Source organism: Cetorhinus maximus, chromosome 1 (assembly GCF_964194155.1).
Source record: "Cetorhinus maximus chromosome 1, sCetMax3.hap1.1, whole genome shotgun sequence".
NCBI classification, from domain to species: domain Eukaryota; kingdom Metazoa; phylum Chordata; class Chondrichthyes; order Lamniformes; family Cetorhinidae; genus Cetorhinus; species Cetorhinus maximus.
In genome coordinates this window covers 141,196,879-142,350,311 of record NC_135879.1, presented here as the reverse complement: position 1 = coordinate 142,350,311, position 1,153,433 = coordinate 141,196,879, and the positions used below count along the sequence as shown (strand labels likewise).

The following is a 1,153,433-nucleotide window of genomic DNA, read 5'->3' as shown; positions in this document are numbered from 1 at the left end:
AGAGGGGGTGCTTGGTGTCAGCTGATCAAGCAGGCTGTGTCCTGGATGATGTTGAGTTTCTTGAGGGTTGTTGGAGCTGCTGATCCAGAGAAATGAAGAGTATTCCTTCACATTCCTGACTTGTACCGTGTAGATGGTGGACAGGCTTTGGGGAGTCAGGGGGTGAGTTACCCTCTGCAGAATTCCCAGCTTCTAACCTGCTCTTGTAGCCACAGTATTTATATGGCTAGTTCCATTCAGTTTCTGGTCAATGGTAACCCCAGGATGTTGATAGCGGAAGATTCAGCGATGCCATTGAATGTCAAGGGGGGATGATTAGATTCTCTTTTTGGAGATGGCCATTGCCTGACACTTGTGTGGCATGAATATTACTTGCCACTTATCAGCCCAAGCCTGCATGTTGTCCAGGTCTTGTTGCATACAAGCATGGACTGCTTCAGTATGAGAAGTCACAAATAGTGTTGCATATTGCGCAATCACCAGTAAATATCTAACTTCTGATCTTATTATGGAGGAAAGGTCATTGATGAAGCAGCTAAAGATGGTTGGGCCTAGGAAACTACAATGAGGAACACCTGCAGTGACATCCCGGGATTGAGATGATTGACCTCCAACAACGACGACCATCTTCCTTCATTATAGGTATGACTCCAACCAGTGGAGCATTTCCCCCCCAATTCCCATTGACTCTAGTTTTGCTAGGGGTCCTTGTTGCCACACTCGGTCAAATGCTGCCTTGATATCAAGGGCAGTCGCTCTCACCTCACCTCGGTTGTTCAGTTCTTTTGTCCATGTGTGGACCAAGGCTGTAAATGGGGTCAGGAGCTGAGTGGCCTTGGGGGGGGGGGGGCGGTGTTGTTGATATGAAGCAGTAGGTGGTAACCAGCAGGAATTTCCTTGCCCAAGTTGGACTTGATGCCATGTGACTTCATGGGTCCAGAGTCGATGTTGAGAACTCCCTCGGGCAACTCCCTGTATACTATTGTGCCACCGCTCTGGTGGGGCTAAAACAAAAAATGCTGAAAAAACTAGGTCTAACAGCATCTGTGAAGAGAAAAGCCCCCAGATCTTAGTAAGGAGGATTTTACAGGGTGGGCAGGGCTGGGTTTCCCATTGTTGTTTCCAATGCCTAGGTCGAGCCATCTGGTTTCATTCCTTTTTGTAGCAGTTTTGATACAACTGAGTGGCTTGCTAGGTCATTTCAGAGGGCATTTAAGAATCAACCACATCGCTGTGGGTCTGGAGTCACATGTAGGCCAGACCAGGTAAGGACAGCAGACTTGCTTCCCTAAAGGAAATTGACGATGGTTTCACGGTCACTATTACCAAGACTAGCTTTTTAATTCAAGATTTATTAACTGAATTTAATTCACCACTGCTATGGTGGGATTTGAATCCATGCCCCAAAGCATTAACCTGGGCCTCTGGATTACTAGTCCGGTGACATTACTACTATGCTATCACCTCCCCCCTACAGCTGAAAATGATGTTAGCCCTAAATTGTGCTTTTATTTGAAATATCAAACTTAATGTATTAGGTTCAGTGTCTTTTAAACTACCCCATGCTTATGACTCACTGGTCTAAATTAAGGTCATTTCAAAAAACATTAAAAATGGTCCATCATCATTAATACATTAACCATTGTGCTGTCACAAACATCTCTTAAATATTAGGTGAAATAAACCAAATAAATCTGGGGCCATTGCTCTATTTCAAATAACAATTCAGGGCCATAATCCCTTATTCAGAAATCAGTCACTAATTCAAATAATCTGACACAGTATCGTAGAAACTTAGTGAGAGATCGGAAATGGGCTCCTGAATTTTGGACATTTATGGAGGGTTGAAGGCCCTCCATTGAGTAGGGCATTGCAGAAATTGAGTCAGTGACAAACGCATGGATAAGAATTTAAGTGGGATTGGGGATGAGGGTATGGGCAAATGTGGGCAATTTGATAGGCATGTAAATAAGCATTCTTGGCGGCTGATGAATTTTGGGATTTCTCTCATTCCTCTAGAATTTCAAATTTCCTTTTTTGCAGCTTGTTGATAATTTCTAATTTATTCTAGCATTCATTTTTATTATTTTTTTTTACCTGTAATCCCTCAACATTTAAGTTTAAATTTTTTTCCAATTGCCTTATTCATCTGTGGAACCACAGCCTAGATATACACTAAGTATTTCCTCTTTCTGGCAGGTTAATGACTGGCATCAGCGTGTGTACAGTCACAGGTCTCTGCAAAATGGATTCCATAAAGTAACACGAAGCACAAGTGTCCTTGGTCATTGTTCTCAAAAGTATTTACTATATTTAGCAAAGACACACTAGTTACCAGACCAGGACATTGTCCCATGCCATTTGAATCAGTTCTAATGGGTTCATAGCATCTTAATTCCTGATATTATGCAACTACCGTGACTTTTGCTAACAAAAATAGTTTAGTTGTACCACCTCAGTCAACTCGTTTATACAGTTTATGCCATTTCTTCCAAGAGAGATATGCTGACTATGTGGTGGATGGTCTTTTGTCAAAAACATGTATGAAATTAAAGCCAAACTGAAAAAATTAAAAACATTTTTCATTTAGCCATTATTTAATAACACTAAGGCAATACAGATACTGTGCACTAACAAAATGAAAAACAAGCTTAGCTCAACATTTGAAACAAATGCACCCAGCTAACAAGTTGTCTTTACAATCGAAGGAAGACTTTAAAATTACAAAACATTTTCAAGAATGGGAGCACCACTTACTTATTTGAAAAGTTCTTGTTGTGCCCTTGACATGCTTTACATTGATTGTGTGACTAAACAGTGCAGAGAACATTTTGTATTTGATTATTTTAAACTAGTTGGCAATTATTCCATCATTCCAAAGAACTGAACCCCCAAAAAAATACCTACACACAGAACAGAAAAAAAATGTACAAAAAAAATTTATAGAACAGAATTATTAAAAGGGAACCACAAAATATAACATCCTTTTTGTGGATCTGCCTGAAAAAAAAAATCACAAAGCAATTATGGTTTTTAATTTTTAATGTCTAATTGCTTAGCCATCATTTGAAAATTACTGCACTTTTAAAAACAGATGCAATCTATTATAGCATGTTCTGGTGTATTCTGGGTGTGTGGAAGATTTATTACTAATGATATTCTATAAATCTCCATTTTAAAAACTCATGATATATTAGTGAAAGCTACATTTATCTACACGCAATAACGTAGACATCACTCAAATCATTAACAGGCAATCAGATTTCATTTCTGAAGAACTGATATAAAGTATCAGATAATTTATAATCATGCAGGTCAGTGAATCAGACACTGCAGCTGTAGGAAACCATGTGCTAAGACTCAGTAGTTCATGGGGTTCTTCTCATTTATAAAATTACTGAATCCTCCTTTGCATGTACCCATAAAGTGCGAGTTTACACAGGTTTTACTGCACCTGGATGGATATAAACATAATACCCAATTTGGCTCACCTGGATGGATATAAACATAATACCCAATTTGGCTAACCGGTCAAAAAAGCAGCTTCTGAATGTTTTGGACTGAAATGCATTTCAGGTAACAAATAAAATGAACAAACATACCATGATCTAATGTAATGGCTCTTGTAGAACATTAGTTGTAAGGGGCTTCCAAGTCTGCAATGGCTGAGAATGAATAAAACATAAGCTATCCAATATCCTTCACAAAATAAGTGCTACAGGTGGGTTATTATCCTTTTACACAGGTATTCATCATTATGCAAGCATTTCAACAGGCAACTTCAAGTTGAGATGACATTTTTTCATTTTAAACTTTTGACAAAGCAAGATATAAAATCAAGTTAAATCAAAGTACAAAATGTAACTGCAGCATAAGTGAACAGGGAACCTTCCATTTACAAATGTATACACCACTCCAACTATTAATTTGTCTTAATAATACTATTTAGCAGCAGAGAACAGATGCAAAAAAGTTAATGAAGTAACTTATAAAGAAAAGCCTTTAAAAACTGGGCCTATCTAGACAGATTTCAAAATGAGCAAATATATGGAATTGATCTTTATTATCCTTCAACATACTCTACAGGAGTTCAGTGCTGATCATATAAAATTAAGATCTGTCAATAACTCCATGAAGTATGTCACATTCCAAGCAACATTAAACAGACTGTGAATTATTGATTGAAAATCTAATTCAGTAAAATGAGCATTGTCAATGGAGTTAATATGTTAGCATTAAAGACCACCTAAAATACAAAAACATATGCAAAGTACATCTTTGTAGTGGTTGGAAAAAAGCAAAATTCTTCAATTTTCTATGCTATACAATTAGATGCTTAAAACGGAATTAGAAATTAAAAGCTTTTTGGAAATGCAGAGGACAGAACTTGTGCTTATAAACTTATAAGTGATCTTACATTTCCATTTGCTGTTGGTGTTTAACAGTTTTTTTTGTCAACTTTTTTCACTAAAAAAAGTGATGAAACTTCATTTTCCATTATATGCTTTTGGGAGAGAATAAACAGAAGTGACAATTACGCATGAGACTTAAAAATTTCCATTAAAGACTGTATTTCATTAAGCATGATCCCATCAGTTTCAAAACACAAAAGAAAATAAAAATCAAAGACTGGAAAGATTTTTCATAGCAGTTATGAAAAACTGTCTTCACATGGTTTTAAAATCACCACTCTAATGTTCAACCAGATTAGCAAAAACTAATGTACTAAAAGCTTAGAAATATTGCCTGTATAGCAGGCATTTAAAATAATGGAAGTGCAATTAACAATATCATCATGATTATAAGGCCAGACTGAAAATAAGTGTACTGCAGTACACTAAAGTGGCCCTATCTATAACCTGTGTTTTAGCAGGATGCCATTTCTAAGTGTTAATAGGGAAAGTTTATTTTGTAACACAGTCGTTCCTTACACAGGTTAACCTTAAATAATACTTGCCTTACTGGTATAATTTGTTTTCCAGCGTTGTTAAAGATATTTTATTATTGATAGTAATCTTAAATTAAATAATTTGTTATTCTTCCTATACTGTGTCACATTTCAGGTAAAAGTTCTCATCACTTCTCAAATCAATGGACATTTATGAACCATGTTAATAAAAATCAGATACTGTGGTATATAATAAAGTCTATTGGTATAGGAAAGATGCAATTTAAGTGACCAGATTTTATTACTTGACTGTGTACAGGTAGATAGGCAATAACCGTGGTCTTTGGCAGAAGTTGTCTAAGGCAACAGAAAAATGCAATACTCAAAAATCCACTTGCTTAGATGTACAGACTTTCACTTGCTGACATGATCAAAAGGTAGCTTTAATGCATTGTCATATTATGATACAGATTACATTGATTTAGACATTGGATTGAGATCAAAGTCAAGGCAGCAAAGTTACATTAGTGCTGTTGACCTGTAACACCAGATTAAAAAAAGTCTGATTCAGCACTTCTCATCAGTAAATGGGATTAAGGGGAGGAGGGGGGGGAAATCATACACATGATTTTAAACACATACCTGAATTCTAGTTGGTCTGTACATTTGACATTCAAATATTCTATTAACTTTAAAACGTGCAAACTTGGTAACATTATCAAGCTATGTGCCCACTGAAAGGGCAATTTAATGTTTGCAACTAGTTACACAAAGCAAAACACACAAAAAAAATAGCAGCCTAGCTTATTAGCCAGGAAATACAAGGCAAAATTAGGGTTAGCAACCCATATGGTGCATTAGTTATTTCAACAGATCACAGCTAGGTGCAGTGAATCAAAACAATGTTGTACCATTGCCCAACAATTTATGCTTAAAAAAAAACTAATTTTGAGTTTCATCAGTTAAGTTGTACAGAACAGTTCTACTTGCATACATACATTGGATAATATTAAGAAATCTTTTCAACAAATATTCATCTAAGACTTTTAACCATTTAATACAATTTTCATTGAAATTCACAATCCCTCTGGAAAACAGAGCTTTCTGCATGAAATAGCTTACAACACAGAACTCACAATGTCAACAGCAAGATATCACATTGTGGTCTGTGGTACCATAATTGTAGTCCTATTGAAAAATGTAAAGCAGGCTCAGAAGAAAGTTTGATACCAGATTTAGGTGTTCATAGCACAGTGCTTGTAGATATTTAATGCTTTCTGCAAACTCAATTTTCTTTTTTTTTTAAGGTTGGGGCGGGGGGAGGGGGGGGGGCGGAGGGTTCAGGGGGAAAAACACACAAACAAAAACACATTCCAAATCTGTTTTCTTGGGTCTTTTTATGGCTAATGTTGAATATGGGTGTTGGGCCGTTGTTTCTCAATCAAAAGTGCTAGGACATCTGTCTGTCTTTAAACCATTCCACAAATTCATCCAATAAGACTGGCCCTGAAAGAAAGCAATTGAATTAGAATTTAATGTTACAACCAGTACTTCAAAACAATGTGAATTTCACCACAATAAATACACTAAATTCATATTGTGCAGCTTTAAAACATCTATGTTCTATTTCCTTAGTGAACTTTCACATACAGTATTATAAACAAAAAGGTAAACAGTATGCTTATATACAGCACTGGATCGATCCCATCTGGAATACAGCATACAATTCTGGTTACTACATTACACTGGGTTTGGGGATCCTGAGGGCAACTACAGATACCAGGGTTCAGGCAGTTGAGCTACAGGGAGTGACTGCAAGGGAAAAGGAAAAAGAAACCAAAGAGGACATACTAAAGTTTCCAAGATTCTCAAGGGGCTGGCGAATTGGGTCTCAAATAGTATTTTCTAGTTTTCTATATTTTTAGATTTTTACTATTTGAAACAGTTTTTGACATGGTGCATCTACCCAAACAAATTGCAGGGTTAGAGAATCTTAAAGAGACACCATTTTTATTTTCTCCTGGCTTATTTGGATAACATATCATTCAGCCATCTTGCAATGGTTATTAAATGCTACAGACTTCCAACAATATATTTCCTATAGAGTAACAATTTGTTGAAGAGCTCAAACCTCTTCAAAGAGAGAGCCAATTAATATGAAGCCTTTTCTTCTCATTTACATAAATCCATATGGAATAAATACTAAAACAGAAAATGCTGGAAAAATCTCAGCAAGTTAAGCAGCACCTGCGTTGAGAGAGAAACAGAGCTAACATTTCAGGTCCATGACCATTCATCAGAACTGGGAAAGGTTAGAGATGTAATAGGTTTTGAGCAAGGGATGGGTGGGACAAGGACAAAGGAAGGTCAGATGAAAGTCAGGAGAGATTAAATGACAAAAAATGTTATTCCCCCAGGGCCAAAGGGAATGGTGATGGGGTAAGAAAAGAAACAAAAGATGTGTCTAGATTAGGTGTGCTGCTAACAAAGAAAAAACTAAAACAAGCGTAAAAACCAAAATGGACAGTTTATGGTCTGAAATTGTTGAAGTCAATGTTGAGTCTAGAAGGCTGTAAAGTGCCTAATCGAAAGATGAGGTGCTGTTCCTGGAGCTTACTTTGAGCCTCACTGGAACAATGCAGTCATTCGAGGACAGAAATGTCAGTGCGAGAGCAAGGTGGAGAATTAAAATGACTGGCCACCTGAAGATTGAGATCATACTTGTGGACAGAATGGAGCTGTTCTGCAAAACGGTCATCCAATCTGCATTTGGTCTCTCCAATGTAGAGACCACCACATTGTGAGCAACGAATACAGTAGACCAAACTGAAAGAAAGTTACATCATCAGAACTGATGCGACGGAGACAGAGGAACTGGGGGAATGGAATGGAGTCCTTACAGACTGTAGGGCAAGAAAGTGTAGGTGAGGTATTTGTGGGAATCAGTGGATTTATAATGAACATTAGTTGATAGCCTATCGCCAGAAATGGAGACAGAGAAGTACAGAAAGGGAAGAGTTGGAGATGGACTATATGAAACTGAGAAAAGGGTGGGAATTGGAAGCAAAGTTGATGAAGTTTTCCCAATTAAGGTTGAGAGCAGGACATAGCACTGATACACTCAATGTACCAGAAAGAGTTGAGGGAGGCCACCCCCCGCCACCCCCCCCACCAACCCGGGACTGGAACAAGAAATGTTCGACATATCCTACAAAAAGGCAGGCATAGCTAGACCCTTGCATGTACCCTTAGCAACACTTTTCATTTGAAGGGGGTGAGTGGAATTGAAGGAGTTGTTCTGTGAAAACAAGCTCAGCCAGGTAGAGGAGGTTGGTTGTAGATGGGGACTGGTTAGGTCCCTACTTGAGGAAGAAGCAGAGAGTCCTCAGACGATCCTGGTGGGGGATGGATATGTAGAGAGATTGGACGCCCATGATAAAGAGACGGCAGTTAGAGCCAGGAAATTGGAAACTTTTAAGAAGGGCATCAGAAGGTAGGAAGAGACTGGACAAGGGGAAAGAGTGTCAAGATAGGAAGAACTCATTTCAATGGAGCAGGAACAGGTGAAACAACAGGTCTGCCAGGCCAGTCCTGTTTTTGGATCTTGGGAAGGAGGTAGAAGCAAGCTGTATGCGGTTTTCTGGAAACAATGGCTTGATGTTCAGTGGTGGGGTCATGGTCCAGGCGAGGTGGCAGAAAGTGTCAGAGAGTTGGCATTCAGCTTCTGCAAGGTAGAGTTCAGTTTGCCATATAACAGCACCCATCTACCCGCTGCTGCCACCACCCCCACAATCTTGTCGGCAGGTTTGAAGACAATGTCAGGGTTAGACCTGAGAGAACAGACAACAACAAATTCAGAAGGAAACAGGTTAGGGTGAGTGAGGGGGGCACAGAAATTGAGGAGGCAAATGTCACACCAGCAATTCTCATTAAAAAGGTCAAGAGTGGATAAGAAGCCAGAAGGAGGGGTCCAGGTGGAGGAAGAATATTGGAGATGGGCGAAAGGGTCTGTTAAGTGGAGATTCCTGGCCAAAGAAGTGGGCATGAAGGCAAAGGTGACAGAAGAAGATCACATCATGCTGAACTCCAAGTCCATTAAGGTGAGGGTGTAAGGGTATAATGCAGAGTCCTAATAAATACTTTGTATAATATAGTTAAAAACATAATGCTGTTATTAACATAATTGTTCTCGTATTGGCATATGTATCCAAAGCTACCCAATTTCAAACAATAGCAGATTATTTTAACCCTACCTGGACCATATTTAGAATGCCAGAATGTAATTTGACAATCTACCTTGATGCATTAGAAAAGTTTACAACGAGTAGCAAGAACAATTTATGAATCAGAGGCAAACTTGGGTTGAAGGATTTATGGTTCAACATTACTGTTAATGAAGACAGCTGTAACATAACCCAAATATTAAAAGGTATTTGAAAAGCATGGACAATGTAGAAAAAGTAGTTATTTAATTTGGGGTTATTTACCTCACCTTGTCCACTTGATTGAAAACTGGTGGATAGCAAGTTAAAACTGACCAACTGACTTACTTGTTGTCTTGCCTGAATCCTGCTGTCTTCAATTTTAACCGGCTTTTGAGTATGAGGCAAAGGCGCCTGTCTGAAGCCAGCAGGGTCCCTCTTTAAATATGCAGGTCGGGGTCCGATGACACATTGGTTCTTACTTTTATTTTATCTCTGACCTGAGGGGGGAAGGCGCTGCAGGTTTCCAGCAGGTAAAGTCAATTAAGACAATTGAAAGCCATTCTAACAGAATTTTGTATTTTTTTTAATTTCCTTTATGGAGTCCAGAGATGCAGGAGCTCCCCACATGGAAAATTTCAGCCTTCACCTGGCCTGGACTCTGCTCTCCCTTATTTCAAATCACTGTAGCCTCATTCTGCTGTGGGCAGACAGGAATCTTTCCTGTCAGAAACCCACTGACAATTAACATCCTCTCCTTGAACTGAATGAAGAATCAAAACACAAATCCAAATATAAAATGCCTCAGGCAAGACTAGGGTTGAAAGCTTTTCACCATTCCTCACCTGAGGATACTATCGAAACAGATTTACTGAAGTGCTTAACGACTTAAGTCAATGACACGGAAAGAAATTCATTTAGTTCATTCAGAAAAATCTGAACAGGATTGAAGGTTATGTTAGAAGTAGGTCAGACATAATTAAATATTCAATGTATTGTGGTCTAACTTGGAACGGAGGAAATCCACCCATGAATGTACTAGCCAGGATGAATAACCTAACTTGTACAGTCTTCTTCATTCTTTTATTAATAATAAAGGCCCTCTGCACACTGCAAAGTTCAATTTGATAGGTTCTGCAGAAACTGTGTGCTTAAGTGTGTGTATGAAAATATCACATTGTATATAGGTTGCACTGCAAGTGATCTATTTCCACATTCTATGAAGCTCCAGTACTATTGTGTCAATTCACTGAAGGTAAATTGCAACTGACCAAGGATTAAGTCCCTGCCAACTACCAACCACCACACCACCCCCACCTCACGTAACCCCTCCACCCCAATAAAAATGTACATCCCTGCAGACCCTGTTGAGATGCTTGGGAGGAATCATGGTGTGTGGAGGACGCCTATCAGTTCAGGAATTAAGACGCTACAAGTTATGCAATCTATCTTTATTTAAAACATCCTCTGTGTTATGTGGTGCCATACTACATTAACATACTAATACAGCAGAGGGACATGGAGTCTCCTCCAAGCAGTCCTAACATTAACTGCCAGGACAGATGCATTAATGACAAGGGGTACAGGAACCAAACCTAGACAACAATACTTAGCAAACATCTGAAAATTATTCTACATGATGGGCTTTTTCAAATGCTGACTGGAACCGGTGTGAAAGATTTTTAGGATGCAGATCACTGTTTAAAAATAAGGGGTTGCTCATTTAAAATGGAGATGAGGTGAATTTTTTTCTCTCAGAGGGTAGAGTGTCTTTGGAACTCTCTTTCTTAAAAGGCGGTAGAAGCAGGGTCTTTGAGTATTTTCAAGGCAAGAGGTGGATATATTCTTGGTAAGCAAGGGGATGATAGGTTATCAAGGGTTGGCAGGGTACAGATTTGAGATTACTATCTGATCAGCCATAATCTTATTAAATGGTGGAACAGGCTCAAGGGATCGAATGGCCTACCCCTGCTCTTTGATTGTATGTTTGTACAATTTAGAATAACCTTTAATCTGCCACATGGGCTTCTTCTCTGTGAAATGAGAGCACATCTGTTGGCCAACTTCATTTACTTAGTCTTTGCATCATAAGAAGCTATAAAGATTTGAGATTGCGGTTGACATACTAACTTGGGGATCTGTAAACATTTATTCAATGAAGCTAATACATTTACTACCAACTATTTTGGTATGATGGGAGAATTTCCATGTCAAAATGAGAAGTGAAAATCTTTTGTATAGAGTGCTGGGCAAGTTCTAAAGACTCAGAAATCCACATCAAATATCACTGATTGATTATAATAATAGCTTGCAGTTTATTAACTGCAAGCCTAAATTAAAACACTGATTGAACTTTCAAAGGAAGTAATATTGAACACAAGTTTGAAACATGGGTGCATTAATTTGTGGAAAGTTAAAGTCTCAATTGTGGAGCAAGTGATGTCTAACCATGCACAATGTCTAAATGGGTTGCAAACCATGAAATAATAATAATAGATTGCTTATGACTAATTGAACTGGTTTAAAAATGCCTAGATAGACTCCCTGCTCAAACTTATAAAGATATTTAAAGTCTTTGGCAAAATAAGCAAAAGCAACATGAAAACCTTTTTTCACATGGTGAATGGTTAAGGTCTAGAATATACTGCCTGAGAGTGTGGTGGAGGGAGGTTCAATTGAAGCATTCAATAAGGAATTAGACTATTATCTGAAAAACGTGGTGGTGTACGGTAACAGGGAGAAGGCAGGGGAATGGCACTAGGTGAAATGCTCATTTGGAGAGCTGGTGTAGACAGGATGGTCCGAATGACCTCCTCATGTGCTGTAACAATCTGTGACTTATTACCAATGGTGAGAAAGATTGCTCAAACAGTTGTCTAGGTTATAGCCAGGCAATCAATGGAATGTCTCTAGGTTCAGATACAATATTTGACCTCAACTTAAGGTTCATGGGAATAACACTATTTCTGCTGCTCCCCTTACAATTTACACCAGTGAAACGATATACAAAATGTGCGTGTTAGGAGAAGTATTTAGGTTCCTACTTGATGGAGCCTCTGTCCTGAAGTATAAACAGGGGCGTTTGCCCTAAGAGGTGATTTCCAGACACATCAAATCCTGTATACTACTTGAAACACCAGGCAGATTTCCCTATTCATGATGCTGAATCGTTAAACAATATGGTATCTCCGGCTATATCATCCATTCAGGTTAACATCCAAGCTGACTGTATCTTATGATTTAGGCACCAGCCAGCCAACAGCATTACACCCTGGAGGACCAAAGGATCAGGAGGAAGTCTGTAGTCATTTCGCTGATGCAAGAAACCACCACTATTTGCATAATGATTTGCCAAAAACCATGATGTAGACCTTGCCACCTCAATTAATTCTATGTGGAATACACCTAATATGCTTGATGACCAGTCCCCATGAAAGTGTGCACCCTTACACTGGCTGTGGAAAGGGCTGTTGCAAAGGTTTTCCCAGCAAGACATTGTGCTTTTTAAACATACAAGATTCAGAACAGAGCCCCAGTTAATTCTTACAAAGGAAGGGATGCTCTGCATGGACAATACTGGTTGAGCTCTTAAACCCATGACCTTCTGACTTGGAGACAAGTCCCATTCAAGAAACTGGAGTACAAAATCTAGGCTGATGCTCAATACTGAACATATGATGTACCCAGTGTTGCCATTTTCTGGATAAGCTGTGTTGTGAAAATGTTTAATTTCATGATTTGTATGTTGCAGGAATACAACTGTTAGTTTTGGGGAAATTGAACTTTCAAATGGAAGTGGAAAAAAACCTGGGTTTGAGAAACTGGTAAACACACAAAGGATAGTCCACGTTTACTTTGGTCAGGTGGAAGAGTGAAAACACTAAAGAGTAGAGACAGGGGCTCAAATTCTTCACGTGGATCTCAGATCAAAGAAAGGTTGAAAGCAAAGGGTAAACAAGAAAAGATCTTAAAGTATCCATATACTTTTCAGATCAAAGAACAAAGTTTGGGAATTGAAGTTAATTGGTTGATACCTCAAATCTGAGACATTCCAAGTGTGCCACATTTGAATTTATTTTTAAAAGTTAATGGTCTCCCCTTGAGATCATAACAGACATCAAATTAAGGCCCTGTCTGTCTTCTCAGGTGTATGTAAAAAATTCCAAAACACTATTGTGAAGAAGAACAGGGAAGTTCCGACCAGTGATCTGGCCAATATTTATCTCTTAACCAACAACTCTGAACCAGGTGATCTAGTCACCATCACATTACTGTTTGTGGAACCTGCCATGTGCACACTGGCTGCTGTGTTTTCTACATCAGTGACAACAGTTCAAATGTATTTCATTGGTTGTAAAGTGCTTTGGGGTGCCCTGATGTCATGAAAGTTGCTATATAAATGTAAGTCTTTCTTTCTTGTTGAAATAGTCTTAAACAGATGAGCATCGGGAACTGCCAAGATGACTGCTTCCGTAGGCAGAGTATTCACTGATAGCTTCTTTCTGGAATCCACAGCCTTCCATGGAAAGGGAACTGAAACTTGTCTAAAGACAAAGACTTTTCTGGGCATTTCCAAATATTACCACGAGGAACATGATGTCTTATATTCAAAAGCACGAAACCCAGATCTTGGACTGTTCTGAGTATGCACGGCACAACTTTGCCAATGGATCAAACATAACTGAACCAATCGTCCAGATACGAGTATGTGTGAAGCTGCACCCACAGGTGCTTTGTAACAACAATTAGAAGCATTTCATAAATGCCTGTTTAGTGAATTTCTGCACATATTCAAGGTGTCATTGGAGGGAGGCCAACAATTCCCAGAACTATGGAAGTAGACATGGATTTAGTCCTGGAGCAGTCATCCAGTCAGGGTGGGGAGTTTGGATGCCCTCATCAGTTCCACCAAAGAGCAGTTGCTGCAACAGGCTTTGTTGTGGCATGTGGTCTGAAGAAGGAAGAGTCTAAAAAGAGGTCGGTCTTTCATAATCATTCCTGATAGTGTTCAAATTTTTTGTTGGTACTTAAGACGCTCTGGTAATTCCACCACCTGTCCATCAAAAATACCTTTCCTGACAAAAGGCAGTTGTATTAGTTATTATAGCTCCCACGCAAGAAACGCCAGATGTAACTACATCATTCCGCAAAGAAAAATACCAAATGTCATAGATTGTATCAAAGTCCAAAGAGTGAACAGCTACTGTCATAGCACTGAAGTTTATATTTCATTTTCAATAGAGGGTCCTGCTTAACTGCAAGAGTATGTTGTGTGCTTCAGTGAGTGTGTGTAATTGTGGGGTTCTCTAAAGAGCGAGCCTGCCTAACAATCACGTCACTTGTGGATAAGATGGAATCAGAATGGTTACAGCACATTCAGCCCATCATGTCCATGCAAGCTCTCTGCAAGAGTAACTCAGCTAGTCCTCGGGGTAATATTTGGAAATGCCCAGAAAAGTCTTTGCCTTTAGACAAGTTTCAGTTCCCTTTCCATGGAAGGCTGTGGATCTATCACACTCACAGGAGCTGCACTCCTGATCCTAACCAATCGCTGCATAATGCAGTACTTTTTTAAAATGCATTCATGGGGTGTGGGTGTCACTGGCAAGGCTAGCATTTATTGCCCATCCCTAATTGTCTAACTAGGGAGTACCAGGATTTTGACCCAGCGACTGAAGGAACAGCGATATAGTTCTAAGTCAGGACGGTATGCGGCTTAGAGGGGAACTTCCAGGTGGTGGTGTTCCCATGCATCTGCTACCCTTGTCCTTCAAGATGGTGGAGGTTGTTTGGAAGGTGCTGTCTAAGGAGCCCTGGTGAATGCCTGCATCTTGTAGATGGTACACACTGCTGCCACTGTTTGTTGGTGGTGGAGGGAGTGAATGTTTGTGGAAGGGGGGGCAGTCAAGCCAGCTGCTTGGTCCTGGATGGTGTCAAGCTTCTTGAGTGTTGTTGAAGCTGCACTGATCCAAGTAACTAGAGAGTATTCCATCACATTCCAAAACTTGTGCCTTGTAGAGGGTGGACAGGCTTTGGGGAGTCAGGAAGTGAATTACTCACTGTAGGATTCCTAGCCTCTTGACCTGCTCTTGTAGCCACAGTATTTATATGGCTAGTCCAGTTCAGTTTCTGGTTAATGGTAACCCCAAGGATGTTGATAGTGGAGGATTCAGCGGTGGTAATGCCATTGTATGTCATGGGGCAATAGTCAGGTTCTCTCTTGTTGGGAGATGGTCATTGCCTGGCACTTGTGTGGTGCGAATGTTACTTGCCAATTGTCAGCCCAAGCCTGGATATTATCCGAATGCAGCTAAAGTTGGACATGGACAGCTTCACAGAGGCATGTAGGTCTACAGCACAGAAAACAGCCCTTCGGCCCATCGAGTCTGCACCGGTCAAACAAGTACTTAACTATTCTAATCCCATTTTCCAGCACTAGGCCCATAGCCTTGTATGCCATGGCATCGCAAGTGCACATCCAAATACTCCTTAAATGTTAAGAGGGTTTCAGGCTCTACCACCCTTTCAGGCAGTGAGTTCCAGATTCCCACCACCCTCTGGATGAAAAAATTCTTCTTCACATCCCCTCTAAACCTCCTGCCCCTTACCTTAAATCTATGCCCCCTGGTTATTGATCCCTCCACCAAGGGGAAAGTTCCTTCCTGTCTACTCTATGTCCCTCAATTTTATACATCTCAATCATGTCCCCCCTCAATCTCCTCTGCTCCAGGGAAAATAACCTCAGTCTATCCAACCTCTCCTCATTACTAAAACTCTCCAGCCCAGGCAACATTCTGGTAAATCTCCTCTGCACTCTCTCTAGTGCAATCACATCCTTCCTATAATGTGGATTCCAGAACTGCACACAATACTCTAGCTGTGGCCTAGCCAGCGTTTTATACAGTTCCCACATAACTTCTCCGCTCTTATATTCTATGCCTCGGTTAATAAAGGCAAGTATCCCATATGCCTTCTCAACTACCTTATCTACCTGTCCCACTACCCTAAGGGAACGGTGGACATGCACACCAAGGTCCCTCTGGTCCTTAGTACTTCCCAGGGTCCTACCATTCATCGTATATTCCTGTGCCTTGTTTGTCCTGCCCAAGTGCATCACCTCACACTTATCCGGATTCAGTTTCTGAGGAGTCGCAAATGGTGCTGAACATTGTGCAATCAGCAACATTCCCACTTCTGACCTTATGATTTAAGGAAGGTCATTGATGAAGCAGCTGAAGGTGGTCGGGCCTAGGACACTACTCTGAGGAACTCTTGCAGTGATGTCCTGGAGCTGAGATGATTGACCTCCAACAACTATTTTCCTTCATGCTAGGTATGACTCCAACCAGAGAGTTTTCCCCGATTCCCATCGACTCCAGTTTTGCTAGGGCTCTTTGATGCCATACTCGGTCAAATGTTGCCTCTGAAGTTCAGCTCTTTTGACCATGTTTGAACCAAGGCTGTGGGGTGGCCTGGACAACTGCAGGGAGCCCATTTGGTGCTGGAAGGGTTAATGAGAAATTGATTGTACACCTCAGTTTAAGAGGAAAAATACTACAACCTTTAGAAGAATACAATCTTGCCTGACCACAGTTGTAGGATGAGCCTTGAGACATTCCATTTTGTTTTTCTTCAGGCCGAATGTAATCAGGGTTGTGATAAGCAACTGCGTAACCAAACATCTGTTGTGAGGAAAATGGAAATTTACTGGAACATGGATTGTTCCAGTAAATTATGCAAACAGATAGGTTTGTTGCAAAACTTACCGATTGGCTATAAAAATGCTTTTAACAAGTCTGCAAGTATTCTGCTACGAGACTGTACAGTAGCTCTCATTGTGCTGTCTCCCTTGTGCACAAATAATAAACGGGGTTTCTTCGTAAGAAATGATGCCTCGGTGTGATTAATCTCTGACAGTTTCTTGGAGGTTCCACTGAGATGACTAACCCCTAGGGTTGGGCCACAGAGCGCCAGCGTTAGAACCTCACGGTTCAAGGATTCCTGAGTCTGCGGCAGCCTGATTTGGGCTTCTGGGGTTTGTTGACCCGCGAACTGTCTTCGCTTGCCTGTGGCTGACTCTTAGGGTAAGTCATCAAATTGAGTATTTAGGAGATTAATTTGTAGTGGTCTGGGACCGCTCTGGCCAGGATATACTCGGGGTCGGTAGCCCCTGGAGTTTGAACGGTGTGTACACTCGGGGGTCGATAGACCCTGGAGTTGGAACGGAGTGTGTATGAGATTGTGGCTCAGGGTCTGGGACCCCTCAAGCGTGAATGGGCTGAATGAAAGTAGATTGCGGGTAGGGGACCTGCCAAGGACTGGCCTTTCTTAGTTATTAAATAGAGGATGGGCAATTTGGCATCAAAGAAACCCCAGGTTCCCCTTCCGTGCGGGATGACGAGATTTTCCTGAAAATGTGGAAGGATGATTGGGACCCGAAAGGTCCACTACTGAATTTGCTGTAACTTTAAAAAAATGAATTGATCTAAGTTACAAGAGCTGTTTGTGCTGAAGAGAGAGAGAGAGAGAGAAAGAGAAAAGGGGGTCGGTCTCCCTAGGGGCGTTAATAAGCAGACAGGCAGTAGCAGGGGAAATGTGAGCTTTCATCAGTTTGATTGTCCATATAGGTGGAGCCTTCAAGATCCCTTTATTCCCCCCACTGCTACTTGAAGCTTCGTTTAGAGTTAAGTTCAATATTATAGGAATATAAATACATACCTTTATATATGTGTTTGTTTGTGTGCAAGGAAGCATTTGTATGTGAGCTTTAATGTGTTTTCATCCCTAAATTGCCTTTTGTCTGTGTGGATGAGCACTTTAGAGTCGAAAGCCCCATATTAGATTAAAGGAAAAGTTTATTCAAACATTCCAACGTTTTGAGTATAAGGTTTGAGTTGTGATTGCTAGCAAAATCGCAATTTGAAGGTAGTGTAAAGATAAAACAGGGCTTGCCTCGGTTTGAGATGAACCAACCCTTGTACCACCCCCTTGCAGACTAGTAAGGAATAACCCTCATCAGCAGCTTCCAAGCTGATTGGGATTAATACATACGAGTTAGTATTCTAAAATTCAGATGAAAAAAAAAATTACTTGAAATTCAGAAGGATTCTAGGAAAACCAAAAGACATAAACACAAGGTCTAGATGGTTCCAATGGATAAAAAGGGGTTTCTTTTGAAGAGATGAATTAAATATTAAAGGAAATCTGCAACCCATTTTTTTTCACTGCAATTTGAATTTGGGACAATCTTGAGGTGTAAAGTGCAGTGTAATTTAATAGGTTACTTTTGAATCACTAGGATGCTATCTAAGATGAAGAATGTGTCGATAAAAATACGGAAATTATAACTTGGATACAAATCAACACACATAAGAAAGAGGTAGTTTTAATTTTGATAGTGTAAATTACACTTCTTACAAAGTTTAAAATTTGAGGTTTGGTTCCTGATAATTTCTCAAAAGGGAATTTTCATTTTAAAAGGTTTGACAACAATTGGCACTAATTCAAATGCTGCAAGCTTTTCTATTTGTAAAGTCTGTTCCCAAAATATAAAGCTAAACTCAAGACCTTGACAAAGTTTGGCAAAAATCCAATTTTTGGCCGAGTTAATGAATCTGGGATAATTCTAAAAAAAATGGGTCAGACACAATTTAGTGGGTTACTTTTGAGACAATAAAATGTTTGAGAAGATGAAGAAGCAAAACATGTCAATACCTGATTTCTGTTTTTAAAACTGTTATGAGAACATTTTATTTATTTTAAAGTCTCTCTAGGCAACCTGAACAAGATAAGATGGTAGTTGTTGCATGTGTAAAATGGTATGAATCAAGTAGGAGAATGAGTTAGGGAAAGAGGACACAATATACAAACTTTTTAAGGGAAGTGAGTTTGATAATCTGGCCATCAACTGAGACATTGGAAACGCACAGGGGGAGATAAGCAAAGATCTAGAGTCAGAGATCCCCATTGACATGGAATAGTTAATACGGCCTAAAGAGCAAGGAAACATTATAAACGATCAAGACAATAGAGAAACTGACATCAAGAGAATCTTAGGATGATCATAGGAAAAAAAAAACTTAGAGGTAAAACTATGTGGAATCTGTAGTTCAAGAATTGAAACGCAAGGAGAAATAATACTTAACAACAATTTACCACAAGATGGATACAGGTAAAGGGAAAGCTGGAAAAACGCTAAATAGATGTATTACTGATTGTATTAATGTGCCTGCGAGCTACAAAAAGTAAGACCACAGGATTAACACTACGATGACAGACAGAGCTAAGCGGCTCGCAGAGAGAACCATCACTGGAAGTGAAGATACTGAGCCATTGAAAGATAGGATAAGAAGGTGCACGGTAGAGTTGTGTTGGCAGTTTAAGGAATTGAGGTCCAAAGTGGGACAGCAGCAGGAGATGGTAGACTGGAAGGAGTGAAGGGTGCTTATCCAGATGGATTCAGATCAGGGAACTCATTTCACAGGAAGAGTCATTAAAGAAATGTATAAATTTAAATTTAAACAGAAATTCCACATTCCCTACCAGCCACAGAGCTCAGGGATGGTGGAAAGGATGAACTGAACTTAAAAAAAAACATCAATCACAAAAGCAATTCAAGAGACAGGGAACAGCCCAATATTCTAATGCGCCTTAGGGTTACCCCACGCAGGACCACCCCATTTGAAATAATGACAAGGAGAGCAATGCAGTTACCCGAGGGAATCATAGTAGGAGTGGGAGATGTAGGACCACTAAAAGGAAGGAAGTCAGAGACCAACAGGTGATTAAGGATATGGAAACAGGCAAATCCAAAGAGCAACAATGGACCGAGTGGGGAATAAGGTGACGGTCAAGGTGAGCTCGGAGTGAACAGGCATGGACCATACGAGGTAATTATGACAGGTGATACATGTGCACTTGTAGATATGAGAAAGGGAAGTAAATGGAGGCATTACACACAGTTAAAGAAATATGACTTGTCCGGTTGCCAGCTCAGAGGTTTGACACGTGTATATAGAATGAATGTTGAATGTGTAGTGAATAGTAATATGCTAATAGGCATTGTATTAGTAATACCCGCCATTCTTATGTCAACACCCGGCAGGACATTATATAGAGTAGAAAATATTGGGGCAAAGAGGGATGAACAGAATGGCACAACAGATGTGGTTGCGCCTGGGTTTTTTGCCATGGCAGCTAAAATAGCTTCACAATGTCTGCTTTGTCAATGACATAACCCAGACAAGACGCCCTCAGTGACTGCTGGTACGGGACCCCAGCCATGGGGCCCAATTGTACATCTACAAATGGACTTTATACAAATGCCTAAATGTTTGGGATATAATTATGTTTTAGTTACAGTATGTTTGTTCTCGGGATGGGTGGAGGCGTATCCCACCCGACGAAATGATGCTATTATTGTTGCAAAATTCTTGTTGCGTGAATACATACCCAGGTTTGGGATACCAGAGATTTTATCAAGTGATAATGGGCCTCATTTTATCGCTAAAGTGATAAAGGAACTGCTGAAGGCCTTACAATGCAACCATCACCTTTCCTGCCCATACCACCCCCAGTCTACTGGGGCGGTGGAAAGACAAAACGGTATTCTGAAAAACAAACTAGCTAAATTACGTGAAGAAACCAGTTTGAAATGCCCTGAAGCTCTACCCTTGGCGATCATGACTATGTGCTCTCACCCTAACCGTACCACCTCCCTTTCCCCTTATGAAGTTGTAATGGGACGCCCAATGCGCCTCCCGGTGTCCCCACCTTTGTCTGCTAGGGAGATGGACATCCACGCTATGGATGAGGGGATGATTACATACTGTATGGTGCTTACGAATTCTCTCAAAAGCTTGCATACACAGGTAGTAGAAGCTCAGAAAAAGCCCACCATTGAAGATTGCCATCAATACCAGCATGGGGACCTAGTCCTGGTTAAGACCTTCAGGAGAAAGTACTGTTTGGAACCTCGATGGGAAGGACCCTTCCAAGTCCTGCTCACCACCCATACGGCCGTGAAGGTTGAAGGACGACCTTTGTGGATCCACGCCTCGCATGTCAAGCGGACGCTGACCTCGGACGAAAGTGCTTGAACAGGAACTTTGACTGAGCCGTCAGAATGTGGACTCTGATCTGGATCCTGTCCTGCGCGGCCCTTGCGGGGCATGGACTACCAATTCTGCGGTTCAACGAATGCAGGCCGTCGCCTCGCAAGGCAATCAAACTAAATGTTGGATTTATACTCATTTTCCCATCCTTTAACTGGTGAGGGTAGCTCCCTAACATCGGCGGGTGGTTTGGGGACCTTTTTAAAACCCTCCACAAATACCTTGTCATAGGTCTTGCCCTACTCATTGTTCTGTACGTTGTTATCCAGCTCGTCCTCTGTTGCATCCGCTCTGTCTGCTGACTACAGAGCCTCCAGAGTCCTGGTGGCAAGCCGACTATCCATTCCCTCCCTCTCCTCAGGAGTCAGGACCCCACTGAGGATGAAGCCCGGCGACTAGGAGACATAGAACTTGGCTAAGGGCGGCGGATTGTCCTTTTAGGACAAAACGGGGGGGGAAAGTGTGGTGGCCTGGGCAACTGCAGGGAGCCCATTTGGTGCTGGAAGGTTTAATGAGAAGTTGATTGTGATGGCTTAAGAGGAAAAATACTACAACCGTGAGAAGAAAACAATCTTGCCTGACCACAGTTGCAGGATGAGCCTTGAGACATTCCATTTTGTTTTTCTCAGGCCGAATGTAAACAGAGTTGTGATAAGCAACTGCGTAACCAAACATGTGTTGTGAGGAAAATGGAAATTTACTGGAACATGGATTGGTCAGTTAACTTATGCAAATAAACGGATAGGTTTGATGCAAAACTTACTGATTGGCTGTAAAAATGCTTTTAACAAGTCTGCGTGTATTCTGCTACGAGACTATACAGTAGCTCTCATTGTGCTGTCTCCCTTGTGCACAAGTAATAAATGGGGTTTCTACTTAAGAAATGATGCCTCATGGTGATTAATCTCCGACAGCTGTAATTAGGGCAGGGGCCAAGTGGCCCAGGTGAAACCCAAACTGAGCAGATTATTTGTTAAGCAAGTACCACTTTATAGCACTGTTGATGACCCCCTCCATCACATTACTGATGGAGCACAGACTAACGGGGTGGTAATTGGCCAGATTGGATTCGTCCTGCTTTTTGTGTAGAGGGCATATACTGGGTAATTTGCCAGATTGCCAGGTAGATGCCAGTGTTGTAGATGTACTGGAACAGCTTGGCTAGGGGCGCAGTAAGTCATGGAGCACAAGTCTTCAGTACTATTGTTGGAATGTTGTCGGGGCCCATATCCTTTGCAGTATCCAGTGCCTTCAGCCATTTCTTGATATCATGTGGAGTGCAGACTAGCACCTGTGATGCTGGGGACCTCCAGGGGAGGCCAAGATGATCATGCACTCAGCATTTCTGGCTGAAAATTGTTGCAAATGCTTCAGCCTCACCTTTTCCACTGATGTGCTGGTCTCCCACATCATAGAGGATGGGGATGGGGCTATTTGTGGCACCTTCTCCTCCAGCGAGTTGTTTAATTGCCCACCACTATTCACAACTGGATGCGGCAGGGCTGCAGAGCTTAGATTTGATCGGTTGGTTGTGGAATCGCTTAGCTCTATCACTTACTGCTTATGCTGTTTGACATACTAGTCCTGTGTTGTAGCTTCACCGGGTTGACACCTCATTTTTAGGCATGCCTGGTGCTGCTCCTGGCATGCACTCCTGAACTCTTCTGAACCAGGGCTGGTCCCCTGGCTTGGTGGTAATGGTAGAGTTGGGGATATGCTGTGCCAGGAGGTTATAGATTGTGGTCGAGTACAATTCTGCTGCTGCTGATGGCCCACAGCGCCTCGTGGTTACCCAGTCTTGAGTTGCTAAATCTGTTCGAAATCTATCCCATGTGGCATGGTGGTAGTGCCACACAACGATTGTCACTGTTGCTTCTTTTTCTACTTATCTTGTATCACAGTCCTCTGGTTCTTGACCTTTCTGCCAATATGAACAGTTTCTTTCCATCTGCTCTGTCTAGATGCCTCATGATTTTGATCACCTCTCAAATCTCCTCTCAACTTTCTCTTCTCTAAGGAGAAGAAACCCAGTTTCTCCAATCTATCCACAAATCTGAAATCCCTCATCACTGAAATCATTCTCAAATATGTTCTATCCCCTTTCTAAAGCCTCCACATTTTTCCTGAAGTGTAGTGCCCAGAATTGGGCACAATACTTAAGAGGGCAAACCAGTACTTTCTAAAGCTTCAAAATAACTTCTTTGCTTTTGCACTTTATGCCTTTATTTATGAAGCCCAGGTTCTAGTATGTCTTTTTAATGACTTTCTCAGCCTGCCCTGTCACCTTCAACAATTTGTGCACATATACCCCAAGTCTCTGTTCCTGCACCCACTTTAGAATTGTATCTTTGAGTTTATATTGCTTCTCCTCATTCTTCCCACCAAATGGGATCGAGAACGACATGCTTCCATCCCATCTGAAATGGCTGATGGGTCCAATGTGTGATCTGCAGACTCTGCCACACACAGGGCAAGTGGTGCCTGAAGAGTCAGGCAGATGAGGTTTTTGGACGTGTGTGCGCTCTCTCTCTCTCTGTGCTCCCGACAAACTCTCCTGATGTGTTTGATGCCTTCCCAAAGAAACCTTCTTCAGTATGGGAGTCCCTGTCTTGTGACTGACCATGAATCGGCAGGGATGTCAGATCTCTTCAGGAATGCTCTGCAGACATCCCAAGTGTTTCCTCTGTCCCCTTGGGAATCTCATGTAGTGACTGAGTTCCAAGTAGAACAGTTGCTTTGGGAGTCTGGAGTCAGGCATATGAACGACATGTCCCGCCCTGTGGAGCTTGTTTTGAGTGATTAGCACCTCAATGCTGGGTATGTTGACTTAACAGAGGATGCGGCCGTTGGACCACCTTTCTTGTCACGGGATTTGGAGGGTCGTGCAAAGGCACCACTAGTGATACATCTCTAGCGTTTTGAGGTGCCTTCTGTAGGCTGTCCAAGTCTCCGAAGCATATAGGAGTGCAGAGATCACTGCTGCTTGATAAGCCATGACATATTCTCAGGTTTGAGATCCTCATCCTCAAATACTCTTTTCCTCAGTGGGCCAAAGGCTGAGCTGATGCATTGGAGGCAATGATGAATTTCATCATCTATATCTGCCTTCATCAAGGGGGGACTCCAAGATATGGAAAATGGTCCACGTTTTCCAGGATTTTACCATTGATCTTAATCAATTGCACATTTCTCTGCATTAAACTTCATCTGCCACGTGTGCCTATTCCACTAGCCTGTCTATATCCTACAAGTCTATCACTATTCTCCTCAGTTGATAATACTTCCAAGTTTTGTGTCAGCTGAAAATTTTGAAATTGTGCCCTCCACATCCAAGTCTAGATGATTAATATACATCAAGATAAGCAGTGGTTCTAGTACTGACTTCTAGGGGTAGCTCACTGTACACCTTCCTCCAATCTGAAAAATAACTGTTCACCACTACTCTTTTCCTATTAACTGCTCAGTCAACTTTGTATCCATGCTGCCACTGTCTCTTATATTCCATGGGCTTCAACTTTGCTGGCAATCTTATTATGCAGCACTTTGCAAAAGACTTTTGCAAGCTCATGTATACAACAACTGCATTACCCTAATCAAACCTCTCAGTTACCTCATCAAAAGGTACAATCAAGTCAGGTGAACATAATTTGCCTTTAACAAATCCAAGCTATCTTTCCTTAACTAATCTACCCCTGTCCAAGCGGCTGTCAATTTTGTTCTGGATTATAATTTCTAAAAGCTTTCCCGTCACCGGAGGTTAAACTGGCTCACCTGCAGTTGCTGTGAAGTTGACTAAGATCCTTGCACCCTTTTTTGAACGAAGGTGTAACATTTGCAATTCTCCAATCCTTTGGCACCATTCCTGTATTTAAAGGATGATCAGAAAATAATGGCCAGTGCCTTCATAACTTCCCCCCCATACCTCTGTCAGTATCATCGGATATAAGCTATCCAGTCACTTGAATTATCAACCTGACATCTGACATGCTCACACTGGTTTTCCTTCATCTTACTCTCTACCTCTTATTACCCAGGGAGCTTGGCTTTGGTTGCCTTACCTTTCCCCCTCACGGAAATGTACCGAGGCAGTGCCTAAAGGATCTCTTCTTTAAAAGGCAACCCATCGTTCTGTTACTGTTTTGCCTACCAATTTTTCCATTCCGATTTACCTGGGGCAAAACCTACTTTCATCCCATGAAATTAGCCCTCTTCCAATTAAGTATTTTTATTCTGGATTGCTCCTTGTCCTTTTCCACAGTAACATAAAGTTTAGGTTAGCTATATTCCCTAAGTGTTCTGCGTTATAACATTTGATCCACTTTGTTCTCCTTAATCATCAAAACTGCAACCACCCTCCTATATTTCCCCCTCTATCTTTCTTCGATATCTTATATCCAGGAATATTTAGTACCTAGTCCCACCCTATTTTGAATCAAGTCTCCATTATTGCCACTGCATCATATTCCCACTTAGGGGTTTTCTGCATCTGCAGCTCAACAATTTTATTTACCATACTTTGACAAGCGTACCTACAAATTTGGAGCCACAGTTGGCAACTAAGCAGCACAAAAGCTTTGAATTTTGAAAACTCATTATACAAATAAGTGAAATTGTACTAAAACACCTACAGTATTAGTATCACTGTATAACAATTATCAATACTAAATAAGGGAGAGACTCGAGTGTCTGACATTCTGTGGAAGGTTCCCATAAGAGGAGAAACATAATCAGGAATAGAACCGCACTAGAGTTTGGAATGAAGGTCATTATGGCGATCATCCCACTTAGTGTGTGGCATGGATGACTGCCAAATGCTATTCAATAATTATGTATAAATTCAATTTCAACTGCTCAATTTAGTGAAAGAGTATAGAATGTTCATCTGCAAAGCCAACGGGTGGAATTGTCCCAGATTTGCACTAAGTATGGTAGCGGGTGAGTAAAACTATGTTTTACCTGCCAGCCATGATGGTGGTTTTTAACACCAAATCATCCCAAACCTGCCACATTAATTATGCATTCATAGGAAACATGCCGTTTTCATGGCAGGCAGACTCTCATTCACCCACGGCATTATCTCGCTGCTTCATCACGCCGAGTGCTATATTTAAAGTCCAGGCATGCGCACACCTCTGCTTCCAGTCCACGACTGCTGTAAAGGAGACATGACCCTGAAAGGCAAAAAGACTGCAGTTCCTAAGTTCAATGACACGCCCCTAGCACGTCTTTTGAATGCAGTGGAGGCACGCCGTGATGTCCTCTACCCCTGCTCTGGCTGCTGGATGGGCAGCAACATGACCAATCCAGCTTGGGAGGCAGTAGCAGTCAACCAACACCCTGCAGAAGAGGACAGCCACACAGTGCCACAAGAAGGCCAATGTTCTCCTTCGTTACACTAAGGTAAGTCACTCTTCTCATCACTCAACTCTCACACTCAAACCCATCACACATCCACAGGGGCCCTCACTCACTGCCAGTTCAAGGGACATCACTATTCGCTCTCACACACACCTTGATTGTCCACATCCCATCCATGGGACCACTCACCACCCACACATGCCAGGCATATTTATCATCTGGCCTGGCAGGCGTCCTGCTTACACTCTCTCCATTTCTATTTATGCAGGACATAATGCAGAAGCTGGCATACAAGAGGGAGAGGTCAGTAACTGGTAAAGGAACGCCTGAAATCAAGATCCTCTCGTACTTTGAAAATAGAGCTGGCCGGCGAGGGTCTGGACCATTCCTGTGCTGACTGAGGGGTCAGCAGTGCTCTACCAAGTGAGGATCCAGCAGTGCAACATCCAGACAACCATGCTGTGAGTGATGTGTCCTGTTTCACAGGCCACTGCCATGCACCAATTATCTCCCCATGCTTTCGCAGGCACGTCAGCCAAACGGCCGACAGAGTCCATGATCCAGAGCCTCCAATCAAGCCCCGGAGAAACCTCTGAAGAGGAATCTGAAGGCACCCCCCCTTGAAGTCCCATCACAGCGCTCACCCACACCCTCCACCAGTGCAGAGACACACACACCTCAGTGTGGCCTAGTTTTAGAGTAGCCCCGGGATCATAATCTGGTGAGCACATCGCACTCTGATCCACAGAAGGCAGTGACGGACTTGCCAGGTGTCCAGCACTCGGAAGGTTGCTGGAAGGCAGAAATTTGCTGAATCCAAGTCAGATGATGAGCCTCTGGACTCGGTCATATCACAGTTGCCGGAGCTGCAAAGGCAAGCTTGGGAACCTCAGGAAGGGATGTCCGCTGCATTCCTTGCAAGGCACAATGGAGAAGTCCGTCCGCCTCCAGGCGGAGGTGATAGCGCCAGCATGCCAATGCACCGAGGTCAACACTGTTAGGATGGCAGCTGCCATGGAGGCTTTGGTCCAGGACGTCGCTCCTGCACTGCTGCACAGGTTGAACTCCATCGTTGACGCCATAGTTGGCCTCCAACAGTGTGTACTGAGAGGAATGCGTGGCAGCTCGATCTCCCTCCAGCTTTCCCTTCTCAAGGAGTCAGCCAGGGCCCTCGGGCACCCATAGGGAGAAGGATCAGCAGGTGCGCACCCTGGGACCACCCACCCAGGTGACTCCAGGAGTGCCAAGCCCATCCGAATTCCCTCTTCTTGTGACCCCAGCAGCTCCGACTCCACAGCTCGAGCAGGTTGCCACTGCCACAAAGCAGGTCACCGAAAGCAGGCCAGGGCTCTCCAGGCCTTGGTCCTCCAAAGGATGCCCGCCAAGGTCACCAGCTCTGCTGTGGATGTCTGGGGAGCACCAAGATGTAGCAGCAAGGTTAGAAAGGTTAAGATGATACAGTTGCACAGCCTGGGCATGGGTTTTAATCACTTGTACATAATGTTCACTATTGTCAATAAACTCCCAAAAATGTCCCCCTGCCTATGACTCCTTGTTCTGATGAGCAGTGTTCTTGTCACTCAGATGTAAAATCTTTCTGCACAAGATAAAGGCAGGTGTCTCAGTCCAGGGCCTCTTCCTTGTGCTTCGTGCAGCCTTCAGACCAAAGTGATGGTCCGGCTTCTCACTCCCTGGACTCATTGCTGATGCCTGCACCTCGATGGTGCTCGTCATTGCTGCCAGAATGTTGTGGGCAGGCGCCACAGAGTTCCATCATAAAGGTGCTGAGAGTGCACGGTGTAACATGGGGCTGGCCCTCATCTCTTCAGCATCTGTGACCAGTGATGCTGTGCTCCTGAAGGGCTCAGGTGCTGAAGGCAGACAAAGGGTCAGATGCTTTTAAAAGTTTCATGGCTGTGTCTCTATATGATCCTGAACAAAGAGCGCAAGCCATCTACCCTCAGCCAGACATTCTCAGAGGCTATGTGAAGATCTATGGAGTGTCCACACTGCAGGTCGTCATCATTCTCCTGCAATCCTGTGACTATTAGGGCCTCCACTGCATATCCAAGACAGGGCATTATCACAGAGTACGTGTGCTGCCATAAGCCAGACTGGAGGCAAACATTCATAGATGCAATGCGAGGATCTCATGGTGTCTCCTCATTGCATGTCGTTATCATCCCCCACAAATCTAGCAACTATGAGGGCTGCCCAAGCATGCCTGTCTCATCTGACCAGTGTGAGGGCCTCATCCCTGTCATTGTTGCCTTCGAGGACCTCCTCACCCTCATCAGAGGAGACTTCCAGCTCCTGCATCTCCTCCTCAGCCAACTCATCTCCCCATTGCAACCTGGCGCTGCAAAGGGCACAGTAGGTGACGATGATGCATGACACCCTCTGTGGACTATATTGCAGGGCTCCACCAGACTGGTCCAGGCACTGGGACATCATTTTCAGCATCCTGATGGTTTGCTCCACCAAGTTGAGAGTTGCAGCATGAGCCTCGTTATAACTTCACTCTGCTGCAGTCTGAGGCCGCCGCACAGGTGTCATCAGCCACCTCCTCTGCGGGTAGCCCTTGCCCTCAAGGAGGCATCCCTGCAGCCTCTGTGGACCCCAGAAGATATTGTCCAACTGTTCTGCAGTCCACGAAAACTTTCATTTCTTTGCAGTCTGTGCCCGAGGGGTGAAAAGCTCTGGAGCACTTGGTGGCACTTTGCTGCCTCTGCATTGCTTGAGTGGGCAGATAAGCTTGAGGCCCGATTAAAATCATATCAATGTGGCTTGGCCTGAACTGTCTTAGCTGCAGAGGAATGGTCACTTTATACAAGGTGTCCCTAATGCGTGGCCACTTCCCTCACCCATCGCTCCACCCCCAACCTTGCACATGCTTGTGCGCTACCTTCAATAACAGGGCAGCCTTCCTCCACCCCCAAAATCGCCTTAACTGCAGGGCAGCCTTTGCCCCCTCCCCACCCCCAATGCACCTCAACCTTGAAGGCTGATAGGTATCCCTCGTGCCCGCTCTACAATGTTACTGTGCACTCACCTCAGAGTTCTCCTCAAAGTGCAGCCGCCAAGTGCATGCCTTCTATATGCTGTTGTGAAACATGTCGGCATGCATTCAAGCCGAGATGGGCGGACGATGTGGGGGGGGGGTGGGGTGTGTGTGTGTGTGTGTGTGTGTGTGATGAGTCTGGTGGGCTAGCCTTATAAATTATATGCTGATGTATTACAATGAGATTCCTGACATCCGATGGCAAGAAACACAGCCCACCATCGATGGTCAGAATGGACACTTGCAAACTGGTTTCACGTCGTCGTGAAACCAATTTTTGGCCTTTTCACCAAAATGTCCGCTCATGCCACCAAACACGCCAGACATCAGCAGGCACAGATGATTCTGCCCAAGTTCTCCAGAACATATCACTGGAAGAAAAACAAAATGATGGCAGGGTACATAAAATAGCTGAAATTAGTGGTAGACCAATATGCATTCATGCTGATTTAAACAACGATACTTAAACGTTAAAGGTGGCAAGCGCATTTTCAGGTATTAGTTCTCGGTCTCGTTCCAGGTTGATACGAAGTGATCCAAGTTAAAAGTACATATTAAAATAGTACTTTCAAACTACTTCATCAGGTCTGTAATGTATTCCAACTGCAATAAAGTAATTGGTTCCAGTACATGTACTATCTTAAACTATTAATTTATGCTTTTAGAACTGAACTTTTCTATTGCTTTATTTCGAAGATAAAGCCTCAGTGAACTACAAAATGTGGAATGCTGGTTTACACCTGCAATCCATTCATATCAAGTTCTCAATCTCCATTTCATCACTATGAGGAGAGGCTAAGAAATGGACTTAGTGCTTCCCTGGAGGAAGGGGAAAATGTTAGGCAAAGTCATCATTGATTAGTCTGTGCACCTTCCAGCATCAGATCTCAGAACATCTTTTTTCAGCAGTCAGTTGTTTCTCACCCCCTCAGCCATGTGCGCTAAAGGGAAAAAGACAAGGAGAAAACAAAGACGGTTAAAGAGATCCAACTAATGTACTTACAAGCCCCATCTTCATCATAGTTGCTAAGATCAAGGTTAATTGTTCTGCTAAATTCGAGCACATTGCACCACTGGTCCTTGTTGATCACTTTATACTTAGATTGCTGCATGGAACATAAAATTTAAAGATGCCATAGAATCATTTCACATGTCTTTATGATGCAGAAAAACAAATTGGTTCTACTTTGCTAATATTGTGGCAAAAATACCATTCTTCACCACTCACATTTTACTACACACCTCAATTTAATGGCATACTTCAGTAAGTGTAAAGAGAAGATGCCAAGGTGTTACCAAATCAATTGAACAGTTTTTTTGAGGTTTAAAACTAGGAATTCTCAAGCTATATACACCCCATCGTGTGTGGTCCAATTCATTTGAAACGTGGAATTGTTTGACATTGACATGCAACATTACACTAAGACATTAGTACAAATATTTGAGTGTTTTGATGTAGGAATGTTGCGCAGTAGAAATGGGTGACTGATGACAGGTGTGCCCATGGTGACAGTTATAGCCACATGCAATACATTTAGTAGAAATGGCCTTAATACACTCACATAATATACATGTAAAGCACATTTATCTGTGATTTTAACATGCAAATTGAGCAATGAAGTAAAGCAATCACAATCAAGAAACACTTGCACGCTCTGCTTTTCTTCATTATTTTACCAACAAATGTACAAAGAAGTTAAGTACACATGCAGTAGGAATATGGGCATTGAGATCACGTCTATTGACAGTGTCTATAACTCATTCTTATATAATCAGAAATGCAACTAACCACATCTCAATTCCCAATTGTGGCTAGTGGCAACAAATTGGACAATGTTGATGTAGAAAAAACATTTAAAGGCATTTGAGAAATACATGGGCCGAAAATAAAAAGGAGAGGAGGTATGGTAAGTAAGGAACAGTTGTGATACTACTCAGTCAAATCGCTTGGTGAATGCTCAGTGTCTGGCTTCAAACAAAAAGGTCAGCCACTTGGGCAGGTCTTCTGCAGTTGTTAGCATTATGCAATTACAATCTTCAGGAGAGGAGAATGCTGACGAAGGGTGGAATTAGGTCAAGTTTAACCTTGTGTTTTCTTTGCCCAAAGAAGAGTTTATTTCACAAATAATTCCCACAAAATTGCTATATGATGCCTTTTTTTTCCCCAATGAATTCTATTAATCCTGTTTCTCCTCAACAGTGCTATTTTTAGCTAGACTGGAAATAACTACATTCTTCCATCAAGCACTTGGGTCATGCAACAATAATTTTTAAAAAAACTTTAAACAATTGAAAATTGATCCCATTGTTTGAATTATAGGTAACTGTACATCAATTTTGAAAAATAAATTATACCTAATTTAGTTTCTCTAAATATTTGACATTTTTGGGCAGAGTACATGAAATCTTAGTCATGCAGGAACAGCTTTTACACATTCAACTTAAATATTGCAATAATAGTGGCATAATTAGTTGGAACTAAAAATAGTTCACATTTTAATACCTCAAGGAATTGATGGAAGGCTGGAAAGAGTGGCCAGGTTTTTCCTAGAAGTAGTCCGAGCATGCATTTAGCAGTGCTAATCTCCAAACTGCGCTGATCCTTTTCCTGACAAGAGAAATTATAAACATAAAATATATACAACAGGAGCGCAGGAGGGCATAAGTTAATAAGTCATTTGATTTTCTAAAGATGCCTGGCAACATTTTAGCACCTTGTTTGCACTGCTATATTAATTGGCTGTTTTAATACTTGCATCATAATTATATATGCACGTTTTCACTTATTTCAAGTGCTGATATTTTGGCGCTACATAATTTCTCTCTTGAAATGTTGCACTAAAGTTAACTCATGTAGCTTCCAGACCTAGATCCCTTCCCTAAGAGCAGGCAACATCACAGGCTGCTACCTTTGCTGTGCACTTCAATGATATCAATGAAGAATGATGCATTAGTGCAAGGCAAATTAATTTCTCTCCAGAGTTTTAAAAGCTACACATCAGATACAATATATGGATATTTTTAAAGTTAGTAAGGCAAATTAGTCTGATGAAAGAATTTCTTTTATGTCTGAAGATAATTTGAAAGCTGTGCTAGAATAGATCCTATGCATTTCAGAGGAAATTGGCACGCAGCCACAGAGGAGGTCCTATATGTCAGCCAGTGACTTCAGTAAGTTGTTTCTTGCCACAGCCACTCTGTTAATAGAGAACAAGTCATCAGTTGAAGCTTTCCAGTGAAACTTTAAATTTGGAATACTTAAGAACCATAGAACACTACAGCACAGAAAACAGGCCATTTGGTCCTTCTAGTCTGTGCCGAAATATTATTCCGCTAGTCCCATTGACCTGCACCTAGTCCATAACCCTCCAGACCTCTCCCATCCATGTATCTATCTAATTTATTCTTAAAACTTAAGAGTGAGCCCGCATTTACCACGTCAGATGGTAGCTCGTTCCACACTCTCACCACTCTCTGAATGAAGAAGTTGCCCCTAATGTTCCCCCTAAACCTTTCCCCTTTCACCCTAAAATCATGTCCTCTCGTGTTTATTTCTCCTAATCTAAGTGGAAAGAGCCTACTCGCATTTACTCTGTCTATACCCCTTAGAACTTGAATAAGGTGTTCTTTGTTTGTTACTTCCAAAATGGTCACTGTATGTACACCAAGGATAAGTCAAGAATTCCAGGATAGGCTGTATCCCCTGCAGTATTTCTTTATTGAAATCACCCTCACCTGGGATTGTGCCTAATTCTGGAGCCGTGCCAGCAGCATGTGAAGTCAGCTAGGTTTATTTTCTGTTTCCTGGGTTTCAAACTTCATTGTTATTCTACGGTCCTTTTTGGTTGAGGAAGGGGTCTCTTGATCCTGGGAGCCTTGGCTGGTAAAAGGCCAGAATGGGATCTCCTAGGCAATCAAATAGCGAAGGAGGTGGGTAGAAATTAATGTCCTTCAGCCCCCCTCACCTTTCTTCATGTACTGCAGCTGCTAATGTTTGAAGCATTGATAGGATGGGCAGGGGGCTGTTAGCAGCTCATCAGTATCTGATAAACTGCTGGAATGAGATGTGATCCTCTAATTTCAGCTTTACTGTTTCCAATTCTCTCCAGCTGCTCACCCGTTTTCAGTTGGGTTTTGAATGCTTGGCTCATGCTTCACATCCATTGCTTGCAGTTTGACCAAAGCTACCCTCTTTTGTGGTCATTTTCACACTCTACACCCCAAACTCCCCTGCTCTGCACTTAATACCAGCTTAAATTAAAAATACCTGATTTTGACAGGGGTGGAAAAAAAAAGGATTCCATTACCTGAAGTCAGGTGGTGAAAATTTGAGTGACTGTCTGGTTCGGTGGGAACAAGCATCTCTCTGACCACATGACATCTGAACACACAATGCATGATCACATGGCTAAAGGTTAGGTACCCTGTAATTGACTACTTTTCCCTATGATTTCATGTAAGCAGCTACTGAGCAGAAATTTCCAAGGAACGGGAGGCCACCCATGAGCAGAGAGAGGAAACCAAGAAGTGATAATACAGGAAACCTTGCAACCCTCCCCCAAGTGCTGAGACCGTCCAACATCAGGACCCTCCCCATCGACATGTATGATTTCTACCTCCAGTCATCTGACTGGAATATAAGTGGTCACGATTCTATATGGTGGTGACCCAATGACGTCAGTGAGTGCATTGCTGTGGAAAATTTAATGCGATGTTCGCCATGTAAATAATCTAAAGGCAGCGTCCTTGAGACCCATGCAGCATTTCCAGAGTGTACCACTTATTTCTGTGCAGCTCCTGGTTTTGATGGAAAAGAATGTTCTTAACCCAGCATCCATCAACAAAGAAACTCCTCTACCATTGGGAAAGAGCTAAGTCAGCATTCAATCCCAGTTTTCTCTGCCACTGTGCTAGGGTAAAGCGATCCCCGTTCCATAAACACTATATTGTCCCCCACCCATTGCATCTTGTACTTACTTTAGAGTCCCATGTTTTTTTTAAAAATTCTTTCATGCAATGTGAGCATTGCTGGGAAGGCCATCATTTGTTGCTCATCCCTAATGCCCTTGAGAAAGGTAAAAATGGATTTGGTGCATTGAAAAATATCTGCAGTTCATAACTTGAGTTTGTCCATGGTTTCAAGGTGCAGTTTGTATTTATTACAATGCAGTTATTTAGGTCTGACAATAAGTAACCTCTTTTTGCAGGTTTCAGGTTTTTGGGATGTCCATTTGTACAGCTTTTACTATATTTAAAAGCCCACTGAATGCTCATTCATAGGGAAATGTTACATTACAAGCTGAATTTCAAAACTATAAAGGAGCTTTTAAAACTAGTCTTTGTAAAAACAAAGAGGCAATGAATTTCTTCAAGAGACTGCTACAGGAGGCGAATGATTAATCCATCTTTTTCCTGAGCCCTCTTCTGATGCCACAGCAACTGGTATTGAGAATGACTAGTATGGTGGAAAAAAATCCACCTTTGAAAATGCTGTGTTGTCTAAATTTGCTTCAACAATTTACTCTGATGTTCTCCATCTTTAGAAATTGGGATGCTAATCCTGCTACTTATTTTATTAATAATTTTAAAAAATACAAACCACTTTAGTTTCTGCTGCGTGAGTTCATTTATTTTTATTCATTCATGGGATGTGGGCGCTGCTGGCTAGACCAGCATTTATTGCCCATCCTTAATTGCCCTTAAGAAGGCAGTGGTGAGCTGCCTCCTTGAATTGCTGCAGTCCATGTGGTGTAGATACACCCACGGTGCTGTTAGGGAGGGAGTTCCAGGATTTTGACGAGTCACAGTAAATCAATGGTGATATAATTCCAAGTCAGGATGGTGTGTGACTTGGAGGGGAACTTCCAGGTGGTGGTTTTCCCATCTGTCTGCTGCCCTTGTCCTTCTAGGTGGTAGAGATTGTGGGTTTGGAAGATGGTAAGGAGGATTGGTGAGTTCCTGGAGTACATCTTGTAAATGGTACACACTGCTGCTACTGTGTGTAGGTGGTGGAGGGAGTGAATGTTTGTGGATGTGGTGCCAATCAAGCGGGCTGCTTTGTCCTGAATAGCGTCAAGCTTTTTGAGAGTGCTGTTGGAGCTGCACTCAACCAGGCAAATGGAGAGTATTCCATCACACTACTGACTTGAGTCTTGAACTTGGTGGACAGGCTTTGGGGAGTCAGGTAGTGAATTACTCGCTGCAGAATTTCTAGCCTCTGACCTGCTCTTGTAGCCACAGTATTTATATGGCTTCTGTTCTGTTCAGTTTCTGGTCAATAGAAACCCCCAGGATGTTGATAGTGGGGGAATTCAGTGATGGAAATGCCATTGAATGTAAAGGGACAATGGTTAGATTCTCTCTTGTTGGAGATGGTCATTGCCTGGCACAAATGTTACCTGCCACTTGACAGCCCAAACCTGGATATCGTCCAGGTCTTGCTACATTTGGATATGGGCTGCTTCAGTATCTGAGTCGTCATGAATGGTGCTGAACGTTGCTGCCGAATGCACAAACATCCCCGCTTCTGACCTTAGGATAGAAGGAAGGTCACTGATGAAGCAGCTGAAGATGGTTGGGCCTAGGACACTACCCCGAGGAACTCCTGCAGTGATGCCCTGGAACTGATATGATTGACCACGAACAACCACAACCATCTTCCTTTGTGCTAGGTATAACTCCAACCAGCAGAGAGTATTTTCCCCCTGATTCCCATCGACTCCAGTTTTGCTAGGACTCCTTGATGCCACACTCAGCCAAGTGCTGCCTTGATGTCAAGGGCAGTCAACTCTCACCTCACCTACGGCATTCAGCTCTTTTGCCCATGTTTGAACCAAGTCTGTAATGAGGTCAGGAGCTGAGCGCCCTGACGGAATCCAAACGGAGCACGTGAGCAGGTTATTGCTAAGCAAGTGCCGCTTGATAGCAATGTTGATGACCCCTTCCATTAGCTTACTGATGGAGAATAGACTGATGGGGCAGTAATTGGCCAGGTTGGATTTGTCCTGCTTTTTGTATACAAGACATAACTGAGCAATTTTCCACATTGCCAGGTTGTCGCCAGTGTTATAGCTGTACTGGAACAGCTTGGGTAGGGGCGCGGCACGTTCTGGAGCACAAGTCTTCAGTACTATTATACGATAGGATTTCTTGAGCCTCACCACCAGAAATCTGGGAAAAAACAATTTACTAGCTGTAATATTTTGCACTTCTCAAGTAGTTTGATGGCCAGTTGACAAACGTTTCTTGGCCATTGTTACGTTCTCAACAGCAGGAAAGAAATTAAGCATAGCACTGAAATGGCACAGCCTGTCAACAATGTTCCTCTGACTTTAAAAGATACATTTGTTATCTTAGGTACTGGTCTGTAATCAACATCGGAGATTGGGAATTAGAAAGATTCAATGACAATTTTACAAATTTTCTGCACCATCTACTTAAGTAATCTGCAATAAAGACTGTGGGGCAATAACATTTGCTAACTGCAGGCAGAAGTTGTGTGATCTTCTGTCATTTAATTGAAGATTACATGATCAGACCTCCAGCATTATATTAAACCAGAATGGGCCACCCTAAACCAGATGGAGTCTGTAAAAGTTCAGAAATAACATGGGATAAGTTACTATACTGCAAGGGGGGGAAGGCAAGTTCTGTAGACAATTGAGAGAGGTTTGCAGCAGTAATAACTCTGGATTAAACTAAACAAATTTGTGGTAAAATGGGACTGTATTTTACAGGGCACTGTGATCACACTTGATTTTAATCGGGTGGTTAAGGGGTTAGGGAGGGCTACAACAACTAGCCATGCAACTGTTTCAACAAGGGAAAGGACAGAGCAGAACAGAAGTCTCAGATAATGAGGGAGAGCATTATCAGCAACTGAAGTTACTGACGTGATAATTTCCTGAAACTTATGCTGTACATCAGATTCTGCAATCTTGGTGTGTTATTACAATGCTGGATATCACAAGGAAATATTGAACCAGTTTCTTTTTAAAAAAATGAGTTTGTCTAAATTTACCTGTTTGGAGTCATATTTCCCCCACTGATTATTATTTTTAAAAAGTGTGAAAAATAAATCCGTAAGGGAATGAAGTTTTTATATTTAGTAATAAAAAAACTGACCAACACCCCAAAATCAGATCATTTAGAAACATGGACTGATTTTTGTTTATTCACCTACTCAATTTTTTTGGAAAATATCTCTTTTCTAGCAGCAAAAACAAAGAGCTCTAAGCATCAGGGGAATCATGTTGCTCTCAATAAAAGGAGTGGAGAAGTACTAGGAAAGCCCAGAGTTAAACAACAAAAAAATCTCAGGAGTGGAGTTGGCAAAGAGAGAAACGGGGAAAGAAACGTTCTTTATTTTGAGAAGTCCCACTTTAACCACTGCTATGAGAATTCCTGACAATTTCTCCTCCTCCTTAGTAAAGGTGTACCTAGCCTCTACTCGCCATCTCCTCCTGTAGTTCAGCAAGATTGAAAATAAGCTGCACAAGAATCACCGACGTGAATTTATGTCCTAGCATAATGATGCGGCACTCCGTATGCTCACCTAATCCATCACAAATTGTAACGAGTACAAGTTCCCAAATCTAAATATTTAATCTGTTATCGTGTTTTATCTTGAAATTTGTTGGTTTTTTACTCTAGAAGAGATCTTGCTGGAGGCAATATTCTTTTGATGAAAACACACTTATTTATATACTATTTACAAAAGTTAAGACAGACCAAGACATAGCTGGAGCTACTCTCTCAACTACTTCACACACATCTTCCTACAGTAAGTGACATTATTGTGGCATAGCTACTGAGCATGTGTGTAATAAGCTATTATTCAAGTTAACCCTTTACTCTACATCTTCCCCCCCCACCCAGCCAAGTTCACTTTACACAAACTGTTAACCTCATGTACTATTCACAGTTTCCATCCAACTCTAACCTCTCCTCCCTCCAACTTTACTCTACATTTAAGGCAGGTATAAGAACTTCAGAAATATTGCGATTAAAATAAAATGACTGCCATTTTAAATGCCTCACTCATATCTTAGAAACTATTTCAGTGCACATTTTAGATGAAGGCAATTTTAGTGGCTTGGTGAGCCATTCAAATTTATCAAATAAACAAAGTACACAAAGCTGTTATATATTTCTAAGACAACAGAGCGGGGTTTTCTTTTGAAAAAGGTAAATGTCTATTAGTCTTGGCCTCATGACAAGTTTTGGCACTTCAGTTGTTTTCCTTACAATAGGATCACTTACCCGTGCAAAATCAAAGGCATATCTGTATACAAGTTTAAAATTTGTGGGTTCATTCAACAATGATCTCAAGTAATCTAGTGAACTTCTCAGTTTCTCTGTTGTGTCACATCTAAAATTGAAAAAAGAGAAATAAAATTGAAAAATAATCTTTCACTACACTTTAACATCCAAAACCACATTAGGTTTCCAGATCAAATAACTAACATTTATTTTTGCAAAGTCAATGGTGAGAGACGCAGCAGGAAGGGCAAAGGAAGGGCAAGGGGGGGGCGGAGAAGGGCTCTGCATCATCCCCCCGCCCCCCCATGATGTCAAGAGGTGAGGTAGGGAGAGGGGAAGATGAGATGAGGAGGAGAGGAGTGGGAGCAGGGGAGGGGCAGGATCAAGGACCATTTCTGCTAGTTGGGAGAGTCAAATTATTGAGCACTGCCTATTTGAGCCATAGTTTAAGAGCGAAGTTGGGAAACATTCCTACACGCAGTGGTAAGAAGTTTGGAACTCTCTTCCACAAATGACAATCGATCAGGAATTCTAAATTGGAGATTGATGGATTTTAGTTAACCAAAGGTATTAAGGGATATGAGGCAAAGGCTGGTAGATAGGAATTAGGTTGCAGGTCAGTCAAGATCTCACTGAATGGCAGAACAGGTTCAAGGAGCTAAATGGCCAATTTCCATTCCTATGCTTGGAGAACGTTTGAAAATATTGTGCTCACTTCACACAAGGGCTGTTATTGCTAGAGAATGGAACCCTTCCCATTTTAGGCAGCCAGTATTGGTAATAAGTGCTCTTAGGTTAAGTATCCAGGTTCAAAGTATTGTCTCAATTCCGGGAACATGCTTCATCCCCAACTGCAGAACAGCACTACCTTTTCCTCATTTCCCATACAACCATCCTTTAGTCTTGGAGTGAGATTGCCAATTACAACTGGATTAGGTATAATTGTGTGTTGCCGGTCAATACTCATTAGGAATTGATGGAGTTTAGAAGGATGAGGGGGGATCTGATTGAAACTTACAGAATACTGAAAGGCCTGGATAGAGTGGACGTGAGGAAGATGTTTCATTAGTAGGAGAGACTAGGACCCGAGGGCACAGCCTCAGAACAGAGATGAGGAGAAACTTCTTTAGCCAGAGAGTGGTGAATCTATGGAATTCTTTGCCACAGAAGGCTGTGGAGGCCAGGTCATTGAGTGTATTTAAGACCGGGATAGATAGTTTCTTGATTGGTAAGGGGATCAAAGGTTACAGGGAGAAGGCGGGAGAACGGGGTTGAGAAACTTATCAGCCATGATTGAATGGTGGAGCAGACTCGATGGGCTGATTGGCCTAATATCTGCTCCTATGTCTTATGGTCTTATACTGCCCAAACACATCTCATAGTTGACCCTTCCACTAGCAGAGAAGATAGCATGAATCTAACAGTGTTGCAGGCATGAAGAATTGCAATATCCTCATGTTTTACTTAAATTTTTCTTAATACAGAGACATAAAAAGACATTCTGAAGAGGTGCAGTTGAAATCTCTGTGATTTTAAAATTTAACCATTGGTATAGCCATTAAAAGGTTTAAATATTAATCAATCTTAATAGATGACATAATGCATAATCTTCAGGCGAATTGACAACTATTTCAAAATAAAAACAAATTAAACCAGAAGCATTTCATACTGTAATAAGGTCATTCCCTTCAACCATTCTTGTAGGGTGAAATAGCCCATGCTCTGGGCATCCAACTTCCAGGCAAGCACCAACATCACCACCTAAAATAAGTACAACAGATCAATAATAGTGTAAGAATACAGATTCTTGTTTTAAAAAGGCTGCCCTGCAATCAGAATCCCTTGAATATATTTAATAGTTGTATTATTTAAATGAAGTTTGATATTCACTTTGGGTATCAGACACTGCTATAATTGAGATCATTTACATGCAACAGCATAGCCCAAGTCATTAACTGAAGACAGAAAAACATCCCCTGAAGACATTTTGCATTCAACACTTCTATTCCTTTCATTTACCACCACAAAATAGTGCAAATTGAACAAGTATTTTCCAAATTAATGGCTTATAAAAATGCGAAATACCCTGAACTTCCAATGAGAGTACTTCTAATAGTGCTACATTCTAATTGAAACCTCCTCCAAAAAAGGTGAAAAAGCTGTTTGCATAAATGCCATTTTGATCGATATAACGATTGCTACTGATTGCTAAAGTGTCTACAAGTTCCCCAACCATAGTATTGCAGAAAATAAAAGGACAGTGTCAATCCACTGTGTTCTGATAATAGCTCTGATCAAGGCTTTTGTTTTGCAGGAATATTTTTATCTAAAAAAGGACAGGAGCTATTAACTTTGTATAGATTTCTCAGGATGAAGAACAGTGTCCAGGAAAATGACCAATTTCTAAAAATCAGGAATAACAAACAATTAGGCTTAGGATCCTTTAATTCCTATAGAGCTTCGAATGAAAATATGGTTGAGGACAAAACCCACCACAATTATGACCCAACAGTGAGCAATGCAATTATTGATTTAAAGTACTGCAACTGAAACATCTTGAATTAGTGATTTAGATTTTTTAAGATGCTATTGTAGGCAGGCTCAGCAACATTTCCCAAGCAGGTCTCCAGCATTATTCCTCTCTGTAAATCAGAATATTAAAAAAATCAAATGGAGAGAGAGAAAGACAACTGACAAGTTTTTGTAAAAAGTTTTGATTGTAAAGGAGATTCATTCAACAAGGGGGGCATGGGACAGGCGTTGGAAGGGAGAGATTGGTGGAGAAAAAAGTAGATTTGCAACCCTATTATTAGTTGATTGTTGTTTGGTCACACAAACACTCAAACCGTTCTAGTCTCTTGGAACACTCACTCATTCTACAAACATAATAGGCTTAATACAATTAGTTAGATGAGTAATTGAAGGAAAAGGCAGAACAAAGGAAACTGGAAACTAGCGGGGCACACAAGATTAGGACGATTGCCTGTGTGGGGGATAAACATCAACTATTAAGACTGAAAGCTCTACAAGAGTTACATCTTATTAAGACTGAAAGGCCTGTTTCCATGTTGTTATCTCTATGCAATTCTATGACCGGAGTGGGCAAAGAAAGATAAATACATAATAAACATAATAGCTGGCTGCTTTCATGGGAACTCTTGGTTTGCTCCAATGTTAGTGCCAAGGATATTTATAGAGTAACCATCTAAGGATGCAGCTTTCCTGTAGAACTACACATTAATTATCCTTATTTGAAGAATCGATTGGCAAGAACACCTTTTGTGGGCTGCACCGGGAGACGGTGGTGTCGTGGCAATGTCACTGGACTAGTAATCCAGAGGTCCAGATTAATGCTCTGGGAACATGGGTTTAAACCCCACCAATGCAGCTGGCGGAATGCAAATTCAATTTAGAAAATCTGGAATTGAAAGATAGCTTCAGTAATGGTGGCCATGAAATTATCATCGATTGTCGTAAAAACCGATCTGGTTCACTTATGTCCTTTAGGGGACAAAATTTCCAATCCTTGCCTGGTCTGGCCTACATGCGTCCCCAGGCCCACAGCAATGTGGCTGGCTCTTAACTACCCTCTTAAATGGCCTAGCAAGCCACTCAGTTCAAGGTAATTAGGCAACAAATGCTGGCCTTGCCAGCGATGCCCACATCTCATGAAAGAATAAATTAATTTTGTATTCAGTCAGGAGAAATAAGACCACAGAGTGAAACAGTCCCACTTTCAGGGAGCAAATTTGTAGCCACCTGCATGGACTGTTTTGCCTTCCATCACTTAGGGGCATGTGAGGAGACAAGCGACTACGCAAGAGTGAGACGGAAACTTTAGCGAATTAGGTTCACGTGGGAATTCGGTGTATGGGGGAAAAGAGGCGTGGTATACATAGAAATTATTTTAAGTTAATTGAGTAATTAAATTAAGTTAACTAAATAAATAAGTAACAATGGCAGAACAGGTGATATTTTGCAGCTATGGAACGTGGGAGCTTTTGGACACCAAGGCAATCCATGACAAACATGTCTGCAGAAAATGTAAGCAGCGAGAGGAAATCTAGATCGGGAAGTCGAACTGCAGACACTGCGTAACATAAGGTGGGGGGAGGGGCGGAGAAATAACTGGACACTTTATTCCAGAAGATGCTCTCATCACTTAGAATAGGATCTTCTGATTTGGTCAGTGGTCAGGGAAAGGAGGATGTGACCATGAATGAGGCAGGTAAAGGGACTGAGCAGATGGTAGTGGAGGAGCCTCAGACTTTGCAATTGTCAAACAGGTTTGAGGTGCTTACAATCTGTGTGGACAAAAGTGAGGTCTGCAAGATGGATAAGCAGGCTGGCCATGGCACCATGGTACAGAAAGCCGTTCAAGCTGGGGGACCAAACAGGAAAGCAAAGGTAGTAGGGGGCAGTATAGTGAGGGGGATTGGCATTGTTCTCTGTGGCAAAGAGCAAGAATCCAAAGGCTTTGTTACCTGCCCAGCGCCAGGGTTCAGGACATCTGCTCAGGGCTGGAAGGAACTTGCAGTGGGAGGGAGAGGATCCAATCATTGTGGTCCAACAACATAGGCAGGACAAGGAAGGAGGTTCTGCATAGTCAGTATGAGAAGCTAGGTACCAAATTAAGAAGCAGAACCTCAAAAGGTAATAATTTCTGGATTATTACCTGAGCCACGTGCAAATTGGCATAGGGCAAATAACATTAGGAGAGAGAGGAATGCATGGCTCAAAGACTGGTGAGAAAGAAGTGGGGTTTCAGTTCGTGGGGCACTGGCACCTGAACTGGGGAATGTGGGGACTGTACCGTCGAGACGGTCTACGCCTGAACCATGCTGTGACGAGTGTTCTTGCGGATCACAACTAGGGGAGCAGAGGGGGCTTTAAATTAAACAAGGGGATGTTGGTGGGGGTAAGGAAACAAGCTTGGGTAGACGTGGCAAAATAAGGGGTAGATTCAAGGTAGGAGATCATAATAGTAATACAGGAAATGAGAATTATAGAATAGCAGGAAGGGACAGAGAGGTAAAAACCTAAGAATAACCAACAGTCAAGACTACATGTCACAAAGATAACAGAAAGACAAAACTAAAGGCTTTGTATCTGAATGCGCACAGCATACATAACAAAGTAAATGAACTGATAGGACATTGAAGTAAATAAATATGATCTGATAGCCATTACGGAGACGTGATTGGAGGGTGACAAGGATTGGGTCCTGAACTTTGAGGGGCATAAGGCGTTCAAAAAGAATAGGAAGCTAAGTGAAAGTGCAGGGGTAGCACTTTTGAAGAAGGATGGCATTGGTGCAATAGTTAAAGATGACCTTGGTTCAGATCATCAGGATGCAGAATCAGTTTGAGTAGAGATGAGGAATAGTAGGGGAAAGAAGTCAAGTGGGAGTGGTCTACAGACTCCCTAACAGTAATCATAATGCAGGACAAAAATATTCAATAAGAAATATTAGTGCTTGCGATAAAGGGACGGCAATAATGGGTGATTTTAATCTACATATAAACAGGAAAAATCAGGTTGGCAGTTGTAGCCTGGACAAGGAGTTCATGGAATGCTTTTGGGATAGTTCTTTTTAGAACAGCGCATTCTGGAACCAATCTGAGAGCAGGTTATATTAGGCTCGGTATTGTGTAATGTGACAGCATTAATTAATTACCTCAGAGTGAAAGCACCCCTGGGTAGCTGCGGCCACAATATGATTGCACTTTACATCTGGCTTGAAAGGGAGAAGAATGGGTCTAAGACTAGTATTTTGAACTTAAATAAGAGCAACTATGTGGGCATGAAAGCTGAGCTAGCTGAAGTGAACTGGGAGACTAGGCTAGGGGGTAGATCAATAGAGAAGTAGTGGCAGACATTTAAGGGGACATTTCAGAATACTCATTCTAAGTATATTCCTACTATAAAGAAAATTTTTAAAGGAGAGGACCTACCATCCATGGTTAGTTAAAGAAGTTAAGGCAAGCATCAAACTTAAGGAAAAAGCATGTAACTGGTGCAAAGATGAGTGGCAGGTCAGATGATGGGTCAGAATATAAACAACAGCAAAGAATAACTAAAAGGTTAATCAGGAGAAAGAAATTAGAGTATGTGAAGCTAGCTAAAAATGTAAAAATGGATAGCAAGAATTTCTACAGGCATTTAAAAAAGGGAAAAAGTAAAGTGAGTGTTGGTCCTCTGGAGAGTGACAATGGAGGGTTAATTGTAGATAACAAGGAAATGATGGATGAAATGAACAAATATTTTGCTTCTGTCTTCACTACAGAGGATACAAAATACATTCCAGTAATAGCTGTAAAATCAGGAGGTGGAAGGGAGGGGGGAAATTTGGTGAAATTATAATCATCAGGGAAGCAATACTGAGCAAACTGATGGTGCTGCAGGCTGACAAATCTCCAGGTCCTGATGGGTTTCACCCTATGGTCTTAAAAAAGATGGCTAATGAGGTAGTAGATGCGTTGGTGTTAATTTTCCAAAATTCGCTAGATTCTGGAAAGGCTCCATCAGGCTGGAAAGTACCAAATATAAACCCTCTGTTCAAGAAGGGAGGGAAGCAGAAAACAGGAAACTATAGGCCAGTTATCTTGATGGCTGTTGTAAGGAAGGTGTTAGAATCAATCATTAAGGTGGTTATAGCTGGGCACGTAGAGGGACTCAAGGTAATTGGAAAGAGTCAGCATGGTTTTGGAGATCATGTTTAACCAATTTATTGAAGTTCTTTGAAGGAGTTACATGCACTGGATGAAGGGGAGCCAGTAGACGTGCTGTACTTGGATCTCCAGAAGGCATTTGATAAGGTGCCACATCAAAGGTCATTGTGGAAAATAAAAGCTCATGATGTAGGGGGTAACATGTTGGCAGGGATAGAAGATTGGCTGGCTGGCAGAAAACAGAGTATGCATAAATGGGTCTTTGTCTCATTGGCAGGACGTGATGAATGGAGTCTTTAGGGGTCTGTGCTGGGGCCTCAACATTTTACAATTTGTATCAATGACTCAGATAAGGGGAGTGAAAGCATGGTGGTTAAATTTGCAGATGACACAGAGATAGGTAGAAAAGTATGTTGTGAAGAAATCATGAGGCTGCAGATGGATACAGATAAGTTGAGTGAGTGGGCAAAATCTGGCAGGTGGAGTATAATGTGGGAAAATGTTAAGTTATTCACTTTGGCAGGAAGAATAAAAAAGAATATCACTTAAATGGAGAAGGCTGCAGAATTCCAAGGTGCAGAGTGGTCTAGGTGTTCTCATGCATGAGACACAAAAAGTTAGTTTGTAGGTATAGTAAGTAATTAAGAAGGCCAATGGAATGCCATCCTTTATTACAAGAGGAATTGAACATAAAAGTGAGGGTCTTATGCTTCAGTTATACAGGGCATTGGCGAGGCCACATCTTGAATACTGTGTGCAGTTTTGGTCTCCTTATTTAAGGAAGGATGTAAATGAATTGGAGGCGGTTCAGAGGAGATTTACTACATTGATACCTGGAATGAGTGGGTTGTCTTATGAGGAAAGATTAGACAGAATCAGCTCATTTCCACTGGAGCTTAGAAGAGTGAGGGGTGACTTAATTGAAGTATAAAAGATCCTGAACGGTATTAACAAGGTGGACATGGAAAGGATGTTTCCTTTTGTGGGTGAGTCCTGAACTAGGAGTCACTGTCTTAAAATTAGGGTTTGCCCTTTTAGGACAGAGATGAGGAGATATTTTCTCAGAGGATTGTGCAACTTTGGAACACACTGCCTCAGAAGGCGGTGGAGGCGGGGTCATTGAATATTTATAAGGCAGGGATAGATAGATTCTTCTTAGGCATGGGAATCAAAGGTTATCCGGGTGAATGGGAATGTGGAATTTGAAACAAACAGATCAGTCACGATTTTATTGAATGATGGGGCAGGCTCGAGCGGCCAAATGGCCTACTTCTGCTCCTATTTTTTATGTTCTAGGCAGGTGCAGTCTTAGTTGTACATCTTATGCCATATAGCTGTGAGCATCCAAGCTTCATGTTCAATTTCCTAAAATGCTGAAAAGGGGGTTTTTAGAGATCACAAATATGGAAAGTGATGAAATATACACACATACATGCATGCATGCCCACAAAAATAATTTTATACAGCAAAAATTGAACAGCAATGCTTAAAGTAAAATTAATAAGTCTCAAGATACATCTTTTCACTGTTCTACTACTGATTTATTTTCCCCACCACCCTACCACCCCCTGCAACCCAAAAGCACTTACATTTTCAGGTTCAACTCCAATGTCTTCACAGAATTTCTCCATGTCTTCAGGGCCTATAACATCATCACTACCTGCAACATAGCAAAGTACTTAGATACATGGTTGCAATATATCTCAAAAGCAATCTCAGGCAGCAATGACCAGTCTTTCCAAACAGATTTCTGTTGCTGTCAAATAGCCTTAATTTTGTAATATTCTATCAGCAATCTAATTTGAAAGCAGTTTCAAAACAGGTGCAGACAATTGAATTGTTGTCATATGCCTATTTGGGATTTAGTAACAAAAGGGCAACATCAAAGTCCATTATATAAGACTATATTTATTATTTGTTCTGTTAGATTTCTGGGTCAAAATTAAACTTGGCTACATACATGCACATTTTTGGAATGTTACTATTTTTACAGGGCCAGGAATATTTGACTTTTAAGCAAATAGGTGCATTGGACATGTTGTGAGCATGTCCAATGTGTGATGCTATCACAAAACATGTGATTTAGCCACTCTGGTGTCTGTCTCTCTAATCTTGCATATTGAGTGGAACTTGTAAAGTGCAAAAACCTTTTCAACAAAAGGCAGTAGGGGCCGTGACGAACAACAAAATAAGGTATCTCCCAAATGACCTGCTAGGATAAGAACGTAAATAGGTGGAGTAGGCCATTCGGCCCCGAGTCTGCTCTGCCAGTCAATATCATGGCTGATCTGACGTGGCCTTAACTCCACTTTCCTGCCCATCTCCCATAACCCTCGACTCCTGTGTCAATCAAAAATCAGTCTAACTCAGCTCTGAATATATTCAATGACCATGGCTCACTGGGAAAGGCTGACAACCCAGAGAGAATAAATTCTTCCTCAACTCCTCTTAAATGGAAGACCCCTTATTTTGAATCTCGGCCTCCTAGTGCTAGATAGCCCCACAACAGGAACCATCCTCTCAGCATCTAACCTGTCAAGTCCCCTTAGAATCTATGTTTCAATAAGGTCACCTCCCATTCTTTTAAACGTCAATGAGAATTGGCCCAACCTGCTTAAACTTTCCTCAGAAGACAACCCCTTAATCCCAGGAATCAGTCAAGCAAATCTTCTCTGAACTGCCTCCAATGCAAGTATATCCCTCCTTACGTAAGGTGACCAAAACTGTACACAGTACTCTACATGTGTGGTCTCACCACTACCCTGTATAACTGTAGCAATACTTCCCTACTTTTATACTCTTATCCCCTTGCAGTAAAGGTCAATACTCTTATCCCCTTGCAATAAAGGCCAATATGGCGTGGATTTCTTGAAATGTGTACAGGAGAACTTTTTAGGTCAATATGTAGAGGGTCCAACAAGGGACAGCGCAGTGCTGGACCTAATTCCGGGGAATGAAGCCAGACAGGTAGCTGAGGTGGTGGTGGGAGAGCATTTTAGTGAAAGAAACCACAACATGGTACAATTTAAGCTGGCTATGGACAAAGAAATAGACAAGTTGCAAAAAAAAATTTTGGATTTGGGGAGAGCGGATTTTAGTAAAATAAGGCAGGATCTGGCCAAGGTAGACTGGGAACAGCTACTTGTGGGGAAATCTACAGACAAGCAGTGGGGGGGCATTCAAAAAGGAAATGGGGAGGGTACAGGCTCAACATGTTCCCTCTAGGGTGATAGGAAGGAGTAACAAGCCCAGAGAACCATGGATGACCAGAGATATTCAGGTTACGATGAGAAGGGAAAGAGAGGCTTTTAGCAGGTACAAGGGGAGCAAATCAGCGGAGGCATTAGTGGAGTACAGAAAGTGCAGGGTGGAGCTTAAGAAAGCAATTAGGAGAGCAAAGGGGGGATATGAGAAAGCTCTGGCTGGTAAAAGTAGGGAAAATCCCAAGATATTCTACAAGTATATCAATGGGAAGAGGATAACCAGAGAAAGAGTAGGGCCCATAAGGGACCAAGGGGGCAATCTATGGGTGGAGCTGGAGGACATCGGTAGAGTGTTGAACGAATACTTCACGTCCGTCTTCACCCAACAGAATGAGGATGAAGGTATGGAACTCAGGGAGAGAGACTGAGGTTCTTGAGCAAATTGATATAGGGAGTGACAAGGTATTGGAGGTTTTGGCAGGCGTAAAAGTGAACAAATCTCCAGGTCTGAATGATTTGTGTTCTAGACTGCTGAGGGAGGCAAGGGAGGAGATTGCAGGGGCTCTGACCCAAATTTTTAATTCTTCTCTGGCCATGGGGGAGGTGCCAGAGGACTGGAAAACAGCTAACGTGGTTCCGCTATTTAAGAAGGGTTGTAGAGATAAGCCAGGGAACTGCAGACCAGTGAGTCTCACGTCAGTGGTAGGGAAACTATTGGAGAAAATTCTGAAGGAGAGAATCTATCTCCACTAGGAGAGGCAAGGTTTGATCAGGGATAGTCAGCATGGCTTTGTCAGAGGGAGGTCATGCCTAATAAATTTGAAAGAATTTTTTGAGGAGGTGACCAGGTGTGTAGATGAGGGTAGTGCAGTTGATGTAGTTTATATGGATTTCAGCAAAGCCTTTGACAAGGTCCCACATGGGAGACTTATAAAGAAGGCAAATGCACATGGAGATACAGGGTAATTTGATAAGCTGGATTCAAAGTTGGCTTAGTTGTAGGAGGCAGAGGGTGATGACAGAAGGATGCTTTAGTGACTGGAAGCCAGTGTCCAGTGGCGTACCACAGGGATCTGTGCTGGGTCCCCTATTATTTGTCATTTATATAAACGACATAGATGACTATGTGGGGGGTAGGATTAGTAAGTTTGCGGACGACACAAAGATTGGCCAGGTGGTTAACAGTGAGGTTGGGTGTCTTGGGCTACAGGAAGATATAGACGGCATGATCAAATGGGCAGATAAGTGGCAGATGGAATTTAACCCTGAAAAGTGTGAGGTGATACACTTTGGAAGGAGTAATTTGACAAGCAAGTATTCAATGAACGGCATGACACTAGGAAGTCCTGAGGAACAAAGGGACCTTGGCGTGGGTGTCCATAGATCTCTGAAGGCGGAGGGGCATGTTAGTGGGGTGGTGAAAAAGGCATATTGAACACTTGCCTTTATCATTCGAGGCATAGATTACAAAAGTAGGGAGGTCATGTTGGAGTTGTATAGAGCCTTGGCGAGGCCACAGCTGGAGTACTGAGTACAGTTCTGGTCGCCACATTATGGGAAGGATGTGATTGCACTGGAGGGGGTGCAAAGGAGATTCACCAGGATGATGCCTGGGATGAAGCATTTAAGTTATGAAGAGAGAGGTTGGATAGACTTGGGTTGTTTTCGTCGCAGCAGAGAAGACTGAGGGGGTGACCTGATCGAGGTGTACAAGATTATGAGGGGCATGGACAGGGTGGATAGGGAGCAGCTGTTCCCCTTAGTTGAAGGGTCAGTCATGATGGGACACAAGTTCAAAGTGAGGGGCAGGAGGTTTAGAGGGGATGAGAGGAAAAGTTTTCACCCAGAGGGTGGAGACGGTCTGGAATGCACTGCCTGGGAGGGTGGAGGAGGCAGGTTGCGTCACATCCTTTAACAAGTACCTGGATGAGCACTTGGCACATCATAACATTCAAGGCTATGGGAGAAGTGCTGGTAAATGGGATTAGGTAGGAAGGTCAAGTGTTTCTCACGTGTCGGTGCAGACTCGATGGGCTGAAGGGCCTCTTCTGCACCGTGATTCTGTGATTCGCCTCACAACTTGCTTTCCTACCTATCTTCGGATTGTCAACAAATATGGCTACAATTCAGTCATTTACTTCATCCAAGTCATTAATATACATCATAAATAGTTCAGGCTCCAGAAATGACCCCTGTGGGACCCCACTAGTTATAGTTTGCCAACCTGTAAATGACCCATTTATCCGAATTGGTGTTTCCTATTCGTTAGCCAGTCCTCTATCCACGCTAATAACACCCTCAACACCATTAGTTCTTACCTTGTGTAACCTTTTAATTGGCACTTCATAGAATGTCTTTTGGAAAATCAAATACACTACATCTACTGCTTCCCCTTTATCCAACCTGTTTGTAGGCTATACTGGCTTTGGCAATTCTTGCATAAGCCTCTTCATCGGTATAGAGACATAGAAACTAGGAGGAGGAGTGGGCCATTTGGCCCTTTGAGCCTGCTCCGCCATTCATTATGATCATGGCTGATCATCCAACTCAATAGCCTGCTCCCACTTTCTCCCCATATCCATTGATCCCTTTCGCCCCAAGAGCTATATCTAACTCCTTCTTGAAAACATACAATGTTTTGGCCTCAACTACTTTGTGGTAACGAATTCCACAGGCTCACCACTCTCCTAAATGGTCTACCCCGTATCCTCAGACTGTGAGCCCTGGTTCTGGGCTCCCCCACCATCGAGAACATCCTTCCTGCATCTGTCCTGTCTAGTCCTGTTAGAATTTTATAGGTTTCTATGAGGTCCCCCCCCTCATTCTTCCGAACTCCAGCGAATATAATCCTAACCGACTCGATCTCTCCTCATATGTCAGTCCCGCCATCCCAGGAATCAGTCTGGTAAACCTTCGCTGCACTCCCTCTATAGCAAGTACAGCCTTCCTCAGATAAGGAGACCAAAACTGCAAACAATATTCCAAGCGTGGTCTCACCAAGGCCCCGTACAACTGCAGCAAGACATCTCTGTTCCTGTACTCGAATCCTCTGGCTACGAAGGCCAATGTACCATCTGCCTTCTTTACCGCCTGCTGCACCTGCATGCTTAGCTTCAGCAACTGGTGTACAAGGACACCCAGATCTCGTTACATATTCCCCTCTCTCAATTTATCGCCATTCAGATAATAATCTGCCTTCCTGTTTTTGCGACCAAAGTGGATAGCCTCACATTTATCCACATTATACTGCATCTGCCATGCATTTGCCCATTCACTCAGCTTGTCCAAATCACACTGAAGCATCTCTGCATCCTCCTCACAGCTCATCCTCCCACCCAGCTTTGCGTCATCTGCAAATTTGGAGACATGACATTTTGTTCCCTAATCTAAATCATTATATATATTGTGAATAACGGGTCCCAGTGCCGTTCCTTGCGGTACCCCACTAGTCACTGCCTGCCATTCGGAAAAAGACCCATTTATTCCTACTCTTTGCTTCCTGTCTGCCAACCAGTTTTCTATCCATCTCAATACACTACCCCCAATCCCATGCAGTTTAATTTTACATGCCAATCTCTTATATGGGACTTTGTCGAAAGCCTTCTGAAAGTCCAAATAAACCACATCCACTGGCTCCCCCTCATCAACTCTACTAGCTACATTCTCGAAAAATTCCAGTAGATTTGTCAAGCATGATTTCTCTTTCATAAATCCATGCTGACGCTGTCTGATTCTGCCACTGTTTTCCCACATGCTCAGCTATTAAATCTTTTATAATGGACTCGAGAATTTTCCCCACTACCAACATCAGGCTGACTGGTCTATAATTCCCTGTTTTCTCTCTGCCTCCCTTTTTAAATAGTGGGGTTACATTAGTTACTCTCCAATCTGTAGGAACTGTTCCAGAGTCTATAGAATCTCTGAAGATGATCAATGCATCCACTATTTCTAGGGCCACTTCCTTAAGTACTCTGGGATGTAGATTATCAGGCCCTGGGGATTTATCGGCCTTCAATCTCATCAATTTCCCCGACACCATTTCCCTACTAATACTGATTTCTTTCAGTTCCTCCCTCTCACTAAACCCTGTGTTCCCCAACATTTCTGGTATGTTATTTGTGTTCTCCTTCGTGAAGACAGAACAAAGTATGCATTTAGTTGGTCAGCCATTTCTTTGTTCCCCATTATAAATTCTCGTTTCTGACTGTAACGGACCTACATTTGTCTTCACCAATCTTTTTCTCTTCTCATACCTATAGAAACTTGTACAGTCAGTTTTTATGTTCCCTGCAAGCTTACTCTCGTACGCTATTTTCCCCTTCTTAATCCAATCCCTTGGTCCTCCTTTGCTGAATTCTAAAGTGCTCCCAATCCTCAGGCCTGTTGCTTTTCCTGGCCAATTTGTATGCCTGTTCCTTGCATCTAACACTATCTCTAATTTCCTTTGAAAGCCAGGTCAAGGCAGAGCAAGAGATTGTGCTGCCAAGATAAGCGAACTTGTCAACTACAGACAGGTTCTGGCCACAAATTGAAACCATGGACTAAAAGATAGGATTTTCCTGGAGCAGTCTAGTGCATTACTTCAGTCTTCTTCAATCATAAGGTTGAAGTTGTTGCATGCATTAGAGGACAAGTCCATGCTGCCTTGCATGTCCAATTTTGTGCACTAGCTGCTGGTTCAGTCATCAGCAAGTATGTCCTCGGAGACTTTGGTCTTTACCAGAGTTGTCTGAGATTAAGCAGCTTCCTGTCCATGCGCTACTCTGGTGTGGTATTAGAAACGTGTGGACAAATAGAGTGGAATAAGGACAAGTCCCTCAAGTTACCCAGTGTTGTAGCAAGATATGTCAATAAACCAACATTAATAGCAAGGGTTGGCTTTGCAAAGACTGGAAGCATGTTTTTCAAGTTAAGAGAACCAAGAAGCTTGATTAGCTACTGAGTTGCTGTGGCAACATTTTCAAAGACATACAAAGGTAAAATTGGAGTAAAGGTGCACATCTGAATCAGGCACGATGCAAAACTAATATATTGCCTGGCTTGGCCAGTTCCGTATACTCTCAAAACCCAGGTTGAGTCTGCATCAAGCTTGCATGGTGAGCAAATGGATCAGGCTCTATTTACAGGGTTGCCAATAAGGCCAACCTTATAATGTGGGGCTGCAAGAATCCCAATGCGTTTATTGACCAGTGAAGGTAGTGAATGAGACTGAACAGATTGGTAATACGGTTACTACGCTATGCCCTACACTGCACTTAATCTGATATGCACAAATTTCTTTCATTTTTTTGATTTGATTCATTTATGCCGCTATATTGCTTCAATAGATGACCGCACCATAAATAGCACCCATTTGAAACACATCTGCACCGTAAGCTCACTTAAATGAAGCGGATTGGCAACACAATTAACAACGCCACTAAACATGTAACAAATCTCTGACCTGTACTCTCAGAAAGCGAAGAGTTTGTTCTTGTGCATGGTTTCAATTTTGGTGTGCCTTCATCCCAAATCAAACGGTAAGAGGTATTTGCTGAGTTCGAACTCCTCTACTCCCAAATATCGTGCTGCAAACCACTGAAGATGCTGAATCCTTGAAAGTGCACCTAATTGATCTATCACTCGCACATTGTGGGATTCCAAATGACCTGTCCATTTTCAAATGCAATGCAGATGTCTTATAGCGCTGCAAAGCCTCAAAACCAAGCTGGGCATATACCATCAGTAAACCTGACAAAGGGACAGGAATAGTCATCCTTAACAAGTATGACTGTATCAAGAAAATGCACGTGATGGGTCCAAATTCGTATCCATTGGAACTGCCGTTCAACCTGACTGGACAGCCTTGCTCGAAAGTAAGCTTAAAAAACTCTTGCTGGACTTGTGCAAGAGCAATGAACTGCTGCACGATATATATGACAAGGTTTGTCCTCGCGGCTCGCTGCACCCGCATATGTATGGGCTGCCCAAGACACACAAAAGTGATGTCCCTTTATGCCCTATCTTATCTATGACCAGCTCTGCACAATATGAACTGGCCAAATGGTTGGTCAAATTGTTACAACCAGTTTTGAGCAAGTTTTTCACATATACAGAGAAGGATTCCTTCACATTTGCAAGACCATACAGGATTGTATATCGGTAACAATGGTGTCCATGTGCTCCCTGGATATCGCCAGCCTATTCACCAATGTCCCACTTAAGGAAGCCACAGATATTTGTGTAGCACTATGTCATGGTGATTTAGACCTACCACTATCTCATGAATCAGTATTCATTGAACTTATGAGTTCAGCTTTAATGACACCATGTATGCTCAAATAGATGGTGTTATCATGGGGCCCCTCTAGGCCCAGCTCTCGCTAACACCTTTGTTGGGTTCCATGAGGAACATGTCTTTGATGGAATGCCACATAACAACATACCCCTTGCATATTTCTGAAATGTGGATGATAGGTTTGCTATATTTAAATCTACTGCTGCATGTAATAATTTCCTTACATGTCTTAATGGGCTACGTCCTGCACTCAGACTCACCTTTGAAATGGAGCAGTCAAATGAACTCCCTTTCCTTGATGTACTAGTTGAAAAATCTGCTGGTGGGGGAGGCAGGGGGTCCCTACCGCAAGCCTATCTTCACTGGTCAATATACCCATTGGGATTTTTCCAGTTCCATGCATGTTGAGATTGGCCTTATTGGCAACCTCATAAATAGGGCCCGAGCTATTTGCTCACTATTCAGCTTGATGCTGAAAAAGGGTACAAAGGCATCCTGTGGGATAATGGCTACAGTGATCAGATCATTTTGCGCTTTATGTTGCACAAACTCGTGAATGGGCATAAGGCCATCACTTTTGACCCTAAGAAGTGCCTAGTCTACCTCAAATTACCCTGGAAGGGAAAGGTATCTCAAAAATTTGAGCAACAGGTAAAACTAGCTGTTTTAACATTGTTAGCGTGCAGTAGCAAAACAAGTGATATTTGCCACTAACAGGACGCTGCCATCAAGCCAAAAAGATGGCCCATCACACAAATAAGTAGTGTTGTACGTGAATTTCAGTGCCAATGTGATGCTAGGTATGTAAGCCGTATGTCCCAAAGTCTGGCAGATCGTATAAACAGCATGTCCCTTCTGTTTGTAACGGGCAAGATTGATGTGATTGGTCAACATTTGCTGAACAATCCTTAGTGTGCTAAGAATTACGCTGGCAACCAATTTAAGGTTATTAGTTGGGCTCACAGTGTGGCACATTTGCGTGTACTGGAAGCTACATTAAAAAACATGTACACACATTGTGCCTGTTTCAGCTAAACAAAATAAGTGACTGCCATTTGCTGGCTCATTCCTCAGGGCAATGCCTTGACCAGAGTCAAGCTGCCAGGTTTAAATTTTAAACAATGCTTGGCAGTTAACTGTCAGTCACCATCAACTGGTGCATTCATCATGGCAACACCTCTACCAGAGTCCACTTGCCAACCAATCAGCACTCTCTTCTCATGAAGTATAAATTTGTTGTTTTTCCTTACATCATATTTTTGCGAATTATCCTGATGAGTGCATGAAAAGCTTCGACAAATTGTCTCTATTTTCAGCAATATTCAAGTTCTGTACTACTATTCTCCCCCTTTTCCCTGTAACCCTGCACATTCTTCCTTTTCAGATAAGAGTCTAATTCCCTTTAGAATGCTTCAATTGAACCAGCCTCCACCACACCTAGACTGTGCATTCCAGACCATAACCACTCACTGCACGAAAAAGCTATTCCTCATGTCGCTTTTGCTTCTTTTGCCAATTACTTTAAATCTATGCCCCCTCTTTCTCGATCTTTACATGAGTGGGAACAGTTTCTTCCCATCTACTCTGCTCAGATCCCTCATGATTTTGGATAGCTCTATCAGATCTCCTCTCAGCCTTCCCTTTCCAAGGCAAACAGTTCTAACTTCTCCAACTGATCTTCATAACTGTGGTTCCAGGGATGCCAAACTTTTCTCGTGAATCTTTTCTGCATGCCTTCCAATGCCTTCATATCCTCCCTAAAGTGCAGCGCCCAGGACTGGATGCATTACTACAGCTAGGCCAAATTAGTGTCTTATACAAGTTCAACATAGCCTCCATGCTCTTGTGCTCCATGCTCTATTAACAAAGCCCAGGATACTGCATGCTTTATTAACCACTCTTTCAACCAGTCTTCAATAACTTATGCATATACATCCAGGTCCCTCTGCTCCTGCACCCACCTTAGAATTTTGCCTTTTTAAAAAAATTGTCTCTTCATATTCTTCCCATCAAAATGAATCACCACAATTCTCTGAATTGAACTTCATCTTCCACCTGTCCAAATATTCCACCAACTTGTCTATGTCCTTTTGAAGTTCTATATTACTTGGTCTAGATCATTTATGTTTTTATAGGAAAAACAAGGGCTTCAACATTGAACCCTGGGGAACTCCACTACAAACCTTCCTATAGCCCGAAAAACATCCATTAAATTACTACTCCATTTCCTGTCACGTAGCCAATTCCATATCCATGCTGTTACAATTCCTTTTATTCCATGAGCCATAATTGGCTCAAGACTGTTGTGTGGGACATATCAAATGCCCTTTAGAAGTCACATCAACAGCATACGCTTATCAACCCTCCGTTACCTCTTCAAAAGGAATCCAGCAAGTTAGTCAAACATGGTTTTTCCTCAAGAAATTCATACTGACTTTAGTTATCCCGCATCTGTCCATGAGATTTTAATTTTGTCCCAAATTACTATTTATAGAAGTTTTCCCACCACCGAAGTTAAACTGACTGGCCTGGAGTTGCTGGGTTTATCTTTATACCATAAGACATAGGAGCAGAATTAGGCCATTCGGCCCATCGAGTCTGCTCCGTCATTCAATCATGGCTGATAAGTTTCTCAACACCATTCTCCCACCTTCTCCCCGTAACCTTTGATCTCTTTACCAATCAAGAACCTATCTATCTCGGTCTTAAATACACTCAATGACCTGGCCTCCACAGCCTTCTGTGGCAATGAATTCCATAGATTCACCATTCTCTGGCTAAAGAAGTTTCTCCTCAGCTCTGTTCTAAAAGGTCTTCCCTTTACTCTGAGGGGGTCCTAGTCTCTCCTACTAATGGAAACATCTTCCCCACGTCCACTCTATCTACCCTTTTGAACAAGGGTGTAAAGTTTGCAAGTCTCCTCTGGCAAAACGCCCAAGTCTAAGGCAGACTGAAAAATTATGGCCAGTGTCTCTGCACTTTCCACCCTCACTTCCCTCAATATCATTGGATGCATCACATCTGGTCCTGATGCCTTATCCACTTTAGGTTTAGACAGCCTAACCGATATTTCCTCAACAATTTTAAACCCTTCTAGTGCCTGAATTACTACTTCTTCCAGCATGTAGCATTTTTATCCTTGGTAGAGACAGATACAAAGTATTTATTTAATACCTTAGCTCTGCCTCCATGCATAAATCACCTTTTTGGTCTCCAATTGCCACTGTTCCTCCATTTGCCACCCTTTTACTATTTATAGTGTCACGGTAATAATTCTCAGTGTTATTGGAATTTATTGTAAAATAGAGTAATAGTGGGATGTGTCTGTGAGAGAGCGACTTAATTGAATTAGTCTGGGTGCTTTGATCCAAGAAGAGGTTAGGTTTCAAATGTTAATTAGGTAAACATGGGGAAGTTTAGAAACATAGGTGTCAAGGGAACATTTGTATTTTGTAATAAACCAGACTAGACTGTTTTCAAAGTAGAGGTGAAATATGTCACCTAGCCAGGTGAAGTTTAGAAACAGTGTTTATTTTTCCTAAAAACTACTGGTAAAACTTAGTGCTGAGAGGGTTTTATTATCAAGGAGATGAAGTCCAAAGACATAGTGAAACAATGGGTATCTGCATTCAAAGAGGAAGATATGCATAAAGGAAAGAAGACTGTTTGTAAGGGAAGGAATTATGAGATATTACAAGTATGTGAAAAGCCTTCAGCATCTATGCCTCCAGCTGCTGTCTTCAAAGGACTGAAGTTAAGAGAACTCACTTTAAATTCGACTTGTTCAGGGTATCATGTTTCTTTGCCTGGGTCTTTTAAAATCTGTGTGTCTTACTGTTGCCTTAATGAAAGTGTAACAGAGTTAGATTGATTGGGGGATTTAGAAGTTATCATAGTAGTAATTTGTAGATCTATTTAGGTATTTAAAATCATTTCTCTTATTCATAAATGTTTATTCTAGTTTTGTAAAAACCTAGAAGACTTGGTGGTCTTATTATTACTGAATTCAAGGCACGCATCTCGAAATTAATACAAATTGAAAATTAGTTGTGACAGTTGTTTCAAGTTTCCCTCTGGGATTTGAACAGCTCAGCATTTACCATCAGCTGTGTCATAACAATAGGCCTATAGAGGACTCTGCATTCTCTTTTGTTAACTGCAAGTCTCTTTTCATGCTCCTTCTTTGCTTCTCTTATCTATTTTTTCACCTCACCTCAGCCTTCTATATTCAGCCTGGTTCTCCATTGTATTTTCTACCTGACATGTGTCACAAGCACACTTTTTCTTTAGCTTAATTTCTATCTATCATCCAGGGTGCTCTGGCTTTGTTAGCCCTACCTTTCCCTTTAGAAGGAATATACCTTGACTGTGCCTGAAAAACCTCTTCTTTGAAGGTAGCCCATTGTGCAGCTACTCATTTTACAACCAACCTTTGACTCCAATTTATTTGGCCAAGATCTGTTCTCACCCCATTGAAGTTGACTTTCTCCAGTTAATTATTCTTACTCTGGATTGCTTTTTGTCCTCTTCCATAGTCAACCTAAACCTTATGATACAACGATCACTGTCCCCTAAATGTTCTCCTACTGACATTTGATTCACTTGGCTCACACCTCATTCCCAAGAACCAGGTCTAGCAGTGCCACCTTTCTCGTTGGACTGGAAACATACTGCTGAAGAATATTTTTCTCAACACACTCTAGGAGCCCTTGCCCCTCTCGCCCTTTACACTACGACTATCCCAGTCCATATTTGGATAATTAAGGTTCTCCATTATAACCACCCTATAACTTATGCATCTCTCTAATTTCCTTGCAAATCTGTTCCACTGCATCCTTCTCACTAGGTGGTGGCCTCTAGATAATATTGAGCAGTGTAAATACCCCTAAGTTCCTTAGCTCTAGCCAAATCGATTCTGTCCTTGACCCTTCTGGGTAATCATCTTTCTTCAGCACTGCAAAACTCTCCTTAATCAATACCGCCACTAGTACTCCTTTTCTTCCTTTCCTGTCTTTTCTGAACACTTTGTATCCATGAATATTTAACACCCAGCCTTGCCCTTCTTTGAGCCAGGTCTTTGTTATAACTAAACATTGCATTTCCACATGGCAAGCTGCACCTGCAACTCACCATTTTTATTTGCCACACTCCATGCATTCACATAAATGAACAATAACGCCGATTTAGTCTTAATTACTTTCTCCCTTACTTTGACCCCACCTATTAACTTACTATTTCTTATGCAAGTGCTATCTCTCTCTCCCCTAGCATTCTGTGCACATTGGTATTACCCTCTGATATTATCTCTTGCTTCCCGCACCGCTGCCAAGTTAGTTTAAATCGCCCAACAGCATTAGCAAAACGCCCCGCAAGGAACTTGTTTCCAGCTCTACTTAGGTGCAATCCATCCAGTCTGTACAAGTCCCATCTCCCTTAGAGCCAGCCCCAATGTCCCAAGAATCAAAAGCCCTCCATCCTGCACCATCTTTCCCATCTATGTATTCATCTGCTTTATCCTCCTATTTTTACACTCACTTATGTATGGTACTGGAAGTACACTGGAGACTGCTACTTTTGGGGTCCTAGTCACTAATTTCCTACCCAACACCCTAAATTCTGATTGCAGGACCGCATCCCTCTTTCTGCCTATGTTGTCTGTCCCAATGTGGATCGTGACTGCTGGCTGTTCACCCTTCTCTCCCCCCCCGCCCTCAGGGTGCTCTGCAGTCACTCAGTGACATGCTCGACTCTGGCACTAGGGAGGCAACACCATCCTGGATTCATGTTTGTGGCCACAGAAACGCCCATCTATTCCCCTGTTAAATCCCCTGCCACTATTGCTCTTCCAGGCTTCCTTGTACCCCACAGTATAGCCAAGCCATCTGTGATGCCATGGACTTGGCTCTGGCTGCACGCCCCAGATGAACCATCAATCTAATCAGTATTCAATACTGGTTGAAGAGTGGGTTGCACGCCGGGACTCCTGCACTACCTGCCTGTTCCTTTGAGTGTCTGGTGGTCACTCATTCCTTCTCTCCCTGCATACTCTTAAGCTGGGGGGTGACAGTATCTATAAACATGCTCTCCACAAAGCTGTCAACCTCACGGATGTAGTGTCAAAAGCTGCTCAAGTTCAGAAATTGCAACCGACAACACTTGCTGCACAAATGGTTATCCAGGATATAGGAATCAGCCTGGAGTTCCCACATTGTAATGACTCGGTGGAGCAGACAAGTTTCAACAAGAAACAACTAAACTTTATTACAGAGCTTTTCAGGTGCTACATGCTCGATCAGGACTTTCGTCAGGAAGCCTCACCCAGATCACCTGTGCTTAGGGCTCACTGGTCGGAGCCTTAAGAGACCATCACGTTACCTAATAGGCAGGAGGGCTATACCCTCAGTTACCCCACTCAAGGCTATTGGTTATAAACCTTACGAATACTAATAAACACTACTAATACTTAATACACCTTACTAGCTGTAACAAACCTCACTTAAAACTCACCAGCTACTCACTGGTTATTAATTGTTAATATTTTTAATGTTTGTTAAACTCCCAGTTGTTTAGACTTAATCCTTAAGCAGCAATATTCACCAGCAAATCAATGTACAACTTTCCTGTGATGTCATGGTTTGATTTTTTTTTCAAACACAGCATTTTGCAGCTGTAACTGTAGCAGCCCTGCCTCTGACTCTGCATTCAGCTCTGGCTGCAAGATAAGGTATTACATTTCTAACTTTTTCCAGTTCTGATGAAAGGTCACGATCTGAAACATTAACTCTGTTTCTCTTCCCACAGATGCTTCTAGACCTGAGTATTTCAAGCATTTTGTTATTATTTCAGATCTCCAGTATTTGCAGTATTTTAATTTTAGTTGTGTTTATTGGCCTGGTCTAGTTATCTGTCAGAATTGCAGAAGTATGCTGCTTAAGACTTCATTACAACCATGACGATGGTCGGCTTGTTCATTTCAAAGAGTGCATATAGGCTTTTGAGCACACCCACTGCGTGCTGATGGCACTAAACATGTGACATGGCCATCCTGATGTCCGTCTCTCTTTATTTCATGGATGGTGTCAAGCTTCTTGAGTGCTGTTGGAGCTGCACTCATCCAGGCAAGTGGAGAGTATTCCATCAGTCAGGAATGTGATGGAATATTCTCCACTTCCATAGACGAGTGCAGCCCTAACAGCACAAAAAGCTTGACACCATCCAGGATGAAGCAACCTGCTTGATTGGCACACCATCCACCACCTTCAACGTCCACTCCCTCCACTACCGACGCATAGTGGCAGCAGTGTTGCTGCAGTACATCTACAAGATTTACTGCAGCAACTCAGAGTCTCCTTTTACAGCACCTTCCAAGCCTGCGACCTCGACCACCTAGAAGGTCAAGGGCAGCAGACGCATGGGAACGGGAACGCCTTTACCTGCAAGTTCTCCTCCAAGCCACACACCATCCTGACTTGGAACTATATCGCCGTTCCTTCGCTGTCACCGGGTCAAAATTCTGGAACTCCCTTCCAACAGCACTGTGGGTGTACCTGCACCACATGGACTACAGAGGTTCAAGAAAGCAGCTCACCACAACCTCAAGGGCAATTAGGCATGGGCAATAAATGCTGGCCTAGCCAGTGAAACCCACATCCCATGAAAGAATTTAAAAAAACACTTTCCAACAAACAACGCATCAAAGAGCTCTTAGGACAGTGGTTCTCAAACTTTTTTGAAGGGCGCTTTTCAAATGGATCAGAAATCACAAACCTCAATCTAAATCATAATACTGTATAATACTCCCAAATAGGAAAGTACTGCAAGTAGCAAGTAATGCTTTAAGAAAACAAGTAATTAGAGTAGCAATTTGTGGACAATCTCACAGATATAGAAAGTGATGAGACAGGTCAGACAAACCGGAGATAAAAGGATAAGTGTGACTTCACAAATATTCTAATGCATGCTAAATGGACTGCTTTTAATGTGGTTAAAGATTGCCTGTTAATTACATACCCAATCAATTCACAGATCACATCAATATAAACAACTCATGGCCAAATCAGTAGTAATGAGTCACACCAGAGTTAGATGTTTAACAGGCTCAAAGCAGGTTACTATCTCAATTTTAAAAACAATAGCTTCCGATAAACAGATGAGTTTCCTTCTCACCATTTCTATTAGAGTGGCATTCTCAGGAATCTTTTGCAGACCTGTGCAAAACCAGCCCAGTTTCTCAAATGTTATTTAACCAAGCAAGGAACTGACATTATTGCAACACGGTAGACGGTTTAAGTAAAGAAAAACCTGACAGCTTTTCCACAAATACAGGAATCAAGCCAACAAAGATTAACATAAAACAGAAAATGCTGGAAATACACTATATCGTGCAACATTATAATTGCACTTGCTCACTGCTCAAATTAAATGCACCCTAGTAGCACAGCAGTAGCTGATCTCCAACCTTTTCAACCCTCCTACCAAAAGTAAACATGAGACACCAGTGAAAACTATGGCAGCCATGGCACCCATCACTGTGAAGGCGGCAAAGTATTCTGGAGCTTTGAGAGTGGATGTCTTGTCAGTTATTCGTGTGGGACTAATGCTAACTTCCATTACTTTATAAAAAAAAGTGGGAAGCTTGCTTTTTCTTTCTTCATTCCCTTTTCCCTATGTGTGCTTGTCTCTCTCGCCGGCAAGAAATTATTTATTGGAAATCCTGGAAAGTCTCTAGGAACCTTCAGGGGTCCTTGGACTCCGATTTGAGGACCACCATCTTAGGGGCACATCCAAGATTTAGTATTTAAACACACCTGCATACTCATAGAACCACTCTAAACATCGTTTGGTGGAGAACCCTTCCTCTTCAGGCTTCATCCTATTTGAATCTTGTTTCTTGTACATGGTGCTGTAGAAAAGACAATATGAAAGATTAGACTAAATATATTGCTGAAACAAGAGAAATGCTGTTTTGCACTCATCAATACAAACTCAACAATGCCAAATTTCAAAGGGAACAACAATTCATACCGCATGAGAAGAGGATGCTGATTAGATGGTAAGTCGACTCTGCTAGGTCAAGGCATTGCCATTGATAGTGCATCAGGGAACTACAGTCCACCACACTTGTTTAATTCAAAAAAAGGTACAATATCTGGACATGTTCCTTTTGCCTGCAGCTCTTATGTAGCTTCTAGCAAGCTTAGGAGCAAATTGCGAGCCTGACAGATAATCTTAAATTTGTTGTTAGTGTAAATATATCTACCTTTATACAATGTAAACAGTTCATCTTATCTGATGTCACATACCTGATTTTCCACAGTAATTATAAAATTTGGAAGCATAAGCCTTTAAATGTGAGATGTTTTCAGGGCCTGAATAGTGCATCGTTACCAAGGACAAAACGTTTTCCCAACAGGTCGCTCCTCACATGAGCAAACCTATCTGTTGTAGACTCAGGAACCACTATCCACCTAAGATAACACCTCTGCAATAGAGACAGAGTCAACAGACACTAAATTCCGAAAAGGTCCAAGAAGCACCATTCTAAAGTTAAACGTAATACAAAAATGAGGAAAAGCCATTTGGGATACAGACCCTGGAAGTGCAAAATGTTTTAGTTGACTGGCAATATGATCGGCGCAGGCTTGGAGGGCCAAAGGGCCTGATCCTGTGCTGTACTTTTCTTTGTTCTTTGTTCTAACATTTCAACAACCAATGTTGTTCATCATGCTACTCAATTTGTTTACTCGACAGAATTTAAATTTCATCATGTGGAGTGGTCCCTAGGCCCTACATAATCTTCAGTTTGACTCAACTTTTCTCTGTTCACATCAAGTCCCATTTCCTTATTAACCCTGGACTCATCCACCTCTATCGACTCTCCAAATCATTCAAAAATCTTTTGGCACATTTGCAATATATTTTTATGGTCTTGTCCCCTTTATCACTACAATTTCTTCCAGCATCCACACTACTCGCCCCACTTCTTCTGACTATTTTTTTGTGTCTCTTCCGTCTCCAATCTTCAGAGATAGATCCTTCAGATGTCTTCATCCCACACTCTCAACTTCTATCCTAAACCACTCCACCAAGATATTCCTCTCAATCTTCAAAAGCATCCTCAAAACATAGCTCTTCAACCATGCCTTCAGCTATAGCCCATCTTCTGGTATGCCTCATGTTGTTTTGCACACCTCTGAAGATCATTCACATATTTATGTTGTCCCTTATTGTAGTAATATATAAGTAGTTGTTGCTCTTATTCTTCTTGGTGAGAGGCCACATGAGAGGGAGGTGCTGTTGAGGTAACCTTGGTACGTTGATGCTGTGTTTTGTGTAGACAGTACACACTGCCGCCAGTGTGCCGGGAGTAGTGGGAGGTGCCCAATAGCAGGGGCACCAATCCAATGAACTGCTCCATCCTGGATGGTGCTAAGCCTCTTAACCATTGTTGCAGCTGTACCTATATAGGGGAAAGGCGAGTCTTGCATCACGCTCCTCACTTGTGCCTTGCAGATAGCTGAAAGGCTTGGAGGGGTCAGATAGCCAATTATAATAAAGTAGCAAATACATCTTTAAATTTATCATTTTGTAGAAGTTTACTAAACCAACCTAAAACAGTGGAAATCATACAGCAGTCCAATGAAAAATGGAAGAGTCTAAAAGTACTAGATTTTTATGTTTAACATCAACGCAATGTACTCAGAGCTGAAGCAATTGATAAAGACAAAGGTAAGTGCAAGTGAAAAACCTAGTATTTTGTTTCTGTAGATCAAGCACTGTAGTCCTTGGAAAGGAGGCACCAAATGGCATCCCCATTGCATATCATTCATTCCACTCTTCAGCCTGGATCAATCAAGTCATTTACTCAATCCGTATTCATAAGTCTGTAGAAAAAGATGAAAGCAATATTCTTGGTCATATGAAATCCTACAACCACCTTTGTCAATGAGTGCATAAAAGATTGCACTATATATATATGTATATATATATATATATATTGGGCATCAAGAACAAAGTCTTGATGTTGTCAAACTGCTGGAATTGAGTGTCAGTGCAGGTCTGTACACAGGAATTAAGTCCTGTTTCATAAACTGCAGTTAAAAAAAAATGATGGGAATTTCTAAGTACTTGACCGTTGTACCTAAAAGATAACCCATAAAATGATGAGGACACAAACCACAAATTCATGTACAAGATGCAAACGTGAAGCTTTTGTGTCAGACTGTAGGACAAACCCCTGTGGCTTCCTAAGTATTCAATGCTGGTTTACAAAACTTTCCTGAAGTGATCCTTCACTCAAAATTGGTCTCTAATGATCACTATCTGAATCCGCGAGTGTGCAAATCCACAATGGCAAATTTCTCCCTCGATAGGGTATAGTTAACTTTGTTTTTTGAATATAGAGAACTGAAGTATCTGGAATGGGTGAAAAGGTTATCAGCTGGAAGTCCAGATTTCAGCTTTCAATTGGTTCAGCAATGGCACAAAAGCAAGTGATGACCAAAACGAAATATCTATTGCCTCAAACTCTGATGGTGTTTTCAGACAAGGCTCAGGTAAATTTGATGGCAGTGCCAAAGGCAGGATCTTCAGCATAAGCCCTCATCATCAGCCATTCCAAATTAAAACAAGCAATGACACTTTGGAAGGACAAAAATATTTAAGAATAGGAAAAGAACTATTAGAGCCAACAAGCCTATCCATTTGATGGATAACTCAATTAGTCAGCTTCTAGTCAGGTAAAGTTTTCTCTCAGATCAACATGAAAGATGACAGAAGAAAAAATTGAACATAGACATTTGCAGTTTAAAAAAGTCTTATATAGTCCATAAAGGAGAAGTTAGTATACTTCTGCTATAGTTTAAGGTGTGGTCTTTCGCTTCCTCTTTTGAGTAAGAAATGAATGTTTTCTTTTAAAGGAGGAAGAAACACTCAAAAGCATAGTGACTGATTATTCAGGTACATCTTGCACTGTTTGATTCTATACTTCAATATACCCTTGAATTATAACAAAGAATCAATCAGCCCACGAGTCTGTAACACGATGAAATTAGTCTTCTCGGGTTAACAGGGTGCTCACATCTCCCTGATATAATTGAAGCAATCTCTCTTGCTTCAAGTCTTCCCACTTACCTCTACAGTCCAGTTTATTTGATGGCAGGCATATCTCATTATCTTATATGCTTCAGAGTAGTGAAACATTTAGCTGCCATCTCTCTTTGTGATTTACGAGAAAGTGGAAACATTATTTCCATGCAACTACCTAGGAAAGATTTTAAGTAGTATAGCAAGATTGTAAACTATAGTACCACACATCAGAGTCAACCAATAAAACTAATATGACGACTTTCAACTTACAGGACCAAGTAACAAAATTTGGAGGGCATGAGGGAAATAAAAGAGTGCCACTGCAAGGTATTTTATTAATGACAGTTTTTCAAATAATTACCAATGTATGAGAAGGTTAAGTGTTTTGACAAGAGTTTTATACAGAATTGTTGTGGACATCCAGCTTTCATTCTTTTCCCAAAGTAAAAACATACCCATCGTGCCTGCTTTTTTTAGCTGTCAGGTCATCTGCTACTGTGGGTCTCCTCTTTTTCCTGGGTGGCATTCCCTTGCTACAGCAGTCGGAGGGGCAACTGCAAGACCGAAGATTTCCTGCACAATAAAAATTATGAATACAAAAAGACATCATACATTTATACACACCAACATTTAAAGAATTTGATAGCCCCAAGCGTAACATTTTACACAGGGAATAATTTACTCAAGTGGTTAATTTCAGAGGTAATTCTGCACAACTTTTCAAGTTGAAATGGAATTTCAGGCCATTTTCCTTGAGATAGCAGCATGTATTAAATAGTCAATTTTTCATCAGGCTAATGGCAACTTACAGCAAAGTGCAATTGCAAAGGAAGGAAAGAACTCAGACTATTTCAAAGTGCTTCATAACTAATTAAGTACTTTGAATTGAAGTCACTGCTGTAATGCAGGAGATCGCACCAGTCAATTTGCACTCAGCAAGGTCCAGAGACAGCAGCAAAATCACAGAATTTTATGATACAGCACTGGTGGCCATTTGGCCACCCATGTCCATGCTGGAAACACACAAATGGATCATCTGTTTTAGTGACATTGACTGATGGATAAGTACTGGCCTGGACATGGAGAGAAGGGCTCTGCTTTTTTTTGGATCGTTTTACAACAACCTGAGAGGACACACTGGACCTCAGTTTAACACCTCAGCTAAAAAGAAACAGCACCACACTCGCTCAGTACTGCATCAAGATGTCAGACTAGGTTATGTGCTCAAATCTCTGAATTGAGACTTGAACCCACAATCTTTTGTTTCAGGTATGGACACTGTATCAACTGAAATTTAAAACTGTGATCAATATATTATTAGGTGAGAGTAAACGGAGTTATGCACAGCTCAGTCCTGATCTAACTGAATCAAAAACAGGCTTGAATAGAGGAATGGCCTACTCTTCTTCCATTGTAATTGTACAGAGCAACAAATTAATTTTCACAGAAATCAAACTTCTTCCACAAGCAGCTACAACTCCTCCACGCAAGTAAGGCTGGACTTTCTGCTTCAGTGCTCACCAGTCCATGATTTTCTACCCATTTTCCTGTAGAGGTGGAAAATTGAATTTGGAAATAGATTTTCACACCATCTAGTTTCAAATAGCACTTTTCTTGGAATTTATTCTTAGGATGTGCTGGCAAGGCCATTATTACTCATCTCTAGTGGCCCTGATAGTGTGCCTTCTCCATGACTGTGCTGATTGTGGTAATGGTGTGAGGTAAGGAATTCCAGAATTTTGATTTAACAACTAGTGTCCTTGTGACTGGAAGGGGCGCTTGGAAGTTACGGGGTCTCCATGATGCACATATACCCTCAGGCATCTCGGTTTCTGCATCCCCTTTAGAATTACACTTCTACTTGTACTTCCTATTAAAAAGCATCACTGCATTAAAATTAATTGTCATGTAGCCTATGGCCACTTGAAGTCTACATTATCCTTCCCACAACTCACAATACTGCTTCCCACAGCTCACAATACTGCTAAGCTTTGTGTCATCTACAAATTTTGAAATTGTGCCTTATATATCCAAGTCTAGGTGATTAGTATACATTGTGAAAAGCAGTGGTCCTCATTCCAGCCCTCTGGGAACTCCACTGTATACCTTCCTCCAATCCAAAAAACAAGCATTCGCCATTATAGGGTACTTAGGGTGCTCATTACAGGGTGATGTTTCACATCACTCAGCCAACTTCGTATCCATGCTGCCACTTTTATTTCATGGACTTTGCTATAACATGGCACTTTATCAGACCATAAGACCATAAGACATAGGAGAAGTAGGCCATTCGCCCCATCGAGTCTGCTCCGCCATTCAATGAGATCATGGCTGAAAATCGTCAACTCCACTTTCGTGCCTTTTCCCCATAACCCTTGATTCCCTTACAGATTAAAAATCCTGTCCATCTCAGCCTTGAGTATACTTAACAACCCAGCCTCAACAGCCCTCTGCAGTAAAGAGTTCTTCAGACTGACTACCCTCAGAAGAAATTCCTCCTCAACTGTCTTAAATGGGTGCCCCCTTACTCTGAGATTATGTCCTCTGTCCTAGACTCCCCACAAGGGGAAACAACATCTAGCATCTACCCTGTCAAACCCCCTAAGAATCTTATATTTTTCAATGAGGTCACCTCTCATTCTTCGAAACTCCAATCAGTACAGGCCCAACCTACTCAACCTCATAAGAAAATCCCTCCATGCCCAGGATCAACCTAGTGAACCTTCTCTGGACTGCCTCCAATGCCAGCATATCTTTCCTTAGATAAGGGGTCCAAAATTGTTCACAGTATTCTAGGTGTGGTCTAACTAGTGCCTTGTATAGTTTTAGCAAGACTTCCCTATTTTTATACTCCATCCCCTTTGCCTTCCCTATTACCTGTTGAACTTGTATGTTAGTTTTTTGGGATTCATGTACAAGGACTCTCAAATCCCTCCATGCTGCAGCCTTCTGCAGTCTTTCTCCACTTAAATAACACTCGGCTTCTCTATTCTTCCTACCAAAGTGCATAACCTCACATTTTCCCACGTTATATTCCATCTGCCAAGTTTTTGCCCACTCACTTAACCTGCTATATCCCTCTGTAGGCTCTGTGTCATCCTCACCGCTTGCCTTCCTAACTATTTGTGTCATCCGCAAACTTGGCGATAGTACATTCACTTCCCTCATCTAAGTCATTAACATATATTGTAAATAATTGAGGCCCCAGCACGGATCTCTGTGGCACTCCACTAGTTACATGTTGCCATCATGAAAATGCCCCCCTTATCCCAACTCTGCCTTCTGTTGGTTAGCCAATCCTCTACTCATGCTAATATACTATCCGCAACACCATAGGCTCTTACCTTACTTTATGTGCGGTACCTTATCAAGCGCCTTTTGGAAATCCAAATATATTACATCTACTGGTTCCCCTTTATTTACCCTGCTTGTTACCTCCTCAAAGAATTCCAATAAATTATTAGGCATGAAGCCGTGCTGACTATGCTTGATTAGATTATGTATTTCTAAATGCTCTGCTATTACATCCTTTATAATGGACTCCAACATTTTCCCAATGACACTTGGTCTATAGTTACCCTGTTTTTTTTGTCTCCCTCCTTTTTTGAATAAGGGTGTTACATTGGCTGTTCTCCAATCCTCTGGGACTTTTCCAGAATCTAAGGATTCTTGGAAAATTATTACCAATGTATCCACTATCTCTGTAGCTACTTCCTTTAATATCCTAGGATTCAACCACCATCAGGTCCAGGGAACTTATTGGCCTTCAGTCCCATTAGTTTCCCTAGGTACCTTTTCTCTAGTGATAGTTATTGTATTTATTTCCTCCCCCTCCCCCCCTGCCCCGCCCCTTGATTATTTAGTATTTTTGGAACGCTATTAGTGTCTTCTACCGTGAAGACTGAAGCAAAATATTTATTCAGCTCCTCTGCCATTTCCTGGTTCCCTATTATTATTTCCCCAGTCTCACTCTCTTAGGGCACTATGTTCACTTTGGCCCCTCTTCCTTTTTATATATTTAAAGAAGCTCTTACTGTCTGTTTTTCTATTACTTGCTAGTTTACCCTCAAGTTTATTTTCTCCCTCAATGATTTTTTGGGCACCTTTTGTTGGTTTTTAAAACTTTCTCAATCCTCTGGCTTACCACTAATCTTTGCCACATTGTATGTTTTTTCTTTCAATTTGATACGGTCCTTAACCTCCTTGGTTAACCATGGTTGGTTTATCCCCTTCCTTGAATCCTTCTTCCCCACTGGGATATACCTTTGTTGAAAGTCATGAACAATGGCAGATGTTTAAGAAAATAGTTCATCAACTGTCTTTTCTGCTAAGATGTTTTCCCAGTCCACTCCAGTCAACTCTGTCCTCGTTCCATTGTAATTACCCTTATTCAAGTTTTGCAGAGTTGTTTTCGACACAAGTTTCTCACTCTCAAACTGAATGCTAAATTCTGCCATATTATGGTCACTGTTTCCTAGGGGATTCTTTACTCGGAGATCATTTATTATATCTGCCTCATTACACATTACTAGATCCAAAACAGCCTGATCCCTGGTTGGATTCACAACAATGTTCTAAGGAACTCTCTGGAAGACACTATGAATTATTGCTAGTGTGTACCTCTGCCAATTTGATTTTCCCAATCTACATGAAGATTAAATTCACCCATGATTAGTGTGCTGCCTTTTCTAAATCAGGAGATAATGATAATACCCTCATTATCTCCTGATTTATTCTCTGTCCTACAGCAAATCTACTTTCAGGGGGCCTATAGATTACTCCCACCAGTGTCTTCTGCCCCTCGCTTTTTTTTTTTATTACCTCCACCCATACGGATTCTACATCTTCCGATCCAAGATCCTTTCTTGCTATCGTACTTATTCCATCTCGTACTAACAAAGCTACCCTACCACCCTTTCATTCCTGCTTATCCTTTCAAAAAGTCACATACCCCTGAATATTTAGTTCCCAGCTTTGATCTCCTTGTAACCATGTCTCCATAATGGCTACAAGATCATACCCATTAACCTCTATTTGCGCCGTTAATTCATTTATTTTGTTCTGAATACAACGTGCATTTAAGTAAAGGGCTATTAATTTTGCTTTTTTACCATTGTTTCCCCTTTTGACCCTATTTGCTGCTTTTCTTTGTTTGTACACTTTGTCCTTTCCTGTCACACTCTGGGTATCATTACCTAAATAGCTGCCCTGCAAGGCTACCATGCCCTTTTGCTTTGTAAGCCTACGTATCCCCTTTCCAGAATCCTACCACCCTTCCCACCAACCTATTTAGTTTAAAGCCCTCTCTCCAGCCCTAGTTATTCGATTAGCCAGGACACTGCTCCCAGCATCGTTCAAGTAAAGCCCATCCCACCGGAACAGCTCCCTTCTACCCTAGTACTGGTGCCAGTGCCCCATGAACTGAATACCATTCCTCTCAAACCATGGGGAGTCGATGGTGTCGTGGTAATCCAGAGATCCAGCTTAATGTTCTGGGGGCCAGGGTTCGAACCCTGCCACGGCAGATGGTTGAATTTGAATTCAATAAAAATCTGGAATTAAAAATCTGATGATGACCATGAAACCATTGTCGGTTGTTGTAAAAACCCATCTCGTTCACTATGTCCTTTAGAAGAAGGGAATCTGTCTGGCCTACATGCGATTCCACAGCAATGTGGTTGACTCTTAACATCCCCTCTGAAATAGCCTAGCCACTCAGCTACAAAGTCACAAAAAAGGAATGAACCACCTGGCATTGACCTAGGCACCAGAAACGACAAGGGTACTCTCAGCCCTGTCGACCCTGCAGCCCTGTTGACCCTGCAAAGTCCTCCTTTGTAACATTTGGGGGCTAGTGCCAACATTGGGAGACAGTCTACATGATGATTAAATTCACCCATGATTAATGCCCTCATTATCTCCTGATTTATTCTCAGACTAGTCACAGACTAGCCAAGCAACAGCCTGACATAGTCATCCACACTGAATCATACCTTACACAATGTCCCAGACATCACCATCACCACACCTGGGTATGTCCTGTTCACCAGGACAGGCCCAGCACAGGTGGCAGCACCATGGTGTACATTCGGGCAGGAGTTGCCCTGGGAGTCCTCAACATCGACTCCATACCCCATGAAGTCTCATGGCATCAGGTCAAACATGGGCAAGGAAACCTCCTGTGGATTACTGCGTACTGCCCTCCCACAGCTGATGAGTCAGTACTCCTCCATGTTGAACACCACTTGGAGGAAGCATTGAGGGCGGCAAGGGCGCAGAATGCACTCTGGATGAGGGACTCCAATGCCTGTCATTAAGAGTGGCTCGGTAGCACCACCACTGACCGAGCTAGCTGAGTTCTAAATGACATAGCTGCTAGACTGGGTCTATGGCAGGTGGTGAGGGAACCAACAAGAGGGAAAAACATACTTGACCTCATCCTCACCAACCTGCCTGCCGCAGATGCATCTATCCATGACAGTATCGATCGGAGTGACCACCACACAGTCATTGAGAGGACGAAGTCCTGCCTTCACATTTGAGGATACCCTCCAACGTGTTGTGTGGCACCACCACCATGCTAATTTTGAACAGATGTAACAATTCAAGACTGGGTGTCCATGAGGCACTGTAGGCCATCAGCAGCAGCAGAATTGAACTCAAACGCAATCTGTAACCTCATGGCCCAGCATGTCCCCCACTGTACCATAACCATCAAGCCAGGGGATCAAACCTGGTTCAAAGAAGAGTGCAGGAGGGCATGCCAGGAGCAGCACCAGGCATAACTAAAAATGAGGTGTCAACCTGGTGAAGCTATAACAGGACTACTTGCATGCCAAACAGCATAAGCAGCAAGTGATAGACAGGGCTAAGCAATCTCACAACCAGAGCTTAGATTTGATCTGTTGCAGTCCTGTCACATCCAGTCGTGAATGGTGGTGGATAATTAAGCAACTCACTGGAGGAGGCAGCTGCTCCAGAAATATCTTCACCCTCAATGATGGAGGACCCCAGCACATCAGCAAAAAATAAGGCTGAAGCATTTCCTACAATCTTCAGCCAGAAGTGCCGAGTGGATGATCCACCTCGGCCTCCTCCTGAGGTCCATAAGACATAGGAGCAGAAATTAGGCCATTCGGCCCATCGAGTCTGCTCCGTCATTCAATCATGGCTGATAAGTTTCTCAACCCCATTCTCCCGCCTTCTCCCCGTAACCTTTGATCCCCATACCAATCAAGAACCTATCTATCTCGGTCTTAAATACACTCAATGACCTGGCCTCCACAGCCTTCTGTGGCAATGAATTCCATAGATTCACCACTCTCTGGCTAAAGAAGTTTCTCCTCAGCTCTGTTCTAAAAGGTCTTCCCTTAACTCTGAGGCTGTGCCCTCGGGTCCTAGTCTCTCCTACTAATGGAAACATCTTCCCCACGTCCACTCTATCCAGGCCTTTCAGTATTCTGTAAGTTTCAATCAGATCCCCCCTCATCCTTCTAAACTCCATCGAGTATAGACCCAGAGCCCTCAAACGTTCCTCATATGTTAAGCCTTTCATTCCTGGCTTCGTTCTCGTGAACCTCCTTTGGACCCTCTCCAGGGCCAGCACATCCTTCCTGAGATACGGGGCCCAAAATTGCTCACAATATTTTAAATGTGGTCTGACCAGAGCCTTATAAAGCCTCAGCAGCACATCCCTGCTTTTATATTCTAGTCCTCTCGAAATAAATGCCAACATTGCATTTGCCTTCCTAACTACCGACTCAACCTGCAAGTTAACCTTAAGAGAATCCTGGGCTAGGACTCCCAAGTCCCTTTGCACTCCAGATTTCTGAATTCTCTCCCCATTTAGAAAATAGTTTATGCCTCTATTCTTCCTACCAAAGTGCATGACCTCACACTTCCCCACGTTGTATTCCATCTGCCACTTCTTTGCCCATTCTCCTAACCTGTCCAAATCCTTCTGCGGCCTCCCCGCCTCCTCAATACTACCTGTCCCTCCACCTATCTTTGTATCATCTGCAAACTTAGCCAGGATGCCCTCAGTTCCTTCATCTAGATCATTAATGTATAAAGTGAAAAGTTGTGGTCCCAACACTGACCCCTGCGGAACTCCACTAGTCACCGGCCGCCATCCTGAGAAGGACCCCCTTATCCCCACTCTCTGCCTCCTGCCAGACAGCCAATCTTCTATCCATGCTAGTACCAGGTGCCAGTCTTCAGCCAATTCAATTCACTCCATGTGATATCTAGAAATGGCTTGAGGTACTGGATACTGCAAAGGCTATGGGCCCTGACAATATTCTGGCAATAGTACTGAAGGCATGTGCTCCAGAACCTGCCACACCCCTAGCCAAGCTGTTCCAGTACAGCTACAACACTGGCATCTATCCAGCTATGTGGAAAATTGACCAGGTGTGTCTAGTACACAAAAAGCAGGACAAATCTAACCCGGCCAAATACAGCCCATCAGTCTACTCTCGGTCATCAGTAAAGTAATGGAAGGGGTCATCAACAGGGCTATCAAGCAGCACTTGCTTAGCAATAACCTGCTCACTATGCCCAGTTTGGGTTCTAGCAAAACTAGAGTCAATGGGAATCGGGGGGAAAACTCTCCACTGATTGAAGTCATACCTAGCATAAAGGAAGATGGTTTTGGTTGTTGGAGGTCAGTCATCTCAGCTCCAGGACATCACTGCAGGAGTTCCTCAGGTTAGTGTCCTAGGCCCAACCATCTTCAGCTGCTTCATCAGTGACCTTCCTTCCATCATAAGCTCAGGAGTGGGGATGTTCACTGATGATTTTATAATATTCAGCACCATTTGTGACTCCTCAGGTACTGAAGCAGTCCATGTCCAAATGCAGCAAGGCCTGGACAACATCCAGACTTGGGCTGACAAGTAACATTCGTACCACACAAGTGTCAGGCAATGACCATCTCCAACAAGAGAATATCTAACCATCACCCTTTGACATTCAATGGCATGACCATCACTGAATCCCCCACTATCAACATCCTGGGGGATATCATTTACCAGAAATTGAACTGGACTAGCTATATAAATATTGTGGCTACACAAGCAGGTCAGGGACTAGGAATCCTGCAAGGAGTAACTCACCTCCTGACTCCCTGAAGCCTGTTCACCATCAAGTCAGGAGTGGCCACAAGGCACAAGTCAAGAGTGTGATGGGATACTCTCCACTTGCCTGGATGAGTGCAGCTCCCACAACACTCAAGAAGCTTGACACTAACCGGGAAATAGCAGCCCGCTTGACTGGCACCACATCCACAAACATTCACTCCCTCCACCATCGACACACAGTAGCAGCAGTGTGTACCATCTACAAGATGCACTACAGGAATTCACCAAGGCTCCTTAGACCTTCCAAACCCATGACCACTACCATTTAGAAGGACAAGGGCAGCAGATTGATGGGAACATTGATTGATGGTGGTCTTATGCAGCTTTCTTGAACCATTGCAGTCCCTGTGGTGTAGGTGCACCCACAGTGCTGTTAGGGAGTTCTAGGATTTTGATCCAGTGACAGCGAAGGAATGGTGATACAGTTCCAAGCCTGGATGGTGTGGCTTGGAGGGGAACTTGCAGGTGATTGATCAGTTTCTCAGGATCTTTGTTCTCTATTTCACCTGGGGTTCCCTTACTCTGCACTAAGGATTGCACCAAGCCTGTTCTAACCCTGCATCACTCTATGAGATGTGACCGAGGTAGCAAATTGCCCAGTTTTTGCTCCCCCTCCATATGCGTCACAGCACCTTCATCTCTCACTCCAAGTCAACAATTAAGCCAAAGAGATTTGAGATGGAGACATCTACCATCTTGACAATGCTAAGCTTCTTATATGCTGCTGTAGTTGCATCCATCCAATGAGAAGTATTCTATTCTACTTCTGACTTCAGCCTCTGATGTTGGAAAGCTTTCAGGAAACAAGAAAGTGATTGGTTGGTCAATATTTTGCTTGCTTACCTTCAAAGGTCATGTAATTTATTGGTAATTGTAAGGTTTTATTAGTTATGATAATGTTTACTAGCGGGATTAAAAGGTTATTGGAGTAGCAGTGTCTAATTATGAATTGAGAAAAATAAAGTAATTAACACATAATAAAGATAGGTAAGTAGGTGATGTGTTGTGACTGCAGAATGTAGGATCTTCCGGTTGCTAATGTGATCCAGGGCAAACATGTCTGTAGTAACTGCCTATGGCTTGAGGAGCTTCGGCTCAGAGTAATTGAGCTAGGGGCCGAGCTGCAGACATTGTGACACATTAGGGAGGAGGAAAGTTGCCTGGACACTTTGGGCCAGAAGGCAGTCAGACCCCTTAGGATAAGGTCTTCTGATTTGATCAGGAATAGGAGGGCGTGACTATGGGTGAAGCAGGCAGGGGGACCCAGAAGGTAGAATTGGAGGAGCTTCTGCCTTTGCAATTGATCGGCAGGTTCAAGGTGCTTGCTACTTGTATGGATGAAAGTGCAGGCTGCAAGGTGGATGAGTGAGAGCTGTACCGTTGGGATGGTCTTCACTTGAGCCATGCCGGAACCAGAGTGCTGGCGAGTCATATAGTGAGGGTGGTAGACAGGGCTTTAAGCTAAACAGTGGGGGAAAGGGGTCAAGTGTGGGAAGAAATGATCAATTAAACAGGGAAGACAAGGCAAGAGAGCAAATGAAAATCAAAGTGGCAAGAAGGGACAGAGTGTACAAACTTAAGAGTGCACCAGCAGATAAAGAGATTGCAAAAAAGGTAAAAAGGTATTTAAGCTGTCAATTCATATGTATGATCTGATAGCCATTACAGAGACATGGCTGCAATATGACAAAGGCTGGGACCTGAATATTCAAGGGTACATGACTTTTAGCAAGTTAAAGGAAGCTCGGAAAAGATGGAGGGCTAGCTGTGTCAATTAAGGATGACAATTTCTCTCTCTCTCTAATGTACCATAGTTTTAAAGGTCAGGATGTAGAATCAGTTGGGGTACAGATAAGAAATATTAACGGTAAGCAATCATTTGTGGGAGTGGTTTATAGGCCCCCTAACAGTAACCACAGTGTAGGACGGAGTATACAGGAGGAAATAATAGGTGATTATGAGAAAGGTAAAGTGATAATCATGGGCGATTTTCATCTACATAAAGATTGGGCGAATCAGATTGGCAAAGGTAGCCTGGAAGATGTGTTCATGAGTGTTTTCAGGACTATGTCTGAGAGCAGCACATTCTACAGCAACCTAAGAGCAGGCTATTCTCGATCTGTTAACGTGCAATGAAACTGGATTAATTAATGACCTCATAGTTAGGGTGCATCCAGGTAGCAGTGACCATAACATGGTTGAATTTTGCATTCAGTTTGAGGGAGAGAAGGGTGGTCTAAGACTAGTGTTTTGAACTTAAATAACTGCAATTATGAAGGTATGAAGATAGAGCTGGCTAAAGTGAACTGGGAAATTAGGTTAAGGGATAAGTCAATAGAAATGCAGTGACAGACATTTGAGGAGATATTTTGTAACATTCAGCAACAATGAATCAGAAAGAAAGACTCTGGGGGAAGGAGGTACCATCCGTGGCTAACTAAGGAAGTTAAAAATAGTATCAAATTGAAAGATAAAGTGTACAATTCTGCAAAGATTAGTGGCAGGTCAGAAGATTGGACATAATATAAAAAATAGCAGAGAATGGCTAAAAAAGAGAAATTAGAGTATGAGGGAAAGCTAGCTAGAAATGTAAAAATAGATAGTGAGTGTTTCTACAGGTATTTAAAAAGCAAAAAAGAGTTAATAGGAGTGAACATTGGTCCGCTTGAGAGCAAGTCAGGAGAAATGGCAGATGAATTGAACAGATATTTTGCATCTGTCTTCACTGGCGGAAAACATCCCAGAAATAAGTGTACATCAAGAGGTGAAAGGGAGGAACTTAAAACAATTACAATCACTAGGGAAAGAGTACTGAGAAAATTATTAGAACTAAATGCTGACAAGTCCCTAGGTCCTGACAGACTTCATCCTCGGGTCTTAAAAGAAGTAACTGTTGAGATAGTAGGTGCAATGGTTTTAATTTTCCAAAATTCCCTTGATTCTGGAAAGGTCTCATCAGATTGGAAAATAATGAATGTAACTCGACTCAAGAAAGGAGGGAGACAGAAAACAGGAAACTACAGGGTAATTAGCTTAACATCGGTCATAAGGAAAATACTAGAATCTATTATTGAGGAGGTTATAGCAGGGCACTTAAATCTTAGTGCAATCAGGCAGTCAACATGGTTTTGTGAAAAGAAAACTGTTTAACTAATTTATTAGAATTCTTTGAGGAAGTAACTAGCAATGTGGATAAAAGGAAACCTGTGGATGTGGAGTACTTACATTTCCAAAAAGCATTTGTCAAAATGCCACAAAGGTTACTGCACAAAATAAGAGTTCATGGTGTTGGGGTAACTTATTAGCATGGACAGGGGATTGGTCAGCTAACAGGAAACAGTAGGCATAAATGGGTCATTTTCAGGTTGCCACAAAGATCAGTGTTGGGGCCTTAACTACTTACAACCCATACTAATGACTTCATGGGACCAAATGTTTGATTCCTAAATTTGATGACACAAGGGTAGGTAGAGAAATAAGTTGTGAAGAGGGCGTAAGGAATATAAATAGGTTCAGTGATTAGTCAAAATTTGGAAGATGGAACATAATGGGGAAAATATGAACTTTTCTACTTTGGCAGGAGGAATGAAAAAAAACATATAATCTAAATGGAAAGAGAAGTATAAAAGGTAAGCGTAAAATGTAAAGTACATAGGAAGGAAAAATGTACTCCATAAATGGTGCTGGAATATATAAGAATGAGGTTGAAAGACTCTGTACCTATTGAGCGTTGAGCCTGTTAAGGCTACAAACATGTAGAACAGCAACTGACAAAGCTATTGGATTTCTAAACAACATATCTATTCTTCTATTCTTTTCTCCCTCACTTTTGCCTTGCCTCCCCTCTCCTCTCCTCCTCTGCCATTTGCCTTAACCACTCTGTGATAGTTCCATTTTTACCATGCTTCAGGTAGAAAATGTCTCCCAAATTCCTGATTGCATTTATTAATGGACATCAAATTTATGATCTCCAGTTTTTGGACTCTCCAAGTGAAAACATTTTCTGAGTCTACCCTATGAAACCTTTCCATAATCTTAAAGATCTCGAGTAGATCACCCCTCAGCCTTCTTTTTTCTCTAGAAAATAATCCAGTTTGTTCATCCTTTTCTGGTAACTATATCTTCTCAACTCTCCTATAATCTTTGTGAATCTCTTTTCCACCTTCTCCAGTGTGTCTATATCCATTTTATAATATGGAGACAAGAACTGTCACTGTATTCCACATGATCTTACCAACTATTCGTCAATCTGCGTAGCTAGCCTTAATTGCTACTCCTGGTTTTTTACTCCGTAGCCTGCTCACTGTGCTTTTTGATACTTACCTGCTGATTCCACAAGTTCAAGATTGCATTTTATATGCTTGTTTTCCTTCGCAACGTTCAACAACAACTAAGGGGGAGGCCACAGGAGCGAGCAATCTAAAGATCTCTTTGACCCAAAATCATGCCAATGAAGACTCCCAGTTTCCCTATCAGTAAACTGCATTTCATCAATCAAGGCAAGATACACATCACGTTAACTGTACAAATATCTTCACATCTGTGCACAGCAATGAGTACAGCCCACAAAATTTTCAAAAGTAATCATCACTGGAGTTATCCCATTCAGAAGTAATGATATACAGCTGTTAATTCACCTAAGCAAGTTCAAACATCAAGATTGCATGCCACTAAGACTACCCTTTTACAGCGCCTATCCTATTGGCTTTGGAAAAGGAAGGAAAATCACATACATACCTGATTGCTGGTCGTCTTGGCCAACGTCTTCTGTCAAATTCTGCAATAAACAGAACAGAAAAGAAAGTTGTGCGAATCTTTACAGATTTACAGCAATACATCTTGGAATACACTGCACCTACAGAACCAATCTAAAACAGAAGCCCCAAGGTAATAATCTCGGGGTTGCTACCTGAGCCACGGGCAAACTGGCATAGGGTAAATAAAGTCAAGGAGTTAAATGCGTGGCTCAGAGATTGGTGTAGGAGGAATGGGTTTCAGGTTATGAGGCACTGGCACCAGTACTGGGGTAGAAGGGTTAAAAACAAAAAACTACTGTGGATGCTGGAAATCCAGAACAAAAACTGTTTTTGTTCTGGGGTAGAAGGGAGCTGTTCCGGTGGGATGGGCTTCACTTGAACCATGCTGGGACCAGTGTCTGGCGAACCAGATAACGAGGGCTGTAGAGAATGCTTTAAACTAAATGGGGCAGTGGGAGGAAGAGTTCTGGAAGTGGGATATGTAGGCTTACAAAGCAAAAGGGCATGGCAGCTTTGCAGGGCAGCTATTTAGGTAATGATACCCAGTGTGTGACAGGAAAGGAAAAAGTGTACAAACAAAGAAAAGCGGCAAATAGGGTCAAAAGGGGAAACAAATGGAAAAAAGCAAAATCCTAATGCATCCTTACTTAAATGCGCATAGTATTCAGAACAAAATAAATGAATTAATGGCGCAAATAGAGGTTAATGGGTATGATCTTATAGCCATTACGGAGATGTGGTTACAAGGAGATCAAAGCTGGGAACTAAATATTTAGGTGTATTGACTTTTCGAAAGAACAAGCAGGAATGAAAGGGTGGTAGGGTAGCTTTGTTAGTATGAGATGGAATAAGTACGATAGCAAGAAAGGATCTTGGATCAGAAGACGTAGAATCCATATGGGTGGAGGTAAGAAATAACAAGGGGAAGACGACACTGGTGGGAGTAGTCTGTAGGCCCCCTGGCAGTAGCTTTATTGTAGGACAGAGAACAAATCAGGAGATGAGGGCATATAAAAAGACTGCACATTAATCATGGGTGAATTAAATCTTCATGTGGATTGGGAAAATCAAATTGGCAGAGGTAGACACTAGCAAGAATTCATAGTGTATTCTGGACAGTTTCTTAGAACAATATGTTGTGAATCGAACCAGGGATCAGGCTATTTTGGTACTGTGTAATGAGGCAGATTTAATAAATTATGTCAGAGTAAAGGATCCCCTAGGACACCGTGACCATAATATGGTAGAATTTAGCACTCAATTTGAGAGTGAGAAACTTGGGTCAGAAACAACTGTGCTAAACTCGAATAATGTTAATTACAATGGAATGAGGGCAGAGTTGGCTGGAGTGGACTGGGAGAGGAGTTCAGCAGAAAAGACAGTTGATGAACAATGTTTAAAGATGTTTAAGAAAATAATTCACGACTCACAACAAAGATACATCCCAGTGGGGAAGAAGGATTCAAGGAAGGGGATAAACCAACCATGGTTAACCAAGGAGGTTAAGGACCGTATCAAATTGAAAGAAAAAACATACAATGTGGCAAAGATTAGTGGTAAACCAGAGGATTGAGAAAGTTTTAAAAACCAACAAAAGGTGCCCAAAAAATAATTGAGGGAGAAAATAAACTTGAGGATAAACTAGCAAGTAATAGAAAAACAGACAGTAAGAGCTTCTTTAAATATATAAAAAGGAAGAGGGGCCAAAGTGAACATAGTGCCCTAAGAGAGTGAGACTGGGGAAATAATAATAGGGAACCAGGAAATGGCAGAGGAGCTGAATAAATATTTTGCTTCAGTCTTCACGGTAGAAGACACTAATAGCGTTCCAAAAATACTAAATAATCAAGGGGCGGGGCAGGGGGGGAGGGGGAGGAAATAAATACAATAATTATCACTAGAGAAAAGGTACCTAGGGAAACTAATGGGACTGAAGGCCAATAAGTCCCCTGGACCTGATGGTGGTTGAATTCTAGGATATTAAAGGAAGTAGCTACAGAGATAGTGGATACATTGGTAATAATTTTCCAAGAATCCTTAGATTCTGGAAAAGTCCCAGAGGATTGGAGAACAGCCAATGTAACACCCTTATTCAAAAAAGGAGGGAGACAAAAAAACAGGGTAACTATAGACCAAGTGTCATTGGGAAAATGTTGGAGTCCATTATAAAGGATGTAATAGCAGAGCATTTAGAAATACATAATCTAATCAAGCATAGTCAGCACGGCTTCATGCCTAATAATTTATTGGAATTCTTTGAGGAGGTAACAAGCAGGGTAAATAAAGGGGAACCAGTAGATGTAATATATTTAGGATTGGAAAAGTTTGAAGAACCAACAAATGATGGCCAAAAAATAAAGATGGAGAAAATAAACTTTTGAGGGTAATATGAAAACAGGCAGTAAGAGCTTAATTAAATATATAAAAAGGAAGAGAGAGGCCAAAGTGAACATAGGCCCCTTAGAGAATGGGGCTGGGGAAATAATAATGGGGAACCAGGAAATGGCAGAGGAGTTGAATAAATACTTTGCTTCAGTAGAAGATACTAATAGCATTCTAAAAATACCAAATCATCAAGGGGCAAAAAGGGGCTGGGGGGAAGAAATAAATAAAATAACCATCAATAGAGAAAAAGTACTAGGGAAACTAATGGGGCTGATAAGTCCCTTAGACCTGATGGGTTCCATCCTAAAGGAAGTAGCTACAGAGATAGTGGATGCACTGGTAGTAATCTTCTAAGAATCCTTAGATTCTGGAAAAGTCCCAGAGGATTGGAGGACAGCCAATGTAACACCCTTATTCAAAAAGGGAGACAAAAACAGGTAACTATCGGCCAGTCTATTATAAAGGCTGCAATATAGAGCATTTAGAAATACATAATCTAATCAAGCATAGTCAGCATGGCTTCATGAAGGGGAAATCATGCCTGACAAATTTATTAGAATTTTTTGAGGAGGTAACAAGCAGGGTAGATAAAGGGGAACCAGTAGATGTAATATATTTGGATTTCCAAAAGGCGTTCGATAAGGTACCACACAAGGTTACTTAATGAGGTAAGAGCCCATGGTGTTGGGGGTAGTATGTTAGCATGGAAAGAGAATAATAGAAGACAGAGTTGGGATAAGGGGGGCATTTTCACGATGGCAACCTGTAACTAGTGGAGTGCCATAGGGATCTATCCGTGTTGGGGCCTCAATTATTTATATATATTAATGACTTAGATGAGGGAAGTGAATGTACTATTGCCAAGTTTGCGGATGACACAAGAATAGGTGGGAAGGCAAGCGGTGAGGATGACACAAAGCCTACAGAGGGATATAGACAGGTTAAGTGAGTAGGCAAAAACTTGGCAGATGGAATATAATGCGGGAAAATGTGAGGTTATGCATTTTGGTAGGAAGAATAGAGAAGTCCAGTGTTATTTAAATGGAGAAAGACTGCAGAAGGCTGCAGCACAGAGGGATTTGGGAGTCCTTGTGCATGAATCTCAAAAAGCTAACATACAAGTTCAACAGGTAATAGGGAAGGCAAATGGAATGTTGGCCTTTATTTCAAAGGGGATGGAGTATAAAAATAGGGAAGTCTTGCTAAAACTATACAAGGCACTAGTTAGACCACACCTAGAATATATGAACAATTTTGGTCCCTTGTTGAAGGAAAGATTACTGGCATTGGAGGCAGTCCAGAGAAGGTTCACTAGGTTAATCCCGGGCATGGAGGGATTTTCTTATGAGGAGAGGTCGGGTAGGTTGGGCCTGTACTCATTGGAGTTTAGAAGAATGAGAGGCAACCTTATTGAAATATAAAAGATTCTTAGGGGGCTTGACAGGGTAGATGCTGAGAGGCTGTTTACCCTTGTGGGAGAGTCTAGGACAGAGGGGATAATCTCAGGGTAAGGGGGCGCCCATTTAAAACAGAAATTAGGAGGAATTTCTCTCAGAGGGTAATCATTCTGAGGAATTCTTTATCGCAGAGGGCTATGGAGGGTGGGTCATTAAGTATATTCAAGGCTAAGATAGGCAGATTTTTAATCAGTAAGGGAATCAAGGGTTATGAGGAAAAGGCAGGAAAGCGGAGTTGAGGATTATCAGGTCAGCCATGATCTCGTTGAATGCAGACTTGATGGGCCGAATGGCCTACTTCTGCTCCTGTCTTATGGTCACCATGCAAACAACACTTCTTGTTGTACAGTTAATCTTAAAAACTTTAAAGCAGAGGTTCCAAAACATTATCTTGCTGAGCAAACTCTCTTTTTAACCTTTGGAGATTCTTGTCCCTAAACTCTAAATTGCAGGCATGTCTCAGGGCAAATGGAACTCTTTTTAAACTATTTTTAAATGTGAAATGGCAGCTATCAATTCAAGCAAGAATCTGGAAAGATAGCAAAGACCAACATCCACTTCAACAAATTGACTGAAATTCAAACATCCTACGCTGTGCTAAGATCACCCCATAATGCAACTAAAGTGGCTATGCAAATTGCAGTGGTGGCACTTCTTTAGATCAGCCCATCCTGCTCACCTTCCCCCCATTACCCCCCACCTCCTCCTATTTGAGAGCCTTTACATTAAGGCAACCAGAAACTAAACTGTTTATTAGTATGAACTAGTCTCTAAATTTTATAATCTGCATAATGTAATAAATTAAAATTTATCAAAGATTAGTTTTTCTTGTCTACAGCATCACTTCCTTTATGAAGTACTTATTCCAAAAAAGTTTCCTAAATAAATGGACAATCTTGACAAATGTTGCATTTGAATGCTCATGCTGAGGACTACACACAGATCCATGAAGGTGCTCTTCTACACATGTATTCAATGCTGCAATCATCATTGTTAAATCCCTTTTTAGTGTGCACTGATGTGGACAGAGTGTGATACTGAAGCTTTTTCAAAATCATCACACATTTGGTTGACAGATCAATGAGCTAGAAAATATTTTAGGCCCATTTAGGGCCCAAAATAGCTGACATTTAGGGAATGCAAGTCAGATGACAGTGCCAGAGAATTGCAAGCACCAACTCTATGTCAAGAGAAAGTTCACCAGTTGGCACCCCACCAATTTCTGCCAACTGCAACTGTGGCAACAGCAGAACAGGAAGGGAGCAAGAGCTGGCTGGTAGTGACCCTCAAGATTTCTATGGAGCCAGAAGGGGCTGGAGTGCACGTCCTGGCTCCGTATAAGGCAAGTTAAAAACTTATTTTTGCTGTCAGTCCTTTTAAGGACTGTTGGTTAAATTGTAGCAAAATGAGGAAAACCTGAGTGCAGTAATTTCAGAGAGGGCTCCTTAAATGGATGCTAGGTCCCTCATTAGCATATGCAAGGGGCACAACACTTGTTTAATGCAACCAGTGACAACCAAGACAATGCAGTACAAAAACAGAATTACCTGGAAAAACTCAGCAGGTCTGGCAGCATCGGCGGAGAAGAAATCAGTTAACGTTTCGAGCCTTCATGGCCCTTCGGCAGAACTGAAGCATAGTTAGAAGAAGGGAGATATATAAACTGGTTTAAGGTGGGTGGGGGGGAGAGAGAGACATTGAGGGTGTGGTGATTGTGGAGATGAGCAGATAATCAAAAGATATCACAGACAAAAGGGTCAAAGAGGTGTTGAAGGTGGTGATATTTGTCGAAGAAAAGTGCTAATTAAGAATGGAAGACAGGATATTCAAAGTACAGCTCTAGTGGGGGTGGGGTGGAAAGACTAACGAGGTTTTAGTTTTAGATTTAAAAATAATGGAAATAGGTGGGGAAAGAAGAATCTATATAAATTATTGAAAAAAAAGGCGGGGGGGTGGGGGGGAGAAACGGGGTGGGGATGGGGGGAGGGGGAGTTTAAGATCTAAAGTTGTTGAATTCAATATTCAGCCCAGAAGGCTGTAAAGTGCCTAGTCGGAAGATGAGGTGCTGTTCCTCCAGTTTGCGTTGGGCTTCACTGGAACAATGCAGCAAGCCAAGGACAGACATGTGGGCAAGAGAACAGGGTGGAGTGTTAAAATGGCAAGCGACAGGGAGGTTTGGGTCTTTCTTGCGGACAGACCGCAGGTGTTCTGCAAAACGGTCGCCCAGTTTGCGTTTGGTCTCTCCAATGTAGAGGAGACCGCATTGGGAGCAACGAATGCAGTAGACTAAGTTAGGGGAAATGCAAGTGAAATGCTGCTTCACTTGAAAGGAGTGTTTGGGCCCTTGGACGGTGAGGAGAGAGGAAGTGAAGGGGCAGGTGTTGCATCTTCTGCGTGGGCATGGGGAGGTGCCATAAGTGGGGGTTGAGGAGTAGAGGGTGATGGAGGAGTGGACCAGGGTGTCCCGGAGGGAACGATCCCTACGGAATGCCGTCGGGGGGGTGAAGGGAAGATGTGTTTGGTGGTGGCATCATGCTGGAGTTGGCGGAAATGGCGGAGGATGATCCTTTGAATGCGGAGGCTGGTGGGGTGATAAGTGAGGACAAGGGGGACCCTATCATGTTTCTGGGAAGGAGGAGAAGGCGTGAGGGAGGATGCGCGGGATATGGGCCGGACACGGTTGAGGGCCCTGTCAACGACCGTGGATGGAAAACCTCGGTTAAGGAAGAAGGAGGACATGTCAGAGGAGCTGTTTTTGAAGGTAGCGTCATCAGAACAGATGCGACGGAGGCGAAGGAACTGAGAGAATGGGATGGAGTCTTTACAAGAAGCGGGGTGTGAGGAGCTGTAGTCGAGGTAGCTGTGGGAGTCGGTAGGCTTGTAATGGATATTGGTGGACAGTCCATCATCAGAAATTGAGACAGAGAGGTCAAGGAAGGGAAGAGAAGTGTCAGAGATGGACCATGTGAAGATGATGGAGGGGTGGAGATTGGAAGCAAAATTAATAAATTTTTCCAGGTCCCGACGAGAGCATGAAGCAGCACCGAAGTAATCATCGATGTACCGGAGAAAGAGTTGTGGGAGGGGGCCGGAGTAGGACTGGAACAAGGAATGTTCCACATACCCCATAAAGAGACAGGCATAGCTGGGACAATGCAGTACAGGATATATTTTAGGGTCTCGAAGCACAGAACATAGTTTCATGAAACTGGATCGTTTGACCCAGTTTTGTGCCAAAAATAGATGCAACAAGGTCAGATTTCTACCCTAATTAGTTGTACAAGGAAAAAAAATGTCCATAAGATATACTCAAAATGTTTTCAAATTTCCAATTTTGAAAAAGGTTATCTGTGTGTTTAAGTTAAGGCATGGAAGAGCTCATAGCGTCATATTCGAAATGGCAATGCAGCACTCCCTCAGAACTGCACGGAAACATCAGCCTTAATTGTGCGCTCAAGTTCAGGAATGAGGCGTGATCCCACAACTTTCTGACTCAGGTTACAGTATCACTAAGAAAAGCTGACACCTAACCATGATTAAGCAAATTATCCAGATACCAAACCTTAAGATCCATGAAAATCGTACACCTAGAAAAAATAGTTTTAGGCAAGAACTTCAGGTGCTGTCCATTTGATATTTCACTAACCATATTTCCAGGCAGACTTTCAGAGGAAAAGCTTGTTTTCATCCAGCTTTACTTTACGAATAAAATTGCACATCATTCATGTTTTTGTAGCTACGCAACATGGTATTAATTACTATTTCAATCACTATGTAATAAAGGAACTATTAACTACATTAATCTTTACAAATGTGTGGAATTTGCTAGTATCAGTTCAAAATAGTGACTTCTGTAATGAATCGCTAATAGTTGCATGTTTATAAACATCAGATTGCTCCTGAGCCCTTAACAAGTTACAATTTATTCAATATGCTGTCCTGACAAAGCTATACAAAGTGCGTTAATTAAACAATTTTACTGAAGTTAAGTGTTGAAGGAATCAACTGGCAGAATTTGTCAATCCAGATACATTATAATTCAAATCTGTTAAAAACTGTTCTTGCTATAATTTAATATTTATATTCATAGTATATTAAATCATTTCATACTTATTATTTTAACTTGTAAATAAATATTTTGGTTGCTTTACCTGGTGCTAAGATGGTGCAGTGCAACATGCAGATAAACGTGAATAAGCATGCAGATTGGTGCAAGTAGGGTAATCATAAATCATCCGCATGATGAAACTATTAAAGTGCCATAGTCTCATAAAAGATCCCAAATTGTGGAGTTTTATTAGTTTTCAAAAAAAACTACTTATTTATCTGCAAAATATTTTACTCAACTGTTGAGTACACTATAGAGTTATTAATAGAGCTACAATCTGATAACAAGTTATATAAAAAAGGATACAATTTTCCAAAGAAAAATGAAGATAAAAAGGTGAGGTTGAGGGAAGGGAATTTTGTGATGATTTTCAAGCCCCAACATGAAATGTGTTAAATTTACAAGCCAGAAATTGTTTTCCAAATACAACACCAAATTGCATGAATTCACAATGCAGGCACCATGTTACCTAAGCTTCAGGCAGCAATTAACCACACTTAAGATAGGTTACCACAGGTCGTTAGTGCCATAGAATTGGACTGCATGTGAGCCGATGTCTTTCGGAACTAATTCACGCTCTAGAAAAACGTTGCCATGATTATTTTTTTACTTCTTCCATCCTCAAGGACATGCCGAACCCCCTGACCTCTGACCTACCCGACCTCCGATTTCACCCCTTCCCCCAAACTGTATCTCCCCGCCCCCCCCTGCCCCCTCCCCCTCCCCAAAATCCTGTCCATTTACTTTCTCCCTGGCCTGTTAAGGTCCTTTAAATTTCAACGGACCATTAAACTTACCTGGTTTACGGCAGCTAGTAGTGCCGTTAAGAAAAAAGGTGTGGCCTCCTTCACGTCAACTCAGCTGCACTTCGACACTGGGCCCAGGGGATGTGCTGCACTGCCTGGATCTCGCCTGGCTTGAGTTGGAAGGTCAAGTGAGATAGGACCCAAAAAAAAATTAAGGTAAGAAATTGTGCACAGAGTAGCAATCAGACACTGATTGCCACTCCAAGGAAGTTCAGGCCCATTATATACACCAGATTTTTATTTATTGGTATCCAGGCCTCTTTAATGTTGGTATCCTATTCTAATTTAATTTTCATCCCATTTCCTTAAATCCAAAGTAATTATTCTTCATTATACATATTTACTTTGATTTAAACTCCTTCGCCGCTACCCCTCTGCAGCAAATTCCCACTCTCACCAAATTCCCATTGCCAGTCTGTTTAGCAAGCCACTCCATTTAGCAGATTCACCCAACTCTCACCAAGTTCTGTCTTAGCTGTTCACCATTTGAACTGGGCTGTGAATGCCTTGAAAATATTAAAATTATTTAACCTTGCAAAGTTATGTGATATCAGCTTTCATTGCTAAAGGAGAGTCATGTGGAGGTCCATTGGAGATCACACAACCAGCCCTGACATCATCTACACACGTACGATGTATTGATGACAGAATTGGTTTATTCTAAAAATATCCAACTTAATTCAAATCACATGGAGATCTCTTAAACCAGCGAATGGGGAGAATTAAAGTGTATTGGTTTAAGTATTCGTATTTATAATTCTGTTCGTGCACTTTCCAACTTCTAACTTAATAAATTGTTTGTTGCTCCATGTTAAATTCAGTTACGTTATTAGTGTCATTCATACTTCTGAAAGCTGAGTGAAAAACTAGATTATTTTTAATAACCGCTGCTACTTTGAGATTACAGAATGAAAAATTCAATGTAGTTAAAATACGATGGCATCATACTGGTAATAGGAAAGTGGCGGGGGGAAATATTGGTTGAACCCTGATCTGGGCGAAACAAAAAAAGAGCAGGAGGATTTTGGGGTGGCCACCTGGGGAACTGTGCATATCCCCCCACCCACATCTGCAAACCCACCGGCAGGAGAATCATAAAATTTTGCCCAGTGTTTCCTGCAATACTTAAATGCAGGCAATTGAATTACTTCCAAAGCAAACAATTTTATGATGATTTTGTATGTAAACATATATATAATTATTACACATTTGCAATTGTTATAATTAATCATTTTGTAATCATTGTAGAAAAAATTGCAGCACTACAAGTTAAGGGCTAGGAATGGGACCAGCTGATTTGTTTTTGTAAAGAGTTAGCATGGACACAACTGGCCAAATGGCCTCCTTCTGTACTGTATCCATTCTAAGACTTAATGCTGCAAGGTAGATCTTTTCATTTTAAAATCTTGCAGAGAAACCAGAGAATGTTGGAGCATTTCCCATTAATATTTTATACTAGAAACACAGAAAATAGGAGGAGTATGTCATTCAGCCTGCTCTGCCATTCAATATAATGATGGCTGATCCCCTATCTCAACACTATACTCCTGCTCTCTCCCCATACCCTTGGCGCCTTTAGAGTGCAGAAATCTATTTCCTTCTTAAATATATTCAGTGACTTGGCCTCCACGGCCTCTGTCATAGAGAACTCCATAGGTTCACCACCCTGAATGAAGAAGTTTCTTCTCATCTCAGACCTAAATGGTTTACACCGTATCCTGAGACTGCGACCCCTTGTTCTCCACATCCCAGCCAGAGGGAATATCATCCCTGCATCCAGCCTGTTCACCCCTGTCAGGATTTTATACGTTTCAATGAGATCTCCTTTCATTCTTCTAAACTTCAATGAATACAGTCCTAGTCAGCCCAATCTCTACTCATACGATAATCCTGCCATCCCAGAAAACAAACATCAGCCATGGCTCAGTGAAAAAACTCTCAGCAGAGTCAGAAAGCTGCATTGTCAAAGGTGCAGTCTATTATGAGACAATAAACCAAAGCCCCATGAACCCTCCCAGATGGATATAAAAGCTGCCATCACATTATTCAAAGAGAAGCACGGGAGTTCTTCCCAGTGTCCGAGTAAATATTTATTCCTTAACCAACATGATAAAATTAGACTATCTGGCAATTAACAATTAACATATTGCTGTTTGTGGAAGTTTACTGTGTACAAATTGACTGCCACATCCTCCTACACCACAACAGTGAATAATCTTCAAAAATGCTTCATTGGCTGCAAATTGCTTTGGGTGGTCCTCAGGTCATGAAAGATGTTAAAATTCAAGATCTTTGTTCCTTTCTTCTCAAAATAACTACAAGAGAAAGACAGATTGAAGTTCTACATCAACAGTGAATCTGGAAGCTACAAATATTGTAGTTGCACTAAGTTCAAACTTAAGGACAGGCTGCTTCAAAAAGGAAACACTGCATTAACCTTAACACAAAGATGATAGTAATTATATAGAAAAGGTAAACTTTGTTGTTGCAGGCCCACTTGTACTCCAGTTGCAAGTTCTTCAGCTATGAACATTCTACTGATTTTGGAGTCGCACATAATTAATACAAGAGCAAATAAGTGGTAAAATATTACAAGAAAAGCTTTAATCCTTAAGAAAGTCCATCTCTATTTGCCACCATCAGCAGTTGCTCTATAAGGTTGGTACATTGCTAAGAAAGCTCACTTAGAGCTCTCAACACATGAAAGGAAAATAATCCCTGCAACTGCACTTCTCTATTCTTCTTCAGTTCAACCTGTATAGAATGCCAAAGACAAAGCTTCATACCACTTATCCAACAAGTGAAGTTAATTCCCAAAAAGCACTTCCAACAACTTGGTTTGTGTAGCGTTTACATTTAATATAGAATTTTAAAGCCAATTAACAACTTGTTGAATGAAGTTTAATAAAATGTACATTGGACAATTGTAAATTTGCACCTTCCCAGTCTACTCAATGCAATTTCTGCAGGTGTCCTATACTCTGCCATGGTCACATCACAAAACACTGTCACTTCTTCTTATTAGTTTTCTTCCAGCTGCAGTTTTGCCGCAGGTCAAGAAAAAAATATATACATAGACATTCAAGCAGTTGGTAGCAAATCAAATAGATAAAAAATCTGTGAGGATCATCTCGATGTGAGCTCCTACAATACAAACATCATACCTAGAACCCTGGAAGGTTTAAGATGAGGCAATGGAGATTAATTATCAGCTTCGCCAAGCAGGGCAGAATTTTGAAAGACTAAATCTTGATCAAGTAGTCCAAAGCAGATGGCTTTGATAGCCAAGGATGTAGGAATGGACAGTCAGGAGTAGTGATTAAAATTAGGCATTAGCAGGCTTGTTGACTCAAAAACAATATTGAACAGATAATTACAATGGAGAATAATTGATTTCATTGTCTTGGGGAGGTGGTGGCATAGTGGTAATATCACTGGACTAGCAATCGAGAGGCCCAGGCTAATGCTCTGGGGAAACTGGCTCAAATCCCACCACAGTAGCTGGTGGAATTTGAATTCAATCAACAAAACTGGAATTGAAAGCTGATCTCAGCAATGGTGACCATGAAACTATCAATTGTTGTAAAAACCCATCTGGTTCACTCATGACCTTCAGGGAAGAAAATGCATCATCCTTACCTGGTCTGGCCTACAGGTGGCTCCAGACACACAGCAATGTGGTTGACTCTTAACTGACCTCTGAAATGGTTCTGCCGAAGGGCCGTGAAGGCTCGAAACGTTAACTGATTTCTTCTCCACCGATGCTGCCAGACCTGCTGAGTTTTTCCATGTAATTCTGTTTTTGTTTTGGATTTCCAGCATCCGCAGTAGCTTTTAGCTTTTTGTTTTTATCTCTGAAATGGCCTAGCAAGCCACTCAGTTCAAGGGCAATTAGGGGTGGCCAACAATTGCTGTGCAAGCCATGAAAGAATACATTTTTAAAAAACCATAGGATATACAGCACAGGCACAAGTGTTCATGTTCCACTTGAGTCTACACCACCTTTTCTCATCTTCTTCTACCACCATACTGCAAATTGTATTGGGACTTGATTTAACTAAAAGTAATCTGCAATGATGCTTTGAAAGATGTTATAACTTCTAATGCCCTCACTGTACTGATCTGCTGAAATTCAGTCACACTGACTAGACAGGCTTCCTCTGAAATTCAGACATATGCTGTGTACGTGCCAGTTTAAGAACATGATCCCAAGAATTCAAAAGTGCCAACTTTCAAAAGAATATGGCTACACACAGCATTGGTCCAAGATGGATGCAAACAACAACTGTTATCAGAATTGTTCCAAACCTCTCTTTTAAAAAATTTTGTTCAGTCATCATGACAACCTGGAAGTAAAATCCACCAATATTGGTAACATTATTGGACTAGCAATCTAGAGGTCAGGACTAATGCTCCGGAGACATGAGTTCAAACCCCATCATGGCAGCTGGGGGAATTTAAATACAAAAAAAAAATTTGAATAAAAAGGTAGTCTCATAAATGATTACCATAAAATAGAACAGATTGTAGGATAATACTGGAACCAATCTTTACTCAATCTAACATTTATTTAGAGAGTGAAATGTTGCAAGCATTCAGCTCTAACTCAATCACCACCCGTCTCTCTCTCTCTTTGATCTGCTCTTGTAAAACCCCAATTAATGCCTTCTACCTGCATATAATTAAACATAATCAAAAACCCGTCTGGTTCACTAATGTCCTTCGGGGAAGGAAATCTGCCATCATTACCAGGTTTGGTCTAGATATGATTCCTCACCAACAGCAATGTGGAGGACTCTCAACTGGCCTCCAAAATGGCCTAGCAAGCTACTCAGTTCTCTCAAACCATTCAGAAAGGCCAGGAGCATTTGCAACCAACTTCAGCCAAAAGCAATTGCAACTAACTTCAGCCGGTAGTACCGACTGAATGTTCCATCTCAGTCTCCACCTGAGGTCCCCAACATCACAGATACTAGCCTTTAGTCAATCTGAATCACTCCAAGCAATATAAAGGAACAACTGACACACTGGACACTGCAAATGTTGTGGGCCCTCAATGTCCTGGCTATAGTACTGAAGACTTGTGCTCCAGAATCAACCACACCCCTAGCCAAGTCATTCCAGTACAGTTACAGCACTGACATTAACTTAATGTGGAAAATTGCATGTCCAATCCACAAAAAGCAAAGCAAATCTGGTCTGGACAATTACTGCCCCATCAGTCTACTCTCAATCATCAGCAAAGTAATAGAAGTGTCATCAACAGTGCTAACAAGGGCATTGACTCACCAATAATCCGCTCACAGATGCTCAGTTTGAGTTCCACCAAGAACACAGCTCCAGAACTTATTATAGCCTTGTTCCAAAAATTGTCAAGAGCTGAACTCAAGACATGAGATGAGGGAGTGACTGCTCTCAACATCAAGGCAGCATTTGACTAAGGAGACCTAGGAAAGTTGAAGTCAATGGGAATCAGGAGGAAAAATTCCTGCAGTCATATCTACAACAGAGGAAAATGGTTGTGGCTTTTGGGGACCAATCATCTCAGTCCCAGAATATCGTAGCAAGAGTGCCTCAAGGCAGAGTCCTAGGCCCAGCCAATTTCATCTGCTTCATCAATGACCTTCCCTCTATCATAAGGTCAGAAGTGGGGATATTCACTGATGACTGCACAGTGTTCAGTATCACTAGTGACTCCTCAGATAATGAAGCAGTTGTGCCTGCATGCAACAAGATTTGGACAACATTCAGGGTTGGGCTGTGTGGCGTGAATGCTAATTGCCACTTAACAGCCAGGCAATGACCATCTCACACAAGAGAGAACCCTAACCGCCTCCCCCTGACATTACAAATCACCAAATCCCCCACCATAAACATTCTGAGGAACATCATTGAACAGAAACATAACCGGATCAGCTACCGTTGCTACAAGAACAGGTCAGAAGTTGGAAATTCTGCACCAAGTAACTCAATTTCTGACAGTCCAAAGCCTGTCCACCATCTACAAGGCACACATCAGGAGTGCAATGGAATACTCCAACAACACAAGCAGCTTAATACCATTCAGGACCAAACAGCCTGAAGGATTACCAACTTGTTCACCACCTTCACTTTCTTCACCACCAGCGCAAAGTGCAGCAGTATGTAGTATCCACAAGATGCAATGTAGCAACACGCCAAGACTCCTTCGATAGCACCTTCCAAACCCTAGACCTCTACCATCCAGAATAACAAGGGTAAAAGGCGCATGGAAACATGACCACTTGCAAATCACACACCATCCTGACTTGGAAAGATATTACTGTTCTATCACTGTTGCTGGATCAAAATCCTGGAACTCATTCTCCAACAGCACTGTTGTGTACCTACATCACAAGGACTGTTCACAGTTCAAGTAGGCAGCTCACCACCATCTTGTCAACAGATATAAATGCTAGCCTTGCCAGCAATGCCCACATGCTATGAATGAGCAAAAAAAAAGTGAGGAAGAGACCCTGGAGTGTGGATCACTAGGTTATGAAGTGAGGCGGCTCTTTCATTTCACTGAATCAACCAAAATGAACCAAGGGGAAAACAAGACAGAAAACACTGGCAGCCCAGGAGCTCAAGACACCTTTACCTTGATGGTTAAAAGTAACCAAGGGATTGGCAGAGGATTGGTCAAAACCTTCGGTGTGCAGATTTACAAAATTATTATTTTTTTTTTTCAAACCAGGGTCAGAAATCTTACTTCTGGAGCATTGTACCACTATAGCTAAATGAAAAAGGTGAAAATTATTTTGCCTTCCCTGCCCACCCCAGAAGTATAAATATCCACCAACTCATGATTGGGGTGGGGGGGCCAGGGAAAGGAAAGCAATTTAAATATAATCCTAAAGGAACATGGGTCCAGGAAAAAGGTCATTCAGCAACACAAGCCTATTCCGTTATTCAATCAGATCAGTGCTGCTCTACACCTCAATTCTGTTTAGCTGCCCTTGTTTGGACTTTGGCCAAAAGAATAGAAAAGCTGAATTTTTTTCTAAAAAGGTGCGAAACTGCCAAGTGTTGATGTTCAAAGAGACTTGGGTCTGCTCGTGCAAGGAAAGCCAAAAGTTAGCATACCGGTACAGCAAGCTTTTAGGAAGGCAAATGACATGTGGCCTTTATTGCAAGGGGATTGGAGTACATGAATAAAGAAGTCTTGCTCGAGTTGTACAGGGTTTGGTGAGACCATATCTGGAGTACGTGTGCAGTTTTGGTCTCCACGTTTAAGATACACCTGCACTGGAGGCAGTACAGTGAAGGTTCATAGGAACAGGAGTAGGCCATTCAGAACGTTGCGCCTGCTCCGCCACATAATTAGATCATGGCTGATTATCTACCCCAACACCACTTTCCTGTACTATCTACATATCCCTTGATGTTGTCATCAGTCTCCAGAAATCTATTGATTTCTGTTTTGAACATGCTCAATGATTGATCTTGCACAGCCCTCTGGGGTAAAGAATTCCAAAGATTCACCACCCTGAGTGATGAAATTCCTCCTCATCTCAGTCTTACAATGAGATTATATCCCCTGGTTTTAGACAGCCAGAGAAAAATCTCATCTACATCTACCCTGTCACACCCTGTAAGAATTTTGTAAGTTTCAATGAGGCCACCCCTCATTCTTTGAAACTCAAGAGAATACAACCTAGTCTCCCTAATCTCTCCTAAAACAATCCCGCCATCCCAGGGATTAAACTGGTGAACCTCCATTGCACTCCTTCTATGGCAAGTATATCCCTCCTTAGAAAAGGGGACCAAAATTGTACACAATACTCCAGATGAGGTCTCACCAAGGCTCCACACAACTGCAGCAAGACATCTTCAACCCTCCATTCAAATCCTCTTGTGTTGAAGGCCAACATACCATTCGCCTTCCTAACTGCTTGCTACACCTGTATGCTAACTTTTTAGTGACTCATGAACAAGGACATCAGGTTCCTATGGACACCTGCACTTCCCAACCTCTCACCATTTAAGAAATATTCTGCCTGTTTTTCCTGCCAAAGTGAATAACTTCACACTTATTCACATTATATTCCATCTGCTGTGTTGTAGCCCATTCACTCAGCCTATCCAAATCCTCTTGAAGCTTCCTTGCATCCTCCTCACAACTTACATTCCCACCCAGTTTGGTGTCATCGGTAAATCTGGAAATAGTACAATTATTCCCCACATCATTTATATAGATTGTGAACAGCTGTCGACCTAACACTGATCCTTCAATACCCCATGAGTAACAGGCTGCTATCCTGAGAATGATCAGTTTATTCCTAGTCTCTGCTTTCTGTCCATTAACCAATTCTCAATCCATATTAGTATATTTCCCCAATCCCATAAACTCTAATTTTATTTACTAACTTCCTGTGTGGGACCTTATCAAAAGGCTTCTGAAAATCCAAATACACCACATCCACTGGTTCTTCTTCATCAATGCTACAAGTAATATCCTCAAAAAACTCCAAGTTTGCCAAACATGGTTTCCCTTCCATAAATCCACATTGACTCTGCCCAATTTTACCATTCTTTTCTAAATGTCCAGTTATCACAGCCTTTATAATAGATTCTAACATTTTCCCTACTACTGACATCAAACTAACAGATCCATAGTTATCCATTCTCCCTCTTCCTCCCTTCTTAAATAATGGGGTTACATTTGTTACTTTCCAGTCTGCAGGGACCTCTCCAGAATCTACTGAGTTTTGAAGTTTAATCACCAATGCATCCACTCTCTCTCTAGCCACCTCCTTCAACACTCTAGGATGAAGTTCAGCTGGTCCGGATGATTCATCAATCTTCAATCCAGTTAACTTTTCAAGTACTACATCTTTTACTAATACCAATTTATTTTATTTCCTTAGTTTCGCAAGCCCCTTGGTCACCTAGTATATCTGGGAGATTTTCTGTATCTTCTTCTGTGAAGACAGATGCAAAGTAACTGTTTAGTTTCTCTGCTATTTCCCTGGTCTCCATTATAAATTCTCCTGTCACCACCTGTAATGGGCCCACATTTGTCCTTGCTAATCTTTTCCTTTTCACATACCTAAAGAAGCTTTTACAGTCCACCTTTATGTTCCTCACTAGTTTGCATTCATATTCTCTTTTCCCTTTCTTAATCAGTTTCTTGGTCCTCCTTTGCTGGGTTCTAAATTTCTCCCAATCCTCAGGCTTACCATTTTTTTGGCACTCTTATAAGCCACTTCCTTTGATCTAATGCAATCTTGAATTTCTTTCATTAACCTGTCCCTTTGGGTGTTTGTGCCTTAGAGGAATGTATATCTGTTGTAGATAGTGTAGTGTTTCTTTAAATACTGTCATTGCCTGTCTACTGTCAAATCTTTTAGTGTACTTTCCAAATCCACCATAGCCAAATTGCCCCTAATACCTTCATAATTTCCTTTCTTCAGATTTCAGACCCTAGTTTCAGAATGAACTACATTGCATTCAAAGTTTATGCAAAATTCCATCATTTTATGGTCTCTATTTCCCAAAGGCTCCTTTAGAAGGTCATTAGCCCTTTCTCATTACACAAAATTAAATCCAAAATAGACCAAACACTAGTTGGCTCCTCAACATACTGCTCCAGGAACCCATCTTATACACATTCCAGGAATTCTTCCTCCAGAGCATTAGTGCTGATTTGGTCAATCCAGTCTGTGTGTAAAGTGAAGTTGCCCATTACCCACATTACACGTATCTCTAATTTCCTGGTTTATACCGTGCCCAACAATAGCACTACAGTTTGATGGTATATAAACAACTCTCACCAATGTTTGCTGCCTTTTGCTGTTTCTTAACTCCACCCAAACTAATTCTACATCTTGATCCTTCGATCCAAGATCCTCTCTTACTAACATACTGATCTCTTCCCTTTTTAAGGGTGCTACCCCACCTCCGTTTCATTTTTGCCTATCCTTCCTAAATGCCGAACATCCTTGGATATTCCATTCCCAATTTTGGTCACCCTGTAGCCACATCTCCATTTTGGCAATTGAATCATACCCCTTTACCTCAACTTGTGCATTCAAATCATCAACCTTTTCGCAAATGTTATGTGCATTCAGATAGAGTGCCTTTAATTCTGCTTTTTTAACATTATTCTCTATTCTGATCCTAATTGATGCTTGCCTATGCTTCGTCTGTCTTCTATTTTTGCTTTCTACTTTTCTACTCCCTTTTACAAGTTTTGCTTCCCTCAAATCTGAGCTCCCTCTGAGGTTCCCAACCTCCTGCCAATCTAGCTTAAACCCATTCCCCAACAGCACTAGCGAATCTCCCTGCGAGGATGTTAGTCCCGGTCCTGCTAAAGTGCAACCCGTCCATCTTGTACAGGTCCCACCTTCCCCAGAACCAGTCCCAATGCCTCAGAATTCTGGTGCCCTCCAATTCTCCAGCTGTGTGTTCAATCACTCAATTCTCCTGTTTCTATGCTCACTAGCATGTGGGACTGGAAGTAATCTTCAGCTTTAGAGGTCCTGCTGTTCAATCTCCTTTCTAGTCCCTGAAATCTGCTTTCAGGACCTCATCCCCTTTCCTACTTAAGTCATGGATACCAACATGCACCATGACCTCTGGCTGTTCACCCTCCCCCAAAAGAATGTCCTGCAGCTACTCCATGATATCCTTGAACCTGGCACCAGCGAGGCAACATACCATCCTGGAATCACATCTACAGCCACAGAAACACTTGTCTGCTCCTCTAATGAGTCCCCTATGACTACTGCCCTTCCCCTCTTCTTCCCCTTCCTGTACAGCTGAGCCACACACTTAGCTCTGTCTGACTCCAAGGAACCAATGCCTTCACCTGTATCCAAAACAGAAAACCAATTAGCGAGCGGGAACTCAGGGGACTCCCGCACTACCTGCCTGGATCTCTTGGACAGCCTGATGGTTACCCATTCCCTTTCTGCCTCCATGCCCCTAACCTGAGAGGACCACCTCTCTGAACATGCTATCCACGTAGCTCTCAGGATGTACCATAGTGACTCTATCACCACTTGAATTCTGAAACCCAGAACTCAAATTTCTGCATGTGGTTCTCTTGGTCACTGGTAGCATCCACAACTTCCTACATAGCACATGACATGCATTCCATGTGACCAAACTGCCCTACCGTATTATAACTTAACTTACGCTAACATTATTTTACTTTGGTCTACTTATATTAATTTTACATGGCCTTAACATAATAAACCTTACGACTATTGATAAACCTTACTAGTACTAATGAATCAGACTAATACTTAATACACTTTACAAGTTGCAATAAACCTTATTTAAAGGTCCTCTTCCCCCGTACACCAAATTTCCATGTGAACCTAACCCACTACTCACTCAGCCTCCATCACACTCAGGCAGGGTCTCCCATCTCCTCGTGTGGCCCTTATTACCATGCAGTTTGAGAGGCCTGGCTCTTACGTAGGCCCTCCGATAAGTCACTAGCTAGTTCAGCTTCCTGATACAGTAATTAACACCAATTGAACCAACTGCTTTCAGCTGATTCACTAGGTTGGTTCCTGGTATGAGAGAGTTGTCCTCTGATGAGAGGCTGAGCAAAATGGGTCTATTTTCTCTGGGGTTTAGAAGAATAGAGGCGATCTCATTGAAACATACAAGATTCTGGTAGGGGCTTGATAGGATAGACGCTGATAGATTGTTTCCACCAGTCGGGGAATCTAAAACACAGGGGCACAGCCTCCGGATAAAGGGTTGATCATATAGGATTGAGATGAGGAGAAATTACTTCACACAAAGGGTTGTGAATCTTTGAAATTCTCCACCCCAGAAGCTTGTGGATGCTCCATCAATGAATACATTTAAGGCTGGTATGGACAGGTTTTTGGTCTCTCAGGGAATCAAGGGATATGGGGAACAGGCAGGAAAGTGGAGTCGAGGCCCAAGATCAGCCATGATGGTATTGAATGTCAGTGCAGACTCGATGGGCCATATGGCCTACTCCTGCTCCTAATTCTTGTGTTCTTGTTCCATATCCCTTGATACTCTTGTCTAACAAAATGCTATCAATCCCAGTCTTAAAATCTCACTTGACCCAGCATCCTTAGCATTTTGGAAAGAGAGTTCCAGATTTTCACTATTCTGTGTTTGAAAACATGCTTTCCAAATTCATTCCTAAATAACCAAATTCTAATTTTAAGGTTTGGCCCTCTTGTGCTGGATTTGCTTACCAGAGTTCCAGCTTCTCTGCACTTCCCTTAGCAAATTTCAATGCAGAATAGTCTGAGTGAGTCAGAGGAGCAAATGAGTTATCCGATTTATTTAATACAAGAATTATTTAGATTTAATCCGTGCAACTTGCTTCAGAAATGGTCTTGGTGTTCTTTACTCTATGCAATCTTACAACGTGCAAAGTAACAGAAAACTGTAGAAGATCCCGAAAAATTCAGTCAGATGGGGGGAGAGGAGAGAAAAAGAATAAAGAATTTAACAAAAATATATACAATACTAGCATGTTAGCACCACAACTTCAAACATGTACAAATGAGATATAAGTAGGAACTTCCCAACTTCAAATGACAATTGAAAATAAATAAAAATGAAATTCATTACGTTGAAATTCACCTACAAACTATTAAAAAGTCAGAGAAAGAAAGGAATGCCTTCTAACCTGCAACCTCTACTACCTAGAGCAGTGCTTCCCAAATGTTTTCCTGGTGTGACCCCATTAAAATGCCTCAGGCTTCTTGTGATCCCAGAGAAAATCTGGGGGGGAAACCCAGCAGGGTATGAGAGTTGTTTTGGTAGGGCCAGGAAGGAACAGGAATCTAGCATGGGGGCAGTTGATGAAAAGCCAGGCTTTCTACAACAAAACCCAGCATCTACCTTTTCACAGGCTTTTTTTTCCCCAGCAGCAATCGGGCCTCAGAGAGCAATGTATTAGGCCACACCGACCAAAAGTAAAAGGAGGATTTAAAGGGACCATGCAGCCATCAGAAATCAGTCCAAGCTCCCCAGAAGCCCCTGCTGCTTCTGAGCTCAAATGCAAAATCTCATCTCATGACCCCAATAGAGGTTGCGACCACAGTTTGTGAAGTCCTAAACTAGAGGAACATGTATAGCAGGTGCATGGGAACACCACTACCTACAAATTCCCCTCACACACCATCCTGACTTGGATCCACATCACCATTCCTGCCTAAATGCCGAACATCCTTGGATATTCAGTTCCCAATTTTGGTCACCCTGTAGCCACGTCTCCGTTTTGTGTGTTCTGATGAAGAGTCATACGGACTCGAAACGTTAACTGTAGATGCCGTCAGATCTACTGAGTTTTTCCAGCTATTTTTGTTTTTGTTTCACCATTCCTTCGCTGTTGCTCAGTCAAAAACCTGAGGCTCCCTAACACCACCTTGGGAGTACCTACATCATGTGGACTGCAACTGTTCAAGGCAGCAGCTGACCACCACCTTCTTGACGGCAATTAGGGATAGGCAATAAATGCTGGCCTTGCCAGCAATGACCACATCCCATGAATGAATAAAAAATAAACCAGAGAAAATAAACCACATGGAATCCCACTATGTAGGAAATAATATGTCCCATGATAAACTCATACCCCTCTTCATTTTTTCTCTCAAGATACTTATCCAACTCTAACTTGAATTTGCTGATACTATCAGTTTTTGTTATTCACCACCCTCTGGGTAATGTAGTTAAATGGAAGCAATATTTTCAACATTACATTTCTTAGTTGTTAATTCTCTCATTATAGAATGTATGACCATGTTAAGCATATTAATGCTCATCTCATCCACAACCTTTAGGATGTTGAATTCTTCTATAAATCTCATTCCTGAGCCTTTATATGACTAACTTTTGTAGCCTCTCTCCTCAAATCAAGTCTAAGCCTAGCTATCAATTTAGCTGTCCTTTACTACATGCATTCCAATATCTTTCTGACAGTACATGGTACTCCAATTGGGTTCAAACCAGCACTTAGTACATAAACACAATTGCTTAAGAGTTATGCTCAATCGTCTCGCTACAAAGCCTAACACCTTCCTTGCTCTCTTCACTGTCCTGATGGCTTCAAGGATATATCCACCAGCTCCCTAAAACAGCACTTTGTCACAGCCTATTGAATAATGCCCATAGCTTACATTGCCGCTGTTTATTATGCTTTCTCAATCTCCTTGACACTGGTCCTCATTAAAGGACATGTGCCATTTATTAGCTTGGCTCGCCAGTCTATCCAAGTTCTCCTATATTTGATCAGCCTGTTCCCTATTTGTGGTTCTCCCTGAAGTTTGGTACTTGCTGCCAAGATTTTTTTCTGTTCTCCACTTCAAAGTTAGTTATGTACATTACAAACAGCTCAAACCAATCATTTGTTGATCTTTAAACCATTACATTAAAATCATGCTTTCAATCATAACAGTGTAACAGAGAGAAACAGAGTTAACATTTTGAGTCCATGTGACCCTTCTTCAGAGCTAAAAAGTAGAAATTGGATGAAATTTATACTATTTAAGGGAGATGGAGCAGGTGAAGCTGGATAGAAGGTCAGCGATAGGTGGGGGCTAAAGAGACTCTCCTTAGTCCCCACCTATCGCTGACCTTCTATAGAACTTCACCTGCTCCACCTCCCTTAAATGGTATAAATTATCATCTCATTTCTACTTCTCTTTAGCTCTGAAGGGTCACATGGACTCGAATTGTTAACTCTGTTTCACTCTCCACAGATGCTATCAGACCTGCTGAGTTTTTCCAAAGTTTTCTGTTTTTATTTCAGATTTCCAGCATCCGCAGTATTTTGCTTTTATCTTAAGAAATATTTTGCACCCAGTTACTCTGCATTGTGAAGTATTAATAAAAAATAAAGTTACCAGTTTGTTTAACGTGTGGTAAATCTTGTGAATATTAGCCAGTGTAGACAGGTGAGAAGTTAGTGGAAAATCTAGAAGAAAGGAAAAAGTTTAAAGTTAACATTGAGAGGCAAGAGATAAACTTTACATTGGAAATAACAGTGCCAAATTTCCTCCATTCCTTCAGTTTTTAATAATGTAGAACATACTGCTTGAATCCACTCTGGCTACTAATAGATGGGCTTGATAACTTACATCTGTCCACAATCTATTATTATTCCTATTAATCCAAAATCATTGTTCAAAAATTAATAATTTATCCAGTCGTTCAAATCAAGCAGTTTAAATAAAACAATAAAGACTAATAAACTATTCAGAACTAAGAATGGGCTATATGTTACATTAAGTTAAACAACAAATGACTGTTGAATGAAATATCTTGAGAACTGTGTTACAAAAACTATGCTGATCTTTCTCGTTTCCGTTGTCTGATAAATTACAACTCTCAAGAAAACAACTGTGGGTTGGAATGGTTCAACTCCATTAAGAGAACAATTCACTCACACAAATTAGCTTCAATCCTGTGAATTATCTTCTATGAGCGCTTCAATTAAAAGGTGGTCTTATGTCCATAGTTACTGCTCCAATAGAGGAAAGATACCAGCCAATTTTTACACAGCAAAATTCACCAAACACCAATGAGATAATAACCAGATAATATGTTTCGCCATGCTTTTGGTCAAGGGATAAATATTGGCAAGGACACCAAGAGAAGTCCCTGCTCCTCTTCAAAAAAAGCACCATGGGATCTTTGATAGCAATCAGAGCACAGAATTAGCCTCGGTTGAACATCTCAAATGAAAGAAAGAATCTCCGATAGTGCAACACTCCCTCAATAATGAAGTGAAGTATCACCCCAAGTTTTAGACTGAAGTCTCTGGAGTGGGACTTGAACCCACATCCTTCTGACTCAGGAGGAGAGTGCTACCACTCAACTATAGCTGAAACCATAAAAGGAAGTTATGAGAATGTACTGAAGCCTGCTGGACAACAAACTGGCAACAATATTATTGCAAATCTTTTGCACTGTATGAACAAAAGTTGTGTTTATTTGTCCAACAATACGAGGGCTAGCACTTCCTGCACATGCACTAATGCAGTGTCAGTGAGCCATATATTCCGACTAGCGTTGGAAAGTGCTGGCCCGCAGGAATTAAAAGTACCACCTATTTACCTGGCTTTGAAAATTACGTTGACGCTTCCATTCACCAGAACTGCTTGGGACCTACATTGTAAGATTCCTCGCAGGCCCCAGCAAAGTCTAGCTCCAGTGAATTCAAGGATGCCACATCCCCTTTTTTATGGCACTTGCTGCAATAAAGCAGGGAAGTTTAAAAGGCCAGGGAAAATGACAGGCCGGAGGAAAGATTTGGTGGGGAGGTGGTGGTGGAAATGGGGGTGTCCAGAGGTCGTGGGTCTTTACAATTAGTTACTCAGAAGTTGGAAAAGGTTTTAATTCTTCTAACTTGTTCAGGGTGACTATCCATATAACCCTGATGGAACCATCCGAAGTTTGCGATTTATACCACGCTGTCGGATGGTTCCCAGTGCAGCACAATTGTCCAGAGGAAGTGTGCACCTCTGGGCAATTGCCGTGCAAACCTTTACCTGGGAACTTCCCAGAAGGATTCCCCCCACCCCCCCCAAATCCGATGCTGAGGAGCTCGGAAGTTACAGGCCTATGTGTCAGAGACAGACTGTTTAAAGGTGAGAGAGATAGAGAAACTTTTTAAACTGCATCTCTGCTTTCTATCACTGAATTTTGTTTTTGCAAATACCACAAAATCAACGGAAAAAAATTGCAACTACTCAGAGTAACCATTTTAATGGTCAGTTTCTTATAATGAAGAAAATATTTTTTTTAATGGTTTGTTTCAATATTATTTATTGAAAACAAAATTAAGGTGAAACAAAAATTCATCAGCTAATGTGGGGCTTGAGACCATGACCCTGGGATTAAGGGCCCCATTAACTACCAACTAGTCAAGCTATGTAGGAACTCCCCACACAAAGCCTCTCCAACATGTTCATTTGTTCAAGGAAAGGTAACAGCTTCACAAATGACCTGCCTTAAGGAGGCTGCATTAAAATAATTTAGACATATTTAGAATTAAAATATTTAGAAATATTTCCATCACTGATACTCCTGCCACTGACTGAAAAAGCGTCGGGAATAGTTGAGCATGCATCGCCAGCTGCAATGCGAGTTTGCAAGAGTTCCTGATGCCTTTCTGTTCAGTGCCAGGAGTTAGTGATGAAAAACTGCAAGGAATTAAAACTCTTACAGTCCTCACCCCACCCAATCTTAAACTTTATCTTAGAATTTAGCACCTCTTAATCGCATATTTTTTTCACAATAAAAAAACTTTACTGATTTCACTTTGTGCTTTTTAAAAAATTCCTTCACGGGATGTGGCCTTCGCTGGCTGGGCCAGCATTTATTGCCCATCCCTAGCTGCCCTTGAAAAAGGTGGTGGTGAGCGGCCTTCTTGAACTGCTGCAGTCCATGTGTACACTCACAGTGCTGTTAGGAAGGGAGTTCCAGAGTTTTGACCGAGTGACAGTGAAGGAACGACGATATATTTCTAATTCAGGACGGTGAATGACTTGGAGGGGAACTTCCAGGTGGTGGTGTTCCCATCTATCTGCTGCCCTTGTTCTTCTAGATGGTAGTGGTCATGGGTTTGGAAGGTGCTGTCTATGGAACCATGGTGAATTCCTGCAGTGCATCTTGTAAATGATACACACGGCTGCTACTGTGCGTCAGTGGTGGAGGGAGTGAATGTTTGTGGATGTGATGCCAACCAAGCTGCCTGCTTTGTCCTGGTCAGTGTCCTTGAGTGTTGCGGGAGCTGCACTCATCCAGGCAAGTGGGGAGTATTCCATCACACTCCTGACTTGTGTCTTGTGGATGGGCTTTGGGGAATCAGGTGGTGAGTTACTTGTCATACGATTCCTAGTATCTTACCTGCTCTTGTAACCACTGTATTTATGTGGCTAGTCCAATTCAGTTTCTGGTCAATGGTAAGCCCAAGGATGTTGTTAGTGGGGAATTCAGTGATGGTAATGCCATTGAACATCAAGGAGCGATGGTTGGATTCTCTCTTGTTGGGGATGGTCATTGCCTCACACTTGTGTGATGCAAATGTCACTTGCCATTTGTCGGCCCAAACCTGGACATTGTCCAGGTCTTGCTGCATTCAGACATGGACTGCTTCAGTATCTGAGTAGCCACGAATGGTGCTATACATTGTGCAATCATCAGCGAACATCCCCACTTCTGAGCTTATGATGGAAGGAAGGTCATTGATGAAGCAGCTGAAGATGGTTGAGCCGAGGACACTACCCTGAGGAACTCCTGCAGTGATATTCTGGAGCTGAGGTGACTGACCTCCAAGAACCATAGCCATCTTCCTTTGTGCTGGGTATGACTCCAACTAGTGGAGAGATTTCACTCCCCCCCTCCCCAAATTCCCATTGACTCCAGTTTTGCTAGGGCTCCTTGATGCCACACTCGGTCAAATGCTGCCTTGACTTCAAGGGCAGTCACTCTCACCTTACCTCAGGAGTTCAGCTCTTTCATCCATGTTTGAGCCAAGGCTGTAATAAGGACAGGAGCTGAGTGACCCCGGCAGAACCCAAATTGGGTGTCAGTGAGCAGGTTATTGCTAAGCAAGAGCTACTTGATAGCACTGTTGATGACACCTCCCATTACTTTACTGATGATCGAGAGTAGATTGATGGGACAGTAATTGGCCGCATTGGATCTGTCCTGCTTTTTGTGCACAGACCATAAGACATAGGAGCAGAAATTAGGCCATTCGGCCCATCGAGTCTGCTCCGCCATTCAATCATGGCTGATAAGTTTCTCAACACCATTCTCCCGTCTTCTCCCCGTAACCGTTGATCCCCTTACCAATCAAGAACCTATCTATCTCGGTCTTAAATACACTCAATGACCTGGCCTCCACAGCCTTCTGTGGCAATGAATTCCATAGATTCACCACTGTCTGGCTAAAGAAGTTTCTCCTCATCTCTGTTCTAAAAGGTTTTCCCTTTACTCTGAGGCTGTGCCCTTGGGTCCTAGTCTCTCCGACTAATGGAAACATCTTCCCCACGTCCACTCTATCCAGGCCTTTCAGTATTCTGTAAGTTTCAATCAGATCCCCCCTCATCCTTCTAAACTCCATCGAGTATAGACCCAGAGTCCTCAAAAGTTCCTCATATGTTAGCCATTCATTCCTGGGATCATTCTCGTGAACCTTCTTTGGACCCTCTCCAGGCCAGCACATCCTTCCTGAGATACGGGACCCAAAATTGCTCACAATATTTTAAATGTGGTCTGACCAGAGCCTTATAAAGCCTCAGCAGCATATCCCTGCTTTTATATTCTAGTCCTCTCGAAATAAATGCCAACATTGCATTTGCCTTCCTAACTACCGACTCAACCTGCAAGTTAACCTTAAGAGAATCCTGGACTGGGAGTCCCAAGTCCCTTTGCACTCCAGATTTCTGAATTCTCTCCCCATTTAGAAAATAGTCTATGCCTCTATTCTTCCTACCAACGTGCGTGACCTCACACTTCCCCATGTTGTATTCCATCTGCCACTTCTTTGCCCATTCTCCTAACCTGTCCAAATCCTTCTGCAACCTCCCCTCCTCCTCAATACTACCTGTCCCTCCACCAATCTTTGTATCATCTGCAAACTTAGCCAGGATGTCCTCAGTTCCTTCATCTAGATCATTAATGTATAAAGTGAAAAGTTGTGGTTCCAACACTGACCCCTGCGGAACTCCACTAGTCACCGGCTGCCATCCTGAGAAGGACCCCCTTATCCCCACTCTCTGCCTCCTGCCAGACAGCCAGTCTTCTATCCATGCTAGTACCTTGCCTCTAACACCATGGGCTCTTATCTTACTGAGCAGCCTCCTGTGCGGCACCTTGTCAATGGCCTTCTGGAAGTCCAAGTAGATAACATCCATCGGCTCTCCTTTGTCTAACCTACTCGTTACCTCCACAAAAAATTCTAACAGGTTTGTCAGGCATGACCTCCCCTTGAAACCACGCTGACTTTGCCCGATTTTACCATGCACTTCCAAGTATTCTGAAATCTCATCCTTAATAACGGACTCTAAAATTTTACCAACGACCGAGGTCAGGCTAATTGGCCTGTAATTTCCAGTCTTTTGCCTCACTTCCTTCTTAAACAGGGAGGTTACATTAGCGATTTTCCAGTCCTCTGGGACCCTCCCTGACTCCAGTGATTCCTGAAAGATCGCTACTAATGCCTCCGCTATCTCTTCAGCTATCTCCTTCAGAACTCTGGGGAGTAATCCATCTGGTCCAGGTGATTTATCCACCTTCAGACCTTTCAGTTTTCCTAGCACCTTCTCCTTGGTATTGGCCACCATACACACCTCTGCCCCCCGACTCTCTTGAACTTTGGGGATGTCACTCATGTCTTCCACTGTGAAGACCGACGCAAAGTACCTATTCAGTTCCTCCACCATTTCTTTGTTCCCCACTACTACTTCTCCAGTGTCATTTTCCAGCGGCCCAATGTCCACTTTTGCCTCTCTCTTACCCTTTATATATCTAAAAAAACTCTTGCAATCTTCTTTTATATTACTGGCTAGTTTACCCTCATATTTGATCTTCTCCCTCCTTATTTCTTTTTTAGTTCTCCTCTGTTGGTCTTTGTAGGCTTCCCAATCCCCTGGTTTCCCACTGCTCTTCGCCGCATTGTATGCTTTCTCTTTAGCTTTTATGCTGTCCCTGACTTCCCTTGTCAGCCATGGTTGTCTCGTCCTCCCTTTAGTATGCTTCTTCTTCCTAGGGATGAATTTTTGCTGTGTCTCCCAAATTACTCCCAGAAACTCCTGCCATTGCTGCTCCACTGTCTTTCCTGCTAGGCTCATCTCCCAGTCAATTCTGGCCAGCTCCTCCCTCACGCCTCTGTAGTTGCCTTTATTCAACTGTAATACCGTTACATCTGATTCCAGCTTTTTCCTCTCAAATTGCAGGGTAAATTCTATCATATTATGGTCACTTCCTCCTAAGGGTTCCTTCACCTTAAGCTCCCTTATCAAATCTGCCTCATTACACATCACTAAATCTAGAATTGCCTGTTCCCTAGTGGGCTCCACCACAAGCTGCACCAAAAAGCCATCTCGTAGACATTCCACAAATTCCTTTTCTTGGGAAACACTACCAACCTGATTTTCCCAGTCTACCTGCATATTGAAATCCCCCATGATCACTGTAACCTTGCCTTTCTTACACACCTTTTCTATCTCCTGGTGTATCTTGTGCCACACATCCTGACTACTGTTTGGAGGCCTGTACATAACTCCCATTGTGGTTTTTTTAACCTTTGCGGTTGTTCAACTCTACCCACACAGATTCTACATCATCTGACCCTACATCATTTCTTGCTATCGATTTAATTTCATTTCTTACTAACAAAGCAACCCCACCCTCTCTGCCAACTGCCTAACTTTTCGATAGGATGTATATCCTTGGATATTTAGCTCCCAGTCCTGATCCCCTTGCAGCCATGTTTCCGTGATGCCCACTACATCATACCTGCCAATTTCAATCTGCGCCACAAGCTCATTGACCTTATTTCATATACTGCGTGCATTCAGATACAACACCTTCAGTCCTGTATTTCCTGTCCCTTTTCTCATTGTCGTCCCTTTATCTGATGTGCTTGAAGTTAGATTTCTAGCCCTTTCCAAACACACTGTCCTATTTTGTGTTCTGGAGACTTTAATAGCCTCTCCTGGGCTCTCCTTTCTTTTCAGTTTTTTCATAATTTTCCATGAAGTTGAATCCACACCCCACCCCCCCCGCTGCTTTGTTTCCCATTAGTCATACTTCTTGGAGTTTTACCCTTCCCTTCCCCCCAACTTTCTAGCTTAAAGTCCTGTTGACCACCCTATTTACCCTTTTCGCTAGAACATTGGTCCCAGATCGGTTCAGGTGGAGACTGTCCCAACGGTACAGATCCCTCCTGTTCCAATACTGATGCCAGTGCCCCACAAAATGGAACGCCTCTTTCCCGCACCACTCCTTTAGCCACGTGGTTACTTCCCTTATTCTCACGTCCCTCTGACAATTTGCACGCAGCTCGGGTAGTACTCAGAAGATTATAACCCTTGAGGACCTGTTCTTTAATTTAGTTCCTAGTTCCTGATAATCCCCAAACAGGTCCTCTTTCCTAGTCTTACCTATGTTATTTGTCCCGACGTGGACCACAACAACTGGATCCTCACCCTCCCTCTCGAATATCCTTTCAAGCCGGTCAGAGATGTCCCTCACCCTGGCACCGGGCAGGCAACATACCATGCGGGACTCTCGATCCTGCTTACAAAGGAAGCTATCAATTCCCCTAATTATAGAATCCCCTACAACTACCACTTGTCTTTTTGCTCCCCCCTCTTGAATGGCCTCCTGTGCTAAGGTGCCGTGGTCAGCTGGCTCATCCTCCCTACAGCCCTCTTCCTCATCCACACAGGGAGCAAGTACCTCGTACCTGTTGGACAAGGTCAAGAGCTGAGGCTCCTCTGTTCCTGAACAAAGGATCCCTCTACCTGCCTCACTTGCAGTCACACCCTGCTGACCCTGACCACTGACCGGACTTGAGGTACTTAATCTATTGGGTGTGACCGCCTCCTGATACAAAGCATCCAGGTAACTCTCCCCCTCCCGGATGTGCCGCAGCGTCCGGAGCTCGGACTCCAGCTCATCAATTCTGAGCCGGAGTTCCTCCAGCAACCAACACTTGCTGCAGATGTGGTCACTGCGGCTTACAATGGGATCTGCCAGCTCCCACATCATACAGCTACAGCACATCACCTGCCCAGCCATCTCTACTTAGATAATTAATTTATTAATTAGCTTTGCAGTGCTTTTTTTCAAATTTGGTGCAGATTTCCTACCAACCAATCAGGTCACAGCTTTCCTGTGACGTCACTTTTTCAGTTTTGGCTTCAGTTACTCTGTGCCCCGAGGTGCTCCGGACCACTCCGGTGCTCCTCCCTCCGAGTCTGCTCCCTAGAGACAAGGCCGCGAATCCCCGAGGTAAGCTAGATTTATACTCACCGCTCCGGTGCTCCTCCGAGTCTGCTCCCTAGAGACAAAGCCATGAATCCCCGAGGTAAGCTAGATTTATACTCACCGCTCCGGTGCTCCTCCCTCCGAGTCTGCTCCCTGGAGACAAGGCCGCGAATCCCCGAGGTAAGCTAGATTTATACTCACCGCCCCAGTGCTCCTCCCTCCGAGTCTGCTCCCAGGATTTACTCACCAATCAACTGCTTTTTCTTTAAAATCCACTTTCAGAAGAGTGTCCCTCGCAGGTCTGGTGCACTCCTGAAGGCACTGCCTCTTCCTCTCTCTCTTTTTTTGAGGTTTGAGGAGGAGAGAGGGATGGAAACACTACAGCAATGTAATGTTTGGGGCTATTCCGTTCTTTGACAGTGGGTCCTCCTCGATTCCCTCCCGAGACGCGGTGGCTGCAATGACTTCTCCCAGAATGCTTCAGTCACTTCTCACCAGCACCCTCTGTTGGATGCCCTTCCTCCTGTTGAGTGCAAGAGTCCTTCTCCTCGATTCCCTCCTGAGTCGCGGTGGCTGCGATGACTTCTCCCAGAATGCTTCAGTCACTTCTCACCAGCGCCCTCTGTTGGATGCCCTTCCTCCTGTTGAGTGCAAGAGTCCTTCTCCTCGATTCCCGCCTGAGTCGCGGTGGCTGTGATGACTTCTCCCAGAATGCTTCAGTCACTTCTCACCAGCACCCTCTGTTGGACATACTTGGGCAACTTTCCACATAGCTGGGTAGATGCCAGTATTGTAGCTGTACCGGAACAGCTTGGTTAGGGCCGCAGAAAGTTCGAGCACAAGTCTTCAGCACTATTGCTAGAATATCGTCAGGACCCATAGCCTTTGCAGTATCCAGTGCCTTCAGCCGTTTCTTGATATCACGTGGAGTGAATCGAATTGGCTGAAAACTGGCATTTGTGATGCTGGGGACCTCCGGAGGTGAACGAGATGGATCATCCGCTCGGTAATTCTGGCTGAAGGTTGCAGGAAATGCTTCAGCCTTATCTTTTGCACTGATGTGCTGGGCTCCTCCATCATTAAGGATGGGGATATTTGTGGAGCCTCCTCCTCCAGTGAGTTGTTTCATTATCCACCACCATTCACAACTGGATGTGGCAGAACTGCAGAGCTTACATCTGTTCTGTTGGTTGTGGGATCGCTTAGCCCTGTCTATCACTTGCTGCTTATGCTGTTTGGCATGCAAGTAGTCCTGTGTTATAGCTACACCAGGTTGACACCTCATTTTTAGGTATGCCTGGTGCTATTCCTGGAATGCATTCCTGCACTCTTCACTGAACCAGGGTTGATCCCCTGGCTTGATGGTAATGGTAGAGTGGGGGATATGCCGGGCCATGAGGTTACAGATTGTGTTCGAGTACAATTCCGCTGCTGCTGGCGGCCCACAGCACCTCATGCCCAGACTTGAGTTGCTAGACCTGTTTGAAATCTATCCCATTTAGCATGGTGGTAGAGCCACACAACACGATGGAGTGTATCCTAATGTGAAGGTGGGAATGTGCAGTGGTCATTCCTATTGATACTGTCATGGACAGATGCATCTGCAGCAGGCAGGTTGGTGACAATGAGATCAAGTATATTTTTCCTTTCGTTGGTTCGCAGGCCCAGTCTAGCAGCTATGTTATTTAGGAGTCAGCCAGTTCGCTCAGTAGTGGTGCTACCGAGCCACTCTTGGTGATGGACATTGAAGTCCCCCGTCCAGAGTGCATTCTGCACCCTTGCCACCCTCAGTGCTCCCTCCAAGTGGTGTTCAACATGGAGGTGTACTGATTTATCAGCTGAGGGAGGGTGGTATGTGGTAATCAGCAGGAGGTTTCCTTGCCCATGTCTGACCTGATGCCATGAGACTTCATAGGGTACGGAGTCAATGTTGAGGACTCCCAGGGCAACCCCCTCCCAACTGTATACCACTGTGCCACCACTTCTGCTGGGCCTGTCCTGCTGGTGGGACAGGACATATCCAGGGATGGTGATGATGGTGTCTGGGACATTGTCTGTCAGGTATGATATCGTGAGGATGACCATGTCAAGCTGTTGCTTGACTAGTCTGTGAGACAGCTCTCCCAATTTTGGCACTAGCCCCAGATTCCCATTAGTTAATAAGGAGGACTTTGCAGGGTCGATAGGGCTCAGATTGCCATTGTCGTTTCCTGTGTCTAGATCGATGCCGGGTGGTCTGTCCGGTTTCATTCCTTTCCTGTGACTTTGTAGCGGTTCATTACAACTGAGTGGCTTGCTAGGCCATTTCAGAGGGTATTTATGAGTCAACCACATTGCTGTAGGTTTGGAGTCACATGTAGGCCAGACCAGGTAAGGATTGCAGATTTCCTTTCCTAAAAAGGACACTAGTGAACTAAATGGGTTTTTACAACAATCGACAATGGTTCCACGGGCATCGTTAGATTTTTAATTCCAGATTTTTAAATTTTTTTATTGAATTCAAATTCCACAGGATTCGAATTCAGAGCATTACCCTAGGTCTCTGGATTACTAGTCCAGCGACAATACCACTGCGTCATCGCCTCCCCCAAATCTCCCAAAGAGCATTCGCATCCATGCCTCATGAGCTCAGACCTGCTAGAGCTGTTTGCATTTAAAAATTGCTAAATAGTTTTAAAAAACTATTTAGAAGGCTTCAGTTTCCCCCCCCCCCATGTAGATCTATTTGGGGAAGCTTAAAATAATTCAGCACAAAAAAAAATTTTGTTTGATGTTCCAAAACCATGTTTGATGTTCCAAAACCTGGCACAAGAGAAAGGCCCCAAGTATAGGCCATCGCCAAAGCTGAAAATAAATGGATTAAGGATTGGCTAACAAGCAGAAAACAGAGTAGGAATAAACGGGTCTTTCTCGTGTTGGCAGGCTGAAGCTACTGGGGTACCTCAAGGATCAGTACTTGGGCCCCAGCTGTTCACAATATATATCAATGATTTGGATGTGGGGACCAAATGTAATATTTCCAAGTTCAGGGGTGATACAAAGTTAAGTGGGAAGGTGTGTTGTGAGGAAGATGTAAAGCGGCTACTGGCGGATTTGGACAAACTTAGTGAGTGGGCAAGAACATGGCAGATGGAATATAATGTGGGAAAATGAGGTGATCCGCTCTGGTAGAAGGAACAGATATGCAGAGTATTTCCTAAATGGTAAGAGGTTAGAAAGTGTAGATGTACAAAGGGACCTGGGTGTCCTTGTCCATAAGTCACTAAAAGCCAACATGCAGGTGCAGCTGGCAATTAGGAAGGCTAATGGAATGTTAGCTTTTATTGCAAGAGGATTAGAGTACAGGAGTAGTGAAATCTTGCTTCAATTGCATAGAAGCTTGGTTAGACCACACCTGAAGCACTGTGTGCAGTTTTGGTCCCCATACCTCAGTGAGGATATTATTGCCATAGAGGGAGTGCAATGAAGGATCGCCAGACTTGTTCCAGGGATGGCTGGACTATCTTATGAAGAAAAATTGGAGAAACTGTGCTTGTATTCTCTAGAGTTATGAAGAATGAAAGGTCATCTCATTGAAACCTACAAAATATTTAAAGGGATAGACAGGGTAGATGCAGGTAAGATGGGGGAGTCTAGAACCAGGGGACAATTTCAAAATAAGGGGGCAGCCGTTTAGGACCGAGATGAGGAGAAATTTCTTTACTCAGAGGGTTGCGAATCTTTGGAATTCTCTACTCCAGAGGGCCATGGAAGCTGAGTCATTGAGTAAGCTTAAGGTAGAGATTGACAGATTTCTGGTCAACAATAACGTAAAGGGTTATGGAGATAATGCCTTTTACCCACACTAAGTGTTCAATCGGCCATGATTGTATTGAATGGCAGAGCAGGTTCGACGGGCTTATGGCCTTCCCCTATGTTCCTAATGTGGCTAACTTTTAACTGTCCTCTGCAATGGCTTAGCAAGCCACTTAGTTCAAGGGCAATTAGGGATGGGTAACAAATGCTGGCCTTGCCAACAACGCCTACATCCCATGAAAAAATAAGTGACCATTATTTCATCAAAACGTGCTGCGTGGTCAGGGCTTCAGAAGTACATGGTAGACAGTGGAACAGCCATATTGATGATCATAGAAATTGCTAGATGAAAATGGACAAAGGTTCATCTTGTTTACTGTCCTCCATCTTGGTAGTTGCTTGATACAATAATAATGGAGTTGTTGACTTATCATAGCAATTAATCTCTAACAATTAAACTACATGGGACTCAAACAATAAAAAATTTATCCCTGGATTAGGTCAGAACTTTTAAGTTAGTGGATAATTAGAATTACCACCAGCTTCTGTTATAAAATAAAACACCAATGAAATAACAAACATATTTATATAAATATATGAAAACTATTAAAATTCTTTCCAGGAATTATCCTCCAACAAATTTCAAAAGCCCTACATCATTTCATTGCACTCATGAGTATTTATATAACTAGAACAGCTTTGGCTATGGAAACAGTGACAACAATAAGGAAGATAAATCACAGAAACTTCACTGCTGTGCAAAAAACAAATACCTTTCAGTGAATTGGTCTGCTTTCAGTCTTCAGTTAACCAACTGCTCAAGCTTTACTCTTGAGTTCAGGAAATCATTAAGATCTCTTAATTGGCTTATTGTATTATAATTCACCGAGTTCACCATTATCTCATAAATGAACTGTAAAACAATAGATTATTTAATTCAGAGTACCTTACCCAGAATTTCTAAAATGAACCATGTTATTATTATATCACTTTAACCTCAAAAAGGAAGCTTTTAACACTTAGGTCACATTCCAGAGCAGAGTGAAGCTACATTTATCTTGTCAGATGACTTTTTTTTAAATTAAATGAATTATTAAGCACTAATGTATATCAAACCAAACAACTCATCAATGTAGAGCTATTTTTCCCTTTACTTAGTAATCATTTAGGTTCTGTGTATTCACATCCAAGAATGGAAATTTAAGTCGCTATTTGCAGGTTAAAAGTAGGAATTGTCTTAAAATACGAAAAATTGGTGAATGGTACCACAGTACATGCTGAGAGTGCACTCACTTTTGGTTTCATCTTACTGCCCTGTCTAGCCTGTACTTTCCATCTCAGTTTCACACTTATCTATTGTATACATTGTTAGCAGTACATGTGAAAGTGAGTGCACATGAAAAGAAAAATCAAGTTTCTCACCCTGTGGAGTCCTGATAACTGAACAAACAGGGAGGCTTATATAACCGTGTCATTTTTCCAAAGTTTCAGGGGTTGGAAAGTAAGGGGATTCTCATAAGGCAATTAACCTATATACATCAGGTGTTTTAAATGTTCAAAATTTACATCTGAACTTTTGAACACTGACAGTCTGAGAACCTAGCTATGTTTCTTTCAATTTACTTTTGACATAGTTCTAAACCAAATCGCTCAAATAACTTTGCTTTTAACTGAAATATAGAAAGCATCTATTTGCATTGAGTCAATACAACTGTGTGAATACAACTTGTACTGAGCCCTGCTAAATGTTGGCTTTTGTTTCTTTTCATCCTGCTCTATCAGTTAAAAAGACCACTGCACAATAAAACTAATCTATTTCAGGACTTGTAATTTATTTAAAAAGCAACCTCAATTTACCTCCCCAATTTAACAGGTCAAACTTCACCCTCCAAAATCTGGATTGAAACTGAACATTTGCAAATGACTATACTAGTCTAGCGTGAAGATCAGTAAACTTCCACAACTGGAATTAGGTCAGAAGTTGATTCATCTTCATCCAGAAAATTTTGAGGCACTGAAGAGAAATCAAGAATGACAATCATGCTCCAAACAAAACTTATATTACTACTGTAGTGGCAAATGTCATGACTCCAATTTAGCAAAAAGTATAGAGAGAAAAGGTTGTGCTGTATCCTTACAGTACAGACAAACATACAATCTAGCTTCAACAATCAGAGAATGCAAAACTTTGCTCCCAGTGGTGGAAGCTGGTTGAGCCATCAAAATCAAATTCAAGTTAACAAGGTTGTACACCACCAATAAGAATCATTTTCAATCAAAATGGGTCCAACAGAATTGATGTTGCTCTTTTAACAACACATGACAAATTTCTACAATTAAACAGAACTGGAACACTTGTTGCCAGATGTTAGCCACGGTAGAAATCAACTGACCTGAACGCAGAATTATCACCATATCTTGCATAGCCACGCCAGTGGGTGAATATGCCAATGGCGGACAGAGTAATTAAAATAAGTCCCGTTCAAAAAAAAGAAAATGTCTTTAAAGTACAACCAATATGCAAAGAAAAATATAGATTGATTTTAATGACTGACACTGAGGCTGACCAAAGATGAGGAAAGCCTGGACAGAGAGCAGTACATTGAGAGCCAGTCTGCCAATCAGAGTTGGGAAGAAGGAGCTGTGCTCCTGACTGAGAAGCTTCCAAAACACTTCCCCAGGTTACAACGCGCAAAGCAGTCTGGGGATTGCAGTTCCCTTGTGATGGCAGCAGCCGCGTCATCGCAGAACGTGTCGTCACAGAACTACAATTCCCAGAACACATCACGAACGTTGCGCCTGCGCGCTGACGTAAACCTCCCTCTTCCCCCTCCCTGACATCCTTAAACAAATGCAATTCCAGTCAGCTTCTCAGCGGAATTAACAAGGTTTTCCGCACTGGGGGAGGGGAGAAGAATACTCATCGCCCTGCTTCAGCAGCGCCACCACCTCAGCTAAATGTATCACTGCGCAGTTAATCACTGTACTGTTCCTCAACCTCAACCGAGAGCCCACTAAGAAGAAGAAAAATACCCCAATCTGTCCAGGGGTTTTTCTAAACTAGACACTGGTGAGAAACTGCGTCACCCCTTTTCTGCGAGAAACGAAACATCTCCATTAAATAGAAACGGGGGAAAGAGAATAACCAGCACCAAATGTAAACAAAAACAAATGAGCTTACGTGCCCGTTCACTAGAGCTGACATTGGGAAGGCAAAGCTGTGTGTATGTGTGCACTATCCGGACAGCAGTGGCCGGAGCCGCAGCCTCCATACTTACTGACTGCATCCGCGTGCATTTTCAATGCGGGGATGGTTAAGAACGCGCTGGACAACCGCTCCGCTCGTGCCGGTGAAGCTAGCCAGTAACAACGGAAGTCCCCCCTTCGTCCCGCAGCCATTGGCCATCCAGTTCGTCCGCTCGACGTATTTTTCAGGGCGCCGTCCGATTGGGTGCTGGAATATCAATTAGAGGGCAGCTTCAGATCACAGCGTCGCTCACCCGGCTCGCTCCTCCTTCACCACAGGAAAGGTGGCGCAGTCTTTCAATTCAGGTTATTTATCGCCGTTCGTTGCGATCTATGCTTTTAAAGCAAATAGAAACACATACTCCTTATTTGAGCGATATCGACGATGTCGTCGTGTTATTTTTTTTAAATCCCGGGCCACCTTTTATTTTTCTCTCATGAAGCCGCCGCCTCGTCGTTGTAATTAATAATGGGAATGGGCTCCTATCCTAGCAACAGAAAGGTCATGGACCAATTAGAATGTAGGTCAGGGGCCTGTTGCACTGGTTACCGTGGGCGGGGCGGGGGGGGTAGGTGAATCAGTTTATCTCGATTGTGCTGTTAAGGTCATGGCTATGGTTACACTTTCAATAAATCTGGATTTAGATTTACTCTAGCTCAGCAATGATTTGTTCACTTCCATTCGTGTGAGCATTATTCACTCCGGTTCAAAAAAGTAGGTATTTTGATTCTTGTCACTCTTTAAAAATGTACGAGTTCAATTCGTTCAAATCGATTTTATAAAATAGCTCGTGAGTGCCACTCCGCCCCGTTTAACGCGCCTACACCCAATATGTTAAGATGATTAGAGGAGAGATGAAATTTTTTTCCACACAGAGGGTGGTAGGGGTCTGGTACTCACTGCCTGAAAGGGTATTGGAGGCAGAAACCTTCAGCTCATTTAAAAGGTGTCCAAATGCTGGAGAGTGGGATTAAGCTGAGTGGCTTGTTTTTTGGCTGGCGCAGACATGATGAACCTGGTGACCTCTGTCTGTGCTGTAAACTTTCTATGATTCATATATGTAACCATATATGCATGCAGCAATTAGGAATTATGTCCACTATAGGGAAGGAAAGACGAAGACACCTTTTAAATATAAAGATAATTGATTTTAGGGGGAAAACTGCAAAATGTTGGTAGTTATGCTTCATACAGTACATGTGGAGTGATAAAGTATGTAAATTATTTTGTCTAATGAGCTGTACATCAGTCTAAACTGAAATTATTAGTTTCCATTTAGAATTGTAATACAGGCAGTTTCTTTGTACCCTCCTGTAGAAAGCAACCCTCATCATTTTTTTTTTGGGATAATTGCTACATATTTATTCAACATTGCAGAAGTTTTCACTCGAATCTTATACCCCAAACTGCAAGTATTTCACAAAACTTATGTTTATAGATATTGTATTCTCTCACTGTCCTCAGATGCATCTGACCCAGTCCTGGTGACTTCCACTTGAATTATAGCCAGCCTTTCTAATATTCCTCTTTATCAACTTTTAGCCCATCCAGTGTCTCAGCTGCCTTCTCTTTCACTGTGACTTTGGCAGCATTTTCCTTGGTAAAGACAGATGTAAGTAGCCTTTTTAAATTCTTTCATGAACGTCAGTGGCAAGTCAGCATTTGTTGCTTGTCCCCAATTGTCCTTGAGAAGGCGGCAGTGAGTCACTGCCATTGGTATACCCACATCGCTGATAGGGAGGGAGTTCCAGGACTTTGACAAGTTATGGCACAGAAAGAGGCCATTTGGCTCATTCAGTCCATGCTGGCTCAAGTTGTGGCATTCCCATGCATTAGCTGCTCTTGTCCTTCTAGCTGGTGGAGGTCACGGCTTTGGAAAGTCCTGTCAAAGGAGCCTTGGTGAGCTGCTGCAGTGTATCTTGTATATGGTACACACTGCTGCAACTGTGCGTCAATGGTGGAGGGAGTGAACATTTAAAGTGGTTGATGGGGTGCCAATCAAGTGGGCTGCTTTGTCTTGGACTATGTTGAGCTTCTTGAGTGTTGGAGCTGCACTTATCCAGGGAAGTGGAGTGTATTCCATCACACTTCTGACTTGTGCCTTTCAGGTGGTGGGCAGGCTTTGGGGAGTCAGGATCCGAGTTACCTGCTGCAGAATTCACAGACTCTGATCTGTTGTAGTCACAGATAAATGGCTAGTACAGTTAAGCTTCTGGTCAATGGTAACCCCAGGATGCTGGTTGTAGGGAATTCAGTGATGGTAATGCCATTGAATGTCAAGGGGAGATGGTTAAATTCTTGTTGGGGATTACCCTTGTGTAACCTGAATGTTACTTGCCTCAGCGAATTACTTGTCTTCCCTATTCTACCCACTTCCGCTTCCAATTGTAGATCAATCTTTTTGGTCTCTAATCAGCCCACATCTCTTGCTGCACTTTACTACCATTGTGCTTCTTGTCTGCATAGACTCCAATGCATCAATATCTTCCCTGTGCCTTGATCAGAACTGGACACAATACTCAAGGTCTAACCAGTGCACTCTACAGTTTGATCAGTATTCCTCCTAACTTGTATTCTGTTTTAGTTATGTAGTTCAACATTTTTTGGTCTTGTTGATTCCTACTCTGGATTCATCTGATTAGGGCTATTTCAGTGCGATGGTGGAGCGGAAACCAGATGGAGAATTCAGATATGGAGTTGAGGGAAGGACAGACAAGGATTTGAGAAGCAACACATGGTCAAAGATTTTGGAGAGGAAAGGGAGGTTAAAGATCTTTTTTAGTTGGGCTAGTCCAATTATGAAGGAAAAATGGCAGCAAGAAACACTTAGAAAATTTATTTTGGAGCAATTTGTTTACATCCAATTCTACTTAAGTAGTACAGAACTTGAGTATTGCTGAGAAAAGACACGTGTTGCTGAAGCTTTTCGCCTTGCACTCATCAGTACAAATCACAAGAATAGCAAATGTAAAGGGAACAGCAGTTTATACTTCATGAGAAGAGAGTGCTGATTGGTTGTCAAGTGGACTCTGTTAGAGGTGTCGCCATGGAGAATGCACCAGTTAACTGATGACTGACAGTTAACTACCAAGCTTTGTTTAAATTCAAAGCAGGCAGGTTTGTCAAAGCATTGCTGAAATTCATGTACGACATTACTCATTTGTGTGATAGTCAGAACGTCTTTTTGGCTTGACGGCAGCATCCTGTTAGTGGCGAACACCACTCGTCTTGCTACTGTATCATAGCAACTTGAAGTGGCTAGCTTCACTTTTGCTCAAATTTTTAAGATCCTTACCCTTCCAGGGTAATCTGAGGTAGATTAGGCACTTGCAGTGCTGATGTGATGCTAGGTATGTAGGTTGTACGTCCTAAAGATGGGCGGATCAATCAAACAGCATGTCCCTTGAGCTGTTTCCAACAGGCAAGGCACCAACCACCCCGTGCTTGCAAAAGTCAAAACAGTGTCCAATATAAGATTTTTTTTTTTTTGGAAAAATATACTTTATTCATAAAATATCTGGAAGAACATTCCAAACCATTTCAAAATCACCATCACAAAAGTACAATTGGATTCAATAGCGATGGCTATAACCAGTTGAGCCCATACCATGGGGTACCTAACACCGTCCGGGTGACGGTGAAAGACAGCGAAGGAGGAGCACCCATGGATCAGGCCTTCTTCATCAAGCGGATCCTGTTGAAGGCGTGTGGATTTGAAGCGGAGGAGATCTACTCACTGCAAGACTTCCCCAGCGCTGGATGTTTCGACGTGACTTCCAAGCGTGTGGCAGCTTGCGTCAAGTTCCTGAAGGTGTTCGAGGAGAAGAGAGACCAGCTGGAGATGAAGATCCTGACGGTGGAGCCGCTCTTTGCTCTGCCGTTGCAACGGGACCGTGTGGTGACTGTGCATCTCTACAACCCCTACGTCCGTGTCGCCAACTTGTTCACCTTCCTCGCCAGGTACGTCGACAAGGTTGGGAGCTGCACCGAGGTTAGAGACGCCTTTGGGATTTGGACATGCAAACGCCAGGTAAAGGTCACGTTCAAGACCGATGGTAAGGGAGCCATCTTCCACCCTCCTTCCAGCTTCGCTATTGGGGGAAGCCGTGGCTACCTTGTCTACGCTGGGCAGCCCAAACTTTGTTGCTCATGCGGCAAGTCTGGTCATGTGGCGGCCAACTGCAGCGCGCCCTCTGCAAGAACTGCAAACAAGAAGGGCACCAGACAAAGGACTGCAAACAGACTAAGTGCTGCATAAATTTTTCCACGAGGGACAGGTGATACGGCACGGTCCAACTACTTGGAGCGTTCCGCGGCAGCGTGGCCAGACCCATCCTTCGCAACACCGGGGACAGGTAGAACCTCAGCACGTAGTGACGCTTGGTGTTTGCGTACCGAGGGTCTACGCACAGCTTGATGCAGCCACACACAAAGGTGGCCATCGGTATGAGGGCGATGTTGGGCACGTTTTTTCCCCCTTTATCGAGAGGCTTGTACATTGCGTCCCTGCGGACACAATCCATTTTCGACCTCCAGATAAAGCGAAAGATGGCTTGGGTGATCGCCATCGTGCAGGAGTCTGGAATGGGCCAGACCTCCGCCACATAGAGCAACAGCGAGAGTACCTCACACCTGATGACCAGGTTCTTACCCACAATGGAGAGGGAGCATCGCTCCCACATGCCCAGTTTTCTTTTCACCATAGCCCTCACTCCTTCCAGTTTCTAACGCATGCCCCGGTCCCTCCGAACCATATCCCCAGCACCTTCAGGCCGTCAGCCCTGACGGTGAAGGGGACAAAGGATCGGTCAGCCCAGTTCCCAAAGAACATGGCCTCGCTCTTCCCACGATTTACCTTGGCTCCCGAGGCCAGTTCGAACTGGTCGCAGATGCGGATCAGTCTGCGCACCGACAGCGGATCCGAGCAGAAGACGGCGACATCGTCCATGTACAGGGAGGCTTTGACCCGAGTGCCTCCACTGCCTGGGATCGTCACTCTTATGCCCAGATCCTTCCTGATGGACTCAGCAAAGGGTTCTATGCAACACACAAAAAGGCCAGGGGAGAGAGGGCAGCCCTACCTGACTCCAGATTTAATAGGAAAGCTATCTGATTCCCACCCATTGATTGAGACTGCGCTACTGATAGTGTAGAGCAGTTGGATCCAATTGCGAATTCCCTCCCCAAACCCCATTTTGGAGAGCACATCCACCATGTAGGTGTGTAATATTCTGTCAAAGGCCTTCTCCTGATCTAGGCTGATGAGGCAGGTGTCCACACCCCTGTCCTGCACATAGGCAATTGTATCCCTGAGCAGTGCGAGGCTGTCAGAGATCTTCCTGCCTGGCACAGTGCAGGTCTGGTCAGGGTGGATCACCAATTCCAGAGGGGGCTTGACCCGATTGGCAATGACCTTGGACAGAATCTTATAGTCCACATTCAACAGTGAAATGGGTTTCTAATTTCTTATTTCCTCCCTTTCCCCCTTGTGTTTGTAGATGAGGGTGATGATGCCTTTCCTCATGGATTCTGACATGCTGCCGGTCAGAAGCATACTCTCGTACACTTCTAGCAGGTCTGGGCCCATCCAGTCCCACAGAGCCGAATAGAACTCCGCCGGCAAGCCGTCGCTTCCGGGAGCCTTACTCTTCTCGAAGGACTCAAGAGCCTTAGTTAGTCAGGAGTTAGCGGTTTGTACAGGCTCTCCCGTGTACTGTCATCTAAGACCTCTGTGATAGAGGACAGGAAGAACTGGGAGGCCGTGCTGTCTGGGCTTCACGTCATACAATCCGTCATAAAAGGATTTGCTGATCCTCAAAATGTCGGACTGCGATGACTTTACTAAGCCGTCTTCTTCCTTCAGGCTGCTGATCACAGAGCTCTCTCTGTGTACCTTTTGGAAGAAGAAACGTGAGCATGTCTCATCCTGCTCCACGGAGCAGACTCTGGAACGGAAGATGATCTTGGAGGCCTCCAAGGTAAAGAGCGAGGCCTGCTGGCTCTTCACCTCTTGGAGTTCCCCATTGACATCGACCCCATCGACTGCAGCCGGAGCAGATTCTGCATGTTTTTCTGGAGTCGGGACGTTTCCTTCTGTTCCTTTCTAGCTTTCTGGGCACCTTTGAAGATGAAAAACCTCTTGATGTTTCCCTTGATCGCTTCCCACCAGTGTGTCAGGGGCTCAGAGGGGTTTCACGGTTCTCCAACCTTTGTAATCCCTCTTGAGCTCCTCAATGTTCTCTGGGGTCAGCAGTTGCACGTTTAGCTTCCATGCCCCCTGCCCACCCTCTGGTCTTCCTCTAAGTGACAGTCAGCCAATAGGAGGCAGTGGTCAGAGAAGAACACTGGCTTGACACCGGTGGATCTGACTGCGAGCGCACAGGACACAAACAGGAAGTCTATCCTGGAACGGATGGACCCGTCTGGCTGCGACCAGGTGTATCTACGCTGCGCTCTGTCTGCAGTGTTGCTGAAGACGTCGCGCAGCTTGGCATCCTTAACTGTTTCCATCAGGGATCTGGACGTAGCGTCCAATCTGCTGTTGGCCCTGCCGGATCGTCCAACCACATCGATGATGCAGTTGAAGTCACCGCCCAGAATGACCGGCCTGGAGGTCGCCAGCAGCAGTGGGAGCTGCTGAAAAACCACCAGCCGCTCGCCCTTTTGCCGGGCGTACATGTTAATTAACCGGAGTGGAGCATTCTCGTACATTACATCTGCTACAAGGAGGCGCCCGCCCACCACCTCCTTAACCTCGGAGACGGTGAAGTTGCCTCCCCGCAGCAGAATACCCAGGCCGGAGGAACGAGAGTCGTTTCCTCCCGACCAGATCGATGGCCCATGGGACCACCATCGTGACCATTGCCTGTAGGAGCTGAGGTGTGGAATCGCACACTCCTGCAGAAACAACAGGTCAGCTTTGACCTTGGCAAGGTAGTCCAAGGTCGCAACACATCGCGTAGTAATTTAATGCTACATACATTTATGGATACAATCTTTACACCCATTTTAAAGCATTTAGTCTCTTACCAAACCTGTTACCTCTGAGAGTCCCAGACCTTTGGTCTGCTCCTGCATACCCATAGTGTTCACAAATTTCCTCACTTTGGATGGGCTCAGGAAACTGTCCTGAACCTCCCCATTGGCAATGTTCTGCTCAGGTGGCATTTTGGAAAAAGAAAGTAGATTGTGTATTTTGAAAGTGTACATACTTCAATGAAATGTCATGTTGGTGTCATAAATTTCAAATAATTTCATTAAAGGACACACAAGATTTTAGAAATTTCAGTACACAAGGCTATTCAGCATAATACATTTAGGCTGATGTTTGGACCTACTAAGACTACCAACATTAATCCAATTCCCTGCTTTTTCCCATTCACTTTTAGTTTTATTTATTTAATTGTCTCTTAAATGTCACAATTGACTTTGTTTCAGTAGCCACTTACATGAATAGATCCCATATTTTAATATCGCATTCCTTTAAATAATAAACACCTGCTCTCTCATTTGATTCTGGTACTAACTTTACACCCCTTACTATGAATTCATTGGTTAGTAGAACTAATTTTGCACTATTTACCTTCAATATTTTCTGCTCTAGTGAATGCATCCCCACTTAATTTCTTTTCTAAAAATGTAACTCTGCCTTCCCTTCTCTTGCATCATCACTAGTGAAACTCCATTGCACCTTTTTTGTGGTTTCAGTATTCTTTCCAAAATTAGGTTTGCAAAATTGCACCCTCTAACTTCAAGTGTAGCTAAGCAATCTCTTCTATTCTTAGTGTACAATATTTCTTTAAATAAAACTCAATCCCATTGGCCCCCTTTTCTACCTACAATCATACTTTTAAAGGTCAGTATGTCCACTGTTTAGATCTCTGTTTTTCTATCTCATTAAAATGAATATTAAATTTCCATTCAGTTATTCTCTCAAATTTACTACTTTTAGTGATAACAGAATTCCATACCTATTAAAAAAGAACTAGTTTATGATTGTTAGAATAACACGCAGAAGAAATCTTTCCCCACGATTTGTTTTGCTGTTGTGAATGAAACAATTATTTCATTTATATTAATGGATCTTATATTTTAACAGCCCTTTAATATTTAAAATAAATACCTCATCTCATTTTATTTGGCTACTAACTCAGCCATTCTACACCTACTACCAATTCACTGATCAACGGCACTATCCTTTTTCACCTGAAATTTCCAAAAGCTTTTCTACAAATATAACACCCAATCCTTGGTAGCCTACACAAAGTGCAAGATAGGTGTTATGTTGTAGAGAGGGTTTTCAATGTGATCTCCAATGAAGTAAAGAAGCCATAAGTAATACATCATAAATAAAGCTCTCGGTAAATCTGTCAGAGTTGAAGTACAGCTGTTGTTCTGGGGTATTTGGGAGATGGGTTATCTGTCTTTTTAAAGGTATTATAACATTTACTTCTGTATTTCTGGATCATCTTGCATGACATCCAAAAGGTCAGATAGACTACCAATCTTAATCTAACTTTTAAACTAGTCATTGAATCTAGAATGGCATTGTCAGATGCTTGGAAATAGATGGTCTGTCATCTAGGAAATGGTGAATTATGTAAGGAGACAAAGAGGTTACTTGAAGTTCTGTTATCCCCAATTTTTATCATTATTTTCTTTTCAGCGAGCCTCTCAATCATCTTCAGTTGCAGGAGTCAAGCATGCTCAATGAACAATAAGTATCACTGAAGGAATTTGAGGTAAATGATGATTCCTCTGCAGCCAACTCCAAATCCTGTTTTTACCCAATGTATTAACCATATTCACTTCCACCCAGAGTGTAAGGGTGGCAAAAACAAGAGCAGGTACTCTTGATATAATTGATGATTACAGTGTTATATTTAAGGATTAGTTTCAACTGTCAATATAATTCAAAATTAACTAAGATGCATTTCTGCATTCACTTTGCATTATAGCATTTGTTTTAGATGAATGTCAGATTAATATGAATTTTGATTTTTGTGAGGTGAATAGACTTCCAAATAAAGAAACTGTGTAAATTAATAACAAAAAGTTGGTTGAGTATCTCATTAGGATCAAGTTTTATAGTTATAAGAATAAATAAAATTGAATTTGGAACACAATAGTTTTTATTTGCTGGGATCCTAAGAAAGTCAGAGTCACTGAAGTCTACAGCACTGAAAAAGGCCCTTCGGCCTATTTTCCAGCACCTTCCTGTCAAGAAAAAGAACAAGTGAAGACTCAATAATATAGATTGTGAGCTTCTCCAAGTTTTCTGAAGTTTTGCACAATTTTGTTATAGATGGGGCCAAGTCTATGATAAAATGGAATAACCTTTTCTGTTACGTGCTTTTTATGTACTTACCACCATACAATACCATCTTTAATCATCAACAATAATACAACTATCCTTATATTCAGGAATACTCCATATTTGTTTCAAACAGAATGGATATGTATAACATCAGCATGTTACTATTTATGCAATCGCATCTACATTAGAAGCTTTTCTTTTTTATTATGTTGGAGGAAGTACTTTGGCGTATTCATGTGAAAGTGGTGAATGTGTTCACTGTTGTGTCCAATCATAAACGATCCAAATCTAGAAAGGAAAATACTAATAATAGTATTAATTTAATAGTGTCTCAGAAAACAAAAGAAGCAATGCAGAAGAGGACATCTCAAATTCTTTCACAGTACATTTGAAGTGTAGCCACTGTTCCAACATGGCAAGGGACTTGCACACCAGAAAGTGTATCAAACAGCTGTGAGATAAATGACAAATTAATCTGTTTTTATTTTATGTTTTTGTTTATGATTGCTACTTTTGATGCCTTGTATATCTGAACTCTCAGATCCCTCTGCTTCTCAACCCCATTTAGACACTTCCTTACCAAGGATTAAGTGGCCTCCATTAGCTCATTTCTAAATGTACCAACCCACACTTTATATTGAGGTTCATTAGCTTGTTTGTCATTTACATACTCTTCAAATTTATTAATGTCTTCCTGTATTTTGTCACAGTCCTCCTGCATTAACTACAGTCAACAGTTTGGTGTCCTCTGCAAATCTTAAAATTTGTTCCAATTCCCGCATTTAAATCATTTATGTAAATTGAGAATAACAATGGGCCCAGCACCAATTCAACATTTCCACCTTTTTCCAGTCTCAGGTGAGTTTCAGGCTCCAGACAAGGCAGGCAGCAAGCAGCTTCATGTAAAGCAAGGAAGCTTCAGGCTCCAGGCAAGGTAGGTAGCAAAGCAGCCTCAAGCTCCACAGGCTCCAGACAAGTAGCTTTAGGCTCCAGGCTCAACAAAACAACATGCTTCCACAAGCCCCAATTCAATTTTTCTCTGCTGACCAGCATCTAGGTACATACATGGTCACAACCAATGAAATACATGTGTGCAGTCTCAATGGATACATGTGCACAGAAGTCATATAGTCATAGTCATTACAGCACAGTAGGATGCCAATTGGCCCACTGAGTCTATGCCGACTGTCTTTACAGCAATCCAATCTGTCCCCTTTTAGCTCCGAAGAAGGGTTGTACGTCTCGAAACGTTAACTCTGTTTCTCTCTCCACAGATGCTGTCAGACCTGCTGAATTTTTCCAGCATTTTCTGTTTTTGTTTCCAATCTGTTCCATTCTAGCCCAGCAACTTTCCCTTAAGGACCCATTTAATTTCCTTTCAAAATAATTGACTGTCTTCACTTCCACCACCCTCATAGCAGTAAGTTCTAGGTCATTACCATTACCACTTGCTGTGTAAAGAAAAGTTCTTCCTTGCATATTCCCCCCCCGTCCCCGCCACATTATCTCTTATCTAGAACTTTAAATCTGTGTCCCATAGTCCTTGTACCATTAGCTAATGGGAACAGCATTTTTTTTTGTTTACCATATCCCAACCTGTCATAATCTTGTACACCTCAAAGATCTCTCCTCAACTTCCTTTGCTCCAAGCAAAACAATCCCAGCTTTTCCAGCCCAACCATGGAATCATTCTGGTAAATCACATCTGCATCTCAAGAACCCTCATATCCTCCCCCTACTGTATTTGGCCTGAGTTCTTACTTGAAGAATTCATTTAACATGCATCATACTCTTTTTTTTCTTCATATTCTCTATCTCCCACATCATCCAAGGGGTCATGGCATTCGTTCCCCTACCATCCCCCTCCTTGGAATATACCCAATCTGTACCTGAAACATCTCTTCCTTAAAATCACCCATTGTTCAACTACAGATTTTCTTGTCAAACTTTGGTTTCATTTTAGCCTGGTTTGATCCCTCTCATCCCATTGAAGTTAGCCCTATTCCAATTCAGAAGTTATACTTTAGGTTGTTTATTTCTTTTCTCCATTACTAATCTATATCTTCTGATATAACCAAGTACTCTTCCACAGACACTTGGTCCACTTCAGTCACCTCATCACCCAGCGCCAGATCTAGCAATGCCTCCTTTGTTGTTGGACTGAGAACATACTGGTCAAAGAAGTTCTCCTGAACACTTCTGAAATTCTTCCCGCTCCCTACCCTTTACCATTACCCCAACTGATATTTGGGTAAAGGCCCCCAAATATCATCACTCTATAATCGCCACTATAGTTTTTCCAATCCCTATGATTTCTCGGCAGATTTGCTCTTCTATTTCTCACTATTTGGAGGCCTATAGAATATTCCCAATAGTGTTAACGAACCCCTTTTGCTTCTCAATTCTAACCAAATGCATTCTCTCCTTGCCGCCTCAAGGGCATCCTCTCTTTCCAACGCTACAATGTCTTCTCTAATCAGTACTGCCATTTGATCTCCCTTTTTTCCCTTCCCTATCTTAAATGAACACTTTGTATCCACGAATGTTAAGTGTCCAGTCCTCACCATTTTTAAGTAATAAGAACAAAGTACTGGAACAACTCAGCAGGTCTAGCAGCATCTGTGGAGAAAGAGACACAATTAACGTTTTGAGTCTAATGTGACTCTTCGGAACTGAAGAGAAGTAGGAATGTGATGGGTTTTATGATGTTGAAAAGGAGGGGGTAAGGGACAGGTGCAGCAAAAGAGAAGGTCAGAGATAGGTTAGAGGGTGGAGGAGATTAGATGACAACAATGTCATGGAACACCTTGAATTCTCCCACCCCCCACACCCACCCAAGTGCCAGACTATCTTGTTCTCATGTTTTTGCTTTCAGACAGCACTGATCTTTATTCTGCTATTAACACCTACTCTGGACCAATGCTTTGTATCTTTAATACTATCATTACCACTCCCTTTGTCTTGTGAAGTAGACGTGTCAGAGACAGTGCACAGATGTCTAAACAGCTTGTCTACCTGCGCCTTCAGGCACAACCTGCCCTGCATATGGCAGAGTCAGCAGACCATGTAGTAGACTTATCGGCCATCTCGCAACCCATCAAAGCCAGGTGGAAGCCAGAGGGACTGCCCAAGAAGAAGGTTCTAAACCTGTCTTTGTATTCCTCATCACCCCTCTTGGTCTGCTTCTAGCTATTATTGTATTACTTCCTTCTCTAATACGATCCAACACTTGTACTCCTATATGTACTTTATTCCTTCTTTTCCACTTCTATATACTGGTGCCCACTCCCTGCCAATTTAGTTTATACCCTCCCTCACCACATTAGTGAACCTCCCCATGAAGACGTTGGTCCCAGTCCTGTTGAGGTGAAACCTCTTTATTTTGAATAAGTGCCTGCTGTCCCAGAACTGGTCCCAATACCCCAAGAATCTGAAGCCCTTCCTGCACAAACCTCAAGCCATGCATTGATCCTACATCTTTCTAATTCTACTCGAGTACCTAGCACTGAAAGTAATCCAGAGATTACTACCTTCCAGGTCCTACTTTTTAACTTCCTCCCTAGCTCCTAAAAACCTGGCCATAGGCTTGCCTTTTTGTCATTGGTACTAATGTGTACCACAACTTCTGGTTCACTCCCCTTCTCCCTGCAGAGCATTCTGCACTCTCTCCATGATGTACGTTACCCTGGCACCAGAGTGGCAACACAACATGCAGACTCATGATGACGGTTACAGAAACACCTGGTGGCGTAGTGGTATTGTCGATGGACTGGTAATCCTGAGACCCAGAGTAAAGCTCTGGAGACCAAGGTTCAAATCCCACCATAGATGGTAGAATTTGAATTCAATGAAAATTAAAAGTCTAATGATGACAATGAAACCATTGTCGAATTTAGGGAAGGAAATCTGCCATTCTGACTCCAAATCATACCTTACAGATCATGCCCCAGACACCACCATCACCATCCCTGGGTATGTCTGTAGTAATACAATTGACTCTTAAATGGCCTACCAAGCCACTCGGTTATATCAAAACCACTAAAAAGTCAATAAAAAGGAATGATGGATGAAAATAGGATGGATCACCTAGCATTGACCTAGTCACTGGAAACGACAACGGCAAACCCGGGCCTGTCGACCCTGCAAAGTCTTCCTTACAGACGAGTCAAGCAACAGCCTGATATAGTCATACTCACAAATTATACCTTACAGATCATAGAGTCATAAAGTTATATAGCACAGAAACAGGCCCTTAAGCCCATTGTGTTTGTGCTGCAAGTCAAGCACCTATCTATTCTAATCCCATTTTCCAGCACTTGGAAAGGCACCCGTAACCCTGTATGCTATGGCATTTCAAGTGCTCATCTAAATACTACTTAAATGTTATGAGGGTTCCTGCCTCTACCATCCCCTCAGGCAGTGTATTCCAGGTTTCAACTACCCTCTGGGTGAAAATTTTTTCCTCTAATCCTCCAGCCCCTTACCTTAAATTTATGCCCCCTGGTTATTGACACCTCTGCTAAGGGGAAAAATTTCTTCCTATCTATGCCTTTCATAATTTTGTCTCTTATCAGGTCCCCCCTCAGCCTTCTCTGTTCTAAGGAAAACAACCCTAGCCTTTCCAGTGTCTCTTCGTAGCTGAAACGCTTCAGCCCAGGTGAACATCCTGGTGAATCTACTCTGCAACCTCTCCAGTGTAATCACATCCTTCCTATAGTGTGGCGACCAGAACAGCACACAGTACTCCAGCTGTGGCCTAACTAGCGTTTTATACAGCTCCAACATAACCTCCCTACTCTCATATTCTATGTCTCAGTTAATAAAGGCAAGTATCCTATATGCCGCCTTAATCAACTTATCTACCTGTGCTGCTGCCTTCAGGGATCTGTGGGCATGTACAATAAGGTCCCTCCGATCCTCTGTATTTCCTAGGGTCCTACCATTTATTTTGTATTCTCTTGCTGTGTTAGTCCTCCCAAAATGTATCACCTCACACCTCTCAGGATTAAATTCCATTTGCCACTGCTCTGCCCATCTCACCAACCCATCTCTCTCGTCCTGTAATCTAAGGCTTTCCTCCTCGCTATTTATGACACCACCAATTTTCGTGTCATCTGCGAACATCCTGATCATACCTCCTATATTCACATCTAAATCATTCATCTACACTACAAACAGCAAGGGTCCCAGCACCTATCCCTGCAGTACACCACTCGTCACAGGCTTCCAAACGCAAAAATAACCTTCAACCATCACCCTCTGCCACCAAGCCAATTTTGGATCCAAGTTGCCCTGGATCCTATGGGCTCTTACCTCCTTGACCATTCTCCCATGTGGGACCTTGTCAAAAGCCTTACTGAAGTCCATGTGGTCTACATCAACTGCACTACCCTCATCTACACAACTAGTCACCTCCTCGAAAAATTCAATCATATCCCAGATGCCACCACTGCCATCCCTGGGTATGTCCTGTCCCATTGGCAGGACAGACCTAGCAGAGGTGGTGGCACAGTGGTATACAGTCAGGAGGGAGTTGCCCTGGGAGTCCTCAACATTGACCATGAACCCCATGAAGTCTCATGGCATTAGGTCAAACATGGGCAAGGAAACCTCCTGCTGAGTAACCCCCCCCAGCTGATGAATCAGTACTCATCCATATCGAACATCGCTTGGAGGAAGCACTGAGGGCAGCAAGGGCACAGAATGTACTTTGGGTGGGGAACTTCAACGTCTATCACCAGGAGTGGCTCGGTAAGCACCACCACAAACCGAGCTCGCCAAGTCCTAAAGGATATAGCTGCACGACTGGGTCTGCGGCAGGTGCTGAGAGAACTAGCGAGGGAAAAACAAACTTGACCTGATCCTCACCAACCTGCCTGCTGCAGATGCATCTGTCCATGACAGTAGGAACGACGACCACACTGTCCTTGTGGAGATGAAGTCCACATTCACATTGAGAAACCCCTCCATCGTGTTGTGTGACACTACCACCGTGCTAAATGGGAGAGATTTCGAACAGATCTAGCAACTTGAGACTGGGCATCCATGAGGTGCTGTGAGCCATCAGCAACAGAGTTGTACTCAACTACAATCTGTAACCTCATGGTCTGGCATATTCCCCACTCTACCATTACCATTAAACCACGGGATCAGCCCTAGTTCAATGAAGTGAAGGAGGGTATGCCAGAAGCATCACCAGGCTTACCTAAAAATGAGATGTCAACCTGGTGAGGCTACAACACAGGACTACTTGCATGCCAAACAGCATAAGCAGCAAATGATAGTCAGAGCTTAGCAATTCCACAACCAGCACAATAAGCTCTGGAGTCCTGCCACATCCAGTCATGAATGGTGGTAGACAAATAACTCACTGGAGGAGGAGGCTCCGCAAATGTCCCCATCCTCAATGATAGAGGAGCCTAGCAAATCAGTGCAAAAGACAAGGCTGAAGCATTTGCAACAATCTTCAGCCAGAAGTGCAGAGTGGATGATCCATCTTGGCATCCTCCGGAAGACCCCAGTGTCACCGATGCCAGTCTTCAGCCAATTCGGTTCACTCTGTGTGATATTAAGAAACAGCTGAAGGGACTGGATACTGCAAAGACTATGGGACCTGACAGTATTCCGGCAATAGTACTGAAAATGTGCTCCAGAACTTGCCATGCCCCTAGCCAAGCTGTTTCAGTACAGCTACAATGCTGGGATCTACCCACCAATGTGGAAAATTGCCCTGTGCACAAAAAGCAGGATAAATCCAACCCGACCAATTACCATCCCATAAGTCTATTCTTGATCATTAGTAAAGTAATGGAAGGGGTCTTCAACAGTGCTACCAAGCGGCACTTAGCAATAACCTGCTCACTGATGCCCAGCTTGGGTTCCGCCAGGATCACTCTGCTTCTGACCTCACGACAGCCTTGGTTCAAACATGGACAAAAGAGTTGAACTCCAGAGATGAGGTGAGAGTGACCGATCTTGACATCAATGCAGCATTTGACCGAATGTGGAGTCAATGAGAATTGGATGGGGGGGGGGAGGGGGATGTAGAAACTCTCCACTGGTTGCAGTCATACATAGCACAAAGTAAGATGATTGTGGTTATTGGAGGTCAATCATTTCAGCTCCAGGACATCACTGCAGGAGTTGCTAGGGGTAGTGTTCTAGGCCCAGCCATCTTTAGTTGCTTCAACAATGAACTTCCTTCCATCATAAGGTCAGAAATGGGAATGCTTGCTGATGTAAGCACAATGTTCAGCACCAATCACAACTCCTCAGATACTGAAGCAGTCCATGTCCAAATGTAGCAAGACCTGGACAATATCCAGGCTTGGGCTGACAAGTGGCAAGTAACGTTCGCACCACACAAATGCCAGGCAATGACTATCTCCCAACAAGAGAGAATCTGACCATTGCCCATTGACACTTAATGGCATTGCCATCGCTGAATCCCCCATATCAACATCCTGGGGGGGTTACCATTAACCAGAAACTGAACTGGACTGGCCAAATAAATACTATGGCTACAAGAGCAAGTCAGACACTAGGAATCCCGAGGCGAGTAACTCACCTCCTGTCTCCCCAAAGCCTGCCCACCCTCTGCAAGGTTCAAGTCAGGAGTGTGATGGAATACTCTCCACTTGCTTGAATCAGTGCAACTTCAACAACACTCAAGAAGCTTGACACCATCCAGGACAAAGCAACTGGCTTGATTGGCTGCCCTTCCACAAACATTCACTCCCTCCACCACCAACGAACAGTGGCAGCAGTGTATACCATCTACAAGATACAATGCAGGAGTTCAACCAAGACTTATGAGGCAGCACCGTCCAAACCCACGATCACCACCTAGAAGGATGAGGGTAGCAGATGCATGGGAACCACCTGGAAGTTCCCCTCCAAGCCATTCTCCATGTTAACTTGGAAATATATCACCATTCCTTCATTGTCACTGGGTCAAAATCCTGGAACTCCCTCCCTAACAGCACTGTGGGTGTACCTACATCATGGGGACTGCAGTGGTTCAAGAAGGCAGCTTACCACCACCTTCTCGAGGACAATTAGGGATAGATAATAAATGCTGGCCTAGCCAGCGACACCCACATCCCGTGAATGAAAATAAATCAAATCTCCTATAATCCGTGCATTTCTAACCTTTGCTGTTTTGCCCCCTGTGCAAACCCATGTCCATTACAGCTATGGTCTGGACTGCACCCTTTTGAGGTGTTGTCACTCTCAGGGGTCTCGGGCTGATTACCGGTTTTAGAGTGGCACATACCCCGAGGACTGCATATCCTGACTCTTCCAGATGGTCACCCATCTACTATCCTGAACTCTTACTGCCTAACATATAAACCAGGAAACTCTCAGCTTCCCTGATTCTTGCAGTGACTCCAACTGCCCCTCAAGCTCAGACACTGAGATTAAGTAACTGGCAACACTTAGAATGGAATGGTTACAGCACAGAGGGAGGCCATTTGACCTGTTGTCTATGCTGGGTCTCTACAACAGCAAATCAGAGTCCCGCTCAATTGCCTTTCTCCCATAGCCCTTCATGTTTTTCCTCCAGATAGTTATCCAATTCCCTTTGGAAAGCCACAATTGAATCTGCCTCCACAGCACTCGCAGCCAGTGCATTCCAGATCCTAGCCACTTGCTTCGTAATAAAAAGATTCTTTTTATGTTGTCTTTTGGTTCTTTTGCCATTCACCTTAAATCCTTGTCCTCTGGTGGAAGTGTCATGAACCAATGTGAACAGTTGCTCCCTATCTACTCTGTCCAGACCCCTCATGATTTTGAACACTTCTATCAAATCTCCTCTCAACCTTCTCTAAGAACAATAACCTCAGATTCTCTATCTATATTACTAAAGTCCCTCATCCCTGGAACTATTCATGTAAATCATTTCTGCACACCCTTTCTCATGCTTTCACATTCTTTCTAAAGTGTAGGGCCCAGAATTGGACACAATACTCCAGTTGAGGCTGAACCAGTGTTTCATAAAGATTGACCTTAAATTCTTTGCTTTTGTTTCCTGCCCAGGATCCTGTATGCCTTATTAACCATTTTCTTGCCCTGCCACCTTCAATTATTTATCTCCCATTCTGCCTCATTCACCAATTCCACAAACCAGAATCCTCTGTCTTCTAAGACATAATGCATAACTGATAATGGATAGGGTTTTTAAAAAAGTTTATGTAACGCCTTTCCAGAGGTAGTAATTTTGTTTTTGTAAAGAGCTCTGACCTGTTAGAGATTGAATAAGCCACTCATGGTGTTTCTAAACTAAGTCAATCTCTATTTGTTAATGTTTGGGGGGAAAAAGGTAGCAGCTCAAATTTTTTTATACCACGCCTCTGATTTTTAATTTTGTCTCTTGATTTATGAGATGGTGGAGTTGGCATGTTTGCACAGTACATGGCCAACCTGTGCTATTTTATCAGGCACATGAGGACCTCATTGAAATTTTAAAGTTAGAATCTGATGGTGTAAATTTAGGCCTAACTACACTTTAACCACCAGCAGCAAAGGTGGCAGCAGGTGCTGGTGTTACCAGAGAATCCCAGGAGTGAGAAACAGCAGACCCAGAACAGGTTCGATATTTTTATTTTTCAAAGATGTACTCCGAGGGATGGAGGGTTGGTTACGAGGAGCAGGAATTTTTCCACAAATAATCCTTAAACCCCTCCTGCCCCAAGTTTATGGATCCCTAACTGCCCACCAGTTTGGTATAATTGATGTCAGCTTTTCGAGGGAGTCATATCATGGTTACTTAATGAGACCTGAGAATTAAAATGGACCAGGCTTCACATTAGCAATTCAGGTTAACGCTTGAACCATCAGCCTGTGCTCACTGTTTGACCCAAGTTAATTTAGGAAATTGATGAGTTAAAGAGCTTTAATGAGTTTTCAAACATTACATTTATGATCCTGCTCACATGAATCTTGTAGTTGTTAAGGCTGAAAATTAAATCTAAAGTTGCTCTGGCAGACCATGAGGGATACAAAATAAATGTGTATATTTCTGTGATCGATAAATAAGTTGATGCTGAAAAGGTTAAATAATTTAGTCAGATCTATAATCAGCTAGTGAGAAATAATAACTGAGCAAGGGAAATTATGCAAAACGAATCCAATCCTAAAACATTCCAATGCAGAAAGCCAAGTGCCTTATTTAATAAAAAAGATTTCCTATTGATTCAGTGACTGGCTGTGAAAATGAATCGGAGCAAGTATTCAATATCAGGTGTTACTACACAAAAAGAAATAATGGTGCAGACATTAAGGCACCAATTTTTCTGCTGTGTTGGACAAGAACAGTGCACCTGAAATGTACTGCTCTTCCACTGACCCAAGAGCAGATATGCCAGCTCTGGTGAATTTATCATCAAACATGTGATTGTTAAATAATATTAAGCCTCATTCATGATCTCATGACAACTCTCAAATCTCATTACTTTTTTCTGCATGAAGCATCTGGCCTAGCACCTCTTTCTGCTCCCAGGAATGAATGAGAATAGGCAACCTAGGGAATCTCTCCTCACCATGCCCTTCATTCCTTCCCATTCCACCTCTTACCCTGCTGGGGAATTAAAACAAATAAAACTAAGCCTAGGAAGGGAGGGCGACTGGCTAAATGAAGATCGGATTACATTCCACAATCAAACATGCCATTTCTTTCTCTGCCAGCCTCTTCCAAAGTGCACCTCTCCCAATGTGCTAACCACAATGCAATATTCCCTGCTACTAACCTGGAGTTAAAGTGAATTTCTTCAGGCACATTTTTAGGATCGGTTTCAACTTCATCATTATCTTCATAATGATTTTGATCATCAGGAATCCGAAACTTCGCCAACTGGACTTCTGTATCACTCAGACCACCGTGAGAAATGCGGGCATAGCCCAACCTAAAGTAAAGGTAAATATTTGCTAGTGGGCTAACCAGTAATATTTGTGCATTATTGCAGCTGGTATCTTGACAGACAAGTTAAAATAACAAGTGTAGTAGAGACTTTTTCTTAAAAAAGGAAATTGATATGCAGCTTGTGCTTCTTTAGCTGTCTTCATCTGAATAGTGGAATGGGTGCTTTAATTAGCCTCAAGTTAGGAGAAAAAATCTCCCAGCTTTTAGCTAAGGTATAAACTTGGATAACAAAATGAATTGTGAGTCTTTCATCAACAGAACCCAATTAAATCACTTCCAGTATTATCCAGAATTGTTACAGGATTCCTTAGTTTTCCTACTTTCCTGTATCTGATCATAACAATATGTAAAGAAATAATTATATATTCATCTTGGCAGAATAGAATATACAATATTAACATTTTGAAGGTTAACTAATGGAATCCAGTCACTAACATGCATATCCTGGGATCCAAACTTTCAGTGCCAGGTTCTGGAAGGAAGATAATTTGAAGCAAATTCTTTTTGCAATTAAAAGTTTGAGAGTTTAAAGTTTTGCCTCATAACCTGCTACAGCTGACTGATGCCAAAAGGAAGATGGAGGTGGTATTCAAAGAGGCATTTTGATTACTTGCCACCCAAGCATCACTTTGAATTCTTGTTTATCCTCCAAGACAAAGATGAGCATATTCCTATTCTGGAGTGTTTGGTATGTTTCCAGTGGCTACATAGGTGGGCCAATCTACACCCGTAAGGTTCTTCTGAAAATAGAACAGGATAGCGCAGATGATTGAGTTTTGGATGAGTTGCTGGCTCAGGATTTTCTCTCCTTACATTTTTCTTTTTGCCTCTGATATGCACTTGCTTTCAAAGGATGTCGTTTTTTTAAAAAAAAATTTGGTTGCACCAGGTGCAGCAATCCAGGGCGAGCTTCTCCCAAGACTTGAAGTCAATATCAAAACTCCAAGGTGAAGCTTTCACAGTGTTCTTGTAGTGTTTCCTTTGACTTCCATGATAGCGTACCCCAGACTCGAACTCTCCATAGAAGATTAGCTTTGGCAAGTGAGTGTCAGGCGTTCTGGCCACATGACCAGCCCAAATCATTTGTCTATCTCAATGTGGTGTGGATGCTTGGCATGCTAGCTTGAGAGTGTCTCGTATTTTGTCCTGATATTCAGAAGCTTCCAAAGGCAGCTCAAGTAAAAGTGGCTGAGCTTCTTTGCATGATGCTGGTATACAGTCCAAGTCCCGCATGTGTAGAGCATAGTAGGCAGGACTATTGCTATATAGACTTTCAGTTTTGTAGGCAGACTTAGTAGTTTTCATTTCCAGACTGATGTTCGAAGGCTACACTTGCTTTGACAGCTCGAGAGAGACACCGTGCTGCTGAAATAAGTGAACTTAATCCACTGCTGGCAGGTTCAGGTCATGGATTAAAACTCTGGGCTCAAGATTGGGCTTTCCTGGAGCAGGCTGGTAAGCTATCACCAGAAAGAAAGCTAACAACTAATCCACCATCCACCAAAACATCACTTTTAAGTTATCTATCTCTTAGATGTCAGGACATGCAAATAGGATCCAGTCAACCCATATTTATGAGAAGGCCGCTAGCCACCCTTTCAACCAACCTTTAAAAGTCACTTAGATAAAAGCAAAAAACTGCGGATGCTGGAAATCCAAAACAAAAACAAAAATACCTGGAAAAACTCAGCAGGTCTGGCAGCATCTGTGGAGAGGAGCACAGTTAACGTTTCGAGTCCGAATGACCCTTCAACAGAACTAAGTAAAAATAGAAAAGAGGTGAAATATAAGTTGGTTTAAGGGGTTGGGGGTGGGGGGGGGTGGTGGTTGTTGAGACAAGAAGAGCTGGATAGAGGGCCAGTGATAGGTGGAGATAACCAAAATATGTCACAGACAAAAGGACAAAGAGGTGTTGAAGGCGGTGATATCTAAAGGAATGTGCTAATTAAGGATAGAAAGCAGGACGAGCAAGGTACAGATAGCCCTAGTGGGGATGGGGTGGGGGGAAGGGATCGAAATAGGCTAAAAGGTAGAGATAAAACAATAATGGAAATATACTTAAAAATAATGGAAGTAGGTGGGAAAAGAAAACTCTATATAAATTATTGGAAAAAACAAAAAGGAGGGGGAAAATCAGAAAGGAGGTGGGGATGGAGGAGAGAGTTCATGATCTAAAATTGTTGAACTCAATATTCAGTCCGGAAGGCTGTAAAGTGCCTAGTCGGAAGATGAGGTGCTGTTCCTCCAGTTAGTGTTGAGCTTCATTGGAACAATGCAGCAGGCCAAGGAGGGACATGTGGGCACGAGAACAGGGTGGAGTGTTGAAATGGCAAGCGACAGGGAGGTCTGGGTAATGCTTGCGGACAGACCGAAGGTGTTCTGCAAGCGGTTGCAGAACACTTTCGGTCTGTCCGCAAGTATTACCCAGACCTCCCTGTTGCTTGCCATTTCAACACTCCACCCTGCTCTCGTGCCCACATGTCCGTCCTTGGCTTGCTGCATTGTTCCAGTGAAGCTCAAAGCAAACTGGAGGAACAGCACCTCATCTTCCGACTAGGCACTTTACAGCCTTCCGGACTGAATATTGAGTTCAACAATTTTAGATCATGAACTCTCTCCTCCATCCCCCCCACCTTTCCGATTTTCCCCCTCCGTTTTGTTTCTTCCAATAATTTATATAGATTTTTCTTTTCCCACCTACTTCCATTATTTTTAAGTGTATTTCCATCCATTGTTTTATCTCTACCTTTTAGCCTATTTCGATCCCTTCCCCCCACTAGGGCTATCTGTACCTTGCTCGTCCTGCTTTCTACCCTTAATTAGCACATTCCTTTGGATAATATCACCACTTTCAACACCTCTTTGTCCTTTTGTCTGTGACATCTTTTGGTTATTTCCACCTATCACTGTTCCTCTATCCAGCTCTTCTTGTCCCACCGCCAAACCAACTTATATTTCACCTCTTTTCTATTTTTACTTAGTTCTGTTGAAGGGTCATTTGGACTCGAAACGTTAACTGTGCTCCTCTCCACAGATGCTGCCAGACCTGCTGAGTTTTTCCAGGTATTTTTGTTTTAAAAGTCACTTGTTTTACAGCAGCCAGAATCAGGGGAAAGAGTTCCAGTTGTCCAAATTATGGGAGCAAGGCAGTGGAATCACTAAGGGAGCCAACAAGAGAGAAACTCAGCAGAAGCAGGAGTAGAATATGGTGAACAGAATTCAGTGCAACAAGAACTGTTCATGTCTGCATGCAGTTGCAGGCGCAGGCCACTGTGTGTCATTGTGGAGAAACCCAAGTCTCAAGCTTTTGTTAGTCATTAGCCATGTCGGTATAGTTAAAGCACAATGGGAGTTTCTGTAATTCATGATGGTCCAGCAGAACTACAGTTGCAAAAAATTTTTTTAAATGCAAGTGTAAGAAAAATATTGATGATCAAGCATCAGAAAGGGAAAAAAATAGGCTAACATTTTGGGTGCAAGACCTTTCAAGGTTGTTAACTTGTCTTTGCTGGTGATGGAGGATCTGCAGCAGCTTCCTTTTGCATTTTCTGTTTTTATTACGGCTTCCAGTGGCGTTTCCAGGATGACATCCTACATCTCAAAATTACTGAGTTCAAGAAATAATTGGAGACATTCCATACACACAGACTGGGGAGAAAGGGATGTGTACTGTAAGGTAGAAAAGAATAGGATGACAGAGGAAGACATATTATTGACCATCTGCTGGGAGAGAAGAAAGACTCTGTTAGAAGAGATGCAGCAAGTTCCTGGATATCTTTTTTCCAATTGGTATATTACCCTGGATATCAGAAAAGGGCAAGGAGGGAAGGAAATCACAAGTAACACTACTGCAGAGAGGCAAGGCAGCAAAGGTTTACAAAAGTAAATAACTATAGGGGATTCATCATTAGATTCTGAAACCTCAATCGGCTTCTTCTCTGTTGTGTGATTCTATGTTATGAAGGCAAGTGATGAAGTTGATATAAAACAGGATGTCATCTGCAGAGAGGAATATTTCATGTTCTACACCCCATGAATGTGGTGATTTGTTCATAATGGTGCTATAGATGGAAATCATAAAAGGGGGATAAGTAATATCCTTGCTTGGCTATTTGTTGAAGAGGGAGTGCAGAGATCATGGCCACTTAAGCATACAAAGAAAAAAGGTTGTCGTAGAAAATATGACCATCATCTTATGAAAGTGTCCTTAAATACTACTTGCTCAAGCAAGGCAACAGGAAGATGCACCCTTTCCGGATGAAGATTTTTTTCTGCACCCAACAACACTGAGCATGTGCCAGCATTTAATTCATAGTGGCTCTTCTGCTTCCACCCACCACACTACTCACTAATGCTGCAAATTAAAAAGAAAATAATTGAAACTGACTTGCTGCTGAAGTCTCTCTATCTACCTCCATCAGCCACTTGCACCATTGTAATTTCATTGGAAGTATGGTGGGGGGAAAGAAAACTATTTCTGTTGTACTTCTGCCAGTTAGGTCGCAAAGAAGGAGTCTCTGAGTAACTTATGGACCCATTAGGAATAAATGTGAACAATGTGCTGATTTTACAGTTTGTTCCCTTCTTTGTAATTTCACAGGCACTTCATGCAAATAGAACTTGCTGTGGAGCAAAGACTTACTTTGGAAAAATATGGGGAAAAAACTTCAGCAATGTTCATAAACGTACAGCAAACGCAGACTTTCTGTTATCACAGAAGTCCAACTCACTGGTAACATATAAATAATTTACGTCTTAAACATTTGTTAAAATCAATTCAGAATTAAGCTTGAACCCATTTGCACAAAATGTTTTGGGCATGGTTTGAAGAGTTCAGTATATTTTACCATTTTGTTCCTAGTCACTGCAAATTTCTCTTCTAGATTGAAACGCAGCTGCAAACAGATTGCAAGACTGAGACACGTGCAACAGACACACTCAGTTCTCCAGGTAGATTGTTGAACAATGATTTTTTAAAATTATGACGATAACTATAGATTCATGAGCCAATGCTTATTCTTCATTCTTATCAGATAACTGGTCAGAACAATTAAGCCAAAGTATTGCAACTAACCTTATTAGTCCACGGTACATGATGTACTCGCACCATCGATCTGGATCAGTGTGATCTATATCCTAAAAGAATGATCAAGGAAAATGTTTAACATAATGAAGCTATAAACAGTCCATTTTATTTAACTTTCTTTACAATCTACTGATTCACAATCACATCAAATGAACTTTCTAGATTCCTCTAAAAGATGTAGAATTGCACACTATACTCAAGGATGAGAATGGTTGAATACGAAAAGGTCTGAAATTTTTTTGTGATAAGGAATCATGTCATTGTTGGGGGAAATTTAAAAATGCTAAAAGAGAACACTAAGAATTTACTGAAAAACCCTAAAATCTCCAGGTAGACATGGATGCTAAACATATTGACTGCTGAAGGTAAGCAGATGGACTTTGCACACAAAGGAGCTTTGAGTTTTGTGTGATTTACAAAGTTTCAAGAGATGAGCTAATATCTAGGCACAGACAGAACCATTCCAGTGGTGCAATGGTACGTTGAAGCCTTGAGAGCTGGACTGGAGATAAAACATAACATAAAGTTAGTTTAGGTATACTCCTCTCTCAGATAGGGAAGGGGCAGATGGTTTTAGCTTAGATATGGGCAAACATACAATGGACAGAGGGGTCTTTGATGAAACACCAGCAGTCTTGAGTTGTGAGAACAAAGGTCTTGCGTATGTGTTTTAATTTTGATTGGATAATATAATTATGTATACACCCTTTAGAATAATTGGTTAGCAGAATCGTTTGTTTATGTACTCAATAGGATAGTTTTAACATGACACCTGTGTGTCAGTTACCATGTGGATATGTTCAAATGTATTGTGATAAGAAAAAGTATATAAGTTACGAGACTTTGTAATTACGGCAGAGCGCCACTTGATGGACTAAGAGGCTGCTCTCCCTGCATATGCTTGTACAAGTTTGAATAAACCGTCTTGTTCGAGAATCCAAACAACGGATGTCCTGACCTGAGACCTGGTCTGAGCCGTAGTTAAGAGGGCAGCTGCCCCACGCGAAAGCCAGATCAACCCAGGGTCTCGGGGAAGGAGGTTGAATCCCACCTACAGTCGTTCTAACATTTTTTATGACCTGTAGTGAATGTAAAAGCTTCTAGGCCACTTAAATAAGTGAAATTATTAGCCTTCAAATAGGAATTTGTTATCCTTTGTTTACCTTCTATTACCAGCAAGATGACTGCAGACCAATGCATTTGTATAAAATCAGCAAAGTGACCTCATCATTTCAGCATTTAGTGCAGTTAATGTATGTAATACCAGATGAAGTCTGTACTAACAAGAGAACATGACCTTGCTGGATTATGTACATGCAAAGCAAAGGACAACGACAGTGCTTTACAAGCTATTGTCTAATATAACCCTATTTTAAGTCACCACCACTTTCAAGGGCAATTAGAGATAGGCAACAAATGCTGGCTTTCCCAGCAATGCCCACATCCCATGAAAAGTGGAGGCTACAGCAGAACCGTTAAAATTAAAATATTAGAACATAATATTAAGAGTAATGTCACTTTTACACCGTTTGCTTTCGTGGATGTGCTCTTACCTTTACATTTCCAATTTTTCTAATCTGTATATAGTCTCTGGAGCCAGGTGCAGAAGTAATGTAACCCAGAAATACAAGTGGCTGTGGGATTTCCTTCAGTAAGCTGGAAATGTACTGTGCCTGCAACTTCCTGTCTAAATCATCCCTGTCAAAAGCAAATAAGTTGAGGAAACCTTGTAATACAAGAACAATTGAAATGTTGAAATCTGCAAAAAAAAACTAGTTTTTGGAGTCTGTATGAATAGACAATAGTCCCTGATTCTGTTATCTTACAAAAAGTACATATTTCTATCAAAGGTGAGTGCAAGGTCAGGATTGGCTATGATGGCCCCATGGCTGAATCATTTGCTGACACCCACAGTTTAGTCTCACATATAAGAACAAAACAACATAAGAAACAGGAGTAGGCCATTCAGCCCCTCGGGCCTGCTGCACCATTCAATAAGATCATGGCTGATCCAATTGTGGCCTTAACTCCACTTTCCCGCCTGCACCCCATAACCCTCGACTCCCTTGTCAATTAAAAATCTGTCTAACTCAGCCTTGAATGTATTCAATGACCCAACCTCCACTGCTCACTGGGGAAGAGAATTCCAAACACTCGTGACCTTCTGAGAGGAGAAATTCTTCCTCATTTCCATCCTAAATAGAAGACCAGTTATTTTTAAACTGAGCCCCCTAAATCTCGATTTCCCCCTTGAGAGGAAATATCCTCTCAGCATCTACCCTCTCACGACCCCTCAGGATCTTGTATGTTTCAAAAAAATCACCTCTCATTCTCCTAAACTCTAAGTACAGACCCAACCTATTCGACCTTTCCTCATAAGACAAACGTACCATCCCAGGAATCAGTCAAGTGAACCATCTCTGAAATGCTTTCAATGGAAGTATATCCCTCCTTAAGTCAGGTAAACTGTCCACAATACATATGGTTTCACCAATGACTGTACAGTTGTAACAAGACATCTCTACTGTTTTACTCCATCCCTGTCACAATAAAAGCCAATACTCTGTATACCTTCATAATTACTTGCTGTACCTGCAGTGACATTTTGTGATACATGTACAAAGACACCAGGCCCTTCTGTATTGCAGCATTCTGTGGACTCGCTCCATTTAAATAATGTACTGTTTTTCCATTCTTTCTGCCAAAGTGGACAACCTCACATTTTCCCATATTATATTCCATCTGTCAAATTTTTGCTCACTTACTTATCCTACCTTTATCTCTTTGCAGACTCTTTGTATCCTCCTCACAATTTGCTTTTCTATATATCTTCATTATAGTCAGCAAATTTGGCTACAATATAGTCGGTCCCTTCATCCAAGTCATTAATACAGATCATAAATAATTAAGCCCCCAGCACTGATTCCTGGGGCACTCACTAGTTAGTTTTCCATCCTGAAAATGATCCATTTATACCGACACACTTTCCTGTTAGTTGGCCAGTCCTCTACTCATGCTAATATATACCCCCAACACCATAAGTTCTTCTGCAGTAACCTTTTACGTGGCACCTTATCTACTGTCTTTTGGAAATCCAAATACACTACATTTATTGGCTCCCCTTCATCCACCCTGCTTGTTACTTCCATAAGAACTCTAATAAATTTTTCAAACACTATTTCCCTTTCACAAAACCATGTTGACTCTGCCTAATAGTTTTATGATTTTCTAAATGTCCTGCTACTACTGCTTTAATAATGCATTCTTGCATTTTCCCAATGACAGACATTAGACTAACAGGCCTGTAAATCCTTGCTTTCAGTCGTCCTCATTCTTGAACGGAGGTGTTACATTTGCGGTTTTCAAATCCTCTGGGAATCTAGGGAATTTTGGAAGATTACAACCTTTGCATCCACTATCTCTGCAGTCATTTTTTTAAAGACCCTAGAATGCGGCCATCAGGTTCAGGGGACTTGGCAACCTTAAGTACCATTAATTTACCCATCACTTTTGCTCTATTGATAGTGATTGTTTTATATTCCTCACTCCCTTTTGCCTCTTGATTTTCTGCTATTCTTGGGAAACTTTAAGTCCCTGCCTTTTCCATGTTTCCCATTATTAATTTCCCCAGTCTCCCCCTCTAAAGAATCTCTGCTCACTTTAGCTATTCTTTTCCTTTTTATTTATATATATATATTGTCTGTTTTCATATTTCCTGATAGTTTTCTCTCCTACTCCAATTTTTTTTTTAGTCATCCTTTGCTGGTTTCTAAAACTTTCTTAATCTTCTGGCCTACCACTAATTTTCACAGCATTGTATGCCTTTTCTTTCAATTTAATACCACCCTTGTTTAGTTAGCCACAGATGGTGCATCCTTTTGGTAGAGTCTTTCTTCCTGAAGAGAGTTATGAAAGAACTCCTTAAATGTCTGGCACTGTTTCTCTATTTAACCTATTTACCCAGTCCACTTTAGCCAAATCTGTCTTCATGCCCTTGTAATTGCCATTATTTAAGTTTCCAACACTAGTTATGGCCCCAAATTTCTCATGTGAAATTCAGTTATGATCACTCTTGTCTAGAGGATCCTTTACTGTGAGGTCTTTAATTAATCCTGTCTCATTACACATTATCAGGTCCAAAATAGCCTGTTCCCTGCTAGGTTCCAGAACATATTATTGTATGAAACTGTCCTGAATGCACTCTATGAACTCATTCTCCAGGCTGCCTTTGATTTGTCTAATCACTATGAAGATTAAAGTCACCCATGATTATTGCAGTATCCTTCTTGCAAGTCCCCATCATTTCTTGATGCATACTCTGTCCTACCGTGTGCTACAGTTAGGAGGTCTATAAACTATTCCCACCAGTGACTTCCTTCTTTTGCTATTTCTTATCTCCACCCAAACTAATCTTCTGAACCAAGATCATTTCTCACTATTGTACTAATCTCATCCTTTATTACCTCCTTTTCTTTTCTCCTGCATTTCCAAAATGTCAAATAACATTGAATATTCAGGTCCCAGCCTTGGTCACCTTGCAACCACTTCTCTGTAATGGCTATCATATTATATTCATTTATTTCTATTTGCGCTATCTATTCATCCATCTTGTTGCAAATGCTGAAAGCACTTAGTTGAGCCTATAACAATGCACTTATGCAGAAAGATATAAAGTAAGGGAGGGGAACATTTAAATTGTTAAATGAAATAAGAACATTTCACTTACTCCTCGTTGCCAAAATGAGCAACAACTAAGTCCACAAGATTTCCTGAAATGTTGACAGTCATTGAAATGGCAGGAGCAAGCTCTCCTTGTGGGGATGGAAGAAGATGGTGCATGGACCGAACTATAGGATACCTCGACAAAACCATTATCCTAAACACCAGAAATGTGTAAGATTTCAAGTTAAGTAGGCTGTACATTTATTTTGACTAGAACATTGATAACCATAGAATTGTCATTATTTGAACTTAATGCAAATATTGCAATTGCACCATATATGAATCACAACATTGAGCAGTTTCAAGAACAGTAACATCTTTAAAAATAGCAATGAAAAAGAAAGACACATGCTAGAAATTTGAAATAAAACTGAAAATGTTGGAAATGTACAGTAAATCTGTCAAATCTTATTGAACAGTGAAGTAGGCTTGCGGAGCCAAATGGTCTACTTCTGCTCCTATTTCGCATGTTCGTATTGTTACAATCACATGAGGAGTAAAAATTGACTCCCCTAGGTTACCACTCCAGCTCTGGTTGTAGCAGGATTTAGTTGTGAATTTAGTGAGGATGTGTTTTGCCAGTACTACAGGAGTCCCACTATGTATGCTTCCAGAAAATAAACAATGAAGGAAATATATGCCTAACTGTCCTTTGGCAGGTCTCGATGTGGTGATTCCACCTTGTGGCTGTTTTGTTCAGTTGTCTTCCTGGGTATAACTGTACAGAGTGGATTTCCACGTTTTATCCCAAAACATCTTGTTTTGTAGTTGATTCCTCAGGATGGTTCCTGTGCAATATTCATGCACAATATTTCCAAGAGAGAGAGATACACTGCTCTTTGTAGCCTTTCAGTATATCCTTCCGATCTCAGTTCTCTGGTTTGGTAAATGGTTTTTAAAAGGCTTTGCTGGCTGTATATTCCAGAGGAATTTGATTACTTTGTCTGCTGTAGTCATTATGCTGTAGAACATTTGGTTATATTTTTGACATCTCATCAGAAACTTTTGAAGAGTAATAGTGTAAAATTCACCAGGAGATAGGATCTTTTATGCTCCTGGGGTGGGGTGCTTTGATAGTCTGTTCCTTTTCATCCCACTTGGGTGGAATGCAAGTTGTTTATTTTGCTGGCTAGCAGTCCCCCATTGTCTTAATAAGATTACAGTTTATTTGGTTTTTTAAATAACTCCAGCCAAAAGGAGAATTAAAAATTGAAACTTAAAAAAAAAATACTCAACGGTATTGCAGATGATAGTGATCCTTGGCTTGGGAAAATCCTTTATCAGAGCTGGAAAAGAAAGCTAGTGTAATCCACAAAAGATTGCTTAAAGCAGAGGGACAGAGAGAACAGCAGGTAGAGGTCAAAGTTGAAAGATGCTAATTGCTTTGATAAAGAGATAGCCAACAGTGATAGAAAGGTCATCTCAGTAGAGCTGAGAAAAGGTCCTGGAAAGAGAAAAGATGAGTAAACAGCTCAAACATGAAGTGAAAAATGAGGAGTGTGGAGGGAGAAACTGGCAGGAAAATGGGGAACTGGTGGAGCACAGGCAATCCAGAAGTTACGGTTCTCACGCATGTTGTGAAGTTAAAACTTTGATATCACCGAGAGGTTCCCTGTCTAGAAACGGCTTGCTGCAGGACCAAGTAGGTCTGCACCCCAACTAGACAAACTGGGGAGAGGAATCTTCAGGACTAGGCGAATTGGGGAGACGAGGTTTCAGGGATCGAGGAGGAGAAATCAGACGCTTGTGGTCGGAGGTTGGAGGCCTCATGGGGGAGATCAGAATGGTTGATCCAATCCCAGAGAGTTGTAAACAATTTGTTTCTATCTAGTCTGTTCCATTCCTTCACAATTGTAAGCAATTCTGTTAAATCACCCTGTAATCTCCCATAATGAAAACAGCTGCACATTTTCTATGTCTTTCTTTGTATTTGTATTTCTATTTCCTCATACCAGGCAGAATCCTACTGAATTTGTGCAGTTTTACCTGTATTGCCTCAATATCCTTCTGATAGTATAGAATTCAAAATGGCACATAATACTCCAACTATGGTCTTAATAAAATTTTCTATAGATTCACCATTACATTTTGACTTCCCTATACTTCTTGCCATAAAACCCAGCATTCCATCAGCAGTTTTTAATGCCATACCAACATTCGCTCCTGATTTTAATCTCATTAACCTGAACTTTCAAATCCTTCTGTTCCTCCACATCATCCAGCCTTACTTTGTTCGAAGTATAATTGTTACTTTTTTAAAACTACAATGTACAACCACAAATTGGTGGCATGAGACCAGCAAGAGGTTGAGAGACACCAAGAGAAACAGTGTCTTTCCCACAATACAGAACAACAAGACCATTGTATATTGTGCATTTCTAAAGGAGAGGAAAGAGGTAAAAAGGCGTAGTGGGATCTGTGGGAGCGGTGGTTCTGTAGGAATGTTGGGTCCAGAACTTTCTCGAGAATCGGGATTTGAGGGAGGATTTTCATTCTAATCTGGAAGACACATGGATCACCCTCAAGCCTGCTTTGAATTAAGTTGATTCCAGTTACATCTCTCCAGAAAACAAGCCTTTCCTAACTGTGCTCTGAGATATATACTCATTTTATCTGCTCATTCAATTTCTGAAAAATACAGCAAAGAACAAAGCCAGGCACTTTAAATGACTGTGGAGATGAAAGGCTAGAAATACTGTTTCATGAGTGTGAGGGTTGTAATTTGTGAGCTGCCCGCCCCCATTGTGGAGGTTGACACACAAATTTCATGCTGCTTCCTCAATTAAATGATAGGAATGTGCAGCAAAACGAGACCCTTGCTGCTGGCTGCACACTCAACAGCATGCAAGGATAGCACATACTGTATTTCAGCCTCCAGCTCTTAAAGGCAGTTTGTCCCTCTTCAAGGTGCTGGATAACAGAAGTCTTTTATAGGTTGATATGGGTGTAAATTTGAGCAAGGGATGTAGAGGACCAGGCTAGAGAGATGGCTCCCAGGTTCACAGAAATGGCCCTGAAGGCATTAGTAACCAAGATGGATGGAAGAGAGACAATGTTTCCAAGGGGAGGCCAGCAGGCCCTTAAGTCAGACCCTGCTGCAGGAATAGGAGCAGGTGAGGAAGGGTAATGTCTAATGTCTGTAGTCTGACCCTGAGGACCTGGCAGCAGTGCTGAAAGAAGTTTAATGACCTCACAAGCGTGAAAGGTTATCGGGGTTAGGCAGGAATGTGTAGCTAAGGTTAAAATTAGATCAGCCATAATCTTATTGAATGGCGGAGCAGGCTCAAGGGGCTTAGTGGTCTATTCCTGCTCCTAATTCGTATGTTCGTATGTAAAAAAACACAGCACAGTACTTCCACAAATTCAGCCTAAGTATAAGTAAGTCAAAAACACCTTTCCCACAGGTTGTTCCCTGGCTCTTTAGATAACGCGTATGCTGGGCCCCTCTTGTAGCTGAATGCAGGTCCTTTAGTGAATGACAAACAAATGAGCCTGCAAGGCCCAAGTTTGAAAATCAAGCATCAAGTCAACTGGTGGAGCTGATTGGCGTCCTGACAGAACTAGTTCAGAGACTTCTGGTGCACATAGGGGTGGCACGTGGGCTGTGCTGGGGGTGACTTGGGAGCCTTTGGCTTCTGTAGCGCTATCTCCAGCGGCACCACAGATTCAAGTATTGTGCACAAAGTGTGTGTCAGAATCTCTTACTTTCAGAACAGAATACTGGATTATGCTCTTCTATTAAAGGCAGCAGATTGAGGAACAATTTTGAACTGTCTAATGCAGTGGATCTAAAACTGTAGGTCGAGACCCCCATTGAGGTCGTGGAAATAGCGATTGGGATCATGAGCTCCCCCTCCTCTGAGACTGCGCCCTGCAACGGCACCAAAATCCAGGCAGGATTTGACCCTGTCTCTTGGTCTCAGGATATTTTTCTTCTTCTCAAGACCAAAGCCCATATAAAAATTTCGCCTGTAGGCCTGCAGCTACACATCACCTGGAACTCAGGCTGTCAGAGCTGTTGCACCTCCCCACTGGCCGCCACCAGCTGGCTGACATGTGTGTGTCTGTGCATATATGGGGGGTGGGTGGGGATTGCAAATGTGAACATCAATAGTATTCACTGCTTCTGGGCCAAGGTCCATGAACTGGAGTAGTTCGGATGAAGTAAAGGACTGGTGAGTACGTAAAACAATGACATTTTACAAAGTACTTTACACAAGACAGATTTTCATGGGGTAGAATTTTACACCTCGCAGGCGGGTGCGCGCCCGACCTGAATGGATGTGAAATAGTGCGAGCTGACGTCGAGCAAGCGTCCCAACATCATCCTGCATGTGAGCAATCTTCAGCTTCCAACTGCCCTGCGCGCCCGCCAACAGTTAAGCGGGCAATTAAGCCCATTAAGGCGGCAATTGAAAGCAATTTTTCATGGCCTGTCCACTTTTACGATTGGCGGATGGGCCAATAGGCCAGGTGGCCTTTACATTTTTGCTCAAACCTCAATCTAGGGTCTCAAACCTCAATCTAGGGTCTCAAACCTCAATCTAGGGTCTCTAGGAAATCTCCGTGGGGAAATAAAAAGAGATATCCAGGGACTTTTTTTTATGAGGTATGCTTTCAGATGCTTGATTGTGCTGCATGGACATATTTTGCAGCACTTTTGTTGCTTCGTATATGCTGTGAATGTCTGCCTTCAGACAGCTCAGTGGAAGCGCTCACCAGCACCCACGGTGACGTTGACGCCTGCCCTCTTCCCATCCCCACCGGCAGTGCTGAGCCTTTCTCACCGCACGTTTCACACTGGCTGGCCGTTAATTGGCCAGCCAGCGTGAAATCACGGTCAGGAGCTGATCGTGAAAAATTCAGGCCCATATTTTTTATATTGATCTATGATACGCAAACTTTAATAATTATATACTGATTGTGACTATCTTGCTCTATCACTATTGTTTTTGTGGCATTTGGTTAATTTTCACTATTGGAAAATAGTTTGAGAAACACTGGTCTAATGAGCAATGGCTTGGCTGGAAGAATTAAATTTGGAGCTGACCAAGCAGCAGTTTTTTTTTTGATAATCCTGAGGTTTATGGAGCAAATTTTAGGAATGGATAAGCTGGCTTGACGTGGACACAGATATGTACATACTGTAACAGAACATTGTATTCACTGAGGTAGCACCCAAATTCATTCAAAATGTAATATAAGTTAAAAAGTTTCCCTATTTTTGCTGGGGATTATTGTGAATCCTGTTTGTATTATGCAGTAAAGTCTGCTGGATACAATTATAGCTGGGAGAAAAAAATGGCCTAGAATTTGTCATGTTTGTTAGATTTTTATTCTTCACCCTTCAGCTCAAAAATGTTTGCACTGCACATTGCTGCAAGTCAGGGCACAGGAATTTTAGGATATTGATGAATGATGGAGTCAACAATCTATTTCCTTAATCAATTAAATCTAAGGCTAGAGAAAATAACAAAAATAAAATAGAAGGAAATAGGGTGGAGTTGAGTTAAATTAAATATAAAATGAGAAATAAAGAGAGGGAAAAATATTGGTTTAAGAGAGAGGAAGAAGAGGCTGGGTCGTTAAGTATATTCAGGGCTGAGATAGACAGATGTTTAATCAGTAAGGGAATCAAGGGTTATGTGGAAAAGGCAGGAAAGTGGAGTTGAGGATTATCAGATCAGCCATGATTTCACTGAATGGCGGAGCAGACTCAATGGGCCAAATGGCCTACTTCTGCTCCTATATTTTATGGCCTTATAACAAGGGACAAAAAGGAAAAGAAAAAAATTTAAATGTTGTATTTTTTTTAAATATTGTATTTTAAAAACCTTGGGGAACAATTTACTACCTGCTGGAATAAGATTCCAAAGTTTCAATTATTGTTCTCTTTCTGGGCCTCAGAGGTTGAGTAGAATAACAGGAACATAAATCTTGTCTTTAAAGGGTTCTTACATCATTAAATACCAGCCCTAACATTCTGTGTTAAGTTTAATTTGGTTTAAGAGTGCAAATGTAGCGATTCTTGAAACTCTTGTTGATGTTGACGGCAAGATCCCATTTTTGCAAGGCTCTAAGTGTCTAGCAATTTGTGCTGACATGCAATTCATGGCACATTCCTCCTTCATCCCAAATTGCTAGGTCTTTTTTTACACACTGCTAATTGCAAGCGGATTTAACTTGCCATTATTTTCCCAGCAAATACTGGGCCAATGAGTGTAATTGCCTTTAATCATCACAGAGCAAGTGGTCAACACTATTCCACTCAGTTTAGAGTTGAAGCAACATTTACAGCAGATTAGGGCACACCTCACCAGCCACCCAATATGACCGTTCACAGCTAAAGTGAAAATATTGCATCATCTACTAAATTTAACAGAAATGTACCTTTTGCCTACCAAAATAAGCACTGTTTAAATCTGATGGTAATGGTTATTGGTGATAATAAAAGTAAGGGAAAATTCAAAAGTAATTGAAACTGTTAACAAATCAAAACCTGAAAAAGAAGTAATAACTAAAATACCACAACTAGTAATACTGGAAGAAAGTCTATCCATTGTAACTGAAGCTTGGGATGACTCAATCATTTAATTTAAGCACGAGATTTTAAATTGAGATGCTAACTATCAAATTTTGTATAGAGCTGTCATCAAAGACTTACCCCCAGGTGTGATCTTTCGTGCTTGGTCCAAAATCCATGTAAAAACCCAGTTTCTCTCCCAGCCACATGGTGAGATCGTTATTTCCCAGAAATGGCTTGGAGGCATCACTTTCCAAAATGGTGATTAAATCAGCACCTATCAATAGCAGAATGCAATCAGTAAAGTCAGGGGCTCAACTGTTCACAAATGAAAAATGGCACAACCTTTTAGACAAAAGCTACTAAAATCTTCCTTAATTGACTTTAAGGCAACCAATTTTTCAATCAAATTTGATTTTATTAAAAGCCCAAATGCCTAGCCTATAGCCAGAATTTTCCAACCCCATTGGTGTCGTGCATCATGACAGGCGGGGGGACAAAATGGCGAGAAGGCCAAAAATCAGTTTCACACCATCGTGAAACCAGTTTGTGATTGTCTGCTCACCTGTCAATGGCAGGCCATGTTTCCCACCGCCGCACGTCGGGAACCTAATTTCAATACTTTAGCATCTCATAATATGTCCTGCTCACCGGAATCATCCCCCCTCCACACTGGATCATCCACTGTTTCACAACTGCACAAAAGCGACGTGCACCTGGTGACCTGCATTTCGCTCAGTACCTTGAAGTTTGTTTGCCTACCTTGCTTCAGGCAACACTCGCAGTCATCAGCACCAGGCTTCGCAGGCAGCACCAAATCGCTTTTAGGGGGACTCACAGACAGGTCTTTCCACCTACCAGACCAGCCATAAGGCAGGGGTGGCTTTTCAATGGCTGCAGGGGCTTGCTTGGAGAAAGGGGGGGAAAGTGGCCTTAGGCAAGGGAAGAGACTGCAGGGCAAGGGCTGTACTGAGGAAGGGAGGCATCCCAGTGTGTGTGTGAGGGCACATGTTGATCTGTGAAAGTGGCCTCAAGATGATGAGGGCTGAGAAGCCAGTCTCCAGAAGAGATGAGTTCACATGGAGATGTGAAGGTGTGTGAGAGAGTGAGTGGTAATGTCCCTTGAGCTGGCAGTGAGTGAGATGCCAGTGAATGTGTAATGGCCTTGTGAGTGTGAGTTTAGAGTGATAAGATGTTTGCCTTACCCTGGCAGCACAGATGAGATCATTCATCCGTTTTCTGCACTGGATGGCTGACCTCTGTGCAGCACTGGCGCTGACCACCTCTGCCATCGCCTCCCAAGCGGAGCGGTGAGACTGATGGGCCTCCTGCGGCCAGGGCGGGGGTAGTGGACATCGTGATGGCCTCCAAGGCATCCAGAAAGCATCCCAGGGATGCATCACTGAATCAGGGGGGCTGCATTCTTCTTGGCTTTTGGGGCCATGTCTTCACCAGAGTGTGCAAGCATTGAGAAGTGTGCGTGCAGCTGCGTCTAAATATGGCACCCTGCATGAGGAAGCGGTGAGGTAACGGCGTGGCAGGCAAATCAAGGCCACCCGCCAATGAGAAGGCATGTTTCCTGTGGTTGCGTTATTAATGAGGCGGGAATGGGACAATACGGTGCAAAAAGCTACCATTGCGGTCAGCGGGTAAAACGTCCTTTTCCCACCCGCTACTGCACTTAGTGTAAATCTGGGACAATTCCACCTTATGTAACTCGTCAAGTGTCAATATCACATGTTAACACCATTTAAAGGTAACCTCTTAAAACACTGCAGGCAGCTGTTGCTGATTATGATTGATAGTGACAGACAGCATTCAATGATCTCACAAGTCAAGCCTCCTAACTCATTGGACGGAATTTAATGCTGCTGCACTCCACGCCCCCCCCACCCCGCCGCCCCAAACGGCGCCCTTCCCCCAGGTGGGTGGGAAGGTGCACCGTCGAGAGCGTGTAGCCTTCTCGACACCCCAATTAAGTCCAGGGCAGGGAAGGTCAAGGTCGGCCTTCCCTCCCTTAGGCCAAGTAAGACCCTAAAGTGTCCAATTAAGGGTCAGAAAGGCCTTCTCCTGCCATGACTGGAATTCTGCCAGCTCAAGCAGGGGGAAAGAGGCCTGTTCAGGCACTCTGTGCTCTATGGCAAGGACTGCTCCTGCTGGAAGAGCACCCCCCCAGCCCTGCTCTCCACTCCGACCCCCAACCCCCTCAATGGGCATTGACTAACTGGCCCTGCCACATATCTGTTCCTCAGGGTCTCCATGCCTGCTCCTCGTCCTGGACCTCCTGCAGTGCTAGCAGCGGCCACTGCTCCTGATGGTGCTGCTGCGTTTGAACAGCTGCCAGCATCTGATTGGCTGACAACTCTTTGAGGCGGGATCCTCATCTTGAAGGCCCCAGGAATCCTGATGCCAGGCAGGTAAGTGCCTGATTAAACTTTATTCCCACCGGGGCTTCCAGAAATGGCCAAGGTGGGGTTGCCGCTGGCTCTTTGGCTGGTGGACAGTGCCACTGCTGCAGCTGTTAAATTCAGCCCATTATCCCTCATCACTCTCTGCTGAGCTCTGCACTGCCTGTAGTCCAGTAATCAAAACCCTTTCCTCTTCCATTCCCATCACTCTCCTCCAATTCCTGCACCACACACCATATCCTTCTATTACAGCACTCTGCTACTACTACTGTACTGACTCTCCTCATATTTCTGTCATCTTTCACATACCAGCACACTATTCTACCCTGATGCACATCCTAAAACATCTGACTACTCTAACAGTGACACATTGCCTGCTTTTTTGCAGGATAACAATAACGGAACAGGAGGCTGCAAGAGGAGGGACACAGTTCATGTATGTGCTGCCCCCACTAGAGGAACAAATTATGGACATGGGTGGGGGAAAATTAGGAATATGACGTCTGGAGAGGCTGGAGTGAAGTCTATTGGGTTACCTCTATACAGGTTTGATACATAGCCTAACTTGATTTAGTTGATCTCAAGTCGAGTGGCAATAAGGACGGAGCATGAAATTGCATAGCAACAAGCTGCTCAACCAAATAAGTCTATGTAGCATTTATGCTCCACTCAAGCTGCCTCCCATCTTTCCCAACTAATTCTATCAGTTTAATCCTTCATTCCCTTCTTCCTCATATCTTTATCTTGGTTCCTCTTAAATGCTTCTATACAATTCAATTCAACTATTCCCTTTGGTAGCGAGTTCCACGTTCTCACCAGTCTCGGAGTAAAGAAGTTTCTTCTGAATTCCCTGTTTGATTTTTTTGGTGACTGTTTTATATTGATGAGTTCCATTTTGCTCTTTCCCAAAAGTGGAAGCACTTGTGATGACTCTATCAAAAACTGTCATAACTTTAAAGTCTTCTATTAGGTCATACCACAACCTTTTTCCAAGAGTAAAGAGACCCAGCCTGTTCATCCTTTTCTGGTTGGTATAACCTCAAATTTCTGGCGTGTCATCTTTATACATCTTTTCTGCACCCTCTCAAGTGCCTCTACATCCATTTTATAATATGGTGACCAGAACTGTACACAGTATTCCAAGTGTGGTCTAACTAAGGTTCAGTACAAGAACATAAGAAATATGAAGAGTAGACCATTCAGTCAGATCATGGCTGATCTTTTACCTCCACTCAATTTTCTTGCCCACTCCCAAATCCTTTAATTCCCTGAGAGATCAAAAGATTATCAGTCTTCCAGTCTTAAGTTTAGCATAACTTATCTAGTTTTAGTCAGTCCCTCTAGAAATAAACCCTAGTGCTTGGTTTACTTTTTTTATGGTCTTGTTACTACTTTTAATGATTTGTGTACCTGGACTCCCAGATCCCTTGGTTCCTTCATCTCTTTTGCATTCTTATTTTCCAAGTAATATGTAAGTTCCTAATTTTTCTTATGAAAATATAATATCTCATACTTACCTATGTTGAAAATCATTTATCAATTATATGCACAGTCTGCAAGTTTAGTAATTTATTTTTGTAATTTGTTGCAGTCCTTCTCAGTATTGACCCCAGCCACCAGTTTGGTGTCATCTGCAAATTTAGAAAGTGTTTTTTTGATTTAGAAGTATAAATTGTTAATATAAATTGGTCTTAGTGCTCCTGGCTAGGAAAGGGAGGTCAGGATTCAATGAGATCCGCGGAGGTTGGGCTGGGAGGGAATTCCAAAAGTTGGGTAGTTAAGCCAACACGTTCCTGCCTCTGAGCAATCTTGCCAGAAGCAAGTGAGCAATGGAACCGGCTATCTGCCCAGCACTCGGTGGGGTAACAAATTAGTGGCAATTAACTAGCCACTTGGCATCAGACTGGGGACACTATCGGGATCTTATCTGCTGCAGGCAAAGCCTGGAAGGCCCATGGAGGCAGCCTTCCGGTCCATTTTGGTCCCAACCTCAAAAAATCTTCAGAGTTGGTAAGATTCCCCCTGGTGTATCTATGTTTGTGTGATTTGCATCTGAAACAAAACACATACCTGTCTGTTCAATAAGCTCGGCAGATCCTTCTAAACTTGGCCAACCTTGATTGTCATATCCGAATCTGTACGACCATATCATAGCGGAAATGTCTTTCTTTGCAGACTGGTTAAACAAGGTAGAAGCAACGGGGAAGAAAATTAATAAAATACATGGAAATACCATAGATCACGGCATTTAAGTCAACATTTGATGCTTCAAGATATTCTTCCAAAAATAGAGGTCGACTCATACGCCGAGTCGAAAACGTGAACCTCTGGTGTTGGTGTTGGTGGTCCCCATTTTGAAATGTAAATCAATGTATTACCTTTTATTTAATGAAATAATTCTACAAGGGTAGTTTGAACCACAACCATAATGTTTTAAAAACCGTCGAATTCTTGTCTTCGGTTCATTGAATGCTTCCTAAATTACTTTGACTATGGCATCACCATAACAGTCCTACTCTGGGTCAGATGTGGCACTTCTGGTTTCATAATCATCCCTCACAAATCATCTTCATCTTTATCCACTGAATTGGATATTCCGCATTTTTTGAAAGATCTAAATGTTTGGTTGCTGGACATTCATCGAAATTCATGGATGTTTCAGTGTGCCAGTGTGACATGATGGATACTCATGTTTTTCCTGCTGTCTGATGATTAATTGCTGAAAACTGGTAATTTTGACATCAAACTCTTTTGGTAGTCTCTGAGCTATCTTGGTCTTCTGCCACAATACCAGACCTTTTTGTTCCATAGTGAGGCTACACTAACTATCTGTTGCTCTGAAATATTTGCAGGACTCAGGGTTTGATTTGTCCGACTTAAGTACGCATATACGCATTACATTGCTAGTGACAATCTCGCCATTCTGACAATTCTCGAAGACATATTCCGATACATGCTTCTCAAGATCAGGCCAGTGACTGGTCCCTGTTCTGATGGCACATTTGGTCTTGAGCATCTTCTTCAGAGCAATTTTTTTTCTTATTCCAGTCTTGCACCAGTTTTTCACTAACACCGAATTCCCTTGCTGCAACACAGTTTTTTGACAAGTTAGCAAATGTTACGACTTTTAACTTGAAACCAGCTTTGTACTTCATTCTTTTTGCACAAGAACCCATTTTTGTTCGGCAGTCGCCATGCGCAGTTTTCAGGGCGGTGGGAGAAGACCCTCCTTAACTGGCCCCCTGGCCCATTGGAGGCCCCCACCCACGTTGTAACCCTGCCCAGGTTTCCCTCCCCCCATTCAATTCATATACCTGTTTGAACAATAAGTGAAGCTAGCAGTGGCAACAGAAGTGGTATTCTCCACGAACAAGCCAAAAATATGTTCTGCCCATCTCACAAACGAGTAATGTGGTATATGAATTTCAATGCCAGTGTGATGCTAGGTATGTAGGCCGTATGTCCCAACAACTGGCGGATTGTATCAAACAGCACATCCCTTTGGCTGTTTGCAAATGGCAAAGTACAGACCGTAACCAACCAGCCTGTGCTTGCAAAATTCAAAACTGTCCAACATTAAATTTGTTTCCGTGATTGGACAACATTTGCTAAACAATCCTGATTGTTCTAATTACATTATATTGAAAACCAATTTAAGATTATCAGTCGTGTTTGCAGTGCGGCTCACTTAGGCATGCTAGAAGCTACATATATTCACAAACAGGGTCCTGTCCTTTACAGACAGATGTCCACGCATTGCAACTTTTTCAGCTAAACAAAAGCTTGGGAGATAGCCATTCCCTGGTTCATTCCCCATGGCAATGCCTCGACCTGCCTGGTTTAAATTTGAACAAAAGCTTCGCAGTTAACTGTTCCCTGGTGCATGGCAACCCCTCTACCAATCAAAGCCCACTTGCCAACAGCTCTCTTTTCTCATGCAACATTATTGTTCCCTTTACTATTGGTATTCTTACAAATTGTCCTGATGAGTGCAAGACGAAAAGCTTTGACAGCATGTCTCTTATTTTCAATAATACTCAAGTTCTGTACTACCAAACAACAATGGAATTTTTTTCTCACATGGATTGGCTAAGGCGGATAGTACTGATGCATTTATGGGAAGGTTTGATAAGTTTATATGAGGTCTTGTGGCGTAGTGGTAGCATCCCTACCTCAGCCAGAAGCTCTGGGTTCGAGTCCCACTCTGGGACATGATGGCTACAAAAGCTGGGTTCATAATGTGGTCAAACAGGTTGTCACGACTCACTGGGGATAGTGCACTGTAGTATCAAGCCCCACTGCTCCCTGAGCTCTGACAAATGTGAGAAGTTTGATTAGACCACCAGATTGCCCCATTTCTACCTAATTGTTTAATTTAGGTTAAAAGAATATGAGCACCATGTTTGTAAACTTAACAAGTAAATAACTGTTTATTAAACAAATTGTCTGTAACCAGTGGCAAAATAAAGAAATATGAACTGCTAACTTTTAACTCTATAACTTAAACTCTACCCCTTCATAAACCACTATACACAAAGATATACACACACACACTCTCACACAAGACACACAAAATATGGATTTTAAGAGTGGGATAAAACAGTTCAAAAGCACCAATCCGGAGTTCAGGATTAGATGAGTTGACTTTGATTGCTTTTGTCCAAATTCCTTGCAGGTTGTTGTGGCTGACACGAGGTGGTCTCCCAGCACTTGCAGTCTGTGGTTCTCTGGTTGAAACTTGCTTTTAATGTCTCTGTTGGTGATTTTTTGCCTTTTCCTCCTGACAGGGGTTTCTCAAAGAAAGTAGGATACAGCGACGTGGGAAATAGCCAGCTAGCTACTATGTCAGGATTACTGGAGTCTTACAAGGTTGATTATCAACCTGCAAATCCTTGATATAAGAGTGGGGAAGTCTCCTGGTCAGCCTGAACTGTGGGGTAGCTGCAGCGTAACAGCCTCCCCACATTAAAAGGCTCCACACACAGGTTCTTGCCATGGGATATATTCCATGGCAAACATCCTACTCACTTTCAGGGACTATCATAAATTTATGAGGGAGGAGGGAATTGAAGGTTATGCTGATAAAGTTAGATGAAGAAGAATGGTAGGAGGTGTTAGTGGAGCACAAATGCCAGCATGGACTGGCTGGGCTGAATGGCCTGTTTCTGTGCTGTAAAACTTATGTAATTCTATCAAGTCTATAACATAAATGAGGTAATTTCCATAAGCAGTTTTGTTTCTCTATATCACTTGCCTGTTCTTGTAAAAGTTCCGAAGTGATATTTGGAACATTTTTAAACTTTAGGAGGAATAAACAGACTAGGATACTCACCAGGTTAAGTAACTTCTTCTGATACAACATAAATCGATGTCCTAATCCTAACAGGCCCAATCCGACAAATAGCCAAAGCACTAAAGAAGAATAGTGTACAATTTGAAAGAAAAAAAGTTTCAGATTAAAAATGCAAGCTTTCATTTGAACAATTATTAACATAAAGCAAAATACTGTTATATAACGGATTTCTGGAAACACAGCAAAATTATATAATTTTATGATGCATCAATTTTCCAACCTTATCCAGGGATAGATGGTATTTATCCCAGAGTGTTGGAAGAGAATAAAGAAAAGATTTGTAAATCACTGACAATTATTATGAGGGAAACATAGTTCACTGGGAGGTACTAAAAGATTGTTCAAAAACAATGACAAAACCGGCACGGGCAACTATAATAAAAGCAAAACACTGCTGATGCTGCAAATCTGAAATAAAAACAGAAAATTCTGGAAATACTCAGGTTTGGCAGCATCTGTGGAGAGAGAAACAGAGTTACATACGAACAAGGAGCAACAGTAGGCCATTCAGCCCCTTGAGCCTGCTCCACCATTTAACAAGATCATGGCTGATCAAATCTGTATCCTGTCTACCCTCGATAACCTATCACCCCCTTTGCTTACCAAGAATCTATCCACCTCTACCTTAAAAATATTCAAAGGCTCTGCTTCCACCACCTTTTCAGGAAGAGAGTTCCAAAGACTCTCAGCCCTCTGAGTGAAAAAATTTCACCTCATCTCTGTTTTAAATGGGTGACCCCTTATCTTTAAACAGTGACCCCTAGTTCTAGGTTCTCCCACAAGAGGGAACATCCTCTCCACATCCATCAGGATCTTAAGTGTTTCAAGTCCGTATAACTCTTCTTCAGAGCTGAAGAGAGGTAGAAATGTGATGGATTTTATGTTGTGAAGAATCACAGAATTGTTGCAGTACTGAAGGAGGCCATTCAGCCCATCATGTCTGCACCGGCTCTCTAAATGAGCATTACGACTTAGTGCCATTCTCCTGCCTTTTCTCTGTACCCTTGCACATTGTTTCTATTCCAATAATCATCTCAGGGCCTCTTGAATGCCTCGATTAAACCTGCCTCCACCACACTTCCAGGCAGTGCATTCCAGACTTGAACCACTCACGGTGTGAAAAACCTTTTTCTCACATCACATTTGCTTATTTTGCAAATCACTTCAAATCTGTGCCCTCTCGTTCTCGATCCTTTTACAAGCTGGAACAGTTTTTCCCTATCTACTCTATCTAACCACATCATGATTTTGAACACCTCTGTTATGGCACAGCCGATGGTAAATGCTGAGCTGTTCAAAACCCAAAGGGAAACTTAAAACAATTGCCACAACTGATTTGTAATTTGTATAAATTTTGAGATGCATGCCTTGAATTCAGTAGTAATAAGATCACCAAGTCTTATGGGTTTCTTACAAAACTAAATTAAACCTTTATTAATAGAAGAAATTATTTTAAATACATGCATAGATCTACAAATTATTACTATGTTAACTTCTAAATCCCCTAGTTAATCTAACTCCCAGTTACACTTTCGTTATGGCAACAGTAAGACACATAGGGAGAATATTCCCCATGTCGGGTGGGTCGTGCGGGAGCGGGTGCGGACCCGATTGCTGCCCGTGTTCAGGTCCACGCTGCCTTTTCACGTGGGTGGGCCAATTAAGGCTTGCCCAGCATATTTCTAGACTCCTGAGAATAGTGGGAGTGGGCGGGTGGCGGCGAGTGCGCACAGACCACCGGGTCCAATAGCGACCCGGCAGCCTGTTTAAATGAAAGCCTGGCAGCCTTTGCAAGGCTGCCCACAATGGCTGGGAGAAAGCACATTAGAGGGGCAATGTGCCTGATGCAAGTCCGGAGGGTAGGCCATCAGGGCAGGCCAGGCCGGAGGGCCGGCCAGTGGGGCAGTGTGCCCCTCGTTTTTCTGACGAATGCCTAGCTGTCCTTCTGGAGGAGGTGGCAGCACAGCGGGAGGTCCTTCTTCCGAGGGATGGGAGGCAGAGGCCTCCTCACCTGATCAAGCATGCACGGGGGGAGGTGGCCGAGAGTGTTAGCTCCCATGATGTGGTGCGGTGCACATGGCTTCAATGTCGCAAAAGATTCAGAAATCTCCTGCACTCGGGAAGGGTGAATATCATGTTGCCTCAAGTCACTTAATGCAGCTATCACCCTTTCCCCCACTCCTAGAAACTCTGAGTACAGTAACGGCATTGAATCCCTCCCGGCATGTATCCCTCACTGGGTGTGCCGGCAGATATTGCCCATGCCCAGTTCACCCTGAGAGGGTTGAGCTAGGATGTGTTCTGCATCTGCAGCATGTGTGACACTGACACCCAGAGTATAGAGTGGGGTTGAAAGTCAAGTGGCTGCACCTAGGCAGAATGCTGGAACTACGAAGCATGTCAAAGTCAGGGTGCTAACACGCTGGGAAGGAAGCTTCCAGTTGGCGGGGCACCAATCCATCTACTGGTCTTTGCGCTCCACGTGCTTGTGCCTCCATGCTTATCAAAGTGACACCTTGTGGTCCCTCATGTGAAGGAGGCAGCATTTGGGCAAAGGGGGGTGAGGGGGTGCGGTCAGCCCTGGCTTGTTTGGGTGAGTGTGCAGCAGCTGCAGGGTGACAAAGAGCTGGAGTCCTGCAATGTCCCACTTCGGTTGGGTTGGCAGGGATGCGAGGGGAATTCAGGTGCAAGCTGAACTAATCAATTCTCATCTCTCCTTTTCGGGAGAAGACTGCGCACAATGCCTCTAAACGAATGCAGACTGGCAGAGGGCAGGCTCAGTTGGCCATCCTAGTGGCTTATGAGCTGCAGGCCATAGATCTGGGGAGGCGGCCATGCCCCCAGGTCCACCGGTGGCAGTGAGGCTGGGGTGCCACGGGGAGGTATGTTTGGCGAGCACTTAGGTCACCGTGTGTGTCACCATGAAGCCATGGCACTGCTGAATGCTCAGTGATTAAAGTTAGCAACATGGGTTTACCATTGATTATGGAAGGATGAGCACATAATGATCCGGGGGAGCGACATGCAAGTTGACATTGTCTGCACTGTAACTAATCTAATCAAATCCTGGGAGTGTCTGAGGATATAAGTATCATGGGAGCTGCCAGAGTACCTTGCACAGTCTTGTAGAATTTGCATCTTGTGGTCACAAATTATATGGATGTTCATGGAGTGGAATCCCTTCCTGTTGACAGAGGTACCCGGCTGACCCACTGGCACCTTGATGGCTACATGTGTGCAGCCGATTGCACCTTGGATGCGGGGGACCCCAGCAATCGCTACAAAGCTCTCGGCTCGCTCAGCCTGGCTGGCCTTGTCCGTATGGAAATAAATAAATGTCATTACCCACTTGAACAGAGGTTCTGTCACCAGCTTGACACAGCTGTGGACAGCTGGTTAGGACGCTCCATACAGATCCCCCACTGACCCCTGGAAAGAGCAGGAGGCATAGAAGTTGAGGGCCACTGTGAGGTTCAGAGCCACTGGCATGGGGTATCCACCCATACAGTCAGAGCTGATATCAGGCCCAATCATATGACAAATGGGGGTCACTGTCTCCTTCGGCATTGCATCTCGGACATATCAAGGTCACTGCATCGCTGCCTGTAAACCCTGGCAGCAGGACCATGGCATCTTCTGTGGCCCCTTCTTTGGACTTACTTCTGGCCCTGCACCTCTTGTGCCTGTGCCTCTCTTCCCACAGGTCGCTCCCCTGGAAGCTGCAGAGGGATACCTGGCTTCCTCTCCCTTCTGCACCTCCCCTCCGCAGAGGAGGTGCCTCCAGCGGAGAGCACACTCCCCATTACCAGAGTTACAGAAGGCTGTCTGGTACCTGGAAGGATCCACACGGTCAAAATTCTCCGGGGGCCTTAGAGACACCAATGAGTCCTGAAATGAAGCCTGAAAATGCTAAGAATGAAGCTCAGAACAAACATGAAGCTATCAAGTTCGAATAAGCAATCAGCAGCAAACTATCTTCTCAGCTCCTCACTATTCACAACGGCAATGCTGCTGACCCTTTTATCCCACCCTTGGATGAGGTTTTGCAAAAAGTGGGCAGCCTGCCTGCCCATTTTGCCCATGCAATGAGCGCGAAATCGCATGGACAATGTAAAATTGGGATCAATTAGCTTTTTAATGGCCTTTTAAGTGGCCCTTTAATTTTTGATGGGCGTGGCTCCGACACCCACGCACACCCACCGACTGAAGATTGCGTGCGTGTTGGATGATGTCAAGATGCTCGCCCGACCTCATCTCACGTGATTTTATGCCAAATTGGGTTGGGCGTGCGACTGCCTGTGAGGTATAAAATTCTGCTCTATAAAATGAATTGTACAAGCTATGTGAATCGACACAATAATAACTTATATTCATATAGCACTCTAACCTAACTATCCCAAGGCACTTCACAGGAACATTATGAAACAAAGTACAACACAGAGTCACATTAGGAGATATTAGGTCAGGTGACTTTTTGGTCAAATTGGTAGGTTTTAGGGAGTGTCTTAAAGAAGGAAAGTAAGGTAGGAAGGCAGAGAGCTCAGGGTCTAGCCAACTGAAGGCATAGCCACCAATGATGGAGCGATTAAAAGGGGGCATGCGCAGATATCTTGGAAGGTTGTGGGGCCAGAGGAGATTACAAAGATGGGGGGAGGGGTGCAAAGGCCACAGAGGGATTTGAAAACAAAGATAAGAATTTTAAAGTCAAGATGTTGTTTAACATAGGGGTGATATATGAATGGGACTTGCTGTGAGTTAAGATGGTAGAGGTGTTTTGGATGAGTTCAAGTTTACAGAGGGTAGAATGTGTGATACTAGTCAGGAGTGTGTTGAAATAACTGAGTCTAGAGGTAACAAAAGCATGAACGAGGGAGCCAGCAGCAGATAAGCTGAGACGGGCCAAATCGGGCAGGTGAAATCTAATGCAGAGAAATATAGAGTGGATAAAAAAGACAACATGCATACTCCAAGAATGGTATTGAAATAGCTAATGATGAACGAGAAATGATAACTACAGGACAGTTATCTTAAAATTTGTGGTAGGAATTACATTAGAAACTTCAAGGTTGAAATTACTAGATACTTAGATAAAGGAAAATATGTAGAATTAGCCAGCATGTATTTCTAAAGGGATAATTGTGTTGTATGAACTTCATAGATTTCTTTGAGGAGGTAACATACATCATAGATGGTGGAAATGCATTCGTTATAGTGTACATGGACTTTAAGAAACCCTTTAGGCTTTAGGAGATTACTATACAAGTTTAAGGGATATGGCCTTAATCTTAATGGAATGTTGGCCTTTATTTCAAAGGGAATGGAGTATAAAAATAGGGAAGTCTTGCTAAAACTATACAAGGCACGAGTTAGGCCACACCTAGAATACAGTGAACAGTTTTGGTCCCCTTATCTAAGGAAAGATATACCAGCATTGGAGGCAGTCCAGAGAAGGTTCACTAGGTTGATCCCGGATATGGAGGGATTTTCTTATGCGGAGAGGTTGAGTAGGTTGGGGCTGTACTCACTGGAGTTTAGAAGAATGGGAGGTGACCTTATTGAAACATGTAAGATTCTTAAGGGGCTTGACAGGGTAGATGCTGAGAGGTTATTTCCCCTTGTGGGAGAGTCTAGGACCAGAGTGCATAATCTCGTAAGGAAGCACCCATTTAAAACAGAGAAGAGGAGAAATTTCTTCACTGAGGGTAGTCAATCTGTGAACTACTTTACCGCAGAGGGCTGTAGAGGCTGGGTCATTAAGCATATTCAAGGCTGAGATAGATTTTTAATCAGTAAGGGAATCAAGGTAAAAGCAAAATACTGCGGATGCTGGAAATCTGAAACAAGAACAGATAACTCTGGAAAAACTCAGCAGAGTTAACGTTTCAAGTCCGTATGACCCTTCTTCAGAGGGGTTGGGCGGGAGGGAGACCCTCAGAATCAAGGGTTATGGGGATATGGCAGGAAAGTGGAGTTGAGGATTATCAGATTAACCATGATCTCATTGAATGGCAGAGCAGACTCGATGGGCTGAATGGCCTACTTCTGCTCCTACGTCTTATGGTATGTAATTAAGGGGAGGATTAACTGGAGAATACAGAGGAGAGGCTAGAGCAGTTTTGCAGAGTGATTAGAAGTTGGTAATGATGTCCCTCAAGATTCAGTTCCGGTGCTACTTTTATACACTGCATATTTCAATGAAGAGGATCTAGACCTAGAGGGAGTCGGGTAAAAATTTACAAATGATACCAAAATCAAAGGTATAGTTAATTCCTTAGAAGACCATAAGCATCTGCAAAGAGAAATCAATAAGATAAGGGAAGGGAATAGGAATTGGCATATAGTGTCCAATGTCAGTAAAGCTGAGATGATGCGTTTTGGTATAAAAAGAAATTGTGATTCTGAATGGAATTAGCGATAAGAGCAGAGAGATTTGAGGTACAGGTTCACAGAATATTAAAGGCACCTCAGCTTGTTAAGGTCATAACAAAAACGCTAATGGAATTCTAGCTTTTATCATGAAGCATAAAATATAAAAATCAATAAGATAGGGGAATGGGATAAGAATTGGCATATGCTGTTCAATATAGATAGTAAATAATTAAGGCCCTAGGACTGATCCTTGTGGCACTCCACTAGTTACGTCTTTCCAACCTGAAAAAGACCCATTAATCCGGAGACTCTGTCTTCTGTTTGTTAACCAATCCTCAATCCTTACTAATACATTAGCCCCAATACCATGAGCTCCTATCTTGTGCAATAACTTTTTATGTGGCAGCTTGTCAAATGCCTTCTGGAAATCCAAATACACTACATCTATTGGTTCCCCCTTATCAACTCTGCTTGTTATATCCTCAAAGAACTCTAGCAAATTTGTCAAATGTGATTTCCCTTTCACAAAACCATGTTGACTCTGTTTGAGTGCATTAAGCTTTTCTAAATGTCCTATTGCTTCTTTAATAATGGACTCTAGCATTTTCCCAACGATAGATGTTAGGCTGAATGGCCTATAGTTTATTGCTTTTTGTCTCCCTCCCTTCTTTAACAGGGGCGTCGCATTAGTAATTTCCCAATCTGCTGGGACCCTCCTGGAATCCAGTGACCTCTGGAATATTTCAACCAATGCCTCCACTATCTCTGCAGCCACTTCCTTTAAGACTTTGCCCCCTCCATCTCAGCTGCAGCCTCAATTATTTACTATCTATATTAATGACTTGGAGGAGGGGGCAGAGTGTAATGTATCCAAATTTGATGACGATACAAAAATAGGTCGTGATGAGGACATAAGAAATCTGCAAGGGGATTGATAGGTTGAGTGAGTGGGAAAAATCTTGGCAGATGGAGTTTAATGTAGGAAAGTATGAGATCATGCACGTTGGTAGGAAGAATCAAAAGGCAGACTATTATTTAAATGGAGAGAGACTCCAAAAAAATGTGCAGTACAGAGGGATCTTGGTATTCTTGTGCATGAAACACAAAAAGCATGCAGGTGCAGCAAGTAATTAAGAAGGCCAATGGAATTTTGGAGTTTAAAAATAGGGAAGTCTTGTTACAACTGTACAGGGTTTTGGTGAGGCAGCACCTGGAGTACTGTGCACAGTCTTAGTCCCCATATTCAAGAAAGGATATACTGGCATTGGAGGCAGTTCAAAAGATATTCACGAGGCTGATTCCTGGGATGAAGGGGGTGACTTATCAGAATGGCTAAACAGGTTAGGCCTTTATTCATTAGAGTTTAGAAGAATGAAGGGTGATCTTATTGAAACATACAAGACTGAGGGAGCTTGACAGGGTAGATGTTGAGAAGATGTTTCCACTAGTGGGGGAATCTTGAATTAGGGGATATAGTTACAGAATAAGGGCATGTGGAGGTGTAGTCTGGATGTGAGAAGGGTAGTCATTGGGTAGGGGTGTTCTTGGAGGGTGGGAAGGCGGTTGGGGGGTCGTTGGGGGAATAACTGTGGAGGGGGGTGGTTGTGGAGGGGTAGTCTGGGTGTCCTGTGGAGGGTTGGGGGATTGAGAGGAGTCCTGCTGGGGGGATGGGGGTGGGTCAGTACTCTCGTTAGAAGTGGTTTTAATTCTTCTAACTTTTTCTGAGTAACTATTTCTGTAAGGCTGTAGGAACCATCTGAAGTTTGCAATTTAAATCGGAGTTTTAGATGGTTCCCATTGCAGGGCAATTGCCCAATGGAAGTTTGTTTGCTGTGCAATCCTTACCTGGGAACTTGTGTGGGAGGAGGCCCCAGCACGTCTTTGGGTATCGCCCAGGTACGATGCCCGGGAGCTTGGAAGTTATGGGTCCTAGCTACAACAGTTTAATCGCTACTTCAGTCATACACTTTAAAAAGTCTTATTGGGAAATATATTTGAAAATTATATTATAAACTTTAGTAGTTTAAATAAGGTGTTACACATAACAGATTATTCAAGGAATATTGCTTTAAATATTTCTAAAATGTAAGCCCTGTTCATTTGGATTTTCTCAAATCAATTAAAGTCAACACCACAATTTTAGGTCTACAGTTACGTACATCTATGTTGATAAACGTTATGTAAAAGAGTACAAAACAATGTATAGCCACAAATGAAGTTAAGTGAAAGTGCAATTATATTTTCTCAGTGTAACAGAATTATGCCACTTACATAGCTTGACATACTTTGCCAAGAGTTTGAAAAGAGTCACATTACTAGTTTCTGATGGGAAGGATTTAGTCTGTCGACCAAAGAATAATCCCAATCCAATCAAGTGCATGAGGATACCTGAAAAAGGGGAAAGTACAAATTCAGGACTTGATTCACAAACTTTGTCACTCTATTAACTGTAGTTTTTTTAAAAAAAATCTGCAGACAAGATGAAAGGAAATTTCACCATAATAAATTAACAAACATTTCTGTTCATTAGGGTTAAATTAAGTTTTCATAATTTAGTTTACAGCTTCTTTTCCAAATGTTTTCAAAGAGATGGTAAATAAAGGTTCTAAAAATAAAAGTTACAATGCAGTAGAAACTGATCAGTTTTAATAACCAAGGCACAATCAATTCTCATATGGCCTTAGGGTCTGTGATACATACGAACAAGAAGCAGTAGGCCTTTTGGCCCCTCAAGCCTGCTCTGCCATTCAATAAGATTATGGCTGCTCTGATAGTAACTTCAAATCTGCATCTCGCAGACCTGTTAACCTATCAACCCGTTGCTTACCAAGAATCTATCCACTTCTGCCTTAAAAATATTCAAAGACTCTGCTTCCACCACCTTTTTAGGAAGAGAGTTCCAAAGACTCTCAACCCTCTGAGAGAAAAACTTTCACCCCATCTCCGTTTTATTTTTAAGGTGACCCCTAGTTCTAAATTCTCCCACAAGAGAAAACATCCTTTTTTTTTATTCATTCATGGGATGTGGGCATCACTGACTAGGCATTTATTACCCATCCCTAACTGCCCTTGTTCAGAGTTTATATTATAAACTTTAGTAGTTTAAATAAGGTGTTACACATAACAGATTATTCAAGGAATATTGCTTTAAATATTTCAACCACATTGCTGTGGGTCTGGAGTCGCATGTATGCCAGACCAGGTAAGGATGGCAGATTTCCTTCCCTAAAGGAAAATTAGTGAACCAGATGGGTTTTTACAACAATCGACAGTGGTTTCATGGTCACCATTAGACTTTTTATTTCTAGATTTTTATTGAATTTAAATTCCACCATCTGCTATGGCAGGATTTGAACCCAGGTCCCCAGAGCATTACCCTGGGTCTCTGGATTAGCAGTTTAGTGACAATACCACTACGCTATTGCCTCCCCTTGCTCACCCCCTCCTCTCCACATCCACCCTGTCAAGACCCCTCAGGATCTTATATGTTTCAGTCAAGTCGCCTCTTACTCTTCTAAACTCCAGCGGATACAAGCTTAGCTTGTTCAACCTTTCCTCATAAGACAACATGCCCTTTAGAGGTATTCGTCTGGTAAACCTTTTCTGAACTGCTTTCAATGCAATTACAGCTTTCCTTAAATAAAGTGATCAATACTGTACACAGTACTCCAGATGTGGTCTCACAAGTGTTCTGTATAACTGAAACATAACCTTCCTACTTTTGTATTCAATTCCCTTCACAATAAATTATAACGTTCTATCAGCTTTTCTAATTCCTTGCTGTACCTGCATACTAGCCTTTTGCACTTCATGCACTAAGACACCCGGGTCCCTATTCATCTCAGAACTCTGCAATCTTTCACCATTTAGATAATATGCTTTTTTATTTTTCGTGCCAAAATGGACAATTTCACATTTTCCCACAATATAGTCCATTTGTCAGATCTTTACCCACTCACTTAACCTATCTATTTGGTTTTGTAGCATCCTTATTTCCTCTTCAGAACTTACTTTCCTACCTATCTTTGTGTCATCAGCAAATTTGGCAACCATCCCATCCATCCCTTCATCCAAGTCATTTATATAAATTGTAAATAGTTGAGGTCCCAGCACTGATCCCTGCGACATCACCCGTTACATCTTGACAACCTGAAAAAGACCCATTTAATCCTACTCTCTGTTATCTGTTAGCCAGCCAATGTTCGATCCATGCCAATATGTTATCCCCTAGACCATGAGCTTTTATTTTCCTCAATAACCTCAACATGTGGCACCTTGATGTGGCACTTTATCTGGAAATCTCCTGGAAATTGAAGTACAGTACATCCACCTTTATCCACAGCACATGTAACTCCTTCAAAGAACTCCAATAAATTGGTTAAACGTGATTTTCCTTTCACAAAAACATGTTGACTCTGCTTGATTACCTTGAACTTATCCAAGTGCCCCGCTATAGAGTCTTTAATTATTGCTTCTAACATTTTCCCTATGACAGATATTAAGCTAACTTGCCTGTTGTTGCCTTGCTTTCTGTCTCCCTCCCTTTTTGAATAATGGGGATACATTTGCTACCTTCCAATCTAATGGGACATTCCCTGAATCTAGGGAGTTTCGGAAAATCAAAACCAATGCATCAACTATCTCACTAGCCACTTCTTTTAAGACCCTAGGATGAAATCCATCAGAAACTGAGCACTTGTCAGCCCGCAGCTCCAACAATTTATTCAGTATCGCTTCTCAGGTGATTGTAATTTTCCTGAGTACCTCCCTCCTTTTCATTTCCTGATTTATAGCTGCTTCTGGGATGTTACTTGTATCCTCTGTGGTGAAGACTGATGCAAAATACCTGTTCAATTCTTGTTTTCCATCATCAATTCTCCAGACTCACTTTCTATAGGACCAACACTCACTTTGTTAACTTTTTTTTAAATATTTATAGAAACTCTTACTATCTATTTTTATATTTGTCTAGCTTTCTCTCATACTCTAATTTTTCCCTCCCTATAAATCTTACAGTCATCCTTTGTTGTTCCTCATATTCTGTCCAATCATCTGGCCTTCCACCCAACTGCACAATTATATACTTTTTCTTTAAGTTTGATACTATCTTTAACCTTTCTAGTTAACCACAGGTGGTGTGTCCATCCCTTGGACTTTTTCTTACTCTTACTTGTTGGAATGTATATATTAAAACTATCAATCAATAATTGAGACTCAGAAGTATTTCTGATGCAGAAGGGTATATGTCAGGAATAGGTGAAAGAGCAAGCAGAATATGTAAACTAAATAAATAGGCCCGGATCTTCTGAGCAGTGGCAATGATGATCAGATTGCTGCCGTGTTCAAAAATTCCCCCGTTTCTTCTGGGATCTTCCGATCCTGGCTGTCAGATAAATACACAGCACAGCGTCCCTCATGGAACTCTGTCAAAGCGATGTAGAGTTGGGGCAAGACAGGACATGTCCCCTTTTTATGGTATTAGCTGCCGTATGGTAAGTTTGAAGGTCTAATCTGATTGTTAGTGAATGGGTGAGTGATTGAATAGGTGTAGGTGGGTGAGGGGGTAGGGTGGATGAGATTGGTAAAATAGTAGGTGGATTAGATAGGTAGATGAGTAGGGTGCACAAGTGGGTAAGTGTGTGAGGTGGGTAAGTGGGTGAGGTGTGTAGGGTGGATGAAGTGTGTTGGTGGGGGAGTGGGTAGTTGGACTGGGGGGTAGTCAGGTCCAGATCAAGGTAATTGGGTAGCTGGGTGATCGGGGAAGGGTATTCAGATTGGGGGGCAGGGGATTGGATAGGCAGGTCTGGTCCAGGGGATCTAATCTGGACAGGTCCAGAAGGTAGTCAGGTCATGAGGTTGGTCAGGTCAGAAGCGTGGTTGGGTAGTCAGGTCGGGTCAGATCACTGGTTAGTTGAGTGGTCATGGGGTAGTTGGGAGGTCATGGATAGTCGGATGAGTAGTCAGGGGGTAGTCGGGTGGTGGGGGGTGTAGTCAGGGGGTCAGTTGTGTAGCTATCTAGGTGTTAGACTTTGGTGAGATTCTGTCTAACATTTCCTGGGTAAATATCCAGGTAAATACTGCCGAAATGTCTGAAAGCTCCGGCCTGAATTTTCACACAGGCTCTTCGTATTTGTGAAAATGGCTGCGGAAGCACAGATCCAGAAGTCCCTGAACCCAGTCCTCACCATTTTCGCGAAGAGAATGGGGGCACATTCTAAATTGCATATCTGTAGTTCACGGAGGCAACTGCACATGTTAAATTGCCTTCAGGCTGATCTGATTTTCATTAGTGGGATGTCCAAAATAAGACATGTGCACTTTAGACCTAGTAGGAGAAAGTCTAAATTTGGCAGAGTTATTCCGAGAAGCAAGTACCCTTTTGGAGAGACAGGGTACCCTTTTGGATATGGTCCCGGGACACCTTTGAGAGAGGTAAAATGCCTTTTGGGATCCATTAGGGATTGTTAAAATTAGATATGAATGTGGATTAACTGTGGAGAAACTCATTGAAACTGTCAAGCTCATTGCAACTGTCAAAGGGAACTGTAGGGCCATCAAGGGATTTAAATCACTGCTCTTAAAATATCTGAAAAACTGTCTGAATTTTTTTTTGAAATCAGTGCTTGCTACATCACTTTGTTTTTTTTAATTGCTCATGGGATGTAGGTGTCACTGGCTAGGCCAGCATTTATTTCCCATCCCTAATTGCCCTTGTTAAGAGGGCATTTTAAGAGTCAACCACATTGCAATGGGTCTGGAGTCACATGTAAGCCAGACCAGGTATGGACAGCAGATTTCCCTCCCTAAAGGACATTAGTGAGCCAGATGGATTTTTACAACAATCAACAATAGTTTCAAGGTTATCATCAGACTTTTAATTCCAGATTTTTATTGAATTCAAATTTTACCATCTGCTGTGATGAGATTCGAACCCAGCCCCCAGAGCATTACCCTAAGTCACTAGAATACCAATCTAGCAACACTACCACATTGTGGATGCCACCACATCCCCTCCCCAGATTGACATATGCCTGAGGGTTACCATTATAGGATTAGTGCTGCATGACTGATTTCACAACCTAACATTATCACAGTGGGATGTCTGTCAGTTCAGTTTGATTGACAGCTCAAGTGCTTATAAAGTCTTTGAAGTGGGACCAAGAATACAAATGCTTGTTGTAAGGGATTAAGTGTTTGAAGAAAATTAAATGTGGTGAATTGGTTTTTATCAATGAGCTTTTTTTAAAAATAGTGAATTCATCAGTAGACACTTAAGAACTTTATCTAATCTCAACATGGGTCCTGAAGTCTGCCCATGGTGGATATGGGTGAGTTCGTATGAAGGCTGTAAGGGCAAAGAGTGGTGAGTGGGGAGCATGGGCAGGCAGAAGTTGGCATAGGGGCTATGAAGGGCCATGGGTGGGTGGAGGGACATAAGTTGGCATGGAGGACGTGAGGAGTCATGGGAGTGGGTGGGGGCATATGTTGGCATGGAGATTATGAGGGTTCATGGGTGTTAAGTCACATATTAGAAGGCATGAGGGCCATGGGCCATGGTTGGAGAGCATGGATGGGGCTTGGGGAGTGTGTGGGACGGTGTGAGGGGTGTGGTCTGGAGAGTGTTATTTGTTTTATTCATTTTTTCATATTTTCAACAAAGCGCTGGAGCACCGAGGCCATCCTTTTGCCCAGCCCGCTTCCACAACCGGCAGCTTCTGAACTCTTTCCAGGGTCGCCCGCCATGACTCCTATTTTCAACCCCCACCCCCCCAAATCCATGGGCCACAAATTTGAATTTCTGGGGCACTTTTCTCAGGTCGGGCCTTAGGAGCCGGGAGTTGTTGTGAGTCTGCACCCCTGACGTGGGACCAAAAATTCAGGCCTCTGACTCTAATTCAGATTCGGAGACATTCGTGGAGGGTCCCGGAGAGCAGGGAAATTGCCCATTGGAAGTTGAAACTTCCTGGGCAATTTCAATGTAGGTTCATGCATCAGGACTTCTCAAGGTCCTGACGATCGAAGACTGGAAGATTTGGCCTGTAGTGTTCCAGATTTCATTAGCATCATTGCAAATCAACCTAACACTATTCTACTGAAACAAAATATATTTTAATAAATCTGCATTACTTACCGTAGATAAAAAATGTTAAGTCTCACAATGTAAAGAAACTTGAAAAAGATAACACAGATATTTAAAAGCCTGCATGTGTGTAGACTCTAGCCTCCATTCAGCAATTGTTTTGCAGTACTTTACATTTAGGTCACAGTCAGAAAAACTTTCTTTTTCACCCGCAATTCTCTCTCTTTTCTGAAGACAATGCTCATACTAGGATATAGTATCAATGTTACTGTTAGCATTCCAATATCTTGCTCAAGTGACTAATCTTTATGTGTGAGCCTTGGGTTGTGTCAGCAGAATACCTTGGTGGGTATCAGAACCAAGCTCAATCATGTCCTCATCTATTCGTGTGAACATTCAAGCATGAGACACTGAATATCGATCAAGAGTGGGAGCAGAAATGTATGTCACCCATTCCTACCCTAAGCCAAGGGAGAGTCAAGTGTAGTGCACCACTCCTACCCCAGCTGAAATCGGTTAATGCAGCACAGAGAGAAAGTAAGTCTGTGTCTTCTTGGCCTGTTGACTCAGTACTGCACCACATGATAAATTTCCCCACTGAATTATGGTGGTGGGTGCAAGTGGATGGGAGGGTGCTGGTAAGGAGTATCATCAAGCATTTACCAAGTTCAGTGTCTACGTGAAAATTTCACCCCAGTTGACTGCATTGAAGGCTGGAGTGCAACAATGAGCCTTGGTTCAGAACAGGTTTAACAGAAACTGATACAACTGACAAATTTAAAGCAAACTCAGTGTTGACACAGCAGACAACTGTGCAATTTGCATATAAAAGCTACAAATAACCCAAAGTCTTACTTATGGGGTAGATCTCTGATGTTCCCAGAGGAAGAGAAATGCAGAGTGCCCTGTAGCAGGAGATAGCATACAAACTCCACAACTGGAAAAAATTAAAACAGAAAAGTTTGTCTAGAAAAGCAGGTTGAAAGAGAAAACAGTTGTAGGAATGCCAGGTCACTAGAAAAACTGGCTAAAGGATCATTCTTATGCTCTGGAAATTAAAATATTACACAGTTAATTTCATTTACATCATTCATGCTTCCCACATTAAAAGGGGAGGCGGTGGCATCGTGGTATTGTCACTGGACTAGTACTCCAGAAACCCAGGGTAATGCTCTGCGGACTCAGGTTTGAATCCCACGACAGCAGGTGGTGGAATCTGAAATCAATAAAAATCTGGAATTAAAAGTCTGGTGATAACCATGAAGCCATTGCTGATTGTTGTAAAAAAAAATCTGGTTCACTAATGTCCTTTAGGGAAAGAAACCTGCTATCCTTATCTGGTCTGGCCTACATGTGACTCCAGACGTATAGCAATGTGGTTGACTCTTAACTGCCCTCTGGACAAAGGCAATTAGGGATGAGCAGCAAATGTTGGCCTAGCCAGTGATGCCCACATCCCCATGAACAAATTTTTTAAAAAAGGACAAAATCTTCATTAAAAATCTATCTGGCAAATTTTTTATTTGCAGCATGCATGGATGTCATTTTCTTTGGTGTGTTAGTAAAGTGGTTATGTTGTGAAGCATGTGTACAAACAAAAATGGTTTGCCAAGCATTTTCATGAAGATGTTTCCCCTTTAATAAATGAAAAACCAGAAACAAAACTGTGTAACATTCTCATTTTGTAATTACATAACTACATTTTTTGTTTGCTTTTCCCCTCTAATTATGCACATGAAGTTCTCTGCAGGGTTAATGCTCATTTAAGGAAATGTCTTCAATAACTATTAAACCGAATGTGAAGTCAAACTATGTCAACTACATTAAAATGAAATGTTACAAAATATTTTAATCAGGCTTAACACAAAAATATCCCTGCATTCTGACAACACACTATTAAGTAAACAACATGAACACTTCACTCTCAGGTATCTTTCAAAGCATCTAAGAACTTGGGCAATTTTGGTTACTCGCTCAACTACACCAAAGGTCATGTCCCCAGACAGTATGTCCCCATGCAGGTTAGAAGAAATTTGTAACCCATTCCACCAAAGGGTAGAAAAATGGGTGGACAATGGGGTCAACTGAAATTTTCAAGACTGAGGTCGATAGATTTTTGTTAGGTCAGGGTAATAGGGATATGGAATCAAGTAAATAGACTTTATGTATAGGTCAGCCATTAGGAACTGAATGATGGAACAAGCGAGAAGGGCTAAATGGCCTATTCCTTTTCCTACATTTGTAAATACAGGAATCCAGCCCCTTTACATGGTCAAATACCTTGGTATACATGTCACATGAAAGATCGCCACCGTCTACAAAGGGATATCCCCCACCACCACAACAACAGACTCCTACCTAACCGGTTGCAATAACTTACTGTATTACACTTGGATAAGATAAGCACAATAAATATTAACATTCTCATCTGCCTCCTTTACCTATTTTAGATGAGGTCAGCCTAATAATTGCTTTCATCTTTGGCCTGGACAGTTACACCTCCCAAGTTCTTCTTGGTGGCTAGAGGCCACAAATAGGCCTCAAACATATCCAGCTCCCAAAACAAGACAGGTGCTCATACTCGCAAATTTCAGAGGTCGTTACTGGGCAGCCCAAAGCAAAGTGATTATAGTCTGATCACTACTTACTCCAGCAATACCAAGGCTGGTAATAGCTAGAAGCCTGGACCCGTCCCCAATCCATCCGAACAGTTCAACTGTCATATCAGCCTTATGTCAGAGGATCATAGATTCAAACCCTTCTCCAGAGTCTTGGGAACATTATCTAGGCTGATACTTCACTGGAGTACTGAGGGAGTCCTGCACTGTCAGAGGTGCTGTCTTTCAGGTTTCAAATTCAACCAAAGCCATATCTGCCCTCTGAGGAGGACATAAAAGATCTCATGGCACTATTCAAACAGAGTCTTTGGCCAACATCTCTCCCTCAGCCAACATTACTGAAACACATTTTCTTGTCATTTATCTCAATGCTTTTTGTGCACAATTTGGCTGCTGTGTGACTACACTAACAATCTCCACATATTCTGGTCAAACCCCTGTGTCCAACCATTATAGACATCAATATGGAAAACCAATGATTCATCTTGGTGTTCCAGAGAACCCCAGCTCAGTGGTTGTGGGGTCTGCCCAAAGGAGGATGTCTCAAAATGAATAAACTAGCACAACTGTTGTTATATAGCAGCAAGAAAATGCAATTCCCCTTTTGTGGCAGAGTGTAAACCTAACACTAAAAAAAGTGACTTTTTTTTAATATTTATTCATTCACAAGATGTGGGTGTTGCTGTCTAGGTCAGTATTTATTGCCCATCCCCAACTGCCCTTGAGAAGGTGATGGTGAGTTGCCTTCTTGAACCGCTGCAATCCCTGTGGTGTCGGTACACCAACAGTGGGAGTTCCAGGATTTTGATCCAGTGACAGTGAAGGAATGGCGATATTGTTCCAAGTCAGGATGGTGTGAGGCTTGGAGGGAAACTTGCAGGTGGTGGTGTTCCCATGCACCCATGCATCTGCTACCCTTGGCCTTCTAGGTGTTAGAGGTCATGGGTTTGGAAGGTGCTGTCAAAGGAGACTTGGTGAGTTGCTGCAGTGCATTTTGTAGATGGTGCACACTGCTGCTAGTGTGCATCGATAGTGGAAGGAATGAATGTTGAACTTGATGGATGGGGTGACAATCAAGCGGGGTACTTTATCCTGGATCGTGTTGAGCTTCTTGAGCATTTTTGGAGCTGCACTCATCCAGGAGGGTGGAGAGTATTCCATCACACTCCTGACTGACTTGTGCCTTGTAGAATTCCTAGCCTCTGACCTGCTCTTGTAGCCACAGTATTTATGTGGTCCAGTTCAGTTTCTGATCAATAGTAGCCTGCTGGATGTTCAAAGTGGAGAATTCAGTGATGGTAATGCCATTAAATATCAGGGGAGACAGTTAGATTCTCTCTTGTAGGAGATGTTCATTGCCTGGCACTGGTGTGGCATAAATGTTACTTGCTACTTATCAGCACAAGCGTGAATGTTGTCCAGAGATTGCTGCATATGGACACAGACTGCTTCAGTATCAGATGAGTCAAGAATGGTGCTGAACATTGTGCAATCATCAGCGAACATCCCCACTTCTCACCTTATGATGCAGGGAAGGTCATTGATGAAGCAGCTGAAGATTGTTGGGCCTAGGAAACTACGCTGAGGAACTCTGCAGTGATGTGCTGGGACTGAGATGATTGGCCTCCAAATACCACAGCCACCTTCCATTGTGCTAGGTATGACTACAGCCAGTGGGGATTTTTCCCTCTGATTCCCACTGCCTTCAGTTTTGATAGGGCTCCTTGATGCCACACTCAATCAAATGCTGCCTTGATGGCAGTCACTCACCTCACCTCTGGAGTTCAGTTCTTTTGTCCATGTGTGGACCAAGGCTGTAAATGGGGTCAGGAGCTGAGTGGCCCTCATGGAATCTAAACTGAGCTTCAGTGAGCAGGTTAATGCTAAGCAAGTGCCGCTTGACAGCACTATTGATGACCACTTGCACCACTTTGCTGATGATCGCAAGTAGACTTATGGAGCTGACATGGATTTGTCCTGCTTTCTGTGGAGAGGACATACTTGAGCAATTTTCCAGATTGCCAGCTATTTGCCAGTGTTGTAGCTGTTCTGGAACAGTTTGGTTAGGCGGCGCAGCTAGTTCTGGAGCACAAGTTTTCAGTACTATTGCCGGAATGCTGTCAGGGTGCATAGCCTTTGCAGCATCCAGTGCCTTCAGACTCTTCTTGATATCATGTGGAGTGAATCGATTTGGCTGGAGACTAGCATCTGTGACGCTGGGGAGCCAGGAAGAGGCCAAGATGGATCATCCACTCGGCACTTCTGGCTGAATATGGTTGCAAATGTTGTAGCCTTGTCTTTTGCACTGATGTGCTGGGCTCCCCCATCACTGAGGATGGGGATATTTATGGAGCCTCCTCCTCCAATTAGTTGTTTAATTGTCCACCACCAATTATGGTAGGATGTGACAGGACTGCAAAGCTTAGGTCTGGCCCGTTGATTGCGGGATCATTTAGCTCTGTCTATCGCATGCTGCTTTGGCTGTTTGGCATGCAAATAGTCCAGTGTGTGTGTACGCTTCGTCAGGTTGATGCCTCATTTTTATGTATGCTTGGTGCTGCTCCTAGCATGCCCACCTACTCTCTAATTTGAACGAGGGTTGATCCCGCAGCTTGACAGTATTAGTAGAGTGCAGAACATGATGGACCATGAGGTTGCAGATTGTAGTTGAATACAGTTCTGCTGCTGCTGATGGCCCACAGCACTGCATGGATGCCCAGTTTTGAGTTGCTAGATCTGTTCAAAATCTATCCCATTTAGCACGGTGGTAGTGCCACACAACACGATGGGGTATCCTCAATGTGAAGACGGAATTAAGTCTCTACAATGATTGTGCCGTGGTCACTCCTATGAATACTGTCATGGACAGATGCATCTGTGACAGGTAAGTTGGTGAGGATGAGGAGAAGTGGGTTTTTCCCTCTTGTTAGCTCCCTCACTACATGCCGAAGACCCAGTCTAGCAGCTATGTCCTTTAGGACTTGGCTCGCTTGGTCAGTAGTGGTGCTACTGAGCTACTCTTGGTGATGGACATTGAAGACCCCCACCCACAGTACATTCTATGTCCTTGCCACCCTCAGTATTTCTTCCAATTGGTGTTCAACATGGAGGGGTACTGATTCATCAGATGAGCCGGGGGTGGCTCAGTACATGCTAATCAGCAGGAGGTTTCCTTTCCCATGTTTGACTTGATGCCATGAGGCTTCATGGCATCTGCAGTCGACGTTGAGGACTCCCAGGGCAACTCCCTCCTGACTGTATAACAACTGTGCCTCTGCTGAGGAAAAGAAAGATCAGAAGAGAAGGTCTTTGATAGGGTGGAAGGCTGGAAAGATGAATTGACGCAGGGAATGATGGTGCCAGACAAACAGTTGGACAGGACATACCCAGGGATGCTTATGGTGGTGTCTGGCACATTGTTCGTAAGGTATGTTTCCATGAACATGACTATGTCAGGCTGTTGCTTGACTAATCTGTGGGACAGCTCTCCCAATTCAGGCACAAGCCCCTAGATGTTAATGAGGAGAACTTTGCAGGGTCGACAGAGCTCAGTTTGCCGTTGTCATTTCCAGTGCCTAGGTTGATGCCAGGTGGTCCATCTGGTTTCATTCCTTTTTGTAGGCTTTGTAATGGCTTGATACAACTGAGTGGCTTGTTAGGCCATTTCAGAGTCAACCACACTGCGGTGGGTCTGGAGTCATATGTAGGCCAGAACAAAGGACAGCAGGTTTCCTTCCCAGAAGGACATTAGTAAACCAGATGGGTTTTTATGACAATCAGTGATGGTTTTGTTGTCAACATTAGGCTAGCTTTTTAAAACCAGATTTATTAATTCAATTTAAATTCCACCAGCTGGTGTGGCGGGACTGAAATTGTGAGTTAGCCTGGGCCTCTACATTACCAGTCCAGTGACATTACCACTATACTACCACCTCCTGCTAAATAGAAAATATTGGAAAAGTCAGCAAGTGTGGCAGCATCTGTGGAGAGAGAAACAGAGTTGATGTTTCAGGTTAATGATCCTTTGTCAGAACTGAGTGACTTAGAGACGTAACAGTTTTTAAGCAAGGTAGTGATCGAGGAAAAGAAAGATCAGAAGAGAAGGTCTTTGTGAGGGTGGAAGGCAGGAAAGATGAATTGACACAGGGAATGATGGTGCCAGACAAACAATTACCATCTCCTTTTGCTTGCATCACTGTCCCTTGCAAGCATACCACTCACAAGCTATGATGGACATAGTCTCAACTGACATAAGTACTAATATCCAGGACTGCCTCACCCATTCCTAAGCCAAAGGTTTTTTCCCTTGGTTGAAGAGTCTAGAACCAAGGGTCATTGTCTCAGGGTAAGGGGTACACCATTTAGGACTGAGATGAGGGGAGAAATGTTTTCACTTAAAGGGTTATGAATCTTTGGAATTCTCTACCCCAGAGGGCTGTGAATGCGCAGTTGTTAAAGATATTTAAGACAGAGATCAATAGATTTTTGGGCACTCAGGAAATAAAGGTATATAGGGACAGGGCAGGAAAATGGAGTTGATGTAGAACATCAGATATGATCTTATTGAATGGTGGTGCAAGTTCATTGAGCCATATGGTCTGCTCTTATTTCATATATTCTTATGTTCTAACACCCAGAGCTCAAGAACAAACAAGTTGCCTCAACCCCCATGTGCAATCATATTAAAAAACTGATCTATCAAATCATTACTCCCACAAGAGCTGTGCAACCAAAGTATACAATGACTTCATAAAATATGTATGAAAGCATGTAATTTGATAACAATCATGTGAATATACATCTATGGCTACAATGGCCTCAAAAATACATGCAAATGTAATTTCTTTGGAACCCCATACAGCAAATAAATTAATAGAATGACTATGTATTTCCAGAGGGCTTGTCCCGAATTCCTGATATAACTTTAGCAGTGAACAATTGGAACTTGGAGAGAAAATGCATAAGTGACCATTTTCAGATGTTTACTTTGTTTCTCCAGCAGTTCTGCTGAGGTTATGGCAAGGAATTGGGAGAATCTCCATGGAAACTCAGGGGCAATCACTTTACTGAAAGGTTGTACAGTGAAGTTGATTAGAATATGGTCTTCGCATGTTTAAAACCTGCCACTTTAGTGGGGTGTTGGAGCTGTCAATTTTCAATGTGCAGATCTCACATAGATGATAACAACCTCAGACTAAACTTCTCAGATTCACCAGGGATAACTGCAGGAAGACCTACTGAAAAAAGCAGGTTTAGTTTAAACAAGTGTGAAATTAGCACAGGAATACAGGACTGTAGTACAGCTGTGTTAAGTGTTCATGCTAGAATTTCTAATGTATGGAAGTCTCCTCTGCTGCTTGTAAGGCACCTATGACACTTATGTGAGTTTCTTAGGGACCCCAATCCTCAGGATAAACCTGGCCAAAATTCGACACTAAATTATAAATCTCATTTAATAATAGGGATGGACTTATTCATACTCGCACAGGAAGCAGCACTCTTCTGAAATCTGCAGACATTACTGGAACAGATAACATTACTTTTGCACTGACTGTTTGTCATTTCAAGCCCAAAAAGAAATGGGTGTACTGTTGTCTTCAATGGTAACTTCCACCTTCATACACACCAAAAAAAGTAGATTTTTAAATGTGAGAATCAGTGTTTGCTTTGGCCCATATTGAACAAGAACTTTTCAGCATTGACTATAAATGGGCAGCATTCTAACTTATAAAGTACTAAATTTGTGAACCAATTGTTAAAAAATCATTACACTGTCCGCTGAAATTAGAGAGATAATAAGTTATTAATATAAAAATTTGACATTAAGATAGGAAAAATATATAGCTTGGAAGTTTTTCTTCATTTTGTTTTCAGACTTACAAGAATGTGTTTCTCCCTATCTAATTGTTAGTGTGATCCATATTTTATTTTAAACCACATACCTAAAACTACCATTGTCTGTTCTCTGGTAATGGCACCTCCAGGAACAAAGTTATAAGCTGTACACCACACTGTGCCAAGTATCTCCAGCACGTAAACCAACATGGCTGTGCCCAAGGCCTTCCCTGGATTTCCTGAACTGATTAACCGGTTAATCAAGTGAGGCCAAACCGACATGGTATAAATGGCCAAGACAGTTCCTGCAGTAAATGCTCCTTCCCGCCGAAGGTAGAAGATACCAATTGCTGATGCCACTCCTGTAATAACAGTAAAGAATTCCATTAGCACAACAGAAATCTGTTTGATATCCCCATTCTACGCGGGTGTGGCATACAAGCGCCAGAAGCCCTTGACATCCAAAACACTAAAATCAAATGGTCATTCCAGCTGATGTGAAGCACATTTTTGAAACATATACACCTGTGCTAATCACTCACAGCTGAACACCCCACTTGCATTATTTAAGGGCCAGCCATTCAATATGCAGGTGAGGTGCTTTTGACTTACTTCTGTTCTTACAAAATTTATAGAAGTACTTATGGACTGTTTGGAGGTTGTTTGATTTGCAGAGAATTTGGCTGCATCGTCACATGGATAACAGGGGTTTTGGTGACCTGTTCACACAAAGGCTGCAACAATTATTGGGCTGTGATTGCAATGCTTCTGGGTCTGCAAAACGACAGATTAATGGACCAGACGCTGCAGAGATGGGAAGCTCTGCACAGAGGGAGGAAGGGAGGAGTAGGAGGAGAGCTCTCACAGAAGGCCCCCTATCCATCATGAGTTTTCATGGAAAGTTTCATCTACCTCCACCTCAGCCAGGAGCAAAAACTGAGCCAGCTGAGATTCACCAAAAAATGTGGTCACAGAACTGTGCCACCTCCTTCAACAGGAACAGCAGCCTGGCACCAGGGAAAGGAAAGCACTGTCAGTGGTCATCAAGGTTACCTCGGCTCTAAACTTTTACACGACCTGAGCCTTGCAGGTGGAAGCAGGTGATATAGTAAAGGTATCCCAGTTCGCCCTTCATAGCTGCAACTGAGAGATGATGGAGTCCCTGTATGCAAGGACAGGCGAGGTCACTGTTTTCTTGCTGAGCAGAGAGAAGGCGGATGAGCAGACACATGGCTTTGCCACGGTATCAGATGCCTAACGGTGCAGGGGGCCATTCAGTCTGCATGCATGTGACTCTCTGGGCCCCATATGTGAACATAGCAATGGGTTCCATTCCATTTCCTGGCTTGTCATTGGCTGTCCCTCGATTCGAGAATGACATCTAAGCTAGGTCACGAGTTTCTCCCATGGCTCTTCATGCGACTTAACAGGCCGATTCTCAACCTACAGATCTTTGAGCACATGGGGCAGGATGTCCCACGAAGTAGTGCTATCCAGAGTGTAGAATCTGCATCCTTTCCTCCTCTGCAACAGTTCTGCCTCATCATTAAGACGTTGTGACACAAATTGTGATGCAGCTTGATGAACAAGTTGTCGCTATTTTGCATAATTGGTAGCAAGATTTTTCCAGTCATTAATGTGAAAGCTGCAATGCTTCAAGGAGAGCTTCAGGGTGTCTTTCAAGCATTTTCTTTGACCTCCCCTACAACACTGGCCATTTGAGAGCTGAGAAAACAGGATTGCTGGTGAAGATCCATTTCAGCCATCTATACACAGTGTCCAGCCCATTAAAGTTGATTTTGCAGAAGTTTTGTCTGAATTCTTGTGGAGCTGTCTTCAAGAAAGACACTAGCATTTCTTTACGGGTCCTCCCATTGAATGTGGAGGATGCAGCAGAGACATTACAGATGGAATTTCTCTCGTGCTCTTATGTGTAGCTGAAACATAGTCAGTAGTATGCAGTATAGGAGTGTGGTGACGACTTCTGCTCTGTACACTAGGACTTCTGTTGATTTGTGGAGGTCTTTGTTGTCAAGTGCTTGTTGCCATTGTTTGTAGAAGGCTGAAATGGTACAGCTGATCTGGTGTTGGATCTCCTTGTCAACGGTGGCCTTTTGAGAGAGGTGGCTGCCAATGTATGGGAAGTGCTCAACATATTCCAGAGTCTCTCCTTCAATATTTATGGGAGGCGGGATATTTGGCTGACCAGTTGTGGGTTGATACATGAGTTCTGTTTTGGCAACACTCAAAGACAGGCCGAGTTTCTTGTATGCAGAATTGAAGAGATGGTCCATTCTATTAATATGCAATTAGTGTGTGATCATGCACAAACCATCATGTCAGTGAATTCCCACTATTCTGGCAGCAGTCGCAATGGTGTTATCATAGGGCAGTTTGCTATTCCCAGAGAGTTCAAGCCACCACAAAGAACCAGAGCGTGGCTGCTCGGAGACCAGGGATACCCACTCTACACATGGCTGAAGAGCCCCTTTGCCACCCATCCATGCAAAGAAAGTGGTATATAATGAAAGGAAGGATGCAATGAAGAGAGATCAAAAAACGTTACATAACAAAACCAGGACAACTGGTCGAAGCTGAAAGCAAAATACTGTGGATGCTGGAAATCTGAAATAAAATCAGAAAATGCTGGAAAAACTCAGCAGGTCTGGCAGCATCTGTGGAGAGAGAAACAGAGTTAACTTTTTGAGTCCATATGACTCTTCTTCAGAGCTAAAGAGAAGTAGAAATGTGATGGATTTTATACTGTTTAAGAGGAGGCGGAGCAAGATAGATGGTCAGGGATAGGTGGGAGCTAAGGAGAGATTGACAAAGATGTGATGGACAAAAAACAAAGGGAGTGTTAGTGGTAGTGGTAAAGACTAAAGCAGGTGCTGATAATGGCATAAAGGTAAGATAAGGGGCAGCACTCTGAAAACACAACATAGGAACAAGTGACAGGTGGACCTGAGGGCGGTGGAGGGGGGGTGGGGGGGGGCGGCATTTGGGAAAAAGGATTTAAAAATTGGATTAAAAAAGGGGGCAAGATGGAGGAGAGAGTTCATGGTCTGAAGTTGTTGAACTCAATGTTAAGTCTGGTTGGTTGTAAAGCGCCCAATTGGAAGATGAGGTGCTGTTCCTCCAGTTTGCGTTGGGCTTCACTGGAACATTGCAGCGGGCCAAGGATAGACATGTGGGCAAGAGAGCAAGATGGTGTGTTGAAATGGCAGGCCACAGGTCTGAGTCATGCTTGCAGACTGAGTGAAGATATTCCGCAAAGTGGACACCCAGTCTGTCATCTCCCGCACCTCTGCCTCTCACCTTCCCCTCTCTCCCAGAACCATGATAGGGTCCCCCTTGTCCTCACTTTTCACCCCACCAACCTCCACATTCAAAGAGTCATCTGCTGCCATTTCCGCCAACTCCAGCACTATACCACCACCAAACACATCTTCCCCTCATCTCCCCTATCAGCATTCCGTAGGGACCGTTTCCTCTGTGACACCCTGGCCCACTCCCCCATCACCTCCAACACCTCATCTCCTTCCCACGGCACCCTCCCATGCAATCGCAGAAGGTGCGACACCTGCCCCTTTACCTCCTCCCTCCTCATCGTTCAAGGCCCCCAAACACTCCTTTCAGGTGAAGCAGCATTTCACTTGCACCTCCTTCAACTTGGTCTACTGCATTCACTGCTCCCAAAGCGATCTTCTTTACATTGGGAAGACTAAACGCAGACTGGGTGACCACTTTGTGGAACACCTTCACTCAGTCGGCAAGCATGACCCAGACCTCCCTGTTGCTTGATATTTCAACACACCATCTTGCTCTCATGCCCACAAGTCCGTCCTTGGCCTGCTGCAATGTTCCTGTGAAGCCCAACGCAAACTGGAGGAATAGCACCTCATCTTCCAATTAGCCACTTAACAGCCTTCTAGACTTGACACTGAGTTCAATAACTTCAGACCATGAACTCTCTCCTCCATCTTGACCCCTTTTCTAATCCAATTAATATTTATTTATTTTATTTTATTTATTTATTCATTTTTTAATCCTTATTCCCCAACCCCCCTCCCCGCACTGTGCCATCTGTCACTTGTTTCTATGTTGTGCTTTCACAGAGCGCGGACCCTTGTTCTGCTGTTAACAGCTGCTATCTTACCTACATGCCAGTTTCAACACCTTCTTTAGTCTTTACCACCACCATTAACACTTCCTTTGTCTTGTGTCCATGGCACCTTTGTCATTCTCTCCTTAGCTCCCACCTATCCCTGACCTTCTATCTTGCTCCACCCCCTCTTAAACAGTATAAAATCCATCACATTTCTTTAGCTCTGTAGCTCTGAAGAAGAGTCTTATGGATTCAAAACGTTAACTCTGTTTCTCTCTCCACTGATGCTACCAGACCTGCTGAGTTTTTCCAGCATTTTCTGTTTTTATTTAGGACATTTGGTCATTCTGCACCATTGATTTCCATGAGTCACCTAATTTTAATTCCACGCTCCTTCTCACTCCCATACTCCTTAATATGTCTATTTTTCAAGCAACCAATTGTCTGTAAATAATTTATGGACTGCTTCAACAATGGTTTGTGGTACAGAATTCCACATTTTAACTATGTCAAGACTTTTTTCTAATTTTAAATGGGCAAGCTTAGCATTGAGTAGGAAAGAGCAGGGAAATGGAAATTCTGGGCTGCTGTTAATTCTTTTTTATGATTGTCCTACATTTAAGAGCCCCCTCCCCCCTACATTATCTATCTTCCTGACCTGTGGACTATCCTGCCATACTCACTTAATATCCAGTGCTAAAGGAGATGAAAATGTTACCTTGTTCCACAAAGCATCAGTTATTAACTTCTACATCAGACATTCCCTTTACTTGACTGGAAGGAAGCACAAGCATTAAAGTTCAGGTCACTTAAACACCAGTGGCAGTTTGCTCTTATGTTGTATAGTTGAGTAGGTCCCTTTGCAAACACTGCAACTGCCCCACTGCTCAACTTGAACTTGTAGAATCAACTCTCCTCCCTGTTCCAGGTTTATGCCTAAGCTTGTAGCTCTGGTTGGTGACATAACTGTCATAACAGGGAATCTGGCTTTGATACCATCTTTTCTACCTGCATGTCTTCTTTGTTCTTCTTCATCCCCTTGCATGAAAGCCTGCGTTAGGGGGTCACTGAAAGCAATTCCCATTTCTTGCAATGGATGGCAGGGGAGATAAATGGCAACGGATTCCTGACAGGCAACAGAACCTTAGTGGCCTTTAATGTACATTTTAAATGGGCAAGCTTAGCATTGAGCAGGAATGAGTTGGAAAAACAGAAATTGTTGGCTGCTTCATTATATCCTGATTTGAATAAAATTTAGTTGTCTAATGAAGCTATTACACAAATTATTCCTGCCAGAAAAACAGGTCAGAAATCTTCCATGCTGCAGGAATTGGGTGAGGAGCTAGCAAATTCCTTAACTTGTTATTTTTAGTCCCCACTTCATCAGTTCCTATCAACAAAAGAAATTTCAGCAGCAGAAATCTCAAACCTGGGGTGGAATTATATGGCCCCGTCACAGTGAGGGCGGGGCTGTAAAATGTGGCGAGCCATTCAAAAGTCCACTGACTTCAACAGGACCGTAAAATACCCACCAGCGTAAAATTCCGCTCCTGTTGTTTCCTGGTCATTACCATTTATGAGAGAGTTAATCATAGAAAACATTGAAAATAGGAGCAAGAGTAGGTCATTCAGCCCTTCGAGCCTGCTCCGTCATTCAATGTGATCATAGCTGATCCTCTATCTCAACGCCATTCTCCTGCACTCTCCCCATACTCCTTGACGCCTTTTGGACTCCAGAAATGTATTTATTTATTTCCTTATCTTTGTTTTCATATTTTCCTATCTCCTCGGTTTGATTAAATAAATTGCAGAGAAATATAAAAATTAGTGAGAGTGAGTTTCTAGTGCTGGTTCAAGGCAAATCATTTTACCAAAGATGAGCTGAATAGGAAGGATGTGATTACACTGGAGGGGGTGCAGAGGAGATTCACCAGGATGTTGCCTGGGATGAAACATTTAAGATATGAAGAGACATTGGATACACTTGGGTTGTTTTCGTTGGAGCAGAGAAGACTGAGGGGTGACCTGATCGAGGTGTACAAGATTATGAGGGGCATGGACAGGGTGGATAGGGAGCAGCTGTTCCCCTGACGGACCCCGGAAGTGCTAAATGTTTTAGTTTGACAGGCAATATGATCAGCGCGGGCTTGGAGGGCCGAAGGGCCTGTTCCTGTGCTGTACTTTTCTTTGTTCTTTGTTTTTAGTTGAAGGGTCAGTCACGAGGGGACACAGGTTCAAGGTGAGGGGCAGGAGGTTTAGGAGGGATGTGAGGAAAAACTTTTTTACCAGAGGTGGTGACGGTCTGGAATGCGCTGCCTGGGAGGGTGGTGGAGGCAGGTTGCCTCACATCCTTTAAAAAGTACCTAGATGAGCACTTGGCACGTCATAACATTCAAGGCTATGGGCCAAGTGCTGGTAAATGGGATTAGGTAGGTAGGCCAGGTGTTTCTCACGTGTCGGTGCAGACCCGATGGGCCGAAGGGCCTCTTCTACACTGTGAGATTCTGTGATTCTGTGAATGACTGAAGGAAGGGACTCCTTCCATTTATACTGTGCCTTTCATGACTTCAGGATGTCCCAAAACACTTCACAACCATTAAAATGCTTTTGAGGTGTAGTCACTATTGTAACACAGAAAATACAACAATAATTTGACAAGGTCCCTTATTTCTGTATACACAAGTCCTCACTGGTCAATTAGGCACTTGTTACTCCACCATTCTGGGTATAAACAATGAAAGATGAGCAGCGTTTTTGCATCAGCAAGTAATGATTTTCAAAGCATCAACAAAAAAACACATCCCAACTAGATGGAATCCCACCACTGGTGCCACATCAACTGCCAAGATTACAGGAATTTAAGGAGGTACTTTTGTTTATGGTCATGATTTAACAATTAATGCCTCTAATTAACTTAAATTGCCATAGTGTTGGTTATTACCCCTCCTGTGGACAAATATCAGGAAATGGTACATCATTTGGAGGTCCTGATACAGCTACAGACCAAGCTACGTATCAGGAAATAAGTTCTGTTATATTGCAGTGGGTAACTTTTCTCTCAGAGGGTTGTTAGTATGTAGGAATTCTCTTCCTCAGAGAGCAGTGGAGGCAGAGTAATTGAATATTTTTAAGGCTGAGTTAGATAGATTCTTGATTGACAAGGGTGTCAAAGGTTAGGGATATACTGGAAAATAGAGTTGAGGCCACAGTCAGATCAGCAATGATCTTATCAAATGATGGAGCAGGCTCGAGGGGCCGAATGGCCTACTCCTGCTCCTAATTCGTATCTTTGTATGTATGTTGTGGCACTGAAATGGACAGAAAGGTCTGTAGCTGACCTCTGCTTTCTACTGAATTGATCATCATCAGCTGGAGCAGCTGTGGAACACTTCCAAGAAAAGGTCCCATCAGATTGGAAAATAGCGAATGTAACTCCTCTATTCATAAAAGGAGGGAGACAGAAAGCAAAAACTACAGATCAGTTAACTTAGTATCTGTCATAGGGAAAATGCTGGAATCTATTATTAAGGAGGTTATAGAGTGGCACTTAGAAAACCTCAATGCAATCAGGCAGAGTCAACATAGTTTTGTGAAATGGAAAATCATTTTTGACTAATTTATTAGAGTTCTTTGAAGAAGTTACAGGCAATTCGGATAAAGGCAAACTTGTGGATGTGGTGCACTTAGATTTCCAGAAGGCATTTGACAAGGTGCCACATCAGAGAAACTCCGCAAAATAAGAGCTCATGGTGTAGGGGGTAACATATTAGCATGGAATAGAGGATTGATTAACTAACAGGAAACTGAGAGTAGGCATAAATGAGTCATTTTCGAGTTGGCAGGATGTAACAAGTGGAGTGCCACAGGGATCAGTGCTGGGACTTTAATTATTTACAATCTATATCAATGATTTGGATAAAGGGACTGAGTGTATAGTTGCTAAATTTGCTGATGGCACAAAGATAGGTAGGGATGTAAGTTGTGAGGAGGACATAGGAGTCTGTAAAAGAATATAGATAGGTTAAGTGGCTAGACAAAAATTTGGAAGATGGAGTATAATGTGGGAAAATGTGAACTTGTCCACTTTGGCAGGAAGAATAGAAAAGCAGCATATTATCTAAATGGAGCGGGATTACAGAACTCTGAGGTACGGAGGGATCTGGGTCTCCTGGTACATGAATCACAAGAAATTAGTATGCAGGTACAGCAAATGATTAGGAAGGCAAGTGGAATTTTGTTGTTTATTGCAAGGGGAATGGAATATAAAAGTAGGAATGTTTTGCTACAGTTGTACGGGGCATTGGTAAGACCACATCTAGAGTACTGTGTACAGTTTTAGTCTCCTTATTTAACAAAGGACATAATTGCATTAGAAGGAGTTCAGAGGAGGATCACATGACTGATTCCTGAGATGAGGGAAGATTGGGCTTGTACTCATTGGGGTTTAGAAGAATGAGAGGCTTGATAGGTTGGCACTGAGAGATTGTTTCCACTAGTTGGGGAATCTAAAACACAGGAGCACAGTTTCAGGGTATTTAGGATGATCATTTAGGACTGAGATGAAGACACATTTCTTCACTCAAAGAATTGTGAATCTTTGGAATTCCCTACCCCAGAGGGTTGTGGGTGCTCCACTGCTGAATACATTTATGGCTGGGATAGGTAGATTTTTGGTCTCTTAGGGAATTAAGAGATATGGGGAGCGTGTGGGAAAATGGAGCTGAAGCCCAAGATCAGTTATGATCATACTGAATGCTGGAGCAGACTCAATGGGCTGTGTGATCTACTCCTCCTATTTCTTATCTTTTTATGTGATCCGAAGGGAACTTGACAGAGTGGGTGCTGAGAGGATGTCTCCCCTTGTGGGGGAGAACAGAACTAGGGGACACAGTTTAAAAATAAGGGGTGTCCCATTTAAGATGGAGATGAGAAGAATTTTTTTCTCTCAGAGGGTTGTGAGTCTGTGTAACTCTCTTTTCCAGAGAGCAGTAGAGGTAAGGTCATTGAATATTTTTAAGGCAGAGGTAGATCGATTCTTGACTAACAAGGGAATCAAAGGGTATATAGGATAGGCAGGAAAGTGGCATTGAGGCCACAATCAGATCAGCCTTGAGCTTATTGAAAGGCATAGCAGATTCAAGGAGCCAAATGCTGGCCTACTCCTGCTCCTAATTCGTATGTTCATAGGTTCGTATTTACTGGGTCCTCAGATGAGAGGTGACAGCCAGGATTCCTCTACTGATGACTTATTGGCTATCCCATATGAACAATGTAAACCTCGGTACCATGGGTCAGCATACCACATGAGTCTTCAGCAGAGGAAGAGAGGAAGAGAAGAAAAATATTCACATTTCTATAATGGTGCGGAATCAGGCACTGTGAATCCCATACCTATTAGCCAAAAGGCAATGCTGTTAACAATGGAAGGCCAAAATGACAACATCACACCGACAGCCAGGGCAATCAAAATCACACCTCTGAAAGAAGGAAAAAGCTCTTTTTTATTAAGTTGCACAATTCAGAAACAACAGTTTGTAACCACACTCTTACCAACATATCAATCCAACTTCAAAAGCCCTTGTTTCAAGCAGGATTTCCAATTTCTGGTGAGGGTGGAAAAGGTACGGAAAAAAGAGAGGGAATAGAATGAGAGAGAAAAAAAAGAGAGAAAGAAAGGAGAGAGAGGAAGAAAGAAAGGAAAGAGGGAACAAGAGAGAGAGAAAGTAAGAGTGAGAGAAAGAAAGTGAGAAATAAATAAAGAGAGAAAGCAAGAAAGAAAGAAAGTGGGAAACAAATAAAAAAACGAAAGGCAAGAAAGAAAGAGAAGTGAGAAGATAGGAACAAGAGAGACACATGGGATTATGGCTACTATTCATGTGGAGGACAAGCAACATTGACGGTTGGACTGAACAGCCTATTTTTGTGTTCCATCAGCTGATAAAGTAGAAGCTCATTGTTGATTTCTGTCGTTTGCCAGCTGCTTTTAAGTTCCAGCTCTCACCTTTGGGGAGTGGACAAGTTACAAAAAACAGTAAATTTAGAAGAAAAGAAGTAACTCTTGTGCCTCTTTTAAAATATTGATGATTGAAAGTGTGATTGTCACACATCAGATGCAAGTTTTTAAAAAATTTTATAAAACAATGGCTCTCTAGAAAGGGAATGAGGAGCGACCAAATACAGGTCTTTAAAATTATAATGGGGTTTGATAGAGTGGACATAGAGAAGATGTTTCCACTTGTAGAGTGCCAAAAGCTAGGGGCCATGAAACTATAAATCACTAATTAATCCAATAAAGAATTCAGGAGAAATGTTTTTACCCCAGAGACTGGTGAGAATGTGGTACTTGCTGCCACATATATGGCTAGTCCAGTTAAGTTTCTGTTCAGTGGTAACCCCCATGTTGATGGACTGCAGCAGTTCAAGGCGGCAGCTCACCATCACCTTCTCAAGGGCAATTAGGGATGGACAATAAATGCTGGCTTAGCCAGTGATGCCCACATCCCATGAATAATTTTTAAAAAGTAGCTGAGGTGAGTAGCATAAATACATTTAAGAGCAAGCTAGATAAATACAGGAGGGACAAAGAAATAGAAGTATATGTTGATAGGGTTAGATGAAGTAAGGTGGGAAGAGGCTCACATGGGGTATAAACACCAGCAGAGACCAGTTGGGGCATATGACCCATTTCTGTGATGTAAATTCTCTAAGCAGATGAAGAGAAAGATGGAGTGAGTGAGTGAGGGATGGTGTGAAGGAAGGATGGATGGAGTAAGGGAAGGATGGATGGATGGAATGAGGGATAGAGTGAGTGAGTGATAGATGGACAGACGGACGTGGCAATACCATCTTCTGAGTCTGAGCTGGATTCATGCCCATGTCCCAGAGGAGAAAGGATAGTTCACCATTTGTATTAAGTATCCTAATACAAATTGTAACCAAATGATTTAGCATATTTAAAATGTATTGTGAAATCTGTAAACATTGTGACCACTAGTGTGGCAATCACTAAATCCAGATTTTTCTTTCTTCCAATTCACAGGCCCCTTACAACTGAATTTTATTATGAGGTCAGGAAGACATTCAGCAGACCCAGAAACTTGGGAAGTATGAAAGGAGATGCCAGTGGATGCTGTGAGAATGAAGGGAAGGGCAATGGAAAAGAGAAATCTTGCAAATGAAAAAACATTTGAGGTATTTGAAGAGCATGATAGACATAACTTTTACACAAAATTTACAGAATGGACACTATTCAAGGAATTAACTTATGTTAAAACAGAGTTAAGAATTATTTTGCCTATAAATTCTGAACAGAGTCGGAATCTCAAATAAATTTGTGGTACAGTCAGGTTACAGTATTGCATACATAAATCTAGATCTTAATACCTTTACAAAGCTACAAAACTGAATTTTGCAAACAATTTGAAATTTGCTTAGAAGGACGAGGAATTTCCAAAAACCTGCCACATTGATGAAATCATTAAAATATCAGTAAATAGAATAGCAAAACATTACCTTAAACATTCTCTTCCCACAGTGACAGCAGCCAGGCTGTCTGAACAACAAGGTAATATTCAAATTGACAACAAAACAGGGAAAATACATTTATCACAGAATAACAACATCTTGGGGGCCAGTTAGCTCAGTTGTCTAGATGGCTACCATGTAGTTCAGATTAGCAACAACAGTGAGGTTCAATTCCTGTTCCAGATGAAATAGATTTAAGGCCTGCTTCCTTGCCTTGCTACTGAGAGTGAAAGGCAATAACAAACCACCACTGACAAAATCTGCTGAGGAAAATGACTTTGGATGAAAAGCCTTTGGGCAGAGCACACATGAAGGAACAACATCATATATAGGGGTACATAACCAGAAAAGTTGAAAAACACATCATGTTAATTGGAAAAAAAAGAAGTCCTATAGAACCCTTCATCAGAATAGATCATACACTAAGTGTAACTGATCTGTTTCAGATACTTAACACTTGGCTATACATTTCCATATTTTATGTTTTTACTTCCAGAGTTCACGATTTCTATTTCTATAAAGTGCAATACTAGAACTGAGAACCTAGAAATTTGATGATGTCATGCCCAATTTTCAGCTGCCAAACAAGCATCATGCCTCCAAAATGGCAGACAGGAAGCGCATGCTCATTATGAGTTGAAAGCACTCACCTGCCATATTGGTATAGGAAATAAAATAGGCATCCTGGACCCAGCTGGATCACGAATGTCCTTTAGGGAAGGAAATCTGCCCTTCTTACTCGGTCTGGCCTACATGCGACTCCATGCAGTGTGGTTGACTCAAGTCAATCAGTTCAAGGGAAATTAGGGATTGGTAACAAATGCTGACCTTGCCAGCCATGTCCGTATCCCATGAAAGAATAAAGGAAAGAATTTAACTGAGGGGCTCTAATGGTGACACAGCATTGTTCTCAAGACCTCTTTTCCAGTGAGCTGCCTGGGGATGCTTAATAAGTGTCCACAGCTTGCTGGTTCGAGGATCATGAAGCTCAATGCCAAATATTCGGTGCATCTCACGCCTATCCATTCAGGAGCAGGAACCAGAAACAAACACTTCAATAACCACACAATGCAACAAAATATGATGCTTGAATGCAGCTACAGCCACTGAGCATTTCAGGGGCCATGGTCAATACTCTCCTAAAATGGTAAAGATGGTGAATGGCAGTGCATGATTTGTATCAGAGAACCCACAATTCTGATGCTGTATCAATAGAATTTGCCCTTGCAGGCAAAACAATTTCATAGGTTCTGTACCAAAAATTTATTTGAGCTGACAACAGAATATACTGCAGCATTTAATTGTAACTCAAGACTGAAATTTCCATGGAACATATGATGTTACTTACCCATATGGATTAGGATCTGGTCCAGTATTTGGGTGACCACTCACAGCCCATCGAGAGACCAGTGAGACTTCTCCAAATATCCAGTGTGTGAGGAACTGCAAACTCCCAAATGCTGCCCCACTCACAAACCAACTACGCTGAGCATCAGGCACATTCTTTTCTTCTGTAGGTTTCTCTTTTTCCTGTGGTGGTTTCTGAAAATCTGACACAAATCACAATGACTTCATTTTTTTACAAACTTTGATTACAATGACCATTTTGATAGGTTGAGATCACCTATCAGTAACCAACAGACATACCAGAGGACCTGAGAAACTTAAGATGATCCAGTCACCTTTGTACGTTAACAAACACATAAGTAATAAAAAGATAGGGGGTAAATGGATTCAAAAAACCTATTGGTAAGACCCAGTTTATTTAAAAATGACTGATTTTAGGCTGTGCCTTAAGCACACACAAGCAGAGGTCAGGTGGTTCCTCACACATAAAGATGGTGGGTGACTCAACTTTACTAGTTACTAATTCCAGGACTGGGAACATATTTCTGCCTTTCCAGTCAAGAATTTTGCATTTAAGTACAACAGAAAGAGTTGAAAATAATCACTATTGCAAAAAAAAAGAACATTGCATTTATATAGCACCTTTCATATCCACAAGACATCCCAAAATGCTTCACAGCTAATTAGGTACTTTTGAAGTGCAGTCATTGTTGTAGATGTAGGAACCACAGTAGCCAATTTGCAGACAGCAAGGTCCCACAAACAGCAAAGAGATATAAAAAGAAACAAGATAATCTATTTTAATGATGTTGGCCAAGGGATAAATATTGACTAGAACAGCAGGAGACCACTCCCCCACCCCTGGCCCCCCAAACCACTACTTTTTTTACTTTCCCATATCAGGTAGAGGCCTGTTTAACAGCTCATCCAAAAATCGCAATATTTGACGGCGCAGCCTTCATCAGTACTGCAGTGTCAGCCTAGATTACATACTCAAATCTCTAGTGTGGGAATTGATCCCATGACCTTCTGACTGAGGCAAGAGTGTTACTGCTAAACAAAGTGGCACCTAGCTATTATATTTCAATAACTTTGGATGGGTTACTAGATCACATTTCAAAATGCCTTGAGAACTCCTCTATCACTCAATCACTATTAAAAAAATGCATTCTAAAAGTGTCCATATGAAGTTGCACTGCCCATTACAATTTTAGGTGGCACTGTTATAGGCCATTTATAGTTGTTACACAACATTAAGTTCGAGAAATAATAGCATCCACTGTAAACTGATGCAGTGATGCAGTGAGTATTTCCATACAAAAGCATTTAGGCGACTTTCCAGCATGAAATTAATTAAACTCTGGTGAATGAGGAGGAGCAGCTTCATAAAATAAAATGTGGTAAATTAATTTGCACACATAATTTATTTATTGAAGCACATGAACTCTCTGCAACCCACACCTTTATTATTAAACATTTATATGATTCAGGGCTGACAAAACTGGTCTCCAAGAATTCAGCCTTATCCTGGCAGATTGGTACAGTGACTGTAACTAATCTAGCTCTGAAGAAGGCTCATACAGACTCGAAATGTTAACTCTGTTTCTCTCTCCACAGATGCTGTCAGACCTGCTGAGTTTTTACAGCATTTTCTATTTTTATTTTAATCTAGCTATATCTTTTGTAGAACACTAGCATAGGATAGTTCTAAAATCTTGCATTATCCAAGAGTCAAAATTGTAACATTTAATGAAACAAGAAAGCACCTTCCTTTTACTGTTGTCTCAATATCTCCCCCCACCTTTCTTTAGCATGTTTGTTGCCATTTTCTCTTGTTATACATGTTTCATTGTGTGTTTGGGTTCTAGATGGGTTTTGAGGATTGTCTGTTCTCCCAAAGTATACTGCTCAAGTCTGTACTTTCTCAAAACCATTACTCTTTACTTACAGCAAGTATTTGCCCATTTAGATCTCTACACGAAGTTCCCATTGAAACAACAATGATCAAATGGCATTATAAATTTGGTCAGCAATCTGGATTCTTTATCCAGAGGTAACTGCCAAAATCTGCTATTCTCATCCAATTTGGTAAAGTACTCTTGGTTAGTTTAGCAAGACTCTCACCCACTGAGGCCATCGGATGGATCTCACGTTCCACTGATTTGTTTAGTTGAGTTAAATCCACACAGGTTCTTACAGAACCGTTTGGCTTTTGGACTGTAACCATTCCTGAACACCATTTTGTTGGCATGGTGACCGGTGAGATAACTCCTTGCTGCTGCATCCTTTCAATCTCACCCTTGACTTTGTCCGAGAGTGGGTGAGGACCTTTCCTTTGTGTAAAGAGATAAATTGGTTTAGCATCAGCTCACAGGATGATATGGTACTGGGTCTTTAACTTCCTTAGCCCTGTAAACAATTTTGGAAATTCATTTTGAAATGTACTGCTACAGGTAGTTCTCATCAGCAACTTCATCCACTTTATAGATTAATTTCAGTTTCAGGCATGTCTTTCTGCTTAGTAGACAGCACTCTTGATTTTGAATAACAGAGGTTTGAGGATTTCTCAGTCTTTAAATTTCAGCTTTGCCATGAGTTGGCCTTTGACATTTTAAGTTGTCCCACCAGAACCTTGTAAGTTGATAGATGAGGGTTGTAATATAAACTGTTTGAGCCATTTGACTTCATCTGATAAAACAGAAACCTCTGCTCCTGTGGCTAGTTTAAACTCTCTGGGGTGTCCATCCACTTCAAGTTTAATACTGCAATGCTTGTTTTCAGTATCATTTACCTCCCCGAGGAAGGTTAGTTCCTTTGCATGCAGTTCTTCCACTTCTTGGACTGAATAATACATGGGAGCAGACAGCTTGCACCCACCTACCCCCAGAAGCAAAGTTGGCATGGAGCTGGCATGCTCCATGCTGATCTGCCCCACAATAATGCACTGAGGGGTGACTAAACAAGGGCCAAGTGGGACTACCGCCCCTCACTGGGGAGGGAGTCCCACCCTCTGGAGCTGCCAGTCAATCCAATTGGCCGATAGCTCCATCAGTACCGGCAACTCCAAGAGTGGGTCAGTGGCAGCTGCCGGGTATGTAGGAGGAGAAAGAAGAAAGCCCATGGATACCGGAGCAGATAAGTCCAGGGTCTTGGGTAGAAAGGGTTAGGTCAGGGAGGGGGTCAGGCTGGGGTGGGGATGGGGTGGGTTTAAGGCTGCGGGTGGCTACTAAGGAAGGGAGGTTCGATCTTAGGGGCGCCACCCCGCAATCAGCACAATGCGGCCCCCAAAGAGTGAAGCCCCCCCCTTCCTTCCCGCCCTTTGAAGAACTTTTTTTTAAAATTGGGCTGCCCGCTTCTGCCCAGCTGGCCACGCCAAATATTTTATGGTGTAGGCAGCATGTTATTAGGGTTAATTGGCTTGGTAACAACCCTAATTGATCCTTGATTACTTATTTGAATATGGTGGGTGGCTACCGATTTGGCACCTGCTCACCCCTCATATTATAAGGGCAACCTCGGGACTGGGTGGGAAGGTGGTGGGTTGGGCACCTGCTCTATTTTATGTGACCACCCCCACCCAAAACACACCCAGCGGGGGCACATAGAATACAGCTCCCTGTACACTCTGTTTTCAGATTTTCTCCCTCTTGACAGGTTGTCAGCGTTTTTAAGCAACCACAGTTGTGGTACTCTGCCCCCTCTGTTGGACATTCTTCTCGCTTGTGTGGTTTGTTCCCGCCACACCAAAGACATTTCAAAATGGCGGTTTACACGCTTTTCCCCATTTTGGCAGGCTTAGGCTTTGGCACTCTCTCTCTTTTATGGCCTACAAACTGAATGGTCACACTCGATCTTCTCCGTGGGACCTCTCCTTTACCGCAAACAAACCCTGATTCTGTTTCCTAAGTTCCATTTGCCTCGCAATCTGCACTGCTTTCACTAGTGTTAAATCCTTTCTTTTCTATAAGAGATCTGATAATGCTTTGTCTCGGACTCTGACTATGATACTGTCGCAAATCAGCTCATCCTTTAAGGTTCAATAAACGCAGAACCCTGCCAGTCTGTAGGGATCATTGATGAACGAATCCATGCTTTCACCTGTTCTTTGCTTTCTTTTATTAAATTTAACCCTCTATTATTAAATTCCGATGGTCGCTGAAATAAGAGTGAAAGCTTGCAGGACTTTTTCATAAGAAGTTGAAGTCTCAATAACTTCCTGCCTTGGTATCATGTCGTCAGCAATAGATCCTATTGCAGAAAGTAATGTACTGGCCTGGTCTTTTTGATCATTTTTGTGTAATTCCTGTAACTGGTGAATCTTTTTCTCCAATTGTCCCAGCTCTGGGCTTGTTGCAAGCCTTTTGCACTCTGAAATGGTTCTGGGAGCGGTAGTGTGGATTCCATGTGTCTGCTGAGCAATGAATTGTTCCTGCTTCTGTGTTGCTGCTTGCTGCTTGCTGCTTCAGGCCTGTGCTTACCACTGTCCAGTTTCCAGGTCTGTGTCTCAGCTTGGATGTACAGATCCTGCGATATTCCAACATCTTGGTGAGTCTTAAATTTTTGTTCTTTTGTCCTTCCTTCAAGAATCTCTTTTCTTACCAGCCCTGTATCGTCTTTTTAAGGTCTGCTAGGTCTTTTACTCACTGCCACCCTGCTTGATTGTGTGGTTGGGTTCTAGACGGGAGTCTTGGGGATTGTCTATTCTCCCAACGTACGCTGCTCGAGTCTGTAATTTCTCAAAACCATTTCTCTTTATTTACAGCAATTATTTACACATTTGGACTGCTACTTGAGGTTAGAGTTTCTCCTTCTTCCAGATCTCTCTTACTACTCAGTCAAATGATCTGACATCATTATTATATCAGTATCATGTATGCTTCTGAAGTTAACCCTTTACTTTACAATCCATTGTCTTAACCTCCCCATCTCATCCATGATCTCTACTGTGGCTGCTGTGATTTCTCCTGCCTTATTTCCCCAACCCTGTCAAGAGAAATGCAGCAATATTTAAACTGCCAACCTGAACTGATCCTACTACAGTTGCTTCCACTCCCAGCTGCTGAAATGCTATTCCAACATACAAGGTAAAGATAGTTTAATCCACTCCATCCAACTACTGAAATGATTTTTAAGGCCGAGTAGATTCAAGGGTTTTCCACAAGTTTACCAAACAACTCCCATTTTGAAATGAAATTCCATGCTTGGTAGTTGGAAGGATACCGCTGTTCTCCCACTTGCCCTTGCAGCTTCCCACCTATACCCTATCACCCTCCCTCCATTCCCTACTCTCCTCCCTCCCCTTATGCTCTCTCTCTCCCATCCTCCTCTTCCTCTCTCCTTGCCATCTTCCCCCATCCCTCCCATCTGACTCAGTTCCATTCCCTTCCCCACATCCTTTTGGCTCCATTGGTCTCTGCCTCCAATGCTTTACCTGAATATTGCACTTAGACTGGGATTTTCTGTGCCTGCCAGCGTCAGGCATGTTCGGTGGCGTGAGCGGACAATATGACGCAATTGGTTTCACAACAGCGTGAAACCAGTTTGCAATTGTCCGCTCAGCCAGCCAATGGCGGGCCGCGTTTCCTGCCATCGGACGTCGGGAACCTCATTGTAATACATCCGATAATCATTATTAGACCAGCCCGCCAGAATCGTTCCCCCACCCACCGCCAGACTGTCCACCCATGTCGGCAGGAAAACACGTGTTTCACAATAGCACATAAGCAACATGCACTTGGCGGGCTGCACTTCACTCAGGACTTCAAGGTTTGTTTGCCTACCTTGTTTTGGTCAGCACTCGCAATCAACAGCGCCAGGCTTCACAGACAGCACCTCATCACTTTTAGGGGGGCTCACGGCAGGTCTGTACCGACCAGATGAGCCATCTGTAGGTGGTTTTTCAATGGCTGCAGGGCTAGAGCTTGCTTGGGGAATGGGGGAGAAGTTGCCTCAGGCAAGGGAAGAGGCTGCAGGATGAGGGCTGCACTATGGAAGGAGGGTGACCCAGGGTGTATGTGGGGGCACATGTTAATCTGTGCAAGTGGCCTCAAGATGGTGAGGGCTGAGGAGGCATTCTCCAGAGGAGATGAGGCCAGATGGACATGTGAGGGTATGTGTGAGAATGGGTGGCGATGTCCCTTGAGCTGGCAGTGAGTGAGATGCCAGTGAGTGTGTGAGTTGAGAATGATGAGATGGTTGCCATACCCTGGCTGCATGGATGAAATCATTCATCCTCTATCTGCATTGGATGGCCAACCTCTTCTGTACAACATTGGCACTGATGACCACTGCCACTACCTCCCAAGCCTGGTTGGTCATGCCACTACCCATCCTGCAGCCAGAGCAGGGTAGAGGACATCACAGTGGGCCTCCATGGCATCTAAAAGGCGTTCCAGTGATGCATCACTAAGCCTGGGGCCTGCAGTCTTTTTGCCTTTCATGGACATCTTCCCTGAAGTAATCGTGGGCTGGAAGCACTGAGATATGTGCGCGTGTCTGGACTTTAAATATAGCACCCGGCGTGATGAAGCAGCGAGGTGATGGTTGGCGAGTGAATGAGAGCCCGCCCACCATCGAAACAGCGTGTTTCCCGGGAATGCATAAGTAATGCAGCGGGTTTGTGACGAATCAGTGTGAAAACCCATCATTGCAGCCAGCAGGTAAAACGTCGTTTTACCCACCCGCTACCGCACTTAGTGCAAATCTGGGATGATTCAGTCCTTAGTCTTAATTTACAACCCACATTGCCACAGGAATTTGACAGTGAAAAATTGTTTATTTAGGCCCTGTAGAAACTCAAGACCCTCTGGGCACAAATTGGATTGGGCTCAATATCGGACCTGGGGAATCATGATGTATGATAATCCTGGGAATGGTCCCGTTGAGGACCGCAGCACGAAACCTACAGTTTCAGTCAGCCCTGAATCATAAAGGTGTTTAATATTAAAAAAAGCTCACACACATTCATAAATAAATGACACAAGCAAATTAATTTGCCATGTTTTATTTTATGAAGATGTTCCTCCTCATTTAATTAATTTAATGCTGGAAAGCTGCCTAAGGAGAGGCAGTGGCATAGTGGTATTTATTGTCACTGGACTGGTATTCCAGAGATCCAGGGTAATGCTCTAGGGACCCGGGTTCAAATCCCACCACAACAGATGGTAAAATTTGAATTAATTAAAAATCTGATGATGACCATGAAACCATAGTCGATTATTGTAAAAACCCATCTGGTTCACTAGTGCCCTTTAGGGAAGGAAATCTGTCGGCCTTACCTGGTCTGGCCTATATGTGACTCCAGACCCACAGCAATGTGGTTGACTCTTAACTGCCCTCTGAACAAGGGCAATTAGGGATGGGCAATAAACACCCACATTCCATGAACGATTAAAAAAAAATTGCTTTAGTGTTGACTATGTTGACAGAGCAGTGGCCATTGTGGAACATCTGCAAATTAGTATATAGGGCCTGCAGGGGCACATACGTGCAGTCGATTGCACCCTGCATCTGCCAGCCTGGCAAATTCATGTGGTCTTCCCTCCTGCTTCTGTCTGGTCAATAAGAAGACGATGAAGTTCCCTCTGTGTATACAGGGCCTCTATCACCCCATGATGCAACGATTGATGGCAAACTGTGAGATGTTGCTAATGTCGCCTGCTTCTGCCTAGGAGGATCCACTGGCATAGAAATTTTGGGCAACGGTGGCCTTAATGGACACCATGCCACCTTCACTTGTGGTTTGGGCTATAGGAAGTGGCACAGTTCTGTGAACATCTCCTTGGTGAAACACGGGCCCCTCACACACTACTCCTGGCTGAGGTGGAGGTAGGAGAAGTGCTCTCAAAAGACCCTTGAAGGGTATGCCTTTCCAGTGAGAGCTCTCTGCCTCCTCCCTCTATGCACAGCTTCTCTTCAAGAGTCTACAGAGGGATATAGACAGGTTAAGCGAGTGGGCAAAAACTTGGCAGATGGAATATAATGTAGGAAACTGTGAGGTTATGCACTTTGGCAGGAAGAAGAGCTGAATATTATTTAAATGGAGAAAGACTGCAGAAAGCTGCAGCACAGAGGGATTTGGAGGTCCTCGTGCATGAATCCCAAAAAGCGAGCTATAAGTTCAACAGGTTATAGGGAAGGCAAATGGAATGTTGGCCTTGATTTCAAAGGGAATGGGGTATAAAAATAGGGAGGTCTTGCTAAAACTATACAAAGCACGAGTTAGACCACACCTAGAATACAGTGAACAATTTTAGTCCCCTTATCTAAAGAAAGGTATATTGGCACTGGAGGCAGCCCAGAGAAGGTTCACTAGGTTGATCCAGGGTATGGAGGGATTTTCTTATGAGGAGAGGTTGAGTAGGTTGCGTCTGTACTCATTGGAGTTTAGAAAAATGAGAGGCGATCTGATTGAAACATATAATATTCTTAGGGGGCTTGACAGGGTAGATGCTGAGAGGTTGTTTTCCCTTGTGGGAGAGTCTAGGACCAGAGGGCATAATCTCAGAGTAAGGGGTCGCCCATTTAATACAGAGATGCGGAGGAATTTCTTCTCTCAGAGGGTAGTTAATCTGTAGAATTCTTTACCACAGAGGGCTGTAGAGGTTGGATCGTTAAGTATATTCAAGGCTGAGATAGACAGATTTTTAATCAGTAAGGAAATCAAAGGTTATGGAGAAAAGGCAGGAAAGTGGAATTGAGGATAATGAGATCAGCCATGATCTCACTGAATGGCGGAGTAGACTTGATGGGCCAAATGGCCTACTCCTATTCCAAACCATGCTGTATCCCAAGAGGGTCTGTAACTATAGCCCCCATTACTGAAACAGACTTTCTCCTAATAGACAAACCAACAATTCTGACCTTCTTGTCAAGATCCAGTACTATTCCTTTGAAAATCCAAAACGTTTGCATAGAATACAGAAAAGCTGACACAGAACCAGGTCATTCAGCCAAGCTAGTCCATATTGTAAATATAAACAGAAAATTCTGGAAATACTCAACAGCTCTGGCTGCATCTGTGGAGACAGAAACAGAATCAAGGCAGGAGAGCAAATTGGAATTGCTGCCATCCTGAGCATGCATAGAATCCGGCTGCCGAAACCGGCAGTCCACTCACCATTTGAAAAAAAATCATTAAAGGGCAATTGAGTTTTTTAACAAGCCAATTGACCCAAATATTGCACTGCCCATGCCATAATGTGGTTGGCATGGGCAGGTAAGTGAGAGTGGGGAGTCCGCTTTTCACCATCTAAGGTGAAAAAGTGAGAAGGAAGGAGGGTACATCCTTTGGGGGAGTATCCTGTGCCCACAGGGGGCTTCCTCCGCCCCGGCCCCCCTCACCCCCTTTGTGCCTCCCTGCCTGGCCTCGAAAACTCACCCTCCACCCTGCTCCCTAGGATGCCCAATTCCTCCTTGCCCAAAAGTCTCGGACTTACTTGAGACTGGGATCCATTGCTCTCTTCTTTGTGGGTCTGCTTCCAGTCCCAGCAGTGCCCACTACTGAGTTCGGGCGCTGTTGGGACTGCTAGAGCTGAGCTTGAGGGCAGGACTTCCTCCCACCGAGGGGCAGAAGTCACACTCTCTGCTTCTTTAGGCTGCCTGTGTAAGACCATAAGACATAGGAGCAGAAATTAGGCCATTCGGCCCATCGAGTCTGCTCCACCATTCAATCATGGCTGATAAGTTTCTCAACCCCATTCTCCCGCCTTCTCCCCGTAACCTTTGATCCGCTTACCAATCAAGAACCCTATCTATCTCGGTCTTAAATACACTCAATGACCTGGCCTACACAGCCTTCTGTGGCAATGAATTCCATAGATTCACCACTCTCTGGCTAAAGAAGTTTCTCCTCATCTCTGTTCTGAGGCTGTGCCCTCGGGTCCTAGTCTCTCCTACTAATGGAAACATCTTCCCCACGTCCACTCTATCCAGGCCTTTCACTATTCTGTAAGTTTCAATCAGATCCCCCCTCATCCTTCTAAACTCCATCGAGTATAGACCCAGAGTCCTCAAACGTTCCTCATATGTTAAGCCTTTCATTCCTGGGATTTTTCTCATGAACCTCCTCTGGACCCTCTCCAGGGCCAGCACATCCTTCCTGAGATATGGGGCCCAAAATTGCTCACAATATTCTAAATGTGGTCTGACCAGAGCCTTATAAAGTCTCAGCAGCACATCTCTGCTTTTATATTCTAGTCCTCTCGAAATAAATGCCAACATTGCATTTGCCCTCCTAACTACCGACTCAACCTGCAAGTTAACCTTAAGATAATCCTGGACTAGGACTCCCAAGTCCCTTTGCACTCCAGATTTCTGAATTCTCTCCCCATTTAGAAAATAGTCTATGCCTCTATTCTTCCAACCAAAGTGCATGACCTCACACTTCCCCACGTTGTATTCCATCTGCCACTTCTTTGCCCATTCTCCTAACCTGTCCAAATCCTTCTGCAGCCTCCCCGCCTCCTCAATACTACCTGTCCCTCCACCTATCATTGTATCATCTGCAAACTTAGCCAGAATGCCCTCAGTTCCTTCATCTAGATCATTAATGTATAAAGTGAAAAGTTGTGGTCCCAACACTGACCCCTGCGGAACTGCACTAGTCACCGGCCGCCATCCTGAGAAGGACCCCCCTATCCCCACTCTCTGCCTCCTGCCAGACAGCCAGTCTTCTATCCATGCTAGTACCTTTCCTCTAACACCATGGGCTCTTATCTTACTGAGCAGCCTCCTGTGCGGCACCTTGTCAAAGGCCTTCTGGAAGTCCAAGTAGATAACATCCATTGGCTCTCCTTTGTCTAACCTACTCGTTACCTCCTCAAAGAATTCTAACAGATTTGTCAGGCATGACCTCCCCTTGATGAAACCATGCTGACTTTGCCCTATTTTACCATGCACTTCCAAGTATTCTGAAATCTCATCCTTAATAATGGACTCTAAAATCTTACCAATGACCGAGGTCAGGCTAATTGGCCTATAATTTCCAGTCTTTTGCCTCACTCCCTTCTTAAACAGGGGGGTTACATTAGCGATTTTCCAGTCCTCTGGGACCCTCCCTGACTCGAGTGATTCTTGAAAGATCACCACTAACGCCTCCACTATCTCTTCAGCTATCTCCTTCAGAACTCTGGGGTGTAATCCATCTGGTCCAGGTGATTTATCCACCTTCAGACCTTTCAGTTTTCCTAGCATCTTCTCCTTGGTAATGGCCACCATACTCACCTCTGTACCCCCCCGCCGACCCTCTTGAACTTTGGGAATGTTACTCGTGTCTTCCACCGTGAAAACTGATGTAAAGTACCTATTCAGTTCCTCCACCATTTCTTTGTTCCCCACTACTACTTCACCAGCGTCATTTTCCAGCAGCCCAATGTCCACTTTTGCCTCTCTCTTACCCTTTATATATCTAAAAAAAACTCTTGCAATCTTCTTTTATATTACTGGCTAGTTTACCCTCATATTTAATCTTCTCCCTTCTTATTTCCTTTTTAGTTGTCCTCTGTTGGTCTTTGTAGGCTTCCCAATCCCCTGGTTTCCCACTGCTCTTCGCCACATTCTATGCTTTCTCTTTAGCTTTTATGCTGTCCCTGACTTCCCTTGTCAGCCATGGTTGCCTCATCCTCCCTTTAGTATGCTTCTTCTTCCTAGGGATGAATTTTTGCTGTGTCTCCCAAATTACTCCCAGAAACTCCTGCCATTGCTGCTCCACTGTCTTTCCTGCTCGGCTCATTTCCCAGTCAATTTTGGCCAGCTCCTCCCTCATGCCTCTGTAGTTGCCTTTATTCAACTGTAATACTGTTGCATATCATGTTATCGCTGTGAGGTGACCTTTTTTTAAGTTAATCAGTTCGGTTCATAACAGACTTTTGTTAGAGTTGTGTGGGGACCATTAACCCCCGCCATCCCCCCACCCGGCCAACCCCTTTAAAGCTCACCCCAACCTTTCAGGTCTGCTGAGTTTTTCCAGCATTTTCTGTTTATATTTCAAATTTTCAGCACCACAATATTTTGCTTTAGTCCTTCACATGAGCAAATAGTTCTAATCACATTTACCCACCCTGTTCACGTATCCCTTCAACCCTTTCTCCTTTATCCACTTATCTTATCTAATCATGAATGCACCTAGATTCTGCCGCAATCACTTGACCTGGGAGTGAATTCCACAGCCTCACAACTGTTTGTGTAAACAAGGTTACTGTGCCCACTATTCTAAATATCTTACATTAGCTCTTATATCTGTAGTCTCTCGTTCTCAAACCCTCAACTACTAGGAAAAAAAAGTCTGCTTCTGTCTACCTGATTTCATCCTTTCATAATTTTAATTATTTCTATTATATCATCCCACTCTATATTGTTCTAATATAAAAGGACCCAACATTTCAGGTGTATTTCCACTGTATTCTGTCTCGTAAAAACATTACCCAAGCCACAGCTGAATGCTAAATAAACCTGCCAAATGATTAGCACCAGGTCAAAAGATTCTATTTGGCAAATCATAAGTATTTTGAAAAATATACTTTACACATTTAAAAACATCTTGAGGGTTTATGAGAAAGCAATAATAAATGGTAAGGTGTGCTTAGTCAGCAATTTCTACATCGATTAGCTACAAGAACATTGTAACCTCTTTGAATGTTACAACACTGCGTCGCTTGAATGTTTTCTTTACCTGAGTGTATTCTGTCCAAAGTCACAATGGCACCCAGGGATAGTGCAAAAGTGTTGAACGTGTTGCATGTCCATATTGGGTTCAGGGAGGTACACCAGATCCTTAGTACAAGTAGCAGAAAATGGCCCAAAATGAACCCCCAGATTCTGCAGAGCCTGCAGGTATGAAATCCAATAAAATGTTAGTATCTGTTTACCCTTTGTGACAAAACAGCATGAGTTACCCAAAGAGTCACTTCTGAGGAAATATTTATTTGTCAAACTAATCATTTTACATTTGGTTTTCAATCATTTCTCCTTTGTACAATTTTACTTTATCAACAAAATTTTACTCCATGGGGAGAATTTTTCCCATGTTGGATGGGCCAAGTGGGAGCGGGTGCAGGCGGCAATCGGGTCCGCGCCGCCATTTTACGCAGGTGGGCCAATTATGGCCCACCCAGCGTATTTCTCGATTCCCGAGGATAGTGGGAGTGGGCGGGTGGCGGCGGGCATGCACAGACCGCCGGGTCCAATGTTTAAATGAAGGCCTGGCAGCCTTTGCAAGGCTCCTCACAATAGTCGGCAGAGGGGCTCACCAGAGGGCTTCTATTGAGCACGCAAGTCCAGAGGGTAGGCCAGCGGGGCAGGCCAAGCCAGAGGGTAGGGCAGCAGGGCAGGCCAGGTCGGAGGATAGGCTAGCGGGGCAGGCCAGGCCGGAGGGTAGGCCAGCGGGGCAGGCCAGGCCGGAGGGTAGGCCAGCGGGGCAGGCCAGGCCGGTGGGTAGGCCAGCGGGGCAGGCCAGGCCGGAGGGTAGGCCAGCGGGGCAGGCCAGGCCGGAGGGTAGGCCAGCAAGGCAGTGTGCCTCTCGGTTCTCGGATGAGTGCCTAAGCATGGCGGGAGGTCCTGCTTCCGAGCGACAGGAGGCGAAGGCCTCCCCAACTGCCCAAATGTGCGTGGGAGGAGGTGGCCAAGAGTGTGAGCTCCCATGATGTGTTGTGGCGCACATGGGTCCAGTGCCGAAAAAGATTCCACGATCTCCTGCACTCGGGAAGGACGAGTACCATGTTGGCTGAGGTCACTTAATGCAGCCGTCACCCTTTCCCCAAAAACCCCCCCTGCCCCACACCCTCCCCCCATACCCACCCACCCCCTGCCCCCATCCCCTGACCCCCTACCACCCCCTGCCACCCGCCCCCCCCCACAGCAACTCTGAGTACAGTTACAGCATTGAATCCTTTACGGCATGTGTCCCTCGCTGGGTGGGCTAGCAGATATTGCCCATGCCTAGTTCACCTTGAGAGTGTTGAGCTAAGATGGGTTCTGCACCTGCAGAATGTGTGACACTGACACCCAGAGTATAGAGTGGGGGTGAAACAAGGATCTGCACTTAGGCAGAGTGCTGGGAAGCATGTCAAAGTCAGGGTGCTAACATGCTGGGAGGGGAGCTTCCAGGTGGCGGGGCACCAATCCATCTGCTGGCCTTTGCGTTCCACATGCTTGTGCCTCCTTGCTTAGCAAAGTGACAGCTTGTGGTGCCACAAGTGATGGAGGCAGCATTTGGGCAAGGAGGGGTGGGGTGGTGGTGGTCAGCCCGGCTTCTTTGTGTGAGTGTGCGGCAGCTGCGGGATAACAAAGAACTAGAGACTTGCAATGTCCCACTCTGGTTGGGTTTTAAGGGATGCGATGGGAATCCAGGTTCAGGCTGGACTAATCAATGCTCTTCTCGCCTTATCAGGAGAAGACTGCACACAATTCCGCCGAGCGGATGCGGACTGGCAGAGGCCAGGCCCAGTTGGCCATCCTAACAGCTTACAAGCAGCAGGCCATGGATCTAGAAAGGCGCCAAGCCCCCATGTCCACAGGTGGCGGTGAGGCTGGGGTGCCACAGGGAGGTATGTTTGCCGAGCACTGAAGTCACCATGTGTGTCACAGAAACCATGGCACTGCTGAATGCTCATTGAAGTTTGCAACATGGGTTGACCATTGATTATGGAAGGATGAGCGCATAATGAACCGGGGGTCCGGCATGCAAATTGACATTGTCTGTACTTTAACTAAACAAACGACCTTGCTCTTCCTTTCAGCATCACCAGAGCATGGGAGGAGGAGGCAGAGGGGCCACCTCTGACACCTGACGGCACAGAGCAAATCGACTCACTAACATCACACCATCTCCGCCAGGCAGGCACCAGTACTGATACTAGCACCTCGGTGGGAATTAGATCTTCGGCTAGTGTCCCGGGGCACGGCGATGAGGGCACTTCACACCCGCTTGAGGTGCTGGCAGAGACAGAGTGTCCAGGGCGCCGGCAGTCAGTGGACTGCTGGGGACAAGGCACTAGCTCGGTTGGTGGCTGATGATGTGCCTCTGGAGTCATCCATGAGGCAGCAAATGCTGGAAATGCAACAGGGTATGCGGGAGGAACTGGCGGAGATATATGAGGCTGTGCGTGGCATGCTGCCCGTGCTGGAGGATCCATGTGGAGCATCACCGATGCAATGAGCCTCATGGCCGAGCGCCATGCTTCCTCCATGGAGAGAGTAGCGTCTCTCATGGAGAGGCTCCTCCAGGAGAACAATTAGGACCTCTTGGGGTTGTGCTCGGACCTGCAAGCCCTCAGAACGGCATTTGACTCAACTGGTCAGTGCCCGTGTGGGAGATGGTTTGGGCACCAAGTATCCTATCTTGGTGCCCATCCATCTACAGTGAGCAGGGAGGTCCAAGCGACCTCACGTCGGCGCAGCAGCTGCCTGTCGTCTCTCTGCGGGCTCCTCTCAGGGCGCTCGGGATGAGGACAGCAGCTCCTCCGCCCCTCTGCCAGTGACTGTGGCATCCGATGAGGCTGCGGTGACTGAGGAGAAACCAGCTGTGGAACTGGCCGCTCCCTCCCAGGCGGGGCCATCAAAGGCGCCAAAGGCCAGAGGATGGCCACCAAGGTCATCGAGGCCAACAGGACAGCACAATGAGCAGGCTGTCTCAGGTGCCAGTGCCGACGAGGGGACAGCGCCTAGACGTAGCACCCGTAAGTGTAAATTTAAGGCACATTAGGCACACCATGGGTTTCTCATTGGTGCTTTTATGTTGCCCCATATTAATTCATTTAATACTTGATGTGATGTGCAACACTTTTTTTTTGGTTTCTGAAGTTACTTTTGTAATCTCATTAAATTTTGATATGTAACCATGGCTCAGGGTGATTCCTTACTTCTGCTGGCGGACGGGAACCCATGATGTTATGAGTGAGTTGTTTGACATTGAGCTTAATTGACAAGGGCCTTAGTTAATGTTCCTATCCAGGCAGATTTAGCACTCAGGTATTGAGTGTGGAGTCTGCAGCCCTGTCGTGCGTTGAAGGTCAATCTGTGGTGTGCTAGCTGAAGGTTCTTTGGATTAAAGCCTCCTGGGTGTCCCTGCCTCCCTGGAATTTGCCCGGGTCAGCATCCATCCCCTCAGTGTTCTCCTGTGTGTGCTCATCCTCGGACTCACTGCTGGACTCATCGTCTGCATCTGGAGCAACTGCGTCCACGTCTTCCTCGTCCACTGTGTCTCCCCTTTCCTGCGCCAGATTGTGGAGAGCGTAGCGTGCAACCACTATCAGTGACACACAATCTGGGGGGTATTGGAGTGCGCCCCCTGAATGGTCCAGGCATTGGAAGTGCATCTTGAGAAGACTGATGGTTCTCTTTACCACAGCCCTTGTGGAGGTGTGGCTCCTATTGTACCGCTGCTAAGCTTTTGTTCTTGGATGGCGGAGAGGCGTCAGGAGCCACCTTCTGAGGGGATAGCCCTTGTCACCCAGCAGCCATCCATCCAGCCAGGCTGGAATACTGAAGAGACTCAGCACCTCGGAGTGCCTGAGGATGTAAGCGTCATGGGAGCTCCCAGGGTACCTTGCACAGACTTGCAGAATCTGCATCTTGTGATCACACACCATCTGCATGTTCATGGAGTGGAATCCCTTCCTGTTGACGAAGGCACTGGGGTCACCCACTGGCGCCTTGATAGCCACATGTGTGCAGCTGATTGCACCCTGGATGCGGGGGAAGCCAGCAATAGCCAAGAAGTCTCTGGCTGACTCTGTCTGGCTGGCATCGTCCCAGCAGTAGTGGATGAAAGTCCATGCACGCCTGAATAGAGCATCTGTCACCTGCTGGACACAAGTGGGGACAGCTGACTGGCAGACTCCGCAAAGATCACCCACCAACCCCTGGAAAGAGTCAGAGGCATAGAAGTTGAGGGCAGCTGTGACCTTTAGCGCCACTGGCATGGCGTGCCCAACCACACAGTTGGCACAGATCTCAGGGCCTATCATCTGACAGATGGAGGTGACTGTCTCCCTTGAGATGAAGCCTCCTTCGACATATTGGGGTAGCTGCTTCACCGCCTGTATACCCTGGCAGCAGGATAGTGGCGCCTTCTGCGGCCTCTTCCACCTTGGACTTCCTGTTGGCCCTGCGCCCCTTGTGCCTGAGCCTCTCCTCCCAAAGGTGGCTCCGCTGGAGGCTGAATGTGGACTGCTGACCTCCTCCCCCTTCTGGCCCTCCCTTCCTCCTCAGAAGACGTGCCTCCAGTGGAGGATTGACACGTGGAATTGTGATATAGTAGCCATCACAGAGACATGGTTGAGAGAGGGGCAGGATTGGCAGCTCAACATTCCGGGATACGAATCTTCAGGCAAGACAGGGGAGGGGGTAAAAGAGGAGGAGGCATTGCATTATTAGTTAAGGAGTCCGTTACTGCAGTAAGGAGAGATCATATCTTGGAGGGGGCATCGAATGAAGCTTTGTGGGTAGAGCTTAGGAATATTGTTAGGTTTTTGATAGACCCCCAGATAGTCAGTGGGAAATTGAGGAGCAAATATGTGCACAATTTGCGGAGGTATATAAAAACAATAACAATAGGGTAATTATATTAGGTGATTTTAACTTTCCCAACATTAAGTGGGATAGACATAGTGTTAAGGGCTTGGATGGAGTAGATTTCTTGAAATGTGTACAGGACAACTTTTTAGGTCAATATGTAGAGGGTCCAACAAGGGATGGGGAATGAAGCCTAATTCTGGGGAATGAAGCCGGACGAGTGGCTGAGGTGGTGGTGGGGGAGCACTTTAGTGATAGCGACTACAACATGGTACAATTTAAGCTTGTTATGGACAAAGAAATAGACAAGTTTCAAAAAAATGTTTTGGATTGGGGGAGAGCGGATTTGAGTAAAATAAGGCAGGATCTGGCCAAGGTAGACTGGGAACAGCTACTTGTGGGGAAATCTATAGAAGAGCAGTGGGGGCATTCAAAAAGGAAATGGGGAGGGTACAGGCTCAACATGCTCCCTCTAGGGTGATAGGAAGGAGTAACAGGCCCAGAGAACCACGGATGACCAGAGATATTCAGGATACGATGAGAAGGAGAAGAGAGGCTTTTAGCAGGTACAAGGGAAGCAAATCAGCAGAGGCATTAGTGAGGTACAGAAAGTGCAGGGTGGAGCTTAAGAAAGCAATTAGGAGAGCAAAGAGGGGATATGAGAAAGCACTGGCTGGTAAAAGTAGGGAAAATCCCAAGATATTCTCTAAGTATACCAATGGGAAGAAGATAACCAGGGAAAGAGTAGGGCCCATTAGGGACCAAGGGGGCAATCTATGGGTGGAGCCAGAGAACATCGCTGGAGTGTTGAACAAATACTTCACATCCGTCTTCACCCAAGAGAATGAGGATGAAGGTATGGAACTCGAGGAGAGAGACTGCGAGGTTCTTAAGCAAATTGATATAGGGAGTGACAAGGTATTGGAGGTGTTGGCAGGCTTAAAAGTGGACAAATCTCCAGGTCCAGATAATTTGTGTCCCAGGCTGCTGAGGGTGACAAGGGAGGAGATCGCAGGGGCTCTGACCCAATTTTCAATTCCTCTCTGGCCACAGGGGAGGTGCCAGAGGACTGGAGAACAGCTAATGTGGTTCCGCTATTTAAGAAGGGTTGCCTAACAAATTTGATTGAATTTTTTGAGGAGGTAACCAGGTGTGTAGATGAGGGTGGTGCAATTGATGTAGTTTATATGGATTTCAGCAAAGCCTTTAACAAGGTCCCACATGGGAGACTTATAAAGAAGGCAAATGCACATGGGATACAGGGTAATTTGATAAGGTGGTTTCAAAATTGGCTTAGTTGTAGGAGGCAGAGGGTGATGACAGAAGGATGCTTTAGTGACTGGAAGCCAGTGTCCAGTGGCGTACCACAGGGATCTGTGCTCGGTCCCCTATTATTTGTCATTTATATCAACGACATAGATGACTATGTAGAGGGTAGGATTAGTAAGTTTGCGGATGACACAAAGATTGGCCAAGTGGTTAACAGTGAGTTTGAGTGTCTTGGGCTACAGGAAGATATAGACGGGATGGTTAAATGGGCAGATAAGGGGCAGATGGAATTTAACCCTGAAAAGTGTGAGGTGATACACTTTGGAAGGAGTAATTTGACAAAGAAGTATTCAATGAACTGCATGACACTAGGAAGTTCTGAGGAACAAAGGGACTTTGGCTTGTGTGTCCATAGATCTCTGAAGGCAGAGGGGCATGTTAGTGGGGTGGTGAAAAAGGCATACGGGTCACTTGCCTTTATCAATCAAGGCACAGCTTACAAAAGTAGGAAGGTCATGTTGGAGTTGTATAGCACCTTGGTGAGGCCACAGCTGGAGTACTGTGTGCAGTTCTGGTCGACACATTATAGGAAGGATGTGATTGCACTAGAGGGGGTGCAGAGGAGATTCACCAGGATGTTGCCTGGGATGAAACATTTAAGTTATGAAGAGAGGTTGGATAGACTTGGGTTGTTTTCGTTGGAGCAGAGAAGACTGAGGGGCGACCTGATTGAGGTGTACAAGATTATGAGGGGCATGGACAGCGTGGATAGAGGGCAGCTGTTCCCCTTAGTTGAAGGGTCAGTCACGAGGGGGCATAAGTTCAAGGTGAGGGGCAGGAGGTTTAGGGGGATGTGAGGAAAAACTTTTTTACCCAGAGGGTGGTGACGGTCTGGAATGCGCGGCCTGGGATGGTGGTGGAGGCGGGTTGCCTCACATCCTTTAAAAAGTACCTGGATGAGCACTTGGCATGTCATAACATTCAAGACTATGGGCCAAGTGCTGGTAAATGAGAATAGGTAGGTAGGTCAGGTGTTTCTCACATGTCGGTGCAGACTCGATGGGTCGAAGGGCCTCTTCTGCACTGTGTGACTGTGTGATTCTGTGATTCTGTGGACAGCACAACTCCCAATCCCAGGGTAAGGGAATATTGTTGATCAGGAAGCCAAACTGTAGACACTGCGCAACATAAGGGAGGGGGAGAAATACCTGTACACTTTGTTCCAGAAGACGGTCACGCCTCTTCGAATTAGGTCGTCTGTTTTGGTCAGCAGTGAGGGACAGGATGACGTGACCGTGAGTGAGGAAGGTAAAGGGACCGAGCAGGCAATAGTGGAGAGCCTCAGACTTTGCAACTGTCAAACAGGTTTGAAGTGCTCACAACCTTAATGGACAAAAGGGAGGTCTGCAAGGTGGATGAGCAGGCTGCTCATAGCACCATGGTACAGGAAGCCATTCAAGTAAGGGGAGCAAACAGGAATGTAGTGACAGTAGGGGATAGGATAGTGAGGGGGATTGACCTGTTCTCTGCAGCAAAGAGTGAGAGTTCAGACGGCTATGTTGCCTGCCCGGTGCCAGGGTTTGGGACATCTGCTCAGGGCTGGAGGGCAACTTGTAGTGGGAGGGGGAGGATCCAGTTGGTGCGGTCCATGTTGGTACCAATGACATAGTCAGGGCAAGAAAAGAAGTTCTGCAAGTCAGTATGAGAAGCTAGGTACCAAATTAAGAAGCAGAACCTCAAAGGTAATACCCTCTGGATTATTACCTGAGCCACGTGCAAATTGGCATAGGACAAATAAGATTAGAGAGAAAAATGTATGGCTCAAAGACTGGGTGTGGGAGAAGTGGGGTTCCAGTTCGTGGGGCACTGGCACCAGTACTGAGGATAGTAGGGGTTGTACTGTTGGGACAGTCTACTCCTGAACCATGCTGGGACCAGTGTTCTTGAGTATCGCATACAAGGGAAGTAGAGAGGGCTTTAAACTAAACGAGAAGGGTGAGGGATCCAGCTTGGGTAGATGTGGCAAATCAAGGAGTGAAGTCAAGGAAGGAAAGCAAAATAGTAATATAGGAAATGAGGGTCAGAGAATGACAGGAAGGAACAGAGAGAAAAAAACCTAAGAATACATCAACAGTCAAGACTAGATGTTACAAAGATAACAAAAAGACAAAACTGAAGGCTCTATATCTGAATGCGCACAGCAATAACAAAGTAAATAAATTGATAGCGCACATTGAAGTAAATAAATATGGGGCAAGATTTTCCCCCCGTTGGGGGGCGGGGGGGGGAGTGCGGAAGCGGGCACAGGCAGGCGGGCTTCCGATTGGTGCCTCCGGTCAAGGGTGCGCCGCCATTTTACATGGGCGGGCCAATTAAGGCCCACCCAGCGTGACATCCGCCAGGAAGCGCTATGCACTCCCTGTGCGGGCTGGGGGGGGATTCCCTCAGTCGAGAGAGCGCTCTTTCGCACATGCGCACGGAAGAGCGCACAGATCTCCCTGAGGCAAACTGCTGCCTCAGGGAGATCGGCTCACATTTAAACTTTAAATAAAGCTGAGGAAAAAGTTTCCCTGCCAGGTCCCCTCATGCAATGTTGTCACATGAATTGGGACATGTCCATAACTTTTGTTTTAAAATATTGTGAGATTTTTAAAACCTACATGAAACCTCATCCCGCCTGTGGCTGAGGTTTCATGCTTTATCAGAAGCCCACCAGGGCTCCCAGCCTTCCCGCATGGGCCTGTCCATTAATGACTTCAGTTACTTTGTTAATGGCTTTAATAGGCCGTTGACAGGTCGGCAGGCGCGCAGCCGACTCGGATGCGTGCTCGCCAAACTGAAAGTCTGAATGACGCGCCGTGATGTCGGGACGCACACCTGACATCACCCTGCGTCATTTTACACCTCAGCGAATGGGCCCCACCCCCACTCGCTGACCAGAAGATACAGCCTATGATCTGATAACAATTATGGAGAAGTGGCTGTGGGACAACAAGGATTGGCTCCTGAATATTGAGCGGTACATGGCATTCAAGAAGAATAGGAAGCTAGGTAAAGGTGGAGGGAGAGCACTGTTAATCAAAGATGGCATTGGTGCAATAGTTAGAGATGACCTTGGTTCAGGAGATCAGGATGTAGAATCGGCTAGGGTGGAGATGAGGAATAGTAGGGGAAAATAGTCACTCGTGGGAGTGGTCTACACACCCCCCCCAAAGGTAACCACAATCTAGGACAAAGTATTCAAGAAGAAATATTGGTGCTTGTTATAAAGGGACGGTAATAATCATGGGTGATTTAGATCTACATATAAACTGCAAAAATCAGATTGGCAGTCATAGCCTGGATGAGGAGTTCTTAGAATGCTTTTGAGATAGTTTCTTAGAGCAGCATGTTCTGGAACCAGCCAGAGAGCAGGTTATATTAGACTTCGAATTGTGTAATGTGACGAGATTAATTAATGACCTCAGAGTAGGTAGCAGCGACCACAATATGATTGAATTTTACATCCAGTTTGAAAGGGAGAAGAGTGGGTCTAAGACTAGTATCTTAAACTTAAATAAGGGCAACTATGTGGGCATGAAAGCTGAGTTAGCTGAAGCAAACTGGGATACTAGGCTAGAGCATAGATAAATGGAGAAGCAGTGGCAGACATTGAAGGGGATATTTCAGAATATTCAGAATAAGTATATTCCTACTATAAAGAAAAATTCTAAGGAGAGAACCCACCATCCGTAGTTATCTAAAGAAGTTAAGGAAAGCATCAAACATAAGGAAAAAGCATATAACTGCAAAGATGAGTGGTAGGGCAGAATCAGAATATAAAAAACAGCAGAGAATGACTAAAAGCTTAATCAGGAGAAATAAATTAGAGTGTGAGAGGAAGCTAGCTAGAAATGTAAAAACGGATAGCAAGAGCTTCTACAGGTATTTAAACAGGAAAAGAGTAAGTAAAATGAGTGTTGGTCCCCTAGAGAGTGACAGTGGGGAGTTAATAGTAGATAATAAGGAAATGGCGGAAGAAATGAACAAATATTTTGCTTCTGTGTTCACAATAGAGGATACAAAAAACATTCCAGTAATAGCTGTAAATCAGGAGGTGAAAAAGAGAGAGGAACTTGGTGAAATTGCAATCACGAGGGAAGTGGTACTGAGCAAACTGATGGAGCTGTGGGCTGACAAGTCTCTGGGTCCTGATAGACTTCGTCCTAGGGTCTTAAAAAAGATGGCTAATGAGGTAGTAGATGCGCTGGTGTTAATTTTTCAAATTTGCTAGATTCTGGAAAGGTTCCATCAGACTGGAAAATAGCAAATATAACCCAAGTTATAACAATAGCAAATGTAACCCAAATATAATTCAAAAAGGGAGGGAGGCAGAAAACAGGAAACTATGGGCCAGTTAGCTTAACGTCTGTCGTGGAGAAGTTGTTAGAATCGATCATTAAGGAGGTTATAACTGGGCACTTAGAGAAACTCAAGGTAATCAGGAAGAGTAGGCATAGGTTTGTGAAAGGGAAATCATGTTTAACCAATTTATTGCAGTTTTTTGAAGGAGTAACATGCATTGTGGGTAAATCAGGAGCCTGTAGACATACTGTACTTGGATTTCTAGAAGGCATTTAATAAGGCGCCACATTAAAGGTTACTGCAGAAAATAAAAGCTCATGGTGTAGGGGGTAACATATCAGCATAGATAGAAGATTGGCCTACTGGCAGAAAACAGAGAGTATGCATAAATGGGTCTTTTTCTGATTGGCACGATGTGACAAATAGAGTCCTGCAGGGATCTCTGCTGGGGCCTCAATATTTTATAATTTGCATTAATGACTTAGATGAAGGGAGCAATGGCATGGTAGCTAGGACATAAGAATGTTGCAGACGGATATAGATAGGCAGAGTGAGTGGGCAAAGATCCGGCAAATGAAGTTTAATGTGGGAAAATGTGAAGTTGTTCACTTCGGCGGGAAGAATAAAAAAAGGAGAGTATTACTTAGCGGAGAACGACTGCAAAATTCCGAGGTACAGAGGGATCTAGGTGTTCTAGTGCATGAGACACAAAAAGTTAGTATGCAGGTGCAGCAAGTAAAGTCCAATGGAATGGAACAGGTTTGATTGGCTGTATGGTTTTCTCCAGCTCCAATTTCTTATGTTCTTTGCTTCCCTCTTTCCTCCTGCCCCATCTCATTCTCAAAAAGTGCACTACATCACCCCTGTAAGCCATTCTACACAGCAATTTCCATGGCTGGGAATTACCTACAATGAAAAACTGAATTCAATCCATATCTTCTGAACAGATAATATCAGTATTGGCAGGACAGGGCTACTTGCTAAAGAAACTGTTTGGGTATCCTCACAGATTTTAAAGACATACACATGTGAATGTTGCTAAACACCCGTATTTGAAGAAGTATAAATGGTCGTATACATAATATTGCAATACCTCATGTGCTGTTAATTTACCATGGATATGTAATAATCCAAAATAGTTTCTGACTACAGCTGTCAAGTTAGCAATTGCAAGATCATTAAATACTCTTTTTGGTTTTGCTACTGTATTTTTTGCTTAAATTCTAGTTTGTCTACACCAAAAGGTACAAAAGATACAAAATAGTACAATAGACAAAAAAAAGATTCATACCTTTGCTGATTGCTTCCTGACCACCAAGTGACAGCTTGAACAAGCAGGGCTGATGATACACCAAAACTCAGCAATAGCAGCCGGCTGACAGGATCAGAGGCCTGATATGAGGCAATGCTCCCTGGAACATAAAAATAACATTTTACAATAAATAATACTTTTTTTTTATATAGATCCCATTATACACTATGGACAGAATTTTCTGCTCATTCGGCAGACGCACACCCGACCCAAACGAGGGAAAGCAGCCTGATGTCATCGCACACTCGCAAGATATTTCGGTTAGCAGGTGCACGCAGGAGTTAGCAGCGGGCCTGCCGACAATTAACAGGCCTATTAAGGTCATTAACAATCTAATTGAATTAAATTTTTCGCTGCCCATCCAACCTTGCGGTTGGCGAAACCTCATCCACGGGTGGGATGTTTTGATCCGTCATTAAAAAAAGTTTTAAATTTCATACTAATTTCTAACATATCCCTGCTCATGTGACTTAGTTTTTTAACACCTCAAAAATCTTTGTTTTTTATTTTTTATATCTTCATCTCCCTGAGGCAGCTCTGTGCTTCAGGGAGCTTTTCCTGCGGACACCTGTGCGAAGTTCCACGCTTGCCCTCCTTCCTTCCAACACAGGCAGTGCTGAACGCTGCAGCATATATTTCACGCTGGGTGGGCCTTAATTGGCCAGCGTGAAATCATGGTCACGGCCCGTTTGCAGCAGCCTCCCGACCGCTCCCACTGTCCCCGCCGAACCCGCTTGACGAGGACAAAGTCCTGGCCTATGGGTGTTCATTGGTTCTAGAAAGTGTACAGTGGGCCAATGGGCATGGAAGTGCCAGAGGTTGACATAGGGGCCATGAGGGGCCTGAGAGGGTGAACGGAAATGCAGAGCTTGGCATAGGAGACATGGGGGTGGGTGGGGAGCATAACCGGGCATCGGGGCATGAGGGGAACCTTTTGGATTTACCTTTTAAAAAGATACCCTCATGCACATAGGGTTCACGACTCCTCTGAGGGGCCATGAACCACGACTCTTTAAAGACCTGGCCTGCCACCATGAAAATTTCGGAGGAGTAGGAGATACTTATCTCCACAATGGAGCTAGGTCAGAAGTGAAGGGTTCTGACAGGACATAGCCTGCACCCTTTAAAGGCACTCCCAAAAATCGCACAGTGCAGCAACAGGGCTGGGAATCCTAGAATCAAAACCCAGCCGCCATTTTTAAAAGGGTCCCAAGTCAACACGACTCAGTGAAAACCAGGCCAACATTTCAGGTCAATGACCTTTCATCAGAACTGGGAAGAGTTAGAGATGTAATAAGGTTTGAGCAAGGGATGGGTGGGCCAAGATCAAAGCATGGGTATCCATATGAGTCCAAGCTATGCCTGTTTTTTACAGGATATGTGGAACATTCATTGTTCCAATTCTACTTGGGTCCCCTCCTTCAACTCTTCTTCCGGTACATTGATGATTATATCGGTGCCGTGTCCTGCTCTCATCCTGAATTGGAAAACTTCATTAACTTTGCTTCCAATTTCCACCCTTCTTTCAGTTTCACATTGTCCATCTCTGACTCTTCCCTTCCGTTCCTTGATTTCACTGTCTCCATCAACTATTGTTCATTACAAGCCCATTGAGTCCCAAAGCTACCTCAACTACACTTATGAACAAGGAACAGGAATAGGCCATTCGGCCCATTGAGCCTGCTCCACCATTTAATAAGATCATGGCTGATCTGATCTGATAGTAACCTCAAATCTGCATCCCGTCTACCTCTGATAACCTATCACCCCCTTGCTTACCAAGAATCTATCTGGTTTCTGCCTTAAAAACATTCATAGACTCTGCTTCCACCGCCTTTTCAGGAAGACGGTTCCAAAGATTCACGACCCTCTGAGAGAAAAAAAATCACCTAATCTCCGTTTTAAATGGGTAACCCCTTATTTTTAAACAGCGACACTAGTTCTAGATTCTCCCACAAGACAAAACATCCTCTCCACATCCACCCTATCAAGACGCCTCAGGATCATATATGTTTCAATCAAGTTGCCTCTTACTCTTCTAAACTCCAGTGGATACAAGCCTAGCCTGTCCAACCTTTCCTCATAAGACAACCCGCCCATTCCAGGTATTAGTCTGGTAAACCTTCTCTGAATTGCATTTACATCTTTCCTTAAATAAGGTGACCAATACTGTACACAGTACTCCAGATGTGGTCTCACTAGTGCTCTGTGTAACTGAAGCATAACCTCCCCACTTTTGTATTCAATTCCCCTCACAATAAATTATAACATTCTATTCGCTTTCCTAATTACTTGCTGTAACTGCATACTAGCCTTTTGTGATTCATGCAGTAAGACACCTAGATCCCTGTGCATCTCAGAACTCTGCCGTCTTTTACCATTTAGATAATATGCTTCTTTTTTATTCTTCCTGCCAAAATGGACAATTTCACATTTTCCCACATTATGCTCCATTTGTCAGATCTTTGCCCACTCTCTTATCCTATCTATATCTTTTTGTAGCCTCCTTATGTCCTCTTCACAAATTACTTTCCTACCTTCTTTGTGTCATCAGCAAATTTGGGAACCATCCCATCCAACCCTTCATCCAAGTCATTTATATAAATTGTAAACAATTGAGGCCCGAGTACTGATCTGTCTCACTTCCTTACACCCTGTGTGGACTCCATTCCATTCTCTTACTTCCTCCTGCCCCTGGGGGAGGTGATGCCATAGTGGTATTGTCGCTGGACTAGTAATCCAGAGACCCAAAGCAATGCTCTGGGGACCCAGGTTCAAAACCCACCATGGCAGATGGTGATTTAAATTCAATATAAATCTGGAATTCAAAGCCTAATGATGACCATGAAACCATTGTTGTAAAAACCCATCTGGTTTGTTAATGCTCTTTAGGGAAGGAAATCTGCTGTCCTTACTCCAGACCCACAGTAATGTGGTTGACTCTTAAATGCCCTCTGAAATGGCTTTGCAAGCCACTCAGTTATATCAAACTACTACAATTATTCCAAAAAAGGAATGAAACCAGACAGATCACTTGGCATCAACCTAAGCACTGGAAACGACAACTGCAAACTCAGCCCTGACTACCCTGCAAAGTCCTCTTTACTAACATCTGGGGGTCTAGGATCTAGTGCCAAAATTGGGAGAGCTGTTTTGCAGACTAGTCAAGCAACAGCCTGACATAGTTCTGCTCATGGAATCATATCTGACAGATAAAGACACCACCAATACCATCCCTGGGTATGTCCTGTTCCACCGACAGGACAGACCCAGCAGAGGTGGCAGCACAGTGGTATACAGTCAGGAGGGAGTTGTCAACATTGACTCCGGACCCCATGATGTTTTATCGCACTTACTGCCCTCCCTCAGCTACTGTATCAGTGCTCCTCCATGTTGAACATCACTTGGAGGAAGCACTGAGGGTGGCAAGGGCACAGAATGTACTCTGGGTGGGAAACAGCACCAAGACTGGCTCGGTAGCACCACTACAGACTGAGCTGGCTGAGTCCAAAAGGTCATGGCTGCTAAACTCGGTCTGCAGCAGGTGGAAAAATATACTTGACCTCATCCTCACCAACCTGCCTGCCACAGATATATCTGTCCATGACCGTATTAGTGGGAGAGACCACCAGGCAGTCGTTGTGGAGACCAAGTCCTGCCTTCACATTGAGGTCCGATTACTGATCCACCATTGTGTTGTGTGGCACTACCGCCATGCTAAATGGGATAGATTTCAAACAAATAGATTTCGGACAGGTCTAGCAACTCAACACTGGGCATCCATGAGGCACTATGGGCATCAGCAACAGCAGAACTGTACTCGAACACAAGCTGTAACCTCATATCCCGGCATATCCCCCACTCTACCATTACCATCAAGCCAGGGGATCAACCCTAGTTCGTTGAAGAGTGCAGGAGGGCATGCCAGGAGCAGCACCAGGCATACCTAAAAATGAGGTGTCAACCTGGTGAAGCTATAACATAGGACTACTTGCATGCAAAACAGCATAAGCAGCAAGTGATAGGCAGAGCTCAGCCATCCCACAACCAACTGATCAGATCTAAGCTCTGCAGTCCTGCCACATCTAGTCGTGAATGGTGGTGGACAATTAAACAACTCACTGGAGAGGAGGTTCCACAAATATCCCTATCCTCAATGATGGGAGAGCCCAGCACATCAGTGCAAAAGATAAGGCAGAAGCATTTGCCACAATCTTCAGCCAGAAGTGTCGAGTGGATGATCCATCTCAGCCTCTTCTGGAGGTCCTCACCATCACAGATGCCAGTCTTCAGCCAATTCGATTCACTCTATGTGACATCAAGAAACGGCTAAAGGCACTGGATAGTGCAAAGGCAGTGGGGCCTGACAATATTCCGGCAATAGTACTGAAGACTTGTGCTCCAGAACTTGCCGCGTCCCTAGCCAAGCTGTTCCAGTACAGCTACAACACTGGCATCTTCCCAGCTGTGTGGAAAATTTCCCAGATACGTCTTATACACAAAAAGCAGGACAAATCCAACCCAGCAAATTATTGACTAAGATAAAAGCAAAATACTGCGGATGCTGAAAATCTGAAACAAAAACAAAAATAGCTGGAAAAACTCATCAGGTCAGACAGCATCTGTGGAGAGGAATACAGTTAACATTTCGAGTCCGTATGACTCTTCATCAAAACTAAGGAAATATAGAAATATGGTGAAATATAAGCTGGTTGAGGGTGGTTGGACAGGTAGAGCTGGATAGAGGGCCAGTGATAGCTGGAGGCAAAGAAGAGATTGCCAAAGATGTCATAGACAAAGGGGTGTTGATGGTGGTGATATTATCTAAGGAATGTGCTAATGGTGACATTAAGGATAGAAAACAGGACAAGCAAGTAGCAGATGGTCCTAGTGGGGTGGGGTGGGGGGAAGGGATCGAAATGGGCTCAAAGGTAGAGATAAAATGAAAGATCAAAATAAATTTAAAAATAGATGGGAAAAGAAAAATATATTTTTTAAAATTATAAATTATTGGAAAAAGGGGGATCGGAAAGGGGGTGGGGATGGAGGAGGGAGTTATCTGAAGTTGTCGAACTCAATGTTAAGTCCGGAAGGCTGTAGAGTGCCTAGTCGGAAGATGAGGTGCTGTTCCTCCAGTTTGCGTTAAGCTTCACTGGAACATTGCAGCAGGCCAAGGACAGACATGTGGGCATGAGAGCAGGGTGGTGTGTTGAAATGGCAAGCAACAGGGAGGTCTGGGTCATGCTTGCGGACAGACCGAAGGTGTTCCGCAAAGCGGTCACCCAGTCTGCGTTTGGTCTCTCCAATGTAGAGGAGACTGCATTAGGAGCAGCGAATGCAGTAGACTAAATTGAGGGAAGTGCAAGTGAAGTGCTGCTTCACTTGAAAGGAGTGTTTGGGCCCTTGGGTGGTGAGGAGGGGGGAAGTAAAGGGCAGGTGTTACACCTTCTGCGGTTGCATGGGAAGGTGCCGTGGGAGAGGGTTGAGGTGTAGGGGATGATGGAGGAGTGGACCAGGGTGTCCAATTACTGCCCCATCAGTCTACTCTCCATCATCAGTAAAGTAATGGAAGGGGGTCATCAACAGTGCTATCAAGCGGCACTTGCTTAAGAATAACCTGCTCACTGACGCCCAGTTGGGGTTGCGCCAGGGCCACTCAGCTCCTGACCTCATTACAGCCTTGGTTCAAACATGGACAAAAGAACTGAACTGAGGTGAGGTGAGAGTGGCTGCCCTTGACATTTGACCGAGTGTGGCATCAATGAGCTCAAGCAAAACTGGAGTCAATGGGTGTCTGGGGGAAAACTCTCCACTGGTTTGAGTCATACCCAGCACAAAGGAAGATGGTTGTGGCTGTTGGAGTCATTTCAGCTCCAGGGCATCACTGCAGGAGTTCCTCAGGGTAGTGTCCTAGGCCCAATCATCTTCAGCTGCTTCATCAATGACCTTCCTTCCATCATAAGGTCAGAAGTGGGAATGTTTGTTGATGGTTGCACACTGTTCAGCACCATTCGTGACTTCTCAGGTACTGAAGCAGTCCATGTCCAAATGCAGCAAGAGCTCGACAATATCCAAGTTTGGGCTGACAAGTGGCAAGTAACATTCGCACCACACAAGTGCCAGGCAATGACCATAAGACCATAAGACATGGGAGCAGAAATTAGGCCATTCGGCCCATCGAGTCTGCTCCGCCATTCAATCATGGCTGATAAGTTTCTCAACCCCATTCTCCCGCCTTCTCCCTGTCACCTTTGATCCCCTTACCAATCAAGAACCTATCTATCTCGGTCTTAAAAACACTCAATGACCTGGCCTCCACAGCCTTCTGTGGCAATGAATTCCATAGATTCACCACTCTCTGGCTAAAGAAGTTTCTCCTCATCTCTACTCTGAGGCTGTGCCCTCGGGTCCTAGTCTCTCCTACTAATGGAAACATCTTCCCCACGTCCACTCTATCCAGGCCTTTCAGTATTCTGTAAGTTTCAATCAGATCCCCCCTCATCCTTCTAAACTCCATCGAGTATAGACCCAGAGTCCTCAAACGTTCCTCATATGTTAAGCCTTTCATTCCTGGGATCGTTCTCGTGAACCTCCTCTGGACCCTCTCCAGGGCCAGCACATCCTTCCTGAGATACAGGGCCCAAAATTGCTCACAATATTCTAAATGTGGTCTGGCCAGAGCCTTATAAAGTCTCAGCAGCACATCTCTGCTTTTATATTCTAGTCCTCTCGAAATAAATGCCAACATTGCATTTGCCTTCCTAACTACCGACTTAACCTGCAAGTTAACCTTAAGAGAATCCTGGACTAGGACTCCCAAGTCCCTTTGCAATCCAGATTTCTGAGTTCTCTCCCCATTTAGAAAATAGTCTATGCCTCTATTCTTCCTACCAAAGTGTATGACCTCACACTTCCCCACGTTGTATTCCATCTGCCACTTCTTTGCCCATTCTCCTAACCTGTCCAAATCCTTCTGCAGCCTCCCCGCCTCCTCAATACTACCTGTCCCTCCACCTATCTTTGTGTCATCTGCAAACTTAGCCGGAATGCCCTCAGTTCCTTCATCTAGATCATTAATGTATAAAGTGAAAAGTTGTGGTCCCAACACTGACCCCTGCGGAACTCCACTAGTCACCGGCCGCCATCCTGAGAAGGACCCCCTTATCCCCACTCTCTGCCTCCTGCCAGACAGCCAATCTTCTCCAACAAGAGAGAATCTAACCATCGTCCCTTGACATTCAATGGCATTACCATCACTGAATCCCCCATTATCAACATCCCGGGGGTTACCATTGACCTGAAATAGAGCTGGACTAGCCATATAAATACTGTGGCTACAAGAGCAGGTCAGAGGCTAGGAATCCTGTGATGAGTAACTCACCTCCAGACTCCTCAAAGCCTGTCCACCATCTACAAGGCACAAGTCAGGAGTGTGTTGGAATACTCCCCACTTGCCTGGATGAGTGCAGCTCCCATAACATTCATGAAGCTTGACACTGTCCAGGACAAAGCAGCCCATTTTTCTCAACCGAGGATTACCTCCCACCATGATTGACAAGCCCTTGAACATGTCCACATTTCCACAATTCTGCTCTCACCCTTTCTCGTCCCTCCCAGAAGCCCTTGGTAAGGCTTTTCTTGCCCTCACCTTGCACTGCACAAGCCTCTATATTCAACAGATCATTTTCCATCATTTCTGCCACCTCCAGTGTAATGCCACCACCAAACACATCTTCCCCTCCCCTTTCAGCATTCTGAACGAACCATTCCGTCTGCGATGCCATAGTCCACACCTCAAACAACCCCAACACTCGGTTCCCTTCCCACGGCACCTTTCCATGCAAACGCAGAAGATGTAATACCTGCCCTTTCACCTCCTATCTTCTTACCATCTAAGGTCACAAATGCTCCTTCCAGGTGAAGCAGCGATTTATGTGTACTTCTTTGAATTTCGTTCACTGCTCACAATGTGGTCTCCTCTACATTGGGTAGACCAAACACAGATTGGAACACCTTTGCGGAACACCTCTGTTCAGTCCGCATGCATGTTTCCGAGCTTCTGGTGGTCTATCATTTTAATTCTCCACCCTACTCTCAAACTGACATCTCTGTCCTTCGCCTGCTGCACTGTTCCAGTGAAGCTCAACATAAGCTTGAGGAACAGCGCCTTTCAATTAGGCACTTAACAGCCTTCCAGACTCAACATCGAGTTCAACAACTCCAGACCGTAAACTCTGTGCCCCATTTGTTTCCTTTCCTTTGCATGTTCCTTTGCATCTCTTACTTTTGCTTTCAGGTAGCAGCACCTGCTTTAGGCACATCTTTTGTTTCTGTTTCTTTTCTTGCCCTATCTCCAATCCCTTTTGGCCCTGGGGAATAACTCTTCTGTCATTCAATCGCTCCTGTCTTCCACCCTATCACAGACCTTCCTTTGTCTTTGCCCCACCCATCCTTTGCTCAAAACCTATCATGTCTCTAACTTTTCCCAGTTCTGATGAAAGATCATAGACCTGAAATGCTAACTCTGTTTCTACCTCCACAGATGCTGCCTGACATTCAGAGTATTTCCAGTACTTTTTGTTTTTATTTCAGTATTTTGCTGTAGTTTGATAGTGTGAATTATGTTGAGCTGTTTTCAAGATGTTTCTAAGTTCCTTTGCAGATCACACAATTTAATCAAATTATACATTAAAATAATTTATTTTAAAATGTTCTTTAAGATCTGAATTGCATCTTTAGAGTATTAGCACAAGAAGTATGTAGCATGAGTTCCAGCTTGACATAGTACTTCTACAGAATACTTAACTCAAGGAATTGGGTCAGGTAAGGATGTCCTCTCTGTTCTTTCTAGTTCGTGTGTTACATCAAATCTTTTGCCGAGTCCCTCAGGAAGAATGCAGGCTTAAGAGGGGTGACAATCCCAGGCAGTGGAAGCACTCAGCTCAAAGCTCCCTCTACATGGATGACACCACAGTCCTCTGCTCGGATCTACTGTCGGTTTGCAGACTGATGAGCTTCTACGACCAGTTCAATCTGGCCTCGGGAGCCAAACTAAATCGTGGCAAGTGTGACGCTATGTTCTTCAGGAACGTGCACAACTGATATTTTGTCCTCTTCACTGTCAGGTCAGACCACATGAAGATGCTTAGGATATGGATCAAAGAAGCTGGGGCATGTGCCAAAAACTGGAAGGAATGGATAACCAATGCAAACAGAAACTGGGCATGTGGGAGTAGCACTCCATCTCCTTTGTGGGTGAGAACCTGGTCATCAGGTGCGAGGGGCTCTCAGTGTTGCTGTACACAGTGCAAGTCTGGTCCATATCCTGATCCTGCATTACAGCAGTCACCTGAACTATTGTCTGCCTTATCTGGAGAACAAAAATGCACCGTGTCTGCAGAGACACCATATGGGGGGATGGGAGTGGGGAACTTAATCATAGTCGCCCTCATCTTGATGGGCACCTTTGCGTGTTGCTGTATCAAACTGCGCGGAGACCCTCAGTACACAAACACCTAGTGTCACTACATGCTGAAGTTCTAACTGTCCTCGCTGTTGGTGAGGGATGGGTCTGGCCACAATGCCACAGAATGCTCCATTCAATAGGGCCATGTGGTACCACCTGTCCCTCATGGAAAGGTTTATGCAGAAAAACAGCTTTGACCACTAGTCCATCGGGCAATGGTCCACACATAACATACTCAAGGCCCTGCAAGAAAAGAAGATAGTAGATCCTGTCGCACAATTCCGTGGCACCCCATCCACAAACATTCACTCCCTCCACCACTGATGCACAGTAGCAGCAGTGTGTACCATCTACAAGATGCACTGCAGGAATTCATCAAGCCTCCTTAGACAGCATCTTCCAAACTCACGACCGCTATCATCTAGAAGGACAAGGGAAGCAGAAACAAGGGAATACCACCACCTGGAAGTTCCCCTCCAAACCACTCACCATCCTGAATTGGAAATGTATCGCTCTCCTTCACTGTCGCTGGGTCAAAATCCTGGAACTCCCTTCCTAACAGCACTATGGATGTACCTACATCACATGTACTGCAGCAGTTCAAGAAGACAGCTCACCACCACCTTCTCAAGGGCAATTAGGGATGCGCAATAAATGCTGGCCTACCCAGCGGTGCCCACAGCCAATTAATGAATTTTTAAAAAGACTGTTAAAGTTATTTGGCAGAATGATTCATCGCTAGAACTTTCCAAACAGCTCCAAGATGTAGCTTAGTTGGTGGTGAGAAGAGCCTTCTCCAATAGATCTTTCCTGCAAGCCCAGAGTCTCATGCCTCTGCACACTGCCCCCAAGGCAGCTGTGGTGAGGAAGAGACCTCTACCCGCCTCCTTCTGGCAATGTGCCTTTGCAAATAATGTTTGAAAGAGATGTAATAGTTTTTGTCAAGATTCACCCCAAGCAGCTCTGTAACACATGACTCCAAGGTCCACGACTACATGCTGAAGGACGCACTAAACTTGGGCCAACCATAATAAAGGTTCAACGGGGAAAGCTCTTGGTCTAAGGCCCTCCCACCATAGTATATTGAGGGGCTGGAATCTTGTAAGACACCTCGGGCTGTATGCAGCAGAGAATGTTTGACATGAAATATATATTGTAAATATAACCCGTAACTGTAAGCATAGTGAAACACCTCAGTGCCACATACTGTATTGAAATAAATTGAACTGTATTGCACTTTATGTAATGTCAAATTTCAACTGTTATGTATTGTACTTCACGGAATCACAGGATTGTTATAGCGCAAAAGGAAGCCCATTCGGCCCATCGTGTCTGCATTGGCTCTCCAAATGAGCAATTCACTTAGTGCCATTCTCCCACCTATTCCCATATCCCTGCATATTCTTCCTTTTCAGATAACAGTCTAATTCCCCTTTGAATGCCTCAATTGAACCTGCCTTCACCACACTCTCAGGCAGTGCATTCCAGACCTTAACCACTCGATGTGTGAAAAAGTTTTTCCCCATGTCACTTATGATTCTTTTGCCAATTATTTTAAATCTGTACCCTCTCATTCTCGATCCTTTCAGGAGTGGGAACAGTTTCCCCCTATCCACTCTGTCCAGACCCTATTTTTCCTTCTACAATTTTTATGAATAAAGTATGTTTTTTGAAAAAAAAAGTACTGGCTGGGTCTCTTTTCTCTTGAAGTAAAAAGGTTGAGGCATGATCTAAATAGAGGACTTTAAAATGATGAAGGGTTTGGTAAAGTGGATGCGGAGAGAATGTTAGTATGGATACATTTAAGGGAAAGCTAGACAAGCATATGGGGGAAGGTGAAAGGAATAGAGAGTTATGATAATAGATTTAGATGAGGAAAGATGGGAGGAGGCTTGTGTGAAGCATAAACGCCAGCATGGACTGGTTGGGCTGAATAGGCAGAAGCAGGTGCAGTATATCCTATGTACCTCAGAAAGCAGTGGAGGCTGGGTCACTGAATTGATTCAAGGCAGAGGTAGACAGGTTTTTGATAGAGAAGGGAGTCAAGGGTTATGGAGGGGACAGATAGGAACATGGAGTTAAGACCACTACCAGGTCAGTCATGATCTTATTGAATGGTGGAGCAGGCTCGAAGTGCCAAATGGTCCACTCCTGCTCCTAAGTCCTACGTTCCTATGGGTTCAATATTGCAAAACACTCAGGAATCTGCATTCCAATAGAACATTATACAACATGTTCTGCAAGTTTGACTCGTTTCAGTCAACAGAAAATGGAACCTTTAATATCTAACATAATGAGTGGAGGAACTCCCTGAAGAGTAATGAAAATTGGTGCTTAATTAGAGTCTCACTAAATTAACCTGCAATAGATAAAACAGTACAAGAGCAAATTCTACAGCCTAATAATTTCATATCTATATACAAAATGGTATCAATTTATCTATGTATCCATCCCAATTATTCTTTTTGTTCTTCTATTCCTAAGACCTCCTTGCATCATTTCTTAATGAAAAGAACAAAGAGTCGATCAACTCCTAGTTCTCCACCTTCATCATTTTGAGCCGGGCAATTAAGTTCACTTGCAGGGAGGAAGAAAGAATGTGCAGCCACAATGCCGCAACCTATTACAGCATGATGCAATTAGTAGTATGCTAATATGACACACTACCTGCCTTAGTGATATCTTAAACTATTCATTCTCAAGCAATGTAGGAGAGTCCGAGACAGAAACAATCAGATCAGGGGCAAATGGTGGCTGGCAGCAGCTAGTAGTTTTAATGTAGAGCCTGGTGGGACACTCCTGCTCATCTTGGTTCCACCATAAAGTAAGTAAGAAAGGGTTTAGCTTATTTTTTGGGTGACAGCCACTAATGATCCCTTTAATGACAGCTGATTTGGCTGTCCAGTGTCTGACCAGTCATTCCAGTCCAATTTTGCAACAAGGGTTAATCCTCCAATTTCCTAACGCCAATTCCAGGCGTATGCACCGGACACAAACTTGGGAGCTCTAACCAATATTGAACTAAAATGCATTTGTTTTACAATGCAATCCAATTTCTAGACCATAACATTTTAATCACACTTGTAATGATTTTTATAGTTAAACTGGCAAAGCTATCCAGAACAAAAACAAAAATAACAACAACAACAATTGTTCGCCCGAACAATCCCCATCCACCACTACTCTCCTCTGTCTGGCTGAACTTGTTCTCACACTGAACAATTTCTCCTTAAACTCCTCTCACTTCCTCCAGATAAAAGGTGTGGCTATGGGCCCCAGTTATGCCTGCCTCTTTATGGGGTGCGTGGAACATTCCTTGTTCCAGTCCTACTCCAGCCCCCTCCCACAACCCTTTCTCCGGTACATCGATGATTGCTTCGGTGCTGCTTCATGCTCTCGTCTGGATCTGGAAAAATTTATTAATTTTGCTTCCAATTTCCACCATCCATCATTTTCACATGGTTCATCTCTGACACTTCCCTTCCCTTCCTTGACCTCTCTGTCTCAATTTCTGGTGATAGACTGTCCACCAATATTCATTACAAGCCTACCGACTCCCACAGCTACCTTGACTACAGCTCCTCACACCCCGCTTCCTGTAAGGACTCCATCCCATTCTCTCAGTTCCTTCGCCTCCGTCGCATCTGTTCTGATGATGCCACTTTCAAAAACAGTTCCTCTAACATGTCTTCCTTCTTCCTTAACCGAGGTTTTCCACCCATGGTGGTTGACAGGGCCCTCAACCGTGTCCGGCCCATCTCCCGCGCATCCGCTCTCACACCTTCCTCTCCCTCCCAGAACCATGATAGGGACCCCTTGTCCTCACTTATCACCCCACCAGCCTCCGCATTCAAAGGATCATCCTCCGCCATTTCCGCCAACTCCAGCATGATGCCACCACCAAACACATCTTCCTTTCACCCCCCTGCATACCGCAGGGATCGTTCCCTCCGGGACACCCTGGTCCACTCCTCCATCACCCCCTTTACCTCAACCCCCTCCCATGGCACCTTCCCATGCAACTGCAGAAGGTGTAACACCTGCCCCTTTACTTCCCCCCTTCTCACCGTCCAAGGGCCCAAACACTCCTTTCAAGTGAAGCAGCACTTCACTTGCACTTCCCTCAATTTAGTCTACTGCATTCACTGCTCGCAATGCGGTTTCCTCTACATTGGAGAGACTAAACGCAGACTGGGCGACCGCTTTGCGGAACACATTCGGTTTATCTGCAAGCATGACCCAGACCTCCCTGTCGCTTGGCATTTCAACACACTACCCTGCTCTCATGCCCACATGTCCATCCTTGGTCTGCTGCAATGTTCCAGTGAAGCTCAACGCAAACTGGAGGAACAGCACCTCATCTTCCGACTAGGCACTTTACAGCCTTCCGGACTGAATATTGAGTTCAACAACTTTAGATCATGAACTCTCCCCTCCATCCCCACCCCCTTTCCGATCCCCCTTTTTCCAATAATTTATATATATTTTTCTTTTCCCACCTATTTCCATTATTTTTAAATGTATTTCCATGCATTGTTTTATCTCTACCTTTTAGCCTATTTCGATCCCTTCCCCCCACCCCACCCCCACTAGGGCTATCTGTACCTTGCTCATCCTGCTTTCTACCCTTAATGTCACCTATTAGCACATTTCTTAGCTAATATCACCACTGTCAACACCTCTTTGCCCTTTTGTCTATGACATCTTTTGGCAATCTCCACCTATCACTGGCCCTCTATCCAGCTCTACCTGTCCCACCCCCACCCCTTAAACCAGCTTATATTTCACCTCTCTTCTATTTTTCCTTAGTTCTGTTGAAGAGTCATAAGGACTCGAAACGTTAATTTAATTCCTCTCCGCAGATGCTGTCAGACCTGCTGAGTTTTTCCAGGTATTTTTATTTTTGTTTTTGTTTTGGATTTCCAGCATCCACAGTTTTTTGCTTTTATCAAAGCTATCCAGAAGCAATGCTTGGATACATAGCAGCATTTAAACTATCCTATGCTTACTGCAATGTGAATCTGACTTTCAGAATGTAATAGATCAACGTCAAGGTAAATAATAGCATTCCTGGCACTGAGTTTTGCAAACCAAGGGCACACTCAGATTTGTGCCTTTCACAATTTTCCGCCTATTAAACACACACATACACAACTTCCCAATATGTACTCCCAGATGTACTCCCAGAGGATCAAGCTTTGTGCCTGGACCACTGGAGAGGAAGATTTATTCACCAGTGTGCATACAGTCAAGTGATACTACCACTGGTGCACAGCAACAACTACATTTAAAAAAAAAATTTAATCATTCACAGGATGTGGGCTTCGCTGGCTGGGCCAGCATTTATTGCCCAGCCTTAGTTGCCCTTGAGAAGGTGGTGGTGAGCTGCTTTCTTGAACCGCTGCAGTCCACAAGACCATAAGATGTAGGAACGGATGTAGGCTCCGCCAATTCAATGAGATCATGGCTGATCTGATAATCCTCAACTCCACTCTCCATCCATGTGGTGTAGGTACACCCATAATGCTGTTCGGGAGACAGTTCCACGATCTTGACCCAGTGACAGTGAAGGAATGGCAATGTATTTCCAAGTCAGGATGGTGAGTGACTTGGAGGGGAACTTCCAGGTGGTGGTGTTCCCATCTATCTGCTGCCCTTGTCTTTCTAGATGGCAATGGTCGTGGGTTTGGAAGGTGCTGTCTAAGGAGCCTTGGTGCATTCCTGCAGTGCATCTTGTAGCTTCTTGAGTGTTGTGGGAACTGCACTCATCCAGGAAAGTGGGGAGTATTCCATCACACTCCTGACTTGTGCCTTGTAGATGATGCACAGGCTTTGGGGAGTCAGGAGGTGAGTCACTCGTCGCAGGATTCCTAGCCTCTGACCTGCTCTTGTAGCCACTGTATTTATATGGCTAGTCCAGTTCTATTTTTGGTCAATGGTAACCCCCAGGATGTTGATAGTGGGGGATTCAGTGATGGTAATGCCATTGAACAGTAAGGGGCGATGGTTAGATTCACTCTTGTTGGAGACGGTCATTGCTTGGCACTTATGTGGTGTGAATGTTACTTGCCATATTGGATATTGCCCAAGATATTGTCTAGGTCTTGCTACATTGCGACGTGGACTGTTTCAGTTTCTGAGGAGTCACGAATGGTGCTGAACATTGTGCAATCATCAGCGAACATCCCAACTTCTGATCTTATGATGGAAGGAAGGTCATTGATGAAACAGCTAAAGATGGTTGGGCCAAGGACACTACCCTGAGGAACTCCTGCAGTGATGTCCTGGAGCTGAGATGACTGACCTCCAACAACTACAACCATCTTCCTTTGTGCTAGGTATGACTCCAACCAGTGGAGAGTTTTCCTCCTGATTCTCATTGACTCCAGTTTTGCCAGAACTCCTTGATGTCACACTTGGTCAAATGTCAAGGGCAGTCACTCTCACCTCACCTCGGGAGTTCAGCTCTTTTGACCATGTTTGAACCAAGGCTGTAATGGGATCAGGAGCTGAGTGGCCCTGGCAGAACCCCAACTGGCCCTGGCGGAACCCAAAGTGGCGTCAGTGAGCAGGTTATTGCTAAGCAAGTGCCGCTTGATAGCACTGTTGATGACCCCTTGCATTACTTTACTGATGATCGAGAGTAGACTGATGGGGCGGTAATTGGCCAGGTTGGATTTGTCCTGCTTTTTGTGTACAGGACATACCTGGGCAATTTTCCACATAGCCAGGTAGATGCTAGTGTTGTAGCCGAATTGGAACAGTTTGGCTAGGGGTGTGGAAAGTTCTGGAGCACAAGTCTTCTGTACTATTGCTGGAATATTGTCAGGTCCCATAGTCTTTGCCATATTCAGTGCCTTCAGCCATTTCTTGATATCACATAGTGAATCAAAATGGCTGAAGACTGGTATCTGTGATGCTGGGGCCTACAGAGGAGGCCAAGATAGATCATCCACTCGGCACTACAGCCTTATTTTTTGCCCTAATGTGCTGGGCTCCCCATCATTGAGGATGGGGATATTTGTGGAGCCTCCTCCTCCAGTGAGTTGTTTAATTGTCCACCACCATTCAAGACTGGATGTGGCAGGACTGTAGAGCTTAGATCTGATCTGTCGGTTGTGGGATCGCTTAGCTCGGTCTATCACTTGCTGCTTATGCTGTTTCCGCATGCAAGTAGTCCTGTGTTGTAGCTTCATCAGGTTGACACCTCAATTTTAGGTATGCCTGGTGCTGCTCCTGGCACGCACTCCTGCAGTCTTCATTGATCCCCTGGCTTGATGGTAATGGTAGAGTGGGAGAGATGCCAGGCCATGAGGTTACACATTGTGCTCGAGTACAATTCTGCTGCTGTTGATGGCCCACAGCGCCTCATGGATGCCCGGTCTTGAGCTGCTAGATCTGTTCAAAATCTATCCCATTTAGCATGGTAGTAGTGCCACACAACACGATGGAGGGTATCCTCAATGTGAAGGCAGGACTTCGTCTCCACAACGACTGTGCAGTGGTCATTCCTATCGATACTGTCATAGACAGATGAATGCAGCAGGCAGGTTGGTGAGGATGAGGTCAAGTATGTCTTTCCCTCCTATTGGTTCCCTCACCGCCTGTCGCAGACCCAGTCTAGCAGCTATGTCCTTTAGGACTCAGCCAGCTTGGTCAGTTGTGGTGCTACCGAGCCACTCTTGGTGATGGACATTGAAGTCCCCCACCCACAGTATATTCTGAGCCCTTTCCACCCTCAGTGCTTCCTCCAAGTGATGTTCAACATGGAGGAGCACTGATTTATCAGCTGAGGGAGGGCGGTACATGGTAATCAGCAGGAAGTTTCCTTGTCCATGTCTGATCTGATGCCATGAAACTTCATGGGGCCCGGAGTCAATGTTGAGGATTTCCAGGGCAACTCCTTCCCCTCTGTTTGCCACTGTGCCGTCACCTCTGCTGAGATAGATAGTAATAGTGGTGTCTGGGACATTTTCTGTAAGGCATGGTATCATGAGGATGACTATGTCAGGCTGTTGCTTAACTAGTCTTTGAGACAGCTCTCCCAATTTTGGCACTGGCCCCCAGATGTTAGTAAGGAGAACTTTGCAGGGTTGACAGGACTGCGTTTGCCATTGTCGTTTCCAGTGCCTAGATCGATGCCAGGTGGTCTGTCCGGTTTCATTCTTTTTTTGAAACTTTGTAGCGATTTGATACAACTGAATGGCTTGCTAGGCCATTTTGAGGGCACTTAAGAGTAAACCACATTGCTATGGGTCTGGAGTCATTTGTAGGCCAGACCAAGTAAGGACGGCAGATTTCCTAAAAGGTACATTAGTGAACCAGATAGGTTTTTACAACAACGGACAATATTTTCATAGTCATCATTAGGCTTTTAATTCCAGATTTTTACTGAATTCCAATTCCATCTGCCATGACATGATTCAAACCCAGATCCCCGGGGCATTACTCTGGGTCTCTGGATTACTAGTCCAACAATAATACCAGTATGCCATCACCTGCAGACATATTACCTGCATATATACAGTGGGTTTGGGGATATCAGGGGAACACAATTGTGTGCAGTCAATTCCAGTGAGGCAACATGATTTAATGAGCTTCACTAATACTACTCAGATTCGTAAAAACAGGATATTAAGTAGTACACGGTGTTTATAAAGTCTTTCTGCAACTCTTTCGCCTGATCTTCGCTTACTCATCGAAACCGCATTCTTTAGATGGACTTAGGGTCAGGATCACAAATGCAATTTTCAAAATCACACAGCTGGAAGTGGAGAATGTTTTCAACGAGTTGGAATATCTGACTGAATTGTGTGCCACAAAAGATGATGGTTATGTTGAAGCCTAGAAATCTGAACTGCATTCTGTTAAAACTATAAATTATGCTTTCACATGCTGTACTACCATGTGTACATCCAAAATTATTAAAGTTTAAAGTTGCACAAGTATTTTGTAAACACCCTGGACTTAAAACTTGTTAAGGTCTGTTTTCGGGTGCATGGATTACAATTTGCAATCTTCCAGTGCCCATTCCCTTTGAGGTAGGCAGCACGCAAATGTCATGCTGCTTTCCCATTTCCATAATTTCTGCAGGCATCCCCTGTCGGCTGGTTGCACGGTCAACAAAGGCCTAGCAGCGTATGAGGCCGATACATGTTCCAGCTAGCAACCAGCTCTTAGACAATCTAGTCCACTTGAAGGGAAACTGAACTGAATCAATAGAGGTTGTTGCTGACAGTAAGCGCTGCAAATGGAGAGAATGGAAACTGAACACCAGGGTAGAGAGAGAGGGCTCTGCAGTTAAAGAATGCAGAGCTAGAGGCTGTACTCATGGGAATCTACAGGAGGAAAGGGTTTCCATGATGGTGAAGAGGCTCTCAAGGACTGTTCACTGAAGGAGTGGGAGTAGGTGGCTAGAAAGATCAACGCCCAGACTCTGGTCCCAAGGACCTGGCAGCAATGCCAGAAGTTTAATGACATTACACAAATGGTCAAGGTCAAGAAATGCACCTTCACATGACATCTCCTACATATCACACCACCAGCCTCTCACACAGCTCAATGCACCACAACACCAACATTCAACCATCAGCACTCAGGATTTAGGCCTAACTTCCAGATACTCCACCTCACACACCTTCCAAAGATGCCAGCCTCACACCCACTTCTCGCTGCCTCCACATACCTCCAGCTATTCAGCTGTGAGAGGCACATCACCCAAACACATCACAACACAATCTGCAGGACAAGGTAGCACAAAATACAAGGGAGCAGCAAAGAATTGGCGGGGGTCAGGCATGCCTTCATCCCAAGCCTGACAGGGGATGGTGTCCCACTTCGTGGGGCTGGCTGTGACAAAACCTGTCTGGTGTCATAAAGACCATTTAAGGTGATTGTAGGTTACTGCCTTGTGCCCCTTCTCAACTCTCTCCTCACTCTCATCTTGCTACGTGATATGAAGTCAATGTACCTACTGCTTTACACCCCCTCCTGTCCCTCACTCCAATCCTTCCCTTATAATTTTATGCTTTTAAAAGCTCAAGATTGCCACCTGGGCAGCGGCCTCAGAAAGAAAGGCAAGAGTTGTACTGTTCTGAGGAAGAAGCACTGTAACTTGAACTGACAAACTGACAGTCCCAAACACCAGTTCAGATGCAGGCACTGTGCAAATTTAAGGCAGCAGTGTAGAGCTGGGATCAGCACATGGTGAGTCATCAGGCACAAGTGGGCTGTAGCCAGCCCAGGGGGAAAGGATAGCTTGTCTGCCAGAGCATGAGAGGGCAAGATTGCAGACCTGAAATATTACTTCTGGTTCTCTTTTCACAGAAGCTGTCTGCCCTGCTGAGCAGTTCCAACATTTTCTGATCATATATCTGACAAGAACGTAAGAAATAGGAGCAGGGGTAGGCCACCTTTTTCCCACCTGCTCTCCATATCCCTTGGTTCCCTTAATGCCCAAAAATCTATCAATCTCAATCTTGAATATACTCATCTACTGAGCATGAACAAAACTATGATTCATCTTGGTTGGAGGTACAGTATAGAGATAAGCATCTTATTTAGTTTTCTTCATGAAAGTCTAAAGCATAACATTATTGTAAGCACTTGACCTAATCCACTACACTTTTGAAATTAAACAGTTTTATGTTATTTTTTATAAACCAAAACAGAACATATTTACACCCCTGTCTGATTATTTTTGAAATATTCAAGTTATTTCACAGCTGGGATTTACTCTGTACTCTATTTATGCGGCTATCAAGCAAAAAAAGATTGGGCTCAGCTTTAATACCCCAATGCATCGAAGATCAAATAACCAGCCAATACTTGCAGCCTCAGTTCACACATGAGGAATGGATATCGAAGTGAGGTATCAGGAGGCTTAAGAAGTGTAGAAAGAATTGGGGGATAAACCAGGCCTTGGTTCTGTACTGATTTTGTACCTCATGATGTCCCTCATGCAATCTGTGACAAAATGCGATCAGTGTTGATTAGTGCATGGCCCATCAGACAGTGTGTCATGACTGATGTTTTTGTGATTGTGCATATATAGTACTACTGGGATTTGTTACATTACCAGCCTGCTCTGTGTCGAAATCTATAAAGGTTGATTCATGTCTGCCTTGGGTATTACCAGCAGTAGTGTCAAATAGAGCAGGTGCAGGTACCAGTATAAATGAGAGGTTACATGTTTACCAGTTACCGAAAAACAAAGCATGTCTGACAGCATCTGTGGAAAGGAAGACAGAGTTAAGGTTTCGAGTCCTTATGACTCTTCATCAAAACACTGATGAAGAGTCATACGGACTCGAAATGTTAACTCTGCCTTCCTTTCCACAGATGCTGTCAGACCTGCTGAGTTTTTCCAGCAATTTTTGTTTTTGTTTCAGATTTCCAGCATCCGCAGTATTTTGCTTTTACCAAAAAACAAAGACTCACTTACCTAGACTAATTAGCCTGAGAAGAGCAAGGACGTATTTGTTGTTAACCAAATTCCAGACCGGGGTGATGTTTAATATTAAGGGAGAGATGTAAGCAGCAGCAAAGATTTCATAGCCGGTGAGTCCCAAAATCTGAAGTGGAAAGTACCAAAGCATTGGTGCCAAGCCATGGTAAAGGGAGCAGGAAATGTAACCTGAAATTAATAATAAAAAAATTAGAAACAGATAAGTTGGAATTGCAAATCAAGTTGAAAGGGGTTTATCTCTTCGGCCAAAGTTTACCATTCGCTTGGAAAATTCAGGATTGTAAAGTACAGGTGTGGTTTAATGTTCACCTTATCACAAATATACTTCTGTTGCCTGTTACCAATACACACAATGAGTGGAATGGTGGGGGAAGTGTTTGATCGAGTGAGGCGTGGTTACCCCACTGCCTTCCTCACTCCCCGAAGGGTCATGAAGACTCGAAACGTTGACTGATTTCTTCTCCACCGATGCTGCCAGACCTGCTGAGTTTTTCCAGGTAATTCTGTTTTTGTTTTGGATTTCCAGCATCCGCAGTAGCTTTTAGCTTTTTGTTTTTAAGGCCTTTAAGTAGCCACTTAAGGGCCTCATGCCACCACAGCTAGTATTCAACCATCGGTGGGCAGGGGAGCAGAGGACTTGCCATCTGGGAAGGCCACCCAGCATTCACAGCCACTTAAGGGCCTCAATCCGCCTCCACTGCCATACTATGCTGGGCAGTAAAAGCAGGTGAGATTGAGAAGGCCGTTTTTTTCACCAAAGTTGGTGAAAAGGCAGGAAGGAAGGGAAAGTATCTCTTTTGCGGGGGGGGGGGGGGGGGGGGGGGTTGCCCTGCGTGCATCAGCGGCAATACCCCCTCCGCCCCCTAAAATCCTACTCCCACTTTGTGCCTCCCCGCCTGGCCTCTAAAACCCATCTCCCCACCCCCCTCCCTAGGGTGCCTATCCCTCCCCACCCAAAAAACCTGGGACTACCCTGGATCCAGTCGATCTTCTTCCCAGGGACACCTTGCAGCCCCAGCAGCGTGCTTTACTGAATTTTAGCAATGCTAGGACTGCAAGATTGATTGGCAGCTCTCGAGGGCAGGACTTCCTTCCGCTGAGGGAGCCCACTGAGCTTGTTAAGGCCACCAACTTTACTTTTGCGACCAACTTTTCTAATGGGGAGGGAACAAGCAATATACTTCCCCATAAAGTTCACCCCTTGAGGTCACCCAAAACTCCGATGCCCATGTCTTTACTTGCACAAGTTCCATTCATCCATCACTGCTGTGTTCACTGACCTACACTGGCTCCCGGTTAAGCAACTCCTTGTTTTTAAAATTCTCTTCCTTGTTTTCAAATCCTTCCATGGTCTCAGCCCTTCCCATCTCTGTAATCTCCTCCAGCCCCATACTATTCTGAAATATCTGCACTCCTTGAATTGTGGTCTCTTGGGCATCCCCGCTTTTTGATTGTTCCATCACTAGTGGCTGTGCCTTCAAGTGCCTGAGTCCTAAGCTCTGGAAATCGTGCCCTAAACCTCTCTATCACCCTTTCCTTCTTTCAGACACTCCTTAATAGCTAACTCTTTGACCAAGCTTCTAGTCATCTGCCCTAATATCTTCCCAAGCAGCTAAGTGTCAAAGTTTGATTTATAACATTTTTGTGAAGGACCTTGGGATATTTTATTATACATATATAAGTTGTTGTAATATGGCTTAGGCATGCTATCCATTCATTTTTAGTGGTATCTGTCACTTGAAGTGTTTCAGGTTGGGGTTTGTCCAAAGTCCTCTTACTGGCTTGTATAAAATTGATCGTAGATTAACAACTGAGAACAAATTACAACATATTAAACTGATGCTGCATTTACACTGCTGGTTGCTGCTCACACCAGCTCTACAGGAAGCAGTTTTACAAGATGATACAACATATACATATGCGTATATCTGCTCTATAACATTTCATTCCACACTATTCAAACTTAAGAGGTTGTAAATTTTCATGGATCCTAAAAGATGTGCAATCATAGTTATGGATTGTCCAAGTCACTGTACCTTCAATCCAATGTTGAAACAATGACTGAAACAACTCCTTATAAGATCTAGTAGACATAACATAGAATGCCAAGATGATAAGAGAACTTTCAGTCCATCAAAACTCATCACTCCAGCTCTCCAATTCCCTCAGCATAGTAAACAACTAGATTGTGATTAACATTTTCAATTCCAGTACCTTGTCAGATGGATTATTCCAAACATTCATTACACTTTGAGCTTTCAAATTTCTTGGGAACTACTCCACATGATAAGTGCTGGCATGCACGTGCTAGGAACCTCCACACCTGACCCCAAAAGACTATCCAAGGTCAAAGGGAGGTTCCCTCATTAACATATGGCCACTGAGTACCCTTGTTACTGTGAGCACATCTTGCACACCTGCCAGTATATGGGGGGGTGGGGAATAGTGTAGGAAATGGAGCCCTGACAGCTGCTCAAAATGCTGGCAGCCCCAGTGGCAAAAAAAGGTTGCTATCAAAAAGACAGAGATTGGCATAATTTATTAGTGGACCACAGGTTGAATCCCTATCCTGAACTCTCAGGCACATCCCACTGGAGCAGAGTTAGGGCCAGTACCCCTGGATTGAGCCCAAAGTACCAGCTGCTCAATGTGAACCAGGCTGGAAATGAGAAAGTTTCTGACCTGGGAATTCCCTCCCACCAGAACACCCCTCAAATATCAGGGGCATCCAAGTTTGGTCTTCTTGCAATTTCCTGCACCCTTCCCAATTGTCCCTTATGAAATATGTTGATTAGAATTCCATAGTTTTAAAAGTGATTTCAGACCAGTGTATCATAACGCCTCTGCATTACTTCTGTAAACTTGTAATCTACAGTTTTGTTATGTGTGCCAACTATTTACATTTTTTAATGTTTCTCCACAATATCCTGATACTGAAAGTCACAGGTTTACTGTCATCCTTTGATAAATTTTATTTCCACAAATCATTAACTGCTTCTGATTGGTGAGTCTTCTACATATCTGTGGTGATTTTAAAAAATCCAGTAAGTTTTAATCCTAGTTAGACATACTAAATTTTTATTTGTTTCCCTTTAGGTCTAACATCATTATTTAATTTAAATAACTTCCTTAAATTTACATGAAGATTTGCATTTACGCAGAGCTATTACCTCTCTTAGAAATATCTCAAAGCACCTTAAAGACAATAAGTTACTTGCGGATAAACATGGTAGCCATTTTTTTATACAGCAATGAGATGAATAAGCAGGTAACGGTTCCAGAAGGAGTGCTGGCCAAGACAATAACAGAGTTTTCTGCTCTTCTTCAAACAGTCAGATGAAATCTTCAATACCCAGCTGAAACTCTGGTATAAATAGAAAAGACTTTGGCTTAACAATCCATCTGCAGGGCAGCACATCCTGTAATATAGAACTCTCTCCATACGGCATTAAAACATCAGCAAGCCACTTGTCTGGTGGTTGAATCCACAGCCTCTAACACAGAGGACAAACTCATGCTTTAATATGAATTTTACTTTGAAGCACCGATTTTATGGCATCAAATGTTGGCATGGAGCATCACTGTTAGGGTAAATGTTTGGAATTTGCTCGCACTTCACAGATTTATTACCCATTGGAACTGTGCACCAGGAGTCTAATTTCTAAAATCCTCTCCTAATCTTTTTTCTAAGGAAAACAAGTTTGAGTCTATGAAACTTTTCTCATAATTTTTAGTTTGAAATCCCTTCCTAGAGGTTATTCTATTAAACACAGTCATATTAATTACTATATTTTACAATATATCAAAAATGCTCTCCGCTGTATGCACTTAATGTGTTTCTAATTTACAGAACATTCTACAAGTGTTTAGTGTAAATGTAATTGCAAACTGAGTTACTGGTTAATGTTCTCTGAAGAACACTTTATTTGTGGAAGAGAAATAATGATTAACAGACTTAAGGTTTAACTACAAGTTTGTTATAAAAGTTAACAATACTTTTTCCTGTGGTGTGCAGCTGAAGAAAGTAATTTAAAAATTAACAATGGAAATACTTATCATTAGCAATAAACCTAGACAAATATAGTATGAACTCTTCGGGCTGGAGTTTACAGGCAGGAATGGAGGTGGGCAGGTGATGAAAACAGCTGTGCCAGCCGACATGCCGGTTTCCCGTTGGCGTTCTCGCCATCAGTGAACTACCTCAGGATGGTGGGGGGGGGGGGGGGGCAAGTTCCAAGGACCCACCTGATTCACAAATAAATCCAATTAAGAGCTCACTGAAAGCTTGTAGAAGGACATTTTGGTGGGGCGTAAGGGCTGCATGCTGGGTTAGGGGCAGACCAGGTGATGGAGGAGGCAACACAGCAGAAAGCCAGTCATGGTCACCCCTGAAAGTTTTTGGCCCCACAGAAGGGAGCTCAGAGTGGAATTCAGCCATTGGCACACTGGTGCCATCAGGTGTGCACAAGAGTGGTATGTGTACATACGGCGGGTCCTCCTGACATTACACGGGCATAAGAAGAGGGCGTCAGGCTTCTAGACACAATTGGCAGGTCATCTGATCACTAGGTCAACAGCAACTGGCAGTGGGAGCATGACTCTCAAGATTTCAGATCCAGTGGCAATGCAAAGCAACATTTTGCCAATTGTACTGGATTTTTTTTTAATCACCGCAGATATGTAGAAGACTCGCCTATCAGAAACAGTTAATGATTTGTGGAAATAAAATTTATCAAAGGATGACAGTAAACCTGTGACTTTCACATAATGAAACTGTAGATTACAAGTTTACAGAAGTAATGCAGAGGCGTTATGATACACTGGTCTGAAATCACTTTTAAAACTGTGGAATTCTAATCAACACATTATTGATCTGGGGGAGATGGCACCTGTACAAGCCAAGACGGGTTGCTCCTGAACAGAGCTGGGACTGAGTTCCGTGTGGGACATTTTGCTAATGCTGTTGGGAGGGCTTTAAACGAACACAGCGGGGGTGTAGGAACCTAGAGAAAATATTAGAGGGGAATAGCAGGGTGCACAAAATACTGGGAGGGACTGATAGCATTAGCATAGGGAATAGTAAGTTAATAGGTAAAGTCGAGGTAAGGGAGAAAGTAACTAAATCTAAATCAGGGTTACGATGCATGTATGTGAATGCACAGAGTATAGTAAATAAGATTGGGGAGTTACAGGTGCAGATTACCATGTGGAAATATGATGTTGTGATGATAACAGAGACCTGGCTCAAGGAAGGGCAGAACTGAGTGTTAAATATTCCTGGTACAAGGTGTTCAGAAGAGATAGGAAAGGAAGGAAAGGAGGAGGGGTGGCAATATTGGTTAAGGAGAGCACTGCAGTGCTGGAGAAAGAGGATGTCCCGGAGGGTTCAAGGACAGAATCAATTTGGCTAGAGCTAAGGAACAAAAAGGGTGCAACTACATTGCAAGGGACAATTTCAAAATTTGCGGATGATACGAAGTTTGGGAGTGTTGTGAACTGCGAGGAGGATGGTGTGGAACCTCAAGAGGACATAGATAAGTTGGCGAAGTGGGCAGATAGGTGGCAGATTAAATTTAATGCGGAGAAGTGTGAGGTGATGCATTTTGGTGGGAAGAATATGGACAGACAATATAAAATAAGGGGTGAAATTTTGAAGGGGGTGCAGGAGCAGAAAGACAGGTGTATATGTGCATAGATCATTGAAGGTGGCAGGTCAGGTGGAGAGAGCAGTTAATAAAGAATATAGTATCCTGGGCTTTATTAATAGGGACGTAAAGTACAAGAGCAAGGAGGTTATGCTGAATTTATATAAGACACTCATTAGACCTCAGCTGGAATGTTGTGTACCGTTCAGGGTGCCACATTATAGGAAGGATGTGAACACATTGGAGAGAGTGCAGAAGAGGTTTACAAGAATGGTTCCAGGGATGAGAAACTTCAGCTATGAAGATAGATTGGAGAGGTTGGGATTGTTCTCCTTGGAGAGAAGAAGGCTGAGAGGAGATTTGATAGAGATGTTCAAAATCATGAGGGGGCTGGACAGAGTAGATAGGGAGAAGCTGTTCCCACTTGTAAAAGGATCAAGAACGAGAGGGCACAGATTTAAAGTGACTTACAAAAGAAGCAAGTGTGACGTGAGAAAAAACTTTTTCACAAAACAAGTGGTTCGGGTCTGGAATGCACAGCCTGGAAGTGTGGTGGAGGCAGGTTCAATCAAGGCATTCAGGTGGACATTAGATGATTATTTGAATAGAAACAATGCGCAAAAGTACAGGGAAAAGGCAGGGCAATGACACTCGGTCATAATGCTCATTGGGAGAGCCGGTGCAGACGTGATGAGCCGAATGGCCTCCTTCTGTGCCGTTAAGATTCTGTGATTATGTAAAATTTCCCAAGGCTCTGCGCAGGAGCATTATTAAACAAAATTTGACACTGAGCCACATAGGGACATATTAGGATACGTGACCAAAAACTTGGACAAAGAAGGTAGGTTTTAGGAAGTGTCTTAAAAGAAGAATCAAGGGATAGAATTGGATAAAGGGATAAGAGGCAATGAGGTTTAGGGAGGGAATTTCAGAGCTTAGCTAAAGGCATGAATGCCAATGGTGTAGTGAAGAAAATGGGAGTGCACAAGAGGCCAGAATTGGAGAAGTGTAGAAATAAGGATGTGAAGGCTTTAGAGAGGGTACAGAAAAGACTTATAAGAATGGGTCCAGGAATGAGGGACTTCAGTTACATTGATAGATTAGAGAAGCTGGGGTTGTTCTCCTTTGAGAAGTTTGAGAGGAGATTTGATAAAGGTGTTCAAAATCATGAGGGGTCTAGACAGGGTAGTAAGGGAGAGATACTATTCCCTTTGGCAGAGGGGTCAAGAACCAAAGGACTGAAATTTAAATTATTGGTAAAAGAACCAAAGGTGACATGAGGAAACATTTTTTTACGTAACAAGTGGTTAGGATCTGGAATGCACTGCCTGAGAGGGCGGTGGAGGCAGATTCAATTGTGGCTTCCAAAAGAGAAATGGATAAGCCCTTGAAGATAAGAAATTTGCAGGGTTATGGGGAAAGGGCAGGAGAGTGGAACTAACTGAATTGTTCTTAGAGAGAGCCAGCATGGATTTGACAGGCTGAATGGCCTCCTTCTGTGCTATAACCCTTCTGTGCTATAACCCTTATGATGCTATATCTGAGGTTTCTAGGGCTGGAAGAGGCAACAGAAATAGGGAAGGGCATGCCATGGAAGTATTTCAAAATAAGGATGAGAATTTTAAAATCAAGGTGTTGCTAGATGGCAACCCAATGTAGGTTAGCGGGTGATGGGTGGGAATGGGACAGTGACAGTTGGATACAGACAGCACGGTTTTGGATGAGCTCAAGTTTTCCAACAACAACTTACACTGATATAGTGCCTATAATGTTGTAAAATGACCCAAATGTAACACAGTCAAAGTCAAATAGAATATAATTTGTGACTTTAATCAGTGCCGTTAGAATGCTGTGGCAGGGACAGAACCTGATTGAAGGAGTTCAAACATGGGGTTGTGGGAAAAATGAACATGGATTTGGGAGGTGACTGCACGCTCAAGGACCCCGAACAGGAAAGAGACATTAGAAATGGGTGAGTGGTTTGAAAGGACAGCGATGTCAAGGGTTGGTTTTTGAGGAGTGGGTGGTAACATGAATATTTCAGCGCAGAGTCCACTCTAACCAGAATTTAGGATATTTAGGCTGGTCTCTGTCCAGAACCTAAACATGCTCCATCTGCCTGCATGGAATGCCCACATCATTTGTTCTCCTTAACTAAAATTGCACTCTTATTTGTAAAATTATAAGCAGAATGTAATCGCATTTCCACTTATTTTTGTTTCACTTCAACAGATTATTTTTTAAACAGATCAGATTCCTAAATCAAAATATTATCAGTCTTTGGGTTTGGGCACTCCCATTACTAAAGCAAATTTAACATGTTAAATTCTCCAGAAGATGCATTGCTTTGCTATTCCTAAGAGATTGAATTAAAATGGTGTGATATAAACTCAATAAAATGTGATAAGATGATGGAAATAATGTATTTTTCTCTTACAACCTAACAAATTAACATTTTAGTTTATATCCTAAATTTTAAATAAGCCAGACAAGAGAAAAATATTATTTTTGTTTATGCAGAATGGGAAAAAGTTGTTTCGGCTCGTTTTCAGGTTCAGGGCGATCACAAAGTGCTGCGTCCTTGCCTGAATGATTTCAGGATGCAGCCGAGCACTGCTGACTGGCAACCTGTTGAAAAGGGTTTCAGCTCACCTGCAAGTCTTAAAGACATCCTGCCCCTCTTAAAGGAAAGCTGCATTTATTCAACAGAGGCTGTCTGTGGAAGATTTGGAGAGATTCAAAAGCACAAAAAATGGAGCAACAAGCAACAGAAAGGACTCCGAGATTTTCTGATTTGGCACAAAAGGTATTAATAGAGGAGGTGGAAAGGTGGAGAGAAGCAATGTTTCCTCAGAGGGCAGGCAAACCCTGCAAAGGAAATGACAGCAGGTGGCCATGGGTGAACTTCCAGAATTTGGTCCCAAGGGCTCGACAGCAGTGCCACAAGAGTTCAATGACCTCATGCAGGTGGTCAAGGTCTATGAGTGCATCTTCACATGACATCTTATACCCACCATCCCACACCAAAGTCCATCATTTAGCCATCAGCAATCAAACTGCCTAGCATTCTAGTACTCTACCTAATCCTTACACACCTACCAATGCTGTCAGCCTCACATCCACCTTTTGAAGCTTCCACATACTTCCAGCTATTCAGCTATGGCAGGCACATCATCCAAACACATTGTAACAGATTGACTGATATTCTTTCTTGTCTCTACGTGGCAGCACAAGATGGCCCATTACAGGAGGGAGCAGAGCAGGACCAGGGTAGGATAGGCAGGCCTGCAGCTCCTGAGCCCCCTACAGGAAAGGGTGCTCTGCATCATGGGGCCTCTGTTAAAGTGCATCCAGCATCGCTGAGAATATTCAAGGTGAAGGGTGACAATATGTCTCTGCCTTATGCCTCTTCTCAAATCCCACCTCATCCCTCAGTCTCATCCTGCTATGTGGCATGAAGTGAAAGCTGCTGATGGTGTGATTATGGACTCTTACTTACCGGACCACCCCATTTCCACTCCCCAAACCTACCCTTCTGCATTTTTGCTTTGAAGCACCCAAGAACTGGCCTGGCCAACCATTGCAACCTCATCAGGAAGGGCGAGAGCAACACCAGATTTCTGATGACTAAGTACCATCACTTGATCTAACATTCGCAATCACCAGTTCAGATGTTGGCATTGAGAGTACCTTATAGGATAATAAGGAGTCGGGATCTGCACATGGTGAGTCACTGAAAAGAATAGTTCATGTGCCAGCTCACTGGAGAGTCAGGGTGCAGATCAGTACTGCCGTAGAGGACTCAGATGAGGACTTTGACAAGGCAGCATACAGGAAAAGGCTAATGGTCATACACACTGAGATGCTTGATGCATTGCCAGGCCTGCAAGACAGCCTGTCACTGTCAATGAGCATGGAGGAGTCAGGCTCCAACTTGGCAAAGGGTATTTTTCAGAGCTTGGAGCCCTTTCCAGCATGCAAGTGGTGGCCAATTCCATGACAGTACTTCTGGATCCAACCAAGATATTATATCTGGTGGCTGATGTCTCAGCTTGCATAGCTCAGACAGAAGCTACACAATATCTCAGTGCTGCAGTGGAAGCTCAGACTGAGATCATGAGATCCTTGTTCGGTGCCATACAGGCTCACAGTTGTGAATATCAATGCCCAAAGGGGCTTGTCAGCTTTCACAGCAATCCGGCAATCTTAGTTTCAACAGGTTACACTAGAGGTGCACCACCAGGGTAGTAGCAGTAGTTCCATAGAGCACAACTGCTGTTCTCTCTCAGAATGACAGTTTTTGTGTTCTCACCGCTGCCAACCACCAGTTGCCTATTAGCCAGCCAGCCAAGACTGCTGCTACTAATGTCAAATTGGTCCAGTCTGATGTCAGTACATCAAGGCCCAGAGCTGCTCAAGGTCATCCTGCAGAGCCACCTTGCTATGGTTCTTTGTTGATAGCTTTTGTTTCGGAATGTTGGCCCAGAGGATACCGAGATGGCACACAGAAGATGGATTGAACGATGGGGAATTATGGAACAACAGGTAAACTGGAGTCTCAAAATCTGCTCATTGGTGGCCTATCCGGATCGATAGGGTCCCAGATGCCTCCTCCTTGCTTCCTCCTCCTCCCTCTGAGGTTGCCTCAATGCTTTTTTGGCAAGGGCTGCTCTCTCATGAGACCGAGGTTGTGCATGACACGGCAAACCCATGACGACCTTGGATACCCACTCTGGAGTACTGGAGGGCTCCCTTGAGTGGTCCAGGCAGACGAACCGTTGCTTCAGGACAGCAATGGTTTGTTCCATGATACTACATAGCTCATTATAGCCATGCAATCCTTGCTTGGTCAGATAGTGCAGAGGAGTCATTAGCCAGGTGTAGAGCAGATATCACTTGTCACTCAGCAACCAGCCTCTGGTATGTCATGATGGCCCAAATATGGTAGGTGTGGCTGACTGCCTCTGGATGAAGGCATCGTGGCTGCTGCCAGGATAGTAGGCAATCACTGAGAGGATCTTCTGGTCATGTTCACACGCCAACTGGATATTAATAGATTGGTAGCCCTTGCAGTTACAGAACATCTGCCTTTTGACTTGTAGGGCCTGAGTGCCACATACGTGAAGTCAATGGCTCCCTGCACCATTGGGAATCCCATTCTGGCAAAACCATTTGTTCTCTACTCCTGCTTCTCCCTAGTCAGAGAAAGTGATAAAGTCCATTCTCCTTCTATTTAAGGCCTCTGTGACATTCCTCACAGCAGCAATGGATGGCAAGCTGTGAAAATCAACTGATGTCCCCTGCTCCCACCTGGAAGAATCCAATTTTTGGGCACTGGTGACCTTCACAGCCACTAGCAGGACTTTCCTCATCCTACTCTGAGGCTGCAGGTTGGGCTGCAGGCAGTGGCACCGTTCAGTGACCATCTCCTTGGTGGAACATAGATGCCTCAAATATTAGTCCTGCCTGAGGTGGAGATAGAAGTGCTTGAAGACTCTTGCTGGGTAGGGTCTGTTGAGAACCTTCCTCCTCTTTCATCTGCACACAGGTTCCTCTCTCTGCTGTCTGAGCTCCATTCTAAATCATGCTCAAGAGGAAATGCAACCAGCCCCCATTACTGAAGCAGGCTTTCACTCAACAGTGCAGAAAACTCCCCTGACTTCCTTGTCAGATCTAGCACCATTCACATGAAACTCCAAAAAGTTAGCAAAGCTCCACCAAGAATACAACACAGTACTTCCACTAACTCTGCACCAGCAAAAGTCAACAGTATATCACATGGAAGTTGGATGGTCAGCCCTTTATATGGGGGCGGGAGGGTACCTCATGCAGCTGATCACATGTTTAATTGGAAGTGATTAACTGTGGGGTTTAACTGGACATGAGAACTTAAGAAATAGGAGCAGGAGTAGACCATAAGGCCTGTCAAGCCTGCTCCACTATTCAATATGATCATGTCTGATCTTCCGCCTCAACGTCACTTTTCTGTCTGCTCCTCATATCCCTTGATTCCCTGAAGGACCAAAAATCTGTCAATCTCAGTCTTAAATATATTCAATGATGACACATCAATGACACTCTGGGGCAAAGATTCACAACCCTTTGAGTGAAGAAATTTCTCCTCATCCCAGTCCTAAATGATCGGCTCCTTATCCTGAAACTTTGCTCCCTTGTTCTCAGTTCCCCAGCCAGAGGAAACAACCTCTGTGTCTACCCTGTCAAATCTCTTCATAATCTTAAATGTTTCAATGAGATCACCTCTGGATCTGGGTGGTGCAAGTGGCAGGCAGATGTTGCAGCAAATCAACTTTAGAGGCTGTTTGACATCACGATCTGCCCACTCTACGTGCTTCCAGCACACACATGACATGCCTGCACTCATGACCTGTCAGTCAGGTTGCAATGTGCAGGCTGTGCCAGAGGTGGCTGGAAGCATTCCATCCAGTTGCCATTATTTCACACCCCCTTAACCCCCTCCCCTCCAGGACATTCGCATTACCAGCATTAGCAGCACTACGGAGCCCTATTTTATGGCCAACATCTGTAAGTAGAATACAATTATAAAATAAGCAAATGAGATCAAAGAATGGGACTTGGGAGAAATAGAGATGAAGGTAGTGATGAAGGTTTCTTTTTGCAGAAAATCCCGATTATTATATTGCATTCTTCAGGCACTAAAACTTTTTTGACAAAGAGAAATCAAAATTATAAAGGTAAAAGACAAAATAATATTAATACTGGAAATCTGAAATAGAAACAGAAAATGCTGGAAATCCTCAGCAGGTCAGGCAGCATCTGTGGAGAAAGAAACAATTAATGTTTCAAATCTGTAAGCTTTTCATCAGAACTGAAAAATGTGACAGATGGAACAGGTTTTTAAGCAAGCACAGAGGCAGGAAAGCCAGGGGGGTGGGTGGGGGTGTGGGGTTGGGCAGATCATCAATAGGGTGGAAGGCACGAGTGATTTCAGTGACAAATGAGAATTTCCAAAATTATTGAAATATTAAAATTATTCTTAGCTATAAGCCTTCTTAATAATGCAATAAAGTCTTCATATGAACATATTTTGAACAGATAAAAATTATATTTTTTTTAAATTATTTTTTCATTCATTCTCAGGAACCTAGTTGTCCTGAGAAGGTGGTGCTGGGCCTATCTGGACTGTTCACATTTAGTTCCATTTCAGCAACGTCCAGTTCAGACAGTAACTGCAGGATTGCAGTCACTTTTAGGTCAAATGAGGTGAGGATGACAGATTCCCTCAAAAGGATTTCACAAAATCCAGCTGCTTTCTCGCCACATTACCTGATATTTCCCAATTTTTAAAACTGACTTCAAATTCTCAAATTGGGATTTGAACTAACATAGTCTGGATTATTAATCCAGGTCTCTGGATTATTGGTCTAGTAATGTAACCATTCTTCGTCTTGAGTTCTCTGCCTGAAGGAAGATCCTTGGCAATTATTCACCACACCACAGGTAAGTGCCATGAATTTTTTACTACAGGTAGGGAGAGGAGGCAGGCCCTAAGTCTACCTCAGCCAGAATGGGTATCAAACCCCTTGGCATTAATCTAATCCACACACTAGCCATCTAGCCAACTGAACTAACTAGTCTCCCGACATAACCATTACATATAGATAATTTATCTTAACAAGCTCCACCTTATTAAATACCTAACAGCACAATAACTTATGAACATATGAAATAGCAGAAGTTGGCCATTCAGCCCCTTGAACCTGCTCCGCCATTCAATAAGATCATGGCTGATCTGTTTGTGTTTTGAATTCCACATTCCCATCTACCTCTGATAACCTTTGATTCCCTTGCCTAACAAGAATCTATCTACTTCTGCCTTAACAATATTCAATGTCCTTGCCTCCACTGCCTTCAGAGGCAAAGTTTCAAAGTCACACAACCCTCTGAGAGAAAAAAATTCTCCTCATCTCTGTCCTAAAAGGGCAACCCTTAATTTTTTTGGGGGTTTGAATATGATCAAAAATAAAAACATTCTTTACAAATATTGTTGTTCAGTCATGTCTGATTCAAGAAAAATCGCTTTCTGTTACAATGACCCTGTACTATTAAATAATAATTGAGTTCATTTCTCAAGAAAAATCACATTATAAAAAGTTTGTATTTTAAACGCTTTTACTAATTTTAACAGAGACTCATATTAATAGTCGTGACAAATAATGGGCCCAATAGTGACTACTAAAGGAAAATATTTTAAATCGTTTTGTTTTCAGTACTCCCAACAAACTAATCATAAAATTAATAATGCATATGGTTTCCAAGACTGTTTAAACTCTGTCCCAGATAATGTTTTCGTAAAGTATTAAATGCAGCAGGATTGTCTTGTTTTCAAGTGATTGTTTTTAGAACCAGTTATAAATAAATAGTATTAGATAGAAGTGTTTTAATTCTCAGGTAGCTGACTGATCTTCAGCGAATGGAATTACATGTAATTACCTAAGAAATAATGCTTTAAAAAGGCAATAAACTTACCCAAGGAAACTTCCATCAGTAGGTCCCTGTGTAAGGCAGGCATCTTCCCACACTGTAGCAGGCAATGAGAGAAGTGCGAGCGTATTTTGCGAATTGAGTTCTATGCTGCAGGAGGAAGATTGCCTTGCTGCTGCTGCTGCTGCTCTGATAACTGAGCCACCTGAGGACAGGGGGCGGGGCCTCACCTGCCGGGACCCACTCGCGCGCGAGGGCGGGGCGGGGCGGGGCGAGGTGTCCTTTACCTCCCAGAGAGGAGCAATGCTGCCGCTGCTGCTGCTGCTGCTCCCGCCTGGTGCAAAGCAACAGGCAAAACTTTCCTTCAACCCTTTGGAGCCAAGTTCATTTTCCCTTTGACCTGAACGACTTTTTGTTTGCATATTCATTCCAGCAGCCCAAGTTTCTTCCCTATGTCAGGTGTCGCTCAATTGTTCCAGTTGCCCTGGTTTTTTTGTTTGCACCAATAACTGCGGGCAGAATTCAATAGTAGCAAATTTGAAAACTCTGAGAGTGTGCACGCAGTTCCAGAAATGTTATAAATACTTAATTTAACCTTGTGCGTCAAAATTTTAATTGCAGAAAATATAATTTAATGACAGATGCAGGCCCAGTGAACTCAATGTCCAAAATTGCTGGTGTTCTCCAGGTACAGAAAGTTCTGTTCTAGGGGACACATTTGTTAAATCTAAACCGATGTATACAAATTTGATACAAATATTGAACAGTGAAAATCTTGAGCCACGATTGTTTAAAGCAGAAAGTAGCTAAAAATTGAACTGGGGCATTGTGTCTCTATGCTGCTGTCTTTGACCAATGAACTAAGCCAGATTTGGGTTACCTGATCTATTAGATATTGCATTTGTTACATGGGGCGCAGGTTTCCTTGAGCATGTGGATTGGAAGTTTGCCCTATGGATAAACACATTGTCGTACCTGTAGCATCAGTTAATGCCTTTAGGTAAAAGGGGGTGAGGGGCAGTATCACATCTTGCCGGTCACGGAATCACGGCGACTAACTCCCACATACGAGTGCGATTGCACCAATAAGAAATTCTTCCTTTTCATTTGGAATATATATATACATGCATTTGTGTACATCTATCTCCATATGCATTGATATGTATGTATATATACATTTCCCTTTCTCCTAATTTGTGTGGCTTCAGACTTTTAAAAAATGTTTGCATGTCTCCAGCCATGTATATCAATAAATATGCTGCCCTGACCCATATATCTAACTCTATAATAGATTCCACGATGATTTTAAATCACTTCAATTCAGCACGCATCAGAGTGTCCTGCTCTCTGTGCATTACACTTTCTATTTTAAATTTATATGTTACTATAGATGTTTCAGCATTTAATTTTTTTAGCCCTAGGGTTTTCCTGCTCACTTGCCCTAATGACTCCTATTTGGCTTTCAGATTTAAAAGATGCTAATTATGATCATGCGATATCCCTGCTGAAACAATATTGCAGCTAAGAAGACTTGTATGACATAGATCTCTTCACCTGAATGTTTAAGCCATACTGCACACTAACTGTTGTGTCATCAGGTGCACCATGTGGAGAGCCATTATCGACATTGTCCTCTACACTACCTGGCTGTGGTTGCTGACGCCACAACGACAGAGAGCACGCTCCCGCACATGCAGTGTTAGTGCCTGTGACATCTCTGACAATGACATCCCAGGCAGCTGCCTGTATCAAAGGTGGTGCAGGTCGAACAAAGGCAGAAAAGAACTCAGGCTCTCTCCTGCTCTTCCACTCTCTTCGCCGCTTACCTTTGCTCTCTTTAGCACTTGCCACACACTCTTCATTGCTTTCCTCCACTCCACTTTATTGCCACTCCACCTGCTTCCTCCCACTTATTCCCACTCCACCCACTCTTGTTGTCACTTCCCTTAGTACCCTCCACTGTTTCCCCCACTCCCTCCCTCCAACTCCCCAGTTCTCTTCATCGTTTCCCTCTGCTCCCTTCATTGTTTCTCCCACTTCCCCCTCCCTCCCAGGCCCCCTGCCCTTTTCACCGCTTCTCTCTGCTCTTTGCCGCTTCCCCTACTCTCTTAGTCACAGATCCCCTGCTCCCCGCTCCCTCCCTCCTGCTCCCTTCATCGCTTCCCCCGTTCCCTTTGCTGCTTCCCCACTCCCTTCGTCACTAACCCTGCTCTCTTCACTGCTTCCCCTCTACTCCCTCCCGGCTCCCCTGCTCTCTTCGCTGCTTCTTCTGCTCCCTCTTGCTCCTTTCACTGCACCCTCCCATTTGCCCATCACTTCGCCATTTTCTCCCGCCTTGGTTGTCCACCTCCCACACTGTCTGCCTCCCTTTGCTGCTGTCTCCCCATATGAGGGAGGGACTGACAAACGGAGACAGGGAAAGCAGGAGGAAGCGGGAAGTGGCAGAACGCATGGTGGGGAGTGGAAGGAAGCGGGCAGGGGGAGGTAGCAGGTGTTGGGGGGTAGGCACACAGTAGTGCCATGAACAGCTGGGGGAACTGTGGATGGAGTAGGATCTGATTTTCTTTTCCTGTTCAGTGGTGACAGGAGTTACAGTGTAACTACCTCAGCTGCCACAGATGTTCATCCTTTTTCTACAAGCCTAGAGAAAGTACAATTTTGAGACAAAGTTGAAACAAAGTATAACCAGTTGGGTATATTTAACCTTTGGTGTTAAATTTTATTCTTGGCTTCATGCAGTGGCAGCATTTTCAAGGATTCAGCTGCAGAGGTCAGAACACCTGATTTTTAGCCTGCACAATTTTCTATCCATTGTAAATTAAAGTAGTTAAAGTGAAAGAACATTATTGTTAAAAGGGGGATAACCATTGATTGTGTTAATTGCCCATGTCCCACTATAATTTTCATGCAGCGCATTTATGCTCAGAACTATTTTTTGAGTTGTTATCCTATTGGTCACCTTTTACATAATTTTCTAGGTCAGTAGGTATAATTAATAATTGCAAATTTATACTTAACCATACATTACTTAACACAAAGACCTCAGTTCAATATATGCCTAGAGTTCTGATTCTGTCACAGACATGACAACTCTTGAAAATTTATCACGAGAGGATTTCTGAGTAAAATTAAGCTTCTCTCGCTAACTCAAGATAAAGCTCTGAAATCTCAAGATTTTCCACTACCATTCTTGTAAACTCATCTTTCATAGATTACTATGTCCTGCTCCTCCTTGAGATGGATCATGCAAGTGCGCACAAACTCACAGTAGCAGTCGGTGGCCTCCAATTCCTCTACAGGGCCTGGACAACAGAAGCTAACAAGCCAACTCAGACATGCAGCAAACCTAGCAAGTGGGTGCTCGAGGAGAGCACAGGCAAGGAGTGGGTAGTGTTGGGTACAGCTGAGCCTGAATTCTCAGCTCACAGCGTCAACTCCTGCACCCTCAGAAAAGTTTGGGCAAAGTTTTGTGAGCCTTTCCTGGCACAGCCTGTCACCTCTGCCCACCCTGGCAAGAAGCTCCACGGACCAGCAAAGACGGGCCACTAACGTGTTATGAGGTGCCAGATGATGTGTGTCAGATGGACCAAATCCACAAGGGAAACTTGGTCGCGCTGTCACAATGATTTTGCAATTTGTATTTATTACAAGAAAATGTTTGCAATGAATTCAGAAGCAATGAGTCCACTATGACCTTTAGAGACCTTAAAAGTTAAATTAAATTATTTATTAACACAATAAAAGATTTCAAGCACATACATAAGGCTACAATTATTTACTATTATAACAAATTCTAAAATTTCTAATTGACCTGACTCCTAGGGCAGGATCTTTCGGTCAGCGAGCATGGGTGGGGCCCGCTCGCCGACATGGAAAATAACGCGGGATGACGTTGGCTGGAACTCCCGACGTCACCCCGCGTCACTTCCATTTTCGAGTTGGCGGGGATGCAGCCGAGTCAGCTGCGTGCCCGCCGACCTGTCAATGGCTCTTCTCACATTTGACTGAAAACTATCAAATCATCAATGGAAACAGCACAATTGCTCAGTCCTGCAAATTCTTTGTCAGCCTTTGAAATGTTGCTGGTGCATTTTTCATACCAAATGGCAGAACTTTATCCTCTCAGCAAGTCAATCCTTGTGTTAAACTTTGTTTGTCCCACTTTCTCAATGCAACCTTCCAGCCATGGCATAGGGTATGAAACCACTTTTGTCACTGCATTCACCTTTCGATATTCCACACACAGGGCAGAATTTTTCATCCCGTGGGTGGGCACGTGTCGACCCGATCGGAAGAAAATTAGTGCACGACTCCCGTAATATTTCGGTTGGCAGGCACAGGCAAGAGTCAGCGCGTGTCCACCTACAATTACGAGGCCTATTAAGGCCCTTAAGCAAGTAATTGCAAGCTTTTTTTCACTGCTCGTCCAACCTTAGGGTTGGCAGACGGGCGAATAGGCCAGGCGGCCTTTGCATTTTTTACAAAACCTCATCCATGGGAGGTGAGGTTTCCAACAGTAAAGGAAAAAACAATAAAAATATTTTAAAATAATTTTTAACATGTCCCTCTTCATGTGACTGAGTCACATGTCGGGACATGCTTATATCATTTGTAAAATCTTCATTTTTCATTTTAAGGTTCTTCAGCTCCCTGGGGCAACTCTGTGCCTTCAGGGAGCTTTCAGTGAGTGCTCCCCCACGCATGCACAGACTTCAGCACTCGCGCTCCTCCCATCCTCATTCCGGCAGTGCTGAGGCTCTCAGCATGCGTTTCACGCTGGCTGGCCGTTAATTGGCCAGCCAGCGTGAAATCGCAGTCAGAGCCCGATCACAGGCGGTGGTCTGTTTCACAGCCATTCCCGGGCCTGCCCAGCGAAGGGAAAATCCTACCCACAGCCTTTGTGTTCCATCAGGTTCAGTACCATCACAATAGACAAACTCCAGTTACGACAAGTAGAATCAATGATAGCATTTTGAAGCATGAGTTCAATTTCTTTCTGTACTTGTGATAACTTTGCTGGACTTAATCTATAAGAATGTTGTCTTATCCAAACTGAATCCCCTACACTTACGACATGCTAAATTTGTCCTCCCGAACTTATTCCGACGAATAGCTTTGTGTGACTGCAATAGCTCCTCCAAATCACTCTTGTCTGGAAGATAACTCAATATTACATTTAAATTTTAAGTACCTCCTCACTATCCAATTTGATTAGAGGAAAATTAATTTCAGAATCCTTCACTTCTACCTCTTTCTTCTTATCTACCACTACTAATACCTCTTTTTGCTCCTCCTCCCTGTAAAAGTACTTTTTAAGCATATTTACATGACACGCCCTCTGCTTCTTTCTCCTATTTGGAGTATTTATTAAATAATTTACTTCACTCAGTTTCTTTTCAATCCTGTTAGGTCCACTAAACATTGTCTTTAATGATTCACCCAGTTCTGGTAACAAAACTAACACTTTTTTCCTGGCAACAAAACTGTGAGCTGTGGCACTCCTATCCACCTTTGTTTTCATCACTTGCTGTGATATCTTTAAATGTTCCCTAGCTAACTCACATGCTCTGTTCAATCTTTCTCTGAAATTTGTTGCATAATCCAGGACAGTAGTTTCTGAATTTTGACCCACCAATTTCTCATGAATCAACTCCCTTGAGCTAAACACGTCAGCCTCATTCTCTTCCATTCTCTCTTCCTGAATAATCTTAACAAAGATAATATCAGCTAATTGAATTTCAACACCTTTTCCTTGCCTTTTAACTTCCTCTTCTTCCTGTTTCAACCTGTGAATCTGTGATCTCGGTACTACACAATTTGGAAACAATCCAGGATGCTCTCTCTGCAATACCCCTGTTGAATGCACCTCCATGGGCTTCTCAACAACCATAGGCATCACCCACATCTCGGACCCAGCTGTATCATTACCTAAAATAAATTGAACCTCTAGAATGGGCAATTTTCCCACTACTCCAACATCACCTCGCCTGTTTTCCACTTACTCTTTAAATTTACTTCCACAATGGAATAGGTTTAGCATCTCCATGAACCCCACTTATTATCACCCTTTCCTGAAATACTCCCTCTGAACAACAAATATCACTATCCCATAGCATTAAGGATTAAATAACCCCTGTGTCTCTTAAAATTTTAGTATCTTTACCTGCTCCACCCTGTACACATGGAAAGACTTCCCCTTCACATACAAAACCTTTAAGCAGTTCTGCAACTTGCTCTTCAGAACTCCTGTGGGTATATTGTGAACACATTTCCACTTCTTTACCTATCACTGATTCTCCCTGCTTTACCTGTAACAAACCAGGAATACCTAGACTTCAGAACCCACAGTACTTCCACTTCCAGAACTTTTCTACATTCCAATTACTGCAACTGATTTTCCTTGTAACCTCCAACACATTGATTTTGTGTGTCCAACCTTATTACAATGAAAGCACCTCAATTTTAAAGTGTCAATTCTCCCCGCAGCACCTTCCATTTTAACCTGAGAAAAAACTTCCTGAGAATCTCCAACTACTCCTTCTCTCCCTTGACTACCTACCTTCCTTTCTGTGTCTATGTCTGTGTGTGTGTGTGTGTGTGCGTGTGTGTGCGTGTGTGTATGTGTGTGTGTGTGTGTGTGTGTGTGTATGTGTGTGATTTAATTCAGTTAAAGGCAGCTGGTCTGAATGTTCTGATGTATTAGAAGATAAGCTAGGTTTAAAATGTTAAGCAGGTAAACATAGGAGTAAAGGGAACATTTGAATTTTTAAATAAACCAGACTAGATTGATTTCAAAGGAGGGGTGTAATGTGTCACCTAGCCAGGTGATGTTCAGAAACAGTGTGTTTATTTTCCCCAAAGATTACTGGTAAAATTAGTACTATGAGAGATTTTTATTATCAGAGAGGTAAAGTCCAAAGACATAATGAAACAATGGGAATTTGCATTCAAATAGGAAAATATGTATAAAGGAGTGAAGGTTGTATGTAAGAGGAGGCATTTTAAGATCTAACAAATATGATACGCCTTCAGCATCTATGCCTCAAGATGCTGTCTCCAGTGAACTGAAGTTAAGAAAACTCACTTTGAATTGGATTGTTCAGGGTTTCATGTTTCTTTTCCTAGGTCTTTTAAAATCTATGTGTCTTACTGTTGAATTAAAGTGTAACTAGGAGTTAGATTAATTAGGGGATTTAGAAGTTATCATCCTAGTATTTGTAGATCTATGTATGTATTTAAAATAATTGATTTTATTAATAAAGGTTTAATTTAGTTTTGTAAGAAACCTTTAAGACTTGGTGGTCTTATTACCACTGAATTGAAGGCATGCATCTCAAAATTTATACAAATTGCAAAAGAAAAGTTGTGGCAGTTGTTTCATGGTTCCCTTTGGGATTTGAGCAGCTCAGCATTTACTATTGGCTGTGCCATAACAAAGTTGGGGGTTCCTTACGGGATATATTTGAAATTCCTTGATTGGGTTGGAGAAACTTAAGGTTATGAGTACGAGAAGCATTTTGAATTCAGGAGTTGATGTGAGGCATTTTTTGAAGTGGTGAGATTGCAATGTGGCTTTGGCAGTTGATAAAACTTTCTGGGAGTTGAAGTTATAACTTTGGCTGGTTTACAAAAGGTAACTAAAGTTAAGTTAATGGAATGGGTGGATAAATTACAATTGGGGTTACCAGCAGAGGCTAAGAAAGCAGATATAATTGAAGGCATAACACAGCATTTAAAGTTGGAAGTGATACCTGACACTCATGTGTTACAGATGGAAGAAATGCGACATCAGTTAGAAATGAAGAAGCTTGAACTTGAACAAGTAAAGGAAATGAAAAAAACTTGAGCTAGAGGCAGCAGAAAAGGAAAGGGCAGAAAAAGAAAATGAAAGAGCATTTCAAAGGGAGCAAGCAGAAAGGCACGAGAAAGAAAGAAAGTTGGGACTGGAATTCCAGGCAAGAGAGATGGATAAAGAAAGAAAGGCAAGGGAAAGAGAGAAGGAAAGAGAAAGGGCATACCAACTTAAAAGGCTGGAAGTTAAAAAGGAGATCTCAGATTTTGAGGAAAGTCCTGATGATGAAAATCCTTTAACCTAAAACCCAGGGGGGAGATGTTTAAATTTGTACAAGTTCTTCCAAAGTTTGAGGAAAGAGATGCAAAAGCATTCTTTATTTCATTTGAGAAGATAGCTAAACACCTTAAATGGCTACAGCAAAACTGGACATTGTTGTTACGATCCAGGTTGGTAGGTAGAGCACATGAGATTTATGCTTCACTGTCAGAAGAAATGTCAATGAACTATGATGTGGTAAAAAAGAGGCTATTTTGAGTGCATATGAGTTGGTTCCTGAGGCATCCAGGCAGAAATTTAGGAAAGTGAGAAAACAGCCTGGGCAAACTTATATTGAGTTTGAAAGAGTAAAACAAAGTAATTTTGACCAGTAGATATGGGCATTAAAGATAGAGACAATATATTCAGCTCTTAGAGAGGTAGTTCTTTTGGAAGGATTTAAAGATTCAATTCCTTCAGTAGTGAGAACTCATGTGGAGGAACAGAGGGTTGAAACAGTAAGACAATTAGTAGAGATAGCTGATGATTATGAGTTCATTCATAAAGCTAATTTTTTTCATCACACTTTTAAATCAGAAATGGATAGAAAGTGGGAAGGTGAAAGGAAGGTGGGTCGCCAGGGAAGAGAAGGAGTAGGTGGAAACTCCCAGGAAGTTTTTTTTTCAGAATAAAAAGGAAGGTGCTGAGGGTAGAAGTGACATTCGAAAATTGAGGTGCTTTCATTGTAATAAAGTTGGACATACCAAATCTGGGTGCTGAAAATTGCAGAGAAAATCTGTTGGAATTATAGGGGTGCAGAAAAGTTCTGGAAGTAAAAGTACAATGGGTTCTGAGGTTCGGGCACAGGCAAAACCAATAGTTTGTGTAGAGGTAAAACAGGGAGAATCAGTGATAGGTAAAGAAATGGGGATGTGTTCACAAATTACCCAAGAGAATTCTGAGGAGCAGGTTGCAGAAATGTTTAAAGATTTTGTATGTGAAGGGAAAGTATTTCCATGTGTACAAGGTGGAGTAGGTAAAGATGTTAACATTTTAAGAGACACAGGGGCTAGTCAATCCTTAATGTTGTGGGACAGTGATATTTGTTGTTCAGAGGGAGTATTGCAGGAACAGGTGATAATAAATGGGGCTCATGGAGATGCTAAACCTATTCCATTATGGAAGGTAAATTTAAAGAGTAAGTGGAAAACAGGTGAAGGAATTGTTGGAGTAGTGGAAAAATTGCCCTTTGCTGGGCTTCAGTTTATTCTGGGTAATGATATAGCTGGATCCCAGGTGTGGGTGATGGCTATGGTAGTTGAGCGGCCTGTAGAAGTGTTTTCAACAGAAGTGTTGCAGAGAGAGCATCCTGGGTTGTTTCCAGATTGTGTGATAATGAGACCACATACTCATAGGTTGAAACAAGAAGAGCAGGAAGTTCAAAGACAGGGAGAAGGTGTGGAAATCCAATTAGCTGACACTGTGTTTGATAAGGCTGTTCAGGAAGAAAGACTGGAAGACAACTGAGCTGAAGTGTTTAACTCAAGCTGGTTAGTGGAGTTACAGAAAAAGGATATGCAAATACAACATTTATATCAGACAGCTTACTCAGAAACAGAGATAAAATGTATTCCAGAATGTTATTGCCTTAAAGGTAATGTTTTATGATAAAATGGAGGCTGTATCATGTTTCAACAAAAGAAAGCTGGAGGGAGGTGCATCAGATTGTACTACCATTTGGATATAGAAATGAGACTCTGAGGATAGCTCATGAAATTCCAATGGGGGGATATTTAAGAATTAGAAAGACTCAGGCGGAGATATAAAAACATGTTTTTTGGCCTGGATTGCCTAGGAATGTAGTCAAATTCTGTAGAACATGTCACATATGTTAGGTGATAAGGAAACTACAAGCATTGATTAAGCTGGAGCCTTTAATTCAAATTCCAGCATTTGAAGAATCTTTTACTAGGGTCATGATTGATTGTGTAGGACTACTCCCTCAGATGAAAAGTAGAAATCAATACTACTGACAACAATGATGTGTCTACCATGTTTCCTGAAGCAAAACCTTTGAAAAATATTATAGCAAAGAAAGTTGTGGAAGAGTTAACTAAATTCTTTACAAGATATGGTTTACCTAAAGAAATACAATCAGATCAGGGTTCAAATATCATGTCACAGCTGTTGAAGGAAGTAATGAACAGTTTGGGGATAAAACAATTTAAGTCAACAGCTTACCATCCTGAATCACAAAGGGCTTTGGAAAAATAGCATCAAACTCTAAAAACTATGATGAAGGCACATAGTCAGGGTTATCCTCAGGATTAGGATAGGGCAATTCCATTCTTGTTATTTATTGTTAGAGGCACTCGTAATGCATGGGACTGGTTTCAGTCATTTTGAACTAGTTTATGGTCATGAGGTGAGGGGACCACTGAAATTGATTCATGAGAAATTGATGGGTCAAAATTCAAAAACTACTCTCTTGGATTATGTATCAAACTTCAGTGAGAGAGATTGGACAGAGCATGTGAGTTGGCTAGGGAACATTTCAAGATATCACAGCAAGTCATGAAAATGAAAGCAGACAGGAAAGCTAAAGCTCGTAATTTTGTTGCTGGGGAGAAAGTGCTAGTTCTGTTACCGGTACTGGGTGACTCATGAAAGGCAATGTTTAGTGGGCCTTACAGGATTGAAAAGACTCTGAGTGAGGTGATTTAATAAATACTCCAGATGGAAGAAAGCAGCAAGGGGTATGTCATGTAAATATGCTTAAAAAGTACTTTGACAGGGAAGAAGGCCAAAAGGAGGTATTAGTAGTGGTAGATAATGATAAAGAAGTAGAAATGCAGGATTCTGAAATTGATTTTCCTCTAATCAAACTGGATAATGAAGGGGCACTTGAAAATTTAAATGTAATATTGAGTTACCTTCCAGGCAAGTGTCAAAGTGATTTGGAGAAGCAATTGCGGTCACATGAAGATATTTGTGAAAATAAGTTGGGAAGGACAAATTTAACTCTACATGATGAGTCTGTAGAAGTTTCATCTTTGCAAAGGCAACGTCCTTATAGATTAAACCCAGCAAAGTTATCACAAGTACAGCAAGAAATTGAATTCATGCTTCAAAATGATATCATTGAGTCTAGCTGTAGTAACTAGAGCTCGCCTATTGTGCTGGTACCGAAACTGGATGGAACACAAAGATTGTGTGTGGACTATTGAAAGGTGAATGCAGTGAAAAGCGGATTCATATCCTATACCACAGTTGGAAGATTGTATTGAGAAAGTGGGACAATCAAAATTTATCACAAAGATGGACATGCTGAAAGGATATTGGCAAGTACCATTATCGGAGAGAGCAAAGGAGATATTGGCTTTTGTGATGCCAGTTGGATTCTATCAGTTTAAAGTTATGCCATTTGGTATGAAAAATGCACCTGCAACATTTCAAAGACCAACAAACAAAGTAATTGCAGGTCTGAGCAATTGTGCTGTTTATATTGATGACTTGATAGTTTTCAGTCAGATGTGGGATATTTACAACATCTGTAATGATTATTTATTTGATTACAAGAAGCTAATTTGGTGGTGAACTTGGTTAAAAGTGAATTTGCAAAAGCACAAGTTACATATCTAGGCCATAACATTGGACATGGTAAGGTGGTTCCGTGAGATGTGAAAGTCAAGGCTATCATGGATATCCCCATGCCTACAACAAAATGAGAAGTTTTGAGATTTCTGGGTTTATCGGAAATTTGTACTAAACTTTAGCAGTGTGGTTGCTCCATTGACTGAACTGTTAAAAAAAGAACAAGAAGTTTCAATGGAGACAGGAGTATCAGAGGGCATTTGACAGTTTGAAAATTGTATTAACTACGACACCAGTTTTGGCATTACCCAATTACGCCAATCAATTTAAGTTGGCCGTTGATGCAAGTGATTTAGGCATTGGGGCCGTACTGTTACAAGAAGATGACACTGGAATTGAAAAACCGATAGGGTATTTTTCACCGAAGTTGAGTGTACAACAGAAAAGATGTTCATTGATCGAAAAGGAGACTTTGGGTTTGGTGTTAGCATTGCAGCATTTTGAGATTTATGGTGCAAACATTTCATCAGAAACAATTGTTTATACAGACCACAATCCTTTACGTTTCTGGACAAATTTCGAGACCAAAGTGCAAGGCTATTCAGAAAGAATTTATTACTGCAGCCATTTAATCTACAGATTATACATGTAGTGGGTGAGAAAATCTGATGGCAGATGCATTGTCAAGAGTTTAAAACTTAAGAGGAAAATTGGAGATTTAAAACCTGGACACTGGACTGGAATGATTTCTGTTGATACCAAGGATTTATATATATATTGTTCTGTTAATGCATGCACCTGGTAATGTAATAGTGTAATAGGTATAGGAGGTAGTGTAAGATGAGTTCAGAAAATTAAGCCGACTTTTTAAATTATGACTTCATTTTTTAATAAGGAGGGGGATGTCAGGAAGATATAAGAAATGTCATAATGTTATTGGAATTTATTGGTAAATACAATAAGAATGGGGTTTTTGTCTGTCTCTGTGTGTGTGTATGTGTGTGTGTGTGACTTAGTTGAATTAAAGGCAGCTGGTCTGAAGGTTTTGATGTATTAGAAGATAAACTAGGTTTGAAACGTTAAGTAGGTAAACATAGGGGTAAAGGTAACATTTACATCTATAAATAAACCAGATGAGATTGATTTCAAAGGAGGGGTGAAATGTGTCACCTAGCCAGGTGAAGTTCAGAAACAGTGGGCAGAATCTTCTGGCTGGCGTGCGGGTGGCGGAATCCGCATGCCAGCGCTTAAAATGTCGAATGCTGACGTCGCGCGAGCGTCCCGATGTCATCGCACGGCATCGTGATATTTCGGTTGGCGGGTGCGCTATGCAGCGGGTTGCGCGCCAGCCATTAATTAAAGGCCTTGTTAAAGCCTTTAACTCTCCAATTGACCAGGATTTTGAGGGGCTCATGCGAACTTCAGGTCAGCGCACAGGCCCAATGGGCAGGCGGGTAAGTGATTTTTTTACAAACTTCATCCAGTGGCAGGATGAGGTTTAATATCGGGTTTAAAAACTTCTAATGAAGTGTTTGTGTTCTTCACTAACATGTCCCAACTCGTGTGACATTTTCACATGAGGGGGACATGTTAATGATTTTTTTATTCTTCTATTTTTAATGTTTGACAGCCTTTGAGCGATCTCCCTGAGGCAGCACTTTGCCTCAGGGCGATGTGCGCTCTTTCACGCGCATGTGCGAAAGAGCGCACTCTGGCAGTTGGGGAATCCCCCCCGCCCCGCATGCACAGGAAGCGCATAGCGCTTCCCATCTGGCGACACGCTGGGCGGGCCTTAATTGGCCCACCCACCTAAAATGGCGGCGGGGCCCATTTCAGCGGCGGCGATCGGCCCGCCCGCCCATCAAGGGCAAAATTCTGCACTGTGTGTTTATTTTGCCCCAAAGTTTACTGGTAAAATTAGTACTATGAGAGATTTTTTATTATCAGGGGGGTAAAATCCAAAGACATAGTGAAACAATGGGAATTTGCATTCTAAGGGGAAAATTTGTATAAAGGAGTGAAGGTTGTATGTAAGGGGAGGCATTTTAAGATCTAAAAATTGTAAAAAGCCTTCAGCATCTACACCTCAAGCTGCTGTCTATAACGAACTGAAGTTGAGAAAACTCACTTTGAATTCGATTGTTTAGGGTGTCATATTTATTTGCCTGGGTCTTTTAAAATCCATGTGCCTTACTGTTGCCTTAAGGAAAGTGAAACTGGGAGTTAGATTAACTAGGGGATTTAGAAGTTATCTTAATAATAATTCGTAGATCTATGTATGTATTAGAAATCATTTCTTCCATTAATAAAGGTTTAATTTAGTTTTGTAAGAAACCTATAAGACTTATTACTACTGAATTCAAGGCACACATCTGGAAATTTATACAAATTGCAAAATAAGTTGTGGCAGTTGTTTCAAGCTTCCTTCTGGGATTTGATCAGCTCAGCATTTACCATCGACTGCGCCATAACATAGCATCCATGTTTACTCATTAGCATTTCAAACACATTTGGCATCTAGCTTCCTTTGATGATTTTCAGCCTGCAATCTACTTGACTCCAAATGTAATTAAATCACAGAGACAGGACCACCTATACTTACACCCATAAACCTACTTCACAATAAACCAGAAAAATGTTATGAAAATTATTATACTTTCGTCACAAACGGTCAAATAGAACACAGTTTTCTACAAAGTAATACTAATCTTCTGAATTAGATATGTTGTAATATGCCTTTGAGGGATAGCAGCACGACATCACTGGAAGGGAAATGTGTCATGCGATCCAGTCTTAGTTTAACTTTTGCCTTTGAGCAGAGCACAAAAACACACACAGCTCTGCTGCTCATGTCTTCAAGCTTTCTACACATATATACATGTTCTCATGTGCCTATTCTAAATAAATGAAACCAAAATGTGTTTACTTAATCCCTTATGAGTGATTGCTGTTTATATCAGTATAACAACACAGCAAGATGTAATGTTACGAAAGTAAGACATCATTCCAGTAACCATTTCTACACTTGAAAACAGTTCTGAAATGATTGTCTGCTTTTTATCATAGAAGAAGAATATATAAGAGATTCTGTCCACACAATAGATTGTAATTTGAAAGAACTAAGTGAAACACACCATCAGAGGATAACTGTCTACTTTATTTCTTGTTTTACAGCACCATGCTGACTCACACATCAAACAAGAGTAGTAAACATTGTATTGGTGTCTTGCCCCCTCTGATGGGTAAATAGTTGAGAATGTGAGTAGGCCCAACTGGTGAGTCTTTTCTGTCTGATGCCTGTAAGGTCTTAGGCAAAAGTTGATCAAGCCCTTTATAGATATGTGCTCATAACACAATACTATTCTAAATTTAATACAATGTCAGCCGTCTAGCAGAAGGCTAATACCAAAAATGAATAAAAGTTGCTTACCATGATAAATCCAATATTCTTACATCCAACCAAGTTTTTAAATATAACTAACAAATTCCAGTTGCACTTCACTCACAGTGAAGTATACTTTCTGATCGGGCCTGCTCAGTCAGGCACTGAGTTAATAGTGCTCACCCAACTGTTAGTCCTGCCTCAGTTTGCATGGTCATCTCTTAACATTAAACGGATAGAGAAAATAAATGCTAATTGCCTTTACGAAGGTTGACAATATAGTTTTTTTTTATATTTTCAGCTTTTCCGATAACAGGTAAGGTAACAAAACACCTGGAAAAATCCAGTTGTCAATGTAATAAGTTGGAAGGCTGGAAAATAAGTTGTTAAGTGCTGGAGTACTGTAATACTCCAATCCCTCACCACACCCACTGCCATTTGGTGCCTAGAAAAGTGGAGCTGGTGTACTTTGTGCCATTGTCGAGGAGCATGATCGTGCTTTCCACTGCAAGGATAGTATTGCATGCCTGAAATGAGGGTGAAGAGGGCTTGAGAGCACAACTGACTGTGACTACTGATTATTATTGCCCTTGCAATAAATGACAAACCTTAATCCTCTGCATTTGGCTGTCTGTCGACCCTTAGTCTTTGTAGTCAATGGCACATAATTGCCAGGCAGTTGAACTTCTGTCTACAAAGGAGAATGGAAGGGTATTAGCAGGTGATTCAGTTTGCCTGGGATCTGCTTCATATACCTCTATTGCTCTTCTTTCTTAACATCCAAATAAAGAATAAAAATTAGGTTTCTATTATTGAGAAACCTATTTTCCTTGTCATTGTAGGCATACAAAGCAAATGACAAAGTAAAACAATTGACATGAAGGTTCCTGACCAATTGAGTGAAACACAAAAGCAGCACAAGATAAAAATGTTCAGGAATTTCCTGAAAATGCTGCTACAAATCTTACTGTAGGCATGCACTCCTGCTTGGAAATTGCATGGACTTCTAAATTGCACCGTTGGGGTTTAATTTAATACATTTCATTGCAAACCCAACAGCAGAGTCCTGCTGCTCAACCTGGCTCAGGAGCTGTTATGCAAAAGTGGTAGATATCCACCTCCGGGAAGTCATGAGGACATTGAGATCAACGCAGCCCGAGTGGCTTCCTCTGCTAACACACACTGAACTCCTGGTGTTCACAGGGTAAACATCCTCCTCAAAGAGCACAACTGGCTCACAGTTAACGAAGCAGTCCCATTGACACAGGACTTTAAAAAAAAATGCACCCATCTGAAATCCTGTGGTCTCTACAGGCCACATTCCACACCCTACACGCTGACAACTCACGTCTTGATGTCATACCTCCTGGTTGGCTGCAAACATAACCAACCACAACCTAGTAATTGACCCAAAAGATGAAGTCTCAGGTTTCAACCTTCCATGGAAAATCTAGGCAACCCTCAACTGCTTGAGGACGGGCCAGGGAAGATGTGGCTGCTTGTTTCACAAGAGAAACATGGGAAACAGCTCATATTGTGATTCCGGCCATCCAAGGCAGATTATCATCCAGAGACCAAACTTCTGCCCAGAGAGACTCATTCCTGGTGGCATCACAGCCATTCCCATTGCATCAGCTGAAGGCATTGAATGGATTGTAAACTTCAACATCAAACTATAACTGCTAAAAATTTAAAAACTTAAGAACATTGGCACCAGTACAAAACTTGACTGGAAATTTAGATGGAGTTTAAATGGGCTAAAATCTGACATAATGGAATTTCACTAATCTCCTGGTTATGTCCAAGTGACACTCAATTATTAACAAAATCAATCAGAGAATCTCCAAATGAGCCAAGGCTTTCACCTTTGAGGAAGATATCTTTCAAGGCACAGAGATGGACAGTTGAATGGTGAAGAGTTTCATTGGGAGATGATTGAAGGGACATGGGAATGAGATGGGAGAAAAGCTGTAGAGTGACAGGAGATCAGAGTCACAGAGGTGGAAGGCCTGAAATAGGTTGGGAATCATGGGAGTTATGGGGAAGAGTTAGAGAAGGCTACAACAGAGACTGTTCACACTTGGGCCAGAATTTTTGTTCTTGAGTCAGGAGCACAGGGTTGGGAAAAGTTGCGATTTTCATTCCGGAGTGTTGTCGCAAGATATAATGGGAATCATGTCCAACGACCCTGGAAACAGTTCGGAGGCAGCACAGGGGCTGCTAGGTGCAGAGGCAGGCTAGCCGAAAGGCCGACCTCGGTGATCTGGCACTAGTCCCTGCTGCAAAAAAAGCAATAAAACAAAAACAGCCCTCTAGCCCTCACCCACTCACGTCCCCTACCCCTCCACACACTCCCCATGCTTGATCTATGCCAAGACTTGCCACCTCATGCCTCCCACCCACACCCCATGCTCCCCATATCTCCATGCTGACTTATGCCCCTCTACCAAACCCCTCTGGCCCCTCATACCCTTCATGCCAACCTATGCCTCTCTACCAACTCTCCATGGCCCTTTATAGCCCCTAATACAACAGTGCTAACTGATGTCAACCCATGCCCCACGCCCACACACCCAGTATCCACCATGGGCAGATCTCAGGACCCATACGGAGATGAAATTAAATAAAGTGCTAACTGCGTATTTAAAAAAAACACTCAAATTGATAAACCCATTCACTACAATTAAATTCCTTCAACTAAATCCCTTATAACAACAAGCATTTGTAATAAAAGCCCGACATCAAAGACTTTATAAACACTTGGACCTGTTAATCAAACAGTGAACTGACAGGCTCCCCACTTTGATAATGATAGGTTGTGAAATCATTCATATAGCATTAATGCTATAATGAAACCCCTCAGGCTTATGTCAACAAATAGAGTGAAATAGTAAGCACGAATTCCTTTTTTTGCCTCCAGATTTTTTTTGGACTTAAAGAGGAAGAGGTTTAAATGCCTTGATAGCTTGATTATTCCCATGAACTTTAACAATTCCCTTGAGAATTTTGATAGCTCCATGACAAATTAACAGTTCCCTTGACAGCTTAACAGTTCCAATTACCTTTGATTATTCCAATAAATTTATTCACTTTTAACATTCTCAAAGGGCACCTTACCGCTCCCAAAGGGAGCCTGACTTCTTTCAATGGGTACCTTACCCCTCCCAAAGGGCATCTTATCTCTCCCAAAGGTCTCCCCAGACCTATCCAAGAGGGTACCTTACCTCTCCAAAAGGGTACCCTATCTCTCCAAAGAACTCCTCTAACTTTAGACTTTCTCCTGATAGATCTAAAGTGCACAAGTATGGCAGAATTTTATGACTTGCGGGCAGGCACGCGCCTGACCCAAGCGGGCGTAAAATAGTATGAGAAGATGTTGGGCGAGCATCCCAAAATCATCCCTCATGGGCACAATCTTCAGGTCGGCAGGCACACCCGGGAATTGGAGCCTCACCCACCATCAATTAAGAGGCCACTTAAGGCCATTAAAAACCCAATTGAAGCCGATTTTACGTTGCTCATGCGATTGCGCATTCGTTGCATGGGCAAAACGGACAGGCAGGCAGCCCACATTTTGCAAAACCTCATTCAAGGTCAGGATAAAAAAGTTCAGCAGCATCGCCAGTGTAAGTAGTGAGGAATTTAGGAGATAGCTTGCTGCTGGTTGCTTATTTGAATTTGACAGCTTCATCTCCGTTCTGAGCTCCATTCTGAACTTCAGCATTTCTAGGCTCTATTTAAGGACTCATTGGTGCCTCCAAGGCCCCCGGAGGATTTGGACCGTGTGGACCCTTTCAGATACCAGACAGCCTTCTGTGACCCTGGTAGTGGGAATTGTGCTTCCGCTGGTGGCACCTCCGCTGAGGAGGAAGAGAGGGGCAGAAGGGAGAGGAGGCCAGGTGTCCCAATGCAGCTTCCAGGGGAGGGACCTGTGGGAAGAGAGGCAGAGGCACAAGGGACGCAGGGCCAGCAGGTAGTCTAAGGTGGAAGGGGCCGCAGAGGATGCCACTATCCTGCTGCCAGGGCTTACAGGTGGTGATGCAGCTACCCCCATATGTCCGAGGTGCAATGCTGAAGGAGGCTTCGCCTCTCCAGGGGGACCGTGACCTTCATTTGTCAGATGATTGGGCCTGAGATCAGCTCCAACTGTGTGGATGGTAACCCCATGCCTGTGGCTCTGAGGGTCACAGTGGTTCTCAACTTCTGTACCTGTGGCTCTTTCCAGGGCTCAGTGTGGGATCTATGTGGAGTCTCCCAATCAGCAGCCCACAGTTGCATCAGGCTGGTGACAGAAGCTCTGTTCAGGCGGCTAATGGCATCTATTCATTTCCATACGGATGAGGCCAGCCAGGCTGAGCGAACCAGAGGCCTTGCAGCGATTGCTGGGTTTCCCCGCATCCAGGGTGCAATCAACTGCACACATGTGGCCATCAAGGCGCCAATGGGTCAGCCAGGTGCCTTTGTCAACAGGAAGGAATTCTTTCAATGAATGTCCAGATAGTGTGTGACCAAAGGATGCAGATTCTGCAAGCCTTTACGCGGTACTCGCAGCTCCCTTGATGCTTATATCCTCAGACACTCCCAGGTGCTGAGGCTCTTCAGTGATCCAGCCTGACTGGAGGACGGCTGCTGGGTGACAAGAGTTATCCGTTGAAAAGGTGGCATATAAATCCTCTCCGTCACCCAAGAACAGAGGCAGAGCAGCGCTACTAATAGGAGTCATGCCTCCATAAGGGCAGTGATAGCAAGGTCCATAGGTCTTCTGAAGATGCGCTTCTGATGCCTGGACCATGCAGGGGGGCACCACAATTCCCCCCAGAGCTGGTGTCACTGAGTGCTTGCACGCTGCACTCTCCACAATCTGGCACTGGCAAGGGGGTACCCATTGGAGGAAGAGGATCTTGACTCTGTTCCACAGGCCACAGAGGATGAATCCAGTAGTGAGTCAGAAGAGGAGCACAGTGAGGAGAATGTTGGGGGCATCATGGCAGACCTCTGTATCCTTCAGTGAGGCAAGGGCACCATGGACGCCTTATCCAACGTTCCTTCAGCTAGGCTGCCAAAGATCTGCTTCCATTTCATGCCAGGGCTGTTGTCTCCATACCAGATGTCTGAAATGACCCTTTCATTTGAACCCAAAGTCCACTCAGTGCCTGTGCACTAAAGTTTAGAGTCACTCACGTCCAGCTATACATACCCTGCACCTAAAAAACAAAAATGTGAAGCGTACTCAGGCTATTATGACAAAAACAAAATTTATCTCATTTTGACAATCCAAACAAATTAACACAATCTTCTCTGGTCTTCATTCCCAGATCAGTAAACATAAACAAAACGTCACACAACAGAAGATCACCCGTAAACAGTCCCTCTTGCGCTCATGGTGCCTTAAGCTTATGCTTACGAATGCTACGTCTATGTGTCCCCCTCTCTCTGGCAGCGGCATTGGAGACAGCCTGCTGTCTTGTTGGCCTTGATGATCTTAGTGGTTTTCCCTCTGGCCAGTGGAGCCTGTGCTGGCCCCACCTGGGAGGGAACGGCCAGTGCCACAACTGGCATCTCCCCAGTCATTGCAGCCTCATCAGGTGTCACGGTCACTGACAGAGGGGTGGAGGAGCTGCCATAATCCAGAGCACCCTGAAAGGAGCCCGCAGAGATGACAAGCAGGTTGTGTGCCAACGTGAGGTCGCTCTGGACCTCTCTGCTTGCCATTGATGGACCGGCATCTAGCTGGGATACTGGGTGCCTCATCCATCTCCCACACTGGCACTGATCACCTAAGGTCATTGCCTGTGTGAGGGCTTGCAGGCCTGAGCGCAACCCCATGAACCCCTGATTCTGTTCCTGGAGTTGCCTCTCCATGCGAGTCGCCACTGTCTGAATGGAGGAGGCAGTGCGCTCAGCCATGAGGGTCAACTCTCATGCTCTGCAATGACTCTTCCACAGCAGAGACCATGGCAAGCATACCCTCATGGATCTCTGCCAGATCCTCCTGCACATCTTGCTGGACATCCAGCATCTGCCGTCTAATGGATGACTCCAGAGGCTCATCATCTGCCTTCAACTGATCATCATCCTGGTCTCTAGCAGTCCTCCGACTGGGCAGTCTCTGCCTCCGCCTGCTCCTCGAGCGAGTGTGAAGTGCCCTCACCACTGTGCTCCGACATTCCAGCCGCTGATCTAATGCCCATCGAGATGCTGGTATCTGTGCTGGTGCCTGGTGCAGAGAGCAGGTGTGACACAGGTGCATGTGAAGCCTGGTGGTCCTCTGGTGTCAAGGGTGACTCTTCGGGGTCCTGTGATTGAGTGCATGCTGGAGAATCTAAGGGAGAAAAACAACATGTCACTAGTTTAAGTCATCGCACTCTCACTGTGCATGTCAGGCATCTTGGTGAGACAATGGAGATCTGCATCATGGTGCCATCGTCTTTCAATGATCAATGAGGAATCCAGTTTTGAGGCTCCCACCAATGAATGAGACTGCACAAGAATGTTTTCACCATCCTAAACTCTCACCTCTGTGCACTGCACTCTTACCTTCGTCTGACACCCCAGCCTCTCCACAGCAGTTAACCAAGGTGCATGGCGCGTCTCCAGCTCCAAGGTGTCCTGCTCAAATCTGGATAGGATTAGAAGGTTTGGGGGGCCTCCGCCTATCTGAAACCTTTCAATGTTATTGAGGGTTGCCTTCTCCTGAAAGGACAAAGGAACATTGATTAGTCCACTCTCTACCTGCAGGACCATTGCAGCCTGGCCAACCCCACTTGAGGAACACCTTACAGGGCACATCTTAGTCATAGCCCTCGAGCCACAAGGCTCTCAGTCCATGCAGCCAGGGCTCATCCCCTTGGCCAGATTCGGTGTCCTTGACAGTTTGCACTCAGTCTCTAGTGCCCCTGAGTTCCACAGGGGACGGCCAGGCTTTAACACTTCTTCACACTGATCCATACCAATATGGTACTCACTCTTGCCAAGTGCAGCAGGTCGTTAAACCTTTTGCGGCACTGCACCCACGTGCGCCACACAACATTGTGGCTGCTGACCTGCACTGCCACCTCCTCCCAAGCTCTTTTTTGTTAGGTGTGGTGGCCTCCTCCTCCCATCTCTGGGACAAGGGTGTCTCTCCTAGCAGCCACCTCCTTCAGGAGGACTGCGAGGCATTCATCCGAAAATGGGGGACCGAGTGCACACCTGACCTGCCTTCCCGCCTGGTGTCCCCAGCCACATTTGATGCCATAGCTTCAGTGCTCACAACGCAGAAGATACGTTCTTCCCTGGCAGCCCTCAAGGAGCTGCCTGTGCCATTTTTAAACCAGCCACCGGGTTGCCATTGGAGCAGGTGGATGTCAGGCCCTCGCCCCCGCCCACCCCTTGCCAACCATTGGGAGGACACATTTCTCACTGGGCAGGCTTTAATTGGCCAGCCAGTGTGAAATTGCAGTCAGGGTCCAACTGCGGGCGGCAGCTCATTTCCCGATTGATTGCAGACCCACCTATCGCGCCCACCCGCATTGGGTAAAATTAAAACCGTAGTGTTTTGGACACCCCACCAGGCAAAATTTTATCTGACTTAAGCAGCTGAACTTTAACAAGCGGAGCTGTCTCCATGAACCACAGATGTGCAAAGTACAATCCACCCCACCTCCCCACCACCCCCGGCAAAATGACAGGTGCTAGATTCATGAGCGGAACTTCTAGATTTTGGCCTCTGGCATGATTTTGGATAATCCAGACCTCCTCTCTGTCCACACAAAAATTTAGACCTTAGTATTTGAGTCGAGAGTTACATGGTTGGGGGAAAGGCATTTGGTATACTTGGACAATCATAGAATATACAAATGCCCCAATCAGTCCATGCCAGCATGCCCTACTCAAGCCTCCTCCCATCCTTCCACATCTAAGTCTATCATCATAATTCTCTCTTCCCTTCTTTCTCTTATGTTTGTCTCGCTTCCCCTCAATTGCATGAAAAAGTAATTCATCATGGAGGAAAGAAGCTTTGTTCTGTCCTTGGTTTTCTGAAGTATTTTGAGCTTGGAAGACCATGAACAATTTATTTGATAATGTGGCTAAAGAGCTATTATGAATGGTCCCTGGGTGAGGTCCCCCAGTTTGTTATGATCCTGGATGAGATACCCCAAATTGTTTACTTCCTGAGTGGGACCCCAATTTTGTTATGCTCCCAGGTGAGGTGGAATGAGCTGGCTCCCCTTTTTTATTCAACCCACTCGGTTGGTCTCAACAAGGTTAATTTAAAAGGGATTCCTTCCCTTGTGGATATCTTTTCCCAATCCAAATGTATTTATGTTTTAGAAGGAGTAAATTTAACCAGGCTTTCCTGAGTCAAAGAAAGAGTAAGTTTATTAGTTGCTAAAGCCAACAAAAAATAATGAAAATGCAACTCATATACACACAGGTCAGAAATGAGGAGTTGAGTCCAAATAAAAGTTAAAAAGACATACGAGTCTGTCTTTGGCTTGTCTGTGAGGTGTAGATGGTGAAACGTTGCGGCTGTTAAGTTGGGTGGCTCTGGTAGAGCTGACTTTGGCAGTTTAGCAGTAGCTTTGGAGACACTTGGTTCTGCAGGTTAGCTGTCCTATTTCCTTTTTGATTGTGGTTTTGCTGACTTCCCTTTAGCAACAGAAAGAGAGGAGACAGCTTTTGCCTACAAGCTCCAAAGGGTTGCCTAGTCAATCCACTTCAGCTGTGACTTTCACTAGCATGCACTAGCACACCAGAACTAGAACACACAGATTAGGCCTGCAGCTGGCTTTTTAACCCCTTCCCTTGTGTATCCCTGAAAGGGAAAAAAACATGTCTTTGGCCCAGAGTCCGTTTTTTTCAACTCAGATCATTTTCACATTCTGAGATATAACTCAACAGGAAATGGTTTCTGCTTAGATATGGTAATCAGTCTTCATTGTCTCCACAAACATGGGAGATTAAAGTTCAGTCTTTTGCATTTCATCTCTTCCTTTCAAGTGTTTCTGTCTGAAGGAGGCCTTGACACTTTTTAAGTGCTTCATTCCATGATCTCTCTAGACTAGTCAGCCAAGTATAATCCACAGAGAAAGTGGTTACTTAACATTCTCAAATATTTTTTTGCTCAGTGTCTTTGCTTGTATGTCGTTTATATAAACACACACCTTCCTTAAAATGTTCAATATGCCCTAAGTAATTTGGGGCTGAAATCCACTGCCATGACAGAGCAAGTGAGTCAAATTTCAATACCATTAGTATTATGGGTAATAAATGGATAAATTCTTTCGATGCCCAGAGGAAATATTGTTCTCTTAATTTTACAGATCTGGGAACATTTAGCAAAAAAATCCACTAGTCAATGAGGTGGAGTCCCTAATAGAGTAGATTGTATAAGATCTGTGAAAGAACATGTGTCCATTCTCCTTCCTTGCTTTTTATGCTCTTTATTAGTTCCTGATCAGGTATTGTTTGTGGCTCCCCTCCTTTCACAAACTTTAAAAGGTCTACTAAATACTTCTTCCATTAAGACTGTACCTTGAGATATAAAAATATCAAGCCATGATTGAGTTAAATAGTGGAGCAGGCTTGAGGGTCTGAATACTAAATATTAAAGACATATGTAAAATCTATCTCATTGAACTGTACAAAATTCTTACAGAGCTCGACAGGATAGATGCAGGAAGGATGTTTCCCCTGGTTGGGGGCTCTAGAACTAGTCTCAGAATAAGAAATAGGCCATTTAGGACCGAATTGAGGAGGAATTTCTTCATCAAAGGGTGGTGAATCTTTGGAATTCTCCACCCCAGAGGGTTGTAGAGGCTCAATCATTGAGTATATTCAAGATAGAAATCAATAGATCTCTAGATACCAATGGCATTAAGGGATACAGGGCTAGTGTTGGAGGATGACACTGAGGTAGAAGATCAGCCATGATCGAGTTAAATTATAGAGCAGGCTCAAGTGTTTGAATGGCTTGCTCCTGTTCCTTATGGTCAGTAAGGGCGCATGAGGAGACAGGCAGCTACGCTAGAGTGAGATGGATACTGAGTGAGTAGTGAATTGGACTGTGGTAAGTTCTGGTAAGTCCTTTCAAGTTGAACTATAGACTAAGAATCCAGATCTGACGTGAGTAAGTTATGTTAGCTTGTTAAGTAGAGGACGGCCTGGAGTGGCAGTTATCTGTCAATCACCTGAGAGCAGTTGGTTCAAGTGGTGTTAATTAATGTAGCAGGAAGCTAAACTAGCTAGTGACACATCTGAGGGTCTATAAAAGAGACAGGCTTGTCAAACCACATGAGTAAGGGGTACGTAAGGAGACAGAGACAAATTAGGCTCATGTGGGAATTCAGTGCACAGGGAAAGAGGTGTAATATGCATAGGAATTATTCTAAGTCAGGAACAGGAGCAGCTGAGCAAAAATGGACCTGGGTGTAAACCTCAGCTTCGGAGCTGAATTTGAAAAAAAGAAAATCCAACAGTGAAATTACAGGAAAACCATAAGTTAATTGGCTGATAAAAAACTGCTGTTAGGGAGTGTCTTTAAATAGCTGTAAATTAGAAAAGCATATTATTTTTAAAGAAGTTGCTACTTCGATTTAAGTAAGAAACACTAGGAATAGGGGAAGTCAGGGCCAGTAAGGTAAAGTAATAGAAGAAAACCACAGTAAAATAAAGTTAACGTAAGGGAAGTAAAGTTAAGATATGGTAGGGCAGCTTGATCGTGTGGAATGCATGTTCTGTAATAAGTGGGAAGTTGTGGACACTACTGGTGACCTACACGACCATATATGCACAAAGTGCTGCCAACTGCAGAAAGTTGAGCTCGAGCATTAGCTAGAGTCACTGTGGTGCATCCAGAAGGCTGAGAGCTAAGTTCAGAGAGATGGTTAGGAGCAAGGAGGCAGACCAGTCAGAGCCAAGTTTGTGGCACCAGAAACAGCTTGCCTGCACAGGAGGGGAGGAAGAAGAAAGGAAGAGCTATAGTGATAAGGGATTCATTAGTTAGGGGAACAGACAGGCATTTCTGTGGCCAATGACTTGACTCCAGGATGGTGTGTTGCCTCCCTGGTGCCAAGATCAATGATGTCACCGAGCAGCTGCAGGATATTCTTCTAGGGGAGTGTAAACAGACAGAGGTCGTGGTCCATGTTGGTACCAATGACTTAGGTAGGAAATGGGAAGTGGTCCTTCAAACAGAATTTAGGGAGCTAGGTAGAAAATTAGCAAGCAGGACCTCAAAAGTAGTATCTCTGGATTACTCGCAGTGCCACGTGCAAGTGAGTACAGAAATAGGAGGATAAAGCAGATTAGTGTGGGCTGGAGAGATGGTGCAGGAGGGAGGGCTTTAGATTCCTGGGAAACTGGGACTGGCTCTGGGGGAAATGGCACCTGTACAAGCCAGGCAGGTTGCACCTGAACTGAGCTGGGACTGAGTTCCTTGTGGGGTGTTTTGCTAGTGCTGTTGGGAGGGCTTTAATCTAACTCGGCACAGGTGTGGGAACCAGGAGAGAATATTAGGGAGTAATACTAAAGTGCACAAAATCCTGGGAGAGACAGATAGCACTAGAATAGAGAATAGTAAGTTAATAGGTGGAGTCGGAGTAAGGGAGAAAGTAATGAAGCCTAAATCAGGGTTATACTGCATGTTTGTGAATGCTCGGAGTATAGTAAAGATTGGGGAGTTACAGGTGCAGATTGCCATGTGGAATTATGAAGTTGTGATGATAACAGAGACTTGGCTCAAGGTAGAGCAGGACTGGATGTTAAATATTCCTGGATACAAGGGTGTTCAGGAAAGATAGTACAGGAAGAAAAGGAGGAGGGGTGGCAGTATTGGTTAAGGAGAGTACTGCAGTGCTGGAGAAAGTGGATGTCCCAGAGGGTTCAAGGACAGAATCAATTTGGTTAGAGTTAAGGAACAAAAAGTGTGCAATTACATTGTTCGGTGTAGTCTATAGGCTGCCAAATAGTTAGAAGAATGTAGAGGAACAAATCTTCAGGGAAATTACAGATAATTGCAAACATTATAGAGTAGTTATAATGGGGGACTTTAATTACCCAAATATAAACTGGGACAGTGGCAGTGTAAAGGGCAGAGAGGGTCAAGGGTTCCTAGAGTTTGTTCAGGAGAATTTTCTACAGCAGAATGTGTCCAGTCCAACAAGAAAGGAGGCACTGCTAGACCTAGCTCTTGGAAATGAGGTGGGCCAAGTAGATCAAGTGTCAGTGAGGGAATATTTAGGAGAAATGTGATCATTATATCATAAGGTTTAGGATGACGGTAGAAAAGGACAATGGGCAATCCAGAGTAAGAATAATTAACTGGGAGTGAGTCAACTTCAATGGGGCAAGAACGGAGCTGGGTCAGATGGACTGGAACCAAAGGTTGATGGGAAAAACTGTAGCTGAGCAATGGGCTACCTTCAAAAAATAAATGGTTCATGCACAGTCAAGGTATATTCCCTCAAAGGGAAAGGTAGAGCAAACAAATCCAGAGCTCCCTGGATGAGAAAGGAGATAGAAATTAAGATAAAGAAGAAAAAGTGTGCTTATGACAGGTGTCAGGTAGAAAATACAATTGAGAACCAAGCAGAATACAGAATGTTCAGAAGGGAGGTGAAGATGCAAATAAGAGAAGCGAAGAGGCATTATGAGAAAAGACTGGCAGCCAACATAAAGTGGAATCCCAAATTCTTCTATAGGCGCATAAATAGTAAAAGGGTGGTAAAAAGAGGAGTAGGGCCCATTAGGGACAAAAAACGGGAATTACACATGGAGGCAGGGGGCATGGCTGAGGGGTTAAATGAATGTTTTGCATCTGTCTTTACCAAGGAAGCAGTTGCTACCCAGGCCATGGTGACAGAGGGGGAAATTGAGAAGCAGGAGGTATTGGATAAACCGTCAGTACTTAAAGTTGACAAGGCACCGGAACTGGATGAGATATATCCAAGGATATTGAAGGAAATGAGAGTGGAAATTTTAGGGGCACTGGCCATAATCTTCCAGTCTTCCCTAGACTTGGGTGGTGCCAGAGGACTGGAGAATTGCAAACATTACTCCCTTATTCAAAAAATGTTGTAAGGATAAGCCCAGCAATTACAGACCAGTCAGTTTAACTTCAGTGGTGGGGAAGATTCTAGAAACAATTATTCAGAATAGAATTAATAGTCACATGGAAAAATGTGGGTTGATTAGGAAGAGCCAGCATGGATTTCTTAAGGGAAAATCATGTTTAACTAACTTGCTGGAGTTTTTTGAACAGGTAACAGAGGGTTGATGAAGGTAATGATATTGATGTGGTGTACATGGACTTCCAAAAGGCATTTGATACAGTGCCGCATAACAGACTTGTGAGAAAAGTTATATCTCATGGAATAAAAGGGACAGTAGCAACGTGGATACAAAATTGGCTGAGTAATAGGAAACGGTGAGTAATGGTTAATGGATATTTTTTGGGCTGGAGGAAGGTTTGTAGTGGAGTTCCCCAGGGGTCGATATTGGGACCCTTACTTTTCCTGATGTATATTAATGATCTAGATCTTGGTGTGTAGGGGACAGTTTCAAAGTTTGCAGATGATACAAAACTTGGAAGCATTGTAAACTGTGTGGAGGACGGTGTGGAACTTCAAAAGGAGAGAGAAAAGTTGGTGGAATGAGCAGATAGGTGGCAGCTGAAGTTCAATGCAGAGAAGTGTGAGGTCATTCATTTTGGTAGAAAGAACATGGAGAGACAACATAAAATAAGGGATACAACTCCAAAGGGTGTGCAGGAGCAGAGGGACCTGGGTGTATATGTGCATAAGTCATTAAAGGTGGCAAGACAGATGGAGAGAGCAGTTAATAAAGCATACAGTATTCTAGGCTTTATTAATAGTGGCATAGAGAACACTAGCAATGAGGTTATACTGAACTTGTACAGGACACTAGTTGGACCTCAGCTGGAGTATTGTGCAGAGTTCTGGTCAACTACACTTTAGGAAGGATGTGAACATATCGGAGAGAGTGCAGAAGAACATTACAAGAATTGTTCCAGGGATGAGGAACTTCAGTTATGAAGATAGATTGGAGAAGTTGGGACAGTCCTCCTTGGCGAGGAGAAAGCTAAGGGCGGAATCGTCCCAGGTTTGCACTAAGTGCGGTACTGGGGGGGTAAAATGACGCTTTAGCTGCCAGCCGCAATGGCGGCTTTTCACACCGTGTCGTCCTAAACCCGCCATATTAATTGTGCATTCCTAGGAAACGTTGTTTCGATGGTGGGTGGGCTCTCATTCACCCGCCATGCTATCACTTCATCGCTTCATCACACTGGGCGCCTTATTTAAAGTGCAGCCGCGCATACACCTCTCAGTGCTTCCAGCCAATGACTGCTGCAAAAAGACAGGATGGCCCTGAAAGGCAAAAAGACTGCAGGCCTCCTGCTTCAGTGATGCATCCCTCGAGCACCTTTTGAATGCTGCGGAGGCTCACCATGAAGTCCTATACCCCCCCTCTGGCCACAGGATGCACAGCTGCATCGCCAATCCAGCATGGGAGGCAGTGGCAATGGTGGTCAGCGCCAATGCCCTGCAAAAGAGGACAGCCACCTAGTGCTGTAATAGGATGAATGGTCTCATCTGTTCCATCAGGGTAAGTCACTCTTCTCATCACCCTCAACTGACACACTAAGAAACACATCACACATCCACAGGGGTCTCACACCTCAGGGGACAACACCAATAACTCTCACACACACCTTCACATCTCCATCAGGCTCATACCTTCTCGAACTCACGGCCACATCCTGTCCATGGCTCCGCTCACTACACAAATGGTCCACGCAATGCCATGTGTCCTGCTCACACTCTCTCCATCTGTCTTCATGCAGGGGAAGCCTGCTCACATCAACAGAGAACCAGACCAGGGTTGGAGTGGCCCACATTAGGCCCCTCACTCACTTTGAGGAATGTGCCTTCGTGCTAACAGGTGAGAACGTGGGCCATGCCTGCGGTGATGGTGAGGTTGGCAACGAACACCCTCGTGAGGATCCTGCACCATATCATCCCTCTCTCAATGCAAATGTAAGTGCTCTCTCTCTCCTGTTTTTGACTCTGCTGCCATGCACTAATTATCTCTACTTTGGTTCACAGGGAGCTCTACCAAGTGACTGACACCCTCAGCCAGCCAGTCCCTCAGCTCCATCCACATCCTCAGCTCCAAGAGGAAACCTCCATTGAAGAGCTGAAAATAAGCAGCCTTGAAGGCCCGTCACAGCGCTTACCCGCACCCTGCACCAGCGCAGAGACACACACCTCGGTGGGACCTAGATATAGAGCAGGCTCATGTTCACAATCTGGTGGTCACCGCACAGACACATGTTCACAGCAGGAGGGGGCAGGTTCGGCCAAGTTCCCCGGCACTCAGCGGACTGCTGGGAAAGGCATCTGTGAGGTCCGGGTCAAATAATGAACATCTGGATTTGGCCTTCCAACTCATCCTGCAGTGTCAGCAGAAGGCTTGGGAACATCACGCAGAGCTTTTGGAAGCCCTCAGAGTGGCTCGCAAGTTGGGGTAATGCGTCTGTCTGCTCTCTGATGAAGTGATGCCCACATGTGCGTGTACAGAGGTCTCCATGGGGAGGATGGCGGGTGCCATGGTGACGTTGGTCCAGCAGAACACGGAGGTGTGTGCAGACCTGCACTCCTTTGCAGTAGCCATGGGTGAGTTCCTGCAGTGACAACGCGAGAGGGAAACGGGGCACCTTGACGTCCCGCCAGGTGCTTCCTTCCCCTCAAGGAGTCAAACTGGGGCCCCTGGGCAGCCAAAGGGAGGAGGAGCGGCAGCTGGACACCCCTGGATGATTGGCTCAGGAATCCCAGAGGCTGTCCTCTCCCTCTGAGTCCCCTTTGCCTGGGAGCCCCTTAAATTGTCCTCTGTCACCGCAGAGGGAACAGCTGGCTAATGAGTGATTCTGGAGGGAGAAGTGTGTATGTGGCAGGGCCCTTCGGAGCTTCACGCAAGCTCTCTCCCACACATATGAATCCTTCCCCTATCACACTAATCTCACTGTCCTGTGCATTTTCAATGCTGCCTGCTGGGGTTTACTTTCAGTTGTCTATCTGAGCTGACCTGCATTTCTGCCCACCCACTGGTCACACCCCCATACAGCAGCTGATATCACCCACCACAAATCTCGTATCACTTTCGATTTAGACAGTATGGTCTTGATTCAGTTTTTTGTGCGTGCCCCCACCTTTTCCCCTCCCCCAGTCACCCATTTCCTTTCCACCATCACAGTTGACCCCCTTGGCATCACCTTCCACCTCCCCTCCATTACCTACCAGCCATAACTCTTTTCTTTCGGGGATGTCCAGGTTAACGTTCATGTTCCCTTCCTTCCCGAAAATCCCAACCCCATCCACATTAACCTCCCCGACCTCCTCCTCCTTCCCATCCCCAGGGCCCGGGTCTGCCTCTGAGGCCCTACCAACCACCCCCGCCATCATTTCTACCGCTGCCGTCGAACCCTCACCCTCCCACCCTACCGCCTCACTCTGGCCTTGGTCATTCTCACCAGTCCCTCGTTCCACGCCCACCCTCAGTGCTCTCCCTATGAGACAGTCATGGACTCATCAGAGCCCTCTCTTGCATGTTCACCTGGACATCACCCTCTGGACCCCTTCCCCTCTTGGAACTTAATTCCCCCCCCCAACCCCGGCCTCCCCTACCCTCCCCCGCCACCGCCTTTGCCCTTCCCCCCCCCAGACTCCACCCCCACTTAATCCCTCCCCCTTCCTGACTCCTTCAGACACCCTTACTACTTCCGCCACCCTTAGCCCTCCTCCCTCCTGACTCTTTCATCCAGCCTTACTTCTTCCTCCAGCCTTACTTCTTCTTCCTGTACCCTCAGTCTTTCTCTTCTTTAGGATGGCCGAGTTGTGCCATTAATGATAGAGTTGATCTGCAGACACTTCTTGGGTGGAAACATTAAGTTTATTTACAACATAGCAGCAACTACATGTTTGCTTTCAACTGTAACCCTGTCACCACGCAAACTCTTGAGGTAGCCCGTGCTGCTTTCCTATTAGTTACTACAGATCACGTGATCTTCCTAACAAGCATTATTCTTAAAAGTACATTACACACTAAATAAAGCCATAATTACTACATTCCTTCCCCTTTAACTCGGCTACACATATTATATTTACAAGTACATATTTTTCAAGACAACATAATATTTACACTGGGTAAGGAATTTAAAAGTTCAGTCTTTCAGGTGGTTTCCTGGTACGTGTGGAACGTCGCAGCTCCACAACTGCAGGTTCTTTGTCAGGAACCTCCTTTTCCAAAGTTGCCTGAACATCAGGTGCTTCGGTGAGCACTTGCAGTTCTGTATCCTCAACTCTTACAGGAACATCAGACATGTTAGTCCTGTGTTGAGCATCCTGAACAGGAAACGCAGACCCAGTCATGGTCACTGGTGGAGACAAGTCTTGGTGACTTGTCTCTCTTCTTTAAATGGTCCACATGTTTACGGATGATCCGGCCTTCCACCTGCACGTGGTAAGATAGGGGTCACCATACTTATTTCACCCAGTAACCACTTTGGTCCTTCCCCGAAATTTTTCACGTATACTGGTTCTACCACAGTAAATTTCCTCTCATAATTATGCCAGTCATGTCTAATTTTCTGGCTTCCCTGACTCTTTTCCAGCTTCCCCTCTAAATTCGGCATTATTAAACTCAATCTTGTCCTGAGACGGTGTTTCAGCAATAACTCCGCAGATGCTACACCTGTTATTGTGTGAGGGGTAATCCTGTAATGAAGAGGAAAGTGTGCTATCTTGGCTGCCAAGGAATTGCCAGTTAGCTTTTTCATGCCTGCCTTGAACATTTGAACCACCCTTTCAGCCAGTCTGTTTGAGTATGTGGTACAGTGCAGTTTTCACATGAGGCTAATAAACCGTTGAAACTCAGCACTTGTAAATGCCATGCTGTTATCAGCAATGACTACTTCTGGTAGCCCATGAATGGCAAAATTCTGACACAGTTTCTCAATTGTAGCGGCCAACATTGGTGACCTCACCTCATATGCATCCAACCATTTTTAATGGGCATCGACAATGACAGAACCATTGATCCCAGGAAAGATCCAACATAGTCAATGCAGTGCCCAGGTTTTAAACATCCAATTTCCCTTTGAGCTTTAAACTCTCAATAATGCATCTGCGATTAGATTTTCTTGTCCGACCACATGTATAATCTGTAAATTAAATGGTTGCAGTAATAAACGCCATCTGAACAGCCTTGCACTTCTGTCTCGAAATTTGTCCAGAGATTTTAAATGATTGCGGTTTGTATAAACAATTGTTTCTGACGAATTGTTTGCAACATAAACCTTGAAATGCTGCAATGCTAACACCAAACCCAGCATCTCCTTTTCGACCATCGAATATTTTCTCTGTTGTGCCCTATCGGTTTCTCAATTCCAGTTTCATCTTCTTGCAACAGTACAGCCCCAATGCCTACATCACTTGCGTCAACGGCCAACTTAAATTGCTTGGCATAATTAGGTCCAAAATTTTAAAATCAATTGTTTCTGATGAATTCTTTGCAACAAAAACCTTGAAATGCTGCAACACTAACACCAAACCCAGAGTCTCCTTCTCGATCATTGAATGTCTTCTCTGTTGTACATTCAGCTTTCGTGAAAAATACCCTATCAGTTTCTCAATTCATTTCATCTTCTTAAACAGTACAACACCAATGCCTACATCACTTGCATCAATGGCCAACTTAAATTGTTTGGCATAATTAGGTACTTCCAAAACTGGTGTCGCAGTCAATACAATTTTTGAACTGTCAAATGCCATCTACCATTCCTGTGTCCATTGAAACTTTTTTAATACTTCAGTCAATGGAGCAACCACACTGCTAAAATTTGGTACAAATTTCCGGTAAAACCCACTCATGCACAGAAATCTCAAAACCTCTAATTTTGTTGTAGGCACAGGGAAATTCACGATAGCTTTGACTTTCACATCTCTTGAAGCCACTTTACCATGTCCAATGGCAAATATGTAGATATGTAACTTGTGCTTTTGCAAATTCACTTTTAGCCAAGTTCATCTCCAAATTAGCTTCTTGCAGTCAATTAAATAATTATTCCAGATGTTGTTAACGTTCCTCCCACATTTGACTGAAAACTATCAAGTCGTCAATATAAACAGCACAATTGCTCAGTCCTGCAATTACTTTGTTTGTCAGTCTTTGAAATGTTGCTGGTGCAATTTTCATACCAAATGGATTTTAAACCAACTTTAAGCTATTATAGTCCACCTGGCATTACAAAAGCCAATATCTCCTTTGCTCTTTCCAATAATGGTACTTGCCAATATCCTCTCAGCAAGTCAATCTTTGTGATAAACTTTGATTGTCCCACTTTCTCAATGCAATCTTCCAGCCATGGTATAGGATATGAATCTGCTTTTGTCACTGCATTCACCTATCACAGGCAGTCTTTGTGTTCCATCCAATTTCGGTACCATCACAATAGGTGAACTCTAGTTACTGCAACTAGACTCAATGATAGCATTTTGAAGCATGAATTCAATTTCTTTCTGTACTTGTGATAACTTGGCTGGACTTAATATATAAGGATGTTGCCTTATTGAAAATGAATCCCCATACACGTACATCATGTATAACTAAATTTTTCCTCCCCAGTTTATTCCCACAAATAGCTTTGTGTGACTGCAAAAGCTTCTCCAAATCACTTTGTCACTTGTCTGGAAGGTAACTCAATATTACGTTTGAATTTTTAAGTACCCCCTCAATATCCAATTTGATTAGAAGAAAATCAATTTCAGAATCCTTCATTTATACCTCTTTCTCCTTATCCACCACCACTAATACATCCTTTTGGTCCTCTTCCCTGTCAAAGTACTTTTTAAAGCATATTTACATGACACACCCTCTGCTTCTTTCTTCTATCTGGAGCATTTATTAAATAATTTACTTCACTCAGTTTCTTTTCAATCCTAGAAGGCCCACTAAACCTTGCCTTTAATGATTTGTCCAGTACTGGTAACAAAACCAACTTTTCCTCAGCAACTAAACTGTGAGCTGTGGCTCTCCTATCAGCCTTCATTTTCATCACTTGCTGTGATATCTTTAAATGTTCCCTAGCTAATTCACATGCTCTGTCCAATCTCTCTCTGAATTTTGTCACATAATCCAGGAAATTGGTTTCTAAATTTTGACCCATCAATTTCTCATGAATCAATTTCAGTGACCCCATTACCTCATGACCATAGACTAATTCAAAAGGGCTAAATCCAGTCGAGGCATTAGGAGCACTCCTTAAAGCAAATAACAAGAATGGAATTCCCCTATCCCAATCCTCTGGATAGCCTTGACTATAAGCCCTCATCATGCTGTTTAAAGTTTGATGCCATCTTTCCAAAGCATCTTGTGATTCATAGTGGTAAGCTGTTGATTTAAATTGTTTTATCCCCAAGCTGTTTATTACTTCCTTAAACAGCTGTCACATGGGCCGGAATTTTTACCTTGATGGGCGGGCGGGCCCCACCGGCTTGGTGGCGAGCGGGCAGCCGAACTCCGCCGCCAAAACGGGGCCCGCTGCCATTTTGAGTGGGCAGGCCAATTAAGGCCCGCCCAGCGGCCTGCCCGACAGGAAGCGCTATGCGCTTCCTGTGCCGGAGGTGGAGGGAGGGATTCCCCATCTGTTAAAGTGCACTCTTTCGCACGCATGAGCACATCTCCCTAAGACAAAGTGCTGTCTCAGGGAGATTACTGACAGTATAAAAATCTTTAAAAATAGAAAAATATTAAAATTATTAACATGTCCCCCTCATGTGACAATGTCACACGAGATGGGACATGTTAATAAGAAGCACATAAACTTTATTGAAGTTTTTAAAAATGGACATGAAACCTCATCCCGCCAGTGGATGAGGTTTCATATATTATCAGAAGCCCGCTGGGGCTCCTAGCCTAAACTACAGAATTTGACTACATCTCTATGCAATCCAGGCCAATAAAAATGTTTTGTATCTTTACCTGTGTCTCTCTAATTCCTAAATGTCCCCCATTAGAATTTCATGAGCTACTCTCAGTATCTCATTTCTATACCCAGATGGTATAACAATCTGATGCACTTACATTCATTTTTCATCTGTGGAACTCGATACGGTCTCCACTTCCTCATTAACACATTACCTTTAAGGTAATAACATACTGGACTACATTCTTCCTCTGTTTCTGAGTAAGCTGTCTGATATTAACCATGTTTGGCTAATAGAATCAGAATAGAAGAGATGGAGCCATAAAACAGTAGGTGGGCTTACTTAGCTGGAGAACTGGAGATGTGATGTCTACACTGCTTGCAAAGAAGTACAATCCAGAGAGATGCTTTGTTTTGGGAATTAGAGCTATATTCATTTAGAAGCATTCAATGAATCCTGAAAGGCTACTCCATCATGAGGATGGGTAGAGCTTAAGAGAGTTTTCTTGTTTCAATTTATTTCTGCATTTGCTGACAGAGGGGGATTGATTGCAGTTTGTGCCTTGTGTATTTTTTAGTTCACAGGGAGGACCTGGGAGCTGTTAGCAGGCTCTTAGCAGTTAGGGCTCAGAGAAGCCCTGAGAGCCATTTGTAGCTTGATGCAGCCAGGAGACTGGGGTTTGGAGAAACCCAGGGGCAATGCCAACTTAGTGAAGCTAGTGGTCTGCAAAACAGCTGAAATTATGCATGTAATAGAGGCAAGAGTGCAGTTTTGTGAATCCCGTGGAATGTGGTCAGGAGAAGAGACTGAGTCACTGGGAGGTGAGCAGTCATTGAGGCAGTCCGAGTGGAGTGGTTTTTGAGGGAATTCAGAGGCTAGATTTTTGAAAGTGAATAGTTGAAATTCCTTGTGAGGGAGGCAGAGTTTTAGTGAGAAATTGTGACCCACAGCGGTTACTGTCATCTGGATAGATTGCTGAGAAACCTGTGGGGCCTGTTTTGGTCACATTTGCCATTTAATGTGCACTGTGATGTGTTTGGCCAGTTTGCCTGTTAATTCATCTTTACCTGATGTTAATTCTGAATGTTAGAGTGTACGATAAATATTACAGATTGTTTTACTTTTCTGACCTTGTATAGTAAAGTTTATTTTGTTTGTTTAAAACCTTGGAATCTTGTGGCTTTATTCTTCTAGTGGGTAACTGGGATTTCAAACTTTGTCTACTTTAAACAGAAAGTTACATGTCCCTAATTGGATCATAACAGACCCCTGATCTGCAGAACATTGCCATGGCTGTTTTCTGATTTAAGATCACCTTAATTAATGGTTTCACTTGTGGCTGTGAAAGTAGAAAGTGAATCTTTTCTTGTGACAGCAGTGGCAATCTGCCACATCAGCCAGTCTACAACTCACATGTGCATCAAAAAAAAGTCATGTTTGTCCATGAGAATCCTGTACTCTTTTTTCTACTTGAAAGGAAACAAGAGCAAGAGGGGTCCAAGAAGTTTTCACAATAACTCAGGCATCTAAGATGATTAGCAGGTCTCCACATCACAACTGAAACATCAAAATGTATAGCAAGGTCTTTCAATGTGAAGGTAGTATCAGAAATTTCATCCTGCATTTCATTTCACGCTATTTAGGGAATATCCATGATTCCTTTATACTGCAGATGTCCACACTATCCCCACTATTTGAAGAGATGTTCATGACTCCCAGGCTTTAACAACAATAAGAGCTTACATAACTATAGCTCTTTTAATTTCAGAGTTGTGGGGCTGGAGGAGATTACAGAAGTAGGGAGGGAGAGGCCATGGAGGGATTGAAAACAAGGTTGAGAATTCCAAAATCAAGATGATGCCAGTAAGCACAGAGATGATGGGTGAACAGAATGTGGTGTGAGTTAGGACACCTGTAGCAGAGTTTTGGGTGAGCTTACGTTTATGGAGGGCGGACTCCATATTACAGCTCCCACAAAGCACAGAGAAAACGTGCATAACAAATAGGTGGTGGCAATGGTGTTGGTGGTTATTGGTGGCAGTGGTGGTGGTGCTAGTGCTGCTGGTGGTGGTTGTGGTGATGGTGGTGCTTGTGGCGACGGTGGTGGTGCTGGTGGTGGCGGTGGTGGCAGTGGTGATGGTGTTGGTGGTGGTGGTGGCAGTGATGGTGATGCCAGTGGTAGTGGTGCTGATGGTGGTGATGGTGTTGGTGGTGGTGGTGGTGGTGGTGGCAGTGGTGGTGGTGGTGGTGGTGGTGCTGGTGGTGGTGCTGCTGGTGGCAGTGGTGGTGAAAGTGGTGGTGGTGGTGCTGGTGCTGATGGTGGTGGCAGTGGTGGTGGTGCTGGTGGCAGTGGTGCTGGTGGCAGCTGTGGTGATGATGGTGGTGGTGGTGGTGATGGTGGTGGTGCTGGTTGTGGTGGTGGTGCTGCTGGTGGCAGTGGTGGTAGCATCAGAAGACCCAGGGTATTGCTCTGGGGACCCGGGTTCCAATCCCACCAAGGCTGAAGGGGGAATTTCAATTCAATAAAAATCTGGAATTAAAAGTCTAATGATGACTATTAATCAATTGGCCGTTGTCGTAAAAACCCATCTGCTTCACTAATCTGCCATCCTTACCTGATCTGGCCTACGTGTGACTCCAGATCCGCAGCAATGTGGTTGACTGTTAAATACCCTCTGAAATGGCCTAGCAAGCCAATCAGTTGTATCAAACCGCTAAAAAGTCAATAAAAAAGAATGAAACTGGATGGACCAATGGGCATCGACCTAGGCACCGTAAACAACAATGGCTAACCCCAGCCTTGTCGATTCTGCAAGGTTCTCCTTATTAACATCTGGGGCCTTGTGCCAAAATTGAGAGGGCTGCCTCACAGACCAGCCAAACAACACTCTGATATAGCCGTACTCACAGAATCATACCTTACAGATTATGTCCCAGACTCCACCATCACCATACTTGGGTATGTCTGGTCACATCGGCAGGACAGACCCAGCAGAGGTGGCAGCACAGTGGTGTACAGTCAGGAGGGAGTTGCCCTGGGAGTCCTCAACATTGGCTCTGGCTCCCATGATAACTCATGGTCAAGTCAAACATGGGCATGGAAACCTCCTGCTGATAACCATGTACCACCACCACCTGACGCTGTGCGCCACCCCCACTGGCGACCAGCTGAAAAATCAGTACTCTTCCATGTTGAACACCACTTGGAGGAAGCACTGAGGGTGGAAAGGGCACAGAGTGTACTCTTGATAGGAGACTTCAATATCCATTACCAAGAGTGGCTCAGTAGCACCGCCACAGACTGAGCTGGCCAAGTCCTAAAGGACATAGCTGCTAGACTGGGTCTGCAGCAGTTGGTGAGGGAACCAATAAGAGGGAAAAACATACTTGATCTCACGCTCACCAACCTGCCTGCCGCAGATGCATCTGTCCATGATAGTATCGGTAGGAGTGACCACCGCACAGTCCTTGTGGAGACAAAGTCCCATCTTCACACTGAGGATACCCTCCATCGTATTGTATAGCACTACCACTGTGCTAAATGGGATAGATTTCAAACAGATCTAGTAACTCAAGACTGGACATCCATGAGGCACTGGGGGCCATCACCAGCAGCAGAACTGTACTCAACTACAATCTTTAACCTCAAGGCCCGGCACATCCCCCATTCTAGCATTACCACCAAGCCAGGGGGTCAACCCTGCTTCAATGAAAAGTGCAGGAGGGCATACCAGGAGCTACACCAGGCATACCTAAAAATGAGGTGTCAACCAGGTGAAGCCGCAACACAGGACTACTCGCATTCCAAACAGCATAGGCAGCAAGTGATAGGCAGAGCTAAGCAATTCCACAACCGACGGATCGGATCTAAGCTTTGCAGTCTTGACACATCCAGTCATGAATGGTGGTGGACAATTAAACAACTCACTGGAGGAGGAGCTCCACAAATATTCCCACTCTCAATAATGGAGGAGCCCAGCACATCAGAGCAAAAGATAAGACTGAAACATTTGAAACAATCTTCAGCTCGAAGCGCTGAGTGGAATATCTTTCTCGGCCTCCTCCGGAGGTCCCCAGCATCACAGATGTCAGTCTTCAGCCAATTTGATTCATTCCACGTGATATCAAGAAACAGCTGGAGGCATTGGATGCTGCAAAGGCTACGAGCCCTGACAATATTCCAGCAATAACACTGAAGACTTGAGGTCCAGAATTTGCCACGCCCTTAGCCAAGCTGTTCCAGTACAGCTACAGCACTGGCATCTACTGGTAATGTGGAAAATTGCCCAGGAATGTCCTGTACACAAACAGCAGGACAATTCCAATCTGGCCAATTACCGCCCCATCAGTCAACTCTCGATCATCAGCAAAGCCATGGAAGGAGTCATCAACAGTGTTATCAAGCATCACTTGCTTAGCAATGATCTGCTACTGATGCTCAGTCTGGGTCCTGACAGGGTTACTCAGCTTGTGACCTCATTACAGCCGTCATTCAAACATGGACAAAAGAGTTGAACTCCTGCGGTGAGGTTAGAGTGACTGTCCTTGACATCAAAGCAGCATTTGACCGAGTGTGGCATTAAGGAGCTCCAAGCAAAACAGGAACTAATGGGAATCAGGGAGAAAACTCTCCGTTGGTTGGAGTCATACCAAGCAAAAAGGAAGATGGTTCTGGCTGTTGGAGGTAAATCATCTCAATTCCAGGCCATTACTGCAGGAGTTCCTCAGGGTAGTATCCTAGGCTCAACTGTCTTCAGCTGCTTCCTCAATGACCTTTCTTCCATCATAAGGTCAGAAGTGGGGATGTTCATTGGTGATTGCATAATGTCCAGCAACATTCATGACTTCTCTGATACTGAAGCAGTCCATGTCCAAATGCAGCAAGACCTGGACAATATCCAGGATGGGCTGACAAATGGCAAGTAACATTCATGCCACACAAGTACCAGGCAATGACCATCTCCAACAAGATAGAATATAACCATTGCCCCTTGACATTCAATGGCATTACCATTGCTGAATCCCCCAATATCAACATCCTGGGGGTTACCATTGACCAGAAACTGAACTGGACTAGCCATATAAATACTGTGGCTACAAGAGCAGGTCAGAGGCTAGGAATCTTGCTGCGAGTAACTCACCTCCTGTCTCCACAAAGCCTGTCCACCATCTACAAGGCACAAGTCAGGAGTGTGACGGAATAGTCTCCACTTGCCTGGATGAGTGCAACTCCAACAACACTCAGGAAGCTTAACATCATCCAGGACAAAGCAGACCGCTTGGCTGGCACCCCTTCCACAAACATTCACTCCCTCCACCGCTGATGCACAGTAGCAGCAGTGTGTACCACCTACAAGATACACTGCAGAAACTCACCGAGGCTCCTTAGGCAGCACCTTCCAAACCCACAACCGCTACCATCTAGAAGGACACAGGCAGCAGGTAGATGGGAACACCACCACCTTGAAGTTCCCTTCCAAGCCACTCACCATCCTGAATTGGAAATATATCGCTGTTCCTTCACTGTCACTGGGTCAAAGTGCTGGAACTCCCTTTCTAAAGCACTGTGGCTGTACCTACACCATAGGGACTGCAGCGGTTTGAGAAGGCAGCTCACCACCACCTCCTCAAGGACAATTAGACATGTGCAATAAATGTTAGCACAGCCAGCGACGCTCACATCCCATAGATGAATTTTCAAAAACACCCAGGTGATACTGAAACACATAGCTGGGATGCTAGAACAAGTCACCCATTTAGATTTCTGAGATGGGACACTATTCCATATTCCCACAAAACTGGTCAATATTGACACCATTTGCAAGCTGTTGCATAATTGTGTTCTACGCACTCTCCAAAACAGTGCTTGTTTCCCTGCCCATCTTGCAGATTTCCTAATCCTTCCTTACACTTATCTTTCCCTCTGCCAACAAAAGCAATGAGAAAACAAACAAAGGTGGGGGAGTGGTGGGAGGGGGTTGGGGGGCATGGTGGGTGTAGACAATCGAGCAATTCATTTCAGTGCCTACAAAAATAATCTTATTTATTTCTGACACTCACACTTCCCCTTGGTGACTGTACTGCACAATTTTGATCAATTGCTGCACGATGCTCATGTAGGCCATTGGAGAACCTATTGCATGGTGCTCTTGCATCAACCTGTGTCTGAAGTCAGGTCCAGTAGGATATCAATACCTAACCCATGTCATTGGAATATGATGTGGGCTGGCAGCTTGCTCCAATTTTTTGTGTTCCCCTCATACTCCTTTCCACTTACTTCTCTTCACTTTTGAATAATGCCACATCTGATGTGCCGTACTCAACCTCACCTGCTCCAGGGTGCTAGTGGCTGGGTTGATGGTGCTGTGTGTGAGACTAGTGTGCCACCCTTTACTTGATCTTTGGAAGAAGTTACAACATGAGCAAAAGCCTGCCAGTTCCAAAATATTCACAGACATCTAGGGGTATGGAGGGAGAGAGGGTGTATGCATTGAGATAGAGGATCAGCCATGATCATATTGAATGGCGGAGCAGGCTCGAAAGGCCAAATGTCCTACTGCTGCTTCTATTTTTTCTATGTTTCTAGGATAATACCTTCAAATAGAGATTAAAACAAAAGTGTAGGAAAATGAGAGGTTTAACCTAAAAATATAAGACTTGAAAAATCCTGCCAATTGAGTGCTGTGGAATATATGCCCTCAAATTTTACAATTTAAAAAATTCCAGGCTTGTATGTTCATCCATGTATTGTAGAATAACATATGTGCAATTTGAATTCTTAAAAAGTACAGCATTGACTTTGTGACTATAAAAGGATAAAAATCAAGCTAAGTAAAATATTATGGAAAGGTTTTTTTGGGTGGAGGGGGACTCCCTGAATAGGCTTCTTGTGCTTAGGCACATTTTTTTTTCAATACAGGACATGCCACTACCGATGATGCACAGACTTTAATTTATGTTGAACAAGCTGATTGTTCTTTAACTGTAGCCACAATGACTCAATGCTCTTGGTACCACATTTCTGGGATTGTTAGCTATGTTCATACCAGACAAGTATTTCCCACCTGCCCTCCAAAATGCAGACAGTGCGGGTCCAAAATACTATCCTACTATTTAATGAGAATTAGCATGGGTTTGGTGGGGTGAAAAATTCCTGGTTCAGTGAGAGACAGAAAGACCACTATTAAGAATCATTGTGCTACAGAACTCAGGCAGTGAGCATACTTGGCAAACATTTCGCTATCTGGAGAATTCTGACACTCAATTCTAAGAACTGTTGTTGATAATACATAGATGTATAAATAAAACATCTTCATTATTTTATATTTCACTCTGATGCTTTCAGTACTTCTCTAATGGCACACGCATGGTGTGGTGCTTTCCCCATCAAATCCTCATGGTGTTTGTGGTTTCTAAGGTCAGTCTGTTTAGTTCAATGAGATCTTCAACTTGATCCAGGTAGCTCAAATTGTTGGATTAGCTCAAGTGGTTTTCTCATTAGTAGTTTAAGGTTTTAGTGTTTCGCCTCATCAAAATACATTTGTGAAGAGTGATTGAAGATCTCCGAAAGTTGAGGGACAGATTAAATGTATGAAGTCAGGCAGTTGTTTTAGATGAGAATAGAAGTGGGGACTACAATGTGTGCTCTAATATTTAAATTCAATGGTACATAACTTTCTAAACACAGAAGTGCAATTAACAGAGAAAACACAGTATGCGTGAGGTTAACTAAAGCTGGAAGAGCAGACAATAACCAAAGACAACGGTGACTATTTGCAGGTTTACCCGAGAGGACCAATATGGCCAATGTGCAACTGCCCCGCTATTCAAGGTACAGTGTTATATGATTTTGTACTCACTTCACCTAAAGGTTGTTCTCAACATTGGAAGACCAAAAACAATATGGTGAATTTAAATTTAACCTGTCAAAGCCACACCAGCATCTTGAAAATCCAGGAGCAATTGAGGTGAATAGCAGTTTGACACAACTGAGTGGCTTGCTAGGCCATTTCAGATGGCATTTAAGAGTTAACCGCATTGCTGTGGGTCTGGAGTCACATGTAGGCCAGAACAGGTGAGGGCAGCAGATTTCCTTCCCTAAAGGACATTAGTGAGCCAGATGGGTTTTTACAACAATAAACAATGGTTTCATGGTCATTATTAGACTTATAATTCCAGATACTTATTGAATTCAAATTGCACCATCTGCCATAGTGGGATTCAAACCCAGGTCTGCCAAGCATTACCCTGGGTCTCTGGATTATTAGTCCAGTGATAATACCACTACGTCACCATCTCCCCATTAGACCAAATGTATTTAAGGGAAAGCTGGGTAAGTACATGAGGGAGAAAGAAATAGAAAGCTATACCAAAAGAGGTTGATGAAGAGAGATGAGAAGAGGCTGTGTGGAGCATAAGGTTCAGCCTGTATGACTTGGATCAAATGACCTGTTTCTGTGCTGTATATTCAATGTAATTCTATATAACTGTTCAGTTGACAGTAAGTGTCATAATATCTGTGAGATTCTTGAGAAGAAACACTAAGATATTTACGAAGATGCATTCAGAATTAGAACTACATGTGCTGTTAAAACATGGATCATTTTCAGACTCCCTCAGCCTTATGCAGACAAAATGCTCAATGCAATTTTCAATACACTACAATGTCAAGGTTTGATTTATAATATTTAACAAGCATTGCGTCTTTGTATCTTGACATTGTAATGTAACTTTTTGAACAACACTCTGTTGCACTCCTCGATGGTCTTTCCTGGATTTGGCAGCTCTGGGCCCTTTACAGGAGCCTGTGATGTGTTCCAGACTATGTCCAACCCCATATTTACAAACATATGAATTAGGAGCAGGATTAGGCCATTTGGCACCTTGAGCCTGCTCCGCCATTCAATAAGATCATGGCTGATCTGATTGTGGCCTCAACTTTACTTTCCTGCCTAGCCCCATATCCTTTGACTCCCTTGTCAATTGAGAATTATCTAATTCAGTCTTAAAATTATTCAAAGATCCTGCCTCCATTGCTCTCTGGGGAAGAGAATTCCACAGACCAATGACCTGCTGAAAAAAAGTTCTCCTAATCTCTGTCTTAAATGGGAGACACCTTATTTTTAAACTGCGTCTCCTATTTCTAATCTCTCCCACAAGGCCCCACCATCTTTAGCTGTTTCCTGAATGACCTTCCTTCTATCATAAGGTCAGAAGTGGGGTTGTTCGCTGATGATTGCACAATGTTCAGCACCATTCACGACTCCGCAGATACTGAAGCAGTCCATGCCCAAATGCAGCAAGACCTGAAAAATATCCAGGCTTGGGCTGACAAGTGGCAAATAATATTTGTGCCACACAAGTGCCAGGCAATGACCATCTCCAACAAGATAGAATCTAACCATCGCCCCTTGGCATTCAATGGCATTACAATCATTGAATCCCCCAGTATCAACATCCAGGGTTACGTTGACCAGAAACTAAACTGGACTAGCCATATTAATACTGTGGCTACAAGCGCAAGTCAGAGTCTACAAATCTTGCAACAAGTAACTCACCTCCTGATTCCACAAAGCCTGTCCACCATCTACAAGGCACAAGTCAGGAGTGTGATGGAATACTACTTGCCTGGATGAGTGCAACTTCAACAACACTCAAGAAGCTTGACACCATCCAGGACAAAGCAGCCCAGTTGATTGGAACCCCATCAACAAACAGTCATTCCCTCCACCATCGATGCACAGTGGCAGCAGTGTGTACCATCTACAAGATGCACGGCAGAAACTCACCAAGACTCCTTAAACAGCACCTTTCAAACCCATGACAGCCACCATCTAGAAGGACAAGGGCAGCAGACAGATGGGATCACCACCACCTGGATGTTCCTCTCCAAACCACTCACCATCCTGACTTGGGAACATCTTACCATTCCTTCACTGTCGCTGGGTCAAAATCCAGGAACTCCCTCCCTATCAGCACTGTGGGTGTACCTACACCACATGGACTTCAACGGTTCAAGAAGGCAGCTCACCACCACCTTCTCAAGGGTAATTAGGGATGGGGAATAAATGCTGACCCAGCCAGCGATGCCCACATCCCATAAATGAAGTTTAAAAAGCCTTTCAGAATCCACTCTGTCGAGTCCCCTCAGGACCTTGTATCTTTCAATAAGATCACCTCTCATTCTTCTAAACTCCAATGGGTAGAGGGCCAAACTGCCCAACTTTTTCTTATAATATAGCCCCTTCATCCCAGGAATCAGTCGAGTGAACCTTCTCTGAACTGCTCCTAATGCAATTATATGCTTTCTTAAGTAAGGAGACCAAAACTGTACGCAGTACTCTACAACTGATCTCACGAAGGCCCTGTAAGCTGTAGCAACACTTTCCTACTTTTATACTCTTGCCCTTGCAGTAAACACCAACATTCCATTTGTCTTCCGAATCACTTGCTGTACTTGCAAACTATCTTTTTGTGATTCATTACCAGGACATCCAGATCCCTCTCTACCAGAGAGTTCTGCAATCTCTCTCCATTTAAATAATATACTGCTTTTATACTCTTCCTGCCAAAGTGGACAAATGCACATTTTCCCACATTATACTCCATCTGCCAAATTTGTGGAACCTAGACATGTGAAGCTATCAACAACTTCCAGCGCCACATTGTCAATGCTGATAGATGGTGGTATGGCAACATCTTGGAGAATGATGTTAGATTCAGCTGGTGTCAATGGTGCCGATCTTGGATGTCTCCAGGACACCTTGTGGCATAGTTTGTTCTGAAAGAAATTGTTTGTTATGCAATTATGCAATGCCCCTGGTAGCAGTAAAACTCAAGTAGTCTTTGCCTGTTCTCATTAATCTTTCCTAGACCATGATGTCCAAGGCAGCAGGGCCATGACTCATGGTACATGCCTACTCTTTCGTTGAAATCCCCAAGTAGGATAAGGTTTTCTGGCTTAGTGATTTTGCTGATAGCAGTGTCAAGCTCCTCACCGAACAGGTTTTCCACCTCTATAGTGGAGCACTGCATTGGGGCATAGATACTCATGAGGTTAACTACACACGAACATATGAATTAGGAGCGGGAGTAGGCCACTCGGCCCCTCAAGCCTGCTCCGCCATGCAATAAAATCATGGCTGATCTGATTGTAAGCTCAACTCCACATTCCTGCCTACCCTTTTCACCCCCCCCCTTGTTTATCAAGAGTCTATCTAGCTCTGCCTCAAAAATATTCAAACACTCTGCTTCCACTGCCTTTTGAAGAAAAGAGTTCCAAAGGCTCACAAGCCTCAGAGAAAAAAATTCTCCTCATCTTTGTCTTAAATGAGTGCCCCTTATTTTTAAATAATGACCTCTAGTTCTGGATTATCCCACAAGAGGAAACATCCCCTCAGGATCTTAAAGGTTTCAGTCAAGTCACCTCTTACTCTTCTAAACTCCAGCAGAGACAAGCCTAGTCTGTCCAACTTTTCCTCATAAGACAACCCACCCATTTCAGGTATTAGTCTAGTAAACCTTCTCTGAACTGCTAACAAAGCATTTACATCCTTCCTTAAATAAGGAGACCAATACTATACATAGTACTCCAGATGTGGTCTCACCAATGCCCCATTTAACAGAGCATAACCTCCCTACTTTTTTATTCAATTCCCTTTGTAATAAATGATAACATTCTATTACTTTTCTTAATTACTTGCTGCACCTGCATACTAATGTTTTGCGCTTCATGTACTTGGATCCCCAGAACCCTCCGCACCTCAGAGCTTTGCAATCTCTCACCATCAAGATAATATGTTTCTTTTTTATTCTTCCTGCCAAAACGCCCAATTTCACATTTTCCCACACTATACTCCATTTGCCAGGTTTTCGTCCACTCACTTAGCCTATTGACAAATCTATATCCCTTCATAGCCTTCTTATGTCCTCCTCACAACTTACTTTCCTGCCTATCTTTATGTCATCAGCAAATTTAGCAACCATACCTTCAGTCCCTTTACCCAAGTCATTTATATAAATTGTAAAAAGTTGAGGGCACAGCATTCATTACATCTTGCCACCAGAAAATGACCCATTTATGCCCAGTCTCTGTTTCCTGTTAGCTAGCCAATCTTCTATCCATGCCAGTATGTTACCCCCAAGACCATGAGCTTTTATTTTCCACAATAATCTTTGATTTGGCACTTTATCAAATGCCTTCTGGAAACCTAAGTAGAGTACATCCACTGGTTCCCCTTTATCCACAGCACATATTACTTCTTCAAAGAACTCCAATAACTTGGTTAAAAATTATTTCCCTTTCACAAAACCATTTTGACTCTGCCTGATTGCTTTGAATTTTCCCAAGTGCCCTGCTATAGCGTCTTTAATAATAGCTTCAAACATTTTCCCTATGACAGGCATTAAGCTAACTGGCCTGTAGTTTCCTGCTTTCTGTCTCCCTCCCTTTTTAAAAAAAGGAGTTACATTAGCTATTTCCCAATCTAATGGGACCTTCCCCAAATCTAGTGAATTTGGAAATTTAAAACTAATGCATCAACTATCTCACTAGCCACTTCTTTTAAGACCCTAGGATGAAGTCCATCAGGAACTAGGGACTTGTCAGCCTGTAGTTCCAACAATTTTCTCAGTACCACTTCCCTGGTGATTGTAATTTTCTTGAGTTCCTCCCTCCTTTCCATATCCTGATTTACAGTTATTTCTGGGATGTCACTTGTATCCTCTATAGTGAAGACCAATGCAAAATACCTGACAATTCATCTTCTTATTTTCCATATTAATTCCCCAGACTCATTTTCTATAGAACCAACACTCACTTTGTTAAAAACAAAAAACTGCGGATGCTGGAAATCCAAAACAAAAACAGAATTACCTGGAAAAACTCAGCAGGTCTGGCAGCTGCCAGAAGAATAAAGTTGACGTTTTGAGTCCTCATGACCCTTCAACAGAACTGAGTAAAATTAGGAGAGGGGTGAAATATAAGCTGGTTTAAGGTTGGGGGGAGTGGGGGCAGAGAAGTGGGTGGGGGGGTGGGGGGTGGGGGGGGGGCGGTTGTAGGGACAAGCAAGCGGTGATAGGAGCAGATAATCAACAGATGTCACAGACAAAAGAACAAAGAGGTGTTGAAGGTGGTGATATTATCTAAGAGAATGTGCTAATTAAGAATGGATGGCAGGACACACAAGGTACAGCTCTAGTGGGGGTGGGGTGAAATCCTTCTATCTTCTACCTCCTACCCAAAATTCACAAACAGGACTGTCCCAGCAGACCGATCATGTTAGCCTGTTCCTGCCCCATGGAACTCATTTCTCGTTATCTTGACTCCCTTCTCTCTCCCCTTGTCCAGTCCCTTCCCACCTACATCCGTGATTCCTCTGACACCTTACGTCACCAACAATTTCCAGTTCCCTGGCCCCAACCGCCTCCTCTTCACCATGGACGTCCAATCCCTCTATACCTCCATCCCCCACCAGGATTGTCTGAGGACGCTTAGCTTCTTCCTCGAACAGAGGCCTGAACAATCCCCATCCACCACTACTCTCCTCCGTCTGGCTGAACTTGTTCTCACACTGAACAATTTCTCCTTTAACTCCTCTCACTTCCTCCAAATAAAAGGTGTGGCTATGGGTACCTGCATGGGCCCCAGCTATGCCTGTCTCTTTATGGGGTATGTGGAGCAATCCTTGTTCCAGTCCTACTCCGGCCCCCTCCCACAACTCTTTCTCCGGTACATCGATGATTGCTTTGGTGCTGCTTCATGCTCTCGTCTGGATCTGGAAAAATTTATTAATTTTGCTTCCAATTTCCACCCTCCATCATTTTCACATGGTTCATCTCTGACACTTCCCTTCCCTTCCTTGACCTCTCTGTCTCAATTTCTGGTGATAGACTGTCCACCAATATCCATTACAAGCCTACTGACTCCCACAGCTACCTCGACTACAGCTCCTCACACCCTGCTTCCTGTAAGGACTCCATCCCATTCTCTCAGTTCCTTCGCCTCCGTCGCATCTGTTCTGATGATGCTACCTTCAAAAACGGTTCCTCTGACATGTCCTCCTTCTTCCTTAACCGAGGTTTTCCACCCATGGTCGTTGACAGGGCCCTCAACCGTGTCCAGCCCATCTCCCGCGCATCCGCCCTCACGCCTTCTCCTCCCTCCTAGAAACATGATAGGGTCCCCCTTGTCCTCACTTATCATCCCACCAGCCTCCGCATTCAAAGGATCATCCTCCGCCATTTCCGCCAACTCCAGCATGATGCCACCACCAAACACATCTTCCCTTCACCCCCCCTGGCGGCATTCCGTAGGGATCGTTACCTCCGGGACACCCTGGTCCACTGTTCCATCACCCCCTACTCCTCAACCCCCACCTACGGCATCTCCCCATGCATACGCAAAAGATGCAACACCTGCCCCTTCATTTCCTCTCGCCTCACCGTCCAAGGGCCCAAACACTCCTTTCAAGTGAAGCAGCATTTCACTTGCATTTCCCCCAACTTAGTCTACTGCATTCGTTGCTCCCAATGCGGTCTCCTCTACATTGGAGAGACCAAACGCAAACTTTGCGACCGCTTTGCAGAACACCTGCGGTCTGTCCGCAAGAATGACCCAAACCTCCCTGTTGCTTGCCATTTTAACACTCCACCCTGCACTCTTGCCAACATGTCTGTCCTTAGCTTGCTGCATTGTTCCAGTGAAGCTCAATGCAAACTGGAGGAACAGCACCTCATCTTCTGACTAGGCACTTTACAGCCTTCCGGACTGAATATTGAATTCAACAACTTTAGATCTTGAACTCCCTCCTCCATCCCCACACCCTTTCCCTTTCTTTCCCCTCCCTTTTGTTTTTTCCAATAATTTATATAGATTTTTCTTTTCCCACCTATTTCCATTATTTTTAAATCTTTACCTTTTATGCCCTGTTAGTCTTATTTCACCCCACCCCCACAAGAGCTGTACCTTGTGTGTCCTGCCATCCATTCTTAATTAGCACATTCTCTTAGATAATATCACCACCTTCAACACCTATTTGTTCTTTTGTCTGTGACATCTTTTGATTATCTGCTCCTATCACTGCTTGCTTGTCCCTACAACCACCCCACCTCCCCCACCCACTTCTCTCCCCCCACACCCCCCCAACCTTAAACCAGCTTATATTTCACCCCTCTCCTAATTTTACTCAGTTCTGTTGAAGGGTCATGAGGACTCGAAATGTCAACTCACTTTGTTAACTTTTCTTTTTTAAATATCAGTAGAAACTCTTACTATCTGTCTTTATATATCTAGCTAGCTTTCTCTCTTACTCTACTTTTTCCCTCCTTATTAATCTTTCAGTTATTCTTTGCTTTTTTTTTATATCCTGTCAAATCTTATGCCCTGCCACCCATTTGTGCAATTATATGCTTTTTCTTTAAGTTCGAATCTATCTTTAACTTTTTTAGTTAACCACAGATGGCGGGTCCTCCCTTGGAATTTTTCTTTTTCATTATATTCTGCTCTATTCTGTGCATTCTGAAATATCCCCTAAAATGTCTGACACTGCATCTCTATTGACCTATCCCTTAACATAATTTGCCAGTTCACTGTAGCTAGCTCTACGTTCATGCCCTCATAATTGCCCTTAGTTCAGTTTAAAATACTAATCTTCACTATGAGATCATTAATTAATCCTATCTTGTTGCACAATACCAGGTCCAGTATAAAAACAAAAAGCTAAAAGCTACTGCGGATGCTGGAAATCCAAAACAAAAACAGAATTACCTGGAAAAACTCAGCAAGTCTGGCAGCATCGGTGGAGAAGAAATCAGTTAACGTTTCGAGCCTTCATGGCCCTTCGGCAGAACTGCAGCATAGTTTCAACAAGGGAGAAATATAAATTGGTTTAAGGTGGGTGGGGGGGGGGGGGGAAGAGACACATTGAGGGTGTGGTGTGAGCAGTTAATCAAAAGATGTCACAGACAAAAGGGTCAAAGAGGTGTTGAAGGTGGTGGTCTTTGTCTGAGAAAAGTGCTAATTAAGAATGGAAAACAGGATATTCAAAGTACAGCTCTAGTGGGGGTGGGGTGGAAAGACTAAAGGTTTTAGTTTTAGATTTAAAAATAATGGAAATAGGTGGGGAAAGAAGAATCTATATAAATTATTGAAAAAAAAGCGGGTGGGGGGGGAAAAGAAACGGGGTGGGGATGGGGGGAGGGGGAGTTTAAGATCTAAAGTTGTTGAATTCAATATTCAGCCCTGAGGGCTGTAAAGTGCCTAGTCGGAAGATGAGGTGCTGTTCCTCCAGTTTGCGTTGGGCTTCACTGGAACAATGCAGCAAGCCAAGGACAGACATGTTGGCAAGAGAACAGGGTGGAGTGTTAAAATGGCAAGGGACAGGGAGGTTTGGGTCTTTCTTGCGGACAGACCGCAGGTGTTCCGCAAAACGGCCGCCCAGTTTGCGTTTGGTCTCTCCAATGTAGAGGAGACCGCATTGGGAGCAACGAATGCAGTAGACTAAGTTGGGGGAAATGCAAGTGAAATGCTGCTTCACTTGAAAGGAGTGTTTGGGCCCTTGGACGGTGAGGAGAGAGGAAGTGAAGGGGCAGGTGTTGCATCTTCTGCGTGGGCATGGGGAGGTGCCATAAGTGGGGGTTGAGGAGTAGGGGGTGATGGAGGAGTGGACCAGGGTGTCCCGGAGGGAACGATCCCTACGGAATGCCGTCAAGGGGGGTGAAGGGAAGATGTGTTTGGTGGTGGCATCATGCTGGAGTTGGCGGAAATGGCGGAGGATGATCCTTTGAATGCGGAGGCTGGTGGGGTGATAAGTGAGGACAAGGGGGACCCTATCATGTTTCTGGGAAGGAGGAGAAGGCGTGAGGGAGGATGCGCGGGATATGGGCCGGACACGGTTGAGGGCCCTCTCAACCGTGTCCGGCCCATATCCCGCGCATCCTCCCTCACGCCTTCTCCTCCTTCCCAGAAACATGATAGGGTCCCCCTTGTCCTCACTTATCACCCCACCAGCCTCCGCATTCAAAGGATCATCCTCCGCCATTTCCGCCAACTCCAGCATGATGCCACCACCAAACACATCTTCCCTTCACCCCCCTTGACGGCATTCCGTAGGGATCGTTCCCTCCGGGACACCCTGGTCCACTCCTCCATCACCCCCTACTCCTCAACCCCCACTTATGGCACCTCCCCATGCCCACGCAGAAGATGCAACACCTGCCCCTTCACTTCCTCTCTCCTCACCGTCCAAGGGCCCAAACACTCCTTTCAAGTGAAGCAGCATTTCACTTGCATTTCCCCTAACTTAGTCTACTGCATTCGTTGCTCCCAATGCGGTCTCCTCTACATTGGAGAGACCAAACGCAAACTGGGCGGCCGTTTTGCGGAACACCTGCGGTCTGTCCGCAAGAAAGACCCAAACCTCCCTGTCCCTTGCCATTTTAACACTCCACCCTGTTCTCTTGCCAACATGTCTGTCCTTGGCTTGCTGCATTGTTCCAGTGAAGCCCAACGCAAACTGGAGGAACAGCACCTCATCTTCCGACTAGGCACTTTACAGCCCTCAGGGCTGAATATTGAATTCAACAACTTTAGATCTTAAACTCCCCCTCCCCCCATCCCCACCCCGTTTCTTTTCCCCCCCCACCCGCTTTTTTTTCAATAATTTATATAGATTCTTCTTTCCCCACCTATTTCCATTATTTTTAAATCTAAAACTAAAACCTTTAGTCTTTCCACCCCACCCCCACTAGAGCTGTACTTTGAATATCCTGTTTTCCATTCTTAATTAGCACTTTTCTCAGACAAAGACCACCACCTTCAACACCTCTTTGACCCTTTTGTCTGTGACATCTTTTGATTATCTGCTCACACCACACCCTCAATGTGTCTCTTCCACCCCCCCCACCCACCTTAAACCAATTTATATTTCTCCCTTGTTGAAACTATGCTGCAGTTCTGCCGAAGGGCCATGAAGGCTCGAAACATTAACTGATTTCTTCTCCACCGATGCTGCCAGACTTGCTGAGTTTTTCCAGGTAATTCTGTTTTTGTCCAGGTCCAGTATAGCCTGCTCTGTTTGACTTGAGGGGTGAATGGAGAGAACACGTTCTGAATCATTTGTGGGGGGTTCTATCATTGAGTGTAGCGAGTTCCTTACAATGAAGCTCACGTGTTTTCTCTGAATTATTTCCCTGATACATGAACATGTAATGTTTTTCTTTCACTGATCTGCTCTCAGCGAGCCTGGTCTCTTGTAGAGAAGCTATGTCAACGTTTAGTCTATCAAGTTTCATGTCTTACACGCATTATCAACCTGCTTCAAGTCAACTGTTAATCCCGTGCACATGGTCCTGACGTTCCATGTTGTCAGTTGAAGAGTTGGCATCTTCATTTGCCTGGTGCAATGGATTCTGTCTTCTTGTTGAGTAGAGACTCTTAGCTCCAAGCACCTACTGAAGCAGATGGACCATGGCAGATCAGCACCTTACTAGTTGGGGATTGCCCAACTTGAGGTGGGCAGTGGCTAAACAGTAGGACATGATGGTCTCTCCCATTGTCGGAGACTGCCATAGTACCCATCCTCTACATTTATCGAGTTGGGCTTATCACTTGAATTGCTGTCCCTTGTCTTGTATTAATGCTCTGCAGTGAAACTGGAGAATTCTGTCCAGGACGCCAGCCTAGGCAAAATTTATGGAGGCCCTCAGATGCCCAGACTGAGTCCCCTTCTCAGGGTCCCCCTCTCGACCTCCCCGGTTGAGTCCAAAGGAATACACAGCTTGGTTGCAGAAGTTGCCAGAAGGATGACATATTTAGACATCGGTCCACTTTTGGGCTTTGCTCCAAACCTTTTGTCAGCATTTATTACCTTAGCCTGCAACTCTCCCGAGATATCCACAATTCGCCCATAGCTGGGAGTTTGTTTCATGAGTGCCAGGGCGTGTTCACATGCCAATGGGCCTGCACACTGCATGTTTGGGGGCCAAATCTCCACCGAGGTCTTCTGAAGCTTTAGCCTGGGGCTGCAAGGGACCCAGTTTCCGTGTGTTGCCACAAGGAGGTACAGCTGAAGAGATGGAGAGGCTGTGCACTGACAAGGAGAGACTTACACATTTGTCTCTCTTTTTTGCACTGCTGCTAGGCTTAAAATGAGAAGCAAACTGTCACACAAAAGTGGAAAGCACACAAACTCTTTTCACCACACACTAGACACATTTCTTTGACCTGCTGGACATGCAACTGCGTGGCTGATACAGTGGTAGAATTCTCACGTACCATGTGGGAGGCCTGGGTTCAATTCCTAGCCAATGCAAGACAAACATTGTCTTTTGGATTGTGATTTCATCTGCATAGTAAACAGGAGATCCTGGGTTCAAATCCCAGAAGAGCCTTCTTTCAATATAGTTACAGTTTGCCAACCTAAAAATGACCCATTTATCCCAACTCTCTGTTTCCTGTCAGTTAGCCAAACCTCTATCCACGCTAACATATCATTCCAAACACCATGAGCTGTTATCTTGTACAGTAATCTTTTATGTGGCACCTTATCAAATGGGCTTTGGAAATCAAAATACACTACATCCATTGATTCTCCTTTAACCACCCTGCTTGGTGGAGAACTCTGATAAATTTGTCAAACATGACTTCCCTTTCATAAAACCATATTGACTCTGCCTAATGGTATTATGATTTTCTAAATATCCTGCTACTACTTCCTGAATAATGGATTCCTGCATTTTCCCAATGATTGACGTAACCTTAAATGGTCTATGGTTTCTTGCTTCCTGTCTCCCTCCTTTCTTGAATAAAGGTGCTATATTTGTGGTTTTCCAATAAGTTGGGACCTTTTCAGAATTAAGTGAAATTTGGAAGATTACAATCAACGCATTATCTCTGCAATCACTCCTTTTATGATCCTAGGATACAGGACATCAGGTCTAGAGGACTTGTCAGCCTTTAGTCCTATTGGTTTTTCTCATACTTTTTCTCTACCTATAGTGATTGTTTTAAGACCTTCCCTTCCTTTTGCCCCTTGATTTTCTACTATCCTTGGGATGCTTTTCGTGTTTTCTGCACATGGAGATACTAAATATTTGTTCAAAGTCTCTGCTATTTCCTTGTTTCCCTTTATTAATGCCCTAGTCTTACCCTGTAAAGAACCAATGTTTACATGAGCTACTCTCTTCCCGCTCTTCCTTTTCATATACTTGCAGAAGCGCTTACTATCTGTTTTTGTATTTCTTGCTAGTTTACTCTCATATTTTAATTTCCCCCTCTATTATTTTTTTAGTCATCCTTTACTGGTTACTAAAATTTTCACAATCTTCTGGCCCACCACTAGCCTTTGCAGCATTATACACCTTTTCTTTCAATTTGACATCATCTTTAACTTCCTTAGTTGTCACAAATGGTGCATTCTTCTTGTAGAGCATTTCTTTGTCAATTAATATATTTTTGCTAAGAGTTATAATATATTTCCTTAAATGTCTACCACTGCTTTTATACTGTCTTACCTTTTAACCTATTTTCCCACTCCACTGTAGCTAACTCTGTCTTCATAAACTTAAATAAAGGCAATTACAAGAGTAAGACGTTAGTTTCAGATCCAGGTTTCTCACCCTCAAACTGAATGTGAAATTCTATCATGTTAAGATCACTCATGCCTGGAGGATCCTTTACAATGAGATCATTAATTAGTCCAGTCTCATTATACATTACCATAAAATAGTCTGTTCCCTGGTTGGTTTCAGAAAGTATTGTTCTAAGAAATTGTCCTGCATACATTCTATGAATTCATCCTCAAGGCTACCTTTGCTAATTTGAATTTTTAAAAATTCATTTATGGGATGTGGGTGTCGCTGGCTAGGCCAGCACTTATTGCCCATCCCTAATTGCCCTTGAAGACTGAAATTTATCACAATTATTACAGTACCCTTCTTACAAGCCCCCATTGTTTCTTGACTTATACACTGTTCTACAATGTGGCTACTGTTAGGGGAACTATAAACTACTCCCACCAGTGACTTCTGTCCCTTGCTATTTCTTATTTCCACCCAAACTGATTCTACATCTTGATACATATGAACATCCGAACAAGGAGCAGGAATAGGCTATTCGGCCACTCAAGGCTGCTCTGCCAATTAGTAAGATCAAGGCTGATGTGACAGTAACCTCAAATCTGCATCCCGCCTACCCCCGATAACCTATCACCCCCTTGTTTACCAAGAATCTATCCACCTCTGCCTTAAAAATATTTAAAGACTCTGCTTCCATCGCCTTTTCAGGAAGAGAGTTCCAAAGACTCACGATCCTGAGTGAAAAAATTTCACTTCATCTCCATTTTGAATGGGCAACCCCTTATTTTTAAACAGTGATCCCTAGTTCTAGATTCTCCCACAAGAGGAAACATCATCTCTTCATCCATCTTGTCAAGACTCCTCAGGGTCTTATATGTTTCAATCAAATCGTCTCTTACTCTTCTAAACTCCAGCAGACACAAGCCCAGTCTGTCCAACCTTTCCTCATAAGACTACCCACCCATTCCAGGTATTAGTCTGGTAAACCTTATATGAACTGCTTCTAACACATTTATATCCTTCCTTAAATAAGGTGACCAATACTGTACACAGTACTCCATATGTGGTCCCACTAGTGCTCTGTATAACTGAAGCATAACCTCCCTGCTTTTCTATTCAATTTCCCTCACAATAAATGATAATATTCTAATAGCTTTCCTAATTATTTTCTGTTCCTGCATTAGGACACCCAGATCCCTCTGCATCTCAGAGCTCTGCAATCTCTCACCATTTAAATAATATGTTTCTCTTTCATTCTTCCTGCCAAAATGAACAATTTCACATTTTCCCACATTATACTCCATTTTCCAGATCCTTGCCCACTCACTTAACCTATCTATATTTTTTTGTTATCTGCTTATGTCCTCTTCACGACTTACTTTCTTTCCTATTTTTGTGTCATCAACAATTTTGGCAATCTCTTCAATTGATTGATTGCACAATGTTCAGCACCATTCGTGACTACTCAAATATTGAAGCAATCAATGTCCAAATACAGCAAGACCTGGACAATATCCAACCTTGGGCTGACAAGTGGCAAGTAACATTCGTGCCATACAAGCGTCAGGCAATGACCATCTCCAACAAGAGAGAATCCAACCAACGCCCCTTGATGTTCAATGGCATTACTATCATTGAATCCCCCAATATCAACATCCTGGGGGTTACCATTGACCAGAAACTGAACTGGACAAGCCATATAAATACTGTGGCTACAAGAGCAAGTCAGAGGCTAGAAATCCTTGCACGAGTAGCTCACCTCCAGACTCCCCAAAGCCTGCCGACCATCTACAATGCAGAAGTCAAGACTGTGATGGAATACGCCCCACTTGCTTGGATGAGTGCAGCTCCCACAACAATGAAGAAGCTGGACACCGTCCAGTACAAAGCAGCTGCGTGATTGGCACCACATCCACAAACATTCACTTCCTCCACCGCCAACGGACAGTAGCAGCAGTGTATACCATTTACAAGATGCACTGCAAGAATTCGCCAAGGCTCCTTAGACAGCAACTTCCAAACCTATGACCACTACCACCAAGAAGGACAAGGGCAACAGATAGATGGGAACACTGCCACCTGGAAGTTCCCCTCCAAGTCACTTACCATCCTGACTTGGAAATATATCGCCGTTCCTTCACTGTCGCTGGGTCAAAATCCTAGAACCCCCTTCCTAACAGCACTGTGGGTGTACCTACACCACATGGACTGCAGCAGTTCAAGAAGGCAGCTCACCACCACCTTCTCAAGGGCAATTAGGGATGGGCAATAAATGCTGGCCCAGCCAGTGGAGCCCACATCCCATGAATGAATTTTAAAAATCCCTCCATCCAAGTCATTTATATAAATTGTAAAAAATTGAAGTCCCAGCACTGATCCCTGTGGCACACCACTCATTACATCTTGTTAACTTGAAAAATACCCATTTATGTCTACTCTCTGCTTCCTGTTAGCCAGCCAATCTTTTATCCATGCCCATATGTTACCCCATGTCATGAGCTTATATTTTCCACAATAACCTTTGATGTGGAAATCTAAGTACAATACATCCACCAGTTCCCCTTTATCCACAGCACATGTTACTTCCTTAAAAAGCTCCAATAAGTTGGTTGAGCATGATTTCCCTTTCACAAAACCATGTTATTCTGCCTGGTTACCGTGAATTTATCCAAGTGCCCTGTGATAGCTTCTTTAACCATAGCTTCTAACATTTTCCCTATAACAGATGTTAAGCTAACTGACCTGTAGTTTCCTACTTCTGTCTCCTTCCCTTTTTGAATAACAGGACTACATTTGCTATCTTCCAATCTAATGGGACCTTCCCTGAATCTAGGGAGTTTCAGAAAATTAAAACCTCTCATGACTATCGCAGTGCCTTTCTGACACGCTCCCATTATTTTTTCCTTTATGCTCCATCCTATTTTGTGGTTACTATTAGGGGGCCTGTACAACACTCCCACAAGTGACTTCTTGCCTTTACCATTTCTCATCTCTACTCAAACCATTTCCACATCCTGGTTTCCTAAACTTAGGTCATCCCTCTCTATTGTGCTAATGCCATAATTAACAAACAGAGCCACCCCTCCACCTTTTCCTCACTCCCTATCCTTCCTAAATATCCTGTACCCTTTAATATTCAGGTCCCAATCCATGTCCTCTCACAGCCATTGTCTCTGTAATGGATATCAAATCGTACTTATTTATTTCTATATATGCCCTCAGTTCATCTGTTTTGTTTCGAATGCTTCATGCATTCAGATACAGAGCCTTTAGTTTGATCCTTTTATTCTTTTTATAACCTCTAACCTGTTCTGTTGATTTACTGTTAGATTTATACTCTTTATCCCTTCCTGCCATGGTCTATTTTTCATTTCCCGTAATAATACCTTACTCTTTTGCCTTGTCTCTACTCTTTGATTTACCACATCTTCCCAAATTTGATCCCTTGCTCCCACTACTTAGTTTAAAAACCTCTCTACCTCCCTAGTTATCCAAGAACACTTGTCCCATCATGGTTCGGGTGTAGACCATCCCAACGGTACAGATCCCACTTTGCCCAGTACTGGTGCCAGTGCCCCACGATCCCACTTCCCCCACACCAGGCTTTGAGCCTCGCATTTATCACTCTAATCTTATTTGCCCTATGCCAATTTGCACATGGCTCAGGTAATAATCCAGAGATTATTGCCTTTGAGTTTCTGCTTCTTAATTTGGTGCCAAGCTCCTCATACTTATTATGCAGAACCTCCTTTTTTGTCCTGCCTATGTCGTTGGTACCAACATGGACCATGATGATTGGGTCCTCACCTTCCCACTGCAAGTTCCTCTCCAGCCCCGAGCAGATGTCCCGAACCCTGGCATCGGGTAAACAATACAACCGCCTGGACTCAGGCTCTTTGCTACAGAGAACAATGTCAATTCCCCTGACTTTACTATCCCCTCCTACATTACATTCCTATTCCCCACACTTGAATGGCTTCCTGTACCACAGTGCCATAACCAGTTAGCTGATCCACCCTGCAGCCCCCACTCTCATCCAAATAAGCTGAAAAACCCTCAAACCTGTTGGACAATTGCAAGGGCCGAGGCTGCTGCACTCCTGCCCTCTGGGTCTCCTTACCTGCCTCACTTGCAGTCACACACCCCTGTCCCTGGCCACTGACTAAATCTGAAGACGCTATCCTAAGGGGTGTGACCGCCTCCTGGAATAATGTCCAGGTAACTTTCCTCCTCCCTGATATGTCGCAGTGTCTGCAGCTCGGCCTCCAACTCAATAACTTGGAACCGAAGTTCCTGCAGATGCAAGTATTTACTGCAGATGTGTTTGCCCTGGATCACACCGGTATCCAGAAGCTCCCACATCCTGCAATCGCAGCTCATTAGCTGCCCTGCCATCTCCAATATGTGTTAATTAATTAATAATGACTAATTAATTAATTATAATTAATAAAGCCTACACCTCCCAATAGGTTTTGGCACTGCCAGCGAACTTTACAATACTGATAAAACAAGACGTTACTTACAACACTGATTAAACTAATGATATTAGTTACTGGTTTACCTGCTCCTTCTGCTACACCAGAATGGAAATGAAATACTGGAGGCTGAAAAGAGTAGAAGAGAAAAGCACCTCCTCCCCGCCCTTCCCGTACTTCCCACTCAGCACACTTTACTTCTTGGAGTAAACCTTACCTAAAGCACCTCTTTATCTCTTGCTCCGAATTCCCACTTCGAACCAAATTCCCAAATATACTCACTCGGGTGGAATCATCCAAGATTTGCACTAAATGCAGTAGCAGGAGGGTAAAATGACATTTTACCCTCCAGCCGCAATGCTGCCTTTTCATGCCATTTTGTCCCAAACCCGCTGCATTATTTATGCATTCCCAAGAAACTTGCCATTTCAATGGCGGGTGGGCTCACATTCACCCACCACACCTTCACCTCGTGGCTTCATCACACCGGGCACCACATTTAAAGTCCAGCCACGTGCACACCTCTCAGTGCTTCTAGGCCATGACTACTGCACGGAAGACAGGGTGGCCCTGAAAGGTGAAAAGACCGCAGCCCCCAGGTTTAGTGACCTGTCCCTTGAGTGACTTGTGGACACCATGGAGGCCCGCGGTGATGTCCTCTGCCCCCTCTCTGGCCACAGGAGAGGCAGAGGCATCACTAATCCAGCATGGGAGGCGGTGGCAGCAGCGGTCATCGTCGATGCCCTGCAAAAGAACATAGCCATCAAGTGACACTACAGGATGAATGGTCTCATCCATTCTACCAGGGTAATTCACCCTTCTCATCAGTCTCAGCTCACAGCCTCACAAACACAACACACATCCACAGGGCTCTCACACCTCAAGGGACAACACCGCTAACTCTCACACACACCCTCACATCTCCATCAGGTTCATATCCTCTTGAGCTCATATCCTCACCACTCTGTTCCGCTCACCGCACAAACATTCCACACAGTGCCATGAATCCTGCTCACTGCTCATACACTCTTCATCTGTTTCCATGCAGGAGAAGTCAGCTCACATCAGCAGGGAGAGGTCCCAGACCGGGGGGTGGAGTGGCCTACGTTAGGCCCCTCACTCACTTTGAGGAGTGTGCCATCACACTGACTAGTGAGGACGTGGACCCAGCCTGTGGCAATGGTGAGGTCAGTGGTGAACACTCACCTGAGGATCCTGCACCATATCATCCCTCTCTCAACGCAACTGTGAGTGATCTCTGTCCTGCTTTTGACTCCGCTGACATGCACAAATTAAAACTAGATCGGTTCACAGAGAGCTCTACCAAGTGACCGACACACTCAGCCAGCCAGTCCTCAGCTCCAGACAAGAGAACTCCTCCATTGAAGAGGTGGAAATAAGCAGCCTGGAAGACCTGTCACAGCGCTTACCCACACCCTCCACCAGCACAGGGACACACACCTTGGTGGGACCTAGATCTAGAGCAGGCTCGGGGTTCACCTTCTGGCGGTCACCGCACAGACACGCGTCCACAGCAGGAGGAGGCAGGTTCAGCCAAGCTCAAAGGCACCAGGAGGACTGCTGGGGAAGAGGCATCTGTGAGGTCCGAGTCAGATGACGAACCTCTGGGTTAGGCCTTCAAACTCATCCTGGAGAGTCAGCAGAAGGCGTGGGAGCATCATGCAGAGCTGTTGGAAGTCCTCAGCAGAGTGGCAGGCAAGTCGGAGGAGTGTGTTCACCTGCTCTCTGATGAAGTGGTGCCCACATGTGTGCGTATGGAGGTCTCCATGGGGAGGATGGCAGATGCCATGGTTCAGCAGAATGCGGAGATGCACACAGACCTGCACTCTATCGCGGTCGGCGTGGATGAGTTTGTGCAGTGGCAACGCGAGAGGGAAATGAGGCATCTGGATGTCCCTCCAGGTGCTCCTTCCCTTCAGCGGGTCAGGCCAGGGCCCTCGGGCTCCTGAAGGGAGAAGGAAAGGCAGTTAGAGACCCTTAGGTCATCCACTCAGGAACCTCAGAGGCTGTCCACTCCCTCCAAGTCCCTTTGCCTGTGAGCCCCTCAACCTCATCCTCTGTCACCGCAGAGGGAGCAGCTGGTCCACAAGTGATTCCGGAGGGAGAAGTGCGTGTGGCAGGGCCTATCGGAGCCTCATGCAAGCTCTCACCCACACATGCAGATTCTTTCCCTATCACACTAATCTCAATGTCCTAAGCATTTTCAATGCTGCCTTCTAGAGTTCGCTTTCAGTTGTCTATCTGAGCTAATCTGCAACTCTGCCCACCTACTGATCACACTCCCATGCAGCACTTGATCTCGCCCACCATGGCTCTCATTTGACTTTCGTTTGGACAACATGGTGCTAATTCGGTTTTACTTTTGGTCCCCCGTCCTTTACCCTCCCCCAGTCACCCATTTCCTTTCCCTTTTCACAGTTGACTCCCCGGCATCTCCTTTCACCTCCCCTCCATGACCTACCAGCCACAACCCTTTTCCTTTGGGGATATCCAGATATGTGCACGTTACCTTCCTTTCTGAAAATCCCATCCCCACCCACATTAACCTCCCCAACCTCCTCCTTCCCACCTCCAGTGTCCATATCTGCCTCCGAGACCCCAACAACTATCCTCCCCGTCACTTCTACCACGACCATCGAACCCTCACTCTTCCACCATACCGCCTCACTCTGCCATCAGTCATTCTCACCATTCCATCCAACCACATCCACCCTCATTTCGCTCCCCAGGAGGCAGTAATGGACCCATCAGACCCCTCCCTTGCAAGTTCACCAGAACATCCCCCCTCTGGACCCCTTCCCTGCCTGGAACCCCTTGCCCCCTCCGGACACCTTCTCCCGCCTTAGGCCTCCTCTGCAGGACTTCCGCCCGCTTAGCCCCTCCCACTTCCTGACTCACAGAATCACGCAGTACAGAAGAGGCCCTTCGGCCCATCGAGTCTGCACCGACACATGAGAAACTCCTCACCTAGCTACCTAATCTCATTTACCAGCACTTGGCCCATAGCCTTGAATGTTATGACATGCCAAGTGTTCATCCAAGTACTTTTTAAAGGATGTGAGGCAACCTGCCTCCACCACCCTCCCAGGCAGCGCATTCCAGACCGTCACCACCCTCTGGGTAAAAAAGTTTTTCCTCACATCCCCCCTAAACCTCCTGCCCCTCGCCTTGAACTTATGCCCCCTTGTGACTGACCCTTCAACTAAGGGGAACAGCTGCTCCCTATCCACCCTGTCCATGCCCCCCATAATCTTGTACACCTCGATCAGGTCACCCCTCAGTCTTCTCTGCTCCAACGAAAGCAACCCAAGTCTATCCAACCTCTTGTTTCATCCCAGGCAACATCCTGGTGAATCTCCTCTGCACCCCCTCCAGTGCAATCACATCCTTCCTAGAATGTGGCGACCAGAACTGCACACAGTACTCCAGCTGTAGCCTCACCAAGGTTCTATACAACTCCAACATGACCTCCCTACTTTTGTAATCTATGCCTCAATTGATAAAGGCAAGTGTCCCATATGCCTTTTTCACCACCTCTGCCCCTCTGCCTTCAGAGGTCGATGGACACACACGCCAAGGTCCCTTTGTTCCTCAGAACTTCCTAGTGCCATGCCGTTGATTGAATACTTCCCCTGTCAAATTACTCCTTCCAAAGTGTATCGCCTCACACTTTTCAGGGCTAAATTCCATCTGCCACTTATCTGCCCATTTGACCATCCCATCTATATCTTCCTGTAGCCCAAGACACTCAAACTCACTGTTAACCACCCGGCCAATCATTGTGCCATCTGCAAACTTACTAATCCTACCCCCCACATAGTCATCTAAGTCGTTTATATAAATGACAAATAATAGGAGACCCAGCACAGATCCCTGTGGTACGCCACTGGACACTGGCTTACAGTCACTAAAGCATCCTTCTGTCATCACCCTCTGCCTCCTACAACTAAGCCAATTTTGAATCCACCTTATCAAATTACCCTGTATCCCATGTGCCTTTGCCTTCTTTATAAGTCTCCCATGTGGGAACTTGTCAAAGGCTTTGCTGAAATCCATATAAACTACATCAACTACACTTCCCTCATCTACACACCTGGTCACCTCCTCAAAAAATTCAATCAAATTTGTTAGGCATGACCTCCCTCTGACAAAGCCATGCTGACTATCCCTGATCAAACCTTGCCTCTCCAAGTGGAGATAGATACTCTCCTTCAGAAATTTCTCCAATAGTTTCCCTACCACTGACGTGAGAATCACTGGCCTGTAGTTCCCTGGCTTCTCTCTACAACCCTTCTTAAATAGCGGAACCACATTATCTGTTCTCCAGTCCTCTGGCACCTCCCTGTGGCCAGAGAAGAATTAAAAATTCGGGTCAGAGCCCCTGCGATCTCTTCCCTTGCCTCCCTCAGCAGTCTGGGACACAAATCATCTGGACCTGGAGGTTTGTCCACTTTTCAGCCTGCCAACACCTCCAATACCTTGTCACTCCCTATATCAATTTGCTTAAGAACCTCACAGTCTCTCTCCCCAACTTCTATACCTTCATCCTCATTCTCTTGGGTGAAGACGGACGTGAAGTATTCATTCAACACTCTAGCGATGTCCTCTGGCTCCACCCATAGATTGACCCCTTGGTCCCTTATGGGCCCTACTCTTTGCCTGGTTATCCTCTTCCCATTGATATACTTGTAGAATATCTTGGGATTTTCCCTACTTTTACCAACTAGAGCTTTCTCATGTCCCCTCTTTGCTCTCCTAATTGCTTTCTTAAGCTCCACCCTGCACTGTCTGTACTCCACTAATGCCTCTGCTAATTTGCTTCCCTTGAACCTGCTAAAAGCCTCCCTTTTCCTTCTCATCTGAATATCTCTGGTCATCCATGGTTCCCTGGGCTTGTTACTCCTTCCTATCACCCTAGAGGGAACATGTTGAGCCTGTACCCTCCCCATTTCCTTTTTGAACACCCCCCACTGTTCCTCTGTAGATTTCCCCACAAGTAACTGTTCCCAGTCTACCTTGGCCAGATCCTGCCTTATTTTACTAAAATCCACTTTTCCCCACTCCAAAACATTTTTTTGCAACTTGTCTATTTCTTTGTCCATAACAAGGTTATAATGTACCATGTTGTGGTCGCTATCACTAAAATGTGCACCCACTACCACCTCAGCCACCTGTCGGGCTTCATTCCCCAGAATTAGGTCCAGCAATGCACCGTCCCTTGTTCGACCCTCTACATATTGACCTAAAAAGTTCTCCTGTACACATTTCAAGAAATCCATTCCATCCAAGCCCTTAGCACTATGTCTATCCTAATTAATGTTGGGAAAGTTGAAATCACTTAATATAACTACCCAAAACAAAAACAGAATTACCTGGAAAAACTCAGCAGGTCTGGCAGCATCGGCGGTGAAGAAAAGAGTTGACGTTTCGAGTCCTCATGACCCTTCAACAGAACTGAGTAAAATTAGGAGAGGGGTGAAATATAAGCTGATTTAAGCCAGCCTTAAACCAGCTTATATTTCACCCCTCTCCTAATTTTACTCAGTTCTGTTGAAGGGTCATGAGGACTCGAAATGTCAACTCTTTTCTTCTCCGCTGATGCTGCCAGACCTGCTGAGTTTTTCCAGGTAATTCTGTTTTTGTTTTGGATTTCCAGCATCCGCAGTAGTTTTTTGTTAATATAACTACCTTATTGTTATTGTTTTTACACACCTCCACAAATTGTGCACATATTTGCTCCTCAATTTCCCACTGACAATCTGGAGGTCTATAATAAACACCTAATAATGTGGTTGCCCCTTTTTTATTTCTAAGCTCTACCCACAAAGCTTCATTCGATCCCCCTGCAAGATATCATCTCTCCTTACTGCAGTAACGGACTCCTTAACTAATAATGCAATGCCTCCTCCTCTTTTACCCCCTCCCCTGTCTCACCTGAAGATTCTATATCCCGGAATGTTGAGCTGCCAATCCTGCCCTTCCCTCAACCATGTCTCAGTGATGGCTACTATATTACAATTCCACATGTCAATCCTCACCCTTAACTCATCCGTTTTACCTGTAATACTCCTGGCATTAAAGTAGAGGCCATTCAGCATTGCCTTACTCCCTTGAAGCTTATTGCAGCTGTACTCCCTCTGACTTGATTATTTTACTGTATTATGACGTGTCCCTATTCTGCTAACATTCCGTGTCCCCTTCCCCTGCCGAATTAGTTTTAACTCCTCCCAACAGCACTAGCAAACCCGCCCGCAAGGATGTTAGTCCTGCTCTGGTTCAGATGTAGACCGTCCAACTTGTACAGGTCCCACCTTCCCCAGAAACGGTCCCAGTGATTCAGGAATCTAAAACCCTCCCTCCTGCACCAACTCTTAAGCCACGTATTCATCTGTGCTATTCTCCTATTTCTGAGCTCGCTAGCACGTGGCACTGGGAGTAATCCAGAGATTACAACCCGAGAGGTCTTGCTTTTTAGTCTACTGCCTAACTCCCTGAATTCTTGATGCAAGACCTCTTCCCTCTTTCTACCCCTGTCATTGGTGCCAACATGTATCATGACCGCTGCCTTATCACCTTCCCCCTTCAGGATGCCCTGCAGCTGTTCAGTGAAATCCCGGACCCTGGCACCAGGGAGGCAACACACCATTCTGGAGTCATGTTGACGGCCACAATAGCGCCTATCTGTTCCCCAGGCTATAGAATCCCCTATTACCATTGCTTTTCCTCCCTTCCTCCCCTCCTGTACAGACAGGCTGCTTGTGGTGCCAGAAGCTTGGCTCTGTCCGCACTCCCTGGAGGAACCAGCCTCCAAAATGGAATACCGATTTGCGAGCGGGACCCCAGGGGACTCCCCCAGATACCCTTACTTCTTCCGCCATCCTTAGTTCTTCCCCTCCCAACTCCTTCCTCCATCCTTATCTCTCCCTCCACCCTTACTCTTTCCTCCACCCTTACACCCTGCCCTCCCCGCACTCCCTCCCCCCCTGCACTCCACCGTCCCACCCCTGGACTCCATCCCCTCCCTGCACTCCTTCTTCCACCCCCCCGGTCTCCCTCCCCTCTGGACTTCCTCCCCCCACCTTCCCCCCTCACCCCCTCTGCACTCCTTCCTCCCCCCCAGACCCCCTTCCCCCCTCTGCACTCCTTCCTCCCCCACCAGACCCCCTTCCCCCCTCTGCACTCCTTCCTCCACCCCCCCACTTCCTCCACCCCTCACACTCCCTCCCCATTCCTTCCTTCCCCCCCCCCAGCATTCCTTCCTCCCCCACTGGACTCCCTCCCCCACTCTGCACTCCTTCCTCCTCCCTCCGCACTCCTTCCCCCCACACTTCCTCCTCCCCCTGCACTCCTTTCTCCCCGACACCCTCCCCTCTCCACACCCCTGCCTCCCCCCAGACTCCCTCCCGTCTCCGCACTCCTTCCTCCCCCCCAGACTTCCTCCCCTCTCTGCAGTCCTCCCCCCAAACTCCTTCCCTTAAAACTACCTCCCCAGTTGCCGTCTTCTCCCCATTACCCCCTCCTCCCCCCGTACTCCCTCCCCCCTCTAAACCTCATTCCGACACCTTAATTTTCCACCTCCCAACCTCATCCCCCCGACATCTTTATTCCCCATCCCAACCTCAAACCCCCGATACCGCTTCCTCATTCAGTAGATCCTGGACTTTCCTCTCCCACCCCCTTGACATCATCCGTTGTGAGCATCAATGGTGAATTTCCAACTTCTGTGAGCTGCTTCACAGCAGAGCCATGTCCATGAGAATCCACCCAGCATGTCATGGACGTTTCTCCAGTGTGCTGTTACTGTCGGGCTCCAGCATCTCCTGTGCCTTGGATGTGCCTTGATGTGAGCAAGATCCTGGTGGTACATCCTGACTTCTGCATATCACAGTTGTCGACGTGTTCTGCACCACCGTGTTTTCCCACCGTCGTGGGCGCACGATCCAGTGGGGGGGCGAGGGGAGTTGAGTCTGGCGGGCATGCCTTATAATGATATGCTGATGCATTACAATGAGGTTCCTGACTTCTAATGGTGGGGAACGCGGCCCGCCATTGATGGGCTGAGTGGACAATCGCAAACTGTTTTCACAACGTTGTGAAACCGATTTTTTTACCTTTTCGCCATATTGTCCACTCACGCCACCAAACATGCACGACGCAGGTGGGCACGGACGATTCTGCCCTCGGTCTCTGTCTCACTCAGGCCATAGTCTCCCCTCCCTGAGCTTGATCTTCCATGCGCTCTCATCCTTGAATAAATAGTACCCTTGAACGGCTACTCCACCTCTTATCCATTCTTCTTATTTTTCTGAAATGTCAAATGCCCTTCAACATTCAGTTCCCAGCCTTGGTCACTTTGCAACCATGTCTCTGTAATGACCATCATATACCCATTTATTTCTAGTTGTGCTATCAATTCATCCATCTTGTTACGAATGCTACAGGGCAATAAGATAAAGAGCCTTTAATTCTGTCTTTTCCCCTACTCTGACCCTATTTTCTGGTGCACTCTTATGTTTGTATGCCCTGGTTTTCGCTACACTGCACTGTTTCTTTGTCCTTTCTCTTTAACTCTCCAAATCTCCCCTCACAGGAACCCTTCCCCACACAATTTAGCCTAAATTACTCTCTGCAGTCCTAATTATACTATTTGACAGGACTGATGTCCCAACACAGTTCAAGTGAAGCCTATCTCAACAGTACAGCTCCCTCTTTCCCCAGTAGCGGTGCCAGTACCCATGAATTGAAACCAATTTCTCCCACACTAGTCTTTGAGGCACGCATTCAACTCTCTAATCTTATCTACTCTCAAACCTCCTCAAAAATATTGACCATGATACTGGAAGAACTCTCCTGCTGTTCAAATAGTGTGATATGATCTTTTATGTCCACTTGATAGAACACATTCTTCAACACCTTAACCAAAAGGGAGCATCTCCAATAGTCTCTCAAATTCTACTCAGATTATGTGTTCTAGAGTCTATAGTGTATTTTGAATCTACAGCTTTCTAACTCAGATATGAACATGCTAGCCACTGAGCCAAAACTGACAGGATGGAGTTGCCCAGAGAGTCCTCAATATCGACTCTGGCCCCTATAATGTCTCATGGCACCAGGTGAAACATGGGCAAGAAAATCTCCTGCTGATTACCATGTACCGCCACCCCCTCAATCAGTGCTCCTCCATGTTGAAAGCCATTTGGAGGAAGCACTGAGGGTGGCAAGGGCACTCTGGGTTGGGTACTTCAATGTCCATCACCAAGAGTGGCCCAGTAGCACCACTAGAAAGTGAGCTGCTGAGTCCCAAAGGACATAGCTGCTAGACTGGGTCTGCAACGGGGGTGAGGGAACCAATAAGAGGGAAAAACATACTCGAACTCATCCTCACCAACCTACCTGCCACAGATGCATCTGTCTATGACAGTATCGGTAGGAGTGACCACTGCACAGTCCTTGTGGAGATGAAGTCCTGTCTTAACAAAAATAGAGGGTATCCTCAATGTGGTGTGGCACAGCCACCGTGCTAAGTGGGATAGATTTTGAACAGATCCAGCAACTCATGACTGGGCAACCATGAGGCGCTGTGGGCTATCAGCAGCAGCAGAATTGTACTCAACCACAATCTGTAACCTCATGGCCTGGCATATCCCCCACTTTATCATTACTACCAAGCCAGGGGATCAAACCTGGTTCAGTGAAGAGTGCAGGAGGGCATGCCAGGAGCAGGCATACAAAGAAATGACCTGGTGAAGCTACAACACAAGAATACTTGCATGCCATACAGGGAGTGCAGCGTAGGTTCACCTGACTGATTCCTAGGATGGCAGGATTGTCATATGAGGAGAGATTGGGCCGACTAGGCCTGTATTTACTGGAGTTTAGAAGAATGAGAAGGGATCTCATTGAAATGTATAAAATTCTGACAGGGATGGACAGACTGGATGTGGGGATATGTTTCCCCTGGCTGGAGGGTCTAGAACAAGGGGTCACAACCTCGGGATACGGGGTAGGCCATTTAGGACTGACATGAGGAGAAACATCTTCACCCAGAGGGTGGTGAACCTATGGAATTCTGTACCACAGACGGCTGTGGAGGCCAAGTCACTAAATATATGTAAGAAGATAGATTTCTAACTCTAAAGGCATCAAGGGGTATGAGGAGAGAGTGGGAGAATGACTTTGAGATAGAGGATCAGCCATGATCATACTGAATGGCGGAGCAGGCTTGAAGGGCTGAATGACCCACTCCTGCTTCTATTTTTCTATGTTTCTTTGTGCCAAACAGCATAAGCAACAAGTGATAGACAGAGTTAAGTGATTCCACAACCAATGGATCAGATCTAAGCTCTGCAGTCCTGCCACATCCAGTCATGAATGATGGTGGACAATTAAACAACTCACTGGAGGAAGAGGCTCCACAAATATCCCCATCCTCAATGATGGAGAAGCTCAGCACATCAGTGCAAAAAATAAGGCTGAAACGTTTGCAACAATCTTCATCCAGAAGTGCTGAGTGGACGATGCATCTCGGCCTCCTCCAGAGGTCCCCAGCATCACAGATGCCAGTCTCCAGCCAGTTCGATTCACTCCACGAGATATCAAGAAACGGCTAAAGGAGCAGGATACTGCAAAAGCTATGGGCCCTGACAACATTCCAGCAACTATACTGAAGGCTTGTATTCCAGAACTTGCCATGCCCCTAGCCAAGTTGTTCCAGTACAGCTACAACACTGGCATCTACCCGGCAATGTGGAAAATTGCCCAGGTATGTCCTGTACACAAAAAGCAAGACAAACTCAACCCAGCCAATTACTGCCCCATCAGTCTACTCTCCATCATCAGTAAAATGATGGAAGGGGTCATCAACAGTGCTATCAAGTGGCACTGGCTTAGTAATAACCTGTTCACTGATGCTCAGTTTGGATTCCGTTAGGGTCACTCAGCTTCTGACCTCATTACAGCCTTGGTTCAAACATGAATGAGAGAGCTCCTGAGGCATGGTGAAAGTGACTGCCCTTGACATCAAGGCAGCATTTGACTGAGTGTGGCATTAAGGAGCTCTAACAAAACTGGAGTCAATGGGAATCAGGGGTAAAGCTCTGCTGGTTGGAGTAATACCTAGCACAATGGAGGAAGGTTGTGGTTGTTGGAGGTCAATCACCTTAATTCCAGGACATCACTGCAGGACTTCCGCAGGGCAGTGTCCTAGACCAAATCATCTTTAGCTACTTCCTCAATGACCTTCCTTCCATCATAAGGTCAGAAGTGGGAATGTTCGCTGATGATTGCACAATGTTCAGCACCATTCACGACTCCTCAGATACTGAAACAGTCCATTTCCAAATGCAGCAAGGCCTGGACTATATCTATGCTTGAGCTGACAAGTGGCAAGTAACATTTGTGTCACACAAGTGCCAGGCAATGATCATCTCCAACAAGAGAGAATCTGACCATCGCCCTTTGACATTCAATGGCATTACCATTTCTGAATCCCCTACTATCAACATCCTGAGGGGTTACCATTAACCAGAAACTGAACTGGATTAGCCATATAAATACTGTGGCTACAAGAGCAGGTCAGAGGCTAGGAATCCTGCGGCAAGTAACTCACCTTCTGACTCCACAAAGCCTGTCCACCATCTGCAAGGCAAAAGTCAGGAGTGTGATGGGATGAGTGCAGCTCCAACAACACTCATGAAGCTCGATATCATCCAGAGCAAAACAGCCCGCTTGATTGGCACCTCATCCAGAAACATTCACTCCCTCCACCATTGATACACAGTGGCAGCAGTGGGTACCATCTACAAGACTTACCATCCTGACTTGGAAATATATTGCCATTCCTTCACTGTTGCTGCATCAAAATCCTGGAACCCCCCTCCCTAATTGCACTGTGGGTGTACTTACACCACAGGGACTGCAGTGGTTCAAGAAGGCAGCTCACACCCATGCTCTCAAGGGCAATTAGGGATGTGCAATAAATGCTGGCCTGGCCAGTGATGCCCACATCCTGTAAATGAATTTTAAAAAGTAGTACTTTTGGCAGTCAAATGTGGCCAGCAAAAATAGTTAAAGATGGTATTAGATCCAAGGAAGAGGGTAAGTCTATGATAAGACGAAAAGCGAGATTCATTAGATGACAAAAGAATTGGTGGGCAGAGCCATAGAGAGTAGCAATGGGATAAATAAAGAAACACAAGATGTGTCTGAGGAGGTATAAATGGCAGAATAATGAAAAGCTTCCATCCAAAAACAAAGCGAGAAAAACAAGATAAAGGCTGACACATGCAAAGAAGAAACAAAATGGGGGATCAAAGATTACTGTTTGAATTTGTTGAACTCCTCAATGTTGAGTCCAGAAGGTTGTAAAGTGCCTACTTGAAAGATGAGGTGCTGTTACTCAAGTTTGCATTGAGCCTCACTGGAACAATGCAGTAGGCCAAGGACAGAGATGTTAATCTGAGAGTATGGTGCAGAATTGACATGACAGGCCTCTGGAGACTCAGGGTTATGTTTACAGACTGAATTGAGGCTTTCCACAAAGTGGTCACCCAATCTGCGTTTAGTCTGCCCAACGTAGAAAAGACCGCATTGTGAGCAGTGAATACAGTACACCAAATCGAAAGAAGTGCACATAAGTTGCACAGCAGTTGTGGCATCTCCTGCGCTTGCATGAAAAGGTGCAGCAGGAAGGAGCACCCTATCATGGTTCTGGTAGGGAGGGGGTGGAGTGTAGTTGAAATAGCTATGGGTAGTGAGTGGGCTTTTTATGAATTTTTATTGATAGCCTATCCCTAGAAATGGAGGCTGAGAAGTTGAGAAAGGGAAGGGAAGAACAGGAGATGGACCATGTGAAGTTGAGTGAAGGAAGCCATTTGGCTCGTCGTGTCCATGCCAGGTCTGTGCAAGTGCAATTCACCTAGTCTCGCCTTTTCCTTGTAGCCCTTCAATATTTTTTCAGATAATTATTCAATTTCTTCTTCAAAGCCACAATTGAATCTGCTTCCACCACAGTCTCAGGCAGTGCATTCCAATTCCTAACCACTTGCTGCATATAAATGTTTTTCCTCATGTCACCATCGCTTTTTAAAAATTCATTTATGGGGTGTGGGTATCACCGGCTAGGCCAGCATTTTGCCCATTCCAAATGCTCTCGAGAAGGTGGTGGTGAGCTGCCTTCTCAAACTGCTGCAGTCCAAGCCTCTTTTGCCAATTACTTTAAATCGGTGTCCCCTAATCTCAACCCTTCCACCAATGGGAATAGTTTCTCCCTGTCCAGACTCCTCGTCAATTTGAATACCTCTATCAAATCTCCTTTTAACCTTCTTTTCTCCAAGAATAGCTCTAGCTTTTCCAATCTATCCACATAATTGAAGTTCCTCATCCCTGGAAGCATTCTTGTGAATCTTACTTGCACCCTCTCTGATGCCTTTACATCTTTTCTCAAATGTGGTACCTAAAACTAGACATAATACTCGTTGATGCCGAACCAGTGTTTTATTAAGATTCATCAGACCTTCCTTGCTTTTGCGCGTTCTACCTGTCCCCGGTGTTGCGAAGGATGGGTCTGGCCACGCTGCCGCGGAACGCTCCAAGTAGTTGGACCGTACCACCTGTCCCTGGTGGAAAAATTTATGCAGAAAAACACCTTTGACCACAAGTCCATCAGGCAGTGGTCAGCACGTAACGTCCTAGAGGCCCTGAGGGAGAAGGAGAGGGTGGACCCTGTGGGATGGTTCCCCGAGCAGACTGTCAAAGTCATTTGGCAGAATGCCTCATCGCCAGAACTTTCCAACAAGCACCAAGACGTGGCTTGGCTGGTGGTGAGAAAGGCCCTCCCCGTCAGATCCTTCCTACACGCCAGGAGCCTCACCCCCTCTGCACGTTGCCCTCGAGGTGGCTGTGGTGGGGAAGAGACCGTTGTTCACCTCCTTGTGGATTGTGCCTTTGCAAAGAAAGTCTGGAGAGAGATGCAGTGGTTGCTGTCGAGGTTCATCCCGAGCAGTTCTGTGACACAGGACTCTGTGCTCTACGGGCTGTTCCCAGGGACACACACCGAGACAAACATCAACTGCAGCTGGAGGATCATCAACTCGGTGAAAGACGCGCTTTGGTCTGCCCGAAACTTGTTGGTCTTCCAGCACAAAGAGTTGTCCCCGACCGATTGTTGCGGACTGGCACAATCCAAAGTCCAGGACTACGTGCTGAGGGACGCACTAAAGCTTGGGGCAGCTGCCGCAAAGGCGCAATGGGGAAGGGTCGCTGTCTAAGACCTTTCTGCCACAGCGCACCGAGAGACTGGGAACTGTTTAGAGCCCCTCGGGCTGTACAGCTCAAAATGAAAGGCTGTAAATGATTGTAATATTGTTTGTACTGATGCACCTGGTGTTACATTTGTAAAAGTTTAACCTGGATTGTACCCTTGTAATGGTGTTTTTGAAATGGTTTGGAATGTGATTGAAGATATTTTATGAATAAAGTATATTTTTGCCAAAAAAGAGAAAATTCTATCCCTGGTTATAAAACCCAGGATCCTTTAAGCTATATTGGCTGCTTTCTCAAGCTACCCTATCACCTGCAATAATTTGTGCACATATACCTCCAGTTATTTGCTCCTGCACCCTTTAGAATTGTACCCTTTATTTGATATTGCCTCTCCTCATTCTTCCTACTAAAATTAATCACTTCATACTTCTCTGTGTTAAATTTCATTTGCCGCTTATCCACAAGTTCCATCAGCCTGTGTCCTTTTAAAGTTTATCACTATCCACCATCCTCCTCCAATGCCTATCATCATTCGTCTGGGTGGGACTGCCTGGTTATATACATATTTATTGAATCATAGTGGGGATGGGGCCATAAAATGCGGTGAGCCATTCTAAACTCCATTGACTTCGGTGGGACCGTAAAATCTCACTGTCGTAAAATTCCACACCTAAAGTTGTGGCTTCTTTCTGTATAGAAAAACCTACACAGCTTACAACTGATTTTATCTAATGAATTATAAAGTTATAAATCTGCTTATAAATCAGCTCATGTTTAAAGGTGATTGAGGCTTTGGTGAAGACAATGCAACCGTAATTAATTAAATTAGTATAAATAGAATGAACTTTGCTTTGAGATACAGCTGATTGAAAACAATTTTAAAACAAATGAGTTTTCCCCATAAGATATATAGAAATTTTCCGCATTTAACATATCAAATTCTACTTCTATCAGAAAGCAACAAGGCCGATCACTGGTATCAGTGGAAAGAGCTGTGAAAACAAATAGTCCATTGCTCTTCAGCTTAAAACAAAGACATCTCGAGAAGGGACCTCACAGATATACAAGCCAGCAACTTACATTTGTAGATTGTCGATGTAGAAAAAATCCAAAATACTTCACAGAAGTGCAAACAAAAAAAAGGACATCGAACCAAAGGAGAGGTTAGGAATAAAGAGATGGATTTTAAGGGGGGTCTTAAAGGAGGAGAGAGGAGGTGGGAGAGGGGTTAACATAGGTAATTCCAGAGCATGGGACGTACACCACTGGAGGAACAGCAACCAATGGTTGAGTGAGGAATCTACAGAGTTGGGGAGAATTTTATAGTTGCAGAAGGTGAGAGGGGCGAACTCATGAAGGGATTTGTACATGAGAATGAGAATGATTAGGTTCAAGGTTGTGCAAGAATATTCAGAACAGATGTTGAAGTATTTCTTTACATGGCACTTGATCAACAGCTGGAAAGGGTTAGTAAGAATAATGGTTGAGGCTGAATCTTAGACTAATTTAACAAACAACTGAATGCTTTAAAAGGATGATCCATTTTAGGAATACAGAGACATTAGTAAGCCATTTAGCCCCATGAGCCAGTTCCACCATTCAATGAGATCATGGTTGATCTGTGACCAAACTCTGGCCTTTGCCCCATGTCCCTCAAAACCTTTGGTTAATAAAAATCTATTTGTCTCAGTTTTAGTTAGCAATTGATCTAGCAGCAATTGCGGAGGAGAGAATTCCAAACTTCTACAACCCTTTATTTTTTAGAAACATTTCCTAATTTCACTTCTGAAAAATCTAGCTCTAAGTTTTAAGAGTGTGCCCCATGATCCTAAACTCCCCAACCAGCTTCAATAGTTTCTATCTACCCTATTTGCTTCACTTAATATCTTGAAAACTTCGATCAAGTAAACTTCTAAATTCAAGGGAATACAACCCTAGTTTGTGTAATTTAACCTCACAATTTAAACCTTGGGGTCCAGGTGTCATTCTGATAAATCTACATTGCATTTCCTCCAACATCAATATATCATTCCAATGATGTGGTGCCCAGAACTGCTTACAGTACTCCATGTGAGGTCTAATCAAAGGTTTATTTTGCAGAAGCATAACTTTTATCCCATGGTATTTAAAGGCCAACATTCCATTAGCCTTTCTGATTATTTTCTGTACTTGTTTATGACATTTTAATGATCTATATGCATAGACCCCAAGTTTCTTTGGACTTCCACTGTTTCTAGCTTTTCACTATTTAGGAAGTATCTTTTAACCTTTTTAGGTCTGTAGTGCACGACCTCGCATTTGGCTACATTGAAATCCATTTGTCACAATTTTGCCCAATCATTTAATCTATTTGTAACGTTATGCTTCCATCGTTGTCTATCTTTTGCGTCATCAGCACATTTGGATTTTTGGCTTTCTATCCCATTATTTAAGTTGTTAATAAATATGCTAAATAGTAGAGCCTCAACTCAGAGCACTATTAGTCACATCCTGCTAATTAGAGTAGTTGCCCATTATCCCTACTTTCGTCTCCTCCCACAATTTCCTCCAGTTCAACATTGCAGCTGTTGTCATTGGCTTCTGCTACAAACTCCATACCCTCACCCTCCAATTTTGTTCTCCTTCATGGCCACTGTCTCAGGTTGAAATTGATCGTTCACAATCTTGGTGTCCTATTTGACTTTGATCTGACTGTCTGATCTTAGATCTTCTCCAATATAAAGATTATTTACTTCCACCTCAGTGACATTGTCTTCCTTGACGCTGCCTCCATTGTCGAAATCCTTAACTGTGCCTTTGTGTCAGCACCTGACTCAACTAGTGCTATGCTTTCGTAAGCTGTCTCCCATCTTCCACACTTCAGCCGATTCAAAGCTCTGCTGCCTGTATTCTAACCAGTCCGTCTCAACAATCACCTGTACTCACTGACCAACACTTGGGGATTTGGGAGGCATTTTTAAATTCTCATCTGAATATTCAAATTATTTCATGGCCTCACTCCTCCCCATCTCTAACCAATGCAAGACCAACAACTCTTTTGGTTTTTTGAAGCCTGATACACTCTTTGTATAGTTTATACACTTGAGGATATTCTAATTATGGAAAACTATCAGGAATTTATATAGAAGTAGACCAAGTCTGTGTGTCATATTGAGTAGGCAACAACCAAGGCCTTTGCAATACTGGCAGGAAGAGTCATCAGTTTGATAATGGTGAGCTATTTTTCTACTAATGGTTTACCTTTAGTCACTTGAAGTTTTCAGTCCTATAATAAATTCAGCTATAACAAATTGAGATATCTTATTTTAGGCTAATTTGCTTGCTACTTTTCCCCGATTCTTTCACCTCAGCAGTTATAATTCTCCCAGCTAACTTTGATTAATTAAAATAGAAAAGATTTGCATAGAATATTCAGTAAAGAAGTTATGGGGTTTTTTTTATAAAAAAAACACTGATAACAAAGCACTGTACATTTAATTAAGTTCATAATTTTCAAACTTATACTTGAATTAATAGCTTCATGGTTACAGATGGAATACACATAGATTGTATTACTGAAATACAGTCCATTAGACTTTGGTTTCATTTGATTAACAGCAACAATACATCTCAGAGTTAATATACAATCATCCACGCTGAGCCTGTCCATCACACCCTTGAACTAAAGGAATATTTTACTCTGCGTACCTTTCTTGTTGAAAATTGTTACTTTTAGAAATGAACACAAGTATCAGCAAGGAAACTTCTGTGGTGTTTTTTAAAAATCCATAATTTTTATGAGAAAAAATGGAACAGACAAGTCTTTGACAGATGATACTGTAAATGGGTCAAATGGATTACATTAAAAAGGCAGGTCATCCTAAGATCTTTATGGTCTAATCAGGTTAGCTTCAAACTTTTTAAAAATACACTTCAAGTTTTCAGGTTAAACATTTCTGTAGAGTGAGTTGATTATGAATATTTCCAATATTCTGACTTCACCTGTTTCTTGTCTGCAGAGTTTTCCTTATTCTTCCCAGGAGTCTCCATACTTGTTTGTTTTCGCTGCTGGGAAAAAAAAATTAGACCAGGAGAGATTATCAGCACTAATTTAAGAGAAGCATCAGCTCAGTTACTTACAATAAAACTAACTTATGGCATAAAAACAAAAAATGCTGAAAATACTCAGAAGCTCTGGCAGCAACTGTGGAGAGAGAAACAGAGTTAACATTTCAGGTCGGTGACCCTTCTTTAGAACTGTCGAAGGGTCACTGACCTGAAACGTTACCTTTGTTTCTCTCTCCACCGATGCTGCCAGAGATATTGAGTAGTTTCAGCATTTTTGATTTTATTTTTCAGATTTCCAGCATCTGTAAAATTTTACTCTTACATTACGGTATATTATGTATTTATTTCTTTCTATTCACAGACATTGATCTTTACATGTACTCTACAGGCAATGCTCCCTGTAAAACTTAATTTTCTGCATGCTCAATATGTGGGCCCCTTAAAATTTTTTTGCATGGTGTTTATCATGGAAAAAGGCCTGTGTGGTACCTGCCAGGCTGCTGTATGACCACACACCCACCCAGCTTTTAACATGAACTTTGACCAGTGGTTAAAGTAAACTGTACATTCATCCTAAAAGTTTACTCGTGAAGATAACCACATGTAATGGTTGGAAATGCTGATCATTATTGGCTTGCTTGCTTACTTGGAAATAAGCCATGACCCCCTAGTCACCATTCCAAAATTCTTCTAGGATATAAATGTAAATCTTCAACAGAGCTACATGAGTTGTTCCCATGAATCTTCAAAGTTTATATGTTACTTTATACCAAATAAAAACCATAGAAGGCATTAGCACATCATGCCAGTCCAGCCCTTTGCAGGAGCAATACAAAACTAATCAGATTGCACCACTGTCTCCAGAGCACTGAATTTTCCTCAACTTACCGGTTAAAACAATAACTGAGTAAAGAAATTTCTCCTAATCCCTCTTCTTACTCAAAGTGACAATTTTAAATTAATGACTTCTTCACTGACTGCTCATGCAGAGGAATCTGTTTGCCCTTATTCATCTTGTTAAAACGACTTGCATTTATATAGGACCTTAAGATAGGAAATTGTCCCAAAATAGTTCAGAGAAGCATAATTAGACAAAAATCAACACTGAGCAGGCAAATACGATCATTAGGAGTGGTAAATAAAAGTTTGATAAAAGAGATAGATTTTAAGGGGAGTCTTAAAACACGAAAGGTAGGTGGAGGCAAAAAGGTTTATGGGGGGATTTCCAGAGTTAACTGAATGTACAGCTGTTAAAAGTGGAGTGAGAGATTTTCAAAACGTATAAGATATCAGAGTTCTTAAATGCTTGGAGGGCTAGAAAAGGTATCAAATTGGAAGGGGGTGAGGCATGAAGTGGGTTGAGTACAAGGATGTAAATTTTACCTATGAAGAGCTGATGGACCAGCATAAGTCAATGACCACAGGGGTGATGGGTGAGTGTGACTGTCCTAGATAGATTATGAGCATCAGAGTTTTGAATGAGCTGAAGATTTTGGAGAGTGGAAGATGGGAAGATCAGCTGGGAGAGCACTGGAATAGCTGAGTCAGGAGGTAAAGTCATGGATGAGGATTTTCACAGAGATCAACTGAGGCAGAGGTGGAGATGGGCCCTTCATTATTTTTAAAAAACTATTTAATCTCCTTGTAACTCCAGTGGAAATAATTCTTTTATCTCCTCTCTCCTTATAACTATAGGCTGTCAGCCTATCTTTATGCTCTCCATAGTTTTAATGTTCTTCCAAAAATGGAGCACTCCAGGCAGCAAACTAGTTTGTAACCTATCAATTTCTAGAGAGTATAATTACCTTTCTGTTCCTATGTACAATAAATCTCTTTAAAACATTGTTTGTGGCAAGCTTGTTTTCCTGGAACATACAAATAAATAGGCTGCACACAGCAGCTGGAACTTGATATGTTGCCAATCATTTGCACCATAACCAATTACAACCCAATCAGATTTGTTTTAACCATCAATTTAAGAAAACTTAATCACAATCTGTCCAAGCCACATACCATTCTGAGTTAGACATACGTCACCATTCTGGGCAGATGTCATTCACTCAGAATTCTGTCATTCCTGATCTAACACTATGAAGGGAGCACCATCACAAGAACAGCAAAAGTTCAAGAAGCAACTCAGGGAAAGATATGTGTCCTTGGCAAGAACAAATTAAACAAAAATATCCATAATTGACCTCCTTTGTTGTTAGGTAATCTCTGTGGAGTTGGTTTGTGAAGAGACTCTGCTTTTTGTGCCACTGTCACTTCGTATAGCTCCCTATTTTTGTTTCTCAATTCGTCGTATGTCATTGATTTCCTTTGAGGCTTTGACTCTTCTATCTCTGGACCAGGTGCTGTGGTCAGAAGCAAATAAACTTATTTTAGAAGAGGTTAAAGAAACCTGTACACTGTACAGTGTCCTCCAAACACTAATGCAATGCAAAACAAGCAATTGTTGTTTTACAGGGTGAGACATCATTTTGGGAAAAGCCTGTGTCTGGCAGCATTGAGGAGAAGGCAGCCCAGGAGTACTGGGCTGACTTGCTCCAGATTGCTTTGGGCCATCAGGCATCCCTTCTGTGTTCCCAGGTTGGCTACTCAGTTGCAGGAACAATGCTGGTTTGAAGTGAAAAAAGCTTTAATATTATAGCTGCAATTTTTATATTTGCAATTGTAATCAGTGCTTACAATCAGAAAACAGATTAGCTTCTGAAAAATAAATACTAAATATATACAAACATTGGTTATACATTGGCCTCCTCTGCTTAATTGAAAAGTTTCCAAAATTAAACCATTAAGAAAAAAATCCTCACAAAAAGTTTCTAAAATAATAAACAGAAAATAAAATTACATGATTCTTCAGTGGCTACCATGGCTGTTCTGACTACCCCTCTTAGTTTTTTGGACATGCTTTTTAGAGGAAAAAAGCAATAGCGGCTTTGAAAGTTTACTGTTTGTATTCAAATAATTTTCAAAGGGCGAATCTGAAATTCTGTCCTAAACAAAGGCATTTGCACCGATAGTTTAGAATTCAAAAATAAAAAATGCTGTGTAAGCAGCACTCATTGGAAATAGCAAATGTAATCATGTCAATTATTGAATATCAATTTAAAATGATAAAATTTGAACAGACTAAATGAGCTGAAACCAATGTTAGAACTGAGGGAAGCTCCAGGTATAGATTGAACTAATAAACCATACTTTTCAGCATTTTATCTCCTTATAGCAAAAAGGGCATTTCATTCAAAAGAAATCACTTCAATTAAAAATTAGCCTTCATGTTATATTATAAGTGCTTGAATTGCTCTCAGAGCTACTTACCTGATTGAGAAACAACAAGTACCTAGGTTCTTGATGTTATTATTCTATTAGAAGAGATACAGATAAATGCATATGCACCCTTTGAAACGTAGTGTTATCTGCCTCATCATAAACAGGGTGCACCTTCATTTCTCAGACTTGGAATCTGAAATCTGGGGCTCAGAGGGTACATTCCTAATCATATCTGTACAATTACTGCAGCAGTATGCTTTCGGCTCCAAATATAGAATCAAAATATAATTCAAGAGGTACCAAAAAGTATATTTAAAAAAAAATCAAACTCTTGGAGCAGTATGCTGTTAAACATGGCTATTAAATACATCTTATATTAGAATTCACTTTCCCTTTCAAAAATTTATAAATCCACCATTACAAAAAAGCATAGCTTTAGCTTAAACCAGGGCTGGGATTTTACGTGTGGAAACCGGGACTGTCCTTGTCCTGCGCATACTTAAAATCCAATGTGATGATGTCAGGTTATGAACCTGACATCAACATGCCAGTATTCCATTATATTGTAGTCAGGTGGCAGCCAAAATCGGCCTGCCATTTTACAAAAGAGTCATTAATGGGCAACTGAGCTTGTTAACAAGCCAATTGACCTAAACGTTATCCTGTCCACACCATAATGCGATTGGCGAAGGAAGGTGGGTAAGGACGGCCAGGCTGCTTTTTCATCAACTCTGATGAAAAAGTGGGAAGGAAGGTTGTTGGGGGGGGGTACTTCCTTTTTGGGGATACTCTGTGCACATCGGGGGCACCCGCCCAAGATTGCACCCCTCCCTTTGTGCCTGCCCCTTTGGCCTCCAAAATCCAACCCCACCACCCCACCCCTCCTCAGGGTGCTCCATCCCCCCTCAGGGTGCTCCATCCCTCGCTGCCCAAAAAACCCAGACTTACCTGGGTCCAGGATCCATACTGTCTTCAGATTGGCCGGCAGCTCTCGATTGCGAGACTTCTTGCTAGCGAGGGGTGGAAGTTCCACACTGAACTTAAGGCCACCCACAGTGTAATGTCGCTGTGGGGCAGCCTATTGACGACCAGCTTTTCTAACAGGGGTCGGTGGGGGTGGGGGGGGGGGGGCGGTGTCGGTATGCTCCCTGCAAAATCCAGCCCCATATGTGCATTTTCCACTGCACTTCCAATATAACTACTGTTTTTCATGTCTCATTTTTGAGGTCTTTGGGTTGAGTTTTCACAGAAGAACAAGCACCGATAAAAAATCTTGAAACCCAATGGAATCAAATGTTGGCAGAAAAGACAGTGGCTGAACAATGGGCCACCTTCAAAGAAAAAGTATTGCACACAATGCCAAGGTATATTCCCTTGAAGGGGAAAGAAAGGACAAATAAGTCCAGAGCGCCTTGGATGATGAGAGACATAGAGGTAAAGCTGAAAAGGAAGAAGTGCATGTACGACAGATGTCAGGTAGAAAATACAATGGAGAATCAGGCTGAATATAGAAGGATCAGAGGGGAAGTGAAGAAACTAATAAGGAAAACAAGGCGAGAGCATGAAAATAGGCTGGCAGCGAACATAAAAAGGGATCCCAATGTCTTCTACAAGAATGTAAATGATAGAAGTGTGGTGAAAGAAAGAGTAGGGCCGATTAGGGAGAAAAAAAGGGGGCTTGCATGTGCAGGCTGGAGAAATAGCGGAGGTATTAAACGAGTACTTTGCACCTGTCTTTACAAAGGAAGAACTTGCTACCCAGGCCGAGATGAGAGAGGAGGTAACTGGTGCACTAGAAGAACTTAAAATCGAGAGGAAGGAGGTGTTGGAAAGGCTATCTTTACTTAAAATAGATAAAGTACCAGGGCTGGATGAGATGCATCCAAGGGTACTGAGGGAAGTGAGAGTGAAAATTGAAGAAGCAGTCTTCCAGCCTTCCTAGGGGAGGTGCCAGAGGACTGGAGAACTGCAAATGTTACATACACCCTTGTACAAAAAGGGGTGCAAGGATAATGCTGGCAACTATAGGCCAGTCAATTTGACCTTAGTGGTGGGGAAACTTCTGGAAACTATAGTATGGGATGAAATCAATAATCATTTAGACAAGTGCAGGATAATTAAGGAAAGCCTGCATGGGTTCATCAAGGGAAAATCATGTTTAACTAACTTGCTGAAGTTTTTTGAGGAAGTAACAGAAAAGGTTAATAAAGGAAACACTGTTGATGTGATGTATATGGATTTTCAAAAGGCATTTGATACATGTAGTGCCACACTACAGACTTATGAGCAGAATTCTAGGTCATGGAATAAAAGGGAAAGTAGATGCTTAGATAAGAAATTGGTTGAGTGGCAGGAAGCAGAGATTAGTGATAAATGATTGCTTTTCAGATTGGAGGAAGGTTGGTAGTGGAGTTCCCTAGGGGTCAGTGTTGGGACCCAGTTTTTTCTGATATATATTAATGACCTAGACTGTGGTGTGTAGGACATGATTTCAAAATTTACAGATGATATGAAGATTGGAAATGCTATCAACTGTGATGGGGATAGTCTTGAACTTCAAAAGGACATAGACATGTTGGTGGATTGGGCAGACAAGTGGCAGATAAAGTTTAAAACAGAGAAGTGTGAAGAAATTTGTTTTGTCAGGAAAGATATGATGAGGCAGTATAAAGTAAAGGGATAGCCTCTAAAGGAGGTGCAGGGATAGAGGGACCTTGGTGTATACATACGTAGGTCATTGAAGATGGCAGGGCATGTTGAAAGAGCAGGTAATAAAGTTTATAGTATCTTGGGCTTTATTAATCGTGGCATTGAGTACAAGGATGAGCAGGTCATATTGAACTTGTATAAGACACTAGTTAGGCCTCATCTGGCGTACTGCATCCAGTTTTGGGTGCCATACTTGAGGAAGGATGTGAAGGCATTGGAGAGAGTACAGAGGGGATTCACAAAAATGATTCTAGGATGAAGAACTGTGGCTATGAGGATAGATTGGAGAGGTTAGGACTGTTTTCCTTGGAGAAAAGAAGACCGAGTGGAAACTTGATAAGATCCTGAGGGGTATGGACAGGGTGAGAAACTGATCCCACTCAAGACAGCATCATTAACTAGAGGGCACAGATTCAAAATAATTGGCAAAAGGAGTAAGTGTGATGTGAGAAAAAAAAATTTCACCCAGAGGGTGGTTGGAGTCTGGAACAAACTTCCTGAAAGGGTGATGGAGGCAGGTTTGATCGAGGCATTCAAAGGGGAATTGGATTGCTACCTGAAGAGAAATAATATGCAAGGTTATGGGAATAAGGCAGGGGAGTGGGAGTAAGTGGAATGCTTTTTCAGAGAGCCAGTGCAGACTCAATAGGCTGAATGGCCTCCTTCTGCACTGTAAAGATACTGTGATACTGGATTAAAATAAATTTAATGCATTCAGTTCCTTGACCAAGCTAGATTTTTAAGTTGTATTAGAATGCAATAATTATGAGGATTCATATGGGCTGGACCAATCAAATTGACAAAGCTAGTATGGAAGATGAGTTTGTAGAATGCTTTCCCGACAGTCTTCTTGAGCAATATGTTGTGGGACCGACTAGGGAAAAAACTATTTTAGATCTAGCATTGTGCAATAAGACATGGTTAATTAGTAATCTCACAGTAATGGACCTGCTGGGAAATAGTGATCATAATACCATTGAATTTCACAAGTTTGAAAGTGACATACTCCAATCACAAACAAGAACCTTAAACTTAAAGCCAATTACATAGGTATGAGGGGAGTGCTGGCTAAGGTTTATTGGGTAAATGGAGTAACAGATATGACAGCAAATAAACAGTAGGAAACATTAAAAGAAACAAATCAAAATGTTCAACAAAAAATACATTTCATTAAAAAATAAAAACTCAGTAAGAAAGATCCATTTACTCAGGAAGTTAAGGATATTAGTAGATTAAAAGAAAAGGCTTATAATATTGCAAAGAATAATTGTTGGTTTCTAAAACACTCCCAATCCTCAAATATACCATTATTCTTTGCCCCCAAAAAGTCAATCAAAAGTGAAAAAAATAGAATGAGAGTAAACTGTCCAGGAATATAAAAATAGATTGTAAGAGTTTTTACAAGTATATAAAACAGACAGTAGTTAAAGTAAATATTAGTCCCCTGGAGACAAAGGCAAGAAAAATTATCATAGGGAATGAGGAAATGGCAGAAACATTGATCAAATATTTTGCGTCTGTTTTCACAGCAGAAGACACAAGTTACATGCCAGAAATAAAAGATAACAGAGGGGCTAATAAGTGAGGAAATTAAGGTAATTAATATCAGCAGAGAAAATGTACAGTAGAAATTTAAGGGACTAAAATTTGACGAATTCCCAGGACCTGATGGCCTAAATCAGGGTTTCCAAAGAGATAACTGCAGAAATAGTGGATGTGCAGATTATGATTTTCCAAAATCTCAAAGATTCTAGAACGTTCCCAGTGGATTTGAATTAGCAAATGTAACACTGCTATTCAAGAAAGAAGGGAGAGAGAAAACAGGGAACTACAGGCCTGTTGTCCTGACATCAGTTGTCAGAAAAGTACTGCAATTTATTATTTAGGAAGCCTTAACAATGCACTTTGACAACCATAGTATGATCAGACAAAGTCAACATGGCTTTACCAAAGGGAAATACTGTTTGATAAATTTATTAGAGTTTTTGAGACTGTAACTAGCAGCGTAGATAAAGGAGAACCAGTAGATGTAACATTCTTGGATTTCCAAAAGGCATTCAATAAATTTCCACACAAAACATTAACACACAAGATAAGTGCTCATGGAATAGTGGCTAATATATTAGCATGGATAGGGGATTGGTTAATGGACAGGAAATCAAGAGATAATTTGGGAATTTTCAAGTTGGCATGCAGCAAACTAAGGGAGTGCTGCAAGGATCAGTGCTGAAGTCTCAGCTATTTACAATCTATATTATGAATTAGATAAAGAGTCAGAGTAATGTATCTAATTTTGCTGATGATACAAAGCTGAGTATGAATGCAAGCTTTGAGGTGGGGACAAAGGAGCTGCAAAGAGATATAAAACAGGTTAAGCGAGTGGGCAGCATGGTGGCAGGTGTATAATGTGGGTAAATGTCAGGTTATTTATTCACTTAGGCAATAAGAATAGAAAAACTGAATATTGTTTAAAAGGCATGAAACTTGTAAATGCTGATGTTGAGAGGATCATGGGTGTACTCTTACAAAGAATATAGAAAGTTAGCATGCAGGTACAGCCAGCAATTAAGAAGGCAAATGGAAATTGTTGGCCTTTATTGCAAGGAGATTGGAGTACAGGAATAAAGAAGCCTTGCTACAATTGTACAGGGCTTTGGTGAGACCACTGGAGTATTGTGTGCAGTTTTGGTCTCTATACTTATCAGGAGGATATACTAGCATTAGAGGTAGTACAGCGAAGGTTCATCAGTTGGTCCCTGGGAAGACAGGGTTGGCTTATGATGAAAGGCTGAGTAAACTGGTGTTACGTTCCCTGGAGTTTGGAAGAATGAGAGATGATCTCATTGAAACATGCAACATTCTGAAGAGACTTCACAGGGTAGACACAGAGGTTGTTTCCCCTGGCTGGAAAATCTACAAGGGGGCACAGTTCCAGAATAAGCGGCTGATCGTTTAGGACTGAGATGAGAACATTTTCACTCAAAGGGTTGTAAATCTTTTGAATTCTCTACCCCAGAGGGTCATGGATGCTCCATAAATGAATATATTTAAGACCGAGATAAACTTTTTTGGTTTCTCAGGAGATCAAGGGATATGGAGAGCTGAGAGGAAAGTGGAGTTGAAGTCGAAGATCTGCCATGATCGAATTAAATCGCAGAGCAGATTCAATGGGCCATACTGTCTATTCGTGCTCTTATTTCTTATGTTCTTACTAATATTGCAGAGGGAGCCTTTTTTTGTTGGAGTGGTCAACTTTTTATTTGAAGCTGCTAAGTTTTCAAAGTTTTGTAGATTGGCATGTATGTTGATATAGTTCTGCATTACAAAACTACCATAAATGTATAACAAGGTCTCACAGCTTATTGCTACACAAATACTTTAAATAATTGACAAAAAGTAGCCTGCTTTTCAGGAGAACTTTGCTAAATTATAGGATAATCTTTAAGATTGCAGTGAATCAAACACACTTAAAATTAGTGACTATCATTAAAAAGATCTATTCTTAAAAATCCACTGCATCCTTCTCCAAAAGAATCTACTAATGCAAAGGGAAAAAGCACACAAAATACCTCCTGGAGTGTCATCAATCCCTGTAGGAGCTGACTCACTGAGCGTAGAACTGAATGGAACGGACTCATAATTGGGTTCAGAGTGGTCACTGTAGTTGTAGTCATCAGAGTAGGTGGTAGGGCTATTTACTTCAGGTTGTAAATGTTCTGCAGTGCTGTCAGAAAATTCGGACTTCTGATATGAATGCCTGCAAAACAAAATGAACATTTATTACCTCTCGATGGTTAGGATTGTGGAGATAGACGGAGGGCAGGGAGGAGAGAAACAATGGGAGTTACAATAAGAATGTATCAAGACATGACAAGGCAGCCTGCCTGATTGGCACCACATCCACAAACATTCACTTCCTCCACCACTGATGCACAGTAGCAGCAGTGTATACCATCTACAAGATGCACTGCAGGAATTCACCTAGGCGCCTTAGGCAGAACCTTCCAAACCCACGACCACTATCATTTAGAAGGACAAGGGCAGCAAATAGATGGGAATACTACCATCTGGAAGTTCCCCTCCAAGTCACTCACCATCCTGACTTGGAAATATATCACCGGTCCTTCACTGTCGCTGGGTCAAAATCCTGGAACTCCCTTCCTAAAAGCACTGTGGGTGTTCCTACACCACATGGATTGCAGCGGTTCAAAGAAGGCAGTTTACCACCACCTTCTGAAGGGCAACTAGGGATGGGCAATAAATGCTGGCCCAGCCAGCGAAGCCCAGATCCCGTGAATGAATTAAAAAAAGACACGTGACATGTTCTCAAGGCATAATTTATGTTATCATACTGGATATTTACTTCTCATCACAAGGTTAATGATATTCCTTTAAACGCTCACTTTTTAAGTTAGAGTGCAGCCCAGATGAAACATTCAAAAGCATAACCTGATTTAAAATGTTAAGTATTTCTCATTCACTTGCGTGATTTTATCATATTGTAAACAAGGGTAAAATTCCTCAGCTAGCCTTAAATTCACCAAAATTAAACATACATCTTAATGTTCAAAATTCAACATATACATTTAATTCCAAGATTGTTCTTGAATTCCACACTGATTCACCCTTTACTACAACAGCAAAACCTATGACTGGGGGGAGGGAGGGTCATCAGTTTAAATCCCTGTTTTACAAGGCAATTCTTGCAACCATTTCCTCTCATTTCTAATTTTACAATTGGATCTCCATGGACAAATTGTACCCTGGGAGGTTTTACTTTTGTCCATAGTGAATGCAAATGCTTCTAGGCCACTTCAAATAGGTGGAATTATTAGATTTCAAGGCGTAGTTTTCCCTTTGTGTACCCTCTATTACCGTCAAGACTGTGGACCAATGCGTTTGCATAAAATCACCGATGTGACGTCAGCATTTTAACATCTCAGCATTTAATGCAGTTAGTACATATAATACAGGATTAAGTAAATATTAACACTAGAACATGACCTTGAAAACGTATTCTTAAATCAGTGTCATAGTTTTGCAAACATTGCTCTAACTGACCAGCTTAGTTTTACCTTTTAGCAGATCGTAGGTACAGACAGCAACTCAAATTCATCATACCACTCAAGAACAACTTGTATCTATGCCTTTGATGTAGAAAAAAGGGCTTCATGGAAGCATAGTCAGACAAACATTGACACCGACACAAAGCAAGAAATATTAGGATGGTTTACTAAATGCTTGGTCAGAGGTTGATTTTAAGGAGGGTCATAAAGAAAGAAGTAGAAACACTGAAATTGAGGAAGACTCACCCCTTGAAAATATTAACATCAAACTCAGTTTCTATTGGTGAGGTAGACAAGTGCTTATCACATCCCTAAGGGAGATACATCAATTGGTAGGCAAGATGTTGAAATTCTGGGCCAGAGATTTTTATCTTGACAGTGTAAATTGTGCTGGATTATCTATATGCGAAGCAAAGCAAAGCACTATGGAGAGGGGAAAGGGGGGTCAGAAAAACATTTCAAAGGGCAGGATTTCATAATCGAAAAGTCAGAATTCTGCCTAAAGGCAGAAATTTCTCACCCCTATATTCGGGGGATACTAGATCTCTGTACATGCACACTTGAATGATTTGGTAACCAGTGGAACTTTTAAATGTTAGTGAAGAGTAAGCTGTGCCATCAGCTCTTTAGTGACATAAGAAATTTTTAAATTATACTACTCTGAGAGAAGCTAAAGCGGTGTGAAACTACTTCCCCAAAGATGAAGCAAATCCCAAACTAGCGGCTGTTTGTTTGGCTGTAGTTAAACTGCACATTTAGCAATGCTGTAAAGCCAAAAATATTTCAGTGAAATGCAAATGCACAGTGTAATTGCCTAAAAGGCAAGAAACTATTTGGATGTCGCTGCCATTTGAGATCCTTGCACAGTGAAGAGATTATAATACTGCTTATAAATAAGATAATTTATGCATTGTTTGTTTCTTTGTAAATAAACCATTTTATCAGTGAGTAAATTTGATGTCATATACATCAGTCACTAAAATAATTCAGGTCGTCACAATTAACTGGATCTACAAACATCATCTAATTTCTACATTTAATCTAGGCACAGACAGTGCAGTAACATTTTGCATTCCAAGTTATATGTTATCAATTCCTTAGGGGGATTGGTTATTATGGTTTCATGTGGCCAGCCTATTATTTACATTATGCAGAATCACACAGGTATAAAATGTAGCCTTGGAATGAAAACCTGTTCTGTTGTTAGGCTATCAACCTGAAATGTTAACTCTTTCTCTCTCCACAGATACTGTCTGACCTGCTCAATGTTTCCAACATGTTTTGTTTTTATTAGCCCTTAAAAAACACTTGTCAATATTCTTAACTTTTATCATGGAAAAATCATGATTTAGATGTTCCAACGTCTCAAATACAGCTCTAGATCTTTTCATAGCTATGAAGTTAGAGGGTTATCCTGCTTTCATTCTAATTAGTATGAACTGAAAAGTCAGCTCCTATGATAGAACAGTTTCTTTTTAAGACCAGCTGAAGACCCTTGCTGCTGTCAGAAATAGCAAGCAGAATGCTTTTCTCCAAGAACAAAGGAGCTGCTTTGTGTGACTTCACATTGAGAACATTCAAGTGTAAGCTATAAATATTAAAATACATCGCTAGCTTTTTCAGGAGAGTAATTGTAGACTATTATTTTTCTAACATGCACAAAGGTTCTTTGACTACATAATTGAATGAAAAATGCTGGAAAACATGAAATAATAGCAACTGACTGATGCAGGAATGTTCTACGTCCTTGCCGTAGAGCATCTCCAAGTGGCGAATTCTCCAGTCTCATGAACTTCTCCTGGCATGTCTTCATATAGGAAATCTTTCCTACCAGGTAACCACAAACACCAGCAACTGAGAAAGAAATGGAGTAAAAAAAAAATTCTTACAAGGATTTCTAAACTTTAGTTCCTCAATTCTCAGTTTTCCTTCCAACCCAAAATGAGGATAGTATTTCAGATATTTAATCCACATTATATCTAGCAATGCAAGGTACCAGATTATTTCTACATGTGATCTTAATATCCCTCCCTTGGCCAATCTACAATAAAAGTTCCTTGAATGACCTGGTGCTCCAGTTGCATGTTCTAAGAGGTGGTCATCCTCAGAGAGTTCAGGAGAACAGTAAGTGGGTAGCTATTCAGCAGGGTGGGAAGAAGTAGGTGGTGCAGGAATCCTCCGGAAGAGTAGTACTCTTAAACTGGTTTCAGCACTGAACACCGCTGCAAGCGACAGGGGAGTGCAGCTCTAGCACATCCTCAGCATAGGCAGTGAAGTGTAGAGATGCAGCTGTGATTGGGAATTTGATAATCAGGTGATAGACAGGCATTTCTGCAACCACCAATGTGACATGGTGTGTTGTCTCCCCGGTGCCAGCGTAAAGGACATTGCCGAACAGGTGCAGAACATTTTGCGGGAAGAAAGGGAACAGCCAGAAGTCATAGTTCAAGTTGGAACCAAAGCCAAAGGTATGAAAAGGGTTAAGGTCATCCAGGCAGAGTTTCTGGAGCTGAGTAGGAAGTTAAAGAGCAGGACCTCAAAAGAGAGTAATCATGGATTATTCCCAGTGTCAAGAGCTAGTGAGTTTAGGAGCAGGAAGATAAGAAAGGTTAAGACGTAACTGGGGAAATAGTGTAGCAGGAACCTGTACAACAAGAGTGTCCTAGGTCCAAAACCTTCAGCTACTTCATCAATGACCTTCCCTCCATTTGAAGTGGGGATGTTCACTGATGATTTCACAGTGTTCAGCACTATTCTCGGGTCCTCAGATACTGAAGCAGTCCATGTCCTCATGCATCAAGACTTGGATTAAAGCTTGGGCTGATGAGTGCCACACAAGTGCTGGGCATTGGCCATCTCCAACAAGAGAAAATCTAACCATCTCCTCTTGATATTCAATGGCATTACCGTCGCTGAATCCCCCACTATCAACATCCTGGAGGTTACCATAGACCAGAAACTGAACAGGAACTAGCCATATAAATACTGTGGCTACAAGAGCAGGTCAGAGTCTGGAATCCTATGGCAAGTAACTCACCTCCTTGCTCCCAAAAGCCTGTCCACCATCTACAATGCAGAAGTCAGGAGTGTGATGGAATACTCTCAGCTTGCCTGGATGAGTGCAGCTCCCACAACTCTCAGGTAGCTTGACACCATCCAGGACAAAGCAGCTCACTTGATTGGCACCCCATCCACAAACATTCACTCCCTCCACCACCGACGAACAGTGGAGATAGTGCGTACCATCTACAAGACGTACTGCAGAAACTCACCAAGGCTCCTTAGGGAGCAACATCCAAACCCATGACCGCTACCATCTAGAAGGACAAGGGCAGCAAATACATCGGAACACCACCACCTGCAAGGCCCCTCCATGCCACTCACCATCCTGACTTGGAAATATATTGCTGTTCCTTCACTGTTGCTGGGTCAAAATCCTGAACTCTCTCCCCAACAGCACTGTGGGTGTACCTACACCATAGGGAATGAAGTGGTTCAAGAAGGCAGTTCACCATGATCTTCTCAAGGGCAATTAGGGAAGGGCAATAAATGCTGGCCTAGCAATCGGTGCCCACATCCCGTAAATTAATTAAAAAAAAATCCTGGGACCCCCTTCCTAACATCACTGTGCAAGTATCTGCACCAGATGGACTCTCGTCTCACCACCTCCTCAAGGGCAATTAGGGATGGGCAACAAATACTGGCCTTGCCAGCGGCGCCCACATCTCACATCAGGGAGACAAATATCATTATAATAAAGAATGGCTCAGAAGTAGGAGGGATTAGGCACAGGGGAAACGTGAGATAGGCTAAAAATGAGATATGAGTGCACTGGACAAATGTAAGGAGAATAGTAAATAAGGTTGGTGAGCTTCAGGAGCAAAAAGCCACATGGAATTATGAGATAGTGGTAATAACAGAGACTTGGCTCAAACAAGGAGAGGAATGGTCACTTCATATTCCTGGCTACAAGGTGTTCAGGAAGCAGGGGAAGGAATAAAGGAAGGCGGATGTGGTGGCAATATTGATCACATATGGTTACAGCACAAGTGATGATGTACTTGAGGATTCACAGACAGAATCTATTTGGTTAGAATTAGAAAACATTAGCAGGTCTAATATGCTGCTGGATATATAATGTAAGCCATCAAAAGGCTTGAGGGAGATAGGGGAGAACATTTGCAGAAAAAGCAAGAATTATAGAGATAATGGGAAATTTCAATTATCCTAATATAAATGGGAAAAATAGTATAAAGGACAAAGAGAGGGAGTAATCCCTGAAATGTGCATCAGAGGACTTTCTTGATATGTATGTTTCTAGCTCAATGAGGAAGGAAGCAGTACTGGATCTAGTCCTAGGGAGTGAAATGAGGCAAGTAGAGCAAGTTCCAGTGGGTGAGCATTTGTGAAAATGATCACTATCATTAAAGTGTAGTTCTGGAAAAGAACAAGGAAAAATAAAATGTGAAAATACTCATCTAAGAACTAATTTCAACGAGTTGAAAAGGGGTTTGATGCAGGTGGATTGGAATCAACGATTATCAGGTAAAACAGCAACTGAGCAATTGAAGGTCTTCAAAGAGGACCAACCAGACATATTCCCATGAAGAAGAAATGAAGGGCTTCCAAAACTAGAGTTCCCTGAATGGCTAAAAATATATGATTAAAATGTAAGAGAAAAAGGAAGCATATGGTAAATGTCAGGTTTGTATTCAGTAGAGAACCAAGCTGCATACAAAATGTGCAGCGGACAACTCAGAAAGGAAATAGGAGGGGCAAAAAAATGTGAGACTAAATAACCGGGTAACATAAAAGGAAATCCAAAAGTCTTATGTAAACAGAAATAGTAAAATAGTAGTTAAAGAAAGATTAGGGGCCAAAAAGGAGATCTTCTTATGGAGGGAGGGGCACAGCTGAGGTATTAAATTACAGTTCTGATGAAGAGTCATACAGACTCGAAACATTAAATATATTCCTCTCCGCAGATGCTGTCAGACCTGCTGAGTTTTTCCAGCTATTTTTATTTTTGTACTAAATGATTAGTTTGCATCTGTCTTTACTAAAGAAGAGAATGCTGCCGATGTCACAGTAAAGCAGGAGATATTAGAGATATTATCCTCCTTGAATATAGAAGTGACACCAGAGGACTGGGGGATTGCAAATGTTACATCCCTGTTCAAAGAAGCATAAAAAATATCTACAGGCCAACCAGCTTAACATTGGTTAATCTGGGACAAACTTAATTGCACTTCTAAAAGTATGGGTTAATAAATGAAAGCTAGCACACATTTGGTAAATCATGTTTGACTAATGATTGAATTTTTTGATGAAATAACAGAGGGGCTTGATGAGGGTGGTGTAGTTGGTGCATATTAGAGGTTTCAAAAAAATGTTTGATAAAGTTCCACATAATATGCTGGTTAGTAAAATTAAAGCCCATGAGATTAAATGAAAAGTGGCAGGATGGGCACAACATTGGCTAAGGGACAGAAAGCAGAAAGCAAAGAGTAATGGTGAACAGTTGTTTTTCAAACTGGAAGGAAGTGTGCAGTGGTGCTCACAGAGGTAAGTGTTGGACCCACTACTTATTTGATATATATTAATGACCTAGGCTTGACCTAATTTTAAAGTTTGGAGATGACACAAAACTTGGAAATGTAGTAAACTTCGAGGAGGATAGTAACAATTTAGGAGAGCATAAGACAGAACTAATAAATGGTACAATTTTAAAGGACTTGTAGAACAGAGGAACCTCGCCATGTTAGAGGCGTAATGGTATATACATAAATCTTTGAAGAAGGCAGGACAAGATGAGAAAGTTGTTACAAAGACAGAAGGCTTTAAACAAATAGAGACATAGGAGTACAAGAACAAGGAAGTTAAGTTAAACCTTTATCAAACAAAGGTTAGGTCCCAGCTGGAGTACAATAGGGACTATATTTTGCAAAGGATGTCAAGGCCTTATAGAGGGTGCAGAGGAAATTTGCTAGGCTGGTAGTGGGGTGAAAGAAGAGTCATACAGATTCTGAATGTTAACTCTGTTTCTGTCTCCACAGATGCTGCCAGACCTGCTGAGTTTTTCCAGCATTTTTTGTTCTTATTTCAGATTTCCAGCATCCGCAATATTTGGTTTCATCACCAAGGATGAAAGACTTCAGTCATGTCGAGAGAATATTGAAACTGGGATTGTTTTTCTTGGAGCAGAGAAGGTGAAGGGAAGATAATGATAAGTGCTAAAAAAAATCATTAACAGATTTGATAGAGAAATTACTTCCCGTGGCTGAAGGATAGGAAAGCAAGAAACAGATTTAAGATTACTGGCAAGAGAACCAGAAGGGAAAAAAAGCTGCAAGTTTTGATAACTGGAATGCACTGCCCGAAAGAGTGGTGGAAGCATATTTAATTATAATTTTCAGAAGAGAATTGGATAAATACTTCAGTAAAAATTTTCAGAGCTATGGGGAAACAGCAGGCCAGTTGACCTAATTGTATAGCTCTTTCAAAGAGCAGCAAAGGTAATATGGGACGAATAGCCACCTCCTGTGTTGCTTCATTCTATGGTCCTATTCTAATATTTTTTGGTTAGCCACACATTGAACACCTTTGAACTACTTTATATATAACTTAGAAAATATGAGGGGGTGAGATTCTTCCAACAGCTCACACAAGGCAAACTGTTGTTCATCACTGGGCTGTGGTTAAGCCAATTATTGGAGCAGCAAAAGCTTTACTTTGTCATGTTGTCAATTTCACGTCCATACCTAATTTGAGAATGCCTGATCCTCAAAAAATAATCTAGATCCGGTGCAGGCTTCCTTTTCCTCCGCCTTTTGATACTCAAAATGTACCTTACATGCAGAAATTAAAACAAATATTTTGAACATTTTATTGTACTGGATTTATTTCCACCATGAAAAAACTGTTTCCACCAGAGTAAGAAAAATTCCTCTACTACTCGGGAATTAGAAGATTAACTTCAAGTTGATTTCTCTGTTGCTTAATGAATGAATAACTTCACTTACATACAACTTTAGGTATGGATCCAAATCGAATTGAAGTAGAAAGGATTCCTAAATAGGAAATACAGAAACTTCAACTCATTAATGAATACAAAAATAATAATCAAAAATTATGTTAATTACTTTAAAAGTTACCTCTAGAGATTAGGACTTGAGTTACCAGCATGCTCATCCCAGAAAAAGGCAGTGCTGTAAAGAGCATTCAAACAAATTGGTAATTAATTTAAAATACTGAACTGTTGAATAGTGATTGTACCTTGCAATGCAAAAACTCCACAATAGAACAATAGAGATATTTCTACACGAGGGCTGGGTGAGTCCATTTGTTAAAAGTGATTTTACCTCGTACTTGAGTTTGAATCAGGAGAAACAAATGCTAGAAAAGGTTTCTTCTCTAGGAAGGCTTTTAAAGTGTAGGGTTTTGGGTAATCTATATCTGTTCAAAGCAGACGCAAGCACACATTATTGTAAAGACAATCTGATACAGTAAAACAAAAAAATTCTGATTCATTGGAAAATAATGAACTTTGGACATAATTACAACATATTAATCTCTGAATGATTCCAATGTCATAAATTACCAAGTTACACTTATTGTTTATAATTGGAATCTGAACATTAAAATGGAATTACATTCTTGTCCTGATAGTGCTCTAGCCTTTTGTTTTTAAATTGAAGTCTGACTTTTTTCAATTGATGTTCCATTGGTGGCTTGAGGTGAAAAATCAACTATACCATCATGAGGATGATTTAAAATAAAAGGCCAAGCGATGGAAAATGGGATTAGTGTAGTCAGACCTTTGTTGACCGGTGTGAACATGATGGGCTGAATGGCCTCCTCTGTGTTGTAAACATCTATGAGTCTATGAGACTTGTGCTTGTATAGTGCCTCTGCATGGCCCAAAGAGCTTCAGAGACAACTTTTAAGATGTATTGTAGCCAGTTTTGCACAGTTGTAATATAGGGAAATATGGTAGCCAAGTTGTAAACAGCAAGGTTTCCCAAACAGCATGACCAGATAACCTATGATGGTGGTATAGGTTGAGGGACAGCAAGACACTTTGCGGGGAGAACACCCTTGTCATCGGGTCTTTAACAGCCATCTGAAAGGGAAAATATGGGTTGGAGTGCAATAACTCATTTGAATAACTGCAGTGCTTCTGCAGTACAATGCTGTAGTGTCAGTCTGAATCATGTGCTCAAGCTTCTGGCGTGGGGCAGGAACCCATAATCTTCTGATTCAAAGGCACGAGTACGAATATTAAGCAAAGGCTGACACCTGTTCTCTAGGATCCTCTAAAATAGAGACACCACTGCAGATGTTAGGGAGCTAGGTGTAGATTTACCACTGTTTGCAGATTGAACTTTTACCAGTTCCTATTAATTGGAACAAAAAAATTACACAATTCCAAATTCAATTGAGCAGGGGGGGGCAGAAGGGGAGGAAGAAGTACATGAAAAATAAATACATCAAACCACAGAATCTTTACAGTGCATAGAAGGCCATTTGGCCTATCGAGTCTGCACTGGGTCTCTGAAAGAGCATTCCATCTAGTCCCACTCCCTACTTATCCCTGTAACCTTGCACATTCTCTCTTTTCAGATAGCAATCCAACTTCCTTTTGAATACCTTGATCAAAGTTGCCTCCAACACCCTCTCACAAAATTGGTTCCAGATTCCAACCACCCACTGGATGAAAGAATATTTTGAATCCGTGCTCTCTAGGTCTTGATGCTCTGAGTGGGAACAGTTTCTCACTATTCACCCTGTCCATACCCTCAGCATGTCTCCTCTCAGTATTCTTTCCTCCAAGGAAAACAGTCACAACCACTTCAATCTATCCTCACAGGTACGGTTCTTCATCCCTGGAATCATTCTTGTGAATCTCCTCTCTACTCTCTCCAATTGCTTTCACATCCTTCCTCAAATGTGGCACCCAGAATTGGACGCAGTACTCCAGATGAGGCCTAGCTCATGTCTTATACAAGCTCAACACGACCTCCTTACTCTTGTAATCAATACCCAAATTGAGTAATTAATTAATTAATCTCTAACAATCAAATTGGGTGGAGTCAATTACAGTCTACAAGAGTTTAAACTGGGGACTGTTTAAAAAACTGCTCCAGATGCCTGGTATCATTAAAAACATTAGCACTAAAATAAAGATATGGTAACATATATGATTATTGTTCAAGCATAGATCACATTCAATATTGATAGGTAATTACTTATTAAAAATTATGTTGGTTAATAAATTATAGTGCCATCATGTAAGCAGAAGCAAATAGGTGAATATGTATTATTATTGCATGACGAATCATGACGTGCAATCCTAAACAGTCTCTCTCAACTGATCACCACGGAGAAATATATCCTGGAACAGAATTCAGTATAACTTGAAATTTTTAATTTGAAATATTATTTATTTTTTTAACAGATCTAAATTTGATGTTGCTTTTACACTAATAAACTAAATTTGGATTAAAATAAAATTTGAAATATCTGCTCAATGAATACAAGTGAATAGCAATTGACCAAGAATTTATACATACATCTATAATAGAAGCTTTCCTGATTGCATTCCCTGAAGACTCTCCTTTCTTCTTCTGTAGGAATGTATGAAGCACCTACTGGACCCTGGAGAATGATAAAAGATGAGATTCATTCTTCATCTAGTCACTGAAGAAAAAGTTAAATTTAATTGCACATGGCTAACTTCATAGCTTATTTGTAAGTGCACTGCTACGTGTGCAACTGAACCATTCAGATCAAGTAGGTTCCAGGATCAATTTCTGATCTGTGCACCAGCCAACATTATAATAAATGTGAGGGTTGTCATTACTGCTTCCCTGCAAACAGCTTGAGAGGGACATGGTTCAGTTATAGATATGGAAACCAGTTATTTATAAATGAGTTCGGAAGTTATGGATTTCTAAATAAGTCTTGACAACAGATCAAAAAAAAATCAGAAAGCTGAGAACCATTCTGTGAGTAGAGTACAATAAATTGAAACCATCACAGACAAGCAGGTTAAATTTAATTGTTTTTGAAGCTTGTAAAGGAGAAAGGAGGGGAGCTATGTATATACAAGTTGCTTATACAAGAACAGTTTAGCATTTAGATTACAACTTTTTATTTTTCCTTTCAGGGAGATACAGACAAGATCTCTATTTTTTCATGGGATGTGGGCTTTGCTGGCTAGGCCAGCATTTATCGCCCATCCCTAGTTGCCCTTGAGAAGGTGGTAGTGAGCTGCCTTCTTGAACCGCTGCAGTCCATTTTGTGTAGGTACACCCACAGTGCTTTTAGGGAGGGAGTTCCAGGATTTTGACCCAGCAACAGTAAAATTATATACTGTAAAATATATACATTTATATTGCTATTTATTCATTTGTTCAATGTTTATTTTAATAAATTTGCTTAATAATTGAAACTAGAATGAGATCTGATGCACTATTGTCACATTTTTCCACTTCCACAAATGGTGCCACAGGATCTTTAACATGGATGCATGGCATGGAGATGATGCCTGAGTGCAGTGTAGACCGAGTGCTAAGTCGAAAATTTGGTACATGTGGGAATTCGGTGCAGAGGGGGAAAGAGGTGGTCTTTTTGCTACTTTTTTTTGGCCTTCAGCAGATGGTGAGTCTTCTTTTGTGTACAAACTAGGAGAGTGTAACTTTCTATTACTTTAGCTGTGTAAGATAATAACTAATTGACTAATTAAATAAATAAAGTTAAACAGACTTGGCAGGGGTGATGGTGTGCCGTGACTGCAACATGTGGAATGCATTGCATTCCCGGACAACCATATCTGCAGTAAGCGTCTGCAGCTTGAGCAACTTTGACTCAGAGTTGCTGAGCTGCAGTCTGAGTTGCAGACATTGTTGGCATCAGAGAGGGAGTTACCTGGACACTGTTTCAGAAAGCAGACACACCTCTTAGGTTAGGCAGAACTTGAGTTCGTCAATGGTCAGGGACAGGAGGGTGTGACTGCAAGACAGGAAGTTAATGGGAACCAGCATGTAGTGATGGAGGAACCTCAGTCCCTGCTTCTGACTAACAAGAATGAGGTACAGGTACTTGCGACCTGGGTGTCTGAGGAAGACTGCAGGGAGGATAAGCGAATTAACTGACCATGGCACATGGTGCAGGATGCTATTCAAGCAGGGGCAGTGAGCAGGAGTGTGGTAGTGTTAGGGGACAATATAATCAGGAGGATAGATCCTGTTCTCTGCAGTTGCGGTTGGGAACTTCTAAGGCTGTGTTGTCTGCCTGGGTGCTGAAGATGAACTTGGAGTGGGAGGAGGCGAGCATTCAGTTGTCAGGGTCCATGTGGGAACCAACGACATAGGTGGAACCAGGGCTGGTATTCTGCTGAGAGAGTTTGAAGAGTAAGGGTCCAAATTAAAATGCAGAACATCAAAGGTAAAGGTAATCCACGCTGGATTGTTAGCTAGCCATGTGTGAATTGTCATAGGGTTAAGCAGATTAGAGAATTAAACACGTGGTTCAAAGAGTGGTGTGGGATGGAACGGTTTTGAATCATGGGGCACTGGCATCAGTGCTTAGGAAGAGGGAGCTATTCTGTTAGAATGGGCTCTGCTTAAACTGGGCTGGGACCAGTGACCTGGTAAATCGCATAACGAGGGCTGCAGACCAGTCTTTAAACAAATGGGGATAGTGGGGGTGGGGTGGGGGAAGGGTTTGGGTAAGGGAGGTTTCGAAGTCCAAAATGAAAAGTCAAGGCAATGCAATAATGAAGTCATGTGGGTACAGACAAGCAGAGAAGGACAGGACAGGAAGACAATTTAACAGTAATTCTGCATCATTGAGTAAGGTCCACGCAGGGAATAGTAGTAAAAAAATAAAATTAAAGGCTCTATAACTGAATGCGTAAAGCATCTGCAATAAGATAGATGAACAAGTGGCACAAATAGAGGTTAATGGTTTAGATTTAATCACATTACAGAGACGTGGTTACAAGGTCTCTATGGTTGGGAAATAAATATGCTGGGGTACATAAATATTTCAGAAAGACAAACAGAATGGCAAAAGATAATAGCCCTGATAGTAAAGGATGACAAAAGGATAGGCAGGGTAACCTAGAAGATGAACCCGTAGAATGCTTTGGTGACAGTTTCCTGAAGCAATACGTTGTGGAACTGACTAGGGAAAAAGCTATTTTGGATCTAGTGAGGCAGGGTTAATTAGTAATGTCATAGCAAAGGATCCGCAGGGAAATAGTTTTTTTTAATTCATTCGTGGGACATGATGTCTCAGAGGGTTATGTGGCTGGAGGAGACTACAGAGATATGAAGGGGTGAGGTTGTGGATGGATTTGAAAACAAAGAGGAGAATTTTAAAAATCAAGGCATTGCTTGACAGGGAGTCAATGTAGGTCAGCAGGTACGGATGATAGGTGAACAGACTTGCTGTGAGTTAGGACAAAGGTGACAGAACTTTAGATGAACCCTAGTTTATGGAGGGCAAGTTATGGGAGGCCAGCTAGAAGTGCATTGGAATAGTCTAGTCCAGACGTAACAAAGACATGGCTAAGGCTTTCAGGAGGTGAGCTGATGCAGGGGTAGAGTCAAGTGATGTTACGGAGATGGAAATATTCGGTCTTAATTATGGTGTTGATATGTGGTCAGACACTCATCTTGGGCTCAAATATGACACCAAGGTTGTGAACAGTCTGGGTTAGCCACAGAGCATTGCCAGAGAGGGATGGAGTCAGTGGCAAAGGAATGGAGTTTGTGGCAGGGATCAAAGACAATAGTTGTGGTCTTCTCAGTGTTCAAAAGGAAGAAATTTCTGCTCATCCAGTAAGCATACACTTGGCAACTGACGCCACGTTTTTGAATTATATCACTGAGGGGCAGCATGTGGGTCAGAAATAGGATGAGCCCAAGGATAAATTCTTGGGAGATAACATAGGGAAGAGAAGCGAGCTATTTCAAGTCATTTTCTGGCTACAATCAGGGACAACAAAACCAAGCAGATGCAGTCCCTCTCGCTGGACAACAGTAGAGATGTCACATAAGAAATAGGAGCAGGAATAGGCCATTTAGCCTTTACAGCCTGCTCCAACAAGCTCATGGATGATCTTTTGCCCCAATATCACCTTCCCACACTATTCTCAGAACTCTAATTCCCTTATTTTCAAAAAATCTAACAACCTTTGTCTTGAACATTCTCAATGACTGAGCATCCACATCTGAGGCAGAAAATTCCAAAAATTCACAACCCCTTGAATGAAGAAATTTCTCCTTATCTCAATCCTCAATGGCCAACCCCTTGTTCTGAGACTGTGACACTTTGTTCTATATATCTCAGCCAGGGAAACGCCTTCTCACCATCTATCCTGTCAAGCCCCTAAAGAGTTTTTGCATGATTCAATTAGATCACCTCACCTTCATGTAAATTCTGGGCGATTTAGGCCTAGTCTACTCAATCTCTCCTCATAGGAAAATTCCCTCATTCCAGTAAAAAGTCAAGTGAGCCTAAGAGACAGTTTGCAGATGATCTTTGCTTTCCAGATTGATTCTGGAATAGTGAGCAGTTTTGGCAGACAACAGCAGGACCCAACAGCGCTTTGTGTGGTCCAGTAAGATCTGACGGTAAATGATTTAACCAGTCATATACATTCAATTTGTGTATCTTGGACTTAAAGGAGCAAATATGAGGGCAGTACCAGGGTAATGGTGAGTGTGAGGAAAAATAGTTTTAAGAGGGCTGTGGCATCAAAGGTGGGAGTGAAGATGTGGTTGAGTAATTCATTAGCTGTGGAAAAGTTGTGGTGAATAATGTGTCAAAGGCTAGACAGTTGGGTTTTTGAAAGTGCAGTTGTGAGTGAATTGGGAGAGAACGTTTTCCGGGGTGGATACAGAAGGAACCAGAATTGGGAAGGGGAAGGGATTATGCGTAGAGAGCAATACAAGGAAGTGGTTAAGAGAGTCTTAGTGGTAATTGACATGATAGAAATAGAATAGCCAATCACACATGATGGCAAGGACAACTGGGTCCAGCATCCGCAGTTCTTTGCTTTTATATCTGGGTGGCCATGAATTTGGGTTGGGGAGTTTACGTAGAGGGAGAGATTAAGGGAAGATAGGAGTGTAGCAAACCCAAAGGTGAGACAACATGATGAATTGAGATGGAGGTTGAAATCACTGAGGATGAGAAGTCACTCAGTGCAGACACATTGAATTAATATTTTGTGTCTGTCTTCAAAGTAGAAGACAAAAGTTTCATTCCAGAAATTGATGGCAAATGAGGGGGAAATTATTAACAAAAAAGTATTGGGGAAACTTAAGGGACTAAAATGCGACAAATCCCTGGGGACTGATGGCCTACATCCTAGGGTTCTAAAGGAGATAGCTGCAGAGATGGTGGATGAGAATTAATTGTTTCAGGAACGGTCCCATCAGATTGAAAGTTGGCAAATGCTACTCCGCTTTTCAAGAAGGGGGGAGAGATAAAACAGGGAACTACAGGCCAGTTAGCCTAACATAGGTTGTTGGGAAAATGCTGGAATCTACTATTAACAGACAGCAGTTTCATGTGAGCAGGGAGAGGCACATGACATCAAAGCAGCTGTAGAAGTTTCTCACCTTTTGAAAAATATTCAGCTCTTCTATTCTTTTGACTAAAGTGAATAACTTCACTGTTATGACACAGCAATTGATAAAGCTGAGTTATTTAAAAATCCCAGAGGTAAACAACTGTCATAACCTATATTTTCATTTGGTATGTTTGAGATGCAACTCTGAATTCAGGCATAAAACCACCAGTTCGAGAGGTTTTTATATCAAACTACATGTAGCAGCTGTTTGAACATGAGCCTAATTTTGAATTTGTAAGGTGAAAATACTTTGCCTGGTGTCTGCTTAAAGTCAATGGTTTGCTGTTGCCTTAATGGAGATTATTTGGGAATTTTATGATAGTAGTAACTTGTAGCCATGTGTATATATTTAACTTGTGTAAATTAATAAATGTCTCATGTAGTTTGATATAAAAACCTCTCGAACTGGTGGTTTTATGCCTGAATTCAGAGTTGCATCTCAAACATACCAAATGAAAATATAGGTTATGACAGTTGTTTACCTCTGGGATTTTTAAATAACTCAGCTTTATCAATTGCTGTGTCATAACAGTGAAGTTATTCACTTTAGTCAAAAGAATAGAAGAGCTGAATATTTTTCAAAAGGTGAGAAACTTCTAAGTGTGACTGTTCAAAGAGATTCGGGTGTGTTCATACAAGGAACACAAAAAAGTTAACACACAGGCACAGCAAGCATTTAGGAGGGCAAATGGCATGTTGGCCTTTCTTGCAAGGGGATTGGAGTACAGGAATAAAGAAGTCTTGCTAGAGTTGTTCAGGGTTTGGTGAGACCACATCTGGAGTACTGTGTGCACTTTTGGTCTCCACATTCAAGGAAAGATATACCTGCATTGGAGGTGGTACAGCAATGGTTCACTAAATTGGTCCCTGGGATGAGGTCAGCTGTCCTATGATGAGAGGCTGAGAAAATTGGGTGTATTTTCTCTGGAGTTTAGAAGAATGAGAAGCAATCGCATTGAAACGTGCAAGATTCTGAAGTGACTTGATAGGGTAGACACTGAGAGATGGTTTCCGCTGGTCAGGGAAGCTAAAATGTTGGAGGGGACAGGGTGTGGGGGTTGGAGGGAGAGACAGTCTCAGGATAAGGGACTGATCATTTAAGACTGAGACAAAGGGAAATTACTTCACTGCAAGGGTTGTGAATCTTTGGAATTCTGTGCCCTACAGGGTCGTGGATGCTTCATCATTGAATACATTGAAGACAGATTTTTGATCTCTCAGGGAATCAAGGGATATGAGGGTACTGGCAGGGAAGTGGAGTTGAAGCCCAAGATCAGCCATGATCATATTGAATAGTGCAGCAGGCTCAAAGGGCCATATGGTCTACTCCATCTCCTATTTCTTGTGAAAGTAGTGACGATATCTTGGAAGGAAGTTTCTATGTTGGGTGGAAAAGAATGAGAATTTTAAATGAGAAATGACAGGGATGGAATAAAAACACAAAGTCCTGGAAATACTCAGCAGGTCTGGCAGCATCTGTGGAAAAAGAAAGTTAACATTTCAAGTCGAATATGACTTCTTCAGAACTCAAGGTAGGTAAAAACATAATGGTTTTTATGCCATTGAAAGGGGGAGGAAGAACAAAAATGAAGTTCTGGGATTGGGTAGAAGGCAGGAAATATTAAATGATAAAAATATCATGGAACAAAAAGCAAATGGAATAGCAATGGTTGTAGTAAAGAAACAAAGCATTGGTCCACAAAGTGTGTGAAAACAGTAGAACATTGAACAGCTCTGTCCAAAAGAAAAAACAAGAACAACGAAATTCAGACAGGCATGTGGCAAAAGAGTCAAAATGGGAAACAGAGCTCATGGTCTGAAATTGTTGAACTCAATGTTGAATCCAGAAGGCTGTAAAGCACCTAACTGGAAGATGAGGTGCTATAAGTTGAGCTTCAGTGGAACACTGCAGCAGCCAGAAGACAGAATTAAGTGAGAGAGATTAGGGTAGTGATTATGGCAGCAAGCAACTGGAAGCACAAGTTCATACTTGCGGATTGAAAGGAGCTGTTTTGCAAAGCAGTCACCCAATCAGTGCTTGGTCTCCCCAATTTAGAGAGGACTGAATTGTGAGCAGTGAATACAGTATATTAAATTGAAAGTACAATTGCTGCTTCACCTGGAAGGAGCGTTTGGCTCTGAATGCAAGGAGGAGGTAAAAGAGATGTTACACCTCCACCGATTGCATGGGAACATGCTGTGGGAAGGGGTTCATAAGACAAAGGAGAAGTAGGCTATTCGGCCATCAAGTCCGCTCCGCCATTCAGTGAGATCATGGCTGATCTGATAATCCTCAACTCCACTTTCCTGCCTTTTCCCCATAACCCTTGATTCCCTTAGATTAAAAATCTGTCTATCCCAGCCTTGAGTAAACTTAACAACCCAGCCTCTACAGCCCTCTGTGGTAAAGAATTCCACAGATTGACTACCCTCAGAAAAAATTCCTCATCTCTGTTTTAAATGGGAAGCTCCTTATTCTGAGATTTTGCCCTCTGGTCCTAGACTCTCCCACAAGGGGAGACAACCTCTTAACATCTCCTGTCAAGCCCCCTAAGAATCTTAGGGGAATCGAGGCATTGGAATGACAGAAGGGTGGATCAGGGTGTCACAGAGGGAAAAGTCCCTTTGGAATGATAACAGGGGAGGGGAGAGGTGCGTTTGGTGGTGTTATAACACTGGAAGTCATGGAAATGGCAGAGGATGATCATTTGAATGTGGAGGCTGGTGGGATGGAAAGTGAGAACAAGGGGAACCTAAACCCAGCTCTGGAAGGGGAGGGAAGGGTTGAGAGCAGAACTGCAGGAAATTGGTCAGACACAGTTAAGGGCCCTCTCAACCACAGTTCAGGGGAAATCTTCAGTGGAGGAAAATGGGCACTGTTGTGGAAGGTTGCATCAGCAGTACAAATACAACAGAGATAGAGAAACTGGGAGAATGGAATGGAATTTTTACAGGAGGAAGGGTCAAGGAGCAAGTGTAGTCGATGTAGCTGAGAGTTATTTTATTCACAGATGTGGGTTTCACTGGCTGGGCCAGCATTTGTCGCTCACCCCTCGTTGGTGGGTTCAATGAATACTAGCAGTCTATCCCCAGAAATGGAGCCAGAGAAGTTGAGAAAGGGAGGAGAATTGTCAGAAATGGACCATGTCAAGTTGAGAGAAGGGTGGAACTTGGTAGCAAAGTTAGGAAACAGCATTGATACAGTCATCAAGGTACCAGAAAAAGAATGAGAAGGGGCCCAGAGTAGTACTAGGACAAAGAATGTTCCACATGCCCCACAAAAGGACAGGCATAACTAGGGCTCACTGAACTACCCTTAACACCACCTTTTATTCAGAGGAAGTGAGACAAATTAAAAGGAAAACAATGAGAACACAAATTCAGCCAGGCAAAGAAGGGTGCTGGTGGATGGGGATCTTTTCACACCTCCACCCCGACAACAGGACAGCTTGAGGGCACTCTGCATCTTCCTTGGAGAGGCCCAACTACTCCCCAGCCAGTTGCCAGCAGGAGTCACAGTGAAAGAATTATCTAGGAGGGAAACAAGCCTCAGGCAGGGCAGGAGAACATGGAGTTCGGCAAGGCACCACTACTCGTAGACCACCAGCCCACCCGGGAGGTTTACGATGCCAAGATGCTGCGGACTGGGGCACTCAACAGCCCCGGGGGTGTCGCACCACTCTCGGTAGTGGGAAATGATCGTACTCAAAGTAAAAAACAAATCAGCCAGCCGCCAAATCACTCCCGACAGGAGAGCTCGGCCTGTAACCGACCTCCCAATGTCATGCCTGACACCCCATGCCCTTTAGCGGATACCTGAACGGAGCCGAGCCGGGCTCCGGGACTGGGCCCGGGCTGCTGCTCCTCCTCCACCCCCACAGGAACTCGCGCCATTAACGGTCACAGCTCGCGGCTGCCTCCCGTCCAACGATCATCCCGAGCGGAGCCCGGAAGCATTTCTTTAAAAGCAATCATGATCCCGGAACCGAAACCCCGGACAAAGCCTAAATTATCACATGTTCGCACCATCAAAGAGGAGGAAATACCAAAGGCGATAACAATTCCCTGATTAACATTCGCCTCACTATGCTGCTCTCATTGACCGGCTTATGTTATATAAAAAAAATAGAACCACCTAAAAAATTCATGGTACTGTCAATATCAAAACAACAAGAAGATAGAATTGCAAAGAAGCAGTAATTTTATAACGTGAAAATTCCATCTAACGATTCTATTTCTACTTTTAACTACACTTCCTCGTTTGCCTTTAAATTAACGGCAGACCGGAAATGATTAACTCCGTGAGGCTCCGTGACGTTTCGTAATTGACAGCTTTCTCAACCAATAAACAGCCCCAGCCGCGGCAGGGCGCCGTGCGATGTGACGTCACCTCACCAATCCGGCGAGGCCCGGGGCGGGACCAGTGAGATAGCGAGTCCGGTTGTCACGGAGGAAAAAACGCGAGCGGCGAGCTAACGGGTGGGGACGCGGCGGCTGGGTCTTGAGTTTAGAGCGAGAGTCGGACAGGAAACAGCCCGGGAGAACGCACCGGTACTGGCCCCCCCACCCCTGATAGACACCAGCTCCACAGGTAAGGGAGGCGGGGAACCCACCTCAGTGCTTCACAGAGGGAGAGAGAGCCTTTGGCGGGTGGCAGGCCGGGTCTTGCCCACTGGCTTCAAAGACAAAATCCACAGGCTTTGTTGGATAAAAAGTGAACAAAGTGTCTGAGAATGAGCCTGGGGCCAAGCTCGGTTGGGGCGAGAAATGAACAAAGCTCGTCGGTGTGGATGGTGTGTGAGTGTGTGAGTGTGAGAGAGAGAGCTCGTCCTCGGTTATACCGACTCTGGGATGTGAAAGTTTGTCTGGATTATTCTGTTTCTGGTGTAGATGTGTGAGTCCCTAAACTGCAGATTCCCCTCCTTAAACCTTTCTACCTTGCTCTTTTAAGACGCTTTATAAACCTACCTCTTTTACTATCTCTCTAAGTAGTTTACTGTCAAATTTTGACTGATAAAGCTCCTGTGAAGCATCTTGGGACGTTTCACTACTATAAAGGCGCCTTATAAATCTATAATTGCAAGTAGTTGTTATCCTGACCCTGTCTGTGGGTCCCTGGGTTGTTCTGTCCCTGGTTGTGGTGTGTGTGAGTGTGAACAGTTGGTTGATGAGCCACGAAGATTTACACTGTCCTAGGTCTGATGTGTGTACGACACTAATTTTGTACGATAAAATGCAAAATGTTACAGATCTGAAATAAAACGTGGTAGTGGACCTGAAGCATTAAACCTTTCCCATAGATGATTTCTGACCTGCTGAGTGTTTCCAGCACGTTTTTTTTAGTGTTTTACCAGTGGGGGCAAATGGTGCAGCATATGTAGTTCTTGAGGCACTGTTGGCTTCATTGAGAATAGGGTTCAGTATCTATTTTTATAGTTAGAGTCAAATAGGCCCATCGAGTCTGTGCCAGTCAAACAAGCCACTTTCCAGCACTAGGCCCATAGCCTTTAAGCCATGGCATCGCAAGTGCACCTCTAAATATTTCTTAAATGTTAGGGTTTCTGCCTCTACCACCCTTTCAGGCAGAGAGTTCCAGATTCCCACCACCCTCTGGGTGAAAAAATTCTTTCTCACATCCCCTCTAAACCTCCTGCCCCTTACCTTAAATCTTTGCCCCCTGGTTATTGATCCCTCCACCAAGGGGAAAAGTTCCTTCCTGTCTACCTATCTATGCCTCTCATAATTTTATACACCTCAATCATGTCCCCCCTCAACCTCCTCTGCTGTAGGGAAAATAACTCCAGTCTATCCAATCTCTCCTCATAACTAAAACTCCCTAGCCCAGGCAACATCCTAGTAAATCTCTGCACTCTCTCTAGTGCAATCACATCCATCCTATAATGTGGATTCCAGAACTGCACGCAATACTCTAGCTGTGGCCTAATCAGCGTTTTATACAGTTCCAGCATAATCTCCCTGCACTCATATTCTATGCCTTGGCTAATAAAGGCAAGTATCCCATATGCCTCCTTAACCACCTTATCTACCTGTCCCACTACCTTAAGGGACTGGTGGACATGCACACCAAGGTCCCTCAGATCCTCGGTATTTCCCAGGGTCCTACCATTTATCGTGCATCCCTGTGCCTTGTTTGTCCTGCCCAAGTGCATCACCTCATACTTATAGGGATTAAGTTCCATTTGCCACTGATTAGTCCATCTGACCAGCCCATCTATATCCTCCTGTAATCTAAGGCTATCCCCCTCACTATTTACCACACCGCCAATTTTCGTATGATCAGCGAGTTTACTGATCAACCCTCCTACATTCAAGTCTAAATCGTTTATATATACCACAAACATAAGACCATAAGACATAGGAGCAGAAATTAGGCCGTTCGGCCCATCGAGTCTGCTCCGCCATTCAATCATGGCTGATAAGTTTCTCAACCTCATTCTCCCGCCTTCTCCCTGTAACCTTTGATCCCCTTACCAATCAAGAACCTATCCATCTCTGTCTTAAATACACTCAATGACCTGGCCTCCACAACCTTCTGTGGCAATGAATTCCATAGATTCACCACTCTCTGGCTAAAGAAGTTTCTCCTCATCTCTGTTCTAAAACCGCAAGGGACCCAACACTGATCCTTGTGGAACCCCACTGGACACAGGCATCCGGTCACAAAAACACCCCTCAACCATCACCCTCTGCTTCCTGCCACTCAGCCAATGCTGGATCCAATTTGCCAAATTGCCTTGGATCCCATGGGCTCTTACCTTCGTTATCAGTTATCATGCTGTCAATAGCAAGTGTTAACTGTGCCACTTGTATTTTCCTTTTTAGCAATTGTGTAGCTCACAAAAACAAAAAATGCTGGAAAACCTCAGGAAAAACCTTTCTCAAGGGTCAGATGGACTCAAAACATCAACTCTGTTTCTCTCTCCACAGATGCTGTCAGACCTGCTGAGTTTTTCCGGCATTTTCTGTTTTTGTTTCAGATTTCCAGCTTCCGCAGTATTTTGCATTTATCTTAATGTAGTTTTGACATTGTTGGCCAAAAGACTGACATCCACAGTATGCAGGTGGCCCAGGAGAAAGGAGTATGCAGTATCTGTCGGTATGCTTGCGGCCCTTTTTGATTGTTGGCACTGTAGGGACCAAAGGGGATGTTGGACATTGGTGACAACATTATCTAATTTGATAAGTTTCCTTTATTCTTAATGATTTTAGTTCCTATTAGTTATACCCCTTTGAAAAGGGGACTTGTTGGCTTTCTTTTGGTTTGAAGCCACTGGGGCAACCCAGTGCGGTCTCATAGGTTTCTAAATATCCATAGTACACAGCTTACTCATGACAATTGAGACTTTTTTTCCTTTAAAAATTTCAATTATCAAATAATTAGCCAATGTAAATAAATTGGAAAAGTAGGAACTTTGTGCTAAAATGTTTGAAGTATCACACTTGGAACAAGAGGTGAATTTGGCATCAGTGAAACTGATTTGTATTGTGGAGTCATTGCAAATTGGTCCTTAATATAAACTGAGTACGAGGGTCCTGGTTTACATTTCCTACATTATAACAGTAACTGCACTTCAAAAGTGCTTAATTGGCTGTAAAGTGCTTTGGGATATTCTGGGGTCATGAAAGGCACTCTGTATAAATACAAATTAGCTCTTTTGTTTTGTGTGTGTGAACATCAGCATTTACACATTATAAGATCTTGCTTTGGCACATGCGTGTTAGAGTTTACACTGACCTGACTCTAATGTGTGTCTGAATGATGGGGCTCTGCAGTGTGAATTTCAGAGAGATACTCCTATTATGTTGTAGGCGGTTCAGTAGTTGTCCAGATTCCTAGCTGCTGAATATACCCCCTTTATACTGTAAGATTCAACTTGCAGCAATGGAGCAACTGGACATGTACAAAGTTTGCAAGCTCAACTTTAAAGCAACTACATTTGTGCACGCAATAGGCATAGAAGTCACTTCGGATACTGCTTGGGATCTTCTCTGGTATCGGCAGAAGATGAAAAGTATTTTGTTAGCCTCTAAGGATAGGCTGAGTGCTTATCTCACCTGTGGTCAGAGCCGAAACTGTCAACCTTGGAATCATTATTGGAGGCATCATCTATCACTGTTACGTGTCTGTTATTTGGAAATTTCAGGATTTAATGTTCTATATCTATATAGAAATTACAACATGGAAACACGCTTTATTCAGTTCAACTAGTCTATGTTAGTATTTTCCTTCATGAGCAAATGGCTTCAATCTCATTTACAGATTTTGTTTCCATGTCCCTTAGATCCCTTTCCTTCATTCACTTATCTAATCTTGAATGTTGCCCTAGTTTTTGGTGCAACCATGAACCGTGGAAGTGAATTCCACAGCCTCACAACTCTGCATGAAGAAGTTTTACCCGGAGGGCCCTTTGCTCTTGAACAGCATTAAATCTACTTTGATTAGAGTATAATTACTGATATTAACCGAAAAGCAGCATCTCAAAACTTGTGTTAAATTCCATCTCTTTCATCCATGAGCATAAGAAATAGGTGCAGAAGTAGGCCATATGACCCTTTGAGCTTGCTCCACATTCAATTAAGTTAAAGCTGATTTACTTCAACTCCACCTTCTCACTCTATCCTCATTATGTTTAATTCCCATAGTACCCAAAAATCTATAAATCTCTATCTTGAAGGGCCTTAAGAATTGAACATTGCTGTCAAGGGTAGAGAATTCCAAAGATTCTCGATCTTTTGGGATTGTGATCCCTAGTTGTAGATTCCTGAGCCAGGGGAAACATCCTCCCAGCATCTACTGTGTCAAGCCCCTTAGGAATTTAATGTTTCAATTAGATCACTTCATATTTTTCTGAATTTGAGAGAATATAGGCCGAGCCTCATCAATTTCTCTTCATAGCACAATCCTTTTCGTTCCAGGAACCAGTCTGCTGAACCTTCGTGCACTCTCTCTAAGTCAAGTATATCCTTTTAGTTTTTCCCCCACCTTATCAACATCCCATTGCCGTTTCCTTTGATCTTCTACAGGTTTAACTATATCTTCTACTTCGGTATGGTCTGCAAATCTGGACAATGCTCCATCTGGTCATTTATCTATATCAGTGTTGTACAACGCGCTTGCTACAAGTGGTGAATCGATTACAGACGTGGCAAATTGCCGTTCATTTTTAGAGCCACACAATACTGAGTTACGTTGAGTTGGGAATGAGTATGCATATCACTCATTAGACAGCCATTTGTCATCCGTCCTTAACTGAGTGAGGAATAATCAACCGCGTTGCTATTAGTCATATTGTGACTATGTTTATCAGAATATAATTCAATTGTTGGGTTTCTAGTGACCTGGAAGCGAAAGGGCCAATTGCTCAATAAAACAAGATAAATAGTCTGCTGTTTATTATCTTCTCTGCTACTGTTCTCTCTCTGGGTGCCAGATATATTTAGATCTTTGGAACTGCTCTGTGAAGCGCTGCAAAAACAGGACAAGCTTTTGGAAGGACAGTGGTCTGATTTGCTTTCAATTTTCTTGGGGAATATAGTCCAATCTCAAACAAGAATCTGAAACTTAAAGCCAATTGCATAGGTATGAGGGAGGGCTGGCTAAAGTTGATTGGGTAAATAGACTGAAAGGTATAACGGTAAATAAACAATGGAAAAGTTTTAACAAAATAATTCAAAATATTCAACAAAAATACATTCTATTTTTTAAAAAACTCAGCAAGACAGATCCATCCATGGTTTACTAAGGAGGCTAGGGATTATATTTGATTAAAAGAAGAGGCTTACAATGCTGCAAAGAATAGCAGTAAGTCTGAAGATGGGGATTGTTTAAGAAACCAGCAAAGGGCCACCACAATGTTGCTAAAAAGTGTAAAAAATAATATGAGAATAAGCTAGCCAGGAATATAAAAAATATTCTAAGAGCTTTTGCAAGAGAAGAGTAGCTAAATAAAAAGGAGGAGAGTAGCTAAAGCAAACATTGGTCCCTTTGAAACAGAGGCCGGAGAAATTATCATGTGTAATAAGGAAATGACAGATGTTAAACAAATACTTGTGTCTTCTACTATGAAGTCAGGCAAAGTTACATACCAGAATTAGGAGAAAACCTAAGGGCCAATAAGAATGAGGAAATTGAGGAATAATATTAGCAGAGATGAAGTACTGGAGAAACTTGAGGGACTAATAATGACAGATCCCCAGGACTTGATGGCTTGTGTCCTAGGATTCTAAAAGAAATAGCTACAGAGCTGGTAGATGTGCTAGCTATAATTCTCTAAAATTCCCTAGATGGTCGCATGGTAGTACAAAACTGCTGAAAAAAGAGCCATGATGTCAAAGCTTTTCATCTTTTACTCATCAGTTTCATTATTAGACTGATCATTAACCTAGATGAGGAATTCATAGAATGTTTTTGGGATAGTTTCTTAGAACAGCACGTGCTGGAGCCAACCAGGATGTAAGACCATATGAGATCTGGTATTACGCAATGAGATAGGATTAATGAATGACTTCATAGCGAAGGCACCCTAGGTAGCAGCGATCATAATAAGATTGAATTTTACATTCAGTTTGAGGGAGAGAAGAGTGGGTCCAAGACTAGTATTGGAAACTTAAATAAGGGCAGTTGTGAGGGCAATGAAAACACAGCTAGCTAAAATGAGCTAGGTGGGAGAATGGAGTTGATGTTGCAATCAGATCAACATAATCTTAGTGAATGGTGGAACAGGCTCGAAGGGCCGAGTGGCCTACTGCTCCTAATTTGTGAGTTCGTATGTATGTATCAGTACAGAATTGCATGAATGCCAAATTTCAAAGGAAGCAAAAGTTATACCACATGAGAAAAGGGTGCTAATTGGTTGGCAAGTCTACTCTAGCTGAGGAATTGCCATGAAGAATACATCAGGGAACTATTATCCCCTATGCTTTTGTTTAATTCAAAAATGGTGCAATGCCTGGACATCTACCTTTTGCCTGCAGAGGACAGGCCCCTGCATTTGAATATATGTAACTTCCAGCACATGCAGCATTATTGGTATTTTCCACTAATGGGATCATTAAATGCCATCAAATCAAATGAGTTATATGATATATGAATTTTAGTGCTGGTGCAATCCCAGGTATGTAGGCCATATGTCCCAATAATTGGTGAATTGTAACAGCACTTCCCTTTGGCTGTTCGCAATGGACAAATTACTGATTGTACTCAACCAGCTCATGCTTGCAAAACGCAGAACATTACGTCTAACGTTAGGTGTGATTCCATGATTGAAAAGTACTTGCTGAACAATTCCGAGAGCGCTAAGTATTACACTAACAGCCAATTTAAGATTGCTGAAAAAAGAGACATTTTTGCCAAAACTTTTCACCTTGCACTCATCAGGACAATTCGCAAGAATACCAAATGTAAAGAGAACACCAATTTATACTGTATGAGAAGAGAGAGCTGATTGGTTGGCAAATGGACTCTGGTAGAGGCGTTGCCACATAGAATGCACCAGTTGATGGTGACTGGCAGTTAAGTGCCAAGTATTGTTTGGAATTTACGCCAGGCAGCTTGACTCTGATTGGTCAGAGCATTGCTCTGAGGAATGAACCAGTGAATGGCTGCCACTTATTTTGTTTAGCTGAAACAGGCGCAATGTGTGTCCATGTTCTTTCTGCCTGTAAAGAACAGGGCCCTGTGTATTAATATATGTGGCATCCAGTACATGCAAATGCACCACACTGCGAGCCTGACTGATAATCTTAAATTGGTTGTCAGCGTAATTCCTAGCACACTGAGGATTATTTAGTAAATGTCCAATCCTGAAATCACATCTAATGTTGGACACTGTGTTTTGAATTTTGCAAGCATGGACTGGTTGGGTACAGCCTGTACCTTGCCTGTTGTGAACAGCAGAAGGGGCATGCTTGATACGAGCCAGTCTTTGGGATGTACGGCCTACATACCGAGCATCAGACTGGCACTGAATTTCATATACCACATTACTCGTGTGTGAAATAGGCAGAACGTCTTTTTGACTTGATGGCAGCATCCTGTTCACGACGAATACCACTCATGTTGCTGCTGCATAGCAGCAGTGTGAAACAGCTAGCTTCACCTGTTGCTCAAATTTTTGAGATACCTTGCCCTTCCAGAGTAATTTGAGGTAGACTGGGCACTTTACAGGGCTGAAAGTGACGGCCTTAGGCCATTGGGGCTGATATATTAGCACGGGTAGAGAATTGGTTGATGGACAGGAAACGAAGAGAAGGGATAAATGGGACATTTTTGAGTTGGCAGGCAGTGACTAGTGAAGTACCGCAAGGATCAGTGCCGGGGCTGCAGCTAGTTACAATCTATATTAATAACAGAGTGTAACGCACCTAAGTTTCCTGATGATACAAAGCAAGGTAGTGATGCAAGCTGTGAGGAGGATACAGAGGCTGCAGTGAGATATAAAACAGGTTAAGTGAGTTGGCAACAAGGTGGCAGATAGATTATGATGTGGTTAAGTGTGAGGATATACACTTTGGTCATCGGAATAGAAAAGCAAAAATTTTTTAAAAGGTGCGAAGCTTGTAAAAACTGATGTTCAGAAGCACTTAGAAGAATGTGTACAAGGAACACCAAGTTAGCATGTAAGTACAGGAAGCAATTAGGAAAGCAAATGGTATGTTGGCCTTAATTGAAACGGCATTGGAGTAGAAGAATAAAGAAGTCTTGCTACAGTTTTATAGGGCTTTGGTGAGACCACACCTGGAATACTGTGCGGCATTTTGATCTCCATATTTAAGGGAGAATATAGACGTATTGGAGGTGATATAGTGAAGATTCACTAGATTGGTCCCTGGGATGAGAGGTTGTCCTGTGATGAGATGCTGAGTAAATTGGGTCTATATTCTTTGGAGTTTAGAAGAATGAGAGGTGATCTCATTGAAACATCCAAGATTCTGAAGGGTCTTGTTAGGGTGGGCATTGAGAGGTTGTTTCCCCTGGATGGGGAAACTAGAACAAGGGGGTGCAGTTTTAGGATAGAGTCCAATTGTTTAGGAATCTCAGAATCTTACAGTGCAGAAGAGGCCCATCGAGTCTGCACCGACACGTGAGAAACACCTGACCTACCTACCTAATCCCATTTACCAGCACTTGGCCCATAGCCTTGCATGTTATGATGTGCCAAGTGCTCACCCAGGTACTTTTTAAAGGATGTGAGGCAACCCGCCTCCACCACCCTCCCAGGCAGCGCATTCCAGACCATCACCACCCTCTGGGTAAAAACGTTTTTCCTCACATCCCCCCTAAATCTCCTGCCCCTCACTTGAGTTTATGGCCCCTCGTCACTGACCCTTCAACTAAGGGGAACAGTTGCTCCCTATCCACCCTGTCCATGCCCCTCATAACCTTGTACACCTCGATCAGGTTGCCCCTCAGTCTTCTCTGCTCCAACAAAAACAACCCAAATCTATCCAACCTCTCTTCATAACTTAAATGTTTCATCCCAGGCAACATTCTGGTGAATCTTCTCTGCATCTCCTCTAGTGCAATCACATCCCTCCTATGATGTGGCAAGCAGAACTGCATACAGTACTCCAGCTGTGGCCTCACCAAGGTTCTATACAACTCCAACATGACCTCCCTACTTTTGTAATCTCTGCCTCAATTGATAAAGGCAAGTGTCCCATATGCCTTTTTCACCACCCCACTAACATGCCTCTCCGCCTTCAGAGATCTATGGACACGCACACCAAGACCCCTTTGTTCCTCAGAACTTCCTAGTGTCATGAGATGAGATGAGAAATTTCTTCACTCAAAAGGATTGTGAATCATTGGAAATCTCTACCCCAAAGGTTGTGGATGCTCCATTTTTAAGCACACTTAAGGCTGAGACAGACAGATTTTTGGTGTCTCAGAGAATTGAGGGATATGTGGAATGGGCAGGAAAGTGGAGTTGAAGCCAAAGACTAGCAATGATCGTATTGAATGGTGGAGTAGGCCATTTGGTCTACTCCTCCTATTTTTTATGTTTTTATGTTCTTAGTGACACAGGGGATGCTAACTGAAGAACTTGGTTTTGTTTAGCTGGTAATTGGCAGTTTTTGCAAAACAGTTGAGTTATGTGAGTGACAGACATGTCTGCCAATGAGGGTTGAAATGTGCAATTTTGACAAGCTGGGTGGTGTAGCAACATCCTTCATCTTAATAGATCTGTTGAAATGAGTGATTATAAGGAAACACTATTGGCGTAAAAGGAGAGGTCACAGGGGTTTTGGCCATGAGCTAAAGATCTATTAAAAGTCCTGATGCAATGCTCAGAAATTGTAGGTGACAGTGTAAGAAAGGCAAAAGCCAGAGCACAGAAGCCAATTTGTAGAGGTTTGTCGATTATTTTCCCTCCCAAGTGTCCTAATCTATTAATTCTGATAAATAGAGAAAGTTTATCCTTGATGTTTGTGTTTTTGAAATAAACTGGAGCACACTGTCAGAAACATAACTTCAGTTAACAGGTTGTCACCACCTTTTGAGAATGTGTACAACAGGCTTGCTTTGTGGAACAGTTGAATTGCAAAACCCTTTTGAAGCTGTTCTTCTAGCTCTGGCAGTGTGTATGTGTCTTGATTGCTGATGGTTTAAAATCTCAAACCTATTTTCAAAAAATTGCACATTTGTTTTATTAATGTTGCTTTTGTTCATAACATGTGGTGGTAACCTGCTTGCCCCAATTATGACAAGCACTGAAATCCTATTGCACAACACTGATCTTATCATTGATATGCTCAATGAATAGAAGTGGCCCCATAACTGAATCCTGAGGGGCACCACTACCCACTTCCAACCACTGAACAACTGTTTTAAATCCTAAACTCTCCAATTTTTAAACCAGTTTTCAGTCCTCCTCCCTCATTTCACACCCTTTAACCTTCCCTCATGTGCTACCTTGTCAAAGACTTTCCTAAAGTCCATGAATAGTACAGCATAGAAAATAGGAGCAGGAGTAAGTCGTTCGGCGCTTTGAACCTGCTCTGCCATTCAATATGATCATGGCTGATCCTCTATCTCAACGCTGTACTTCCATGCTCTCCCCATACTCCTTGACGCCTTTAGAATCCAGAAATCTATCTATATCCGTCTTAAATACTCAGTGACTTGGCCTCCACAGCCTTCTGTGGTAGAGAACTCCATAGGTTCACCACTGAGTGAAGAGTTTCCTCCTCATCTCAGTCCTAAATGGTCTACCCTGTATCCTAGGACTGTGACCCCTTATCCTAGACGCCCCAGCTAGAGGAAATATCATTCTGCATCCAGTCTGTCCAATCCTATCAGAATTTTGTATGTTTCAATGAGATCTCCTCTCATTCTTCTTAACTCCAGTGAATACAGGCCTAATTGGCCCAATCTCTCCTCGTATGACAATCCTGCCATCCCAGGAATCAGTCTGGTGAACCTTCACTGCACTCCATCTATGGCAAGTAGATCCTTTCTTAGGTAAGGAGACCAAAACTGCTTGCAATACTCCAGGTATGGTCTCACCAAGGCCCTGTATAGCTGCAGTAAGACATCCTTGCTCCTGTACTCTAGTCCTTTCGCAATGAAGGCCAACATACATTTGCTGCCTTAATTGCTTGCTGCACCTGTATGCTTGCTTTGAGTGATTGGTGTACAAGGACACCCAGGTCCCTTTGTACATCAACATTTCCCAATCTACCACCATTTAAATAATACTCTGCCATTCTGTTTTTCCTATCAAATTGGATAACTTCACACTTCTCCATGTTATACTGCATCTACCATGTATTTGCCCACTCACTCAACCTGTCTAAATTGCCATGAAGCCTCTTAACACCCTCCTCATTGCTCACGTTCCCACCAAGTTTTGTGTCATCAGCAAACTTGGAAACATTACATTTGGTTCCCTGCTCCAAATCATTTATATATATTGTGAATAGCTGGGGCCCAAGCACTGACCCCTGCGACACCCCACTAGTACCCGGGCCTGCCCCTCTGAAAAAGACCCATTTATTCCTACTCTGCTTCCTGTCTGTTAACCAATTCTTAATCCATGCCAATATGCTACCCCCAATCACATGTGCTTCAATTTTACACACTAACCTCTTATGTGGGACTTTATCAAAATCTTTCTCCCTCCCTCCTTTTTTAAATAGTGGGACTGTTCCAGAATCTACAGAATTTTGGAAGATGACACCCAACTATTTCCATGGCCATCTCCTTTGGTACCCTGGGATGTAGATTATTGGGCCCTGGGGATTTATCGACTTTCAGTCCCATTAATTTCTCCAGCACTATTGTTTTAGTAATACTAATTTCCTTCAATTTCTTCTCTTCACTAGACCCTTGGTTCCCTAGTATTTCTGGGTAGTTATTTGTGTCTTCCTTCGTGAAGACAGAACTAAAGTAGTTGTTTAACTGCTCTGCCATTTCCTTGTTCTCTATTATAAATTCTTCCATTTCAGACTGTAAGGGACCTACATTTGTCTTCACTAATCTTTTTCTTTTTACATACTTATAGAAGCTTTTACAGTCCTCTTTATGTTCCTAGCAAGTTTACGCTCATACTCTATTTTTCCCTTCTTAATCAATCTCTTGGTCTTCCTTCACTGAATTCTAAACTGCTCCCAATCCTCAGGCTTGCTACTTTTTTGAGTAACTTTATATGACTCCTCTTTGGATTTATTACTATCCTTAATTCCTTTTGTTAGCCATGGTTGGGTTGCTTTTCCTGTTGTGCTTTTGTGCCAGGAAGGAATTTTATAACTGTTGCAAATGCATACATTTGTTCCTTAAGTATTAGCCCAATCTATCTTAGTCAGCTCACGCCTCATACCTTTGTGGTTTCCTTTAAGATTTAGGACCCTAGTTTCAAATCGGACGATTTCACTTTCCATCCTAATGCATTTCGCCCAGCTGCCATGTCTGGCTGCGTCTCAAAGGATTGTGAGATATCAAAGCACAATTGTCCCTCCTGAAATTTGTGCTGGCTACATCTTAACTATTTTCTCTTTATCTAGATATGTGGCAGTTTCTAATATTCTAATTAGAATAAAACATTCTATTTTTTCCTCAAGCAGATGTTATACTAACTGCCTTGTAATTGCCTGGATTAGCTTGGTCTCTTAAATATTGACCATTATCCCTTCACATATTTCAGGGCTCTTCTGAGTGAGGTTGTATGGCATCCACACACTCTATATTAACATTGTTAAAACTAGTTTCCTTTCAAGGCCAGAATCATTGGCTTACAAAAGTATGGCTCTTTGATCTGTCATTGGGATAGATCTTCGATTTAGAAAGTTAAATGCAGTGAACTGGCATATACATTTCAGACTCCCTTATCTAACCTACAAAAGTACCAAGTGTAAACTGCCAAGTAGGAACATCTGTAATTATGGGTGACTTTAATCTGCATATAGATTGGGCAAATCAAATTAGTAACAATACCGTAGAGGAGGAATTCCTGGAGTGTATACGGGATGGTTTTCTGGACCAATACATTGAGGAACCAACTAGAGAACAGGTCATCCTAGACTGGGTATTGTGTAATGAGAAAGGAATAATTGGCAGTCTAGTTGTGCGAGGCCCCTTGGGGATGACTGACCATAATATGATAGAATTCTTCATCAGGATGGAGAGTGATGTAGTTGATTCTGAGACTAGGGCCCTGAATCTTAATAAAGGAAGCTATGATGGTATGAGACATGAGTTGGCTATGATGGATTGGGAAACATTACTTAAAGGGATGACGGTGGATAGGCAATGGCAAACGTTCAAAGAGCGCATGGGTGAACTGCAACAATTGTTTATTCCTGTCTGGTGCAAAAGTAAAATAGGAAAGGTGGCCAAACCATGGCTTACAAGGGAAATTAGAGATAGTATTAGATGCAAGGAAGAGGCATACAAATTGGCCAGAAAAAACAACAGACCTGAGGATTGGGAGCAGTTTAGAATTCAGCAAAGGAGGACCAAGGGATTGATAAGAAGGGGAAAATAGAGTACGAGAGTAAGCTTGCAGGGAACATAAAACCTGACTGTAAAAGTTTCTATAGGTATGTGAAGAGAAAAAGATTGGTGAAGACAAATGTAGGTCCCTTACAGTCAGAAACAGGGGAATTTATAATGGGGAACAAAGAAATGGCTGACCAACTAAATACATGCTTTGGTTCTGTCTTCACAAAGGAGGACACAAATAACATACCAGAAATGTTGGGGAACACAGGGTTTAGTGAGAGAGAGGAACTGAAAGAAATCAGTATTAGTAGGGAAATGATGTTGGAGAAATTGATGGGATTGAAGGCTAGTAAATCCCCAGGGCCTGATAGTCTACATCCCAGAGTACTTAAGGAAGTGGCCCTAGAAATAGTGGATGCATTGGTGGTCATCTTCTGAGATTCTATAGACTCTGGAACAGTTCCTACAGATTGGAGGGTAGCTAATATAACCCCATTATTTAAAAAGGGAGGTAGAGAGAAAACAGGGAATTATAGACCAGTCAGCCTGATGTTGGTAGTGGGGAAAATTCTAAAGTCTGTTATAAAAGATTTAATAGCTGAGCACGTGGAAAACAGTGGCAGAATCGGACAGAGTCAGCATGGATTTACGAAAGGGAAATCATGCTTGACAAATCTACTGGAATTTTTCAAGAATGTAACTAGCAGAGTTGATGAGGGGAAGCCAGTGGATGTGCTTTATTTGGACTTTCAGAAGACTACTTAAAAGCACCATATAAGTAGTTATTGTTGATCAGTTTTTCATGATCAGTGTTAAGTTGCACCAGATCAATTATAACCATTGCAAAAAAAAGACCGTTACAATAGAAATGGGAGTCTGTCCGAATTAAAATTATAGGGGAGGCGATGTTGTCACTAGACTAGTAATCCAGAGACCCAGGGTAATGCTCTGGAGACCTGGGTTCAAATCCCACCATGGCAGATAGTGGAATTTGAATTCAATTAAAAGTCTGATGACCATTGTTGAACTTCATAAAAACCCATCTGGCTCACTAATGTCTTTTAGAGAAGGAAATCTGCTGTCCTTGCCTGGTCTGGCCTGCATGTGATTCCAGACCCACAGCAATGTGGTTGACTCTGAACAAGGTCAAATAGGGATGGGTAATAAATGCTGGCTTAGCCAGTGATGCCCACATCCCATGAATGAATAAAAAAAATAGATTAGTTTCAAATCATAATCATGTTTAGATTAGTAACACATTCAATCCGTTGTGTTGGTTGATATGTACCAAGTTTCTAAGTGTAATTGAGGTACAGATTTTAAAATCCATTTTTTGAAAGGTCAGTTTAATCTTAATTTATAACAGACTTCAAGTGTCAGCAAAGCATCAACACAACCACAACAGTAAGAGGACACTGTGCTACGTTCTCGCTATGGGATAAACTTACGAGGAGGACACAGTAGTTATCTCTATCTTGGGATCTATGCCAAATGAGGTTTGTTTTCTTCTGTGGAGGATTCACGGTAGCTCCCTGTCTAAGTATTTAACACTCTCCCTTTTTCATCTCTGCTATGTGACAGCCCTGCTGCGGCTCCCTCCCCTTTATCACTATTCGCATGAACTCATTTGTTCGAACAGATGGTGCTTCTTTGCTGCTTGTGTCCTTGCAATCAGCACTGGTAAATATCAGTTGTAAACATCCTTTCCTCAATCATTCAACTCTGAGCCATTGAACTTATAGGTTCACAAACTCTTTTCATATATCCAACGTCAGCATTTCCCAAGGGCATTTGCATGCTATCTTACTTGTTTCTACAGGCTAATTTTTCATACAGTACCATCTGTTCAGAAGTTCTACACATTGATGAGCTCTTTCAAGATATTGTGGTTTAAGTTGCTTTATGTTTATTAAATGAAAAGTTAATGGTTCACTCGGATACAATGTTAAAAACAGATCAGCAATACCAAACTAAAGGTCAGCTTTAGAGAACTAATCAAGCTCAGTGCTATCCTTATTAACCCTTTCTGTTTCTGATGTTCATCCAAAATGATATACAACATGTGCAGCATCTACAAGTTCTGAAAAGTTTCTGATAAACTGTTGGGTACCATGTGGTCATACTCCATGGTGACCCGAGCACCTGGTCAAGCAATCTGAAAGATCCTGTTTGGCAGTCTGCCACATTCTGCAACCTATTAAGAGATCTGGAGTTCAACCTATTTTTCCACACTTTCTTCATGGAGGCTTTCATGTGTAAAAGGTACTCAAGTCTGTAAAGTATCAACTATAAATAAATAGTTTGATATTTTTAATATAATTTAAACTTGTTTTGTTTGCAATGTATAGAAAAAGTGTCCTGGAATAAAACTTAACAAAACCAGAAAGCAGGCCTCCTTAAAATTGATCTCCTAAAACCAAAGCCTAAATTGCAATTAACCATTGAATGAGTTTATTCAATATTGACCAACAACAACTAAAATTTCCAGCTGTAGAAGGACTCATCTATAATTTAGCATAATAGATAATATAATGACCCGGATTTTGCATTCAGAGGCAAAAGAATCCCTAATTACAGAGCACAGGCTCTAATTTGGCATTTAGTCCAGTGCAGTGCCTCCTACTGTGAAAATGGTGTCAAACAGCGAGCTTCTTTATTTTGGACTCTGTATTGATCATAGAGTGTAAAGCAGAAAATATAAATTAGATCTAAGTCATGTCTAGAAAGTGGATTAAAGATTAGAACATGCAGATGGGATTAACAGAGATAAGAGACATACAGAAAAAGTTGAAACTAAAAGAAAATACCAACATTACTTATCTTCTGAGGGAATGAGACTCCATAATTGTAAAACCAATTTTTAGGGCCATTTTTAAGCAGTATTTATACCATTTAAAAGCTTGCTTCTGAATGTACCAACTCTAATTTTTTCTGCCATTTTCATTGTGGAACTCGTGGGCAAGTATCTCAAGTTCACACCATTACATTAATTTTGGCGGTGAGCCTATTGGTGAGAACTGCAACCTGTGGAGGAACAAGGTATCTCTGACAGCAATTTCTGAATTTATTTGATTAATTGTGTATGTGCATATGCCACAATTTGCTGTCTGATTTACCTCGTTATAACGATGAGCACTGTTAGCCTCATCATTACTCTTTCTGCTTATCTGTCCCCTTGCTACTTAATGTTGTAGAGAAGGGTAGGAGGGATTATAAACAGCAACTTGCATCTATATAACACCTTCAATGTAGAAAAATGTCCCAAGATGCCTAACAAGAGCATTTAAACCCTTTTTCACAGTGAGCCACAAAACAGGATATTGGGACAGAAGACCAAAGCTTGGTTAGAGAGGTAGGTTTTAAGGAGCATCTTAAAGGATGGAAGTGATATAGAGAGGCAGAGACATTTAGGAAGGGAGGCAAGAAGATTTGGGAAGGGAATTCCAGAGCTTAGGACCAAGGCAGCTGATAGCAGGATGCCAACAGTGGAGTGATTAAAATCAGGGATGGTCAAGAGGCCAGAATTGGAGATGCACAGAGATTTGGAAGGCTTGTAGGTTGGAGGAGATTAGAGTTAGGGAAGGGTGAGACCATGGAGGGACTTGTAAACCAGGATGAAGATTTTAAAATTGAGGCTTTGTTAGATTGGGAGCCAGTGTAGGTCAGAAAACAGAGGTGTGAATTTTGAATGAAATTTGTTGAGAGTTAAGAGACGGTCAGCAGAGTTTTTTAGATGAGTACAAACTGGGAGGCTAGCCAGGAGAACATTGAAATAGCCAAGTCTAGAGGCAACAAAGGCATGGATGAGGTTTTCAGCAGCAGACAAGCTGAGGCTGGGTTGGAGTCGGGTGATGTGAATATGGAAATGGTCCATCTTAGTGATGGAGCTGCTGTGGCTCGAAAATCATCTTCCAGTCAAACACAACACCAAGGTTTCAAACAGTCTATTTCAGATGCAGACAGTTGCCAGGAACGAAAATGGTGGTTAGGGGTTGGAATTGGTCTCTGGGACCGAAGACAACGGCTTCAGCTTTCTCAATGTGTAATTTGTGAAATTTCTGCTCATCCAATATTGAATGTTGGCAAGCAGTGTGACAAATCGGAGGCTCTGAAAGGGTCACTAGAGGTGGTGGTAAGGGAATGCTGAGCGTTGCCAGCATACATGTGGAACCTGATGTATTTTTGGATAATGTCACCGAGGAGCCGCATATAGATGATAAATAGAAATACACTATAGAAGAAATATAGTGAGAGAAGGGAAGGTGACCAGGGAGAGAGGAAAAGAAAAGAGGATGAAGAAATGTAGGAATGGAAACAGCTCCTTGAACCTTTTCCACCTATTAGATCATGCCAAATCTGTGTTTCAACTCCATTTATCTGTTTTCGATCTATATACCTTAATACCTGAACCTAATAAAATTCAGGTGATCCTAGTCTTGAAAACATCAATTAATCAGCATTCACAGTCTTTTTAGGGGAGAGAATTCTGGATTACCATGACCCTTTGTGAAAATTACTTCCTGATTCTACTCCTAAATGCTCTCGCTAATTTTAAGATTATTTTCCTTTGTTCTGGTTTCCTACCACTAGAGGAAATAGGGTAGATGCAAAAAAGCTATCAAGTTTATCATTCTTTAAAGCTCTCAATTAGATCACCCATTAACATTCTAAATCGAAGAAAATAGAAAAACAGGCATTTATTTGGCGCCTTTAATGTTGGAAAGTGTCCCATGATACTTCACAGGTGAATTATCAGGCAAACTTGACACTGAGCCAAAGGAGGAGATATTAGGATGGGTGACTAAACCTAGCTTAAAGAGGTAAAGTTAAAGGATGATCTTAAAGGAGGTAAGTCAAAGCAGTTTAGGGAGGGAATTCTAAAGCTTAGGACAGAGTACAGGGAGGTTGAAGTCTGGAGAAGCTTTGAGATGGGAAGGGGATAGATTATGAAGGGATTTAGGAATGAGGATGAACATTATAAATTTTAGGCATTGATGGTCTGTGAGTTATTGCAGAAAGGATGGGGTGGAAGGGTAAGCAAGCGTTGGGGAAGGATAAGGTACAGGCAGCAGAATTTTAGTTGAGATGACATATATGGTGGATGGGGAATCAACAAAAAGTGCATTGCATAATTGAGTTTGGAGGTGACTAAAGTTTGAGAAGCAGATGGGCTGCAATAGGGGCAAAGGTGGTGAGTGTTCTTGAGGTGAAAGTAGATAGTTATTGTAATGGGGAAGAGATAGGGTTAGAAGCTCAGCTTGGAGCCTGAGCAGGATGCTGAGGTTGCTAATTGTGTGTGAGACCAGGGAGGAGATTCAAATCTGTGGCAAAGTTATGGAGTTTGTGGTGGGGGGGATGAAGATGAAGTCTTTGGCCTATCTAAAACAGGAGGAAGTTGCAGCTTTGAGCAGTCTGATGACACCGATGCAGTTTTGGGGGTAGCGAGGTAAGGTTGTGCCATTGAATAATGTTACCATTAAGGTGGTGCCATGCAGATTGGGAAAAGTGGGACTTGGATGGATCTTTCAGGTACTGATGTAGATCTGACTGTGGGGGTGGGAAGAGAAGCAGTTGTCAAGAGATACTTTAACAAGATACAAATATGTAGGAAAGATAGTGAGCAATGACAGCCCCTCAAAGTTGGATAACCAACATAATGTCGTTGATCCTATTGAAGGCTGTGTTGTGGACATTGAAGAATAAAGCTTTTTTATGGTGCAAAGATCAGAATTGGGAGGAAGCTAACTGGTTGAAGGTGAGGGGACCTAGCATCTCTCCCTTCGGAATAATTTGGGATGATTGATTGGGGGAAAGCCAACTTTGGTAGGATGAAAATGCATCTGAGTCGTGTGATTTGCAATCAAATGGCGGAAAAGACAGTGGCTGAACAATGGCCTACTTTCAAAGGAAAAGTACTGCAACGTCCAAGTATGTTCCCTTGAAGGGGAAAGGTATGATAAATAAATCCAGAGTGCCCTGGATGACAGGAGAGATAGAGGTGAAGATGAAAAGGAAGAAGTGCTTGCATGACAGATGTCAAGTAGAAAATACAATGGAGAATCAGGCTGAATGCGAAAGGACCAGAGGGAAGTGAAAGAACTTATAAGAAATGTGGAAGAGAGCATGAAAAGAGTCTGACAGCTAATATAAAAGGGAATCCCAAGGTCTTCTATCAGCATATAAATAATAAAAGTGTGGTAAAAGAAAGAGTAGGGCTGATTAGGGATAAAAAAGGGGACTTGCACGTGGAGGCAGGAGAAATAGGAAGAAGTTGCTACCCAGGCTGATGCAAGAAAGGAGGTAACTGGTACAGTAGAAGAATTTACAATTGAGAAGGAGGTTTTAGAAAGGCTATCATTACTTAAAATTGACAAGGTACCAGGACAGGATGAGATGCATCCAAGGGTACTGCAGGAAGTGAGAGTGGAAATTGCAGAGACACTAGTGATAATCTTCCAAACTCCCTTGGTCACAGGAGTGGTGTCAGAGGACTGGAGAATTGAGAATGTTACACCCTTGTTCAAAAATGGGTGCAAGGATAAAACTGGTAACTACAGACCAGTCAGTTTGACTTCAGTGGTAGGGGAATTTCTGGAAACTGTAGTTTGGGACAAAATCAGTAGTCAATTAGACAAGTGCAGGATAATAAAGGAAAGCCAGCATGGATTCAACAAACTTGTTGGAGTTTTTTTGAGGTCGTAACAGAGAAGGTTGATAAGAGCAAAGCTGTTGTTGATGTGTATATGGATTTTTAAAAGGCATTTGATAGTGCCACACAACAGACTTGTGAGCAAAAATTCTAGCTCATGGAATAAAAGGGAAAGTAGGCACTTGGATAAGAAATTGGCTGAATGACAGGAAACAGAGTAGTGGTTAATGGATGTTTTTCAGATTGGAGGAAGGTTTGCAGTGGCGTTCTCAGGGGTCAGTGTTGGGACCCTTGCTCTTCCTGATATATATTAATGACCCAGACTGTGGTGATCAGGGCATGATTTCAAAATTTGTAGATGACATGAAGATTGGAAACGTCAACTGAGTATAATCTTGAACTTCGAAAGGACATAGACGTGTTGGTGGATTGAGCAGACAAGTGGCAGATGAAGTTCAATGCAGAGAAGTGTGAGGTGATTCATTTTGGCAGGAAGATTATAGAGAGACAGTATTAAATAGAGGGAGAAACTTGAAAGGAGGTGTAGGAATGGAGGGACCTCAGTGTATATGTACATGTCATTGCAGATGGCAGGCACGTTGAGAGAGTGGTTAATAGTATCTTAGGCTTTATTAACAGGGGCATTGATTACAAGAGCAAGGAGGTCGTGTTGAACTTGTATAAGACACTAGTTAGGCCTCATCTGGAGTATTGCTTCCAGTTCTGGGCTCTATACTTGAGGAAGGATGTGAAGACACTGGAGAGAATACAGAGGAGAGTCAGAAGAGTGATTCCAGGGGTGAAGAACTGTAGCTACGAGGATAGACTGGAGAGGTTGGGACTGTTTTCCTTGAGGAAAAGAGGGCTGAGAGGAGACCTGATGAAGATATTAAAGATCCCGAAGGGTATGGACAGGTAAATAGTGAGAAACTGTTCCCATTTAAGGGAGCACCAAGAACTAGAGGGCATAGATTCAAAAGAATTGCCAAAAGGAGTAAAAGTGATGTGAAACAACATTTTTTCACCCAGAGGATGGCTGGAGTCTGGAGCAAACTTCCTGAGAGGGTGGTGGAGGCAGGTTTGATCGAGGTTTTGAAAAAGGAATTGGATTGCTACCTGAAAAGAAATAATGTGCAAGGTTACGGAGATAAGGCAGGGGAATGGGATGAGGTAGAATGCTGTATCAGAGAGATAGTGTAGATTCGATGGCCGAATGGCCTCCTTCTTCACTGTAAAGATTGAGATTTGCTCTTGCAGTGAATGGAGGTTTAGTGATGAGGTGAATGGAAACAGAGCAAGAAGGAGGGAATAATAAAAGACTTGAACTGGATAAAAAAATAGTCGCAGTGATGACCATGTACCTACCAGATTGTCATAAAAATCCATCTGGTTCACTGATGCCCTTTAGGGAAGGAAATCTGCCACCCTTATCCTGTCTGCCCTACATGTGTCTCCAGACCCCACAGTCATGTGGTTGACTCTTAACTGCCACTTGAAATAGCTTGGCATGCTACTCAGCCATATTAAACCACTTCAGAGAAGTTGAAAAAGATTAAAACCAATTAAAATATCTGGCATCGAGCCAGGCATCAGATATGAAAAAGGTGCACTCAGTGCAAATGACCTGCAGACCATCTGGGACGTGCCAAAATTGGGAGAGCTGTCTCACAGACTAGTCAAGCAATAGCCCGACACAGTCATGCTCACAGAATCATACCTAACCGCCAATGTTCCAGACTCTTTTGTTACCGCTCCTGGGTATGCTGCGTCCCACTGTCAGGACAGACCAACCAGAGGTGAAGGCATAGTGGTATACAATCAGGAGGGGGTGTCCCTGGGAGTTCCTCAATATTGACTCCGAACCTAATGTCCATCACCAAAAGTAGCTTCGTAATACTGTTACTGACTGAGCTGGCTGAATCCAGAAGCACGTATCTCTCCATCTATGCTGCTGCATATGATGAGAGAACCAACATGAGGGAAAAACCTCATGACCTCATCCTCACCAATCTATCTCTCATACATACATCTGTCCATGACATTATTGGTTTATCATCACACAGCCCTTGTAGAGACAAAGTCCCATCTTCACACTGAGGAAACTCCCATATTGTGTGGTAAATGCGAACGCTTCTGTGCTAAATTGGATGGATTTAGATTGGCCATCCAAGAGGTCATCAGCAGAATTGTATTCTACCACAACGTGTAACCTCTTGGCCTGGCATACTCCCTAACTCTACCATTACCACCAAGTAGCTCTGGTTCAATGAGAAATGTAGGAGAGTATGCCAAGAGCAGCAGCAGGCATTCCTAAAAATGAGGTGCCAACCTGGTGAAGTTAGAACACAAGTAACAAACACACCGCCTCTGCTGCTTAGCGTGTTATAGACGGAGCTAAGCAATCCCACAACCAATGGATCAGATCAAAGCTCTGCAGTCCCGTTTTAGACAGTTGTGAATGGTAGTAGTCAATTAAACACAAATATCCCTGTCCTCTGTGATGGTGGAGTCCAGCACTTCAGTGTTGAAGACAAGACTGCAGTGTTTGCAACCATTTTCAGCCAGAGGTGCCAGGTGGATGATCCATCTCGGCTTTGTCCTGAGTCCCAGCATCACAGAAGTAAGTCTTCAACCAATTTGATCCATTTCATGTGATATCAAGAAATAGCTGAATACACTAGGTACAACAAATCTATGGGTCATTGAGAACATCCTGGCTGCAGTGCTGATGACTTGCGCTCCATAACTAGAAGCGCTTCCATCCAAGCTGCTCCGGCACAGTTAGAACAATGGCATTTACCATCTAGGTGATGCACTGCAGAAACTTGCCAAGGCTCCTCCAACGGCACCTTCCAAGCCCTGAACCTCTACCACTTGGAAGAACAAGGGCAGCAGATGCATGGGAATACCACCACCTGCAAGTTCCCTTCTAATTCATACACCATCCTAACTTGGAATTATTTGCCGTTCCTTCAGTGACGCTGGATCAAAATCCTGTAACATCCTCCCTACCAGCACAGTGACTGTACCTGCACCACCCAGACTGCAGTGGTTCAAGGCAGCAATTCATCCCCATCTTCTCGAGGGCAGCTAGGAGTGGGCAAGATACGCTGCCTTGCCAATGATGCCCAGATCCCATGAACGCATATTTAAAAAAAAAACAACCTGTCAAAGTGGACTTTGTATTGAGCACGCTGGACACTCTAAGGACATGGGCCCCAAGAACATCCGACCTATAGCACTGAAGACTTGTACACCATAAGAAGCCCTGTCCCTAGCTGTTCCAGGACAGCTAAAACACTGGCATCTGCCCAGAAATGTGGAAAATTGCTTAGGTATGCCCCATGCACAAAAAGGACAAATCCAATCCGGCCAATACTGTACCATCAGTCTAATCTCAATCATCAGAAAAATGATAGGTGTCATTGACAAGCATTACATTAAGCAGCATGTTTTGGGTTCTGCCACGACCATCAGCTTCAGACCTCCTCATTGCCTTGGTCCAAACAGGACAAAAGAGCTGAATTGCAGAAGTGTAGCAAGAGTTGACTGCCCTTGACGTTGTGTGGCATCAAGGAGCCCTAATAAAATTGAAGTCAATGGGAATCGGGGAGCGGCCACGGTGGGAAATTCTCCGCTGGCTGAAGTCATACCTAGAAAGATAGTTGTGGTTGTTAGAGGCCGCTCATCTTAGCTCCAGGAATTCATCTGGACAATGTCCCAGACCCAACCATCCTGAGCTACTTCATCAATTGTCTTCCTTCCATCATAAGTTTAGAAATGTTGATGTTCGCTGATGATTGCTGTTTAGGCCCTCTTGCAGCCTCATAATAAAGCAGTTGTGCAGCAAGGCCTGGACAATATTCTGACTTGAGCTGATAAGCGGCAATTAAAATTCATGCTGCACAAATGCAAGGCAATGACCGTCTACAACAAGAGAAAATCTAACCATCTCTCCATGACATTTAACAGTATTGCCATCAGTGAACCCCCCCACCATCAACATCCTGGGGTTAACATTAACCAGAAACTTAAGTGGACCAGCCATTTAAATATTGTGGCTACAGGAGCGGGTCAGAGGCTGGCATTTCGGTATTGAGTAACTCACCTGACTGCATAAAGAAGGTGTTCACCATCTACAAGGCACAAGTCAGGAGTGTGATGGAATACACTCCCCTTGCCTGGATGAGTGCAGCTCCGACAACACAAGCTCAACACCATCCAGGAGACAGCAGCCCGCTTGATTGGCACAGAGGTAATGGTTGTGGTTGTTGGAGGTCAATCATCTCAGTTCTTGGACATCACTGCAGGAGTTTCTCAGGATAGTGTCCTCGGCCCAACCATCTTCAGCTGCTTCATCAATGACCTTCATTCCATCATGAGGTCAGAAGTGGGGATGTTTACTGATTATGGCACAATGTTCTGAACTCTTCGCGACTCCTCAGATACTGGAAGCAGTCATGGAAAATATCCAGGCTTGGACTGACAAGTGGCAAGTAACATTTATGCCACACAAGGCAATGACCATCTCCAAGAAGAGAGAATCTAACCATCACCCCATGACTTTCAATGGCATAACCATCAGTGAATCCCCCACTATCAACATCCTGGGGGTCACCATTGACCAGAAACTGAACTGGACTAGCCATATAAATACTGTGGCTACAGGAGTAGGACAGAAGCGAGAAATCCTGCGGCGAGTAACTTGCCTCCTGGCTCCGCAAAGGCTGTCCACCATTTACAAGGCACAAGTTAGGATTGTGAGGGATACTTTTCACTTGCCTGGATGAGTGCAGCTCCCACAACACTCAAAAAGCTTGACACCATCTAGGACAAAGCAGCCTGCTTGATTGGCACCCCATCCACAAACATTCACTTCCTCCACCACTGATGCAGAGTGGCAGCAGTGTGTACCATCCTACAAGATGCACTTCAGGAACTCACCAAGCCTCCTTAGCACCTTCCAAACCTATGACCACTACCATCTCGAAGGACAACGACAGCAGACCAATGGAAACCCCATCACCTGGAAGTTCCCCACCAAGCCACTCACCACCCTGACTTGGAAATATATCGCCATTCCTTCACTGTTGCTGGGTCAAAATCCTGGAACTCCCTAACAGCACTGTGGGTGTACCTATACCACATGAACTGCAGCATTCAAGAAGGCAGCTCACCACCTTCTTGAGGGCAATTAGGAATGGGCAACAAATGCTGGCCTAGCCATCGATGCCCACATCTGATGAACGAATTTTAAAAAAAACCTCCACCACTGGCACAGTGGCTGCAGTATTGAGGATGCACCATGGAAAGTCACCAAGGCTCCTTTAACAGAACCTTCCACACTATCAACGAGAAGACAAGGGTTGCAGATGCACAGACAAATGGAAACTCCACCACTTGGAAGTTCCCCTCCCAAGTCACATACCATCCTGAATTGGAATATATCACCGTTCCTGCACAGTCGCTAGGTCAAAATCCTGGAACTCCCTTCCTACCAACACTGCACGTGCACCTACACCAGAAGGACTTCAGCGATTCAAGAAGGTGACTCACCACCAGCTTCTCAAGGGAAATTAGAGATGTGCAATAAATGTTGACCTTGCTAGTGATTCTGACACCTTGTGAACGAATAAAAAGATACTGGTAGTTAAAGGGGGAAGTAACAATGAGTCTGAATTTGTGGTAGGAAGAGGAAGAAATAGTCGCAAACAATTCAAGTATCATATGTTTTTTAAAACTGTGTCACTACTTCGAATACTGCACTATTTGTAAATCACAGAAGATCCTAAATTTGTGGTTCTTGAACAGATACGGTAGTCTAACTGCTGGCAACTAGACAAATAAGTAATTTGAAGTAAACCCAGTATCTGTGGTGAATAACCTAATTTCATTGGATGAAGATGGAGGAGTTGGCGGTATAATAAAGATGTTGGGGAAAGCATGTTTGACTGGGGGAGAGGATGAAATGGCTGAGGGTCCACTTCACCAAAAATGGAGCCTGCATTTCTTTTCCATTTCATGCTCCCTACCAACTCCATGCCAGAAGGAAAGAAGAGAAAGCTAAATGAAAAATTGAGGGTGAAGCAGAGGAAAGAGACAAACAGAAGCAGTGGTTTGAAGCAAGGGGGATAATTCATAAGATGAACACAGCAGAGAGAGGTAACAGAGAGATGGTGCCTTCTGACTTTGTGTGCCAATGGCACAAGAGGCTGATTTGTCATATACTAATAAAACATTTGCCTATGCAGATTTCCTGTCAACCTTTTTCCATGATAATTTCCTGTCCACAGTAATAATAGAAACTGGCATTGTAGCCTTGTCATATTGCAATCACACCTTCCTGCCAGTGGAAGTGCTGTAACATCGCCACTGGTGGGAGGGTGTAATTAGAGTGAGACAACATAGACAGCTTCCATGCTGGATTTAGGTTCAAAAATTTATAAGGATACGTGGAGAACTAAGAACAGAAATTGTCTGGCTACTCTGGTCCAATTATTACATGCTTGTTCACCTGAGGGCTACGCTTCATCTTCAATGGAGCTGCACACAAGAATATGGAAGAGATTTTTTTTACATCCTTAATGAAAAGCTTTGCAAAGATGTCTCCAGAAATAGTGAATCATACTTTTTTGAAAAATGTATTTGAATGAAGGTGAAGTAGTTGGCAGCACGCTAAGAGGTTGGGGAAAGCATGACTGGGGGAATGAATGAAATGGCCGAGGGTCCACTTCATTAGTATATCTTGTAATGTATTCCAAAGGGTTACCTCATGCTGAAAACTTATTTATGTAGCAATTAGCTGTCTCTGCTGTCTTCATCTTATTAATTATCCTCCTGTCTTTAAACCTCTGTTTTTCCTCTTTCCTCTGCTTCACCCTCAAGTTTTCATTTTGGCTTTTTCTTCTTTCCTTCTGGCATGGAGTTGGTGGGTAGCATGAAAGGGGAAAGAAGTGCAAGCTCTTTTTATGGTGAAGGAAGTGGACCCTCGGCCATTTCATTCATTCCCCCAGTCATGCTTTCCCCAACCTCTTAGCGTGCTGCCAACTACTTCACCTTCATTCAAATACATTTTTCAAAAAAGTATGATTCACTATTTCTGGAGACATCTTTGCAAAGCTTTTCATTAAGGATGTAAAAAAAATCTCTTCCATATTTTTGTATTCCAACACCCCCTTGCAATACTAGAATTTGTGATTCACCTTGAACAGTACTGTGGATAATCTGCCAGCATATATGTAAGAGTTGAACTTTGATCAGCTGCAATTTGGTATTTCATACAATTTAAAATATACAGAAAGAGAAATAAACTATTTTATCCTTCCAGACTGTGATAACCTGAAGAGATTATAGAGATAACAAGAAGGGGAATCAAGCAGCTACCAAACAAGAGAAACTTCCAACAATTAGAATGAACTTTGGGACCTATCTTAACCTGAAAGATGGCCTTAAAGGAACAAAAACAAAAATAGTTGGAAAAACCCAGCAGGTCTGACAGCACCTGCGGAGAGGAACACAGTTGACGTTTCGAGTCCATATGACTCAAACGAAACGTCAACTGTGTTCCTCTCTGCAGATGCTGTCAGACCTGCTGAGTTCTTCCAACTATTTTTGTTTTTGTTTCAGATTTCCAGCATCCGCAGTATTTTGCTTTTATCTTAAAGGAACAATGCCAAGTTAGCAGCTACAGAATATGACCATGCTCCATGCACCAACCGACTTGTATGTTATGTTACTGGAGGTCTTTTGCTCTGCTGACTTAGCAAAGCATAAGCAATTTTGAGTACAGCTGTTTGTTTCTTTATGATAGACAGTGGATTTTTGGGGATTTCTTAAAAACAGGCAAGTTCAGTTGTGTCCAAATTGGAGGACGCCTGTCACTGAAGGAAAATAACTTCCATTCACCCTTGCTATAAAATATTAATTTGGTAATTACTTTATATTTAGATTATTCACCTGAGATATTTTTATTTGCATTAAATGACTTTTTGGCTAGTTGTTTGCAGTTTGAATACCCAATCTGTTGAAGAACTACAAATGTAGGATGTTTTGTGATCTAAAAATAGAACAGTATGAGAAATAGTGACACAGTTTAAAAACAACATGATTCTTTGTGGTTGAATTCTGAAGTAACAAAAGACTTTTTTGGCAAATAGTTTAAATACAATAGCTTTTGTCCCAGCACTTATGCTAAGTTCTTCAGTTTTTGTGCCTGTCTGTCTCGCAATTCGCGTTCCTTCTTGTGTTTTCTTGGGCACCATTTGCTCTGTACTTGTTCTCTCTCTTTTTTATAATTCTGATGTTGAGATCATTTATTCATTCAGACTGTTTTACAACATTGTTGGCGTGATTCTGCTAGTAGATGCAATGGTTTATTAGTTGGGAAATTGGTTTTTGAATCGACTGAAAACAGTAACCCAGATGAGTGGGGTTTGCTGCCACCACATCCTGGTTAATTATGTGCTCAACACCTTACATGTTAATTTTACGAAATGATGAATGATGCTATTCACGTGTTCAGTCAATTACAGCAATACCCATTTAAAAGCATTATAGTTGTTGCTGGACTTTGCTGAATGCTATGATTTAATTTTGTTTTGTGTATGGACAAGCAACCTGCTTCCAAGCCTCAGTTGCTATACTTTTGAGCAAGCTTATAAGCACATAAAAAGTCCAGGGCTCCCGGCCAGCAAAAATGCTGCCCTTGCTGCATCCTTTTTCAGCATAATTAAGGCTAGTAACTTGTCCTAGAAGAAATGAATGTAGACCTGCATGCTGACGTTTTAATAGATGGTATTGTTAAGATACGGCAGGTGGTTTTTGCCAGGCTGACCACATCCGCAAGGGAAACTTGGCCATGCTATCACAACAATTTTACAATTTGTATTTATTACAAGAAAGCTTGTGCACTGAAGTCAGAAGTAATGAGTCCACCACCCCCTTTAGAGATTTCAAGGATTAAATTAAAACATTTATTAACGAAAGAAAAAAGAACTTAAACATGCACACAAGAATACAGTTACACAGTTAGAACAGTTCCCAAAATTTCTACTAAACCAAACTCTCAACTACACACCCTCCTTAAGGCAACAGTCTGAATAGATTCCAAATTTATAAAGTCATCCACCCATTGGACAATGGACTTCCAAAGGCTTTTAACACAACTTTGGTTACTGGAACAGCAAACTTCTTCAAGGTGGCTAGAGGCTTTTTCTCCAAGTCTGTTACACACAGTCACCTTTCAAGGTCTCTCACGGTCATCCCACACACAGCCTTCCATCCTTCTTTAAATATATTTATCCTTCTTGATCTGTAAATCCCATTGTTTCAATTTGGTTTTAGAAGTTACATTTTCCAGAATATAACAATCTTTCATGTTATCATTATGGCCAACACTTTTGGGAGAAATCAACATAATAACCTTGCCTTATTTATCTTGCCAGTTGTAAAAATCTTATGTCCTTTGAAAATCAAACACCTTTCCCACTTATCTAAAAATGCAAATTTCATTCACTCCAATCTGTTGACCTCACCCTAGCTTTACTCATCTCCATTTCAAACGCTTGTCCTACACCTCACTCCTTTGATTATTTAAACCTTGCACTCTAATTGTCTGTAGTTTAATTAAATTGGTCACACACACGAGCCTGCTTTAAAATATCCCACAATAATATTTGGAAAAATATGATTGTTTCTTGACAGTATGTCATCTTAGCAGTGTGCGATGCCATAGTACATATAAGTGTGCAAGTCACTATATTGTATTGGGTTAGTATTCACATCAGCTGATTGCTTTAAAATATATTAAAATAATATGCACACACTTAGATTTGGGAATATTAATTTTGCTTAGTACTTGGCACAAGATATTTCTAAATTTTGGCTTGGGAATGTATTACATTTCTTGGTTACCAATCTTGTGTTATAAATTCACTAAATACAATTATTTAGCTGGAACTAATCATTTCATTGCTGTTAAAGGCCAAAGAGTTTATTGGTATGAAACAAATTCTGTACCAATTTTCAGCACAATTTGTGTTGCAGTTCATTTCTGTCATGATTGTTCTATCTGTGGAATAAACAAATGGAGTGAATTTGTATGTCCATTTAAGTGCTGTAGATTATCCCATTTTCGATCTGTTTTCTTAACAAAAAAATCAGCACGTGTATTTCTGAAGGGAAATACAACAGTGCTATCAAGCAATGCTTGCCTAGCAATAACCCACTCACTGATGCCCAGTTTGGGTTCTGCCAGGGCCACTCAGCTCCTGACCTCATACAGCCTTGGCTCAAACATGGATAGAAGAGCTACTCCCAAGGCAAGGTGAGAGTAACTGCCCTTGACACCAAGGCAGCATTTGACCGAGTGTGGTCCTAGCAAAACTGGAGTCAATGGGAATAGGGGAAAACTCTCCACTGGTTGGAGTCATACCTAGCACAAAGGAAGATGGTTGCGGTTGGTGGAGGTCAGTCATCTCAGCTGCAGAACATCATTGCAGGAGTTCCTCAGGGTAGTGTCCTTGGCCCAACCATCTTCAGCTGCTTCATCAATGATCTTCCTTCCATCATAAGGTCAGAAGTGAGGATGTTCACTGATGATTGCACAATGTTCACCATTCGTGACAACTCAGATACTGAAGCAGTCTATGGCCAAATGCAGCAATACCTGGACAATATCCAGGTTTGGGTTGACAAGTGGCAAGTAATATTTGCACCACAAATGTGTGAGACAATGACCATCTCCAACAAGAGAGATTCTAACCATCATCCCTTGACGTTCAATGGCATTACCATCACTGAATCCCCCGCGATCAACATCCTGGGGGTTACCCTTGACCAGAAACTGAACTGGAATAGCCATATAAATACTGTGGCTACAAGAGCAGGTCAGAGGCTCGGAATCCTGCAATGAGTAACTTACCTCCTGTCTCCCCAGATCCTGTCCACCATCTACAAGGCACAAGCCAGGAGTGTGATGGAATACTCCCCACTTGCCTGGCTGAGTGCAGCTCTCACAACACTCAAGAAGCTTGGCATCATCCAGGAGAAAGCAGCCCGCTTGATTGGCACCACATCCACAAACATTCACTCCTTTCACCACCGCATAGGAGCAGCAGTGTGTACCATCTACAATATGCACTGCAAGAATTCACCAAGGCTCCTTCGACAGCACCTTCCAAACCCACGACCACTACCATCTAGAAAGACAAAGGCAGCAGATAGATGGGAACACCACCACCTGGAAGTTCCACTCCAAGTCACTCACCATCCTGACTTGGAAATGTATCACTGTTCCTTCACTGTTGCTGGTTCAAAATCCTGGAACTCCCTTCCTAACAGCACTGTGGATGAACCTACGCCACATGGAGTGCAGTGATTCAAGAAGGCATTTCACCACCACCTCTTGAAGGGCAACTATGAATGGGCAATAAATGCTGGCCCAACCAGTGAAACCAACATCCCATGATTCAAAGAATCACAGTGCAGAAGAGGCCCTTCGGCCCACTGAGTCTGCACCGACACGTGAGAAACACCTGACCTACCTACCTAATCCAATTTACCAGCACTTGGCCCATAGCCTTGCATGTTATGATGTGCCAAGTGTTCATCCAGATACTTTTTGAAGGATATGAGGCAACCCGCCTCCACCACCCTCCCAGGCAGTGCATTCCAGAACGTCACCACCCTCTGGGTAAAGAAGTTTTCCCTCACATCCCCCTAAACCTCCTGCTCCTTAACTTGAACTTATGCCCCCTTGTGACTGACCCTACAACTAAGGGGAACAGCTGCTCCCTATCCACTCTGTCCATGCCCCTCATAATCTTGTACACCTCGATCAGGTTGCCCCTCAGTCTTCTCTGCTCCAACGAAAACAACCCAAGTTTATCCAGTCTCTCTTCATAACTTAAATGTTTCATCCCAGGCAACCTCCTCCAGTGCAATCACATCCTTCCTATAATGCGGCGACCAGAACTGCACATGTGGCCAGAACTCCAGCTGTGGCCTCACCAAGGTTCTATACAACTCCAACATGACCTCCCTACTTTTGTAATCTATGCCTCGATTGATAAAGGCAAGTGTCCCATATGCCTTTTTCACCACCCCACTAACATGCCCCTCTGCCTTCAGAGATCTATGGACACACACGCCAAGGTCCCTTTGTTCCTCAGAACTTCCTAGTGCCATGCCGTTCATTGAATACTTCCCCTGTCAAATTACTCCATCCAAAGTGTATCACCTCTCACTTTTCAGGGCTAAATTCCATCTGCCACTTCTCTGCCCATTTGGCCATCCCGTCTACATCTTCCTGTAGCCCAAGACACTCAACCTCACTGTTAACCACCCGGCCAATCTTTGTGCCATCCACAAACTTACTGATCCTACCCCCCAGAGTCATCTATGTCGTTTATATAAATGACAAATAATAGGGGACCGAGCACAGATCCCTGTGGTACGCCACTGGACACTGGCTTCCAGTCACTAAAGCATCCTTCTGTCATCACCCTCTGTCTCCTACAACTAAGCCAATTTTGAATCCACCTTATCAAATTACCCTGTGTCCCATGTGCCTTTGCCTTCTTTATAAGTCTCCTATGTGGGAACTTGTCAAAGGCTTTGCTGAAATCCATATAAACTACATCAACTGCACTACCCTCATCTATACACCTGGTCACCACCTCAAAAAATTTGTTAGGCATGACTTCCCTCTGACAAAGCCATGCTGACTATCCCTGATCAAACCTTGCCTCTCCAAGTGGAGATAGATACTCTCCTTCAGAATTTTTTCCAATAGTTTCCCTACCACTGATGTGAGACTCACTGGTCTGTCGTTCCCTGGCTTCTCTCTACAACCCTTCTTAAATAGCGGAACCACATTATCTGTTCTCCAGTCCTCTGGCACCTCCTTGTGGCCAGAGAGGAATTAATAATTCGGGTCAGAGCCGCTGCGATCTCTTTCCTTGCCTCCCTCAGCAGTCTGGGACACAAATCATCCGGACCTGGAGATTTGTCCACTTTTCAGCCTGCCAACACCTCCAATACCTTGTCACTCCCTATATCAATTTGCTTAAGAACCTTGCAGTCTCTCTCCCCGAGTTTGATACCTTCATCCTCATTCTCTTGGGTGAAGATGGACGTGAAGTATTCATTCAACACTCTAGCGATGTCCTCTGGCTCCACCCATAGATTGCCCCCTTGGTCCCTTATGGGCCCTACTCTTTCCCTGGTTATCCTCTTCCCATTGATACACTTATAGAATATCTTGGGATTTTCCCTACTTTTACCAACCAGAGCTTTCTCATATCCCCTCTTTGCTCTCCTTATTGCTTTCTTACACTCCACCCTGCACTGTCTGTAATCCACTAATGCCTCTGCTAATTTGCTTCCCTTGTACCTGCTAAAAGCCTCTCTTTTCCTTCTCATCGTAACCTGAATATCTCTGGTCATCCATGGTTCTCTGGGTTTGTTACTCCTTCCTATCACCCTAGAGGGAATATGTTGAGCCTGTACCCTCCCCATTTCCTTTTTGAACACCCCCCACTGTTCCTCTGTAGATTTCCCCACAAGTACCTTGGCCAGATCCTGCCTTATTTTACTAAAATCCACTCTCCCCCAATCCAAAACAATTTTTTGCAACTTGTCTATTTCTTTGTCCATAACAAACTTAAACTGTATCATGTTGTGGTCGTTATTGCTAAAATGCTCGCCCACCTGTCTGGCTTCATTCCCCAGAATTAGGTCCAGCAATGCACCGTCCCTTGTTGCACCCTCTACATATTGACCTAAAAAGTTCTCCTGTACACATTTCAAGAAATCCATTCCATTCAAGCCCTTAGCACTTTGTCTATCCTAATTAATGTTGGGAAAGTTGAAATCACCTAATATAATTACCCTATTGTTATTGTTTTTACACACCTCCACAAATTGTGCACATATTTGCTCCTCAATTTCCCGCTGACTATCTGGGGGTCTATAATAAACACCTAACAATGTGGTTGCCCCTTTTTTATTCCTAAGCTCTACCCACAAAACTTCATTCGATGCCCCCTCCAAGATATCATCTCTCCTTACTGCAGTAACTGACTCCTTAACTAATAATGCAATGCCTCCTCCTCTTTTACCCCCTCCGTGTCGCCTGAAGATTCTATATCCCGGAATGTTGAGCTGCCAATCCTGCCCTTCTCTCAACCACATCTCAGTGATGGCTACTATATCACAATTCCACATGTCAATCCTCACCCTTAACTCATCCGTTTTACCTGTAATACCCCTGGCATTAAAGTAGAGGCCATCCAGCCTTGCCTTACTCCCTTGAAGTTTATTGCAGCTGTATTCCCTCTGACTTGATTGTTTTACTTATCATGATGTGTTCCTATTCTGCTAACATTGTGTCCCCTCCCCCTGCCAAATTAGTTTAAACTCCTCCCAACAGCACTAGGAAACCCGCCTGCAAGGATGTTAGTCCCGCTCTGGTTCAGAAGTAGACTGGCCCGCTTGTACAGGTCCCACCTTCCCCAGAAACGGTCCCAGTGATCCAGAAATCTAAAACCCTCCCTCCTGCACCAACTCTTAAGCCACATATTCATCTGTGTTATTCTCCTATTTCTGAGCTCGCTAGCATGTGGCACTGCGAGTAACCCAGAGATTACAACCCGTGAGGTCTTGCTTTTTAGTCTACTGCCTAACTCCCTGAATTCTTGATACAAGACCTCATCCCTCTTTCTATCTATGTCATTGGTACCAACATATACCATGACCTCTGCCTTATCACCCTCCCCCTTCAGGATGCCCTGCAGCTGTTCTGTGACATCCTGGATCCTGGCACCAGGGAGGCAACATACCATCCTGGAGTCACGTTGATGGCCACAGTAGCGCCTATCTGTTTCCCTGACTATAGAATCCCCTATTACTATTGCTCTTCCTCCCCTCCTGTACAGGCAGGCTGCTTGTGGTGCCAGAAACTTGGCTCTGTCCGCACTCCCTGGAGGTACCAGCGCCCTCATCAATGAATGAATAAAAAAAAAAATCAAATTGGCAAACGTGGCCAAAAGATGAGTTTTTAGAATGCTTTCGTGAGAACCTCCAGGAGCAACATGTTGTGGAACCATAGAAAGGATACAGCACAGAAAGAGACTGTTCAGTCCATGGTGTCTGCGTGGCCATAAAAAGAGAATTAAGAAGCTAGCCACTCATTTTTAATCTCGCTTTCCAGCACCCGGCATGTTACAGCACTTAGGTGCATATCCAGGTACCTTTTAAATTAGTTGTGCATTTCAGCCTCAACCACCAATTTAGGCAGTGAATTCCCAAAGCCCACCACCCCAACAACCCTAACCTATACAATCGCTCTTCATAGCTGCAATTTGCAAGCCCTTGCACCATTCTTGTAAATCTCCTCTATATTCTCTCCAGAGCAATTGTATCCTTCCTGTAATGTGACCAGAATTGTACACAAAATTCCAGCTGTTGCCTAACCAGCATTTTATACAGTTCCAGCATTGCATCCCTGCTTTTCTAATCAATACCTTGCCCAGTGAAAGAAAGCATTCCATATGTTTTCTTCACCTCTTTACCACCTTAACCACCTGTCCTGCCACCTTCAGGGACCTGTGGACATGCACTCCAAGGTCTCTCACTTCCTCAACCCTTCTCAATATCCTCCCATTTATTCCATATTCCCTTGCTTTGTTTGCCCTCCCCAAATGCATTACCTCACTTCTCTGGATTGAATTCCATTTGCCATTTTTCCAGATATTATTCTGGATTCGACAGCTGTCCTCTTCACTATCAATCATGCTGCCAGCCTTTTTCATCGGCAAATCTCCCAATCATGCCTCCCACATTTAAGTCCATATCATTAATATATACGACAAACAGCAAGGGCCCCAACACTGAGCCCTGTGGAGCGCCACTGGAAACCGTTTTCCACTCTCAGAAACATCCATCGACCATTACCCTTTGTTTCCTGTCACTGAGCCAATTTTGGATCCAACTCACCACCTTCACTGTATCCTATGGGGTCTCATTTTTCTGCCATGTTGGACCTTGTCAGATGCCTTACTAAAAGCCATTGAGACAACATCCACTGCATGCTCCTTATCTATCCTCGTTAGTTCCTCAAAAAATTCTATTCAATTAGTAAGACACGATCTTCCCCTAACCAAACCATACTGGCCATCCCTGTTCAATCCCTGGCTTTATAAGTGACAGAGGTTATCCTGTGTCTCAGAATTGATTGCAGTAATTTGCTACCACTGAAGGCAGACTGACTGGCCTATCCCTCACATCCTTTTTAAATATTGGTACAACATTCTCAGACCTCCAGTCCTCTGGTACCTCACATGTACTTAATAAGGATTCAAAAATGATCCTCAGAGCATCGACTATTTCCTCCCTGGCTTCCTCTAACAACCTGGGATACAAACCATCCAGTATTGGTGATTTATCCACCTTCAAGGATGCCAGTCCCTCCAGTACTTCCTCCCTCACTATGCTTATTGTATCTAATATTTCATACTCCTCTTTAACAAGAATGTCTGCATCATCCCTCTCCTTAGTGAAGACAAAGACAAAGTACCCTGCCCACATCTTCAGCATCAACGCACAAGTTAGCATGTACATCTCTGATAGGCCCTACCCTTTCCTTAGTTATCCTCTTGCTCTTAATGTATTGGTAAAACATCTTTGGATTTTCTTTGATTTTACCTGCCAATATTTTTTCGTACCCTCTCTTTGCTTCCTAATTTCCTTTTTTACTTCACCCTGTACTTCCTATACTCCTCTGGGCTTTCTACAGTATTAAGCTTTTTGTGACTGTCATTAGCTCTCTCTGCTTTATCTAGGCTTGTATGTTTCTGGATAACCCGGAGACTTTATATTTGGTAGTACCAATCTTTTTCTTTGTGGGGACATGTCTACACTGTGCCTGTAGAATCTCGCTATTGAATATCTCCCACTGATTTGACACTCTTTTCCCTTCTAGTAGCTGTATCTCGCCCACTTCCGCTAGTTCATGCCTCAGCTTTGTAAAATTTCTCATCCGCCAATTTAGAACTTTTACTTCTGTTCTATCTTCGTCCTTTTCAACAGTGATGCTAAATCTAACTATCATGGTCACCATCTCCAAAATGGTCCCCCCTGCTACTTCATCCGCTTGCCCAGCTTCATTTCCTAAGCCTAAATCTAGAATTGCGGCTCTTCTCGTTGGGTTTGTCACTTGCTGGCTGAAAATGTTCCCTTGAATGCAGTTCAAGAATTTTGTACCTTCTGTGCCCTTCGCACTGTTCGTATCCCAATTGATATTAGGGTAGTTGATGTCTCCCAACTTTTTCTGTCCTATTCTTTTTGCACTCAGAAATATGCCTACATATTTGCTCTTCTAACTCTCTTCCATTATTTGGGTGTCTAGTACAATCCTAGCAGTGTGGCTGCCCCTTTTTTATTTCTGAGCTCAACCTAAATTACCTCATTTGATGCTTCATTTAGTATATCATCCCTTCTCACAGCTGTAATTGTTTCTTTAACCAATAATGCTACATCGTCACCTCTGTTATCCCATTTCTATCCTGCCTGAAAACTCTATCCAGGGATGTTGAGCTGCCATTTTTGCCCCTCTTAAAGCCAAAATTCCTTTATGTAGCGATGATATCATGCTGCCATGCATCTATCTGTGCGCTCAGCTCATCGGCTTTATCTGCTATACTCCTTGCATTTACATATTCACCTTTTAACATTGCCAAATCTATCCCTAACAGCAGTTTCTCACCAACTGATGAACTTGTGTTCCTCCTGTGATGTCACTCTTGGATGTTTTCAAAACTCAGCCCTCTCATACAGCTTTTCAACTCCTGGTCTCCTGCAGGTTGAGAGAGAAAGAAAAAGAAAAGAGCACCTCCCTGCCCGAAATCTGTTCTCACCAAACTCACCGCGATTCCACTCTGTAACAGTGCACTCTGTGGCAGGACACTTAACCTGTCTTGTTTATAGTACTGAGAATTTTTTTGAAATCAAGGTGTTGCTTAAACGGGAGCCAGTGTAGGTCAGTGAGCACAGGAGTGATGAATGAATGAGACTTGGTATGAGTAAGGGCATGAGCAGTAGAGTATTTGATGACCATAAGTTTTTGGAGGGTAGAATGTGGTAGGCCAGCCATGAAGTTATAAGTACCTATGTCCATATGGAAAATGGATAAGATCTGCCACTGTGTGATTACAAGCTGCATCCACTAGCTGGCACTGTATTCCCCTATCCCACAGCTGCTCAAAATTTCCAAAAAAACTGATTTTTTCCCCCCATAGTAGCTAAAGTGTTTAATGTCCAAAGTAAGGGTTTCAGCAAAGCTGAAGTAAAATAATTGCATATTCCACACTAATGTAATTACATCTAGCCATTGATTTGCCTTTTATGTCATTTAATGTCTTCACTAAAGTATGTATTCGGCCTTTCCCAAAAGTTTGGGCTGATATTCGTGACAGAGCTGTGATGCTGTTAGTTTATTTCAGATTGTGCAGTGTGAGTGCAATATACTCAATTTCACTGGATGCCAGTGTCATTGAGTCAGAGATGTGCTGGAATATTTTTACTTCAGCTTCTGGCAATTTCTGTTCATAGGCTTTTCAGAATTATGCACAAAATTCATTGCTAACAAGAATTCCATAGAAAATTGTAACAGCACTGTCAGACTTGTGATCCCATCACCTAGTACCATTGTCAGGACATGCCCTTCCCTTTTTCTTACCTCTAATGGTTACCAAATAGTAAGCTGATGTCACGTTACACCCAGATTGAATGGACCTTGTTTGTTTCCAACAATTCTACCAAATCTTCTTCCACAGAGGTTGCAGATTAAAGGCCCACATCATGTTGACAAACTCTAGCTTAATTACAATGTTGTCAAACTTCAGGACTGTACTTTGGTCGGTTGAAGTCTTGGGGGATGGTCCTGGGTTTTGGTAGTACTGGGGAATCGTTGTAGTCTGCTAAAACACAGGACCAGTCCCAGTGCCAACAAAGCACAGGACTGTCTTGATGTGTGGCTAAACCTCCCTCACTCTATAACTGTTATGTTCTCACTGTTAAAAATGATAAATCATTAAAATCAATTATATGTCAAAAAATATATAAATTAAGACCAGTCATTTACATTTGAACAGTTTCATAATTCAATTCCCAAAGAACCCTAGCAAAAACCCAAGAATACACATAATAAATATGGAATTTAACTTTTTTAAAAAATTCATTCATGGGATGTGAGCTTTGCTGGCTGGGCCAGCATTTATTGCCCATCCCTAGTTGCCCTTGAAAAGGTGGTGGTGAGCTGCTGCCTTGAACCGCTGCAGTCCATGCGGTGTAGTTATGCCCATAGTGCTGTTAGGAAGAGAGTTCCAGGATTTGACCCAGCGACAGTGAAGGAACAGCGATATATTTCCAAGTTAGGACGGTGAGTGGCTTGGAGGGGAACTTCCAGGTGGTGGTGTTCCCATCTATCTGCTACCCTTGTCCTTCTAGATCGTAGTGGTTGTGGGTTTAGAAGGTGCTGTGTAAGGAGCCTTGGTGAATTCCTGCAGCGCATCTTGTAGATGGTGCACATTGCTGTTACTGTGCGTCAGTGTTGGAGAGAGTGAATGTTTGTGGATGTGGTGTCAATCAAGTAGGCTGCTTTGTCCTGGACAATGTCAAGCTTTTCGAGTGTTAGTGGCTCTGATGTTACCTTCTACATGGCGTAAACATGAAATAATGGAGCGTTAATGAGGGTTGTGTTGCAAATACCTAGTTCCCAATTTGTAAGTTTTAGAATGTAAATTTTTAGTTTCAGGAATATAACTTTTAAGTTGGAGGTTAAAGTGCTCAATGTAAAATAAATGGACATCTGAGAAACTGATAACTCTGATGCAAATGCAATTCAAAGAAGCCTGGATTTTTTATACTTAAAAGGTAACTTGTGTTTATCTTACAAGGTCAGAGTTGATTGTGGAAAAAAAATTAAACAATAAATGATGCATTTCTGGACCTCCTTGGTAGAATCAGGGTGTCTCTCTTCAGTTCCAAAAAAGAAGTTAAAAAACTGGCAATTCTGGGAAAGAGGGTCATAAAACTCCATTACGGAGAATTTTTTCATATGGGTTGCCGGATCAGAGTTGTATAAAATGATTGGCTTGCATTTCTGTTTGAACCATGCCAAAGCATACCACGTTGCCATGGAGATGTGATTCTGGCTGGAACCTTGGTTAGAAGGTTCTTTTGTTTAATTTGTGTGTGTGTTTGCTGACGGAAGCAAGTAGTTCGCTTTGGGGAACAGACAGAGCTAGTCGCAGATTTGGCCTTGTGTAAGCTGCAACTCAGAATGGGGACAGCCAAAGAAAATGAATGTTAGGCCTGCAGTTAAACAGAGGAAATGCTAGCTTTATCATTCACCATGTGGGTGGGGGCTTGAGCTCAGTTTGGAATTTATGAAGGGGAAAGAAGCTGGAAGTTTGTCTGGTTTGAAGGTAGAGGAAGAAATCTCCAGTGGTCCTCACAGAGCCTTGTGGCAGAAAACAGTCAATTTGTAAAATTTTTTTAATGTGTATTCTTTCATGGGATATGGATATCACTCATTTGCCCATCCCCAATTGCCCTTGAACTGAGTGGCTTTCTAGGCATTTCAGAGGGCAATTAAGAGTCAACTGCATTGATATGGACCTGGAGTAATGTAGGCCAGACTGAGTAAGGATTGCAGATGCCAAAAGGATTTTTACAACAATCGACGATACTTTCATGGTCACCATTACTGTGCCTAGCTTTCAATTCCGATTTTTTTTTTATTAATTTTATTTAACTTTCACTAGCTGCCATGGTGGGATTTGAACCCATGTTTCCCAGAGCACTTGCCTCGGCCTCTGAATTACTGGTCCAGTGACATATATGGAAAGAGCTGTACAGAAGCTATGGGAGGAGACTGAGAAAAAGTAGGACAGAAGAACCGCTGAAGTCTAAAGTGGTGAGATCTTTAAAGAAATTTGGAGGGTCGGTCAGCCAGAAAGCTAATGGAAGGATCCCATAAATCTTGTATCTTGGAGAAAGCTGGGATACACAGGAGAATTAATGTAAATTCCAGAGAACTGTGGTATACTTTCGGGTTGATCTCTAAAGAATTGAATGCACCTTCAAGATTGTTGTAACGTATAGGGGATTTCTTGGGGAAAATAAAAAGTAGAACTGAGTTCATAGCATAACTAATTGTAAACTATAGTGTTAAGTCTTGCTTTGGTTAATTTTTATATACAATAAAGTTTTCTTTATAATGTGAAATTTTGTCATTAATGATTGTGTTTGGATTTCTTATTTAAACATTAACGGTCCCTAAGAGGATTGTAACAAGTCCATTGATGCTGTGCATATGGACTTTCAAAAGGCGTTTGACAAAGTACCGCATTATAGACCTGTTAGCAAAATTAAAGCTCATGGGATTAAAGGCATGACAAATTCAAAGTTGGCTAAGGAAAAGAAAAAAATCTTAAGTCTTGCATTTTTACAGAATACCTTTGCAACCACCAGTTATTCAAAACGCTTTACAGCCAGTGAAGTACTGTTGAAGTGTAATCGCTGTTATAATGCAGGAAATGCGACAGACAGCCAATTTGAGCGATAGGTATTTGCCAGGACACCAGGATAATTCCTCTTCTTTGAAATAGGGCCATGGGATCTGCTTCCAGCTGAGAGAGCCTCAGTACGTCTCATCTAAAAGATGGCACCTCTATTGTTGCAGCACTCCCTTAATACTACATTGGAGGGTCAGCCTTGATTTTTTTTCCCCTCACACTCGAGTGGGTCTTGAACCCACAATCTTTTGATTTGGAGGCATAAGTACTACCTACTGAGCCATGGCCGACACAGTAAGGGGCAGAAAACAGGAGTAACGGTGAATGGCTATTTTTCCGACTGGAGAGAGGTTTACTTCGAAATGTAGCAAACAATGAGGAGGATCACCTATGGGCGACATAGAATGGTGGAATGAGCGATCAAGCGGCAGTTGCAATTTAATGCAGAGAAGTGTGAAGCGATAGATTTTGGTAGGAAAAATGAAGAGAGGTAATATAATCTAATGGATGCAATTTTAAAGAGTGTACATGAACTGAAATGAGACACTTCTGGGTGAAGACACACATGTTTGTAGGTGACAGGCTAATTTGATAAGATTGTTAAAAAGACATATGGAATCCTTGGTTTTCTTAGTAGAAACAGACTACAAAAGCAAGTAGGTAATGCCCAGCCTTTGTAAAACACTGGTTTTGTCTTTGGTGGTATAATGTGTTAAATTCTAGGCAGCACACTTCAGGAAAGATGTTGAGGCCTTGGAAAAGATGCAGAAGAGAGTTACTAGAATGTTACCAGAGATGGAAGGACTTCAGTTATGTGAAGAGATTGGAGTAGCTGGGATTATTCCCCTTAAAGTAGGGAAGGTTCAGAAGAAATTTGGTAGAGATGTTGAAAATTCTGAACAGTTTTGATGGTGTAAATAAGGAGAAACTGGTGAGTAACCAGAAGACACAGATTTAAGGTGATTGGTAAAGGAACCAGAGGTGACATGAGGAATCAGTTTTTTACAGAATGGATTGTAGTGATCTGGAATGCACGTCTGAAGGGGTGGTGGGAGCAGATTCAAAAGTAACTTTCAAAAGGAAATTGGATGAATTGTTGAAGGGAAAAAATTATAGGCTTACGAAGAAAGAGCAGGGGATGGGATTAATTGGGTAGCTTTGCGGCACAGGCACAATGGGCTGCATGGCCTCCTTCTGTGTTGTGTTGTATCATACCATGACCTTTGTTAAACACCCCACTTGTTATAAAATACTATATCCTCTGACTCACCATGAGAAACACCATGAGAGATCTTCTAGTCTATATTTATTTCTTGCAGTGAACAGGGTAGTTAGGAGACAGCACTGTCATTGTTTACTTGTTAGCTAGCTTACCTTTAAATAAGGATCCCTGAATGTGCAGATAATACATACACTCTACACCGTTGAGGCATTCACTGCCAGTTGGGGGTATGAAGGGCCATTTTCAATATTGGATAGTAGATCTTGATAGTGAATTAATACTTGATTGTTAGCCTTGTTTATTAAATATTTGCAGTTATTAGCTTAGAAGCAGCTTTGTTCACTAATAACATACAAACATGAATTAGGCGCAGGAGTCGGCCATTCGGCTCCTCAAACCTGCTCTGCCATTCAACAAAACCATGGCTGTCCTGATTGTGGCCTCAACTATATATTCTGCCTACCCCCGATAACCTTTGACTCCCTTGTTAGTCAAGAATCTATCTACCTCTGTCTTAAAAAATATTTGATGACTGTGCCTCCACTCTCTGAGGAAGAGTTCCAAAGACTCACGACCCTCCGAGGAAAAAAAAACTTCTAATCTCTGATTTAAATGGGAGACCCCTTATTTTTAAATGGTGTCCCCTAGCTCTAGTCTCTCCCACAAGGGGAAACATCCTTCCAGCGTCCACCCTGTCAAGCCCCCTCAGGATCTTCCATGTTTCAATAAGATCACCTCTCATCCTTCTAAACATCAATGAATACAAATTTAGCCTGTCCAACCTTTCCTCATAAGGTAACACCCTCATCCCAGGAATTAGTCGAGTGAACCTTTTTTGAACTGCTAACGCATTTGTACCCTTTCTTAAATAAGATGGTCAAAACTGTACAGAGTACTCCAAATGAGGTCTCTGCACAACTGTGGCAAAATGTCCCTGCTTTTATACTCCATCACCTTTTCAACAAATGATAACACTCTATTTGCCTTCCTAATCACTTGCTGTACCATCATACTAAATTTTAGTGATTCATGTACCAGGACACCCACATTGCTCTGTACCACCTAGTTCTGCAATCTCTCTCCATTTTAATAATATGCTTCCTGCTTTTCTATTTTTCCTGCCAAAGTGGACAAGTTCACAATTTCTGACATTATACTCCATTTGCCAAATTTTTGCCCAATCACTTAAGCTATTTGTATCCTTTGGCAGACCCGCTATGCCTTACTTTCCCACCTATCTTTGTATCATTAACAAATTTAGTAGCCATACATTAGGTCCCTTCCTTCAAGTCATTGATATAAATAGTAAATAGTTGAGGTCCCAGCACTGAGCCCTGTGGCACTCCACTCCGCATCTTGCTAATCCAAAAATAACCCATTTATGCCTACCCTCTGTTTCATGTTAGCTAAACAACTCTCTGTCCATGCTAATATGTTACACTGCCCCCCTCCACCCACCCACCCAAGACCATGAGTTCTTGTTAGCTCTTATAACATATGGTAACACTAGATAACAGCGCCAGAAATATTTGATTTAACTCTTGAGTGGCATTTTAAAATTGAAATGACAAACTCCAGTGATAGTGGAACGTTTTGTAATCTAACTGCACTTAAACAAGGCAGACATATTACAAGATCATAATCTGGAACTTGTGACTACAGAGATCAAATAAACTGGAATTGAGAATGTATGAACTATTGGAACTACTTGTCATTAGTAGCAACTAGGAGATGAAAGAGTGGCATTTTTAATCCAGAATTGTGTTTCATAGCATGCCAGTATTTCACAATAGTTCAACCTGTTCACTTAGAAAAGCTGATAGAATCATTGGCAAGAGAGAGCAGTTTATGGTGAGGGCTGAAAATAATAGCTCTGGTCTTCCTCATGCTGAGGAGGATGAAATTTTGACTTGATTTTGGCTAGAAAATCTGACAGTATGGTGATTGGTTGGGGGTAAGGGAAGAGATGGGGTTTGTTGCCATCGGTTTCTATATGGAAGGTGATTTCATGCATGTAAATTATATTACTAATGCAGTAAGTTAATGAGAAAGAGGATGGTACTTGAGGACTAATCCATGAGGAACACCGGAAATAGTTGTGTCCTGTCTGGAACAGAAACCATTAGTTGCAATGCATTGACTCTATTGGAGCAGAAAGAAAGAACAATATTATTTATATAACACTTTTCATGATCGCCTGAAGCCTCAAAGCGCTTTATTGCCAGTGAAATACTTTAGAAGAGGTGGGACTGTTGTAATGTAGGAAACACTGCAGCCACTTTCTGCACAGCAAACTCCCCACAAAGTGTGATAATGACCAGATAATCTATATTTTTTGGGTTGTTAGTTGAGGGGTAAATATAGGCCAGGACACAGGGGTATCTCCTCTGCTGCTCTTTGAATTAGTGCCATGGGGTCGTTTATATCCACTCTCAGGCAGCTGAGGGTTCGGTTTAACATTTCATCTAAAAGTCAGAGAGGGAGCACGGTCCCTCCACACTTACATGGAGTGTTAGCCTTGATTTTTACGTTCAAATCCTGCAGTGGGATTTGAGCTCCAAACCTTGTGACTCAGAGGTGAGTGTGCTACCAATTGAGCCACAGCTGGTACGTAGAATGAAGAGGAACGATATATTTGTAGTTCCATGCAACTGGACAAAAGAGGGGTGATGGAAGAGGATGGCATAGTCAAATATCTCAAATACTGTTGAGAGATCAAGGAGGGATAATGCATCATTGTCACAGAGAACGTTAATTGTGAACTTGGCCAGGCTGCTTTGATTGGTATGAACAGGGTAGGAAGCGGACTTAAGGAAATGGGTTGAGAAATAACAGGTGCAGGAGAAAGTTATTTGGTGGGAATAAGAGAATCAAAAACAGAGGTGTGTGAATTTTGAGGTAGGTGGGGATGAGTTTTCTCCAGGGACAAAGGTGAGAGTACTGTGATTGTAGAAAGACAAAAAGAATGGATGTAATGCATGTGCGGAAGACATTGCCTCTCAATTTACAAGTCCCTGTGACCAATGTGAGATGGTGACATCAAGAGGATAGCCCTAGGTGGGAGGTTGAAATTAAATGATTATAGGGAACCAGCGGGAGCAAATTTTAATTGTAGGTTGAAATCGCCCAACACAAGGAGCTGCTTGGTGCTAAGCATAATGAAAGAGAGAATGGTGCAAATTTCCATCATGATGATGTTGGTGAGTTTAGGAGGGCATTAAATCCCAGTGACTTTATGTGGCAGGAAGGATTGAAGAATGCTAGATGCTTGGAGGAGAGTTTCAGGAGGAATCCGGAGAGAGACCGAGATAGGACTTCTCAATGAGAGCAATGTCCATTGTGGTTGCCTGAAAAGAGTTTGGTAGAATGGGTGGTCATGTTTTCCTGCCTGTTAACTGGGTTGTTGTCAGGGCTATAATGTCAGATTCACCTGCAGTAAGGTTGTGATAGCCTTGTTTGCAATGTAGAGTGTTAATTGATCCACTAATGTAATCTAGAGGAAGTTAGAAGGAATATCCTGAAAGGAGCAGGCTGGGTGGGATAGATGTTGGGGATAGAGGATAAGATTGTTGGATTACTGCTAAATATGAGGCAGTGACACTTGCCACATAGGAATAGAGAAAGAGTGACACTATATTTTTGTCTTTTAAAAAAAATGTTCAATGGCTAAACCTGTCCTCCGATCCTAAATACTGGGTTTGTATTGCTTCAGGTCTGAATGTAAACATGCACATAAGGTTTGGTTCATGCACAAATGTTTTCTTTTAGTTACCCAAGTATCTTATGTGTGCAGGAATCCACCACCGTCTTTGAGTCTCCAAACGAAATGTCTGTGAAATCTACACGTAGTGCACGTGGTCCCTGCAGGCATATCCTTTGCTTACTCTAATCAAAAGCTTTGGTGCAGATTGTCAGAGGCAAAATTGAAGAACTCAATGTGTTCAGGGGTACTGTTGATTTAAAAAAAAATGTTTAGTTACTTGCATTAACTTTCATATCTTCAAAAGACGAAATCAATTTTCATAGAGTCATTGACCATCAGATTCATCTCTTCTGTCAAAGTTGTGCATTTTAAATTTAACACTAAATAATTACAGTATTACATTTTTTATTGCAGATTTTCTTGTCCCATTGTGATTTTAACATTTGAGGAAGACGCAGCCCATCCCTATGGAGTTTAGGCAAGACCAGTCATCACAGGAAATTTAGGTAGGTGCAAAAATCTAGCAGTGTTATGTTAAGTATGAAACATTAATGGAAGTACAGTACAAAAATAAATCTCATTCAGAAGCACTCCGTTTTCAACATTTATTTCTAAGAATCTACTGTGAAAAAATGGTATATACCTGATGTTCAACTGAAGTACAAGTGTTGTCATTAAACCACTGAGAAAGGAAGGAATAAGGAGATAGTGAATTCATTGCTTTGATAATTGTTGACGTACTAATTTTTCCCAGTTTAGAATGACGAGACACTAATTTGCTTGCAAATTAGTAAACCTATTGTGTAGAAATGTTTACATAAATGACAGTATAAAAATTGTACAATTTTTTTTATTATGGTTGAGCTTACATGAGCAATCTTGGAAATGTGTAACTAAATGGGATAAAAGAATACTTGAAAATTCAAGCAAACAGAATTTTTTGTTGTGGCTGTAATGTGCTACAGGCACCTAATGTTCTCTTTGAAATGTCATTGTGCAGCTAGTTATTTGATGCACAGTACAGTAAGTCCCCGTTTTTAAGTTGTTCCACTTTAACACCAGCCAGCCAATGGGGCCCATACTTGCAACTAGCGCCGTGAGTTTCATTTTAAAGTTGTTCTAAGCCGACTCTGATGCAGGGCCGCATAAGCTGATCGGTGCCATTTTGGAGTGAGCTCTGCCACTCCTTGACCCTGCCTTTTGCCACCGGTCCTCCGGTTCGCGGCCTCTGCCACTCCCTGACCCCCTCACCCTTGACCCTCTGGTTTGCGGCCCCTGCTGCTCCCTGACTCTCACTCTCATCGCCACTTCAGCTACTGGCTTACTCTTTGCTCATCTCCAGAGTCCTTGCTCACAACGAGGGTTCCAGAGATGGAAGCGGTGAATGGGAGAGGCAAGGAGTGAGAGGGATGGTCTGCAGCAACCAGGAGGGTCAGGGAGCAGCAGATGCGGCAAACCGGAGAGTCAGCAGCCAGCGGGAGGGTCTGGAAGTGGCAAAGGGTGTGTGCTAGAGGGTCGGCGAGAGGAAGGGTCTGCAGGGACTGGGCTGTGTGGTGAGCAGGATCAGCGATGAGCAGGAGAGGCAGCAAGTGGGAGTTAAGTAGAAAGTTAGCATATTTCTTTTCCATTTTTAAATTTATTTTATTTTAGTTATTTCATTTACCATTATAGGAAATTAGCAATGTAAGGCATTTCAACTTACAGGTTATAATGTCTTAATTTTTTTCCTGATGAGAAAGGTCCTACAGAAACTAACTGCAGCTTTTACATTGGTTTTAATGGGAAAATCTGATTTGCTTAAAGTTGCCGTTATCAGGATTGCAACTGCAATTTTAAGTGAGGAATTTTTGTACCTTCAAATTCTTTTGAGCAGTCATGTGTGAGCAGTATTTAACATAGGCCAAGCCCTGCGCAGCACTTCACAAACTCTGCAGTTGTTTGCATGCAGCTTAGCGGGAACATTGCTGGCAGTTTCTATATTTAAATAGAAGCACTCGGAGTTGAAGTTATACTGTTGTCGGTCATGCTTTTTGTTTACATGACACTGTAGACACATATGTACTCCGACCTAACTTTGACATCTTTCCATTGTCAAGCAATTTAAATTATAACTTTTAGTCTTTTTGCAAACTTTTTCTGATGCAATGAAATTTTTTAACTTTGGTTAAATTTGTTCTATATATCTATTTTTGTATTTATATCATACAGTGCATCTGGGGGTATATGACACATGTCAGGTTGATGATATAAATAAGATCTAGGTTGACTATAGGTAATTCACAGGGGTAGTGCATAAGAAAACAAGAGACAAAGAGTAAGTATGAGAAGAGACTAGCAATTAACATGAAGGGGAATCCAAAAGCCTTCAACAGGCACATCAATAGTAAAAGGGTAGTAAGAGGAAGGCTGTGGGTGATGGGAACTAAAAAGGGACCTGTGCATGGAGGCAGAGGGCATGGCTGAGGTACTAAATGAGTACTTTGCATCTTTCTGTACCAAGAAAAACTATGTTGCCAAAGTCATAGTGAAGAAGGAGGTAATTGCAATACTGGATGGGCTAAAAATGGGCAAACCGGAGAATCAGCAGCCAGCGGGAGGGTCTGGAAGTGGCAAACGGTGTGTGCCGGAGGGTTGGTGAGAGAAAGGGCCTGCAGGGACTGAAATTTTCAAGCTCTGGCAGCATTCTTGTAAATGCTGTTTGTACTCTCTCCAGATCAATTATGTCCTTCCTGTAATGTGGTGACCAGAAGCACTAGCCGTAGCCTTCCAATCCTCCATGGGTATAGGAGTGATGCTAGAGGACTTGGGAATTATAAATGTTACACCCTTGTTCAAAAAAAGGGTGTAAGGACAACCCCAGCAACTACAAGCCAGTCAGTTTCATCTCTGTGGTGGGAAAGCTATTAGAAATGGTTAACTGGGACAAAATTAAGTCAGTTGGACAAGGGTGGTTTAATTAAGGAAAGCCAGCAACTTTGCAGCACCAGATAATGGGAAGCTCTGGAGTTAAAAATATAGCCTCATAAAGAGTTTAATTGCAATTTTTTCAGGAAATCTTTGGAGCAGATCCAAACTTAAAATGTTGACCTGGATTTTGTGGTGGTAATGATCGTGCTACTGTCAGAGCTCGACATAATTTCTCTATTGAAACTGACCGCAACCTTAGGAGTTTGGACATAAGCAGAATAACGTTCAGAAGTTGCAGTCAGTGAGTCCTTGCTTCTCTATAGGTTGCACTATAGAGGTTCTCACAGACTGCTATCTCCTTTTGCAATCCTGAATTGATGAGAACTTCCACTCTAACGCTCTTAGTCTCTCTGTAAAAAAAAAAAAATACTGAACACTCCAACTTGTTGAATGAAGGGTAACTGGGTTTTTAACAGCATACTAGAGTAATAAAGGTATAATGGCACAGAAGACATCCATTTGGCCAATTGTGTCCTTGCTGACTCTGTAGAGCAACCAGTGAGTTATATTTACCCTGCCCTCTCCGCATTGCCCTGCAATTTCCCTCAAGTGTCCATCCAATTTCCTTTTGAAATCATTGATTGTCTCCACTTCCACCATCCTTGAAGGCAGCAAGCTCTGGGTCATTACCAATCTCTGCGTTAAAAATAGTTCATCCTCACATCTGCTTGTGCCTCTTGCCTAAAACCTTAAATCTGTGCCCCCCTAGTCCTTGTATTATGAGTTAATGGAACGGCTTTTCTTTGTCTACCCTATGTAAACCTGCCTTAATATTTTACAACTCCATCAAAACTCCCCTCAATCTACTTTGCTCCAAGAAGAACAACCCCAGCTTCTGCAATCTAACCTTGCAGTTAAATTCCCTCATCCCTGTTATCACTCCGGTAAATCCCCTCTTTCAAGGACCCTCATACCCTTTCTAATGTGTGGTGACCAGAACTGGACGCAAAACTCTAGTTGTGGCCTAACCAGAGCTTTGTAAATGTTCAGCATAACTTCCCTGCTTTTGTATGGAATACTTCTATTTATGAAGCTCAAGATCTCATAAGCTTTGCTAACTACTCTCTCAAAATATATCTAGCCACCTTTAAATATCTTTTCACATGAGCCCCCAGTTCCCTCTTTTCCTACACACGTTAGAAACATGCCTGTATTGCCTCTCCCTGTCACTTCTGCCAAAATGCACCACACTCCTCGGTATTAAATTCCATCCACCCATTCTGGTAGCCTTTCTACATCCTGTTGCAGTTGATTGGTAGCCCACATATGCACGCGCACACACACACCCCCCCCCCACCCCCGGACACACCACTGCAGCAACTCACCAAGGTGGCTTTGACAGCACCTTCCAAACCCATGACTTCCACTCCTAACATTACTTGGAAATAAATTGCAGTTTCTTCATCATTGCTGGGTCAGAATCCTGGAAGTCTGTACCTCACAGCACTGTGGGTGTACCTGCAGTGTAAGAATTGCAGTGGCTCATCACCACCTTCTCAAGGATAGTTAAGAGCGGGCAATAAATGCCAACCTTGCTAGCAGTACCCACGTCCCATGAGTGAATAAATTAAAAAAAAGTGCCTCAAAAGTTCGATGCCCAAGTACTGCCATGTAATGCATTTACCTGAATAAGAAGGGACAGACATACTAATTATCTGAGTTCTGTCTTCATTTATGGTACAAGGGCACAAGGAGCAGTCGTAGACTGGCCTATTCTGCCATTCAGTAAGATCATGGCTAATCTTGAACCTCAACTCCATTTTTCTGCCTGATTTCCAGATCCCTGGATTCGAGTCCAAAAATCTATTGATCTTCGCCTTGACTGTACTGAGCAACTGAGCACTGAGCATCCATTGCTCTCTGGGGTACAGAATTACAGAGATTTACAACCCTGTATTATGAATTATAATGTTATCAAATCCATCTGAAGTAATGTTTCGTACTTGTTACATTTTGCACATTAATCATTTCTGGAGTTATACTTTAGCAGTGAACAGCTAATTGTGCATCAGCAACCTCTAGTAATTCCTGGTGTCAGACTAAAAAAAACTTTGATTCCTATGGAAATTTTCCAAACAAAATTGGAGCTTATGTATGTTACAACGTAGCCCATTAAAACCTCCATGTGTTAATCTAGACTTTTGTCCCTTACCTTCAAAAAATTTGATGCATGTAGCTTTGGATTTTAAGTTGCTGTCTCCTGGCTGATGTGAAATAATCCACTAGTGTTTTCGGGAAGGTATAATATTTTATTGAATTCAAACTTTTCAGAAATGTGCTTCTTAACCATAACTCAAACTACAATGACAATATAATAGAACAAACGCAGCCAACCTTAACAAATGGAAATTTAGGAATAGACTGGTCTCTATTTGACTTTATGGGCTTTTAAATTAACTTAGTAGCTGGAACATTTGTCAGCAGAAATGGAATTTTTAAACTAGTTTTAAAGTTTATTTAAATAATATTTGTGTCACAAGTGTGGTAGCACAGTTCAGAATGCCCCTTTTTAAAACATTTCTATGGACAAAATAAGATTTAAGGTACAATAGTATCAGTTTAAAAAAACAAATTGACCTGAATATTACCTCAACATGCGGTTTAACCATTCTTGTTTAAATAAAGGACCCAATTATGTTTTGGGATGAAAACAAAATTTGTGGTAATTGAATCAACAGAACTGACACCAGTTTTGTGTAAGGGCTTGCTTGTTTTTAAAAACTGAAAATGCTGGAAAACTTCTGCAGATTAGGCAGCAACAGTGGAGAGAGAAACAGAGTTAATATTTCAGGTTGATGGCCTTTTGTCAGATCAATGACTAGTTTCAGATTGGCGGCACCTGCTGTATATTGTTTTTGCATGCATGTTTTTGTTACTAGCTTCCCAGTCAAAAAGACCTTTTAAAGTCATTTTACCAATTTACCAGAAACACAGATTTTCCCATATGTATTATATATGCAATATCAGCTCAAGACCACTTCAATTTGCCCTAATTCCTGTAGTGCCAATCAGATTTCTATCTGTGCTGCTACATTTCCTCTTTTATCATATATCTGTATATTTCTAATGAGGCCCTTGTGAGAGACCTTTTTGCATATCATTAGAAAATCCATATGTGCTACAGACAACCTTCATTTACTAATTCCATACTGACTTCTCTTGATTAAGCCATGCATTTCTAATATTTCATTAACTTTATCTCAGAATTTAAGATTTTGCTTATAAATGGTGTTAAACTATCTAGGCTATAGCTACCTAGTTTATCTGTTTTGAGCAAAGGCTGCTACATTGGCTACTTGCCACTCCAATGACATAGTTTGCATATTAATGAGGATTGAAAAATTGTAGCAAGGGACTCATCTTTTTGACAGCTTTCAACAGTCCACATTGCCTGGTGTTACGGCATAGAGATCTGTTCCCCTGAGTTCAGATACTTCTTTGTCAATTTCTGTTCCATAGTCGGAAGGGATAATTGCAGATACTCTGTATGCCTAGAGATGGGGTTATTACAGGTTCTTAACATGACTTCTGCAGAATATAATGTGTTACCTTGTCCAGAATAAGAGGACACAGTCTGCACCTTCAAAGCTAATGTGCAAAAACAGATAAGCGACCTACATATAATTATAGTAAACTATATAAATAGCTTTATCGTAGGTTGGGGCTCTTTTCTCTAGAGAAAAGATTGCACAGGGACCTAATAGAGATCTTCAAAATTACAGAAGGATTTTATAGGGGGATGTACAAGTATTCACACTTGCGGGGGACCCGGACCTAAACCAGAAGGCCAAAAAGGTGAGATAGTCACTATTAAATGCAGTAAGGAAAATGTTTCCTACATTACAACAGTGACTACGCTTCAGAAGTACTTCATTGGCTGTAATGCATTTTAAGGCATGCTGAGGTCATGAAAGGCAGTATATAAATAAAAGCCATTTCTTTATGCAGTATGTAAATGTGTGTTTATATCCTTTTAAGATACTTTTTTGACCAAACTTTTAGTCATGTGTCCTGATACCTCATCCTGTGGCTTGGTGCCAAAAAATGTTTTTATTGGTATTCATCTTGTTAAGCACCTTGGAATGTTATGTTAAATAAAGGTGCTATATAAATGGAAGTTGTATGTAAGTAATTAGAGACATGACTCGTATGTTAGCATGCTTAGAAGGAACAGGTGACTTTGAACCTATAGTTCCCAAAACTTTCCATGACTGGAGATTTCCTCATCTCATGTTTGGGGTCTGTTGTAGACTAATCGATATTGATTCATTGTCATGAATAATCAACAATTATAATTTATCATCTGGCTACCATGAAGGTGAACTGGAGGGAGCTTGTTTTTTTTTAGCAAATCCTATGTTCCAAAGACTGAATAACTTGCTTTAATTTTTTGAAGAGGTTGCTAGATTGCCGAATGAAAGTAGTTTGGTTTATGTAGTACATTTGGATTTTCAGAAAAGCCTGTTTTCAGGGTGCAATACAATAGACTATGTGACATCGGAGGGAGGGTAAGGAATTACTTACATTTTCTTAAGTAGGGGATTGTTATTAATGGTAATAGTTTTGCGTGGTGATCCATTTTGCATTTCCTATTAAGAGTTTTATACTCCAACAAGTTAACTTTTAAGTTTTCAGTTGATACAAAGATTTGTGCTGGTATTAAAATGCTGAATGAGAAAATAAGTCAACAGTCAGATGTAGATGCATTGGGAGAATGGGTACAGTGTATAACAGGTCATAACATTCATATTATAAAACAGAGTATCATCTTATTTACCATGAGCTGTGTTATGCTAATATCAATATAATTAAATCTTACACTTTCATAACTATGATTTAAGTTGTATGCCATAAATGAAATACCTATTACCTTCACTTGAATGACTAACTGATTTCCAAACAGAGACAGGAAAATCTCCCAGTTGTGAACCATCAAACAAGCAAGTTGTTGAAATGTTCTTCAAATGTGTGTTTGTGTTCTTTGGACTAGCCTCAACTAAACCACCTCTGTCTTGTTGCTTCTCTCCTTGGTTTAAAAAGTCTCCTGTAAACACCTTTTTTGGCTGTGCTTTTGGTCATTTCTAACAGTTCGTTTCATCAGTTTCTCCTTTGAAGCACTTAATGTTTCTGCATTAAAGGCACTTTACAAGCTATAGGACATTGTTGCTGAACGGCATATTTTTTATTTCATTGTATGCGTCACCATAGGAGTGTTTCAAGAAATCTTAATCACAGCTTGAACTGTTGCGGTACTATTTTTCTGACATAAACAGCTTTATGTTGGATAAAATGTTCTAATTTTGAATAGAAGTGTATGGTTTGGACTGTAAATTTAGATATACTGTGTTTATATAGCATTTAAAATGATACATATTATCTCTGGAGAACAGCTTTTACTGTTGGAGATATGAGGTTCCACCCACTATGAAGTTTGAATGAGAGAATAATGTATTTGGCAAACAGAAACTAAGTTCATGTTTCTCTACAGGTCCTGAAACATCTGATGTTTAAAGAAATTGTATAATTCTTCAGTTCTCGATCTGTAGCTAATGTAGACTCTGCTGGGTTCAGAAACAGATATATCCTATGCTGAAATATACCTTCGGGCTTCTTCTCAATCCATGTGTTTTGCATGTTTATCAGTTTGCAAGGCAGGGCATGTATCCCAGAAGTTGCTTGATGATAGCAAATTGACCTGCAACTTTTAGGCACCACCCAAATCCTTCATGACATCATTCTGAAATCCACTGCAAATATTCCACCTTTATGTATTGAGGAAGTTAGCATGAGTGCTTTCATGTGTGAGTACGGCAGCTAAGCTGCTGTGTTTCTTTGCTGCACTTTTTAAAAGGTGAAAAATGGATTTTTTGAAGCGAGTAGTACCTGCTGTTATGTCTGGGGATGCTGGGGCTACTGATTGTGATAGCGTCCCCAGGCTTCTAAAAATGAGACGTTTGAGTTTGCTTTCTATAGGGCAGACAATGGAGGAAGAAATTGATGGAAAAGTTTTAATGAATTCCACAGTTCAGCTATGTGAACCGCAAACATCAAAAGGTACAGCAGAGTTACACTTTTCTTTATCACTTCAGAGTGTGGTAGGTCTACCATTGGTGGTTAAATAGCCATTATGGTATTCAAATAATGTGCTCTAAAATGTTAAGAATTAAGATAATTATATATTTTTGGTGTGCTAATTGTAGAAACATTCGTACAATCCTTTGTTCACTATGTCTATTTTTCAAAAAAATTTTCAACAATATTACTGAACGGGTAGACCTGGAATGAGATTTAATCTTCTGATACCGAAAAGCATAGGAGGCTGATATGCCATACAAGTGACCAGACTTGATCAAGGATAAATTCTCCAGCAATGCTTGTACGCTTAGAAAAGGAATTGAGAAATTTGTTCATTTTATATCTGAAATTTTGTGAACCATCTGGATTATAAATTGAGAAAGCTTAGTAAACTCTTAAAAACTTGATTTACCTGTGTTGCATGTAGGTGTGTTTGACCTAATAATCTGAGCTAATTACTTTCATACAAATAATCATGGGAGGGTATGTTTGCTTTTTCATCAGTATTAACTGTTTATGATTTAGAATAGGTGGACCAAAATGTTTCGGATAGCATAGAATTTTTACATTGCCTTATGTAAATATAGTCGGTACACGGCATGAGTGTTAGGCTTCTTGGGCATATTGTGAACAATTGGTTGCCTTTCACTGAACTGAACAATCAAAAATTATCGAGTCAGGGAAAGCAAGTCCAATTTAAAGATTTCAGTACTGGTTTAGTGGTGATAATATAATTTTAGATTTTATACTTTAGGACCTAGACACTTGAAGGGAGGCCAATTATGATTGGGTGAAAGAAATTGGGGAGGCACATGAAGCCAGAATTGGAAGAATGCAGAGTTCTTGGATGGTTGTGGAGCTGGAGGAGATTACAGGAGTGAGGCCAGGCAGGGATTTGAAAACAAGGATGCAAATTCTAAAATTGACGTGTTGTTGAGTTGGGAGCCAATGTAGATTAGCAAGCACGGGGGTTGGGGAGGGGGTAGCGGTGATTGGTGAATAGGAGATGATGCAAGTTAGGATATGGGCAGCAGCATTTCGGATCAGCTGAAGCTTACAGAAGGGAAAGATGAGAGGATGGCATGGAAAAGATTGGAATAGTCAAATCTGGAAATACTGAAATTATGGATGAGGATTTCAACAGTAGATAGACTGAGACAGGGACAGAGAGGGGCAATGTTAGGAGAATGGAAATTGGCAGTTTTGGTGATGGAGAGGATATGGGGTTGGAAGGTTGGAAGTTGACTCCAGGTCAGATAGGGCAACAAGGTTGTGAACAGTTTGGTTCAGTCTCACAGTGGATAGGGAGGGGGGGATGGTATCAATGGCCAGGGAACAGAGTTTGTGGCAGGGACTGAAAACAATGGTTTTGGTCTTCCAGATATTGAATTGGAGGTGGTTTATGCTCATCCGTGACCAAATGTCAGACAAATCAGAGGCAGTAGAGGGATTGAGAGACATGATGCTATGAGATCGAGGTGCTTTGTGTTTTTGGATGATTTTGCTGAGAGGAAGAATGTAGGTGAGAAGCAGGAAGGATACTAAGATTGGGCCTTTAGAGAACTCTGGAGATAACAGTGTGGGAATGGAAGGAAAATCTATTGCAAGAGATTTTCAGGTTAGTACTGGATAGGTAAGGATGGATCCAGGAAGCAGGAGTTCCACTCAGGCAGCTGAGGAGAGGCATCGGAGGAGGGTGGTGTAGTCAACTGTGTCAAAGTCTGCAACTAGGCTTTGATAATGCACTATGCTCACAGTCAAATAGGATGCCATTTGTGTCTTTGGTAAGGATTGTTTCAATGCTTTGGCAGGATGGAAACCTGAGTCTATGTTCAAACATGGAGTTGTGGGAAAGATAGGCATGGATTTGGGAAGCATCAACTTGTTCAGATCTTTGGAGAGGACTGAGAGCTTGGAGATTGAGATTAGCTTGCACAGACAAGAAGGGTCAAGGTTGAGAAATTTTTGACTAGAGGGAATGGCAGATTTCAAGAAAAGGGAGTAGTACCAGAGAAAAGCTAACAGTTAACAATATCAACTAGCATGGGGACCAGGAATTGGGTCATCAGCAATTAATGGAAACAGGGTTTAGAGAGTAAGAGGTGAGTTTCCTGGATGAGAAATGCATTACTTAACACTTGCATCCAAATGGAATTAGATCTGCCATATGTCTGCCCATTCTGTTTACTTTTCTAAGTCTATATAATTCACATTTTTAGTGCAAGAGACAATTTTGAATGATCAGGAGCATACCGTATCATCTCTGGGTTTAATAATTTTGTCTGCCATCCTCTACCACCAATATCCCTGGGTCTTTGCAGTTACACTGTTTCAAATTCAGACTCAATGAGGAGGAAGTGTTTCCATTTTGCCACATCAGCAGAAGGAAAAAAGTGACCAAACAACATGGCTACAGTTGACCTAACTGGCCATGGCTTCACAATTGTCAATCCAGTGCCGTAGAAGTGGTTTTAGAATGCAATTGGAAATAATAGTAACCATTTACTGACATTATGGTTGCACATATGGTTTATGTATGTACATATTTTTAAGAAGTGTGGAATTTTTTAAACTTGTTTTGATGAAAACAATTAAAGAAACCATGATATCAGCAGGATAGTGTAAAAGCAATTCTGTTGCAGTACAGGGAGGAATGGGATGACTTGAGAACTTGACTTGCAGTGGCTTTGAGTTTGACCACTATTGTTGAGTGGTGAGGAGGTGAAGCCAAATTTGCATCTTATGCTTCTGACGTTTGGAAAATGACCGAAAGGTGGACTTTGTTTAACTGAGTTTTTTTTGTTTGCTGCATATGTTGCATGTAAGTGCACTTAAGTTGATTTAATTGAGACTTTTTTGGACCGCTGGAGAGACTATTAAATACATGTCATGGTAGGTCTTGCTTTTGTAAGATCAAAAAAAAATCAAATCTTCTATTAACCTTACTTCAACTAAAAAATTTGCAGATGTCACAACATTTGTAAGCGTTGTGAATTGTGAGGTTTGTGATAGACTCCAAGAGGACATTGACAAACTGGTGGAATAGGCGGACAGTAGCAGATGAAAAGTTAATGCAGAAAGATGTGATACATTTTGGCAGGTAGCACAAGGCAAAGCAATATAAAAGTAAAGGATACAATTCCAAAGGAGGTGCAAGAGCCAGGGGACCTGGGGGTATATGTGCACAAATGGTTGAAATGTCAGGGCAGCTTGAGAAAGTGGGTAACAATGTACTTTATATAGAATCCTGGACTTTTGAAATAAAGGCATCGAATACAAAAGCACAGGGGTTATGATGACATTTTATAAAACTCTGTTTCGGACTCCACTTGAGTATTGTACCCAATTCTGGGCACTGTACTTTAGGAAGGATCTGAAGGGTTTAGAGAGGGTGCAGAGAAAAATAGTCCTGCGGGTAAGGGCAGAAACAGAAATACCTGGAAAAACTCAGCAGGTCTGGCAGCATCGGCGGAGAAGAGCACAGTTGAAGTTTCGAGTCCTCATGACCCTTCAACAGAACTAAGTAAAAATAGGAAAGGGGTGAAATATAAGCTGGTTTAAGGGTGGGGGGTGGTTGTTGGGACAAGCAGCCAGTAATGGGTGGAGATAACCAAAAGATGTCACAGACAAAAGGACAAAGAGGTGTTGAAGGTGGTGATATTATCTAAAGGAATGTGCTAATTAAGAGTAGAAAGCAGGACAGACAAGGTACAGATAGCTCTAGTGGGAGTGGGGTGAAGGAATACTAGAAGGGCTAAAAGGTAGAGATAAACAATGGGTGGAAATACATTTAAAAATGAGGGAAATAGGTGGGAAAAGAAAAATCTATATAAATTATTGGAAAAAACAAAAAGGAGGGGGAAGAAACGGAAAGGGAGTGGGGATGGAGGAGAGAGTTCAAGATCTAAAATTGTTGAACTCAATATTCAGTCTGGAAGGCTGTAAAGTGCCTAGTCGGAAGATGAAGTGCTGTTTCTCTAGTTTATGTTGAGCTTCACTGGAACAATGCAGCAAGCCAAGGACAGACATGTGGGCATGAGAGCAGGGTGGAGTGTTGAAATGGCAAGCGACAGGGATCCAAATCACTGATATATATTGTGAATAGCTGGAGCCCAAACACTGATCCCAGCAGTACACCATAAACCACCTGCCACTCTGGAAAAGGAGACCCATTTATTCCTATTGTTTCCTGTCTGTTAACCAATTCTCAATCCAGGCCAATATATTATCCCCAATCCCATGTGCTTTAATTTTACACACTAGCTTCTGATGTGGGAATTTATCAAAAGCTTTCTGAAAATCCAAATACACCACATCTACTGGTTCTCCCTTATCTATTCTGCTAGTTAAGCCCTCAAAAAAAAACTCCAGTAGGTTTATCAAACATGATTTCCTTTTCATAAACCCATGTTGACTTTGCCTAATCCCATTGATATTTTCTAAGTGTCCAGTTATCACATCCTTTATAATAGACTCTAACATTTTGCCTATTGCTGATATTTGGCTAACTGGTCTGTAATTCACTGTTTTCTCCCTCCCTTTTTTTTAAATAATGGGGTTACATTTGCCGCCATCCCAATCTGTCAGAACTCTTCCAGAATCTATAAAATTTTGGAGGATAATAACCAACCCATCCACTATTTCTATGGCCACCTCCTTTATTATCCTGGGATGTATATTATCAGGCCTTGGGGATTTATCGGCTTTCAGTTCCATTAATTTCTCAAGCACTATTTTTTTTTAGTAGTACTAATTTCCTTCAATTCCTCCTTCTCACTTGGCCCTTAGTTCCATAGCATTTCTGGGTAGTTATTTGTGTCTTCCTCCGTGAAGACAGACTAAAGTAGTTGTTTAATTGATTTGCCAATTCCTTGTTCTCTATTATAAATTCTCCCATTTCAGACTGTGAGGGACCTGCATTTGCCATCACTAAGCTTTTTATTTTTGATACATGTAGAAGCTTTTCCAGCCCACTTATGTTCCTTGCAAGTTTATGCTCATTCTCTATTTTTCCCCTCTTTATCAATCTCTTGGTCATCCTTTGCTGAATTCTAAACTGCTCCCAATCCTCAGGCTTGCTACTTTTTCTAGTAACTTTATATGACTGCTCTTTGGATCTAATACTATCCTTAATTTCTTTTGTTAGTCATGGTTGGGCCACTTTTCCTGTTGTGCTTTTGTGCCAGAAAGGAATTTTATAACTGTTGTAATGCATACATGCATTCCGTAAATATTAGCCATTACCTATCCACCGTCATGCCTTTTAATGAAGTTCCCCAATCTATCTTAGCCAACTCACACCTCATACCTTCACATTTTCCTTTGTTTACATTTAGGACCCTAGTTTCGGATCAGACTACTTCACATTCCATCTTAATGAAGAATTCTATTATGATACAATCACTGTTCCCTAAAGGACCCCACACAACAAGATTATTGATTAACTCCTTCTCATTGCACAATACAAAATCTAGGATAGCCTGTTCCCTAGTTGGTTCCTCGATGTACTGGTTTAAAAAACCATCTCGTACACACTCCAGTAACTCATCTGCCACAGTGTTATTGCTGATTTTGTTTGCCCAGTCCACATGTAGATTAAAATCATCCATGATTATTGTGGCACCCTTGTTACATGCATCCCTAGTTTCCTATTTCTAATTCCTAATATCCTATTCCAGTTCTGAAGAATCATATTGGACTCGAAACGTTAACTGTGTTTCTCTCTCCACAGATGCTGCCAGATCTGCTGAGTTTTTCTAGCATTTTTTGTTTTATTTCAAACAACCTCTTTCACCTTGCACAAGCCCTGTTCACCCTTCACCTTTGTTCTCACTATCGTGTATTGGTTTCCAGTTCCTTAATGGCTTAGGTATAAATTTCTTAACTTTGTGTCTGAGTGCTTCTTGGCCTCAGCAGTGCCCATCAGTGCACCCTTTTTTAGTCCTACAAACCACCCCTACAACTCCTCCACACCCCAAACTCCCCATTCCTGATTCTGGCCCTTCAAATCTGACCTTTCCTCTTTTACCTCAGTGCTGCCTGCCCTTCTTTTCCCTCATACTTATATGAAGTGCTTTGGGGCAATCTTTTATGACAAACATGATATATAAATGTAAACTTATTGCTATCATTGCAGGCAATATTTTTAAAATCTCTTTCAAAAATTAGCATCAGGAATCTGTTTGGAAAGAAGACCCAATACAGAAAAAATTAAAACCATCTCTTCACTTATGGATGAACAAATCCAAAAACTTGGAACTAAAGTTTCAGAAAATATCAATTTTTTTTTACTGCAACTTTTGTCAATGTTTGGTATTGATTCAGTCACTTCAATTTTAGTATTCATGAACTTGTTCGTTTGATGTGTCTAATAATTATTGCAAATGTAGTCACAATGCAATGTTGGCAGAAAATTTGTGCTTTTTTTAAACACTAAATCCACACTGGATTTAAAAAGAGGTTCTCTTTTCTCACTGATAAATGTGCCATATAGCTTTCTAGTCATTGATCCTTGTGTGATAGTCAGCAGGCTATTCAAAAAGTTGGCATTATAGCTAAGATTAATTCAGTTCTTGCTGTAGATATGCACATATACTTTGCAGCAGTAGTGCCTAGGAACGAGAGTACTTTTTTCCATGCTTCCCTAGCCCAGGGCTAATGATGTGAAAAACTGAACATAGTCTAAATGATTGGGGCTGATGTGTATGGCTTGGTGTCTCACTGTATGGAGCAATTATCCTTGATCTATTGAGGAGCTGAATAGCCTTCAAAATGATCTATTTATATTAGTTTTGAAATTTGTATGGTGCATTCAACATTCCTATGATGTTGACAGGCTTGTAACAGTATTTAGTCAGCTGCTCATACTGTATTTTGTGGTTCTGCAATCTTAGTTTTGAAGTCTCCTTCTAAATCTAAATGAATTACTTCATGAGTGTGATCTGTTGAATGCAAGCAAAATTACATCAGAAGAGGCAGAGTTGTTTTCCTGTTATTCCACCAAATAAAGGAGGGATGTATAAACTTGCACAAAGTGTCCATGACAAAGTTTTAATGACTAAGGTAGATGAAAATGTCTATTTGCGTATACTGTTGCATAACCATTTAACTGATATAAAAACAAAAATACTAGAAAGCAAGAAAAAACATACTGTTCAAGGTCAACGCTTTGATTTCAAATCCATCCGTGGCATTGCCCCTCCCTATTTATGTAATTTCTTCTTTACTCCATCCCTTGGGGCGGTGGTGGCATAGTGGTACTGTAACTACTAGTATTCCAGAGACCCAGGTTAATGCTATGGGGACCTGGGTTCGAATCCCACTATGGTGAAATTTGAATTCAATTTAAAAAAATCTGGAATTAACAGCCTGATGAACACAAAACCATTGGCAATTGTTGTAAAAACACTAATGCCCTTTAGAGAGGGAAATCTGACGTTCTTACCTGGTCTGGCTTACATGTGACTCCAGACCCACAGCAATCGGTTGATTCTTAAATACCCTCTGAACAAGGGCAATTAGGGATGCTGGCCTAATTAAATGCAAATAGAACCATAGAAAAGTTACAGCACAGAAGGAGGCCATTGGGCCCATCTTGTCCATGCCAGCCTGAGGACACCCAGGTGCCCTTTCTAATCCCACCTTCCTGCACCCGGCCCATAGCCCTGCAGTTTACAGCACTGTAGGTGCAGATCCAGGTACTTTTTAAGAGTTTAAAGTTTCTGCCTCTACCACCAACTTGGGCAGCGAATTCCAGACACCCACTACCCTCTGCGTAAAAAAGTTCTTCCTCATGTCCCCCCTACACCTTCTGCCACTTATCTTGAATCTATGTCCCCTGGTTCTAGAATTCTCCATCAAAGGAAACAATTTTATCCTGTCTACTCTATCTATTCCCCTCATAATTTTGTACTGGCCTAATTAAAAAAAAAGACCCTACAAGCCTTCACGATCTCTGTTCTCCAATTCTGGCCTCTTGCTCAGGCAACCCTTGTTGCACCATTGGTGGCAATACCTTCAGCTGCCCAAGTCCTAAGGCCCGGAACTTCCTTCAGCTGCCCAAATCCTAAGGCCTGGAACTTCCTTTCCAAGCCCCTGCACCTCTCTCCTCCTTTATGGCACTCCTTAAAACCAACCTCCTTGACCAAGGTTTTGGCCACCTGTCCAAATATCAGAAAATGCTGGAAGTACTCAGCAGGTTAGGCAGGATCTGGGAAGAAAGAAACAGTTAATGGGTAGAATTTTATGGTCTCCTGCTGGTGGATTTGCAGGTGGGGGTGAAGTAAAATTCCTGGTGGTAGCCTTCTCATCACCCTGCCACTTACCTCTGGCCTGTCCAACCTGCCCAAAATTTTATATGGGATGTGTGAGACCTACGGTGGCCTGCCCGCCCTCACCCTAATTAGTGCCCTTAAGTTGCCAATTATTGTCCACTTCAGGCCTACATCCTGCCCACGGCCTCAATTTTGAGGCTAGTGGGCAAAGGGGATGCCTGACAGATCACCCTGCTCAGGCTTTAGGTGTGAGGGGTGGGGAGGGTGTCTTTATCAATGGCCCCCTTTTCTTATTACGTGGCCCTCCCGAAGGTCTGTCCCCTGCGGTATCTCCCCTCCCCCATACTCGGCCTCTCCAAGACCCCCATAACCCTCTCCCCATCTGGCCTTGTCTCCTCTACCTGCTGTGAGATCATCCCCACACTTACCTGGCCCTGAACTCCAGAACTTAGAAATTGGGGATTGCTTGTCCCAGTCCTGTTCAATACTGGCACTGCTCGGACTACAGAGCTGCTGCCCAATCAGATTGGCTGACGACTCTTTAAGGCAGGACTACTACCCAAGTGAGGGGTGGAAGTCTCCTCTCCAGACAATTAACACTTTTCGGAGCATCAAGTAGCTGTGGGGCTGCTGTGATTGGCGGGGTGCATCCCCTACCGACTCTTCGGGTTGTGGGGCTGGAAACCCTGCTATCCGGAAGATCCTGCCCAATGTTTCAGGTTGATGAATATCCTGCTGGAAGGTCATCAACTTGACCATAGCTGTTTCTCTCTCCCGAGATGCTGCCTGACCTGCTCAGTATTCTCAGCATTTTCTGTTTTTATTTCAGATTTCCACAGTATTTGTATTTGGCAAATAGGACTCTATTTCTTTTATCTTACTTTACATGAGTTTTATCAAGTCAACAAGTAAAAACAGAAAATTACAGCTTTTTCTTGAGAAAGTGGGGTGAATGAAACAGTCTCCCTGACAACTTGCTTGGCTAGATGCCAGGAAGTTTATAAGTGGCTCAGTCGAATTTTATCATCTAACTTTCTCATCCATTATGAGATCCCTGATCTGTTGATCAGCTATTTTGCTACAACTGGGCACATTGAGATAGGAAGTGAACATATGTTTATTCACATTGTAATGTCACATCTTGATGTTATTAGCATATGCTTTAACCTGGCTCTATTGACCTACCACCCAGCATCACAACATTGCTAGAACTGGTTTTTATTTTGCTAACCTCTTGTACTAGAAGTTATGGTTCCCCAGGCTTTTTTTCCCTTTATCAGTTTGTGCAAGGTGCTCCAATCATTCATTTAAAAATGATATCATTGCTGTGTGACCCTTGCCTGCTATTATGTGATTACAGTATCTAACTACAATTTTGTTTGGGCAAAATTAAAGATATGTGTTTAATAGAATGGAGTAAATAAACCATGTATCAAGCTCAATAAAATCGTTTATGGAAAATATTAAACTATTGATTAGAATTGTTATTTAATTTGTGTGCTCTGTATTGTATCCATATAGTCTCATGGGAACATGGGGTATTATGACGCAGCCGATGGTAAAGGCTGAGTTGTTCAAATCCCAGAGGGAAACTTGAAACAACGGTCATAACCCATTTTTGCAATTTGTATGTTTCGAGATGCAGGCTTTCAATTCAGTAGTAATAAAAACCTCGAGGTTTTTTATAAAACTAAATTAAACATTTATTAATACAAGAAAGATTGTAAATTTGTATCTACAAAATTACTGCTATAGTAACTACAAAAATCCCCTACTTAACCTGACTCTCAGTTACACCACTGCTAAGGCAACAGTAAATCTCATAGATTTAAACAAACAACTGGCAAAGCACACCCTGGACAGTCACATTCAAAATGAATTTCTTGCAGACAGCAGCTTGGGGCTTATAGGCTGGAAGCTCCTCACACATGTTGAATCTTAAAATGCTTCAACCTTACACACAATCTCCTTTATACATATCTTTCTCTTTGAATGTAAATTTTCTGTTGTATCACTAGGCTTTTAACTTTACCTCTTCTAACAATAACATCCTTTCATCCCACCAATTTTATTAGTAAGTAAATAAAGACATTGCTTTGTGTCTTCTAGCTAGGTGTAAGATTTCACCTGCAGTCTTGGTTTCTTTTAACAAATGCAAATTTGCACTTTACCTTCTACCCTCCTTATGTTTACCTAATTAACATCTCAAAACTACTATACAAAGCACCCACACTAGCTGGTTTTAATCCAATTAAGACTCACACAGGCACAGACCCCACTAGAACTCTATTTTTAAAAAAATAATTTCCAATAACACTATACACATTAATATCTCTTCGTGACAGGGGACAGGAATAAGCCATTTAGCCCCTCTAGCTTGTTCTGTCATTCAGTGAAGTAATGGTTGATCTGTGACTTAACTCCATTTCTCACCCTGTGCCCTATATCCCTTAATGCCTTTGGTTAACAAAAATCTATCAATGTCAGTTTTAAAATTAACAATTGATCCAGTATCAATTGCTATTTGTGGAAGAGAGTTCCAAACTTCAACTATTGTTTGTGTGTAGAAATCTTTCTTAATTTCAATTTTGCAAAGTCTGGCTTTAATTTTTAGACTATGCCTCTCCAGTCCTCAACTACCCTACCAGCAGAAATGCTTTCTTTCTATCTCCCGTATCTGTTGTTCTTAATACCTTAAAAACGTGGATCAAATCGCTCCTAAACCATCTAAATTCCAGGGATTACAGCCCAAGATTTGTGTAATCTCTCCTTGTAATTTATCCATTGGAGTCTGGATATCATTCTTATACGTCTACTCTGCATTCCGTTCAGGCCAGTTTATCCTTCTTGAGATGTGGTGCCTGGAACTGCTCTCAGTACTCTAGGTATGGTCCAACCAAGGCTTTATTTAGCTGAAGTATGACCTCTGCTGCCTTGTTTTCTCAATTATAAAGACCAGCATTCATTAGCAGTTTTGATTATTTTCTGTTTATAGCTTTTTGTGATTTGGCAAGTACTCTGTCCTGTCTTTTTTAGATCCAAAGTGGATGACCTCTCTTTTCTTACGTTGAAACCTATTTGCCACAGTTTTGCCCATTCACTTATTCGATTAATATCTTTGTAATGTTATGCTTCCATTAATATTGCTTACAATGCTGCCTATTTTTCTGTCATCAGCAAACTTGGAGATGTGGCTTTTTTTATCCCATTATCTAAATCATTAGCAAATATGATGAACTGTTGAAGCCTCAACACAGATTGGAGTGAGGTATCATAAGTCAGATCCTATCAATTACAGTCCTTGCCCAATATCCCTACACTTAGTCTCCTGCCACTCAGCCAGTTTCTTAATCAGGTCAATAATTTGCCTTCAGTTCCAGGAATTTCAACTTCAGCTGACAATCTCTTATGAGGGACTCTATTAAATGTCTTCTGGAAGTCCATGTAAATAACATACATAGAAATTCCATTACTTTAGCCACCAATTCAAAAAATTCAATTTGGTTCATCAGGCATGGCCCCTCTACGAATCCCAGATAGCTGAAAATTTTCAAGGTGTTCAGTCACCCTAGCACCCGCCTTAGGTAGAATATATTGGCCTTGGAGGGAAAGCAGTATAGGTATACAAGAATTAAACCTGGACTCCCAAGGGTTAAATTACAAGGAGACATTACATAAACTAGGGTTAATTATAAACTCCAGTAATTTCTCAGACAAGAAATGTTAGGCTAACTGGTTTAAAATTCCTTGTTTTATTTTCTATCATGTTCCTTAAATAGTGGAGTGAATGAATTGGACATGCACAATCTTGAGGAAACTTGGATGTTTTAATAAAGGGGAAAGAAAGCACTGAGTACTTTCAACTTTAAAAAAGAACCCTGCCCATTTATACATAAAATTTTGACTAGGGTGAACCAGAGTAATCATGTGTATATGCCACGATTTCTCTGTTGCATAGCTCTCTGCAGAATTAAAACTAACTGGTGGCTATGTATTTTCTTATATGTAGAATTCTGTCCATGTCAGGATAAAAGTTCAACTGTATGTTTCATTGCTAAATGAACAGCAGTGTAATGATTGTTACTGGACTGGTAGAAGATTAGATTAATTATTCAAAGAAAATATTTTCAAATCCCACCATGGCAGTTTGTGAATTTTATTCCAGTTTTGTTTTAAAGTCTAGAAATAATAAGCTGGTAAAAGTGGCCACAAAACTGTTGGAATTTCATAAAAATCAAGCTGGTTCACTTATGTCCTTCAGGGAAGAAAAACTGCTGTCCTTACCCAGTCCGGCCTATGTGCGAATAAAAGCAAAATACTTTGGATGCTGGAGATCTGAAACAAAGGCAAAAAGTGCTAGAAAAGCTCAGCAGGTCTGGCAGCATCTGTGGAGAAGGAAACAGAATTAATGTTTTGAGTCCAATATGACTCTTCTTCGGAACTCTATTTCTGGAACTTTGTTGTGCCACCTGTTCAAAAGCCTGTTGGGGAAAAATGGGGTATATGATTCCAAACTGATTTCCCTTCCTCATCATCCAAATTAGGGGGGTAACATCCTAAAAACAGAATATCTGATCATTATCAATTTTCTGCTTATGGCAGTTTGCTGTGAATAAATGAACATCACCTAATAAAGGAGTTATTAAAAATGAAAAAGGAGCCCTGGGAAAGCATAAAGTAGTCCTGAAAATCTAAAAGGAACCCTCAAGAAAATCAACATAGGTAATTTTATTTCTTAAAGTCCTCAAATAAAATTATTTTGACCCTGTATTAAGGGCGTCATGTATTTTGTTGCAGTCTTCCTCGGCATTACTATATCCCCCAATTTGGTGTCACCTGCAATTTAAAAATTTATGCTTTCAATTCCCGAGTCCAAATCATTTATGTAAATAGTGTACAGCTGTGGCTCCAGCACTCGGGCCACTGAACATCATTTTCCACCTTCTGACAGTCTGATTGAATGCTTCTCACTTCTCTCAGTTTTGAAACCTATATGCATGTCCAATGACCAATCGCAATCTTAAACCCCATGGCATCAAAATGTCTCTGGCACTTGTGTGAATCATTTCAGCAGCCTCTTCAGTCCAGGCACTACACTGTCTTCAGTTGTATATCCAAGTTTGCAAACTACTTCCCATTAGGGGAGAGAGTACATTATGGCACATAGAACAAGTGAGTACGCAAGACTGGCATTTAATGTCGGGAAGTCTGAGGTCATACACTTTGGATGAAAATTACAATTTAAATTAGATGCTAGTCATGGCTATAATGTAGCACAATTAAACTTTACCATGGGCAATAATGATTGTTAAAGATGTATTTAAAAAAACACGTATTACTGATAACTAATGGCTTCAAAACACTGTTTTGAGGCACATACTCTGAACCAGTTTTAGAAAACTAAGCTCCCTAAGGGCAAGCTATTGCAAGAACAAATGATGACTGAATCCTCTTTAAAATGATCTGCTTATATCTATTTTTGTATCCTGATAATGGTATGAAACATTCATTTGACTGCAAACTGTGCAGTCACTCACTGTCTAGTAGTAATGTAAGAAGCAGGACAAAGATCAGAAGAGGTAATTTTACTGTTTTCACAGATTAATTCTGATCATTTTAAAGTTCTTGAACAAGAAATTATCTGAACTTTTATGTAAACTTGGTCCTGCAAAGAGAAATCAATATTTTCTCTTTGCCAGTAAAATATTATTGCTGTAGGAAAGAAGCATAGCAACTATACCTGTGTGTTTGTTTTGTTGTATGTTAAAATTTTTGTGAGCACCTTTTAGTTTATCAGAATTGTAAACACTAAGCCTTGCTAAGATGCTTCATTCAGAGCCTGGTTTAAAAATTATACTTCCTGTACTCTATGGGCAGTATTTAATGGAGGTGGCGGGGTCTTGCTTGCCGACTGGGAGATGCCGAAAGCCTCACAGTGGCTCTTTCTGAGAAGGCCCGAGGTATTAAGTGCCTCTTAACTGGACATGTACAGGCCATCTCTGGGATCAAGGACCCTGGGTGCAGAAGTCCCGCCTGCTGAGAGCTACTGGTCAATCAGAGGCTGGCAGGTCTATTTAATGGCAGCACCACTGGAGAGGCAGCGGCTGTTGCGGGTACGACACACGCCTGAGGCCTAGGATTGTCGCTGGATCCCAGGCCACAAGTCAGTGATGGCAGGATGGGGTTTTGTGGGAGGGGTTGGGGGTGTCAGCAGCAAAGACAGGGGGATGGCTCTCAGTGGGCCTCCCCACTTCCTGTTGCTGGAGTGCCTTGATAAGGCACTGAGTGCTTTTGAACAAGGGACCCCCCTGGGAGCCCACAAGCAATCCCGCACAGGTTTGCTTGTTGTGCTTCCCACATATCAACTGCTGGGTTAATGACTTAATCAGCATGGGGCCAGGAAGGTGGCATGGTACCCACTCGGCACCCAGCCCTCCTGCCTGATTGAATACCCCCTTCCCACCACCTAACTTGCCATGGGGGAGGGCATTAAATTCCACCCTGTAAATCTGATGCTGTTTTGCCCTGTGTCGTGTAAATCTTAACATTTAATTTAATGAAATGCATGTGTATGTATATGTATAAATGCATATAATCTCCAGGTAAATTAGTATATGAAACTTTGGTAGTTAAAAACGCCCTGCTTCAGTTATCGTCTGATACCGCTGGAGTTTATTTCACGACTGATGGTATTCTGGAGTGATCAGTTTGTTCCAATTGCTACAGAGGGGCTTAGTTTAAAGCAGCTTCAGGTACTGCTATAATTAGAGCTGTTTACAATTAATTATGATTTTGCGATTTCTGTTCCGGAACTTGATAGTAATGCAAACCTATTAGCTTTTAGAGAATAATAATGTGATTACAATAAAGTAAGCATTTAAAATGTCACCTTTGATTTGAGAAAAATGGGCACAATGCTGCACAATGTGACAGCAACATAATACAATGCAGCATAATAAGTGACATTAACTATTTTACAAAATGGGTATAGTTAGACATTCAGGTATACCATACCACATATGTGTATACGGGCTTGTAGCAAACGAATGAAAAGGAAACTGCAAATTGGACTGTGAGCTGCTTTCCTGGCATGAGAAGAGCATTATATCAGAAAATGCAGGCAAGTTAAATCATACAGATTTTCAGAGGTAGTGAATGTGTTTTCTGAGTCTATGTTGAAGAGGTTTCTTTCCCTTGTCAATTTTCTCTCTTCCTGAAAGTAATAATTGTTTGGGACATGGTTCCTATGGTGACCATTTGATTCCTTGGCCAAATTACCATTATTCATATGTTAGCCATGACAATGATATAGGCAGATTAATAAGTATCATAATTGTACAAGAAGATTTTACTTTAAGTTCAGTGCCTAGATATGCACCTCAGCAGCAATTGCTCCCTAGTCCAGACCAATGAATCCAAATAATCCAGTGCCCCATGTGATTTCACTTAAACCAGGAGCTGGTACTTTCCTGGCCCGTATGCCTCGGCCATTAACTGGTTAAACTTGTTGAACTGTGGGAATGGGGAAGGAGTGGGAACAAATGACTTTATTTTTCTCAGTGGGCATGAAAGTCTGCGTCCCTCATTTTCTCAGGATTTACTGCCCATCCCTAATTGTCCTTGAGAAGGATTAGTGATCTGCTCTTTGCAATACTGAGAACACAATTACGTAAGGGCACAGGACAAAATGGATTTTTCTTCTCAACACTTGTTTGGTATACATTTGAAAGTACAGCTTTTCCAGGTTATGATTATCTTTCTTCTTATCCCTCAGGATTAATGGGATCATACTCCCAAAAAACTCATTTGGATTTAATACTCAAGTTATTGTAAGTGGCTGTTGGAAGACTGCCTAACACAATTTACTTCCAACTGAATTTCTAATTCACATTTTGCTTTGTTTGTATATTTCAATCATACAGTGTATAGGATGATATTTCATTGATTTCTGGGGGTGGTGGGGGGGACATCTGACAGATTGCTATCTGACTAGCACAGTAAACAAATGGCCAGTTCAGCGTTTGTTGCCTGAATGTTGGACAGGGAAGGGAGAGAAAACTATACTGCTGATCAGTCACAAATAGCTTCCAACACAAATATTTGCAAAGCTCTAGTTGACCCTGAAATATTTCATGCAAATATTTTTAGTATTGACGAATATAGTGTGTATACAGTCATGTGGAATGGTGTTCTTGTACTATCTTGTTCCATTTTCATCAATGAGATAAAATAGTTGCATTTTATAGTATCTTATCATGGAAGAATGCCTCAAAGTGCTTCACACAGTGAATGACTTTTTGAAAGCTCTGACTGTCGTGTAATATATTCAGGGCAAGTTGCTACAATGATTGTGCTTCTGCATTTTTTTTCCATTGATGCCATGGTTAGCAGAGAAATATTCAGGATGCTATTTAGCAAGTTGGGTCCCTTCAACATCATTAGTGTTAGCAGGCAGCTCTATGATGGCAAACAGTTAATCGTGATCCACCTGATGTATGCACTTTATTAACATTGCATATTTTTCTCTGAATTTTCCTTTCTTCCCTTTTCCTCTCTCTCCCACCACCATCTCTCCTGAAGACTGTGACTCATGTAGTGGCTTTTCTTTCAACAACAACAACTGGCATTTATGTAACACCTTTAAGGTGCTTCATGGGAGCATTATAAAACAAAATTGGACACTGTACACATAAGACATTTAAAAAATATTTGGAAATGTACTTTGTGCTATAACCTACAGGGCTGAGGACCAGAAGCTTTAAAGTGGGATTAGGCTGGATAGCTCTCTTTTGGCTGGCATAGGCAGGATGGACTGAATAACCTGCTTCTGTGTTGTAAGTTTTCTATGTTTCTAAGAAAATGTTAGGGCAGAAGACCAAAAGCTTGGTCAAAGAGCAATTTAAGCATTGTCTTGAAGAAGGAAAGAGAATTGAAGAGGTTTAGGGAAGAAATTCCAGAGCTTAGGCTATTGACAGCTGAAGACACAGCCATCAGTGGCGGAGCGATTAAAATTGGGAATGCTCAAGAGCTCAGATGACAGGAATGCAGATATCTCAGAGGATTGAGGGGTGAAACCATGGACAGATTTGTAAACAAGAATGAGAGAGAACCGTTAAAACCAAGAGGGGGTGGGCTTTATGGATCAAAAGTCATCTCCTGGCTGAAGTGGTTACTGTCACTGAATCACTAGCTTCAGGAGAGAAATAGAGAAAAGGAAAGAAAATTCATGGAAATATATATAACATATGTATATTTTAAAACTACAGCATAACAGAAGCTTTTGGGATCTCAAACTACAGAAAACACTAATCCCTGATAAGATTTTGTGAGTATCGTTCATGCTTTTTGACTCTAAATCAGGAAAACAACTAGATGACAAACATTTTTACTTTCCCAGAGTCCAAACCTGAACATGATCCTATATGTATGACAGCAGTAAAAGGTTCAATTTGCAAATTCCTGTGAAAATCCTTTACTAAGATTTCATGTTCAACAAAATTATTTACAAGCTGTCAGTGCTATATTTTGCTCCTTGAAGTGGAAGATCAAAGAAGAAAAAGAGGTACTGAAGCAACATACAGTAAACTGGGCCTGTACTCATTGGAGTTTAGAAGAATGAGAGGTGACCTTATTGAAACATTTAAGATTCTTAGGGGCTTGACAGGGTAGATGCTGAGAGGCTATTTCCCCTTGTGGGAGAGTCTAGGACCAGAGGGCGTAATCTCAGAGGAAGTGGTCGCCCATTTAAGACAGAGATTAGGAGGAATTTCTTCTCTCAGACAGTAGTGAATCTGTGGAATTCTTTACTGCAGAGGGCTGTAGAGGCCGGGTCATTAAGTATACTCAAGGCTGAGATGGACAGATTTTTGATCAGTAAGGGAGTCAAGAGTTATGGGGAAAAGGCAGGAAAGTGGAGTTGAGGATTATCAGAGGAGCCACGATCTCATTGAATGAGCAGACTCGATGGGCCGAATAGCCTACTTCTGCTCCTACATCTTATGGTCTTAAACTGTGAACCTCTACAGTAGTTCCAGAGAACTCAAAAAGATAATGTACGCTGACAACACCCAACTCTCCCTTACCACCACCCCTTCGACAACCCCACAGTTGCTAAATTAATAAACTGCTTACCTAGCACTTAGTACTACATGAGCAGACATTTCCTCCAGTTAAAAATTGGGAAGACACAAGCCATTGCCTTCAGTTCTTGTTCCAAACTCCATTCCCAAGCTATTGATTCCATCCCTCCCTTTGGCAACTTTATGAGGTTGAACCAAACTGTTCATAATCTTGGTGTCATGACCCTGAGATGATCTTCTGACCACGCATCCACACCATAACAAAAACTGTCTATTTCCACCTCTATAACATCACCCGAATTCCTTCCCTCAACCTAGCTCTCTCATTTCATTTAAGACACTCCTTAAAGTCTATGTCTTTGGCCAACCCTTTGGCCATCTGCCCTTATATCGCTTCGTGGTTCGGTGTCTAATTTTGCTTTATACTGCTCCCGTTAAATGCCTTGGGACGTTTTATTATGTTAAAGATGGAAGTTGTTATTGTTGCATTTCTAATAACTCTGAATCTCATTGTTGCCAAGAGCCTGTATAGTTTCTTTTTCTACCAAGCATGTTGTTCTGCTCCACCTACTTGCCATTCTTTTAGGAAAAACATTGTTGTTGCATTTCCATTTTTTTTTCTGTTGTCCTTTATTCGTGAATATGACCCCATGTGCTTAAATTTCGTATGTGGTATAAAACTTAGTGGATCCAAATTATTTAAATGTTTCATTTTTTAAATAATTATATGCCCCCTTAGTTTTCTCTTTTTAAGAGGATAAAGACCAGATGTGTCAATCTTTGCTCAAAATATCAGTTCTTTAAGTTCTGAGATCAACTGTGTAGCCCTTCTCTGTAACTGACTGCCTTTGTTGCTTACCTAGTAGACAGATTAAATGTCGCCAAATGGAATACAGCATATGCATTCTTGTTTGAAGCCTATTATTTATGACGAGAGTATACAATGTATCTTCGAAATTTCTTTGTCAGTTTAATGCGATGTCAAATGTGCTAGAATTGTTTGACAGTTTTTCAGTGTGTTAATGGAAAACTGGATCCAAGTTTCTAATATGTTTTCATGTTCTTCCCCACTACCCCTGCCCACTTCCTCCCATCTTCAACCCCCCGCCACCAAAAATTGTTTTTTTACATCCACAACATTTGAGTGGGCATAAAATGGCACCAAATGTTGCTTTAGATATTTCCACGTGTGATACAAGAGTATGGGCCATTGTTTTCTCCCAATGTTTTCCTTTCCTGAATGGCAGACTCTTAATGGCGTGTGACATTGTACTGCAGCTTCTTTGTACTTCCTACAAATGGTCAGTTGTGTAAATCTAGACAGTAAGTGCTGGCAGGTGATTTTTACCATCGAGGATATCATCATCACATGCAATCCTGATGTCTATACATATGCTTTCTAAAAAACGTCACTGGATATTGATGAGGGAAAGTAACTTCCTGTTTCTGGCTGATTCTCTTCCTGCTCTTTCCACTTCTCGGTTCTCCTCTGCTCTCTGTTCAGGTTCCTGTGGCAAATTGGGGACCTTCGGTGCTGCCCTATTGAGACCAACTAACAACACAGGCTAACAATTGAATCTAAGGCTTGTTGGTGTCTCTGTTTGACTGTAAACTTGGGTATATCTTTTACCCATCAAATCATCAAAGAGTTGTACATTGTGTTATAATTTATGCCCAGTTTATGCTGTCCCAGTTCAAACTGAGTAGTCAGTTGTTGCCAGTAAGCTACCCAAGCCGCTCAATGTAAATGTGCTGTATAATTTTTTTCATTTGTTTCTTTTATTTAATTATTATTTGTTTTAATTTATTCTTTCACAGGATGTGGGTGTTGCTGCTAGGCCGGCATTTATTGCCTTCTCTAATTTACAGGTGTGTCTCATTGGCAGCATTTTGAATTTAGGTTATGATAACTTTACTTCTGCTTGGCTTTTAGAGATGTATTAGTTTGCCTTTTTGGAATCACCAAGTATATCTTTTGAAGAAACAAATGGACGTCTGTAACCTTCAAGCTGTAATCTGTTTGAAAGTGAGCATACGAAATAGGAGCAGGAGCAGACCATACGGCCTCTCGAGTCTGCTCCACTATCCAGTACAATTTTGGCTGACCTTCGGCCTTGAATCCATTTTCCTGCCTGAGACCAAAAATCTGTCTGTCGCAGCCTTAAGTATATTCAATGTTGAAACCCTTTTAGCGTAGACAATTCCAAAGATTCACAACCCTTTGAGTAAAGAAATTTCTCTTCATCTTAGCCCTAAATCATTGGCCCATTATCCTGAGACTGTGTTGCTGTGTTCAAGAATCACCAGGCAGGGGAAACAACCTTTCAGTGTCTACCCTGTTGAGCCCCTTAATAATCTTAGAGGTTTCAATGAGATCACCTCTCATTCTTATAAAATTCTGGGGGCATAGGCCTATTTTATTTAGCATCTCATCATGGTCAACTCTTTCATACCAGGACCTGATCCAGTGAAACTTCGCTGTACCACCTCCAATGCGTGACTGTCCATCCTTAAATATAGAGGCCAAACTGCACACAGTACTCCAGGTGCAGTCTCACCAAAACCTATACCATTGTAGCAAGACGTACTTATTCTTGTCCTTATTGCAAGGGAATTGGAGTACAAATATGCCATTTGCCTTCCTAATTGCTTGCTGTACCGGCATGCTAAACTTTTTGTGTTCCTTGTACGAGCACACCAAAGTCCCTCTGAGCATCAACATTTACGAGTTTCACGCCTTTACAAAAATGTTCTGCTTTTCTATTTTTACTGTCAAAGTGAATAACCTCTCACTGCCACACATTATACTCCATTTGCCATCCCTGAGGGGAGGCGATGGCGTAGTGGTATTGTCACTGACTAGTATTCGAGAGACCCAGGGTAATGCTCTGGGGACCCATGTTTGAATCCCACCACGGCAGAGTTCAATAAAAATCTGGAATTAAAAGTCTGATGATGACCATGAAACCATTACCGATAGTTGTAAAAACCCATCTGGTTCACAAATGTTCTTTAGGGAAGGAAATCTGCTGTCCTCTGGCCTACATGTGACTCCATACCCATAACAATGTGGTTGACTCTTAAATGCCCTCTGAACAAGGGCAGTTAGGGATGGGCAGTAAATGCTGGCTTAGCCACATCCCATGAATGAATAATTGAAAAGAAATGCTGCCTACTCATTTAACATGAAAAGCAGCTAGTCACTCCACTAGTCACAGCCTACCAAATTGAAAATGCCCTGTTTACCCTGACTCTTTGCTTCTTGTCAACTAATCCTTTATCCATGCTAATATATTACCCTCAACTCCATGAGCCCTTGTCTTCTGTATCAACTCCATGAGCCCTTATCTTCTGTATCTTTATTTGTGACAGCTTATACTATATCTACTGGCTCCCCTTTATTTACCCTGCTCATTACATCTTCAAAAAAGACTCTAAATTTGTCAAACACCACTTCCCTTTCATAAAATTATTGACTTTGTTTGATTATTTTCGAAGTGCACTGTTAGGACTACTTCAATAATAGATTCCAGCACTTTCCCAGTGACTGGTGTCAGGCTAACTGTTCCCTGTTTTCTCTCTCTCTCCTTTCTTGTATAGTGGGGGTTACATTTGCTAATTGTGAATCCGCTGGAAATGTTCTAGAATCTAGGGAATTTTAGAAATTCATAACCAGCATATCCCTGTAGCTATCACTTTAAGAACCCTAGGATGTAGGTCATTAGGTTCTGTGGATTTGTTGGATTTTAGTCCCTTAAGTTTCTCTAATAGCAGCAGTGATGAAGTATTAATTACCTTAATTTCCTCACTCTTATTAGCCCCTTGGTTATCCTCTATTTCTGGTATGTAATTTTTGTCTTCCACTTTGAACACAGACACAAAATATTTGTTCAATGTCTTTGCAATTTGCTGGCTCCCTATGACAGATTTTCCTTTCTCTGCCTCTTTAAAAAAAATGTTTACTTTAGCTACTCTCCTTTTTAAATATTTGTGAAAGCTCTTACACTCTGTTTTTATCTTCGTGGCTAGTTTACACTCGTCCAATTTCTTTTCCTCATCAAATTTTTGGTGGCCTCTTTGCTGGCTTCGTAGAGTATTGCTGAAAAAAGAGGCTTTTTGTCTTGCACTTGTCAGGACAGGTTGCAAGAAAATACCAATGTCAGGGGAAACAACATAGTTGTACTGTATAAGAAGAGAGTGCTGATTGGTTCGCAAATGGTACTAAATTGGTTGGTATTCATCAAGTCAAAAAGATGTTCTGCCTATCACATAAATGAGTAATATGACGTATAAATTTCGGTGCCAGTGTGATGCTAGGTATGTAGGCTGTATGTTCCAACGACTGGTGGATTGTATCAAACAGCATGCCCCTTCAGCTGTTCGCCACGGGCAAGGTATGGACCGTACCCATCCAGTCCATGCTTGCAAAACTCAAAACAGAATGTCCAATGTTAGGTGTAATTCTGCGATTGGACAACATTTGATAAATAATCCTCAGTGTGCTAAGAATTATGCTGGCAATAATATGATTGTCGGTCGGCCATGCAGTGTTGTGCACTTATGTGTACAGGCAGCTACGTATATTCATACACAGGGCCCTGTTCTTTGCAGACAGAAAGAACATGTATGCACATTGTGCCTGTTTCAGCTAAATAAAATGTGATAGCCATTCACTGGCTCATTCCTCGGGGCGATGTCTTGACCAATCAGAGTCAAGCTAGCTGCCTGGTTTAAATTTCAAACAATGTCAGTCACCATCAACTGGTGCATCCTCCATGGACATGCTTTCACCAATCAGAGTCTACTTGCCAACCAATTAGCAGCCTCTTCTTATGCAGTATGAATATGTTGGGTGGAATTTTCCGAGCCTGCTCGTGGCAGGTGTGATAGGTGGCGTGCACGGAAAATATGGTGCAACCTGCTTCACGACGGTGTGAAGGCAGGTCACGATCATCCACTCAGCCCGCCAACAGTGGGCTGCGTTTCCCGCCATCGGGGGGGAGGGGAGTGAAGTGCTGCATCCTGCACACAGGCAATTGAGGTGGGGGGCAGAGTAAGCGAGGGAAGTGGCCACGCATTGGGGACACCTGCATAACCTGACTATGCCTTTGCAACTGAGACAGATCAGCCGCAGCCACCGTGATATGATTGGGGTCGGGCTCCTAGCCTGCCTGCCCATGCAAGCAACATGGAGGCACCAAAGGACCACCAAGCGCTCAATACCTTACCCTCTCATGGATGCCGGTGACCTAGCTGTATGTCTGATGACCTACAGAGACCGTAGAAGGCCAAGAAGAGAGTGACTGAGGCTCCTGGGCCGCGCAAAGGCAGGAGCAGCAACTTCAGGAAGAAGGGGCAGCAGGGGCACTCACACACGCTGTGCAGGAGGGACAGTGAGCTGTGGCTGGTCGGCGCCTAGCGACACCCAGGGTCTATAGATGCTGCCTGCCATTCCTGCAGATGACTAAGAACGAGTATCACTGACGACTGCGCATTTTAGGGACCTGGTGGCTCATATCTGCCACTTACTGCAGGACTTGGCGCCAAGGGCACATGGAGGGCATCCACTGCCAGTGGCTGTGAAAGTGACCTCGGTGTTCAATTTCTATACCAGTGGCTCCTTTCAGGGCTCCACAGGTGACCTCTGTGGGATTTCACAAACCGCCGCCCACAAATGCATCCATGAGGTCACAGATGCCATCTTCTCCATGGCATACAACTTTGTCCATTTCGCCCGGAAATGGGACAGCCAGGATGCAAAGGCCATTGGATTTGCCCTGATCTCGGGATTCCCTCAGGTACAGGGTGTGATTCACTGCACTCATGTGGAGCTCAGGTCTCCGTCACTACGTTCAGTGGACTTCATCAACTGCAAGGGCTTCCACTTACTGACCGTGCAGCTGGTATGCGACCACCAGAAACACATCCTGCAGGTGTGCGCCCGGTGTCCATGGAGTGTGTACAACGCCTACATCCTGAGTCACTCGCAGATCCCTGCAGTCTCCAGGGTCGACAGAGGTTGTGGGGTTGGCTCCTTGGGGACAAGGGCTACCTGCAGAGGCCGTGGCTGATGACACCCATGCAGCGGCCTCAGACTGCAGCAGAGCGACGCTATAATGAGGCTCATGCAGCAGCTTGCAACTTGGTGGAGCAAACCATCGGGATGCTGAAGATGCGATTCTGGTGCCTGGACCAGTCTGGTGGAGCCCTGCGATACACCGCAGAGGGTGTCCTGCATTGTCGTCATTATTGTCTGCTGTGCCCTTTACGACTTGGCGCTGCAACGGGGAGAGGAGCTGGCTGAGGAACTGCATATCTCCTCCGATGAGGACGCCGCTGACAGGGATGAGGGCGAGGGGGGTCCTCGGTGGTGACGATGACAGGGATGCGGCTCTTGCATTGGGTAGATGTGGCAGATAAGCTCAAGAGGTCCTCATAGCTGCCAGATTTGTGGAGGATGATGACGACATGTAGTGAGGTGCCCCCGTAGATCCTCACATGGCAGTTATGAAACAAAAATAAAAATACCTGGAAAAACTCAGCAGGTCTGGCAGCATCTGCGGAGAGGAACACAGTTAACGTTTCGAGTCCATATGACTCTTCAACAGAACTAAGGCAAAATAGAAAAAAGGTGAAATATAAGCTGGTTTAGGGGGAGGGGGGGTGAGGGGAGGGTAGAGCTGGATAGAGGGCCAGTGATAGATGGAGATTGCCAAAAAATGTCACAGGCAAAAGGACAAAGAGGTGTTGAAGGTGGTGATATTATCTAAGGAATGTGCTAATTAAGGGTAGAAAGCAGGACAAGCAAGGTACAGATAGCCCTAGTGGGGGTGGGGTGGGGTGAAGGGAAGGGATCGAAATAGGCTAAAAGGTAGAGATAAAACAACGGATGGAAATACATTTAAAAATAATGGAAATAGGTGGGAAAAGAAAAATCTATATAAATTATTGGTAAAAAGTGGGGGTGGGGAGGTGGATTGGAAAGGGGGTGGGGATGGAGGAGAGAGTTCATGATCTAAAGCTGTTGAACTCAGTATTCAGTCTGGAAGGCTGTAAAGTGCCTAGTCGGAAGATGAGGTGCTGTTCCTCCAGTTTGCGTTGAGCTTCACTGGAACAATGCAGCAGGCCAAGGACAGACATGTGGGCATGAGAGCAGGGTGGAGTGTTGAAATGGCAAGCGACAGGGATGTCTGGGTCATGCTTGTGGACAGACCGAAAGTGTTCCTCAAAGTGGTCACCCAGTCTGCGTCTGGTCTCTCCAATATAGAGGAAACCGCATCGGGAGCAACAAATGCAGTAGACTAAATTGAGGGAAGTGCAAGTGAAATGCTGCTTCACTTGAAAGGAGTGTTTGGGCCCTTGGACGGTGAGGAGAGGGGAAGTAAAGGGGCAGGTGTTGCACCTTCTGCGGTTGCATGGGAAGGTGCCGTGGGAGGGGGTTGAGGTGTAGGGGTCGATGGAGGAGTGGACCAGGGTGTCCCGGAGGGAATGATCACTGCGGAATGCCGCCGGGGGGAGTGAAGGGAAGATATGTTTGGTGCTGGCATCATACTGGAGTTGGTGGAAATGGCGGAGGATGATCCTTTGAATGCGGAGGCTGGTGGGGTGATAAGTGAGGACAAGGGGGACCCTATCATGGTTCTGGGAAGGAGAGGAAGGTGTGAGGGCGGATGTGCGGGAGATGGGCCGGACATGGTTGAGGGCCCTGTCAACACCGTGGGTGGAAAACCAGGTGTGAATGTTTGACTCCAGCCTGGCTTACGGCAGCGTCAATACCCTCTCAGAATGTACCAATCATGGAGATGCAGTGGAGGCCCAAATAGTCGCTCGATCGCAGGACGATGACAACATGCAGTTAGGACACTCCATAGATCATCTTATAGCCTCTGAGAATGTCTGACTCCTATCTGGCCGAGGGTAGCTCACTTGTGCTCCATGATCAGGGCCATCTCAGAGACGCAGCCATGAAACTTTAGATGCATCTGATGCTGTGTCCACCTATAGCACCTCAGCCCTTCAGGAGCTGGTGCACAGCATCACCAGTCGCAGATGGGGGCCAGCCCCACCTTAAAGGTGCTGAGAGCACTCAGAGAATGAGAGAACTCTGTGGTGCCTGCCCACTACATTCTGGCAGCAATGGCCAACACCGCCAAGGTGCAGGCATCAGTAATGTTTCCAAGGAGTGCGAGGCTGGATCAACACTTTGGTCTGAAGGCTGCACAGAGCACAGGGAAGAGGCCCTGGACTGAGACACCTGCCTTTTATCTTGTGCAGGAATGTTTCACATCTGAGTGACAAGAACACTACTCATCAGAACAAGGAGCTACAGGCAGGGAAACATTTTTAGGAGTTTTTTGACAATAATGAACAGTATGTACCAATGATCAACAGCCGAGCCCAGGCTATGTAACTACTTTTACCTAACTTTCCTAACCCTGTCGCTACGTCTTGGTGCTCCCCGGGCATCCACAGCAGAGATGGAGGCAGCCTGCTGACTGTGACGCCCTGTCTGTGATGACCTTGGCGGGCGTCCTCTGGAGGGCCACGACTAGGTGGGTCCTGGCCTGCTTTCGGGACCCTGCTGTGTGGCCTGTGGCACCCTCCTCGGCCTATGAAGGTGGAGCTGCGGAGGTCACAGGAAGATGGGATTCGATGGGCTGGTCACTCCCAGGGTCACCTGGGTGGATGGCCCCGGAGTGTGCACCTGCTGATGATCCTGCCTATGGGTACCCAAGGGCCCCTGGCTGACTCCGTGAACTGAAGGGGTAGCTGGAGTGAGATCGAGCTGCCCAGCACCCCTCTCGCGTGCACACTGTTGGAGGCTAACTATAGCATTAGGGATGGGGTTAAGCCTGTGCAGGAGTGACGTCCTAGACCAAGGTCTACATGGCGGCCGCCATCCTGCCAGTGTTGACCTCGGTGCGTTGCAATGCCGCCGCTATCACCTCAGCCTGAAGACGGACAGACTCCTCCATTGTGCCTTGCAATCTGAGGAGTGCAGCAGACATCCCTTTCTGATGTTCCCTAGCTTGCCTTTGCAGCTCCAGCGACTGTGACATGACCAAATCCAGAGGCTCGTCATCTGACTCGGACTCAGCAATGTTCTGGCCTCCAGCAATCCTCCCAAGTGCCAGGGAACTGGGAAGTCCATGCCTCCGCCTGCTGTGGACCAGAAAGTGCGATGTGCTCACCAGTTTGTGATCCCGAGGCTACTCTAAAGCTAGGTCCCGCCGAGGTGTGTGTCACTGCACTGGTGAAGGGTGTGGATGAGCGCTGTTATGGGACTTCAGGGGGGGTGCCTTCAGATTCCTCTTCAGAGGTTTCCTCAGAGCTTAATTGGAGGCCCTGGGTTATGGACTCTTTGGCTGTTTGGCAGATGTGCCTGCAAAAGCAAGGGGAGATAATTAGTGCATGGCAGTGGCTTGTGAAAGAGGACACATCACTCACGGCATGGTTGTCTGATGATGTTGCACTGCTGGATCCTCACTGTCTTTTAAAGATGGTGGCCAGTGTGATGCAACAGCAGGGCGATGGTGGGCGGGCGAATGAAAGCCCGCCAGCCGTGGAAATGCCGTGTTTCATGGGAGGGAATAAATAATAAAGCCTGCCAAATAATAATGAACCTGTCATTTTCGTCAGCAGGTAGGGCTCCATTTTACCTGCCTGCTATTGCACTTAGTGCAATTCTGGGAAAATTCCGCCCGTTGCTTCTCCTGATACTGGTATTTTCTTACGAATTGTCGTGAAGAGTGTAAGATGAAAAGCTTCAACAAAAAATGTCCCTCTTAGTCAGCAATGCTCAAGTTCTGTACTACCAATGACTATTCCCAATCTTCTGGATTGCTAACACTCTTTGCAATATTATAAGCCTCTTCTCTTAATCTCATAAGATCCTTAATTTCCTTAGTTGGCCATGGATGGGATCTTCCTTGCTGAGTTTTGTTTTTGATGGAATATATTTTTGCTGAACATTTCTAATTATTCCTATAATGTACCTCCATACCTTTCAGCCTAGTTACCCAATGAACCTTAGCCAACTCTCCCCTCACACTCAAATTTAAGTTTAAGATTTTGGTTTGACACTGGAGATGTTGCTTTCAAACTTAATATGGAATTCAGTGGTATTACCACTTTTTCCCAGCAGATCTTTTACTATGCGATTACTAACTAACCCTGCCTCATTGCACCACACTAGATCTAAAATAGCTTTATTCATAGCTGGTTCCACAACATATTGTTCTGGGAAACTGCCACAAACTCAGCTTCCATACCACCTTTGCCAGTTTGATTGGTCCAGCCTATATGAAGATTAAAGTCTTCTGTGATTATCACATTGCCTTTGTTACAAATTCCAATTATTTCTCACTTAATGCTCTGTCCAAGAGTAATACTACTATCAGAGGGCCTATAAACTATTCCCACCATTGTTTTCTGACCACCGTTATTCCTAATCTCCATACCGATTCTACTTCCTGATCTTCTGAACCAAGATCCTTTTTCATGACAGTGTTCGTCTCATTCTGTCTTCCTCATCTCAGCCTTTCGGCATATCTTTTGTATCCCTTTCTTTTTTGTACTCGTCTAAGTTTTCTTGAAGTACCTAACCTTTTAGCCTTATCTAATTCCTGTGGTAGTGAATTCCACATTCTAGCCACTGAGTAAAGAAATTTCTCCTTATTTCTGTAATGGATTTATGAATAACTCTTTTGTATTTATGGCCCCTAACCCACAAGTGAAAACATTCTCTTTGGATGCTGTCCAACCCATTGATAATTTTAAAGATGGCCAGATCATCTTGAAGTTTTCTGATTTCTAAATGAAAGAGCCCAATTTTTCCGAAAGCTGTAATCTTTCAGTTCTGTTATCGTTTCATAAATCTTTATTGCACTTTCTCAAATGCTTCTATGTTCTTTTTATGGTATAGAGACCAGAATTGTGTACGATACTTATTCTAATTGTGGCCGCCAGGATCTTGTACAAGTTTAACATGACTTCACTATTTTTGAATTCTTTACCCCTAGAACTAAATCCTTGGGCTTTGCCAGCATTGTTATTTGCTTTGCTAACCTGCAGTGCGGCTTTTAATGACTTGTTTACCTATATTCCTTGGGTTGGGCAATAAATACTAGCCTTGTTAGCAATGCCCACATCCTGAGATATGAATTTATAAAAATATTGCTGCTAATATTCACTTTTTCAATTACCGTTCATTAAATCTTTTTGACACTTGGGAAACAATTTTAATCTTAACAAGCCCCCTGTGTTTGGTTGAATTGTTAGATTTACACCCGACTCCATATTACTCTTCATGATTTCAATTGGGTGGGTTGTAAAATCAGCATTGCATCCCTCCCTGTCAGTTTCCTGAATGACATGTTAGACTTTATGGGGGAAATTTAAACCTAAGACGAAGTCTACTGTTATGCTGTTTTGCTGACTTTCAAAATGAGAAAGATCCATAGGAGGCAAGGAATAGAATAAACAGCAAAATAATCTATAAAATGCTTCTCTTTGCATTATTCTTGCCACACTTGCAAATTTAACAAGATTTCAGGGAAAGTGAAGATGTGGAAGCCAAAAAATATCTAGGCAGAAGATACTTAAAGAAACAACAATATAAGCTAGATTAATTACATTGCCTATATTGGTTTGTTTTTAGCCTTTGCATTTAATAAACTAATGACGTCACCTGTGCCATCTGTTGGTAGACATTCTAATTAGTTACAGCTGTTTTAGTTGCCATGTACAATAGGCAATTAGACAACTAAATCACATTTCTAATTTAAAACTGGCCTTGGGCGAGGAGCCATGGTGCACCTGGAGCTGGCTCTAGTAGGTAGGCCCACATATTCTTCTGCTGCCTACCCCTTCAATGCGAGTAGAACTACCCTCTACAAAACCAACTTTCTTCCCTGCAATCAACCTGAACGATGTTTCTTCCCCACCACCCCTTGCAACCCATTTTGGTATTCCTCCCCAGTGTAAGCAACTACAGAGATTTCTCTCCTCCTTGGTGTCCGTACCATTCTTACTTAGTAAATGAAATTGTACATTAGACTTTCTCCTCATGCTGCCAAATTGAAAATTTCCCATTTACTGCACTATGTATTAAAAAATTGAAATAGCTAATGGCACTGGTAGCCTTTTTTTTACAATAATCTAAAGTCATAATAAAGCTGAAATCATTTTTGTTCCTCATTGTTTGGGCTAATAGAATAGACTTGCACTTAAGAACTCTCATATTGCTCAATGTCCTAAGATGCTGCGCATACAATGCATTACTTTGAGGTTTATTAATTCTGATTATGTCGGAAAAAATGACAGCCATTTTGCATATAGAAGAATCTCTCGAACGGCAGTTAATCTCTGTTTGCTAATATTGATTGACAGGATTATTTGTTATAACATTTACGTAAATCTGGAGCTGTTTGAATAATGTTGTGGAATTTTTAACATCTATTTGGAGCACTGGAACAGAGAAATTAATGCCTCATCTAAAGGATGGAATATAGGGCAAACCAATAGGGGGAATCGGTAGTGTAGTGGTATTGTCACTGGACTGGTAATCCAGAGACCCAGGGTATAGCCCGGCAGATGGTGGAATTTGAATTCAATAAAAATCTGGAATTAAAAGTCTAATGATGACTATGAAACCATTGTCGATTGCCGTAAAAACCCATCTAGTTCACTAATGTCCTTTTAGGGAAGGAAATCTGCTGTCCTCACCTGGTCTGGCTTACATGTGACTCCAGATCAGCAGTAATGTAGGCTGACTCTTAAATGCCTTCTGAAACAGCCTAGCAAGCCACTCAGCTGTATCAAACCACTACAAAGTCAATAAAAAGGATTGAAAGCGGGCTGATCACCTGGCATCGACCTAGGCACCAGAGAAGATAATGGCAAACTCAGCCCTGCTGGCCTTACTAACGTTTGTGGGCTTGTGCCAAAATTGGGAGAGCTGTCTCACCAGACTAGTCAATAGCCTGACATAGCCATACTCATGGAACCATACCTTTACAATTCATGTCCCAGACACCACCATCACCATCCCTGGGTATGTTGTGTCCCACCAGCAGGCCAGACCCAGTAGAGGTGGCGGCACAGTGGTTTACAGTCAGGAGGGAGCTGCCCTGGGAGTCCTCAACATCGACTCCGGCCCCCATGAAGTCTCATGGCATCGGGTCAAATCACACAGTCCTTGTGGAGATGAAGTCCCATCTTCACATTGAGGATACCCTCCATTGTGTTGTGTGGCACTATCACCGTGCTAAAAAAGGATAGATTTCAAACAGCAACTCAAGGCTGGGCATCCATGAGGCACTGTGGGCCACCAGCAGCAGCAGAGTTGTACTCAAATCACAATCTGTAACCTCATGGCATAGCATACCCCCCACTCTACCATTACCACCAAGCCAGGGGATCAAACTTTGTTCAATGAAGAGTGCAGGAGGGCATGCCAGGAGCAGCACTAGGCATACCTAAAAATGAGGTGTAAAGCTGGTGAAGCTACATCACAGGATTTCTGGAAACCAAACAGCTTAAGCAGCAAGTGATAGACAGAGTTGAGCGATCTCACAACCAACGGATCAGATCTAATCTCTGCGGTTCTGCCACATCCACTCATGAATGGTGGTGGACAATTAAACAACTCACTGGAGGAGGAGGCTCCACAAGTATCCCCATCCTCAATGATGGAGGAGCCCAGCACATCAGTGCAAAGATAAGGCTGAAGCATTTGCTACAATCTTCAACCAGAAGTGCTGAGAAGATGATCGAACTCTGCCTCCTCACAGTTGCCAGTCTTCAGCCAATTCGATTCACTCCACGTGATATCGAGAAACAGTTGAAGGCACTGGACGCTGCAAAGGCTATGGGCCCTGACAATATTCCGGCAATAGCACTGAAGACTTGTGCTCCAGAACTTTCCGTACCCCTAACCAGGCTGTTCCAGTACAGCTGCAACACTGGCATCTAACCAGCTATGTGGAAAATTGCCCAGGTATGTTCTGTACTCACAAAGCAGGACAAATCCAACCCAGTCAATTACCACCTCATGAGACTGCCCTCGATCACCAGTAAAGTGATAGAAGAAGACATCAACGATGCTATCAAGCAGCACTTGCTTAGCAATAACCTGCTCACTGATGCTCAGTTTGGGCTCTTCCAGGGTCACTCAGCTCCTGAACTCATTACAGCCTTGGTCCAAACATGGGCAAATAGCTGGACTCAACAGGTGAGGTGAGAGTGATTGCCCTTGACATCAAGGCAACATTTGACCAAGTGTGGCATCCAGGAGCCCTTGCAAAATTGGAGTCAATAGGAAACAGAGGGCAAAATCTCCGCTGGTTGGAGTCATACCTAGCACAAAGGAAGTTGGATGTGGTTGTTGGAGGTCAATCATCTCAGTTCCAAGGGCATCACTGCAGGAGTTCCTCAGGATAGTGTCCTAGGGCCAACCATCTTCAGCTGCTTCATCAATAACCTTCCTTCCATCATAAGCTGAGAAGTGGGGATGTTCGCTGCTGATTGCACAATGTTCAGCACCATTCGTGACTCAGATACCGGAGTGGTCCATGTCTAAATGCAGCAAGACCTGGACAATATCCAGTCTTGGGCTGACAAGTGGCAAGTAACATTCACGTCACACAAGTGCCAGGCAGTGACCATCTCCAACAAGAGAGAATCCAACCATCGCCCCTTGACATTCAATGGCATTACTATCATTGAATCCCACACTGTCAACTTTCTGGGGGTTACCATTGACTAGAAACTGAACTGGACTAGCTGGACTAACTGGACTAGCCATATAAATATTGTGGCTATGAGAGCAGGTCAGAGGCGAGGAATTCTGCTGGGACTAACTTGCCTCCTGACTCCCCAAAGTCTGTCTGCCATCTACAAGGCACAAGTCAGGATGGTGATGGAATTCTCTCCACTTGCCTGAATGAGTGCAGCTCCAACAACACCGAAGAAGCTTGACGCCATTCAGACAAAGCAGCCCATTGATTGGCACCCCTTCCACAAACATTCACCCCCTCCACCACTGACTAACAGTGGTAGCAGTGTGTACCATCTACACTATACACTGCAGAAACTCACCAAGGCTCCTTAGGCAGCACCTTCCAAACCCACAACCACTACCATCTAGAAGGGCAAGGAGAGCAGTTACATGGGAACCCCACCACCTGGAAGTTTCCTTCCAAGCCACTCGCCATTCTGACTCGTAAATATATCGCCGTTCCTTCACTGTTGCTGCGTCAAGATCTGAAACCCCCTCCCTACATCACATGGACTGCAGCAGTTCAGGAAGGCAGCTCATCAGCACCTTCTCAAGGGCAATTAGGGTGGGCAATAAATGCCTAGCCAGCGCCGTCCATGACCTGTAAATAAATAAATAAATAAAAACAACGACGTCCTGCAGTGGCTTGAACCTATAATTTACTGAGTTAAAAGTAAGAATCCTACCAACTCAGCCAAGATGAATATTTGTCATTATTGTAAAATTTTTGGAACTTTAAATCTATGTTGTTGTAGCTCCTTTTTAAAAATATTTGTTAATGGGATGTGGGCGTTGTTGGCAAGCATTTATTGCCCATCCCTAATTGCCCATGTTCAGAGGGCATTTAAGAGTCAACTGCATTATTGGGGATCTGGAGTCAGGTTAGGACAGCAGATTTTCTTCCCTAAAGGACATTAGTGAACTAGAAGGGTTTTTATGACGATCGACAATGGTTTCATGGGTCATCATTAGACTTTTAATTCCAGATTTTTATTGAATTTAAATTCGACCGTCTACCGTGTTGGGATTCAAACCTAGGTCCTCAGAGCATTATCCTGGGTCTCTGGATTACCAGTCCAGTGACAATACCACTATGCCATCGTCTCCTGCAGATGTTTATTTCCTGTCATGGGACAGTACTTTGGACTTCCAATCCGCTAAGCCGCAGAATGATAGTTCATGGGGTTGTAACCATGATTTCCTCTGTTTGGTGTCAGACATTATTGGTACTTTTGAGATGTGTTTTTTTATTTATTTGTTCATGGGATGTGGGCATCTCTGGCTAGGCCAGCATTTATTGCCTATCCCAAATTGCCCTTGAGAAGGTGGTGGTGAGCCATGGCCTTGAACTGCTGCAGTTCATGTGGTGTAGGTACAACCACAATGCCAATGAAAGGGAGTGCCAGGATTTTGAACCAGCGACAGTGAAGAAATGGTAATATAGTTCCAAGTCAGGGTGCCATTTGGGTTGGAGGGAGACTTGCAGGTGGTGATGTTCCCATGCATCTGCTGCATTTGTCCTTCTAAGTTTTCCATTGGTAGTGACCCTATGAAGAGAGGGCAGAAAAATAAGGCAGTAAGAAATGTCCTCAACAGCCCCCCCCCCCCCCCCCTCGCTGCAGTGGTTCTCCATCATTTAATTGTTCTTTTCAAAAAGATTTACTGATGCGATTGTATAAGTTATCGTCCTTCTTCTTTTGTTATCTTAACGTTCTATCCTTATAGTCTCTGCTGTTTAAATTTGTGTGCTGCACTGTAAATTTAGATAAGTATGTGTAATGAACAGGAGTATCTTTCAACGGTTTCTGTTGCTATATATCTGCTTCCAACATGATACAATTCCCAAGAACAAAACCCGCATGGTGACCATCTCTCTCCCAAACAAAATAAAAGTTTAAACTTTATGATGTGACTTGTACATGAGAACTTGTTACAGTTGAGTCTGAAATCATTTCCACCTATATTGCCCTGCTGTCCGATGGCAAATTGCTTTCCTGACTTCCCCAGAGAAGAAAGATACAACCCTCTTAATTTGTGATAAAAAAATGGCATTCAAGGATGAGAACTATGAATTTGCTTTAATATGTTAAATCTATCTATTATGCAAATTGAGTTACACTTCCATCCTGAAGTAGTGGCCTGTTCAGTTCATAACGTCTTAGTCTGGTATTTAGAGGTTTGAACATTATAGTCATGGGATTAGGAGGAGCTGAGTTTGAAAGCTGTTGACTTCAACCTTTATAATGATATATATTACAGTTTGATTTTGCCTAATTTGCTCTTTTTTAGTTTTATTTATTCACTATTTAAAACCAGTAATAGAATGATTGAATCTCGAACCCAAAAGAGAGCCACTTGCCTTTTTTACCTAAGCATTTTTTCAGATTATAACAAGTCTGAGATGTCAGGTATCGCTGCATAACGTACAGCATATCTGAATGTGCCATTAACTGACAGGCTATGTGACTCAGCTATATTTAAGGCCTGAATAAAGTACAGCGTGTTTGTGCACCAGCTGCAGTCATAATGCGTTACTACTCTTTTCAGAATCTTGCTTCAGTGGTTGTGCACCATTCTGTATAAAACTACATAATGTATTACTTGGGCTGCTTGCATAACCATGACTTGATGCTGAACTACCGGAAATTTTCTTTTTTGAAATGGTAAAGCCTGTGTTGCCCCTTTTTGCAGGATTATGTCAAATTATTTTGTTTTGCTGATAGCTAAAGCTGTACTTTTGTCACAGGGGTCAGGATTTTTGTCACTTTAATTGATTTTTAAAAAAAAACTGTTAGAGATGCTACTGGTGCTGCACTAATTCTTTTCAGTTGGCTAGTTCTGTATCAATATTGCCAAACTCCCGTTTGAGATGAAATTTTAAATCTAGATCCCATCTTCCCTCTCTGGCAGTCATAAGATCTCATGGCACTATTTGAAGAAGAGCAGCAAAGTTTTCCATGTTTCCCCCCTCTCACTAATGTCTTGTAGGGCTATCGTTCTTCCCTATACCAATCCTGAAGGGTTTCTATCTAAAATGTTATCCTTCAGATATTGATGGAGCTGCTGTGCATTTCCAATAATTTCTGTTTCTGTGTCCGATCCATTATTTGCATTTTAAAAAATCTTTATTTCCCTAACCTGATACGTTTACACAGATATCTGTACTATATTGTTTTTTTAAAGTGTGCAGAAAGCCTTAGTAGACTTTCAGAAGGCATTTAATGATGTTCCAAACAAGTGACTGTTAGCAAAAATGAAAGCACATGGAATTGGAAACAGTCTATTGACATGGGTAAGGAATTGGTTAGTATATAGAAGACAGAGCAGGGATATGGCTATATACACTAATGAGCAGGATGTGAATGGAGGTGTCCTCCAGGAATCTACTGGAGCCTCAGTTTTTCACAATATTGATGAGTGGCAGATCAGATGATTGGTCAGAATATAAAAATGTCAATGGCTAAAAGGTTAATTAGGGGAAAGAAATTAAAGTATGAGAGGAAGCTAGTTGAAATGTAAAAACAGATAGCAAGAGTTTCTACAGGTATTTAAACAGGAAAATGAGGTAAAATGAGTGTTAGTTCCCTAGAGACTCAGAATGGGGTGTTAAAGTAGATAATAAGGGAATGACAGATTAAACAAACAAATATTTTGCTTCTGCCTTCACTGTAGAGGATACAAAAAACATTCCAGTAACAGCTGTAACTCAGGAGGCAGAGGGGAGAGAGGAACTTGGTGAAACTGCAATCACTAGGAAAGTGGTACTGAGCAAATTGATGGACCTGCAGGCTGACAAGTCTCCGGGTCCAGATGGACTTCATCCCAGGGTCTTAAAAGAGATGGCTAATGAGGTAGTAGATGAGTTGGTGTTAATTTTCTAAAATTTGCTAGATTCTGGAAATGTTCTATCAGACTGGAAAGTAACAAATATAACCCCTCTATTCAAGAAGGGAGGGAGGCAGAAAACAGGAAACTTTCGGCCAGTTAGCTTGATGCCTGTCGTGGGGAAGGTGTTAGAATCGATCATTAAGGAGGTTGTAGCTGGGCACTTAGAGAAACTCAAGGTAATCAGTAAGAGTCAGCATGGTTTTGTGAAAGGGAAATCATGTTTAACCAATTAGAGTTCTTTGAAAGAGTAACATGTGCAGTGGATAAAGGGGAGTCTTTAGACGTACTGTACTTGGACTTCCAGAAAGCATTTGATAAGGTGCCACGTAAAAGGTTATTGTGGAAAGTAAAAACCCATGGTGTAGGGGGTAACATATTAGCCTGAATAGAAGATTGGCAGGCTGGCAGAAAACAGAGCGAATGCATGTCTGATTGGCAGGGTGTCACGAGTGGAGTCCTGCAGGGGTGTGTACTGAGGCCTCAACTTTGTACAATTTACGTCAATGACTTAGATGAAGGGTGGGGGGGTTGGTAGGGTTGGGGGGGGGTGGGGAGGCATGGTAGCTAAATTTGCAGATGACACAAAGAGAGGTAGGAAAGTATGTTGTGAAGAAGACATAAGGAGTTTGCAGACAAATATAAGTTGAGTGAGTGGTCAAAAATCTGGCAGATGGAGTATAATGTGGGAAAATGTGAAGTTCACTTTGGTAGGAGGAAGAAAAAAGCAGAATATAATTTAAACAGAAAACGACTGCAGAATTCCGAGGTGTAGAGGGATCTTGGTGTTCTTGTACATGAGTCACAAAAAGTTAGTATGCAGGTGCAGCATACAATCAAGAAGGCTAATGGAATGCTATCCTTTATTACACGAGGAATTGAACGTGAAATTAAGCATGTTATGCTTCAGTTCTACAGAGCATTGGTGAGACCTCATCTTGAAAACGTGTGCAATTTTGGTTTCCTTATTTAAGGAAGGATGCAAATGCATTGGAATCAATTCAGAGGAGGTTTACTAGATTGATGGCTGGAATGAGCAGGTTGTCTTATGAGGATAGGTAAGACGTGCTGGGCTTGTTTCCACTGGAGTTTAGAAGAGTGAGGGGTGACTTGATTGAAGTATATAGGATCCTGAATGGTCTTGACAAGGTGGACATGGAAAGGATGTTTCCCTTTGTGGGGGCACTGTTTTAAAATTAGAGTTCGCCCTTATACGACAGAGATGAGGAGAAATTTTTTGAGGGTTGTGTGATTTTGGAACACACTACTTCAGAAGGTGGTGGAATTGGGGTCACTGAATATTCTTAAGGCAGAGATAGATTATTGTTAGGCAAGGGAATCAAAAGCTATCGGGGGTAGATGGGAATGTGGAACTCGAAATGAGCTATGGAGGTTGAATAGCATATTCGAGAGCTCCTATTTTGTATGTTTGTATTTATCAATGACTTAGATGAAGGAATAGAGAACTGTACAGCCAAATATGTTGATGACGCCAAATTAGGTGGCACAGCAAATATTGTAGATGGGAGCAGAAGGTTGAAAAGGGAACATTGATAGCTTAAGTGAGCGGGCAAACTGTGGCAGATCGAGTTCAATCTGGAAAAGTACGAGAAAAACTGACCAAATGATAAGAAGCTGGGATCTGTTGAGGAGCAGAGAGACTTTGGGGTCCATCTGTTAAAATCATTTAAAGCTAGTAGACAGGCATTAAAAAAAAATTAAAAACGCTATTGGAATTTGGTCCAAACATGAACAACAGAACTGAATTCCAGACATGAGATGTGAGTGACTACCCTGGACATAAAGGAATTCTAATAAAATTGATGTCAAGGGAATCAATGGGGGGATTTCTCCACTGGTTGGAATCATACCTTGCACAAAAGATGATGTTTGTGGTTGTTGGAAGACAATCATTTCAGCCCCATAACATTACTGTGGCAGTTCCTCAGGACAGTGTTCTAGGCCCAGCGTCTTCAGCTGCTGTGTCAATGACTTCTTTCAGAGTGGGGATATTTGCTGGTGATTGCACAGTGTTCAGTCCTACCGTATATATTTGCATGTAAAAGTCGATCCGCATGTGCATGTAAAAGTTGACCCTGATTTATGGCCTTAAATGTAATTTTTCATATACCTCGTGTACAAGTTGACCTTAGTTTTTCAGGGATCAAAGCCCAAACATTCCATAACCATAGCATTATCTCCACAATCATATCAAAAAGCTCAGTTTATTATTCATTAAAAAGGTTACATTTACTGCATTTCCTCCTATTCCTGCATGTCAATGTAAGACAGGAAGAATGTAGATGGGTGTTGATTTTTGGGGGGGAGAAACTGGCAGATTGAAGAAGAAACATAAATGGTGCAATCAGCCTCCCTGGGGAAAGTCGAGGAGGTTCAGGCCTTGCCATTCAGTCCCCTGTGAGTTGCCAACTCAATGCAATCCCGTTGCGCCAAGGCCTAGATCAAGGGCTGGGGGCTGTCAATGTGACATTTTCTAAAGGCGTAGCCTTTCACTTTCCTTCCCTTTCCCTGACCTCGAGCAGCATTGAAACCGCAGACCCAGCTTATGCTACTGCTTCCTCTTCTGGGGTGTTGGGATGTTCCTCATAAAGAGAGAGAGAAAGACGGAGACAATAAACAGCTAGTGTGGGCACCACTTCTCCCATTAGCTTGTGGAATCTTTTGAAAACCATGTTAGCTGCGCCAGGCTGGCCTGGTTTAGTAGAAAGTAAGCCCCTGAGAAACAATACCCATAAGACGTAGGAGCAGAAGTAGGCCATTTGGCCCATCGAGTCTACTCCGTCATTCAATGAGGTCATGGCTGATCTGATAATCCTCAACTCCACTTTCCTGCCTTTTCCCCATAACCCTTGATTCCCTTACTGATTAAAAATCTGTCTTATCTCAGCCTTGAATATACTTAACGACTCAGCCTCTACAGCCCTCTGGTAAAGAATTCCACAGATTCACTACTGTCTGAGAGAGGAAATTCCTCCTCCTCTGTCTTAAATGGGCGACCCCTTAGTCTGAGATTATGCCCTCTGGTCCTAGACTCTCCCACAAGGGGAAACCTCTCAGCATCTAACCTGTCAAGCCCCCGAAGAATCTTATATGTTTAATAAGGTCGCCTCTCATTCTTTTAAACTCCAATGAGTACAGGCCCAACCTACTCAACCTCTCCTCATAAGAAAATCCCTCCATACCCGGAATCAACCTAGTAAACCTTCTCTGGACTGCCTCCAATGCCAGTATATCTTGCCTTAGATAAGGGGGCCAAAACTGTTCACTGTATTCTAGGTGTGGTCTAACTAGTGCCTTGTATAGTTTTAGCAAGACTTCCCTATTTTTATACTCCATTCCCTTTGAAATAAAGGCCAACATTCCATTTGCCTTACCTATTACCTGCTGAACTTGTATGCTAGCTTTCTTGTGATTCATGCACGAGGACTCCCAAATCCCCCTCTGCTGCAGCTTTCTGCAGTCTTTCTCCATTTAAATAATATTCAGCTCCTCTATTCTTCCTGCCGAAGTGCACAACCTCACATTTTCCCACATGATATTCCAATGCTAAGTTTTTTCCCCACTCACTTAACCTGTCTATATTCCTCTGTAGACTCCGTGCCATCCTTATCACTTGTCTTCCCGCCTATTTTTGTGTCATCCGCAGACTTGGCGATAGTACATTCACTTCCCTCATCCAAGTCAATAATATATATTGTAAATAATTGTGGTCCCAGCACTGATCACTGTGGCACTCCGCTAGTTACAGGTTGCCATCCTGAAAATGCCCCCCTTATCCCAACTCTCTGTCTTCTATTAGTTAGCCATTCCTCTATCCATGTTAATATACTACCCCCAACACCATGGGCTCTTATCTTATTAAGTAGCCTTATGTGCGATACCTTATTGAGTGGCCTTTTGGAAATCCAAATATATTACATCTACTGGTTTCCTTTTATCTATCCTGCTTGTTACCTCGAAGAATTCTAATAAATTTGTCAGGCATGATTTCCCCTTCATAAGCCATGCTGACTGCTTGATTATATTATGCATTTCCTTGTGCTCTGCTATGACATCCTTTATAATAGACTCTAACATTTTCCCAATGATGGTTGTTAAGCTAACTGGCCTATAGTTACCTGTTTTTTGTCTCCCTCCCTTTTTCATTAAGGGTGTTATAGTGGCAGTTTTCCAATCCTCTGGCACTTTCCAGAATCTAAGGACTCTTGGAAGAATACTACCAGTGCATCAACTATCTCCTTCCAATGCTACTTCCTTTAATATCCTAGGGTGCAACCCATTAGGTCCAGGGGACCTTTCAGCCTCTAGCCCCATTCGTTTCCTATTACTTTATCCCTAATGATAGTTATTGCATTTATTTCCTTCCCCTCCCGCCTTTTGCTCCCTGATTATTTAGTATTTTCGGAATGCTATTAGTGTCTTCTACCGTGAAGACTGAAGCAAAGTATTTATTTAACTCCTCTGCCATTTCCTGGTTCCACATTATTCTTTCCCCAGCCTCTATCTCGTTATTTTTTGGTCATCTTTCGTTGATTTTTAAAACTTTCCCAGTCCTCTGGCTTACCAGTAATCTTTGCCACATTGTTTTTTTTTCTTTCAATTTGATACTGTCCTTAACTTCCTTGGTTAACCATGTTTGGTTTCCTAGAATCCTCCTTCCTCACTGGGATATATCTTTATTGCGAATCATGAACTATTTTCTTAAATGCCTGCCATTGTTCATCAATCGTACCTACCCCACATGGACTGCACTGGTTTAGGAAGGTGGCTCACCACCATCTTCGCAAGGGCACTTTGAGATGGACGGCAAATGTTGGATTTGCCATTGACCCTGACATCCCATGAATGAATTTAAAAAAAACTTAAGGCAGCTGGAATGCAAAAGGGTGGGAATTATATGAAAGTTGTATATAGTTCTGCTTAGACTGGATTTGGAGTTTTGCATTCAGTTATGGGCATAGCATCATTTTTGGTGTTCGTGTGGATGCAGTGCAGACTTAGCAGAATGATACTGGAGCTAAAAATGTTGAGTTCTGATGTCAGGTTGCAAGAGCTAGACTTCTGTTTCTTTGAGTACGGAAGATTAAGAGATGATCTGATTTGAGGCGTTTAAGATCATTAAAGGATTGAAAGGGTAGATAGAGAACAATCCCCTCAGGTAGGGGAGTCCAGAACCATGGGGCATAACCTTAAAATTAGAGCTAAGCTATTAAGGAATGATGTCGGGAAGCACCACTTCTCACACTGTTGTGAAATCTTGAATGCTTTCCCCCAAAAAGCTGTTGAGGCTTGGTCAATTGAAAGCTTAAAATCCGAGATTTTTCTTTGTTTCGTTGGTTCATGGAATGTGGGCATCACTAACGAGGCCAGTATTTATTGCCCATCCCTAATTGCTGCCACCAAGTGGTTTGCTCGGCCATTTCAGAGGGTATTTAAGAGTCAACCACATTGCTGTGGATCTGGAGTCACATGCAGGCCAGACCAGGTAAGTATAGCAGATTTCCTTCTTTAAAGGACATTGGTGAAACAGATAGCTTTATGACAAACAGTGAAGGGTAGGTATTAAGGGATAAGGAGCAGAGGTGACTGAATGGAATTGAGCTACAGATGAGCCATAATCTTATCGAATGGCAGAATAGGCTTGACAGGCTGAATGGCTTACTCCCTCTTCCTATTTTCCATGTCTAACATTGGGAGAATAATCTTTGAAACATCATTTCTTAAGAATTAGTAGAGCATTTAGTAGGTCCAAATCAGAAGTAGTTATGTGGTTGCATAACTTTGTAGTGCCCATTGTGACTTTTCAAAAGATTAACTTTGGAAATTTTGTAGCAAAATATTTCAACACAATATACTTTCCTAGTGGAGCTTCAACTTTGTAATTATTGACTTTATTGCTTTTTACTTTGAGATGGATCAGTCATATCCCAGAAACAAGAGGTGTAAAGAGTGAGCGTTTTCACCCACAGCAACCGTAAATGGCATTTATCTCCACTAACTAGCTGAAAAGAGTTTATTACTTTGGTGAATTTCACAAAAAATATGAGAGCTACCTAAACATATTAAACTTAGATAAAAGCAAAAAACTGCGGATGCTGGAAATCCAAAACAAAAATACCTGGAAAAACTCAGCAGGTCTGGCAGCATCCTCTCCGCAGATGCTGCCAGATTTATTAAACTTAGATATGGCCCACTGAATTTTTTTTCATTCTTTCAGGGGATATGGTGTCGCAGGCTAGGCCAGCATTTATTCCCATCCATAATTGCATTTGAGAGATGGTGGTGAGCTGCCATATGTTAGTGAGACATTTCTAAAAATTGATTTGAACTAAATGGCGGTAACCCTAAATTTTCATCCATGTTCTCAACAGTGGATGCTTTATCTACTGTAATTACCTCTGCATTTAATAGAGGAAATGTTTATTGTCTTGCATGCTCCTAACAATTTGAGATTATCACTTGAATATTTCAAGACTTGCATAATTTGTGATCTTTCACATCCCAGGAATCAGCCTAGTGAACCTTCTCTGAACAACTATGCCGGAACTGTATAAAATGCTGGTTAGGCCACAGCTAGAGTATTGCATGCAGTTCTGGAATCTGCATTATAGGAAGGATGTGATTGCACTAGAGAGAGTGCAGGGGACGTTTACCAGGATGTTGCCTGGGCTGGAGAGTTTTGATTATGAGGAGAGATTGGATAGACTGGGGTTATTTTCCCTGGAGCAGAGGAGATTGAGGGGGGGGCATGATTGAGGTGTATAAAATTGTGAGGGGCATAGATAGGGTAGACAGGAAGGAACTTTTCCCCTTGGCGGAGGGATTAATAACCGGGGGCCATAGACTTAAGGTAAGGGGCAGGAGGTTTAGAGGGGATGTGAGAAAAAATTTTTTCACCCAGAGGGTGGTGGGAATCTGGAACCCACTGCCTGAAAGGGTGGTAGAGGCAGAAACCCTCATAACATTTAAGAAGTATTTGTATGTGCACTTGCGATGCCATGGCATACAAGGTTATGGTCCTAGTGCTGGAAAATGGGATTAGAATAGTTAGGTACTTGTTTGACCAGTGGAGACTCAATGGGCCGAAGGGTCTTTTTCTGTGCTGTAGACCTCTATGATTCTATAAGTGTAAGTCAAAATTGATCTCAGCAGCCAAGTCTCTAACCTAGCCTTATACGTAAACAACAGCACCTTGTACTTATATAGGCTGGAATTTTCTAGCCCCTCACGTGGGATCTTCTGGTCCCGCTGATGTGAATGGAGATTTCACTGGCTCGCTGGCCCCACCAAGGGGAACCAGGGAGGGGGGAACTGGAAAATTCCAGCTGTAGTGTCTTTAATGTAATGAAACAGCCCAGTGTATTTCACAGGAACATTATAAAAAAAGGTATGACACTGAGCCACGTAAGAAGATATTAGGTCGGATGACCAAAAGTTTGGTCAGAGGTAAGCTTTAAGGAGTGTCTTAAAGGAGGAAAGTGATTTAGAGAGGCAGAGATATGTAGGGAGTGTTTTCCAGAGCTTGGGACCTCAGGAACTGAAGGCATGGCCAACAATGGTGGGGAAATTAAAATTGGGGACACACAAGAGGTCAGAATTAGAGCGTGTTCTGCGCCTGGAGGAGATGTCAGAGATGGGGACTGGCAAGACCATGGAGGGATTTGTAAACAACTTATATAAATAAACCTTTAATGTAATGAAATTTCTCAAGGCATTTGACAAGGATGAACATTTTAAAATTTAAATGTTACTTGACTGGGAGCTAGTATAGGTCAGTGAGCACAGGGGTGATAGGGGTATGAGACTTGCTGCGAATTAAGACATGAGCAGCAGAGTTTTGAATTACTTCAAATTTACGAAGGGTAAAATGTGGGCAACCAGACAGCAGTGCATTGGAATAGTCAAGTCTAGAGGTAACGAAGGCATGTATAATGGTTTCAGCAGTAGATGAGCTGAATCGGGTGAAGTTTTGTGATATTACAGAGGTGGAAATAGGTAGCCATAGTGATGGCACAAATATGAGGTCGGAATCTCATCTTGGGATTGGTGAAATGTTGATTGCAAAGATTGCAAACAGATAGGCTTAATATCATACTGCCAGGGAGAGAGAGTTGGTAGCTAGGGAACTGAGTTTGGAGTGGGAACTGAAAACAATGGTTTCAGTCTTCTCGATATTTAACTGGAGGAAATTTCTGCTCATCTAGTACTGGATGTTGGCTAAGCAGTCTGATAATTTGCCAGAGTGGAGGAGTCAAGAGAGGTAGGAGTGAGATAGAGCTGAGTGCTATCAGTGTACATGTGAAAACTAACGCTGTGCTTTCAGGTGATGCTGTTCAGGGGCAGGAGGTAGATGAGAAATAGGAGGGGGCCAAGGATAGATCCTTGGGGGACACCAGAGTTAACCGTGTGGGAGGAAGAAGAGAAGCTTTGTGATTGCTTGTGATTCTCTGGCTACAATTAGGTAAGAATGGAACCAGGTGAGAGCAGTTGCACCCAGCTAGATGAGAGTGGAGAACCGTTGGAGGAGGATGTTGTGGTCAACAATGTCAAAGGCTGCGGACAGGTCGAGAAGGACAAGGAGGGAAAGTTTACCTTTGTCACAATCACATAGGATGTCATATGTGACTTTGGTATGAGTTATTTTGGCACTGGCAGAGGAAAACCTGATTTGAGAGATTCAAACATAGAGTTCTGGGAAAGATGGGAATGGATTTGGGAGATGACAACACATTCAAGGACTTTGGAGAAGAAAGGTAGGTTAGAGATAGGGCAGCAGTTTACAACAATGGGGCTGTTTAGGATTGGCTTTTTTGAAGAGAGAGGTGACGACGGCAGATTTAAAGGAGAGAGGAACAACAGCTGAGGAGAATGAACTGTTCACAATATCAGCTAACATGGGGGTCAGGTGGGTAAGTTGAGTGATTAGCAGTTTAGTGGGAATAGGACTGAGGGACTAGGAGGCGGGTGTCATGGACAAGATGAGCTCAGATGGCCTGAGGGTGTTGAAATTCGTTCATTTGTCTATGTATTGGTAAAATATTTGTAGCAAACACAGAAATGCATAAGGCTGCCCAATAAAGAATTGTATGGGAGAGGAAATGGTGTTGAAGAAATACTCCCTTTAAAGTGAGAACTTTTTAAAAACTTACTGGCAAGCTTGTACTCAAGTTGTGTTCAAGCACTAAGATTGTCTTCAGGACTGGGAAGGATACTAATTCTCCATTCCAATCGATACGGCTACAGTAATTGGGCCTGCTGAGCATTTGGGCGGCAGGCAGACATGGCAAACCTCTGATTTTTTTTATTGCAAAGTATGGAGAATAGTTTTTTTTATTCATTCACAGGTTGTGGGCTTCGTTGGCCAGGCCAGCATTTATCGCCCATCCCGAGATGCTGTTGAGAAGGAGGTGATGAGCTGCCTTCTTGAACCGCTGCAGTCCATGTGGTGTAGGTACACCTACAGTGCTGTTAGGAAGGGAGTTCCAGGATTTTGACCCAGCGACAGTGAAGGAGCAGTGATGTATTTCCAAGTCAGGATGGTGAATCGCTTGGAGGGGAACTTCCAGGTGGTGGTGTTCCCATCTATCTGCTGCCCTTGTCCATCTAGATGGTAGTGGTGGGTTTGGAAGGTGCTCTCTAAGGAGCCTTGGTGAATTCCTGCAGTGCATCTTGTAGATCGTGTACAGTGCTACTGAGAGTTGGTGGTGGAGGTAGTAAATGTTTGTGGATGTGCAAGTTGCTTTGTCCTGGATGTTGTCAAGCAGTGTTGTAGGAGCTGCACTCATCCAGGCAAGTAGGGATTATTTCATCACACTCCTGGCTTGTGCCTTGAAGATGGTGGACGGGCAAAGAGTTAGGAGGTGAGTTACTTGTTGCATTAATCCTAGCCTCTGACCTGCTCTTGTAGCTACAGTATTTACGTGGCTAGTGCAGTTCAGTTTCTAGCCAATGGTAACCCCCCCCAGGATGTTGATAGTGGGGGATTCAGAAACGGTAATGCCATTGAATGTCAAGGGGCAATGGTTAGATTCTCTCTTGCTGGAATTGGTCGTACATATGAAGTTTCTTATCCATGTTCTGGGATCATGGAGATGAAATATATTCCCCCCACAGAGAATTGTATCTTCTTCATTAAATGTGAAATGTACAGGTGCAAGTGAATGTTAAAGTCAAATTTTTCTGAGGTGAGAACTTGTTTATTGCTACATTTCAGTTATTATAATGTTTTATTGCCAATCCTCCTTCTTCTAGCACTTGCATAAAATAGGTTGATGTTAGTTTAAAATTAACATCTTCAGATGTTTTCATAATTTTATGTAGGGACCAGCTGTTGGTCTGAAGCTTCCTACAGAAGTAGGCCATGAGAATACTGAAATTTCACCTATACCTTCAAAAAAAAATAGCTATGCTATCAAGCTGCAACAAATATACACTTTGGTTTGGCTAGTGTATGCAAATTCATATGGTATTTATAATAAGTTTAATCACAGTAAAAATAAGCTTCTCTATCTACTTCATGTGCATGAATCGAACTTCACATGAATTGACTGACGTATTCAAGAATGCACTGCAAGTCTCAATTCCAACATAATTTGAATTTAGAACGTGTGAATTATTCAGATCAGTATTTCAAGAAAAATGCTATGATAAACGGTTTGAATCACAATGCTAATAAGCACCAGAGTGCCATCCCCCTTAAAATAGGAGCTTTCATTCCTGAGCTGAGCTCTAGACAGGTTTAAATGTATATATAAGCTTAAAGCATAACATTTCTACATTTGTATTTTCACAGCTGTGTACTTGTTATATTCATTTCACTTTAAGTGAGAGATTATTAGTAGTCTTTTGTACATTATCCTTTTGAAGATTATTTTAACTTATATCAGTGTATTTTGTTTCGATTGAGTTGCTGAAATAGTCACTGAACTGACATAAAAATATGGTATACAAATCCTTTTAATTTTCTTTTCTCCATCACTTTTTAAAAAGATCTTTTTTTCTCTCCAAAGATGCTGACTCACGCTGTGGTAAATTGTTGATCCTGTGATACCTCAACCAAGCGGCTATTCTTCATGTGTAACCCTAGATGTTAAGTGTTGGCAGGCTAATTGACTGTGGAAGAGGATAAGCTGAAACAAATACACACCTTGTCCAACGTACAAACACCCTTCCAGCAGAGATTCCTAGATAATGTTGAGGACAAATACTCAATTGTGTAGCAGTTCTCCTGGTTTCCTGGGAATCAAACCTGAGGTTCAGTATCACACTGCCTTGTGCCCACCGAGACATCAGGAGATCTGTAAGGCATTTTTGAGTCCAGTAATGAAGCTATTCACTTATAATCCATAACTGGAGAAGCAGGGGTTGTTCTCCTTAAGAGAACAGGAGGTTGAGAGGAGATTTGATGGAGTTCTCCAAAATTGAGGTGTCATGATTGAGCAGATGGAGAGAACCTGCTGGTTGAAGGGTTGAGAACTAGAGGATACTGTTATAAAATGAATAGCAAAAGAATCAATGGTAACATTGGATTTTTTTTGCAGTAAATGGTTAGGATCTGGAATGTACTGCCTGAGAATTTGGTGGAGGCAGATTTAATTTTGGCTTTCAAAAGGAAATTGGATAAGCACTTGAAGACAAAAAATTTGCAGGGGAAGTGGGATTAGCTGAGTTGCTCTTGCAGAGAGCTGGCATAGACATGACATAACCATTCTTTGATCCTATTTTATGATTGTGTTCAGTTCTAATCACAATTCCACTGATAATGAAGCAGCCCATCTTAACGTTCTGCAGTACTGGGTAAACATGCTACCTTGAGCTGAAAATAACAAGTAACATTTGCAAACACTAGGAAGTGACTATCTCCAACAAGAGAGAGTGCCATAACCACCCCTCTGGACTTGAATGGCACCACTGTTGTCAAGCTGCTCACCCCCTAACCCCTGACCATCAAAATCTTGAAGTTCACCACTGACCAAAAGCTTCACTGAAACAGCCATATTAACACTGTGGCTACCAGAACAGGGCAGAGGCTGAGTCCTCTGTGGCATTTAGCTCACCTGACTACTCAAGCTTCTCCAACATTTGCTTGGACCATTTGACTGGATGGGAGCAGTTGCTGCAACACTATAATATGTCCTGCCTATATGAGGCATGGCAACAAATCAATAAAATTACTGCATTAGTACCTCCTCGTCTTTTGACCTCTACCACTAAGAAGGGCAAGACCAGCAACACCTTGGGAACACCGTTACCTCAGGTTACCCTCCAGGTCTCACACTGTGCTGACAAACATTGCTGCCTTCCCTAAATTACAATATTTTGGGGACAGTCGAACTACAGCAATTCTAGGGGAAGGCTACCACCTTTTCAGGCAACTTGGGAGTTCAATGTGTAACTTTGCCAGTGTCACACATTCCAAGAACAACAAATGTTTTAAAAGACTACCTACTTCCAACTCTAACATCACCTGTCTCCATCACTAACTCAGTTCAATTACTGCTGAAGTAACTCTTTCGAGTTATCAACAGATCGCATGTAACTCTTTCGAGTACATTCACAGTTCTTGGTTTCCGGGAGTGGGACATGAACCCACAACCCTCTGATTCAAAGGTGAGGGTGCTATGAACTGAGCCACAGTACTCATCCATGCTTTGGTTATCTCTTGATTTAGCTAATCCAATGCCCTTCTAGCCTTCCCATCTTTAATTCTTTATAAACTGGAACTCATTCAAAACCCTGCTGCCCAGATCCTAACCTGCATCAAGTCCTCAGCCCTGTGTTCAGCGGCCTAAATTGGCTCCTGGTCCACCAACTACACAACGTTAAATTTCTCATCCTCCTGTTAAAATCATGGCGCCTCTCCTCCAGATTAGTGTAATCTATAAATGATCTAGGATAACAGACCAAAATTAATGTATCTGAGTTTGCTGACAAGACAAAGCTAGGTGGGAATGCATGCTGTGAAGAGGACACAGAGACTGTGAAGAGAGGTAGGAAGACAGTTGCTTGCTAGTACAGAACTTGAATATTGCTGAAAAGAGAGACATGTTGACAAAGCTTTTTACCATGCAGTCATCAGAACAAATGCAAGAATGCCAAATTTCAAACGATCACGACAATTTATACTACCGGAGAAAATAGTGCTGATTGATTATCAAGTTGACTCTGGCTGAGGCATTGCCGTGGAGAAAGCAATGGGGATCTATAGGCTCTCAAGCTCCCTGGTAATTCCAAAAAAGCACAAGGCTTGAATGTATTCCTTTTGTTTGCAGAGACCAGGTCCCTGTGTATGAATGTATGTCACTTCTAGCAAGTGTAAGTGGGCCATGTTACAAGCTCGATTGATTATCTTAAATTGGTTGTTTGTGTAGCCACTAGTACACTCAGGATTGTTCAGCAAGGTATTTTCCAATTGTGGAATCACATATAAAAGTAGATGTTTTGGATTTTGCAAGCATGGCCTAGTTGAATATGGTCTGCCACTTACGAGCAACCAAAGGAACATGCTGATTCATTTGATTAGCTGATCTCTGGGATGTACGGCCGACACACCTGGCATTGCACTAGCACTGAAATTCATATACAACATTGCTCAATTGTGTGGTAAGCAGAATGTCTTTTTGGACTGATGGCAGCACCCTGCTAGTGGAAAATACCACTCACCTAGCCACTGCATAGTAGCAGCATGATACAGACAGGTTAAGTGAGTGGACAACAGCATGGCAGACGGCGTATAATGTGGACAACTGAGAGGTTATTCACTTTCGTCGTAAGAATAGAAAAGCAGAACTTTTTAAAAATTTGTGAAACTTGTAACTGTTGATGTTCAGAGGAAATTGGGTGTACTGTACAAGGAACCCAATGTTAGCATGCAGGTACAGCAAGCAATTAGAAAAGCAAATGGCATGTTGGCCTTTGTTACAAGGGGATTGGAGTACAAGAATAAAGAAGTCTTGCTACAATTGTACAGGGCCTTGGTGAGACCACATCTGGAATTAATGTGTGTGGTTTTGGTCTCCATGTTTAAGTAAGGATGTACTTGTGTTGGAGGCAATACAGTGCAAGTTCACTAGGGTGCTCCCTGGGATGAGGGTGTTGTCCAATGTTGAGAGGTTGGGTGAATTGGGCCTATATTTCTGGAGTTTAGAAGAATGAGGAGTGATCTCATGGAAACATCCAAGAGTCTGAAGGGGCTTGATAGGACAGGTAATGACGTTTTTCCCCTTCATTGGGGAATCTAGAACAAGGGAGCACAGTTTCAGGATAAGAGGCCAATCTTTGAGGACTCAGATGAGGAGAAATTTCCCTTTGTTCCACCATTGACGCCCTTACCTTCAGCCATCTAAGTCCCACATTCTGAAAATTCCCTTCCCAAATCCCCCTTCCTCCCTACATCTCTATCCTCCTTTAAGACCCTGTTTGAAATCCACCTTTTTGATCAGGCTTTTGGACACCTGTCCTATTGTCTCCATCCTTGACACTCGGCATTACCTTTTGTCTCATTGTGCTCCTTTGAAGTAAGTGCCTTGGGGCGTTTTCCTGCATTAATATGCTTATTTAAAAGTTCTTATTGCCAGAAGCCTTTTGAATGGGAGTGAGGTGGGAGTATTTTTTTCCTTTAATTGGACAATATTCGGGTAAAAATAAATTGCTTCTGTTGAATAGTTTTAACGTTTATTTACGATTCAATTGCTGAGACAAAAATGTTATGTTAAAATGGTGTGTATTATGTAGTTAAAAATCATCCAAGTAAAAATGCTTTTCTGAGGGATTTAACATTGTAATCTATTTCTGTTCTACTGCAGTTGTGAAATATGAGAGAAATTTTGTTTGAGCAGATAGGCAGGAAAAATTGTTGTGAGGTAAGCTGACGTGCTGCACTATAGGCTGAAAAGCCACAGTGTTGATTGCATCACCCTAAACCCTCCTCCTCCCCTCCCCCCCAAGCAAAAGCCAGGCAGCTAGCATTATCTTTGGGAGATTAAGTGGGACGCTGTATCATGCGTCATCACAAGCATGCTGAGAAGTCGCTGATTATTGACTGGGTGGGCTGTGCTGTAGGAAGTAATGTACTGCTTTGAAGAGGCGCTGCAGCCAGGTTTTCAGAAGCAAGTAGCGGCAAAGAATGTACTTCAGTGGTGACTTTGTGAAATGTTGCCCGTTGTACAAGGCAATGCGAGGAGATGTGTTTTGGTGGTTCCACTCTATGCATTTGCCTTTCTCTGGTAGCTAGAACTAAGCACTTGTTCTCAATAGTTCTGAGCGCCACCCTTCTGTACTGTATTTACCAACATCATAGGAAGCAGCTGGTAACAGTTGTTCGACTCAGCCATTAAAGACTACTCTGTGTGTGAATCATATGGTTCAGTCTTTGCGGAAGGTGCATGTTGTTGTGCCCCGTGAAAGATGAAATTGTCCTTCAAACTACCCTCCATGTAGAGTAAGTTTTTTGGCTGGCTTGTGAGTTCATCTGCATTCAGCATTGCTGGAACTCAAAATGTGCGTCACATAGAAAGACTGCATGATAATGAGAAAGAGACACTTGAGGCCAGAACCGTTCTGCCTTTGAAAGGAGTCAGGGGACAGCAATTTGAGACGGAATAAACACACAGCCAGGGCAAACTGTTGTGGTAAATCATCTTGTTGCTGCTGCTCATCAAAAGGCATAATGTTAAGCCTACAGGATTCTGTGTTTTTTGAAATCGGCATCAAGTCTCTGCTGAAGTCTTGGAGTAGTAGCTGTAAGTAAAAAAAATCTATATATGCAAATAATAAATGTGATCGTACCAAGTAAGGACTTGGTATTTAAGTATCTTAAGAGCTGTGTAAAAATGGAAGAAAATTACCCTTAATGCGAGCCTATTAATTGCCGTTTTATTCATGGTGGATCTGTGGTGTCATTCCCTTTGCTGTAAGTAAGCTGATATGCATTGATCTACAGAGTCACTGCATTCAGTTATTTTAATTTATATAGAATACATTTTTTTCACTATCCTGCTACTGTGAGCAATATGTGGGGAGTGATTTGGGTTTTATTTCTATTGCAGTCATAGTATTGTACCTGATTTGGAGTGTTCTATTGCCTGTGATTTCAAATAAATTAATCATTAATTGTAATCAGTCAATATTTGTATGCCAGGTTAATTTTGTAGCAAGGGGTTAATGTTTTTATTGATGGAATGAAAATGATGCAGCACAGCTTACTCAACAGTAGGATATGATATGAAATGTTCATAGATATGTGCCACTAAGTTCTCTTTTGCAAAGCCAGATTTAGAGCTATATCATTCCAGTGTTATGACCTGGCTTAGTGTACAGAATGTAAATGCATAGCTAGCTGCTGTTTGACTATAGTTTTGCTTTTTCTATTCAGCAGCAACAATGGAGTGACATTAATATGGCTGGCTTTTGGTATGCACTCTTTCTGCCAACATTTTGAATGCTGGTAGTTCATACTTTTGTCAGGAACGTTATGTGAAACAGCTGTCTAGCTCTTGTATGTTGAAAGTGCCTTTGTTATCATTCCCACCCCTCAAACCAGCCCCCACCAGTGCCCAGAGCTTATGTGTAAAACTGCATGACAACTCCTGGTTGAAGCCTGATTACTGAAGTGCTCAAATATAAGAGAAATCTTACAGCACCCAGTCAGTGACAGTTTAGACACCAGATCAGGCAGCAGGAAATTGGATTAGAAACACTCTGACCACCCCCCTCCAAAAAAAATGTGGAATGAATGTTGCGATATTGGTGGATCTGCCAGCCTATGGATGGAAAGTAACTTGCCCATTTGGAAGCTAACGACCCTAACCATTTGAGTTTATCCACTGTCAGCATTTCAAAGATGATTCTTTAGCAGTGGTTAGTTCTTTCAGTGCTGCACTCAAAAAATATAGTAGGCCATACCTGTATACTGTATTAAGAAATCAAGTGATATAAGTGCTTTCAGTTGAATGACAAAATGATTTTGGATTTATTATGCTGTAAGTTTAACTCTTGGCTGAGAGGCAGGGGGTGGGGGTGGGGGAACATTGCGAATGATGCATTGCTTCATTTGCTAACTGTCAGCCTGAGAGGAGATGATAGAGGAATTGGTAAACCAGATTGGGGCAATAGTGGGGGAAAAAGGATCAAAAATATTTGGGTTAATTTTTGTCTTAATGAGGATTCTATGGATGCCATTGTATATTTGTAATTTTACAAAATTGCCATGGCTAGATTTTGTATATTTTACCTGAGTTCTCATATTTAATTTGGAAACTGCAGTGGTTGAAAATCTCTGGATATTTTTAAGCATTCCTTAGTTAAGCTCCATGAGGTGTTCTTGAGAGAACTAGTAAAAGTAATCATCCTTTTCTTTAATTTCCAAATGATTCAGACATATTTGTTTCCTAGGGATGCTAGTAGAAACTGGGATTTCAATTGTTAAATGCAGCAAGCTTCTGATCAGCCAGGAGAGTGGGGCTAAGTAACAAGCAGAGTTTAGGCACTCAATGTGGGGAGAAAGGGTAAGTCCTGATGGCTAGGCTTACCCACTTCATTGCAGTCAGTTCTAACATGACATTGGAAGACAGCAAGAAGCAGCTCAGCCATCTACCCTCTCATTTGCGCCAAAAGAGGAAGGAGAGAAACAAAAAAAAAATGCTTCTCAAAGGAGAGCAGCTATAACCTTTCTGTCCCAGCTGCTTGGAACCACATGTCCGTTCTTTTCTCTGGCATTGCTTGTTAGTTTTAAAAAATGTATTTGCTCAAAGGATATGGGGCACACTGACAGGCTGCACTTAATTGTGATTATGCGAAGCTAGCAGTAGACCTTTTTCTTGAACTACCCCGTTACTTGCTCAATTGTCCACCTTCATTCTGCACTGAATGTGGTAAATCTCCAAAGCTCCCTCCTGATTTATTGGCGTGGAACCTGCTGTTTTTGGTGTTGGGCATGTAGGCAGTCCTTGATAATATATTCAATATCTTGGTTTCTCGTTCTAAATTATTTCTGGTGCTTGCCTTTCTAAACTCTCTGATTTAAGATTCGCCTGCCATCTTAGTCATATTATAAGAGTGAGTGATGCGTTGGGGCACAAGGTTACAGAATGTGGTTGCATACAACTCTGTTACTAGTATTGCTCAGTTTTGGTCTACTATATCTGCCCTTAGTCTGTACCATTTGCTGTGATAATTGTACTCCACTGCATGGTGGAGGATGTCCTTATTGTGAAAATGAAACCGGACAAGGACTATGTGGTAGTTGTGGACAGATGTGTCTATAAATGTAGGTTGGGGTTGGATGAGTAGATTTTTCCTTGTTTGCCATCACCATCTAACGCAGGACCAATTTGATAATGCTATTTTTCAGAACCCTGTGAGCAATGATATTACTGAGCTACTCTTGGATGGTTACCAAAATACCCAAGCAGAATGAATAACTCTTGCTGATACTTCTTAACTAATGAGATTCAAACATTAAAACTGTTAAAATTACTTTTTGAGAGTAAACTGCCTTTTGTACATTACATATACAGCACAGAAACAGGCTGTTAGGCCCAACTGGTCCACGTTGATGTTTATACTCCATGTAAGCCGCCTTCTGCTCCTCTTCATCTATCCCTATCAGCATAGCCTGCTCATTTCTTACTCCTTAATGTGTTTATCTGGTAATTAGTACCCGTAGGGATAAAAATTATTGAGTAAATTACATGGGCTAAATAAAATGCCTTTGTACAATGGATATTGAGGGTCTGGAAATCTCTTGTCACAAGCTATTATTGAAACAGTCCACAAATTCTTTTAAGGTGAAGGCAAAAAAAGGGAGCCTCAAAGGGGAATTGGATTAATCTAGGAGACTCATGGGGGAAGGAAACATCAGCATAGAGTTCACAAGACATCTACAGATGAGAGAGACTCTTGCACACATTCATCTATCCAAACAATCCTTTGCTCCCCCTTACGTCATCTAATTGTTTCTTAAATGATTCAGGATTTTCATCACTCCCAATTTGCTCAGAATTCCATTTTAATTGTTGATCCCTCTAATATCGGTTTTAAAATTATTTATTAATAACTTCCCCTGTTTAATATGAAGTAGTATTCTCGATTAACTTTTTCCATATCATTGACTCTCTTTATTTTTCAAATTATGTCTTGGGTATCTCCTATTGAGCCAGTCGTTCCTCATAAATTAAACCCTTATCGCCAGGGTTCAGTCTTGTGGCTCTTAGAATTTTACAGCCATAAAGGAGACTGTTCTGTTCCTCAGGCCTCTGCCAGCTCTCTGAAAAGCTACCAATTAGTCCCATTCCCTATGCTGTTTCACAATAACCCTGCAAGTTTTCCTTTTAAACTATATATCTAATTCCCTTTAGAAAGTTACTGTTGAACCTGTTTCCACCACCCTATCAGGCAGTACATTCCAAATCATAACTCAACATTTCTGCTCATCTTCCCCTTGATTATTTTTCTGTTTGCCTTAAATATGCATTTTCTGATTATGAATCCTCCTGCCACTGGTTGTCCCTATCTGCTCATAAAAAAAACCCTCCATTTCATGAAACTTTATTAACCTTCTAACCTCTCTAACAATCCCAGCACCTGTCTTCTCTCTACATATCTTGAACTACTTGACCCTCATTCTGGTAAGTCGTCTCCTTTGCATCCTTTCTATCATGCGGTGCCCAGAAAAGGTCACATTTGATATGAAGCTTAACCAGTGATTTATAAGGATTAGCATTACTTTCTTGATTTTGTGTTCTATGCCTTTATTATGCAGATCCCAGGATTCCATATGCCTTTTTGAACAACCTTCTCAATTTGTCCTGCCACTTTCAAGGATTTATGCATGTAAGACACCAGGGGTGGAATTTTCCGTGACCGCTGGCGTTGGGTGTGTTCGATGACGTGAGCGGAGAATATGGTGGGAAGGCCAGAAATCAGTTTCATGGGGAGCAAACTGAGGGTGGGCATGATATGAGGGAATGTTGCGAATGACTGAGGGCAGAGTGAGGCAGTAGGGTTGGAGGGTGAGAGTTCGACGGTTGTGGTGGACGGAATGGTGAGGGTGGCTCACAGGGAGTCTGAGGCAGATACAGACCCTGGGGGTGGGAAGGAGGAGGTCGGCAGGCTAATGTGGATGGGAGATGGTGGGATTTTCGGGAACAAAGGGAATGTGCACATTCACCTGGACATCCTTGAAAGAAAAGGGTTGTAGCTGGTAGGTCATGGAGGGGAGATGGAAGGTGATGTCAGGGGCATCAACAGTGATGGGGGAAAGGAAATGGATGACTGGAGGAGGGGAAAAGACGGGAGGAGTGCACAAGAAAATGAACAATGACCGTGCTTGTCTAAATCGAAAGTGAATCGAGAGTCATGGTGCGCGAGATCAGGTGCTGCAGGGGACTGTGATCATTCGGTGGGCGGAATACTAAAAGTAAACCCCAGCAGGCAGCATTGAAAATGCTCAGGATAGTGAGATTAGTGTGATAGGGGAAGGATTCACATGTGTGGGAGAGATCTTGCGTGAAGCTCTGAAGGGTCTTGCCACATACACACTTCTCCCTCCAGAATCGCTCGTTAGCCAGCTGTTCCCTCTGTGGTAACAGAGGATGAGGTTGAGGGGCTCATAGACAAAAGGGACTTGGAGGGAGAGGACAGCCTCTGAGATTACTCAGTGGACGACCCAGGGGTCTCCAGTTGCCGCGCCTCCTCCCTTCGGGTGCCTGGGGGCTCCGGCCTGACTCCTTGAGGGGAAGGAGCACCTGGCGGGATGTTGAGGTGCCCCGTTTCCCTCTTGTGTTGCCACTGCAGGAACTCACCCATGGCTCCCATGATGGAGTGCAGGTCTGCACACACCTCCGCGTTCTGCTGGACCAGCGTCACCATGGCGTCCGCCATCCTCCCCGTGGAGACCTCCATATATGCACATGTGGGCGCCATTTCACTAGAGAGCAGACCGATACACTTCTCCGACTTACGTGCCACTCTGTTGAGGGCTTCCAACAACTCTGTGTGATGTTCCCATGAGATTTAGGTCCCATCGAGGTGTGTGTCTCTGTGCTGGTGGAAGGTGTAGGCAAGCTCTGTAACAGGTCTTCCAGGCTGCTTATTTCCAGCTCTTCACTGGAGGAGGTGTCCTCTTGGCTGGAGGTGAGGACCTGGATGGAGTTGAAGGACTGGCTGGCTGAAGGCGTCGGTTGCTTGGCAGAGCTCCCTGTGATCCAAAGTGGAGATAATTAGTGCATATCAGCAGAGTCAAAAGCAGGAGAGAGAGCACTCACATCTGTGTTGAGAGAGGGATGATGTGGTGCAGGTTCCTCAGGTGGGTGTTCACCGTTGACCTCACCGTCACCATGGCACGGTCCATGTCTTCACTAGTCAGCGCGATGGCATGCTCCTTAAAGTGAGTGAGGGGCCTAATGTTGGCCACTCCACCCCCCGGTCTAGGACCCTTCCTTGCTGATGTGAGCAGGCTTCTCCTGCTTGGAAATAGATGGAGAGAGTGTGAGCAGCACACATGGCACTGCGTGGAATGTTTGTCTGGCGAGGGGAGCCATTGACAGGATGAGGACGCAAGCTTGAGAGAATATGAGCCCAGCGGAGATGTGCGGGTGTGTGAGAGCATTAGTGGTGTTGTCTCTTGAGGTGTGAGATCCCTATGGATGTCTGATGGGTTTGAGAGTGTGAGAGTGGAGAGTGATGAGAAGACAGAGTTACCCTGGCGGAATGGATGAGACCATTTATCCTGTAGCAGCATTGGGCGGCTGTCCTTCTTTGCAGGGCATTGGCGCTGACCACCGCTGCCACTGTCTCCCATGCTGGATTGGTGATGCAGCTGCCCATCCTGCGGCCAGAGCCAGGGGAGAGGACACTACGGCAGGTCTCCACGTCATTCAAAAGGCGCTCGAGGGATGTGTCACTGAAGTAGGGGGCTGTAGTCTTTTTGTCTTTTGGGGCCATCCTGCCTTCCTGTGGGCTGGAAGCACTGAGGGGTGGGCGCATGGCTGCACTTTAATTATGGTGCCTGGAGTGATGATGTGGTGAGGTGAAGGCGTGGTGGGCGAACAAGAGACTACCTGCCATCGATACGGCGTGTTTCCCACAAATGCATAATTAATGCGTGGGTTTGGGACGATATGGCGTGAGAAGCTGCCATTGAAGCCGGTGGTTAAAATGTCATTTTCCCACTCGCTACCGCACTTAGTGTAAATCTGGGACGATTCAGCCTCAGGTGTTTCTGTTCCTGAACTGCTTTAAAATGATATAATTTAGTTTATATTGCCTCTCTTCATTCTTTCTTCCAAATACAGTAAAATCTTTGTTATCCAGCAGGGGAAGGGGTGGTGCTGGTTAATCAAAAATGCCGGTTACCTATGAGTTTCATTTTCAACCAATCCTGGGTGATCTCGTGATATGCAATACCTTATCAATCCATCCTTGTAGGCAGAGTGGGGAAATAGCTCTTCTGTTGTTGAAATTGGAGCATCTCAAATTCCAGGACACATGTGAGGAATGTTGAAGGGTCATTGGGACTCGAAACGTTAACTGTGTCCCTCTCCGCAGTTGCTGCCAGACCTGCTGAGTTTTTCCAGGTATTTTTGTTTTTGTTTTGCGAGGAATGTACAAGGCTGTCAGCATTTCTGTGGATACATTAGCCTGTGAGTAAGCCTCTTGCTGCATTCGTAGATATGTTAACTTATGATTTGGCTTATTGTTAGCCGCAGGCATGCCAACACTCACGATTTTGCAAGAGGACTGTGAAATTTTGTAATTTTTGTAATCAAGTTGCCGACTCTGCAACCAGAGTGATGGTGCTGCCTTTTACTCGTGGCTCAGACGTTACAGAAGCCCGAGAGAGCTGACTTCAATTTTTGGCCTAATTTTCAAATTCCTGGATGCTGGCTCTTAACTTCCTGGTTTATCCTTGTCTCTTGTGACTTTAACGATGAGTTTACCTGTGAGCCAAGCAGTTGATTTTAAAAAAAGAATTGAGCTGTCAGAAATTCCTTTCCTAGAGAATTCCGGTTGGTACAGTGGTGGATCGCAGAAATTTCACTGTATGTTACTTCACATTTCTGTGTTAAACTTCACCTGCCATGCGTTTGCCCATTTTAGCAGTTTGTCCACATTTCCAAGTTTGTGTCATTGGCAAACTTTGACGTTTTGCCTCCTATATCAGGTCCAAATTATTAATATACATTAAAATGAGCAATGTTCCTAATACCTAACCCCAAGGGACACTTCTGTGCACTTACCCCATCACTGCCCTCCACCCCAAGCCTGAAAAAGAATCATTCACCATTAATTACCCCCCTGCTTTCTGTCTCAGCCAGTTTTGTATCCATGCTGCCACTACCCCTTGAACCCCACAGGCTTCAAATTTTTTGTTTGCAAGTTTGCTGTGCGGCACTCTGTTTAACACCTTTTGAGAGTCCATGCACAAGACATAAATAACTATAGTACCTTCTTCAACCCTCTGTGTTTCACCGAAGAACTCAATCAAATTTGTCAAACAATTTGCAGTTAGCAAATCCAAATTGACCATCATTGTTCTTCCAAATGGTAATTAGTGTTGTCTCCCATTATAGTCTCTAGGGTTTTCCACCTCTGATAGGATGATTGGCCTAGAGTTACTGGCTTGATTACCTCTCTGCCTGTTTTGAACAGGTGCATTACATTTGCATCCCTCCAGTCCTCAGGCACCTCTCATATCCAAGGAGGAGTGACAGATTGTGGCCAAAGCCTCAACTATCTCCACCATTACTTCCCTCAGCATCACAGGATACATCCTTTCTGGCCCGGTGACTTTTCTACTTTGAGCACTGCCAACCTTTTAAGTACTTCCTTTTTATCTATTTTACCCAATGCAGTTCCTCTATCCCCTTGTTTACTTTCACATAGGCCTGATTCTGCTCTTTAGTGAAAATAGATGCAAATTATTCATTTTGTGCCTCAGCCTTACCTTCTCGCTCCACAAGATGATTTACTTGTTCATCTTGAAAGGCCCCACCTTTTCCACGACTACCTTTTTGCTCTCTTTATTGCCTCCAGGCTTGAATATTTCCTTTATTTCTCAGTGACCAAAGATAGCCACAGTTATTGGGCTACATGGCTTACTTCTGCGCTGTTATCTTTTATAATTCTAACAAATAAACCAATGAAAGATATTGTGTAAATTTAACTCGTGACCTATTTGGGCATTACCTGTAAAGGTTTACTTGAAATAAAGAAAACTTCAATAACTGCCAGAGTCATATTTGTTTATTGCAATTTTCCCTGTCTGTAATGTTACGACTTTTGAGGGCACCTGTCAGGACTCAGCCTTTCTTTCCCACTCCTCGATTGATCATAAAAGAATATTTTTGTAATTTTTAACCATTTGCATGCTGATTGCAAATAACTCAGTCTGACAGGCTTTCTTGAGTTTAAACAGAGAAATTACTTTTTATTGTGCTAAAAGCCCACCCAGGTAAAGATTTAAATACATTTAAAAGTTACACACATGTCCCAACTTTTGCAACCGACACAGAATAAAAAGCATGCAAAATTATAGCTATATAGTAGAAGTGGTTAACTTTTGGTCACATTAAGGCCAGGATTTTCCCATTGGCGAGTGGGGCGCGAGGCCCGCTCGCTGACGCATAGAATGACACATGGTGACGTCGGGTGGAACTCCAGACGTCACCGCGCCCCATTTAAATTTTCAGCCCGTCCAACCTTAAGATTGGCAGGCAGGCCAGGAGCCCTGGCGGGCATTAGAAAAAACATGAAACCTCATCCACGGGCGGGATGAGGTTTCATGTAGGTTTTTTAAAAATGAATTAAAGTGTTTTTAGAAGTTATGGACATGTCCCAACTCATGTGACAGTGTCACGAGGGTACATGTGAGGGAATTTTTTTTTCTCTATTAATATTTTTGACAGCAGAGCTGATCCCCCTGAGGCAGCACTTAGCCTCAGGGAGATGAGTGTGTTCTTTCGTGCGCATGCGCGAAAGAGTGCGCTTTCGGGTTTAGGGACACCCCCTTGCCTGCACAGGGAGCGCACAGCGCTTCCATGCGGATGCCACGCTAGGCGGGCCTTAATTGGCCCGCCCATGTAAAATGGCTTTGGGGGTGCTGATCTGAGGCGCTCCTCTGCGTGCCCACTCTTCAGTCCCATGGAGGGGGGGATGGGGGGGTGGGGTGTGAAATCCTGGCCTAAGATTCAATATTAAAAGGTAAAAAAACAGAGAGTTCAGTGCTTGATTCCTTTGCTGTTTGTGGCTCAGGCAGATTTTTCACAATGGCCTTAAAATCCCAGTGGGGTTGAGGCCGATGTAAACTGCAATTTCTGGAGGCAGTCTCTTTTAAACCATCATTTATCTTTCCCAAAAGTGGATGCTATTGCACCTGAGGTTCCTTTTGATTGAAATTCACTATCTTTGTGATGGATTCAAAAATGTATCAGAGATAGAGACTTGAACTTAAGAACAGTATGGAGAGAGAAATTATGTTATTGTTTCAGTGGACAACTTTTTCTGGACTAAAACAACCAGGGTGCTGTAATAAAAGACATTTCAATATGATTATTCTAGTCAAATGACCTCTCCCTTTAATCAGTTGTGTATTCCACACAGAAACTAATTGATTAGCTCATGTCTGGACAGACCTTGGCTATTGTGTTATGGCCTAGAGATTAATTTCTTTAATATCCCAGCTATCTTTTCTGAATAGACCATTCTTCCCTGTGATGAGTTATGAAGAACATTTCAACACCTATATAGGCATTGTCCTGGTAGACCTTCTGTCTCTGCCTGAAAGCTAGCTTATAGAAATGTAAGTCAGTTACAAGGTTTAGTTTTTGAAGTAATTCTTGACATCAGCAGGTGTGCAATTCCATAGGAGGTTTGGCAAATGTCAAAATCCACATTGGAAACTTCCAGAAACTGACCAACGTGTAATACCAGACATGTCAGGTGACCTGTGGCAACCATCTCAAGTCAGTGACTGTTTCAAAAAAGTCTGTATACTTGATCAGCCAATGAAATTAAAAATTAATAATACAGATGCACACATCACATCATGACAGTATTTGTAGTATAAAAGGTTGTTAAATATGTAAATATATAGTATAAATCATCAGTGACATAAGATTACATGAAAGCAGAGCATGTGAGGGATAGTTCTATGTACAGCCTTGTGCTGAGTCTGTACTGTAAATAGTAGAATGTTCACTAAAAGATAGTTTGCTGACAGCATTGCCTCCAGCATTATCTTTAAGTCCAGACCCACAACAATAATAACAGTATTCTTCCACATAGTCTACTATTTAAAAAATGACACTACTTCTCATCCTTTTGCCTTAACAGCCAATGAAGTACTTCTGAAGTGTAGTCACTGTTGTATTGCAAGAAACAAGGCAGCCAATTTAAGCACAGCTAGGCCCAACAAGCAGCAAAGAGACATTAAACAGATAATCAGCTTTTTTGTCATGTTGGTGGAGGATAAATATAGACCAGGACACCAGGAGAGCACTTTTATTCTTCTTTGAATAGTGCTATCGGACCCTTCCTATCCATCTGAGCGGGGTAGATGGGTTTCTGGATTAACATCTTATTTGCTTTTTATTCTGCCTCGGGATGTGGGTGTCGCTGGGAAGGCAAACACTTGTTCCCCTCTCTAATTGCCCTTGAGAATGGTGGTGAGCTGTCGCCTTGAATTGCAATCCATGTGGTGTAGGTACACCCACAGTGCTGTTAGGGAGGGAGTTCTAGGATTTTGACCAGTGACTGTGAAGGAACAGCAATATAGTTCCAAGTTAGGATGGTGAGTGACTTGGAGGGGAACTTGCAGGTGGTGGTGTTCCCATGTATCTGCTGTCTTTGTTGTTCTTGGTAGTACAGGTTGCAGGTTTGGAAGGTGCGGTTGAAGAATTCTTGGCAAGTTGCTGCTGTGCAACTTCTAAATGGCGTGATGGCCACTGTGCACTGGTGGTGGAAGGAGTGAATGTTTTAGGTGGTGGATGGGACACCAATCAAGTAGACTGCTTTGTCCTGGGTAGTGTCAAGCTTCTTGAGTGTTGTTGGAGATGAACTCCTTCAGGCACGTGGAAAGTATTTGATCACACTCCTGACTTGCCCCTTGCATATTGGGGCAAGCTTTAAGGGGGTGGGGGTCAGGATCAGATATGAGTTACTCACTGCAGAATTCCCAGCCTCTGTCTGGCCCTTTTGACCAGTGTTAATATGGCTGTAGGATGTTGATTTTGGGGGATTCACTAATAACGTTGAATGTCAAGGGGGCAATGGTTAAATTCCCTCTTGGTGAAGATGGCCATTGCCTGGCACTTGGGTGGTGCGAATGTTACTTGCCACATCAGCCCAAGCCTGAATGTTGTCCAGGCCTTGCTGCATATGGACTGTTTCAGTATCTGAGGAGCTGAGAATGATTCTGAACATTGTGCAATTATCAATGAATATCCCCACTTCTGACCTTATGATGGAAGGAAGGTCATTGTAGCAGCTGAAGATGATTGGCTGAGATGATTAGCCCTTAAGAACCACAACCATCTTCCTTTGTGCTATGTATAGCTCCAACCAATGGAGAGTTATCCCCCTGATTTCCATTGACTTCAATTTTGCTAAGGCTCCTTGATGCCACACTCGGTCAAATGGTGCCTTACTGTCAAGCGTAGCCTCATCTTACCTCACCTGAAAGACAGCACCTCTGACAGTGTAGCTCTCCCTCAGTTCTGCACTGATGTGTCATCTTAGATTATGTGCTGAAGTTTCTGGAATCAGAGTTGAATGCACAAACTACAGATTAATGTGGGAGTGCTACCACTGAGCTAAGGCTGTGATGCCCTTTGTGTTGCAGACTGATTCTTCAGGATGTTTCTTTCTTTGACTAGCTGTGTTGCTATCCAAATTGCTGGCTTGGAATGAGTACTTGTATGTATCAATCTTCAACAAATCCAAAATCATTGAGAATATTCCAGAAATGACAAACTTCCTTATACTGTCTATATATTTGCACAATAGTTTGTACCATTTTAATTAAGGTACAATAATAATAGAGGAGTAGTCTTGTAAATCAGTTGGCACACCCATTTTAACATGGATGAGTTAATTGTAGCATGGCTAAACCATTTCCCTCTCCTCCTCCAGTCCACACATTCAGTCTGATCTAATGTTCTAGCAGTGTTTCTTAATGTATCATATGTAATAATCTCACTGTCACATTTTTGCTGATATCTGCGCTGGAGTTAGCAGAGAAGCTGTCAGGACCAATGTGGTTTATGATGCTCCGCCATTTTAAATAGGGGATTGTCTGTTATTTTAAGAATGAATAATGCTTATAGATGCCACTGTCTATTTTAATGTAATTCATGAACGTATAATGACAGGCATTAATGTTCTTAAACATTAGTGTTATGACTTAACTTAGAGAAACCTAAAATAAGATGAGTGTTCTTCCACCTCAAATAATTTTGAAATTGGTGTATAGCCAGAATTATGTCATACAAAGATGTAACACCCTTTGACTTTGTCTGGCAGTTTACAATTGTAAATTATTTTTCTGATATTGGAATTGGGAGCTTTGAACAGGAAGGGATGCCAACTTAGCAGTGGGTATTGTGAATCAAAGTGGGGGGAAAAAATGGAGAACAGAAGAGAAGCAAGAGAGGCACAAATAGAGAAAATGCACCATATAATATCGGATAATGTAGATTAATGTTATTTTGTGTGGAGCTATATCTAAGGATGCAGAACATGAGAGGTTATAAATAGGTGGGCTTTAGCAGAAATTATAAATTACTATTTCCTAAATTCAGAATGTGTCTGATGCATAAAAGCCAGATATCATTTCACTTTACGGAACGTTATTACAATTATCCATTGTTGCAGACATGTTTACTACAAAAATAGATTTGCATGTGGTTTTAGAATGTTACTGCCAAAAAGTGTACAATATCTTGCTGTGCTGTCAAATGAAGAATGCTGACCTCTTGTTTCCTAAGTTGTTCAGTTTTTGTTTGTGTTGCAGTTGATAACTGACGTTATACACTAGAACACACTAAAACAAACCCTGTAGTATTAAGATGTTATTTAAGTTATACATTTGATTTAATTCCTCAAATAGAAATCCAAATTTTTGCTAATTCTATAAAAATGTAATCTATTCTGTTCAGGACATTGAACCTTATGCTCTGTCACTGACTGTCTCGCTCATGGGCTGGGAATTTCCTTTGAAGTACTCCCATGCTGCTGTCATAACCTCATCGGAAATGTGGAGAAAAACCTGTTTTAGCATCTAAACAGATTTTCCATCACATTTGTGGCAAAATTACAGTGACTAGGCTGGAGCAGCTCTGAGGAAACTCCAGGCCATACATATTTGTTCAATTTAGTGTGTAATATCCAAATTATCAAAAATTCAGAGTAACATTTAAAGGGACAGGTTCAGAATTTGTAAATGCAGTTGCTTTAGAACTTGAAGATTACGCTTACAGGATGTGACAGTCTTGGTGGCTGTGCCAGTAGATCTGGTTGCAACCTGAGTTTGTATTTGAAACTCAGTTGGCATTGGAGTTCAGCAATTTTTATTGGCTGGGTTGCCAGTTGGAATTCAGCTTGGTGGCTTTGGCAATTAGCTAGTGATGGGGTGGGAGTTTGGAAGTGAGTTTCCAGTAATAGTACTGCAATAACAATTGATCACAGTGTGGTGTTAATGGTGACCACAAAATAATGGAGAGAGCATCAGTGGGCTGCTTTGATTTTGTTTTGTGGGGCAAGGAGTTCAATTTTGATTTGTGTGACTAACGGTTTGAGTATGTCCAGGCTGTAAATGATTTTATTGTCTTTGGTGACTTAAGATCATATGAAATATGAAAGAGGAGCAGGAGTAGGCCATTCAGACCTTTGAGCCTGCTTTGCCATTCACTAAGATTGTGGCTCATCTGATTGTGGTCTTAACTCCACTCCCCACCACCACCGCCATAGCCCTCGACTCCCTTGTAGATCAAAAACGTGTTTAATTCAGCCTTGAATATATTGAATGACCCAGTCTCTACTAGTCTCTGGGGAATTTCCATCTTAAGTGGAGGACCCCTTATTTTTTTATCTGTGCCCTTTGTTCTTCATTCCCCAAAGAGGGGAAACATCCTCTCAGCATCTATCCTATAAAGCCCCCTCAGAATCTCAAATGTTCAATAAGATCACCTCTCATTCTTTTAAACTCCAATGAGCATAGACCCAACCTGCTTAATCTTTCCTCATAAGACAGCCTATTGAATCTTCTCTGAACTGCTTCCAATGCAAGTATAGCCCTTCTTAAATAAGGTGACCAAAACTGTCGTAGTCTAGGTGCAGTCTTACCAATGCCCTGTACCGTTGTAGCAAGACTTCCCTACTTTTATGCTCAAACCCCCTTGCAATAAAGACCAACATTCATTCCATTTTCTTTCCTAATTACCTGCTGTACCTCATAGAGTCATCGAGGTCTACAGCACAGAAAAAGGCCCTTTGGCCCATCTTGTCTGCGCCAGTCAAACAAGTGCCTAATTATTCTAATCCCATTTTCCAGCACTAGGCCCATAGCCTTGTATATACCTGCATGCTAACTTTTTGCGATGCATATATAAGGACACTCAGATATCTCTGTACTGCAGCATTCTGCAGTTTCTCTCCATTTAAATAATATTTTGCTTTTCTGTTCTTCCTGTCAAAGTGGACAACCTCTCACTTTCCCACATTTTACTTCATTTGCCAAATTTTTGCCCGTGACAGAAGAGTCCGATGTGGTACCTGCCAAAACATCCATCGAGCTGGCAATTCATATTGTTGTCATTGGTGCTTGGGGGAACCTCTGCAGCTGTGCCTTCCTCTGGGTATTTGGGACTTGGCGTAGATGGCCCTAGAAGCATGCTGAACCAAATTTGAGTGCTTGCCTCCATATGGTCCAGTTGGCTGCAGCATTTTCCCAAGAGAGGTGGTCTGCAATGCAGAAGGTTGTAAAGCATTTTTTTTTTAAGTGTCCTTGTATCATTTGTACTGACCACCTTGATGTTATTGCCCTGAGACAGTTCTCCATAGAAGATCTGCTTAGGAATTCTGTAATCATCATCTATGCAGGAGATTGTCGTTGTTGTCACCAGTCCCTCGATTTAAGGATGACGTCTACTCAGGGTCATAAGTTTCTGCTATGGGTCTTCATAGGGTCAGTCCCAACCTAGAGATCTTTGAGCACCATGGGGCAAGATGTCCCATGAGGTAGTGGAATCCAGGGTGCAGGATTTGCTTCCTTTTCTTTCCTCCTCTGCCACTGTTTTGCTTCATCATCAAGATTTTTGGACTCAAAGTGTGATAAAGCTTAATGGACAAGTTGTTACAATTTTGAACGATTGGTAGCAAGCTTCTCCCGGTCATTAATGTCAATATTGCCTCACTTCAGTGAGTGCTTCAGAGTATCTTTGAAGTGTTTTCTTTGTCCTCCCTGGAATGCTGGCCATTTGAAACATGAGAAAATGCCCAATCCATTGAATTTGATTTTGCTGGGGTTTTGCCTGAATGCTTGTGGAGTTGGCTTCAAGAAGAATCCTAGTGTTTGACAGCCCTCGCATAGAACCCAGAGGATGTGGCGAAGGTCACCCTTGTGTGTCGCCGATGCACAGTCCAGGTCTCACTGCAGTACAAGAGTGTGATGATGACAGCTGCTCTGTACACTAGGACTTCTGTTGACTTGTGGGGCGTTTTGTTGTCAAACCCCCGCTGCTGTAGCTTGTAGAAGCTTGAACTGGCACAGCTGATGTGGTGTTGGATCTCCTTGTCAATGGTGGCTTTTTGAGAGACGTGGCTGCTATGAGAAGTGCTCAGCATGTTCCAGAGTCTCTCCTTCAACATATATGGGAGATTGCTGACTAGGTGTAGTTTGAATTGAGTCTTGTTTTGATGGCATTTAAGGGCAGACTGAGTTTCTTGTATGTAGAATTGAGATAGAGAGTGGCTTGCAAATCTGGTAGAGTGGGCAGCGACACTGTAGTCATCTGGAAAATGTAAATCGCACCTGTCTATTGTGGTCAGTTTAATCTTGACATGAAAGTGACTGAGATTAAAGAATTTTCCATCTAGGTGGCATGTAATACTCACTCCAGAGGGCAGTTGATCTTTGCATTAAATAGCCACTGTCAGGTAAATTGTAATTCATATGGGGGCTTTCACACAGCCCTGCTTGACCCCGATCCAAACTATGAAAGCATCTGTTTTAGATCTCCCACTCAAGACTTATTGTCATATCATCACAGAGTGATTGCAGGACTGTGGTGAAGTTTCTTGGATATGCACTCTCTGGAGCATAAGCCTCAGATTTACTGAGTCAAATGCTTTGGCCAGACGGTTGAATGCAAAGAAGAGTTCCTGGTTCACTAGACTTGTTCCTGGGGTGGTGGGACTGTCCTGTGAAAAGAGGTTGGGGAAACTGGGCCTGTATTCTCTCGAGTTTTGATGAATAAGAGGTGACATCATTGAATCCTACAAAATACTTAAAGGGATAGGCAGGGTAGATGCAGGTAGGATGATTCCCCTGGTTGGGGAGTCTAGAAACAGGGGACACAATTTCATGATAAGGGGGGGGTGCTACTTGGGATCGTATTGTATGGTGGAACAGACTTGATGGGCCGAATGGCCTACCCTGCTCCTATGTTGCTATGGTGGTGTTTCCAGCATTTTTCTTGGACTTGTCTGGCAACAAAGACCATATCAGGATTTCGTCTGGAAGGTCTAAAGTCACATTATGTCTATGGGAAGATTTCCTCAGCCACAGGAAGTAGGCAGTTCAGGACAATGCATGCCAGGATTTTCCCTGCTATGGACAAGAGGGGAGGGAATACCTCGATAGTTTCCACTGCATAATTTATCTCCCTTGAAGTGTCATGAAGAGATATTAATGTGTATAATGTTGTTGGAAATTATTTTTTAAAATAGAATTCTAGTGGGGGTCTGTGTCAAGGTGTGTTTCTGTGTGTGAATTAATTGGATTAAAACCAGCTAGTTTGGGTACTTTGATGTGTAGTAGTTTTGAGATGTTAATTGGGAGAACAGTAAGGTAAAGTGTTGATTTGCATTTGTTGAATAAACCATTCAAGACTGCGGGTAAAATCTTGCACCTAGCTAGAAGAAGCCAAACAACATGTTTATTTTTTCAGCTTACTAATAAAATTGTTGCGATAAAAGGGGTTTTATTATTAGAAGAGCTGAAGTTCAAAAAACCTAGTGATACAATGAAAATTTACATTCAAAGGGAAAGCTAGGTATATGAAAATAAAGGAGTTTGTGTGTGTAAGGTAGAGGTATTTAAGACCTAACCAGCCTATACGCCTCCAACCAACTTGCACAAGAGCCTCATTTGGAATTTGTAAGGTCAAATGTGCTTTGTCTGATGTCTATTTAAAGTCTATGGGCTACTGTTGCTTTAATGGAGCTACTTGCTTGACCCCGATCCAAACTATGAAAGCGTCTGGGGGTGATTAATTTGGGGATTTGTTAAAATTATTATAGTAATTTGTAGCCATGTGTATATGTTTAATTTTGTTGTTAAATTAACAAATGTTTAATTTAGTTTTATATAAAAACCATGAGACAGGAGAATAAGACGGTCTTATTCCTACTGAATTCAAGGTCTGCACCTTGAAATTACAAATTGCAAAAACGCATTATGGCAATTGTTTCAAGTTTCCCTCTGGGATTTGAATAACTCAGCCTTTACCATCGGCTGTGTCGTAATAGAAGATAGTGGCAATTGTTGCATTCCTGAACTAGGGGACGGGGATGTTGTAGACGGTTCTTTTTCCTCCCAACTCTGTAGGATGTGTGCATGGAGTCTTCTTGTCAGCATTTCCTTCCCAGTAGAACATGGCCACCTACTTTTTCTTCAGCTGCCCCTCCCCAAGAAGGTGTGTCTCACTGAGGACGGCAATTTCAATTTGGAGCCTTGATAGCTGTCATGACAGAATTGCAGCTCTTCTTTCCAGATGGTCACTCTTGAGATTTTCTATGAGTTTTCTAACATTCCAATTTGCAAAATTTCAAGTTTTCTTTCTTTGACAATAAAGATGGTGATCTTGCAGGGTGTGGTTCTCCACCTAGGAAAAAATGGGACACTTTTTTTTAGGGCACCTTCTCTAGCACCTCTCCCCATTTTGGGTATCCTAAAGAGGACTTCTGAGTCACAGATGCTGCTGCCCAAAGACACCTCTGTCCCAACACTGGTGTGCAATGACCTTTCTGCATCTGTCACCTTGCTGTCATGGGTGGCTCTACCAGGGGCAAGGAGCTCAAGGGATCATTGGAGCACACAATCCTTACCAGCACGCCAAGGTGGTGATCCATAGAGGATAGGAGATATGATCTGCCTATCTGTTGAATTTTCTGAAGGGTGGCCTCCATGCTTTTGAACCCAGCATAATGGAGGACTGTGTTGTTCCTGCCATTGAATTTTTATAAGCCCCTTGGGTGTTTTTGGAAGTGTTCCAGAGCTTTGACGTGGCACCAGTAGCAGATCCAGGATTCTGTACCATGCAGTAGGGTGGTAAGGGCAATAATATGGCAGAGTGTAATTTAATTTAATTTAATTGGCTTAATGCCATGCTGCTTCCAGACATGACCATGGAGTCGGCTACTGTCAGAACATGCTTTCTAGATGTATGCCTTCTGGATGAATACCTTCTTCATTATTGGCATCCCTGGAGGGTACACTACCAAGCTATGAAAATTTTTCTGATGGAAGGTCATGATCTGATACATTAACTTTGTTTCTCTCCCCATAGATGCTGCCAGGCCCGGTGAGTATTTCCAGCATTTTTCTTTTCTATTTCAAATTTCCAGCATCTGCAGTATTTTGCTTTTGGATGAGAATTTTTCGATAGCCTTCAGACTGGTGCATCAATGGTGCTTCATAGCCTCTTGCTGGCTGAAACATAACATTGGTCTTGAAGATGCTGATTTGGAGACCAAAGTTTTTGGCAGCACTCTAATTTGTTTGCCATAGTCTGGGTGTCTTCCTTGTGGGCAGCTAGGGCACAGTCATTTGCATACAGAAGTTGTCTGATTACTACCTCTGACTTTGGTGGAGGCACGCAGTCTGGTGAGATTGAAGAGCTTCTTTGAACAGAACCAAATGTTGATGCCTGCAGGCATGTCTCTGGTGGCTTCCTTAAGCAGCAAAGAAGAAATTGAAGAGTTGCAGAGCACGAAGCAACCTTGCTTTATGCTGCTGGTTACTGCGAAGGTTCAGACATCTCACCACAGGCAGAAACATGTCCAATCATGCCATCATGTAGTAGGTGCAGGATTTTGACAAACTTGTTAGCACATTCTAGCAAGTGCCACAGACTAGGTTGACTCGTGCTGTCAGGAGCTTCAGTTAGGTTTATGAACAGCATGAGGTGAGAGTGACTGCCCTTGACATCAAGCCTGCATTTTACTGAGTGTGGCACCAAGGAGCCCTAGCAAAACTGGACTCAATGGGAATTTTTCAAACTGCCACCCCTATTCTTAACTTTTCCTTTCTCTCCAGGGTCTTTTACTGCATTATTGTCATCCATCTTCCTGCTATCCCCTCCTGGCACTCCCTCTTGAGTCTTCTATTGTGGTTTTTGAATCATCTATTGTGATTTTTGAATCATCTATCGAGATCACCTTAATCAGTCACCAGTGGCTGTGTGTCATATCTCGTAAACACTCAACTTTTCTCTCATTTTAATGGTATTGTGCACTCCTGGTTTCATAAATATTATTTCAATTGCAACTGCAACCCCATTCTTAATTTTTTCTTTCTCGATTTTTGAATGAATGAAACCACCATAGTGAATTGTAGTCTGTGTCAAGCTTTTAATGATTTACATTTACAAATATTGAATTAGCTTTCATGTATGTGTGTAACTTCTCTGTTGTTGAAATTACCAGAGGTGACCATTGTATTACTGGATGCCTGTCCTGGATGAATGGATATTTTTTCAGTTTAACATGTAAATCTGAAGCCATTATACCTGGTCTGCTTCAGTACCACTGTGCTTCTGGCTCCTTTTCCTGGAACTTCCCTACTATATATTCAAATTAGGCTCATTAGCGCACAAGTCTCATTATATGTACATAGGATAAATAGGGCACAGAAACAGGCCACTTGTCCCAACCAGTCCATGCTGATATACTTTTATTTAACAGTGAGCTGACTCCTTCCACTTGACTGTTGATTGCTGCTTATTCTTTGCCACACAATTGGAGGTTGAAATTTCCATTGTTATGCTTCTGCTCCTTGAAACTGCACCCTAAAATCACTTTGTCTTGACAGCTCCCTCCCTTCAATATTCTCCAAAAAAAAGTCATTTCTATGGCCATGCTGTTGGTCCCCTTTAATTTTTCTTGTGTCCTGCATGGTGGTCTCCTCATTCCTTGTTTTAAATGAGACACACCATATAAATCGCATTGCCTATAGAATACAAAACAAATATTTTCATAAATATATATCAACCTGAACTTAAATTAGGAAAAAAATGCACTTGTAACTTGGCAAACTTGCTGTTAGGGTGCTGCAGAATGGTTTGGGTTTTAAACTATCCTTGATGCTGTTGAGCAACAAGAGAAATTATGCAAAAGTCAAAAACACCGTGTGTTTTAAACCTGATTCATTTAGCCCATAATCTCCTAGTTTTGAATAAATAAATTAATCTGATGGGTGGATTCAACTCAACACCTGGAATGTTCCTGTTCTGTACGACTCCATTATTCGCCGGATAGTAAACTTACCAGCTGAACCATTTTGGCCTGTGGAATGTTTTCGTTTGAGTAATAAATGCTGATTACCTATGGGGTCACGAATATTGGAGAGCTGTTGAGCCTAAGTGTATAATGAATAAGATTTTACTTAAAGGCACAATCATTGAAGCTTTTCTGATTGATGACTGTACCTTTATGATCTGATTACTAACTGTTAACTGGCAGTTCAATGATTAAACCATCAGAACTCACTTGTTAAACAAAAATATTTAACTGAAACCTAAATAGGGAGAGAAATAAAACAATACTGTAGTGACCTAATAATTCATTAACACACTTTTTTTTAAAGGAATGCTGGTAATACTTCAGTATAGCTCATGTAGAACGAGCTGTATTGACAAAACAATTTGGAAATAAGTTGCACTAGGGAACACAGATTTGGGCCATTAGGAATTGATTAGCATTTTTAAAATAAATACTAGATTGTAACAATTTTTCTTTGCTACTTTTAAATATTTGGTGTTAGATATGGACAATTTAGAGCCAAAGGAAAGAAGACTTAGCAACTGTTGTTTTAATTGCATTCAAATCTTTTAAATTTGTCGGATTAGCTCTGTGGGGTGCACTCTTCATTTGGTGTTAGAAGCTTAGTTTGGGCTTTCTGTGAGGTGCTGAGCATAATCTAGGCTGACATGCGACTGCAGTGCTGAGAGCTTCACATTGTCCCAGGTTCCATTCCTTAGATGAGTTGCTAAGACCTGCCTCCCTGCTCAGTGGTTCAAATATTATGGCACGTTTCAAACAAAAAAGAGTAGGAAGTTAAATAGTCAGACAAATATTCTTCCTAGCCCTTAACGCCAATCAAACCTTACCAACGAAAACATTAACTGCTCACTCATCTCGTTGTAGGACATGCTGGCAGAGAATGGCTACTGTTTGTACCTATTCACAGCAGTCACTGTGTTTCAAAAGTAATTCGTTTTAGGAAGTGTTTTTAAATATTTTGAAGTGAAAATGCGACATAAGTCTAAGTATTGTTTAAACATAAGCACATTTGAGTTCTCATTTTGCATGTTTTGGTGGTGTTTACACATTGACCATGCCCATTCTAATGATTCCTTCTTTGTTTCAGTGGGCAGTAGTTGAGGTCACTGTCACAGGAAAGATGTGTGTTGCAGAGGCCACTTAATCATCCAAAATGAGTACAGTTCAAATAATGTATCTTAGAGGGGAGGAGGCATTGTGATGTTAGTTTCCTGATGAATTACAGGAAGCAGTAGAAGTGCCTGAGGACTATGCAATATTATTTGGCAAGATTCTTGGCCTGCAAATGAACAGTAGAAGAAACTACCAGCTGGTAGAAATATTCCATTATGTATTTGTACAGTTATTTTCATGCATAATTGCTTTTGCTTTACTGGTGTGTGAAAATCAAAATATACAGTTTGATAATTGAATGTATTCATCAGAAATTTTACAGATGTTTGTGCATAAATTATAAATGCATAGTCTTTTTGATTTTAAATGTGTAACACTACAGACATTTCACTGTAATGCATATTGGCAATATGCAGTATTTGCTCCTGTTCATTTATGTTGTTGTTTAGCAAGCCCATTATGATTCATTGATGTTTTGTCAAGATTATGAAATACACATACAGCATGTGTAAAGTATAAGGAAGCCGTTTTGCTGTAATATGGAGGAGATTATTTGTTTTTCTTCAAGGTAGTTTAAATACTGAGTATTTTATGAAATTATTATGCAGCCCTTGTACAGGAAGCATTTATAGAATATTTTTTATAACCAGTGGTTCATTGCCCAGTGATGCCTCTTTGAACAACATTTTTCCCACGTGGCCCTTTTTTGTTCAGCCTGACTGATATGACATTTTGAAACCTACCACATAAAAGTTTAAATGAACAAAATACAGTACTAGCATTAAAAAGGTACAAAAAAGAGCAAGACTGATCTTGAACATAAATAAGTTAATCTATGAAGAAAACTTACCCTTGCATTCTAGAGAAAAAATGGTTAAGTAGGTGAACATTTATTATGTAAATAAAGGCCCGTAACCTCCTAGCTCCGGGTTGTCATAACTAGGGGGCACCCCAAAGTTGCGCTGGGGAGCCCTGCTCTGTCCCTTGGAAGTCCCCAGGGAAGGATTATCTGGCAATTACCCTGGAAGTTCAAACTTCAGCTGGGCAATTACCCTGCAATTGGAACCACCTGAAAGCACGATTTAAATCGTAAAGTTTGGATGGTTCCAACTGTCTTAGAGTAATAGTTACCCCAGGAAAAGTTAGAAGAATTAAAATCGCTTCTCTAACCCCTGGGCAGCTATAGTACTGACCCCCCACCACCCAACGGGACCCCTCTGACTGCCTGACCCCCACCCAACCCACTGACCATCTAACACCCTCCTATCACCTCCCCCCATCTTCCCAACCCCCCACTGACCATGCATGTAACCCCACCAGCCAACTGATCCTCCTGACCAACCGACATCCTCCGCCACTGACCAACTGACCTGACTGGTTGCCACTCCACGGAAGTTCAAGCCCAATATGTTAAATGATAAACTAAGATTATTATTTCAATGTAAATCAAGAACGCACAGTCAAAAAATACTAAAAAGCAAAGTTACAACAACTATCAGGAAGCACTTAACGTAAGGAACAATGAATATTGGAATAATCCATTTAGCAAGATAAGAGAAAAATTTGGGGGTTATTTAAACTTCAGTCTGAGCTGATCATAGGATATCACCAGAAATATAAACTCAAGGTTATTTTTGTATTCATCAATTTGCTGTGCTGACATGGGTCAGGTTAGCTCAAAACTCAACTATAAGTTAGGGAAAGAGCCAAAATAATTTTTGTGGAGATAGTGATAAGGCCAGAAATAACGAGACATTAATTGTGCTTTACAGATCAGATCTGTCAATTTCAGTTGGGGTCTGTAACCCTTCCAAACTAGCACTTAATTAGTATTCTCAGTATTGATTGTTCATTTAAAAAAATACTTCTTCCAAATTTTCTCCCCTCTTTGTTGTGGGAATAGTGCATAGGCCCATTAGCAGTAGCTACACTGTAGGACAGAGTATACAAGAAGTAGTAAATGGGGCATGTAAGAAAGGTATCGCAATAATCATGGGTGCTTTTAATCTACACGTAGATTGGGCAAATTCAATTCGCAAAGGTAGCCTGGAAAATGAGTTCATATAGTGTATTCAGGGCAGTTTCTTAGAGCATTACGTTCTAGAGCTAACCAGGGAATTGACCTGGTAATGAGCAATGAGACAGGATTAATCAATAACTTAATGGTAAAGGAGCCGCTAGGTGAGCGCAATCATAACATGATAGAATTTCATGTATGGATTGAAGGCGAGAAGTGTGGGTCCAAGACTGGTGTTTTAAACCTGAATTAAGGTAATTACAAGGGTATGAAAGCAGAGCTAGCTAAAATGAACTGGGAAAACTAGGTTAAAAAGTAGGACAGTAAATTTGCAATGGCAGACTTTTAAGGAGATATTTAATAACTCTCAGCAAAGAATTATCCTGGTGCAAAAGAGAGACTCTTTGAGAAGGATGTATCATCTGTGGCTAAAGAAGGAAGTTAAGGATAATACTAAATTGAAAGGAGCGCTGTGCAAATCTGCAAAGATTAGACGTAGGTTAAAATATTGGTCAGATTTTATGAACCTGCAATGAATGACCAAAAAAATGAGTGAGAAAGTGGAGTATGAGTGAAAGCTAACTAGTATTTTAAAAACAGATGGTAAAAGCTTCTACAAGCTTTTTATTCATTCATGGGATGTGGGCGTCGCTAGCTAGGCAGCATTTATTGTCCATTCCTAATTGCCCTCGAGAAGGTGGTGGTGAGCTACCTCCTTGAAGTGCTGCAGTCCATGTGGTGTACATACACCCATGATGCTGTTTGGGATTTCCAGGATTCCGACCCAGTGACTGAAAGAATGACAATATATTTCCAAGTCAGGATGGTAAGTGGCTTGGAGGGGAACATCCAGGTGGTGGTGTTCCCATGTGTCTGCTGCCCTTGTCATTCGAGATGGCAGTGTCCGTGGGTTTGGAAGGTGCTGTCTAAGGAGGCATGGTGAGTTCCTGCAGTGCATCTTGTAGATGGAACACATTGCTGCCACTGTGTCGGTGGAGGAGAGAGCAAATGTTTGTAGGCGGGGTGCCAATCAAGCAGGCTGCTTTGTCCTGGATTGTGTTAAGCTCCTTGAATGTTGCTGGGAGCTGCACTCATCCAGGGAAGTGAAGTGTATTCCATCACACTCCTGACTTGTGCTTTGTAGATGGTGGACAGGCTTTGGGGAGTCAGGAGGTGAGTTACTTGCCACAGGGTTCCTAGCCTCTGACCTGTTCTTGTAGCCACAGTATTTATATGGCTAGTCCAGTTCAGCTTTTGGTCAATGGTAACCCCCAGGATGTTGATATGGGGGATTCAGCGATGGCAATGCCATTGAATGTCATGGGGTGATAGTTAGATTCTCTCTTGTTGGAGATGATCATTGCCCACCACTTGTCAGGCGCAAATGTTACTTGTCAGCCCAAGCCTGGATAATGTCCAGGTCTTGCTGCATTTGGATATGGATTGCTTCAGTATCTGAGGGGTTGCAAATAGTGCTGAACATTGTGCAATCCCCACTTCTGACCTTATGATGGAAGGACACTACCCTGTGGAACTCCTGCAGTGATGTTTTGGGACTATGATGATTGACCTCCAACAACCACATCCGCCTTCCTTTGTGATAAGTATGAGTCCAATCAGTGGAGTGTTTTCCCCCTGATTCTTATTGACTCCAGTTTTGCTAGGGCTTCTTGATGCCATACTCGGTCAAAGGCTGCCTTGAGGCCAAGGACAATCACTCTCACCTCACCTTTGGAGTTCAGCTCTTTTGTCCATGTTTGGATCAAGGCTGTAATGGGGCCAGGAGCTGAGTGACCATGGCGGAACTCAGACTGAGTGTCAGTGAACATGTTATTGCTAAGCAAATGCCACTTGATAGCAATGTTGATGACCCCTTCCATCACTTTGCTGATGATCGAGAGTAGGTTGATTGGCTGTGTTAATTGGCTGTGTTGGATTTGTCTTGCTTTTTGTGTACAGCCATAACTGGGCAATTTTCCACATTGCTGGGTGGATGCCAGTGTTGTAGCTGTACTGGAACAGCTTGTCTAGGGGCGCAGCAAGTTCTGGAGGACAAGTCTTCAATGCTATTGCCGGAATATTGTCAGGGCCCATAGTTTTTACAGCATCCAGTGCCTTCAGCCATTTGTGGATATCATGTGGAGTGAATCAAATTGGTTAAAGACTGGCATCTGTGATGCTGGGGACCTCCGGAGGAGGCACTTCTGACTGAAGATAGTTGCAAATGCTTCAAGCTTATCTTTTGCACTGATGTGCTGGACTAACCCACCATTGAGGGTAGAGATATTTTTGGGGCCTCTTCCTTTGAGTTGTTTAATTGTCCACCACCATTCATAACTGGATGTGGCAGGACTGCAGAGCTTAGATCTGATCTGTTGGCTGTGGAATTACTTAGCTCTGTCTATCGCTTACTGCTTTTATTGTTTGGCACACAAGTAATCTTGTGTTCTAGCTTCACCATGTTCACACCTCATTTTTATGTATACCTGGTGCTGCTCCTGGCATGCTCTCCTGCAATCTTCATTGAGCCAGGTTTGATCCCCTGGTTTGGTGGTAATGGTATAGTGGGGGATATGCTGGACCATGAGGTGACAGATTGTGTTTGAGTACAATTCTGCTGCTGCTGATGGCCCGCAGCACCTCATGGTTACCCAGCATTAAGTTGCTAGATCTGTTCAAAATCTATCCCATTTAGCCGGTGGTAGTGCCACACAACACAATGGAGGGTATCCTCAATGTGAAAGCGGGACTTCATCTCTGCAAGGACTGTGCGGTGGTCACTCCTACCGTTACTGTCGTGGACAGATGCATCTGCGGCAGGCAGGTTGGGGAGGATGAGTTCAAATATGTTTTCCCTCTTGTTGGTTCCCTCACCACCTGCCACAGACCCAGTCTAACAGCTATGTCCTTTAGGACTTGACCAGCTCGGTGTGTAGTGGTGTTACTGAGCCACCCATGGTGATGGACATTGTACTCTGGGTGGGAGACTTCATTCTGTGCCCCTGCCACCCTCCGTGCTTCCTACAAGTGGTGTTCAAGCTGGAGGTGCACTGATTCATCAGTTAAGATGGGGCAGTACAATTTTATATTCATTTACAGAATGTGGACATTGCTGGCTAGGCTAGCATTTATTGCCCATCCCTAATTGCCCTTGAGAAGGTGGTGGTAAGCTGCCGCCTTGAACGTGGTAATAAACAGGAGGTTGCCTTGTCCATGTTTGACCATTTGAGGCTTCATCCCTCCATTCTGCTGCCACCTCTGCAATGGTGGTGGTGTCTGGGACATTAATAAGGTATGATTTCGTGAGTGTGACTATGTCAGGCTGTTGCTCTCCCAATGTTGGCACTAGCCCTGAGGTGTTAGTAAGGAGGACTTTGCAGGGTTGATAGAGCTGAGTTTGCCGTTGTTGTTTCCGGTGCTTGGGTTCATGCCAGTTGTTCTGTGCAGTTTCATTCCTTTTAGACTTTTTAGCTTTGGGTTGCTAGGTCATTTAAGAGTTGCCCACGCTGCTGTGGGTCTGGAGTAACATGTAGTTCTGATCAGGTAAGAACAGATTTCCTTCTTTAAAGGACATTAGTGAACCAGGTGAGTTGTTATTACAATCGACAATGGTTTCACGGTTCATGGTCATCATTACACCTTTAATTCCAGGGTTTTACTGAATTCAAATTTCACTATCTCCTGGAGTAGGATTTGAACCCTGGTCCCCAGAGCATTACCCTGGGCCTCGGAATACTTATCCAATGACCATACCTCTACGCCACCGCCTCCCCTATTTAAATAGAAAGAGACTCTGGGGAATTGCTAATGGAAAACAAGGAAATGGCGGATGCGTTGAGCAGTTATTTTGTGTTTGGCTGCACTGCAGAAGACTTAAACTTTCCAAAGATACTTTAAAATCAAGAGGTGAATGGGAGGGAGGAATTTAAAGCAATCACCATCACCAGGGGAAAGATACTGGGAAAGCTATTAAATCTAAAGGCTGACAAGTCCACAGGACAAGATGGCCTATAGCCTCGGGTCTTCACAGAATCTTTACAGTGCGGAAGGAGGCCATTCAGTCCATCGAGTCTGCACTGGCTCTCTGAAAGAGCATTCTACCTAGTCCTACTCCCTTGCCTTGTCACTGTAACCTTGCACATTCTTTCTTTTCCAATAGCCATCAAATTTTTTGAATACTTTGATCGAACCTACCTCCACTACCCTCTCAGGAAGTTCGCTCCAGACTCCAGTCACCCTCTGGGTGAAAAAATTTTCCTTATATCACTTTTACTCCTTTTGCCAATTATTTTGAATTTATGCCATCTAGTTCTTGATGCTCCCTTGAGAGTTGGAACAGTTTACCCTGTCTGCACCCCTCAAGATCTTGGGCAGAATTTTGCCGTCGGCGAGCAGGGGGCAAGGCCCGCTTGCCAACGCAGGATGACGGGCGGAACCCTGACGTCATCTCGCCCCATTTAAGTTTTCAAGAAGGCGGGGGTGCAGCAAAATCAGCTGCGGGTCTGCCGACCAATCAATGGCTAATTGAGGCCATTGACAGGATCATTTAAACAATTAAAGGCCCTGCCGTCCAACCTTAAGGTTGGCGGACAGGCCAGGAGCCCCGCCGGCAAATAGAAAAACCATGAAGCCTCATCTGCTGGCGGGGTGAGGTTTCAAGCAGGGCTTTAAAAAGTTTAATAAAGTTATAGTGTAAATTATGAACATGCCCCACCTCATGTGACATTGTTACATGAGGCGGACATGTTAGGGAATTTTTTTTTTCCTATTTTTAATCTTTTTCAAAGTGGAAGCGATCTCCCTGAGGCTGCACTTTGCCTCAGGAGATGTGCGTTCTTTTGTGCACATGCGCGAAAGAGCACACTCTTGCTTTTGGGGAATCCCCCAGCTCGCACAGGAAGCGCATAGCGCTTCCTGCCGGATGTCACGCTGGGCAGGCCTTAATTGTCCTGCCCACGTAAAATGGCGGTGCGGCCCGCTTCTCCGGCAGGGATCGGCTCCCTGCCCGCCGGAGATTGGGTCGGGCCCGCCCGCCCGACAGGCAGAAAATCCTGCCCCTTGAATACCTCTATCAAGTCTCCTCTCAGCCTTTGTGTCTTGTAGTTCAACATGACCTCCTTACTCTTGTACTGAATGCCCCTGTTAATAATGCCTAAGATACTATATGCTTTGTTAACTGCTCTCTCAACATGCCCTGCCATCTTCAATGACCTATTTACGTACACACCGAGGTCCCTCTGTCCCTGCACGTCCTTAAGAGGCTGCCCCTTTTTTTATACTGTCTCAGCATATCTTTATTGCCAAAACGAACCTCTTCACACTTCTCTGCTTTGAGCTTCATCTGCCACTTGTCTGCCCAATCCACCAACATGTCTATGTCCTTTTGAAGTTCAAAACTATACTCATCACAGTTGACAATGTTTCCAATCTTTGTATCATCTACAAATTTTGAAATCATGCCCTGAACACCACAGTCTAGGTCATTAATATGTATCAGGAAGAGCAAGGGTCCCAACACTGACCCCTGGGGAACTCCACTACAAACCTTCCTCCAATCTGAAAAACATCCATTAACCACTACTCCTCCTGTCACTCAACCGATTTCTTATCCAAGTGCCCACTTTTTTTCCATGAGCTAGAATTTTGCTCACAAGTCTGTTGTGTGGCACTGTATCAAATGCCTTTTGAAAATCCATATACATCACATAATAGCGTTGCCCTTATCAACCTTCTCTGTTAGTTTCTCAAAAAAACTCCACGAGTTAGTTAAACATGATTTTCCCTTAATGAATCCATGCTGACTTTCCTTAATTATCCTGCACTTGTCTAAGTGACTATTGATTTTTGTTCTGAACTATAGTTTCCACAAGTTCCCCTACCACTGAAGCCAGACTGACTGGTCTGCACCCATTTTTGAACAAGGGCGTAACATTCACAATTCTCCAGTCCTCTGACACCACTCCTGTGACCAAGGGAGGTTGAAAGATTATCACTAGTGTCTCTGCAATTTCCACTCTCACTTCCCTCAGTACCCTTGGATGCATCTCATCCGGTTCTGGTACCTTATCTATTTTAAGTAAAGATAGCCTTTCTAACACCACCTCCTTCTCAATTGTAAATTCTTCCAGCATACCAGTTATCTCCCCTCTCACCTTGTCCTGGATAGCATCTTCTTCCTTTGTAAAGACAGATGCAAAGTACCCGTTTAATACCTTGCTATTTCTCTTGCCTCCATGTGTAAGTCTTTTTTTTTATCCCTAATCGACCCTACTCTTGGTTTTACCACCCTTTGATTATTTATATGCTGATAGAAGACCTTGGGGTCCCCTTTTATATTAGCTGCCTGTCTCTCTTCATCCTCTCTCCTTGCCTTTCATATTAGTATTTTCAGTTCCCCCTATGGTCCTTTTATGTTCAGCCTGATTCTCCATTGTATTTTCTACCTGACCTCTGTCATACGTGCACTTCTTCCTTTTCATCTTTACCTCTCTCTCTCCTGTCATCCAGGGCACTCTGGATTTTTTTATCCTACCTTTCCCCTTCAAGGGAATATACTTTGACTTTGCCTGCTGTGCTTTTTCTTTGAAGGTGGCCCGTTGTTCAGCCACTGTCTTTTCTGTCAACATTTGGTTCCGACTCACTCGGCTCAGATGCATTCTCATCCCATCGAAGTTGGCTTTCCCCCAATTAATTATCCCTGCTCTGGATTATTCCTTGTCCTTTTCCATGGCTAACCTAAACCTTATGATTCAATGGTCACTGTCCCCTAAATGTTCTCCCACTGATATTTAATCCACTTGGGCCAACTCATTCCCCAGAACCAGGTCCAACAGTGCCATTCCTCTTGTTGGACCAAAAACATACTGCTGCAGAAAATTACCTTGAACACATTCCAGGAACTCTCACCCCTCTTGTCCCTTTGCACTATTCCTATCCCAGTCTATATTTGGATAATTGAAGTCTGCCATTATAATTAGTCTAATTCTTGCACCTGTAATTTCTTTGCAGACTTGTTTATCTGCATCCCTTTCATTAGTTGATGGTCCATATACTACACCGATCAATGTTATTGCACCTTTTTCATTCCTTACCTCTAGCCAGAGGGATTCTGTCCTTGACCCCCTCTGGAACATCCTCCCCCAATCCCCCCACTTTTTTTCTTTCCTGTACCTCCGAAACGCCTTGTACCCAGGAATATTTAATGCCCAGTTCTGCCCTCCTTCGAGCCAGGTCTCTGTTATAGCAATAACATCATAATTCCATTTGTCAACCTGTGCCTGTAGTTCACCAATCTTATTAACCACAATCCGTTCATGCACATACAATCACACGGACTCTAAACGTTAACTGTGTTCCTCTCTGCAGATGCTGTCAGACCTGCTGAGTCTTTCCAGGTATTTTTATTTTTGTTTTGGATTTCCAGCATCCGCAGTTTTTTTGCTTTTACATTCACATTAGCCCTGATTTACGCTTTTTTACTTTTCCCTTGACTCTGACCCCATCTATTCACTTATTATTGCCTACACTAATTATATCTACCTTGATACTACCCTTTGATATATCCTCCTTAGCAGATAATACTTCCCACTGCCAGTTCCCTCCTTTCCACTCTGAATTTCCCCTCAGGTTCCCATCCTCCTGCCAATCGAGTTTAAACCCTCCCTGATAGCACAAGCAAACCTCCCCATGGGGACATTAGTCGCAGTCCTGTTAAGGTGTAACCTGTCCTCCTTGTGCAGGTCCCACCTGCCCCAGAACCAGCCCCAATGCCTCAGAAATCTAAAGCCCTTCCTCCTACTCCACTTCTCAAGCCACATGTTGAACTGCTGAATCTTCCTCTTCCTCCTATTCCTATGCTTGCTAGCATGTGTCTGCAGTGATAGTAGATGCATTGGTTATAATCTTCCAAAATTCCTTAGATTCTGGAAGCGTTCCGGTGGTTTGGAAAATAGCAAATGTAAAATTTTTATTCAAGAAAGGAGCGAGACAGAAAGCAGGAAATTACAGGCCAGTTGGCCTCACATCTGTCATAGGGAAATTGCTAGAGTCTATTATTAAGGAGGTATAGCAGTGTACTTAGAAAATCATATATTGTGATAAGACAGAGTCAACATGGCTTTGTGAGAAAGAAATCGTGTTTCACTAATTGATTAGAATTTTTTGAAGAAGGTGAATAAAGTAGAACCAGTAGATGTGGTGTTCTTGGATTTCCAAAAGGCATTTGATAAGGTGCCATATCAACGGTTACTACACAAGATAAGAGCAAATGATGTCGGTGTAACATATTAGCATTGATAAAGGATTGGTTAGGAAATAAAGGATTGATTAGGAAATAAAGGATAAAGGATTGATTAGCAAAGAGTAGGGAAAAATGGGCCTTTTTCAGTTTGGCAAGATGTGGCTAGGGGAGTGAGACAGGGATCAGTGCTGGGGTCTCAACTATTTAATATCAATGGCTTGGATGAAGGGACCAAATGTATGGTAGCTAAATTTATTGATGACACCAAGATAGGTAGGAAATTAAGTTGTCAAGAGGAGGCAGAGAGTCTGAAAAGAAATATAGAGAGGTTAAGTGAGTGGGCAAAAATTTGGCAGATGTAATATAATGTGGGAAAATGTGAACTTGTCCACTTTGGCAGGAAGAATAGAAAAGCGGTATACTATTTAAGTGGTGAGATATTATAGAACTCGGTGATATAGAGGGATCTGGGTGCCCTTGTACATTCATACTAACCTTTTTGTGATTGCAGCAAGTGATTAGGAAGGCAAATGGAGTACTGTGTATAGTTTTGGTCATCTATTTGAAAAAGGATAAAATTGCATTAGAAGCAGTTCAGAGAAGATTCACTCTACTCATTCCTGGGATGAGGGGCATATCTTATGAAAGATTGAACAGGTTGGGCCTATACCCATTGGAGTTTAGAAGAATGAGAGGTGATCTTATCGAAACATATATGAATCTGAGGGGACTTGATAGGGTGGATAGATGTTTCATTTTGTGGGACAGACTAGAACTTGGGGACACATTTTAAGAATAAGAGGTCTGCCTTTTAAGATGGAGATGAGAATTTTTTTCTTTGCGGCTAAAGTATGTAGAATCCTCATCCCCAGAAAGCAGTGGAGGTTGGGTCTTTAAATTATTCAAGGCAGAGTTAGATAGATTTTTGATACACAAGGGAGTTGAGGGTTATGAGAGGCAGACAGGAAAGTGGAGTTGAGGCCACAACCAGATCAGCCATGATCTTATCAAATGATGGGGCAGGTTCAAAGGGCCAAATGGCCTACTCCTCCTAAATCCCACATTTTTCATTTTTCCCCACTTTTCCTGAAGGCAATGAAACCTGTTAGCTTTTATGATTTCAAGTTACACTCCACTACATAGCTGAAGTGTTTTTACTTGATTCTAAGCTACGGTACCATCTTTTCTGTTCTAAGCTCTAGAGTAGGTCCTAACCCAAGCCTTAAAGATGAGACTCTGAGCCACTTGATGGGGAAGAATCCATGAGATGTGTTCCTATTGACTGTCATCCTCATATTTTTTAGGTGGGGTGCAACCAAGATTAAAAGGATCCACTGACACTGATGTTGGGGTTGTTGTGTGGGGGTGGGGTGAAATTAGCCACGCCCATGCTCATTGAATGCAGAACCCTTTTGGGCAAGAATCTTTTCATCTCAATTCAGAGCCAATGCCACTTGGTGCAGCTGTCTAGAATGAGGCTGTTCTGATTTGGGTGGGAGTGCCATGACTGAGCCAATAGACATTCCCCATGGATATAGGTAGCATCTAGATGTCAATCCAATATTGTGAGACTATATTCCAGTCTCTCTTCACCAGGTTGTTGGAGTGGGACTGGAATCCTTCATCTGACTTGGGCAGGAATACTTTCATTAAGCCAAAGGCTCACTCCCATGTTATGCTCAGTTTTCTTTTTTTTGTGATTGGTCAGTGCATCTGGCAGTACTTTTGTTTTCACAGCTTTGAAATTATGGACGAGTATCAGTATATTGAACACAGTCACAAGCTCCTAAGAGAGCTTTGCCTTAAACTTAGAAGAGGAAGCATGTAAAAATAATTTAATTTAACTACTCTATGCAAAGGTTGTTGAATATGTGAACCATTGTGGGCTGATCGTTTCAGCAAATTCAAGAGAAAAGTGGATCACTGGAGGAAAATTGATAAATCAGTATGAAAAGTATTGTGGGATTATTACGGAAGGCATTGGCACAGTTGTATTGTCACTGGATTAGTATTCCAGAGAGCCAGAGTAATGCTATGGGGTCCCAGGTTTGAATCCCACCACAGTTGATAAAAGATCTGGAATTAAAAAGTCTTATGATGACCGCAAAACCATTGCCAATTGTCGTTAAAAACCCATCTGGTTCACTAATGTCCTTTAGGGAAGGAAATCTGTCTTCCTTACTGGTCTGGACTACATGTGACTCCAGACCCAGAGCAATGTGGTTAACTCTTAAATGCCCTCTGAACAAGGACAATTAGGGATGGGCAATAAATGCTGGCCTGGCCAGGGATGCCCCCCACATTCCACGAACGAATAAAAAATAAATAAATACTTATTACTTACTAGACATTGATATTAGCCACTTGGGTTCACTGGCCATTTCCAGTTCTAAAAGAATTTTCAGACTTTTCATATTTTTGTCCTAAGTTGCTAATGCCATTGTCATTTAATGCTTGTATGTCATGAAGCTACAGGCTTGCAGTCCCCTCTTAATACACAGTTGCCTAATTCTAAACTCTTTGCCTCAAATTCCCAGTTAGTAGGACAAAGTGTTTTCTTTGCTCAACTCAAGTTACTGGCTAATTGGTTGTTCTTGTACAAAGAATAACTTGGAATTGAGGAGGCAATAATTCAATTTGGTTCCAATGAATTCATCTGGGTGTGGCTATATGACAGTAAATGAATGAATGCAAATGTACCCAACATGCAACTGGCTTCGTAGTCCACGCCAAAGATATGCCACACAAGTCCTGTCCCATAGTGTCTCACCCATCACTCCTGTCCTCAGTTCCCTATCTATCAGAGCAATGATTTGCAGTGTATCAACCTGCTTTTCAAATTGTTATGACCCTAGCTGAGGTTATCCCTCGACAAGCCTGATCCCAGAGTGGAACCCAGTTTGATAGATCCTAACTTTAAATTTGTTTGTTTAGATATGTGGAGAGTGGCTACTGAACAGAGTCAGCAGAGTCAATTAATGAACTTTTAACATAAGAATAAAACATTTAACCATCAAGAAAAGATTAACTATATTACAATACTCCTTCACCCACCGAGATATACCTTTACAGATATATACAAATTTGTAAGGATAACACAAGTTACAAACGCTATCTTATACTTTAATGTTCACAGTCAGTACACAGTCTATGTACACCTATGGTGACCTGTGGTCAGACACTATACAGTGAAACCATGTGACAGATGTCACCTGAACCAGATGCTATGGATCTCTCCTCAACTGCTCCCAGACGCTTGTCACTGAACTCCGTCTTTCACACAAGGGTTTCCAATCCCTGTTCTCCAAGATCTCGCCTCGGAATCTTCTCCCAAACCATCGCTTTCTCTCAGACGCCTTCCGCAAGGGTTCACCTCCAGGGTTTTGAACTCCCCTTCCGACGTTCCTCTCCCCAGGTCCCCAAATGCATTCAAGCTGTCTTCCCTGCACTCTCTCTTACTGACTCAGCTGTTAACAGTACCACTGTTTCACATGCCCACACCAAAGTGTTACAGGCCTTCACCCAACTCTTTGGACCTTCTTGCCTCTTGCAAGCTGTTCTCGCTTTAAATCCACCTTCTGCAGCTTTTGTCTCTTTAAATCTGAAGCATGGAGCCTTTCTGCCCTTCACTCTTAACCTCATGAACAGGACCTTTTCTAGATTCCTGTCCTTCCTTTGACTAGAAGGCCTGTTTGCGACTTTCCCTTGTTTCTGTCTCAGTCCTTTGTCCTTGGAACCTTTCAGTTATTTTGGGAAATCTGCAGCTACCTCTCCCAGTGTTCAGTCTCTCTCTTGGCTTTAAACTTAACTTAAACTGCTGTCTCTTTAGTTGTTCTTTGTGCGTCTGTGGGAGGGGCCTGCCTCTCTCGCCCCCTGTTGCTAGGCAACAGCCCAATTCTTTTTTATTAACCTAGCTGCAATAGTAACAAACCTTTTTCGAAATGCAGGCACCTTTTTAAAGTGAAACTAAAACTCAATTTGAACTTTCCTAAAATACAGATACAGAAATACAAATCAAACTTAACTTAAAAGCTAAAACTCATTCCTAACACTCTCAAATACAAATATAACTTACTTAAACTATCTCTATTTCCTAACACAATCCCTTCATGAACTCACTTCACCTATCTATGAAGCTCCTTGCCACATCCCTTATTAAATGAGATACAGTATATAATTGCAAGTGGTGGCTAACTCTAAGACTTGATCAAACATAAAGGTTCACGTTGGGTCATAGTTGAAGTCAGTAGCATCATTAGTTATTAAAACAGTAATCACTTTGGTGAAATTTCAGTCTTTAATCCAAAGAAACTTTAATTCAAATGGCATTAATTGTAATTTAACACATTGTAAAACACACCGACAGACATCAGTCATGTACTTATATGCAAGATCTGTAACTAGCACTGGACTATTCTAAATTACCATACACATAATGTTAATTAAATATTAGAATATGGAGTCAAATTTGGCTCAAGATTAATTAGTAAGTGCATGTTCAGTGTAAGATACAGATTCACAGGTGTTAATTCACTAATGAATACCCTGCAGTAGTCTGTTACAAGGGTGGAGACTTTATGTTTCTGTTTTATTTCCGTGAACTGCAGGAAATGAATATTATTATTAGAAGCAGTTTCAGAAATGAAAGTTGAAAGTGGAGCACTTGTATTCATTTGATCGTTTTCCTGAAATGTGAGTCTATATTTTTGTTTCTGAAGAAAAAAAATTGAGGGTTTTCTAATTTGTATTCTGGTATATGTCAGCACATCTTGCTGTGCCCTAAGTTGGCTAAATTGGTGAAAGTGCCAAAGGCTACAAGAAATTGGAAATAAAATGTTTTTCAAATAATGTGCTGAACAGTTGCCTGAAGTTGCCCTATTAACAATATATGTCAACATATGTATCATTGTTTTAGCATGTTTCATTTTCATGCTGTTCTTAAATGTTCAAAATTAGCTAATCTCTCAAAGATCCAAAAGAATACGAGTCACCCATTTAAATGTAGCATGCAGATATGTTCACTGTTATGCCAAATTGCAATCAATAAAGATGCACAAAATGTTGAAATCAAGCCTATTAATGTGATATGATTTGTTGCTGAAATTGGATTGTACTCTTAATGCCCGCTTTTCTTGGCCTCCAGCTGTCTCCTTCCCCTATTTGCTCACAATTTGCCCTGCCCTGAGAAGGTTTTGGCACATTGGTGTTAGATAGGGAATCGCAGGATTATGGCAATGCAGGAAAAGCACAGTTGCAAATGAATCAGGAAGGTGAGAGACTTGGAGGCAAATTTGGAGCTGATGGCATTGTCATGATCTTGTTGCTCTTGTTCTTCTTTGTGTAGAGATTATGGGGCTACCTGGTGGTATTGATGTAAACCTGCAGATTTGCTGCATGTAATCTCTAGATGATGCATGCTGTGGTGGAGCACTGGCCAAATGAACTACATGGCCTGGATAGTGTTGAGCTTCTGTTGTACCCAATAGATAAAGGAGATAAGCATTTCATTATATGCATAACAAGCCTTGTAGAAGATGGGAAAACTTGGTCAATGAGTCATGTGTCTTGAGTACCCAACCTTTCCTCAGTGTTGGTTTGGCTGATCCAGCTGAGCTTCTGGTCAGTGGTGACCTCCCACCACCAATATGAAAATGTTAGCGATTCTTTTCACCCTGATGATGGTGTTGCAGAACCACAAAAATGTGTCCCCAATTCTGCCATCTGATAATGGAGCCTACAGATTGCACTGCGCAATTGGATTTAATACAATTTTGATCTAAATGCAAGTCCTAGTAAGCCATAGAGTCATTACGTCAAAGAAGGTCGTCATTCGGCCCATTGAGCCCGTGCCACTCTAGAACAATCCAATCAGTCCCATTTGCCTATTCTATCCCCATAGCCCTGCAAGTTTATTGCCTTCAAGTGGCAATCCAATTTCCTTTTGAAGTCATGCAAAATCTCTACTTCAGCTACCCTCGTAGGCAGCAAGTTCCAGGTCATTACCTCTCCATGCATTTAAGAAAAAGTATCTCCTCATACCTCCCTTGCACCTCTTGCCCAAAACCTCAAATCTTTGACCCTTAGTCCTTATAACATCAGCTAATTGGGAACAGCTTTTTCTTGTCTACCTTATCTACTAAACCTGCCATACATACTTGTACACACCTCTGTCAAATTTCCCTTCAATTTCATTTGCTCCAATGAGAACAACCCCAGCCTCTCCAACATAACCTTGTATTTAAAATCCCATGTCCCTGGAATCATTCTAGTAAATCCCCTCAAGGACACTCTCATCCTTCCTAGAGTGTGGTGACCAGAACTGGATGCAATAGTCTAGTTGTGGCCTAACCAGAACTTTATAAGATTTCAGCATAACTTACAATGTTTTGTAATTAACACCCCTATTTATGAAGCCCAAGATCCTGATGCTTTGCTAACTGCTCTCTCAATATGCCCTATCAACTTCAAAGATCAGTGCGCATGAACCCCAAAGCCCTTCCATCTCTGTACACTCTTTATAACTGTGCTATTAATCTACCTTGCCTCTAATATATTTTGATAGCCTGAAGTTTAATAATAGGAAAGAGTGAAGGCGATAAGCTTCCATGTTTGTTGTCCTAGAAAAGTGAGTTAGAGAAGACAACTGTGGAATGAATCTTGATTTTAATAGTGTAGTCATATTGGGTGAAAGAGGAGCATTTAAGATGGCATATTTACTTTAAATAAGAGAAAAATGTTCAAAGGACCACTGGCCATATGGCACTAAGCCAGAGAGGAAAATAAAAAAAATAGCTTGTACTTCTCTGCACTCATGCCTATGTGCCCCCAGTTGATGAGTCTATGAAGATTGCTCTCTTCAAGCAGCTGCTAGAGATGCACTAGAGGGGGATTGGCATGCCTTAGCACTGATTCAAATACATTTCCATATATTGCCTTCCTGTGGAATTCGGTACGATGGGTTGTGGAGTCCCCAGAGCAGCAAGTGGGGGAAGGTATGGCAGGTAGAGTTGTGAAAGTGCCAGGTGGGTGCTGGGTAAAGTTCTGCGAGCAACAGAGGAGTGGTGGGTAGAGTTCTGAGAGCAGGGGCATGGGTAGAGTTCTGAGAGTCGGGGGGTGGGTAGAGTTCTGCGAGCGGTTGGGTGGTGAGTAGAGTTCTTGAGAGCGGGTGGCGTTGAGTCGAGTCCTTCAGAGCGAGTGGTGTTGTAGGATTCTTGAGAGCAGTTGGGGGCGTGGGGGGAAGATGCTGAGCAGGGAATGGAAGGGTGGAGTTGTGAGAATGGGGAGCAATGGTTTTTCCCCGCAATCATTTTGCAGACTGTGATACGGGCAGCTTTGAGGCATTAGAGATCATTCCCTTGAGCCACATCCTCCAACCCCCAGCCAGAGTCTCTGCTTCACATTTGGCATTGCTGCCTCAGAGGAGGAGGAACTTGTGACCCCCAATTGCTCATGGGATTGTGGCCCACGGTTTTAGGAACACCTAGCTTAGGCAATCAATTCATCAAATCATTATGTGATATACAGCCCAACATGACCTGATCAGGGTCTCCATTATCCTGCAGTATGCCTTTGATGCACCCAATTTCAGCATCAAGCATGCAAATGGCTCAGGCACTATTTATAAGGTTGCCGATAAGACAGTCTTACAGCCAGTCTTATAGGCCAGTCTTATCAGCAATCTTGTAAATAGGACTGAGCCATTTGCTCACCATGCAAGCTTGATGCTGAAATAGGGCACATCAAAGGCATCCTGCAGAATAATGGCTACCCTCATCAGATCATTTCGTGCTGTATATCATGCAAACACATGAACGGGCCTGAAAAGTGCGCAGCCTACCTCAGATTACCCTGGAAGGGCAAGGTATCTCAAAAATTTGAGCAACAGGTGAAGCTAGCTGTTTCACGCTGCTACTATGCAGTAGCAACATGAGTGGTACTCGCCACTAACAGGATGCTGCCGTCAAGCCAAAAAGACATTCTGCGTATCAGACAAATGAATAATGTGGTATATGAATTTCAGTACCAGTGTGATGCGAGGTTTGTAGGTCCTAAGTCCCAAAGACTGACATCATATCAAACAGCATGTCCCAACCACTGTTTGCAACGGGCAGGGTACAGACCAAAACCAACCAGCCCATGCTTGCAAAACTCCAAACATGGTGTCCAACATTCGATGTGATTCTGCGTTTGGACAACATTTGCTAAATAATCCTCCGTGTGCTAAGAAGTACGTTGACAACCAATTTAAGAGCGTCAGTTGTGCTTGCATTTGCGTGTACTGGAAGCTACATATATTAATACACAGGGCCCTGTGCTTTGCAGACAGAAAGAACATGTACACACATTGTGCCTGTTTCAGCTAAACAAAATAAATGACAGCCATTCACTGAATCGTTCCCCAGGGCAATGTCTTGACCAATCAGGAAATTGTTTCAATTTCAAACAATGCTTGGCAGTTAACTGTCAGTCGCCATTAGTGGTGCATACTCCATGGCAACGCCATTTGCCAACCGACCAGCACTCTCTTCACATACAGTATAAACTGTTGTTTTCTCCCTCATATTGGTATTCTTGCGAGTGCCCTGATGAGTGCAAGATGAAAAGCTTAGACATGTCTCTTTTTTCAGCAATACTCAAGGTCTGTACTACCAGATTGTTTTTGTATGTATCTTAGTTCTGTGTCTTAGTACTCGGCATTCTGAATACAATTATGTCATAATTCTCAAGAATTTATTAAAACTAGATGCAAAACTTGGACAGAAATATTTTGGAATCATGTTTTGTAGATATGAGTTGTGTTCCAGGGCAAAGTCTGTGGAAAGCTATGCATATACAACAGCAACTTTGCATAGATTAGACAGAGCTGCTTTGTTGTAACTGGCTAGTTTACAATTTGTTAATGTCGTGTCATATGCCTGTAAAGCTTTTTGGGAGATGGGTATTTTACTTTTAAAAAGCAACATGGAATATGGACACTGTACCTTTACAAAATGGGCTCCTGAGAGTCAGGTGACTTCTTTTATGGTTTCTGCACTGTCAGAACTTATGAACATAAGAATTAGGAGCAGGAGCAGGCCACTCGATCCCTTGACCCTCTCCATCATTCAATAAGATCATGGCTGATCTTAATGTAACCTCAGCCCCAATTCTTGCAAACCCCTGATAACCTTTCACTCCCTTGTTAATCAAAAATCTATGTAGCTCTGCCTTCAAAATATTCAAAGACTCTGCCTCTACTGCCTTTTGAGGAAGAGAGTTCCAAAGACACACTACCCTCAGAGAAAAAAATTCTCCTCCCTGTCTTAAATGAGCAACCCCTTATTTTTAAACAGTGACCCCTAGTTCTGGATTCTCCCATCCTTTCCACATCCACCCTATCAAGATCCCTAGGATCTTTTATCTTACTCTTCTAAGCTCCAACGGTTACAAGCCTAGTCTGTCCAACCTTTCCTCATAAGACAATCCGTGCATTCCTGATGTTAGCCTAGTAAACCTTCTCTGAACTGCTTCTAACGCATTTACATCTTTCCTTAAATAAGGAGACCATACTGTATACAATACCCTAGATGTGGTCTCACCAGTCCCCTGTACAACTGAAGTATAACCTCGCTAATTTTTGTAATCAATTCCCCTCAGAATAAATGATAACATTCTATTAGCTTTCCTAATTGCTGTACCTGCATATTAGCCTTTTGTGATTCATACACTAAGACACCTAGATCCCCCTGCATCTCAGAGCTCTACAATCTCTCACCATTTAGATAATATGCTTCTCTTTATTCTTTCTGCCAAAATGGACAATTTCATCCTTTCCCACATTATACTCAATTTGCCAGACCTTTGCCCACTCACTTAACCTACCTATGTCACTTTGTAGCTACCTTATGCCCTCTTCACAATTTATTTTCCTACCTATCTTTGTGTCGTCAGCAAATATAAGAACCATTCCTTTGGTCCCTTCATCCAAATCATTTATATAAATTGTAAAACGTTGAGGTCCCAGTACTAATTCCTGTGGCAGACCACTCATCACATCCAGCTAACTGGAAAAAGACCCATTTATACCAACTCTCTACTTCCTGTTAGCTAGCCAATGTCCTAACCATGCCAATGTGTTACCCCCTACACCATAAGCTTTTATTTTCCACATAATATATGCAAAGTTAAAATGCAAGTAGCCTTCCCAGATCTTGATAGAGTACCGCTCACCATTTTAATCAAAGAGATTTAAAATGACATCGGCTGCTAGACTTGCTGGCCCCATGAAGATGGAATTTCAAATAAAGATATTTTGGAGGCTAATCATAGCTGGAATATTGATGAGATAGCAAGCACCCTCCATTGTGTGATGAATTGCTTAGCTGTCAACCCATTCTATGGACATTGGAAATAATCGGTACTGTTGTCACTTGACAGAAACTGGCTTGATAAGAAATACCTGGAAGTACCTATTAATCCACAAGGACAGGGCAGGCCAGTCTGGGATATGAATACATCTTTGAAATGGGAAGCCATCTTAAGTCCAGCTCAGCGCGAGGACTCTGCCTCAAAAGTGACCATAGGCAGAGAATTGGACCTGGTCAATTTTACCTGCCAGAGTATAGTTCTTCACTCCAGGGATTTGGTGTACTTTGACTGAAAATATGTTTGCTGTTGTTCAGGGTGAGCCAGTGTGAATTCGTCACCAGAAACCTCCGACCTTCATTTTTCCTCAGTGCATCAAGAGACAATCCTTCAGGCCTGCAAAATTTCAGCTACCGTCTTGAAGACTAATTAGAAGTGATGCTTTTTAACCCTTTAATTATTTACATGTATGTTACATCTTCAGAAATTATCTGTTCTTGTGTGTTTATCTAGTATGTGTGAAGAGTGAGTGTCGTTTCAACTAGGTTTCAAGTGTTGTGAGAAATAGACATTTATCCTTTCTTTTGATTTAATCTTAGAAGGAAGCTTGTTTCGTGTCTGTCCTTTAAAATCACACCTCTCGAGGTTAAAACATGTCTCGTAAACACTTTTGTGGTCAGCTAAGAGATGAGAAAAAGGAGAAATGATCCCACATCTCTCCCTGTCAATAACACATTACATAATTCTATAAAATAATCCAGTTCTAGAATGTAAAAATGTGAGATTTTTTTAACAGACATAAAATATTGGAAACACTTAAGTCAGGCAGCATCAGCGGAGGGGGAAGCAAAGTTAATGTTTCAGGCTGATGACCTTTCATTAGAACTGTTTAAAGGTTGAGATGTAGCAAGAAGCAAGAACAGAGGCAGGAAAGCAAAGGAGGAGAGCAAAGAAACAAAGATAAGGTCTGTGATAGAGTGGAAGGCTGGAAAGATGAAATGGAAGAGGGATTATGGTGCAAAGCAAAAGGGGATAGTAATCAGACAAGTAAAGAAAGAACAGTGTGTAGAGATGAATATAGAGGAGACTGCAACATGAACAGTGGAAGCAGTGTATACTGCATTGAAAGTATGTATAAATTGCTGCTTTGTATCAAAGGAGCATTTGGGGACTCTGGACAGTGGAAAGAGAGGAGGTAAAAAGGCAGGTACTGCATCCTGTACTTGCATGGGAAGCATATGGAACATTCGGGATAATTTGAGGAATGGACAAGGATATCATGGAGGAGAGCAGCCGCTTTGGAAAGCTGAAAGGAAAGGGAGAGAAACAATGTTCCCTCCAACGTTCCTTCCTCATGCATGGTCTGTTTATTGGACTGTGTGGTGCTATTAAGGTTGTCATATGGTCACCCATCCGTGCTCAAAATGTTAGCTCTTTGCACAGTACTTCTCCATGTAAGGCAGCGCACCTGCGCAACTGCACTATTTTGAAGGAATATTGGAGGCAAAGATATATTTGGTGATGGATATGGCAGAGGTAGATCCATTGGATGTGGAGGCTTATGGAGTAGAAAGTGAGAACAAGGGGAACCTTAATGTGATGCTTGGAGGGAGGGAATGGTGTGAGAGTAGACATGAGGAAAACGCAATGGACACAGTCGAGGACTGTATCATTCATGATTGAGGAAAAAGGAAGACATATTGGAAGCACTGATGTGGAAGTGATATCATGAGAACAGATGAGGCGGAGATGGAGAAACTAGGAGAATGGAATAGAGTGGTCACAAGACAACTGGGTGGGTGGGAGGATGGATAGGGCAGCTCTGGAAGTCAGTGGGTTTATCGTGGATATTGCTCAATAGAAATGGAGATGGAGAGGTCGAGGAAGGGGAGAGTGAGATGGACCAATTGAAGGTGAGGGAAAAGTGGCAATTGGAATTTTTCAGCTGGATCAAGAACAGGAAACAACACTGACATAGTCATCGATGTACTGTTTTAAAAAAAAGAGGTGAGGGTGGCGACCTGAATGTGATTGGAATGAAGAGTGTTCCATATATCCCACAAAAGGCAGGCATAGCTAGGATCCATACACATCCAACAACAGCTTTTATTTGGGGGAGGTGAGTGGAATCAAAGAAAAGTTGTTCAATTTGAGGATAAGATCAGTTAGGCAGAGGAGGGTGGCGTGGATGGGGATTTGTTACGTCTGTTCAAGGAAGAAGCGGAGGGCTCTTAAGTTATCCTCCTATGGTATGGAAGTATAGAGGGATTAGGTGTCTGTGGTGAAAAGGAGATGGTTAGCGCCAGGAAACTGGTAACTGTTAAAAATGGTGGAGGGTTTTGGAGAGTCCCAGGTGTAAGTGAGAAGAGACTGGATAAGTCCTTGGTCTCCTACACTGTTGCAGTCTGCTGCAGTGATGTTCATTGTAAGCTGAAGGAGCAGCACCTCTTCTTTCGATTAGGCACTCTAAAGCCTTCCAGAATCATCATTGGTTCTGACCTGATATTGTTGAACTCTCTGCCCCCATCTCTTTTGGCAACAATGGTTGAAGATGATTCTGCTTTTCCCATTTATACCTCCTCTAGGCCCATCTTTTTATTTCTTCACTTGTCCTGTTGCACTACCCCCTTTTGGCTTGCACCATCTCCTCTTTTGTCTTTTAACTTCTGCTTTCCAGCCTGTCACAGATATTCTCTTTTGTTCCTTCTTCCACTCCCTGCTTTCTCTGCCTCTATCTGCTTAAAGCCTGTTACATCTCTAACATGCCACTTCACATACTTTGCAGGTATTGTTTACTGGACACAGTGACCAATTTGGAGCACAAGATTTTTGGCAGGTACATCAGTAGTCACAACAAATTGCACAAGAAAGGGTCCTTATTCTCCCTTTATCATCAGAGTGATTTTTTTCTACCTGTTGCAAACCACATTTGGTTGAGCAGTTGAAATTCGTGTTAAATCTGGAATTTGCTGCTCCATCTGCTGCTGTAACATGGCTAAAAATGTGGCACAGTCATCTTTCTAATGAAGTGATGTTGGCCAGGCGGGACCAAGGTCGAGGAAATTCCATGTTGTTTCTTGAAATGAGAGGCAGGAAATGGTTTGTAGGGGTGGGGTGCAGGTTGCTGTCACACGAGAAATGAAAGTACATAGGCACATAGGCGTGAACCACTTTTCTCCTGGATTTGATCTCCCAGTGCTTGCGAGATCAATCTTCATTTGTGGAAACCCCTGAACAACTTGGAAAGGTTGGAAACACTGGTCAGAATTACATAGAAATTACAATGCACAAACAGGCTATTTTGCCCAACTAGTCTGTGGTGGTGTTATGCTCCATATGAGTTTCCTCCCACCCTAATTCATAATTTCCTATCAGCATAGCCTTCTGTTCCTTTCTCCCTCATGTATTTCTTTAGCTTCCCCTTAAATGCATCTATGTATTGGAGACAAAAACAGAATTACCTGGAAAAACTCAGCAGGTCTGGCAGCATCGGCGGAGAAGAAAAGAGTTTTCTTCTCTTCTCCGCCGATGCTGCCAGACCTGCTAAATTTTTCTAGGTAATTCTGTTTTTGTTTTGGATTTCCAGCATCCGCAGTAGTTTTTTGTTTTTATCTATGTATTGGAGAGCTGTTTATGAAACTGTACATGAGCATGGGAAAATTGGAAAAAATGTATCGAAGTTATGAGAAAACTATGTAAAATTGATGTAACCATTGCTGAGTTTATTCTGGGAAGAAAGGGTGAGCCCACTGCACAATGAATAGCCTGGTACCGCCTGAGGGTGTGAGAATCTGCTAATCTCCTGTGGCACTGAAAACATTGCCTTTTGAACTCATGAACTGCTTATAAGCCAGTTATGTTGTTTTACCATTCCGTTAATTTGCCAAAACACTGTGCTGCTCTTAGCAACCATCTAATCACTGGGCAGACATTTCCTGCTCCACTTAGTGTTATGATTGAAAATTGCCGTGAAAGACCTATATGCACACTCTATAGTGTACTCTAATTAACAAAAATGATAGCTGATTGTAAACTGTCAAGGCGACAATGTAGTTAATGAATTCTGAGAAGAATCAAATGAATCAGTATTTTTTGGAAGTCATTTGCTTATTTTACTTTGGAGGATTAACCCTTTCCAGTATGAATTGCCTATTTAATTTTAAAACGTTATTTTCATTTTATTGTACACACATCAGATTTTGAACATTATGAAGTGGAACGCACAAATGTGGAGAATAGACGATAGTTTCAGTATTCTCCAACAATAAAGGATCAAATGGCAAAAATGAGTGCTTGTATTGAGAGCATTTACTTTTTAAAATTATGTTGTAAATTTACTGCAGTGAATTTAGCAGTACCACAGGGATTAGTGCTTGGGGACCCAGCTATTCGTAATGTATATCAATGATTTGGATGAGGGTACCAAAAATTTCCAGGTTTGCTAGCGACATGAAACTTGGTGGGAATATGAGCGGTGAGGAGGCTTCAAGGTGATTTAGACAGGTTGAGTGAGTGGGCAAATACATGGCAGATGCAGTATAACGTGCATATGTGTGAAGTCATCCACTTCAATAGGAAAAACAGAATGGCATAGTATTATTTAAATGGTGAAGTTGAGAAGAATGAGGGGGGATCTCATTGAAATGTATAAGTCTGACAGGGATGGATAGACTGGATGCAGGGATGATGTTTCCTCTGGCTGGGGTGGGTCTAGAACAAGGGGTCACAATCTCAGGATACAGGGTAGACCATTTAGGGCTGAGATGAGGAGAAATTTCTTCATTCAGAGGGTGATGAACCTATGGAATTCTCTACCACAGAAGGGTGTGGAGGCCAAGCCACTAAGTATATTTAAGAAGGAAATAGATTTCTGGACTCTAAAGGTGTCAAGGGGTAGGGGGAGAGAGCAGGAGTATGGTGTTGAAATAGAGAATCAGCCATGATCGTATTGAATAGCAGAGCAGGCTCAAAGGTCCATATTATCTCCTGTTGCTCCTATTTTCTATATTTCTATGTAACTCGGTTTAAGGGATTCGATGGCTCGGAAAATTATGCTTGTTGAGAGACTTTCAAGAAGAAACCAATTTATTCCAGTTGGTTAGAGGCAAAATACTGCGGATGCTGGAAATCTGAAACAAAAACAAAAAACGCTGGAAAAACTCAGCAGGCCTAACAGCATCTGTGAAGAGAAAGACAGAGTTAATGTTTCGAATCTGTATGACTCCTCTTCAGTTGGTGTTTATTTTCCAGTTTAAGGGATTTCATTTTAGGAAATCAGTGAAACTAATCAGTATCATGTCCTGAGAACTTTTGGTACAAGCACTGTAAGGACTAACCAACTCATTCAGTGCATAGTTTTGAGTGTATGTGGGATGGTTTTGCTTCAGGGAATCAAAATGTCACACCTAACTGATTACATTAGGGGACAGGGCTGTATTTGGGGGCTGGTTTTTTAAACATTAATGGGTAGATAGCTGTCTCCTGAGATTGATAACTTTGTACTTCAAATAAGAGAGCTATAAGGCCAAATGCTGGTTCCAGGATGTTCAATAGAGAATTTGAAAAATTGCATTTGGCGTAAATTGGTGAGATTAATGCTTGAATTTAGGAACAGTCCATACTCGAGCTTTCCTTCACTGTGAACATTTTTAAGTTGTTGTGTTTCATGTAACTTTACTACAAATGTATTCATAGATTTCTATGTTGGTGAAACTGGGGTTGTTCTCCTTGGAGCAAAGGAGGTTGAGGGGAGATTTGATAGAGGTGTACAAGATTTTGACAGATTTGGATTATCCAGACAAAGAAAAGCTGTTCCATTGGCTGATGTTACCAGGACTAGGGACACAGATTGAAGTCTTTGGGCAAGAGATGGAGGAAGGATCTGTGGAAGAACTTTCTACACAGTGTGTGGTAATAACCTGGAATTCGCTGCCTGCATGGGTGGTGGAAGCGGAGATAATCAGTGATTTCAAAAAGAAATTAGGTGGGTACTGAAGGAAATAAACTTGCAGGGCTGTGAGGATAGAGCAGTGGAATGCGACTGACTGGATTGCTCTATAGAGAGCCAGCATGGACTAGATGAGCTAAATGGTTTCCTTCTGTGCTGTACTGATGACCCTGACTAACTGCAAAATGAACAAAACATAATGACCTGCATATATATAAAATTGTAGAGTTACTTTAAAGGAATCTATTTGCATTCATAGCATTTTAGAAGTGCAATTCCCACCACTTATAATGGATATATTGGTGTTAACCTGATTTGCCTGCTATATGCAATGCACACTAAAACTGTGGTATCGAATAAAGACAGTGTCAATAGCCAGTTTAGCTTCCAATTATATCATGTTCAGGTAGGATCATAAACATCTGGAAGAGGAAAGGAACACAGGACCTTAACAGCTGAAAGATAATGAACTGGGTTTTGCGGTCAGCAGTGAATGAATGGCGCTCGCCTTTCATTACGCTTATACTTGTACACAGATTTTCTCTAGACTTTTGTACTGAAAGCTGTAGTTCAAAACAGCATGGTATCCTCTGGAGGGGATCTGGGACCTGTGTGAACAGGCAAAACAACTGTATGTCTCGACTAAACTGATTGAAGAATCCTTACTGAGCCATGCAGCCTGAACCAGGAAGTGTAAGTTAAAATAGTTCATTTAAAGCATATAAAGTAGAGAGAGAAAGAAAGATGAGTTAAAGAGAGGCAAATAATAGATAGAAAGAAAATGTTTTGGAAAAAGTACTTACATTTTTTAAAAATTGCAACAATAATTAAAATCTGGAGGAATGAGATTCCATGCATATAAAAGTTAATTTTTAGCATCAGAGAGGTTGTTTGGAAGTAATTAAGACTTTTCACGCTGCTAAAAATTAACCTAGACTAGAATGGACAAACCCTAACTTCATCTGCTGTGTTTAGTAGATAATTATCAGGTAGGTACCCCAGCTTTATACCTTTACATGGATTTCAATGCTGAGCTTTTTGGTGAGATACTGATGTAGCAAAGCTTCTGGAAGAGCACAACATCTTGGACAGCAGCCTCCTGATTTTATAGTTTAACTGCAGCTGCTGGTAGTTGCTGCCTGATGGACACTCTACTAACAGTGAGTGCTGACGGCCACATTGGCTGGATTTTGTGGTTTAAAAAAAAACAAGGAAATTTTGCAACCTGAGCAATGGTAAATAAATGTAATCCTGTTGGTCAGCTGCTATTTTACCATGTTGAATGTGAACCGTGGCATTGCATTACTGAGGCATTTGCTTCAAGTAAATAGGTAATTCTGAAATGTTTTGAATTGGCTTGACCATGTGCTATACTAGTAAATTGATTTTAAATAAATTTCTGTGTAGTTTGTATTGGAGTAGCAGAATGTTGATTAATGTGTGAGAAATTCAACTAGCAATTTTGAGCATGTACAGGATGTTGCTTTGGCCGGACAAGCTCTTTCTGTAGAGACAGAACCTTTTTCATGGCCAAAAGACTGTCTTTACAGTAGTCAATCAATGACTCTTTGCGTGAGTTTTGCTGATATATTCTTGACTTCAGGTACTGCAGTATTAAAAGAAACAATTGTATCTGGACTGGGGTGGGAGTAAAGATCAGCAAAATAGAAAAGTGGGGAAAACATTAGAAACAAGTCCCGAGATATATTGTGGGTGTTAAGCTTAAGGGAGGGCACAACTAGATGTTAAATATTCCCGGGTACAAGGTGTTCAGAAGAGATAGGAAAGGAGGAGGCGTGACGGCATTGGTTAAGGAGAGCATTGCAGTGCTGGAGAAAGAGGATGCCCCAGAGGGTTCAAGGACAGAATCAATTTGGCTAGACCTAAGGAACAAAAAGGGTGCAATTACATTGCTCAGTGTAGTCTTTGGTCCGCCAAATAGTGAGAAGGACCTAGAAAAGCAATCTGTAGGGAAATTACAGAGAGATGCAATTATACAGTAGTTATAATGGGGAACTTTAATTACCCGAATGTAGACTGGCACAGTGGTAGTGTAAAGGGTGGAGAGGGACAAAAGCTCCTAGATTGTGTTCAGGTGAATTTTCTACAGCAGTATGTGTCCAATCCAACAAGAAAAGACGCACCACTGGACCTGGTTCTTGGAAATGAGGTGGGCCAAGTAGATCAAGTGTCAATGGGGGAACATTTAGGAGACAGTGATCATTGTGCGTTTTAGGATGATGATAGAAAAGGACGATGGGCAATCCAGCGTAAGAATAATTAACTGGACAAAAGCCGACTTCGATGGGGCAAGAACTGAACTGGGCCAGATGGACTGTAACGAAAGATTGGCAAGAAAGACTAACTGAACAATGGGCTACCTTCAAACAATAATTGGCCTGGGCACAGTCAAGGTATATTTCATTGAAAGGGAAAGGTAGGGCAAACCGATCCAGAGCTCCCTGGATGAAAAAGGAGATTTAAATTAAGATAAAGAAGGAAAAGTACGCTTATGGTTGGTGTCAGGTAGAAAATACAATTGAGAACCAAGAGGGATGCAAAAGGCCCAGATGGAAGGCGAGAAAGCATATTAGAGAAGTGAAGAGGGATGATGAGAAAAGACTGGCGGCCAACATAAAGGGGAATTCCAAAGTCTCCTATGGACATATAAATAGTAAAATGCTGGTAAGAGGAGGAGTAGGGCCAATTAGGGACCTAAAAGGGAATTTACACATGGACGAACGGGCCATGGCTGAGGTATTAACTGAATATTTTGCATCCGTCTTTACCAAGGAGGTAGGTGTTACCCGGTCATGGTGACAGATGAGGAAACTGTTGCTAGAAGGGTTCAAAACTGACAAGGAGGAAGTGTTGAATAGACTGTCGGTACTTAAACTTGACAAGGCACGGGGACCGGATGAGATGTATCCAAGGATATTGAAGGAAGTGAGAGTAGAAATTGCAGGGACTCTTTCAGTCTTCCCTGGACTTGGGGGTGATGCCAGGGGACTGGAGAATTGCAAGTGTTGCGCCCTTGTTCCAAAAAGGTTGTAAGAATAAGGACGGCAATTACAGACCAGTCAGTTTAACTTCAGTGGTGGGCAAGATTCTAGAAACAATTATTCGGGATATAATTAGTAGTCACATGGAAAAATGTGGGTTGATAAGGAAAAGCCAACATGGATTTCTAAAGGGGAAATAGTGTTTAACTAACTTGCTGGAGTCTTTTGAAGAGGTAACAGAAAAGGTCAATGAGGGTAATGCTGTTGATGTGGTGCACATGAACTTTCAAAAGGCATTTGATACCGTGCCACACAACAGACTTGTGAGAAAAGTTATTGCTCATGGAATAAAAGGGACAGTAGCAATGTGGATACAAAATTGGCTGAAAAATAGGAAGCAGAGTAATGGTCAATAGATATTTTTTGGGCTGGAGGACGGTTTGTAGTGGAGTTCCTCAGGGGTCGGCACTGGGACTCTTGCTTTTCCTGATAAATATTAATGATCTAGATCTTGATATGTAGGGGACAATTTCAAAGTTTGTGGACGATATGAAGGTTGGGAGTGTTGTGAACTGTGAGGAGGATGGTGTGGAACTTCAAGAGGACATAGATAAGTTGGTGGAGTGAGCAGATAGATGGCAGCTGAAGTTCAATGCGGAGAAGTGTAGAAATAGCATGTATAGACAATATGAAATAAGGGGTGAAATTTTGAAGGGGGTGCAGGAGCAGAACGACTTGGGTATATATAGGTGCATCGATCGTTGAAGGTGGCAGGACAGGTGGAGAGAGCAGTTAATAAAGCATATAGTATCCTAGGCTTTATTAATAGGGGTATAGAGTACAAGAGCAGGGAGGTTATGCTGAATTTATATAAGACACTCGTTAGACCTCATCTGGAATATTGTGTACAGTTCTGGGTGCCATATTATAGGAAGGATGTGAACACATTGGAGAGAGTGCAGAAGACGTTTACATGAATGTTTCCAGGGATGAGAAACTTAAGCTATGAAGATAGATTGCAGGGGTTGGGACTGTTCTCCTTGGGAGAGAAGAAGGCTAAGAGCAGATTTGGTAGAGGTGTTCAAAATCATGAGGGGGTTGGACAGAGTAGATAGGGAGAAGCTGTTCCCGCTTGTTAAAGGATCAAGCACGAGAGGGCACAGATTTAAAGTGGTTTGCAAAAAAAGCAAATGTGACGTGAGAAAAAACTTTTCCACACAACAAGTGGTTCAGCTCTGGAATGTACTGCCTGGAAGTGTGGTGGAGGCAGGTTCAATTGAGGCATTGAAGAGGGCATTAGATGATTGAATAGAAACAATGTGCAAGGGTAGCGGGTAAAGGCACAGCAATGGCACTAGGTCATGATATTCATTTGGAGAGCTGGTGCAGACACGATGGGCCAAATGGCCTCCTGTGCTGTTAAAATTCTGTGATTCTGAGAGATTGCACTCTTGATATACAATCAACCTATTCCTCCAGCTTTACTCTAGAGGGCAAGAACAGCACCAAACTTGTTTCCCCCCATCACATAACTGTTTCACCTGATCATCTGCCTTCCATGCCCTTTCTTCCCACTACTAACATGAAATGAGAAAAGCATAAGAAGTTGTTTGTATCCGAAACAGAAACCATCCGCATAAACTGTCTTGGGCCTCATCTGGTCTTTTCTCCATTGTAACACTAATTCTGGATTTGCTGAACATTGGTTCAGCATCTCTGAACATCTTGAACATCTCTAATCCAAGTTGAGTTTCCTTCCTCACATCAATCTGTTACCAAGATTCATTTTTTTCACCATTGGAACATTTTCTGCCTTCTTCACAGTCTCTCCCTCAGTGCTGTGAAATCTAGATTGCATCTTTATCACATCAAACCTTGACTTCTTTAGCTATTTCCTTGCTAGCATCCCTGGCTCCACAAATTCAACTTAGTCAGCATTCAGCAGCCTATGTTCTCCCCCATAGAAAGACCCACAAACCCGTTGCTCCTATTCTTGCTAAATCTTACTATTCCCAAATAGCACTCTTACAATTGGGTTATTAACTTGTTCCCTGTTCCCTGCAGTCCATTATGCCATTTTGACAAACATTTGATCCCTGGCTTCTGGAATGTCAAAATCTATTCATCATGTCATGATCTGCTGTCACAAACACCTAAAAGTCTTTATAGTTTAGTTGTGCTTACAAACCTTCCACTCTAAATGTTTTCTTTCTTGGTGTCAATGTGTACCTTTTTTTTCTTTCTAAATTGCTGAGAGATGTGTTTCCTTGTTAGGAATGCTGTAGAAATGCAAGTTGTTAATTTGCTGATTGGTATAATCTTCTGTTGTTCTAGTTTAAGCTGCTTACAATGCTGCATTGCATGCTTCCTGCTGGCCACCCATTGTAAATAATTATATTCCTTTGTGTTTTCATGCAGCATCAGCACCTGTTAGCACCGTAACCAGGCGCCGTATTTCTCCAGGTAGTAATCCTGCCTGGGAGAAGAAGAGTGTCACAATGTCAAACATTACCATAGACCCGGACATCAAACCTGGGGAATATGTTATTAAGAGCCTCTTTGCAGAATTCACAGTTCAGGCTGAAAAAAAGATTGAAGTTGTGATGGCTGAACCATTGGTAAGTCAAATTTGAGTTTTAAAAAAAAAAGCGGAAAGGCGATTGATTTTTCTTATCATCTGCACCCTACTACCCTTTGAGCAGCACTCTACCACCTTCCCTGACTAAGAATAATGGTTGGAGAAATGCTGTGAGATCCCCGTTAATGCTACTCTATATCTGATTATGCGTGGGAGTAGCCTTCGGTAATTGGTTCTGTAGATTTGTTGCCCTTTACATCTTTACTACCTAACTGCAGGCAGAGGAGCCCCAACTCTCTGGAAATCTCCCTTGTAAATCCCTAACTCTTTACCTCCCTCATCGCTTTCAAAAGTTTTTTCAAAAACAGCTCTTCAACTAAGTTTTCAGTTGTCCTTCCTCACTCTCAATGGCTAGATTTCTGTTCTTTTTCCTCATTTATGTGACACTTTGGGATGTTTTTCTACTTTAACTTGCATTTACATAATGCTTTTATTGTTTAATATGTTACTAATTTCATTTTTAGATGTATATAGATAGCACCCTAAAAGTTTGGCTGCTCAAAGCAGTTGAAGGAAAATTGTTTGAATCATTTGGTTAAGTTTGTAATACATGAACATTAACTTGGCAGAGAGGAAGTTGGCAGAAATTTGGTTGATTTTTGTCAGGGTAGCTACTTTTTCATTAATATATGTTTAGTGCCTGGAGCAGGTTTATGCTTGGTTTTTATTTAGCCTGTTGGACAAGTTCCTGAGTCATGATGGATTTCATCCTAGGGTCTTAAAAGAAGTGGCTAGTAAGGTAGTTGATGTGCTGGTTTCAATTTTTCAAAATTTCCTAGATTCGGGAAATGCTCTATTAGATTAGAAAGTAGCTAATGTAACTCCTTTATTCATAAAGGGAGGAAGACAGAAAGCAGGAAACTATAGGCCACTTAACTTAACATCTGTCATAGGGAAATGTTAGAAACTATTTTTATAGCAGGGCCCACTTAGGTAAATTCAAGGTAATCAGGCAGAGTCAACATGGTTTTATGAAAGAGAAGTCATGTTCAACTAATTTATTGGAGCTCTTTGAAGAAGTAACATGTTTTGTGGATAAAGGGGAACTCGTGGATGGTACTGTACTTCGATTTCCAGAAAGCACTTGATAAGGTGCCACACCAAAGGTTATTGTGGAAAATAAAAGCTGATGGTGTAGGGAGTAACATATTGGCATGGATAGAAGATTGGCTAGCTAACAGGAAACAGAGTAGGCATAAATGGGTCTTTTTCTGTTTGGCAGGATGTGCCGAGTGGTGTGCCACAGTGATCAGTACTGGGGCCTCAACACTTCACATTTATATAAATGACCTGGATGAAGGGTCGGAAGGTATGGTATTAAATTTGCTGATGACACAAAGCTGGGTAGGAAAGTCAGTTGTGAAGAAGACATGAGGCTACGAAAGGATATAGATCGGTTAAGTGAGTGGGCAAAGATCTGGCAAATGGAGTGTAGTGTGAGAAAATATGAATTTGTCCATTTGGCAGAAAGAATAAAACAGAAGCATATAATCTAAATGGTGAGAGATTGCAGAGCTCTGAGATGCAGAGGGGTCTGGGTGTCCCAATGCATGAGTTGCAAAAGGTTGATATGTAGGTGCAGCAAGTAATTAGCAAAGCTAATAGAATGTTATAATTCATTGCAAGGAGAATTGAATACAAGAGTAGGAAGATTATGCTTCAGTTATACAGGGCCTTGTTGAGGCCACATCTTGAGTACTGTGTACAGTATTGACCTCCATATTTAAAGAAAGATGTAAATGCATTGGAAGCAGTTCAGAGGAGGTTTACTAGATTAATATCTGGAATGGGTGAGTTGTCTTATGCGGAAAGAATGGACCGGTCAGGCTTGTATCTGCTGGAGTTTAGAAGAATAAGGGGTGAATTGATTAAATAAAAGATCCTGAGGGGACTTGACAGGGTGGATGTGGAAAGGATGTTTCCTCTTGTGGGAAAATCTAGAACTAGAACTAGAATAGAAGGATAGAGCAGTGTGGCTGGAGAGATGGTGCAGGAGGGAGAGCTTTAGATTCCTGGGGCATTGGGACCGTTTCTTGGGGAGGTGGGACCTGTACACGTTGGATGGGTTACATTTAAACAGAAATGAGACCAACATCTTCACGGGGAGCCTTGTTAATGCTGCTGGGGCCGATTTAAACTAAATTGGCAAGGGGGATGGGATCCACAAAAATAGTTCAGAGGGGAGAGAAGCTGAGATCGAATTAGAACTAAAATGCTAGTGAGTGAGTCTGGAAGGCAGAGGAAACATAGGCTAGATAAAAAAAGAAGTGAGTTTAGCAAGGCTAAATGGAATAAATTTTAATGCAAGGAGCATGAGGAATAAGACAGAGGAGCTGAGAGCACAGACAGGCCTGTGGGATTATGATATCAGAGGTGTGACTGAGACTAGGCTAAAAGAAGGGCAGGATTGGCAGCTCAACATTCCTCGTTATAGGGTATTCAGACAAGATAGAGAGGGGGATGGAAGAGGAGGGTGGGTGGGGGGTGGAGGGGGGTGTCGCAGTATTGATCAAGGAATCAATTACAGCAGTGAGGAGGGATCAAATCCTGGAAGGATCATCAAATGAGGTCATATGGGTAAAAGTAAAAAACACAAGGGGCAAACACGCTGAAGGGTGTGTACAATAGGCCCCCAGACAGTCAGGGAGAGATAGAGGATCAAATATGTAATCAAATTTCAGCGAAGTGTAAGAATAATGCAGTAACAGTAGAAGATTTTAACTACCTAAATATTAATTGGGATAGTTTTAGTGTACAAAGTAGGGAGGGAGCAAAGTTCTTAAGTTGCATCCAGGAGAACCTTTTTAGCCAGTAAGTAAGAAGCCCAACAAGGGAGGTGGCCTTTCTGGGCCTAACATTCGGAAATAAGCCCGGGCAGGTGGAAGGCGTGTCCGTGGGGGAGCATTTTGGAGATAGTGACCATAACTGCGTTAGATTTAGGATAGTTATGTAAAAGGATAAGGTTGGGCTGGGAATAAAAGTTCTAAACTGGGGAAAGGTAATTTTACTAGGATGAGGTACGATTTGACCCAAGTTGATTGGGAGCAGCTACTAGGGAGGCATTCATGGAGGAAATAACGAGAGTACAGGTCAAATATGTTCCTACAAAGACAAAGTGGGGGACCAAGTCTGAGAACCCTGGATGTCAAGGCACATAAAGGTTAGGATTCAGGGGCAAAATAGAGAAGCTTATGGCAGATACTGAGGGCTCAATATGGCAGAGTTCCGAGAGGAGTATAAAAAGTGCAGGGAGGAACTTAAAATGGAAATTAGGAAAGCTAAGAGAGTGCATGAGAAAGCACTGGTGGGTTGAATAAAGGAAAACCCAAAAGGGTTTTTTAAATGTATAAAGAGCAAGAGAATCACTAGGGAAAGAGCAGAGCTAACTGGGGACGATAGAGGTTATCTGTGTGTGGACCCAGAAGACATGGGTACAGTCCTCAGTGAATACCTTGCATCGGTCTTCACAATAGAAAAGGACGATGCAGGTATAGCAATCAGGATGGAGGACTATGAAATATTAGAGGAAATTAACATAGAGAGATAGGAGGCCCTAGTGGGTTTTGGGGCCTTAAAAGTGGATAAATCTGCAGGCCAGGATGTGATGTATCCCAGGCTGTTGAGGGAGGCAAGGGAAGAGATATCAGGGGCCCTGGCAGTAATTTTCAAATCTCCTCTGGCCACAGGTGAGATGCCAGAGGACTGGAGGACTGCTAACGTTGTCCCATTATTAAAAAAGGGAAGAAGGGATAGACCCGGAAATTACAGGCCCGTCAGTCTAACCTCGGTGGTGGGGAAGCTACTAGAAAGAATTCTGAGGCACAGAATATATCTTCACTTGGAGAGACACGGATTAATCAGGGATAGTCAGCATGGATTTGTTAAGGGAGGGTCATGTTTGACAAATTTGATTGAATTTTTTGAGGAGCAAACCAAGAGTGTTGGTGAGGGTAATGCACTTGATGTGGACTTTAGTAAGACTTTTGATAAGGTCTCTCATGGCAGACTGGGACCCAAGCAAAGTGGCACGTTGGATCCAAAATTAGCTGAGCGGCAGGAAGCAGAGGGTGATGGTAGAGGGATGTTTCTGTGACTGGAAGCCTGTTTCCAGTGGGGTTCCACAGGGCTCAGTGCTGGGGCCCTTGCTGTTTGTGGTGTACATAAATATTTGGACATAAATGTAAGGGAGTATCGTCAAGAAGTTTTCGGATGACATAAAAATTGGTAGGGTGGTAAACAGTGAGGAGGATAGCCATAAACTGCCGGAGGATATCAATGGACTGGTCAGGTGGGCAGAGCATGGGCAAATGGAATTCAACCTGGAAAAGTGTGAGGTAATGCACATGGGGAGGGCTAACAAGGCGAGGGATTACGCTATGAATGGTAAGACCCTGAAAAGACCTGAAGATCAGAGGGACCTTGGTGTGCATATCCACAGATCACTGAAGGTAGCAGGGCAGGTAGGTAAGGTGGTTAAGAAGGCATATGGGATCATTGCCTTTATTAGCTCATTTAAGACAGCTGAGGCAAAATTTTTATCTGTGAGGGTTGCAAGACTTTGGGATTCTCTTCCTCAGCGTGGTTGAGGCAGAATCTTTGAATATCTTTAAGGCGGAGGTAGATAGATTCTTGATAGCAGGAGGATGAAAGGTTATCGGGGGTAGGCGGGAATGTGGAATTGAAGTTAAAATTAGATCAACCATGATCTTATTGAATGGCAGAGCAGACTGATTTGTATGTTTTCTAAACCAGTCAACTTGAGTTACCTTAACAGATACTAATTATTTGGATTTTTTTTTTCATTCTACAAAGCTTTGCTCCCTTTCAAGTGTGCCAGTACGTTATAGACAAGCCACAGTTTTTTGTAATGCATAGTGATCCTCACTGTAAGGGAGAAAATTAGACAAAAACATTAATAAATACACGGCACACACGATGGGCTGAATGGCCTCCTTCCGTGCTGTAAAAAAAATTCCATGATAATTCAATAATTAAAGGTTAAGTGATAGGCAAGAGTGTGCAAGAAGTGAAGGCTTATTAAAGAAAAGTTTCTATGTACATTTTAGATGAGGGTTAATATTTCCAAAAATGATTTTGAACAGGTGCAAATAACCATTTGTATAGCAGAATTTGTTTCAGAAATATCTGATTTGGGATTAGGGGAACAAAATCAAGGCATGTTATGAGAAGTGTGAGAAGATTCATCTTGTTGCAACATTTATATGCTATGTGGCAATTCACATTTCACTATTTCCATTTAGGTATGCTACAAATGGCATGTGATAGAAAACATTCTGAGGAAAACAGTTGAGCACTGGAATTCATGTGAAACCCTACTAATCAGATTTAATAGCTTACTTATCTAGACAGGACTACCATACTGATTATTCAAATAATAACCCCTTGAACTCTGACATTCTTGTCCCTGAAATTGAAGGTACCTTTGGTGGTTTGTCTATTTCAATTTTGTGACCCTGATGTCATGGAATGGAGGCTGTATTTAGCTCTGTTATTTCATTACGATGTAAACCCTAAATCAAAAAACTGAAATCTGTTAGGATCAGCAATTAATGGCCACATGTATTTTAAAACTATATGATCCTCCAGGGTTCCTGATACAAAGGTAAAAGCCTGGAAACACTGCATTATGGCACAGTGAGCCAGCTAGCTCAACTTGGAAGAATTCTGGATCCAACTGACAGATTATCACTTCAGGGCCCATTGGTGACCTAGGTAGCAGGTCTTCCATCTTCAGTACTCTGAAATATTAAATGCAGATGAAGCCTGCTCCTAGAATGTTGCCTTGATCTGATGTTTCCATCAGCAGGCTTGGTAACTTGACACTTCATCCTCAGAAATACCCTGCTGACATCTGCACCCAGATAGAATAGTCACTAGTTAATAATTTAGACAATTGACAAATGTGGGTTTGAGCCTTTGCTTGTGGACAATAGGAACCAGAGCTCCACATGCATAGCATGGCGAGCAGCGCAACTCATGTAAAATTAATGCCTCACCACCATTTTCCTGACAACAAACTACAGACTTTCCGACTCAGAGCTCATTGACCATAGTTGCTTAAATGTAGCTCCAAGTCTGCAGGGCAGGGCAGGACATTCAAGGAGATCAATACCAAGTGCTGTCTATTTTCCCGTGAGGTCAGGAACTGTGATTCTGTTTGAGATATGCATACTCTTGTGTTTTCAGACCACAAGTTTTTATCTCTAAGAAGGAAGGTTCTTGTAGGTAAGAAATCACTGGCATATCCCCAGTGTAAGATTTTCTGGTGTTCGGGGCCACAGATACCTAAATAGGCAGTTGTCTAGTCATAAGTAATTTTAAGTTGGTTTAAACTGTTGTTTCTTAATAAATTTAATAGATATGATACATTAACTAATTAGACAGAAAAAGTATATGACCCATTGTAGTTATGGTTTACTGGTTCCAGACGGCAGACAAACAGTTGGCATGGAATGTGCTGATCTCACTAGCCTCCTCCTCCTCGTCCATCTTAAGAAGGTGGCTACCGTAACCTCCCTAGCACCTCAGCAGTATATGATCCCTCAGCAGTATACGACCCCACCAGGACCTCCCCATAAATACCTTTTTGGGGTGTCAATTACCTATTCAAATAATTCTGAACAATGGACACAGGACAGGCACTGAAAACGTCAGGGTGGTTACCACTTCTCTTGTTCGCCACCCTGCTCGAAGTCAGCTTTTTAGTTTGTATCATGCTGAGGGTCATATCCTGTCCGCCATTCAATGAGATCATGGCTGATCTAAAAATCCTCAATCCCACTTTCCTGCCTTTTCCCCATAACTCTTGATTCCCTTACTGATTAAAAATCTGTCTATCTCAGCCGTGAATATATTTAACGACCCAGCCTCTACAGCCCTCTATGGTAAAGAATTCCACAGATTAATAACCTTCTGAGAGAAGAAATTCCTCCTCATCTGTCTTAAATGGGTGACCCCTCACTCTGAGATTATGCACTCTGGTCCTAGACTCACCCACAAGGGGAAACAACCTCTGAGCAGCTACCTGTCAAGTCCCCTAAGAATCTTACATGTTTCAATAAGGTCACCTCTCATTCTTCTAAACTCCAATGAGTACAGGCCCAACCTACTCAATCTCTCCTCATAAGAAAATCCCCCCATACCCAGAATCAATCTGGTGAACCTTGTCTGGACTGTCTCCAATGCCAGTATATCTTTCCTTCGATAAGGGGACCAAAACTGTTCACAGTATTCTAGGTGTGGTTTAACTAGTGCCTTGTATAGTTTTAGCATTATACCCTATCCGCTAAACGTTTATCCACTTTATTAAGCTATCTTAATTCCTTTATAGAAATTTATGACGACCTCACAACATACTTTCCTACCTTTCTTTGTATTGTTGGAAAATTTGGCTACAGTACACTCTGTCCCTTTATCCAGATTATTAATATTGTAAATAGTTGAATCTCTAGCACTGACACCTTATTGGAACCATATCGCTGTTCCTTCACTGTCACTGCGACAAAACCCTGCAACTCCCTTCATAACAGCACTGGGTGTACCTGCATCACATGGACAACGTGTTCAAGAAGGCGGCTCACCACCATATTTCCAAGTCGGAATGGTGCGTGGCTTGGAAGGGCACTTCCAGGTGCTGGTGTTCCCATACATCATCTGCCCATGCCTTTCTCCATGGTCGCGCTGGTGCCATCTGAGCAGCCTTGGTGAGTTCCTGAAGTGCATCTTGTACATGGTACACACTGCTGCTACTGTGTGTCAATGGTAGAGAGAGTGAATTTTTGTGGATGGGGTGTCAATCAGCTGGGCTGCTTTATCCTGGATGGTGCAAAGCTTTTTGAGTGTTGTTGGAGCTGTGCTCACCTGGGCAAGTGGAGCATATTCCACCGCACTCCTGATTTGTGCCTTGTAGATGGTGCACAGGCTTTGGTGGGGGTGGTCAGGAAGTTCGTTACTCGCTGCAAGATTCCTAATCTCTGACTTGCTCTTATAGCCACAGTATTTATATGGCTAGTCCAGTTCAGTTTCTGGTCAATGGTAACCCCGTGGGATGTTGATAGTGGGGGATTCGGCGACGGTAATGCCATTGAATGTCAAGGGACAATGGTTAGATTCTCTCTTGTTGGACATGGTCATTGCCTGGCACTTGTGTGGCATTAATGTTACTTGCCACTTGTCAGCCCGAGCCTCGATATTGTCCAGGTCTTGCTGCATTTGGACATGGACTGCTTCAGTATCTGAGGAGTTGTGAATGGTGCTGAACATTGTGCAATCATCAGTGAACATCCCCATTTCTGACCTCATGATGGAAGGAAGGTCACTGGTGAAGCAGCTGAAGATGTTTGGGCCTAGGACACTATTCTGAGGAACTCTTGCAGTGATGTCCTGGAGGTGAGATGATTGACCTCCAACAGCCACAGCCATCTTCCTTTGTGATAGGCATGACTCCAACCAATGGAGAGATTTCCCTTTGATTCCCATTGACTCCAGTTTTGCTAGGGCTCCTTGATACCATACTTAGTCAAATGCTGCTCTCACCTCACCTCTGGGGTTCAGCTCTTTTGTCCATGTTTGAACCAAGGCTGTAATGAGGTCAGGAGCTGAGTGACCCTGGCGTAACTCAAACTGACTGTCAGTGAGCAGGTTATTGCTAAGCAAGTGCTGCTTGATAGCACTGTTGATGACCCCCTCCATCACTTTACTGATGATCGAGAGTAGTCTGATGGGGTGGTAATTGACTGGGTTGGATTTGTCCTTTTTGTGTACAGGACATAGCTTGGCAATTTTCCACGTTGCCAGGTGTTAGTGTTGTAGCTCAGCGATTCTCGGAGAACATCCTCCTAAGAACATTAATAATTAAACCACTTTAAGATTGTCAACTGGGCTCGCAATGTGGCTCACTTAACGCTTTCTAGAAGCTACATATATTCCTAAACTGGGACCTGGCTTCTGCAGGCAAAAGGAACATGTCCAGGCATTGCACCTTTTTTGCATTAAACAAAAGTGTGGGGGCAATAGTTCCATGGTGCATTCTCCATGGCAATGTTTCAATCAATCAGAGTTGACTTGCCAACCAATCAGCACCCTTTTCTCATGCAGCATAAATTGTTGCTGCCTTTGAAATTTGGCATTCTTGTATCTGCCCTGAAGAGTGCAAGATGAAAAGCTTCAACAGTATGTCTCTTTTTTTTCAGCAATACTCAAGTTCTGTACTACAAAGAGACGATTAATAACCTCATCAAACCCTATTCCTCTTTCATAAAGCCATGCTGATTCTGCTTGATTGTATTATGGTTTTCTAAATGGCCTGCTATTATTTCCTTAATAATGGACTCCAGCATTTTTCCATTGAAATATATTAGGCTAACTGGCCTATAGTTTCTTGTTTTCTGTATCCCTCCTTTCTTGAATAGGGGCATTACATTTGTGTTTTTCCAATTCTTTCCAAAATCTTTCCAGAATCTAGAGAATTTTGGAATATTACAACCATGCATCCACTATCTTTGCAGCTACTTCTTTTAAGACCCAAGGATGTAGGCCAACAGGTCCAGGGGACTTGTCAGCCTCTTATCCCATTAGTTTTCTGAGTATTTTTTCTCTAGTGATAGTGATTGTTTTAAAATCCTCCTTCCCTTTTGCCCTTTGGTTTTCTATTATTCTTGGTATACTTTGTGTTTTCTACCATGGAGACAGATACAAAGTAGTTATTCGAATTCTCTGCCGCTTCTTTGTTTTCCGTTATTAAATCCCCAGCCTCATCATCTAAGAAACCAGCGTTTACTTCACCTACTCTCTTCCTTTTTATATACTTGTTGACCACCTACTGTGTGTTTTATATTGCTTTCTAGTTCACTCTTGTTGTAATTTCTCCCTCAATTTTTTTAGTCATCCTTTGCTGATTTCTTTAATTTTCCCAATCTCCTGGACTATCACTAATCCTCTGAGCATTGTCTACCTTTCAATTTGATACTATGCTTAACTTCCTTAGTCAGCCATAATTGATTCATCCTTCTTGTAGAGGTTTTTATTCATGCATGGGATGTGGGCTTCGCTGTCTTGGCCAGCATTTTATTGCCCATCCCTAGTTGCCCCTGAGAAGATGGTGGTGAGCTGCCTTCTTGAACTGCTGCAGTTCATGTGGTTAGGTACACCGACAGTGCTGTTAGGAAGGGAGTTCCAGGATTTTGACCCAGCGACAATGAAGGAACAGCGATATATTTCCAAGTCAGATAAAAACAAAAAACTGCAGATGCTGGAAATCCAAAACAAAAACAGAAATACCTTGAAAAACTCAGCAGGTCTGGCAGCATCGGCATTTTCCGCCGATGCTGCCAGACCTGCTGAGTTTTTCCAGGTATTTCTGTTTTTATTTCCAAGTCAGGATGGTGAGTGACTTGGAGGGGAACTTCCATCTTTGTGATGAGCGCTATGATATATCTCTTTAAATGTTGGCCACTGCTTATCTACTGTCTTGCCTTTTGACCTATTTTCCCAGTCCACTGTAGCCAACTCTGTCTTCATGCCTTTCTAATTGCCTTTAAGTTTAAGACAATAGTTATCTAGCTTAATCCCACTTTCCACCTCTTGGTCCTTATGCCTGAAGGTTGCAGCACTTCTGGTGCATATTTAAGTATTTTTTAAATGTGAAGATTTCTGCCTCTCTTATTTTAGGCAGTGAGTTCCAAATCTCACCAACCTCTGGGTGAAAAGCTGTCTCATCAACTCCCCTGTAGTCTCTCTGCCAATTACTTTAAGTCTGTCTCTTGGTTATTGATCACCCTGCTAATGGAAGTAGGTCTTTACTATCCATTCCATCTCATAGTTTTATGAATCTCAATTGAATTCAGCCCCCTCTGTACCTAAGAAAACAATACCTGCCTTTCCAGTCTTTACTCACAGCTAAAATTCTCCATTCCTGGCCATACCCTGGTAAGCCTTCTCTGTACTTTCTCTACTGGATCAGATTTTTCTTGAAATGCAGCAAACAGAATTATACATAATATTTTATGTTTTGGCCTAACTAGTATTTTATACAGTTCTGACATAACCTCCTTGCTCTTAGATTCTGTGCCTTGGCTGTAATCCATTTGAACATACATAAGACCATATGATTTAGGAGCACGAGTAAGCCATTCAGCCCCTTGAGTCTGCTCTGTCATTTAATAAGATCATGGCTGATCTTAATGTGGCTTCACTCCACTTTCCTTCCTGCCCTCTAAATCCTTTGACAACTTAGCCTTAGAAATATTCAATGAACTTGCCCCCACTGCTCTTCGTGGAAGAGAGCTCCAAAGACACTCAACCTCTGAGAGAAAAAGTTTGAGATGAAGAGAAACTCTTATTTTTAAATGGTGTTCTCTAATTCTCGTCTCTCCCACAAGGGGAAACATCCTCTCAGCATCCAGCTGTCAAGCCCTCTCAGTATCAAGATTGCCTCTCATTCTTCTAAACTCAAATGGATATAGGCTAACCTGTCCAACCTTCCTCATTGGTTAATCCCCTCATCCCAGGAATCCGTTGAGTGAACCTTCTCTGAACTGCGTCTAATGCAATTATGCCCCCTCTTAAATAAGAAGACTAAAACTGTACACAGTTCTCTAGATGAAGTCTCACTAATACAAATAGTTGTTTGGTGGTACAGAACTTGAGTATTGCTGAAAACAGAGACACGTTGAAGCTTTTCATCTTGCACTGATCAGGACACTTCACAGAAATACCAATGCAAGGGGAAAATAACACGATGTGTGAGAAGAGAATGCTGATTGGTTGGCAAGCAGACTCTGATTGGTCGAGGCATTGCCATGGAGAATGCACCAATTGATGGTGACTGGCAGTTAACTGCTAAACATTGTTTGAAATTTAAACCATGCAGCTTGACCCTGATGGGCCAAGGCAATGCCCTGAGGAATGAGCCAGTGAATGGCTGTCACTTATTTAGCTGAAACAGGTGTAAAATGTGTACATGTTCTTTCTGTCTGCAAAGAACAGGGCCCTGTGTATTAATTTATGTGGCTTCCAGTACACTCAAATGCTGCCACACTGCAAGCCCCACTGACAATCTTAAATTGGTTGTCAGCCTAATTCTTAGCACACTGAGGATTATTTAGCAAATGTTGTCCAATCACGGAATGATATCTAATGTTGGATAAAGGAAAATACTGCGGGCGCTGGAAATCTTAAACAAAAACAAAAAGTGCTGGAAAAACTCAGAAGGTCTGACAGTATCTGTGGAGAGAAAGACAGAGGTAATGTTTCGAGTCCGTATGACTGCTTCAGAACTCTAATGTTGGACACTGTTTTGAGTTTTCCAAGCACAGGCTAGTTGGGTACAGTCTGTACCTTGCCTGTTGCGAACAGCGGCTGGGACATGTTGGTGGATTGTATCAAGGTTCTTAATAGCAAACAGTCTAAAGTTGTTCCCAGCTTCCAATGGATTCTTGCACCCCCATTTCATCAAATTGTAGTTTTAAGTGACCGTCTGCGGGTGTTTTCCTCAGATTTTGGATTGTGTTTTAAATCTACTACCAGCAATAAAGCCTGTTCTGATGATTTTTCTTCACTCTGGCAATACCAGTACAAATTTCCTGGAATCCTTAGATGGCTGCAGGCTGCACCTCTCTGACTAGAAACAGTTTCCATCCTCGTCTGGCTGTGGTAGCCCTCAAAGTCAAACAGCCTTTTCTCTTTGCTGACCACACAGACCTTTGCTGTCTGCCTGTGATATTCACTGATTTGTAGGGAAACATGCAACCTGAACTCAAAAATGGCTTCCTCTATACCCACCATGATATGAGACAAATTAACTTTGCACTCAGGTAGAAGTGTTAATTAGCTATTGTTGATCCCAACTTTCTTTCACCTTAGAAGTAAATGGATGGTTTACAGCATAACTGTTTATAACCCTTTAGCTATTACCCCTTTCTGGGACTTTAGGAGACTCAGAACCTACAAGTGGAAATACTTTGCACTTTCATCCCAGTAATACAATCTACACCTTACTTTAATCTCTGACAATCAAACCACCAGGCTTACTGCCAGGTAGGCTTCAGAACAAGTCACATAACCCCTTAATTTACCCTAAATGTAAAGCCACAGTCCAAAAATATTATAATCTTACAAACCTCATAATTGCAACAATATGTTAATCAGTATTAGCATATTGAGCATGCTAAACCTTTTCCTGACTGCCTTTTTAAGATTATGGCACTGAAAGTATTTAATGCTGTGTTTAGCACTTGCAGTTCTGCCTATTTTGTTTTCCTCGGTGCTGGTTAAACCATGTCAAAAGTGGCTGGTCAAAAAAGGGCATACAGATGACTAAAACGGCTAGGCTCGATCAAACAATTTGGCTCCATTGTTGCAGCGGAGCTGACGGGAATTTAATAGCGATAGGATATCAGATGAATATCAGTTGGGTTATTTGACAGCTGTGTAATGCTCATAGATGCAATTGCTTAATGTCATAGATCCTAGATTTTTGTACAAGAGTGGCACAAAAGAATATCAAACCTGATAATATCTACAGATTTTTCCTCCAGTGCCTTACTGGTAGAGTTAAGAGTGTATAGCAGCTTGAAAAAATGACTTATTTACTATAAGTGCTGGCATTCTGTTGGGTTTGCACTTTTCTAATGAATTTCTGGTGCTGCCAAAACATTCCAATGAATCAATATTGCGTCAGAGGACTTATTGTATGTTCTTGGAATAAATGTGAAAAATAAACTGTTCAGTGCTTGTTTGTCTCAAGTACCGTATACTATATATACAATTCTCAAATCATTTCATCTGTGCAATGTTTTGAATTTAACAAATTGACAAGGGCCATATTGTTATGATCCTGTTATGGGCCATTAACATTTAAAAACAAATCCAAACCCCCAGCAATCAACCAACACCTACACCACAGGATTTCAAGTTTTTCTTTATTCATTCGAGGGATGTGGGCTTCGCTGGCTTGGTCAGCATTTATTGCCCATCACTAATTGCCCTTGACAAGGTGGCAGTGAGTTGCCTCCTTGAACCGCTGTAGCCCCTGTTGTGTAGGCACACCCACAGTGCTGTTAGGGAGGGAGCTCCAGGATTTTAGCCCAGTGACAGTGAAGGAACAGCGATATATTTCCAAGTCAGGATGGTGAGTGGCTTGGAGGGCAACTTCCAGGTGGTGGTGTTCCCATCTATCTGCTGCCTTGTCCTTCTAGATGGTAGTTGTTGTGGGTTTGGAACATGTTGTCTAAGGAGCCTTGGTGAGTTCCTGCAGTGCATCTTGTAGATGGTACACGCTGCTGCTACTGTGCGTTGGTGGTGGAGGGAGTGAATGTTTGTGGATGGGGTTCCAATCAAATGGACTGGTTTATCCTGGATGGCGTCAAACTTCTTGAGTGTTGTTGAAGCTGCATTCATCCAGGCAAGTGAAGACTATTCCACCACACTCCTGACTTGTACTTTGTAGATTGTGGGCAGGCTTTGGGGAGCTAGGAGATGAGTTACACGCCATAGGATTCCTAGCCTCTGACCTGCTCTTGTAGCCACAATATTTATAGTCCAACAGTTCAGTTTCTGGTCAATGGTAACTCCCAGGATGTTGATAGTGGGGGATTTAGTGATGGTAATGCTATTGAAAATCAAGGGGCGATGGTTAGATTCTCTCTTGTTGGAGATGATAATTGCCAGGCAGTTGCATTGCGGATGCTACTTGTCAGCCCAAGACTGGATATTGTCCAGGTCTTGCTGCATTTGGACATGGATTGCTACAGTGTCTGAGGAGTTGTGAACGTTGCTGAACATTGTGCAATCATCAGCGAACATCCCTACGTCTAACCTTGTGATGGAGGGAAAGCCATTGATGAAGCAACTGAAGATTGTTGGGCCTAGGACACTATTCTGAGGAACTCTTGCAGTGATGTCCTGGAGGTGAGATGACCGACCTCCAAGAACTGCAGCCATCTTCCTTTGTGTTAGGTATGACTCAAACCAACGGAAAGTTTCCCCCTGATATACATTGATTCCAGTTTTGCTAGGGCTCCTTGATGCCACACTTGGTCAAATGTTGCCTTTATGTGTGTGGTGTGTAAAAACGATAACAATAATTATATTAGGTGATTTCAACTTTCCCAACATTAATTGGGATAGACATAGTGTTAAGGGCTTGGATGGAGTGGATTTCTTGAAATGTGTACAGGAGAGAACATTTTAGGTCACTATGTGGCGGGCCCAACAAGGTACTGTGTAGTGCTGGACCTAATTCTGGGGAATGAAGCCGGACAGGTGGCTGAGGTAGTGGTGGGGGAGCATTTTAGTGATAGCTAACACAACATGGTACAATTTAAGCTTGTTATGGACAAATAAATAGACAAGTTGCAAAAAAATGTTTTGGATTGTGGTGAGAGTGGATTTTAGTAAAATAAGACAGGATCTGGCCAAGGTAGACTGGGAACAGCTACTTGTGGGGAAACCTATGGAAGAGCAGTGGGGGGCTTCAAAAAGGATATGGGGAGGGCACAGGCTCAACATGTTCCCTCTAGGGTGATAGGAAGGAGTAACAAGCCCAGAGAACCATGGTTGACCAGAGATATTCAGGATACAATGAGAAGGAAAAGAGAGGCTTTTAGCAGGTACAAGGGAAGCAAATCAGCAGAGGCATTAGTGGAGTACAGAAAGTGCAGGGTGGAGCTTAAGAAAGCAATTAGGAGAGCAAAGGGGAGGATATGAGAAAGCTCTGGCTGGTAAAAGTAGGGAAAATCCCAAGATATTCTATAATTATATAAATGGGAAGAGGATAACCAGGGAAAGAGTTGGGCCCATAAGGGACCAAGGGGGGCAATCTATGGGTGGAGCCAGAGGACATCACTAGAGTGTTGAACAAATACTTCACATCCATCTTCACCCAAGAGAATGAGGAAGAAGGTATGGAACTCGGGGAGAGAGAATGCGAGGTTCTTGAGCAAATTGATATAGGGGGTGACAAGGTATGGGAGGTGTTGGCAGGCTTAAAAGTGGACAAATCTCCAGGTCCGAATGATTTGTGACTCAGACTGCTGAGGGAGGCAAGGGAGGATATCGCAGGGGCTCTGACCCAAATTTTTAATTTCTCTCTGGCCACAGGGGAGGTGCCAGAGGACTGGAGAACAGCTAATGTGGTTCCGCTATTTAAGAAGGGTTGTAGAGATTAGCCAGGGAACTACAGACCAGTGAGTCTCACATCAGTTACAGGGAAACTGTTGGAGAAAATTTTGAAGGAGAGAATCTATCTCCACTTGGAGAAGCAAGGTTTGATCAGGGATAGTCAGCATGGCTTTGTCAGAGGGAGGTCATGCCTAACAAATTTGATGGAATTTTTTGAGGAGGTGACCGGGTGTGTAGTTGATGTAGTTTATATGGATTTCAGCAAAGTCTTTGACAAGGTCCCACATGGGAGACTTATAAAGAAGGCAAATGCACATGGGATACAGGGTAATTTGATAAGGTGGATTCAAAATTGGCTTAGTTGTAGGAGGCAGAGGGTGATGACAGTAGGATGTTTTAGTGACTGGAAGCCAGTGTCCAGTGGCATACCACAGGGATCTGTGCTGAGTCCCCTATTAACGACATAGATAACTATATGGGGGGGTAGCAAATTAGTAAGTTTACGGACGACACAAAGATTGGCTGGGTGGTTAACAGTGAGGTTGAGTGTCTTGGGCTACAGGAAGATGTAGAAAGGATGATCAAATGGGCAGAAAAGTGGCAGATGGAATTTAGCCCTAAAAAGTGTGAGGTGATTCACTTTGGAAGGAGTAATTTGACAGGGGAAGTATTCAATGAACGGCATGACACTAGGAAGTTCTGAGGAACAAAGGGACCTTGGCACGTGTGTCCATGGATCTCTGAAGGTGGAGGGGTATGTTAATGGGGTGGTGAAATAGGCATATGGGACACTTGCCTTTATCAATGGAGGCATATATTACAAAAGTAGGGAGGTCATGTTGGAGTTGTATAGAACCTTGGTGAGGCCACAGCTGGAGTATTGTGTGCAGTTCTGGCCACCACATTATAGGAAGGATGTGATTGCACTGGAGGGGTGCAGAGGAGATTCACCAGGATGTTGCCTGGGATGAAACATTTAAGTTATGAAGAGAGGTTGGATAGGCGTGGGTTGTTTTCGTTGGAGCAGAAAAGACTGAGGGGAGACCTGATCAAGGTGTACAAGGTTATGAGGGGCATGGACAGGGTGGATAGGGAGCAACTGTTCCCCTTAGTTGAAGGGTCAATCACGAGGGGACATTAGTTCAAGGTGAGGGGCAGGAGGTTTAGGGGGGATGTGAGGAAACACTTTTTTACCCAATGGATGGTGACGGTCTGAAATACGCTCCCAGGTTGCCTCATACCCTTTTAAAAGTGACCTGGATGAGCACTTGGCATGTCATAACATTCAAGGCTATGGGCCAAATGCTGGTAAATGGAATTAGGTAGATAGGTCAGGTGTTTCTCACGTGTCGATGCAGACTCGATGGGCCGAAGGGCCTCTTCTGCACTGTGCGATTCTGTGATGTCAAGGGCAGTCACCCTGACCTCTGGAATTCAGCTCTTTTGCCCATGTTTGAACCAACGCTGTAATGAGGGCAGGAGCTGAGTGGCCATGGCAGACCACAAACTGTGCATCAGTGAGCAGGTTATTGCTAAGCAATTGCCACTTGATAGCATTGCTGATGACCCCTTCCATCACTTTACTGATGATTGAGAGCAGACTAATGGGGTGGTAATTAGCCGGGTTGAATTTATCCTATTTGTGTAAAGGACATACCTGGGCAATTTTCCACATAGCTGGGTAGATGCCAGTACTGTAGCTGTACTGGAACAGCTTGGCTAGGGGTGTGGCAAGTTCTGGAGCATAAGTCAACAGTATTATTGCCTGAATATTGTTAGGGTCCACAGCCTTTGTAGTATCCAGTGCATTCAGCCGTTCCTTGATATCATGTGGAGTGAATTGAATTGGCTGAAGACTGGCATCTGCATATGAGAATTAAACAAAGCAAGCACCATCACAGTAACACTATAGTTCATAATTATTTATGCTATGAGCTCAATTGTAGTCTTTACTCCCCACTAAGAATTCCCTTATACATTACAAGAATCTTGAAGGTCCATTCACTTCTGTAGGTTCCAACCAGTAAAATATACCACAGCCCTACAAAATTCATTTTAATTCTCCTTTGTGTTCAACTGATCTTGGTAATATTTTATGGGGCTCCTTCAATTAGCTTTTTGGCTAAGCGAACCTCCAACTTTTATTTAATATGTCATGACTGTGGCTGCCTCAGCTCTTTGTTTTGATTGCCAGTAGATACACAACTGCCTTTTCATAACTTCCAATGTAACTGCTTTCTGTCACAAGACTCTGTGAGGACCACTAGATTTCTTCCTGTAGCTGCAAACTAGGAAAATCTTCCAGCTGCTTTTTCCATCACAAAATCAAAACTGAGCTTGAGCCTCACTGGCATTCTGCATGGTGAGTAATAAACTTAGTATTTTCCCTGCTCACAGTGCAGGCCTGACTAACTATCATCTCTTTTTGTGTCTCTCAATCCAGTGAGATGCAGGCTACACCAAAGCAAAAGGGCAATTGCCTGCTTTTTGAACAAACACCTTGCACGCCCGCACTCCCCTACACGTGCGCACCCGCCCGCCCTCATGTGACGTTGCATCACTTCCTGTGATGATGTGCACTGTCTTGTTAGCATATTACATAGTTAGAATTATGATACTCATCCTCTTTTTCCCTCACCTTGTTGAAGTCATTAACTTGTACACACGGCATGAGTGTGTGTGGGAGCATAGGGAGTTGAGTTCATAGGAGTTCACATGGTGCTAAACCATTTTGGGGTGGAGTTGAAGTACAAGTTGGATGTTATTGTTCTTTAGCAAAGCTTTCATGGTACGCACTCCTCTTTCAACTTCACCATTGGTTTGACGTATCTTGGTGAACCGGTAGCATGGACAAATCCATATCATGTTGTGAAGTCTTTAAGGTACTCATTGGTGAACTGCTGTCCTTTGTCTGAGATTACAAGGTCTGGGATTCCATGCGTTGCAAATGTCTCCTTTAACGATGTAATCACTACTCCAGAAATGTGACTCTGCAGTTACTTGACTTTTATTCCATCTTGAGTAGTAGTCTACTACGATCAAGAACATCTTACCTCTGTGTTCAAAGAGGTCCATCCCATGGTCTTGATGGAAAGAAGGATGACGTTAGCTGTCCTCTTGTCTCCTGACGATGAATAGCACTAGTAATACCATTTGATATCAATTCTTCCAACTATTTTGAGAGACCTGGCCACCAAGCAGAAGACCTTGCTCTAGCTCGACATTTTGTGATGCCCAAATGTCCTTGGTGAAGTCATTGCAGTATATCAATCCTCAGAACTCTCAGAATGACCAATCTCTCATCATAGATGAGTGAATCATCAACTGCACTGAGGCCCCCTCTCTGTTCATAATATTCCCTGAGAATGGGTTTCTGTGGCATGTGTACTGTCCATCCTTTGACACAGTACTCTCTCACCTGAGCATATTCTTTATCAGATTTCTGTGCATCTCTGATTTCATTTAGTCACTGACTCGTTGCTGGTAGAGTTGTGGTTGTTGTCGATGCAAAGGTTTCTATCTCTTCAACGACTTAGATCACCTTATTCAGGTCTTGCCACTGGGATATGGAACAAATCATCTGCTATAGTCTGCTGTTTTCCCAGAACATACTCTGTCTTTGCATCAAACCTCAGTCTGAATTGTTGTACTCATGGAGGCATTATTGCGAACTCTTTAGAATTTAAGTGTCACTCAAGGCCTGTGGTCCGTCTCTGTCTTGAAGTGGAGATCAAGGACATAATTTGCAAACTTTTCACAAGCCCACGTAGCAGCTAATGTTTCTTTCTCTTACCACTGCATATCTCTGTTTGGTCTCTGTCAGTGAATGTATTAAACTGGTCTGCCCTTTCCATCAATCTGTATCTGAAAGAGTACAGCTCCCAGTCCTGTATAAGATGCATCTGGAGCAATGATAGTGAGTAGCTGTGGGTCATAGTGGGCTAAAATATCAGGTGATATCAGCATCTTTGATTTTCTCAAAAGACCTCTGTTTTACTTCTTTTCAGCGCCGTGAAAAGTCTTGCCATACAGCTGACATAGTGGCTCATTATTGCCAGCTAGGTTGGGCAAGAACTTTCCAACATGGTTTACTATACCCATGAGCTCAGTCACATTCCAAGGTGCTAAAAACCCCTTGATTGCTCTTGTCTTCTGTGGAGCAACTCTGGCACCGCATGCACAAGGAACTTGACAGGTGGCTGTGAGAATTCGCAATTGTTGTTGTGTTGAGTGTAAGCCCTACTTCCTGTAGGGGTTGTAGCACTGCTCACACTCTAGTGTCATGTTCTGTCTGAGTGGATCCATGAATCAGGACATCATCATGTGACATACAACTCCATCCCGTCCTTTTGGCATTGATGTGGTACCGAAGGGTAATCTGTTGAAACAGAACCTCCCAAACGATGTAATGAAGTTGTGAGCAATTTAGATTCTTCATTGAGGGGTAGTTGCCAAAAACCACCATTTGCATCTGGTGTCATGAAGATTGAATTCTTTCCCAACTTTGCTCAGCTCTCGCCCACAGACGACATAGGATGAACTTCGTTCAACTGCCTTGTTCAACTGTGTAAGATGTATGCAAACTCTGAAAGATCATTTGGGTTTTGGTACTGGGACCATCCCCAAGCACCGCCTTTTTGGTTCTGTCACAGATGAAATAACCTCTTGCTTCAAAGTAGACTCAATTTCCTCCTTTACTTTTGGCAAGAGTGGATGAGGAACTTTTCTGGGTGTGAACAGTTAACAGTGAGCTTCATTTCAAGATTTAGAGTGATGTGGTATGCTGTCTTCAGCTTTCCTAGTTCTTGTGAACGGCTGTGGAAATTCAGTTCTGAAGTTTTTAGGCTGATCTCAGCTTTCCAGTTCCTCTACTCTGCAATCAGGTGTAAATTGGTGCAGGCTTTCCCGCTTAAGAGCGAACATTTCTGGTTCAGGATCTCATATAAGGTTTCAGTGATTTTCCTCTCTATATTGAACGGTTGCTTTCAGCTGCCCTATGTGACTTTGAGTTCTATATCTCTTTGTCGGAGTAGTTTTAACATTATGGCTGAAGAGAACTTTTCTCCAACCACTGTTCAGCAACTTAAAGAACCGAAACTGCTGTACCTGTGTCTAACTTAAAGCATGTCTTGTTTCCCTGTACTAGGATATCAGCAATCCAGCAGCTTCTGCTTGGTCCATGGATCTCCAAGGAAAGGCATCTCAATATCATTGATATCTTCTACTTCTATATTTTATGGAAACCCTTTGATTTGTTCCCTCCATGTAATTGATTGCACCCTGCTCTGATCCTTTCAACAAGTAGACATTCAAGATGCAAGTGTCTCTGAAAAATATTTATGATTTTAGACAGCCTATCTATGGATAAAAGATAGATTTTCCAAAAACCTGTTCAGAGCCTGATAGGACCTATGACAGTTGTAAAGAAACAAGAGAGGTGACTTGAAAGTCATACTTGTGCAGTTCTTCCACAATCTGAACTGTAGCATAAAAAGGGCTTCTGTCAGCTGTGAACGACTCAGTCAGGAAATTACAGGAAAGATTAATTGAATGACAGGGAAGAATATTGCATGATATTTCTGGGGCTCCTTAAATGAGGCTCAACAAACTGCTGAGCTCCCAAGCAAACATGTCGTATGGATTTCTTCTTGTTAATTTTGTAGCCCAGTGTCATATTGTGAAAATGTCATGTTATGACATAATATTGAGCAAAGCAGTAAGAAATAGCCCATTATAATTAACTGAGGATAACTACTGCATAAACCATTAACTATTCCCCTTTAAAAAAAAATCTCTGCCATTATTGAGTTGGGAAAATTTGGCTTCCTTCCCATGCTGGCATTTTCCCCTCGCCAAATCTTTATAATGTTGCTAAAATAATTAACAGTTTCCTGTGGCTTGCTGTTCACATATTCATCTTCATCACAGCATTACGTAGGTTTCCATCGCATGATTTATTTTTGCAACAGTGAGAATTCTTTTTACATGGTTTTTGTTTTCTTAAATGGGCTCTCCAGATGCCTGACCATTTCAGCTTATAATTTATATTAAAATTATTGTGCACATTTAACTGACTCTGTTAATTGTGTAATGCCACTGCCCAGTCAGATTCTATGTCAAGTGACAACATTGAGCAATCGGATTCCTGGATAGAAATAATTAAGTCTCATTTATGAGTGCCACTGCTCATCTGCACTTCCCTGCTGCATCCCAGGCACCCGTTTCGAGGAAGTCACCTCGCAATAATTTTCTTTTCCCGTTGCAACGTTCAAAGTTCCCTATGCTGTAGGTGTGACATTACAATAGTGCATGTCAACAGGAAAATCTTGGGCCATATTTATGCTGCTTCATGTGGCATGATGTTGCGTGTGCCCATAGCTTTAATATAAATTTTTTAAGAATAAGCTGAGTAAATCTGTAAGTTAATAATGCAAGGTGTACAGAAAAAGAAGAGATGCAGGTTGGCATGAGTGACCAAAGTAGTTCAACATACATCAGGATAAATAGAGCAGGAGTGGGAAACAGTTAGAAAATGCTAGTGAAAAAGAAATACAAAGTGGGACTTGAGTAGAAAAATGGGTTCCAGCAAAACAAAAGAGAATTTAATTTTTTTGTCTGTGAACGATAAACCTATATATTCTTCTAAAACGCAAGGTTCAAAGGGATTGCCAAAAGGGAGAGAGTAGATTCCTTTCCCTCTGCAGTGCCACACATTTCAGAATAATTGTCTTCACAATTCTGTTTCTTTTTTAACTTGCCTTATGCATGAACATGTGTATTTTAAATGTTACATTCAGTCAGGATGTGGAGTTTAGACTATTTCATTTTTGCACACTCTCCCTCCCAGTGTGAATGGATTTGCTTACAGTTGAGTTTCACAGTATGATCAACGATTATCCTACATGCTGCCTCAGTAGCATTGGGTTGATCTGATTCAAAGCAAGCACTCAAGGTCGTCTGTGTTTAAAATTTCCTGTTTAATAAACAGACATTTTTATTTATTAAAAATTGATTAAATTAGTTTTATTTGCACATGAACAGGTTAAAGAAAACAGGAAAAGACTAACTGGGCCATTCACATGGCACAACCTATGAGCATCATCAACCCAATCCCAACCGTGCCCACCCCTACAACTCCCCTGCCCTCCCCAACCAACCATGCAGTCTCTTGAGATAGACCAAAACAAAGCAGAGCAAAATCTCTGCAACTACCAGAGCCATTCAAGAAAACTTGGGAGACCACAGTATCTCCAATCAATAAATGCAGTTATACCTCAGCTACGTTCCATATTTTGTGATTCTTGACTCTTCCAAAACTCACCTTTTGTAAATCTCCCTTTTGTAAAGGAAAAAGTGCTAACCTTTGTGGGGAGATAAGTTTTGTTATATATTGACAAAATATTTTTTTTCGTGGCTACTAATATGCATTGTGCCACTGATTATTAATGAGAAACACAGGTTGTGGTACGAGATTTTGAATGGTGGTACACAAAAATAGTAGATGAGACAGCAAAAGAGGCTGTGGAATGCACGTAATTTCCAGCAGATATTGGAGAAAATAGAGAAAAAGCTGGACTACATCGGGCAAATAAGAGCTAAATGAAATGTAGAGATGGAAATTTATAAAATAATAACAGTATTTGCATCCCTGAAGAAATGTACATGTGGAAAGATAAAGCTTGGTAGTTAGCTCTTTAAGTCAGCATGATAACATTATGAATGATCACTAATTACCACCTGTTCAAGGGGAGTAGATGGTGAGGAGAACATCTCCGGTGCTGTGCTGTACAAAACAAACAGCTTCAAGAAAATTGAGCACACTATGGGAAAACAAAAGAAAAGGTTAAAAAACGGTTTCTAACTGTGAATAACTCGGTAAAGTGGTTATGGGGAAGAAAAGATGCAATATGGTGGAATAGTGGTCATGGCACGAGGCTAATAATCCAGAGAAGAAAGTTCAAATTCCAGCATGGGTGTTGGAGAATTTGAATTCAATTTAAAAAAAAATTTAAACTAAAAATTAATTGTGATCTTAGTTGTAATCAGTAAAGTGAACATGAAGCCTTTGGATATTTGTAAAGACCCTATTTGCATCCTTTAGGGGAGGAAACCTGTCACCCTTGCCTGGTCTGACCTGTTTGTGAATCCAGTCCCAAATGGATGGTTCTGAACTGCTCTTTGAAATGGCCTAGGAGGCCATTTGGGACCCATCTGCGACCTATTTGGTTGAAGAAAGGAGTACCACCACCATCCGCTTAGGGCACCTAAAGTTGTGGAAAATCAATTTAAAAATGCTATTTCCATGTTAAGCAATCTTTGATATGTTAAATAGTCTTAGATACAGGCCTCAAAATTGGTAATGTGTATCATACTTTCACTTCACCTCAGTTGTGATACATCAGTTTTGCTGCAATGAGTGATGCAAGGTGCTGTGGCACGGTATTAAACATCAGAAACTGTTGCAGTTCCCAGACTTCCCATGAGCAACATTTACAGTGGATCTAATTTGTTTTTATATCTTGCTATAACTGATCAAAGATTTCATATTGTTAGGATTTTTAATGTTATTGACACCTTCAGTGGGAATTATACATGTGTTAGTGGTGAGGGGATTGGATTGACTATCAAAAATAATGAAAAGCTGGAAGCATGGTTCTTATTGCAAGAAGAACGTATAAGGAGATAGTTGAATTTATAATAGCTCAACCAGGCCTTCCAAAGGATCTGTCTGAATGATTCCTAAAAGATGCCATTTAATCTCAGAAGTTGGGGATACCTCAAAAATGTGTAAATAGAAATTATTATCTCTGTGATTTGAGCATGGTTGAGTTCTCTGGGAGAATGATGATTTAGTTGAAATCTAGCATTGCAATTTAATAAGTAGGAAATATTAAAACACAGTAATTTTAGCCTCAAAGTGAAAAGGACAGCCCAGTGTCAGTGGGTTAAGGGACGATTCTGTTACACAGTTATGATTCCTGACTGTTCATTGTGCGTACAGGTTCTGGATGGGCTTCTTTGGGATTTGTCTATTTTCCCCAAGTAAGCTGCTTAACGCTGTAGTTTGCTAAAACTGTTACTCTTTATTTACAGCTACTATATTGAGACCTGAGCATGGAGTTGGAACTTTTGCTCCCTCCAGATCTGTTACTCAATCATGTGTTGTTACATCAGCATCATGTGCTTCTGATGTTAACATTTTACACTTACGAGTTCCTTATTTGTTCTAAGGTTTCTGGGAACTACTGGGTAGGCAGCATCCACTCTCTTCCCTGAGACTTTGCTAACCTCTTCTTTCAAATAACATTTTAGTAATAAGACATGATTTTAAATGTTATATTTGCTTTTGCTTGCTGGATATGTAAATTAAATAGGAAGAAGGTGAGAAGTTGGAATGGGATGTGGATAATATGTCAAGGATGAATGGGATGGGTATGGCATGGAAAAGATGGAATAACATGGGATGGGGATTTAACAAAGTGCTGTTGCAATAAAGAACACTAATTTCACCACAAATGTTTTGTCGGTCTCTGCTGGTTTTACACAAGTCCACTGAGTTTGTGTATGGGATCTTAAATGTAATTTAATCTACAGTAGTGAGAAGCTGAGGTGGAGGAAAATAATACAGCTTGCAAAAGAGTTGCTGCACCTTAAATCCTCACAAATTGAGAAGGAGTACCTTCTGACCGTTAGACATCTCATTTGTCGGACATAAACAAGAGTGCCATTTATTTGTTTGATTAAGCTTTTTGTTATCCTTCATCAGCTGTAACTGATTTTCAAGTAACGTTCTAAATTACCACTGTGCTTAACAGGCACACTGAGTTGATCATTGCTTTGAGGTCCAGCTGGTCAATTACTGAAATTGTTGCGATTCCCCATAGAGACTGAAAACTTTTAGAACGAAATTTGAATTTCCAGTTAGTAGCTGAAAGAATTGACACATCAAGATTTCACGTTTTAAGATGGTTACTGTAGCAAATGATTAAAAACACTATTAACAAAATAGTATTTTCATAGGCAACTTATACTTTAAACCACAGAATGGAGTACCCCTATTATTCTTAGCCCAACCAAAAAAACACACTTCATAGGTATACTTTACACTGTCCTTTACGTAGACATTCACTTTTCCCAGAATCAAAGTAAAGTGATTCTTAGCTCCTGAGGGTTTATTCGTGTTTTTTTCCTCAGCTTAGTAAGTTGAAATCTTAGAACAGTAAGGTTTTATTTTACCAGCCTCCCTCGAGCACAAGCTGGGTGACTGTTCTAGCCTCGTTTTAACTTCCCATCACAGAATTTCAACGGCACAGAAGGAGGCCATTCAGCCCATTGTGTCTGCACCGGCTCCCCAAACGAGCGTTATGATATAATACCATTGCCCTGCCTTTTTCCTGTACCCTTGCACATTGTTTTTATTCAAATAATCATCTAATACCTCTTGAATGCCTCGGTTGAACCTGCGTCCACCACACTTCCAGACAGTGCAATCTAGACCCAAATCATTCATTGTATGAAAGTTTTTTCTCACGTCAGATTTGCTTCTTCTGCAAATCACTAAATCTGTGCCCCCTCATTCTTGATTCTTTGATGAGCGGGAACTGCTTCTCCCTATCTACTCTGCCCAGCCCCCTCATGATTTTGAACATCTCTATCAAATTTGCTCTTAGCCGCTTTCTCTCCAAGGAGAACAGTTGCAGCCTCTCCAATCTATCCTCATAGCTGAAGTTTCTCATCCCTGAAACCATTCCTGTAAACTCTCTCCAATGTGTTCACACCCTTCCTATAATGTGGCACCCAGAACTGTACACATTATCCTAGATGAGGTCTAATGAGCGTCTTATATAAATTAAGCATAACCTCTCTGCTCTTGTACTCTATGCCCCTATTAATAAAACTCAGGATATTATATGCTTTATTAACTACTCTCTGCATCTGTCCTGTCACCTTCAATGAGCTATGCACATATACACCCAAGTTTTTGTGCTCCTGCACCCCCTTCAAAATTTCACCCCTCATTTTATATTGTCCGTCCATTTTCTCCCTATGAAAATGCATCACCTCACACTTCTCCACATTGAACTTCATCTGCCACCTATCTGCCCACTCCACCAACTTGCCTATGTCCTCTTGAAGTTCCACACTGTCTTCCTCGCAGTTCACAACACTTCCAAGCTTCGTATCATCCACAAACTTTGAAATTGTTCCCTACACACCAAGATCTAGGCCATTAATATATATCAGGAAAAGCAAAGGTCCCAATACCGACCCCTGGGGAACTCCACTACAAACCTTCCTCCAGCCCGAAAAATATATGTTGGCCATTACTCTGTGCTTCCTATTTTTCAGCCAAATTTGTATCCACATTGCTACTGTCCCTTTTATTCCATGAGCAATAACTTTTCTCACAAGTCTGTTGTGTGGCACGGTGTCAAATGCCTTTTGAAAGTTCATGTATACCACATCAACAGCATTGCCCCCATCAACCTTTCCTGTTACCTCTTCAAAAAACTCCAAGTTAGTTAAACATGATTTCTCCTTTAGAAGTCCATGCTGGCTTTTCCTTATCAACCCATATTTTTCCATATGACCACTAATTCTATCCCAAATAATTGTTTCTAGAATCTTGCCCACCACTGAAGTTAACCTGACTGATCTGTAATTGCTAGCCTTATCCTTACAACCTTTTTTGAACAAGGGCGTAATGTTTGCAACTCTCCAGTCCTCTGCCACCACCACCAAACCTAGGTAAGACTGAAGGATTATGACCAGTGCCACTGCAATTTCTACTCTCACTTCCTTCAATATCCTTGGATACATCTCATCCAGTCCCAGTACCGTCAACTTTAAGTACCGACAGTCCAATAAACACTTCCTCCTTGTCAATTTTGAACCCTTCTTGTGACAGAGTTTCCTCGTCTGTCACCATGGCCTGGGTAGCATCTACCTCCTTGGTAAAGACGGATGCAAAATATTCATTTAATACCTCAGCCATGGCCCCTTCATCCATGTGTAAACTCTCTTTTAGGTCCCTAATCAGCCTCCTCCTCCTTTTACCGCCCTTTTACTATTTATATGTCTATAGGAGCCTTTGGGATTCCCCTTTATGTTGGCTGCCAGTCTTTTCTCATAATCCCTCTTCGCTTCTCTTATTTGCTTTCTCACCTCCCCTCTGAACCATCATTGTATTTTCTACCTGACACCTATCTTAAGCACACTTTTATTTCTTTATCTTAATTTCAATCTCCTTTTTCATCCAGTGAGCTCTTGATTTGATTGCCCTTCCTCTCCCTTTTGATGAAATATACCTCGACTGTGCCTGAACCAATTATTTTTTGAAGGTAGCCCATTGTTCAGCTACAGTTTTTCCCACCAGTCCTTTGTTCCAGTCTATCTGGCCCAGCTCCTTCTTGCCCCATCGAAGTCGGCCCTTGCCCAGTTAATTATTATTACTCTGGATTGCCTATCGTCCTTTTCTATCATCATCCTAAAACGTACAATACAATGATCCTTCTAAATGTTCCCCCACTGACACTTAATCTACACTCATTTCCAAAAAACAGGTCTTTTCTTGTTGGATTGGACACATACTGCTGTAGAAAATTCTCCTGAATACAATCTAGGAATATTTGCACCTCTCCACCCTTTACACTACCACTGTGCCAATCTACATTCGGGTAATTAAAGTTCCCCATTATAACTACGCTACATCCCTCTCACTATTTGGCAGTCTATAGATTACACCAAGCAATGTAATTGCACCTTTTTTGTTCCTTCACTCTTGCCAAATTGATTCTGCCCTTGAACACTCTGGGACATCCTGTCTGTCCAGTACTGCAATGCTCTCCTTAGCCAATACCGCCATGCCCCTTCCTCCTCTCCTTCCTTTCCTATCTCTTCTGAACTCCTTGTACCCGGGAATATTTAGCACCCAGTTCCTCCCTTCCTTGAGCCAGGACTCTGTTATCACCACATCATCATATTTCCACATGGTAATCTGCGCCTGTAACTCCCCAATTTTATTTACTATACTCCGTGCATTCACATGCATGCATGGTAACCCTGATTTAGATTTTGTTACTTCCTGCCTTGCCCCAACTTTATCTATTAACTTACTATTCTCTATGCTAGTGCTATCCGCCCCTCCCAGTATTTTGTGCGCCCTGGTACTCCTCTCTGATATTTTCTCTTGGCTCCCACACCCCTGCCGAGTTAGTTTAAAGCCCTTCCAATAGCACTAGCAAAACGCCCCGCAAGGAACTCAGTCCCAGCTCTGTTCAGGTGCCACCCGTCTGGCTTATACAGGTGCCATCTCCCCCAGAGCCAGTGCTAGTGTCCCAGGAATCTGAAGTCCTCCCTCCTGCACCATCTTTCCAGCCACACGTTCATCTGTCTTATCCTCTTATTTCTGAACTCAGTGGCACGTGGCACTGGGAATAATCCGGAGATTACTACATTTGAAGTGCTGCTTGCTAATTCTCTACCTAGTTCCCTAAATTCTGATTGCAAGGTTAAATCCCCCTTCCTCCCTAAGTCATTGTTACCATTGTGGACCATGACCTCTGGCTGATCACCCTCCCCCAGAAGAATGTCCTCCAGCTGCTCTGTGACATCCTTTACCCTGGCACCAGGGAGGCAATATACCATCCTGGAGTCATGTCTACGGTCACAGAAATGTCTGTCTGTTCACCTAACCAATGAATTCCCTATCACTATAACTCTCCCTTTCTTCTTCCTCCCCTCCTGTACAGCCGAGCCGCCCATGAACTTGGTCTTTTCAATCCAAGCACTTATGTTCTAGGTAAGCTCATAACCTGAGCTTTACAATGGCTTTCTCTGTACCCCTACCCATGGCAAAGTGAATCATAAGGGCCTTCTGCCTAGGTAGAAATGCTAATTAGCTAAATGGAGATCCCAACTCCCTCTCATCTTGGAACTAAATGGGCAGTTTAAAGCGCAACTATTTACAATCTGACATTCACGACATCCCCAACAGGAGAGTGCAAGAGGAGGACCCTGGGACAGGCAGCCAGCAGCACCTAGAGGAGAGTGCGAGAGGAGGACCCTGGGACGGGCAGTCAGGAGCACCTAGAGGAGATGGGCGAGGAGGAACCCTGGGGACAGGCAGTCAGTAGCACCTAGTGGAGAGTGTGAGAGAAAGACCCTGGGACAGGCAGTCAGGAGCAGGGTCCATGTTCTATTTAGTTAAGATATGCCTGGGGAGCTCAGTCCCGTGATTTGCACATCCTGCGCTAGATGGGAAATCCTAGACGCTCCTGGCGGTCTGGATGACCACATGTGCAGGAGGTGCCTCCAACTGGAGCAACTTGAGCTCTGGATTTTGGAGCTTGAGCGGCAGCTGGGACACTACGGTGCAATCATGAGGCTGAGAGGTTCATGGATAGCATGTTTCAGGATGTGGTCACCCCGCAGCTTAAGAAAGTGCAAGCAGAGAGGGAATGGCTGACCGCCAGGCAGAAGAAGGGGACCCAGCAGGTACTGAGGAAATCCCCCAAGTGCATCTTGCTTGCAAACCGTTTTTCGGCCTTGGAAAATGGTGAGAGTGACTGTTCCTCTGTGGAGGCCAACGCGAGCCAAGGCCATGCGTGGCACTGTGGGTGGTCCAGCTGCTCAGGGGGCGAGGAAGAAGTGTGGAAGGGCAATAGTCGTCAGGGGAGTAGACAGGCGCTTCTGCGACATTAGGCATGAATCCAGGATGGTATATTGCCTCCAGGTGCCAGGGCAAGGATGTCAAGGAACGGCTCCACGGCATTCTAAAGGGGGAGGGTGAACAGCCAGAGGCCGTGGTCCATGTTGGGAGCAATGACATAGGAAGAAAGAGAAACAAGGTCCTGCAAGCAGACTTTAGGGAGTTAGGTAGGAATTTGAAACGCAGGACTTAAAAGCTAATAATCTCCGGATTGCTCCCGGTGCCACACAGTGGTGAGTATAGGAACAGAAGGATAGAGCAGATGAATGTGTGGCTGGAGAGATGGTGCAGGAGGGAGGGCTTTAGATTTCTAGGGGAGGTGGGACCAGTACAAGTTGGACGGGTTACATCTGAACAGGAACGAAACCAGCATTCTCGCAGAGAGGTTTGCTAATGCTGTTGATGTGGATTTAAACTAAATTGGCAGAGGGATGGGATCCTGAATTGTAGTTCAGAGGGGAGAGAAGCTGAGATGGAATTAGAAGTTAAAATGCGAGTATATGAGCCGAGAGGGCAGAGGAAACACGCTGTATAAGAAAGAAGAGAGTTTAGCAAGGCTAAATGGAATATTTTAATGCAAAGAGCTTGAGAAATAAAACAGGATGAGGTGGTGGCATAGTGGCATTGTCGCTGGACTGATATTCTAGTGACCCAGGGTAATGATCTGGGGACCCGGGTTCAAATCCCACCATGGCTGATGGTAAAATTTGAATTAATTAAAAATCTGAAATTAAAGGTCTGAGGATAACCATGAAACCATTGTCGATTTATGTAATAACCCATCTGGTTCACTAATGTCCTTTAGAGAAGGAAATCTGCTGCCCTTACCTGGCCTGGCCTACATGTGACTCCAGACCCACAGCAATGTGGCTGACTCTTTTTTTTTAAAAAAAATGCCCACTGAACAAGGGAAATTAGGGATGGGAAATAAATACTGGCCTAGCCAGCGATGCCCACATCCCATGAACGAATGAAAAAAAAGACAGACGGGCTGATGGCGCAGATAAGCACGTGAGAGCGATTTAGCCAAGCTGAGACTTGGCTAACAGAAGGGCAGGATTGGCAGCTCAACATTCCTGGCTGTAGGGTATTCGGATGAGATAGAGAGGGGGATAGAAGAGGAAGCGGGGGTCCGCAATATTGGTCAAGGAATCACTTATAGCAATGAGGAGGGATGATATCGTGGAAGGATCATCAAATGAGGCCATATGGGTAGAATTAAAAAACACAAAGGGGCAAACACGCTGTTGGATGTGTACTATAGGCCCCCAAACAGTCAGGGAGAGATAGAGGATCAATTACGTGATTAAATTTCAGAGAAGTGTAAGAATAATAAGGCAGTAATAGGGGATTTTAACTACTTAAATATTAACTGGGTTATTTTAGTGTGCAAGATAGGGAGGGAGCAAAATTCTTAAGTTGCATCCAGGAGAACTTTTAGCCAGTATGTAGAAAGCCCAACAAGGGAAGGGGCAACTCTGGACCTGATGTTTGGAAATGAGCCCAGGCAAGTGGAAGGCGTATCAGTAGGGGACCATTGTGAAGATAGTGACCATAAATCAGTCAGATTTAGGATAGTTATGGAAAAAGATAAGGTTGGACCGGGAATAAAAGTTCTAAACTGGGGAAAAGCTAATTTTACTAAGATGAGAAACAATTTGGCGCAAGTTGACTGGGAGCAGCTACTTGCAGGTGAAAACTGTGTTAGAGCAGTGGGAGCCATTCAAGGAGGAAGTAGCAAGAGTACAGGTCAAATATGTTCCTGTGAAGACAAAGCGGGGAACCAAGTCTGGAGAATCCTGGGTGTCAAGGGACTTAAAGGTTAGGATTAAGAAAGAAAGAGAAGCTTATGGCAGTTATTGAGGGCTCAATACAGTAAAGTCCCTAAAGTGCACGGGGGAACTTAAAAAGGAAAGTAGGAAAACTAAGAGAGTGCATGAGAAAGCATTGGTGGATAGAATAAAGGAAAACCCAAAGGGGTTTTTAAAATATATAAACAGTAAGAGAATAACTAGGGAAAGAGTAGGGCCAATTTGGGACCATAGAGGTAATCTGTGTGTGGACTCAGTGAATACTTTGCATTGGTCTTCGCAATGGAAAAGGATGACGCAAGTATCGACAATCAGGGTGGAGGATTGTGAAATACTAGAGGAAATTAACTAGAGAGAGAGGAGGTACTACGGGTTTAGCGGCCTTAAAAGTGGATAAATTGGCAGGATTTGGACTTAAGTGTAGGGGGTACGATCAAGAAGTTGGCAGATGACACGAAAATTGGTAGGGTGGTAAATAGGAGGATAGCTGTAAACTGCAGGATATTAATGGACTGGTCAGGTGGGCAGAGCAGGGGCACATGGAATTCAACTCGGAAAAGTGTGTGGTAATGCACTTGGGGAGGGCTAGCAAGGCAAAGGACAATGAATGGCAGGATCCTGGAAAGCACTGAAGGTCAGAGGGACCTTGATGTGCATATCCACAGATCACAGAGCCACCAAGGTTAGATTATAGTAAGCCCAAATGTCTTACTATGGGCCAAAGACATATCAACATAGAATGTTGTAGCACACTGCGTTTTTAAATGCCATTCTCTGGTTCATCCCCCATAACAATGCCTTCACCAGTCAGAATCGACCTGCCTGGTTTGAATTTGAACAAAAGCTTTGCAGTCCTGCTGTCCCCATAGAAATGCTTCTACCAATCAGAGTCCACTTGCCAAGCAATCAACAGTCTCTTCTCATACAGTATAAATTGTTGTTCCCTTTACTGTTGGTATTTCTTGCGAACTGTCCTGACGAGTGCAAGATGGAAAGCTTTGATAGCATTTCTCTTTTTTTCAGCAGTACTCAAGTTCTGTACTACCAAACAATTAAATGTTATTCTGTCCATAGTCACTTTTTATTTGTATGTCAAATAGAGAAGGCCATTGTGAGTGTAGTTGTAGAGTGGAATATTTGCGTTTGTAAGATCAATAACCAGTTTTAATACTGTAATGTTTGTAACCAGATTAGTCCTAAAAATGAGAGATTATCAGATGATCTTGTAGATTTGCTAGTGCTTAACATGATGGGGCTGCTTCTACAAGTTGGACTAACTAACTACACCAGGGGAAACAAGTCCTTATGATCAAAATTATGCTTAGGATTGGTCATTTCACTCAATCTTCAAAATAAAGACCACCTCATCCATGCCTTGTAGAGGACTGTAATATAAATTCTGAATACAAATTTCTAATAATTTGTACATTGGCTCTAAAGTTAAACTTTATTATCTGTGTGAAGCACCTGGCCACTAATATCAGCTATTTGCTTTACAATATTTACAGTGTAACAGTGTTTTAAAAGCAAACATTTCTAGACTTTAAAGGTTTCTATCTATTTCCTCCTCAAATATACTCAGTGGCTTGCCCTTCATGGCATTCTGTGGTAAAGAATTTCATAGGTTCACCACCCTCTGTGTGAAGAAGTTTCTCTTCATCTCCAGTCCTAAATGGCTTACCCTGTATCCTGAGACTGTGACCCCTTGTTCTAGACCCCACCCCACCCCAGCCAGAGGAAACATCATCTCTGCATCTAGTCTGACCAGCCCTGTCAGAATTTTATATTTTTCAATGAGATCCCCTCTGATTCTTCTAAACTCCAGTGAATACAGGCCTAGTTGACCTAATCTCTCCTCATATGACAATCCTGCCATCCCGGGAATCAGACTGGTGAACCTTCACTGCACTCCCTCTGTGGCAAGTATATTCTTTCTTAGGTAAGGATACCAAAGCTGTGCACACTACTCCAGGTTTGGTCTCACCAGGGCCCTGTATAACTGCAGTAAGACATCCTTGCTCCTGCATTCAAGTCCTCTTGCAATTAAGGTCAACATACCATTTGACTTCTTAACTGCTTGCGACACCTGCATACTTGCTTTCAGTGATTGGTGTAAAAGGACACTCAAGTCTCTTTGTACCTCAACATTTCCCAATCTATCACCGTTTAAATAATACTCTGCCATTCTATTTTTCCTGCCAAAGTGGATAACTTCGCACTTATCCACCTTATACTGCATCAACCATGTATTTGCCCACTCACTCAACTTGTCTAAATCACCTTAAAGCCTCTTAACATCCTCCTTACCACTCACATTCCCACCAAGTTTCGTGTTGTCAGCAAAAATGGAAATATTACATTTGGTTCTCTGATCCAAATCATTGATATATATTGTGAATAGCTGGGGCCCAACAACTGATCCCTGCGGTACCCCACGAGTCACTGCCTGCCACTCCAAAAAAGACCCCTTTATTCCAACTCTGTTTCCTGTCTGTTAATCAATTCTCAATCCATGTCAATATATTACCCCAAACCCATGTGGTTTAATTTTTCACAATAACCTCTTTTATGTGGGACTTAATCAAAAGCTTTCTGAAAATCCAAATACACTACATCCACTGGTTCTCCCTTATCTATTCTGCTAGTTAGGTCCTTAAAAAAAAAACTCCCAATAGGTTTATCAAACATGATTTCTCTTTCTTTAATCCATGTTGATTTTGTCTAATCTAGTTGATATTTTCTAAGTGTCCTTTTATTGCATCCTTTATAATAGACTCTAGCATTTTGCTGACTGCTGATGTTAGGCTAACCGGTCTGTAATTTGCTGTTTTCTCCCTCCCTTTTTTAAATATTGGGGTTACATTTCTCACCCTCCAATCTTCTAGGACTGTTGCACCATCTGACCTACCCTTCCAAATCTTCCGTCAAGTTCTTTGACATTTTCTGGAACTAACTGCTCCATGTTTCCTTTTGTAACTAATATTCACCCAGTCCCATTTTTTCTTTGAAACCTGTCCAGATATTCTGTTCCATCATCCTCGCTGGTAACCTGTTCCATACTTCTGTCACCCAGTTATTGAAAAAAATGCTAAATATTCCGTTTATTTTTGACATCCTTGACTTCAAATTCGGTACATATCTGGTATCCTGTGTTTAACTCACTTTTTGTTCTATTTCACACCACGTTGTGTACACCGTTTTTTAGGGAAAGTGCCAATTTTTTTCAAAACCTGTCCATTCAAGCGTTCGTTTTAAACATCTTTTCTTTTGACCACGCATCCAATAAAGAAGTTTAAGGGAACTTAACATTTCTGAGGAAGATTGGGCGTATTTCATACATCACATAAGGGCTGTTTTAATAACTGCCTTAGGAAGAATTAATTAAGAATTTTAATGAGAAGTGCTAGCACTCCTGTTTAACTTTCATAGGATTTCTGGAGGGACCCATGCAGTGGGTGTTTCAGGGGCCATCATGTTTGGCATCAGTCAGAAATTTCTTTATTTCACCACTAACCTGTGGCATTACTCACATTTGGCCTCGAGTCAGGAACATAGTTATGACATTTAGCTGCCTATTGCTTTAACACTGTTACTTGGGTAATCCTGTGTAAAAGTTGTTTTGATAGGGCTTTAGTTGAGTTACAGATTAATTGGTGCTCATGAGAGAAATGTCTAGTTTACTAAGAGCTTGTGAAGTTCTGGCTCCAGCTCAATCTACAGGCTTCACTTACTAACGGAAATTAATTTGTAATTGACCTCAGCATGAAATGGCACCTTTCTTATTTTAATACTTTTGATCAATACTAAAACTTCTAAATATATATATATATATATATATATAAAAATAATTCCTTTTATAATTCTATCAACTGTTTTCATGTATTAATACATTAAAAAAGATCTACCTAGTTTAGGTTTGTTGAATATTAGTAGGTTCAGAGGAAGTTTAAAAGCGCTCAGAGTGTGAAGGATGCCCTTGAGGTGAAATTGAGAGAATAGTGCATGATCTTTACTACATCATGATATAGCATATTGTACTGTCATAGCAGTGGTTCTTGATTTCAGACAGGTGGGAAAAAGTACTAAAATGAGGGGAAATAGTTTAGTTATCCTGGACTGCTCTTGGTACCTACTATAAGTCAACAACAACTTGTATTTATATAACGCCTTTAATGTAGTAAAACGTCTCAAGGCTCTTTATAGTGTCATTAAACAATATTCAATGTTACGAGGTGGTATCAACAAAAACCTGACAACGTAGATTTACAACACAAACAGGTGATTCAAATCAACTTTTTGGAGAAGAGATCTTGGACTGGTTCAGTCTTACTCGATAGTTGTATATCTCGGTTCTTGTAAATCCTTTTTTCATCTCCTCCAATAGGAGAGGAAGACAAAATGTCGAGGGAAGGAAAAATCAAGTTTACACTGGAACTTTTAAATCCAATTGAAATTTTAAAAGCTGCACAACCCAGCATTGCAAAAGTATGTAGATGCAGTAGGATGAAATTACTGTCTATGATTTTCATGAAAAAATTATTAGCCCAGATTGAGTAATCTGTATTCGGGTGAGTTTTTTTTATCAGCAACATGAATTTTGTACATGTGCCTTTAACATATCTCCAACTTTATATTGAATATGAACTCACCTTACTTGAGCAAAATATTGCAAATACTCAAAATCTGAAATAAAAGCAGAAATGGGCAGGCAGCATCTTTCAAGAAAGAACCTGAGTTAACATTTCTAGTTGACGAGCTTTCGTCAGCACTGGAAAAGGTTGCAGAAGGTTTTAAGCAAGTACAGAGGCAGGGAAAGAGGAGAGGAGGCAAGAACAAAAGGAAAGATCTGTTATAGTGTGGAAAGCAGGAGTGGATAAAAGACAAAAAGATCATTGGTGCAAGGCAAAAGGGAAAGGTGATGGGACAAGTAAAAAGTCCAAAAAATGGACCCAAAAGGAGCTGTAAATGGCAACAGAAAAAAATGGAAGCAGTGGTTATGATCTGAAATTGTTGAACTTGGTGTTGAGTTCAGAAGGTTGTAAAGTGGATCCTGTGTTGATGTGTTTTTGTTGGGGATTTACTTTACTATTGCCCCACAGTGCACAGTAGTATAAAAAGAGCAAATTAAGATATGTTCAGTTGGAAGTTGGGAGACTGTGCATCTACAGGAACCAATTTTAACGTGGGTGTACTGTAGCAACACTTAGATAAAATCTAGTTTACAGTGTAATGGCATAATGACTCTGCTGCATCTCATTATCAGTGTATAGAGTGGACTTAGCTTCAAGTCAGCACCTGTGCAATGCAATGTGGAAGCTTCATCAGAGAAGTGGTGTGTATCTGTGCAGTTAACTGATGGCTAGAAAGGACAATTCAAAAGATCATTCCTGACTATTCTCCAAAATAAAAATGAAGGACCATGATAGTTAATTGCCATTCTGGTTTAAAGTTTTGAAATGCTTTTGTTTTTACTGCTGGCAGTGTAATATTTAAGTTTGAAATAGTGCTGATTGCACAGAAATGAATCTGGCCTTGTTAATTTACTGAATCAACCACAAGTAAAATTCAGACATTAAATAATAGAATATTAGTCTAATTTTTTTTTAAATATTGGGGAAACTGAAGGCATTGTCTTCAGCCCTGTCACAGAATTCATTCCTTGGCTGCCACCCTGCCTCCATGGCAAGTGTTAAAGGCTCAACCAGATTGTTTGCAACCTCAGCATCCTATTTGACTTGAAGCTGAGCTTCCCACCCCATATCCTTGAAATCACCAAGCCCGCCTACATCTCACCTCATTACTGGACTTTTACCTGGCCTCGGACCATCTATTGCTGGAACCCTCATCCATGCCATTATTACCTTCAGACTTGACAATTTCCACTGTTTTGGCCAGTCTCTGGCCTAGTACCCTCTGTAAATTTGAGCTCATCCAAATCTATTCTGCTCTTCTTGTAACTTGCATCAAGTCCTGATTCCCTATCACGCCATACTTGCTGACTCACATTGAGGCATTGCCAAACCAGGAGTCAATTTTAAATTCTCTTTCTTGTTTTCAAATTCCCAGTAGCCTCTCTCCTCCCTATCTTTGAAACCTCCTCCAACTCTACAACCGATGGAAATCTGCATTTCTCCAATTCTGACCTCTTGCACATTTCTGATTATTTTTATTCCAGCAGTGATGGCCATGCTGTTTTGGCCCAAAGGTCTGGAATTCCCTTCCTAAACCTTTCTGGTTTTCTTCCCCTCTCTCTCCTCTGTTGGCTGTGAAAACCTACCTCTAATCAAGCTTTTGATTATCTCTCCTAGCTACTACTTTGTGTGCTCATTGTCGGAATTTTGACTGATGCTTCTGGAAGTTCATTGGAAGATTTTACTCTGTTGAAAGTGCTATATAAATGTAGGTTGTTACATAACTATTTTTATGATGGCTAATTTTGGGAACTTTGCATTATCTGAAAATAAATTTCAAAGATAAGCAATACCTAGATTAAGATTTTACCCCTTTTGATTTCTCTGAATAATAAAATAACTAATTTGTTTATAATGTGTTTTTCACAATATTCAGACCTCCCAAAATGCTTTGCACTCAGGACTTCAAACATAAACAATACCTAGATGAACATTTTGCCTGTCATTATTTTTTCTATGAATATTAAAATAACAAATTTGCATTTATATTATGCTTTTTTCAATGTTTTGATGATCCAAAATACTTCCACAAAATATTTTTCTGTGACAGTCCTAGACCAGAACCATCTTGCAATCGGGTCAATTTTTGGCCACTTAGATTAAAGTTATATTTAATAGAAGGCCCAAGACGTTAATGAACAAGATGATACCTTGGCATCTCACTATCATTAATTGTTCGGGCATAAGTCCTGCTAAGAACCACCCTGAACTGAAGATCCAAGCAGTGAAAATTAAGCAAAGTGTGCCATTACAGGCGGTTGAAGATGAGGGCAGATTTTTTTTACGAATGTGACCCAAGCTAAATAGGCACCTTTTATCATGCCAAATTCAAAGCTTCTACATATGCAATATTGATAATTTAGTATTAAGAAGCAGTCATTGTGGAAAATGCTGATGTTAGTTGCAGGCTCCTGAGTGACTTTATTTTTCACTTCACCAAACCTGGAAAGCATAAATAATATTGGCTATTTGCCAAGTGTAGTTTTTCCAACTTTTGATGGTATGCTCTTGATTGTGAGAGTCTTTTATTTTCAATAGTTGAATTCTAATTCAGTATTTTAATGAAAAAATTAGACTGATGACCAGATGTGCATTTCGATAGTAAGGTTTTGACTGACATTTTCATATGGATTCCTCAATCACTGCCAATGCTGCAAGGGTGTTCAAAAGGCCCAGGTGCTGGTGACTTGAAAAGCTGGTAAAGTCCAGGCATTTGAAGTGAGTTACTCCCAATTGTGACCAAATTACAATTGCGAAGAGGGTACACAATGGACTTGTTGAATTTCTCTTCTTTCTCCAAATGCAAATACACAATATGACCGAATGTGTATATTTCTCAATGCATGTTAACATCAAATTGTTTTATTTTGTTTCCAAGACTGACATAGAACAATTTTACATAGTTTTGCTATTGAGATGTTATACTTGGTATAGCCACATGGTAGTTGTCATGTTTAGTTTGATGGCTGACCAATGTACATTATAGTAATCAAGAAGAAATGGTTGTAACAAAAATTACATAATTGTAACTGAACATGTGGTATGAGGGAGGGCAGCTTAAATTATAAATTATTTAATAAAGAGGATTACCATAGTTACATAAGCTTGTGCAGATACCATGATTTCAGCAATCAAAATATTTTTACTTGACCCATCTCTAACCTCTGATATTCAATATATGCATGTAATATTCATGTCATACAAATGCCAGGCAATGACCATCCCAGCAAGAGAGAGTCTAACTGCCCCCCCCCCGTGACATTCAATAGTATTACCATCACCATAAACCCCACCATCAACATCCTGGGAGTTACCATTCATCAGAAACTTAACATAAATATTGTGGCTACAAGAGCAGGTCAGAAGCAGAGTGTTCTGTGGCAAGTGACTCAACTCCTGACCCCTCAAAGCCTGTCCACCATTTACAAGGCACCCGTCGGGAGTTTAATGGGATACACATCACTTGCAAGATGATTTTAACTCCAACAATACTTGAGATGCTCAACACCATGCAGGACAGCTTATCTATCCTCTTTAAATATTCACTCTCACCATCACCAGCGCACAGTGTGTACCATCTACAAGATGCGCTTGTGATTGAATCTGTAGTTTCAAAGCTCGTATTTTTTGAGACAGACCCTAATTGAAAAGGGCAAATAGCCCTCTAAGTTTCTAAGGAAACTAAGAATGAAACTCAGATTGGAAATAAAAACTTCTGGTTGAAATTATATAAAAGGAGACAGAACTCAGTAGATGATGAGTCCAGTAGTGCAGTACAGATGGACTAAAGAAGATAGAGGCTAGATCTGGAAGCAAAGACACAGTTGTTGCAGTTGTTTCTGTTACATGAAGATAATATTGGTGGACCTATGCCATCCAGCCCATTGTAAACAAAGTTGAGAAGTTTCTGCAGATGTCTGCCATTTTTGGTGTAGACTGTGCCTATGGAACTTAGGTTGGTTTTGCACTGTTGTCAGCTGGGGATCAGGCTAAAGTCCCAGAAAAAGAGGAGCTGAAATTCCTTGCAAGGAAGACAGAGTTTGAAGGACTTTGTGACTGAATATGGTCACCAAAATCTGAGTGGATTGCTGAGCCAATTCGTAAGACCTGTCTTGTTTGTTTCTGCCATTTAATATGTAATTGTAGTTTATGTTAAACTGCAATTTACCTGTTAATTCATGTTTAACTTAGGTTGATTCTGCATTTTAGAATATAGGTGGTTACCCAAAATATTACTTAATGCTTGCTTTGTTTTACTCTTGTACAGTAAAAATGCTTATATTTTAAGCCATGGAATCTTGTGGCTTCATTTGTAACATACTGCAGCAACTAGCCAAGGCTTCTTCGACTGCACCTTCCAAACCCACAACCTTTACCACTTAGAAGAACAAGAGCAGAAAATACATGGGCAAACTATCACCTGCAAGCTCCCTCTAAATCATACACTATTCTGACTTTGAAATATCTTGTCGCAGGGTCAGATGCCTGGAACTCCCTACCTAAAGGCACTGTGGGAGCACCTTCACCACATGAACTGCAATGGCTCAAGAAAGAAGCTCACACCCATCTTCTCAAGGGCAACAAGGAGTTGGACCTTAGCAGCAATATTCACATCCCATGAATGATTTAAAGAAAACTATAATTTAAACGCTGCTGAATAAATTATTACCCCCCTCAACTTCCAGCCTACCAGCTACATTTACAAATGTTTGTGGGGTAATACCATTGTGATAGTATTGGACTTGACAGAGATGCCCATAGTGGTTGAACCTATTGATATTCAGAAAAGAATAATATCATGATGGCTGAGCTGCTGAAGAAGCCATAACTCACTAGGTTCTGCCTTCAAAAATTTACAACAAAATGCCTAGATCCTCCTCCTTGTATTTTCTAGTGCTGCTGGTGCTGCTGTCTCAGTACCTACGGTGGAACATTATCACCACACTAAGAAATGCCTTTAAGTCATGTAAAATGGTACTACTTTTCAGACAGTTTTCTTGTTTGTCCTCTCCCTTCAGGTGAGTTATCTAAGAATGACAAATTTTCTTGCTCACTCAATAAAAAACAGAATATCTAAAGGTATAGCCAATTAATATCAAAGCGCAAAATTACTTGATTTGCTCAGGCTGGCTGTTGGGAGGACCCAATAAAATACAGCACATGGCATATTGCTGGAGTGAGCTTTTGGCAATATTGCTTGCTTTTATGAAATAATTTATTTGTACTAGTTAACTTACTCTTTATTTTCTGCGAACAATAGATGTTGAGAAAAAGGACCATAAATATGAACCTCTTACTTTATGTAGATGGTGGAGATTTTTTTGCAAATTGCAACATACTAATGACATTGAACCAAGAAAACTACAACCAAATGTGGTAAAATAAAATTGTTCCTCATGAGCACCATTGGGAACAACATGCTTCTGAATCTACATCAATAAACATAAATATTAATTGGCCTATTGGAAAGTATCCCATGATCTATGCCTGTATAGGATAAATTAATAATCCAAGCATGCACTTTTTGCAATTATCCTTTTCACTGCTGGCTTTCTTGAACAACTTGCTAATTTTGTGAAGGATTTCTTGAGGCTACATAATTATAAACTACCTTGAGAAGATTATTATGAGTAATTGCTGCATCACAGAGTGCATAGTCATCTTTTTGTGACCTTCATGCTTGTAAACAAGTACTGGCATTAATGGTGATGTATAATTATTTTCATTCAGAATAATTGACCAATAGAATTCAGTGACTGCAGCACAATCCTTGATTTCATACTGCATGAACCTTGATTATTCCACACAATTATTCCTTTTGCTGCTTCCATTGATTTGAAAAGCTGTACCTAAACAGAATATTCAGAAAAAATATGAAGTTGACTTTGACAAAATGGAATATCAGCTTTTCATTAATATTTGCACAAGTGATGGACTTTTCTTAATGTTCTTTTCATATGGCATTTCTACTGAAATTGGAAAATAAACTTCCTCGTTGCATACTGATAAAGGTATTATCTGTAGGGTTTTAAACTAAATGAGTTTAGTTGGTAAATGTACCAATGACATGGGTAGAAAGAGGGATGAGGCCTTGCATCAAGAATTCAGGGAGTTAGGCAGTAGACTAAAAAGCAAGACCTCTCTGGTTGTAATCTCTGTATTACTCCCAGTGTCACATGCTAGTGAGCTCAGAAATAGGAGAATAGCGCAGATGAATACGTGGCTTAAGAGTTGGTGCAGGAGGGAGGGTTTTAGATTCGTGGATCACTGGGACCGTTTCTGGGGAAAGTGGGACCTGTACAAGCGGGACGGTCTACATCTGAACCAGAGCAGGACTAACATCCTTGCGGGCGGGTTTGCTAGTGCTGTTGGGAGGAGTTTAAACTAATTTGGCAGGGGGAGGGGACACAGAATGTTAGCAGAATAGGGACACATCATAATACAGTAAAACAATCAAGTCAGAGGGAGCACAGCTGCATTAAGTTTCAAGGGAGTAAGGCAAGGCTGGATGGCCTCTACTTTAATGCCAGGAGTATTACAGGTAAAACGGATGAGTTAAGGGTGAGGATTGACACGTGGATTTGTGATATAGCAGCCATCACTGAGATGTAGTTGAGGGAGGGGCAGGATTGGCAGCTCAACATTCCGGGATATAGAATCTTCAGGCAAGATAGGGGAGGGGGTAAAAGAGGAGAAGGCATTGCATTATTAGTTAAGGAGTCAGTTACTGCAGTAAGGAGAGATGATACCTTGGATGGGGCATCGAATGAAGCTTTGTGGGTAGAGCTTAGGAATAAAAAAGGGACAACCACATTATTAGGTGTTTATTATTGACCCCGAGATAGTCAGTGGGAAATTGAGGAGCAAATATGTGCACAATTTGTGGAGGTGTGTAAAAACAATAACAATAAGGGTAATTATATTAGGTGATTTCAACTTTCCCAACATTAATTGGGATAGACATAGTGTTAAGGGCTTGGATGGAATGGATTTCTTGAAATGTGAACAGGAGAACTTTTTAGGTCAATATGTAGAGGGTCCGACAAGGGACAGTGCATTGCTGGACCTAATTCTGGGGAATGAAGCCAGACAGGTGGCTAAGGTGGTGGTGGGCGTGCATTTTAGTGATAGCGACCACAGCATTGTACAATTTAAGCTTGTTATGGACAAAGAAATCGACAAGTTGCAAAAAATGTTTTGGATTGGGGGAGAGTGGATTTTAGTAACATAAGGCAGGATCTGGCCAAGGTAGACTGGGAACAGTTACTTGTGGGGAAATCTACAGAGGAACAGTGGGGGCATTCAAAAAGGAAATGGGGAGGGTACAGGCTCAACATGTTCCCTCTAGGGTGATAGGAAGGAGTAACAAGCCCAGAGAACCATGGATGACCAGAGATATTCAGGTTACGATGAGAAGGAAAAGAGAGGCTTTTAGCAGGTACAAGGGAAGCAAATCAGTAGAGGCATTAGTGGAGTACAGAAAGTGAAGGGTGGAGCTTAAGAAAGCAATAAGGAGAGCAAAGAGGGGATATGAGAAAGCCCTGGCTGGTAAAAGTAGGGAAAATCCCAAGATATTCTATAAGTATATCAATGGGAAGAAGATAACCAGGGAAAGAGTAGGGCCCATTAGGGACCAAGGGGGCAATCTATGGGTGGAGCCAGAGGACATTGGTAGAGTGTTGAACGAATTCTTCACGTCCGTCTTCTCCCAAGAGAATGAGGATGAAGGTATAGAACTCGGGGAGAGAGACTGCGAGGTTCTTAAGCAAATTGATATAGGGAGTGACAAGGTATTGGAGGTGTTGGCAGGCTTAAAAGTGGACAAAACTCCAGGTCTCGATGATTTGTGTCCCAGACTGCTGAGGGAGGCAAGGGAGGAGATCGCAGGGGCTCTGACCCGAATTTTTAATTCCTCTCTGGCCACAGAGAGGTGCCAGAGGACTGGAGAACAGCTAATGTGGTTCCGCTATTTAAGAAGGGTTGTGGAGATAAGCCAGGAAACTACAGGCCAGTGAGTCTCACATCAGTGGTAGGGAAACTGTTGGAGAAATTTCTGAAGGAGAGAATCTATCTCCAGTTGGAGAGGCAAGGTTTGATCAGGGATAGTCAGCATGGCTTTGTCAGAGGGAGGTCATGCCTAACAAATTTGATGGAATTTTTTGAGGAGGTGACCAGGTGTGTAGATGAGGGAAGTGCAGTTGATGTAGTTTATTTGGATTTCAGCAAAGTCTTTGACAAGGTCCCACATGGGAGATTTATAAAGAAGGCAAATGCACATGGGATACAGGGTAATTTGATAAGGTGGATTCAAAATTGGCTTAGTTGTAGGAGGCAGAGGGTGATGACAGAAGGATACTTTAGTGACTGGAAGCCAGTGTCCAGTGGCGTACCACAGGGATCTGTGCTCGGTCTCCTATTATTTGTCACTTATATAAACGACATAGATGACTATGTGGGGGGTAGGTTTAGTAAGTTTGCGGATGACACAAAAATTGTCCGGGTGGTTAACAGTGAGGTTGAAAGCTTCCTTTGATTTTTTATTTCCCTTAAAGTAATTATTGACAAATAAAATGCTATGGGGTAATGTATTTCGAGTGAATATGTTTTCCATAAAACCTTGAAAGTACTATTACGATCCTAAAATTTGTTATTTACTGAATAGGACTTAACTAATATCAATGATTTCTGAGGTTTCAGGTTTGAATATTAGCACTTATTTGAAAGCCTTTACACATGCCCACACCCAATGTTAACTGCGTATGCTAGCCTCTTTTTACCATCCTTTCTCTAGCTAGTAATGTGGAGCAATCTGGCAGACTTATGTCTCCATTAGTTATTAATGCTAGTTTGTAGTTGACTGATATGAAGTACTGTTTATGAAAGACAGGGCTGTTTCATCTTAATCATGCACTATAGATTATAAATTTTAATCCATCAGTCACTTGAGGACTACTGACAACTTTGTCTGAGAGCTAATTATTTAGAATATTGTTCTTAAGTGGTAGAGTGGTTTTGAATGTTTATACCTTACTTTGGGGACCAGACTTTCAATCCATCCCAGAAACAAATGAGGCCGGTCCCCCTCCCTGGACGCAGTTAAAATCTAAGTGAAATAAATAATGGCAGTCACGATCTAGTTCTTAGTTGACATGAGTCCATTCTCCCGAACTGTTCAGGGAGATGGTGGTCTAGTTGTAATGTCATTGAACTAGTAAGCCAAAGGCCCAGGCTAACTCTCTGGGGACATGTGCTGAGATCCCACCACAGCAGCTGGTAGAATTTGAATTCCGTCAACACAATCTGGAATATAAAGCTAGCCTCAGTAATAGTGATCATGTGAATGTCATAGGTTGTTGTAAAAACCCACCTGGTTTACTAATGTCCTTTAGAGACGGAAATTTGCCATCCTTACCGGCGCTGGCTGTATGTGACTGCAGATCCACAGCAATGTGGTTGACTTTTAACTGCCCACTGAAATGGCCTAGCAAGCCACTCAGTCCAAGGGCAATTCAGGATGGGCAACAAATGCTGGCCTTGCCGGCGACACCCACATCCCATGAAAGAATTTTTAAAAATCAGCTTTAAATTATCAGTTTAATTAAGAGGCTTCAAGGACGGAAGTGTGAGAAATGGAAATGCTGTGAAGTGCACTTCTATGGTTTGGTAGTGTAGAAGGAGCATGATGTAACTCATACTATTGATGTCTAGGGCATAGGCTGATACTATGTCAAAGCATCCTAATTGCCTGAATTGACATGCGTTATTATATTGTACCATGTATACGTTGATATATATGTATTTTTTTAATCTTTTCCCATCAGTGCTCAGATTCCTGAGTCCTGTTCAAATAAGGAAAAAAATGATAAGCCCAGGAAATTAGTGGCCAGGTAGCCTTGCTTCAGTTGTAGAAACACATAGAAATTAGTGAATATTTTGGCTGATTTGAGAGTATTAGTATAGATTTATAAGGAAGGGGTTGTACATCACTTTTTTTGATTAAATTGCAGAGGCTATGCAGAAAAACAAGGCAGTGGATGTTGTATATATGAATTTCCAGAAGGCATTTGATTAAAATGCTGGATAACTTCTATGAAAATTAAAGTGACATGATATTAAAGCAGTTATAACTGTAGGGATAGGGAGATAACTCGGGTACAGGAAAAAGAGTAGCGTGTAAAGTTTTGTACCTCAGCTGCAAAATTTTAGTTGTGTTCAGTATCTCCATGTTGTTCCTGTATTGTAGTTTATTTGTAGAATGTTTCAAAGTTAGTGAATGAAGCAGTTAGCGTTTAAGAATCAGTGAAGGTAGGTGGTTGTAAGAAAGGAAAATTAGGGAATTTGGAAACAGGACAGATACCACGGAATACTGGTGGTACTGAATAGTTGGTTTCGGTGTTGTAATTTCTGTAATTCGATGTCTCAATTGAACACTCTCAATTTGGGCCACAGAGTATCTTTTCCTGCCAAAGATGTAGGTGATTTGTAGACAGCCCAGGGATTAAACAAAAACCCTATTGCTATTTTTCTAACACTGGCAATTTCACATGCTCATGTATAATGCATCGTATGTTATGCATCAAATGGGCAGAAATTTTTCACACAAGGTTCTTAAAACATGCAAGGATTTACTAGCAGTTACTGAGGCAGAGAAAGAAAAATTTGAAAAGGATATTGACAAAAAGGAGGGAAGTGGAATAAAGAATATACAGACATAATGCATCAAATTGCCTGCTTTCCTGCTGTAATTTCACAGAATCAGTTTATTATTTTAATTTGTGTGACCTTACATCAAGTATAGCTTCTCCTTCATTTGTTCATCATATACATACAAGTGAATAAGCTGTTATCCCTTTTTTGAGGGTGGGTGGAAAAACAGAATTATGAACACCGTCCTTTTTAAAAAAAATGTCTCTTATAGCCAGCCTTTTGAGACATCTGACATTCATTAGTTCTTCCTCTGTTGGCTTAAATGATAATCATCCTGCCTCAACTTACATAGTTGCTTTGCTTAGCAGTTAAGCAGTACATTTTGCAGCCTGTCTGATAATTCTATGAAAAGAAATTTATTCCTAAATGTCTATGATAATAGTTCTTGGAGGTGTGTTCATTTCTGCATTTTTTTGGCCATAATACACATTGATCAGCAATTAGCCAGCTTCCGTCAAAGTCATCTTCATGGGTTGTTCCAGCAGTAATATCCATCATTCCAGGTGGTCTAATTCATGCTTTACCCATTCTATAGTCAGGCCATTGAATCAGCAGGTGGCCACTACGAGTATATTCCAAGCCCCCCACCCTCACCCTGCCAATGACCAAGTTATTTAACTTCTATTGCACTTCCTACACAAAGCTTCAAAAGACAGATTGTCATGAATGTTTGAGTTATCCTGGAAGAAAGGCAGATAACAGTCAGCCTTCTATACTCTTATTAATTATGCCTAACGATTTCAGCTGACTTTTCAGATATAAAATCCACAAATGCCCTCAATCAGAATAAAAAGCGACATTGAATTCAAGAAGGTATAACTTTTTTGACTATGCTACATTGGAAACACTGACTAATCCATGTTCTCTTTTTTTTGAGCTCCACTATGATTCCTTTAAACCTCTTGAGCCATTGCAACAGAGAAGGAAGCCATTTGGCCCATTGAGTCCATACAGACTCTCTGTAGAGCAACCCATTCAATCCCATGCCTTGCAAGTTTATTTCTCTCAAGTGCCCATGCCACTCTCGTAGTTAGTGCGTTCCAGGTCATTACCACTCACTGCATTAAAAGAAAAAGTTCTTCTTCATATCCCCCTGCATCTCTTGCCCAAAACCTCAGACCTGTGTCCTTGTACCATTAGCTAACAGGAACAACTTTTTCTTTTTCTATCTAAACCTGTAATAATCTTGTACACGTCTATAAAAACTCCCAATCTTCTTTGCTCCAAGAACAACCACAGCTTCTCCAACCTAACTTGGTAGCTAAAATCTCCAATCCCTGGAAATGTTTTGGTAAATCTCCTCTGCACCCTATCAAGGCCTTCACACTGTTCCTAAAGTCTGGTGGCCAGAACTGGACACGATATAGTACTCTAGATGTGCCCCAAACAGCTTTATAAAGGTTCAGCATAACTTCCCTGTTTTTTTACTCAATACCTCAGTATGCCATGTCACCTTCAAGGACCTATGCACATGAACCTCGAGGACCCTCTGTATCTATACGTTCTTTGGAACTGTGCAATTTAGTTTATATTGCCTCTCCTTATCCCTCCAGTGCAAATGCATCACCTCATGCTTCTCTGCATTGAATTCAGTCTGCCACTTGTCTGCCTATGTTGCTAGCCTATCTGTCCAGTTGCAGTCAATTGTCTCCTCACTGCTACACCTCCAAAGTTCTTGGCCAAAATCTGTTGAACAGTATGGAGGGAAGGCCCTTTCATCCTTGAGAATGCATTTATTTCTGTTGAATTGATCTTTTAGTTAGGGGTCCTAATTGGTACTTCAGGCAGTGAGGTGTCAGCTAAGCACAACTTTTCCTAGTCCTGGAAGGCACAACAGCAGAGTGCTTAAAAGAAGCCCCTGCCTGCTGGTTTTATCATTGCTACAATCTAAAATTGACAATATTTAATTCTTATACAAATGCTGACAGTCATGACAGTCAGAAAAACAAAATACTGGAGAGACTGGAAATCTGAAATAAAAACAGAAAATGCTGGAAACACCAGTAGGTCAGGCAGCATTTCTGGGAGAGAAACAAGAGTTCACCTTTCAGGTTGATATTTTATTAGAACTGAAAATGTAAAAAATGTAATAGATTTAAAACAAATGGAAGGGACGATGGTGGGACAGGATCAAAAGGGAAGGTCTATAATAGGGTGGAAAGCAGGAGAGATTAAATGTTCTTTATCCACCCTCTCCACACCATCCCCCCACCCCCCACTTTCACTTGCTTAAAGCCTATTCAATTTCTAACTTTTCCCAGTTCTGATGAAAAGTGATTGATCTGAAACCTTAACTCTGCTTCTGTCTCCCTGGACAGTATTTTGTTGATTTGGTCCCTTGTTACAGTGGTAAGTTGTCATAGTTATTTGTTTGTTTAAAAAGCTTGGGAGTAATTTCCTTAGCACAGTTGGATCTTTTTTTGTGAGAACTGCTGATGAGATGACTCCATTTTTGTAGTTTAAGGTCGATAGCCTCAAGTACTATTGATGGAGAGTTATTTTTATTATTTGAAAGCCACAGTGTAGTCACAATTTTCTTTTCTCATTATTTGTATTTTAGGAGAAACCATTGTCCAGATCATTGCAAAGAGGTGAAGATTTGCAGTTCGATCAGGTAAGAAAGCTGATGTATTATTATCTTTGTCACACCAAGGGAATATTCCCATACTCCCAAAACCAACATTTTCTACATTACGATCTGGTATGCGTGATCATATAAACTTCGTAATTTATTCTGATACTTGGGAAAATGCAATATGTTGGTATCTAATTTGTACTGTCCAAAATTATTTTTTCCTCTTTGATTAAATCCAATTAGTATTCAAGCTGTAAGTGCTACAGTATCTTAACTTAGTATGGAAAATGATGCAGTCATTCCTGTAGTATAGAGGAAGTATTACTGGAATGTCTGAATATTGCTTCAAAATGCCAAGTGTAATGAACCATTTTGTTATTCATTAATTTCCATTTTTCACATACATCAAGAAGTGTGTGTTTTGATGTCTTGGTTCCTACCACAACTGTCTACATATATGGCAGCTGACAGCATTTTACCTTGATGTCCAGTGAGCATGTTATGATTTGCTGACAAAACTCAACAGACTGGGTACCTCTTCCCTTGATCCTGCTTCAGCTCCTGCTCAAGCCTGATTGCTACTAGACTGGCCCTAGCCCCCTTCCTCTCAATGTTACTTTTAAAGCTTAATGGCAGTAATTATGGGCTCTGTACATTGGGTATTCTCAGGGAACATAAAGTCTCTCCTACAGTGTATAAATGGCAGAATGGCTGTCTTTAGCATTAGGAGTGAGGTTGAGAAGAGTGAAGTCAGGTGAAATCTTTTCATGGGTAGGATTGACATGTTTGGAAGAGTGAGAAGAAATGGATTGTATTGAAGGAGAGAGGGTATTGGCAGAATCTGGAATGGCGCTGCCTGGTAAGGTAGGAAGGTGAGTGTCAGCATATACTCGGGTCTTTGGAGTTATTTGAGTAGGTATTTGAATTTAAATGTGCTCTTGTGTTTTGGTTTGTGTGTGTCTTTCTCCCAGACTTGATGGGCTAAATGACCTGATTTTGTGCTACAACCTTCATGATTTGAAATGTTAGTTAGTGTTGGGTGCGAAACATCACTTGACCTTGTTTGCACATGTGAAGTCAGTGGGATGTTGGTCAGAACAGGAGCTTGTTCTGACTTGTTCTTCCACCCCTTCATATTACAGGAATTCTGAAGCCATTTATCATGACCTTTACTTCACCTGAGACTCATTAACTCAATATAGAAGGAGAGTGATACCAGGGCTTTCACGTGCAATTGTAACTGAGCAGTGCGCTTACAGAATCACAGAATTGTTACAGCGCTAAAGGAGGCCATTTAGTCCATTGTGTCTGCACTGGCTCGCCGAATTAGCAGTTCACCTAGTGCTATCCCCCCGCCTTCTCCCTATAACTCTGCACATTCCTTCCTCTTCCACATGCTCAGGCAGTGCATTCCAGACCTTGTTGTTGTTTCTGTTTAAGCAAACTTGAAAACTTTCTGTAGTAAGAATTTAGTAAATTGCATCATAGCCATGAAAAGTTAATAAGTTTGACAGTGTAAAGTAACCAAACTGAAAGAAAATTGAGTATGAAAAAGGGTATTACACAATTCATCCATTCAAAGATTGCTTCTTAAAATATTAATATATTCAATTTGTAGAACAAAAGGCTATATTTGAGTAATGCATGACTGGTTCAGATAGAACAAGTTGAAACTCATCCTTGAGTTTTTTTTTTACTCAATCAAAAACACTTGATGCTCCTTGGAGTTTTTGAAGCAGACAAATGGAACAGAATGGATTTTGGCAGTTCTATTTTTGAGGGCACCTGCAGAAACACAACACCATAACGTTGGGTGTCTCTTTCCTGCCAATATCACCCACTACTTCAGGCTCACTCTGGAAAGCTAAATTGACTTAAGATAAAAGCAAAAAACTGCGGATGCTGGAAATCCGAAACAAAAGCAAAAATACATGGAAAAACTCAGCAGGTCTGACGGCATCTGCGGAGAGGAATGCAGTTAACGTTTTGAGTGTGTATGACTCTTCACCAGAACTAAATTGACTTGTTATTTTTATTTATTCATGGGAAGTGGGCATCACTGGCATTTATGCCCATCCCTAATTGCCCTTGAGAAAGTGGTGGTGAGCTAAATGAGTGGCTTGCTAGGCCATTTCAGAGGGCATGTGGGTCAGGAGTCACATGTAGGCCAGACCAGGTAAGGACAGCAGATTTCCTTCCTTAAAGGACATTAGTGAACCAGATGGGTTTTTACAACAATCGACAATGGTTTCATGGTCATCATTAGACTTTTAATTCCAGATTTTTATTGATTTCAAATTTCACTATCTGCAGTGGTGGGAATTGAACCTTGGTCCCCAGAGCATTACCCTGAGTGTCTAATTACCAGCCCAGTGACAATACCACAACTGCCAGTCTCTCTTTAGCACTGCAAACTGTTTCCTTAAACCTCTCTTTGCCCTCTCTATGTTCAGGTCTAACAAGTGGACCTTGTTGTTAAGATTGAGACAATCCATTCAGCTGCCTTGTCCACGAAGTCAAACCTTCCTCTGGGTTCCCCCTGCCCTAACCTGCATCCTTCTCCAGTTTCTCCCCTTCTGTTAGGCCCTCTCTGAATATACCTTGCCTATAGGTCCTAATTCTTGTTAACTCAACTCCAATCCTATTAAACTGTTGACCACCAAGTATTCCTCCCTGGCTTCCATGCATGGTGATATTGTAAATGGTTCCGTTTCCTCATGTACTGTCCCCCCCCCCCCGTCAACACAGGCAACACATGCTCAGAAAAATCCCTTGACTCTTCTGTTCTAGTAAGCTACTGCCCCATCCCCATCCTTCTTTTCCATCCAAAGTCCTTGAAGTGTTATCTGCTCCTTAATCCATGCCTTTCTTTGCCACTGTTCCATATTTGAAAAACTCAGATCAGGTTTGTGCTCCTGTCACAACACTGAATAGTTTCTCTTTCCATCCCTGCAGTTATCTTTTAAGTTTCCTAAGGATCTATCCTTAGACGCCTCCTCTTCCAGCTCTTATTTCTTCACCAGCTCTTTTGACCCCTCTATGCTCCTGTGTTGTCAAACCTCTTACCTGATACCCAGTCTTGGATGAGTCACAATTACTTCCAATTGGGAAGAATTATGCTATCATCTTTGGTCTTTGCCACAGTACTTTTGCAACTGATTCCATCCATCCTACTTAATACCTATCTCAAATTGAATCTGGCTGTTCACATCCTCAATGTCTTATTTAACCCCCCCCTCCCCCCCACCACCACCCCACCCCCGCCAACCCCCCTACTGAGTTTCTGAATCCCCATCGTTTCCATCACAAAGACATACTACCCCTATTTCCATAGAATTGCCTAACTCTCCCCTTGCCTTAACCCTCATTCATGTGCTTGTCACTTCCAGACTCTACTGTTCCAATCCCCTCTTAGCTGGCTTTCCACCCTCCATAAACTTCAGCTCACCCAAAAATCTGATGCTCACTTCCTACACTTTATCAAGGACTGCTCACCTATCGCACCTGTTCTTTTTGACCTATATTGCCTCCAAACCCCCAGTGCTTCCAATTTAAAATTCTTGTCCTTGTGTTGAAATCCCTTCATGGCCTTGTTCTTCCCTAGCTTGTAAACTTCGTCCAGCCCCACAGCCTGTTTCATATAGTCTGTTTCTCTGACACTGGCCCCTTGTATTCTACCTCTATTAGGAGAACCAAGGAAAAAGCCAAGGATCACACCATGGGGGGCATTTTATTGCACCCCAATGGTGTAGTTATGAGGGGTAGCATGTAAAATAGAAAGGGTGGGAAACCTTCCTGCTCACCCCCGAGCTGTCCCCCACAATATGGTGGACGGGTATCGTGCCTGCCAGCCTTAGGCCTATTGAGGCCCTTAACTGGCCAATTAATAGACAGATAAGGGCCTCATTCTGCTTCCACCACCATAATTTGGTGGATTTGGTGGGCAGGCGAAGGTAGAACAAAGGACGCCACCTGGTCTTTCACGATCTTGGGATAAAAGGTGGGAAGGAAGGGGTGGGGGGTAGCTCCTTTTGGGGGGTGGAGGTGGTTAGTGCCATGTGCCCATCAGGGGCATCACCCCACTCACCGTGCTTCCTGCTGGCATGCAGAGCCCTCCCCCTCGCCCCCTTTCCGCGTTCTCGCCCCCTCCAGGGACCCTGAACCCTTCCCACCAAAAATGCCAGACTTGCCTTAGTCTGGTATCTATATTGTTTTCTTACTCAGGACTGCTTGTAGTCCCAGCAGCTGCCACTGCTCGCTTCTGGTGCTGCTGGGACTACACAGCTGCTGACCAATCAGATTGGCTGGCAGCTCTTGAGGATGGGACTTCCTTTCCCTGGGGGTAGATGTACCACTCAGCTTGTTAAGGTTGTCCCCAGCACATTATCTCTGTGGGCAGCCTTTTTTAAAAGTCGCCACCCCACTCACCCCCACCATAAAATTCATCCCCATGTTTTTTAACCACCTTCTCAACTTGTCCTGCTGCACAACATATGTATAAGTATTAATTCACCCCCAGGAGGGTCTCAGCCTGCACTCCTTTCAAGGTTGTACCATTTAGTTAGTATTGTCTTTCCTCATTCTTCATATCAAAGTGTATCACATCATCTGCCATGTGTCTGTCCATTTTACCAGCCTATGTCCTCATGTAACCTGTTACTATCCTTCACATTGTTTACTACATTTCTGTGTTCTGTATCATCTGCAGCTTTGAAATTATGCTGTCTATACCCAAATCCAGGATATTAATATAATTACAAAGAGCAGTGGTCTGTCCAATTCACCCCTCGCGTGGCTGACCCGGTGAACTCTGCCAGCGGATCAGCTGCCACCAACCTCTACGCATTTCCCTCCAGAGTGTACTTTCAGTTGTGGACAAGGCCGTTGCCACCCATGAACTTACTGTGGATGATTGCATTGACATCACTGATGATACCTTGTCACTTAATTAGGCCTCCCTGACTGGCTACATCTTCCACCACTTTCCCCATTGAGTGTGCCATAGTGACAATGTGGCACTTATCACCAGATCATGCCTTGGCATGATGCCTGATGTCCTCTGGTGCTTTCTACTGTTTTGAGCATATCACCTTGTTCACCCCTCTCACCTCCCTTTCAAAATCATTGTTTGCTACTGCCCTCCCAATTACAATAAAATTATCAGCAAAATAAGCAAAACTGCTTTCCTCCCTTTGCCCCTGCACTGAACGTGTCATCCTCAGTGATTTCAGTCTCCAACTCAGTTCATCATGTTCCCTCTCTGAGTTCACCGCCCTCTTATTCTCCCTAAATCCCTAGGTATGTGTAAAGTCCTTAATCCGTATTCACGCTACCCCCTTGATTTTTGCCATCACACATGGTCTTTCTAGCACCATGGTATAAGTTACAGATAAGGCTATATCTGATCATTTCCTTGTATTACTCACTACCCACATACCCCTTCCCAACTCTACCATCCATATCTGGAAAAAGCTATTCCCCAATTTACTTTCAATTGCATTTTCAACATCTCATCGATATACCTTTGTCCCTCCATTCACCACAACATTTCTGCAGCTACTAATTTGTTCAACCACACACACACCTCTTTCTTTGTCCTAGTCCCCTATAAGACTTTATCAGTCTCTCTCAACATGACCATTCCCTTTAGCCTGGCCCATACACCCTCTCCCTTAAGTCCAAGGAACGCATACTTGAATGGATATGGTGCACAACTGGTTTAGCCATGAAACGCTGGATCTGGCTGGACCACTTAAAACCACTTACTGGGCCCTGCTCTTGCCTGCTAAAACTGCTCACTATTTAAGGATCATTCTGGAAAGAACAAATAACCCTGGCTTCTTTCCCTACTGCAGACCATCAACTAAAATCCTCAACCCCAACAATAAGTACATGGAGCTCATGGACTTCTTTATCACTAAGATCAAGACCATCTGATCAGCTGCCTCTGCCGCAACTCTGCCTTCCGCTAGTCCACTTGGCCAAACTTCCTGTAATGCTTCATCCTGCCCTAGCTTTGAAGTGTTATCTTTGTCTAGTTTCTCTCCTGTCTCCCCACATGTCCTCTCTGAGCTCATATTGTCCATTAGACCCAGCTCCTGTCCCCACTAAACTGCTGATCACACAACTTTTCCTCCTGACCCCCAGATTAGCCGATAATGTAAATAATTATCTCTCTTCAGGTGTTGTCCCTCTCTCCTTTAAATCTGCCACCATTAACCCTTCCCTCAAAAAAAAACCCTTGACCCCACCACCCTTGCAAACTTCCATCTCCAATCTCCCTTTCCTCTCCAGAGTCTTTGAACATGTTACCTCCCAAATCTATTCTCGTCTTTCATGGAACTCTGTTTGAATCCCTACCTCTCCACTTCACTTTTGTCTTTTAAGAGACTCCTTGAAAGCTACCTCTTTGACCAAACTTTTGATCATCTGACCTGCTATTTCCTTATGTGGTTTGGTGTCATACTTTGTTTTATAATGCTCCTGTGAAGTGCCTTGGGGTGTTTTATTATGTTAAAGACACAATATAAGTGTAAGCTGTTGACCTAATGCTGACCCCTGGGAAACCCCACTGTATACCTCCCTCCAGTCTGAAAAACAGCCTTTCATCCCTGCTCTCTGTTTTCTGTTCATTAGCCAATTTTGAATTCTTGCTTCACTGCCCATTTAATCCAATGAGATTTAATTTTGCTGACAAGCCTATTATGAGGTACTTAATTCAATGCCTTTTGAAAGTTCATATACACAACATCAACTGTACTACCCTCATCAACCCTCTCCATTACTTTATCAAAGACCTTGATCAAGTTAGTCAAACACGATTTGCTTTTAACAAATCCATGCTGAATTTCCTTTATTAGCCCATATCTTTTCAAACATCACTCAACTTCATATGCATCTCAGCTCCACTATCTCTGAAACTCATTTAAGCTTTTGTCACCTCCAAGCTCAACTTTTCCCATGCTCTTTTCACCAACTTCCCTTTCTCCATCTTCTATGAGCTCCGACTAGGCACAAAACTCAGCTGCCTTCGGCCCACCTCCAGAAAGTGCTACGTTTTTTAACAATAATTGTTCTTGGGATGATATCAATCTTCATGTGTGTATTGCAACTGCAACCATCTAGGTGACTTGAATGATGGAAATTGAGGCATTAGAAGATGAACCATTCGAGCTTTGCTCTTGTGATGTTGATGTGGTTATTCCGATTAACATTTTGATCAGCATTAAACAACAAAGGATTAATGATTACCTGGAAAAACTCAGCAGGTCTGGCAGCATTGGTGGAGAAGAAAAGAGTTGACGTTTTGAGTCCTCATAACCCTTAAACAGAACTGAGTAATATTACGAGAAGGGTGAAATATAAGCTGGTTTAAGGTGGGGGGGTGGGGGGAGATAAGTTGCGGGGGGGGAGGTGGTTGTAGGGACAAGCAAGCAGTGATAGGAGCAGATAATCAAAAGATGCCACAGACAAAGGAACAAAGAGGTGTTGAAGGTGGTGATATTATCTAAGAGAATGTGCTAATTAAGAATGAATGGCAGGACACTCAAGGTACAGCTCTAGTGGGGGTGGGGTGGAAAGACTGACAGGGCATTACAGGTATAGATTTAAAAATAATGGAAATAGGTGGGAAAAGAAAAATCTATATAAATTATTGGAAAAAACAAAAGGGAGGGGGAAGAAACGGAAAGGGGGCGGGGATGGAGGAGGGAGTTCAAGATCTAAAGTAGTTGAATTCAATATTCAGTCCGGAAGGCTGTAAAGTGCGTGGTCGGAAGATGAGGTGCTGTTCCTCTAGTTTGCATTGGGCTTCACTGGAACAATGCAGCAAGCCAAGGACAGACATGTGGGCAAGAGAGCCTTCTTAACACTCCAGTGTTAAAATGGCAAGCGACAGGGAGGTTTGGGTCTTTCTTGCGGACAGACCGCAGGTGTTCTGCAAATCGGTCGCCCAGTTTACGCTTGGTCTCTCCAATGTAGAGGAGACCGCATTGGGAGCAACAAATGCAGAAGACTAAGTTAGGGGAAATGCAAGTGAAATGCTGCTTCACTTGAAAGGAGTGTTTGGACCCTTGGACGGTGAGGAGAGAGGAAATGAAGGGGCAGGTGTTGCATCTTCTGCGTGGGCATGGGGAGGTGCCATAGGTGGAGGTTGAGGAGTAGGAGGTGATGGAGGAGTGGACCAGGGTGTCCCGGAGGGAACGATCCCTACGGAATGCCGCCGGGGGGTGAAGGGAGGATGTGTTTGGTGTTGGCATCATGCTGGAGTTGGCGGAAATGGCAGAGGAAGATCCTTTGAATGCGGAGGCTGGTGGGATGATAAGTGAGGACAAGGGGGACACTGTCATGTTTCTGGGGGGGAGGAGAAGGCGTGAGGGCGAATGCGCGGGAGATGGGCCGGACACGGTTGAGGGCCCTGTCAACGACCGTGGGTGGAAAACCTCGGTTAAGGAAGAAGGAGGACATGTCAGAGGAACTATTTTTGAAGGTAGCGTCATCAGAACAGATGCGACGGAGGCGAAGGAACTGAGAGAATGGGATGGAGTCCTTACAGGAAGCGGGGTGTGAGGAGCTGTAGTCGAGGTAGCTGTGGGAGTCGGTAGGCTTGTAATGGATATTGGTGGACAGTCTATCACCAGAAATTGAGACAGAGAGGTCAAGGAAGGGAAGGGAAGTGTCAGAGATGGACCATGTGAAAATGATGGAGGGGAGGAAATTGGAAGCAAAATTAATAAATTTTTCCAGGTCCCGACGAGAGCATGAAGCAGCATCGAAGTAATCATCGATGTACCGGAGAAAGAGTTGTGGGAGGGGGCCGGAGTAGGACTGGAACAAGGAATGTTCCACGTACCCCATAAAGAGACAGGCATAGCTGGGGCCCATGCGGGTACCCATAGCCACACCTTTTATTTGGAGGAAGTGAGAGGAGTTAAAGGAGAAATTGTTCAGTGTGAGAACAAGTTCACCCGGACGGAGGAGAGTAGTGGTGGATGGGGATTGTTCGGACCTCTGTTCAAGGAAGAAGCTAAGCGCCCTCAGACCATCCTGGTGGGGGATGGAGGTGTAGAGGGATTGGACGTCCATGGTGAAGAGGAGGCGGTTGGGGCCTGGGAACTGGAAATTGTTGATGTGACGTAAGGTGTCAGAGGAATCATGGATGTAGGTGGGAAGGGACTGGACAAGGGGAGAGAGAAGGGAGTCAAGATAACGAGAAATGAGTTCCATGGGGCAGGAACAGGCTGACACGATCGGTCTGCCGGGACAGTTCTGTTTGTGGATTTTGGGTAGGAGGTAGAAGCGGGCCGTCCGAGGTTGGGCGACTATCAGGTTGGAAGCTGTGGGAGGAAGATCTCCAGAGGAGCTGAGGTCAGTGACAGTCCTGGAAACAATGGCTTGATGTTCAGTGGTGGGGTCATGGTCCAGGGAGAGGTAGGAGGAAGTGTCTGTGAGTTGACGCTCAGCCTCCGCGAGGTAGAGGTCAGTGCGCCAGACAACAACAGCACCACCCTTGTCAGCGGGTTTGATGACAATGTTGGGGTTGGACCTGAGAGAATGGAGTGCAGTAAGTTCAGAGAGAGACAGATTAGAATGGGTGAGAGGAGCAGAGAATTTGAGATGACTAATGTCATGCCGACAGTTCTCAATGAAAAGATCAAGAGAAGGTAAGAATCCAGAGGGAGGGGTCCAGGTGGAGGGAGAATATTGGAGGTGTGTAAAAGGATCCGTTGAACGGGGAGAGGACTCCTGCCCAAAGAAGTGAGCATGGAGACAAAGACGGCGGAAAAAGAGTTCAGCATCGTGCCGAGCCCGAAATTCATTGAGATGAGGGCGTAAGGGTATGAAACTAAGTCCTTTGCTGAGCACTGAAAGTTCAGCATCAGAGAGGGGAAGGTCAGGGGGTATAGTGAATACACGGCCGGGGCTGGGATTGGAAGATGGGGTGGGGACGGAGGGACAGGCAGGGGTGGAGGGTCCTAGATGGGTGTTGGTGTCGATGAGTTGTTGGAGCTTGCGTTCCTTAGCACTTGAGAGAAAGAGAAAAAGTTTCTTGTTGAGGCGTCGGATGGGGTGCCGATCCAGCAGCTTGCCTTGTCTTGTATGGTGTCAAGCGTTTTGAGTGTTGTTGGAGCTGCACTTACCCAAGCAAGCGGAGAGTATTCCATTATGCTCCTGATTTGTGCTTTGTAGATGGTAGACTGGCTCTGGAGAACATACACACAAACATATGAATTAGGAGCAGGAGTAGGCCACTCAGCTCCTCAAGCCTGCTCACATTTCAACAAAATCATGGCTGATCTGATTTTAACCTCAACTCCACATTCCTGCCTACCCCCAGTAACCTTTCACCCTGTTGCTAATCAAGAATCTAGCTAACTCTGCCTTAAAAATATTCAAAGATTTTGCTTCCACCGCCTTTTGAGGAAGAGAATTCCAAAGACTCATGACCCTCTGAGAGAAGAAATTTTTCCTCATTGTCTTAAATGAGCAACCCCTTATTCTTAAACACTGAACCCCTGGTTCTAGATTCTCCCACAAGAGGAAGCATCCTTTCCACATCCACCCTGTCAAGACCCCTCAGGATCTTAAAGGTTTCAATCAAGTCGCCTCTTACTCTTCTAAACTGGAGTGGATACAAGCCTATCCTGTTCAACCTTTCCTCATAAGACAACACGTCCATTCCAGGTATTAGTTTATTAAACCTTCTCTGAACTGCTTCCAACACATTTATATCCTCTCTTAAATAAGGAGACCAATACTATGCACAGTACTCCAAATGTGGTCTCACCAAGGCCCTGTATAGCTAACTGAAGCACAACCTCCCTACTTTTATATTCAACTCCCCTCACAATAAACGATAACATTCTGTTAGTTTTCCTAATTACTTGCCGTACCTGCATACTAGCCTTTTGCGACTCATGCACTAGGGCACCCAGATCCCTCTGCATCTCAGAGCTCTGTAATCTCTCACCATTTAGATAATATGCTTTTTTATTCTTCCTGCTAAAATGGACAATTTCACATTTTCCCGCATTATACTCCATTTGCCAGATCTTTGTCCACTCACTTAATCTATCTATATCCATTTGTAGCCTCCTTATGTCCTCTTCACAACTTACTTTCCTCCCTATCTTTGTGTCATCAGCAAATTTAGCAACCTTGACTTCGGCCCTTCATCCAAGTCATTCATATAAATTGTAAGAAGTTCAGGCCCCAGCACTGATTCCCTGTAGCATTACATCTTGCCAACCAGAAAATAACCTATTTATGGCCACTCTGTTTCTTGTTAGCGATCCAATTTTCTATCCATGCCAATATGTTACCCCTACACCATGAGCTTTTATTTTCCGCAATAACCTTTGATGTAGCACCTTATCAAATTCCTTTGGAAACAGACGGTGTTAGGTGGTGAGTTACTCGCTGCAGAATTCCCAGCCTCTGACCTTCTTTTGTAGCCACAATATTTATATGGCCAACCCAGTTCAGTTTCTGGTTAATGGTAAGCCCCAGGATGTTGATGTTAGAGGATCTAGCGATGATAATGCCATTGAATGTCAAGGGGAAATGGTTAGATGCTCTCTTGTTGGAAATGGCCATTGCCTGGCACCTGTATGGCATGAATGTTACTTGCCACTTATCATCCCAAGCCTGAATGTTGCCCAGGCCTTGCTGCCTGCAGGCATAGACTGCTTCAGTATCTGAGGAATTCCAAATGGCACTGAACATTGATCAATCATCAGCGATTATTCCCGCTTCTGATGTTCAGGAAAGGTCAGTTGTGAAGCAGCTGAAGATGGTTGGACCTAGCACACTACCCTGAAGAACCCCTGCAGCGATGTCCTGGAGTTGAGATGATTGACCTCCAACAACCACAACCATTCTTTGTGGAACCAACCAATGGAAAGTTTCCCCCAATTTCCATTGACTTCAATTTTACTAGAGCTCCTTGATGCCACACCCGTTCATTTGCTGCCTTGAGGTCAAGGGCAGGCACTCTCATGTCACCTCTGGAATTCAGCTCTTTTGTCCATGTTTTGACCAAGGCTGTAAAGTCTGGAGCTGAGGGCCCTGGCAAAACTCAAACTGAGCGTCACTGAGCAGGTTATTGCTGAATACGCGCCACCTTCCATCATTTTGCTGGTGGGCAAGAGTTGACTAATGGGGCGGTAGTTGGCCGGATTGGATTTGTCCTCTTTTTGTGGACAGGACATATGTGGGCAATTTTATTCATTGCCAGGAAGATGCTAGTGTTGTGGTGGTTGTATTGGAATGGCTTAGCTAAGGGCAAGACTACTTCAGCACTTTTGCCAGAATGTTGTCAGGGCCCCTACCCTTTGCTGTATCCAGTATCTTCTGCCATTTCTTGACAACACATTGGATTGAATTGTCTGAAAATAGACAGCTATGATGGTCGAACCTCTGAGGAGGCAGAGATGGGTCATCCACTTGGCATGTACAGCTGAAGATGGTTGGAAATGCTTCAGCCTTGTCTTTTATACTGATGTGCTGGGCTCCAGGATGGAAATGTTTGTGGAGCCTCTTGGTTGTGAAAAATAAGAAAATATTTAGAAAATGTAAGTAACAATGGATATAAAATAGTTAAAACTCAACATCCACTTTTATTGACTTCTAAAAGAAAATAAACTGAAAGCATGTATTACAATATTAGGTGACAGTTAAAGTAGGTTTGACATCAATGTGAAGATATCCAAGATAGCCTTAATAGGAATTTAGCAATCCAAAGGGATACACAAGATGAGATTTGTGAAGTGTTGGAGGGAGTTGATGAATGCTAGCCAGGTCCCTCTAGATTGGAAACAGTTCACATAGTACTCATATTTAAAAGAAATCACAAAAGAGACCCAGGTATCTGCAATTTTATATCAGTAACAATAAATATTGAAATCATTTTTCAGGAACGAATTTGACAATTAGCTCAGTAAGTATCCAACACAACTTCAGAAAAGGGAGATCAGATTTTATCAACCTACTCTTTTTTTTAAGCAAATAACAGTTTACATGGACTATGGATTGCTATTTTGAAATGGTATACTTCTATGCCTTTGACAAAAGTTTTGCATGAAAGACTGCTGTGCTAGTGTAAAGTGGCATTCCGAGGTAAGAGCAGGAAATGAAATTGGCTGAAAGGAACGCAGAAATGAGTATTTGTTAGAGAGGTACATGTTAGGTTGATGGATTATGGCTGGTGGCTCTATTGTTTCCAACATATAATCAGTTCCTTGATTGAGAAGCTGAATGCAAGTTGGACAGTTTTGCAAATGATACCAAATAACGAGTGGTTTTGAATATGTTGATCCTCTCAAATTGACAACATGAAACATAAGTTTATTCATGGGCAGAGCAATGGCAGATGGCGTTCAATAAAGAAAAATGTTCGATACTACATATTGAAAGGAACAATGAGTGACATTCTCTGTGAACTCTTGTTGAAATAACTTAAGGTGAAGGGTTCTTGGGGTGCTAGTGAACTTGGTATTCAATATGCAAACCCTGTAAAGCAGCAATTAACAAAGCAGGTATAGCACTAATTTATACTGCTGAATCATTAAATGAAAGCTGCAGGGTACTTGATCCCACGGCATCTGAGCCCAATTTTGTGATTTCCAAGTGTGTGCACTTCCAGCAGGGGTTACTGGATAGCTGTCAGGTGCAGGGACCATAGCCAATTTCTCCCTTCTGAATCCAGGGTTAGTTAAGCTATTTTTTAGTGCCCATGCTTCAATCCTGTGATCAACCAATTCAGAACAGGCTGGGATAGGAGCTTTGATCTTCCTAAGTTTTGGAGGTGATTGCCCTGGGAGCAGCGACAAGAAGGTGGGCAGTGTGGTTGCGGGTGTAGGAGTACTACTGGGGAATTGGGGCATATAGTTGCTGGGTATGGGAACACTGGAGAGGGATTGTTGGATACTGTTGACAAAAGTGTTTGGCTTCCAAGTCTGATTGCTATCTTGGTGTTTCCCTTTGACTCCTGTACTCTGTTTCCTTTTCTGGAAGGTGTAGCGATGATCAGATTGGACGTGACCGTGACGTAATCTGTGCTCAAATAGCCCATTGTTGCTCACTTTTAAGCTTCATAGATTGAAGATCGACCACTTGAAGTCCTTTGAGGACCCTATTCCAAACCCCAGGGAGTGTTGACGCTTTAATGAGGGTGTGGGGCAATATTTAACGTGCTGTAACTTTGGTTAATATATCCTTGTGGGTGATTTCACAGGGTGATTTCCCAGGGTAGCTGGAAAGGAAAGGGTGGGTGGTGTAGCATGAGTACAAGCAGCAGCAGGAAAGAGAGCAGAAGAATGCACAGGTGATTGTGTGGCTGTGACTCAAGTGGCTTTTTGGATGGGGAAGAAGGGCTTTAAAAAATGATTAACTGAGCAATGACTTAGTGAACCTGAATTTTTCCAGTGCAGGCCTACAGAAAACTATATTTTAAATAACTATTTAGCTTTATTTTGAATAATTCAGGTTTGCTAAATACTTAAAATAAAGCAAAAAATTTACTTAAAATATAGTTTTCTGCAGGCCAGCGCTGGAAAAAATTCTTTGAAAAGTAAGAACTTGTATTTCTACACACTCCCTGATCTCTGGTTGCCTCAATGTATTTTACAATAATGAAGCACTTTGAAGTAATTCCCCCTGAGCTACAATTCGACCCCTGGCTAAGTGCGAGGCTTGCTGGGAGCCAGACTCAGTATTGATTGTAAAAGTGTGAAGAACTTCTAGAGACTCGAGGCTAGGTTGGGGATTGAGACAGGAGGCAGATATGGCTGGGGGTTGGGAATGTGAAGATGAGTCAGTGGTCAAGTTAAAAAGAGAGGGGAATCTGGTTGCAGAGGAGCAAAGGCGCCAGCCAGCAAGCCATTTTGAAGCTTCAGTTTTTCTGATCTTCAAAGTGCAACAGTAAGGTCTCAGAGCTAAGCAAGCACAATTCCACCTGGAAGCCAAATCCAGAGGAACTGATCAGGCAAATAAAATAATTAAAAACATTACAATGATAGGTAAATGTGAGAAACTTCTACCTCCTGATAATTCAAAGATTTATTTTTGCAACGTACAAGCAGTTGGAACAAAACAGCATTTAGGTTTTTTAAAGTGCAGTTTTAATTATCCAGTAATTTGATTTAAGTGATTTGAATTACTTGGAGTAGAGTTTATGCATCTGCAAAAATAATTGAATGTCAAGAACTTTGAGATGTTTCTAGTGATATAGCACTATGTAAATATGTCTATAATTTTCTCTTAGTATTTCCCACATTCAAATAGAGAAAGCCTTAAGTGAAAGTGGGATTCATTGGGACACCTGTTATGGTTGAAAGTGCTAATGGTGCAATATCTAGAGAGCAGTGTCAGGTGGGGGTAGTGGAGAGGACTTATGGAGTTAAATCTATGTCTCTGCTTACAATGCGGAGTAAAACTTGAAGTCTTTACATACTTGGCTCTCAAATTTTGATGGTCAGCAGATCATAGTATATGAGGATTCTGAATTATACACTAGGTTTTGTGGTATTTTACTTGTTCTATTTGATTCCACTTACTTGAAATAATTCATAGTTTATGTTACTAATGGTTATGTTACTAAATCAAGAGGCCTAGACTAATACTCAGAAAATGTGAATCCTGCCATGGGGTTTGTAAATTTAAATTAAAAAAAACTGGAAATACAAAGCTGGTATCAAGATAAGTGACCAGTTTGATTCAATAATGTCCTCAGAAAAGGAAACTTGCAGTCCTTATCTGGAGGGGCCTAGATGCTATTCCAATCCAATGTCAACATGGGTGATTCTTAACTATCCTCCAAAGTAGCCTACCAAGCCTTTCATTTGTTAGAGATGGGAAATAGATGCATTTTTTTAGCGATGTATCTCTTTGAAATGTCACAAAGTGGTTTGCGTACATTTACTTTCACTGTGCAAGCAGTTGGAAATAAGTCTTCCAATGCTACAATGGACTCCAAGTCAGCTATGAGGATTGCTGGGTGCCAGCCTCAGTATTCATTGCAAAAGCATAAAACCGCTACAGACTCATGTTGGGTGGGGGTTCAAGGCAAGTAGGTGTGATCGGTTGGGGTAAGAATCAAACATTTTGTTGTTTTGTGTGCATGAACTTTTGGATATTTTCAGCTCTGAGAGTTGGTTTATTTGTGTGCTGTTTTGTGTTTTGCAGGTGATTAGCTCTATGAGCTCAGTAGCAGAACACTGCCTTCCCTCTCTACTTCGCACCTTGTTTGATTGGTACAGGCGGCAGAATGGAACAGAAGATGAATCCTATGAATATAGACCGCGGTCAAGTACAAAATCTAAAGGGTAATTTATTTATCTATCTTTCTGAAAAACAGGAAACGTAAAACAATCCATGGTTGCTTGAGTTTCCTACACGACCAATGGAAGTAAACTGGTGGACGCTGTTTGAGACTTTTGCCGTAACAAATAAACTAAAATCAACATAAAAAAACATTAATTAAGTGGCAACTAATACACCAAACTGAAGAAAAGGTACTTTTGCATTGTCTGACTAATGTAATCGAGATAAGTCTTACAACCTCGTTCACTGTGCGCCGCACTTCTGATAGATATGTAACATTGCAGGAACAAGTCCAGAGCAACTCTCAGCTTTGCACTTCCACCTGCCACACTAGGCGGAGACTACCGATGTGCCTCAAAAAATCATTCCACTCCAGATCTGATTTTCACTAGCAAGGCCCACTTCAGTGACTCCTGAAATCTCAAATTCCCACTTGTTCCATCCCCTTCCTTTTGAATGAAAAACAAACTCTTATAATCAACCTAAAACAAAAACAGAATTGCCTGGAAAAACTCAGCAGGTCTGGCAGCATCGGCGGAGAAGAAAAGAGCCAACGTTTCGAGTCCTCACGACCCTTCTGTTGAAACGTCGACTCTTTTCTTCTCCGCCGATGCTGCCAGACCTGCTGAGTTTTTCCAGGTAATTCTGTTTTTGTTTTGGATTTCCAGCATCTGCAGTAGTTTTTTGTTTTTATCTTATAATCAACCTGTTTGGTTGTTAACACAAAGCAATTCTTCTGCTTCTCCAGCAGATTTACTTTGTCTCTTTCCGAATCTCAAAAATACCTCATGGGGGAAAGTGTGTAAAGGTGTGAAATCTGTCACTTGATTTCATTAGATTCCTGTTTGAGTTTCTTCCCCAAGGCAACCAGATTACATAGGCATGTCAGCGAACTGGGATTATTTTAAAATATAGCGGTCTTGTAAAGCACAGCTTCATAACAATACTACTAAATGCTTAATGCTGACAGTATTTTATTCTACATTTATTGTTTTCTCCCCTATATAATATGGCAGTGGGCAGTCAAGTCTCAGGCCTGTATAGCATTTCTGTATCACCTCATTACTGTAAGGTGCATAAGAGTACCTTGGAGGAGAACAAGATGAATTTGTGTTTTTGTTCCTTTTGTCTGTGAGAAACCATTCAGTCTCTTGCTAAATACTCCATCAATTCTTAAAAGGGGTGTATGAGAAATGGTGGATCTGATGCAATAGTTTCACTAAACAGGAATTTAAAAAAAAATCAATTCCTGGAATGTGAGCATTGCTGGTTTATTGTTCATCCCTTAAAGCCCTTGAAAAGTTGGTGGTGAACCTTGAATGCTTCTTGAAAACTTCTTGAGTGGCTTGCTAGGCTTGCTGTTAAACCATTTCAAGAGCCACATATTGGCCAGACAGGGTAAGGATTTTCTTCCCTAAAGGACATTAGCGAATCAGATGGGATTTTACAACAATCCATTTGTTTCATGGTCACCATTACGGATACTAGCTTTTATTCTAGAATATAATTAATTAATTGAATTGAACTTTCCCAGCTGCCATAGTGGGCATTTGAACTCATGGGCAAGATTTTTTGGATGGCAGAGGTTTGTGTCTGGCCACCTAGAAAGTCAGCGGGGAACGCATCCCTGCTGGTTACAGCAGCCACGCAGTAATTTAACATTGAGGAGCACTAATTGGCTGAAGGCAGTACTTCCGTCTCTCACTCAGGTGGAAATCCCACCCCAGAGAGCTCTGTAGTTGCTGCAGTGGCCAGGGCTGGAGCAACAAGCAGTCCCCAGATTCTAAGCCCTAGTGTTGGGCTTTCCCCTTGGCCTAACTCCTTCTATCAGCCTGAAAATTGAGGCTGGGCAGGAAGTGCCCCTTAAATGACCATTAATTGGCCACTTAACCACCTCAATTGCAAGGGCAGGTTGCCCCCATCCGCCATAACATTTGGGCAAGAAGGCGATGGGAAGGCCACCTGGGGAATTTTACTTGCCCCCCCCCCACCCCAGCGTTAGTTAACAATGTCCCTGCTTATTTAGATAACATTGGGAATTGTAACAGAGTTGTCCAATAATGTTCACAACTGTAACTTTACCCATTGTACCTTATGGATCATCTTCCACATTGCTTTGAACACAGCTATCTTTATTGGTTTGTTTCTCAGATGTATCTTAGTTACATCAACAGCTCTCTACTGAGAAATTTGTATATTCTTTGGATAGTTAGTTGGGGAGATTAAGATGGCAATATTATTGAGTGAATTATTATAGTAAATATAAATAATAGTAAATAGAAACAAGAGGTCTGGGACGAAAAAATGCAAGAACCTGCTCATACATTATGCAAGAACAACATTAGCTTGAATTTATACACTGCTTTATGTGGTGAAGCATCTCGAGATGCTTCACAGAACCATTATAAAGCAAAAATTTGACACTGGATCACAAGATACTAAGGCAGATAACCAAAAGTTTGGTAAGAGAGAGAAGTTTTAAGAAGGAAAGAGAGACCAGAGAGGTTTAGGGAAGGAATTCCAGAGCTTAGGGTCTTGGTGTCTGAAGGCATTTGCACCAATGATGGGGCAATTAAAATTGGGCTAGAACTGGAGGAGCACAGATATCTTGGAGAGTTGTGGGGCAGGAGAAGATTACAGGGATAGAGAGGAGTGAGGCCATGGAGAGATTTGAAAGTAAATGAGAATTTTAAAATCAATTCTTGCTTAACTGGGAGCCAATGTAGATCAGCAAGCACAGGGGAAATGGGCGAATGAGATTTGGTGTGAGTTAAGATACAGGCAGCAGAGTTTTGGATGACTTCAACCTAACAGATGTTAGAATGTGGGAGGCTGTCTAAGAGTGCATGGGAATAGTCAAGTCTAGAGGTAATAAAAGCATGGGAGAGTTTCTGCAGCAGTTATCTTTATGCGGGGACAGTCAGGTGATGTTATGGAGATGGAAATAAGTGGTCTGAGTGACAGTGTGGATATGTGGTTGGAAGCTCATCTCAAACAAATACGATATCAAGGTTGTGAACAGTTTATTTCAGTCTTAGACAGTTGCCAGGGCGAGGGATGGAGTTGGTGCCAAGGGCACAGAGTTTGTTGCAGGGACCAAAGACAATGGATATGGTTTTCCCAATATTTAATTAGATGAAATTTCTGCTCATCTAGCACTGGATGTTGGATAGGCGGTCTGATAATTTAGAGGCAGTGGAAGAGCCAAGAGAGGTGGTGATAAGATAGAGCTGGGTGTTAACATACATGTGGATAAAAGTCCTCTAAGTTTGCCCATACTGATGCTGTGTCTCCAGATGATGTCACTTAGGGGCAGCATGTAGATGAAAAATTGGAGGGGTCCAAGGATGGATTCTTGAGGGAACAACAGAGGTAATGGTGTGGGAGTGGAGGGGCTAGCTGTTACAAGTGATATGCTGACTGCAGTTAGATAAATAAGAATTGAACCAAGTGAGTGCAGTTCGATGCAGCTGGACCACAGTGGAGAGCCATTGGAGGAGGATGGTGTGGTCAGCCATGTCAAGGCTGAAGACAGGGCGAGAAGGAATAGTTTGCCTTTGCTATACTCACATAGGATTTAATTTGTGATTTAGATAACAGCACTGTGTCAGGGACAGAATCCTGATTGCAGGGATTTGAGCATGGAGATCTAGGGAAAAATGGGCTTGGATTTGGGAGATGCCAACATGATCAAGGACTTTGAAGAGGAAAGGGAGGTTGCAGGTGGGACAATAATTTGCAAGAATGCTGATTTCAGAGGTTGGTTTTTTGAGGAAGGTGTGATATGGGACATTTAAAGCAGACAGGACATTATCTGAAGAGAAGCATTGATAACAGCTAAGATGGAAGCCAGGAAGGGAAATTGGGCAATTAGTTTTGTGAATATAGGATCGGAGTGGGTCTCCTTGATTGGATGAGTTTGGAGAGGGCATGGGGCCAGATACAAGAGGGACTAGAGAATTATTCGAATTAAAGGTTAGGGCAGAGTAGGGAACCTTAGAGGAGGCTTATCCCAATGGGCTTTGAGAAGGAAGAAAAGTGGCAAAGACAGCTGATCAGATGGTCTCAATCTTAATGACAAAGGAATCCATGAGCCCTCACACACTTGTTGGTGAAGTTGGAGGAGGCTGGAGAGAGGGGTTCAAGAAGATGGTTTGCATTAGAGAAAAGAAGCTGTGGGCTATCTTTGCATTCAAGAATAATTTTGGAATAGTGAACACTTTTGGCATACAAGTGGAGGAGTTAATAGTGCTTTATATGGCCCAGCTAGATCTGGTGGTGAATGGCTAAACCAGATGTCCTCTGTATCTGTTCAAGTCTGGCTCTCTTGGTCTTAAGGGAGTGGATTTGAAGGTTATGCTGCTGGAATGGCCAGGTTGAGAAAGAACGACAGTTTTACTGGGGACTATGGCATCAAAGATGGAGATGAAGGTATGATTCAGCAAATCAGTAGCTACAGAAATGTTGTGCTGAATGTAGAATCAAAAGCTGGACAGTTGAGGTTTTGAAAGTAATTGAAGTAGGATAGAGTTTTTTTTTCTAGGGTTGGCACCGAAATTGTGGAGCACAGAAGGTGGCCATTCAGCCCATCAAGCCCATGCCAGCTCTTGACAAGAACAATATGACAGGTCTTACTCAGCAGCACTTTCCCTGTAGCCCTGCAATTCTTTTCCTCCTTCAGAAGGGGAATATGGGCACTTGCCACTGACCTTGGAGTGTGCCTGCCAAGGTATAGAAATGTTTTTCTGGAACTCTCCTCTGCAGTTGATTCTAACTGCAGTCCACTTTCCCATAATTATTTAAATAACTGAAATTGATGAGTCAACCCATGTACAGCAACATGAAATACACTAAATACAATGAAAGTACTTTCAAATTCTGTAAAGCAGAATCTTGAAAAATAAACAATTGTTGATTTCATATTTTACCAATTTGTTCTTCTCTTTTTCAGGGATGAACAACATCGTGATAGAGATTATCTGCTTGAGCGAAGAGACTTAGCTATAGATTTCATTTTCTGTTTAGTTTTAATAGAAGTTTTAAAACAGGTAAGCTAGTTTCATTTTGTTTGCAGCTGCAATTTTTAATGGATTATTAAGTGTTTGTGCCCCTGCCCCCTCCCCAATCTCCACCCCAGAAGGCCAGTCAGGCTAATGACATGCCCGTGTTCAAAGAGTCAGTTATGAAAACAACCTAGAGCACAATCTGATCTATATGAAAGCGGTGGAAGAAGTGACTTACTTGTATGTCACATTATGTAGCATTCCGGGTCCTATATGTGTAGGTTTATGCTACATATATTCTGCTTCCAAAATGTGTCTGAAACCCAATTTCAAAAGAACATTTACTATTAAGCAATAATTATATGTTTTCCACATCTGACATCCTTTGATTTCTGCGCAAGATTAATAATTTAATTCAAGTTAGGCACAATTTGTGCTGTCGGCCCATTTCCACGAGAAGATGGATTAAGATTTCTCAAACTCAATTCAGATAAGATGCTTCAATTCCTTGTTTAACCAGAAGTTGTATCTAGGTTGCTGAGGCGAAAAGCTTATCTAATACATTATAGCACCTCGTCCTTTTTCTTTCTATATCTGCAGAATAGTGATCTTGCGCAGCCTGTCTGAATCTTGCTATTTCTGACCACCACTTGTATTCCTTTTGCCTGGAGGGTAGTGGGGATCTGGAGGTCACTGCCCAAAAGGGTGGTAGAAACAAAAATCTTCATTATGTTTAGAAAATACTTGGATATGCACGTTACGTGCCGGAGCTACAGGGCCATGGAGCAAGAGATGAAAAGTGGGATTAGGTGGCATAGATCAATCTTGACCAGTACAGATATGGTGGGCTTAAAGACCACCAACTGTACCTTAAAGTATCTGTTTTTAAAAATTATTTCATGGAATGGGGGCATTGCTGGCAATGCCAGCATTCATTGCCCACCCATGATTGCCCTTGAGAAAATGGTGGTGAGCCCCCTTCTTGAACCACTCCAGTCCATCTGGTATAGGTACAAGCACAGTGCTGTTGGGAAGGAAGTTGCAGGATTTTGAACCTGCGACAGTGAAGGAATGGCAATATAACTCCAAACCAGGATGGGGTGTGATGGTGTGGAGGGGATCTTGCAGGTGGAAGTCCCATGTGTCTGCTGCCCTTGCCCTTCTAGATGGTAGAGGTCACGGGTTTGGAAAGTGCCATGAGAGGAGCTTTTGTGAGTTACTGCAGTGCATTTTGTATATGGTACACACTGCTGCCACTGTATATTGGCAGAGGAGGAAATGAATGTTTAAAGGTGCTGGGTGGGGTGCCGATCAAGCGGACTGCTTTGCCTTGGATGGTTTCAAGCTTCTTGAGCATTGTTAGAGCTGCAGTCATCTAGGCAAGTGGAAAATATTCCATCACGCTCCTGACTCGTGCCTTGTAGATGATGGATAGGCTTTTGGGAGTCAGGAGATGAGTTATTTGCTTCAGAATTCCCAGTCTCTGCCCTGCTCTTGTAGCCACAATATTTATATGGCTGGCCCAGTTCAATTTTTGGTCAATTGTAAGCCCCCCCAGAATGTTGGTAGTGGGGGATTCAGCGATGGCAATACCATTGAGTGTTAAAAGGAGATGGTTAGATTCTTTCTTCTTGGAGATGGTCATTGTCTGGCACTTGTGTGGTGTGACTGTCACTTACCACTTATCAGCTCAAGCCTGAATGTTGCTGAGGTCTTGGTGCATATGGGCACAGACTGCATCAGTATCTGAGGAGTCACGAATGATGCCGAGCATTGTGCAATCATAAGCAAACATTACCACTTCTGACCTTAAGATGGAAGGAAGATGATTGGGCCTAGGACACTACCCTGAGAAACTCTGCAGTGATCTCCTTGGATTTGGATGATTTTCCTCTAAAACCACAACCATCTTCCTTTGTGGTATGAATGAGTACAACCAGTGGAGAGTTTTCCTCTGATTCCCATTGACTTCAGTTTTTCCCGGGGTCTTTGATGTTACATCGGTCAAATGCTGCCTTGATGTCAAGGGCAGTCATTCTCACCTCACCTCTTGACTTCAACTCTCTTGTCCATGTGAAGATCAAGGCTGTAACGAGGTCAGAAGCCAAGTGGCCCTGGTGGAACCCAGGCTCATCACTGAGCAGATTATTATTGTGTAACTGCTACTTTATATAGCACTGTCATCCACACCACTTTGCTGATGATCGATAGGAGGCTGATGGGGCAGTAATTGGCCAGATTAGATTTGCTTTGCTTTTTTTTGTGGACAGGACATGTTTCTATGAAACCCCTTCTACAGCAGCAACAACTTGATTTTTTTAATAAGACCTTTAGTGTAATAAAATGTCCCAAGGGACAGAGACATAACAAATCAAAATATAACGCTGAACAATGTAAGGAGATGACCAAAAGCTTGGCCAAAGCGGCAGGCTTTATGGAAGGTCTTAAAAGGAAGAAAGAGAGTTGGAGAGATTTAGGGAGCGAATTCCAGAGCTTCAGCCCCAGATAGATGAAGGCATAGCCAACAATGGTGGACTGATTAAAGTCTGAGATGCTCAACAGGCCAGAATTAGAGGAACACGGATGTATCAGAGGGTGGGAGGTTACAAAGATAGGGAGAGGTGAGACCATGAAGGGATTTGAAAATAAGGATTGGAAATTTCAGATTGAGGCTTTGCTTATTTGGGAACTAATGTATGTCAATCAGGATTAGGGTGATGGGCAAACAGCCTTTGCCTGATAGGACATGGGCAGCAGAATTTTGGATGACCTTAAGTTTGTGGAGGATGGAACATGGGAGGACAGCTGAGTATGTGTTGGAATAATAAAGTCTAGAGGAAACTGTCATCGAGAGGATGAAAGTTTCAGCAACAGACGGGAGTGGAGATTAAATAGTTGGTCTTAGTGATAGCATGGATGTTTGGTCAGAAACTGATTCATGGTTAAATGTGTCAAATGTTGTGAATAGCCTGGTTCAACCTCAGACAGTTGTCAGAGAGGGGGATGGAGTCAGTGATTAGACAGTGGAGTTTGTGGTGGGGGCTGAAGCTTTGGTCTTTCACCAGGGCCACGCATCTGACCTCATTACACCATTTGCAACTGCTCAGATACTGAAGCAGTCCATTGTCAAATGTAGCATGACCTGGACAATGTCCACGTTTGGGCTGACAAGTGGCAAGTAACATTCATGCCACACAAGTGCGAGGCAATGACCTTCTCCAACAAGAGAGAATTTAACCATCATCCCTTGACATTACCATCATTAAATCCCACACTATCAACATCCTGTGGGGGTTACCGTTGACCAGAAACTGAACTGGACTAGCCACATAAGTACTGTGGCTATAAGAGCAGGTCAGAGGCTAAGAACCTTGCAGCGAGTAACTCGCCTCCTGACTCCCCAAAGCCTGTCCACCACCTACGAGGCACAAGTCAGGAATGTGATGGAATACTCTCCGCTTGCCTGGATGAGTGCAGCTCCAACAACACTTGAAGCTTGACACCGTCCTGGACAAAGCAGCCCACTTGATAGGCACCCCTTCCACAAACATTAACTCCCTCCACTACAGACAAAGAGTGGCAGCACTGTGTGCTATCTACAAGATGCACTGCAGAAACTCACCAAGGTTCCTTAGGCAGCACCTTCCAAACCCACAACCGCTACCACCTAGAAGGACAAGGGAGCAGATATATGGGAGCACCACCACTTGGAAGTTCCCTCCAAGCCATTCACCATCCTGACTTGGAAATATATCACTGTTCCTTCACTGTCACTGGGTGAAAATCCTGGAACTCCCTTTCTGACAGCACTGTAGGTGTACCTACACAACAGGGTATGCCGCAGTTTAAGGTGGCAGCTCACCACTACCTTCTGAAGGGCAGTTAGGGATGGGCAATAAATGTTGGCCTAGCCAGTGACGCCCACATCCCGTAAATTAATTTTAAAAAATTAATTGAAAGAAATTTCTGCTCATCCGATACTGGATGTTGGACAAATGGCCTGACAATCTAGAGACAGTGGAGGGGTCGACAGAGTGGCGGCGAGGTAGAACTGGCTATTGTCAACATGCTTGTGGAAACTGATGTTGCATTTTCAGATGATGTTGCCATGAGGCAGCATGTAGCTGAGAAATAGGAGGGGCAAAGTGTAGATCCTTGTGAGACAGTAGAGGTAACTTTGCAGGACGGGTAGAAAGTCCATTACAGATGATTCTCTGCCTATGATTAGATAGACAAAGATGTAACCAGAGTGCAGTCCCTTGGAACTGGACAACGGCAGAGGGGCGTTGGAGGTGGATGTTATGATTAATTGTGCAGACAGATTGCGAAGAACCAAGAGGTGTAGTTTACCTTAGTTACAGTACAGAGGATGTCATTTGTAATTCACGCATGTCTTTTAGGGATGGAACTTTGCCCTTCTTACCCAGTCTGACCTATATTCAACTCTGGACCCACAGCAACATGAATTGGCCTAGCATGCATTTCGGTTGTATTCAAGAAAGTGGCTCACCACCACCTTCTCAAGGGCAAATAAGGAAAAGCAATAAATGCTGGCCTTGTCAGCGAAACCCAGATCCCATGAATGATTAAAATAAAAACCTTCAATCACTTAATTGCAGTTTTAACCTTCCACATGCCCCCATTTCCTTCTAACTCCAATTTCTTTGATGTTCACCTTTTGAAAAAGCTCTTCCCCCAGCTCATTCATAATTGCACTTTTAAACTTTCAACTGCCTAACTGTTGACCTTTCGTTTGCCACAATAGTTCTGCATCTGTGACCTGTTCGATCATTCCTTCATCTCCATCTTTGATGCTCTTGTACACAGTAAAATCCTTAGTCTCTTCTAGCCTGATTGTTCCAGCTGGTTTTGCGTCTGTCTTTGCTTTGTCAGGTCCAAAGTGCTCATTGCCACCATGCTAAACTGAATGGATTAAGAACAGATCTAGCAGTTTAGAACTTGGAACCCAGCAGGCACTATATACCAGCAACAGAATTTATTCCACCACAATCTCTAACCTCATAGCCCAGCATACCCTTATACCTCCATTTTCATTAAGCCTGATGAGCAACCCTGGTTCAATGAGGAGCATGTAAGCAGATGCCTGGAGCAGCAACAGACGTTCCTGAAAATGAACGAAGATGTTAACCTGGTGCAACTCAATATAGGGGGCTAACACATGCTAAACAGAGGAAAACAGCATGCTTTAGATGGAACTAATTTGCCCCACAAGCAATGGATCAATAACAGCAACTTGTGTTTATATAGTGGCTTTAACACCATGAAACACCCTAAGGTGCTTCACAGAACCATTATTGAACAAAATTGGACACAGTGGAGGGATTGAGAGAGGTGGCTGTGAGATAGAGCAGGGTGTTGTCACTGTACACGTGGAAACTAACATTGTGTTTTGGGATGATGTTGGCAAGGGGCAGCATGTATATAAGAAATAGGAGGAAGGTAAGGATTGGTCCTTGGGGGACACCAAAGATAACGGTCGGTGCAGGAATAAGAAGAGAATCTATTGCAGGTGAGTTTCTGACCATGAGAACCAGGAACCAGGCGAGTACAGTCCCGCCCAGCTGGATGATAATAAAAGAAATTGCATTTATATTGCGCTTTTCATGACTACCAGAGTCCCAAAGCACCTTACAGTCAATTAAGTACCTTTGAAGTCTAGTCACTGTTGAAATGTATGAAATGCAGCAGCTAATTTATGTACATCAAACTCCCACAAACAGCACTGTGATAATGACCAGATGATCCATTTTTGCGATGTCACTGAAAAGATAAATATTGGCCAGGACGCTGGGGAGAACTGGTTTGCTTCTCTCAGAAATCTTCAGGATCATTTATGTCTAGCTGAGAGAGGTCAAATGGGCCTCAGTTTAATTTGTCACCTGACTCGTGACAGTGCAGCACTCCAGCAGTACCGCACTGGATTGTCAACTTAAATTCTTACACTCAAGTCCTGGTGTGAGACTTGAACCCACAACCTTCTGACTCAGCAGTGGGAGTGCTACCAACTGAGCCACGATGAAGAGGCATTGGAGGAGGATGGTGTGGGCAGTCATGTCAAAGGTTGCAAACAGGTCAAGAACCGATTAGGAGGAATAGTTTCCCTTTGTTGCAGTCATATAAGATGCCATTTATAACTTCGATAAAAACTGTTTCAGTACTGTGGCAAGGACATAAAACTTTTTGGAGAGATTCTAACGTGGAGTTTTGGGCATGTTGGGCATACAGTTGAGAGATTACAGCAAATTTAACAACTTTGGAGAGGAAAGGGAGTTTAGAGTTAGGGCAGTAGTTTGCGAGGATAAAGGTGTTAAGGGTTGTTTTTTTGAGGAGGGTGTGATGACAGCAAATTTAAAGGAGAGGGGGACAGTACCTGAGGAGAAAGAACCATTGACAGTACAAGCTAACATGAGAACCAGATCAGGTCAAAGCTCTGCAATCCTACCACAGCCAGGTGAAATGGAGGTGGACAATTAAAACAACTAATGGGAGGAACAGGCTCCATGAACATACCAATCCTGAATGATGGTGAAACCTAGAGCGTGAGTACAAAAGACAAGGCTGAATCATTTACATCATCTTCAGCCAGAAGTACTGGGAAGATTCTTCTTCTCAGCCTCCTTCTGACATCCAAACCATTATAACTGTCAGTGTTCAGTAAATTTGATCCACTCCACATGATACCAAGTAATGGCTGCGTGGACTGGACAAAAGAGAGGAAGATTGCATTTGTATGGTGCCTTTCATGAGCTCAGGACTTTATACCCATTGATATATTATTTGAAGTGTTGACAGTGTTGCGATGTAGGGAACGTGCAGCCAATTTGTGCACAGTCAGCTCCCTCAACCAGCAATTTAATGATGACCACATAATCTGTTTTAGCTGGCTGCGGATAAATATTGGCCAGGTTACCATAAAAATGCCCCTGCTCTTCAAAATAGTATCATTGGAATTTTTTGCATCCGCCCGAGAGGGCATACAAGACCTCAGTTTAATATCTTATCGAATGGTGCAGCATTCCCTCAGTTTTGCATTTGGAAGTTCCCCAAGGTTTTCTTCTTAAGTCTCTTAATGGGACTTGAATCCACAAACTTTTAACGGGGCATGGGTGCTACTAACAGCCATGACTGACATAGCAAAGGCTACGGACCCTGACAACATCTCGGCTGTAGTACTGACGACCTGTGCTACAAAACTAGCCACGCTTCTAGCTAAGCTGTTCCACTACAGCTATTGCCATCTACCTGACAATATGAAAAGTTGTCCAGGCGTGTTCAGTTTAATTACTGTACTAAGATAAAATTCACTGCCACTTCTCTTTCTTGAATGCCTACCTTGAAGAAGTACTGCTCTTCTCTCCGACAGAATTTCTGTTTATCTCTTTCACTCTGTTCACCTTCATTGCTTTCCATTTCCCTCCTGGTGTTTGACAAGGTGTTTACCAAAACTCGCTTTCACAGCCATATTTCCTTCCTCAGCAACTGTCTCCGTTTCCGACTTGCCCCACGTGGATTCCAACTGAAGTTCCATCCGTCATGTTTTGAATCCACCCAGGATTACAGGTATCTCCAGGACATACAATGTTCCCCGGACTGCTGTTCTCGCTGCATCCTGAGATCCATGCTCAGTGCCATGTGCTACCATATGAACACACTTGACCTCTCCCTCCAGCAGCACCGACTCAGCCTATCTCAAAGCCGTTCTTGTCCCCAGTTTGATTTTGTTCTTTGTCACATCCGACGCCTTAGCAAGAAACTTTTTCTCTTCCTTTCAGGTGTTAAGGAATGCAAGCTCCAACAACTTATTGATACCAACACCCATTCAGGACTCTCCACCCCTTCCTGTCCCTCTGACCCCATCCCTCTTTCCAATCCCAGCCCTTGCTGTGTATTTGCCACACCCTCTGACCTTCCCCTCTCTGATGCTGAACATTCTGTACTCAGCAAAGGACTCAGTTTCATACCCTTACGCCCTCACCTCAATGAATTTCGGGCTCGGCACAATGCTGAACTCTTCTTCCGCCCCCTTCGTTTCTGTGTTCACTTCTTTGGGCAGGAGTCCTCCCCCCGTTCAATGGATCCTTTCACCTGACTCCAGTATTCTCCCTGGGCCCCTCCCTCTCGGCTCTGACCTGCTCTTGATTTGTTCATTGAGAACTTTCGGCGTGACATCGGCCACCTCAATTTCTCTGCTTGTCTCACCCACTCTAACCTGTCTCCTTCGAGCTTGCTGCATTCCGTTCTCTTAGGTCCGACTCTGACTTTGTTATCAAACCTGTCGACAAGGGTGGTGCTGCTGTCGTCTGGCGTACTGACCTCTATCTCGCAGAGGCTGTGCGCCGACTCTCAGACACTCCTCCCTACCTTCCCCTGGACCATGACCTCACCACCAAACATAAAGCTATTGTTTCCAAGACTGTCACTGACCTCATCTTCTCTGGAGATCTCCCTTCCACAGCTTCCAACCTCATAGTATCCCAACCCCGCACCACCTCCAACCTCCTTCGCAAAATCCACAAACGGGACCATCCCAGTAGACCCATCGTGTTGGCCTGTTCCTGCCGCACGGAACTCATTTCTTCTTACCTTGACTCCATTCTCTCTCCTCTTGTCCAGTCTCTTCCCACCTACATCCGTGATTCCTATGATGCCCTACATCATATCAACAATTTCCAGTTCCCTGGCCCTAACCGCTACCTCTTCACCATGGATGTCCAATCCCTCTACACCTCCATCCTCCACCAGGATGTTCTGAGGGCTCTCCACTTCTTCCTTGAACAGAGGCCCGAACAATTCCCATCCACTACCAGTCTCCTCTGTCTGGCTGAACTTGTTCTCTCACTGAACAATTTTCCTTAAACTTTTTCACTTCCTCCAAATGAAAGGTGTGGCTATGAGTACCTGCATGGGCCCCAGTGATCCCTGTCTCTTTATAGGTAAATGGAACGTTCCTTGTTCCAGTTCTACTCAGGCCCCTTCCCACAACTCTTTTATCGTCATATTGATGACTGTTATGTGCCGCTTCATACTCTCGTCTGGACCTTTTTGCTTGAATTCCCACCCTTCTATCACCTTCACATAGTCCACCTCTGACACTTCCCTTCCCTTCCTTGACCTCTCTCCCTCCATTTCTGGTGATAGACTGTCCAGCAATATACATTACAAGCCCACCGACTCCCACAGCTATCTCGACAACAGCTCCTCACACCCTGCATCCTGTAAGGATACCATCCCATTCTCTCAGTTCCTTCACCTCCGTCACATCTGTTCCAATGATGCCACTTTCCAAAACGGCGCTTCTGCCATGTCTTCCTTCTTCCTTAACCGAGGTTTCACCCCACTGTGGTAGAAAGGGCCTTCAACCGTGTCCGACCCATCTCCCACGCTCCTGCCCTCACACCTTCCCCTCCCTCCCAGAAGCATGATAGGGTCCCCCTTGTCCTCACTTTTCACCCCACCAGCCTCCGCACTCAAAGGACCATCCTCCACCCTTTCCCCCAACTCCAGCATGATGCCACCACCAAACATATCTTCCCCTCAAACCCCCCTGGTCAGCATTCTGTCAGGACCATTCCCTCCGAGACACCCTGCTCTCCTCCATCAACCCCAACACCTTCCCTCAGCACCTTCCCATGCGACCGCAGAAGATGCAACAGCTGGCCCTTTACCTCCTCCCTCCTCACTGTCCAATGGCCTAAACACTCCTTTCAGGTGAAGCAGCGCTTCACTTGCACCTCCTTCAATTTGGTCTACTGCATTCGCTGCTCCCAATGCAGCCTCCTCTACACTGGGGAGACCAAATGCAGACTGGATAACTGCTTTGCGGAACATCTTCAGTCTGTCCGCAAGCATGACCCAGACCTTCCTGTCGCTTGGTATTTCAACACACCAACCTGCTCTCATGCCCACATGTACGTCCTTGGCCTGCTGCAATGTTCCAGTGAAGCCCAACGCAAACTGGAGGAACAGCACCTCATCTTCCGATTAGGTACTTTACAGCCCTCTGGACTTAACATCAAGTTCAACAACTTCAGACCATGAACTCTCTCCTCTATCTCCATCCCCTTTTTAATCCCTTTTTAAAAATTTATTTTTATTTTTTATCTACTTATTTTTATTTTTATTAATTTATTCATTGTTTTATTCCCTTTCTTATCCTTTTTTAATCCCCTTTTTTATCCTTTTTCCCAACCACTGCCCTTCCCACCCCCAAAAGGACCATCTGTCACTTGTTTCTATGTTGTGCTTTCAGAGTGCTGACCCTTGTTCTGCTATTAACACCTCTTGCTATCTTACCTTTATGCCACTATCAGCACCTTCTTTACTCTTTACCACTACCATTAACACTCCCTTTGTCTTGTGTCCATGATATTTTTGTCAATCTCTCCTTGGCCCTCACCTATTGCTGACCTATCCAGCTTCACCTGCTCCACGCCCCCCCTTAATCAGTATAAATTTCATCACATTTCTACTTCTCTTTAGCTCTGAAGAAGAATCGTATGAGCTCGAAATGTTAACTCTGTTTCTCTCTCCACAGATGCTGTCAGACCTGCTGAGTTTTTCCAGCATTTTTTGTTTTTATTTAATTACTGTCAGCCAATATTCAATCGTTAGCAAAGTGATGGAAGGATTTGTTAATAGTGCCATAGTGCCACTTACTGATCAATAGCATACTCACCAATTCTCATTTGGGTTCTGCAAGATCACTCAGCTCTAGCTGTAGTCCAAGCATGGACACAAAAACTGAATTGGAGTTGATGTGAGAGTGACTGCCCTTGATAATATAACAGTGACTATACTTCGAAAGTACTTCATTGGCTATAAAGTGCTTTGAGGTGTTCAGTGGACATGAAAATCGCTATATGAACATAAGTCTTTCTTCCTTTCTTGACACCAAGGCAGCATTCATGGCTTTAGGGTGAAAGGGGAAAGGATTAGGGGGAACTTCTTCACTCAGAGAGTGGTGAGAGTGTGGAACGAGCTAACATCTGACGTGGTAAATGCGGGCTCACTCTTAAGTTTTAAGAATAAATTAGATAGATACATGGATGGGAGAGGTCTGGAGGGTTATGGACTAGGTGCAGGTCAATGGGACTAGCGGGATAATATTTCGGCACAGACTAGAAGGGCCGAATGGCCTGTTTTCTGTGCTGTAGTGTTCTATGGTTCTATTCGATTGATTTTAGCATTAAGGGGCCCATCTCAACGACAGCCTACTCTGGAACATCGCCTGCCTTTGTCCCTACCTAGTGTTATTTACTGCCAAAACCCTTATCTGTGTAATTTGAATAGCTCAGTCTGAAGGTGACAATGTTCCCCTGATGGCTTTTCATTACTCTTCATAAACTTCTGTTTGTCCAAAACTCAGCTGCCTATATCTCATCCCACACTAAACCACCCAACGGTCTTCAGCTGCCCTGGTCCAAAGCTCTGGAATTTGCTTCCTAAACCTCATTGCCTCTCAGCCTCCCTCCCTTCTTTAAGACCCTTCTTAAAATTCTGACTAAGCTTTTGGTCAATCCTCCTAATATTTTCCACTTGGTATCAATTTTTCTTTGAAGTATTTTGGGTTGTTTTTCTATGATGAAGGCATTATGTAACTTAAAGTTGTTGCTTCCATGCTAATAGTGTTCTTCATAAAAGCTCCACCTCAATTTTTATTTTAGCAAAAGTAGAAATGGCTGCCAACCTAAGGAATAATTATGGATATTTTAACTTTTCATCAAAATTATTTTTGTTTTATTAATGCCCAAGTTTCTCAAAATGGTAACTGACCTGGGCAACTTAATGTGAGCTTTTCCACATTTCAAAAAAGCTTATCGTTGTGGAAATGAGACTTCATCTTTTCCATCATGTGTTTTTCAGTATGTTGATCTCTGTCATTTATTTTCAATACTTGTGTACAACATGTACTGTAATACTAAACACATTAGCAATATAATATTTTCACAGGGAGAAGTGCCTTTTACTTTCATCTACATGTGAAGTAGAAAGGTGTAAATACTGGTGTTGAAAAGAGGTGGGGTAAATATATACTATTACCTTTTTTGAGGAAATGTGAAGGGTTGGGGAGGAGTAAGTTTTTTGTTGTTGTGTAGTCTTAAATTTGAACTCATTGAAGCTTTGTTATGACTTGTAAGGGAATGGAGAAAGTACACTTTCACCATATCCTTATAGCAGAAAAACATGCAGCCTGGATTACCTGCAGTTTAAAAGCATACATTCCACAACAATGCTGATATGTTAATTGTTTTACAGATTCCTCTTCATCCAGTGCCAGATGCTTTAGTACATGAAGTTCTGAACTTGGCTTTTAAGCACTTTAAACACAGGGAAGGGTAAGTTGGCTCTTTGCCTTTTTTGTAAACGCTTTCACAGTAGTGTTTTATGTATACATAAAAGTTTGTGGTTTCTAGCTGAAATGTAGTGCTTTGCCAATGTTCTATGTTAAACACTCATTACCCAAGCAAGGTCAATTATTCTTTAACTGACCTGTGGAATTCTGCAGTGAAGAATGTTCCCCGAGCTAATGCACATTCAATTATAATGCCATTTACTGGTTAAAAAGTGTTTCAAGGTCCTTCTCAGAGAGGGGTAAATTAGAGAGCAAACACTGAGCCATGGAGGGAGACTGGGAGGGGCCACAAAACATTTGGTGCAAAAGATAGACTAAAAGAAGGGTTTTGAAAGTGGAGAGCGAAGGGGAATGACAAAGAGGGTTCAATAGCTCTAGAGAGTATGACTGAAATTGCTGAAGGCTCTGCGACCAGTGGTAGAGAAATGAGAGGAGAAATGACTAGAAAAGCTGGAGCTGGAGGACCAGAAATTGTGGGAGGAGATCTGGGGCTTGAGGACATTTCAGAGATGGAATGAGCCAGACCTCTGGAAGGATTTGTGGATAAAGACACTTTAAACTTAAGAACAAAAAATGCTGGAAAAACTCAGCAGGTCAGGCAACATCTGTGGAGAGAAACAAGTTAAAGTTTCAGGTTGATTGGAAAATCACTGCCCATACCTAACCCTGCACTAAATCCTGCTCACCGGTTCTGATGAAAGGTCATCAACCTGAAAAATTAACTTTGTTTCTGTGCATAGTTGCTGCCAGGCCTGCTGAGTTTTTCCAGCAATTTTGTTCTTATTTCAAATTTCTAGCATCTGCAGTATTTTGCTTTTGAAGAAGAAAATAGATCTCTGAAAGAAGTGACCAATGAATCACAAGAGAAGTATAGCAAAAAGCTGCTGTCCTTGCTGACCAATGATTGGCAGGTGAAATGGATGTTTGATAGATGAGAGGAAGGGAGGCATGATTAAGGATGGCATTGGTATAACAGAGTGAGATTACCTTAGTTCTGGAGATCAAGATGTAGAATTGTTTTGGGTAGAGATGAGAAATAGTAAAGGTTAAAAGTCACTTGTGGGCCCACTAACAGTAACCACTATAGGATGGGATATACGGGAAGAAGTAATGGGGGCTTCTGAGAAAGGTACGTTGATAATCATGGATGATTTCAATCATCATATAGATTGGACAAATCAGATTGGCAACATAGCCTGGATGATGAGTTCATAGTATTTTTGGGACACTTTCTTAGAGCAGCACGTTTTGGCACCAACCAGGGAGGAGGCTATACTAGACCTGGTAATGTGCAGTCAGAGGGGATTATTAGTGACCTTATTGTGAAGACGCCCCTAGGTAGCAGTGATCATAATATGATTGAATTTCATATTCAGGTTGAGGGAAAGAGGACTGGATGTAAGGTAAGTGTTTTAAACTTAAATAAGGGCAATTATGAGGGCATGAAGACGTCGCTGGCTAACGTGAACTGGGAAATTAGGTTAAGGTATAGGTTAGTAGAGATGCAGTGGCAGACATTTAAGGAGATATTTCAGAATACACAAAAAAGGTACACTCCAATGAGATAGAAAGGCTCTTAAGGGAAGGACACACTATCCTTGGCTAGTTAAAGGTAGTGTGAAATTGAAAGAATAAGTGTATAATCCACGAGGATGAGTGGCAGGTCAGAAGATTGGACAATTATAAAGAACACCAAAAAATGACTAAAAATTAATAAAGAGGGAGAAATTAGTAGCTAGAAATATAAAAACAGATAGCAAAAGTTTCTACACGTATGTAAAAAGAAGATAAGTAAAATGAGCGTTGGTCCTCTAGAGAAAGGAGTGAGGATAGGAATTAATAAAGGAAAATAAGGAAATGGTGGATGAATTAAACAGATAATTTGCATCTGCCTTCACTGTAGAGAATACAAATAACATCCCAGAAATAATTGTGGATCACGAGGCGAGAAGGAGGGAGGAACTTAAAAGTTACACTCACCAGGGAAAGGGTACTGAGAAAATTATTAGAACTAAAAGTTGACAAGTCCCCAGGTCATGATGGACTTCATCCTAGGGTCTTAAAATAAGTGGCTGCTGAGATAATAGACACACTGATTTTAGTTTTTCAGAATTCCTTAGATTCTGGAAAGGTTCCATCAAATTAGAAAATAGCAGATGTAATTCCTCTGTACAAGAAAGGAGGGAAATAGGAAGCAGGAAACTATAGGCTGGTTAGCCTAACATCTGTCATAGGGAAATTGCTGGAATCTATTATTAAGGAGGTTATAACGGGGCACTTGGAAAATCCCAATGCAATCAGGCAGAGTTTTGTGAAAGGGAAATCATGTTTGACTAATTTATTGGAGTTCTTTGAGGAAGTAACAAGGAACGTGGATAAAGGGGAACCTGTGGATGTGGCGTACTTAGATTTCCAGAAGGCATTTGACAAGGTGCCACATGAAAGGCTACTACACAAAATAAGAGCTCATGGTGTCGGTAGTAACATATTAGCATGGATAGAGCTCTGAAGAAGAGTCATATGGACTCGAAACATTAACTCTATTTCTCTCTCCACAGATGCTGCCAGACCTGCTGAGTTTTACCAGCATTTTCTGTTTTTATTATAGCATGGATAGAGGATTGGTTAGCTAACAAGAAATGGAGAGTAGACAATGGGTCAATTTTGAGTTGGCAAGATGTGACAAGTAGAGTGCAACAGGGATCATTGCTGGGGCTTCAACTATTTACAATGTCAATGGCTTGGATGAAGGGACTGAATGTATGGTTTCTAAGTTTGCTGGTGATACGAAGATGTTTAGGAAAGTAATTGTGAAGAGGACATCATGAGTCTGCAAAGGGACAGAGATAGGTTAGGTGAGTGGGGAAAAAGTTGCAGTGTGTTGTGCGAAATGTAAACTTGTCCACTTTGGCAGGAAGAATAGAAAAGCAGCATATTATTCAAATGGAAAAAGTTTGCAGAACTGAGGTACAGTGGGATCTGGATATCCTGGTACATAAATCAGGACAAGTTCAGCAAGTGATTAGGAAGGCAAATGGAATGTTGTCGTTTATTGCACGGGGAATGAAATATAAAAGTAGGGACATTTTTCTACAATTGTAAAGGGTGTTGCTGAGACCACATCTAGAGTCCTGTGTACACTTTCGGTCTCCTTATTTAAGAAAGGATATAAATGCTTTCGAAGCAGTTCAGAGAAGGTTCACTCAACTGATACCTGGGACACGGGTGTTTTCTTTCAAGGAAAGGTTGGACAGGCTGGGCCTGTGGCCATTGGATTTTAGAAGAAGAATGGGAGGTGATCTTACTGAAACATAAGACACTGAGAGGATTTGACAGAGTGGATGCTGAAAGGATGTTTTCCTCTGCAGGGAGGGGACACAGTTTAAAAATAAGGGGTCTCCCATTTAAGATGGAGATGAGAAGAATCTTTTTCCCCTCAGAGGGTCTTGAATCTTTGGAACTCTCTTCCCCAGAGAATGGTGGAGGCAGGTTCAATGAATATTTCTTAAGGCAGAGGTAGATAGATTCTTGACTCACAAGGGAGTCCAAGGTTATCGGGGTTAGGTGGAATGTGGAGTTCAGGCTACAATCCTATCAGCCACGATCTTATTGAATGGCAGAGCAGGCTCAAGAAGCCGAATGGCCTAATCCTGCTCCTAATTCATATGTTCGTATGAAATTTGCTCATTTGGTACTGCAGGATCAGTGCCATGTCAATTTATTGGGGCTGAATGGCCTTTTTCTGTGCTGTAACAATTCTATGATTCTATCCTTTTCTATGCTGCAAATCTAAAATTTAAAAAATGTGGAAAATCTCAGCACCTGGAGAGAGAAACAGAGTTAATGTTTCAGGTCGAGTGAGCTTTCATCAGAACTTCTGATGAAGGATCACTTGACCTGAAACATTAATTCTATTTTTCTTGCCTATTTCTCACACTGTAAGTGAGTATCATTCTACATAAAAAGTGTTTTGTGGTGAATGATTGAGTAAGACTTTTCCCTAGGTTATTAGCTCTTATTTCCACTTTTCTAGTGTTTGGAGGGTAAGGGTGCCATAGCATGATTAAAGGTTTTATCTTTAGTATCAAGCAGAATATCTTGAAAGACATATTTGAAAATTCCTAAATTATTACCATACACCTGAACAGTCAGAAAACAGTATACCTTCTAGTGCAGATTGAGGATCTGTCCTGATACTGGTTAACCTAGTACTGTTGTAAATATCACATTTTAGCTTTGACAGACGTGCAAAAGGTGGGTTGTCCTGCGCTTGTCAGTTCTTTTTGCAATGTTATGTAAACAGATTTAATTGATGAGGGCTGATAAACATTCAGATGTACAGCAGACTGGGCAGCATCTAAAATATGCTGTTCCTGTTACATTAGCATTTTAGGTGCCACTTTCATTCCGACATTTAACTGGGCTGCATTTTTACATTTTGAAGCCTATAAATATTCTCAGTACATATGAATCCGATTATAAATATATAATTTCCTCAGTCACTAAATCTAATTTTTTTTAATGTGCTTCCCTTCCTTTCCTGAGCATTACATTTAAGCCAAATAATGCCAAATGTACACACCTTCTAGCAGGAATTAGTCATTAGCAATCAGGAATGAGAATTCTGACTGAATTGTTTTGCCCCCACCCCAGGCGTGCATGGTTCACTTCATTTTAATTTGAAAATTTTCTGCCCAATGGAATATACTGAGAATATCCCAATGGTATCTTGACACTCTGAACAAATTTTCTGTGATGGTGACTATTTTCTTCCTTTTGCTGTCAATGATTGCGAGTGGATAGTGTGTTGTCTCCCAGATAAGAAACATATGGAGCAACTACAGAAACTCTTGGCAGGATGAGCTACTTGAAGTCTTGGCTCATGTCAGAGCCAATGATATAGGAGTCAGATTCTTAAAAGAAAATTCCAGGTGTAAAGAGGTTGAAGAAACAGGACCTCAAAAGTGGTAGTCTCATGATTGCTAATTGTAACGATTTTCAGGGTTTTATGCCAAGTATTCTCCTGGATATAGCTGGTCATTCCCAGAAATAGACCACCACCTCCTTGCATGCAGAGAGAGCACACTTCACTGCCCAATATTCAGTTTGATAATGGCATGACCTGAGGAAATTGAAAGCACTCTATCGAGATGAGGCAGAACTTCAAACCAGCAAGCTGTTTACATATCATAGGAGAATTAATTTTATACAACTTCCACAGTGTGAATAGTTAACTTTTTACACTTGTTATTGGAAAGATATTAAAAGATGTCATCTTATCATCTCAAGGCGTAAGGCTCACTTTCCAGGCAAGCTATTTGAGAACTAGCTGGTCATTGATTTTGTTGCTTCCTGCTGATATCCTCTTGCTCACTCTGTCCAAGAGACTGAGCTGAGCTCCTAAATTTGTGAGGTCAGACGTTTGTCCTACCTAGCCATTGGCCATAAGTCAATTCACCTCATTGAATTGCCTCCAGTCTAATGTGTGAATATGAGGCTCCCAAATTTCTGTATTAGCTCAGTGTAAATGGAATAAGGGAAAAATAATTGATTTCTGCACAATTCCAAATGATATTTGCGCATTGCACACAACTAGTCCACCCCCAGCCCCAACCTTTTTGTTGACCAATTGACCACCCAGATTACAATGATATTCTGCCCGGTTTCAGCCCTGCTTGTTTAATGTTGTGACAAAATGCAGAGTTCAACATTTTGGAAAAAGTATAAGGCAATACAGGTAAAATTCAGGTCATTACACTAATAATGTCTCTCCATAGTTTGTAGGGAGATAAATTTAAGGCTAGAGGCATGCTGTAGGAGGGAAATATTTAGAGCATGGTCACAAGCTCAGAATTCTGGAACTCACCATCACCACATGGGCATTAGCAGTTCAGGAAGAAGGCTGACCACCACCTCCGCAAGCACAACTAGGATGGGCAACAAACTCCAACCTTTCTAGTGATGCACACATCTCAAAAAAATTAGTGTAAAAAAAACCCCTTAAACCGGCAAGCCTAGCTCTGAGGCAAGAGTGAGCTGTATCAACAAGACAGCTGGCCCATACAGAGGGCTGGGAAAAACATCATGAAGGGAAGGTTAACTCGAGCTGTCATGAAGGGTTTAAACTAATAAGATGAAGGTAAAGTGGGAGAATACACTGCATGGAAGGGAGTATAATATAGGTAATAGAGAAGGTGAAATAGATTAAGTTTGACAAAAAAATGCAATGTGGAAAGAGAAAAAGGAACAATTGCAAAATCAGGAGAATCCAAGCCAAAATATTTGATTGCGATGGAATTGATGTAAGGCAGACAGATTGTGGATTCTGAAGGAAGCTAGGAAAGAAACAATCAAGACTGTGGCCATAATTTTTCAAAATTTTGTGGAAAGTCTGAACTATACTGGTGGCAAAGAAAAAGGAGACCTAATTAAACTAAGAAGTTATAGGCTAATGCTTAGTTCAGTTGTTGGTAAACTCTTAGAACTTATACAATATGATGAAATGACTAAGCGCTTAGAGAAACATAGGCCATTTAGGAGGAGGCCCTCTAGCATGCTCCACTATTCAGTGAGATCATGGCTGATTTATGACCTAACTCCATATATCTGCCCTTTCCCCATATCCCATAGATTTTTGTTAACCAAAAGTATTATCATGTTCAGATTTAAGATTAACAATTGGCCTAGCATCAATTGCTGTTTGCAAAAGAGTTCCAAACTTCAACCAACCTTTATGTGTAAAGTGTTTCCTAATTTTACTCCCTAAGGTCTGGCTCTAATTTCTAGGCTATGCCGAGGAGCCATAGAATCCCCAACCAGAAGAAATAGTTTCTCCCTATCTGTTTCCCTTAATATCTTAAAAACTTCAAACAAAACGCTCCTTAATCTTCTAAATCCCAGAGATTACAGCCCTAGTTTTTGTAACCTCACTTAGTCCAGGCGTCGCGCAAGTAAATTGACACTGTAGCCACTTCAAGGCCATTATATCCTTTCTAAGGTGTGATACCCAGAACTGTCTGCAGTGCTCCCATGTGTGTATAACTAGGGTTTTGTATAGCTAAAACATGACTTCTAGATATAAATGCCAACGCTTGATTAATCTTTTAGATTATTTTCTGCACCTGCTCATGACATTGTAACCTACTCCGTACCTGGAAACTGAAGTGTCTTTGGATCTCCTCTGTTTCCAGCTTTTCACCATTTAGAAAATACTCTGTTTTATCCTTTTCAGGCCCAAAGTGGATGATTTCACATTCGGCTACATCAAAATCCATTAGCCACACTTTTGTCCATTCACTTAATCTATTAATATCTCTTATAATTTTGTGTTTGCAATATATTGTGGCATTGGTGTCTTTGGCAAATTTGGATATATGGCTTTTTGTCCCATCGTCTAAGTTATTAATAAAGACGGTGAATAGTTGAGGCCCCAACACCAACTCTTACTTGACATCACTAAGTACAACCTACCAACTAGAGTACTTGCCCATTCTCCCTACTCTCTGTCTCCTGCCACTCAGCCAATTTCCTAACCAGGTCAATAATTTGCTTTCGGTTTCATGAGCTTCAACTTTAGTTAGTAGTCTCCTTTGAAGAACTTGATCAAATACTTCTGAAAGTTTATATAAACAGCATCAATTGACATTCCCCTGTCCACTACTTGAGCCGCTTTTTGAAAAACTTCAGTCAGGTTCATCAGACACACCCTTTATAAATCCATGCTGCTCTCTCTGATCAGCTGAAAATTTTCAAAGTGTTCCATTGCCCCATTCTTTTCTCAACTACAGATTTTAGGCCAACTGGTCTGTAATTTCCTGGTTTTCCCCTCTCTTAAATAGCAGGGTAGCATTCACAATTTTTCTACCTGAATAAGTGGTTCCAGGATCGAGTAAACTCTGGAAGGTTGGGACATGTGTAAACTTTGTGTTGATTTTGATATTCCTTACAAGTTTGTTTTCATATTCCCTTCTTGAAGCTCTGTTAGCTATTTTGCTGCCATTTGCTGTTCTTCGCAATTTTCCACTTCACCAGGATCTGTGCTATTTTTTGATTTTTGTTTCTGTTCTTTCAGTTTAATCTTGTCTCCTTTCTCCTGAGTTGCCCATGGCTGTTTTTCTTTACTGATAAACATTCTTGCCCCTTAGTGGTATAAACTGGTTCTGTATCACATTAAATTCTTCTTTGAACATCTCCCATTGATCTGTTGTTTTGCCCATTAACAAAGTTGCCCAGTTTGCTGTGGACTGTCTCTTTGTCCTGGATGATGTTGAGCTTCTTGAGTGTTGCTGGAGCCACACTCATCCAGGCAATTGGAGAGTATTCCATCACACTCCTGACTTGTACCCCTGTAGATGGTGGACAGATTTTGAGAGTGGGAGGTTAGTTATTTGCATCAGAATTCCCAGTCTCAGACTTGCTGTTGTAGCCATATTCATATGGCTGGTCCTGTTCATTTTCTGGTCAGTGGAAACCCCCCATGAAGTTGATAGTTGGGGATTCAGTGATGATAATTACATTGAATGTCATGGGGAGATGGTTAGATTCTCTCTTGCTGGAGATGATCATTGCCTGGCACTAGTGTGGTGCAAATGTTACTTCCCACTTACCAACCAAGCCTGAATATTGACCACGTCTTGCTTCATATTGGCACAGACTGCTTCAGTATCTGAGACGTTGCGAATGGCACTGGGTACTGTGCAATCATCAGTGAACGTCCCCACTTCTGACCTTCTGATGGAGGGAAGGTTATTGACGAAGCAGTTGAAGATGGTTGGATCTAGGACAGTACCCTGAGGAGCTCCTGCAGCGATGTCCTGGGACTGAGATGATTGGCCAACAACCACAACCGCCTTCCTTTCTGCTAGATAAGACTCCAACCAGTGGAGAGCTTTACCTCCGGTTCCCATAGACATCAGTTTTGCCAGGACTGCTTGATGCCACATTCAGTCAAATGCTGTCTTGATATCAAGGGCAGTCGCTCTCACCTCACCTCTTGAGTTCAGTTCTTTTGTCCTTTTTTGGACCAAGGCTGCAATGAGGTCAAGAGCGAATGGCCTTGGTAGAACCCACACTGAGCAATAGTGAGCAGTTTATTGCTGTGTAAGTGCTGTTTGATCGCATTGTAGACAGCACCTTCCATCACTTTGCTGATGATCAAAAGGAAGCTGATGAGGCGGCAATTGGCCAGATTGGATTTGTTCCTCTTGCTGCGGACAGGATCTAACCTGGGCAATTTTCCACATTGTTGGGTAGGTACTATGTTGTAGCTGTACTGTAACTGCTTGGTGAGGGGTGTGGTTAGTTTTGGAGCTCAAGGCTTCAGTACTATTGCCAGAATGTTGCCAGGGCCCATAGCCTATCTAGTATTCAGTGCCTTCAGCCGTTTCTTGATATTATGGAGTGAATTGAGTTGGCTGGAGGTTGACGGCAACGATCCTGGGAACCTCAAGAGGAGGCAGAGGTAAAAGGAAGTTTTTTGAAATGGAAAGATGTGTTTTCTATTCTAGCTGCTGTTGTTCACTATACATACATAGACTTGGAAATTAAGGAAATGTAATAAAAATTTGTCGATGACACCCAATTTGGCTGAAGGGCAAATTCCAATTTAAGAGTGTGATAGACTGCAGACAAGCATTTAGGCTAGCAAGATGGGAAAATAGATGACAGGTGCAATTCATTGAAAGAAGGTGAAGTATTTGATTTGGAACAGAAGTCAACATAAAATGGTGCGATTTTAAATGTTATCAAATACAAGCAATAGCAATTATGAAGAAACTTGGAAAAATTATGGCATTTTTCAGTCAGCTGTGATAAGTTAAACAGTGATAGGTTGTTTTCATTGGTCAGCAGAACAGTAGTGAGAAAGCATAAATTTAAGGAAATTCGGAAAGGAATGGAAGGGCAGGTTAGCATATTGTAGCCAGAGGCAGTCTGGGGATGCATATTGCATATTGTTGGGTTTATCCATTATATCCAATGTATTTTAAAAGCTTTGCTGCTCTGCCCTACAAAGAATGAAATGTGGCTGCATGGAACATAGTTTCCCAAAACATTTCCAACTTACAGTCATTTTGGCAAGAGAAAAGAACCAAGAATGATTCAAAAACCAGCCCTGATGCCAAAATGTTTTGGAAATTCACTGTGCACTAGGCTGGATGTAAGGATTGTAATGCAGACACTCAGATTTGTCCATCTATATAGTTAAAAAAGCAAAAGAACAGATATTATGAACGTAATGCAAATGAGGTGTGTAACTGTGCCAAGCTCATGACTGCGACAATGCTGTAATGTTTTGGAGATTTTTCTGTGATTCACATGATGGAAGAATGCATTTATTGTTTAAAAATAAAAACAAGTGAATTTTCTTCACTTGTGAGTAATGATTTTCTGTTTTGCCACCCCCAACAAAAAAAAAATCTTTTAAATTTTGACTAGTGATTTACTTTAGCTCAATTAAATTTCTGGATAAGACCCTATACGAATTGGTTATTGCCTTTGAAAGGAACCTTTGCTTTGCATTGGATGAGGCAATTGAAATGCATGACGTTTAGTTACAACTCTTGATTTGCTGAGTGCAGCACTCTTTAAGTGACATGTTCAATTGGAATAGTGTATGCCTGTCTGATGCAAAAGAACTACATTGTATTTTTTGCTTCATTTTATGGGATTCGAATTTGGATTAATCTTGGAATTTAAATTTGGTCCAGCTTGGCATTTTTAAAATAATTTGCTCTGATCATACATTTTTATTTCACCTGCCTTCTATTCTTGACTTTTTTGCAGGTATTCAGGACCCAACACTGGGAATATGCACATTATTGCAGATTTGTATGCAGAGGTGATTGGAGTTCTTGCACAATCAAAGTAAGGAAAGTAATTATTTTATCAATATGTCATCTTATTTGCATTTTTCTAGGCATTGTCCAGATATTAATCTCTTACTTTTTCCAGGACAACTCCCATAATAGAATTATAGAATGGTTAAAGTGCAGAAAGAGGCCATTTGGCCTGTTGTGTCTGCCAATTTTCTGCAATCTCACTCTCCTGCCGCTTCCCTGTAGCCCTGCTGTTTTTTTTTCTATGCGGGTAATTTCCAATTCCTTATTGAAAGCCTCAATTGATTCTACCTTCACCACACTTTCAGACCCTAACTACTTGCTGCGTAAAAACATTTTTCCTCCTGTCGCCTTTGGTTCTTTTGCCATTCACCTTAAATTGGTGTCCTTTAATTCTTGACCCTTTCCACCCAAGGAACAGTTTCTCCCTATCTACTTTATCCAGATTCTTAAGATTTTCAACACCTCAATTAAATCTCCTTTCAACCTTCTCTAAGGAGAACAACGCTAGCTTCTCCAATCTATCCATGTAACTGAAGCTCCTCATTCCAGGACCATTCTCATGAATCTTTTTTACACCATCTCTAATGCCTCAGCTACCTTCTTAAAGTGTGGGACCCAGAAATAGACACACTACTTCTTCCTTATGCAGCAGTGCCAGTGTTTTATAAAGGTTAAGCAAAACCTCTTGCTTTTGTATTCTATGCCATTTATAAAGTCCAGAATCCTGTACACCTTTTTAACCGCTTTCTCCAGGATTTTCACCTGGCAACAATGAGGGGACAACAATAAAGTTCTAGTTTAGGATGGTATGTGCCTTGGAAGGGAATTTGCAAGTGGTAGTGCTCCCATGCATCTGCTGCCCTTTTCTATCTAGATTGTAAAGGATGCAGTTTGGAAGATGCTGTCCAGTTTCTGATTAATGGTAATCCTCAGGATGTTGATGATAGCACAGGGTGTTTTAATTTGCTATCTCAGTTGAGAACACTAAATCTGGAATACTGTCTGTTTTACAGTCCTCTGTACAAGTAGACCTGTAATGGTCCAGAGAACTCCATGTTATTGCCTTCACGAGTTACGTAGAATGATGCAAGAAGATCTAATGTGCTGGTTGTTTGGACACAGCTTTTGTAACCATTCAAATGGAAAATGAGGATACAAGAAAAACAAAATGTGCTGTTAATGGATGTCCTCTTTACCGAAATACTTCCATAATTTCCTGACCTGTAATGAAATTTTGCATACCAAAAAATGCATATTTTTTGCCTCCATAAAAAATGTATATATAGGTTTTCTTATGCTTATTTACCTTAGTCTTTTCCCTTGAGGTTTGAGTCAGTATGCTTTTCCTGCTATAGGTTTTATCTGAGATAGTTTTGGATTGTCATTGGTATCGTTTGATGTGGCCTTTGATTACCCATGAAGTTACATCTAAGCATGTTTGTGGAATACAGGAACCAAATACAAGCAGAAGTGATTGAGGAAAGCTTTATTTGAAAGATGATAAAATAAACCCTGAGATTGTTTGTTTGATTTGAAGTATCTTGAGTATACTTTCGATGTTTCTTTTTTTAAGTATTGAGAGAGAAGAAAAGTAATTAACTTTCGCTGGACAGACTTTGATACTTGAACTATAAAGATTCGCAGTGCATGAATTCTTCAATTTTTTTAGATTTCAGGCAGTAAGAAAGAAGTTTATGACTGAGCTGAAGGAACTACGTCAGAAAGAGCAGAGCCCTCATGTAGTGCAAAGCATCATCAGTCTAATCATGGGAATGAAGTTCTTTCGGGTCAAAATGTACCCTGTGGAGGATTTTGAAGCTTCATTTCAGTTTATGCAGGTAAAGTGGACATTTTTATTTTACATTAACAATCACTTACTCATGTATAAACCTTTAATTGACTTTGAAATTTACTATTTCTTCATATCTCAAAGTTCAAGAGTATCTGGTTGTTTCCAAGTCTCTCATCATTTGAGAAGAAATTGTTTTTCTTTAAAGCTGGCCTTTCAAATGAAGAGAAAGTAGTGTGGATGCAGTTAGTTGCTGTAACATAGGGTGCCATGTGCAGTATCTTGAAGAATTAGGAATTGTCTATGGACGATTCTTACCATTCTTGGACAAAATGGAGGAGGCATAAAGTAAAAGGGTGGACTTGCCCTTCAGTGTGGCAAACAAAGTTGATGGATCATTGACCCTGCATCTGGACTTACTTATCTTCCTGCATTCAACTTGGGGATAGCTTTGACAGGGACTAGAAGGAGTTAGCCTGCCATGTTTTGGCCAGAAAACATTGTGTGATGCATGAGGATTAAAGCAAATTTAACAGGAAAGTGAGCTAAATAAAAGGAGAATGTAGACAATAGGCTGAAAGATGTAAATGCATTAGAAGCAGTTCAGAGACGGTTTACTAGACTAACACCAGAAATGGGCGGGTTGTCTTATGAGGAAAGGTTGGATAGGTTAAGCTTCTATCCACTGGAGTTTAGAAGAATAAGAGGTGACTTGATTGAAACCTTTAAGATCTTGACTCTTAACAGGGTGGATGTGGAGAGGGTGTTTCCTCTTGTGGGAGAGTCTAGAACTAGGGGTCACTGTTTAAAAATAAGGGGTCACCCATTTGAGACAGGGATGAGGAGAAATTTTTTTCTCTCAGAAGGTTGTGAATCTTTGAAACTCTCTTCCTCAAAAGACAGTGGAAGCAGAGTCTTTGAATATTTTTAAGGCAGAGCTAGATAGATTCTTGATTAACAAGGGGGTTAAAAGCTACCTGGGGTAGGCAGGAATGTGGAGCTGAGGTTACAGTCAGATCAGCCACAGTCTTATTGCATGGCAGAATGGGCTCGGGGGGCCAAGTGGCCTACACCTAATTTGTATGTTCGTATGAAAGAAAAATATGGGAACCAAATATGTTTTCTTACATTATAGGTGCTGTATAAATACTAGTTTTTGTAAGAAAATAATAACCTATCACCGCTCACTGTTACCTAAGAGTAAATCAGACAATGATTTCTAGCAACCACACTTGTGTAGTTTAATAGCAGCTACCTGATTTCTGTTGAAGTTGCTCTGCTCCTCTAGAAATTCTGCATCAACAGTGTTGTTGAGAGACTCAGTAGTCAAGCACATGGAAGAACATAAAGTTGTGCTACTTAGAGACCTACTAAACTTGGCAGAAAAAGTTAGGGGCTTGCCCATTTTAATTTAAGTGGATTTTTAACAATGTGATAAGTCTTAATTGCTGCCACACGTCTCTGTCACCAAAACTTTATGAATGCTAACTAATTTGCAAATGTGAAAGCCTAATTTCATTGGATTTTAATTATCGTTGATTTAAAAAAATAAAACATTTCTTTCTATCTCTTTTACCTCTTGCCCCCAATCCCAAATTTCTTCCCCCTTTTTATTTTGCTTTCTGTACATGATTTGACGTTGAATTAACTAACTTTAACTACACTTCCTAGTTTAGACTCTGTGTGTCTCATTAACCATTCTACAATCTGATTAGTTAAGATACACAGTTGCTTGCCCTGTTCTTCAGGTTCCAGTTCCTCTGTAGAGGCTGCCATGCTGAAATGGATTTCTTATCGCCACAAGTTGCAGTGCAAAATTCCATAGCTGCTGATCACAAAACTTGACCTTGATTTCAGATCAATCACCTTGCATCAGAACTGGAGATCTACAGGAACATAGATTTTCTCTCTTTTGCCTGGTACCATAAGCATTTGTGTGTATTTAAGGTCATTGCACCTTTTTAGTCTCTTATAGGCAGAATTTTCTTCTGCTGACTGAAATATAGCGGTAAAGAGAACAATTATTAGTCATTACAATGTGCTAAATTTTCTGACTTTTAAGCATTGCAGTCAAGTGAGATAAAGGCCTTTGGCAAAAAGATTTGTCTTGCCTTTTAGAAACAACAAAAAGAAACTAGCCAAAATATCACAGGCAGCTTCATTTGTAAAGCGGGCAATGTATCAAAAATAATTTATCAATTAAAATTTTGTTAGAGGATGAATGGCCTCCTTCAGTGCTGTAATTATTCTGATTCTATGAATTGAGAAATGTAGGCATTATGGCTCTAATTGAAGCTTAATTTAAATGAAGAATTTTAACAAATCTTTGAAAACTACATGATAAATTTAATATTTTAATGGCCATTCTAGATGTATATTTAAGTGAAATAACACAATAATAGCAAGTCAACAACAAAAAAGGAAATCAAGCAGGCAGCAGTTAATTCCCATTATACCGGTGAAAATTTAGCTCTAAGTAGATTTTGCTAAATTTTCATTATCCGAGTGCCATTTAGAATGTTATCTCATGATTGTATAAAACAGTGAATTACATATAGTGGAATTTTGTTACATGATCACCACTTATAGTTATCAGTTGTTTTTAATTATCAGAAGCTACTTTTTAAAATGACAACTGACTTAATGTTACAGCAATCATAGTGATCAGTACAGTCGGTTTGCAGTCTCTGTGGCAGTTTCCCATTGTTGGCACAGTGGCACAGCGAGGTTTTGAAACAAAAACAGTAAATATAGAAAAGAAAGATTTTAATCAATATCTTGAGAGATAAAAGCAGTTTAACTTTTTGAATATTACCCTCTAAATGAAGCCTTCATAAAAATAGAAACTTGAATAGAAACTTCATAAACTTGAAATGTTAGCTTGCCTTTTCTCTATACAGACACTAACTCGCTGTCTTTTCATAATTTTCTGATTTTATTCGGGATGTCAAATTTCGCTGTTTATTTTCATTTGCTCTGTTGTGATAATCTTATTTTAGACAATTCAGTATAGTGTTAGGAACATTGGGAGCTTACTAAGAATGGTCCAAGGTTTATTGCCCTTTTCATGATGTGGATTTGTAGCGGTCTTTTTTGACAGATGTGTGGAATGTGTTGTGGTGCAGCTAATCTCTTTGGCCAACCCACTTTATGGGCAGAATTTTGCCCTTGATGGGCGGGTAGGACCCACCGGCTTGGCGGCGGGCGGGCAGCCAATCGCTGCCGTTGAAGCGGGCCCCACCACCATTTTAAGTAGGCGGGCTGCCCAACAGAAAGCGCTATGCGCTTCCTGTGCGGTGGGTGGGGGGTGGATTCCCCAGCTGTCAGAGTGCACTCTTTCGCGCACATCTCCCTGAGACTAAGTGCTGCCTCAGGGAGTGCGCTGAAAGTTTTTGAAAGTGGAAAAATAGAAAAATAAAAAAATTATTAACACGTCCCCCTCATGTGACAATGCCACGAGATGGGACATGTTAATAAATATCACAGAAACTTTATTAAAGATTTTTAAAACTGACATGAAACCTCATCCCGCCGGTGGATGAGGTTTCATGTTTTTTCAGAAGCCTGCTGGGGCTCCTGGCCTGCCCGCCAGCCTTAAGGTTGGACGGGCAGGACCTTTAATTGATTTAACTACCCTGTCAATGTCCTCAATTGGCCGTTGACAGGTCGGCGGGCGGACAGCTGATTTCGCTGTCCGCCCGCCTTCCTGAATATTTAAATGGGGCGGGATGACGTCGGGGGTTCCCCCCGATATCATCCCGCGTCATTTTCGCGTCAGCGAGCGGGTGCCGCCCCCAGCTTGCTGACGGAAAAACTCTGCCCTATGATTAAATGTTGCCAAGGATTGCTGTCTACTGCAGGCCCACAAATGGTCCAGAGATTGTGATGTACTGGGGGGTGAGTTCTGTGCCTTTTCCTTTATTATCAGTAACAGTGATGAACTTGTCCTTGCCTTGTACAGGTACTTTGCTGGATTTTCTGTAGCTTTTTCCCCAGAATCTAGCAATAATATACAGATAGATTAGGCACTTAGGAAGCTGCTGATGCTTCTCTTTTTGCCAATTCTGAATTGTTCGCAACCACTTAATCTGTGATTGACTCCTGGAGCACTAGGCTAGATGGCTGTATCCCAGGATTGGTCGGATTTACAATGCATTCATTAAATGTTGTTTAACAAGATCATTGCACATAAGTTGCACCATTATCAGGCATTCTGATAATCCTAATGATGATCTGGACATGCAGTGATCAGTGACATTTCAATTAAATTCAAAAGACAACAAAATAATATGTGGCCCTGTTGCAAATCATTGTTTGAAATTCTCTACCACAGAAGGCTGTGGAGGCCGGGTCACTGAGTATATTCGAGAAAGAAATGGATAAATTTTTGGACATGAGGGGATATCAAGGGGTATGGAGAGAAAGCGGAAATATGGCGTTGAGGTCGAGAACAGCCATGATCATATTGAATGGCAGAGCAGGCGCGAAGAGCCGAATGGCCTACTCCTGCTCCTTGTTTCTATGTGTAAAAAGGACCTAGCATTGTTTTCAATGCAAGAAAAAAGACAACGGACTCAAAATTGCGAAGAAAAAGGGAAGCTGATGATTGCTGTGTAATGTTAAAGTGTATAGTGACTTGGAAATGTATCAATTTATAGTGCAAAAATGGTAAGTAATGGTAAGTGGCAAGTAGCTATGTACACTTGACAAAGTTTGATATGAGGTAAGGAAAGCTGGGGGTCAGCTGTAATGCCTCTACCTTCTGATAGCTTTTTGATATTCCCAAGGCTTACACATGAATAAGGCACTTTGTGGACAGCCGTGGTTTGCCAGTACCCAGGAAACCACATTCTAGCAAACAAAATAGTGACGTACTTATATTCTTTCTGTACAACTTAAAGAGCATACTTTAAAGTAATGTACACATGAATCATGCCAGTCAGAAAGGTAGTGGATTTATTTAATTTAACTGGACACAGAATATTTGTTAGTCATACAATTTAAATTATAAAAACAGCCTTTTTTGAAACAAAAGTTACCTTTATAATTGTCTTATTTAGGTGACATTTTTCTCATTTTCCCCCTTTTTTGATTTTCCTGATCTAATGAATTCCCATAAAGAGGATCATGATTTACTCACAGGTCTTCACCTGGGATGTCCAAAATCAGTTGCAAATGTCACAGACAGAATGTACTTACTGTCTTACTGCCTGTAATCAGTATGTTTTGAATGGAAAGAGGTTTTCTTTACTTAGCCTTGGAGTGTGTATTTCAATTAAATAATTCAGCAGCAAGCTTTCATGAGCTTAAAAATAGAATATCAGAGTGAGAATAACCCACTCCAAATTAACATAATGCTGCGTACTTGGTCACATGCAAGCACACACACACACACACATTGGTAACAAAGATTGGATACAGATCAAGATAGTGAGCTTTTACAAATTACAGTTAATTCAGTCTCAGATTTCTGATTTCTGATCTCCTACATGGCAGGCCTGTGGTTTCTTGAATGGATTTGATGATTTAACGTTGAAATGAAGGTCTTGTAGGGCACAGCAGATTGTGAGGTTTCTTGTAGTCAAATATCTAGATGATTGGTTCTCAGGTGAGCTTTGAAACGGTGAAGTACTTTGGCTGTTTGATGACTTGCAACTAATTTCAGAGTCTGGTTCTCAGACTGGCTGACAACTGATGGTCCTTTAAAGGCAAAGGTGCCTTTCTCGGCAACTGTTGTCTTGTCAGTGTTCGTCTTCAGTCCACCCCACAGGACAAACATCTGCAGCTGTAGCCACTTGCCCCAAGGGAACATTGGATAACCTTTGAGGAGGTGGAAGCCACAGAGGACGCAGCGTCACACCTTTGCTCCGCACCTAGCACCAGCGCGGATACAAATGCCTTGGTGGGAATGTGCGAGTTGGCTCAAAGGGATCCACACATTGGTTTGAGCACATCTCAGTCTCAAGACCAGCTCTAGGAGATTGAGATAGTGCAAGTCTCTGGCACTCGGAGGCAACCTAGATGCTGACCTGGTTTGATGACGAGCATAATTCTGTGCACTGGCACAGACAGTGGAGGAATCCATCCGGGCCATGAGCGCTGCAATCATTCACTGTACAGAACACGTGGCTTCCTCCATTGAGAGACTGGTGACTTATGGAAGACCAAACCTAGCAGCTCAGTGATGTGATGACCTGCACTCCATCACCTTGTCTCTGAGCTCTGATATCCAGAGCTTAGGCGAGAGGGGAATGAGGAGTTTGGAATCACATCCAGATCTTGGTTCCTCTCAGGAAAGCAAGTAGGGCTAAATGGCCCTCATGGCAAATCCAAAGAACTTCTGCTCTTTCATTAAGAAAAGCAAAAAGGAAGACATGGGCGTTTCAGTTATTGAAATAGACAATAGTGTTAAAAGTGACCCTAAAGGTAAAGCAGAAGCACTAAGTGATCAATTTTCCAGTGTATTTACCAGAGAAGATTTACACACATACTCAGCTTAGACAGTGACCACTTACCAGACACACTAAACCTCATTTTAAGTAAAAAAGGTGTTTTGAAATTTTTACAAGAAATAAATCCAAGTAAAGCTCCAGGTCCAGAAGTTGATGAACTGGCTCCAAGAATGACCAACCTCTTTCAAGAATCAATCAACACCGGCTACCTACCAGACCAGTAGAGACAAGCTAACATCTGTGGCATATTCACAAAAGGGGATAAAAGTCATCCAGAAAAGTACAAACTGGTGTATCTCAAGAGTGTTATTTGCAAATTGCCTGAACGTATTGTTTATTCTCATGTCATGAAGCACTTTGAAGCGCACAATATCCTGGTAAATAGCATGTTTTTCAATCAAAAAGATCCATCAAAACAAAACTGGCAGACTGTCGATGACCTAGCTTCAAGTTTCAAAAAAGATGACACTACTTGCATGGCAATAACAAATTTCTCAAAAAGCATTTGAAAAAGCTCGTCATGAAAAGCCCTTGTCCACATGTCACTTCTGTGGAATCAGCAGGACATTATTAAATTGGATCCAGCACTCCCTTACCAACAGAAGACAAAGAGTGGTGTGAGATGGGGAATCATCCTCTCCTAGAGATGTCCTCTCCAGAATGCCCCAGGGAACTGTGTTTGGGATCTTTACCCTTGTTAGCATACATAAACTAACTTCCCAACAAGCTTGTTACAAAAAAGGGTGCAGGCAACTGGTTGATTTACACATAAGGGAAAACTCAAGTTCTTATCAATTCACTGCAAGATGATCTTATGGAATTGCAAAAAAAATGGCAGGACCAATGTCAAAGAATGCGATGTAATTTTATTGCCAACAAAAAGGTGAAGTGAGAGTGACTGCTCTTGACGTCAAGGCAGCATTTGACCGAGTGCGGCATCAAGGAGCCCTAGCAAAACTGGAATCGATGAAACTCTCCACTGGTTGGAATCATACCTAGCAAAAAGGAAGATAGTTGTGGTGGTTGGAGGTCAATCATCTCAGCTCCAGGACATCAGTGCAGGAGTTCCTCAGAGTAGCGAGCTCGGCCCAACCATCTTCAGCTGCTTCATCAATGACCTTCCTTACATCGTAAGGTCAGAAGTGGGAATGTTTGCTGCTGATTGCACAATATGCAGTACCATCAAAACTCCTCTGATACTGAAGCAATCCATGTCCAGATGCAGCAAGACCTGGACAATACACAGGCTTGGGCTGACAAGTGGCAAGTAATAATCGCGCCACACAAATACCGGGCAATGATCATCTCCAACAAGGGAGAATCTAACCATCACCCCTTGATGTTTAATGGCATTACCATAACTGAATCCCCACTATCAACATCCTGGGGATTATCATTGACCAGAAACTGACTTGCACTAGCCACATAAATTTTGTGGCTACAAGATCAGGCGAGGTAACTCGCCACCTGACTCCCCAAAGCCTGTTTACCACCTACAAAGCACAAGTCAGGAGTGTGATAGAATACTCTCCACTTGCCTGGATGAGTGCGGCTCCAACAACACAAGAAGCTTGACACCATCCAGGACAAAGCAGCCCACTTGATCGGCACCCCTTCTATTCGCTCTTTCCACTGCCGACGACAAGTGGCAACAGTGTGTACCATCTACAAGATGCACTGCAAGAACTCACAGGAAACAGCTATCTTCACCTGTTGCTCAAATATTTGAGATAGATTACCCTGGAAAGGCAAGATGAGGTAGGCTGGGCACTTTTCAAGGTCGAAAGTGAAGGTCCTAGGCCAGTTCATGAGTCTGCGTAATAAACAGTGCAAAATGATCTGATCAGGGTAGCCATTATCCTGCTAAAGGTGGAACTAGCTGTTTCGCACTGCGACTATGCAGTTTCAAGATGAGTGGTATTTACCACTAACAGGATGCTGCCGTCAAGCCAAAAAAATATTCTGCCTATCGCACAAATGAGTAACATGATATATGATTTTCAGTGCCAGTGTGTGATGCTAAGTATGTAGGCCGTACGTCCCTAAGACTGGCAGATCGTATCAAACAGCATGTCTTAGCTGTTGTTCATAATGGGGAAGGGTACGGACTGTACCCAACCAGCCCGTGGTTTTACAACTTAAAACACAATGCCCTACATTAGATGTGATTCTGTGATTGGACGTAATTTGCTAAATAATCCTCAGTGTGCTACGAATTACGCTGACAAACCAATTTAAGATTGTTAGTCGGGTTCACAATGTTGCACATTTGCATGTAATTGAAGCTGCATATATTAATACACAGGGCCCTGTTCTTTGCAGACAGAAAGAACATGTACACACATTGTGCCTGTTTCAGCTAACAGCCATTCGCTGATGCATTCCTCAGGACAATGCCTTTACCAATCAGGGTCAAGTTGCCTGGTTCAAATTCCGAACAATGCTTGGTAGTTAACTGTCAGTCGCCATCAATTGGCGCATTCTCCTGGCGATGCCTCTACCAATCAGAGCCCACTTGCCAACCAATCAGTGCACTCTTTTCATACAGTATAAATTGTTGTTTGCCTCTTGTATTGGTATTCTTGTGAAGCATTCTGATCAGTACGAGACGAAAAACTTGGACGTTTCTCTTTTTTCAGCAATACTCAAGTTTTGTACCACCAAACGACTACTTGGCTCCTTCAACTCAGTAAGCTAGCCAGCAGCGGTGGATCATGCAACTACACTTGACGCATAACATCACCTTTTGACAAAACCACTGAAATATAGACATCTTCAAGGCGATAAGATAAATAACGATAGATTATTTCCAGAATTTAGTTGGACAGTAATGAATGGGCACAAATTAAATCAAAGAAAAAATTTCATGACCGAGGGTAGTTGGAATATGGAATTTTCTGTCAAGGCTCCATTGTTGAGGCAGAATTTGTAAATGTCTAAAAAGAAGTCTCATAGTCAGTTAGAAAAAGAGTAATGTTTAAGGATGTGGGGAGTGTGTAGAAAAGTGAGATTGGACTAGGTGGCTCCTGGAGAAAAATGCCAAATTGATGAGTTGAAAGACCTGTTTCTGTTCTGTTACATATCTAGTGTTCAAGATTGATGTGGTGATGTCTCATCCTGTAATTTTCATCTCCTGATGTGGAAGGGCCTGACCTACACTCTAACTAACAGAGGAATAGAAGGGAAACCGAACCTATATCCTATTTATTATGACAATGTGTGTTACAGTTCCAACAATCTTTGCTGTCTGGTGATATTTTTAAATTTTGTAACCTTATTTTTGTGACCTATTTTCACAACCCTGCTAATTTGGGTTTCTTATACATCCAAAAAGTTTATCGCGCATTGTCTTGCTGAGGTAGATGTGGTTTCACTGCCACTCTCTGCCTTCGCACAGTCAGTCATTTCAATCAGGTAGAGTTTTCTAAATTAATTACAAATCTCTCTTGGAAAGCAGTATTCACTTGTTTTTTGATTTCTGTTATGGGATTCAGAAATTTTTAACTTGATCTTATTTTCTACAGGAATGTGCGCAGTATTTCCATGAAGTGAAAGATAAAGACATAAAACATGCACTTGCTGGACTTTTTGTGGAAATTCTGATTCCTGTAGCCGCTGTAAGTATCTTCTGTTCTAACACTTCATAAAGAGAAATGGCTAATAGCACAACTGACAAATGTTGTTAAAAACAAAAATAAAAATACCTGGAAAAACTCAGCAGGTCTGGCAGCATCTGCGGAGAGGGACACAGTTAACGTTTCGAGTCCGTATGACTCTTCAACAGAACTGAGATGGCGCAGGAGGGAGGGCTTCATGTTTCTTGACAATTGGGCTCTGTTCCAGGGAAGGTGGGACCTGTTCCGATGGGACAGTTTGCACCTGAACTGGAGGGGGACTAACATCCTTGCGGGTAGGTTTGCTAGTGCTGCTCCGGGGCGTTTAAACTAGATTTGCAGGGGGAGGGGAACCAGAGTGTTAGAGCAGATAGTGAAGTGGAGGAGGATAAAGGTCAAGCGAGGAATGCATGTATAGACAGAAATCAAGGGTCCGTACGTGATAGAAATGTTCTCAGGTGCATCTATTTCAATGCAAGGAGTATTGTCGGAAAGGCAGACGAACTTAGGGCGTGGATTGGCACGTGGGATTACGACATTATTGCTATTAGTGAGACTTGGTTGCAGGTGGGACAGGACTGGCAGCTCAATGTTCCGGAGTTTCGTTGTTTCAGACGTGATAGAGGGGGCGGGATGAAAGGGGGAGGAGTGGCATTACTAGTCAGGGAAAATATCACAGCTGTGCATCAGCAGGACAGCCCGGAGGGCTCGTCTACAGAGGCCATATGGGTGGAGCTGAGGAATGGGAAAGGTGCGACCACACTAATAGGGTTGTATTATAGACCGCCCAATAGTCAGAGAGAATTGGAGGAGCAAATCTGTAGAGAGATAGCAGACCGATGTAAGAAACAGAAAGTTGTGATGGTAGGAGATTTTAACTTTCCACATATTGACTGGGACTCCCATACTGTAAAAGGGCTGGATGGCTTGGAGTTTGTCAAATGTGTTCAGGAAAGTTTTCTAAATCAATATATAGAGGTACCAACGAGAGAGGATGCAATACTTGATCTCCTATTAGGGAACCAGACAGGTCAGGTGACAGAAGTATGTGTAGGCGAACATTTTGGGTCCAGTGACCACAATGTCATTAGTTTTAAGCTAATTATGGATAAGGATAGGTCTGGTCCTCGAGTTGAGATTCTAAATTGGAGAAAGGCCAATTTTGTGGAAATGAGAAAGGATCTAGGAAGAGTGGATTGGCATAAGTTGTTTTCTGGCAAGGATGTGTTCAGTAAGTGGAAGGCATTCAAAGGTGAAATTTTGAGAGTGCAGAGTTTGCATGTTCCTGTCAGGATTAAAGGCAAAGTTAACAGGCATAGGGAACCTTGGTTTTCAAGGGATATTGGCGATCTGGTTAAGAAGAAGAGAGAGGTGTATAGCAGGTATAGGCAACAAGAAGCAAATGAGGTACTTGTAGAGTATAGAAAATGTAAGAAAATACTAAAAAAGGAAATCAGGAAGGCAAAAAGAAGACATGAGGTTGCTTTGGCAGATAATGTGAAGGTAAACCCGAAGGGTTTCTACAAGTATATTAAGAGTAAAAGGATAGTAAGGGACACAATTGGTCCCCTTGAAGATCAGAGTGGTCATCTATGTGTGGAGCCTCACGAGATGGGGGAGATCTTAAACAGTTTTTTTGCATCAGTATTTACTCAGGAAACTGGCATAGTGTATAAGGAAGGAAGGGAAACAAGCAGTAGTTTCATGGAACATATAGAGATTAAAGAGGAGGAGGTGCTTGCTGCCTTACAGAAAATAAAGGTAGATAAATCCCCCGGGCCTGACATGATATTCCCTCGGACCTTGAGGGAGACTAGTGTAGAAATTGCAGGGGCCCTGGCAGAAATATTTAAAATGTCCTTAGCCACGGGTGAGGTGCCGGAGGATTGGAGGGTAGCTCATGTTGTTCCGTTGTTTAAAAAAGGCTCCAAAAGTAAACCAGGTAATTACAGGCCAGTGAGCCTGACGTCAGTAGTAGGTAAATTATTGGAAGGTGTTCTGAGGGATCGGATATATAATTATTTGGACATCCAAGGGCTGATTAAGGATAGTCAGCATGGCTTTGTGCGTGGTAGGTCGTGTTTGACGAACCTTGTAGAGTTTTTCGAGGAGGTTAACAAGAAAGTAGATGAAGGAAAGGCTGTGGATGTTGTCTACATGGACTTTAGTAAGGCCTTTGACAAGGTCCCACATGTGAGGTTAGTTCAGAAAGTTCAGACACTTGGTATCCATGGAGAGGTTGTAAACTGGATTCGAAATTGGCTGTGTGGGAGAAGACAGAGAGTGGTAGTGGATGATTGCTTCTCAGACTGGAGGTCTGTGACTACTGGTGTGCCTCAGGGATCTGTACTGGGACCATTGTTGTTTGTTGTCTATATCAATGATTTGGATGATAATGTGGTGAATTGGATCAGCAAGTTTGCTGATGACACTAAGATTGGAGGCGTTGTGGACAGCGAGGAAGGCTTTCAAAGCTTGCAGAGAGATCTGGACCAACTGGAAAAATGGGCCAGAAAATGGCAGATGGAATTAAATGCGGAAAAGTGTGAGGTGTTGCATTTTGGAAGGACAAACCAAGGTAGGACATACACAGTAAATGGTAGGGCACTGGGGAGTGCGGAGGAACAAAGGGATCTGGGAATTCAGATACATAATTCCCTGAAAGTGGCGTCACAGGTGGACAAGGTTGTAAAGAAAGCTTTTGGCATACTGGCCTTCATAAATCAAAGTATTGAGTATAGGAGTTGGGATGTTATGGTGAGGTTGTATAAGACATTGGTGAGGCCAACTTTGGAGTATTGTGTGCAGTTCTGGTTGCCTAACTACAGGAAGAATATCAGTAAGATTGAGAGAGTGCAGAGAAGATTTACTAGGATGTTGCCGGGTCTTAAGGAGTTGAGTTACAGGGAAAGATTAAACAGGTTAGGACTTTATTCCTTGGAGAGTAGAAGAATGAGGGGAGATATGATCGAAGTTTACAAAATTGTGAGGGGTATAGACAGAGTAAATGCGAATAGGCTCTCCCCTCTTAAATTAGGAGAAATAAACACAAGAGGACATGGCTTTAGGGTGAAAGGAGAAAGGTTTAGGGGGAACTTCTTCACTCAGAGAGTGGTGAGAGTGTGGAACGAGCTACCATCTGACGTGGTAAATGCGGGCTCACTCTTAAGTTTTAAGAATAAATTAAATAGATACATGGATGGGAGAGGTCTGGAGGGTTATGGACTAAGTGCAGGTCAATGGGACTAGCGGAATAATATTTCGGCACAGACTAGAAGGGCCGAATGGCCTGTGTTCTGTGCTGTAGTGTTCTATGGTTCTAACTAATTAAAAATAGAAGAGAGGTGAAATATAAGCTGGTTTGGGTGGTGGTGGTGGGGGTGGGGGGGAGGTGGAGGAGGAGGAGGAGACAGGTAGAGCTGGATAGAGGTCCAGTGATAGGTGGAGATAGCCAAAAGATGTCATAGACAAAAGGACAAAGAGGTGTTGAAGGTGGTGATATTATCTAAGGAATGTGCCAATTAAGGTTAGAAAGCAGGACAAGCAAGGTACAGATAGCCCTTGTGGGGGTGGGGTGGGGTGAAGGAATTGAAAAAGGCTAAAAGGTAGAGATAAAACAATGGATGGAAATACATTTAAAAATAATGGAAATAGGTGGGAAAAGAAAAATCTATATAAATTATTGGAAAAAGGAGGGGGGGGATCGGAAAGGGGGGCGCGATGGAGGAAAGAGTTCATGATCTAAAATTGTTGAACTCAATATTCAGTCCGGAAGGCTGTAAAGTGCCTAGTCGGAAGATGAGGTGTTGTCCCTCCAGTTTGCGATGAGCTTCACTGGAACAATGCAGCAGGCCAAGGATGGACATGTGGGCATGAGAGCAGGGTGGAGTGTTGAAGTGGCAAGCAAAATGGAGGTCTGGGTAATGCTTGCGAACAGACCGAAGGTGTTCTGCAAAGCGGTCACCCAGTGTGCGTTTGGTCTTTCCAATGTAGAGGAAACCGCATTGGGAGCAACGAATGCAGTAGACTAAATTGAGGGAAGTGCAAGTGAAATGCTGCTTCACTTGAAAGGAGTGTTTGGGCCCTTGGACAGTGAGGAGAGGGGAAGTAAAGGGGCAGGTGTTGCACCTTCTGCGGTTGCATGGGAAGGTGCCGTGGGAGGGGGTTGAGGTGTAGGGCTTGATAGAGGAGTGGACCAGGGTGTCCCGGAGGGAACGATCCCTGCAGAATGCCGCCGGGGGGGGGGGGTGAAGGGAAGATGTGTTTGGTGGTGGCATCATGCTGGAGTTGGCAGAAATGGCGGAGGATGATCCTTTGAATGCAGTGGCTGGTGGGGTGATAAGTAAGGACACGGGGGACTCCGTCGCATCTGTTCTGATGGTGCCACTTTCAAAAACAGTTCCTCTGACATGTCTTCCTTCTTCCTTAACCGAGGTTTTCCACCCACGGTTGTTGACAGGGCCCTCAACCGTGTCCGACCCATCTCCCGCGCATCCGCCCTCACACCTTCCTCTAGGGCTATCTGTACCTTGCTTGTCCTGCTTGCTACCCTTAATTAACACATTCCTTAGATAATATCACCACCTTCAACACCTCTTTGTCCTTTTGTCTATGACATCTTTTGGTTATCTCCACCTATCACTGGCCCTCTACCCAGCTCTACTTGTCCCACCTTAAACCAGCTTATATTTCACCTCTTCTATTTTTACTTAGTTCTGTTGAAGAGTCATACGGACTCGAAACGTTAACTGTGTTCCTCTCCGCAGATGTTGCCAGACCTGCTGAGTTTTTCCAGGTATTTTTATTTTTGTTTTGGATTTCCAGCATCCACAGTATTTTGCTTTTATTTTGACAAATGTTGGCCTGCACATTTTTGGAAAACTTAATTATTCTGTAGCTACGTTCGTGTTTTGTCTTGTAGGAAGATGCTTTTTTAATTTTTCAGGCAAATGTCTGACAGAATAGAAGTAACATTGGGATTAATATTCAGATGATCAACTTTAGACTTTTAAAAAAAATCAAACATAGTTTACTGGTTTCCAATATACTCATGAGTTCATCATAGCTAAATAGTGCAAAGGTATTCTTTTTAATTCTATGAAACATAATTTTTCACTACAGATATTATTGACAATTTAACATAGAAAATGTGATTCGTATGTAATCATTTAATGAATCATATGGTAACTTCTCTTTAAAGGATTAAAATATCATTAATAGTCATTTGTAGTACAGAAGTTGAGTATTACTGAAAAAAGACAAATGCTTTCTAAGCTTTTCATGATGCGTTATCAGGATAGCTCGCAAGAAATTACCAAAGTAACCGGAAAACAACAATTTATACTGCATGAGAAGAGAGTGCTGATTGCTTGGAAAGTGAACTCTGGTGGAGGCGTTGCCATGGAAAATGCAGCATAGAGCAGTTAGCTGCCTAACTTTGTTCAAATTCAAACTGGGTAAGTTGACCCTGATTGGTCAAGGCATTGCCCTGGGAAATGAACCAGGGAATGACTTTTCCCTAAGCTTTTTAGAAGAAAAAGGTGCAAAACGTGCACGTCCTTCCGTTTGCAAATGACAGGGCCCTATGTGTGAATATATGTGGCTTTCAGCATGCATAAGTGAGCCCGACTGACAATCTTAAATTGGTTTTCAGTGTAATTCTTAGCACAATCAGAATTCTTTAGTAAGTGTTGTCCAATCATGGAATCACATCCAATGTTGGACACTGTTTTGAGTTTTGCAAACATGGGCTGGTTGGTTATGATCAGTACTTTGCCTGTTACGAGCAGCTGAAGAGGTGTGCTGTTTGATATGGTCCACCAGTCATTGGAGCGTGCAGCTTATATACTTAGCATCACATTGGCACTGAAATTCGTATACCACATTGCTCATTTATGTGATAAGTAGAACATCTTTTTGGCTTGATGGCAGCATCCTGTTAGTGGAGGATACCACTTATTGCTACTGCATAATAACAATTGCTTAAATTTTTGATACACCTTACTCTTCCAGGAGATTCTGAGTTAGACTGGGAACTTTTCAGGACCAAAAGTGTCAGCCTTGGCCTCATTCATGAGTTTGCGTGATATACAGTGAGTGATGATCTGATCAGGGTAACCATTGTCTCGTAGAATGACTTTGATGCGCCCTATTTCAGCATTATGCTTGTACGGTGAGCAAATGGCTCGGGCCCTATTTATAAGATTGCCAATAAGGCCAATCTTACAGCATGTGGAGGTAGGCTTGCGGTAGACACTGTTAGAGAACCCATTGGCAGAATTCTCAACTAGCCCATCAAGGAGAGGGGGCTCATGTGACTAATGCATTTCAATGGTAAACGAGTTCAGAATGAAGCCCATTAAGGTGTGTAAGGAAGTTCTTACACGCAGCTGCGGATTCAAACATATCATCTATGTATCGGAAATATGCAAGGGATAGGATATTAAGTGTCATTCCATCGAAGATGCGTTTCTCATGGAAACCGATGAAGATGTTTCCAAGAGCTGGGTGTACGTGGTGTTTTTAAAACTGAACTCAACCGCATGAGTTGCTGAGTTCGTAAGTTCAATGAATACAGAGTCAGATAGACTGGGCATCCATAAGGTGCTGTGGGCCATCAGCAGTAGCAGAATTGTGCTCGAACACAATCTGTAACTTCATGGCCCAGCATAACCCCCACTCTACCATTACCATCAAGCCAGGGGATCAACCCTGGCTCAGTGAAGAGTGCAGGAGGGCATGCCAGGAGCAGCACCAGGCATACCTAAAAATAAAGTGAGGTGTCAACCTGACGAAGCTATGAGACAGGACTACTTGCGTGCTAAACAGCATAAGAAGCAAGTGATAGACAGGGTTAAGTGATCACACAACTAATGGATCAGATCTAAGCTAATCAGTACTGCCAGATCCAGTTTGTGAATGGTGGTAGACAATTAAACAGCTCACTGGAGGAGAAGGCTCCTTAAATATCCCCGTCCTCAATTATGCGGGAGCCCAGCACATCAGTGCAAAAGATAAGGCTGAAGCATTTGCAACAACCTTCAGCCAGACATGCTGAGTGGATGATCCATCTCAGCCTCCTCCGGAGGCCCCCAGCATCACAGATGCCAGTCGTCAGCCAATTTGATTCACTCCACGTGATATCAAGAAACGGCTGAAGGCACCGGATAAGTGCAAAGGCTATGGGCCCTGGCAATATTCCAGCAATAGTACTGATAACTGTGCTTCAAAACTTGCCACGCCCCTAGCCGAGCTGTTCCAGTACAGCTACAACGCTGGCACCTATCTGGCTATGTGGAAAATTGCCCAGATATGTCCGGTACTCAAAAAGCAGGACAAATCCAACCTGGCCAATTACTCGGCCCCATCAGTCTACTCTCGATCATCAGTAAAGTAACGGAAGGGGTCATCAACAGTGCTATCAAGCGGCACTTGCTTAGCAATAACCTGCTCACTGACGCCCAATTTGGGTTCCGCCAGCCACTCAGTTCCTGACCTCATTACAGCCTTGATTCAAACATGGACAAAAGAGCTGAACTTCTGAGGTGAGGTGAGAGTGACTGCCCTTGACATCAAGGCAGCATTTGACCGAGTGTGGCATCAAGGACTCCTCGCAAAACTGGAGTCAATTGGAATCAGGGGGAAAACTCTCCACTGGTTGGAGTCATACTGAGCACAAAGGAAAATAATTGTGGTTGTTGGAGGTCAGTCATTTCAGCTCCAGGGCATCACTGCAGGAGTTCCTCAGGATAGTGTCCAAGGCCCAAGCACCTTCAGCTGCATCAATGACCTTCATTCCATAAAAGGTCAGAAGTGGGGATGTTCGTTGATGATTGAGCAATGTTCAGCGCCATTCACGACTCAGATACTGAAGCAGTCCATGCTCAAATGCAGCAAGACCTGGACAATATCTAGGCTTGTGCTGACAAGTGGCAGGTAACATTCGTGCCACATAATGCCAGGCAATGACCATCTCCAGCAGAAGAGAATCTGACCATCACCCCATGATGTTCAATAGCATTACCACCACTGAATCCCCCACTATCAACATGCTGGGGGTTACCTTTGGCCAGAAACTGAAGTGCACTAGCCATATAAATACTGTGGCCAAGAGCAGGTCAGAGGCTAGGAATCCTGTGACAAATAACTCACTTCCTGACTCCCCAAAGCCTGTCCACCATCTACAAGGCACAAGCCAGGAGTGTGATGGAATACTCCCCATTTGCTTGAATGAGTGCAGCTCCCACAATACTCAAGAAGTTTGACACCGTCCAGGACAAAGCAGCCCACTTGATTGGCACCACATCCACAAACATTCACTCCCTCCACCACCAATGCACAGTAGCAGCAGTGTGTACCATCTACAAGATGCACTGTAGAAATTCACCAAGGCTCCTTAGACAGCATCTTCCAAACCCATGGCCACTACCATCTAGAAGGACATGAGCAGCAGACAGATGGGAGCACCACCACCTGGAAGTTCCCCTCCAAGTCACACACCGTCCTGACGTGCAACTATATTGCCTTTCCTTCACTGTTGCTTCATCAAAATCCTGGAACTCTCTTCCTAAAAGCACTGTGGGTGTACCTACACCACATAGGCTGCAGCGGTTCAGGAAGGCAGCTGCTCACCACCTTCTCAAGGGCAACTATGGATGGGCAATAAATGCTGGCCCTGCCAGGGAAGCCCACATCCCGTTAATGAATAAAAAAAATTAATGGTGGTGCATCTAGATCGTCGTGGTATAGTGACGCGGTGCAAATATCTATGGTTCCCTTGAGTGGTACGTTGGTGAATAGGTTAGCAATGTTGAACGAATGCATGGACATGGCATCGCTTTCGATATGCAAATCCTGTGTGGTCTTCGCAAAAGTTGAAGGTGTCTTTCACTGTATGTGGAAAGCTGGCTCAGAACTGGTTGTATTAACTCACCCAACCATTTGACCAATTTATTTTGTGCAGAACCAGTCATGGATCAGAGGGCATTAATGGGATATCACTTTTGTAAGTCTTGGGCAGTCCATACTTACACGGTTGCAGGGAGCTATGAGGAGAAATTCTATCATAAATACCACTTGGCAGCTTGTTACTCTTACAGAAGTCCAACAAGTGTTTTGTCAATGGGTTCTCTACTACTGTCTACTGCAAGCCTACCTTCACTGGCTAGTATACATGTTGGGATTTCTCCAGTTCCATGTGCTATCAGATTGGCCTTATCGGTAACCTTGCAAATAGGGCCCGAGCCATTTCTTCACTGTGCAAGCTTGATGCTGAAATAGGACGCATCAAAACCATCCGATGGAATAATGGCTACATGAAGAAGAACCACAGAAAAGTTACGGCGCAGAAAGAGGCCATTCAGCCCATCGTGTCTGCGCTGGCCAAAAAAGAAACTATCCAATTATTTTAATCACATTTTTCAGCACCTGGTGCATAGTCTTGCAGGCTACATCAACTCAGGTGCCTCTTAAATGAGTTGAGCATTTCAGCCTCAACCATTAATTCAGGCAGTGAATTCCACATGTCGTCTGCCCTGTGGGTGAAAAAATTTTCCCTCACATCCCCTCTAATCCTTCTCCCAATTCTCCCTCAAATCTTTGCCTCCTAGTAATTGACCCCTCACTTTGGGAAAACAGGTTTTTCCTGTTTACCTTATCTAGGCCCCTCTTAATTTTGTACACCTCAATTACTCACCCCTCAGCCTCCATAACCCCAGTCTCTATAACCTTCTCTCATAACTGCAATTTTCAATCCCTGGCAACATTCTTGTAAATCTCCCCTGTACTCTCTCCAGATCAATTATGTCCTTCCTGTAATGTGCTGATCAGAGCTGTACACAAAATTCCATCTGTGGCCTAACCAGTGTTTTGTACAGTTGCAACATTACATCCCTGCTTTTGTATTCAATACCTCGCCCAATAAAGGAAATAATTTCATATGCTTTCCTTTCCACCTTATCCATCTGTCCTGCCATCGTCAGGGACCTGTGGACATGCACTCCAAAGTCTCTCACTTCCTCAAACCCTCTTAATACCCTCCCATTTATTGAGTGTTTCCTTGCTTTGTTTGCCCTCCCCAAATGCATTACCTCACACTTTTCTGGATTAAATTCCATTTGCCACTTTTCTTCCCACTCAACCAAACCATGGATATCATTCTGGAGTCCACAGCATTCTTCTTCACTAGCAACTACATGGCCATTTTTTGTGTCATCTGCAAGTTTCTCAATCAGACCTCCCACATTTAAATCCAAATTAATAATATACACAACAAACAACAAGGGCCCCAACACTGAGCCCTGTGGAACGCCACTGAAAACCGCTTTCCATTTGCAAAGAATCCACTGACCATTACCTTTTGTTTCCTGTCGCTGAACCAATTTTGGATCCAACTTGCCACCTTTCCCTGTATCCCATGGGATCTCACTTTTCTGACCATAATGTATATCGCACAAAATCATGAATGGGCCTAAGGTCCACCACATTTGGTCCTGAAAACTGCCCAATCTACCTCAGATTACTCTGGAAGGGTAAGGTGGCTCAAAAATTTGAGCAACAGGTGAAGCTAGCCGGTGCACATCATTACTATGCAGTAACATCAGGAGTGGTGTTCTCCACTAACAGGATGCTGCCGTTAAGCCAAAAATATGACCTGCCTGTCACACAAATAAGCAATGCATTATACGAATTTCAGTGCGGGTGTGATGCCAGGTGCACAGGCCCGTATGTCCCAATGTTTGGAAAGATTGGCCGATAGTATCAAACAGCACGCCTTTTCAGCTGTTCGCAACAGGCAAAGTACTGACCATAACCAACAAGGCTGTGCTTGCAAAACTCAAAACATAGTGTCCAACATTAGATGTGGTTCTGCAATTGGACAACACCTGCTAAACAATCCTGATTGCGCCAAGAATTACACTGTAAACCAATTTAAGATAGTCAGTCAGGCTCGCTGTATGGCTCACTTATGCATGCTGGAAGCCACATATATTCACATGCAAGGCCCTTTCCTTTGCAGACAGAAGGAACATGTGCACACTTTGCACCTTTCTCATCTAAACAAAAACTTAGGGAATAGCCAATCTCGGGTTTATTCGCCAGGGCAATGCCTTGACCAACCAGTGTCGACTTGCCTGGCTCGAATTTGAATAATGTTGGGCAGCTATCTGCTCCATGCTGCATTCTCTATGGCACTGCCTCCACCAGTCAGAGTCTACTTGCCAACCAATCAGCACTCTTTTCTCATGCAGCATAAATTATTGTTCCCCGTTACAGTTTGGTAACTTCTTGCAAGTTACCTTGAGTGCAAGGTGAAAAGTTTAGATAGCATGTGTCTTTCTTCAGCAATACTAAAATATCATTCTATTGTCAAAAAAGAATAAGAGATCAATTTGGTCCATATATTATAATTAAAGGACCTGTAGTATTGTATCTGAATGTATAGAGTAAATGTGCGATCAGAAGCTCAGTGCATGATGAGTAAAGTTTGGAAAAGCTCTTTAGACAGATTGCTGTCATTAGGGACCGCAAGAAGGTTATGTCATTTAGTAAGATCAGTAACATGGTTATATTAACACCATGATAAGTTACAATCTATAGTGAGATAATTACTGCAGCTTCAAGATTCAAGAACACCTAGCAAAATTAATGGAAATTTTCACTTACAAAATGCACTTAAAGTGGGCAGAGACTTACAGTTTAGTGCAATAACTGTACTTAGCCTGAACATTGCTATTTCATTGTCATCTGAAAATTCCAGACCTTAAAAATAGAATAGGGCAACTACTTTTTCAGAGAGTTAATTTAAGGCTCTTTTTGTTTTTAGAACACAGGCTTTTCCAATTAATGAAAGAGTGTGTCTCTCACAGCAAGTAAATACAAAGATTTGGTTCTTTTCTGTGTTGTTCAATCTGAGCTTTTGACCCAAGACTGACTTGTCAATTACTGGATCATCAACGCTAGTTTGGGCTCGACCAGATCCAATTGACTCTGAGCCCAGACATGGATGCAGGGTGAAAGCCTGAAATAGATTCTATACCTCCACCACAAGGGCTGTAATGTTTCAAGTACAAGATGCAGCACCATCTTTTCAGAGAAACTAGGGATTGATGCAGTTTTCCAAACCCTGTTCACATTCTGAAAATTACATTTTCAAATAGCAGCAGTCTCAGACAGGATGCAAAATGTCTTGATCTTTCTTAAAGCCACTACTTTTCATATTATCAGCCAACTACCACCCCATCAGCCTACTCTTGGTCATCAGTAAAGTGATTGAAGGGGTCATCAACAGTGCTATCAAGCAGCACTTGCTTAGCAATAACCTGCTCACTGACACTCAGTTTGGGTTCTAGCAGGGTTACTCAGCTTCTGACCTAATTGCAACCTTGGTTCAAATATGGACAGAAGAGCTGAGCTCCAGAGGTGAGGTGAGAGTGACTGCCCTTGACATCAAGGCAGCATTTGACCAAGTGTGGTGTTAAGGAGCCCTAACAAAACTGGGGCAATGGAAATTGGTGTTGGGGGGGGGGAACTCTCCATTAGTTGGAGTCATATTTAACACAAAGTAAGATGGTTGTAGTGGTTGTAGGTCAATCATCTCAGTTCCAGGACATCAGTGCAGGAGTTCCTCAGGGCATTGTCCTAGGCCCAACCATCTTCAGTTGCTTCAACAATGACCTTCCTTCCAATAAAGTCAAAAGTGAGAATGTTTGCTGATGATTGCACAATGTTCAGCACCATTTGTAACTTATCAGATACTGAAACAGTCCACGTCCAAATACAGCAAGACCTGGACATTATCCAGGCTTGGGCTGACAAGTGGCAAGTAACATTGATGCCGCACAAGTGCCAGGCAATGATCATCTCCAACAAGAGAGAATCCAACCATCCCTCACTGTCATCATCCTGCGGGTTATCATTGACCAGAAATTGGACTGGACTAGCCATATAAATACTGTGGCTACAAGAGCAGGTCAGAGGCTTGGAATCCTGTGGCAAGTAACTCACTTCCTGACTCCCCAAAGTCTGCCACCATCTACATGACACAAGTCAGGAGTGTGATGGAATACTCTCCACTTGCCTGGAGGAGTGCAATTCCAACAACACTCAGGAAGCTTGACACCATCCAGGATAAAGCAGCCCGCTTGATTGGCACCCCTACTACAAGCATTCACTCTCTCCACCACCGATGCACAGTAGCAGCAGTGTGTACCATCTACAAGATGCACTGCAGGAACTCGCCATGCCTCCTTAGACAGCACCTTCCAAACCCACGGCCGTTACCATCAAGGACAAGGGCAACAGACAGATGGGAACACCACCACCTGGAAGTTCCCCTCCAAGCCACTCACCACCCTGACTTGGAAATATATCGCTGATCCTTCACTGTCGCTGAGTCAAAATCCTGGAACTCCCTCCCTAACAGCACTGTGGGTGTAGCTACACCACATGGGCTGCAGCATTTTAAGAAGGCAGCCCACCACTGCCTACTGAAGGGCAATTAGGGATGGGCAATAAATGCTGGCCTAGCCAGGGATGCCCACATCCCATTAATGAATAAAAAAAAATGTACAGGCACAGCATTGACAAAGCCAGTAGATAGACCAGACTGCAATGATGGGACAAATCTGTGCAAGTTTAAAACACAGTTGTGTTCCCTTGCACATCCATCATAATATCAGTTACTGAGTTGCCATGAATCTCTGGGACAGCACCAACTCGGAAGTTGTAATATGTGGAGGCTTACACATGTATAGATTCTGAAAAGGATGATGACTTCAATGTAATGTAAGAGAAAAAGGGCAGCTCACTACTACCTTCTCAAGGGGAATTAGGGATGGGCAACAATTGCTAGTCTTGCCAGGCACAGCCACAGCCCAGTAAAGAAGAAACAAAATGCCTTTTGTTTTCATGGCACCTAGTATTAGGATACTGCACTAATCTCTCACAACTTGGCTGTCTAGGCTGTTAAAAATGAAGTGAATGTGCCATGTCTGAAGAATTTTGTAGAGATGCTCTATCAGACCACCTTTGAGCTTTCATCAAGAAAGAAACATTCATTGGTAAGTGCTTTGAAATTGTCATGTTTGGGTTGAATGTGAATCTTGCTCTTCTAAATTACTTCACCTTCCTTATTTCAAAGTATATCTTTTACTTTTTTAAAGCAAGATGTAGCAGCTCAGACTAATAACCCGCATAGAATGTACCTCAGCACAGCTTGCATAATCCTGATCTCACATTGGGGGGCACAAGACTGTGACGGCTAGATTTGCAAAGCGTTAGGTGTAATTACTTTGGCTTTAGTTTACTCAATTAATTTTAAACTATTTTGACCTGCATAGCTCTTACATTTAAAAAAGACACAGCTCCATACATTTAAATGAAACTTTTTATCTGCCTCACCATTGTGAATGATGAGGCTTACTCCTTATATTTCACAATGTTGACATCTCTAATAGTGACATATTAATCTGGTCCCTGATTGTCTATTTGGGGATGTTTTTTCATGTTTTGGTGCTATGCTACATTAAATAACAGGTGATACTTGCACATCATTTTTAACTTAGCTGGTTGTAAATTTACACAAGACCTAAAGATTAAGACTTGAGAAAAAACAAATCAATTGAAACACCTGCCTAATCATGGAAGTGCCCTACTCATTATTTCTTTTGTGGCTTGATACTTGCAGGCTTTTGCTATACATATATATTCACAAATTCATGGCAAAATCTTGGTAATTTAGATAAAATGGAAATGATACAAATCTAATTCTAAACAAAACATGTTCCTAGCACAGTCCCTCTTTCACAGCGATCAGTACAATGCCTTCAAATATTGATATAACTTTAAAATGATGCACATAATTTGATAGGGAGGGAACCTCATGAACTATTCCTTACCCCCATCAAGGAAGAGATTCGGCACCATTACATGGGAGAAGACTTGAATTCTGGACCCTTCTTAAGGAACTAAGGCAGCTTCTGTTAAGGGCAATAGTTCCTTCCTATTAGCTCTATCTAGGCTCATAATTTTATACACGTGAATTGCATCTCCCCTCATCCTCCTCTGTTTCAAAGAAAACAACCCCAGCCTATTCAATTTTTCCCCATAGATAAAGTTCTTTATTCCTGGCAACACCCTTTTAAATCTCCTCTGCACCCTCTGTAGCCCGATCACATCCTACCTTTAATGTGGTCATCAGAACTATATGCAGTACCCTAGCTGGAGCCTAACTAGTGTTTTATACAGTTCTACTATGACCTCCCTGCTCTTGTACTTGAAGCAGCAGATAATAAAAAAGTATCTCATATACCTGTCCTGCTACCTTCAGCGATCTGTGGCATGCAATGCAAGATCCCTTTGTTCCTCAACATTTCTCAGTACCCTACCATTTATTCTGTAGCCTTTTGACCCATTTGTCCTCCCCAAATGCATTACCTTGCACTTCTCCAGACTGAATTCCATTTGCCACTTTTCTGCCCACCAGTCCATTGATTTCATTCAGAGATAAAAGCAAAAAACTGCGGATGCTGGAAATCCAAAACAAAAACAGGAGCAGAAATACCTGGAAAAACTCAGCAGGTCTGGCAGCATTGGCGGAGGAGAGCACAGTTGACAATCTCGAGTTGAGGACTCGAAACGTCAACTGTGCTCTCCTCCGCTGATGCTGCCAGACCTGCTGAGTTTTTCTAGGTATTTCTGTTTCTGTTTTTGTTTTGTCATTGATTTCATTCTGCAGATTCTTCATTATCAACCACATGGCCAATTTTTGTATCATCTGAAAACTTAATCATGCCCCTTACATTTGTCTAAATCATTGATATATAACGAGAAATTCGAGGGGCCCAATGCTGTGCCCCTTTTTTAGTTTCTTCAAAGGCCCTACTCTTTCTTTAGTTATCCTCTTGCGCTTCATGTATTTATGCAACATATTTGGGCTATCCTTGATGTTACTTGCATGTAATTTTTCATGCCCTCTCTGCTTTCCTAATTTCCTTTTAAATTTTACCCCTCCAGGCATTTTGCAGTATTTAGCTCTTGCTATCTAATATAACCTTGTTTTTTTAAACCTCACCCTTCCCTGCATGCTCCTTGACATGCTGGGGGACCTAGATTTTTGTGACCCATCCTTTTTTTTTGTGGAAATATATTTGCTCTGAATCCTCACTATCTCCTCCTTGAATACCTTCAACTACCCTAACAGAAAGGAACATGGTTTTGTTTGTTGGACGCCAATCATTTCAGCCCCAGGATATGGCTGCTCAGGGTAGTGTCCTAGGCGCAACCATCTTCAGCTGCTGCTTCAATGACCTTTCCTCTATCATAAGGTCAGAAGTGGGGATGTTTGCCTATGATTGATCAGTGTTCAATAAAATTCACAGCTCCCCAAATACTTATGCAGCCCCTGCTCACATGCAGCAAAACCTGGACAACATTCGGGTTTGGGCTGATAAGTGGCAAGTAATATTTGTGCCACACAAGTGCCAGTCAATGACCATCTCCAACAAGAGAATCTAACTATCTTGCCCTCAAGTTCAACAGCATTACCATTGCTGAAGCCCTCACCATCAACATTTGGAGGTTGACCAGAAACTTAACTGAACCAGTCATATAAATACTGTAGCTATTAGAATTTTGCTCATCAATTTTTTAACTCTGGGTTTCCTTGCTCTTTTCACTAGTTAAGTGAATGAAAAGCTCTCTCCATTCTCATGTTCATACACGACTGTGTTTTTGGTTAATCATTGAATCACCTTGCCTAATGTATTGTGTTTTGGATTGGCATCAATCTTTTCTGATTGTGCTTTGAAATGTGTCAAAGGAGCTTTATAAATGCAAGTTGTTATTGATGCTGAAATTTTTACTTTAATATTTTTATAAAACTAGAGGCTCAGAATCGTGTCTGAGACCAGAGTTATGTTCTAGGGCATAACACTATAAATGGACTAGCTCAAGTAAATTTGTGTGAATAGTTTTACTGAACATTACTGAATAGGTTATGTGGTTTATGTAATTTTAATTTTCAAATGACTGTAACATTGATTGGAATACTTTTTAAAAAGAATTTAGCTAACGTATCAGAATTAAGTGTAAACATTCAAACATGGAATACCATGAACATCATTACACAGTGATGCCAACCCCACCATCTCATAAATCAAGAGGCAAACGCTTAAAAATTTAATTTATTTAAAAAAAATTGAGTTTTTTTCCCCCAAACATAAATCAATCTAGATTGACAGTTGCTTTATAAGCCTCATTAGTGCCTTAATTAATCTCTTAACAGGTCAGGACTCTTTATAAAAACTATAGCACTGAATTTGTATATGCTTTACAAAAAGCTATTTTTAAAAAAAATTCTACCAGTTATCTCAGTCCTCCCACCACAATAGAATGATATGGCGCAGGAGGAGGTCATTTAGCCTATTATGTTTGTGCCAGCTTTTTGGCAAAGTTATCCATTAGTCACACTTCCCTCCTCTTTGCTTAAAGCCCTGTGAATTATATCCCTTAAAGTACTTACTCAATTTCCTTTTTCCCAACCCACCATCCAAATTTTAAGCACTGCCTCTTGCTGGAGTAGTGATTCAACTAGTATCTCATTTAGGTAGCCTTCAGTTAGCTATTCAACATGAAGGACATCACAAATGAGGACAATGTTATTTAAACCCAATGTCCCCACACACAAACATTGCACACACGCAAACTTGTTCCTGTATGCACTTCCTGAGAGAGATTACAGGATGAATTATACAGGGCGCCGGCGTGACCCCCACCCCACTTCCTGGCTAAGAAGCCATTGGGGTGGAGGGAGCCCACCTTGGGGGGGAAAAAGCTGCCCTGCAGCTTTTAATTTAGGCTGGAGGTGGGGATTTCTACCCCTCAGACAGGAAGCCCCCCTTCAGAAAGCTGACTGCCAATTAGAGGTTGGCACCTCTCTCCATTACCAGTAGCGCCAGAGGGAGTGATGCCCACTGCCAGTACTAAACCCAGGTGATGAGGAGGTGGACTGCAATGGAACAGAACTTTACAAATGTTTTAGGGTTGGCTCTGGGAGTGGGGTGTGTGAGATCATGGGGGTGGAGGAGGACCTAGGGTGTGTTTAGACCTTGGGAGGCCCAGGTGCAGTTAAAGATCTCTGTCGCCTCCCCCCCTCCACCTGCCAGAGGTCCACCACCAGCCTCCACAGGAAACCCAGGTTGGCTGCTTGGCATGGGCCTCAACCATCACCAGCGAGTGGAGGCCCTTAAGTGGGCATTAATTGCTCACTTAAGGGCCTCAACTCGTCCACTGGCAGGTCAGCCACCTGATGCCAACCCCTGCTGCTGGTAAAATTGCAATAGGGGAGGGATGGATGGGTAGGTGATGGGAAGGCTGCCCACTGGATTTAATGAGCATCCCCACCTTCAAATCTGTCAGTAGGGAAGCGTTAAATCCAGCCCTATGAGATTGTCATACAGTTGCAGAATCTCTGTCAGGCCTTTCCGTAGCTTATTGGACAGTGTGGCCAACTGGGGCCCCTTGCACTTACTGGCTATATCTAGCAAACTGAGCACAGACACAGGAACAGAATTCAGGGCCGTTCTGACCTGAGCAGCTGAATAACCTGCTAAAAGCTCATTGTTTCAGGCCAAGACATGGACACTGGCCTGGAACCCACCTCTCCCACCCCCGCCAACTCCAATATATCATGGCCTCTGTATTTATTCAAACAACTTGGATGACTCATTGGTAATATGTGTGTGCTCCTTCCTGGAGATGTCTTCATAAACACTTCCACTTCTTCATATTTAAAAACTTTCTCAAACCTCATCTTTTTGATAAAACTTTGGTCATCTCTCCTAATGTGCCTGATAGCTTGTGTTTCTACACATCCGTTCCTTTTTTCTTTCCTTTCCCCTGCCCCCCACCCCACCCCCCGAGATATTTTATGTAAATTAAAATTATTATTTTTGTAAATGTCCTGCATGGTGAAATGCTGAGACACATAGTTCAGGAAGTTCCCAAACTTGGGTCTTGTCATCTTGGCCGTGCAGCAGTCAGAGCAGCAAATTGGCTTGGGTTAGTGGTAGTTCATGGAGGCCTGCCTCTTTGCTTGTCCCATGTTTGCAGAGTGGTGTCCCTCAACCTATATATAACCGATCATGTCTCTAATGGAGAGAGGTGCCTATGGTCCTTTGTGGACTATGGCTAATTGCAAAGTTACAGGAGAGAGGGAGAAAATATCAGCCAGGATTCCTGCACCTGATTATTATCCAATAACACCCAGAAACTAACAACATCACTGTGTTAGTTGATTTAAAAAAAACTGATGTATGATGGACTGTCATATCAAGTAGCCAATTAATGACTGGAACAATCTTCCACAAACCTTAACCCCCATGCCCTCTAAGGATTCATTTAAGGAAAACCTATTGAATTTTTTAAATTAAGTGCAATTGATGGTCACATTATTGTGCACCTTTTGTGAAAATTTCCAAGTGGAGAACTATGGAGAGAAACCTTACCAAATACCAAGCCAGTCATGCTCAATATGATGCAAGAAGAATGGACACTTGGGCAAGTTACCAGGAGATCACCAGCACCCATGGAACCAAATTATAGAATGAGGCACTGCCATCAAGAGGAGGAGAGCAAACCTGAGGGAACTCGCTCTTGCCCTCTTCCTCGGGCCTCCATCTTACACACAGCTGCAAGCTTCTGTATGCAGCTTCCACAAACTTCCCAACTCCACTGCCAATCTCACCTTACTTTTCAGCAGTAGCGTCCAGCAGAATCCCAAGATTTTAGAGACCTTTTGCAAGAGCACAAGAGAGACACAATTGTACCCAGAAATTACAAATTTTCTGATCAATTTAAGAGAGTTGGTGTGGCTGAGTACACTGCACAATTGACTAACAAAGCTCCAAATTTCTATCCCTTTGTAACTTCTGCTGGTTACCTCCTGGGGCCATTTTCCAATATCTGTTTATGCTCACTGATAACTGGTGTTGTTTCTATTTTCTGATCGTCTTCCCAGGCCCTGTACCCATTGGTTACCTGCCTGCTCTGCGTCAGTCAAAAACAGTTCTTTCTCAACAACTGGCACATATTCCTTCAGAATTGTCTGTCTCATTTAAAGGTAAGGAATGGGCAATGAGCAAAATCCATTTGATCAAAAAAAATGATAACTGTAGATTCCTTAACAAAAGTCTTCTGTAAAATGAAATTAATTCATGACAATCGGGTCAGAATGATTTTTGAGTTGAAGAATCAAGGCTAGCATGCATGGGAACCTGCTGGTCTTTGGGTGCAAGTCTCCAATCCAAATGCTGTAATCATAAGGAATGTGTAATTTTTAAAATGTTCTAATTGTCACATCCCCCCTCCTAATTTTCTTTTTGTTTTTTTGTATTCTGTTTAGCCAAAAATGGCTATTTTTTTGGCCAAACTCTTTTATTTTTTCATTGAGCCACAAGTAACAGGACAAAGTAAAAATCTAGAGAGAATTTTCCACTCTTTGATTTTCTGTTTATTCACCGTTACTTTGAACTGCTAAAAGATAAAAGTGACACCACTGGATTAACAACTAGCCTGAATTTTGACCCCTTGAGAGTAATGTTTAGTCCTCTTTAATGTACCGTATTGTTTATTGTACTTATTTTTGTTCCCATCAAATTTGTTGTGGATTTGAGTATTACTACAACTAAAATAGCCTGTGGACTTCCGAGTTTTTGGAGATGGCCTTTGCTGTGAATTCCAGACACAAGTTTCCCAGGAAACTCTTTCTGCATGCTCATCATTCCATTTATCCTTGCTGCTCCTTGTGGCTGTATATGTATATTCTGTCTTGTTTTGTCTTGTTGAACTCACTACTAACTCAACTGTGTCTTAATTTCTGCTTATATTTAGCATCAAGAAATCCCCTTGAGAGGGGAAAAATGCTTATGATGTGAATAGCATGTTTCATTATTTAAGTCATGTTTTCCAAAAATAACATTTTAAACATCCAGTTTAACTCCCAAGTTATGATGCTAGCAGTGCATTGCAGTGCTTTTTGTTATGTTTAACATGAGCTGTTCACATTGCTGTATGTTGTATTTGCATTTGTTCATCAGATGCTATTAAGAATTTACGTTTGTGCTTTGTTCCCCATCTAACACGCATGGACATCCCATTCTCATGCTTGTTTATGTTTTGCTGTCTTGAATTGCTTTATTCAGATGCCATCTAACAACAGTATCAGAAAACAAATAGAAACTTTGCAGGTGAGTATGCGTGCCAAAATCTCAAACATATACGGTCTAGAAAGTTAGTGATAAGCAGTTGGTATATAACAAAATATCTTCATACAGTTGTTTTTTGCACTCAACTGCAGACGAACATTCATTAAAATGCAGAGATTGTATTACACTTGTTAATCTCAATGAGAATGGCCTCACGTTTAATTGTGTGGAGTGACCTGAATAAAGTCTTCACCATTACTTCAATCACTAGCAAGAAATAGTGAAACTGAATAAAACTATATCACTAGTTTAATAATATGCATCAAAATAGATTGTTAATATACAGGTGCGAATAGTAAACCTTAATATTATCAAGCAATTAATATAATGGATTAAACCACTTGAGGTTTGAATCCTTTTAATAAATGTTTTACAGTGTTTTAAACCTGGTCTTCCTCTGTCCTTTTTCATAACTATGCTAAATTTAACTGAATTATGATCACGTGCAATTGGGGATGGCAATATGTGCTTTACCAGCGAATCCCACATCTGTGAATCAAAAAAAACTAATAGTTATATCTATCACTAAATTCTTAAACACTGTTGTTAGGAAGGGGTAGGTTTTTGACCCAGCCACAGGTGAAAGAATAGCAATGTAGTCCCAAGTCAGGATAGTGCGTGTCTTGGAGGGAAGCTTGCAGGTGGTGGTGTTTCCATGCGCCTGCTGCCCTTGTCTTTCCACTTGAGAAAAGTCATGGCAAAGTGCTGTCAAAGAAGCTTTTACGTCTTAGGGAGTGAATGGTGGATGGGGTGCCAATCAAGCTAGCTACTTTGCCTTGGATGGGGTCGAGCTTTTTAGATGTTTTTGGAGCTGGACTCTTCCAAGCAAGTGGAGAGTATTCCATCAGACTTGTGACCTGTCTATGCTTTAAAGATGGTGGTCAGGCTTTGTGGGTCAGGAGGTGAGTTACTTGCAGCAGAATTCTCAGCCTCTGACCAGCTCTTGATGTCACAGTATTTGAGGCTAGTTAATGGTAACCCCTGGGATGTTGATGGTGGGGAATTCAGCGATGGTAATGCCATTGAACATCTAGGGGAAATAGTTAGATTCTCTGTTGTTGGAGTGGTTATTGCAGGCACATGTATAGTGCATATATTACTTGCTACTTATCCAGTATGGATTTGGGCTGATTTTATGGGAAAATATGTAGAATATAAATGATTTAATGGTGAATCTATGTAAAACCTTAGTGCAACCACAGTTGGATAATAGTGCAGTTTCTGAAAATCCCCCTCTGTTGTTCACCAGCTTGTCCTGCAAGAAAACTGGGTGGATGTTGGTGTGTGGCATGCTGAAGGGATGTGATGATTTTTGTGGCAATTTAGCATATATGTGTGTGTGAAAGAAACTAGTGGGGTACAGGAACTAGTAATTATGAAAGTATTAGCAGGTCCACAGTTTCCAAATGAAAGCAGAAATAGGTACATTGAAATTCATAACATAAGAAATAGGAGTAGGCCTTTGGTCCATCGAGCCTGCTCTGCTATTCACTAAGATCATGGATCTGAAAATTCTACCTCTTCGATTAAACCTTCTACTTCCAGTGTTGAGTTGGACCCTGACTTTGGCTTTGCTTTGTAAGTGTTTTATTTAAACTTGGTTTGTAAATGCACTCTGAGTCATTGATCTTTCCTTGATTCTCTGCAATCTTGAGGTTCCTTATCCCCAAACACAATTGACTTGATGGCCAACTCACACACCTTTGACTGCAAAATTGAATAAGGAGGTAAATGAAGGTGTTCTGTCCTCCACAAACTTGAGGTCATCCAGAGCTTTACTGCCCGTGACTGACTTGCACCAATTCCCGTTCACTCATTATCCCATGCTCTCTTACCTATATTGACTCCTGGTTAAGCAAAGCCTCTTTTAAAATTCTCACCTTTGTTTTCAAATCCTACATGGCCTCACCCCTTCCTATCTCTGTAATCTTCTCCAGTCCTACAACCCTCCAAAATATCTGCACCCCTCTGATTCTGGCCTCTTGAACAGTCCTGATTTTAATTGTCCCACAGTTGGTGGCTGTGCTGTCAGCTGCTAAGGCTTTTAGGTTTGGAGCGCCCTCTCTAAACCTCTCTGTCTCTCTATGTTTCATTTTTCCTTTAACTTGTTCTTTAAAACCTAGCTGTTTGACTGAACTTTTGGTTATCTATCTCCTTAGTGGCTCGTTGTCAAATTGTGTTCTATAATGTTGCTGTGAAGCAGTGTAGTGATCTGCATAAGGGCAGGTCCTCTGCTCATTTCTTCATGCCGCGCAGCCTTATGCTTTCCTCTTAAGTTGCTCGTAAGAGCCTAGCAGTTTCAACTTCAATGAACAATATGACTAGGGAAAACAAGACACAAGGTGGGTTTCCTGTTGGCTTCTGCACGTGTGCTTAGGTTCTAGCTCTTCCGCTATCACCACCAAAAATTCGCTGGCTCCACTGTTTGCCATGGCTGTGTAGTGCCTTAGGTCATTTTATTATGTTACAGTGCTGTGTAACTACCAGTCGTCGTTGATGGTAAAACAGTGCTGTCATTTGTAAATACTTCCATAAGCTTGAAAAGAAAGACCTCAGATACTTCTGTATTGAGTAAAATGATCTATACTTAACCAAATTATTTAAACCCTACAATGAAGAAGACTGGTTTACACTAACTGTAAAAAGTGCAATATTTTTTGGCTGAGCTGTGCATCTTTACAAAGGGTTACAAACTTCAAGGGTTATTGATTAGCATACACTTGTAGGTTTTAACATGCACTTTGTGCACTGAAAATTTAAATCAAGACCTGATTGTCAGTGCATCAATTTCTGAGCAATGGAGCGGAAGTGACATACACCCTAGGCGCAGCCCATCATCTCCTGAGACGGACGGATGCCAGTAATAATAATAATAGAGAAGGAAATAAATGAAACAAAACAAATCTGCAGAAAAAGGAGGTTACTTCCTGTGTAGTTTAAAGTTTCTTTGTTCCAGTATCAAAATGTTTACAGATTTCTTGTATATCTGTCTTTTACCTGCACTGGTGTTAATAATGTTTTGTGTGGAAAGTGCATGTCCATGGTACTAACTAGTTAGCTGTTGTCTTCTGGCTTTTGAAACATTTCCATTGTTTCTTCCTATAGAATAAAGACCCCAAGATGTCTCGGGTTGCACTGGAATCACTGTATAGGTTGTTATGGGTTTATGTAATCAGAATTAAATGTGAAAGCAACACTGTAACACAAAGGTGGGTACAGACATACAAGTTTATTTAAAAAGGTCAACGAATTGTATTGAACACTAGTGTTCTTAGACAAGATGTCATCTTAACAATAGTATCAGAAATTTTGCATAAGGAAGAAAATTGTCTTTCACTAACATAACTAAACCTCTAACGCTGCAGTGATCTTTGATATTTTTATCCAATTATAAAGCATTTACTTGACTGAAATACAAGTAGAGTATCTCAAATACGGCTACCTGAAAACCAACGGTGTCTGAAAACCGGACATTTTTTTTCTCGCACTCCAGCGAACCTTGACTCCACCTGACCCAGTCCAGATTTGGCAGAGGCTATTGACCTCACCCAGGAAGAACAGAAGACTCTTGTAGAATCCAATAGATAGAAAGCTATGCATTGTACTTGGGATCAGGACTTTTGCTTAATCTTGCAACAGTAGAGTTTTGATGTCATTAAGGCCACCCAAGTAGAAACCCACAGGCTTAAATTTAAACATTGCACTTGATTCCCAAAAGCCTTTTAAGTACCATGGGCAGTGTTTTTTATTTATTCATTCATAGGATGTCGGTGTCGCTGGCTAGGCCAGCATTTATTGCCCATCCCTAATTGCCCTTGAGAAGATGGTGAGCTATCTTCTTGAACTGCTGCAGTCCATGTGTCGTAGGTATACCCACAGTGCTGTGAGGGAGGGAGTTCCAGGATTTTGACCCTGCAACAGTGAACGAATGGCGATATATTTCCAAGTCAGAATGGTGAGTTGCTTGGAGGGTAACTTTTAGGTGGTAGTGCTCTCATGTGTCTGCTGTCCTTGTCCTTCTAGATGGTTGCAGTCGTGGGTAGCTGTCTAAGGAGGCTTGGTGAGTTCCTGCAGTGCATCTTGTGGATGGTACACATTGTTGCCACTGTGCGTCGGTGGTGGTTGGAGTGAATGTTTGTGGATGGGGTGTCAATCAAGTGTGCTGCTTTGCCCTGGATGGTGTTAGGCTTCTTCAGTGTTGTTGGAGCTGCACTCATCCAGGCAAGTGAAGAGTACCCCATCACATTTCTAACTTGTGCTTGGGAGATGTGGACAGGCTATGGAGAGTCAGGAAGTGAGTTACTCACTGCAGGATTTCAAGCCTCTGACCTGCTCTTGTAGCCACAGTATTTATATGGCTACTGCAGTTCAGTTTCTGGTCACTTTTTTTTTTCAATTCATTCATGGGATGTGTGCTTCGCTGGCTGGGCCAGCATTTATTGCTCACCCTAGTTGCCCTTGAGATGGTGGTAGTGAGTCTTCTTGAACCGCTGCAGTCCATGTGGTGTGGGTACACCCACAGTGCCGTTAGGAAGGGAGTTCCAGGATTTTGACACAGCGACAGTGAAGAGACGGTGATATGTTTCCAAGTCAGGATGGTGATTGACTTGGATGGGAACTTCCAGGTGGTGGTGTTCCCATCTATCTGCTGCCCTTGTACTTCTAGATGGTAGTGGTCATGGGTTTGGAAGGTGCTACGAATGAGCCTTGGTGATTTCCTGCAGTGCATCTTGTAAATGGTACACACTGCTGCTACTGTGCGTTGGTGGTGGAGGGAGTGAATGTGGTGCCAATCAAGCGGGCTGCTTTGTCCTGGACGGTGTCAAGCTTCTTGAGTGTTGTGGGAGCTCCACTCATCCAGGCAGGTGGGGAGTATTCCATCACACTCCTGACTTGTGCCATGTGGATGGTGGACAGGCTTTGGGGAGTAAGGACGTGGGTTAGTCGTTGCACTATTCCTAGCCTCTGATCTGCTCATGTAGCCACAGTATTTATATGGCTAGTCCAGTTGAGTTTTTGGTCAGTGGTAATCCCCAGGATGTTGATAGTGGGGGATTCAGTGATGGTAATGTCTTTGAACATCAAGGGGCGATGGCTGGATTCTCTCTTGTTGGAGATAGTCATTGCCTGACACTTGTGTTTTGCGAATGTTACTTGCCACTTGTCATCCAAAGCCTGGATATTGTCCAGGTCTTGCTGTAATTGGACATAGACTGCTTCAGTGTCACAGGAGTTGCAAATGGTGCTGAACATTGTGCAATCATCAGCGAACATCTCCACTTCTGACCTTATGATGGAAGGAAAGTCATTGATGAAGCAGCTGAAGATGGTTGAGCCGAGGACACTACCCTGAGGAACGCCTGCAGTGATGTCCTGGAGCTGAGATGACTGACCTCCAACAACCACAGCCATCTTCCTTTGTGCTAGGTATGATTCCAACCAACGTGGATTTTTCCCCCTGATTCCCATTGACTCCTGTTTTGCTAGGGCTCCTTGATGCCACACTTGCTCAAATGCTGCCTTGATGTCAAGGGCAGTCACTCTCACCTCACCTTGGTAGTTCAGCTCTTCTGTCAATGTTTGAACCAAGGCTGTAATGAGGCCAGGAGCTGAGTGGCACTGGTGGAAACCAAACTGGGCGTCAGTGAGTAGGTTATTGCTAAGCAAGTGCTGCCTGATAGCACTGTTGATGACCCCTTCCATTACTTCACTGATGATCGAGAGTAGACTGATAGGGCAATAATTGGCTGGGTTGGATTTGTCCTGCTTTTTGTGTACAGGACGCACCTGGGCAATTTGCCACATAACCGGGTAGATGCCAGTGTTGTAGCTGTACTGGAACAGCTTGGCTAGGGGCGTGGCAAGTTCTAGAGCACAAGCCTTCTGTACTATTGCTGGAATATTGTCAGGGCCCATTGCCTTTGCAGTATCCAGTGCCTTTAGCTGTTTCTTGATATCACGTGGAGTGAATCAAACTGGCTGAAGACTGGCATCTGTAATGTGGGGGACTTCCGGAAGAGGCCAAGATGGACCATCCATTCCGGCTGATGATTGTTGCAAATGCTTCAGCCTTACCTGTTGCACTGATCTGCTGGGGTCCCCCATCATTGAGGATGGGGATATTTGTGCAGCTTGCTCCTCCAGTGAGTTGTTTGATTGTCCACCACCATTCACGACTGGATGTGGCAGGACTGCAGAGCTTAGATCTGATCCAGTGGTTGTGGGATCGCTTAGCCCTGTCTATCACTTGCTGCTTATGCTGTTTGGCACGCAAGTAGTCCTGTGTTATAGCTTCACCAGGTGGACACCTCATTTTTAGATATGCCTGGTGCAGCTCCTGGCATTTCCTCCTGCACTCTTCATTGAACCTGGGTTGATCCCCTGGCTTGATGATAATGATAGAGTGGGGGATATGCTGGACCATGTGGTTACAGATTATGTTCGAGTACAATGCTGCTGCTGATGGCCCACAGCGCCTCATGGATGCTCAGTCTTGAGTTGCTAGATCTGTTCGAAATCTATCCCATTTAGCACGATGGTAGTGCCATACAACATGATCGAGGGTATCCTCAATGTGAAGGTTGGACCTCGTCTCCACAACGTCTGTGAGCTGGTCACTCCTACCGTTATGGCCATGGACAGATGCATCTGCGGCAGGCAGGTTGGAGAGGATGAGGTCAAGTATGTTTTTCACTCTTTTTGGTTCCCTCACCACCTGCTGCAGACCCAGTTTAGCAGCTATCTCCTTCAGGACTTGGCCAACTCGGTCAGTAGTGGTGCTCCCCAGCCACTCTTGGTGGTGGGCATTGAAGTCCCCCACCCAGAGTACATTCTACACACTTGCCACCCTCAGTGCTTCCCCAAGTGGTGTTCAACATGGAGGAGCACTGATTGATCAGCTGAGGGAGGGCGTTACGTGGTAATCAACAGGAGGTTTCCTTGCCCATGTTTGACCTGATGCCATGAGACTTCATGAGACTTCATGGGGTCCAGAGTCGATGTTGAGGACTCCCAGGGCAACCCCCTCTAGACTGTCTACCACTCTGCCGACACATCTGGTAGGTCTGTCCTGCTGGTGGGACAGGACATACCCAGGGATGGTGATGCTGGAGTCTGGGACATTATCTGTAAGACACAATGCCATGAGGATGACTGTGTCAGGCTGTTGCTTGACTAGTCTGTGAGAAACCTCTCCCAATTTTGGCACTAGCCCCCAGATGTTAGTAAGGAGGACTTTGCAGGGTGGACAGGGCTGTGATTGCCGTTGTCGTTTCCAGTCCCTCGGTCGATGCTGGGTGGTCCATCCGGTTTCACTCGTTTTTTGTGACTTTGTAGCGGTTTGTTACAACTGAGTGGCTCGCTAGGCCATTTCAGAGGGCATTTAAGAGTCAACCACAATGCTGTGGGTCTGGAGTCACGTGTAGGCCAGACCAGGTAAGGACAGCAAATTTCCTTCCCTAAAGGACATTAGTGAACCAGATAGGGTTTTTACTTCAATCAACAACGGTTTCATAGTCATCATTAGACTTTTAATTCCAGATTTTTATTGAATTCAAATTCCGCCATCTGCCATGGTGGGATTCCAACCCGGGTCCCCAGAGCATTACCCTGGGTCTCTAGATCACTAGTCCAGGGACAATACCACTATGCCACCACCTAAAACCCAGGATGTTGATAGTGGGCAATTCAGCAATGATAATGCCATTGAATGTCAAGCGATGGTTAGATTCTCTCTTGTTGGAGATGGTCATTGCTTGGCACTTGCATAGCACGAATGTTACTTGCCACTTGTCAGCCCAAGCCTGGATATTGTCCAAATCTTTCTGCATTTGGACATGGACTGCTTCAGTATCTGGTTCAGTATCTGTCAAGAAGGTTGCCTTCTAGCAGCTGGCCCAAGTCAGTTCAAAGAAAGTTATTAAAGAGTACTGTATAATCTTGCATGCATAAAAAACAAATAGGTTTTTTTTACAGCTGTGGGGTATTTTTAACATCATTTCAATTTTATTGATCTTTTGTTATTTTAAACATATACAGATGTAGGGAGTGGAGGAGGTATGAGTTTTGAAATCCAATGCGTGAGAAGTGAATTAATATCAGCAGTGACATGGCCATTAACCTAAAATGCTTCGCAATCATATCAGTTGGTTTTCCTGTGTCGCGTATTCACTGAATTAAGGCATTCTGATATTTTCCCCCCCAAAATCACCAAGTTCTAAAATCCGGCACAGACTCGGTCCTGAGGTTGCTGGATTGGAGGTACTCTACCTGTATTTCATAAGTAGTGTAACATTAAGCTCCTTTTAAAATACAAAGAAAACATGTGGAATGTTTCCACATAACAGATTGTGTGCCAAATGCTAAGGACATGATGGACCTAACTGAAATCTTTAGAGTAGGGTTATGGGCTCTGCTCTTAAAGATGTGGTTGCACTTTGGAAGTCTCAGTGATTGACCTATATTCTATATTTTCATGTTTGTTTGACATGATTTAAAACAAAGGGTGGTATGTTTAATCTCAACTCATTCAATAACAATGAAGAACAACAAAAACAGAAAATGCTGGAAAAACTCAGCAGGTCTGGCAGCGTCTGTGGAGAAAGAAAGAGAGTTAACGTTACGAGCCTGTAAGAACCTTCTTCAGAGCAGGGGTCTGAAGAAGGGTCATACGGACTCGTAATGTTAACTCTGTTTCTCTCTCCACAGACGCTGCCAGACCTGCTGAGTTTTTCCAGCATTTTCTGTTGTTTCAGATTTCCAGCATCCGCAGCATTTTGATTTTACCTTAATGAAGAACAGCAGTTGTTTACAAATATTTAAAAGCTAAGAGTGCACAATCAAGGCAATTTTTAAAATGTTTTAGTACCTACATTATGAAGAACTGCCTAGTTTTGTGTTTTTTATTTTGCTTGTTAATTTACTAATGTGCGGCAAATTCTTTGGTAGTCAAAAAGTAATCTTTTTGAAAGGAACAATACTTCTTTAAAAATGTTCTACATATCTAATGAGTAACCCATACATACCTAATGAATAACCTATCTTATCTAAGTTCAGCCACAGAGAAATCAGTCCCATATTTTCAAAGTAGATTGCTTATCAATGGTTTTTTTAATTTGTAAAGTTTTAATAGCTCGAATTACCTTTGCTTGCAATGTTCATAGACACCATTGGGCAGCTAATAGCTTTCTTTATGGAGTGTTTAGGCATTTTGTACATAGGTTCATCCTTCAAATCATTCATCTTTCTTGAAATTTTTTTTCCTTTTTTTGGATGAGTTGTACGTTTTTTGTAAATTGTGTCCATTCTGGTATTGATCCATTTTTAATCCACATTTTTCAATTCTGACTCTTTAAACAGTCGCCTTTTGAGCATTGTATCAGCACTTTTCCCCAAAGGCTCCCGCAGTGTGGTCCCCCGTGACACGCCTCTGAATATATTTGTCAAGATCATCCAATTTATTGCTCAGGTATGATTTAGGTAGTAATATTTATGGTGTAGTTCTGTATTATCCGTAAGGTTTTTGACTTTGATATTTGCATAATAAAATCTAAACAAAATATTGAAATTTCATGACCTGGCATAACATTTCTACCCTTCATTCCCTTAAGCTTTTTATTTTTTTAAATTTCTGAAAATTTCGGGTGTGTATCAATCTATATGCATGCTCAGGACACCTGCTTCCTGGAGACAGTATCCGTTAAGCTTTTTATTTTTGTAATGTTTCTGAATATTTCATGTGTGTGTTTGTATGTGTGTGTGTATGTACATATGTGCGCGCACACACACACGTACTCACTCTCACTCACCTCTCTCACTCACTCACTCGCCCTTCCTTCTTGGAGGATATTTGAGTTTGTACGGCCATCCATCCAGGTGACACATAGATCTTTCGTAGGCAGAGCCGATGGTATGTCTTGAGCTTTCGCAGGTGTTCGTGATATGTCACCCAGGGTTTACAACCGTAGAGAAGTGCCAAGAGGTAGACTGCGACCTCTGTACCCAGCCGCTGGTGTTGGTTAGTGAAGACTCATCAGAGCAGCTTCCCAAAGGAGGAGTTCAAACACTGGATCCTGTGCAGGATCTGCAAGGCTATGGTCCCTGACTTGGCTACAAGGCTACTGAGATTGCAGAAGTAGTCAACTGCCTCCAGGTGGCAACCCACAGCTGTGATAATGGTGGGATTTGGTGCGAGCCCTGGTTTTGACTGGAAGTGAACTTTGACTTATTGGCATGTAGCCCTAGGGCTTGATACGTTTCTTCAAACAGGTCAAAGGTGGCCTGCAGCTTGTCTTGTGTGTGTGCGTGTGTGTGTGTGTGCGTGCGTGTGTGCGTGTGTGTGTGTGTGTGCGCGTGCGTGCGCCAGGATAACTCATCCACATATGTGTGCAAGACTTTGATCTTTGCTTTCAGTCTTTGGAGGTTGAAAAGCTTCCCGTTGAACTTGGACTCATTTTGGACCCTGGGCGGGAAGGCGTCCATGACCATGTTGAGGAAGGCCACTAGGAAGATGGAGAAAGGGGTGGACGCAAACACACATCCTTGCTTGACGCCAGTTCTGATAGGAAAGGCATCTGACTCCAGTCCATTGTAGAGTACAGTAGCCGTCATTTCGTCATGGAGAAGGAGCACATCCTCAATTTCTGTATTTCTGCGGATAGCGGATGTGGCTTAGGATCTTCCAGAGAGGTTCCCAGTTGACTGTGTTAAAAGCCTTCGTCAGATCGATAAAGGACATCTAGAGAGCTACATATGAACACAAGCATCCTTCAAGAGTGGCAACTGTGCTGGAAAGGCCATTGCATAATGCCAAACGTTTGCTTTCGCGGCGCACTCTCTACCCCCAACTTGTGACTTGTCAAAGATCACAGGACGGTCAGCGGAAGCATTTCAAAACACTCTGAAAGCTTACGTGAAGATGATTGGCTTTGACCTCAACAGCTGGGAAGAGAGTGCACTGGACCGCCCACGGTGGTGAGCCCTGCTTCACCAAGGTATACTGATTTTGAAGCAGGGCAGATGACAAAGTCCGAAGTCCGTGAGCAAAAAGAAAGCTCAAGAAGATGTGCATCTCTTCATCGACCGTTGACTGGCCCAAAGTGGAATGTGGATTTTGGATTTTTATTTCCTCGTTAAGCCATTTTTGCCTTAGCCTTTTGCTTTCCCTTTTCACCTCCTTTACCTTACACTGACTTCACCCCTATCTCTGACAGCCTCTCTCTCTTTCTCTCCCTCTTTTTCTCCCTTTCTCTCTCCCTCTCTTGACTCTAGGACCCTGTGGCAAGCATCCTCCTCGCTCCAAGGGACTGCCATTATTATTTTTACTGACAAGCATATACACTTTGTTTAATATAGTGCTGTTATGCTGTAAATCTGTACTGTCATTGTGATGAAATTATACTGGGCATTGTTATACATGTTTACGTAATCACTTTTGATTGATTTGTAATGTGTTACTCCATTGGAAACAACCTGCTATTTTGGCCACAATTTTTAGTGGCGGTTTACCTGCCGTACCAAAAACCCTATAATAGCATGTTACACACCCAATTTGCATATGTGGGAAAGTCTCGGGCAGGGGTCAAAACTTTTTTTTCACAGCATCTTTAGTTTTCCTGGGGACCAACTTTTTGGTTTTCGGGGACTCCTTTCATATTCCCTCAGTGGACTAGTGAGGTCATAGCTAAAGAATTTTAATTGCCTATGCACAAAGCTAGAAGATTTCACGCAGGCAGTTACTACCCTTTTTACTTCATTAAGACAGAGAAGATACACAAAAAGATTCCTCAGCCATATCAAGCCTAATCTTTTGAGAGAACTAGCCAACCCACCGCCGCACCCAAGATCATTGTTCCAGCATTAATTACGTCTTACTGCACAATGAACCAACAAATAAATAAAGTAGTTAAGAATCATTTTGAAAAGTTAAAAGGGGATGTCAATTCACTGAGTCAACATAACATCAGCCTTTAAAGAGGCAAAAAACCTAAAAGATTTATCAATCAGAAACAGAGGACACAAGCTATCCCATTTTCCAACCCTACCCCTGACTCATTCACTCAGCAAGTCCACTTCTGAACCCTTGCAGTCTCTCTGACCCTCTTGGAGTGTCTCTCTCTCTCTCTCTCCCTCTCTCTCTCAGACACTTCCTTGGAGTTTTCCTTGTGTGTCTCTCACACACACACGTCCCCTTGAAAGGTCTCACTGTCACCCACTCCAGCTCTCACACTTTGACCCTGTTGCCATTTTCAAATGGCTGCGTTGCCAACACTGCTGAGTCATTTGATGCCACTGGTTGTGGTTCTGGGACCAATTGGACTGGGAAGTTGCGGCTGCTTCTGGAGCTGGCCAACTTGATACAGGCACCAGGAGGCCAGGCATCAGCAGCTGGGGTGAGGGGACCTGGGGGAGTCTGGCTTTCATTCCTCCCTCGGTCTTTCTGGCAGCACTGTCTCTGGGTTTATTATGCGTGTACCGGGGTGAGGGTGGTGCCTGGGTTCCCAGTTATTGCCTTAATATAAAGGCAAAATACTGCAGATGCTGGAAATCTGAAACAAAAACAAAAAATGCTGGAAAAACTCAGCAGGTCCAACAGCATCTGCAGAGAGAAAGAAAGAGTTAACGTTTTGAGTACGTATGACTCTTCAGCGTTCTGAAGAAGAGTCATACGGACTCACAACGTTAACTTCTATTGTCCAGAAACCCAGCAGTTATGTCCACCTCCAGCCTGTCAGTCTCCACCAGCACAAACCCAGCTGGAGTTTGCAGGGCAGGTATGAGGGCACCTAATTAGCGTGGGGCAGACAAGATCAAGTACTTTTCTATGCAAAAGAATCTTGGAAAGAGATAGCAGAGGCATTACCACACACATTTAATAGTTCATCAGAAAAAGGAATAGTACGAGAGGACTAGCAGATAGTTGATGTAACTCCTATATTTAAGATGGGCGAAAGAAAATGCTCAGGAATGAGCAACCAGTCAGCTTAACATTGGTGGTAAGAAAAATAATGGAATCCCTACTAAAGGATAAAATAGAAGAACATGTAGAAACAAAAAAATAGCATAATGAATAGTCAGCATGGATTTCAAAAGGGAAAATCTTGCTTGATCAACCGTGAATTTTTTGAGGAGCTTACACAGAGAGTGGATAATTGTCATTTAATTTGATGTAATTTACCTGGATTTTCAAAAGGCCTTCAGTAAGGTGCCCCATAATAGACTAATGAATAAGGTCAGAGAATGTGGAGTCGGGACAAGTGGCAGAATGGGCATATAATTGGCAAATCAAGTCCAACACTGATATATGTGAGCTAGTACATTTGGTAGGCAGAATAGAGATGTCATTTATTACTTGGAAGGTACAAGTCTAGGTGGGGTAGAGGAAGAAAAGGATCTTGGAGTACAAATACACCAATCACTAACAGTTGAGCCACAGGTTAGCAAGGCCATAAAAATGTAAACCAAGCACTTTATTTCTAGAGAGTTAGAATTGGAAAGGGGGTAAGTAATGCTAAACCTGTATTGAACTTTGTTTATACCAAAGGAGTACTGCGTGCAGTTCTGGTTGCTATATTGTAAAAAGAATATAGAGGCACTGGAGAATTCAGACAAGATTTACAAAGATGATACCAGAAATGTGTAGATATACATATCAGGGAAGGATTGACAGGCTGAGTATATTCTCTTGGAAAAAAGATTGATGGATGACCTAGTGGAGGTCATTAAAATTATGAAAGGTTTTGATGAAGGGGATCAAGAGAGAATGTGTCCTCTTGTGGGGAGAAGCTTAACTAGAGGCCATCAATATATGATAGTCATCAAGAAATCCAATAGGGAATTCAGAAGAAATGTCTTTACTCAAAAAGTGGTGTGAACACACCACAGGGAGTGGTTGAAGCAATGTTATGTTATTAGAACATTGGTTAGACCACACAGGGAGCACTGTAAGCAGTTCTGGTCTTCATATTATAAAAAGGATATAAGAAATGCTGGAGAAGATAGAAAAATGATTTACTAGGATGATACCTGAGCTGCAAAGGTTGTCAGGAAAGATTAAACAGGTTGGGACTGTTTCTCTCAAAAGCAGAAGACTGAGGGTTTGCTAGTGTAGAGGTAGCAAAGATGTTTCCACACTCAGGAGACCAGAATTGGAACAAGAAACATAAAATAGGCCTTAATAAATCCAAGGTGAGGGAGAAATATCTTTACCCAGAGAGTGGCTAGAATGTGGAACTCGCTACCACAAAGAATAGTTGAGGTAACTGATACAGGTGTATTTAAGAGGAAGCTGGATAAAAATGTGAGGAAACAGCGAATAGATGGATATTTTGATAGTTAAATGAAGTAGGGTAAGAGGCCCTCAGGCAGAGCGTAAACACCGACATGGGCCTGTTGACCTCATGGCATGTTTCTGTGCTGTAAATACTGTGTAACTATGTAATAACAAACTTGAAGATGAACTCTACAAGTATAAGCACACATGGAATTTCGACTGTCTTGTGTTTGTTTCAACAACAGGAGCGGCTTGATTTTGCAATGAAAGAAATTATATTCGATCTACTTTGTGTTGGAAAGCCGTCAAAAACATTTGCCATTAATCCAGAGGTAAGACTATTGACTAATTAATCTATTTTTCCTATGTTAATGGCTGGCAAACCAAGAAACAAGGATACATATATCTAGTTGAGATAGAACTTCTGGTTGTGTAGGATATTGACTATTTTCCTTTGTTACAATAAATTATACAAACATTTTATGGTCTTTTCCGAATAAAATAATAGCCCCACTGATGGAAAATGCTTGTGTTTATGGGATATTCACCTTTAAATGTATACAATAAAGCTATTTAATTATACTTCTAGTATAGTTTTGAAGTAGAACTTCAAAAGGACATAGAAAAGTTGCAGGAGTGAGCAGATAGGTGGCAGATGAAGTTCATTGTGGTGAAGTGTGAGGTGATGCATTTTGGTAGGAAGAACATGGACAGACAATGTAAAATAGGGGTGAAATTTTGAAGGGAGTGTAGGAGCAGAAAGACCTGGATGTATATGTGCTTAGATCATTGAAAGTGGCAGGACAGGTGGAGAGGGCAGTTAATAAAGCATATAGTATCCTGGGCTTTATTAATAGGGGCATAGAGTACAAGAGCAGGGAGGTTATGCTGAATTTATATAAGACACTCGTTAGACCTCATCTAGAGTTCTGGGTGCCACATTATAGGAAGGATGTGAACACATTGGAGACAATGCAGAAGAGGTTTGCAAGAATGGTTCCAGGGATGAGAAACTTCAGTTATGAAGATAGATTGGAGAGTTGGGATTGTTCCCCTTGTAGAGAAGAAGGCTAAGAGGAGATTTGGTAGAGGTGTTCAAAATCATGAGGGGGCTGGACAGAGTAGATAGGGAGAGGCTGTTCCCACTTGTAAAAGGATCAAAAATGAGAGGGCACAGATTTAAAGTGATTTGCAAAAGAAGTAAATGTGACGTGAGAAAAAACTTTTTCATGCAACGAGTGGTTCCGGCCTGGAATGCACTGCCTGGAAGTGTGGTGGAGGCAGGTTCAATTGAGACATTCAAGAGGGCATTAGATGATTATTTGAATAGAAACAATGTGCAGGGGTACAGGGAAAAGGCAGGGCAGTGGCACTAGGTCATGATGCTCATTTGGTGAGCCGGTGCAGACATGATGGACCGAATGGCCTCCCTCTGTGTCTTTAAAATTCTGTGATAGTACTAACTTAATTTTCACCTGGAGCATGTATTATTTTCCAGCTTAATTCTATAATAAAGGCAACACAATGAAGTGCATTACTTTCCAGAAGAATTATTTTGCATTGCACTGTGATGTTAGGATCATTCTGAAACTCAAAAAGAAGCTCCTTGGAATTTTTGCAGGAAGGTTTTTTAGAATTTAAGCCTCATTTACAGAATACCTAAAAAGGTTAAAAGGGAATGAATTTAAAGGATTTGACATAAGGTAACATTTGCTCTCCTGGGTTCTGGGTTTCTTTGTTATAGCTTGTACAATTTAGAAACAATTATAATCTACCTGAGGTGGATTCTGAAATTTGCAATCAGCTGAAATTAACCTAGATTTGCCTGTTTACTGCTAAGGTCTGAAAGTGACAGGCCAAGTCAGCAGCTAAACATTCTAGCACTAGTAAAATACTGCGAATGCTGGGAATCTGAAATAAAAACAGAAAATGCTGGAAATACTTAACAGTGAGTTCTGATGAAAGATCATCAACCTGAAACATTAACTCTGTTCCTCCCCACAGATGCTGCCTGACCTGAGTTTCTCCAGCATTTTCTGTTTTTATAACTAAACATTCCAACTGTACTCAGACCCAGATTTAACAATAAACAATTTCACTATAGATCAGATATACATTATATATATTTATTTACATATAGATCTATATGTATTATCTCTAATTTATTAGAGTTCTTGCTTGTAGCACATAGTTCTGATAGGAGTCGCACATATTTGCTGTCACACTTCAGCAATTGCATTTTGCTGATTAACTCTAAGTAAAATGGCAACAAGTTGGTGGCAGTTGAATCAAATATGATCAACGTGGCTATGAGAAACTCCTTGGATTCATAAAAGCAACCATTGAGGTGAAACTGCATACTAACAGTTTCAGGTTGGTCCATCACCCTAGTTTGCTTATCTACAGTATTCTCATGGTGCATTTCTACTAACCCTGAATCCCATTTGTTGACAAAAACCCTGTCTAATTCCTCCTTGAAACTCATTAATGTTTCTTGTACCAATATCCATACCAGTAAACCAGATAATCTGTTTCAGTAACATTGGTTGAAAGATATTTATTGATTAGAACATCTGGAGACCTCTTTATTGTTCTTTCAGTCGTGTGTAATGAATAAAATTGTTATGCTTTAAACTGTTATGAGTTCTGCCCAACAATGAGCCTACGTGGCTTGGTTATTATGGGGACAAGGAAGCCCAAGATGAGACTTACTGGGAGCAAAGTGTAAAATGTTCACACCTGAAAACAAGGGCAAGAGGGGAGGCGAGGGCTAGTAATCCAGAAACCCAGGGTAATGCTCTGGAGACCGGGGTTCAAATCCCGCCAGAGCAGATGGTGGAATTTGAATTCACTAAAAATCTGGAATTCAAAGCCCAATGATAACCGATTGTTGTAAAAGAAAAACCCACCTGGTTCACTAATGTCCCTTAGGGAAGGAAATCTGTCATCCTTACCTGGTCTGGCCTACATGTGACTCCAGACCCACAGCAATGTGGTTGACTCTTAAATGACTTAGTTGTAACAAACGGCTACAAAGATCGAAAAAAGGAATGAAACCGGATGGACCGCCCGGCATCAGCCTAGGCACCGGAAACAACAATGGCAATCGCAGCCCTGGTGACCCTGCAAACACCTGGGGGCTAGTGCCAAAATTGGGAGAGCTGTCTCACAAACAAGTCAAGCAACAGCCTGACATAGTCATCCTCACGGAATCATACCTTACAGTTAATGTCCCAGACTCCACCATCACCATCCCAGGTTAATGTCCCAGACTCCACCATCACCATCCCTGGGTCATCCCACCGGCAGGACAGACCCAGCAGACGTGGCACAGTGGTATATAGTCGGGAGGGAGTTGCCCTGGTCCCCATGAAGTTGACTGATCCCCAGAGTCTCATGGCATCAGGTCAAACATGGGCAAGGAAACCTCCTGCTGGTTACCATGTACCGCCCTCCCTCAGCTGATGAATCTTGCTCCTCCATGTTGAACATCACTTGGAGGAAGCACTGAGGGTGGCAAGGGCACAGAATGTTCTCTGGGTTCTCTGGAGGACTTCAATATCCATCGCCAAGAGTGGCTGGGTAGCACCACTATTGACCGAGCTGGCCGAGTCCTAAATGACATGGGTCTGTAGCAGGTGGTGAGGGAACCAACAAGAGAGAAAAACATTCTTGACCTCGTCCTCACCAACCTGCCTGCCGCAGGTGCATCTGTCCATGATAGTATCGGTAGGGGTGACCGCCACGCAGCCATTGTGGAAACGAAGTCCCACCTTCACATTGAGGATACCCTCGATCGTGTTTTGTGGCACTACCACCGTTCTAAATTGCCTATAACAACAAAATCAACCACCTATTGTTGTGGAACTGAAGCCACGTCTAGACCAGATGAAGCACGGCAGATTCCCTTCCGTGAAGGACATTAGTAAACCTGTTAGGTTTTTAAAACCATGGTCATTCTGTCAGGTGCTAGTCCACAACTAACTCGGTTTTATTGAAGTTTACAGTTTCCATGTAATTAGGAGAGAGTTATGTGTCACGAACATTAAGTTATGATACATGCGAACATACAAAATAGGAGCAGAAGTTGGCCATTCAGCAACTCAAGCCTGCTCTGCCATTCAATAAGATCATGGCTGATCTGTTTGCATTTTAAATTCCACATTCCCATCGACGCCCATAACCTTTGATTCCCTTGCCTAACAAGAAACTACCTCTCCCTTAAAGAATTCCAAACCCTCAGAGAAAAAAATTCTCCTCCTCTCTATCCAAAAAGGATGATCCCTAATTTTCCACCTTGTCGAGAGTGTTCAGGATCTTATGTACTTCAGTCAAGTTACCCCCTCATTCTCCCAAACACCAGTGGAAACAAGCCCAATCAATCCAATCTTTCTTCATAAGACAACCTGCTCATTCCAGATATCAATCTGAACTGCCTCCAATGCATTTACATCCTTAAATAAAGAGACCTAAACTGTGCACAGTTTTTGAGATGTCGTCCCACCAATGTCCTGTATTGCTGAAGCATAACATCCTTACTTTTTTATGTTCAATCCCTCTCATAATAAAGGATTGCACACCATTAGCCTTCCTGATTACTTGCTGTGCCTGCATACTAACTTTTTGTGACCCATGGACGAGAACACCTAGATCCCCCCTGCACTTTGGAATTCTGCAGCTGTTCTCCTTTTAAGTAATGCTCTGCTTTTTTATTCTTCCTGCCAAAGTGAACAACTTCACATTTTCCCACATTATACTCAATCTGCTAGATTTTTGACCATTCACTCAATCTATCTATATCTATCTGCAACCTCCTTATGTCGTCATCACAACATACTTTCCGACCTGTCTTTGGTCATCTGCAAATTTAGCTACCATGCCTTCACTCCCCTCATCTAAGTCATTGATATAAATTGTAAAATGCTGAGACCCCAGCACAGACCCATGCGGGACTCTACTGGTCACATCCCGCCAATCAGAAAAAGACCCATTTATGCACACACTCTGTTTTCTGCCAGCCAGCCAATCTTCTATATATGCAAATATGTTACTCCCTAAACCATGAGCTTTCATTTTCCACAATAACCTTTGATCTGGCACCTTATCAAATGCTTTCTGGAAATCCATGTATAGTACGTCTATAGGCTCCCCTTTATCTACAGCGCATGTTACTCCTTCAAAGAACTTCAGTAAATTAGTTAAACATGATTTCCCTTTCATAAAACCATGCTGACTCTTCCCGTTTACCTTGAGTTTCTTTAAGTGCCCAGCTATATCCTCCTCCTTGATCGATTCTAACACCTTCCCCACACTGATGTCAAGCTAACTGGCTAATAGTTTCCTGTTTTCTGCCTCCCTCCTTGAATAGAGGGGTTATCTTTGCTACTTCCAGCCTGATGAAACCTTTCCAGAATCTAGTGAATTTTAGAAAATTAACACCAACGCATCTACTACCTCATTAGCCAGCTCTTTTAAGACCCTGGATGAAGCCCACCAGGACCCAGAGACTTATCAGCCCGCAACTTCATCAGTTTGCTCAGCACCGCTTCCCTACTATTAACTCGCCATTGTCACTCTCCAGAGGACCAACACTCACTTTACCTACTCTTTTCCTTTTTAAATACCTGTAGAAACTCTTGCTATCTCTTTTTTCATTTCTAGCTAGCTTCCTCTCGCACTAGAATTTCTGTCTCCTGATTAAACTATTCATCATTCTCTGTTGTTCTTTATATTCTGACCAATCACCTGACCTGCCACTTATCTTTGCGCAGTTATCTGCTTTTTCCTTAAGCTTGATGCTTTCCTTGAGTTTCTTAGTTAATCACGGTTGGTGGGTACCCCCTTAGAATTTTTCTTTTTAGCAGGAATATACATTCTGAAATAGCCCCTTAAATGCCTGTCGCTGTTTCTCTCTTGATCTATCCTCTAGCCTAGTATCCCAGTTCACTTCAGCTAGTTCAGCTTTCATGCTCACATAGTTGCCCTTATTTAAGTTTAAAATACTAATCTTAGACCCACTCTTCTCCCTTTCAAACTGGATGTAAAATTAATTGATATTGTCGTTGCCTCTACCTCGGAGTGCCTTTATTCTGAGGCCATTAATCCTGCCACATTACACAATACCAAATCTAATATAACCAGAGGGTTGGTTCCAGAACGTGCTACTCTAAGAAATTATCTCAAAAGCATTCTATGAATTTTCCCTCCAGGCTATTACTGCCAATCTGATTTTTCCTGTTTATACGTAGATTGAAGTCACCCATGATTATTGCTGCCCCTTTATCACAAGCACCCATTATTTCATCTTGTATACTTTTGCTTACATTGTGGTTACCGTTGGGGGCCTGTAGCCACTCCCACGAGTGACTTCTTTCCTCTACTATTCCTAATCTTCACCCAAATCAATGCTACATCCTGATCTCCTGAACCAAAGTCATATGCAGCGGTCACTCCTACTGATAGTCATATTTTCACTGCTCTCTTTTTTGTTGTCGAAGCTCATACAATCTGTTTTAATACTGCTGGTTTGCTCTAATATTCTGTTTTCTCCCTCTTAATCAATTCTTTAGTCGTCATTTGCTGGTTTCTATAACTCTCATGATTAATTTTACTGCTTGTCTTGGTAACATAAGTCTCTTTTTAATCTGATACTGTCCTTAATTTCTTCAGTTAGCCATGGTTGGATCTCTTTTCCTGTGGAGATTTTATTTGTCAATGGGACGTAGATTTGCTGAGATTTGTAAAGTATTTATTTGATTTTTTTTCTCCCATCTTCCCTTTTAATCCTAGTGTACTTTAACCATTGCGCCCCCCTCACCTATGTTTAAGTTTGAGACTCTACCTTTGGATTTAAGTACATCATTCTTGAACACTAATTTCTGTCATGAAGATCACTGTTTCCAGGGGGACCATTACAATGGATTACAGATTAACTCTGTCTCATTGCGCAAGATAAGATTTAAAGCAACCTGTTCCCTAGTTGGCTCCATGATATATTGTTCAGGGAAACTGTTTCGAATCCATCCCATGAACTCACCCTTCAAACTACTTTGCCAATATAATTTTTCAAGTCAATATGAAGGTTAAGGCCCTTCACAATTATTGCAATATCTTTATTGCAATCTTTTATTTCTTGATTAATACTTTGTCCAACATTACAGCTACTGTTTGGGAGCCTTTCAAGCACCCCCACCAGTGTTTCGCCTTGTTATTTCTTATCTCCGCCCACGCTAATTATATTTTCTGATCTTCGAGGCCAAGATCTTTTCCTTGCTGCTGTCCCTATAGCACCCTTTATTATCAGGGCAACCTGTGCAACCCACTCCCCCCATACTTTTTCATTTTGTCTTTTCAAAACATCAAATACTCATGAATATTTAGTTCCCAACCTTGGTTGGCATGCAACCACATCTCTCTAATAGCTATTAGATCAAACTCATTTATCCCTACTTATGCCATGAATTTGTCTATCTTGTTATAAGTACTTCATGCATTCAGATAAAGAGCCTTTAATTTAAACACTTAACCATCTTTCTTTGGACTAACATGAAACATTTTGCAGTGTTTGCTGCTAATTCACTGGAGTGGACAATAGTTATTGCAAAGTAATGTCAAGTGCACATTTGTTTTGGCTTCTGCTGCCACATTGAATTGTTGCTTATGGAAGTATATTGAGTGTGATGCAGGTGTGGTGTATACCAGCTAATGAAATCCAAGTTTTTTTTTTCTTTAATCTTTCATGGGATGAGGGTGTTGCTGGCAAGGCCAGCATTTGTTGCCCATCCCTAATTGTCCTTGATCTGAGTAGCTTGCTGGGCCATTTTAGAGGGCATTTAAGAGTGAACCACATTGTTGTGGGTCTGGAGTTACATGTAGGCTAGACCACGTAAGGACAACCAAACTTCCCTAAAGGGCATTAGTAAATCAGATGGGTTTTTACAGCAGTCGATAGTTTCATGATCACCATTACTGAGACTAGCTTTATATTCCCGATTTATTAACTGAATTCAAATTCCACCAGCTGCTATGGTGGGATTTTTTACCTGTGTCTCCAGAGCATTAGCCTGGGTCTCTGGATTACAAGTCCAGTGACATTACCACTACACCACCGTCTTCCCCGTTATTAGAAAAAATTGTTCAAAACAAATGTTTTTCCATTCCACAGTACATTTCTGTACATGCATAGTAGGTGCAAACCTGTTATCATCAAGTGCTTTTGCACAGAAGAATAAATTGCTTGCCACACTTATCTTAAGTATCTCCCATTGTACTGATATTCATTTAAATGATGAATAAAACAAAACTGGAAATTTGAATCTTTCATTCATGAACACTTGCTCTTTGGGCAAGAAATAACCTTGAAACTAGAACAAAGCTGCTACCTTGCTCTTGTTTAGCTATACAATCGGTAGCTTGCCATTGTGTTTTCATGATATTTGGTTTAAATTGTTCGTTCAAGACTAGAAAAGTTTTGAGTCAAGTCTTACATTAAGGATAGTAATCAAGTCTTTTTTTCCTTTGAGTAAAGTTACGTGTGGTGTCAATAATACTCAACATGTCCTTGAATAAATTGAAAGCACTGTTAAACAATAACTTCTGTTTGGTTAAAATTGAATCCATCATTGGTAAATCAGCATGTACAACAATACTTGGAATTCAATGATATGAATATCTCGTACACATATATTTAGGCTTTTTCAATGCATGATAAAAAATATTTTAATCAGTGGATATGAGAATTAGATGATGCATACAGTACTATTTTAAGCAGTGTTTTTGATCAGATGACTAAAAATACAACTGAGTTTCTGGCACTTGTTGAGCAGAGGATGGCCATGTTGAAATTTTTTACTCCTGAAAGAACTGACTGTTACTCATTGCTATATTTTTCTGTTACAGAGAATGAACATAGGTTTGAGAGCATTTCTAGTAATTGCAGATAGTTTACAGCAGAAAGATGGGGAACCTCCAATGCCAACAACAGGAGTTGTTCTTCCATCGGGTAGTACACTGCGAGTAAAGAAAATTTTCCTGAACAAAACCCTCACAGATGAAGAAGCTAAAGTGATAGGTTGGTTTTGTATATTTAAAAGTTATTTTCATATATGTTAACTCTCTTTTTTGCACCCTTCTTGTTGCATTATATTTAAATTGCAAAATTCTTCAATCATTTTCTAGAAGAATAAATTTTTGTATTTTTACATGAGATATTCTCCTCTGCTTCAACATTGCATGCCATTGCAATAAATGAGTTCTTTCAAAATTGGTGCATGCATTTTAATTGCCCAATTTCAATATAGAGAGTCAGAGCTTGAACAGAAATCCTTATCAATGTAATTGGCTTGTTAGGTATCTGAAGTGAAGATCTGGTTGATATCAAAAAGCAATAGAATGAATGCTTCATCTAACAATGGCTTAAATTATCACATGGATTTATTAAGCAATGAGCAAATAAATAAACAGTAGCAAAAACAAATACCAGGTTTAAATTTCCACTAGTTACATTTGCAATCTGGGCGAAATTGTCTGAATCAGTGCAAAAGATTGTGGAATTTAAATTGTGAGTTACGCCTAAATCTACTTATGCTTGTGTTTACATTGAACCTTTACAGTAAGTCCTTGTTTAACATTTCCCTGCTTAACGTTGTTTTGCTTTAACATTGGTAAGTTAATGTGGCCTTTAACCTCATTAAGCATTGCAAGATTTGTTTTAATGTTGTTTCCTGTATGATGGGCGCCATTTTGGAGCAGCCTCCCCTGCTCCCCAGCCCCTGAATTGCAGCCTCTCCCACTCCCCGACTCTGAGTTGTGGCCTTTCCAATCTTAACCCTCCCTCTAGCCGCTTCCCTCCCCTGGACTTGCATTCTCATTGAAGACCCAGGCCTGATCTGTTGTGAAAGTGAGTGTCCCCAGGATGTAGAATTGCAGAGCCAGGGTTGGTACCATCCATGTTTCCATGTTTTTTTAAAAATGCCCCTCCTCGCTACTCTTCTCCCGAGCCCTCGCTCACAGCAAGAGTTCAGAAGAGAGAAGCGGTGAGCAGGAGCATTTAATAAAAAACAACGATTGTAGCAGCCCCAGCTTGACACCTCTGCACCATGAGTACTCTCTCACTTCCACAACACCGGAGCTCCGGCTTCAGATCAGACCTGGATCTTCAATGTGAACACAGGTTCAGGAGAAGGAAGCAGTGAGAGGGTGAGTTAGGGAGTGGGAGGTTCAGCAAGAGGATGGGTCTGGAGGGGCAACTCTAACGTCAGAGATGGGGAGAGACCACAGCTCTTAAGGGTTGGGGAGTGGGAGGATCTGCAATGACCAGGAGGGTCAGGGAGCGGGAAGTTCAGGAAGTAGGACCTGCAGTGAGCAGGAGGGACTGTAAGTGGAAAGTGACATTTTTCTTTTATATTTTTAAATTTATTTTTAAAGTTATTTCATTTACCAATGTAGGAATTTAGCAATGTAAAATATTTCAACTTAGAAGGTATGATGTTTTAATATTTGTTTTTTTTTCCTGAGAAAGAAGGCACTACCAAACCTAACTACAGTTTTCATATTGATTCCCGTGGGAACCAATGGTTCACTTAGTCATGATTTCCAGGAACTCAACTACAAAAAACATAAATACGAACAATACGAGTTAGGAGCAGAAGTAGGCCATTCGGCCTGGTGAACCTGCTCTGCCATTTAATAAGATCATGGCTGATCTGTTTGTGCTTCGAATTCCACATTCCCATTTACCCCTGATAACCTCTGATTCCCTTGCAATTGAGGACTTACTGTATGCTAGGACACAAATCACTTTGCCCAAAGCAGTCCCCTCAAAATTGGCTGCGTCTCCAGATCAAAAAAGTGTTGTTGGCATGTTTCCATCAATTGTGCCCATTCAGGATCAGTCGACAAATAACATTCTTTTTGTCAGTGCTGCTGTTCAAACTTGACTTAATATATTAAAATTAATTTAGATCAATGATCAGTGCTCTTACTTATAAAGGCAGGGCACTTGGCAGTAAAAAATTTACAGAAAGGTGTTAGGAGCAGGAGTAGACCATACAGCCCATTGAGCCTGTTCCGCTATTCAGTATGATTATGGCTAATTTTAGGCCTCATCTCCGCTTTCCTACCCATTCTTCATATCCCTTGATTCCCTGGGACACCAAAAATCTGTCAATCTCAGCTTAAAGATATTCAATGATGGCACATCCATAACCCTCTGGGGTAGAGAATTCCAAAGATTCATAACCCTTTGAGTGAAGAAATTCCTCCTCATCTCAGCCCTAAATAATCTGCCCCTTATCCTGAAACTTTTCCCCCTTGTTTTAGGTTCACCAACTAGGGGGAAAAACCTCTGTGTCTACCCTGTCAAGCCCCTTCATAATCTTAAATGTTTTAATGAGATCACCTCTGGACCTGGGTGGTGCAAAGTGGCAGGCAGATCTTGCAGCAAATAAGTGTTAGAGGCTATTTGACATCACGATCTGCCCACTCTGCGTGCTTCCAGCACACACATGGCATGCCTGCAGCCGTGACCTTTCAGTGGCAGGCTGCACAGGAGGTGGTTGGAAACACTCCAGTTGTCATTATATCACTTGGGCTTTCTGCACTGCCGGCATTAGTGGCACTACAGAGCCCTATTTTGTGGCCAATGTCTGTAAATAGAATACAATTACAAAATAAGCAAATGGGATCTAAGAATGTGACTTGGGAGAAATAGAGATGAAGGTAGTGCTTTTCTTTTTGCGGAAAATCCCTATTATTATATTGCATTCTTCAGGCACTAAAGCTTGTTTGACAAAGAAAACTCAAAATTATTGATAAAAGCCAAGTTACTTTAAATACTAGGAATCTGAAGTAGAAACAGAAAATGCCCACTCTTACTTTCTACCTGATCCAGCTGTGGTTCAGTTGGTAGCATGCTGACCTCTGCATCATAAGATTCCAGGTTCAAGTCCCACTTCAGAGCTTAGTACAAAAATCTAGGCAGACACCTCCAGTGCATTATTACTGCACTTTTTGGTGCTGCCATTTTTCAAATGAGATACTAAACTGAGGCTACTCCAGTGGATGTAAAAACAAATCCCATGACACTACCCAAAGAAAAGCAGGGGGTATAACCCCAATGCCCGAGCCAGTAATTATCCCTCAATCAGCATCATGAAAGAACAGAGAATCTGGCCATTTCACATTGCTATTTGTGGGAGTTTGCTAGTCCCATATTGGTTGCCATGTTTCCTACCATTAAAACAGTGATTACACTTCAAAAGTACTTCATTGGCTGTAAAGCACTTAGTTGTGAAAAGAACTATATGAATGTAAGTCTCCTAGCAAACAGAAGTTGGCATTATAATATGTAATTTCAATTGTAAATTTTGAAGAATGGACCCAGATTTAAAATTGTGTTCAATTTTATTTGTTTCTTCATTGTGTTGATAAATTCAAGACATGCCTAGTTTCTGCAACTATAGATATTGTGATAGACTCTTACACATTTCTTCAACTAATTCAAAATCACAAGTTCTGGATAATATTAAGCCATGTTTCACTGAGAAACTGCTGAACTTATTATATATGTTTAAATTTGTATTAAGAACGAATAAGAACCTAAAGAGAAAAGGTCACTTGCTCTATTCCGTATGACTATGGTCCATGTTTGCTCAGTTAATTTTCGTTTTCTTCATGTCTTGGTGCCAGACCCATTAGTTATTATTAAAGTACAAACATGTCAACTTATTTTTTTTTTAAATCTTTAATTTGAGTCTGCACTCACTGACAGTTCATCCGTATCCTTAAGTGCACTTAGTTTCCAGAAACTATTAACTAGAAATTCTGCTCATCGCTACTGTTGAATTGAAACTATGTTACTCTTGGTTTCATAACATCTAACTTTGTTAATCCAATTTTCGGCTTCATATAATATGATATAGAGTGTTCAGAAGAGACAAGAGTGGGCTAAAAAGAAGTTGCTACAGCCTTGTATGGCAGGGACATTTGGAAAATAAATAGTTCATCCAGTGGAAGTGGGAAGACTACAGAATGAATTACTCTGGCTGGGCATTTCTAATTCATCATGATGTGAGGAGGAGAAATTGCTCTTTGAAGACTATGTGAAATAGGAAGGTCATCTTAATAGAAAATATCCATCCATCAACTAAGTATAAACTGGAAAAACTCAAATGTTGTACAGAGTCAGTAAATATAATATGCAACTGCTTTATCACCGAATCAGTGTCATCTTGACCTGTTATCTGTAAAGGGCCCAGATAATGTACAGAAATTCAAGTTTTATCAAGCCAATGGGAGAGCGACTACATATGATAACGTTTAACATGATCTGAGAGTCAGAAATACCCAGACCAGGAGCTAGGTATGTAAGCTGAATTCCATGAACAAATAAAGAAAATAGATCTGTTCAATAACACTTCAGTGTAGGGTACCCTTTAAAGGTGTTACACTGAACATGCAGGACAAATACAATCTAAACAAACTTGATCAAAAATGGATTGACAAGCTGATTAAAGCTGAAAGAGGTAAAATAACCTCTATAAATCCTGCAGAGGTGAAGGGGTTCAGTGGGATGAATACAAGAAAACACAAGGGAGTCAAAAGGGTAATGACAGTGGGAAAGAGGGACCTGGAGAAGGAGACATCAGCAGAAGCAATAAAATTAAAAATAAAGTTAGCAAAATTATTTTACTATTGAAAACAATTAAAGGACAGTCAGAAAAGAGGTGGAAGTCATGAAAATGTAAATAAAAGCAATTTGCTTATGAACTGAAGATAATTGAAAATTTTGAATTACTACTTTGTTAATCACAAGGGAAGGTATGAGTAATGTGTCCTCCAAGAGTACAATCAAAGGAATATCAATGACTTTGAATATAAATAAGATGAGAGCCCTAAGCAGGTGAAAAGAGCTCAAAATAAACAAGTCCTTAGAAAAAAAAGGTACTAATTGTCAGCTGTGGCTCAATTGGTAGCATTCGCACTTCTGAGTCATAAGTTTTCTGTGCTCAAGTACTGAGGGAGTGCAGTGCTGTCTGTGTCTTCAGATAAGATGTTAAACTAGGCCCCATAGCCCCCTCAGGTGGGTGTAGAAAATCCCATGGCACTATTTCAAATACAAGCAGATCCTTGGTGTCTTGGCTTCTTCTTCTTATCATGTCCACGGACAGTCTATTCATGGCCCAGCCAGAACTGGACACATTTTTGCGCCTTGTTGTTGAATTCAGCAAGATCTGCAACAGTGCAGGGTTCCTCTAGCGATAGGCATTGCAGGAGATGTTGCATAGTCTGTGGCTCAGTTCCACATTCACAAGTTGTCGGGCTGGTTGTATATCCCCATTTGCTTAGGACTGGTGTAGGTCGTTCAAAGGTATCACTAAGTCTGTTAAGGCGCTTCCAGGTTGCCTAGTTGCAATTAGCTCCTGGGGGAAGGCTTTCATCCGGTAGAATTTCCATCGCTGGGGGTTGTTCGAGACTGGCAAGCCGGTCTTTCCACAAGGCGATGCGGGCTTCAGATGGGGTTGATTGTAATGGAGCAGAAAGTTACCCTTGGTGTCTTGGTTGATATTTACTACTCAATCTACATCACAAAAACAGATAATCTGGTCATTATCACATTGCTGTTTGTGAGAGTTTACTGTGAGCAAATTAGATGCCATGTTTCCTACAATGCAACAGTGGCTACATTAAAAAAAAACTTCATTGGCTGTAAAGCACTTTGAGATAAAAGCAAAATACTGTGGATGCTGGAAACCTGAAACAAAAACAAAATAGCTGGAAAAACTCAGCGGGTCTGACAGCATCTGTGGAGAGGAAGACAGAGTTAACGTTTCGAGCCCGTCTGACTCTTCATCAGCACTTTGAGATGTCTGGGCAGTTGTGAAAGCTGCTATGTAAATACAAGTCTTTCCTTTTAAATCCCAGGATGCTAAAAAAAAAAGAGTGAAAAATTGATGAAAGGTATACAGGACATTTGTTTTGCAGGGGGTGAGGGGTTGGCGGGGGTGAGGCAGTTTGGTTCCCAGTAGATTAGAAACATGCTAATGTTTTGCTTTTATCAAAAAGGAATGAAAGAACAGAAAACTATGTACCCCTTATTTTCACCGCCTTTCCAAGTAAAACACTGAAATAGATTAAAAGCAAAATACTGCGGATGCTGGAAATCTGAAACAAAAACACAAAATGCTGGAAAAACTCAACAGGCCTAACAGCATCTGTGGAGAGAAAAAAAACAAGAGTTAATGTTTCGAGTCCTTATGACTCTGAAATAGTTTGTCAGGAGTGAATTTGAGAAGTATTTTAATAATACTGCCTAGTAAACAGTAGCCAACACTGATTCAGAAAAAAAATAAGAAGCCTGGTTAATCTCTTTAATGGCTTTGAAAAAGCAACTCCCAAGTCAACTGTGGAAAAGCATTTGATAAAATCACTCTTGAAAGGCTTGTCAAACTCAAAGATATGGTGATTCAGAATAAACCCTGGAAGTGGAAAAGAAACTGGCGAAAGGGTAGAAAACAATTTCCTCATTAGAGGAAATGGGTCATGGTGGGGGAAAGAATTGAGTCTGAGTGCCCTGGCTCATAAAATAAGTTGACCACTTGGTGTCAGACCATCAGCAGCAGGAGCGAGAGCAGCCCTGGGTGAAAACAGCGTGGAGAGAGAGAGTGAATAAAGAGCAGGGAAGAGAGACGGAGGCCCCGCTATCAGCGGCAGGAGCGAGAGTGGCCCTGGGTGAAAATAGTGCGGAGAATGAATAAAGAGTGGGGGAGAGAGACAGAGGCTCAAAACAGTGATTCAAACTAACACTGAAAGCACATAGAATGACGTCACAGGAGAGCAGGCAGGTGATTGACTGGTGAGTATTCAATTTTTAGCTTTGTTTTAAATTTGAATTAGCAGCTGCGTAACTATCACTTGTTGATTACTATTAAATTAGTAACTTAAGGATTGGGGGGAGGAATTAAATAAATAATAAAGGTGAAACAATAGAAAAGAGCGAGAGCGGAGCTGCTGTATAAAGAGCAGAGCGGAGCTTACCTTACCCTGGGTGAGGGAGCAATTCTCACCCAGACACTCGGCAGTGCTGGAATTTGAAAGGAGTGACGTCAGGACAAGGGAGCGAGCTGATTGGTAGGTAGTGGGTAAGTTGTTTTTTTTTTCCACTTTAAAGCGCCATTATAGAAGGTAAGAGTCTCAGCGTTTTTTTTTAAGCAAAACTAAATAGTTTTCTACTTGGCTTAAATTTAAGGAAATAGTCTTTTAATTAAAAACAAAAAAAAGTATGGCAGTCTCGTGTGTCATATAGCCTGCAGCATGTGGGAATTCTTAGACACTCCTTGCAGTCTGGATGACCATGTGTAGGAAGTGCCGCTGGCTTGACCAGCTTGAGCAAAGGGTTTCAGAGTTTGAGTGTCAGCTGGATTCACAGCGGTGTATCCACGAGGCTGAGGGTTACGTGGATAGCATGTTTTTAGATGTGGTCACTCTGCAGCTTAAGGAAGTGCAGTCAGAGAGGGAATGAATGACCACAAGTCAGAAGAAGGGAGGCAGGTAGTCCGGAAAGCCCCAGAGTGCATCTCACTCAAGAACAGTTTTTCTGTTTTGGAAAACCATGAAGGTGAAGGTTCCTCTGAAGAGTGCAGCCAAAGCCAAATTCACGGCACTGTGGGTGGCTCAGCTGCACAAGCTGGGAGGAGTAAGAGTGGAAGAGCAATATTGGTAGGAGACTTGATAGGGATGCAGACAGGCACTTCTGTGACTAGATTTGACTCCAGGATGGTGTGTTGCCTCCCTGGTGCCAGGGTCAAGGCTGTCACAGAATGGTTGCAGGGCATTCTGAAGGAGAAAGGTGAACAGTCAGAGGTCGTGGTTCACATTGGTACCAACGGCATAGATAGAGAGAGGGATGAGGTCCTGCAACAAGAATTTGGGGAGCTAGGTAGCAGATTAAAAAGCACGACTTCAAAGGTTGTAATCTCTTGATTACTCCCTGTGCCACGTGCTAGTGAGTATAGGAATAGGAAGATACGGAGGATGAATGCGTGGCTGAAGAGATGGTGCAGTTGGGAGGGCTTTAGTTTCCTGGATCACTGGGCCTGTTTCTGGCGAGAGTGGGGCCTGTACACGTCAGACAGGTTGCACCTGAATCGGAACAAGACCAACATCCTTGCGGGGAAATTTGCTAGTGCTGTTGGGGGGCGATTTAAACTAATGGAAAGTAGAGTGGAGGTAGAGTAGGGGGTGATGCACAGCCAAATAAAGAAGAGAAATTAAGTCAGCCTGGAAGGCAGAGCAAATATAGACCTGTTAAGGCACAAGGGAATAATGCAAAGCTGGATTGCATCTATTTTAACGCAAGGAGTCTCACAAGTAGGGCAGATGAATTGAGGGTGTTGATTAACACATGGGAATATATTGTTGCTATCACAGAGACATGGTTGAAAGAAGGGCAGAACTGGTAGCTCAATATTCCAGGGTATAGAACCTTCAGGCGTGATGGTGAAGGGATGTAAAAGAGGAGGTGACATTGCACTATTGATCAAGGAGTCGATTACTGCAGTAAAGAGGGATGGTATCTTAGAAGGCCCCTCAAATGAGACCATATGGGTAGAACTTAAAAACAAAAAGGGGGCAATCACTTCGCTGGGAGTGTACTATAGGCCTCCAAAGAGTCAGGGAGATAGAGGAGCAGATATGTAGACAAATCTCAGAGAAGTGTAAAAATAATTGGGTAATAATAGGGGATTCCAACTCCCTCAATATTAACTGGGATAGTCTTAGTGTGAAAGGCTTAGAGGGGCGGAATTCTTAAAGTGCATCCAGAAAAGCTTTTTGAGCCAGCATGTAGAAAGTCCTACAAGAGAAGGGACGATACTTGACCTAATCTTAGGGAATGAAGCCAGGCAAGTGGTAGAAGTGTCAATGGGGGAGCATTTTGGGGATAGTGACCATAACTCTAAGATTTAAGGTAGTTGTGGAAAAGGACAAAGATGGACGGGAAATAAAGGTCCTGAATTGGGGGACACTACCCTGAGAATCTCCTGCAGCGATATTCAGGAACTCAGATGATTGTCCTCCAACTGCAACATTCTTGCTCTGTACTGGGTAGGACTCCAGCCAATGGAGAATTTTTCCTTTGATTCCCATTGACTTCCATTTTACCAAGGTCCTTTGATACCGCACTCGGTCAAATGCTGCCTTGATTTCAAGGGCAGTCACTCTCACCACCTCTGGAATTCATTTCTTTCGTCCACATTTGGACCAACGTTGTAAATGGGGCCGGAACTGAGTGGTCCTGGTGAAACCCAAACTAAGCATTGGTGAACAAGGTGCCATTGATAGCAGTGTTGAAGGTACTTTCCATCACTTTGAGGATTGAGACTTAAGGGGTGGTAATTGGCCAGATTGGATTTGTCTTGCTTTTTGTGGACCGGATACACCTGGGCAAATTTTCACTTTGCCGTCAGATACAAGCTGGAACAGCTTGACTAGAGATGAGGCTAGTTCTGGAGCACAAGTCTTTAACATAACAGCTGGATTGTTTTTGGGGCCCATAGTCTTTACGCTTTATCATTTCTTGTTATTTTTGCTGAAAAGCTTGATAATTTTGGCCAAAGACTAGCATTTGTGATGGTGGGAGGAGGCTGGGATGGATCATCCACTCAGCATTTCTGTCTGAGGATGGTGCAAATTCTTCGCCCTTGTCTTTTGTATTCACATGCTGGGCTCTACTGTCACTGAGGATGAGGATATTCATGGAGCCACCACCTCGTGTTAGTTGTTTAATTGCCTGCTGCCATTCACGACTAGATGTGGCAGGACTGCAGAGCAAATGTGTAGCCTTGGAGAGTTACAATTTTTCAATGCCCCCAAGCTAGGAAGAGGGAAAAATGATCAGGATTTCCAATGCTGATTGTTTCCTATTGATTCTTGTTGGAAGTTTAGGTCTATTAGATATGAGTGAAGGTGAATTTCTTTTCTTGCCTAGAGTGCCTGGTGCTCAAAAGATATGCAGATTTATCATCCAGCATTAAATGTGATGACTGGTGACTTGAGAAAGTTGCTGGAGGGCACCTGTGAAATTCTCCTGTAATATGAGAGAAGAGAAAGAACACGGAAGCAGAGATGCTTGCAGGATAGATTGGATGGTTCACCCAAAACAGGAACTGCTAAATGATATTGGACTCATAAGTAATGACCTTGAATGTAGAGAGGATTATGCAGTCGAAATATATTTTATATTCCTTGCTCACTGGTTCTATTTTCCTATTTCTCTCTATTTTCTAGGTTGATGTTTCATAATGTGAAGACTTAATCTGTTGGTCCTCTATGGTGCAATTGTTGAGTTAATCTGTCAGGTGTGCACACTGAAGCAACAACAACTTGTATTTATATAGCACCTTTAATGTAATGAAGTGTCCATAAACACTTCACAGGAGCAATATAAGGCAAAGTATGATACCAAGGGGAGGTAATGACGTAGTGGTATTGTCACTGGACTAGTAATCCAGAGATCCAGGGAAATGCTCTGAGGACCCAGATTCGAACGATGATGGTATTTGATAAAAATATGGAATTAAAAAGCCTAATCTAATGATGACCATGAAACCATTGTCGATTGTTGTTAAAACCCATCTGGTTCACTAAAGGAAATCTGCCGCCCTTACCTGGTCTGGCCTACATGTGGTTGACTCTTAAATGCCCTCTGAATTAGGGCAACTAGGGATGGGTAATAAATGCTGGCCTAGCCAGCAACGCCCACATCCCATGAATGAATTTTTTAAAAAGCCACATAAGGAGCTATTAGTTTGGTCAGAGAGTTAAGCTTTAAGAACTGTCTTAAAGAAGGAAAGTGAGGCAGAGAGATGTAGAGAGGGAATTCCAGAGTCTTGGGGCATATGCACCTGTTATGGAGCAATTGGAGCAATTATGATAGGGAATGCACAAGAGGCCAGAATTGGAGGAGCCCAGATATCTTGGAGGAGGTCACAGAGATAGGGAGGGGCAAGGCCATGGAGGGATTTGAAACAAGGGCGAGAATTTTAAAATCAGTGTCTTGACCAGGAGCTAATGTAGGGCAGCAAGCACCGGGGTGATGGGGGAATAGGAGTTGCTGCGATTTAAGACACAGGCAGTAGAAATTAGTATGCAGCTTCTAAGTATGTTAATACCGTATTTTCATTGCAAAACATAATTACAGAAAAATTTTCAATTTCCTTATCACGTGAGAAATTTCCTCATGAGGAATTAATAGCTGTTTTTCCCTATCCTAATGAAATAGCTTTGAATTGTACTGAGTAAATACTAATAGTTTAAAATTTTCTTTATAGTAAGCGAAGAGAACAGGTTAAAATACTTCATTATTTTATATGTTGTATGATGTCTGGTATGATTTAGGAAGCCAAAATTGCTGAGTTTGGAAATAAACTGCACCATTGATATTCCGTCTACACATGTGGTGTAAAATATTCATCCCTGTGCTATCATTCACAAAATATTATACTAAGTAATGAAAATAAATTTGTCTTCCATAAATGCATGTTTGTACATTTCCCTGGGTTTGGAGATAAAGACACATAAAATACATAAATAAAAGTATATCATAGCTTTTATAGGTGCTTTAATAGATAGGTGTTTGATGGCCAGCATGGACCCGAAGGGCCTGTTTCTGTGCTGTATAACTCTATGACTTAATAATTCACTCTCTACCTTCAAAGTACCTTTACTCTTGTTAGATACCCTTGGATGCCTGCTCTGTAATACACTTAGATTTTGCAGTCAGTGGCAAAGCAACAGCACTCACCACTGACCTCAAAGACACTGCCCACAAAGATCTTACCATCTCTGTGGTGCAGGCTTTCCCTTTCTTGACAGTAGTTTAAATCTGGCACCAAGTCAAGGGGATCTTCAGGTGTCTGGTAGCAGTGATGTCAGCAAGCAGGGTAAGCACCCAATCACATTGAAGTTTTCACAGACAGCAAACTAGGCAGGTAAAAGCACTGAATTGCTTCACTTTTAATTTAAATTTTCAGAAAATGAAATAAATAAATGATGATTAGATTGAGATAGAAGCTAAGATATTGTAGACAACTTTTGAACATTAAAATTATGTGGAATTCCTCATCAGGGAGAAATTTGACGTTCCATAAATATAAAATGAGCTTTTCAAGGCGAACGAGTGCGTTTAACAGTAATTATGAAAATAATATTTTATTAAAAACCATGTTGTAACTCATTTCACAAGGTGTGACTTTGTCAATGATTTTTACAGCACAATTAAACATAAACATAAATTAAACAGAATTGAACAGATAAACAGATTGCTTATGGATTGCACTCTGTGGGCATCCTGAACAGCATAGAATTACTGACATAAACTTTACGCTTTATTCCACACCTGTGCAGACTCCCAAAGTTGCTGTCAGTTTGAGGAGTAATGACAACAAATGCTGACAGTCTCCCCATCGTTACCACTGCAAAATCCGGGCCTTTGTATTTTTCCACTATTGACATCAGATCCAGCTTGTTTGTAATTAATCAGTTATGCTCCTAGCATTTTTAATAACTAGTGCTTGTTTTATGTCCGAAAAACTTTTAATTTAAAATAAATGCCGACTGGATCTGTTACTCATAATATTATTTCCAACAGTTTTCCTTATAGACAATTCAGATTTGCTTAATTATTTTGTTTTTGTTCAAAAATTTGAACAAGTTAGTGTAATAACAGTGCCAAATCATCTTTGTCCACTAGGGATGTCGTTTTACTATCCCCAAGTGAGGAAGGCTCTTGATAGTATTCTCAGACATTTGGACAAGGAGGTGGGAAGATCTATGAGTATGACTAACGTACAGATGTCCAACAAGGAGCCTGAAGACATGATCACGTAAGCACCGAATACACATTTTTAAAAAAAATCAGAAATGGATAAAACCTCCTTTGGGAATATCAGCATTAATAACAACTAACATGCTTTTACTTAGAATTTTAATATTGCCAAGAAATCACTTTTTATGAAAACGCTTTCATTTGGGATTATAGGCTGATGCAGCACAGAAGCAGCCTTGTCACCTGTGCCGACTCTTTGATAGGCTTATCCAACTAGTCCCTCTTCCCAGCTCTGTCCCCATAGCCCAGTAAATTTTTTCCTTCAAGCATTCATCCAATTCTCTTTTGCAAGTTACTATTGAATCTACTTCTAGCAACCTTTCAAGCAGTGCATTCAACTTGCTAAGTGTAAAGAAGTTTCCTCATGTCGCCTCTGCTTCTTTTGCCAATCCTCGTCGATCTGTAACCTTTGGTTACTGAAACTTCTGCCACTGGAAACTTTTTTAAAAATTTATTCTATCAAAACCATTATTAATTTTCAACGCCACTGTCAAATCTCCTCTTAACCTTTTCTCTGCTCCAAGGAGAATAGCCCCAGCTTCTCTAGTCTTTCCACATAATTGAAGTTCACCATCAGGTGTCATTCTAACAAATCTCTTCTGTCTCTCCTGTCAGGTCTTGAGATCCTTCCTAAGGTGTGATGCCCAGAATTGAACATGATGCTCCAGTTAGGGCCTGATCAGTGTTTTATAAAGTATTAGCATTGCTTCCTTATTATGTACCCTCTTTCTCAATTAATACAACCAAGGACCTTCTCAATCCTTCTCAACTTGTCCAACCACCTTCAAATATTTTGTACCCTAGGTCACCTTGATATTTAATCACCTTTTGTGATATTTAGTTTATATTGAGTTGTCTCATTGTTCCTGCCAAAATGTATCACTTCGCAGTGCTTTGTGTTAAACTCATCTGCCATGTGTCTGCCTATTTCATAAAACTATGTCTTCCTGAAGTCTGTTGTTATTCTCCTCGTTGTTTATTGCATTTCTGAGTTTCATGTAATCTATGTATCAAAGTCCCAGACATGAATGCATAACAAAAAAAGCAGTGATCCAAATACAACCCCTGGGGAGAACAGAACTGATATATTTCCTTTCAGCCTGAAACCATTTGCCACTACTCAATTTTTTGTCCCTTAGTTAATTTCGTATACACGCTGCCAGTGCCCCTTCAATTCCATGGCTGTTAATTTAGCTAACAAATCCCTTATGTGTTATCTAATTTAAAGCCTATTGAAAGTCCATATAAACAACATCAACTGCATTGCCCTCATCAACTTTCACCAAAAAATTCAATACAATTAGTTAAGCATGATTTAACAGTTTACTTCTAACAATTCATGCTAACTTTCATTTATTCACCCTTATTTTTCATGTTTACTGAAAGGCCTGACATTGGTTGACTTTTGTTTCCAGTCTGATGCATAGGCAGAGACCATTTGATATCATTTGATAACTTTGCATCAATTTGTGCAGAATCAGGATTTCATGTTGCATTTGATTTGTGTGAGTTGATTTGTCTTTATATCTTTTTATGAACGAGGAACTGCTCATAAAGCATGATATTGTCTGTAAAGCCTCCAAAGTCTGCCTCTCTTCAGCTGGGAGGCCTTCAATACTGTGTGCTACAGATTTATTCGTGGCCAGTGGAATTGAGACCTGAATTCTTTAACTGTGAGCTGTAAAACCGGTTTGATTTTTTAAAAAATGGTTGAAGAATTATGAAATAGTTGGGTGGGCGAATTACACCTTTTTTTGGTTCAGCTGAATTTGAACCCCAGTTCAGAGTTCCTTAAGGAATATTTGTTTAATAAAATTTAACTGTTCTTAATTTTTAACCTACTGCAGTCATAAGCTGTAGTAAATTATGCTGTGTTCAGTTGTGAACTGCAAATGTACTGTGAATGTATTATCAGTCATAATCATATATTACTGCAGAGGAATTTTACCACAATGATACAAGGGCTGAAGAAGTTCAGTTATATAGAGATATGAGAGAAGCTGGGATTGTTATCCTTACTGTAGAGCAGGTTAAAGGGAATTTCTATAAAGGTGTTCAAAATTATGAAAGGTTTGATAAAATAGATGGGAAAAAACTGTTTCCACTGAGCGGATGATCAGAGGACGTAGATTTAAGATAATTGAGGAAAAATTCTGGGGGAGAAATGAGAAAATGTTTAAGAAGCAAGTTGTTATGATATGGAATGCATTCCCTGAAAGAGTGGTAGAAGTAGATTCAATCGTAACTTTCAAAAGGGAATCGAAAATACACTTGAAACAGAAAAATTTGGACTGCTATAGATAAAGTGCAGGGGAGTGGGACTAACTAAATAGCTCTTTCAGAGGTCTGGCACAAACACAATGTGAAGTTTAACCTGTCAGGGAGGACGAGTGTAGCTCCGTGTGGGAGGTTAAATAAGAAATAAATGTCAATGTTTCTGGTGTTACGATCCATTTCGGGGCTGTTAACATTTAGAGGAATCTGAACACCCAGCAATTAACAAAACAATGCCTCAATATTCGATGTTTTTCAACAAAACGCACAATTTATTGTATTTTAAAAAAAACCACAGTCTTAACACTATAAGTTGTAGCTATGTATGTTATGCATTCAGTTTTACTCCTTACTTCCCCCAGGCCTTTTCTTTATAAGACACTTCCCGCTTAAGGTTATTTACTTCTGTGGGGACCACCCAAAGTATGCCACAATCCTGTGGTAGTTATTTTAGTTCTCCTAAGTTCCAGCTATTCTGAAAAGTAGACTTTCATTTACCTTCTATTTATTGTGGATGCCTCAATCCCTTGTTTTCCTTCTCGATGCTTCCAAGCCAATCTGCTGGATGTGCAATATAATTCTTTTGCCACAAGATTCTGTGAGGGCCACATAGGTTTTTTTCTCTAGTTGCAAATCAGGTATTCGTTTCTGTTCCCTCACAAAATCCAAACTGAGATTATGTCTCACCTGTATTCCACGTGACCGTTGATGAAGTTAGCATTTTTTCTGCTTTCGGTGCGGGCCTGTCATTTACTTTTGGCTATCTCCTATCAGTGAGCTACATCACACAAAATCCAGGTTTCGGTTAAAACTCTTAGCAAATATCCAGATAAATTGGAACCAGAAAATCTCCCTAAGTTCCACCCACCTCCATGAGGGTGTGGCATGCTCTGAGAAGTTCTCAAACAGACCTTTAGATTCCTTATCCCTAATTTACAATGTTTCCTTTGTTATGGAGAATAAATTGATTTTGCAACCCTTCACGGTTTACTGAATGCTTTTAAACTAATTTAGCTCTAACTCCCAAAACAAAAATACTTTTCTCGACTGCCTTCACTGAAATGATTGCAGATGTCATGTCTCCACCAAAAGACTCAAAGATGGGTCATCTGTGTGTTACGAATATCTAGTTCATGGTTCATGTTAATATTTTAGAGGTAATGTTTAGTTCTGGGAAGATTAAAGTTTAACGTAGAAAATGGGATAAATGCAACAAAAGCAGCTTTGAATCTATAAAAGGTTGGGGCCATGTTGGCTGAAGGGGTTAACAGCTAAAATGGTAAGACCATAGAACATCAGGTGGGCTTACTTAGAGATGTGATGTCTACACTGCTTGCAAAACGTAGTCCAGAGAGATGCTTTGTTTTGGGAGTTGTTGCAAAGTTAGTTTGAAAGCATTCAGTGAACGTTGAAAGGTTGCATCATAATGGAGCTGGGTGAAGTTTCAGACGGTTCTCCCATTTTTATTTACCTGTGTATTTGCTGGGAGAGGGTGTTCTGCAGCAGGGGTAGAGCCAGGATACCGAAAAGGTGCTGCTGTTAGCAGTTAGGGCTAAGGCAAACCCTAGAGAGCTGAGAAAGCAGCAGAAGGTCGCTGGTTCCACACTGGAGGCAATTGGGGCTCAGAAGAATCCCTGGGAGCCATTTATGGCTTGGTACAACCAGGAGACTGGAGTTGGGAGAAACCCAGGGGCAGTGCCAGCTTCGTGAAGCTAGCAGTTTGCATAAGAGTTGGAATTGTGCCAGTAATTAGAGATGGGAGTGCAGCTTTGTGAATCCTATGGAATGGAGTCTCAGGAGAAGAGATTCAACTATCAGGGAGGAGCAGTCAGGGAGGCAGTCTGAGTTGGTGGTTTTTGAGAGAATTCAGAGACTAGAACTTTGAAAGTGAAGAGTTGAAATCGCTCCTGAGGGAGACAAAACTTTAAAGAGATATTGGGCCCTAACTTCCGAGCTCCCCAGTGTCAGATTTTGGGAGTATCCCAAAGATGTGCTGGGGAACCCCTTCAAAGATCAGGCACAAACTTCCTCTGGGCAATTGCCCTGCTCTGGGAACCACTTGAAAATGCGATTTAAATCGCAAACTGCAGATGATTCCAGCTCTGTTACACAAATAGGTTATCAGAAAAAGTTAGAATGAAAACCCCTTCTAACATCTGGGTAACTATTGTATAGACACAGACTAGCCCCTGCCATGGGACGCCCCCCCCCCCCCCCCCCTCTGCCTAGGGGTATTCCCCCACTCCTTGACCCCCCCCACCACTGTATTCCCCACAATCAACCCCGCCCCCCACCACCCTGACACCCCATGGAATTCTCCCAACCCTGACTGGACACCCATCCCTCTTCCCCCCACCCCCCGGCCGCAGTCCCTAACCCTTCCTGACCCAATCGGATCTCCCTCCTTACCGACACTCCCCCTTGGTGTCTCACCCTCTCCCCACCCCCCCCCCCCCCCCCCCCCCCACCCCACCCCACCCAACACCCCACACCCCTATTGATGTCTGACCCTTCCCCACTCCCCGACCTCCGATTTTTTTTTTTCCCCTCACATCCCCCAAATTCTATCCACTTACCTTAGGCACTTAGCTTCTCCCTGGCCTGTCAATTTCAATCAGATCTTTAAACTTAAGCAGAAACAGAAATACCTGGAAAAACTCAGCAGGTCTGGCAGAGAAGAGTACAGTTGACGTTTCGAGTCCTCATGACCCTTCAACAGAACTAAGTAAAAATAGGAAAGGGGTGAAATATAAGCTGGTTTATGGGTGGGGCGTGGTTGTTGGGACAAGCAGCCAGTGATAGGTGGAGATAACCACAAGCTGTCACAGACAAAAGAACAAAGAGGTGTTGAAGGTGGTGATATTATCTAAAAGAATGTGCTAATTAAGAGTAGAAGACAAGACAGATAAGGTACAGATAGCTCTAGTGGGGGTGGGGGAATACTAAAAGGTAGAAATAAACAATGGTGGAAATACACTTAAAAATAATGGAAATAGGTGGGAAAAGAAAATATATAAATTATTGGAAAAAACAAAAAGGAGGGGGAAGAAACGGGAAGGGGGTGGGGATGGAGGAGAGAGTTCAAGATCTAAAATTGTTGAACTCAATATTCAGTCCGGAAGGCTGTAAAGTGCCTAGTCGGAAAATGAGGTGCTGTTCCTCCAGTTTGCGTTGAGCTTCACTGGAACAATGCAGCAAGCCAAGGACAGACGTGGGCAAGAGAGCAGGGTGGAGTGTTGAAATGGCAAGCGACAGGGAGGTCTGGGTCATGCTTGCGGACAGACTGAAGGTGTTCTGCAAAGCTTTAAATTTACCTTATGGCAGCTTGTGCCATAAATAAGGGGCCATGTCCTCTGTCAATCCGACTGTGCTGGGCTGCGACGCTGATTGCCACTCTGAGGAAGTTGTGGCCACTGACGTGGGTGGGTTGCTGAGAAACCTGTGGGATCTGTCTTGGTCGCATCTTCCATTTAATGTGCAGTGTGGTCTGTTCAATCACAGATTGCCTGTTAATTCATATTTATTTTGTTAATTCTGAATGTTTGAGTATAAGATGGATATTATAAATTGTGTTATTTTTCTGACTTTGTATGGTAAAGTTTATTTTGTTTGTTTAGCACCTAGGAATCTTGTGGCTTTATTCTCCTATTGGGTAACTGGGATTTCAAACTTTGTCTGCTTTAAGCAAAATGTTACTGGTCCCTAACCAGTTCATAACACATTGTCTTAAATTTCTCTGCCTTCTGTTTTATGACCCTTACCCTTTGACTCTGACATTTTAAGTCAACATGGTCCATCCTTTGAATTGTAATTAACTCAGGCTTGTTTGAGTTGTACTTACATCAGATGTATACCAGTATTAAACTAGGCCTACCCCCAGCACTCAACTTAGTTTTAGGAATTAAAGTTTTAATTGTAATGTTCTAAAACATAAATCATGAACTAAGTAATCCGGAGGCGGGAACCTAACATGATCCCGCTGACTTCTGCACTTATCTAGTGCACATTTCAAGATGCACGGTAAACCCCCTGTGGCACAGACAACTCTTGAGATTTAAATACGCAGAAAGGCAATTGTCTGAAGATTTAACCCTGTATTTTTCAGTTAACTGCCAGCGCACAGGTTTCTGGGAATCCCTGAAAACTCATCAAGGTTATCAAGATTATATCATTTTGGATCTGACTGAGGTGGGGCAAGCAAATAGGGAGGACTGGAAATGCCTTGTGCATAATCCCAATCCCTACGTGCTCTTCCTCGTTCTTCCCTCTCATTGCCTACCTGCGCTCCCTGTCAGCTAAGAGCTGGAGAGCAATTTGCTGCACTTCATTGGGAATGGTCAACGTAAAGCTTTCTTCCATCCTGCTGAAACTGGCAGACCATTGGTGAGGTCAAGCATGCACTCTCTTTAATGCTGTGTCTGATTCTCCATATTGGAAACCAGTCTTTCCACGAAGGTGGGCAACAGCACAAAGGTCTGTCACATAATGGCATTCGTGCTACAGATGGACTCCTTCAACCTCTCTCCCAAGGGATGCAGTGGCTCTGTAAATGCTGACAGAACCTCACATTTTCTGCTGCTGCTCCAAAATAATCATCATGATTGATGAGTCCTACATCTGCCCTGCCCTGGGGTCAGCTGAGAAAACTTGCATTGCCCTGCGCCATCTAACAGGATCGCTCCACTGTTGTCCTATTTCCAGCACATGTTCCTGCACACTTGTGATGTATGGTTAACCATATAATAACCCAGCTACCTGCCTTGGAGACCCCACTTTTTTTTATTCATTTAAGGGATGTTGGCATTGTTGGCTATGCCAGCATTTATTGCCCATCCCTAATTGCCCTTGAGAAGTTGGTAGTGAGCTGCTTTCTTGAAGCGCTGCAGTCCATGTGGTGCAGGTAGACCCACTGGATTGCCTATCTAAATTTAAAGTCTATTTTTGACTGTTACCTTAATAGGGTGTGTAGTTGGGAGTCAAGTTAATTAGGAATTTTGGGTTTGTTATAGTATTAAGTAACTGTAACCTTATGTGCTTGAAATCTTTTTTTAGTTAATAAATGTTTTAATTTTTAGAAATCTCTATAAAGCTGTTAGTGGACTCGTTACTTCTGAATTCAGTGCACAAACCTTCTCGTAATAAATACAAGCTGCAAAACAGTTGTGGTTCCCTTGTGGATTTGGCCCATCTGATACATATCACCTGCCACCTCATAACAGTGGCTCAAATGTCACTTACCACTTGTCGGCCCAAACCTGGACCTTGTCCAGGGCTTGCTGCATTTGGACATGGACTGTTTCAGTACCTGAGGAGTTGTGAATGGTGCTGAACATTGTGCAATCATCAGCGAACATCCCCACATCTAACCTTATGATGGAAGAAAGGTCATTGATGAAGCAGCTGAAGATGGTTGGGCTGAGGACATTCCCCTGAGGTACTACTGCAATGATGTACTAGAACTGAGAAAATTGACCTCCAACAACCACAACCATCTTCCTTTGTGCTAGGCATGACTCCAACTAGTGGAGAGTTTTTCCCCCTGATTCCCATTGACTCCAGTTTTGCTAGAGCTCCTTGGTGCCATACTCAGTCAAATGCTGCCTTGATGTCAACTCTCACCTCCCCTTTGGAGTAAAGCTCTTTTGTCCATGGTTGAACCAAGGCTTTAATGAGGTCAGGAGCTGAGTGATCTGGGATTTGGCCCATCTGACACATATCACCTGCCACCTCATAACAGTGGCTCAAATGTCACTTACCACTTGTCGGCCCAAACCTGGACCTTGTCCAGGGCTTGCTGCATTTGGACATGGACTGCTTCAGTATCTGAGGAGTGGCGAATGGTGCTGAACATTGTGCAATCATCAGCGAAGATCCTCACTTCTGACCTTATGATAGAAGGAAGGTCATTGATGAAGCAGCTGAAGATGGTTGGGCCTAGGACACTACCCTGAGGAACTCCTGCAGTGATGTCCTGGAGCTGAGATGACTGACCTCCAACAACCACAACCATCTTCCTTTGTGCTCGGTATGACACCAACCAGCAGAGAGTTTGCCCCCTGATTCCCATTGACTCAAGTTTTGCTAGGGCTCCTTGATGCCACACTTGCTCAAATGCTGCCTTGATGTCAAGGGCAGTCACACTCACCTCACCTTGGGAGTTCAGTGCTTTTGTCCATGTTTGAACCAAGGCTGCAATGAGGTCAGGAGCTGAGTGGCCCTGGCGGAAACCAAACTGGGCATCAGTGAGTAGGTTATTGCTGAACAAGTGCCGCTTGATAGCACTGTTGATGACCCCTTCCAATATCTTACTGATGGTCAAGAGTAGACTGATGGGGAAGTAATTGACCAGGTTGGATTTGTCCTTTTTGTGTACAGGACATACCTGGGCAATTTTCCACATAGATGCCAGTGTTGTAGCTTACTGGAACAGCTTGGCTAGGGGCATGGCAAGTTCTGGAACACAAGTCTTCAGTACTATTGCCGGAATATTTTCAGGGCCCATAGCCTTTTGCAGTATCCAGTGCCTTCAGCTATTTCTTGATATTACGTGGAGTGAATAGAATTGGCTGAAGACTGGCATCTGTGATGCTGGGGATCTCTGGAGGAGGCTGAGATGGATCATCTACTCAGCACTTCTGGATGAAGATTGTCGCGAATGCTTCAGCCTTATCTTCTACACTGATATGCTGGGCTCTTCCATCATTTAGGATGAGGATATTTGTGGAGCCTCCTCCTCCAGTGAGTTGCTTAATTGTCCACCACCATTCATGACTGAATGTGGCAGGACTGCAGAGCTTAGATCTGATCCATTGATTGTGGTATCGCTTACCTCTGCCTATCACTTGCTGTTTGGCACACAAGTAGCCCTGCGTTATAGCTTCACCAGGTTTACACCTCATTTTTAGGTATGCCTGGCCCTGCTCCTGGCATGCCCTCCTGCACTCTTCATTGAACCGGGATTGAGTGCAAAGGGACATGGGAGTCCTAGTCCAGGATTCTCTTAAGGTTAACTTGCAGGTTAAGTCGATAGTTAGGAAGGCAAATGCAATGTTGGCATTTATTTCAAGAGGACTAGAATATAAAAGCAGGGATGTGCTGCTGAGGCTTTATAAGGCTCTGGTCAGACCACATTTAGAATGTTGTGAGCAATTTTGGGCCCCGTATCTCAGGTAGGATGTGCTGGCCCTGGAGAGGGTCCAGAGGAGATTCAGGAGAATGATCCCAGGAATGAAAGGCTAACATGTGAGGAATGTTTGAGGACTCTGGGTCTATACTCGATGGAGTTTAGAAGGATGAGGGGGGGATCTGATTGAAACTTACAGAATACTGAAAGACCTGGATAGAGTGGACGTGGGGAAGATGTTTCCATTAGTAGGAGAGACTAGGACCCGACGGCACAGCCTCAGGGTAAAGGGAAGACCTTTTAGAACAGAGATGAGGAGAAACTTCTTTAGCCAGAGAGTGGTGAATCTATGGAATTCATTGCCACAGAAGGCTGTGGAGGCCAGGTCATTGAGTATATTTAAGACCGCGATAGATAGGTTCTTGATTGGTAAGGGGATCATAAGTTACAGGGAGAAGGCGGGAGAATGGGGTTGAGAAACTTATCAGCCATGATTGAATGGCGGAGCAGACACAATGGGCCAAATGGCCTAATTTCTGCTCCTATGTCTTATGGTTTTATGATCCCATGGCTTGATGTTTATGGTGTAGTGGGGGATCTGCCAGGCCATGAGGTTACACATTGTTGTTGAGTACAATTCTGCTGCTTCTGATGGCCCACAGCGCTTCATGGATGCCCAGCCTTGAGTTGCTAGATCTGTTTGAAATCTATCCCATTTGGCACTGTGGTAGTGCCGCACAACACAATGGAGGGTACCCTCAATGCGAAGGCGGGACTTCGCCTACAGAACGATTGTGCGGTGGTCACTCCTACCGATACTGTCATGGACAGATGGATCTGTGGCAGGCAGGTTGGTGAGGATGAGTTTGAGTATGTTTTTCCCTCTTGTTGGTTCCCTCACCTGCCGCAGACCCAGTCTAGCAGCTATGTCATTTAGGACTTAGCCAGCTCAGTCAGTAGTGGTGCTACCGAGCCACTCTTGGTGATGGACATTGAAGCTCCCCAGCTAGAGTTTCTTCTGCACCCTTGCCGAGTGATGCTCAACATCGAAGAGCACTGATTCAGCAGTTGGGGGGGGTGCGGTACATGGTTATCAGCAGGTGGTTTCCTTGCCCATCTTTGACCTGATGCCACGAGACTTCATGGGGTCCAGAGTCGATGTTAAGAACTCCCAGGGCAACTCTTCCCTCCCCCCCGACTCCCAGGGCAACTCTCCCCCCCGACGAATGTATACCACTGTGTCGCCACCTCTGCTGGGTCTGTCCTGCCGGTGGGATAGGACATACCCAGGGATGGTGATAGTGGAGCCTGGGACATTACCTGTAAGGTATGATTCTGTGAGGATGTTTGTGCCAGGCTGTTGTTTGACTAGTCTGTGAGACAGCTCTCCCAATTTTGGCACGAGCCCCCAGATGTTAGTAAGGAGGACTTTCGTTTCCGGTGCCTAGGTTGTTGATGCCGGGTGGTCCATCCGGTTTCATTCCTCTTTTGTGACTTTGTAGTGGTTTGTTACAATTGAGTGGCATTTGAGTGCTGTGCCTCTGGAGGCCAGACCAGGACGACAGATTTCTTTCCCTAAAGGGCATTGGTGGACATTCATGAACCAGATGAGTCTTTACAACAATCGACAATGGTTTCATGGTCATCATTAGACTTTTAATGGCAGATTTTTATTGAATTCAAATTCCATCATCTGCTGTGGCCAGATTTGAACCCGGTCCCCAGAGAATTACTCTGGGTTACTAGTCCAGCGACAATACCACTACGCCATTGCCTCCCTGAATTTGTTGAAGACTGCCATTTGTGATGCTGGGCACCTCTGGAGGAGGCCGAGATGGATCATCCTCTCGGGACATTTGGCTGAAGATTGTTGCAAATGCTTCAGCCTTATCTTTTGCACTGATGTGCTGGAGATAATTGTGGAGCCTCCTCCTCCAGTGAGTTGTTTAATTGTCTACCACCATTTACGACTGGATGTGGCAGGTCTGTAGAGCTTAGATCTGATCCATTGGTTGTGGGTTCGCTTAGCTATGTCCATCACTTGCTGCTTACGCTGTTTGGCACACAAGTAGTTCTGAGTTGTAGCTTGACCACGTTGATACCTCATTTTTGATACCTCTGTCATGCACTCTTCATTAAACCAGGGTTGATCCCTGGCTTGACGACAATGGTAGAGTGGGGATGTGCCAGGCTATGAGGTTACAGATTATGGCTGAGTACAGTTCTGCTGCTGATGGTCCACAGCACCTCATGGATGGTCCAGCCTTGTGTTGCTAGACCTGTTCAAAATCCATACCACTTGATGGAAGGTACCTTCAATGTGAAGATAGGACTTTGCCTCCACAAGGACTGTGCAGTGCTCACTCCTACCGATGCTTTCATGGATAGATGTAGCTGCAGCAGGCAGATCAATGAGGATGGGGTCAAATTTTACCCTCCTTGGTTCTTTCACCACCTGCCACAGACCCAGGTTCGCAGCTATGTTCTTTAGGACTCAGCCGGTTTGGGCAGTGCTACTGAGCCACTCTTGGTGATGGAAATTGATGTCCCACACTCAGAGTACATTCTGTGTTCTTGCCACCCTCAGTGCTTCTTCCATGTGGAGGAATACTTACTCATCAGCTGAGGGGTGTGGCGGATCGCTATGTAGTAATCAGCAGATTTCCTTGCTCCTGTTTGACCTGATGCCGTGGTCCGGAGTCGATGTTGAGGGCTCCCTGGGCAATTTCCTCATGATTGTGTGCCACCTCTGCTGGGCCTGTACTGCTGGTGGGACAGGACATACCCAGGGATGGTGATGGTGATGGTGGTGACAGGGCTGAGTTAGCAGATGTTGTTTCTGGTGCCTAAGTTGATGTCGAGTGGTCCATCTAGGTTCACTCTTTTTGTAGTCTTATTTGTAGCGGTTTGATACAACTGAGTGCTTTGCTAGGCCATTTCAGAGGGCATTTAAGAGTCAACTCCATCGCTGTGGGCTTGGAGTTACATGTAGGCCAGACCAGGTAAGGGTGGCAGATTTCCTTCCCTGAAGGACATTTGTAAACCAGATGGGTTTTTAGAACAATCGACAATGGTTTCATGGTTTTTAATTCCCGATTTTTAATGAATTCAAATTCCACCATCTGCCTTGGTGGAATTCGAAACCGGTTCACCAGAGCATTACCCTGGGTCCCTGGATTACTCATCTAGTGACAATACCACGACGCCACCGCCATACCATTGTGCATATCTGAGCTGGTAGAGGATGCACATGAGTTGTGTACTTCGTGCACAACCTCATCCTGCATTATGCTTGAAGGACCGAGAGGAGATGAAAGACATGACTTAGAGCTGATCAGGGAAAGGGTTCAAAGTCATCATTTGTGCAGCTGATCATATTTCATTTAGAGGCAGCACAGCATCAACATAAGTAAATATGGGGTTCCTATTGCTTCATGCTATCTAATTCTACCACCAGGCATCTCCATCTTCCATCTCCACTGACAATGCACTCCATCACCATTTGTTTTGCAATTGCCAAGGCGGCGATAACTGGAGTGCCACTCCCTGGTTCTCTGTTACTCCCTGATGTTCTGTGCTCTCTTCTGCAAGGAGGAAAAGAAGAGACCCAAATGAGAGAAATGGAATGTTTGAGAGGAATGAAGGCTGACATTTGTGGAGGGTGACTGTGAAGGATAGTTGTGAGATATCAGTAAGATGAGGGTGTGTTTCAGTGATGGTTTTTCATACGAGATGTGAGGAGGTATCTTAAGAAAGAGACGAATGGGTGAAACTGCAAGGTGTTTTGGTTGAGAAGTACTGTTCAAGACAAGGCTGGAAAGTCAGTGAGAGATTTGACACTTGAAGAGAGCATGCCCGTCACTTTCTTTCCCTGATGAAGCCATTGAAGCACTTTCACCCTATACCTCTGAACGACAGACCATAACCCTATTGCTATCAGAGGCTGATGTCTTCTTCCAGCTACCAGGAATAACATTTAAAGCCTGCAGCATTATTTCCTGGGAAGCCTCTGAGAACTGTGCGGCAGCCATTCCACATTGAGTCTCCATCAGTAATGCTCATATTTGTGCCCTGACAATTGCAGAGTAGGTCAATTGACACATCCGGGCCCCCTGAGGTTTTAACAGCCAGGCAAGGGTTGTGATCGTGCCTGCTCTCTCCGATTGGTGGCGAAACCCGGAAGTGGGATGCTAATGATGTGGCTGAGTTAAAGAACCATGGCAAAACCTGTTCCATTACCTTTCAAGTTCCTGACTGGCTGCTAGAGTCCCCCTGTGCTGCAGCAGGTCTATCAGTTACAAGTCTGCCCAATGGTCAGAAAGACCTCTTCTGTGCTATATGATCCTATGATTAAAGCTAATTACTGCTGAGATCACTGCTAAATACAAATATCAGAGTTTTAAAACAGACTATTTTTCACTTTATCTCAATGTTTTATATTTTAATTATATCACATTTAGATTGAGGATAACAAATCTACTTAGTAAACATTCATCTGTGGAGATGACAGACTTTTCTTCTATAGACTAACTTGATGTTCTTTCAGATTGTTTAATACATGTTGAAATCATAAACCATTCTTTTAGTGTGTTTGTTGATGATAAGTTGTAATACTTATTCAAAATCATTCATTGTTCACATATTTAAGATACCATGTGGCAGTGTCCTTTCTCCAAACTACCTTTTTCATAGCTCAACTACGTACATACGCCTTTTCACTATATCTCATTCTTCTCATCTCAGAAATCGTGATTAATTCCCTTTTGAACCCATGTGCCATTTCTCTCAAGATTCTTTTGATTTTCTGCAATTTTATCCCTTTGAGCAAAACAGTTAACCTAGTGTCCCTCTTTACTGGTAATTGCTGAATTTCTAAATAGTGGTCTGCTGATATTTGTGAACAATTTGCCAAGACAAATTTTGTCAATTCCTTTCATGGTCTTGAAAACAAACTATATTACCTCAATATCCTGTTTCCAAAAAAAAATCACATTCCTTTAACATTCCTAACATTTCCTGATGCTTGGAAACCTCTTGTACAGCAATGTAACCTGTTAAAGTCAATAAAGACTTTTAACGATTAGCACACCAGAAAACAAATGTGTAAAAATAAAAAATAATTTTAGCAACTTTCTCTGGTCTTATGAGTTATTGTGGTTAATCATTTCACAACATTTTTGTGTTTTAATAGGGGTGAAAGAAAGCCTAAGATAGACCTCTTCCGCACATGTGTGGCTGCTATTCCCAGGCTGATTCCAGATGGCATGAGTAGGGCAGAACTTGTTGAACTTTTGGCAAGGTGATGCATTAATTTTACACAAAATTAATACTGGTTATACATGTTAGATCATCACATTGTAGGCATATTCTAATACATGAAGCGCTGAGTTACATAGAACAGAAAATAGTACCACGAATGAAAGTTAAATGCTTTCCTTAGATGAGCACGATGTCTGTCAGTAAAACATAAATCCATCAGCCAGATTTCAAAGCGGAGCTAAATAAGTCATGTCCTTGCTCATTTGGTGAATCATATTAATCCAATGAGTGAGTGTGCCTGGTTGACTTTTCCAACATTGTAAAATTGTTCTTAAAATTAAGAGAGCTGAAATTTCATTTTGAAAAAAGAAAAAGAATTGACTTTGGAAAGTGGAAGGCAGTTTAAGACTTAAGGTTATTAGCCTGAGACATTAACTCCATTTCTCTGTCTACAATTGTTGCCTGACCAGTTGAGTGTTTCCACCATTTTCTGTTTTTATTTAGGACTTTTAGTAACCTGCATTCTTATGACTCAGGAGATGAGTTTGGTATACACTCTTGTTCATAGTAATTGGACATACGTTTTCTTTTGTTTTACAGACTCACTATTCACATGGATGAAGAACTGCGAGGCCTGGCATTTACTACTCTACAGGCTTTAATGGTTGACTTTCCTGACTGGAGGGAAGATGTTCTGTCAGGGTTTGTGTCATTCATTGTCCGAGAAGTGAATGATGTCCATCCAACGCTCCTAGATAACTCTGTCAAGATGTTAGTGCAATTAATAAACCATTGGAAACAAGCTGTTCAGTCTCACATGAAAGGTCAAGATCTGCAGGTAAAGACAAAATGTATATGGAATTTGCAATGAAATATTTCATTACAGTTCAACTGGACTAGTAATCCAGAGACTTTAGGTAATTCTCTCAGGACCCGGGTTCAAATCCCACCGCGGCAGATGGTGGAATTTGAATTCACTTAATAAATATCTAAATATCGGAATTAGAACTCTAATTCTAATATAGGGAGTGACAAGGTTTTGGAGGCGTTGGCAGGCTTAAAAGTGGACAAATCTCCAGGTCAGGATGGTTTGAGTCCCAGACTGCTGAGGGAGGCAAGGGAGGAGATCGCAGGGGCTCTGACCCAAATTTTTAATTCCTCTTTGGCCACGGGGGAGGTGCCAGAGGACTGGAGAACAGCTAACGTGGTTCTGCTATTTAAGAAGGGTTGTAGAGATAAGCCAGGGAACTGCAGACCAGTGAGTCTCACGTAAGTGGTAGGGAAACTATTGGAGAAAATTCTGAAGGAGAGGATCGATATCCACTTGGAGAGGCAAGGTTTGATCAGGGATAGTCAGCATGGCTTTGTCTGAGGGAGGTCATGCCTAACAAATTTGATTGAATTTTTTGAGGAGGTGACCAGGTGTGTAGATGACGGTAGTGCAGTTGATGTAGTTTATATGGATTTCAGCAAAGCCTTTGACAAGTTCCCACATGGTAGACTTACAAAGAAGGCAAATGCGCATGAGATTCAGGGTAATTTGATAAGGTGGATTCAAAATTGGCTTAGCTGTAGGAGACAGAGGGTGATGACAAAAGGATGCTTTAGTAACTGGAAGCCAGTGTCCAGTGACGTACCACAAGGATCTGTGCTGGGTCCCCTATTATTTGTCATTTATATAAACAACACAGATGACTATGTGGGGGGTAGGATTAGTAAGTTTGCGGATGGCACAAAGATTGGCCGGGTGGTTAACAGTGAGGTTGAGTGTCTTGGGCTACAGGAAGATATAGACGGGATGGTCAAATGGACAGATAAGTGGCAGATGGAATTTAACCCTGAAAAGTGTGAGGTGATACACTTTGGAAGGAGTAATTTGACAAGGAAGTATTCAGTGAACGGCATGGCACTAGGAAGTTCTGAAGAACAAAGGGACCTTGGCATGTGTGTCCATAGATTTCTGAAGGCGGAGAGGCATGTTAGTGGGATGGTGAAAAAGGCATATGGGACACTTGCCTTTATCAATTGAGGCATAGATTACAAAAGTAGGGAGGTCATGTTGGAGTTGTATTGAACCTTGGTGAGGCCACAGCTGGAGTACTGTGTGCAGTTCTGGTCGCCACATTATAGGAAGGATGTGATTGCACTGGAGGGGGTGCAGAGGAGATTCACCAGGATGTTGCCTGGGTTTAAACATTTAAGTTATGAAGAGAGGTTGGATAGACTTGGGTTGTTTTCGTTGGAGCAGAGAAGACTGAGGGGTGACCTTATTGAGGTGTAGAAGATTATGAGGGGCATGGACAGGGTGGATAGGGAGCAGCTGTTCCCCTTAGTTGAAGGGTCAGTCACAAGGGGACATAATTTCAAGGTGAGGGGCAGGAGGTTTAGGGGGGAATGTGAGGAAAAACTTTTTAACCCAGATGGTGGGGACGGTCTGGAATGCACTGCCTGGGAGGGTGGTGGAGACGGGTTGCCTCACACTCTTTAAAAAGTACCTGGATGAGCACTTGGCACGTCATAACATTCAAGGCTATGGACCAAGTGCTGTTAAATGGGATTAGGTAGGTAGGTCAGGTGTTTCTCACGTGTCGGTGCAGACTCAATGGACCTCTTCTGCACTGTGTGATTCTATGATAATGATGATCATGAAAACATTGGTGTTTGTTGTAAAGACCCATATGGTTCACTAATTTCCTTTAAGGAAGGAAATCTGCCTGTTCTGGCCTACATGTGAGTCCAGATCCACAGCAATGTGGTTGACTCTTAAGTGCCCTCAGAAATCGCCTAGCAAGGCACTCAGTTGTATCAAACTGCCCAAAAGTTAATAATAAGGAATGAAACTGGACGGACCACCCGGCAATGATCTGGAAACGACAATGGTAAACTCAGCCCTGTCAACCCTGCAAAGTCCTGCTTAACACCTGGGAGCTTGTGCCAAAATTGGGAGAATTGCTGTCTCTCAGACTAGACAAGTAACAGCCTGACATAGTCGTACTCACAGAATCATACCTTACAGATAGTGTCCCAGACAGCACTATCACCATCCCTGGGGATGTCCTGTTCCAGGACAGACCCAGTGGAGGTGGCGGCACAGTAGTATACAGCCAGGAGAGAGTTGCTCTGGGAGTCCTCAACTATGACTCTGCACCCTATGAAGTCTTATGGCATCAGGCCAAACATGGGCAAGGAAACCTCCTGTTGACTATCACGTACTGATCCTCCCTCAGCTGGTGAATCAGTACTCCTCCATGTTGAATACCATTTTTAGGAAGCACCGAGGGTGGCAAGGGCACAGAATGTACTCTGGGTAGGGGACTTCATTGTCCATCACCTAGAGTGGATCGGTAGCACCACTACTGACTGAGCTGGCTGAGTCCTAAAGGACATAGTTGCTAGACTGGGACTGCAGCAGGTGGTGACGGAGCCAACAAGAGGGAAAAACATCAACTTCATCCTCACCAACCTGCCTGCCGCAGATGCATCTATCCATGACAGTATCGGTAGGAGTAACCACTGCACAATCCTTGTGGAGACAGAATCCCATCTTCACATTGAGGATACACTCCAACGTGTTCTGTGGCACTACCACCGTGCTAAACGGGGTAGATTTCGAACAGGCCTAGCAACACAAGACTAGGCAACCATGAGGCTTGGTGGGCCACAAGCAGAAGCAGAATTGTACTCAACCACAATCTGTAACCTCATGGCCTGGCATATCTCTCAATCTACCATTACCATGAAGCCAGGGGATCAACCCTGGTTCAATGAAGAATGCAGGAGGGCATCCCAGGACCAGCAGCAGGCATACCTAAAAATGAGGTGTCAATGTGGTGAAGCTATAACACAGGACTACTTGCATGCCAAACAGCATAAGCAGCAAGAGATAGATAGAGCTATGTGATTCCACAACCAATGGATCAGATCTAAGCTCTGCTGCATCCAGCCGTGAATAATTAAACAACTCGCTGGCAGAGGAGACCCCACAAATATCCCCATCCTCAATGATGGGAGAGCCCAGCACGTTGGTGCAAAAGATAAGGCTGAAGCAATTATCTTCAGCCAGAAGTGCTGGGTGGATGATCCATCTTGGCCTCCTCCAGAGGTCCACAGCATCACAGATGCCAGTCTTCAACCAATTTGATTCACTCCACATGATATCAAGAAACGGCTGAAGGCACTGGATACTGCAAAGGCCCTGACAATATTCTGGCAATAGTACTGAAGACTTGTGCTCCCAGAGCTTGCCATATCCCTGGCCAAGCTGTTCCAGTACAGCTACAACACTGGCATCTATCCGGCTATGTGGAAAATTGCCCAGGTATGTCCTGTCCACAGAAAGCAGGACAAATCCAACCCGGCCAATTACTGCCCTATCAGTCTACTCGCTATCATCAGTAAAGTGATGGAAGAGGTCATCAGTAGTGCTATTAAGCGGTACTTGCTTACCAATAACCTGCTCACTGATGCTCAGTTTGTGTTCTGCCAGGGTCAATGAGCTCCTGACCTCATTACAGCCTTGGTTCAAACAAAAGAGCTGAACCCAGAATTGCGGTCAGAGTGACTGCTCTTGACATCAAGGCAACATTTGACCAAGTGGGGCATAAAGGAGCAAAGCTGGAGTCAATGGGAATCGGGGGGGAAACCCTCTGCTGGTTGGAGTCATAGCTAGTGCAACGAAAGATGTTTGTGGTTGTTGGAGGTCAATCATCTCAATTCCAAGACATCACTGCAGGAGTTCCTCAGGGTAGTGTCCGAGGCCCAACCATCTTCAGCTGCCTCATCAATAACTTCCCTTTCATCCTTATGTCAGAAGTGGGGATGTTCGCTGATGAGTGCACAATATTCAGCACCAGTCGTGACTCCACAGATACTGAAGCAGCCCATGTCCAAAAGCAGCAAGACCTGGATAATATCCAGGCTTGGGCTGGCAAGTGGCAAGCAACACACAAGTGGCACAAATGACCATCTCCAACAAGAGAGAATCTAACCATCACCCCATGATATTCAATGGCATTACCATTGCTGAATCCAACACTGTCAACATCTTCGAGGTTACCATTGATCAGAAATTGAACTGGACTAGCCATATAAATACTGTGGCTATAAGAGCAGGTCAGAGGCTAGGAATCGCGCAGCGAGTAACTCGTCTCCTGACTCCCCAAAGCCTGTCCATCATCTACAAGGCAAAAGTCAGGAATGTAATGTAATACTCTCCATTTGCCTGGATGAGTGCAGCTCCAACAGCACTCAAGAAGCTTGACACCATCCAGGATAAAGCAACCCACTTGATTGGTACCCCATCCACAAACATTCACTCTCTCCACCACTGATGCACAGTGGTAACAGTGTGTACCACTGCAAGATGCACTGTGGGAGCTCACCAAGCCTCCCTCGACAGCGCCTTCCAAACCCACGACCGCTGCCATCTAGAAGGACAATGCACCTGCAATTTACTCTCCAAGCCACTCACCATTCTGACTTGGCAATATATCGCCATTCCTTATTGTCGCTGGGTCAAAATCTTGTAACTTCCTCCCTAATAGCACTGAGTGTTACCTACACCGCATGGACTGCAGCAGTTTAAGAAGGCAGCTCACCACCAATTTCTCAAGGGTAACTGGGAATGGGCAATAAATACTAGCCTAGCCACTGACACCCATGAATGAATAAAAAAAACACTAATTTGTTTTGTGACTTAATACTTCTTCCTCAATAACTGTTATCCACAGCGTGCTGTTCCCAATGGAGCTGCCCACACGCTTCCACTGGAACGGAGCCCTTATTCTTCTGTCTTCCATGCAGCGGAAGGTTTTGCCTTAGTGGTTCTGTGCAGCTGTCGGCCAGCCACCAGAAGACTTGCTGTCAACATTCTAAGAGAAATTAGAACTTTGTTCACAGCTTTGGGCGTTTCAAAGGTTAGTACTACTAATAAGTTTCTGTTTACTATTAACAGTTGTGTGATGCAAATTTGATGGGATGAATGGCCTCCTTCAGTGCTGTATTATTTTGTGATTCTATACTGCTCATTATTAACTGATTCAAAAGAAAAATTGGCCCTTATTCCTATTATCAGGGACCTATACATACTGATGTTTAGATATTTGAAACGAAGGATAGGTTTGACCACCAATATTTATAACATAGATCATCCTTAAGAATTTTATGTTTCAATGAGATCACATCACATTCTTCTAAATTCTATTGAATGTAGGCTAATCTACTCCATCTCTCCTCATCCCTGAAATCAGCCTAAAGAACCGTCATTGAACTTCTTCTAAGGAAAGTATATCCTTCCTTAGGTAAGCAGATCAAAACTGTGCAGAGTACTCCAGATGCAGTCTCACCAAAACCCTGAACAATTTCATTAAGACTTCTTTACTCTTACACTTCAATCCCTTTCTAATAAATGCTAGCATACCATTTAGTGTTAGCTGTGCTTCAGTTGGCAGCAGCCTTTGCTCTTAGAAGGCTAAGTCCACGCTAGGACTTAAGCATAAAAATCTAGGCTGATATTCCAGTGGAATACTGAGGAAGTGCTGCACTGTCAGAGGTGCTGGCTTTCGGTGAGACATCAAACCTAGTCCCCATCTGTCCCCTCAGGTGGACGTAAGCACCCACTGTGCTGTTAATTGACTTGTTTTTAGTGGTTTGATACAATTGAGTGGCTTGCTAGGCCATTTGACAGGGCATTTGAGAGTCAACCACATTGCTGTGGGTCTGGAGTCGCATGTAGGCCAGACCAAGGAAGAACGGCAGATTTCCTTCCTTAAAGGACATTAGTGAACCAGATGGGTTTTTATGATAATCAACAGTGGTTTCATGGTCATCATTAGACTTTTTTTATTTGCTGATATTTTATTGAATTCAAATTTCACCAACTACCATGGTGCGATTCAAACCTGGTTCCCCAGAGCATTGCCTGGGTCTCTGGATTACCACAATACTACTATGCCACTGCCTCCCCCATGTCCCTTTACAGTCTTTTTGCATTTTCCTCACTGCTTACTTTCCCACCTAAATTTGTTATCGTTAGCAAATCTGGATAGATTACGCTCAGTCCTTTCATCTAAGCCTATGATATAAATTGTAACTAGCTGAGGCACATGTGCTGATCCTTGTGATATCCCCCTTTAGTTGCATCCTGTCAACCTGAAAGTGACACATTTATTCCTACTTTTTTTTTTCTGTCCATTAACCAATCTTCAATCCTTGCTAATATGTTGTGCCCAATGCCCTGAGCCCTATTTTGTGTAATAACCTTTTATGTGGCACCTACCTTGTAAAATCCAAATACAGTACTTACACTCTTCTTAGGCAGTCTCTCGGGGTTGAGCATGATTGACTTCCATTCCAGTTCGATGGCTTCTGAGATGGCTGCTAAACCCAATGTGCAATCTGTAGACTCTGCCACATGTGAGGCAGGTGGTGCTTGAAAGGTCAAGCAGATGAGGTATCTGGAGACTTGTGCACACTCTCCTACCCCCTACCCCTCACCTTCGCCTCTGCGTGCTCCCAACAAAGTCTCTTGATGTGTTCGGTGCCTTTTTGATAATCCTGCTCCATTTTGGTCAGTCACAAGTCAGGGACTCCCATGAGTCGGCGGCATGTTTGATCTCTTCAGGGATACTTTGAGGACATTCTGAGAGTGTTTCACCTGTCCTCCTGGGAGTTTCCTGCCATTACTGAGTTCCAAGTTGCTTCTGGTATCAGGGATACACATGACATGCCCCACCAAGCGGATCTGATTTTGAGTGATTAGCAGCTCTATGTTGGCATGTTGACTTGGGAGAGGACGTTGCTGTTGAACCCCCTTTCTTGCCACCAGACTTGGAGGATATTGTAAAGGCACCGCTGTTGGCACCTCTCGAGTGCTTTGAGATGCCAGCTGTAGGCTGTCCAAATCGCTGAAGCATTTGGAGTGTGGGGTTCATTGCTGTTCGATTAAACCATGACCTTAATCTTAGGTTTGAGATCCTGGTCTTCAAATACTTTTTTCCTCAGTTGGCCGAAAGCTGAGCTGGCACATTGGAGTCAGTGGTGAATTTCATCATCTATCTTCGTTGAGAGGAGGCTAAGAAGATGTGGAAAATGGTCCACGTTTTTCAGGATCCTCGCCGTTGATCTTAACCGACAGGGAATTGTGGCAAGTTCAAGAAAATGTAAGGAACAACACCATCTGCTGTACATGACCTTTTTCAACCTCAAGAAAGCCTTTTACAGTCAACCACTTAGGCTTATGAAGTATCTTCCTCAAATTTGGCTACGCTCAGAAATTTGTCACCATCTTCAGCCTACTCCAAGATGATATGCAAGTTATGATCCTCACCAATGGAACTATCACAGACCCTATCTTAGTGAAGACTGGGGCCAAAACAAGGTTGTGTCATTGCACCAACTCTCCTCTGTTTTTCTTGCTGCGGCACTGCACTATACCTCCAGTAATTACCTTCAAGCGTGGAGATAATTTACAGAACAGATGGGAAGCTGCTCAACCTACACCACCTTCAATCCAAAACCAAAATCACTCCACTCTCAGTCATTGAGCTTTAGTATGCAGATGACAGTTATGTGTGCACTTACTCAAACTGAGCTCCAGGTCACCGTTGACTCCTTCTGTGAAGCATATGAGAAAATGGGCCTTTTACTAAAGACCCGGAAAATTAAGGTTCTCTTGAGTCCCATTAATCTCTTGTATATTTTATTAGAATTCTTGCTGGTTTGTCTAGTAGGTAACACTACAAATTTGATGTTTTTACACTGCTGTTTCCCGAATCCATTACTCAACACATTCTACAAGATAAGAATTTCCCTTTCATTTCAGGGAGACGAAGAGCTGGCAATTGACGTCATGGATCGATTAAGCCCCTCAATCTTGGAAAGCTTCATACACCTCACTGGAGCAGATCAGGTAGATCAGTGAGCGGGAATTGTTTGATACTTTACAGCCCAAAGGCAAATATAGCGTTGACAATTTTGACAATATTAACAGAAATGTGAACCTCATTTATATATTCAGAATTATTACTCAGCCCCCGCAACATTGGTCATGTTTTCAGGTAGTGAATGCCGAAGGTGCATAACAATTTACAAACACCTAACGTTAGAATAAGATCTGCCAAAACAAAATAATAAATTCCATAACTGATCGTCCTATATCTTGCGAGCCAAGCTTATGAAATGGGTCATACTAGTAGTGATAGAATAGCTGTTACGTTGGTGAGTATGTCCTCCTGGGGGTAAAGTATCAGGTAATATAGCTATGCAATGCATTGGAGGTCATGGCCAATCCACGTTCCTTCTCATTCATGATTCATCATACTGCAAACAATTGACCTGTGACATGCTACACAGGGAGGTCAGCTGCGCCACATAGGGAAGGATGAAAAACTGGACAGAGCCCTCTGTTCCTATTTGAGTTGCTCTTGGGTACCTCTGTACTCCTTTGTGTAGCCAAAGTAGACTTCTAAAAATAGATCACCTGTCTGACCTCTTGTCCCGCGATCATAAGTAGTCTCTGAAAACCAAGGAGTGGAGGGTGGGGTACGGGTGCGAAGTCATTGCAGGGAACGCTTGTAGACTTCAAATGTAACTAAAATTCTGTTTTTTCTGTGTGGCTGAGAACACCGCATCTAGCTTGTACCTCTCTTGTAGCCTTGTTCTTGTATTTGAGAAACATACTGTGTACGTTTGGATGTAACAAACTCTGGCTTGTAAACATTTAATGTAAACATTTCAGTTAATTTTTTTTATTTTGGCAAGTTTTTGGACTGTAAGCTTTTTTTAAATTTAAGACAGAAGACAAAGATGCAATATGTGCTATACTGGTAATATCATTGAAGAAGATCAGCTAATTTCTCCATGGAACTTGACCTAACAGTTGCTTGGTAGTACAGAACTTGGATATTACTGAAAAGCGAGACATGTTGCTGAAGCTATAGTTCCCCATTACTTTCTCCATGGCAACACTTCAGCCAATCAGACTTGACTAACCAAACAATGAGCACCCTTTTCTCTATAAATTGTGATCGTTTGAAATTTAACATTCTTGCATTTGTCCTGATGAGTGCAAGATGAAAAGCTTCAGCAACTTGACCTAACCTAGTTCTGCAACCTTCTCTAACCCTCTATCCTTTTCAAAATGACCTGTTCTTCTGATGTTTCACTGGTTCAACTGGACAACCAACGATCCTGACACTATCTGAAGAACAGGATTGTTTTCTCAGTATCCTGGTCGACATTCCTGTTTCAAAGAGATATCACCAAAAAAACTATTCAATCATTTTGGTACTTTTTATGGGATGAAGCAGTGTATTAAGGCTGACCCTGCTTTGCCATATATTTTTGTCATGTGCTGCGCCAAAGGCATCCATGAGTGGGTCCTGGCTTCCTGAGTGACTCTAAATGCATGATATCTAGTATGATAACCTTGTCCCTGGGTCAAACAGACACCCTTGTTACCATATTTAACTTACTAAATATGATTTAAGCCTGCCAGTTACCTCATTGATTTTGGAAAGTGGTTAAAGCTATTGACTTCAGAACAAGTTAATTAAAAGTAAAGTTAAGCACATGTAAGAGACAATCCAGCGCTTTAAACACTCTTCTTAAAAAAGAACTTATAACATTTTCTGTCTTCTCAGATTGAAAAATAACAAATGTTGCTACACTGGGCTAACTATTGACAGTACTTAACTCATACCAGCATCTACACTATATCCTTTATATTTGTGACGGACCAAGGAATGTTATAAAAGCACATCCGCATGAATTGTGGATGAGATACCAAGTGATATAAGATAGAACTGGTAAACTGCGAAAGATGGTTCCAGTCGTGTCTCTGCTTTAACTGGAGAGGTGAAACACTACTCCTTTGTCTCTTTCCCCTCACCACAGCCCTTGAGCCTCGTGTGACACCCTGTAGGACCCCTCTTACTTGGAATACAGAGTTATTTGCATTCACCTAATCCCAGATAAGAGGAATCAAAATGTTATCTTCACAAACAGGTGTAACCGTCAGTCGGAGTGAGGTTCAAAGGCTGCCCTTTCAGACCCTCGCCTCTGGCCAAAAAAAGCAACAACCAAACAATCCTCCAAAGTTAATGGACTAGTAATTATTCAGACATTATCAGAATATGTTTTTGATCAACTTTAATAGTCCTGCAATTAAAAAATATTAGTAGATCAAGGCCATCTAGAGAAGGCATCCAATTGCCTGTACATACATCATCTGCGAAATACCATTTCCAACCTCACAGAAGCATACATTTTAATTAATTCAACAATATTCTGGAGTACGACAGATTTAAAGTGGCCAACCAACCCACATATCAAAATGTATTAACTATCTTATGATTCAAAATGTGATTAAATTCATAACATGATAATAAGTCACTACAACTCACCTCATTGTGAAGGCTACAAATGCATGTGTAATTTGTTGGCTCTATATCAGTGGTTCTGTTTTATTTATGAAGCATTAGCTCATTATCGTTATCTTCATTTACATCTACATATGAGTTTATCCATTAAGTAGCTGAACCACACAGAGCTATGACATCTCAGGTTCAGAATCCATTCTAACTGAAGTCAGCTAATTCTAATCTGGATGATAGTATGGTTCCTTGGACGAATAAGAGGTTTTTACTTTTTATTGTTATCTGGCGTCACACCTGTTCCCCACTGGAACAAAAATGCAAACACCGGGCGAGGACAGGATCATGCTAGGTTGTTAAGTCTCTCTCAATTCAATAGCCCGATGGCACAAATGACAATAGACTTATTGTGTGAGTTATTAGAAGGCTTATATGCAATCATAACCCAGCAAGGAGTCAGTATTTTCATGAGTGGAGGAATGAGATATGTCTGTATGTTTAGGAGTTGGAAATATTTTATTTTATTGCTACCTTGTGTTGAACATAATTTTCTAAAGTGATGTATATTAAAAAGCTGCTAATTTTATTTTTGTTTTCCCCTTAAATCAGACAAACTTGCTGTATTGCCCCAATGGGATAGACCTCCAGGCACTTGCAGAATGGAGTTCCTCTCCCATCAGCCATCAGTTTGATGTGGTCAGTCCTTCACACATATGGATATTTGCACATGTGACACAGGGCCTGGACCCTTGGGTAATTAGCTTATCAAGCTTCCTCAAGCAAGAAAATTTGCCCAAACATTGTCCGTCAGCACTGAGTTATGCATGGATGTTTTCATACACTCGCCTACAGATGCTTTCTCCGCAGGTGGACATAAAGTAAGTCTTTCTGAACTGATTCTTAAACTTATTGCTAGCCATGACTGTGGTCCCTTAATCAGGTAGTGATATACGTGAGTGATCTCTTTCCTGCACCTTTTGGTTTATTAGATTAATTAATTTTGAATTAAGTGGTGAGTTATTATTGATCAATATTGGTTATGAGCTTCATAAATGATATTAGGTCTCTGTATCTATAGTGATTCTATATCTACAGCCCTCTAAGGTAGAGAATTCCAAAGATTCACAATCCTCAAGAGTGAGGAAACTTATCTCAGTCTGAAAGCATGCTCCTCTTATCCTGAGACTAGCTTCTGCTCTGTGAACTTTCATCAGAACACCTGGGTTTCACTCTCCACAGTTACTGCCAGGCCTGCTGAGCAATTCCAGCATTTACTATTCTTATTTCAGAATTCCAGAATTTGCAGTATTTTACTTTTAGTCCAGAGGTGCATTGTGCAATGAAAGGAGTTGTAAGACGTATCTTAATTGCGTTAATTAGTTCATGTGAAGTACTTTTTCTTTAGTTTGGAGTATTAGTTGCCCGTTAATTAATGTTTGATTTATGTGATTTTGGTCTGCTTGTTGCAGTAACAGTCTTAATACATGAAATCTTGTCCTTTGGTTATTTCCATTGGTCATTTGGAGAATCAAAGAATTGATACAGTGCAGAAGGATGCCATATGGTCCATCATGTCTGCACTGGCTCTCTGAATGAGCAATTCACTTAGTGCCATTCTCCACCTTTTCCCTGTAACCCTGCACATTATTCCTTTTCAGATAACAGTTTAATTCCCTTTTGAATGCTTCGATTGAACCTGCTCCACCACACACTCAGACAGTGCATTCCAGACCAAAACTACTTGCTGCATGAAAAGGCTTTTTCTCGCACTGCTTTTGCTTCTTTTTGCAATTGCTTTACATCTGTGCCCACTCTTTCTCAATCCTTTCACAAGTGGGAACAGATTCTCCCTATCTACTCTATCCAGACCTCTCTTGATTTCTTACTTGATAAAGACAGAGTACTCATTTAGTACTTCAGTGATCCCCTCTGCCTCCATGCGCAAATTCCCGTTATGTCTTTAATCTTTGGGCACCCACCCCTTTTTTTTATTATCACCCTTTTACTCTTGATATACCTATAAAAGATTTTTGGATTTCCTTTTATATTAGCTGCCAGTGTCTTCTCACTCTTCTCACATTCTCTTTACTTTTTTTTCCACTTCCCTTCTAACTTGCTATATTCAGCCTGGTTCTCACTTGTATTATCAACCTGAAATCTGTCTTATGCAAACTTTTTCTGCTTCATGTTACTCTATCTTTTTTATCATCCTGGGAGCTCTAGCTTTGTTGGCCCTACCTTTCCTGTACCCGAACTATCTCCTCTTTAAATACAGTTCATTGCTCCATTATAGTTTTGGCTGCCAATCCTTGATTCCAATTTAGCAATCTTGTGGGATGAACCCTCCACAGATGCTGTCTCACCCTCCTTTCCTCCTTCCTGTAATGCTCAATCATTTAAGTATCTCTCTTTGTCACCATCGTTCTATTTCCTCTGCCTTTAAGTCAACTTTCAGGTCACAGCGAACTATTATCGAACCTGCATATGTCAGCACTGTGCTTTTTGGTAGCCTCAGGACAACATAAGAGCCCTTCGATCAAGACCCTGTCTCATGCTCTTTGCCTTAATTGCTTTTCTCCATAACAAAAATAAAAATACCTGGAGAAACTCAGCAGGTCTGACAGCATCTGCGGAGAGGAACACAGTTAACGTTTCGAGTCCGTATGACTCTTCAACAGAACTAAGGAAAAATAGAAAAGAGGTGAAATATAAGCTGGTTTAAGGGGGGGTGGGACAGGTAGAGCTGGATAGAGGGCCAGTGATAGGTGGAGATAGCCAAAAGATGTCATAGATAAAAGGACAAAGAGGTGTTGAAGGTGGTGATATTATCTAAGGAGTGTGCTAATTAAGGGTAGAAAGCAGGACGAGCAAGGTATAGATAGCCCTAGTGGGGGTGGGGTGGGGGGAAGGGATCGAAATAGGCTAAAAGATAGAGATAAAACAATGGATGGAAATACATTTAAAAATAATGGAAATAGGTGAGAAAAGAAAAATCTATATAAATTATTGGAAAAAAGGGGGATCAGAAAGGGGGTGAGGATGGAGGAGAGAGTTCATGATCTAAAATTGTTGAACTCAATATTCAGTCTGGAAGGCTGTAAAATGCCTAGTCGGAAGATGAGGTGCTGTTCCTCCAGTTTGCGTTGAGCTTCACTGGAAGAATGCAGCAGGCCGTGTCTCATCCTCCTTTCTTCCATCCTGTAGTATTCTCCTCCTGCATTAAAATAGTGAACAACAGAATGTCCAAAGAGAATCCTATGTTTATTCAGAAGTCTTGCTTCGGGAGTGAAAATGACCTGATGATGTCACAGGCTGTCAAGGTGTCGGAGGTGACCCTAGCTCTATGTAGATGCTCTGCAAATGAAAAACTGCTACAGATTTCGGAACCCCTGCAATTTATAAAGCTTAAAGATTTTCCAGGCTACGCTGGGATTGTTCTCCTTAGAGAAAAGAAATTTGAGAAGAGATTTGGTAGAGCTGTACAAGATCAGGAAGGGTCTGAACAGAGTAGATAGAGCGAAACTGTTCATATTGGCAGAAGGGTTGAGAATTAGAGTGCACCAAGTTAAAGTATTTGGCAAAAGAAGCAATGGCGATATGAGGAAAAACTTCTTTGCGCAGCCAGTGGTTAGGATCTGGAATGCACAGAGTGTGTAGTGGAGGCAGATTCAAAATGGCTTTCAAAGGGGATTTGGATAAACACCTGAGTAGAAAAGAAATTGCTGGGCAATGGGGAAAGGGTGGGTGTGTGGGACTAGCAGGGTTGTTCTTGCAGAGACAAAGTGGGCTGAATGACTTCCTTCTGTGCTATAAATATTCTATGATTCAATAACACACTCAAAAATTTGAGCGCTTTTAATTTCGAGTACTTCTTAAAATTGATATACTTATTTTCTAAATCTCCCCTCTTTCCATACAGTAGTCCGATAAATGCCAAAAAAGTGAGCACCACAATTGGCAATGATTCGTACATTGGGCTTTGGAGAAACTACCTTATTCTTTGCTGCAGTGCAGCAACATGTAACACAGCTACTTCAGGGTCAGTGCGGTGTTCCCCTCCTGAGACGCTGGCGTCTACACCTGATAGTGGATATAGTCTGGATTCTAAGGTAAGCGCATTTTTATTGTTCAAAAATTGAAGAAACAACTCTCTTGAGCAGAATGGAGGAAGGGAAATCAATTCTCGGATTGTGCCCTAGTTCTTTTTAAAAGCAATTTTTATATGTGAATGGCTTAACAGGTTAGTGTTTCAAAGCATTGACAGGTAGAGCAGAAAGAAATGTTTGTTTTCTGCACATAGCTTCTGAAACATTTATCCTTTCACTGTCCTATTATGCATATTGAAAACATCTTGGGGCACTAATGTTCCATCTTTGTAAAATTGTATTTATTTTATCTTCAGGATTGCTCCTGTTACCATTGTCATGACTACAGCCTTACACGGTTCAAATTCACTAAAAACAATTTCAATGTCCAGTGTCAGATGATTGAAGCTTAGGCATAAAGGAGGTTAACTAAATCAATGTAGATTCCACTTTTTGTTTTCTTTCTTGATGGCCCCCGTGATTTCGATATCATTGACACCTACAGTTCCAAAATTCTTGTGATTGTGTTCCCCAACCCCCCAAGTCATATTTGCCCATTACCTCATGTTCGCCATTAACATGTAACACAGCTATTTAAGGGTCAATGCAGAGCTCACCTCCTGAGACAATGGCATCTACTCCTGATAGTGGTTAGAGTCTGAACTCTTAAGTTAAGTATATCTTTATTGTTCAAAGTAAATTAAGTATATCCACAAAGTTTCAATTTTATAATTTTTATACCCATGTTCAAATCCATGTCTTGCTCCTTCTAATATATGTAGCGTCCACCAGCCCTACAACCATCTAAGGACTCTGCATTTCTCTAACTGCATTCTTATGCACTCCCTCTTCCTTTGTTCCACCATTAGCTGTCGTGCTTTCGGTGGCCTGGGTCCTAACTTGTGGAATTTCCTTTCTAAACCCCACCCCCCTCTCTCTTTTGCTTTAAGACTCACCTTAATATATCTCTTTGACCAAGGTTTTAGTCACCTGTCCCAGTATTTCCCCCTTTGGCTCAGTGTCTATTTGTGTCCTACTACATCCCTGATTGGTGCATTGGGATGTTTCCTACATTGAAGGTGCTATATAAATGCAGCTATTTGTTAACCAGATTTTCCCTTTATTAGGCTCATATGATACTATCATTAAATGCTTCATCTCCTCCCTTTAGGATTCCTCTGGAGAGAGTGATGGTTATTGGAGCTCCTGGTTCCTCAAAACAAAAGCAGGGAATTTTCTCTAGAACGAGAAATAATAATATTCACTGTAGGAGTTATGTATTATTTCTATTTTTCCAAGATGATTTTATCCATCATCTTCCATAGTTTAAGAAGGGAGCGAACATATGAATTAGAAGCAGGAGTAGGCCTTTTGGCCCCTCGAGCCTGCTCTGCCATTCAATGAGATCATAGCCCCAAATCCAAGTTGCTGCCTTTCCCTGATAATCTTTGACTTTCTTGTTGGTCAAGAATCTATCTACCTCTGCCTTAAAAATATTCAATGACCCTGCCTCCACCGCTCTCTGGGGAAGAGAGCTCCAAAGACTCACGACCCTCTGAGAGAAAAAATGCCTACTCACCTCCATCTTAAATGGGAGACCTCTTAATTTTTAAACTGTGTACCCTAGTCCTAGTCTGTCCCACAAGGGGAAACAGCCTCTCAGCATCCACCCTGTCAAGCTCCCTGAGGATCTTATGTTTCTAAACTTCAGTAGATACAGGCCTAGCCTGCCCAACCTTTCTTCATAAGGTAACCCCTCCCCCATCCCTGGTATCAATCGAGTGAACCTTCTCTGAACAGTGCTCCAGATGTGGTCTCACCAACACCCTGTACAGCTGTGGCAAAACAACCCTACTTAGATAAAAGCAAAATACTGCAGATGCTGGAAATCTGAAATAAAAACAGAAAATGCTGGAAAAACTCAGGTCTGGCAGCATCTGTAGAGAGAGAAACAGTTAATGTTTCGAGAAGGTCAGGGATAGGTGGGAGCTAAGGAGAGATTAACAAAGCTGTCATGGACACAAGACAAGGGAGTGTTAATGGTAGTGGTGAAGATGAAAGAAGGTGCTGATGATGGCTTAAAGATAAGAAAGCAGAATGTGTTAATAGTAGAACAAGGGTCAGCACTCTGTGAAAGCACAACATAGAAACAAATAACAGATGACCCTGTTGGCAGGGGTGGAGGGAGGTCCATGACCTTCTATTTTGCTTCACCTGCTCCACCCCCCTTAAACAGTATAAATTCCGTCACATTTTTACTTCTCGCTAGCTCTGACAAAGAGCCATACAGACTCGAAACGTTAACTCTGTTTCTCTCTCCACAGATGCTGCCAGACCTGCTGAGTTTTTCCAGCTTTTTCTGTTTCTAACCCTAGTTTCATATTCCATTCCCTTCAGAATAAACGACAACACTCCATTTGCCTTCCTAATCACTTGCTGTACCTACGTACTAACTCTGTGATTCGTGTACCAGGCCACCCAGATCCCTCTGTACCTCAGAGTTCTGCAATCTCTCTGCATCTAAATAATATGCTGCTTTTTTTATTCTTACTACTAAAGTGGAGAACTTCGCATTTTCCCATATTTGCCAAATTTTTGCCCATTCACTTAATTTTTATCTATGCCTCCTTATATCCTTTTCAGGACTTACTTTCCTACCTATCTTTGTATCATCAGCAAATTTAGCAACCATACATTCGGTCCCTTCATCCAAATCATTGATATAAATTGTAAATAGTTGAGGTCCCAGCACTGAGCCCTGTAGCACTCCACTTATCACATTTTGCAAACCTGAGAATGACCCATTTATGCCTGTTCTCTGTTTCCTGTTAGCTGGCCAACCTTCTCCCCATATTACTCCCTACACCATGAGCTCTTATTTTGTGTAGTAACTTTTGATGTGGCACCTTGTCAGATGCCTTCTGGAAATCTGAATATAGCACAATCACAGGTTCCCCATTATCCAAGTTGCTTGTTACTTCCCTAAAGAACACCAATAAATTAGCCAAACATAATTTCCCTTTCATAAAACCATTTTGACTCTGCCTGATTGCATTGACATTTTCTATGTGCCCTGCTATAACCTAAATAGATTCCAGGAGTTTACCTTTGACAGATGTTAAGTTTACTGGCCTGTAGATTCCTCCATTCTGTCTCCCTCCTTTCTAGAATGGAGGAATCATATTCACTATTTTCCAATCTGAAGGGACCTTTCCAGAATCTATGGAATTTTGGAAAATTAAAATTTCAGCAGCCATTTTAAGACACTAGGATATGACGCACATCAGGACCTTGGGACTTATCAGCTTTTAGTTCCAATAATTTGCTTAGTACCCTTTCGCTGGTGATTTTAATTGTTTAAAGTTCCTTCCTCCCTTTCATATACAATTATTTTACCATTCTTTCTGGGGTGTTATTTATATCCTTTACAGTGAAGACAGATGCAAAATATCTGTTCAATTCATCCATTATTAATTCCCCAGACTGACCTATCTACTGACCTATCCCTTAACCTAATTTCCAAGCTCATGTTAGCCAGCTCTGTCTACATGCCCTCATAATTGCCCTTATTTAAGTTTAAATCACTAGTCTTAGATCCACTCTTCTCTCCCTCAAACTGAATGTGAAGTTCAATCATATTATGATCACTGCTACCTAGGCGTGCCTTCACTTTGAGTCATTAATTGATCCCATTGCACATTACCAGATCTAGTATGGCCTGCTCCCTGGTTGGTTCTAGAACATGCTGCTCTAAGAAACTTACAAAAACACTCTATGAACTTATCATCTAGGCTGTCTTTGCCAATCTGATTCATCCAATCTATATGTAAATTAAAATCACTCATGATTAATGCTGTACCTTTTTCACAAGCCTCCATTATTTCTTCCTATATATCCCATCTCCAAACCACTCCCACAAGTAACTTCCTTCCTTTACTATCTATTATCACGACTCAAACTGATTCTACACCCTGATCTTTAGAGCTAAGGTAATCTCTCTATTGTACCAATGTCACCCTTAATTAACAGAACTACCTACCCCTCAACCTTTTGCTAGCTTCCTCTACCTTCCTAAATGTCATGTCTCCTTGAATATTCAGGTCCCAGTCTTTGTCATCCTGCAGCCTTGTCTCTGTAATGACTATCAGATCATACATATTTATTTCTATTTGTGCTGTCAATTAACCTGTTTCGTTACAAATGCTACGTGCAATCAGATACAGAGCCTTTAGTTCTGTCTGTTTACTATTTTTGTAACCTCTAGCCCCATCTGCTGGTGTACTCTTAGGTTTGTACACTCTGTCTCTTCCTGCCACACTCTGATCATTCCCCTTATTGCTATCTTGCTCTCCTGCCTTGTCTTGTCTATTTAATTTATCACGTTGTCCCAAACTTGATCCCTCGCCCCCACTATTTAATTGAAAGCCTGCTATACTGCCCTAGTTATACATCTCGCCAGAACACTGGTCCCAGCACAGTTCAGAGGAAGACTATCCCAACAGTACAACTCACACTTTCCCCAGTACTAGTGCCAGTGCCCCATGAATCGAAACCCATTTCTCCCACACCAATCTTTGAGCCACACGTTTAGCACTCTAATCTGATTTACCTTTCGCCAATTTGCTCATGGCTCAATTGGTAATCTAGAGATTATTACCGTTGCGGTTTTGCTTTTTAATTTGGTCCTAAGTTGCTCATACTTGCTCAGCAGAACTTCTTTCCTAGTTCTACCTATGTTGTAGGTGCCTATATAGATCCAACCACTGGATCTTCCACCCGCCCACTGTAAGTTCCTCTCCAGCCCTGAGCAGATGTCCCGAACCCTGCCATTGGGCAGACAACACAGCCTTCTGGATTCTCGTTCTCAGCTGCAGAGCACTGTGTCTATCCCCCTGATTATACTGTCCCCTACTACCACCACTCACTGCTTAAATGACTTCCTGTACCATGGTCAGTTTGCTCATCCACTCTGCAGCCATCACTTTTATCCATACAGCTTGCAAAAACCTTGAACCTGTTTGGTATGATCCCAGCTGATGTTAATACTGGACAAGTCAGATCCCAGAGTGAAGCCTGGCTTGGTAGATCCTAACTTTTTTTTAGAAACCGTGGAGGAAAGTTATTGAACAAATTCAGAGTAGTCTGCTAATGAACTTTTAAATAAAGAATGAAATATTTATTAAACAAGAAAAAATGAACGACATTACACCAGACAAAAAGGTTGGAAAGATCACAATACAAACACAAGAAGACCCAGCAATATCTTCACAGACACATAAACCAGTGAAGAGTTATCACTATCTTGACACACAAAGTCTTCTTGCTTGGGACTGGTACAGCGCAAATGGTTTTCCTTCAGTGAATTCCTGAGCTTTCAGTGAATTCAATGCTTCTCACCCAACTTGCACCTCTCCCCGAGAACCCAAAAACTCAAAACTCAAGTCTTCCAATTGCACCTGATCACTTTACTGAGTTCTATAACTGACTATTTAGTCAGTCCCAATTGCCTTATAAGCCTTTCTTCTTAGAGAGCTGAAGATCTCTGTCTTCGCTCTCTGACACATAACTCTCTCCTGTCTTTCCCTGTGTTATTGACCACTGTTGCTAGGCAACAAGCACAGTTTTATTCCAGAATCACTAAACCTTTAACCCATCTTTTTACCTTCAGGGGCTGTAAAACCTCATTAAAAATGTGTATATATACAAACAAACACAGAGGACCTGACCGTACAGTCAGGAGTTCACCCAGATTTCCTGGTACCAAGGGTTCACAAATAAAACCTAAATGAAACTGGAGCCCTCTTTACCTTACTTAACACACAAATATATATATTCAACTTAAAATTTATATCCTGTTCCTAACACTGTTAGACAATTGCAAATTCCTAAGGGTTGTGACTGCCTCCTGGAACAAAGTGTCCACGTAACTTTCCACCTCCCTCATACATTGCAGTGTCTGCAGCTTGGCCTCCAGCTCAATGACTGAGCTGAAGCTCCTCAAACTGCAAACACTTAGTGCAGGTGTGTTTGCCCTGCAGCACACTGGCATCCAGGAGCTCCCAAACACTGCAGCTGCAACACATCACCATATTAAATATGTGTTAGTTAATGATTATTTTCTTATTTAATTTATAATTAATAAAGCCTACAACCCCCATTAAGCTTTATTACTACTAGTAAAGTTTACTAATACTAATAAAACCTTAGGATTACTAATAAATTATTCTAGTTTCAAAAGATGATTGAGCAAAATACCTACCAACCGATCACTTACCTGTTTCCCTGTGATGTCACACTTTGATTTTTCTTTCCCAAAGCAGCTCTGAACTCAGTTATTTTAACTGTTCCAACTGGTCCCATCCTGAAAGCTGGGTTTCAACTGGTCCCGCCCTGAACTCTGGTGGTTTGAACTGGTCCCACCCTGAACTCTGGCTATTATAACTAGTTCCGCCCTGAACTCTGGCTGTTTTAACTGGTTCCGCCCTGAACACTGGCTGTTTTAACTGGTTCCGCCCTGCACTCTGGCTGTTTTAACTGGTTCCGCCCTGCACTCTGGCTGTTTTAACTGGTTCCGCCCTGCACTCTGGCTGTTTTAACTGGTTCCGCCCTGCACTCTGGCTGTTTTAACTGGTTCCGCCCTGCACTCTGGCTGTTTTAACTGGTTCCGCCCTGCACTCTGGCTGTTTTAACTGGTTCCGCCCTGCACTCTGGCTGTTTTAACTGGTTCCGCCCTGCACTCTGGCTGTTTTAACTGGTTCCGCCCTGCACTCTGGCTGTTTTAACTGGTTCCGCCCTGCACTCTGGCTGTTTTAACTGGTTCCGCCCTGCACTCTGGCTGTTTTAACTGGTTCCGCCCTGCACTCTGGCTGTTTTAACTGGTTCCGCCCTGCACTCTGGCTGTTTTAACTGGTTCCGCCCTGCACTCTGGCTGTTTTAACTGGTTCCGCCCTGCACTCTGGCTGTTTTAATTGGTCCCGCCCTAAACTCTGGTTGTTTCAAGTGGCCCCGCTTGAGCTGGCCCCGCCCAGCAGTGGCCCCGCCTGAGCTGGCCCTGCCTGAGCTGGCCCCGCCCTGCACTCTTGCTGTTTTAACAGATAAAGAAAACAGGGAACTATAGGCTGGTTAGCTTGATATCAGTAGTGGGGAAAATCCTAGAATCCATTATTACGCTCATGGATCACAGCTCTTATGGAATCACAGTATGATTAGGCAGAGTCAACATAGTTTTATTAAAGGGAAATCATATTTGATAAGTCTAAAGTTTTTTTGAAGATGTAACTAGCAAGGTGGATAAGGGGGTACCAGTGGATGTAGTTGTATATGATTTCAAAAACCATTCACAAAATCACTGCAGAATACAGAAAACAGAGATTTGGAATAAATGGGCTTTTTTTGGGATGGCAGGATGACACTAGCGAAGCACTTTGAAAGATCGCTGCTTGGGCCTCAGGCGTTCACAGTCTCTATCGATAACAGATGAGGGAGCCGGGTGTAACGTATCCAAGTTTTGCTGTTGATTAAAAGCTGATGGGCAAGTAAACTATGAGGAGGAGGTAAAAGGTCGCAAAGGAATGTGATGAGTATAATGTGGGAATTGTGAAATAATCTACTTTGATAGGAAGAATGGCAAAGTAGTATATTTTTAAAAAGGTGGGAAAGTTGTAAATGCTGGCGTTCAGAGGGATTTGGACATCCAGGTACACAAAACACAAAGTTAACATGCAGGGGAGGTTGTGGCATTGTGGTAATGTCACTGGATTAGTAATCCAGAAGCCCAAACTAATGCTCTGGGGAAACCTATTCATATCCCAAGGCACCTGGTAGAATTTAAATAAAAATCTGGGATTAAAAACTAGCCTTGGTAACAGTGACCATGAAACCACAATTATCGTATAAACCCATTTGCTTCACTAGTGTCCTTTAGGGAAGGAAATATGCTGTCCTTACCTAGCCTGGCCTACATGTGATTCCAGACCCACGGCAATATGGTTGATTCTTAACTATCCTCTAGCAAGCCACTCAGTTGTATCAAACCGCTGCAAAGTCTGAAAGGAACAAACTCCTTCCCTATCAGCACTGTGGGTGTATCTACACCACAATAGATTGCAGCGGTTCAAGAAGGCGGCTCACCACCACCTCAAGGGCACTTAGGGATGGGCAATATATGCTGGCCTAGCCAGCAACACCCACATCCCACGAATGAATAAGTAAAAAGATATAGCCAGCAATTAGGAAGGTAAAAGGTATTTTAGCCTTGATTTCAAGGGGGCTGGAGTACAAAAATAAGACACTTATTGTTGAAATTATAACAGTCTGGTTGAGTACTGGAGCACTGTGTACAGTTTTGGTCTCCTTACCTAAGGAAATCTTATAAGGAAACCAAGGATATACTTGCCTTAGCAGGGATACAATGAATATTCACGAGATTGATTCCTTGGGAATGAGAGGGTTGTCCTATGAGGAAAGATTGAGTAGAGTGAGCCTGTATTCTCTGGAGTCTATAAAAATGAGAGATGTTCACAATGAAATGTATAAAATTCTTAGCGGGCTTGACAGAGCAGATACTGAGAGTCTGTTTCTCCTGGCTGCAGAGTGAGAGATAGTTGGTAAGGTTTCCCTTCCACTAGGGTATTTTCACAGAAGGCACATGATGAATGTAGTCGATGGCCGCATTAATTAAAAGAAGTTCAACAAATTTTCCTTAAATGAGTCCTTGGAGGGCATAGAGATTAACATTTGTGGAAGGTAGTTCCAGTCAGGACTGGAGTTAGCAAAGGAAGCACATTGGGGTGTGTTCAGTTAGAGCTGTTGGTTGTGAACTCTTCAAACTCCTAATCTCAGGATAAGGGACCAGCCTTTAGTACTTGTTATGACCCATGCAGTTGATAAAGCGGAGTTATTTAAAAATCCTAGAGGGAAACTTTAAACAACTGTCATAATCAATAATTTGAAGTGTCCTGTTGAGATGCGACTCTAAACTTAGGAATCAGACTACTCGTTCTCGAGGCTTTACATTAACTAATTGAAATATTTTATTAATTTACACAGGTTAAAATATATGTACACATGGCTACAAATTACAACTATCATAACTTTTAACAAATTCCCAAACTAATCTCCATTAAGGCAACAGCAACCCATAGACTTAACCAAAACACCAGGCAAAGCATTTTCACCTTACGAATTCAAAATGAGATTCTTTTCACTGTGGAGCCAGTTGGAGGCTTGCAGCTGCCTTTTGACCTTACATTGCCTCTGCCTGCACACCCGAAAACTACTAAAGTTATACCTACCACCACTGACTGAATTCAAATTCTCATTGTATCAACAGTTTCTTTGAACTTTACCTTTTACCAATTTTATTAGTAATATAAACATATGGCTTGGTATCTGTTAGAAAGTCGTCAAGTTTTCACCCCACTTCTTGAACGCTCTATTCAAAAAATGCAGATGCACGTTATCTCCCTGTTTACATCTCAAACTAGTACATCAAAGCACCCAGACTAGCTGGTTTTAATCCAATTAAGACATACCCACAGACTAAATCTCTAATTTAAAACAAAAATATTTTCCAAAATATATACATTAATAGCCTCATGACAATACTACAATGAAAGATTTTTTCACTCAGAAGGTTGTGGATCTTTGGAATTCTCTAAGCCAGAGAGCTATGGATACTCATTGCACTCAGTCTGCTTGATGTGCATATTCGAAACAGATCAATTGATTTTTGAGCACTAAGGGAATGGAGAATATGAGAATTGTCCAGGACAGTGGAGTTGATGTAGAAGTTCAGCTGCCATCCCATGATTCGAGGATGCTTCTTATTCAGGATCACAAGTTTCTACCTTGGGTCTTCATGTTACTGAACAGGCTAATTCTTGTCCCACAGATCTTTGGAACATGCAGGATGTTCCACCAAGTAATGGGATCTGAAATGCAGGATTTGCTGCTTTTTCTTTATTACTGTGCCCCTGTTCTGCCTCATTAAGATGTGACACAAAGCATGATGCTGCTTGATGGGCAAGTTGTCGCTATTTTGAATGATTGATAGCAAGCTCCTCTGAGGCATTAATGTCAATGTTGCCACGCTTCAAGGAGAGCTTCAGAATGTCTTTCAAGCAGTCCTGGAATGTTGGCCATGTGAGAGTTGAGAAAACAGGACCTGGTGGGTGAGATGCTTTTTGGCCATCCAGACAGTGTCCAGTCCATTGAGGATTTTGCCAGGGTTTTGTCTGAATGATTGTAGAAACTGCCAATGTAACACCCTTATTCAAAAAGGGGGGGATACAAAAAACAGGTAACTATAGGCCAGTTAGCTTAACATATGTCATTGGGAAAATGTTGGTGTCTATTATAAAGGATGCAATAGCAGAGCATTTAGAAATGCATAGTATAATCTTGCAGAGTCAGCATGGCTTCATGAAGGGGAAATCATGCCTGATAAATTTATTAGAATTCTTTGAGGAGGTAACAAGCAGGATAGATAAACTGGAACCAGTAGAAGTAATGTATTTGGATTTCCAAAAGGCGTTCGATAAGGTACCACACATAAGGCTACTTAATAAGATAAGAGCCCATGGTGTTGGGGGTAGTATATTAGCATGGATAGGGGACTGGCTAGCTAATAGAAGACAGAGAGTTGGGATGGTGGGGGGTTATTTTCAGGATGGCAACCTGTAACTAGTGGAGTGCCACAGGGATCAGTGCTGGGGCCACAATTATTTACAATATATATTAATTACTTGGATGAGGGAAATGAATGTACTATTGCCAAGTTTGCAGATGATGCAAAAATAGGTGGGAAGGCAAGTGGTGAAGGTAACACAAAGAGTCTACAGAGGGACATAGACAGGTTAGGTGAGTAGGCAAAAACGTGGCAAATGGAATATAATGTGGGAAAATGTGAGGTTGTGTTCTTTGGCAGGAAGAATAGAGGAGCTGAATATTACTTAAATGGAGAAAAACTGAAGAAAGCTGCAGCACAGAGGGATTTGGGGATCTTTGTGCATGAATCCCAAAAAGCTAGCATACAAGTTCAGGTAATAGGGAAGGCAAATGGAATGTTGGCCTTTATTTCAAAAGGAATGGAGTATAAGAATAGGGAAGTCTTGCTAAGACTATACAAGGTACTAGTTAGACCACACCTAGAAGACTGTGAACAGTTTTGGTCCCCTTATCTAAGGAAAGATATCCTGGCATTGGAGGCAGTCCAGAGAAGGTTCACTAGGTTGGTCCTGGGGATGGAGGGATTTTCTTATGAGGAGAGGTTGAGTAGGTTAGTCCTGTTCTCATTGAAGTTTAGAAGAATGAGAGGTGACCTTATTGAAACATATAAGACTCTTAGGGGGCTTGACAGGGTAGATGCAGAGACGATGTATCCCCCTTGTGGGAGAGTCTAGGACCAGAGGGCATAATCTCAGAGTAAGGGGGTGCCCATTTAAAACAGAGACGAGGAGGAATTTCTTCTCTGAGGGTAGTCAATCTGTGAAATTCTTTAGAGGCTGGGTTAAGTATACTCAGGGCAGAGATAGACAGATTTTTAATCAATAAGGGAATCGAGGGTTATGGGGAAAAGGCAGGAAGGTGGAGTGGAGGATTATCAGATCAGCCATGATCTCATTGAATGGCGGAGCAGACTCGATGGGCTGAATGTCCTACTTCTGCTCCTACGTCTTATGGTCTTCGAGAAGGACATTAGGGTTTTTTGGACAGTCCTCCCATTGAATCTAGAGGATATGGTGGAAGCATTGCTGATGGAATTTCTCTCGTGCTCTTATGTCACTATACACTGTTCCAAGTCTCACTGCAATACAGGCGTGTGTTGATGACAGCTACTAGGACTTTTATTGATTTAGGAGGCCTTTGTTGTCAAATACTCATTGCCATAATTTGTAGAAGACTGTGCTGGCACAGCTGATCCAGTGTTTGATCTCCTCATCAATGGTAGCCTTTTGAGCGAGGTGCCTGCCTAGGCATGAGAAGTGAACTCTTTCTAGGCACTCTCTAATGCCTTCACATATTTTCTAAAGCATGGAGCCCAGAACTGGACACAATACATCAGTTGAGGCTGAACCAGCGTTTTATACAGGTTTAACATGACTCCCTTGCTTTTGTTCTCCATGGCCCTATTAATAAATCCTGGGATTCTGTATGCTTTATTAACTGTTCTCTCAACCTGTTCTGCCACCTTCAATGACTAATGCCCATAAGCAGCCAGGTCCCTCTGCCCCTGCAACCCCTTTAGAATTGGACTCTTCATTTTATATTGTCTCTCTGTATTCTTCCTCCCAGAATGAATCATTTCACACTTCTCTACATTGAACTTGATCTGCCACCTGCCCATTTAATCCACCAACCTGTCTATGGACTTTTGAAGTTCTGCACTATCCTCCTTATTGTTCTCAATGCTTCCAAGTTTCGTATCATCTGCAAATTTTAAAATTGTGTGCTGTATGCCAAGATCTAGGTCATTAATATATATCAGGAAGAGCAAGGGTCTTATAGCCGACCCCTGTAGAACTCCATTATATACCTTCTTTGAGTATGAAAGGCATCCATTAACCACTACTCTGTTTCCTCTCACTCAGAGGTGAGGTAAGAATGACTGCCCTTGACATCAAGGCAGCATTTGACCGAGTATGACATCAAGGTGCCCAAGTGAAACTGGAGTCGGTGGGAATCAGGGAAAACTCTCCACTGGCTGGAGTCATATCCAGTACAAGGGAAGATAGGTGTGGTTGTTGGAAATCAATCATCTCAGTCCCACAACATCACTGCATGAGTATCCCATGGCATTGTCCTAGGCCAAATCTTCTTCAGCTGCTTCATCAATGACCTCCTCTCCATTATAAGGCAGAAATGGGGATGTTCGCTGATGATTGCACAATGTTCAGCATCATTCATGACGACTCAGATATTAAGCTGTCCGTATCCATTTGCAGCAAGACCTGGATAATGTTCAGTCCTAGGCTGAGAAGTGGCAAATAGCATTTGCGCCACACAAGTGCCAGACCATGATCTCCAACAAGAGAGAATCCAACCACTACTCTTGGCATTCAATGGCATTATGATCGCTGAATACCTCACTATCAACATCCTGGGGGTCACCATTGACCAGAAACTAAACTGGACCAGCCATATAAATACTGTGGCTGGGTAAGAGGCTGGGAATTCTGCAGAGAGAGTAACTCATCTCCTGACTCCCCAAAGCCTGTCCACCATCTACAATGCACAAGTTATGAGTACGATGGAATATTCTCCACCAGCCTGGATGAATGCGAAACCAACAACACTCAAGAAGCTCAACACCATCCAGGACAAAGCAGCCCACTTGATTGACACCCCATCTGTCACCTTCAACATCTACTCCCTCCAACACTGATGCATAGTGGCAGCAGTGTGTACCATCTACAAGATGCGGTGCAGCAACTCACCAAGGCTGCTTCAACAGCACCTTCCAAACCCTCTGCCTCCACCACCTAGAAGGACAAGGGCAGCAGATGCATAGGAATATCACCACCTGCATGTTCCCCTCCAAGCCACTCACCATCCTGACCTGGAACAATGTTGCTGTTCCTTCACTGCCTTTGGGTCCACCCCGGGTCTAAAGAAGACTGGAAAATTATGGCCAGTGCCTCCATGATTTCCACTCTCACTTCCCTAAGTATCCCTGGATGCATCTTATCCAATCCTGGTGCTTTATCAACTTAAGGCATAGACAGCCTATCCAATAGCATCTCCTTATCATTTTTAAACCCTTCAAGTTGCCTCCTCTTTCACCACCACCTGGGTAGCATCTTCCTTGGTAAAGACAGATACAATGTCTCTTGCCTCCATACCTAAATCTCCTTTTGGCCCCTCATTGTCCCCACTCCTGCTTTTATACCCTTTTGCAATTTATATGCCTATGGAAGACTTTTGGATTCCCTTTTATGTTAGCTGCAAGACTCTTTTCATACTCTCTTTGCATTTCTTATTTGCTTCTCCACTTCCCCTCTGAACCTTCTATATTCAGCCTGGTTTTCGGTTGTATATTCACCTGACATCTGCCATAAGTACACTTTTTCTTCTTCTTAATCTCTATCTTTCATCATCCAGGGAGCTCTGGATTTGTTCACCCCACCTTTCCCCTTAGTGGGAACATACCTTGACTATGCGTGAACTATCTCCTCTTCAATGGTAGCCATTGTTCACTTCCTGTTTTGCCTGCCAACCTTTGATTTAAATATATCTGACCCAGAACCATTCTTACCCCATTGAAATTAGCCTTCCCCCAGTTAATTATTCTTACTCTAGATTGTTCTTTGTCCTTTCCATTGTCATCCTCAACCTTATGATGCAATGATCACTGTCCCTTAAATGTTCCTCTAATGATATCTGATCCACTTGGCCCACCTCATTCCTAAGAACCAGGTCAAGCAGTGCTTCCTTTCTCAGACAAGAGAAACATATGCTGTAGAAAATTTTCCTGAACATACCCTAGGAACTGTTGCCCCTCTCTGCCCTTTGCACTACCACTAGCCCTGTCTATATTCAATAATTAAAGTTCCCCATTATAGATACTCTGTAATTCTTGTACTTCTCTGTAAACTCACTGCAGAAAATTAGGGCTCATAATTGATGGCTGCATACAGTGAAGCACTGTTCCCAGCCAAAATGCAGATGATTAGGTAATTCTCCCGCCAATCGCATTGAGAGCCTGTAAGGCTCTGTGACTGGGATTGATTCTACACACATAATTACCTCCACCACTGTAGGTGGATGGAGGTAATGTTTTCACTCCTGTTAGTCTGCAAACAATATGCCTTTGTATCTAATGGACTTCAATGAAACTTGGTACACAGGGTATGGCCCAAGTAAGAACTGATTAGTTTTTGGCTGAGATGCAGATCCGGATCCTGGAGCTTTTTAAAGGATTTGTTAACACTGGGAGACAGGGCGAGTTGACTTATGTTTAGAATGTTGTGGGTTATTTTGTTTGGAATGTTGATTGTTTTAGAATGTTGTGGATTCTCTCAACTGCTGTGGTGGAATTTGTCACAGCTGTCACAATCTGAGCAGAGTTTTCAGGGCAGGTTGTTGGATATGGATTGGCCTGAAGCCTCCTCAGTGAGATGGAAACTCTGAAATAAATAGATTTCTGTTTTCAGCTTTGCAGTTACAAAGCATTCATCAGGCAGGGAAACACCTCAAGGAAAAGGTGCCTAACTGTAATAATGTGAAGTCAACTTGGCAGAGGCACGTGCTCTACTGAGTGCCCTTTTCACTTGTTCGTTTTATGTAACTATCTTCCACACACTGAATTTTGCTGGAGAAATTGCTACTTTTATTGGGAGAAGTTGTTGAGTTTCGTTTGCGGCAGCTGTAAAGATTCTTTTTAAGTAAACTGTTGTAACCATAGTTTTGTTATTCCTAAAAGCAAAATACTGCAGATGCTAGAAATCTGAAATAAAAAGAGAAAATGCTAGAAAAGGCCAGACTTAAAACGGTAACTCTGTTTCTCTCTCCACTGATGCTGCCAGACCTGCTGAGCTTTTCCAGCATTTTCTGTTTTCATTTTTGTTATTACTGTTTGCTGAGTAAAGAATCTTTGATTTGCTGTCTGCCGTAAGCCTTGCCCCATTTTCACGTATTTGCCGACACGGTGTTGCTGATAGACATGCTGCTGTTTTTTTTCTGTTAATCAAATCTTTCTTTATTTCTCTTTTTGTACCTGATTTGACTCTAATTTATCCTATTTCCTTCTCCATTGTTCTTCGTTTTCTTTCTCAATTCCATTTCTCAAGGAGATACGTTGTTGGTCCTGCCCTTCACTAAGATTTCAGATGACTTGTTGACCTTATTGCACAATTATCGAGTCTCACTTCCAGCAAGTTAGGGCAGAAGAACTGTTTGAGCTGTAGCTTGCTTAGGCCTGATGTATTTGATGTCAGCAGATTACTTTCTTACTCCTTGAACTAAAAATGGTAATGGAAGTGGATAGAAAAGGCATTAAAATTTGCAATAAACAATGCGGGGACGAACATTTGCTTCAACTTCAATTTCATATTTAGATTGAAATTCTACTTTGAATCATTTGAATCTAGTGTTAGGAGAAATGTGTAAGGTTTGTATGAATGTTATGAATGGGATTTTGCAGACAGAAGACTTGCTGACTACCACATAGACCCACTGGATCACAAATATAGACAAATAAGAACTTGCCAAAGTGCTTTTCAACAATTGAGTCACTTTTTAAAGTGCAGCCACTGTTATGTAAAGTAACGAAGAGAATGAACAGATATATCCAGAATCAAACTGAGAATAGGACAAGGGACCACAGGTTCACAATAGTTTGAGGTAAATTTAGATGGCTAGCAAGACAATCTTCAAACAAAGAATGATCATCATATGGTATAGTCTTCTGTGTGGATTAGTGCCAGCAAAAGGCCTCTAATTAATTGAAAATAACTGATTTTGGCAGTCTGTGTTCCTTCTGAAAGCTGAATCAAAATCGACAATTCCCTTCCTTATCCAGAATTATTTTTTGAAACATGGTAGCTTATTTAGACACAAGAAGATCCTGGAATGAGCAAATCTGTATTGGCTGAGGGGGTGGTGGGGTGTAGGTGATGAATGTAAGCCAGAACGCCAGGAAAAAGCAATGCTCATCTATCTATGTCCATGTGTTCCTTTATGCTCACTTGAGCAGGTATTTGGGGCCTTAGTTTAACATCTCATCCAAAAGATGGTACCTTCAACAATACAGCACTCCATAAACTAAACTACTTACTTGAGGTCATGACTATAGTGAAGTTTGAACCCACAATCTTCTGACTCAAACAAGAGTGCGACCAACTGAGTCAATTTGACATTTCCAGTAGTAACTAGTAGAATAGGTAACATGAAATTCTAAAGATATGAACTTTGTGCTAACATGAATAATTTGTGATTAATTACTTTGTAATTTCAGATAATTGGCATTCCATCCCCGTCCTCATTATTCAAGTTTATAGTTCCAATGATGCGCTCTGAGAGCATGGAAATTACAGAATCTTTGGTGCTGGGGCTTGGCAGGACCAATCCTGTAGCATTTAGGTAAGAGCATTTCATTGCACAAGTTTCACACTACTTATTCTTTGTCAGCAGCAGCAAAGCACATTAAGATACATTTAATTTGGTTTCTCTTTCAAGATATTTAAAGAGCAGCATGTTTACTCTAGGGTTACCCAAATGTCCATAATTTTTGGGAGCTAGTTCAAAAGTCAGCTGGGTACAATTATCCACTATCTCCAGCTGTTTGTGATCCAGGAAGAAATGCCATTACTTTGTGCTCTGAATCACAACATCTGCCTGGTGGTTCTATGATTCAAAAACTAGAGTAAAGGGTTGAGCTCAGTTTACAAGCTGGATTGAGAAAAATTCATATAACAATTCTGTCACCAAAAGTAAACTTCATCTGACAGCTATGCATTTTCTTTACATAGAAAGCCTCGAGGAGTATAGAAAGTACAGGGTTGAAGTAAAAATGGAAATTAGGAAAGCAAAGAGAGGATCTGAAAAAGTATTGACAGGTAAAATCAAAGAAAATCCTAAAATGTTTTACCAGTACATTAAGACCAAGAGAATAACTAAGGAAAAGGTAGGGCCTATCAGAGATGTACATGCTAACTTGTGGATTGATGCAGAAGGTGTGGGCAGGGTTCTCAATGAGTACTTTGTCTCTCTCTTCTCTAAGGGGAGGGATGATGCAGGCATTCTAGTTAGAGGAGCGTGAAATATTAGATACAATATGCATAGTGAGAGAGGAAGTACTGGAGGGACTGGCATCCATGAAGGTGGATAAGTCGCCAGGGCCAGATGGATTGTATCCAAGGTTGTTGAAGGAAGCCAGGGAGGAAATAGCGGATGCTCTGAGGATCATTTTCCAACCCTCAGTTAATAAAGGTGAGTACCAGAGGATTTGAGGCCTGCAAACGTTGTACCATTATTTAAAAAGGATGCGAGGGATAGGCCAGAACATTATAGGCCGGATGGGCAAATTATTGGAAACAATTCTGAGACACAGGATAAACTGTCTAGAAAGGCCTGGATTGATTAGGGATAGTCAACATGGTTTTGTTAGAGGAAGATCATGTCTTACTAACTTAATAGCATTTTTTGAGGAAGCAACAAGGAGGATTGATGAGGGCAGTACCGTGGATGTTGTCTATATAGATTTCAGGAGTCATTTGACAAGATCCTACATGGCAGACTGGTCAGGCAAGTGTGATGTCATGGGATACAAGGGAAAGTGGGAGATCCAAAATTGGCTCAGTGACAGGAAACAAAGGGTAATGATTGATGGATGTTTTTGTGAATGGAAAAAAGTTTCCAGTGGTGTTCCTCAGGGCTCAGTATTGGGGACCTTGCTGTCTGTTGCATATATTAATAATTTAGATTTAAATGTGGAAGGTATAGTTGGGAAATTTGCAGATGACACAAAAATTGGCCGTGTAGTTGATAGTGAAGAGGGTAGCTGTCGACTCCCGAATGATATCAATGGTTTGGTTGAATGGGTGGAGAAGTGGCAAATGGAATTCAATCCAGAAAGCATGAGGCAATGCGTTTGGGGAGGGCAAACAAAGCAAGGGAATACTCAGTAAACGGAAAGTTATTGAGAGGAATTGAGAAAGTGAGAGACCTTGGTGCTGACCACAGGTCCCTGATGGTGGCAGGACAGATGGGCAAGGTGGTCAAGAAAGTATATGGACTGCTACCCTTTATTGGGCAAGGCACTGAATACAAAAGCAAGAATGTAATGATGAAACTGTATAGAACGCTGGCTAGGGCACAGCTGGAATTTTGTGTACACTTCTGGTCACCTCATTACAGGAAGGACATAATTGCTCTGGAGAGAGTACAGAGGAGATTTACAAAAATGTTGCCAGGGCATGAAAATTGCAGCTATGAGGAAAGAGTGGATAGGCTCGGGTTGTTTTCCTTAGACGAGACGAGGCTAAAGGGTGATCTAACTGAGGTGTACAAAATTTTGAGGGGCCTAGATAAGGTAGACAAGAAAGACTTGTTTTCCCGAGCTGAGGGGTCAATTATTAGGGGGTGCAGATTTAAGGTGATTGGTAGGATTATAGGGGACATGAGGTAAACGCTTTTTCACCCAGAGGGTGGTGACCAGCTGGAATTCACTGCCTAAGTTGGTGGTTGAGGCTGAAACACTCAACTCATTTAAAAGGTACCTGAATCTTCATCTGAAGTGCTGTAACCTGCAAAGCTATGGACCAGGTGCTGGAAAGTGGGATTAAAATGAGCGGCTAGTTTCTTTTTTCTCTTTTTGGCCGGTGCAGACACGATGGGCTGAATGGCCACTTCCTGCATCGTAATGTTTCTATGAACAAAGACTTTGTTGTCAATTTAAGGGGACATGATAGAGTAGTGGTAATCTCACTGAACCTGTAATCCAGAGGCCCAGGCTAATGCCCTGGGACATATCTTATCACAGCAGCTGAGGAATTTTAAAATCAATTAATATAATCTGAAGAATTTAAAGCTAGCCTCAGTAATAGTGACCATGAAACTACTATTGATTGCTGTAAAAACCCATCTGATTCACTAATGTCCTTTAGGGAAGGAAATCTGCCATCCTTATCTATTCTGGCCTAGACCTGACTCCAGATCCACAGTAATGTGGTTGATTCCTAAATGGCCTAGCAAGCCACTCAACTTTTTTTATTTGGGATATGAGCATTGCTGGCTAGGCCAGCATTTGTGGCCCATCCCTAATTGCCCTTGAGAAGGTGGTGGTGAGCTGCCTCCTTGAACTGCTGCAGTCCATGTGGTGTAGGTACACTACTGTGCGGTTAGAGAGGGAGTTCCAGGATTTTGACCCAGCGACAGTGAAGGAACAGCGAAATATTTCCAAGCCAGGATGGTGAGTGGCTTGGAGGGAAACTTGCAGTTGGTGATGTTCCCATGTATCTGCTGCCCTTGTCCTTCTAGATGGGAGAGGCCGTGGTGTTGCCTAAGGAGGCGTGGTGAGTTTCTGCAGTGCATCTTATTGTTATGACGGGGCAGATGTGTGCTGGGAGGATCAAATCCATGAGGGAAACTTGACCGTGCCATCACAATGGTTTTGCAATTTGTATTTATTTCGAGGGTGTGTACCCTGAATTCAGAAGTGATAAGTCCACCAAGACTTCAGACATTTTAAAAAAACTAACGTTAAAATATTTATTAACAATAGAGAAGATATCAAGTACATACATATAACTACAAATTACTGCTAAAACAACTTCTAAAATTCCTGTTAACCTGACTCCCAGTTACACCCCCTTTAAAGACAACGGTCCAAAAATACATAGTTTAGATTTTAAATGGATCCAGAAAATTAACATAATACCCTGGGCAGTGGAATTCAAAGTGTCTTTTTCCAGCTTTGGTTTCTGTAGACAGCAGGCTTAATGCACAAATACTTCTTGGAGGCGACTTCACACTCTTGATCTTACATTGCCTTCCTCTGACACAGCCTCATTTTCCTTAATATATGTTTCACCCTTTTTAATATGTAAATTCCATTGTTTCTTATGTCTTTAGAACTTTACGTTTCTTATAATGTAAATCTTTTCATGTTGCTAATATTCTCATTAACCTGCTCCCAGTGCGGTGTCCTCTACATTGGAGAGATCAAACGCAGACTGAGTGACCGCTTTGCGGAACACCTTCGGTCTGTCTGCAAGTATGACCCAGACCTTCCTGTCACTTGCCATTTCAACAGACCATCTTGTTCTCATTCCCACATGTCCATCCTTGGCTTGCTGCAACGTTCCAGTGAAGCCCAACGCAAACTGGAAGAACAGCACCTCATATTCCGATTAGGGACTTTACAGCCTTCTGGACTTAACATTGAGTTCAATAACTTCAGACCATGAACTCTCTCCTCTATCCTCACCCCTTTTACCCCTTTTTCCAATATTTTTTATCCACTTATTTTATTTATTTTCATTTTTATTCATTTATTCATTGTTTCATCCCACCTTTTATCCTATTTTCGATCTTTTTTCCCCACCACTGCATCTTCCCTCTACCCTACCACCCTCTCACAAGGGCCATCTACCACTTGTTCATGTTGTTCTTTTCAGAGTGCTTACCCTTGTCCTGCTATTATCACATTCTGCTTTCTTACCTTAATGCCACTATCTGCAACTCCTTTAGCCCTTACCACTACCATTAACACTCCATTTGTCCTTTTGTTCATTACGTCTTTGTCAATCTCTCCTTTGCCCTCTCCCATTGCTGCCCTTCTATCCAGCTTCACCTGCTCCACCCCCCTTAAACAGTATAAATTTGATCACATTTTTACTTCTCTTTAGCTCTGAAGAAGTCATACAAACTCAAAATGTTAACTTTGTTTTTCTCTCCACAATTGCTGTCAGACTTGCTGAGTTTTTCCAGCATTTTCTGTTTTTGTTTCTACACCTTACTACTATTGATAACTTCACTTTGCAGCCTGCTTGGCTACTAAATGTAATTAAATCATACACAGAACAACACAACCCCTCCATAAACCTACTTTACAATAAACCATAAAAATATTATGAAAATTATTATACCTTCATGACACCTCCCTCTGTATCGATAAATGAAGCATCATAATTTTAAAACATGGCTTCATTTTCTTAACCCATCTTACGTTACCTGCTATATTTATCTATGTACTCACACTATTACATTACCAGATGTATGCATTAACATAATATATATAAAAATCTTGGTATCAACAGAAGTCATTTCAGTCCAGTGTCCAGTCCATTGTCCATGTTTTAAATGTCCAATTTCTCCTTGAGCTTTAAACTCTCGACAGTGCATCTGCAATTAAATTTTCTCATCTAGCCACATGGATATAATCTGTAGATCAAATAGTTGTAGTAATAAACTCCATCTGAATAGCCTTGCACTTCGGTTTCGAAATCTATCCAGAAATTTTAAAGGACTGTGGTCTGTATAAACGACTGTTTCTGACAAATTGTTTGCAAAGTTAACCTCAAAATGCTGCAATTCCAACAACCAGAACCAGAGTCTCCTTTTCGGCTGTTGAATATCTTCTCTGTTGTACATTCATTTTCCATGAAAAATACCCTATCGGTTTCTCAATTCCAGTTTCATTTTCTTGCAACAGTACAGCCCCAATGCCTGTATCCCTTGCATCAATGACCAACTTAAATTGCTTGGCAGAATTGGGTACTGCCAAAACTGGTGTCATAGTCAATACAGTTTTCAAACTGTCTAATGCATTCTGACACTCCTGTGTCCATTGAAACTTCTTGTTCTTGTTTAATAGTTCAGTCAGTGGAGCAACCACACTGCAAAAATTTGGTACAAATTTCCGATAAAACCCACTCATGCCCAGAAATCTCAAAACTTCTCGTTTTGTTCTGGGCACGAGGAAATCCACGATAGCTTTGAATTTCACATCTCTCAGAGGCACCTAACTATGTCCACTGCTATGGCCTAGATATGTAGCTTGCGCTTTTGTAAATACGATTTTAGCCAAGTTCATCACCAAATTAGCTTCTTGTAGTTGACTAAATAATTCTTCCAGATGTTGTAAATGTTCCTCCTACTTTTGACTGAAAACTATCAAGTCGTCCGTATAAACAGCACAATTGCTCAGTCCTGCAATTACTTTGTTTGTTAGTCTTTGAAATATTGCTGGTGCATTTCTCATTCCAAAATGGCATGACTTTCAGCTGATACAGTCCATCTGGCATCACAAAAGCCGATATCTCCTTTGCTCTGTCCTATAATAGTACTTGCCAATATCCTCTCAGCAAGTGCAATCTTCCAACCATGGTATAGGATATGAATCCACTTTTGTCACTGCGTTCACCTTTAGATTGTCCACACTCAGCCTTTGGGTTCCATCAGGTTTCGGTACCATCACAATAGGCGAACTCCAGTTACTGCAACTAGACTCAATTATGTGATTTTGAAGCACAAATTCCATTTCTTTTTGTACTTGTGATAAATTTGCTGTATTTAATCTATAAGAATGTTGGCTTTTTGAAGATGAACCTTCTACACTCACATCATGTGTAGCTAAATCTGTCCTCCCCAGCTTATTCCCACAATTGCATTGTGCGATTGCAATAGCTTCTCCAAATCACTTTGACACTTGTCTGGAAGGTAACTCAATATTACAATTAAATTTTTTAGTACCTCCTCATTATCCAATTTGGTTGGAGGAAAATCAATTTCAAAATCCTGCATTTCTACCTCCTTTCTCCTTACCTACCACAACTAATACCTCCTTTTGGTCCTTTTCCCTGTCAAAGTAGTTTTTAAACATATTTACATGACACACCCTCTGCTTTCTTCTGTATGGAATACTTATTAAATAATTGACTTCACTGAATTTCTTGTCAATCTTGTAAGGCCCACTCAACCTTGCGTTTAACAAGTCGCCCAATACTGGTAACAAAATGAGTCACCCAATACTTGTAACAAAACTAACACTTTTTCCCCAGCAACAAAACCATGAGCTGTAGCTTTCCTGTCTTCCTTCACTTTCATCACTTGCTGTGGTATCTTTAAATGTTCCCTAGCTAAATCACATACTCTGTCCAAACTTTCTCTGAAGCTTGATACATAATCCAGGAGAGTAGTTTCTGAATTTTTACCCAGCAATTTCTCATAAATCAATTTCAGTGGCCCCCCTTACCTCAGGACCATAGACTAATTCAAAAGGACTAAATCCAGTCGATGCATTAGAAGCATCCTTAATTGCAAATAACAAGAGTGGAATTCCCCCATCCCAATCCCATGGATAGTCCTGACTATACGCCCTCATCATTGTTTTTAAAGTTTGATGCCATCTTTCCAAAACCCCTTGTGATTCAGGTTGGTAAACTGTTGACTTGAACAGTTTGAGGATAAAACAGTCTATTACTTCCTTAAATAGCTGTGACATGAAATTTTAACCCTGACCTCGTATTTCTTTTGGTAAACCATATCTTGTAAAATATTTAGTCAACTCTTCCATAATTCTTTTTGTTGTAATAATTTTCAAAGGTATTGTTTCAGGAAACCTTGTAGACACATCTATTATCGTCAGCAAATACCGATTTCCACTTTTAGTCTTAGGGAGGGGTCCTACGCCATCAATCATGACCCTATCAATAGGTTCTTCAGATGCTGGAATTAGAACGAAAGGTGCCAGCTTAATCACTGCTTGTGGTTTCACTATCACCTGACATGTGTGACATGTTCTACAGAATTTTACTACACCTCTATGCAATCCAGGCCAAGAAAAATGTTTTTGTATTTTTGCCTGTGTTTTTCTAATTCCTAAATGCCCCCCCATTGGAATTTCATTACCTATTCTCAGTATGTCATTTCTATATCTAGATGGTATAACAATCTGATACACTTCCATCCATTCTTCATCTGCTGAAACCTGAGGCTGTCGCCACTTTCTCATTAACACATTGCCCTTAAGATAATAACATCCTGGAACACATTCTGCCCCTGTTTCTAAGTAAGCTGTTTGATGTAACTGTTTTATTTGTGGATCCTTTTTCTGTAACTCTACCAACTGCCTTGAGCTAAACACCCCAGCTGCATTCTCTTCCATTCTTTCTTCCTGAGCAATCTTATCAAAGACAGTGGGTAGAATTTTTCCTTGGCAGGTCAGGCACACGCCTGACCTGCTCAAGCATAAATTGACACGCGATGATGTCGCGCGACCATCCCGACATCAATGCACAGACACCTGATATTTCAGTCGACAGGCGCACGCAGGAATCGGCAGCATGCGCACCAACAATTAAAAGGCCTAGTAAAGCCATTAAAAATATCATTGAGTTAAATTTTTCGATGCCCATTCAGCCTTACGGTTAGTGGGCAGGTGAAAAGGCTGAATGGCCTTTGCACTTTTTAGGAAACCTCATCCACGGGCGGGATGAGTTTTCCAACATCAAATAAAATTTAAAAATTTACATTTCATTTATAACATGCCCCTGCTCATGTGACAGAGCCAAATGAGGGGGCATGTTTTAGAACATTTTTAAAACCTTTTTCAAACTTTTCATCTCCCCAAGGCAGCTCTGTGCCTCGGGTAGCTTTTCCTGTGCACATGCGTAAAGTTCCTTGCTCGCGCTTCTCTCTTCCCCCCCCCCCCCCCCCCCCCCCCCCCCCACCAGCACTGAGTGCTGCGGCATACTTTATTTTAATTGGCCCACCAGCATGAAATTGTGTTCTGGCCCCAATTGCGGGCGGCAGGCGGCTTCCTGTGCCGAGCCCACCCAACAAGGGCAAAATTCTGCCCAGTGTCAGCTCATTGAACTTCAACACCTTTTCCCTGCCTTTTAACTTCCTCTTCTTCCTGTTTCTAGTTACCACACAATCTGGAAACAATCCAGGATGCTTTTTCTGTAACACTTCTGTTGAAAACACCTCTACAGGCTGCTCAACTACCACAGGAATTACCCACATCTGTGACCCAGCTATATTATAAACCCCTGAAGTGGGCAATTTTTCCATTACTCCAACAATCACCTCACCTGTTTTCCACTCACACTCTTTAAATACATCTTCCACAATGGAACTTTTTTAAATTATTTTTTTTGTTCATGGCATGTGGCTGGCTTGGCCTTCCATAATTGCCCTTGCTCAGAGGGCATTTAAGAGGCAGCCACATTGCTGTGGGCCTTGAGTCACATGTAGGCCAGACCAGGTAAGGACGCAGATTTCTTTCCCTAAAGGACACTAGTGAACCAGGTGAGTTTTTACGACAATCAGCAATGGTTTCATAGTCGTCATTAGACTTTTAATTCCAGATGTTTATCGAATTCAAATTCCACCATCTGCCATGGTGGGATTCGAACCCAGGTCCCCAGAGCATTACCCTGGGTCTCTGTATTACCAGTCCAGTGACAATACCACTATGCCATCTTCCCATGGGCATCTCCACAAACCCCACTTATTATCATCTGTTCCTTCAATACCCACAATAAATATCACTATCCCATAACATTATGGATTGACTAGCCCCTGTGTCTCTTAAAATTTTAAAATCTTTACCTACTCCACCCTGTAGACATGGACAGACTTCCCCTTCACATACAAAATCATTAAACATTTCTGCAACTTGCTCCTCAGAACTCCCTTGGGTAAATTGTGAACACATTCCCACTTTACCTATCACTGATTCTTCCTGCTTTACCTGTACACAAACCACAGGTTTTTCCTGTGCCTGAACCTTAGAATCCACTTCCAGAACTTTTCTGCATCCCAATAATTCCAACATATTTTCCCTGTAATTTCTTTGTGTGCCCAAATTTATTGCAATGAAAACACCTCAATTTTTGAGTGTCACTTCTACCCTCAACATATTCCTTTTTAGTGTGAGAAAAAACCTCATGGGAATATCCACCTATTCCTTCTCTTCCCTGATTACCTACCTTCCTTTCACCTTCCTACTTTCCATCTTTCTCTGATTTAAAAGGGTGACCAAAAAAAGGCTGAGGTCCATGAACTAACTCATAATCATCAGTTATCTCTGCTGTTTGCCTTACCGTCTTAACTCTCTGTTCCTCCACATAAGTCCTCACAACTGAAGGAATTGAATCTCAAAATTATTCCAAAATAATTACTTCTCTAAGAGCTGCATATGTTGTCTTTACCTTTAATCCACCAGTCAAAATTACTTTGTTTTACTTTCTCAAACTCAATATAAGTTGCCCGGGCTGTTTCCTTGCATTCCAAAATACTGACTGTATGCCTCAGGAACCAATTTATATGCACTCAGAATAGCCTTTTTTTACCACATCATAATCCACCAACATTTCTCCTGACAGTGAATCATAAACCTCATGAGTGCTACCCACTAACCTAGACTGTAACAGTAATGTCCAGTTTTCTTGTGGCCATTTCATCTGTTTAGCTATCTTTTCAAATGAAATAAAGAATGCCTCTACATCTCTTTCTTCAAACTTTGGAAGAGTTTACACAAACTTAAACAGCTCCCCACTGGGTTTTAGGTTAAAGGTTTTTTTCATCATCAGACCCTACCTCAGCATCTGAGGTCTTTTTTTTAAATTCCAGCTTTCTAAGTTCGTGCTCTCTGTCTCTTTCCTTCACCCTGCCTCCATTGCTAACTGTTCCCTTTGGAGATCAAGTTTTCTCAATTCCATTTCCTTTCGGAATACTATTTCTTTTTCTGCTGCCTCTAGTTCAAGTTTTTTTTCATTTCCATTGCTTGTTCAAATTCAAGCTCCTTCATTTGTAACTGAAGCCTCTCTAGTTCCAGCTGTGACTCTCTGGTGTCAGGCATCACTTCCAACTTCGAATGCTGTGCTATCACTTCAACTATGTCTGCTTTCTTTGCCCCGACAGGTAACCTCAACTGCAACTTATCCGCCAACTCTTAACTTACCCTTAGATGCTCTTTTTAACCCAATCATAGTTATACCTTCTACTTCCAAAATGCTTTAGCCATGGATGCAGCCATTTTTGCAGTCACACCACTTTAAAAATCCCCCACGCTAACTCCTGGATTCAAAGTGCTTCTTGTACTCGTAACCTTAAGCTTAACCAACTCCAAACCAGTCAAGAAATTTCAAATATCCCATGTTTTGATATGGCAAATGATGTACGCTAGGCGAATCAAATCTACGAGACAAACTTGATCGCGCTATCACAATGGTTTTGCAATTTGTGTTTATTTTGAGATGCTTGCCCTTAATTCAGAAGTGATAAATCCACCAAGACTTGAGATTTTTTAAAAAACTAAAATTAAAATATTTATTAGCAAAACTTATTACAAGCACATACATGGAACTACAAATTACTGCTATAATAACTTCTAAAATCTCTAATTAACCTGTATCCCAATTACATCCCTTTAAGGCAACGGTCCGAAAATAGATATTTTAGATTTTAAACAGATCCAGCAAATTAACACACTACCTTGGACAGTGGAATTCAAAATTAAAACCAGTGCATCAGCTTTCTCCAGCTTTGGTTTCTGTGGACAGTAGGCTTAATGCACAAATATTGGAGGCTTCTTGGAGGTGACTTCACACAGTTCTATCAGATCTTACAATTCCTTCCCCTGACACAGTCTCATTCTCCTTGATACATGTTTCACCCTTTTTAATATATAAATTCCATTGTTTTCATATGACTATGGAACTTTACCTTTCTTATAAAATAAATCTTTTCATGTTGCTAGTATTCTCATTAACCTCTTCGAAATTGAAATCCCCCTTCATCTATCTAAAAATGCAAATTCCCTTTACACCTTACATGCTAAGACCCCAACCATGTTTACTCATTAGCATATTAAAGACACTTCTACACCTTACTTCTTTTGATAACTTCAACTTGCAGTCTGCTTGGCTACAAAATATAATTAAATCTCTCTCTCTCACACACACTCACTCTCACTCACTCACTCACTCACACTCTCACTCACTCACACTCTCACTCTCACACTCGCACACACACTCACTCGCGCGCACACACTCACTCACACTCACTCACACTCACTCACACACACACACACACACACACACACAATACCACCCCCCATAAACCAGAAAAATATTATGAAAATTATTCTACCTTCATGGTACTTGTAGATGGTACACACTGCTGCTACTGTACATTGGTGGTGGAGGGAGTGAATGTTTGTGGATGGAGTGCCAATAAAACGGGCTGCTTTGTTTTGAATGGTGTCGAGCTTCTTGAGTGTTGTTGGAGCTGCACTCATCCAGGCATGTGGAGAGTATTCCATCACACTGTTGATAGTGGGGGTTTCAGCAATGGTAATGCCATTGAATGCCGAGGGGCGATGGTTATATTCTCTCTGGTTGGAGATGGTCATTGCCTGGCACTTGTGTGGCGTGAATGTTACTTGCCACTTGTCAGCCCAAGCCTAGATATTGTCCAAATCTTGCTGCGTTTGGACATGGACTGCTTCAACATCTGAGGAGTCACGAATGGTACTGAACATTGTCCAGTCATCAGCAAATATCCCCACTTCTGAACTTATTATGGAAGGAAGGTCATTGATGGAGCAGCTATAAATCAGGAAATGGAAGGAAGGGAGGAACTCACAAAAAATTACTATTACCAGAGAAGTGGTACTGAGTAAATTGTTGGAGCTGCAGGCTGACAAGTGCCTGGGTCCTGATGGACTTCATCCTAGGGTCTTAAAAGAAGTGGCTAGTGAGATAGCTGATGCATTGGTTTTAATTTTTCAAAATTCCCCAGATTCGGGGAAGGTCCGATTAGATTGGAAGATAGCCAATGTAACTCCATTATTTAAAAAGGGAGGGACACAGAAAGCAGGAAACTACTGGCCAGTTAGCTTCACATCTGTCATAGGGGAAATGTTAGAAACTATTATTAGAGAAGCTATAGCAGGACACTTGGGTAATTTCAAGGTAATCAGGCAGAGTCAGCATGGTTTTGTGAAAGGGAAATAATGTTTAACTAACTTATTGGAGTTCTTTGGGGAAGTAACAAGCGCTGTGGATAAAGGGGAACCTGTGGATGTACTGTACTTGGATTTCCGGAAGGCATTTGATGAAGTGCCACATCAAAGGTTATTGCATAAAATAGAAGTTTATGGTATGGGGGTAACATATTGGTATGGATAGAAGATTGGCTGGCTAACAAGCAGAGAGTAGGCATAAATGGGTCTTTTTGAGGTTGGCAAGATGTAACGAGCGGTGTGCCACAGGGATCAGTGCTGAAACCTCAGATGTTTATAATTTATATAAATGACTTGGATATGGATGGGATGGTTGCCAAATTTGCTGGTGACACAAAGATAGGTGGATAAGTTAGTGTGCAAAAATCTGGCATATGGAGTATAATGTGGGAAAATGTGAAATTGTCCATTTTGGCAGGAAGAATAAAAGAGAAGCATATTATCTAAACGGTAAGTGAGAGATTGCAGTGCGCTGAAATGCAGAGGGATCTGGGTGTCTCAGTGCATGAATCGCAAAAGGCTAGTATGCAGGTACAGAAAGTGATTAGGAAAGCCAATAGAATGTTATCATTTATTGCGAGGGAAATTGAATTCAAAAGCAGGGAGGGTTATGCTTCAATTATACAGAGCACTAGTGAGACCACACCTGGAGTATTGGTATTGGTCACTTTATTTAAGGAAAGATGTAAATGCGTTGGAAGCAGTTCAGAGAAGGTTTACCAGACTAATACCTGGTATGGGTGGGTTGCCTTATGAGGAAAGGTCGGACAGGCTAGGCTTGTATCCGCTGGAGTTTAGAAGAGTTAGAAGCGACTTGATTGAAACATATAAAACCCTGAGGGGCCTTGACAGGATGGATGTGGAGTGGATGTTTCTCCTCTTTTGGGAGAATCTAGAACTAGGGGTCACTGTTTAAAAATGAGTTGCCCATTTAAAATGGAGATGAAGCAAAATTTTTACTCTGAGGGTCGTGAGTCTTAGGAACTTTCTTCCTGAAAAGGCAGTGGAAGCAGAGTCTTTGAATATTTTTAAGACAGAGGTGGATAGATTCTTGGTAAGCGAGGGGGTGATAGGTTATCAGGGGTGGGTCAGATGCAGATTTCAGGTTGCTATCAGATCAGCCATGATCTTATTAAATGCCGGGGCATGCTCAAGGGGCCAAATGGCCCACTCCTCCTTGTTCGTATGTAGGATAGTTGGGCCTAGGACACTACCCTGAGGAACTCCATCAGTGATGCCCTGGAATTGAGTTGCCTGACCTCCGATTCAGGGGCAATAAAGGATAAGCAACAAATGCTGGCCTTGCCAGCAACACCCTCACCCCATGAAAGAATAAATTTTTTAAAATTGCAAACCAAGTTCAATGAGGGTACTGTTTGAGGGTACTGTTAGCCCATAAAAACTGAATTGTAAATAGCTCATTTTTGACTTGTTTCCTTTTTTGCAGAGACTTAATAGAAGAACTTCATCCCATTATAAAAGAAGCACTTGAAAGAAGACCAGAGGTAAATAAAAACTGAACTGAACATTTCATCATTAATTTTTCAGATGATCTACTTAGAAAGTTTGATTTTGTATGTGTGGTCTTGTTGTGAAGGTTTTTGCACACAGGATTTCCACAAAGTAATAGAAGCTGGCAGCCATTTTTCTGAGTTTGAAATTTTGAAGCTGTTTTCTTCATTTCAGTCGCATGCAAATGATTCTCAGCAAAGAATATTTAATAATAAAGTGAGTGCGTTCTGCCAAACTCTTTCCCAATTCACTGACATTTACCCTTTCAAAATCCCAACTGTCTCGCGATTGTCCATCGGTTTACAATGACAATTATGTAGCTTATGATCTGCTCCACCACACCCATTAAAACCATTACTCCCTCTCATCCTGTTCTTCCAGATTCGGCCCTCACCTCCACTCCTTTAAGTGAGAGGGGCGTAGACTTGAAAGGATAGAGCAATTAACTGAGTAAGCTATTCATTGCAAGATCTGACTGGACTGCGTAAAGCATGATTTTGACCCAATCTTGTCTGTCAAAATTGCTCACTATTCCAGGAACATTCTGGAATGCAAAGATAACATCTGATTCTGTTCTCTGCTGCAAACTGTCTTTTTAAACCCTCTCACGGTCTCCTCCACCCTCATCTCCAACAACAATGGGCTTTGTCAATAGAGGAATGAAGTACAAAAAGCAGCGATGTTGTGTTGAACTTGTATAGGTCACTGGTTTGGCCTCAGCGAATGGTTATGATTTAGAGTGCACTTCCTGAATGTGGTGGAGGGATGGACTATTGAAGCTTTCAAAAGGGAATTGGATCATTATGTGAAAAGGAAAACTTTTCAGGACCATGGGCACAGGGTAGGGAAGTAGCACTAGGTGAATTGCCCCTTCAGAGGGCCAGTACAGACATGGTGGGTCGATGGCCTCCTTCTGTGCTGTAACCATTCTATGATTATGGTTCTAACGAGTGCGAGAATACCTTTTGTCAATAAGATTAAGACCATCCACTTAGCTGGCTCTGTTGCTTCCCAACTTATCCTCTTCCACCAGGTCAGACTTTTTCGAAGGTTCCCCTCTGCCCTAGCCCTGAACTTTCATCTTTGTCCAGCTTCTCACCTATATACCCTCATGCCTTCTCCAAGCTCATTGTGCCTCTCCTCGACCCTATTCCTACTAACCTGCTGACCATCCAACTTATCTTCCTAGCTGCCATGTTAGCTCATACTGTTAACAGTTCACTTTGCCCTGGTACTGTTGCCCTCTCCCTCAAACCTAAGGTCATGATTCTTTTTTTTAAAAAAAAGCCCTTACCCCCTCAATCTGTGTAAACTGCCACCCCATCTCTGACCTCACTTTCTTCTCAAAAGTTCTCGAATGTGTGGTCGCTGCCTAAATCTGTGTCCATTTTTCCCAGATCTTTTTGTTTGAATTCCATACTACTGAAACAGCTGTTATCAAAGTACATATGACCTCCTGTGCGACCGTGACATTGTTAAACTGACCTTCCAGTCGTTCTCAACTTGTCTGCTGCCTTTGATGTGGTTGACCATACTATCTTCCTCCAGTGCTTCTCTACTGTTTTCTAGCTGCGTTGACTGCAATTGCCAGGTTTCATTCTTACCATAGTCAGCTAAGCTTCTCTTTCTTCTCCCACATGGTTACATCTGGTGGTCCCAAGGATCTTTCTTGACACCCTCTTATACTTAACTACATGGCGCCCTTCGGCGACATCATCCACAGATAGTGTCAGTTTCCATTAATACACTGACAACATCTAATTCTGCTTCACCACTGCTGTGGCAGTGCTCTAAAAGTTTATTTAACAGTTCATGCAGAATACCTCTCTTCATAGCATCATGTATCTAGTTTCAATCGCCTAGGCCTCAGGTCTCACCCTTATATGTACAGCCACCTCCTGCTGCTTACCCCCCAGCCAACTCCATTACAGCCTCTGAAGAAGTAGTGTGCCACTCTATATGAAGTTTAAGTTTCCACGCACTCCAACTTCACCCTAATGAATTTGTTCAGAGCATCCAATAGTGTGTCACCATACAAGTATGCCTTTACAGCTCCATGAAACTTCCTCTGTGTGCTTTCACTGCCACATGTTCATGTAGTCAGCAAACCTTCTTGTTGCCGTTCTTCTCCCCCAACTTTTTGCCTCCACTCTTCCTTTTCTCCTCCTTAGCCCTTCTCCCTCTCTTCCCTCTCCTCCAAGACAGAGTTTAGACTGGTTTATATAATTGAACCTCTCTGACAAAGGGGCAATAGACTTTAATTGATTACCATAAAAATAAGTGGCATTTGAAAGTGAATGGTATGTTTTACTAAAGCGTTATGGTAATTATTTGTCATCTGTTCTTAAATTATTTTTAAAATTGCCTCTTTGGAATAATGTGGTGTAAGAGGATTGTCATTTTTTTGATCTTTGCACCAGAAAAAATGATACGGTAGCAATTTAATTTGGAGAATGTGCGGAGGTAGCGGTACAATGTTTTATTTAAACAAGTGGAACTGACCTCAATACATAGCAACAGCCACAACTGAGTTATGTTTGTTTGGAACCTGTTTTGTATTCAGTTTATACAATTCGTGGCTGTAGATCTTAAAAATTTATTTACGTAAATGAAAAAACTAGACCTATCTTTATTGTGGTATCATGGAAGGATTCTGTAGTTCCATTCAATATTTCAGCTAAGAGTTGTGGTTGCTTCTCTTGATGTGTGGAGATTTCAGAGCATGTGGTTTTTGTTACTTCTCAAGTATTTTATACAATTTTTGCAGATATTTGACTTAACCATTGCAATACAGAAAGGCAATGTTTTGTAGCTTCACTAACATTTTGTTTTTTGCAACCAAACCCAGCCCATAAGAGCTGATGTTTAGCTGTATTGTCAGAAGTTGTCCATTTGAAAAAGAATATTACGCTGCTCAATAGCCAACTGCATGATTTGTCAATTCCTAACTACGTTAATTTGAAAATTTGCATACACCATTTCTTCAAGATAATAAGATAGATTTTGAAAGTTGTCAAGCATATTTTATAGCCCATGGATTAAAGAGATGCTTTTGTGTAGTGATGTCCTTAATGATTCTAATTAGGTTGTTACAATATCTGCAACTTCAGACATTTATGGGCTATGTTCACACACTCGCTATAATTTTTATTTACAGTGAGTTGTTTAAGCAACTTTAAGCGGAGGTTTCATTTTACTTGTATTGTCGGGTGCACTGTGGAACTTTAAAACGCAGGAACTAAGTAATATTTGTATCTATGATGCAGAATATGAAACGACGCAGGCGTCGAGATATTTTACGAGTGCAACTTGTGAGGATCTTTGAGCTACTCGCAGATGCTGGTGTAATTAGTCACAGGTAAGGAACAAATGTACAATTAGTTTCTAATCCTATGTCAACAAATTGCAACAGAAAAATTATGCTATCAAAGATGTACTACACAGTTATTAATTGCTGTGACTGATGTGAAGCCGAGCTATGAAGACCAGAAACATCCTTGCTTTCTACTCATGTAGCCTACTCAACTAGGCTAGCAAGGGACATAATATATTTAACCTCTGTGCTCGTGGCTGCAGAGGGAAAAATGTCAGGATTGTTTTCAGTAGTGGTGTTTCACATAGTTGAATAATTTAATGAAATTCTTTATGTAGGCAATACACAAAAGAATAATCTTTATCCCCACCACAATCTCCTGTACCCAAGATCGGAGCAGTGGCTGTGAACTTGGGTAGGAGGCTTTATATGGAGAGAGAGGGTTAAGGGAGGACAGTGAAGGGCAGCAAAAGAGGATTGTTGGCAAGGTGAGTAGAGATAGGCATTGAAATCATGGAGGATGAGGACTTCCTTAGTGTAGAAGCTGAGGAGGAAAGAAATCTTGGTGAGAAACTCATGATTGGGCTTCGGAGGATGGCAGGAAGCAAGGATATTATGGGGGAAGTGAGAGACCTGGAAGAAGTGAGGTGCTCAAAGGAGGGTATGATATTAGACGACTAGGAGGTGAGACCAAGGTGTGATCTTTAGATAAGGGTGACACTGTCAAGGTCAGCAGATTGGGCAAAAGAGATCGTGGAAGGTATATCCGGTTTTGGCGGCTTCCTGAAGATGTGAGGCATCACTTACTGTGAGCCAAGTACCTGTCAAAATCAGTGCAATCATCCAAAATAAGATTGTGGATGGAAATGGGCTTGCTTTCAAATGAATGGATATTCTTGAGGGAAATGTGGAGGAGGGTGATACCCTGGCAGAGTGCAAAGGGGAAATAAAGGAAAGAGTGAGCGCGGTGCAAAGAAGGTTAACAGGATTGGCACAGGCAAACAAAGTGGGAGGGTTGACAAAAGAAAATGGGGCAGCTGGGGTTGCTGCTTAAAAGGAGGAGTGACAGTTGACTTACTGCATCAGCATTGATATGATTAGAGGTTATATTCCACTAAACATAAAATTATACATTATTAAAATAAATTTTTTCTTTTGTTTATCCTTTACATTCATATCGATATTGTGGGATGGGTCACGATTTTTGTGCATAGATTCGTTTCTATATTTGGAGACTCTTGATTATCTGTCAACTTCAGTTATTCACTGTGTTGTTCCATTGTGCCAGATAATTGGGGTGCCAGATTGTTAGGATCCCACTGCACCATTTTGTATATTGGCCATTTTTTTTGAAGCACAAGCAGTTGGGTGCAATTTCTTTCATTTTGTTCTCTGGCCATAGAAAGGAAGTGTTCACAAGGCAAAGCTATAAGTTTTTAACAATCGCTGAGAAATAAGAAAAAGCTTAGGAAGGAAATATTTATGTTTTATTAAAAAAAACATTATTTCCTGACATTGGAAAAATTTAGACCCAAGTGCAATATTTTCTCCGAACAATTTGTGCATGGTTTTGCATTGTTAATTTGTTTCAAAAATGAAATGAGCTGCAGACTGCCAGTGGCTCTCAGCACTTGGCAGGGAATTCATTTTTAATTTACACGTAGCTGAAATTTTGTTTACACTCAATATAAAAAGTAAGAAAACCTTATGTAGATTTAGTCAGTTAAGTTGTAAACAGTTTTTGGTTTAAAATTTGTTGTCATTAGAACATGTTATTTAAACAAATGTTTACATTAGTCAATGGTAATTCTTCCAAACTGGTTATCATTACAAGAGGTGAAATTATGCTCTTGGTATAATTTTGAAATAATAGTTGAGAAAGAAAAAAAGCTTTTATTATTCAGCATTCATACTGAACGTCATGTTAAACAAGCTGCATTGCTTGATTTGTCCAATTTACTCAGTTCATTGTCATGAAACTGCAGTTTCCTCCCAAACTTAGTGGGTTGCTGAGCATGTGCCGGCACAGACACATCGTAAATTCTGCCATGTGTCGGGATTTTCACGTGCAATATGGCATTCCAGATTTTGAAGGAAAGCAAAGCTCCCAATCAATATAACCTACTTAACTTAAGAACACATTTCAATTCACCTGGGTGTGCTAGCATTAATGCAGATGGGTTATCATGGAGTTGTGAGTACTTATACTGATAGAATTAATTTAATACACCTTTTGGTATCAGTGTGTGCAGTCTTTTGGAGGTAGGGTGTTAAAGTTATATGATTGTCTGGAGATAGCATGGTATCATTCTAGTGTTGAACATTCTAATTGGTGATTCTGATTAAGAAAGAACAACTACAATTGAACTACAATTTATCTGTACATTACTTGAAATGTATCCTGGTATAATGATGGCATAGGTTTTTCTTACAGTTGGTTTGCTTTGTTTATGTTTCTGGTTTTCTTATGTATTCTCTGTTTTTCTTCCCCACCCCACCCCACCCCCAAATATTAGTGGAAGTGGAGGCCTTGATAATGAAACACATTCCCTCAATAACACTTTGTTGGAGTATGTTGATCTAACAAGGCAGCTACTCGAAGCTGAGAACGACAAGGATTCTGACACGTTAAAGGATATCCGATGCCATTTCAGTGCCTTGGTGGCAAATATCATTCAAAATGTCCCAGGTATGCATGATTGCAAAATAAGCAGTGTGTTAATGTGGTAATTTTAAAAATTAAATAAGTGCCAATGTGTCCAACAAACATGTGAACTAGGGAAGGAAATATGCCGTCCTTACCTGGTCTGGCCTATCTGTGACTCCAGTCCCACAGCAAATTGGTTAACCCTTAAATCCCTCTCAAATGGCCTAGCAGGCCTTTCAGTTATATCAAACTGCTACGAAGCCTAAAAGGAATGAAACCAGATGGACCGCTCAGCATTGACCTAGGCACCGGAAATAACAACGGCACACCCGGCCCTGTTGACCCTGCAAAATCCTCCTTCCTAACAAATGAGGGCTTGCGCCAAAATTGGGAAAGCTGTCCCACAGACTCGCCAAGTGACAGCTTGACATAGTCATTCTCAGAGAATTACACCTAATAGATAATGTCCAGGACACCACCATCACCACACCTGGCAGGACAGAGCCATCAGAGGTGGCAGCACAGTGGTATAGAGTCAATGTTGAGGACTCCCAGGGCAACTCATGAGGGAGTTGACTCCAGACCCCACGAAGTCTCATGGCACCCAGTCAAACATGGACAAGGAAACCTCCTGCTGATTACCACGTACCACCAGCTGATGAATGAGTGCTCCTTCATGTTGAACACCAATTAGAAGAAGCACTGAGGGTGGCAAGGGCACAGAATGTTCTCTGGGTGGGAGACTTCAATGTCCATCACCAAGAGTGGCTCAGCAGCACCACTACTGATCAAGCTGGCTGTGTCCTAAAGGACATAGCTGCTAGATTGGGTCTGCTACAGGTAGTGAGAGAACCAACAGGAAGAAAAAACGTATTTGACCTCGTCCTCACCAAGCTACCTGTCACAGATGCATTCCTCCATGATAGTATTGGTAGGAGTGACCACCACACAGTCCTTGTGGAGGCAAAGTCCTACCTTCACAATGAAGGATACCCTCCATCATGTTATGTGGCGCTACCACCATGCTGGATGGAATAGATTTTGAACAAATCTAGCAAGTCAAAATTGGCATCCATGAGGCACTGTGGGCCATCAGCTGCCGCAGCATTGTATTCAACTGCCCTTGACATCAAGGCAGCATTTGACCCGAGTGTGGCATCAAGGAACCCGAGCAAAACTGGAGTCAATGGGAATCGGGGGGAAAACCCTTCACTGGTTGGTGTCATATGTAGCACAAAGGAAGATAGTTGTGGTTGTTGGAGGTCAATGATCTCAGTCCTGGGACATCGCTGCAGGAGTTCCCTAGGGTAGAGTTTCTAGGCCCAACCATCTTCAGCTGCTTCATCAATGAACTTTCTTCCATCATAAGATCAGAAGTAGGGATTTTCACTAATGACTGCACAATGGTTCAGCACCATTCATGACTCCTCAGATACTGAAGCAGTCCGTATCCATGTGCAGCAAGCTCTGGACAGCATTCAGGCTTGGGCTCATAAGTGGCAGGTAACATTTGCGCCACACAAGTGCCAGGCAATGACTATCTCCTACAAGAGAAAACCTAACCATCATCCCTTGACATTCAATGGCATTACCATCACTTAATATCTCATTATCAATGTCCGGGGGTAACCATTGATGTACTGGACCAGCCATATAAATACTGTTAGTTCAAGAGCAGGTCAAAGGCTGGGAGTTCTGCGTAGAGTAACTCATCTATTGACACTCCAAAGCCTGTCCGCCGGCCACAAGATACAAGCCAGGAGTTCAGGAGTCTGATGGAATACATCCCACTTGCCTGGATGAGTGCAGCTCCAACAGTACTCAAGGAGCTCCACACCACCAGAACAAAGCAGCTCGCTTGATTAGCACCCCATCCACCACCTTAAACATTCACCCCCTCCAACCACTGACCCTTAGTGGCCACAGTGTGTATCATCTGCAAGACACACTGCAGCAACTCAAGGCTCTTTCGACAGCACCTTCCAAACCCATGACCTCTAGCACCAAGAAGGATAAGTGCAGCAGATGCATGGGAACTCCACCACCTGCAAGTCTCCCTCTACGCCACACACCATCTTAACTTGGAATTATATTGCTGTTCCTACAACACAGGAATTGCAGCACTTCAAGAAGGTTGCTCACCACCACTTCCTCGAGGGCAATTAGGGATGGGGAATAAATGCTGGCCTAGCCAACGATGCCCACATCCCATGGATGAATAAATAAAATAAGGACTTGGACTATACCACGGTACTTACCTGGGTAGTTACCCAGGAAATGTTGTACAGATTAAAACCTGGTCTAATGTCTGGGTAACTACACAACTGACCCCTTGTCCTCCTCCAATCTACCCGCTTCCCCCAGTCTACCCACCCACCTACCACCTCACCCATTTAACTACCCACTCACTCAGTAACATTCATTGACTACTGGGTCATTTTTGGGTTGGCAAGATGTGACTAGTGGAGTGCCATAGGGATCGGTGCTGGGGCTCCAGCTATTTACAATTTATACCAATGACTTGGATGAAGGGACTGAATGTATGGTTGCTAAATTTACTGATGACACAAAGATAGGTAGGAAAGTAAGTTGTGAAGACAATGTAAGGAGCCTGCAAAGGGATAGAGATGGGTTGAGTGAGTGGGCAAAAATTTGGCAGATGGTGTATAATGTGGGCAAATATGGATTTGTCCACTTTGCTTGGAAGAATTGAAAGGACAAAGATGGACCGGAAATAAAAGTCCTGAATTGGGGGAAGGCCAATTTCAATATGATAAGACAGGATATGGCCAAAGTGGAGTGGGAGCAGCTACTTGTAGGAAAGTCAATATCAGAACAGTGGGAGTCATTCAAAAAGAAAATAGTGAGAGTTCAGGGCCAACATGTTCCCATAAAGGTGAAGGGTAGGACCAACAAGTCCAGGGAACCCTGGATGTCAAGGGATATAAAGGATTGGATATGGAAAAAAAAGGCAGGCTTAAGGCAGATACAGAGGGAGAAAACAGCGGAAGCCCTAGAGGAGTACAGAAAGTAGAGGGGGGGTACTTAAAAAAAAAGTAACTCGGAGACCGAAGAGGTGGCATGAAAAAACACTGCGGGTGAGATAAAGGAAAATCCCAAGCCATTTTATAAATATATTAAAGGCAAGAGTATAACCAGGGAAAGAGTCGAGCCCATTTGGGACCAAAGTGGCAATCTGTGCATGGAGCCGGAGGACATAGGTGAGGTTTTGAGTGATTACTTTTCATCTATGTTCACTATGGAGAAGGACAATGTAGGTGTAGAAATCAGGGAGGAAGACTGTGATATACTTGAACAAATTATCATTGAAAGGGAGGAGGTTTTAGTGGGCTTAAAAGTGGATAAATCTCCAGTCCCAGATGAGATGTATCCCAGACTGCTATGTGAGGCAAGGGAGGAGATTGCAGGGGCTCTGATACTAATTTCCCAATCCTCTCTAGCCACAGGAGAGGTGCCAGAGGACTGGAGGACAGCGAATGTGGTACCATTATTTAAGAAGGGTAGTAGGGATAAGCCAGGTAATTACAGGCCAGTGAGTCTCTCATCAGTGGTAGGGAAACTACTGGAAAAAATTCTGTGGGACAGGACTAATCACCACTTGGAGAGGCAGGGATTAATCAGAGATAATCAGCATGGCTTTGTCAGGGGGACATCATGTCCAACAAATTTGATTGAATTTTTCGAGGAAGTGACTAGTTGTGTAAATGAGGGTAGTGTAGTTGATGTAGTCTACATGGACTTCAGTAAGGCTTTTGACAAGGTAAATTGGATCCAAAATTGGCTTAGTGGCAGGAGGCAGAGGGTGATGGTCGAATGTTGTTTTTGCAATTGGAAGCCTGTGACGAGTGGTGTTCCGCAAGGATCGGTGCTGGGACCCTTGCTGTTTGTAGTATACATTCATGATTTAAATGTGAATATAGGAGATATGATCACTAAGTTCGCAGATGACATGAAAATTGATGGTGTCGTAAATAGTGAGGAGGAAAGCCTTAGATCACAGGACGATATAGATGGGCAGAGCAGTGGCAAAGGGAATTTAATCGTGGTAAGTGTGAAGTGATACATTTTGGGAGGACTAACACAGCAAGGGAATACACAATGAACGGTAGGACCCTAGGAAGTACAGAGGATCAGAAGGACTTTGGTGTACATGTCCATAGATGCCTGAAGGCAGCAGCACAGGTAGACAAGGTGGTTAAGAAGGCATATGGGATACTTGCCTTTATTAGCCGAGGCTAGAATATAAGAGCAGGGAGGTTATGTTGGAGCTGTGTAAATCGCTAGTTAGGCTACAGCTAGAGTACTGTGTGCAGCTCTGGCCGCTACACTATGGGAAAGATGTGATTGTACTGGAGAGGGTGCAGAGAATATTCACCAGGATGTTGCCTAGGCTGGAGCGTTTCATCTATGAAGAGAGACTGGATAGGCTAGAGCAGAGAAGGCTGAGGGGGAACCTGATAGAGGTAGACAAAATTATGAGGGGCATATATAGGGTAGATAGGGAGAAACTTTTTCCTTTAGCTGAGGTGCCAATAACCAGGGGGCATAAATTTAAGATAAGGGGCAGGAGGTTTAGAGGGGATTTGAGGAAATATTTTTTCACCCAGAGGGTGATTGGAATCTAGAACACACTGCCTGAGGGGGTGGTAGAGGCAGGAACCCTCACAACATTTAAGAAGTATTATAGGCCAATTACCGCTCCATCAGTCTACTCTCGATCATAATTAAAGTAATGGAAGGGGTCATCAACAGTGCTATCAAGTGGCACTTGCTTAGCAATAACCTGCTCATTGATGCCCAGCTTGGGTTCCGCCAGGGCCACTCAGCTCCTGACCTCATTACAGCCTTGGTTCAAACATGGACAAAAGAGCTGAACTCCCAAGGTGAGATGAGAGTGACATCAAGGCAGCATTTGACCAAGTGTAGCATCAAGGAGCCTTAGCAAAACTGGAGTCAATGGGAATTGGGGAAAACTCTCCGCTGGTTGGAATCATACCTAGCACAAAGGAAGGTGGCTGTTGGAGGTCAGCCATCTCAGCTCCAGGACATCACTGCAGGAGTTCCTCAGGGTCGTGTCCTAGGCCCAGCCATCTTCAATGACCTTCCTTCCATCATAAGGTCAGAAGTTGGGATGCTCGCTGATGATTACACAATGTTCAGCACCATTTGTGACTCCTCAGATACTAAAGCAGTCCATGTCTAAATGCAGCAAGATCTGGACAATATCCAGGCTTGGGCTGACAAGTGGCAAGTAACATTCATGCCACACAAGTGACAGGCAATGACTATCTCCAACAAGAGAGAATCCAACCATTGCCCCTTGATGTTCAATGGCATTACCATCATTGAATTCCCCCACTATCAACATCCTGGGGGTTACCATTGACCAGAAACTGAACTGGACTAGCCATATAAATACTGTGGCTACAAGAGCAGGTCAGAGGCTAGGAATCATGTGATGAGTAACTCACCTCCTGACTCTTCAAAGCCTGTCCACCATCTACAAGGCACAAGTCAGGAATGTGATGGAATACTCCCCACTTGCCTGAATGAGTACAGCTCCTGCAACACGGAAGAAGCTGGACACCTTCCAGGACAAAGTAGTCCACTTGATTGGCACCACATCCACAAACATTCACTCCCTCCACCACCGACGCACAGTAGCAGTAGTGTGTACCATCTACAAGATGCACCATCGACAAGGAATTCACCAAGGCTCCTTAGACAGCACCTTCCAAACCCACGAGCACTACCACCTAGAAGGACAAGGACAGCACATAGGTGGGAACACAACCACCTGGAAGTTTCCCTCCAAGTTACTCACCATCCTGACTTGGAAATATATTGCCGTTCCTTCACAGTCGCTGGGTCAAAATCCTGGAACTCCCTTCCTAACAGTACTGTGGGTGTACCTACAGCACATGGACTGCAGCGGTTCAAGAAGGCAGCTCACCTCCACCTTCTCAAGGGCAACTAGGGATGGGCAATAAATGCTGGCCAGCCAGCGAAGCCCACATTCCATGAATGAGTAAAAAAAAAAGATGAGCACTTGAAATGCCATAGCATACAGGGCAATGGGCCAAGTGCTGGAAAAATGGGATTAGAATAGATAGGTGCTTGATGGCTGGCACATACACATTGGGCCGAAGGGCCTGTTTTTGTGCTGTATAACTCTATAACCCTAAAAGCAGTATACTATTTAAATGGGAGAGAGATTGCAGATCTCTGCAGTACAGAGGGATCTGGGTGTCCTGCTACATGAATCACAAAAAATTAGTATGCAGATAAAGCAAGTGATTAAGATGGCAAATGTAATGTTGTCGTCTCTTGCAAGGGGAATGGAATATAATAGTAAGGATGTCTTGCCACAGTTGTACAGGACGTTGGTGAGATCACATCTGAAGTCCTGTGTACAGTTTTGGTCTCCTTATTTAAGAAAGGATATGAATGCATTGGAAGCAGGCCAGAGAAGATTCCCTCGACTGATACCTGGGATGACGGAGTCAGAGGGTGTGTTACCTTATGCGGAAAAGTTGGGACAGGTTGGGCCTGTATCCGTTGGAGTTTAGCAGAATGAGAGGTAATCTTATTGAAACACATAAGATCCTGATGGGACCTGACAGGGTGGATGTTGAAAGGATGTTTCCCCTTGTGGGAGAGACTGGAACTAGGGGACACAGTTTAAAAATAAATGGTCTCCCACATAAGACTGAGATGCGGAAAAACTTTTTCTCTGAGGGTTGTGAATCTTTAGATCTCTCTTCCCCAGAGAGCAGTGGAGGCAGGGTCATTGAATATTTTTAAGGCAGAGGTAGCTGGATTCCTGATTAACAAGGGAGTCAAAGGATATCGGGGGTACGTGGGAATATAAAATTGAGGCCATAATCTGATTACCCATGATCTTATTGAATGACGGAGCAAGCTCAAGGGGCCAAATGGCCTACTCCTGCTCCTGATTTGTCTGTTCGTTCTCTAAAAATTCAAACTGGACCTTTAAACTTAGCATAGGGCAGCTCGGTGCCATAAAAAGGGAATGTATCCTGCCTTCCCTGACTCTACTCCACTGTGATGGAGTTCCATGATAGACACTGCATGTTCCCGGGAAAGCCGGGCTTGGAAGGTCCCAGGAGAAATGTGAGCAGCTTCCGGTGAGGGAATTTATGAGTGAAGCAGCAGCCTGACAATTATTGCCACTAATCAGAAGATCTGGACCCTGAGTCAACAACACAGCAAATTTTTTAAATTAAAAAGGAACTGAGGGTGGAGCAAAAACCAACAACCTGAAAGCTATTCCAAAGACAAACTTTAATACTCCAGATTACAAAACAAGTACAATCATAGTAATCAATTTTATCATTTAGTTAGATAAGCATGTGAGCAGATATCTTCTGGCCTTTGAAGTTGAGGCGACCTTATTTGAGGTCCACTGGGTTCTTTCTCAGCCTTCTTCTTAGGCTGTCCCTGGGGTCGAGGATGACTTGCTTCCACACTAAAAATTAAAACCTGGATGACTGAAGAGTCCAATGCGCGACCTGCAATCTCTGCCACAGGTGTGGAAGATGGTGGTAGGGGGAATGGGTGTGTGGGGTGCCCGGGCTGCCTTGCACTCCTTTTGATGTCGACACTTGGCTTCAGCTAGCCCTTGGTGATGACACTCAAGGCGTTCAGCTCCTTCCCGGATGCTTTCCCTCCACTTCGGGCAGTCTTGGGCCAGGGTTTCCCAGATGTCGGTGGGGATGTTGCACTTTTTCAAGGAGGCTTTGAGGGTGTCCTTGAAGCATTCCTCTGCCTTCCTGGGGTTCACTTTCTCAGTACAGACCCCACCACTTACAGCTGCCTGTAAGGAAAATGGCACTAATTCCAATTATCATCGACGTCAATTACCATGGTGCTGCTCAAACCATATTAAGAGAGCTGACTGTTCTGGACAATTCGAGCAGCTGTTTGCACCTCATTAAAGTATGATTACCTGTTCATCTTTTCAGGTAGCCAGACGTCTTCAGCCACCCATCATCATGGAGAGGCAGAGAATGGGGATTCTTCCTGTTCTTTAAAAATATTGTTGGCTACACTGGTCATCGCTATAGCGGGGAAACTGCATTGACAGCAACATACCCAATATAAGCTGTTGGGATTTAGTCTAGTAATCAGAATGCCAATTATTTTTATCACTGAAGTAGATGTGATGTGAACAGTAATCAAAGACAAAAAATTATTCCACCTTCCACAATTTGCAAACTTGCATGTATTATATAATATCCTTTCAAAAACCCAAGGAACTAGCCAAACAAACTTGGTATAATTAACAGAGTTAAAGTTTCAAGTCATATCACAACCTGAGATATTAGCCCTGCTTCTCTCTCCACAGATGCTGCCAGGCCTGCTGAGTATTTCCAACATGTGTGTTTATTTCAGATTTTTAGCATTCGCAGTAGTTTGCTTTTTGATATGATTAGCTTTTGGTTAGATCTCACCAACAAAAGCCACAGTTGAAATTATCTCCAGATAATATATTGTTGCCTTTCTTCCCCCATGGTAAAGGAATTCTGTTTGAGTATGATTAGCAAAGTGTCCATTATCTTAATTCACAGTATTTTGCTTTACCTGTAGTTTGATATGAAAAGAAATATATTAGAGAATTCTTTTGTCTTGGAGCTCTGCTTCTGTCACCAGTGCTTACTTTGACCTACTCCAAACACTGGTTGAATTTCATATCATAAGGGCAGAAATCTTCATTGCTGAATGTCCCCAAGATTTGTTACATAAGGATTGTTCGTATAATCGTCAAAATTGCATGTGTTCCATTGAGATATTGATTTTTACCAGTCAAATTGAGCAAAACTAATGTGGTTTTAAAAGGAATATGTTCTACATCAGCCTTCATCTATGTGTCTGGGAGTTCACTAGATCCAAATCTGACTCCTGTCAAAGAAAACAAACAGCACTTCTACGATTGTTTAACACTCGTGCATCAGAAGGGACTTTTGTTGAAATTGTTTTATGGGTAAAATGATTTACAGTGCTTAATTTATCCAAGAGACATTCTGAGATTCATTTTTTTTTGTCTTTTCTTACAGTGCACCAACGCAGGGCTATCTTTCCACAACAGAGTTTGCGCCATAGCCTGTTTATGTTGTTCAGTCACTGGGCTGGCCCTTTTAGCATAATGTTTACTCCTCTGGACAGATACAGTGATAGGAACATGCAAATTAACCGGCACCAGTATTCTGCATTAAAGGTACAAGACAATACACCATTTGTTTTGTTAAACCTAATTCTATATGCTGTAGTGTTATATTATGCCATACTAATTGCATCCTGTCATTTGACAAATATTACTGATCAATGTTTTTCTGGGTGCAAGGTCAAATGAAGTTTAATTGCATGCCAGTAACAATGAAAAGCCATGTCTTTCTATTCCATTTGCACCAACTACTGGCACTAAATAAACCACATGTGCCCATTGTCCACAACAGAACAATTTTCAGTTTTATTTTAGTCATGGTTGTGGCATTCATACATGGGAAAGGATTGCTGTATTCAACAATTTTAAGTCAGCTTCATCCTTCATTCACCTTGTGTTTGTACATTCTTTGTCGACCATTAACTGGAAATTCAGACGGTACATTCCAAATCACAAGAACTCTGCATAAAAAATAATTTCTTGTCAGCTCCAGTTTTCTTTATCAATCACAAATCTGTATCCTTTGGTTCCTGACCCTTCTACCACTGGAAACATTTTCTCTTTATTTAAACTTCAAAACCATTCAAGATTTTGAAAACTTCTTTCAAATCTCCTCTACCCTAAGGAAAACAACCCCAACTTCTTCAGTCTTACATAACTGAAGGCTCTATTTGTCTCCCAGTCTTCTGTGCACCATGTTCCTCTTCTCTAATGTTTCATCCTGATGCCTATCCCCTGCCAAATTAGTTTAAACCTTCTTCCACAACACTAGTTAACCTCCCAACAACGACCCTGATCCCAGCACAGTTCAAGTACAATCTGTCTATCTAGAACAGGCCACTCCTGCTGCAGAACCACTCTCCATGCTCCTGCCCCATTTCTCCAGCAATCCATTGACCAGACTTTTTCTGTTTTTCCTGCACTCGTTAGTGCATGGCACTTCGGAGATTGCTACCTTTGAGTAATATTCAGAGGAATGTGGTGATAATTAAATCAAATCCGATATCATTTAGATATCTGAGCAATTTTTAACATGCATTATAAATCTATGCACAGTACAAGTGTAAGTTCATGAATTTGAGTTGATATATTTTATATATATATATATATATATATATATATACATACACACACATTGAAGAGTTTAGCTTCATGTTTGGGGAAAGGAGCAAACTAAATAATGTATGGCATTGCAGTTGTAAATGAGTTGTGTATGCTCAATTGCATGCAAGGTAAACATTGACCCTTTCTGAGAGCAAAATATGACATCTGTTTTGACTACAATTGTACCAACTTAATTTAAAAATTTGATAATATGTTTATCACAGTAGGACAGCAATAATGCACACTTGGGGTGCTGCTGTTTATCTCGGCACCAGATGCTTAATTGGATACAAACTGAATGTGATATGAAATTGAATGACACCTGAATTGTTTATGCTTGATGAAGATATCTTTCTGATACCTGGAACCATAGATCCCAGTGTAATGAGAAGGCATTTTGCAAACTGACCCTCAGTACAATATCACTCTAGTTGTCTATGTATTCTGCTTCTGTAATGGATGCATATAGGTTTTTAAGGAGACATAATGGGGTTAATTCTGCGAGGCTCCTGGAATGGAGCCTGCTTAACGTGAGTGTAGATCTAAAATTTGGCAAGTCTAATTAGTGGAACTCATCTTTTTCAAGTAAAACTAGTGTACCAAGCAGAGTAAAATATATCCTGATTAAATTACTTTGATAAGTGAAAGTTTGAAAAATAATTGGAGTCTTGTGATGAACTGCATGGATAAGTGCAAATGTGTGGTGGCAGTTAACTGCACTGTTACCTTCACCTTAAATTCAGCAACAGAATGAACAATTGGCATTTCCAATAGTAATCTATTGTCAAATTGTGTACTACAGGCACTGTTTTTATTACTGAAATTATGTTGTTTTGGCCCAGGAAAATTGTCACAATTATTTTCTTGAATCCCCCATTTTTCATCATCATAGGCTATGTCAGCTGTACTCTGTTGTGGGCCCGTGTCTGATAATGTTGGACTGTCTTCAGACGGCTATCTGTACAAGTGGTTGGATAATATCCTGGATTCCCAAGAAAAAAAGGTAAGAAATATCTGGAATAGTAAATCATATATGTATACAATAAATGTAAAGTATAAAAGGAGTAAATTGAGAAATATGAAAAATCAAAATGTGGATAGCATGTTTCAGGACGTGGTCACCCTGCAGCTTAAGGAAGTGCAAGCAGAGAGGGAATGGGTGACTGCCAGACAGAAGAAGACGACCAGGCAGGTAGTGAGAGAATCCCCTGAGTGCATCTCACTCACAAACCGTTTTCGGCCTTGGAAAACGGTGAGAGTGCCGGTTCCTCTGTGGAGGCCAACCAAAACCAAGGCCATGGCACTGTGGGTGGTCCAACTGCTTGGGATTTTGGGGGGTTCGGGGGGGGGACGGTGTGTGGGGGGTGGGTAAAGGAAGAAGTGTGGAAGGGCAATAGTGGTAGGGGATTCATTAGTGAGGGGAGTAGACAGGCGCTTCTGCGGCCATAGACGTGACTCCAGGATGGTATCTTGCCTCCCGGGTGCCAGGGTCAAGTGTGTCACGGAATGGCTACAGGGAATTCTGAAGGGAGAGAATGAACAGCCGGAGGCTGTGATCCATGTTGGGACCAATCACATAGGAAGAAAGGGAAATGAGGTTCTGCAAGCAGACTTTAGGGAGCTAGGCAGGAAATTGAAAAGCAGGACTTCAAAAATAGTAATCTTCGGATTACTCCCGGTGCCACGCAGTGGTGAGTATAGGAAATAAGGATAGAGCAGATGAATGTGTGGCTGGAGAGATGGTGAAGGAGGGGGGGCTTTATGTTATGGGGAGAGGGCAGGAAATTGGAGTTGAGGCCGAAATGAGATCAGCCATGATTGTATTGAATGGCAGGGCAGGCTTGATGGGCTGAATTGCCTGCTCCTAGTTCTTATGTTTAGATTTCTGGGGCACTGGGACCATTTCTGGGGGAGGTGGGACCTGTACAAGTTGGACAGGTTACATCTGAACAGGAACGGGAGCAACATCCTTGCGGGGAGGTTTGCTAATGCTGATGGGGTGGATTTAAACTAAATTGGCAGGGGGTTGGGATCCTGAAAAGTAGTTCAGACGGGAGAGGAGCTGAGATGGAATTAGAAGTTAAAAGGCCAGTAATTGAGTCTGAAAGCAGAGGAAACATAGGCTAGATAAGAAAGAAGAGAGTTTAGCAAGGCTAAATGGAATATATTTTAATGCAAGGAGCTTGAGGAATAAGACAGACGAGCTGAGGACACAGATAGGCACGTGGGAGTATGATATCATAGCTATGACCGAGACTTGGCTAAAAGAAGGGCAGGATTGGCCGCTCAACATTCCTGCTTATAGGGTATTCAGACAAGATAGAGAGGGGGATGGAAGAGGAGGGGGCATCGCAATATTGATCAAAGAATCAATTATAGCAATGAGGAGGGATGATATCCTGGAAGGATCATCAAATAAGGCCATATGGATAGAAGTAATAAACACAAAAGGGGCAAACATGCTGTTGGGTGTGTACTATAGGCTCCCAAACAGTCAGGGAGAGATAGAGGATCAAATATGTAGTCAAATTTCAAAGAAATGTAAGAATAATAAGGCAGTAATAGTAGGGGATTTTAACTACCCAAATATTAACTGGGATAGTTTGTGTGCGAGGTAGGGAGGGAGCAAAATTCTTAACGTTGCATCCAGGAGAACTTTTTTAGCCAGTATGTAGAAAGCCCAACAAGGGAGGGGGCAGTTCTACACCTAATATTCTGAAATGAGCCTGGGCAAGTGGAAGGCGTAAGAGTAGGGGAGCATTTTGGAGATAGTGACCATAACTCAATTAGATTTAGGATAGTTATGGAAAAGGATAAGATTGGGCTGGGAATAAAAGTTCTAAACTGAGAAAAGGCTTATTTTACTAAGATGAGATACGATTTGGCCCAAGTGGACTGGGAGCAGCTACTTGCAGATAAAACTGTCAGAGCAGTGAGAGGCATTCAAGGAGGAAATAGTGAGAGTGCAGGGCAAATAGGTTCCCATAAAGACAAAGGAGGGGACCAAGTCCGGAGAACCCTGGATGTCAAGGGACATAAAGGTTAGGATTAAGAAAAAAAGAGAAGCTTATAGCAGATACCGAGGACTCAATACGGCAGAGTCCTTAGAGGAGTATAAAAAGTACAGGGGGATCTTAACAAGGAAATTAGGAAAGCTAAGAGAGTGCATGAGAATGCATTGATGGGTAGAATAAAGGAAAACCTAAAGGGTTCTTCAAAAATATATGAAGAGCAATAGAATAACTAGGGAAAGAGTAGGGCCAATTAGGGACCATAGAGGTTATCTGTGTGTGGACCCAGAAGACGTGGGTACAGTCCTCAGTGAATACTTTGTGTCAGTCTTCACAATGGAAAAGGACGATGCAGGTATAGACATCAGGGTGGAGGACTGTGAAAACAGCAAGGGCCCCAGCACGGAGCCCTGCGGAACCCCACTGGAAACAGACTTCCAGTCACAGAAACATCCCTCTGCTCCCTGCCTCTCAGCCAATTTTGGATCCAACGTGCCACTTTGCCTCAGATCCCATGGGCTCTTACTTTCTTGACCAGTCTGCCATGAGAGATCTTATCAGAAGCCTTGCTAACGTCCATGTAGACCACATCAAATGCATTACCCTCATCAACACTCCTGGTTACAAAAAATTCGATGAAATTTGCCAAACATGACCTCCCCTTAACAAATCCATGTTGACTATCCCCGATTAATCCGTGTCTCTCCAAGTGCAGATATATTTTGTCCTTCAGAATTCTTTCTAGTAACTTACCCACCACTGAGGTTAAACTCAGTGAGGTTAATTGAGGTTATTGTTTTATCTCCACCTTTTAGCCTATTTTGATCCCTTCCCCCCATCCCACCCTCACTAGGGCTATCTGTCACTTGCTCGTCCAGCTTTCTACCCTTACTGTCACCATCAGCACATTCCTGAGCTAATATCACCACCGTCAACACCCCTTTGTCCTTTTGTCTATGACATCTTTAGCAATCTCTTCTTTGCCTCCACCTATCACTGGCCCTCTATCCAGCTCTATCTGTCCCACCCCCCTTAAACAGCTTATATTTCACCTCATTTCTATATTTCCTTAGTTCTGATGAAGAGTCATATGGACTTGAAACGTTAACTGTATTCCTCTCCACAGATGCTGTCAGACCTGCTGAGTTTTTCCAGCTTTTTTTTTTGTGACTGAGGTTAGACTGACTGGCCTGTAATTTCTTGGTCTATCCCTTCCTCCCTTTTTTGATAATGGGACAACATTAGCAGTCCTCCAGTCCTCTGACGCCTCACCTGTGGCCAGAGAGGATTTGAAAATTACTGCCAGGGCCCCTGATATCTTCCCCTGCCTCCCTCAAAAGCCTGGGATACATCTCATCCGGGCCTGCCGATTTATCTGCTTTTAAGGTCGTTAAACTCGCGAGTACCTCCACTCTTCTATGTTAATTTCCTCTAATATTTCTCAGTCCTTCACCCTGATGTCTATACCTGCGTCATCCTTTTCCATTGTGAAGACCGACACAAAGTATTCACTGAGGACTGTACCCACGTCTTCTGGGTCCACATACAGATAACCTCCATGGTCCCTAATTGGCCCTACTCTTCTTTCTTTGGTAAAATTGATTTCAATTGATTGCTCACGTTAAAACCAAGCTGCTAGCTGCATTAATCTGTAATTAATTGTCCTTGCCTTTCACAGTCAGCATTGAAATAATCTGTGAAATAAATTTATTTCTATAGTTTTATTATTAACTCCATGTTCTGCACATTTCCTTTAGGTTCATCAGTTAGGCTGTGAAGCTGTAATGCTTTTATTAGAGTTGAATCCAGACCAAAGTAACCTGATGTACTGGGCTGTAGATCGATGCTACACAGGTTCAAGACGTGTGGCAGCTGGATGTTTCAAGGCAATAGCCAATGTGTTTCATAACAGGTATGGGTTACGCTGTTCTCATATTGATGGCTAAGAAATAATGGATATGTGAATTGGAACTGAGGTATCTCAGATGTACCTTAGAAGCAGTAAACGCTTTAAACATCAGGCTGATTCAGTTAAATAAAAGCTATTATTTCAGTTGGTCACTGGTAGGGAAGATCTGAATTATCCTTCCAATATTACCCTTTGCCATGTTTTCACAATTCCCTCTGACCCCATCCACTCTCTGACTGCAAGCCAATAACTTTCAGCAAAAGCTTCAGCTCATCCACTTACCTTCCCACCTCAAATGAATTTTGAGCTCAGTAAAATGCTGAATTCATGTTCTGTTCATTTTGCCTCCACACCAGCTTTTTTGGCGAGCAGAGTCTTCCCCTTGCATAGCAGACCCTTTCTCCATCTTCAGGTAACTTGTTCATCCTGGACCCCACCCTCTGGCCTCAGACTGTCTCAAGATCTCTACGTTGACAACTGCCAGTGTGACATCGTAGTTCTCAATTACTCTATTCCACTTGCATTAGCCTACTTCCCTATGAACTTGCGGCACTTTGTTCTCTCAGCTCCAACCCTAGCATCATCACCCAGCAGTTTAATGATGTTTATTGTTTGACGAACCAACCTTGTGGAGACTGAACAATAACTTTTCAACGCCACCTCCTAACTTCACTGGACCATAACCTCACCAACAAACACCAAGCCATCAGTTTTCATACTATCACTGACCTCACCTCCTCTGGAGAGACATCTTCCTTCGATGACCTCCAACCTCATAATACCCCAACCCCATGCAGCCTGCATCAACTTCCTTCCCAAGATTCAAAAACAGGACTGCCTTGGTAGTCTTATTGTTTTGGCCTCCTCTTGCCCCATAAAACTAACTTCTTCCTATCCACGTTCTATTTTTCTCCCATTGTCATGTCTCTTCCCACCACGTCCACAATGCAATTTCCAATCCTAACTGTTTCCTTTTCACCAAGGACGCCCAATTAATACGCACTGCCACTCCGCACAAGGATGAATTGAGAGCCCTCCGCTTCTTCCAGTGAATGGTGTCCCAACCACTCCCTATTCATTACCACACTCCTCTGCCTGGCTGACCTTGTTCTCACATTGAGCAACTTCTTTGTTGGCAGGAAGTGAGTGAAGTCAAAGGTGTTGCTTTGGGAACCCAGGTGGATCTTAGCTATGCCTGTGCATGTGGAGCAGTTTTTGTTCCAGTGCTAACCATCTCTTTTTTTCCCCAGCACATTGATGACTGGCTTGGTGCTGTTTCCTACTTTTGCCCTGAACTGAAATACTTTCATCAAATGCTTCCAATTTTCACCCTTCCTCATCTTCATATGATCCATCTGCAACTCTTCCCTGCCCTTCCTCGACTTCTCTATTTTAATTTCTGTGGATACACTGTCGACCACTATCTCAATATAAGTCAAATGGCTCCCACAACTTCCTTGACTACACTTCCTCCTACCCTGCTTCTTGTAAGGCCTCTACTCTAAGTTTCTCCATCTCCCTCGCACTCAACCAGACGATGCCACGTTCCACATTAGTGCTTTTGATGCCTTCCTTTTCACTCAGCCAAAGATTTCCCTTCACTGTAGTTGACAGGGCCCTTGGCCATGTCAGCCCACTTCCCACACTTATGCTGTTATCCCTTCCTCTCCCTCCCAGAATCACAATCTGATTTCCTTTTCCTTCCTCTTCCATCCACCGGCCTTCATAGTCAGTAGATCACCTTCTTTCGTTTCCACAGCCTCCATTGTGATGCTACCACCAAACACATCTTCGCCTTCCCTCCCTTTTCAGCATTCCAAAGGGACTGTTGCCTCCCATAACACCCTGGTCCACTCCTCAGCCATCCTCAACAATCCTTCTTCCCATTCCATGCAAGTACAAGCAATGCAACACCAGCCCTTTCTGTTGTCCAGGGCTGCAAACATTATTTCCACATGAAACAGCTACTTTCTTTTTTTAATTTAGTATGTCATATGTGCTGCTCATGATGCAGTCTCCTCCACATAGAGGAGACCGAATGCAAATTGGGTGACAGATTTGAAGAACATTTGTGGTCCCAAGCTTCTAGTTGCTTGTCATTTTAATCCTCCGCCCTACTCCCACTCTGACCTCCATGTGTTCAGCTTCTTACAGTTCCAATGAAGCTCAATGTAAGCGCATGTTTCGATGAAGCACTTGTACAGCCTTCTGCTGATCCAATTTACACTGCCTCTAGCCTCTTCTTTTGTTTCTTTCTTTGTCCCATTACCATCCCCTTTTTGCCTGCACCGTCATCTTTAATGCCATTTAATGTCTCCTGCCTTTCACTCTCTGTTAGATCTTTCCTTATGTTGTTCCTCCACTATCCCCTTTTCCCTGCCTCTACATTGGTTAAACCTTGTTACAACTCAACTTTATCCAGTTCTAACAAAAGATAACTGACCTGAAACTGTTTCTGTCTACACAGTTGCTGCCAGAGTTGTTGAGTTTTTCCAGTATTTTCTATTTTTAATTCAGATGTCCAACATCTGCAGCAGTATTTTACTTTTATGCTTCTGTTGTTGGATAATTAATATTTATTTCATTCCACTTGGTTGTGCTGAGTTACTGAATTGAATTCACATCTGTGGTTTTCAATAAACTGAAGGCCATCTTCAGTAAGGCTATCTGCAGCAAACAGTTCCCATGTGGAAAAATCAGAGACTGAACCAACTTGTGCAATGTTTGTCCAACTCCTAGCTGCCAGTTATAGAGGGCAATGACAGAGACCTTGTTACAGAGTCCAATTGCACACCTTCATGAATGGTACATAGTGAAAGGAAGAATTTGTGGACATGGACGAAGATGACATAAAGAGCAAAATAGTTACAAACTGCAAAGTTGCTTGAAATGCACAGTTGTGTCTACAGTGGAAAATAATGTCAAACTTATGTTTTTTTCACTATGCAGTCAAAATTGGTGCATTACCTGTGACTAGTTTGAATTCACAAAGTTGTGGAAGTAAAATTTGACATCTTAGAAGGGTACACTGGTCAAGTACTAAATCATTTGAGGAATCTTGATGGCAGCTAATATCTTTAATTATGGATCTTCAGAACTTAATTTCCTGTAATGTGGTTTTTAATTTGATGAACCTATGTTGATGTGTGCAGATTTTCCATTATACATCCAGCGTGGCTTCAATTTATCTCTGGTTTCTTCCTGATGGTAGTGCTCTGACTGAAACAAGCTCTTCAAGTTAAACCTTTGTGAACTATTGTGTACATATTTTGTGTAAATAAATTGGCATATTTATCATGGGATCATGCTGTTTGATTTAGTATTTGTTTCTGTTCATGTGTACTTTACTTAAACTAATTATAAGACTAAATAAAAGTTTAGCTCCATAAATTTAATAATAACTTTTGGAACTTCTTCACAGGGATTACCAGTTTGACACTGTGACCCTTCTGAATCTGATACTTTTCAAAGCAGCTGATTCATCCAGAGAGATCTATGAAATCGCCATGCAACTGCTGCAGGTTTGTGAATGAAAGCAGTGATCCTTTCACCCAATGAATAATTGAATGTCTTGCATAACACTTAATATGTATTTATTTTTTGCTAGTAAACATCAATAAAAATGTTCCCTTAATTCTAAATCTAAATATTAAAGCATGAGAAATGTAAAGCTTTAGTAATTATTTTGTTCTTGATATTGCCTCCATTTAATATGCTTCAAGGAGCAAATGAGACCCATTAATTCAAAGGTTTTCATTTTGACAATTATAACTTTTTAAATATCCAGGTTAGCTCATCAGTAAATATGAAAAATTGCAGATATTTCCATTTGTCACGATGTGTAACTCCTGACTATCATTTGTCTCAATTTCCTGAGTGCAGTATCAGTTTTAATATTTTAAGCTACCATTTTTGAATCCAGGCTTATGTGTTTGAGTCCTTAAAATCGCAACCTTCTGATTCAATGACAAGAGGGCTAGCAACTGAACCAAGCTGACATTGCACCATTGGCAACCTTTGGAGCTTTGGGGCTTAATGTATTTGGGAGAGATAAAGCTATGACACTTGTCTAAGTGCTGATTATCCAAGAGGTTGCTAAAATTGAGGCCCGCAAGAGGCAGAGTGCTGAATATGGATCTTTTGCCTGTTTGAGTATCTTTGGGATTTTATGTATCAACTTTTCCCAATAAGGCCAGAACTTTGGGCAGAATTTGAAAACATGAATGGTTATTCCTCCCAAACACAGGGTCTCCAGCAGTCGGCCACAAATTCAGGATGCCACTGTGCAGTCAAGCAAGGATACGAACATACAAATGAGGAGCAGGAGTAGGCCAGTCAGCCCCTCGAGCCTGCTCCGCCATTTAATAAGATCATGGCTGACCTGATAGTAACCTGAAATCTGCATCCCACCTACCTCCGATAACCTATCATCCCCTTGCTTAGCAAGAATCTATCCACCTCTGTCTTAAAAATATTCAAAGACCCTGTTTCCATCGCCTTTTCAGGAAGAGAGCTCCAAAGACTCACGACCCTGAGTGAAAAAATTTCGCCTCTGTCTTAAAAGGGCCACCCCTTATTTTTAAACAGTGACCCCTCGTTCCAGATTCTCCCACAAGAGGAAACACCCTCTCCACATCCACCCTGTCAAGACCCCTCAGAATCTTAAAGGTTTCAATCAAGTCACCTCTTACTCTTTTAAACTCCAGTGGATACAAGCCTAGTCTGTCCAATCTTTCTTCATAAGACAACCCACCCATTCCAGGTATTAGTCTGGTCCACCTTCTCTGAACAGCTTCCAATGCATTTACATCATGGATATGGTGTGTTGTTAGGTTATTTACTTCTTCTTTTCAAAAAATATATTGCAGGTTGAAACTATGTGGGCTAATACACAAATGGAATCTCAAGTGTTGTCAGATAAGATTTGTTCAGGTCACTTTCAGGCTATTTTTGCTCCACTATGACCCTCCAAGTGCCTGGAAATAAAGATTCATATCTCTAGGAAATTAGTTTTTCCTGTGTCTTTGTTGTTTGTGAAAAAGATTTCTAAAGCAGAAGGTGGCCATATGATGCTCCCCCAGGAGGTCCAATCAAAAAACCGAAGGATGATACAGCACAGAGGGAGCTCGTTTGGTCTGTCATATCTATGCCGGCTCTTTGGTAGAGTTATCTGATTAATCCTACTCTTGCTCTTTCTCCCTAAGTGTGTGTAATGTTTTCCCTTTAAAGTATTTATCTATTTTTTAATTTTACTATTGAATTTCGGGCAGTGCATTCCAGATCCCAACAACTCACTGTAAAACATTTCCTTGTGTGATCTGTGGCTCTTTTGCCAATCACCTTAATTATGGATCTTCTGGTTTCTGACCCTTCCAGAACTGGAAGCAGTTCCTCATTGTTTAATCTATCAAAACCATTCATAGAATCATAGAATGATTACAACACAGCAGAAGACCATTCAGTTCCCTTTGTGTCTGCTTTTTGTGAAAGCAAATCAGCCTTTTTCCTGTAGCCCTGCAAACCTATTCTCTTCAGATCATTATCCAATTAACTTTTGAAAGCAATAATTGGATCTGCCTCTACAACACTGTTGTGACGCAGCAGTTCAAAGGCTGAGTTGTTTAAATCCCAGATGGAAACTTGAATAACTGTCATAACCCATATTTTCAATTGATATATTTGAGATGCAGTTCTGAATTCAGGAATAAAACCACCAATCCTCAAGAGATTTTTATATAAAACTAATTTAAACATTTATTGATTTAGCAAGAAATTAAACACATGCACATGTCTACAAATTACTGCCATAATAACTTTTAAACAAATCTCCAAATTAATCACTCCCAGCTAAATCTTCACCAAGGTAACAATAACCCATAGACTTTAAACAGACACCAGGCAAAGCACATTTGACCTTAAAAATTCAAAATGAGGTTCCCTTCAATTTGGTTCCTTTGCAGACAGTTCTAGGCTTACAGGTTGGTTAGATGTTAAATGCTTCTGTCCTACACACAAAAACCTTTAAATTTATACCTAGCTTCCCTTTGAATGTAAATTTTCCATTGTATTACTAGGTTTTTTACTTTTACCTCTCCTAACAATAATCCTTTCATTCCACCAATTTTATTAGTAACATAAACACATTGCTTGGTGTCTCCCAGCTAGGTGCAAAATTTTACCTATTAGTTTGAATGGTTTATTCAACAAATGCAAATGTACTCTTTACTTTCTATCCTTATATCTATTAACATCTCAAACTACTATGCATCAAAACACCCAGACTAGCTGGCTTTAACCCAATTAAGCCACACACGGACACAGACACAGACCCTACCACAAGTCCAATTTAAAAATAAATTCTATAACATAATACATGTTAATATCTCTTCGTGACACACACTTTCAGGCAGTGCATTCTAGATCCTAATCACTCACTGTGTAAAAGCAGTCTTTTCTCATGTTCTGTTGTCAGTCATTTTAAATTGGCATCCTCTAGCTTTTGACCCTTCTGTCAATGGGAACAGTTTCTCCCTATCTACTCTGTCCAGATTCCGAGCGATTTTGAATACCTCTATCATGTTGCTTTCAACCTTCTCTTTAAGGAGAACAGTCCTAACTTCACCAATCTATCCATGTAACCGAAGTCTCTCAACCCGGGAACTATTTTTATGAGTCTTTATTGCACCCTCTCCAATGCCATCACATGGTTCCAAAAATAGAATTGGACTCTGTACTGAAGTGGAGATCAAACCAGCCTTTCATAAAGGTTCACCATAACGTCCTTGCTTTTGTGCTCTATGCCCTTATTTATAAAACCAAGCATCCCTTATTAACTCGCCCTGCTGCCTTCAACAATTAGTCACATATGCCCTCAAGACTCTGCTCTTGCACCAGCTTTAGAATTGTATCCTTATTTTGTATTGCCTTTCTTTGTTTTTCCTACAAAATGTATCACTTAAGCTAAATTGGCAGAGTGATGGACACTAGAATATAGAAGTAGAAGAGGAGTAAGGTGCAAGTAGTGAAGTGCTGGATAGTACTAGGGAAGAAAGTACAGTAGTACCATATTACTTAGGAGCAGACTAAGAAGGACTATGAGGAATATCAAGACAGGTTTGGAATGCATGTATGTAAACATACGAAGTGTGGTAAATAAGGTTAATGTGTAAATTGCCTTGTCAGAGGATGTCCTTGAGGGGGCAAGGACAGAATCCATATGGCTCGAGATGAGAAGCAAGAAAGGTATAATCATACTAATGTAGGCTTCTAAATAGTGAGAGAGAGAGACAGATTTTCAAATCTGCAGGGAAATCTCAGAGATGTGGAAAAACTATAGAGTGGTGATATTGGAGCACTTAAATTACCTAAATATTGATTGGAATAATGTTAGAGTAAAGGGAAAGGAGGGGGAGGAATTCCTGAAATGTGTTCAGGAGAACTTCCTTGATCAGTATATTCTTAGCCCAACTAGAAAGGAGGCATTGCTAGATCTAGTGCTGGGTAATGAGGTAGGTTGTAGACCAAGTATCTGTGGGGGAACACTTGGGTAAGTATGATCATTGTATCATAAGGTTCAGACTAGTGATGGAGAAGAGCAAGGAGCAATCTAAAGAAGAACTCCTAAATGGGAAGAGGGCTAACTTCAATTGGACGAGAAGGGGTCTTGCCAGCATAAAATGGAACCAAAGACCGATGGGAAAAACTGTAACAGAACAATGGGTGATGTTTAAGGAGGGAATGTTTCAGGTACAGGTTAGGGACATTCCAACAAGAGGGAAAGACTGAGAACCAAAATTGGAGCACCTTGGATGATGAGGGAGAAAGAGAGTATAATGAAACAAAAAAAAAGGGTGTATGATGCATATCCAGTGAATTCTTCATGTGAGCCTGGCCAAAAACAATAAGTTGAGAGGGGAAGGGAAGAGAAAATTAAGACTGGCAAGGAGAGAATATGAGAATAAGAATGACAGTTAATATAGAAGGAAACCTGAAAATCTACCAGCATCTAAAAAAGCGAGGCTGGGTGAGTCCTATTAGGGGCAAAGAAGATGATCTACACTCAGAGGCACAGGGAAAGGCTAGAATAATTCAGGAATACTTTGTATCAGTGTCTATGAAGGAAGATGATGCTGACAAAATATCAGAGAAGGGGAGATGGTAGAAATAATGGATGGGGTGAAAGTTGCAGGCAGGATGTACTGGAAAGACTAGGTATGCTTAGAATCCATAAGTCACCTGTCCAGATGTCTTGCATTCCAGGTTGCTAATGGAAGCAGGGGGCAATGATAATGGAAGCGTTTACCATAATTTTCCAATCTTCCCTAGAAGTGGGGGAGGTGCCAGAGGATTGGAGAGTAGCAAATGCCTTTTTCAAAAGAGAATGTAAGGACACGCGTGGTAACAACAGGCCAGTCAGTTTAACATCAGTGGCGGAGAAGGTTTTAAAAACAATTATCAAGGAATACATTAATAGGCACTTGGAGAAATTTGACTTAATTGAGGAGAGCCAGCCAGATTTGTAAAAGGCAGACCTTGCTTGACTAATCTAATGAACTTTTTCATAAAGTAATAGAGAAGGTTGACAAAGGAAATGTGATGGGTTTTGCCTGAATGGATTTTTAAGAAATCAAGAAAACATTTGTGGAGGCTTGGACAATGGGAGGATAATTGTGAATCCCTCTAAGCATATCTATTGATGTTGATGCTAAAGGTACATGGTGACATTGACCAAATCATTTTTAAAAGAGGTTGATAATTGAAGTAAATTTTAAACTTATGATCCTTAAAAATCATGCTGAGTTGCAGTGCCATTTTGTGGGTTTTTAAGCAAGTGCTTTGGTAATATTTCTGAATAATGTAATTTATGAAAAATTATAAAATAATGCTTGCTTCACAGAATTTGCAGTAAAAGAGTTACGATAAGCCAACCAGTGGCACCTCAATCCTACACTTTGGAATTTGCTGCCTAAATCTCTCTGAATTGCTACCTCTCTTCCTGCCTTTAAAAGTCTCCAAAATATAGAAACACTAATGTTTGATATCCTGATTATAGATTTTTTTTTTAAAGTTTTACTTGTTGGTTTTACTCATTACAGATCTTGGAGCCCAAGCTGTTTCGCTATGCCCACAAGTTGGAAGTGCAGCGAATTGATGGGATACTAAATCACCCTTCTCCACTGCCACATCTCTATTCTGTTTCCTACTATCAACTGTCAGAGGAATTGGCAAGGACTTACCCAGAACTCACAATCCCAGTCTTCTCAGGTATATTTCATTTCATTTCTTAGGGAATAGTTTTTCCCTCTTTTCTGTAGAAATGACCATTCAAATTTGTGTAATAATGAATTACATTCTTTTTGAATGACAATTCCAATAGTCCCTTTTCCTTTTGTTATAGACAGTATTTGAAAACAAACAAAGACAAAATTTCTAATTCAATACCTGCCCTTATTATTTTCCTGAAGTCGTCAATTTTCTTAGACCTGAGTTCATTGGATTATGTGTTACTTTCCATGTTTTGATCTTGCAGATGATGTGACAAGAATTGGATCATAAAATATTCATAGATAATCTAAGAGGCCAATCATAAAAAGGAGCCCAAAAGATAAATGTACAATGTCCTAGACCTTAGTGTACAGGGCACAATTTCAAAATTTGTCAATGATACACATCTTGGAAATATCATGAACTGTGAAGAGGATAGTGTAGTACTTCAAAATAACATAGACAAGTTGGTGGAATGGGCGGACAGGTGGCAGATGAATTTCAATGCAGAAAAATGTGAGGTGATTCATTTTGGTAAGAAGAACATGGAGAGACAATATGAAATAAAGGGTACAACTCTAAAAGGGGTGCAGGAACAGAGGGACCTTGGCTGTAAATGTGCAGAAGTCATTGAAGGTGGCAGGACAGGCTGAAAGAGCGGTTAATAAAGCATACTGTATCCTAGACTTTATTAATAGGAGCATAGAGTATAAGAGCAAGGAGGTTATGTTGAAATTGTGTATGACATTAATCCAGCCTCAGCTGGAGTATTGCATCCATTTCTGGGCACTGCACTTTAGGAAGTGTGTGAAGGCATTACAGTGATTGCATAAAAGTTTCACAAAAATGGCTCCAGGGATGAGGAACTTCAGTTATGAATATAGATTGGAGGAGTTAGGACTATTCTCCTTGGAGAAGAGAAGGCTGATAAGAGATTTCATAGAGGTATTCAAAATCAGGAGGGGTTTGGATAGAGTACATCGGGAGAAATGGTTGCCGCTCATGAAAGGATTGAGAACAAGAGCTCACAAATTTAAAGTAATAAGCAAAAGAAGCAAAAGCAATATGAGAAAAACTTTTTCATGCAGTGAGCAGTTAAGGTCCAGAACGCACTGTCTGAGAGTGTGGTGGAGGCAGGTTCAACCGAAGCATTCAAAAGCAAATTAGACTCTTATCTGAAAAGGAAGAATGTGCAAGGTTATGGGGAGAAGGCTGTGGAGAATGGCACTAGGTGAATTGCTTATTTGGAGAGCCAGTGCAGACACTATGGGCTGAATGGCCTCCATTTGCACTGTAACAAGTCTGTGATTCTTTTTCTCTCATGGTGGCCTGAAAAGCCAAACATTCTTTTCATTAGGGTCTGTTCTGCAATGTCACTGACTAGGGCATCGAATAGCTTCAGACTTCAGACTGTCCCGACAACAGCTGTGACCTGCCTGATGGATGTCCAGAGTAAATAAAGGTGTATTTCATCTATGGTGTGCTTTGACAGCATTTTGCCAGTATTCCGTCACCAATTCAACATGATTGATTTTAAAAGTTATGACTTGTTGTGTCTTTTGTCCAAACATGTGTAATTTAATTTGTTTCTGATCATACTTGCTATTCCTTCATGATGTAATTTTATTTTTGCTGAATTCCTTGTTAATGTGATGTTAGACTTGTTCCTAAAATGGTTTGTAAAGTAATTTTGAACGAAACAGAAAGTGCTGCAAGCTGTAGCTTGGGTTTTAAAATATTATGCTTTTAACCTTTACAGAAGTAAGTCACAGAATCCAAACAGCCCACCCTGCTGGTCGGCAAGTGATGCTGCACTACCTTCTGCCCTGGATGAATAACATTGAATTGGTAGATTTCAAGCCCTTGCCTTCAACAAAAACTATGGATGAACCTGATGAAGTGTACATGAAAGACAGGGAAATGATGACAAGCAGCAGACGTTGGCTGAGGGGGGAAGGTTGGGGATCTCCGCAGGCTACTATCATGGTGCTAAATAACCTGATGTATATGACAGCAAAAGTAAGTGTGATCTCATACGATTCTGTTCTCATTCCAAAGCAAATCTGCAATATTATGAAAAATATTTCAAGGCACACTAGGAATTCTGTTTGTAAGCAGATAAATGCACCCTAACAGTTTTATCTCATTAAAAAAACTTATTTTTACAAACAGTGTAAACTGATTTTTGAGTTTGCATTAGAGAGTTCTATTTCTTACAAAACAAAATATTTCAGATGATGGAAATCTGAAGTAAAAACAGAAAATGCTGGAAATACTCAGCAATTCAGGCAATATCTGTAGAGAGTGAAACAGTTAACATTTCAGGTTGATGGCCTTTCATTAGAACTAGGACACTGCCCTCAACACATCGATGCAGATGATCAGCGGTACATTGAAATCAACACCTGTACAATGGCTCAGTCCTGTCTAATATCCTACCTCCTGACATGCGCTGGAAGGTTAAAATACTTAAGAGTTTGACTGCATTGAAGCCTACCCAGACCTGCCAATCCATGGACATCTTCAGAACCTACTGCAAACCGTTCTGGAGCTCTGAATGTTTTGAGCATTGCAGGCTTTGACGTAAAGGACAAACTGTGCAATCTCTTGACTGACACCAACATTGGCAACAAAGATCATGAACCGACAGTAGAGCTTTCAGGTTTTGACCTCCCTCAAACAGCAGTTGACACTCAAGGATCCGCACTCTCCATGCAAGGACATCACACCTCCTCCACAAATGGAATTTCAAAGGCAGCCCAGCATGCAACTGGTCATCCAGATCAGCCTGTTCAACACATTATGAACGAATGTGGCTTACACCAAGATTTGCCACAGGATTCAAAACAACCCACCTAACAGCACACAGTGCGTTGACTTGGCTGTCTAACTTGGACTTGAAATTGTAAAACTGCAAGATGTCATATAGTAGAAAAAGAAGAAAAACTGAGAAAATTTCACATTTCTAGCTTTTCCAGCTGTATTTCTTATTGGCATTGATAACAAAATTATGTAGACAGACTGAGCAATGCACCTTTCCAAGGCAGCCTGAGATACAGTGCCAGATCTAAAAGGCTCGCAGTCCCAGAAGTTGTTAAGTCAAATCTGAAGACTGGGCATTGGGGGATTGGTCTGGCTGAATTTGGGAATTTAAACTGTAGAAGTGTAAAATATGCCAATAACCTCAGGAGGAATATTGCGTTAAATAACGTTTTCACATATGGTGGTAGCTGAAACTGAAAAGGCATATTGTAAAAATAAAAATTTTTCTAACACTATGTTTAATAGTGAAAGTTTGAGACTTGACAAGCTATTAATGTTGCAATTTCCTTGGGTTAAAGGAATCCTAACACTGTGATGTTTTTAATGTGCCTCAGTTTTGACAGTAAAATATAGAAAATGCACTTGATTCCCAGAGTCAAAAGAGCTATATTCAAGATAATGTGGTGTCAAAAATTTTATGCCATTTTCGAGCTGCTTGTAATGTGCAATTTTCTTTTCTGCACAGTATGGTGATGAGTTAGCATGGTCAGAGATAGAAAATGTATGGACAACGCTAGCTGACAGCTGGCCCAAAAATCTAAAGATAATTCTGCACTTCCTTATCAGTATGTGTGGTGTGACAAGTGAGCCCAGTCTCCTGCCATATGTAAGTAAATACTATGTACTTCTGAAGATATAAGTAGGAAGCAATATTTGTTTGTTGATTTCAAAACAACTGGTTAGTTCCTGTTACTATCAATTGTGCCATTAGTACATACTGCTTTACATTTTTCTCCCCATGGTGGGATAGTTTTATAATACATTTTGGCTTGTATCTTTTTTTTTAAAGAGTATGAGAAACAGAAACACGAGTATTAGTAAGGAATGTATATCCTTGTTAGCCTTTAGGGAAATAGTGTTTAGGGGAATCCGGGGGAAAACTCTCCACTGGTTGGAGTCTAAGTAGCACAAAGGAAGATGGTTGTGGTTGTTGGAGGTCAACTAACTCAGTTCCAGGATATCACTACAGGAGTTCCTCAGGGTAGTGTTCAAGGCTCAACAATCTTCAGCTGCTTCATCAATGACCTTCCTTCCATCATAAGGTCAGAAGTGGGGATGTTCGCTGATGCTTGCACAACGTTCAGCACCATTCGCGGCTCCTCAGGTACTGAAGCAGTCCATGTCCAAATGCTGCAGACCTGGACAATATCCAGGCTTGGGCTGACAAGTAATATTTGCACCACACAAGTGCCAGGCAATGACCATCTCCAACAAGAGAGAATCTAACCATCGCCCCTTGACATTCGATGACATTACCACTACCAACCCCGCTATCAACATCCTTGAGGTTACCATTGACCAGGAACTGAATTGGACCAGCTACGTAAATACTGTGACTATAAGAGCAGGCTAGGAATTCTACATATGAACATGCGAACTAGGAGCAGGAGTAGGCCAATTGGCCCTTCAAGCCTGCTCCGCCACTCAATAAGATCATGGCTGATCTGATTGAATCCTGTGGCATGTAACTCACCTCCAGACTCCCCAAAGCCTGTCAAAATTTACATGGCATAAGTGTGATGGAATATTCTGCACTTGCTTGGATGAGTGCTGCTCCAACAACACTTAAGAAGCTTGAACCATCCAGGACAAGGTAGCCCGCTTGATTGGCACCCATCCACAAACATTCACACCCTCCCCCACCAACACACATTGGCAGCAGTGTGTACCATCCACAAGATGTACTGCAGCATCTCACCAAGGCTCCTTATACAGCACCTTCCAAACCCACAACTGCTACCACCTAGAAAGACAAGAGCAGCAGACACATGGGAACAACACCACCTGGAAGTTCCCCTCCAAGCCACGCACCATCCTGACTTGGAAATATATCGCCGTCCCTTCACTGTCGCTGGTTCAAAATCCTGGAACTCTCTCCCTAACAGCACTGTGGGTGTACCTATATCACATGGACTGCAGTGGTTCAACAAGGCAGCTCACCACCACCTTCTCAAGTACAATTAGGGATGGACAATAAATGCTGGCTTAGCCAGTGACACCTACATCCCATGAATGAATAAAAAAAAAGAATTCTCCTTTTCTTGTACATTTTACCTCAGTTTTTCATTTGTTACTTTCAATACTGCCAGCATAGGGCAGAATTTTGCCCTTGATGGGCGGGCGGGCCCCACCGGCTCGGCGGCAGGCGGGCAGCCGGTCGCCGCCGCTGAAACGGGCCCTGCCGCCATTTTAAGTGGGCAGGCCAATTAAGCAAAGTGCTGCCTCAGGGAGATCGCTGAAAGGCTGGCAAATATAAAAAATAGAACAATAAAAAATTCATTAACATGTCCCCCTCATGTGAAAATGTCACACGAGATGGGACATGTTAATGAAATAAACAAGAACTTTATTAAACGTTTTTAAAACCGCTATCAAACCTCATCCCGCCACTGGATGAGGTTTGTACAAAAATCACCTACCCGCCTGCCTGTTGGCCCCTTGCGGAAGTTCGCACGGGCCCCTCAAAATCATCGTACCGCTGCATAGTGTGCCCATCGACCGAAATATCACGATGCCACGCGCTGATGTCGGGATGCTCGCGCGACATTTTAAGTGCTGGCATGCGGGCTCCGCCACCCGCACGCCAGCCAGAAGATTCTGCCCATAATGTTTTCTGGTCTGTTTCGTAGAAGAATACAAGAAATTTTAGTCAAAGTAGCAGTACTTTAGGCCCAACACATAATCTCTTTTTGTGAGAGCCATGTCCATCTACCCACCTTTTAATCATGTTTGTCTTTTTGAAGTTTAATGCATCAACGATGAGCTAATGAATATCCTTGTGGAACAGTATTTTTCCCCACTTTCTTTTTGTCTTTTTGAGTTATATGATTCCTTTCATTCATTTAGAATATAGAATATCTTGTCTTGCCTCAGAAGGCTGATATGATCCCGAGTCTTTGTCAGCGATGCTCTGAAATTAGTTACATGGCAGTGTATCAGAGCAGCTGGGCTGCCTTTCCTTTGATTTTCTCTCACTTTTTCAGACACTTAGGTACATAGTCTAAATAACACACTTCAGTGCTGTACTGAGGCAGTGCATCACTGTCGGAGATGCCATCTTTTGGATTGGATGTAAAACTGAGGCCCTCTCAGGTAAAAGATCTCACAGCACTTATTAAAAAAACAGGGATATTTCCTTGGTATCTTGGCTAATAATTACTACTATGACATGGCAGGTGGTATTTGCCAGGCTGACCAAATCCACAAGGGAAAATTGGCCACGCTATCACACCAGTTTTGCAATTTGTAGTTAATACGGGAAGGCACTGAAGTCAGAAGTAATGAGTCCACTACCACCTTTAGAGATTTTGAAAATGAAATTAAAACGTTTATTAACAATAGAACAAACTTAAACACACACAAGGTTACAGTTACACAGTTATGACCGTTTCAAAAATTCCTACTTAATCAGATTCCCAACTACACGCCCACTTTAAGGAAACATCCAGATAGATTCCAAATTTATAAATTCAACTAGTAATATTACCACAAGTACCCACTGGACAATGGAATTCCAAAGGCTTTTAACAAAACTTTGGTTACTAGAACAACAAACTTCTGCAGGGTGGCTAGAGGCTTTTCCCCAGGTCTGTTTCACACAGTCACCTTTCAAGATCCCACACAGCCACACGTCACACAGCCTTTCATCCTTCTTTATTCACGATGGCAGATTGTAACAATGCTGTTCAGGAATATCACTCAATAGTGATATCGCTCAATAGCCTGTTGAAACTGTAAAATCTTTGCTTAGGAATAAACATTTCTTGGATTTGTATTAAACATTCGTTCTCTACGTGTAATGGTAGCAGCAGTGCTTCACCACTGACTGTTACTGGGCTGTGTGCTGTATAGCGTGTGCTGTATAGCATGTCCTGCCCCATTTACTTAATGAATCTGGTGCTCCACACGAAGGGAAAAACTAAGTTGTCCTAAAATACTATTGATCAGATCAATGTAGAATTAAACTATGTTGAGTTCGTTAAATATTCCAACATTGTTTATTGTAATATTGTTAAATTGAGTATGATTTTATGGAGTAATAACACAACAGAATTTGTTGCTGCTATGAAGTAACACCTTGGATTCAATAATCTAGTTCACTGAGAAGGTGGAAAAATTGAGTCTGCAGAAATCACAGGAAAAACTTTGTTTGAGAATGTGACAAAAATAGTTTTTGTGTTTGTCCTACACAGATCAAAAAAGTAGTTGTGTATCTGGGCAGAGATAAAACGATGCAGTTGTTGGAGGAGCTAGTGGCAGAACTGCAACTGACTGATCCGGTTAGCTCAGCTGTTATTCACATGGACAACCCACCCTACTACCGCATCACCTCTAGCTACAAAATTCCCTCCATCGCCTCAGGTAATTTTCATTTAGCAGAATACCAAAGTTGATATTTTTAAGTCTCAAACCTTTATCACTTGTACACAAAAGAACAGATCCTTTTTTTTTGTTATTTAGTCCGTATGTAGCTATTTATGAGCCTATAGCTCAGCTAAGGAAAAGTTAAGGAGACAGGAATTTTAGTACAATCTGAACTCGCATGAGCTTCCTCAGTCTCATTGATGAATACTGTGCTATAAACAAAGAGTGAAAAAGGAAAACTTTTCTGGGTCTGCATTATGAAACTTTGGCAAGCTTTCTTGTGATCAGTATCAAGTTTCTCCTGTCCCACTGCCTTCAGTCAGGGAGTTTGATTCAAATCTTGTTGAGGGGTGTTTTTCTTCAAGGTGGGAAGAATTGGCTCAGTCGATTTTAGAATAAATATAGTAGTTCAAATCTTTTATTTAAAACAATTGTGTTCAGAGATTCATCTTGTTTAGAATGACAGTTTAAAGCACTGGTCAAGTCATGGTCTGTAACATGACGAATTGGAAGCTCTGGTCTTTTCTACAGCCTATAGTAAAGAGCGCATCTAGAAATGTAGTACAAACATACAAATTAGGAGCAGGAGTAGGCCATTCGGCCCCTTCAAGCCTGCTCCGCATTTAATAAGATCATGGCTGATCTGATTGTGGTCTCAACTCCACATTCCCATGTACCCCTGATACCCTTTGATTCCCTTATTAGTTAAGAATCTGTTTATCTCTGTCTTAAAAATATTCAATGACCCTGCCTCCGCCACTCTCTGGGGAAAAGAGTTCTAAAGACACTCAACGCTCTGAGAGAAAAAATTATCCTCATCTCTGTTTTAAATGGGCAACCCCTTATTTTTAAACTGTGTCCCCTAGTTCTAGTCACCCTCACAAGGGAAAACACCTTTTCAGAATCCACCATGTCAAGTTCCCTCAGAACTTCAAAAAGATCACCTCTTATTCTGCTAAACTCCAATGAATACAGGCCCAGCCTGTCCAACCTTTCCTCATAAGATAACTGCTGCCCCACCACCCCCATCTCCATCCCAATCCCAGGTATCAATTGAGTGAACCTTCTCTGAACTCTTTCTAATCCATTTATATCCTTTCTTAAATAAGGAGACCAAAACTGTACACTGTACTCCAAATGTAGCCTCACCAACGCTCTATACAACTCTAGCAAAACATCCCTACTTTTATATTCCATCCCCCTTGCAATAAACAACAACATTCCATTTGTATTAATTAGGTGATCCAAGGAGCACTGTGATCAGGGAGATGTGTACTCTTACCTCAGACCTGCAGTTGCACCAGTCAGCATTTGAGGTTTGAGTGAGATTTTTGAGCTGTTTTCATCCAGTTGATGTAATTGGAATGAGCTTATAGGTTACCAGAATGTGGTGTTCAGTTCTGCTTTTCACGAGGAATTGGTTTGAAATGAAGTTCATGGAGCTATTATTAGCTCTTGGAAGAACTTGAGGCAACCGCCTTTTTTCTTTCCCACTGCACCCCCCCCAGTCAATTCTTCATGCAAGGGCCTCAGTTAATACCAGAAGCTGTTTTTTTTTAAAAATCCTTGCATTACTGAATGCAACATATACAGAGCTTTGTTCTCAGCTGATGCCCTTATATGTAGATTTTATTGTAAAACCTTCTTTATCTCGGGTCGATTGAACTGGGGTTTGTCACACTCTAAGGTTTTGTTGAATTCGATAACTCCTAAACTTCAGCAGCTTGTTGATTCGGAAGGAAGGAGGACAAATATTGAGATCTAGCACCTGTAACCAATATAAACTGGATAATTATTCTTTGAGATTAATGCCCAAGTACTTATGTTTAGATCCACCCATACCTGTTATCCCTGAACTTTCAAACAATGACTTGGTTCTGTGCACACTTAGTTTCAGTTTGGTTCAATTGGTAGCACTCTCACCTCTGAGTCAGAAAGCTAGGGATTGAGCACACAACCTAGGATGACACTTCAGTCCATTACTGAGAAAATCATACATTGTCAGGGGTACTGTCTTTTGAACTGAGGTGCCTTCTGACTATCTAGGTATATGACCTAAACGATCCAATGATATTCAAAGAAGAACAGAAGATTTCTCCTGGTATCTTAGCCAACATTTATTTCTCAATCAACGCTACTAAAATGTTACTCATATGCTGTTGCTTGGACCTTGCTTTGTGCAAGCTTGCTGCTATTTTCCAACAAAAAAAAATAGAATTCAAAAGTAATTCATAGAACTGTAGCACAGTACAGCACAGGAAGCCATTTAACCTACCAAGCCTGTGCCAGCTCTTTGGGTGAACAATCCCATTAGTCCCACTCCCCTGCTCCTTCCCCATATTACTGTAATTTTTTTCTCTTTTTTTTTGAAAAAGGTGCATTCCAAATCCTAATGATTTGTTGCATAAAATGTCACCTCTGGTTCTTTCACCAATCGCCTTAAATTTGTGCCTCTAGTTTATTGACCCTTCAAGCACTGGAAGCAAATTCTCTTTGTCTTTCTTATAATTGTGTTATGCAACTGTCAGGATGCTATAAGGCAAACTTGATGAACCTTGGTTGTCTTCGTTCAGCAATTCCCATTTTTCAATGTCATGGGGTTTAATTAACAAAATAATTCGCTCTATATATGTCTATTTATTGTCATCAGTACTACAAAGTTTAAATGACTCCAAATTTTACGTACAGCTGAGTGTCGACCATTGAAGTGGTCAGGTTTGCTTCTGGTAAATTTAAATCCACTTTGTTTTTTAAAGATCCTTTTACTTGTTTTCAAGAAAAAGCAAATAGTATCATTGAATGAAAATACATATGTGACTTAGAATTGTCTGCAACTTAGAAGCATTAATGAACGAAATAACTGGCAAATGCAACAAAGGAAAGTTGAGAAGTATACTTGATTATAATTTAGCTTAGAGACAAAATCCAGTCTGTCACTCATGAAGTTTACTGACGGATTGACTTTTTTCATACACTTGTAATTTAATAGTGAAGTTTTATATATTAATTTTTTTCTTAATTCTGGTTTATTATTTCATGGTTAAATTGCATTTTTTCAATTTGACTCCTTCGATTTCTTATCCATTTCTGTTATGTGCAGGTACCACTTCCAGCAGCAATACAATGGTGGCTGGGCATGATGGTAATCAGGACAGTAAGCTAACAAAGGATTCTGCTATTGATGATAAGTATGTACTTCTGTTTCAAAAAAATACTGTATTATAATTTCTTGAAATTTTTGTGGGTTTATTAATTTGGTAATTGTGTTGAAGTTGAAAATTACGTTGCTGTTTTATCTGCCTCTAATATCTCTGTATAGCTGGTTCTCACTGTTTCTCATCTGCCTCTATCACATTTTCTTTGAGGCAGAGCAGGGGAATTTGCCCAGTATCTTGACCAGCATTTATTCCTCAACCAACACCTACAATAGACGATCTAGTCATTTATTTCATTGCTGTTTTTGGGAGTCTGCTCTGCGTAAATTGATTAGCTAATTTCCTACATTACAACAATGACTATACTGCAAACATACTTCATTGATGTTAAAGACTTTGGGAATTCCTGAACTAGTAAAAGGTACTGTGTAAATGCAAGACTTTATTTTCTTTATTTCCCCTGGTGCCTCACTTCTTTTGACTTCGTCCACATCCTTCATCTCGTCAATGCCTTAATGATTCAGTAAAGAGGAACACAAGGATGTCCTGGGCTGACTTAACCATCTTTACTTATTGACCATAGTTCTCTTTTTGCTTGCAGTGCCTGTTCATTTCAATGTACCTTTAAATTTACAACGGTGCGCACATATCTTAAATGGGATGACTTGTAAGTGAATGACTTGCAACCTTCTGGGTTGCTGCGCACTTGCGTGTCTTTGAGAGAGCATAGCAATTGATCCATCTCAAATGTCATTGGCTCCAAAGGGCATTTACTCATCCAAACGTACCTTCTGTCCAATCTGGTGTACAGTATGTTGTAACATCGCTGTTAACCATTCTTGTTAAAATTCTTTCATGGTACATGAGTATTGCTGGCAAGGCCAGCATTTGTTACTAATCCCTAAGTACCCTTGAGAATGGTGGTGAGTTGCCATATTGCTGCAGCCCAGAAAGTTCCAGGGCTTTTACCTAGCAGCAGTGAAGAAACAGCGATGTAGTTCCAAATTAGAATGGTGTGTGGGTGTGCCCATGCGATTGCTGCCCTTGTCCTTCTAGGTGGTAGAGGTTGTGGGTTTGGAAGGTGCTTTTGAAGGAGCCTTGATAAGTTGCTACAGCGCATCTTGTAGATAGTACACACTGCTGCCACTGTGCATCAGTGGTGGAGGGAGTGAATGTTTGTTTAAGATGGTGGATTGATTGCCGACTAAGCAGAGTGCTTCGTCCTGGATTGTGTCAAACTTCTTGTGTTGTTGCAGTCGCATACATCTAGGCAAGTGGAGAGTGTTCCATCACACTCCTGACTTGTACCTTTTAGATAGTAGACCGGCTTTGGAGAGTCAGGAGGCGAGTTTCACACTGTAGTATTCCTGACCTCTGATCTGCTCTTGTAGCCACTGTATTTATATGGCTAGCCCAGATAAGTTTATGGTCAACAGTAACACCCAGGATGTTACTGGTGGGGAATTCAGCGATGGTAATGGCATTAAATGTCAGAGGGAGATGGTTAGATTCCCTCTTGTTGGAGGTTGTCATTGCCAGGTAGTTATATACTGAGTATTAGTGAACATTGCCAGTTCTGATCTTATAATGGAGGAAAGGTCATTGATGAAGCAACTGAAGGTGATTGGGTCTAGGACACTCCCTGAGGAACCCCTGCAGTGAAGTCTTGGGACTGAGATGATTGGCCTCCAACAACCACAACCATCTTCCTTACATGCTAGGTATGACTCCAACCACTGGATAACTTTCCACCCCAATTCCCATTGACTCCAGCTTTGCTAGCGCTTTTTGATGGCATACTCAGTCAAAAGCTGTGTTGATATCAAGAGCAGTCACACTCACCTCACCTCCTGAGTTCAGTGCTTTTGTCCATGTTTGGACCAAGGCAGTAATGAGGTCAGGAGTTGAGTGGTCCTGCTGGAAACTAAACTAAGCTTTGGTAAGCAGATTATTGCAGAGTAAGTGCAGCTTGCTGGCACTGTCAACAACACCTTCCGTCACTTTGTTGTCGATCAAAAGCAGACTGATGGGGTAGCATCAAAATCTTTCATCTAAAATAATTTAAGGAGGAAGTATGCAAATTGTCGTGAAATTAAAAACTTTGCATGAAGTTTTGTTTCTAAGTTTTACACATGTATGCATATGTGGACCATATATCAAATGAAATTAATTGTTTTTTCTAAATAGTTATGGACATCCCGATATCTATAGTGGGCTGAATAGTAACCTAAACCGGCAGCATCACCGGCTTGAATCTCGTTACAGCAGCAGCTCTGGAGGATCCTATGAAGAGGAGAAGAGTGCGTAAAATAATCACAAAATATATTATAAAGCATTTTCTAGATCAGCGTGAAACCCCTTTAACGTTTCAAGCATATAACATTTGGTATTTGGACTGTAAGCCTACTGGGCAATTACATCATTAGTGGTTAAGATCATATAACCTGTATTTGTAAATAATTTATAATTCTAGAAATGTAAATTTTAGCAAATATATTTTTAAGATTTGCAAGACACTGTCTCATCTTCTAATACTATTTCTTTATTGTTCAACTGAATCTGAATGCAAGGAATATTCATTTTATATATGGTATGTAAAACGCTAAAGACTATTCTGGTGCCTGGGAAGGAACTTCAGTCTGCCATTTCAAGTGCCTGTGCTAATTCCACTATCCCATTCTGTGTATTTAATAGGTGACTCTATGCCCATTTATGCAAACTGGAGGCTGAAAGTGATGGAGCTCAACAAAGCTGAACCTTTGCCATTTCCTCCCACTGGCGGAAGTTGGTCACCACTGGCTGATTATCTGCCTGAGACTGGTACCCCAGGGGTACCACTGCAGAGGTCAGTGAACAGCGCACTTAGATAATACATGAATGCTTTGTATAAACTATTACGATTAAATGATTCCAACATCCTATATACAAAATTACCGAAACCATATGTATTCAGCATATTATGTAGCCAGTGTGGAGGAATGCAACAACAAGTTAATTCCTAGAATGGGTGTGAACTAACTTGTTTCCATGTGATCCATGTTGGATTTTTAATTGATACAGTATTTTAGTGCCACAGTTTGGATAATCAAAAAACACTTAGGTTAGCTTATGATGAAGTCAAGTGGTTGACCTTCCTGTAGAGTGCATTTTTTTCCACGGTTGATGTGAGTTATGTTTGCCTGCTTCAAAGCTTCTTTTAAATTATTTGCACTGACCTTATCAGAAAAGTAGTTATTTTTGAACCCATATGCTGTGGGAACCAACAAGCTATAGTCAAGGCTCAGTAACAGCTGTACTCCACAAGGTGGCAAAAAACCATTAGAATGGAAGTGTTCCATTCCCTAGTACTGATGTCCTGCTTCTCAGTGACCATAAGAATTCGTAGGGAGGAAAACAGACAGATATTTTGGATTTGTCTTATAGAACTACTGAGTAAAATGTTCAGTATGTTTTGTTTAAATGAGTGAATATTTTCCAGTATATAAACTTGTTTTGGTAATCCATTTTTGTATGTTGCTCCTCCTTACTGGGATTGTCAATGATCTGTCTTACAATTAAATGAATCTATGCTGTAAAAATTCAGCAGTTAAATTGTTTCAATTTTCAGAAATCTATTGCTAATATTTTACACAGTTGCATTCCTTTCCTATGGTTCTAAAACTGCAACTGTTTTCTTTTTTTCTTAGGTGTAACATAGCAGTGATCCTTCTAACAGATCTAATAGTTGATCACAGCGTAAAGGTGGAATGGGGGAACTACATGCATCTTTTGCTTCATGCAATATTTATAGGTAATTAGGAAGTAAAAGTGTTTTGCTTTAACCACTGGCACAGGATACTATTGTTAGGGTGATCTGGGACAGGTTGATCAAATAAGGGCCCGTAATTTCCTGCACGCTAATTTCAGCCTGACCATCAAAGAGAAACTGAATTTAGACAAAGTCATAGGAAAGTTACCTCTGTTCATTAATTCAGCAAAGTCACAAGCGTAGTAGCAATCATAAAGGATATGATTTTTACTAATATATTCTATAAAAAGAAGGGGGGAATTGGAAACAAGCCAAGCAGTGTTGCTTTTGAACACTTGTGAAAGCACTACACCCTGTTTACCGATTCTGTACATGCTGATGTGTTAGAATTTCAAAGAATCACACAATGGTTACAGCACAGACAGAGAGCATTTGGTCCGTTGTGTCTATGCTGGCTCTCTGAGGGAGCAATTCACCTAGTGCCATTCCCCCACTTTCTTCCTGTAGCCCTGCACATTCTTCCTTTTCAGAGAATAATCCAATTCCTTTTGAATTGAACCTGCTTTCACCACATTTTAGGCAGTGCATTCCACATCCTAACCCCACACTGCATGAAAAAAATTTTCCTCATATTGCCATTGCTTCTTTTGCCTTAAATCTTAAATCTGTGCCTTCTGGTTCTTGATCCTCCCACCAATGGGAACAGTTTTTCCCTATCTACTTTTTCCAGACCCCTCATGATTTTGAACACTTCTATCAAACCTCCTCTCAGCCTTCTCTTCTCCAAGGTAAACAGTCCCAACACTCTATCTATGTAATTGAAGTTCCTCATCCTGGAACCATTGTTACGATCTCAGTAGAGACCAGTAACTTTTTTTTAAAAAAGAAATCCGAAATCCTAATTATTTACTAAAAGAATGGAGTCACAAGATTCCATGTTTCAAAAACAGAAGAATGTTTATTATACAAGAGTCAAACAAAGCAAACTTAAATACTATCTTTGCTAATCATCGATACCCTACAACCAAGAATCACCATAAGTTAAACATGAATTAACAGGCAAATTATGGTTTATTTTAAACTATAAATTACACCTTCAATGGCAGATTCAACTAAGGTAGATCTTACAAATGAGCTCAGCAGCCCACACAGTTTCTAGGTAATCAAATTCAGTCTCAAAGTCTTTCAAAACTCTGTTTCCCTACAAAGAATTTCAGCTCTGATCTGTCTAGTCTGATCCCCAGCTGACAGCAGCGCACAACCAACCTGAGTTCCACAGGCACAGTCTTAACTAAAAATGGCCCAAAACTGTAGAACCTCCTCAACTTGGCCTAGATGGCATGGATACACCAATGTAACCTGCAAGTAAGAGAAACAGTTGCAGCTACTTGTTTGCAGCTTCTGCATCTGGCCTCTTCTTCAGCTTGCCTGTACCACTGGACTCATCAACTGCTTCTGTTGAGCTTGGATGGCTTTGCGTGCTTTATGTAGGCTCAACTAGTTTCAATCTCCCCAGAAGTTTTGGTTTCCAGTTTCAGTTTTCATATCCTTAGAAACTGGGAGGGTCAGTTTCCATTTTCAGTTAGGGCCTGCCTCAAAAAAAAACTTTGAAACCACAGATTTCATCATACCATTCTCATGAATCTTTTCTGCACTATCTCTAAATCCTTTCTAAAGTGTGGCATCCAGAACCGAAGGCAATAATCCAGCTGAGGCCGAAGCAGCGCTTTATACAAGTTTAACATAACCTTCTTGCTTTTACACTCTATGCCCGTATTAATAAAGCCTACGATACTGTATGCTTTATTAACCACGTTCTTAACTTGTGCTGCCACCTTCAATGATTTATGCACATATATCCCTCTCCTGCATTTTTGTGTACATATTTGCTTGACTTTGTATATTGAAGCAACCCTTTCAATAATTCTAGACATTTGTTTATCTTTTTATGTTTGGGTTTGAAATATTCACAAACAAATTTAACCTATCATTCATTCATTCCTTCATTCATACATGCATGTGCTCTGCCTGAAGGCAGGCCCTTAGCCCATTGTTTGCTGATGCATCATCCTGAACTGTTTTCTTGGCAGTTTTTTGTAAGTGGTTGTTTGCCATTGCCTTCCACACTCAGGAGCAGGGCGATGAGGAGGCAGGTCCTAACTTCACCTCAGCCAGATAGGAATCAAACCCATGCTGTTGCCATTATTCTGAATCACGTGCTAGCCACCTAGCCAACTGAGCTATAATAACAGAAAAAATATCTACAGTACAACAAATTAGAATTTTTTTTGTAATTAATTATATTAATCCAGAAATATTTTAGAATTTGAGGTAGTGTAAAATAAAATACTTGTTTTAATATTATTAAGAGAATACACAGTTTTGAAAAAAAGTCAGGTTGAATTGAATTTATAGTTGATAACAAACCACAAATTATCTCCTTTTTTTGTCTGTCTGTGCAGGATTTGATCACCAGCATCCTGAAGTGTATGAACATTGTAAGCGACTGCTGCTGCACTTGCTTATAGTAATGGCCTATAACAGTAATGTTCAAGCCATGGCCTCCATTCTCCTCAGGAACAGGGAGTTTACTGAGCCTAAGGTGCTCACTATCAAACCAACCACTCATGTAGAGTATAGTTTTACAGGTTAGTGACCTGTTGCGTATATATATCTCATCAATAGACCAGTGTTGGAGATCTTGTTGCTTCTTTTTTACTCCAGGAGATGGTGCCACTGCTTTATGAAAAATATAATTCAAGCACATTGCTAAAATTAATGTGGTCTGAAAAATATAGCAGTGTATTAAATTGCAACTACTTTGAAACTTTGCAGAAGCTAATTATATTTGATCAAGGCTAACCTATGGTACCTCAATACTTTGGGGCAATTAAATGTTCATATCTCATATTTCCAATATGTCTGATATCTTGCATAATATATTGTTTCAACTCAGCAAAGCAATTTGGAAAATAATCTATGGAGCAAAAAAGTGACCAAAATTATCAAAAATTATAACAGATCCATATTTGGAATAATTTTAGTTTCAGTAGTCTTCTATTCATGACGTGAGTGATTTGTAAAAAAAAGATGTGCTGTGTTGTTCATGGTCTTGGAGATACGAGCATGGAAGAGGGGTGCAGAGGGGTTGGCAGAAAGAGCAGGTGCTGGCTCTCAGTGGGCCCCCCCTTCCTGATGTCCACTCCCTCGATCAGCCACTGAAGTGCCTTTGATTGAGGGGCCCCCCTCCATGGAGGTGAGAAGCTGGCTACATGGTTTTAGCTGCTGTGCATGCCGCATGGTGACAGGCCCAACCGCAGTTAAGTTAATATCTATGGTGGCACGATGAAGCCCTTAAGTGGTCATTAGTTGGCCATTTAAGGGCCTCAGTAGGCGGCGAGGCAGGAAAGTCGACCAGGGGCCTTCCTGCCTGGAACTTAATTCTGGCGGAGGCAGGAAGATGGCAGGGTTCCAGTACGCCACCATCCGCCTCATTACATGCCCTTCCCACCTGCAAGCTCGCCACCAGCGAGAACAGAAGATTCCACCTGTGTTTTCATTTGGACAAATGTATGCTTTTACAACCTAATTAAAATAATGATTATTGACCCCACTGTGTCAATCAATGAGTTAGAGGATGGACAGGACCTGTGATTTAATTTACTCAAACTACAGCAAAGAGAGCTCATTAACACATGAGCTACAGCAAGCTAGTCTCCCAAGCATAATGGGATTATATCTCCTGCAAAATACAATGAGTAGAGGATAGTTACATAGTATGAATAGGCTAAATGGCAGGAGACGGAGTATGGAGGGGATAATAGTTAGATAATCTTAATGACAGAATATGACTAATGGTGTCCCACAAGAATCTATGTTGGGGCCTCTAATGTTCACTGTACTTACTAAAAACTTAAACGATGGAATAGAAAACCACAGATCCAAACTTACTGATGGCACAAAAAAAGCATTATAGGTAGTGACGATCAAAGCATAAGGTTACAGCAATATTAATGGTTTGAGTGAATGAGCAAAACTGTAACAAATGGATTATAATGTAGGAAAATGTCAAGTTATCTACATTGGAATTAAAAAGGATAGAAGATGGTACTTTCTAAATGGTGAAAGTGAGAAATAGTGGCGGGGGGGGGTCCAAAAAACTTGGTGCTCTCGATATACGGATCATTAAAATGTTGTGAACAGCTACAGAAAGTAATTATTTTATTATTCGTTCAGTGGATATGAGTGTCGCTAGCAAGGCCAGCATTTATTGCCCTAATAGCCCTTGAGAAGATGGTAGTAAGCCACCTTCATGAACCGCTATCCATGTGTTGAAAGGTGTACACACAGTGCTGCTAGGGAAGAGTTCCAGGAATTTGACTCAGTGACAGTGAAGGAATGGCGTTGTAGTTCCATATCAGGATATTGTGTGACTTGGAGGGGAAATTACAGGTGTTCCCATGCACCTGCTGCCTTTGTTCTTCCAGGTGGTAAAGGTTAAAAGTTTTGGAAATGCTGTTGAAGGAGCCTTGAGGAGTTGCTGCATTGCATCTTGTAAATAGTAAACACTACTGCTACTGTGTACTGGTGGTGGAGGGAGTGAATGAGTTACTAGCTACAGAATTCCCAGCCTCTAAACTGCTCTTGTAGCCACAATATTTATATGGCTGGTCCAGTTAAGTCTCTGGCCAATGGTAGCCCTCAGAATGTTGACGGAGGAATTTGGTGATGGTAATGCCAGTGAATGTCATGGGGAGATGGTTAGAGTCTCTCTTGGTGGAGATAGTCATTGCCTGGCACTCATGTGGTGCGAATGTTATCTGCCACTTAGCACAAGCCGAATGCTGTCCAGGTCTGTTTCAGTAGCTAAAGAGCTGCCAATGCTACTGAACATCTAGACTTTGACCTTGTATTGGAGAAAATGGTGTTGATGCAGTAGCTGAAGATGGCTGGGCCTAGGACACTACCCTGAGGAACTCTGCAGCAATGTCCTGGGGCGAGACAATTGACCTCCAACAACCACCACCAGCTTCTTTTGTGCCAGGTATGACTCCAAACAGTGTGGACGTTCTCCCTGATTTCTGTTGACTTCAATTTTGCTAGCTATCCTTGAAGCCTTGATCCAATAGTTTATTTTTATTATTCATTCACGGATGTGGGCTTTGTGGGCTGGGCCAGCATTTAATGCCCATCCCTACTTGCCCTTGAGAAGGTGGCGGTGGGCTGCCTTCTTGAACCACTGCAGTCCATCTGCTGTAGGTACTCCCATAATGCTGTTAGGAAGGGAGTTCCAGGATTTTGACCCAGCAACAGTGAAGAAACAGCAATATGTTTCCAAGTCAGGATGGTGATTGTCTTGGAGGGGAACTTTCAGGTGGTGGTGTTCCCATTTATCTGCTGCCCTTGTCTTTCTAGATGGTAGTGGCCTTGGGTTTGGAAGGTCCTGTCTAAGGAGCCTTGGTGAATTCCTACACTGCATCTTGTAGATGGTACACACTGCTGCTACTGTGCACCGATGGTGGAGGGAGTGAAAATTTGTGGATGTGGTGTCAATCAAGTGGGCTGCTTTGTCCTGGATGGTGCCAAGCTTCTTGAGTTTTGTGGGAGCTGCACTCATCCAGGCAAGTGGGGAGTATTCCATCAGACTCCTGACTTGTGCCTTGTCGATGGTGGACAGGCTTTGGGGAGCCAGGAGGTGAGCTACTTGTCGCACGAGTCCTAGCCTCTGACCTGTTCTTGTAGCCACAGTATTTATATGGCTATTCCAGTTCAGTTTCTAGTCAATGGTAACCCCCCAGGATGTTAATAGTGGGGGAATTCAATGATGGTAATGCCATTGAACATCAAGGGGCGATGGTTGGGTTCTCCCTTGTTGGAGATGGTCATTGTCTGTCACTTGTGTGGTACGAATGTTACTTGCCACTTGTCAGCCCAAGCCTGGATATTGTCCTGGTCTTGCTGCATTTGGACATGGACTGCTTTAGTATCTGAGGAGTCGTGAATGGTGCTGAACATTATGCAATCATCAGCGAACATCCCCACTCCTGACCTTATGATGGAAGGAAGGTCATTGATGAAATAGCTGAAGATGGCTAGGACACTACCCTGAGGAACTCCTGCGGTGATGTCCTGGAGCTAAGATGACTGACCTCCAACAACGACAACCATCTTCCTTTGTGCTCGATATGACTCCAACCAGTGGAGAGTTTTCCCTCTGATCCCCATTGACTCCAGTTTTGCTGGGGCTCCTTAATGCCATACTCGGTCAAATGTGGCCTTGATGTCAAGGACAGTCACTCTTCCCTCACCTCGGGAGTTCAGCTCTTTTGTCCATGTTTGAACCAAGGGTGTAATAAGGTCAGCAGCTGAGTGACCCTGGCAGAACCCAAACTGGACATCAGTGAGCAGGTTATTGCTAAGCAAGTGCCACTTGATAGCACTGTTGTTGACTGTTACTTACTAATGTTTGAGAGTAGACTGATGGGGCAATAATTGGCTGCATTGGATTTGTCTTGCATTTTGTGTACAGGAATTACCTGAGCAATTTTCCACATAGCTGGGTAGGTGCCAGTGTTGTAGCTGTACTGGAACAGCTTGGCTAGGGGTGCGGCAAGTCCTGGAGCACAAGATCTCAGCACAATTGCTGGAATATTTTTCAGGGCCCATAGCCTTGGCAGTATTCAGTGCTTTCAGCCTTTTCTTGATATCATGTGGAGTGAATTGAATTGGCTGAAGACTGGCATCGGTGATGCCTCTGGAGGAAGCCGAGATGGATCACCCGCTTGGCACTTCTGGCTGAAAATTGTAGCAAATGCTTCAGTCTTATCTTTTGCACTGATGTGCTGGGCTCCTCCTCCATTGAGAATGGAGATATTGTACTGAAGACTTGTGCTGTAGAACTTGCCGCACCTCTTGCCAAGCTGTCCCAGTACAGCAACAACACTGGCATCTATCCAGCTATGTGGAAAATTGCCCAGGTATGTCCTGTACACAGAAAGCAGGACAAATCCAACCCGACCAATTATCGCCCCATCAGTCTACACTCGATCATCAGTAAAGTGATGGAAGGGGTCATCAACAGTGCCATCAAGCAGCACTTGCTTAGCAATAACCTGCACACTGACACTCAGTTTGGGTTCCGCCATGGCCACACAATTCCCGACTTCATTGCACCCTTGGTTCAAACGTAGACAAAAGAGCTGAATGCCAGAGGTAAGGTGAAAATGATTGCCCTTGCCATCAAGGCAGCATTTGACCAAGTGTGGCATCAAGGAGCCCTAGCAAAACTGCAGTGAATAGGAATCGGGGAAAACTCTCAGCTGGGTGGAGTCGTACCTGGCACAAAGGAAGTTGGTTGTGGTTTTTGGAGGTCAATCATCTCAGTTCTAGGACATCACTGCAGGAGTTCCTCAGGGTAGTGTACTTGGCCCAACCATCTTCAACTGCTTCATCAATGACCTTCCTTCTATCATAAGGTCAGAAGTGGGGATGTTCACTGATGATTGCACAATGTTCAGCACCATTCGTGACAACTCAGATACTGTATTCATCCATATCCAAATGCAGCAAGACCTGGACAATATCCAGACTTGGGCTGACAAGTGGCAAGTAACATTTGCGCCACACACAAGTGCCAGGCAATGATCATCTCCAACAAGAGAAAATTTAACCATCACCTCTTGACATTCAATGGCATTACCATCACTGAATCCTCCACCATCGACATCCTAAGGGGGTTACCATTGACCAGAAGTTGAAGTGGACTAGCCATATAAACACTGGCTACAGGAGCAGGTTAGAGGCTAGGAATCCTCTGGTGAGTAACTCTCCTCCTGACTCCACAAAGCCTGTCCACCATCTACAATTCACAAGTCAGGATTGTAATGGAATACTTTCCACTTTCCTGGATGAGTGCAGCTCCAACAACACTTAAGATGCTGGACACCATCCAGGATAAAACAACCCACTGGCACCCCATCCACAAACATTCACTCTCTCCACCACTGGCAGCAGTGTGTACCATCTACAAGATGCACTGCAGGAACTCACCGAGGCTCCTTCGACAGCACCTTCCAAATCCACGACCGCTACCATCTAGAAGGACAAGGGCAGCAAACACATGGGAATGCCACAAGCTGGAAGTTCCCCTCCAAGCCACTCACCATCCTGACTTGGAAATATACTGCCATTCTTTCACTGTCACTGGGTCAAAATCCTGAAACTCCCTCCCTAACGGCATTGTGGCTGTACTTACACCACATGGACTGCAGTCGTTCAAGTAGGCAGCTCACCATCAGCTTCGCAAAGGCAATTAGGGATGGGCAAAAAAACGTTTTAAAATGCCACACTTGGTCAAATATTGCTTTGATGTCCAGGGCAGTCACTCACCTCTGGAATTCAGCTCTTTTGTCTATGCTTTGACCAAGGCTACAGTAAAATCTGCAGCTGAGTGGCCCTGGTGGAACCCAAACTGAGCATCGATGAGCAGGTTGTTGCTGAGTAAGTGCAGCTTAATAGCATTGTCAAGATACCTTCCACCACTTTGCTGATAACAAAAAGGCTAATGGAATGCTACCCATTATATTAAGGGCAGAAACTGTTTCCGCTAGTTGGTGAATCTCGGACAAGGGGCATAATCTAAAAATTAGAACCATGCCTTCCAGGAGTTGGAATTAAGAAACACTCATTTCTGCAAATGACATTAATACTAAATCAATTGATTTTAATTCTTAATATAACCCACAATAGAGTAAGTTATAACAAGGGTGTAGAGTTTTGGTTTCAGTTTTAGTATGCCTGAATGTGTTTACAAACCTTGCTTGGACTTTTGACCCAGCTGAGAGGCTTTTAGAAGCAGGTTGCTATGGAGAAAATTTCTGAGGGTGGAACTATGCTCTAAAAGGAAAACTGGCAGGTTTTGATTTTGTTAGGAAAATGTGTAAGAAACTGACCTGGAGGCTTCAGACTTTCTGTCTGTTTTTAACTGAAGAGCTTAGTTATGTATGTTGAGAAAGGTAAAGAGGCAGTTCTAGAGAATTGGGTAGGACCATGTAGCTTTGTAAAGAAAGAAGTCTAGCTATGGAATAAATGTGAAGGGAGTGTATATGTGTGTCTTGTGGTCATGGTGTGTGACTGTCAGCCACACCTATACTTGGACAAGGAGGTCATCTTGGTAGGAATATACCATAGAGCTGACCTGTCTAGCCAGACCCAGAGAGAAACTGCCTCCCAGAGTATGAGTATGTTTAAAAACCTATCAGAGTGAAAGCCACAGTAAAAAAGTTAAACTGGATAAATCTGTCACTTTGAGTTTAAGCTTATATTGTTTAGAATCACTATCTTATTTGCTCAGTGCACCTATTTAGTCATTATTGCTTGTGTTTGTTGTGTTCAAGTTTCTATAGTGAAGATCCCTTACTGTTTCAATTTAATCTTGGAGTTCTGCTGCTTTTTCCTTTCCCTTGCTTCTTCTACGCAATACATGTTATGAATGATTATGGTCGATCAAGCCAGATACTAATAAGTATCAGGCTTGTCCAGTATCCTAATAGCTGGGATCATAACAATCTGAGATTGTTAGCTTTTTGTTGACCAAAGGTATTAAGGGATATGGGCAAAGGTGAGTGTATGTAGTTGGGTCACAGATCAGCCATGCTCTCATTGGATGGTGTAATAGGCTTCAGGGACTAAATGACCTACTCCTCTGCCTATGTTGCTACAAATTATGTGCATAAAATCAATCCCAGTTATTTAGACCAGTGCATCCTCCTGGCATGATTAATGGAGGGATTACCCGATTATTTCCATTTTAGCCAAGACTTGTGGTGTCACTATACAAGCAGCCTTAAAATAATTGCAGCCATTTTCATTTATAAGTTTAATTTTTTTCAAATATTCTTCCAGCAGGTGGCAGTGAATTTGCACCAGATTACCAGCCATCACCAATGACCGACTCAGGACTCAGCTCAAGCTCTACCTCTTCTAGCATCAGCTTAGGAACAACCAGTGCTACCATTCCCCAGCTCACTCCCACCATTTTAAATGAAGTGGATATTTCTGCAGACCAAGATGAGAAGGTGAAAACACTCATCGAATTTATAACCACAAGGTAGGTTAATTAAAAATTGAATAACTTACTAATCAAGGTGTTTCACCTTACAGACTTGAGTGTGGTGATGCCCACAGAGCGGTTGAAGAAGAAAAGGAGAGCACATTGAGTAGCTTATCTTCCCTGTTTTTGTCAGATCATTGAAAATTTTTGGTACTTTTCCAATGTCTTAGGGAATGTGGATGTGGTACCGAGTGTCTCTGTCACATCCTTCCATGTCCACCTCCTATCTATGCATGAAGATTGGGCTATGGGGGAGTTAAGTAATTGTTCATACCATCCTCTCTCATGCAGGATGGCCTGCATGTCACCCTCCATGAAATAGCCAGCTGTCTTCATGACAGTGATAGCTGATTCAATCGTGAGGAAGGAAATTTTTGATACAATGTGGTCTTCCCACTGAGCAATTTAAGTGAATTACTGAAAAACCTTTAGGACAGTGAGGTCTCTGTGACTTACTTTACATTCTTACTCTGAAGGGGAAAAACACCTTAGGTTTTGTAGGACCCCTCCCTAACATTTTGTAGCCTTGTTGGTCGTGTTCAAATTTTGCTCAAACCACATTAACCATTTGCACTCGCTCTTGTGTTCCTGCCTAGTCAAATTAGATTCACAGGACATTTCAGCGTAAATTGACATCGAGCAAATGGCATAATTTTGAGGGTAATTTCCCGAATACAGTCCCACAGGAAATTTCACTCTGCCATGTTTAATTAGATTTACCTTACATCTTGGAAAATGAGAACTGTTTATATTTTAATACTTATAAAAACTTTATTTATCTTCACTTCTAAAAGAAAACGAGGGCCACTATGGAACCATGAAGATGTGTCTCCTAAGAATCCAAACATTAAAACTGCTGAACAGTTAACTGTGTTTTTAAAACATGTAATTTCCATATTCAAGCAGTCAAGATCAGGTAATCAGAATGCATACTCTTATTGAAAATTCTCAAATATACATTTTACAATTTGAACCCTTCAAGTTTTAACCCAACTTTTTTTTTCTGGTACTTTTGTTTCTCACTAAACTAGGTTTTCAGCTGGAGCAGCTTCTCAGTGAAGTGGCCTTGCAGACAGCACTTTCATGTTCTAACAGACATTATGCTGGAAGGTCATTCCAGATCTTCAGAGCCCTAAAACAGCCACTGACTGTAACTACACTGTCTGATGTCCTGTCGAGACTTGTTGAAACAGTTGGAGATGCAGGGGAAGAGGCTCAGGTAAAGGAGTAAATTTGTAATGAAAGTAACAAAATAATTGTGCATATTAGTTATGGAAAATGTGTTTCAATTTGCGACTGTGTCTCAATGCACAATTGTATTCATAATGTAAAAAACAAATCTGAACCAGAAGTCACAGTGGTATAGTTATCTGATTGTTGGTTAATGACAGAGTTAATTGGGGTTGACCCAGTTACATACCTACATCATTACAATTTCAAAAAATTAAATACGTCATTAAAAAAACATTTTTTTTTGATGTTTGATTTATATTAGCAATACATTTGGAGTTATTTTGAGCTGTCTCCTACATTAAGTCTTTCACGCTAGAGGAACTCAGCTTTTCTCTATGTCACGTTAGCTTATCTTAGCTAGAGTTGTGTTTGAGTTTGTACAATTGGCCTTAACTCATTTGGGGTGGGCAGGGGAGAATTGGCTGCAGTCCCTGTTCTTGACCTCTATCTGATGATCTTTCTGGAAAGTTCATTTAAGAAGAAAACATTTCTTCTCATTCATTCTGTCATCCAGTCTTGGAATAAAAATTGGCTCAACTTGCACACTTCTGTGTTTGTATTCTTAGAATTGTAAAATTTTATGTTTATGTTTCTGTTAACAGGGTTTTGTTATAGAACTGCTGCTCACTCTTGAGTCTGCCATTGACACATTAGCAGACACTATAAAGCAGTATGATCTACTTTCCGCACTTTCTCAGTAAGTACTTTTGACTTTACATGTGTTCTTTGATAATGTGATAATTGACTATTAACATGCATTTCATTTTACGTCTGTCTTTGAAGCTTATATACTTTAACCAAAGCATATATCTTTTTTATAATTAGATACATGTAACTAAACGCTATGGATGTTTGCTTCAAGCATTGTCCAACACATGCCATGCAGATAACCTGGTAAAGTGGTTTATCTGCATCCAAAAGTTAAATTGATCACTCTTAAATTATACTGGCACCCTCAGGAGCTTATAGCTTTCCCTAATTTGAAAATGTGTTATTTGTTTGCAAGCACACTGAGTGCAAGAGATGGGGTAATATGAATCTTTAAGATGCAGGAAACCTCAATGGGCTGAACAGAATATTGCAACCTGTGTGTGTCCTTTTTAATTACCCAAAGGAGCTATATTTTTGTTTTTTTTAATTTAAAAAATATTTTATCGGTCTTAAAAATAAACAAGTTTACTACTCTATTTTTTAAACATTCAATCGTAATTCAAAATGCCAACTATAATCTCCTGTTAGGATGCTTTGATATTCCAAGTAAAGGCTGATATCCAATTGCCTCACCAGGAAAGAGGAACAAGGTATTGTAATTCACTGCAGCACGATTAGAAAGGAGCGACTTTAATCCTCCTCCCACATAATTGAGTTTCCGATCACCATGTTGTTTTAGGGAAGTGCTGAATGGAGAGAGAGAGAATTATTCCAAGCATACTGTGGCTTGGCTCCTATTAACTGGCTCGGGGCAGCTGCATGGATGAAGGCCTGGATGCAGGTCACTGACCCATGGCTGCATTGGTTGCTGGCTTGAAGAGATTGTGCAAGGGGGTAAATGAGCCTAAAACAGGAAAGATGTAATCTATCATTCAAATCAACTGTCAGTAGTTTGCATATTCTTCCATTTTGACACCCCTGTGTACAAATATTTTCAGAATTCGTGATTGAATACACCGTTGCATATAATGCAGTTCCATATTTGCCAACACCATAAATTTGTAATTATAATGGGCCTTTTGATCAGAAGACAGTGTCCAAGCACATTAAGGGGAAATTAAGATTGAATCAAAGAAATTTAAGCATGGTCACAGGGATCTTTAAAGGGGGATAACAATAGTAAGATGAAATGATTTTGAAAGTGGCCCTGAACGGATTGACCTTAAATGATAATTCAGCATGTAAAATGTAGGCTAGCTGCAATATACAGTTGCGGAGAGAATTATTAAACTGGGCTGAAAGAAAATTATGGAAGGATTTGAAATAACTTTAAAGAAAATTAATTAATGTATAGAAAGCAAGTTGTCATAATCTACACTGGTTGTATTTACACATATTAAAATTTCCATATGCCTTAAACATGCAAATGATCTTTTGTATTTGTCTTCATCTTATTATAGAACACATTTAACTGATTCCTTAATGGGCACTAAGTTGGCAGCTAACAGGAAAAGCACTGGACAACTAAACCTAAGCACAAGCCCACTCAGTACCAGTGGTTTCCTAACTCATCATAGTTGTCATGCAAGAAGTAACTCCTTGCGAGCCAGTCTACTGGGAGACAGAAGATGTGACAGGCGTCGAAGTAATACACTGGATATTTTGGATGGGAGAATGAACTATGGTAACCTAGCAAGGACTCGAAGCCTATCCTCTCTTAGAGAGGGAGAAATGCCTGACCAGCAGCCAACTACTGACCCAAGTAGCCTGATGGCAACCATTTTCTGGATAGCTACAGCCCTACTAGAGTCAGATTATGAATATGAATACCTTTTGGCACTAAAACTGCTCAACAAACTGCTCACACAGTTGCCTCTGGATAAGGCAGAGAGTCGGGAGAAGATTGAAAAAGTGCAGAACAAACTGAAGTGGAACAGTTTTCCTGGCCTCCAGCAGTTATTCCTAAAGGGCTTTACCTCAGCTTCCACTCAGGAGATGACTGTTCATCTGCTGAGCAAACTAATTTCCATCTCTCGACATACACTGGTGGATCCAGCTCAGGTGGCAGGTATGTTTTTGATTTTTGTCTTCAAATTTTTTTCCCGTCATTCTTACTTTACCAGTAATTATTTCTAACAAATTCTTACTCTATTTAAAAAGGGATTTTGGAATGGTGAAGAAAGCTGTATAAAACATTCTCCTTTATGTGCTGCAAAGCCCAGGTTCAAACCAGCGCTATAACAACTAAGAACATGGAAAGTGCAGAGTTTTCCACTTGGCCAGTTTCAAAAACCACTACCCTCCCAGTGTATCCAGATGCTCAAATCTTATAAATGTGTGGACATTTGATAAAAGCTGTACAAAAAAAAAGGCCCTTGATTTTCTTAATAGAGTAACTGTAAGGACATAGAATGCCTCATCAGAAATGCTGAAGAGAACAGATCTACAGTAACTTGAAATGATAATTATTTGGGAAAAATAAACAATTGAATATGTAGGTCAGGCTTGTCTAACCTTTTCGGGTTACAATTCAGTTTTCTTCTCCCTCAAGGGGCCAATGATCAAATTTTGGTAAGATGAAGTTTCGTATAACATTAAACATGCATTTCAAAAATATCAATGCCAAAGCAATAAATTTCAAAAAGGAGTAATTAATAAAAATGCCCATTAAAATGTACCAAACAGCGCAGAACTCATTACTAAAACCCTTTTTTGCCTTTTTTGTTTAAGAAGCAGAGCTAGAGAGAGACAGACCAAGCCACAGGGTCACCAGAGAAGGGATGGGAACAAGGCCTTAGCTATGGAGCTGGGTTTAACTAAAACACTGACCTTGCATTTGCCTCTGGTGGCTCACATTCCGTGTTTGCCACGGTGGAATTCATACGAAAGCAGGGGCCAGTAGCGGGCTGCCTTTCAGCCTGATTTTCCTCCTCTCCCCATCTGCTTTGTGAATAGGTTTTTGGGGAGGGAGGACAGGGATCCTGTGTGTTTCCAACTCACTCCAAGTTCCATGTTCCTTGGTTTCATACAAAATTACCCAGAATCGCACGTACACACTCTGCCTGTCTGTGTCTGTTTCTCTCTCTCTCAGTCTCTCTCGCGCACACACACAGATTCTGTCACACACACGCGCGCACACACACACAGACTCTGTCACACACACGCACACACACAGACACACACACTGTCACACACACATGCACACACACAGACTGTCACACACAACGCGCGCGCACACAGATTCTGCCTCACGCGCGCACACACAGACTCTGCCTCATGCGCGCACACACGCAGACACTGCTTCGCGCGCGCACACAGACTCTGCCTCGCGCGTGCACACAGACTCTGCCTCGCGCGCGCACACTCTGCCTCACGCGCGCGCGCACACACACTCTGCCTCACACGCGCGCGCACACACACAGACTCTGTCACACGCACACACACTCTGCCTCACATGCGCGCGCGCACACAGACTCTGTCTCACACACACACACACACACTCTGCTTCACACGCGCGCGCACACACTCTGCTTCACACGCGCGCGCGCACTCACTCTGCCTCACACGCGCGCGCGCACACACTCTGCGAAAACGCGCGCGCGCGCACACACACACACTGCCTCACACGCGCGCGCGCACACACACTCTGCCTCACACACGCGCGCGCACACACACTGCCTCACACGCGCGCGCGCACACACACTCAGCCTCACACGCGCACGCACACACACTCGGCCTCACACGTGCGCGCACACAGACTCTGCCTCACACATGCGCGCGCACACAGACTCTGTCACACGTCCACGCACACACACACAGACTCTGTCACTCACACGCGCACACACACACAAACTCTGTCTCTCACATGCGCGCACACAGACTCTGTCACACGTGCATGCACACACACACAGACTCTGTCTCATGCACACACACGCACAAACTCTGTCTCACACATGTGCACACACACAGACCCTGCCTCACACACGCGCACACAGACTGTCACACACACGCGTGCACACACACAGACTCTGTCACACGTGCACGCACACACACACACACAGACTCTGTGTCTCGCACACACACACAGACCCTGCCTCACACGCGAGCACACAGACTCTGTCACACACGCACGTGCGCACACACAGACTCTGTCACACGTCCACGCACACGCACACAGACTCTGTCTCACACGCGCACACACACAGACTCTCTCACACACGCACACACAGACCCTACCTCACATGCGCGCGCGCACACACAGACTCTGCCTCACACGCGCACACACAGACACTGCCTCACACGCGCGCACACAGACTCTGCCTCACACACGCGCACACACACAGACTCTCACACACAGACCCTGCCTCACATGCGCGCGCGCGCACACAGTCTCTGCCTCACACGCGCGCACACAGTCTCTGCCTCACACGCGCGCGCGCAGTCTCTGCCTCACACGCGCGCACGCAGTCTCTGCCTCACACGCGCGCACGCAGTCTCTGCCTCACACGCGCGCACGCAGTCTCTGCCTCACACGCGCGCACGCAGTCTCTGCCTCACACGCGCGCACGCAGTCTCTGCCTCACACGCGCTCAGACAGTCTCTGCCTCACACGCGCGCACGCAGTCTCTGCCTCACACGCGCGCACGCAGTCTCTGCCTCACACGCGCGCACGCAGTCTCTGCCTCACACGCGCGCACGCGGGCTCTGCCTCACGCGCGCACGCAGTCTCTGCCTCACACGCGCGCACGCGGGCTCTGCCTCACACGCGCGCGCGCGCGCGGGCTCTGCCTCACACGCGCGTGCGCGGGCTCTGCCTCACGCTCACACTCACACACACAGACTCCCACACACACACACACACACAGACTCTCTCCCACACACACACACACACACAGACTCTCTCCCACACACACACACACACAGACTCTCTCCCACGTGCACACACACACACAGACTCTCACACGTGCACAAACACACACAAACTCTGTCTCACACATACGCGCGCACACAGACCGTCACACGTGCATGCGCACACACACACACTTTCCCACGCGCGTGCGCGCACACACACTGTCCCACGTATGCACACACACACAGACCCTGCCTCTCGCACGCACACGAACTCTGTCACACACACGCGTGCACACACACAGACTCTGTTACACGTCCACACACACACAGACTCTGCCTCACACGCGCGCACACACACACAGACTCTGTCTCACGCGCACACACACACAAACTCTGTCTCACACGTGCGCGCACACACAGACCCTGCCTCACACGCACGCACACACAAACTCTGTCTCTCACGTGTGTGCACACAGACTCTCTCATACGTGCACACTCACACACACACACACACTGTCTCACGCACACACACACAGACTCTGTCTCACATGTGTGCACACACAGACCCTGCCTCTCACGTGCGCGCACACACTGCCTCACGTACGCACACACACAGAGACTCTGTCTCACATGCGCACACGCACACAGACGCTGTCTTGCGCACACATACACAGACTGTCTCTCACGCACACACAGACGCTGTCTCGCACGCACACAAACAGACTCTGCCTCACACGCGCGCACACAGACTCTGTCACACACGCGTGCACACACACAGATTCTGCCTCACACATGTGCGCACACACAGATTCTGCCTCACACATGTGCGCGCGCACACAGACTCTGCCTCACACGCGTGCGCACACACACAGACTCTGCCTCGCGCGCACGCGCACAGACTCTGCCTCACGCGTGCGCGCGCGCACAGACTCTGCCTCGTGCGTGCGCGCGCGCACAGACTCTGCCTCGTGCGTGCGCGCGCGCACAGACTCTGTCTCGCGCGTGCGCGCGCACAGACTCTGCCTCGCGCGTGCGCGCGCACAGACTCTGCCGCGCGCGCGCACAGACTCTGCCTCGCGCGCACGCACGCACAGACTCTGCCTTGCATGCGCACGCACACAGACTGTCTCACGTGTGTACACACACACAGACCCTGCCTCTCACGTGCACACACACTGCATCATGCATGCACACACACACACTCTGTCACACGTGCATGCACACACACACTGCCTCACGCACGCGTGCGTACACACAGACTCTGTCTCACGTGCATACACACAGACTGTCTCACACGTGTGCGCACACACACAGACCCTGCCTCACACGCGCGCGTGCACACACACACAGACTCTGCCTCACACGCACGCACACATATAGACTCTGTCACACACGCGTGCACTCACACACACACTCTGCCTCAGATGCGCGCGCACACACAGACTCTGCCTCACGCGCGCGCACACACAGACTGTCTCACATGTGTGCGCATACACAGACTCTGTCTCACATGTGCGCACACAGACTCTGTCTCACACTGAGGAGTGCGGAGGAACAAAGGGATCTGGGAGTTCAGATACATAATTCCCCGAAAGTGACGTCACAGGTAGACAAGGTTGTTAAGAAAGCTTTTGGCATACTGGCCTTCATAAATCAAAGTATTGAGTATAGGAGTTGGGATGTTATGGTGAGGTTGTATGAGACATTGGTGAGGCCAACTTTGGGGTATTGTGTGCAGTTCTGGTCACCTAACTACAGGAAGGATATCAGTAAGATTGAGAGAGTGCAGAGAAGATTTACTAGGATGTTGCCGGGTCTTAAGGAGTTGAGTTACAGGGAAAGATTAAACAGGTTAGGACTTTATTCCTTGGAGCGTAGAAGAATGAGGGGAGATTTGATAGAAGTTTACAAAATTGTGAAGGGTATAGACAGAGTAAATGCGAGTAGGCTCTTTCCACTTAGATTAGGAGAAATAAACAAGGGAGGACATGGCTTTAGGGTGAAAGGGGAAAGGTTTAGGGGGAACATTAGGGGCAACTTCTTCACTCAGAGAGTGGTGAGAGTGTGGAACGAGCTACCATCTGACGTGGTAAATGCGGGCTCACTCTTAAGTTTTAAGAATAAATTAGATAGATACATTAATGGGAGAGGTCTGGAGGGTTATGGACTAGGTGCAGGTCAATGGGACTAGCGGAATAATGTTTCGGCACAGACTAGAAGGGCCGAATGGCCTGTCTTCTGTGCTGTAGTGTTCTATGACTCTACGTGCACGCACACACACAGACTCTGTCTCACGCGCGCACACACACACAGACTGTCTCACATGTGTGCTCATACACAGACTCTGTCTCACACGTGCACACACACACACACACACACTGTCTTACATGCAGACACACAAACTCTGCCTCTCATGTGCGCACACACACAGACTGTCTCACACGTGTGTACACACAGACCCTGCCTCACACTCGCACACACACTGCCTCACGCACACACACACACAGAGTCTGTCACACGTGCACGCGCACACACACACACAGACTCTGTCTCACACATGTGCACACACAGACCCTGCTTCACACGTGCGCGCACACACTGCCTCACGCACGTGTGCACACACACGCTCTGTCTCTCACGTGCACACACAGACTCTGTCTCATGCGCGCGCGCACACACAGACGCTGTCTCGTGCACACAGTCACAGACTCTGTCTCTCTCACACGCTTGTGCACACACAGATTCTATCTCACACACACATGTGCGCGCGCGCACACTCTGTCTCACACACTCTGTCTCTCTCATACACACACGTACACACGAGCAGACTCTCTCTCTCACACACACGTGCGCACACACACACTGTCTCTCTCATACACACATGCGCGCGCACATGCGCGCTCGCTCTCTCACACACACACACACTCTCACACAAGTGAACACGCACACACAGACTCTTTCTCGCATGTGCACACACTCTCCCTCACCGTGTCTCTCTCTCACACTCTCTCCCTCACACTCTCTCTCTCTCCCCCTCTCACGCACACCCACTCCCCACAAAGTTTGGACCCCACTTCAAGAGGAATTGATTAGGTGCTGGACAGATGTTTTTCTCATTTGGCGGGCCTTCCTGATCCCCAGCTGCTTCCGGAGCTACCTGACCTCCAATCAACGACCGATTCTCTCCCGAATTTTCTGCTGATAGGCTCACCGGTAGGAGAGAATCAGCCTCTGATCGGAGGTGCAGAACTTGGCACATCTTTCATTCAACTTACCCTTAGTTTGAACAGGGAGGCTGTGGACCTGATGTAGAGGCTTCGGGCCTCTGTTTTGGCCCTTGGGCTGGGAGTTGGACAAACCTGATGCAGGCAATTGGGACTAAATTGTTGGCTCTGAACTGAAATAGGTGTGATGGAGCAAATGGCCCCCTGTGCTGTGAAGCTCTATGATGTTGGGCTGGACAGATATTCTTGTGGTGTGCCCCAGAGATCACTTACTTTTTCTAAACTACTTAACTTGAATTCAGAAACCCAATGCAAATTAGCCAACTTCACAAATGATATTAAAGTAGAATGAGAAGTTGAGCTTGAAGCAGTGAACAAACTGCAAAAAAAGCTAAGAAAAAGCCTACACAAAATTTGCAAGTGGTCAGGCTACAGCATAAGAATTTCAATACAATTCAATAATTACCAATTGAGAGAAAAATCTAGAGGCTTAATCAGTGTCTCACCCAAGCTGGAGGAGAGGCTGGAAGAAACCTGGGAATGAATGTCAACTCAGCATTGACCATGTTCAGTCATTTCAGAACAGCAAGCAAAGCAAACAGAATGATGAGCTATCTTGTCAGATCAGCTGAGTATAAGTCTGATGGAAACCAAAAGGAATGAAGCTCCCCGGGCTGAAAATCTGAAACAATCTTCAAATTGCCTAGGCTTTATTGGCTGTAATTGAAATGGGGTTCCATTTTTTTCAAGGTTTAACATTTGTTAGGTCATATCCTTTCATTTCAATTGTAGAGAGGCCAGACTGCTGAACCTCTTAAGTTTTCCTTTGTTTTGATTGATAGCCTGTACACAGGAAGATTATAAAATTGTCTGGAGATGTTACACATTAGTTATAAATTTATACTAGCTTGTGTTGACAACTTTCTAAAAGAAATTTCTACTGCCTGCATGAGGCAAATACTTGGAGCTTAGGTATTAACCACAAAGAAAATAAATTCTACCTCAGTTTATATCAATTACTTATCGATAAATCCCTATTAGGACAAAATTGGATTGATTATTGTGTCAATGTTTGCATGATGGTCAGTACAAGAAAGAGGCAGATGCTTTATCTGTAATGGCCGTGACATTGAGGTGTCCTGCTAGCAAGCAATTAGCATCCTGGATATGGAAAGCTCCTTTGTGATTGCTTCTTTAGTTCACTCAGTTCAACTGTATTTACAGGTGATTTTGGTGAGTCAGAACTCAAGAGTGCAGAAGTAGATTAGAAAGCGCATCAAAAGTCTCGGCTTAGATTATTAAAGTGAGAGTTAAGTACTGTATTGATTTTTTGCATGCTGACTTAACTTGCTTCTTGGTATATTTCTTTTTTTAACCTGAAATATATTTCTGGTGGTATGATGTTTATTCAATGATGTGAGTCATCAGGAGTAAACATTGTCCTTCGCTACTTATCATTAAAGGGATCTCTGTTAGCCCTACATCCAGGACAAAAAATGCATGAGAGTAAGCTTGAGAGACAAGTGCCTGCATATGGAAGCTTCTTTTATGGTGAACTAGGAGATATCCCAGAATGTAATAGTTTTAAAACCGTACATCAATTAATCCATTGCTCTTGTTAGTTTTTCACCATAGAAATGCGAGCAATTACATTGTTACGTGTCCACTTTTCCTGCCATAAAAAACTATGGGCTGGATTTTGCCATCGGTGAGCAGGGGGCAGGGCCCGCTCGCCGACGGGCAAAATGACGCGGGATGATGTTGGGGGGAACCCCCGACATCATCCCGCCCCATTTAAATATTCAGGAAGGTGGGGGCACAGCAAAATCAGCTGCGGGCCTGCCGACCTGTCAATGGCCAATTGAGGCCATTGACAAGATAATTAAAACAATTAAAGGACCTGCCCGTCCAACCTTAAGGTTGGCGGGCAGGCCAGGAACCCCGGCGGGCTTCTGAAAAAACATGAAACCTCATCCACCAGCGGGATGAGGTTTCATGTAGGGTGTAAAAAACTTTAATAAAGTTTTAGTGAAATTTATTAACATGTCCCATCTCGTGTTAAGGATTTTTTTTATTTTTCTAATTTTAATGTTTGAACAAGTGCAGGCGATCTCCCTGAGGCAGCACTTAGCCTCAGGGAGATGTGCGGTCTTTCGTGCACATGTGCGAAAGAGCGCACTCTTGCATTTGGGGAATCCCCCTATCCACACAGGAAGCACATAGCGCTTCCTGCCGAATGGGCCTTAATTGGCCCGTCCACTTAAAATGGCGGCGGGGCCTACTTCTCCGATGGGGATTGGGTCGGGCCCGCCCGCCCGCCCGGTTGGCAGAAAATTCTGCCCTATGTTTATTCACTTCATTACTGACTTCCATTCTTTTGAAAAAGAGATCTAATGGTGCAGATGCTGGGATCTGGGACTGGAGCTAGAAAAGAACATGAAAAAGAATTTGGTATTCTGGGATTTATGCATAGAACCATAGAAAAGTTACAGCACAGAAGGAGGCCATTCAGCCCATCTTGTCCATGCCAACCCAAGGACACCCAGGTGCCCTTTCTAATCCCACCTTCCAGCACCCAGCCCACAGTCCTGCAGCTTACAGCACTTTAGGTACAGATCCAGGTACTTTTTAAAAGAGTTTAAAGTTTCTGCCTCTACCACCAACTTGGGCAGCGAATTCCAGACACCCACTGCCCTCTGCGTAAAAAAAGTTCTTCCTCATGTCCCCCCTACACCTTCTGCCACTTATCTTGAATCTATGTCCTCTGGTTCTAGAATTCTCCATCGAGGGAAACAATTTTATCCTGTCCACTATCTATTCCCTTCATAATTTTGTATACCTCAATCAAGTCACCTCTCAGCCTTCTTTGTTCTAAGGAAAATAACCCCAACCTATCCAATCTCTCCTCGTAGCTACACTTTTCTAACCCTGGCAACATTCTTGTAAACCTCCTCTGCACACTCTCCAGAGCTATTACGTCCTTCCTGTAATGTGACCAGAACCGCACACAATATTCCAGTTGTGGCCTCACCAGTGTTTTATATAATTCCAACATTGTATCCTTACTTTTATATTCTATACCTCTGTCAGTGAAGGAGAGCATTCCATATGCCTTCTTTACAACCTTGTCTACTTGAACTGCTACCTTCAGGGACCTGTGTACTTGTATGCCAAGATCTCTCACTACATCTACCCCTCTTAGTATATTCCCATTTATTGTGTATTCCCTGTAACCGTTTGACCTCCCTAAATGAATGACCTCACACTTCTCTTTGTTAAAATCCATCTGCCACTTTACCGCCCACTCCACCAACCCATCTATATTGTTTTGGAGACGAGGCAAAATATTTTCTCTTAGGGTCGCGAGTATTTGGAACTCTCTTCCTGAAAAGGGAGTGGAAGCAGAGTCTTTAAAGATTTTTAAGGCAAAGGTGGATAGATTCTTGATAAGCAAGGGAATGAAAGGTTATCCACTGTTGGAATATTGCCCTCCATTTTGAAAAGCCCTTTATAGAACGATATGAGAACCATGGAAAGGGGTGAGGACTCACTAGGATCATGCCACAAATGAGAGATTATGAAGAAAGGCTGAAAATAATTGGTGCCTTATCCATAGAAACAAATGTTAAGATGAGATTTAATGAAGATTTTCAAAATTTTTGAAGATTTTTATGAAGGTAAATAAGGAAAGGTTGTTTCCAGTACTTAGCAAATCACTAGTGAGGGAGAATAGAATAAGGATTATTGAGATGTTATGACCGATGCAGTTGGTAAAGCCGAGTTATTTAGAAATCCAGAGGGAAACTTTAAACAACTGTCATAACCTTTTAACTTTAAGTGTTATGTTTGAGATACAACTCTAAATTCAGGAATCAGACTAGTAGTTCTCGAGGCTTTACATTAAACTAAATGAAACATTTTATTAATTTACACAGGTTAAAAAATATATATACATGGCTACAAATTACTACAATCATAACTTTTAACAAATTCTCAAACTAATCTCCATTAAGGCAACACCAACCCATAGACTTAACCAAACACCAGGCAAAGCATTTTCACCTTACGAATTCAAAATTAGGCTCTTTTCACTTTGGTTCCTGTGGTATCAGTTGGAGGCTTACAGCTGCCTTTTGATCTCACATTGCCTCTACCCTGCACACCCAAAGTTACACCTATCACTGCACATTGAATGTGAATTCTCATTGTATCACCTTCTAACACTGAAACCCTTCAAAGCACCAATTTTATTTGTAAGATAAACATATTGCCTAGTATCTGCTAGATGGGTGTCAGTTATCACCCCACTTCTTGAATGCTCTATTCAAAAAATGCAAATACACTCTACTCTCTGTTTACATCTCAAAACTAGTATTAAAGGACCCAGACTAGCTGGCTTTAATCCAATTAAGACATCCACAGACTAAACCTCTATTTTAAAAGAAAAATATTTTCCAATAATAGTACATACGCTAATAGCTTCATGACAGAGAACAAAGTGGCAAATTAGAATTTTATTTTTGCCCTGAGGGCTATTAGAACATGCAATGCCTTGTGAAATGTAGCTGTTGCTTAAAACTGAATTTGGTATGTATTTGAAAAGGATTGAGAAAATGCCAGAAGATAGTGTTACTGATAGATGGGGATTAATTTAAACATCACTAATTTGTCCTCTTATCCCCTAGTCATAAACAGAAAGATGTTTTTTGATTTGCTTTCCCCTTTTCTAAGCGGTGACATATTTCCCAACTCCAATTTTCTATTAATAACCCCACTACAAACTCGAGATAGGATAAACTCAAAGGGTTAGTTTATTTGCACACATTCAAAACATGGGGGGAGGGGCGCAACGTTGCCTCCTTTGCATTCATACAGTAAAAGAGGGATAGAGAAAAGAAAGATTTACAGTGCAGAGACTACAAAGAAAAGAAATATAATTTCACATGGGGTCCCCAGAGTCCAGAATCAAAGCCCAATGAGTTATTCCTGCACTGAGGTCTGTGAGCTAAAAACCAATGCTGGTTAATTGCAGAGATATTTCAGTCTTGTAGGCAATGGTATAGGCTTTCCAGTAACAGCAGTGTGGATGGAGCCAAGTGTCCAACCTGTGCAGTGCTCCTTTTCTGTGAGGCTGCTTGTAGGATGGGAAGCAGCAGACTGTTTTTGCAGTTCCACCAGGCAATATTGCTGGTTCCACAAACTAAAGCTCCATGTCACATGACTCCCACCTCTTCATAGTGTCTTTGACAAAGGGTGTGTATCCCTTGTCTGGGTCCCCAAGATTGTTAAATGTCTCAACGTTAAGAATTGAAAGGAAAATTGTGAGGCCTTTTGTCCTAGCAGAAGATTAGACTGCCAGCCTGGGTTATGAAATGCCTTTGTATAGTTTTCTTTGAAATTGGTCTGTGAAGCCCACAATGTGGTGTTAGTGGCCCTCCAGAGGGAATGAGTTGCAAGTTTCTCCAATACTGCCAGGGTGCTCCTTTTGTTCAGGGGTCACAGACAGACATAGATTCATCTATTTTAAGGTCTTTGTCTAGTTTTAAATTTTTAGAGATAGCAATGAGCGTATCCCTATATATCTTTTTTAAAAAAGTCCCTCATAATAGGTTTAGAATAGATGGCTCCAGTTGCAGAATTAGTACAAGCATGGTGGGCCAAAGGGCCTCATGCTGTGCTTATACATTCAGTGATTCATGAATAGGCTTATGGTCAATAACAGCTGCACATATATCTACCTATACACAACAACTTACTGCCTGATTATTTAGAAAACTTTTCAAGAATATTTTTCTGTTGAATATTTGCAAAAACGATTCAAAGTCTCGGTGCATCTTACCTTAAATTTCTTTAGTTCATGCCTGCTTTCAGCTGTGTAAAACCAGCATAATTTTAAACTACTGAACAAAATCCAAAGATTTAGTTCACTTGAATGGTCATCTTTAGACCTCCATCCAAAATATTTGACTTTACAATTTTCCTCAGTTTTGTCCCATAAGGACAACCCCTAATTTTTAAACAATGCCCCCCTAGTTCTGGACTCACCCACAAGAGGAAACGTCTTTTCCACACCCAACTTGTCAAGACCATTCAGGATCTTATATACTTTAATCAAGTCACCCCTCTTATAAACTCCAATGGAAACAAACCCAGCCTGTCCAACCTTTCCTCATTCCAGGTATAAATCTAGTAGACCCCCTCTGAACTGCCTCCAACATATTTGCATTCTTCCTTAAATAAGGAGACCAAAACTGCACACAGTATCCGAGATGCGGTCTCACCAATGCCCTGTATAACTGAAGCATAACATCCTCACTCGTATGTTCAATTCCTCTTGTAATAAGGGATAGCATTTCATTAGCCTTCTTGATTACATGCTGCACCTACATACTAATTTTTTGTGACTCATGCACGAGAACACCTAGATCCCTCTGCACCTCGGAATTCTGCATTGGTCCTCTGTTTAAGTAATACTCTGCTTTCTCATTCTTCTGCCGAAGTGAACAACTTCACATTTTCCCACATTATATTCCATCTGCCAGATTTTTGCCCACTCATTCAACTTACCTATATTTGTCTGCAAACTCCTTATGTCTTCTTCACAACATACCTTCCTACCTATCTCTGTATCATCTGCAAATTTAGCTACCATGCCTTCGCTCTCCTCATCTAAGTCTTTGATGTAAATTGTAAAAAGTTGAGGCCCCAGTACAAACCCCTGTAGGACTCCACTCCTCACATCCTGCCAATCAGACAAAGACCCATTTACACATGCTCTCTAGCCAGCCAAACTTCTATCCAGGCTAATATTTTATTCCCTACACTGAGCTTTTATTGACTTAACAGCTTATATATGCCCTATGTACATGAAAATTCCATACATTGTCCTATTTTATCAGGTAGGTAGCAACTTAAATGTGTTTGTTTAGTAATGAGCTTTTTTATTAGCAGTTTTTATTATTGCAGTATTAACATATGTGGAATCTAATTCATGGGCATTTATTTGTTATTCCTAATTAAGTTAGTACTATACAAAAATCCTTATGATGTCATCTGTATTTGACCAGACTTCTGTTTATTTTTCAGGATTCCCATTAAATATTCTGTGCCTGCTACCTCATTTAATTCAACATTTTGATAACCCTACCCAATTCTGCAAGGAAACTGCTGACAGAATAGCAAAGGTATGTACACAATTCTGAACAAGTGCAGAAATATTGCAATGCTGAATATGATGATTATTCTTTGAAACACAGCCCCAGATATTTAATAAGTGATAGGATGTGACAAGTAGAGTGTGTGTGTGAACAATTCTAAAGGCACACTATAACTGAACAAAAGAAGTGCTTTTAACCTGAAAGAGCACGAGTTTGGATGCAAGTGGAAGTTAAAACTAGGAAAAATGTAGGCATGTTGGAAAGTCAACTCTGACCCACCTACATCTGTATTTAGTTCCAATACATTAGGCTGTGCGTAACCCCCTAGGGCAAAACAAGTTGCAAATTACGATATGCTAATCATTCAATTAGAACAGTATTAATACAACCTTTTGACTTTAGAGTCAGAAACATGGGTTTCTCGGGCTTCTGAAACATGCTAGTGAAAGCAAGGTGAATGCAGAGCAGTAATTGAGGGGGCTGAATCAATTTCAGAGAAATGTGCTATTAAATACTCAGTACGCACAGCTGCTTTCTTACCTGCTCATGGTGAAGGGTTTGCTCACAGCACTTTGACTGGGAGGGCAGTTTCAGCACTTCTGAGCCCACTTTTGTCATTTGGGAACCCACTTTTGGTACTTGAGAGGTTTGCTCCGATGCATCAGGATGGGTGTCGTAGATTGCCACCTTTATATGTGGTGGAGAGGCTTGTGTGCTCCGATGATACCTTGAGTGATGCCTTCAGGAGCAGCTTGCTCCTGGTAGGACCACTCATGGCAGCAAGGTTGGGAGGGAGGTGCAAGACAAAGTGTGGTCCAAAATGTCCTCAACAATAGAACAGGCAAAGGGAGACTGAGAAACCGGAAGAAGGCTGCAATAGCAAGGTGGTCCAGTCATCGTGGTTAGACACATCATGGAAATCAACTCGTCACGGTCATGTGGCCATTAATGGCGCCCAAGGCCCCCACGTTAAACATGCAGGCTTCTACCATTTGCCAAGTCATATGGCAGTGGAGAATTGACAACAGGAACAGGACTGTGAACCTGAGTCCCTAGCCAAGAATCTGTTCACAGGTAACAGATGCATGAAGATTGTTGGACACCTGCATTAGGACAGAGATGACTGAGCAGTCCTCTTCAGGATACCTTCTGTTAACCCCAAATGGGGAGGGGACTAGAAAAGGTGCTCTAAAAATAGGTTGTCCCACTTCCTGCTGACTGGGAAACCACACCCTGAAGGATCATCACCTTCATGGTCAAAGAAAGAAAATTTTAAATTTTGCAACTTAGAATGTTAGAATATTCATGGATAATCTGAAGAGTGACCATCCGGAAAGAATTACAATTGTATCATGTGAGCTATCAAGAACCTAAGTTTACATCGCCACCCTCAGTGAGACCCACTTTCCTATGGAAGGGCAGCTGAAGGAACAAGCAGGGATACTGGAAAGGAAAGGCTGACAGCGACCCTCATGTCCACAGAGTTGGTTTTGCCATCGGGAACAGGATTTTGGATGCACTGCCAAAACTCTCCAATTGTATAAATGAAAGGCTCATGACACTTCACCTACAGCTCAGCCATAATCAGTATGCCATCATCATCATCAGTGCATATGCCCTGACCCTTGACTCCGATGAAGATGTTAAGGAAAAGTTCTATTCTGACTTTGATGAAGTTGTCGCTGCCATTAGTCTAGGGAACTCTAATGCCAGGGTTCGCTGTGACTCTGATGTCTGGAGAGGAGCCATTGGGAAAAACTGGGTAAGAAAAGCCAATGCAAATGGTGTCCTCCTGCTGACGAAGTATGCTCAGCATTGCCTCATTATAACAAACACCCTCTTACGCCAAAAGGACAAATACATAACCACATGGAGGCATCCTAGATCAAAACACTGGCACCTCCTAGATTATGTCATTATTTGGGTCAAAGAAAAAATAATGTCTGTATCACTCGATCCATGTGGGGGACTGCCTCCTGGACAGATTGATTGGAGATAAAAATCCACCTAGCACCAAGTCATTACAAGACTTTAAAGCCTAAGAGGAAGCAGATTAATTTCTCAGCCCTAAAGCAGCCAGACTGAAGGGAGGAATTCCAAGCACAGCTCACAACCATCTGGAAGATCTTCACACATCCCACTTAATTTCAGAACTGTGGGAACAAATGAAGTCAGCTGTACAAGACCCCTGTCTCCAGACCATTGGATTCAAGCATTGTAGTCAGCAGAACTGGTTTGAGGAAAACAATGCTGAAATATGTGACCCTTCCTTGAACAAGAGCGAGAAGCCTTCATTGCTGGGAGAACAGCCCAAGGTCTCAAATCAAAAAGGCAGCGTTCCAATGGCTCAAGGCTGACACCTAATGGCAAATCCGGAAGATAAAGGACAACTGGTGGAAAGAGAGAGCCTGAGAGATCCAACAATATTTTAACCATCATGCTATACAAAGCTTCTTTGAAGCCACCAGGGCCACCTGTAGACCAAGGTCAAATGGACAAAATCCCCTTTGCTCACAGGATGGTGCTTCTCTTCTTAAGGATGACAATGCCATCCATCAACACTGGAAGGAGCATTTTCAACAGCAACTCAACCATGAATCAACAGTGCCAGCTGATAGTTTCAAGGCTCTCCCCTAGTAAGTACTCTGTGGTCGAATCCATGGGTGAACTACCATTGATGGAGAGCTGCAACAAACAATCAAATGAATGGACAAAAAACAAAGCCTGCTGCCCCGCTGGTATTCCAGCTGAGGTCTTCAGAGTTGGTGTGCTTTTGCTCACATCAAGATTTCATATACTTATCCTATGGATTTGGGAGGGTTAAGAACTCCCTGCCCCCACCCCTCCCCCTGACTTCAGGAATGTGACAATTGTAACTATTTTTAAGAAGATAGGTAAATCATGTTGTCATCACCACACTCCTGTACTGCAGTGAGACTTGGACACTATATCAGGGACACATAAGAGCATCATAGAAACTCCACCAGCAACGCCTCCACCACATCCTTCAGATTCAATAGGAGGATCATCAAACAAATGCTAGTGTCCTCCTTGAAGCCAGCTCCACAAGCATTCAGGCAAAACTCCTGCAAAATCAACTTCGATGGACTGGACACTGCGTCTGGATGGCCGCAAAGTATCTCCGCCACCAGGCCCTATTTTCTCAACTCACAAGTGGCCGATGTTCTGGGGAGGACCAAAAACGCTTCAAAGATACTCTTGTAACAGCCACGGCTGGTGTTATTTGCTGAGCAAGCCAAATCCCAGAGGGAAACTCGTCTTAATGATCATAACTTTTTTTTTCTATTTTGAAAATGAGGTAGAATCCCAGTTACACTTTCAGGATTTTAAAATTAAAAGATTTATTAACAAGAAGAAAAAAATTAAGCATGTAAGATTAAAGCTACACAATTAAAACAATATTACAAAACATCCTCCAAAAAACCTACTTACTAAGAACACACAAGTAAACCACTTGGCAACAGTTCCCTTATAGATTTTTAACCATAAAAATCTAGTAATATTACCCATGGCAATAACTGCTGTTACTTTAGCAAAGGTATGCCACATGACTTCTCACTCTCTTCCACCCTGCTGAGGAAATCCAAAAGACTAAAAGGTCAATCTAGTAAACCCACACAGCCACACAACTCAGCTCAACATCTTTCTTTAAATATCTTTTGCCCCCTTTCATCTTCGATTCCATTGTCCTAAGCATGTCTTTGAACTCAACTTATCCAAATTATAAAAATCTTTCACTTTTTCCTATTACCTCCACTTTCGGGTCAAATAAAATTTAATCACCCTTCCCTTGTTTACTTGTGAAACCTTTGTAAGTTGTATAAGTCCCTTGTCACTTATAAACTCCCCATTGAAATTTAACAGCTGAAAAGTCAAGTCCCTACCTCTCACCTAAAGCACATTTTAAAACCCAACTTATTTACTCTAACATTCAACTTCACCATAGCCCCTCATTACAAATGCATGCATCTACCACCTTTAGCTTTCTCAGTACCCACAGACAAGCTGTCTTTGCTAACCTTTCCAGTTTAATTAATCATGGATGTACAGACACACAGCCTTTTTTACGGAATGCCACCATATTCCCAAAATATTAAAATAATAACATCTGTCTTCACACCTCCCTCAATGAAAAAAAAGAAACGTCATGTTTCAAAAAGGTGTTTTCATTTTCTCAACCTATTTCATATCACTTACTGTACTTACCTAAATAAAAAAAATCACTATGGTGTACATGCATCAACCATGAAAATATATACAATTCTTTTGTAGAATAAAGTCATTCCAGTCCATTCTCAATTTCCCAACATCCAAGTCTTTTTGAATTTAAGCTCTTGACAGTGCTTCAGCAATTAAATTCTCTTGTCCAGCCACATGCATAGTTTTAGTATTGGAAGGTTGCAATAAACTCCACCAGAACAGTCTGGCATTTTTATCTCGAAACTTTTCCAGAAACGTCAAAGGATTGTGGTCAGTATACATAACTGTTTCTGAAGAATTGTTTGCAACATGCACTTCAAAATGTTGCAAAGCTAAAACTATACTTAAAGTCTCTTTTTTATAGTTGAATGTTCTTTCTAATGTGCATTCAGCTTTGGGGGAAATAGCACACTGGTTTCTCAAGTCTCAGTTCATCTTCTGTAGCAACACAGCACCAACGCCCACACACTAGCATCAACAGACATTTTAAACTGCTTTGTATAATCAGATGCTGCTAGAACAAGTGTAGTGGTTATTACAGCTTTCAAGCTGCCAAATGCAGTCTGTCATTCCTGTGTCCATTGGAATCTCCTGTTCTTTTTTAAAATTCAGTCAGTGGAACAATGACACTGCTGAAATTTAGCACAAATTTCCGATAAAATCCGCTCATGGCAGAATTCTCAAAACTTCCCATTTCGTTGTAGGCACTGGAAACTCTACAATAGATTCCACTTTTGTATCTCATGGGGCCACTTAACCATGTCCAATAGTGTAGCCTAAATATGTACCTTTTGCTTTCACAAGTTCACTTTTAACCAAATTTACAACCAAATTGGCTTCCTGTAGTCTGTCAAACAGTTCCATTAAATGTCGTAGATGTTCCCCTCAGGTTTGACTGAATACCACTAAGTTATTATAAACAGTACAATTGCTCAGTCCTTCAATCACTTTGTTTGTTAGTCTCTGAAATGTTGCTGGTACATTTTTCGTACCAAAGGGCATTACTTTGCATTGATATAAACCATCCGGCATCACAAAAGCTGATATCTCTTTTGCCCTTTCCGATAAGGATACTTGCCAGTATCCTTGCAGTAAATCAATTCTTGTGATGAACGTTGACTGTCCCACTTTCTCGATACAATCCTCCAATCATGGAATAGGATATGAATCTGCCTTTGTTACTGTGTTTACTTTGTGGCAATCAATACACAATCTTTGATCCATCCTGTTTTGGCACCATTACAATGTGTGAACACCAATTATTGTGACTGGGCATTTATGATATCATTTTGAGGCATAAATTCAATTTCTTTCCACACTTGAGCCAATTTTATTGGATTTGATCTATATGGGTGTTGCCGTATTGAAACTGAATCCCTCACATGAACATCATGCAGAGCCAAATTTGTCTTCCCTAGTCTATTCCCAAAAATTGCTTTGTGTGATTGCAACAGCTCTCATGTTGACAGTTTTCTGGAAGGTAATTAAGATCACATTTAGATTCTTAAGTACTTATTGTCCAGTTTAATCCGAGAAAGGTCAATTTCAGAATCTGTAATTTCTGTTTCCTCCTCCTTACCACTACCAATATCTCATTTTTTTATTCGCTCATGGGATGTGGGCATCACTGGCTAGGCCAGCATTTATTGCCCATCCCTAATTGCCCTTGAGAAATGCCTTTCAGATGACATAAAAGAGTCAACCACATTGCTGTGTGTCTGGAGTCACATGTCGGCCAGACCAGCTAAGGATGGCAAATTTCCTTCCCTAAAGGACATTAGTGAACCAAATGGATTTTTACGATGATCAGCAATGGTTTCATGGTCATCATCTATATTTTTGTTGGATTCAAATTTCATCATCTGCCATGGTGGGATTCAAACCTGGGTCCCCAGAGTATTACCCTGGATCACTGGTCCAGTGGCAATACACTATGACACATCCTCGCTGTCAAAGTACCTTTTTAGCATGTTTACATGGCACACTCGTTGACTCTTTCTTCTGTCTGGTGTACTTACTCCATAGTTTATCTCACTCAGCCTCTTTTCGATCTGTAGTACATAATACAGGAGAGTTGTTTCAAAACTCTGACCTCCTAATTTCTCCTGAATCAGTTTGAGTGGTCCCCTTACTTCATGACCATAAATTAACTCGGAAGGACTGAACCGTGTTGACTCATTAGGGGGTCCCTATTAAAAAAAAAACAGAAATAGCATTCCTCGATCCCAATCATGTGGGTAGTCTTAACTATGTGCTCCAATCATAGTCTTACTCTACTCTTGTGGACACATCCATGATTGTCAGTAAATACTGATTTCCATTTTTAGTCTTAGGGAGGGGTCCTACACAATCAATCAAGACCCTGTTAAAAGGTTCCTCAAATGCTGGAATTGGAATTAAAGGTGCAGGTTTAATTAATGCTTGAGGTTTTCCTCACACTTGACATGTGTGGCATGTTTGACAGAATTTAACTACATTTTTATCTAGTCCAGACCAATAGAAGTGTTTTTGTATCTCAGATTGAATTTTCCTAATTCCCAAATGTCCAGCCATTGGGATTTCATGAGCCACTCTTAAAATTTCATTTCGATACCCAAATGATTTCACTGCTTAGTGCACTATCACCCACTTTTCATCTGCTGGAACATGAGGCAGTCTCCATTTCCTCATTAACACATTGTCTTTAAGGTAATAACACTCTGGAATGTATTTTTTTTTTATTCATTCACGGGATATGGGCTTCGCTGACTGGGCCAGCATTTATTGCCCCTCTTGCCCCAGTTTCAGAATAAGCTGTCTGGTATAACTGTTTTAAGTCTGGATCCTGCTGCTATAACTCCACTAACTTTAATGAAATAAACACCTCAACCTCATTCTCTCCAATCCTCTCTTCCTGAGTAAACTGTTCAAGGATTGACCCAGTCAACTGAGGTTCAGCATCCTCCCCTTTTCTTTTAGATTCTTTCGCTTCCTGTTAAGTTTGTGTGTCTGTGACCTGTCACCACACAATCTAGAAAAGACCCAAGATGCTCTTTCCGTAAAACCTCCGTTGTTTGCATCTCAACAGGGTCCTCGACTGCAGTATGTATAGTGAATATTTGAGATCCAGCTATGTCATTCCCTAGAATAAATTGAACCCCCTGCAATGGGCAATTTCTCCACCACTCCAACAATCACTTCTCCTGCTTTCAAATCACTCCAAATTTATTTAATATGATGAAATAGGCTTGAACCCTCCATGAATTCTAATACTTTTTACTGCAACAGCCCTTCTGGACAGTAGATGGCACTATCCCATAACATTAATGACTGGCTAGCCCCTGTATCTCTCAACAGTCTGACCTGAACAGTCTTCCCTGCTCTTACTGGAAAACATAAGTATACTTTCCCTTCACACACAATCTTTAAACACCTATGTAACTTGCCCTTCAGAACTTCCTTGGGTAGGTTGTGAACACATTCCCACCTCTCTGGCAAATACTGACTCTTTGTCACCTGTACAATAACTACCTGTCTTGCACTTTGGGTCTCTGAGTCCACAGCACTTTTACTCACAGAACTTTCCTGAGTTCCAATCACTGCAATCGGTTCCCAATTTTTTGATCTTGTATGTCCAGCCTTGTTACAATAGTAACACATTACTTTTCTTCCTTCATCTTTGCCTTCTACCTTTCCATCTTTAATGGACCAGCACCCTTCAGCTGGCTCCTTGTTACTAACATTCTTACCATCACTAAGTTTTCTATACCTCCAATTTGTTTGCTGACCCCCATATGATCCCTTTCCTACACTCAACTGTCTGTGTGAAATATAAGTATTGGCTAAAACAGCAGCTTCCATGATCTTTTAACTTCATTGTTTATCTAACTATGTCTTGATAGTTATTGGGATACTATTTCTAAATTCTCCCATAATCATAAAGTCTTATCTAACTTCAATGCCCTAAACCATTGATCCCAGAGAACTTCTTTGTCTCTTGCAAACTCTACAAATGTTTGATTAGGTCTCTTACTTACAGTCCTAAACTTCAACTGATAAGCTTCAGGGACAAGCTCATAAGCATTCAGTATTCAGTATTGTTCTTTTAACTACCTCAAGGTCTGCAGATTGCTCCTCTGATAAGCTAGCATGCACATTCATTGCTGTACCTCTCAAAACACTAACATTACAGTCCAAGCATCTCTTGGCCAATTCAATTTCATAGCTATCTTTCGAAATGAAGTGAAGAAATATTTTTCAACTCCATCCTCTGTAAATTAAGGCACTAACCGAAGATTTTTAGCTAAATTAAATCCCTGAAAGGAATCAAAGTCACCATCTGAATCACTATCTCTTCTTTCCTCCTTTATTCTAAGTTTCACTTTAGACAGTTCATTCTGTTTGGCTTCTTTTTCCCTTTGAAGTTCTCTATCTCTTTCCTCAGTTGCTAACTTCTCTGTCTGAAGTTCAAGGTTTCGCATTTCTATTTCCTGCAATCTTTGTTTCCTTTTCCTGCTCTTTTTCCCATGCAAGCTTTTCTATTTCTATTTCTTGTAATCTGTCCTTTTGCTTCTCTTTCTTCTTTCTTTCTAATTCAAGTTTTCTCCCTTCTCTTTTTTGCTCTTTTTCTTCCAATTCGCCTTTTCAGTTCCATTTCTTTTTTAAGTTCAAACTTCTGCCTTTCTCTCTCCCTTTCCATATCAAGCTGCTTCATTTGTAATTGAAGTCTTACTATCTCTAGCTGTGACGCACTAGTTTCAGGTGTCTCTTTAAATGCTGAGTAAGCACTTTAACCATATCAGCCTTACAAAATTCTGCTTTTATTTCTACCTGCATCTGCTAACTTCATCTGCTAACTCTCTCATTTAGTCAGAGATTTCAAATACTCCACAGTTACATCTTTCACTCTCAGAAAAGTCTCAGCAACTGCCAAAGCCATTTTGTAGTCCAACCACTTTAAGATCCTTCAACACAAAACTCCTGAGTTCAGTACTCTCCCTGTACTCGTATCCTTTAGGTTCACAAATCCCAATTCAATCAAGGAATTTTAAATCCCACAAAGAGCTCCCAAATTTAGTACCACAGCTGATGTTATTTGCTGAGCAAGCCAAGTCCCAGAGGGAAACTTATCTTACTGATCATAACCTTTTTTTTTGTATTTTGAAAACAAGGGAAATAACTACTCATCCCAGAAGCATAGAATCCCAGTAACACTTTGAGGATTTTAAAATTAAAAGACTTATTAACAAGAAGAAAAGAAAAATAAGCACACAAGATCAAAGCTACACAGTTAAAACAGTTTTACAGAACATCCCCTAAAAACCCACTTGATAAGAACACACAAGTAAACCACTTGGCAACACACAGATTTTTAACCATAAAAATCCAGTAACATTGCTTTAGTAAAAGTATACCACATAACTCCTCAAACACTTCCATTCTGCTGTGGAAATCCAAAAGAAAGGTTCAGAAATGGACTGCTTTCTGAAAGCAAAGACTTCTCTGGCTTGAAAACTTGACAGCTGCTTCAAATTCACAACTTTCACATGTTCTTCCAGTGTAGATCTGGCCTCAGGACACCTCTCTCAGACAGCCACACAACTCAGCTCAACATCTTTCCTTAAATATCTTTTCCCCCTTTCATCTTAGATCCCTTTATCCTAAGCACCTCTTTGAACTCAACTTTTCCAAAATATAAAAATCTTACATGTTTTCCTATTACCTCCACTTCCGGATCAAATAAAATTTAATAACCTTCCCTTGTTTACTTGTAAAACCTTCGTAAATTGTATAAGTTCCTTGTCACTTCTAAACTCCCCCTTTGAAATTTAACAGCCGAATTACAAATTCATGCACCTAGCACCTTTACCTTTCATCTCTCAGTTCCCACAGACAAGCTGTCTTTAACTTTTCCCCAGTTTAATTAACCACACACACCCCCAAACACATCAGGTGGTAGCAGCTTCCTAGAAGAAAACCTACTGACTCAATGGCCCAGAAGCCATGCATTACCAGTGAATCTCAAAGCCACCACCACCACCAATAACATTTTTTGCTACTTAATCTTTGCAGGGCTCCGCCCCAGACATATCTGGTCAGCTGCCCACAAATGCATAAGACAGATGACTAATGACAGCAGAACTGAGTGTCTGTTTGTTCTGGGATGAACACAATTGAAGTTCACATAGTTGCTGGCCCTGGCAAACAATCTGATACTCGGTTTTGCTGCTCTGGCTGACTTCCCACAGGTGCAGAGATTCATCAGTTGCATTCATATGGCAATCTGCACATCACCACCCCCACCTCGCCAGAACAACCAGGAGTCTTTGTCAACCACAAGGGCTTCTACTCCATCAAATGCAGCTGGTGTGCAGCTACAAAAAGGTGTTTATGCAGGTGTGCTCAAGATTCCTGGGCATGATGGTTTCATTCTTGAACAGTCCAAGCTTCCTGATCTCTTTGAACCTAGAAGCAAATGTAATGAGTGGCTGTTGAGCAACAAAGGATACCCACTGCAAACTTGGATATCCTGTCAGAAAATGGAGTGCGAAAGTCCACCAGAGTTACAATGAATGCTATATCACTACCATATACCTGATTGAATAGATCATTGGCTTGCTGGCACCTGGACAGATCTGGAGACACCCTTCAGTATGCACCAGCCGCGGTCTCAAAAATAGTTTTTTTTTTGCACTCTGGAACAGTGAGGCTTGGGCCTGCAGGAGGAACAATGTGAAGACACTCCTTCCTCAGATGATTCGGAGGAAGGTGATGAGAGCAATGCGACCTCAGTTGCTCCTGGGATGTCAGGATTAACCTTACTAATGCAGAGTTCACAGAAGCTGCACCAGTAGACCCGTGTCACAAGGAATTGAAATGGCAATCTGCCTACTCCTCCAGCCACCACACCTCCCTCATCACCACTACCCCCACACCCCCCAACCAATGTCACTAACACATATCAGTCATTCAACCAGCTACCCCTTGAATATCTGCCCATTGGCCACCATTAATTCAGGTCCTTACATTCACCTTCAAACAATTTTGAAGGTCACTTACCATCTATCACCCAAGAATAAAAGTGGTGAAAAATAATAATATTTATGTGATACAAATAAAAAAACAAAAACTTACCAAAACAGTTTCTCAGGGACCCATATGCATACCCCCTGCAATTACAAAACCAAAGTCTTCTTTTTTCTGCTACCCCAAGTGGTACAACCTGTGTGGCTTTAGCAGAGGTAGGGGCAGGCTGTTCAGATCTTTGTTCTCACAGTTGAGATGCCTTTGGCCAACATTCCCTGGATTCTGAAACCCGTGAAGGCCTCTTCATCAACTGCATCTCGGCCACCAGGAGACAAGAGAGCATGTGTGCTACTGACTGAGAGGTGGGCTGCTGGTGAGAAATGGAAATGCTTTGGGTGGAGTCCCCACTTCCTTGATGCCTTTCGCCATCATCTGTCATAGTCCAGCTGCTCTTGAATTACCACTGTACTGGAGAAGATTTTGATACTGATTAGTGCAGACCTGTAAGGACAAGGCTAAGATATCTGTCAACCCATCTAAGTTGGCAGACATGTTGGCATCGCCCAATGTGCATGTCTGGATTGTCCCTTTAAATGCTGGAGTTAAGATCGCATCATACGAGCCTGTATCACCTCCAGTGACTGGGCGAAAACCCAGAAGTAAAATGATAAGGCATGTATAAGGTATCCCATTCGGGATCGACTACAATCAATGCAGTGGGTATGATATGTTTAATCAGAGTTTAAATTACAATCCAGAGACTAATCTAGACAAAAATGCCAAGAGTAATCAAAGTTTGCCGATGACAGAAGATTGGCTGATATACAGTAAAGCTGTAGTTATGCAGCAAAAAGAAACAATCGTGACTAGCAAGTCCTGGTTCAGGTCGGGCAGGCTGGCTGACACACGTGAACAGCTCTTCTTTGCTTGTCTCAGCGCCTTGCTGTTTCTTGAAGTTTTCCTTTTACTTCCCAAGAGTGTTAGACTTAAATCAACATGGACCCAGTCTCAAGAGTTCCCCTTTTCGCCATTTGCTGCATTAAGTTCTTTCAAAAACTTGTCCTTTACACCCTTTTTCAGGGGTGGATCTGGGATCCATATTGACAAAATCTCATTTCCTAGAAAGGTTCTCTTTTATATAGGATACCTAATGGTATTTTGAGTTTTTTGCCTAAACAATGGAGTATCTTTGTTATCCTCCACCATTCAGGGGTCCCTACAACCTTTCCACACAATTTATGTTCTTAACCAACCATCCTTTTACAGCATGTTAAGGACTTGCTTCCCTTATACCATCCAGTGTTATTTCCTATCATCGGCTCCGCAACCCTCTCAAGACAAACCATCTTACTTTCAAGGCTCATAGTTCATATTTGCTTGTTAGCAGTTAGTTATGCTTAGAGTTGTTCACAAGACCAGCCATCCAGATTAACTGCTCTAATCTCTTATTAAACTATTGAAATATAGGATGATTCAGTTAGCCTGACTTCAGTCGTCAGGAAAATTCTGGAATCTATTATTAAGGAAGTCTTAACAATGTACTTAGAAAATCAAAGTAAGATTAGACAAAGTCAACATGGTTTTACAGAAGGGAAATCATGTTTGTCAAATTTATTAGTGTTTTGAGGATGTAACTAGTAAGGTAAATAAAGGGGAACCAATAGATGTAGTAAACTTGGATTTCCAAAAGGCATTCAATAAGGTGCCACATAAAAGGCTAAGACATAAGGCAAACGCTCCTGCAGTTGGGGGTGAAATATTAGCATGGATGGATGATTAGTTAATGGACAGGAAAAAGAAAGTACAGATAACCGGGACATTTTCAAGATGGCAGTCTGTAACGAGCGGAGCGCCAGAAGGATCAGTGCTGGGGCCTTAGCCATTTCCAATCTATAGATGAATCTTGACAAGCTAGCAAGAGTAAACTAAATTTGCTGATCATAGAAAATTAGGAGAGGATGTAACCTGTGAGGAGGCCACAAAGAAACTGCAAAGAGATATGAGGTTATTCATTTTGGTAGTAAGAATCGTAAAACAGAATATTTTTTAAAAGATGTGAAACTTTTATGTGTTGATGTTTTGTTCAGAGAGACTTGGGTGTATTATAAGAGGAACACATCCCTAAATGCCCTCTGGACAAGGGCAATTAAGAGTCAACCACACTGCTGTGGGTCTGGAGTCACATGTAGGCCAGACCAGGTGAGAACAGCAGATTTCCTTCCCTAAAGGACATTAGTGAACTAGATGGGTTTTTATGACAATCAGCAATGGTTTCATCGTCATCATCAAACTTTTTATTCCAGATTTTTATTGAATTTATGGTGGGATTCGAACCTTGGTCCCCAGAGCATTTCCCTGGGTCTGGAATACTAGTCCAGTGATAATACCACTATGCCACCACCTCTCCGTAATGGCATGTTGTCCTTTATGGTAAAGAGACTGAAGTACAAGAATAAGGAAGTCATGCTACAATAGTTTCGAGTTTTGGTGAGATCACACCTAGAGAACTGTGTGCAGTTTTGGTCTCCTTATCTAAGGAAGTATATGCTTGCCTTGGAGTTGGTTCAGTGAAGGTTCACTAGGTTGGTTCCTGGGTGAGAGGGTTGTCTCATGATGTTAAGTTAGTAAATTGGTCCTATACTCTTTGTAGTTTAGAAGAATGAAAAATTATCTAATTGAAACATATAAGGGACTTGACAAGCTACACTGTGCGGCTGTTTCCTCTGGCTGGGAAACCTAGAACATAGGGGCACAACCTCTGGTCAAGGGACAGATCATTTAGGACTGATATAAGGAGATATTTCTTCAATCAAAGGGTTGCAAATCTTTAGAGTCTGTATTCTGTACTTCAGAGGGTAGTATGTGCTCCATCATTGAATATATTTAAAGCTGAGAGAGACAGATTTTTGGTCACTCAGGAATCGAGGGATATGGGAAGTAGGCAGGAAAACAGATTTGAGGTCGATGATCAGCCAGGATTGTATTGAATGGTGAAGTACACTCAAGGGGCCGAATGGTGGTCTATTTATGTTCACTGATGTGCCTCTTATTCTATTCTCTAGGGGGAAGAAATGGCGTAGTAGTATTGTCACTGGACTAGTAATCCAGAGGCCCAGGCTAATGCTCTGGGTTTGAATTCCACCGTGGTACATGATGGAATTTGAATTTAGGGGAGGTGATGGTGTAGTGGCATTGTCGCTGGACTAGTAATCCACAGACCCAGGATAATGCTCTGGGGACCCAGGTTCAATTCTTGTCACGGCAGATGGTGGAATTTTAATTCAATAAAAATCTGGAATTAAGTCTAATGATAACCATGAAACCATTGCTGATTGTCATAAAAACCCATCTGGTTCACTAGTGTCCTTTAGGGAAAGAAATCTGCTGTCCTTAACTGGTCTGGCCTACATGTGACTCCAGATCCACAGCAATGTGGTTGACTCTTAAATGCCCCTCTGAACAAGGGCAATTAGGGATGGGCAATAAATGCTGGCCTAGCCAGCGATGCTCACATCCCATGAGTGAATTTTTAAAAAATTTTAAAAATAGAATGAAATCCGGAATTAAAGGTCTAATGATGACCATGAAACCATTGTTAATTGTTGTAAAAACCCAACTGGTTCACTAATGCCCTTTAGGGAAGGAAATGCGCCATTTTTACCTGATCTGGCCTACATGTGACTCCAGACCCGCAGCCATTCAGTTGTATCACAATTGCTAGAAAGTCTATAAGGAATGAAACAGGACAGAACGGAATCAACCTAGGCACCAGAAACAACAACGGCAAACTCAGCTCTGTCAACCTTGCTATGTCCTCCTTACTAGCATTTGGGGCCTTGTGCTAAAATTGGGAGAGCTGTCCCACAGACTAGTCAAGCAACAGCTTGACATAGTCATACTCACGGAATCATACCTTACAGCTAATCTCCCAGACACCACCATCACCAGCAGAGGTGGTGGCACAGTGGTGTAGTGGCATACAGTAAGGAAGGAGTTGCACTGGGACTCAACGTCGACTCTGGACCCTATGAAGTCTCATGACATCAAGTCAAAAATGGGCAAGGAAGCCTCCTGTTGATTATCATGTACTCCGCCGCCCTGCCCCCCGACCTATCAGCTGATGAATCACTACCCTTCCATGTTGAATACCACTTAGAGGAAGCACTGAGGGTGGCAAGGGCACAGAATGTACTCTGGGTAGGAGACTTTAATGTCCATCACCAAGTGTGCCTTGGTAGCTCCACTACTGACCAAGCTGGCCGAGTCCTAAAGGACATAGCTGCTAAACAGGTTCTGCGGCAGGTGGCAAGGGAACCAACAAGAGGGAAAAACATACTTGACCTCATCCTCACCAACCTGCCTGCTGCAGACGCATCTGTCCATGACAGTATCAGTAGGAGTGACCACCACACTGTCCTTGTGGAGACAACAACTCGCCTTCACAATGAGGATACCCTCCATGTTGTGTGGCACTACCACCGTGTTAAGTGGGATAGATTTCAAACAGACCTAGCAACTCAAGACTGGGCAACCATGAGGCACTGTGGGCCATCAGCAGCAACAGAATTGTTCTCAACCACAAGCTGTAACCTCATGGCCTGGCATATCCCCCATTCTACCATTACCACCAAGCCGGGGATCAACCCTGGTTCAACGAAGAATGCAGGAGGGCATGCCAGGAGCTGCACCAGGCATACCTAAAAATGAGGTGTCAACCTGGTGAAGCTATAACACAGGACAACTTGCGTGACAAACAGCGTTACCAGCAAGTGATAGACAGAACTAAGCAATTCCATAACCAATGGATCAGATCTAAGCTCTGCAGTGCTGGAACATTCAGTCGTGAATGGTGGTGGACAATTAAACAACTCGCTGGAGGTGGAGGCTCCACAAATATCCCCATTCTCAATGATGGGAGAGCCGAGCACATCAGTGCAACAATCTTCAGCCAGAATTGGCGAATGGATGAACCATCTCTGCCTCCTCAGGAGGTCCCCAGCATCACAGATGCCATTCTTCAGCCAATTCAATTCACTCCATGTGATATTAAGAAATGGCTGAAGGCACTGGATACTGCAAAGACTGTAGGTCCTGACAATATTCCGTCAATAGTACTGAAGACTATTACCACCCGATCAGTCTACTCTTAATGATCAATAAAGTGATTGAAAGGGTCATCAATAATGCTATCAATCGGCACTTGCTTAGGAATAACCTGCTTACTGATGCTTAGCTTGGGTTCCACTAGGGTCACTCAGCTCCTGACTTCATTACAGCCTTGGTTCAAACATGGGCAAAAGAGTTGAACTCCCGAGGTGAGGTGAGAGTGACTCACCTTAACATCAAGGCAGCATTTGACTGAGTGTGGCATCAAGGAGCCCTAGCAAAACTGGAGCCAATGGGAATCGGGGAACACTCTCCACTGGTTGGAATCATACCTAGCACAAAGAAAGATGGTTGTGGTTGTTGGTTGTCAATCATCTCAGTTCTTGGACATCACTGCAGTTGTTCCTCAGAGTAATGCCCTAGGCCCAACCATCTTCAGCTGTTTTATCAATGAACTTCCTTCCATCATAAGGTCAGAAATGGGGATGTTGGCTGATGATTGCAAAATGTTCACCATTCGTGACTCCTCAGATACTGAAGCAGTCCATGTCCATGTGCAGCAAGACCTCGACTATATCCAAGTGGCAAGTAACATTTGTGCACAAGTGCCAGGCAATGACCATCTCTACCAAGAGAGAATCTAACCATCGCCCCATGACATTCGATTGCATTATCATTGCTGAATCCCCCACTAACAACATTCTGGGGGTCACCGTTGACCAGAAACTGAACTGGACTAGCCACATAAATACTGTGGCTACAAGAGCAGGTCAGAGGCTAGGAATACTGCAGTGAGCAACTCACATCCTGATTCCCCAAAGCCTGTCTGCCATCTACAAGGCATAAGCCTGGAGTATGATGGAATACTCTGCACTTGCCTGCATGAGTGCTGCTCCAACAACACTCAAGAAGCTTGACACCATCCAGACAAAGCAGCCGCTTGATTGGCACCCCATCCACAAACATTCACTCCCTCCACCATCGACGCACAGTGGCAGCAGTGTGTACCATCTACAAAATGCACTGCAGGAATTCACCAAGGCTCCTTCCAAATCCACAACCACCACCACCTCAAAAGGCAAGGACAGCAGATGCATGGGAACACCACCAGCTGGAAGTTCCCCTCCAAGCCACTCATCATCCTGACTTGGTAATATATCGCTGTTCTTTCACTGTCGCTGGGTCAAAGTCCTGGAACTCCCTCCCTAACAGCACTGTGGGTGTACCTACACCACATGGACTGCTGCGATTCAAGAAGGCAGCTCACCACCACTTTCTCGAGGGCAATTAGAGTTGAGCAATAAATGCTGGCCTAGTCAGCGATGCGCACATCTCATGAATGGGAATGAATACAAAAAAAATTCTCTCACTAACTAACTTATGCATTTTAGCAAGGAGGTTTACAGAATGAAAGTCTTTAACATAGCTTTGTAGTATGGTTACTCCTTTATGTATTTGCCCAGTTGCTTTTCCACTATTAGAAACTTAATTTGACCACTTTCTCTAGTTTTGTTTCTGGTAAAGTACAACTTTAAAGCCTCCATCTAATCCTCTACCTACAGCAAGTTGATTTCCAATATTTTATGTATATTAAAGATATATGGCATATTTCTAACTTCTAACAGATAAAAATCTACTGACAGATGCACTTTACATATTTATGGGTTCCCCACATGCTAACGACACCCTGCCAGCACTCCCCCTAGCCCCCACCCCACCCCCCACCCCAACCGCAAAGCTCCCAGCACCTGTGCTTATTAGAATCTAGCCCTAAGAAGCACAATGATATGTCAAAACAAATATTGAATTGCAAATGTTCAAAAATTGAGCTGTTTGCAAGATGAACAATGCAAAGTTCATTCATTTTGTGAAATATTTAGTGGTTTATTTCCTGTTGGTGACACATAAAATTGCAAAATTGCCAAACCAAGATGGTAAATTGCTTCTTAACTTTTCTCGATGGGAGGACTTTCTTGCACCATATTTATTTGAATTATCAGATCATTTGAATTGATTTCATACTAAGAGCAAACTACAGAAAAATTGTGCTAATTGCCCTTCATCTAGTCAAAGATGTTGAATCATTGGCAGGATTTTGATTTCTTTTTTAATACTGGCTGGACTGGTTCCTGGATTTTTTTGACATAGTGGAACAATTCTTATTTCCAACCACCCAGATGGGAAGTTTTTTTATTCATTCATGAGAATTGGGCAACACTGGCTAAGCCAGCATTTATTGTCCATCCCTAATTGCTCTTGAGAAGGTGGTGGTGAGCCAGGATTTTGACCCACAGACAATGAAAGAATAGCTATGTATTTCCAAGTCAGATTGGTGTGTGACTTAAAGGGGAACTTGCAGGTGATGGTGTCCCCATGCGTCTACTGCCCTTGTTCTTCTAGACATTAAAAGTAGTAGTTGCTAGTGCAAGATTCTTGGTGGTTTGCTGTAGTGCATCTTGTAGATTGTACAGACTGCAACCAGATTGCATTAGGGATTGGTTGGGGCAGTGGACTGAATGTTTAAGGTGCCGAAAGGAGTGCTGATGTTGAAGTATATTTTGTCATTAATTTTGAAAAAGTAATACGTGTTGTGTGGAAATGAAACCTAAATGCTAATAAATATTTTTATTTTCCTACAAACTCGGGGTACCCGTTTGGAAGTCATGTACCCTGGGATTATAGCAGAAATGTTGCAACAATATTTTTAAAGTATGTTTTTATCTCCGCTTTTTTGCAGTAGCAATATGACAAAGCTGAAATCATGGACACTGTGGCATTGTATTCAGATAACAAAGTTTCCAAGCAATAAAATAAGTTAATGCCTGTGCCTATCCTGTTTTTGTAGTTGAATTATGTAATGTTTTCATCTTAGGTCTGTGCAGAAGAAAAGACAGCCACACTCTCCAACCTGGCTCACATGATGAGCCTTTATAGCACACACAGTTATTCACGGGACAGTGCAAATTGGATTAATGTAGTTTGCCGATACCTCCACGATGCATTCTCAGATATCACCTTTAACCTGGTCACTTACTTAGCTGAGGTAATTTTTCTTATCTTTTGTCTACCTAATTGATATGTTGGCAGGTAGAAATATGGAAGAAATACTAAACTGAATTTCTTTCTTAAATTTCTTGGTGACTGGTATTGGCGAAGAACCAAGACTTATTTACTCTATTTTTGCTGAAATTGAGGATCCATTGTGTCACTCTCTTCTTCAGTTAATTGACTGGTTCCCTTCCCAGACTTCAACTCCCAATCCCAGTTTCTATTCTTATCAATTATTTTCTCCATTTAACATGCAACACTATCCCACCTTTTTGCTGATGATGCTATTCTATATTTATCAACTTCCTTCAGATCACATGCTCTTGGTTTATGCATGAATCGCTCCATTTATATCCCCTTTAGTGGGAAAATAAAAGACTTGTTTCTTTCAATTCAACCTATTTACCTTTATACATCCCTGATTTGGTATACTGAAGTATTGGACATTTAAAATAATGGATGTCTGTAATACATTAAATTTGGTATGCATGTGCTGCACTCCTTATTTGGTTATCACCATTCTGTGACACAGTTACATCTACAGCTGCACATCACTGCCTGTGGATGGAGCGCCATGAACTCCGGATTCAGCAAATCCACTTACATATACCCATGATGCACGCTGAGCAAAATTTGTTTTGCCTTGACTAGGTGTGAACCAAGCTATAGGAGACTCAATAGTTTTACTTCAAATTTTAGAAGCAAAATGCATGAAGGGGAATTTAGCATGCCACAACTTGTATGTGACATTGGCTCTGCTTGCATGCAATGTTGATAACAATTAATTAAAATAGATTTTAAACATGCTACCATGACTATTTTAATGCATGAATGTACACTGAAATGGTTGTAAAGGTATTACCTCTCTGTGTAATTTTTCTCCACAGCTATTAGAAAAGGGCCTAACTAGTATGCAGCAGTCATTGCTACAAATTATCTATAGCCTTCTGAGTCATATTGATTTGTCTGGAGCTCCAGTAAAACAGTTCAATTTGGAGATCATGAAGATCATTGGAAAATATGTGCAAGTGAGTCAAAAGAAACAATTGTGTGCGAAAGATTATTTCTTTTGTTAGATGCGGCATAATTGCCTGGAGCGAATTATAATTGTTGAAGTTCTTGCTTCATAATATATTAAAGTAAAATGGGAGCATAAGAGTGTATAACTAAAGTATTTGAAAAATTAATTTTTTTTGTGCAGACTTTTACCAATGACATATCTCTGCAGTATTCACCTCTATCTTTGCTGCACAAATTCATAGTTTAATCCAAATGTCAAAGAAATCTGAAATAAAAACAGAAAATTATCTTATATTGTTGAACTCAGTGGTGAGTCCGTAAGGCTGCAAAGTACCTAACCAAAAGATGAGGTGCTGTTCTTCAAGCTTACGCTGACCTTCATTGGAACAGTGTTGGAGGCTGAGGACAGAGAGGTCAGAGTGGGAGCGGGGCAGAGAATTAAATGACACAGTCTATACAATTCACAGTTCCTCAGAGTGAATTAATTACTGTTGTGGAGAAACTGCATAAAATTGCAGATACTTTAAGAATATTCAAATTATATAACTTTAATCTACATCTGTGCTTCATTTGGGTTGGATGATTATATTCAGAAAAAAAGTAGTTTGAGAACACATTCAGCTTCATTTTCAGTAATGATGCCTGTATTTATAAAGCAACTCAAAAAAAATGTCTGCTTTATCACATAACTTTGTGGAATTTTTAGTTTTAGGATAATTTGGCCTTTTGCGCCATATTCTAGTTTAAAGAAATGTCAAAATTGAGACACAATTTCTTGCACTTCAAATTAACCAGTGCTATGTCATAAAGTAATTCCACCCTACGAGCACCTAAATTATAGTGGATTAAAATTTGTGGAAAATGAATCAAGACATCTCCTTTATGTATAGTGCTTCTCACAATATAGATGTGTTGCCTCAGGATGATTTCAATTCAGCATTAATGGCAGTAGGAGAACAGTGTAAAACAACACACATTTCTACTTTTAAGATGTATACCATAAAGGGGATGTTACTTTTGCTTTGATTTGCTTTTAAAAAGTCACCCTTTGGAATGCAGTGAGCTTGAGGCTGACAGGAGAAATGGAAGTATTGTAGCTTTTCCTAAAGCATGTTGCTTGTTCCACAACATTTTTTTCACCAAGTGCATTTTTATCTTTTCAATGGAATAGAGAATAGATCCTTAGAAAAATATATGTAGCAGATATATGAAATGTTATTTAAACAGCCAGTAAATAATTGAATGAGAAATTGGATTTTTGTGACAGTGATCTTAATAGTAAGGCACTTTAGTTATTAAGCTGTTATCTAGAGAAGCTTGTCAATTTAGTAACTGTTTCAGTGATTGCTTTAATTTTTATACCCACTATATTTGGACTTGCTGTTATCTCCATGGTCATTTAACTCTGAAAGTATTTTGATGGAATTTCAACTGTCAGTTGAGTGTTTACGTTGCTAAAGGGAATGATAAATTGAATAGGGTAGAGTAGACAGAGTACGAAGGCAAATTTTGATATTTCAGATTACAGTATATTATGCAGACATTGAAGGAAACATTATATTTTGAGGAATATTTTGCACAGAAGATGGAAAAACACCTGAAGAAAACAAACCCTGTTGCTATAGCTGGGGTATAAGATGGGGAAGTTACATTTTACAACATTTTTACTAGTTAAAGAAATAGAGTCAGCCTCAGTATTTATCTTGATCTGACCTTACAATAATTTCCTCAGTTGCAGTTGATTTGCATTGTGTGCATGGTTTGTTTAGGTTGTAGTTATTCAGCAAAATAAAACAGAAAATCATCAGTTTAGAAAACTAATCCATTTTAAAAAGAGAGAAGAGGAAGATCAAGATAGTTTTAGCTTTTGACCACACTTGTTCACACATTCACTTTGGCTGATTGTTGCGGTAACAAGAACATAATAAAACCTGCACATAGAAGATTATTTGATTTTAAAAACCATGGCATGGGAATGGTGGGGGGAGGGTGGGTGTGGCTTATCATTTCAGAACATGGGACATAGTTCATCGAGTGACCAGAACAACTAGGTGCCCATGATTCCTCAAAAACTGATTCTTAATTTTGTCTCTTTTCACCCATCAATGTTGTTTTTCAAAGAATGGAGTGAGAGAACCCTTTAGTTCCTACTATCAACTGGTTTAAGATGGTGTTGTCCACAGTATGGGAACAAGACCATGAGTAATGTATGGCACACAGAAGGAGAATGCAGGGGAATGGAACGGGGTAAAATGTTTTGTTTAAGGGAAAAAAAGTCCTAGCCAGTGCTTTATGCGTTCTTGGGATGTGGGAGTCACTGGCAAGACCATCATTTATTGCCCATCCCTAATTTTGCAGTATTTTGCCTGTGTATCAATGTAAATCTGCCCTCTTAAGCTCACTGGGGCCTTAAGATCACAAAGCTAACTCAGCTTTGTTGCGATCCCAGCTGAGATTACCCCTGGACAAGCCTGATCCCAGGGTGGAACCCAGCTTGATAGATCCCAACTTCTATTTGTTTATTTAAATACATGAAGAGTAGCTACTGAACAGTCATAGGAATCAGCTGATGAACTTTTGACAAAAGCATCAAACCTTTATTAAACAAGAAAATATGAACTGTATTACAAAACTCCTTCACCCACAACTATACCTTTACAGATATATACAGATTTGTAAGGATAACACAAGTTACAAAAGCTATCTTATGCTTTAATGTTCACAGAAAGTACACAGTCCATGTGAAGCAATAGGCACCCTGTGGTCAGGCACACCACACTCTGAAACCAAGTGACAGATGCCACCTCAACCAAGTACTATGGATCTCTCTGCAACTCACCCTAGACACCTGTCACACCATGAGCCAACATGGTGCACTCCATCTTTCACCCAAGGGTTTCCAATCTCCACTCCTCAAGACCTCGCCTTAGAATCATCTCCCAAACTGATGCTTTCTCTCAGATACCTTCCACAAGGGTTTAATTCCAGGGTTTCAAGCTCTCCTTCCGATGTTCCTCTCCCCTGGGTCACCACATGCATACAAGCTGCCTTCCACGCATTCTTTCTCACCAACTCAGCTGTCAACATTACCACTTCTTCACATGTCCAACATGTCCATAGCAAAGAGTTATGGACCTTCAGCCATCTCTTTGGATGTTCTTGCCTCTTGTAAGCTGTTTTTGCTTTAAATCTGCTTTCTGCAATTGCTGTCTCTTTAAATCTGAAGCTTGGAGCCTTTCTCTCTGCCCCCCACGCTTAACTTACCTTAACAGGACCTTTTCCAAGTTCCTGCCCTTCCTTTGACTAGAACGTCTGCTTGAGACTTTCCCCTGTTTCTGTCTCACTCCTTTGACCTTGGGACCTTTTTGGCTCATTTGGGAAATCTGCAGTGCCCTCTCCCATTGTCCAGTCTCTCTGGGGCCCTGGCTTCAAACTGAACTTAGAACTTCTGTTTCTTTAGTTTTTCTGTGTGTATCTGTGGGAGGGACCTGCCTCTCTAGACCCCTGCTGCTAAGTAACAGCCAAATTCTTCTATTCGTTTGCTTAACTTCTTAAGTCGTAAACTCTCATTAGAAACACAGGCACCTTTTTAAAGTGAAACTAAAACTCAATTTGACCTTTCTCAACACACAGATACAGAAATACAAATGAAACTTCAACATTAAAGCTAAAACTCATTCCTAACACCTACAAATACCAATATAACTTATTTAAACTATCGCTATTTCCTAAGAGTCTTACATTTCTTGGATTACAATTTTGTCTCATCGCAATCATATGCTGTAATCAGGTATCAGCACAATTTGCAATTCTCTATTTGCAGTTTATACAGTACAAGTAAGCTTTCAATGTCTAGCAGTACAATCATTTTATTTCTTTTATTTAGAGCCCATACTGGAAGGAAGCGCTTAATATTCTGAAATTGGTGGTATCTCGTTCAGCCAGCCTTGTTGTGCCAGATGAAGTGCATAGATCAAATTATGGAGGGGATTTGTCTACATCTCCTGAAATTTCCTTCACAAAAATCTGGAACAATGCTTCAAAAGAATTGCCTGGAAAGACTCTAGATTTCCATTTTGACATCTCTGAGGTATGTAATTGCTGTTCATGGGCCTTAAAATAATTATGTTTATTGACGATAAATTCATCTATAGTGATCCTCCTAGCCAACATTTGTCAGTATCCGACAAAGGAGCAATTAAGTCATTTTCTTTATTGCAATTTTTGTTTTGTACAGTACAGTGTTATATTTGTAGTGCATTTTTGTGTTAGTACTGAAGAACCTGGATGATGCTTTTGCGCTTGTATTCCACTGCTCTGCTGTTGCAGATCTTATCTTGGGAATGTAAAAATTTGTGTTATATGTACATCAAGGAAAGTTCATTCAAATCATTTCTGTTGTTATACTGTGCTGATTTTATTTTAATGCCATTTTGATTCCTATAGACACCAATTATAGGGCAGAAATATGGTGACCAGCACAGTGCTACATGCCGAAATGGAAAGCCAAAAGTCATTGCTGTCACTCGGAGTACCTCTTCTACATCTTCAGGGTCAAACTCAAATGCCTTAGTGCCCGTCAGCTGGAAAAGGCCACAGCTGTCCCAGGTACAGTGAACTCTACTCAAATCAAACTCAGTTGATCTGGATAAATCATACCTTTGGGTAAATTATACCTTCCCAATCCAGCGCATTAAAAATAAGGCTGGTTTTTCTGGATACAATTATTGTTTATTCCCAATGTACCAAAGATTTAAGCTGTAATCATTCCGCAGTAATTCAACACTAATTGACCATTTTATTCAAAGCTGATGTAGAAAATGGAAAGTCAGGCTGGTGTAGTCGAGATGCTCTTCAGAGCTTGTGATTTAGATAGTGAAACAGAAGAAAGAGTATTTAACTATGCTGTAACTGGCCTAGAAGTTGTTTGATGCTGACACTGGATGTCCAAATTGGATAAAATCACATTTCCTAGGCCTTGCAACATGAACACACAAATTCACCAAAGCATATTAAAGTTATCTAGAACTATAAAGTACATATTTATATGTTGTCCCAAATTGGCTGGGCCATACAAATGCTATAATAATAACGTGCACTCGTATAGTATCTTTAATGTACAAAAATATCCCAAGATGCTTCATCGAAGAATTTGTTGTTATCACCTGATGATCCATCATTTTTCCTTCATGTAACCAACAATTATTTTATTACTGTGCACTGAGGGAGCCTTTAAACAATGGATATTGCTGTGCAGAATTATCACTGCAATAGAACCATTTACAACAGATGTTATTTTTAGAAGAGGTGACACTCTGACTTGGGCTTTGCTTTCTTTGCAGAAATATATGTATAACAATTAAAGTACAAAGTAGTGAAGTGTTCTGTTCATATTCAAAATGTAATCTGATCATATTAAAATTTTGTAGTACTTCAGTTTGATTGAATAAGTTTTTAAAGCTTATTTTGAACCTTCTAACCTGTGGGGGTTTTATTTTAGAGGAGGACAAGAGAGAAATTAATGAATGTGCTCTCACTTTGTGGCCAAGAAGTTGGTCTCCCAAAGAATCCGTCAGTAAGTTAAACCTTTTCATTCTACCTAAAGTATTTTTCTTGCTCACAGCACTGTACACCATTTTTAAGTAAAATCTTTGTTTAAACATAGCTTTACAATAACTCTGTAAAAATTGGTACCTTTTCTCTTTGGTGGGAACTGAATAACTGTTTAATTCATAAGAGCATCTGGAGAAAACAAAGACAAGTACAAACTCTCCCCATTGATTTTATTCCTCCAGTATGTTTAATTCATGCAATCTAGCATCCAAATACCACTGGAATTACACTTAATACCAAGATTGCACCATTCTTGTTTCAGTCTGAGCGAGCTAGCAGAAATAGGGAGGATGTTGAGTGCTGCAGTGCAGTGTTTTAGGCAGAAACCAATCAAGATGGTTTTGGCCTTGCAAATGGTGAACTGAACAAAGTTCTTGTACATTGAGGACTCATTAGCTAAACAATCTAGTTCTTTAAATCAAGAAAAGCAGTGTCCCTACTACCAACAATCTGTTTTTGATTTCTTGATTGAGGGATAGATATTGTCCAGGACACTGAGGATAGCCCTCCATGCTGCTCTTCAAAATAGTGTCATGGGATCTTTTACATCAACCCAAGCAAGCAGATGGGACCCTGGTTTAATGCCTCACCTGAAAGACAGCACCTCTGACAGTGCAGCACTCCCTCAGTAGTGCACTGGAGTGTTAGCCTTGATTTTTGTGCCAAGCCCTGGAGTGGGGCTTGAATCCAGAACCTTGTTACTCAGAGATGTGGGTACAACCAACTAAGCGACACTGATTGTACAGTGTTAGTTTAATAATTAAACAATTTTCCAACCAATTCCTTTCTGGTGTTTAAATTATTTTACCCACTTTTGTCATGTGTTTGTAGATAGCTGGATCTAATTTGTTTTGCTTTTAAAATTTGGGTTCTGTTTGCTAGCTCCCAATGCTGTAGAATCACTCTTGTGCCCGTTACTATTGCCAGTGCCACACACATTTTCTATTTTCCATTGATGCCACACAACTCCTCCCCCTTCCATATTTATTAAAACCCCTTTATTGCAATATATTAGATAATATGCCTTTGGTCCTATCCTTTTTGGTTGCCATCTCTATTTTGTAATCAACCAAGATTACTCCAAAAGCAATACCAACTATTTATGAAACAAAAACCATCAGCTTGCCCATAATTGGACACAAGTTCCAGGTGAGGCTAGACCAGTGGTTTATCATAGCTTGCCCCAAACAGCCAGCCTCCCTTTCACCTTTATAATTTTACTCACAAATTTTCTTCCCATACAAAGACTAGCAGTGATGCTGAAAATTTTACAATGTTTATCTATAAACTTGAAAACATTGTGAAGAAACTTAGTTTTGGGATTTTTGGACTTCTCCCTCCCTCTTATCATTTATCCTTGTGTGGACAACCAGCAGACCTAACTTCTCTCCAGCCCCTCCATCCACCCTGTTTGCAACCTTGGCATGTAAAAAACTAATTGTTCCCTCTTTTCTTTATCTCTGGCACAAAAGAAATTAGCTGCATATCTTGCTTACTACTATAACCTGTCTTTTTCTCCCCACAACCCTTGTACTTGACTGCTAAAATTCCTTATCACCCCCTCCCTTTTTTGTATGTATTCCTCTGAGTTATGTAGTATCTGAAGCCAATTGATTTTATTTCCTTTTTTTTATTAATGCAGTATATAAATATAAAATAATTTTTGGTTCAAGTTAATCTCTTCAGCCCTAGTCTCACAGCCTATATATCAAAATAACAACAACTTATATTTATATAGCACTAAAATATCCCAAGGTGCTTCACAGGAGTGTTATAAAACAATTTGTGACACCAACCACATAAGGAGATATTAGATCGGATGACCAAAAGCTTGGTGAAAGAGGTATGTTTCAAGAAGTGTCTTAAAGGAAGAAAGTGAGGTAATGAAGCAGAAGATGTAGGGAGGGAATTCCAATGCTTGGGGCATAGGCAATAACGATATGACCAACAATGGTGGAGCAATTTTAATCTGGAATGCACAAGAAGCCAGAATTAGAAGAGCAGATATCTTGGAGGATTGTGGGGTTGAAGGAGGTTACACAGGGAGGAATGAGGACATTGAGAGATTTGAAAACGAGGATGAGAATTTTAAAATCAAGATGTTGCTTGACCAGGAGCCTGTGTAGGTCATTGAGCATTAAAACTGAAAACACAACTTCTAGTCCCAAGGAGGATGTAAATTTGGGAAAGAAAGCAGCCTGTTTCTCATTTCCTGGTACCCAAGTATAGGACATGTTTAGTATAGATTTAGGAGCTGGCCATGTATCCAGCCTCGGACAGGGAAATGGGTGACATAAGGAGGTTTAAAGATTGGAAGAAATTGTTTCATATCAAAACATGTTTTTGCAAATGTGTGATACACCTGTGTATAATTTCAAAACACGTTTTTAGGTTATATTTTCATCCAGTGAAGACCTAGACATTGCAGAACAACAGACAAGTTTAATTTCCACAACTGAAGATCCAATCAGAGAAGAGGAAGTACCGGTAGAGGACGCCAATACTGAACAGCAATTTGGAGTGTTGAAGGATTTTGATTTCTTAGATGTCGAACTGGAAGATGCAGAGGTAAGAAAGTCCAGGGTCAGGGGCCAGTGGGGAGGGGTGGCGGGATCAAGCGGCTTATGGGAAGGGTAAAAGGGGGAAACAACCTTTAAGGCCTGTCTCTGATGGACCCAGGGGGAGGTTCCCCCTGCCCCCCCACCTCCCCTCCCACACACGCACACACACGCACACACACGCACACACACACACACACACACACACACAACCCCACTTGCCCAACATCAGCCTACTCAGCTAAAGCCGCCAGGCCTCATGCATGGCATAGGCCTCTCCTCACCACAGGCAAATTACCGTCAGCGGTGTGATGAGGCCCTTAAGTGGCCATTGATTAACCACTTAAGGGCCTCAATGTGCCCAAGAGCAGGAGGGCTGCCGGACATCTCCCCCTCCCTCCATAAAATTTCAGACTGCTAGGAGACGGGTAGGTATGCAGTGGGCAGGCTGCCCGTTGGATTTTGTGTCTCCCCAACTTCAAACCTGCCAACAGGAGAGCGTAAATTCCAGCCCCATATTTCTTAATACCTTTACAGTGACTGTACAGACATTTATGATGTGCCTGTAACTTAGAAAAATGTCTCCAAGCACTTCAGAGGTGTAATTTAAAAAATGCATTGTCAGCCAAAGGATGAGTCTGGAGGTAATAAGATCTAAATAAGATATCACTTTGCAGATGGGCCAAGGTGGGGATGAAGGTGGGTGATATTATGGAGGTAGAAATAGTTGACCCTTATGCTGGAAAGGTTATGAAATAGGAAACTTAGTTTGGGATTGAATGCAATGCCAAAACTGCAAACAGTCAGATTCAATATGAAGCAAGAATCAGGTAGGAGAATGAATTCGGTGGCGAGGGTATGGAGTTTGCAATTGGGACCAAACACAATGACTTTGGTCTTCAGTGTTTAACTGGAGGAACATGTGACTCATCTACTCCTAATTGATTGTGTTTTTAAATACCCTAAATGGTTTGATATCTGGCCTTCTGGGATGGTGTGTCACAACCCTTTGCATGCAGAACTTTTTCCTGGATACACTTTCAACGCGCTTTGATTAAATTTTAAGTGTCAAGTTGGCTCAGTGGTATCACTTTTGACTTGAAAGATCATGGGTTCAAGCAGAACCACGCTGCAGAATTTGAGCATATAATCTGTGTTGATACATCAGTGCAGTACTGAGGGACCACTCCATTGTTGGAGGTTTCTTTGAGATAGCAAATTGAGGCCCCAACTGCTTATTCAAGTGGCTGCTTGTAAAAGATGCTGTGATTCTATTCAAGGAAGAGTAGGAAAGTTCTCAATCTGCACCAGCAAAGTAGATCAGCTGCCCATTTAACTCTTGTTAATTGGGAATCTTGTGCAAATGTTGACTTCTGTATTTGCTGACATAACAGTGACTGCACTGCTGGAGAATGTCACTGATTACTATGATATTCACTCCATGTCAGTGTTTATCTACAGCATTTTCTCTCATTTATGGCACCTTTCTAATTAAAAAGGTAGTGAGACTACGTGGCACGTTGTCTTGGTATACAAGCAGACTGTGCCAGAGAATGATGCTGGCTCCCATACATTTTCAATATCTCTTGGGCCTTCTATTGTAAGGCAAGCTGAAATAAGTGGGTTTTCTCTGGAGAGGAAGGAAGAATCAGGGAACTAGCAAGTCACAGGTCCTTTTTAGTGACTTAGATCGTGTCTGTAAATAGCATATGCAGCTAATGAACAAGTGTTAAAAAGATGAGTTGCGCATCCTGCATGCATTTTGTAACCTGAAGTGTCGCATCCTAACTAAAGTGCCTGTTAAATCTAATGTAATTGATGTTTGTTCAGATTAAGGCATACTCCTGTTTCTTACATCGTGCCAAATATTTCTCTTTTCTTACTTTTTAATGCTGGTCATCTCTTTTCCTCATTGCTAACCAGGAGCTGCAGGTAAGTTGCAGCCTGGTGCAGTGTTTTGTTGAGTTCTTGTCTTGTGTGTGATAAATGTTGAATGTTAATTAATGGTGTAGTATTACTATGTAGGGCCTTAGTGTTCTGTTTATATTTGTGTGCAAATTTTGGCCCTTTCTAGAACATGCCTGTACATAAATGTGGAAAACAAAATTAACAAACAATACACTGATGTAAAAGCACCAGCTAACTTTATGTTCTTCAGGTAGTTTTTAATATTAAATACTATAAAGTATGTTTAATTTTTTAAAACTGGTTATGCACTTACAAAAAGTATCATTATAGATTATAGTGAGCTATGTGTTCATTAATGCGGTTGACTGCATGTTTCATGTATTGTTGCACACTATTACTTCTGGGTATTTCAGTAAATCACAAGTGATTTACAGCTGAATTGGTGTAATATGTTAAAGGAATAAACTACTTTCAACACACCTGTAATGTACAATCCTATAATGCTCTGTCAGCATTTAAGTTGATCCTATAAAATGCAGTTTACAAAAAAATCCTGTTGTTAAAGAAAAAAAATAAATTAAAAGTAAAACTGTTGCAGGGTGAAAGTATGGACAACTTTAATTGGGGTGTGCGGAGGCGTTCATTGGACAGCATTGAGAAGGGCGATACACCATCACTCCAGGAGTTCCAGTATTCAGGAAGCACACCCAGTTTAAATTTAACCAACCAGGAGGACACTGATGAGTCATCTGAGGAGGAGGTACTGACTGCTAGTCAGATCTTAACCCGGTCACAGATGGTAAGTTATTGCTTTGCTCTTGTGTTACAGAGTCTCTTTATATTTATAATTTTGTTTGACAGTTTATTGTAATAGATACATTGATTGAATTTGAGGATGTGAATCTCCAAGATTTGTGTCAGTTCAATCACCTTTTTGATGAGTTCCTGAAGTATTTGCTATTTTAGCAAAATCTAGCTACTTGGGGTCAAAATTAGTGTTGTAAGTGACTGTAAATTTCTGTTTATGAGAAGAAAATCTGCTTTCTTAACATACTAAAAATAATCAGTAATTAGGATTGAGAAAGCAGTTACATGAATTATGCAATTGGTACAAGATATTGCATGAAACATATTTTAAAGTATGTCTCGGAACCTTCGTATAAAAAAATACATCCAGGTGTGTACATGCCTAAATCCCACACTACTTTATTATTTAAGTTCATAAATTTCTTTTTTTTGTTAGATGACACTAGGACAAATTGGTGACTCCATACTGGTTTATTTTTTTAAAAACTACCTTTTGTTTATTAGTGGTGTTATTTCTTTCCCCCTTACAAGTCCCCAGTGCTGCCTACAGCTATTTTTTACGCTTAATTTGCAGTGAAATTTCTCCATGGATACCATCAATGCACAGTGGGACTAGTCCTACTGGTTTTGCTTCTTTGTATCATATCACAGAATGGCTATAGCAGAGAAGGAGACCATTCAGCCTGCCCAGTCAGTGCTGATTGTCAGCAAGAGCAGTTTAGCTGTTCCCACTCCCCTGCACTTCCCCCAAAAGTCTTGTTTTCTCTTCAGGTGCTTATCCAATGCCTTTTTGAAAGCCAGGAATGAACCTGCCTCCTCTGCTGTCACAAGCCCTGCATTAAGATGAATGGCAAAAGAACCAAAAGCAAAATAAAAACCTTTTTTTTATGTAGCAAGTGGTTAGGATCTAGAATTTTTTTTAATTCATTCACGCGATGTGGACTTCGCTGGCTGGGCCAGCATTTATTGCCCATCCCTAGTTGCCCTTGAGAAGGTGGTGGTGAGTTGCCTTCTTGAACCGCTGCAGTCCATGTCGTGTAGGTACACCTAACAGCACTGTGGGTGTACCTTCACCACATGGACTACAGCGGTTCAAGAAGGCAGCTCACCACCACCTTCTCAAGGGCAACTAGGGATGGGCAATAAATGCTGGCCCAGCCAGTGAAGCCCACATTCTGTGAATGAATTAAAAAAAAATTCTAGATCATAACCACTTGCTCATAACCACTTGCTGCATAAAAAAGTTTTTCTTTATTTTGCTTTTGGTTCTTTTGCCATTTATCTTAAAACTCTGGTTCTTGAACCTTCTGCTAATGGGAACAATTTCTTTCTATCTACTCTCTCATGACCCCTCATGATTTTAAATACCTCTTATCAAATCTCCTCTCAACCTTCTCTCCAAGGAGAATACCCCAGCTTCTTCAGTCTATCCATGTAACTGAAATCCCACATCCTGGAACCATTCTCGTAAATCTTCTCTGCATCCTCTCGAATGCCTTCACATTCTTCATGAAGTGTAATGCCCAGAGTTGTATACACTGCTCCTGTTGAGGCCAATGTTTTATAAACATTCACCATAACTTCCCTCCTTCTGCACCCTATGCCACTTTTTATAAAGCTCAGGATCCTATACGCCTTTTTAACCAACTTCTCAACCAGCTCTGCCACCTTCAAAGGTTTGTGCACGTATACCCTTTGTACCTTTTAGTTTATATTGCTTCTCCTCTTCCTATCAAAATGTATCACCTCACACTTCTCTGCACTAAATTTCATCTGCCACATGTCTACCCATTCCAGCAGCTTGTCTACATCTTATTGAAACCTTATCAGGATGTTCCTCATAGTTCACAATGCTTCCAAGCTTTATGTCATCTGCAAATTTTGAAATTGTGTCCTGTACACCTAAGTCTAGGTCATTAATGTGTATCAAGAAAAGTTGTCACTCAGGCAACTTTGTCAGCATGCTGCCACTGACTCTTTTATTCTGGGCTTCAATTTTGCTGGCATGCCTATTATGTGGCACTTTAATGCCTTTTGGAAGCCCATAGATGACACATCAACACTATTATCTTCATCAACCCTTTCTGGCACCTCATCAAAAAACTCAATCCAAAAACATGTTAAACATGATTTGCTTTTAACTAACTTTCCTTAATTAATCTACATTTGACCAAGTGACTGTTAGTTTTGTGCTGGATTATCATTTTTAAAATTTTCCCTCCACCAAGGTGAAACTGACTGGCCTGCAGTTGCTGATTTTATTCTACACCCTTTTTGGAACAAAGGTTCAAAACATTTGCAGTTCTTCAGCCCTCTGGCACCACACCTGTAATGAAGGACCATTGAAAGATTATGGCTGGTGCCTCTATGATTTCCATCTTTATTTCTCTCAGCATGCTCTGGCTGCATCCCATCCATCTGAGTTAGACAGACTTTTGGTCAACAAAGGAGTCAAAGGTTATGGGGGGAAGGTAGCAAGTTGGAGTTAAAGCCACAATCCGATCAGCCATGATCTTACTGAATGGCCAAATGGTCTACTCCTGCTCCTATTTGTTAAACTCTTATGAGTCTGTTCGCTACCAACTTTATGTACAGCCAGCCTTTCTAAACACTCCTCCTTTTCAATCATTAGCCCATACAGTATCTGAATCATTTCCTCATTCACCATGACTCTGGCAACATCTTTTTCTTTGGGAAAGACAGGTGCAAATTACTTAATTAGGTACTCAGCCATGCTCTCTGCCTCAAATTGTAGATTCCTTTTTTTGTGCCAATTCGGTCCCATCCGCCTTACTAACATTTAATTTTTTATATAGCTATAGAAGACTTTTGGATTCTCTTTTTTCAACCTAACATCTGTCATAAGCACCCTTTTTCTGCTTCATCTTACTCTATTTCTTTCATCCTCTGGGGACCTCTGGCTTTGTTTGTCCTGCCTTTCCCCCCCTCATGGGCATGTACCTCAACTGCACCCAAAACATCTCCTCTTTAAAGGTAGTCCATTGTTCCATTACAGTTTGCCTGCCAATCTTTCATTCCAATTTATCTGGGTCAAAGTGGTTCCCAACCCATTGAATTTTTTTTTATTCATTCATGGGATGTGGGCTTTGCTGGCTGGGCCAGCATTTATTGCCCATCCTTAGTTGCCCTTGAGAAGTTGGCGGTGAGCCACTGCCTTGAACCACTGCAGTCCATGTGGTGTAGGTGCACCCACAGTGCTGTTAGGAAGGGACTTCCAGGATTTTCACCCAGCGACAGTAATGGAACGGCGATATATTTCCAAGTCAGGATGGTGAGTTACTTGGAGGGGAACCTCCAGGTGTTGGTGTTCCCATCTATCTGCTACCCTTGTCCTTCTAGATGGTAGTGGTCGTGGGATTGGAAGGTGCTGTCTAAGGAGCCTTGGTGAATTCCTGCAGCGCATCTTGTAAATGGTACACGCTGCTGCGACTGTGCATCGGTGGTGGAGGGAGTGAACGTTTGTGGATGTGGTGCCATCTCCAATTAAGCATTTGTGCTCGAGACTGCTCCTTGTCCTTTTCCATAACTACTCTAAACCTTATGATGCTATGATCACTGTTCCTAAATGTTCTCCTACTGACACTTGATCCATTTGACCTACCTCATTCCCTAGAACCTGATCCAGCAATACCTGCTTCCTAACTGGGTCAACATACTGACCAAGAAAACTCTTCTCCCTTGATGATTATTATCCTAATCTATATTAGGATAATTGGAGTCCCGCACTATCCACTCTATAGCCTTTACAGCTCTCTATAATTTCTCTGCAAATTTGTTCTTCTAGATCTTTCCCACCTGTTAGTGACCGATAGAATTCACTGGTGTAATGGTATCTAGTGTTTCTTAACTCTAACCAAACAGATTCTGACCATGACCCCTCTAGGACATCTTCTTACTCCATCAATATAATATTCACCTAAATTACTGCTGCCACTCCTCCTCCTTTCATTCCTTTCCTATCTTTCCTTAACACCTTGTATCTGGGAATATTTAGTAGCCAGTCCTGCCCTTTTTTGAGCATGGCCTCCATGATCACCCAGCATCATATTCCCCTTTTGTGCCTGCAGCTCACCAGTCTTAGTTACCACACTTGGTGCATTTACATATAATTATTATAAACCTGAATTAGATCCTACTGTATTCCCTCTTCACTCTGACCCCATATAACACTTTACTATTCCTTACTCCCAATCCTTTGTTTTCCCTTTCTAATGCTACATCTTGGGTCCCATCATTAAATTAGTTTAAACTCTCTCCCCCAGCACTAGCACACTGCCTTGTGAAGACCTTGGTCCCATCACTGTTGAGATGCCATCTGTCTGATCTGTACAGTTCCCACTTTCCCCTAGAACTGGGCACAATGTCCCAGTGATATAAACCCTGCCTTCCTGCAACGTCTCTCCAACATATACTTATCTGCATTATCCTTCAGTTTCTATACTGACTGACATGTGGCACCAGAAATAATCCAGAAATTGATACCTTTTGAGGAGGTTCTGCTTGTTGTGTCCTTTTTGACTTCCTAAAAATCTGCCTCCGTGGCCGCATCCGTCTTTCTACCTATGCTATTGGTATCAATATGGACCAAGTCTCTGACTGTTCACCCTCCCCCCTCAGAATCTTCTGCAGCTGCACAGTGACATCCTGGATCCTGGCACCAGGGAGCCAACATACCATATGACTCTCTGAAGAAGGGTCATACAGACTCGAAACGTCAACCCTGGTTTTTCTCTCCACAGATGCTGTCAGACCTGCTGAGTTTTTCCAGCATTCTCTTGTTTTTCTTTCAGGCAGCATACCAGCCTGTAATCACATCTGCAGCTACAGAAATGCCTGTTTGTTCCCTTAACTATAGAATACCTATCACTATTGCATTTCCAAATTTCCTCCTCCTCCTCCCCCACGCCACACCCGTGCTACTACAAGAACACAAGAATTAGGAATAGGCCATTCGGCCCATCGAGCCTGCTCTGCCATTCAATAAGATCATGGCTGATCTGATTGTGGCTTCAACTCCACTTTCCTGTCTGCCCCCCATAACCCTTCACTCTCCTGTTCCCTTCACTCCCCTGTTCCCTTGTTGATCAAACGTTTATCTAAATCAGCCTTGACTATATTCAATGACCTGCTGACCAAACGCAGACTGGGTGACCACTTTGTGGAACACCTTCGATCTGTCCGTAAGCATGACCCAGACCTCCCTGTCGCTTGCCATTTCAACACACCACCCTGCTCTCATGCCCACATATCCGTCCTTGGCCTGCTACAATGTTTCAGTGAAGCTCAATGCAAACTGGAGGAACAGCACCTCATTTTTTGACTAGGCACTTTACAACCTTCCGGACTTGATATTGAGTTCAACAATTTCAGATCATGAATTCTCTCCTCCATCCCCACCCCCTTTCCGATCCCCCCTTTTCCAATAATTTATAATTTTTTTACAACTATATTTTTTTCTTTTCCCTCCTATTTTTAAATTTATTTCGATCGATCTATTGTTTCATCTTCACCTTTTAGCCCATTTCGATCCCTTCCCCCCACCCCACCCGCATAGGGCCATCTGCCACTAGCTTGCTTCCCTTAATGTCCCCATTCGCACATCCTTTAGATAATATCACCACCATCAACATCGCTTTGTCCTTTTGTCTATGACATCTTTGGCAGTCTCTTCTTGGCCTCCACCTATCACTGGCCCCCTATTGAGCTCTCCTGTCCCTCCCCCTTCTACCAGCTTATATTTCATCTCATTTCTATATGTCTTAGTTCTGATGAAGGGTCATACAGACTCAAAACGTCAACTGTATCCCTCTCCGCAGATGCTGTCAGACCTGCTGAGTTTTTCCAGGTATTTTTGTTTTTGTTCTAGATTTCCAGCATCCGCAGTATTTTATTTTTAAAAAGAAGAAAAATTTTGCTGACGCTGGAAATCCAAACCATTGTTAAAAGAAATGACTTTTCCCTTAGGTACAAAGCAATCAATTTTTCAGGAATCCAGTAGAGTAATTTACATTCTGCATTAATTCAAAACAATCATTATACTAAAATTAATCAATTTTGTTGATTCTTTCTTATCAGTTCATTTCTTAAATATGGTTTCAGCAATCCAAACTATAACAGGCAAAGCCCTGTTGGATCACATCACAGTTTTTCACTATGTTTAAACTTGATTGTCTTTATACAAGCTTAATTAACCATGTCATAAAAACCTATGATGTTCAGAGTCTCATGATACAGTTACAGTCAGAACTGAATTGCTGATCACACAGGAAGGCAGTGTAGTTGCTCCAGCTGTAAGAGACAATCTACAACTAATATGAATACTTATTCTATGAAAATTGCTGACTGTTCTAGACAGGGACATATGTATTTTAATTCTCTAATTAGCAAAGTTCTAAAATGTTCCAAATGCAACATCTACATGGTAACATTATTAATGCAATGTAACAGCATAGATCATTATTACAAGTACTGAAAAAATTGGCATTAAATTTGATCAACTGTATATTTGAGCCAGCACTAGAGTTCCATAATTACAAGACTGCACTCAGCACAGATTCTTGAGAATTTGATTATCAGGTGCCGAGGTCAGTGCAACCATTTTGCAATGCTTTTGATTTTCTGAACATCAATGTTGAATGGATCTTATGGAATCATAGATTGAGGCATCACAGATGAAGGCATTTTGGCCCTTTGTGCTTGTGCCAGCCCTTTGGTACAGCCACCTAATGAATGCCACTTCTCAGCCCTTTTCTATTTTTCCCTTCCAAATATTTATCCAGTTCTCTTTTGAATTTGACTAATTAGTCTGCTTCCACCACCCTTTCAAACAATGGATTCCAACTCACAACAACAAACTGCATTAAAAAGAATTTCTTCATGTCACTTCTGATTTATATTGTCATCACTTTAAATTTGCACCACGGTTGTGCACAAATCTACACTGAAAGCAATTTTACAACTTCGATATCAAAAGATAATAAAGAAATATTGTTTGTTCAAGAAGATGGGAAGCTTTTCTCCTTGGTCTCCAATCAGGATTACCTCAACAAGCTACCCTAAGATTAAGAAAACCAATATATTTTTATAGATTTTTATTTTTATTCCTTTCCCATGTTTGGGCAGTAGTTGGGTCTACTTGGCACATTGTTTGGGTAACATTGAGAGCTCACTGGGAAAAAACCAACATTTCAATGAACCAATGACCTGAACTACCAGGTTGCTGCAGATTTATCTAACATAAAAAGCATACAGAGGTTTAAGGCAGAGGAGGAGGCCGTTCAGCCCACTGTGTCTGTGCCAGCCAAAAAAGACCCATCCAGCTTAATCCCACTTTCCATAGCCTAGAGGTTACAGGATCTCAACTGCATATCCAAGTGTTTTTTTTAATGTAACAAAGGTTTCTGCCTCTACCACCCTTTCAGGCAGTGAATTCCAGATCCCCTCCACCCCCTGGTTGAAAAAAAACTCCTCAACTCCCTTCTAATCCTTCCACTAATTATTTTAGTTCTGTGTCCCTGGTTATTGACCTCTGCTAATGGAAATGGGTCCTTCCTATCCACTCGATCTGGGCCCCTCATGATTTTATACACCTCAATTAAATCTCCCCTCAGCCACCTTTGTTCCAAAGAAGACAACCACAGTCTATCCAATCATTCCTCATAGTTAAAATTCTCCATTCCCAGTAACATCTCCATCAAGCTTCTTTGTACATTCTCTAGTGCGATTACATCATTCCTGCAATGCACTGACCAGAACTGTACACAGTACTCTAGCTGGCATCTAACTAGCATTTCATACAGTTCTAGACTGTCCACCAATATCCATTACAAGCCTACCGACTCCCACAGCTACCTCGACTACAGCTCCTCACACCCCGCTTCCTGTAAAGACTCCATCCCATTCTCTCAGTTCCTTCGCCTCCGTCGCATCTGTTCTGATGACGCTACCTTCAAAAACAGCTCCTCTGACATGTCCTCCTTCTTCCTTAACCGAGGTTTTCCATCCACGGTCGTTGACAGGGCCCTCAACCGTGTCCGGCCCATATCCCGCGCATCCTCCCTCACGCCTTCTCCTCCTTCCCAGAAACATGATAGGGTCCCCCTTGTCCTCACTTATCACCCCACCAGCCTCCGCATTCAAAGGATCATCCTCCGCCATTTCCGCCAACTCCAGCATGATGCCAGCACCAAACACATCTTCCCTTCACCCCCCTTGACGGCATTCCGTAGGGATCGTTCCCTCCGGGACACCCTGGTCCACTCCTCCATCACCCCCTACTCCTCAACCCCCACTTATGGCACCTCCCCATGCCCACGCAGAAGATGCAACACCTGCCCCTTCACTTCCTCTCTCCTCACCGTCCAAGGGCCCAAACACTCCTTTCAAGTGAAGCAGCATTTCACTTGCATTTCCCCTAACTTAGTCTACTGCACTCGTTGCTCCCAATGCGGTCTCCTCTACATTGGAGAGACCAAACGCAAACTGGGCGACCGTTTTGCGGAACACCTGCGGTCTGTCCGCAAGAAAGACCCAAACCTCCCTGTCGCTTGCCATTTTAACACTCCACCCTGTTCTCTTGCCCACATGTCTGTCCTTGGCTTGCTGCATTGTTCCAGTGAAGCCCAACGCAAACTGGAGGAACAGCACCTCATCTTCCGACTAGGCACTTTACAGCCTTCTGGGCTGAATATTGAATTCAACAACTTTAGATCTTAAACTCCCCCTCCCCCCATCCCCACCCCGTTTCTTTTCCCCCCCCACCCGCCTTTTTTTTCAATAATTTATATAGATTCTTCTTTCCCCACCTATTTCCATTATTTTTAAATCTAAAACTAAAACCTTTAGTCTTTCCACCCCACCCCCACTAGAGCTGTACTTTGAATATCCTGTCTTGCATTCTTAATTAGCACTTTTCTCAGACAAAGACCGCCACCTTCAACACCTCTTTGACCCTTTTGTCTCTGACATCTTTTGATTATCTGCTCACACCACACCCTCAATGTGTCTCTTCCCCCCCACCCACCTTAAACCAATTTATATTTCTCCCTTGTTGAAACTATGCTTCAGTTCTGCCGAAGGGCCATGAGGGCTCGAAACGTTGACTGATTTCTTCTCCACCGATGCTGCCAGACTTGCTGAGTTTTTCCAGGTAATTCTGTTTTTATCTAGCATAACCTCTTTGTTTTCCTAATTTCCTTTTTAATTTCACCCTGCACTCTTCTAGGCTTTTAGCAGTATTGAGTTTTTGGCATCTGACATCAGCTATTTTTTTCCATTATCCAAATCTGATTTCTTTTTAACATCCAGGGAGGCTAAATTTGGCTTCCACCCTTTTTATAAGGAACATATTTGTTCTGAACCACCCCTATCCCAGGTGCACGGCTGAGCACCTCTGTTGCTGTGACTTTGGCTCAGCGAGTATTCCCCAGATGAAACGTTGCCTTCACCAGTATTCAGAATTGAATATTGGTTACAGAGAAAGATACAATCAAGTGTCCCTACACTACTTGTTTGGTCCTGCTTGACTGCCTGGCACTCATGCATTTCCCTTCTGGCTGCACACCCTTAATCTGTGCAGTGGCCATCTCTAGGAACATGCTATCCACATAGCTTTTAGTCTCACGGATGCACTGCAGTAACACCAGCTGCTGCTCATGCTCTGAAACACTGCACATACAGTTGTCCGGAAGTTTCCTGGAGTTCTCACATGGAACAGAACATACGTTCCACAGGAATGAGGCACCCTGCCATACCTCTATTCATTAGACTAACTAAACTTAATAGAAATAAATTGAAGACTTATTAAAGACTTATTTTAAAAAAATACACCCACCAGCTACTCAGCATTCAGCACTTCCCTTGTGCTGACATCGCTAGTTTTTTTTTTAACCTCACTCCCTGATACTCATACCTACACTGCTTTGCCCAAACTCCTTCAGGTTTGCGCTCTTTATCTCTGGCTCTAGTTATAAAAACTTAAGCAATTTACAAAATTGGCTGCACAGTTTTCAGAAGATATAACCTAACAAAGTTACATTTTAATGTCAATGAATATCCAATAAAAAGTGCTCAGACAAGTTGAAGTGTCTGTAGAACTCGTGAAGAACTCTAGCATGCTAGCTGCTGAATGATTTATGCAGTGCTGCCTCTCCCTGTTCATACAGTTTTTGTTGGGATATTTAAGTACCCATTTTCATATTGCATATAGACAAAGCAAGAGTTCTACACCAAAACACTTGGAACAAAGATTTCAGGTTTAAAGGCATTTAAACTGCTGGCATTTATGTACATATATATGCCCATGTATTAGGATACAATTTTTGGATAGTAGGAACCGATTGTTTCAGCAATTCTCTTTACAGTTAACCATTGGAATATTTACAGGCCAGATAATAGGCACTGATATAATTGTTCAAATGTTTCGCATCAAATTTTGTTTCTTGTTCACCATGCTTTTTAATTTTTAGTTTTTCAGATGGTTATGATGGATAACTTTTATATTGAGTGAGTTATTTTTTTCCTTGGTGTAGTTAAGTTCTAGTAATAAGAAGCAAATTCTAATGGACTAATTCTCTGTGTAATTTCCTGTATCCTTCCCTTAGCTCAACAGTGATTCAGCAATAGATGATGCTGCTCCAAATCATGTGGATTCCCTGCTGCATTTAAGAGACATAGCAACCAATGTGGTGTCTGACGAAGCACCACTGCACAGGGCTGAGACCCCAAATTTAGAGACACCTCTTCCAGATAGCGCTAACAACCAGCTGCCTGAGGTGGGAAGCAATGTGGGTAGAAATATGGGTTGGTGCATGGCTGATTTGGGATCTTTCTAATGAAATTTATTCCTTGTATATTTCTGCACTGAAAGCCAATCAAACATTGCAGATTCATAGAACCATATGAAGTTTAATATTTTTAACCTGTGACAGTATTTAGACAAGATGTGTCTGAAATAAGATCCCTAAAAGGTTGTCTTTAGATGCATGAATTGTTTGCACAGGTTAAGAAATCTTCTTTTGTATAATAGACTTAAACAGCAGTTTGGCAGAGGTATAATTTAAAGAAAAAATTTGCATTCTCTCTTGGTTAATTCTCTGGTCTTCAAGGGTGATGGTGATTTTTCTGAGCAACTAATTCTAAGAAATCTGATTATGGGCTTGGCAATGTTAATCTTTTCTTGGCTTTGCGTTTGCACAATGATTTTGGGTTGAGATTGTGGGTACTAGCCTCAGGCTTGCTGTGTTAGCATATCATCTATGTCACCTATCCTTAAAATGACAATGTATAGGCCTATGGAATAAGACTGGTTAGTGTCACCTTTGGGGCTAAGTCTGATTTGTAAGTATGATAACATTCCTTTTATACTACAGTTAGAGTCTAATATAGGTTTGATTATTTCTATCTAGCAGCTTATTTTTTAGTATATAAATATTGCAACAAAAATTCCTGCCAAAATTATTGCTGCTATTTAAGCATTTGGGCATAGAGCTAAAATTGTTGATTTCCTTTCATTTTTATGAAGAAAGGTGTATTTTCAAAGTGAGAGGTGGTAATGCAGATGGTTAAACATTTCTCATTTTTGCTCCTGTTGATTGCATCAAATACACATCAATTAAAGTATATGGGAGATGTAGAGTAAATCTTTTCCTCTGCCCTGAATAAGTGCCTTAAAACAAACTCAACCAGTGTGTAGCTTCCACATTCCCACACCAAATATCCTGTAGATTCTGAGCAAAATTGACAACTTAGAAACCATTTGTGCTAAATTGTGAGAGAGTTTTGTATTGTGGACTTGTACCCATGCGAAGCAATGTGTAGCCTAATCGAAGTGATGAGGAACATTTTTAGGAGTCGCGGCAGAGATGACAAATCATAAGTACAACTGTGCACTGCACTGTTTCTGGCCAAACAGACAGGTAGACCTGGATTTTCATCCTCGAGGTGGGTAGCAGGAGTTGAGAAAATTTCCAGCTCAGCCCGCCTGCCTCAGGAAAAAGTGCCCACAAAGTGGTTGGGCGGGTGTGGGCTGGAGTTCAGCCAGCCAAACCGCAAAAAGTTTGGAGCAGCCACAGGGGCCGTGAGGTGCCAAGGCAAGCTGTTTAAAAGGCCCGTATTGGTGCTGTGGGACTTTGTCCCAATTAAAATAAAAACAGGCCCTCCAGCCCTAACCTCTCACAGCCTTCACCCCCCCACACACTCCCATGCCACCATATGCCCCGCACCCACTCCCTACGGCCCCTGATATCCCCATGCCAAGGTGTGCCATATGGTTTCTCATGACCCCCATGCCAAGATATGCCCCTACCCATCCTGTATTGCCCTTCATGCCTCCATGCTAAGATATGTTCCCTACCCACCCACTATGCCCCTCTGAGCAATCCCAATGGCCCCCATGCCAAGGAAAGGTGCCCATTCACCCACTATACATAGAACCAAAGAATCCTATTGTGACAAAATGGAGTGTAAAAAAAACTTCTTAAAGTCATTTTTCAAAAAACCTCCTATTTACTACAGCTCAATAAAAGTGTCAATCATCCATACCCTTTAAAATTCAATAGCCAAATCTGCAGGGACTATGAAACCTTTTAAACTTGTGTAAATAAACATTGTGAAATTAACAACATTGACAGCTCTGGCTCTCTGATCTGTTAAGCAAATCAGCAAATTCAGCCCTGTCGATCCTGCAAAGTCCTCCTTACTAACATCTGGGGGCTAGTGCCACAATTGGGAGAGCTGTCTCACAGACTATTCCAGCAACAGCCTGACATAGTCATCCTCACAGAATCGTACCTTACAGATAATGTCCCAGCCACCACCATCACCATCTCTGGGTACGTCCTGTCCTACCAGCAGGATAGACCAGCAAAGATGACGGCACAATGGTATACAGTCGGGTGGGAGTTGCCCTGGGATTCCTTAACATCAACTCTGACCCCATGAAGTCTCATGGCATCAGGTCAAACATGGGCAAGAAAACCTCCTGCTGATTACCACGTACCAACCCCCGCCAGCTGATGAGTCAGTGCTCCTGCATGTTGAACACTTGGAAGAAGAACTAAGGGTGGCAAGGGCACAGAATGTACTCTGGTTGGGGGACTTCAATGTCCATCACCAAGCGTGGCACAGTAGCACCACTACTGACCGAGCTGGCCGAGTCCTAAAGGCTATGTAGCTGCTAGACTGGGTCTGCCGCAGGTGGTGAGGGAACCAAAAAGAGGGAAAAACATACTTGACATCATCCTCACCAACCTGCCTGGCACAGATGGATCTGCCCATGACAGTATCGGTAGGAGTGACCACCGCACAGTCCTTGTGGAAATGAAGTCCTGCCTTCACATTGAGGATACCCTCCATTGTGTTGTGTGAGACTGCCACCATGCTAAATGGGATAGATTTCAAATAGATCTAGCAACTCCAGACTGGGTATCCATGAGGCAATCAGCAGCAGCAGAATTGTCCTCAAATACAATCTGTAATCTCATGGCTCGGCATACCCTCCATTCTACCATTGCCATCAAGCCAGGGGATCAGCCCTGGTTCAATGAAGAGTGCAGGAGGGCCTGCCAGGAACAGCACCAGACATGCCTAAAAATGAGGTGTCAATCTGATGAAGCTATAATACAGGACTACTTGCGTGCCAAACAACATAAGCAGCAAGTTTTAGGGCTAAGTGATCCCATAACTAACGGATCAGATCTAAGTTCTGCAGCCCTGCAACAACCAGTTGTGAATAGTGGTGTACAATTAAACAACTCACTGGAGGAGGCTTTACAAATATCCCCATCCTCAATGATAGAAGAGCCCAGCACATCAGTGCAAAAGATATGACTGAAGCATTTGCAACAATCTTCAGCCAGAATTGCTGAGTGGATGATCCATCTCGGCCTCCAGCGGAGGACCCCAGCATCACAGATGCCAATCTTCAGCCAAATTGATTCACTCCACGTGATATCAAGGAATAGCTGAAGGCAGTAGTACTGAAGACTTGTGCTCCAGAACTTGCCGCGTCCCTAGCCAAGCTGTTCCATTACAGCTACGACACTGGAATCTACCCAGCTATGTGGAAAATTGCCCAGGTATGTCCTGTACACAAAAAGGACAAATCCAACCCGGCCAATTACCACCCCATCTGTCTACCTGCGATCATCAGTAAAGTAATGGAAGGGGTCAACAACAGTGGTATCAAGCGGCACTTACTTAGCAATAACCTACTCACTGACTCCCAGTTTAGGTTTTGCCAGGCCACTCAGCTCCTGACCTTGGTTCAAACATGGACAAAAGAGCTGAACTGGTGAGGTGAGAGTGACTGCCCTTGATATCAAGGCCACATTTGACCGAGTGTGGCATCAAGGAGCCCTAGCAAAACTGGAGTCAATGGAAATCAGGGGAAAAAACTCTGCTGGTTGGAGTCATACCTAGCACAAAGGAAGATGGTTGTGGTTGTTGGAGATCAGTCATCTCAGCTCCAGGACGTCACTGCAGGAGTTCCTCAGGGCAGTGTCCTCAGCCCAACCATCTTCAGCTGCTTCATCAATGACTTCCCTCCATCATAAGGTCAGAAGTGGGGATGTTTGCTGATGATTGCACTATGTTCAGCATCATTTGCAACTCCTCAGAACATGAAGCACTTGATGACCAAATGCAGCAAGACCTGGACAATATCCAGGCTTGGGCTGACAAGTGGCAAGTAACATTTAGACATAGACATAGTTATACAGCACAGAAACAGGCCCTTCGGCCCATCGTGTCCATGCCAATCATCAAGCACCTATCTATTCTAATCCCATTTTCCAGCACTTGGCCTGTAGCCCTGTATGCTATGTGCTGCTGCCTTCAGGGATCTATGGATATGTACACCAAGGTCCCTCTGGTCCTCTGTACTTCCTAGGGTCCTACCATTCATTGTGTATTCTCTTGCTGTGTTAGTCCTCCTAAAATGCATCACCTCACACTTCTCAGGATTAAATTCTAATTGCCACTGCTCTGCCCATCTTACCAGCCCATCTATATCGTCCTGTAATCTAAGGCTTTCCCCTCACTATTTACGGCACCACCAATTTTTGTGTCATCTGCGAACTTACTGATCATACCTCCTATATTCACATCTAAATCATTAACGTACTAACAGCAAGGGTCCCAGCACCGATCCCTGCAGTATGCCACTCATCACAGGCTTCCAATCGCAAAAACAACCTTTGACCATCGCCCTCTACCTCCTGCTACTAAGCCAATTATAGATCCAATTTGCCAAATTGCCTGGGTCCCATGGGCTCTTACCTTCTTGAGCATTCTCCCATGCGGGACCTTGTCAAAAGCCTTACTGAAGTCCATGTAGAGTACATCAACTGCACTAGCCTCATCTATACAACTAGTCACCTCCTCGAAAAATTCAATCAAGTTTGTTAAGCATGATCTCCCCCTGAAAAAGACATGTTGGATATCCCTGATTAATCCCTGTCTCTCCAAGTGGAGATTTTGTATCATGTAAGTGTCAGGCAATGACCAACTCCAACAAGAGAGAATCTAACCATCGCCCTTTGATGTTCAGTGGCAGTACCATCACTGAATCCCTCACTATCAACATCTTGGAGGTTACCATTGACCAGAAACTGAGCTGGACTAGCCATATAAATACTGTGACTACAAGATCAGGTCAGAGGCTAGGAATCCGGCCACGTGTAACTCACCTTCTGACTCCCCAAATCCTGTCTACTATGTACAAGGCACAAGTCAGGAGTGTGATGGAATACTCCCCACTTGCCTGGATGAGTGCAGCTCCTACAACACTCAAGGGGCTTGACACTGTCCATGACAAAGCATCCTGCTTGATTGGCACCCCATCCATAAACATTCACTCCCTCCACCACCGAAGCACAGTAGCAGCAGCGTGTACTATTTACAAGATGCACTGCAGGAATTCACCAAAGCTTCTTAGACAGCACCTTCCAAACCCATGACCACTACCATCTAGAAGGACAAGGGCAGCAGACAGATGGGAATACCACCACCTGGAAGTACCCCTCCAAGTCACTCACCATCCTGACTTGGAAATATATTGCCATTCCTTCACTGTCGCTGGGTCAAAGTCCTGTAACTCCCTAACAGCACTGTGGATGTATCTACACCACGTGGACTGCAGCAGTTCAAGAAGGCAGCTCACCACCTTCTCGAGGGCAACTAGGGATGGGCAATAATTGCTGGCCCAGCCAGCAAAGTTCACATCTTGTGAATGAACAAAAAATAAATCAAAATTTTCTCTGATGCTCAGGTGTTTTACTACTCTAATAGATGTCTGTGAGCCAGTCATGCATAGCGAGGTGTGGCTGACAGCCCAGAGATCCATTAGCCTGTTGAAATACCTGAGCCCCGGGGAAAACATTGTTCGATTGACAGCTCTAGCTGTCCAATCTATGCTGTCAATTTTACAATGTTTATACAACAGGCTTCAAGTGCCTGCAGTTTTAGCCATTGAAACTTTAAAGGGTCTGGATGATTGACACTTTTATTGGGCTGTAGTAAAAATGAGTCGTATTTTAAGAAAGTGGAAATTTATCAATGCTTGACTTTTAAAGCTTTTTTTAAAACACATCCTGTCACTTTAGGGTACGTTGCTTCTATATAGCGTATAGTGGGTGAATGGGCATGTAGGTGCCATAGCATGGCATGGGGGCATGAAGGGTCATAGGAATTGTTTGGGGGGGCATATCTTGTCATGGAGGGCATGAAGAGACAAAGGTGTTATTTGCAGTTGGGGGTGGGGGGGGGGGCGCGCGTACATTAACATTAGGGGCCATGGGGTCGGGTGGGGAGGCATAAAGAGGACCTTTAGAATTTGCCTTGTAAAAGGTCCCCTCATGCAGACTATGGTTCACAACACCTCCGAGGTGCTGTGAACTGCAAGTCACTGAACATCTGGCCTAATTCCGTGAAAATTGCAGGGAACCAGGACATGCCTATCCCTGCAATGGAGCCAGATGGATTAAGAATGAAGGCTGGAGGCTTTTGACCTGAACCAGTCCGTACCCTTTAAAGGCCCTGTTGAAAATTGGAAACCTGGGAATGGGGTCGGAAATTCCAGGATTGGGTCATGGCTGCCATTTTAAAAGGGCTCCCAAGTCATCTTGACTTGGTGAAAATCCAAGCCGTAGTCTCTTTCTGATGCTGCTGTTGAACAAAACATTGATTTAGGTTAAAATCCAGCCAGACTGATACCATGCTAGTCTTATTAATCTTAATTTTTATTCAATCTACCCAAAAATTCCTACCGATAGGAAATAAACATAACCTTCTTTCAGACTTATGCTTGATACTCTGATGTATGTTGTATGTGAAATCAGTGGTGAGCCTTTGTCCCACCACCTATTTTCAGTTATACTGATCGTGGTAGCTACAATGCTGAGCATTCTCCTCTCATCCAAAATCATGAAAACTAGAATTTGGATCCAATCTTGATTTTATATGGGTTCCCGACAGCATTAGGTTTGCCTTTCTTGGCCAGGTTCTTAGAGAGGTTGCAGTAAAATCCCAATGGGTTAGTTAAATTTCAGGATTAATGGTGCCCACAGAGATGGTTACTGGAGTAACCCATTTACAAACCTGAGAGGATTGGTCTGGTTGGAAGGGGGAGAAAATATAAAGAAAATCCACACCGGAGAATGCCAAATATATTTCTAGCTCTACCCTTATGGTTACTCATAACCTCACTGATTATTGCATTTATCAGTAAATTTGATTTTGTAAATTCCAGAACTGGTATTTTAAGACAGATATTTTGCCTGTATATGTGCAATTATTAGGCCTGTTTTAACTCAAAATGAAACCTTTGAATAGGCAACAAAGTATGCCTCGTTACTGAGAAGATGATATCCTGCTGCCTATGGTTTTTCCCTGCACTATTGTAGCACTGTAATTTCTGAGGACATTGAGCTATACCTGATGTAACCACCCCTTTATAACCAGATTGTTGACAAGTGTAAGCAAAATATAAAATCGGTGATGATAAGGAAATTATTATATTTACATTTTTATTTGTAAATCAGGTGCCCAAGAGTTTCTTTCAGGTGACTTTCCTTTGAGTTATATTTTCTTTCTTTAGAAAAACACCTATCCTTCACTCAGTACATCCTGACTGCAGCATGTCTTTTAATTTACCTTGTTTGGTATCATGGGTATCACCAAGTTCCCCCAATCCGCTTTAATGGATCTTGATTACTTTTTCCCTCAGTTTGTAAAAAGGCCAATTCTTCTACAGATTCTCAGTGACTATGTGTGTTTTTGTTGACTGCTATCAATTGGACTTCTTTTGAGTTTCCAAACCAAGGGGCAAGCAGCATAAATATTGCCAGCATTTAGAAAACAAATTTCTGCTTTTTCATGAAAGTATTTAGCTGTGTCTGAGTAATGGCAAGACTCCAATTGTTAATCTTAAATTTTTTAAATGTTCAGTTGGGATATTGTATACCAAATTGATCTCTCTAATTGTGAAAATAATGTCACCAAATCATGTCTCGTGCTGTATTTCTAGTTCTCTATTTGATTGCAGGACGCTACTGCAGCTGTGAAGGATGAACTGGCTAACACTGTTGAAGAGACAGTTTCAGACATTAACCAAGAACCCCAAAAGTTTCAAGAGACTCTTGTTCCTGGGAGTTCCGCAGAGTCCATCTGTGACGAGGATGTCACCCTTGCGCTTAAAGAGCTTGACGAGAGATGTGAAGAGGAGGAGGCAGATCTTTCAGGACATTCAAGGTAATTAGTTCTATATTATGAGAAAAAGGATGCCAAGCATAATAATTTCTTCCAGTTAGCACACTACTTTTTGTTGGTACATTTTGTGCTGCCTGAAATTGAAAGAATAATAGCCACTTATTTACAAACCCACTGTAATATGTATAATGGCCCAGATTTTGAGAGCAGCAGAAGAGACAACACTTGCACTAATTGACTGCAAAGGAAGCTGCCTGCAAAGATTTGACCGGCTCTAGAGCATTGATTTTCCCTATTCCATGGTAACTTCAAATCTGGCATGCAGAACAGTGAAGTCATCAAGCAGGCACATCAGCCAATTGGTTTGAAAAATTCTCAGCAAACCAGCAAGTAAAAAGCACAGATTAAAATTCACTTTTTAATCATTTTGCAGGGAGCGAAATAAAGATTGGGGTATACATATGGGATTAAGCTAGAAGCTAAAATATCAAAGTTAAAAAACAAGTTTTATTACCTTAAAAGTAATGGAATTTTTAAATATGAGGGAATGACACTCCACATTCTAAAATTACCCTTTTAGGGCCAGAGGGGTTGTTCATCTGTAATTATGCCTTAGTATGGTCCTTAAAAACTCAGCTCCCCCTTATTCAAGAAGACTTAGCATAGTCAATGGTTTTTACAGCGAGAGTGGTATGTCAAAAGTTTAAGTTAACATCAATTCGCTGATTCTGTGTTGATTATATGCAAAGACCATATACCCTGTTGAGAAGCTTATCACTTGACAGCAACTTCCAGATTTCCGTGTTTAATTAAATATGTGCAGGCACCAGGCATTGCTGTCAATTTTACACAGTATTAACGACGAACACTTGACAGTTTTGCAGTCATTAGAAGCCCAAATTCTGGGCTAATGTTTTAGATTGGATATTTGAATCTGATAGTAAGAACATACACTGTTTTAAATCAGGGTTACATAATATGATCATGGTTTTATATGGAGTTGATTATGTGCCATTAGTCTGATGCTTACCATAGGATAAATAGCAATAATGAACACAAGCATTATAAACTCCTTTCAAACAAGTGACACAACGTTACAACCAATTTATACTTTATATTCTCCATTGAAACTATCCATACATGATTTTCAACGTAATTTGGATTTTATTTCAGTACATGGTTATCTTGATTTATTTTCAGTATTTCAGTATACACCTTTAGGATCATGCAACTTTTTTCTGAATTCCCAGCTCATGTTCTTTATCATCTGAGTCAGTGCTCTACTAAGGGTAGAACTTGGATTAGAAAAGTTGTTTGTGTGATACTTTCCTTTGGATAAATATTTTATTAATTTGCTTAGTGCTATTTTTAATTTGAGCAAGCCTTTTCCAAAAGGTTATTGCAATTTTTCTTCAGTACTTTTATCCCCAGGTCTCAACATTGATCCTTCAGCTTCAGAACATGATTGCTACTTTTGTCCTTTATGTTCTAAGTTCAATTCATACCACCGCTCTGATGGAAGTATTTACCCCAGTCAGATGTTGATCTCTTGTCACCAAGATCCTTCCAGCAAAAGTTGTAAAGCCTGCTCTGAAGTTTTAAAGCACAGGCAAAAACTCCAAAGAAACAAAAATATTGAGCTTAGGATGTAGAAGTGTTGCCTATCTTTCGATCATGCCACTTCAAAAGTAACAACCAAATTAGCGTTCCATGTCCGCTTACAAAGCTGGGAAGAAGAACTTGGTGTCATGTACAGCCTTCTGTATCTCTCATATACACTTTTAATAATGGCTGAAGCAGAAATAGCCAATGGGCCATTTTGCAGCAATAGGATGGCCCTTTCGCCCTTTAGTATGGGTATCAGTACTAAAACGGTCTCCCATTAGGACACCCTGTTTGGTACTTGGTCCATGCTCAATGTTCCTGACGGACTGAAAGGTCCCATGCAGGCCTTGTTCTGTGATAAATAGACCGTGTGCACAGCTGTGCAGTAGAACTTAAAGGGGCCATGCACTGGAAAAAAACAAGCTGTACAGAACAGCTAAACTTTAAAGCGAGCATTGTTCATACCCATGCAAGGTTTGTTACTTGATTCCTAGGGTTGATCGTCAAAGTATTGATTTCTCAACTTAGTGTCTGTGAATTTTATAGAAGGCCCCTTTGTCACAGATTCTAAAAGAAGGCAACAAAAGTACAGGTTTCAAGTCTCTTAGGAGGACCATTTTTTTTATTCGTTCATGGGATGTGGGCATCGCTGGTTAGGCCAGCGTTTATTACTCATCCCTAATTGCCCTTGAGAAGGTGGTGGTGAGCTGCCTTCTTGAACTGACACAGTCCACGTGTTGTAGGAAGACCCACAGTGCTCTTAGGAAGGATTTTGAAAATGAAGGTATGATGATATAGTTCCAAATCAGGATAGTGTGTGACTTGGAGGGAGCAGAGGTCACAGGTTTGGAAGGTCCTGTCGAAGGAGCCTTGATGAGTCACTGCAGTGCATTTGGAAAAAATACACTGCTGCCAATGTGGCTCAGTGGTGGAGGGAGTGAATGTTGAAGGTGATGGATAGGGTCCCAATCAAGCGGGCTGCTTTGTCTTGTCGAGCTTCTTGAGTGTTGTTGGTGTTGCACTCATCCAGGCAAGTGGAGAGCATTCCATCGTACTCCTAATTGTGCATTATAGATGGTGGACAGGCTTTGGGGAGTCAGGAGGTGAGTTACTCTCTCTGCAGAATTCCCAGCCTCTGACCTGCCCTTGTAGCCACAGTATTTATAATGCTGGTCCAGTTCAGCTTCTGTCAATGGTAACCCCCAGGTTGTTGATATTGGGGGATTCAGCAATGGTAATGCCGTTGAATGTCGAGGGGAGATGGTTAGATTCTCTCTTGTGGGAGATGGCCATTGCCCGGCACTTGTGTGGCACAAATTTTACTTGCCTCTTATCAGCCCAAGCCTGAATATTGTCAAGGTCTTGCTGCATATGGGCACGTACCGCTTCAGTATCTGAGGAGTCGTAAATGGTGCTGAACATAGTGCAATCAAGTGCAAACATCATCACTCCAGACCTTATGATGGTGGGAAGGTCATTGATGAAACAGCTGAAGATGGTGAGACCTAGGACACTACGCTGAGGAACTTCTGCAATGATGTCCCAGGGCTGAGATGATTGATCCACAACAACCACAACCATCTTCCTTTGTGCTTGGTATGACTCCAACTGGTGGAGAGTTTTCCCCATTCAGTTTTGTTACGGCTCCTTGATGCCACACTCGGTCAAATCCTGCCTTGATGTCAAGGGCAGTTACTCTCACCTCACCTCTGGAGTTCAGCTCTTTTGTCCATGTTTGGACCAAGGTTGTAATGAGGTCAGGAGCTGAGTGGCCCTAGTGGAACCCAAACTGAGCGTCACTGAGCAGATTATTGCTGAGAAAGAAGGCTGACTTCTTCTCAAGGTACTTTCAAGAAGGAAGCTTTTAAAGAAAATAGTTACAATTTCAGAGTGCCTTTGCCAAAGTCAGAGATCTCATAGCACCTCACAGCTAATGAAGTACTTTGGAAGTGTTGTCACTGTAGTAATGCAGGAAAATAAGGCAGCAATTTTCTGCACTAAGTTCCACAAACAGCAATGAGATAACGATCAATATTTGCCGAGATACCAGAGATTCCTGGTTCTTAGAATGAGACCACGAGATCTTCTACATCCAGCTGAAAGAGCAGATCAGACCTCTATTTACCTCCCATCCAAAAGGCCGCACCTCCAAAAGTGCAGCACTTCTTCCGTACACTACTAAAGTATCAGCCTAGATTATGTTCCTGGATTTAATTTTACTCCTTGAGCTAGTGACTGGAATGATGAAGGAACTTGCATCATGTATTACTGTTTTTGTATTACCTTAACTTATGCAGGATGCATCAAACTGGTTTTGTTCCATGCATTCTGTTTGCCCATATCTTTAGGTTCCAACACATTTCTATACCATCCACTTTGAAACATGTATTGGCTGAAGAAAGAAATTTTAGTTTCCAATACAATCTCTTGGTGACTGTGAAATTGAGGACATTTGCATCCTCAAAAGAACAGATTTTTTAATGTCATAGTGTCACTATGGCACAGAAGAAAGCCATTCGGCCTGTTGAGTCCATGTCAGCTCTCTGTAGACCAATCTAATCAATGCCCATTCCCCTGCTCTATCCCATAGCCCTACTAGTTTATTTCCCTCAAGTAGCCATCCAATTTCCTTTTGAAATCATTCATATTTCCTCTTCCACCACCCTTGTAGGTAGCAACTTCCAGGTCATTACCACTCACTGCTTGAAAAATGTCTCCCTCAGTTTCCCCTCAGCATCTCTTGCCCAAAATCTTAAATTTGTCTCCCCTAGCTCTGGATTGCACTAAAATTTGATCTGTCACTCTACAAATTCTGTAAGAAGTAATGATCCTTAATACTTGAAAGGAGGTCGACCTCCTTTCATCCTCTAGTTTTCCAGAATTTGCTTTTTCCCCTTTCATGGGGAACTACAAAACAAAAATTAGGAAAGTATTCTGCTCATGACTGGTCAGGATAGCAAACTACACCACTGATGGAATGCTATTTACTCTGCTTGTTGCCAATTCATCCATTTTATTCAACATTTCAACAAAGAATCGCAAGCATGCAATGCGGGGCAAAAGGCCTTTGCCTCCTGGTGGAGTCCAAAAGAATCACTGCTTTAGGGAAAAGCGACTATGTACTAGGTAATATGTAGCTAGGATTAGTAAAATTGAAGACAAGGGTAGCGACTACAAGTTAAATTTTTATAATTCCTGTAATATCACTGCATTGAACCAAGACTCATTGCAATGCCTCATATTCTACAACATACTTTCTAAGGATCTCCAAAGTAGGGAACTACTTGTCTTCCTCAGCCTTCCTTTTCTCCTGCACTCACTGGGCTTTTAAAACGCAGGCTTGGCTGCACCTAAACGCTGCTGTTTGATTTATCTCTTTTTCAACCTTGGTAATGTCCTGCACAGAACAAATTCTGTCAGAAGTAATGATCCTTAATATTTGTCAAGATTTATTATAAAATTGCTGCAACCATTAGATGAGAGATCTTAAAATTTTGCATCCACTGCATTACAACCTTCCTGTTGTGAAATTCAAATAGAAAACACACAAGCCAGTTGAGAATGAAATTCTTGTCATTTTCTCAGTGCTGTTGTTAAGTGATTATTCTGCTCTGCAGCAATTGGAATGATAGAAGCTAATTGTTTTGTTGCTTTGTTCTGAGATCATTCATTTTTTCTATTCTGTGCGATTATTTAATCCCATCTTTCCTGAGCAATGTGAAGGATAAAGAACAAGTGATTAACCTTAGTATATACAGCAGGTGCAATGAAATAATTCACTCTGAGTAAAATGAAAAAAGTGATTGATATGTCAACTAACAGTAAAAGATAGATGACAAGCGATGTTAAGGAACTTCACAAATGTGAATCCCATTAAATTGATTGTGTTTGTAAATTGACATCTTGATGCATCCAACCTTTTAGAACAGATCCTACTTAAGATAATTAAAAATACTGTTTACGACAGCAAAAGGTCTGTGCCATTTCCAAGAGAAAACATTTCACACAGTGCTTGCAGCTACCAACTGCGTCTATATGTAGATAATCTGCCAGCTAACGCATTGTAGCTGTTCGACTGCACATGAAAGAAAGTGCTGCCTAACATTTGTAGAAATGTTATCTGCATTAAGTAGGAACAGTCTCAGATACATTTACTCTGCATGTTTTGTAAGAATTTTCAGTAAACTTGAACAGTGAGTATATATTTTTGTAAATTGTTATTATTTTGGATAGATTTCCTCCATTTTCTAGCTGTCTCTGGAATAAAAGATACATTGCGGGGAAAAACATGTCTTTTAAATTCACATAAAATCTTTTTAATAGTGATTTTGGTTTAAGAATAATTTAGTCAGTTTATTGATTTAAAGATTAAAAGATTATTGATTAAAAGATTCTGTGAACTAATAGGTAATTAAATTATTCTGATCAAATATGATAGAGGAGTGTTGCATCTAATAAAGGTTGAAGTTAAATTATGCTCTCTAACCTGCAGTATAATTGTCATTTACTACTATGTGCATTACTCCTTTAGGATTTCAGTAGTATTTCTGCACCAAAATAAAAAAAAAGTTTTCATTTCAGAGAATGCTCTGAAGTATTTGTGGTTGGTTTTATTTCTCAAATGTTACTTCATAATATTTAACACTATTTAACATTAGAATGCTTCTGCAGAGATATATGCACCTATTGGAAAAGTTACAAAATAAAATTCTTATCCTCCTTTATAACTAATTACAAACTGTAACATTGCAGTCGTGGCTCAAGGAATGTATCCTGTGTATATTTATGTTCCCACTCCTTTTTAGAGCTCCTTGCTGTTCTGAATCACAACACTGTCATCCTTTAAGCCAGAGAAGTGGGAAGGCTTAGAACATTGACTTCTCCATGACTGGTGTCAATATAATCTACCTGGGATGTGCTGAATGACGGGACTAGTCCTGGCACATTTTCCTGAGTTAAACTGTCAGTTGAGATCAGGTTTTACATGGATCATCCCTTCAAATTTGATAATCCAGTACTTTATTACAATAGTTATCAGCTGCCAAGAGTAATATATTTATTAAAGTAACTCTTTCTTAAGCTATGTGCCATTCATTTTTCAAGAAATAACCAAAGGACTAAGACAACATCATTGCTCTGCAGGTGCTAATTTTGGGTGTAGAATTTCTGTTGAGACTTTAACAAAATGTTTTCTTGAACAATATAAACCATACTATGCTATAATGCATGTAAGGAAAAATTTTGTACCTCTGCATAGGCTTGTAAAACAAATGCAGGAAAAGGTGTTAATTATAAAATTGAATGATTGAAAAATATAATCAAACGTTTCATTTCCAGTGCAGCACTGTTTTCCAATAAAATTATATAAGCACATTGTAATGAGGCTTTAGGATTATAATGTAAAGCATCAGTGATGCTTTGGACTATCAATGGACTATCAACTAAAATGAATATAGAGTTAGTTTCCTACCTAATTTAGGCCCTTTGCTTTGATCATCTACTTTGTATCTTTTTTCAGTCAAGATGAAGGAGACCAGGAGGGGTTTTCTGAAATTCAAGCCTCACCACCACCATCACCTTTCCTCTCTGCTATCTTGTCTGCTTTTCAACCAGTGGCTTATGAGAATGAGGAGGAAGCCTGGCGTTGCCATGTCAACCAAATGCTGTCAGACACAGATGGATCCTGTGCAGTGCATACATTTCATGTGTTCTCTAGACTGTTTCAGGTCAGTCATCTATTGATAAGAATTTTTTGAGGAGATGACAGGTACGGTGAATTCAGGAAGTGGATGTGGGGAGCGCACAGTATCACAGCATCACCGACGCACAGTAGCGGCAGTGTGTACCATCGACAAGATGCACTGCAGGAATTCACCAAGGCTCCTTAGACAGCACCCATGACCGTTCCTTCACTGTCACTGGGTCAAAGTCCTGGAACTCCCTTCCTAACAGCACTGTGGGTGCACCTACACCTCATGGACTGCAGCGGTTCAAGAAGGCAGCTCACCACCACCATAATGGCGGAATTGTGGGGTCAGAAACTCAGCTTGGGGTCAAATAGGATGTTGAGGTTGCAAACAAATTGGCTCAGCCTTAGACAGTGGCCAAAAAGTGGGAAGAAATTGGTGTAAAGGGTACAAATTTTGTAGCAGAGGCCAAAGATAATGGGCCATAACTTCAAGGTCGGATTGCCACTCCGCTCCTATTTACTTACACTAAAATTCAGCTGCACCTTTCTCACCCGACCTTCCGACTTGGGCTGGGTGAGAAAAATGCAGTGCATTCCCGAGGCCTATAGTCGAGTGCAGGAGGGTCCAGAGAAAGGAAGGCATACCGCGTTTTTTTACAGCACTAGCTGCCATAAAGCAGGTAGGTTTAAAGGTCCAGCTGCTTTGAGAAGCCAGGGAGAAGGTAAGTGGGTAGATTTGGAGAGTGGTTGTGTGGTCAGTGAGGGTTGGGTTAAGTGGTCATGAGGGTGGGGGGGGTTGGGGGGGGCAGTAGTCGAGTTTGGGGGTGTTTTGGTGCGGGGGTTGGAGGATCTGGAGGGTTGTGGGGGGGGGGTTGTTGGACGGTAGTCGGGGAATCCCGTGGCGGGGGTGAAGGGGGTGGGGTGGGGGGGTCAGGTGTGTGGGGACATTGTTGAGGGGAGTGGAGGGGGTTGGTCGAAGGGGGGGTAGTTGAGAGGAGTGGAGGGGGATGGCCGAGAGGGGTCATCGAGGGGGGTAGCCAAGGGGAGTGGAGGGGGGCAGTCGAGGAGATTGGAAGAGGTAGTCGAGGGGAGTGGAGGCGGCACAGTCGAGGGGTGTGGAGCGGGGGCAGTCGAGGGGCGTCCATGGAGGGTCCGGAGGGTAGTCAAAGGAGGAAAGTCGGGAGGGCAGTTGAAGTGGAGGCGGGGGGTGGTGGTCGGTGCGGGACAGTCAGGGTGTCCCATGGGGGGCTGGGAGGGTCGTCAAAGGGGGGATTGGGAGTCAGTGTGGGATGGTCAGGGTGCCCCGTGGGGGACCGGGAGGGCGATCGAACGGGGGTGGCTGTGCGGGATGGTCGGGTGTCCCGTGGGGGGTCGGGAGGGTAGCCATGGGCGGGGGTTGGCCTCGAGATCCAGTGGGAGTTTGGGAGGGTCTGTCCTATAGTTACCCAAGAGTTAAAGTTGGTTTAATTCTTCTAACCTTTCCTGAGTAACTATTACCCTAAGACAGTCAGAACGCAATCAGAAGATTGCAATTTAAATCGAAGTATTGAATGGTTCCCAGTGTAGGGTAATTGCCCAACGAAGTTTTAACTTTCCGGGCAATTGTCCTGCAATCCCTATGTGTGGACACCTGAGGCCGGGGTGGGGGGGGGCATCTTTGGAGCTCCCTCCAGGGGTCGTAAGTTGTGGACCAAAGATTTTGGTCATATGTGCATAAGAAAAAGGAGCAGGAGAAGACAATACAGCCTGTCAAGCCTGCTCTGCCATTCAATGTGATCATGGCTGATTTTAGGCTTCAGCTCCATTTGGCCATCCACTCCTCGTATCCTTTGATTTCCTTAAATATATTCAGTGATGGCACATTCGCAACCTTCTGGGGTGAAGAATTCCAAGAATCACATTTCTTCGAGTGAAGAAATTTCTCTTCACTTCAGTCCTAAATTATTGGCCCCTTATTCCTGAAACTGTGCCCCTTGTTCTAGATTCCCCACCCTGGGGAAACAGGGCCTTGATATCTACCCTGCAGCGCTCCTTCTTAATCTTGAATGTTTCAATGAGATTACCTCTCATTCTTCTAAACTCCAAAGAAGATGGCCCCAATTTACTCAGCCTATTAGCATAGGACAACCCTGTCACCCCAAGGACCAAATTAGTGAACCTTCATTGTACTGCCTCCAATGCAAGTATATCCTTCCTTAAGTGGAGACCAAAACTGCGCGCACACTTCCAGATGTGGTCTCACCGCATCCTATTGTAGTTGTAACAAGACTTATTTATTCTTGTATTCTAATCCTCTTGCAAAAAAGGTCAACATACTATTTACTTTCCTAATTGCTTTCTGTATCTACGTGCCAACTTTTCGTGTTCCTTATATGCCCAAGTCAACATTTACAAGTTTCACAAATTTAGGCTATTTACCCAATCAACCTTAACCAGCTCTCCCCTCACACCTATGTAATTGGTTTTGATTAAGTTTAAGATTCTTGCTTATGATTGTTTCAAACTTAGTGTGGAATTCAAAAAAATGCATTATGATCACTGTTTCCCAGTGGATCTTTTATTGTGAGATTACTAATTAACTCTGCCTCATTACATAATACTAGATATGAAATAGCTTTAACCCTAGTTGGTTCTACGACATATTGCTCCAGTATACTGTCACAAAAGCATTCTACAAATTCATCTTCCAGACCACTTTTGCCAATTTGATTAGCCCAGTCTATATGATGATAAAAGTCCTCCATGACTATTATATTGCCTTTGTTACAAGCTCCAATAATTTATTGTTGAATGCTCTGTTAGGGGACCTATAAACTACTCCCACCAGTGCCTTCTGACCCTAATATCCACACACACTGATTCTATGTTGATTTTCTGAGTCAAGACCCTTCCTCACTAATGTCCTTAAGACATCTTTTATTATCAGGGCTACCTTTCCTCCATTTCCATTATTCCTGTCTTTTCAAAATGTTGTCTATCCAAGAATATTTATTTGCCAACCTTGGTCACCTCGTAACCATGTCTCTATAAAGGCTATTAAATTTGTGCCATTAGTTCATTGCTGATGCTTTGCATTTTCAGATAAAGCAACTTGAATTTTTGTTTTTTTTACTAATATTCTCTGCATGGACCTTACTCTCTGATGCACTATTACCTTTGAACATTCTATCCCTTCCTTTCCCATTCAGCTTGTCTTTACCTACATCGATATCCTCACTGCATGTCGTCATCCTCCTGCAATTGAGCGACTATTAGGGTCTCCACTGCATCTCCATGATAGGAGCATTTTTACAGAGGGTATGTGTGCTGCCATAAGCAAGGCTGGAGTCAAATGTTCATAGATGCAATGTAGAGGATCTTATGGTGTCTCCTCACTGCATGTTGTCATCATCCTCCACAAACCTAGCAGCTATGAGGGCCTCCTGAGTGGGCCTGTGTGAGAGTTTCATCACCATCATTGTCGCCTTCGAGCACCTTCTCGCCCTCATCACCGTCGACATCCTCCTCATTGGAGGAGACCTCCAGCTCCTGCATCTCGTCAGCCAGCTCCTCTCCCTGTTGCAGCACCAGGTTGTAGAGGGTGCAGTAGGCGATGACACCCTCTGTGGACTACATCGTAGGACTCCACCAGGCACCAGGACCTCATTTTCAGCATCCTGATGGTTTGCTCCACCACATTGCGATTTGCAGCATGAGCCTCGTTGTACCTTTGACACGCTGCAGTCTGAGGAAGTTGCACAGGTGTCATCAGCCATGTACTCTGTGGGTAACCCTTGTCCCTGAGGAGCCATCCCTGCAGCTACTGTGGATCCTGGAGGACGTAAGGGATCTGTGACTGACTGAGAATGTAGGAGTCGTGCACAATCCCTGGGAAACCGTGCGCAGACCTGTAAAATGCGTTTGTGGTGGTCGCACACCAGCTGCACATTCAGCGAATGGAATCCTTTGCAGTTGACATAGTTGACCACGTGTTGAGTCAAATATCTGAGCACCACGTGAGTGCAGTCGATGGCACCCTGCACCTGTGAGAAACCTGAGATCTGGGCAAATCCAATTGCCCTTGCATCCTGGCTTTCCTGGTCACAAGCAAATTGTGCAAAGCTGTATGCCCTTGCGAAGATGGCATCCGTGACCTCATGGATGCATTTGTGGGTGGGGGCTTGTGATATCCCACAGAGGTCACCTGTGGAGCCCTGAAAGAAGCCACTGACGTAGAAACTGAGTGCTGCTGTCACTTCCATGGCTACTGGGTGCCCTACATGTCCACGTGGCGCCAAACCCTGCAGTAGCTGGCAGATGTGACTGACCAGTTTCCTAGACATGCGCAATCTTCAGCGACACTGGTTCTCGGTCATCTGCAGGAATGAAAGGCGGCGTCTATAGACCCTGGGTCTAGCTAGGCACTGACCAGCAATGACTCGCTGTGGCTCTTCAGCAGTGTGTGCAGGAGCCCCAGTCGCCCCTTCTTACAGAGGTGCTGCTCCTCCCTCTGCACAGTCGGACACCTCAGTCACTCTCTTCTTCATCATCTTCCCTCTCTACACCATGAGGCATACAGCTAATTCACCAGACTCCATGATCCTGTCATATTCCTGCAGGATAAAAGAGAGAGATGCATGGGCTGGCATGGGCGTACTAAGAACCTCTCTTGGTTAAGTTTGAAGGCCCCTTAACAAATCCCGGAAATTCCTGGCCACCACTTGGATGGCCAGAGATTAGTGCGCTGCATGGCTGCCCGAAACCCCACCTTCCTCTGCCCCACTCCACCTGACCGATTGGTGCCAACTCTGCCCATTGGACTGCATGCTGTGTTCTCAGCTCAGGTGCAGGCATTCTCCTAAACTGCACTGCAAGGCTGCACTGTTAGCTTGAACCATGGGGGAGACTCGTCCAAACTGGGGCTGTGAGCACCTCCACCAGTGACTGCTCCATAGCCAGCTTTAGCAAGGAGATTGTGCAATGTGCCCAGTCGTCCAACTGTTCTGCAATCCAGTAAAACACTCATTAGTTTGCAGTGCATGAGTTGGTGAGGAGCTCTGGAGCACTTGGTGGCACTTTGATGCCTTTGCATTGCTTGAGTGGGCAGATAAGCTAGAGGCATACTCCAGTCATATCAGTGTGGCTGCACCTGAACTGTCTCAGTTGTAGAAGAATGGTAACTTTATACAAGGTGTCGCTAATGCATGGCCGCTTCCCTCACCCACCCCCTCCTCCACTGCGCAAGTGCTTGTGTGCTGCCCTCAACCACAGGGCAGCATTCACTACCCCACCCCATCCCCCACCAAGTCACCTCAACTGCAGGACAGCCTTCGCCACCGCCCCCCCAACACCCCTGAACCTTGGAGTCCAACAGGTGTCCCTCACGAGCACTCCACAACATTACTGTGCACTCACCTCCAAGTTCCCCTCAAAGTGCAGCCTGCCAAGTGAACGCCTTTTATATGCTGTTGTGAAATATGTCGGCATGCAATCATGCCGATGTGGGCAGACAATCCAGCGGAGGGGGATGAGTCCAGTGGGCTGGCCTTATGTTATGCTGATGTAATACCATGAGGTTCCCGACGTCCAATGGCAGGAAGCGTAGCCCGCCATCGATGGGCTGAGTGGACGATTGCAAACTGGTTTCACGACATTGTGAAACCGATTTTTGGCCTTGCCATATTGTCTGCTCACACCACCAAACACGCCCGACGCCAGCAGGCACAGACGATTCCGCCTATAGGGTGAGAAGAGAAGCCATTGCTAGAAATGCTTTGGAAATGATCAGTTAGATAAGAGTGGAACCAAGTGAGGGCGGTCCCTTTAAATTGGATAATGAAAAGATGGTCATCAGAGAAGGATAGTGTGGTTGACTGTGTCAGATACTACAGAGAGTTTGGGCAGGACAAGAACATGGGGAAAGGAGAATGCAGCAGATGCAACTGATTGGATGGGCCCAATCATGCTGACAAAGAAGTATGAGAAGCTCATGAACATGTTGATATTGAAGGTGGAGGCAAGAGTTTTATGGAACGAGTAGGTAGTGCAGAGAGAAGCACCTTTGCTCTCTAGGATTGCCCTGGAATAGTGAGTGACAGAGCAAAGTGAGATCCAAAAGTGCTTTGCATGATCCAACCAGATCTAATAATAAATGCATAAACTAATTGTGTGCCACCTGATTTACACTACAAGTTTAACATTGCTTTGAAGCCAAAACAGATTTGCACCAATCTGTATAAACCTTTTGCTGATGTGAAATTTTTTTCAGTCAAAGTATGAGATAGGGACAGAGTGAAAAATGATGTTCATAACCAATTGCTTGTTTCTGCAGAACATTCAGAAAAAATTCTGTGCCATAACTCATGATTCAGTCAGTCATTTGGGGGACAGTCTGCAGAGGATTGGGTCGAAGTTCAAGAGCTCGTTGGAAATAATGATGATGTGTTCAGATTGCCCTACTGTCTTTGTGGATGCTGAAACTGTAAGTTTTAGACTTTTACTACAATAAAATTAGTAACAATTGTATATAAGTGATGTAAACAAATCTTATATATAAAATGCTAAAGCAGTATTCTAGAAAATGTATGTTGCATTTCTTGAAAGTAATACTTTAAAAATTGATTGCCAAACATTTTTTTGAGCCTTCCTCCAGTTTCTTCCAATTTTAAAGTCAAGTATAAACTTACTGTTCATAAGTTACTTCCTTTATTTTTAACTCTTCAACAGTTATCCATGTAATTGGAACCATCAAATTGACCCTTGATGACATGGAAGTACTACCTATTTCCTGCATTAAGTCAAGTGCTCACTACAAATAAAGTTTCATTGCAAGAGTTTCATTGAGCTAGAATCTGTTTATAGTAGAAGACGTGGTGTTCTAATTTTGATGCTGGCAATCTGCAAAATTAAGTTGTCATAGAATCATTTGAAGCACAGAAGGGAGGCCATGCAGCCCATCAAGCGCATGCCAACTCTCCTCAGAGCAATCCAGTCAGTCCCACTCCCCCGCCCAATCCCCATGGCCCTGCCAGTTTATTTTCAAGTTACCATTCAGTTTCCTTTTGAAATCATTGCATGTTTCTACTTCCACCACCCTCGTGGGCAGTGAATTCCAGGTCTTTACGACCCACTGCATAAAAGATTTACTCCTCACATTCCCCCTGCATCTCTTGCCCAAAACCTTAAATTTATGTCATCCTAGCCCTTGTACTGTCAGCTATGGGAACAAATCTTATCCAAACCATAATCTTGTAGACCTCAATCAAAACTCCCCTCAATCTGCTTTGCTGTGAGGAGAACAACCCCAACTTCTCCAACCTAACCTTGTAACTAAAATCCCCCATCCCTGGAACCATTCTGGTAAATCTCTTTTGTACCCTCTCAAGGACCCTCACATTCTTCCTAAAGTGTCAGGACCAGAACTGGACACAATAATCTAGTTGGGGCCTAGCCAGAGCATTATAAAGATTCAGCATAATCTCCCGGATTTTGTACTCAGCGCCTCTATTTATAAAACCCAAAATCCCATGTGCTTAGCTCACCACTCTCTCAATGACCTTCAAAGATCTATGCACATGCACCCCCAGGTCCCTCTGTTCATGCAAACTCTTTCACCAGGATTTTCCCGTCAGCGACTTGGGGGCGGGGCTCGCTCACCGAGGGGAAAATGACGCTGGATGACATCGGGAGGAACCCCCGACATCATCCCAGTCCCTTTAAACTTTTAGGAAGGCGGGCGGACAGCGAAATCAGCTGCCGCCCGCCGACCTGTCATTGGTCAATTAAGGCCATTGACAGGCTAATTAAGATTGTTAAAGACCTGCCCGTCCAAACTTAAGGCTGGCAGACAGGCCAGGAGCCCCAGCGGGATGAGGTTTCATCTCCGTTTTTAAAAAGTTTAATAAAGTTTATGTCGTTTTTATTAACATGTCCCATCTCATGTGACATTGTCACATGAGGGGGGCATATTAATAATATTTTTATTTTTCTATTTTTTAAGTTTTTTACACTGTCACTAATCTCCCTGAGACAGCACTTTATCTCAGGGAGCAGTGCGCTCTTTCACGCGCATGCACGAAAGAGCGCACTTTGACAGCTGGGGATTCCCCCCCCCACCCCCCCCACTGCACAGGAAGAGCATAGCGCTTCCTGATGGGCAGGCCACTGGGCCCCGTTTCAGTGGCGGGGGTCGGCTGTCCACCCGCCGCCAAGCCAGTGGGGCCCGCATGCCCACCAAGGGCAAAATTCTGCCCTCTTTAAAACTCTACCACTAAGTCTATATTTTCTCTCTATATCTCTTCTGCCAAAATGCACCATCTCTCACTTCCCTGTATTGAATTCCACCTGCTACTTCCCTGCCCATTCTGCTAGCCTATGCATGTCATGTTGCATGCAATTCGTATCATGCTCACTGTTTACCACTCTTCCAACTATGGTGTAACTGACAAATTTTGAAATTCTACACTGTATTCCAAGATCCAAGTCATTCATATATAGAGTATAACATTTTCACATGTAACATTTATTATCTTTCTTAAGTTCCTATTGACATGCAAGTGAGATAAGCATTTCCATAAGGAGGACGATGACATTGACTCAGATCAAGATGAAATGGTTTAAAGGAGCAAAGTGGAAACCTGACCAAGTTTCTGAAAGACAGAGAAACAGAAGAATATTCTGGAGGAGGTGGAACAGTCCATATTTTTAAGTTCCCAGTTTCTTGGTTTTGTTATTTTAATTATTTTAACCTCTTTCTTCCCCACCCCCCCCACAATAGATGTGAGAGGGTTATATCCATGCAGCAATCCTCATATGAGAGGGCACACAAACAGTTTCTATCCAGTCCACCACCAGTGTTATTGAACTGGCCATGTAGAGTAGCCTAGGATAACTTATACCCTAGTTTTCCTCTCTTCACAATTTTTGATGTTAACCAAGAAACCAGAATTGCAAACACAGTGTGTTAGCCCACTGAACAAGTCTGTTCACCGTCTCTTGACAATTTATTCTGGCATAAATGCACATTCTAATTTTAAATTTATTAAAGTATAGCAGGAATATATAATGTACATGATTTTTCTGTTAATTTTCTTGCAGCTTGTCTCGTGTGGATTGTTAGAAACGTTAAAGTTTAGCGTATTAGAGCTACAAGAACACTTGGATACCTACAATGCCAAAAGGGAGGGAGCTGAGCAGGTGAGCCATAGAAACCATCCTCCTCTTATATTTGCACTTTGTTTTGATTTATGTATGGCAATCTTTACAGAGTCATACTTGCACATATTGATGAAACTTTGAATTGTGTGGAACATTGAAAGTAAAGAAAAGCTTAATGCTGCTGTTTCCTCACACTTCTGTTTCCCCTATTAACCTAATACTTGGGATCACATGTTCCAGAGCACCCCAGTAAAACTGGTGAATGCAACACATTTATCATAACATTGTGAAGAAGTGCTCCACTTCTTTTTAGAATGGTAAATGTTGGCAATGTTAAGTTAAAGGCAAACTTAGAATTTGCTAAAATCTGTAAAATAGAATACTTGATTTTTATTTATATAACTTACTCTGCCTTTACTTCATAAAGAAAAACTATTTGCTGTTTCCATATTCCCACTGTCCCAATCCAAAATCATTTATTGAAGAGAGTGCCAATTGTCATCTAGCCTAATCAAAAAGTAAGAAGCTACAAACAAACATTCCACTTTAAATTGTTTTTCAGGACCACAAGGAGTTGTATGCTAATATGTTCACTTTGCGAGATTTGTCAAAAATTCTCCTTGATATGTAAACCATGTTTTAAAATGATTAATGTCCATAGCTGAGTTATTGATATTTATGTAGTTGCAAATAAGAAAAATGATCCTTAATTAGAACTGTAGACAGTTACTGCCTGTTGTAAAATATGTAACAGGTTTAGATAGCACTTTAGCACAGTGTTTGTATTGGCTTATTATTTTGCTACAGGGATGGAAACAAAATTTTTACAGGACTTATTATTTGAGAGTGCACACCTGTGAAGAAGAAACCATTTACAATGTTAACTGGCTTTGAAAACAAGAGGGACATGGGGTGGTCAGGAGTTTCGAGGGAATGGAGGAATCACTGGAGTAGGCGCTAGATCATGGGATGAGCTTGGTAGAGTGTGAAAGGAGGGGAGATGAGGGGAAGGTTAAAAAATAATGTGGTCGTAGAGTGTGAAGAGCTGGAAGAGCTTAGCTCCAGAGGCAAGATAAAGAGAGAAGCAGCAAAATGGATATACTAAATCTTGTTAAATCTCAGATACTGCACTTATAAAAGATGCAGATTGAAAAAGGAGGTAACAGTTAAGGAGTGAGTTCATGAATGAGGGCAGGAGAGTTTACATGGAAGGAGGAGTTATTTCGACAGGGCATAAGAACTAGGAGCAGGAGTAGGCAATTCAGCCCCTCGAGCCTGCCCCGCCATTCATTACAATCATGGCTGAACGAGAGTCATTGCTTGGCACAGAGACTGAGAGAAGAGCATATTTTCAGAGAGAAGCTTGATGTGGTTGTAGATCATGAGGATTTTGAAGGGGAGACAGGAGATGTTTGAAGAATGAGGCGTCAGAAGAGTTACGGGGAGATCAAGATAAAATAGTTCCTTTTAATGGTAAACCACTGAATGATGAAAGTAGTTTGAATGTTGACATTTTTTAGCAAATTCACTAACATATTGCATTGTAAACGTTTCACTGAGACAAAGGGCGGAGTCATCCAGATTTGTACTGAGTGTGATAGCGGGCGGGAAAAAGGACATTACCCGTTCGCCGCAATGGCAGGTTTTCATGCCGTATCATCCCAATTGTGCCTCATTAATCATGCATTCCCGGGAAACGCGCCATTTTGCTGGCGGGTGACCTCCAATTCGCCAGCCACACTGTCACCTTGCCGCTTTATCACACTGGGCGCCATATTTCAAGCGCAGCCGCACGTGCACCTCTCAGTGCTTCCAGCCCAGGACTGCTGCACAAAAGACATGGCCCCAAAAGGCAAGAAGACTGCAGCCCCACGATTCAGTAATGCATCCCTCAGATGCCTTCTGGACACCGTTGGAGCCCGCCATGATGTCCCCTACACCTGCTCTGGCTGCAGGAGGCCCATCAGTGTCACCACTCTGACTTGGGAGGCAGTGGCAGAGGTGGTCAGCAACACTGCACAGAAGAGGTTCGCCATCCAGTGTAGAAAGAGGACGAATTATTTAATCTGCGCCGCCAGGGTCAGGCAACCATCTCATCACTCTAAACTCACACTCACAAGCCCATCACACATTCACTGGCATCTCACTCACTGCCAGCTCAAGAGACATCATCACTCTCTCACAGACACCCTCACATCACATATTCCAGTAAAGGCAAAGGGTGGGTCCAACAAATCCAGGGAATCCTGGAAGTCGAGGGATATACAGGATTGGATGAAGAGAAAAAGGGAGGCTTATGGCAGGTACCGAGGGCTCAAAACAGCAGAAGCCCTAGAGGAGTATAGAATATATAGGGGGTGTACTTGAAAAGGAAATTAGGAGAGCAAAAAGAGGGCATGAAAAGCATTGGCAGGTAAAATAAAGGAAAATCCAAAGTTATTTTACAAGTACATTAAGAGTAAGAGGATAACTGGGGAAAGAGTAGGGCCCTTTAAGGACCATGGTGGTAATTTGTGTGTGGAGCCAGAAGACGTAGGTAGGGTTCTAAGTTAATATACTTTGTGTCGGTGTTCACAAGTGAGAGGGATGTAGTAGGTATGGAAATCAGGCAGAAGGACAGTGATATAATTAAAGAAATTAGCATAGAAAGGGAGGAGGTTCAATGTGGTCTGGCAGGCTTAAAAGTAGATAAATCTCCAGGCCTGGATGAAATGTATCCCAGGCTGTTGAGTGAGGCAAGGGAGGAGATAGCAGGGGCGCTGGTAATAATTTTCAATACCTCTCTGGCCACAGGAGAGGTGCCAGAGGACTGGAGGACAGCCAATGCGGTACCATTATTCAGGAAGGGAGGAAGGGATAAATCAGGGAACTACAGGCCAGTCAGCCTAACCTCAGTGGCGGGGAAACTATTGGAAGCAATTCTGAGGGACAGAATTAATCCACACTTGGAGAGGCAGGGATTAGACAAGCTCAGTCAGCATGGTTTTGTTAAGGGGAGGTCATGTCTGACCAATTTGACTGAATTTTTTGAAGAGGTGACCAGGTGTGTAGATGAGGGCAATGCATTTGACGGGTCTACTTGGACTTCAGCAAGGCTTTTGATAAGGCCCCGCATGGGATCCAAGGCAATTTGGAAAATTGGATCCAGAATTGGCTGAGTGGTAGGAAGCAGAGGGTGATGGTCGAGGGGTGTTTTTGTGACTGGATGCCTGTGTCCAGTGGGGTCCCACAGGGATCGGTGTTGGCTCCCTTGCTGTTTGTAGTATATATAAATAGTTTAGACTTGAATATAGGAGGGCTGATCAGTAAGTTCGCGGATGACATGAAAATTGGTGAGGTGGTAAATAGTGAGGAGGATAGCCTTAGATTACAGGAAGATATAGACGGGTTGGTCAGATGGGCTGATCAATGGCAAATGTAATTTAATCCGGATAAGTGTGAGGTGATGCACTTGGGCAGGACAAACAAGGCAAGAGAATACACAATGAATGGTAGGATCCTGGGAAGCACCGAGGATCAGAGGGACCTTGGTGTACATGCCCACCAGTCCCTTAAGGTAGCGGAACAGGTAGATAAGGTGGTTAAGAAGGCATATGGGATACTTGCCTTTATTAGCCGAGGCATAGAATATAAGAGCAGGGAGGTTATGCTGGAACTGTGTAAAACGCTGGTTAGGCCACAGCTAGAGTATTGCATGCAGTTCTGGAATCTGCATTATAGGAAGGATGTGATTGCACTGGGGAGAGTGCAGAGGAGATTTACCAGGATGTTACCTGGGCTGAAGAGTTTTAATTATGAGGAGAGATTGGAAAGACTGGGGTTATTTTCCCTGGAGCAGAGGAAATTGAGAGGGGACATGATTGAGGTGTATAAAATTATGAGGGGCATAGATAGGGTAGATAGGAAGGAACTTATCCCCTTGGTGGGGGCATCATTAACCAGGGGGCATAGATTTAAGGTAAGGGGCAGGAGGTTTAGAGGGGATGTGAGCAAGAATTTTTTCACCCAGAGGGTGGTGGGAATCTGTAGCTCACTTCCTGAAAGGGTGGTAGAGGCAGAAACCCTCATAACATTTAAAAAGTATTTGGATGTGCACTTGCAATGCCATGGCATACAAGGCTATGGGCCTAGTGCTGGAAAATCGGATTAGAATAGTTAGGTACTTGTTTGACTGGCGCAGACTCGATGCGCCGAGGGGCCTTTTTCTGTTCTGTAGACCTCTCTGACTCTCCATCTGGCTTCATCTCCACTGGGCCCTCACCCTCTTGAGGCCACTTGCACAGATCAAAATGTATCCCCACACACCCCCTGGGATACCCACCTTCCCCAGTAATGCCTAGCCCGACAGCCTCTTCCCTTGCCTGAGGCCACTTCTCCCCCTTCCCCAAGCAAGCCATAGCCCTGCAGCCGTTGAAAAGCCTTACGGCTGGTCTCATAAGTAGACCTGCTAAAAGTGATGTGGTACTGTCTGCAAATCCTAGCACTGATGACCGCGAGTGCTGCCCGAAGCAAGGTAAGTAAACAAGCCTCAAGCCCCAAGTGAAGTGCAGTTCTCCAGGTGCACGTCACTTATGTACAGCTGTGAAACACGTTGGCATGCAATCATGACAACGTGCCTGGGTGATTCCGGCAAGCAGGGCTTTTAAAGATATGCAGATGTATTAAAATTAAGTTCCCAACATCCGGCAGCAGGAAAGATGGCCCACCATAGACTGGCAGAGCAGATGATTGCAAACTGGTTTCACGGCATAATGAAACGGATTTTTGGCCTTCCCATCATATTATTCATTCATGCCACCAAACACGCCCAACGCCAATGGGCACAGAAAATTCCGCCCAATTGTAGACTGGAGTACAATTGTGAGACTATCCCTTTACACTCTCTTCAGCTGACAAATTGTAAGAAATATCTTGTACAGTACATACTGGTAGCTTGGTAGAAATTGCAATAGGTAAATGTTAAATATCCATCAGGCTTGGAATTTCTTTTTGCTAAAACTGAGTAATTTTTATTATGACCAATAATAATGAAAACATAAAGTGCTGGAAATATGCAGCAGGTCTGGCAGCATCTGTGGAGACAAACAGGGTTAACGTTTTGAATCGAATATGACTTCTTCAGAAATGGAGGGTAGAAATGTGATGGGTTATATACTATCAAAAAGGAGGAGCAGGGAGGAAGAACAAAAGGAAACCTCTGGGATAGGGCAGAGGGCGGGAGAGATTGTATTTAAAAAATTTGTATTTTGACCTGTTGGGGTGGAAAATAATATATTTGGAACAAAGTAACTTGTCTATTCAAAATAACTTCAGTCTATTAGGAAAAATAGTGTGATGATTCCTTGTGAGCTATGTTTCTTATCATTTTGTAACACTGGTTCAGTTGATAGATTATTAAATGTAAAGGGTATTTGGCCTTTACCTTTTTGAAACCCAATTACGCCAACCTATTTTAAAAATTGACAAAAATTTGCGGCCATGAGAAAACGCACAAGTTGGAATGAAGCATTAATGTATATGAGGGGGAGATGGCGGTGTAGTGGTAATTTTCTTGACCAGTAATCCAGAGACCCAGGTTAACACTCTGGGCTCACTGGTTCAAACCCCACCATGGCAGCTGGTGGAATTTAAATTCATTTAACAATTCTGGAATATAAAGCTGTTCTCAGTAATGGTGACTATGACAACTATCATCGATTGTTGTAAAAACTCATCTGGTTCACTAGTGTCCTTTAGGGAAGGAAATCTGCCATCTTTACATGGTCTAGCCTACATATGACTCCATACCCACAGCAATGTGGATGATTCTTAACTGCTCTCAGAAATGGCAAGCCACTCAGTTCAAGGGCAATTAGTGATAGGCAACAAATGCTGGCCTTGCCAACAAAACCCACATCCGTTAGAAAAGAATTTAAAGAATACGCAGGGTCAGGAATAAAAAGTAAAATAGATTTGTGTTTTTGCAGAGTCTTACGGGTTCCATTTTAATCATTCAATATAGAAAGTATAATTCTGTGTCTTGGCTAGGAGCTATCCAACTAAGCTACTGTGATATTTAAAATGGTACGCAATATTCCAAAAGCAAATTTACTGGTAAATTAGAGAATTTTTTTTGTTTTCATTTAAGGAATGTGGGTGTCACTGACTAGGCCAGCATTTATTGCCCATCCCTTTTTGCCCTTAAAAGGTGGTGGTGAGCTGCCGCCTTGAACCACTGCAGTCCATGTGGTGTAGGTACATCCACAGTGCTGTTAGGGAGGGAGTTCCAGGATATTTGACCCAGTGACAGCGAAGGAACAGTGATATATTTCCAAGTCAGGATGGCGAGTGGCTTGGAGGGGAACTTCCAGGTGGTGGTGTTCCCATGAATCTGCTGCTCTTATCCTTCTAGATGGTGGTGGTGTGGATTTGGAAGGAGCTGTTTAAGGAGGCTTGGTCAGTTCCTGCAGTGCATCTTGTAGACGGTACACACTGCTGCGACTGTGCTTTGGTGGTGGAGGGAGTGATTGTTTGTGGATGGGGTTGCCAATCAAGGGGACTACTTTGTCCTGGATGGTGTCAAGCTTCTTGAATGTTGTTGGAGTTGCACTCATCCAGGCAAGTGGGGAGTATTCCATCACAGTCCTGACTTGTGCCTTGTAGATGGTGGACAGGCTTTGTGGAGTCAGGAGGTGAGTTACTTGCTGAAGGATTCCTAGCCAATGACCTGCTCTCTTAGCCACAGTATTTATGTGGCTAGTTCAGTTCAGTTTCTGGTCAATGGTAACCCCCCAGGATGTTGTTAGTGAGGGATTCAGCAATGGTAATGCCATTGAATGTCAAGGGTGTCACCGAGTCTCTGACTGAACATTGCTGTGATTTTTTTTTTAAACATACTGTTATGCAAATTTTGGTTACTGTTAACTCATAAGTATAGCATTTTGTTGCCTGAATTCATATGTAAAGAGGCGAGGTCAAATCAGAAGTGATTAATACACCTCATTGGTCAATTATTTGTATATTTTTTCACATTTTTTCTTACTTTTATTTAGAATATTTGTAAACAGGAATAAGAGTATTTTGAGTAATGTTTTAAATGTGTTTATATCAAATTAGTGCAACCATGAAAGATTTACAAGTCAATTTGCTTTTGGAATATTGTGTACTATTTTAAATACCACAGTGGCTAAGTTGGATGACACCTAAAAGCAGGCGCGTGGATAGTGACAGGAGATTAACCTGCTTCTGTTGATTGAAATACGCCTGTATAGTTTGCAACTGCCAACTTCCCACTGCCAGCCCATTAGAATGATTTCTGTGTTCAGCCAGCACTAGCCACACGCTGTTCATTGGCTGCACACATCAGCAGGGGACATAAAATCGTAACTTCCCAGCATCATTTAAAGCCAGCCTGCGCCTCTTAAAAAGGAAGTGCACTGTGATTGGAGCAGGTGCTGGGAATCGTACAGGAAGTTAATCTGTCCTGGAGAATTGCTGAGGAATGTCACAACATGGGAAAGAGCAGGCTGCAAGGTTCTTGGGCGCTGCATTCAAGCCCTTGGCAGAGGAGTTGGAGAAGAGGAGAGATGTTGAGGAGACAGGAGACCCTCCCAACAAACAGTGAAAAAGTAGTTGGAGCAGATAGTATGGAAGCCCAATGCTGGGAGTCAAGTCCCTGCTTCCATCAGTGTGTGGATTGCAGTGTGCAAAGGGGATTGCAGTGTGTCGCAGCAGCCCAGCAATCCGTTCACCAGCGGATAACTGGAATTGCTGAGGCACTAGCCCAGGAGAGTGACATGGCTTCCATGGAGAATGAACCAACAGTCCCTTCTCAAAATGACAGCATTCGTCCTCCCACCCATGCCTCTCTGCCAGTGTCTTTGCCTTGTCAGCCAGCCAACCCAGACTGCTGTCGCCCAGGCTGAGATTGTGCAGTATGCATCTGGGCCTTCGAAGCCAAGAGCTGCTCAAAGTAGTCCTTCAAGGCTATCTGCAGTCATTTATACTGAACACCAGCAGCTTAACACCAGCCTTGCTGCAACTGCTGGGGTTGCATAGAAGCATCAGGTAAGCCAGGCAAAGGCAAACGGAAGACGGGCACAATACGCAAGGGTGATTAGTTTACGTTTGTATGCAATATGGCATAGTTTTATTTATAAATTTGGTTTGGAATGTCTGTTTTATGGTGGTTTTTATTTTTTCATTGTGGCCAGTCAAAGAGGGAAGGTACGGTGTGGGACTGTTGGTGAAAGGGAAATAGGAGTTTCAGTTACTGGTATCACACTTGAATTAGCCCTTCACAGATAACCTGAGCAGAAAGGACTGGCTAGATTGTCTTCTCTCTTCCTCTTCCTTCTGCTTCCCATGATACTGCTCCTCAGCTGCTTGCCATATAGATGGTGGCAAGGGCTGCACCTCATGATGGCACGGTTGTGCAGCATGTAGCAGATCATTACGAATCTTGCACCTGATCTGCCATCTACTAGTGCAGGGCTTCTCCAGAGTGCCCGGGCAGCAGAAGTTGGTGAATTACCATCACCTTCTCAAGGACAATTAGGGATGGGAAAAAATGTGCTGGCCTTGTCGGCAACACTCACATCCAAGAATGAATTTTAAAAAAACATTTCAGCATGCCAGTGTTCTGTTTGGCAGCATGGCTTTCATTGTATGTATGCTGCACAAGTGAGCATGAGTTGTGCACAGGACCCTTGAGCCATTTCGTCAGTGGACAGCTCTTATCGTCCAGTAGCTACCCGTTAGTTTGCTGTGCTGGCTCAAATGCAGATGGTACAGTGGACAGGTGAAGGCATTATGTCTGCTGCCAGGATACTGGGCATTGACCTGCCTGGTTCACTGCCTATTCACACACCAGCTGGACATTGAGGAAGCGGAATCACTTTCAGTTCCAGAATATGGCAGAGTTTACATGCGACATTTGTAAAGCAGTGTATGTGTAATTAAAGGCACCCTGCATCACGGGGAAACCTACAGCCTCAGCAAAGCTGTGCACTTACTCCACCTGCTAGCCTCTGACAAGACAGAATGAAATGTGATTAGCTTTCTTTGAATAAAGAGACTCAAAGTTTAATGAAGTTCAGGTAGGAAAATTGCTCCCGAAACACACTGGGTGGATATGACTTTCTGCCGAGAGCCCTTTTCACCCTCCTCCTCCCCCCGATTGTGCATCTTGTCATCCTCTGCTTGGCCTGTGTTCATCTCCCAGTCATACTGCACTCCAAGGGGAATGCCCATTACTGCATCTATGTCTGGGAGCAAGTGGTTTATGCAGAAGCTTTGAAGTCACAAAACAGTCTTCCAGCACCTTCCATACCACTCCCTGTGGACTTTCTTGACTTCAAAGAACTATGGAAAGCATCAATTACCTATAGATTCATAGCAAGATCTAAAATAAACCAATCAGCAACTAACCTACTGGGATCTTTCCAAAATCTTGAGAATTTTAGAAGATTACAACCAATGTAACCACTATCCCTGCAGATACTTCCTTTAAGACCACGGGATGCAGGCTGTTAGGTCCAGTGGACTTCTCATCCTTCAATCCCATTAGCTTTCCTAGTACATGGTCTCTAGTGATAGTGATTGTTTTAAGTTCCTCTGTCTTTTATCCTTTGATCTCCCATTATTCTTGGGATGCATTTAGTGTTTTCTACCATGAAGACAGATACAAAATACTTGTTCAAAGTCACTACCATTTCCTTGTTTCCATTATTAATTCCCCAGTCTCATCCTCTAAGGGACTAGTCTTTACTTTAGCTACTCTCTTTTTTATATACTTGTAGAAGTTCTTACTGTCGCCTTATATTCTCTGGTAGTTTACTCTCATATTCTAATTTTCCCTCTTAATTTTTAGTCATTCTTTGCTGATTTCTAAAATGTTCCAATCTTCTGGCCTACCACTAATCTCAGCATCACATCCCATTTCTTTCAAACTTTATATCACCTTTAACTTCCCTAATTAGCCACAAATGTTTTGTACACTCTATCCCTTCCTGTCACACCATGGCTATCATTAGCCAGATCGCTACCCTGCGCTATTACCTCATCCTTTCTTGTTAACTTTCTAAATCCCCTGTATTCCTCTCTGCAGATGCTGTCAGACCTGCTGAGTTTTTCCAGGTATTTTTGTTTTTGTCCCTTCAGAATCTTGTATGTTTCAATAAGATTATTTTTCATTTTTCTAAACTGCATCAAATATAAACCCAATTTACTTAGCAATCATAGGATAACCCTCTTACCCAGGGACCAATCTAGTGAATCTTCACTTTAATTCCTCCAATGCAAGTTGTTATGATCCGGTTAGGGACCATTAACATTTAAAAAAGAAATCCAAACACCCAGCAATTAACCAACGGAACTACGTCACTATATTTTTAATCAAAACAAACATTATTGTATATCTAAAAGAATTAAACAAGGTAAGCACTATTAACACTATAGCTTACAACTATATATGTTATGAAATAAAATCAAAATACTGCAGGTGTTGGAAAAACTCAGGTCTGGCAGCATCTGTGGAGAGAGAAACAAAGTTAATGTTTCGAGTTTAGTATGAGTCCTTCTGTTTCTCTCTCCAAGTAGAGTTCCTTTATCTTACAAAATCCAGAAGGTTCATTCATTTTTCCTGGGGCAGAATTTTACGATCCCATCGTGGCAGTTGTAAAATGCGGCGAGCTGTTCAAAACTCTGTTGACTTCGGTGGAAATGGAAGATCCCATTGCGGGGAGGGGCCATAAAAATCCACCCCTGGTTTCTTAAACAATCCCAGTCCTCAAACTTACTACTATTCTTTACAACATTATCAGCCTCTTTTTTAAAAATCTAATACTGTCCTTAACCTCCTTAGCCACACATGAATCTTTCTTACTGAGTTTTTGTTTCTCAGTGCATTGTATTTTTGTTGAACATTTTGAATTGTTTCTTTAAATGCTTCCCATGGTTTATTTACCACCATATATTTTACTCTATATACCCAGTCAACCGTAGCCAGCTCTCCCCTCATACCTATGAAATTGGCTTCTTTAAGTTTAAGCTTCTTGTTTGGGCCTGGAGTATGTCACTTTGAAACTTAATGCGGAATTCAGTTGTAGGCTGAGAGCAGGTCAGAGGTTGGAAATTCTGTTGCATATAACTCATCCCTTGACTCCCCAAAACCTGCCCACGATTTACAAGCTACATGTCGGAAGTGTGATGAAATATTTGCCACCTGCCTGGATAAGTGCAACTCCAACTCTCCAGAAGGTCAACATCATCCAAGACAAAGCAACCTGCTTAATTGGCACCCCATCCACTGCCTTAAATATTAATACCCTCCACCACCGGTACACTGTAACCACAGTATGCATCATGTACAAGATACCCTACAACAACTTGCAAGCCTCCTTCGACAGCACCTTCCAAACACAACTTCTCCCATCTCCAAGAACAGGAAGCACATGGGATCAGCATTCCTTCAAGTTCCCCTCCAAGTCACATACCAGCCTGACTTAGAAATATATCAGCGTTCCTTCACTGTCACTGAGTCAAAATCCTCCAATTCACGCCAACAGCACTGAGGATGTACCATGTTCCTCCACAACATGGACTCCAGTGCTTCAAGTAGACACCTTCTCAAGGGAAAATGAGGATGGGCAATAGCTAGTCTTGAGAGATCCCCACATCCCAGAAATGAATAATACAAAAACTAAAACTAATCATAAATGCATTAGCTAATGTCAGTATGATTAATGATACTAGAGTATATTGCAACTGTAAAATAACATGTCAGTTTGTAAATTAGACAGTTTAAGCTTGAATATGAAAACATTCAGAGTTAGTGGTAAGTGCTGTAAGACCATTTCCCAGAATTCTTAAGGAAATGGAATATCTAATTGTGATCCAATGGTTCATATATTCAGAAGTTCATTTGGGGTTATGTTATTTAGACTCTGAGTCAGAGATATGTATATTCAAGTCCCACTCCATAACTTGACACGATACTTCAGTGCAGGGTGTGCTGCACTGCCAGGCGCTCCATCTTTCAGATGAGACGTTAAACTGACCTATCTGCCCTCTCAAGTTGTCACAAAAATTGCCATGACACCAATCACAAGAACGCAAGGAATAGGAACAGGAGTAGACCATTCGGCCCCTCAATCCTGCTCTGTCATTCAATAAGATCATGACTGATCATCTTGTGTTTCGATTTCTACATTGCTATCTAACCCCGATAACCTTTGATTCCCTTGCCTAACAAGAATCTATCTAACTCTGCCTTAAAAATATTCAATAACCCTGCTTCTGCTACCTTCTGAGGCAGAGAGTTCCAAGTTGCACAGCCCTTTGAGAGAAAAAATTTATCCTCATTTCTGTCCTAAAAGGGCGACCCCAAATTTTAAAACAGTGCTCCCTAGTTCTGGACTCACCCACAAGAGGAAACATCCTTTTGACGTCCACCTTATCAAGGCCGTTCAGTATCTTGTATACTTCAGTCAAATCACCCCTCACTCTTCTAAACTCCAGTGGAAACAAGCCCAGTCTGCCCAACCTTTCCTCATAAGACAACCCAATCATTCCAGGCATCAATCTAGTAAACCATCTTTGAACCGCCTCCAATGCATTTACAACCTTCCTTAAATAAGGAGACCAAAACTGCACACACTACTCGAGGTGCGGTCTCATTAATGTCCTGTATAACTGAAGCATAACATCCTTACTTATATGTTCAATCCCCCTCGTAATGAAGGACAGCATTCCGTTAGCTGCCTTAATTACTTGCAGTACCTGCATACTAACTTTTTGTGACTTATGTACTAGAACACCTAGATCCCTCTGCACCTCAGAATTATACAGCCATTCTCCATTTAAGTAACACTCTGCTTTTTTGTTCTTCCTGCCAAAGTGAACAACTTCACATTTTCCCACATTAAACTCCATTTGCCCGATCCTCACTCAACCTATCTATATCCATCTGCAACTTCCTCACGCCCTCTTCACAACATACTTTCCTACCTACCTTTGTGTCATTTGCAAATTTAGCTATCATGTCTTCACTCCCTTCATCTAAGTCATTGATGTAAATTGTAAAAAGGCCCCAGCACAGACCCCAGCGGGACTCCATTGGCCACATCCTGCCAATCCGAAAAAGACCCATTCATGCATACTCTCTGCTTTCTGCCAGCCAGCCAATCTTCTATCCATGCTAATATGTTACCCCCTACATCATGTGCTTTTATTTTCCATAATAACCTTTGATGTGGCACCTTATCAAATGCTTTCTGGAAATCCAAGTATAAGTACGTCTACAGGTTCCCCTTTATCCGCTGCACATGTTACTCCTTCAAAAAACTCCAATAAATTGGTTAAACATGATTTTCCTTTCACAAAACCATGCTGTCTCTTTGCGATTGTCTTGAGCTCTTTTAAGTGCCCTGCTATAACCTCCTTAATGATCGATTCTAACAACTTACCAACAACAGACGTCATGCTAACTGGCCTATAGTTTCCTATTTTCTGCCTTCCTCCCTTCTTGAATAGAGGGGTTATATTTGCTACTTTTCAGTCTGATGGAACCTTTCCAGAATCTAACGAATTTTGGAAAATTAACACCAGTGCATCGACTATCTCATTAGCCACCTCTTTTAAGATCCTAGGATGTAGTCCTTCGGAACCCGGAGACTTGCCCATTGCTCCATCAATTTGCTCAGTACCGTTTCCCTAGTGATTTCAATTTCACCAAGCTCCCCTCTCCCTTTCACCTCCTGATTTGCAGCTATTACTGGAATGTTTTTTGTATCCTCTATAGTGAACACAGAAGTATTTGTTAATTTCTTCTGCCATTTCCTTATTATCTACTATTAACTCTCGACTGTCACTCTCTTGAGGACTAACACTCTCTTTACTTACTCTTTTCCCTTTTAAATACCTGTAGAAACTCTTGCTATCAGTTTTTACATTTCTAGCTAGCTTCCTTTCATACTCTAATTTCTTTCTCCTGATTAACCTTTTAGTCATTCTCTGCCATTCTTTATACTCTGTCCAGTCATCTGCCCTGCCACTCATCTTTGCAGATTGAATGCTTTTTCCTTCAGTTTGATGCTTTCCTTAACTTCTTTAGTTAACCACGGATGGTGGGTCCCCCCCTTAGAATTTTTCTTTATAATAGGAACGTACTTATTCTGAATACTCTGAAATATCCTCTTAAATGTTTGCCACTGCTTCTCTATTGATCTATCCTCTAGCCTAGTTTCCCGTTTCACTTCAGCAAGCTCAGCTTTCGTCCCCACATAGTTGCTCTTATTTAACTTTAAGATTTAAGTTTAAGTCTTAGACCCACTTCTCACTTTCAAATTGGAAGTGAAATTTAATCATATTGTGGTCACTACTACCTAGGGGTGCCTTTACTCTGAGGTCATTAATTAATCCTGTCACATTACACAATACCAAGTCTAATATAACTTGCTCTCTGGTTGGTTCCTGAATATGCTGCTCTAAGAAACTATCTCAAAAGCATTCTAAGAACTTCTCATCCAGGCTACGACTGCCAATCTGTTTTTTCCAGTTTATGTGTAGATTAAAATCACTTATGTTTATTGCCGTCCCTTTATCACAAGCGCACAATATTTTCTCTTGAATACTTTGTCCTACGCTGTGGCTACTGTTGGGGGCCTGTAGACCACTCCCACTAATGACTTTTTTCCCCCTACTAGTCCTCAGTTCCACCCAAACCAATTCTACATCCTGATCTCCTGAACCAAGGTCATCTCTAATTATTGCACCAATGCCCTCATTGATTAATAGTGCCACCCCTCCACCTTTACCTAGCTTCCTATTCTTCTTGAATGTCATGTCCCCCTCAATATTAAGAACCCAATCTTTGTCGTCTTGCAGCCACGTCTCTGTAATTGCTATCAGATCATATTTACTGACTTCAATGTGGGCCATCAATTCATTTACTTTGTTATGAATGCTACATGCATTCAGATAGAGAACCTTCAGTTTTGTCTTTTGGTTACCTTTGACTGTTGATGTATTCTTAGGCTTTTTTCTCTCTGTCCCTTCCTGCCATTCTCTGATCTTTGTTTCTCATTTTACTATTTTTCTGTCCTCCCTTGACTCTACAGCTTGAATTGCTACCTCTACCCAAGTTTGATTCCTCACCCCTCTTGTTTAGTTTAAAGCCCTCTCTACTTCCCTAGTTATGTGATTTGCGAGGACACTCGTCCCAGCACGGTTCAGGTGTAAACCATCCCAACAGCACAGCCCCCACTTTCCCCAGTACTGATGCCAGTGCCTCACAAACCAGAACCTACTTCTCCCACAAACCAGAACCCACTTCTCCCACCAGTCTTTGAGCCACACATTCATCCCTCATCTTATTTGCCCTATGCCAATTTGCACATGGCTCAGGTAATAATCCAGAGAATGTGTTCTCCTGGTGTCCCAGCCAATAATTATTGCTCCACCAGCAAGCTAAATCTGACCAACACCTTACTGCTATTTGTGCGACCTTAATATGCAGGTTGGTGGCAGCTTTTCCCTAAATTACAACAGTAACTGCACTTCAAAACTGTGGCATTTCTTGTAAAGATGTTTGAGTGTTTGTGTCTCTTTCCATCTCACCTTACCCCTCTCTCCTTTCCCCCTCTCTCCTTTCCCCCCTCTCTCCTTTCCCCCCTCTCTCCTTTCCCCCCTCACCTTTCCCCCTCTCTTCTTTTGCTCCTTTCTCTTCCCATCAGTCTCCCGCTCCTTTTCTCTCCACTCCTCATTCTCTTTCTTTGCTCTCTCCCACTTGCTATGCCTCTTTTGCTCTCTCCTCTCCCTCCCCTATCTCTATTCCCCTCCCTCCCTCCCCTATCTTTATTCCCCTCCTCTCCCTCTTCTATCTCTATTCCTCTCCTCTCTTCTCCCTCCCCTAACTCTATTCCTCTCTCTCCCCACTGTTACCAAAAGATTAATTTTGCAAGACAGTCCCATTCTGATTTATGATTTGTAAGTAATTAAAATGCAATATACTCATCAAACTCGCTCTGTTGTTTTTATTTTATAGAATAAAGCAGTTTACAATTTGTTATGGACTTCACCTCCCTTATTAATGTTTCAGTACTCCTTCAGAAAGATTAAAGAATTGTTATGCTAATATAAAAACAAAACACTGTGAATGCTGGAAATCTGAAATAAAACCAGAAAATGCTGGAGTTCCGACGAAGAGTTGTGACTCGAAACATTAACTCTGTTTTTCTCTCCAGGTGCTGCCAGACCTGAGTATTTCCAGCCCTTTCTGTTTTTATTATTGTTATGCTCCTGTGTCCTACTGCCCAAAGAGGAATGGTAGAAATGGAGGTCATTCCTATAAATTCTTTATGCATCTACAGGGCAGTGAAAATAAACTTTCACAAGAAGTCTGAGCATTTACTTTTTGAGGAACTTACTGGCATCACTGTATCTGGGGTAGGCCAGAATTTATAGCATTTATGCAGGAAAACCAACTTAAATGCATATATCAGGAACAAAGCCTGGGCTAGTGGCTAATCTCCTGTTAAAACCACACAAATGGCATGAGGTTGCTTGGACTATTAATTACAAAATAAGGAACTCAATAATTTAGAATGTGTAAAGCTCTGGTATACCTGTAGTTGGAGTAATTTGTCCAGTTTAGGTCCACACAGATATTGAGGAATATCTAGGCTCCAAAGAGGGTGCAAACTAAATGACATCAAATCTTAGAATTATCAGCAGTGAGGATGGCTCCAAAAATTAGATGTTTACTTTACAGAATGGTGGGCCTAGAGGGCACATGAATTAATTTTTTAAATGATGAAAGGATTGAATACGATCCAGTTAGGTGCATTATTTGAATTGGGTAGGAATGGTAGAAATGGAGGTCATTCCTATAAATTCTTTATGCAAAGTGTTTGATTAGTTGCCAGGAAGTAATTCTTTTCGCAAAGTCATTGCCATCATGGACGAGCTGCCAAGACATGGTGAAAAGAAGTTTCTGTGGTGCTTTAAAGGAGAACAAAGAAAAGTACAGCACAGGAACAGGCCCTTTGGCCCTCCAAGCCTGCGCCGATCATATTGCCCATCAACTAAAACATTTTGCACTTCCAAAGTCCGTATCCCTCTATTCCCATCCTATTCATGTATTTGTTAAGCTGCCTCTTAAACACCACTATCGTACCTGCTTCCACCACCTCCTCTGGCAGCGAATTCACTACCCTCTGTGTAAAAAAACTTGCCCTGCACATTACCTTTATAGTTTTCTCCTCTCACCTTAAATCTATGTCCTCTAGTAATTGACTCTTCCACCCTGGGAAAAAGCTTCTGACTATCTACTCTGTCCATGCCACTCATAATTTTGTAAACTTTTATCAAGTCGCCCCTCAATCTCCGTTGCTCTAGTGAGAACAATCCGAGTTTCTCCAACCTCTCCTCATAGCTAATAACCTCCAGACCAGGCAGCATCCTGGTAAACCTCCTCTGCACCCTCTCCAACACCTTCATATCCTTCTGGTAATGTGGGGACCAGAATTGCACGCAATATTCCAAGTGTGGCCTAACCAAGGTTCTATACAGCTGCAGCATGACTTCCCAGCTTTTATACTCGATACCCCTGCCAATGAAGGCAAGTTCTGATGTTACCTTGTCATGCTGACCTTACCTATGTTGTCATGGAAAGAGATGATCTCATTGAGCAGCCTCAGCGGGCAGCCAATTTTCTCCAGCAGCTTGAATAAACCACTTTTGCTCATATGGTCACATGTTTTGGTGAGATTGATGAAGGCAATATATGGTGGTCTCCTTTGTCCACTTTGTCTCCTTTCCCCAACTACAATGTCACACTCTCAACATACGAGAAGTAAGAGAGGAAAAGTGCTGACTGTTTCAAGGCTAATGTTACTATAATAGAACATATCATTGAAGCCAAGCGCTCTGCTGTCAGTAATTACAAGAGATATCCAAGCAAGAAGACTCTGAATGCACTAAGAACTGTTCGAAGTAAAGTCCAACAGACTGTAGGTGGCGCTTAAGTGACTACTGGTTAAAACTTTGCCAGAATATCCAGATGTCCTTCAACACAGAATATGTCGACACAGGTCCATCAGCACAGAAAACAGCCCCAAAAAATAGAGGTGAGAACGTTGACAATGGCAATAAACAGTTGGGGATGAATGGAACACTTCCTTGAGTTGTACTCTAGGGAGAACAAGGTCACTGAGGAAGCTTTAGACAGAATAGAGAGCCTGTCTGTCATGGCAGGACTGGATATCGAGGAGATTAGCAAAGCTATTGACTGACTTGTCATGGACAAAGCTCCAGATGCTGATGTTATACCGCCTGAATTCATCAAGCATAGGAAGCTGGCACTCCTGCAGCAATGCACAAACTTCTTTTGTTTTGCCTTATTGTTTAAATCCGCACCAAGCACCCTCCAACCACACAATCACATACTACCCTATTGGTGGCTTCTGCAAACTTAGACTGATTTATTTCCGTCCTGGCTCTTAATTTATATACGATAAACAATCCCTCGGTGCTGATCCATGTGAAACCCTGCTAGTGGCCCCTCACCAAATGAGTGCAATTTTATTTAGAACTACCCTTTATTTTTTCTGAACCAATTTTCAGAACCCTCAGAAGCTTGCCTCATATTCTTTGCTTTTCTACATTCTGAACTAATTGCTTGCGTGGTACAGTATTGAAAGCCTCAACATATCCACAGAATTTCTGTTGTCAACATTATTTGTCAAGAAATTCCACTAAATCTTTATTCTGTAAAATAAAAGCAAAATATTGCGGATGCTGGAAATCTGAAATAAAAACAGAAAATGCTGGAAAAACTCAGCAGGTCTGACAGCATCTGTGGAGAGAGAAGCAGAGTTAGTGTTTCGATTCAAAGTCATACAGACTCGAAACTTTAACTCTTGTTTCTCACTCCACAGATGCTGTCAGACCTGCTGAGTTTTTGCAGCATTTTCTGTTTATACTCCCTTCTGTAAATCTGTGTTGATTCTTTTCCATACCACAGTACCTGTGGCGGTTCTCAGACCTGCAATCTGAAATCATCTAGATGTTTTGGCATTAGCTGTCCTAGTTCAGGTGACTTATATTTATTCTTGGAACTATTCGTTATTGGCCAGTTATTAATAAACAGTACCTTGGAAAAATTAAAATCAGTTGTAGAAATTGAATTCCTGTACAGTTATGTTTGAGTTATGATCTTTGTTTATAAAGATGCTATTTAAAATCATTTAAGTGACTTTACACTACATTTACATGTGCTGCATACGAACTTGTCTAAATGAGTTGCTTGTGGTCTGTTATTACTGTATAGAACAATATATGCAGTGCTTCACATCTTTCCACAGAGCAGAGAGAATTAGATATTCCAGTGATACCATCAGCAATTTCCTTTGGCAGCTTTCTGAGGTGTCAGCTTTTGTACTATGCATAACTGATTGAGGTCATAACGTTTGAGTGAGATAGTCTGATGCATTTAGTAAAAGCTGACCTAGGGAGTTGAAGCTTGTTTTATACTGTACAAAATTTGTATCTGTGTTCCAATCAGACACATTGTATCAAACTGATATGTAATTATGTAGCTGTTTCCCAGTAGAACAACTGATTTTGTATGCTGTGGGTAAATAAGTGTGAACACTAGCAAACACTTAGTCCAAGCCTCATTAATATGTCCTAATGACGTTTGCCAAAGTTCCATCCAGCATCTATAACATCTTTGTAGATAGACCAATATGATACTAAGTGAACAGAATAATTTCGCATTTTTCAAATTAAAAAATGTGAATCAGAAGGTCAATCATTTTAAATCGTACCCTTACAGTCACGAGAAGCATACATCAAGCAAATGCATAAAACAAACTACAAGAACTTGTTTACTGTAAAAGACTTCCATCTTAAAACATTTCTGCTTTCAACTTTTCCGTGTTAACATTCTTTCTTTGTTTCCGATGCATTGGGGAGATTTTCAAACCTCTCACCCCTTGCCACGGAGATGGATGGGTGGGTGAATTCTGCTGCAAGCGCATTCTCTTCCGTTTTAACCGGAATGAGTGAATTATGTGTTCTCGAGAGCCATTAATAATATGTTAATGAGACTACGGACTGAGTTTCCCAGGCACTAGGAAATCTGGCAGCTAAAAGGGGGCAAGAACTGCCGGATGCAGCAAATAAGTACTTTTACAGCACTGATGGGTCATGAGAAATAGGAGTGCTTCCCACCAGTCCTGCAAGCTACTTTGCTGCTAACTGCCTCTCATTCCCTTGATCTCCACACTCTCTCTCCTGAGATTCCCAACAGCTTAAAGCATCTCCCACTCATTATAAATAGCGAGACTATTGTCTATAGCAGGTACATAGCTGTTCATGTGGAGATACGTATGTAAAGAAAAACTATATATATGTCTTTGTATGGAAACTGGTGTCCCACATATGTGCAAGTAGTCTAATGTGGGCTGTGCAAGTCAGATGGGACTATTTAATCTCCAGTTGTATTGACCAAGCAAGTATAGTCTATAACTTTAGTTCCCATATGAACTATATATGCTACACGATTTGATATCTGTTCTTTGTTTTTGTTGACTTTATAACTGACATGTTCTCAATGAAAAACATTTGTGCAACGTTTGGGCTATTGTTGGATTTTCATTTTGCAATGATTGAGCTGTAGGGAAATGTGACAATAGAGGCTGCAGACTTGAAGGATTCTATTGTTGTTAGGATTTTTCATATTTGGTTGCTGGCTCATTCAAAATTTAGAGATTTTGAATGGTGATTCTGAACATTAATTTTAAATGATAATTTTTATAACTTTTCTCCAGATCATTATGTATATGTATACTTGGGCTGATAAGTGGCAAGTTAAATTCATGTCACACAAGTGCCAATCAATGACCATCTCCAACAAGCAAGAACCAACCATCTCCCCTTGGCATTCAATGATATTACCATCACTGAATCACCCACTATCAATATCCTGGGGGCTTCCATTGACCATAAACTGAACTGGACTAGTCATATAAATATTGTGGCTACAAGAGCAGGTCAGAGGCTGGGAATTCTGCAGCGAGTATCTCACCTCATGACTCCCCAAAGACTGTTCACTATCTACAAGGAACAAGTTTGGAGTGTGATGGAATACTCTCCACTTGCCTAGATGAGTGCAGCTCCCACAACACTCAAGAAGCACGTCATCAAAGCAAAGCAACCTGCTTGATTGGCACTCTCCACCATCGCACAGTGATAGCAGCATATACAATCTACAAGATGCACTGCTGCAACTCACCAAGGTGCCTTCGACAGTACCTTCAAAACTCGCAACTTCTAATGCCAAGTTAATGGGCAGCAGATGCATGGGAACACCACCATCTGCAAGTTCCCCTCCAAGCCACACAGCATCCTGACTTGAAACTATATCGCTGATCTTTCACTGTCACTGGCTCAAAATCCTGGAACTCCCTTCCTGATAACACTGTGAATGTACCTACACCACATGGACTGCAGTGGTTCAAGAAAGCAGTTCATCACCACCTTCTCAAGGGCAATTAGAGATGGGCAATAAATGCTGGCCTAGCCAGTGATGCCCACGTCCCATGAAAGAGTATTTTTTAAAATGAGACATACATACACCGCTAATAGTTACCAGAAATAAATTGAGAACCAGGAGTATAAATGATTAAAGAAGTAAAATACAATTTAGGGAATTAAATATTGATCTAAGAAGTATTAAATCTCCTCCTGCCAACGCCCCACAAATTTTTGTTTGACTTTTTATGGCAATACATTTAGCATACTTCAGCTTTATAACTTTATTTAAATATACGACTAGTAGGTGATGGGAGCAAGAGGGCCTGCTTCATTTTACAAGCATCTCTTGTCGTAAACCTTGTCTCATAAATATAATTAAATCTGGTCACATAGGAAGCATAATAAGATTTACAAATGGAACTTGGAATCCATTCACTAATTGAAATGGATGCAGCAATCTCTGGAGTATTCCATCAATTATAGCCCAAGCCATCAAATTTAATTTACTGATTCTGGTGCACTTTTTAAATTGATTAAATGAAGAATTGGCTTCGTGGTTTGTCACTAGATTTTGGGGGATGTGGAATTTTGAGAAGTGATATTTACTTATTGTATATATACAGTTTTGTTTCCTAATGGACAAAATGGTCATCTCTGGTTTATAAGAACACTCTAAGTAAACTTACAAATTTAAAAGTGCTGATACATTTTTAAAATATATCTGCCAAGTGATTATAGTTTAGTGAATCATTGTTCACGAATGGACTTTCTGCTGGAGAATTTCCTCACAGCCTAGAAATCAGGGATTTGAGACTTTTGGAGCAATTTTGGATTTGCAAATTTGAAGGAAGGTTAGGTTTGAGGTAAAGATATTGAAGAGGAAAGTGAGGAATTTAGAAATATAAATGTGACGTGAAATCTCCAGGGACAGGATTTTTAGGTCGGCATGCAGGCGCGATCGGTGGGCAGGGTAATGGAACGCCGACTGCGATCGGTCCCTGACTGCGATTTCACGCTGAAATGCTCAGCACTGCCCGAATGGAGGTGGGAGGAGAGCGGGCGCTGACATAAGCGCAGATGAGCACTGAATGAAAGCTCCCTGAAGGCAGGGAGCGGAATACTTAAAAACTTTATTTATTGGTTTTAAAAATCTGGAAAAAAAATGTCCACGAATCCCAATCAGTCTCCTGAACATATACATGATAGAAATTCTGTTCATACATCTTTCTTTTATTTAATAATGTAAACCTTATGCCGTCCTTGGATGAGGTTTCATGAAAAATGCAAAGGCCGTCTGGCCGATTCGCCCGTCTACCAACCATAAGGTTGGACGGACCACGAAAAATCGGAGACAATTACAACTTTAATTCCCTTAATTGGCCTCTTAGTTGTCGGTGGGCACACTTCCGACATTTGTGCACGCCCACCAACCGAAATATCACGCAAGTGGAGGATGACGTTGAGACACTCACCCAACATCATCCTGCGCAATTTTGTGGTGATCGGGTCGGGCGCGCATCCGCACGCCGACCAAAAAATTCGGTCCCAAATTTGTCAATCCCCAGGGAACTTGGACACTTTAAACCAAAGTGTTTAAAGTGATAAAGGGTTTTGATAGAGTGGATACAGAGAAACTCTATCCTCTGGAGAGTGGAATCCAGAACAAGGGGACAGAATCTTAAAATTAAAGCCAGGTCGTCAGGAATAAAGTCAGGAAGTACTTATTCATGCAATGGGAATGGTAGTCGGGAATTCTCTGCCTCAAAAGGCTGCGGATGCTGGGTCAGTTGAAATTTTCAAAACTGAGATTGACAAATTTTTATTAGGCAAGGGTATCAAGGAATATGGATCAAAGAATGGAAAATGGAATTGGGATACAGATCAACCCTGATCTAATTGCACGGTGGAGCAGACTTAAGGGTCTGAATGGCCTATAGTAATTTAAGGCATAGAAGGAGACCTATTTGGTCTATCAGGTCTGTGCCAGCTCTCTGTGAATCAATCCAATCGGTCCCATTCCCCCATTCTTTCCCCATAGCCCTGCAAGTTTATTTCCTTTAAGTGTCCCATTCAATTTCCTTTTGAAATCACTGATAGCCTGTGCTTCCACCACCCTCGTGGGCAGAGAGTTCCAGGTCACCTCACATTCCCCCTGCATCTCTTGTCCAAAACCTTAAATCTGTGTCCTCTATTCCCTGTACCATGAGCTAACGGGAACAGTTTTTCCTCATCTACCTTATCCAAATCTGTCATGACCTTGTACACCTTATCAAATAACGTCTCAAACTCCTATCTTCCAAGGGAGACAACTCTAGCTTCTCCAACCTAACCATGTAGCTAAGATCCATCATCCCTGAAACCATACTGGGAAATCTCCTCTGCACCCTCACATCCTTCCTAAAGTGTGGTGACCAGAACTGAATACAGTACGCCAGTTGTGGCCTGACCAAAGCTTTATAAGGGTTCAGTGTAACTACCTTGCTTTTATGCTTAATCCATCTATTTGTGAAGCTCCAGTTCCCATACCCTTTGCTAATCACACTCTCAATATGTCCTGCCACCTTCAACGATCTATGCACATGCACCCCCAGGTCACTGTATTCTTGCACACTGTTTAGAATTGTGCCATTAAGTCTACATTGCCCCTCCCTATCCCTTCTGCCAAAATGCATCAGCTCACACTAGTCAAGCCTACTCCTGTTTCCATGGCACCATATTAAGGAAATTGGCTGTATATCTCATGAGGTGAAAGAAAATGGTACCCAAAGTGCAAAGCTAGCAGGGAAGGGAATCTGGATATTTATTTTTACTTTCTTATCACAACAACATGAAATTGGTGAACTCCTGTCTGTATTCCACTTAAAAAGACAAGTATATCTCATCATTAGTTACAATTGAAATGTCATAATTGGAATTTTGCAGGTGTACAGTAATGGTTCCGTTGTTGTACAGTTATTGTACAGTTCTGTTCTGACAGTTCTTAGAAAGTACAGAGATACATATTGAGCTAAGTTGTTGACACTATCATCTGTACCTAAGTGGTGTTCAAAGCTGGTCTCATGCTATTTTCATTCAAATTCTGAGAACAAGGATCCCAGAGCTCAGACCCAGCATTTATGTCATTGAATCTCTTTCTCACAGCCTAGTGGTCCCTTGTGTGGTGCGAATATTATTTGCCACTTACCAACCCAAACCTCAATATTGCCCAGGTCCTGCTGTATGCAGGCACAGACTACTTCATTATCAAAGGAGTTGTAACTGTCCAATCATTAGCAAACATCCTCACTTTTAACCTTATGATGGTCGTTGATGAAGCAACTGAAAATGGTTGGACCTAGGACACTGCCCCAAGGAACTCTTGCATCCATGTTCTGAAGCTGAGATGATTATCCTCCAACAACCACAACCATCATCCTTTGTGCTGGGTGTGATTCCAACCTGTGCAGAGCTTTCCCACTGATTCCTGTTGACTTCAATTTTACTAGGGCTCCTTGATGTCACACTTGGTCAGCTACTGCCTTTGTGTCAAGGGTAGCCACTTTCACCTCACCTCTGGAATTCAGTTCTTTTGTCCATGTTTGGATACATGCTGTAATAAGGTCTGGATTTGAGTGGCCCTAATGGAATCCAAACTGAGCATTGTTGAGCAGGTTATTGATGAGTAAGCACTGCTTGATAGCTTTGTCGATGACTCTCTTGCTCATGATTTAGAATAGACTGATTTATCCATAAATGGCTGAAATAGATTTGTCCTGTTTTTAGTGGGAAGGACATACTTGGGCAATTTTCCACTTTGTCAGGTGGTTGCCAGTGTTGTAGCAGTACTGGAGGAGCTTGGCTAGAGACGTAGCTAGTTTTGGAACAAAAGAACTCAGTACTATAGCCGGAATGTTGTCACGGCCTGTCGCCTCTGCTGTATACTGTAGGCTTAGCCTTTTCATGATACCATATAGAGTGAATCGAATTGGCTGAAATCTGGAATCTGTGCCGGTGGGGATCTTAAAAGGCCAAGATGGATCATCCACTTGGCACCTGTGGCTGAAGATGATTGCAGATGCGTTAGCCTTGTCTTTTGCACTCATGTGCTGAGCTCTGCCATTGTTGGGCAACAGGTAAGTGATGTGACCTTTCAGGTAATTGGAGTTGACTGTCCTATTTATGTAGTGTACTGGTTTTGCTGTAGGAGTGGGATCCGGGGAAGGTCATCCTTGATTTATGTATGAATAACCACATATATGAGGATATCATTGTTTTTGTGCCTGTCTTCTATTTACTTGCTAATATGATTCAACATGTTTTAATGCAGTGGTTGGAAAACTGTAAAAGAACATTTGGCACAGGGGATGGTTTCCAAAGAACAAATAGAGATGCACAGGTGAGTGACCTCATTTTTTCTATTTTCTCACCAAAACTCTACCACACCCTGAATACCTTATCAATTTTTCTACTTCCCTTGTGATATAGAAGAAACCTAGGAGAAAGTGGAAAAAGGAGCATTGATATACATAAAAATTTTCAAAACTTAATTTTCTATCTCAGTAATATTTTACTAACTGAATAATAATTAAGTATTCCTACTGAACATAATTTTTACAAATGCAGCTAATTGCAGCAGACTTTCTCTCATAACTCAAAAACCCTGACCACTATCATTATCAAAGGTGGAGACCATAGGAAAACAAACATTGGCCAACCCTCAGGAAACCATGTACTGTCGCATATAAAAATGGGGTTTGAATCCTGCAAGTGGTATCACTATTTGTGAATATTACTCTATACTATCTTGAATTAAACCGTATTTTTATGTTATTTGAGGTTTCTTGCTTTCAGATTATTTAATGTCCATGTAACTTGTTCCATATTCATGTGTGTAGATAAACATGTTTTTGCAGTCATATTGGTCAAGCAAAAGTGATTCTCTAGGAACTACCTTGGGTCATTTTGTTTTCCAAAATAAATGAAAATCAATGGTCAGTTGGTAGTTTCATCCAGTGAATGTTCTAACTGATCTGTTTAGTCTATCACCCAACTAATTAGTGAAACACTGATTCAATTGCTCTGTTTCACTTTCTATCATTCTATAATCTTGTAAACGAAGAAACGGCCAGTTGAATATTAGGTTGTAAACGGTGTTGTACTTGCCCTTCCATTACTGTGAACAGTACTTGGTTCACAGGTTTTTTTAACTACACGTTGGGCAGATTCCACAATTCCAGCAGGTAGTGACATTCACACAGAGTTTTAATGAACGATAAATCATCCTGTGTGTCTGCATTGGCCTGCTGATCTGGTAAAAGCTTATGAATACAGAATCAATCCATACAAAGAGGCATAATTTACCTGAAATTTATGAACAATGTCAGGGCTCCAGCTAGAAACCAAGAAGAAAAAATTGGAAGTAATTGGATTTGTTTAGTGCTAACAGGTATTTGAAAAATGTGTTTGTTTGGTCATATCAGGTAAGCTTCATTCCTACTATTTAACATTTCCTGCACATGAAGCAACCAAAACGCACCCGGTCTGAAGTTCTTGCAGTGGCTTTCTTGGGAAGCTTTAGAAGAAGACTTATACAGGAACAGTCACAAAAATTTCTGAATGCAGTGCTGGGGTCAGGCTATTATGATTGGGACTCAGGTGGAAGGGTGTGTTTTGGGATGGAATGCAATGCCTTTACCCTTGCTGAAATGTGCAACTCGACATTCTGAAGTTGGAGGGCTGTCAGCTACTTGATATAAATTGGTGGGAATAACAGGCTTTTGCAGTGGGTGGTCAATGCATGGGCAACCAGGCTGATTCACAACAATCAAGACTATCAATTCCTGCTTTTCTACTTGGCAATGCTGTGGCAAATTTAAAAAGTTAATTAGCCATTTACACTCTCTTCTGTGCTTCAAATCCTCGTTTTCTTTGCCGCAAGTTTGAGAATTGAACTGTACAGTCGCATGCTGTGAGATACAGATGCTGTTGATGCTAAACGTCAAGCATCCACATCATCCATTTCAATATGATATATGCAAATACCACCATTTCTTCCAACAGCAGCTTTGACAGCATATTTTTAAAATCCTTATAGTCCACTCAATACTTTAATATTATATACAGAGCTTTTAATACGTCTTCTCTTGAGAAGTTCTGAATTAAATATGTGAGTGAGTTGTAGAAATTTTGTGCGGCTGTGTTAGAGTACTTAAACTACCATCACTTTCAACGTTGGCATTTACATTAGAGAAACAGAAATTTGCAGAACAGAGAAAGGCCATTCAGCTCATCATGTTCTTACCAACTCCGTGCTAAGGCAATTCAAAACTAATCTCAGTACCTTATATTTTTCCTGTCACTTTGTACCACCTTCTGCTTCAAATATTCATCAAATTTTCCCTTAAAAGAAGTAATGGTCTCTGCCTCAACCACTTCCTCTGGCAAAATATTGCATCTGCAACAAGAAATTTCTCCCATCTGTCTTGCTTTTTTAGTAATTTTAGAAAGATTGTTCTTTCATCATTAGGTCTTCCTAACTTTAAAAACTTCTTTCACATCTTCTCTTACCCTTTTCTGCTCCAGTGAAGATAGTCCTAGTATTTCAAGCTTCTCCTCATAATTATGGTTTCCCATCCCTGGCACTATCCTAATAAATTTGCGCTGTATACTCTCATAGACAAATTTTTGAGATATGTTGTCCTTCCAGGGTAACCTGAGGTAGACTGGGCACTTTTCAGGGCTGAAAGTGATTAGGCCCATTCATGAGTTTACGCAACATACAGCGTGAAATGATCTGATCAGGGTAGCAATTACCCCACAGGATGTCTTTGATGCGCCCTATTTCAGCATCAAGTTTGCATGGTGAGCATATGGCTTAGATTCTATTTATGAGGCTGTCGTTCAGGCCAGTCTTACAGCTTGTGGAACTGTAAGAGTCCAAACGTGTGTATTGACAGTGAAGGTAGACCGTGGTAGAGAACCCCCTGGCAGATTTTTAAACTAGTACGTCAAGGAAAGGAAGTTCATTTGACTACTCGATTTTAAAGGTGAATTTGAGTGCAGAATGGAGCCCATTAAGACTGCAAGGAAATTATTACAAGCAGCTGCAGATTTAAATATAGCTGACATTTTATCCACATATCAGAAATGTGCAACGGGTAAGAGGTTGGGGTATCATTCCAACGAAGACACATTTCTCATGGAACCCAACAAAGATGTTTAAGAGCTCGGCCTAGAGGGGATCCCATGGCAACACCATCTGTTTGGCCATACATGGTGTCATTAAAGCTGAACTCAACTGTGCAAGTTGCAAAAATTTGAGCAACAGTTGAAGCTGGCTGTTTCATGCAGCAACTATGCAGTAGCAACACAAGTGCTATTCGCCACTAACAGGATGCTGCTGTCAAGTCAAAAAGACGTTCTGCCTATCACACAAATATGTAATGTGGTGTATAAATTTCAGTGCCAGTGTGATGCTAGGTATGTAGGCCATACGTCCCAAAGACTGGAGGATTGTATCAAACAGCATGTCCCTTCCACTGTTTGCAACGGGTAAGGTACGGACCATACCCAACCAGTCTGTGCTTGCAAAACTCAAAACGCAGTGTCCAACATTAGATGTGATTCCACGATTGGGCAACATATGCTAAATAATCTTCAGTGTGCTAAGAATTATGCTGACAATCAATTTAAGATTGTCAGTCGGGCTCACGGTGTTGTGTATTTGCATGTACCGGAAGCTACAGGGCCCTGCTCTTTGGAGACAGAAAAAACATGTTCACACATTGCGCCTCTTTCAGTTAAACAAAATAAGTGACAGCCATTCGCTGGTTCATTCCTCAGGGAAATGTATTGACCAATCAGAGTTAAGCTGCCTGGTTTAAATTTCAAACAATGCTTGTCAGCTAACTGTCAGTCATCATCAACTGGTGCATTCCCCATGGAAATGCCTCTACCAATCAGAGTTCACTTGTCAACCAATCTCATACAATTCTTCTCTCTTCTCATACAATATAAATATGTTGTTTCCCCTGACATCGGTACTTTGTTGTGAATTGTCCTGACGAGTACAAGTCGAAAAGCTTTGACAAAAAATGTTGTCTTTTTTCAGCAATACTCAAGTTCTGTACTACCAAAACAACTACTCATAGACTTTAATTACCTTACAAAAGGAGGCACCCAAAACTGCAGAGCACTCTTTGTGCCCGAATGAATGTTTTATATAAATACATCATTACTTCTTTATGCCTCTATTTATAATAACCAGAATATCTTCAATCTTTTCAGTGGCTGCCCTCATATTTTCAGGGAATTATGACTGGAACCTCTAGACCTCTATTTATCCATGCTATAAAGTGCCCTGTTATTGATCCTATTCATCCATTTCTTATTTTGTTTTCCCAAAATATATTGCCTCACATTATTATTCACGTTAAATTGCATATGCTATTTTCCTAAGCATGCTTCTAACATGCCCATATTTTCCTTTCTTGTCATCGACAATCTTCAAAATTGTGGGTCTTATAAGCAAGCTTAAATCATCTGTAAATACTGAGGGTGAAAGTGGGCTAGCACTGACTCATGGGGTATGCCACTTCTAATCCTTCTCCAATTCAAGCAAAATCCATTGACCCTAACATTTTGGTTCCTGTCTGTCAACCAATTTTCTATCTATGCTACTACATTTTCTCCACTTTGTAACAAGTCTTTTGTGAGATACCTTATTCAACACCACCTGAAAGCTCATTCACATTTCACCTAGTACAAATGTTATACTCAAATCTAGAACCAGTTTAGAATTTTAGAGTTCAGTCTTATCTAAGCTGATTATTAGATTTTTAAGCCACTTGTTAATTTGGGGCTACACTTTCCCTTGGTGTTTGACCAGTGTTTGTATTTACAAGGTTTCAACAAAGCTGTCCAAAAACTACCAAAGAGCAGTAAAAGCCTCTTCTAAGAAATACCGTATTAAAGCATTTTGTGTCAAACAAGGGAACTATTTTAAAAGTAAGTAGTACTTGTATTTCATAAAGTTGTTGTGTAGGTAGATTTTTGGTTAGGTACTGTTGTAATTCATAATTAGCTTTATCGAAAAGTGTTCGTTTTTAGCTAATTTAATCGAGAGTATGTTTACATCAAAATATTCAAAAACCATCTTTCAAGCAATATAGGTTTCCCTTGATATATAACAGAAAAATACTCAGCTGGTCAGGCTGTAACTGAAGAAGTTACATAAGAGAAAAAGTTAATATTTCAGGTCTCTGACTTTCCATCAGGACTTGAAAATGTTAGAGGTGTATCAGGTTTTAAATAAGTACCAACAGAAGGCAAAGTGAGGAAGAGAGGAAAAATAAAAGGAAAGGTCTCCAATAATGTGCAAGGCAGAAGCGACTAAATAACAAAAGAAATGATAGTACAAGGCAAAAGGGGCTAGTAAAGGGACATGTCCCTCCTACATGTCTAGCTTTTCCTTAAATGCACTTGTGTTATTTCTCTCTATTCCTTGTGGTAGCAAGCACCAGGTCTTTACCACTCTTTGGGTGAAGATATTTCTCCTGAATTCCCTATTGATTTATTTGTGGTTATCTTTAAATTATGACATCTAGTTCTGGGCTCCCCCACAAGGAAAAATGTTCTCTATGTCTATCAAACACGTTTCAATACAGTATTTTAAAAGAAAAAGAAGAATACCTGGAAAAACTCAGCAGGTCTGGCAGCATCTGCGGAGAGGAACACAGTCAATGTTTCGAGTCCGTATGACTCTTCAACAGAACTAACTAAAAATAGAAAAGAGGTGAAATATAAGCTGGTTTAAGGGGTGGGTGGGACAGGTAGAGCTGGATAGAGGGCCAGTGATAGGTGGAGATAGCCAAAAGATGTCATAGAAAAAAGGACAAAGAGGTGTTGAAGGTGGTGATATTATCTAAGGAATGTGCTAATTAAGGGTAGAAAGCAGAACAAGCAAGGTACAGATAGCCCTGGTGGGGGTGGGGTGAAGGGAAGGGGTCGAAATAGGCTAAAAGGTAGAGATAAAACAATGGATGGAAATACATTTAAAAATAATGGAATAGGTGGGAAAAGAAAAATCTATATAAATTATTGGAAAAAGGAGGGGGGGGGATCGGAAAGGGGGGGGCGATGGAGGAGAGAGTTAATGATCTAAGATTGTTGAACTCAATATTCTGTCCGGAAGGCTGTAAAGTGCCTAGTCGGAAGATGAGGTGCTGTTCCTCCAGTTAGTGTTGAGCTTCATTGGAACAATGCAGCAGGCCAAGGAGGGACATGTGGGCATGAGAACAGGGTGGAGTGTTAAAATGGCAAGCGACAGGGATGTCTGGGTCATGCTTGCGGACAGACCGAAGGTGTTCTGCAAAGCGGTCACCCAGTCTGTATTTGGTCTCTCCAATGTAGAGGAAACTGCATTGGGAGCAACGAATGCAGTAGACTAAATTGAGGGAAGTGCAAGTGAAATGCTGCTTCACTTGAAAGGAGTGTTTGGGCCCTTGGACGATGAGGAGAGGGGAAGTAAAGGGGCAGGTGTTGCACCTTCTGTGGTTGCATGGGAAGGTGCCGTGGGAGGGGGTTGAGGTGCAGGGGGTGATGGAGGAGTGGACCAGGGTGTCACGGTGGGAACGATCCCTATGGAATGCCGCCGGGGGGAGTGAAGGGAAGATGTGTTTGGTGGTGGCATCATGCTGGGGTTGGCGGAAATGGCGGAGTATGATCCTTTGAATGCGGAGGCTGGTGGGGTGATAAGTGAGGACAAGGGGGACCCTATCATGTTTCTGGGAGGGAGAGGAAGGTGTGTGGGCGGATGCATGGGAGATGGGCCGGACACAGTCGAGGGCCCTGTCAACCACCATGGGTGGAAAACCTCGGTTAAGGAAGAAGGAAGACATGTCAGAGGAACTGTTTTTGAAAGTGGCATCATCAGAACAGATGCGATGGAGGCGAAGGAACTGAGAGAATGGGATGGAGCCCTTACAGGAAGCGGGGTGTGAGGAGCTGTAGTCGAGGTAGCTGGAGGAGTCGTTAGGATTGTAATGAATATTGGTGGACAGTCTATCACCAGAAATTGAGACGGAGAGGTCAAGGAAGGGAAGGCAAGTGTCAGAGATGGACCATGTGAAAATGATGGAGGGGTGGAAATTGGAAGCAAAATTAATAAATTTTTCCAGGTCCACACGAGAGCATGAAGCAGCACCGAAGCAATCATCGATGTACCGGAGAAAGAGTTATGGGAGGGGGCCGGAGTAGGACTGGAACAAGGAATGTTCCATAAACCCCATAAAGAGACTGGGGCCCATGTAGGTACCCATAGCCACACCTTTTATTTGGAGGAAGTGAGAGGAGTTTAAGAAGAAATTGTTCAGTGTGAGAACAAGTTCAGCCAGACGGAGGAGAGTAGTGATGGATGGGGATTGTTCGGGTCTCTGTTCGAGGAAGAAGCAGAGAGCCATCAGACCATCCCGGTGGGGGATTGGACGTCCATGGTGAAGAGGAGGCGGTTGGGGCCAGGGAACTGGAAATTGTTGATATGATGTAGGGTGTCAGAGGAATCACAGATGTAGGTGGGAAGGGACTGGACAAGGGGAGAGAGAATGGAGTCAAGATAGCAAGAAATGAGTTCCGTGGGGCAGGAACAGGCTGACACGATCGGTCTGCCGGGACAGTCCTGTTGGTGGATTTTGGGTAGGAGGTAGAAGCGGACCGTCCGAGGTTGGGAGACTATGAGGTTGGAAGCTGTGGAGGGAAGATCTCCAGAGGAGATGAGGTCAGTAACAGTCCTGGAAACAGTGGCTTGATGTTCAGTGGTGGGGTCATGGTCCAGGGGGAGGCAGGAGGAAGTGTCTGCGAGTTGACGCTCAGCCTCTGCGAGGTAGAGGTCAGTGCGCCAGACAACAACAGCACCACCCTTGTCAGCAGGTTTGATGACAATGTCAGGGTTGGACCTGAGAGAACGGAGTGCAGCAAGTTCAGGGAGAGACAGGTTAGAGTGGGTGAGAGGAGCAGAGAAATTGAGACGACTAATGTCACGCTGACAGTTCTCAATGAAAAGATCAAGAGAAGGTAAGAATCCAGGTGGAGGGAGAACATTGGAGGTGGGTAAAAGGATCAGTTGAACGGGGAGCGGACTCCTGCCCAAAGAAGTGAGCACGGAGACGAAGGCGGCAGAAGAAGGGTTCAGCATCGTGCCGAGCCTGAAATTCATTGAGATGAGGGCGCAAGGGTATGAAACTAAGTGCTTTGCTGAGCAGTATTTTAAAAGATTCTGTCGGTCACCCCTCAGCTTTCTCTTACCAAAAAAAAAAGTGCCCCAGCTATCCTGGCTTTCCTGATAAGCACATCCTCTCAGTCCTGATATCATTGTGTGAATCTTTTATTGCACCTTAAACCAATGCCTCTATATCTCTTATAACATGGAGACCAGAACTGTCCATAGTAATTCAAGTGGGGTGTAACCAAATGCGATACAAGATTAACATAACTTCTTTGATTTTCAGTTCTATCCCTGAATCTCGTGCTTGGTTTGTACTTTTTATGGTCTTACTGACCTGTGTTGCCACTTTATGATTTGTGTTTCAGTCCCCCTAGACCCCTTTGCTCCTCTATTCTATTCAGACTCATTATCCAAGCAGAGTATGGCCTCTTTACACTTCTGTCAAAATGCACCACTTATAGAATCATAGAATGGTTACAACACAGAAGGAGGCAATTTAGCTCTTGCCAGTCCTTGCACTCGTTACCTCAGCATCGCAGAAATGTTGCAGCACGGAAAGAGGCCATTCGCCCTCCATGCCTGTGCAGGCGGCTCTGAAAGAGCAATTCACCTAGTGCCACTCCCTACCTTTACCTTGTAGCCCTCCAAAGTTTTCCTTATCCGATAATTATCCAGTTGCCTTTTGAAAGCCTCAGCAGACCCCGTCTCCACCACACTCTCAGGCAGTGCATTCCAAACCTTAACCATTCACTGCATGAAATTGTTTGTCGCCATGTCGCTTTTGCTTCTTTTACCAATTACTTCAAATCTGTGCCCCCTCATTCTCAATCCTTTCACGAGTAGGAACAGCTTCTCCCCATCTACTCTGTCCCGATCCCTCATGATTTTTAATACCTCTATCAAATCTCCTTTCAGCTGCCTTTTCTCCAAGGAAAACAGTCCCAACTTCTCCAATCTATCTTCATAATGAAGGTTCTCATCCCTGGAACCATTCTTGTGAATCTTTTCTGCACTCTGTCTGATGCCTTCACATGCTTCCTAAAATGCGGTGCCCAAAACTAGACGCAATACTCCAGCTGAGGCTGGACTAGTGTCTTATACAAATTCAACATAACCTCCTTGCTCTTATACTCTATGCCCCAATGAATAAAGCCTATGATACTGTATGCTTTCTTAACCGCTCTTTCAACCTTTCCTGCCATCTTCAGTGACTTATGCACCAAGGTCCCTCTGCTCCTGTACCTGCTTTAGAATTGTGCTCTTTATTTTATATTATCTCTACATGTTCTTCCTACCAAAATGAATCACTTCACATTTCTCCAAGTTGAACTTCATCTGCCATCTGTCTGCCCATTCCACCAACTTATCTATGTCCTGCTCATTGTTCACTGTGCTTCCAAGTTTCGTATCATCCACAAACTTTGAAATTGTGCCCTGTACACCAAGATACAGGTCTTTAATATATCTATGTATTAGGAAAAGCAAGAATCCCAACACTGACCCCGGGGAACTCCACGACAAACTTTCCTCCAGCCTGAAAAAGATCCATTTGCACTACTCTGTTTCCTGTCACTCAGTTAATTCCTTATCCAAGTTGCTGTTGTCCCTTTTATTCCGTGAGCTATAACCTTTCTCACAAGCCTGTTGCGCAGCACTGTATCATGCTCCTTTTGGAAGTTCATGTAAACCACATCAACTGTATTATCCTCATCAATCCTCTCTGTTACCTTTTCAAAAAACTCCAGTGAGTTAGTTGAACACGATTTTCCCTTAAGAAATCCATTTTCTTTAGTTAACCCCATTTGTCCGTTAATTTTGTCCCAAATTATTGTTTCTAGGAGTTTTCCCACCACTTAAGTTAAACTGACTGACCTGGAGTTGCAGGGCTTATCTTTACACCCTTTTTTGAACAAGGGTGTAACTTTGCAATTCTCCAGTCCTCTGGCATCACTCCTGAGTCTAAGGAAGACTGAAAAATTATGGCCAGTGCCTCCGCAATTTCCACTCTCACTAACCTCTATCCTTGAATTCATCTCATCTGGTCCTGGTGCCATATCTGCTTAAGTAAAGACAGCCTATCCAATACCACCTCCTTTTCAATTATAACCCCTTCTAGTGTCTGAATTACCTTTTCCTTCACCATGGACTGGAGCGCTTCTTCCTTGGTAAGCATAGATGCATTGTATTCACTTAATACCTCAGTCATGCCCTTGCCTCCATGCTTAAATCCCTTTTTGGTCCCTAATGAGCCCTGCTCCTCCTCTTACCACCCTTTTATTATTTATATGCTGATAGAAGACTTTGGGATTCCCTTTTATGTTAGCTGGCAGCCTCTTTTCATACTCTCTCTTTGCTTCTCTTATTTGGTTTTTCACCTACCCTCTGAAACTTCTGTATTCAGCCTGGTTCTCAGTTGTATTTTCTACATGACACCTGCCATTAGCATACTTTTCCTTCTTCACCTTAATCTCTCACCCCTTTGTCATTCAGAGAGCTCTGCCTTGTTTGTCCTCCCTTTCCCTTTTCCCTTTGAAGAGAATATCCCTCGACTGCACCCAAACTATCTCTTCTCTGAAAGTACCCATTGTTCAGCTACTGCTTTACCTACCAATCTTTGACTCCAATTTATTCGGCCAGATCCGTTCTTACCCCATTTCACCCGGTTAATTATTCTTACCCTGGATTGTTCTTTGTGCTTTTCCATAGTCGGCCTAAACCTTGATATAATTATCACTTTCCCCCTAAATGTTGTCTTGCTGACACCTGAACCACTTGTCCCACCTCATTCTCAAGAATCTCATCTAGCAATACCTACATTCTCATTGGACTAGAAGCATACTGTTGTAGAAAATGTTCCTGAACACACACTGGGAACTCTTCCCCTTCATTGCCCTTTACACTGCTACTAACCCAGTCTATATTTGGATAATTAAGTCCATCATTATAACTACCCTATAGTTTTTGCACCTGTCTGTAATTTCCTTGCAATTTGTTCTTCTACATCCTTCCCATTAGTTGATGGCCGACGACTACACCGAGCAATGTAATTGCATCTTTTTTGTTCCTTAGCCCTGTAGCCCTTCATTTTTTCTTGAGCATCGCTGAAAATATATCGTATCAAACAGCATGTGTCTTCCACTGTTCGCAACAGGCAAGGTACAGACCATACCCAAGCAGGTCGTGCTTTCAAAACTCAAAACACAGTGTCCAATGTTAGATGTGATTCCGCACTTGGACAACATTTGCTAAATAATCTTCAGTATGCTAAAAAATTATGCCGACAACCAATTTAAGATTATCAGTCAGGCTCACGGTGTTGTGCATTTACTTGTACTGGAAGCTACATTTATTAATACACAGGGCCATGTTCTTTGGAGACTGAACATGCACACACATTGCGCCTGTTTCAGTTAAACAAAATAAGTCACAGCCATTCACTAGTTCATTCCTCAGGGAAATGTCTTGACCAATCAGAGTCAAGCTGTCTGGTTTAAATTTCAAACAATGCTTGACAGTTAACTGACAGTGACCATTAACAGGTGCATTCTCCATGGCAATGTCTCTACCAATCAGAGCCCACTTTCCAACCAATCAGCACTCTCTTCTCATACAGTATAAAGTTGTTTCTTCCTCTGGCATTGGTATTCTTGTGATTGTCCTGATGAGTGCAAGATGAAAAGCTTTGACAAAATGTCTTTTTTCAGCAATACTCAAGTTTTGTACTACCAAATGACAATTTTTTTTCTCTTCAGGTGTTTATTGAATTCCCTTTTGAATGACATTATTGAATCTGTTTCTACCTCGCACTCAGGCAGTGCATTCTAGATCCTAACCACTTGCTGCATAAAAGGTTTTTCCTCATGTTGCCTTTGGTTCTTTTGCCAATAACCTTAAATCTATGCCCTGTTTCTCAACACTTCCACCAATGGGTATAATTTCCCTCTATCTACTCTTTCTAGACCCCTCATGATTTTGAACAGCTCTATCAAATCTCTTGCCTAACTTCACTTCTCGAAGGAGACAACCCCAATCTATCCAATCTATAGTTTCTCCAATCTATCCAAGTGACTGAAGTCCCTTATCCCTGCAACCATTCGCATAAATCTTTTTTACACTCTCCCTAAACCCTTCACATACTTCCTAAAATGCGGTGTCCAGAATTGTACACAATTGTCCAGTTGAGGCAGAGCCAGTATTTTTTAAAGATTCCTTATAATTTCCTTGCTTTTGTGCTGTATGCCTCTATTTATAAAGCCCAGAATCACAAATGCCTTTTTACACTTTCTCACCCTGCCCTGCCACATTTAATGATTCGTGCGCATATACCTCCAGGTCTCTCTTCCTGCACCCCATTTAGAATTGTACCCTTTAGTTTACATTTCCTCTTTTCATTCTTCCTATACCAAAATGCACTTTTATAAAAGTTCCCAACACTGCCAAGTTTTATGACACCTGCAAATTTTGAAGCTTTGCCTTGTATACCCAAGTCTAAGTTGTTAATATATATCAAGGAAATCAGTGGTCCTAATACCAACCCTTGGGGAAACCCCACTGTATACCTGTCTCCAGGCTAAAGAACTATTCCCCACTACCTTTTCCTGTCACTCTGCCAACCATGTATCCATGCTGCCACTGTCCCTTTCATTCCATCAGCTTCAACTGGCAAGCTTATTACGTGGCACCTTCTGAAATGGCTTTTGAATGTTCATACAGACTACGTCAAATGCAATACACTCATCAATCCTCTCCATTTCCTCATCAGAAAACTCAATCAAGTTAGTTAGATATGATTTGCCTATTACAAATCCCTGCTGAGTTTTTAAAATTAATCTTCACTTGTCTACAGACAGAATTTTCATGATATGGGGGTGATACCAGAGGCGGGCGGGCACGTAATTTTGTGCCGCTGGCCTGTGTGCCAGCAGCATCTGCTCCCAGACATTTTCCCAGAGGTGAGATCGGGGCAGAAGGTCTACCAACCCACCAGAGGCAGGCACCTAATTAATGTGTTAAAAGCCAACTAAAGCCAATTATTAGAGGCCAATTAAAATTTTGCAGTAGGCTTGCAGCAATTGAAGCAGGCCAGTTGCCTGGAGGTGGTGTTCCAGCACCAGACCTGGGTGGGGTTAGTGCTCCAAGCAGACTCTGACCCACCTCTCCTGTCAGCCTGGCTATAGCTACAGGCTGCCCTGTGGAGGAGTTCCTCCTCCACAATGATAGCCTGGCAGCTGTGGCCATTTTTTAGTTTACATTTTTCAGAGTTGTTCAGAGAGCAGCTCAAGGTGGAGGCAGCCTCTCTCTCCATTACCTGCAATAGCAGGCTGCAGCTCCTTCTGTGCGGAGACCTCCTATTGGCTCTCTACCTTCGAGAGCTTGCCTGCTGTCCTTACTTGGTGTTATGACCGATGTGGTTGGTAAAGCGGAGTTATTTAAAATTCCCAGAAGGAAACTTTATATAACTGTCATAACCTATAATTTAAGAGTTATGTTTGAGATGTGACTCTAAATTCAGGAATCAGACCACCTGTTCTCGAGGTTTTACATTAAACTAAATGAAACATTTTAGTAGTTTACACAGGTTAAAATATATGTACACATGACTACAAATTACTACTATCATGACTTTTAAACAAATTCCCAAACTAATCTCCATTAAGGCAACAGCAACCCATAGACTTAACCAAACAACAGGCAAAGCATTTTCACCTTACAAATTCAAAATGAGGTTCTTTTCACTGTGGAGCCAGTTGGAGGCTTACAGCCGCCTTTTGATCTTACATTGCCTCTGCCCTGCACACCCAAAAACTACTGAAGTTATACCTACCACCACAGATTGAATTCAAATTCTCATTGTTTCACCAGTCTCTTTGAACTTTACCTTTTAACATTGAAACCCCATTCATTGTACCAAATTTTATTGGTATTATAAACATATTGCTTGGTAGCTGCTAGAAAGGCATCAAGTTTTCACCCCACTTCTTGAATGTTCTATTCAGAAAATGCAAATACACTCTACCTCTCTATTTACATCTCAAACTAGTACATATCAAACCACCCAGACTAGCTGACTTTATTTACATCTCAAACTAGTACATATCAAACCACCCAGACTAGCTGACTTTAATCTAATTAAGACACACCCGCAGACTAAACCTCTATTTTAAAAGAAAAATATTTTCCAAAATATTATATACATTAATAGCTTCATGACACTTGGATGATGATGCGCCCTCTGCCAATTGGACAATTCAAGGAAAATCACTTGCAGACAATGTTCCTGACATAGTGCATATAGGTCAGGACCTCCATTTGACCTCAACACCTGACCCAAAATGCAAAATCCTACCCTAAGTGACTGTTAATTTTGTGCCACCACTGAGATTGAACTGACTTGGCCTGGATTTGCTGGGTTTATCCTTTCACCCTTTTTTGAACAATTCTCCAGGCCTCTGGTACTATCCCATATCTAAGGCGGAAGATTGGCTATGTCTTGTACTCTGCAATGTCCAACTTTACTTCCCTCAACATCCTCAAAAACATCCCATCTGGTCCTGGTGACTTACCAATTTTATGTATCACCAACCTTTCCAATAGTAGTTGTTCTTCAATTTTTAGCCTGTCCAGTATGTCATTTACCCCCTCATTCACTATTCTCCAGCAGCATCTTCCTTGGTAAAGATATTTTAGCACCTTTGCCATGCCCTTTGCCTCTGTGAATAAATCTCCTCATAATTAAAATTCATTTGCCAATTAGACTCCCATTTTGCAAAATTAAGATTGTCTTGGATTTTGTAATATTCTCCTTGCCTATTAATTAGACGTCCCAATTTGGTGTCATCCACAGATTTTCATATTAAACTTCTGATTCATAAGTCCAAATCAATAATGCAAATTGTTAACAACAGTGCTCCCCACACAAATCCCCATAGAGCACCTTATGCCAATCTGAGCATTTATTGTTAACCCCTGCTCTTTTTTTGTTAACAGCTTGTTCAGTTGCTATCCTCTGACTGTAGTCACGAGTCTACTATGCGTTGCCTTATCAAAGGCCTTTTGAAAATCCAAATATATTTATGTCTACTGCATTACCCTTGTCGCTTTTTCAAAGAATTTAGTAAGGTTGGTCAAGCTTGACCTTCGCTTTTGAAATCCATACTTAGCACTCTTGATTATAATTTCAATTGCCAGATGTTTTTCTATTACATCTTGAGTAAAGATTCCATTCCCTTTCCTACCACTGACATTAAGGTAACTGGTCAGTTCCTGGGTCTTGATCTATCACCTTTTCTAAATTTAGGAATAACTGGCAGATAACTATTTCCATTCTAATAAATTGTTTTATATAAAAATGCAATAGTGTCTCTGCTATCTCCTCCATAACTTGTTTTAATATTGTGCGTGCAATCCATCTGGGTTTCTCTTCCAAGTTTAGAGTTTATCAATTATCTCCCCATTTTCTTTCTAAAATGTCCTTGTATCTTTTTTGATATCTTCCTTGAATGGCAAGGCTACCTTGTTAGTCTCCCTGGTTAGGCAAAATAACTATTCAATGTTTATGCCATTTTACTGTCATTACCAGTTTATCTAGTGTGTCCTTTATTACCCCTACCCTATTTTTTTTGTTTATTCATGTGTCTATAGAATATTTTACTGCTCCTTTTTATATTCCTTGATAATTTAACTTTTTTCTTTCCTAATGGTTTTGTGACTTCCTTCCTGACTGCTTTGTATTCCATTATGTTATCTTTTACTTTATAGTCTCTGTGCTTAATGAATGCCTTTTTTGGTTTCAGTTTTAGACTTATCTCTTTATTCATCCATGGTGTGTCATTATTGGCAAGTTTGTTCCTGGTTTTTAGCAGAATATATTTCTCCTGAACTCTTGACAACCATTTTAAGTATTTCCTACTGCTATTTTCTCCTTTGTCGACTTTTCTTCCTTAGTTTCATTCTCATCACCTCAAAATGTGGTTTATTTTCCCCAGCTATTACTTTGGTCTTTGCCTTATTTATATTTGACTCACCAGTCATTATTTTAAACCGTATGTTATGATAGCTATTGCATTGATTATTCTTGCTTCTCTTAATTGATATGGTTCATTTAGTTATATATTAGTGATTTTTCTCTTGTTGGGCTTCTTATGTACTGGTAAGATAGGAATTCTGAATATACTGAAAACTCCATTCCCCTTTCCCTTCCTCTTCACACCAGTTTATTTGGGCCAATGTGAAGTCTCCCTTGGTTTTTATTCTATATGAACCACTCAACACTTTACCTGAAAAGTATAATTTGGTTCGAGTAACTAAGAGAAGCAAGAATAATCAATGCAATAGCTATCATAACAAAGTTTAAAATAAGGATTGAGAAAAATATAAATAAAACAAAGACCAAAGTAATAGCTGGGGAAAATAAACCAGATTTTGAGGTGATGAGAATGAAGCTAAGGAAGAAAAGTTGACAAAGGAAAAAATAGCAGTAAGAAATATTTAAAACGGTCAACTCCACTGAGTGAGACTATACAAGGGGCCCAAGTCTGGGTGTTTTCCATTACAATTCTGAGAGATATTAACCATAATCCCCTGCATTTACCAATGCATTCATGAGGGAGGATAAAGGCTACATCATTGTTATACCACAAATTCAATTAATAAAGAAATGCCATTTGATACAGGCTGTAGACTGACAGAACCTCAATGAAGTTCTCTATAGGGCTAAGCGCAGAACTCAACATATATAAACACAGCATAGCATTTTGCCAGACTTGAGCGATGTCACATATATGCACTTCGTCAGTCTGGTGACAGTGTCAATATTCACACGGTTTATTTATTATTGCATTGTTTTCATTCAGCAAGTGACTGACTAAAATGTCAAGTTATCCATTTTTTTTAAATTGCTTCATAACTGTCCATTAAATTTTAGTAAAATTACATTAAAGATTGCTCGTTCCTTGGATTAAAAATTGGATTATTAACATCAAGAATGAAATGAACATGACTGCTCCCAGCACCTCTTGTATTTCTCTGTAAGATACTTTGTAACAAATAAGTTTGTAGCTTTGTTTCATGTGTGAATTATTTCAGTTTAATGTTATTTCTACTAGTGATTCCATGCAAATCATGCTCATCCTGCAGTTTATTATTGAAGCTTATCTCACTCTGGTTTCTGTCAGCTAATGACTTCACACTCCCAGCAATTGGCTTGCTAGGCCACTTCAGAGGTTAATAAGAGTCAGGCACATGTTTGTGCGACTAGAGTTAGACATAGGCCAGTCTAAGTGACATCAACAGGATAAGAGGGAATCGTGGTCTGTTTGAAGAAAGCTGAAGAATTCAAGCCATTAGACAGTGAGCTCGAAAGCATTTGTGTTATCTGAATTTCATTTACTGGGTAAAGATGATTCTGCAGAAATATAAGGAGCATATGAAGTATTTTCTTGTGTCACTATTGTTTCTGCTGTTGGTGGCAATTTTTGCAATAGAAAGAGTTAATTATCGATTTTAGTTAATCAGTTATGGATGTTGGTGCCATTTTATTCCAGAATAATATTTAATATATAATTTAATGTGTACTGGAAAGCGGTTGTAAAAAAACAATCATTTAAATGACCTCATCTACCAGAAATTGAAGAAAGTGAATAACTACTGGAAAGGGAAAGCAGCAGAACAGCCAGATGGGAAGAGACATGAGAACCTCTTTGCTGTGTAATGATATGTCCAGAGATGATAAGAGTGTTAAGAAAATGCAGACCTGATATTTGTGTATGAACTGTATTTGTTCAAAATGTCCAATATTTCATTGTAAATTTTAAATTGCCAGTAGTGAGCTGCTTAGTGTTAAAATCTAAATTAAAATTTTGCTCTTGTATTTTCTCATGCTCAAAGATTAGTTTGTATTATTAACAATTTGTCATATGCAACATATTGTGGACATATTTTGATTTTCAGTTATATATAGGTTGTTTTCATGACTTTTCTCATAGATAGGTCTTTAAAATATCTGTGGACAAGTGATAGGTATAGAGGGTGCAGAATACTCAAAATGCATTCAGAACTTTTTTTTTAGCCAGTTTGTAGTAAGCCCAGCAAGAGAAGAGGCATTTATGGGCTTGGTTTTAGGAAATAAAGCCGAGCAAGTGGAAAGAATATCAGTGGGAGAATATTTTAGTGGTTGTACTTTAGATTTAAAGTAATTATGGAAGAAGATAAAAAATAGAGCAAGATTATAAATTTTCAATTGGGGAAAGGTCAATTTTACTAAGCTGAGGTGTGATTCAAAGCCACTTGAAGGTAAATCAGAGCAACAGGGTATTGGAGGAGGAGATGGAGAGAGTTCAAAACAGAAGTTCCCACAAAGAAAAAAGGTGAAACTCCCAAATCTAGACACACACCCCTCCCCCACCACCCCAACCAATAGCAATGACCATACAGAGATAGCAATGACCATACAGAGTAGGATAAAGATAAAAATTGTAGCTTCTGTCAGATCCCAAAAGCTTGGATCCTGCAGAGAGCCTAGAAGAGAATGGAAAGTGCAGGGGTGAAATTAAAAAAGAAATTATGAAAGCAAAGAGAGGGCATGAAAAATATATGGCAAGTAAAATCAAGGAAAACACGAGCATGTATTATGAATACATCCAGAGCTAAAGGGTAACGAAGGAAAGAATAGGGTCAATTAGAGACCAAAAAGACAACTTCTCTGTGGAGGTGGAAGACGTGGACATAGTTCTTAATGAACACTGTGTACTTGTTTTCACAATAGAGGGGGATGAAGCAAATATTACAGTTAAGGAGAAGGAGTGGGAAACATTGGATGGGATAAGCATAGTGGGGGAGGAAATATTAAGGTGCTTGGGATCCCTGCGAGTGGATAAATCATCAGGCCAGTATGAAATGTATCCCAGGCTGATAAGAGAAAAATAGTGGAGACTTATGTAAAGGGTTAACATCAGAAGCCCCTGACACCAAAGTAACTACAATGCAATGTCACATGACCAAGTAACAGGGATCTGGAGGGAAGTAGTAGTCCAACATCATGCTAAGTTACTTGAGATGTATATAGAGCTGTAAATAAGTAATAATGGTTTTTATGAGCTACAGTCTCAAGTAGCTTTCTTAGGAAGCAGTCAAACCCTAAAGAATCCCATCTAGACCCAGAACACAAGACGAAACAGCTCAGACCATCATTTCCAATCCTTTCTGGCTATAGGCATGGTACTGAAGGACTGCTCATTTTGGATCATTGTTTAAAAAGGGAGAAAGGGTTAGCTCAACTGATTGTAGGCTAGCCAAGGTGGTAGGCAAATTATTCGAAATATTTCTGAGAGGCAGTATGAATCGTCATTTAAAAAAGCAAAGATTAATCTGGACGGTCAGCATGGATTTGTTGAATAAAGATTGTGTCTGACTAACCTGATTGAATTTGTTTAGGATGTAATGAGGAGGATCAATGAGGATAATCTGTTTGTTGTCATCTACATGATTTTTGGCAAAGCTTTTGACAAGGTCCCATATGGCAGACAGATCAGAAAGTAAAAATGTCATGGGATCCAAAGAAAAGTGGCGAGTTGGATCCAAAATGATAGTGCAGGGGACAGGTGTTTCTGTGACAGGAAGACTGTTTCCAATGGAGTTCCACAGGAATCAGTAATGGATCCCTTGCTGTAAATTGTATATTTCAATGATGTAGATTTAAATATAGGAGGCATGATTAAGAAGTTTATAGATATGAAAACTGGCAGTGTGGGTGATAGTGAGGAAGAAAGCAGTATACTGCAAGAAGATGTCACTGGACTGGTTAAGTGGGCAGAAAAGTGGCAAACGTAATTCAATCCAGAGAAGTATGAGGTAATACAGATGGAGAGGGAAAGCAAGGGAATACACAATAAATGGTAGGATTCTGAGAAATATAGAGGATTAGAGGGACCTTGAAGTGCCTGGAGATGCCCTCTCACAACAGACCAGGGGCCAAGGTATAGAGTATAAGATCAAGGAGCTATACCAATACTGTGTAAAACATTAGTTTGACCACACTAGAGTACAATTCTGGTCATCACATTACAGAAGAGGTGAATTCGCACTAAAGTGGGTATGGAGGAGCTTTATGAGGATGTCTTCAGGAATGGAGATTTTTAGCTGCAAGGAAAGATTGGAAAACCCTGGAGTGTTTTCTTCGGACCAGAGGAGCCTCAGGGGAGATTTGATTGAGGTGATTAGATTGAGGGGCCCAGATCGAATAGATAGGAAGGACCTATTTCCCTTAGCAGGGAGGTCAATAAACAGAGAGCATAGATTTAAAATAATTAGTAGAAGGAAAACAGGGAAGATGAGGAAATTTTACACCCATTGGGTAGTAGGGGTCTGGAACTTTACTGCATGAAAGGGTGGTAGAGGCAGAAACTCTCATTGCATTTTTGAAATACTTGGATATGCACTTGAGATGCAGTAACCTACAGAGCGACGGACCAAGAGGTGGAAAGTGAGATTAAACTAGTTAGCTTTTTTTTGACCAGCACAAACAAGATGGGTGGAATGGCCACCTGTGTCATAAATTTTCTATGTAAGCAAGTACAGATTTGGTTTTAAAAACTTACGTCTGGAATATAAGAAACATGATTTGCCACCTTGGGTAATTCTATTCTAAATATTAGTGAGGAAAGAACTTAAAAATTTCCTCCTGGTCATATTGGCAGCCTACAAAAATTTTATTATGTGACAGTGACTGTGATACAACTGTGATCCATAAGGATAGAAAATAAATGTGTTTTATTTTAGTCCTTCAAAATGCTGCAGTGGCTAGATTCCTGCAATTAGTATCATTTCAAGAAATAGTTTGATAGACTTGCTTTTGCTGTAATATTTGTATTAGTTCATTTTGTCCCAAAAGAATCATTACAGGGAGAGCCTTGAATGCATATAGTTTTTTTTAAAGTAGGAAGGCATTCAAGATTTTTTAAAAATCCAGATTTTAATTTTTTTTAAATCAGTAAAATAATATTTAGCATGCTACACTTCTGTATTATTAAAGCCATGTAGTAAAATTATATTGACTATTTCTATTATTATTGGGATGGAAATATTAAATTAATCACTTTATCACATTGCTACTATTAAAGCTGAAATTGGACTTAAATGTATAAGTATGGTTTTGAAAAAATTTAAGATAATTCAAAATACAAGATTTTACAAACTTGGCAATTGCAGCTGATTTTCCTTTGAGCAATGTAATCATATGGTAAACCAATTCATAACTATTATATTGTAAACTTAGCAAAAATGATTTCTGTTATATTCTGTCACTGTTTAATGTGAAACATTTAAAATCCAGTTTTAATTAGAGGAGGAGGCTTTATGAAATGACTTAGGCATAATGAAAATTCATGTAAAAATGCATCACCTAACCATCATCACTAGGGATTTGTGTTCAATTTGTAGCATAGTTTGGTTCTGATAACACTGGGACATCTTTGACCTTGTGTGAGGTTTAACTGTCACTAATTCTTGATCTCTTTTCTTTCTTTGTTTTGTGACTTCACCTTCTTGCTTAGCAAATGGAAGTTCTAGCAGTAAGTGATGGCTCTTGTCTTCTAGACATATTAACAGTATTGGAATCGCAAACTGACCTTTGTTTGCTGCATTTACATTTGTAACCCTGCAATGTGTCTGACATCATTCATATATGTGTAGATGTTATGCAGCTGCCAAAGAATGCTGTGTGTTGCTTCCATGTTGTTTATTATGACAATTATCAACGTGCTTGTGGCCTTTCAGTAAATAATTACTGAAAAGAAAAAGATAATTTTCTTTCATTGAACACCTATAGTAAGTACTGAATGCTGAAGTAAATAACATTGTAAGTATCACATTTTTGATTCCACAGATATATATAACAAGTGGGCAATATTGTTCTTCACTAGTGTACATATGAATATGACATACATGGTACTGACAGCATACTTCAGAAATTAAAGTTGATGACTCAAATGAAATGTTAACCTCAATATTAATGTCTATTTTTTTTATTATCACTACTCTCAAAGCCTCTAGGATACCAAAATTGTAGTTGTTTGTTCAGAATATAGGTATTTTCTGAATGTTTGTTACTTGGTTTTAAATTTCAAATGTAAGTACAAAATTGCTGAAATATATAAAGTACTTTTTATTTTTAATCTGTAATCAGCAAACTAAATTTAAAATGTGTGAAAGTTCAGACAAGCATAAAAGGAAACTATATTTCTGTGATGATTTGTGTTCTATCATCAGATTTAAGAATTCTTTATTCTCCATCTAAATTTATTAGATTTGATAAGCATGGCAGATGCTAATGAAAATTATTTTCTTTCTTTAAATATAGGATGCGTAAACCCTTATCTAGAAAATTAGGAATAAAAAAGTTAGAGGCTGGTTTATTTTCCAGTATGTAAAACTTACCAAAATAATGTGTGTATTAATGAAAAAACTTGTGTAGAGAATATTTAATGAATCATACTATTGTTGAAAATCAAATTTATTCTTCACCATTTGTATCGTGCTGTGGTTTATGTGTTTATGTACCAACAAATATTTACAATGTTTCCTATCTTTTAAAGAGAGTTCATGCAGCATGAACAAAACAACATAGTGACATTAAATATACACAACAGCTCATCATTGAATTTGGCATTTAATTTCTTGCTTTGGTTGTTTTGTTCAAACAATAGTTCTGCTCAAAAGTTATATGTCTGGTATTGAAATATTGTGGCAAAATATAACACATTGATCAGGTTTGAAACCACACAACGCATTACAAGAATAAAATATCCAAAAATATTGATTTTCTTTGTTGCTTCTGGCCCAGATCTTCTGGTTTCTGGATCGTCAGAGACCAGATGTACCCCTCAAGATGTGCTTTGGGACTCCTCTTCTGCACTTTCTCCAATGTGTCCACATCCTTCCTATGGTGTGGCACCCAGAACTGTACACAATACTCCAGCTGAGGTCTAACAAGTGTCTTATTCTGCATAACCTCCCTGCTCTTGTACTGTATGCCCTTATTAATAAAGCCCACGATACTATATGCTTTATTAACTGCTCTCTCCACCTGTCCTGCTAATATTCGTTTTTTTATTTTTCCTGCCAGAATGGACAATATCACATTTGCCCATATTATACACCATTTGCCAGATCTTTGCCCACACACTTAACCTAAGTATGTCCCTTTCCTGCCTCCTTATATGTATGTTTTCAGAGTCTTCTGGTGTAGATATACACTTCCCTAGACATTGTTCACAAATTCAATGACTGTTCAAAGTAGAAGAAGCTCGAATCCTATTACTGTGGGAAAATTATAACTGGGACAGGAACAACATTGTGGAATCCCTTTTGAAAATGTGTGGTGGGTTAGTCTCTGTGAATTTTATCTAAATCTACCATAGTTTACTATAACAAGATTGTACTTACAAAGATTACCTGTGGCCAAGAGCTCATTCATTAAGATCAATATGAGATACAGACCTGAAAAGGAGAAGTGTCCAAGGCTATGGGGAAAGAGCAGGGGAGTGCAACTAATTAGATAGCTCTTTCAAAAGGGCCAACACGGACATGATGGGCCAAATAGCTGCCTTCTGTGCTACATAACTCTATGATTAAAGTAAATGTTTAGAATTTAGGTCATTTCTTGAAACAAGCAGCCATTTGTCCAAACCAGAAACATTTTACAACAAAGAAGCCATATGTTCCTATTTTCTTTCTGCTAGTAAAAGGAGAATGTTGTATCAATCACAGAAATTCTAAATAAGACATTGAGGAAATGTTTCTTCCAATACTGTACAATTGCTAATGTCATTGGGCGAGAACAGAAATTGTATCCTAATGATAGTGCAAAGCAATTGTTGCAGTACTTAAAATGAGTGCAAAGTCTGCCATTTCAGAAACATGTAGAAACTAATATTGACTAAAGACTGGGAACCATAAGGTAAGCTTTTGCTCTTAGCATCTTCAGAATGAAATTGGCCGTGCAGTAATAGGAATTGGCTGTTTCTGCAGCCTCCAGGTCAATTTTTGTTTACATAATAATCATTGAGTGTAGTTAGATTATTTTGTTATATTTCAATGTAGAAATCATAAGATCAAATAAAGAATATAAGCTCAATGAGCTTAGTGCTTCAGATATTTTTAAGGTACCACACATGCATAAGATTAGTAATTTGTAGATATCAGTTCAGCAATGGGATTTAAATTTATTTTGAGGAAAATATATTATGATGTAGTAGTGCTTTCTGAATATCATAGATTTAATTATTCTTCCACTTACTGTTAGATAACAGTCTGTCACAGCAATGCTGGCTGCTTTGTGTCAGATGTGCCAGTGAGCTGTTTTTTTTTTGCTTTCTGTGCTGGAGCTGTAACTGTGACTGTAGTGCAAAGGTCAGCTTTCATCTGCCCTTCATCAGCTTTACATTGTATCAGCTCATTTTAAGCTGACATTTCCTCTGCATAATTAGTCAGTAACCATCTTTAATATTTCATTGCAGAAAGCTGGCTGTGATTAATCTTCAAGTTACTGCATGTGCAGTAAGCTGAGGAAGATACTAATTTGCCTGCATTTACTCTTTAGGAATTGGAACTGTGCCGAAGGCTGTACAAACTTCATTTCCAACTATTGCTCTTGTATCAAGCCTACTGTAAACTCATCAGTCAAGTAGACACAATCAAGCAAAAAGCTGAGGTAACTTTTAAATATTATTTGCATTTTTATTATTATTCGTTCAAGGGATGTGGACATCGCTGGCTAGGCCAGCATTCATTCCCCATCCCTAATTACCCTTGTTTCAGAGGGCATTTAAGAGTCAACCACATTGTTGTGGGTCTGGAGTCACATGTAGGCCAGACCAGGTAAGGACAGCAGATTTCCTTCCCTAAAGGACATTGGTAAATCAGCTGGGTTTTTACGACAATCAGCAATGGTTTCATGGTCGTTGTCAGACTTTGTATTCCAGATTTTTTTATTGCATTCAAATTCCACCATCTGCTGCGGTGGGATTTTTAGGACAGAAATTATTTTCTGTGTGCTACTATACCAAGCCCTTTCTTAATCCACCTTTAGTTCTTTTAGAAATTCTTTTTTAGAACTAACTCCTTTACAACAGTTATCTCTAACAAATTGTTCCACACCCTCCTCTAATTAAATCTTGTTCTCACTTCTACCAGAATTTGTAACAATTGATGATATTTTTGATCTCCATTATACCATCACCCTCTGCAGTTCAATTCGCTGCTTCATTCCTGAGCCTTCCTACCTTCTCTTTAATTATTGTTCTACTTAAATGCAAAAAACCTTACTATTCCCTTTCATATTATCTGCTAGCTTTTTCTCATTCCTTTTAGCCCTCTGATCTCCCTTTTCAGCTCCCAACTATACTTTTCCTTTCCTGATTAATTGCATTGGTATCTATGCTGACAAAACCTATGGCTTTAATATCCTTTTTATGTTTATCTGCCTCTTGATTATCTTTAGTGATGTTAGCCCCAGCTTTTATCATATGCCTCTCTAAGTTTCAGTTTAGTCTAATTTCTCTGTTTATCCACAGAATTGTCTTTTAATGCATCCTCTTTTCACTTTGTAGAAATATATTTATTTCATACTCTAGGTGTCTCATATTTGAAGAGTTTCCACTGCTGCACTGTTGACCTGTTTACTAACATTTCTACTTAGTTGAGTTGGGTTAGATATCCTTTTTATCTATGTGCTTTGCCTTTTTGATTCCAGCACCGTTAACGTTGACATTACACTATCCTTTTCAGTTTTCACATTGAACCTATTGTCCAATTTTGAGATCAGCTATTTCTCCACTTAGTTGCCCAGAACTAAATGAAATAATGCTTCTTCCCTTGTATGAGAAATATATGAGCTGTGGGTTTGGGTTTTAAAAGTGCAGAAATTGACAGTGCATTGGGGAGCCAGCTTCAATGCATGTAACTGCATCGTATTAGTCTGTGACTGAGCAAACCCCTTGAGAGAGAGGTGGGTTGTCAATTTATTTTCAATCCAGCGATATTAACATGGCTTTTGGAATTTAACTTTGGGCCTCGGATTTTACAGGTTTGCTGGAACTCGCTAGTGAAAGCAAGGCAAAAACATAGCAATAACTGAGGAGGGGCTGAAGACTTAATCTTCCAAACCCACACCTCTACCGCCTCAAAAGACAAGGGCAGCAGATGCATGGGAACACCACTACCTGCAATTTCCCCTCCAAGCCACACACCATCCTGACCTGGAACTATGTTGCCGTACCTTCACCACCACCTTCTCAAGGGCAATTGAGGATGGGCAATAAATGCTGGCCCTCTGATGCCTACACCCTGTAAAAGAATAAATAAAAAATAACAGAGAAATATGCCAAAAAATACTGAAACCTCAGTGAGGGGGGAGCTGGCTAAGATTGATTGGGGAAATAGACTAAAGGTATGGTGATAAATAAACAGTGGGAAGCAATTAAAAAAAACCATTCAAAATGTTCAACAAAAAAAAAATGCCATTAAAAAACAAATGCTTAAAGGAAGATTTTTCTAGGGAAGTTAAAGATTGTATTAGATTAAAAGAAGAGGCTTATAATGCTGCAAAGAATAATAGTAAGCCTGAGGATTGGGAGCATTTTAGAAAGCAGCAAGGGGCCACCAAATCAGTGATAAAAAGGAAAAAAAATAGAACATGAAAATAAATTAGCTGGGTATTTAAAAGCAGATTATAATAACTTTTACAAGTATATAAAAAGGAGAGTAGCTATAGTAAACATTGGAGGCAGAGACAGGAGAAATTATTGTGGGAAATAAAGAAATGGCAGACATTGAACAAATATTTTGTCTCTTTTCACAGTAGAAGACACAAGTTACATACCAGAAGTAAAGGGTAACCCAGGGGCTGATAAGAGTGAGGAAGTTAAAGTTATTGATATCAGCAGGGAAAAATTATTGGAGTAATTTAAGGAACTAAAATCTGATAAATGTCCAGAACCTGATTGGCATACATCCTAGAGTTGTAAAAGAGTTAGGGGATGTGCTATCTATGATTTTACAAAATTCCCTAGGTTCTAAAATGGTCTCAGCAGATTGGAAGTTAGCAAATGTGACGTTGCTATTCAAGAAAGGAAAGGGAGAGAAAACACAGAACCACAGGCCAGCCAGCCAGATATCAGTCATCGGAAAAGTGCTGGAATCTATTATTAAGGAAGTCTTAACAATGCACTTAGAAAATCACAGTATGATCGGACAGAGTCAACCTGGTTTTGCGAAAGATAAATAGTGTTTGACAAATTTATTAGTTTTTTGAGGATGTAACTAGTAGAGCAGACAAAGGGGAAACAGTAGATGTAGTATACTTGGATTTCCAAAAGGCATTCAATAAGGTGCCACACAAAGGGCTCATGGAGTTGAGGGTAATGTATTAGCATGGATAGAGGATTAGTTAATGGACAGAGAAGACCTATGAATGAGAGTAATAGTATATTTGAACAAATGGATGGGGATTTTTTTATTAATTCACAGGATGTGGGCTTCGCTGGCTAGGCCAACATTTATTGCCCATCCGTAATTACCTTTTGAGAAGATGGTGGTGAGCTGCCTTCCACTGCAGTCCATATGGTGTACGACCACAGTGCTGTTAGGAAGATAGTTCCAGGGTTTGACCCAGTTACTGTGAAGGAACGGCGATATAGTTCCAAGTCAGGATTGTGTGTGGCTTGGAGAGGAACTTGCAGCTGGTGGTGCTCCCATGCATCTGCTGCCTTTGTCCTTCTATGTGGTAGAAGTCGTGGGTTTGGAAGGGGTTGTCAAAGGAGCCTTGGTGAGTTGCTGCAGTGCATCTTGTAGGTGGTACACACTGCTACCACTGTATGTCAGTGGAGGCGGGAATGAATGTTTAAGGTGGTGGATGGGGTGCCAATCAAGTGCTTTGTTCTGGGTGGTGTGGAGCTTCTTGAGTGTTGTTGGAGCTGCACTCAACCAGGCTGAAGCTGCACTCATCCGGGCAAGTGGAGATTATTCCATCACAGTCATGACTTGTACCTTGTGGATGGTAGACAGGCTTTGGGGAGTCGGAAGGTGAGTTACTCACCGTAGAATTCTCAACCTCTGTCTTGCTCTTGTAGCCATACTAGCTATGTGGCTGGTCCAGTTCAGTTTCTGGTCAATGGTAACCTCCAGGATGTTGATACTCAGGGATTTGGTGATGGTAATGCTGTTGAATGTCATGGGGAGATCGTTAGACTCTTTCTTGTTGGAGATGGTCATTGCCTGGCATTTGTGTGGCATGAATGTTACTTGCCTTTTATCAGCCCAAGCCTGAATGTTGTCCATGTTTTCCTGCATATGGATACGGATCACTTTAATATCTGAGGTGTCACAAATGGTGCTGAACATTGTGCAATCATCAGTAAACATCCCCACTTCCGACCTTATGATGGAGAGAAGGTAATTGATGAAGCAGCTGAAGATCGTTGGGCCTAGGACACTACCCTGAGGAACTCCTGCAGAAGTGTCCTGGGACTGAGATGATTGACCTCCAACAACCACAACCATCTACCTTTGTACTAGGTATGAGTCCAACCAGTGGAGAGTTTTCCCCGATTCCCGTTGATTTCAGTTTTGTTAGGGCTCCCTGATGCTATAGTCGGTCAAATGCTGCCTTGATGTCAAGGGCAGTCACTTTCACCTCACCTTTGGAGTTCAGCTCTTTTATCCATGTCCACACCAAGGCTGTAATGAGGTCTGGAGCTGAATGGCCTTGGCAGAACCCAAACTGGGCATCAGTGAGTAGGTTAATGCTGAGTAAGTGTCGCTAGACTGATGGGTTGGTAATTGGCTGGGTTGAATTTGTCCTGCTTTTTGTGGGCAGGGCTATTTTCCACATTGCCGGGCAGATGCCAGTCTTGTAGCTTGGTTAGGGTTGCGGCTAGTTCTGGAGCACAAGTCTTTGGTGCTTTTGCTGGAATATTGTCGGCGCCCATAGCCTTTGCAGTATCGAGTGTCTTCAGCCATTTCTTGATATCACGTGGAGTACATCGAATTGGCTGAAGACTGGCATCTGTGAAACTGAGGACCTCCGGAGGATGCCAAGATGAAGCATCCGCTCAGCACTTCTGGCTGAAGATGGCTGCATATGTTTCAGCCTTATCATTTGCACTGATGTGCTGGGCTCCCCCATCATTGAGGATGGGGATATTTGTGGAGCCTCCTGCTCCAGTGAGTTGTTTAATTGTCCACCACCATTCACGACTGGATGTGGCAGAAAGAATTGCAGAGCTTAGATCTGACCTGTTAGTTGTGGGATCGCTTAGCTCTGTCCATTGTATGGTGCTTCCACTGTTTGGCTTGCAAGGGGTCCTGTGTTGTAGCTTCTCCAGGTTGACACCTAATTTTTAGGTATGCCTGTTCTGCTCCTGGCATGCCCTCCTGCATTCTTCATTGAACCGGGGTTGATACCCCAACTTGGTGGTAATGGTAGAGTGGGATATGCAGGGCCTTAAGGTTACAGATTGTGGTTGAATAAAATTCTACTGCTGTTGATGGCCTACAGTGCCTCATGGATGCCCAATTTTGAGTTGCTAAACCAATTCAAAATCTACATCATTTAGCAGGCTGGTAGTGTCACACAACATGATGGAGGGTTTCACAGTGTGAATACGGGACTTCGCCTCCACAAAGACTATCCGGTGGTCACTCCTACCAATACTGTCATAGAAAATGCATCTGCAACAGGTAGATTGGTGAAGACGAGGTCAAGTAGGTTTTTTCCTCTTGTTGGTTCCCTCATCACCCGCCACAGACCCAGTCTAGCAGCCATGTCCTTTAGGACTCGGCCAGCTCGGTCAATAGTGGTAATACCGAGCCATTCTCAGTGATGAAGTCCCCCACCCAGAATACATTCTGTTCTCTTGCCACCCTCAGTGCTTCTTCCAATTAGTGTTCAACATAGAAGAGCACTGATTCATCAGCTGAGGGAGGGAGCGGTATGTGCTCATCAGCAGGATTCCTTGCCCATGTTTAACCTGATGCAATGAGACATCACAGGGTCCGGAGTTGATGTTGAGGACTCCCAGAGTAACTCCCTCCTGACTGTATACCATAGTGCCACCACTGCTGGTGGGTCAGTCCTGGTGGTGGGACAGAATATACCTCGGGATGGTTATGGTCTTGTTTGGGACCTTTTCTGTAAGGTATGATTCGTGAGTATGCCCAAGTCAGGCTGTTGCTTGACTAATCTGTGGGCCAACTCTCCCAATTTTGGCACAAGCCCCAACATGTTAGTAAGGAGGACTTTGCAGGGTGATGGGGCTGGGTTTGCCGTTGCTGTTTCCAGTGCCTAAGTCGATGCCGGGTGGTCCATCAGATTTCATTTCTTTTGAACTTCCTTGTGGTTCGATACAACTGAATTGCTTACTAGGTCATTGTTGTGGAACTGGAGTCAGATGTAAGCCAGATCAGGTAAGGACAGTAGATTTCCTTCCCTGAAGGAAATTTGTGAACCAGAAGGGTTTTCACAAGTCGTTTCATAGTCGCCGTTACTGAGACTAGCTTTTAATTTCAGATTTATTAATTGAATTTAAATTCCACCATCTGCCATGATTTGAACACATGTCCCCAGAGCATTAACCTGGCCTCTGGCTTGCAAGTCCAGTGACATTACCACTACCTCCCCCCTCAACTGACTGAGGGAGAGGCATGGCATTGCATAAAGATTAGGATGAATGTCTGTGATGAATGAACAGATGGGGATGTGATCAAGTACATAGACTGAGAGGGATGAATGCACCTGCAAGGTAAGTTGGAGGGAGGAGTGATGTGCTAGAGTAGACTTGAGAATGCAGAGTGAAGGGGTGGTGGGACAACACGTGAGGATGTAGTTGAATCTGCCCCCCTATTCTCCTTTACTGTGCTGGTTAAGTCACTAAACTGCTTTTAGTTTTGAAATTCAGCAATGTGGTGCAACACTGCTGCTGTTGATCTCTGATACCTCCAGCCATGTCTTCTAAATTTCACAGGTGGGGCTATTCCTCCCAGCAGTAGGGAATAGTAGCTCTTTGCAGGCTTTTACAGCCCCAGCATCACGTCCAGGGCGGCATTGCTAAAACAAGGCGCAGTCTTTGAACAAATGCACTCCATTCTGTCAATTCGTTGTATTCTACTCTCAAATTCAAGTCCATCAAATTTCATGTTTGCAATATCCCTTTAAATACTGCAGTTAAAACCGACCCGTGTGAGTCATCATGATGCTCTCTCAATCTAATTGGTCGGGAAACCAAGAAATAATAATGCAATGCTGTGATTGAGTTAAAAAGCCACCAACTCACGTGCTGCAGTTAATTCTGGATTTCCCATCCACTACTGGACACCTCCCCCAACCCCCAGACTGTGTGTGTCAGGAATTTAAAATTCAGCCCATAGTGATCCAGAAGCCAGTCCTTAATGCACTTCTTTAAAAAAAAATTTCATTTTGACCATATGCATTACCTTTGTTCCAGTCTATCTTGGGATAGTGAAATTCACCCAGTATTATCTTTTTCTTGCCCATCAGTCTGAAATTTAAGCGGAAAATAACACTCTTTACTGGCATCTTTTTGAAGACTTAGAATTGTTTCCTTTATTTCCAATTTCTGCATAATTGTTCATTGATCCCAAAGGTGATAACACAAATCCCAAAAAATTAATCTATCGTTACAGCTCCACTGTTATTTTCATATTTGTTCTAAGGTTGTCGCTATACTGAAAGGCTGCACCTGTTGTTGATTCATTATTGCCCTAAGAAAGTGCTGATGATGCCTCAGGTCTGCTACCGTCCTTGTGTCGATGATGCACAAACAATCACAGAAACGTTACAGCTCAGAAGGGGGCCACTCAGCCCATCATGTCTGCACTGGCTCTCCGAATAGTGCCATTTTCCTGCCTTCTCCCTGTAGCCCTGTACATTCTTCTTTTTTAAGATAACTGTCTAATTCCCTTTTGAATGCTACAATTGCCTCCACCACACACTCAGGCAGTGCATTCCAGACCTTAACCACTCGCTGCGTGAAAAAGTTTTTCCTCATGTTGATTTTGATTCTTTTATTAATTACTTTAAATCTGTACCCTCATTCTTGATCCTTTGACGAGTGAGAACAGTTTGTCCCTATTTGCTCTGTAAGGGAATACAAAGGAGAAAAGATGTCGTGTTCAATTGTCCTGTGTTTGATTGAGAGTCTGTTTACTGTTGATGCTCACTATGCTTGATAGTTAAGCCTGGGTGTGGACTCAGAAAAGAAAACAAACTAAGTTTCTGAAAGCTGGAACTGCTAGAAGCTTGTGAGAGCAGACATTTAAAGCTATGTGAATAAAACCTGTTACACACACAAAAACCACTGTCTTCTCTGCATAGTTCACACAATCTTGTTAGGTTGGAAATTCCAGGATATTGACCCAGTGACAATGTCTAAGTCAGGGTGATGTGTGACAAGAAGAGGAGGTTAGATGTTTTGGCATTCGCATGACATTGCTTTTCATGTCTTTCTTGATGGCAGAGACCCCAGACAAGAACAATACTATTGAATTGAGCTTGTTGAGATGCTAAAGTGCATCCTATAGATTGTGCATGCTGTAGCCACAATGCCCAGTGTTGGAGGTGGTGAGTTTTGAGCACAGTGGCAGAACCACTAATGAAGTGCACCGTTCTGTTCTGGATGGTGGTGTACATATTGACTCTTATTGCATTTTCACTATCCAGGTGAGTGGTGAGTATTCCATCACACTCCTGACTTGAAGTTTGTAGATAGTAAAGAGGCATTGAGAAGTCAGAGGGTGAAACACGCCTTTGCCCCACTCTTGTAGATATGATGTTGATAAAGCTTGTCCAGTTCAGTTTGCAGTCAGTTGTCACCTCCAAAATGTTGATGGTATGGGACTTGATTATAGTGGTGCCATTGATGGACATAAGAAGTAGGAGCAGGAGTAACTTACACTGCCCCTCGAGCCTTCTCCACCATTTGATATGATCATGGCTGACCTTCAACTTCACCTTCACTTTCCTCCCTAATCCCCATAGCCTTTGATTCTCTGAGATATCAAAGATCTGTTTGTCTCAGCCTTAAATATATTCAGTGATGGAACATCCACAATTCTCTGGGGACATCAAAGATTCACAACCCTTTGCGTGAAAACATTTCTCCTTCTCTCAGTGCTAAATGATCAGCCCCTTATCCTGAGACTGTGCCTCTGTGTTCCAGATTCCCCAGCCAAGGGAAATAACCTCAGTGTCTACCCTGTTAAGCTCCTTCAGGATCTTCTATTTCAATGAGATCACCTCTCATTTTTCTAAACTCCAGAGATTCTAGACCCAATTTACTCAGCCTCTCGTCATAGGACAACCCTCTCATTCCAGGAATCAATCTAGTGAACCTTCACTGTACCACCCCTGGGTCAAGTTGAGATAACAAGGTTTCCTCTGTTGGAAGTTGTTTTTAACCTTGGCACCAATTAAGAGCTGGGTATTGGCTATTTGTCAACCTGCACTTTGGATGTTATCCAGGTCATGTAGATTGGCCTTAGCTGCTTCATTATAGGAGGAGTTGTGAATAAAGTTAAATACTGTAGAATCATCAGCGAACAGCCTCATACCCTGGCCTTATGATGAAGCCACAATGGAGAAGCTGAAGATGTTAGGTCTGAGACCCATTCATTTCAGTTTTGCAAAAGCTCATTTGTGACATACTAAGCTGGTGCTGACTCGATACCTTAACAGTTATGCTCACCTCTCCTCTGGTTTTTGCATCCATGTCTGGTTCAAGGTTCCTTTGAGGTTTTGAGTTGAAAGCAAAAACAGAATTACCTGGAAAAACTCAGCAGGTCTGGCAGCATCGGTGGAGAAGAAAAGAGTCGACGTTTTGGGTCCACACGACCCTTCAACAGAACTGAAGTATAGTTAGGAGAGGGATGAAATATAAGCTGGTTTAAGGTGGGGGGGCGGGGGGAGAGAAGTTGAGGGTGGGGTGGTTGTAGGGACAAGCAAGCAGTGATAGGAGCAGATAATCAAAAGATGTCACAGACAAAAGGATCAAAGAGGTGTTGAAGGTGGTGATATTATCTAAGAAAAGTGCTAATTAAGAATGGATGGCAGGACACTCAAGGTACAGCTCTAGTGGGGGTGGGGTGGAAAGATTGACAAGGTATTAGTTGTAGATTTAAAAATAATGGAAATAGGTGGGAAAAGAAAAATCTATATAAATCATTGAAAAAAAAAGGGAGGGGGAGGAAACGGGGTGGGGAGGGGGAGTTTAAGATCCAAAGTTGTTGAATTCATTATTCAGCCCGGAAGGCTGTAAAGTGCCTAGTCGGAAGATGAGGTGCTGTTCCTCCAGTTTGCGTTGGGCTTCACTGGAGCAATGCAGCAAGCCAAGGACAGACATGTGGGCAAGAGAGCAGGGTGGAGTGTTAAAATGGCAAGCGACAGGGAGGTTTGGGTCTTTCTTGCGGACAGACCGCAGGTGTTCTGCAAAGCGGTCGCCCAGTTTGCATTTGGTCTCTCCAATGTAGAGGAGACCGCATTGGGAGCAACGAATGCAGTAGACTAAGTTAGGGGAAATGCAAGTGAAATGCTGCTTCACTTGAAAGGAGTGTTTTTGAGTTGAATGTTTCTAGCAGAACCGAAACTGAGTTGCAGTTGTAATATTGTCTTTCACAGTGTAGCAATAGGCAATGGATTTCTCTACAGTAACCATCGATGCTATTTCCTGATCAGCCAGAAATATGCTCATTTTTGGCATCCTCCGTTAGTAACATCCATATTTCTCCACAGTAAATGTATATAATTTGCCAGTAATGCAGCTGACTTGGAAGTCAACAACCTGCTGATAAAGGATGCATTAACAACAGGTCCAAAAGGAAAATGTTCACAGAATTATTGCAATCGTAGAATATGTACGCATCATTTCCAAATTACAGACTTTTTGATGCATGTATCTATGTGTTCCTTACATCATTCAGTTGCCACCAGATAGAAATTTGGAGCATCATGTTTTGTACTCCAAGTTACTATTGTTCGTCAGTTATTTACAGAGTAATTTATGTACGATAAAGGAGGTAAAGTGATCGGAATATTTCAGGAACTGTCACAATAATAAAGTTGAAACTATCAATTTTCAGGTAATAAATATGTCAGAAGAACTGGCTCAGTTGGAAGCCAGTCTGAAAGAGGCAGAAAGTCTCAGTAATGAAGTTGAAGTCTCTGAAGCCCTACGGACATGCACAGAGACTGCCATTCACTCTGTCATCGAGACCTTGAGAAACAAGGAGTTTCCATCTGCACTTGCTCAGGTCAAAGCATTCAGGTAATTAGTGTAATTAATCAATGGCCATTTCATTAAGCAGTAATGTCAGCAAGAAACCAACCACTTTAAGGAATTGGCTTGTTTCCAAAAATTTCTGGTAGCAAGTAAGACCGTTTGTAGAGGTACTTTGAGCCACATAGTATGCTTTGGCATAAATTAGTCTTTCATTCTTTTCTTTTAATTTAAGGCTTCTGAAATGCAGTTGATGTCTAGTTTGAACTGCATTTTGTACCAGCTAACTACAACAGTATTTATAGTGCATGTTTTGCTTCTAAACTGGAAATAAACTGTTGCATTAAATGTAACATTTTATCTGACGTGATCCATTAGATTAATACTAAATGGATGGTGTTAAACCTTAGTTTTATTTGTGTATGATTTGCTATTAATGCATAAACACCCTTCAGAAACAACATTATTGGTGAATATATAAGAACGTTAATCTGTATTAGAAAGCATGGACTGAGAAAATACTATTTGACCCAATAGGTTTGCCCATTCCACCATCTTGTCTAATTTACTCTCTTGTGGATTTGTTTGGGGAAGCTCTGAAAAATTTCTCCCTGGCCATCGAACGTATTTGGAACTAATGTCAAGAGTACTTATCTGAAGTTCCACATTCAAACTTAGCTGAAAGCATAAATTTATTTCTCCCTCCACAGATGCTGCCAAACTTGCTGAATTTTTCCAGCGTTTTCTGTATTTATTTCAGATTTCTAGCATCCGCAGTATTTTGCTTTTATCTTAGTGTTTAATTCACTGCCACTTCTCTTCCAGGAATGCTACCTTGAAGAAGTACTGCTCTTCTCTCCAACAGTATTTCCATTTGTCTCTTTCGCCCTGTCACCTTCACTGCTTTCCATTTCCCTCTTGGTTTTTGACAAGGTGTTTACCAAAACTCGCTTTCACAGCAATATTTCCTTCCTAACTGATTGTCTCTGTCTCTGACTTACCCTATGTGGATCCCAACTGAGGTTCCATCCCTCATGTTTTGAATCCACCCAGGATTACAGGTATCTCCGGGACATGCGACATTCCTCAGACAGCTGTTCTCGCCCCATCCTGAGATCCACTCTGTGCCATGCGCCACTATATGTACACACTCATCCTGTCTCTCCAGCAGCACCGACTCACCCTACCTCAAAGCTGTCCTTGTCCCCAGTTTTATTTTATTCTTCATCTCATCTGACGCCTTAGCAAGAAACTTTTTCTCTTCCTGTCAGGTGTTAAAGAACACAAGCTCCAACAAATTATTGTTACCAATGCCCATCTGGGACCCTTCACCCCCTCCTGTCCCTCTGACCTCATCCCTTCTTCTAATCCCATCCTTTGACATGTATTTGCAATACACTGATGCTGAACACTCTATCCTCAGCAAAGGACTGAGTTTCATCCCCTTACGCTCTCACCTCAATGAATTCTGGCTCAGCACGATGCTGAACTCTTTTTCTATTGCCTTCGTCTCCATGCTCACTTCTTTGGGCAGGAACCCTCCCCCCATTCAACAGATCCTTTCACCCCCCTTCCAGTATTCTCCCTGTACCTGGACCCCTCCCTCCAGCCTCTTACCTTCTCTTGATCTTTTTGTTGAGAACTGTTGGCATGACATCAGCTATCTTAGTTTCCCTGCTCCTTTCATCCACTCCAACCCGTCTCCTTCTGAATTTGCTGCACTCTGTTCCCTCAGGTCAAACCCTGATTCTGTTATAAAACCTGCCGACAAGGGTGGTACTGTTGTTGTCTGGTGTACTGACCTCTACCTTGCAGAGGCTGAATGCCAACTCCCAGACACGTCCTCCTACCTTCCCCTGGACCATGACGCCACCACCGAACATCAAGCCATTGTTTCCAGGACTGTCACTGACCTCATCTTCTCTAGAGATCTCCTCTCCACAGCTTCCAATCTCTTAGTCTCCCAACCTTGGACAGCCCACTTCTACCTCCTTCTCAAAATCCACAAACAGGACTGTCCCAGTAGACCGATCGTGTCAGCCTGCTCCTGCCCACGGAACTCATTTCTTCTTATCTTGACTCCATTCTCTCCCCCCTTGTCCAGTCTCTTCCCAGCTACATTCATGATTCCTCTGATGCCCTACATCATACAAACAATTTCCAGTTTCTTGGCCCTAACCACCTCCTCTTCATCATGGACGTCCAATCCCTCTACACCGCCATCCCCTGCCAGGACGGTCTGAGGGCTCTCCACTTCTTCCTTGAACAGAGGCCCAAACAATCCCCATCCACCACCACTTTCCTCTGCCTGGCTGAACTTGTTATCTCCTTTAACTTGTCTCACTTCTTACAAATAAAAGGTGTGGCTATGGGTACCCGCAAGGGCTGCAGTTATGCCTGTCTTTTTGTGGGGAATGTGGAACATTCCTTGTTCCAGTCCTACTCAGGCCCCTGCCCACAACTCTACTTTCAATACATGTCAGGAAGATATGTTATTGGAATTTATTGTAAAATAGTGGTATATGAGTCTGTGTGTGAGAGAGAGAGAGAGAGACTTAATTGGATTAAAGGCAGCTGGTCTGAAGGCTTCGATGTATTAGAAGATGAGCTAGCTTTGAAATGTTAAGTAGATAAACATGGGGGAAGTTTAGAATGTAAGGCATAAAAGGGCATTTGCATTTTTAAATAAACAAGACTAGATTGTTTTCAAAGGAGGGGTGAAATGTGTCATCTAGTCAGGTGAAGTTCAGAAACAGTGTGTTTATTTTTCCCAAAGATTACTGGTAAAATTGGTAATATGATAAATTTTATGATCAGGGAGGTACTCCTCCATTACACTCAACTCCTCATCCCCTTCTCACGGCACCTTCCCATTCAATCGCAGAAGTTGCAACACCTTTACCTCCCCCCCTCCTCACCATCCAAGGCCCTAAACACTCCTTTCAGGTGAAGCAGCACTTCACTTGCACCTCCCTCAACTTGGTCCACTGTATTTGCTGCTCCCAATGTGGTCTCCATTACAATGGGGAGACTAAATGCAGGCTGGGTGACTACTTTCTAACCTTGATCAAGGCTTTTGAATATTGTACTTGTGTTCATTGTCCAAATTAATTTGCTTACTTCCAAACTTACCTATCCACTGTTATTTTGAACAACTGTATCATAATCGCCCCCCCCCCCCCCCGAGTCTCCTGTCCAAAGAAAACAAGCCTTTAATACTTAGAAATTTGTATATAACATCTGCAGCCAGTGGCTGTGGTATAACTGTAGTCTTCGTAGTATTTAACTGGGTTGCTCAATTGTTCTTACCTCCTATTGAACCCTACATTTACCAATTTAAATGGATCTCATCAACAACTATTTGCAAGTCAAATAAGACTGAAGGGGATTACAGAGACCTGGAGCGATCTGAAAACCAAGATAAGAATTATATAATGGAGGCATTGTTTAGTCAGGAGCTAATGTAGGTCAACAAGCACAGGGATATTCAGTAACGAATGAGTAGAAATTTGCACGAACTAAATATTGGGAAGACCAAAGCTGTTGTTCTCGGTTCCCAATACAAACTCCATTCCGTAGTTACTGATTCCATCCCTATCCTCATCAACTGTCTGAGGATGAATCAGACTCTTCATAACCTTGGTGGTGTTTGACCCGGAGATGAGCTTCTGACTACATATCTAGGCCTTCATTAAGGCCACCAATATCCACCTTGTAACATCACTCAACTCCACCCCACCTTAGCTTAATGCTAAAATCGTTATCCTTGCCTTTACCTCTAGAATTGACTATTGTAATGTACTCTTAGCTGACCTTGCACATTCAATCCTCCATGAACTTGAGGCTAGCCACAGCTCTGTTGCCCGTGTTCTTACTCTCACCCATTACCCTGTGCTCAATATATATTGGCTCCCAGTTAAGCAAATACCTCCATTTTAAAAAATTTCAATTCCCTCTGTAGTCCTGCCCTTTCCTATCTCATTAATCTCCTTCAACCCTACAATTCCCAGTTTTAATTGCTCTGCCATTGCCATTCCCTCAGCTGTCCTTTTAAAACAACTCTTAAGCCTACCTTTTTGACCAAGCATTTAGCCATCTTCCCTATAATCATCTTATATGGCTCAGGGTCAAAACTCGTTTGATAATGCCCTTGTGAAGTACTTTGGAACATTTTACTGTGTTCTACTATATAAATCCAAGTTGTTGCTGTTCAAATTGTAAAAGTCAGTTTGTCATCTTCACAATTATAATTTGACACAATGAATAACCCGTATTCAAAGTGTCTTAAGTGTCCAGTTTGGTATCCTTTTCATTTTTACCAAGTTCAGGAATTAGCAGGTCTGTTACTTATTAATTCATCTTACAGCCAGCCATTAAAAAAATATTGGAATTGCTTAAAAAAGTTAGTTTTATATTAGATTGTGTAAACTTGTATAACTATTTACAAAGGTAGCATCCAAGTTTTCTCCATATTTTATCCACAGATCTGTATGGCCCAATGACATTTTTGGAAATTGTGATGACGATCCAGTACAAACTCTCCTGCACATTTATTTCCGCCATCAGACCTTGGGCCAAACCGGCAGCTTTGCTGTGGTGGGGTCCAATCAGGACTTATCCAAAGTCTGCTCCAAACTGATGGAGCTGAACCTGCAGATTCGTGAGTCTCTCCGAACAGTGCAGTCGTACCAGCTTCTGGCAAAGGCAACAGATGTTCCAAGTCCTGGATTTTAAGATACGACAGTGACTCAAGATTCATCCCGTTCAGTGTTAAGAAGGTGCATCATGTATATTAACCACATCCCTCATCAGCTTCAATTTTTTGAACTGTCCAGATTGCCTCTATTTATAGAAAGTCATGCACATGAAACCAGATGTTAAACAGGAAAAAAGAGTAATAGCTGTATGGAACTAATTAACAGCAAATCACTCCATGTGCACAAGACATATAGGATTGACTGTGCAACCATTTATTGGTTCATTGCACTTGTACTGTCAGTCAGTCAGTCATACTGAAAGAAAAAGGCATGGAAGGGGGCATTATTCTTCATTTTCTGAAGACAGACCAGCTCCCTTGTAATAATGTATAGTAGTGCAGCAGGTGGAATGATGCTAAAATCATCTGGGAAATGGCTTTAGGCTGAATAACCTGCAAGGCTTCAAGGCAAACAAGAATATTTCAATTTAATTTTCAGTGTCTGTGGACAAATAAACAGATCAAACTCCTACACCATTTAATGCCACTTACCACGTGGTTATATGTAAAAGGTTAAAACTTGATTTATGACAAATTGACTGCAGGCTTTATAATATAAAATGTTAATAGTTCATAAGGTCGCAAAGCATGCCTGAAATCACTTTTGAAAAAATTTATTTTGTATTAGAACTAACATGTAGAAAATCTTATACAAAGTTAGGGATATGTGACAGGTAAATTTAAACTGAGTTTTACTCAGCACTGTAAACATTCATGTTACTTTTGTTTACTGTTCAGTGGGCATTAGATGCTCTTTGATCAGTGGTTGTTACAAATACTGGTGGTATCTAACCAAAAATTTGCCTGTAGGTACTTAAAACTGAATGGCAACAGAAATAAAAAGTGCTTCAGCCTAGCAATTTATTAGGAGAACTCACCTAACTTATTTTACTCTGTAAATATTTTAGACCTGTATAGTGTAAAATCAGTATTGTTTTTCTTGTACATTGCACTGTTATGAGAATAGGTGTATAAAACTAATGCAAAACAAAAAACTTAAGTACTGGTAATGAGTCTTTATCTGCTGTCACTGCAGTCTGTGAATTTACAGATAATTCTGAAAGCAGATACTGTTCTGTCTACTCATCTGTCTCCAGTGGACTTGAACTTTGGGACCATCTTTTTCTGCATTATTGGAAAAGAAAGTCAAAAGACTGAATACGCAACATTCAACATACTCAAAGGACTGAAATCCTCCAGCTTTCATACCTGAGATTCCATTCACAGCAGTGGCTTTCTGTGGGGAAAGGAAACTGAATGTAAAAATCACCCATTGATGGTGTACCTGCCTGTTTGCTGGGAATGACCCTGCTTATAATATGCATCTATCCTATCCACTGTGATTTTTAATGGGCTCTATACCATGGAGTGTAGAATGTACTGTTCAATTATTAGCATTTGCCTTTTGAGAAAGTGAACTATAGACCAGGAATAATTGTAATGAATTGTATGAGTTTAAGGCACTGTGCATGCTATCAGACTGCAAACAGTAGTTAACATAATTTAAGGCTCTGTAACCAGTCATAGCAAATTAACAAATCACTGTAATCATTCTTCAGCAATGATAAATTATTTTGTTGGCAGTTTGGTGCTATGGCTGTTTCAATATTTAATGGACATACTTGAGGCAAATGGTGAAGTCCACGTCAAAGAATGATGTTTCAACTCAAGATAGGGACATCCATCAACTTTGTGCTCAAACTTAGTGAGCAACTGTACTACAGGTCCCTTTACTCAAATCTCTTGCAAATAATTGTTCATCTAAAGAGGACATCCAGTTAGACAGTTGTAGTATCTTAGCTTTTCATTTTAACTCTAACATGCACATCTAATTTTTTTGCATTCCAACATTACTCAATTAGAATAAGGGGGCAGGTACAGGAGTTTTTGTCCCTCCCTAACAAACATTCCCATATGAAGTTTAGTTTACCTTGCCCTTGTGTATTGTGCCAGAGTCCTGCAATAGTCTAGTGCAAGATTGGCTCCTGGGAATCTCTCTCCTTGTGCACACTTAGTTTCTTCTCTACCTTAAGTTGATCATTCAAACAAATTTTAGTTGCTGACCCTCATTTGTACAAAGGATTAGAAGTCTCCTTATACAGCTTGAAAGAGAACTAATTAACATTCTTTACATTTCCATAGCTGAAGAATGTATGTTCTAAAAGATGCACAACTCAAAACTCCCAAGATCTTCACTAGCTCAAGATAAAGGTAGACTATTTCACTTCATGGATGTTTCCACACATCAAACCAGTTTCAGTTAACATGGTTATTTGCCAGGATAACTTCAAGTCTGTACCATGGCATGGTGTGTCACCAATTCTCTCCTTGATCCTTTATTTTTGGTCAACACATTTAGGCCATTTGAGCTGATTGAAGAAATCTCCACTATTTGGTAAATCAATTAACATATGCCCTTCCACTACACCCAGCTGTGTTTACCCTCCACAAATGTGTTACATATTTTAAAACTTGATAAATTTAGTACTGAATGAAATGATTGAAAAGTTTTTGGCAACATAATCCACTCAGGCCATAGTGATTAGAGTAGTGAAATTATAGCCTGGCAGATGGCAGAGTTGGGGGTGTGGGGTGGAGGGACTCCTGTTCAACAAAATGATTTAGTAAACAATTTAAAATGGAAGTTCTGTGAAGTGGGAGTTATAGTATGTATTCCTAGAATTTTGTTCACACAATTATCTAGCAACTCTTCCAACACAATCTTGCTGGATAAGAAAATGCTTAGTGTTCACCAGCACATATAGCTTCCATAACATTCATTGCCTTATGGCGAGCCAGGCCCTACTAGGACAGCATTAAATTAGTTCATAGCTAAAGGTGAATATACATTTCCCACGACCTAAGCCTCTTTGCCATCTTCCCAAACTTGAGTCTGTCCCTTAATTAAAACTTACAAAACTGGGTTTTTAAACATTGACCCTAGCTGTAATCTTCTGCCAGCATGGCATAACTATTTTACATAAGTGAATGAATCTACAGCAAACTAGATCAAGCTATAGTTTTTATAAATTCACTTGTTAAAAGCCAATTGTTGAGTATTAGGAGATGGATTCAACTAAGCCATTAGCTTACAACACCAAGTTGAGGAAATTGCATCAGAAAAGGAACTTGGGTCACATGCATTACATTGGAATGAATGCATTCCATTAAAGCTAGATCACAATGTAGCAGCTACAATTATACAACTGTCAGTGCTGTCAAATATAGAAGGAATTATTAATCCATGTTCTTAACTGGAGTGAGAAAGTTGAGCAACTGTTAAAACAGAAGCAAGGTTTTCAATTAATGTACCAATTCCAGATTTTACTGCTATCTAAATGTAGTGATTTCCAGCTGGTGGTCTATTTTAGAGGATTGGCTACTGGGAAGATCAGGAGGACTCACTTTGCCCTCTGCAATTTATGCCAACAGTTGGCCACTAGTTTCTCCTTTTTAAAGCTGGGATGATGGACAAATTGAACATATTCCCTTTAAACAAGTACCCATCAAATAGGAGGAATCCCACTCTAGGTTTTTAACTGCTTCATGTTGGGACTTAGTCCTTGAGGAAAACTTCAAATCCAGGTGCCCAAACCCATTAGTCTTGCGAGTGATTCTGGTTACTATCTCATTCATCTACTATAGGAGGCGAGATAGAATTTATGTCATAGATTACATTAAAAACTTAATGGTGGAAACTAGAACATATCCATTTTGTATTTAAACCAGGGCTGTTGCAAGAATTTGTTAGGATTTTCAAACATTTCAAGAGACGGCAAGAGAAACGTGCTTTTTACACTTTATTTCCTTCAGCTCTATTCGATAGTTTAAAGAAACCAAAAAGACAAAAATAAAGTAGATTCCTGCATTCCATTAACTTAAGTCCTAGCAGAAATCAAATGATGTATTTGAAGCTGAAAGTGCTGTCACAGGAGAGCCGTTTGCCTTTGCATCTCCCACAGAGATCCTGGCGATGTGGCCTCTTTGGATCAACGTGGCGCATTTTGATAGGACATGTACATCTTGTCTGTTTGCAGGTCTGATGGGCAGGAAAAAACAAGTCTCACTGTACGGATGCTGGATACTCCTCAGTAAACGTCTACACAGGCTGTGTGCTTCCTGCGCTACTTACTTGACAGGTGATGTCCTCGACCCGGTAAGGGTTGTAGGCCTTCTCACAGGTCCTGCAAAACTGCTTAAAGTAGACCTGTCGGTCAAGGAGATTCAGGATGTAAACAATGTTCAAGGAGATTACATACAAAAAACAAACAACTTTTACACTTACCTTGTTAGTGCCTTGTACACACCAAACGTAAGCACTCTCCCAGCGAGCGTTACAGTCTTTGCAATGGAAGTATCCATATTTCTGCTCTAGAAACTAAAATGAAAGTGTTTAGGACTCGTTATCAGCAATCCAAATAACTGGTAGAAAATTGCAAGGCAGTGTACCTGATCAAAAATACTCATTACTAACAGCGTCCAAAACCGGAACTTAAGGTTTTCCCTATTTGCAATTCCAATCAACTTTGAGTCAGGGTGGAGCTGCAATTCACCCAGGGTTTGCATGGAATTGATCATTTTCATTGCAACTAATGTTGACTTCAAATGATGGCGAATATCATGAATTAGCACCATGTACCAAGACAAGTTTTATGCCACAAGTGTTCTGATGTTACTTGTGCCAAGCCAAAAGGCTCAAACTCCTTATCTCCCGCCAAAGTTACGGCAGAAATGTTTCAGATTTTCCCAATTGTGTAATGGCAAGTGGTGATCATTGGCAAAGAGGGAGGGGAAAGAAAGTAGAGTGGATTAAGGTTGCTCAAAGTAACAATTAGCGGTGGATTTGAAGGTTATTGGAGCCGGGCAGCCAATCTTAATACTGGAGCTTTTAACTGACGGGATCTAATGGTAGGGCGGTGCTGATTAGAATAAAAACCTTACGCTACTGGCCAAACTGCAGGTCTTCATGCGCACTTTTCTGGATAGTCAAGTGGGTGAATTCGTACAGAAAACGGTGCTCTCCCCATGAGAAACTATTTGGAGTTGCTTTAGAGACTACAGTATCATGCGTGTCAGCGGTTTACAATAATTAAAAAGGATAATTTCACATGCTTTAACACCAAGGCAGAAAAATTATTAATGTCCTAATATCTCCGTATGTGGCCTGGGGTAAGGCTCCAAGCACCTTAGCGTCTTTTTAACATGCTTAAGTCCTATTTTAAATACAAGCTGTTGTAGGAACTGTAAAGACCATTAGTGATTGAAGTAGGAATTCCATTATGCTTCAACATTCACTCGGGTATAATTGTCGCAAACTGCAATCTTACCTCAATGTTCTAGTAGTTTAGACGACAATGAAATCGATAGCACTGTAATTCATTACTGATTAAGAGTCTTGTTCGAATCGCAACATTAACCCTTTCTTTCCACATGCTGCCAGACCCGAGTATTTCCAGCAGGGTGTTTTATCACTAATTTAAAATTGAACACGAAAGGGATTCGAGTTGAGGCAAAAATAACTTCTCACCTGAAATCTTAAGCGTTTCTCGCTTTGGGTTGTTTTGGTGACCGCGGTTCCGGTGTCTTGCTTTTCCTCATCTTTCGTTGTATCTTCAGGCTGTTCGGCAATTGTGCCACTTGGACCATCCACGGTTGCAGTTCCTCTCTCTTCAAATTCCTTAACTTGCTCAGATACCGCTTCCTCCTTTGTAGCTTTCTCCTCTTTCACCACTTCAGATACCTCCTCTTCCTGCTGAGGTTCCTCTTGTGCTTCTTTGGAATCTGGTTTGTCGGCATCCCACGGCTCTCCTTTATACAGGAAGGTATTTAGATTGGGTGATATGACAGGAGAATAGATAGCCATGGTCCTCCGGAACCGAACATTTTTGGGCATACTAACCGGACTCCCCTGTATTTGGTTCTGTGATGGCCGGCGCTTGACTACTCCCCTCCGCCTCATAGTCATCATCATCAGTGTCCTGGGACCTAATGAACATTGCACAGACGCATCGGTTCTGGGATTAACCTGAACTCCAACATCTTTCGTGTTTGCTTTTCTCACTCTTGGTGTTAGGTTTGGGTTCACCTGGGATAATATCGCTTTGAGCTGAGCTCGTTGATAGTTGTCAAAATATTCGCTAGGGTCACCATAGTTGCTCAAGTAATTCCTTTGTCTCCAAGTAGAACCTTTTGGCCGGCTGCTTATGTATTGGTAAGAATAGGGATTATATGGTGAGTAAATATAATCAAACGCATCTTCACCTAAGGTAGCCATAGTCTCAGGCTAAGACACTATACCCACTGCTTTATTTAAATAGTCCACCCAACCAGTCAATTGCAAAGTCCCACTGGTTAAATCAATTCATTTAACAAGCTCCACTCACGGCTTTTGGGCAACTTTTATTAGTAATGAGCAAACAAAACATGGCAATTAGAATAAAAGCGGCTCTGGAAAATACAGCGTCTTGTGACTATGCTAATTCTAGAGAAAATTCAAATATTTTATGGGTCTCTGCTAGTTTAGAAAAATTGCAAATGAACATAGAATATGTTTCCTTAAAGTTATTCATGGAACACCAACAAGTTTTGGATTACCAGGTAAAGTATATTGATACACAGCCGTGTCCTGGAGGATCATTTCTTGACATGTTAAAGCTTATCAATAATTTACATTGCACCTAACAGATTACAAAATAGTTGACATTTTTACTCAAACTACACGTTAAATCTCATTAATTTTGAATTCAATTATACTAATTCCCCCAAAGCTGGATCGCACAGAGCACGTGAAAATGCCAAGACTAACGGTCAATTACCCCATTAAAGGGTTTAGTGGACAGCGGCTGTCAATCGTGAATCTTCTGTTAGCTCATTACGATTTACATTTTGTTGCAGTCAGCTTTCACGTTTACATATTGCTAGTAGTAGGTTCCATTATAATAGCGTGCTGGTCACTCGTGTTCATAGCTCCATAGGCTGGGTCAGTAGTCTCTTCCTCCTTGAGCTTCTTGTATGAAATGTCCGTGTCATCATCCTGGTCTGCCGGCTTTGTGTGTAACACGTCTCTTCTATGGATTTTATATGCCAAAACAAAAAGGGCAGCTTCTGTAGCTTGGAATAAGGCATAGAGCAGCGGGAACATGTAGACACCGCCAATTATCTGGGGAGGGAAGGCTAATTTCAGGATGGCTGTACAGAGTTGGACGTTTTGACATCCAGTCTCCAAAGAAACTGTCCTTCTGCAGTTAGAAGGCAATTTGAAGAGAGTACCCAGACCATAACCAGCAACGTATCCTGCGAGCGGCATCAACAGAGCCACAATGTACACAGAAGCTGGGATAGTGGCTAATAGCTCGGGTCCCAACAAGGTGCCAGTGAGGATGAAGAGGATTATTAGAGTGACCGTCAAGGACCACAGGGAAACCTAGAAAAGGAATATTGTTTTTAAAAGAATAATTTCAGCATATGCAAACTCTACTCCTTTTACTAACTTAAGGATTTCACATCTATTTTCTAAATATGAGGTCAGCCACTTTGGACCAAAAAGATACAACACGGAATGCTGGCAAAAAGCTAGAAACAGTTGAGGTCCAAAGTGACTTAAAGACACAAGAAAATAATCAAAAAGCTGAATGGGGTGCTGAGCTTTATACCTAGATGATGAGAAAACAAGTGATGGAAGTCATACTTCAGCTATATCTGGTCAGACCACACCTGGAGTACTATGAGTGATTCTGGGCACCGTGCTTTAGGAAGGATGTGGGAAGGGGGGTGGTGGTAATGTTACTGGTCTAGAAATCCAGGGACCCAGGCTAATGGTCTGGAACATGGGTTCAAATCCAAAATGGTAGCTGGTGGAATTTAAATTCAATTAATTCATAAATCTGAAATTAAAAGCTAGTTTCAGTAATGGTGCCCATGAAACTAACAGATTGTCATAAAAACCCATCTGGTTCATTAATGCCCAATTAGGGAAGGAAAACTGTCGTCCTGACCTGATTTGGTCTACATGGGATTCCAGAGCCATATAATGTAGTTGACTCTTAACTCCTCTGAAATGGTCAGTTTTGCCATACCACTGCAGCAAAACCAATTAAGAATAAAACAGACCACCCGGCATCAACCTAGGCATCAGAAATCACAACAGCACACCTCGCCCAGCCAACCCTGCAAAACCCTCCTTGCTATCATCTGGGGACTTGTGCCAAAATTGGGAGAGCCATCCCACAGACTAGTCAAGCAATTATAATAACCATGCTCATGGAATCATACCATACAGGCAATATCCCGGACACTTCCATCACCATCCCTAGGTCTGTCCTGCCGTTGGGACAGGACAGTGGTATACAGTTGGGCAAGAGGTGTCCTCAACATTGACTCCAGACTCCATGAAGTCTCATGGCATCAGACAAGAAAACCTCTTGCTCATTACCACTTACCACCCTCCCTCAGCTGATGAGTCAGTGCTGCTCCATGTTGACTACCACTTGGAAGAATTACTGAGGGTCACAAGGGCAAAGAATGTACTCTGGCTAGGGGACTTCATCAACAGTGGCCACCACTACTAACCAAGCTCTGAAGGAAACTCTGCCAGACTGGACCTACGGCAAATGGTGAGGGAACCAACACAGGGGGAAAACCTACTTGGCCTCATCCTCACCAATCTACCTGTTGCAGATGCATCCGTCCATGAGAGTATTAATAGGATTGACCGCTGCACAGTCCTTGTGAAAACAAGAAACCATTGACAAACTGAGGATGCCATCTATTGTGTTTTGTGGCACTATTGCTGTCCTAAATGGTATCGATCCAGAACAGATCCAGCAACTCAAAAGTGGCCATCCATGAGGCACTGTGGGCCATCAGTAGCAGCAGAATTGTATTCAACCACAATCTGTAACCTTATGGCCCAACATATCTCTCACTCTACCATTACCATCAAGCCATGGGATCAACCCTAGTTCAATGAGGACTTTGGGACAGCATGCCAGGAGCAGCACCAGACATACATGAAAATGAGGTGCCAACCTGGTGAAGCTACAACACAGGATTACTTGTATGCCAAACAGCAGAAGCAACATGAGATAGACAGAGTTAAGTGATTCCACAACCAATGGATCAGATCTAAGCTCTGCAGCCCTGCCACATCCAGTCGTGAATCATGGTGGACAATCAAACAACTAACCAGAGGAGGAGTCTCCACAAATATGCTCATAAACAATGATAGGGGAGCCCAGCACATCAGTGAACAAGACATGGATGAAGCATTTGCAACCATTTTCAGCCAGAGGTGCTGAGTGGATGATCCGTCTCGGTCACCTCCCAAGGTCTCCAGCATCACAGATGCCAGTCTCAGCCAATTCAATTCATTCTACATGATATAAGCAATAACTGAAGGTACTGGGTAGAGCAAAAGCTATGGGATTTGACAACATCCCAGCAGTAGTACTGAACACTTATGTTTCAGAACTAGCCATGCCCCTAACCAAACTGTTCCAACTACAACATTGGTATGTAGCCAAAAATATGGAAAACTGTCCAAGTATATCCTGTCCGTAAACAAATCCAATCCAGCCAATTACCACCCAAACAGTTTACTCTCGATCATCAGCAAAGTGTGACATCAAGACACCATTTGACTGAGCGTGGCAGCAAGAAGCCCTAGCAAAATTGAATTCAATAGGAATCAGGGGAAAAACTATCCACTGGATGGAGTCATACCTAGCACAAAGGAAGATGGCTGTGGTTGTTGGAGACCAATAATCTCAGCTCCAGGACATCACTGCAGGAGTTCCTTAGGGTAATATCCTAGGTCCAACCATCTTCAGGTGCATCATCAATGCCTTTCCCTCCATCATAAGGTCAGAAGTGGGGATGTTTGCTGATGATTGCACAATGTTCAATACCATTCAGGATTCCTCAGATACTGATGCAGTTGCAACAAAATCTGGGCACAACCCAGGCTTGGGCTGATAAGTTGCAAGTAACATTCGGGCCACACAAGTGCCATGCAATGACCATCTCCAACAAGAGCAAATCTAACCATTGCCCCTTGACATTCAATGGCATTACCAACACTGAATCCCCCACTATCAACATCCTGGAGTAACCATTGACCAGAAACTTAACTGGACCAGCCATATAAATACCGTGGCTATAAGAGCAGGTCAGAGGCTAGGAATTCTGTAGCTAGTAACTCACTTCCTGACTCACCAAAGCCTGTCCACCATCTACAAGGCATAAGTCAGGAGCATAATTGAATACTCTCCACTTGCCTGGATGAGTGCAGCTCCAACAATACTCAAGAAGCTCGACACCATCCAGGACAAAACAGCCCACTTGATTGGCTCCCCATCTACCACCTTAAACACTCACATGTTCCAACACCAGCACACAGTGGCAGCAGTGTGTACCACCTGCAAGATGCATTGCAGCAACTTGTCAAGCCTCCTTCGAAAGCACCTTCCAAACCTGCAACCTCTACCACCTAAAAAGACAAAGGCAGCAGATGCATGGGATCTGCAAGTTCCCCTCCAGATCACACACCGTCCTGAACTATATCACCATTCCTTCGCTGTCGCTTCAAACTCCCTTCCTAACAGCACTGTAGGTGTACCTACACTACGTGGGCTGCAGCAGCTCACCACCACCTTCTCAAGTGTAATTAGGGATGGACAACAAACACTGGCCTATCCAGCGATGCCCACATCCTGTGAGAGAATAAATCTTTAAAAAATAATCTTTGGAATTTATAATGTTAAGGGATGATATGATTGAAGTTTTTAAGATATTAAGGAGAACAAATAGGACCTGGGGACATAGTCTAACAACAAGAGCCAGTCCTTTCAGGAAACACTTCCACACAAAAGGGTGGTCGGAGTTTGGAACTCTCTTTTGCAAATGACAATTGATGTCAGGTCAATTGTTCATTTTAAATCTGAGATTGATAGATTTTTGTTAGCCAAAGGAATTAAGAGATTTGGGTAAATGCAGATATGTGGAATTAATTCACAGATCAACCATGATCGCACTGGATGGCGGAACAGGCTCAAGGGGCTGAATGGCCTCCTCCTGGTCCTATGTCCCTAAAAATTGCAATTGTATATATTTGGACTGGATGTAATTTTGACACAAAGGCTCCAACAAAAGTTTTATGAGGGAGCGGACATTAACAGGACATTCAATATGGTGTAACTAGTGGAGTGCCACAGGGATCAGTGCTGGGGCCACAATTATTTACAATATATATTAATAAGACCATAAGACATAGGAGCAGAAATTAGGCCATTCGGCCCATCGAGTCTGCTCCACCATTCAATCATGGCTGATGAGTTTTTCAACCCCATTCTTCCGCCTTCTCCCCGTAATCTTTGATCCCCTTACCAATCAAGAACCTACATATCTTGGTCTTAAATACACTCAATGACCTGGCCTCCACAGCCCTCTGTGGCAATGAATTCCATAGATTCACCACTCTCTGGCTAAAGAAGTTTCTCCTCATCTCTGTTCTAAAAGGTCTTCCCTTTATTCTGAGGCTGTGCCCTCGGGTCCTAGTCTCTCCTACTAATGGAAACATCTTCCCCACATCCACTCTATCCAGGCCTTTCAGTATTCTGTAAGTTTCAATCAGATCCCCCCTCATCCTTCTAAAATCCATCGAGTATAGACCCAGAGTCCTCAAACGTTCCTCATATGTTAAGCCTTTCATTCCTGGGATCATTCTTGTGAACCTCCTCTGGACCCTCTCCAGGGCCAGCACATCCTTCCTGAGATATGGGGCTCAAAATTACTCACAATATTCTAAATTTGGTCTGACCAGAGCCTTATAAAGCCTCAGCAGCACATCCTTGACTTAATGACTTAATGACTTAGATGTGGAAAGTGAATGTACTATCGTCAGATTTGTGGATGGTACAAAAATAGGTGGGAAGGCAAGAGGTGAGGATGACACAAGAGGGATATAGACAGGTTAAGTGAGTGGGCAAAAAGGTGGCAGATGGAATATAATGTGGGAAAATGTGAGATTATGCACTTGGGCAGGAAGAATAGAGGAGCTGAATATTATTTAAATTGAGGAAGACTGCAGAAGGCTACAGCACAGAGGAATTTAGGAGTCCTTGTGCATGAATCACAAAAAGCTAGCATACAAGTTCAACAGGGAATAGAGAAGGCAAATGGAATGTTGGCCTTTATTTCAAAGGGAATGGAGTATAAAAATAGGGAGTCTTGCTAAAACTATACATGGCACTAGTTAGACCACACCTATGATACTGTGAACAGTTTTGGCATTGGAGGCAGTCCAGAGACGTTAACTAGGTTGATTTTGGGTATGGAGGGATTTTCTTATGAGGAGAGTTTGGGTAGGTTGGGCCTGTATTCATTGGAGTTTAGAAGAATGAGAGGCGACCTTATTAAAACATATAAGATTCTTAGGGGGTTTGACAGGATAGATACTGAGAGGTTGTTTCCCCTCGTGGGAGAGTCTAGGACTAGACAACATAATCTCAGACAAAGGGGTCACCATTTAAAACAAAGATGAGGAATTTCTTCTATCAGAGGGTAATCAAACTGTGGAATTCTTTACCTCATAGGGCTGTAGAGGCTGGGTTGTTAAGTATATTCAAGGCTGAGATAGACAGATTTTTAATCAATAAGGGAATCAAGGGTTATGGGGAAAAGGCAGGAAAGTAGAGTTGAGGATTATCAGATCTGCTATGATCTCATTGAATGGCAGAGCAGACTCGATGGGTCAAATGGCCTACCTCTGCTCTTATGTATTATGATCTTATGGTTGCAAAATGGAAATATTAATGGTGCTGTTCTTTATCATCTGTGAACCCAGGACTCACTGTAGAAATGTCAGTTCCAAGAACTTTTTGGGATGATAAATGTAGTTATACAGGGAAACTCACTGAATGTAAAACAAGAACTAGAGCATAAAGGCATATTCAGATCGTGTTTTAACTGATAATTAAGAAAATTATAAATTTGCGTTATTAAAAAAATTGCAAAAGCTAGAAATCTGAACAAAGGTATACATTTTAAACATTTATCTCAGAGGTAAAATATATTAATCAATTTAATTGGAAAGTCATACTTCAAATTCCTCTGATGGAACAAAGCTAACATCAGAGGTGAGTGAAAATCATCAGATCAGAATTAGGTGGAAAACATTTTGTTCTATAAAGTAATAAGGATATGTGAAAAGAAAGCTAATTTTAATGGGAGAATTCAATCAATCAAATAAAACACATTTCAAAATCTGAACTAGTCAATATAATGCAATATGATTCAAGTGAAGCCACAAGATACAATGCACATCTTGACTTGGTAATAGTTAGTGACCCAGGTAATACATTTTGCAGACAAGAAAAGTCACCAGTGGACAAAACCAATCGCAGAATGATAAAGTTCAATAGGATTTGGGATGCATTAATATAAAAGACCAACAATCATTACTGTAATTTCAAATACCGAACTTCAAGGGGATGAGTGAAATAGTTAAACAAATAGGAGAAATTGTTTAACAACTGCTCAGCTAAGGATAGATCAAAGATGAAATGGAGGTGATTTTCAGTTCAAGTGCTACCAGTCAGTTCACTCATGAGGAAAGAGAAGGTTGGGAAATCCAGCAGTTTCTTGGTGGAGCCAAGCGTAAATAGACCATTAAAGGGAAAGGAGGCAGTCCTGTGGAGCGGAGAAATGGAGGAAACTGGCAATGGATGGAAGATTTTTGTGGGGCCAGCTGGAACATTTTTAATACTTAAAAATTGCACCAGGTATCATATACCTGTTTCCCATCTCACTCCAAAATTGCAATGATCCAGAGGAATTCTGATCTTTTCCTGGAATTATCTTAACTTTAAGGCCCTAGCTTAATGATCATGATAAAATGAGATGATTTCTTATAAAATTAAAACCTGCACACATCTCACATCATAGCCCTTACACTGGAACAACTGAGGTTATAATTTGTTTAAAATGTATTGAAAATGCAACACATCCAACTATGAAACCTCCATCAATACAAATGGTTATACATATCCACATCCATATAAAGTAATGAAAAAGGAAACCGATCTCTATTTATAACTATCAATTTACATGAGAAAATAAGAAATAGGAGCAGGAGTAGGCCATTCTGCCCTTTGAGCTTCTCTGCCATTCAGTAAGATCATGACTGAACTTCTACCCCACATCTACCTTCATGTACAATCCCCATTATCTCTTAATTCCTTAATATTCAAAAAATTATCATCCCTGTCTCTAATACACTCAATGATGGAGCATCCAGAACTCTTTGGGGCAGAGATTCCAAAGATTAACTGCTGTCTGAGTGAAGAAATTTTGCCTCATCTTTGCCCTGTAAGGCTGACCCCTTATTCTGAAACTGTGATCCTGTTCTGGTTTCTCCAAAAATCTTTCCTGTCACCCCTTAAGAATTTTACACTGTATGTTTCAACAAGATCTCCTCATATTCTTCTTAATTGTAGATAATGTAGGCCAAGTCTACTCAATCTCTTTGCAAAGAACATTCCTAGAACCCATCTAATGAACCTTCATTGCACCACGTCCAGGTTAAGTACACCCTTCCTAATGTGTGGAGGCCAAAACTGTACACAATACTCCAGGCATGATCTCACTAAACCCCTATATAATTGTACTCTTCTTAATTCTTTACTACAAAGGATTGGAGTATAAGACTAACATACCATTTGAATCTAAGCAGTTCCCCATTTCTGTTGCTATGCTGCGAAAGAAATTTGAGGATTTCAGCCCTGTGGGTTACTATAAAAGTGTTTACTTGGGCCACATTTAATTTCTGCTCTTCAAGGCAGAGGTAAGGTATGATACTTGTACTCACAAGAAACTGATGGCAACATTTACCAGATTTTGAATAGTGAATTGAGGCAAATTATAAATCTTTCAACATAATAATAGAAGCGGTAATAACAAAGCTGTAAAATTTCCAAATGGTACAGTCAGACAAACATTTCACAATAATGTCCAGAAGTGAAACTTGCAACTGAAGTGTTTGTAGTATTGAACTGAAGAAAAAACAGAAGTTCGGTTTACCACATACAGAAGTAAAATAAAGAAGTCTAAAAAAAAATTTCAACCAAGCAGAAATTTTATGGTAAGGGAACTTCGAGTTTTAGATCACAGAAGCAGTGCACTGACCTGAATATCTATTTTGCTTTTTATTCCCTATAACCTCTGGACAGGAGAACACTGCTCAAAGGAACGTGAGTTGTGATGCATCTTTGGTTTTTTTTACAATACTTTTTAATTTAAATTATTCAGATAACATAGTGTTGTAAGATCTTTCAAGCCTACATGAATCACAGGGGTAGATAGTGTATCTCTTTAAATCTTATTCAAAGGACAGAACCACCAACTGCACTGGAAGATCAGCATCAATTATGTAGACAAACCTTCTGAGTCAGAGGCAAGAGTGACACAAACTGCACTGGTACTCTATCCTTTGGTATAAACTTTGGTATTGGTCTTGGTATTTCACAATCGTGAGAGAAATAATAACATTACATTTAAATCTTTGTTTGCATTTAATATGTTAGACTTCCACACCAGATAATTGTGATTGAGACCCGACACAGGACTCATTTGAAGGAGGTTAATACAGAACTATAGTTATAGTCACTGAAATAATGTTAAGATTGTTGTTAGACCACCACTCTTGTGTTGGTGCAAAGTGGTTTTGGTGCACATTGATGCAAATGTTGGTGTATAATTTGGGAATTATATTCTGCAATGACTTCTGAATACATCAAAGCAAAGTGGGGATGAACCCTCCGTAAAGTGTGTTTCACACTCTTTGAGTTTCACACATGATGAGTAGAACCTCAGTCAAATGTGAAAACATGTTTGAAAAGATCCTTTGGGTCATCTAGGCATCTTATAAACCTAGTATGGAGTGTTTTAATATTCTGACAAAACAAATGGTATGGTCCACTCTTTGCAAAATTTGCAAAATGAAGGATTAGCTGTTGAGGCATTAAACATCACACCTTCATTCAAGCATATAAATGCAGTTCCCTCCTGGCAAGGCAGAATGTGAGTGCAACTGGCCAAAACTCCAAAACTGTCTTTGAAGAAGGGTTCATATCCAAAACATTAGCTGGCCTGACCCGCTTAGAGTTTTCACAAAATCTAATTTTTATTTCAGATCTCAATTATCTGTTGATTTATGCTTTTTGTTCTCAGTATTCAGTACGTGAGTTGGGTTTAAGAGCCCAGGTCCTTTGCCAGACATGTAAGTGTGCAAACACTGTAGTCTGGTGTAGTTGTCCTGTTATTTTTGGTTTGCAAATCACACTGGAAAAGACTGGAGTCTCCATGTCTCAATTTAGATTGGCAATATATTGGAAAGGAAAATGTATAAAAACACGAGCAAGTCCCAGTAAAATTTAAATATTTAGTTAAGACACATTTATAAAAATAAGTTACCATGTAATTGTGCGGGCTGGATGAATGCCTAATTGAGTCTGCTGGGGGTGAGATGATATCTTAAATCTGATATCAGATCTGCTGTGAGTCAAGCCTTTAAGTGCAGGCATCACAGACTGTATTTTTAAAAAAATACATTTTTGCTTTTGTCAATGTTCACATGTTCAAATCATCTTTACTGACCCTGATTCAAATTTAAACTTCATACAATTTACTACAATATTTGCTTTATTCAGAAGAAGAGGAAAGCTTCTGATTTTTGACCTTAGCTTGCATTTGTTGAACGATCAAAAATAAGGATGGTTTCAAACAATCTTAACAGGGTTACACAAGGGACAGACACTGCAGTCCGCCCATTTTGGTCACTGTACCTTTAGGAGAAAGTCTGCTTCTCTGTTGTATCTGTATCTGATAAAGACCCCCAGCCCAATCGGGATTAACGTGCAGCAGAGGGTAAGGGTTATGGCCCCGAAGGGCATGAGCTGAACGACAGGGGTATTAATCCAGGCTCGGCTGTAAATCCACAGACACAAGGGCATCAGTAGCAGGGCCAGTAGCGTGGAGGAGATAGTCATGATTATACTAAAAAAAAAGGAAAGGACAACACAGATTAGACCAAACTCTAAAGCCTGAAGGCTCAGTATCAGGCCAGTCACTGCACTGCAGCTTATTCTCCATTTCTACAGGACCATTCTCCATCCAGAAGGAGTTTGGACCTAATCATTGATTCTCCGCATTCAACCTGGTCTCTCAGACACAGCAGCTCTGTTCTTGTTCTCCACCCAACCCTAGCAGCTCTTTATCCTCACCCCCACCGCACACCCTCCCTCACCCCCACCCCGCACCCTCCCTCACCCCCACCCCGCACCCTCCCTCACCCCCATCCCTCACCCTCCCTCATCCCCACCCTGCACCCTCCCTCACCCCCATCCCTCACCCTCCCTCACCCCCACCCCGCACCCTCCCTCACCCCCACCCCGCACCCTCCCTCACCCCCACCCTGCACCCTCCCTCACCCCCACCCCGTACCCTCCCTCACCCCCACTCCGCACCCACCCTCACCCAATCCCTCACCCTCCCTCACCCCCACCCCGCACCCTCCCTCACCCCCATCCCTCACCCTCCCTCACCCCCACCCCGCACCCTCCCTCACCCCCACCCCGCACCCTCCCTCACCCCCACATCGCACCCTCCCTCACCCCCACCCCGCACCCTCCCTCACCCCCACCCCGCACCCTCCCTCACCCCCACCCCGCACCCTCCCTCAACCCCACTACTCACCCTCCCTCACCCCAACCCCGTACCCTCCCTCACCCCCACATCGCATCCTCCCTCAACCCTGCTCCACCCCACAGCCTCCTGCACCCCCACCTCATTGATATTCCATGTAAGAAACCCCAATTTCTTGTCCTTGAGACCATGTTCCAATCATTGGGCAATGCCGCGGGTAGTTTGTACCAGTTTGGCCTCAGTTACCGATGGGATGGGAACCTGGCCGCTCAGTGCCCGGCTTCGGGCCACCACCTGCGGGCTCCTCTCCCCCTCCTGCCCCCGCCCCATGCACCTCTCCTGCAAACTATTCCGGTTCTTTATCCTAGATACAAACGTGGGGTGTTATTAGCTTTTCAGCTCCGTTACTTTGACTCAGTTTAATCCAAGCGATCTAATTAAATGGAAGGGGGCATGTAATGTATGGAATAATTGGCTGACTTGTTGCATCTGGACTCTGAACTGTGCAGCAGGAGTTAGTTACCTCAGGTTCATGTCCCCGTTGACCAGCAGACACATGATGTTGGAGAGGTTCCCACCCGGGCAGCAACCACACAGGAGCACGGCGATCGCAGCCACCTCACTGAGAGAGAAGACCAAGGCTAAGAGGAAGGCAACCAAAGGCATGATGACAAACTGCGAGATGGCAGCCAGCAGAATCCCCACGGGTCTCCTGAGGTGATATCCGAGGTGGTTGGTCTCCACTGTGCAGCCCAAGCCCAGCATGCTGAAGCACAGAATCCCCCCCACCAGCAAATTGATACCTTGGCTCAGGGCAGAGTCCCAGAGGGGCACGGCCCGGTTAACAAGAGAAAGCTCACTGGCGGCAACATCGCTCAGGGTCGAAGCTTCTTGGGTCCAGAGGCTGGAGACTTCTGCGATTGTCAGACTGGTGAAGCTTGTGCTGATGTAGTAATCTGTGAAATTCAAAATATCCGGGAAAGCTGATGGGACCCAAGTAACATTGTCCACTGGAGTGTAGGTTTCCATCTCGATGAGCTGCCAGTGGGCTCTCGCTCTGCTTCAGAAACGACACTCGCTCCTAACTACACTCAAGATATATTTATATGAGCTGGCTGCAATCTACCCTCCCGTGAACCCAGCCATCGATGGTTTCTCCCAGTGGGATTTTATTGGAGAGCGGACAGCTCTCGGTCATGTTAGATATGAGCACCAGAAGCCTGATTAGCATCTCCTTGGAGAGGGGACGCCGATCTTCTGAGCTCAGGGTCCTCTGTTCACTGATCGCCTCACCGTTTCGTCTTCTCTCATTTTTATTCATTACTTCGCGGTTTCCATTTCTGGAATTAAGCGCGGCAATTGCGACTCGCTGTGAAATTACCGAATTGAGAAACACTCCGAAAAGTTGCTAATTGTATCTGTAAATTCTATTTCATACCAATTCCTTTAGGAGCCATCGAATATAAGTTACATTGTATATCTTGCCTACATTCTACGTGAAATGTATTTACATGTGCAGCAAGTGCTGATGTTGCTGTCTCGGTGTGCAGGGCGAGAGTCTGGTTGAGGTGATGGAAGTGGGCACTCTCTCAGTCGGTAGACACCCAGGTCCTCCCGGTGTCTGGGAGGCGTTCGTTAACCTTAAGACGCTGTAAGGACACAAATCGGCACCCAGTTTGTAAAAAAAATCAGACTTCAATCGCGGAAAGCGGATTTCTTTTCCCGGAAATGATTATTTTTCTCCCGATTTAAACGTGCTTCCCACCCTTCTGGTCTTCCCCCTATGGGGAGGCGGTGGCATAGTGGTATTGTCACTGGGCTAGCGATCCAGAGCAATTCTCTGGGAGCCTGGGTTTAAATCCCACCATGGCAGATGGTGGAATTTAAGTTCAATAAAAGTATCTGGAATTTACAGTCTGATGGTGACTATTGCTTTTTGTTGTTAAAAACCCGATGTGGTTCGCTAATGTCCTTTAGGGTCTTCCTGTCTGGTCCTACATGTGACTCCTGACCCACAGCAATGTGGTTGACTCTTTTAAAAAATGCCCTCTGAACAAGGGCAGTTAGGGTTGGGCAATAAATGCTGGCCTAGCCATTGACGTCCACATCCCATGAACGAATATTTAAAAAATGCTCACTTGGCCAACTGCTCCCTGGGCCCTCCGTGCCAGTGGAGAAAGCACTGGGCTAGGACCAGCTGCCTGTTCAGTTTTCTCGCCGGATCTGTGGGAAGTGTAGGGTCAGCTTCTCCGTTGCTTCTGTAGGTCATCTCAAGACCCCCAAAGGTAATGGATTCCCGGTGATAGTTGTTGTGAAGGGAGGCTTGGCTGCAGGATCAGGTGAAGCAAACTGCTTCTCATCAGATTCCACAAAATACAGAGTTAATAAAACAGAGCGAGCAAAAACCCCTTTTTGTGAAGCAAAGCCTCAAAAAAAATCGGATTAGCTCTAAACCTGTTTCTAAATGTTTATTTTGCCTGTTCATTTTAACATGTTGACATGGGAATTACTGTCATGAAGGCATTACTGAGCCTAACACTGAAATAGTCACTCTCCAGCCCCAGGGCTACGGATACTTTCTCTGCAAATATTAATTCAGTCCCTCATGCAATAAGATTCAGTAACTCATCAGTACTTGAGCGTCAGTACAGAGAGCTTTAACTAAAATATTGATAAAATGGAAATGGAACATAATAAATAACATTATTGAACAGTTTGTACATATTAAAGTGACACTGGGAATATATTTCTGCATTTCAGGAACCCAATGGCAACTACTCCCAGTACAGGCACAGTAGGAGCCAATTGCAGAATAAAATCCTATTCGGTCCCAACCACAGGCTTTAGCCCCAACTATGGAAAAATGCCCTGCAGCTTGTCAAGTTGAGATATTCCACTTCCTATAATGACCTTCCTTAATGCCATTGCCAAGTCGAGAACCAGCTAGTGGCAGTTTTTTGCTCTGAGCTCTTGCCTACTAGAAACTTAAAGGGCTCTTCCTAGTAAACCTTCCCCCCTGTACTGGGAAGGAAGTCGCAGGGAAGGGTTTGGTTTTGTCTCTGTCTTTCCACCAAGACAATCTGAAGGCCTCACTGAAAGGGGACAAATTGAAATTGGTGAGCACAGGAATTTGCACAAACTGTAGCATGGCACTGCCTCATCCAATACAGTCAGAAACTGCATGAGCTCTGCTGTGGAGAAGAACTGAAAATGGAGCGAGGGAGAGTAGAACCCTATTTTGAGAACTACCCCCCTCACCCCTTTCCTGGGCGACTCTTGTCCTCTCTGCTCAAAGAACTGTGGCTCCAGGATTAGCCTGTTGAGTCACTTGAGGACACACAAATCATGAAGCCTGGCAGGCATCACCCTCATTTTGATGGACTGATGACGATGACTAGAAACTACATTGAGACTGACAAATCTTATTTGGCACAAGACACTTGCATTCATATAATGCCTCTCACAACCATCCAATTCAACCAATTAAGTACTTTTTTGAAGTCTGATCATTCTTTTAATATAGGAAATGCAGCAGCCAATTTTGCACACACCGCAATGTAATAATGACCTTTTTTGTTACGTTGATTGAGGGATTTTGGCTAGGCCACCAGTATAACTCCCCTGCTCTTCCTTGAAATAGTTTAAAGCTTTCCATGCCACTATTGGCAACCCTTGCTCTTCAAATTCCACATAATCCTGTGTTTCCCGTTCCTTGTGTTTGATTTTTTTCAGGCTATTCTTTTAACATGAACATGTTCTCTGGAATTTCCACTATTCTACTCCCTCCCTCTCTGCTTTAAGACCATACACTCCAACTCCTCAATCTCATTTTGTGCTCCATGACCACCGGTACCCTCCCACTAGGAGTATTTTGCACCATTATATGTTATCGCCCTCTGGTGGCTGGGGGCCAGTTTCCATGTGACCGTGGCCAATTTATATTTCTTATTGTCGTGCTTGATTTTGCGGTTGCATTAAAGCTCCATGTTTTGACCTAAACTCTGTTGACATTGTGATCCAGTTTATGTGCCAACCTGAAAGTAAACACAGCCTACAGGTATCGAGAGAATCTGTTATGTTGGAAGTATTATATTTGTGTGATGTTTTCTCTTGAAAATCAAGATTCCGTTGCTGCACCTGCTAATTGAATATTGGTATTTTGTATATATATTAGAAAGGAGGTTGGATGATGAATGGTGAGTCCGTTCGAAGAAAATAATACAGCTTAGATTTGATATGTTATTGAATGAAGCTTATTATCTCAATGATGAGCTGCAGCCCCAGAACTGACTTCAGAACACTCACTATGTTAAACATAGAAAAATTGGGGCAAATTTTACCAGGTATTCCTTGCCCCTCCCCACTTCCCACAGCAGAAAGTTTAGTTGGCAGCTTGCCAATTTTAAAATGGGCTGCCCAGCAGTGATAATACCCTTGGGTGGGTGGTGGAGGTCTTAACAAGGTGGAACTTCAGCCCCTCAGGGAAGGGAAGTTCTGCCCTTGAGAGTTGCTGGCTAACCTGATTTGTCAGCTACTGAGTAGTCCCAGCAGCGCCAGAACCCAGTAGTGGCCGCTGCTGGGACTACAAGGGAGTCCTGAGAAGGAGATCCATGGAGACTGGATTTACAGGTAAGTCCAGGGCTTTTGGTCAGGGAGGGGTCAGTGACCCTGTGAGGGGTTGGGGGAAAGGGGCCTGGTTTTGCAGGACAGGGGGATGCAAAAAGCAGGGGTATGATCTTGGAGTCTTCACCCGATGGGCACAGGGGAACCCCAAAAGGAGGTACCCCCCTCACTTCCTGCATTTTAGCCTGTTGCAAACATAGCGGGCTGCCCTCCTTTGTTCTGCCTTCCCTAGCCGCACGTATTATTGTGGTGTAGGCAGAATAAGGCCCTTAATTGGCCATTAATTGGCCAGTTAAGGCCTCCATAGGTCTAAGGGTGGGCTGGCCGACACCTTACCCACACGCCATAATATGCTGGACAACTCGGGGTGGACAGGAAGGCGGTGGGCTAGCCACCTATTTTATATGTCCCCTTCGCTGCTAAGGGTGTATTTAATGCCAATCCCTATTTGCTTATGAGAAGCTGGTTTATTAAGGATGGGCAATAAATCTTAACCTAGCCAATGACACCCACCCACATCCCACAAACAAATAAAAAATGCAATTGCTGCTCACCTAACAACATGAAGTCATGATTGTAGTCATAATTTCCTATGCATGTGTTATCTGTGTTAATACATGTAAGATATGGCTTCAGTAATAATACAGCAGTGAATTACTGCACAAGTCTGAAATACCTGCAATTAATTTTTATGAATTATGAGGGTGCTTTTACAGTTGAACTTAACTCAGTAAGAAACTGAACCTGGAACATGGTCTATCCCATTATATTTTAAGAGCCAAAAATGTTTATTTTAAAAGGCTATATATTGAATTTCTTGTTTTTTTTAGTTTAGAGAATGAAGGTCCTCCTTTTGATTTCTGGAATCCTCCTTGCAGTCCAAGGTAAACAGATACAATTTATCACCCATACTGGGACATTAGTTGTGCTAGCATGACACTGGGATACTCACTTACTATGACTGGTTGAAAGGAACTCCTAAAATTTGGGAAAAAACACTTTAAATTTGCTTTCTCATCGAGTCAAAGACTGTTAAGGGCAAGGATTTATTATCAATTTCAATCTAACTGTGAGAAAGATGCTGGTATAATCCATGAAATATGAGTACATTATTAATCTGACCCAATATTATCCTGTGTTTGTTTTATGCAATAAAATGCAGCCGAATTAGAAGTTCCTCATTTGTCTGTAAATTTGTCCCTATCAAAGGGTGAGACAACGACATTTTCCTTTACTGAATAAAATCCAGTTGATAATCTCCTCTTGTAGATCACAGAATAAGATCCTGACATTACAAAGGCAGTAATGAAAGAATAACACTGATTATTAATTATGTCTAACTGATAATCCTGTTTCTTATATTTTATAGTAAAAATTCTTTAACCTCTTTGGATGACCTCTAATAAACTATATTTCTCCCTAAATACCTTCTCCCTCAAAAATAAAACAAAAAATCAGACAGCAGATTTCCTGGGGAAATAATATAATTAGAATGTGATGAACAACTAAGAAACCAACAGGAAGATAAAGCTTTATGAAGATTGGCATTCTCAACTATGGTGGAACCAGCATCAGTCAAGAGACATGGCTGAAATGTTTGAAAATGCCATTAGTCAAAAGTGAGCTATCAAACTGCATCTGCAGACAGACTCTGTGAAGTTCAAATTCCTAGGCCTAGCAGCTAAAGGGGAAATTGTTTCTTCCTCCATGTCCATGTTTATTCACTCTTCAGCTGTACATTTGTGCTTCACTAAGTGCTCTCTTACTGAACTCGCTAAGTGACCCCAAATGTATGTATTTGCCATTGAACCTGGCTTGTCTTTTCCATTACAAATTGCCTTTTTAAATCCCTCTTACTTGCCCACTCTACCTTTACCTCCACCAACTTGCGTGAGGAGCTAATGGACTATTTTGTCACTAAGATTGAGACATTCTGATCAACTGCCACTGCTGAATCCATCCCTTTCACTGGCCCACCAAACCAAACTTCCCTTTAAATGCTCCTCTGCCGTAGCACTCAACTCGCATCTTTTTCTAGTTTTGTTCCTACCTCCCCCATTCTCTTTCTGAGCTCATTGTGCCCATGGGACCCACCTCCTGCTCCCTCAAACCTATTCCCACTAAACTGCTGATCACCCAACTTCCTTTCCTGGCACCCATGTGAGCTGATATTGTTAATGGTTCATACTCCTCAGATATTGTCCTCATCTCCTTCAAATCTGCCATCATCTCCCCCCTCCTCAAAAAGCTCACCCTTGACACCTTACAAATAATCACACCATCTTGAACTTTTTTTCCCCTACAAAGCCCTTGAATATGTTGTCGCCTTCCAAATCCGTGCATATTTTTCCTGAAACTTCATGTTTGAATCCTTCCTGCCAAATGGCCCTTATCAAAGTCACAAATTACATCATTGTTCTGGGGCTGTCTGCAACCTTTAACAAGGTTTACCACACCATACTCCTCCAACATCTCTGCTTTGTTATCCAGTTGGGTGGGACTGCACTCACTATTCCATTCTTATCCACCCAGTCACAGCCAAAGAATCAGCTGCAACGACTTTGCTTTCTGCTCCTGCACCATCACCTCTGGTGTCTCATAAATATCTCTCTTTGATCCCTTCCTATTTCTCAGCCACATGCTGCCCCTCGGTGACACTGTCAGTTTCCGGTGTCAGGTTCCATGTATATGTTAATGACACTCAGCTCCAACTTACCACCAGTTCTTTTGATCACTCCAATCTCTCTGACTTCTCACACAACCTATCCATCCAGAACTGGTTGAGCAGAAATTTCCTTCAATTAAATATTGAGAAGAGCGCAGAAATTATCTTCAGATGCTGCCAAAATTCCGATCCCTGTCCACCGATTCCATCCCTTTCCAGGGTTGTTGTCTGAGCCTGGATCAGACAATGACACCTTAGTGTCATATTTGACCATGAGATGAGTTTCAGATCATATAACTGCTTCACCATTAAGATTGCTCACTTACACCTCCATAATAATCCCCATGTCAGCCCTTACCTAAGCTCATCTGCTGCTGAAGCCTTCATCCATGTCTTCCTTACCTCTAGTCTTGATTCTTTTAACACTCCCCTAGCAGGCCCCTACCTCCACCCCTGCCATCTACCAACATCTGTAAACATGAAGCTATCCAAAACTCTGCTGCCCGTATCCTACCTCACACCAAGTCCCATGTACCCATTGCCTCTGTGCTCTGTGACCAACATTGGCTCCTGATCTGACAGTATCTCGATTTTAAAATTCTCATCCTTGTTTTTAGGTCCTTCCGTTGATTTTCCCCTCCCTACCTCTGTAATTTCCTAAGCCCCAAAACCCTCTGATATCTCTCTGCTTCCCCAATTCTGGCCTCTTGTGCATCCCCTATTTTAATTGCTCCAGCTACTCTTGGGCCCCAAGCTCTGGAATTCTCTCCCTAAACATCTCTGCCTCTCTACCTCCATCTCCTTCTTTAAAATGCCCCTAAAGACCTATCTCTTTGGCCAAACTTTGGCTTTGTGTTCAATTTTGTTTGATAATATTCCTGTGAAGCGCCTTGGGACTTTTTACTATGTTTCTTCTACATAAATGCAAGTTGTTGTTAGGAATGAGGAATATGACAGATGAGCCAGCTTATGTGAATCTTTGAACCTACAGCTTGCAATTATCCTGGGCAGAATTTGACGCTCCCCTGTGGGTGGATTTGCAGGTGGGGTGGGGTGGGGAGGCACCATAAGATGCCATTGCTGCCTTTTCTGGCACCTATCAGCCGACCTTGTCCCTGCTGCAATATTACAAGCTCCAGACAGCTCTGCATATCCCCTCCCCTCTTGCCCTGTCCACCCAGCTGCCAATCTCTCCTTACCTCCCAGGCCGGGGCCTGCTAGCCTAACCCTGGTGATGCCCTTTCCCCCCAAGCCCCCAGTTTTTGAGGACTGGATGCAGTTCCAGCAGTGGCCACTGCTCCTAGTGGCACTGCTGGGCAGTTAAACCACATCCCCCTCGATGGCCCCAGTCTGCCTCCTACCAGCTGCAGGCCTATAAGCCTCTAATTGCCTAGCTGCAGCTTCAGCCAAAGACCACCCTGTAGAGGGATTTCCTCCACCCACAATAGTCGACTGACTGCTTTTTCTGATTTTTATTTCAATTTTTAAGGAAGTTCGTGAGAGGGGGCCTCCACATTCAAGTGTCCTCTCAGTTACTTACCCTTTACTGCAGTCTGTTGCGCCTCTCAATCTGGAAGGCCTCTGATTGCCCCCACCTAGCTTTGAAAACTCATTTGCTACCCTTAATTAGACAGGAAATCTATCTTCACGCCAAGTAAGGGGGTGGCATTTCCATGAAAATCCTAGGTCTGTGACTATCGCTCCCCCCACACCCCCCCCCCCCCCCCCCCCCCCCCCACGCCCCAGGGGCAGGTTCAGCATCTGGATCAGTCCTGACCTCTGTTTCCCGCTCCTGAAGCAAAAATTCAGCGCATGCAGTCGGGAGGGAGTGGCCTGTGGAGTACTCAACATTGACCCCGGACCCCATGCAGTCTCATGGCATCAGGTCAAGGAAGCCCCTGATGATTACACCTTCCATCCTCTCTCAGCTGTACATTCTCAAAGTACATTCTGTTCCCTTGCTACCCTCATTGCTTCTTCCAAAATGGTATTCAACATGGAGGAGTACTGATTCGAGTTGGAGACTTCAATGTCTATCATCCAATGGCTCCATAGCACCACTACTAATCATGCTGGCTGAGTCATGAAGGACATATCTTCCAGACTAGGCTTGTGGCAGGTGGTGAAAGAGATAATATGAGGGAAAAATATGCTGGACCTTGTCCTCAGCAATTTGCCTGTTGCAGTTGCATCAGTTTAAGAAAGTATTGGTAAGTGTGACGGCCACACAGTACTTGTGGAGACAAGATCCCATATTCACATTGAGGACACCCTCCACCATTTTATGGGATAGATTCAGAACAATTGCGCAGCTCAAAACTGGGCATTCATGGGCCACTTTCCACTATCAACAACAGGAGAATTGAATGTCACCACAATCAGTAACCCCATGGCCCAGCATATCCCTTACTTTATTATTACCATGCAGTCAAGGGGCCAACACTGGTTCAATGAAAAGTGTAGGAAAGTATGCCAGGAACAACAGCAGGAGTGCCTGAAACTGAGGCGCCAACCTGATGAAGCTACAACACAAGACGATATGCATGCTAAACAGCATGCCATAGACAAAACTAAATATTCCCACAACTAATGTATCACATAAAAGCTCTGCATTCCTGTCACATCCAATCATGAATAGTGGTGGGAAATTAATTCAGTGTCAACCACAGTTCATTTAGTGAAACTTTCACCTTGGAGTCAGAATGTTGTGGGTTCAAGTCAGATGCCAGGACTTGAGCACAAAAATCAAGGCTGATGCTTAGGGGGTGCTACATTGTTTGAGTACTGATGGAGTGCTGCAGGACACTACCCAGCAAAACTCCACAGAGATGTCCCAGGGCTGATTTGATTGGCCTTCAACAACCTCAACCATCTTCCATTGTGTTAGGAATGACTCCAGCTAATGGAGGGTTTTCCTCCTGATTCCCCATTGACTTCAATTTTGCTAGGGCTCCTTGATGCTACACTTAGTTAAATGCTCTCTTGATGTCACTCAGCTCCAGACCTCATTGCAGCCTTCCAAAAATGGTCAAAAGAGTTGAATTCCAAAGGTGAGGTGCGAGTGACAGCCCTTGACATCAAGGCAGCATTTGACTCAGCGTGGCATCAAGGATCCCTAGAAAAATTGAAGTCAATGGGAATTGGGGAAAATTTTCCACTGGTTGGAGTCATACCTAGCACAAAGGAAGATATTTGTGGTTGTTGGAGGCCAATCATCTCAGTCCCACGACATTGCTGCAGGAGTTCCTTAGGGCGGTGTTCTAGACCCAACCATCTTCAGTTGCTTCATCACTGATCTTCCTTCTATCATAAGGTCAGGAATGGGAATGTTTGCTGATGATTGCACAGCATATAGTTTTATTCACAAATCCTCAGCTACTGAAGCAGTCTGTTTGTATATGCAGCAAGACCAGGACAACAATAAAGCTTGGGCTGATAAGTGACAAGTAAAATTTAATACATAAGTACCAGGTAATGACCATCACCGACAAGAGAGAATCTAACCATCCCCCTTTGATATTCAATGACATGACCATCGCTGAATCCCCAAACAACAGCATCCTGGGTAGTATCATTGACCAGAAACTGAACTGGACCAGCCATATAAATACTGTGGCTACAAGAGCAGGTCAGAGGCTGGGGATTCTGTGGAGAGTAACACACCTCCTGATTCCTCAGAGCCTTTTCACCATCTACAAGGCAAAGGTCAGGAGTGTGATGGAATACTCCCCACTTGACTGGATGAGTGCAGCTCCCACAACACTCAAGAAGTTTGACTCCATCCAGGACAAAGCATAATTTGATCGACACAGCATCCACCAAATAAACGTCCACTCCCTCTACCATCAATGCGTAATGGCAATAGTGTGTTCTAGATACAAATCCACTGCAGCAACTCACAAGTCTCCTTCAGCAGCACCTTACAGACCCGTGACCCAAAAGGACAAGGGCATCAAGCACATGGGAACACCGTCACCTGCAAGTTTCCTCATCATCCTGACTTGGAAATCTATCACAGTTTCTTCACTATCACTGGTTCAATATCCTGGAACTCCCTTTCTTGCAGCACAGTGGGTGTACCTACACCACATGGACTGCAGTGGTTCAAGAAGGTGGCTCACCACTACGTTCCCAAGGGCAATTAGGGATGGTTAACAAATGTTGGCTTAGCCAGAGGTGCCCACATCTTGTGAATGAGTCAATAAGAATTAAACTTCCCAATACTGAAACCTCTAGCTAGAAGAATGTATAGAATACCATCATCAATATAGTTTACAATCATCAAGATGCTAGATGTCTTTTGGGATGACTAGACATCACTAATAAATTGTCTGTTGTTCCTGTAGTGAAGGCAGGTCAGTGTTCAAGCTGTTCCTATAGTGGAGGAGACTGAGAGTTCAGTGGTGCTGGAGGACTGCAGAATTGCAAATGTGGGAGAGGTATAAACCCAGCAACTACAGGTCACTCAGCCTAGCATCTATGATGGGGAAACACTTAGAGACAATCATCTGGGACAAAATTAACTGGCACTTGGAAAATGAGTTAATTAATGACAGCCAGCAAGGATTTGTTAATGACAAATCATATTTGACTAAGCTGATTGGTTTATTTGATGAAGTAACGGAGAGGGTTGATGAAGATAGTGGTGTTGATGTTCTTTATGTGTACTTTCGAAAGGTGTTTGATGAAGTACAACGTAATAGACTTTATAGCAAAATCGAAACTGATAAGATTAAAGTGACATTGTGGGTATAACATTTTCTATGGAATAGAAGGTAGGGTGTAGTGGTGAATAGTTGTTTTTCAAACTGGAGGGAAGTACACAGTGGTGCCTCTCTTGGAGTTAGTAGTAGGACTTTTTGATATATATTAATTACCTAGATTTGGGTATACAGGGCAAAAAAGATGTGAAGTGATGTATTCTTGGAGGAAGAATGAGGAGAGGCGATATAAACTAAACTCTACAGTTTTAAAAGGAATGCAGGAACACAGGACCTTGGAGTATACATGCACAAACCTGCAAAGATTAGGATCTGGAATGCATTGCCTGAAGGGGTGGTGGAAGCAGATTCAATAAGAGCTTCCAAAAGGGATTTAGATAAATACTCAAAGGGGAAAAATTTGTAAGGCGATGGGGAAAGGGCAGGGGAATGAGGCTAACTGGATAACTCATTCAAAATGCTGACACAAGTGTCCTGAATGGCCTCCTACTGTCCTGTATCATTCTATGATTCTATGATTTTCATATTCATCTGTCCTCCCCCATTTCTCATAGGCTGCCCACCGATTATAAAGCGTTCTGGCTGGTCAACACGGGCTTCTAATTGCACCCATAATCTGTCGACCTCTCTTAAATATGCTGTGATTCACCATACTGATGGCAATCGCTGCTTCAGCATGTCGGCGTGTAAGAGGCAACTGCAGAATATCCAATCTTACCATATGGACGAACGTGGCTGGTGCGATATTGGCTACAAGTAGGTCTCTGTGAGGAAATTCTCAACTTTGTTTCTTTTTGTCATTCCAGAAAATGTCAATGGCTTCATTTTATTGCAGTAACTTGGGATGATCTTCTTCTGCTAGACCTACAGTAATGGTCTCCGTGAACGTCTAAGCCCCGATTTAGAAGTACAGAAATCTCAGTGCTTTGTTTGCCCATGGTACAGGAGCACCTGTTCTGCTGGTGGGGAAGACCAGCTTCATTAAATGTACAGAAGCAAGCCCCTTTCCCCATTTCCCATAGGTGCCGCCGATGGATAACATGTACAGGGAGGCAGGCTTTGATTTGGCTGTGATTGGTTGGGATGTACAAAATTGGGTAAAGCAGCAGCTCTTAAAGAGTTGCTGCTTGCCATTACAGGGAAGCAATAACTCTTTTTGTAAGTAAACCTGACTATATAAAGAGTTTCATTGAGTGTTTCAATAGTAGATAGGCTAAAGTCAGGCAGCGTGATATGACAAAGGTAGTGTTGAGGAGATAAAGGATGAAAAGCTCAGCAGAGTCGGTGGGGATCTACTGTACTTTCAGGCAGAGGATTTATTGGGTCAGCATGGAGCACAATGGAAGAATTGAAAGTGTAGCAAATTGCATTCTGAATGATTTCCAGGCTTTGACTGTCCAGGTGGGCCTGGACAAGTGTGCCAGAAGGCGATTTAGCTGAGGGTTTGGAGTTAGGCAGAGAGAAAGCTCAGATGTCACTACATAGTTTCTATTTAGAAAGGCTTTTGTATAGGAAGCTTTTTGTTTGCTATCTTACTTTCATATTCCTTCTTAGCTCTTATAGAATTATTGAATGGTTGTACCACAGATAGCTCGACAAGTCCACACTGGCTATTTGCAAGAGCAAATCCGCTAGTCCCGCCCCCCTGCCCTTCCCTTTGGCTATGGAATTTCTTTTGCTTCAAGTGCTTATCCTAGTACTGACCCCTGGGGAACGCCACTGCATCCCTTAGATTCTAATCCCTTGCAGCACCAGGTCCATAGCCTTGCAGATTACAGCACTTCAGGTGCAGATCCAGGCACCTTGTAAATGAATTGAGGGTTTCTTCCTCAACCACCAACCTGGGAAGTGAATTCCAGACACCTACCACCCTCTGGATAACAAAGGTTTTCCTTATATTCCCTCTAATCCTTCTACCAATCACCTTAAATCTGTGTCCCCTGGTAATTGACCTCTCTGCGATGGGAAATAAGTTTTACTTGTCTACTCTATCCAAGCCCCTCATAATTTTGTATAGAAAAGTAGAGAAGGTGATAGTGTAGTGGTATTGTTGCTGGATTAGTAATCCAGAGACCCAGGGTAATGCTCTGAGGACCAAGGTTCAAACCCCACCATGGCAGATGGTGGAATTTGAATTCAATAAAATCTGAAACCATTGTTGTAAAAACCCATCTGGTTCACTAATGCCCTTTAGGAAAGGATATCTACCATCCTTACTGGTCTGGCCTACATGTGACTCCAGACGTACATGTGACTCCAGAGATTGACTCTTGAAATGGCCTAGCAAGCTGGAATTGACCGAGGCACCGGAAACAACAGTGGCAATCCCAGACCTGTCGACCTTGCAATGTCCTCCTTACTAACATCTGGGGGCTAGTGCCAAAATTGGGAGAGCTGTCTCACAGACTAGACATAGCCATCCTCATGGAATCACACCTTACAGATAATGTCCCAGACTCAGCAGAGGTGGCGGTACAGTGGTATACAGTCGTGAGGGAGTTGCCTTGGGAGTCCCCAACATTGACTCATGGCATCATGGTCAAGGATTTAGACGTACCGCCCTCCCTCAGCTGATGAACCTCCATGAACATCACTTGGAGAAAGCACTGAGGGTGGCAAGTGTGCAGAATGTACGAAATCCCAGCTTCACATTGAGGATAGCCTCCATCATGTTGTGTGGCGCTACCACCATGCCAAATTTTGAACAGATCTAGCAAGTGAAGACTGAGGCGCTGTGGCCCATCAGCAGCAGCAGAATTGTACTCAAATGCAATCTGCAACAATCTGTAGCCAGAAGTGCTGAGTGGATGATCCATCTTGGCCTCCTCCGGAGGTCCCCAGCATCACAGATGCCAGTCTTCAGCTAATTCGAATCACTTCACGTGGTATCAAGAAACAGCTGAAGGCACTGGATACTTCAAAGGCTATGGGCCTTGATAATATTCTGACAATAGTACGGAAGACTTGTGTTCCAGAACTTGCTGCGCCCCTGGCCAAGCTGTTCCAGTACAGCTACAACACTGGTATCTACTCAGCTATGTGGAAAATTGCCCAGGGATGTCCTGTACACAAAAAGCAGGACAAATCCAACCTGGTCAATTACCGCCCCATCAGTCTACTCTCGATCATCAGTAAAGTAATGGAAGGGATCATCAACAGCGCTATCAAGCGGCACTTGCTTAGCAATAACTTGCCCACTGATGCCCAGTTTCGGTTCTGCTAGGGCCACTCAGCTCCTGACCTCATTACAGTCTTGGTTCAAACATGGACAATAGAGCTGAACTCCCGAGGTGAAGTGAGAGTGACTTGACATCAAGCCTGCATTTGACTGAGTGTGGCCTTAAGGAGCCCCAGCAAAACTGGAATCAATGGGAATCAGGGAAAACTCTCTGCTAGTTGGAGTCATACCTAGCACAAAGGTAGGTGGTTGTTGGAGGTCAGTCATCTCAGCTCCAGGACATTACTGCAGAAGTTCCTCAGGGTAGTGTCCTCAGCCCAACCATCTTCAGCTGCTTCATCGATGACCTTCCTTCCATCATAAGGTCAGAAGTGGGGATGTTTGCTGATGATTGCACAATGTTCAGCACTATTCGCGACTCCTCAGATACTGAAGCAATCCATGTCCAAATGCAGCAAGACCTGGACAATATCCAGTCTTGGGCTGACAGGTGGCAAGTAACATGTGAGCCACACAAATGTCAGGCAATGACCATCTCCAACAAGAGAGAATCTAACCATCGTCCCTTGATGTTCAATGGCATTACCATCGCTGAATTCCCCACTATCAACATCCTGGGAGTTACCATTGACCAGAAACTGAACTGGACTAGCCATATCAATACTATGGCTACAAGAACAGGTCAGAGGCTGAGAATCCTGCAATGATTAACTCACCTCCTGACTCCCCAAAGCCTGTCCACCATCTACAAGGCACAAGTCAGAAGTGTGATGGAACACTCCCCACTTGCCTGGATGAGTGCAGCTCCCACAACACTGAAGAAGCTGGACACCATCCAGGACAAAGCAGCCCACTTGATTGGCACCACATCCACAAACATTCACTCCCTTCACCACCGACACACAGTAGCAGCAGTGTGTACCATCTACAAGATGCACTGTGGAAATTCACCAAGGCTTCTTATACAGCACCTCCAAATCCATGACCACTACCATCTAGGAGGACAAGGGCAGCAGATTGATGGGGACACCACCATCTGGAAGTTCCCCTCCAAGTAACTCACCATCCTGACTTGGAAATATATCGCTGTTCCTTCACTGTCGCTGGGTCAAAATCCTGGAGCTCCCCCCCTAACAGCACTGTGGGTGTACCTACACCACATGGACTGCAGCGGTTCAAGAAGGCAGCTCACCACCACCTTCTCAAGGGCAACTAAGGATGGGCAATGAATGCTGGCTCAGCCAGCGAAGCCCACATCCCATGAATAAAACGAATAGGAGCAGGAGTAGGTCATTCAGCCCTGCGAGCCTGCTCCACCATTCAATATGACATCCTTGCTCCTGTACTCAAGTCCTCTTGCAATGAAGTCAATGTACCATTTGCTTTCTTAAAGTACATAAATACAAATTCTTCTTTACATTGTGTATTCCTTATTAATATCCACCTAAATGAAACAGCCCATTATTTATAATTTTGCAGCTCCTGCATGCTTGCTTTCAGTGATTGGTGTACAAGGACACCCAGGTCCCTTTGAAAATCAACATTTCCCAATCTATCACCATTTAAAAAGACTCTGCCATTCTGTTTTTTCTACTGAAGTGGATAACATCACATTTATCCACGTTATACAGCATCTGCCATGTATTTGCCCACTCACTCAACCTGTTTAAATCATCTTGAAGCCTCTTAACACCCTCCTCATCACTCACATTCCCACCAAGTTTCGTGTCATCAGCAGACTTGGAAATATCACATTTGGTTCCCTCATCCAAATCATTGACATATATTGTAAATATCAGGGCCCAAGCACTGATCCCACTTGTTACTGCCTGCCACTCCAAAAAAGACCCATTTATTCCTACTCTCTGTTTCCTGCCTGCTAACCACTTCTCAATCTATGCCAATATATTACCCCCAATCCCATGTGCTTTAATTTTACACACTAACCTTTTGGGCAGAATTTTGCCGTTGGCGAGTTGGGGGCGGGGCCCGCTCGCCGATGCTTAAAATGACGTGGGATGACATCGGGTGGAACCCCCGACGTCATCCCGCCTCATTTAAATATTCAGGAAGGCGGGGGCGCAGCAAAATCAGCTGTGCACCCGCCGACCTGTCAACGGCCAATTGAGACCATCGACAGGATCAATTATACAATTAAAGGACCTGCCCGTCCAACCTTAAGGTTGGCGGGCAGGCCAGGAGCCCCGGTAGCAAATAGATAAAACATGAAACCCCATCCACCGGCGGGATGAGGTTTCATGTAGGGTTTTAAAAAGTTTAATAAAGTTATTACGTAAATTATGAACATGTCCCATCTCATGTGACATTGTCACATGAGGGGGACATGTTAGGGAATTTTTTTCTTTCTATTTTTCATATTTTTCAAAGTGTAAGCGATCTCCCTGAGGCAGCACTTAGCCTCAGGGAGATGTACGCTCTTTCATGCGCATGCGCGAAAGAGCGCACTCTCGCTTTTGGGGAATCCCCCCCCGCATGCATAGGAGGTGCATAGCGCTTCCTGCCGGACGTCACGCTGGGTGGGCCTTAATTGGCCCGCCCACGTAAAATGGCAACAGGGCCCGCTTCTCCGGCGGGGATTGACTCCCCACCTGCCGGAGATTGGCTCGGGCCGGACAGGCAGAAAATTCTGCCCCTTATGTGGGACTTTATCAAAAGCTTTCTGAAAATCCAAATACACTACACCCACTGGTTCTCCCTTATCTATTCTGCTAGTTATGTCTTCAAAAAACTCCAGTAAGTTGTCAAATATGATTTCTCTTTCATAAATCCATGTTGACTTTGTCTAATCCCCTTGATATTTTCTAAATGTCCTTTTATTGCATCCTTTATAATAGACTGTAGCATTTTCCTTACTACTGACATTGGGCTAACCAGCCTGTAATTTGCTGTTTTCTCCCACCCTCATTTTTTAAATAGTGGGGTTACATTTGCCACCCTCCAATCTGCTGGGACTGTACACCTCAATCAAGTCACCTCTCAGCCTCCTCTGTTCTAAGCAAAACAACCCTAGACTACATAACCTTTCCTCATAGCTGCAAGTTTCCAGCCCTGGCAACATTCTTGTAAATCTCTTCTGTACTCTCTCCAGAGCAATTGCCTGGTGTTAATTTTTCATCTTATTCAATCTTTTTAAGTGGCAACACTTAAGGACTATGATATTGTAGGTTATTTTCAATTTCACTGTCTGGACATTCAACAGCCGAATAAGAGAATGCCCCCACATGTTGTAGAACTCATCTAATTGCATCCTTTTGAGATCACAAATTAATGATACTGTAAAAGAAGGGTTTGCATCAAATGTATAAATAATGGGCTGTTTCATTTTGGTTGATATTAATAAGGAACACACAAGGTAAAGAAGAATTTGTATTTATGTACTGTCTTACAGAGCAAGTAAGAACATAAGAAATAGGAGCAGGAGTAGACGATACAGCCCCTTGAGTCTGCTCTGCTATTCAATACGATGATGGCCGACCTTCAACTTCAACTCCAACTTCCCACCTGCATCCCATTTCCCTAGATTCCCTGGCTGATCACAAATATGTCATCTCAGCTTCAAATAATGATGCAGCATCCACAACCTCCTGGAATAAAGAATTCCAAAGATTCACAACTATTTAAATAAAGAAATTTCTCTTCATCTCAGTCCTAAATGATTGACCCCTTATCCTGAGACTGTTTCCCCATATTTTAGATTCTCCAGCCAGGACAAACAATCTCTGTGTCTATCCTGTCAAACCACTTCAGAATCTTGTATGTTTCAATGAGATCACCTCTCGTTCTTCTAAAATTCTGAGAGTATGGGCCCAATTTGCACAGCCTCTCACCCCAGAAAACAATTTAGTGAATCTTGGCTGTACCATCTCCAAGGCAATATATCCTTCCTTAAATATGGAGGCCAAAACTGCACACGGCACTCCAAGTGTGGTCTCACCAAATTCCAATTGTAACAAGACCTGTCTATCCTTGTACTCAAATCCTCTTGTAATATAAGCCAACATGCTATTTGCCTTCCTAATTGCTTGCTATATGCGCATGCTAAGTTTCTGTGTTCCTTGTAAGAGTGTACCAATATCCATCTGAACATCAACATTTAGAAGTTTCAAGCCTTTTTAAAAATATTGTACTTCTCTATTCTTACTACTGAAGTGAATAACCTTACACTTCCCACATGAATTACTTTTGAAACTACTGCTATTCCATAGGCAGAGGCAGCAGTCAACTTATTCGCAGAAAGACTACTGAGATAAATGATCATTTATTCTATTTTGGTGATATTTCTTGGGTGATAAATGTTCACTAAGGCAGCTTTTCTTTGAATATTGCCATTTTCATTTCAAAGTATATTCTCCTTATTTTCTTTCAATGGATGGAATCTTTTGTTCTTGGCAGTAGGCTCGCTTGCCGTGTGAAGAAATGGTGAGAGAACTGCGCTGACTCTGATGAGGAAGGCCCACCATATCTTCTGCCCATCAGGCAGTTAAGTGGACGGTGGCAGGCCTTCATTCAGATTGAGGACCCTGAAGGCAACCTCCCGCCTGCCAAGAGCTGCCAGCCAATCAGACGCCAGCAGCTCTTTAACTCGGCAGTGCCATAGAGGAGGCTGTGGATGATTCCAGAACAAAACCCTCTGGAGTACCAGGATCGCAGAGTGACCCAAGCAAAAAATAAGTGCTGTTGGTGGGGGTGGGGGGTCCCGTGGGGTGGGGGTCATGGGGTGGGGGTCGTGGGCAGAAGAGGACAAGGGGTTGGCAGCAGGAGCAGTGGGGTGGATGTCAGCAGCCAACTGCTCCCCCTGGCCCCATGTCCATGCCCTCGATTATGCACAGATTATTGCAGGTCAAGGGACCACTACCCCCCACCCCCACCCAGCTGACATTCAACTCGCACAGTTTAACCAGTCATGCAGGTTGAATGTCAGCAGATCCACCCGGAGCTGGGAAGATTACAGCGGAGGTGGGAAGAGGCCCTTAAGTGATCATTAATTTGTCACTTAAGGGACTCAAGTGGAAGTGGGCCTTTCCCACCCAGAATTTATTCCCACTGGAGGCGGGAAGGCATTGGGTATCAGTACTGACGCCAAATTCTCAGGCCTGTCGCCCAAGGCAATAGATTCCAGCCAATGTCTTTAGTTAATTGGAATCTTTTCCCTGCTATGTAGCATAAGGCGTTAAAGATTATTCTTAGTTGATTTGCAGAATAACATGATTTAAGAAATGTTCAATTATTTTCTTTAACCAATGTTTTCTAATTCTGCTCATCGCATTTTTCTCATTTTTAAAGTTGGATATGTACAGAATTATTTTTCAAAGGAAAAATATACTTTAAAAGAACCCATGTTTCCCTCTCATGTCATTACTTCAGTTTCCTCATTGGAGAAGATGGAAATATTTATGAAGGTCGAGGATGGACCAAAATGGGAGCCCAAACCCGTGGATACAACCAAATCAGCCTTGGCATAAGCATTATGGGAACCTTTACAAGTGAGTAAATATGTTTGAATATTTTGCCAAATAATTTTTGTTATATCAGTGAAAACACTGAATATACTAAACCTTGATAAACTCTAATGAAATAAACTCTTATTCCTCACTAACGTCAAAATATCAATAACTTGTTCTGAATACCATACATCACAATCCTGGTTGATGTTTGTATTGTCAACCTAAAGCGTGTTTAAAATAAAAACAAAGAATACTGCAGAACAAAGTGGGCAAGTGGGATGTGAGAGAGAAAGGTTGGTTATGATTCAGGTGTAACCATTCATTTCAACTCAGCAGTAAAGTAGTTAAACATTGCTTCAACAATGTTACAAGGTCTGCCAGCTATATCATGATAAAATATTGCTATTTTATAGGGCAGGAATGTCTCACCTGCTGGTGCAGGAGGCCATATACATATCTCAAAACCAATCAATATGCTGTGTATGATCACAAAATGTGAAAAATCCATTGACAAAACTGCAAGAACCCCATCTTACATGGCAAAATGAAACACCCATGCAGAAAAATGTGCGTCACCCCGTACACAAAATATTTAAACCTTGGCCTCCTTTTCAGATAGCCTCAGTGCCACCTGCAGCTTGAAAACTTGGGGACTTCAGTTCATTATCTTCCCTCACACTCCTTATCTCCCTGCAGCCTTTTGACATGGTCAACCACACCATTTCCCCCCAATGCCTTTCCCCTGATGCTCAGCTCAGCTCAGTGGGTTTTTTTTTCTCACTTTGTTCCATGCTTACCTATCTAACCCTAGCAATTACAGAGTTATAAAGGTTTTTCTTCCTGTCCCCACACTATTACATGCAAATGCCTTTAAGGATTTTTTTTTGGCCTTTGCACTTTTTCATCAACAACCCCCAACGGTGACACCATCTGTAGAAATGGGGTCAGCCTTCACGTGTACATTGATGATGCATAGCTGTAACTCTACACCACCTCTGTCAACCTTTCCACTGCCTCCATGTTGTCAGATTACTTGTCCAACATTCAATGTTGGATGAACTGCAGTATTCTTTGTTTAAATGCTAGCCCCTGCCACAAATGCTGCGCCTTCATCTCCAGCCACTTGTCTCAGGATGAACCAGACTGTTTGCGGCATCAGAATCCTATTTAAACCCATGCTAAATTTCCAATCCTACGTTCTCTCCATCACAAACTACCAACTTCAATGTCCATAAGATTTCCTGCCTCTGTCCAGCTGCTGCTGGAACTCTCATCTTGTCATTGTCACCTCCTGATTCAACTAATCTAATGCTCTTCTGGTTGGTCCCCCAACCTCCACCATTCATAAACCTCAACACATCCAAAACTCAGTTCCCCAACTCAATTCTGAGATACCAAATGATGGTGCGTGTGCCTTATCTGCTTCGTTGATGGGTACAAGGCATAAAGTGACCTAACCACCAGTGTCTAAAGGGACCACTGATGGCTGCTTAGAAAAAAAAACAAGCATAAGATGTTTTAGAAATTTCCATTACAGAAATCACTTGATTTTTCTCTCTATTGCAACCAGTAAGGGCCAGTTAGCTCAGGTGGTCAGAATGCAGGACTTAATAACACTAATGGCGTGGGATCAGTCCCGGTGTGGGACCGTCTCTCTGCCCATTTATAATATCATAGCAAGACTGATAGAGATAGAAATGTGTGGAGAGGCATGATGAGCAACCTTCTGACAATGAAGGACACAACATGAAGAGAAATAGAGGACCAATAAGGTTCTGTCTTGTAGCACAGCAACTTAAAGTGATTTTCATTTATTTCAATTTTAATATAATTTGTGATTTAATTCAATTTTCTTTAAACACAAGTTGGGTTCTATTATAAAGTCTCTGATTGTTTGCAGGTGTTGCACCAAACAGCAAAGCACTGAATGCTGCCCAGAGTCTGATTCAATGTTCTGCTTTGAGAGGCTACCTGTCATCCAAGTACACGTTGAAGGGCCACAGGCAACTGAGATCAACTGAATGTCCTGGAAATGCACTCTTCAAAGTCATACAGACATGGCCTAGGTGGGCCGAATGAATGCTGTTCACGCTTTGATTGCTGCTTCTTCAAATCTGCCAAGCTGATCTATGTAGTATTTCAGGAATATGCTTGGAATTAAGAAACCTGGAAAAATACAAGGTTTCTGTGTTTGTATAACAGATTCTGCTCATATTAAAATCAATGATATGCCAAGCATCCTTTTAAATGCACATAGTAATCCTCTGTTTTGTAAGTTCTCAGGATCTGGCCTGCATTTGTTGCTTAGAGAATGTGGTGTTAGTACGATTTATATAAGCTCTTTGTCTATGCAGGTAGTACATGAATTTGCTTTAAATAAAGTCCTTGGCATTGCATTCTGCAACATATTGCACCAAATAATCACAATAAATTTAGCTGAAAGTATAAATCCAAAATTAGTGTGAGGTCGGAATGTTTTGGTGTTGATTTGTAGTGTGTGACTGGAAGGCCAACTGCTGGGCAGAATGGAAATACACCATCAAGGATTTTAAATGGAAGCAGACAATTTTACATTTCTGATCAAGGCCTATACATTCAAACCTGTTGGTCTGTCAGAACAATATGAATTGATTTAATTATGAATTCTGACAAGAACATCACCATATACTTCAAAACACTCCTAACCTGTAGGATTTTATTTGCAACTGTGCCTCATACTTTGTCTAATGTACAGCCTTTTGTGAATCAAACAAAAAGTATACTATGGCCTGTATGAGTGCAAGGAAAGATTTTTAAACTATATGGATGGTTTCTGCACTAGAGGTGTGACCACATGCAACAACTGCTGTAGCAGATAACATGATCTATTGCAGCTTGCCAATGCAGGACTGGGTCTTCCAGGACTTCATTACATTTGTTATTTCTTTAATTTCACTCTTTATTTTCTCTTTTTATCTTATGTTACCATCACCACTGTCATTTAATCATCTCCTTTCTCCCACCTACTCAAAAAGCATTCTTTCTTCCCTCCACCCACCACTCCCCCTCCCCCCAACAACCTGGTCCCTTGGCTCTATTCGTTCTTATAAACTGTTCACCTGTGACACTTCCAGGTGCTGACAAAGGGTCATCCAACGGACACATTAACCCTACCTTCCTCTCATCATAGATCCTATCTGACCTGCTGAGTCTTTCCAACATTTTTTGTTTCTATCCCAGAGCTCAGTCTTCCTGCTGGTGATAGATATGTCAAATCACTAGCTTTGTCAAAGTATTCATCCATCAAAACTTCACACCTGATCGGCTGGCGTTGCAGATGTCATCTGCTCCAGCCTAGAATGCCACTGAAGCATAAATGTTCAGAGCCACAGTGACTTTGATAGCCACATGTAAGGATGCCCTGTATACAACACAGTGGCCGGCTGCAGTTGATCCAGCGACAGTTGATAGAGCAAAATGAGAACTTCCTGGTAAAATGGAGCCTCTTCACACACTGCATCTTGATGAACTGCACATAAGATGTTCTGGACATGCACACCCATGGGCGTGGGGCCAAAACTTCCTGCAAGGTGTCCTCCTTCTATCTCTAGCTTCAGCTCCCTAGCCCCCGGCCTGTGGGTCCCTTCTCCTTTTCCAGCCAGCTAGTCAGTGAAATCAGCAAACTCATTGAAACCAATCAGAGGTTTGCCAGAAATGTTGTGCCAACAACCCTTCTGCTAGCTCACAAAATTACTTGCAGAAATAATTATTGCCAATTGCGGCAGTCAAAAGCTCCAAAAAAGTGCGAAAATAGGACACAAACATTCTAAATAAACTATCCATGAAAGAAGTTGATGCTCTGCACTAGAAATGGCAACTTCCAGATTGTTTTCACCCACGATTGTGACTGAATTAGAATTTGGTGATTAGAGCACCAGAACTGTCAAAGGGAATCTGGGTATTTAATATCTGCAGGACCTTAATTAACGTGTTTAAATCGATAATCACAGATCAGAAACAGGTTCATTGGACGCCTAACTGAAGTCCCAATTCAAAGCAGCGATGGACAAATTGTGAGGGTGAAACAGGCATTTTAGGTCACAAATAAAAACAGAAAATGCTGGAAAAGCTCAGCAGGACTGGCAGCATCTGTGACAGAGAAACAAAGGCTGAGATTTTCTGGGCAGGACCTGCCACAGGCGTGATGGAAAATTTGGCAACCCAGCAAAATGCCCATTGACTTTTGGCGGGAATTTGGAGGGACTGGAAAATCCTGGCCAGAGTTAATGTTTTAAGTCTAATATGACTCTTCTTCGGAACTCATGAGATCACAACCTGACTTTCAGTGTCAGAGCGCTTATTTATTGGAGGTAAAACAGGGGATTCCGAGTTGAAATTCCGCCTCTCACTTTTTATAGGCAAGCGTGGTAGTAAAGGTGTGTTTTGGTGTGTTATAAATCACTCAGGGAGTCTGAGTTGCTGGGCAACTCTTCTACATGCATGTTGTGGTCTGGAGCTATGGATAGTGATGGTGGGGGCTTCAACTTTCTTTCCATCACATAGTTGAAGGAATCTCTGGAAGGGTTTGCAGGCTGAAAGTCAACCTATTTGGCTGATTTATGAGGCACCTTCCTTGGCTATCAAGTCCTGGGGTGGGACCCGAACCCTGAGCTTCTGGCAGAGAGCCAGGGATGCAATTCACCATGCCACAAGACCTCCATAGCACATGTAAGTACAAGGCAAACAGCAAACGAGACAAATTATCAATTTACTTGTTTAAAGACAATTAAAGCCTGGCATTGGCTATGCCAGAATAGTACATATCTCACTATATATGCAATGTATTGTCAAAACCATGCAGTATAAAAGAGTCCGAGGAGAGTGGCGGGGACACAGGACAAAAGAACGGGAGAAGAGTGGGGGATACAGGATAAAAGAGCGGGAGGAGAGTGGATGATACAGGGTAAAAGAACGGGAAGAGAGTGGGGGGATACAGGATAAAAGAGGGGGAGGAGAGTGGCGGGGATACAGGATAAAAGAGCGTCACAGGAAGATATAATAATCCTCATAATGTTATTGGAATTTACTGTTAAATAGTGGAATCTGTGTCTATAAGTGTCTGTGTGTGCGTCTGAGACTTAATTCGATTAAACGTAACTGGTCTGAAGACCTTGATGTGGTAGAAGATAAGCTAGGTTTGAAATGTTAAGTAGGTTAGAATAGGTGTCAAGGGCACATTTGAATTTTTAAATAAAGCAGACCAGATTGTTTTCAAGGGGGGGGTGAAATGTGTTACCTAGGCAGTTAAAGTTTAGATGCAGTGTAATAATTTTTCCCAGTGATTACTGGTAAAACTTAGTACTATGAGAGATTTTTATTATCAGGAAGGTAAAGTCCAAAGACAGAGTGAAACAATGGGTATTTTCATTCGAAGGGGAAAATAAGGAGTGAAGGCTGTGTGTAAGGGTTAGCACTTTAAAATCTAATCTAATAAGTGTGAAAAGCCTTCAGCATCTATGCCTCAACTTGCTGTTTTCAAAGAACTGAAGTTAAGAAAACTCACTTTGAATTTGAGTGTCACCTTGCCTGGGTTTCTTAACATCTACGTGTCTTACTGTTGCATTAATGAAAGTATAACTGGGAGTCGGATTAAGTAGGGGATTTAGAAATTATTGAGGTAGTAATTTGCAGACATATGCAGGTGCTTAAAAATCATTTTTCTGGATAATAAATGTTTGATCTAGTTTTCTAAAAATCTATACGACCTGGTCGTCTTATTACTATTGAATTAGAGAAACATATCTTGAAATTTATACAAATTGCAAAACAAGTTGTGGCAGTAGTTTTAAGTTTCCATCTGGGATTTGAACAACTCAGCATTTACCATTGGCTGTGCCATAACATAGCTGGGGGCTCCTTGAGGGATATATTTGAAATTCCTCGATTGGGCTGGAGATGGTGAATCTTTAAGTTACTAGTAAGAGAAGCATTTTGAATCCAGGAGTTGGTGTAAGGTTTTTTTGAAGTGGTGAGATTGCAATGTGGCTTTGGCAGTTGCTCAGACTTGTCTGGGAGTTGAAGTTATAACTTTGGCTGATTTACAAAAGGTAACTAAAGTTAAGTTAATGGAATTAGTGGTTAATTACAATTGGGGTTACCTGCAGGGGCTAAGAAAGCAGATATAATTGAAGATTAGCACTGTATTTAAAGCTGGAAATGATACCTGACACTAGTGAGCCACAGCTGGTGAGACATCAATTAGAAATGAAAAGACTTGAATTTGAACAAGCAAAGGAGCTGAAAAAACTTAATTGGAGGCAAATGAAAAGGAAAAAGAATTGGAAATGAAAAAAAAACTGGAGCTAGAGGCAGCAGAAAAGGAAAGGGCAGAAAAAGATAAAGAAAGGTCATTTCAAAGAGGGCAAGCGGAAAGGCAGGAGAAAGAAAGGAAGCTGGGACTGGAATTCCAGGCAAGAGAGAAAGGGCATATCAATTTAAAAGGCTGGAAGTTAAAAAAGAGATCTCAGATTCTGAGGAAAGTTCTGATCAGGGAAAAACCTTTAACCTAAAACCCAGTGGGGAGGTGTTTAAATTTGTACAAGCTCTTCCAAAGTTTGAGGAAAGTGATGTGGAAGCATTCTTTATTTCATTTGAGAAGATAGCTAAACAAATGAAATGACTACAGGAAAACTAGACATTGTTGTTACAATCCAGGTTGGTGGGTAGATCACATGAGGTTTATGCTTCACTGTCAGAAGAAATGTTGGTGAACTATGATGTGGTAAGAAAGGCTATTTTGAGTGCATATGAGTTGGTTCCTGAAGCATACAGGCAGCAATTTAGGAATATGAGAAAACATATGGGAAAACTTATATTGAGCTTGAAAGAGTAAAACAACATATTTTTGACCAGTGGATATGGGCATTAAAGATAGAGACAATATATGCAGTTCTTGGAGAGGTAATTCTTTTGGAAGAATTTAAAGATTCAATTACTTTGGTAGTGAGAACTCATGTGGAGGAACAGAGATTAAAACGGTAAGAAAATCAGCAGAGATAGCTGATGATTATAAGTTAGTTCATAGAGCTAAACCTTTTTTTGTCACCCTTTCAAATCAGAAAAGGATAGGAAGTGGGAAGGTGAAAGGAAGGTGGATTGTCAGGGAAGAGAAGGAGAAAGTGGAAAGTCGCAGGAAGTTTTTATCAATGAAAAGGAAGGTGCTGAGGGTAGAATTGACATTTGAAAATTGAAGTGTTTTCATTGTAATAAAGTTAGGCATGCGAAATCTGGGTGCTGGAAATTGCAGGGAAAATCTGTTGGAATTATACAGATGCAGAAGTAAAAATACTGTGGGTTCTGAGGTTCAGGCACAGAAAAAAACAATGGCTTGTGTACGGATAAAACAAGAAGAATCAGTGATAGGTAAAGAAGTGGGAATGTGTTCACAATTTACCCAAGAGAATTTGGAGGAGTAGGTTGCAGAAATGTTTAGAGATTTTGTGTGAAGGGAATGTCTTTCCATGTGTGCAGGGTGGATGTTAAAATTTTAAGAGACACATCAATCCTTAATGTTGTGGGATAGTGACATTTGTTGTTCAGAGGGACTATTGCAGGGACAGGTGATAAGTGGGGTTCATGGAGGTGCTAAACCTATTCCATTGTGGAAGGTAAATTTAAAGAGTAAGTGGAAAACAGGTGAGGTGATTGTTGGAGTAGTGGGAAAATTGCCCATTGCAGGGCTTCAATTTATTCTGGGTGATGATATAGCTGAATCGCAAATGTAGGTGATGCTTATGATAGATGAGCAACATGTATATGTGTTCCCAACAGAAGTGTTGCAGAGAGAGCATCCTGGATTGTTTCCAGATTGTGTGATATTGAGATCACAGACTCATAGGTTTAAACAAGAAGAACAGGAAGTTCAAAGGCAGGGAGAAGGTGTGGAAATCTAATTAGCTGACACTGTGTTTGATAACATTGTTCAGGAAGAAAGACTGGAAGACAATTCAGCTGAAGTGTTTAACTCAAGGCGGTTAGTGGAGTTGCAGAAAAAGGATTTGCAAATACAACATTTTGCAAATCAGACAGCTTACTCAAAAACAGACAAAATGTATCCCAGAATGTTAGTATATTAAGGGCAATGTTTTAATGAGAAAATGGAGGCCTTATCATCTTTCAGCAAATGAAAGCTAGAGGGAGGTGCATCAGATTGTACTACCATTTAGATATAGAAATGAGATTCTGAGGATATCTCATGAAATTCCAATGGGGGGACATTTAGGAATTAGAAAGACACAGGCGAAGATACAAAAACATTTTTATTGGCCTGGATTGCATAGGGATGTAATCAAATTCTGTAGAACATGTCACACATGTCAGGTGATAGGGAAACCAAAAGCAGTGATTAAGCCGCCACCTTTAATTCCAATTCCACATTTGAAGAACATTTTATTAGGGTTGTGCTTAATTGTGTAGGATTCCTCCCAAAGACAAAAAGTGGAAATCAGTACTTACTGAAAATAATGGATGTGCCCACCAGATTTCCTGAAGAAACAGCATTGAGAAACATTACAACAAAGAAGAATATGGAAGAGATAACTAATTTTTTTTAGAAGATGTGGTTTCCCAAAAGAAATACAATCAAATCAGGGTTCAAATTTCATGTCACAGCTGTTAAGGAAGTAATGAACAGTTTGAGGATATAACAGTTTAAGTCAACAGCTTACCACCCTGAATCACAAGAGGCTTTGGAAAGCTATGATGAGAGCGTATAGTCAAAATTACCCACAGGATTGGGATAGGGGAATTCCATTCTTGTTGTTTGCTATTAGGGAGGCTCCTAATACATCAACTGGTTTCAGTCCTTTTGAACTAGTTTATGGTCATGAGGTGAGGGGACCACTGAAATTGATTCATGAGAATTTGATGGGTCAAAATTCAGAAACTATTCTCCTGGACTAAGTATCAAACTTCAGAGAGAGAGATTGGACAGAACATGTGAGTTAGCTAGGAAACATTTAGGCCAGAATTTTCCCGTTGGCATGCAGGGGCGGGCCCTGCACGCTGATGCGTAAAATGACACGTGGTGACATTGGGCAAGCATTCCAACGTCACTGTGCATCATCGCGATATTTCATTGGCGGGCGTGTGATGATCTCCGATGCGCACCCGTCATTAATTAGTGGGCCACGTAAGGCCCTTGAGGCAGCAATTGATGGTGGTTTTTTGGGGGCCGTGTGATCTTCAGGTAGTTGCATGGGCAGGCGGGTAGGCCACATTTGTATAAACCTCATCCGTGGGCAGTATAAGAGGGGTGAGTGGGGTCGCAAGTGTTATTTGTCAGACATTTAATGCTTAAAGTTACTGATACTTGCCTGTGTGAGCAGGAATACTTCAAAACTCTTCACAGCTGCTTGGGCAGTAGTAACAGCCTTCAGGCCAGGACTCTGAGTAAACATAATTTCTAGGGCCTTGTTGGTTTTAGGAAGCCTTCCCTTAGCCTAGGAATGGGAGTTGTGCTCTCCACTGGAGGCACCTCCTTTGAGTAGGAAGGGAGGGCCAGAAGGTGGAGAAGGCCAGGAATCTACATTCAGCCTCCAGGGGAGCCACCTTTGGGAGGAGAGGCTCAGGCACAAGGTGTGCAGGGCCAACAGGAAGTCCAAGGCAGAAGGGGCCGTAGAAGACGCCACTATCCTGCTGCCAGAGTATACAGGCGGCCAAACAGCTACCTCAATATGCCTGATGTGCAATGCCAAAGGAGGCTCTGTCTCTCAAGGGAGACAGTGACCTCCATCTGTCAGATGATAGGCCCTGATATCTGAGCCAACTGTGTGGGTGTGCACCCCATGCCGGTGGTGTTGAAGGTAACGGCTGCCCTCAACGTCTATGCCTCTGGCTCTTTCCAGGGGTCGGTGAGTGATCTTTGTAGAGTCTCCCAATCAGCTGTCCACACTTGTGTCAAGCAGGTGACAGATGCTCTATTTAGGCATGCATTTACTTTCATCCACTACCGCTGGGAAGAGGCCAGCCAGACAGAGCAAGCCAGAGGCTTTGCAGCAATTGCTGGCTTCCCCCGCGTCCAGGGTGCAATCGACTGCACACATGTGGCCATCAAGGCACCAGCGGGTGAACCTTCGTCAACAGGAAGGGCTTCCACTCCATGAACGTGCAGATAGTGTGTGATCACAAGATGCAGATTCTGCAAGTCTGTGCAAGGAACCCAGGCAGCTCCCACGACGCCTACATCCTCAGTCACTCCCAGGTGCCGGGGCTCTTCAGTGCTCCAGCCCGGCTGGATGGATGGCTGCTGGGTGACAAGGGCTATCCCCTCAGAAGGTGGCTCATGACACCTCTCCGCCATCCAAGAACAGAAGCTGAGCAGCGGTACAATAGGAGCCACGGCACCACAAGGGTTGTGGTGGAGAGAGCCATTTGTCTTCTCAAGATGCGCTTCCGATGCCTGGACCGCTCAGGGGGCGCACTGCAATAGCCCCAAGATCATGTGTCATTGATAGTGGTTGCATGCTGTGCTCTCCACAATCTGGCACTGGAAAGGGGGGGACGCAGTGGACGAGGAAGACGTAGACGCTGTTGCCCCGGATGCACACAATGAGTCCAGCAGTGAGTCCGAGGATGAGCACACACAGGGGAACGCTGAGGGGATGGACGCTGACCCGGGCACACTCCAAGGAGCCAGGAACACCCGGGAGTCTTTAATCCAAAGAACCTTCAGCTAGCACACCACAGATGGACCTTCAACACACGCCAGGGCTGCAGGCTCCATACTTAATACCTGAGTGCAAAAGCTGCCTGGATAGGAACATTAACAATGTGCCTTGTCAATAAAGCTCAATGTCAAACAGCACACTCATAACATCATAGATTCCCCTCCACCTGCAGAAGTAAGGAATCATGCTGGGCCATGCTCACATATCAAAATTTAATGATTTAACAAAATGAAGCACAACAAAAAAAATTGTAAAAGTGTTACGCATCAAACTGAGTGGTCATCAACTAGTAGCCGGGCAACATAAAACCACCAGTGAGAAATCCGTCGTGTGCCTACGGTGCCTTAAGTTTACATTTCTGGGTGCTGTCCCCTCGCTGGCACTGGCATCTGAGACAGCCTGCTCACTCTGCTGTCCTGTTGGCCTCGATGACCTTGACTACCGTCCTTTGGCCAGTGGAGACTTTGATGGCCCCGCCTGAGGGAGCGGCCAGTTCCACAGCTGGCTTCTCCCCAGTCGCCGCAGCCTCATTGGACCCCATGGTCACTGACAGAGGGGCGGAGGAGCTGCTGCCCTCATCCGGAGTGCCCTGAGAGGAGCCTGCAAAGGTGACAGGCTGCTGCCGGGCTGATGTGAGGTCACTTCAGACCTCCCTGCTCACCGTAGATGGATGGGCACCAAGCTGGGATACTTGGTGCCCCAACCATCTCCCACACTGGCACTGACTAGCTGTGGCCAATGCTGCTGTGAGGACTTGCAGATCCGAGCGCAACCCCAGGATTGTTCTGATTGTTCTCCTGGAGAAGCCTCTCCACGGGAGTTGCCACTCTCTCCATAGAGGAAGCATGACGCTTGGCCACGAGGCTCATTGCATCGGTGATGCTCCGCATGGACTCCCCCAGCACGGGCACCATGCCACTCATAGCCTCATGTATCTCCGCCAGATTCTCCTGCATTCCCTGCGGCACATCCAGCGTCTGCTGCCTCACGGATGACTCCAGGGGCACATCATCAGCCATCAACCAAGCATATGCCTAGTCCCCAGCAGTCCTCTGACTGCCGGCACCATGGGCACTCTCTGTCTCCACCTGCATCTCAAGCGAGTGTGAAGTTCCCTCACCACCGTGCCCTGGGACACTAGCCAATGATTTAATTCCCACCGAGGTGCTAGTTTCTGCGCTGGTGCCTGCCTGGCATAGATGGTGTGACACTGGTGAGTCCAATTGTTCACGACCCTCAGGCGTGAGAGGTGGCCCCTCTGCCTCTTCCCCCCGGCTCTGCTCCGGTGATGCTGAAAGGAAGAACAAGGACATTTGATTAATTAAAGTGGAGACAATGTCAATGTGCATCCCTATCCCCCAGATCAGTACGCGCTCATCCTTCCGTAATCAATGGTCAACCCATGTTGCAAGCTTCAATCGCTGAACATTCAGTAGTGCCATGGCTGCTGGGACACACATGGTGACCTCAGTACTCGGCAATCACACCTCCCCGTGCACCCCAGCCTCATCGCCACCGGTGGACCTGGGCGCATGGCGCCTCTCCAGATCCATCACTTCCTGCTTGTATCTGGTGACAATAGCCAACTGGGCCTGGCCTCTGCCAATCCACATCCGCTCGGCGGCATTGTGCATGATCCTCTCCTGAAAAGGAGAGAGGAGCATTGATTAGTCCACCGTGTACCTGGATTCCCATCGCATCCCTGCCACCCCAATTTGAGTGGGATATTGCAGGGCTCCAGTGCTTCATTACCCCACAGCTGCCACACATTCACACACCAAGAAACCAAGGCTGACCCCCCCTTGCCCAAATGCTGCCTCCATCACATTTGGCACCACATGGTCTAACCTTGCAAAGCAAGGACGCACAAGCATGTGGAACGCCAAGACCAGCAGATGGATTGGTGCCCCGCCACCTGGAAGCTCCCTTCCCAGCATGTCAGCACCCTGACTTTGACATGCTTCCCAGTTCCAGCACTCTGCCTAGGTGCAGACCCTTGAGGTGCAGATCCTCAAAACAGTATTCTGGGTGGCATGCTGCGGGTACAGAACCCATCTCAGCACCACCCTCTCAGGGTGAACTAGACATGGGCAACATCTGCTGGGCCACCCACCGAGGGAAACAAGCCATGAAGGATTCAATGCTGTAACTGCACTCAGAGTGGTGGTGGGCAGGGGGGGGGGCGGTGGGGGGGCGGGGGCAGGGGGGGGGGGGGTGATTGCCAGTGGGGAAAGCCTACCTGCTGTGTTAAGTGACCTCTGCCAACATGATACTCACCCTTCCTGAGCACAAGAGGTCATTGAATCGCTTGCCACACTGGACCCACATGCGTTGCACCACGTCTTGGGAGCTGACTATGTCTGCCACCTGCTCCCAGGCACACTTGGTCAGGTGGGGGGGCCTCCTTCTCCCAACCCTCGGAACAAGGACCTCCCGCCGTGCTGCCACCTCCTCCAGGAGGGCAGCTAGGCACACGTCAGAAAACCAAGGGGTATACTACCCCACTGCCCTACCCTCCCGCCTGGCCTGCTCTCCAGCAGCGCTCTGGGGAGCCCTTCAACTGGCCATGATGAACAGCTTTTGCAAGGCTGCCTGTGCTCTATTTGAACAGGCCCCCGGGTCACCATTGGACCCAGTGGTCATTGCCTTAAATGGCCCGCCCACGTAAAATGGCAGTGCGGAGCCCATTGTGGGTGGCAATCAGCTCTGCACCCACCCCCAACCGGCCTGCCTGACGGGGAGAAAATTCTCCCCTTAAAGATATCACAGCAAGTGATGAAAATGAAAGCAGACAGGAAAGCTACAGCTCATATTTTGTTGCTGGGGAGAAAGTATTAGTTTTGTTACCAGTACTGGGTGACTCATTTAAGACAATGTTCAGTGGGTCTTACAGGATTGAAAAGAATCTGAGTGAAGTAAATTATTTAATAAACACTCCAGATAGAAGATAGAAGCAGAGGGTGTGTCATGTAAATATGCTTAAAAAGTACTTTGACGGGGAAGAGGACCAAAAGGAGGTATTAGTGGCGGTAGATAATGAGAAAGAAGTAGAAATACAAGATTCTGAAATTGATCTTCCTCTAATCAAATTGGATAATGGGGGCGGGGGGGGGGGGCGGGTACTTGAGAATTTAAATGCAAATATTGAGTTACCTTCCAGACAAGTGTCAAAGTGATTTGGAAAAGCTATTGTGGTCACACAAAGGTATTTGTGTAAATTTGTTGGGGAGGACAAATTTAGCTTTACAAGATGTATGTGTAGAAGTTTCATCTTCACTAAGACAACATCCTTATAGATTAAATCTGGCAAAGTTATCACAAGTATAGAAAGAAATCAAATTCATGCTTCAAAATGATATCATTGAGTCTAGTTGCAGTGATTGGAGTTTGCCTATTGTGCTGGTACCAGATGGGACACAAAGACTGTGTGTGGACTATTGGAAGGTGAAAGGTGCAGTGACAAAAGCGGATTCATATCCTATACCATGGTTGGAAAATTGTATTGAGAAATTGAGACAATCAAATTTTATCACAAAGATTGACTAGCTGAGAGGATATTGGCAAGTACTATTACTGGAGAGAGCAAAGGAGATATCGGCTTTTGTGATGCCAGTTGGACTCTATCAGTTTAAAATCATGCTGTTTGGTATGAAAAATGCACCTGCTACATTTCAAAGACAGGCAAACAAAGTAATTGCAGGTCTGAGCAATTGTGCTGTTTATATTGATGGCTTGATAGTTTTCAGTCAGACGTGGGGGCAGCATTTACAACATCTGGAAGAATTATTTACTCAAGAAGCTAATTTGGTGGTGAACTTGGCTAAAAGTGAATTTGCAAAAGGGCAAGTTACATATCCAGGCCATACCATTGGATGTGATAAGGTGGCTCAGAGAGATGTGAAAGTCAAGGCTGTCGTGGATTTCCCTGTGCCGACAACAAAATGAGAAGTTTTGAGATTTTTGGGCATGAGTCTGTTATTTTGGAAATTTGTGCCAAATTTTAGCAGTGTGGTTGCTCCACTGGCTGAACTATTAAAAAAACAAGAATGGACACAGGAGAGTCAGAAGGCATTTGACAGTTTGAAAATTGTATTAACCATGACACCAGTTTTGGCAGTATCCAATTATGCCAAGCAATTTAAGTTGGCCGTTGATGTCAGTGATATTGCTATTGGGACCATACTGTTACAAGAAGATGAAAATTGAATTGAAAAACTGATAGGGTATTTTTCATGGAAGTTGAATGTACAACAGAGAAGATAATGAATGGTTGAAAAGGGGACTTTGGGTCTGGTGTTAGCATTGAAGCATTTTGAGATTTATGTTGCAAACTATTCATCAGAAACAATTGTTTATACAGACCACAATCCTTTAAAGTTCCTGGACAAATGACAAATTTCGAGACAGAAGTGCAGGGCTATTCAGATGGAGTTTATTACTGCAACCATTTAATGTACAGTTTATACATGTGGCTGGATGAGAAAATCTGATTGCAGATGCATTATCAAGAGTTTGAAGCTGAAAGGGAAAATTGGACATTAAATACCTGGACACTGAACTGAAATTATTTCTGTTGATATCAAGGATATTTATATATATTATGTTAATGCATGCATCTGGTAATGTAATAGTGTAAGTATATAGATAAGTACAGGAGATAGTATAAGATGGGTTAATAAAAATGAATCCATCTTTTAAAATTATGATGGTTCATTTTTTTTAATAAGGAGGGGATGTCAGGAAGATATAATAATTCTCATAGTGTTATTGGAATTTACTATAAAACAGTGGTGTGTGTGTGTGTGTGTGTGTGTGTGACTTAATTGGAGGAAAGGCAGCTGGTCTGAAGGCTTTGATGTGGTAGAAGATGAGCTAGGTTTGAAATGTTTGAAGATGAGCTAGGGTTTAAACTAAATTGGCTGGGGGATGGGATCATGAGAGGAGGTTCAGCAGGGGGAGATGCACAGCCAAAATTAGAAGAGAGAGCAAGTGAGTCTGGAAGGCATAGAAATTATAGGTCAGTTAAGGCACAAGGGAGCTTGGCAAGGTTGGATGGTATTTATTTTAATGCAAGGAGTCTGACGAATAAGGCAGATGAGTTGAGGGCACAAATTAACACATGGAAGTATGATGTCATTGCTGTCACAGAGACATTGTTGAGAGAGGGGCAGGATTAGCAGCTCAATATTCCAGGATATAGGGTCTTCAGGCGAGACAGGGAAGGAGGTAAAAGAGGAGGGAGTATCGCAGTATTGATCAAGGAATCAATTACAGCAGTAAGGAGGGATGACATCTTAGAAGGCTCCTCAAATGAAGCCATAAGGGTAGAACTGAAAAACAAAAAAGGAGCAACAATATTTCTGGGAGTGTACTATAGGCCCCCAAACAATCAGAGAGAAATAGAAGAGCAGTTGTGTAGACAAATTTCAGAGAAGGGTAAAAATAATAGGATAGTAATAGTGGGGGATTTCAACTTCCCCAACATTAACTGGGTTAGTCATAGTGTGATAGGTTTAGAGGGAGCAGAATTCTTCAAATGTGTCCAGGAGAGCTTTTTAAGCCAGTATGTAGAAAGTCCTACAAGAGAGGGGGCGGTCCTGGACTTAATTTTAGGGGATGAAGCTGGACAAGTGGTAGAGGTATCAGTGGGGGAGCATTTTGCAAATAGTGATCATAACTCCGTTAGATTCAAGGTTGTTATGGAAAAGGACAAGGATGGGCCAGAAATCAGAGTTCTAAATTGGTGGAAGGCCGATTTGAATTAGATCAGTTATGGTTTGGCCAGAGTGGGCTAGGAGCAGCTACTTTTAGGTAAATCTGCGTCAGAGCAGTGGGACTCATTCAAGAAGGAAATAGGGAGAGTACAGGGCCAACATATTCCAGTAAAGACAATGGGTGGGATCAACAAATCCAGGGAACCATGGATGTTGAGGGATATAAAGGATTGGATAAAAAGAAAAAGGGAGGCTTATGGCAGACACCGAGGGCTCAAAACAACGGAAGCCCAAGAGGAATAGAGAATGTGTAGGGGGGAACTTAAAAAGGAAATTAGGAGAGCAAAAAGGGGGCATGAAAAAACATTGGCAGGTAAAATAAAGGAAAACCCAAAGTTGTCTTACAAGTACATTAAGAATAAAAGGATAACTAGGGAAAGAGTAGGACCCATTAAGGACCAGGGTGGTAATTTGTGTGTGACCCAGGGCATACACATGTACAGTAGGTGTCCACGGCCCCAGGAACTTCAGCTAATAGTCAATGAGCTGGAGACCAACTACAGGATCTGCAATGCATCAGGGAGGGGCAAAGTTAGAAGGCAATCATACCCCTTGGGATAGGGTCATCTGATTAGGTCAGTGGTCAGGGGCAGGAGGATGTCACTGTGAGCAAGGCAAGCAAGGGGTCCGAGAAAGTAGAAGTGGAGGAACCTCAGCCCTTGCAATTGCCCAACTTGAAGTTCTTGCAGCTTGTAAGGATGAGATTGGGGACTTCAAGGTGGATGAGCAAACTGACCACGGCACCGTGGTACAGGAAGCCATTCAAGCACGGCAAGTTAATAGGAATGTAATAGTCGTAGGGGGCAATATAGTCAGGGAAATAGACACTGTTCTCTGCAGCCGAGAGTGAGAGTCCAGGATTCTGTGTTGCCTATGACATAACAGGCTTTGGGACATCTGCTCGGGACTGGAGAGTAACTTGCAGTGGGAGGGGCCACTTGACGTGATCCACATTGATGCCAACAACATAGGTTGGACTAGGAAATAGATTCTGTTTAGAGACTATGAGCAGCTAAGGGCTAAATTAAAAAGCAGAACCTCAAAGGTAATAATCTCTGGATTATTACCTGAGCCATGAGCAAATTGATGTAGGGTAATAAGATCAGAGAATTAAATGCATAACTCAAATATTGATGTGGGAGAAATGGGTTTTGATTCATGGGGCACTGGCATCAGCACTGGGGAAAGTGGGAGCTGGACCATTGGGGTAGTCTTCACCTGAACCACGCTGGGACCAGTGATCTGGCAAGTCATATAACTAGGGTGGTAGAGAGGGCTTTAAAGTAAATAGTGGGGGAAAGGGAACACGTGAGGGGAGATGTGGTAAATTAAAGGGAAACGACAAGGTAATAGAGTAGGGCAACGATTTGCCTGATTATAAACAGACTGTGGCAGGAAGGGACAGAGAGTACAAACTTAAGCGTGCACCAGCAGATAAGGCCAGCGATTACAAAAGCAGTAAAAAGACAGAGTTAGAGGCTCTATATCTGAATGCGAACAACATTCATAACAAAATGGATGAACTGTTAGCATAAATAGAAATGAATATGTATGGCCTGATAGCCATCATGAAGACATGGTTGCAGGGTGTTCAAGGCTGGGACTTGAATATAGAAACATTGAAACTAGGAGCAGGAGTAGGCCATTTGGCCTTCAAGCCTGCTCCACCGTTCAATGTGATCATGGCTGATCCTCTATCTCAACGCCATATTCCCGCTTTATGAAGGGTGTTTGGAATATGGAAGGTTTTTGACATTTCAAAAAGACAGGAGGCTAGGGAAAGGTGGTGGGGTAGCTCTGTTAATTTAGGATGACATTAGTACACTAGTGAGAGATGAATTTAATCGAAAGAGCAAGATGTAGTATCAGAAAATGCTGGAAAATCTCAGCAAGTCTGGCAGCATGTGTAGAGAGAGAAACAGAGTTAACGTTTCAAGTCCAATATGACTCTTCTTCAGAAATTTGGAAGAAAGCAAACATAAAAATTGATAGTAAGAGTTTCTACAAGTATTTAAATCGGAAAAGAGCAACAAAAGTGAGTGTTGGTCTTCTAGAGAATGAGTCTGGGAAGTTAGTAATGGGAAACAAGGAAATGGTGGAAGTGTTGAACAAGTATTTTGTGCCTGTCTTCACAGTAGAATACTTCCCAAAGATACTTGAAAATTAAGAGGTGAAAGGGCAGGAGGAATTTAAAACAATCACCATCACCAGGGATAAGGTACTGCGAAAACTATTAGACCTCAGTGCTGGTAAGTTCCCAGAACCTGATGGACTTCATCCTAGGGTTTTAAAAGTAGTGGCTGCAGAGATAGTAGAGGCCTTGGTTATAATCTTCCAAAATACCTTAGATTCAGGAAGGATCCATTGGATAGGAAAATGTCAAACGTAATTCCTCTGTTCAAAAGAGGGAGACAGAAAATTATAGGCTAGTTAGTCTACATGTCTCATAGGGAAAATGCTAAAATGTATTATTAAGGAAGTTATAGCAGGTCATTTTGAAAATCATCATGGGATCAGGCAGAATCAACATGGTTTTGTGAAAGGGAAGTCATGTTTGATTAATTTATTAGAGTTCTTTGAGGAAGTAACAGCAAGGTGGATAAAGGGGAACCTGTAGGTGGGGTGTAACTTAGATTTCCAAAAGACATTTGATTAGTTGCCCTCAATAGGTGCTAATTACTGTAGCAGAAAGCTGAGCTGGCTAGTGAGTCATCAGAGGCTCTATAAAAGCAGAGATATTTTAAACCCGCACGTCTGAGTGAGACGTAGATTGAGGGAACTTGGTTCAGGTGGGAATTTGATGCAAAGTGGTGCTCCTTTTTCTACCTTTTTTCAGCATCCAGCAGTTGGTGAATTTCCTTCCTTGTCTCCAAGCTAAGTGAGTGCAACTTTCTATTACTTTACCTGTGTAAATTATTAACTAATTTACTAATTAAATAAATAAGGTTGGACAGAAATGGCAGGGATGGTGGTGTGCCTTGACTGCAGCATGTGGGAATCTGTGGAATGCACTACAATCCTGGATAACCATATCTGCAGAAAGTATCTGTAGCTTGAGCAACTTCGGCTCAGAATTGCTGAGATGGAGTTGCAGACATTGTGGGGCTTCAGGGAGGGATACGCTTTGTTCCAGGAGGCAGTCATTCCCCTTAGGTTAGGCAGAACTTTAGAATTGATCAAAGATCAGGGACAGGGAATGTGACTGCGAGTCAGGCAAGTAGGGGGAACCAGCACTTAGTGATGGAGGAGCTCCAGACCCTGACTTTGACCAACAGGGTGCTCGCTACCTGTGTGAAGGAGAAGGACTACAAGGTGATGAGTAGACTGACCATGGCACCATGGTGAAGGATGTGATTTAAGTGGGGGGAGTGAAGTGGATTGTAGTAGTAATAGGGGACAGCATAGGCAGGGGGAAAGATCGTCTCCTTTGCAGTCGAGACTGTGAGTCCAGGCAGCTGTGTTGCATGCCTGTTACCAAGGTTTGGGATATCTGCTCAGGGCTGGAGAGGAACATGCATTTGGAGGGGAGGATCCAATGGTCGTGGTCCATGTAGGTACCAGTGACATAAGTAAGACTAGGAAAGAGGCCCTGCAGAGAGTGAGCAGCTAAGTACTAAATTTAGAAGCAGAACCTCAGAGGTCATAATCTCTGGATTATTAACTGAGCCACGTGCAAATCGGCATAGGTTAAATAAAATTAGAGAGATGAATGTGTGGCTCAAAGACTGGTGTGGGACCTCATTACAGCTTTGGTTCAAACATGGACAAAAGAGCTGAACTCCTGAGGTGAGGTGAGAGTGACTGCCCTTGACATCAAGGCAGCATTTGACCAAGTGTGGCATCAAGGAGCCCTAACAAGACTGGAGTCAAGGGGAATCAGGGGGTAAACTCTCCCTTGGTTGGAGTCATACTTAGCACAAAGGAAGATGGTTGTGATTGTTGGAGGTCAGTCATCTCAGCTCCAGGACATCACTGCAATAGTTCCTCATGGCCCAACCATCTTCAAATGCTTCATCAATGACCTTTCCCATAAGGTCAGAAGTGGGGATGTTCGCTGATAATTGCACAATGTTCAGCACCATTCATGACTCCTCAGATATGAAGCAGTCCATGGTGCAATGGAACAAGACCTGGACAATATCCAGGCTTGGGCTGACAAGTGACAAGTAACATTCACGCCATACAAGTGTCAGACAATGACCATCTCCAACAAGAGAGAATCCAACAATCGTCCCTAGATGTTCAATGACATTACCATCACTGAATCCCCCACTATCAACATCCTGGGGTTACCATTGACCAGAAACTGAATTGGACTAGCCATATAAATACTGTGACAACAAGAGCAGGTCAGAGGCTAGGAATCCTGAGACGAGTGACTCACCTTCTGACTCCCCAAAGCCTGTCCACTATCTACAAGGCACAAGTCAGGATTGTGATGGAATACTCCCCACTTGCCTGGATGAGGGCAGCTCCCATAACACTCAAGAAGCTAAATACCATCCAGGACAAAGCAGCCTGCTTGATTGGCACCACAACCACAAACATTCACTCCTTCCACCACTGACACACAGTCGCAGCAGTGTGTATCATCTACAAGATGTACTGCAGGAATTCACCAAGGCTCCTTAGACAACACCTTCCAACCCATGACCACTACCATCTAGAAGGACAAGGGCAGCAGATGGATGGGAACACCACCACCTGGAAGTTCCCCTCCAAGTCACTCACCATCCTGACTTGGAAATACATCGCTGTTCCTTCACTGTCGCTGAGTCAAAATCCTGGAAGTCCCTTCCTAACAGCACTGTGGGTGTACCTACACCACATGGACTACAGTGGTTCAAGAAGGCAGCTCACTACCACCTTCTCAAGGGCAATTAGGGATGGGCAATAAATTCTGGCCCAGCCAGCGCAGCCCACATCCCATGAATGAATAATAAAAAAAAAGTGAGATCTGCTTTGTGAGGCACTGGCACCAGTACTGGGGAAAGTCTACACCTGAACTGTGCTGGGACCGGTGTTCTAGTGAGCTGCATAACTGGGAAAGTAAAGAGGGTTTGAAACTAAATAATGGGGGCAAGGGATCAAATTTAGGAAGATGTGGTAAATCAAAGAGTAGAGACAAGGGACAGAATTGTCTGTGCCTGCTGGCGTCAGGTGTGCTCGGCGGCGTGAGTGGATAATATGGCAAGAAGGCCAAAAATCGGATTCATGGCGTTGTGAAACCAGATTGCGATCAACTGCGCAGCCTGTTGATGGCAGGCTGTGTTTCCCACCATCGAAAGTTGGGAACCTCCTTGTAATACATCTGCACATCATTATAACGCCAGCCCACTGGAATCAACTCCGCCCTGCTGGATTGCCCACCCATGACGTGTTTCACAACAGCATATATAAGGCGTGCACTTGGCGGGCTGCACTTTGAGAGGAACTCGGAGGTGAGTGCACATTAATGTTACGTAGTGTTTGCCTGGGTTGCCTGTTGGACTTCAAGTGCACAAGTGACCATTCCTCTGCAGCTGAGACAGTTCAGGTGCAGCCACATTGACATGCTTGGAGTTGGGCCTCTAGCTTATCTCCCCACACAAGCAATGCAGGGGCATGAAAGAGCCACCAAGTGCTCCAGAGCTTTTGACCCCTTGGGCACAGACTGCAAACTAATGAGCATTTCAGTGGACTGCAGAACATTTGGATGACTGGGCATGTTGTTCCATCTCCTTGCTAAAGCTGGCCATGGAGCAGTCACTGATGGAAGCTCACAGCCCCTTGCAATGTCATCATCCTGGTTTGGACCAGTCTCCCCCATGGTTCAATCTAACAGTGCAGCCTAACAGTGTGGGTTGGGAGCATGCTTGTGCCTGAGCTGAAAGCACAGCATGCAGTCCAGTGGGCAAAGCTGCCGCTAATCAGTCAGGTGGAGTGGGACGGAGGTGGTTGGGGTTTCAGGCAGCCGTGCAGCGCACTAAACTCTGGCCATGCAAGTGGTGACCAGCACTCTCCAGGATGCAATAAGGGGCCTTCAGAATTAACCAAGAAAGGTTCTTAGTATGCCCAAGCTAACCCGCGCGTCTCTCACTTTCATCCTGCAGGAGGAATATATAAGCAGCATGGAGCCAAATGAACTAACTGCATGTCTTGTGGCCTACAGAGAGTGCAGATGATGGAGATGAGGGTGACGGAGTTGCCTGGCTGCGCAGAGGGAGGAGCAGCACCCTCAGTAAGAAGAGGCAGCTGGGGTTCCTGTACACATCGCTGAAGAGCCACAGTGAGCTGTCGTTGGCCGGCGCCTGTCTAGACCTAGGGTCTATAGACGCCGCCTTTCATTCCTGCAGATGACCGAGAATCAGTGTCGCTGAAGACTGCGCATGTCTAGGGAACTGGTTGGTCACATCTGCCACCTGCTGCAGGATTTGGCACTACGGGGACATGGAGGGCATCCACTGCCAGTGACTGTGAAAGTGACCATGGCACTCAATTTTTACGCCAGTGGCTCCTTTCAGAGTTCCACATGTGACCTCTGTGGGATATCTTAAGCCTCAACCCACAAATGCACCCATGAGGTTGCGGACACCATCTTCGCGAGGGCACACAACTTTGTGCATTTCATCCGGGACCAGGACAGACAGGATGCAAGAGCGATTGGATTTGCCCAGATTTCGGGTTTCCCACAGCTGCAGGGTGCCATCGACTGCACTCACTTGGCACTCAGATCTCCGTCACAACAAGCGGTCAACTATGTCAACCACAAGGGATACCATTCGCTGAATGTGCAGCTGGTGTGCGACCACCACAAACACATCCTGCAGGTCTGCACAGGGTTTCCAGGGAGTGTCCATGACCCCTACATCCTCAGTCGGTCTCAGATCCCTGACATCTTCCAGGGTCCACAGAGGCTGCAGGGATGGCTCCTCGGGGACAAGGCAGAGGCCGTGGCTGATGACACCCATGCGGCAGCCTCAGACTGCAGCAGAGTGAAGGTATAACGAGGTTCATGCTGCAGCTTGCAACTTGATTGAGCAAACCATCAGGATGCTGAAAATGAGACTCTGGTACATGGACCAGTTTGGTGGAGCCCTGCAATATAGTCCACAGAGGGTGTTGCGCATTGTTGTCGCCTGCTGCGCTCTTTATAATCTCGTGCAATGGGGAGAGGAGCTGGCTGAGGAGGAGATGCAAGAGCTGGAGATCTCCTCTGATGAAGAGGATGCTGACGGTGATGAGGGTGAGGAGGTCCTCAAAGGCAACAATGATAGGGTGAGGCCCTCGCACTGGCCAAATGAAGCAGGCGCACTTGGGGGGCCCTCATAGCTGCTAGATTTGTGGAGGATGATGACGACATGCAGAGAGGAAACCCCATAGATCTTCACATTGCACCTGTGCTTGTTTGACTCCAGTCTAGCTTATGGCAGCGCCTATACTCTCCGTGATAATGCTCCTGTCATGGAGATGCAGTGGAGGCCCTAATAGTCACTCAATTGCAGGAGATGATGATGACATATGGTGAGGACACTCCATAGATCTTCACATCGCCTCTGAGAATGTCTGACTCCTGTCTGGCTGCAGGCAGCTCCCTTGTGCTCTGTGATCAGGGTCATATCATGGAGACGCAGCCATGAAACTTTAAATGCACCTGATCCTTTGTCCGCCTTCAGCACCTGACCCCTTCAGGAGCAGTGTCATTGGTCACAGATGCTGAAGAGATGGGGGGTCAGCCCCACCTCAAAGATACTGAGAGCCCCTAGGGAGAATGATGGAACTCTGTGACACCTGCCCACAACATTCTGGCAGCAATGACCATCAAGGTGCAGGCATCAGTAATGTGACCAGGGAATGAGGTTGGACCATCACTTTGGTCTGGAGGCTGCACAAAGCAGAGGGGAGAGGCCCTGGACTGAGACACATTTATCTTGTGTAGAAAGGTTTCACATCTGAGTGACACAAACACTGTTCATTAGAACAAGGAGCCATTGGCAGCGAGATATTCTTGGGAGTTTATTTACAACAGTGAACATTATGTACAAGTGATTAACAACCATGCTCAGGCTATGCAACTACATCTTCTTCTGCCCCTCTTCCGAGGCTATGTTTGCGGCCGGGTGTCCCTGGAGAGGGAGCACACAGTGTCTGCCGGCACCATCGAGGCCTTCTGTGCTCGGTGGGCACTGCACGGATCCCTTTTTGACCCCTTTAATCACATTTTTGTTTAATGTTTGTAAGTTTCCTTTAAATTTTGTCTTTTGTTTTTGCAGTTTCTCCTTAAGGGGCTGCATTTTAATTTGTGCCTTGATTTGTTAACTTAGTTTATTTGTTTTTTAATGAAAAAGAGATACATCTTCTTAACCTCCTAACCCTGCCGCTATGTCTTGGTGCTCCCTGGACATCCACACAGCGGAGGTGGAGGCAGTCTGTTTACTGCTGTGCCCTGTCTGTGAAGACCTTGGTGTATGTCCTCTGGAGGGCTGAGTCCTGGAGGGCCCTGGCCTGCTTTTGGGGTCCTGCTGTGTGGCAGTGGCACCTTCATCGAGCTGTGGAGCTGGAGCTGCTGAGGTCACAGGAAGAGGGAATTTGCTTGGGCCAGACACTCCCAGAGTCACCTGGGTGGATGGCTCTGGCGGAGTGGGGGTGGGGGTGGGGGTGGGGGGTTGTGGAGGGGTGGGGGGGTGGTTGAGGGGGGGTGCACCTGCTGATCCTCCTCCCTATTGGTGCCCTAGGGCCCCTAGCTGACTCCTTGAGGAGAAGGGGTAGCTGGAGTGAGATTGGGCTGCCCTGCACCCCTCTCGCATACACACTCTTGGAGGCCAACTATTGTATCAGCGATGGAGTTCAGCCTGCGCAGCAGTGCAGGACTGATGACTTGAAACAAGATCTCCATGGCGGCCACCATCCTACCAGTGCTGGCCTCGGTGCATTGGCATGGCGGTGCTATCACCTCAGCCTGAAGATGGACGTACTCCTCCATCTTGCAATCTGAGGAGTGCAGCGGACATCCCTTCCTGATATTCCCAAGCTTGGCTTTGCAGAACCAGCAACTGTGACATGACCGAGTCCAGAGGCTCGTCATCTGACTTGGACTCAGCAAATTTCGGGCTTCCAGCAGTGCTCCGAGTGCTGAGCATCTGGGAAGTCCTTGCTGCCACCTGCTGTGGATCAGAAAGTGTGATGTGCTCACCAGATTGTGATCCTGAGGCTACTCTAAAGCTAGGTCCCACCGAGGTGTGTCTCTGCGCTGGTGGAGGGTATGGGTGAGCACTATGAGGGGTCTTCAGGGAGGGTTTCAGTGGATTCCTCTTCTGAGCTTCCCTCGGGGCTTAATTGAAGGCCCTGGGTCGTGGACTCTCTTGGCAGTTTCCCAGATGTGCCTGCGAAAGCAGGAGAGATAATTAGTGTATGGCAGTGGCCTGTGAAACAAGACACATCACTCACAGCAAGGTTGTTTGATGGATGTTGCACTGTTGGACCCTCTCTTGGTAGAACATCGCCAACCTCACCGTTAGCACAGGACCGGTCCAGATCGTCACCAGCCAGCTGGATGGCTCTGTTTTCAAAGCCGTGACGACTTTGACTTCAGGCATTCCTCCACCGGTAAGCGGCCTCCCTTGTTGTTGTGTGCCAGCTTGTCCTGCATCAATAGAGATGGAGAGAGTGTAAACAGGATGCCTGCCAGCCCAAATGATAAGTATGCCTGGCATATGTGGGTGGTGAATGGTTCCATGGACAAGATGAGGACAATGAAGGTATGTGTGAGAGAATGAATGGTGATGTCCCTTGAACTGTCAGTGAATGTGGATGTGTGATGGGTTTGTGAGTGTGTGAGTTGAGAATGATGAGAAGAATGACATAACCTCGTGAAAGAGATCATTCACCCTCTTGTGGCACTGGGTGGCTGTCCTCGTTTGCAGGACGTTGGCACTGACCACCACTGCCACCACCTCCCAAGCCGGATTGGTGATGTTACTGCCCATCCTGCGGCAAAAGCGGGGATAGAGGACATCACAGCGGACTTCCCCTGTGTCCAAAAGGGACTCGAGGAACTTATCATTGAACCTACGGTCTGCAAACTTCTTGCCTTTCAGGGCCATGTCTTCCGTGCAACAGTTGTGGGCTGGAAGCGCTGAGAGGTGCGCGTGCAGCTGCACTTTAAAATTGGCACCTGGCATGATGAAGTGGCAAGGTGAATGAGAACCCACCCGCCATCGAAGCATGTTTCCTGGAAATGCATATTTAATGTGGCAGGTTTGGAATGATATGGCATGAAAAGATGCCATTGCGGCCAACGGGTAAAACGTCATTTTACCTGCCCACTACCGCACTTAGTGCAAATCTGAGATGATTCCGCCCAAGGTAAGAGAGAAAGGTGTTAATATGGGACAGGATATGACAGGAAGGGACAGAGTGTACAAATCTAAGAGTAAATCAGCAGATAAGTCTAGAGGTTATGAAAATAATAAGAGGACAAAACTAAAGGCTCTGTATCTGAATGCATGTGGCATTCAAAACAAAACAGATGAACTGATAGTGCAAATAGAAATAAATAAGTATGATCTAATAGCCATTACAGAGACATAGCTGCAGGATGACATAGATTAGGACTTGAATATTGAAGGGTACATGACATTTGAGAAGGATAGGAAGCTAGGAAATGGTAGAGGGGTGGCTCTGTTAATTAATGATGGTATTAACACAATAGAGAGGAATGACCTAAGTTTAGGAAAGCAGATGTAGAAACAGTTTGGGTAGAGATGAGAAATGATAAAGGCAAAAGTCACTTAGTGGAGTGCTATACAGGCCCCCCTAACAGTAACCACACATGGTAGGATGGGGTATAAAGGAAGAAATAATGGAAGCTTGTCAGAAAGGCACAGTGATAATCATGGAGGATTTTAATCTGCATATAGACTGGAAAGGTCAGATGGGCAAAGTCTAGATGAGGAATTCCTGGAATATTTTTGAGATTGTACTGTTCTAAGAAACGTTCTGGCACCAGCTAGAGAGCAGACTATACTAGACCTGGTATTGTGCAATGAGATAGGATTAATTAATGACCCCATGGTGAAGGCACCCCTAGGTAGTAGCAATCATAATATGATTGAATTTTATAATCAGTTTGAGGGAGAGAAGAGTGGGTCCAAGACTGGTATTTTAAACTTATACAAGGGCAATTATGAGGCCATGAAAGTAGAGCTGTCTATAGTGAACTGGCAAATTAGGCTAAGAGATAGGTCAATAGAGATGCAGTGGCAGACATTTAAGGGATATTTCAGAATGCACAGAATAGATAAGCTCCAACGAGAAAGAAAAATTCTAAGGGGAGGACCCATCATCCATGTTTAACAAAGATAATATCAAACTTAAAGAAAAAGCATATAATTGCACAAAGATGGGGCAGGTCATAAGATTCAGCAGAATATGAAAAACAGCAAAGAATGACCAAAAGATTAATGAGGGAAAAATGAGTGTACTAAGAGAAAGCTGGCTAGAAATATAAAGACAGGTAGAATGAGTTTCTATAGATATTTTAAAAAGATAAGTGTTAACAAAGTGAGCGTTGGTCCTATGGAAAGTGAGTCTGGGGAATTAATAATGGAAAATAAGGAGATGGCAGATGAATTGAACAGGTATTTTGCATCGGTCTTCACTATAGAGGACACAAGTAACATTTCAGAAATAGTTTGGATAGAAAATTGACTAGCTAACAGAAAACAGAGAGTCAACATGAATGGGTCATTTTCAGGTTGGCAAGATATAACGAGTTGTGTGCCACAGGGATCAGTGCTGGGGCCTCAACTTTTTACTATTTATATAAATGACTTGGCTGCTAAATTTGCTGGTGTTACAAAGGTAGTTAGGAAAATGAGTTGTGAAGAAGACATAAGGAGGCTACAAAGGAATATAGATAGGTTAAGTGAGTGGGCAAAGATCTGGAAAATGGAGTATAATGTGGGAAAATGTGAAATTGTCCCTTGTGGTAGGAGGAATAAAAAAGAAGCATATTATTTAAATAATGAGAGATTGCAGAGCTCTGAGATGCAGAGGGATCTGGTGTCCTCGTGCATGAATCGTAAAAGGTTAGTATGCAGGTACAGTAGATAATTAGCAAAGCTAATAGAATGTTATCATTTATTGTGAGCGGAATTGATTACAAAAGTAGGGAGGTTATGCTTCAGTTGTACAGGTCCTTGGCGAGACCACATCTGGAGTATTATGTACAGTACTGGTCTCGTTATTTAAGGAAGGATGTAAATGCATTAGAAGCAGTTCAGAGAAGCTATACTAGACTAATACCTGGAATGGGCGGGCTGTCTTTTGAGGAAAGGTAGGTCAGGCTAGGCTTGTATCTGCTGGAGTTTAGAAGACTAAGAGGTGACTAAATTGAAACATATAAGATCCTGAGGGGTCTTGACAAGGTGGATGTGGAAAGCATGTCTCCTCTTGTGGGAGAATCTAAAACCAGGAGTCACTGTTTAAAAATAAGGAGTCGTCCATTGAAGACAGAGATGAGGAGAAACTTTTTCTCTCAGAGGGTCATGAGTCTTTGGAACTCTCTTCATTGATAGGTGGTGGATGCAGAGTCTTTGAATATTTTTAAGGCAAAGGTAGATAGATCTTGATAAGCAAAGGGGTGAAAGGTTGTAGGGGGTAGGTGGGAATGAGGTTACAATCAGATCAGCCATGATCTTATTGAATCGCAGAGCAGGCTGGAGGGGCTGAGTGGCCTACTCCTGCTCCTAATTTGTATGTTCGTATGTTCATATCAAAGGTTTACTACCTAAAATAAGAGCTCATTGTGTGGGAGGTAACGTATTAGCATGGATAAAGGATTGGTTAGCTATCAGGAAGGAGAGAATAGGGATAAATGAGTCTTTTTCAGGTAGGCAAGCTGTAACTAATGGAGTGCCACATGGATCGGTGCTGGGGCCTCAACTATTTACAAACTACATCTATGATTTGGGTGAAGTGGCCGAATGTATGATAGCTAAATTTGTTGACACCAAAATAGGTAGGAAAGTAAGTTGCCAAGAGGAGGTAAAGAGTTTTCAAAGGGACATAGGTAGGTTAAGTGAGTGGGAAAAAATTGGCAGGTGAAGTATAATGTAGGAAAATGTTAACTTGTCCGCTTTGGCAGGAAGAAAAGAAAAGCAGTACACTATTTAAATGGAGAGAGATTGCAGAACTGGGTGGTACAGGGGGACCTGGGTGTACTGGTACATAAATCACAATAAGTTAGTATGCAGGTACAGCAGGTAATTAACAAAGCTAATAGAATGTTATCATTTACTGTGAGCGGAATTGATTACAAAAGTAGGGAGGTTATGCTTCAGTTGTACAGGTCATTGGCGAGACCACATCTGGAGTATTGTGTACAGTAAGTGTTTAGGAAGGCAAATGGAATGTTGGAATTTATTGCAAGGTGAATGGAATATAAAAGTATGGAAGTGTTGCTGCAGCTGAACAGGGCCTTGGTGAGACCACATCTGGAACACTGTGTACAGTTTTGGTTTCCTTATTTGAAAAAGGATATAATTGAGTTAGAAGCAGCTCAGAGAAGGTTCACTTCTGGGGTGAAGGGGTTATCTTATGAGGAAATGTTGGGTAGGTTGGATCTGTATCTATTAGACTTTAGAAGATTGAGAGGTGATCTTATGGAACCATATAAGATCCTGAGGGGACTTGATAGGGTTGATACGGGGAGGATGTTTCATCTTGTCGGGAAACTATAACTAGGGGACACAGTTTAAGAATGAGAGGTTTCCCTTTTAAGGCGGAGATGAGGAATTTTTTTCTCTTTGAGGGTTGTTATTCTGTGGAATTCTCTTATAAAGAGAGCAATGGAGGCTGAGTCATTGAATTTCTTCAAGGCTGAGTTAGATTTTTGACAGACAAGGGAGTCAAGGGTTATGGGGGACAGACAGGAAATTGGAGTTGAGACTAGATTCAGATCAGCCGTGATCTTATTGAATAGCAGATCAGGCTCGAAGTGCTGAATGTTGTACTCCTGCTCCTAAATGCTATGTTCCTATGTAGGCACACTTAAAAGGCAGTTCCTCATAGAAGTTTACCAGGCTACCATGGTATACATGTTCCCTTAGTTAAAGCAGTTTAGGCTACAAACCTCTCATCATAAAATAAACATTTTTACAGACAAATGGGAAAGCTTTATGACCTTAGGTCATGCCAAAGTCCTTTACAGCTAATGAAGTTCTATTGGAATGTAGGAAATGTGACACACAAATTGCACATTACTGCTTCCTCTTTCATCTTTTCCCATGTTACATTGGGTCATCACAATGCTGGTTGAACACCCTTCATATCAACCTTCATTTTTTTTTGGATTTGACAGGTAGTTTCACAGCCGATGCCCCTCCCTATATATCCAGACTGGAGACTGGCACCATTACCCGCTGGCTTGCCTGCACCAGTGGCTAGAATACAAATAGCACAAGAGATCCCATAAATAGCAATGAGATAAATGACCAGATACACTGTAGGTGTATGGCTAAATAATGGCCAGAACATCAGGAAAGCTCTTCATCTTTGGATTAGTACAGGCCAGTGAGTTTAACCTCGGTTGTAGGGAAGCTTTAGAAATGATAATTTGGGACAAATCTAACATTCACTTGGGCAAGTGTGGATTAATTAAGGAATTCCAGTTAAGGACAAATCATGTTTAACTAACTTGCTTCAAATTTTTTGATGAAGTAACAAAGAAAGTTGATGAGGGTAATTGTTGGTGTCGTCGTTGGTGTAATGCAGTTGTGGTGTACCTGAAGTTCCAAAAGGCATTTGATAAAGTTCTGCACAACAAACTTGTGCGCAAAGCTAGAGCACTTTAGAATAAAAGGGACAGTGGCAATATATGTTTGAAATTTAATTCTTCTAACTTTCCCTGGGTAACTATTGCTCTAAGACAGCTGGAACTGTCCAAAGTTTGTGATTTAAATCACATGTTTGGATAATTCCCAGTGCAAGGAAATTGCCCATGGGAAGTTTGAACTTTGGGGTACCCCCCAGATACCCTGCCCTGAAGTCTGGAAGTTGAAAGGCCAATATAAAATAAAGGGAACAATTCTAAAGGGCGTGCAGGAACAGAGGAACCTGGAGGTATATGTGCACAAATCATTGACAGTGGCAGGACAGGTTGAGAGAATGGTTAATAAAGCATTCAGCATCCTGGACTTTATAGATAGGGACATCGAGTACAATAGCAAGGAAGTTATGATAAACTTATGGAAAGCACTGGTTTGACCTCAACTGGAGCATTGTATCCACTTCAGGGGGCCAGAGTTTAGGTGAAGGCATTAGAGAGGGTACAGAAAAGATTCGCAAGAATGGTACCAGGTATAGTTACATCGATAGATTGGAGAAGTTAGGGCTGTTCTCCTTGGAGAAGAGAAGGTTGAGAAGTGATTTGACAGAGTTGTTCAGAATCAGGAGGGTGGAGACAGTAGATGGGGAGAATATATTCCAATTGTTGGAAGGATCAGGTGCCAGAGGACACTGATTTAAGATGATCAGCAAAGAAGCAATGGTGACATGAGGAAAAACCTTCTTAAGCAGTGAGAGGTTAGGATCTGGAATGGACTGCCTGAGAGTGTGGTGGAGGCAGATTCAACTGTGGCTTCAAAAAGAGAATTCAACCATTGACTGAAGAGGAAATATTTGCAGGGCTATGGAAGAAGGCTGAGGAGTGGCATTAGGTCATTGCTTTTGCAGAGTAGGCATAGACACGATGGGCCAAAGGGCCTCCTGTGACAGTTCTATGATATGGTTCTATGATGTCCACTTATTTCTGTACTCTCTTGCACATGGCACCAGCAACAATCCAGAGATTACTGCCGTTGAGGTCCTGCTCATTAATTTCTTTCCAGCTCCTTAAAATCTGCTTTCAGGGCCTCATCTCTCTTTTCACCTAAGTCATTGATACCAATACAGACCATGACCTCAGGCTGTGCACCATCCCTGCCCCCCTCAAACTGTAAACCGGTCAGAGAGCGAGATACACTCGGAGGACTGTGGCAATACCTGCCTGGTCCTCCTTGTCTGCCTGGCCATCATACATTTCCTGTCTGCTTGCACAATCTTAAGCAATTGGTTGACTCCCTACATCAATGTTATCCATACAGCTCTTAGCCTTGTGGATGTACTGCAGTGACTTCAGCTGCTACTCAAGTTCCAAAATCAAGGACTCGAGCTCCTCCAGCTCATGACATTTCCAGCATATGTGGTTATCTAGGGCACAAAAATATGTCCTGAAACTTCTAAATGCTACAGGATGTGCATCCGATGGGAAAGGAGGGTGCTGCCCTGCATTTGTTTATTAGATGATTAGCTAAACTTACCAGATATAAAAATGACTTGCCCCTTAGCTGGACGGAAAAGAACTCACCAGCTAATCACCAAACACCTCGCGTGCTCTTAGTCCTGGGCTCTCCAGTTGAAGACTACTTCTGTTAGAGAGTGGGAGTCAATTAGCTCAGTTGGCTAGTGTGTGCTTCAGGGTAAAGCTCCCAGCATGGGTCCAATTCCTAGTCTGGATAGGGTAGTTCTGGGCCCTGCCCCTTTGAGTGGAAGACAATGGCAAACCATCACTGACCAATGAAAACAGCTCAGGTTGAAGTGATAGCACAAAATGAGCTAAGGATCTGCCTTGAGGCAGAGCACATATACCAGGTAAATTTCTTAAAGAAAGAAACTAGTTACTGTTTACTCACTCGCAGAGCTCCTCTTTTAGTTGCTTTACATTTAAGCACTCAACGTCACAAAACTGCCAAAACCGTCTGTGGTTGGTTACTTGTAATAGCGTGGGACATACAATATGATGGTTGTTCCAGCATTCTGCTCTATTCATTATTCTAATAGTTCTTGCATCCTGCAGTTCACACTGTGGATAATGAGGCTAGATTGTTGGATAAAGATATAATCAGTTAGATGCCAGTTCTTGGATCGAGATATATTCAATATATTTTTCTGCATATCTGGCTAATGAAGAGCCTATTGCTGGCGAGCTTGTGCTCAACACATTTTCTCAAAAGAAGGAACCATTGCAATTGCCCTTCTAAAAATTGATGTTCAGTCTTGGGTGTACTCACAAGGTACACAGTAGCATGCAGGTACAGCAAGCTACCAAGAAGGCAAATGGCATATTGGCCTTTATTGCAAGAGGATTGGAGCACAAGAACAGGGAAGCCTTTCTACACTTGTTCAGGGCTCTGGTGAGACCTCACCTGGAGTATGTTGGCTTGGTTTGATTATAGAATGGTCTCTCTTAAAGAAGTGTTTGTGGTCTTCAGTAGGTTAACTGTAAGTCTTTATTAACAAGTAAAACTATTTACACATGTACAGTTAAGGGTACAGACTAGGAGCTATCTCCATGCTTAGGTCTTTTCCCATCTCTATTCAACACCACACTGATCCATTGGGTCTGGGTCATGTACTTTCTTACATCATTGTGTGGGTGATACTGTACTCAGTCCCATGTTAACCCTGTATGTGCCAGACCCCTATACTACTACACCTCCCAAGCCTTTAGCCAATGTATATGGAGTTATATTAGTTTACTTCATGTCTTACATTGTTATCAGTCTTGTGCATTTACATTGTTGTTACCACATTACTGCTATTTCAACACTACTGCTATTATTGTATTAGCATTATTACAACATTCTCACTACCCCATCTTTCCCATTTAAGTCCTTGAATTTACAGATTCCGACAGCCAGGAGGCCTTATAACACTTCCATACCTTGTTCGCTGTTCTGTTGGAGGAGTTGTAGGCTCTGTTGGTTCTGGTTCTTCCTGTTGGCTTGGAGGTTGGGCCGGCATTTGGGTATGTTTTTATTCCTTTCTTTCATTCCTTTGTGTTGAACCACACTTCAGCTGTTGCATTGATCAGTGGTTGCTGCTACTCTAAATCGTTTCTTGCGGGGTAGACGAACATTGTACTCATCTCCTTGTCACTTTTTTCTTTTCTTGTTTCTACGTGCAGCCATCTCAATGCCCACTGTGGCTGAGGAACAGTGTCCCTGTGGTGAGAAGAAAGTTTAATGGTACTCTCACCTCTGCTTTTTGTTGTCGATGTTGGGAGACAGCTACCAGCTTCTAGCTTTCCATGTGGTCGTGGCACGTTGGCTGGAATCTGCAGTGTCTGCATATTGGTTGCTGTGTTGACCGACTTGTACATACTGTGCCGAGGTTGGAGGTACAGGCTTCTCAGACTGCTGATCACTCTCTTGTACCACTTTCACTGGAGGCATCATGGTTATCTCGTGGACGGTAGGCTGGTCTGACCACTTGGAGTTGTCTGGGACCTGCCATGAGAATGGAAAAACCCGCTCTGCAAATAAAGAAAGTTCAGAGCTGAAGTTCGAGTCTGAATACTCTTTAGTATTTGAGGATTCAGGACCGTGCTGTTCTGACTAATGACTGTGGTTGTCTTGACATCCTCTGCCATCTGGAGGAGTTCCAAGGCTACGCAGGCATCCCTGCTCAGGAACAAAAAAGGCTGGTTACAGATGACGTACATCAGCTCAAAGATCTGCTGGCTGCCATTCCTCAGTGGTTCCAGGATCATGCCAATGACTGGAAGTTGGGTTCATCCTTGCCTGTAAAGTGGAGTGTCCGCCATTCGAAGCCAGAGGTCTTTCAGCCATGGTTCCTTGTCTGACAGGACTGTCACGCTGACACCTGAATCGAATTTAAAATTTGTTTGATGACCATTGACCATGTGCATTCCAGAATGAGAAACCACAATCCTTCACCTCACCCAAGGAACGGGGCTGTGTGTCTTCCGGGTTATTGGTCTCGGCCTCGTGGATTACTTTTGGGCCTTCTGCGTGTTTCTGGGGTTTTGACTTGCACAGTTTGTCATAGTGCCCCATCCTGTTACAGTGGAAAATGCTGTATTCGCAGGACACTGCTCTCTCCTGTGGGGGCATTTCGCACACCACAGTGCTGGCAAGGTCACTCTACTAGATGGTTGGGGAATTGCTTTCCCTGATCTGAATGGTCCCTATATCTTTGTGGCCTGATAAGCTTGAGTGAGGGTTGGCTTCTGCCCCTTAAGATTGTTCTGTGCTGCAAGCAGAGTTCAGATAGTTTAAATATCTGGGTTGCCTTGTCCAGGGATAAATCTTTTTTTAGCTCATAGGAAGTCAGAGAGTTTATCATTTGTTACACCCACCACTATTCTGACTCTGATGAGTTTAGGCTTTAAATCTCCAAATTCACATCCCTCTGCCATCCCGTGGAGATGATTTATGAAGGAATCAATAGGTTCACCAGGCAGTTGCAACCTTTTATTTGATTTAGCTCTCTCCAGTATTCTATTGGTTTGCAAATTAAAATAAATGTTAAAAGATTTTAAAACCTCCTCCAATTTGGCTGAGTGATTCATTAATACACTTTCTTACAATGATGTCATCTGCAATCGGGCCTATAAAGCAATGTGTTCACCTGCTCTTCTTCTGACTTTTCATTTAAACCAGAAGTGATGCTGTATCTTAAAAATTTTCCTCCAAAGACCCCAATTTTGTAATTGGCCTGGGCATTGGGTTAGTCTAAATTGAGTTGCATGTGTTTAATTGTGAACCATGTTAAAATTTTTAAATTGTATGTGCAGCTTTAAGAGCTTACAGGCTTTTGAGATAGCATCACCAGTGATTCCAAAACAAAGGGATTTCCTGTGCTTGCTGGTTATGGCGTGCTCTGCAAACTGGCGATGGCGCGCTTCTTGAAGGAGACCCTAGATCGCCTGTATGCCAACTTCTTCGTTCCGTGGTTTGCTATGACAAGCAACGAGGCATTTGAATTTAAAGTTATGCTTGCTGTTTTCTGAGCTGCACAGCCGTGATGTTCCTGAGAGATTTAAATAATTAATTCTTTTTTCTTGTCTTATGAATTCGGAAGCCATGTGTTGGGGGCTTTGGCTGGGGAACTGGGTTTTGGTGATGGGCTTTCCTTCAATGGCACCTCTGACACTGAATTAAGAAAACGGTTCTCAGGGCTGCCTGTTGCCTGGAACTTTAAAGGCTCTGTGGACTCTGCGCTCTGAAGCTGGATTCAATGCAGAAAAAATCTCTGTCAGAGAATGCTCCAGGGAAAAAGCCTGGAAGCTAAAGGCAAAGTTTCTCTACATCTTCAGCTTCTCTCAGGTCAGAATTTTCATTGAAGTTTTATTTTAGTCTTTCAGCATCTCAGTTTGTTTCAGCATTTTAGAAAGGTTGAGGGTTTTTGATCCCCAGCTGCCACCATGTTGGGTGGGTGTTGGTTAAATAACAGTATCTCTTGAAGAAGTCTTCTTAGTCTTCAGTAGATTAAGCGTAATCCTTTATTAACAAGTAGAACTATTTACACATGTAAGAGCTAGAATCTATCTCCATACTTAGGTCTTTTCATCTCTGCTCAATGCCACACTGGCGCTGGGTCTGGGTCATGTGCCTTCTTACATCACTGTGTGGGCAGTACTGTAATCAGTCCCACATTAACCCTGCATGTACCGGACCCTTATACTACAAAGCATTGTGTGCCGTTTTGGCCTCCAATATTAAGGAAGGATGCACTTGCATTGGAGGTGGTACAGCAAAGGTTTACTAGTTTGGGTCCTGGGATGAGAGGCTTGTCCTATGATAAAAGGCTGTGTAAATTGTGCTTATACTCTCTGGAGTTTAGAAGAATGAGAGGTGATCTCATTTAAACATACAAGATTCTGAAGGGCTTGACATGGTAGATACCAGGAGGTTGTTTTCCCTGACAGGGGAATTTAGAACACAGAGGCACAGTCTCAGAATAAGAGGTCAATCATTTAGGACGGAGGTGAGGAGAAACATCTTTGAAGAGTTGTGAACCTTTGGAATTCTCTACCTCAGAAGGTTGCAGATGCTCCATCAATGATGATATTTTAGGCTGAGATAAACATACTTTTGGTCTGTCAGTGAATCAGGGTATAAGGGGATAGGATTTAATGGCAGAGCAGGCTCAAATGGTCGTGTTGGTTTACTCCTGCTCCTTCTGTTACGTTCTTTCCAACACCTTTAAACACATTCCAAACCCACATTTACAGCCTAGAAGTGCAAGGGCAGCAGGTATCTGGGAACACCACCACCTCCAACCTGACTTGGGAATATATCACTGTTGACTGGTTAGAATCATGGAACTATCTCCCAACAGAGATGGGCAATAAAAATACTGGCTTTGCCAGCGACACCCACATCCAATGAATGAATAAAAAGACATTGCTACCAACCTATATACTGAAGTATGAAAATTTCATCTGTTGATCTTGCAGTAATTACATCACTCATATTTCCATAAAATCTCTTCATCTGATTTTCATCCATTATCGCTGGTGCATAGGCACCAATTACTTAGTGTTCATATTTCTGCGGTAGTCTCTATCATCAGCATTTTAGATATCTGTTGCAAGACTAGTGCAGAGGAATTCAATTGCAAATCTTATCCTAGCAGCACAGGGTACCCCATCTACCTGGGCATATAAGATGAAAACGTTCCACCTTTTCAGCTTGTCCAGTTTTGCTCGGTGCAGCGAAGCTATCATTTTTAACTGGCTGTGGTGTTATCAACACAATTCTCCACTCTATTTTGTATCTTGTCTGTGAAAGCTACTGGTGTTTTTATAGCCTGCTCTATGTTAAGTGTGGCTTGCCAAATGCAATTAACTGACCTAGTTAAGATTAGCAATGTTTTAAAGAAGATGAACAGTTCAAAACCTGAATAGGGCTGCTTAGTTCTACATGATGCTAAAGTCTCATGAATCCAGCACTGAGTCAACTCAGCTCTATTTAAGAAAGGGACTATCTAGAAGCACACTACATTGTGCTTGCACATGAACAGGAGAAGAGCACATCCTGAGTGGGGCACAGCCAGAGTGGGTATTGGCAATTTGGTGCAAAGCGGGAAATCTGTGCATAGAGGACAAGGTGCTCTTTGCATTTTTTCCTTGCTATCCAACTTCTTAAATCTTCAGAGTGTGCTGCAGCAGTAGAGGCTACAAAGGAAAGGAATCACTGGTAAGTAGTGGGTAAGGTATTTACTACTTTAATCGCTTATAGTTTAAGGTCTTTTTGTGGTTTACAGTTTGTATACTCTGCAGTAACGAGGATCAGGAAAGAAGGGCCCCAGAGTAATTGACTTAAAAGGTTTAATTTAAAGGGATAAATTATGGCAGGAGCGCTCAAAGCCGTGGTGTGCTCCTCGTGCTCCATATGGGAAGCCGGGGACATTTCCAGTGCCCGGGACCAGCATGTGTGCAGGAAGTGTGCCCAGCTGCAGCTCCTGGAAGCTCGGGTTTCAGAGCTGGAACGGCGGCTGGGGACACTGTGGAGCGTCCGTGAGTCTGAGAGCATCGTGGATAGCACGTTTAGAGAGGTTGTCACACCGCAGATGAAGGGACTTGAAGGAAGGGAATGGGTGACCACCAGGCAATCAAAGAGAAACAGGCAGGTAGTTCAGGAGTCCCCTGGGGTCCCGCTCACAAATCGGTATTCCATTTTGGAGGCTGATGAGAGTGCTGGTTCCTCCAGGGAGTGCAGACAGAGCCAAGCTTCTGGCACCACAAGCAACCTGCCTGTACAGGAGGGGAGGAAGGGAGGAAGAGCAATAGTAATAGGGGATTCTATAGTCAGGGGAACAGATAGGCGCTACTGTGGCCGTCAACGTGACTCCAGGATGGTATGTTGCCTCCCTGGTGCCAGGGTCTGGGATGTCACTGACCGGCTGCAGGGCATCCTGAAGGGGGAGGGTGATAAGGCAGAGGTCATGGTACATGTTGGTACCAATGACATAGGTAGAAAGAGGGATGAGGTCTTGCATCAAGAACTCAGGGAGTTAGGCAGTAGACTAAAAAGCAAGACCTCTCGGGTTGTAATCTCTGGATTACTCCCAGTGCCACGTGCTAGCGAGGTCAGAAATAGGAGAATAGCGCAGATGAATACGTGGGTTAAGAGTTGGTGCAGGAGGGAAGGTTTAGATTCCTGGATCACTGGGACCGTTTCTGGGGAAGGTGGGACTTGTACAAGCGGGACGGTCTACATCTGAACCAGAGCGGGACTAACATCCTTACGGGCAGGTTTGCTAGTGCTATTGGGAGGAGCTTAAACTAATTCGGTAGGGGGAGGGGACACAGAATGTTAGCAGAATAGGGACACATCATAATACAGTAAAACAATCAAGTACAGCTGCATTAAGCTTCAAGGGAGTAAGGCAAGGCTGGATGGCCTCTACTTTAATGCCAGGAGAATTACAGGTAAAATGGATGAGTTAAGGGTGAGTATTGACAGGTGGAATTATGATATAGTAGCCATCATTGAGACATGGTTGAGGGAAGGGCAGGATTGGTAGCTCAACATTCCGGGATATAGAATCTTCAGGCGAGACAGGGGAGGGGGTAAAAGAGGAGGAAGCGTTGCATTATTAGTTAAGGAATCAGTTACTGCAGTAAGGAGAGATGATATCTTGGAGGGGGCATCGAATGAAGCTTTGTGGGTACAGCTTAGGAATAAAAAAAGGGCAGCCACATTGTTAGGTGTTTCTTATAGACCCCCAGATAGTCAGCGGGAAATTGAGAAGCAAATATGTGCACAATTTGTGGAGGTGTGTAAAAACAATAACAATAGGGTAATTATATTAGGTGATTTCAACTTTCCTAACATTAATTGGGATAGACATAGCGTTAAGGGCTTGGATGGAGTGGATTTCTTGAAATGTGTACAGGAGAACTTTTTAGGTCAATATGTAGAGGGTCCAACAAGGGATGGCGCAGTGCTGGACCTAATTCTGGGGAATGAAGCCGGTCAGGTGGCTGAGGTGGTGTTGGGCGAGCATTTTAGTGATAGCGACTACAACATGGTACAGTTTAAGTTTGTTATGGACAAAGAAATCGACAAGTTGCAAAAAAATGTTTTGGATTAAGGGAGAGTGGATTTTAGTAAAATAAGGCAGGATCTGGCAAAGGTAGCCTGGGAACAGTTACTTGTGGGGAAATCTACAGAGGAACAGTGGGGGTTGTTCAAAAAGGAAATGCGGAGGGTACAGGCTCAACATATTCCCTCTAGGGTGATAGGAAGGAGTAACAATCCCAGAGAACCATGGATGACCAGAGATATTCAGGTTACGATGAGAAGGAAGAGAGAGGCTTTTAGCAGGTACAAGGGAAGCAAATCAGCAGAGGCATTAGTGGAGTACAGACAGTGCAGGGTGGAGCTTAAGAAAGCAATTAGGAGAGCAAAGAGGGGATATGAGAAAGCTCTGGCTGGTAAAAGTAGGGAAAATCCCAAGATATTCTATAAGTATATCAATGGGAAGAGGATAACCAGGGAAAGAGTAGGGCCCATAAGGGACCAAGGGGGTGAACTATGGGTGGAGCCAGAGGACATAGGTATAGTGTTGAATGAATACTTCACATCCATCTTCACCCAAGAGAATGAGGATGAAGGTAACGAACTCGGGGAGAGACTGTGAGGTTCTTAAGCAAGTTGATATAGGGAGTGACAAGGTATTGGAGGTGTCGGCAGGCTTAAAAGTGGACAAATCTCCAGGTCCAGATGATTTGTTTCCTAGACTGCTGAGGAAGGCAAGGGAAGAGATCGCAGGGGCTCTGACCCAAATTTTTAATTCCTCTCTCGCAACAGGGGAGGTGCCAGAGGACTGGAGAACAGCTAATGTGGTTCTGCTATTTAAGAAAGGTTGCAGAGATAAGCCAGGGAACTACAGGCCAGTGAGTCTCACATCAGTGGTAGGGAAACTATTGGAGAAAGTTCTGAAGGAGAGTATTTATCTCCATTTGGAGAGGCAAGGTTTGATCAGGGATAGTCAGCATGGCTTTGTCAGAGGGAGGTCATGCCTAACAAATTTGATTGAATTTTTTGAGGAGGTGACCAGGTGTGTAGATGAGGGTAGTGCAGTTGACGTAGTTTATATGGATTTCAGCAAAGCCTTTGACAAGGTCCCACATGGGAGATTTATAAAGAAGGCAAATGCACATGGGATACAGGGTAATTTGATAAGGTGGATTCAAAATTGGCTTAGTTGTAGGAGACAGAGGGTTATGACAGAAGGATGCTTTAGTGACTGGAAGCTAGTGTCCAGTGGCTTACCACAGGGATCTGTGCTGGGTCCCCTATTATTTGTCATTTATATAAACAACATAGATGACTATGTGGGGGGTAGGATTAGTAAGTTTGCGGATGACACAAACATTGGCCAGGTGGTTAACAGTGAGGTTGAGTGTCTTGGGCTACAGGAAGATATAGACGGGATGGTCAAATGGGTAGATAAGTGGCAGATGGAATTTAACCCTGAAAAGTGAGAGGTGATACACTTTGAAGGAGTAATTTGACAAGGAAGTATTCAATGAAAGGCATGACACTAGGAAGTTCTGAGGAACAAAGGGACCTTGGCGTGTGTGTCCATAGATCTCTGAAGGCGGAGGGGCATGTTAGTGGGGTGGTGAAAAAGGCATATGGGACACTTGCCTTTATCAATCGAGGCATAAATTACAAAAGTAGGGAGGTCATGTTGGAGTTGTATAGAACCTTGGTGAGGCTACATCTGGAGTACTGTGTGCAGTTCTGGTCGCCACATTATAAGAAGGATGTGATTGCACTGGAGGGGGTGCAGAGGAGATTCACCAGGGTGTTGCCTGGGATGAAACATTTAAGTTATGAAGAGAGGTTGGATAGACTTGGGTTGTTTTTGTTGGAGCAGAGAAGACTGAGAGGCGACCTGATCGAGGTGTACAAGATTATGAGGGTCATGGACATGGTGGATAGGGAGCAGCTGTTTCCCTTAGTTGAAGGGTCAGTCACGAGGGGGCATAAGTTCAAGGTGAGGGGCAGGAGGTTTAGGGGGGGGATGTGAGGAAAATCTTTTTTACCCAGAGGGTGGTGACAGTCTGGAATGCGCTGCCTGGGAGGGTGGTGGAGGCAGGTTGCCTCACATCCTTTAAAAAGTACCTGGATGAGCTTTTGGATGTCATAACATTCAAGGCTATGGGCCAAGTGCTGATAAATGGGATTAGGTAGGTAGGTCAGGTGTTTCTCACATGTCGGTGCAGACTCGATGGGCCGAAGGGCCTCTTCTGAACTGTGATTCTGTGATAAACAACCAAGATCCCAGATTACTTGTTTTAATTCAGGGTTCTTTAGTGCAGCAAAACCAGAAAATGCTGGAAGATCTCAGCAGGTTGAACAGCATCTGTGGAGAAAAAAATACAGAGTTAATGTTTCGAGTCCTTATGACTCTTCTTCAGACTCTTCTCCATTGCAGCCTTGGCAAACTGAGTACAGCTGACCACCTGAGTGAAGACTTGGAGTTTGGTGAGAGGGGAGTTTTAAGTGTTAATTTTGTTCTTAAATTTAGCTCTTACAATCTAATCTCATCTGTAATTAGCAGTAACTGAGAAGTACTGTGTAAGCAGGCTAAGTTCTTTCTTGCAGTTTGGACAGCGTAAACTCACTCTCAGCTGTAGAAACTGAGTAGTTAATTAGCTAACTGGCTGAATCTGGTTACTGTAGCCCCAGTTCAGTTCTTTTCTATTCCTAAGATTTAAAATAGTACATAATTTGGTTGTAAAGTTAATAAAATATATAAGAAAGCAATATAAATAACTGATTAATGTAATTAAGTAATTACTTAAAACACATAAAGGATGGTGGGACAGGTGGTGTCAAGGCTGCAGCATGTAGGAGTTCCCGTATAACATTGTGATCCAGGGCAAACACGTCTGCAATAAGTGTTTGTGGCTTGATGAACTTTGGCTCAGAGTCATTAGGCTGCAGACTCTGCGACACAGGGATGGGGAAAGTTACCTGGATGCTTTATACCAGGAGGCAGTCACACCACTTAGGGATAGGGTCTTCTGATTTGGTCAGGAACAGGAGGGTGTGACTGCGAGTCCGGCAGGTAAGGGGACCCAGCGGGCAGGAGTGTGAGACGCTGCAATTGTCCAACAGGTTTGAGGTTTTTTCAGTTTGTTTGGATGAAAGTGGGGACTGCAGGGTGGATGAGCAAATTGACCATGGCACTGTGGTACAGGAAGCCATCCAAGTGGGGGGAGCAAGGAGGAATGTAGTGGTAGTAGGGGACAGTATAATGAAAGGGTTTGACACAGTTCTCTATAGCAAAGTGCGCGAGCCCAGGCAGCTGTGTTGCCTGCCCGGTGCCAGGGTCAGGACATCTGCTCGGGGCTGGAGAGGAAATTGCAGTGGGAGTGGGGAGGATCCAGTGGTCGTGGTCCATGTAGGTACCAACAACATAAGCAGAATAAGGAAGGAGGTTCTGCAGAGGCAGTAAGAGGATCTTGGCACCAAATTAAGCAGAACTTCAAAGGTAATAATTTCTGGATTATTACCCGAGTTATGTGCAAATTGACATAGGACAAATAAGATTAGAGAAATGGATGCGTAGCTCAAAGACTGGTGCGGGAGAAGTAGGTTCCAGTTTGTGAGGCACTGGCACCAGTATTGGGGAAAGTGGGATCTGTACCATTGGGACGGTCTACACCTGAACCGTGCTGGGGCTGGTGTCCTCACGAGCTGCCTAACTAGGGAAGTAGAGAGGGATTTAAACTGAATAGTGGGGGCGAGGGATAAAATTTGGGAAGATGTAGAAAACCAAAGAGTAGAGACAAGGCAAAAGAGAGAGTTATTAATATGGGAAATGATAAACAGACTGTGACAGGGACACAGAGTACAAATCTAAGAGTAAATCAGCAATAAGGCTAGACACTACCAAAATAATAAGACAAAACTAAAGGCTCTATCTAAATGCATGTAGCATTCGAAACAAAGTGGCTGAACTGATAGCACAAATAGAAATAAATAAATATAACCTGATAGCCATTACAGAGACATGGTTACAGGATGACATAGATTGGGACCTGAATATTGAAGGGTGTGACATTTAAGAAGGACAGGAAGTTAGGAAAAGGTGGAGGGGCGGCTCTGTTAATTAATGATGGTATTGGCACGTTAGAGAGGGATGACCTAAGTTCAGGAAACCAGGATGTGGAAGCGGTTTGGGTTGAGATGAGAAATGATAAAAGCAAGAAGTCACTTGTGGGAGTGGTGTACAGGCCTCCTAATTGTAACTACACAGTAGGACAGAGTATAAAGGATGAGATAATGGGAGCTTGCCGGAAAGGTACAGCAATAATCATGGGGGATTTAAAGAAAAAGCATATAATTATGCAAAGACAGGTCACAGGTCAGGAGAATGGAAAGAACAAAGAACAGCAAAGAATGACAAAAAGATTAATAAAGAGGGAAAAATTAAGTATGAGAGAAAGCTAGCCAGTAATATAAAGATGGATAGTAAGAGTTTCTATAGAAATTTAAATAAGAAAAAAGTCAACAAAGTGAGCGTTGGTCCTTTACAGAGTGCATCTGGGGAATTGATAATGGAAAATAGGGAAATGGCAGGTAAATTAAACAGATACTTTTATTCGGTCTTCACTATAAAGGACACAAGTAATATCCTGGAAATAGCTGCAAATCAGGAAATGGAAGGGAAAATTACAATCGCCAGGGAAGTGGTATTGAGCAAATCGTTGGGGCTGCGTGCTGACAAATCCCCAGGTCCAGATGGACTTCACCCTAAAGCCTTGAAAGAAGTGGCTAGTGCGAGAGTTGATGCACTGGTTTTAATTTTCCAAAATTCCCTAGATTCAGGGAAGGTTCCATTAGATTGGAAAATAGCAAATATAACTCTTTTGTTCAAAAAGTAAGGGAAACAGAATGCAGGAAATTGAAGCAGGCCAGTTAGCTTAACGTCTGTCATGGGGAAAATGTTAGAAGCTATTATTAAAGATGTTATAGCACGGCATTTAGAAAAATTCAAAGCAATCAGGCGGAGTCAACATGGTTTTGTAAAAGAGAAATCATGTTTAACCAAATTATTGGAGTTCTTTGAAGGAGTCAGATGTGCTGTGGATGTACTGTACTTAAGATTTCCAGAAGGCATTTGATAAAGTGCCACATCAAAGGTTATTGCAGAAAATAAAATCTCATGGTGTCGGGGGTAACATTTTGAAGGGGATAGAAGATTGGCTGGCTAACAGGAGACAGAGATGACCTAAATGGGTCTTTTTCTGGTTGGCAGGATGTGACGAGTGGTGTGCCACAGGGATCAGTGTTGGGGTCTCAACTTTTTACAATTATGTAAATGACTTGGATGAAGGGGCTAAAGAAATGGTTGCTAAATTTGCAGACGACACAAAGAATTGTGAAGAGGTTGTAAGGATGCTACAAAGTGACATAGATCGGTTAAGTGAATGGACAAAGATTTGGTAAATGGAGTATAATGTAGGCAAATGTGAAATTGCTCATTTTGGCAGGAAGAATAAAAAAGCTTATCTAAATGGTGAGAGATTGCAGAGCTCTGAGATTCAGAGGGATCTGGGTGTCCTAGTGCATGAATCACAATATTAGTATGCAGGTAATTAGGAAAACTAATAGAATGTTACCATTTATTGTGAGGGGAATCAATTACAAAAGTAGGGAGGTTATGCTTCACTTGTACAGGTCTCAGTTGAGACACCACATCTGGAGCATTGTGTACAGTACTGGTCTCCTTATTTAAACAAAGGTGTAAATGCATTAGTTCAGAGAATGTTTACTAGGCTAATACCAGGAATGGTCGCCTTGTCTTATGAGGAAAAGCTGGTTAGGCTTGTATCCACTGGAATCTAGAAGAGTAAGAGGCAACTTAATTGAAACACAAAATCCTGAGAGGTCTTGACAGGGTGGATGTGGAATGTTTCTTCTTGTGGGAGAATCTAGAACTAGGGGTCATTATTTAAAAATAAGGGCTCACTCATTTAAGACAGAGATGAGGAGAAATTTTTTCTGAGGGTTGAGTGTCTTTTGAACTCTTCCTCAAAAGGTGATGGAAGCAGAGTCTTTGTATACTTTTAAGGCAGAGCTAGTTAGGTTCTTGATTAACATGGGGGTGAAAGGTTATCGGGGGTAGGCAGGAATGTGGGGTAGAGGTAACATTCAGATGAGCTATGATCTTATTGAATGGCGGAGCAGGCTCGAGGGACTGTGACCTACTCCTAATTCATATGTTCGTATGCAAGTCTGCAGTTATGGCTTGCAGTGTCATTAAACCTGCTGTCAGAAGGCACTACTACATTGCTTTATCTCAGCTCCTTCAACAAAAGGAAAAACCAGAACAGAAATTATTTGAATTAAACTGACTTATCACAAGCTGATACATTCTCCAGTTCCTTAGTGTGTTGTAACGTCAACATGATCGGTAAACATTGGAATTCAGTTCATGAGAAATCAGAGAACTCAAATACTTTGCACCTTTCATTGCAGTTAGGATCCTTGGGTATGCTGGAGATCAAAGTTTGAACTCAAATGCAGAATGGTCAAATTGTGCTGGTTTCTCTGTCTTGCCTTGAACCTATGACTTTCCAGGTATTTACAGCCCTTTTCATAGTAAGGCTACCTGAAATATTGGCACTCAGGTAATGAAAGTACATAAGCTCTTTCATCACATCTCAGTTGACTGCAATGTTAGATTTACTATGTTGATTCTGCACTCTTGCAGGATGTTGGGCCTGAGTGACAATCATCTTCAATTTCTCTTTCAGAATGGAGGAATTCATGGTCCACAGTCTAGGTTCAGTTAGCTACTCCCTTCTGTGTAATGGGGAAGAGGGGGTAGGGAGGAGAAGTGGTGGCAAAAGATCTTAGTGACCAACAATTTGTAATTTAGAAAAAAATTGAGCTTATAAAAGTATTTAACAATAAGACTTCAGCCAAAGGAAAATCATTAGGGGGCTATTAGATTTAGATTTCCATAAGCAAAAGAAGGAATAATGAATCAAGGCGGCATTTGCTTTCCAAGGTTAGGAAGTCATTTCTAACACTATTTAATCCTTCTCTTCCCCACCATTTACAGTATAGAGCAGTCAGGTTTTTAACTGCAGTTTTCATGAAGTAACGAAGGAATCTACCAGTCAAGTTCAGTGACATTTAGCATAATGATACAGACAGATCCTCCAGCTCAGATTTAAATGAAAGAAAATAGTTTCATGATCTTTTAAACTCCCCCGACCCTCCTTGACCCAAATGTTTAAGCATTAAAAAAAATCAGAAAACCTTTACAAGCCGTGGCAGAAGTTACATTCCAAAGACATAGCAATTCAATTCTAGCACAGAGGAATTTAATTAAGTTGTTCATTAATAAGGAATTGTAGACAAGCTAATTTATGCAAATATACCATTTACAATGGTTCTGATCAAGACTATATTCCCTGGTTACTTTCCTTTTTCATAGCTGATACGTTGGCAGAATGTATATGCACAGCTACAAATCAGTTGGTTCCTCTGTTCAATAGAAACAGACTTCAGTAATACAATATGAAATAGTTTTCCAATGTCAAGAACTGTTTATTTTTTTCAAACAAGATGATTCTTGCATTTTTTTTAAAACAAGTTCATTAACATTACAAAAGTTACATAGAGCAAAAAATTAAATATTGAAAGCAATATATGACCATTTATTCACATTGGAGTAGACAATACTCAAGCTATTGGCACAAAAATTAACCCACATTCAACAAACAAAATTATAACCTCAAAAATGAATTTAAATTATAGGCACTATTTTTCATTATATAAAATTAAGAATTCCACACTTCTCAGGGTGAAAGCAAGTTTATTTTGCCCACAGCATTTTAGTTCAAAGTTGTTTGTGTGTCAAATGTGATTAATTCCTCTACAGTTAACTAAACCACTGTGGGGTGGTAACATGCCTTTCATTTTACTGATCAACATATTCTTAAGATTACCGTAAGGTTTTATTTTTGTCCAATTGTGTCTCGCAGAATTGCAGTGTGCAAGTGTATACTTGTGTATGTATAACATGTTAAAACAAAAAAGTTTTCTACTAAAAACAAAAGAAACCCACTATTGTGCACTGTCAACATTCGTAGTCATTTTCTGAAGGAAGTCCCACAACTTGGAATGAGTTTGTGGTTACATCACTTCACCCCCACGAGGTGCTGTTTAGAAGATTTTTCCAGCCTTCACTCTGCATCAGTTTTCAAACATAATATCCTTCCTGTGGAAAGGACTAATCCAAACCTCTAACTTTTGAAAATACTGTTTACCTCAACACAAATTAAGAAATAATATTTGTAATGAAACCAAACTCTTACACTGCCTATTCTCTTGGACTTGATTTTAGATAGTGAAAGGCAATTTGTAAAATATAATAAATATAATTCCCTCATTTAGGCAATTACTCACAGGGCAAACAAGTTTTATGGGTATTATATTTAAAAAGATGTTGACAGAAAACAGTTGTATATGCAGGATTACATTTGAACAAGTTCTTTCCCCTCAACACACGATTACATTCTCATGAATCCAGAGTTTTTCAGATCTATCCAACTTGTAGAACTGAGATGACATGACACTTCAGTTGGCCATTTAGATCAGTAAACAAACAAAAATCACATTCAGCTTGCTCACTATTTGTTCAAAAGGTATCACATGTCTATTCACACATTAACTGCAAACCTAATCATCTGTAATCCATGCTTACCCCTCACACTGTCCACTCAGTCACTCTATTCATCTGTTCACCCATCACCCCACATCCATCTCATTCACTCAGTCTACTCACTGGTAACTTTCATGTTTACTTCACTCATTCACTGACCACCTCTCCTAGCACACCTATCCCACTGTGTTATTGGCTCGAGCACTTGAATATTAAAGGAAATTTGGAAAGACTTTCTTCTAAATTTGCAAGGAAAAGTTCCTGTAATCAAATCCAAATATACTTCAAAATAATTAGCTTATGATTAACCACGTGAATATCAATTCAAGCTATTTTATGGCATCACCTGCAAAATAATAAACTTAGAACACACCCTGTAGTAGGCAAATATATTTAAATGTAAACTCAATCTTTCATAAGAATATACACAAGTGTAGTGATGTCTTTGAACAATGTAATTACTGAATATAGTACCTATTAGGCTGCAGTATTTATTGAACAGCTCCAAGCAACTGTTTGTATATGAGTGCATAGTTTAGACAGAACTATGTTGCATTATTATTTTAAGCACTGTGGTGTGATCAGATTACAACTTGAATGGACCAAGTTTTCACTGCCTACCTTTTAAGGAAACAAGTTACCAAAACAGACATGTCCTATTAATACACTGCATGCTGAAAACTTGGCTGCACATTAAAGCCATTCTTTCCTGAGCCAGTGCTGTACAATTTTACAAAAGCAATTGTGTAAAACACATTTGACTCTAAGCCCTTTGGCAATTAAACAAAAATTGTCAACTGCAAAAAAAAGATACTGAAGGTATTTTTTTTCCTTGGTGTGGGCAAAAGTTAAACAAAGTGCCTCACTCACAATATACACTCAACTTTCAAATTAAGCCATTTATCCACATGTATTTTATCTGCACAAAGCACCATTCAGGTTACAACTTGCCTTTTCTGACTAAATTTTCAGTCAGTTATACAGTACAACAGGACACAACTCCAGTGATCACCGGCAGGGCATCAAAAATTACATCAACTTGCTCATAATACATTTCAGCTTTTGCAATGATAACTTATTGGTGCAATTTTAACTTTGTGACCAAAAAATCATGAAGCTAATATTTCAGTGAGATATTACTACTGGGTATTAACATAAATTGCTACAAATTAAAATAACATTCCCTCCCTCCCCCAAACATCCAAAAATTTCACAAATAAAATTAGAAAAATGTGTAATTTGTCTTATATGTCAATCAATGTATTCATAACTATAACACTTTGGATGTTCTTTCTTGTCCTGAAATAAATCAGATTACCAGTAGGCTTTGGATTGCTGTGATACCAGCTGCCCATGATAATGGAATTGTGCCCTGCTTTACTTCCAGAACATCAAATTTGTAACTGGTACAATATCTGATTTCTACAAAACAGGATTCCACAAGTAGTCTTTTATTGATTATTCTAAAGTCTCAACAATGTTAGTTATCCATTTCCCCTACCAATGGTTGTTGTAATCTTTTTCTTTGGCATTTTTGGGATTGTGTCCAGACTTCTGCTTTTTTTGAATGACGACAAATTGCTCAAAAGCATTAAAACAATGGACAGTCATGGAAAACTGATTGTACATGTATGAAAAAGTCTGATGTTTAATGTCAATAAAGTGCTACTCCATGATCTCCACCAATTTGTGCTGATTTATGGCAGAGAACTGGATTTTCTCAAATCCTACTAAATCTCTCTGAACAGTAAGTAAAAAGTCCTTTTATTTCAGGAATAGTAGCGGAGCAAGCTTCAGACTCTTGGATAATCAGTTCAATAGCAACCATCTTTCCAGCTTTCATCTCTAATGCTGCCATAAGTCTTCGGAGTTGGCAATGACCTAGAAGTCAAATTATAGGAAGAGAAATTAATACACTTTACAGTACACTATTGTACTTTGATTGCAATTTAACAGTTGCACAACTTTACATCATTTAATTTAGATAATTTACACAATGGATAATGGAAACCAGAAAGCGGATACTATACATTTAAATCAACTTATATTTCTATAATAAACATTATGCATAAAGTGGATAGTGTGCACAACTTAACCCCTTCACTGATCAGTCACATTGATGTAAATAGTTATAGGAGGCTCTAACCATTGTAAAGCAGGGATGTAAAAATTCTTTGTTAGCCATATACTAAATTTAAATCCATGTTTCCATTAATGTATGATATAGTTCAAATTTCTCATACAAATAGATCTTTAATATTAGATACGACCATAGCTGAGAACAGCCCTTCTCAAATCTCCAGGCCTGCAAAATTCAAAAATAAAACATATCAGAAATACAAATGTATATAAATTGCCTGATCTTTGAAATCTGCTGCAAATCTTCCCAGATGTGAAATGTTAATGTACATATTCTTATTGAATTGCAAATAAGTAGTATGTTTAGAAACCAATGCATGACGCTGTGAAATTTAGTAGTATTCTATCTAGACCATATTGCTAGCGCCTGTTCAAAGCTAAACAGGTTCACACAGAATACAAGAGTACAGTTTCCCTTAGACAGTGCGCTGGCAATAAGATTTCCCAAAATTGGGCAAAATCAGCACAAAAGATTGTGAATCTTCATGTGCAAATCAAGTTTCTGCACTCTCTTGCACTAGTTTGAAAATCAATGTGCTATAGGCTGTCGACACCTCCAGAGTAAATGAATCACCGCTGTGGGTTTCCACTAATTACCTCCACCATTTAAGGTGGAGGAGATAATGTTTTCATTCCTTTTAGCCTGTTTGTCTGAAAGCAATATATCTCAAAAGCTAATGGATGGATTTCAACAAAACTTGATACATAGATAGGATATGGTCCAATGAAGAACTCATTAGTTTTTGGTGAATATGCAAACCAAGATCCTGGAATTCTTTTCAAAGGATCCATTAACATTGGGACATAGGGCAATTGGCTTTTAAAAAAAAAAAGTGGATTTTTAAACTTAGAATGCTGTGGATTGTCTCAGGTGCTGTGGTGGAATTTGTTACAGTTGTCAAAATGTGAGCAGAATTTTCAAAGCAGGTTGGTTCGGTGTACATTGGCCTGAAACCTCCTCCGTGAAATGCAAGCTCTTAATAAAATACTTCCTTTTTTAGCTTTGTAGATACAGAGCATCAGACAGGGAAAAGCCTCAAGAAAGAATGACAATTGTAATAACATTGAGTTAACAGCATGGTGAAGGTATGCCCTCTTCACTTCTTGTATTATTTCAAGGCCTTTGAGACGACCCATAAAATTAAGCTGTTCTTTTGAGTCCAAGGTCTCTAATGGTCTCAAATATCTTAAAAGCTTTTGGAAGTATTTTTTCTTAAATTTACTAAACAACTGAATACACCAATATAACTAGAAAATCATAGAAGTTTACAGCATGAAAGGAGACCATTTAACTCATCATTTCTGTGCCACCAACAAGTAGAAATCCAGCCTAATCCCACTCTCCAACTCTTGGGCCATAGCCTTATAGGTTACTGCGCTACATGTTTAACACTTTAAATGCAATAACAGTTTCTACCTCCACCAGCCATTTAGGCAGTGAGTTTTAGACCTCCACCCCAATCCGGGTGAAAAAAATTCTCCTGGAAGCTCCCTACCTCTTAACCTAAATCTATACCCCCTGGTTGTGCACTCCTCAAACAAGGGAAATAAGAGATTTCCTATCCATTCTATCTAGACCCTCAGAGTTAGGGGTCTCCTCTCAGCCCTCTGTTCCAAAGAAAACAACCCTAGCCTATCCAATCATTCCTCAACTAAGATTCACCACTCCAGGTGACATCCTTGTATATCTCCTCTATACCCTCCCTAGTGCAAACATCTTTCCAATACAGTAATTCCTCACTTAATCAGCTGCAATCCTAAAAAGTGCAACTTTAAATATAGTCAAGTGAATCAGATTTTCCCATTAGAATTGATGCGAAAGCTGTAGTAAGATTTTGTAGGACCTCACAAAAAAAATTGAAACATTATACCCTGTTGAAATAACGTACATTCCTAAATTCCCATATTTGTAAATGAAATAACAAAATAAATCTAAAAATAAAAATATGCTCTTTCTATTTGACTCCTGCTCGCCACCTCTTCTGCTTGCCCATCCTCCCGCTTACCACTTCCCTCTCCTGCCAATCCTCCTGCTTGTTGTTTCCCTCTCCTGCTCCTACTTGCTTACCACTTTGATCTTCCAAACCCTCACTGTGAGGGCATGGGAAAATGGTGGCCAGAGGGAGGAAGCGAATGTGGGAGAGAAAGGAGCTGTGAGCGGGAGGGGGACTAGCTGGAGAAAGGTGCGAATGGGAGAGTGAGAAGCAGCAAGATGGATAGGCTGTGAGCGGGAGGTGCCGGGGAGGGTCACCGGGGTTGTTGGCCCGATGTCAAAGAGTGCTAAAAACAGAAATCCCAATACTAAGTGCATACTGGCCCCATTATATCTCTGACATTAAAGCAGAATGACTTAAAATAGGGCAACTTAATCAGGGGCTTACTATAATACAGTGAACGGATCTGCATGTAGTCCTTGCCTAACTGCTGTTTAATACAGTTCCAGCAAAACCACCCTGCTTTTGCATTCCATGCTTTGGCTAATAAAGGCAAGAATCCTGTATGTTTTCTTGATAACCTTATCTACCCGTTTAGCCACCTTGAGGTATCTGTGGACATGCACTCCAAGATCCCTCTGTTCCTCTACACTACTCAGTCTCCGATCATTTATTGTGTATTCCCTTGCTATTTAGGCCTTCCCTAAATGCATTACTTCATATTTCTCCACACTGAATTCCATTTGTCAGTATTTCACTCACTTGATTAGCCAATTGATACCTTCCTTCTACATTTATCAACCACAAGGCCAATTTTTGTATTGTCCGCAAACTTCTTAATCAGACCCTTAATTTCAAGTCCAAAACAATGAAATATACCACAAAAAGCAAGGGACCCAGTACTGAACCCTATGGTACCACTCTAGTTTCTTGAAATCATTTTCAGTTATTTAAAATAGGACTACTCATGGGTGCTGAGCTAAAAACTGTTAAAAATATTTGTTTTTGTGATAAACCCATTTTCAGGTCAACTAGTCAAACTGCACCACTACTCTTTGATATGCAAAGGATTTTTCTGTTAAAGCAGTTTAAAAAAATTATAGGAATTCTGCCCAACTGTGCTGGTTCATGGCAAATTTTATGTTCAGAGATATGCAATAAAGGGGGCTAGCTGCCGGAGCCCATTATGCCTCCACAGAAAGCTCACCCTTTTGAAGCAACTAATTTCATGCTACTGGTACATGTTTGGGTCAGGGAGGAGGGGGGAAGCAGGACAGTGGAAGGGGGATCAATCACAGAGCAGTGTCAGTGGTACTGTGAAGTTGGGTGGAGGCCTTCTGCTCTTCCAGCTCCACAGCAAAGTTTTGTAAATATATATATATATATTTTTTAAAGATATATACCCATGCCTGGGAGCTGCTGTTGAGGCTGCAATGATCACTGAAGATTTCATGCCTCACTCATTGCAGGCCAATTTGTGAGAGTACCTAAACAGATGCTAGTCCATGGGACTTACTTGTTTGAAGCAACTGCCAGGAAAGTCTGAAAAATAGCCCAAACTAATTTTGGGTTGGATATTTTTGACGTGCCCTGAAGTACAGGATGTTTGCCCCTGAAAACTGTAGCTTTTTGAATTTGTATCCAATTTCTAACACCTTGTGGCTTTCAAAATATTTTCCTTTTAAGGAAAACAAATTAGAATGAGGAAAGCCACTGTATTTTTCTTTCTACCACTGTCTCATAGGTGTTAACAATTAGTATCTCTATCACAAATTTAACGGATTAGCAATTACCTTTTACTGTGTCACCTTCAAAAGTTAATGTTTTATTGAAAACAGATATATTAACACAAGATCCCTTTGCACATCCCCTCTACTTAAAATACTTAATAAACTTTAGAAAACCAAAATTAAAAACACCCTATATCTCAATGAAGAACTTTTAATTTGTCCTTGTTTTTCCAAAATTATTTTTAAGAAAACCGAGAGTTGAGATTGCAAGAAAAAGAAAAATATTTCATCAGTACAACAGTGAATAGAACTGGTGCATCCAACATACACACGCAGACAGCGCAATGCATATTTTGGCTCACCGAGCAGAACTCTGGGCAAAAGCATCATGTTCAAGCCCAAGCTTTTGAGAAAGACTGACGCCTTCATGCAAAAACTTTTAACAAAGACAGTAAGAGATAATTGAGTGGATAAACTTAATGGCTTCTGTGAAATATTTATTTTGTTTAAACCCTTTTGTGGACATTAGATAAGGGTAACTGAATAAAATGAGGAAGGTGAAAAAAATTCCATAAATAATTTTGAGCATTGATGATCCGACTGCACAAGCAAAGAATAACATACCATAGATGTCAGTGTATAAATCGACCTTTGAAGTCCCCAAAAAGCATTGCAAAAATGGGTGTCAACTTGTACGCCGAGTATAAATTCTGAACTGGTGTGGATGGTCACAATTTTGAAATGTGAAACAAGGATAACACCAGCAATTCATAAAATTAATGTGGCACAGTTTATGGAATAAATTAATTGTACAAGTACCTTTAACCACGATGAAAGCATTTTAAAACCCATAAAATTCATTGGCTTCAGCATCCGACACAGAGCTTATCAAATTTGTACGGAGTCACTTTGATTATGGCATCATTAGGATCCCAATGAATCAGATTTGGCCCTTCTGGTTTCAGAATCATCTCTCCGCAATGAATCATCTTCCTCTCCATCCACTGAATTAGATATTCCACATTTTTTGAATGATCTGATGACAGTTTGTGCATTAACAGCATCCCACGATTTGATGATGCAACCACACAAACCATCAAGCGTGCATATTTGTGAAGCTTTTTTTACCTCGGCAAATATCCACCTATTCCACTTGGTGTGAATATGACACTTGAATGGCTTGCCGGGACATGCACTCAAAAGGTTGAACTACGGATGTTAGACCCCTTGGCACCACTGCAATGTGGGTGCTATTTCTTCACAGGATGTTGATCCCAACTATTATATGGGATCTGAACATGACCCACTCTAATAAGTTACATTCTTTACACAGGCCACCAGGATGCCTGTTCCATACATGATCAATCCATAACTTCATTCTATCCTCATAGAAAAATAGAAACTAGGAGGAGTCGGCTATTCGGCCCTTCGAGCCTGCTCCGCCATTCAATATCATGGCTGATCCTCTATCTCAAAGCCATATTACCGCTTTCTCTCCATACCCCTTGATGCCCCTAATATCCAAAATATTATCAATTTCTTTCTTGAATATACTCAGTGACCCAGCCTCTACAGCCTTTTGTGGTAGAGAATTCCATAGGTTGACCACCCTCTGAGTGAAGAGATTTTTCCTCATCTCAGTCCTAAATGGCCTGCCCCATATCCTGAGACTGTGACCCCTGGTTCTAGACTCCCCAACCAAGGGAAACATCCTCCCTGCATCCAGTCTGTCCAGCCTTGTTAGAATTGTATATGTTTCAATCAGATCTCTTCTCATTCTTCTAAACTCTGGTGAATACAGGCCCAGTCGAACCAATCTCTACTCATACAACAGTCCTGCCATCCCCGGTATCAGCCTAGTGAACCTTTGCTGCACTCCCTCTATGGCAAGTATTTCCTTTCTTAGTTAGGGAGACCAAAACTGCAACTCCAGATGTGGTCTCACCAAGGCCCTGTATAACTGCAGTAAGGCATCCTTACTTCTGAACTCAAATCCTCTTGCAATGAAGGCCAGCATACCATTTGCCTTCCTAATTGCTTGCTGCACCTGCCTGTTTACTTTCTGGGGCCCAAGCACTGATCCCTGCGGTACACCACTAGTCACTGTCTGCCACCCGGAAAAAGGCCCATTTATTCCCACTCTCCATTTCCGGTCCGTCAGCCAATTCTCAATCCATGCCAGTGTATTACCCCAATCCCACGAGCTTCAATTTTGCCCACTAGCCTCTTATGTGGGACCTTAACAAAAGCCTTCTTGAAATCCAAATACACCACATCCACTGGCTCTCTCTTATCTATTCTACTAGTTATAGCCTCAGAAAAGTCCAGTAGATTAGTTAAGCATGATTTCTCTTTCCCATGCTGGCTTTGCCTAATCCCGTTAATGCTTTCCAAGTGTTCTGTTACCATGTCTTTTATAATGGACTCTAGCATTTTCCCCACTACTGATGTTCGGCTAACTGGTCTGTAATTCTGTTTTTACTCTCTCTCCTTTTTTAAATAGCGGGGTTACATATGCCACCCTCCAATCTGTAGGAACTGCTCCAGAGTCTACAGAATTTTAGAAGACGACCAACACCAATGCATCCAATATTTCTAGGGCTACTTCCTTTAATACTCTGGGATGTAGATCATTAGGCCCTGGGGACTTTTCAGCCTTTAACCCCATTAATTTCTCTAGCACCACTTTTTTTCACTAATACTGATTTTCTTCAATTCCTTCCTCTCACTAGACGCTTGCTTCCTTAACATTTCTGGGAAGTTATTTGTGTCCTTTTTTGTGAAGACAGAACCAAAATGTGTTCAATTCTTTTGCCATTTCTTTAATCCCTATTATAATTTCCCGTTTCTGACTTTAAGGGACCTCCATTTGTCTTTGCTAATCTTTTTCTCTTCACATATTTATAGAAGCTTTTACAGTTAGTTTTTAATGCTCCCTGCAAGTTTACTCTCGTACTCCATTTTCCCTTTCCTGAACAATCTTTTTGTCTACGTTTGCTGAATTCTAAACTGCTCCTAATCCTCAGGCTTGCTGCTTTTTCTGGCAATTTTATATGTCTCCTCTTTGGATCTAATACTATCCTTAACTTCTTTTGTGAGCCATGGTTGAGCAACCTTTCCTGTTTTATTTTTGTGTCAGACAGGAATGAATAATTGTTGTAATTCATGCATACGTTCCTTAAATATTAGCCATTGCCTATCCACTGTCAATCCTTTTAGTAAGGTTCCTCAATCCATCATTGCCAACCCGCACCTCATACCCTCGTAGTTCCTTTTATTTAGATTCAGGACCCTAGTTTCGGATTCAACTTCTTCACTCTCCATCCTAATGAACAATTCTGTCATTTTATGGTTGCTCTTCCCCAAGGGACCCCGCAAAACAAGATTGTTAATTAATCCTCTCTCATTGCACAACACCCAGTCTAGGATAGCCTGCTCTCTAGTTAGTTCCTCAACGTATTGGTCTACAAAACCATCATGTACACACTGCAGGAAATCCTCCTCCACAGTATTATTGCTAGTTTGGTTTGTCCAATCAATAAGCAGATTAAAGTCACCTATGATTACAGTTGTACCCTTACTGCACGCGTCTCTAATTTCCTGTTTAATGCCTTCCCTTACATCCCCTTGACTGTTTGGGGCCTATAGACAACCCCCACCAATGTTTTCTGTCCCTTGGTATTTCCTACCTCCACCCAAACAGATTCCACGTCATGATTTTCCAAGTCAATATCCTTCCTCACTATTGCATTGATTTCATTCTTCACTAACAATGCTACCCCACCTCCTTTCCCTATTTATCTGTCCTTCTTAAATACTGAATATCCCTGGATGTTCAGTTCCCATCCTGGGTCACCCTGCAGCCATGACTCTGTAATTGCAACTATATCATAACCATTTTATATCTATTTGCGCTGTTAATTCATCTACCTTATTGCAAATGCTCCACGCATTTGTTTTCTTGCCCTTGTTTTTTCTGTCTTCCACTTTTGCTTCTTACTTTTCTGTCTTTCCTTTCTATCCTTGTTTCCCCCTCCTCTGTCTCCCTGCTCAGGCTCCCATCCCCCTGCCATTCTAGTTTAAACCCTCCCTGACAGCACTATCAAACACCCCCCACCCCCAGTGGTCCTGTCCAGATGTAACCCGTCTTGTTTATACTGGTCCCACCTTCCTTCCATCCATCTGTTGTCATGGACATGAACAAAATCTTCTGCAGGGAACTCTATTTTCAGCATGGTTTTACATTTGAAAATCTTGGTCTTCTGCTGCAATATTGGACATTTGCATTCTATTAAGTGTCTACACCAACTAGCTGTTGCTCTGAAATCTTTTCTGGACTTGGTGTTTGATTCGGCCCATTTAAGTGCATAAATAAACATTACATTTCTGGTGATGTAGCCATTCAGATGATTTGAGAACCCATTCTGAAACGTGCTTTTCAAGATCAGGCCGATGGCTGGCCCCTCTTGTGAAGCATCTGGTCTTTGGCATCTTCTTCAGGGTGGATTCCTCCTCCTTCCATTCTGCACCACTTTTTCACTGACACTAAATTCCTTCTCTGCACAGTTATTTGCTGAATTAGCAAACGTTACAACTGTTAGCTTGAAATTAGCTTCATACTTCATTCATTTTGCTGGAAGACTCATTTCTCTTCATCGTTCACCATGTGGGCGTTGCTCTGCATCACAACCCAAACCATATGATTTGCTTGATCCCTTGTGCCCAATTATAAGGTAAGGAAAACATGAATTGGTGGGGCTAAAAATTGAGGCTCATTACTAACACGAGTGTGCTTTGTGCGGGGGGGGGGGGGTCGACTTATACACAGTGTATGCAAAAAAATACGTTTTTTTGGGCCAGAAAGATAGGGTCATCTTTTACACAGTGATCTACAGTACTCTTACTACAGAACTGCAAATGCTGCGCATCATATTTAACACTGAAGGCGTTCATTATATTGCTACCTACAGGAGTTATTAGGAATTGCATGTACTTACTGTGACGGATAATTTGCTGTCAAAATAACAGTAAGCCTTAAGATGCTCACTGTTATTTAGTTACAACTACTACAGCATCATCAAACAAGGCCAGTTGCATGATTAAATTTGGAAATCCACAAGATGTTGCAAAAGTTTCTGTGAAAATGGCATTCTCTGGCTGACTCACCACTAGGCTGCATTGAATGTCATGAAGTTGCTATACTTGCAAGATAGATATGAACTGAATCACCACTTGTCTATTTCAGTCCAAGTACCCTTTTAATGGCTTAATCTTTGGCACAGAATCTTAATCTGTGACATCTTCTTGTCTCCCCTATCAAACTGCTTCTTATAAAAGACCTCTATATTGGGCCACCCCTCAGCCTGCTCTTTTTCACAAAAATAAGAGCCTCGTCAGTCAGTCTTGCCTGACATTTATAATCTCAGTTCTAGTAATCATCTTTGTAACTCATTTTGCACTTTTCTCTAGTGACCCTATAACCTTTTTGTATTGAGAACCCAGAACTTTCCACAGTGCAATTTCAATGAAATATGCACTCTGCATGAATAAAATGTTTTATTTTGAAAAAAGGACAAGGTACAGAGTGGGTCAATGAACACGTTGCCTCAGTCTCTTGGGGCCCAAATTTAAATTTCCCACCCTCTAGTACAATGCAAGTCTATTCTTTGCAAAGTGTAAGCAGTTTTGACCTTGTATCCTCTGGTGAATTTTACAAAACTGCTACATCTTTAGCAAAAGACAGCTTTGGCTTCTCCTGCAGTAGAGGGGCTGCTTTCTCTCTGGTATCTTGCTAAAAAACTGTCTCCATTCTCCACATATGAACCATGACATTATAATCATGCTACAAGGCCACTAAGCCATCATAACTATGCATGTCTTTTGAATAAAAATCAGAAGCAGGAACCAAAGCCCTGCCTGATTTTCCTCTCTTCAGGACAAGAGCACAGGAGCTAATCGTTGCACCTCAGATGTCCCCATCTGAGCCTAGTTAACTTAGACTTGAATTGGGAAGCTTTTGGTCTGTACGGCTCAGATGCACACACTGCCAATTAAAATATAAGGGAAAGTGCTCAAACTGCTCCTAATTTGCTAATCACAAAAAAGGCCAAAGATAGTTGACAGCAGGCATCTATTATCATCTTTTTTTTGGAGTGAATTTTAAGAAAAATCCCAAATGACAGAGCTTTACACTTCTACAACATCTGAAGTCTATATTGTTAAAGTTTTGCAAAAAATCGAACAGTGACACAAAATAAAGGAAAACTAATTCAATTATTCTATTTGAAATTATAACCATGGGTTTCCACATAGCCTGTTGAAACGGTTCTCCTCGTCCCTCAATTAGCATTTTGAGAGATTTGGTTTTGTGTAAATTAAGGATTCTGCTGTTAAGCTTACCTTCTTACAGGCTGTACAAGCTTACTCCGAGGCACTGGTATTCCCCCTCCAGTAGAGGCACTAGGTCGCGGCAAGCCACTCCGACTCCCTGCAACTTGTCCTTTATTAGGATTAATGCCACCTGCAGCAGTGTGACTTGGAGAACTGAGACACTGAACAGAGGGCCCTGATGCAGAATTATTGTGACTTGCTGCAGAATTTGTGGAAACAGGCCCTGGATTGGCCATTGCTTTCAGTGGCTGTCGGAGCGCCAATGGAGATGGTGTGGTAGGAAGTCTGAGCTTACTTGGAGAAGGTACTGCAAAAAAAAAAGAAAATGCTACATGTGGATCATTTTTTTTAAACAATTCATGAGCACTCTACAACAATTTTGATGTTATTACCCTTTTAATCAAATTTAACATGAGGTTTTGAAACCTAAACTTGTGAAGAATCCATACACATTTTCAAACAGCAGAATCCTTACACAGAAAGGCAGCATTGAAATCAGTGTGGCTCTCCATACGTAATACAGTGATTTTACTCTGATAAAAGTGGTCAAATACAATCATACCTGGGTAACAGTTTCTAGCAAATGGTTCAAATATTTAGCCTATTTCCTATTGAATCTGAACAATTTTTAAGCCTGTCAATGTTTTTTGAAATTTCATTCAAATAAATTAATATCTGAAACCATTTATATCCCTATAATGCAAAGGACTAAGGCATATGTTTGGCCTGAGGAATATTTCAGGAGTCTCTCATGATGGTCATCCACAAAAACATTTATCATCATGAAAAAGGGAAACAGGCATTTGCACCATTCACACGTACACAAGTAAACACACACGAGAGAAACACTGATAACTTAAATAGAGAATTTTTCAAACGGCCAATGGAAATAACCAAAGCACAAGATTTCACTTAAGACCTTAACTGTAAAAAAAACCTAAAATCAACATCGATCAAACATTAATTAATAGATAACTGTACATCAAATTAAAGAAAAAGACAAGTTTCTTTAACATTACATCATGCTTTGGGCACACATGCAGTGTCAAAAGGCAGTCCACAAGCTTCTCCCAACTCTCTGGCCCAGCTCAATCACTCCTTGCTAAGCAGAGTTGAATCCGCCAGTGTTAGTCGACAATTGTTCCATTCTGCCCAAGTTTTCTGGATCGCATTATAACTAGCAAGGCACACCTTGATGACTCCCCATTCCCCAAGTCTTCAACAAGCTTGTTTGTTCTATTCCCTTTCTTTTGAGCAGAAACTGAACCCTTAAATGCATCCTGCTTGGTCTTTAACACAGTTTTCCATGCTTGTCCAGAGTGTGTCTGCATCAGCTTTTTATCAGTTTTGTGCGTTCCTGTCTTGACACCTCAATTGTTCTATAAGATTCTCTCCCCATGGCAACCCGAGGTCTTCAAGCAGAGATATTTATCAGGAATTCACCATCCCTTTTTTGGAACTTTCTGCTTTACTTCAAGTTAAAGGGGACATTTAAAAACAATCCTGTAAAGTTTCAGTGTTTGCGACTAGATGGAATCTGTGGTTTCAAAGCTTGTATTTTTTGTGGCATACCCTAACCAAAAAAGGAAACCAAAAGATGGAAACTGGACCTTCTAGTTTATAAGGAGACATAATGAAACAAACAGATTGGAAACCAAAACTTCTGAGGAGACAAACTGGTTAAACTATATAAAAAAAGGACACAGTCATCCAAGCTCAGTAGTTGTTCCTGATCCCAGCGGTTGGTTGTGTGCTGCTGTCTGCTGGGGATCAGGTTAATTCCTGGAAGAGGAGCTGAAATTCCTTTAATAAAGATAGCGTTTTGAAGGACTTTGTGACTGAGATGACATACAGGCGAAGTGGACTGCTGAGCCAATTTGTAAGATGTGTCTTAGTTGCAAATGCCATCTAATGTGCAATTTAAAGTTGATAATCAACTTTAATTTGCTTGTTAATTCATGTTTAACTTATGTTGATCCTGGTTTTGTGAATAGGTGATTACCCAAGACAGTATTTAGTGTTTGCTTTGACTCTGTATAGTGAAAATAATTGTTTTAAACTGTGGAATTGTGGGGCATCACTCAGTAACCAACTGGAATTTTGGATCTCCTCAAAAAAAAATTACTGGTCCCTACCATGATCATAACTCTTCCCTTCATCTTTTTAAAAAGAAAGTTTGCCGGCATAATTTCCCCAATTTTTCTTCATTTTGGATTGTCAGCACATTAGTAGATGAGGAGAATGCACTCTAACCTTCAATCCATTTTTAAAAAAAACTGCATCCCCTTCTGTATTTCATCTGGCTAATGACAAACACATTATTTGGTACTGCTGGACGGTTCAAAAATGAGCGCCTCATCTTTGTGCTCCGGCTCTACATTAACTCGAGGAGTTAAACACCAGGTTAGAACAATGCAGATAACAAGGCTCTTTGCTTATATCTATCATAATTTTGTACCAAATGCATACCGCATGGGGACTGTTAAGTAGGTGAAACAGACAAAATCCGCAAAACACCTGCAAACTGAAGTACAATACCATCACCAATTATGTTAATTGAACAGAAACTGGAAGCATTGAGTCTTAGGTCAAGGAATTAATGTTGTCAATTTTGAACAGTGCACACAAACTGTATTGATATTGCAGGTTTTAGCGTTATAGAAAATACTTGGCAGTCATTTTTAAAGTCAGGAAGATTAGTATACTTCATTGTTTTACTGTTCATAAATGTCTGTAAAACTGACTTTCCTGTAAACACATTTAATGAATGTTGAAATAAAATCCAGAGCTTCTTGTCTCCTGTCACTTGCGTCAACTACATTCACTAAAAAAATCCTCTGCCCCACTTCAGCGACGTAAATATTTTGCCTGAACTATCTTCAGAAACAAATGCAGCAAAGCCATTGTTGCCCCGACATTCTTTTTAAAAATTCATTCACAGGATGTGGGCTTCGTTGGCTGGGCCAGCATTTATCGCCCATCTCTAGTTCCCCTTGAGAAGGTTGTGGTGAGCTGCCTTCTTGAACTGCTGCAGTCCATGTGGTGTAGGTACACTCACAGTGCAGTTAGCAAGGGAATATTCACCTACATCTGGAAATTCCTTGCTTGGTAAATGGACTGGAGAATCATCTTACCAGAGGCTTTAAATCTAAAAAGATATAGGTCATAAGGAATGCAAATTCAGAACCATGAGCTTTACTGATAAGAATTTATTTTTAATCCTTTACAACAGTTTGTTTTTCCATCGATTTGAATTATTTAATCCCTTTGTGTTTCCAAGGGCTTCTGTTAAATCTGCTCCTATCACTGCTTGCTTGTCCCCACAACCACCCCACCCTCAACCTCTCTCCCCCCCACCCCCCACCTTAAACCAGCTTATATTTCACCCCTCTTCTAACTATGCTTCAGTTCTGTTGAAGGGTCGTGTGTACCCGAAACGTCAGCTCTTTTCTTCTCCGCCGATGCTGCCAGACCTGCTGAGTTTTTCCAGGTAATTCTGTTTTTGTTTTGGATTTCCAGCATCCGCAGTAGTTTTTTGTTTTTATTTCTGTTAAATAGTCTGAGAGATAAGCCTTTCATCAGTCTCCATCAATGCTGCTATCTGACTGATCCATTCCATTGTTACATCCATCGTTACATTAAAGCAGTTGAACCAATATTTGCATGAGGAAAGCAAGTTAGTTCAAATGCAATTCTGTATTTAGAAAAAAGGTTATCCTCTCACTTCTTCAGTTACAAAGCACTCAGATACTTGATGGTGTAATCACATCAATTTAGGCAAGGACAAAACAGGTGGCAACGGTGGCTGAGAGATCTCAAGTGAACTTGGCCCCATGTCACTGTTGCCACCATCGGTCTTCCACAAAACTTGGGTCAGTTTGCCCTCAGGTAGCTCACCCATTTCCCACTACATCAGCAATGAAAACAAATAGTTCTCACAAAAATCAAATCTCCACAGTTGTGGCAGGGAATGCAATTATTGCAGTAATTGAACCATACGGCCACAATCTCACTTTTTGTATTTTACTGATATTTGATAGATCCTTTCTACAAATTAAATCTTAAAATTAAAAGTTGACAAAGCTCTAATATATCAAAAACTTAATATTTTTAAGTTAACCTGGGCCACCACTTAGGCATAGTACGAAAGATTTTTTTTCACAAATATGTGGCAAAGCAAAATTTAAGCGGTCATAAATTAGTATTTAATTCCCCAAACCTGCTCCTTATAGGAATCAAAGAATATCCTCTATTGCAACTCTAATCTACCGATTAAATGCCTGAATACTCACCTGACACCTGAAGGATCAAACAAAATTGCAGAATGCTTTTGCAATTAACATTGCATTTCTGCTCAATCATTACTTGCTGCGCTTCAACAACATCACCCCTCCCCTCCACCAGTCTTGACAGCAATGCATTTCATGAAGTATTTGATCATCTCAGTGTATAGTTATCCTTGCAATCACAATGGGTCCGGGCGGAGGAGAGGTTTTCCAATGAATAATTCAGTGTATGTATATGAGATGTCGAAAAAAAATCAAGGGTTGCAAACAGCTTTTTTATGGAGGTATGTATTATTTTTTTCTTATCCCCCAATGACCCTCCTGAAGAGAACTACACCTATGAAACACACCCTGGCCCTCGCACTCTACAGTATCCCACTTTCCCCCCTTTCACTGTGACCGTTCCCTCTTACCATCAGTACCCTCAGTTGACCCCCAGGACTCAACCATTGACTCTACAGATCCTGGCCTATAAAACACTCTGCTCTCCTTCCTTGGACACTCCACCCACTTCCAGCCTTCCAACCCCATCCTTCATGACTTCTACATCCCTTTGTGCCTTCCACCCCCCCCACCTGCTTTGTGCAAACTATCTCATGTGTTGGTGTCTCCCTGCACCAGAGTGGTCTTCAGAATGGGGAAAGCATCGTTAAGTGCCCAGTAAGTCCTGGAAGTCTCCTTCACCAAGGAAGGAAGATTTGATGGGGGAAATAAGATTCTGGACCGTTGGCCTGATAACGAGCATTCATGAGATGCAAAGTGCGTTCCCGATCTTAATCAGCGGGAAAGTCGACCCACCATTAACCCATGAAAATCGGGAGAACAAGATTCCGACCTAATTTCTGGATGTGGGGAAACTAATTTTTAAATTCTTGTCAAATCTTCTGCCCTTCCCCCTCACCATGATTGGGGATGATTCCTCCTATTTGTCAAGGCTGTCTATTTCTAACTTTGAAGTTTCACCTACTCCTGCTCTTTCCAGTACTGATGAATCACTCATTCACAAAATCACCTTCAGAGGCTATTTTGTCAATCTTCTTGCCAGGCAAGCCATATTCCATTACACATAAATGCCAATTCAACAAAAACTCTGCTACCCACGTTCTATTCCACAATAGATCTTCCCCCCCACTGGTTTTCTCGCTACTTGTTGATCTTCATTGGCTTCACACCACTTTCCCATTCTGTCACAGATTTATATGCATAAATACTATTTGAAAAATGTAATGATCTAATCCTGGTTTCCTCATTCAGAGGGATTTGCTAAATAAGGGCAGAAACTTCTTACAATCTCCCCTAGAGGTCAGAGTTGGTGTTCAAGAGAGAGGCAGATAGATTTACAGAAGGAGATCTGCAACCTGCCAGTTTAACATTTTTTAAATTTACAATTTATGAATAATTTTACTGATAGCTATGTTGCTTGGTGACACTTGTTAAAAATATGGTAAGGCAGTGAAACTATCAGTTATCAAAAGTGTTGGCTATTTCCCACATTTTTTCTTTAGAAATAAACTATGTTCGAAAGAACAATTACAGTAGTTTATCTCCCTTGCTAGTTTGGCTACATACACTTTGTTATTCTGGGGCGTGTGAACATGGTAGCTTAGTTCTGAGCTGCAGGAAAACAAAAGCCATTTTTAAAAATAACCTCTGACAATTACCGGTCTATTAAAAGATAAAGGGACACATATGAAGAAACTATTTTTTTTAAAAATGGAACAAATTGTTGTGAGCTGTAATGCACTGCCTGAAAAATAACTTCAAAAGGAAATCGGATGAATGCTTAAAAAGGAAAATAATTATAGTCCTGAGGAGAGCAGGGGATGGGACTAATTGGATAGCTTTACAAAAGGGCCAGAACAGTCATGATGAACCGAATGGCTTTCTTCTGTGTTGTATCACACCATGAACCATACCATGGAAAAGGATATATTTTAGACACCAAGTGTCAGATATACCACAAATTCCTTTAACTTCTTATTTCAGCTGTAAGAAAGGCAGCATCACAGACTTATTAAAATGGAAAATGGAGAGACAAACACTTCCCCATTCAAAGAGAAAGCTTCTCAGCCTTGTTTTCAAATCTCTCGACCGCCTTGCCCTTACTCTAATTCCCTCCAGCCCCACAACCCTCCTTGATCTCTGCGCTCCTCCAATTTTTGCCCTTTTGAGCATTCCTAATTTTAATCATTCCCTTGTTGGTGCCAAGGCTCCAAGCACTGGAATTCCCACCCTAAACCTATTTGCCTCTCTTCCTCGAGAAACTCCTTAAAGCTTGTCTCTTTGAATGTTAGGACTAAACTCGACTGTTGGCCATTAGTTTAAACAAGGATTTTCAAAGTCAGCCAATGAAAAGCTTATACATACAACAAACAGATTAGGTAAAAAAAACAGGTATTAGTATCTTACGCTAAATAAATCACCATGCCAAAACAAACCTGAGAGTATTCTTGGCAGTAAAATAACATACATGCAGTTTTATGGCACATCATAGTTAAGTAGCTTTTGTTTGGGTAATAGAGGGCATGAATTTGCATTCTTATCCCTAATGTATCTCTGTCACATCCAATTCACGGGTTTCTTTTTCATTTTCCCCATCTGAGGCTCCCAAAAACATAAATCCTCCCAAAAAGAAAAATCTATATAGGAAGAATAAACTTGTTAAAGTACCTAAGCGTGATCAACTTTAAACAGGCGTGTTCTAATAATGTCTGGCAGGAAGATCTTTAAACACTTCTGCTGACTAGCACCGAAAACTGCACACAGAGGGAATCATCTTTTTTTGAAGGCCTTGTCCTGTTGTTGAATGGCTCAGAACACACTCAGAAAAAAGGCAATTAAAAAAAAAATCATCAACAATTTGGAGAGATAGCAGTTTGCATTAGTGGTTATGCTCCAAACAAAAAAAAAATCTTTGTAATCAGCCAAGCAATTCCCACGTAATTGTGGTTAAATTTTAGAAATAATAAAACACCACTAACTATTAATGTGTGCAGAAAAAATTCTAGCAATACATGATTCTGACAGACTTTCAGCATACTCTGGAAGGGAAATATAAAACATGAATGGCAAACATCTTTATACTCACTATTTGTGACATTTTATTTTTATCTAGTAAAGGCTGGTTTGGTCCTTGACAAACCAATGAGGCTTATAGTCTCAAAATACCCTTCTTAATTATCGGTTATTACTCTGCTCATATACATAGAATTCTCAAGAATTTAACTCCTAATTAATTCAGTAATTTTACTTACCAATGGCACATTCTCTACATATATCGACACTTTGTAAAGGAGATTATTGGGTCAGATTGCAAAAATCTGTAGAATGAGGTAAGGTGCTGATAAACTTGATCCCAAAATTTATGACAGACAAATTCTATGCTTACTGATGATATGTTCTTCAACAGGAAGGGCTGCTAATTACTCTGCCTCCACCTAACTGCACAGGGATTCTCTGCTGGTACAGCAACCAATTATTCTTACAGACACTTTTCAAAATTGAAATGAGTTAAAGTGCCACTGATTAAGGCACGAGATGTTGATTGCAAGATTAGACAGTGAATGGAATAGCTAGCACTGTCCCACACGACCAGTGGGCAAAAAGCACAGGATCACCAATTCAAACAATTAAAAATTTATCACTGCACCCAGGAAGGCAAGAGCAATCCACATTACTATTTAGACAGTGTGGAATTAAAAAATAGAAGAACAGCTTTAAATCAGGATCCAAGAACAAAAACAATGTAGATTGAATGCAGTGGATTAATGGAGATGCTCACAATGAAGTCCAAGGATGTTGTCAACTGAAAACTACTCAAGTCACCTCCCCATCCTGAAATTTAGGACTAAACCCAACTGTTGGCCATTGGTTTAAACAAGGATTTTCGAAGTGGGCCGATGAAAAGCTTACACGTACAACTAAAAAGTGGATTTGTTTAAAAAAACAGGAATTAGTATCTTACACTAAATAGCTCACAAAGCCAAAACAAGCCTCAGTAATCTTTTTACTACAATTAAATAGAATTTAAAATCACAGAAATAGGCCATTCAACCCAACAAGCCTATGCTGGTGTTTTATGCTCCACACAAATCTCCTGCCAAACTACTTCATCTCACACTAACATATCCTTATATTCCTTTTTCTCCCTCACCCATCTTATCCTTAACTGCGTTTATAACATTCACCTCAACCTATTCATGTGGTAGCGAATTCCACATTCTCACTGCTCTCAAGGAAAGAAATTTCTCCTGAATTCCTAACTGTTTGTATTAATGACCACCTGACATTTATGGCCCTTCGTCAGAGCTCTGAAGTCATCATATGGGCTTGAAACTTTAGCTCTCTCATCCACAGATGCTGCCGGACCTGCTCAGTTTTTCCAGCATTTTCTGTTTTTATTGCAGATTTCCCAGCATCTGCAGTATTTTGCTTTTATTATATTTATGATCCCTAGTTTTGGACTCTAATCTATCAAATGTCTTTATAATTTTAAAGGCCACTATCAGACTTTTTTTCCAGAGAAAAGGAACCCAGCCTTTTCAGCGTTTTATTATGTAGTTGCATATAGGGTACAGATAATTATATAATCTCGGTTCTGGTATCATCTTTATAAATCTTTTTTGCAGCTTCTCCAGTGCTTATATATTCTTTTCACAAAATTGAGAACAGATCTGTGTAAAAGACTCAAGTGTGTGGATAACCTAAGGATCTTAAGTCTAATTCTCTGCTTTTGAACCATATTCCTCTAGAAATGAACCAGAGGCTGTTGGCACTTTTTATGGCCTTGATAACTTGTTTGTTACTTGGAACAATTTGAGAATCTCTACCCTAGAACCCTTTATGCTTCTACTTCATTTAGACTCTTATTTTCCTAGGAACAGGTGGCCTCCTTGCTCTTTCTACCAATATGCATCACTTCACACATCTATACTGAAGTTAATTTACCATTTACATGCCTATTATGCAAGCTGTTAAGTCATTTTGTACTTTGTTGCAGTCTTCGTCAGTACTGACTATATCCCCCAGTTTGGCTACGTCTGCAATTTTGATATTGTCCTTCTGATTCCTAAGTCCCAATCATTTATATAAAAGGTGAACAATCATGGTCCCAGCACCAAACCGTGCTGAATATCACTACTTTTGCCAGTCTATCTTTAATCCCTGCTGTCCAGTTTCTGTTTTATGGCAGTTTGCTATTCATTCTGCTACTTGTTTCTTGACTTCACAAGCTCTGACGTTAGTCAACGAGTCTACTATGCAGTACCTTGTTGAAGGTCTTTTGAAACTCCATGTATAAACTTGTTTGTTTAGACTTTAATACAGACTTACTCGCTGAAGCTTGTTGCTGAATTCGGGGTATTCCCCCATTTGGCACTTGTAAATTTGAGTCACAACTTCTACTGTTTTTAACAGACTCTGCTGACTGTACATTAGAAGTCCTGAATAGATTTGGAAGACTACGTCTCAACTTTTCTAGAACAGAAACAAAGACAAAATGGCAAAAGTTAGCCACTTACAAAAATCGAGTCTGCAGTCTTAACACATCAAGTGAACTATCTGAAAGGATTTTTCCTTACTTATAAAACATTAAATCATAAGGTTAACAGAACATGCATTCGCTTTAAGCAGCAGCAATTCATTCATTTGCAAAAGACAAAGAAACCTCAATTATTTTTATCCTAAATTCAAACTGAACAAATAATCTCAGTCACACTACTTTCATCACTATCAATGTTAATTTAGTGACCGTTTTGCAATTCAAGGTACAAAACTTGCTCTTACTGAAGAAAAATTGAATAGAATGCACAATTCAGGTTCTTAACTGATAGAAAAGAAAATGTAAATAAAAGCTGACTCTTTACTCAGAACTAGAGTATGCATTTACAATTAATTCAAGTTGAAAATTGATTAGAAAAATTTTTTCCCTTCATTGTAGTGGGCATTTGGAACAATCTTCCAGTGAAAGAAATGAGGGTGTACTGATTAATTTGATTTTAAAAAGCTGGAGGTTTTAGAATTATAGGAATTAGTATGCAGGATCATAAGAAATAGGAATAGGCCATTCAGCCCATCAAGCCTTATCTGCCATTCAATATCATGGATGAATGATTGTGGCCTCAACTCTAATTTCCTGCCTTGACCATAAACCTCGACTCCATGGTAGATCAAAAATTTGTCCAACTTAGCCCTTGAATATATTCAATTACCCAGCTTCCTCTGCTCTCTGCAGAGAATTCAAAGGCCAACGACCCTCAGAGGAGAAATTCCTCATTACCATCTTAAATGGGAGGCCCCTTCTTTTTAAAATTGTGTCCCCTAGTTCTAGATTCCCTCACAAAGGGGAATCATCTTTCAAGCCCTCTCAATCTTATGCTTCAATAAGAAGATCTCTCATTCTTCTAAAGTCCAATGTGTTTAGGCTGAACCTGCTCAATGTTTCCTCGTAAGACAACCACTTCATCCCAGGAATCAGCCTAGTGAACCTTATCTGAACTTCTTCTAATCCACATACATCCCTCCTTTAGTAAGGAGACCCAAACTGCGCACAGTACTCTAGGTGTGGTCTCACCAATGCTCTGTACAGTTGTGGCAAGACTTCCCTGCTTTTATACTCCATCCCCCTTGCAATAAAGGCCAACATTCCATTTGCCTTCCTAATTACCTGCTAGGCCTGCATGCTAGCTTTGTGATTCATGTACAAGGCACCCAGATTCCTCTGTACCACCGAGTTCCGCAATCTCTCTATTTAAATAGTACACTGCTTTTCTATTCTTCATGCAAAAGCGGATAGCCTCACATTTTCCAGCATCATACTCCGCCTGCCAAATTTTTATCCACTCACTTAACCCAACCATATCCCTTTGCAGATTATTTGTACACTCTTCACAATTGACTTTCCCAAGATCACAAGAAATAAGAGTAGGTCATTTGGCACATCAAGCCTGCCTACCTTCATGCTGTCAACAAATCTGACTACGATACAGTCTATATTAATAACTTGGATGAAGGGATTGATTTTAAGTAGCTAAGGGCCCAGCAGTGAACCCTGCAGCACTCCAGTAGTTAGATGCCAACCTGAAAATGACCCATTTATCCAGACTGTTTCCTGTTAGTTAGCCAGTCCTCTATCTATGCTAATATATCTGCCCCAATACCATGAGCTCTTATCTTGTGCAGCAATCTTTTTAAGTGGCACCTTATCGAATGCCTTTTAGAAATCCAAATGCACTACAGCAACTAGTATCTACTCTACTTGTTACATCCTCAAAGGACTCAAAACAGAAATTTGTTAAACACCAGTTTCTACTTCATAATATATAGGCAGAGTCAGTATGATTTTATGATTTTTTAAGTGTCCTGCCTCCTTAATAATAGCATTTAATAATAATAATAATAATAGCAATAAAAGCAATAACTAGCATTTTCCCAATAACAGATGTTAGGATATCTTTTGTCTTATATATTTGTTCATGGGATGTGAGCATCACTGGCTAGGCCAGCATTTATTGCCTCTCTCTAATTGTCCTTGAGAAGGTGGTAGCGAGCTGCAGTCCATGTGGTGTAGGTACATCCAGTGCTGCTAGGGAGTTCCAGGAATTTGATCAAGCGATAGTGAAGGAATAGCCTTATATTTCCAAATCAGAATGGTGAATGGCTTGGAGGGGAACTTCCAGGTAGTGGTGCTCCCATCTGTCTGCTGCCCTTGTCCTTCTGTGCAGTGCATCTTGTAGATAGTACACACTACTGCCACTATGCGTCAGTGGTGAAGAGAGTGAATGTTTGTGGACGGGGTCCCATCAAGCAAGCTGGATGATGTCAAGCTTAAGTGTTGTTGGAGCTGAACTCATCCAGGCAAGTGGAGAGTATTCCATCACACACCTGACTTGTGCCTTTTAGATGTCAGACAGGCTTTGGGGAGTCAGGAGGTGAGTTACTCGCTGCAGGATTCCTAACCTCTGACCTGCTCCTTGTAGCCACAGTATTTATATGGCTAGTCCAGTTCAGTTTCTGGTCAATGGTAACCCCCAGGATGTTGATAGTGGGGGATTCAGCAATGGTAATGCCATTGAATGACAAGGGTCGATGGCTAGATTCTCTCTTAATGGAGATGGTCATTACCTGATACTTGTGTGGCACGAATGTTGCTTGCCACTTGTCAGCCCAAGCCTGGATATTGTCTAGGTCATGCTACATTTGGATATGGACTGCATCAGTATCTGATGAGTTTCTAATGGTGTTGAATATTGTGCAATCATCAGCGAACATCCCCACTTATAATGGAAGGAAGGTCATTGATGAAACAGCTGAAGATGGCTTGGCATAGGACACTGATCTGAAGGTCCCCCGCAGTGATGTCTTGGAGCTGAGATGACTGACCTCCAACAACTACAACCATCTTCCTTCATACTGGGTATGACTCCAACCAGCAGAGAGTTTTCTCCAAATCCCATTGACTCCAGTTTTGCTAGAGCTCCTTGATGTCATGGGCAGCCTCTCACTTGACCTCAAGTTCAGCTCTTTTGTCCATGTTTGAACCAAGGCTGTAATGGGATCAGGAGCTCAGTGGCCCTGGCAGATCCAAAACTGGCATCAGTGAGAAGGCTATTGCTAAGCAAGTGCCACTTTACAGTATTGTTGATGACCCCTTTCATCACTTTATTGATAGAGAGTAGACTGATGAGACAGTAATTGGTTGGGTTGGATTTGTCCTGCTTTTTGTTTGCAGGACATCCCTGCTATGCCCTGACCCACCAGAGGAGTACTGATTCATCAAGTGAGGAGGAATGGTACGTGATAATCGGCAGGAGGTTTCCTTGCCCATGTTTGACCTAGTGCCATGAGACGTCATGGGGTCCAGAATGAATGTTATGGGCTCGCAGGGCAACTCCCTCCTGACTGTATACCATTGTGCCACCACCTTTGCTGGGTCTGTCATGCTAGTGGGACAGGACATACCCAGGGATGGTGATGAGGGCATCTAGGACATTATCTGTAAGGTATGATTCCGTGAGGATGGCTACGTCAGGCTGTTGCTTGACTAAGTCTGTGAGACAGCTCTCCCAATTTTGGCACTAGCCTCCAAATGTTAGTAAGGAGGACTTTGCAGGGTCGACAGGGTTGAGTTTGCTGCTGTCGTTTCTGGTGCCTAGGTTGATGCCGGGTGGTCTGTCCGGTTCCATTCCTTTCAGACTTGTTAGTCCTTTGATACAACTAAGTGGCTTGCTAGGCCATTTTGGAGGCATTTAAGAGTTAAGATTGCTGTAGGCCTGGAGTCCCATGTAGGCCAGATCAAGGACAACAGATTTCATTTTCTAAAGAACATTAGTGTACCTGATGGGTTTTTACGACAAGTGACAATGGTTTCATGGTCATCAGTCTTTTTAATTCCAGATTTTTATTGAGTTGAAATTCCACCATCTGCCACAGCGGGATTTGAACCTGTGCCCCTAGAGCATTACCGTGGGTCTCTGGATGACTAGCCCAGTGACAACTGGCCTATAGTTTCCTGCTTTCTATCTCCCCTCTTTCTTGAAGGGGGGTGTTACATTTAGGGTTTTTCATCCGCTGGGACCTTTCCACAATCTAGAGGATTTTGGAAAATTACACCAAATGCTGCCACTAGTTCTGCAGCCACTTCTTTAAAGACCCAAAGGATTCAGGCCATCAGGTCCAGGGGATTTGTCAGCCTTTAGAACCATTAGTTTTCCCGAGTACCTTTTCCCAGAGTGACGGATTGTTTTATGTTTTAAGTTCTTCTCTCCCTGTTGCCTCAATTTTCCATTATTCTTGGGATGCTTTTTGTGACTTCTACTGTGAAGACAGATAAAATACTTGCTTAAAGTCTCTGCTATTTCTATGTTTCCCATTACTAATTCCCCAGTCCCATCCTCTCAGGGAGCACTTGTAGAAGGTTTTACAGTTGGATTTTATACTTGTTAGTTTTCTCTGTTGGTCCAATTTCTCCCTCTTTTCTTTAGTCACCCTTTGCATGTTTCTATTGCGAGAATGGATGTTTTAAAAAATATTTTGAGGGAATATTGTGGCACTCTAAAAAAAAAAGTTGGGTGTCTGCGTGATTTAATTAAGCTGGGAAAGAGGTTGATAGGAGTCAGGTTGCTTGGGATTTTGGAAACATGAAAAAGGAGAGGTGCTACGTTTAAGGTACGAGTGAATAGGTTAGATCTAACATTGGCATTTTTAGAGGTTGTTTGAATTTCAAAGGGGAATCTGAGTTGACAAGGAAAATGTTTGCTTCTTGCAGGAGTCCAAAGGTAAATAGAGTGGAGATATATTTTTATTGACCCAAAAGCAAAGGCAAGTTGGAAACATGAAAGATCTTATATTTGGAAGGGTTTGAGTGTCAAAGGGTTGAGAACAAAGGGGCTGAGATGAAATAGCTGTTAAGCTGGAGATGGCTGGAGCTGTCTGAGCTGTAGAGAAGTCCTGGGCTTCAGCAAGCAGTTTTATTCTGAAGTGGATTCCACACAGAGTGGATGAGGGTAAAGGTCATGTGGTACACCTTTAATGAAGCTACAACAGTTTGCTTTGAGTGATATTACTGGATTTTTCATATTTAAATATCTAGATGGGAGTGTTGCCTGGAAAGTGTTTCCTTTTGGGTTTGACAAAGCTTTTGGGAGGAATATTTTGAGACACCAACCTTAATTTTGTAACTATAATCTTGTGTGCTTACGTTTTTTTATTTTGTTAATAAAACTTTTACTTTTCAAAAACGCAAGTGTTACTGAACCTCCTACTTTGGAGATCAGTGCGTTGTCTTTCTCGTTACCATAATACTTGGCCCATAAGCCAAATTTCCCTCTGGGATTTGGTTTGCGCAGCAATTAACACCGGTGTGGTCATAACAGTATTCTGGGCTACCACCAATCTTTGAAGCATTGTATGTCATTTTTTTCATTTTGATATTCTCCTCAACTTCCTCAGTTAATCATGGATAGACTCGAGAAATAAAGTGCATCCTTCTCTTATGGAATACATTTTTGTTCAGAGTTATAGAATATCTCCTTAAACACCTACAACTGCTTCTCTAATGTCTCACCTTTTAACCTATTTTCCCACTCCATTTTAGCCAACTGTCTTCATACCCTTGCAGTTGCCTTTAAGACTAGTTTCAGCTTCACATATCTCACCCTCAAAACAGGATGCGAAATTCTATCATGTCATGAACAGTCTCAGCTGGAGGATCCTTTATTAATCCTGCTTCATTACACATTGCAAGGTCTAAAATGGCCTGTTCCCCGATTGGTCCCAGAACATATTTCTCTCAGAAACTATCCTGGATACACTGTATGAACTCATCCTGGAGGCTACCTTTACCAATTTCATTAGTTTAATATATAAAATCAAATCTCCCACAATTATTGCAGTACCTTTCGTACAAGCCCACCTCTGTCCTACAGTGTAGTGACTGCCAGGGGTCCCATAAACTACTCTCGCTTGTGACTTCTTTTCTTTTCCATTTCTTAGCTCTACTCAAACTGATTTTACATCTTCATCCTCTGAACCAAGATCATTTCTCACTACTGTACTGATCTTATACTTTAACTTGAGCTACCCCACCTCCTTTCTTCTAGTACTACAAAATGTTAAATACCTTTGAATATTCAGGTGACAGCCGTGGTCACTTTTAAAAAAAAACTTTCATGGGATGTGGGTGTCACCGGCAAGGCCAGCATTTGTTCCCCACCCCTACTTGCCCTTGAATGGAGTGGCTTGCTAAGCCATTTCAGAGGTCAGTTTAGAGTCAACCATGTTGCTGTGGGTCTGGAGTTACATGTAGGCCAGGCTGGGTAAGGATGGCAGATTTCCATCCCAAAGGGGACCAGCTGGCTTTTACAACAATTGATGATGGTTGTCAATTTAAATTCCACTAGCTGCTGTGGTGGGACTTGTCCCCAAAGCATTAGCCTGGGCCTCTCTCTAATGACATTACCACTGTCTTCCCAATAATGTCTCTGTAATGGCTATATCATACTCATTTATTTCTACTGATTTTATCAATTCATCCATCTTGTTATGAATGCTGCGTGCAATCAGATAGAGCGTCTCTAATTCTATCTTTTTATCATTTTTCCCCACTCTGACCTTATTTGCTGATGCACCCTTATACACTCTGTTCCTGTCATACTCTGGTTATCATTACCTGTATTGCTACCCTGCACTATCATTACCTGTATTGCTACCCTGCTCTGTCCTTTCTCTGACTTTCCAAATCTCCACCGCCCACTATTTAGTTTAAAGCCCTGTCTACAGCCCTAGGTGTATGACTTGCCAGGTTATTTGTCCGATGGTACAGCTTCAACTTTCCCAAGTACTGGTGCCAGTGCCTCAGGAATCAAAATCCATTTCTTCCACAACACTATTTGAGCCTTGCATTCAACCCTGATCTTATTTACCCTATGTCAATTTGTTTGTAGTTCAGGTACTAATCCAGGTTTATTATGTTTGTGGTTCTGCTTATAGACCCTTGCTGCTCATACTCCTTCAGCAGAATCGCTTTCTTAGCCCCATCTATGTTGTTGGTACCCCATGTGGGCCATAACACTCCAAGTTCACCTCCTGCCCTAGGTGATGTCCTTAATGCTGGTACCAGGCAGGCAACACAGCCTTTGGGACTCGCGCTCTGGGTTGCAGAGAACAGTATCTATCCCACTAACCATGCTGATACCTCCTACAGCTACATTCATTTTACTGCCCCCACTTGAAAGGTTGCCTGCGCCATGGTACCGTGGTCAGTTTGCTCATCTTTTCTGCAGTCCCTGCTCTTGTCTACTCAAATTGCAAGAACAACAAATCTGTTTCACAACCTGCAAGGACTGAGGCTCCGCCACTGTTGCCTTCTGGAACCCAATACTTGCTTCTCATTACATTCACAGCCTCTTGTCCCTGAAAATGGATCAAATGTGAAGCACCTAGCCTAAGGGGTGTGACTGTCCTGGAGCAAAGGTAATTACCCTGATGCATCACAGTGTTCAAAGTTTGGACTCCGGCTCATCAACTCTGACTGAAGTTCTTTGAGCTGCAAACATTTACTGCAGATAAAGTTGCCGTGGATCACACTGGTGTCCACCAGCTATGACATGCCACAGCTGCAACATCACCTGCCCTGTCATCTCTACTCTGCTTTTATCTGACCAATTAGCTAAGGTTTAGAAATATCATTCAATGATTAGCCATAGTTATATTGGTTTAACTAATAATGCCATAAATTTATTACAATACTTATAGTTCCCCAGTATCAGTTAAAACTACTGCCCAGCTTAGAGAAAAAAAAACACCAACCAAATCACCTACCTGCTCACCTAATTAATGTCTCCAAGCTTCAACTCTCAGGTATTACCATCTCCAGCTTTCTTTCTAGGATCACTCCTTTTTGTGCCAGATCAGAAAAGCACCACCTCATTGCACCAAATTTGTGCAATTTTAAAAAATTCATTCATGGATGTGGGCGTCACTGGCTAGGCCATCTAATTAAGGGCAATTAAGAGTCAATCACATTGCTGTGGAGTCACATGCAGGTCAGGATTTCCTTCCCTAAAGGACTTTAGTGAACCAGATGGGTTTTTACAACAATTGACAATGGTTTAATGGTCATCATTGGACTTTTAATTCCAGATTTTTATTGAATTCAAATTCCATCATCTGCCATGGGTCCCCAGAGCATTGCCCTGGGTATCTGGATTACTAGTCCAGCAACAATACCACTGCGCCATGTCCTCCCCTAACAATTAACACATGCCCAGAGTTAAGCACTCAGTTAAGCCTCACTGCACTCAGTCTTGAGCTAGAGTTTATACTTAAGTGTGCTAGCAAGACCTCCTGTATTTATACTAGCTGAAATTCCAGTTAGCAAGTCAGGTGCTAATGGTTAGGGAACAAGTTCGAACTAGTTACCTAATAAACTAACTGACTTTCAAACAGGGAGTTTATCACTGTACAGACCAAGATGATCTAATAACATATAAGTAATGCTATCAGTAATACTGGGGAGTAGGGAGGTTAAAAATGCCATCATATTTCACAGATTAAGTAGTCACCCAGATCTCTTCAGTTAAAATCAAAATTGCAGAACTGAAATTGATGCTTTTTTTTTTAAGGTAATTCTATTAATGGATATGGAGCCAAGGTAGTTAAGTAAGAGTTAAGATACAGAATAGCCATGATCTAACTGAATGGCAGAACAGGCTCAAGGAGCTGAATGGCCTACCTCTGTTCCTATGCTCCACAATTTTCCTTCAGCAGGAAAATTTCACACAGTATGAGAGAAACATATTTGATAGGCTGAAAGGGCCCGTCAATTTTTTTCCTGTCCAGTCAAACTCCATGTTAAGTCAGTTTTTTGTTTTTCACAAGTACAAGTGCACTGGGGAAGCAATGGCCAGTGTTTCTACCATAACATTTTTATAATAAAACCCAGGAAGCTATGACATAACCAGGCTTTTTGATGTAATATGTTACTACTGAACACTGATATGCAAAGCTGATAAAACGTTTGCATCTACAGAAAGTTCATGTCATTTCAAGTATGAGATTTAGATTTTATTACTGATGTTATTACTATTGAATGCAGCAGTTATATCATAAATAATTTAGAACTTATGACTAAGTTCAGTACCACTACAGCCAGTTACTTACCTTCATTTTTTACAATATTACACTGGAGGTCTGTAGCATGGCCTTGCAGGGAGAGACGAGGCTGTTGCAGACGGCTAATCATGGGCTGTGGCGAGACAGATGCTCTCCCATAATCCAGACTCCGAGCAGGAGAGCGTGAACGTGGCGAGTTCCTAGGAGAGTGTCTTGGTGAAGCTCGAGGGGTGTGCCGTGGAGATGGAGTGAATCGGTTCAGGGTGGGATGCAGAGCATGGGGAACACATTCCTCTTCATCTTCTAAACTTTGAACATCAAACTCCTGATCACTGAATGTACCTCGTCTCAGGGAGTGGCAGGAAGACCCTGAACTACGCCTCGAGGTAGTGGCTTCATATTCCTGTCTGAGGCCTAGGGACACAAGGACACAAGTAGAAATACAAGGTATAACTAAATTATTGCATAATGAGGATGAATAGAACATGAAACGTTGTCTAATACTACATTTCTGAAAATTGAACAGTACTATGGAAATTTTCTCAAAGGATATGTGAATGCTGCTTTAATTTACTAGACCATACTACTTCAATTAATGCAAGAAGTAAAAGAACAGCCTTAACTAAAGAGTTACCAATGCATTATTGCAACATGATCCAATTACATTTCTACATGGATTGAGGAACACAGATTAGGAAAATAAACTAATTTAAAATAATCCATTTTAAATTCACCCAAGAACCAGTGATAATAAATGATCTGAGTTACAAAGGTCAGGGTTTGCAGTAGAACCAAGTTTTGTTCTGACAATTTCAGTGATTTGCTAATCTAATTTGCAGTTCCTCAAAATAGATCAAAGCCCTGTTCTGTGCAAAACTTCTCTTAGTTACTTCAAGAATTGACTATTCCAACATACTCCTGGTCAGACTCATCATCTACCCTCCATAAAATTGAGCTCAAATCAAAACTCTGCTGTCCATGTCCCAACTCCTAACTTGCACCAAGTTCCATTCACCCACCGCTTCTGTGCTCACTGACCTACACTGGCTCCCAGTCCAGCAACACCTCAATTTTAAAATTCTCATCAGTGTTTTCAAATCCCTCCATAAGCTCTTCCCTCCTTATCTCTAACCTCCCCCAGCCCTACAACCTTCCTCGGCTTCATTTCCCCAATTCTGGTCTTTTGCACATTCCCAGATTTTACCTGCTCCACCACAGGTGGTTGTGGCTTTAACTGCCAAGGCCTTAAACTCTGGAACTCTCTCCCTAAACCTCTCTAGTTTCTTTCCTCCTTTAAGACACTCCTTAGAACCTCTTTGGCCAAGCCTTTGGTCATCTGTCCAAATATCTCTTTTTTATTCGTTCATGGGATGTGGGCAACACTGGCTGGGCCAACATTTATTGCCCATCCCTAACTGCCTTTGTTCAGAGGGCATTTAAAAGTCAACCACATTGCTGTGGGTCTGTAGTCAGACCAGGTAAGGATGGCAGATTTCCTGCCCTAAAGGACATTTGTGAACCAGATAGGTTTTTATAATAATCGGCAATGGTTTCATGGTCATCATTAAACATTTGAATTTATTTTTTTTAATTCCAGATTTTTACTGAATTTAAATTCCACCATCTGCCATGGTGGGATTCGAACCAAGGTCCCCAGAGCATTACCCTGGGTCTCTGGATTATTAGTCCAGCGACAATACCACCACACCATCACCTCCCCCGGCTCATGTGGCTCAATGTCAAATTTTGTTCGATAATGCTCTTGTTAAGTGCCTTAGATATTTTACTAAGTTGAAGGTGCTATATAAATGGAAATTGTTTTGTAATATAAGAACTTAATAATCTGAGAATTGCTGAAAAAGAGAGACATGTCCAAGCTTTTCAGTTTGCACTCATCAGGACACAGGTGAGAATACCAATATGGCGGGAGGCAGGGGAAAACAATAATTTATGCTCTGTGAAGAGTGTGCTGATTGGTTGGCAAGCGGCATAGCCACAGAGAATGCACCACTGATGGTGACTGACAGTTAACTGCCAAGCATTCTTTGAAATTTAAACCAGAAGTCTGACACTGATACTTCTCAGGGCAATGCCTTGACCAAGTCAGCGAATGGCTGTCACTTATTTTGTTTAGCTGAAACAGGCACAATGTACATACATGTGCTTTCTGTCTGAAAGAACATGGCCCTGTGTATTAATATACACTACTTCCAGTACATGTAAATGTGCCACGCTGTGAGCCCAACTGACAATCAAATTGGTTGTCAGCGTAATTCTTAGCACACTGAGGATTATTCAGCAAATGTTGTCCAATCGCAGAACGACAATTAATGTTGGGCACTGTTCTGAATTTTGCAAGCCCGGGCTGGTTGGGTACATTCCGTACCCTGCTCATTGCAAACAGTGGCTGGTGCTGTTTGATATGCTCCAGACTTTGGGTCGTACGGCCTACATACCTAGCATCACACAGGCACTGAAATTCATATACATATTACTCATTTGAGAGATAGACAGAATATCTTTTTGGCTTGACAGCAGCATCCTGTTAGTGGCGAAAACCACTGGTGATGCTAATGTATAGTAGCAGTGTGAAACAGCCAGCTTCACCTGCTGCTCAGATTTTTGAGATACCTTGCCCTTCCAAGGTAACCAGAGGTAGACTGGACACTTTTCAGGGCTGCAAGTGACGGTCTTAGGCCCGTTCATGAGCTTGTATGATACACAGAGCAAAATGCTCTGATCAGGGCAGCCATTATCCTGCAGGATACTTTTGATGCGCCCTATTTCAGCATCAAGTTTGGTCAGCACATGACTTGGGCCCTATTTACAAGGTTGCTGATAAAGCCAATTGTATAGAGCGTGGAACTGTAAGAACCCCAACATGTATATTGACCAGTGGAGGTAGGCTTGCAGTAGAGCGTGGTAGAGAATCCGCTTGTAGATTTCTCAACTAGTACGTCAAGGAAGGGGAGTTCATTTGACTGCTTCATTTCATAGGTGAATTTGAGCGGTGAATTTGAGTGCAGGATGGAGTCCATTAAGGCGTAAGAATACGTACATGTGTTGCGCCTGTTACAGCTAAACAAAATAAGTGACAGCCATTCGCTGACTCATTCCTCAGGGCAATGCTTTGAGCAATGATGGCCAAGCTGCCAAGTTTACATTTCAAACCATGCTTGGCAGTTAACTGTCAATCACCATCAGTGGTGCATTCTCCATGGAACAACACTTGCCAACCAATCAGCATCTCTTCACATACAGTATAAATTACTGTTTCCCCTTATAATGGTATTCTTGCGAGTATCCTGATGAGTGCAAGACAAAAAGTTTGACATGTCTCTTTCTTCAGCAATACTCAAGGTCTATACTACCAAATAACAACTTAAATTTTTTTAAAATCCAATTTTGTTTGCAATGGAGTTGTTTTGGCAGATAGTATTGGATAACAGATTCTCAGCGAATCATTGGGCATTAATTTAAAGCTCATTAGCTCCATCTGGCAGCATATGCCGTATGCAGAAAGAATATGTCGCAGAACCACCAGATAGCAATACCAATAGGCAAACTAAGGAAGCAATTTAAAAACAAAAGAACAATCCACAACAAAAACCATGTACTTCTTACATAAAATGTTGCACAAGAAGCATCCTCTGTGAGGGGGTTCATTATATTAAAAGGTGTTAGAAGGCACTCATTGCTCAGTAAACAGTTACATTTATTGATTTCAGCCAACTTTTTTTTAAACTTGAAGTTCACAGAATTTACATTAAATATTAAATCAATACTTACTTTCTTCCTGCATCCGAGCTAGGATTTGCACATCTGTGACATCAGCAAGCTTGTAACCAGATCCCAATGAATCTTCATCTACTTCTGAAGCACTTAGCTCACTATCCACAGATGACGGAGGGCTAATGGGAGGATTCTGGTCTACAGAACCTTTAAAATGACCTAATGTGGATAAGAGGAAGTTGCCAGTTTGTATTTGCTATATAGTTCTGATCCCTTGCGCTTGCAATAGCTGGATAACATTTCAATGTTCTTACTACTGACAATAATAGTTAACTTAACACAAACACCAAGCATCAGCAAGGGGAGAAACCTATACAATCAGTAGAAATCTTTATTGACCTGTCTTCCATTTTGCACAATAGAAAAATTCCAAGAAATTGCAACAGGATCAGGGTGTACACAAACAATATCACGAGAAGTTCTGATAACAACTATAGTAGCACATCATTCAGCACAGGTGGCGGCCATGGATTCCAATTAGTCTCAATTCATCTCACTCCCCTATTTCCAGATAGGACTAGATTTTTTTCCCACTTGAGTATTTATCCATTCCCTTTTGAAAGTTACAACTGAATCAGCTTCTACCACCCCTTCCGGCAGTACGTTCCAGATAACAACTCAATGAGTAATAAAATGTTTGTCAACAAAAACAGAATTACCTGGAAAAACTCAGCAGGTCTGGCAGCATCGGCGGAGAAGAAAAGAGTTGACGTTTCGAGTTCTGTTGAAGGGTCATTAGGACTCGAAACGTCAACTCTTTTCTTCTCCGCCGATGCTGCCAGACCTGCTGAGTTTTTCCAGGTAATTCTGTTTTTGTTTTGGATTTCCAGCATCCGCAGTAGTTTTTTTGTTTTTAATAAAATGTTGGTGTTGCCTCTGGTTCTTTTGTCAAGACCTTACATCCATGCTTTCTGGTTACTGACCCTTTGGCCACTTAAAACAACTTCTTATTTACTCTGAAGCTACATTGGGATTCACGGCATGCCACCTTAGAATGATACAATGGATATAGTAGCCTTGGAAGCAATGCAGTGCAGATTCACCAGAATGTTATAAGGATTCCAAGGGTTAGATTAGGAGGTGAGACTATATAAACTAGATTTGTATTTCCTGGAACACAGAAGTTCAAGGAAAAGTTCCCTCAAAATTGTACATGTGTGTGGCCATCCATCAGTCCTTTAAGTGCCGCCCAGTTGATTATTAACTTTGTGCACATGGGACGTGGAGAGCATTATGCTGCTCTGCCAAGCGATGCTTAGTGAAGTGTGATGCCATGCATAGCCACATTTCAATTGGTGTCTGATCTTGCTCAATGCGGCTGGCCAGACCACGTGGCAACAGCTAATTGGCTGGCAGCTCACCTAATGAGAGAGTGCAGGAAGACAGCGCACGTCTGAACTGAATGATGGTGGAGAAAAGGAGCCGCCATTGAAGGAGTTTGTCTGACTTGATGTGAACCCATGAGTAGTTTCTGGGGGAACCCAAGTTTTATGGGTGCATATATTTGTTTCTGAGGTGCCATTTCAGGTTTGACTGAAGTTATCAAAGCAGAAATGTGGCTTCTCACACGGGCTGGTAAGGGTCCAGTGTGGACTGGAAACACAAGGATTTACAGAATCTGCTGTGCTTGGGGGAAGCAGCAAACAGGAGGGAAGCAGCAAATTTGAGGCTCTCCTGATTCGCTGACCCTACCATTTGCCCCCTTTCCATTGTTGCCCACCCTCCCAAGGTTGGAGGGAAGCAACAGAAAATGGGAGGGGCAGAAAGCAGGGTAGAAGCGGCGAGTCAGGTAAGGTGGTGAGCCGGAGGCAGGAACCAGTGACCAGGAGTTAAGATAAGAGTTGCTAAATAATAAGAGTTGGCAATTTAAAGTGTAAAAATTAATTTATTTCATGCATCAATACAAAAAATATTTTTGTTCCCTGTATCAAGAAAATGGATAATTATGTTCTGCCTTAAGGAACAGGTATATCAGATTCTAAAGGACTACAGAAAATTTTGCAGTTAATTTTCTTTTTATTTCATAGCAAATTAACATCTTAAGCAGTGTACCTTGTTAACTAGCCCTCGTTTTAATATTCCTTCTTCCAAATCTATGGTAACTTTTTAAAAACAAATATTAAAAGTATTATACATAGATTTCCTGGGTTCTACTGGTAGCGCACATCCGCACATTACTTTGATATTGGTGCACATAAAATTCATTCCACACATGGAAGGAAAAAATTAAGAGAACATTGTGAAGGGATGATTTGATTGAGGTTTCAGGACTTTGAAAAAGAACTGATAAGGTAGATAGAAACTTTTTCAGCTGGTGGGTGGGGGAACAAAGGGTTAGTCAGAGCCAGGCCATTCAGGAGAGAAGTTAGGAAACACTTTGTCATGCAAAGGATGACAGAAGTGTGGAAGTCCCACAAAAAGCAGAAAATGTTAGCTTAATTGATAGTTAGGAGCAAGAGGAGGAACAACTGCTGGAGATATACTGGCTGCGTTAGGACAGACAGGAACGAGGGCTGTTCCAATGAGACTACAGAACCAATGGACAAGGGTGATATAGCCAATCTGACCAAAAGCTTCAGGAAGATCAAGGAGGGATAAAATGCCCTAGTAGCAGTCACAGAAAATACTGTCAGTGACATTCACCTGGACCATTTTAGTGCTGTTGGCAAAGCCTGGAACTGGACTGAAAGGAACCTCACTTTTACACAAACAGCACTTGTTATTAAATATGGGGCAGTAACTAGAAAAACACACTGCTATGCAAATTTCGATCACACAAAAGTCCTGGATGGCGGTCATCAAGATTAAAGGTCATGACAATCTTCGAACTCTGGCAGAGTAATGCCTGGTATGCCTACTGAAGAGTAAGGAGATATCATTAATTAACATAACTAATGGAGACATCAGGATGGTGCTTCCTCCAGTTTTGTAATAGTGTAAACCTTTCCACATCAGGTATGAATAAACTGCCTGCAAAGTATATGTTAAATGAAACAGTTGATGCACAGTCGGTGCCCAGAGTTAAATAAATACTAAGTAACTCAGGACTAACTTTCCAGAGGCATGAATGACAATTTCCCTTCCAGGAACATTAAATGCATATCCAGAGAAGCCATATACAAGGAGGAAGGCAGATAGCAGCAGTATACACATCCCAGGTTTGGTGCAACAAACAAAAAAAGTGCTCTGAACCTGCATAGGTCCAAAACAATTGAAGAGAACCAGTTTTCCTGACATAATTTGTGTTCATCAGTCCTCAGACATCTCCATCTCAACAATCAAACAATACATCAACATTTAAAAAGAAAATTTGTTAGCAGATCTAGAGCTTTTGGACATTGGAGACTAAAAATTCAAAAAGACCCAATAACAAGTGTGGGGATCACAATGCACAATTAACTTGTGTCCATTGAAGTAATGCAGGCAGCACACAAACTCTGTGCAGCACTGGAGGCCTTGGTGCAGAGCACTGAGAAGACAACAGATGTTATCTATCAACAAGGGGCCAGGAGGCCCACCAGGCAGACAGTGCAAAGGCAGTGAGAGTAGATACCTATGGAGATCAATGCGGAGAGTTGTCTAGTCCAGAGGACCTGGATACAGTGCCAGAAAATGTTCAATGATCTCACATGGGTGGTCAAGGTCAATGAATTAATCTTCAAATGCTATGTCCTACCAATCAAACATCCCATTTCATACACTGCTCAAAAGCACACACCATCCTTCACCCAGAAATCAGCTCTAGCAATCAGAAATAATGTCTGCTCCTTCTCATCCTCGCATATCTATCACTGCTGCAAGCCTCACACCCACATCTTACAGCTTCCAGTTATTCAGCTAATGACAGAGACATCACCAGACAGGGATGTCACCCAAACATTTTGCAACACATCCACTGAAACTCTTCCCTTTCTCTTGCGGGGCAAATTGGTCCACAATGTGGGTGCAGCAATGAATCAACAAGGGACAGGCATATCTGCATGCTCCCATCCCCAGGAGACAACAGTGCCTGGCATTATTGGTGCGGCTCTTGGAGGCTGTGGTAAACAGCATTGTTGAAGCTTTCTAGGATGATGGCATGTTCCTGCGTTACGCAGCTTATCAAATCCCACTTCACCCTCACCCTGCAATCTTATCTGTTATGGCAACCAACCTGCTTCCCCCATATGACCCCCTTATCTCACCCCAACCCACTCCTTGTGCATTTATGCTTTCAGAAATCCAGGAACTGCTAACCGGCCAGCCAGTGATACATGAGGATGAAGGCTTAGAGGAAGAAGTACCATCACTTTTTCATCTGATGCTTGTAGCCATCATCTCAGATTCTGGCACTGTATGTGGCAAGTTTCTGGGCATGAGTGGACTGCAGCCAGGCCGAGGGAGAAGGATAGTACATATACGAGCTCCCTAGGGGGTGAGGTCACAGACTAGTTCTGCTGAAGGCAACTCAAATAAGGAACAAAAAGTGCTGGAAAAACTCAGCAGGTCTGACAGCATCTGTGGAGAGGAAGAAAAGAGTTAACGTTTCAAGTCCGTATGACTCTTCTTCAGAACCAGCTGATAAGGACTTTGATCAGCAGCATACAGGAAAAGGTTGATGGGCACACACAATGTACGCTTGGTACATTGGCAGGTCCGCCAGCAAGCTTCTTGTTACTATCAAGGAGCATGGAGGATTCTGATTCCAACTTGGCACAGGACTTCACAAAGAGCTTGCAACCCAGCCTTTCAAGAGCACAAATGGCTGTGAACTCAAGAAAAAAATGCAGCTGCAGCTTGATATAGTGTCTGATTGCCAACGCCTCAGCTTCCATTGCAGCACAAGCAGAAACCACCCAATGTCCAAGTGCTGAGAAGCTCATAGTGAGGTCATAGGATCTGTTGGTCACCATACAGCCCAGTTTGATGTCATGCAAGTCAAGACTGCTGCCTTCAGGGTTGTAGGTACCAGTGTTCAAAGGGGCTTGCAGGTTCTCACAGCAATCTGTACTCCAGCAGATTACTCGGATTACTGAGGTGTTGTCCTGGCAGTGGCTCCGTGCATGGTACATGAAACCACAGTCCCATCTCAAGATGACAGCGTTTGTGTTCCCATACCTGCCACTCTGCCAGTACCCCTGCCAGCATGTCAGCCAGACAGGCTCAGACTGCAGAGTTGGTTGAATCCAAAGCCAGGTTTTCAAGGCCCTGTGTTGCTGAAGGTCATCCTTCAAGGCCATCTACAGTGAAAGTCAGCAGCCTTCCACAAGTTTTGTTGCAGCCAAAGGGGTAACAATGCATTTGAGAACTAGACCAGGCCCAAACACCAAGGCAGGCAATAGGAAATGCACAAAAATGATTTGTTGAGTACTGAATAGAGTACTGGATGTGTTGAATGTGGTGTTGGATATACTGGGCATGATGTGGTTATTTATATGATTTGGTGCCTTTTATTTCAATATTATGGCCAAAAGGATGCTGTAATGTTCCTGAACAGAGGGATGGTAAGGTGGGGAAGTGTTGAACTACAGGGGTCTGGGGATCCATTCAATGGGATTGGAGTCTGACAATATGCTCAGCCCAACGGGACCGTAGATATGCCAGCTACCTCTTCCTCCCGAAGTGGTTGTTGAAGCACTGGTGACAAAGATTGCCCTCATGCTGGCCAGATGGTCAAGGATACAGCAGACCACCATGAATTGGGGACATGCTCCGGTGAGTACTAAATGGCTCCCCACCCCACCCGCAGGCATCAGAATTGTTGCTTTGACATGAATAGTCTGCTCTATGACACTCCTCGTTGTAACATAGCTCTCATTGTAGTAACATTGGCCACGTGGTTGGATTACAGGGGGGAGTCATTAGCCATGCACACAGCAGATAGTCTTTTCACTGAGCAGTTTAGTGATGGTTTGAAGGTGGCTAGAACTGCAGGCTGATGCAGGATGAAAGCATCACAACTTTGCAACATGGCAATCAACACACACTGGACTGGAAACTGGCAGGATAGCCCCATCCTCCCCCTTCCTTTTTTAACCTCAACCAGGTCCTGTGGCAGAGAGATCACTGGCCTTATTGAACTGAATTTTGGGGTCCAGAAATAAGGGGAAAACTAACCTGCCAACACTTAAAGAACTGGTTTTCTTTCTGTTTTTTCCCTCATTTCTGTAATGTTACCATAATATTTTTTGCCCTTAGCAGCTGAAGAGATATAGTAGAATTTTATATTTTCTCCATAGGAAAATGCACAACTGACATTGTAATAGTGTTCATCATTAGATCTTACCAGCATATGGCAAAGTAAAATGTCAGACAAGTGTCCTGATACTACTGGGCTGGTGCCTTCATTCAAAGCTTAGATTAGGATTTTAAAACCATTGGCAACTAATGGTATCAAAATCAAATTTCCCCACAAACATCTGAAAGGATGCGCTGCCTTTAATAAGAACCCAAGTTATTACACAATAGCATGTGCACAATGAAACCCATTAAATGATCACTGAAGGTCACTTTACCTGCACTTCCAGGTGTCATCAACTGTTTCACAAGTGGAGTAGATCGGACTGGTGTGGACGACGGGGAACTGAAGCCGCTGCCATAGGGACTGCTGCCTCCACTGGGACTGAAAGAACTTGGGTAACCAGCAGAATAATAAGAGCTATTGAACAGACTCCGCCTTTTGCTCTCTGCAAGACAAAAAACAGTGACATTGACCTAAAGAGATCGACAATAGAACTGGAATAAATCTGAAACTGGCCAAATATTTTTGTGGCAATGTTAACTTCCTTTTATCATTAATGTTCTTTGTTCACTTCAACAAACACTTTGATCATTTGTGTATCCAACCAGCATGCACAACAGACACCGATCAATTCGCTTTTCACAAAGCCCAACAAGACAGAATCAGAGGTGCGATGAGGAGGTAGGTCAAAGTAGTGGGTTTAAAGGACCGTAGTAAAGGAGGACAGGGATTAGGAAAGGAATCCCAATTCGTAGGACGTAGGAAGTTAAAAATCCAGGCTGGATTAGGTTAGAGAGATGGGGAATCCAGTTACAAACAGGGGCCTAAAAGCTGGTCACGTCTTGTATTCCTGCACATGGCCAGTGGTTCTTAAGACAGTGTACACACCAACCCAGGGTCAGGTCAGGTCTGTAACTGGACCTCATGTATTATTTCAATGAGCTGCTGGCATCCATTGTATCTCCACAGATAGTTGGGCTGGGGGGGGGTTGTGACTGCAAGCACTGTAAATTCAGGGTTTAAAGTGACTGCTTAAGAATTCCAAACAGATCAGGATGCATCAGAATGCAACTTGATAGCAGTAAGCAGTAAGATGCTGGGACAAAAGGCAAAGGGAGTGGTAATGGTTGTAGTGAAGAAACAAAGCATTTGTCCAGAGTGAGTGGGAATGGCAGAATGATGAACAGCTCAGCCCAAAAGCAAAAACATGAAAAGCATGATTAGGCCAGCACATGGCAAGAAAGAACAGAATCAAACTTAAAACAATTACAATCATCAGGGAAAGGGTACTGAGAAAACTATTACAACCAAAGGCTGACAAGTCCCCAGGACCTGAAGAACTTCATCCTTAGGTCTTGAAGTAGCTGCTGACATAGTTGATGCATTAGTTTTCATTTTCCAGAATTCTCTAGATTCTGAAAAGGTCCCATCAGATTGAAAAATAGCAAATGTAACTCCTCTCTAAAAGAAAGGAGGGAGACAAAGCAGAAAACTACAGGCCAGTTAGCCTAACGTCTGTCACAGGAAAAATGCTGGAATCCGTTCTGAAAGAGGTTACAGCAGGTCACCTAGAAAAACCATAATGCAATCAATTAGGCAGAATCAACACGGTTTTGTGAAAGGGAAATTGTGTTTGATGAAGTGTTCTTTGGGGAATTAACAAGCAATGCGGCTAAAGGGGAACCTGTAGGTGCTGTGTACTTGGATTTTCAAAAGGCATTTGGCAAGGTGTCACATTAAAAGTTACAACATAAAATAGAAGCTCATGGAGTAGGGGGTAACATATTAGCATGGGTAGAGGATTGGTTAGCTAATAGAAAGCAGAGAGTAGGGATAAACAGGTCATTTTTGGGTTGGCAAGCTATAACTAGTGGACTGTCACAGGGATCAGTGCGGGGCCGTAACCATTTACAACATATATCAATGAAATTTGCTGATGACAAAAATAGCTAGGAGAGTAAGTTATGAAGAGGGCATAAGGAGTCTGCAAAGGGATACAGATAAGTTAAGTGCAGGGTGATGAACTCTGGAGAAAAAAATAAGGGACACTTTGCCATGGGTTTGGGCATTGCAGGGGTGTGTGTGTGTGGGGTTGTGGGGGAGCATGTGTGTTGTGGTGGTGGTGAAGGCCTGACCCAGCACTTGGGACAAAAAGCCAGATTACATGGCAGTCTTGGAAAATCCTTGACAGGTTGGTCACCCTGGTTAAGTCAGTGGGCAAAAATTTGGCAGATGGAATATAAACGTGGGAAAATTTGTCCACTTTGGCAGACAGAATAGGGAAGCAGTACATTATTTAAATGGAGACAGACTGTAGAACTCTGTAGTACAACTGGATCTGGGTGCCCTGGTACATGAATCAAAAAGTTAGTATGCAGGTACTGCAAGTGATTAGGATGGCAAATGGAATGTTGGCGTTAATTGCCAGGGGAATGAAATATAAAGTTAGAAAAGTTTTGCTACAGTTGTATAGGGCATTGGCGAGACCACATCTGGAGTCCTGACTCTTTACTTAAGGATAAAATTGCATTAGCAGTGCAGGGAAGGCTCACTCAACTGATTCCTGGGATGAAGGGGTTATCTCATGAGGAAAGCTTGAACAGGTTGGGCTTGTATCCACTGGAGTTTAGGAGAATGAGAGATGATCTTATTGAAACATATTAAGATCCCGAGGGGATTCGACAGGGTGGATGCTGAGGATGAAGTGATGTTTTCCCTTGAGAGAGACTAGACCTAGGGATCTCCCATTCAAGACGGAGATGAGGAGAATTTTCTCTATCTCAGAGGGTCATTAATCTGTAGAATTCTCTTTCCCAGAGAGCAGCGGAGGCAGAGTCATTGAATATTTTTAAAGCTGAGTTAGGTAGATTCTGGATTGACAAGGGAGTCAGGGGATACGGGGAGGTAGATAGGAAAGTAGAGTCCACAATCATATTAGCCATGATCTTGTCAAATGGCAGAGCAGGCTGGAGGGGCTGAATGGCCTAATCCTGCTCCCAATTTCTATGTTCTTATGTGCAAATGGGTGACAGAGTTCATGGTCTGAAATTGTTGCACTCGATGTTGATTCTAGAAAACTGCAAAGTACCTCATCTTCCGATGAGCTGTTGTGCTTCAAGCTTGCATTGAACATCATTGGAATACTGCAGCAGGGTAGGACAGAAATGTGAGCATGAGAGCAAGGTGATGAATTAAAATAGCAAACAAGCAGAAGCTCGGGGTCATGCTCACAGACTGTGTGGAAGCGTTCCACAAAGTGATCCCCAAGAGATAGGAGGCCACAGCACTGAGAACACAGTATAATAAACTGAAAGTAGTGCGAGTAAATCGCTGCTACCTGTGGAAGGAGCGTTTAAGGCTTTGGACAAGGGGAGGAGAGAAAAGGGCAGGTGTTACACCTCGTGCAATTGCATGGGAAGGGGTTAAGTGTTGGGGGTGATTGAGGAATGGGCCAGGGTGTCATGGAGAGTGACTCTCCTTCGGAAGAATCATATTGGACGCAAAATGTTAATTCCGTTTCTCTCTGCACAGATGCTGCTGGACCGGAGTTTTTCCAGTAATTTCTGTTTTTATTTTAGACTTTCAGCATCTGATCTATTTTGCTTTTAACTAGTTTGCTTTATGGAACAGAAATGTCTCGTATTGGGGCATTTAGATCACAGACTACCAAAAGACCTCAACTCTAATGTCCAGTGATTCATCAGGAAGCAGCAAAAACACAGGTACCCATTATGTCACATCAGCAACATGGATGAAACACCCATGAAGTTCGATATGCCCAGAAACTGAACCGTGGAGTGGAAAGGTTTAAAAACAGTTCTAATGAAACCCACAGGACGAGAAGGCAAGATTCACAGTGGCACTGACCTGCATGGCCGACAGAACAAAATTGAAGTATATGATAATTTTCAAACGTAAAACCATATCGAAAATAGAGCTCCCTGCAAGAGTTTTTTGTGCATGTTCATGACAAAGGTTGCGTGGATGAGGATGGAGTGCATGCTGCCCCACTTGGTGTTTTGAGTGCTTTCGTCATCAAATCATGATATGCTATCAGTGCTGAGGAAAACACAGGGGATAGTATAAGAGGCAGTAAAGCTTATTTTTAGGCTTTTCTGACACCAGCTGGAAATCTCAACAGAAAATTTGGTGCGCAGAGTTTAAAAAAAGCACTTGCCTGATTAGTCGATAAAATCTTAAATTAAGATATTAAATTATTTCACATAATGGATTAATTTTTGGCAGCTGACCCCCTATCATTATCTTTCAACCTTTGTCACTGGTCCAATCTGTTGTATTAATCTGCCGTACAATATCTCCTTAAAGTAAAACAATTCTTCAATAGGTATGATGATTGCTTGACCATTAATCATCCTAAATATTGATATATTAGGAGGAACAACTTGTATTATAGATTGCATGTGTCTGCTCTGATTATCTGAAAATGAACTAACTGAATCGTGCTGTTAGGAACTTTGATAAATTGTTTAAGGTAGCTGGTACATTACACAATATTTGCCTGCCTCTCACATTTACTGACAGACTGATGGAAATTGCAACAAGTTTAAAGAGTACTCTGAGCATGGATACCAACAGGCCACAGCTAGAGTTATGTCTCTAGCTCTGGCCATCAGAAACGAGGCAGCTGAACACTGGAGGCAGTGCAGAAACCCAACCAAAAGGTTGATTCCTAATGTCAAAGAATTGAGTTTCTGAAGAAAGACTGGAGGACTTTTCAACCTTAAAGATATGTGAAATAATTTTGGTACTTAAGGGAGCAGACTAAGTAAATCTAGCACATTGCAAGAGTAGGAGATGAGTGCAATGCAAAGGCACAAACTAGATGCAGGTAAGTTTAAGATCGAAATCAGGCAGTTCCTCACACAAAGAACACTTGGAATGGATTCCCAGGTGGGTTAACAGACACAAACACCTTGGAATCTTAAGAAACAATAAGGTGCTACAATAAGGGATGGACTAATGAGCTGAATGATTTCCTCATCCATAATTATCTTGTGAATGATTTTCCCACATTTCCTTCTATGGTACGACTGATTTTAGCTGTGGAATTGTGGGGAGGCAGCAAGTAAAAAACCCCGCAGAAAGAAAAGATAATGTTCTCCTCATAAGAGGATCATAAAATGTAACTTTTTCATGCTGCATTTATTGCTCATCCTTGCTATCTTGAAAAGATAGTCATCAGCCTTCTTCTTGAACTGTTGCTTCCCTTGTGATAAAGTTGTTGGGTTTTTACGTATTCACAATCCGCCACTCCAATGCAAATTCAAGTTCCACAAAATACAGAAACGTGTGATTAATAGGCACATTAAAGACACTGCGTGTAATTAGTTGTATAAAATCAAAGTCAATCACTTTCAGACTCATCAAGGCTGGCGAATTGGCTTCTGTCCACCATCATAGTTGTAACAGATCAGACTACATAGAGTTCCTAAAGTACAACAATGTAGCTGTACTTATACTGTTAACTACTGTGAACAAGACATCATTACTATCTACATACATGATATTGATACATCAGCTGCTATCATTCAGTTTACATGTCAATTAATATCTTTTAGGTTTATTAGACTTCGAACATTCTGCATGCATAAATGCTCATTACTCAATTTTAATCTTACAACTCTTCCAATCTTTATTGCAATAGGCACATTCTACAGTGGAGTCTACAATCAACATTCCATTCTCACACTTGCCCCTATGTTTTAAGGAGCAAAGGGGTGGAAAGGTTTAGGTAGGGAATTCCAGACCCTGTGACCCAGGGAGCTGTAAGCACTGCTGCCAATGATAGAACAAAGAAAATCGTGGATTGCAAAAGGCCAGAGTTGGAGAATGGCAGATACCTCGTGAGTTGTAGGGTTGGAAGAGGTTACAGAGTTGGGAAAGGCAAAGTCATGAAGGGATTCGAAAACAAGGATGAGAGATTTAAAACTGAGGTGTTGCCAGTCAGGATATAGTCTACAGAGTTTTTGATGAGTTCAAGTTTAGAGAGGGAGGAAGATGGGAGGCAGCCAGGAGAACATGGAGGACCAGAATTAAGGCAGCCTTGCTACAAATGTGTAGGGCATTGAGGCTACACCATTTCCAGGCAGTTTTGGTCTCCATATATGTTCATGGAGGAACACAAGAAAATTACAATCACCAGGGGAGTAATACTAAGCAAATTGCTGGAGCTGCAGGCTGACAAGTCCCTGGGTCCTGTTGGACTTTCCATCCTCGGGTTAAAAAGAAACGCCTTGTGAGATAGTTGATGCATTGGCTTTAATTTTACAAAATTCACTAGATTGAAGGAAGGTTCCATTAGATTGAAAAACAGCAAATGTAGCTTCCTTTATTCAAAAAGGGACGGAGACAGAAAGCAGGAAACTACAGGCCAGTTAGCTTATCAGTTATAGGGAAAATGTTAGAAGCTATTATTAAAGACGCTATAGCAGGGCATTTGGGTAAGTTCAAGGTAATCAGGCAGGGTCAACACTGTTTTGTAAAAGGGAAATCGTGTTTACCCAACTTATTGGAGTTCTTTGAAGTAGTAACATCTGCTGTGGATAAAGGGGAACCAGTGGATGTGCTGTATTTAGATTTCCAGAAGGCATTTGATAGGGTGCCACATTAAAGGTTATTGCAGAAAATAAGAGCTCGTGGTGTAGGGGGTAACATATTGGCATGGATAAAAGATTGGCTAGCTAAAAGGAAACAGTAGGCATAAATGGATCATTTTCTGATTGGCTAGAGTTTAGAAGAGTAAGAGGCAACTTGTTTGAAACACAAGATCCTGAAGGAACTTGACAGGGTGGATGTGGAGAGGATGTTTCCTCTTGTGGGAGAATCTAGAACAAGGGGTCACTGTTTGAAAATGAGGGGTTGCCCATCCATTTAAAATGGAGACCATAGAACCATAGAAAAGTTACAGCACAGGAGGCCATCATTCGGCCCATCTTGTCCATGCCAGCCCGAAGACAACTAGGTGCCCTTTCTAAGCCCACTTTCCTGCACCCGGCCCATGGCCCTGCAGCTTACAGCACTTAAGGTGCAGATTCAGGTACTTTTTAAAAAGAGTTTAGAGTTTCTGCCTCTACCACCAACTTGGGCAGCGAATTCCAGACACTCACTACCCTCTGCGTAAAAAGTTCTTTCTCATGTCCCCCCCTACACTTTCTGCCACTTATCTTGAATCTATGTCCCCTGGTTCTAGAATTCTCCATCAAGGGAAACAATTTTATCCTGTCCACTATCTATTCCCTTCATAATTTTGTATACCTCAATCAAGTCACCTCTCAGCCTTCTTTGTTCTAAGGAAAATAACCCCAACCTATCCAATCTCTCCTCGTAGCTACACTTTTCTAACCCTGGCAACATTCTTGTAAACCTGCTCTGTACACTCTCCAGAGCTATTACGTCCTTCCTGTAATGTGGTGACCAGAACTGCACACACTATTCCAGTTGTGGCCTCACCAGTGTTTTATATAATTCCAACATTATATCCTTACTTTTATATTCTATACCTCTGCCAATGAAGGAGAGCATTCCATATGCCTTCTTTACAACCTTGTCTACTTGAACTGCTACCTTCAGGGACCTGTGTACTTGTATGCCAAGATCTCTCACTTCATCTACCCCTCTTAGTATATTCCCATTTATTGTGTATTCCCTGTAACCGTTTGACTTCCCTAAATGAATGACCTCACTTCTCTTTGTTAAAATCCATCTGCCACTTTACCGCCCATTCCACCAACCCATCTATATTGCTTTGGAGACGAGGCAAAATATTTTCTCTTAGGGTCGCGAGTATTTGGAACTCTCTTCCTGAAAAGGGAGTGGAAGCAGAGTCTTTAAAGATTTTTAAGGCAAAGGTGGATAGATTCTTGATAAGCAAGGGGATGAAAGGTTATCGGGGGGTAGATGGGATGTGACGTTGAGGTTACAAACAAATCAGCCACGATCTTATTGAATGGCGGAGGGGGCTCAAGGGGCCAGGTGGCCTACTCCTGTTCCTAATTCATATGTTTGTATATTTACTTAAGGTACATACTTGCATTGGAGGTGGTACAGCAAAGCTTTACTAGATCAGTTCCTGGGATGAGAGGCTCAGTATACTGGGCAAATACTCATTGGCATTTAGAAGAAAGTGAGGCGATCCAATTAAAACATACAGGATTCTAAAGGGGCTTCACAGGGTAGGCAGAGGTGGTTGCCCACTTGGGGAATTAGAACACAGGGCAGAGTCACAGGGTAAGGAGTTGATCATTTAGGACTGAAGAATTTTTTTCCATTTGGAGGGCTGTGAATTTTTGGAATCCTCTACCCAAGAATTGTGGATCCCTCCATCATTGACCATAATTTTGAAATAGGCAAGGCTGTTGGGTCTCTCAGGGAATCAAGGGATATGGGGCATGGGCAAGAAAGTGGAGCTGTGCCAATGGATCGACTGATTAACACAATGAGATGAGGGTTTACCTGTAATCATGGATCGAGAAATTTATATGGAGGGAGATATTAAGGGAAGATAAGAGGACAATGTATTTAGAAGAGAAAGGATATGATCAACTGATATGGAAGTTGAAATCGCTGACGAAGGGAAGCCACTCAGTGCAGGGGCAGAGAAAGGAAAGCAGTGAAGATCTCAGTGAGAAACTTGGCATGGATGTTGCTGCACAGCAGAGAACTAGGATTTTAGGGGAGACATGAGGTGGGTGGAACAAGGTTGGCATGCTCAAAAGAAAAAAGGTGCCAGACCAAGATGTGATAAAGGCCACACCATGCTGTGGTGGTTTATATGGAAGATATAGTCAGGCAAGTCAGCTACTCACTACAATACTGGAGGCAAGATGATAAGTGATCACTCCTACTAAAGTCATCATGGATATAATTCTCTGACAAGTAGGTTGTGAAGAGGTGGTCAGGTAGCCCTCCCCATGTTGATTACGTTCACCCTGATTCTGGACTCAGTCTAGCAGCTATGTCCTCTGGGCTTAGGCAAAACAGTCTGTGGTGATACTCGAGTCACTGGGGGCTGCTGAAGTTCTCATCAATTCTATGCCCTCGCACCTCTCAGCTTTTTGTTCATGGCACGGTACTGCTTTGTCAGTTGAGAGGGAAGGCACTCGGTGATCAGCATGAAATTTTCTTTACTTTGTTTGACCAGAAGCCATGAGAATTTAAGTTCAGAGTCAATATGGATTCCTGAGTTACTCCCACCTCACTATACATCACTATGTCTCCAGTGCAGTTGGGACATGGTATATCGAAGGATGAGGAGCCTGGTTCACTATTTGATAGATGTGATCTTGTGAACTCAAGAATATCAGGCTATTTGCTTGCCTGGTCTGTGGAGCAATGTTTCTATTCTGTTAGTTAAGACTACTTTGCAGTGTCAACCGAGGTGAGTTATTCTTCACATTAAATAGATACAACAGTATCATTCCATTTACAAATAGCTAACAATGAGTTTAGGCATTGCCAATATGAGGATCCTAGTGACATTCTACACTACCTATAGTCCCTGCCATTTTAGTTACACCTGCCTGAATTATTCTATGAACTATGTGAAGGAATTCTTGATAACATACTGTAAAATGATACTAATTCAGAACTCCTTCGCCATTACTACCAATATTTTTCAGTTATAACATGATAGAAGCCCAAAACTATTTAAAACTTTAACGGTATTTATTGTGATTAAATTGATCTCAGCTCTGCAGACCAGTTATAGTGCAAAACGACAAAATTTACAATGTGCAAATAACAGATGCAGATTATATCACTAATCTTCAATAAAAGTGCACCTTTCCAGCTTCCACTATTCTAACATGGTTTTACTGAAATTGATATTTACATAGGAAGTGCAAATTTGACCTATTGTTTGTGCAAGAGCAATTAAAAACTACACCCACTGTCCTGCGTTCTTGCCATAGCCTGCATCTTTCCATTCAGCATTCCATGTTCCAGAAACAATGTAAAGGAATTGCTCTGAACTCCTTGCTCTAAGAAACCATTTTAAATTGACCACCATGCAGCACAGGATCCCCAATAAGAAAATGATTTTTCTTATTCACTCAACAAAATCCTTCAGGATTTTTAACTCTAAATATTTTTTCAGCCTTTTCTGTGCCAATGGAACTAGTCCCAATATCTCAAGTCCCTCCTCATAACTAAAGCTTCCCAACCTGGTCATCATCTTGGTGAATGTATGCTATTTATGACTTTAATGTTCTGTCATTTCTTTATTCAGGGTAGTCAAAGGAAGTGTGGGGCTAATTAAGAACCAAAAGGAGATGATCTTGTAGATGTAGTCAGTATCGCTGAGGTACTAAATTAGTAATTTACATCTGACTTCACTAAAGAGGAGGATTTTGCTGATGTAAAATTGAAAGGAGGAGATAGTAGAGAAATTGACTAGTTTAATAAAGTTGAGGCACTTTAAAGGTCGGCAGTGCCCAAAGTAGAAAAGTCACATGGTCTGAATGGGCTGCATCTTAGCTGAAGGATGGAAATTGCAGAGTGTCTGTCCACAATTTTTCAATTCTACTTAGATGTGGGACATGTGCCAAGGACTGGAGAATTGCAAAGTTAATTTTGGAAACATAAATAAGTTATGATGCAGTATCTAACTACTTTAGGCACCACTGCATTGCTCATTGGCTGTAATTTATTTTCCTAAGATGAGATCCAGCAATCATGAAAGAATAAATGTTTAGTCATATGAAGTTATATTTGAACACTGATTAATGCAAGTGTCATAACTAAAACAGGCTGATTAACACTGGCTAACAGAAATAGATATCATGGTAGTAACTTGCAACATATCTGGCACATATCCCAAAGTATGTTGTAAATGTTGTGCTATTCCCTTAGTTCAGCACTTCACTCAGTTGTTTGGTATTAGATGCAGCGAGCAATGTTATCCCACTGCTTGAAGATGACATTGTACCAGTAGTTTTAATAAAGCCTTAGTTTTATTGTATAGGGCAAATTTGATACACAAAGCTAAATTACAGTAGTTATTGCTAAAAATTATTAGTTTATCATGTGCCAAAAGCAAAAAGCCTGAAAGTCTAAGATTAGACCAATGTGCTAATGTTACTTTTAACTGCTTACCCAAGTGTCTCAGTTGCAATCAGCATCCCAATCAATTTTGAGCTTTGGTATGGGTGTTTGGGTTTTTTTTGGGGACACAGTTCAATACCTATATCCTAAAGGAGGGGAAAACCACCTTATCGACAACACAACTATGATTTAAGAGTTTGGTCCTGTAATGGATGCCACTCACTCAGTTATATAATGCTCTATCAGAATTACAGTATAATCCAATTCCTGACTACAGGAGGCACTAGTTAAAACCACCAAGTTTAAAAGCTCAAAATATCCTGGAAGCTCAGATTTTCATGAAATCAATTCAAACAAGCTCACAATATGCAATTTTGTTGTTGTGACTACAAGTGAAATAATGTTGATTACTGGAAAATAATTTGATCAGTATACCATGATTAAAACAAGTCCAGATCTACTGCATTGGAATATAAATTTGAGCCTTAATGACTCACTTATTTGAATTTAATTTTTAATTCAAAGAACAATTTTTGTGTTCACAAATCTTATTACAACTGAAATTTGCAGGCAACCTTTGCATTAAGATCGCAAACTGGTACAGAAATTTACTTCCATCAGTTACAGATCTTATCTTTGTGAATTGTATACAATGCTGATGTGTCTTCAGAGTTTGTCTTTAACCTGTATGGTTTTTCACAGTCAGGAAAGACAGTAATTTTATGGTAGGGTACTTGTGTAATTAGATTCTCAGGTCCAAGATTAGCCATTGGGAAAGATACAGCAATTATTCCAGCTCTTGCTTCATTACTTATATAAATAGATGCATTGGCAAGTATAAAAGGGGTGTAAAATTCAGATCAAAATCTAAGATATGCAACATCAGGCTTTTGTGTGCACCCCATTTTTGGAAAAAAGCAAGAGAGAAAAAACAGTTTGTGACCTCGAAAAAATATGGTTTATTGCTGGTAGGCTTTGAACTAAACCTTCCCCATCATTAACTGGCATCTTCTACAAAAACCTACAAATATATGGAACAGCATGGAAGGGGAAGAGTGAAAGTAAAGTAAGACGGAACTGCGAATAGGAATGAAGAAAGATAGATAAAGGGTGGGCGGGATGTTTGGCTTTTTGCATACAAGGATTATGCTTTTTGGAACTAGCTGTGAATGTGGGATCTCTTTTTATACACAGGTCTCGCTTTTGGGTTTATAGGGGAATCTTTAATTTTGTGTATGAGATTTGCATCATTGCACATCAATCACCAATCACTGGATTTGACAGGTGTATTTGAGTCCCAGCTACAAAAGGTTTGGACATCTCTATCCTAGAACATGAGCTTGATTTCCATCATCCAAATAACATGATAATGATATCCTAAGGTTATTGCATTAAGTAATGCATGCAATATCTTCGTGTACCCTTGACATTTAGCTACAATTAGGTTATCAGCAACAGCCAAAAGTGAAACGCAATGATTCTGAGCTGTAATTAGCACAATTGAAGCAGAGCAAACTAAGGACAATATAACAATATGAAGATTAATGCAACAAGGCCTTACCATCTCCAATCCAACATTAAGACTATATACAGGTTTAGTACTTGGTGCTTACTGTGCCAGCAATACTGAATAAATATTGCACGTGGTCTAGTTTACTCAAAAATATTTTCAAATTTGTTAACAGCAATGTCCATTTTTACCCACACAACATCTGAAACCAGACACACTAGGTGAAAAACAATGTGCACCAATTTGAATAAAAATATTTTTGCATATATTGTACAATAGTTATTTCTGACAATCAAATTTAAATTTACACTAAAGCAGTGAAGACAAAAACTTTGAATAATTACCCGCTATTGTTTGATCAAGCCTATGTATTAATGACCTTTTGGCTGTTTCAATATCTGAGCTTGGATGATCCAGCACCTGTCTGCACCATTGCAATGGACTAAAAGCTTTTTGAACTGGGGTTGGCAACCTCTTTGGTGATGTGTACAACCTAAAATTGAAAACAAAAATAAAATGCTGGTTAATTATATGATTGTGAATTATTTTTCATAATTCAACAGTATCATTTCCATGGATTTTCAAGTACAAGACAAAAAACTGATAGATAAATCAATAAAGCAAAATCATAATAGCTGTACAGTCTAGTTTTTCACTTTTCAAGTTGCAATTAATGTTAATTAAGTCTTTTCTATCTTTTTTTGCTCCAGAATCTCTCAATGCTATTAAATCAGGAATGAGAAGAGGAATACAGACTTTTAATTTAAAAAAGTCAATTTGAAGGCACATCTCAAGATAAGGTAAAGGGAAAAAGACTAGATTTATATCACAAATTTTAATTCCTTTCTCTTAGAAAACTTAAGCTCAGAGATGTCCATCTTTAACTGCTTTGATAAAAATATTTTGGCATAACATTGAATGAACTAAAATCACAAAAATCAGGATGTCACAGTTATCAGGACAAATGTCAGCAGAACCAGCACCATGCAAGGGCAGGTTTTTTAATGTGTTGAGTGTGCACATCTGCACAGAAAAGAAAAAGGGATGACAACTTTGAACATGCAATTTCCATTCTGACAACCAAAGTGGCAATATAATTTAATATTGTGTAAACGGTACAAAAATACATTAATCACATTCTCAGTAAGCACTGCTTATCATAAAGTGCAGCCAAATATTCTTAAATTTCAAGCGGTTATCTGAGCATAAAAGGACATTCTGGTGCAGGATGGAAAAGGCCAAAAAAAAGGTCCTCCAACACTAAAAACTTACTCTCTGGCATGTTACTCATTCAGGCCCATGCCCTTCAGTACAAGTACTGTTCCTTGCCATCCATCTTAGCTGAAAATATTGGGGTTTCAAGGATTGACAATAATCTAATATTGTATAGGAAAAGTCTACAGACAATTTCTCAAAGATCTGTGGTGGACTGCACTGTATTTTCAACACAATTTAAAAGTTTCAAAACTTTTGCCAGCATTTATGGTAGATTCTCATTCATTGATATTATTCAATATTTTCAAACATTTTAAAAGTTTGAAGAAAAATATTTTATGAACGTAGCACAAAATAAGTTTGGGGGTCAGTCTGCCTCAGCTGTAGTACTCTTGCCTCTGGGTCAGAGGATTGAGTTTAAGCACATTGTCTGGGCTGACAATCCACACTTAAGGGGTGCTACATTGTGTTACGAAAAGCCATGCCCAAGCCAGACGGCTCCACAAGGTTCCGTACTAACTACCGAAAAGTTAATTTAGTGACCAGAGCCGACTCCTACCTGATACCCCACCTGGAAGACTGCATAGCCAGGCTAGGTAAAGCAGCCTACATTACAAAGGTAGATTCTCTCGAGGGATAATGGCAGGTTCTCTTGACTGCCTGCAAAAGAAATCTCCGCCTTTAACTCTGAGTGGGTATACCAAAGTCGAGTCATAACACCTGGACTCTAAAATGCCCCAACCTTTCAAAGGCTGATGAACCAGGTAGTAGCAGGCTTATCCAATGGCATAGTGTACCTAGACAACCTCCTAGTGTACAGCGACACCTGGGAAACTCACTTAGAGCAACTGGAGACCCTCTTCCAGAAAGTACAGTCAGCGGACCCAGTGATCAATCTCGCAAAGAGTTTGCTCGCTAAGGCTCAGGTGACCTGTCAAGGACATGTAGTGGGTCAAGGCCAAGCATTGCCCAGAGACGCAAAAATATAAGCAGTAGCACAGTTCCCCGTAACAAGAGAGAAATCATGGAGGTTCTTAGATATGTGTGGGTTCTACCACGTTTGCTCCAAACTTCAGTACAGTAGCTGGCCCGCTGACAGACCTACTACAGAAAAAAGCAAAAGTAGTATGGACTGATAAATGCCAGACAGCTTTCGAAGAGTTGAAAGCCATTTTAATAGGCGAGCCTGTGCTTGCAGCTGTGAACCTTAACTAAGCATTTAAAGTAGCCAGATGCAGGTGACATCAGGGTAGGGGCTGTCCTCCAGGAAGAGCAATCAGGGCTAGACCAATCGGGTACTTCTCCAAAAAATTAAACAAGCATCAGAAATGGTACTCTGCAGTGGAGAAGGAAACCCTCAAGTTTATTACTGGCTCTCAAACACAGATATATGCCCGAAATGCATACAAAGGGACCACAGTCTATACTGACCACAACTCTTTAACCTTTGTGGAAAAGTTTAAGACACAGAATGCCAGGTTATTCTGTTGGAGTTTGTTTTTCCAACCATACCAGCTAAAAATCACCCACATTGCCAAGAAATCAAACGTGATTACAGAAGCTCTGCCCAGAAATTAAATAGGCCCAGTTAGAACTGAAAGGATAATACTGACCAAGGCTAGGCTGTGTGCACGTGTGTGTGGCGTTTTATATTTTTCCCCCCTGTAATGAAATGAGAATGAATCTCATTTCATTCATAGTGCAGGGGAAGTGTCACGCAAAACCAATAACCACCACAAATTACTTATGGACATATTGGACTTTTTAAGGACGACTTGTGGGTTTTTATGGAAATACAAGCAAACACTGAGCAAAAGATAGCTGACAATGTAAAGCGACCACTTCTGGAAAATTCCTATGTGGATTATATACTGACAGACCTGTCCTGAGAGAATATGGAATGTTGCTCCTGAAAAGGTGTCATGGCCTTCTTGAAGCAGGGACACTTGAAAGGGAGATAGGAAAGATGCAAAAGACTGAACTTTAATCTTCTGTGGTTGCAGAGACAAAAGACTGACTTGCACGTCTCAACGTCACCCAAAAATCCTTCTCCTGTTGATTTACATCTCAATGTGCAAATAGTTCTGATATGAATGCAAGACGACTACTTCCTCTCGGAATACGCGGGAAAAAGGGTTAAAAAGCAGTGCAGTATGCTAGGAGTCTGACAGCACAAGACCACCAATCAGTCACCCCTGCAGTTGCAGGCAAAGTCTCTCTGTTGCTGATTTGTGCGTATGTGTGTTTAGTGACTAATAGACTTACTCTTTCTTCGACTCAAGAAAGCCTGGTTAAATTGGCTCCTGCTGAAAAATAAATACATTTGTACTGGGAAAAAGGTATCCACCGGCAGGGGAGGGACCCCTTACAAACTAACCTTATTGCGACTAACGGTGGCGTTTGAATAAAGAAGGGGAGCCAGCTCATTCCTCCGCACCCAGGAGCATAACAAAATTGAGGGCCCATTTTGGGAGTTAAATTGGGGAACCTTGCCTGGGGACCTGTCATAACAATGGTTACAGGTGCCAACCTTCAGATGAGACTTTCCAAGGGCAGTGGTGAATTTTCCCAATAACCTCAACAATCTTTCTCCCACCACCAAAAGTCAACTGGTCATACATTTAAATTATTACTTAACCTTAGATATTGCATTCTTTAAAAAAATAGTTAACTGAGGGTGACGTAAGGGCTACACAAAGCAGTGTCATAAAAGCAGTAAAAATTAAAACCCCACCCATGACCCATATTTTGGGCAACAATATATATGAGTTTTTTTCCAGCATCCGCAGTTTTTTGCTTTTATAATATATGAGTCATTCACGTGCAAAAGTCTGTTGCAGGTATGATATCATTACTACAATATGAAGCACAGAGGAACTTGAGCAAAAGGGCAGTTCTGCTGTGGAAGATAATTTATCAAACCATTAAGTAAAGATGTCACATTTTCAATACCACAATATACTCTTTCGAGTTATCAACAGTCACAGATTGCAACTCTTTGAGTACAATCACAGTTCTTGGTTTTCCGGGAGTGGGACATGAACCCACAACCCTCTGATTCAAAGGTGAGGGTGCTATGAACTGAGCCACAGCTGACACCAATATATATGCTCATAGGTGAGCCCTCAATTAATGTTGACCACTTGAATATAATTAAACACCCAATTGATATACAACTGGTAAGCATACTAAATGGCAAGCAAGGTCAATTTATAAAAGATTCTTTGCCTGGTTCAAATGGCTACATGATACACAATTTAATATTGTTTGTGTACCTCGCATCACTGCATCTCTTGTTTAAAGTAATCTTCTGTGCAACTGCCTATTATAGCCTGAAAACTTGTGTGTAAACATAAGCATTTTAATGGAGGGGGAATAATTGTTATTCATAATCATGGCACAGAAAGAATAATTTGGGCAATTGTGAAACAAAAAACATTGGCTGTTTTAGCAGAACGAACCGAATTAATGAGAAATTAATAGAATTTCATAATGTTACAATTGACATATTAAAAAAGCAGTGTCCTGAAGGTAGATAGAAAATATAGGCACATCTTACTGTAGAAATTACCTTCAAATAAGTAACAGGATCACAGAATATAATAGAATGAAATCCCACAATTTACAGTTAATGATTAATTTTCCCCTAGTTTGCAAAAGACACTAATCACAAATGACATAAATCTGCCATCACAGTGGGTGATATTATTTCCTTACTAACTTTGGTTGGCAAAACCAACCTCAACCCATCGACTGTCACTACTGCAGTTACCACAAGGCAACTTAATTACATGAGGAAGAGAAGAGGTTCACTTTCAGAAATAAAATAAACTATTAGTAAAATTAAAGTATTTATTCTTCCAATCTGGAGAGTGTCATTTCAAGACTTTTAGAAAATATTAGAGTTTGGCAGTAGGAAAGCAATTTCTAGGAAGGTAAAAGGGCAAAACATTAATACATTCAAAAATACTTTGGCATTTACTGTAGACTTCTTTTCTATGTTGATGGAAGTCTGGCAACAGTGAGTACACATGTACATTAATAGAAACATACATACACACTAGAAAGTTAGATGAAAAGTGAGGATAAATGCACATTTACTTCATGTTATTTACTTTTAACCATGCATGAGTATTTCAGCTGGGGTTTTAGGTTATGCATTCAAAGAAATTGCTTAATTTTTTCCTAAAAATTGTCCCAAATGGCAAATTTTAAACAACTTTAAAAGGCAGATAAGATCAGCGAATCAAAAAGTAATTCAATATTTGAAATATGAGAAATTCTTCACCAAAATCAATTTTTGTTCAGTATTGTACATCAGAAGGCATTTGCTTCAAATAGTCAAATAACCCAAATATTATTTTCATAAAAAATCAAACTGCACAAGATGGGTGACCATAAGGAGTTTCTCTCAATACAGCAAACTGGGTGAAACCAGAGCAAAATATGGAATTATCTTGTTAAAAAACTTACAATTTTACAAAAATAGATAACCATAAATATCCCAAATTTAACGTATTTTGGAAAAGGACTTCAGGCCCACTTATGTGAGATATTGGAAATAAAGTCTACCTATTCCAGTATTACACATTATACATGTAGTGAAAAAAGGGAACCTTTGTGCCCAATGTGAAATGTTTAATTGAATGTTGCTGTTCATTTTCAAACTTTTTGGACACAAGAGCATAAGAAATAGCAGGGGTAGACAATACAGCCTGTCACACCTGCTCCGCCATTTAGTATGATCACGGCCGATTTTGAGCTTCAACTTCACTTTCCCGTCTGCTCTCCATATCCCCCGATTCCACATGACACCAAAAACCTGTCTACCTCAGCCTTAAACAACCACAGCCCTCTGGGTAGAGGGTTCTAAATATTCACAAGCCTTTCAGTGAAGAAATCTCTCCTCAGCTCAGTCTTAAATGATTGTCCCTTTAATCTGAAACTTTGCCCCCTTGTTCTAAATTCCCCAGTCAGGGGAAACAACCTCAGTGTCTACCCTGTCAAGCCCCTTCAGAATCTTGTGTGTTTCAATGAGATCACCTCTCATTCTTCTAAACTCCAGAGAATATAGACCCAAATCATTCAGCCCCTCATAAGACAACCCTCTCATCCCAAATACCAATCTAGTGAGCCTTCACTGTACTGTCTCCAATGCAAGAGTCACAGTGTTTGTACATGATTCAAAATCAGCAAAAACTGTACATTTCAGAGTGAAAGGAGGATGAGGAAAATAAAAAGAACAATTATCCTTTCTGCCCATTGTACAATTAGTGTATTAAGGCCATATGGTGCGAAATTTGAAGCCCCTGAAAATGGACATGGGGATCACGATGGGCACAGGTTAATTGCGTGGTGATCAAAATACAGACAGCACTCAATTTCCATGCTGCCTGACCAGCATGACTGCTGTGTTCATTGGCTGCATGCATCAGCAAGGGGCTCAAAACTATAACTTCCTAGTACCACTTAAAGCTACTCTGCACCTCTTAAAGGGGAGATGCATTGTGGCTGAAGCAGATTTTTTAAATATGCATTCATGGCATGTTGCTGGCAAGGTCAATGCTTATTGACCAAGCCAATTGCCTTTGAGAAAGTGGGTGGTGAGCCACCTTCTTGAAACACTGCAGACCATGTGGTGTAGATATACCCACAGTGCTGTTAGGGAGGGAGTTCCAGGATTTTGACCAAGCAACAGTGGAGGAACGGTGATTTTAAAAACAAATTGAATTATTAAATATTTTAGATACTTGATCAAATTTAATGTATATTATTTTAAAATATGTTATGTTACATGCATGAATCTGTCCTTGTTCAAAATACTGATGGCGCTACATAAATACAAGCTGTTATATTCATATGGCACTTAACGTAATAAAACACCCCAAGGCATTTCACATGAACATTATAAAGCAAAATATAAAACCAAGTCACATAAGAGCAGAGAGTCACAACCTTATTCAATAAAGTGCAAGGAGTTATGGGAAGGATGTGATTGCACTGGAGAGGGTGCAGAGGAGATTTACCAGGACGTTGCCAAGGCTGGAGCGTTTCAGCTATGAAGAGAGACTGGATAGGCTAGGGTTGTTTTCCTTAGAGCGGAGGAGGCTGAGGAGGGACCTGATAGAGGTATACAAAATTATGAGGGGTGTAAATAGGGTAGGTAGGAAGAAACATTTCCCCTTTGTGGAGGTGTCAATAACCAGGGGGCATAGATTTAAGATAAGGGGCAGGAGATTTAGAGGGGATTGGAGGAAAATTTTTTCCACCCAGGGGTGGTTGGAATCTGGAACACAATGCCTGAGGGAGTGGGAGTGGCATGAACCCTCACAACATCCAAGAAGTATTTAGACGAGCACTTGAAACACCATAGCATACAAGGCAACGGGCCAAGTGCTGGAAAATGGGATTAGAATAGATAGGTACTTGATGGCCAGCACAGAAATGATGGGCCAAAGGGCCTGTTTTCCGACTCTACGACAATGCTAGCAACTACAGGCCAGTTAGTTAGTTTATCAATCATGGATAAAGTTTTAGAAACAATAATCAGAGGGAAAAAAAAAATCAACAGGCACTTGGAGAAATTTGATTTAATTAAGGATAGCCGGCACTGATTTGTAAAGGGCAGATCGTGCTGAACTAATCTAATTTTTTGATGCAATAACAGGGAAGTTTGATGAAAGAAATGAAATGAATGTTGTCTATATGAATTTTAGGAAAGCGTTTGAAAAGTACCACTTAAAATGCTGGTTAACAAAATTGAGGCTCATGGAATAGGAGGGTCAGTCTCAATTTGGATAAAAAATTGGCTTAAGGCCAAAAAAATAGCAAATCATGGTAGATTGTTATTTTTTTCAGATTGGAGGATGGTAGACAGTGATGTTTCCAGGGATCAGTGCCAGGACCACTGTTGTTTTGACATATATAAATGACTTGAATATTGGAAATTAGAGAATTTCTAAATTTGCCAATAACACCAAACTTGGAGAAGTGACTGAGTGAGGATGATACAAACAGATTGCAACAAGATATAGATAGACTAGAAGAATGGGCAGACAAGTGGCAGATTAAATTTAATTCAGAAAGGTTAAGGTGATGCATTTTGGCAGAAGGGCTAGGGAGAGACTAAATTGCACAATGTAAAAGTGACGGAGGATTCTGGGGATTCATGTGGGTAGATATTTGAAGGTGGTAAGACATATTGAGAAAGCAGCTTGCAAAGCATATGGGATCCTGGGCTTCATAAATAGAGGAATAAGTACAAAAGCAGGGAAAGTTATGCTGAACCTGTATAAGGCCCTAGTTAGGCCACAAACTAGAATAATGAATCCATTTCTGGTCACAGCACTTTAGGAAGGATGCAACGATCCTAAAGGGCGAACTGGAGATTTACCAGAATGGTTCCAGGGATGACGGATTATCTCCCAAAGGTTAGGTTGGAGAAGCTGGAGTTGTTCTCCTAGGAACAGAAGAGCTGAGGGGAGATTTGGTAGTACAAGTTTAGGACAGGTTTAGATAAGATAGACAAAGAAAAGCTGTTTCCATTAGTGGATGGAACAAGGACAGGAAGACAAAGATTTAAGGGTTGGGCAAGAGATCCAGGGGAATGTGAGAATTTTTTTTATTCTGCAAGTGGCATTGACCTGGAACTTGCTGCCTGTGAGGGTGATGTAAACAGAGATAATGAATGATTTCAAAAGGAAACTGGAGGGACACCTGAGGGAATGGTATGTTAACTGTACTTTTCAGGTTGAAGATACATAGGTGAAGGACACTGATTAAATAACTTGAGGCTACGTTTGTGCCCAGGAGAGTCCCTGGAGAGAGCGAGAGAACACGCCATGTCCACCAGTATGCTTTAGGTCTTCTGCAGCTGGCGAACACCGCAGGTGCTAGAGTGCATCATCAGCCATGGGAGTGACATGTTGATTTAATTCAATAAGTGTCCTTTAAAGTTTTGATTTTTGTTACAGTGCCCCTTTAAGGGCTCAAAAGAGTATAAAGGCAGACGGGGGGGTGGGGGGGGTGTCAGATTGGAGGACCTCCTTTTGAGTCTGCTCCTGGGCCTGGTCAAGGTGCCCATTTACAGGTCCAGGCAGCGGTGGCTGAGGGGGTCATTAGACTTGGCTACCTGTCTTTCTTCTGTGGTTACATCTGTGCCAGGTACCCCTGGCAAGAGAACACACTGTGTCCACTGGTATGCTTGAGGCCTTCAGCAACCATTGGGCACCACAGGGACTGGAGTGCATCATCAGCCCTCAAAATTATATCTTAATTTGATAAGTTTCCGTTAAAGTTTGTTTTTTTGCTACAGTAGCCTAAGTGGTTAATTAGTTAATGCTTGAAGTGTATAAATAGGGACTTCTGGTACACAGTGTTGGTTAGGGAGAAGGCAGAGTTTTGTAATGTTGCATTCTGTAAATAAATCTAGTATTATGTAAAAGATTGACATCTGGTTGGCTACTTCATCTGGCTTCAGAATGAATTAACAGTACTGACTTGATTGCTCTACAGTGCAGAAGCAGGCTATGACCAAGGGACATTAGTTAAACATGGCAGGTGATGCCATGAAAGTGAGGTGCGAGTTTGATTACCAAATCTAAGCTGCAAAGGTGATCAAGGCACTTTTATACTCATGTATCTCCATGTAGTTACAGGAGGCATCTACTCTATTTTATATAGTTACATAAAAATCAAATGCTTGGAACCAGCTTTCTGGATGCTAATATTAAAACTGGCTCCACTTATCTTTACAGCAGATTTGCACACAATTTTCATTGATCTAAGTTGTTGGGACAAAGGAGCAGGCTTGTTTACATTATGGTAGCTGCAGACATCAGCTATACAGATTGGAAAACCAGCTTCAGACTCACTGCAGTAATCTATAACAATTGATAAAACAAAAGTGTTTTCTTCATTTAACTTATTAAAAAGGGTCGTCAACTACATTAGTTCTCCATTCACTGCGTTAAAATTTCAACTGGCATTTGGACACCCCATGAACAACGCTCCATTTTCCCCGGCTTTGCCCCAGAGAGCAACTACGAATTGTCTTCTGACAAAGTACCTATTACATCCTAAACTGCAGATCTTTGAAGAACGAAGAGAAACTTGAGCCACCCCGAGGCAATAACACACAACTAACACTTGAGCCCCAATCACTCAGGTTTACACATCAATGCTATTGTCCTGAAAAATAGCCCAAAATACGTAACTATATTAAAACGCCAAATGGCAAACAAACTGGAAGAGACTCCAGTACAAGAAAAAGCAGTTACTCCCATCCCGTCTGCCTAGACATGTTGTCAGAGGTTGCCGCCAGAGTCAGACACTCGGGGGAGTGCCATGTCAGCCTGAACCCTCCCTCACTCACTCACCAACTATCCTCCTCCTCCTCCTTATCCTCCAATGCCATTGTCTCCAGATCCAGCGCCGCCACCTCATCCAGCACCGTCCGTTCCCCCTGCTCGGGGCTCTCACTGCCGCCCAACACCGAGCCCGAGGCCGGCGGCTGAAACACGCCTCCTCCCCGGGGCGGAAAGTGGGACAGAGCCTCCCCTTCCAGACTCGGAACCGAGCCTGGGTAGGAGCCGGGGAGGGGCTGCCACGCACTGCCGCTGGCTGCAGGGGAAGGAGGCGGCTGTTTGGGGTTCAGGAGCGTGGATCGGGTCCTTAGTTGCTCGTTTTGTTTCTCGAGTTTGCGAACCAACTCCTGCAGCTTCCGTACTTCCAGGTCGGCGCTGACGTTCGAGCTAACGTCTTCCATCCTCCGCGTTTCTCGATGTTTCCTCGCTTGATGTTTATTCTACTTTTTCTTCTCCTCCTCCTCGCCTATCGGTACATGACGAACCGCGGCCGAGCTCCCACAATCACAGCCGCACGGTTCCCACGCCCAACTCCAGCTCGGCCATCATTTGCCGGCCGCCATCTTTCTGCCGCCGGTCGCCACCCCGCAGCGTGTCGTCAACGAGTCCCTCCCTCCCTAACCAACAGGGCCTTTACGTCAGTGGGTTCCACCCACGGCCCCATTCATGACGTCAGCGCGTAGCGCAGCTATGTATCATCAGCATGTTCCCCTCCCCTGTGCCTCAGTCAGGATTGTGGTGATTTCCTTTTTCTGACTTGGTATTCAATCCAGGTTTATCACAAGAATGCGTCCTTAGAGTTTTTCGTTTATTCAAATATTTCCCAAGAATTCCAAACCACAGCTGATCCCTTTAAAATGCTAACCTGGGTAAGGTGAGAAGGAAGTGAGCACTACATCACTGGTAAACGTAGAAACAAAAGCTTGCATATATATAGCACCTTTCTTACTAGGGGACATAGACTTAAGGTGAGAGGAGAAAACTATAAAGGAGATGTGCGGGGCAAGTTTTTTACGCAGAGCGTAGTGAGTGTCTGGAATTCGCTGCCAGAGGAGGTGGTGGAAGCAGGTACGATAGTGGTGTTTAAGAGGCAGCTTGACAAATACATGAATAGGATGGGAATAGAGGGATACGGACCCCGGAAGTGCAAAATGCTTTAGTTGACGGGCAATATGATTGGCGCAGGCTTGGAGGGCCCAAGAGCCTGTTCCTGTGCTGTACTTTTCTTTGTTCTTTTCACATTCTTAAGACCTCCCAAAGCAATCCACAACCAATAAATTGCTGTTTTTGCATGTAATCACGATTGTATTGTTGGCAAATATGGCAGCCAAATTGCGTGCAACTCAATCCCAGAATGAGATAAATGACAAGTGAATCTGTTTTGCTGGTGCTGGTTGAGGAATAAATGTTGGCCAGGACACTTCGTGAACTCTGGCTGTTGTTTGAAAATGTATCAAAAGACCTATATCCACCTAAACAGACAGGTTGCCTTTTAACATCCGATCCAAAAGGTGACAGCAGCAATATTGCAGCATCTCATCCATACTGCACTGAAGTATCTGCTTAACACCCAAGTGTCACTACGTGCTGAGGTTCTACCTGTCCCCGGTGTTGCGAAGGATGGCTCTGGCCACACTGCCGCGGAACGCTCCAAGTAGTTGGACCGTGCTGTACCACCTGTCCCTCGTGGAAAAATTTATGCAGAGAAACACCTTTGACCACAATTCCATCAGGCAGTGGTCATCACGTAACATCTTAGATGCCCTGCGGGAAAAAGAGAGGGTGGATCCTGTGGGATGGTTCCCCGAGCAGACTGTCAAAGTCATTTGGCAGAATGCCTCATCGCCAGAACTTTCCAACAAGCACCAAGATGTAGCTTGGCTAGTGGTGAGAAAGGCCCTCCCTGTCAGATCCTTCCAACATGCCAGGAGTCTCACCCCCTCTGCACGTTGCCCTCGAGGTGGCTGTGGTGGGGATGAGACCGTTGTTCACCTCCTTGTGGATTATGCCTTTGCAAAGAAGGTCTGGAGAGAGATGCAGTGGTTTCTGTTGAGGTTCATCCCAAGCAGTTCTGTGACACAGGATTCTGTGCTCTACGGGCTATTCCCAGGGACACACACCGAGACAAACATCAACTGCAGCTGGATGATCATCAACTCAGTGAAAGACGCTCTTTGGTCTGCCCGAAACTTGTTGGTCTTCCAGCGCAAAGAGTTGTCCCCAACCGAGTGTTGCAGACTGGCACATTCCAAGGTCCAGGACTACGTGCTGAGGGACGCACTAAAGCTTGGGGCAGCTGCCACAAAGGCGCAATGGGGAAAGGTCGCTGTCTAAGACCTTTCTGCCATAGTGCACCGAGGGGCTGGGAACTGTTTAGAGCCCCTCAGGCTGTACAGCTCACAATGAATGTATGCATTGAATACTAATTGTATTATAATTGTATTGAAGCACCTCAGAGTGCAACATGATGTATGTTGATAACCTCAATACCATTGTCAGATTTTCTGTAATGACCATATTGAAATGATTGTAATATTCATTGATTGTATTGAAGCACCTCGTGATCCATGTGTAAAAGTTGAATCCGATTGTACTTTCTGTGATGACGATTTTGAAATGTTTTGTAATGTTCTTCCAGATATTTTATGAATAAAGTATATTTTTCAAAAAAAAATAATCTGCCTTAATTATGCACTAATGTCTTGGACTGGGATTAAACCTGCAACTCAATTCTAAGGTCAGAGTATTACCTACGAGTCAAGCTGATACTTGGATACCAGCCAATTTCCAAAGCACAAAGCTCACCCAACAGAAAGAAAGGCTTGGAAAAATCTCTATGTAGGTATCTGATTAAAGAATGAGGTTATTCACTGGCACAGTTACAAAATATGAAGGATCATATCAGCACAGGTGTTGGGAGTTACATTCTCAAATCTGACATCTCACTGCTTCACTTTTATAATTAGAAACAAAGAGGACTCAGGAAATTTTTTGACACTGAAATGCGACATCTCCTAACTGTATATTGATGTTGAATCTTTGTGTCACAAGATAAATAAAGATCAACAATATTATATGTATCCATGCAGAAAAAGAAGCCACCATTCCACACAATTGCCTCTTGAATGAATCTAAGGCTTCTGTCTCCACTATTCTATTCAAAGACTATTCTCACATGTCAATCATAATTTCTACCCCTGTGCTGTCACCATGGGAGTCACCCAAGGATGCATCCTTGGCTCCTTCCTCTTCCTCAACTACTTCCCATAAGAGAAAATGACAAACCATAGATTCATTCCATTTTCGTGGCATCTGCAGTTTTTTAAATTGCGCCTATACCCCTTAACCCATGTCATTAATGTATATCAGAAATGGCAGTAGCCCTAGGGATGAACCTAGGGGAACTCCACTATAAACCTCTCTCCAGTCAGAAAACCAGCCATTCACAACTCCCGGTTTTCTATCCCTGAACGAATTTTGTATTCATGCTGCTGCTGCCCTTTTTATCCCATAGGCTTCAATTTTGGGTGATACTTTACAATCACCTTTTGAAAGTCTATATACACAAAATCAGCTATACTGCCCATATCCACTCTCTCAATTCCCTCATCAAAAAACGCAATCTCGTTAGTCAAATAAAATTTTCTCTTAATAAATCCACGCTGGTTATCCTCATTAATCTATGCTTGTCCAAGAGGATGTTAATTTTCTTCTGAATTATTGTTTATAAAAGCTTCACTACTGCTTGGATTTCGAAATGCAATCATTACTACATGTCCTATCTGGCTTGCTGTAGTCAAGTGACCTCTGCCATGAGGGACTTCCCTGCAGGCAGCCATCTTACATTCAGTTCATTAAAGACACTACTCTAGAAAGACTTAGTTTTTGAGCTCATAACATGGTGTCAGGAGTAGAGCTGAAATTGAGTTTTGAAAAGTAGCAAGAGAAGCCATGGCTACTGAAAGAGGAACACTGAAATGTTCCAACCTGCTAAAAGCTACTGAAAAAAACCACAGACAAGGAAAAGCTATCAAGCTGAAGACTGAAAATAAAATACTGGGTGAGGCAAAAATGGCTGCAAAAATGTCTACTCCCAGCTCCTGTTGAAATGAAAGGGGATATATGACAGAACTGCAAATTTTTCCACTTGCAATGGTGAAACTATAACATTGCAACAGATTTAATTGACAAGCTGGAGCTGATATGAGTAGCAATGCTTTTAATACTTTTGGGAAGAGACTGCTGCAAATTGTATTCCACCCTAAATCTACCTGAAGAACAGAAAAAACAGACTTCAGAAAGTTTGGAAACCTTGAGGGTATGCTTGGAGCAGCAAAGGTTGAGAGGGACCTGATAGAGATGTATAAGATTATGAGGGGCATAGATAGGGTGGATAGGAAGGTACTTTTTTTCCATTAGTAGAGGGGTCAATAACCAAGGGGCATAGATTTAAGGTAAGAGGTAGAAGGCTAAGAGGGGAGTTGAGGAGAAATCTTTTCACCCAGAGGGTGGTGGAAGTCTGGAACTCACTGCCTGAAAGGGTGGTTGAGTCGGAAACTCTTATAACATTTAAGAAGTATTTAGATATTCGCTTACATTGCCAAAGCCTCCAGGGCTATGGGCCAGGCGCTGGAAAATGGGATTAGTGTAGTTCTGTTGAAGGGTCATGAGGACTCAAAACGTCAACTCTTTTCTTCTTCGCCGATGCTGCCAGACCTGCTGAGTTTTTCCAGGTAATTCTGTTTTTGTAGTCAGATCTTTGTTGACCGGCATGGACACAATGGGCCGAATGGCCTCCTTCTGTGCCGTAAACGTCTATGAGTCTATTTTAACTCTAAGTGAATGTAACTTATTAATGGTATGTGTTCAACATTAGGGCTCAAGGAGAAAAAGAATCCATTGATCAGTATGCGACTGCAGTAACGCAGCTTGCAGAATCATGTGAATTCAGGCAACTAAAATATGATCTCATTAAAGATAGAATTGTCTTAGGATTTCCGACATTGAGAGCAAGTCTACTGAGAGAGGAGAAACTTACTCTCAAGAAAGTGATTGATGTGTGCAGAAATGCAGAAGTTGTTAAACATTAATTAGAGCATATGTATGGCAAAACAGAAGAGGAGATACATTATGCTGAGAGACATTCCAGACCAAATGAGCAGAACAATCGCGGACAAAGCGCAGGATGTAAATACTGTAGAGCACATCGTGCAAAGGAAAAGAAGGATTGTCCAGCGTGAGGAAAGCAGTGTTTTAATTGCAAGAAGCCGAATCATTTTGCATACAAGTGTTTGACTAGAAACAAACAAAACAAGCCTATACAGATGGCCACTGGAGAGATAGAAGAGTCCAATGAAGTACTATACACGATACAACAGGTTGGTTCTGTCGAGTCTTTAGTGATAAATGGTTTGTGACTGTTCGAATGATAACCACAGAAGGAGAGCATCAAATGAACAAGAAGTCTTAGATAGACACTGGTGCATCATGCAACATCATGACCTTCACAGACCTGTGCGAAGTGACTCAACATGGCGATCCTAAAATGAAGCTCTAGCAAATAAGATTGAGGCTGTATGATGGCATGATCCTCATACAAAGAGGACAAATTAGTCTGAGAGCCCAATGCAATGGCAAGAATGAAGATCTGGAGTTCCAGATCATAGATGTTATGCAGCAGCCACTCATCTCAGCTGCAGCAAGTCTAAGGCTTGGACTGGTAACCTTAAACGTGCCAACAGCGATTTACAATGTGTCGCAGCACACAAAACCATTGACTGCTGAACAGGTCCTAGAGGAGTACAAAGATGTGTTTACAGGGTTGAGGTGCCTATCAGGAGAATATCATCTAGAAGTAGATGAGACTGTAAGAGCAATTCAGCATCTGCCAAGAAGAGTTCCAGCTGCCCTCATGTCAAGCCTAAAAAACAAGATGGAAGAGCTGGAAAAGAATGGAGTAATCAAGAAAGTAACAACTCCTACAGTCTGGATTAGCAGCATGGTAGCAGTGAAACAAACTGGAAAGCTGCGAGTATGCATAGACCTAAAGGATCTAAATAAAGCCTTGAAGAGATCTCACTATCCCATGCCAACTATCGAAGGAATCTTCCCACACTTTGTCAAGGCAAAGATCTTTACTACCCTAGATGCGAAGGATGGTTACTGGCAATTGAAGCTGGATGAAAGCAGCAGCATTCTAATTACATTCTGGACACCACTTGGGAGATATAGATGGTTGCGTATGCCGTTTAGCATTTCCATGGCTCCAGAAGAGTATCAACGCTGACAGCATGAGATAGTCAGTGATCTTCCTGGAATGGAAGCCACAGTGGATGATCTACTAGTCAATGGATGAGGAAACACAATGGAATAAGCCAGAGCTGACCATGAGAGAGCTATGACTGCTCGGGAGAGCTCGCCAGATGAACCTGAAACCGAATAAGAAAAAATTGCAATTGAAGATATCTGAAGTCAAGTACATAGGTCACATATCAACAATGAAAGGACTTCACCTGGATTCTAACAAGGTCAAAGCTGTAGCAGAAATGCAGCGACCAACAAATGTGAAAGCAGTGCAATGATTTGTTGGATTCATTAGCTATTTAGCAAAATTTTTGTCTAATTTGTTGTTGGAGCTTACTGCCAAGGATGTGCAGTGGTATTGGGGCACAGAACAAAAAGCAGCATTCACTAAAATCAAACAACTAGTGATGTTAACATCTGTGCTGAAGCACTATGACGTCAATGATGAAGTCACCTTGCCAGTGTGATGCCAGTGAGACTGATCTGGGATCAACCCTAATGCAGCAAGGACAACTAGTTGCATTTGCATCCAGGGCATTAATGCAAACTGAACAACGCTACACTCAGATCAAGCAAGAGTGCTTCACTATTGTTTTTGCTTGTGAGCATTTTAATCAATATCTGCTTGGGAGACACAACGTAATGGTGGAATTTAACCACAAGCCACTACAAAGCATTTTTCTCAAGCTGCTACTATCTGCTCCAAAGCATCTACAAAGAATGTTGCTTCGTTTGCAAAGATATCATCTGGACGTGACATACAGGCAAAAGAAACTGACATGCTGTCAAAAGCAACACTGCCCATGAAAAAAGTTGAGGATGCTGCAACAGAATGTGAAATCTTCCAGATTCAAGGTGAAGCAGCAGCTCGACATGCTCTGGAAGTCATCAACCTAGCAGAGACATTGAATCTGACAGACAAGCGCCTTGCTCAAATCAAGTGAACTACTCAACAAGATGTAACTCTACAAGTGCTGCAAGTATTGATGAAAGGATGGTCTGAGAACATCACGGATACACCTGTGGTCACCAGAGCATGTTGGGTATACCAAGATGAATTGACAGTGCAAGAAGGCATCTTGTACAAAAAAAATAGAGTCATCATCCCTCAGAAGATGGAAGAGAGATGCTCAAACACATCCAAGCAAGCCATCAAGGAATTGAATTGAGTCTGAGGAAGGCAAGAGAAGTACTCTACGGCTGAACACGAGCAATGAAATTAAAGACTACATCAGCCAGTGCGGTTCTTGTAACAAGTACCAAGCTAGAGAGTTGTTGATGTCGCATGACATCCCAGACAGAACATGGATGAAGCTGGGAATAGACCTTTTCAATATAGCAGGAACTGATTATCTTTTCACTGTAGACTACTATTTCTGACTATTGAGAGATAGACCAGCTGACTTCAATGACGACAGGAGAGATAATAGAATGCTTGAAAGCACAGTTCAGTCATTATGGCATTCAAGACATTGTGATGAGTGACAAGGGCCCTCAGTTAACAAATGAGGAATTTGGACACTTCACAAAGGATTGGGAAATTCAACACTATACAACAGCTCCACACTGCCCCCAGTAGAAGGGAAAGGCTGAGCTGGCAGTGAAATTTGCCAAAGGAATCATCAAGAAATCGAGCAAATCTAGCACAGATGTCTACAAGACAATTCCTGAGTGGAGAAACACACCGACTGAAGGCATGGAAAGTAGTCCAGTCCAAAGGCTAATGTCATACCGCACCCAAAATACTCTTCCAATAGCAAAAAAGCTACTGAAACCAGAAGTAGTAACAAGTGTGAGTGAATAAAACAAGATGAAACAGCAGAAAGCCAAATTTCATTTTGACAAGACTGCCAAACCATTACCAGGGTTGAGCATTGGAGAGCCAGTACAGGATACAAACCTTTAACCCTCTCAGCAGGAATCAGCCCATGTGGCAACTTGGGACATGCATAGAGTGGTTGTCACCTCGATCGTACGTAGTGTAAGTGAATGACCAAAGATACTGGCGCAGCCAGAAGCATATACGAACAACTATAGGAGCTGTTCCTTCACTGCAAGTGGCTAAACAGGAAGGTAGGATCTCACTCACTGCAGAGTACAGAGCAACCATCACTCCCAGAGTTCCCCCAGTCCCCAACAGCAGAAATAGAACAACAACAACAGTTATCATGGTGACAACAAATGCCATGGGAATGACACACCCTGGAGAGGGAACATCACCTAGTCAAACAGCCAATGAAACGTGCACCCGTACCATTAAGAGACCTGCATGATTTAATGATTATGTATGCAATGCATGTGCAGCGACTGATGAGAATAATGAACAGTTTGTGAATGCATGAGAACAGTTGTGGTATAGTGGGTGAGTTGGGTAATTCGCAGTTGCACATGATGCATGCACATTTGCCTTTTGTTCGTTGGCAATGTTGTGTCTTTTTTGTGTTTGTGTCTTTTGTTTGGTATGAAAATGGGGATATTTGGGTTTTGAATTGCTATCACTACTATATGTCCTATCTTGCCTGCCATAGTCATGTGACCTCTGCCATAAGTGACTCCCTGCAGGCAACTATCTTACATTCAGTTCAATAAAGAGACTGCAATAGAAAGACTGTAGTCTTTGAACTTGTAACAACCACCAACAACATTAAACTGATTTGCCCGTAATTACTAGGTTTATCTTTCTCCCCTTTTTTGAGCAAGGATGTAACATTTGTAATCCTCCTGTTCTCTGGCATCACCCCTCTATCTAAGGAGGATTGGAAGATTGTGGCCGGCACTTCCGTGATTTCTACCCTTAGCACCTTAGGATGCATTCCATCCAGCCTACATCAAGTTGACTGGATCCACTTTAAGTATAGCCAGTTTTTCTAGTGTCTCTTCTTTATCTATTTTTATTTCATCCAGCATCCTGGCAACTTCCTCATTTATCATAGCTTTGACAAAGTCCTTTTCCTTGGTAAACATAACCTTATCTTGGCACCAGGGATGCAACATACCGTATGGTTCTCAGGTTGACAGTAGCAGAAAAGTCTGCTTTTTCCCATGACTATTCAATCTCCAATTACTACTGTGTTCCAACACTACACCCTCCTGTGTAGTTCTTTGCCTCACAATGTCAGGTTCAGGACTGCACCCCTTTGAAGTGTTGTCACCCTTGCTGGTATTCAATGTTCAATATCAGTTTGAGAGTGCCACATTCCTGGGGTATTCCTGTACCACCCGCCTCTTCCACCCTTTCACCACTTGCTGAAGTCAGTGCTGAAATCTATCTGGTTGTGGGTGACCACTTCCAGGAACCTGCCATCCAGGCAACCTTCTAATTGTACTTAGTAGAAAGCATTGTCTACATGATGATAGATTGTGAAACTCACTAAGGAGCATCCCCACCTCCTTGGAACCCACTGGGAGACCTCTAGGGTCTATCTGGCCAGCTCCCAACATGGTGGTGGGTCTACTGACATTGGCAAAATGCCCAGTGGGCAGTCGATCTGCCTACTTGATAGTCTGTGAAACCTGTGATGACCAAAAGTAGATCAGTAAACTGATGTACTAATGATGGCAAGAAAATCATCAAAACAGAAGCAGAACGATCTGGCAATAGGACTACAGTGCTAGATGTCAATTCTGTCTCAGTGGCAGTCCTCGTGCCTCTGAGTCAGAAGTTGATGGGTTGAAATCCTACTCCAGGGTCATGACTATAAAATCCTGGCTGAGTCATCAATATAGAACTGATGGAGTGCTGGACTATTAGAGGTGCTAACTTTTGGATGAGACATGAAACAGGGATCCCATCTTACCCCATATAGCAATGTTTGAAGAAAAGCTGGGGACTTCTCCTCAATGCCCTGGCCAACATTTGTACTATACCTCAATCAACACCTAAAACAGATGATCTGATTATCATCTCATAGACGTGCAAATCTGCTGCCATGTTTCCTACATTTCAAAAGTGACGACACTTCAGAAAGTTTATAAATGTAAGTTTTTGTTTTTTTCTTTCTTTCTCAACAATAACAGAGTTTCGAACTAAAATTCAACATCTCTGCAAAGTCAATGCTGAGAAGCAGTAGGATTTCTCTGCAGAAAGGCTGAACAAAAGCAAGATGTCAAAACACTGTGAATCAGTTTCGCAAAGCTTCAGGTTAATTTCAGTGCAAAAACATCCCAATTCTGGATTTCCTGGGCCACAGTGCGGAGACAAACCCAGAGAAAGCACTGTTCACATGAAACCCAATCACAAGAAATTTGGCATTAGCTTGGAAAACAATTGGACCATTATATGTATACATAACCCCCCAGATACTAATAGACAATTGCATCAACGAGCAAAGCAATAAGCTTTGCCTCGACAATTACTGCTTCAGAACCCTAGTTGAGACAAAGAAGCATGAGAGAGAAGGCCCCAGGAGAGATATCGTCACCATCTGTGAGGTATGTAATGAGCTAAAAGCTGACATCTTTACCAAGTGATCCAGCCCTGTGCAAATAGCCACAGGTTAAATGGCTTCCAAAAACCAAAACTGAACAATAAAGTCAATGTTTCACCTTCCATGCTTTATCTGCTCATTCTACCTGCGCAACATCCTGTGATTCCAAACATTGGAAAAAAGTCTTCTGAATCTCCAGCAGAGGTCCTTTCACAGGACATGATCTAACAAATTATTATTGCTGCTGATAGAGGAGCAGGAGCAGAACCCTGTACATTTGTGCTGTCTGTGGTCTTGCAGTAGGGGGCAGACTTTAGTAACATTTAATCAATGAGGATTTGGTCAGAGGAGCTGGAACAGTGACATTGAAATCCACACACTGGTCTGAAATGACCATGACAAATTCCATCTTTTTAAATGTTTCCTTTTTCAAATATTTATCCCTTATCTTTTAAAAGCCAATGTGGATTTCCTTGCAGAAATGTGGGGATTCAGCCAGAATCCACAGTGAGTTCGCTAGTTAGGTCTGGTGGGATTGTAATCGCAGAGAGTGTCTCTGATGGGCTGAGAGTGGTTGGGAGGCTTTTGGGTCTCAGGAGGACCTCATCTGGGCCCACTAAAAAATATATAAGTTTCATTGGCTATTTTTTGAACAACATCCAGTTACTATGTCCTTATTGGTAAAGCAGGACATAATAACTAATACAAATGGGAAATGCATGCAGGGTGCACACTCTACTTATTTGTGCTTGTAGATTGCAATCATAGCCCTAAATCCAGGTAGGACACTGTTCTGCATATTTATGCAGCCTCCCATACGTTTCAAGTAGATGAGCTTCTACCTCATTTACAGGCCCAGCAGGATATTGTATCAAAAAAATATCTTGCACTTATATAACAAAGCCTTTCACAACCTCAGGAGTTCCCAGAGTTCTTTAAAGCCAATTAAGTACTTTTGAAGTGTAGCCACTGTTGTAATATAAGAATCACAAAGGCCAACTTCTGCAGAGCAAGCTCCCACAATCAACAATGAAATACACAACCAGATAATTTGTTTTAGGTATTAGTTGAAGGCCAAATGTTGGCCAGAGCACCAGGAAAGCTCCGCTTCTCTCCTTCAAATAGCATTGTAGTGTCTATTACATCCATCTTTGAGGGTAAACAGGAGTGTCAATTTAATGTCTCATCAGAAAGAAGTCACCTCTGGCATTGCAGCACTTCCTCAGGACTGCACTGAAATGCCAGCCTAGATTATGGGTTTATGTCTCTGGATTGAAACTTCAACACACAATTTATGATTTAGAGGTGAGAGTGTTACCACAAAAACATGCATCAGGCAGGCTTTGGGCTTCAATGGAACGGCTGCGCTGCCAACCCGCCACATGCCAACATGATTTTCAATTGGGTGGCTACTTGGTTTTCAGGTTTGAAATTGGTGGCCCTACAAGAGAAAATTGGCGCCTCCAATTCCTAACAATATTCTATACAATAAAGTATCTCCTAATTGCAGAAAATGGTAGCATGGTCATGAGGGCTGAAGTGCAGAAGCTGGTAGTATAAGTAAATGATGTGGCAAGTTGTAGCTTGTGCTCTTTTGTTGAGATTTGTGCAAATGCTTTGTTTGTTATTCATATTCATAAATGACCTGTTGATGTGCATAAAGGGTATGATCGAGAATTTTCTGAAAATACCAAATCTGTGGTTTGGCAACTCTGAAGAAAACAAGGGAGAATGCAGGAAAACATAGCAAAGTTAGGAAAGTGAGTAGATAGAAAATAAATTATCTGCATTTAAATACTGCTTCATTACATCCTCAGGGTACCTTAAACCTGCTCTATATTCTAATAAATTACCTTTGCAATATATTCCTGTTATGTGGGCAAATGTGGTGGACAATTTTGACACAACCAGGTCCTACACACAGTAAATGAGATGAGTGACAGATAATTCGTTTTTGGCAACATTAGCTTAATGAAGAATATTAGTCAGGAGCTGGAAGAACTCCTTCCTTATCTTCAAATATTACTGTGCAATCTTTTACATCTGAATATGCAGACAGGGTCTTAATCTAATATTTTATATAGAATCAGCCCTCTGAAAATGCTGCATTGATGAATGAATGGTGATCATGTCAGGATGATGTGATCTGATCAATCTGGGGTCTAGGAACAGGTTGTGTACTTGTTTCACATGTAATGTAATCTGAAGACATTTGTATTAGAACACTGCTGGAGTCATTATATATTAAAACTAGGTGTTTTAATGCCCAAACCACAGAAGTTATAGTTGAAGGAGTAACAACCCTCTGTTGTGACAGTGACCATGGAAGAAACTTGCTTTCACTGTGTAAGATGCTTTTGCAGGAAAGAGAAAGGAGAATTCAATTTGACCCATACAGCCTGTACTGCCATTATGTTAGCCTTGCCAACTCTATTGTTTTATCCCAGCAGCCTTTCCTTTCTCCATATCCTTTCAAATGCTTATTTCACAAGTAAATACCCACCACTCTTTAAATAAGTCAGCTGATTTAGCACATGTAGCTTTTTTTTGGGTAAGTTACTGTCTGGTACATACAGGATTAATGTGGGACTGAGTACAGTACCGCCCACACAGTGGTGTAAGAAGGCACATGACCCAGTGCCAGGGTCAGTCTAGAGATGGACAGAGATGTGTAAAGATCTAGGATGGAGTCAGCTCCATGCCTGTACCTTGTGCTGTATATATGTAAATAGTTATGAGTTGTAAATAAAGACTTGCTGTTAATATACTCAAAACTACAAAGCCTACATCGTGGTGTCCATTTTTCACGGTGGCTTCTGGATCGAACACCCTTATCCTCACAAGATGCAGAAAAGCTAAGAAAAAGGACACCTTCAATGGATCCTAAATGAAACAAGCTCCCAACTGAAGCTACAGACGGGGAGAAAATTCACCAGAAAGGAAAAGGTCCAGAGAGAGAAGTGACTGGAAGTGAAAAGGCCAAAGTTTTACTTCAGCATAAGATTCCATTGAATATCCCTTGGAGGTCCAGCTTCAGCAAGCAGAGCTCACAGCCTGCAAGGGTGGGATATTTTTTTAATTCCAGGCCAGCCAGTCCTGAGAAACCCCTTTTCATTCATTTAGTCAGAAGCACCATTTGAAAGAAACCCGTTGCTAATCCCAATCCCTGAATCCGAGTCTCAATACTGGCTCCTGAGTTCGGCAAAGAAAAAAAATTTATAGTTAATTTAGTCTTCTTTAGGTACCTCGTGAATATCTGATTTCCTAAATAGCTAGCCTGCAGTTCTTTTCTACGTGTCCCGACTCACAACGCTATACTGCTGATTAAATTAAGTTGGCAGCTGGCTGACTCATGCAGCCATTGTGGAACCACCTTCTTCAGGCAGAAGCATGTCGCTGCCATTTTAGAAAGGCCACCAAAAACTGGCAAGCACAGAAGATCCATTGTTCTGCAGATGCCATCTTGGAAGCCTACAATCTCAAAGCTGTACCCACACTTCTGAAAATCTTCAGCATGGATCACAATTCCACACTTCCAGCTCCACTAGGTTTCACCCATGGCCGAGTCCAATAACAGAATTGGATTCTATGGAGGAAAAGATTTTTAAGATACAGCATTGCTGTAGGTCGAAATAAAAAATCAAAAGCAGAACAGGTCAATACATTTCTTTACTCAGCTGTGGCAATTGCAGACGACATCATTGCACAACAAGCTATCAATGAGTCATCTGCCAAATTTGAGGATATTTCAACCTGAGTCCAATAAAATATTGGAGAGAGCCACATTTAATAAGAGATTACAAATTTGAAATTAGATTCAGGAGCCAGCATCAAGGTCCTTTCAGATGAGGAACCATCGCTCCAAGCTCTTTAGATTCAAATAACAGACACTCCACTTTATGCTACGGGGGTGTCTGACTCCAGATCATTGGCATCATCCTTGAACCACTGAGGTATGGCAACAAATAGATCTTTGAGCTGATGTATGTTGTCTGGAATTAGCCTTTCTCTCTTCTGAGCAGAGGTGCCTGTGTAGCCCTAGGTCTCCTCCAGATGGCAGAAGATATCAAGACTACCACTGTCTTTAGCCAGCCAGAGCAGCACGGTCCTGAGTCCTCAAACACTAAAGAGTATTTGGACTCTGATTTCACCTGCGATCTCTCTTCCTTTTTTCTGGAACAGGTTTGTCCATCAACATACCAGGTCCAGGAAAGTCCTCAATGGTCATACCATTCTACCATACAGATTACCATAGCACCTGTGGTACCATAGAAGGATTAACAGTCTGAGGAGCCTCTATCTCCAACTACGATGATGGTAAATTTGGTAGACACAACAACCACTGTGCACACATAGCAACCTCCGGCCAGCATGTCGGAACCACAAGGGGTGCTGGAACCTCATAGGGTCTCACACCATCAACAACAAAAATCAGAGGTGAGTATGCTACTCAATCTTCTTGCCACAGGAAGCCCTTCCTGTGTAGCAACATCCATGCACCACCCAACCAGCCAGACCAACCAGGTATGGTTTAACCTCAAACAATGGAAGAAACAGATGAAACCATACCCAGATGCCAGTCCAACCTGCAAGCCAACAACATGAACCAGAACCACCAGAACCACCAGAACCCACCACAGACAGAAAGGCAAATGAGATGTGGAAGGTTTATAAGGCCTCCAGACCGCCTGAACCTCTTAACTTCAAGGATTTGAAAGGGGGAGGGGGGTAGCAAAAATGTTGTTAATGTTAGTATTGTAAAAGCAATCATGTTGGAATAGCATTGAAGTTATAACAAGACATTAAATGCACAATGTAAGACTGGAAATAAATTAACGTAATTCTATATTCATGGAATAAGGACTTTGGGAGAGGTGTAGCAGTAGAACTGGGTACATACAGGGTTAATGTGGGACTGAGTACAGTACAGCCCACACAGTGATGTAAGAAGGCGCATGACCCAGAGCCAGGATTGGTATAGGGATGGTCAGAGATGTGTAAAGACCTAGAAAGGAGCCAGCAATTGTTAATAAAGACTTGCTGTTAATATACTCAAGACTACAAAGCCTACTTCATGGTTTCCGAAGCAGGATTCTTCTGTTACTTAAAGTTTACACTTCCTTTGTGTGAAGAGTTTTTTTTTAGATTCACTTTCAGCCAGGTTATTTCTAGATTCCTCTGGTAGAGTGCAGAATTATCCTGTATCCATTCTGTCAATGCCAATTATTTAAACATTTCAATCAGATCATTCCAAATCCCTTCATCTCCAGGGAGCATGAAGTAGGTTTTCTGAATGAGCACAGAGTTTTTGTGCATGTCAGGAATTTGAGTGCATAGTCAGCATCCTTGAATAATTTTCCATTTATTTTTTGGATGGGTAATCATGTGGGCTAAGATGACTTCCATGTCTGTATTCTGAATGTGCTCACTTTAGCTTTGTGCCAGCAGTGCTAATTTGTAAAATCTACCCTTATATCCTGGAACGGTGATTACACTTTAAAAGTACTTCATTGATTGAAGTGTGTTTTGGGGTGTTCTGAGGTCTTGAAAGACACTGGCCAGAATTTTGAGGTCATTGAGGCAGGCAGGCCTGGGAGAGGCTGGGAAACGGTTCGCTGTCCCCAATCGGGGATTTCACGCTGGCAGGCCAATTAAGGCCTGCCCAGCATGAAATGCGGCTTGGTATTGGCCGGGAAGGGCAGATCGGGGAGTGGGGGGGGGGGTCCTGTCAGTCACCGGAGTTTAAAAGTAGCCCAGGCAGCCCCTGGAAGGCTGCCATGAAATGACATCTCCTGTACTTTCGCTATGGACTCGAGTGCAGTTAGATACGGCAAGTGGGAGGGCTGGTCGGGTGGGCGTTTGGCCCCCTGCTTTTCTGATGAGTTCCTTGCCATACTCCTGGAGGAGGTGGCAGCCAGGATGGGAGGAGGAGGCCACCACACCTCACCAAGAGGGCATGGGAGGAGGTTGCAGCAACGGTGAGCAGCCATGGTGTGGTGCGGAGCATCTGGGTCCAGTGCCAGAAGAGAATCAATGACTTGCTGTGCTGAGAAGGGTGAGTACAATGTTGGCATGGGTCAGTGTGCAGAAGTGTTAAGGTGTGGCCATCCCCCCGTGGACCTCAGGGGTGCTAGAGTCTGAGTGTCAACTGTCAATGATGCTGGAGCTTGCCAAGGGGTCGCGCCCTGGCTGCTTGGACTGAGTGCCTTGTGCCTCGAGATCCACATCTTGGATGTGCCCTGCCAGGTGATTCTCAGCTGGGGTTGGCCAGGCCGCAATGGATCTGCAGGTACAGGGCAGATGAATCAATGCTCCTCTGATGTTTCAGGAAAAGACGGCCTACAGCAATACTAAAAGGTCGCAGACAGGCGGAGGCTCCGCTAGCCTTCTAATCCTGTCCAGATACAAGCAAGATACCCTGGAGCTTGAGAGCCGCACGCACCCCATGCAACCAGGAGTGGAGAGGCGGGGGTGCCAAACGAAGGCAGTAGACAGAGCTGAGACTTTCAATTTGTGCAACCATTGTAGTGTAGCCTCTTCATTGATGTGAGCCTTGAACCTGGAGTCCCCATTCATCATTGGAAGATGAGGACACCATGAAGCAGATCTCCATGGCCTCACCAGGGTGCCTAGCATGCACAGTGACAGTGTATTGACTTTAACTAATCACATGTCCTTGTTCTCCCTTTTAGGTTTGACAGCAGGCGTGCTCTCTTTGGACCTTGAAGGGCCAACCCTGACACCGGAGGACCACCAAGCTTCTGTTGCATCTGCATCACACCCGCTCTCTAAAGTGGGCACCAGCGCAGATACCAGCACCTTGGTGGGCATTACATTGGTGGCTAGTATCTCGGTGCACATTGGTGAGGGCACTGCACACTTGCTTGAGGTGCAGGCAGAGGCAGAGAGTGCCCAGGACACCAGCAGTGAGAGGACTGCTGGGGACTAGGAAGATGCTCAGTCGAAAGCTGGTGATGAGCCTCTGGAGTTGTCCATTAGGCGGCAGATACTGGATGTCCAGTGAGATGTGTGGGAGGATCTGGCAGAGATCCATGAGAGTATTCGTGTCATAATCTCCATAATGGAGGAGTCCATGCAGAGCGTCAGCACTGCATTGACCATCATGGCCAAGTGCATTGCCTCCTCCATTGAGAGAGGGGCAACTCCCATGGAGCGGCTCCTTCAGGAACAGAATCAGGTGCTCCTGGCGTTGCGCTCGGACCTGCAAGCCCTCATACAGGCAATGACCTCAGGTGGTCAGTGTCCTTGTGGGAGATGGATGATGCATCCAGTATCCCAGCTAGGTGCCCATCCATCAATGGTGAGCAGGAAGGTTCAGAGCGACCTCACATTGGTGCACGAGCTGCCTGTCATCTCTGCAGGCTCCTCTCAGGGCGCTCTGGGTGACGGCAGCAGCTCCTCCGCCCCCCTGCCAGTGACTGTGTCATCTGATGAGGCTGTGGTGACTGGGGAGATGCCAGCCGTGGCACTGGCCGCTCCCTCCCGGGTGGGGCCAGCAAAGGCTCCACTGGCCAGCGGACACCCACCAAGGTCATCAAGGCCAAAAAGACAGCACAGTCAGCAGGCTGTCTCCAATGTCGTTGCCAGGGAGGGGAAGCACCAAGACGTAGCAGTCGCAAATGTAAGTTAAAGGCACCATGAGCACAAGAGGGATAGGTCACAGGTGATTTTATGTTCATTTATGTTGACTTTATGTATACTGGTCTGGGGTTGAAGACCAGAATCATTTTTGTAAATATTATTGAACTGTCAAAATGAGGTAGATTTTCTTTTTGTCGTCATGGCCTGAGTATGCTTCACCTTTTTATTTTGTTGGTGCAGGGTTCGCCAGTATGTAATGCTGGACATAGGAGGCTTTGAACTTTATTGCACAGGCACTGAGTGTTCTTTGTGTTCAAATGAAAGGGTCCTTTCAGACATTCGGGATGGAGGTGGCAGCCCTGACATGCAGTTGAAGCTGATCTTTGGTAGCCTAGCTGAAGGAGCGTTGGATCAAGGCCTCCCTGGTGTACCTGCCTCCTTGCAGGGTACCGAGGTCTGGCTCCTTGCCCTCAGTGCTCTTCTAACCGTGCTCATCTTTGTACTCCAGGCATCGGAAGCACATCTTGAGAAGACCTATGGTCCTCTCTACCACTGCCCTTGTGGAAGCATGACTCGTATTGTAACGCTTCTCTACCTCTGTTCTTGGGTGGCAGAGAGGCGTCATGAGCCACCTCTTCAACGGATAGCCCTTGTCACTCAGCGGCCATCCATCCAATCGGGCTAGAGCACTGAAGATCCTCGGCACCTGGGAGTGTCTGAGGATGTAAGCGTCATGGGAGCTGCCAGGGTACCTTGCACAGACTTGTAGAATCTGCATCCTGTGGTCACACACTATCTGCACGTTCATGGAATGGAAGCCCTTCCTATTGACAAAGGCACCCAGCTGACCCGCTGTGTACAGTCGATTGCATCCTGGACGTGGGGGAACTGAGCAAACATCGCAAAGCTGCTGGCTTGCTCAGCCTGGCTGGCCTCGTCCGTATGGTAAAGAATAAAGGTCAGGACCCACCAGAACAGAGCTTCTGTCACCATCTTGACGCAACTGTGGACAGCTGATTGGCAGGCTCCACACAGATCCCCCACTGATCCCTGGAAAAAGTCTGAGGCACAGAAGTTGAGGGCCACTGGCATGGGGTGTCCACCACACAGTTGGAGCTGATCTCAGGCCCAATCACCTGGCAAATGGAGATCACGGTCTCCCTTAAGAGACGGAGTCTTCTTAGGCATTGCACCTCAGACATATTGAGGTAGCTGCATCACTGCCTGTAAACCCTGGCAGCAGGATAGTGGCATCTTCTGAGGCCCCTTCCACCTTGGACTTCCTACTGGCCCTGCACCCCTTGTGCCCGTGCCTTTCCTCCCACAGTTCCCTCTCCTGGAAGCTGCATAGAGAAACCTGGCCTCCTCTCCCTTCTGCCCCTCTCTTCCTCCTCAGAGGAGGTGTCTCCAAAGGAGACCACAAACCTGATTACCAAGGTAATGGAAGGATATCTGATGCTAGTAAGGGTCTATGTGGTCTGAATCCTCCAGGGGCCTTGCAGACACCAATAAGTCCTGAAATAAAGCCTGGAAATGCTAAGAATGAAGTCCCGAACTGAGATACAGAGATAAGGCTGCTAAGTGTCAATAAGCAACCAGCAGCAAACTATCTCCAAAATTCCTCACTACTCACATTGGCAATGCTGCTGACCCTTTTTATCCCGCCCGTGGATAAGATTTTTGGAAATGTCAACTGGCCACCTGCCCGTTTTGCCTGTACGACGAGTGCAAAATCGCACGGGCAAGGAAAAGTCACTGTCAATTGGACTGTTAAGGGCCTTAAGTGGTCTGTTAATTAATGGCGGACTCCGGCACCCGCGTGCGCCCGCCGATCGAAATATCGCGCAAGTGCGTAATGACGTCGGGACGCTCACCCAACGTCATTGCGCACAATTTTACATCCAATTGGGTCGGGCACGCGCCCGCCTGTGGGATGGAAAATTCTGCCCACTATATAAATACAAGTCTTTTGTTCTTGTTCTATTTTATAGCACAATTTAGTCGCTCATTCTTCATAGATAAATCCCTTGATCTCAGGATTCATCACAACAGTCACATCTCCCTGGGAATATCTAAGGACAGTTGAATTTGCAGGCTCTACTTCACCAGGGATGGAGTGCCATAATTGTGCTGCCTGCCTAATGCCCTCACCGCTAAGATGATGCTGCTATTGATAATTAAGGCTACTACTGACCTGAGCTTGAATGCTACCTCAGGGGATATCAGCAACTTCAGTAAATCACTGTACTGTAAAGAACATATCTTTTTGTTTCTGTTAGACTGTGGATTAAAATTACAGTGGCTGCAGTTTGAAAGACATGTCTACTGGAACAGCGTGAGGGATATATAAAATGTTGCTGTCCTGGAATAGAGTGTGTCATGAAAATCAGGATGGTGCTGAGGAGGAGTCCGGTCTAATGGGGAACTGTCTGGCAACAACATTTTAATTGGCTCCTAACCAGGTGACCAGGGTTTGTGTGAGAGCAGTGCAGCAGAAAAGAAGAAGCTCCTAGCCTGAAAAGAGAAAATACCTAAAACCTCTTCCTCCTGTGTGTGTAAGGTTCCAATAATTCTACCATGATAGCTAGCTGTTTTTATTTCTCATATCTCTGTAACCTGCTCTCTCTCTGAAAAACCCCTGTCAAGAGGAAAGGGAGAAAACCATCGTTAGAGACATTGAAAGGCAAGTGCTCAAGCGGTGAACTAAAGATTGAAAGTGCTGGGAAGACCATCTTGTGTCACCAACAAAGAACTGAAAGGAATTTGGAAGACATTGATCAAAATCAACCTATTGAATCCTGTACCCTGGGATTGATGCTATTGAACTGTTTTATCCCACCCTTAAAATCCATGTTTTTGTGTATCTTACTTGTCTTGTATGGTGTGTGTATAGGAATTTAAGATGGGGTAGAGTTTAGGTTATAGAGTTAGAAATTAGCAGTTCGTATTTCTTTCTTGTGCCACTGGTTAAAGACAATTTGTTCAATAAAGAGTTATTTACTTATTAAGTTTACGAACCTGGCGCTCATATTCTGTTAACCTAAATTAAACAATTAGTTGGGTTGATCAAACGTTTCACATTTGTCGCAGCTTGGGGAGCAGTGGGGCTTGATATTGCAGTGCACTATCCCCAGTGAGTTGTGACAGTACAAAGATGTACCAAGTAGGTCACAGATGCTTTGTTCATCACTTTACATATTGGAAAATCAACAGCAGAAAAGAGGCATTATCTCGTTTTAACATTTGAAATTCCTCGCAACTCAAGGAGTTATTGAAGCTATATCTTAAATAGCCAGTGGTTATGTCATTGGACTTTCAATCCAGATGTCTTGAGTTCAAGTCCCACCAAAGCGAGTTGTGAAATTGAATTCAATATATCTGGTAACTTGACAACCAGTTGTAGAAAATAAATACCATGAAAGTTGCTGGGTTGTCATAAAGCCTGACATGGTTCATTAATATGCAACAAAGAAGGAAATTTGTCACCCTTCTCACAATCTGACCTGGATGTGGCTGCAGCCCCATCTACGTGGTTGACTCTAGGTGACCTCCAGCCAACTGGTGATGGGAAATAAATACTGCCTTGTTAGTGTTGCCAACATCCATGGGTGGAGCTGACTAGGCCACAAGTGACTGTCTGTGCCCTGTAAATAATGCCATAGCCTTCTTAAACTGCAGTTAGCCCCCTCCATGAAATTCTTGGGAATCAGCTTGCCCTAAAGGTTGTAGTTACAACTCCTTCAATTTAGGATTGTCCTCTGCAACTGGGCTACTTGAATGAAAAAAATTCTGGAAGGGAGGCTTCTAGGAGATAATCCCATTTCAGTTGTGGTTTGTGAAAACAAGCAACATCAGCTGAGGGAAACTATAACAAAGCTCAATGAGCTGCTCGGATAATGAGTATTCTGAAAGAGTACAGCAGAGCCGAGAATTGTCAGGATCTCCACATTGCCTCAGAGAGGCATTGTCATGGACCAGAGGCCTTGTGAAATTTTCCTGATGTTTATATCTCCTCAAAGATATTCTATTCTAGATGCATCCACAGTGGCTGGAGTAAATGAGCTGGCTGCTAGGATCCTCTTGGGATTTAAGTCAATAAATACCTCTTAGTCATGGGTCATGTGATGTCACCAAATCTGATCCTGGAATGGCTTCCATGCCCTTCCCTCTTCCTGGCACAATTTTGTGTCATGTGAAGGACAGGTGGGGACACTGAGTAGGCCAGATGTGACATGGCCCCAGAAGGCAACCACCTCATCCGTACCTACTTTAGTCATGCTCCTGGGCTATGCTTCACCATATTCACTGAACTGTGAGGGAAGCAATTTCCAGACAGGAATGAAGACCATAAGACTATAAGACGTAGGAGCAGAAGTAGGCCATTCGACCCATCGAGTCTGCTCTGCCATTCAATGAGATCATGGCTGATCTGATAATCCTCAACTTCACTTTCCTGCCTTTTCCCCATAACCCTTGATCCCCTTACTGATTAAAAATCTGTCTATCTCAGCCTTGAATATGCTTAACAACCTAACCTCTACAGCCCTCTGCAGTAAAGAATTCCACAGATTCACTACTCTCTGAGGGAAGAAATTCCTCCTCACCTCTGTTTTAAATGGGTTACCCATTACTCTGAGATTATGCCCTCTGGTCCTAGACTCTCCCACAAGGAGAAAAAACCTCTCAGTATCTACCACGTCAAGCTCCCTAAGAATCCTATAGGTTTTAATAAGGTCGCCTCTAATTCTTCTAAACTCCAATGAGCACAGGCCCAACCTACTCAACCTCTCCTCATAAGAAAATCCCTCCATACTGGAATCAACCTAGTGAACATTCTCTGGACTACCTCCAACTCTAATATATCTTTCCTTAGATAAGGGGACCAAAACTGTTCGCAGTATTCTAGGTGTGGTCTAACTAGTGCCTTGTATAGTTTTAGCAAGACTTCCCTATTTTTATACTCCATTCCCTTTGAAATAAAGGCCAACATTCCATTTGCCTTCCCTACAACCTGTTGAATTTGTGTGTTAGCTTTCTGTGATTCATGCACAAGGATCCCCATATCCCTCTGTGCTGCAGCCTTCTGCAGTCTTTTTCCATTTAAATAATATTCAGCTCCTCTATTCTTCCTGTTAACGTGCATAACCTCACATTTTCCCACATTATATTCCATCTGCCACCTTTTTTCCCACTCACTTAACTTGACTATATCCCTCTGTAGACTCCTTGTGTCATCCTCACCATTTGCCTTCCCATCTATTTTTGTATCATCTGCAGATTTGGCGATAGTACATTCACTTCCCTCATCTAAGTCATTCATATATATTGTAAGTAATTGAGGCCCCAGCACTGATCCCTGTGGTAGCCCGCTAGTTACAGGTTGCCATCCTGAAAATGTCCCCCTTAACCCAACTCTCTGTCTTCTATTAGTTAGCCAATCCTCTATCCATGCTAATATACTACCCCCAACACCATGGACTCTTAACTTATTAAGTAGCTTTACGTGCGGTACCTTTCTGAATGCCTTTTGGAAATCCAAATATATTACATCCACTGGTTTCCCTTTTTCTATCCTGCTAGTTACCTCCCCAAAGAATTCTAGTAAATTTATTAGGCATGATTTATCCTTCATGAAGCCATGCTGACTCTGCTTGATTAGATTATTTAATTCTAAATGCTCTATTATTACATCCTTTATAATAGACTCCAACAGATGATAAGCTAACCTGCCTACCTGTTTTTTGTCTCCCTCCCATTTTGAATAAGGGTGTTATATTGGCAGTTTTCCAATTCTCTGGGACTTTACCAGAATCTAAGGATTCTTGGAAGATTACTACCAGTGCATCCACTATCCCTGTAGCTACTTCCATTAATATCCTAGGACGCATCAGGTCCAGGGATTTATAGGCCTTTAGCCCCATTAGTTTTCCTAGTACTTTTTCTCTAGTGATAGTTATTGCATTTATTTCCTCCTCCTCTTTTGCTCCTTGATTATTTAGCATTGGAATGCTATTAGTGTCTTCTACCATGAAGACTTAAGCAAAGTATTTATTCAACTCCTCTGCCATTTCCTGGTTCCCTATTATTATTTCCCCAGCCTCATTCTCTAATGGGCCTATGTTCACTTTGGTCTCTCGCTTCCTTTTTATATATTTAAAGAAGCTCTTACTGTCCATTTTTAAATTACTTGCTAGCTTATCCTCAAAGTTTATTTTCTCCTTCTTTATCATTTTTTGGTCATTTTTTGTTGGTTTTTAAAACTTTCCCAATCCTCTGGCTTACCACTAATCTTTGACACATTGTATGTCTTTTCTTTTAATTTGATACTATCCTTAACTTCCTTGGGTAACCATAGTTGGTTTGTCCCCTTCCTTGCATATTTCTTTCTCACTGGGGTACATCTTTGTTGTGAGTCATGAACTATTTTCTTAAACATCTACCATTGTTCATCAACCATTTTTTCTGCTAAAATCCTTTCCCAGTCCACTCCAGCCAACTCTGCCTTCAATCCTTTGTAATTACCCTTATTTAAATTTAGCACAGTTGTTTCCTACCCAAGTTTCTCACTCTCAAGCTGAATGCTAAATTCAACCATATTATGATTGCTGCTTCCTAGGGTATCTTTCACGCTCAGATCATTTATTAAACCTGCCTCATTACACATTACCAGATCCAAAATAGCCTGATCCCTGGTTGGATCCACAACATATTGTTCTAGGAAACTGTCCCGAGTACACTCTATGAATTCTTGCTCATGGCTACCTCTGCCAATTTGATTTTCCCAATCTACATGAAAATTAAAGTCACCCAGGGTTAATGTACTGCCTTTTTTATATGCCCTCATTATCTCCTGATTTATTCCCTGTCCTACAGTATTGCTACTGTTCAGGGGCCTATCGACTACTCCCACCAGTGTCTTCTTCCCTTTGTTATTTCTTACGTCCACCCATAATAGATTCTACATCTTCTGATCCAAGAACCTTTGTTACTATCGTACTTATTCCATCTCGTACTAACAAAACTACTTCTCTACCTTTTCCTTCCTGCCTGTCCTTTCGAAAAGTCACATACCCCTGAATATTTAGTTCCCAGCTTTGATCTTCTTGTAATCACATCTCTGTGATGGCTATAAGATCATATCCATCAATCTCTATTAGTGCGGTTAATTCATTTATTTTATTCCAAATACAATGCATTTAAGTAAAGAGCCACTTATTTTGCCTTTTTTAAAATCATTTTTTCCCCCTTTTACCCTATTTGCTGCTTTTTTTTTTAATGTTTGTATACTCTGTCACTCTCTGGGTATCATTACCTAAAAGCTGCCCTACAAGGCTGCCATATCCTTTTGCTTTGTAAACCTACATTTCCCCTTTCCAGAATCCTCTCCCGCTCTGTTTAGTTTAAAGCCCTCTCTACAGCCCTAGTTCTTCGGTTCACCAGGACACTGGTCCCAGCACGGTTCAAGTGAAGCCCATCTGGAACAGCTCCCTTTTACCCCAGTACTGATGCCAGTGCCTCATGAACTGAAACCCATTCCTCCCACACCAATCTTTGAGCCACGCATTTAACTCCTTGACTTTATTCATCCTATGCCAGTTTGCCCGTAGTAATCCCAAGATTGTTACCTTGGGCATTCTGCTTTTTAATTTAGCTCCTAACTGTTCAGATTCTTTCAGCAGAACCTCCTTTCTAGTCCTATCAGTGTTGTTGGTATCAACGTGGGTGACGACAGCTGGATCCCTCCCCTCCCACTCCAAGTTCCTCTCCAGCCGTGAGGAGATGTCCTTAACCCTGGCGTTGGACAGGCAACACAGCCTTCAGGACTCACGCTCACTGCTGCAGACAACAGTATCTATCCCCTTAATTATACTGTCCCCTACCACTACTATGTTCCTATTTCCTGCCCCACTTGAATGGCTCCCTGTACCACGGTGCTGCGGTCAGTTCGCTCATCCTCCCTGCAGTCCCCGGTCCTGTCCACACAGCTTGCAAGAACCTTGTAACTGTTAGACAGTTGCAGAGGCTGAGGCTCCTTGAAAACTACCCCCTGGGGCCCCCATACCTGTTTCACCTGCAGACACATCCTCCTGTCCCTGATCTCAGACCAAATTGGAATTACCTAACCTGGGGGGTGTGACCACCTCTTGGAACAAAGTATCCAGCTAACCTTCCCCCTCCCTGACATAGCGAAATGTCTGCAGCTCAGACTCCAGCTCCTCAACTTGGATCTGAAGTTCCTCGAGCTGCAAACACCTGGTACAGTTGTGCTCACTCTGGATAACCTTGGTGTCCAGCAGCTCTCGCATTTTGTAGCAGCAACACATCACTTGTCCTGCCATTGCTATCGTATTTTATTAAAATTATTAATGAATTACTCTAGTATCCCGGTTCTTTACACTTTATTACAATTACTTTTTTATACACACCAGTATTGATCTTATGCTTAATAAGCTATCTAAAAGAAAAAGAGAAAAAAAGACTAGAGACCGAAACACAAACTAAAGCCCTTAGTTTTACTTTAAAGACTAGAAATACTCACCAATCCTATTCACCAATCTACTGCTCTCCATGCTCTTTTCCCTCTTGCAGTCTTTAACAGTGTCTCACTCTTCTCGTACTCTCTGAAGTTTATGAAGTACTAATAACTCTTGCCCACTGATCCCCACATAGCTTAAAGCTGGACCAGAAAGTATATTTGAGCCAAGGATCTCAATACGAACAGTGTGAACCTGCATGAAAAATATTTTTTTTAAGCATTATTTGGATGTCGGTGGTTACTGCTAAAGTTGGCATTTATTGCCCATTCACTTTGCTGATGTTAGAGATTTTAAAAATTCATTCATGGGATGTGGGCATCGCTGGCTAGGCTAGCATTTATTGCCCATCCCTAATTGCCCTTGAGAAGGTGGTAGTGAGCTGTCTTCTTAAACTGCTGCAGTCCATGTACACCCATAGTGCTGTTAGGGAGGGAGTTCCATGATTTTGATCCAGCAACATTGAAGTAATGGCCATATAGTTACAAGTCAGGATGGTGAGTGACTTGGAGGGGAACTTCTAGGTGGTGGTTTCCCATCTATCTGCTGCTCTTGTCCTTCTAGATGGTAGTGGTCGTGGGTTTGGAAGATGCCGTCTAAGGAGGCTTGGTGAGTTCCTGCAGTACATCTTGTAGATGGTACATACTACTGCTACTGTGCATCGGTGGTGGAGGGAGTGGATATTTGTGGATGGGGTGCCAATCAAGCAGGCTGCTTTGTCCTGGATGATGTCAAGCTTCTTGTGTGTTGTTGAAGCTGCACTCATTCAGGCAAGTGGAGAGTGACTTGTGCTTTGTAGATGGTGGACAGGCTTTGGGGAGTTGGGAGGTGAGTTACTCGCCACAAGATTCCTAGCCTCTGACCTGCTCTTGTAGCCACAGTATTTATATGGCTAGTCCAGTTTCAGCTTCTGATCAATGATAACCTCCAGGATGTTGATCGGCTGATTGGGCTTAAATGGCCAGAATATATTTGTCCTGCTTTTGTGGACATGGCAATTTTCCACATCATCAGGTAGATGCCAGTATTGCAGCTGTACATCTTGTAGACGGTACACACTACTGCTACTGTGCATCGGTGGTGGAGGGAGTGGATGTTTGTGGATGGGGTGCCAATCAAGCAGGCTGCTTTGCCCTGGATGGTGTCAAGCTTCATGTACTGGAACTGACTCATTCTGGAGCACAGCTCTTCAGCCCATCAATTGGGTTGTTGCATCCAAAGCACTCAGCAGGTTCTTGATGTAACATGGAGAGGTAAAAGTAAAAACATATCTCCAACATTTGTAGATTTTATTTATTATAAAGCTCAATTTATTTTGATGCTTTTTTCAGAAAATTATAATTACATGGGTTTGTGAGTCACTTAGTTTGTAGAGGCAGGAACCCTCGCAACATTTAAGAAGTATTTAGATGAGCACTTGAAATGCCATAGCATACAGGGCTACGGGCCAAGCACTGGAAAATGGGATTAGAATAGATAGGTGCTTGATGGCTGACATGGACACGATGGGTCGAAGGGCCTGTTTCTGTGCTGTATAACTCTAAGACTCAATAACTTTTAACTAAAGTGATTGGATTCTGCACATCAGCAACAATGGTCATTAAAAATGGTCATATATCTGCTTTTATGCAAATAACAACTTTTGTTTGGCTTATATATGCAACTGAACAAATCTACCAGTGGAGCTATCTGCTGCCAGGTTAAACTATTGACAAGGCACAGAAGTGGAGCAATGCCTCCACTTGCTTAATGTTCCTCTACTCCAGCTCACTGGGAGAGCAGATGGAGTGCATTGTAAGAACATTTGCTTCTCCAGCATGCCACGCTCCTGTTATGATATGGCAGGTGATAATTGCCGGGCTGACCAAATTCCAAAGGGAAACTTGGCCTAGATATCACAATGATTTGCAATTTGTATTTTTATTGTGAGAAGGTATGTGCACTGAAGTCAGAAGTGAAGATTCCACTACCACTTTTGGAGATTTTAAATATTAAATTAAAACATTTATTAACAAAGGAAAAGAAAACTTTAACACACAAGACTACAGTTATGCGGTTAAATTTAGTCTTATAACATTTCCCAAGGGATTTCTACTTAGCTAGACTCCCAAATGAAACATCACTTTTAGGCAACAGTCCAAATAGATTCTGAATCTTTAAAACATCCAGTAATATTACCACAAGGCACCCACTGTTGGAATAAGGGGGGTATTTCACAGATTCTCTCTTCCTCTCACTCGACAATGGAAATTCCAAGACTTAAAACAAAATCTTGCTTTCTGGAACAAGCAAGCACTCCTCTGGGGTGGCTAGTGATTGCTTTTTACAAATCTATCTTTGCACAGCCCACTTTTCAAGATCTCACATGGCCGCTCACCATTTGCTTTCAATCTTTCCTTAAAAATATTTTCTCCCCTTTGATCTTTAAAACCTCTTGTTTAAAACTTTCTTTGGAAGTTACCTTTCCCAGAATATAAAAATCTTCCATGTTGTCATTATGACCAGCACGTTCAGGAAAAATAAGCTTAATAACTTTGCCTTATTTATTTACAATTTTGCCAATTGTAAAACTTCCGGTCATCTCTCTTTGAAATTCATACGGCTAACACTTCACTCCTCACTTATCACCTAATTCAAATTCCCATTCATACTGTCACTACTGGGATCTCATCTTTGCTTGCCCATCTCTATTTCAAAAGGCCAGCTTTTACACCTAACCCTTTGATGATTTAAACCTTGCAGTCTGACTGTCTTTAGTTTAATTAAATTAGTTACACACACAACACACACGCACACACACAGCCCCCACAATACTGCTTTAGTGTCCCACAGTAACATTAAGAAAAATTATATTCCCTTTACACTCCTGAGTCTGTTGTCCTGGGTCAGACTCGTCTGCACCCCGCAGGGGTTTGCATTGGGAATCAGAGCAGCATCAGGAGCAACAGGTCTGGTTGGAGGGCTGCAGGCAGAATTTTAACGCCCGAATATTCTCTTGGTAAGGGAAAGAGTCAACTATTTTTCAGATCTGCTTGGCTGCCCTAATGGGCTTCATGAGATGTTCTGATCGGAGGTTATGGCACAAGGTTTAGCTTCAGTTACCTGGGAAGCACTCAAAGTAGGTGTCCTTTTGTGTGGACTGAGGAAATTGAGATAGCAGGTTTGGGACAACACCAGCTATCTAGTTAAAAACAAAAAACTGCGGATGCTGGAAATCGAGAACAAAAACAAAAATACCTCAGCAGGTCTGGCAGCATCTGTGGAAGGGAGCACAGTTAATGTTTCGAGTCCGCATGACTCTTCAACAGAAATAAGGAAAAATAGAAAAGGGGTGAAATATAAGCTGGTTTAAGGTGGGGGGTTGAGGGGGGTGGGGGGAGTTGGGACAAGAGAGCTGGATAGAAGGCCAGTGATAGGTGGAGATAGCTAAAAGATGTCACAGACAAAAGGACAAAGAGGTGTTGAAGGTGGTGATATTATCTAAGGAATGTGCTAATTAAGGGTAGAAAGCAGGACAAGCAAGGTACAGATAGCCCTAGTAGGGGTGGGGTGGGGTGAAGGAATCGAAAAAGGCTAAAAGGTAGAGATAAAACAATGGATGGAAATACATTTAAAAATAATGGAAATAGGTGGGAAAAGAAAAATATATATAAATTATTGGAAAAACCAAAAATGAGGGGAAAATTGGAAAGGGGTGGGGATGGAGGAGAGAGTTCATGATCTAAAATTGTTGAACTCAATATTCAGTCCGAAAGGCTGTAAAGTGCCGAGTCGGAAGATGAGGCAATCTAGCGTCTATTACAACAGTGAGATTATATCTATTAGGGAAATAGAAACTCATGTAATAGCTTTCCATTTTATTTCTTCTTCATAGCACCTAGAAACCATAAGTGGAACCCAGGCACTACAGTGAGGAATGAATATACGGCCCTCAGCATTTTCTTTGTACAATACTCAATTTTCCTCTGTGGATATTTCAATAGCTCTCAGCCAGACCAGTAGATGGTGCTATTTGCTATACTTTAGTATTCTGTCTTCAGACAGCCACTTAATGAAATTTTTCAGTTTGTGGGTGCATTGAAGCCCCAAAAGTACCTTTCCAGAACTAGTAGCTCACTTGCTCTGCCTCAGGTATCAGCTTTGGCTAAGTGGTACTACTCTGACCTGAAGGTCAAACATCACTCTGGAGATTGGAACACATTGTCTTGACTAAAACTTGTTGCATCATCAAATGAGTTGCCTTTTGAGTAAGATGTAAAATCGAGGCCCTGTCAGGTAAAGAAAGACTTGTATTTACATAGCATCTTTCACAACCACCGGATGTCTCAAAGCACTTCACAGCTAATGAAGTATTTTTGAAGTGTAGTCACTGTTGTAATGCAACAGCCAATTTTGCACATAGCAAACTCCCACAAAGGGCAATATGATCATAGCCGAATAATCTGTTCATGTGATATTAATTGAGGGGTAAATATTGGCCTAGACACTGGGGATGACTCCCCTGATCTTTGAAATAATGCAATAGGATCTTTTAAATTTACCAGAGTTGCAGGCAGATGGAGCCTTGTTTCAACTCATCTGAAAGACAGCACAGCCTTCCCTCAGCACTACACTGGAGTGTCAGCCTAGATTTTTCTATTTAAATCCTGGGGTAGAACTTGAACTTTTGACTCAGAAGCAAGAGTGCTAGCTAGAGTTGTCAATCCTCCAGGGTTAGCTCAGTGTTTCCAGGTCAATTGAAGATCAATCTCCAGGATACTGCTGTGTGCACCCCTAGAGAAAAATCATCAGCACATTAAAAAGATTGTCTTTTTTTAATCATTTGCTTTGAGCTTTTCTCTTTACCAGATATAAAAATATTGAAAATAGGAAAAGAGGCTGTTTGTCTGACAGTCAAGCATTATCCGATTAGGTAATGAGTGTTCTTGCTTTCCTGTTGGTGTAAGAAGGCAATGCATCACAAGGATGGATGTGTTGGCTGACTAATGGCTGTAACGTGGGGCGAGTCATGTGATGAAACCTCCAGGAATACATTTAATTGCAGTCGACAACCCTAAATGCTACCAACTGAACCAGTACTGACACCATAGGCATAAAAGAGTCCCTGACACTATCCGAAAAAGAGCAGGAGAGTTCACCTCATGTTCAAGCCACCAGTATTCCCTCAAATAACATCACTAAAACAGACTTTCCGGTCACTTATCTCGTTGCTCTACGTGGGAGCTTATTTTGCGCAATTTGGCTGCCATGTTTCCCTACGTTACAGCAATGACTGTACTTGAAAGTAATTTGTTGGCTGTGAAGTGTTTTAGAGTGTCATTCCTTGAAAGCTCATTCCTTGAAAATAAATACCGTGGGAGAGAAAATTGTTTAAGTTATGCCACTTGTAGCGTGCTATGCAACTTACCTCAGGGATAGATGTATTCAAAATCATGAGGGGCCTGGACAATGTAGATAGGGAGAAGCCATTCCATTGGTGGAAGGATCAAGAACCAGAGGACACCAATCTAAGGTGATTATTAAAAGAAACAATGGCAACTTGAGGAAATACATCTTTAAACAGTGAGTCATTAGGATCTGGAATATACACTGCTGGATTGTGTGGTGAAGACAGATTCAACTGTGTTTTGCAGAAGAGACTTGGATCATTAGCTGAAGAGGAAAAATTTGCAAGGCTGTGGGGAGAAGGCATGTGAGTGGCACTCGGTAGTTGCTGTTGAAGAGAGTGGGCACAGACATGATGGGCCAAATGGCTGCCTTTTGTGCTGTAACCATTCTATGATTCTACTTCAATTTTCCAGGGGAAGACAGCACCATGGCCTGCTTTCTGTGTGGCCACCACAACAGTTTCCATTTAAGAATACCACACAGACTGCCAGGTAATGGCCCGTGGAACTGCATGTCTCTGGGGAACAGAGACCTCCATCTGTTAACTAATCTGCCCTCAACCGAAGAAGATTGGCAGCTGTAGCTGTGTAAATCTATTGCCGACCCTCAGGAGATAAAATTGGATAACGCCCTAAAACATGCATGGGGAATTAATCTGCACCCGTTCATTTTGTTAAAGGCATTAAAAGCATTAAATTAATGCTGCATGCAGCCAGTGTCACCAATGCTGCCCATTGGCTGCATGTATCAGCACCCAGGAAGTTAGTGCTACTTAAAGGCAGCCTACATCTCCTAGAGGGGAGGTACAATGGTGGGAGTCCTTTTTGAACTGAACATGTTGTAGAACATTGAAGCTTGGCAGAACAGACAAGAGAGTGTGCACCAATAATGCACTGAGGGCCTGGGAGCAAGATGTGGAGAGAAAGAGAGACGTCCTGGAACCGCAGGGCAAAGTGAGGGGGGTAGGAGGCCCAGGGCAGAATCATCTCAGATTTGCACTAAGTGTGGTAGTGCGCAGGGAAAATGGCGGTTTCTCACGCTGTATCGTCCCAAACCCGCCACATTAATTATGCATTCCCAGGAAACCTGCTGCTTCGATGATGGGCAGGCTCCCATTCGCTCGCCACACCATCACCTCGTGGCTTCATCATACCGAATGCCATATTTAAAGTGCAGTCGCATGCACACCTCTCAGAACTGCTGCACAAAAGAAAGGGTGGGCCTGAAAGGCAAAAAGACTGCAGTCCCTGGTTTAGTGACGCATCTCTCAAGTGCCTTTTGGACACTGTAGAGGCCTACCGTGGTGTCCTCTACCCCTGCTTTGGCTGCAGTAGGAGCAGCGGCATCACCAATCCAGCATGGGAGGCAGTGGCAGCAGTGGTCAGCACCAATGCCCTGCATGAGAAGACAGCCATCTAGTGCCGCTACAGGATGAATGATCTCATCGTCCCACCAGGGTAAGTCACTTTTCTCATCACTCTCAATTCATAGACCCACAAACCCCCTCACACATCCAAAGGGATCTCACACCTCAAGGGACAACACCACTAACTCTCACACACACCCTCACATCTCCATCAGGGTCATATCTTCTGGAGCTCACATCCTCATCCTGTCCATGGCTCTGCTCACCACACAAACATTCCACACAGTGCCATGTGCCCTGCTCACACTCTCTCCATCTGTTTTCAGACAGGAGAAGCTGGTGGTCACCGTATGAACACTTGTCGGTAGCAGGAGGAGGCAGATTCAGCCGAGTTCCCCAGGACGACTGCTGGGAAGAGGTGTCTGTGAGGCCCAAGTCAGATGACGAGCCTTTGGATTCGGCCTTCCAACACATCCTGGAGAGTCAGCAGAAGGCAGTGACATATTGGTATTGTCACTGGACTGGTAATCCAGAGACCCAGCATAATGCTTTGGGGATCCAGGATCAAATCCCACCACAGCAGATGGAATTTGAATTCAATAAAAATCTGGAAGTAAAGGTCTAATGATGACCATGAAACCATTGTTGATTGTTGTAAAAACCCATCTGGTTCACTAATGTCCATTAGGGAAGGAAATCTGCCATTCTTACCTGGTCTGGCCTACATGTGACTCCAGAGCAATGTGGCTGAATCTTAAAAATGCTCTCTAAACAAGGGCAATTAGGGATGGGCAATAAATGCTGACCCAGCAATGCCCACATCCCATTTAAAAAAATGTTTTAAAAAACATCACACCGAGCTGTTGGAAGCCCTCAGCAGAGTGGCTTGTGAGTCAGAGGAGTGCGTCCACCTGTTCTCTGATGAAGTGGTGCCCACATGTGCGCATATGGAGGCCTCCATGGGGAGGATGGCGGATGTCATGGAGACCCTTGTCCAGCAGAACGGGGAGATGTGTGCAGACCTACACTCCATTGCGGGAGCCACGGGCGAGTTCCTGCAGTGGCAACACGAGAGGGAAACGGGGCACCTCAAATTCCTTCCAGGTGGTCCTTCCCCTCAAGGGTCAGGCTGGGGCCCCCGGGCACCAGAAGGAGGAGCGGCAGCTGGACGCCCCTGGGTCATGCACTCAGGAATCTCAGAGGCTGTCCTCTCCCTCCTAGCCTCCTTTGCCTTTGGGCCCCTCAACCTTGTCCTCTGCCACCTTGTCCACTGGCCATTGAGTGGTTCTGGAGGGAGGAGTGTGTGTGTGGCAGCGTTTTTCGGAGCCTCGTGTAAGCATTGTCCCACACACATGGATCCTTCACGTTCAGACTTAACTCAATGTTCTGAGCATTTTTAATGCTGCCTGCTGGGGTTTCGCTTTAAGTTGTCCATCTGAGCTGACCTGCATCTCCGCCCGCCCAATGATCACACTCCCATGTAGCACCTGATCTCGCCCACCATTACTCCCATTCCACTTTCGATTTAAATAGCATGGTGGTGATTCAGTTCTTCATTCGCTCTCCCATCTTTTCCCCTCCCCCAGTCATCCATTTCCTTTCCACCATCACTGTTGACCACACGCCCACCCAGCATCACCTTCCACCTCTCCTCTGTGACCAACCAGCCACAACACTTTTCCTTCGGGGATGTCCAGGTGAACATGAACTTTCCCTTCCTTCCTGAAAATTCCAGCCCATCCACATTAACCTACCGGACCTCCATCCCACCCCCCAGGTTCCGTGTCTGCCTCCGGATTCCCACTAACCACCCTTGCTATCCTTTCGACTGCTACCAGTGAACCCTCACCCTCCCACCCTACCACCTCACTCTGCCCTTGGTCATTCTCACCGTTCCCTTGTACCATGCCCACCCTCAGTTTGCTCCCCAGGAGGCAGCCATGGACTCATCAGAGTCCTCCCTTGCACATTCACCTGGACATCACCCCCCTCCGGACCCCTTCCCCCCACTGGAACCATTCCCCACTTTGAACCCCTTTCCCCCTTTAGTCCTCCCCCCTCCAGAGTCTGCCGCTTAGTCCTTCCCCCTTCTGGACTACTTGCAACACCCTTACTCTTCCATCACCCTTAGTCCTTCCCCACTCCCGACTCTTTCCTCCAGCCTTACTTCTTCCTCTAGCATTGCTCCTCCCCCATTTCTGACTCCTTCAGACACCCTTACTTCTTCCTCCACCCTTACTTCTTCCTCTGCCCTTACTCCCACCCCTCTCCGCACTCCTTCCTACCTCCCTCCCCAGACTCCCTCCCTTCTCCACATGGAAGAGACTGTGCCAACCATCATGGGAAGGGGAATCATTGAGGTCATGGCCACTGGTAGGGCTGGAAGGATTGATGGTGAGGGTCTCTGCATCCCTAATCCTTCTTCTCTTATCCCACTTCTCTTTCACCCATCAATTTCTCTTCAAACTGAGAAGCTGCAGATGGTTTAAGCATTCCCTCCTTACTTCTGATCCACCCTTAGTGCAACCTCACTCTTGTCTCTTTCATTTCAGATAGCCAAGAACTGGAACCCGCTCAGTCAAGAAGAGGAGGAGAAAGAAGAGAGTGAAGATGAAGAGAGACCTTTACTTGATCTTCAACTTACAGTCATAAGTTATGAGACTAATACAGCACATATTTTAGAGGCTAGAATAGAGGAGGGATCTGCAAGTGTTGAGACACCGGGCACATATGCACAGGAGCCAGAGCAGAGGGGAAAAGGATAATTCAGATGCCAGCTCACTGGAGGGTGAGGTCACTCACTAGTTCTGCTGTAGAGGAATCAGATAAGGTATTCACTAGGCTAGCCTATAAAAGGTTGTTGGGTGTACATAAACAAATGCTTGGTGCACTGGGAAGCTTGTCAGAATACCAGTGGAAAATGTCTAGGACCATGGAAGAGATCAGTTCTAACTTGCCACAGGGCTTTGTGCAGAGCTTGGAAGCCAACCTTTCCAACATGGAATAGGTGGTCAACTCCATAAGCACCTCTGAGGATTCCACCACGATGTAATGTCTGATGAACAATGGCATAGCTTCAATTGAAACACAGTTTCAGTTACACCTAGGGTTACCAACTCTGGTTCTTTATTTCTGGAGGTTAATCACATAATGGTCGATTATGTGATATTTTACTCATGTGATGATGCAGTCTAAAGCTGAGTCTTCTAGGCCCAGAGCTGCTGAAAGTCATCCTTCAGGGCCATATGCAATCTCCTCAATTGAAGATCAGCAGCCTTCCAACACCCATGTTGCAGCCACTGGGGGAAGAACCTTCTCAGAGCACTGGTATAGACAAAGGCTCACTGAAGACAGGAATTAAGAGAATAGTTAATTAAGGATGGGTTAGTTTAATTTGGTATGCATTATTTAATAAGTGAACTTATAAAATTTGATTTAAATTTGCATTTTCTGTTGATTTTTATGTTTGTGTTGTCAAGACGAGAACGAAGTAATAGAGAAAAAGCAACATTTGGGACTGTTGGGGAATGGACAATATTGTTGAACGGGGTAGGTATCTACATTATAGCCCCCTCTTCTCTGCTTCCACTTCCCCTTGCACCTCCTCTCCTCTTCCTTGTATTCCTGCTCCTCAGTTTCTTATTTGATGAGTGGTACCAAGGGCTGTTCCTTCATAATGACCAGGTTGTGCAGCATGGAGCATACTATCACAAATTTTGATACTTGCTCAGTGAGCATTGCGAGGCTCCTCCAGAGCATCCAGGCTAAACAGTTTAGTATATGTCAGAGAGAGAGTGAATTTTTTGACTGTGTCCAGATAGTTTTCTGCAGTAACATATTCTAGAACCAACATGAAGACATAGTTGGTTTAATAATGAGAAATGAACTAGATTTTGTTAATAACCTAATGGTGCATGACGATTTATCTAATGTCATGAAAATATAATAATTCTCATAATAGTGTTGTGATTTATTGTAAAAGTAGATTAATCATGGGGTTTGGATGGTTTCTCTGTGTGTGTTGGGATTTAATTGCATTAGAGACGGGCTGGTCTGGAGTCTTTGACTCATCAAAAGGAAGATAGGTTTGAAATGCTAAATACGTAAACATGGCTGAAGTTTTAGAAGGTGAAGTGAGGAAAATGAACATTTTTAGATAAATCAGGGTAGTTTGATCAAGTTTCCCTCGTGGATTTGATTCACCTAGCACAAATCATCTGCTCTGCCATGACAAATTAGGGGCTCTTTGTGGGATATTTGAACTTCCTTGATTGGTTTGGAGTTGGTGAATCTTATGGTTACAAGTACGAGAAGCATTTTGAATTCAGAAGTTGGTATGAGGGATTTTTAAAGTGATGAGACTGCAAAAATGGCTGTATCCATGGCTAAAACTTTTTTGGAAGTAGAAGATATAACTCTGATTGGGTTACAAAAAGTATCTGAGGGTAAATTAGCAGAGTTGATGGATAAATCACAGTCGAGGTTACCTGTAGGGGCAAAGAAAGCAGACATAGTTGAAGTAATAACACAGCATTTAAAGTTGGAAGTGATGCCTGACACTAGTGAGTCACAGTTGGAGGTAGTGAGACTACAGTAAGAACTGAAAAAGCTTGAAATTGAACAAGCAATGGAAATGAAAAAACTTGAAGCAGAGGCAACAAAAAAAGAAAGAGAAAGAGAAAGGGCATTCCAAAGGGAATTGGCAGAAAGAGCATCCTGGATTGTTTCCAGATTGTGTGGTAACAAGATCCTAATTGATCGCACCCTTCCGTTTACTGTTTATGTACCTCCAGAAGACTTTTGTAGGGAAAGTGATGTTTAATTATTAGTTTAGTTATAAACACACAATCAAAGTATATTAATTGATTAAACTTTAGTACCTTAGTATTGAAAGGTCCGAGGAATACTCTGGTACAAAATTTCAACACTCTGAGTCCAGATGCAATATTCGAATGGTTCCTTTATTATGCATGCGGGGAACAAACGCTGGGCAATCCAGGCACTTCTCCACCGAGGTTCAAATGAGCATAGTTTATATATCTTTTACCATCAGTTACAACTTAATGGTATTAGTTAGACAAAGGCCACAGTACAATGACCCCCCGGTGGGCTGATAATTGTGTTCTTGTACAGTAATTGCAGTGCAGAAACTAAGCATTGTCCTTTTGAAGATAGCAAAGAGTGTATGTTTGTTCTATACAAAAGGAATACGGGGGCTGACTGGATGTGATTCGAGGCTGTCAGATGGTGCGAAATGGCCTTCCCCATTTCTTGATTGAGCTATCCCATGTCCCTGCCCATGTATGTCTCCCATTTTCTAATTGCAAATTTACAGCTGAGCGCTTTGTACAAGTTTTTAGCTTTCATGTAAGGCTGTGATTGTCTGTGTATACTTTGGCACCCTAGCTGCAAGTCCTGGATGGCACTTTAAAATAAATCCAAATTTTCTGCATCTACAGTCCCCCCTTTTGGGTGCGTAACCGTTAGGTTAAGCTAGCCAATTAATCTGCATCCGATGGTTCTGTCATGGTGGTTCCGATCTGAGCAAGTCATATGGGCCATGGCATTACCCGGACCTCTCCCCAAGTTTTTAAGCTTTCTAATGTCCGAGACTCCTGTCTTTCCGGTGGTGCGCGGCCACCAAGACGGGAGGTTGAGACCCTACTACATTAATATTGTGCCCTGTCCCAGCAGCCGTTGTTACTCCTTTAACATTATTTTTGTCCTATGTCTAAGGGCTTTCTTCTTACAGGTGTGACGTGCTGCAATTCCCCACGCCAATGCTAACACTAGCTGCACTGCGATGAGTATATGAGAGATTATTCTTATCCAGGGGTATATATCTACATTCAGCCCCCAGTCCCACACCTGCTCCCATCATGTCGGATTTCTCAATTGCTCTTCTGTATCATTGATTAGCCTTTTAAACGCCACCTGTAACACGTAATACTGTTTCATCACCTTTTGTAAGTCACCTTTAACCTTTATCAGACTTTCGGGAAGGTGGGGAATTGGGGCCTGCTTAGGTTCCTTATACTGTTCCAGGGTATCGTGGAGTGTGTCGGAGGCGTTGACTGAGACCTGACCCCTTTGTTGGATGTACACCACTCGCGTGTGACCGATATTAACTGGGAGCTGGGGTTTAAAGCAGAAGTTGGGGGTGGTGATGTTGCAATGTAGGCTCCCATACATGTATGACTGCTCAGTAGTTGTCACACAGTATTCCTCCTTTCCCTCGTATCCTGAGCGGGTGTGATGGTTTTCTCTGTGGGTAATTTCTGACATACAACCCTCCGTTCTGTTGTACCCGCATTCGCCCAGCACCCCCTGTTCCGACCGGATGGGAGCCAATCGTGAGGCTACCTTTCCTCCTGCACCCACTCAGTGATACCTTGTGTATGCCCTCGTTCTTGTGTATGGCATGCATGTCTATGGGGTAGTACCGGAGGGAGTCATTGTCTCGGATTAACCCAATGTTGGTACTGAGGGTGCGGGCCCGTGTCTGCTGTGACTGAGGGGATTGCCAATACCATGCCTATCACGTTCATGACGAATCACCGGATACACCCTGGTCATTCCTTTCAATGTACAGGCGTTGATGACACCTGGGTTCTGGGCCATCCCCCGCAACCGGGTACTGTTGATCCAGC

At 42.4% G+C, this 1,153,433-nt stretch overlaps 8 protein-coding genes and 1 long non-coding RNA gene across 39 annotated transcripts; 3 read left to right on the top strand and 6 right to left on the bottom strand.

Moving 5' to 3' along the window:
* Nucleotides 1-2,578: 2,578 nt before the first annotated feature.
* dcun1d4 (DCN1, defective in cullin neddylation 1, domain containing 4 (S. cerevisiae)) lies at nucleotides 2,579-119,977 on the bottom strand. 13 transcript variants are annotated; one of them, XM_078547749.1, is made up of 11 exons: nucleotides 119,819-119,976; nucleotides 104,645-104,715; nucleotides 80,999-81,038; nucleotides 67,577-67,694; nucleotides 63,842-63,936; nucleotides 47,144-47,214; nucleotides 40,553-40,644; nucleotides 38,884-38,992; nucleotides 32,126-32,230; nucleotides 30,494-30,563; nucleotides 2,579-6,394 (listed from the first exon to the last, which is right to left on the bottom strand). In XM_078547749.1, the coding sequence occupies exons 1-10, from the start codon at nucleotides 119,937-119,939 to the stop codon at nucleotides 30,543-30,545; spliced, it is 843 nt and encodes a 280-aa protein (XP_078403875.1). In that variant the 5' UTR covers nucleotides 119,940-119,976; the 3' UTR covers nucleotides 2,579-6,394; nucleotides 30,494-30,542. The 13 variants fall into 13 exon arrangements, with proteins under 13 accessions (XP_078403875.1, XP_078403838.1, XP_078403821.1 ...); XM_078547712.1 differs by lacking the exon at nucleotides 30,494-30,563 and adding an exon at nucleotides 30,626-30,728 and having other exon boundaries at nucleotides 67,586-67,694; XM_078547695.1 differs by lacking the exon at nucleotides 30,494-30,563 and adding an exon at nucleotides 30,626-30,728 and having other exon boundaries at nucleotides 119,819-119,975.
* On the top strand, nucleotides 119,928-159,237 carry LOC144684108 (uncharacterized). 3 transcript variants are annotated; one of them, XR_013577409.1, is made up of 4 exons: nucleotides 139,933-140,018; nucleotides 144,625-144,756; nucleotides 144,908-144,974; nucleotides 159,152-159,237. It is a non-coding gene; the product is annotated as an uncharacterized LOC144684108 (long non-coding RNA). The 3 variants fall into 3 exon arrangements; XR_013577403.1 differs by lacking the exon at nucleotides 139,933-140,018 and adding an exon at nucleotides 119,928-120,092 and having other exon boundaries at nucleotides 144,625-144,974; XR_013577398.1 differs by having other exon boundaries at nucleotides 144,625-144,974.
* LOC144683990 (PGAP2-interacting protein-like) lies at nucleotides 128,951-259,798 on the bottom strand. Its single transcript, XM_078547654.1, has 16 exons — nucleotides 259,520-259,798; nucleotides 245,343-245,534; nucleotides 224,413-224,533; nucleotides 212,668-212,822; nucleotides 199,999-200,200; nucleotides 196,518-196,603; nucleotides 187,126-187,380; nucleotides 172,757-172,873; nucleotides 164,096-164,175; nucleotides 160,834-160,939; nucleotides 156,497-156,632; nucleotides 149,837-149,986; nucleotides 146,664-146,808; nucleotides 145,099-145,160; nucleotides 139,852-140,007; nucleotides 128,951-129,391 (listed from the first exon to the last, which is right to left on the bottom strand). Exons 1-16 carry the CDS (start codon nucleotides 259,560-259,562, stop codon nucleotides 129,283-129,285), a joined length of 2,115 nt encoding a protein of 704 aa, XP_078403780.1. The 5' UTR covers nucleotides 259,563-259,798; the 3' UTR covers nucleotides 128,951-129,282.
* A 78,473-nt stretch (nucleotides 259,799-338,271) lies between these two features.
* Nucleotides 338,272-423,802, bottom strand: ociad1 (OCIA domain containing 1). 6 transcript variants are annotated; one of them, XM_078547775.1, is made up of 9 exons: nucleotides 423,510-423,801; nucleotides 416,316-416,354; nucleotides 359,484-359,568; nucleotides 357,066-357,119; nucleotides 356,934-356,981; nucleotides 351,636-351,765; nucleotides 348,415-348,602; nucleotides 341,059-341,217; nucleotides 338,272-338,860 (listed from the first exon to the last, which is right to left on the bottom strand). In XM_078547775.1, exons 1-9 carry the CDS (start codon nucleotides 423,570-423,572, stop codon nucleotides 338,823-338,825), a joined length of 804 nt encoding a protein of 267 aa, XP_078403901.1. In that variant the 5' UTR covers nucleotides 423,573-423,801; the 3' UTR covers nucleotides 338,272-338,822. The 6 variants fall into 6 exon arrangements, with proteins under 6 accessions (XP_078403901.1, XP_078403908.1, XP_078403928.1 ...); XM_078547782.1 differs by lacking the exon at nucleotides 423,510-423,801 and adding an exon at nucleotides 419,965-420,012 and having other exon boundaries at nucleotides 338,272-338,863; XM_078547802.1 differs by lacking the exon at nucleotides 341,059-341,217 and having other exon boundaries at nucleotides 423,510-423,802.
* Nucleotides 368,972-963,133, top strand: fryl (furry homolog, like). 12 transcript variants are annotated; one of them, XM_078547597.1, is made up of 64 exons: nucleotides 368,972-369,149; nucleotides 416,087-416,178; nucleotides 531,609-531,808; nucleotides 582,448-582,501; nucleotides 598,645-598,784; nucleotides 603,734-603,830; nucleotides 616,062-616,141; nucleotides 626,941-627,021; nucleotides 628,666-628,834; nucleotides 638,762-638,854; nucleotides 652,813-652,911; nucleotides 658,869-658,970; nucleotides 660,052-660,096; nucleotides 663,220-663,323; nucleotides 669,472-669,580; nucleotides 674,629-674,715; nucleotides 683,282-683,453; nucleotides 696,132-696,264; nucleotides 710,855-710,962; nucleotides 711,523-711,760; nucleotides 716,652-716,837; nucleotides 719,744-719,830; nucleotides 722,904-723,172; nucleotides 726,214-726,403; nucleotides 743,334-743,458; nucleotides 757,300-757,357; nucleotides 760,631-760,722; nucleotides 763,194-763,366; nucleotides 772,423-772,583; nucleotides 774,526-774,636; nucleotides 778,402-778,556; nucleotides 781,975-782,074; nucleotides 787,649-787,817; nucleotides 789,577-789,836; nucleotides 791,326-791,466; nucleotides 795,053-795,221; nucleotides 798,325-798,412; nucleotides 800,567-800,679; nucleotides 801,074-801,224; nucleotides 802,066-802,169; nucleotides 804,590-804,775; nucleotides 812,031-812,235; nucleotides 813,033-813,154; nucleotides 813,270-813,457; nucleotides 814,074-814,168; nucleotides 815,583-816,190; nucleotides 829,284-829,381; nucleotides 848,559-848,729; nucleotides 849,622-849,762; nucleotides 853,641-853,844; nucleotides 854,201-854,362; nucleotides 855,255-855,329; nucleotides 857,759-857,935; nucleotides 860,432-860,632; nucleotides 871,263-871,433; nucleotides 879,203-879,408; nucleotides 886,490-886,697; nucleotides 892,971-893,120; nucleotides 895,736-895,834; nucleotides 921,621-921,689; nucleotides 943,061-943,078; nucleotides 946,108-946,218; nucleotides 956,658-956,842; nucleotides 961,279-963,133. In XM_078547597.1, exons 3-64 carry the CDS (start codon nucleotides 531,689-531,691, stop codon nucleotides 961,526-961,528), a joined length of 9,033 nt encoding a protein of 3,010 aa, XP_078403723.1. In that variant the 5' UTR covers nucleotides 368,972-369,149; nucleotides 416,087-416,178; nucleotides 531,609-531,688; the 3' UTR covers nucleotides 961,529-963,133. The 12 variants fall into 12 exon arrangements, with proteins under 12 accessions (XP_078403723.1, XP_078403733.1, XP_078403681.1 ...); XM_078547581.1 differs by lacking the exons at nucleotides 368,972-369,149; nucleotides 416,087-416,178 and adding exons at nucleotides 424,402-424,490; nucleotides 424,613-424,693; XM_078547607.1 differs by lacking the exons at nucleotides 368,972-369,149; nucleotides 416,087-416,178 and adding an exon at nucleotides 424,385-424,490.
* A 1,578-nt stretch (nucleotides 963,134-964,711) lies between these two features.
* Nucleotides 964,712-967,932, bottom strand: zar1 (zygote arrest 1). Its single transcript, XM_078547357.1, has 4 exons — nucleotides 967,078-967,932; nucleotides 965,836-965,928; nucleotides 965,683-965,757; nucleotides 964,712-965,589 (listed from the first exon to the last, which is right to left on the bottom strand). Exons 1-4 carry the CDS (start codon nucleotides 967,822-967,824, stop codon nucleotides 965,446-965,448), a joined length of 1,059 nt encoding a protein of 352 aa, XP_078403483.1. The 5' UTR covers nucleotides 967,825-967,932; the 3' UTR covers nucleotides 964,712-965,445.
* A 522-nt stretch (nucleotides 967,933-968,454) lies between these two features.
* slc10a4 (solute carrier family 10 member 4) lies at nucleotides 968,455-980,974 on the bottom strand. The gene is made up of 3 exons (XM_078547343.1): nucleotides 979,771-980,974; nucleotides 978,389-978,599; nucleotides 968,455-968,973 (listed from the first exon to the last, which is right to left on the bottom strand). The coding sequence occupies exons 1-3, from the start codon at nucleotides 980,274-980,276 to the stop codon at nucleotides 968,458-968,460; spliced, it is 1,233 nt and encodes a 410-aa protein (XP_078403469.1). The 5' UTR covers nucleotides 980,277-980,974; the 3' UTR covers nucleotides 968,455-968,457.
* LOC144683855 (peptidoglycan recognition protein 1-like) lies at nucleotides 976,640-1,002,151 on the top strand. Its single transcript, XM_078547366.1, has 5 exons — nucleotides 976,640-976,799; nucleotides 984,708-984,754; nucleotides 991,811-992,012; nucleotides 999,820-999,938; nucleotides 1,001,800-1,002,151. Exons 2-5 carry the CDS (start codon nucleotides 984,709-984,711, stop codon nucleotides 1,001,976-1,001,978), a joined length of 546 nt encoding a protein of 181 aa, XP_078403492.1. The 5' UTR covers nucleotides 976,640-976,799; nucleotide 984,708; the 3' UTR covers nucleotides 1,001,979-1,002,151.
* A 45,619-nt stretch (nucleotides 1,002,152-1,047,770) lies between these two features.
* Nucleotides 1,047,771-1,113,823, bottom strand: slain2 (SLAIN motif family, member 2). Its single transcript, XM_078547532.1, has 8 exons — nucleotides 1,113,176-1,113,823; nucleotides 1,102,928-1,103,076; nucleotides 1,090,287-1,090,457; nucleotides 1,083,790-1,083,951; nucleotides 1,080,049-1,080,414; nucleotides 1,070,722-1,070,865; nucleotides 1,061,114-1,061,411; nucleotides 1,047,771-1,050,792 (listed from the first exon to the last, which is right to left on the bottom strand). Exons 1-8 carry the CDS (start codon nucleotides 1,113,562-1,113,564, stop codon nucleotides 1,050,726-1,050,728), a joined length of 1,746 nt encoding a protein of 581 aa, XP_078403658.1. The 5' UTR covers nucleotides 1,113,565-1,113,823; the 3' UTR covers nucleotides 1,047,771-1,050,725.
* Nucleotides 1,113,824-1,153,433: the final 39,610 nt, after the last annotated feature.

Excerpts from the sequence above, each read along its gene's own strand:
- slain2 (XM_078547532.1), bottom strand. The coding sequence starts at position 1,113,564 with ATGGAAGACGTTAGCTCGAACGTCAGCGCCGACCTGGAAGTACGGAAG. Across the intron at positions 1,103,077-1,113,175 it reads GAGGAGGAGGAGGATAGTTG|GTTGTACACATCACCAAAGA; the intron begins GTGAGTGAGTGA and ends TTTCAATTTTAG. Across the intron at positions 1,061,412-1,070,721 it reads TCAGCAACAAGCTTCAGCGA|TACCTTCTCCAAGTAAGCTC; the intron begins GTAAGTCTGTAT and ends TTTTTTTTGCAG.
- LOC144683855 (XM_078547366.1), top strand. The coding sequence starts at position 984,709 with ATGAAGGTCCTCCTTTTGATTTCTGGAATCCTCCTTGCAGTCCAAG. Across the intron at positions 992,013-999,819 it reads TGGTGCGATATTGGCTACAA|TTTCCTCATTGGAGAAGATG; the intron begins GTAGGTCTCTGT and ends TCATTACTTCAG. Across the intron at positions 999,939-1,001,799 it reads CATTATGGGAACCTTTACAA|GTGTTGCACCAAACAGCAAA; the intron begins GTGAGTAAATAT and ends GATTGTTTGCAG.
- ociad1 (XM_078547775.1), bottom strand. The coding sequence starts at position 423,572 with ATGGTTCACAACTGGGAGATTTTCCTGTCTCTGTTTGGAAATCAGTTA. Across the intron at positions 359,569-416,315 it reads GTACTTCAGTTGAACATCAG|GGTCCAGTAGGTGCTTCATA; the intron begins GTATATACCATT and ends ATCATTCTCCAG. Across the intron at positions 356,982-357,065 it reads TCAAGTCCTAATCTCTAGAG|GAATCCTTTCTACTTCAATT; the intron begins GTAACTTTTAAA and ends TTTCCTATTTAG.
- slc10a4 (XM_078547343.1), bottom strand. The coding sequence starts at position 980,276 with ATGGAAACCTACACTCCAGTGGACAATGTTACTTGGGTCCCATCAGCT. Across the intron at positions 978,600-979,770 it reads AACGGGGACATGAACCTGAG|TATAATCATGACTATCTCCT; the intron begins GTAACTAACTCC and ends CTTTTTTTTTAG. Across the intron at positions 968,974-978,388 it reads AAGCAGACTTTCTCCTAAAG|GTTTCCCTGTGGTCCTTGAC; the intron begins GTACAGTGACCA and ends TTCCTTTTCTAG.
- fryl (XM_078547545.1), top strand. The coding sequence starts at position 424,498 with ATGGATTTTTTGAAGCGAGTAGTACCTGCTGTTATGTCTGGGGATGCT. Across the intron at positions 716,838-719,743 it reads CAGCTTTGGGCGTTTCAAAG|GGAGACGAAGAGCTGGCAAT; the intron begins GTTAGTACTACT and ends CTTTCATTTCAG. Across the intron at positions 743,459-757,299 it reads ACCAATCCTGTAGCATTTAG|AGACTTAATAGAAGAACTTC; the intron begins GTAAGAGCATTT and ends CCTTTTTTGCAG.
- LOC144683990 (XM_078547654.1), bottom strand. The coding sequence starts at position 259,562 with ATGCCTGCCTTACACAGGGACCTACTGATGGAAGTTTCCTTGG. Across the intron at positions 224,534-245,342 it reads TCTCAGGCTAATTAGTCTAG|GGAGCATTGCCTCATATCAG; the intron begins GTAAGTGAGTCT and ends TTTATGTTCCAG. Across the intron at positions 187,381-196,517 it reads CATTGCCTTTTGGCTAATAG|GAGTGGCATCAGCAATTGGT; the intron begins GTATGGGATTCA and ends CTGTTATTACAG.
- zar1 (XM_078547357.1), bottom strand. The coding sequence starts at position 967,824 with ATGGCTACCTTAGGTGAAGATGCGTTTGATTATATTTACTCACCATAT. Across the intron at positions 965,758-965,835 it reads GTGTACAAGGCACTAACAAG|GTCTACTTTAAGCAGTTTTG; the intron begins GTAAGTGTAAAA and ends CTTGACCGACAG. Across the intron at positions 965,590-965,682 it reads TCGAGGACATCACCTGTCAA|ACCTGCAAACAGACAAGATG; the intron begins GTAAGTAGCGCA and ends CCTGCCCATCAG.
- dcun1d4 (XM_078547665.1), bottom strand. The coding sequence starts at position 119,939 with ATGGCTGCGGGACGAAGGGGGGACTTCCGTTGTTACTGGCTAGCTTCA. Across the intron at positions 38,993-40,552 it reads AAGGGAATGACCTTATTACA|ATGTGACACAACAGAGAAAC; the intron begins GTATGAAATGCT and ends TTTCAATTTTAG. Across the intron at positions 32,231-38,883 it reads ATGCCTTTGATTTTGCACGG|GAAAAGGATCAGCGCAGTTT; the intron begins GTAAGTGATCCT and ends TTCTCTTGTCAG.